The sequence below is a fragment of the Stenella coeruleoalba genome (genome assembly GCF_951394435.1).
Source record: "Stenella coeruleoalba genome assembly, chromosome: 10".
In the NCBI taxonomy this organism is placed as follows: domain Eukaryota; kingdom Metazoa; phylum Chordata; class Mammalia; order Artiodactyla; family Delphinidae; genus Stenella; species Stenella coeruleoalba.
Window position 1 is genome coordinate 67,501,321 of NC_137156.1, and position 1,148,156 is coordinate 68,649,476.

At 45.8% G+C, this 1,148,156-nt stretch overlaps 25 protein-coding genes, 2 long non-coding RNA genes and 2 pseudogenes across 70 annotated transcripts; 16 read left to right on the forward strand and 13 right to left on the reverse strand.

Annotated features, from left to right (window-relative positions):
* Positions 1-9,569: 9,569 nt before the first annotated feature.
* Positions 9,570-17,156, reverse strand: LOC307192835 (uncharacterized protein C3orf18). The gene is made up of 5 exons (XM_079934171.1): positions 17,020-17,156; positions 15,042-15,407; positions 11,873-11,898; positions 11,179-11,326; positions 9,570-9,922 (listed from the first exon to the last, which is right to left on the reverse strand). Exons 2-5 carry the CDS (start codon positions 15,273-15,275, stop codon positions 9,842-9,844), a joined length of 489 nt encoding a protein of 162 aa, XP_079790297.1. The 5' UTR covers positions 15,276-15,407; positions 17,020-17,156; the 3' UTR covers positions 9,570-9,841.
* Positions 17,157-18,312: 1,156 nt separating this feature from the next.
* HEMK1 (HemK methyltransferase 1, mitochondrial release factors N(5)-glutamine) lies at positions 18,313-53,286 on the forward strand. Of its 4 annotated transcripts, none has more exons than XM_079934753.1 (12): positions 18,313-18,721; positions 19,881-20,267; positions 20,558-20,649; positions 20,966-21,059; positions 25,379-25,513; positions 25,849-25,913; positions 26,212-26,261; positions 27,213-27,321; positions 28,170-28,265; positions 28,434-28,547; positions 46,928-47,065; positions 53,154-53,286. In XM_079934753.1, exons 2-11 carry the CDS (start codon positions 20,058-20,060, stop codon positions 47,019-47,021), a joined length of 1,059 nt encoding a protein of 352 aa, XP_079790879.1. In that variant the 5' UTR covers positions 18,313-18,721; positions 19,881-20,057; the 3' UTR covers positions 47,022-47,065; positions 53,154-53,286. The 4 variants fall into 4 exon arrangements, with proteins under 4 accessions (XP_079790879.1, XP_079790877.1, XP_079790880.1 ...); XM_079934751.1 differs by lacking the exon at positions 18,313-18,721 and adding an exon at positions 18,739-18,841; XM_079934754.1 differs by lacking the exons at positions 18,313-18,721; positions 53,154-53,286 and adding exons at positions 18,739-18,841; positions 40,536-40,638 and having other exon boundaries at positions 46,928-47,045.
* MAPKAPK3 (MAPK activated protein kinase 3) lies at positions 52,942-97,116 on the forward strand. Of its 3 annotated transcripts, XM_079934748.1 has the most exons (12): positions 52,942-53,304; positions 53,620-53,782; positions 63,971-64,247; positions 82,541-82,680; positions 83,850-83,914; positions 84,376-84,455; positions 86,222-86,345; positions 87,546-87,621; positions 87,950-88,074; positions 88,522-88,607; positions 88,879-88,959; positions 89,666-97,116. In XM_079934748.1, exons 1-12 carry the CDS (start codon positions 53,124-53,126, stop codon positions 89,816-89,818), a joined length of 1,551 nt encoding a protein of 516 aa, XP_079790874.1. In that variant the 5' UTR covers positions 52,942-53,123; the 3' UTR covers positions 89,819-97,116. The 3 variants fall into 3 exon arrangements, with proteins under 3 accessions (XP_079790874.1, XP_079790875.1, XP_079790876.1); XM_079934749.1 differs by lacking the exon at positions 88,879-88,959; XM_079934750.1 differs by lacking the exons at positions 52,942-53,304; positions 53,620-53,782 and adding an exon at positions 63,554-63,712.
* On the reverse strand, positions 53,766-57,980 carry CISH (cytokine inducible SH2 containing protein). Its single transcript, XM_079934755.1, has 3 exons — positions 57,834-57,980; positions 54,847-55,067; positions 53,766-54,607 (listed from the first exon to the last, which is right to left on the reverse strand). The coding sequence occupies exons 1-3, from the start codon at positions 57,851-57,853 to the stop codon at positions 54,084-54,086; spliced, it is 765 nt and encodes a 254-aa protein (XP_079790881.1). The 5' UTR covers positions 57,854-57,980; the 3' UTR covers positions 53,766-54,083.
* A 22,605-nt stretch (positions 97,117-119,721) lies between the features above and the next one.
* On the forward strand, positions 119,722-528,555 carry DOCK3 (dedicator of cytokinesis 3). 11 transcript variants are annotated; one of them, XM_079934759.1, is made up of 53 exons: positions 119,722-120,337; positions 161,555-161,638; positions 198,889-198,929; positions 227,895-227,950; positions 248,816-248,912; positions 323,577-323,725; positions 333,677-333,761; positions 347,250-347,291; positions 347,971-348,125; positions 390,694-390,775; positions 395,820-395,880; positions 397,109-397,256; positions 415,832-415,920; positions 425,851-425,976; positions 436,365-436,489; positions 438,009-438,171; positions 438,692-438,798; positions 439,381-439,552; positions 439,922-440,019; positions 448,318-448,401; positions 449,444-449,544; positions 453,620-453,701; positions 458,137-458,307; positions 461,371-461,563; positions 464,516-464,643; positions 467,034-467,138; positions 469,190-469,288; positions 474,273-474,367; positions 476,043-476,118; positions 476,618-476,718; positions 476,983-477,041; positions 479,082-479,230; positions 485,699-485,784; positions 488,388-488,483; positions 490,166-490,226; positions 490,963-491,056; positions 493,329-493,477; positions 499,787-499,873; positions 501,233-501,337; positions 505,787-505,928; positions 506,937-507,103; positions 507,256-507,342; positions 507,814-507,993; positions 508,615-508,698; positions 508,829-508,945; positions 510,646-510,767; positions 512,011-512,149; positions 512,660-512,807; positions 518,093-518,211; positions 519,398-519,485; positions 523,370-523,492; positions 524,027-524,109; positions 524,936-528,555. In XM_079934759.1, exons 1-53 carry the CDS (start codon positions 120,301-120,303, stop codon positions 525,443-525,445), a joined length of 6,147 nt encoding a protein of 2,048 aa, XP_079790885.1. In that variant the 5' UTR covers positions 119,722-120,300; the 3' UTR covers positions 525,446-528,555. The 11 variants fall into 11 exon arrangements, 10 of the variants coding, with proteins under 10 accessions (XP_079790885.1, XP_079790888.1, XP_079790886.1 ...); XM_079934756.1 differs by having other exon boundaries at positions 120,096-120,337; positions 512,726-512,807; XM_079934760.1 differs by lacking the exon at positions 467,034-467,138 and having other exon boundaries at positions 119,723-120,337.
* A 524-nt stretch (positions 528,556-529,079) lies between these two features.
* MANF (mesencephalic astrocyte derived neurotrophic factor) lies at positions 529,080-533,081 on the forward strand. The gene is made up of 4 exons (XM_079934781.1): positions 529,080-529,188; positions 529,944-530,071; positions 531,088-531,229; positions 532,656-533,081. Exons 1-4 carry the CDS (start codon positions 529,104-529,106, stop codon positions 532,838-532,840), a joined length of 540 nt encoding a protein of 179 aa, XP_079790907.1. The 5' UTR covers positions 529,080-529,103; the 3' UTR covers positions 532,841-533,081.
* A 2,263-nt stretch (positions 533,082-535,344) lies between these two features.
* On the forward strand, positions 535,345-541,309 carry RBM15B (RNA binding motif protein 15B). The gene is made up of 2 exons (XM_079934780.1): positions 535,345-538,138; positions 539,766-541,309. Exons 1-2 carry the CDS (start codon positions 535,475-535,477, stop codon positions 539,805-539,807), a joined length of 2,706 nt encoding a protein of 901 aa, XP_079790906.1. The 5' UTR covers positions 535,345-535,474; the 3' UTR covers positions 539,808-541,309.
* A 1,484-nt stretch (positions 541,310-542,793) lies between these two features.
* On the reverse strand, positions 542,794-635,161 carry DCAF1 (DDB1 and CUL4 associated factor 1). 8 transcript variants are annotated; one of them, XM_079934770.1, is made up of 24 exons: positions 634,810-635,161; positions 625,720-625,837; positions 619,030-619,106; positions 616,633-616,706; positions 614,437-614,550; positions 588,339-588,476; positions 586,826-587,338; positions 586,413-586,514; positions 582,429-582,587; positions 580,884-581,063; positions 580,191-580,400; positions 578,848-579,017; positions 575,365-575,489; positions 572,649-573,912; positions 571,868-572,066; positions 570,845-570,927; positions 570,206-570,290; positions 567,322-567,555; positions 566,658-566,751; positions 566,028-566,132; positions 565,734-565,807; positions 565,119-565,220; positions 547,227-547,479; positions 542,794-542,933 (listed from the first exon to the last, which is right to left on the reverse strand). In XM_079934770.1, exons 2-24 carry the CDS (start codon positions 625,827-625,829, stop codon positions 542,875-542,877), a joined length of 4,524 nt encoding a protein of 1,507 aa, XP_079790896.1. In that variant the 5' UTR covers positions 625,830-625,837; positions 634,810-635,161; the 3' UTR covers positions 542,794-542,874. The 8 variants fall into 8 exon arrangements, 7 of the variants coding, with proteins under 7 accessions (XP_079790896.1, XP_079790895.1, XP_079790893.1 ...); XM_079934769.1 differs by lacking the exon at positions 542,794-542,933 and adding an exon at positions 545,016-545,116; XM_079934767.1 differs by lacking the exon at positions 542,794-542,933 and adding an exon at positions 631,619-631,670 and having other exon boundaries at positions 546,016-547,479.
* LOC307193181 lies at positions 635,157-641,214 on the forward strand. Its single transcript, XR_013830246.1, has 4 exons — positions 635,157-635,489; positions 635,585-635,700; positions 637,781-637,894; positions 639,351-641,214. It is a non-coding gene; the product is annotated as an uncharacterized lncRNA (long non-coding RNA).
* A 6,788-nt stretch (positions 641,215-648,002) lies between these two features.
* LOC307192912 (mitochondrial import receptor subunit TOM20 homolog) lies at positions 648,003-649,223 on the reverse strand (annotated as a pseudogene). Its single transcript has one exon. The product of its transcript is annotated as a mitochondrial import receptor subunit TOM20 homolog (transcript).
* An 11,215-nt stretch (positions 649,224-660,438) lies between these two features.
* On the forward strand, positions 660,439-747,994 carry RAD54L2 (RAD54 like 2). Of its 2 annotated transcripts, XM_079933319.1 has the most exons (23): positions 660,439-660,622; positions 662,961-663,022; positions 698,535-698,730; positions 723,271-723,472; positions 724,425-724,564; positions 725,033-725,149; positions 725,473-725,699; positions 726,493-726,675; positions 726,812-726,945; positions 728,542-728,738; positions 729,805-730,147; positions 730,832-731,009; positions 732,201-732,443; positions 732,666-732,784; positions 734,086-734,204; positions 736,021-736,120; positions 736,867-737,072; positions 737,491-737,663; positions 738,183-738,379; positions 740,818-741,017; positions 742,219-742,308; positions 744,672-744,764; positions 746,616-747,994. In XM_079933319.1, the coding sequence occupies exons 3-23, from the start codon at positions 698,589-698,591 to the stop codon at positions 747,608-747,610; spliced, it is 4,398 nt and encodes a 1,465-aa protein (XP_079789445.1). In that variant the 5' UTR covers positions 660,439-660,622; positions 662,961-663,022; positions 698,535-698,588; the 3' UTR covers positions 747,611-747,994. The 2 variants fall into 2 exon arrangements, with proteins under 2 accessions (XP_079789445.1, XP_079789444.1); XM_079933318.1 differs by lacking the exon at positions 662,961-663,022.
* A 6,780-nt stretch (positions 747,995-754,774) lies between these two features.
* Positions 754,775-784,287, forward strand: TEX264 (testis expressed 264, ER-phagy receptor). Of its 4 annotated transcripts, none has more exons than XM_079934386.1 (6): positions 754,775-754,959; positions 755,932-756,031; positions 758,315-758,606; positions 766,993-767,214; positions 779,741-779,909; positions 783,592-784,278. In XM_079934386.1, the coding sequence occupies exons 3-6, from the start codon at positions 758,349-758,351 to the stop codon at positions 783,882-783,884; spliced, it is 942 nt and encodes a 313-aa protein (XP_079790512.1). In that variant the 5' UTR covers positions 754,775-754,959; positions 755,932-756,031; positions 758,315-758,348; the 3' UTR covers positions 783,885-784,278. The 4 variants fall into 4 exon arrangements, with proteins under 4 accessions (XP_079790512.1, XP_079790511.1, XP_079790514.1 ...); XM_079934385.1 differs by having other exon boundaries at positions 755,956-756,031; XM_079934387.1 differs by lacking the exon at positions 754,775-754,959 and adding an exon at positions 755,532-755,702 and having other exon boundaries at positions 755,956-756,031.
* A 4,095-nt stretch (positions 784,288-788,382) lies between these two features.
* On the forward strand, positions 788,383-797,828 carry GRM2 (glutamate metabotropic receptor 2). Its single transcript, XM_079934643.1, has 5 exons — positions 788,383-789,196; positions 791,829-792,666; positions 794,190-795,265; positions 797,274-797,454; positions 797,700-797,828. The coding sequence occupies exons 1-5, from the start codon at positions 788,747-788,749 to the stop codon at positions 797,771-797,773; spliced, it is 2,619 nt and encodes an 872-aa protein (XP_079790769.1). The 5' UTR covers positions 788,383-788,746; the 3' UTR covers positions 797,774-797,828.
* A 42,106-nt stretch (positions 797,829-839,934) lies between these two features.
* On the forward strand, positions 839,935-862,345 carry LOC307192964 (IQ domain-containing protein F5-like; the record flags this gene model as incomplete). Its single annotated transcript, XM_079934340.1, has 4 exons — positions 839,935-839,988; positions 840,077-840,265; positions 861,906-862,192; positions 862,237-862,345. The coding sequence occupies 4 exons, from the start codon at positions 839,935-839,937 to the stop codon at positions 862,343-862,345; spliced, it is 639 nt and encodes a 212-aa protein (XP_079790466.1).
* On the reverse strand, positions 844,340-845,307 carry IQCF6 (IQ motif containing F6). Its single transcript, XM_079935352.1, is given in 2 exon segments — positions 844,340-845,211; positions 845,215-845,307. Coding segments are annotated over 2 exon segments (321 nt in total). The 5' UTR covers positions 845,269-845,307; the 3' UTR covers positions 844,340-844,944.
* Positions 862,346-871,047: 8,702 nt separating the features above from the next.
* On the forward strand, positions 871,048-872,726 carry LOC307192173 (small ribosomal subunit protein eS7-like; annotated as a pseudogene). Its single transcript has one exon. The product of its transcript is annotated as a small ribosomal subunit protein eS7-like (transcript).
* Positions 872,727-898,884: 26,158 nt separating this feature from the next.
* On the reverse strand, positions 898,885-899,460 carry LOC307192913 (IQ domain-containing protein F5-like; the record flags this gene model as incomplete). Its single annotated transcript, XM_079934300.1, has 1 exon — positions 898,885-899,460. One exon carries the CDS (start codon positions 899,458-899,460, stop codon positions 898,981-898,983), a length of 480 nt encoding a protein of 159 aa, XP_079790426.1. The 3' UTR covers positions 898,885-898,980.
* A 10,192-nt stretch (positions 899,461-909,652) lies between these two features.
* On the reverse strand, positions 909,653-910,909 carry LOC307192965 (IQ domain-containing protein F1-like; the record flags this gene model as incomplete). The annotated part of the gene is given in 3 exon segments (XM_079934341.1): positions 909,653-910,198; positions 910,202-910,546; positions 910,862-910,909. Coding segments are annotated over 3 exon segments (492 nt in total). The 3' UTR covers positions 909,653-910,099.
* Positions 910,910-916,143: 5,234 nt separating this feature from the next.
* Positions 916,144-923,624, reverse strand: RRP9 (ribosomal RNA processing 9, U3 small nucleolar RNA binding protein). Its single transcript, XM_079932810.1, has 15 exons — positions 923,494-923,624; positions 923,141-923,223; positions 920,481-920,590; positions 920,020-920,087; positions 919,895-919,936; positions 919,502-919,628; positions 918,743-918,867; positions 918,568-918,660; positions 918,070-918,170; positions 917,851-917,985; positions 917,696-917,758; positions 917,327-917,472; positions 917,165-917,244; positions 916,425-916,498; positions 916,144-916,312 (listed from the first exon to the last, which is right to left on the reverse strand). Exons 1-15 carry the CDS (start codon positions 923,578-923,580, stop codon positions 916,219-916,221), a joined length of 1,428 nt encoding a protein of 475 aa, XP_079788936.1. The 5' UTR covers positions 923,581-923,624; the 3' UTR covers positions 916,144-916,218.
* A 1,148-nt stretch (positions 923,625-924,772) lies between these two features.
* Positions 924,773-930,087, forward strand: PARP3 (poly(ADP-ribose) polymerase family member 3). Its single transcript, XM_079934667.1, is given in 13 exon segments — positions 924,773-925,151; positions 925,154-925,176; positions 925,180-925,221; positions 925,598-925,895; positions 925,898-926,151; positions 926,325-926,348; positions 926,353-926,470; positions 926,780-927,006; positions 927,244-927,393; positions 927,603-927,689; positions 927,935-928,112; positions 929,304-929,459; positions 929,901-930,087. Coding segments are annotated over 13 exon segments (1,833 nt in total). The 5' UTR covers positions 924,773-925,045; the 3' UTR covers positions 930,071-930,087.
* A 5,796-nt stretch (positions 930,088-935,883) lies between these two features.
* GPR62 (G protein-coupled receptor 62) lies at positions 935,884-940,660 on the forward strand. The gene is made up of 2 exons (XM_079935452.1): positions 935,884-937,456; positions 940,584-940,660. The coding sequence occupies exon 1, from the start codon at positions 936,350-936,352 to the stop codon at positions 937,439-937,441; it is 1,092 nt and encodes a 363-aa protein (XP_079791578.1). The 5' UTR covers positions 935,884-936,349; the 3' UTR covers positions 937,442-937,456; positions 940,584-940,660.
* PCBP4 (poly(rC) binding protein 4) lies at positions 938,179-948,242 on the reverse strand. Of its 7 annotated transcripts, none has more exons than XM_079935447.1 (13): positions 948,140-948,242; positions 941,953-942,097; positions 941,735-941,758; positions 941,580-941,612; positions 941,235-941,351; positions 940,875-941,006; positions 940,592-940,720; positions 940,270-940,344; positions 940,076-940,120; positions 939,937-940,000; positions 939,760-939,812; positions 939,501-939,643; positions 938,179-939,066 (listed from the first exon to the last, which is right to left on the reverse strand). In XM_079935447.1, exons 2-13 carry the CDS (start codon positions 942,031-942,033, stop codon positions 938,778-938,780), a joined length of 1,185 nt encoding a protein of 394 aa, XP_079791573.1. In that variant the 5' UTR covers positions 942,034-942,097; positions 948,140-948,242; the 3' UTR covers positions 938,179-938,777. The 7 variants fall into 7 exon arrangements, with proteins under 7 accessions (XP_079791573.1, XP_079791575.1, XP_079791572.1 ...); XM_079935449.1 differs by having other exon boundaries at positions 938,179-938,869; positions 939,501-939,670; XM_079935446.1 differs by having other exon boundaries at positions 939,501-939,670.
* A 2,038-nt stretch (positions 948,243-950,280) lies between these two features.
* On the reverse strand, positions 950,281-953,771 carry ABHD14B (abhydrolase domain containing 14B). The gene is made up of 4 exons (XM_079935453.1): positions 953,469-953,771; positions 952,306-952,541; positions 950,833-951,074; positions 950,281-950,476 (listed from the first exon to the last, which is right to left on the reverse strand). The coding sequence occupies exons 1-4, from the start codon at positions 953,747-953,749 to the stop codon at positions 950,297-950,299; spliced, it is 939 nt and encodes a 312-aa protein (XP_079791579.1). The 5' UTR covers positions 953,750-953,771; the 3' UTR covers positions 950,281-950,296.
* An 814-nt stretch (positions 953,772-954,585) lies between these two features.
* ABHD14A (abhydrolase domain containing 14A) lies at positions 954,586-960,711 on the forward strand. Of its 2 annotated transcripts, XM_079935455.1 has the most exons (5): positions 954,586-954,711; positions 957,236-957,447; positions 957,608-957,723; positions 958,853-959,088; positions 959,301-960,711. In XM_079935455.1, exons 2-5 carry the CDS (start codon positions 957,254-957,256, stop codon positions 959,481-959,483), a joined length of 729 nt encoding a protein of 242 aa, XP_079791581.1. In that variant the 5' UTR covers positions 954,586-954,711; positions 957,236-957,253; the 3' UTR covers positions 959,484-960,711. The 2 variants fall into 2 exon arrangements, with proteins under 2 accessions (XP_079791581.1, XP_079791580.1); XM_079935454.1 differs by lacking the exon at positions 954,586-954,711 and having other exon boundaries at positions 956,877-957,447.
* LOC307193467 (aminoacylase-1) lies at positions 958,986-967,193 on the forward strand. Of its 5 annotated transcripts, XM_079935441.1 has the most exons (16): positions 961,616-961,868; positions 962,051-962,164; positions 962,280-962,395; positions 963,063-963,127; positions 963,218-963,322; positions 963,671-963,765; positions 964,037-964,113; positions 964,199-964,288; positions 964,396-964,452; positions 964,796-964,869; positions 964,951-965,000; positions 965,121-965,265; positions 965,368-965,436; positions 966,043-966,122; positions 966,249-966,309; positions 966,392-967,193. In XM_079935441.1, exons 3-16 carry the CDS (start codon positions 962,302-962,304, stop codon positions 966,554-966,556), a joined length of 1,227 nt encoding a protein of 408 aa, XP_079791567.1. In that variant the 5' UTR covers positions 961,616-961,868; positions 962,051-962,164; positions 962,280-962,301; the 3' UTR covers positions 966,557-967,193. The 5 variants fall into 5 exon arrangements, with proteins under 5 accessions (XP_079791569.1, XP_079791567.1, XP_079791568.1 ...); XM_079935443.1 differs by lacking the exons at positions 961,616-961,868; positions 962,051-962,164 and adding an exon at positions 958,986-959,088; XM_079935442.1 differs by lacking the exon at positions 962,051-962,164 and having other exon boundaries at positions 961,616-961,863.
* Positions 967,194-967,299: 106 nt separating this feature from the next.
* On the reverse strand, positions 967,300-969,517 carry RPL29 (ribosomal protein L29). 2 transcript variants are annotated; one of them, XM_079935456.1, is made up of 4 exons: positions 969,481-969,517; positions 969,024-969,127; positions 968,641-968,705; positions 967,300-967,835 (listed from the first exon to the last, which is right to left on the reverse strand). In XM_079935456.1, exons 2-4 carry the CDS (start codon positions 969,058-969,060, stop codon positions 967,422-967,424), a joined length of 516 nt encoding a protein of 171 aa, XP_079791582.1. In that variant the 5' UTR covers positions 969,061-969,127; positions 969,481-969,517; the 3' UTR covers positions 967,300-967,421. The 2 variants fall into 2 exon arrangements, with proteins under 2 accessions (XP_079791582.1, XP_079791583.1); XM_079935457.1 differs by having other exon boundaries at positions 969,024-969,068; positions 969,481-969,502.
* Positions 969,518-969,571: 54 nt separating this feature from the next.
* LOC307192645 lies at positions 969,572-1,002,021 on the forward strand. 3 transcript variants are annotated; one of them, XR_013830147.1, is made up of 5 exons: positions 969,572-969,678; positions 978,881-979,035; positions 980,214-980,344; positions 982,948-983,038; positions 1,001,211-1,002,021. It is a non-coding gene; the product is annotated as an uncharacterized lncRNA (long non-coding RNA). The 3 variants fall into 3 exon arrangements; XR_013830148.1 differs by having other exon boundaries at positions 982,951-983,038; XR_013830149.1 differs by lacking the exon at positions 1,001,211-1,002,021 and having other exon boundaries at positions 982,951-983,409.
* A 41,708-nt stretch (positions 1,002,022-1,043,729) lies between these two features.
* Positions 1,043,730-1,051,365, reverse strand: DUSP7 (dual specificity phosphatase 7). Its single transcript, XM_079933808.1, has 3 exons — positions 1,050,200-1,051,365; positions 1,048,281-1,048,715; positions 1,043,730-1,045,477 (listed from the first exon to the last, which is right to left on the reverse strand). Exons 1-3 carry the CDS (start codon positions 1,050,714-1,050,716, stop codon positions 1,045,170-1,045,172), a joined length of 1,260 nt encoding a protein of 419 aa, XP_079789934.1. The 5' UTR covers positions 1,050,717-1,051,365; the 3' UTR covers positions 1,043,730-1,045,169.
* Positions 1,051,366-1,069,612: 18,247 nt separating this feature from the next.
* POC1A (POC1 centriolar protein A) lies at positions 1,069,613-1,146,296 on the reverse strand. 2 transcript variants are annotated; one of them, XM_079934302.1, is made up of 11 exons: positions 1,145,648-1,146,296; positions 1,142,803-1,142,887; positions 1,141,631-1,141,802; positions 1,141,097-1,141,276; positions 1,139,609-1,139,716; positions 1,138,083-1,138,198; positions 1,130,268-1,130,401; positions 1,119,771-1,119,839; positions 1,117,148-1,117,246; positions 1,090,666-1,090,809; positions 1,069,613-1,070,271 (listed from the first exon to the last, which is right to left on the reverse strand). In XM_079934302.1, the coding sequence occupies exons 1-11, from the start codon at positions 1,145,867-1,145,869 to the stop codon at positions 1,070,248-1,070,250; spliced, it is 1,353 nt and encodes a 450-aa protein (XP_079790428.1). In that variant the 5' UTR covers positions 1,145,870-1,146,296; the 3' UTR covers positions 1,069,613-1,070,247. The 2 variants fall into 2 exon arrangements, with proteins under 2 accessions (XP_079790428.1, XP_079790427.1); XM_079934301.1 differs by having other exon boundaries at positions 1,069,613-1,070,275.
* Between the last annotated feature and the right edge of the window lie 1,860 nt (positions 1,146,297-1,148,156).

Here is a 1,148,156-nt window from a genome sequence, read left to right on the forward strand (position 1 = left end):
CTCGAACTCATGTCCCCTCCATTGGCAGATGGATTCTCAACCACTGTGCCACCAGGGGAGCCCCATGGCATCATTTTCAAAGGCTTCTGTCCATTCCCAGCACAAAATATTAATCCACCCTCCACTGCTGCCTTTGGTTTATTTCCAAACAGATCTGTGATGTAAACAACTTCATGCTCTGGATTTTTCGGGGTATGGAATCTCAGCTCACCTGAGGACAAGTGGTCATGCCCTGCTCCCAGGTAGTCCTGTGGGTAAAGTGGGCCCTGAGAGGAGAGGGGGCTAAAGGACCTGAGGACTAAGGATACCTTTGGGTAGATTTCTAAGGGTGACCTCTAACACAACCCTAAACCCACCATGTGGGGACTTCCTGGTGGTCCAGTGGTTAAGACTCTGCACTCCCAATGCAGGGGGCCTGGGTGCGATCCTTGGTAGGGGAACTAGATCCCACATGCATGCTGCAACTAAGACCCAGCACAGCCAAAATAAATAAATAAATATTTAAAAATAAATAAATAAACCCACTGTGTGATTTCCACCAACCCAGCAGCATCTCCCGTAGGCAACAGCAAGGCCGCACCTATTCCAGGAGGAGCTCAGCCCCTAGGAATCAGGCCCAGGGAACCTGCACTTCCGGAAGTTCTTAACCCCAAACTTCACGCTACTCAGTGGTCTCAGGTGTACTCTGACTGATAACTCTAGCTCATTGCTACTGGATACAGGTCTGAGAGAGTAACATCTGCACCAACAAAAACTTATTAAAGATGCCATTTCGTGAGCCCCACAGGAGAATCATAACTTAGAGTGGGGTCCTGATTCCCCCCAAATTTGTATGCACTTTAAAACTTTGGAAGAAATGTTTGCTGCGTGGTTCCCATGCAGTTTCCCATTAGTATTACGTGATGAGTATTTAGCAATAACATCACCTGTGCCCTCCCCACAGAGACTGTCTATTGAACTGGGTGGGAGTATCCACGTTGTTTTAACTCCAGGTGATTCTAAGTTTAGGCCCGGTTTAAGCACGAGGACTTCTGGGTACAGTGGTGAGAGTTGCTGCCTGTCTTTGGTCCTTTTGCCTTTGGGGAGGCATCAGTGTCTGCTCTACATGGGATTGGAAGGGGCAGGGCAGTGTGGCCCAATTACTCTATGCTGTAGCAGAGTTTTTGGACATCTGTGTGAGGGGAGAGCATGTGTAGGCAGGAAAGAAAAAGCTCATAGCTTGTTCTCCATGCAGGAGCTCATTGTTCCTGAATCTCTTTTTCATACAAACATGAACTCTTAATCCTATCAGGTATCTCTTTTTCATACAAACATGAACTCTTAATCCTATCAAGTAGGACCTGTTTTATACTTTACAGATGAGGAAACTGAGGCAAGAGGTTCAGGGATTTGCCAGGGGTCACATGGTGGCTGAGCTGGGATTCAGACCAGCTGGTTCCTGCAGCAATGGGCATTCAGGTGAGTCCAGTTGTCCCGGGCGGGTGCAGGGGTGGGGGGGTGTCTCTGGGACACCTGGCACCAGCACCACAGTGGAAGGCAGAGCTGATTTGCCATTAGTTATACCCCTCTTCATAGCTGAAGGAGGGCCTGGGGCCAGTTACACCACCTCGTCTTCAGAGTCAGGCTGCCTGTGGCACTTTATCATCAGTAACCACTTTGCGGGAGCTGCTTGTTTCCTGCTATCTGCCTTGTTGGAGATGATGCATGCGGATGAGATGGTGCAGCTCCTGCCCTTCCCAGCCATATAGCTTAGCTGCCGCAGGCAGCAAATGCCCCATCTCATGTGTTCACTCATGGGGATGCAGGAGATAAAAGGAGGGGGACTCTCAGTGACGTACCCAGGAACCCACCTAAAGTCCAGCCCAGAGCAGGACCTGCCATGGGGGAGACAGGGATGAACCAGACCCATTCAGAGTGTGACCTAGGATTCCCACAGAGCTGGGTTCAAATCCTTTGTGACCGAAGACAAGTCACTTAGTCTTGAAACTCAGCTAAGGTGGGACAGCTAATTGATCTCATAAGAAATCAGTGGCAAGAAGCCTCCATAATGCGGGGAGGGGAGAGACGGTTTTCGTTTTTCTGTGTGATACCCTGGTGGGCACTGATCTGAGGTGGGAGCTAGGATTTGAGGTAAAGATGGGATAGGAATTTACAGTAGAGATCCCAGGGCAGGCACATGTGGCAGTAAGAAAGTTCCAGGAGGGAGTGACCTGCGGATACCATGTGCTTGGGCCACGACCACTAAAGGGCATGGCCCCCAGCCTCACCCCTGCCCAACCTCCAGCAGCTGAGCCTGTCAGCAGGCCAGCCCGGTCAGGGACAGGAGAAGGTTGGCTTTCTCCCCTGCCTATGGAAGTTGCCTGGTGAAGTAGAGGGGGCCCCAGTCCCTGTGCCACCATCAGGGTTTGGCACAGACCTTTCCTGTCTCCAAATGCCCACAAGAGCTGCTCTGCTGAATGGTGAGGCTTTGGGGTTCAGTCTTTATCCCCTGCTGGGAGAAGCTATCTAGATACCAGGACGGGGCCCACAGCTTAGACTTTCCAAAATGGGTGGGGACCATCCATAATAAAAGTTCAAAGAAGTGCACACATTTATTGAAGTCTTTCCACGTGCTTTTTATATATTAACTCATTTAATTCTCATGAGGCAAGAACCACTTACCAATCCTCTGGTCATTGAATAGCCCTGAGCACCTACTAGGTACCAGGCTCCATTCTGGAGGCTCAGGACACAGCCATGAGTAGACATTCTCCGTGACCCAGTCCCAGTCTAGACCTGCTCCTGGCAGGAAGGAAGCAAACAGCTTCAGTGCATCAGCCACCCAGACTCCCAGTCTCCTGAAAAAGGGCTCAAGGCCAAGTTTCATCCACAGCACTCCTCAAACTGGCCCCACAAGCCAGGCCTATAATCTGGGCCTACACTGTCATCTACTGGTCACATTGGGAAGGGCTCCAAACAGAGTACTCTCGCTTTCCTCCACCAAAGGAAACTGGTCCACTTACCCACTGAGGCTTGGGCAGGGGACAACTTGCGTGTGGGAACAGGCCTCCTGGGTCCCTCTGGCGGAGTGGAGGTGAGTGTGGTCTCTCTGGGGGAGTCATCCAGCAGCACCCTTGGCCTGGTGATCCTCACAGAGCAGTCTGACAGATCCACTTCCCTAACAGCACCGGCGTGAAGAAAGGGGGTATTCAGTAGAGAGGCAGAGAGGGTGTGGCACATAGGGCTGGCCCAGCACAAGGTAGGCGCCCCATGTTTCTGGGGGTCATCTCCATCGCTAGTGTCATGGCTGTGAGGAAGCCCATCGTCCCTTACACCTTTCCCCTGCCCAGCCCGAAACGTCCATTGTGACCTTGTGTCCAAACCCGGCACAAGGCCCGGCACAATGAAAGACTTGCCTTGCCTCTGGTCAGAAGTGATGTTGCATCTCTTGTCACTTCCTAGAGAGGGGTGAGTTGTTGCTGTCATCATCGCTGTTCTGGGTCACAACGCTGCGTAGGACTCTTCTAAGGCCAACCCCTTCTGGGTGCACCTCAGCCCCAGAGTCCAGCAGAGGGCCTGGTGTGGAGGAGTTGCGAATGGTTGAAGAGAATGAAAAAATGGTGAGAGGAGGGGGCAGCTCTTTCTTCAGAGAACATTCTTACCTTCTTTGGGAGTCTTGGGTGTGAGCTCTGGGGTTAACCCAACTGAGGTAAAATCCAGGCCCTGCCACATGCCGTTACCCTACTGCTCTGTGTATCAGTTTCCCCATGTACAATATGAGGGCACAGGCTTCCCTGGTGGCGCAGTGGTTGAGAGTCCGCCTGCCGATGCAGGGGATGCGGGTTCGTGCCCCCCGTCTGGGAAGATCCCGCATGCCGCGGAGCAGCTGGGCCCGTGAGCCATGGCCACTGAGCCCGCGTGTCCGGAGCCTGTGCTCCGCAACAGGAGAGGCCACAGCAGTGAGAGGCCCGCGTACAGCAAAAAGATAAAAAAATTTAAAAAATATGAGGGCACAACTGGTGCCCATACTCTGGGGTTGCTGGGGGATTAAATGGGTTCTGATTTTGCCTGCAAGTGCCGTTGGAGGTTCACACACACACTTCAGGTCTGAGCTGCCCACAGGGATTTACGGCAGGAATCCTGTCCTCCTCCTTCACCTGGGGCTTCAGAGCGTCACCTTATTGACTAGTTATTGAGCCGCTGCTAAGTCCTTTAAGTCTCTCATAATCTGGTGTTCTCAGCCTCCTCTGGGTAGAGAGCATCTGTGCGAGCTCTGCCAGAGAGAGGCCCACACTCCCCTTGCTTGGCCTTCTGGGGCCTCCAGCCTGCTGGCATGGGCGTGAGTGGTGGTGGGACGGAGGTTCAGTGTCTGCCGCCTGGGTCCTGACCAAGAGGGGCCTGAGTAGCAGGGCCAGGACTAGGATGAGGCGAATGAGGCACCCAGGGCACAGATTTGAGGAGACATTCACGTTCAGGTTGGTGCAAGTGTAGTGTCAGCGCCGGAGTGGCGCCTGACATTTTGAACCCTGTGCTCCCTTTCACCTCACTCTAGTTCCTGCCCGGCCAGATAAGCCCCCATGTCAGGACCTGCAGTGTGAGGGCTGCACTCCATGCCACATGGGGGAAAGGCAGGGGAGGAATCCGAGGATGGGGCCAGAGGTGCACTTGGGGCCACCAAACGGGTGACTGGGCTGACGGTGGGGGACAGGAAGGCCACCTGCAGTGCCTATAGATGCCAGCAGGTGGCAGCACGGGAGCACATTGGAGGCTGGAAGGCAGATTGGGGAGCCAAGTGGGCCGTGCCTCCTGGGTGCCCCATCAGGCCCCAGCATCCTCCTGTTGCTAGGCCTTGTCTGACACTCCTTTCTCAAATGGCATAGAGGAAGAGCCAATCCCCTGCCTCTGAGCCTGATGACCCTAGTCTCTGGGTGCTAGAGGTCTTCTTCTGTGAGATGGGTGACAGTATATCCCCAAGAAGGATACTGGGAATAAAGTGAGATTGTGCCGGGATCAGGCCAATCAAAGGTAGCAGTTACTGGACCCAGATTCTGGCCCTTGAGGTGGCCCAAGGCCCTTTCTGGCCATTGTCCAGCTCTGAATACCTGTGAATGGCAGTGGGGAACACTGACCTGGCCCTCCCTCAGTGAGCCGGTCCTCTGTAACTGGCACGTGGCAGAAGCTCAATAAACCACACATTATTATTGTTACTGTTATTATTATTGACACTGTTATTACTGCAACCCCTTTATCTCTAGCTGCACTCCCAGGAAGTAGACCTGCCTACCCCTCCTAATGCAGGCCTCCAGGCCTCCAACAGAAGTACAGTAAGGGCTGGGTAGGTGGGAATGGCCAGGGTGAATGTCCCTCCTCTCCTGTTTGACCAGTGGCCAGAGGACAGGAGGCCCATCAACCCCAAGGGCTGGGACATCTACTGTTGTCCCCTCTCTACATTCTCACAGGTCAGATCCCAGAGGTGGCTGGGTAGGAGAAGCTGAGGGGATTGGCTGGGCCTTAGCCTGGATGTCACTGGGAGCACTGGGGAAGCTCAAGCAGGTGGGCACATCCATCCATGTTGCCATCCAAGAAGGTGGGAGCTGGATTAGTGGTGTGAGAGACTGGGAGACTGGGTGCTCCTTGACAGTGATCTGTGGGGCTTTGGCAGCCCCAGGGGGAGGTGCTGGTACCCAGCGACCATGTATTAGGAGAACAGAGGGGTGCAGACAAGGACATGGCCTCCCATTCCGCACTACATATGTACACCTGGAGGAAATAGGGCTGGGATCCAGGTTGTCACGGAGCCTCAAAGGGGACCTAGCCCTGGCCTTGGAAAGCTGGACTGAATCTATGGCCCTTTCCCCTGAAATACCTAGGCATAGGACGCAGGACATGCCCAGCCTCCTGTCAGGTCAAAGGGAGGTAGGAGCTTGGAGCACCTTGGGCCACGCTGGTAGGTGCAGGCTGTGTTGCTGTCCTCCATATCAAGGCCTGCCTGGGCCACATGAGCTGTGGGCTGTGGGCCCAGGATGTACCAGATTCAAACCCCAGCCCCAGCGTGCCCTGCGCCAGCTGTACACGGAGCCCTGGGCTACTCTCCCCTGGCTCCTCACTGATGAAACAGGAGTGAGACAGCCCACCTCCCCCAGCCATTGTGGGTACCAGGATCTCTGGCCTTTCAAGAATGTCTTCTGTATGACCACAGATGCCCCTGGCTGCACTTGCCCCCTGTCCTGAGCCCTCAGAGGCCAGAAGGGTGGGGGATACTCCTGGGGTTCCCTCAGATATTCTCAGCCAAGGCCCCTCACACTGAGGCCTGCTGCAGGGTGCAGCTGGATAGGATAGGGTGGCAGTGTCTGCTCTCAGCCTCTGAACACCCCCAGGCACACTGGATCCTCTTCCTGCCTTCTTTTTCATATGGCTGTAGACTTAGAGTGTGTTTGTGGATACACTTGAAACACACACACACACACACACACACACACACACTCTCTCTCTCTCTCTCTCTCTCTCTCTCTCTTTCTCATCCTTTCTTCCTATTTGACATGTGTTTCCTCCCATCTCAAATGGCGATGCAGAGACTGGGTTGGTGCTGGGCCCTCTGTGGGGCTCAGTGATGTTTCTGGAAGGAACCCATTGCAAGGTCAGACTGCTCTACAGGAGTTTCTGTGCTCAACCCCACAGGAACTTTCCTTTACATTCTGAAGGCGTCTCTGGCATCTGCCTGCAGCCAGGCAACAGGATTATTGTATTCACTTTGGCTCGAAGGTGACATTTCACTTGATTAAACAAGATGGCCTCCTCTGAAGGCGGCCCTCCATGTCCACCCTCATACCACCCACTGTAACCGCTGCAGCTTCTGCCCAAAACTCCGGTCGCTACCTGTGAGGAGGGGTTTCATGCATTGATGTGCGTACAGGGCTGGGGGCCAGGGGAGCAGCTCCCAAGGGCCCCCTTGTAACAGTCACCACCAGGAGTAGTAATGGCAGGTGGGCAGCGCCGTCTCACCCCGTCTGCCTGGCTGAGGGCGGCGAGGAGCTTTCTGGTCAGTCCACCAGGCCCATGGTCACATGGAGGACACGTCACCTGGAACATTTTATCCCAATGTTTATTGATCCCACACTCTGTGGAAGACCTGGGAACTTTGGGGGGCATTTGGTATTCCTCCAGGAGTGAGAGAGAGCTAGAAAACAGAAGGTGGGTGGAAGGGAAGAGGGGGTGATGTGAGGGGACAAAGGAGGAGGAAGCGGCCCCCGTCACCCAGAGAAAGCTGCCCTGTGGCCATCACCTAGCCAAACCCACCCAACCAGGACAGGGGTCTGGGGCAGGCAGTGGGAGAGAATGGGGACAGGGGTCCTCCCGGAGCCCCCATCCCAGGCTCTGGTCCCTGGGTGCCAACCTTACTCTCCGGACTCCATTTTTAGGGTCTCCCAGACATTGGGTCCTCTGCAGCTCCCACATTCTGGGGCTGAGGGGCTATCCAACAGGATTGAGGTGCACAGCCCACACATCCCGTCTCCCCTCACCCTCAGAAATTCTCTGTCAGTCTGCTGAGGAAAGGAGACCCCTCCCCAAGACCAGGCTTGTCACTGACAGGTTCGGCTGTTTGACCCCAGTGTGGGAGGCCCATGGGGTGCTTGGGGCCCTCACTCTTACCCAAGGCCCTGTCCTGCAACCCCCAGGTCCAGCCCAGCCCTCCACCATGGGACTGGGGCTCACCCTCTCCTCGTTTCCACTTATGCTAGCCTGAAGGCTCAGTTCTTTAGCAGAGGGTCAGGATGTCACTTAAAGTCCTGGTTTATGAGATTTTCAATCCTAAAATTGTGCAGTCCTGGGAAAACTAGGGCATTAGGTCACAATAGTGACCAAACCCTCCAAACCCTTCTGAACACTGCAGGTGGGTTCCCCACACATAACCCTTGTGGCTTCCCAACACCACCCATCCCCTGCACCCCTGTGCTCTGGGAAAGACCACATTATTTTCTTCTCTTTTGTGTTTCACACCCAGCTCCTATGGGTCCTGAGGCACCGCACCTCCCCCTGGCCCTTGGGGCTCAAGCCCCCTCCCTCCTGTCCCATAGGTCCTGTCCACTTGGCCTCTCCAACCAAGGATATGGCAGGCGTCGTGACCCCATTCCACAGCTGAGGCACGAGGCCCCAGAGCAGCCTTGAACTCAGGACCAGAGGCAACTCATTGGATAGATTAAGGAAAGCCAGCTGGGCTTCCACCTCATAGCTGATATCCAAGCGACCATCCCCCCCAAAGCCCCTCACCCATCCCACCCCTCCTGGGGTTTCACATCCCCAGTGTCACAGGCTCACACTCTCTTTGTGTAAACGTCTTAATTACATCTTTAATGCTCTCACATGGAGATGCTATGAGTTAAATTACAGTTTCTGTGCATCCTAAATTACCCATAGCCCTCCAGTTGGCTCAAATGCTAACGTATTTATAGCATCTAGAGGAGGAAATAAATCCAGAACCTTCCCCATGAAGTCCTCCTAGGCCCTCACAGCCTGACACCTCGTATTTGCCACCCTCACGTCCCCGCCAACCAGCAGAGGACAGTGATGGCGGCGAGGCTGGGCACAGGGGTGTGTGTCTGTGCCTGCTCAGGTGCACATGTGTGCCCAGCGGAGAAGTGCCCAGCTCTTGGGGTCTGGCTTGATCCAGTGCCTTGCCCAGATGCCCCAGCCTGGCAGAATTCCTGCGGGGCATGGGGTGGGTGGACAATGGGTAGGTGGGTTGTGTGATCAAAACCCAGACTAGGTCTCTTAGGTCTGTTTTCCAAGGGGCTATCCCCACCCTGTTTCAGGCATTCAGAACTTCCCCTGCTAGCCTGCAGCTGGCGACCACCGCCCTCTGACCAATAGTCTCTCCCCCAACCCCAGGTCCCCAATAAACACCATGACAGGGAACTGTTCCAGAAGCAGGTCACCTGGCTTTTAGAGCCCAATGAAGGGATGTGGTGGGCAGTGGACCCTTGCCTTTGCTTCCCTCTCCCTTCAGTCCCTGAACACTGAAGGTGGAGAAGATGGCCTACTTAATGTTCCTCTACACACCATGGGGTGGGGTGTGGCTTGGAGGGTGGAGCCAATGCAGGGGTCTCCATCCTGCCCCCTGTGCTGGGACAGGCACATGTCTGCAGGTGGGCACCTTCATGCGCATGCAGGAGGCCTTCCAGCAGGTCTGGGCACTGCATCCCTCCACACCTGCTCCTCCACCTCCCTTCCCCCTCAGCTCTCATCCTAGCTTGGGCCCAGCCAATAGCCGACCACCACGGAGGGGTGGCTGGAAGACCTCATGCATCCCTGTAATTTGGACTGACCTTGGGTATGAGCAGCCCTCCTGCTGGCATCCTTGCCCACTGGGCAGTTTCAGCTCTATCCCTGAGCCTCTCCCAGAGTACCACCGTACCATGTGGCTGTGACCTGGGTGGCTGCCTCTCCCCACCCCAGAGGAGACTCCAGATTCCAAAGATATGTCTCTCCCTTTTGGATGGGAACCCCCCTACTCTCCTTCCCTTCCCCCTCCCATCCCACATCTCCCCCCATTTCCTCCGCATTAGAGGAGCAGACCCTGATGTGAGGGGTCTGGGAAGGGCACAAGGAAGCCAGCCAGCATAAGGAAGCCTTATGAGGGATGCTCTGCATTCCAGGGCCCTCAGGTCAGGGGATATCAGTGGCCATATGCCCAACCTGGCCAGGGGCCTCTTTTAGAGCCTGGAGGGTCAGCAGCTGGGTCCTCAAAATAGCTGAGGCCTTGGCAGGGCAGGTCCTGAGAGGAGGTCCTAATGATCTCGGAGTTGGCAGCTGAGGGCACTGTGGCAGGTGTTTTCATCAGAGGTCCAGGCCTGTCCCGGGGTCCTCATGCGTGGATGGCATTGGCTACATCGCTGAACACCAGCCGGCTGGGCCTCTGCATTGGGCCCTGAGAGGGGAGAGTGGTCTGCAGAGAGACAGTAAGGGGCATCAGGGACCTTGACCAAGGCCATGCACTCTCTGGCCCAGTCCCCTCCACCCTCTGGTGCCCACGTGCGCTTGGCACCAGCTATGTCTTCTGCCTGGAATGCCCTCCCACAAGCTCAGCCAAGAAATACGACCTGGCTCAGGTGACTCCTCCCCCCAGCCACCCCCAGCTTGCCCTGCCACCTCAGCCAGTTGCAGCACTTAACCTAGGTCCCAGGGCCTGCATTAATTATGCATGTACCGACCTCTCCCAGCAGAGGGTATTCACCTCTGTACCCCCAAGCCCCAAAGCCCGGGCACAAGGGCTGGCACAAGGGAGATGCACAGGAAACGACCGTCAAATAGTCAGTAGTCCCAAGAGCTGGGTGGACCAAGGTTCTCAGCCCAATTTCCTGAATATCCCAAGGGGGAATGAGTCCTGATCCTGGCGACAAAGAACTGGTAGCAAAACCAGGGGACTCCCAGCCTGGACTCTTCCTGAGCCCAGTCTCTTAATTCTGCTGCTGTGGAGCCAGGTTCCCTAGCAACCTGTGCAGTCAAGGCAAGGAGGGATGCAAAGGGGCATCATGGGTCCGGGGGAGACCAGGCCTCCTCATGGTGCTCTGGCACCTGGGGATTTCAGGGACCGGTGGCAAGTGGCCAGGCAGCCCAGTGACTCTGGCAGGATAACCACACAGGTACCCAGCACTTTGGACATGGGAGGTGAGTCCGGCTAGGGTCTGCACCTGCCTGGGGTCTGCCAGCTACTAGGAACCCACCAATCTACTCAGAGGTGCCACTGCCCCAGAATCTGACGCCAGTCACAACTCACTCAGGACTGGGATCTCAGGAAGCAGAAGAACCCAGGGTCTCAGCCCCCCAACAATCCCTCCCGTGAGTCTTCTGCTTTCCCCCTAGTTTGAGGGGGCATACCTGAGGCAAGAATCAGGATTTTCACTTGCAGATGAGAAAACTGAGGCTCAGAGAGGCCAACGGAGCTTCCAAGGTGACCAGGCTATCAGGACAGAGCCAGGCTGGATCCCAGGGCTGCCCTGGCCTGGCCTTGTGCAGTGAGCCTGTGGGTGGCCGAGGAGCAATTCTAGTTTCTAAACAAACCTGACAAAATCCATATACCCGATAGCTGCCACTTGACCACATGGCAGGTGCTAGAAAGCTACATGGGAAAGGAGGGAGGGTGGGGGTGGAAGAGCCACAAACAGGCTGCAGGCTGGGTGGAGGAGCCTGGTCAGTGCCCACCTTGGCCAGCGTGGCCTGCACAGCGGTGGCGGCCTGCACGGAGGCAGTGTCCCGCCCGTGCTCCAGCAGCTCCCGCTCCAGTTCATCTTGCTCCTCCGTGGGGTCGAAGTTGTACATAGGCATGAGCTGGTGGCGCAGCTTCTCCAGCCTGGGGGGTGGGGGCAGAGACTGCTGCAGGCAGGGCAGGCCCTTCTGCTCCCACCAGCCCTCCAGGTGCTGCTGCCTGCTGACCAGCTGACACCACCATGTTTAGGGTCCTAAAATTTCCCCTGGGATTCAATGAAAGACATTTTTGCACATACAGTACTAGCTCTACCTCTTGGATGGGTGGCCTGGGAGGGATAGTTACCCACTCCTGGGACCAGATGGGGCCATGGGCCACAGAGCTGTCATCCATGAGAGCCATGGGGACTGCTTAAACCAGGGCCTTGTGCGATCCCCAGCCTCTGAGGGGCCGGGGTGGGGAAAGGGGAGTCAGTGGCCATTAGCTCAGGGCAGCAGGGCAAGGGTGGCTCAGCCCTCCCCAGGGGAAAATGGTTACCCCCAACCCCGAGTGGGCAGAAGAGGCCCTGACTCCCTCACTAGAGAGAGGGACCCTCATGGTCGAGGGACTCTCCTTTCCCACCCACGTCCCCTGGAGTCCAGCCCAGCATTGCCCACGGGCTGGAGTCTTGGGTGGCAGATGGGGAGTTACCTCTTCTTCTTCCTGATGTACAAAACCTGCAAGAGAAGGAGCAGCATCAAATGGCCAGGAAAGGAGGCCCTAATTAATCCAGTAGTCCCTCGGGACAGGGGACATGCTGAGGCTGATGAACGGGAGAACTATAGGTCCCCATGTCCTCAGCGACCCCATCCCAGGGACACATACACCCTAAATTTGTGCTTCCATTTGACGTTTATTAGATGCTGACAGTGCCCGAACTCAGAGGTGGGGAGAAGGCCAGCCTGGGAAGACCACACAGGTAAGCCTGGCCTAGGGACGCGTGGGCCCACCCCTGCCAAAACTGACTGTGGCTCCAGCCACTCAGTGCCTGCCTCGGACTCCTCAGGGCTGAAGTGGTGGTGGTGGGGACTTCAGCATACCCCCTCCTCTCAGCTGTCCCCAGGACCAAATTTTCTCCCCGTGTATGGGCAAAAAGAACAGAGGAAAGGCAGCGGGCAGACTCTGCAGGGCAGTGGCTCTAGGCAAGGCTCTGGGCTGGCTTCCTGGGGTTTCCATGGGAGGCTGATGGCCCTCAGGAGCTGAGGAGGAGGGTCTGAGCCCCTGGACATCAGCCTAGACCACACTCCTGAACCCTGATGCTGGAGGAACCTAGGAAGACCCCTGGGTCCTAACCCCCATCATAATGACTTGAAGATAAAGGCCTAGGCAGCCTGAGAAAACATCTGAGACCCAAGAGCTCCTGGCTAGAGCAGGAAATCCTGGTACAAAGCACTCAGGGGAGGGAGGAAGGGGGTGAGACTTGGGGACCTCTGCAGGACCTGGAGCGGGAACTCCAGGGACCTCTGCCACCATCTCGCTCATCCCTCAACTGGTGTTTTTTGACTACCAGGAGCATGACTTCTTCTGCTTGGGGGAAAGCCATGTCCCTAGAGTCTGTCCCAAACCCCCTGTGGCTCCTATACTCTTTGTGGCCCATTCACAGCTTGAATCCGGTTTGTTCCCAGCCTGACCCAGAGCTCCTCCTGCTGCTCATTCCTGGGGGACCTCAAAGGCGGAAAGAAACTGCAGTGCCCCTTGCTCCCCCATCCCCTCCAGGAGGTCACATGTTGGCATGCCCCTTGCTCTCTTGTGGGTGGGATGCAACAGGAGCTCCAGGTCTCTGGCATAGCCCCTGCCTGCCCTGAAGCAGCAGCTCCAGCCCCAGCACACTGTACTCCCTCGCCTCTCAGCCCTCCTGCCTGCCCTGTGATACAGAAGGATCTTTAAGAGAGGCTAGAACCAATCTCCACCCCTCGCCCTTGCTGCTCCCTCTGCCCCAACTACTAACACCCTCCCCGCAAATACCTTCCTTTCCAAATCTTCCTTACCCTTCACTGTCCAGCTGCAGCCCCACCTCTTCCAGGAAGCCCTCCCCCACTGTTCTTCCTACGTGAGGCACACGGCCTGGCACTGATTTGTTCCTCCTTGCACCCAGCATGGCATGGCTCAGGGTTGGCATGATGGGAGAGGAAGTAGTACTTAAGGAACATCTCCAGACCTGACCCCTGCCCAGGAGCTGTTTCCTGCCCTCCACTGCCTTTGCCCCATAACTTCCCTACCTCTCCGTTTTTGGTGATAAGGCCATCCACCGCGGCCCTCCGAATATTCCTCCAGAATGAAGAGTAAGGAAGTCTTCCTAAGTTCCCAGGACAAAATCTTTGGCCAAGAGTGACAAAGGCAGTTTCTAGGCCCTGCTCTGCTCCTGAGGTTAGGGTGTCTCAGCCTGCTAAACCACCACATGGGTGCCAAACACCGGTATTCTGCCTCACCCCTGCCCCAGGAGACTGCTCAGGCCCCCGCCTCACTCTGTGTGTTGCATCCTGGCTCTGCCCGCTGGCCAGCAGTTGTTCCCTGGCAGCAATCCGGAGCCTGTGGGGCCCATATGGTGACCCTGTTTTACCAGCAGCTCCAGCCATGAATGGATCATCCAGCCCTATTTGTCACAGCAACATGCTCCTGAGTCTAAGGCCAGCCGTCAGAGCCTGTGAGGGGCAGCAGGCAGAATGCCACCATTGCCGGGCCTGCTGGGGGACCTCAGGTACACCTCCCACCCTTCCAGATCTCAGTCCTCGCAATCTCCAATGGGCCCTCGGTGACATTCTGAGTGTCCATGTATCATCTTAAGAGGAGAGTCCATATCTTTTTTTTTTTTGTCCACGCTGCACAACTTGTGAGATCCTAGTTCCCTGACCAGGGATTGAACCTGGGGCCACGGCAGTTAAAGCGCTGAGTCCTAACCATTGGACTGCCAGGGAATTCCCAGGGGAGAGTCCATATCTTCAGAGGTAGATACCAGATCTGGAAGCATCATATCCACTCTCAGGGGACACCTGCAGCCCTCACCCCAGCTCACCTCTGCCCTGATGTCTGCCCAACTCTGCCCTTCTCATGACGCTGGGGCCAGGCCTCCACTGTGATGTAATGTCTTAGCTGTGATGTCTTAGCTCTGTGATGTCTTAGCTCTAATGTTGCCTCCTTAGTTGTCCCTGACCACCCAACCTAGGAAGTCCCCTCAACTCCCACCCAGTTCCCTAATCCAGTCCCTACGGGCTTCCCTTGGCACCCTTGGTTTTACCTATCTCTCACTCCCTGTAAGAACTGCAGGGCAGGACATTTTCTCCCTAGTCCCTGGGGTCCCGAAGGCTCGGTCCAGGGCAGATGCCCAGTAAATAATTGCCAAGTGAATGAACGAATGAATGAATGAATGAACATTGCCAGCAGCCTGCCATGCCCAAAGCATCCCATTCGGACTCTACAGCCCACGATCTATCCCAATTGCCTGCTGGCCTCTACTCCTATTGCATCCCCACACTCACTTGCCTCACTGTCCTGCTTGCTGCTCACAGATACCTCCTGTCTGCCTCCGAACGTTTGCCCATCAGGACCCTCCACCTGCAACACCCTCCTCCCCAACTCCTACGTGGCCTTCATGGCCCAACTCAAAATGCCATGTATTCCTCAGAACCTTTTCTGGTTCTTCCAATTGGAGGCAGCCTCTCTGGTCTCTGGACCCCAATAAACAAATCTCTGGGGAAGGAATGGATTGTACTATCACTAACAGACAATTGTGTTCTGATTAGATCCTCTAAAATCTAAACAGTGATCGCCCTCTGCCAAGTGAGGGCCATCTGGGCCAGCCCCAGCCTGCCCCAGCTCTCACCATGGCCACAGCCAGGCCAATCACTGTGATGATCCCAAAGGACAGAAGCATTGTGCCCACGCCGGCTGTGCCACCAGCCACGTCAGGGATTCTGGTGTCATTAAAGCTGGTGGCTTCTGGGCTGAGTGTGGTGGTCTCGGAAGCTGGCCCATCTGTGGCAGGCTCCAGGTCAGGTTCAGAGGTGGGTGGGTGGCTGCTGATCCAGCTCCTAGCAGATGGGATCCTGGAGTCCATGCTGATGCTGAGGGACTGCTTGTGGTCAGTCAACCTGCTCACTCACTTCTGACATCAGGGGTGTCCCAGCCTGTGGCCCCCACTACCCATACAGGGGGCCACGTCCTTGGATAAAGAGAGCTCCCTGCCTCCCTGGGTGTTGGAAAGGAAAAAATAAAAAACATGAGGCTGAGGATGGGACTCTGTGAGGAGATGAAGTCCCCCTAAGTTCTGAAGGCACAGGGGAAATAAAAGTTTGAGGGCAAGGGCAAGTTCAGGGAACATCAGGACATGTGCTTTATCTATCTATGGATCCCATGTGGATTTAGGAACATGAAAATGAAGCCCTGCCCCCTCTTTGTGGGTAAGATGATCATAGTGATCATACTTGGAGGATGTGAAAAGTAGTGGGGAGGTTTGAAAGAAAAAGATCATTCCCCACCCCCAGCCCCTACTCCCCACACTGCTCACCTTCTTACTTCCTGCCCCCCACATCCCTCACCTCCTGCTTGGAGAAAAAAATACTGCAGCTTTTTCCTTTCCTGGAGGAAAACACTTGCACGAAAGTCAGATAGGCTTGTCTTTGAATCCCGGTTCAGCCACTTAACTGGGTGACCCTAGGCAAGTCACTCCACCTCTCCATGTCTCAGTTTTCCTGAGTCTAAGGTAGGGGTATTAAGAACACGTCCCTCACAGAAAGGGTCATAGGGTAGCTGAAATATCAGAATGAACAAGTTCCTAGAAATGACTTAGCTCAGTACAACCCTCATCCACAGCAAGTACCCAATAAATGTTAGATCTTCTCCCTCTGGCCACTCCAGTTGGGAAAGGGGAGCCCCAGAAGCCCCTGGACCCAGCCTGCTGTGTGGTCCAGCTTGTGCTTGGAGTAAGGGCAGGGACATGTGTGGCAAGACCAGAAGACAGGAAGGAGAGAGAGGCCAAAGTCAGGTCCTCTGGTGGGCTTTCTCTGTAGGCTCTTGGGTCATTGAACTCCCTATAGGGGCTGCCAGGGACTAGGAGAAAATCAAGGGGAGCGTATCTTCAGGGGCAGGGATGGAGCTCCCACTCTGAGATGCCTTCTCTTCCCCTTCCCTCCTCCCCTGGGAGCAGAGGGTGGGTGATGTGCCCAGTCTAGGCTGTGACTTTGGCCTTCCCGGGCCAAAAGGCCCTGGGTAAGGCAGGGTGGGAAGAGGTCCTAGCCAAACTGCAGAAGAGAAGGCCGAGGGATAGGAGAGATGCACAGCTCATGGCTGCATACACACCTCTGCGATAGCTCATGGGTGTATGTGGGATGCCTCCCTGTGCAGGTGTATGGGTGTGTGTGAGGTGTGCACACACCAGTGATGGCCTCTTAGGAAGGAGCAAGGCTGGCACAGAAACATGGGATGGGAGAAGCTCATCATCCCTCTCTGTCCTCCTCCTCTAGCTAGGCTGGGCACGTCAGGAGTCCCAGGTTCTTTCTTGGCTCTGCCGCTGACCCCAGATGTGACCTTGGGCCAGACCCTTAATACTTGCTCTGGGGCTCTGTTTATTCTTCCCTCCAAAGGAGAGAAAGGGCTCTGCTCATCACTGTTCAGGAATGCCTCATGGTCCAAAGGGCAAGAGAAGGAAGCCAGAGAGAAAGGGGTGGGCACCACCACCTCCAAGAACCCGCATACCGTTCTCCACCAGGTTCATCAGTCCTCCCTGCCCCAATCCCCAACCCCACCTTCGCGACTCTGTGAGTCCTCCATTCTTGCACAGAAGCGGCGACCTCAGCACTTACTTAATCCTCTCTGGGGCGCCGGACTCAGCGGGAGAGGCTAGGGGTGGTGGCGACTGGCAGGAGGCCGGGGCAAGGTGAGGGGGACCCCCAGGCCCCGGGATTGGGGGCGGCGGGTCCGACCCAAGGTCCGCCCTCCCTGGGCGCCCTGGGAGGACCTCCCTGGGCTGGGCCAGCGACGTCACACCGCCCACAGCCGAGAGTGCCTGTTCTGCCAGCCTGGACAGGGACTGGCCGGCCGGGACCCACCTCGGGGGTGGGGCTGAGGCGAGCAGCCTCGCGGCTCCGCGACGCTCCAGCTCCTCTCCTCCCTGCCAGCTCCGTGCCCCCGGCCCCGGATTGGCTGTCAGGCCCAGAGCCTGCCCTGCATTGGCCCGCTGGCCTGCCGCTCGGATCTGGCTCTGCCCCCAGCAAGAGGGGGAGCCAGGTCGCAGTTCTTGGAGACCACTCCTCACTGCCCGTGGGCTGTGCCAGAGTCGGGAGGGGGACGGTGGGTGGCCAGGCCTTCCTAAGGGCTACAACTCTGGTCTCCGGCTACTCTGGGCGCCATTTCCGCCAGGACAGAGTCGGGCTCCGCAAACGCAGGTGGACACAAATTTGGGGAGATCACTAGACTAGGAGTCCTTGAGTCTGCATTGAACTCCGGTTCGACCCTCCACTAGCTTAGTGACCTAGAGCAAGATGCTTCTCTTCCCTGGGTCTCAGCTTCCTGCTCAGATGGGCTCTGGTGTGAGGGCTCTTGTTAAACGATACCCATCCCAGGCTAGAAATGAGACATCTTCAGAGGAGTTGGGGGGCGGGATGGTATTTTTATTACAGGAGTGGTATTATTGGACACCTGGACCCAAGCAAGCCTACATACACCCCTCCAATCCAGAGCTCGATCATCTCTGGAGAGGAGCCTTCTAATCCTCAGGTTTTTAAAGGAGCTTATGGGGATCACCGGAGTAGCTTGTTACAAATACAGATCCCCGGGTCTGGGATGGAGCCCGGGAAACTGCATGCTTCATAGTAGTTTAGTCAACAGTGATCTAGTTAACAATAGATTAGGGGGCGAGGGCGTGGCATTGGCAGGCCATACTTTGCGAAACACTGCCATGAATTTTATTGGAGCGACTGAGGCCCACAGAGGGGCACATGGACAAAGCCTCACGATGAGTCAGGATTCAAACCCTGGTCTACTACTTCCAGTTTCGAGCTCCCTGCTCGAAAATGGGAGCTAGAGGGTCAAGAGCGGCCCTGGGGTCCAGCTGCCACCTGAACCCCAGGTCCTGGACACTGGGTGCCACCCCCCCAAATTAGTGCCCGCCCCCAACACTGGGATCCGCCCATGTGCCGCTCTACCAGCACACAGCCTACGTTAGACCAGGCCCCTGGGCATCGCACCCCAACTCTCGAATTCAGAGCCGGCTGGTGACATGCCTCCGTTCGGGTTGGCTACACACCTCCCGGCCGGGTACCCAAACGCCATCTCGGAGCAGTCACCGCAGGCTTATCCCTGCCTCGACCTTCAGGAAGACCGTCGGGTCCAGGCCCCCGGGAAGCAACCCTACTCCCAACCACGCACTTTCCCGCCAGTGGGCCTTTGGACGTAGTGGGCGTGGCGTTCATAGCCCCCACTGGCCGCAGGGGCTTCAGAGGTGGAACACATCGGCTCTAGGAACTCTGGAGCTGGGCGACGGGGTCCGCCCGAGCCCTTCCTCAGGTGCGCCAACCCCGGAAGCAGAGCGTCGGAGGGAGCTTACCGCGGGTCACGCATGTCCGGGCGCCGAGCCTGCGGCAGTTTCTTCAGGCTGGCGGGCGAGTGGGGAAGCTTCTCAGGCAGGTATGCGTAACACCCTCGAGACCTCGAGTTCGTCAGAGCTCTGGCAGCCTTCCTTAAAAAGTCTGTACCCCCGTTGTACAGATGGAGAAACAGGCTTGTGGAGAGGCGACCTCGCGGTGCGAAACTGAGAGGGAAGCTGCGCCTTTGACTTCAGGCCTCGGCTTCTCCCTGGGCGGCGCTCTGGTAGACAGAGCTGCCTCTGGAGTCCAAAGGACTTGTGTCTTGACTGGGACAGTACCTAGCTGGGTGACTTTGGGCAAGTTGCTTCCAGTCTCGGAGTCTCATTTTCCTCTCTGTTTGTCTCTGAAGAGCGGCACCTAGCAGGTGTTCAGTAAAGGCTAGTTTGAACCCTGGTCTCTGTAAGAGGAAAGGAGACCACTGGTTTTAAACCTTCAGTTAAATTTGTTTGTGATAACTTACATATAAATTAACAGAAATTGTCAATTTTTTACCTGGAAGTTTATGCTGGTGTTTAGGACTATGGGTTAAATTGGGTGGAGGGGTGATTTTCAGCATACAGATCAATGACAGTGCATGCAAAATGTCAAAAGCAAAGCTCCCAAGCAAGGGCAGTCTCCTCCTCCTAGTAATATTAGTCAAGAGTATATAAAATTGAGTTCCTCTATGTGTTGAGCTGGCTCCAAGGCCCTTGACATTCATTGACCGATGCACTGCTCACCGTGGAGTTTGTGTTATTTTCCCCATTTTATGGACGAGGAAACTGAAACACAGAAATAATGACTTTCCCGAGGTCACACCCTCTGGGTCAGATAGATCTGTCCAACCCCCAAGCCTGGGCCCTGATCCACACCAGCCCATTTATTAGTAGGGACTGAGCTATGGGTTACGATCACTTGAGCCAAAAACATGAAGAAAATGTCACTGACCAAGACAAGAAAACTCAGATAGGTGGGTGAGGGTCTAAAATGGAGTCAAAGAGGCGACAGAGCAAGAGCATGCCCTCTCTCAGGCAACAGGTCCGAGAGGAGTGGGTCCCACAAGTCTCAGCTACTCTCCTGGTTCTCCTTCCCTATTCTAGGGCAGCCACATCTGAGGGCCAGAGCCATGCTGAGGAGCCAGAGCCTGTGACCTTCTCCATCTCCATCCGGCTGAGGCCAGCCACCATCCTCAGCAGCTGACATCACGAGAAAGATTTGGGGACCTTGGGGAAGTACCCAAGGGATCCTTTCCCTGAGATGTGGGACATCGGGGCAGAATGCTGAGGGCCCTCCTATCTGGCCTGGGGTGGAGGGGAGGCATTTGGGGCTGCACCTTCAGCTCACGGCAACCCCATCTGCCTCCGGCTCGGTTGTTGAGTGCCACAGAACTGGTCAGCCACTGGACAGTAGTCTTTGAGAAAAGGGGCATCCCTGAGGCCCGGGAATCCAGTGAGTACATCGTGGCTCATGTCCTTGGAGCCAAAACAGTTAAGTGCAGTGTTGTCAGGAGGGCAGGAAATGGGGGGAGGGAGGACTCTGGGGAAGAGACATCCAGGCTTTTCCATTCCACTGAGAATGCTGAGCCGAGAATGATGGGATTTTTCTGGAGGAATGTCTTAGGCAGATACTTATTCATTCATCCAACAAACTATTACAGTCTGTGCCAGGCACTGGGGGTTCAGGGATCACCAAGGTGGCCAGTGTTGGACCCACTGGCATTGTTTACAAAAGAAACCTGGGTCAGGGGAGCCAGCCACTCACATTCTCTGTGGTGCAGTTTCAGAGCCTGAGGCCAGGACTTTGGACCCAGCCCCTGACCCCTTGGCAGTTACAGTATGTCCAGGAGCTGAGTAGCTACCGATTGCAAAGGTGAGCACCATGGGCCAAACCAGAGGGCTCTGTGTGGGGAGCAGGGTCCAGCTTCCTTAAGCTCCACCAAGTTCATGGTCAGGGAGGAAGAAAGTGTCCAAGGACTAGGGAGGTGTTGGGATGAGAGAGTGATGAGAGAGGGGTCATGGTAGTAAATAGGAAGAAGGGAGGGAAGGAAGGTCTTGGCTACGAGTTCTGGGGCGTAGGAGACATGACCCTACCCGACACTTTTGGCCACAAGTTGTATCCCAACCCAGACATGGTCTTGTTGGTCCAGGTGCTGGCACTGATGATCACCCTGCTGCCCCCTCTGCAGGATGCCTGTGCAGTACATCCTTGGTGAGTGGGACTTTCAGGGCCTCAGTCTGAAGATGGCACCCCCAGTGTTTATCCCTCGGCCAGAAACGGAGGTAGGTGTGCCATCAGGACTGGGCAGGATGGGAATGAAGGGGGCTCAGGGCACCTGTCTTGTCCCAGAGTTCCACCAGGGGGCGCTGGAGCCCCATGACTGCTGTCCTTTAGAGGCAGCGCCCTTCCTGGCTGGCTGAGTAGGTGGGGCCAAGAGGAAAGAGGTCTCCTGCTCACCTCCTTGACTATCCTCACTTCCCAAGCCACTGCCCCAGCCCCTAGGCTGGCAGTGGCTCAAGATGCCCCAACTAGTGCTGCCCACCAAGTACTCAGCCGGTTCCTGTCATTTCCCTAGGAGCTGCCCCATGGGCCCATAGCCTACCCAACCCATGGGAAACAAGTGCCCTCCTCTTCCTCAGGAGGCATGGGCGAAGTGGAGAGGGCTCCAGCGGGACATCTGGAAGCCTGGTACAGCTTTGTGACCTTGGGTAGGTCACTGCCCCCTCTGGGCCCAGATGATGAGAGGGTTGGGCCTCCAGACCAGGGAACTGGTTGGGACCTTTTACCTATTACATCCACTATCTAGTCAGGTAATCACCTGTGTTTCTCAAATTACTAGGACTGGGAAGTGTATGGTCCCAGCATGCTGTGTGTAGGTGCGACACCCTAGTCTTGGGAGAAATGCTTTCTATGGCCCTTCTTGGGCTTCCCCATGACCTTGTAGGTGGCAGGGCTGGGAGCCAGAGAGAGCAGAGCAGGTGGAGGGGTATGTGGGTGGGGGCTGGTGGGCAAGCCAGAGGGCACCAGGTTCTGAGAAGGGGTGTTTCCAGAAAGGCACACACATTCTTGGGAAATATCAGGCCTCATCTACCTGTCCCAGCCAGGGACCCAGAGCCCCTTCTCACTTTCCCAGCCTCTCTCCCTCCGCCAAGAAGCCCTCTGACCCCACTTGCCCCCTGCATCATGTGGTTGGGAGGCCAGGTCCTTGACTTAATGCCCAGTGTCAGGGCAGGGACAGTAGGGAGTCTGAGACCTTGCTGAAGTCACAGGGATGTCAAGGCAGGGAGCATGGGGGCAGCACTCAAGACATCCTGTCTCCTGCGTCAGGGCCCCATACCTTACAAGGGGCTGAACCATCTGGGATTGGATGAGCTGGATAGGTGCAGAGACCCAGAGCAGGATATAGCCTGCTACCTGCAGACTTTTGGGAGGCCAACCTGTGGCCCCTCCAAGCATGCGACCTCTGGCCAGGAGGTCACTCACCATCCCCTGAGGCTGCCAAGGGTCAGGGCATGGGAGGGAAGCTACCGCGATGACCTTTGAGTGCCCTCAGAGCTGACCTGGCACCAATCATGTGTTCCAGGGTTCTGAGTGTTGGGTGTGGACTTCCGGCTCCCATGTGGGGGCCCCCCCTTTCCTGGGTGGGTCTGGGCCAGGAGAGCAGCTCTGCTATAAGGGGTGGGGGAGAGGAGGGAGGCTGCAGTTGGGAGGCCAGGTCCTCGCCTCACTGTACAGACGTTTCTCAGAATTTGCCAGGTTGCCCCAATGTGAAGCCGCATTGGGGAGTGCCTTACCAAGAACTTGAGAGGACGTGGCCTGTGGTGGGGAGTGGGGAGAATTAGTGCAAGGGAGGGACCATGAAAAAAAAAAAAAAAAAGGGAGGGACCATGGTGCTTGCGTTCTCTCCATCCATTGAAGGGTGGTTTCTGATGATGGGTGCAGAATTCTGAAGTGCAAAGTTGTAGGCGGTGTGTGGCCTGACCAGTTGGGTTTTCTCTGGGGATGGGGAGGTGGCTCAGTCCCCGGACTGGCAGTGTGTACAGTGGGAAAACCAAGGTTGGAAGTGTGAGCCATTCTTGCCCAGCTTGGCGAGGTGAGGCTCTCTTGAGGTGTGGGAGGCTCAGTGCCTTGTCTGTGATTAGCTTGAGGGAGGCAATGCTGCCTTCTTGGGGCTGCCTCATCAAGAATGTAATCCTAATGAGGGTCCTTATGGCACTCAGGTCCTGCTGAGGCCTTGCGCCAGCCTCTTAAGGGGTGTGGAGTCCTGTTGAGGCAGTGGCTCCAGGCAGAGCCGACAGCTGCCTGCTTTTTGCCTCCTTCCCACGTTCCCCTCTGCTCCGACCCTGCAGTGTTCTTGGATTCTCCCCTTGTTCACCTGGGAAAAGTGCCCTGGGCCTGTAACCAGCTCGATTTTCAGCTTCCCCCAAGGAGCCACCAACTCTAGGCTGAGGAGACTCTTTACTAGGTGAGGAAGAGAGTTTCTGGACTTGCTGGGAGTGGTCTCCATCCCTACCCCGCCCCCCCCAAAACCTGAAGTGGTCCTAGAGCCAAAATAATCTTCCCCGGATCTGGAGGGTAAGGGAGAGGCCAAGGGGCACTGGTGGCAGTGGGGGCCCAGTCTCTCATCTTCATGCCCTGACCAGGGTAGCCATTCACACATGTGGTGTGTGTCTCTGATGTCAGGATGTCTCTCTGAGGTGGCTGGCCAGTGTGGTTGACTAAGGGGTCATTCTCCAGCCAGGGTAGGTCTGTCTGTGGTCAGGAAACCAAGAGAAGTTCATGCCCCTGACAAGTTTCAGCTGTCCAGCTGGCCACTTAGTATGTGGCCTCGCCACTGTGACCGCAGGCTCCAAGCCACAGCCCTAGACTGCTGGCTCTGTGCTGGTCCCAATGCTGTGGGCGCAGCTTGCTGCCAGCACTCCAGTTCTCCAGTGGTGCCTGGTACAGGCCTGGTGGGAAGGAGTGAGGGGAAGCCCTCTCTGGCTGGAGAGGGTCTGTCTCACTCATAGGCAGTAGCTTGTTTGGTGCAGAAGGGGCTTGGAACAGAAAAGGTTGGACCCACTGGCCAAGTTCCACCTGCCTTGGACTTGCTACCCTGGGGACAGGTGAACTTTGCTCCCAGGTTGGGATGAAGGATGAAATACTTTTGGGGACTCAGCACTGAGCAGCTTATGCGGAAAATGAGTCTGAGTGATCTGGAGCCCTCTGCTCTATCGGGGCCTAACTGTTGACACTGGGGCTTGGGGGAAGCTGCGGGTCTGAGGCTCAGGGTAGCTTCCTGTGGCAACTGAGAGCTTGCCCAGCGCTTGGGGAGTAGCCAAGAGGCTGCTCTGTGGGCCAAGCCCTGCCCGTGTGGGACATGCCATGACGGGTTAGATTCCTGGTCTTCACGTCATGGAGCATTCAGTTTGGTGGGAGAAGCACACCCCATCCTAGATCTTAGGCCCACAGTGAGGTAGGTCATGGTAGAGAGAGCCTGGAGGAAGTAGATCTCTTTCAGATGAAGGAAACACCTACTTCCTGACTCTTCCCCTCATTCCCTGAGCCAGCCCTGCATGGAACCCCAGGAATCCTCAGCCTCCAGGGGGGCCTTTCCTGCCCTCATCCAAAGGGCAGGTCCCTTTGAGGGACTGCCCTTTCCCTGCTCCATGGCTCCATGCCCTTTCCCTGGTTCCCTGGCTCCATGCCTGGCTACTTGGGCCCCCACTCTACTGCTGTTTAGAAATGTTTAGAAACATTTTGGCCAATGCACAGCAGCGGCCCTCCACCCTCACCCTATATTGGCTTCCATGCACAGTCTTCAGGTGACAGATGGGTGGGTGAGACTTGAAACTCTGTTGTTTCTAAAGTGACAGTGTCTGAAAGTGTCCCCCTGCCACCAAGGCAGGTACAGTGCAGTTAGGCACCTCTTCCCATGCCATGCCCACTTACCCCATGCCCTGTGTGTGCCACAGCCCCCTTCAGATATGGGGCTCAGGTAGGGCTGTCATCCCCCTGCCCCTCCATGGAGGGAATTTCCTGTCCCTTTGACCTGGGAGCCTCTCTGGGGGGGCTGTGAGGAAGCTGGGGACACACTGGCCCCTTGTTCTTGGCCACCATGAGCTGCAGGCCAGGTTCCCAGCAGGGCCTTGACCCCTGGACCTCACTTTCCTCATGAGGGTCTAACAGATTAATACAGGGAAACCTCCGGAAGCAGGGCCAGGCACAGAGGGGTTGGCCAGGGACCATTAAGTATGATTCTTAACATTGCTGTAAGCACAAAACAAGAGGATGTCTGTAAAAGGATTAGCTGAGGCTTACTGAACACTTACCATGTACCAGGCATGAGATCAGTGCTTCATGAATGTGCTTCTGTTAAATCTCCACCTGCCCCCAATGAGGTGGGTTATTCTCAACTGTGCTCAAGTTTACAGATGGGGAAGCGGAGGCATGGAGAGGCAGTGTGACCTGCCCATGGCCGCAGCTGACAACGAAGTTCAGTCTGGCTTTAACCATCCCCCTTCTACATTCACCCAGGGGCTAACTATGCTTGGGCCTCTGTGCCAAGACCCACATGAGTCAGGTCAGTACCAACTCTGATCACGATCTATCTCCCTTGCAGGAGCTGGTTGAATGGGTGCTGGAGGAGGTGACCCAAGGGCCCCGTGTGGTGGGAGCTCAAGGTGGCCCACTCATCCTGGAGGTGGGCTGTGGATCAGGAGCCATTTCCCTCAGCCTGCTGAGCAAGCTCCCCCAGGTGAGCCCCGTATGCATCCCTCCACCCCACCCTGGGTAGACTGTGACTGGCACTTACTGTCCTTCCTGCTGATCCCTCCCCAACCCACTCTGCTAGAATTACTTGAGAGGAAATGACTGAAAATAGGAGGAAGACAGAGCTGCCCCAGCCCACCATGGTCATAGCCTTTAAGTCCCATCCCCTTCCATCTGGCCAGACCCTGACCGCAGAGGAAAAAAAGCTACTGAGTATTTCCCTCCTCTTCCAGCAGAGGGTTGGAAGAGGGCTCTGGTCCCCAGGCCTGGCCTTTCCAAACACCCTGTCTCCCACGTACCCTTTGTTTGTTCTTGGGGCAGAGCCGAGTCATTGCTGTGGACAAGGGAGAAGCCGCCATCTGCCTGGCCCGTGAGAATGCTCAGAGGTAGGGGGGCTTGGGTGCAGACGGTCAGGGTAGGGGAGTCAGACTTTGGGGCCTGATCTCAACCTCTATCCAGGTATCAAACCCGCCAATGTCCACCCTCAAGAAGGAGGAGGCAGTGGGGGAGGTCTGGCGTAGGTCCCACAGGGTTACAAATGGACAATGGACACCAGGTGTCTTGCTGGTCCAAGAAGGGTTTATTCTCCCGTTCTTTGTAGCCAAGGGTAGGAGTCTGTTCCCACCCCTGCTCCCACCCCCTCTCCCCCTCCCCATGCTCACCTTTACCTTCCTATCTCTCCAGGCTTCGGTTGCAGGACAGGATTCGGATCATCCCCTTCGATGTGACCTTAGGTACTTTCCCCACCCATCTTCCCTGGGTGGGGATCCTGGGTCCAGATGCTGATGGGTGGATGAAGCACTCTGCAGAGATAGAGGGATGGCTTACACACACACACACACACACACACACACCCCACACCCCCCCCCCCCCCACACACACCCCTTCCCCACCCCCAATCCTTGCTGAGGACAGGCAAGTCCCTGTTGCCTCCTGGGCTGACCTGACCCATGAAGGGACCAGCCACAGGATCTTTCTTACCTTTCGTATCCCCCATAATTAATGAATTTAACTAGGGCTTGTTTGTTGTCAAGAAGTAAGCAGAAGCTCAAGAGATAGCCTTTGGGACCAAAATACTTGAGTGTCTGCCCGCCCCCGCCTGGCCCAGGCACAGCATGACTTGGCTGCATCCTTTACAGAGTGCCCGCAGAGTTCTGGCTCCAGCTCTGGCTCTATCACATGCCCACAGCATCCTTGAGCTTCATGTGCCCCCACCATGGAGTGTGATACCTGATGCAGGGTGGGGCCAGTAAACAGAGCCACTAGGAATCAACTGACTGAGGCCAGGCTTGCCCTCCATATACTCAGTCCATGTTGGCTATGAGGCAGAGTGTGGCAAGGCCAGCGGGGTGGCAGAGAACAGAGGCGCTTGCTTTGTCAGGCAATCAGAGATGGCTGCCTGAAAGTGGCACTTGATCTGAGTCTTGCTTATTGAGGAGGTTTTTGATAGGAAGAAGAGAAGGCAAGGACACTCCAGGGGGAGAACTGCCATGTCAGAGCATACACACTCCCAGCCAGGCTACTGGCTGGGGACACTGGGCACTAATCTAGAAGTCTAGTTTATTGGGTCCAGAGATAGGCCTAAGTTGTGGTTTGGGGAGAGGGATTACCCAAGGGACATAGCAGTGCGTGGAGCTTCCACCCTTTACCTCCCATTCTCTGCTGTGTGTTCCCTTTGACCACAGATGGGAGCTGGGCACATCTTCTACCCTGGGGCCCTGTGGACCTGGTCGTCAGCAACCCTCCCTACGTCTTCCACCGGGACATGGAGAAGCTGGCCCCTGAGATCCTCAGGTGTGGGGTAGACCAGGGAGGCCAGGCCTGAGAAGGCCTAATGGGATGGGTCTGCCCTGGAGGACCATACTATCGGGAGGGATGGGGAGGCTGGGGGGCTGAACGGGGCAGTGGTTTTGAAAGAGAGGCTCACTCTGGAACCCACAGACCTACTTTGGTTCAGCATCTGCCTTCCCACTTAAGACCACTGAACCTCTCTGAGCCTCAGTTTCCTGCCTCTGAAAGGGGAGTGGTAGAGCTTTGCCAGGCCATGGGGAGGACTCACTAATGACTAAAATATCAGACTACAGTATACAACACATAGAAGGTGGTCAGATGGGTGCATCATTTTCCAGAAGACTGAGGCCCAGAGAGGGAAGGGACCTTGTCCAAGATTGTGTGGGGGCTTAGCAGGAAAGCTGGGACTAAGACTCTACTCCAGGCTTTGCACTGAACCATCCTGTTCTCAAACGGTCTGAGAACCAGGGGTAGCCCAGCAGCCTCTGGATGAGGCAGTGGTAGTGAGTGTCAGGGTGCTGGCTTCCAAATTCCTGGCTCTCAGGAGTGGTCAGGGCCAGCTCTATGCCTCCCCAAGCCAAGAATAGGAATATCCTTGTTGTGGGGAGACCCTCATGCCCTGGGGGTAGTCAGTCAATGGGATTCGCTGAGCATGCCCAGCACTGCCTGGTAGGTGGCTGCCTGTAGGAGGTAGGGGAATCGGAGCTGCCATCATTCGGGGTCCTCAGACTTTCTTCTCAGCCCAGAGTGTAAGTTCCACAGAGCCTTCTTTGTGGAAGTCCTGGTCAGCTTCTCCATACTTTTCAGATACCCCATCCCAGGTCCTTAGCTCTCACTGTTTTCCCCTTCAGCTATGAAGATCCACTAGCCCTGGACGGTGGGGAGGAGGGCATGGACATCATTACCCACATCCTGGCCCTGGCACCTCGGCTCCTGAAGGACTCTGGGTATGGATGGGGTGTCTCCTGAGTCTGACCTCAACAGCCTCCTCCCCTCCCAGTATGTACTGGGCCTGCCCTGGGCGTCATTCTGCCTCCACCCCTCCCAGCTGGGACAACCCAGAAATGCAGGTCCAGCCTTGCCCAGCTGAGCTGACCCATTTCTCCCCCACCTAGAAGCATCTTCTTGGAAGTGGACCCAAGACATCCAGAGCTCATCGGCAGCTGGCTTCAGAGCCAGCCTGACCTGTCCCTCAATCTTGTGGCTGTGCGCAGGGACTTCTGTGGGAGGTGAGACTCTACCGTCCCCCCAGTCCCCACAGCCATGCTGGTCCTTCCACTCAGACTATCACAGCTCTGGCTGTGGGACAAGCATGCGGTTCCCACCCCCTGCTCATTCCCCAGGGCCCAGGCAGTAACTGGCCCCTTGTCCCTGTCTCCTTAGGCCCCGGTTCCTACATATCAGGAGGTGTGGGCCACAGCATGGTTGCCCTGTGGATGCCTGGCCAGGGCCCCAACCTGCCAGAGTGCCTGGCTGACATTTCTACCTGGAATGCTACTTGGAGGGAGGTGGATGGTGCCTTCCAGAACCCCAGATGTTTGTGGCATTTCCCATGGCTCTGTGATTCTCCATGCTCTACATTTCTAGGAGACTTGGGAGTAGGCACGAGGGCAGGGGTGTCCTTCCTGGGCCAGCAAAGAGCAAGAGCACCCACAATCCAGCTTAGGAGCTCAGCAGACTGGATTCCCAGTCTGGCCCCATCGGGTCAGTGTAGCCAAGGCAGGTTGCTTTGTCTCTGTGGGTGGAATTGCTCTAGGGATGTTGGGAGATACGGCCAATAAAGTGGCGAGAGACCAGCAAGTGGTGACCTAATGTTTTGTTATTGTGATTTGTGGGTCCCCTGACCCCTTGCCCTTAGGCAGTGCTGGGGGTAAGAGCTTCCTTCTGCCTTTGCAGGGCTGGCTGGCAGGCCCCAGCTGGTGGTTTGGGGAGCAGTGTAGAGAAAGGCACATGGTTGCTCCTTCTGGCCTTGGAAGCCAAGGTACTTGGCACTGATCAGCTCCCTCACAAGGGCTGGCGTAGCACTCAACACACGCCCCTAACTGGGCATAAGCTCTGAGCGCAGGAACATCGTCTGAGCTTGAGCTTGGGGATGGCAGCCTACTTCCTGGTGGGGATGGGGCTGAGGGGCCTTGCACAGTTCGGGGGTCACATGTCCACGTTCATTTAAGTGAAAGCTTGAGCCAGTGAGGGGTGAACAGGGCTTGTGTTTACTTTTTATTCCCATAGTTTTGCGCTAAAACATTCCTTCCAAGCCTTGGGGTTTCTGAAAACCCATCTGTCCCTGGTAGGAGCTGGGGAGAGTGAGAAGCTGAGACAGAGTGGGCACCAGGTTTTGACCTCTACCCTAGCTCTGGTCTGCAGGCTGGTGGCTGCCGGGAGGCCCAAAGGCCCTTCTGTCCACAGAGACAGGAAACCTCCAGGTTGGCAGGTGCTGGTGTTAGCCTGCATCAGGGTGGGTCTCAAGGAACATGGCAGACTAGGCTGACTCATTCTGTTGGTCTCCCCTCCCATCCCCCCAACCCAGCACTTTCAGAGGCCTGACCTGGTGATGCAGTGGCCAGAGGCAGTGTGTGGTAGACAGCATCCTCTGATGGAGCCAGGATGCTGGGTTCTAGAGCTGTATCTTGCAGTGGGACCTTGGGCAGCTCCCTTCCCTGTGAGAAGCTGGCTTTTCTGGCTCCAAGGCCAGTGCAAGATGGCAGCCTCATTTTAATCTCAGTCAGTCAGGTAAAGTATGTAGCTGGTATTCAAGGGCCCACTCCCCAGGCAGGGACTCCACAACAGAAGACATGGCCTGCCTGAGGTCCCATGATGGGAGGAGGCCAAATGGAGATAGGAAGTTAGGTCCCTGCCTTGGGAGAGTCTATTGCTGGAGTTATACCTGGCCTGAGCTACTCCCTCGCTGTGTTTGGGGGTTGTATTTGCCTTAGCAGAGGCCACATTGCAGTTCCCAGGGCTACCGTATCCTGCTCCTTGCCCAGACCCAGCTGCATGGACCTCAAGCCGCCCATGGCTTCCTTTGAGGAGGAGCCAGGGACTCCCAGCCATGGCTGTTCCAAAAGGAACCTGGAAAGGCGGCGTGGGCTTTCAGAGCCCCCGTTTGCTCTCAGATCTTGGCCTGCCTCACCAGTATTGCCCTTCCTCTCCTACCTGTGTCCTTGGGCTCTTGCTGTCTTCACAGCATCTCAGGGTAGCTGCCTTGACCTAGCAGTCTGTTGCCTCCTTGTCCCACACCTCAACCACTGATGGCTTCCCTGATGGTCTCACCCTCCTGGCTTCAGGCCTTGGCAAGCATGTGGATATGGCTCCCCAAGAGTACATAATAATGGGGAGTGACAGTGTAGGCATAGTTGGGGTCACTGAAGCAGGAAGCACCCTTGGGGACAACTTCCTCCCATGAGGCCTGACTCCCCTGAGAAAGAGGTGCAGGCCAAGTGGACTGGCAGGGCCGGGCTTCAAGCCTGCAGCCACTGGCTTGACTGGGGCTTGGACGTTAAGCTCCAGTGTTGAGGCTACACCAGCCTGGGTGCAGATCCTGGCATCTGCCCCTCACTAGGGTATGTCCTTGGGTAGATGACTTCAACTCTGTCAGCCTTGGCTTTTAAGTCTGAGAAATGGGACCAAGTGCTTTCTTTATCTTAATATGATGATTTTGAAGAGACCATGGGTTGCACCTTTCATGGGGCACTGTGAACGTTTTCACTGCTTGCCTTGGAGGGCAGACATAAGGAGGATGCTGTACCCTCGTGTGTGTCTTGTGGTTGGCACCAACACGAGTCAGGCAGAGACATGGCAGTCTGGAAAAAAGGGAAGGCAGGGATTTCAGTCTTGGGCTCTTGACTTCTCTCTGCCCTCTGGAGATGGAGCCACCAAGAGGCTGGTAGCCTGGCAGCCAGATCTCCCCTCAGTCCCTCCTTTCCCTCTTCAACAGGGCCTGAGTGCCCCAAGGTCCAGGCCAGAGCAGCCTGTGGCTCCAGCCCAGGGAAAGCCAGTCTCACCTGCCCTGTCTCCTCCCTCCTTACTGGGGCTGGAGCAGAGATGAGCTGCCTCCTTTAGCATGTGTCATGGAGCCCAGGAGACAGAACAGCAGGAGGATGTGGGGCTGATGGTGGAGTCCAGGCTCTACAGGCCCTTGAGGTCTTGAGGGATGTGCCTGATGTCCACCCAGCCTCTGTCAGCTGGAGCCCCAAGCGTGGGCAAAGGGTGTAGGAGTCCCTGATTGATGTACTCTGGAAGAGCAATTACATCTCTTCTGACAGTTGAGGAAACTGACACTTTGCCTCAAGTTGTATGCTTTTCCCAGCTGCCCATGGCTCTTTCCATGGGGCCCATCTAGCTGCTTTATTGACATGTACCCTTTCTGTTCTCCCCTAACCCCACCTGGACCCTGGGCCATTAACTTCTCCCAATTCCTGCTCTAAACGCTTGGCTGGCTCCCCATGACCTGAATGTGGTCTCCGTGTCCTGCAGAGTCCAGATCTGAAGAGGTAGGGGAGGATGACTATGGGAAGGGTCTTGGGGAGCCCTCCCAAAGCCTCATCAGTACTCTGAGTAAGCTTCCATCAGAGCAAAGTATTCCACTGCTGACTGGCTTTGAGAACTGCTTTAACCTACGTAGGCCAGCATGTCCCTCCCTGTCCATCTTTGGATTCTTTCTTCCACTGCCCTATACTCCAGCTTCCCTGCAGAGCTATCCATTCCTCAAACACCCCTCCTTCCCTTTGACCAGGCTGTGCATTCATCAGAAATGCTCTTGCCCACCACTTCTAGTCCAGATAATCCTCTCCTTCAGGCTCCAACACAAATGCTCTCTCCTCTGGACCACCCATCTGACCTCTGGGTTCTCCCCACCAGACCCTAGCCCACTTCTTCCAGTAGCAATGACATTCTGTCTCATGCATTTGGAAGCCTTCCTGTCTCTGTCTTCTCTCTGGGGTCCCATGTGGGTCTAGCATACACTAAGCTCAGTAAATGTCCACCAGTAAGCCAACAGTGTATGCGTTTTCTAGAATGGAGCTGGAATTTCCCATGTGGCTCATATCGTACCTGACAGCAGCTCTCACATATTCTGGTCAGCAGGGAGAAGAAGCTACGAGGGCTTAGCCTCCCACCCGAGCCAGGCAGCAGTTCAAGTTGAGCCATAGCCACTTCTTGGGCTACAGTGCACCTGATCTCTGCACAGTGGCCACACCGAGTACAGGCCGTCCTTTCTGCAGCAGGGGCAGGCGCCAGGTTTCCTGGAGCTCTGGGCCCCGGCCAGCCCCCAGCCAGCCCCCAGCCAGCATTGGCCAGAACAGCAGCCTGATCCCCGCTCATGACCCCCCAGTCCTAGGACAGGCCATCTGGGCAGGGATTGGGACTGGTAAAGCAATCTTCTCCCTCCTGTAGTAGGCAGAATAATGGCCCCAAAGATGCCCATGTCCTAATCCCATAAACCTGTGAATTTGTTACCTTACATGGCAAAAGGAACTTTGCATATTTAAGGATTTTGAGATGGAAAGATTATCCTGGGTTATTCAGGTGGGCTCAGTATAATCACAGGGGTCCTTATGAGAGGGAGGCAGGAGTGTCAGAGAAGGGGATGTGATGGTGGAAGCAGAGGTCAAAGCGATGCCATTGCTGGAGGAAGGACCATGAGCCACGGAATACAGATGGCCTCTAGAAGCTGGAAGAGGCAAGGGAATGGATTCTTCCCTAGAGCCTTAAGAAAGAATGCCAGCTTGCCAATATCTTGATTTTAGCCTCTTAAAACTGATTTTGGATTTCTGACTTCCAGAACTGTAAGATGATACATTTGTGTTGTTTAAAAACACTAAATTTGTGGTCATTTTGTTGTAGCAGCAATAGGATACTATTACGGATTTTGGTACCCGAAGTGAAGTGCTGCTCTAACAAATACCTAAAAATGGAAGTGGCTTTGGAATTGGAATTTGCAAATAGGCAGAGATTGAAAGATTTTGAGGTGCATGATAGATTGCTTTGAACACTTTTCCTCTGAGCAGTGAGGTGGGTGGGGATGGGGGTGGGAAACCCTTCACAACCTGGAGACCTGAGATGCCCAGGCTCCCTAGAGCTGACCCTTTCTTGGAGTGAGAGACTAGAAGACTGCCCAGGGTGGGACCCAGAGAAGCTGGCCCAGGCACTGGGAGCTGTGGGGAAGGGAACTGGGATCAGGGGGAGAGAGCAAAGCTGGCCTCCATGGTCTATCTCCAGTGGTATGGGGGCCACCCAGGCCCTCAGAGGGACCTCAAGAGACTGGATCCGAGCCTGGTCCTGACTCCCGTGGAGTCACGTGGCTGACCCAGCACCCCTGGAGTGTGTGATAATGAACAGGGTGTGAGGGTGAGCAGGTACTGTGCCTGAAATGAGTGCAGCAGCCCCTGACTCCAAGGTGATCCCTCCATGTAAGCCATGGAGGTTTGGCTCCTTCCAGCCCCCAGGCAGTGCCCAGCTCCTGCTACAAGCCTGTGCTGGGCTGTGTGGCTGGGCTAGAAGTGGGTCATTCCTAGGATTCTCAGCTTCATGATCCCCAGAGCTGAAGTGGCTACCTGGAACCTTCAACCCTATCCCTGATGTCAGCCATATTAGCCCAACTACAGCCTTGGGTGTGAGGACAGATCTGGGTCTCATTTGAAGCCCTGATGGTAGTTGTGAGGAGAGCAGGGGTTCCTCTTTTCATCCCTCCCTGAGAGAACTGGTTATGCACCCTGCCAAGGAACCTTTAGCATCTTTGGCCTCATAACCAGGAATCCGATGTGTAAGAGCTTCAAATTCTGGGACCACTCCCCTTCCAAGACACTCCTGTCAATCATCCTATAGGGAAACAGTGGGGAAAAGCCAATTTTACAGTTCACAGAGTAGGAGAGGCAAGGGAAGCTTACGTCAGCCTCACTGGGAGCCCTGGACTGAGCTGGCTTCCACCTGGCCTTGGCCATGACTGAGCGGAGAGGTGAGGTGGCTCAGAGCAGCTCTGCCCAGCGGAAGGCAGGCCTTGTCTGGTCGCTCCTTCTCAGAGGCTGGGGTCTCTCTCAGAGACTTCGCCTTTCAGAGTGAGGGATTCCACTGTATTGCCCCCTGCTATGCTGGGTCTATAGCCCTCTCCTGGGGCATGCATCTAGGGGAATGGAGGGGTCAGGTCTCCCAGCCTACTGAGCCCCAGGAACAGATTATTGGGACTTGAAGCACCCACAGAGATCCTTGTGTGCAAATGAGAACATTAAGGCTCAGCAGGCCAGGGCTGGGGCTCAAACCCAGGTCTCTTCTCTGCCTCCCAGCCTCCAGCCCTTTATCAGCTGCAGACCCCCAACCTGCCTTGCTTTCCAGGTATAGTCTTGTCTGCCATTCCTGGGAATCAGTGTGAGGCCAAGCTACGTGGGCGAGTAGAGTGAACCCCGAGCTAGAGCTGCTTGGGCCTTGTTTGCCCTTAGACCTTGCAGCTGAGTGAAGTATCTGGGCAGCCCCCTGGGCCTTCCTCCTCCTCCTCCATCTCCTTGCCATCATTTCTTGAGCTCCTGCTGGGCACTAGGCCCCAAGCAGCTGCTTTACATTTATTGGTGTTAATCCTCACACAACCCCACAGACTGGGTTTTTAATCATCTCCGTGATGAGGAAACCAAGGCTCAGCAGGGTGCAGTCACGGATCAGGTCTCACCGCTGGATTGGAAGGGAGGGTGAGGCCACCATTGGTGCCCATTTGACTGGTCAGAGACTGAGGTCAGCATAGCTAGGTCCTGGGCTGCCCCCTGCAGAGCTTAGTGCAGCGGTCCACCTGGGCCTGTGGATCCTCAGAGCAGGAACAGGGGTTGCCAGGGTTGTTCCCAGCGGGCTTTCCAGAAGCCCAGTGCCTACCCTGGTGGGCCCTTCTCCTGGGGTGTGTGCAGCATAGGCTCAGGCCTCTGTCTCCCAAGCCCTACTATGTGCCAGGCCCTGGGGAGATGATACCAGTCAGAAGAGCTTGTAAAATATGGAGATTGAATGGTGCACCCTGAACCAAGTGCTTCTGGGATTATCTTATTCACTCTCAAGACATCCCATAAGGCAAAGTCAGTGAACCCTCCCATTTTACAGACGAGGAAACTAAAACTGGGAAAGGCTAAGGAACCTGCTTATATGTTGGCTGAACTGGGATTCCAGTGCAAGCATAATGACCCAGGGCCTGAGGCCTTGGTCATCACACCTGGCTTGAAGAGGGTAGGGTGCAGGACAGGGATAGAGCAGGCCCAGAGTGAGGACAGTCTGGGCAAAAGCCTGGATGCCTGAAGGCACGTGGAGAGGACTATGTTGTGGTGAGGTGGTGGTGGGTGCCTTTGGATGAGCTCTGAATGCATTTCTGGGTACCAGAGCCTAATTTAAGGGTCTCAGGGTGAGTTACAGGGTCAGGTAGGCATTGAGGATATTCTCTAGCTGCCAGGAAGAGGGGACTGGGGCAGGAGGCTGCAACTGGGCCAGGATCTAGAGGCCGCTAGGGGCTGTAGCAGTGGCATATAGCAACAGGCCTTCTGGAAGAGAACCAACTCGCATCCATTGCTGAGGGATTGGATGTAGGGTGGGGGGTGGCCAGGACCACGATAGGGCCCAGGGCTCTGACTGGAACCTGGGGGCCCTGGAGCCACCCTGAACTGGACACTGGGGTACTAGGGACAGACAGCTTGAGAGAGTGGGGTGCCCTCAGGTCATCCCATAGGCAGTGTCAGGGGCAGTGGGCAGGGGTGTCTGGAGATCCAAATGTGACCATGTGGGGACATAACCTAGAGGCAGCCCTTTAGATGGAGTTGTGAAGACCACCCTCCCAGGCCTGAGCTCTGTCAACAACAGTAACTGGGCATCTCCATGTGTAATGGTGCCCTGTGCCACACACACTTTATCATAAATCCTCTGTCTGCACATGAGGGGAGCCTTCCTTGGCCCACTAGACAGATGAAGCAACTGAGACTTAACCGGTGCAACATCACACAAGCAGGAAGTAGCCATGCTGGGCTTTGAACCCAGTCCTCTGACATCCCAGCTGGAAGGGGAGTGAGCAGGCCACAGAGGCCAGCTGCAGCCCGGGGCCCGGATACCCAGCTGGGGTGCCCCCAGGGCTGACATGGGCTTCCAGGGCAAAGAGGAAAGTGGTGAGTCAAACAGAAAGCACCAGATGTGGAGTGAGCTTCCTTCCCTCCCAGCTGCCCCTGGTGCCAAACTTTCAAACCCCACAGCAGAGGAGCGCATGGGGGAGGGGAGGGCAGTGAAAGTGGCTGCTGCTGAAAGGAGGCTCTGATGTACTCCGGATGTGGGGTGGGACTGACAGACACCCAGACTCTGGTTCCCTGCTGACAGGTGGGTGAGGAAAGTGAGTCCCCTCGCAGCATAAGGAAGTGTAAAGCCTGCCATATCAGGCGGAACGTTTCAGGTCCCCAGGCCTGGGAGGTTCTGGGAGAGGGTGCAGGTGGATATGCCTAAAACCCTCTTGAAGGCATTCCCACAGCTCAAGAACTGACCAGGGCTCCCCACTCTCTCTGCTTGCACAGAAATCCTCTGTCTCTTGTCATTCTGCCCAGCCCTCCTGCCCAGAGCCCTAGAGCTGTAGAGTTCTTTCAAACCAAGTTTCACGTGGAACTCAACTATGTAGTTTTTAAAAGATAAAAGCATCATTTTATTTTTTTTATTTTTTTTATTTATTTATTTTTTTAAATTAATTAATTTATTTATTTTTGGCTGTGTTGGGTCCCCGTCTCCGTGCACGGGCCCTCCCCAGCTGCGGCGAGCAGGGGCCACTCCTCATCACGGTGCGCGGGTCTCCCACTATCGCGGCCCCTCCCGCCGCGGAGCACAAGCTCCAGACGCGCGGGCCCAGCAGTTGTGGCTCACGGGCCTAGTTGCTCCGCGGCATGTGGGACCCCCCCAGACCAGGGCTCGAACCCGCGTCCCCCGCATTGGCAGGCAGACTCTCAACCACTGCGCCACCAGGGAAGCCCAAAAGCATCATTTTAAACATAAATGTATTTTATAAGTTCAAATTCTCAACACTTTCTTAGCATTAAGTCCATCAAGGTGAACAGCGATGAGCACTGACGTTTGAACTGGGGGCTAGGATGGGAGTTGCAGTCTTATGTCAGCCTCAGCGTTCAGTGTCTTTTCAGTGTTTGGTTTTGGTGGCACAGGACCAAATGACCCCACCAAGTGATTCTCACAGATAAGTGGTTACAAATGGTAGCATGTTTCTGAAGGGCCCCTTGCAGTCTCTTTCATTTGCAGGGACAGCAGGAGAAGGCTCATGTCCAGCTCAGCCCAAACCTGGGTCTCTGGACACATGGGTAGGATTCTAACGTATCATAGTTTGGTGTTGTGCACATTTGAGTGTGTGTGTGCTTTTTAAAACTGGGCTTTTTCCAATAATTAAAAATATGAACGAAAGAGGGAAAGAGAGGGGGGAAAAAAAGGAAAGGAGGACGGGAAGGGAGGGCAAGGAGAAAGAAGGAACTCACGTGGGGCATCTGAGGATGCCTTCACTCAGGTTCTTGGTGAGGGCAGCCTCTGTCTCTCCTGGGAAGCCCACCCTGACTGCTCCACCCCTGCCTGTCCAGGAGGTTCCAGTGCCTCCTCTCATTCAGCATCTGTCTCAGCAAGTGAATCTGGGCCACATACTTCTGAAAAGTCTCAGGAGTCCACGACTCCCTCCTGGCTCTGGTGTGGACTTTCCACTCAGTCCCTGGTTCTGGGGCAGGGAAGAATGTCCCAAGGAGGGGACAGGGACTAGGGGCTTCCCCAGGCCCTATGTGGGATCTCCAGGGGTGGGAGGACTGGGGAACCCAGTGGCCCTGAGAGCCTGGGGTTTCTGTACCTTCATTTCTGGGAACTTGCTATACTTTAGGAAGAGAGAAATGAGAAGCAAAACCCTAGGGCCCCAGCACCACCAACCCTCCTTCCTGTCTTCCTTCCGCTGAGTCATAGCCAAGAGCCCAGCACCTCTGCCTCCTTTGGGGCCATCTGGGTGGGGTGGAATTCAGAGTCGTGTGAGGACACAGCATCTGGACAAGTCCTCTTTTCCTGCCAGTATCTGTGAGGGACCCAGACTTGCTGAGGCCTGAAGCTACCTCCCAAGTTCGGAGAATGGGTAACTGAGGTCCTTAGTGTCCTGTATCTCCCCCATCCCCAGCCCCACTGTTCACCTGCAAGCACTGAGCACCAACTGTAAGCCAGGTAGGGTGGTTCAGATGGGGCCCTGTCCTTGAGGAACTCATGGATTTGGACATGGACGACTCCTGACAGGCCCCTCATGACTGGCTGGGTCCTTAGGCTTGCTCTGGTCTGCAGTAGGGAGGCAGACCACATCACACATGCCCATCATAGAGACCTGCACACCCCTACACAGGTACCCATAGATATGTGCATGTGCACAGGTGTGGAACTTGAGCATGTGGGTCCATGTCCATGATCACAGGTGTGTCCATGCAGGGCTTCCATTGGATGGGGGAGCTCCAGGCTCTGGGAACCAGTTCAGGACCTTGTGTGTGTGGCCTCTGTGAGAGGCCCCAGGTTGCTGAGGGCCGAGGTTGCCTTCCATACTTGGAGAAGGGGCGAATGAGGTTCTTATGAGGTATCACCCTGTCTTGGAGGCCCAGCTACTGTCTCTGAGTTATGGGAGCCCATGGGAGCTTGAGTACTGTGCCCCCATTTCATGGAAAAGAAAGCTGAAGCCCAGAGAGGGCCCATGACTTGCCCAGGGTAACACAGCAAGTTAGGGGAGATCTGGGAGGGGAATGGGCCAGACCTGGGCACCTGTCCACATCCTTGACCTTTCTGGCCTGGCATTTGGGGCTTGGCAATCCCTGATGACCACACTGCATCAAACTCTGGGTTGATTCTCCCAGAAAACCCACCTAGGGACCAACCACAGGGTCCTCCCAAGCCTTGCCATTCCTAGGAATTTCCCCCACACTACACCTTTGCTTGGGCTGTCCTAGCTGCCTGGAATGCCCTCTCTCTCTCAATCAATCTCTGTCTATCTCTCTCTGATTCTGGAAATAAAATCCAAACTTCCAAATTCTGTTTAAATGGTTTCTATACCTTCTTTGACCCCCTGGAACTTTCCCCTGCCTCTAGCCTCCCTCAGCCTCTGTCCCCCTCACTCCCACCCATTTTGTACCCACCTACTAAACATAAAATTGACCCCTAGAGCCCTAGGCTGGGTGTGAAGGGTCCTTTGAGGCTGAGACAGTGAAAGCCACACTCAGGCCAGCCCAGCCCTCCAGACTTTGCCAGGCACTGGGGTGGGCCCTGGAGCTAGGAGAGGAAACCACACCTCTGCTAGGCCTCACCATCTGCCCCCAACTCTGCTCCTTCCCTGAAGGCCCAGAAGCCTAGAGCACTGTACTCTAGGCAAGATTGATCCCTCGGAGTTTACCATTCCAGCTTTTGTTTATTCCTCCACACCCTGAGTACCCCTCAACTGGGGGCTAGGCCTGTGTTTGGTGGGGTGGAGGGTGGGGGTTGAACAAAGAGTAGAGAAGCTTCAGATTTGTTGGGTGCCGCCCTTTCATTAAATGGCCCTGGACAGAGCTGTCTGCTCCTTTCCAGAGCTCTTCCCTTCCACTTGGTCTCAGGAGGTGGGCAGGGAGTCTGCCTTTGCCCCATGAGGCAGTGAGCCCCATCACTGCCTGGCTATCCCCTCACTCCCCTACACCCCTAACTGGGAGCCTAAGATTAATTGTCAGGCCTACCCTTGGTGCTAGAGTATGAAGGAAAAATTGACAGACACTGCCCATAAGGAGTTCACAGCCTAGTGGAGGACAGAGGCAAGTAAACAGGTCCTTATCCTTGGCCCATGTGGCATGCATTTGATCACTGTCTGCTCGGCACTGTGCCAGGCACTGGCCATGGGCAGTATTCAGATAAGGCCCCGCTTGCATGGGGCATATCCCTTCCCACTCAGGTTTCCACACAGCAGTTACAGTGCTCAGCTTGAGGCTTTCTCTATGGCAAAGGCCAGCTTGGTAGGTGAAATAGGCAGGGAGTTCACCCCCTGGAGCAGCCCTAAGCCAGTGAATAGTGGGAGTTGGTGGATACACATCCCAGCTTCCTTACCTCTCGGGTAGGACAACCCTGATGTGCGTTCTACACTATCTCTCAACCGAGGACTGACCTCAGTTGCCCACAGAGAGAGCACACTCATTAACACACCTGCTTCGGCTTCCTTTCCTTCCCTGTCTCACTTCCCCTGTCCTCTATGTCAGGAACTGGGAAGGCTCTGAGATTTCACCCAACTCACAAGCTAACAAGTTGTCATATTCCCGAGGATGTTGGCAGAAGACACAGATTCCTGCTTGAGAAACAAAGGTCAGTTTATTTTCCACAGTAACAGTAGACAGAGTATCAGCATTTTCTTGTACCACTTCCCTGAACCCCAATTTCTGCAGAGTGACCCAATAAGGGCCAGATGATGCCTGTGCATGCAGTGGGTTGACAGGAGAGGAACCCTGAGATCAGGGAACCCAAATCTTTTATAATAGACTATAAACAAACCTGCCCACCCTTCACTCCAGAGGCAGATATTATCTTTATTATACTGGACAATAAATCTGCCTTTTTCCCTGGAGGGAGACGCTATCTCTATCTTCTAAGGCTGTTCACTGGAATAATCACCCTTGAAAGTATTGTTTGGAACAAGGGCAGTCAGTGCCTCTACCAGCAAGTGTACAGAAATGGGAGACAACCAGGAAAAATTGCCTCCCTATCCTCTACTGGTGCTTCTTGACATCACCTCTGAAATAAGCTGTTTGTGTTTGGATCCTTGTCCCTGAGCCTGCCTCTGGGGGAAACCCTCCAAGACTGGGAAGATGACACTAAATGGGCAGTAATGGATTTCTGGTGTGGCTCTCATTTCTCCAGACCTGTCCTGCAAGTAATGCAGGGGAGCCACATGAAGGAAGAAGTTTCCTTACCCAGAATCGATACTGTTGTGACTCTTAGGGAGGTGCTCTAAGACTCTTAGGGTGTCATTTTTTCGTGTTTAAATATTTAGTCCATCTAGAATTATTGAGATTTCCCTGTGTGAGGTAGACATTGGACTTCATTTTTTTCCCAAATCAATATCAATTATTGGATTGATATTGGATCAATATCATTTATTGGAAATTGTGCCTGGTCTGTCACCACTCTCTTCTAAGCTGCTTGGAGGCTGTTATTTAGAATGTATCACAAGCACACAAATGATCAATTCACAATAAATGGACTAAAGAACACATGGGCATCACCATCACTGGGGATTTGACACTCAGCGGTGGCACAATGTGAGACAAACCCAACACCCACTCGTGATGACACCATTCAGACCCCAAGGAAATGGAGGGAGGCTGTGAACCAGCCTTAGAGTTCACAGGGGATTTGAACACGAATTGGGAAGGTTTCTTTCTAGAAAAATATTTAACAGTTAATAAAAATTTCAAAAAGTTGAATAAAATTTTAGTTTAAATCTTTTTGACTTAAATTTTTATATCAGTTCATTATAACTTATAGTTTGTATTTTGCCTTTTAATTTTACTAATTTTGATTATTTAAAAAATAACTTTTTGGAATGTATTTTAAATACTTCCAATTTCTAATATTTTAAATTTAATTCATATTTTTGTGCTCTTTGAATATAATATATTATTTTAGTCTTTTAAATCATTATTGCCAATAGAATAGTAATTATGTGAAAATCTTGACTATAACAACATAATCAATAGTTTTACTGGAATTAAAGCAAGAACAGTGAATGTTACAGAATAAGTATATAATACCTTATGAATTAGGCATGTCTTTATCTTCTTACTCACTTGGTATCAGTGAACACCTGAACATAAGCAATAATCATTAAATTGAATCATCTTTGATATCTGACTTTCTGATATTTTTATGACTTTCAGACATACAAAAACCACAGATTTACAGATTTTTTATTGTTATGAAAGTTTACTTGTTGAGTAGGAGGATAGCACGTGTTTTATTAGCAGTTTGTAGCTTGACTTATGATTTTAAATATTTAGATTCTGTAGTGTGGGCCTCCATTTGTCCTTTTGCCCGGAGCACTGCAAATGTCAGGGCCTGTGCTCCAGTGGGAAGAGCAGATGTGTCCATAGTTCTTCCTGTTGCAATAAGGGCCAAAGAAAGAGTGCTTCTGGGGCTCTTGTCTACTTGGGCCTATGGTCAAGGGGGAGCCAGAGGGGTGGATTGGGACCAGGGAGGAGACCCCAAGGAGAAAAATCACCAAACATATTTACTCCTCACCATGATTCTGTAAGGTAAGAAGTCATGACTGGCTCAAGTCATGCAGAGTGCCTGGCTCTGGAGCCACCTATATAGAGCAGGGCACCAGTGTCCTCTGCAAACCCACTATGTGCCACCTAGCAGCTCTTCCCACTCAGGTCGGGTGGTTCCAGGTCCAGTCCTCCCATGGTATCTTCCCAGTCAAGGCCAGCCTGACCTGGGTGCAGGCGCTAGGGCTGCTAAGTGGTGGAGAATGCAGCACTACACTGCCAGCTGCCTCAGGTAGCCCCAGAGAACCAGCACTCCAAAGCGCAAGCGTAATGGTGAACTATGTCCCTAGGGTGCCCCACCATCTTCCTGCAGGGGTCAAAGGGCCTCTCTGTCACAACCCTGCCTCACAGCCCCCGCCTGGGCACTGAGTCTCAGTCCTTCTCAACCCCAGGGCTGACCTCTGGAGGATGGGCTGGGGGCCCCATCTCTGTGACATGTCGGGGGGGGTGGGTAGCAGGCTTGGAGCTGTGCTCAGTGAGAGCCAAGGAGTGACCTGAGGGCATGAGGGGAGAGGCAAATCCCTGCCCACACCTCTGTCCAGCCTTAGCCAGGGAGCGTTCTCCATTCTTCTGAGGGCAAACAGGTCCTGAGTGGTTAAAAGACTGCCCCAAGGTCACCCAGCTAGAGAGGGAGGCCCTTACTTCCCCTCTGTGCCTGTCTAGACATGCCCCCCAGCACCCCTTCAAGACCCCTGCTGTCCCCAGGACCCTGTGATGGGAACACTCATGGCTACTCCCTCAAAGTGTGACTAGGTCCCAATCCAGTCCCAGAACCAGGTCACAACCTGCACAGCCGTCCTGGGGGCCCTGCAGCTTCTCCTCTTCATCCTCTAAGTAGGGAAACTGAGTCTCCACAGGCCAGATGTGTGCTCAAGACTGCACAGCTGGGCACTGGTGCTAGGACCATACCAGGTGGCCTGATGCTGAGGCTGGGACCTGTACCCCAGCTGTGGGACAGGGATCTGAGGGGAAAGACCCTCTAGGAAAAGACTGGCCTGAAGGAGAGACAGAAGTCCTGGCCAGAGGTTTCCCATTCATCAGCAAGGGACTCAGTGAGCAGGGCCTGCCACTGCTGATCCCACCTTGCTCACCCTCCTCCTTCCCCTTAGCCTTCGTAGCCCTCACTGCTCACCAGCCTGGGCAGTACACTTGCACCTAACATCCCACTTTCACCTGTGCCCCCTCACCCGCCTATTGCCCCTCCTCCCAGGCACGCACGCCCGCTTTTTCCCTATTGTTTCTGGTTGTCCACTCGGTGCCTATCCCTGGGCTGGATGCTGGGTACCGCAGAGGTTGTGCCAGACCTGAGCCTGTCCTGGCAGAGCCCTTAGAGGGACCCTGCAGACTCAGTGCTGAGAGAGGGGAGTCTAAGGAGGCACCCACAGTCAGGGAGGGCTTCCTGGAGGCAAGGATCCCAGCTGTGGCCTCAGCACCCCCTCCCCCTCACCTAGGTCACTGCCCCTCCTGTGAACCTCTCTCTGTGGAGTGGCCAGCGGGTTCCAGGAAGCGTCCCCTCGCTCTGCAGTGCCGATTCCAAGAACTGCGGCTCCTGGCAGCACTTGCTCAGGATCCTTTCCTAGAACATAGGCCTTGCCCCACCCAGGCTGCTGGGGTCTCATTGGGCAGCTGGCAAAGGGAATGAAGGAGGGAGTGCCCTGGGCGGGGCCCTCTGTAGAGTCCGGACGCTGAGAGGTGGGCCTAGGCTGTCAGCCTGGAGAGGGTGGCCACACTAGGGTCGGGGGACAGGAGGTCAATGTGTGTGAAGGCACTTTGACTCCCAGTCAGCTAGGGGGTGGGGTAGGCCCAGTGAGTTCAGCTCACAGCCTCCCTGCACACACAGGAGGCTCACCCCTTGGACCCAGAACTTGGGCTCAGCTTGCTACACTCCATCCTCGATCCCCCGACCCCCGTCCCAGGGTCCCATCTCATAGGCAAATGGCACAAGCCTTACTCTGGCCTCAGAGCAGGCCTTCATCAGATAACCTCCAGAGGTATAGGCCAGGGGACAGGAGTGGCAGGTTCTGAGCAGTGAAGGGGGGATGGGACAGTTGGTCCTTGGAAGGACATGACACCTGTATTATTAATCTTATAATTTCACCTTGCCTGATTATGGTGGAGGAAGTCACCCCATCCAACACCCTCAGCAAGGTGGGTGGGGGTTGGGGGTGACAGGCCCTGATTCATGGGCAAGGACAGGGCCTAACTTCCTTCAAGGTCACTGGGCCTCCCACTCTGGGGCGTGTCCTCCACCCCTACCACCTCTGAGCTGGCACCAGGCCTGCCCGCCCGTCTGGGACCTGCCAGATCATGTTGAGCAACCAGTTCCTGAGAAGCGTTGAAGGCTGTTTGGTTTAAAATTAACTCCCCGCTACCCCTCCCCTGCCTGCAGGCCTCCTCCGAGTTCTTGGAAGAGGCGCTCTGCTCTTTCTTCCTGGGAAGAGGCCTCTAGCCACAGCTGCTGCGATTCCAGCAAAAACACCTCACCCAGGGTGGGGGTGGGGGGTGCCCATTCCAGGCCTTTTCTGCCCTCTAGTTCTCTGCCCTCTGTGAGGCCCAGGGATACTCCTGGAGCCTAGCATGCCCCAGTTCATCCACTGAGACCCAGAGGAGAAAGGGGGTGACTGTCCAGGTGCTAAGAGCAGGTGCTACTGCCCCAAAGCCCACAGCTCCGCATTCAGGCACCTGCTGGCTCTGAAGAGAAAAAGGGCTATAGAGACCCAGTCTGAGCACCTCTGGGGTAGAGAGAGTATGAGCTGATCGCACTGACAGCAAACCCAGGACTTTGGTCTACTTTAAGACATGTATGGCTCAGAGAGATAAAGCAATCTGCCCAGGGTCACCCAGCTTTGCCTGCCTAAGCTCAGCCTGCCCACTAGATGCCAGGCTGACAACACTGACCTTGCAAGGATGCCCAGAGGCCAGACCCCGCAGGCACTCACACTGGCATTAGAGCTCTCTTTTTCTCTTACCCACACTCCTCTAACTGCTCCGGAAACCCATCTCCTTCTGGATAAGCCTGCATTTTCTAGTGTTTCCTTGGGCTCCATGTTTCTATGGTTTTGGAGAAAAGGTTTCCTGAGAACCTGCTCTCCTAACAACTCCTCCTACCATGGCCATCTACCCAAAGGAGCTGAGAAATACAAAGGAATGTTGGCCAAGTGGAAAGGTCAACACACACACACACACACACACACACACACACACACACACACACACACACACACACATTGATGTTGCTCAGAAGTAGGGCTGGTGGGGGTGGGGAGGGGAGAAGTGCTTCTTAGGAGAAGGCTGAGAGGCGAGAAGCACTTTTAAAAACAAAGCTTTGGTCCAACCCAAACTATGAGTGAAGTCCTCACCTCTGATGGAGGAGGAGCCCGGCTCTGGTGACAGGAAGGGCCCAGTCTGGCTCATCGGGGCTGGGTGTGGGGAGTCCCTGGAACAGGGCTGTGCCTGGGGAGCATTTGCTGGGTGCCACTCCCCTTCCAGCCACACCATCAGAGTGTGGATCTCCCTAGTGGGGACTGTGCAGTGAAACAGTCCTAGAGGACTGCCTGGAGGAGTTGTGGCCATCCCAACTTCCCTCAGCCCTCAGAGGCCACTTCTTGCACTCTGGGCCCTGCCTGCTTCAACCAGGCCTGAGTCATGGAAGCAACTGCCTTTCCATTGAGCATAAAGCTTTGGCCACACAAAAAGGCTCCTCCTGCTTTGGGCCTGCCACATCTCCTGCTCAGAGATGAGCATCAGCTTCTAGTCACCCCATATTCCCCCAAAACTAGGCATAGCCACTCTCCAACCACCCTGTGGCAGGGCACTTCCACTATCTCTGTTAGACAGATGGGGAAACTGGGATTTCCCTGGCAGTCCAGTGGTTAAGACTCTGCGCTTCCAATGCAGGGGACGTGGGTTCGATCCCTGGTCAGGGAACTAAGATACCACATGCCATGCGGAGTGGACAAAAAAAAAGAAAAAAAAAAAAAGAGCTCTTGGCTGTTTGTGCTCCAAGGAGGAGCTGTGGAGGAGGCAGCTGCTTGGCTGGGGAAAGAGGGAGCCAGAGCCCACCTCACCTGTGACTCAGCAAAAAAAAGACATGGGGAAACTGAGGCTCCAAGAAGCTAAACCATTCGCTTAAGATCCTACAGTGATTTGGGAGGCTCTGAAATTTGAACTCTGCCTGAGTTCTTTCCACTTGGCTAATTTGCCTCTTCAAAGACATCCCCAGGAGACTTTCAGGGGAAGCATGGTGTGTATGTGTGTGAGAGAGAGAAATTTAGTCAAAGAATGGCTGTTTTGAATTTGTTATGGAAAGTATGTTTTCTCCTCCCCAGGCTGAAGAGACCTGGGAAAACTCAGGCTCCAGGGAGATTCCCTAGGATGCAGTGGGTGCCCAACACAGGCATGAATAAATGCAGGAGAAGCTAAGGAAGACTTCTCAGAAAAGGAGCATTTGAGTTGGACTTTGAAGGGTGAGTAAGAGTTTGCCCTGGCACAACTGAGGAAGAGGACATTCCAGGATGAATGATATCCTGGTATGTGGAGGGCTGTTTGGAGGGAAGCAGAATGAAATGGCTTGTTGGCAGTTTGGGAATCCATGTCTTGGAGCCTGGGGTAAGGCACAAGCAAGATATGAGGGGAGCCTGTGAATATCACTAAATGAGGAAGGCAGGACAAGTTTGGGTTTGCAAGCCCCTCACTCTGGAGATGGTGGTAGGGCTGAGGGAGCCAGTGAGGAGGCCATCAGGATGGTCCATTCAGGTTGGTGAGTGATGGTAAGGCTAGATCTGGGCAAGGCAGCCATGGGGAGCAGCAGGAGAGCAGCTTGAGAAGGACCAGGGGCAAGGTAGACGGACATGGAGATCAACAGGTGGGGGGTGCATGTGGGGGTTGTGGAGGCATGATGGGGGGAGAGTGGAGGCATGTCTAGGGGACAGTGAAGAGTCCAGGTCTGGACAGGGGGAGTCTGGAGGGCCTTGAACCAGGCTGTCCATGTTCCTAGTCAGAAGGCAGCAGACTCAAGTTCAAGAGTTCTAGGGTGAGGGGGACAGGCCCTGACCTGGGATTCAAAGCCCTGGGCTCCAGCCCTGTATGGCCACTTCCTCTTTGGGTGACTGTGGACAAGCTAGCCTGACTCTCTGGGTCTCAGGCTTGCAGCTTTGAAATGGGACAGACCCAGAGGTGCCACCCAGCTCACCTCCCTCACCTGTGACTCACCTCTGAGGGCATAGACCACCGAGGGCGTGGAAAGTAACAGGCCTGAGGGAGACCCATCCTCCAGGTGTGGACAAGGGTAGCAGATGGCCTAGTCTCTACTGGAGCTGCAAGGGAAGTTGCTAGAAGGTTAGGCTGGTCTAGCCTCCACCAGCCCATGCAGAGACCAGACAAAGGGTCTATTCACCACGACTGGAACCCAAGGCCTTGGTTGGCAAATGATGCCTGAAGGTGGAGGGCTGGGCTGGCAGGGCAGCATCAAAGCTGGTGGGGTGAGAGGCTGCTTATAGCTCCAGGGAGTTCCAGCCAGCTCCCCTGTAGCTCCCATGGGGACCTCAGGGGACATCAACACCTGTTCGGGGACTTCCCTGGTGGTCCAGTGGTAGAGAATTCGCCTTCCAATGCATGGGATGCGGGTTTGATCCCTGGTGGGGGAACTAAGATCCCACGTGCCATGGGGCAACTAAGCCCACATGCCACAACTACTGAGCCTGTGCGCCTGAACTAGAGAGCCCACGTGCCGCAACTACACAGCCCACGCACTCTGGAGCCTGCACGCCACAAATACACAGCCCATGTGCCCTGGAGCCTGCGCGCCACAACTAGAGAGAAGCCTGTGAGCTGCAACGAAGAGCCCGCATGCCGCAATGATGATCCCACATGCTGCAATTAAGACCCGACGCAGCCTAAAAAAAAAAAACCCTGCCCTGCCCACCTCTCAAATGGGATTAAAACAAGGGACAAGGAATAGTTACAGTGACAGCTGCAGCAGCTGCCATGTTGAACCCTCAGGCTCTCCTCAGTATCAACTTATAAATCCTCCTGGGCCCCCCATGTCCCCTCTGAGAGACCTGCTGTCACTCTCCCCATTTCATAGCTAAGGAATCTTATGAGGTTCAGTGAGGTTGAGGGAAACAGCCCCCCCCAAACCAAGTGTACAGCACGTAATCCAGACTGGAGGGGAGGTGGGGGTAAAACTAGGGTTGGAGGGAAATGCTAGCCAGGAGTAAACCTCCAGGGACCTCCTGTCTTAAGTATCAGATGTGGGAGCCCCAGCCTGCTGCCCCAGAGTGACCATTGGAATGGCCCCTTGGGTGGTGGCTGTGCAGCCTGCCTAAGCTGGGGAGGGGGCCCATACCCTGCAGTTGGCGTGGGGAGGACACCTTCACCAGGAGAGGCTGTTGAATTTCTGGCAAAGCTCCAACCTGCTTTATATTAAAACTGGTCTAACAGGTTGGTATGAAAGGTCTGCCCAGGCCTGTGCAGGCTCCACTTCTCCTGAAGAAAGAGGGCCTTTGTGAGGTCCCAGAATCCTCTTGCCTTCTTGATTAGGACTTATTTCAGGCTCTTGGCTCCTCTGTTTCACTGTGGAGCTGTGCTGGGTGGGAGGGTTCCCATCTGAGAGTGGAGCCAGCCTGGCCATGTCCCCAGACCTGTTCAGACCCATGTTTGCCCTTGATCCAGCAAGATTTGCTCAGTTGGCAGATTAGAAGCTGGGCCCGGGTGCAGAGACCCCGATGGTTCAGGGCGTGTTAGGACATTCGGTGATCACGGGTGAAGCCTCCCAGCAAGACCTCTCATTGACTGACAAGAGAAACCTGAATGGCCTAGTGGCATCTCTGTCCCAGAATTTTTCCAGAGGGGCATCATGAGTCCGAGGATGGACACCACGTAGGATCAATCTGCAAACCCACTTCCCCGTGGCCTGACAGAATCCTCTAGGGCAGTCCCCAGCCCCCCTCCTCCAAAAAGCCTTTCTGAATTGCCTGGCCTTCTGCATGTCCCCAGTGCCTTGTGAGGGCCAAGGCCTTAGCATGCCAGCCCCTGGGAGGCAGAGCAGAGCAGCAGTTTATACAAACGAGGTCTTGAGTCAGGGTTTGAACCCCGGCTCTGCCCCTCACAAGTTGTGTGACCCTGAAAAAGCCACCACCTCTCTCTGAGTCTTACCTCTTCTGCTGTAAATGGGGACAACCTCTGCTGGTGTGCAAGGCTGCAGTGAGAACTTAATGGGGCACGAACCACACCCAGGATCACCTCGCCTCCTCTGCTCTCCACCACACCCTACTCCTCCATATCCCATACCTCTCAACCTCCTTCTGGCCTCTGGCCCCCAGGCCCTTGTGGGGCCATCCCCCCCACCCCCAGCTGACAGGTTCACTCCTTAGAACTGAGCACTGGATCATAGCTTGTCCCTGCTAAACACTGAAGGGGCGCTCCACCACACCAGAGCACAATCCATGTGCACCCTCTGCCCTCTCCACCCGCCCTCTGTCTCCTCAGCCTTCCTGGGCAGCCAGCCATCTTCTGGTCACACCAGGTTTGTTCCTGCCTCAGGGCCATTGCACTGGAGCTCCTTCCACCTGGGATGTCCTTTCTCTAAGTTGTCTGCATAGCCAGTTCCTGCTCTTTGCTCGGGTGTCCAGGCTCAGTGCCACCCTGCTCCAGAGCTTTCCCCGACCCTCTCATCGGCAGCAGTGTCCCCATACCCAAAGCACTTTCTTCCCCGCCTCCTGCTTTGCTTTCATTTCACTCTCAAAACTCCTCCTGAGTGCCCATTTGTTTACTTGTTTATCTCTCGCGTACCAGCCCATGAGTCCCACAAGGATGGGGAGTGTGTCCATCTTATTCCCTGCTGTGTCCCCAGGGCCCAAATGGAGTCTGGCCCAGTTTGTGCCCAAAGAGCATGTGTGCTGGTGAAGGACTTAATTGGTAAAGGGTTACCATCAGTTATTGTTTGTATGTTGTGCAGGGTCCTGTGCACCCTCCAGTCAGCTCCTTTCTTCCTCCTCGGTCAGTGCTGGTAGGTGTGCTCCTTTCACCAGCCCAGAGCCACCCAGGGGTGATTGCAGTGACCAGAGGATTTTCAGCATCTGTTAGGCTGGGTCTCTGACTTGGGTCTGGGGCCCGATGACATGCTCTCCACTGATCCTGTTCTAAGTAGGCGTCACTCACTCCCTTGGTAGGGAAACATGAAAATAAGATTGAAGCAGATTGGGACTTCCCTGGCGGTCCAGTGGTTAAGACTCCGTGCTTCCAAGGCAGGGGCTGTGGGTTCGATCCCTAGTTGGGGAACTAAGATCCCACATGCTGCGCAGTGCAGCCAAAAAAAAAAAGAAAAAATTGAAGCAGAAAAGTATCAGGGGTCAGAAGTAGCTGGTAGGCCCTCCTCAGGCAAGAGCTGGACCCTGGCTTGGGCTGAGGCGACGGGGAATGGGATAGGACCCTTTTGGTCAGGCCAGTGGCTCCAGAGACCTTAGCAGGCAGGAACGCGAGGGGATAAAGCCAGCATCCAAGAACAACTCACCTGAAAGCTGCCCCCCTAACCCAGCTGCCCGTCCTCGCCACCTCATGTAGCAGTGCAGGGGCAGGTGGGCAGTCAGGACCCCTCAGGCTTAGCTCTGCTCTGTGCCTCACCTCCTCAGCCAGTCCCTTGTCCCCTCTGGGCCTCAGTTTCCTCATCTGTGAAATATGGGTAATATTTAGACCTACTCCCAGGGTTGTGGTGAGCATTACATGAGGTGCAAAGCCCTTGTCTGTTGCCAGCACCCAGTGGGCACCCTGAGACGTGTCCCCTCTGTGGACAACGAAGGGCTTCCTCCTGCTCCAGCACTTTCTGTCTGGGTCATGGCACCAGGTGGTGAAGAGCCTGCCTTTGGCCCTTCTGTGTCTGCTACCTACCCACTGGGTGACTCAGATCTCGGGGTGGAGCAGACAGAGGGGTCACCTCAGGTATTTTGGGAGTCATCAAGGGGCTGGGATCCAGGCTGAAACAATGAGGAACTGCAGACATCCCTGGCAGGGTTATGGTGACCTGGAGGAGGTGTTTGTTGGGCCCTGCAGCCAGCAATGGAGAAGGCACCAGGCGGGACACGTGGGCCTGGGCACCACTCCGATAAAGACAGCCCTCACCCACTTCTTGTTCACTCTCACCCAACATCAGCTCCATTCTTTCCCACAACTATCTCCGTGCCCCCAAGGTTCTGTGCCTCCATAGTTCTTGATTTATTTTTTTTGCGATACGCCGGCCTCTCACGGTTGTGGCCTCTCTCGTTGCGGAGCACAGGCTCCGGACGCGCAGGCTTAGCGGCCATGGCTCACGGGCCCAGCCGCTCCGCGGCATGTGGGATCTTCCCTGACCGGGGCACGAACCTGCGTCCCCTGCATCAGCAGGCGGACTCTCAACCACTGCACCACCAGGGAAGCCCCATAGTTCTTGATTTTTATCCTTTCCTGCCTCCTCCTCGTCATCAACATTGTCACTCCTCACACCTTCCTGCCTTCAATCTGCCGACATTTGCCTCTTCTAATCTGCAGCTTTTAATTGTCTAAGGGCTAAGAAGATAGAAAGGTTAGAACTGTTTCTAAAATAAGGGTTAAAGGCTATGAATGAGGTTCACAGGAGCATTCCTGTGAGTTACTCAAGTAAAGGTGCAGAAAATTTCAGGACATAGTGGGATTCCAGGTGCTGAAGTGCTCCAAAGGCAGACCATCAGATGATGGAGAGCGTTTTCATTTTAATTGCTTTTTCACCTACTTCTGATATGCAGGACCCTGAGTGAGAGAGTACCCAAACTCCAATCAGCCTAGACCAGAGCCCCATTAGCCCCATCCCAGGCCAGACCCTGCCAGCTTACTGGCCACTATCCACAACTCAACTGTTCCACCCCACTGCACAGAATGACCCTTCCCCAGGCCTCCTTGTGGTCAGGAATATAAGCTTCCCAGTCACGCCCTGGTGCCTTGGCATGCCCTGTACCTTCTCCTTGGAATGACTGGCCCTGACTTCTCTGATTGTTGGTCTCCTCATCTCAAAAGACGCTGCCCCCAGGAGTAGTCCACAGTCCCCATCCGCCTAGTATTCTCCACTTTCAACCTTTAATTGACATCACCTGTTTACACATCTCTCCGACCTGGTGCTCCTCTGCCACCACCCCCCACCTGACACTGGGCAGTGACCCTGCAGGCAATCCAACTGGCCTTCATCTCCTGCATCCCACCCTCCAAGGGGAAAATAGGGAATGAGTGGAGAAAGGCTTCTTGCTATCCCCTCCACTCTTTACTGGGTGCCCTAGCAGGGCCTGCTCTGCCACATAGGTCTCTGGGCCTCTGTTGACCCAGATGTAAAGTGGGGGATAATGATAGTAAGATCAAAGGGGACAAACTGTGTACAACTCAAAAGAGGCCCCACTGAGGGCTCCATAAATGAAAGGTACAATTTTATTGTCATTACAGAAAAATCAGTGAAAAAAAAATGACTACCAAACTGTGGGTTTTTTTTTTTTTTAGAAACAATTATTTTATAAAGTCTTATCAGATATGTATTTTCTTTCCCTCTTTCATGTGCAGGCACCTTCCTGGGCAGGAAGCAGACCCAGCAGAGGTGGAGTGGCAGTCCTCAAACTACCATGCCCCTCCCTGACACGGCACCCACACTCATGCAGGGCCTGTGCCCCAGCGAGACCAGCTCTGTGCAGACAGGGCTCTGCCCTGCAAGGGGGTGAGTAGCAGGTTCTGCAAGGCGCTAACACTTTGGCTCTCTTTTCTTGTTTATTCACCCATCCTCCCAAAACAGGGCTGGAGGCAGAAGAGGGTGGACACCTTCACAGGTGGGTGGGTCAGCGCCAGGACACCCAGGACTGCCTTGGGTCCAGCAACACATCTCAGGAAGAGGCTCTCGGCCGGGAGGAACCAGAGAAGCTGAGGCAGGGCTGGGGTCTCTGGAGCACTCAGGGCTCAGGCAGAGAGGTGGGGTTGGCTCTCCAACCCAAGGAGAATAAATAAATAAATACTATATAACTGTGCCGTCCCCCAGCCTGGCCTGCTCCCGCAGAAGGGGACTGTCAGTGTCAACCTCAGTTCCTCTGGCTGCCATCCCCCCTGAGACAGAGGCTGGCTGAAAGGAGGGGGCCTGCCCCACCCTGTGGACGGAGAAACCAGGGCCGGCCAAGTCTACGCAGTTCAGGAGGCCACAGCAGGTGAGTTGGGGCCTGGGCCCAGCCCACAGGGTGAGACGAGGTCCTGCCAGTCCCCTCTTCTGTCACATGGCCCACCACAATGGAGCCACATGGGAGCTGGGGGCACTGACCTCCAAGTCGTGTGACACTCCTCCCTACCCCTCACCTCCAGCCTTGTTCCTGCAGACCCTTCCTGGTCCAGCTGCCAGATGCATGTGGCACCAGGATGACTGGAGGAGGGATAGTGGGAGCCCAAGTCCAGCTGGAGCCGGTGTCCCCTCCAGGGTCTGGCTGGGTGAGGCTAGGCGGTTGCTTGGCTGGGTCAGAGCTGGAAGGGGTACTGTCGGAGGTAGTCAGCCATGCGCCGGGGTAGTGGCAGGCAGTCCACATCGGCCACCAGACGGTTGATGACGAGGCGGCACAGGTGCTGCAGGCTTCGGGTGCTGCTTTTGCGCACAAAGGGCTGCACCAGTTTTAGGTGTACAGCAGTAGCAGGCAGTGCTGGGTCACCAGGTGCATCTTCCTTAGGGGTAGGCAGGGCTTGGGTGGTTGCAAGGTCAGGACTGTCACTTCGGGTATCTGCAGCACAGGAGGCCACATAGTGCTGCACAAGGCTGACCACATCTGGGAAGGCCAGGATGCGCGGCCTGGACAGGCAGTTGGAGTCCAGGCGGAAGCTGGAGTCGGCGTACTCAATGCGCACGTTGGTGGGGCCACGGGTGGTTTTGACCGACAATGTGAACAGGTAGCTGGGGTGGGTGCTGTCACGTACTAGGAATGTGCCCTCTGGCATCTTCTGCAGGTGTTGCCGGGCCTCACTGGCCGTAATGGAACCCCAGTACCAGCCTAGGCAAGTGGAGAGGGGGCTAAGAGACTGGTCACAGTGGAAATTAGTTGGGTGCACCAACCCAGGGCAAGGCAGGGCTCAGCCTCTCTCTTCACACCTCCCTGGGGAGTGCTGTACCCCTTCTCTCCCATCAGACTCTTCTGGCCAGAGCCATGCCTCTCAAATTAGACACAACAGGCAGAGCTAAACTTTCCCCATCAGACTTCAGGACAAGTCCTGCCTCCCTCCTCAGACTCACCAGATTCCCGAAGGTACGAGAAGGTCTTGGCTATGCACAGCAGATCTTCTTCGGGGTCCAGCACCTTGGGCTCACCCTCTGGCTGGGCTGGGGACTCCTCTGCTTCTTCCTCCAGGAAGGCGCCACCAGGTAAAGGCTGCATAGCTGGTTCGGGCAGCTCCAGGGACTCGGGCCACAGGGGCCGCTGCCCGATCTGCTCCACAGCGAGCAAAGGACAAGGTCTAGAAAGAGGTGGATGGGCGCTGAGTGGAGGCCCTGTGCTCTCCCCATTTCCAGAGATCCCCTCTGCCCCAGACTGGCTATGTGACCTCTGGCCAGTCTATCTCACTATGAGTCCTAGTTTCCCCTCTGCCCACCCACGGGCTCAATGAGACCAGTACCCCACCTCCCACTTGTCATCACAAAAGGCCCCTTGATTACTTCCACCACATATGAACCCTCTTCTGAAAGAGACTTCTCCACCCTCCTGCATTTATTAAACAGTAATTACAGTCATCCCTCAGTATCCGCGGGGGATTGGTTCTGGGAGCCCCCGTGGATATGAAAATCTGCGGATGCTGAAGTCCCTTATATGAATGGCATAGTACAGTGAATACTTTGGGCCCTCCATATCCATGGGTTTCGCATCTGCAGATACGAAGGGTCAACTGTAATCTCTCTATTTTGCACCAACCAAATACACTTCATTCTCTATAGGCATCTCTAGCTCACAGTGGCCAGTTGGTGTTCTCACCACACTGACAGGATCCAGTACAAAGAGGCTTCACAGTGGTGCCCTCCTGGCAGTGGTGGGCCAATTAAATGGCACTTGTCCTGGTTGAGCCGAGGGATTGGTCACATGCTACCTCCCCACAGATAGGAGTATCTGTCAGAGGGACCTAGGTCCACACTGGCCAGGGCTTAGGGCCTGGAATAATATCCCCAAACAGGTCAGACACCAATCCTGTTCTCTCCTCCTCCCAGCTGAGGGTATAGGATAGACAGTGGCCTCTAAAGGCACTGACAAGTCCCACCTCCCATAAATATGAGCTCCCACCAAAGGGCAGGGTACTCATCCCACATTCCAGATCCTACCCTGACGAGCCTGCCCTACGAGGCACTATGATCTTATGCAAACACTGTTCTTCACTAGACGTCAGTTTCCCCTCCTCCTCAATGAGGGGTCCTACTAGCCCAGACACTGAGGGGTTCGGTCACACCATATTTTCAGATGGCTAGAGTTGGGTTGCTGAACTGGCCCCAATCTGAGCAGTAGCTTCCCTTTAGGGGAAGCCCACCCAGCATGGTGATCCTGGGGCTTCCTGGGATTGAGGGGCATGGCCCTGGTTCCCAAGGAAGAGACTGCTGGTCCTCTCCCACTCATCACAAAATAAATCCTTGGGTCTTGGGTCTGGTTCTCCGCTGGCCTCAAGACACCAAATAATGAAACCCTGGGCCCTCCCCTAAAGGAGAACTCATAACCCAAAGTCATAAAAGCAAAGAATGTTAGGGGGAAGTCAGGGTCTGCCTGTTCCTGAGCTGAGTCTGCCAGGCTAAAGGAAGGAGTAGCGGGGAAGGCACTGCAGGCTGAGATGATGGTATGGGTAAACACTGACAGGTACTGCTTACGAGGCAGGAAGAGGTGGGCAGGAACTGGCAGCAGGAGTCAGGCAGAGGAACCAGATCTGACAGTGTAAGTTATACAGTGTAGGTTATAGGTGACTCTTAGAAGATTTTAACAAATCAGGGGCCCGTGACCACTCAAGAGAAGGGGCCATAAGACCCTAGCATACCACAGCCTGCTAATACTTTTCCACCCCTACCCTGGCTGTACTACGGGAGCTCAGGAATCCCTGTTGGGGAGCTAGAGGCTGAGTTTCAAGGAACTGGTTGATGGCCTGCCTGCTGGAACCCAGAGCTCAGCTCAGGCCCAGGAGCCTTCTAGGAGTTTGGGAGGTGTCATTGTCGTGGCGGTGGCTGTTATGTTCCAGGTGTGGGTGGCCAGTATGTGTGTGTGCCTGCTGTGGAGCCCAGCCTGTGAGTTCTGCCTGGGCACATAAGCCAATGAGGCAAACTCAGCCCTAAACGGGGATCCCTCAGCAAAGCTGACAACCCATACCTACAATTGGGAATCCCTGCACCCTACTTCAGGAGGGCACCAGCTGGTCTGTGGCTGTGTGTGTGTGTAGGTCTTAAAAATCTTGCTTTCCCTGCTGTGGAGCACCCATTCACATCTTCTTTCATTCTCCCTGGAACCTTCTGAGCTCCTGTCAGATCAGTTTGGAGAGCATCAGACCCTTGGTTGAAGGGGATCCTGAGGCTCTGGCCAGAAGGAATGTGCCAAGAATGCTCAGCTGAGGCCAAGACTCTGTCTTATCAGTCCCCACCCCACCCCCACATTTTGGGAAACTTGGAGAAGGGAGGCAGGAGCCAAGGTCCTTCTCACATTGGGATCCCATTTTGGGCTGAGGGCTGAGGACATTGTGGGGGTACCTCAGGCAGGACTGGGCCAAACCTAGGCTCTCCCAACAGCTGCTTGTTCAGCAGGTGCCAACCAGGGGAGAGGCAAGGATCTCAGGCTGGCTTCCCAAGAACAGCCTAATTGCTAGCCGAGGCAGGAGAGTGGATGACAGGACAGAGAAGGGCAGGGGCTGGCCCAAGGTCACAGTAGACTGTTGGGCCGTCAGGCTAGGATAGAGCGCTCCGGGCCCAGACGGCTGGGCAGGTGAGCCACGCCTTGGAGGACGCGCTGCCTGAGGCGTCTACGTTCTCCCACGCTTAGCCCACCCTGTTTCTCCTGTCGCCAGCCAACCCCCAGTTTCCCTACCCACAGTGCCAGTAGAGGTGGTGACGATGTTGTCACCCTTCCCTGTTGTCTCTCTCGAGGTCTTTCCGCGCTCGATCATTTCCGACCGGTCAAGCCCTCTTAATGCTCGGCAGCTAGCACGAGGCCAGTACTCTGCCGCGTGCCGGCGCAGAGCTGGGCGGGGGCGGAGAGCCGCGCTTACCCCTGAACGCAGAGGACCATGTCACGTCAGCGGCAGCGGCTGCTCCGGAGCTGGGGCTCGGCCTGACGGCAGCTGCTGGAGGGAGCCAGTGGGCGCGGGTCGCGCTCGCAAGGCAGGCTCCTGGGGCGCACGAGCGGCGGGTCGGGACTGAGAGGTGGCGGCGCGGGCCGGCCGGGAGGGCGCGTGGGGCGGGCCGGGAGGGCGGGGCGAGCAGCCTAATCTTTTGTCCTCTGTGTCCCAGCCCTTCCCGGAAGCGACGTCTTCCTAGAACCGCCGGCTGTGCGGCCGGGCGGGGAGGGGTGCAGGCGAGGGAGTCGGTTCCCTGGTCTGCGGCCGAGGGCCGCTAAAGGAAACACCTTTGACAGATTTCCAAGAACTTTCCAGGAAAGTGGGGCGGGGCTCCGCGCGCCGACCAATCGCAGCGCAGGAGGTGGAGCCGAGTGGTCACGCAGGGCCAATTACAGCGCTTGGACCCGAGGCTGACGTGACCAAGCCGGGTTGAGAGTGACCTAGAGAACATTAGGGAAAGTCCAGGTTGAAGAGGGCTAGGGAGGTGCAGGTGCTCTACCCACCGGAGCCCAGATTTCTTTCGGGCACTCCGCTTCGTTGGGAACAGGCCCCCTTATCTCTCTGTAGAACCGGTGGCAGCACGAGGGCGCGGTCACCGGCCTGTCCGCCCAGCTAGCGGCTCCTCCAAGGCGGTCTGTCTGGTGTGCGGGGGCCCCCTGTGGGCTGCACTTGGACCCCTGGACTCTGTTTCTGGGAAGGTGGGTGGCAAAGGGTGTGGTTTGGAGAGGGACATTAGGGGAGGGAAGGGGTACAGAGGGAGTACTCAGATACGCGCAGCTTCACGGGGGTCAAGCCTGCGGCCACCACAGCCAAGAGGATCCAGGCGAGAACGTTTTCACTGAGAGCTGGGGGAGAAGGCACCATCCCAACCTTTGCACCAGGCAGGGCCATCCAGTCTCGGCCCCAGCCTGTCCTCTGGCCGGCCCTCCAATCAGGGAAGAAATGACTACCGACTTGAGGGGCAGGCAGGCCCCCAGCTCACCCCACAGGACAGTTCACATGTGTCTCTGGGTTGGTGGGTTCCCTAAAAATGTGGGAGAGAGACCTGGAGCTCCAAACACCCAGAGATAAACTGAAGGTGGGGGGTAACGTAGAGAGAAGGATCAGTGACACCCCCTCCCATCTACATGGAGCACTTGATACATTTGATTCTCAACAGCTGGTATTACCCCCATTATGCCGAGCCCCAGGGAACAAAAGTCAGAAGCCCATGCTCCTACCCTTGATCCTCTCCACCTTTTCCCAGTTCACTGGACTCACCAGGGAACATCTTGAAAGACCATAGGGGCTGCACACACCTCCTCTAAGCCCTTGGACCAGAAGGAGAGGGAGAGAATTGGAGAAGTGGCAGGGTCCACTCCCCCCTTCCAACTTACCGGTGTGTACCCCCAGGTTCCCCAGAAAGAAGGTAAGCTTCAGATCCCCTAGCAGGGATGACAGACTCCTGGCAGGGTCCAGAAGCCTAAATGGCAGTATCCAGGTTTTCCCAAGGCAGACAGGGCTGAGCTTGCCCTGCCTGGGAGGGGATGGAAGACAGAGGGGGTCCAAAAGCAAAACCCCGTGAAACAGGACAAAATGACAAAATAAACTGGTTAAGATGAGAAATGACTTCAGGAAACCCACTTCTCTGTAAATTTCCTGAAGGGAAGTTGAGCTTCAGTGTTGCCCCACCAGTCCTCCTGAGTAGGCCAGAAGCTGCTTGCATGGGGTGGAGATGGGTGTAGAGACCTCATTGCCACTTCGATGGCTGGGGCACCTGGAGAGCCCAGCATGGAGCCCCTGTATAAGGTGCCGTTCCTCCAGTAGGAACTGTCTACTGCTCCACATTACTAATGAAGACAAAGGGGCTTCACAGCTGCCAAGCAACAGAGCTGGATTTGAACCTTGGTCCCCCTGGCGACAAATCCCAAGCTCTCTACCCCGAGATTGCCCTTTCCCTCTAACTGTGATTACTTTACTGAATGCTTACTATGTGCCAGATGCTCTCAGCAATTTCCAGCCCCATTTCATTGCCTAACTACTACATATTGTCCCCTCTTTACAGGTGATAAAAATGAGGCATAGAGAGGGTAAAATATACCCTAGATCTCACAGGCCCAACCCCATCCCCCACTTCCTCTCTAGGCTCCTATTATAAGCCAACTCCTAGACATCCTTCAGGATCCAACTTTCAGGTCCTCAGTGAAGCTTCCCTGCCTTCAGGACAGTCAACATCAGGGCACCACAGGTGTCCCCTTGAAAGCGCCCCCTACAGAAGTCAGTGATTGTGCAGTTCTGTGTGTAAACTAAAGGACCCAAGGGTTTTGCCCTCCAACTGCCCTTTGTAAATTTGACAGCACTATGCACCTCCCCTGAATACTGGGAAGAGTGGTGTGCCTTTGTTTTACCTGAGGTGCCTGCCTCTGGCCATCTAATTGTCACCTCTCCTGCCCTGATTGCTGGGCCCACACTGCCCCCCAGTGGCAATTCCTCTCATAGTTTCATGTGCCACATCTCCATGGATTCTTCCTTCCAGAAAAACCCCTCCCGTGCACCCGAGATTCTTGCTGCAGGATCTCTCTGCCCTTCCCCACCCAGAACAGACACAAAATGGGTCACAATAATATACAGCAGTGCCTTCCTCAAGGTCTGGCTCATTTAGTCTGTAAACTTTCATATGTGCAGCCTCTCCTCTCCCCAAAGAATAGTCCACGTGTCTACATGTGTGTGTATGTGTGTGTGTGTGTGTGTGTGTGTGTGTGTGTGTGTGTTGAGAGAGTGGTTTCAGCTGCCCCACCACCCCACCCAGGCACTCACTGGATTCCTTGGTCACTGTAAGCTGTTCCAAAGTTCTCAGCCCTCATCCCCTTGGACATACAGCTCTCATGGAGAGCTGTGTGGCAGAGTTTGCCACCATGTACCCACCTGCCCTGGCCCAGCCATCCCCAATACTGAATCCTCCCATCAATTTGCAGGTGGCAGATGCTTGCTGGAACATGAGCAGCGAGGGGAAACCATGCATTCTGCCTCCCCTGGGTCAGCTGCAAAACACATGTCTATGATGAACCCGTGTGGGGAACGTGTGTGTTTGTGTAAGCACTGGCCTTGGTATGGACACTGCAAGAGGAGAGACATTGTCATTCCTTACTTTTTACATTTCTATATGGTTCGAATTTATTATAACAAGCAAGTTTTGCTTATGCAATTAAAATTTTTAATAAAGAGAGACCAGTTTAAAAAAGACAGATAGAGTGCGCAGGCCACGTCGGAGCCAAGCCCAGCTGATCAGCCATGATCATGGATGTGCAGCTGGCCATCTTCGCCAACGTGCTTGTCGTTCTCTGTCACTACATGGCCATCAACAGTCCCAAGAAGTAGGAATGAAAGTGGTGCTTTCTCCACCTCAAGTTTCCAGGACATAGTCTGAGGCAATATGGAGCGTGTGAGGGGCCTTCACCCTTCACTTCGTCCCTTCTACCCATCACAATATACAAAGCAACTACACCTGGATTTGTCGAAACAACTTTTATTTCCTCAAAGTCTTCCTTAACCCTATGGCACAAAAAGCTGCCACTGAATAGGGCCCAGTATAGGGGCTACTTTCTTTTCTACTCCCTCCCTCCAATATAAAAATATAGATTTCTTGTGGTCAAAAAAAATACAAAAATGTTAGAACAATTGTAATCTAACTCCATTTTTAGAAAATAAGATAGCTCAGAGATCACAGCACGCAGAGATGACCTTGGCTACGACAAGTGGCCAGCCTCCACCCTCAGCTCTCTAGACCCCTGCTTATGAGTGGGGCCTTGCTTGTCCAGAATGAGATCTTGCTCAGCTTTGGGTTCACCTGGCTCAAACCAGTCGTCTCCATAGGAGAAGGAGAATCCTTCTCCAGTCTCCAAGCCTTCAAGCAGTGGTAGCTTCTGAATCACAGGGCTTCCTGCAAGGCTCTGAGATCTTGGATCAGATTCTCAGGTGGGGCTCAAGGACAGAGGTCCTGGCTCCAGCTAGTCATAAATGTGTGTGTGTTGTGTGCATGTGTATGCCTATGTATCTCTGTGTGCATATGTGCACATGTGTAAAGGTGTGATTGCATGTGTGTGAACATGTGTGAGAATGTGTACATGTGGATGTGGGAGTGGGGCAGGGAGGCACAGGAGAGGAAGGCATAGTTTGAGGGTGAGAGCTGGGCCCTGGAGTTGTTCTTTGGGGGTTGGGATAGGGGCTGTACCATGGTAGCTACTTACCTCAGGCAGGTCTCTTGACCTCTCAGGGCTTGTGACTCGTGTGTCTGGTGTAGGCTGCACAGGATTGGTACTGCCTTCCCTCCTCCAGTCCCAGTGCGATCATGGGGTGCCCAGATAGAGCATCTACCCAGTGTCTGGTCCGAAAGAAGAGCTCAGTACGCTTGGTTGAGGCTGTCAACTGGGCTTCTGCTTTACTGAACCTTCCTAGCTTGAAGGTCGCCTCAAGGAGAGAGGGAAGAGCCCCTCACACCCTCATCCAGCTCAATGCCTGCACACAGAGGGTGCCTGTTCTCCTGGAACTTCTGCCCAGTCATCCACGTGCATCCACATGCATGTGTGTGTTGGGGCTTAAGGGCAGGGAGCTCGCTGGGCCCCAATTCCGAAGCCAGAAGATACCTTTGGATACTTAGGTATACAGAGGAGTTACCTGCGGGTGGGAGAGAGGCTGCGGTTCCTGCAGTCCTGCTAGTGGCCTGTAGATGGCAGCAGAGGCTCGCACAGGGATCTTGCCCCAAATCGCATGTTCCCTGTCCCAAGTGAGCCACCTCTTTCGGGGCTGTGGGGCGAGAGGGAAGTGCAGGAGTAGTGCAGATTTGTCCAAGGAGACAGCCACACACTCTGCAGCTCTAGACAAGTTGTTTCCTCTAGTGGGTTCTCAGCTTCCTCATCTGTGAAATAAGAGTTAACAGTCTGTGATGGGAAAACCCGTTCGCAATATATAAGGTAATCTAAGATGGGCTCAGAGTAGAGACCTAAATGTGGAAGGGAAAACCACTTAGCTAATAAAGAATATCTGTCACTGTGGTAGGAGGAGGAGACTTTTTAAACATGACACCAAAAGCTCTAACCATAAGGTGAAGAGCTGATGGATCTGACCAAAGGGGAATTCAGGATTTCTGGTCTTAGGACGCTGTATTCCAAGGGAATATGAGCAGGAGATGCACAGAAGGGTAGAGATGCCAGTGCTAGAGAGACGCGCAGAGCCACCAGGAGCTAGAGAGACACGAATCACAACAAAATTCTATTTCACTCTTGCGCTGTTGGCAAAAATTAAGACTTTAGATACGCTCGCGGTGGGCCACCACTAAGGAAGTTGCAAGCCTTACAGATTATACTGGAGGGCCTCCTGGCAGCGTGCAGAGAAAACACCCGACTCAAGGGGCTACCTGAGACTCCAAGAAAAACAAGACTTCCTGTGCTGCCACTTCCTTGGTGGCTGGTAAAATCCGCGGCTCGCACAGCCCACGCGGAACCCGGCTGCGCTAGTGCTGGGGTCTCCCCGGAGGCTGGCGGAGCCTAGGAGATTTCTGCACCCTGGAGAAGCCACGCCCCCTATTTCTGCTTCAGCTCTAGGCGGGCCTCGCCCCGCCCCGCCCCGTCCTGCCAGGGCCCGCCTGTCCCTTTAAGGCTGACCAAGCCCGGCCTCAAGCCGGGGACGCGCGGGGGAGGGGAGCAGTCACGTGGGCAGGCGGCGGGGTGACTCTCAGCTCTGGGCGCTCGCGGCCGCGGGCTTCGGCGACCGCCGCGCCTGCCCCTTACCGGCGCTGCAGCCAGGTGCGCTGCCGTCAGGTGCGCCTTCGCCAGGTACGCCCTCCCTGGGCCCCCTCCACCTCCCATTCCCGGGACCTCGCGGCGCTTTCCCCTCTTGACAGGTGGCCGGGCAGGACTCGCCTGTGCCCCGCTGCGTGACCACCTCCCCCTGCCGCGGGTCCGTACACTGCGGCAGTTCGTTCCTCATTCCCAGCCCTGTCCCCCACCCGAAGCCCACTCTGGCTCAGGGCCTCCAAGGCTGGGGTGTACTGAAGAAGTATGAACGGAACTCACTCTGCCTCTCTTTCCCAGGTGGCCCTGGACGCGCCAGGCTGGGGCCTCCTCTGAGCGCCCCGCGGGGGCCATGGATGTCGAGACAGCAGAGGAGCAGGGGGGCCCTGCGCCCCCACCAGGTGTACCCTGCGAACCTTGCTCAGCCGGCACTCCCGCCCTTGTGGGGCGGCGGGAGCCCAAGAAGTACGCAGTGACCGATGACTACCAGTTGTCCAAGCAGGTGCTGGGCTTGGGTGTGAACGGCAAGGTGCTGGAGTGCTTCCACCGGCGCACCGGGCAGAAGTGTGCCCTGAAGGTCAGTGACCCCTCACTGCCGCGTGGGTGACCCGGAGGGCCCAACAGCAAAGACCTGTGGGTACAGGATATGACCAGGGCCCCTGTTAAGCTTCTTATGCTCAGAATTTCATCTTCTTACTCCTCTGTAAGGTTGGACTCCCGGTTCTCTCTGCTTTACAGATGGGGAAACAGGCTTAGCCTTGCTAAACTCCGAGTGTCCCAGGGAGCAAGGGGTCAAGGGGTGGAGTCAGTGTGGGTAGAGCCTGCTGTACCCGGAAGCAGGGAAGGAGGGGCTTCTGGCTCTGGGTTTCAGGCTGGGCCTATGAGTTTGGGCCCAAGGGGGACCCTCACTCAGCTTGGCTGCCCCTTCAATGAGAAACTCTTCTGACTGGAATAGGTCTGTGTTTCTTTCTGCCTGAGGCTGTGTTCTCATGAAAGCTTGGGGTGGGGCTACATTCTCTTGGGTCCCCTGCCTGCCTAGGCTGGAGTGGGAGCCTCCCGGGGCTTGCTGGTGGGCAAGGCTGACGCCCACTGCACCTGTGGGCAGGAAGCTGCTGACGGGCTCCAGATGAGTCACTAGACCCATGTTGAGAGGGGGCGGCCCTGCTCCAGCTCTGACCCACCCTGTTTCCTGGGCAGAGGGCAGCCAGCCATCTAGCCACGTCATACCATAGGCTCCCTATAGGCCTGGTTAAGACCTCACTGATACATGTGGAGCCCAGGGAGTCCTGGAGGTGGCTGATCTAGCCATGTAGTTCTGGCTTAGGTCATATAGTTCTGGGCCCAGGACCCTGGCCCGTACCTAGAAGCTCTTGAATTTGTCATCACTGAGAACTTTACTTAATTGCAGCCTGTAACACTGGTCACCTGGATAGGTAGAGTATGGCAAGGAGAGTGGCTCCTGGAGGTTAGAATACAGCTAAGGATCTCCTCATTTTACAGACATTGTAATTATGAGCCCAAGCACAGAGTCCTGCAGATGTAGCTCTAATCTTTGGCCTGCATTTGCCAGCTCCATGACCTTGGACTAGGTCTTGGACTCTTGAAATCAGGTTTCTCTGCTCCAGGGTTGATGAGAGTTGACGTGAGCTTGGAATGAGATGATGCATATAGAGTAATTGGTACAGGGCCTGGTGCAGGCCTGGAGAGGCTACAGGAGTTATTTAGGGCACAGAGTCTGCAAGTATCTGAGCAGGGGACCTGGGCCCAGCTCCCTGTGTCTTTCCCAGTGGCCCTAGGACTGATAGAGGGGGTCATCTCCCCAGGGTGGTCTTGGAGGGGATCATGAGGATGGGTCTGGAAGATGCTTAGGGCAGGGCTGGTGAGGCTGGGTCTCAGGCACAGCTTCTTTGCTTGTGAACCCAGCAGTGGAGTGGGGTTGGGAGGCCCTTTTGGAGCCCCGGGCAGGGGATTCTCTGAGTCCTTCAAGGGAAAGGAGGCTCTTCTGAGGGGAGATGGGGCTAAAGAAGTGAGAAGTGAGAGTCTTCATTCTCTCCCTCAGCACCATCTTAGCCCTTTCACTCCTGCTAGGGTCATGGTACAGTCTGGGTGGGCAAGGGGACGACAGAGGCCTCTTCTGAATACCAAGGTTTTGGCCTTGTGAGCCAGGGCTGAGCTCTGGCCACCCGCTGTGGTACTCTAGATGCTGTGAGTGAGGCAGGGGTGGAGTGAGAGGCTGGAGTTCATGGGCCCAGGCAGAACTGGCTTTAAGCAGGCCTGGGCCTAGGCCTTTCCCCGTAGGTGCTGTGTCTGACAAGTGACTTGGGGGGACTTCTGTCTGCAACAACTTCCAAAGCACCTCCTCTTGAATCTAGGGCCTCAGTGCTCTCTGTTCTGGACTAGGAATTGGGCAGGCCTAGAACAGATGCCCCTACTGTACCCCTTTAGGCTTCATGGGTGAGCGTGGCTAGGGCTATTGGCTTGGGACCTTCAGGACCTGGTGCTAGGTTAGCCCTCAAGGGGGACATGGATTAGATGTGCCCCCACCCAGCACTTTCCTGTTCTTGCCAACCGCCCCCCCCCCCGCCTCCAGTGACCAACTCCCCACCCAGCTAGGTAGGGCCTCACCATCTTCCAGGATGGGATGAGCACAACCTCTAGCACGTTGTACCTATACTGTGAGTGATGGCTCTAGCCTTGACAAGGTAGGTGGCACCTTTATGCTTATAGCCTCTGCCCTCTGCCCAGGAGGGCCAGGGCCAGGAGATCTCAGCACATGGCCTGGCTTGGGCCCCAGGAGCTCAGCCCGTCCATGAATGGGTCTCAGCCCTCTCTCTGCCTCTGCCTAGCCCTGTGCCTTTCTGCTTCCCTGTACCTACATCCTAGGTTACCAGGCTGGCCCGTCTTTGTCTTGTGGTCTGGATCTGTCCAGGTGTCGTGGCCTCTCCCATATCTGTCCTCTTGGCCCTGTTGCTTAGGGTGGTAGATGGTGCTTAGCATAAAGCCTGGAACACAGCAGGCACTCATAAAACAGGAAGAGCTGTGGTCGATGGCCCTGTAGCTGTTGCTGTTCTTTGGAGGCCCTAGAGAAGCAGGCTTCTCCTTCCTAGGGGGCTGGGCCACTTCCCCTTTCCCTCAGCCCCTGACTGCTGGCTTGGTCCATCTTGGCCTCACTCATACTCAGGAACTCTCTCCCAAGGCCAGCTTCTGCCACCAGTGCTGTCATTCCACTCTCCATTCGACCCTTAGCACTTCTGCTATCCCTTTGGCAGGAACTAGAGGTCTGCCTGCCAAGTATCTGGGGCAGGGGACTGCCTCCTACTGACCTCTTGCTTGTGACCCCTTTCAGGCCTAACTGGTTAATTGACACCCCTTATTTTCACTCCTAACTGGACAAAGCCACCCCATCACATTAGACACCCAGCCTCTCAAACCTTATCCCATATATGAAAGTCAGGACCTGGAGTTAGTGGTCAGAAGTCACGTGGCTTGATTGGGATGGCGGATTATAGCAGAGGCCTGAATCCCCTCCTCTCCTGACTTCCTGCCAAGCCGCCTTGTCGTCCTCGGCCTCCTGGCAGGCAGAAGTGACAGTGGTACTTAGATAAATAAAAACAAAGCCTTGAGGAGACTGAGGGGGTCTGCAGTGGGAGTCTTTCCTAGCCCTGCTCTCTGGGCTCTGGGTCCACTGAAAAGTGTTGGAGGCCCCTGGGGCTTCCAGTGCCCTCATCTTCCTGTCTTTGTCAAAGAGTAGAGTGGTAGGGTGCTGGATCCACATGCCCAGGAGATCCCTGCATTGCTCCATGGGTGGGGCTGGCCTGTTGGAGCTGGTGCTGTGGAGCTGGATTTGAGCTGGGTGGGACTTCCAGGCAGGCCAGGTACTTTCTCATTTGGAGCTGCTACCCCTTCACCTACCGTCTCCAGACCGGTCAGATCAGCCTCTGCAGGACCTCTTGTTTACTGAGTCAACAAATCAGGAAGCATGTGGAGGGCTGGTGGCCTTGTACAACAGAGTCCCCAGTAGTGGTTTTACTGTACCCAAGCATCTCTTCAGGCTGCCCCTCTCCTGAAAGGAAAGAATCTGAGGAATTCAAGCACTACGACACTCAAGTGGAGCCTTCTGAATTGCCAGGAGTGGGCAACTTGCTTTTTAAATGAGGATCCTAAGGAGAGCATCAAACTCTATAAAATGCAGATAGTGAGATTTTGGGGCAGAGGGGGATTGTTTGGATATGCTTCACATCCTGCCCACAGCTTTAGAAGCTGTGCTCGTAGCCTACTGTCAGGATCCCCTTTGTTGGGACTTCCAGAGTCTTCTTCCCACCCCCACCCCCCAGGAACTGATGCCATCTCTCCAGCTTCAGGCCTTGGTGGTATGGAGTCTAATATTCTTGTGAATGGCCAATAGTTTTGCAGAGCGTTCTGTCTGGCAGGCCCTGTCCCAGTGTACAATACATGTTATCTTCCCTAACTCTTTTCATTCCCACTTTATGGATGAAGACACTGATATTCAGAGAGGTAAACGGCTTGCCCAAGGTGTATAGCTGGTGAGTGGCAGGGCTGGGACGTGAATCCAGGCAGTTTGATGCCAGAGTCTTAGCACCTAAGTCACCTCATGCCTCGTGCAAGTCTACGGGGACATGGGAGGGTCTCTGAGGCTTGGCTCCTGGAAAGATGGTAGCAACGTCCTCCATGACTCCACTGGGCCCCACGTGATACTGCTGGTGTTTGTCTGTATCTGCCCAGCTCTCCTCACTATACAGGACTCTATGCCTGTAAGTGGACAGGTGGTAGTCCCGCAAGGCCAGTGCACCCGGACCATGATGGCTGTGGGACTGCCTCAGAAAGGGTATATGGTTCATCTCAAGCCTTGTGAGTCTCAGACAAGCCCAGCCCAGCGAAGTCCAGGGTGCCACAGGGAGGAAGTCAGGTTGGTGAGTGGGCGAGAGGAAACTGTCAGGACTGGGCCAGCCAGGGGAGGTTTCCTGGAAGAGATTGCCAGCTTTAATGCAGGCCTCTGGTCTGAGAAGGATGTGGATGACAGAGGAGGGCACTGGGTGTATTGTGACAGCACGCCTGGTTTGCACAGTTCAGCACTTGTTGTGGAGTACCACTTCCCAACTCCCAGTCTTGTGTCCTGGTAGGATGTGGCTAATCTCAGCAGGGCTGGTGTCCAGGCCCTGACAAACTCTGGGGAGCCGTGGAGAGACCAAAGGGCCCTGTGGAAAAAGAGGCATTTACGTAGGGTTTAAAGGATGGGGGAAAGTGGTCAGCGGTGACTCTCCCTCTCCACAACTGAGATTTGCCCACAACTGAGATTCATACCTCATCCCACCAGAGGCCTCTGTCTGTCTTTGGTGCCCTCCATCACTAGGTGGGCAAAAATCCTCCCTCCTTCTCCCAGAGGTTTCTTTCACAGCATCACTGGGACCCTTGTGGAGTACTATTGCCAGGGGTGCTGTAGGGGCTTCTGGGTCACCTGAGTTGTTGTTCAGTTCAGGGCCTGGTCTCCACGACAATAGAGGTCTGTTCTCTCTCTGCCTGTTCCCCAGGTTTGCACTTGGGGAAGCTGGTTTTCTACTTGGATCCCTCGTCTTCCTCTCCCAGGGCCTCCTTGGGACACCATCATGGGAGGCCCCTGAGAGGGTGCGGCAGGTGGAGCATCTGGCTGTGCAGCCCCCCAGCCTCCTTTGGTCCCAGACTGGCAACTGGCTGCCACGTGTCCATAGGTGAAGGCCACCAGGCAAGAGCTGGGGACGGTGGTTATACCTAGGCGAGGGCGCCTTCCCCACACATCTGTGCTGTAAAAGTGCACACCAGGCCCTACCTGGATAAGTGGGTCTACTGCTCTCAGGGCAGGGAGACCACAGCTCTAGTGGGCTCCCACAGGCTCCCATGTTTTCCCAGGAGAACTTTTGCTCTGCTGCCCTCCCTCCCACCTGTTCGAGGTCTTGTGTGGCTCCACATGAGAGGCTGCCTGGGGTTGAGAGAGGAGCAGGGCTCTGGGCTTGAAGTCCTTTCTGCTACTTTCTCCCCAAGTAACCTTGGAAAAAGGCAGTTCCGGAATTTTTTGCAAAACCATCGTCTTTGTGGTGCCGTTGAACGCAGGGTTTGAATATGTGGTGGGAAGCAGGATTCAGTCTTGGTAGCTAACTATCCCCAGGTTCCTGCTGTGAGACAGCTGGGGCCTGCAGGCACTGTGAGAGGGCAGAGCTCTCCTTTGGGGGGGCCTGGGTGCATTTTTTGGTGGCACATTATTGGCCTTCATGAGGACTCACTTGGGCTCACCCTGCACCTGGAGAAGCCAGCTCTTCGCAGGGTTTGAAAGAATGGTGTGAAAGAACCCCCCCCCCCCCGCCCCCCAGCCCTTTTGGAACTAAGTAGATTAGGACCAGTGTAATTGTGATTAAAATTCTGCTCTGTGGGAACCGTGCGGGTGTGTTTAGGGCTGGAGTACCAGGCGGCAGCCGGCTGTTTGTGGGAACAGGGAGCCTCAGGAGGCCTTTTCAGCGCTGGACAGACCAGAGACACTGAGAAAATTGATTTTGGGTTTATTTGCGGGTTTGGGATTAGGGTTGCCCTTTTCTTTAGACTACGGCTTTGTCCTTGCTACTTTCTCTTTGTGTTGCTCTCCCTTTTCGGTCTTCTTTGCCTCCTTGTCCCTCTCCTTTCTTCTTTCCCATCTCTGTTTCTCCTGCTGTCACTCAGTCCCTCCCCTCTCGGGCCCTGCCACTCTGTCTTGTGGGTTTCGGGCAGGCAGAGGACAGATGGGGGATGGTCAGGTGCTCCGGACTCATCCTAGTCACCCTGAAAGTCTGCCCCACCTCCTAGGGACAGGGTGGGGGTAGGACAGGAAGGAGGAGCACGGCCACGCCCATGCCGCTCACAGTGTTTCCTCCTGCTCCTAGCCTCGACCAGCTGCTGGCTGCCTTTGCCGCCAGAGCAGTGGAGTCAGGAGCATGTGGGCCAAGTCTGTAACCTGAGGCATCCCCCTGTGGAGTGTGGGAGGTCAGCCTTGGCTGTGGCCTCTGCCTGTGGGTCTCCTTTTACGGCTCAATGGTCTGAGCCTTTTGCTTGGGACAATGGTGCAAGACCAGGAGCACTGTGACTCCCAAGGATTCCTGGGCTGAGGTGGGGGAGAGAAGGGGCTGGAGCCAGCTGAAGGAGCCCGCAGAGGGGCTAGGAGGGCTTGAGATGCAAGGTGCAGCCTGTGCAACTGTGTGCTGCCCCGCACTAGCTGGGAGAAGCACCCCAGAGCAGCTGGCTCTTTAGCCTGCACCCTGCACCTGCCCTCACCCCCACCTCAGCAAAACTCACAGTCTGTTTTCAGGAGCATGAAGGATCAGAGCCTTGACCTGCCACATTCATCGCCACATTCCTAAGGGTTCAGCCTCTGAGGACTCATAGCTTGTTCCCTAGCTGTTTCCCCAACATAAACAAGCCCCCTTCTCAGGATGTGTCGGAGGGACTGGCCAGTGCTCTCCATGCCCTCTGGCAGGCAGCAGCATAGTGGGTGGGGATGGGGATAAGAGCACCCACTTATCCCTTGAATGCTAAACACAAACACAGCAGACTCTAAGAATGGGTTGTGATCACCCCCATGTCATGGAAGCAGAGACTGAGATTCATAAAGGCGAAGTAACCCTGGAACCCTGGCCTGTCTGGCAGCCAGACGGTGCCTCTCAGCCATCCTTCCCTGTGTGCCAGGCTCAGTGGGCATCAGGAGCTGGGCCCCTCTCCCAGGCCAGTCTGCCCCTCTGTAAGATGAGGGGCTGGGTGCTCTGTTTGACAAGGGCCACCCCTTCTGGCTGTGAAGACCCTTTGGGTGGGCAGCGACTGTGGGCAGTGCCAAGCAAGCAGGCAGGTGGTGGGGCCCCCCTTGCCCGCTGCTGGGGCCGCTCTTGCAAGAGGACAGGCAGCGCGGAGGCTGACTAGAGGGTGCCCCGAGATGCCTCTCCTGAGCCAGCTAGCAATGGTATTGCCAGGGGAACCTGGTCATCTGTGGTGACACCACCAGCAGGGTATGTGTTCTGCTAGGGACAGGAGCTCAGGGGGTTATGACTCAGGTTTGAAGACCCCTCTGCACTGCGCTCTATGGCTGGGTCAATCCTTGAGTCAGCCGAGCCTGTACCAGGGTGTGTCCTTACCCTAGAAAGGCCTGAGAGAGTGAGGGTGAGTCACTGCAGTCCATTCCCATGGCCGGAGTGTCCCTCAGTGCTGGCTGGCTGCCACCCTGGTCTCCCAGAGGGTGGGGCCTTCCTCCCTCTTCCACTTCCCCTTCCTCACAGCTATGGCTCCAGAGACAAGGAGACTTTCCCAGGAGCCAGCTGGGTGTCAGAGGCCTGGGAGCCTTCTAGCTGAACAGGAGCAGGAGAGAGAAAGGGACCAGGGGCCAAGGTCTGCCAGAAGCTTGGGCAGCCAGTTTCCCTGCCTCCCCTGGGAGGAGCCTGAGTAGGGCTGCCGGTGCTCACCCAGGCCTGTGTGGGGAGCTGCGGGGACATGGATGAAGCCAAGGGAAGCGGGAGAGATGCAGAGCAGATATGATATTGGCTTTGGGAAGAGCAGGTCTGGGGGGTGGAGTCAGAAGGTTCCCAAGGGTCTCTGCACCATGTCTCTGGGGGTGGTGCGGTCCATCCTCCCACCCACCCCCCCCCCCACTTCTTATTCCTTTGTCATCTTTGTAACGTCTCCTCCAGGGGAAAGAGACCAGCTGTCATTCTTCTGAGAGCTAGAGTGGGTCCCCTCTCCAGAGCGGACCACAGGCATGGCAAGATGGGTGCCTCAGCAGGGGTCGCCTGGGCATGGCCTCACTCGCCCTGGTCGCTGCCTGTCCTCTGTTACCCTGCGCGGGCTATGCGGGCATCACTGCAGCACAGCTGGCCGGTTGGGGGCACAGACTCTGTGGCCAAGGTGGGGTCTCCTCATGAGGAGGGACCATTGAAGAGACATTTTTGAGATTAGAATAAAACACTTATGTTTGCTAAAAATTGTCCAGTCTTATGAGGAAGATGTCTTCTTTTTATACTGTCACAGAAGAAATAGAACCAGGGTAACATTTCACCAATTATGTAGCTGATTTTGACAGAAAAATTCTTTTTTCCTCTAAGAAGTTAGATGATAATAGAAGCTAGACCCTCTGAGTATGCACTCAAGGGGCTCGCAAGGCACCTGTGTGGCCTCTCCTCAGCCCCCTGTGGGAAGGCTGTGGGTAGGATGCTGGGATCTGGCACCTGCCTGGGGCAGAGGGAGTTCTGATCCTGCCACTTACACACTGTAACCTCCGGGAGGGGGAGAAGGTTGTAGCTCTTTCTGGGCCTCTTTCCCTGCCTGTAAAGCAGGTGCCCATAGTCTCAGACATGCCTGCCCCCCTCCCTTCGTTGCCATGGGTGAGGAGAGTGCATATCCATTTCACAGATGAGGAACTGGGGCTCAGGGAGATATTAGGGGACAGGTCCAAGGTCACCACACACTTTGCAGAAGGGGACATTGCCCAAAAGGATGCATGGAGGAGTTGAGGATGTAAAGGTGTTTGCCACCTGGGAGAGTGGGGATGTGCCCTCTCCTCCAGTCTGCCAAAGCTGAGGGCTGGGTTAGTTCCCTGGCTTAGGTCCCTAGCTCTCAGCCTTGCTCCCCATGCCCCAGGGTCCCTCCCCCGAGATTAGCCATGATCTTCCCACCCTGGAGGGTCTGCCCCTCCTCATTGAGCCTTTCATAGCAGCAGTATCCATAGAGTTTTGATTCTTGGTCTACCTCTCAGGATCTGAGACCATTTCTGTGACCTGCTGGATTGGAGGGAGTCTGCCTCCCTGGTTCCCAGAGGCTGCACCTGGATTTCCCCAAATTCTGGAGAATAGGGAGGTGAAGAGTGTGAGACCACCTCAGGGCAAGACCCAGGGGAATCCTGAAGCCAAGCAAACCTCAAAGCCCATTTCCACTCAGTGTGCACTTGGCACTGTGCTAATCTGAGCTCTCTGTGTGTTCTCATTCTGTCCTCGTGGCCACCTGGGAACATGAGTACTGTCACTGTCCCCATTTTCCAGATTGGGCCAGTGAGGCTCAGAGAGGTTGAATGGCCTGCCCAAAGCCGCAGGTGAGTGGAGGATGGAACTGGCCTCTGCATCTGGCATGCAGGTCTGTCTGACCCAGAGCCCTGTGGCCACAGCTGGTCTTTCATAGTGCATGGACCCTGACCTGGGGCACTGGGACCTGGGCCTGCTCCAGCTAGCACTCATGTTCCCACTGGTCCTCTCCTTCCCCGCCTGGGAGCCTAGCTTAACTCCCTCTTTCTGGAAGCATTCTTCCCCTCCCCCACCCCTCCCTATTCCTCCCCAGACCTGGCACTTCTGCCTTTGTTTCCACGTTTTCTGGGACTGGGAGGAAGCAGACAAACTGAGGCCACCAAAATTTGGCAAATTGAAGGAGTTCTTGTGTTCCTGAGATTTGACAATTTCAAAACGCGTGTTGGCTTTCCTGCTGGCAGAGCTTCCTAGAAAGACGTTGGGCCTAGAGCCCCAGCCACTTCCTCCCCTCCCAGGACTCTGGTGGGAGGTGATTAGGGAGACTCCCAGCCAGTCAGCCACTTCCTCCTGGTCCCCCCACCCCTGCCCCGGCCATCAGGTACCCCACCCTTGGCCTGGAATGGGAGCAGCTGTTTGGGGGCCCTCCTTCTTCCCGGGGCTGGCCTTCCCCATCTTGCCTGCTCTGCCAGGTTCTGGATCTGGAAAGAAAGGAGAAGGGAAGAGAAGGAGCCAGGCACAGTTCCCTAGGGCCTACATCCTCATCAAGCATCCTAATTGGCAGCAACTCATCCATAGACCCCCAAATCCTTGAGTATGGAGTGCCTGTGACAGCATTCCTAGCCGCAGCTCCAGGCCTGACCCCCAGGCAGGGCCAGTAAATGTTTGTAGGGGTCAGGAAGACATCTATAAAATGTGCAGTCCTCCCTGGGCATGAGGGTTGAATCCTGGTGTCCAAAGGACTCCTGGACTCGGAGGTGGCTATGTGTGAACCATGTGACCCAGAGAAGCTATAGAATATCCTTGAGTCTCAGTCTCCTAAGCTGAAAGTGATGGTCAGTAATGCCCTTTTTTTTTTTTTTTTTTTGCGGTACGTGGGCCTCTTACTGTTGTGGCCTCTCCCGTTGTGGAGCACAGGCTCCGGACGCGCAGGCTCAGCGGCCATGGCTCACGGGCCCAGCCGCTCCGCGGCACGTGGGATCTTCCCGGACCGGGGCACGAACCTGTGTCCCCTGCATTGGCAGGCGGACTCTCAACCACTGCGCTACCAGGGAAGCCCCAGTAATGTCCTTTTTGAAGGGCAAGAGCTAACAGTTGTGTAACATGCCTGGCAGATGGCAGCGGCTCTGTGAATATCCACCACCATTGTAATGACCGCCAAGGGGCAGAGCCTGGTCTAGCCCCAACGCTGTGGGGCCAAGCTCCGCACATGAAAGGAACAAAGCAGCCACCTGCATTGCCCTCACTGCCTAGAAGCCAACAGGTCTGGATCCAAGTTTTGACTCTCACTACCAAGCTATGTGACTTTGAGCAAGTCACTTAACCTCTCAGAGTCACAGGCTCCCCACAGGAAAAGGGTGATGCTGGTTCTCCTCAGGATGTGATGAGTACTGAATGAGGCGCTATCTGTGACCAAGCACTGTGGCCAACACAGCACTGGCCACACACCAGGGAGGGACGGTTGTTATGAAGGGTGTGCTAACCCTGTCCTGACTCCATCAGTCCTTAGGCGTTCAGCTGGGGCCTGGGCATTTGGGGTCAGTAGATCATGTGAGCCGACCTCCCTGGAACTTAAGCTGCTGAGGAGGAGAAGTGAACAGACAGGGAGAGACTGAGGACAGGATATGGCCAGAACTTAACGAAGCGAGGTCTGATCTGGCATGGGGCCAACTAATCCATAGCTGCAAAATCAGTTCCGTTAGCTCTCTTAATGAGCTACGAAAGCTGGGGAAATTAGTGCATGAGAGAATAATGGCACATGTCTGAGGCTCTAATTTGAAACCAGGGCTAAAAAGTTAGATTTGACATGACCAGCAACTCTCCAAATAGCACTGGTGCCCTTGTGGGGAGGGAGAGGGTGAAGTCAGTGACGGGGGGGGGGGGGGGCGGGGGGGGATGAGTCTGGGTTTATAAGGAAGATACTGAGGCCTTAAACAGGAAACTCCTGCTTCAAACCCTGAACTTGAGGTCAGTCTCTGCCACCCCATCCCGAGGCTATGGCCTCTGCTCTAAGTAGGCAAGGCAGCCAGCAGGGGTCCCACTAGCTGGCCAGGGGCAAGGGTGCAGAGTATTAATAACCACCTGCTGCTAACAGCACAAGGCAGGGTGGTCTCAACAGCTGGCTGTAAAATGAATCCTGCTCTTCCAGCAATGTCTCTCATAAAATTAGAGCTATGTTCCCATGGGAAAATAATCCCAAATAATTACAGAACTGGGAGCCAGAAGGGACCTCAGATATGGCTGAGTTGAAAAACTCTTAACAAGGAGGGAGTTTAGTAAATTCAAAGTGCTTTTTCTCATCTATAACCTCCCTCTGTAGAGAATTGGGGTTCTCCACAGTGAAAAAAATGAGTCGCAAACCTAGATTTTCCCATAATATTCTGTTCAGTTCCACTGCCTGAGTGTTTGGCGCTGAGTGTGTGTAACTGTGGTGTAATCGACGGCCCGGAGATGCAGCTCCTGAGTGTTCCAGCCTGCCCTTGCCTGAGGCTGGGGTGAGACCCGCAGGGTGGGAGAGAAGGTGTTGGGGGACACAGCAGTCCTTCCTGCCTCTCTCCTCTCTAACCTCTGGCATCAAACCAAGCTGGAATCCCAAGAAAGTGGAAATAATGGGACTTTAGTGGCCCACAGAGCAGTGACAGGAAGTGGATCCCTGGCCTCCATGAGGTTCCCTTTGCTGTAGGGTTAATAATGTCTCTTGGGCTGTGGTCTGTCATGAAATCCAGAGTTCATATTTTTTAATTTGCTGCTGCCTCACTGATGGGAGAGATTATAAACCAGCTGTCTTCCCCTGGAAGGAGTGGGTGTTCTGGCACAGGCCACAGCAGTTTGGCCTGGGCTGCAGGTTCATTGGCTGGGAGTGTGGAGGTTGGGATGGAGTAGGAGAGGCTGCTTGTCCAGCCCGGGGCCTTGGGGCCTCGTGTGTGTGTGTGTGTGTGTGTGTGTGTGTGTGTGTGTGTGTGTGACAGGTACTGTGAACACTTTTACTTGAAAAGAGCCCATCCTGGGGTGAGCTGGATGTGGACGCTGGCTGTGTGGGTGGGCGTGTGGGCCTGGGAAGAAGGGTGAAGAAGGGTGTTGGGGGCTGGTCCCAAGGCTGTGTCTTACAGAGTCACTGCAGACATCCCAGCTCTGTTTGATGCTCTAGGAAGGCAGACAGAGTACTTTTACAGCTCTGGGCAATGTGAGGTGATGGCTCCTGCAGTGGAGATGGGGCCTCAGTGGGAGAGGAGGTCTGAGCAGAGGGTCTAGGCTTGGTCACCTGCCAAGACAAGGCTGTTACAGGTTGAGTTGTAGCAGCAAGACCCCCAGTCTTTCTCCTTTTTTTTTTTTTTTTTTTTTTTTTTGCAGTACGCGGGCCTCTCACTGTTGTGGCCTCTCCCGTCGTGGAGCACAGGCTCCGGACGCACAGGCTCAGCGGCCATGGCTCACGGGCCCAGCCACTCCGCGGCCTGTGGACCAGGGCATGAACCTGTGTCCCATGCATCGGCAGGTGGACTCTCAACCACTGTGCCACAAGGGAAGCCCAAGACCCCTGGTCTTTCTTGGGCACCTCTCTGTGCCCAGTTCTCTGCTAGGCACTTCAGAGAAATAGAAAATATTGCACAAATAAATGGACAGATGGATGGGCCTTATTCTCTGAAGGGATCAAAATCAACATCACAGAGTCTGTAGACAAAAACATACCATGGCCCACACACTGACACACATTCCCCAGCCCCATACCACATACACCCGTACACACCCATGCACACACCCCTTATGTGCATGTACTCATGTGTACATTTACCCATGTTTCCATGCACACATACACACACCTACTCACATCCCTGCTCGTGCACACACCCATGCACCTATGCACACATTTATTTCAGAACAAGTTTCCCAAGTCTTGCAAGTAGTAGTTTTGGCCAGTGCCTCTCTGACTTGGGGCCACCCCCTCCTCTCATTTCCCCTCAGGGAGGGGTTGTCTGGATGCTCTCTCAGGAGTCCTGTTCTCCTCCCTGTCCAGCCTTACCTTACTCCATCCTGGTGGCCCCAGGGCAATGACTTCATCCTCCAGAGCCTCTTTTTCCTCACTCTATAAATTGGGGCTGATGGTCCCGCCCTACTTGCCTCACAGGGTGGCACCAGCATTCCCATGAGATAAGGGAAAAGAGTGTTTTGTAAACTGTAAATTGTTTTCCAGACAGTCAAATGATGCTGTTGTTTTCTCAGCTCCCGAACTCAAGAGTTCCTCCACCTACATGTAAACCCTGTGCTTGGGTGGAAAGGGACACAGCATGGAGGTAGGGAGGAGGCCTGGCCAGTTTTGAGGCTCCCATTCCACCTGGAGAGCTGGAGGGGCGTGGGCCCCTCTGCCCTCAACCTTTGCTGGGGTCCACTGTCTGGTGGGGTTGGTAGGGGTCTCGGCTGTCTGGCTACGGGCTCTGGGGGTAGGTGAGAGAATTTGGCAAAGGAGAGTGAGGGGAGAAGGGAGAGGTGGAAACCACATAATCAGAGACTGAGGCTACAGCATTGCCATTTGATCAAAGAAATATGGTCTCAAATTCGATGCTTGTGTAACTTCAGTGGGGCCCACAACTCAAGGAGAGCTGGGAGCCCTCCCTTAGGAGGAAGCCAGGGTTCTGTCTCACAGGCGTATAAGGGAGCCTGCTGGGCACTAGCTGGAGCTATGGAGCTGTCCAGGAGCCATCACAGACCCTCCAGCTTTGGTGGACCCCTGGGGGGCTCAGGGGATGTAGGATGGGAGTGAGGACAGGGTACGGGTGTGTTGCGTTGTCAGAAGGCCACCCCATCTTCTTTTCTTCACAGCTGTGGCTGGGGACCAAGACACCAGGTGACCCCCAGCAGCTTCAGGCATTTGAATATGGGGTCATTGGAGACCAGAGGCTGCTCCATGGGGACAGTGCTGTGAGAGTGGGACTACTGACCCCACTTTGCAAGGAGCCCCTGACCAGGGGTCCTCCCTGTGGTTCCCATCCCTCCCAGTCTAGCCCAAGCCCTGCATCTTAACACAAGGGAAACAGAGACACAGAGAGGCAAAGGACCAGCCCCAGGTCACACTGAGAATAAGAGTAGAACCTGGGGCTCCTGTCTCTTAGCCCTGTGCTCATTCCCATGCCTGGGAAGATGGGGCTCTTGCTGGGGGACACCTTTCGTGAAGGATAGTGAAGCCTCATATACTTGCATGAATGAAGCCAACTTGTAGCAATGGCCTTGTGGGCTGGAGGAGTCAGGATGGGCTCCTTGGAAGAGGAGGTAAAGTTCACCAGAGAGTGTAGGTTAGGTACCGTGGGCAGGAAGTCTGTCCAGGTTGTCATGTCTTTCATTTGTTGAGCCTTCCTGGGTCCTCAATTTAATCTTGTCCTCTCCTCATGATGGGTTGTGAGGGTTTCTTCCCTTTATCCCCACTTTATAGATTTGTTCATGAAATCTACAGATATTATCTGAGTCAGCGCTCTGTGCCTGTACTGGGACCCAGAGGTGACCAGGCAGACTGGCCCTGCCCTTGTGGGTCCACAGTCTGAGGCCAGAGGCAGCACAATGCCAGCCTGACTGGGGAAACAGCTGCATGATCTGGGGCCGGTTATTTCACCTCGCTGTGCCTCAGTTCCTCAGCTAAAGAATGGTGGTAATAAAGTCCCTTCCTCCTAATGTTTATCAAGTGCTCAGAACAGAGCCAGGCATACTGAAAGTGTAACATCTATATGTGTGTGTTTGTTTAAAGAGTTATCAAAGGAACAGGTTAATTGTAGGTCGTGAGCAAGTGATGCACAGGAGGGAGGAAAAAAGGGTGATGATGCGGGAGCTTTCTGGGGAGCTGGCAACAGTTTCTGTCTTGATGAGGGTGTGGGTCACAGGGTGTATGCAACTGTCAAAATTCATTGAACTGGACTCTTGAGATCTGTGTATGTAAAGTATACCTCAATAAACAAGCATATATAGAAAGAAAGTAAAATAAAGGATGAGGGGAGAATAAGGACCCTCGAGGTCCTCTTTAGACAGGTTGTCAGGGAGGGCTTCTGAGAGGAGGTGTCTTTGCGGGTACTCCTAGGAGAGGAGAAGACTTTGGCAAGGGGGAAGAAAGATGAGAACACTGAGACTCTAAGAGGTTTGGGGCCGCACTCAAGGTCACCCTGAGAGATCAAGAGAGACAGCCCTGGAGATTTCTTGGCAGCTGGCCCTGGGTGGGCCCAGGTGCAGGACTCTGTAATCTCCCCTTTAGAGAGACCTGGAGGCATTTATTGTGTTTTCTAGGGGCAGTTCTCTCCCCACCCCTGTGCCTGTTCTCAGAGCCTTGGCACTCAGAGAAGGACTATTTTAATCCATGTGGTAAATGGGATCCTAAATATGGACTGAGTAGGGTGGGAGGCATTGAGAGGCTCCAGCTCAGGACAGCTCCACCTGCTTCTCCTCCTCAGCAAAGCACAAGGTGCAGGCTCAGGCCATCCATCGTCCTCCTCCCTTCCCTTTCACACCCCTGTCTCCTTCCAGCCCCATGCCCATCATCCCATCCTTTGTTTGTTCAGGAGCCCAGTGTTTTCTGCCAGACCCCAGCCGGGGACTCCCAGGTAATCCCGACCTGTCTGTACCTTCAAGCTGCTTCCAGCCTGGTGGAGGTACAGAGGCAAAAACCACTGAGGGAGGTGCTGGGAGCACTTTCCAGAGGAGGAGACGTCTGAACTGACACCAGAACCTTCCTCAGAAAAAGGGAGTTAGCCCAGTAGAGGAGATGGAGCAAGAGTGCACCTGGCGTAGGCAGAGAGTGAGGCCTATTTGGGATCAGAACATACATCACTCTGACCAGAATCAAGTGCTCTGGGGCCAGGGTAGCAGGAAATGAGCTGAGAGAGGAAGACGAGCTCTGGATGCCAGGCGAGGAGGTGGCCTTTATACGGAGCACTAGTGGGTGGGGATAGGTAGTGAAGGACCAGAGAGAAAGAGGTAGGGCTGAGGACCCCACCGAAAGCATTTCAGCTGTGAGCTTGGGATTTTAGGAGAGAAGAGAGAGGACCCTGATATCGGGGTCGGGTACCAGAAACAGGGCAGAGTGAGGAGAGGGTCCAGGAGCCTGCCTGGGGGCCCTGGCAGGACATGGTCGGGTGGGCTAGGGAGGAGGTGGCAGGAGGCAGGGAGAAGTGTTAGGAGGCCAAGCAGAGAAGGGGTGCAGAGAGGACAGAGCAGGCAGGGAGGATGGTGCATCTTTGGTCCTGTGGCTAAAGCCTGAGGTGCCCGTGGCTTGAGTCACCTCAGGACACAGTGTGGTGGGGGGAGCTGATGTGGTGAGTGGGGGTGACCAAGCCTCTACCCACAGTGCTGTTAAGTAAGAAGCCGGTACATGGGAGATGTGTGGGCAGAACAGAGGAGGCAAAGGCAGCACGAGCAAGGGATCCATGGTTTCCAGGCTGGGAGCGTCTGCCTGCAGCCGTCTCCATGCACACCCCCATTCTGGACTGGTTAGTGGAGAAGGAACCCCGGAGCTGTTGGAGGGGCTTGCCCAGCTCCTTGCACCCCACACTAGGGTCAAGCTCCAGAGACCAAGGGGCAAGCAGATGCAGGGATTCGTTTCCGCCCCAGTTGATCTTTGCCTAGAGAGCTTGGTCCCAGAGCCTGCCCACACGTGCCCTGGCAGAGGGGAAACCATCCTGCAGAAGAAGAAAGCAAGGCCCAGGGTGGCCCAGGGTCCGGCGCGTACTGAGCAAGATGGAGCTGGTCTGAGCCTATCTTGGGTTCCAGCCCTGGTCTTCAGCCCTGTTCAGCCAGGAAGCAAACGTGAGCAGCCTTACCCGGGGGATGGCTTGTCCCTGCTCTCCCCATTCTGGGCCACCTCACCCTGCAGGCTGACGTCTCCACCCCCTGCACCTCCTCTGAGCATGACCACTTCAGGGTCTTGCTCATTTCCGGTGATTGGCTGTAAGGTTGACAGCCACAGCCCAGGGCTGAGTTAACCTGAACAAGGATCGTGACGCCCACCCACGTGCTGCCTGCCTTGATGTGATGTATCCTGTGGGGATGACTATTATTACTCCATTTTACAGAGTTGTGGGCTGTGGCTTGGAGCTGTGAATGTTAGCTTGAGGTCACAGTGAGTCATTGGAGGAATTTAGCTCCAAGCCCAGACCTCACCCCGCCAGGCAGTCACTTCCCTCGAGCAGGGTCCTCCTTGCTGCCAACCTCTACCTCTGGTCCACAACCCTCATGCCATCTCACTGTAAAAATGAGGCTCTGGCGATGTGTGGCTCCTGGCCTGGGGTCTCACAGGTGATGTGTGATTTGACTACGAAGTCCACTCAATTTCCACCTCAATTGCTGTCCCCAAGAAGGGAGGCAGGGGCTTCTCTGGCCTCTGAGTCCTTCCAAGCTTTCAGCTACTTTCCAGGGCTTCCTGAGCTACCAGCTAAGCTGCTTGAAGCTGACCCTCAATCAAGTCCAGAGTCTCATTGGACCACCAATCAGGAAAACCTGGATGTGAATCCTCATTTTGCCCTTCATAAGCTGGGGGACCTTAGGCAGGTCACAGGCCTCTCTGAGATTACGTGTCCTTGTCTGCAAAGTGAGGGCAGTGGCACTACTGGGTGGCTCCTGGGGAAGTGGATTTTAGGCCTGACAACTTTCTGTGCCTACCTGCCCTCAGCTCCTGTATGACAGCCCCAAGGCCCGGCAGGAGGTGGACCACCACTGGAAAGCCTCAGGCGGCCCCCACATTGTGCGCATCCTGGATGTGTATGAGAACATGCATCACAGCAAACGCTGTCTCCTCATCGTCATGGAATGGTATGCTGGCCCACCCTGCCTCAGTGCCTCATTAGTACCCCTGTGGCCCCCAGGCTCCCGCCATTCTTTAGGGGCTGTCTCTGTTCTTCAGATAGCATCTCCGGGAGGCCCCCCGCCAGCCTCTGAAGGGTCGCGGACCTGCGCAGCTGGCCACAAGGGCCTTCCTGCAAGGGTGGGAAGGAATCCACAGGGGCTCTAATGTGGCCTCCCTGGGTATGATTTCCACTCTGTGAGGATGGGCTGGAAGAGCTGAATGTAGGGGGTGGGGGAGAGATGTGGGGAAGAGTGGGAAGTACACTGTCCCCTCGGCTTTCTCCTTCCCACCTGGATTGGTGCTCCCACGGCCCCACCAGGTGCTGGGTGATCAGGGCCTAGATCCAGGAGCCAGCGGCTTTCTCCACCCTGGGCTTCTTCCACGAGCACTGTGGCTCAACCCTAACCTTCCTCAGACCCTGGGCCCTGTGTCTTGGCCTCCAGCTCCTCCCTGTCTGCCTTTAAAGTTCCCCCTCACCCCTCAGTGTAGCAGCTCTTAAGTCAGATTTGGGGTTCAGATCCTGGCTCTGCCACCCACTAGCTGTGTGACCTTGGGCAACTGCTAACCTCTCTGAATCGCTGTAACTCCCATGTAAAATGTGGAGGGAGATCTTGATATAGCATTCACCCTGTTCATTCTAAGTGCTCTATGTGTATTGCTGAATCAGTCTTCACAACTCTGTGAGGTTGGTGCTATAATCCCTGTTTTACAGAAGAGGAAGGTGAGGCACTGAGAGATGAAGGGACCAGCCCAGGATTACACAGCAGTGCACACAAAGGGTTTGCCCAGGGCGCAGCACACAGTAGGTGCTCAGAAAACAGTGGCCATGATGATGATAACTGACATCTCCTTCCTCACTTGGGGAAACCTGGATGAGGGTGGGGCTGCCAGGCAGGGTCAGTGCCCCTGGGAACACAGGTGCTCCCTGGTTAAGATCCTCCCCTAGTTCTAAGAGTTGAGTTCAACCCACCCAAGCCAACAGCCCACCATTCACCAGGCTCTGCAAGGCACAGGGAGGCTGAAGGTGACCGTTCCCCAGGAGAAGAGCGGCAGGGCTGGAGGCCTGAGCCCATGACTTGGGGTGGGGGCAGGTTGATGCCTGATTCTCCACCTCCCTGCCCACTTTCTCTAATAGCATGGAAGGCGGTGAGTTGTTCAGCAGGATTCAGGAGCGTGGCGACCAAGCTTTCACTGAGAGAGGTGTGTACGTGCAGCTGCACTGGGGATTTGGGCTGAGATGGCTCACGCAGAGTTTCTGTGTGATGCTGGGCAAGGCCCTGCTCCTCTCTGTGCCTCAGTTTCCCCAGCTGAATAAGAGAGGGTGGGACAGAGTGTTTATCTCCCAAGGGGTTCTGTGAGTCTGTGACACTTTGCCAGAGATCGGCTCTCCATGGCCTTGGGATGGAGGACTCCACGCCTCTTGGTGCCAACCAACAGTTGAGCTGGGGAGAGGTAGCCCAGGCCCGCTGAAAGAGCCCCAAATGAGATGAGGCCATCCCCAAAGGAAACTAGGGTGACCAGGGTGTGGGTATGGGATGGGGGCCCTGGGTGGGAGGAGTGCACCACCTTGTGCTTTCCCAGGAGGGATGATGGGTGGGGCCCCCTAGGCTGCCTGACCCTTGACTGACATCAGTGACCCTCTCCTCTGTCTCTGTCTGCAGAAGCTGCAGAGATCATGCGGGATATTGGCACCGCTATCCAGTTTCTGCACAGCTGGAACATTGCCCACCGAGATGTCAAGGTGAGGCTCCAGGATCCAGGTTCGGAGACCAGGGAAAAGAATACCATCCACAACCCTCAATGGTCCCAGCATCCACTAGATGGAGGCCACGTTCCTTGGTTGGCATTCAAGGCCTCTTCCCCCTGGCCAAGACTGCTCTTCTCAGCCTTTTCTCCCATGGTTCCAGCATATTCATTCTGCTCTAGCCAGATGGGTCTCCTTGTTTCCTTCAAACACTGTATAATCCCAATAGCCATAAGAATAACTGAATGCCTACTTCAAGCCAGTAGTCCTGATAAGCATCTCGTTTAATCCTCACCCAGCCCTGTGAGATGGGTGCCATTACCCATTTGACAGATGAGGAAACCGAGGCTCAGAGAGAGATTGTCTTGCTCAAGGCTGTGCAGTTGCTGCACTGGGCTTCATGCATTCATTTGTTCATTCAGCAAGGATTTTGTGGTGACAATATGCCAGGCCTCAGGAAGGGGCTGCCTTACAATGTTGGGGCTTCTGTGAAGTAACAGCCATAGTTTCCATAGGTGGAGCCCTCTAATGTCAACATTTTAGGGGAAAGAAGCCATGTGCTGGGCACTGGATGAAGGAGCAGAGGTAATCCCAGTTGCTGGACCTGCTTGCCCTTCCAGTGGATGGGCTTGAGAGATGTTCTCTCCAAACTTCCTATCCAGGGAGGACTGACTCTTACAGGTGATCAAGATCAGATGGATGAAATGCAAACCGAGGCAGCCTTACATACACACATGCACACACTTGCATCTGCCAGCCACCATCAGAGTAGAATCTGCAACTCCTGGGCCCTCAGGCCCACACTTAGAGCATGACACCCCCAGGCTTATTTCCTCCAAAGACTGGGCAGAGGAGACCTGAGGGCCCAGCTGCTGCATCAGGTTCTTCCTCTGGCTGACTACTGCCAACCCATAGAGTTATTCTTTGATTTTGGATACACGGGGAGCCGCAACAGTCTCACCTTTGCTTTATTTTGCAAAATAAACCATTGCTTTATTTTGGCCCTGGCTTCCTTTTTTTCTCCCAAGGGGAGAAAAGCCTTCTGCTGAGAAGATTCCTTTGTATAGATCAAAACTGCTTCCCTGTTTTTAATCCCAGTCCAAGGTTGCATCATCTCAAACAGGACCTGAGAAATAGCTTTCACTGGCTCCAAACTGGAACTCCATCTAACACCCATCCTTCTACCCCAGCTCTGCCGCTCCTCTCCATGGGCCTAGGTCCTACACATTCATTAAAAACCAGCTTCAGGGCTGCCTCCTCCATGCAGATTCCCCACTGCCTTCATCCCTCAGACTCTCTGTGCTCTGCAACCAGGAAAGATGGCCTCTGTGCAGCTCCTGGGGTCTTAGCTCCCAGAGCAACCTCAGGGGGGCTGTCCTGCAGGCTCATTCTGGGCTGGGTACAGGCTGTGTGCTTGGCAGCACTGGCTCGCTTGCAGCCCACCTTCCCCCGGAACCCTCATTTTGGCATCTCAAGGCAGCATCACCAACTCAAGCTTAGAATTTCCTGCCCCTGGGCTCTCCGTGGCACTCGGTTATCTGCAGCCTTGGTTGAACAACTGCCTCAGTTTCCCCTCTGTGAGATGAGGTGTCACCTCTCAGCCACATTAGTCTCCTCCATATTTGGCCTGTGTTGTTGTTTGCCAAGACCCAGGTCTTTTTAGTGAGATGGACCTGGCTCCTCCTGCATCAATCTGGATGAGGGAAGATTCTGCCCCCACCTGGTGCCTAACTCCAGACTAATGTTTTCTCTTCCTGGCCCAGCCTGAAAACCTGCTCTACACGTCCAAGGAGAAAGATGGGGTACTCAAGCTCACTGACTTTGGCTTTGCCAAGGAGACCACCCAAAATGCCCTGCAGACTCCCTGCTACACTCCCTATTATGTGGGTGAGTCCTTGGGATATGGTTTGTACCTATTTACCACACCCGCCTCACCCTGCTGTGGTAGGGGGCAGCCAGTGGGGTGCAGAAGCCAAAGGGTTAAAGCCCAGTGAGGAGGGAGGGGAGGATTCTGTCTGCGAGGAGGCGGTGACTGGGGGGCCGGAGGTTGCAAAAATATTCTCCCAAACTTCAGCTTCTGCTTTTGAAAATAGATCCAGGAAAATTCTGGCTGTGGCCTGTGAGCTGAATGACATCACAGTGGCTCTAAATATATACGTGATAAAAGGCTGCCATCAGCTTGGGATGGAGCCCAACTGTGGTTGTTTTTCTCTGGTTTTTATCTTCCTGAGAGTCATATTCAGAAAGTGGGCAGGCATTTCCTCCTACATTAGAGGGATGCAGGGTACCAGCCACCTGCCTTGTGGGAGAGGGTCCCTTAGGTGAGGGCATGGATGGGACCCGGGGTTGTACACGTACCCATGCTTCCTGGAAAAGCTCCCTGCTCCTCTGTGAGCGGGCAGCCCCCAGATCTGGAGAAGCCCCTGCTGAAAGTGCCCCTTCCCAGAGAGTGGGGTGATGACTCGTTTTACAGAGAGCTCTTCTCCCTCAGGATAAGCCTTCCAAGAGCTGTTTAAGGGGTGGGAAGCCCCCTGAGACAGCTGGAATGGCACTCTGTTTACCAGAACATGTTTTGCAGTATTTTGACTTAGAAATCTTCCGGCCTACCCATCTCATTGAACAGATGGGAAGACCAAGGCCCCATGGGATGGTAGCCAGGCTGACAGTGGAACCCAGAGCCCTGGCCGTGGCCCCTCCTTACCCATGACCTCGGCTGTACATTCAGGAGGCAAGGGACACAGGGCAGCTGGTGGGCTGAGGCCCTCTCACCTACGGCAGGACCCCATCAAACCCCAGACTGCCCTCCTCTCCCTCTCCTCCCACACCAAGACTGAGATGGCCCAAAGTAGCTAGGAGGCTATCATTTCTTACAGCCCAGTCTAAATTGGGATTATTTTATCTGGGAGCTGCTTTTCCTCCCGCAACTTCACACACATGCCGCCTTCCCAGAAGGTGCCAGACGCCAATCTGCTCTGCCCCATCCCCCAGCTTGGGCACCTGCTCTCCACCTTGTCCAGGATTTAGGCTCCTGCCTGGGCTTGAGGACCCTTGGGACTGAGGCCCTTCCTGTGCTCTCTGCCCTGGTAGCTCCTGAGGTCCTGGGTCCAGAGAAATATGACAAGTCATGTGATATGTGGTCCCTGGGCGTCATCATGTACATCCTGTGAGTACCATCCATCTCCTGCAGCCCCGTGTACCCTCAGAACCACTTCTGTCCCTGCCATCCTTGGTGAGGGGCTTGAGCAGGTCACTCTTCAAGGAGGCTGCCCTTCCCTTCTGGTCATGGGACACCTCTTCTTCAGGCTCCCTGAAGGCCTCCCCATGCCAAGGGCAGATGGTGGTCCTGGGATGAACACCAGAGTTCTGAGGGCTGGTATTATTGCCTTGGTGTCTGGCTGCCTGTCTCCCCAGTCAGGGTCTTGGGGGAGGAGAATGGGTCCACCCTGGCGCTTCCCCCACACCTGTGCCGAATGACCTCTGCCCTCCCCTAGCCTATGCGGCTTCCCGCCCTTCTACTCCAACACGGGCCAGGCCATCTCCCCGGGGATGAAGAGGAGGATCCGCCTGGGCCAGTATGGCTTCCCCAATCCTGAGTGGTCAGAGGTCTCTGAGGATGGTGAGTGAACCTCTGCCCCATCTTGCTCCTCTGGACCCCATAAGCCTTCCTTCTGGGAGAGAACACTTTGGTGTCAAACTGACCTGTATTCAGATCCTAGCTTCCCCAGCATCCCAGCTTTGTGGTCCTAGGCAAGTCACCTAACCTTTTTGAACCTCAGTTTCTATATCTGCCAAATGGGCTCAAAACCTGCCTCCTCAAAACTTCCTCTAACTCCTGTTCATATTTTCCCTTTGGAGACCACAAACAAGTCTGCCTCATATCAATTATCTATTGCTGCCTAACAAATTACCCCAAACACTTAATGCCTTAAAACAAGGAACGGTTATTAGCTCACTGTTTCTGTGGGTTAGGAATTTGGGAGCGTGTGCAGAGCTGGTGGTCTCTGGGAGGGGGGGACTGGCTCTGAGGAACTTCGCAGCCTCACCACTCCCCTCTCATCACTAGCCAAGCAGCTGATCCGCCTCCTGCTGAAGACAGACCCCACAGAGAGGCTGACCATCACACAATTCATGAACCATCCCTGGATCAACGTGAGTGCCACCTCGTTCTATGGTGGGCAGGGTGATGAGCTTGAGCAGGGCTGCCAGAAGAGTGATGGCTCCGGAGTCCCTGCCGTGGGCCACAGATGTGTGGTAGTGCCCCACCTATAACCTGCCTTTGCCACCACTCATGTCAGGCTCCTTCACCTCCCTGAGTCTCCGTTTCCCCATCTGAGACTGGAAGAAAGGGGGTGGGGTGGGGCAGCCAGTGTTGTCCCGGGTGCCCGCAGGGTCTGATCCACGGGCCTGGGGCTCCTTCCAGCAATCGATGGTGGTGCCACAGACTCCACTCCACACAGCCCGAGTGCTGCAGGAGGACAAAGACCACTGGGATGAAGTCAAGGTGGGTGGACTCTCCCTCAGCCTCCCTGCAAGTAGCAGGGTTTTGGAAAAAGGGACTCCACGGTGGTGACCACCCAGAACCTGGGTCTTCGGTCCCCTCTCGCCTTATGTCAGTGACTGCAGCCGTGGTCTGACCGTGGCACTTGGAGCACTGGGCTGCGCTACCCCATTCAGGGTGGTGCTCCTGGCTCACGCCCTCGGTGAACGGGGGCTTTGGGGTCAAACCGAACAAGCTTTGGCCATAATCCCTCCTATGATTTGCAACATTTGGGAGGGTGGTCAGCCTGCTTTTAGACTTAGGGGAGGCCAGATTTGAGCCTATGGGGCAGCAGTTCAGAGCCTGGGGCAACCAGGGCACAGTCTTCAGGCGCTGGTGCCCTGGGTGCACAGCAAGACGGCGTCCCCTGCAGGCCTTGTGGTTCTGAGCAGGTGACATTGGTCCAAGTCCCTGTCCTACTTACCCTTGGTATGGTCCCAGGGAGTCACTATACTTTCTGTGCCTTTTTGGATAAGCCCAGTGTCTACCACAATGGACTAGAGTGAAGCTCATATGAGGCAAAGGGATGGGCCCAGTGCTGGCTACACAGGGGGCTCTCGGGCAGCATAGATGGTCACTGCCATCACTGATATTATTAAGGGGCTACTCAGGCAGGAGGTGATGTCTCTTGAGGTCAGTGTACCTGCCCTCCCCCCACATCTGTCCCCAGGAGGAAATGACCAGTGCCCTGGCAACCATGCGGGTGGACTATGACCAGGTGAAGATCAAGGACCTGCAGACCTCTAACAACCGGCTCCTCAACAAGCGGAGGAAGAAGCAGGCAGGAAGCTCCTCGGCCTCTCAGGGCTGCAACAATCAGTAGCTCATGCGGCTGTGGGGGAGCTGGGCCTCAGCCTGGAGGACACACTGGAGGGGCCTGAGGCCCTGACCCAGAGGGCCCAGGCTCATGGTTTTTAACAAAAGGATTATTTTTGTTATGTTTTAATTTGTCACTTGGAACTTCAGGATGGGGGGACGTGACCCTGATCCTTCAGAATTCCAGCCCAGGTTCAGGCCCTAGACAAGGGCCAAAACCTGGGGGCTAGGGAGCCACCTGCTGCAGCTGCAGTGCCTTTGACCAGAGTGGCCTGAATGAACGGTGACTTTGTCCTGCCCTGGGCATGGCCTTAGACTTCTAGGCCACTGGGAGTTGTGGCTGGGCGTCCCTTCTTCTGTGGAAACAGCTCCCTGGAGGGTGGGCAGATGGGCCTGGCCTTGGGAAAGGCATCCGGCCACTGGTTGTCATGGTGACCAGGGACAGAGTTGCTGTCTCTGAATGCTGAGTGAGTGAGCAAGGGAGGGAGAGGGGCAAACGAGGGTCTGCGTGCCTTCTTGGGGAGGCTGCTCTCCCTCACGCTGCATGCCTCTCTCAGGCTCACCCCTCTTTGGTCTCCCTGAGGCTGCAGGGTCAGTCTGCCTGGCTCTCTGGGTGGTCCAGCCCTGTCTTGCTGCAGCCCCATCCCACAGGGTCCTTGGAGTTCTCCTTGCACAGAGTCCATGGGCCCAGCATCCTGTTACTACCCCCCACCCAAAGAGTAGCCTCTCGTCTCACTGCGAGTGGGAGGTATTTTTAACCCTTTTTTTTTACTTTGGAAATGTCACTGTGACAAAAGCTAAAACAGTTACCCTGCCCCTACCTGCTCACCAGATCCCAGGCAGGAAAGCCTTTCCTTAACTGTTCATCCTCTACTCTGTCTTGATTGATGGCAGGGGTTGTCTCTTGGTGCACTTTTGCGAGAGTGGATAGCTTGGGGCAGGGCCAAGGGCTCCCCGTTAATCAGGGGTCTCTTTCTATCCTCCGGGTCAGACCCGAGGCAGCGGAGGGCTGCTGTGTGACGCTTAGAGGGTCTGGTCCTGGCTGTGGCAGAGTCAGAGCAGAGAGTGCCCCTTCCTTGCTGGTCCAGGCTCACCCAGCCCCACACTGCCCAGGCAGCCTCAGGGTGCTGAACGCCTGATATGGGCCTGGCAAGTGCCTGACCCCCGGCCTGTTTGCTGGTTCCTTACACTTCTCTCACGGGCAGGGAAATCCTAGACCACGTCAAATAGGGTGGTCACACTTTTTGTAAAACACTGCTGGGTTTTACATCCAGATATTAGTAAACAACATTTTGACATTTTCCCCTTGTTTCTGAGTTTCTCTTTGTCTATATGAGTGGACAAAAGTGGCCTAAGGGCATGTCCTCACACCTACTAGTGATTTCACTGCTGCTGGACAGGGTGCCTCAGGCCTGGTAAACATGCCAGACTGACTCCAGGTCCACCCTGGTCTCACCAGGCATGGGAAGGTCATGGGAGCTAAGGGATGGCAGCTGCCCCGTGCCCCCAGCTCTGTGCTGCCCGGTGCGCTACGTGTGTGACACCCACCCCCAGCTTGGTGTGTGCCAGCGTCTGCCCACAGTGGCCACCCCCAGCTGTGTGCCAGCCTGCTGAAGGGCGGGCAGAGCGCCTGCTGCAGCGCTGAGCTATTTTCAGAAGCTGCCAGATTTCATTTGGCAGCGAGGATGTCGGGGAGGGGAGGGGGCGGGACGCTGGAGACTCTTTTGACTACTCCAGCGACGGAGCACCCTCAGCCCTCGGGAGCCCTTGCGGGCAGCCTCGAGGGGGACCCTGACTGACATATTCCCCCAGCTCCTGTCCTCTCCATTTCCCAAGAGCTCATCTGACACCTGCAGCACTCCTCCCCCCACCTCCCTTCCCCTCAGGGTGTCGGGGAGGGTGGGAGATGTTAGAAGGCAGCGACAGGCAAGCCACCTGAGCTGAGTGCTGCTTCCTAGCCTGGTGACCTTGGACAAGTCTCCCTGCTTTCCCGCCTTGATTTCCTCACCTGTGTATTGGGGTTGATGATGTCCACTCTGGGGAGACATCTGGGGGATCGGACAGATGATGTGTAAAGTATTTAGTGGGGTGCCTGGTGCGTGGCTCGTGTCCAGCACCCGTTTGCCACCCCAGCATCCTTAGCTGTCAGGAAGGAGAGAAGTACCTGAAATTGCTCAAGGGAAAAGCAGCCCAGCCCCCAATCTACCTCTGGGACTTTCCACCCAGAAAATCAGGCTTTCTCCACCCATGGGCTCTCACTCCCAAGGACCTGCTCTCCAGAACAGCATCATATGGGCTTCCTGGACCTTGGTTCCAGCCCTGGGCTTCATACTTGAAGGGGTGGCCCACCCTTCTCAAGGACCCCTGAGGTCTCCAAATGAATTCTGGGGGCCTCACAGAGCCTGTGGTTCAGACCAACCCTTGTCATGTACTCTGCCCAGTGAAACGCTCGCCAGCTGCAGAGGCAGGTAAAGTCTGTCTAGTCACAAAGCTACAGAGGTGCAGACGGACTCCTTCACTTGGCTACTTAGTGCCCACTCCCGGAGACCCTGTGCTGAGTGCAAGGAAGGCAGCAGTGGAAGCTGAGGATAGAGTCTCACCTCGGGGAGTTTACACACATGAGGGAGAAGGACAAAATACCACACAAATACATGTTGAATCATGGACTTGATATTTTCTATGAAGGAAAGACGTGGCTTGCAAAGGAGGTGTCATTGTGCAGTTTAAGCCAAAGAGGTAATTTATGCCCCAGTGGCTGGGGAGGGTGCCTGGTAGGTTGCAAGGCTGAAGGCAGAATCGCAGGACCAGGACCTTAGGGACAGAGAGACTCTGTGCGCCCCTCAACTTTGCCTGTCTGTGCTTCTCTCGGGGGCTGGCCTTGATCTTCCTTCTGTACTGCCTTCTCCACATGCAAGACCAGAGCTTCAATAGTCCTAGCAGGGAGGCATCTGCTCAGCTGTCTGCATGCCGTTCCCAGGTTTCTTATTGGCCATACTTGGCCCATTGCTGTTGGTGGGGGCATGCCCCCTCCTATGACTAGGTGGGGAGGGGTGCAGCAGAGGTAATTAGCAGAGGAGAGGATGGAAGGATTGCCCGTGGATCTCCCATATCTGTGTGGCCACTTCCAAGAGTCCCTGAGGAGGCTGGCCCAGCGACATCTAGCCCGGGGCCTGGCCCCCTGATCTCTGGCATCAGGTACAACTCTCACAAGCCAGGGTTGGGAGGCTGGATGCCTGGCCAGATCACACTCTTTGGGCCTCAATGTGGCTGTCTGTGAAATGGTAGCAAATCCTGACAATTAGCTGGTATCAGGTGAGCTAAGAAACCAAGGGGCCACATGTTCACATCGTCCTATTCAGACACATGCATTTGCCCGGGCTTCATGTGGTTTCCCGAGGTGCTTTCAATAAAGAATCCATAAGAAGTGTATTCACATGTGTGTGCGTGTGAGTGCACGTGTGTGTGTGTGTGTGAGAGAGAGAGAGAGAGAGAGAGAGAGAGAGAGACGTTTCTTCCCAGTGATGCTCCCCCTGACCCAGCCGACAGCAGCGTTCTCTGTCTTACAAACCTGGTGCTGGCCGGCTTTCAGCGGCCTGGCTCATTGCTATTCCACACCAGCCCCTCTGCGCCCTCGATTCAGCCCCTCCACTGCAGCGGCGGAATTGAGCCTCCAAATGCAGCTTGCCGCAACCTCTGCAGGGGTCTCAATGCTTCCAGGGCTGCTTGAAACTCTCTCTCTCTCTCTGGCAGGCGTGGGGAGGGGGCACAGGTCCCGGGTAGCTGTCTCCGAACCTGGCTGTCTTGGGCTGAGCCTTTGAATCCCTAGTGGGTTCTTACGGCTGCCCCCAAACCCAGCAGGATAAAATTCTCCCCTTTGTTCCTCTGGATAGCCAGCATGTTCACCCCTTGGAATTGAGGCCAGCAGGCAAGGAAGGATCTGGGAAGCCCACCTCCCACCCTGTGTGTGGAGTGGGGTGGGCTTATTTAGTTTGGAGCCAGGGGATCTCAGCTCTGGTTTACATGAAGCCTTGGGCAAAGCTATTCCACCTTTTGAGGTTCCCTATCAGTAAAATGAGACATTTATTAATCCGGGCCAGATCCTCCCTGCACCCTTGGTAGACATGCTGCCACTAGTTGGTGGATTATGAGAATGCTCTATGGTCTCAGGCAGGTAATGCACTTTGCTGGGCCTCAGTTTTCTTACCTCTTAAATGGGAGTAATTCTCACAAGGGTGGGGCAGGACTGCAGTGGAAGAGGGGAGGGGTGGCCAAGCCACAAAACCTTGGTCACCAATGCAATGCAAGTGTCTGCTACCAGACATTACCAGGCCTCTGCCAGTTCTGCCCTCTCTCTGTTTCCCCTGACCAGGAGAAGGCAACCAGTGACTCAAGGGAACCAGTTTCCTGGGATTCAGAGGAGCTGGTCAGGACAGGTTAGTTGGGGTGTGGGGCCACCTGCTGGTCACCTGGTGAGTATTCAGTAGATGCCTACTGTGTGCCAGAGCCTGAGGCAGCTGTGGTTCTGCCTAGGTGGAGGGGGAGACGACAACATCATAATGAACAGCTGCCATTTACTGAGTGCCTATTGTACGCCAGGACTATGTGGGGGCTTTACCTGGATCATCTCACTTAGTCCTCACAGTCCCATCTCACAGATGGAGAAACTGAGCCCTCAGACTCTTAGCTGGAGGAGGTCAGAGGAAGGGATGCTACTTTTGGCTGGGGACAATCATAGAGGGCTTCCAAGAGGTGGTGACACGTGAATTTGAAGGGCAAATTTGGATAGACAAAGATTTGGGAAAAGCGCATTCCAGCTGACAGGTATGGGGGAGGCAAGGCGAGGAGGCAGGAATGGAATGTGAAGAATGGAGAACAAGTCTGTTTAACCGGTGAGAGGCAGGAGGTTGCTCATTTCCTCATCCCATCTCCTGTAGGTAGTCAGGGTGGGGACTTTAGGGGTGAGACAGTGGGTACCTGGTGGCAGCTTCTCTCTCTTAGTGCTCCCAGGCCAATCTCATGTGTGGAGGATGCATTCCCTCCTCCCCATATCCACATCTGCCTCCCCTAGAGATACACCCGGCTCTTGATGCTGGTTTGTCAAACTATCTATCCACCTCCTCTTGCTGGTATGGCCTTTTCAGGTGGCTCCAGAGTTGGATCTTTCACACTGGACTCCCTGCACCCTCAGGATGTGGCCTCTGCTTCCAGCAAAGCTATTTTGTGTACTGGATTTTCTCCTGAGATTTAATTTGAACCAGAGTTTATGTGCTTTAAAAAAGTTTATGGACCATTGAACTAGACGCTTAACACTTATCTCAAATCGTGCAGTATGATCCCATTTTACAGATGGGAAACCGAGACTCAGCATGACTAAGTACTTGCTGGGGTCCATGGCTGGGCTCTGATATGAAAAAATGGCTTCAAGATTGTCCTTTCTCCCACTGTCCTCAAAGGGTCCAGACTTCATGCGGACAGGCAGAGAAGAGCCACCTGCAGGGTCTGATGGGCTGCAACAAGTGCTAATAAGGAGAGCAGAGATGATGGGGTGATCGTGGCTCTCTTAGGCAGGGTTGTTTTCCTCTTTCTGGTGGGGGTTTGAGAGAAAGTTGGGACAAAGAGGAGGTGATGGGGATGAGGAGGTATTGGGGAGGCACTGGGGAGCCTGCCTCATCCCCAAATACCTGCCCCTGATTCAGCGGCTGTGTGGATAAAGTAGATTATGCCCCCAGATCCACTCCCAGCCTTCAGCGTGGTCACATCAAGCCAGAGAGACCAGCAAGCCGATCCACCATCAGACCTGGAAGAGATCCTCTGTGCAGAGCAAGGTAGGCCCTTCAGCTGCCCTCTGGAGTAGCCCCCCAGTGTGGTGAACCTCCCTAGTGCAGCCTCACTTCCAGTTGATGGGACCTCGACTCATGGGCCATGTGTCCCCACCAAAGAAAGGCCCAGTGAGTGAGGGGCTGGGCTACCCAGCTCTGGGTCTGGCCTGCTCCAGTTACACACTGGAGCCCATGTTTTGAGCATCTAGAGTGTGCCAGGATGTCTCATACGTGACCTCCCTCACTTTTCTGTCCTTCCAATAGCTTTCTAAGCAGGGATTATGCCCATCTCGCAGATGAAGTCACTGAGGCTTGAGTAGCATGGGGATAAAGTGCCCAGGTTCCTCCATGTGGTGAGTGGCAGGGCGGGGGGTCTGAATCCGGGAGCATGGGGCTCTAAGATCCCCTCCCGAACAGAAATGCTCTCCCTGCCCAAAGAATCCCAACCCTGCATGACCCTTCCCTGATATTCTATGTCCCTGGCTGCCAGAGGAAGGGCCCTTGGTGGGGGGCTCCCATGCTCTCTGGCCCCCAAACCTGAGTAGGGAGTGCCAGGCACCTCTCAGCATGGTTTAAGGCCAAGGCATTTCCCTGTGGCTGAGATGGAAGTTGAGCTGGGTCACACAGCCTGGGGCCCCTTCCAGCTCTGCTCTGTGACCATGGACAACTCCCTTAACTCCTCTGAGCCCATCTCCTCATTAGAACATGTGGACAGTGACACCTGCCCCCTGGACCATGAGACTGTGAAAGGTGAGGCACGATGCCCTGAAGAGCTCTCAGCATATCATAGGTCCTAGAAAATGTCGCTTCACACAAAAGACTGTAGAGTTTGACGGTGTATGGGGAAGTATTGAGTGGAGGCTGAAAGCCTTCAGAAAGGAGGCTGTCTTCCTGGGAAAAGCTGCAGTCAGGGCCCCTGTCTGAGTGAGCTGCCCACCTGCCCTGGGGACCTCTCTTTCTGAATGTCCCTTTCAGGCCAGGGTCTAGTGGGCTGTGCAGCAGGGCTGGCCAGGGCTGCTGGGGAGACAGTGAGGCAGAGGAGGCAGCCAAGGCAGGTCCGAAGAACTACTCCGCACAGGGTCGTGAAGGTATCCAGGGAATGTGGGGCACAGGGCTGGTCACCACGCCAGCCAGATGAGGGGATGGGCTGACCTAGAGTGTCTTCTATGGGCAAGCCTCCCTGGACCATTGGCTGGGGCAACCTAAGCAGACAGAACTTCTTTAATGACAGAGTCCATAGCCAAAGTGGGGTAACAGACACGGACAGGAAGGTCAGGGAAGGTTTCCGAGAAGGGGAATTCAACTGAGGAAGAATGACCAGAAGAAGTTGCTGTAAGAAGAACAAGAGGAAGGGTATCCCAGATGGAGGGAATAGCAAGTGCAAAGGCCCTGGGGCTGAAAAGACCTTCAAGTATCTGAGGAGCAAAAATGAGTGCAACATGCCTGGAGAGTGCTGCTCCAGCCTCTCTCGGACAGAAGTGAGTATGTGGACTGCCTTATGGGGCCCCAGGAAATTGGGCTTTTTGGAGTGCCTTTCTATATGCTCTGCCACTGACCACCCAGAACAGGGTCCGACCTAGGGCTCAGGGCAGCTTGGCCAGATGTGAATCAACCCTTACGTGGCCCTTGACTCCCCAGATATGGCTTTAATATCTAATCGTTGACGATAAATTGAACTCACTAAACTGTGGATGCAAAGCTTGCTGGAGCTGTTAACATCAGCAAAGCCAGTAGCTGTGTCTATTTCCACACAGAGAAGATGCAATAAAATATAACTCACCTCTGGAGATAGATTCTGTAGAGCTAGGGCTCTGCCCTCTGGGCCCAGGAGAGAGGGGATCAATTCCTCTTGGTGAGCTCCTATAAATGGGGTTCAAACTTATTGGAATTATGTGAGTGCTCGGGTGGGAGATCCTAGGGTGCGGGGTGTGCAGAGATTCTTGGCAATGACTATGTACTATAATATAATCTCAGTCAGCAGGAGACAAGGCCCTCCTCTCTCCAGCACATGAGTCATACAGGCCAGGGGCCTGGGTTGGGAGCACTGTCAAGGGATGAGTGGGCCTGACCCGGAAGGTTTTCTTTCTTCTGTTATTCTGATGGTCAGGTGGGTTTTCTCAGAGAGCTAATTCTGCGGAATAAATCCTGCCCATCTGAAGCTGGGAGGGGTGCCTGGAGTAGGCAAAGATGCAGTAGATGGGAAGAGGTTTGGGAGAAAGACAGGTACCCAGGTTCTGCCCTCCGGAAGGAAGGTGGTCAGAGGTCAGCTGATTTGCCCAAGGTCATACAAGGTTAGTATAGTAATGGAGCTGTGAACAAAAGAAAGCTCCCTGGAGATGGCCCTAAATTGGGGGGTGGAGGAGGAGGGCATCAGGACTGGAGGGGCCTAGAAGAGCTTGCGGGTTCCAGCTTCAGGGCTTCTGATGTCTCCTCTTCAGAGTACAATTACCTCGAGGGAAAAGTGGTAACTCTTGGGCCTCTGCACTTTCTCCCCTCTGTGTGTGACTTCCTGGACCGGCCAAACCCAGCCCTCCAAGGATGGGAGTGGATCCTGAAGCAGTGAAAATCAACACAGGTGTGGTTCTGACATGGCTTTGAGAGCTGGAATGGATGAATAGATAGAACCTGGGAAGGTCAGAGCTTGAAAGTGCCTTACTGCATTTAACTCCCGTTTTATGAGTAAATAGAGGCTCACAAGCCAGCCTCTCAGCCTAACTGTCTGCCCCCCACATGAAGTCGCCCTATCTGCTAGCTTCCCTGGCCTCAGAGTTCCCTCTCAGGTCTTCGTGGCTCTCACCTGCTGCAGAGCTGTTTTCCATTTTTGCTTGTTCCTAAATAGGACTTTATCAGTGACTGTGCCTGGGGCCTCCATGGCTCTTAATTAGGCTTCCTTGAGTTTCCTTTGCAGAGGCCTTTGGGTGAGGGGAGTGTTAGTGCTTCCAGTGCATAGAGAGCCTGGAGGCCTGAAGGGTGGGGCTTTCAGGCCCCATCTCTGCCCTGTGCAGGTCTGCTGGAGCCCAGGGGGCTTCGAGTCTGAGACCGCTGGCTCCTGGCTGGCTGCTGCTGTTCCCCCTTCTGCCTGGACTGGGGCTGCCTGAAGGCTGGACACACACAAAGGATTTCCCGGCTGTGCCCTGAGGATGGGGAGGGGCTGCAGCTGTGGAAATGTTGGGAGCCATAGCCCATTTGATCTGGAATCCCCGCTCTCTGGCTGGAGATGTGACTTCTCTCTCCGGCTCCTTCTCTTCTTCTGGGTGAAGACCAGGATGTCGTCACAGAATCAGGGCTGTGGAGGTCATGAGAGGAGAGTCGGGGCTTTGCTTGGTCTTGGGACTCGATGGGACTTCTGGAAGGTCAGAGCCAAGAGGGCACGGCATGGCCCTGGGAGGGGTCTTGCGGCCTCTGTGGGCTGGGGATGCAGGGTGCGGCTGGGGATGGGCGGGGGGGGGGGGCATAAGCGCCCTGCCTAGGGTGGGATAATAAATGCCAGGCTGAGTGCGGACACTGCTCTAGAGACGTCAGGGAGCCATTGGAGACCCTTGGGCTGAAGGGAGGTGACAAGCTGGGAGGTTTGGAGCAGCTTCACCTGGGGGTTGGGAATGATGAAGCAGGAGTGGAGGAACTCATCGGACCCTCTCTCCCAGGCTCAAGTGGCATGGCCTCTGGGCAGGCGCCCCTCTGCAAGGGTGACTGGGACTGTGGCTGGATGCTCAGGGACAGCTCAGGGTGACTCCCATGTAAGTCACCGTCAGTTCCTGGATCACACCCACCCTTGTTTAGAGTCTTCTCAACAAGCTCTCCTTGGGACATTCTTAAACGAGTCCCAGGTCAGTTGTCCAGAAAAGCGGAGCAGTTCTCATGCTGCCAGCCCTGTGGGTTGCCCCTGCCCTGGGATTTCCTGTCCTGTGGAAGGAGGAAGAAAACTCACATTACTGCCACATGGATGCCAGAAACCTCAGTTCATGTAACCCTGGCAGCACTCCCGAGAGGCAGGTGCTCTTCTACCCATTTTCCAGCTGAGACCTCCCTGATGACCCAGGTCTGTTCAGGATCCACAGCCCATGCTAGTCCCATGACCCCAGAGTTCCTCTGCCCCCAGCCCTGTCAGAACTTCCCTGGGGCTTCTACCTTGAGAACCTGCCTCAGCGTGAATGGCACCTACTTTACTACAGGCTCCTTGAGTGATGCTGCTACACAACTTTATTTGGGGACCTTGGCCCCAGCTGGCTACCCCTAGTGGTCTCTCACTGGCAGTGGATGCCAGCCCCATGGGGCTACCATGGCTTCCCCACTGCTCAGGAAGCCGTCAGGATTCTCTCTGTGTCTAGAAAAGAGCTCAGAAAAGTAGGCCATATCCTTGGGGTAGAGGGAGAGGAGAGCCTCCCCTACTGCCCTCTCCCCCAAAGTATCTTCCATGGCTTCCACACTTATCTCCATGGATGTCACGGTCCTAGATCTGGCACTGCCTATTCCAGGTTCTGCAGAAAGTTGAAGGTCAGCCCCTCTTTTCCGGTATCGAGAAGGGCTTTTGGTGTCAGGAAACACCTGGAGCTGGAGCTGGCGTCTGGCTGCTGTGCACGATCTTGGACAAGTTTCTTCCTCTCTTTGGAATCTCAATTTCCTTGCTGTAAAACGGCCACAGTGATGCTCACAGGGTTCTCAGGAGGACTCAGAGCCTGCTGCTTCGAGAGTTGAGGTACGCCAACTGAGCTGGAGGGAGTGGTGGGCCCTGGACCATTTATAGTGTGAAGAGGGTAGTAGGAGGTGGAGGGGAGGAGGCATTTGATCTGACACAGAGGGTCGGGGCAGCCAGGAGGCCAGAGGCTCCTATGCCCTGCCACGGCTTTTGCAGTACAGACATTGAAGGTTGTCTGCCACTTATGCAGAAGAGTTTCTAAGAATCAAAAGTTTAGGGTCCAGGGAGCCAGAAGAAAACAGTGTTGGGAGGCCAGCAGCCAGCCTGGAGGAAGGAGAGTACAGGTGGAGGAGGAAGGAGATGGATTCCTTTTCTCCAAAGGCCACACATGCACTCCTGAACATGTCATCCCTCAGACTTTGGGTATTGGGAAGTTAGTCTCCCACCGGCTGCCTCCAGGACCAGTTGACAGGGATGAGAAAGCTTCAGATTTGGTGAGGGCCAAGGGCCACCTCCCAAGCACAAAACAAACCCTCAGGGTACCACCTGGTCCTAGGCCCAAGGACAGAAAGCCTTCAGCTCCCTGTTCCAGCCTCATCCCCTGGCAGTCTTGGTTCATCTGCCCAAGCATAGCTCTATACCTACTCCTGCTTTCCAGGGCTGAGACTCTGAGTCCAGTAGTCAAGGCCTGGCTTGGACCTGATGAATGAATCAGATCAAATACATGCAGTTTTCTCCCAGGCCTGATTTATCCAACCCCTCCAGACCACATCCACATTGCATCTGAGTCCACACCTTGGTTTCCATAAGGAACAGCATTGGGTCTATGATGGGCTTTAAGAACAGACCATAGGTTTGTCAATTGGCCACCATTAGAGTCAAACAAGTAGCTCCCAAAGTTTGATTCTTTGGTATAATTTATATAAAGTAAAATCTTAAATGTAAAATTAGATAATTTTAAACTAATGTATATACCCATGTAACCAGGATCCCAGTCAGGATATAGAACATTTCCATCACCTCAGAAAGTCCCCAGTAACCCCCCATCACAGAATGCTGATCTGATTTCTATCATCATAGGTAAGCTTTGCCTATTCTAGAAGTTCATATAAATGAAATTATACAGTATGGAAGTAGATAGCTTTTTTGTGTCTGGCTTCTTTTGTTTCATTTGCGATTCATCCATGTTTTTGCAGTAACAGCTCTTTCCTTTTTATTGTTCCTTTTTATTGCTGTAGAATATTCTATTTTATGACTATACCACAGTTTGGTGGTTATTTGATTCCAGTTTTTGGCTATTATGAGTAAAGTTGCTATGAACATTCATGTACAAGTTTTTGTGTGGACATTATGTTTTCATTTCTTTTGGGTAAATACTTAAGACAAATGGCTAATTAATACCTAGTGAAATTTCTGGACATACATTAAGTGTACATTTAACTTTTTGAGAAACTGCCAGATTTCAAAAGTGGTTGTATCATTTTACATTCCCACCAGCAATTTATGAGACTTCCAGTTACTCCATGTCCTCATCAACATTTGGTATTATCAGTCCTTTTTAGCTTAGCTATTCTGATGTATATGTAGTGTTATTTCATTGTAGTTTTAGTTCGCATTTTCCTGATGACTAATGATGTTGGGGACTTTTTCGTGTGATTATTGGCCATTGACATATCTGTTCAAGTCTGTACCTTATTTTCAAACATTGGGTTGTTTATCTTTTTTATTATTGACTTGTGGGAGTTCTTTATATATTCTGGATATATATCCATTGACAAAGGATATGAGTTGGGAATGTTTTCTCCTACACTATGGCTGACCTACTCATTGTCTTATGACTTTTGATGAGCAGTTTTAAATTTTTTTGAAATTCAATTTATCATTCTTTGCTTTTATGATTAGTGTTTTCTATGTCTTCTTTAAGAAATTTTTACTTAACCCAAAGTTGCAAAGATATTCTTCAATTTTTTTTCCTCTCCTAGAATCTGTATAATTTTAGCTTTTACATTTGGGCCCATGAGCCATCTGTAATTGATTTCTGAATATGGTGAGAGCTCAGGATTGAGATTTATATTTTTCCATATGGATATCTAGACAGCAGCATTCTTGAAGAAAAATAAATATTTCTTGCTATGGCACTCTTAGAAAAAAACACTTGCTTGTATATAGTTCTGGACTCTGTTCTCTTTCATTGATTGTCTATATATTTGCCAATACCATACTGTCCTGATTACGTTCAACCCATCAACATGGCATATCTTCCTATTTATTTAGGTCTTCTTTAATTTTTCTTAGCAATATTTTATAGTCTTGCACATCTAACTTTATATTAATTTACATTAATTAATTAATTTACATTAATTTCTACCTAGTATTTTTAGTTTTTGGATTCTGTTGTAAGTAGAATTAAAAAATATTTAATTTCCCAATAGTTTATTACTATTTTATGAATAGTTTACAAAAATACAATTGATTTTTATATATTAATCTGTATTCTATGACAATGCTAAATTTTCTCATTAGCTCTAGTAGTTTTCTACATTCACAATAATGTTACCTGTGAATAACGAGAGCTTTACTTTTTTCTTTCCAATCTTTATGCCTTTATTTTTCTTGCCTGTGCACTGGCTGGGACTTCTAATACAATGTAGAATAGCAGTGGTGAGAGCAGAGAAAGACAGAGTAAGTAGCTGAGGCTTTGTTTCTTGGAAGGCCATTCTATTGACTGCAGGGACGCCATGCTGTGACTTACACTTAAAAAAAAATTCCTCTGGCTGCCTGGGAAGAATTGTAACAGCAAAAGGGGAAGCAGGGAGACCAACAAGGAGGCTGCAGAATTCCACGTGAGAGAGAGGGGTGGTTTAACCTGCAATGATGGGAGATCTGGGATGTATTTGGAGTTAGAGCTACAGAATTCACTGTGGAATGGATGTGGGGGAAGGAGAGGAGAACCAAAGATGATGCTGGAGTGTTGCCTTGAGCTGCTGCAGGGATGGAGACGCTGTCTTTTTTTTTTTTTTTTTGGTTGCGGCGGGTCTTAGTTGCGGCAGGCGGGCTCCTTAGTTGTGGCAGGCGGGCTCCTTAGTTGTGGCAGGCATACTCCTTTAGTTGCAGCTCTAGGGCTCCTTAGTTGCGGCTCACCAGCTCCTTAGTTGCAGCGTGTGGGCTCCTTAGTTGTGGCATGTGAACTCTTGGTTACGGCATGCATGCGGGATCTAGTTCCCTGACCAGGGATTGAACCCGGGCCCCCTGCACTGAGAGTGTGGAGTCTTAACCACTGTGCCACCAGGGCAGTTCCGGAGATGCTGTCTTTTGAGATGAGGAAATTGAGGGTGAGGGTGAAGCTTTGGCCACTTTCATTTCAGGATATTATTAGACACTCAAGGTCTCAGGAGGGCAGCTGGAATGATGGAACTTGAGGTACAGCTTTTGGGTAACATCATGATTTAGATGGAATCTAAAGCCACAAGACCAGATAAGAGAGGAGAGAATGTGGAGAAGGATGAAAAGGAGACTTAATTCTGGGGTAGAGATTGGGGAGGCATGAAGGAGCCAGGAGAGTAGACTGAGCGGGAACAGTGAGGTAGGAGGAAAACCAAAAGAGTACAGTTTTTTTGAAGTTTCTTGAAGCAAGTGTTCCAAGAAAGAGGTAGTCACTGTATTGGATGCTGCTGAGCAGGAAAAATAGGACAAAGACAGAGAAATAACCATGAGACATTCTGTCGCAAACATCCTTGGTGGAACCGCCCTTCGCTTCCTGCCCGGAGGTTTGTGAGAGGAGCATGTTTCTTTCCAATACATACCAATACGTCATTTAAAAAGAAAAAAAATCTTTGGTGACCTCAACATAGGCATTGCTGCGGAGTAATAGGGCTGAAAGCCCAACAGGAGAGGTGGGAGATGTAGATATGGAAGTAGAGGCAGTGAGCACAGAGAAGGGGAGTGGCAGCCTTTCTCCATGCACCCAGTGAGGAGCCTTGAGGACTCTAGGCATCTGCTGAGGGACCAAAGCCCTCACTGGCCACGTGGAAAAAGAATAGTGGGCCATGTGCTCTGGAAGTTACGGCCTGGGCCAGCCAGGGTAGATGAGTAGATGAGACAGGCTGGGGAGAGTGGAGAGGATGAAGCAGGCACAGGAATCCATGCCCAGTGCTGTCACTGGCTCTCTATCACGAGTTCAGCTTCGAGAAATCCTCCATGTTCATCACCAAAAAGGATGAGCTCCAAGGAGGGTGGGAGGGTAGACTCGAGAGTGCTGCCCAGCTCCATGTCCTGCCTATGTGTATTATTTTCCTGAGAAAGCTGCACTCTTTATACAGGTCAGTTTGTCATAAAAGCAACACATATGCACTGAGAAATTGCAGAAAAGAGGGAAAGGTTAACTTCTTGGTATATTTTACTCTGGTTTGTTTCTATATGCAATTGTTCTTACATAATTATAACCATGCTGTGAACAGAGTTTTGGGCCTGATTATTTTTCACCGAATGTTACATAATAGACATTTTCCATGTTGATATATAGCTTTCGTTGTTGTTATTGGTTGCATAAAATTATATGCGCTAATGCTCCATGTTCAATTAGTTCATCCCCTACTGGTGGTCATTTGGGTTACTTCCAATATTTAGAGACAGTATTGCATTGTATATCTATGTGTGTGGAGCTTTCCCTGTATCCATTTTTCACAGAACTAACATTATTGGAGTTTGTGATACCCACTTGCCATATTGCTGGTCGGGGGTTAGCTAGACCCACCCCGCTGAGAAACACTACATGAGGCAGGCTACTCTCATATTCCTAACTGCCTACACCCTGTCATTTAAAATTTTTCTTTTTATTTGTTGGGCCAAAAAAGGGGTCTCATTGTAGCTTCAAGCTGTCTTTCTTGATGATTAGAGAAGATGCTCATTTTCCTATACGTTCACTTACTGGATCTATTTCCCCTCACAGGAGGGAGCAGATCCTATCAATGGATCCACGCTTGTACTTTACAAGGTGGGCTCTCTGAATGGCTCTCCAGGCCCTGCCAGAGCCATCCCTACCCACTGCAGCAATCCTTAGTGTCTTCCTGGACTGTCCCTCCTCCCCCCACCGCCCCAACCAGTTTTCACAGTTACATTCTTCCTCCTGAGGGTCTTACATAGTTCCTGCTGCCCAGTTTTCACTGCCACTCCCCAGGCCAGACCCACATCCCCACATCAGGAACCATGGAATAATCATAGCAGCTTCTCAGCCTGCTGCACAAATTCTCCTCTAAGCCATCATCAGTTTTGCCCCTGGCCACTTGCCCTGGACCTGGCAGAGCCTTTGGGAAACATATCTTGACCAACTGACCAATCTTGTCTCTACTGACTGCTAGGAATTCTGTCATCTGCTTCCACCCACCTGCCACCTCCCCCAAGGAAATCTCAGGCTCTAGTCACACTGGCCTTGTTACTGCTTTCTACATGTCTTTGCTTCTCCTTTGCTCTGTGCCTTGGTAGGTGAAACCTCCATGAAGAGTGCCCCCCTTGGGGCTTCCCTGGTGGTGCAGTGGTTGAGAATCTGCCTGCCAATGCAGGGACACGGGTTCAATCCCTGGTCCGGGAAGATCCCACATGCCGCGGAGCAACTAAGCCCGTTTGCCACAACTATGGAGCCTGCACTCTAGAGCTCATGAGCCACAACTACTGAGCCCGCGTGCTGCAACTACTGAAGCCCGCGTGCCTAGAGCCCGTGCTCTGCAACAAGAGAAGCACCGCAATGAGAAGCCCAGGCACCGCAATGAAGAGTAGCCCACGCTCACCGCAACTAGAGAAAGCCCGCACGCAGCAACGAAGACCCAACTCAACCAAAAATAAATAAATAAAATAAGTAAATTTATTAAAAAAAAAAAAGAGTGCCCCCCCTTTACTCCTGAGCCGTGTTCAATCAGACTCATCCTCTGTGATCTTGCCTCCTTAGCTGAGCCTTCCTGGATTTTTCTGGTCTACTTGGCCCCCCTGCCTCTGAATGTCTGTAGCATTTATAGTCTACAGGGGCTCTTTCAGAGGGTCCTCAATAAGTAGTCCCTTGTCCCCCACCCAGCTTCTGAAGAACTCGAAAAATAAAAACCCAGATGGAGGCCAAAGTATCACCTTCTTCACTGATGAAAGCTGGGGGGAGGAAGCAGCTTAGTGTGAGGACAAATGGGCCTGTGAACTGAGCCCAGAACTAGGCTGACCTCTTTCCTGTTCCCCAGTCTCACTTGCCCTGGGTGAGTGAGGACTGGGGTATCACAGCCAGTGGGGACCCACACATGGAAGGAAGTGAGAAATCCACCCCTCCCCCATAGTCCATTCCCAGGGAGAAGTGCTAAATCTTGTCTTGAATTATTTTCTAGACACTTTCAGTGGATTTTGTTGCTTCAACTGCATGAGCTCCTCTATGCTAAGGTATGCATAACTTCTTATCCTTGCGGCGCCTTCAAGTGGGTGAAGAGGACTTGCTTTTAGCAAACCCCTCCTCCTCCCTTTACACACACCCCAGCAAAGTTTGAAATTCATTCTGAGGACCTCATTTCTCTATCAAAGCTGGCCTGAGTCGATGGAGACCCTATGGGAGTCGGCAGGGATGTAACCACTGTCATTCACTCAGGCCTCGGTCAAGAGAGTAACAGGCCCTTTCCTGAGGGCAGGCTTCCATGGAGGTGCAGGGCATGGAAGTGCAATTACTCTTGGTGGAATGAGTAGAGAGCCAAACAAGTAGTTGGGATGGCTCAGACATGATTTGCTTAACTCACAATTGTGCTAAGAGTCTCCTTTGGACGTTTACTGGACTGATTGATGAGTGATCGGATTGTCCAAGGTCTGGGGGTTTAATTATTTTCACCTGGGCAGGGGATTCCATGGACATAGTCAGGTTACAAAGCATGGCTCCATTGGCTACTGCTTTCTAGAAGAATTTGAGCCCTCACACAATTTGGAGCCCACCTGGTGATGCTTGGATTCCAGAAATGTGGGTGCACACACATCACTGCACCATGTAGAGTTAGAAAAAAACTTCTCTAAAAATAACCACCGAGGAATATTTAATTTGATAGCAAAACTGTGACTAATGCATGAAACAGAGAGAGTCTGTGTGACAAGACACAGTACAATAATGGGGAGGGATTCATGTTTGACCTTTAAACCAGTGCAAAATCAAACATACCTCAGCCTTGGCAGCTTAGGCTCTAGGGAAACTGGCTATGAGCAGGGGGTATGATGGTCATGGAGAACTGACGGGATATGCGGTTCTCAAGTGTGTTGCATTATGGAAATAGCTCAGGGAAATCAATACCTTTTGGTGTTAAATAGAGAGAAGGGGCTGGGGCTGAGCCAAGTGCTGGCTGGTGAGAGGCGGATGCAGGAGGCCAGCCCAGCTGGATGGAATCAGCTCTTACAGGCTGGCTTGGAGAAGAAGTAGGTTCCGCAAATGCAAGGAGACCCAGCGTTTCCGGGAAGCAATCTGAGCTGATGGGGTAGGAGCAAGGTTCCAGTGTTGAGTGAACAATTACCCTCTGGTAGGCTCTGTGTTGAAAGTTTCCCACGGATTATCCTCATAAGCGTCCCTGATATAGAAACTGTTATTATTCCCACTTGACAGAGGAGGAAACTGGGGTCACCTAGCTGGGCAGTGTCTGGAGCCGGATGTGAACCCAGGGCCTTTAAACTCTATTTGCTGTTGCTTGGTCACTTACAACTTGAAAAAGCTCAAGGGCTGGCAGCAGCCTCGAGTGACAGGTAAGGGCTGGGGTTGGGCCAGGCTTAGTGTGGGTTGTGGTTTTGTCAGGGGCCACCTGGCAGGTTTCCGGGTCCGAGTCAATTCCATGGTCGTTCCATAATTCATGACTGCATATGATAAATTCTTATCCATCACCTTCAGTGCTAATTGGAGAACAAAATAGTCTCCATCTCTTAGAGTTGTTCATCTTCAGTGGCAACACGGTGAGTATTGGTGCTGCTGCTTCCTGGGTCAGGATCTTGCACGTTCTGAGTACTCATTCAAGGTGTGCTCTCAGGAGAGAGTTCTTTAGAGGGTTTTTGTTTTTGTTTTTGCGTCCTCTTCTAAATGTTCCTCAAGAAAGAGATTAGAAGTGGTCCCTGATCAGATTCAGGGCCAGTTCTTCTTGGAATGTTTGGTGATATTCTTTCCCTAGACCCTCAGCATGGGCAGGGCTGTGGGGGACAAGCAAACTGTTGAGGTTGCAGTTGAAGCTGTGGGGCCCCTCCTAGACTCTGGGGAGTGGCTCTGTAGGAGGTAAGTTACTCTTCCCCTTTGAGCCTGGGAGATGAGAGCTGAGCCTCTGCTTAGGTGTGCCACCTTGAGAATTAAGGAAGGATTGGCTCAAAGAGGAGAGGGAAGCCTGGAGTGGTCCTGGGTGGGGAGTGGTTCTGCACATCCTCTGTCGGGTACTCAGAGGATTGGGAATACACAGTGGTGCCTCTGAGCCCAGCACTCAAGGTGGTGGGCCTTTGCCTGGGTTTTCCCCCCAATAAGCCCAGGATCTCCTTGAGGGATCTTACATCTTTCATCTCTGCTTCTGACCCAAGGCCTGGCAATGGTTGGTACCACAATGTCATGGGACCCAGCAGGGTCCCAAGGCCTGGCCCTGCCTCTCACTCTAGCCACATCTCTCCCCACTCTCCACTTACTTGCTTGCTCACTCATCACATCCTGGTCACACTGGCCTTTCCATTCTTCAGAGACATCGAACTCCTTCCTCACCTGACCTATCTCCCCAAATGCTGCTCCCTCTGCCTAGAGCACATTCTCTCCTACTTTACTTGGCTGATTCGTCTGAATTGTCAGGTTCCAGTTTAAACATCATTTCCTCCGGGAAGTCTTCCCTGACTTATCAAGCCAGTTTCCTTGGTGGATGCTCCCTTTGTAAGTGTACTCTTCTGTCCTAGTACTTATGTCTCTAATTAGAGATTCGCTTGTGCGATAATTGGTTCAGTGTTTTTTCCCCCAACTAGACGGTTAAACTCTGTGACGGGAAAGACTGAACATCTTCTGCTCTGGACCTGTTCCATAATAGGTGCTCAATAAATATTTGGTGGGTGAATGATTAAAATTTCCCATACTTCAAGGTGAAACGTATGAGGAGCTGATGGGAACAAAGTCTGAGTTCTCTTTCTAGCCCCAGCCCCACAGCAGTTCAGAGATGGGGTAGGTGGTGCTACACCAAACAAACAGGCTTTGTTTTGCGCTTAACTCAAGCAAAATGGTAAAGGCATTGCAGTTGGTTGCTTTTTAAATGTAGAGAAATTACCTCTGTCCTGATTTGCAATATCTGTGCTATTGTGGGCTGTTTTTCTCTTTTGGGCCTATTTGTATTGGAGCAATAATTTCACCCTTTGGCTACACAGAAGTCCAATTAATATTACAAATACGGTCCCATAACATTCACTTCTTGACATTAGAACGTTTTGTTGCTAATTACTCCCCAAGGTTTTAAATTTCAATCCTCCTTGGTGACTTAGTGCAGAAATTCAAGAGCACAGTTATTTCCCCACAAAGGGAAAGGTGAACTAAGTGATGCCAAGCTTCTATCAACTTGCTCCTCCTCCTGGGGGTATCTTGTTTTTGATTCTATCTCCTTTTACTTTCCTTGCCAGAAACAAACAACAAACAAACAAAAACCATATTGGAACAAAGATTTATATTTCTGGAAAAAACACTTATTCACTAATGCATTCATTCAAGCAATATTTACCTACTGTGTGTCAGATCCTGTGTGTAAGGCACTGAGGAAGTCAAAAAAAAAAAGCCTGTTTTCAGGTAGCTCACAGTCTTGAGTGGGCGGGAAGAAGGTGCCGAGGAGCCTGTGACATATCCGGAGGTGCTTCCTATGGTGGGGCTCGATAGCTACAGCCCATCCGGAAGTGCCATGTCAGTCTCCAGAGGTTGAAATCAGGGAAGCTTTGGTCACTTCTCATCTGAAAGACCCTGGCTAACTGCAAGGAATCTGCATTTTAATAATATTTTGAATGAGTTGGTAAAATAGGAACAGATGGTTAAAGTTTGTCTTTTAGGGAAAATAATGAAACATTGCTTTGCCTAATCTGTCTCTTTTTCACACTCTTCCCTATGCCCTCCCCACTGCAAAGATATTCAGATGTAACACAATTTAAAGGAAAATACTAATAATATCTTAGTCACTTAGGTCTCTTCACCTGAAAGGACCCTAACTTTGTCGGCCATCTCTGTGTTAACCTATTCTGTTAGCCCTTTATTCCAGTGTTACCTCCTGAGAGAAGGTTTCCTAAAAAGTGTTGGTTTGGGGGAACATAAGAGGTGGCAGCGAAGTGAGACTAGCTTGGGTGTCTTTCTGCCATGAAGGAAACCAGCTCTGTAGATGCTTTATTAACCAGAGCAGACCCATTCCTAGATGAACCCAGCAGGGAAGAGCTGGATAACATGTGTTCTGAGCCTCCTATCCACCTGTCCCTGTGCTACAGAAGGGCATAAGCTCTAGATGCAGCACCTCTTGATGAAGAGAAAGCAGAATGTCACTACTATCACCTGCATGTCACTTGGACTTGCCTCAATACCCACTGCATTTCTCTGAAGTTTTTCCATCATTCTGCTTGGACAGAGCACCAGATGAGATCAACTGACATGAGAGGGAAGTGAGTGCTCTTCTGGCACCATGGCCAAAAGCTCTTGGGAGAATGAGCATCACGTACCACTTGCCTACTGCTTGCTGACCTCAGTCATGAGAGCCCCCATCCTGGATAAACATCATCTTTGTGGCCACACATTGTTTTATGAGCTGAGTCATCAGACTGGCTGACTCCTTAAATGCTGCTGTCTGATTCTCCAGGCAGGAGAAAACGAGGAGAGAAGATATGAAGCGTAGCTCATTGAGCTTTGTAGAGGGCCAGTCTCAATTGCCAAAGGTGATGGGGGAGTCATCATTATGGAGTTTGCTTATGTTAAAAAATGGTTGATTAACTTAAGTTCCATTTAGGAGAAAAAGATGATGCTGTCCACATTTCTTGTATGTTACTACAAAATCTGTTTGGTTACGGGCTAATTTTGATAGCCACCAGTCTTAAACAATATCCTGCTGAAAACTTGATTCCTTCACTCGTTTATTACAATGCAATTTATTATCTGTGGTAATAAGTTCAACCTAAAAGCAATAATGACATGTTAAGTCAAACTGTTTGCAGACTTCTCTATTTCTTAGATAAATTACTCCACTATGTTTATCTTTTATATAGCTACTCAGCAACATGTCTCAATGAACTTTTAATTAAAGCCAATGTGCCTATATCAAAGAAATTTACCCTGATTAACTCAAGTTTCTGAATTTGGAGATTTGTGACTTCCTGAAGTAAATTCTCAGTTCTCTTTTCCATCCTATTTCATTATGGTCTCAGAAAGCATACAGGCAGATCATTCACCCAATAGTATATGCTGAATTCCTGTTAGGTGGCAGGCACTATGTTAGTCTCCGTGTGGGGTAAAAATAAGTGAAGAGCGATCTTTACTACTGAAGAAGGAAACAAATGTTTGTCGATGTGCAAGGTGGACATATTTGATCTCTTGGAGGAGGATGGGATGAGTAAGTGCTATAGGAAAAGCCCTCATGGGAAAGCAAAATCCCCTTCAGCCAGAGGCAGTTGGGGAAGCTTTTCTGGGGAAAGCAGCCCTTGGATGGTGAGGAGGATCGATGAGTTTCAAGAGAGGAGAGTACAAGGGCTGAGGGATACTGTATGCAAAGGCCTAGCAAGAGTCAGGGAATAGCATATGCTTGTGTCTGGAGCTAGGATGGCCCTGGGGACTCTGGGAGAGCAGTTTCCTGGAAGTGACAGGGTCAGAAACCAGACCTTAGGGGACTGAGAGCCAAATAAATTGTGCTGAAATGAAGGGGTCTGGGGACTTCCCTGGTGGTCCAGTGGTTAAGAATTCACCTTCTAATGCAGGGGACGTGGGTTCAATCCCTGGTCAGGGAACTAAGATCCCACATGCCTGGGGCAACTAAGCCCATGTGCCGCAACTACTGAGCCTGCATGCTCTAGAGCCCACATGCCACACCTAGAGAGAAGCCAGTGCGCTGCAACTAGAGAAGCCCGCGTGCCACACAAAAGATCCCACATGCCTCAACAAAGATCCCGTGTGCTGCAACTGAGACCTAATGCAGCCCAAATAAAAGGAAAAAAAAAAAAAAAAGAAAGAAAAAAGAAATAAAGGGGTCTGGAGTGGATAATTCTCCTTTGGAGTCAGATAGAGAAAGGAGGGAGAGAGAGGGAATAGGGGATGAGAGTACCAACGGGGCAGGTGTACCTGGGACCACAGAAAGATCCTGTGGAGCAGAACAGGGTAAAAATGGGGGACAGGGAGCAACAATGGTGCAGGGGGTTCCTGGGGATACTGAGTGCCACAGGGGTGGTGGTGAGAACACATGGAAGAGTGGGTGGAAAGGAAGGGAGGGCAGGGCACTGAGGGTCCTGATTTTCAGGGGCAAGCTGGAAGTCAGTTCACATGCTGGGAGGGGTGTGTTTGTGTGGGGTGAGGGTAGATTGAGAGCCTTCTTCATCGAGTGGACTGAGAGCCTGAGGAAGGGCTCACAGCAGATGCTGTGGGTATAGGAGAGCAGGTGCATAGTCCTTCTGAAGGCCAGCAACGTGTGCTTTGCCCTTTTGCTTCAACTCAAGACAACTTTCTAAATTTAGTGCAAACAGCAAGACTGCAGGAGTCTGGGACTTATCATGCTCTCTCCTTCTCACCTTGGCACCCTTTCTTCTCCCTTTGCCAGTTGGGATTAAAGCCCGCCCACCCCTAAGCTGAAGTGTGCAGTCATGGATTGGGATAGTCTTTGTATGGGGAAGCCATCATCTAAGATGGATTCACACAAGGAATAAGAGAGTAAACTTTGGGAAAACTAGTTCTTAGGCTCTGAGATTGTCATCACATATATCAGTCAATGGAGTGGAACTAGAAGACAAAATAAGAGCTTTTAAAAGCTTGTTCACAGAAGAACGGATAAGTGACCTGGAAGATAAAATAGTGGAAATAACTACTGCAGAGCAGAATAAAGAAAAAAGAATGAAAAGAATTGAGGACAGTCTCAGAGACCTCTGGGACAGCATTAAATGCACCAACATTCGAATTATAGGGATCCCAGAAGAAGAAGAGAAAAAGAAAGGGACTGAGAAAATATTTGAAGAGATTATAGTTGAAAACTTCCCTAATATGGGAAAGGAAATAGTTAATCAAGTCCAGGAAGCACAGAGAGTCCCATACAGGATAAATCCAAGGAGAACACGCCAAGACACATCTTAATCAAACTATCAAAAATTAAATACAAAGAAAAAATATTAAAAGCATCAAGGGAAAAACAACAAGTAACACACAAGGGAATCCCCATAATGTTAACAGCTGATCTTTCAGCAGAAACTCTGCAAGCCAGAAGGGACTGGCAGGACATATTTAAAGTAATGAAGGAGAAAAACCTACAATCAAGATTACTCTGCACAGCAAGGATCTCATTCAGATTTGACGGAGAAATTAAAACCTTTACAGACAAGCAAAAGCTAAGAGAATTCAGCACCACCAAACCAGCTTTACAACAAATGCTAAAGGAACTTCTCTAGACAGGAAACACAGAAGGAAAAGACCTACAATAACAAGCCCAAAACAATTAAGAAAATGGTAATAGGAACATACATATCAATAATTACCTTAAATGTAAATGGATTAAATGCTCCCACCAAAAGACATAGACTGGCTGAATGGATACAAAAACAAGACCCATATATATGCTGTCTACAAGAGACCTACTTCAGACCTAGGGACACGTACAGACTGAAAGTGAGGGGGTGGAAAAAGATATTCCATGCAAATGGAAATCAAAGAAATCTGGAGTAGTAATTCTCATATCAGACAAAACAGACTTTAAAATAAATACTATTACAAGAGACAAAGAAGGACACTACATAATGATCAACGGATCGATCCAAGAAGAAGATACAACAATTGTAAATATTTATGTACCCAACATAGGAGCACCTCAATACATAAGGCAAATGCTAACAGCCATAAAAGGGGAAATCAAGAGTAAAACAATCATAGTAGGGGACTTTAACACCCCGCTTTCACCAATGGACAGATCATCCAAAATGAAAATAAATAAGGAAACACAAGCTTTAAATGATACATTAAACAAGATGGACTTAATTGATATTTATAGGACATTCCACCCAAAAACAACAGAATACACATTCTTTTCAAGTGCTCATGGAACATTCTCCAGGATAGATCATATCTTGGGTCACAAATCAAGCCTTGGTAAATTTAAGAAAATTGAAATTGTATCTTTTCCGACCACAATGCTATGAGACTAGATATCAATTACAGGAAAAAAATCTGTAAAAAATACAAACACATGGAGGCTAAACAATACACTACTCAATAACCAAGAGATCACTGAAGAAATCAAAGAGGAAATCGAAAAGTACCTAGAAACGAATGACAATGAAAACACGATGACCCAAAACCTATGGGATGCAGCAAAAGCAGTTCTAAGAGGGAAGTTTATAGCAATACAATCCTACCTCAGGAAACAAGAAAAATCTCAAATAAACAACCTAACCTTACACCTAAAGCAATTAGAGAAAGAAGAACAAAAAAACCCCCAAGGTTAGCAGAAGTAAAGAAATCATAAAGATAATACCAGAAATAAATGAAAAAGAAATGAAGGAAACAATAGCAAAGATCAATAAAACTAAAAGCTGGTTCTTTGAGAAGGTAAACAGAATTGATAAACCATTAGCCAGACTCATCAAGAAAAAAAGGGAGAAGACTACAATTAATAGAATTCGAAATGAAAAAGGAGAAGTAACCACTGACACTGCAGAAATACAAAGGATCATGAGAGATTACAACAAGCAACTCTATGTCAATAAAATGGACAACCTGGAAGAAATGGACAAATTCTTAGAAATGCACGACCTTCTGAGACTGAACCAGGAAGAAATAGAAAATATGAAGAGACCAATCACAAGCACTGAAATTGAAACTGTGATTAAAAATCTTCCAATAGGGCTTCCCTGATGGCGCAGTGGTTGAGAGTCCGCCTGCCGATGCAGGGGACACGGGTTTGTCCCCCGGTCCGGGAGGATCCCACGTGCCGTGGAGCAGCTGGGCCCGTGAGCCATGGCCGCTGGGCCTGCGCATCCGGAGCCTGTGCTCCGCAACGGGAGAGGCCACAACAGTGAGAGGCCCTTGTACCGCAAAAAAAAAAAAAAAAAAATCCAACAAACAAACGCCCAGGACCAGATGGCTTCACAGGCGAATTCTATCAAACATTTAGAGAAGAGCTAACACCTATCCTTCGCAAACTCTTCCAAAATATAGCAGAGGGAGGAAAACTCCCAAACTCATTCTATGAGGCCACCATCACCCTGATACCAAAAACAGACAAAGGTGTCACAGAGAAAGAAAACTACAGGCCAATACCACTGGTGAACATAGATGCAAAAATCCTCAACAAAATACTAGCAAACAGAATCCAACAGCACATTAAAAGGATCATACACCATGATCAAGTGGGGTTTATCCCAGGAATGCAAGGATTCTTAAATATATGCAAATCAATCAATGTAATACACCATACTAACAAATTGAAGGAGAAAACTATATGATCATCTCAATAGAGGCAGAGAAAGCTTTCAACAAAATTCAACACCCATTTATGATAAAACCCCCCCAGAAAGTAGGCATAGAGGGAACTTTCCTCAACATAATATGGCCATATATGACAAACCCACAGCCAACATCGTCCTCAATGGTGAAAACCTGAAACCATTTCCACTAAGATCAGGAAAAAGACAAGGTTGCCCACTCTCACCACTATTATTCAACATAGTTTTGGAATTTTTAGCCACAGCAATCAGAGAAGAAAAAGAAATAAAAGGAATCCAAATCAGAAAAGAAGAAGTAAAACTGTCACTGTTTGCAGATGACATGATACTATACATAGAGACTCCTAAAGGTGCCACCAGAAAACTACTAGAGCTAATCAATGAATTTGGTTAAGTAGCAGGATACAAAATTAATGCATAGAAATCTCTAGCATTCTTATACACTAATGATGAAAAATCTGAAAGTGAAATTAAGAAAACACTCCCATTTACCATTTCAACAAAAAGAATAAAATATCTAGGAATAAACCTACCTAAGGAGACGAAAGACCTGTATGGAGAAAATTATAAGACACTGATGAAAGAAATTAAAGATGATACAAACAGATGGAGAGATATACCATGTTCTTGGATTCGAAGAATCAACATTGTTAAAATGATTCTACTACCCAAAGCAATCTACAGATTCAATGCAATCCCTATCAAACTACCACTGGCATTTTGCACAGAACTCGAACAAAAAATTTCACAATTTGTATGTAAACACAAAAGACCCCAAATAGCCAAAGCAATCTTGAGAAAGGAAAATGGAGCTAGAGGAATCAGACTTCCTGACTTCAGACTATACCACAAAGCTACAGTAATCAAGACAGTATGGTACTAGCACAAAAACAGAAATATAGATCAATGGAACAGGATAGAAAGCCCAGAGGTAAACCCACGCACATATGGTCACCTTATCTTTGATAAAGGAGGCAAGAATATACAGTGGAGAAAAGACAGCCTCTTCAATAAGTGGTGCTGGGAAATCTGGACAGGTACATGTAAAAGTATGAAATTAGAACACTCCCTAACACCATACACAAAAATAAAATGGATTAAAGACCTAAATGTAAGGCCAGACACTATCAAACCCTTAGAGGAAAACATAGGCAGAACACTCTATGACATAAATCACAGCCAGATCTTTTTTGACCCACCTCCTAGAGAAATGGAAATAAAACCAAAAATAAACAAATGGGACCTAATGAAACTTCAAAGCTTTTGCACAGCAATGGAAACCATAAACAAGACCAAAAGACAACCCTCAGAATGGGAGAAAATATTTGCAAACGAAGCAACTGACAAAGGATTAATCTCCAAAATATACAAGCATCTCATGCAGCTCAATATCAAAAAAAAAACAACCCAATCCAAAAATGGGCAGAAGACCTAAATAGACATTTCTCCAAAGAAGACATACAGATGGCCAAAAAGCACATGAAAAGCTGCTCAACATCACTAATTATTAGAGAAATACAAATAAAAACTACATTGAGATATCATCTCACACCAATCAGAATGGCCATTATCAAAAAATCTACAGACAATAAATGCTGGAGAGGGTGTGGAGAAAAGGGAACCCTCTTGCTTGTTGGTGGGAATGTAAATTGATGCAGCTACTACGGATAACAGTATGGAGGTTCCTTAAAAACTACAAATAGAACTACCATACGACCCAGCAATCCCACTACTGGGCATATACCCTGAGAAAACCATAATTCAAAAAGAGTCATGTACCACAATGTTCATTGCAGCTCTATTTACAATAGTCAGGACATGGAAACAATGTAAGTGTCCATCAACCGATGAATGGATAAAGAAGATGTGGCACATATATACAATGGAATATTACTCAGCCATAAAAAGAAACGAAATTGAGTTATGTGTAGTGAGGTGGATGGACCTAGAGTCTGTCATACAGAGTGAAGTCAGAAAGAGAAAAACAAACACCCTATGCTAACACACACACATATATATATATAGAATCTAAGGGGAAAAAAATGATCATGAAGAACCTAGGGGCAAAACGGGAATAAAGACACAGACCTCCTAGCGAATGGACTTGAGGATATGGGGAGGGGGAAGTGTAAGCTGTGACAAAGTGAGAGAGTGGCATGGACATTATACACTACCAAACGTAAAATAGATAGGTAGTGGGAAGCAGCCACATAGCACAGGGAGATCAGCTCGGTGCTTTGTGACCACCTAGAGGGGTGGGATGGGGGGGGTGGAAGGGAGGGAGATGCAAGAGGGAAGAGGTATGGGAACATATGTATATGTATAACTGATTCACTTTGTTACAAAGCAGAAACTCACACACCATTGTAAAGCAGTTATACTCCAATAAAGATGTTAAAAAAATCAATTTCCTTTAAAAAAAAAGGTTGTTTAGAAGGTCTGTTTAACTTGGCGTCTCTTGCTGGATAGCTCCTTGGATAAAACTTTGTGGGAATGTGGCTTCATTCCGCGGTAAACATTCCATGGTGGCCATTCGTCAGGGGTCTATCTTCCTGGAATAGTCAGCTACATAAATAAGGATATGTCTTTTATTATGTCCTTGGATCAAAAAATATATATATCTAGCTATTGAGAAACAGTCATTTACGGAACATTTTCCAGGGTCAGGTTTGGGCAGCCTTCACTGGTGGGAGGAGGAGTCTATAGGTCAGGAGTCTGTGGCAATAATCCAGGTGAACACAATTAGGCCTGGAAGGAGTTACCAATCATAAAGAGTATTGTGAATGAAGAATCAACAATATCTGTTGATTACCAAGATATTCTTGTATCAGTCTTGCTTCCTATTCAACAGTGTGTGTCAGGTGCTGGGCTGAGTCCTGATGGACCAGAAAGGTGACTTTAGCCTGGATTTTGCCTTTTGGAGCTGACAGTCTTATAGGAAAAGTAAGGCACAAAGGCACGCAGCTTGAATCCCAGGCAAAAGAAGGATCCAGCCTGCCAGCTGCAGGATCAGGGAAGGTTTTCTGGAGGTGAGACCTTGAGCTGGGCTTTATAGAGTTGGGGTGTCCAAGACTGATAGTGAGGGATGACACCAGGATTTTGATTTGGTAGTGCTGGTGACAGAATTGTACGGATATGCTGGGATTAGGGCTAGGAACACTATGCACTCCAGATGTAGGTGGAAAGGAGAAGTCCTGCAGTTGCCAGGACTTTCCTGGTCTTTGAGCGGTTGACCTAGGATCACAAGGTGATATTTGCAGGCCTAAGAGTGAATGGATTCTTAAGGAGGAGAGGAAGGAGAAAAGTTTCGGGACCGAACCGGAAACTCAGGATGGCCTGTAAGGCAGAGACCTAGGAGCAGCAGAGGCGGTGCCCAGGGCAGGTACATCTCTCTCCCGCTCCCTACTCCCCCTTCCCCCAACCCAATGAGCAACTTCTTCCTTACTAGGAAGCCTGCAGTGATTGTTCTGGCCCCAAACATTTACTACGCAGGCCAACTCAGCGAAACAAGAAGCAAGGAGGCGCTAGCGGCTTCGGCCTAGGAAGAGTCCCAGAGACCTAAGAGCGAGGGGCACGAGTATGCCCCACTTGGTTCTCCTGCGGCGACCCCACCCTGCGGGCCCGGGCGCTGCGGAGGGTGGCTCCTGGGGCCTTTCCAGGGATGGGGTCGTGACAGCGCCGTGGATGACACCTGGATGGGTCTTAAAACGGTATCCTTCCCTCCTTTCCCTGCTCTCCCCTCTCCGACCGGCGGATCTCGCGGGGATCTCGGCGTGCCTGGCAGGAGGCACTGGACGCCGAAGCCCAGGGGATCCGAGGGCCTCCCACCTGCCCAGCCCCGCCTCCTCCAGCACTTGCTGCCGCCCGGGGCCTTGGGCCTAAGAGCCAGTCCTGACCCCGGCGGGGCCATTCAATCGCCTCTCGCTGATTTCCCTCCGCTGCCGCGCGGCGGCGGCGACACGTGGGCTCGCGCGCGGGCTCGGGCAGCGCGAGCCCGGGCAGTGCGAGCCCCCGCGCCGGGAAGTGGCGCATGCGCGGGCGTCCTGCGAGCCCGCTGAGGCGAGCCGAATCGCGGCGGCGCCGGGAGCCGAGCAGCGGAGCTGTGAGGAACGAGCGGTGGCGTGAGAACGCCAGGGACTGACAGGTGGCAAACCCTCGCCCGCGCTGATCGGGTTTGCTGGGGCGCCCGCGGAACCTGGCGGTCCGGGCGTGGCGGCGGTCGCATCCCGGACGGCCTGTGAGGGATGCGCCGCCCACTGCCCTGCGCCGCCTGACCGCCCCCGCCTCGCCTAGCGGTGCGCCACAGCCGGGCCCGCGGCCGTCCCCGCCGCGTTGTCGCCCGGCCGCCGCCGCGCCCGCGGGGTCGCGCCCGGCCCGGCCATGTGGACCCCCACGGAGGAAGAGAAATACGGCGTAGGTAGGTGAGGCTCCGGCCTGGCCGCGGCGGGCGTTCGGGGGACGCGCCCTTGCTCTCGGCCTCGTGCCGGCCCCGCCTCAATTCGCGCCCGCGCGCCTCCCGGCGCTGCCCGCAGGCTGCGCGGCCTCGACGCGGGGTGTGCGCGGGGTGGGGGCGGCGCGGGCGCGAGGCGCGGGGGTGGGAGCGGGTCCCTGGGCGCGGGGAGGGCGGCAGGGGGCGCTGGCAGCGCGGCCTCGTCAGGTGCGGCCGGAGGGAGGGGTGGGCAGGGCCCCAGCGGCTCCCCGAGGTTTTTGGTGTGGGGCATAGGGCAGTTTCACCCAAGAAGCCAGATTCTGGGAACCTGTTTTCTCCTTTCTCAAACCTCAATTTTAGTGAGTTTCTGCACCTGAGTTGATGAGCCCGATGACTCTATTTTTGGAGTGGAGCCTTAGAAAAAAAAAAGGGATAAAATACGTTGACATCATTTTCCCAGTTCAGAATTTTGCAGACATTTGACTGGAAATGTTTGATCCGTTTTAGTTTGTTTTGCCTTCAATATTATAAATAATTATTACTTAAAATAGGAAGTGTTTTTGCACATGTCCCAATGTTTAGTGTATATTACAGTCACGGTTTTGTTAAGAAACAAACGAACCTGTTTTTAGACGAGACCATTATTCCTCTTAGAATCCTCTTTTTATCTGTTACAAGTGTTAAACTCCAGAAGCTAAATAATTTTTATAATACTCAACTTCTTTAAAAGGCATATTCAATAATTTAAGGGATTGAATATTAGTTTTACTTTTATAGTATTAGTGTTTTGTGGCGATTACATGAGAGAGGAGTTCAGCCACACTGCATTATTGTAAGTCACCTGTCATTCAGTTAAAAACAGATAGAAAAATGAGTGTACAGTTTTTTTTTCTGCCTAAGTTTTAATGGAAAATTTTAGATGGGAAAATCTGTCTAAACATAGACTTTTGTTTCCCATGTTTACTGCAGCTCAATCAAGGTTTAGTTCACAGTTCACTACAAAATAACTTTTAAACTGTCAGAGGTAACAAACGTTTAGGAATACCATCAGGCAAATTATGTGGAAACTGAATGTATTTAAATTTAAGGACCTGCAGAGAGATCTGTGCTGGTAGAAAATCTTGTTTTGAAAGGTAACTTTCTGAAGTTTTTAATTAGCTACGCTCTAAGGGCATAATGATATAGGCTAGGATGGAAGTGATAAAAAGAGCCCTAGTGCTAGAGTCTCTGTTGAAATGGGATTGGGAAATGATGTGAAGAGCTGGGATTCACCTCTGGGAACATTTTAGCCTTTCTCTTAGAGCATTCCCTAAATACTAAATACATTTTGTGATGTGAAGAGTTGATGGTTTATCTTTTCTGTAACTTGCTCTCAGACCTGCTTAACTAGAATAACAAATAACTGATGTGAAAGTGGTCAACTGTCCAGTGGCACCTAAGTGATAATTTCTTTCCTGCTGGGTCGGAACCTCTGAGTAGTGGAATTGGCAGATTTCTGAGTCCTGGCTTCTCTTTACTGGTGGTGTTGTGGGCAAGTTATTTAACATCATTTTCTTAATGTGTAAATTGGGGATAATATTTACCTACAGGGTTGTGAAAATCAAATGAGAGCATACCAAATGCTTAATAAATGTTAATTTCTTCTTTTCCCCTTAGTACAGTACTTAGAGTAATAACAACACTAGGCATTTCCTCAGGTGTGTTGGTTCTGAAACGGAGGCAATGCAGGGTAATCAAGATAGGCATATGTGAATCTCAAAGCACTAGGATTTGGTGTGTGATTTACTCAGGAAGATGGAAGGAAAATTTTGCATTCCTTGGACTGTGAGTTTAGCTTTACAAAAATTTTTTCCTGTGGAGGGGTACAGCATTGGGCACAGGGTAGGACTTAAATGCTTGTTAAATGAGAGAGAGAGTTATTCTGAAGACATGAGCAGCTGTGATTTAGTGTAATTTATTTGCCCTTTCTGCCAAACAAAGAAAGTCTCTATCATCTTCTCTCACAGCTTTCTTCTACTATCCCTTCCTCAGCTATGGTCTAAAAGTTCTTGTGTAGATTGTTCACACTCAGAATATGTTTTTTCCGTAAGCATTTCAGGGTTACACTCCTAGGCCTTTTCATAAAAGCCAGTTCAGTCTATAAAGAGCCTAAATATTGTACTTACAATGAGAAAAATAGTCAGTTAAAACTGGTATGTTAGCTGCATTGTTTAATTGTTAGCTTGAAAATCGAAACATTGGACTTCTCTGGTGGTGCAGTGGTTAAGAATCCGCCTGCCAATGCAGGGGACACGGGTTCGAGCCCTGGTCTGGGAAGATCCCACATGCCACAGAGCAACTAAGCCCGTGCGCCACAACTACTGAGCCTGCGCTCTAGAGCTCGTGAGCCACAACTGCTGAGCCCGTGTACCACAACTACTGAAGCCTGCACGCCTAGAGCCTGTGTTCCACAACAAGAGAAGCCACTGCAATGAGAAGCCTGTGCACTGCAATGAAGAATAGCCCCCACTCGCTGCAACTAGAGAAAAGCCCACACGCAGCAACGAAGACCCAACACAGCCAAAGATAAAATAAATAAATAAATAAATAAATAAATAAAGAAAATCTAAACATTATCATTATTCCTATGAGAAAATGTTTTAGATTTCAACTTTGATTTTTATGAGCAGCATGGAGCACGGATTTCTCTCTGCTTGCTAACCCATAATCCTTACAGCAAGGAGGGAAAACATATCTTTTCCCCACCAATTTGTATAAATTGCTTGGATGTTGGTGAGGGAAGGAGTCCCCTGTTGCAGCAGTGCAAAGGAGTTTTTCCCAGTGCAACTGTTCATCTGTATTTGACATTGGAAAGGTTTTTGAGATCATGTAGTAATATCTTAATGCCTTTAAAATTTATGATATAAAAATTCTGTACAGGTTATAACACTTTCAAATTATTTGATTTATTTGCTTAGGACTAGGCAATATCTGAGCTTCCCTTTCCATTGTAATATTCTGTGATTGAGTTTAGAGGAAGGGGAGGAAACTACCCTTTTTTGAAGATCAATGATGGACCAGTCAGTGTGCTGGGGATTCTCACTTATGGTATACCATGTAGATCCCCAGAGCAGTCTTAATGTTATCTTCGTTACACAGATGATGAAATTGGATCTCAGAGGTTCCCTTAATTTTCTTCTTGGCAATGGGCAATATTTTGCCGTATACTTGACTCTCTTACTGTCCTTCTCTAGTATCACAAGGAGCTGTTCTTTACTGAACCCTTTTAGCCTGTGTTCTGACTCCTTATGTCTCTTCCTCTTAGAGATTCTCTGCTTTTCTTTCTGTTGCCATAAATGCTTGGAAAGTCCTTCATCTTACCATTCTTTATTTTACCTTTTCAAGAAGCTTCCTATTCTAGAGTGAATTAGGTGAGAAAAATCCAACCATTTTTGTGAAACATCTGTCTTTTCCCATATTGACTGCACCCAAACTACCAAATATAGAAACTGAAGACCAAGAAAATACTTTTCCCATCCTCTAACAGCAGCAGCAGTAAACACCACCAACAAATGAAACAAGAGTTTGTAAATTAAATTCCTTGAGTAGAATAGCAGCAGAGATTTGAGTACATGTGTGTTAGTTTGGCATCTTAGCAGTGAAAGCTGCTTCATAATGTCATCTTGTTTATTCTGCTGTCCTGAGGTAAATTTTGTAATAATTCAGAGCATTTATTCCTTATTCTTTTCTAATCCCCACTTAGCAGACCATGAAAAAATTTCTTCATTACCAACCAGATTACCTTCTATTTTAGTTTTGTAATGTCATATTTATTTTTTTCTAATTTAAAAACAATGCATATTTTCTGCCTTACTTTTACCTGATTTCCTTCTGCTTGATTTTCCCCAGATAGGAAAAAAACCCCAAACAACACTTAAAAAAAGCCCTGAATCCTTAAAAGAAATTTAACTTCTAATGATCCTGTGGTGCAGAGGCATGTGAAGGTGGGAAGGGAATAGGTCCATGAAACCACATCTGAAAGAACCAGTGTTCACAAAATTTCACTAAATCTGTAGGTAAATGGGCTACAACTCAGTGAAATAGTGCGAGGGCAGTGGGCTCTTTGGTTACTTGCTCTGTAAGGAAATCCCAGCCTTTGAAGCCTTGGAAAAGGCCCTGTATCTTTATCTCTCAGAGGTAAAGGCATCCACTAGGGGTAGAGAAGATGTCATAAACCCAGGACTTTATTTTGCCCTGAAAAGTGAGGATGTGCTTGATGTTTTATGATCAGGGGTTTAGTGTTTACAGGGAACTTCCACATCATGATTCTGCTTGAGCTTTACACCGTAAAGCTCCTTTTTTTTTTTTTTTTTTTAAACCGATGACAAAGAAACTTTAACTGAAAGAAATTAAGTGACTGATCTAAGATACTTAAGCCAACTAAGTGCTGATTTGAGATTTCAACCTAGGACTTTGGGATTCTATTCTAATCCACAGCTGCTTTCATTACACCATGTTGCCTCTGAAAAGAATTTGTCGGCAGTGTATGTCTCTGGCTCAAAAAGTAAGGCCTTTTTAACAGACTTCAAATTTAAATTGGATATTTAAGGAATTTTATTTCTATATTAAGCATTTTTATAAGACTACATAGTATTTATCGTTCTGCTTCTGAATATATGATTTGCATTGCTGATGAGTACAGATTGAAGGCATGACAATTCATAAGGCAGGTTTTTAACAGCCTTGAGGAGTATGTTGGGTACTATTGCCCTCTTTTAAAGGGGCAATAGTAGGGAAGAAAGAAGTTGATATCAGCAAACATTTATTGAGTGCCTTCTTAAACCAAGATGGCTTTGTTTTGATCTGCCATTCTGTAAAGCAAGCAGGAAATAATCAGCAGGAAATGATCAATATTTTAACAGGGAAGTCAATATGCAACAATATTCTATAGACTATTCAAATGTTATGGTTAATTTTATCATGCAGTGTTATGAGAGAATATGCTTTAGAAACATAAAGCTTAATTGTAAACATGACACCATTTTCTGTCATTTTTAGACACATTCTGAAGCATGATGTCTCAAAAGAATGGTCATTGAGGTTGGAAGTGCTTTATATTCATACCATACTTTTACATTGGTTCTGAATTTCAATTTTTAATAGTTTGTATTATGATCTTTTTTTGAATTCTTGTGTCCTTATTCTTGAAGATAAGAATGATCTGAATTTATTCCCAATGTGTAAGCATTATTGGATATGCTATATTAGGGCTTTATTCCAATGTTGTACTTTTACCATAATGAACAAACCTGTTTATTATGTTTTGCTCTAAAGACTCTTGTATACCCTCTCTTGATAGATTTTGTATAGAAAAGAAAGATTTTTTTCCACATAAAGGTTCTGGGAACTTTAAAATTTTTTTTATAAGTACGTTGCCAAATTATTTTAGCTGTGGCCCAAGTAACTGCAGTTGACTTGCTATATCACACATTAGGATACTCTAGTAAGGATAATTACTATGTTGGGAAATGTCATTCAGAAACTTCCTGTTTTTCTACTTATCTACAATGGAATAAAATCTCAACCTCTTGCTTCCATCTGTTTCTCCCTCTCTCTTTAGAACTCATTCATGAGCTCTTGTTGATTGATGAATGAGAACAAAAATTGATGGAAGAATTAATGTATGATAAATGCAGAACTTTTTTTTTTTTTGCGGTTCACGGGCCTCTCACTGTTGTGGCCTCTCCCGTTGTGGAGCACAGGCTCTGGACGCTCAGGCCCAGTGGCCATGGCTCACGGGCCTAGCCGCTCTGCGGCATGTGGGATCTTCCCGGACCGGGGCATGAACCTGTGTCTCCTGCATCGGCAGGCGGACTCTTAACCACTGCTCCACCAGGGAAGCCCAAATGCAGAACTTTATATTACAGACTTAGTATCATACTTTGACCTTTCTTCAAATACATCTAGTGACAGTGCCCTCACCACGTTTTGAGACAGCCCATTTTATTGTTAGACAGCTGTGATGAGAACATTCTTCCTTGTTGAATAGACTCCTTGTAATTTCTTATAAGTTTGTGTTCTGTGTTTACATATAAATAACTTCCATCATAGCCCTTCAGTAATTCATAAAATTTTAGTATTGTAAGGGATCTTAGAGATAATATGGTTTAAGGCTCCAGAGCTAAGTAAGACCAGTGGAATAGCTAACATTCATTAAGTGTTTACTGTGTGCCCAGCACTTGCATGTTATGGCTCAAATTTGCTTTTTCACCTTCATCTGTTGACTTGCTTGTATTTTACACTTTAGCCAAACTGAACTTTCCCCAAGTCCTTCTGTCTGGACTTAATTATACCAGTGCTGCTGTGTGCCAGGACTGTTTGCCATCTATTAAACACTTCTTGTTATTTGCTGCATCATGTCTCTGTTCATATTCTTTCTATGTGGGGTGCCTCCCCCCACCCCATCTTCATCTCTCAGATTCTTTCCTATCTGTTAAGGCTTCTATCATGTATTACTATCTTTGTAAATCTTTTTCTACCTTGAGCATACCCCTTTCTTTTTCCAACCAGATAGATTTTATTCTATGATACTTTATATCTTACAGTGGTATATTTATTCTATCCTCTTCCATTAGATTAATGTCCTTCCAACTTTTGACTACGATCTACAATAAGAAATACAATTAAAATTATTATCTCGGGCTTTCCTGGTGGCACAGTGGTTGAGAGTCCACCTGCCGATGCAGGGGACACGGGTTCGTGCCCCGGTCCAGGAAGATCCCACATGCCGTGGAGCGGCTGGGCCTGTGAGCCATGGCCGCTGAGCCTGCGCATCCGGAGCCTGTTCTCCGCAACGGGAGAGGCCACGGCAGTGAGAGGCCCGCGTACCGCAAAAAAAAAAAAAAAAAAAAAAAATTGTTATCTCTTATGTGTGTATGTTTCTACTATACACACACATGAAAAAGTTAAAAGTTTCATGGTATAGTATTTTGTAGAGTGTACTCTGATGTTTCTATTCATTTCTATTTCATCAAAAAATATTGGTGGCAGCGCAATTGATTTTTTGACCCATGGTTAACTCTGATTTAGGCTATAAACTCTTAAAAAGTAGGGATTGTGCCATATTTACAGTTGACCCTTGAACAATGCAGGGGTTGGAGCGCCAACCCCTCACACAGTCAAAAATCTGTGTTCTGCTATTTCTGCCTCAAAAACAAAGGAGATGATAAAATGACTCACCCAAGGGCAGGAAGCTGAAACAGTTTGGATGGAATCAGAACTCAAACCCTAGTTCTTTTGGTTCCACATATTGTGATCTCTAATTGAATGCAAACTTTTCCCCACATGTAATTAATTTAAAGATCTGTAACATGAAAACACAGGTACTGTATACATTTATTGAAAAAAATTGTGTATAAATGGACCTGCACAGTTCAAACCTGTGTTGTTCAAGGGTCAGCTGTATCTTTGTGTTCTTGACAGACATAACTCAGTACCAGGCATATAGAAGGTTTTATACATGTATTTTAGCATTGAGTTGGACGTTTTTTGTTAATGTGGTATAAAGCCTGATATTCGGAGGCTTTTGAGCTGCCATTTCACACTAATTACTCATACTGGTTTTATAACAGCTAAACTCTAGATTTTACTGCATATTAACTGAAGTAAAGCTAGATCTCCGTCCTGAATGTGTGCTATTGATAATAAACATAAATGTAAAATTTTAGTTTCATTTTAAAAAGATTTTACATTTATTTTCATTACATTTCATTGAGGGGGAGCATATTTGGCTTGCCACTGTTGGTCTTAAATGGGGTTGGGCTCTCAGTATTTGGCTCATTAGTACAACTTGTCAAGTTTTTTTTTTTTTTTTTTTTTTTGTGGTACGTGGGCCTCTCACTGTTGTGGCCTCTCCCGTTGCGGAGCACAGGCTCCGGACGCGCAGGCTCAGCGGCCATGGCTCATGTGCCCAGCCGCTCTGTGGCATGTGGGATCTTCCCGGACCGGGGCACGAACCTGTGTCCCCTGCATCGGCAGGCGGACTCTCAACCACTGCAGCACCAGGGAAGCCCTTTCAAGTCTTTTTTGTAGCTTGAGTTTGTCTTCCCACATATCATCTTTTCCTTGAAGTTTCACCTACACAGTTGATAAACCTGTCTTCTGTCCTTTTCCAAGTGGCTGGTAAAAATGTTGAACAGAATAGTTTGAGGGAAGTGTCTAGTTTATAAAGGAGTAGATTTTGTTATGTTGTGTTTTGAATGCAGATTATCAGGATGACTTACTGAATGCTTCATGACAGTGCCAGCTGTGCCACCTTTGTGAACCTGATAGTGTTTGGGGTTAGGATGTGTTCCTGGCCAGACTGTGGTCTATGGCCAAGGAGGAAGGTTGCTGCTAAAGTCTGTGTGGCCTTACTTTTAAGTGTGGGGAGTGATAAAGGAATATTAGCATTAAAAAGATCTGAAATCCATTTTCATCTTCATGTATAGGAGGACGGGTGGCACGAAACTTTTCTTGAGTTTTGTTTCTGATGTTCTTTCCACATTCCCTACACTTTAGATATGCTGGACAACTCACCCTTTTCCAGACAAGCCTAAAACCCTCCTACCTTTGTCGCTTTGCTTGGTTGTTATAGTATGACAGGAATGCAATGACTACCTTTCTCTGCCTGGGGAATGCCACCTTAAAAAGCTGAAATGTCATCTTCTCTTTGATGCCTTCCCCAGCTCTGCCCAATAATAAGCATTGCTTCTTGCTCCTACAGCAGTTGGTACCAACCTCTAGTATGGCACTTATCCCTTTAGGTCATGCTTAATTGCATGTCTTTGCCTCAGGGGATTGAGCTTCTCCAGGACAAGGAATTTTGTCTTTGTGTTTGTAACCCCAGGACATAGCACATAGTGAGGGATCAATAAATGCTTAATTAGGAGTCCAACCTAATGAAAGTTTTATTTTGCTTTGTTAATCCTGATAGTATTTTATTTTTTAAAATTTATTTATTTATTTATTTTGGCTGCACTGGGCCTTCGTTGCAGCTCACGGGCTTCTCTAGTTGCAGCACGTGGATTTAGTTGCAGCATGTGGGATCTTACTTCCCTGACCAGGGATTGAACCTGGGCCCCCTGCGTTGGGATCGCGAAGTCTTAACCACTGGACCACCTGGGAAGTCCCCCGATGGTATTTTAAAAAGCAGTCTGTAAGTCTAATAATATTTAGTTGTTAGAAATCTGTGACATCATGAATACACTTTTTTTTCCTCAGCGTTTCTCTTTCTTGAGTCTGTTAGGAAGGTTTACTGCCTGTGGCTGAGTTGAGATGACTGATTTTGGGTGGGAGCCTTAGGATTCCAGTATGAATCTCACCTAGAGTTTCACAGTTACCACAACAGTGATTCAGGAAATTTGCAGCAGGTAATTGGGATGCCGCTTGAATCTACCCCAACAATACCTCTTTCGTTTGACACCTTTGGGGAAGCCATGTTTTGGATGAGTGACTTTTCCATAGAACTCAAGGTTAAACCTTTAAAAGCACCAAGAAAATATTTTTTTGTTGGACTTTGTTTATAGTAAAAGATAACATGTTCCATTCTTCCCTGTGGTGAATTCAATATGTTGAAAACATCTGAGCTTTTTCTGTGTAACATTTCCCCTCTGATTACATAAGATATATATTCATTATAGACATGTAAGTAACTATAGAAAAATACACAAAAAAGAAAATAAGGGTGATATCTTATTCTTGTTACCCAGACATAACCCATCTCAACACACTGGCATATCTTTCCAGTCTTTTTTTCTGATGCAGGCATTTAAAATAAATTTAGGACTGTACTGTTTATATTGTCATTCAGTATTTTATTTTATTTTTAAAACTCAAGTAATTTATTTATTGACCATGCAGCATGTGGGATCTTAGTTCCCTGACCAGGGATCAAAACCACGCTCCTTGCAGTGGAAGCATGGAGTATTAACCACTGGACCACCAGGGAAGTCCCAACAGTCTTTTATTTTAAATCTGCTATACTATGAACATTTTCTTATGTCTGGAATGTCATTGTTTTAATGACTGCTGTTCCATTAGGTACTATATTAGGTACTATAATTTACCTAATCTCCTACTTCTGAGCAGTTGGTCATTAGAAATTAACTATTGCCAGGACAGTGAGGGTACTTGTTTCTCTGCACCCTTGTCAGTATAGGGCATTATTTTCTCCACAAATTTACATCTTCAAAAATTTCAAACTTGATACATGCTTAAGAGGGATAAATTCTCAGGCATTACAAAAATAAAGTATCCTGTACTACCATTTCAACTTCTTGGGCATCATTTGTTTAATTGAACTTTCTGACTATTTGATATCATTAATAGAAACAAGTGATTATGACTTTGATACAGTGATACTTGTTTGCTTCCTCACTGAAATCCCTGGGAAGATCACTAATTCCAGTTAGTGGTTCTCTTGTTTGTTTGCTCCCTTTCTCATCTGGCTGTGATGCTCTCTGGGAATTTGGTGGTGGTGGTGGTGGTCGGGGAGGGGGGATATGTGAGACTCTTCGACTTGCTATCAGTGACTTGAAATGGTATTTTTGTTTTGTTTTGGTATTCTTTCTATCTCTGTACATTTCTGTTCTCTGTAGCTACTTCCAGTGTCATTCATTTCCTTTTCCTGTTTGCCAGCCACTCTTTGCTGTTTGCTTCTTTCCCCAGCCATACCTTTTCAAGCTAGAGCCGAACTGAACTTGTTCAAGGGAAACTGGGGTAATCAACTTTATGAAAAACTAAAGTGGCTCCTTTCCTTTCTATTGGAGTGAAATTCAGTGCCTTTTTGAAAAACTTAGATGTGTTAAAAGAACTTTCTGACTCATGGCCAGGGCTGGGCTCTGTAGGAATGCCTGGCTTTGGAACAGAGGCAGTGCTCTGGGAGTGATAGAGCCTAATGCAGATTTGCTCCATGCAGAGCAGTTTCCCCTCTGGGTGGCTGCATGTAGGTATGACGTCTGGTACTGCTGCAGCCATCTTGTTATCATGAAATAAGCCAGGAAGGGGGAGGGGGATTTGTTTTGCTTTTTGGTATGGGAAAGGGAAGAAACACTTGGGGTGCTTGGACCATTATGGATGGAGGGAAGGAACTGTTTGAAAAGAAAAACTTTTGATACATTTAAACATACTGAAATATTTAAGCTCTGATAAGACAATGGTGTATGATTGTAGGTAATGAGACTGTGGTTGTCCCACAAAGAACTCATTGTTTTTATTGATTTGCTTTCTCAGAAACCATAGCAGGTTTCTGTGTTAGTTATGTAGAGTAATGAACTGTTTTAATTGGTTAATTCTTCACCCTGATATTTACAATTTACCCAGATTAAGTGTACAATTTAGTGGCATTAAATACATTCAAATTGTTGTATAACTATCACTACTATTTATTTCCAGAGCTCTTTTTATCATCCCAAACAAAAACTCTATACCCCTCCCTGTAGCTCCAGGTAACCTCTATTCTACTTTCTGTCTCTGTGAATTTGATTATTCTAGATACTTCATGTAAATGGAATCATACAACATTTGTCTTTTTGTATTCAGCTTATTTTACTTAGCATAACATTTTCAGGGTTCGTGCATGTTGTAGCAGGCATCAAAATTTCATTCCTTTTTATGTCTGAATAATATCCCATTGTGTGAGTATATATCACATTTATTTATACATTCATCTGTTGTTGTACACTTAGGTAGTTTCCACCTTTTGGCTCTTATGAATTAAGCTGCTATGAATATTAGTGTGCAAGTATCTGTTAGAGTCCCTATTTTCGGATCTCTTGGGTGTATACCTAGCATTGGAATTGCTGGATCAAATGGTAATTCATGTTTAACTTTTAGAGAAATCACTTATTTTCCACACCAGTTGTACAATTTTACATTACCACCAACAACTCGTGAGAGTCCCACATCCTTGCCAACAATTCTTATTTTATTTTATTTTTTGGCCACACTGCGCGGCATGTGGGATCTTAGTTCCCTGACCAGGGATCGAACACATGCCCCCTGCATTGGAAGCATGGAGTCTTAACCATTGGACTGCCAGGGAAGTCCAGCACTTCTTATTTTTTGATAATAGCCATCCTAATGGGTGTGAAGTGGTATCTCACTGTGGTTTTGATTTGAATTTCCCTAGTGATTAGTGATGTTGAGCATCTTTTCATGTGCTTATTGGCTATCTGTATATTTTCGTTGGAGAAATATTCCATTTTATGTATGTACCACATTTTGTTTACCCGTTCTTTGTTGATGGACACTTGGGTTGTTTCTACCTTTTGGTAGATATTGTGAATAATACTATAATGAACATTTGGCATCCAAGTTTCTGTTTGACTCCGTTTTAAATCCTTTGGATATATACCTAGGAGTGGAATTGCTTACCATTTGGTAATTCTATGTTTAGTTTTTTGGGGAACCACCACGCTGTTTTCTGTAGTGCCTGCACCATTTTACTTTGCCATCAGCAATGCACGAGGATTCCAGTCTCTTTACATCCTTGCTAATACTTGTGATTTTCTGTCTTTTAAAAAAATGTTTCTATAAATGGCCATCCAAATGGGTGTGAAGTGGTATTTCATTGTGGTCTTTAAAAATTTTTATTTATTTATTTATTTATTTATTTCTGTTTGGCTGCATTGGGTCTTCGTTGCTGAATGCTGACTTTCTCTAGTTGCAGTGAGCGGGGGCTACTCTTACTTTTGGTGTGCGGACTTCTCATTGCGGTGGCTTCTCTTGCTGCGGAGCATGGGCTCTAGGTGCATGGGCTTCAGTAGCTGTGGCATGTGGGCTCAGTAGTTGTGGCTCACGGGCTCTAGAGCACAGGCTCAGTAGTTGTGGTGCACGGGCCTAGTTGCTCCGTGACATGTGGGATCTTCCTGGACCAGGGCTTGAACCTGTGTCCCCCGCACCGTCAGGTGGATTCCTAACCACTGCGCCACCGGGGAAGTCCCTCATTGTGGTTTTGATTTGCATTTTTCCTAATAATTAGTGATGTTGAGCGTCTTTTCATGTGCTTATTGGCGATTTATGTGTTGTTTTTGGAGAAATGTCTATTCAAGTACTTTGCCCATTTTAAAATAGATTTTTGTTGCGGTTGTTAGTTTGTAGCTCTTTATATATTCTGGATATTAATTCCTTAACAGATACATGGTTTAGAGATGTTTTCTCCCATTTCATGGTTTGCCTTCTCACTCTGTTATAGTGTCCTTTGATGTACAGAAGTTTTAAATTTTGACACAGTCTAATTTATGTTTTCTTTTGTCATTTGTGCTTTTGGTGTCATATTCAAGAAATCATGGTCAAATCCATCATGAGGCTTTCCCCCATGTTTCCTTCTAAGAGTTTTATAGCTTTTACATTTAGACCTTTGATCCATTTTGAGTTAATTTTTGCATATGGCATAAGGTAAGGGTCCAGCTTCATTCTTTTGTATATGGATGTCTAGTTTTTTCAGCATTGTTTGTTGAGAAGTCTGTCTTTCCCATTGAATGGTCTTAGCACCTTGGTTTGAAAATCATTTGGCCATATATTTGACGTTTTTTTTTGGGCCTCTGTCTTTATGCTGATATGTCTGTCTTTATGCCAGTACCACAGTTTTCTGTGCCTTTGTAGCACGTTTTGAAATCAGGAAGTGTGAGTACTCCCACTTTGTTCTTCTTTTTCAAGTTTGTTTTGCCTCTTTGGGATCCCTTGAGATTCCATATGAATTTTAGGAAGAATTTTTCTATTTCTACAAAAAGTGCCATTGGGATTTTGACAGGAATTGCAATGGATTTGTAGATTGCTTTAGGTAGTATTGTCATATTAACAATATTAATTCTTCCAGTCAGTGATCACGGATGCTTTACATTTACTTAGGTTGTCTTTATTTACTATTATTATTATTATTTTTGGCTGCGTTGGGTCTTTGTTGCTGCACATGGGCTTTCTCTGGTTGCGGCAAGCGGGGGCTACTCTTCATTGCAGTGTGTGGGCTTCTCGTTGCGGTGGCTTCTCTTGTGGAGCATGGCTCTGGGCGCGTGGGCTTCAGTAGTTGCAGCATGTGGGCCCTAGAGTGAGCGGGCTTCAGTAGTTGTGGCGCGAGAGCTCAGTAGTTGTGGCGCGCAGGCTCAGTAGTTCTGGCACACAGGCTTAGTTGCTCTGCAGCATGCAGAATCTTCCTGGATTAGGGATCACCCGTGTCCCCTGCATTGACAGGCGGATTCTTAACTACTGCACCACCAGGAAAGTCCTTGGAATTGTTTTCTTAATTTTGTTTTTGTATTGTTCATTGCTAATGTATTTTTGCATGTTAATTTTATATCGTGCAACTGCTGAGTTCATCTGTTAGCCCTAACATTTTGTTGTTGTTGTTTTTTTGACTGCATTCTTTAAGGTTTTCTACATATAAGATCATGTCATCTGCAAAGAGAGATCATTTTATTTCTTCCTTTCATATTTGGATGCCTTTTGTTTCTTTTTCTTGCCCAATTACTACTCTGGCTAAAACTTCTAGCACTATGTTGAAAAGGCAAAAGCAGTCATTTTCGTCTTGTTCCTGATCTTAGAGGAAAAGCTTTCAGTCTTTCACACTGAGTATGATGCTTGCTGTAGATTTTTCATATTTTTTTCTTTTTTTCTTAACAAGGTTAGTTTTCATTTCACTTAACACAAGCTACTACTTGTTCATGCCCAGACTGTGTGTTTGTTTGTATCTGTAAAAGTATGTATCTGGGCATTTTATCTCTTCTTCTTCTCAGTATTTTTTTTTTTGAACTTTATTTATTTATTTGTTATACAGCAGCGTTTTATTAGTTGTCTGTTTTACACATATTAGTGTATATATGTCAATTGCAATCTCCATTTTCATCCCACCACCACCCCCTGCCCCCCACTTTCCTCCCTTGGTGTCCGTACGTTGGTTCTCTACATCTGTCTCTATTTCTCCCTTGCAAACTGGTTCATCTGTACCATTTTCTACATTCCACATATATGCATTAATATATGATATTTGTTTTTTTCTTTCTGACTTGCTTCAATCTGTATGACAGTCTGTAGGTCCGTCCACGTCTCTGAAAATGACCTGATTTCATTCCTTTTTATGGCTGAGTAGTATTCCATTGTATATATGTACCACATCTTCTTTATTCGTTAGTCTGTCAATGGGCATTTAGGTTGCTTCCATGACCTGGTTATTGTAAATAGTGCTGCAGTGAACATTGGGGTGCATGTGTCTTTTTGAATTATGGTTTTCTCAGGGTATGTGCCCAGTAGTGGGATTGCTGGGTCATATGGTAGTTCTATTTTTAGTTTTTTAAGGAACCTCCATACTGTTCTCCATAGTGGCTGTATCAATTTTCATTCCCACCAACAATGCAAGAGGGTTCCCTTTTCTCCACACCCTCTCCAGCATTTGTTTGTAGATTTTCTGATGATGCCCAATCTAACCGGTGTGAGGTGATACCTCATTGTAGTTCTGATTTGCATTTCTCTGATAATCAGTGATGTTGAGCAGCTTTTCATATGCCTCTTGGCCATCTGCATGTCTTCTTTGGAGAAATGTCTCTTTAAGTCTTCTGCCCATTTTTTAGTTGTGTTGTTTGTTTTTTTAATATTGAGCTAATGAGCTGTTTATATATTTTGGAGATTAATCCTTTGTCCGTTGATTCATTTGGAAATATTTTCTCCCATTCTGAGGGTTGTCTTTTCGTCTTGTTTATAGTTTCCTTTGCTGTGCAAAAGCTTTTAAGTTTCATTAGGTCCCATTTGTTTATTTTTGTTTTTATTTCCATTACTCTAGGAGGTGGGTCAAAAAAGATCTTGCTGTGATTTATTTCAGAGTGTTCTTCCTATGTTTTCCTCTAAGAGTTTTATAATATCCGGCCTTACATTTAGGTCTTTAATCCATTTTGAGTTTATTTTTGTGTATGGTGTTAGGGAATGTTCTAATTTCATTCTTTTACATGTGGCTGTCCAGTTTTCCCAGCACCACTTATTGAAGAGACTGTCTTTTCTCCATGGTATATCGTTGCCTCCTTTGTCATAGATTAGTTGACCATAGGTGCATGGGTCTACTTCTGGGATTTCTATCCTGTTCCATTGATCTGTATTTCTGTTTTTGTGCCAGTACCATATTATCTTGATTACTGTAGCTTTGTAGTATAGCCCAAAGTCAGGGAGTCTCATTCCTCCAGCTCCATTTTTTCCCCTCAAGATTGCTTTGGCTATTCGGGGTCTTTTGTGTCTCCATACAAATTTTAAGATTTTTTGTTCTAGTTCTGTAAAAAATCCCATTGGTAATTTGAATCTGTAGATGGCTTTGGGTAGTATAGTCATTTTCACAATATTGATTCTTCGAATCCAAGAACATGGTATATCTCTCCATCTGTGTTTGTCATCTTTGTTTTCTTTCATCAGTGTCTTATAGTTTCTTGAGTACAGGTCTTTTACCTCCTTAGGTAGGTTTAGTCCAAGGTATTTTATTCTTTTTGTTGCAGTGGTGAATGGGATTGTTTCCTTAATTTCTCTTTCTGATCTTTCGTTGTTAGTGTATAGGCATGCAAGAGATTTCTGTGTGTTAATTTTGTGTCCTGCAACTTTACCAAATTCATTGATTAGCTCTAGTAGTTTTCTGGTGGCATCTTTAGGAATATCTATATGTAGTATAATGTCATCTGCAAACAGTGACAGTTTTATTTCTCCTTTTCCAATTTGTATTTCTTTTATTTCTTTTTCTTCTCTGATTGCTGTGGCTAGGACTTCCAAAACTATATTGAACAATAGTGGTGAGAGTGGACATCCTTGTCTTGTTCCTGATCTTAGAGGAAATGCTTTCAGTTTTTCACCATTGAGAATGATGTTTGCTGTAGGTTTATTGTATATCGCCTTTATTATGTTGAGGTAGTTTCCCTCTGTGCCCACTTTCTGGAGAGTTTTTATAATAAATCGGTGTTGAATTTTGTCAAAAGCTTTTTCCGCATCTATTGAGATGATCATATGGTTTTTATTCTTCAGTTTCTTAATATGGTGTATCACATTTGCGTATATCGAAGAATCCTTGCATCCCTGGGATAAATCCCACTTGATCATGGTGTATGATCCTTTTAATGTGCTGTTGGATTTCGTTTGCTAGTATTTTGTTGAGGATTTTTGCATCTATATTCATCAGTGATATTGGTCTGTAGCTTTCTTTTTTTGTAGTATCTTTGTGTGGTTTCAGTATTGGGGTGATGGTGGCCTTGTAGAATGAGTTTGGGAGTGTTCCTCTGCAATATTTTGGAAGAGTTTGAGAAGGATAGGTGTTAGCTCTTCTCTAAATGTTTGATAGAATTTGCCTGTGAATCCATCTGGTCCTGGACTTTGTTTGTTGGAAGATTTTTAATCACTGTTTCAATTTCATTATTTGTGATTGATCTGTTCATATTTTTTATTTCTTCCTGGTTCAGTCTTGGAAGGTTGTACCTTTCTAAGAATTTGTCCATTTCTTGCAGGTTGTCCATTTTATTGGCATAGAGTTGCTTGTAGTAGTCTCTTATGATGCTTTTTATTTCTGCGGTGTCCATCGTAACGTCTCCTCTTTCATTTCTAATTTTATTGATTTGAGTCCTCTCCCTCTTTTTCTTGATGAGTCTGGCTAAAGGTTTATCAGTTTTGTTAACAAATTGAAACAAATTGTTTCTTTGTTTTATTTCATTTATTTCTGCTTTGATCTTTATGATTTCTTTCCTTCTACTATCTTTGGGTTTTGTTTGTTCTTCTTTCTCTAGTTCCTTTAGGTGTAAGGTTAGATTGTTTATTTGAGATTTTTCTTGTTTCTTGAGGTTGGATTGTATTGCTGTAAACTTCTCTCTGAGAACTGCTTTTGCTGCATCCCATAGGTTTTGGATCGTCATGTTTTTGTTGTCATTTGTCTCTAGGTATTTTTTGATTTCCTCAGTGATCTCTTTGTTATTTAGTAACGTATTGTTTAGCCTCCATGTGTTAGTGTTTTTTACATTTTTTCCAATGTAATTGATTTCTCATCTCATAGCGTTGTGGTCGGAAAAGATGCTTGATATGATTTCAGTTTTCTTAAATTTACTGAGGCTTGATTTGTGACCCAAGATGTGATCTGTCCTGGAGAATGTTCTGTGTGCACTTGAGAAGAAGGTGTAATCTGCTGTTTTTGGATGGACTGTCCTATAAATACCAGTTAAATCTATCTGGTCTATTGTATCATTTAAAGCTTGTGTTTCCTTATTAATTTTTTGTCTGGATGATTTGTCCATTGGTGTAAGTGAGGTGTTAAAGTCCCCCACTATTATTGTGTTACTGTCGATTTCCTCTTTTATAGCTGTTAGCATTTGCTTTATGTATTGAGGTGCTTCTATGTTGGGTGCATATATATTTATAATTGTTATATCTTCTTCTTGGATTGATCCCTTGATCATTATGTAGTGTCCTTCCTTGTCTCTTGTAACATTCTTTATTTTAAAGTCTGTTTTCTCTGATACTAGAACTGCTACTTCAGCTTTCTTTTTCATTCTTTTTTTTTGCAAGATTAAATATATACTTATATTCATGATAAGTAAGTACAGAGTAACATTTCCAGTTAAAACTTTTTTCTCTTTGTTTCTGATACAATTATAGTACACAGGTAAACCTTTCCTTCTTATTTCCAGATTTCTGTAAACTTTTCTCCAGAATGTTTCTCCACACTGTAGTACTTGCCTTTAGTGCAGGAATGCAACATGAGTGGTATTTCTCCTGTGGGTCCCAGTAGTAAATGTAGCTTAACCAACAGTGAAATCAGTTCTTACAAACCACCTATGAAAACCATGCATTTGATCTCCATAAAATGTAGGATTGCCAACACTCCATAACAGGAATTCCATGGCTTCTTATAAATACAGTTCTTGAAGAAGTATTTGGGCAATTCCTGTAATACCATAGGCTGGCAAACCAAATGTTTAATCCAATGGTTTTATTACCCTCAATTTAACTTCACTCTGTTGAACACCTGATTACTTATGACCATAAGTCAAGAAATAAACAATGGGGCTTCCCTGGTGGCACAGTGGTTGGGAGTCCACCTGCCAATGCAGGGGACAGGTGTTTGAGCCCTGGTCCGGGAAGATCCCACGTGCCGCGGAGCGGCTGGGCGTGTGCACCACAGCTGCTGGGCCTGCGCTCTGGAGCCTGCGAGCCTAGAGCCTGTGCTTAGCAGCGGGAGAGGCCACCGCAATGAGAAGCCCACGCACTGCAACAGAGACCCAACACAGCCAAATAAATAATAAATAAAAATAAAGAAATAAACAATGATGTGGAGTAACCCCAAAGCAATAAAAATGAACACCCTTTGATAAACTAAGCAGAAATAACATTAGTGATGTCATGCAGTTTCTGAGATATCATAGAAAAATTGTTTCTTAATATTGATAGGAAAATTATGTATCAGTGAAAATGCAGGCTTAGAAATATAGTACTGAGAGTTTCAATTTGTGATGTCTTCACTGCTGAGGGAAAGTGGAATTCTTATTACTAAAGAGAGCTGATCTCTTGGGTGTTGCTGATGGCTCTGTAACTGAGCTTAGTGTTTAATGATGTTGTACAAATAAAATGCAGTGGGGGAAATATGAAATTCCAGCTCTCTTTTGATTTCCATTTGCATGGAATATCTTTTTCCATCCCCTCAGTTTCAGTCTGTATGTGTCCCTCCGTCTGAAGTGGGTCTCTTGTAGACGGCATATACATGGATCTTGTTTTTGTATCCATTCAGCAAGCCTGTGTCTTTTGATTGGAGCATTTAATCCATTCACATTTAAGGTAATTATTGATATGTATGTTCTTATTACCATTTTCTTAATTGTTTTGGGTTTGTTTTTGTAGGTCCTTTTCTTCTCTTGTGTTTCCCACTTAGAGAAGTTCCTTTAGCATTTGTTGTAGAGCTGGTTTGGTGGTGCTGAATTCTCTTAGCTTTTGCTCTTGTGTAAAGCTTTTGATTTCTCCATCGAATCTGAGTGAGATCCTTGCCTGGTAGAGTAATCTTGGTTGTAGGTTCTTCCCTTTCATCACTTTAAATATATTGTGCCACTCCCTTCTGGCTTGTAGAGTTTCTGCTGAGAAATCAGCTGTTAACCTTATGGGAGTTCCCTTGTATGTTATTTGTTGTTTTTCCCTTATTGCTTTTAATCATTTTTCTTAGCCTTTAATTTTTGTCAATTTGATTACTATGTGTCTCGGCATGTTTCTCCTTGGGTTTATCCTGCCTGGGACTCTCTGCGCTTCCTGGACTTGGGTGGTTATTTCCTTTCCCATGTTAGGGATGTTTTTGACTATAATCTCTTCAAATATTTTCTCGGGTCCTTTCTCTCTCTCTTCTCTGTCTGAGACCCCTATAATACAAATGTTGGTGCATTTAATGTTGTTCCAGAGGTCTCTTAGGCTGTCTTCATTTCTTTTCACTGTTTTTTGTCTATTCTGTTCCGTTGCACTGAATTACACCATTCTTTCTTCCAGGTTACTTATCCATTCTTCTGCCTTAGTTATTCTGCTATTGATTCCTTCTAGTATATTTTTCATTTCAGTTATTGTATTGTTCATCTCTGTCTGTTCTTTAATTCTTCTGGGTCTTTGGTAAACATTTCTTGCATCTTCTTGATCTTTGCCTCCATTCTTTTTACGAGGTCCTGGATCATCTTCACTATCATTATTCTGAATTCTTTTTCTGGAAGGCTGCCCAGCTCTACTTCATTTAGTTGTTTTTCTGGGGTTTTATCTTGTTCCTCATCCGGTACATAGTCCTCTGCCTTTTCATTTTGTCTGTCTTACTGTTAATGTGGTTTTCGTTCCACAGGCTGCCGGATTATAGTTCTTCTTGCTTCTCCTGTCTGCCCTCTGATGGATGAGCGTATCTAAGAGGCTTGTGCAAGCTTCATGATGGGAGGGACTGGTGGTGGATAGAGCTGGGTATTGATCAGGTGGGCAGAGCTCAGTAAAACTTTAATCTGCTTGTCTGCTGGTGAGTGGGGCTGAGTTCCCTCCTTGTTGGTTGTTTGGCCTGAGGTGATCCAGCACTGGAGGCTACAGGGCTCTTTGGTGGGGCTAATGGCAGACTCCAGGAGGACTCCTACGCCAAGGAGTAGTTCCGAGAACTTCTGCTGCTAGTGTCCTTGTCCCCACTGTGAGCCACAGCCACCCTACGCCTCTGCAGGAGACCCTCCAACACTAGCAGGTAGGTGTTCAGTCTCCTGTGGGGTCACTGCTCTTTCCTGCTGGGTCCTGATGTGCACACTACTTTGTGTGTGTCCTCCAAGAGTGGAGTTTCTGTTTCCCCCAGTCCTGTGGAAGTCCTGCAGTCAAATCCTGTTAGCCTTCAAAGGCTGATTCTCTGGGAATTCCTCCTCCTGTTGCCGGACCCCCAGGTTGGGAAGCCTGACGTGGGCCTCAGAACCTTAATTCCAGTGGGTGGACTTCTGTGTTATAATTGTTCTCCAGTTTGTGACTCACTTACCCAGCAGTTATGGGATTTGATTTTATTGTGATTGCGTCCCTCCTACCATCTCATTGTGGCTTCTCCTTTGTCTTTGGATGTGGGGTATTCTTTTTGGTGAGTTCCAGTGTCTTCTTGTCGATGATTGTTCAGTAGTTAGCTGTGATTCTGGTGCTCTTGCAAGAAGGAGTGAGCGCACGTCCTTCTACTCCACCATCTTGACCTCCTCTCAGTATTCATGCCTCATTTTGCTGGTAGTTCTGTATCTTTTCCAATCTCGATTCATTTTTTTTAAAGATTTATTTATTTATTTTATTTATCTTTGTCAGTGTCAGGTCTTAGTTGCAGCACTCTGGGTCTTTGTTGTGGCATGCGGGCTTCTCTTCAGTTGTGGCGTGTGGGTTTCTCCTCTTTAGTTGTGGTGTGCAGGCTCCAGGGTGTGTGAGCTCTGTAGTTGTGGCACGCGGGTTCCAGAGCACATGGGCTGTGTAGTTAGTGGCACACAGGCTCTGCAGCTGAGGTGCGCGAGCTCAGCAGTTGTGGCTTCTGGGCTTAGTTGCCCTGCGGCATGTGGGATCTTACTTCCCTGACCAGGGATTGAAGCCGTGTCCTCTGCATTGTAAGGTGGATTCTTTACCACTAGAGCACCAGGGAAGTCCCTCGAGTCATTCTTTTTTTACCATATTTGTTAATACCGAAGATCAAGATATATGTAAAAACTTGTTTATATAATTTAAGAGTACTTTAAAATTACACAAGTTAACATGTGGTTATTGTTGGAAAAAATAGGTAGAAATGAATAAAAAGAAAAAAATTTACTTAGCCCAAATCTCACCAACCAGAAATATTTATTTCATGGTTCCCCCCAGACTCCCGTAGTGAAATGAAACTGATCTGAAAGTTGAACTTCAAGATGTTTTAAAAAATTTTATTGAAGTATAGTTTATTTACAATGTTGTGTTAATTTCTGCTGTACAGCAAAGTGATTCAGTTATACATATATATATATTCTTTTTCATATTCATTTCCATTATGGTTTATTACAGAATATTGAATATAATTCCCTGTGCTATACAGTAGGGCATTGTTGTTTATCCGTCCTATATATAATAGTTTGCATCTGCTAATCCCAAACTCCCAATCCTTTCCTCCCCCACCCCCCTCCCCGTTGGCAACCACAAGTATGTTCTCTATATTTGTGAGTCTGTTTTTTGTTTTGTAGATAGGTTCATTTGTGTTGTATTTTAGATTCCACATATAAGTGATATCATATGGTATTTATCTTTCTCTTTCTGACTTATTTGGCTTGGTATAATAATCTCCAGGTCCATTCATGTTGCTGCATATGGCATTGTTTCATTTTTTTTTATGACTAATATTCCATTTATATATATAGACAAATATATGTATATATATATATACATTACACACACACCCCACACAAGGTAGGTTTTTAAAAGTCAGTCTGATCTCCTTGAGTCAGCACATTAGAGTGGTTCTTAAATATACTTTCACTTAGGGTTGTTCTAGCTGGATATTCCCTAATTGTTCACTTCATAGAGAGCATGTAGGTTAAAACAAACTCCAATGTTGGGATAAAGAAACTCATGCAATTGTAGTGGTTGGAGATTGGTGAAAGCATTTCAAACATATTTAAATGAAGATATAAATTGATAGAAGTTGTTAAACAATTCAGCCCTGAAAATACAGAATTTGAAATTGTTTTCAGTTGTAATTAGGAGAGGGAGGATAATGATGGTACTGAGATTACATGTTACAAAGATTGGCAAGATGGTATCAACTATAGTTTGTTGCAGGGACCACAAGATGGAAAAGAAAGTTAAACTTTGTTTCTTGGCAAGAGTGGAGGAGGAAGTTTTTTTGAGGTAATGGAAAATGGTAGTAACATGAAGTTAAAATAGAAGTCTAACTGGAAGGTTAAGGTACTTCATTGGATTCTTTTATTGATTCAGTAGACGTTATAGAAGATCTGGTATGTGTACTAGGCTCTGGGGAACAGTGATGGGAGAAGATACAGGTCTACGTACTTTCAAGACCTTTAATCTAGATGATTGTGAAAATTAGATTTGGGAAGTTGTATTTTATGAATATAGTAGTTGAAACAATGCAAGTAGACAAGAATTTTTCACTAAGAGTTATATATTTATGGAACTTTTTTTTTCTTTTTTTTAACATCTTTATTGGAGTATAATTGCTTTACAATGGTGTGTTAGTTTCTGCTGTATAACAAAGTGAATCAGCTATACGTATACATATATCCCCATATCCCCTCCCTCTTGCGTCTCCCTCCCACCCTCCCTATCCTGCCCCTCTAGGTGGATACAAAGCACTGAGCTGATCTCCCTGTGCTATGCGGCTCCTTTCCACTAGCCATCTGTTTTAGTGTATATATGTCCTTGCCACTCTCTCGCTTTGTCCCAGCTTCCCCTTCCCCTTCCCTGTGTCCTCAAGTCCATTCTCTACGTCTGTGTTATTTATGGAACTTTAGATCTAGAAGGGACCATAATGTAACACAATGTTCTTGTTTTTCAGATGGGATCACCAAGGTCAGAGACATATGGTAACTTGCTCAGAGTCACACAGTTTGGCTATTTGGGTCTTAAATTCAGATCCTGATTCCCTAAAAAGGCTTTTTTTCTACTATATGATTGAATCTTGGATAAAACCACCAGAAGATAGGAATCAGTCTAGAAATATTTATTGGATGCCTACTATGTGGAAGATTTTTTTTTTTCAAATTTTATTTATTTATTTATTTATTTTTGGTTGTGTTGGGTCCTAATTGCTGCGCGTGGTCTTTCTTTAGTTGCGATGAGCGGGGGCTACTCTTTGTTGCAGTGTGCGGGCTTATCATTGCGGTGGCTTCTCTTGCTGCGGAGCACAGGCTCTAGGTGCGTGGGCTTCAGTAGTTGGGGCACGCGGGCTCTAGAGCACAGGCTCAGTAGACGTGGCACACGGGCTTAGTTGCTCCGCGGCATGTGGGATCTTCCCAGACCAGGGCTCGAACCCGTGTCCCCTGCATTGGCAGGCGGATTCTTAAGCACTGCGCCACCAGGGAAGCCCACTGCGCCACCAGGGAAGCCCTATGTGGAAGATTTAATGGAGAAAACTGGCATACTCCTGTTCTTGAGTATTCTTTCTTTTTTTTCAATATTGAATTATAGTTGATTTGCAATGTTGTGTTAATTACTGCTGTACAGCAAAGTGATTCATTTATACATATATATACATTCTTTTTTAATATCTTTTCCATTATGGTTTATCATAGGATATTGAATATAGTTCTCTGTGCTATACAGTAGGACTTTGTTGTTTATCCATTCTGTATATAAAAGCTTACATCTGCTAGCCCCAACCTCCCACTCTATCCCTCCCCTAATCTCCTCTCCCTTGGCAACCACCAGTCTGTTCTCTGTGTCTGTGATTCTGTTTCTGTTTCATAGATAGGTTCATTTGTGTCATATTTTAGATTCCACGTATAAGTGATACCATATGGTATTTGTCTTTCTCTTTCTGACTTACTTTGCTTAGTGTGATAATCTTTATGTTCCTCCGTGTAGCTGCAAATGGCATTATTTCATTCTTTTTTATGGCTGGGTAATATTCCATTGTATATATACACCATACCTTTTTTATCCATTCGTCTGTCGATGGACATTTAGGTTGTTTCCATATCTTGGCTATTGTACGAGTGCTGCTGTGAACCTAGGAGGTGCTTGTATCTTTTTGAATTCTAGTTTTGTCTGGATATATGCCCAGGAGTGGGATTGCTGGATCATACAGTAATTCTATTTTTAGTTTTCTGAGGAACCTCGATACTGTTCTCCACAAGGATTCTTTCAATTATAATTAATAGAAGTCCATCTCAAACTGAAGCAGAAAGGAGAATTTATTGGTTCATATAACCAAAAAAGGCATGAATGCATCTGGCCTCAGGAGACTGTGTTCAGGGCCATAAGACATCAGAACATCTGTGTTTCCATTTTACATTTTGGCATATGCCTATGTGTTGGACTCATTTTTCCAGTCATTAACTTTAAAAAATTTACTGTTTTCATTATTGGGGAACATAGCTCCTGGTCGCTCTAGGGTTACGTCTTTACAGTTCATGATGGACTAGGAAAGAGCTAGTTCCTGTTGGGAAGACTTCAGGGAGTGAATGATTTGGCCCAGTCTGCTTTACATGCTCACTTGTGGTTGAGGGGGTCTGACTGGTAGCCCCACTGAAATCACATAGATTGGGAAAATTTCTGTAAAAAGTGAGGATTAGGAATGCTGGGCACACAGAACAGTAAGGAGATAAGACTGCCTGATGCATATACACTACATGCCCACAAAGCAACAGTTAATGTCAAACATGTGATAGCAGTAGAATGTGCCAGGGACTTCCCTGGTGCCGCAGTGGTTAAGAATCTGCCTGCCAATGCAGGGGACACGGGTTCGAGCCCTGGTCCAGGAAGATCCCACATGCCGTGGAGCAACTAAGCGCATGCGTCACAACTACTGAAGCCCGTGTACCTAGAGCCCATGCTCCACAGCGAGAGAAGCCACCGCAATGAGAAGCCCGTGCACCGCAACAAAGAGTAGCCCCCGCTCTCTGTAACAAGAGAAAGCCTGCGTGCAGCAACAAAGACCCAACACAGCCAAAAATAAATTAAAAAAAAAAAAGGCTTCTCTTAATCTACATGGTTAATTTCCAATTAAAAAAAAAAGTAGAATGTGCCAGATGACTTCACAGACTGGGGGAAATAATTTCCAAGATTGAAAAAACGGAGTCTTGATGCGTGGATTGGATTTTTGTCAGTGAAGAGGAAGCATGAGAGGAGATCCAGGCAGTAGGAAACAGTGAGGTATGGACTGGAGACTTGTGCAAGGTATGTACTGGAGACTTGTTTTGGAGAACTGTGAATAGAACAAATCTCGTGTCATTGGGAGATGATCAGGAGGATAGGTTTGGCTGAGAGTGTTAAGGGCCTTGAATGTAGGAAGAAGGAATTTGCCTTTTATTCTGTGTGCCGTTGTGGGGGGCCAATGAAACATGTTGATGAAGGGAAAAAGCAATTTCAAGAATGGAAGTGGAGGAGCATAAGAGTGATTTTAGATTCAGAAAAACTAGATAAACGAGTAATAGAATTTATTTTCAGAGGAACTAGGCACTACTGTTCCTAACATGGAAAACCTACAAGGACTGTGAACAAATCACTTAACTGCCTTCTATTTGCCTCTTCAGTAAAATAAAATAAATATATTGTACTAATCTTTCCTTACATCAGATTAGAGTTAATATATAAAATTGTTTCAATAAGAAAATATTGTGTTGTAATAGGCATTATTGCTTTATAAATGACTTATTAACTTTTTTTTTTCGGTACACGGGCCTCTCACTGTTGTGGCCTCTCCTGTTGCGGAGCACAGGCTCCGGACGCGCAGGCTCAGCGGCCATGGCTCATGGGCCCAGCCGCTTCGCGGCATGTGGGATCTTCCCGGACCAGGGCACGAACCTGTCTCCCCTGCATCGGCAGGTGGACTCTCAACCACTGCTCCACCAGGGAAGCCCATGACTTATTAACTTTGATATGTATGAGAGAGTATTTTTCTCTGTGGTATTTGGAGATTATAAGTTGGAAATAGATTGTTGATTGAGGAGATGACCTTTACATTTTATTAGCTCATAAAGTAAATGGAACTAATACCTTGGGTTGCATTTTCTTTTAAATTATTTTAATTAGGTAGATGACAGAAACAAGTTCTGAAACTAAACTTTAGCGCTACGTGTTAATTTTTTTCCCTTCTAGTCATATATATTTTTTTAATTACTAAGAATTCTCAAAACTGCCTTTGTAACTGTGATTTTTGACACCTATGCCCTAAATCAGTGCTATAACTGCTGTGTGCACTGCTTGCACTCCTGGGTCTCAAATTCTTGGAGAGAAAGCTTCACCTCTTCTGTCTGTACCTCGCCCTAATAATTCACTGTCTCTTTGGCCAGGATGGGAGACAGACCCTTGCTGTCCTCTTCCATCTATCCTTCATGCCTCTACTCTTAGATCCCCCATTTGCCATTCTGCAAACCACCTCTTTGAAATCTTTATTCTTCTCCTGACCTCACCAGACATTACATGCTCTCCTCCCCACCTCATGACTGAAACTCGTTTGGGACTCAGTTGGGGTACCTAGTTTATCTCTTACATTAAAGCATATTCACCCCCTTAAAAATTTCTCTTTGCCTGTAGTGTGTTTGAAACACATTTTTAAAAGATAGTTTCTGGGGCTCCCCTGGTGGCGCAGTGGTTGAGAGTCCGCCTGCCGATGCAGGGGAGACGGGTTCGTGCCCCGGTCCGGGAAGATCCCACGTGCCGCGGAGCGGCTGGGCCCGTGAGCCATGGCCACTGAGCCTGCACGTCTGGAGCCTGTGCTCCGCAACAGGAGAGGCCACAACAGTGAGAGGCCTGCGAACCCCCCCCCCCAAAAAAAAGATAGTTTCTAACTTGAAGTGCTCTTTTCTTGAAGTGCAAAAAGATAACCCAATAGTTCTTAATTTATAAGCAGCTGGTTTTCATGTAAAAGAGGAAACTCTGAATTCTGTTCTGATGGCTAGTGTTTGTATTAAAAGATTTAGCAATGGTGGTTTCTTTTATTTCACATATAGGAAAGTAAACTTTAGTGTTGATTCTATGATATTTTTGTATTACTAGAGTTACACTGAAAAGAGTACAACTTTAGAGACATTGTGGAATGCTTATATAGATGCAGTGTGCTTATACATGGTATAGGCAAATACGATGGACTTAATTTTTAAAAATCCTTACAGCTTTTAAAAACTGTGGAAGTAATACTCAAAGCCTCTTAACTCATTTCCCCAAGTGTATCCCCACTTCTTCCCTCACCCAGCTCAGGTAACTGCTATAAATGATTTGATATTTCTTTCTATGTATATATAAATAAGTTATGTACATACTTTTAAAAAGTAACTTGTGGAATAATAATTTCAGACACTTACATAGTACTTTGTACCAGGTACTATTCTAAGCACTTAATGTATATTAACTGTAATCTTCACCATAATCCTATGAAGTATATGCTATTATCATCCCCATTTTTAAAGATGAGGAAACTGAGACACAGGAAGGCTGAGTGCCTGCCTTGTCCATTGTCACACAACCAGTAAGTTGTAGAGCCAAGATTCAAACTCAGGCATTCTGGTTTTGGAGTCTGTATCTTCAGCCATTATCTCTACTGGGAAGATGCATAACCTTTCTGTGGCCAGTAAGTCAGAACAAACCTACCTTTGTTCCAGAGCATGGACTTGAGAAACCAAATCTTGGTTTTGCTTTTTAAACCTTTTAAGTAAAAATTTTATTACGTATCAATTGTCTTTTACAGCTGTCATCTTTAATCTAGTGGTACTTTTTGTGGGGGTGAGGGGGGCAAGCGTCAAATTCCATTTTGAGAATATAATGAATGTTACAGATCATGTCTGCAGGAAGATTCACGTATGCCAAAATAAAAATTTACCAACCATATCAGAATATTTATGGACTTCTGGAAGCCCATCTTTGGATTCATTTAAGAACCACTACTTAAAACATTTCAGCTTGTCTTTTTTCTCTACATTGTGTACACATTTTATTTTTTTAGCCTGCCCTTAATGTTACTGACTTACTTTCTTTTACAGGATTGTTTCTACTTCTTGTTTTGCCATTTTTCTTTTTTTCTTCTTCATTTAGTATGATCACAGACTCATGGATTTTCATTTATTTCATATGATATAAGCAGTCATTCTGATTGTAATTCTCAAATTGTCCTAATGCTTTTATTTTTTATTTTTTTTTATTATTATTTTTTTTTGCATTACGCGGGCCTCTCACTGTTGTGGCCTCTCCCGTTGCGAAGCAGAGGCTCTGGACGCGCAGGCTCAGCGGCCATGGCTCACGGGCCCAGCCGCTCCGCGGCATGTGGGATCTTCCCAGACCGGGGCACGAACCCGTGTCCCCTGCATCGGCAGGCGGACTCTCAACCACTGCGCCACCAGGGAAGCCCTGTCCTAATGCTTTTAAAGTTCTCCTGTGAGGATTTCCTCTGTAGAGACACCTGCTTTCATCTGCTTTGTTCTGATAATTGACAATATTTGGTCTTAGGTCTTAAAGTGTGTGCTATTTTTACTTTTTTGACGTAAAAGTCAGTTATATAAAATTTCCTTGTTTCCTGCAATTAGTTTTCTTTTATGTTTATTTATCATTGTTTGCATACTATTTTTTTCTTTTTTTGTGTTTAAAAAAATCCTTATTTGAGAGATAATTCACATACCATATAGCTCACCCTTTAAAGTGTACAATTCACTTATTTTTAGTGTATTTATAGAGTTGTGCGTTCATCACCACTACCTTAATCCCAGAACATTTTCATCACTCCAAAAAGAAACCCTGTACCCATCAGCAGTCACTCCCCATTCCCTCTCTGTCACCCCAGCAACGTCTAGTCAACTTTTTGTCTAATGATTTGTCTGTTCTGGGCATTTCAAGTAAATGGAATCATACAATATGTGGCCTTCTGTGTCTGGCTTCTTTCACAGGGCATAATGTTTTCAAGATTCATCCATGTTGTAGCATATGTCAGTACTTCATTCCTTTTTATGGCTGGTAATATCCCATTGTATGGGTATACCACATTTTGTTTATCTCTTTACCAATTGATGGATATTTGAATTCTTTCCACTTTTTGGCTGTTATGAATAATTGTGCCATAAATATTCATGTACAAGTTTTTGTGTGAATGTTTTCAATTCTTTCGGAAATATGCACAGAGTGGAATTGCTGGATCATGTGGTAATTTTTAATTTTTTGAGGAATTGCCATGTTGTTTTCCATAGCACCTGCATCATTTTACATGTCCTCCAGCAGTGCACTAGGGTTCCACTTTCTCCACATCTTTGCCAAAACTTGTTATTTTCTGCCTTTTTTAAAAAAAATTTATTTATTTTATTTATTTTTGGCTGCATTGGGTCTTTGTTGCTGCGCGTGGGCCTTCTAGTTGTGGCGAACCCTTCTAGGGGCTGCTCTTCGTTGCGGTGCGCAGGCTTCTCATTGCGGTGGCTTCCCTTGTTCTGAAGCATGGGCTGTAGGCGTGTGGGCTTCAGTAGTTGTGGCACGTGGGCTCAGTAGTTGTGGCTCATGGGCTCTAGAGCATAGGCTCAGTAGCTGTGGCGCACAGGCTTTGTTGCTCAGTAGCTGTGGCGCACAGGCTCAGTGGGATATTCCTGGACCAGGGCTCGAACCTGTGTCCCCTGCATTGGCAGGAGGATTCTTAACCACTGCGCCACCAGGGAAGTCTTTTTCTGCCTTTTTGATGATAGCAATTCTGGTGGGTGTAAGGTGGTATCTCATTGTGGGTTTGATTTGCATTTCCCTAATGGCTAATGATGTTGAGCCTCTTTTCATGTGCTGTTGTTCATTTGTATATATTTTTTGGTGAAATGTCTATTAAAATCCTTTGCCTATTTTTGAATTGGGTTTTTTATTTTTGTTGTTTATTACTTTCTTTATATATTTTTTAATATTTAAAGCCTTTTAAGAGTTGATTTGTAAATATTTTCTGCTGGTCTACAGACTATCTTTTCACTCTCTTAATAGTGTCCCTTGCTGCACAAAAGCTTTTAATTTTGTTGAAATTCAATTAATGTATTTTCTTCTGTTGTTCTTATCCAAGAAACTATTGCCAAATCAGATGTCATGAGTATTTGCCCTATTTTTTTTCTGACAGTCTTATAATTTCAGCTCTTATATTTAGGTCTTTGATCCATTTTGAATTAATTTTGTATATAGTGTAAGGTAAGGATTCAACTTCATTATCTTGCATGTGGATATTCAGTTTTCCTAGCAGTACTTGCTGAACAGTTTTTTTTTAAATTTTTATTTATTTTATTTTTAATTTTTTGGCTGCACTGCATGGCATGTGGGATCTCAGTACCCTGACCAGGGATCGAACCCCCGTCCCCTGCATTGGAAGTGCGGAGTCTTAACCACTGGACCGCCAGGGAAGTCCCTGCTGAACAGTCTTTTCTTTCCCCATTTCTGGCTCTTAATTATATTCCATTGATCTATATATCCTTATGCCAGTACCACACTATTTTGATTATTGTAGTTTTGAAGTAAGTTTTGAAACTTGAAAGTGTGAGTCATCCAACTTTGTTCTTTTTTAAGATTGCTTTGGGTATTTGGGGCCTCTGGAAATTCCATATGAATTGTAGGATGTGTTTTTCTATTTCTTGGGGATTGTGATAGGGATTCCATTGAAACTGTAGATTACCTTGGGTAGAATTGTCATCTTAACAGTATCAATTCTACCAATCCATGAACATGGGATATCTTTCTTAGGTATCTTACTTAGATCTTTAATTTCTCTCAGCAGTGTTTTGTAGTTTTCAGTCTTGTACCTCTTTGGTTAAATTTATTCCTAAGTATCTTATTATTTTTGGTGCTATTGTATATGGAATTGTATAGCTGAAGGCTGTTTTATTAAGTTCTCCATCTCTTTTTTTCCCTTGCAGTGTTTTGTTAAAGAAACTGAATCTTTTGTCTCATGGTGTGAATCTTGCTAATCATGTTTCTGTGAATTCATTTAATATGCTCCTTTTTCCTGGTATTTCCTTTAAGTTGGCAGTTAGTTCTATAGGCGTCCCCATATTAAGGTTTGAGTTTTTTTTTAAATAAATGATTACTTTATAGATGGCATTATGTACTTTGTTTAGTAGTTACATAGTTTCTTGTTTCCTCTTTTTGTGATGTTAGAGCTATTGATGATCATTTCCTATACCCATACATTTATTGGGGGTTGCAAAATGGTGATATTCTACCTTTGCCATCACTTCTTTGTTTATTGTCTAGGATATTTTTTATAAAGAGAAACTTTTCCTTAACTACTTGGGTATTCAGAGGTATATAGTTTGTATAGGAAAATCATAATATATGTTCTGTTTTTTTTCCTGTTTTGCTAATTTTCACAGTAGTGAGCTGATTCCCTTAGCAATCTCTGAAAAGTGACCCTAAGCTTTTTTTTGAACCATTGTTATTATTAACTCAGAGATTTAAATATACTGATATACTATTCTTTTAGTGAGTAGTGGGACTCTCCTGGTGTTGAAAGTCCTTTTGACCTGACCATAGTAGTTTTTGACAGCTTCCTTGGTTTTTAGTATGACAAGATATTCTATGCTTATCTTAAGCATTTCCTGTCCTAAACTTGGCATTTTCCCAAGGAGCCCTGGTTCCTTTTAGTGAGAAAGAGTATATTTAGAAATCACAATTTCAGTGCTAGAGATTTGTCATTGTTTCTAGTGCCTTGTCAGGAACTGTGCATTGCTACATTGTCTTTACTTAACTTCATAAATCTTACATCTGCATCTTTCCTCCCTTAAAAACAAATTCCTAAGTAATTACTTACTTGCCTTATTCCCCATTACTCACACAACAGTCTTAGAATAGCATTACTATCACTGTATCAACAGTATGATTAGTGAAAGCAGATTAAGATTTTTTTGAAGTTCTTTTTATCCTTAGAATATATTCCATTAGGGATATTTGGTCAAATTACTTTCTTTTGACATTACTTGGAATAGTTCCTCTCTTTTTGGTTATACTACTAACTTGGCTGTACATCTAGGTTTATTTAATTCATTTTACTTTCCATTATTAGGGCTTTTTTTGGTTGTTAATTTATAGCTCAGTTTTGCTATTATAGAGAACAGTATGCTGCAGATCTTGCTGCATATATATTTATTTACTTGATGGTTATCGAGTATTGATTTCTAGAAGTGGAATTGTGTCAAAGCATGTGAAATCTTAAAATGGACCCATTTCTACCACCTTTTTAAGAAAAAAATCTTACACTTTGTATTCTGGTCATATATGTGCACATCTTTATCAGCACTGTTTGGGTATTAATCTTTGACAATCTGATAAAAAAATAAAAATGATACTTTTTAGCAATCTTTGTTACTGTGGTTAATATTTTTTCATGTGTTTTTTGGCCTATTTGTATCTTTTGCCCAGTTTTCTTATGGGCAAAAAAAGTCTGTATTTTTCTTTTTGATTGTAAAAACTATGTCCATACTGAATGTAGAACATTTTGATTCTTGCTGGCATTTTTCCATTTTTCTTTCAGAATTTTTAGATATTATATATGGACATCTAAAAAGTTTTACATGTAGTAAAATCCATTACTTGTTCAGAACAAACCAGTTTATAGGTTTGATGCAATCCAGTCAAAATGCCACCAGTACCGTTCACTGAATTTTATAATCATTTTCTCCAGTTTGTCTGTAAGAAGAAACATAGGAGGGCTTCCCTGGTGGTGCAGTGGTTGAGAGTCCACGTGCCAATGCAGGGGACATGGGTTCAAGCCCTGGCCCAGGAGGATCCCACATGCCGCGGAGCAGCTAAGCCCAACTGAGCCTGCGCTCTAGAGCTTGCGTGCCACAACTACTGAAGCCCGCACGCCTAAGAGCCCGTGCTCCACAACAAGGGAAGCCACTGCAATGAGAAGCCCATGCACCACAACGAACAGTAGTCCCCACTCGCCGCAACCAGAGAAAGCCCGGACACAGCAGTGAAGACCCAATGCAGCCAAAAAAAAAAAAAAAAGAAAAAAACAAACATAGGAGCTTAGTCTTAAAAGAGTAATGGGGGGAGGTACTTAACTTTACCATGTGAGGTAATAGCAATTAAAAGTGGGATATTGGGACAAGAATGATTGATACTTGAGACAGAATAATGTTCCAGAAATACATTCTTTTTTTTTTTTTTTTTTGCGGTACGCGGGCTTCTCGCTGTTGTGGCCTCTCGCGTTGCGGAGCACAGGCTCCAGACGCGCAGGCTCAGCGGCCATGGCTCACGGGCCCAGCCGCTCCGCGGCATGTGGGATCTTCCCGGACTGGGGCACGAACCCACGTCCCCTGCATCGGCAGGCGGACTCTCAACCACTGCGCCACCAGGAAAGCCCCAGAAATACATTCTTTATATTTATGAAACTAGTATATGATAAATGAAATATCTATGTAAACAATTAGAAAGAAGAAAACTAATTTAATAGTAAAGGAGACAGAATAATATGGGTCAATCCTGCAGTACAGTTCTTGTAGTGAGTATCTTTTGTTTGAGTTGGTGGGGGAAATAATTGAGTGGAAAGAGGTAGATATTTTTCTCTGAGCCACACTGATAGAAAGTCAGTTTGGACTATGAGTCTATTACCATGACAACTCATTTTTGAAATCAGAAGAGATTTGATTTTGTAGCATTATATGGGTGGGCTGGTACAACAGTCCAAGATTGTATAGTGGATTTGCTTCAGAATGCATCTTTTGACCCTTCTTTCATGATCTAGCAAAGATTAAGCTTTCCCTCATGAGTGTGTGTGTGTGTGTATAGGTATGTATATAAAGGTAGAAATATTAGAGATGTATACACTGTAGACAAAGTAGGTAAGCTGAACAAGAGGCAAATAAAAATATTCTTATAACCTAGTTGCAACCACTTTTATTTGTATATCCCACAAAAAAATGGAATCATGGTATAAATATTGTTTATAATCTTTTTCTACTTGATACAGTATGAAAGATTTCAAGCTAAATATTTGTAAAAATTTTAAAATTAGTATATCTGTCTCTGTTAACATGTTTTTCAAACGTCTTCAATCTTATTTTGCCACTGATGAATTCTTAATTACTTGGGGATTAAGATGGCACAAAACTGAAAGAATAATGGTAAAGGTCATAGTTGTTGTTGTTTTGTTTTGTTTTGTTTGGAGAATGGGCTGAGAAGGGGCACCTGTGGGTGTGAGCGATCACTTAGGAGGCCATTGCAGGAGTCCAGGCGAACTTGGATTCAAAAGGTAAAAAAAGGTTACGAAGCTGCAAAGAGCTGCTGTTATTATGTTTGTACTTATCTGTCGGGGTCTGGGCAGGAAAGAGATTGCACAGTCAAATGGGGTAATCTGAACAGGGTTTAATAAAGGGACTACTTCTGAAGGTGAGGCAGGAGCTAGGGAAACGAATAGGGTGCAGTACCCCGGTGGTTGGTTCCACCACTAGGACTGAAGGGGCAAGTGAGGGAACAGTTACAGAAACTCACAGGAGCTGTGGCCTTCAGCAGAGGGATGCAGCCAGCTCCCAGGGCCCAGCAGGAATAAACATCCCAACCTTATTGTCCGCCTGTTCTCCAGCATCTGGCAGTGTTCTCCACCGGATTTACCCAACCAGCCACGGGGCAAAGAGGAGGCTGTTGATGCTGCCCGAGAGGGCAGGCTCTCCGGGGTATAGAGCGAGGTGAAGGAGGGTAGAAAGTGGATCTCAGGGTCAAACAAATCTTGCAACATCATATGGATCATGCATTTTTTCCCTCTCATCTCACAGTCCTTCTTCCCCTGCCACCACCAATGAAACGATAAATTCTTTATAGGTGGAGATTATTTTCTTTTTAAAAAATTTTTATTTTATATTGGAGTACAGTTGGTTAACAATTTTGTGTTAGTTTCAGGTGTACAGCAAAGTGATTCAATTATACATATATATGTATCTATTCTTTTTCTAATTCTTGAAGCTCGCAGTGACCAGTAACTTCTAATGTACCTGACAGACAGAGGAGAATAGAGTGAAACAGTCTATAACTAATAGGTTTATTCTTTGTGATATTCCTGCAAACAGAGTATAGGCCTGAAAGTAGATCCATGATTACAGGGAGAAAGATCTGCTTTCTTTTGAGCCTCTTGCTTTTCTAGCAAATATAATTTTTTTCTTTTCTACTTATACATTAATTTAAAAAATCACTTGAAAGCCAGTCTTGAATGAAGATAGTTATTAAAGTGGAAAGTTTACATATGTTCTCTGAATAGGCATGAAACACCCAATTTCAAACAAGGAAAGCGGTTGGTAATTTTAATGTTCTTGTCAATTAGTGACAGAGGTTAGGAAGACAGGAGTGATGAATGCTTTGGAGATTGAAATAATAGCAAGGCCCTCGATAAAGAATTTGTTAGGGAGTACATAGAAGGTCTGGTGAAGTTAAATTCCTAAATGCTAATGCAATTCATTGTAGTTTTACTATAAGCCATGGCTCAGAGATTGCATACTTTTGACCTTAGGACACTTGTCTCATTGTTAGTATGTGGGTGCCTGCAAGGATTTGAGAGACGCTGGAACATGATTTTTTCTCCACTGTGATGAAGGGTTCAACCCAGTAAATCCTAGAGAAGACCATTTTTCCCCACTTGGTACTTAAAGGAGGATGCTGTTGAGTATTTGCTGTTTCTTAATATTTTCCAAATCTGTATGGCATTAAATGGTAGAAGTTGGTCTAACTGCTTTGTTATTTGTTTTTGTTCAGAATTTTGTTTTCCATGGGGAATTTACAGCAGAAGATTGAATAATGCTTCTACTATTTAGAAATATAGCCAAATACTTTAATAAGAGCATACTAATTACCAATGTCTTAGTCCAGTTCATACTGCTATAACAAAAATATTATAGACTGGGTAGCTTAAATAACAGACATTTATTTCTTGTAGTTCTAAAGGCTGAAAAGTCTGAGATCAGGGTGCTAGGATGGTCAGGTTTGGATAAAGACCCTTGTCAGGTTTGCAGACTGCCGACTTCTGTGTCCTCACATGGTGAAAGGGGAGGGGGATCTCTCTGAGATCTTGATTTGTAAGTGCACTACTCCCATACATGAAGGAACCACTTTGATGACCTAATCACCTCCCACAGGCCCCATTTCCAAATGCCATCATACTGGGGATTACGTTTCAACATAGGAATTTTGGGGGGACACAAGTGTTATCTTTAGTAACCAGTAAGCAAATTTGATACCTTCAGTAGAGATTAAATATATACATATATATGTACACATACAAATAGGCTCATGCTATTCACACACACACACACACACAATTTTATAGCTTGGGCTTTTTTTTTTTTTTTTAAACAATGGAAAGGCTGATATTAGGTAGTATATGTTCCTCTGTTTCATCCTTTACATTTTTATGCACATTGTAGAATCAGTTTATTGATTTCCACAAAATGTCTATTGGGATTTTGGTTGAGATTGCATAGAATCTAATGATCAATTTGGGGAAAATCTGTATCTTTATACTGTTGAGTCTTGGAATTCATGAATAGGTTGTATGCCTTCATTTATTAGACTTTTACTATATCTAATGTCATAGTTTTCTGTATAGAGTTCTTCCATATGTCTCTTAGATTTATTTATAGTTACTTGACATTTTTAAAAAAATTAATTAATTAATTAATTAATTTTGGCTGTGTTGAGTCTTTGTTTCTGTGCGTGGGCTTTCTCTAGTTGCGGCGAGCGGGGGACCACTCTTCATCGTGGCGCGCAGGCCTCTCACTATCACGGCCTCTCTTGTTGTGGAGCACAGGCTCCAGATGCGCAGGCTCAGTAGTTGTGGCTCACGGGCCTAGTTGCTTCGCGGCATGTGGGATCTCCCCAGACCAGGGCTCGAACCCGTGTCCCCTGCATTAGCAGGCAGGTTCTCAACCACTGCGCCACCAGTGAAGCCCTACTGACATTTTTGGTGCTGTTATAAATTGTATATTTCTAAAACATTTCATTTTCTAGTTGTTTGTTCCTGTATAGACTTAAAAAAATTCATATTGTATCTAGTGACCTTGCTACACATTGACATATTTTCTGTGTTGGTTTATGTCTAGGTTCTTCGGGATTTTTTCAGACCTGCAGATAATGATACTATTATTTCTTTGTTTCTAATCATTATACCTTTTATTTCTTTTTCTGCTTTATTTGCACAGGGTGGCCCTTCAGTGTAATGTTGAATAGAAATGGTAGTGGACATGCTTTTCTTATTCCTAACCTTACTGATAAAATGCTGAGTATTTCACTAATATATATGATGTTTGCTATAGATACATTGTACATAACCTTCATCATATTAAGGAAGTTCCCTTCTATTCTTAGATTATTAAGAATTTTAGGGCTTCCCTGGTGGCGCAGTGGTTGAGAGTCCGCCTGCCGATGCAGGGGACACGGGTTCGTGCCCCGGTCCGGGAGGATCCCACGTGCCGCGGAGCGGCTGGGCCCGTGAGCCATGGCCGCTGGGACTGCGGGTACGGAGCCTGTGCTCCGCAACGGGAGAGGCCAAAACAGTGAGAAGCCCGCGTACCGCAAAAAAAAAAAAAAAAAAAAAGAATTTTAGTCACGAGTAGACGTTGAATTTTATCAAATGCCTCTTCTGCATTTATGGATATGATCATGTGATTTTTTTTTTCCCCTTTATTGATTTTTTTAATATTAAACCAATTGCGCTCTGGAATAAGCCCAAATTGGTCATGGTTATTCTTTTTATATATAGTTGGACTTGATTTACTATTTATTTATTTATTCATTCATTCATGCATGCATGCATGCATGACCACATGGCTTGTGGGATCTTAGTTCCCAGACCAGGGATCGAACCTGGGAATCATGGCAGTGAAAGTGCCGAGTCCTAACCACTGTGCCACCAGGGAATTCCCAGTTTGCCTTTTATTTCTATTTATTTATTTATTTATTTTTAACATTTTTATTCGAGTATAATTGCTTTACAATGGTCTGTTAGTTTCTGCTTTATAAGAAAGTGAATCAGTTATACATATACATATATCCCCATATCTCTTCCCTCTTGCGTCTCCCTTCCTCCCACCCTCCCTATCCCACCCTTCTAGCTGGTCACAAAACACCGAGCTGATCTCCCTGTGCTATGCAACTGCTTCCCACTGGCTATCTATTTTACATTTGGTAGTGTATATATGTCCATATATACACTAACACTCTCTCACTTTGTCCCAGCTTACCCTTCCCCCTCCCCGTGTCCTCAAGTCCATTCTCTAGTAGGTCTGCGTCTTTATTCCCGTCTTGTCCCTAAGTTCTTCATGATGATTTTTTTTTTTTTAGATTCCATATATATGTGTTAGCATATGGTATTTGTTTTTCTCTTTCTGACTTACTTCACTCTGTATGACAGACTCTAGGTCCATCCACCTCACTACAAATAACTCAGTTTTGTTTATTTTTATGGCTGAGTAATATTCCATTGTATATATGTGCCACATCTTCTTTATCCATTCATCTGTTGATGGACACTTAGGTTGCTTCCATGTCCTGGCTATTGTAAATAGAGCTGGAATGAACATTGTGGTAGATGACTCTTTTTGAATTATGGTTTTCTCAGGGTAAATGCCCAGTAGTGGGATTGCTGGGTTGTATGGTAGTTCTATTTTTAGTTTTTTAAGGAACCTCCATACTGTTCTCCATAGTGGCTGTATCAATTTACATTCCCACCACCAGGGTAGGAGGGTTCCCTTTTCTCCACACCCTCTCCAGCATTTATTGTTTGTAGATTTTTTGGTGATGGCCATTCTGACCGGTGTGAGATGATATCTCATTGTAGTTTTGTTTTGCATTTCTCTAATGATTAATGATGTTGAGCATTCTTTCACGTGTTTGTTGGCAATCTGTCTGTCTTCTTTGGAGAAATGTCTATTTAGGTCTTTTGCCCATTTTTGAATTGGGTTTTTTTTTTTTAAAAGATTTTCTATCTGTGATCATGAGACAGATTGGCCTGTAACTTTCCTTTCTTATAATGTCTTTGTCAGCTTTTACTTTCATGCTGAGTTAAAAATGAATTCTCTTTTCCCTATTTCCTAGAGGGACTTATTTGTGGTTGGCGTTTCTTCTCCAGATGTTTGGGCAAATTCGCTGGTAGAGTAGTCAGGACTTGTTATTTCATTTGTGGGAAAATTTTAGATACAGATTCACTTTTGTTTAATAGATACAGGACTATTCAAGTTTTTAACTGCTCTGTCAGTTTTTGTAAAGTTGATCTTTCTACAAATTTATCCATCTATTCTAAATTTTCTAATTTTTTGTTATAAAGTTTTATCTAATGTCCTTTTATACATCATTTAATTATTACATTAATGTTTTTATTGGTGATACTGATAATTTATACCTTTTCTCTCTCTTTTTTTTTTTGATCAGTCTTGCTTACGTGTCTATCAGTGTTAGTGTTTTCAAAGAACTAATTTTAGATTATAAGGCTTGATATATGATAGTGTACATCCTTTAAGATTGACAAGCCTTTTCTTGGTTCTTTGTATTATGTAAATTTTAGAATCATTTTATCAGTTTTCTAAAAATAAAAGTATGTGGGATTTTGATGAGTATAGATTTTCTCTGTTGTACATTTGCTTTTTACTTCATTAATTTTTGTTTTATTGTGGGGATTCTGTTTTTCAAAGCATAATCATTTATTTGGTGATCCTTTTAAAAATATCTATTTGTCTGTTTATAGTAGATAATAAGCTTCTAATGATCATTTTTTCTTAATTGATACATACTTGCCCAGAAAGAACAGGCAAACACAAGATATGCTGGGGGGGAGAGAGAGGGAGACTCTGTTTATAGAAATGTTTTCACATACATGCATGCATGCACACACCTCTAAGTAATAGTGATTTTGCCGAAGTATACCTCAGTGTTCTGAACCATTTAATATTACCTTTCAAAATATAGATTAAGTTGAAAGGGACTTACATATTTGAAAAATGAATTAGAAGGGAGAGTATATACTTAAGAAAATTTAGTGCTAACTTTCATCGACACTGACCCTGTCTCACTGTTTTAAAATGCTAATTGACATGTTTATTCTTGTTTTTCTAGTGATATGCAGCTTTCGAGGATCTGTCCCTCAAGGATTGGTCTTAGAAATAGGAGAAACAGTCCAGATTCTTGAAAAATGTGAAGGTAAGTGGACCCATAAATTGTAAAACACAAATGGTGATCATTTTTGGCAGTATGATATGCATTTATTTTGTAGTATGAGGTTATAAGCAATCATTTTGAAGCTGTAATTAATCACATTATGATACACTGCTATAAAATCATTCCTGATCTATGTTCAGCATAAAGGATGAGCTATTTTGGCTCTAATCTAATAGTGACAAATAACTATTGTTGGCTGTCAGAAAATGATTTTTTTTTAATTTTTAAATTTTATTTTATTTATTTTTTTTATACAGCAGGTTCTTATTAGTCATAAATTTTATACACATCAGTGTATACATGTCAATCAGAACATGATTTTTACATACTATATCAAATGCTTAGTTTTGATTTCCTACAATCGAATAGGTAATATTTCGCTACTGATTATCTGCATTTGAATAGAATCGAAGTGTAATCAGTTCATTTTTATATTTCTGTCTGATTGGCTGGACATGATCAGTCGTAATTAAAGCAAGGCAGTAAATGTGCTCAAATGAAGTTTGGCCTGACTGTCTTCTTCTGTGACATATTTGGGTATTTCTGCTATAATATTTATGCATTATTGAAAAATATCACATTCTTCAAAATTATGCACTGAAGTCAGCAAGATATGTGGAAAAAATATAGTTCCGGAGAAATCACCCACAATCAGAGCATGGACAAAAACAAAATTGATACCAAAATTGATAGCAGTTCAGCATGACTAGAAGCCACCTCAAATTATATAACAGAGTAGAAATGTTGCTATGTGGGCATGGAGATAGTACACGTGGAAGTTGAACTCTGATCCAGTTACTGTTCAGATGGGTATGGGAGTAAGTGCAACCTACTATGACCCAGGATACGTTTAAGTTGGGGAGTACACTTTTCTGGAAAGGGAGCTCTAGTGCAGGATGCATTTTAATAATTTTAAAGCAGAAGTATAAATAAAAACCCCTTCATGATAAAAAAAACTCTTAGCAAAATAAGAATAGAAGGGAGTTTTCCTAATCTGATAAAGGATATCTAAAAGCCTACAGCAAACATCATTTTCAGTAGTGAAATATTGAAAGATTTCCAACTGACATCTAGAAATGAGACTATTATAAATTAAGACATTGTGGTTTGGGGGCAAAGACAGAATAATGAAACAGAGGGTCCAGAAATAGACCATCATGTTTATCATCCAGTGATATATGAAAAAGGTGGTATTGCAGTGCAGTGGGGAAATGATGTCCTTTACAATAAGTGATGCTGGGCTGATTGGAATGAAAAATGATGGCCTAGTCAATAAATGGTATTGGGTCAATATTGAAACCAATGAATCTTGAACCTAACTTCACAGCATATGCTCCAGATTCAATTCCAGATGGATGGTAGAATGTGAAATGTAAAACAATCATGCACCTTAAAGGAAGCATAGGAAAATACTCTTTTTAACCTAGGGGTAGACAAAGGTTTTTTATTGATAAGTTGTACTTTATTAAAATGAAGATATGTTGTTCAAAAGATATCATTAAGGAGAGGGAGAAGACAAGTCACAGAGTGAAAGAGCTATTTGGTAAAGGACATGTCTTCACATGGTGTTTGTCTTTCTCTTTCTGACTTATTTTGCTTAGTATGATAATCTCTAGGTCCATCCATTTAGCCGCAAATGGCATTATTTCATTCTTTTTTATGACTGAGTAATATTCCATTGTATATGTATACTACATCTTCTTTATCCATTCATCTATTGGTGGACATTTAGGTGGTTTCCATATCTTGGCTATTGTAAGTAGTGCTGCTGTGAACATAGGGGTACATGTATCTTTTCGAATTATGGTTTTCTCCGGATACATGCCCAGGAGTGGGATTGCTGGATCATATGGCAACTCTACTTTTAGTTTTTTGTGGAAGCTCCATACTCTTCTCCATAGTGGCTGCACCAGTTTACATTCCCACCAACAGTGTAAGAGGATTCCCTTTTCTCCACACCCTCTCCAGCATTTGTCAGACATCTTTTCTGACTTCACTGGTATGAAATTAGGAATTAACTACAAGAAGAAAGCTGAGGGCTTCCCTGGTGACACAGTGGTTGAAAGTCTGCCTACTGATGCAGGGGACACGGGTTCGTGCCCGGTCTGGGAGGATCCCACATGCCGCGGAGCAGCTGGGCCCGTGAGCGATGGCCGCTGAGCCTGCGCGTCCAGAGCCTGTGCTTCGCAGCAGGAGAGGCCACACAGTGAGAGGCCCATGTACTGCAAAAAAAAAAAAAAAAGAAGAAAACTGAAAGAAAAAAGAAAGCCCACAAACATATGGAGACTAAACAACATGCTACTAAACAATCAATGGGTCATTGAAAAGTCAAAGAGGAAATCAAAAATTACCTGGAGACAAGTGAAAATGGAAACACAGTGATCCAAAATCTGTGGGATGAAGATAAAACAGTTCTAAGAGGGAAGATCATAGTGATACAAGCCTACTTCATGATACAAGAAAAATCTCAAACAATCAAAATATACATTTAAAGAAACTAGAAAAAGAAGAACAAGCAAAGCCCACGGTTAGTAGAATAAAGGAAATAAAAGATCAGAGTGGAAATAACTGAAATAGAGACTAAAAAACAATAGAGAAGATCAATGAAACTAAGAGTTAGTTCTTTGAAAATATATACAGAATTGATAAACATTTAGTTAGATTCATCAAGAATTAAAGGAGACAGGGCCCAAATAAATAAAATCAAGGATAAAAGAGGAGAAGTTGCAACCAACACCATACATACAGAAGACTATAAGCGATTACTATGAACAATTATACACTAATAAAATGGATAACATAGGAGAAATGGATAAATTCCTGGAAACGTACAGATTCCCAAGACTGAATCAGAAAGAAATAGAAAATATGAACAGACTGATTACCAGTAATGAAATTGAATCAGTAATAAAAAACTTCCAACAAGCAAAAGTCCAGGACCAGATGGCTTCACAGGCGAATTCTACCAAACATTTAAAGAATAGTTAACACTTTTATTTTTCAAACTATTCAGAAACATCAATGAGGAAGGAACACTTCTGAACTCATTCTATGAGGCCAGCACATCCTTATAACAAAACCAGAGACATCACACACACACACAAAATTACAGGCCAGTATCACTGATGAATATAAATGCAAAAATCTACAACAAAATATTATCAAATAAAATTCAACAATACATTACAAGGATCATACACCATGATCAAGTGGGATTTATCCCAGGGTTGCAAGGATGGTACAATATCTGCAAATCAATCAAGATACACCACATTATCAGATTGAAGAATAAAAATCATATCATCTCAATAGATGCAGAAAATGCATTAGCCAAATTCAGTGTCTGTTTATGACAAAAACTGTCAACAAAGTAGGTATAGAGGGAACCTACCTCAACATAATAAAGGCCATGCATATATTAAATCCCACAGGTAACATCATACCCAATGGAGAAGTCTGAAGGCTTTTGCTGTAAGATCAGGAGTAAGACAAGGATCCTTACTTTCACCACTTTCATTCAACATAGTATTGGAAGTTATTGCCACAGCAGTTAGGCAAAAAAACAAAAACAAAAAAAGGAATCAGAATTGGAAAGGAAGAAATAAAACTGTCATTGTTTGTCGGTGGCATGATACTATATATAGAAAACCCCAAAGATTTCACAAAAAAACTTATTCAGGACTTCCCTGGTGGCGCAGTGGTTGAGAGTCCGCCTGCCAACGCAGGGGACACAGGTTTGTGCCCCGGTCCGGGAAGGTACCACATGCCGCGGAGTGGCTGGGCCCGTGAGCCATCGCCACTGAGCCTGCACATCTGGAGCCTGTGCTCCTCAACGGGAGAGGCCACAACAGTGAGAGGCCCGCATACTGCAAAAACAAACAAACAAAAAAAGCTGTTATTCAGTAAGTGAATTGTTATTCAAAAACTGACTTCAATAGGTGACTTCAGGAAAATTGCAGTATACAAAATTAATGTATAGAGGTCTGTTGCATCTATTTTAACAACGAACTATCAGAGGAATCAACAAAGTGATCCCATTTATAAATGCATCAAAAAGAGTAAAATACCTGGGAATAAATTTGACCAAGGAGGTGAATGACCTGTACTCTGAAAACTATGACATTGATGAAAGAAAGTGTAGACAAGACAAACAAATGGAAAGATGTACTATGTGCATGGATTGGACAAATCAATATCATGAAAATGACCATACTGCCCAAGGCATTCTACAGATTCAGTGCAGTCCCTATCAGAATACCAAAGGCATTTTCACAGAACTAGAACAGATAATCCTAAAATTTGCATGGAACCACAAAAGACCCTGTATAGTCAAAACAATGTTGAGAAGGAAGAACAAAGCTGGAGGTGTCATGCTCCCAGGCTTGAAACTGTACTACAAAGGTATAGTAATCCAAACAGTATGGTACTGGCACAAAAACAGACACACAGATCAATGGAACACAGTAAAGAGCCCAGAAATCAACGTATACTTGCATGGTCAATTAATCTATGACAAAGGAGGCAAGAATATACAGTGGAGAAAAGACAACCTGTTCAATAAATAGTGTTTGGAAAACTGGACACCTACATGCAAAAGAATCAAACTGGACCACTTTCTCATACTGTATACAACGCCCCCCTCAAAATCAGTTAAAGACTTAATTGTAAGACATGAAACCATAAAAGTCATAGAAGAAAATGTAGGTAGTATGCTCTTTGACATTGATCTTAGCAGTATTTTTTTGATCTGTCTTCTCAGGCAAGGGAAACAAAAGCAAAAATAAACAAATGAGACTACATCAAACTGAAAAGCTTTTGCACAGCGAAGGAAACCATCAACAAAACAAAAAGCCTACTGAATGGGAGAATATATTTGCCAATAATAGATAAGGGGTTGATATCCAAAATATATAAAGAACTCTTAATACTCATTGTCAAAAAAACCCAAACAACCCAATTAAAAAGTAGGCAGAGGACCTGAGTAGATATTTTTCCAAAGAAGACATACAGATGGCCAGCATGCACATGAGAAGATGTTCAACATCACTGAACATCAGGGAAATGCAAATTAAAACCGTAATGATACCACCTCACAACTGTGAGAATGGCTGTTATAAAGAAGACAAGAAACAACTAGTGTTGATAAGGATGTGGAGAAAAGGGAGCTATCGTGCACCATTGATGGGAATGTAAATTAGTGTAGCCACTATGGGAAACAGTATGGAGGTTCCTCAAAAAATTAAAAATAGAACTACCATATGATCCAGTAATTCCATTTATGGGTCTTTATCAGAAGAAAATGAAAACAGTGTTTTGAAAAGATATATGTACCCCTATGTTCATTGAAGTACTATTTACACTAGCAAAGATATGGGAGCAATCTAAGTGTCCATTACTCTGGGATATTACTCAGCCATAAAAAAGAATATGATCTTGCCATTTGTGACAGCATGGATGAACCTAGAGGGTATTATGCTAAGTGAATCAAATCAGACAGGAAAAACAAATATGATATGATGTTACTCATATGTGGAATCTAAAAAACAAAGAAGAAAAGAAACAAAACAAGACAGGAATGGGGCTTCCCTGGTGGTGCAGTGGTTGAGAATCTGCCTGCCAATGCAGGGGATGTGGGTTCGTGCCCCGGTCTGGGAGGATCCCACATGCTGCGGAGCGGCTGGGCCCGTGAGCCATGGCCGCTGGGCCTGCGCGTCCGGAGCCTGTGCTCTGCAGCGGGAGAGGCCACAACAGTGAGAGGCCCGCGTACCACAAGGAAGGAAAAAAAAAGTACAAAAACAAGACAGGAAAAGACTCATGGATACAGAGAATAAACTGGTTGTTCCCATAGGGGAGGCGGTGGAGGGATGGATGAAATAGGTGAAGGGGATTAAGAGGTACAGATTTCCAGCTATAAAATAAATAAGTCATGGGGATGTAATGTACACATAGGGAATATAGTCAATAATATTGTAGCAGCTTTTTATGGTGATGGATAGTAACTTGACTTATTTTGGTGATTATTTGATAATGTATAAACATATGAAATCACTGTGTTGTATACCTGAAGCTAATATAATATTGTATGTTAATTATAACTCAATAAAACAAAATAAGACAGTTCAGTAGAAAAATAGGCAAAAGGCTTGGATAGGCTCCTCACAAAACAGATATTCTGATGGTTCATAAACATATGGGAAGGTATGTAGTCTCATTCATCAGGGAAATGCAAATTAAAACCACAATGAGATATCACCACACGGCACTAGCATGACTAAAATTCAAAACACTGGCAATACCAAGTGCTGGTAAGGAATTGGAACAACTGATACTTCCATACACTGCTGGTGGGAGAGAAAATGGCTTAACTACTTTGGAAAACTCTTTGGCACTATTTACAAAAGTTGAATGTACGGGTACCTTATGATTCAGCATGTCTACTCATAGGTGTAAATCCAACAGCAAAATACATATGTAAAATGTTAGCAGCAGTTGTATTCATAATTGCTCTGAACTGTAAAAAAACAAACTGCTCATCAGCAGTAGAATGGGCAGATAAATTATGATATATTCAGATAACTGAAAGTGACACAAGAAGGAAAATGAATGAGTTATTGCTACACAAAACAATACAGATGAACATCACAGATAGAATCTTTACAACAGGAGCCAGATGTAAGAGTTCATGCTGTTATGGTTTCAATGAAAGTACATAAAATACAGAACCAGGTAAAACTAATAGCTGGTGATGTTTGTCAGAGAGTAGTTAGATAACCACTTTTATATCTGGCTTTTTATTTTTTTAAATTTTTATTTATTTTTTTAATATCTGGCTTTTTAAATCAAGAGTGTATCTGTGATATCGTTGTGTGTAGCAGCAATTCATCCATTTTCCTTTATATATCACATTCAATTTGAAGGTGTGTCTGTGTGTGTGTTAGTGACGGGAAGAGACATGAGTGGCTTTGGGATGCTGCTCATATTTTATTTACTGGGTGGTGGGCATATAGGTACATACTCTTTGTAAATTTGTTTAGCTGTAGACTAATGATTTGCATACTTATGGATGTTACATATCAGCAAAAAATTTGCTTAAAAACAGGAGATCCTTGTAAAAATAGATAAAAATGTAGAGATAGAACAACATGGATGAATTTAAAAAATATTGTGTTGAACAAAAGAGCCGGATATAAAAGATTACATTCTGATTGATTGTATTAATATGAAAGAACAAGCAACATTACAGATGTATGGTCATGCAAATCAGGATAGTGATTGCCTCTGGGAGAGGGTTGTCTGGAAAGAGACATGAGGGAACTTTTAGGGTGATTGAAAAGTTCTGTGTCTTAATGAAATATGGGTGTTATATGTTACGTGGGTGTTACATTTGTCAAAGCTCTGATTTGCATCACCAGCCCCGTAGGAGTAGGTATTGGGACCTGTTCTTAGTTTGATGTTCATCTCTGTCCTCAGCAAAGTGTGGGTCCCTGAATCCTAAACTGGCCTTGTCCAAACTCCCCAGGGAATGATGCTTGGTTTTTCTGATAGCGTGGGGGTAGAGGGATGTTTGTCTTACATTGTGGGCAGAATAAAGAAGAACTGCAGTGTTTTGACTATTTTTCTTAAAGAGTTTCAAGTAGTCCTTTTGTTTTCAACCCCATACCACACCTAGACCTTACATTTTCCCCTATTTCCCAGCTTTGTTGAGATATAAATTGATGTATAACATTGTATAAATTTAAGGTGTACAGTGTGATGATTCGATATACATACATATTGTGAAATGTTTATTATTGTAAGGTTAGCTAACAAATATTTTACCTCACATAATTACCATTTTGTGGTTATGGTGAAAACATTAAAGCTCTACTCTCACAGCAAATTGTTTTTTAAGATTTATTTTTTATTTATTTATTTTTGGCTGCGTCGGGTCTTAGTTGCGGCACGCAGGATCTTCATTGAGGCATGTGGAGTCTTTCGTTGCAGTGCGTGGGCTCTTCATTGCGGGGCGCGGGCTTCTCTCTAGTTGTGGTGTGCAGGTTCTCTCTTCTTCAGTTGTCTCACAGCAATTTCTAAGTATACAATACAGTATATATATATATATATATATATATATATATATATATATATATATATATATATATTTTGCGGTACGCGGGCCTCTCACTGTTGTGGCCTCTCCCGTTGCGGAGCACAGGCTCCGGACGCGCAGGCTCAGCGGCCATGGCTCATGGGCCCAGCTGCTCCGCGGCATGTGGGATTCTCCCAGACCGGGGCACGAACCTGTGTCCCCTGCATCGGCAGGCGGACTCTCAACCACTGCGCCACCAGGGAAGCCCCATACAATACAGTGTTTTTAACTGTAGTCACCATGCTGTACATTACATCCCTGAAACTTACTCATCTTATAACTGGAAGTTTGTAACCCCTTGACTAACATCTCCCCATTTCTCCTACTACTCAGCCCCTGGCAACTATTGTACTCTGTGTTCCTGTGAGTTTGGCTTTTTTTTTTTAAAGATTCCACATATAAGTGAGATCGTACAGTGTTTGTCTTTCTCTTTCTGACTTATTTCACTTAGCACAGTGCCCTCAAGATCCATCCATGTTGTCTCAAATGGTAAAATTTCCTTGTTTCAAGTGGCTGAATAATATCCCATTGTGTTTGTGTGAGATATATTTATATCTATCTCACATTTTCTTTGTTCATTCATCTGTCTATGGACACAGGTTGTTTCCATGTCTTGGCTATTGTGAGTAATGCTGCAACGGACATGGGATATCTTTGAGATAGTGATTTGATCTTCTTTGGATACATACCCAGTGGTGGGATTGCTGGATTGTATGGTAGTTCTAGTTCCTCAGTTTTTTGAGGAACTTCCCTATTGTTTTCCATACTGACTCTACCAGTTTACATTCCCATCACCAGTGCACCAGGGTTCCTTCTCCACATCCTTCTCAGCATTTGTTATCTCTTATCTTTTTGATGATAGCCATTCTAACAGGTGTGAGATGATATCTCATTGTGGTTGTGATTTGCATTTCCCTGATGATTAGTGATGTTGTGCACCCTTTTATGTACCTGTTGGCCATTTGTATGTCTTCTTTGGAAAAATGTCTATTCAAGTCCTCTACCTGATTTTTAGTCGGATTGTTTTTTGGTATTTGAATTGTATGAGTGCCGAATATATTTTGGATGTTAACTCTTTCTCAGATAATATGATTTGCAAATATAATTGACTCTTGAACAACATGGGTTTGAACTGCAAGGGTCCACTTATATGCCAGTTTTTTCAATAGTGCTTACTATAGTATTACACAATCCTTGGATGATTGAATTTGTGGATGTGGAACCACGGATATGGAGGAGCCACAATATGGAGGAACTGCATACGTGGAGGGTTGACTGTAAGTTACATGCACATTTTCGACTGCATGGAGGGTTGGCGCATGCCATGTTAAACCCCTTGACGTTCAAGGGTCAGTTGTATTTTCTCCTACTCCAGATGTTACCTGGACATTTTGTTGATTGTTTCTTTGCTGTGCAGAAGCTTTTTCGTTTGATGTAGTCCCACTTATTAATTTTTGCTTTTCTTGTTTGTGCTTTTGGCACTGTATCCAAAAAATAATTGCTAACACTAATGTCAGGGTGCATTTTCCCTATTAGGAATTTTATGGTTTCAGGTCTTACTGTTTAAGTCTTTAATCCATATCAAGTTAATTTTTGTGAGTGATTTAAGATAGGGGTCCAATTCTTTTGCATGTGTATATCCAGTTTTTCCAACACCATTTATTGAAGAGACTGTCCTTTTCCTATTGAGTATTCTTCATTCTGTTGCCAAATATTACTTGACCATATATTCATGGGTTTACTTCTGAACTCTCAGTTATTCTTTTGTTTTTTGTTTTTTTTGCCTCCAACTTTGCCCTTTCTCAAGATTGTGTTGGCTATTCAGAGTCTTTTGTGGTTCCTTATGAATTTTAGGATTGTTTTTTCTATTTCTGTGAAAAATGTCATTGGAATTTTGATAGAGATTGCATTGAATCTATAGGTAGCTTTGAGTAGTATGTATATTTTATTAATATCAGCTATTCCAATCTATTGACACAGAATATTTTTTCATTTATGTATGTTCTTGAATTTCTTTCCTCAGTGTCTTATAGTTTTTGGTGCATAGATCTTTTACTTCCTTGGTTAAATTTATTCCTCTTTTTTTGTTTTTGATGCTATTGTAAGTGGAATTGCTCCTTTTTTTTTTTCCTATCTTTAAAAAATTTTTTTAATTAAAAAAATAAAAAAAGTCTTTTATTGGCGTATAGTTGCTTTACAATGTGTTAGTTTCTGCTGTACAGCCAAGTGAATCAGCTATATGTAGACATACACCCCCTCTTTTTTGGATTTCCTTCCCATTTAGGTCACCACAGAGCATTGAGTAGAATTCCCTGTGTTATATAGTAGGTTCTCATTAGTTATCTATTTTATACTAGTAGTGTATACATGTCAATCCCAAACTCCCACTTCATCCCACTTCCCCCTTCCCCCCTTGGTATCCATACTTTTTTTTAAAAAAATTAATTATTTATTTATTTTAGGCTGCATTGGGTCTTTGTTGCTGCACGTGGGTTTTTTCTAGTTGCGGCAAGCGGGGCTACTCTTGTTGCGGTTTGTGGCCTTCTCATTGCGGTGGCTTCTCTTGTTGCGGAGCATGGCCTCTAGGTGTGCGGGCTTCAGTAGTTGTGGCTCGCAGGTTCTAGAGCGCAGGCTCAGTAGTTGTGGTGCACAGGCTTAGTTGCTCCGTGGCATGTGGGACCTTCATGGACCAGGGTTTGAACCCATGTCCCCTGCATTGGCAGGCGGGTTGTTAACCATGGCGCCACCAGGGAATCCCCTATTTTTGTTTTTATTTTCATTACTCTAGCAGGTGGATCAAAAAAGATCTTGCTGTGATTTATTTCAAAGTGTGTTCTGCCTGTATTTTCCTCTAAGAGTTTTATAGTGTCCAGCCTTACATTTAGGTCTTTAATCCATTTTGAGTTTATTTTTGTGTATGGTGTTAGGGAGTGTTCTAATTTCATACTTTTACATGTAGCTGTCCAGTTTTCCCAGCACCACTTATTGAAGAGACTGTCTTTTCTCCATTGTATATTCTTGCCTCCTTTGTCATAGATTAGGTGACCATATGTGCATGGGTTTATCTCTGGGCTTTCTCTCCTGTTCCATTGATCTGTATTTCTGTTTTTGTGCCAGTACCATATTGTCTTGGTTACTGTAACTTTGTAGTATAGTCTGAGGTCAGGGAGCCTGATTCCTCCAGCTCCATTTTTCTTTCTCAAGATTGCTTTGTCTATTCGAGGTCTTTTGTGTTTCCACACAAATTGTGATTTTTTTGTTCTAATTCTGTGAAAAATACCATTGGTAATTTGATAGAGATTGCATTGAATTTGTAGATTGCTTTGGGTAGTATAGTCATTTTCAGAATATCGATTCTTCCAATCCAAGAACATGGTATATCTCTCCATCGGCTTGTGTTGTCTTTTATTTCTTTCATCAGTATCTTATAGTTTTCTGAGTACAGGTCTTTTGCCTTCTTAGGTAGGTTTATCCCTAGAATATTTTATTCTTTTTGTTGCAGTGGTAAATGGGATTGTTTCCTTAATTTCTTTTTCTGATCTTTCGCTGTTAGTATATAGGAATGCAAGAGATTTCTGCATATAAATTTTGTATTCTGCAACTTTACGAAATTCATTGATTAGTTCTAGTAGTTTTCTGGTGGCACCTTTAGGATTTTCTATGTCTAGTATCATGACAGCGGCAAACAGTGACAGTTTTAATTCCTCTTTTCCAACTTGGATTCTTTTTATTTCTTCTTCTTCTCTAATTGCCGTGGCGAGGACTTCCAAAACTATGTTGAATAATAGTGGTGAGAGTGGACATCCTTGTCTTGTTCCTGATCCTAGTGGAAATGCTTTCAGTTTTTCACCATTGAGAATGATGTTTGCTGTGAGTTTGTCATATATGGCCTTTATTATGTTGAGGAGAGTTCCCTCTACGCCCACTTTCTGTAGAGTTTTTTTTTTTATCATAAATGGTTGTTGAATTTTGATGAAAGCTTTTTCTGCATCTATTGAGATGATCATATGTTTTTTGTCCTTCAGTTTGTTAATATGGTGTATCACATTGATTGATTTGCGTATACTGAAGAATCTTTGCATTCCTGGGATAAACCCCACTTGATCATGGTGTATGATCCTTTTAATGTGCTGTTGGATTCTGTTTGCTAGTATTTTGTTGAGGAGTTTTGCATATGTTCATCAGTGATATTGACCTGAAGTTTTCTTTTTTTGTGGCATCTTTGTCTGGTTTTGGTATCAGGGTAATGGTGGCCTCATAGAATGAGTTTGGGAGTGTTTCTCCCTCTGCTATATTTTGGAAGACTTTGAGAAGGATAGGTGTTAACTCTTCTCTAAATGTTTGATAGAATTCACCTGTGAAGCCATCTGGTCCTGGGCTTTTGTTTGTTTGTGCTTTTAATCACAGTTTCAATTTCAGTGCTTGTGATTGGTCTGTTTACATTTGCTATCTCTTCCTGGTTCAGTCTCCGAAGGTCGTGCTTTTCTAACAACTTGTCCATTTCTTCCAGGTTGTCCATTTTATTGGCATATAGTTGCTTGTAGTAATCTCTCATGATCCTTTGTATTTCTGCAGTGTCAGTTGTTACTTCTCCTTATTCTATTTGAATTCTATTAATTGGAGTCTTCTCCCTTTTTTTCTTGAAGAATCTGGCTAATGGTTTATCAATTTTATCTTCTCAAAGAACCAGCTTTTAGTTTCAGTGATTTTTGCTATCGTTTCCTTCATTTCTTTTTCATTTATTTCTGATCTGATCTTTATGATTTCTTTCCTTCTGCTAACTTTGGAGTTTTTTTGTTCTTCGCTCTCTAATTGCTTTAGGTGTAAGGTTAGGTTGTTTATTTGAGATGTTTCTTATTTCTTAAGGTAGGATTGTATTGCTATAAACTTCCCTCTTAGAACTGCTTTTGCTGCATCCCATAGGTTTTGGACCATCGTGTTTTCATTGTCATTTGTTCTAGGTATTTTTTGATTTCCTCTTTGATTTCTTCAGTGATCTCTTGGTTATTCAGTAGTGTATTGTTTAGCCTCCATGTGTTTGTATTTTTTACAGATTTTTTCCTGTAATTGATATCTAGTCTCATAGCGTTGTGGTCAGAAAAGATACTTGATACGATTTAAAATTTCTTAAATTTACCAAGGCTTGATTTGTGACCCAAGATATGATCTATCCTGGAGAATGTTCCATGAGCACTTGAGAAGAAAGTGTAATCTGCTCTTTTTGGATGGAATATCCTATAAATATCAATTAAGTCCATATTGTATAATGTATCATTTAAAGCTTGTGTTTCCTTGTTTATTTTCATTTTGGATGATCTGTCCATTGGTGAAAGTGGGGTGTTACAGTCCCCAAATATTATTGTGTTACTGTTGATTTCCCCTTTTATGGCTGTTAGCATTTGCCTTATGTATTGAGGTACTCCTATGTTGGGTGCATAAATATTTGCAGTTGTTATATCTTCTTCTTGAATTGATCCCTTGACCATCATGTTCTGTCCTTCTCTGTCTCTTTTAATAGTCTTTATTTTAAAGTCTGTTTTGTCTGATATGAGAATTGCTACTCCAGCTTTCTTTTGATTTCCATTTGCATGGAATATCTTTTTCCATCCCCTCACTTTCAGTCTGTATGTGTCCCTAGGTCTGAAGTGGGTCTCTCGTAGATAGCATATGTACGGGTCTTGTTTTTGTATCCATTCAGCCAGTCTATATCTTTTGGTTGGCGCATTTAATCCAGTTACATTTAAGGTAGTTATTCATATATATGTTCTTATTACCATTTTCTTAATTGTTTTGGGCTTGTTATTGTAAGTCTTTTCCTTCTCTTGTATTTCCTGCCTAGAGAAGTTCCTTTAGCATTTGTTGTAGAGCTGGTTTGGTGGTGCTGAATTCTCTTAGCTTTTGCTTGCCTCTAAAGGTTTCAATTTCTCCGTCGAATCTGAATGAGATCCTTGCTGCGTAGAGTAATCTTGGTTGTAGGTTTTTCCCTTTCATCACTTTAAATATGTCCTGGCACTCCCTTCTGGCTTGCAGAGTTTCTGCTGAAAGATCAGCTGTTAACCTTATGGGAATTCCCTCATACGTTAATTGTCACTTTTCCGTTACTGCTTTTAATATTTTTTCTTTGTATTTAATTTTTGATAGTTTGATTGTTATGTGTCTTGGTGTGTTTCTCTGGATTTATCCTGTATGGGACACTCTGTGCTTCCTGGACTTGATTGACCATTTCCTTACCCATATTAGGGAAGTTTTTAAACTATAATCTCTTCAAATATTTTCTCAGTCCCTTTTTTTTGCTCTTTTTCTTCTGGGACCCCTATAATTCGAATGTTGGTGCATTTTATGTTGTCCCAGAGGTCCCTGAGATTGTCCTCAATTATTTTCATTCCTTTTTCTTTATTCTGCTCTGTGGTAGTTATTTCCACTTTTTTATCTTCCAGGTCACTTATCCGTTCTTTTTCCCCAGTTATTCTGCTATTGATTTCTTCTAGAGAATTTTTAATTTCATTTATTGTGTTGTTCATCATTGTTTGTTTGCCCTTTAGTTCTTCTAGATCCGTGTTAAATGTTTCTTGTATTTTCTCCATTCTATTTCCAGGATTTTGGATCATCTTTCCTATCATTACTGTGAATTCTTTTTCAGGTAGACTGCCTATTTCCTCTTCATTTGTTTGGTCTGGTGTGCTTTTACCTTGCTTTTTCATCTGCTGTGTGTTTCTCTGTCTTCTCATTTTTCTTAACTTACTGTGTTTGGGGTCTCCATTTCGCAGGATGCATGTTTGTAGTTCCCGTTGTTTTTGGTGCCTGCTCCCAGTGGGTAAGGTTGGTTCAGTGGGTTTTGTAGGCTTCCTGGTGGAGGGGAATGGTGCCTGTGTCCTGGTGGATGAGGCTGGATCTTGTCTTTCTGGTGGGCAGGACTACGTATGGTGGTGTGTTTTGGTGTGTCTGTGAACCTATCACGATTTTAGTCAGTCTCTCTGCTAATGGGTGGGTTCGTGTTCCTGTCTTCCTAGTTGTTTGGCATAGGGTGTCCAGCACTGTAGCTTGCTGGTCACTGAGTGGAGCTGGGTCTTAGTGTTGAGATGGAGATCTCCTGGAGAGCTTTCGCCGTTTGATATTACATGGGGCCAGGAGGTCTTGGGTGGACCAGTGTCCTGAACTTGGCTCTCCCACCTCAGAGGCTCAGGCCTGACACCCGGCCAGAGCACCAAGACCTTGTCAGCCACATCACTCAGAAGAAGAGGGAGAAAAAGAAAGAGAGAGAGAGGGAGGGACGGAGGGAGGGAAAGAAAGAAAGAAAAAAATAATAGAAAAAATTATTAGAAATAAAAAAATAAAAAAGTAATTAAAAAAAAGAGAGAAAGAAGAGAGCAACCAAACCAAAATACAAATCCACCAAAGATAAAAGTACTAAAAACTATTCTTAAAAAACCAAACAACAAAACAAAACAAAACCAAAATGGACAGTCATAGCTCTAGGACAAATGGCAAAAGCAAAGCTACACAGACAAAATCACACAAAGAAGCGTACACATACACACTCACAAAAAGAGAAAAAGGAAAAAATTATATATATATATATATATATATATATAAAATAAAAAAAGAAAGAGAGCAACCAAATCAATAAAGAAATCTACCAATGATAATAAGCTCTAAATACTAAACTAAGGTAAACATAACACCAGAAACAAATTAGATGCAGAAAGCTAGCCCCAAGTCTACTGTTGCTCCCGAAGTCCACCACCTCAATTTTGGGATGGTTTGTTGTCTATTCAGGTATTCCACAGATACAGGGAACATGAAGTTGATTGTGGAGATATAATCTGTTTCTCCTGAGGCTGCTGGGAGGAATTCCCCTTTCTCTTTGCTGTTCACACAGCTCCTGGGGTTCAGCTTTGGATTTGGCCTTGCCTCTGTGTGTAGGTCACCTGATAGCATCTGTTTCCTACCCAGACAGGACAGCATTAATGGAGAGGCCGACTAGGGGGCTCTGGCTCACTGAGGCCTGGGGGAGAGAGGGGTATGGAATGCGGGGCAAGCCTCTGGTGGTAGACGTTGCAATAGCCTGAGGCACGCTGTGTGTTCTCCTGGGGAAGTTGTCCTTGGACCACGGGACCCTGGCAGAGGCAGGCTGCACAGGCTCCCAGGAGGGAAGGTGTGGATAGTGACCTGTGCTTGCACACAGGCTTCTTGGTGGCTGTAGCAGCAGCCTTAGCATTTCATGCCTGTCTCTGGGGTCCACGCTGATAGCTGCAGCTCGCGTCCGTCTCTGGAGCTTGTTTAGGCGGTGCTCTGAATCCCCTCTCTTTGTGCACCCTGAAACAGTGGTCTCTTGCCTCTTAGGCAGGTCCAGACTTTTCCCCGGACTCCCTCCCTCCTAGCTGTGGTGCACTAGCCCCCTTCAGGCTGTGTTCACCCAGCCAGCCCCAGTCCTCTCCCTGGGGTCTGACCTCTGAAGCCCAAGCCTCAGCTCCCAGCCCCCACCTGCCCCTGAAGGTGAACAGATGAGCATCTCAGGCTGGTGAGTGCTGGTCGGCACCAATCCTCTGTGTGGGAATCTCTCCGCTTTGCCCTCTGCACCCTTGTTGCTGTGCTCTCCTCTGTGGCTCCAAAGATTCTCCCCCACCCACTCCCCGTCCCTGCCAGTGAAGGAGCTTCCTAGTGTGTGGAAACTTTTCCTCCTTCACAGCTCCCTCCCAGAGGTGCAGGTTGTGTCTCTATTCTCTTGTCTTTGTTTTTTCTTTTGCCCTACCTCGGTATGTGGGAGTTTCTTGCCTTTTGGGAAGTCTGAGTTCTTCTGCCAGTGTTCAGTAGGTGTTCTGTAGGAGTTGTTCCACATGTAGATGCAGTTTTGATGTATTTGTGGGGAGGAAGGTGACCTCCATGTTTCATTTCTCTGCCATCTTGAAGGCACCCCCTCAACTGATTTTTAAAATTGATTTTTGTGTCTTGCAGCTTCAGTGAATTTATTTCTTAGTTCTAATAGTTTTTTTTTTGTGTGTGGAGTCTTTAGGATTTTCTGTATGTAGGATCATATTATCTGCAGGCCTTCTTGAACTCCTGATACCTTGAATTCCTATGATTTGCTAGGGGTTTGTGTTAAGAATTGACTCTTGTTGGCTTCTCTGCTTGTAGATAGGTTTTAGTATTTATCTGTTTGCCTTCAAGCTTCCAAATGTTTAAAGTGATTATTGTCTGCTGGTATCTAAATTACCTTTTCCTAGACTGTGTAAGTTTATTAATTAATATACAGTTTTTTTACTTACTGTCATTTTACTGAGGTTTTGGGAGAGAGCCGAGATGAACAATTTTTTTTTTTTTTGCGGTATGCGGGCCTCTCACTGTTGTGGCCTCTCCCGTTGCGGAGCACAGGCTCCGGACGCACAGGCTCAGTGGCCATGGCTCACGGGCCCAGCCGCTCCGCGGCCTGTGGGATCTTCCTGGACCGGGGTACGAACCCGTATCCGCTGCATCAGCAGGTGGACTCTCAACCACTGCGCCACCAGGGAAGCCCCGAGATGAACAATTTTGATTAATCTACTTTTTAATGCTAAAACCTGAAATTTAAAATTAAATTGAATGCATATTCATTGAGTTTACTAATGGCGAAACTTCTCATTGTGTTCTTTAATTCTTCTTTTTAATTCATTGAGCATCTTTATGGCCATTACCTTGAACTCTTTATTGGGTAGACTGCTTATCTTTGCTTTGCTTAGTTATTTTTCTGGGGTTTTGTCTTGTTGCTTTGTTTGGAGCATATTTGTCTATTCCCTCATTTTGCCTAATTCTCTGTTTTTATTTCTATGTATTATGTAGGTTGGTTACATTTCTTGATCTTGGCAAAATGGTCTTATGTAGGAGTTGTCCTATGGGTCCCAGCAGCGCATTCCCCTGTGGTCTTTAGAGTTATATGCTCTAGGGCTGCATGGGCATTTCTTTTGTGGCAGGGCCGACTACTGGGGGCAGTGTGGTAGGCAGGCTGATCTCTGGCCTGGTTGGTTGCCAGTCCCTGCCTAGTGCAGAGGCTGCTGGCCTACTGGTGCACCTGGCTGTGTTTCTTGGGGGTCCTGCACTGGTGCTAGTTTGCTGGTGGGTGTTGATGGGTTCTGGGTCATCTGGCTCTGGGGCCTGGGGGTTCCCAGGTCTGGTGCCAGGTTGCTGGTTGGTGGGACTGGGTGCTGGTATGGCTGACTGTAGTGCCCAGGGTGTCCCAGGGCTGGTGCCAGTTGGCTGGCGGGAAGGTAAGCCACCAATGCTAACAGGCTAGAGGGAGGACTCCAAATTGGTGCTTGCCAGCACCAGTGTCCTTGTATTGGAACAAGCTCCCCAAACAGGGTGCCACCCATGTCTGTGTCCTCATGGGGAAACTCAGTTGCTTCCTTCCTCTTTAGGAGGCTCTCCAAATCAGCAAATGGGTCTGACTCAGGCTCTTTTAAAATTTCTGCCTCTATTCTGGGTCTCAGAGCATGGGAGATTTTGCGTGAGCTTTTTAAGAACAGAGTCTCTGTTTCCTACAGCCCTCTGGCTCTCCTACATGCAAGTCCTACTGGCCTTCAAAGCCAGACATTTGGGGCTCATCTTTTTGCTGTAGGATCCCTGGGTTGGGGAAGCCTGATGTCGGGTTCGGATCCCTTGCTTCTTGGGGAGAACCTCTGCAGTTGTGATCATCTTTCTATTTGCAGGTTGCCTGCCCAGGAGTATGGGTCTTGACTGTACCACATTTCTGCCCCTCGTATCCATCTTGTTGTGGTTCTTTCTTAATATATTTTGTTGGGAAAATCATTTCTGCTGGTTTCGAGTTGTTCTTTCATTGATAGTTGCTCTGTAAATAGGTGTAATTTTGCTGTGCCTGTGGGAGGAGGTGAGCTCAGGGCCTTCCTGCTCCACCATCTTGGCCACTAAGGGGATTGGTTTTCCTTTTCTCATCTTGTTCTGCTTTAATATTTAGACCGAGAATCAGTATCAGCATCAACAAAGGAATGTTAACTTTCTGATACACATATAGAAATGAAACATGTTTCATTACTTCCAAGGTTATTGAAAAATTGTATAATAAATAATTAAAGAGACTCCTAGGTTGGGTACTACTTTTATTAGTCTCTGCTATACTTTGTTGGATAAATATTCCCTGTCACTTTCTAATGGCATGTAAAAATTTAAGTTTTATGGATAGTAAAAATTTTTCACCTTTCTGATAAGAAGAAAGAATTCTTATAATTATAAAGACTTCATTTTTATGAACTTTAGGAAATGATTTATGTATGAAAATTATCACAATTTCAAATCATAGTACTTAGTGTACAGTTTTGTACACTATTTTGTACAATATAGTTCGAAACACTTAACAGCATTACTTTTAAATGCCTTTGGTTGATTTTCCATTATGCTTGCAACTTGATGTTTAGAAGTAAGAGTTTTATAATAAACATTTGCGGGACTTCCCTGGTGATACAGTGGGTAAGACTGCGTTCCCAATGCAGGGGGCCCGGGTTCAATCCCTGGTTGGGAACTAGATCCTGCATGCATGCCGCAACTAAGAGTTTGCACGTTGCAACTAAGAGTACACATGCTGCAGCTAAGAAGTCTGCATGCCACAACTAAGAGCCCATGTGCCACAACTAAGACCCAGTGCAACCAAAATAAATATAAATAAACAAATAATAAATACATAAACAGAACTTATTAAAAAGTAGTCATTTGCTTTCTACCTACCATATTCTAGGTAATAGTAGTAGATATTGTACATTCGTTACTTCAGCTGATCCTCAGAATAACCATATGAAACATTATTACCTTTATATTTTAGTTCAAACTGAAGATCAGGAGGTTGAAGGGAACATAGGGGTATGTGGTAGAAAGAAGATTCTGTTTTTCCTGAGTATTAAGCTATTTGGCATTCAATGAGACTCTAGTTTTGGAAAAACCACTGTTTCTTGAGCTCCATTTTAAAGTCTATTGGGTTGTGTGGGACAGCTGTTTCTCCTAATAGATTAATAAGTGAATGAATGAACACTTAACAAATGTGTTTTCTGTTTTTGGACTTTGGAGCAATTCACAGTTTTCTGGTCACCAGGAAAGTTTTCATTCGTGGAGTATTATATGAGAGTTTAAGTTAGCAATAGACTGTGGGTCATAGAAAATAAGCATCAGGGTTTGAAGTTTTATATAGACAGGTGTTTGCCTCTCCTGGGTCTTGAAGATGGCCTGTTTTGGGCAAGAGGAGGGTAGTAATTTTTTATTTTTGTAGTTTTGTGTACCTATTTGAAACAAGATTTGTTAGGGGTTCAGAATGATGCTGATAATCGTAGTCTCACATAGCCTTTGATGAATGGCCCCAGGCACCTCAAACTGCTGTATCTCTCCTCTTTGTATTTTCACATCCTACGTATTCACTGCCATTTCATAGTGTACCTTCATCAGGATACGTCAGTGGTTTGTGGAGAGAATAATAAAGTGGATCTTGGGAAATCAGGGGTCTGTCTCTGTTGTGGAAGGTTTATGACTGAGCATGAGCTTATGATTTCTCAAGTTCTCCTTTTATAAGATATGCAAGATAGCTATTTTTCCATGGAAATTTTAGGTGGATGAAATATACTTAGAGCTTATAGTAAGAAACCACAGTTTATATTTCAAATGAATGTAGCTTGGATGGTGTTTTTCATAATTTTTCCATTACAGTTTATTTGATTGCTACTATGAGGACTCAAAAAAGAATACGTCTTTGTATCAGATCTTTATCCTTCTTTTGATTTTAATATTAAATGTGACCATAAATTAACAAACTGTTAAAAAACAAATGTTATATACATCTAGATGAATTTTATCCTTAGAGTAGTAGACACCTTGACAGATTATATAATTATTCTAATAATAGTGAGCTTTTTTCAAAAAGTATTTGGAATACTCTTTAAAGTAAGCTTACAAACTCTCAGAGGATGAAAATTTGTTACCATCTTGAAAAGAATGTTGGGAGCTTTTGGGTTACCTTGGAGTATTGATTATCTGCATTTGGTTTTGCTTGTTGCTGAAACACTACAAAAATGAAAATACAGGGATTTAAAAATGTAGTATACTCTCAGGGACACAGAAAGTTGGCAAGGCGTTGGAAGAGTGGAAACTATGACTTTACAGACCCAAGATATCTGAATCCAAAGCATGTAGTAGGAATATTTGGGAACCACCCTCATTTACACAGCAGATCCTTAAAAGGCATAGGAACTTATAGCACCAGATATCTTTAGAAATGAGGATGAAATTATATAAGTCTTCTCCCTTACTTCAGCTCATTTGGTGGCTGCTCCTTCTTCATCTGGTAGAAGTTTTGAGGTTTATTACAAAATAAAGGATAAATAGAACATCTGTGGATTGAGAGACTTCATGCATGTTTTTGTAGGAAATAGGTTCTGAATTGAAAACTGGGTGATTAAGTCACGACATGCCTACAGAATATTGAATATGGAAACTTCTAGCCTTCATCTTCCACTTGGCCTTTGAAATCATGGCAGCCAGACATTTACCTTCCAAACAGGAGATTAGAAGACTTTTGTGAGCTATCTGAACATGGCAAGATGAGAGACCTAAAGATGCTGACTGTGCCAGTTATTGACTTTTTATTGCCACTAAGTTCCAAACCTGCCCTTCTTAGCCCTTCCTGTGATGCTGGAGCTGGAAATTCTGAAAACCACATTTCTTCTTTGACAGCGAAATCTGTGTTAGGCTTTGCCAATAAAGGGGCATTATAGGGAGACTGTTAGGCTGGAGGTTGAGGAAGAGAGTTAATTCTTCCTGTTTTTATTTTATCCCACTGACAAACTGCTCTGAAGGCAGTTGGTCCCTGCAGTATTCCTTATGGCAGGCAGTGGTCTTGGTTCTGGTGAATGGCGTCCAGCATTTGTCACTGTGGCTGTGGTTAGCATGTTTTGCCGCAGCACGCTCTTCCTCAGAGATCTGTATCTTAGCCTTTTGGGATCCCTTCTTTAAGTTTCTAAGCTTTATTTCTTTATTTCTTCTCTACCTCAGTTATATCCTAGAGTCCTCTTTTACATTTTTAATTACTTACTATCTTTTACCTACTTAATGATTCCTTTTTAAAAAAATCAAAGTATAGTTGATTTACAATGTTGTGTTAGTTTCTGGTGTATAGCAAAGTGATTCAGCCATATATATATGTGTGTGTGTGTTGGTGTGTATATTCTTTTTCATGTCTTTTCCATTATAGTTTATTACAATATATTGAGTATAGTTCTCTTGTTGTTTATCTATTTTATACATAGTAGTTTGTACATGCTAATCCCAAACTCCTAATTTATCCCTCCCCCCTTCCCTTTTGGTAATCATAAGTTTTGTTTTCTGTGTCTGTGAGTCAGTTTCTGTTTTGTAAATAAGTTCATTTGTATCGTATTTTAGATTTCACATATAAGTGATATCATATGATATTTGTCTTTCTCTGTCTGACTTCACTTCGTATGATCATCTCTAGGTCCATCCATGTTGCTGCAAATGGTATTATTTCTTCTTTATGGCCGAGTAGTATTTCTTCTTTATGGCCGAGTAGTATTCCATTGTATATATATACCATGTCTTCTTTATCCATTCATCTGTCAGTGGACATTTAGGTTGCTTCCATGTCTTGGTTACCTAGTTAATGATTCTTTATATTAAAATTTTTCCTCTTTGAAAGGTTGGTGTGGTTTCTGTTTCCTGACTGGACTCTAGTAGATACCTTGATATCAGAATTTTCACAACAAATGTTAGTCAGATCTCCATACAGTGAATCAGAAGGTCAGCAAACTTCACACATGCATTTAGAGCTTCCAGTTAACTTTTTCTTTTTTGCTGTGCTTGTGGGATCTCAGTTCCCCAACCAGGGATTGAACCTGGGCCACAGCAGTGAAAGCCCAGAATCCTAACGACTAGGCCACCATGGGACTCCCCCAGTTAACTTTTAATTTACTTTCTTTTAAATTGAGCAGACAACCGAGGGTACGAGATATTTGAGGATGCCTCTAATATGAAAGATGGCTCCCTTCCTTCCCCCCAAAAAAGAAGAAGAAAAAACACCTTGGGGAAAGAGACTACATAGGGTGGGAAAAACTTAAACCTTATCATTAATACCACTCTGAGACATAAAGGAAGCCATAGCATCCATGGAACAAGAACAGGATACTATAAAAAAAGGAACATTCAGACAACAGAAAAGAGCTCTAGGAAATTAAAAACATGATAGAACATCATGAAACATGAAAAATCTCAGAAGAAGGGTTGAAAGATAAAGATGAGGAAATTTCCTGGAAAGTAGAGAAAAAATACACATCATAGAAAATTAGAGAAGATCAGAATATTGGAGGTCAGCTTCAAGAGATATATCACCTGGTGGAGATTCAGAAACATAGAAGAGAGAAACTGAAGGATAGAAATCAATGACGAAGTAATTCAGGAAAGTATTTCAGAATGGAAGGGTGTGGATTGATAGATTGAAAGTACCTAACACAAATGAATGAAAATAAGCCAATATCACTGTGAAATTTCACAATATTTCACAAGATTCAGCAAGCATTCAGAGACAGGAAAGAGCATAGTACATACAGAGGATTAGATTTTAACTATAGAAGCTAGAAGACAGTAGAGCAGTGTCTTCAAAATGTTGACAGAAAGTGATTTCTAATCTAGAATTTTATAACCCAGCCAAAGTATGAATTGAATATGAGAGTATACTAAATATATTTTATGCCATGCAAAGGTCTCAGTTTTCCTTCCATATAATTTTTCTCAAGAAGCTATTAGGGGATGTGTTCCTTTAAAAGCAGTAAATAAAGCAATAAGAAGACGTGGGATTCAGGAAACAAGAAAATCCAGCACATGAGAGATTCTTGAAGGTTATTTCCTGGATGAATGTAAAGGGTGATAATCAGGTTGACATATGAGCACCAGATGTAGAAAGTAATCAGAACAAATTAAACCTGTGAGACTTGAGAGAGGGAGAAAAACAGACATATTGAAGGCTGTCATCACCATTTGCCTTGCTGCCATTATCCGCCTTTTAAATCCAAGGACAGAATGACCAGTTGAGCTTGCCCTAGAATATTACATGTACTTGACTTGTTTTGACAAGGTTCCTTGTTTTGACAAGGCGCCATACTCTTTTGCCTATATAAACAGAATACTCATTCTACCACTGCAAGGCTGTGTGTAGAAGGCAAGGAGAAGTCCAGAGAGTCCATGTAAAAAAGAACTGGCAGTCTTAGAAAAGCATTGCATCTGCGTGGGAGATGTAGTAGTGAAGAGCTGTAAAGTAAGAGCAGGCGCTCTAGAGTTAGCTTCTTTTAATTTGGAGTTTTTCTCTACATAAATGTAATTTGAAGTCCATAGTATTCTCTGACACTTAGTAATGTTGAAGGCATAGATTAATTGTGGCTTTAATGTTCTTTTTTTAAATTAAAAAAATTTTTTTTAATCTGCATGTCCTTTGGAGGCTATGTGGAGAGATTCAGTGACTTCCATTATTCTGGGGCCAAGTGAAAGTCACCTATGCTTCTACTTTTAACTTTTATACATTCTTATGTTTAAATGCGTGTGTGTGTGTGTGTGTGTGTGTGTGTGTGTGTGTGTAGTGTGTAAATAGCACATAATAGGGGATTTCTTTTTGTTTAGTCTGAGAATTTGGATTATTTCATTTGCAGTTGATTTAATTATTATTATCATTATTATTATTTTTTTTTTGCGGTACGCGAGCCTCTCACTGTTGTGGCCTCTCCCATTGCAGAGCACAGGCTCCGGACGCGCAGGCTCAGCGGCCATGGCTCACGGGCCCAGCCGCTCTGCGGCATGTGGGATCCTCCCGAACTGGGGCCCGAGCCCGTGTCCCCTGCATCGGCAGGCGGACTCCCAACCACTGCGCCACCAGGGAAGCCCCTGATTTAATTATTGATCTAGCTAGGTTTAAGTCTGTCATTTTGGTCTTTGTCCATTAATTTATCTTTTCTTGCCTCAAGTTGACCTAGCAAATTCTATTTATTTTCCTCTATTAGCTTGTTGGTTTTGAAGTATTTTATGTGTCCCTTGGTGTTACCCTAGAGTTGAAACATACATCCTTGACTTATTAGAGTCTACCTTGAATTTTTACTTTTACACCTTCCAACAATGCATGAACTTTTACAGTGATTTAATTGCGTTTGCTCCTCTATTACCTTTTGTATCACTATTGTCATATATCTTCTGTCTATATTCATTTGTTTGCCCACATTTTTACCCTTTCCAGTGCTGTTTCTTTCTTCTTTTTCATGGTTGCATCTGGGATCACTTTCATTTTACCGTAAGTACTCCTTTTAGTAATGCTTCTTTAGTGCAGGTTTGCTGCACATTCATTCAGCTTTTGTTTATGTGAATCTGTTTTTTCATTTGTCATCATTTTGAAAGATCTTTTCCCTGGGTGTAGTTTTCTACACCCAGGTGATGAATACTTTCTTTTAGCATTTTAAAGGTTTACTTCATTAACTTTTGATTTCCATCATTTCTGTTGAAAAGTCACTGTATTATTATAGTTCTCCTAAAGGTAATGTGGCTCTGTTCAACTCTTTAGCCTGTCAGCTGCTACTTTCTGCTGGGCTTCTTGGAACGTTGCCCTGAATTAGAACTGTAGGAATTAGGCAATCCCAAGAGTGGGGATTGTATCAGGTAGCTCTCAGTGTCAACCCTTTTCTTCTTACCTCAGTGGGACTCTCATTTTTGCTGGGATGTCCTCAGGGAAAATCTCAGCTGAATGAGGAGCTCGCTTTGATGTGATTCTCTTTTTTCAAGGATTATAGTGCCTTAGATCTTGTCTATGATAGTTGCTCTCCATTGCTCTTACACAGTTGTTTCATGTATTTTGTTCAGGTTTATATTTGTCTAATGCAAAGTGTTTTGCGAGGGCTAGAACCATAAGTTAGTAAATGTATTTTATATATATTTGAATTCTAAAAGAGTTTTTAAAATATCTTAATCAATGGCAATATTATTGAAATTTGTTTATGGTTCTCCCGAATGACTACTCTTAAGGGAACAATAACTCATTTGGAAGTAAAAGTTCTTAATTTTTAATGTACGTTTATTTATTGCCAATTATTGTCTTTTATACTTACTGCTCATAAATGAAGATTTAAAATAGGATTAAATTATTTTTTATGCAAATAAATACATAAGGTTATTCTTTAACAGTTTTCAATGAAAATAATGGAAAGTGTATTTTGAATGTAGACCTTTTGAGTAATTATGTTCCCCCACTTTGGGGCTGAATTATCTGTAAATTTCTTTTTTCATGTAAGTGGTTGGTACTTTGTTTCCTGCCTATTAGTTATATAATTGGAAAAAGGATAAAGAATTAGATGGGCTGTGCATATTTTTATTGATATACCAAAGAAAAATTAGTATTTTGGTCCTTGATTTTATAGTTGGTTACTTAAATGATCTCTAAAGTGGATCTACATGCAAATCTGCCCTTCATAATGAATGGTGATATTTTTTAAACTACTTTTAATCACGATATGGAATGGAATAGAAATTGTGCTTGTTGTCTACCTGTCTCTACTTCCTGAGCAGCTGTTAGCCCTGGGATGGGAGTGGGGATAGATACATTTGCATTTTTCTCCTTTTGTCAGACAGTGAAGAATATGTTATACCTTCGAAATAAAAAGTTTGAAACTTCTTACTGAAGGATACTTTTTGTTGGACTTCATTTGGTACTTTTGATCTGGCTTGATTGGTTTGCACCCGGAATCTTTGTAAAGGATTGCTGATTGTTGACTGTCACAAGGCCTGAATTATATAGAGGCTTCATTCTTTTGGGTTAACACTGCTAACACTGTTCTGTAGCCTCTCTGTCAGTAGCAATTGTAGTGGTACTGTTGGCTCTTTTTGATAGTATAGCTTTACTTTCATTGGCAAGGACATTTCACAATCTAAATGATGATGCATATTTAACAAAGTGGTATTCAGCAGTGTTTTGGGATTGTAGATATGAAAACGCCTGGCACAGAGCATGGCACAGGGACAGGTGACCACTATTTTTTTTGTCTATATGTTTAAATAATTGTAGCCTTCAGATGAAGGCTTTCATATATGTATTTACACACAGGATCCAGAATATTTTCCCAAACTGACTTTCTTCTTAATATGTAATTCCTTTCTTACTGATTGCTTTTCTAACCTAATGGGATTACATTTTTTAAAAGTTTTTGTTTTTTTTAAAAAAATCAGGCTTGAACTGACTTTTAAATTTATACACCAAGTGTGTTTATACACCAATTGTGGAAGGTGTAATCAATCCAGAGTTAAGTTGACAAATGTAAACCCTTATATCTGTCTCATTTCATTCACACGTTAAATCGTCACTGAGCACTTACTTAGTGACAGTAAGCACACATACACACTAGTGTGCTACTTTCCTACTTCTTTGACAATCCAGTATTCTCAGTTCTATTTTTGTACATTAATTACCTTTAAATAGTATATAATGTTTTCTCTGAGTTTTATTATATTTGAGAGTCTAGTGAATCCCTAGCTGTCTTTCTAAAATCTATAATTTGCTTCTTGCTCTTCAGTCTGATATGTTTATATTTTATGTAAAAATCTATTTTCTGTATTTTTCAATCTCCTTTGTGGAATAATTACTTAAATAGAATACACTTTGAATAACTCCTAAAGTGAACCCTCTTGCACTGTTGGTGGGAATGTAAACTGATACAGCCACTATGGAGAACAGTATGGAGGTTCCTTAAAAAACTAAAAATAGACCTACCATACGACCCAGCAATCCCACTACTGGGAATATACCCCGAGAAAACCATAATTCAAAAAGAGTCATGTACCACAATGTTCATTGCAGCTCTATTTACAATAGCCAGGACATGGAAGTGACCTAAGTGTCCATCAACAGATGAATGGATAAAGAAGACGAGGCACATATATACAATGGAATATTACTCAGCCATAAAAAGAAATGAAATTGAGTTATTTGTATTGAGGTGGGTGGACCTAGAGTCTGTCATACAGAGTGAAGTAAGTCAGAAAGAGAAAAACAAATACTGTATGCTAACACATATATATGGAATCTAAAAAACAAACAAAAAAAGGTCATGAAGAACCTAGGGGCAAGATGGGAATAAAGATGCAGACCTACTAGAGAATGGACTTGAGGACATGGGGAGGGGGAAGGGTAAGCTGGGACAAAGTGAGAGAGTGGCATGGACATATATACACTACCAGATGTAAAATAGATAGCTAGTGGGAAGCAGCCGCATAGCACAGGGAGATCGGCTCAGTGCTTTGTGACCGCCTAGAGGGGTGAGATGGGGGGGTGGGAGGGAGGGAGATGCAAGAGGGAGGAGATATGGGGATATATGTATATGTATAACTGATTCACTTTGTTATAAAGCAGAAACTGACACACCATTGTAAAGCAATTATACTCCAATAAAGATGTTAAAAAAAAACTAAAGTAAAATCCCTAGTGATTTTAGTATAAAACAGGACTTAATATTGCATCTCAATTAGAAATTTTCATTTACTACCTTAATTTTTAATCACATTTTATAAAATGGCATTTTTAGAGTCTAAATTTCTGACATTTTTAAAGTAGACTTTTTGTATATACATTATTGAGTTTTCTAACTTTACTAGTATGTAATTTAAAAATTTATTTTAGGTAAAATTACCATTTTTAGTAAATGTAACCAATAACATTTAAGTTGATGAAATGAAAATGTGTCACTTGTTCAGTGGTCTTCACAAGTATTGTAATGTCTGGGTGAAAGAAGTTAACACAACATGGGACTGTTTCTATGTCAAATGAAGCCAAGACTGGAGGAATACAGACTCCATAAGGAAACATTTTTATTAGACATCTGTGCCACAGTGTCACTACACTACATGCTTTCACGAAGTCCCCAAAATCAAGTCTCATATTTCAGAGTCCAGTTAATATCTTAGAGCTTTTGGTTTTACTGTTGTTTTTCCACTTTAGTTTTCTATTTTGTCATTTTCTATCTTATCTTGTGGACTTTCTACAATTTTTTCAAGTGAGATTATATTTGCATTGATGTATTTTTTTACGTGAGAGTACAACCCACATTTAATTTTTTTACTTGGTACTGGTTCTTTTCCTGGCTCTTTTCAGCATAGAACTTTTCTCAGTAGTGACTGTTACTTATTTCTTGTGTTGATAAATTTGATGTTATGAAGAATTTTTGTAAACCTAGCTAACAGGAAACCTAGTTTGGCTTTTCATGAAAAACTGTACACCCAGTAAAAAACTATGTAGACTAAGAAAATAAGTTTATTCTCTTAGGCCAGTCTATGTTTTGGGACACTAAAGAGACATTTTGGTTTATTTTAGCTATCCTATTCCTAATTTACTTTCTACATTTTGTTGATTTTAGTAGAAATCTTACTTTAGGTCAGAAATATAAAGTCCTCCAGTGGATGGATAGCTCTAAATAGCATTTTGTATGAAGGTGAGTTATAAGTAAAAGTCCATTGAGACAGAGCTATGGTTGTAAGCATGAAAGATTCAATGGTGGCTTTTTAAGAATAAAGGAATTGTGGCTAAAGTCATATTCGTCATTCAGGTTCTATTAGTGATAATTAATTATGGACAGATTATATGGTGATAAAGTCATTTTGGGCTTCCCTGGTGGCGCAGTGCTGGAGAATCCACCTGCCAATGCAGGGGACACAGGTTCGAGCACTGGTCTGGGAAGATCTCACATGCTGTGGAGCAACTAATAAGCCCGTGCGCCACAACTACTGAGCCTGCGCTCTAGGGTCCGTGAGCCACAACTACTGAGCTCACACGCCTAGAGCCTGTGCTCCGCAACAGGAGAAGCTACTGCAGTGAGAAGCCTGCGCACCGCAGCAAAGAGTAGCCCCCGCTCACTGCAACTAGAGAAAGCCCACGCACAGCAATGAAGACCCAACACAGCCAAAAATAAATAAATAAAATAAATAAATAAATTTTAAAAAGTCATTTTTGTTTAATGTTGGAAGAGTTACTTTCCATGTGTTTGGAGGCCCTGCATACTCATTCTCTCCAGTTTTAGGTTCAGTGATTGTACTTTCTGTTGCAGTAGTAAATCTTCTCTGTACCAGTGTCTGTATCAACATTTTGCTGGTGAGAAAGGAGAACACGGGTATTAATTCATGCACTAATTTGAATCTCTGTTAGATAGGTAAGAGTATTTCTTTTTTATTTATATCCCTACTTTTTCCAGAAATGATTTAAGAGGGCCATTTAGGAATATATTTTTGGGCCGTTAATGTTTCTTAGAATGAACACCATTTATATTAAGAAACTTCTGACTGCAGGGTTTTTTTTTTTTCCCCCTATAGGCCCAGTCTTCTTTGGGGAGGTTTAGAAATATACTTTACAGTATTATTTAGCAGACATAGAGCTTTAGTGTGTCTTGTTGCCCCCCACCCCCAGTAATTGAGTATGAGACATTGTTCAAGGCACTTTACATATATCAACTTTATCAACACCACTTGCCAGTTAGGTATTATTAGCCCATATATTACAGATTTATTAATTTCTTTCAGTTACATTTGAGTGCCTAATGCTGATCAAGCACTCTTTCAGCTGGGACTCAGCTGAAAAGGATAAAACAAACTTCTCATTGAGAAGAATAAGGAAGGACAAAACAGGTAGAAGGAGATAGAGTGATAGTGTGCATTGGGGTGGGGTGGAGGGTTATGTTTTCTCTGTATTTATATAGGATAATCATGGAAGGCCTTTCCTGAGAAGATAACATTTGGGCAGAGAATAGACGGAAGTGAGGAAGCAAAGGAACCAATTCTGTGGTTCTCTAGGAGAAGAGCAGTCCAGGCATATGTGGCATGGAGTGTAAAAGTCCTGAGGTATGGGAGCTTGCTTAGTGAGTTGAAGGAATTGCAGGGAAACTGGTATGGCTGTAGTTGAGGGGTTGGTTAGGGAGGAGCAGAGAGCGTGGTGGGAGATGCAATAAGCAGAGGTTGTAGTAAGGACTTTGGATTGATTTTATTTTGGCTGCATTGGGTCTTTGTTGCTGCCGTGGGCTTTCTCTAGTTGCGACGAGCAGGGACTACTCTTCGTTGCAGTGCATGGGCTTCTCATTGCGGTGGCTTCTCTTATTGTGGAGCACAGGCTCTAGGCGCGTGGGCTTCAGTAGTTGTGGCATGTGGGCTCAGTAGTTGTGGCTTGTGGGCTGTAGAGCACAGTCTCACTAGTTGTGGCACACAGGGTTAGTTGCTCCACGTTGCAAAGGTACATTGTCCAGGGTTATTGTAATAGGAAAACAGAAATTTAGAAGATGTGTCATTGTACTAGCTCATTACCATATGCTAACACATATATATGGAATTTAAGAAAAAAAATGTCATGAAGAACCTAGGGGTAAGACAGGAATAAAGACACAGACCTACTAGAGAATGGACTTGAGGATATGGGGAAGGGGAAGGGTAAGCTGTGACGGGGCGAGAGAGTGACATGGACATGTATGCACTACCAAATGTAGAATAGGTAGCTAGCGGGGAGCAGCCGCATAGCACAGGGAGATCAGCTCAGTGCTTTGTGACCACCTGGAGGGGTGGGATAGGGAGGGTGGGAGGGAGGGAGACGCAAGAGGGAAGAGATATGGGAACGTATGTATATGTATAACTGATTCACTTTGTTGTAGGGCAGAAACTGACACACCATTGTGAAGCAATTATACTCCAATAAAGATGTAAAAAAAAAAACCCAAAAAACATCTTTTTACTGTTGATTCTTAATGATGTTGCAGATATCTGAGTTCTTTGAATCTTTTATCTGAGAAGTTATGAACTTTTTTGTTCTGTATATAAAAGACATTAAAAGAATGAGCTTTTTCTTCTTCCTTCTCTCTCTCCTTTCTTATTCTTTCTTCATCCTCTTCAGTTCTGAATCTCTCATGGAATGATACTATTTGGCAAAATTTGTAGCAGATGTTTGGTTTTAAGAAAAAGTGATGGCTGAAATTCATTGAGCATAGTTCTCATGACCCTCACAATGGTGGCATTGAATGAAGATGATAATGTGTTTTTTTTTTAATAAATAAATTTATTTATTTATGGCTGCGTTAGGTGTTTGTTGCTGCTCACGGACTTTCTCTAGTTGTGGCAAGTGGGGGCTACTCTTCATTGCGGTGCGTGGGCTTCTCGTTGCGGTGGCTTCTCTTGTTGCGGAGCACAGACTCTAGGTGCGCGGGCTTCAGTAGTTGTGGCTTGCAGGCTCTAGAGTGCAGGCTCAGTAGTTGTGGCTCATGGGCTTAGTTGCTCCGCAGCATGTGGGATCTTCCCAGACCAGTGCTCGAACCTGTGTCCCCTGCATTGTCATGCGGATTCTTAACCACTGGGCCACGAGGGAAGTCCCTGATAATGTGTTTTTGAAGCTACTTGCTATTCATCAGAACTGGTCTAAGTTTCCCTTTCTTTTGTTCCTCTGCCTCCCAACAAGAAGCAAGAGTTTATATTGCAATCTAATATGTATATTTCATTCATAAGGACACAGCTTTTTTTTAATAAATTTATTTATTTTTGGCTGTGTTGGGTGTTCGTTGCTGCGTGTGGGCTTTTCCTAGTTGTGGCGAGTGGGGGCTACTCTTTGTTGCAGTGCACAGGCTTCTTATCACGGTTGCTTCTCTTGCTGTGGAGCATGGGCTCTAGGTGCGCCGGCTTCAATAGTTGCAGCATGCGGGCTCAGTAGTTGTGGCTCACGGGCTCTAGAGCACAGGCTCAGTAGTTGTGGCGCATGGACTTAGTTGCTCCGCGGCCTGTGGGATCTTCTCGGACCAGGGCTTGAACCCGTGTCCTCTGCATTGGCAGGCAGATTCTCAACCACTGCATCACCAGGGAAGCCCAGGACAGAGCTTTTTGATAAACAATATTGCGAGAGTTTACTTGATGAGAAATGGCCGACCTCTGTAAACATATGTTATGTTATGTGATCAAGTGCTTACCTGAAATCTTGAGGTGGTGCTTAATCTGCATGTGATTTTATCCCAGTTATTCTCTCACTATTGTTTTATAAAAACATAAAAAATTGGAACTTTGTTGTTGCTTCTGTGTGAAATTGTTTCTTAACCCAGGGTCATGAAGATTTACTCCTATATTTTCTTCTAAGAATCTTTGTCTTTTCAAAATATAAATATTTTTAATATCTTCTCTGGTAACTCAGACCACCCCACAGATTTCTAAAAATTCCTCTAGAGTGAGTAATATCCCCAGTTCAATGCTGTTGTATAGTGGATAATATATGGGAGTAGAATTTCAGTGTCATACAATATGCAGATAATATTGCATTGTTTTTGAAAGTGGGGACCATTTATTATCGCCTTCACTAGCAGTATGTGATCGCTCTACATTCTCTTGCCAACACCTGATACTGTTAAAATTTCAAATAAAAATTCTAACCATTGTGGTAGATGTGAAGTATACTATTGTGTGTGTATTTATTTTAGTCAGGTTATTGAGGTGTAACCTATATACAGGAAGAGTCATCCTTTTTGGAGTATAGTCATAAGAATTTTGTGAATTTTGGCAAATGCATAATCTTGTAACCATTGCCACAATCTAGATATAGAACATTTTCACCACCCCCAAATATAACATCATGCTCCTTGTAGTCAAACTTCCCTCTCAACCCCTTTCTCTCAACCCTGGCAACCACTGATCTGTCCTTCTAGTTTTGTGTTTTCCAGAGTATCATATAAATGGAATCACACATTATATAGTGTCTGGCTTTTTTCACTTAGCATAATGCATTGGAAAGCCATTCATGTCATATGTATCTGTAGTGTGTTCTTCCTTAGCAGTATTTCATCATACAGGTTGAAATCACATTTTATTTATCTGTGCAGAAGTTGATGGACATTTGAATTGTTCTGTTTTTGATTGTTATGAATAAAGTTGTTATAAATAATGAGTATAGATTTTAGTGTAGGCTTTTTTTGTATTGGGAACATACCTAGGTGTGGGATTACATATAGTAAATGCGTTAAAAAAACAAGACTTTATTTTTTAGAGCAGTTTTAGACAAAATTAAGTGGAAAGTACAGAGAGTTCCTGTATACCCCCTGCCTTCACACATGTGCAGCCTCCCCCAATATCAACATCACTCACTAGAATGGGTACACTTGTTACAATTGATGAACCTACATTGACAAATCATTATCACCCAAAGTCCATAGTTTACATCAGAGTTCACTCTTGGCGTTGTACACACTATTGGTTTAGATAAATATATCATGACATGTAACTGCCACTATAGTATTATACAGAGTAGTTTTACTGCCCTAAAAATTCTCTTCACCTATTTATCCCTCCCTCCCTGCTAACCCTTGGCAACCATTGATCTTCTTACTGTCTCCATGGTTTTGCCTTTTCCAGATTGTCATATAGTTGGAATCATACACTGTGTGGCATTTTCATATTGGCTTTGTTCATTTAGTAATATGCATTTAAATATCTTCCATGTCCTTTTGTGGCTTGATAGCTCATTTTTTAAAAATCACTGGATAATATTCCAGTGTCTGGATGTACCACAGTTTTATTTATGTATTTACCTATTGAAGGTCATCTTCGTTTCTTCTAAGTTTAAGCACTTATGAATAAAGCTGCTATAAACATCCATGTGCAGGTTTTTATGTGGACATAAGTGTTCAACTCATTTGAGTAAGTACCAAAGAGTGAGTCTGATGGGTCTTGTGGTAAAAGTACATTTAGTTTTGTAAGAAATTGCCAAACTGTCTTCCAAAGTGGCTGTACCATTTTGGATTCCCATCAGCAATGAAAGTTCCTGTTGCTCCACATCCTCATCAGCATGTGGTGTTGTCAGTGTTTTGGATAGTGGCTATTCTAGTTGGTGTGCAGTGGTATCTCATTGTTTTAATTTGTAGTTCCTGAATCACATATGATGTTGAGCATCTTTTCACATGCTTATTTGCCAACTGTATATCTTCTTTGGAGAGGTATCTGTTCAGGTCTCTGCCCATTTGTTAATTGAGAACAAACTTGTAGTTACCAGTAGGGAGAGGGGAGGGGGGAAGGGCAATATAGGGGTAGGGGATTAAGAGGTACAAAGTATTAGGTATAAAATAAGGTACAAGGATATATTGTACAACACTGGGAGTATAGGCAATATTTTATAATTATAAATGGAGTATAACCTTAAAAATTTATTCTTATATGGAGTGTGCTTAGGAAATCTTTGTCTAGCCACAAGATGACAAAAATGGTCTCTTGTTGTCCTTGTATAAGTTTTACACTTTTAGATATATTTTGAGGTAATTTTGTTTATAGTGCAAGGTATAGGTTGAGGTTCTTTTTTTCTTTTTGTATATGTATGTCTGATTGTTTCAGCACCATTTGTTGAAAGACTATCAATTCTCCATTGAAGTGCTTTTGTACCTTTGTCAAAAATCAATTGTTCGTTTATGTGTGGGTTAATTTCTGGATTTTACAATCTATTTCATTGATCTCTGTGTCTGTTCTTTAGCCAGTATTACACTTTCAATTATGGTAGGTTTATATTAAGTCTTAAAATCAGGTAGTGTGGGTCATTCAAATTTTTTCTTTCTTCAAAATTGTTTTGACTATTATAGTAGTCATTTGTCTTTCCTTTTAAATTTTAGAACTTGTTAATACCCTACCAAAAATTTCTCTGGGATTTTGATTGGGATTGAATTGAATCTATAGATCATTTTAGGGATAATTGATATCTTAACAGTGCTAAGTTTTATAATTCGTGAAGATGGTAAACCTCTTCATTTATTTAGGTCTTCCTGCATTTCTTCTTTTCTGTCCTCTTCAGGGGCTGTTAGTTTTCTGGTTTTCCCTGTGAATGTGGGACTGGTTTTCAAGTTTAACATAGGGCTGTGGAGAGGGAGATGGGATAGGGCAAGTTAAGAGGGTTCTGACTGAGATTCAGATTTCTTGAATAAATACTCTTTGGAATATTTCAAGTCTTTAGTTTGCTTCTAGAGTTCTAAAAAAGTTGATATTGACAGTGCTTGCCAGTGTTATTATTGATTTTACTGCGGATAGGGTTTTTTTGGCAGTCCTTACTCTGCCATACCTGCTGATGTCATTCTTTATCCTGTTTAAGATATGGTAAAGTGTCACATTGGTAAGGTTATCACTTACCAAAAATAAAGATATTGAGACTCTCAAGTGTAAATTGAGTTATTCAAATTTATGATCTCATGTGTTGTACTAAACAGAAGTAAGGATATTATTTTATTGTTTGTTATGATTTCAGGGGAGAAAAAGTTGATTGTTTTCCTCATGGCTTTGTTGTGGGACTTAAAGGTTAATACATGGAACAACTCAATTTCAGAACATGGAATTAAGGATAGTAAGCTCTCAGTTAATATTAGCTATCATCAACAATCTCCTCTTTCTTTTTTCTTCATATTCCTCCTTTAAATATAACTCTTAGCTTCCTCTTCTACTCATTGGAGTTGTTTCCCCTTAAACCCAAGTAGAGAAACTATAGCAACCCTCTGAAAATAATAGATTGGATTTAAGAAAAGTTGGTAAAAAAATTTCCTTTCTCTGAAAATTGTTTTTATTGTGTAATTTTAACTTTCATTGTTATTGCTGTTTATGAATGGTGAGAGGGAATAAATGAAGCACTGATGTCAACTTCAGCAACTGGAAAGCCAAGAAATGAGGGTGGTGTAGTTTAGTGCATGGGAGAGTCAGTGAGACCAGGAAATAGAAAGTCTGGGCTGTACTCCCTATTTGCCACCAAAAAAGCTATATGATTTTGGCATTTTCCTAACCCCTAACGGTTTCCTCTGGGAATTTTCAAGGAGTTGAATATATGTCCTCTGAAATCTTTTCTAATTTTTTTTTTTGTCTTATTCAGTTGAAAGGGATTTTGTACTTTTTGATGAAAATTGGGAATGTTGTATTTATTGTAAGATTATTTCTTTTGGAGTAAACTACGCTTAATAAAGGCATAAAGTGCCTAAAACTTACTAGAAAGTTTTGCATTAATTAATTATCCTAAAAATAATGTCTCTTACAGAAAGTGACAACAATATGATTTTAATATCTTTTGTATGCTTTGTTTTAGGTTGGTATAGAGGAGTTTCAACAAAGAAGCCAAATGTAAAGGTAATGAAAAGTTTATTGTTACCTTTTCTAATGTAGAAAGCAGCCTAAGTATATTTGTTTGATATAAAAACAATTCTTACTTGTCGGTCTTTGAATCTTTTACACTAACCACACTCATTCTTTCCTTTATAGAACTGTATCAGACTCTACTCTGTCTCAGCAGTATTAAAATGACCTTTTAAAAAGGACAGAAAAGTGTATGTATGGTAATAGATGCGAAACTTATTTTGAAAAAGCCTATTTAGGACATTTAATATTTTTTCCTTAAAACAGTTGACAAAAGTACATTGACTTTTTCATAGACCTAGTCCTGTATAGTCATGTGATTAGTTAGATGAGTTTATTTCTAAAATGGAAAAAACTTTAAAAATAATGTTCAGTTAGATACATCTCTGTTGATCATAATGTTCTTGTTAAAATATGAATTTAAATAAGACTTTTAAGTGCCAAATGCTTATTTTATGGACTAGATTTATGTGTTTATTCTATTACCAATTAATAGTAATTTGATCAAACAAAATATATTTTAATTGGTAGTTGTAATACATGTAGCAACATTTTTTTCCAGTAATGCATTTGCAAAAACTTCTTTCTGCTTTACTTTATATTATCAGTTTTTCTTATATATTTTTGTAGGCTTAATATTTAGTGTATTATGCTTTTTCTTATGTAGAAAATACCAAAATTATCACATTACTTTTATTAAAAAATAAAAATCTTCAGAGTTGCAATCATCAATTTTGCCAGTAGAATCACTTGTCATTAGTTTTTAAGGTAGTGATCATAAGAAGACAATATCTTCATACTTTCATTCCTCATAGCTAGGGCTTCTTATCCTTGGCAATGTTGACATTTTGGGCCAGATAATTCTTTGTTATCTTGTACATTATAAGAAATTTAGCAGCGTATATGACCTCCACTCACTAACATCTCCTCTCAAGTTGTGGCAGTGAAAAATGTCTCCAGACATTGCCAAAGGCCCTGGCCCTGGGGAGTGGGAGGTAGGTGGGGTGGTGGTGGTAACATTGACCCAGTTAAGAACCACTGCTCGTAGGTAATTTTTTACCTTGTGTCTCTAGTTTTAAGACACACTTTCAGGTGTTATTTCCATCTCAGGAAGGCTCATGTGGAAATAACTTCTATTTGTATTTTATGTTTGTTACTTTGATTTGAAATTGTCAAAAATTTAGAACTTGAATAAATGAGAAATCTTATAAATGATTGGAAAGCTGTAATTTGTGATATTACGTGCTATTTATTTATTTTTATTAATATTTGTGATCTTAGCCACCCCACCACCTTGCTTCAAATACTAGGGTTTGGGGATCAGTGTGGAGACAGTGGTCTTTGAAATTATTTTATTTTTGTCTTTAAAATATCAGTTGATGCACAGTGTGTGGCTTGAAAACCTTGTTAAGTGGGACATTAATGATGATACCCTTACAATATTATCTATTGCTGTGTGGCAAAGCATCCCAAAATATAGTGGACTAAAACTAATCATCATTCTGTATAGGTGACACCACTTGTGGCTACAGTTATCTGTGGGCTCAGCTGGCTGGAATGTCCAAAAGGGTTTACTCACACATGTGGTATGTTGGCAGGGATGGCTGGAAGGCTGTCCTCAGCTGGATCACCAAAATAGCTACATGTTGTAACCTCAAGGTCTCTATCTTTCCATGTGGCTTCTCCAGCAGATTAATCAGAGTTCTATTTTAGAGTTAAGGAGAAGTGCTCAGAATCTCATACCTATTTTCCAAATTCTTTTTCCTGCAACAAAGGTGTTTAGCGCCTGTGGGAGAGGCCATTTTGTGATTAATCTTAGCAATGATTTGATAAACTAATCAAAATGAGGGAACCAGATGACACTAATCTAAAGTGTTAGAGGGAATTCCCTGGCGGTCCAGTGGTTACAACTTGGTGCTGTCACTGCGGTGGCCCGGGTTTAAACCCTGGTTGGGTAACTAAGATCCCACAAGCCGAGTGGCGCAGCCAAAAAATAAAAAGAAAAAAAGAAAAGAAATGTTAGAGCTCATTTTGTCTGATCAGACTCCTTTAACTTTTTTAGTTTAGGCTAATGTAGTACTTTTGAGGTTGTGTATTTTGGTAATACCAACTCCATTCTAGAATCTTAGATTACTGTAGCATTTATTAGCGACATGTATATATATACCTCGTGATAGCTAGTATTTATATTCTTAAACTTAAAAAAATTAACAGATGGAAATACAGTATTAACTAAATTTCACCCTGTGGCAGTGGTATTTTATGGAACTATGTTGAAAATTCTTTCATGTTTGTAAAAGATAATCATTTAGTGATTTTACACACATAGAATGATTAAAAAATGCATCCCTATATATCTTTTATTTATCTTAATATTATGATCATAATAATTAGAAATTTCAATAGGTTTTTCATAGCTATTAGTGGCTAAAGAAAAATGAAAAAGTTTACTTATTAAACTATGTCTTTAGTTATGTACAATTTATACTAATAATAAAACTTGAAATAGCCCAAATAAAATAGTGTCTGAACTAGATAGCATTCAGAAATAATTAGTAAATGGTAAAGCATTTCTTTGTATAAAAAGTTTTACTATAAAATGCCCTTTCAGTTATATATTTTTGTGACCATATATTAAAATTGTACAGTTTAAGAGAAGTATAATATGCAGGTAATATGTAATACTAAATTTTGTGAATTAAAAAGTGGGAGAATAAGATAAAATTAAGGAAAAGGAGAACATATATTTGATGATAATTTTGTGCATTTTATAAAGCATATGCCCAAGAGAAAAGGAATGAAATTCAAGAGAATTTATATTTACTTTCATTTTGTGGTTTCAGGATCAGTTCTTATACAGGAATTGTCAACTGGATACCTAGAATTCTGCCAGATAGAAACAGGACATTATTGAATGTTTTACACAGCAAAAACAGAGGTATAGAGGTGTGAAATTGCAAGGCATGTTCAGGGAATGGTAAATAGTCCAAACTGGCTAGGGCATAGTGCCTGGATGAAAGTGATGGATGGTAAGGCAGGAAAGGTACATCGGATCCATATTTACAGAGTCTTACATACCAAAGACTGTAAGGAATCCTAAGGAATTTGGATTATGTCTCTTTGGCAACAGGCGTGTAACAGAGGCACAGATTCACTCGTGCCATACAGTATAACCATGAAATAGAGTTTATTGGAGAAATAGTAAGCACCTGTTAAAGATACATATTTAAGTACTTATGAGTAATTTCTGAAATTTGCTCTAAAGTATGGCAGTGGGTAAGAATATGTACGTGGGTATTAATTAATCAAGGTTGGCAAAACATTGATCATTGTTGAAGCTGGGTGGTAGGTTTGTGGAGGTTCAATATACTATTCTCTCTTAATTTTGTATGTAATTTGAAATGAGTGTAACATTACTTATCTTGTAGAATTGTTAGAAATCAATGAGCTTATATGAAGCTCTTAACACAGCGCCTAGCATATGGTAACAGTACAGTAAATATTTGTTTCTGTTGCTATAACAACAACTGCTATGATAGCATAGGGCTGGAAATGAGACTTTAAAGACTGCCAGCGTCTTGGAGGACAGAAAAAGAGGTACTAGCTCATGGAGTTTGAGAACTGGAGGTCATAGCTGGCTAAGGAAAAGAAAGTTTTTAAAAAACAGAGTAATTAATGATTTCAAGTACTGTAGAGTAGTCTAGTAGAATAGAATGGGTACTGAGTAGGGGCCATTGTGTTTGACAGAAGGCCATTGGTGATGTTTTAGAGAATCCCATGTAGTCATAGGATGATAGTGGCAGAAAGCCAGAGTCTAGTGGGTTGAGTGATAGAGAGAAGGTAGAGTAGTTACCACAGTAGGTTATGGGTGAAAGGAAGGAAGTAGATGTAGATTCTTGGGAATATAAATAAGGCTGTAGTGGTGATTTTGTGAGTGGAGGACTGATGAACATTTCAAATTTGATTTAGGTAAAATTCTGGAAAATGCTAGTAATTTATAATGCCTTAAACCAGTTACATGGTTGCCTGCCAATCTATCCCTGAAGAGAGGGATAGATTACAAAAAGATATGAGGAAACTTTGGGGGGTGATTCAAATGTCATTATTTTAATTGTGCCATGGTTTCACTGGTGTGTGTATATGCCAAAGCATCAAATTCTACACTTTAAATATGTGTAGTTTGTGGTACATTATCATTTCAGTCTCTCAACTTACTTTGTAGCTGTGATGGTTCATTTTAATACAGACTTGGTCATACACCAAGTCATAATGAGACCTAATCTAATGATTTTTTTTTAATGAAGTAAAGTGCTAATTATCATCAGTAGGAGCTCTCCTAACTGAAAACTTAAAAAAAAATTGACATTTTATCATGGTTATTCTGTACTGAAATGTGGGTTTGTGATCTGGAATTTACCTAATAGCTACATTTTAAGTGTTCTCCATTAATGGATCTTATTATTAGTGTTTTTGTGTTGTTGTCAGTGGGGGAGAAGATGGTGGGAGTTGAAGGAAGTGAAGGCTAGGTGATATTTTGTGTCATGCTTATTTGTTGTTGTGTTTGGAGGCCCTCAAGACCCAAAGACTTGAAGATTTGCTCTGGGGACCCAAAGGACTCATTATGTAATTGTACTCACAGCTGTGAATAATTACCGTGGAAGGATACAAATCAAAATAGCAAAGGTGCATGGGGTAAAGTCTGGGGAAACCAGGCACAAGCTTCTAAGAGTCCTTTCTCAGTGGAGTCATACAGGAGAAGCTTAATTCCCCCAGGAGTATTGTGACAACACATATGAAATGTTGCCAACCAGGCAAGCTTGCTTGAGACTCATAGCCAGAGTTTTTATCAGGCACTGGTCCTGTATGCAACCTCTGTGTAGCATGTAACAAAATTCCACATTCCTGGAAGGAAAGCAGGCGTTCAGCAGCATAAACCATGTTGTTTGTAGAAATAGTTGAGGCACAGTGAGTACTTCTTATCAGTTAATGGTGGGAACCCAACCAAAATTAAGTATAAATTTCAGTATCGGACTTTCAATTGGTCCACTTTTTCAGCAACACTTTTTATTTTCAGTCTTTTTAATTTTAGACATTCTAATGGATGAGCTAGTAGTCTCTTGCTTTGCTTTTAATTTTTATTTCCCTAACGACTAAAGAGGTTGAACACCGTTTCAAATGTTTATTGTCCTTTAACCTCTTTTTTTTTTTCTGTGAAGTGTCCATATCTTTCACCTATATTTTATTGGGTTGTTTTCTTGTTGAGTTATATGAATACTCTACTCTGAATACAAGTCCTTGTAATATATTCTTTCACTGTGTGGTTTGCCTTTTCATTTTCTTACTGTTGTGTCCTGAAGAATAGATTTTAATTTTGAGGAAGTCTAATTTGTCATTAAATTTTTTTTTGTTTTTGGTTGGGGCTTATAGTCTATCTTCAGTATCTTTGTCTAATGCATTCTCTCAGTTTTGATTAGTTGTATTTTGCAAGAGATTTTTCTATTTCAGTATATTTTTGAATTGTCCTAGATATTCATGCTATTTATTTTTTAACGTCTGTAAGACATTTAGTGATGATCCCTCTTTCATTCTAGGCTTTAGGGAGCTGTGTCCTCTATTTTTCTTGGTCAAATCTATTTAGATTTTTGTTGTTTTGATCCTCTCAACTTAACTTTTGACTTAAAAGGTTTTTTTTGGTCTGTTTCACAGATTTCTCCTCTTTATTCTATTCATTTTATTTGCTTTGGATTTACTCACCTTTATTTTTCAAAAATATTTTCATTGGGTATACAATTCCCTTTATTTATTTTCATTTTATTTTTAACATCTTTATTAGAGTATAATTGCTTTACAGTGGTGTGTCAGTTTCTGCTTTGTAACAAAGTGAATCAGTTATACATATACATATGTCCCCATATATCTTGCCCCCTGCATCTCCCTCCCTCCCACCATCCATATCCCACCCCTCCAGGTGGTCACAGAGCACCAAGCTGATCTCCCTGTGCTATGCGGCTGCTTCCCACCAGCTATCTACATTACGTTTGGTAGTGTATATATGTCCATGCCACTCTCTCACTTTGTCCCAGCTTACCCTTCCCCCTCCCCATATCCTAAAGTCCATTCTCTAGTAGGTCTGCGTCTTTATTCCCGTCTTGCCCCTAGGTTCTTCTGATCATTTTCTTTTTTTTTTCTTAGATTCCATATATATGTGTTAGCATAGGGTATTTGTTTTTCTCTTTCTGACTCACTTCACTCTGTATGACACACTCTAGGTCCATCCACCTCACTACAAATAACTCAGTTTCCTTCCTTTTTATGGCTGAGTAATATTCCATCGTATATATGTGCCACATCTTCTTTATCCATTCATCTGTCAGTGGACACTTAGGTTGCTTCCATGTCCTGGCTATTGTAAATAGGGCTGCAATGAACATTTTGTACATGACTCTTTTTGAGTTATGGTTTTCTCAGGGTATATGTCCAGTAGTGGGATTGCTGGGTCGTATGGTAGTTCTATTTTTAGTTTTTTAAGGAACCTCCATACTGCTCTCCATAGTGGCTGTATCAATTTACATTCCCACCAACAGTGCAAGAGGGTTCCCTTTTCTCCACACCCTCTCCAGCATTTATTGTTTGTAGATTTTTGATGATGGCCATTCTGACTGGTGTGAGATGATATCTCATTGTAGTTTTGAGTTGCATTCCTCTAATGATTAGTGATGTTGAGCATTCTTTCATGTGTTTGTTGGCAATCTGTATATCTTCTTTGGAGAAATGTCCATTTAGGTCTTCTGCCCATTTTTGGATTGGGTTGTTTGTATTTTTGATTTTGAGCTGCATGAGTTGCTTGTATGCTTTGGAGATTAATCCTTTGTCAGTTGCTTCATTTGCAAATATTTTCTCCCATTCTGAGGGTTGTCTTTTGGTCTTGTTTATGGTTTCCTTTGCTGTGCAAAAGCTTTGAAGTTTCATTAGGTCCCATTTGTTTATTTTTGTTTTTATTTCCATTTCTCTAGGAGGTGGGTCAAAAAAGATCTTGCTGTGATTTATGTCATAGAGTGTTCTGCCTATGTTTTCCTCTAAGAGTTTGATGGTGTCTGGCCTTACATTTAGGTCTTTAATCCATTTTGAGTTTATTTTTGTGTATGGTTTTAGGGAGTGTTCTAATTTCATACTTTTACATGTACCTGTCCAGTTTTCCCAGCACCACTTATTGAAGAGGCTGTCTTTTCTCCACTGTATATTCTTGCCTCCTTTATCAAAGATAAGGTGACAATATGTGCATGGGTTTATACAATTCCCTTTAAATATGTCAGTTCATTGTCTTCTGGCTTTATAGTATTTCTAATGAAAAGTCTTTATCAATTCTTTGTTTCTTGTACTATAGTGTTTTTAAATATTTGTTTTGATTTCTGGATGCTTTTATGATTTATCTTTATCATTGTTTTGGGCAATTTGCTTATGATATATTTTGGTGTTGTGTGTGTGTGTGTGTGTTCATCCAAATTTATATCATGGAGTTTCCTATATCTGTGGGTTGTGTTTTTCATCTAATTTAGAAAAATTTTTAAATGATTTCCTGAAATATTGCTACTTCTCTTTGGTTCTCCAGTTCCACATATGTTACACTGTTTTATAATATTTCAAAGATTTCTACTTCTAATTTAATTTATTTTTCGGTCTTTTCCCCCAGGTCTGTTTGGATAGTTTTAATACTAGGTGTTAAAGTGTGCTACTCTTTCTTTCATGTATCTAATTTGCCATTAAACACCTCAAATGAACGTTTTCATTTAGATGTTCTGTTTTTCAGCTCTGTTATTTCCATTTTGTTCCGTTTTGTATATTGATAGCACTTCCCTTATGTTTTCTTTTAAATCTTGGAGAAATTTTAATAGCACTGTAAACTTCTGCTAGTTCCCATTATATATCATTTTTGGTCTCTTGCTATTAACTGCTTTTTCTCCTGGTTATGGTTTAAATTTTTACATATCTGGAAATTGTTTTGTTTTCTAGAATTTTGAAGTTATATTGTTGAATTTCTTGATCTGAATTTTGTCATCTTTTAAAAAAAATTGAATTCATTTTTGCAGGCACTTAATTTACTTGTAATTCAGCTTGATCCTTAAGGTTTGTTAGAGTGTGCCTGTAGTAGCCCTTACTCTGGGGTTGTTTGACCTTACTTTTTTTTTTTTTAAAGGATAATCAGCATATATACTTTTTAAAATTAATTAACCAATTAATTAATTTAAAATTAATTAATTAATAAATAAATAATTAATTAATTTATAAATAAATTAATTTAAAATTAATTAATCAATTACTTTGTACTGTGCGCGGGCTTTCTCTAGTTGCGGTGAGTGGGGGGCTACTCTTCATTGCAGTGCACGGGCTTCTCATTGTTGTGGCTTCTCTTGTTGCGGAGCATGGGCTCTAGGCCTGCAGGCTTCAGTAGTTGTGGCACGTGGGCTCAGTAGTTGTGGCTTGTGGGCTCTAGAGCTCAGGCTTAGTAGCTGTGGCACACGGGCTTAGTTGCGCCGCAGCATATGGGATCTTCCCGGGTCAGGGCTTGAACCCGTGTCCCCTGCATTGGCAGGTGGATTCTTAACCACTGCACCACCAGGGAAGCCCGTGTTTGACCTTACTTTTAATATGCAGTGTTACTGGATCTTTATTTGAAGAACCATGTGTTCACTGAGCTCTTTCCATTGTGGTCGATTAGAACTTTAATGTGTACCAGTCTTAGGTATGCTCTAGGAATTGTTCAGCTTATAGCTGTCAATTATTAGTTACTCTTTCCTTGGCCACATAGAGTCTCACTCTCTGTAACTGCAGCTTAGTTTTCAGCTAAATACTCAATGGAATCTCTCTGAAGAATTCTGTACTTCTTTCTCTTCATGATTCCCTTCTGTTTTCTGCCCCACAAAATTCAGCTCTCTCAGCCTTCTCCTACTGGTGTTTGGCTTTTAATCTTAGTGACAGTGGCTTACTCTGTGCTGTCACTCTCTGATCAATAAAGGCCTCCAGGCAAAAAGCGTTGGAAAATTGTATGACTCATTTAATTTGTTTCTCTTCTCCCAAGATCACATTCCTGTACTGCTGGTTGTCTAGTGTCTAAAAACATTTGGCATATATTTCAGACTTCTAGTTGTTTTTGATGGAGACAGATCCTGTTGTTGTTATTGTTGAGAAATATTAAGTAAGCATTCTATCATAAGGAATAGAAGAGAGTTTTATTCGAGCCAAGCTGAGGACCAGCCTGGAGTGCAGCCTCCACCAAAGCACTCCAGAGAAGCACGGTTTTCAGCACAGTTTTATATCTTGTAAGAACAAAGAACTGCATCAAACATGACAGGGCTCCATTCCTTCAAGGTTTCAAAAGAGACAGATTAGCTCGTACACAGTGAGTCAGTATGACCTTGGCATCTGGGAGGAAAACCTTATCTTCGAAGCAGTACTAGCATTGGTGTCATAAGAAGGGAGGCATTTATCCCTGTCTTCAAAGTGGACATTCTTTTTACTTCTAGATAATGCATTCTTTTCTTTAATGGTGAAAGCAGATATGCAATGTATGTTTGACAGACTGTAAGCCAGGCTCTTCTAGTTGACATAAATTTCAGGCCAAATCATGTATAAGCCAGAATGGCTTCCCCATACCCCAATATGCAAAAATTTCTTCCATTATTATACTTTATATTTTTGAGATGATTAAAGATTTATGTGCACTTATAATAAATAATATAAACAGATCCAGTGTACCCTTTGCCTGGTTTCCTTTATTGATAACATCTTAGAAAACTATAGTACCATATCAAAACTAGGATATCATTAACCAAGAATTCCAAGAATGGAGACCTGGTTGAGGCCAAAAAAAAAAAAAAAAGTTTATTTGGGGTTTGTTAGGACTGCAGCCCAGGAAGCATAAATCCAAGACAGCACTTGAATTGTATTCCACTGGACTACAAAATGGGGGAAACTTACAAAGGCAAGACCCACAAGGTTACAGAAATTGTTTATCAAGAATTAGGATTGGACTGAAAGCAGCAGAGTACACATTCTTTTCAAGTGCACATGGAACATTCTCCAGGATAGGTCACATGTTAGGCCACAAAACAAGCCTCAGTAAATTTAAGAAAATTGAAATCACATCGAGCATCTTTTCCGACCACAATGCTATGAGACTAGAAATCAACTACAAAAAAAACTGCAGAAAAACACAAATGCAGGGAGGTTAAACAGTATGCTACTAAACAACCAGTGGATCACTGAAGAAATCAAAGAGGAAATAAAAAAATACATAGAGACAAATGAAAATGAAACAGGATGATCCAGAACCCATGGGCTGCAGCAAAAGCAGTTCTAAGAAGGAAGTTTATAGTGATACAAGCTTACCTTAGGAAATAAGAAAAATCTCAAATAAACAACCTAACGTTGCACCTAAAGCAACCAGAGAAAGCACCTAAAGCAACAAAACCCAGAGTTAATAGAAGGAAAGAAATCATAAAGATCAGAGCAGAAATAAATGAAATAGAGACTAAAAGAACAGTAGAAAACATCAGTGAACTAAAAGCTGGTTCTTTGAAAAGATAAACAAAATAAGTGAACCTTTAGCCAGACTCTCAGGAAAAAAAGGGAGAGGGCCCAAATCGATGAAATCAGAAATGAAAAAGAAGAAGTTACAACTGACACCACAGAAATACAAAGGATCATAAGAGACTGCTATCAACTACTATATGCCAATAAAATGGACAACCTAGAAGTGGACAAATTCTTAGAAAGATACAATCTCCTAAGACTGAACCAGGAAGAAAAATTTCTATTTCATATTTTCTAATGAACAGACCAATTGCAAGTGATGAAATTGAATCAGTTATTTAAAAACTCCCAACGAACAAAAGTCCAGGACCAGATAGCTTCGCAGGTGAATTCTATCAAACATTTAGAGAAGAGTTAACACCCATCCTTCTGATACTTCAGAAAATTGCAGAGGAAGGAGCACTTCCAAACTCATTCTATGAGGTCTGCATCACCCTGATATCAAAACCAGACAAAGATATCATAAAAGAGAAAAATTACAGGCCAGTGTCATTGATGATCATGGATGCAAAAATCCTCAACAAAATATTAGCAAACTGACTCCAACAATACATTAAGAGGATATACACTATGATCAAGTGGGATTTATCCCAGGGATGCAGGCATTTTTCAGTATCTGCAAGTCAATCAGTGTGATGCACCACATTAACAGATTGAAGAATAAAAACCATATGATCATCTCAGTAGAGGCAGAAAAAGCTTTTGATAAAGTTCAATATCGTTTATGATAGAAACTCTCCATAAAGTGGGCATAGAGGGAATATACCTCAACATAATAAAGGCCATATATGACAGACCCACAGCTAACTTCGTACTTAATGGTGAAAAGCTGAAAGGATTTTCTCTAAGATCAGGAACAAGACAAAGATGTCCACTCTCACCACTTTTATTCAATGTAGTTTTGGATTCCTAGCCACAGCAGTCAGAGAAGAAAAAGAAATAAAAGGAGTTCAGATTGAAAAGGCAGAAGTAAAACTGTCACTATTTGCCAGTGACATGATACTATGCATAGAAAATCCTAAAGATGCCACCAGAAAACTACTAGAGCTCGTCAATGAACTTTGTAAAGTTGCAGGATACAAAATTAATATACAGAAATGTGTTGCATTTCTATACTCTAACAACGAACTATCAGAAAGAGAAATTAAGGAGACAATCCCATTTATCATTGCTTCAAAAAGAATAAAACACCTAGGAATAAACCTACCCAAGGAGGTAAAAGACCGAGGGTCGGAAAGCTGTAAGACACTGATGAAAGAAATTGAAGACGACAGAAACAGATGGAAAGATATATACCATGTTCTTGGATTGGGAGTATTAATATTGTTAAAATGACTATACTACCCAAGGCAGTCTAGAGATTGAGTGCAATCCCTATCAAAATACCAATGGCATTTTTTACAGACCTAGAACAGGTAAATTTAAGCTTTATATGGAAACACAAAAGACCCTGAATAGCCAAAACAATCTCGAAAAAGAAGAATAGAGCTGGAGGGATCATGGTCCCTGACTTAAGGCTATACTACAAAGCTGCAGTAATCAAAATAATATGGTACTGGCACAAAAACAGACACATAGATCAGTGGAACAGAATAGAGAGCCCAGAAGTAAACCCACACACTTACGGTCTGTTAATCTAAGATAAAGAAGGCAAGAGTATACAATGGAGAAAACACAGTCTCTTCAGTAATTGGTGTATAGAAAACTGGACAGCTCCATGTAAAAAATGAAATAACATTCTCTAACATTATATACAAAAATAAACTCAAAATGGATTAAATGTTAGACTGGATACTATTAAAACTCCTAGAGGAAAACATAGGCAGAACACTCTTTGACATACATTGCAGCAATATTTTTTTGGATCTGTCTCCTAAAACAAAGGAAACAAAAGCAAAAATAAACAAATGGGACCTAATTAAACTTCAAAGCTTTTGCACAGCAAAGGAAACCATCAACAAAATGAAGATATCTTACTGAATAGGAGAAGATATTTGCAAGTGATATGACTGATAAGGGGTTAATATCTAACATATATAAATAGCTCATACAACTCAACATTATAAAAGAAGTCCAATTAAAAAATTGGCAGAAGAACTGAATAGACGTTTTTCCAAAGAGGAAATGCAGATGGCCAGCAGGCACAACATCACTAATAATCAGGGAAATGTTGAGTTTGTCAAATGGTTTTTCCTCATTTATTGAGATGATCATATGATTTTATCCTTCATTTTGTTAAACTGGTGTATCCTACTTATTGCTTTGCATATGTGGAACTATCATTGCATTTGACTGATAAATCCAACTTAATAACAGTGTATGATTCTTTGAATGTCACATTGAAATTTATTTGCTTATATTTTGTTGAGAATTTTTTTGCATCTATGTTCATCAGAATATTGACCTGTAATTTTCTTTTCTTGTGGTGTCCTTGTCCGGTTTTGATATCAAGGTAATGCTGGCTTTGTAAAATGAGTTGGAATTGTACCCTTTTTTTTTTTTTTTTTTTTTTGCGGTACGTGGGCCTCTCACTATTGTGGCCTCTCCCGTTTCGGAGGACAGGCTCCGGACGCGCAGGCTCAGTGGCCATGGCTCACAGGCCCAGCCGCTCCGCGGCATGTGGGATCTTCCCGGACCGGGGCACGAACCCGTGTCCCCTGCATTGGCAGGCGGACTCTCAACCACTGCGCCACCAGGGAAGCCCTGTACCCTTTTATTAAGTTATTTTGGTTGACTTTGAGAAGAATTGGTATTAATTCTTCTTTAAATCTTTGTAGAACTCACCAGTAAAACCATCTGGTACTGGACTTTTCTTTGTTGAGAGGTTTTAAATTACTGATTCACTCTCCTTATTTGTCATTGATTTGTTCAGATTTTTTCTGTCTTCATGATTCAGTCTTGGTAGGGTGTATGTTTCTAGGAATTTATCCATTTCTTCTAGGTCATCCAGTTTGTGGATGTATGATTGTTCATAGTAGTCTCTTACAATCCTTTGTATTTTTGTTGTATCAGTTGTAGTGTCTCCTCTTTTATTTTCAATTTTATTTATTTGATTCTTTTCTCTTTTTGTCTTTGTCTAGTTAAAGGTTTTTCAATTTTGTTTATTTTTTCAAAAAGCTAGGTCTTAATTTCTTTGATCTTTTCTGTTGTTTTAAGTTTATTTTATGTTTATTTTTATTATCATTTATTCTCCTCTGATCTTTTTTCCTAGCTTTGGGCTTAATTTGTTCTTTTTTTTTTATTTCCTTGAGATATAAAGTTAGGTTGTTTTTTGAGGTTTTTCTTTTTTTCTTAATGTAGGCATTTATCACTGTAAACTTTCATCTTAGGAATGCTTTTCATGCATCCCATAAATTTTCATATGTTGTGTTTCCACTTTTACTTGTGTAAAGTTATTTTTTGATTTCTCTTTTTTTCCACATTCTCAAAAATATTTAATGATACAGAAATTCACATTAAATGAAAAGAGCTGGATAGAAACCATACATACAGTTGGACACCTGTTTTAAAAAACACACACAAACACACATGTGCATTTTAGAAAAATACAGCATCACAGCATCAACAGTGATTACGTGGTGGTGGACTTCAGGATCGTTTCCTACATCGTTGAACTGGTCACACAATTTTAAAAGCAGTAAGTGGGGTTTACAAAAAACTCCCAGGAGCGGATGATCGGTGGAAGCCCTGGGACCTACGTCTCTGGAGCCCTGAGCAGGACAGGCAGCAGGAAGAACGATGTTAAGGTAAACCTGCCTGGGGGCTGCTGGGTAGGATGGTTTCAGATGCAAACAGTTAGTTTCTGCTTTGTCCCAATGTGACTGTGAGGAATACAGTCTTGGTCCTGCCTTCTGAATTTACAACCCAACCAGAGACAGGCCACATGCTAAGAGTTACTGCTACGCCTGCCATAGACATGTCTGTTGCCCTCCTCATGCATGGACCCTGAGGGAAGTGCTATCCGCCCATCTTAGAGGACACAGGCTGATTTCTCTTTTGATTCCTGCTTTGATACATTGATTTTTCAGGATGGTGTGGTTTCATTTCTACCTATTTGTTTATATTCCAGTTTTCTTCCTGTTAATTTATTTCTAGTTTCATATTACTGTTGTTAGAAAAGATACAATTTCAGTTTCTTGAGTTTGTTAAGACTTGAGCTTGCTTTGTGTCCTAACATGTTATCTCTCCTGGAGAATATTCCATGTGTGTAGGAGAAGAATGCTGCCTTTGAATAGAATGTTCTGTGTATTTCTGATCATTTGGTTTAAAGTATTATTTAAGTCTGATGATTTCTTGCTGATTTCCTGGTTTTAAAGTCCATCTGTTGTTGAAAGTGTGTATTGAAATCCCTTACTGTTTTTATATTGTTGTCTATTTCTCCCTTCAGCTCTGTTAGTATTTAATATATTTAGGTGCTGTGTTGTTTGGTGCATATGTATTTACAGTTTTTATATTCTCATGATGAATTAACCCCTTGGTCATTAAATAATCATTCTTTATGCTGTCTGGTTTTTGACTTGAAGTATATTTTGTCTGATATAGGTATAGCTACCCCTGCTCTCTTTTGATTTACATTTGCATGGAATATCATTTTCTATTTCTTCATTTTGAGCCTATGTTTATTCTTAATGGTGAGTTGAATTTCTTGTAGGCAGCATATAGGTGGGTTATATTTTTAAATTCTTTCAGTGACTGTATGCCTTTTGATTGGTGAATTTAATTCGCTTACTAATGCCATCCTTTTGTGTATTACTGCAGATTTTTCTTTATGGTTACCATGAAGTTTACATAAGATGTCTTACAACAGTCTGTTTTATTACACTGATAACATCTTAATGTCAAACTCATATAAAAACTCTTCCCTTTTATTCCTCTTTTCCACATTTTATATTTATGTCACAATCTACATCTTCTTATGTATCTATTGACAAATTGTTGTAGGTATAGTTACTTTAAATTCTTTTGTCTTTTAACCTTTATAGTAAATTGATTAATTTAATTTTATTTTTGGCTGCATTGGGTCTTTGTTGCTGCACACGGGCTTTTCTCTGGTTGCGGTGAGCGGGGACTACTCTTTGTTGCAGTGCGCAGGCTTCTCACTGTGGTGGCTTCTCTTGTTGTGGAGCACAGGCTTTAGGCACGTGGGCTTCAGTAGTTGTGGCTCGCAGGCTCTAGAGCGCAGGCTCAGTAGTTGTGGCGCATGGGCTTAGTTGCTCCACGGCATGTGGGATCTTCCCGGACCAGGGCTCTAACCTATGTCCCCTGCATTCATAGGCGGATTCTTAACCACTGCACCAGCAGGGAAACCCCCTAGTTAATTGATTAATGTGTTGCCATATTACAGTATTAGAGTATTCTGAATTTAACTATATATTTATCTTTATCACTGTGTTTTGTATTTTCACATGCTTTGGTGTTACTAATTATGTCCTTTCATTTCAGATGAAGAATTCCTTTCATCATTTCTTATAAGGCAGGTTTAGTGGTGATGAACTCTTTCAGTTTTTGTCTTGGAAAGTCATTTCTCCAATTTTGAGAGACATCTTTGCCAGTATTTTTAGTTGGCAATTTTTTTCTTTCAGTACTTTGAATGTATTATTCCACTGTTTCCTTGCCTGGCATATCTGCTGAGTACTACTGATAGCCTTATTGGGTTTACCTGATAAGTTACAAACCTTTTTTTCTCTTGCTGCTTTTGAAATTCTCTTTGTCTTGGATTTGAGTCAGTTTTATTATAATGTGTCTTGGAATTGACCTTTTTGGGTTGAATGTTGTTGGAGACCTAGCTTCATGAACTTGGATGTCCAAATCTCCCAAGATTTGGGAAGTTCTCAGCCCTTATTTCTTTAAATAAGCCCTCTAACCCTTCTCCCTCCGTTGTCTTTCTGGAACTGCAATACTACATAGACTGTTTCCCCTTATGGTATTCTGTAATTCATATGGACTTTTTTTGCTCTTTCAAAATTTTTTCTTTTGTTCTCTTCTGACTGGATGACCTCAAGGTTCCTGTGTTCAGTCTCACTAAGTTTTTCTTCTTTTTGATCATGTCTGCTGTTGACATTCTCTGTTGCAGTTTTCATTAAATTCACTGTAATCTTCAGTTCCAGAATTTCTATTTGGTTCTTTTTTATGATTTCTGTACATCTTTTAAACTTCTTAGTTGTGTATTGTTTCCTTGATTTCATTGAATGATCTTTCTGTGTTTTCTTGTCGTTTGTTGAGCTTTCTTTTTTTTTTTAACATCTGTATTGGAGTAGAGTTGCTTTACAATGGTGTGTTAGTTTCTGCTTTATGACAAAGTGAATCAGTTTTACATATACATATGTTCCCATATCTCTTCCCTCTTGCGTCTCCCTCCCTTGTTGAGCTTTCTTAAAACAACTATTTTGACTTTTTTTATTGGACACATCACAGATTCATTTCTTTGGAGTTGGTTACTGGAAAGTTGTTGTGTCCCCTTTTTATCATATCATGTTTGCTTTATTTTTCATGTTCCTTGAAGTCTTGCTTTGCTGTCTTTCCATTTGAAGAAGCAGTCACCTCCTTCATTTTTACTGACTCTCTTCGGTAGAGAAGTATCTTCTGTCAGCCCTGCTGGTTATTCTGAGGCTTTCTTAGACCTTTGCTATGTATGCACCTACTCCACACTTCTTGTTCTCTTTTTTGGGGTGGAATTTCTAAGATTGTATGCTTTTTCTCAATCCTGCAAAGTTAGGCTGGTTGCTGCCAGTCTCTTGTTTGCTTCACCTAGGGTGGTGCTGCATGCTTAAGTTTATGTGCTTTCTCCCAGTTCTGCAGAATTGAATGGCTTTCTGCATGTGCTTAGTAGCCATGTACAAAGGCTTGCACTCATTACCACCCTTGGTGGTGTGCACAGGGAACTGGCCACAGAGTTAGGGAGTGTGATGGAGTGTGCAGAGCATTGAGGATGCTCATGGGCCAGTTGGGAAGATCTGCAGGTGTGAGGCATCTCCATTGGCTCATGGACAGGCTTCCTGATGGAGTCCATGAAGTAGTTAGTAGGATCCATGTCCCTTTGATGCCCTTTGATTCCTGGTTCTTGGTATGATGAGTGATTTTCAACTGAAGCCTGGACCTTTGGGTATTATGAGACTCTGTATTTTATTTAAACCTTCAATTTTACCTGGCTCTTTGTGACAGTGCTTCTGCAGAGGGAAGAGGGGTTTTACCTCATTACTGCCAAGGGGGTTTGAATCCCATGTTTCCCACTCAGCCTCTGTTGACACCAAAGGGTGAAGGCTCCTTGTTTTTCCTTGTGTGGGAATTCCAGCTTCCTACTAGTGTTCCACTGATTATTCACTGGTTGGAAGGCATTGTAGTACTTCCTTACTGCTCCCCATGTGGCCTTCAATGACACCAGGAGGAGGGTGGTGGTCTTGTTATTGCTGAGTGATGGTGAAAGTTTGAGCTCTCCCCTTGGCCTCTTCTTATACCAGCACAGCAGGGTGATGTAGGGAATCTCATTAATACTTGTTAGGGGTAGAAGTTCAGGTGCCCCCTAAACAGTAGTCTCCATTGCCAGAGTGCTGGTGGCTTATTATTGCCTACTGGCATAGAAGGTCTTGGCTCTCAACTTGGTTTTCTCTGATACTGTACCAGTTTGGGTGCCTCATTACAGCCTGATGAGGGTCAAAGTTCAGTCCCTCCAATTGACCTTGCTTGTGTGGGTGGGAGTTGGGCCATTGCTTTTTTTGGGTGGTATTTGGAAGCAATATAGTGGTTATTATTGAAAAGTTTTTTGTTTTGATAGGTGGATCCTTTCCTGGTTCTTAAACTAGAAAGAACAGGGTTTTTTAGGGTCTTTTTCTGTTTGTGCCTTTTGGTGTTTCCAGGTCTCCAGCTTTTTTAGCTTCAAGTAGTGGATACATAAGGTAAAAGAAAATCTAGAGAGTTCACCACTGTGCTGTTTCTTGCATCTCAACCCCAGTGGTTTGCCTTCTTCTCTTCACCTTTCAGAGTCTTCCAGTTTTCAAAAGTACTTTTATGTCCATATATATATATATATATATATATATATATATATATATATATATATGACACACATGTTATATATATGACATATGTATATTTTTATGTATATTTTGTGTATCCATATGCATGTTTTATATATATATATATATATATATATATATATATATATATATATGATGTCCAGAGTTTTACATTGTACTTAGCAGGAGGAATAGTGAAAAATATGTCTTCTTCCATCTTCTTAGAAGTATATGCTAATTCTGTGTGTTTTAAACTTTTTACTATTAATTCTTCCCTTACAGATAACCAGTTGTCATCATTTAGGTTTGGTTATATGTGGTTGTGTGTTTTATCCTATTTTCAATCCCATATTTTCACATATTAGATTTCTCTGTTGGCATAGGTTATAGTTTATTATGAGCCAATATATAAAATACATTACTGGTGGCCTTGATGTCCAAGGTAACCACAAAGCAAAAATCTACAGTAGATTCACAAAAGATAGAGTTATGGGAATCAAAGCATACCACAGTGGAAGAATCATCAATTCATAAAGGAAGGCAGCAAGAAAGGAAGAAAGGAATAAGGGAACCATAAAACAGCCAGAAACAATTAATAAGATGGCATTAGTAAGTCTTTACCTATCAGTAATTACTCTAAATGTAAATGGATTGAATTCTCCAATCAAAAGGCCTAGAGTGGCTTGATGTATTAAAAAAAAACAGGACCCAGCTACATGCTGCCTACAAGAGACTTACTACAGCTTTAAGGACACATGTAGCTTGAAAGTTAAGGTATGGAAAAAGATATTTCGTGCAAGGGGAAACTAATAGAGAGCCCAGGGAGCTATACTTATATCAGATAAATAGACTTTAAGCCAAAAATTAACTAGAGACAAAGAAAGTCATTACATAATGATAAAGGGGTCAATTTATCAAGAAGTTATAACAGTCTTAAATATATGTTCACCCAAAATGGAGCCCCTAAATATAGTAAGCAAATACTAATAGATTTGAAGGGAGAAGTAGATAACAATACAATAATAATAGGAGCCTTCAGCACCCCATTTTCAGCACTGGATAGATCATCCAGACAGAAAATCAACAAGGAAATGTTGGACTTGAACTATATTTTAGACCAAATATAACTAAGAGACATATATAGAATATTCAATCCATCAGCAGCAGAGTACATGTTCTTCTCAGTTGTAAATGGAACATTCTTTAGAATAGGTCATATAACAAGGGTTTAGCAAATTTAAGAAGATTGAAATCATACCATGTATCTTTTCTGACCATAGTGGTATGAAACTAGAAATCAGTAACAGCAAGAAAACTGGAAAATTCACAAATATATGAAAATTAACACATTCTGAACAACCAATGGACCAGAGGAGAGATTAAAAAGAAATCTCGACACAAGTGAAAACAGAAACACAGTATGCCAGAACCTGTGGGATACTGCAAAAGCAGTTTGAAGAGGGAAGTTTATAGTGATAACTGCCTACAGTAAGAAAAAAAAAAAGATGTTAAATAAACAACCTTACTTTACATCTGAAGAAACTAGAAGAAAGAAGAAGAAACTATGCCCAAATTTAGCAGAATCAAGGAAATAACAAAGATCAGGGTGAAAATAAATGAAAAAGAGACCAAAAAACAAGAGAAAAGGTTAATGTAACTAAGAGCTGGTTCTTTTAAAAGATAAACAAAATTGACTGAGGAAATAAAAGACTCAAAATGAGAAATGAAAGAAGAGACATTGAAAATGATACCACAGAAATAGAGGATTATAAGAGACTACTATGACAATTGTATGCTAACAAATTGGACCACCTAGAAGAAATGGATAAATTCCTAGAAACTTACAACATATCCAGAATGAATCACGAGGAAATAGAACATCTGAATAGTCCAGTAATCAGTAAGGAGATTGAATCAGTAATAAAAAACCTCCCAACGAAGAAAAGTTCAGGGCCAGATGACTTCACTGGTGAATTCTACTAAACTTTAAAGAAGAATTAATACCAGTCCTTCTCAAACTATTCCAAAAATTGAAGAGGAGGGAACACTTTCAGATTCATTTCATGAGGCTAGCGTTACTCTGATACCAAAGCCACATAAGGACAGTGTAGGAAAAGAAAAATACGTGTCATTACTCCTGATGAATATAGATGCAAAAACTCTCAACAAAATATTAGCAGTTTTAATAGCACATGAAAAGGGTCATACACCATAATTAAGTGGGATTAATGCAAGGGATGCAAGGATGGTTCAACATTCACAAATCAGTGAATGTGCTATACTGCATCAATAGAATGAAAGATAAAAATCATATGATCATCTCAATATATGCAAAGTTTTTTGACAAAATACATCCTTAAATGAATAAAACTGAGAACAAATTGGGTTTAGAAGGAACACACCTCAATCTAATAAAGGCCATATGTGATAAGCCCACAGCTAATGTCATACTCAGTGGTGAAAGTTGAAAACTTTTCCTCTAAGATGAGGAACAAGACAAGGGTGCCCACTCTCACCACGCCTATTCAACATAGTACTGGAAGTCCTAGCTAGAGCAGTCAGGTAACAAAAGGAAATAAAAGGCATCAAAATGAGTAAAGAAGTAAAATTTTATTTGTTTGCATATGATATATAGAAAATCCTAAAGATTCCCCCAAGAAACAGAACTAATCAATACATTCAGTAAAATTGCAGGATATAAAATGAACACAGAGAATTTAGTTGTGTTTTTATGCACTATCAATGAAATATCTGAAAAAGAAATAAAGGAAACAATCCCATTCACAGTAGCATCAGAATAATCAAATACTTGGGAATAAATTTAACCAAGGAGGTGAAAGATCTGTACACTGAAAACTGTAAAATGCATTACTGTAGTCCAGCTGCTGATGGGTTTGTGTGGTATAGATTGAGTTTATTACTGATAGTGGTGTGGGCCAAAGAGTATTTAAAAAATACGCCATCTTCTGCTCACCCGCCGGGGCGGGCGGGTCTGGGAGCTGAGGCTCAGGCTTCGGTCAGAGCGCAGGGAGAGGACTGGGGTTGGCGGCGTGAACACAGCCTGCAGGGGTTAGTGCACCACAGCTAGCCGGGAGGGAGTAGGGAGTATGGGGAAAAGTCTGTACCTGCCGAAGAGGCAAGAGACTTTTCCTTCCCATTTTGTTTCCTGGTGCGGGAGGAGAGGGGATTAAGAGCGCTGCTTAAAGGAGCTCCAGAGACGGGTGCGAGCCGTGGCTAAAAGTGCGGACCCCAGAGACGGGCATGAGACGCTAAGGCTGCTGCTGCCACCACCAAGAAGCCTGTGTGCGAGCACAGGCCACTATCCACACCCCACTTCCGGGGAGCCTGTGCAGCGCGCTACTGCCAGGGTCCCGGGATCCAGGGACAACTTCCCCGGGAGAACGCACGGCGCGCCTTAGGCTGGTGCAACGTCACGCAGGCCTTTGCAGCCGCAGGGTCGTCCCGCACTCTGTACCCCTCCCTCCTCCCCCCCGCCACCCCCGGCCTGAGTGAGCCAGAGTCCCCGAAGCACCTGCTCCCGTAACCCCGTCCTGTCTGAGTGAAGAACAGACGCCCTCCGGCGACCTACATGCAGAGGTGGGGCCAAATCCAAAGCTGAGCCCCGGGAGCTGTGAGAACAAAGAAGAGAAAGGGAAATCTCTCCTAGCAGCCTCAGAAGCAGCAGATTAAAGCTCCACAATCAAGTTGATGTACCCTGCATCTGTGGAATACATGAATAGACAATGAATCATCCCAAATTGAGGAGGTGGACTTTGAGAGCAAGATTTATGATTTTTTCCCCTTTTCCTCTTTTTGTGAGTGTGTATGTGTATGCTTCTGTGTGAGATTTTGTCTATATAGCTTTGCTTCCACCATTGTCCTAGGGTTCTATCTGTCCATTTTTTTCTTTAAAAAAATTTTTTTTCTTAATAATTATTTTTATTTTAATAACTTTATTTTATTTTATTTTATCTTCTTTCCTTCTTTCTTTCCTTCCTTCCCTCCTGCTTTCCTTCCTTCCTCCCTCCCTCCTTCCCTTCTTTCTTCCTTCCTTCCTTTCTTTCTTTCTTTCTTTCTTCTTTTTCTCCCTTTTATTCTGAGCCGTGTGGTTGAAGGGCTCTTGATGCTGCAGCCAGGAGTCAGTGCTGTGCCTCTGAGGTGGGAGAGCCAACTTCAGGACACTGGTCCACAAGAGACCTCCCAGCTCCACATAAGATCAAATGGCGAAAATCTCCCAGAGATCTCCATCTCAACACCAGCACCCAGCTTCACTCACCGACGAGCAAGCTACAGTGCTGGACACCCTATGCCAAACAACTAGCAAGACAGGAACACAACCCCACCCATTAGCAGAGAGTCTGCCTAAAATCATAATAAGTCCACAGACACCCCAAAACACACCACCAGATGTGGACCTACCCACCAGAAAGACAAGATCCAGCCTTATCCACCAGAAGACAGGCACTAGTCCCCTCCACCAGGAAGCCTACACAACCCACTGAACCAACTTTAGCCACTGGGGACAGACACCAAAAACAACGGGAACTACGAACCTGCAGTCTGCAAAAAGGAGACCCAAACACAGTAAGATAGGCAAAATAGAAGACAGAAAGACAACAGCAGATGAAGGAGCAAGATAAAAACCCACCAGACCTAACAAATGAAGAGGAAATAGGCAGTCTACCTGAAAAAGAATTCAGAATAATGATAGTAAAGATGATCCAAAATCTTGGAAATAGAATAGACAAAATGCAAGAAACATTTAACAAGGACCTAGAAGAACTAAAGATGAAACATGCAACGATGAACAACACAATAAATGAAATTAAAAATACTCTAGATGGGATCAATAGCAGAATAACTGAGGCAGAAGAACGGATAAGTGACCTAGAAGATAAAATAGTGGAAATAACTACTGCAGAGCAGAATAAAGAAAAAAGAATGAAAAGAACTGGGTACAGTCTTAGAGACTTCTGGGACAACATCAAATGCACCAACATTTGAATTATAGGGGTTCCAGAACAAGAAGAGAAAAAGAAAGGGACTGAGAAAATATTTGAAGAGATTATAGTTGAAAACTTCCCTAATATGGGAAAGGAAATAGTTAATCAAGTCCAGGAAGCACAGAGAGTCCCATACAGGATAAATCCAAAGAGAAATATGCTGACACATATTAATCAAACTGTCAAAAATTAAATACAAAGAAAACATATTAAAAACAGCAAGGGAAAAACAACAAATAACACACAAGGGAATCCCCATAAGGTTAACAGCTGATCTTTCAGCAGAAACTCTGCAAGCCAGAAGGGAGTGGCAGGACATATTTAAAGTGATGAAGGAGAAAAACCTGCAACCAAGATTACTCTACCCAGCAAGGATCTCATTCATATTTGATGGAGAAATTAAAACCTTTACAGACAAGCAAAAGCTGAGAGAGTTCAGCACCACCAAATCAGCTTTACAACAAATGCTAAAGGAACCTCTCTAGGCAAGAAACACAAGAGAAGGTAAAGACCTACAATAACGAACCCAAAACAATTAAGAAAATGGGAATAGGAACATACATATCGATAATTACCTTAAATGTAAATGGACTAAATGCTCCCACCAAAAGACACAGAGTGGCTGAATGGATACAAAAACAAGACCCATATATATGCTGTCTACAAGAGACCCACTTCAGACCTAGAGACGCATACAGACTGAAAGTAAGGGGATGGAAAAAGATACTCCATGCAAATGGAAACCAAAAAAAAGCTGGAGTAGCAGTTCTCATATCAGACAAAATAGACTTTAAAATAAAGACTATTAGAAGACACAAAGAAGGACACTACATAATGATCAAGGGATCGATCCAAGAAGAAGATATAACAATTGTAAATATTTATGCACCCAACATAGGAGCACCTCAATACATAAGGCAAATACTAACAGCCATAAAATGGGAAATCGACAGTAACACATTCATAGTAGGGGACTTTAACACCCCACTTTCACCAATGGACAGATCATCCAAAATGAAAATAAATAAGGAAACACAAGCTTTAAATGATATATTAAACAAGATGGACTTAATTGATATTTATAGGACATTCCATCCAAAACCAACAGAATACACATTTTTCTCAAGTGCTCATGGAACATTCTCCAGGATAGATCATATCTTGGGTCACAAATCAAGCTGTGGTAAATTTAAGAAAATTGATATTATATCAAGTATGTTTTCCGACCACAACACCATGAGACTAGATATCAATTACAGGAAAAGATCTGTAAAAATTACAAACACATGGAGGCTAAACAATACACTACTTAATAACGAAGTGATCACTGAAGAAATCGAAGAGGAAATAAAAAAATACCTAGAAACAAATGACAATGGAGACACGATGACCCAAAACCTATGGGATGCAGCAAAAGCAGTTCTAAGAAGGAAGTTTCTAGCAATACAATCCTACCTTAAGAAGCAGGAAACATCTCGAATAAACAACCTAACCTTGCACCTAAAGCAATTAGAGAAAGAAGAACAAAAAATCCCCAAAGTTAGCAGAAGGAAAGAAATCATAAAAATCAGATCAGAAATAATTGAAAAAGAAATGAAGGAAATTATAAAAAAGATCAATAAAACTAAAAGCTGGTTCTCTGAGAAGATAAGCAAAATTGATAAACCAGTAGCCAGACTCATCAAGAAAAAAAGGGAGAAGACTCAAATCAACAGAATTAGAAATGAAAAAGGAGAAGTAACAACTGGCACTGCAGAAATACAAAAGATTATGAGAGATTACTACAGTCAACTCTATGCCAATAAAATGGACAACCTGGAAGAAATGGACAAGTTGTTAGAAAAGCACGACCTTCGGAGACTGAACCAGGAAGAGATAGCAAATGTAAACAGACCAATCACAAGCACTGAAATTGAAACTGTGATTAAAAGCACAAACAAACAAAAGCCCAGGACCAGATGGCTTCACAGGCAAATTCTATCAAACATTTAGAGAAGAGCTAACACCTATCCTTCTCAAACTCTTCCAAAATATAGCAGAGGGAGGAACACTCCCAAACTCATTCTACGCGGTCACCATCACCCTGATACCAAACTTGACAAGGATGTCAGAAAGAAAGAAAACTACAGGCCAATGTCACTGATGAACATAGATGCAAAAATCCTCAACAAAATACTAGCAAACAGAATCCAACAGCACATTAAACGGATCATACACCATGATCAAGTGGGGTTTATTACAGGAATGCAAGGATTCTTCAGTATATGCAAATCAATCAACGTGATACACCATATTAACAAATTAAAGGAGGTAAACCATATGATCATCTCAATAGATGCAGAAAAAGCTTTCGAGAGAATTCAACACCCATTTATGATAAAAACCCTGCAGAAAGTAGGCATAGAGGGAACTTTCCTCAACATAATAAAGGCCATATATGACAAACCCACAGCCACCATCATCCTTAATGGTGACAAACTGAAACCATTTCCACTAAGATCAGGAACAAGACAAGGTTGCCCAGTCTCACCACTCTTATTCAACATAGTTTTGGAAGTTTTAGCCACAGCAATCAGAGAAGAAAAGGAAATAAAAGGAATCCAAACTGGAAAAGAAGAAGTAAAGCTGTCACTGTTTGCAGATGACATGATACTATACATAGAGAATCCTAAAGATGCAACCAGAAAATTACTAGAGCTAATCAATGAATTTGGTAAAGTAGCAGGGTACAAAATTAATGCATAGAAATCTCTAGCATTCTTATACACTAATGATGAAAAATCTGAAAGTGAAATTAAGAAAACACTCCCATTTACCATTTCAACAAAAAGAATAAAATATCTAGGAATAAACCTACCTAAGGAGACAAAAGACCTGTATGGAGAAAATTATATGACACTGATGAAAGAAATTAAAGATGATACAAACAGATGGAGAGATACACCATGTTCTTGGATTGGAAGAATCAATATTGTGAAAATGATTCTACTACCCAAAGCAATCTACAGATTCAATGCAATCCCTATCAAACTACCACTGGCATTTTGCACAGAACTAGAACAAAAAATTTCACAATTTGTATGTAAACACAAAAGACCCGGAATAGTCAAAGCCATCTTGAGAAAGAAAAACGGAGCTGGAGGAATCAGACTCCCTGACTTCAGACTATACTACAAAGCTACAGTAATCAAGAGAGTATGGTACTGGCACAAAAACAGAAATATAGATCAATGGAACAGGATAGAAAGCCCAGAGATAAACCCATGCACATATGGTCACCTTATCTTTGATAAAGGAGGTAGGAATGTACAGTGGAGAAAGGACAGCCTCTTCAATAAGTGGTGCTGGGAAAACTGGACAGGTACATGTAAAAGTATGAGATTAGATCACTCCGTAACACCATACACAAAAATAAGCTCAGAATGGATTAAAGACCTAAATGTAAGGCCAGAAACGATCAAACTCTTAGAGGAAAACATAGGCAGAACACTCTATGACATAAATCACAGCAAGATCCTTTTTGACCTACCTCCTAGAGAAATGGAAATAAAAACAAAAATAAACAAATGAGACCTAATGAAACTTCAAAGCTTTTGCACAGCAAAGGAAACCATAAACAAGACCAAAAGACAACCCTCAGAATCGGAGAAAATGTTTGCAAATGAATCAATGGACAAAGGATTAATCTCCAAAATTTATAAGCAGCTCATTCAGCTCAATAACAAAAAAACAAACAACCCAATCCAAAAATGGGCAGAAGACCTAAATAGACATTTCTCCAAAAAAGATATACAGACTGCCAACAAACACATGAAAGAATGCTCAACATGATTAGTCATTAGAGAAATGCAAATCAAAACTACAATGAGATATCACCTCACACCAGTCAGAATGGCCATCATCAAAAAATCTAGAAAGAATAAATGCTGGAGAGTGTATGTAGAAAAGGGAACACTCTTGCACTGCTGGTGGGAATGTGAATTGGTACAGCCACTATGGAGAACAGTATGGAGGTTCCTTAAAAAACTACAAATAGAACTACCATATGACCCAGCAATCCCACTACTGGGTATATACCCTGAGAAAACCATAATTCAAAAAGAGTCATGTACCAAAATTTTCTTTGTGGCTCTCTTTACAATAGCTCGGAGATGGAAACAACCTAAGTGTCCATCATCGGGTGAATGGATAAAGAAGATGTGGCACATATATACAATGGAATATTACTCAGCCATAAAAAGAAACGAAATTGAGGTATTTGTAATGAGGTGGATGGACCTGGAGTCTGTCATGCAGAGTGAAGTAAGTCAGAAAGAGAGACAGGTACCGTATGCTAACACATATATATGGAATTTAAGAAAAAACAATGTCATGGAGAACCTAGGGGTAAGACAGGAATAAAGACAGAGACCTACTAGAGAACGGATTTCAGTATATGGGGAGGGGGAAGGGTAAGCTGTGACGAGGCGAGAGAGTGGCATGGACATATATACACTACCAAGCATAAGATAGATAGCTAGTGGGAGGCAGCCGCATAGCACAGGGAGATCAGCTCTGTGCTTTGTGACCACCTGGAGGGGTGGGATAGGGAGGGTGGGAGGGAGGGAGATGCAAGAGGGAGGAGATATGGGAACATATGTATATGTATAACTGATTCACTTTGTTATAAAGTAGAAACTAACACACACACACACAAAAGAAATAGAAAAATAAAAAATAGGCCATCTGTGTTTTATTTCAAGGGAGTTTTATACACCAGGAAAAAGAGTGAAACATTGATTGGAAAACTTATTTGTTTTCTAAAACAATACATTTTTTATCCCTTAGGAATTGAAATCAAATTATGGCAGATACCAAAGTGGAAACCGTTTGGAAAGAGTAAAAGAAGAAATATTTATAAAAGCTCCCAGATTGATTTATTCTTGTGAATACAAATGTTACCCAGAATGTGAGAATTCTTTCTCTAGCTCAGAGCTGGATAATCTGTAAATTGTTTGTTAGATGATGATGTCGTTTTGTAGATACATGTCAAGCTCTGTACGTTAAGTCTATATCCTAAGAGTGATTTGATGAATATTTCTAAAACTTAAAGAAAATTGATTTTTGGTGGTTGCTTAACATCACAGTTGTTTTTTCCCTGAGGATAGACTCTGATTGCAAATGACAGTGAAGTTCCTGTTGAATATAGTTTGTGCAACTTTGTATTCTTAATATGTAAAGTGGTTGCTACATTAAAAGATGTACTGTGTTGTTGATAGAGTAGTTCCATGCTGAAATCTGGCTGCTATTTTAGTCTATATGAGATGTTAATCACAAATTACTTTTTCTAATGGAAAACCTTTTCTCTTTTACAGGGGATCTTTCCTGCAAATTACATTCATTTGAAAAAAGCAATTGTCAGTAATAGGGGGTGAGTAGTTGGCTTTACTAAATTTATTTATAATTTTTATTGGTTGCAGAGGAAGGCTGTTTTCTTTTTGGTTCATAGTATAAAATATGTTATTGGCATGTTTTCCTGCAGAAAATATACCTGTTTTATCATATGTAATTCTGAGGACATAATTTTATCTTAAAATACTGACAACTTTAACCTCTTTTCCTGTATACTGGAAAGGTAATTTGTTACAAATTTTAAAAACAATTATGCATGCAGCATGTTTTTTAAAAATGATGTACTATTTTGAGAATAGTCCTTGATGAGAGTTAGTGATAAATCTGTCATTTTGTTTCTGTATGTGAAAGTGAGGGAGACTTTTAAAATCTTTTCTTTCTGCAAATAGAAATTGAAAAAAACTGTAAAGGCATACCTAAGGATAAAAGGACAGTGTAGAAAATGGGTATGTAGTTTGGTCACAAATTTGTGAAACATAAGCAATTTCTGAATAGAGGAGAGACGAATTGTAAATATATCAAAATGTTAACATTTGTTGTTTTTGCATGTTCAGATTTTGGGTGATTTAAAAAAATTCTTTACTGTCATGTCTTATTTTTAAAAGTAATAGGTATTATTATTAGATTGTGATTTTTTATTTTAAAATTCATCATTTTAAAATATAAAATTTAAGGTACTGTCTAACTATGTAGCTTTTGGTACTAGAAATTATGTTTTTGACCAGAGGTTGAGTTAGCATCAGAGTATCCTTCTGGTAAGTTAGGGTTTAGTCAGGAAAAGAGAAACTTATGAGTCACTTTATGAAATAGAATCTAATATAGGGAATTTTAGACACATATTTGAAGAGTGAAAGAAAAAAAGGAGGAAATACCGATATAACCCAGAATAATCACTGCATTAAAGCATTCTATACTCTAATGTCTGGGAATACAAAAGATAATAGGTTGGGGATACCGGAACCCAGGAACTGCTCAATATTTTAGTATATACATCTTAAGAAAAAGTACATTCTCTAACATAATCACAGTATAATTATTACACTCAGGAAATGTAACATTGATATAATAGTACTATAAAATATATAGTCCATATTCAGATGTCTCCCTAATTGTCCCATGAATGTCCTTACTAGCTGTTTTCGTTTGGTTGGTTTTTTGGGGGTCGGGGGTGTGTGGTCCAGGATCCAATCAAGAATTAAATATTACATTTTATCATTGTCATGTCATAAACTCTTTTAATTTAGAACAGTTCTCCAGCCTTGGTTTTCTTTTTTCTTTTCATGGCATTGACTTTGTTGAAGTGCCCAGGTCAGTTGTTTTGCAAAATGTCCCTCAATTTGTATTTGTCTGTTTCCTCATGGTTAGATTCAGCTTAAGCATCTTAGATAGCAATACTACATGGGTGGTGGTGTGCATTAAAATGGTCAAATTTCTCCTGGATATCTTCCCAATGCTTGGTTAGATCAGCAGGACTGGGACTTGGGGCTCTACCTTAGCAAATATCAACCAGGAGTTGAGGGCCTCTCAGTCAGAGAACATGCATTGTGTTTCTATCATGTACCTTCTTCATTGCATCCTGCCATACTCGGGAGCATAACTGTGCTCTCAGTGCTTCCTAGGGTATATCATCTGCTTCTTCAAAAACTTGTGCCATTTGTACTGAAGTACTTCTTGTTTTATTTGGTTGACACAGAGTGAAATTGCTTGAATAATCCATCTGTGGGAATGTTTTTACAGGAACTTTAAAATTTTTCATATTTTCAGTTATCTTTTAAAGTGTTTCTTGATATCTGGGTTTTCTCATTCTTAAAATGATTCAGGTATTGTTGCTACTTTTTTTTTTTTTTTTTTTTTTTTTTGCGGTACGTGGGCCTCTCACTGTTGTGGCCTCTCCCGTTGCAGAGCACAGGCTCCGGACGCGCAGGCTCAGTGGCCATGGCTCACGGGCCCAGCCGCTCCGCGGCGTGTGGGATCCTCCCGGACCGGGGCATGAACCCGTGTCCCCTGCATCGGCAGGCGAACTCTCAACCACTGCACCACCAGGGAAGCCCTGTTGCTACTTTTTATACAGTTTCACTGAAAAACTTATACATTTGTAGTAAACTAGAGGATTTTAGGGCTGATAAAAGACACGACCATGAGATAGTAGTAGCACATAATGAGCTTTATTTAGGCAGAGCTCTGACAAGTTGCAAAGGAAATATGTCACAGCAGGAGACCTTTCAGAGACAGCAGTGCAGGGCCACAACCAGAAGGGGAAAAGGGTACTTGAACTCTGGGGGGAGGGGTAGCAGAGAGGAGACTCATGTGTCCAGATCATGTCACTCAGTTACAAGATGGGAATTCTCTGTTCAGAGAGCACCGCAGGACAGCAGCAGCTTGGAATCTTTTATAGCCCCAAGGTTTGTCTTATCTATGGCTAGCAGACATTGAGAGCAGTTTCATTAAGTATGTAAAACAGATAGGCTCTAAATGAAAAGCTAAGGTACTAGTTTTCAGAAAGGATAGCAGCTAGAGTAGCTCTGTGAATCTGGATAGCAAGACTTAGAGGACAGTCTCTTCAGGATGCTACTCCTGAAGTTTTACACTGTTTTCCATGTTTATGTTGCTCCTCTTGAGATTCACATTATCAGGAGAGTGGCAGAATGTCAGAGGCTGTGTTGTGTGCACCCAGGAGATTTAGTACATTAAATAAATATAATAGATGCAAAAAAACCCCCCATTTAATTAAATCAGCACTCATTTAAAATATGTATTTTTAGCCATAAGGCTATCAGCGGTTTCACAGCAGAAGCCAGGAGAGAAGGGGTTCTATATTCATAGTGCTGAAGGAAAAAATACCAGGAATACTTTACCTGGCAAAGTTGTCTTTCAGATGTGAGGGAGAGATAAAGACTTTCCTAGAAAAACAAAAGTTGTGGGGGTTCATAATCATTAGATCTACTAGATCGGCCTTACAGACAATGCTAAAGGGTGTTCTTCAAGCTGAAATCAAAGGATGCTAGTTAATAACATGAAACCATATGAAAGTATAAAACACTGGTAAAGGTAGGTATATAGTCAAATTCAGAATACTCTGATACTGTAATGGGTGTGAAACACTTAACTCTAGTATAAATGTGAAACGACAGAGGTATTCAAAATAATGATAGCTACAATAATTTGTAATGGATGCACAGTATAAAATGTAAATTGTGATGTCAAAAACATAAAATGTAGTGGGGGGAGTGAAAGTGTAGAGTTTTTATATGCAATTGATGTTAAGTAGTTATCAGCCTAAAATAGACTGTTATAACTTTAAGGTGTTTCATGTAAGCCTCATTGTAACCACAAAGCAAACACCTATAGTAGAAACACAGGAGATAAAGAGAAAAGAATCAAAGCATACCACCAGAGAAATCCATCAAATCACAAAGGAAGTCAACAAGAGAGGAAGAAAGTAACAAAGGAACAACAGAAGAGCCAGAAGAAGATTAGTAAGATGGCTTTAGTAAGTCATTACCTGTCAATAATTACTTTAAATGTATATGGAATAAATTATCCATTCAAATGACATAGGGTGGCTGGTGGATAAAAAACAAGACCCCCTATATGCTGCCTATAAGGGACTCACTACACCTTTAAGGGTAAACATAGGCTCAAAGCGGAGGAATAGAAAAAGATATTCCATGCAAATGGAAGCCAAAAGATGTCAATGGCAGCTTTTCTTATATCAGACAAAATAGATTTTAAGTCCAAAACTATAAGGACAAACAAAGAAGGTGAATATGTAGTGATAAAGGGGTCAATTCATCAAGAGCAAAAAACAGTTGTAAATATATGTCACCCAACATCAGAGCACCTAAAGATAGCAAGTATTAACAGAACTGAAGGGAGAAATATACAGCAATTCAATAATATTGGATGTCTTCAGTACTCCACTTTCAACATCAAATTTTATTGTATTGCTGTCCGTTTGACATTTAAAGAAATAATACCAGTCCTTCTCAAACTCTTCCAAAAAGTTGAAGAGGAGGGAACACTCCCAGACTCATTTTATAAGGCCAGTATTACCCTGATATCAAAGCTAAACAAGAATACTACATGAAAAGAATTATAGGCCATTATCTCTGATGAACAAAGATGCAGAGTCCTCAACAAAATCCTGGCAAACCAAATTCAACAGCACATTAAAATCATTCACCATGATCAAGTGGGATCTATCCCTGGGATGCAAGGATGGTTTAACATATGCAAATCAATAAGTGTGATGTATCATAACAGAATGAATGATAGAATCCAATAACTCTCTCAATAGATGCAGAAAAGGCATTTGCAAAATACAACATGCCTTCATATTTAAAACTCTTAACAAATTAGGTATAAAAAGACTATGCTTCACCATAATAAAGGCCATATATAACAAGCCCATAGCTAACCCTCATACTCAATGGTTAGGAATAAGACAAGGGGATGCCACTCTCTCTAGTTCTATTTGACACAGTACTGGAATTCCTAGCTAGCGCCGTTGAGAAAGAAAAAATAAAAGACATCCAAATAGGAAAGGAAGAAGTAAAATAGTTTCTCTTTGCATATGGCATGATCTTATATATTGGAAACCTTAAAAACATCAGTTCTCTTATATTTTCCAGGAAATTTTTACATCCCCATTTTCATATTCATATATATATTTATAAATTCATTTATTTTTGGCTGCATTGGGTCTTTGTTGCTGCATGTGGGTATTCTCTAGTTGCAACGAGCAGGGGCTACTCTTCGTTGCAGTACGTGGGCTTCTCATTGTGGTGGCTTCTCTTATTGTGGAGCATGGGCTCTAGGCACATGGGCTTCAGTAGTTGTGGCATGCGGGCTCAGTAGTTGTGGCTTGCAGGCTCTAGAGCATAGGCTCAGTAGTTGTGGCACATGGGCTTAGTTGCTCCATGGCATGTGGGATCTTCCCGGACCAGGGCTCTAACCCATGTCCCCTGCATTGGCAGGCGGATTCTTAACTGCTGCACCACCAGGGAAGTCCCTCCATTTTCATATTTTTTGTCATAAAGTTTTTTTATTGTATTTCTTAGTATACTTTAAAATCTTGACTGCATTTATGGTTATGTCCCTCCTTTTATACTGATATTGTTTTTGTGCTTTTTAAAATTCATTTTCACATCATCAGTCTTTCTGAAGTTTATCTGTTATGATTTTGCAAAGAACCAGCCTTTTCACATGCTGATCCGGACTCTTGTCTCTCATTGTTTTCTGTTTTGTTAATGTATTTATCAATTTTCATAAATAACATTTTCTATTTTTTGTTGTTGATCTCTAGGTTTTTAAATTTTTTAAAAATTTAAAATTTTTGTCAGTTTTTAGGTTGGGCACTTAGTGAATTTATTTTTAGTCTTTTCTAATACAAGAATTGGAGATTATAGAATTGCGTCCATATAATGCTTTAGCTATATTACACAAGGTTTTATCCTTAGTATGTCTTTCCAGATTGATGATATCTAGAATATTTTCCCTTCTAGAGAAATGGAGAATAGTTTCATAATGTTTCTCTTTTGCTCTTCTATAATATGTGGATGGTAGTGTAAATGAAACCTCATCATTATACCCTTTAAAAGTAGGTGGTGATGCACATATGGTCACCTTATTTTTGATAAAGGAGGCAAGAATATACAATGGAGAAAAGACAGTGTCTTCAGTAAGTGGTGCTGGGAAAAGTGGACAGCTACATGTAAAAGAATGAAACTAGAGCACTCCCTAACACCATGCACAAAAATAAACTCAAAATGGATTAAAGACCTAAATGTGAGGCCAGACGCTATCAAACTCTTAGAGGAAAACATAGGCAGAACACTCTGACATAAATCACAGCAAGATCCTTTTTGACCCACCTCCTAGAGAAATGGAAATAAAAACAAAAGTAAACAAATGGGACGTGATGAAACTTGAAAGCTTCTGCACAGCGAAGGAAACCATAAACAAGACGAAAAGACAACCCTCAGAATTGGAGAAAATATTTGCAAATGAAGCAACTCACAAAGGATTAATCTCCAAAATTTACAAGCAGCTCATGCAGCTCAATATCAAAAAAACAAATAACCCAATCCAAAAATGGGCAGAAGACCTAAATAGACATTTCTCCAAAGAAGATATACAGATTTCCAACAAACACATGAAAGAATGCTCAACATCATTAATCATTAGAGAAATGCAAATCAAAACTACAATGAGATATCATCTCATACTGGTCAGAATGGCCATCATCAAAAAATCTACAAACAATAAATGCTGGAGAGGGTGTGGAGAAAAGGGAACACTCTTGCATTGTTGGTGGGAATGTAAATTGATACAGCCACTACGGAGAACAGTATGGAGTTTCCTTAAAAAAGTGAAAATAGAACTACCATACGACCCAGCAATCTCACTACTGGGCATATACCCTGAGAAAACCATAATTCAAAAAGAGTCATGTACCACAATGTTCATTGCAGCTCTTTTTACAATAGCCAGGACATGGAAGCAACCTAAGTGTTCATCAACAGATGAATGAATAAAGAAGATTTGGCACATATATACAATGGAATATTACTCAGCCATAAAAAGAAATGAAATTGAGTTATTTGTAGTGAGGTGGACAGACCTGGAGTCTATCATACAGAGTGAAGTAAGTCAGAAAGGGGAAAACAAATACTGTATGCTAACACATATATATGGATTCTAAAAAAAAAAAAATGGTTCTGAAGAACCTAGGGGCAGGACAGGAATAAAGACGCAGATGTAGAGAATGGACTTGAGGGCACGGGGAAGGGTAAGGGTAAGCTGGGACGAAGTGAGAGAGTGACATGGACATATATACACTACCAAATGTAAAATAGATAGCTAGTGGGAAGCAGCCACATAGCACAGGGAGATCAGCTCGGTGCTTTGTGACCACCTAGAGAGGAGGGATAGGGAGGGTGGGAGGGAGATGCAAGAGGGAGGAGATATGGGGATATATGTATAGCTGATACACTTTGTTATAAAGCAGAAAGTAACACACCATTGTAAAGCAATTATACTCCAATAAAGATGTTAAAAAAAAAGTAAGTGGGCAAAGGAGGAGGGAAGACATCAATGAAGTAAAATTTATAAGTATATATGATACAGCATGGAGTAATATATAGTAGATGTTATAGACATGTTTCTCTACTTGGTTGCAGGTTGCATCAATAACTTCCCATCTTTGCTACCCATTTCATGATCTCTTCTTTTTAGGTAGTACCTCAGCTAATGGTATTTGAGCCCTTGGTAGTTCTGTATGTTTCAGGATGCTATAGTCTTCCATTAACTTTTAGCACAGAGCATGGCAGTATTAGGATGTTCCTTGAGGATCCCTTTGGTTGCATCTATACTTTTCCCCACTTCTTTTGTATAGCAGCAAGCCTGTTTCTTCTTGAGGACTAGTACAAATTAATCATGCCAGCCAATACCAAAAGTGCCTTTTTTTTTGTTTGCCCAGTGGCAGGAAGAACCTAAACATGAAATGGCTTCATGGTAATCTCAGATTCATTGTAATTGAATAATGTTCTCATCTGGTATATTCATGCTTCATAATAATTCTGTATTAGCAGAGTCTGAGTCCTCAGAGATGGGAAGTTAAAATTTTACAAGTGAGTCATTATGTTTGAGAGTGAGAAGTGCCCCTTCCATCTCTATCTCTTCTTTTTCGAACCATGTATTCTGCCTGTGGGAGAAACATAACTCTATATTGGTTGCTGGTTCAGAGCAGTTATCACAATATGTGGATAGTACCTTTAAAAAGGTGGCATAACAAAGTCTCTTATAGTTCTCTCTGTTGCTTTATACAGTCCAGTGCTCTGGGTGATAAAGAAATTAGTAATATCAGTAAATCCTGTGAGTATCAATTCCTTATTCTACTTCTTTTACTTTAAAGTGAGTTCCTACCTCATATTGTAGTTTTAAACATATTAATGTGATGGCAAATCAGGTATTCAGTAGTCTATGGAAGGTCCATTGCCAGAAATAAAGCAGGCCTAGAAAGAAAATTCAAATCCCATCCCTTTCATGATCAGTGGAGTCCACTGTAATGAACTTGCCTATCGGTGTTGGCTAATTAATCCACTTGGTGTATGGTACCATATCAGAGACTCAATGCTACTCAGTTCTTTTTTTTAAAGTTTTATTTATTTATTTAGGCTGTGCTGGATCTTTTAATTGCAGCATGCAGGATCGTTAGTTGCAGCATGCAGAATCTTTAGTTGCACCATGCGAACTCTTAGTTGCAGCATGCCTGTGGGATCTAGTTCCCTGACCAGGGATCGAACCTAGGCCCCCTGCATTGGGAGCATGGAGTCTTATCCACTGGACCCCCAGGGAAGTCCCTACTGGCCAGTTCTGATTCAACAGTTATGGTACTGTTACTGAACCAAACTTTGGTCTCCTTGCCCACATGCAGTTAAGCCAGTCTGCTAACTCTGGGTTGTGATGAAGGAAAGTGCACCATTTATTGCAGGGCGCCAAGCAAGAAGTCCAGGTAGCAAGTGCTTAAAAGTCCTGAACTCCCTGAAGGCTTTCAGGGAAAGGTGTTTTTTTTTTTTTTTTTGCAGTACGCGGGCCTCTGACTGTTGTGGCCTCTCCCGTTGCGGAGCACAGGCTCTGGACGCGCAGGCTCAGCAGCCATGGCTCATGGGCCCAGCTGCTCTGCGGCATGTGGGATCTTCCTGGACCGGGGCACAAACCCATGTCCCCTGCATCGGCAGGCGGACTCTCAACCACTGCACCACCAGGGAAGCCCAATAACTTCTATCTTTTACACCACATTCATCTTGGGATGGCTAGGAAAGGAAACATTGATTTCATGGAACACTGGGGTTAGTTGGTATAGGGCATAACGAAAACTGGCTTGCTCTGCAAGACAGCTCATTTGGGTGAGCCAATCTAAAAGTCTTCAAGCAAGGCAAGAACACCGTCATCACAGTAGAGGAGGGTCTTTTTCTGCTGCAAAGGGAGGTTTAGTAGCAGCGAAACTTAGGGTCTTCTGTGTTATCCAGTGTCTCTATCTCTACCATTTTTTCCAAGTCAGTAGCCTGATTTTTATCTTAAAATATATAAAAGGCCATAAATTCAACTGACCTTGTAATTCAGCAATGATCAGGATCAAAAACTAGAGTATGGGTTTTGGCTATTTGAACACTAAAGATGAAAGAGAAGATTGCTCTGAACTCTTACACAGAGCATCAGTAAAGTGAGCATTCAGCTTTTTGCAGCCCTGGTTTCTTGACTAGAGATTATCCTTCCAATTAGATATTACAGAGTATCAAATTGTCTCATCTATCCATTCTATGTCTGCTAGATTTATTTAACTGTTAGTTTAGAATACAGGTAAAGGGAGAAACAGTAGCTCAGCAGTACCCAGAAGGTCTCTTGCTTTTTGATCATGTAGGCCAAGTTATCCTTTTATACTTGCCTTTTTTAAAAAAAATTGCCTTTGACATCATTGTTGGTCTGTTTTTCAAACTTCCCTTAAACTTAGCCTCAGACTTTCCCGCCAGGATGGAGCTGAGAAGATAGTGTTAGACTCTGCTTATAATTTTATGGATTTCTGTTGCATGTGTTCTGGGAACCTTGTTGTTACCTTTACAACATATGGTTGGGGATCTGTGGCCTTAAAGTGGATAGATGAGAGAGGGAATAAGAAGGGAATCTATAATGGCATCCACTAAAGAAATATTGGGAGAGTTATTGAGAGTCTGCTGTCAAAGAACAGTGCAAAGGACGTGATCATCTCAAGGACTATGGGATAGTCCTGTACAGATAGCTTTGTACAGTATTAGACAACTTAGAGAAAGACAAGCTTATGTCCTAAATTGTCACAGCTTGACATGGAATGAAAAGCAGGAACTTTCTATGATTACGCTTTCCTACCTGTGTTACTGCAATGCCTTCTAACTGCTCTCCCCACTTCTATCCATGCCCACCTACAGTTTATTCTCAGTATAGCTGCCAGAGTGGTTTTTTAAAAATACAAGATAGATCATGTTACATCTGTGCTTAAGACCTTCCAGTGGTTCGCATGTCACTCAGAGCAAAAACCTAAGCTCTTACAAAGGCTTACAAGGTTTTATGATGTGGCTTCTTGTCACCCCGGTGACCTCTTCTGCTGTCCCTTTTTCTTTGTCATCTTCAGTTACACTGGCTTCCTTGCTTTTATTCAAACATATCAGGTACGTTCCTGCCTTAAGGTTTTTGCTCAGGATGTTTCCTGTGCTTGAATACTGTGCCTGGTTAACTTTGTTACTTTCTTTAGGTCTTTTCTTAAATCTTCTCAGTGAGATACACCCTGACTTCTGTATTTAATTCTGCCTCTTCCCCTCCCCTCACCAACTCAAAACTGGATGCTCCCATAGGACATCTGCCTCTGGAAACTGAATGTACCTGCCAAGACATTGGTTTCTTTGTAATCTTTGCTGCTTTGGATAATTGGGTTTTTTTTTCTTTTTTGCTGCTTTGGGTCTTTGTTGCTCCACCCAGGCTTTCTCTAGTTGTGTCAAGCATGGGCTACTCTTCGTTGCAGTGTGCGGGCTTCTCATTGCGGTGGCTTCTCTTGTTGTGGAGCACAGGCTCTAGGCGCGTGGGTTTCGGTAGTTATGGCGTGCGGGCTTCAGTAGTTGTGGCTTGCAGGCTCTGGAGCGCAGGCTCAGTAGTTGTGGCATATGGGCTTAGTTGCTCTGTGGCATGTGAGATCTTCCCAGACCAGGGATTGAACCTGTGTCCCCTGCATTGGCAGGCAGATTCTTAACCACTGTACCACCAGGGAAGTCCCTGGTTTTCTTTTCTAAGTCTGGGGTGAATGGACCCCAGGTCATGAGCCTGTACTGTAGTCATAAGGAGGCTGAGAAGTCAAGTATCCATCATTTTCCACTTGTATAGTGGAAGGCAGCTCTGTCTCAATGTTAGGGTTTTTCTCAAACATAGAAGGGGAGCTACAATGCAGGACAGCTAAGGAAAAGAAAATCACAATTTTCTCTAACACTGCCGTTCTCTTCTTCTGGGATTTCTGTTAGGATTAGGTTGGAGTTCTTCCACCTCATCCCCATATCTCTTAAGTACTCTTTTATACATCTTGCTAGATTTTCTTTTGAGTTCTGTCTGGCCTGTGTCCTTTGTGTTGAGGTTTTTTTCCCCACTGCTAGTATTTTTTGTCATTTAAATGAGTAACATAAAATTTAGCATTTTAAACATTTTTAAGTGTACAGCTCAGTGGCATTAAGTACATTCACAGTGTTGTGCAACCTTCATCAATATTCAACTCCAGAACTTTTTCCTCGTCCCAAACAGAAACTCTGTACACCTTAAGCAGTAACTCTTCATTCCCCCTTTCTCCCAGTCCCTGGTAACCTCTGTTCTACTGTCTGTCTGTATATAAGTAGAATCATTCAATATTTGTCCTTTTGTGTCTATCTTATTTCACTTAGCATAGTGTTTTCAAAGCTCATTCATGTTGTAAAATGTATCGAATTTTCATTCATTTTAAAGATTGAATAATATTCCATTATATATTTTATATCTATCTATATATCACATTTCATTATTCCATTCAGCCATAGATGGACATTTTGACAATATTTTACATTTGCAAAATTCCTAGTTGGTTATTTTGCATATCCATTGGCTCTTGTTTTATTTATGTTTGCTTTTTTTAAAAATGGAAGTTACTCATTTCTCTAAGCATTGTAAATATTTTAAAATGTTTATCAGACTTATAAAATCCTGAGAAGCATTTTCATTTTATTTTTAAGACTTTGGACATCTTAGAATTTTGGTTTTCAGAAGTGGGAGATTTTGTTTTCCCCTTCCTTTTCTCCCCCTGAGCACATCTGTCTAGTACTTGTGTAGTTACCTCTACCTGCTTCCGAGGCCCCAGTGTAGAACCAAGTCCTACAATAGCATTTTAGATCTCCTTCCCCACAGTGACGTTGGACTTTTGGCAGATCCTGACCTTTGGCTGAGGGAAGGAGGGGACTGCTTCAGTCTCCAATCTATTTAGCCCTAGAGGTTTCTAAAAGCCGTGGTTTTAAGTGAGGTTCAGTAGCAGTTTTTGCTGTGCTTCATGTTGGTCTTCTTTCAGGGAGCTTCAAGTAGTGAATCAGGCCTTCATCCTCTTCTCACTTGGAGCACTTTTCATCCCTGTTCTCCCTCTACATCACTAGTAGCTTTTGACTCCAGAGCCTAGAAGTGCTATGATTTCACCCTAGTTCACTGCTCTGTTTTTTTCTGTTCTGTTGCTGCTCTATTGAGGTGTTAATTTTATTTTGGAGTTCAGAAATACATTTGGTTTTCTATTTCATATTTTCTCCGCTGGGTATTGGGAGGTTAGGAAATATGTCGAAGCATGAACTTATGGAGCTATTTGGACAAGAAGTCTTTGTGAAATATATTTTTAAAGTACAATATGAAACCTAACTCATTTTGACATTGTTTATTTTAGATATGCTTTGGCAATTTGTAAGTAATGAAAATTAAAAGATTAAGTAAGAGTGAACAATAGCTGCCATTTATTAAATATCCTGTATACTGGGCTTTGTAATTGACATTTTATACCCATTATATCACACTTGAGAATTCCAGATGAGAAAATGGGATTATTTGTTTACTTCACATGAGGTGGGCAAGGATTTGAGAGTTAAATACCTTTGCCAACACATGGCAAGGAAGTAGGGAGAGTAGGAATTGAGGCCAAGTTATCCTACCCTAATGATCATGCTCTCAGCTACATTTCTGTGCAATATACATTGAATTAAAGGATCGTCTCTTTTCACTACCAAATTTCATTTCTAACAAACACTTGTTTTTTTTCACGGTAACAGTAGTGTTTTATTTTTTATAAATTGCATGCACATCCATAAACCTAATAAATAGGTTTTGTCTATTTTTTTTTATACAGTAGGTTCTTATAGTCATCAGTTTTATACACATCAGTGTATACATGTCAATCCCAATCACCCAATTCATCACACCACCCCCCCACCCACCTGTGGCTTTCCCCCCTTGGTGTACATACGTTTGTTCTCTACATCTGTGTCTCAACTTCTGCCCTGCAAACCGGTTCATCTGTACCATTTTTCTAGGTTCCACATATATGCGTTAATATACGATATTTGTTTTTCTCTTTCTGACTTACTTCACTCTGTATGACAGTCTCTGGGTCCATCCACGTCTCTACAAATGACCCAATTTCGTTCCTTTTTATGGCTGAGTAATATCCCATTGTATATATGTACCAATCTTCTTTATCCATTCGTCTGTCGATGGGCATTTAGGTTGCTTCCATGACCTGGCTATTGTAAATAGTGCTGCAATGAACATTGGGGTGCATGTGTCTTTTTGAATTGTGGTTTTCTCAGGGTATATGCCCAGTAGTGGGATTGCTGGATCATATGGTAATTCTATTGTTAGTTTTTTAAGGAACCTCCATACTGTTCTCCATAGTAGCTGTATCAGTTTACATTCCCACCAACAGTGGAAGAGAGTTCCCTTTTCTCCACACCCTCTCCAGCATTTGTTGTTTGTAGATTTTCTGATGAAGCCCATTCTAACTGGTGTGAGGTGATACCTCATTGTAGTTTTGGTTTGCATTTCTCTAATAATTAGTGATGTTGAGCAGCTTTTCATGTGCTTCTTGACCATCTGTATGTCTTCTTTGGAGAAATGTCTATTTAGGTCTTCTGCCCATTTTTGGATTGGGTTGTTTGTTTTTTTAATATTGAGCTGCATGAGCTGTTTATATATTTTGGAGATTAATCCTTTGTCCATTGATTTGTTGGCAAATATTTTCTGCCATTCTGAGTGTTGTCTTTTCGTCTTGTTTATGGTTTCCTTTGCTGTGCAAAAGCTTTTAAGTTTCATTAGGTCCCATTTGTTTATTTTTGTTTTTATTTCCATTACTCTAGGAGGTGGATCAAAAAAGATCTTGCTGTGATTTATGTCAAAGAGTGTTCTGCCTATGTTTTTCTCTAAGAGTTTTATAGTGTCCGGTCTTACAGTTAGGTCTCTAATCCATTTTGAGTTTATTTTTGTGTATGGTGTTAGGGAGTGTTCTAATTTCATTCTTTTACATTTAGCTGTCCGGTTTTCCCAGCACCACTTATTGAAAAGACTGTCTTTTCTCCATTGTATATCCTTGCCTCCTTTGTCATAGATTAGTTGACCATAGGTGCGTGGGTTTACCTCTGGGCTTTCTGTCTTGTTCCATTGATCTCTGTTTCTGTTTTTGCACCAGTACCATCTTGTCTTGATTACTGTAGCTTTGTAGTATAGTCTGAAGTCAGGGAGTCTGATTCCTCTAGCTCCGTTTTTTTCCCTCAAGACTGCTTTGGCTATTTGGGGTCTTTTGTGTCTCCATACAAATTTTAAGATTTTTTGTTCTAGTTCCATAAAAAATGCCATTGGTAATTTGATAGGGATTGCATTGAATCTGTAGATTGCTTTGGGTAGTATAGTCGTTTTCACAATATTGATTCTTCCAATCCAAGAACATGGTGTATCTCTCCATCTGTTGGTATCACCTTTAATTTCTTTCATCAGTGTCTTATAGTTTTCTGCATACAGGTCTTTCGTCTCCCTAGGTAGGTTTATTCCTAAGTATTTTATTCTTTTTGTTGCAGTGGTAAATGGGAGTGTTTCCTTAATTTCTCTTTCAGATTTTTCATCATTAGTGTATAGGAATGCAAGAGATTTCTGTGCATTAATTTTGTATCCTGCAATTTTACCAGATTCATTGATTAGCTCTAGTAGTTTTCTGGTTGCATCTTTAGGATTCTCTATGTATAGTATCATGTCATCTGCAAACAGTGGCAGTTTTACTTCTTCTTTTCCAATTTGTATTCCTTTTATTTCTTTTTCTTTTCTGATTGCCGAGGCTAGGACTTCCAAAACTATGTTGAATAATAGCAGTGAGAGTGGGCATCCTTGTCTTGTTCCTGATCTTTGAGGAAATGCTTTCAGTTTTTCACCATTAAGAATGATGTTTGCTGTGGGTTTGTCGTATATGGCCTTTATTATGTTGAGGTTGTTTCCCTCTTTGCCCACTTTCTGGAGAGTTTTTATCATAACTGGGTGTTGGATTTTGTCAAAAGCTTTTTCCGCATCTATTGAGATGATCATATGGTTTTCATTCTTCAATTTGTTAATATGGTGTATCACATCGATTGATTTGCATATATTGAAGAATCCTTGCATCCCTGGGATAAATCCCACTTGATCATGGTGTATGATCCTTTTAATGTGTTGTTGGATTCTGTTTGCTAGTATTTTGTTGAGGAGTTTTGCATCTATATTCATCAGTGATATTGGTCTGTAATTTTCTTTCTTTGCAGTATCTGTGTCTGGTTTTGGTATCAGGGTGATGGTGGCCTCATAGAATGAGTTTGGGAGTGTTCCTTCTTCTGCAGTTTTTGGAAGAGTTTGAGAAGGATGGGTGTTAGCTCTTCTCTAAATGTCTGATAGAATTCACCTGTGAAGCCATCTGGTCCTGGACTTTTGTTTGTTGGAAGATTTTTAATCACAGTTTCAATTTCATTACTTGTGATTGGCCTGTTCATATTTTCTATTTCTTCCTGGTTCAGTCTTGGAAGGTTATACTATACCTTTCTAAGAATTTGTCCATTTCTTCCAGGTTGTCCATTTTATTGGCATAGAGTTGCTTGTAGTAGTCTCTTAGGATGCTTTGTATTTCTGCGGTGTCTGTTGTAACTTCTCCTTTTTCATTTCTAATTTTATTGATTTGAGTCCTCTCCCTCTTTTTCTTGATGAGTCTGCCTAACGGTTTATCAATGTTGTTTATCTTCTCAAAGAACCAGCTTTTAGTTTTATTGATATTTGCTATTGTTTTCTTTGTTGCTAGTTCATTTATTTCTGCTCTGATCTTTATGATTTCTTTCCTTCTGCTAAGTTTGGGTTTTGTTTGTTCTTCTTTCTCTAGTTCCTTTAGGTGTAAGGTTATATTATTTATTTGAGATTTTTCTTGTTCTTTTTTTAAAATTTATTAATTAATTTATTTTTATATTTGGCTGTGTTGGGTCTTCGTTTCTTTGCGAGGGCTTTCTCTAGTTGCGGCAAGTGGGGGCCACTCTTCATCGCGGTGCACGGGCCTCTCACTATCGCGGCCTCTTTTGTTGCAGAGCACAGGCTTCAGACGCGCAGGCTCAGTCGTTGTGGCTCACGGGCCTAGTTGCTCTGCGGCATGTGGGATCTTCCCAGACCAGGGCTCGAACCCGTGTCCCCTGCATTGGCAGGCAGATTCTCAACCACTGCGCCACCCGGGAAGCCCTTTTCTTGTTTCTTGAGGTAGGCTTGTATAGCTATAAACTTCCCTCTTAGAACTGCTTTTGCTGCACCCATAGGTTTTGGATTGTCGTGTTTTCATTGTCATCTGTCTCTAGGTATTTTTTGATTTCCTTTTTGATTTCTTCAGTGATCTCTTGGTTATTTAGTAACATAGTGTTTAGCCTCCATGTGTTTGTGTTTTTTACGTTTTTTCCCCTATAGTTCATTTCTAATCTCATAACGTTGTGGTCAGAAAAGATGCTTGATATGATATCAGTTTTGTTAAATTTACTGAGGCTTGATTTGTGACCCAAGATGTGATCTATCCTGGAGAATGTTCCGTGCGCACTTGAGAAGAAAGTGTAATGTGCTGTTTTTGGATGGAATGTCCTATAAATATCAATTAAATCTGTCTGATCTATTGTGTCATTTAAAGCTTCTGTTTCCTTATTTATTTTCATTTTGGATGATCTGTCCATTGGTGTAAGTGAGGTGTTAAAGTCCCCCACTATTATTGTGTTACTGTCCATTTCCTCTTTTATAGCTGTTAGCAGTTGCCTTATGTATTGAGGTGCTCCTATGTTGGGTGCATATATATTTATAATTGTTATATCTTCTTCTTGGATTGATCCGTTGATCATCATGTAGTGTCCTTCCTTGTCTCTTGCAACATTCTTTATTTTAAAGTCTATTTTATCTGTTATGAGTATTGCTACTCCAGCTTTCTTTTGATTTCCATTTGCATGGAATATCTTTTTCCATCCCCTCACTTTCAGTCTGTATGTGTCCCTAGGTCTTAAATGGGTCTCCGGTAGACAGCATTTATATAGGTCTTGTTTTTGTATCCATTCAGCCAACCCGTGTCTTTTGGTTGGAGCATTTAATCCATTCACGTTTAAGGTAATTATTGATATGTATGTTCCTATTACCATTTTCTTAATTGTTTTGGGTTTGTTTTTGTAGGTCCTTTTCTTCTCTTGTGTTTCCCACTTAGAGAAGTTCCTTTAGCATTTGTTGTAGAGCTGGTTTGGTGGTGCTGAATTCTCTTAGCTTTTGCTCTTCTATAAAGCTTTTGATTTCTGCATCGAATCTGAGTGAGATCCTTTCCAGGTTGGGTAATCTTGGTTGTAGGTTCTTCCCTTTCATCACTCTAAGTATATCATGTCACTTCCTTCTGGCTTATAGAGTTTCTGCTGAGAAATCAGCTGTTAACCTTATGGGAGTTCCGTTGTATGTTATTTGTCATTTTTCCCTTATTGCTTTTAATAATTTTTCTTTGTCTTTAATATTTGCCAATTTGATTAGTATGTGTCTTGGCGTGTTTCTCCTTGGGTTTATCCTGTATGGGACTCACTGCGCTTCCTGGACTTGGGTATATGTATATATTTTATATATATATATATTTTCGACTATAATCTTTTCAAATATTTTCTCGGGTCTTTCTCTCTCTCTTCCGCTTCTGGGACCTCTATAATGCGAATGTTGTTGTGATTAATGTTGTCCCAGAGGTCTCTTAGGCTGTCTTCATTTCCTTTCATTCTGTTTTCTTTATTCTGTTCTGCAGCAGTGAATTCCACCATTCTGTCTTCCAGGTCACTTATCTGTTCCTCTCCCTCAGTTATTCTGCTACTGATTCCTTCTAGTGTAGTTTTCATTTCAGTTATTGTATTGTTCATCTCTGTTTGTTTGTTCTTTAATTCTTCTAGGTCTTTGTTAAACATTTCTTGCATCTTCTCGATCTTTGCCTCCATCGTTTTTCCGAGGTCCTGGATCATCTTCACTATCATTATTCTGAATTCTTTTTCTGGAAGGTTGCCTATCTCCACTTCATTTTGTTGTGTTCTGGGGTTTTATCTTGTTCCTTCATCTGGTACATAGCCCTCTGCCTTTTCATGTTGTCTATGTTTCTGTTTATGTGGTTTTCGTTCCACAGGCTGCCGGATTGTAATTCTTCTTGCTTATGCTGTCTGCCCTCTGGTGGATGAGGCTATCTAAGAGGCTTGTGCAGGTTTCCTGATGGGAGGGACTGGTGGTGGGTAGAGCTGGGTGTTGCTCTGGTGGGCAGAGCCCAGTAAAACTTTAATCCTCTTGACTGCTGATGGGTAGGGCTGGGTTCCTTCCCTGTTGGTTGTTTGGCCTGAGACAACCCAGCACTGGAGTGTACCTGGGCTCTTTGGAGGGGCTAATGGCAGACTCTGGGAGGGCTCACACCAAGGAGTACTTCCCAGAACTTCTGCTGCCAGTTATCTTGTCCCCACGGTGAGCCACAGACACCCCCCACCTCTGCAGGAGACCCTCCAACACTAGCAGGTAGGTGTGGTTCAGTCTCCCTGGATTCAGTGCTCCTTCCCCTGGGTCTCGATGCGCACACTACTTTGTGTGTGCCCTCCAAGAGTGGAGTCTCTGTTTCCCCCAGTCCTGTCGAAGTCCTGCAATCAAATCCCACTAGCCTTCAAAGTCTGATTCTCTAGGAATTCCTCCTCCCGTTGCTGGATCCCCAGGTTGGGAAGCCTGACGTGGGGCTCAGAACCTTCACTCCAGTGGGTGGACTTCTGTGGTATAAGTGTTCTCCAGTCTGTGAGTCACCCACCCAGCAGTTATGGGATTTGATTTTGCTGTGATTGCGCTCCTCCTACCATCTCACTGTGTCTTCTCCTTTGTCTTTGGATGTGGGGTATCTTTTTTGTTGAGTTCCAGTGTCTTCCTGTTGATGATTGTCCAGCAGCTAATTGTGATTCTGGTGTTCTCACAAGAGGGAGTGAGAGCACATCCTTCTACTCCGCCATCTTGGTTCAGGCCTCTAACAAACTCTTTACTCTGCATGAATCCAGAATTTCTTTGGAAATTTGCTTATTAATTCACTTTATTTGGTTATTTTTCTTAGTGTTCTGACTACATTCTACTTGGTCTGTGGAACCGTGTGTTTATAAATAACACTGTATCTGAATTTTAAGAATTTTCAGGATACTGATTATATATTATAGACTAAGAAAAATACGTCAGTATTAGTATATACTTGGGTTAGTATAAATTGAGGTAAGTCCAAAGTTTTAGAACTTTAAAATAGGAACAATGTAATTTTTCCATAGATCTCAGTGATTAAAGTAGCTGGAGACCCAGTAGGTGAAACTTTCAAGAAATTTTATTCCAGTTTATCCTATACAGCATTTCTGCTTTAATGTTACTAAAACACAACACTCTTACAGCATCTCCCATGTCTCTCTATTTCCATAGTGTCAAGTTTAAATCTCAGCCTTGCACTGAAAATTCACCTTATAAATTTGATGAATATGGATAGTGCTCTGGCATCATTCCAAGATGATTTTTTTTATCTGCTGGAATAAATCACAGAAAATAAAAAAGAAAGCCGTATAGCATAATCAAGTAACATATATTCATTGATGCTCCATATTAATACACGGTCACCTTTGAACACAGTGGTGGTTTGTCAGCTGTGTAGAGAAATGATACTTAATGCTAATTTGTGAAATGAATTTTCCTTTGTTGCTTGCAAGTGGATGATGTTCTCTTTGGCTAACAAATTGGAGTATAGGTTCCATCCACCTCAGCATATCAGTATATAAAATCTTTGGTCCCAGAAAATATTTCATTAACTCTCAAAAGTGGCATAGACATTATAAAAATATTATCAAGTCATGCCCTTACTTTGAACAACCTTTCAGTATCGTCTCATTCATTCTCAATGCCCTGTGGTGACCTAAATGGGAAGGAAACCCAAAAAAGAGGGGATATATGTATATGTGTAGGTGATTCACTTTGCTGTACAGTGGAAACTAACACGACTTTGTAAAGCAACTATGCTCCAATAAAAATTAATTAAAAAAAAGGTCTGGTATCTTTAGTATCATTTGGAAAGGCCCTGTGAGAGCTGGCCTCAGTCATACCAGTCTTCTTTAAATTCTTAGATATGTGAAATTCTTTACCATCTCAGTGACTTCTTGTATATTGTTTCCTCTGCAGGTGACACCACACCTGTCCCTCCCAACAAACTTTTCTGTCGTGACCTTTTTGCATCTTTTGGGCATTGCCATTTCTTCAGAGAAGACTTCACTTATCTTCTCTTCTTTAATTGTGTCCCCCAGCTAAAATCTCTGTTAGTACAATTTGGTTTCTTTCTTAGATTCATTGCTATCCATATCTGTTGTGATTATTTGTCTAATTCCCTATCCACAATAAGAGCTCTATGAAGATAGGGACCCTGTCCATTTTTGTTCACTGATAAATCCTTGGCAGTTAGCACAGGGACTGGCACCATAATGGATGTTGCTTACAAGGTAGTTGGAGAGAAACCTAGTACCTTTCTGTTTCCAGGATCACAGTTCCTCTACCAGACCCAGAACTCCTCAATGGACAAGTTGAGGAAACTTGTTTACATTAATTCAGTTCACTTATATTATTGCAGTATATTACTGCTAAACAATATGTATTCAATTAGATATACCTCTCTTTATATTTGCATGAATTTAAATTTGATTTACATGTGTTGAAAAGGTCAGTAGACAGTATTCTGGTATTTTATCAAAGATAATGGGACTGTTTGTTGTGGCTCTGGTTCTAGGCAGTATGAAACTGTGGTTCCACTTGAAGATTCTATTGTGACTGAAGTTACAGCAACTCTGCAAGAATGGGCCAGTCTGTGGAAACAACTCTATGTGGTAAGTAGTTTATAACTAGTTTACTAGATCATTAAAGTTAATTGTACCAAGTGAAAACATTATTGTACTTGTGCCAATTGCAAATTTATAGATTTCTGAATATTGAGTTTTTCAAATGTATGTTCCTAATATTAACTGAAACACAGTAGACTTGAGTTTTGTCCAGCCTGAAGAGAACACATTACTCATATACCTGCAGTTCTCTCCATCCTATTCCAGTCAATAGAATGTAAGTTCCATAACACCAAGGATTTTAGCTGTCTTACTCGTTGCTGTATCCCCAGAAGCTTTCACAAAACAGGTCTTTATTAAATGAATGAACAAACTTCAGAGTTACATTGTGAACCTAATGGTGGGTAAAGGCCAAGAAGCTGTATCAACACTTTCTTACAGCTAATAAGCTTAAAGGATATGTCATATATGATACTTTTTGCCAAGCCAACAATTACTAGGTTAATAAAACCTCAGTTCATATCCTCTGGAAACTTAGAGAGTAGAGGGTGATAGGACACAAAAAATATAGACTGAAAATAAGTGGCAGGGTTTGGGTTCTGAACAAGATGGAGTAAACACATTCTGTTTTTCTCCTACTAATCACAAAAATCCTGGACAAAACTCATGAAATACCCTACCAGAAAACTCTGAAAGTTAGGGAAAAGAAGGTGGACTATCTAAGGACCTTGAGACTCAGGGATTGAGTGAGTTCCCTGATTGTCTATTTTTCTTGCCTCCCATATATCTTGGCCTGGGTTGTAGAGAAGTCTACAACCTGGAAATGCTAATGAGTGCAGACAAAAAAATAGTGCCAAGGAAAGCCTGTTCTCTCTAGCCAAAGGATGGCCCAGCAAGATAGAAACATCCTAACCTATCCCATCCGTTCTCTAGGAGAACATCACAATAAAATCTATACCCCCTCACACTCAAACAGGCATTACAGCAGCAGTATCCATGACCAGAGCTTTGTCTCACACACACCCTTCCCCCACCTGCAGTAACAAGGAGATGTCCCCCTCCAGTGGAGCCTGTGGGTCAAACTTTGACTTCTCCTCTTCCCTGCTAAGTAATGAGGCAGTCCCCTTCCTCAGCAGAGCCTGTAGGGAGGACTGTCTTCCACCCCACCAGAATTTACAAGGTGGCAACTCTCTTCAGCAGAGCCTGTGGGTGAGACCCTGGCTTTCACAACTACACAGCATTAACAAGATGGTGCCCTTACCCTGCAGAGTTTTGAGGCAGAACTCGACTTTCTTCCATGCTCTGAAGTAAGGAAGAAGCATTCCTCCACAGAGGAGCCTGTGATTGGAGCTTTTGATTTCCACTCCCCTTGCAGTAATAAGGTGGTACCCTCCCCAGCTGAGCCTGTGGGTTCATTGACTTTCACAAATCCCCACTCCCCTGCATATTACCCTATTTTCTATGCCTGCTCTGCTGAAATGAGGCAGTGCTTCTCCCCACTCAAGCCCATGCTGAGGATAATGGGGAGTGGAGTTCTGTCGTATAGGTAACATGTAAATAGAGAAAACCGAGGAGTACTGGAGAGACTTTATAAACTAAATTGACATTTGAAACACAGTCCACAAAAGTGAGCCTGCGATCACATTCAGAATCTAAACAGGTTGACCATTCACTAAAATAAAAGATTTAAGTAGGAATTAGAGTATGATAGTATAGTACTTAAAATGTCCAGCCTACAACCCCAAATTACTCGTCATATGAAAAAATCAGGAAAAACTCAACTCTAACAAGAAAAGGCAATCAACAGAGGCTAACTTTGAAATGACACAAATGTTGGAATCATCAATAAGGATTTTAAAGCAGCTTTTGTAAAACTGCTCCAGTGAGCAATTATGAATTCTCTTGAAACAAATGAAAACATAAGAAACTGCAGCAAATAAGTAGAAAATATAAAGAATCAAATGAAAATCTTAGAACTGAAAAATACAATAACCAAAGTTTAAAAATTACTGGTTAGACTAAATAGCAGAATGGAAAGGACAGAGGAAAGAGTTAGTGAACTTCAGGATGGATCAGTAGAAATTATGTAGTCTGAATAATGGAGAGAAATTGAAAAAGTGAACTTAGACTCAGAGACCTGTGGGACAATAACAAAAGGTATAACATTTGAGGCATCAGAGTACTAGACAGAGAGGACAGGATGTGGAATTTAAAAAATATTTGAAGAAATATTGGCTTAAATCTTATCAAATTTGCAAAAGACATAATTCTACAGATTCAAGAAGCTGAGTGAACTCCCAGCACAATAAACCTAAAGATATCCATACCCGGACCCATTATAGTTAAACTTTTGAAAATTAAAGCCAAAGAAAAAATCTTGAAAGGGAAACCAAACATTGCTATTAGGGAAAGGGCAATTTGAAACAACAACAGATTTCCTATCAGAAATTGTGGAAAACAGAGGAAGTGCTAAAAAAAAAAAAAAAACAACCTGATGTCACCCCAGAATTGTGTATCCAGGAAAAATATACTTAAGGAATGAAAGAGAAATCAACACATTGTCAGATGAAAGAAAGCTAGCAAAATTTGTTGCCAGCAAATTGGTTGTAAAATAATGACTATGAAGGAAGTTCTTCAGACACAAAGGAAGAGATAATGGAAGGACAGTTGGGATATTAGAAATGGAGAAAGCAGTGGAACGGATAAATAAATCCTCTTCAGTTTAAAAAATTGTCTGATGATACAAAGCAAAAATTACTACATTTACATGGTTCTCAATGTATATAGAAGTTATATTTAAGAAAACTGTATCGAAAGTGGGAAAGGAAAGGGACATAAAGTGTGGCAAGGTATTTGTGTTCCACTCAGGGTAGTAAAATGTTGATACTAGCAGGCTATAGTAAGTTACACACACACACACACACACACACACACACACACACACACACACACACTGTAATCTCTAGAGCAGTCATTAAAAATATTATATGGTAATTCAAAAAGAGTCATGTACCACAGTGTTCATTGCAGCACTATTTATAATAGCCAGGACATAGAAGCAACCTATGTGTCCATCGACAGATGAATGGATAAAGAAGTTGTGGCACATATATACAGTGGAATATTACTCAGCCATAAAAAGAAATGAAATTGAGTTATTTGTAGTGAGGTAGATGGACCTAGAGTCTGTCATACAGAGTGAAGTAAGTCAGAAAGAGAAGAACAAATATCGTATGCTAGCACATATATATGGAATCAAAAAAACATGGTTCTGAAGAGCCTAGGGGCAGGACAGGAATAAGGACACAGACATAGAGAATGGACTGGAGGACACAGGGAGAGGGAAGGGTAAGCTGGGACGAAGTGAGAGAGTGACATTGACATATATACACTACCAAATGTAAAATAGATAGCTAGTGGGAAGCAGCCGCATAACACAGGGAGATCAGCTCGGTGCTTTGCAACCACATAGAGGGGTGGGATAAGGAGGGTGGGAGGGAGATGCAAGAGGGACGGGATATGGGGATATATGTATACATATAGCTGACTCACTTTGTTATACAGCAGAAAATAACACAACATTGTAAAGCAATTATACTCCAATAAAGATGTTAAAGAAAGTATTATATGGGGATATAATAAAACTATTGTAAATAAATGAAAATGGAATACTAAAAATGTTCAAGTAACCTATAGGAACATAAGAAAGGGGAAACAGAGGAAGGTAAAATGGAGGGAACAAACAGAAGTACTAAAATGGCAGACTTAAGTCCTAACATATGAATAATTAAGAGGTAGGAAATGGTAGAATTGATCAAAAAAGACTGAACTGTGTTTTGTCTATAAGAAACTCACTTCATATGCAATGACACAGGGAGGTTAGGAGATAGAAAAATACATACCATGCAAACACTAATCAGAAGAAAATTGGAATGGCTGTACTGAAAAGAGATAGTAATATTAAGTATGAATTATCTCTTCCTTAAATAAATGTAAATAAAAAAACTTACTTTAGTGGAAAAAATTGATGTCAGAATAAAGAAAACTACTAGGAAGAAAGGGACATTTCAAAATGATAAAAAGATCAAAAAGATCAAGTCTTAAGTGTGCATGCACCAAAAAACAGAGTTGGGAAATAAATGAAGTAAAACCTTAAAGGACTGAGTGGAGAAAATAGTTGAAACTAGAGAAATCAGATATTATACTTGGGGATTTATAACCCCTCCACTTACTAAAGGATATAACTACTAAAAATTATCAAGGATAGGGAAGAACTGAACAGTGCCGTCAACCATCAGGATCGAATGGAAATTTTTAGAACATTCCACCCAGTGAAATCAGAATAAAGATTGTTTTCAAGCATACATGAGACATTCACCAAGAGTGACAATACCTTAGGTCATAGAACAGCTGTTAACAAATTTGTAATAATTCATGTCATACAAAGGGTATTCTGACCATAATGGAGACAGCCTAGAAATCGATAACAGAAAGATTACAGAAAAATATCGAAGCACTTAGAAATTAAAGAAGCCACTCCTAAATAATCCATGTATCAAAGAGAAAGTCTCAAGAGAAATAAAAAAGTATATTAAAACTGAATGTAAATGAAAATATAACGTATTAAAATCTGTGGGATGCAGCTAAAGCAGTGCCGAGAGAGACGTTTATAGCATTAAGTGCATATAACAGAAAAACGTGTCAAATGCAGCTCCTACTTCATGAATTTAAGTTAGGCGGAGAAAGACAAAGATAAATATCATATGAATATGACCTCTCTTATATGTGAAACCTTAAAAAAAGAAAAAAAGAAAGGAAGCGCATAGGTATAGATAATAGAGACAGGTTGGTGGTTGCCAGAAGTGGGGAGTCAGAGAAATGGATGAAGGGGGTCAAAAGGTAACAACATAAAAAGAATCTAAATTTAAGCAAGCAGAATGAAGGAAAAAAATAACAGAAATTAATGAAATTAAAAATAGAAAAACAGTAGAGGAAAAACCAATCACACCAAAAGCCAGTTCTTGAAAATATCAATAAAATTGATAAATATTTAGCAAAATGAGAGAAAATAGTAATTATCAATACATTAGGAGTAAAGAAAAAGATATCACTATAGATACCACAGATATTAAATGGGTAATAAGAGAATACTATAAACAACTTTGTACACGTAAATGACAGTTTAGAGGAATAGAACAAATCCTTGAAAACCACATATTACCAAAACTCACCCAAGACAAAATAGATAATCTGAATATCTGACAGCTATTAAAGTAATTGAATTTATAATGAAAATCCTTCTAAAAAAAGAAATGTCCAGGCACAGATGGTTCTAGTGGTGAATTCTACCAACGATCTAAAGAAGAAAAACCACCATATCGTATCAATTGATTCAGAAAAAGTATTTGAGAAAATTCAACTTTCATGATAAAAACTCTTAGCAAACTAGGAATATAAGGGGACTTTCTCACCCTGATAAAGGGCATTTATTAAAATGTACAGCAAACATCATACTTAATGATAAAAGCCTTCTTTGGGGAATAAGGTAAGGATGTCTGCTCTCAACAAGCCAATTCAACTTAGTAGTAGAATACTTAACCAATGCAGTAAGGCAAGTAAAGGAAGGAAGACACATGCGGATTAGAATGAAAACATAAAGGTGTTCGTATTCGCAGACGATATGATTGGCTACCTCGCAAATCCCAAGGAATCCACAAACACTAGAGTTTACAAAAGATAGTTCTGAAAATAAGTAAGTTTTCAGTTGCAGGATATCAGGTCAAAATACACGCACAAACTCTCTCTCTCTCCCTCTCTCAATCATATTGCCACATATTGGCGGTGAACAATTGGAAACCAAATTTTAAAACATACATCGTTTACAGTTGCTCAAAAATGAAACATTTAGGTATAAATCCAACAAAACATACAATTTCTATATGCTGAAAACCACAAAAATGCTAATGAACAAAAGCAAAGATGACAATAAATAAAGGGACAGACATGACATGTTCATGGGTTGGAAGACTCAGATATTAAAAATGTCTGTTCTACCCAGATTGATCTGTATATTTAATTCTTGAAATAGTCCTAGCAGGATATTTCGTAAATATAGAGAAGGTGATTCTAAAATTTATAAGGGAGTACAAAAGAAGAATAAAGTTAGAGGAATCATGTTACCTAATTTTAAAGCTTACTATAGCTACAGTAATCAAGATGGAGTGGTATTGGCAGAGAGATAGACACAGATTATAGATTAAGGGAACAGGATAGAGAGTTCAGACGTAGATTCAGTCAAGTAAGGGCAACTGATTTGTGGCAAAGGTGCAAAAGGAATTAAACAGAGGAAACATGCTTCTGTCAACAAATGGTTAGGTGGAGTAGTTGGACATTCAGAGGCAAAAACAAAAAACTTGACTTAAACCTCATTTCTTATACATCATAGACCTAAATGTTAAACATAAAACTATAAAAATTTTAGGAGAACATATAGGAGAAAATCTTCATGACCTGCAATTAGGTGAAGAGTTCTTAAGCATGACACTAAAGGAACAGTCCATAAAAGTAAAGGTTGATAAATTTGACTTCATCAAAATGAAAAATTTTGCTCTTGAATGACCCTGTTAAAGGATGAAAAGATAAGTCATAGACTGGAAGAAAATATTTTCAAATCACATATCTGTCAAAAAACTTGTATGTAGAATATATAAAGAACTTTCTAAACTGAACAGTAATTCTAGCAGTAATTTCTAACCAGTTAGAAAATGGGCAGATGACTTGAATAGACACTTCATCAAGGAGGATATATGGAGAGTCAATAAGAACATGAAAAGATTTTCCATATAATTAGCCATTAGGGTAATTGAAATTAATGCATCTTTTCTCCCATTCTGAGGGCTGTCTTTTTGTTTTGTTCATGGTTTCCCTTGCTGTGTAAAAACTTTTAAGTTTAATTAGATTCCATTTGTTTATTTTTGTTTTTATTTTCATTAATGTAGGAGGTGGATCAAAAAAGATCTTGCTGTGGGTTATGTCCAAGAGTGTTCTGCCTATATTTTCCTCTAAGAGTTTTATAGTGTCCAGCCTTACATTTAGGTCTTTAATCCATTTTGAGTTTATTTTTGTGTACAATGTTAGGGAGTGTTCTAGTTTCATTCTTTCACATATAGCTGTCCAGTTTTCCCAGCACCACTTATTTTGAGTGCTTACCTTGTGCCTGTGCTTCACTTTTTACATACATTACCTCATTTTAATTATCACTACAATTACAATTATTCTCATCATATTACTGATTAGAAACTGATCCTTAGAGAGGATAAGGAATGTGCCCAAAGTCATATAAATAGTAAATGTTCAGCCAGACCCCAAATCTAAGTTCATTAGACTCCAGGGCTCTTAATAACTCATTATTTATCTTCTGAATTAAATTCTTTTAATATTGATATATCTCTCATACAATTTATGGTGATTTTAGTAGTTACTTATTATCATCTTCTGAAATGGTAGTTTCATTTATTAGAATGAAGATTATGTGGCAACAGCACCCCCTCCAAAATTGTAAAATAATCGTCCCTTAAAAAAAATAGACCTTTATTTCTTTTTCAAGTAGGCACAGGCAGTCTGGATTTGGTATGGCAGCTCTACCATCATAAAGGACTCAGGCTCATTCTGTTCTCCTGCTTTATCTTTCTCATTATAGTGCTTCAGCTTTGTAGCCCCAAATGCCTAGCTCTAGTAGCACATCTGCACGCCAGCTGTAGGAAGGAGGAAGAGAAAGAAAAAAGACATGCTCTTTTCTTTAAAGGATAGTTCTTGGAAGTTGCTCAGAACATTTCTTGCCTACTTCCTGTTGGTCAAAACTCAATCACAGGGTAACCTCTAGCTGAAAAAAGAGGCTGAGAATTGGTCTTTATTTAAGATGGCCATATACTAGCCCCAAATCAGGCATTCTATGACTGTAGAAAAAGTGGAGAATGAATACTGAGGGACCACTAGCAATCTTGGCCACAGCAACTGTGAAAATTATTTTCCTGTAAACTTCTGTTGTGTTTTTCTTTTCTGCCAAATTTATTTGTGAAATAGTGGAATAATGCCTTCACCAACACTTTAATGTATGTGGAGAAGTGAATTTTAGGTAAAACATGAAAAAGTAATGAAGTTGTTGGTAAGAATCATTAGAATCACCCAAGCTTGCCTTTGATATGTTTTGGTAACTTGACATGCATTTGTGAGGGTAAATATATTGTACCTAAAAGTTAAAATCATACAGATAACGATGTCTTCTTTTACAACAGCTCATCTTATTCAGAAATGTTCTGGATAAATTAGAGCTGCTATTTGATGCAGTAGTTTAGAACACTTAACATTTGAAAAATCTTTTAGGTGTGCTTTAAGGCTTATATATTTGCTTACCAATTTTCCAGAGATATGGAAAAACTTGAAAGTGAGAGGCTGTAGTGGAAAGAGGGCTACTGCAAATCATGATTTTTATACTTTATACCCCAAATTTGAAATTTCCATTACAGTTTTTAAATTCACTTTTTGATGAATGGAATGTTGCCTTTCTTTGCCATTTTAACAAACTGCAGTGTTTCTGGTTAATTCTTTTTAATCTGTTGTTAATATCACAAGTGTCAAATGATTGTTCTTATTCTTTTATACAGATAGGAGGTCAGACATGTAGCCAGTTGAATTCAAAACAAATGAATACAAGTCTTTTCCAAATGACTTTCTACAAGAAGAGAATAAAAATCTGTAATGTTACCAAAATCAGAAAGCCAAACATTCTCCCTTTGTTTTCCCTACTTAATTTCAAACCTTATAGTTCCTTTCTTGATCTAACTTTACTAAGAGGCAGTTAATTACCTGGCTGTCCTCTGAGAAGTATACTTAAGAGCCCGAATGAATCTAGGTTAACAATGTCTAAAGTCTAATTTATCTGATTTTGAAAACAAAAGGAAAATAATTTAAATAAAAGACAGTAAACTATGAGAAACAAGTCTCAACATATGTGACTATAAAGATTAATATCTTAAGATGTTAAAAAAAAGATTAATATCTTTCTGTAAATAGAGTGTGTACAAGTCAATAAGAAAACCAGTAAAAACACTGCAGATATTCAGCAAAGGATAAAACAAGCCATTCATAAAGCATTACATTAGGGAGATATTCAGTCTTACAAACAATCAAGGACATGGAAAGTAAATCAATGAAGTAATAAATTCTCCTTCAAATTAACAAGTAAGAAAGTGGAAATTATCCTCTGCCATTGAATTTTTGCTGAAATGAATACCTCCATATCCACTTTGCTGGTTGATATCAAGTTTTTGTTGGCACATTTGAAAAATAGTTTGGGAAAAGCCTTCAGATTCTTCAGACCCTAGTAATTCTAATTCTGGGAATTTGTTTTAAGATAAAGTTAAATATGGGAGTGGGTTGAATTGCAGTCTCATAAATATTTCCATTAAAGCATTATTTGCAATAGCAAACATAAGTTTACTTTCCTGAATGTGCCAACTGTAGTCCAAGTAAGACACAGATAAGCTGGTGTTTACATCTAAAGAGCTGTTAGAAAAATTTAAATAGTATGTTACATACTGAAGTGAATTTATGCAAAATTATAAAGTATAACTTCATCTATATTCTGAAAACGTATTTGGGGAAAAAATGAAAAAAATTCACCAGTATATTAATGGAGATTAATTGAGGGGTTAAGATGTTAGATGTCTTCTTTTTCTAATCTTTGTTTTCAACATCTTAAATTGTGAATATATATTATTTTGATTGTTAGGAAAAAATAACCTAAAGCTTTCATCAAAACAATAATGATATTGTGAAATAATACTACCAATGTTAAGTGAATAATATGTGTATACAAGAGCTTAAGGTAAGAGATGACACTACCTAATTTTCTATGTTTAACTTTTATCATAGCATCAGCAAGTGTATGTTAAATTCTAGGGAAGGGACTTTGGACCTAGGCTCAGATCTTGGCTTTTCACCTTCTATGTTAGTCTTCTGGTTAGGTCTTAGCTTTATAATAGCCATTTATAGCACAGAGAATTATTTCAAAGGGTTGTAAGAGATTAAATAAAATTGCATATAAAGCTTCAAGCACTCAATCAGTGTTAATTGCATTATTCCGTTTTTGATATGAACTATATATCTCTCCAGATATGCATAACTGATGTTGCAATTTGTCACTTAAGAACTATCTATGCATAGAGAAATAAATAGACTCAATGAAATGGACTTCATTTGCATAATGGGGTATTTGGAAAAGAGTATATGTATACTTGAGCCAGGGTAGAAAAATCTTCATCTCTCTGAGGCAGTTAAAACCATAATCTCCTCATCCAGTAATCTTATTTTGATGTGAAAAAGATCATCTGAGAACCGTCATTTGTGGAAAACAATGACATCATTACTCACTCCTGTCAAAAGCAAGACTGCCAAATTTTAAATAGATATTTATGCTACAGTACTTTTTTTTTTAAAACCAAAAGCACATTAGAAGTCGTATATAGAAGATACGTTTCTCCTTTTGCCAAGATAACAATTGAGGCCAGTAAAGCTAGAAAAGAAACTTACTACTCAGAATTATCCTTATTCTTCATCTCTAGAGTTACTACAGAAATGAGGAAAAGCGAAGTTTCCAACAACTAAGAAATCTTCATCAAAAAACTGTGTAGTTGTTTCTATTTTCCATGATAGGGTTTAACATCCAATTATAGTGTCTATTAAGATGACAGTAAAAACTAAATAGAACAGGCATGTGTACTTGCATTAATCTTGGACTATGAATTTTCCTTCATGTGTGTAACTGAAGGATTTTATAATTGTAGCTAAGTAGGTTTAATCATTTGTTTGTACTATTTTAGGGTAACATTAGAAATTTTTCTTTTCTATTAAAAACTCACCTTTATTTAATTGGATATCTATGATGAAGCTTACCCTGTAGTTTACTTTTTCCTTTGTGATAGAATATAACTTAGTACAGCAATATTTTCATGTTATAGAAAGCTATTAAACATATTTCGACTAGAACGTAGTTACTTAAGATGATATGCTTTATAACAGTTCCACTTTGTATTGCTATAAGAGTTTAAAAAATTTTTTTCAGGAATCCTAAAAATGAATAATTTCTAGATTTTATTAGAAATAAGGCACAGTTCTCGAAATTCTGCTGAATAGTGTCTTTCTAATCTTTGGAAGATTAAGTCTGTAAATGGAAGGCAACATTTCATATTGAGGCCCCACCTAAAGAACAGAAGATATAAAATTCATTTTTATGTTTGTCTCAAGAATATTGATTTGACAAACGTTAAGAACATATGTGTTTACGTCATCATATGTTTAGGGTGCGTATAAGAGGAATTCAGCAGAGACTGAATGCATAGGCTCTGGAGAGAGACTTCCTGAGTTCAAATTCAGATGCCACAACTCGGTAGCTGTGTGATTTTGTGCCTGTTAGCTTCCTCCTAGGAGATGATAATGGTATCTGTTTCCTAGGGTTACCATGTTGTTTAAATGAAATAAAAAACTTAGAACACCTTTTAAGTGCTTGAACGCTTACTTGTTATTTCATTTTTGTTGTTAGTAAGAATGATACTTGCTATTGTAAGCGTCTATTCCTTAACCAAGTTTTCCACTTGCTTTAGTCCTACATTTTTTCAAATATATCCTAGCCCCCATCCCATCTTACTCTTAAAATTTCAGTCTTTAAAACTGGCAAGCTCTTTTTCTTGCTGCATTTAAAAATAATTTTGTATATAACAAAATGATATTTTTAAAGTGTTTTCTCTCAAAATATGTTGTAAATCAGTATTTTAATGACTTAAGGCTTTTTGTTTTCAACTGAGCATAACTTTTAGTGTATTTTATTTTAGCTAGGTTTAAAATCTGAAAGAATATTTTGGCAGGCACCGTGTGGCTATCCAGTAGCTGGATTCCTTTTCTTCCTTGTTAAAAGAGCCAGAACTGTTTAGGTTGGCATTGTGTACAGCTAAAGTATCCATCTTTCCAGACTGCCTTGAAGTTAGGGGACGCCATGTGATGCACTTCTGGCCATAAATTATATGCAAAAGTTTCTACAAGGGGTTTCTGGGTGAGCCATTGTTTTTCTTGTAATAAGTGACTTCCTGTATTGGCATATGGTAGAGTTGCCATCTTATTACCAAGAGATGACGGTTATGTTAAAAAGTACCTTCCAAGGATGGCAGAGCACAAAGATGGAAGGTATTTAAGATATTGCTGATATTGTAGGATCACTGTAGAAGCCCTGGACTGTTTACTTTTGAATTTTTTATGTGAAAAAATAATCCTTGTTTTTGTTAACTCCTTTTATTATATGTGTTAAATGCAGCCAAACACAAACCTCGTTGACTGATGAGATGTCACTGAAAGAATAGTGAACTTACTAATTAAATGATTGATTCCCACTACTTTTAATTTACTGATTTTATTTTTCTGTAAAATGGGGGCTTGCCTTCACTACTGTCTGTATCCATTGAAATGGAAAAATTGATTTTTGAATTGTTTATATAAAAATGCATATTTTAAAATGTACTTTTTCTTTCAAGTTGAAATTTCAGTCATTTGATCATTTTAATCTTAATACGAGACATATTCTATAGTTTGAAATCTTAATAGACTCCATGAAGACATAATAACTGTAGAAAAGATAACCTTAAGTAGTTGATATCATTTCATTTTATTTTACTGCCTTTTCCAGTCAGCTCAGTTTTCTTTGCGAAGTAAACTTTCATTTCAGTGTGCTTGAAAGTATTTGTTTGCAGGAGAAATGATTTATCACGGTTCTTAGATTACTTTTGTATCATCGTAGGGGAATTGTGTTAATAGAATAAGAATATTGGGTTACTAGTATGGGAACAGAATGTTAAAACTGCACTGTTTCTGTCTTACATACACTCACATCCTATTATGAACAGAACTACCCTCCTGCCACCCACATGCAAGATATCCTTAGAAACTGTGAAGCATGTTTGGCTAGCATTAGGTCAATTTAATGAAATATGTGTAACACCTGTCCACTAAAACTACAAACCATTGTTGAAAGAAATTAAAGAAGACCTAAATAAATGGAGAGATAATCAGTGTATAGTGATCAAGATAGTGTGGTATTGGGGGCTTCCCTGGGGCGCAGTGGTTGAGAGTCCGCCTGCCGATGCAGGGGACACGGGTTCGTGCCCCGGTCCAGGAAGATCCCACATGCCTCAGAGCGGATGGGTCCGTGAGCCATGGCCAAAAAAAAAAAAAAAAAAAAGATAGTGTGGTATTGATGAAAGAAAAGACATGTACATCACTGGAACTGAACAAAGACAACAATTGACCACACAGATATGGTCAGTTTTTTCCATTTATTTATATATTTTAAATAAAGATTATATATAATTTAAGGTGTACAACATGATGATTTGATACACAATATGCATAGTGAAGTGAATGCTAGAGTTAAGCTAATTAACATGTCACCTTCTCCTCACATAGTTACCATTTTTGTGTGTGTGATGAGTGCCCCCAAAATCTACTCTCTTAAGTATATTTCCAGTAATCAATGTAGTAGTATTAAGTGTAGTCATCATGCCTGTGTATTAGTTCTCTAGGCTTATTCATCCTAGATAATTGCTACTTTGTACCCTTTGACCAACATCTCCCCATTTCCCCAGCCCCTGATAACTGTTGTTCTACTCTCTGCTTCTGTAAGTTCTACTTTCTTTTTTTTTTAAGATTCCACATATAAATGAGGTCATACAGTAGTTGTCTTTCTCTGTCTGGGGCTTACTTCATTTAGCATAATGCCCTCCGCCTTTATCCACGTTGTTGCAAGTGGCAGTATTTCCTTCTTTCTCATGGCTGAATAATATTCCATTATATATATATTACATAAGCATTAAGATATATCCATTATATAATTATATATATCACATCTTTTTTTATCCATTCATCCATTGGTGGACACTTGGGTGTCACTATTGTGAATAATGCTGCAGTGAACAAGGGAGTGCAGCTATCTCTTTAAGGTCCTGATTTCATTTTCTTTGGGTATATACCCATAAATGGGATTGCTGGATCTTATGGTAGTTCTGTTTTTAGTTTTTTGAGGAATCTGCATGCTGTTTTCCATAATGACTTTACCAATTTGCATTCCCACCAACAGTGTACAAGGGTTCCCTTTTCTCCACATCCTCACCAACATTTGTTATCTTCTGACTTTGATAATAACCATTCTAGTTACATAACATTTGTAAGCCAACAGTTTAGACAACCTAGAAGAAATGGATAAGTTCCTAAAAGCATACACCCTTTCAAGACTGAATCATGAAGAAATAGATCTACAGGGACTTCCTGGTGGCACAGTGGATGAGAATCTGCCTGCCAATGCAGGGGACACAGGTTCGATCCCTGGTCCAGGAAGATTCTCCCTGCCTCGGAGCACCTAAGCCTGTGCTCCACAACTACTGAGCCTACAATCTAGAGCCTGCGAGCCACAACTACTGGGCCCGCATGCCTGGAGCCCATGCTCTGCAACAAGAGAAGCCACCGCAAGAAGCCCGTGCACTGCAACGAAGAGTAGCTCCTGTTCTCCACAACTAGAGAAAGCCCACGTGCAGCAACAAAGACCCAACACAGCAAAAAATAAATAAAAAAATTTTTTTAAAGAAATAGAACTATAGTTCAATGCATTGAATATCAATGAGGTGATATATCGTTGTTTTGACTCGCATTTCCCTGATGATTAGTGATGTTGAGCACCTTTTCATATATCTGTTGGCCATATTTATGTCTAATTTTGAGAAATGTCTATTCAAGTCTTGCCCATTTTAAAATCAGATTATTTCTTTTCTTACTATGAGTTGAGTTCCTTATATATTTTGGATATTAACCTGTTATCAGATGTATGGTTTGCAGATATTTTCTCCCATTGTGTAGATTGTCTCTTCATTCTGTTGATTGTTTCCTTTGCTGCAGAAGCTTTTTAGTTTTAGTCCCACGTATCTATTTTTGCTTTTGATGTCGTATATAAAAAAAGCATTACCCAGGCCAGTGTCAACAAGCTTTTCCCCCATGTTTTCTTCTAATAGTGTTATGGTTTCAGGTCTTAAATTTAAATCTTTAATCCATTTTAAGTTTATTTTTGTAGATGGAGTGAGATGAGGGTTCAATTCATTCTTTCTAGGTAGAAAAGCAGTTTTCTCAAATGCCATTTTTTTTTTAAGAGACTGTATTTTCCCCATTGTGCATTCTTGACACCTTTGTGGAAGACCATAAATCTGTAGACTTATTTCTCGTCATCATAGACACTGGTCTGTATGTCTCTTTTTATGACAGTACCATGCTGTTTTGATTAAGGTTTATAGTATATTTTGAAATCAGATAGTGTGATGCCTACGACTTTGGTGGGGGTTTTTTCCCCCTCTCTTCAGATTGCTCTGACTGTTCACCATCTTTTGTGGTTCCATATGAATTTTAGGATTTTTTTTCTATTTCTGTGAAAAATGAAAAAAGGCCATTAGTATTTAAAAAAAAATAAATTTATTTATTTTTGGCTGTGTTGGGTCTTCGTTGCTGTGTGCAGGCTTTCTCTAGTTGCGGCAAGTGGGGGCTACTCTTTAATTGTGGTGTGCAGGCTTCTGATTGCAGTGGCTTCTCTTGTTGAGGAACACGGGCTCTAGGCACACGGGCTTCAGTAGTTGTGGCACGCGGGCTCAGTAGTTGTGGCTCACGGGCTCTAGAGCTCAGGCTCAGTAGTTGTGCATGGGCTTAGTTGCTCCGTGGCAAGTGGGATCTTCCTGGACCAGGGCTTGAACCCGTGTCTCCTGCATTGGCAGGCGGATTCTTAACCACTGTGCCACCAGGGAAGCCCCCCATTAGTATTTTGATAAGAATTGCATTGAATCTGTTGATCTGTTTCTTCATAATTCAGTCTTGGAAGGTTGTATGATTTTAGGAACTTATCCATTTCTTCTAGGTTTTCTAAATTGTTGGCTTACAAATGTTCACTATAGTCTCTTGTGATTCTCTATTTCTTTGGTATCATTTGTAATGTCTCCTCTTTCCTGGATACATGGGCACTGACCCAAGTGGGCCTTGAGCCTGAGTCTTCCCAGGCCCGTCTGGCACCGGTTTAGCCCAGTGCCTGATTACACATGAATTGGCTTAATCCCGAGCCTGCAGGGACTAGCCTGGTACTGGGGTCCAGTATGGGCAGGCTTGATACCTGAGACCACAGAGTCATGCTCAGTGTCTGGGACTGTGGTGTTGGTGTGTGAGAGCTAGAGTGCTGTTATGATGAGCCTAGGGCCTTAATCAGTGGTGGCAGTCCTGGAGCCTGGGTCCAAGGATACTGGCCCAGTGCTAAGATCTACTGCGGCAGGCCAGGCCTGTGTGCTGGTTTCACTGGACCCTGGGGCCACAGGGTCTGGTCTTTTCTGGTGCTGGAGGGGCCCCCAAGGCTGTAGGGTCTCTTGTGTTGGGGAAGCCCTAGAGCCTTGGCCGTGGGAGCTAGTCTGGAGACTGGTGCCATGGGGGTTGCCTTGGTGCTACAGCAGACCAGGAGCCTGGGTCTGTGTGTGCTGGCTTCAAGGTTGGATCCATGGGGAGGCTGGGACCTGGCTTGGCACAGGGTTGGGCCTGGAAGTTAGGTCCGTAGGGGTCAGCTTGGCACAGATTGGGGCCGGAAGCCTGGCTGCATGGGGTAGGCCTAGAGGTCAGGTTGACAGGGGCTGGTGTGGCACAGGGCGGGAACTGGGACCGTGGTCTGTGGTTGCCCACCTGGAGGCTGGATCCATGGAGGCTAGCCTGGCATTGGTCCATGGGAACTAGCCTGGCACTACAGTGAGCCTGTGGCTGGTGATGGGGCAGGCCAGCATTTGGTTCCATGGGAGCTTGCCTGGGGCTGCAGGGGTTCACTTGGCACTGGCTGGTCTTGTGCTGGTGTCTGCAGTGAAGTAAGGGGCTCACTTCACTCTTCTTTCCCTATGGAGAAAGTGTATCTCTCTGCACTGGGCTGCTGAGGCTTTTAGAAGCAGTGACAGGGGTAACATGAAATTGTCTTTTCTGTTCTCTTCAATGTGTCTTTTCTTATTTCTGTGCTACACCCAGGAATCCTTAGCTCTCCTGAAGGTATTTTCATGCATAGAAAGTTGTTCAGATTGAAATTTCTGTGAGAGGACAAGTGCTGGAAAGTCCTATACCACCATCTTGCTGATGTCACCTGTGGTCAATTAATTTTTGACAAAGATGACAAAGCACCTGAGTGGGGAAAAGGAAAGTCTTTTTAACAAATGAGAACAAATGAATATCCAACTGCAGGGGAAAATGAACATTGACCCTTACTTCATACCATACTCTACACCCAAATATAAAGCTAGAACTCTATCTAACACTTCACAGTGAAAACACAAGAGAAAATCTTAGCAACCCAGAGATAGTGTAGATTTCATAGGACATTAAAAGCACAAATCATAAAAGAAAAACCTGACAATATCAGACTTCATCAAAATTAAAAACTTCTGTTCCTTGGAATGCATTGTCAAGAAAATGAAAAATAAGCAGACTGGGAGAAAATATTCTGTTACATATATCTGACAAGTGAATCACATGCAGAAAGAAGAACTCTTACAATAAGACAACCCAACAAGAAGAGACAAAGTATTTGAATAGACAATTTACAGATGAAGAAATACGAATGACCAGTAAACAATGAAAAGATGCTCAACATCATTAGTTACCGGGGAAATACAAATTAAAACTACAGTGTAATACCACTGTGCATCTATTAGAATGGCTAAAATTAAAAAGACTGACAGTATCAAGTGTGGATAAGGAAGCAGAGCAACTGGAACTCTCATACACTGTTGGTGGGAATGTAAAATGGTAGACCCATTTTGGAAAATGGTGTAACAGTTTCTTATGCAGTTAAATATACATCTCCCCGAGATGTTTACAATGACATGGAGATTTGTATACAGATTTTTTTTTTTGGTGACTTTATTTGTAACAACCAATACTGGAAATACCTTAAATATCCATCAGTAGAAGAATAATCAAATTTTTGTATGTCCATATAAGTGAATACTAAGCAATAAAAATAAATGAATTCCACTGGTAAATGCATCATTGATGGATCTTAAAAACATGCTGGGGCTTCCCTGGTGGCGCAGTGGTTGAGAGTCTGCCTGCCAATGCAGGGGACACGGGTTCGTGCCCCGGTCCGGGAAGATCCCACATGCTGCGGAGCGGCTGGGCCCGTGAGCCATGGCTGCTGACCCTGTGCGTCCGGAGCCTGTGCTCTGCAACGGGAGAGGCCACAACAGTGAGAGGCCCACATACCGCAAAAAAAACAAAAAAACATGCTGAATAGAAGGAGGTAGACTCAAAAGAGTACGTGTACTATGTGATTTCATTAATAAGTTCTAGAACAGGTAGAATTAATGTGTATTCACAGAAAGCAAATCAGTGGTTGTCTGGGGCTGGAAGTGGAGTTGAGGCTTAAATGCAAACAGATAGGCTAAAAATGCAAAGAAAACTTTGGAGAGTGCAGAAGATATATGTCTTGATTGTTGTAAGAATTACATAGTATATACATTTTGTTAAACTCATTGAATTGTACACTTAGAATAGGTACAGTTTATTATATGTAAACTGAAATACTCCATTGAAATACTGTATTGTGAGAAATACAATTTCCAAAAAAATAGATGTTTGAGTTGGACACTTTTTCTAATCAGTATCTCTGTTTATTCAATCAATGCCACCAGTTAGGTACAACTGAATACAGTTCTAGTTAGGGAACCAGTTTTTAAAGAATAAATTTGTATGTCATGTTCCAAACATTAAATATTTCTTTTACTGTTAGAAATTTTGAGAGTAATTGTATTTCTACCATTAGGAGATCATGAATTTTCATATTGCTCATCCATAAACCTTTATCTGAGTCAAAAGCAACCTACTTACTTTGATGTCTTTGATTCTGAATGAGCACCCATTTTTCTGTTGTGGTCTTACATTTGTAATTTAGCATACATGAATATATATCTCACATATACAGCTTAAATAACAGCAACAACAATGGTCCAAGCACCTATGCACCTTAAGGAGTAGAACCAGTTTGGAAATCTTTCAAGACCATTTAATACTCCCCTACAATCACATTCCCTTCTTCTGCACAGTTAATGACTGTTTGGCATTTTGTGTTAAATTCCCCCTGCATTTCTTGATATATATATATATATATATATATATAATATTTCATATATTATTGTATATAAATATATATATAAATCTTTATAGTATAATAAGTATGTCAAACCTAAATTATACACATTTGTTTGGGTGTTTATATGGATAAAATTACTGTGTACATACTTCTCTACAACTTCCTTTTTATTCCTCAGTAGTATGTTTTAGACTTATTCATGTTATTGTATTACTAATTGTTCATTTCATGATTATATAGTATTCCATATGATTATACTATATTTATTCATTCCATTGTTTGTTGACATTAAGGTTAATTCCATTTTTTTGCACGTGTTCTGTAGTGACACTGGTCTATAATTTGCCTTTTTCCAGTGGCCTTTGTTGGGTTTTAGTATGAAGATTATACTAACTTCATAAAATGAGTTAGAGAGTTTTCTTCTCTTTCTGTTTTTTTAAAAGAGTTTGTGTAAGTTTGTCATTACCTATTCCTTGAATATTTGGTAGAACTCAGTTGTAAACTATCTGTGATTGTGTTTTCTTCATGAGATGATTTTTTATATAACTGATTCCATTTCTGTAATGGTTTAGAAATCATTAAGGATTTTTAAAAACAATTTTTATAATTTCTTTGTCTAGGAATTTTTCTATCAAGTTTTTACTAGGAAAGACATAAATTTGCCTTCTGTAGAATCCATAGTTATTTCCCATTTTCATTCCTGGTATTGTTTATTCGTGCCATCTTATTCATCTCACTCAGACTTGCCAGAGGTTTGTCTGTTTTAATAACTTGTTCAGGTAATATCTTTTGGTTTTATAGTTTCATTCTCTGTTTAGTTAATTTGTGTTCTTGTTTTTATTTCCTTCTACATTTTTGTGGGTTTATTCAGGTTTACTTATACTTTATTTTATTTTTTATTGCTCACATTCACTTGTTTTAATCCTGATTTTGGCAGGTTTTTTATTTTGAACTGATATTCTTTGGAACTCTAACTGTAGGAGTTTTTTAAAGGGTTAAAACATTTCTCAGAGAGGATTTGCATTTTGTTTTGCCAGGTTCTTGGGGTATTACCTACCTGGAAACACGTTAAAATTTAGATTAAGGTTCCTTAGGCTATACCAGTAGTATGGATTCCTTCCTCATACCCTTGGGAGTGCTCATTTGCAGTTAGTATTCCTTTTTGTTCCTCACCCCATCCACAACCAAAGCTGAGAAAGATACCTAATCTCAGTATCTCTCTGTGCTTGGTGGGATTTTTTTTTTTTTTTTACCTAAGAGTACCTGCCTTCTAGAATTCTAGCCTTCTCGGGTTTGACCCCACCTCCCACCTAGCTCTGGCCTAAGATACTTGGCTAAAACCCAAGGATTGGCAGATGCCCACAGGGTAAGTGCTGATGCCATGACAGATTCTCCTTACTGTGATGTTTTAGTAGTTTATGGCCTTACTTTCCTACCCACTCAGCCATATATTAGGTGTTTTGATTTCATTTTAATGTCCATAATTTGTAGGTTTTATTTTATGTGAAGGGATTATCTCTGGTTTGTGATACTTCTATATTTTGTTCCATGCTCTTGAAAGCTTCTGTTTCTTTTTTAAAACAACTCTCTCCAAGGGTCATCTTCCCTTAGTAAAAAATGGCCATCATTTATTGATGTTATACTATGGACTCAACACTGTTTATACATTCCTAACCATTTTATACTGACAGCAGCCTTGTGAGATGGCATTGATATTCTCACTTCATACTCTGGTGAATCACACAGTGAGGAAGTGACCAAGGTGACTTGATAACACACTGCCTCCCTCTTTCTTCCTCTCCCATGGACCAGATTTTGCAGGATAGGAGTTGATAGGTGAACAAATCTGAGTTATTCTTTTTGCTCTAAACCTTGTCTCCAACCAAATCCCAGAAAGATTCACCATATTACTACATTGACTAATCATCTTCACCTCTCCATATTTGTCTTCATGTGAGTTAACAAATCAAAAACCAGTATCTTTTTCTCATATGAACTCTTTATGGACTACATAATGGCTTTTCTTTAAACCCATTAAGGGTCAGTATCAGAATTAAATTTATATAAATATCATGATCTGGCAAGCATTTGGTCCTGATCTATGTCAATAGAACAATGGATGTAAAAGATTATTTAGAGATGTATGATTTTGTCTAATTTGCTGTTAGAGGTTTTCTTTCATTCATATTAGGATCACTAAGACTGTTTTGGGTTGTCAGATAATTCTCTAATGGTTATCCATAATTTTAGCAAGAGTGTTTTTAACTGTTGTCCTGGTGTAAAATAATCTCGAGAGAGAATACTGTTCATGAAAACTATAAGAGAAGATTATACAATACTAAAATAAAGTTGAAAAAAATGATACCTGGGACCTCACTACTGCTATGATGCCATAACACACTTGGGTTTCATTTTACTTACCATTATGAACTGTGGCAGTTATTCATTTTCAATATTCTGTAAAAATGAATTTTCAGTGAGAAAGGACATCCTCCTGTTTAAATGTATTTTGGGCTGAGTTATTAGGCTTCTTTCAAACACACTTTCAATAGAAATGTATTTAATATTTCAGGCAGATAGTGACAGATTGGCTGGGAAGCTTGAGTTCTCTCAGAGGCATCCTCAGCAGAGTTGCATGTCCTCTTACATTTGTGTGTAGAGCAATGGACCAGCAAATTATACCCAAGGACATTCTTTCAATGAGACGTAACCAGCTCTGAAGCTTGCTTTGTAAATCTGAGTTATGAGAGCAGCGTATGTAAAAAGGTTAAAATATTACAGTACTTTCATAATTTCTGAGAAATGTTTTTACCTAACAGGAACTGAAAGTGATTGTTTCAGATAGGAACTGTTCTAAAGCTGTGGATCAAAAACATGCAGGAACATAGCAATGTTTAGAGATGGCTCAAAAGGTATAAATCTTTGTTTCTTCCCCAAAAGACTAAACTAGGGGCTAAGAAATTCTGTTATTATTATTCACAGAAAAGAGTATTTCCAAGAAAGCAGATGTCTGCTTTTCTCAAAATTCTCTCCTACAGAAGGGCACATTTTTTTAGAAACCTGCTTTTAGAAGCTGCATATATTTTCTTGCTTAATACATCTACTTATTAATTTTTCCTTACATAGAGTATTTAATACTGTTTCCCCAGATGGCCAGTTTCTTTTTGCTTCCAGGTCACAACTTCTACCCAGGAGAATCAGCCTCACTGGTTTCCATGACAGGTCCTAATTATCAGGTACAATACCAATTAGTTGCATATAGTAAGTGGTAGGAGTGGAAATTACATGGGCTTTGGCATTATACACCTGGGCTTGAATCTCAGCCCCCCCCAGGTTTCTAGCTTTGCGGCTTAGTAAAAGTTATTTAAACACTCTTGAGTCTTAGTTTTCTCATCTGTAAAACTGAGACAAGAGCTGGCACATGGGGTTATCATGAAGATAAGCAAAATAAATAATAGTATATACAGGCCCTTTATAAAGTATCTGCATGTAGGAGGTGCTAAAGGTTGATCATACTTAAGTGATTTTCTTAAAATGTTTGCTAATTGCTTATGAAAGTCTTCTTCCTTAGATGTCACACTTCCTAAAATCATTCTCTGGCCTAACTAGATATTTTTTAAAAGTTGATGCACATTCATTAATTGTTTCTTTGAAACTTGATTACTCTTTCTTTGAGAAAACATTCTTTTGAAATAAACAGAATGAAGCAATCTGTAGTGTAAAGAAAAATCTAAAATCTAATCTTAAAATCTAATTTTAAAAATTCAGATTTCTTTCTGTTTAGAAAACAGCATTTGATTTCCAGGATGGTCCACAGATGAATCTGGTTAACCTACTAAATTGCCCAAAACCAAAAAAGTGGAGAAGACATTGTATCTACATTAGGTAGTATTCTGAAATTGGATATATCAGAGCTTGTGTCCTTCCTGGTTTCCTAGAGAATCCTAGAAGAGTAGTGTGAATGATCCTATTTCACTTGCCACCCCCAGTTATACAACCATTTACATTAGCACAGTGGCTTGCCAATTGACAGCTCATTTCATAGAAACAGGAAAGTTTCATTCCCTGAATGACTAGAAATTTCTATTTCTTGAATGTCTAAAAACCTCTGGAAAATTCATTACATTGAATGTAAAATGCATGGGGGCATCTCTCAAATAAAGAATGTATTTAAGAAAGACGACAGACATAAATGTGTAAGCAGATGTATGCATACACAGATGGGCTCTTCCTGGAATGTTTTGGGAAGAATGAGAGAGGTTATATGTTAAAGTTCATTTGACTGTCTTTTTATTCTTTAGGTCTCAGCTCACATTTTACCTCCTCAAAGAGGCTTGCTTTCGTCACCCCATCTAAAGAGCCCTTGTCTTTTCTTCCTTGTATATTTCTTCTTGTTAGCACTTACCACTGTATGTTATTGTTTGTGTGTGTATTTATTACCTGTCTTTACCACTAGACTTTTTTTTTTGGCTGCGTTGGGTCTTTGTTGCTGCGTGCAGGCTTTCTCTCGTTGTGGCGGGAGGGGGCTACTCTTTGTTGGTGCGCAGACTTTTCATTGCGGTGGCTTCTCTTGTTGTGGAGTACAGGCTTTAGGCATGAGGGCTTCAGTAGTTGCAGCATGCGGGCTCAGTAGTTGTGGCACACAGGCTTAGTTGCTCTGTGGCATCTTCCCAGACCAGGGATCGAACCTGTGACCCCTGCATTGGCAGGTGGGTTCTTAACCACTGCGCCACCAGTGAAGTCCACCACTAGACTTTTAGATGTATCAAGGCAAGGGGCCAGAGTTTCTCTTGTTTAATCTTGATATCTAGCACTTAGCATTGTGTCTTCGCATCATCTGGGTTCATTCAGGATAAAGAAACCACATAGTAATTGGAATGGAGAAAGTGTAATATAAAGACTTACTCACTAAAACAGGGAACTGGAATAACAAGGGATTGATGATAAGAAGTAAAGAGATCTCTAAAGAATATAGGAGTAATAGAAGAATCAGCTACAACCCCTGGATTAGAGGATCCAAAGAAGAGGATCCCCTCCAGTGCAGAGATCCAGACTTTGTTGGGGGAGGGCATGGCCATGACTCACTGGATTGCAGAGAAGTTACTGTGGCTGTTCTGACAGAAATTGTTAGAAATCCACCCTCTTGGAACTTTGTCTTTTAGGACAGGAATTGGCAAGCTATAGCACAGGCTAGACACCTGTTTTTGTCCTTAATCAAGGACATTTATAATCAAAGACTTGGAAGTAGCACAAGGTAACCAGTATTATCACACTCACTTGATGCAATCTGAATCACACACAAAGAAAAATACAATGCAGTGCAATTGTAACAAAAATTAATATATGAGACCATCATTACTACTTTGAAGTACCTGGACACCCTAATTTCAGAAGCTTTGTAGCATAGTTTGAAATCAGGGAACATGATACCTCCAGCTTTGTTCTTCTTTCTTAAAATTGCTTTGGCTTTTCAAATTCTTGGCGGTTTCATACAAATTTTGTAATAATTTGTCCTAGTTCTTTGAAAAATGCCATTGGAATTTCAGTAGGGATTGCATTGAACTGGTAGATTGCTTTGGGCAGTATGGACATTATAACACAATGTTAGTTCTTCCAGTCCATGAGAATATCTTTTCATTTATTTGTATCTTCTTCTGTTTCTTTTATCAGTGTCTTGTAGTTTTCAGTATACAGGTCTTTTACCTCATTGACTAAATTTATTCCTAGGTATTGGAGGGGACAGAGGGAGATGGTAAAGATGGCAGCTGCTAGCCTTCTCTGTCCTTGGGGAGGATTACAGTCAGTCCCTAGATGTATACTAAATTAGCAGCCTGACTCTCAGGCTACAGCTTTCAAGCTATGCAAGAGGACCTCTTTTAGGGAAAGGCTAGAAGATGGACATTTCTGTTTGTTCCCTCTGTACTGAGCCCTGTGTGTGAGGGGTGGTGATGGGTGGAGGGGAATAGCCACAACAAGTTCTTGCAAGCTCGCTAAGAATTGTTTCTTTGTTTGCTATAGTCTGGTAGGTCTTGTGGACACAAGCCCTGTTGGCTTTCAGAGCTAGGTATTTTGAGGGTCCATCTCTCAGGTAAAAGTCTTAGAAGGTGGGGTGCCAGATGTGCGGTCCAAACCTTTCACTCCTCAAGGAGGAGTTAAGAGTTGTGAGTTTCCTCTCCGTTTTGTGTCGTTGTGCTAGGGGTGAGGTTTATGTGTCCTGGCCTTTCTTACCCATTTCAATGTGGGCTTTTTCTAATTCACTCAATGTGTAGGGGTCACTCATCTAATTTCTGGGTTTCTTTCAGAGGAAATTGTTCTCTGTGTAGCTGTAGATTTGGTGTGTCCATGGAGGTGAGTTCAGGAGCCTCCCATGTTGCCATCTTTTAACAGAACCCATGCACTTTTTTTGCGGTTCGTGGGCCTCTCAGTGTTGTGGCCTCTCTGGTTGCAGAGCACAGGCTCCGGACGCACAGGCTCAGTGGCCATGGCTCACAGGCCTAGCCGCTCCGTGGCATGTGGGATCTTCCCGGACTGGGGCACGAACCTGTGTCCCCTGCATCGGCAGGCGGACTCTCAACCACTGCGCCACCAGGGAGGCCCACCCATGCACTTTTGATCCTGGGTAAAGTATTATGCCAAAGTTTATATGTCTCTGGTCCTTCAGGAGTTTATATTTTAAATGAAGTAGAAGATAGATGTAAACTTCACAGAGAGGTAGTTTAAGCAAATATATTTCTGGCATGAAGTATTTTGTTTCACATGCTTGCTTTTTTGCAGGTTGCCTGTGTGTGTTTTGGTGGGTTTTGGTTGATTTGGAAGGAAAAACAGCTCCAATTATTTGTTTAGGTTGCTTCAAAAATCATGTCACTGCCACATGTGAAAGAAAGGTCCTGTAACATTAAATGTGGGTAGATTCAGATGATCTTTATTAGCGTATTTGTCTATTGTGCATTTCTTAAGGAAGCTGAGTTTGTTATAAATGAATTAATCAATCCTCACTCTACCCCTAAGAGAGCTGGTTAATTTCTGTTTTAGTGGCAAGGGAGCTGACGTGTAGAGAAGTTAAATTACTTGTCCATAGTTATTTGCAGATGTGGAAATAGAATTTTGAGTTTATAACTCATCATGTAACATACAGACCAAACTGAACTTTCAAAAAATACATTTTTGCTTTTTGAGTTCTGATAAAAATGCTTTTTGCATTCTAATAAAACACCTAGATTCTAGTCCTGGATAACGTCTAATCCCTGTGACCTATTTCTGAAAAATAACCCCTCTTGTGATGAACAAGCCTCAAACCATTCTTTTACCTGGCTCTTGGAAAGTAAATATTACAACCTTTTTATTTACAGATTAGCAGGTTGAGTTTAGGTTAAAAGCATTTTCAGATTCCTGCCTTCAAATGAATGAAACTAAATTTTTGAATGATCTTTTAAAAAATCATTCTCACTTTTGTGTCCATCTTATGGAATCATCCATTTTCCTTAAGAAGAATTTAAATGTTTAAAGACATTTTTATATGATCAATATTTAGAAAATTTGTTGAGAGTTTAAGAAATATAACTTAGGCTTGCTGATTTTCTTGTGGATAATTATTGAACCACCAATCTGAGTATGTTAGATGAGTAGATCTAAAGAATAAATAGTACCAAACAACATATTATGGCTGCCAGTGGCACTTGACATGTCTGTGTATGAAACTCATACCTTCCCATTAGGCTTGAGGAAGGTTTTACTGGCTTAATTAGAGTTGACATGTCCTGCTAAGTAATTGGTTACATATAGTCACTGATTAAACATGCCAGCTATTGGCTTGATTTCTCTGGTGCTCTAAGTAAATTATAATAAAATTATAATAGATAATAGATAACTATTTAATCTATTAATGTTAGAGTGTGCTGTGATAATAGAGAGATAGACTCTGATTTCAAGATATTTTCACTAGGTATGAGTTAAGAAGGACTTTTAAAAAGCTTTTTATATAAATTATCTAATTTAATACCTCTTCCTCTTAGAGACATGGTATTAACAATACTCTATATAAACAGAAGAAACAACTGCCTTTCAAAGAGGAAGAGTGCCTGACTCACAGTCATTTAGCTGGTTAATGGTAGAGTGAAGTCTTCAGCCTTGCAGACTACATAGACCCTCTGTCACATCATGAGACCAATGCCAGAAGTCAGGCCAAGCTGGTGGTTGGTTTAAGGTAACAGCGGCATGATACGCTTGAGATTTTGAAGGAGAAAGAGGTCATTTCTAAGAGGAGAAGAGCAGTGTGGCATTGGGGGAATTCCGGAAGACTCCAAATACATCTTAGCATTAAGATGGGTACTAGAGGATGGATGGAAGGGAGGTCAGCAGGTAGAACTGAGCTGTTCTCCTTGCTTCTGTTTTCAGTGGTTTTTATTAGTTGCCAAAAGGACCAAATGAACAACAGATTTGTGGGCAATGAGCAAAAATGGTACTTATTATCAAGTTGGTTGGTAAATACTCAAGTTTGAATGTTCTAGGTTAAATGTTTATAAATAATTGGACAGCATAAAGGTCAAAGTTAATTGTTGATGTTTATTTTTTAAAGCTATTCAACAAATATTCTAAAGCTGAGGTGAGGGAGAATCTTTATTTTCCCGGTGCCCGGCACCCAGTAGGCACTGGTAAATGTATGTTGAATTATTGATAAAAATTTCTAATATCTTTCTTAATTCACACTGTGAGGTTACATCCTTTGATGCTTTTTTGACCGGATTTACCTTCTTTAAAGTTTGAGAACCAGTAGTAATCTGCTTGCTTATGGACCACATCTCAATTCTCACTGTCTTGTTTACTCAATGTTGTTGCTGTCTTAAACTTGGAGACTGTTCAGTCTTATTTAGAATGTCTTGGTTTGAAAAGCAGTTGTCATTTGGTTCACACTAGTTCAGAGGACACCTGCTATCTGTAACTCAGAAATGTGTAAGGAAAAAGTACACATCAAAGAAATAATGAAGCCAGGGAAACTAAAATAAACATGTTTTAGAGCAGGTGATGGTAATGTTAAGTTTACAGTACAGTAAAATAAAAAAAAAAAAACTCTAAGAGAGTATGTAGATCAAATAAAGATCTTTTTCAAGTCTTTAACTCAAAGTTAAAGATAAGGGGAAAAAAGTTAAATGACTGAGAAGGAGAGGGTAAGGCAGCAGATACCATGCAGGTCCGTTTCTGAGGAAGATTGTCCACAGCCGCTTGTGATCAGGATCAGCTAATTACACAAACTGTGCATGTGACAAAGCAGAGAAACTTGGGGTTAGCATTGTGTGCGAGCACCAGGAGTGAAGTTTGTAATGTGGGAGCTTAGAAATAGATGAAGTAGGAGGATGCTACATGGAACAGTTGGGGAAATTGCTGAGATGTTTCATTATTTAAAGATGAAAGATTTGCCCCTCTTTTTTTTTTTAACATTTTTATTGGAATAAAATTGCTTTACAGTGTTGTGTTAGTTTCTGCTGTATAACAGAGTGAATCAGCTATATGCATACGTATATCCCTATATCCCCTCCCTCTTGCGTCTCCCTCCCACCCTCCTTATCTCACCCCACTATTTGGTTGCAAAGCACTGAGCTGATCTCCCTGTGCCATGCAGCTGCTTCCCACTAGCTATCTATTTTACATTTGGTAGTGTATATATCTCAGTGCTACTCTCACTTCATCCCTGCTTACCCTTCCCCCTCCTCATGTCCTCAAGTCCATTCTCTATGTCTGTGTCCTTATTCCTTTCCTGCCCCTAGGTTCATCAGAACCATGTTTTTTTAAGATTCCATATATATGTGTTAGCATACGGTATTTGTTTTCCCCTTTCTGACTTACTTCACTCTGTATGACACACTCTAGGTCCATCTACCTCACTACAAATAACTCAATTTTGTTTCTTTTTATGGCTGAGTAATATTCCACTGTATATATGTGCTACATCTTCTTTATCCATTCATCTGTTGATGGACACTTAGGTTGCTTCCATGTCCTGGCTATTGTAAATAGTGCTGCAATGAACATTGTGGTACATGACTCTTTTTTTTTTTTTCATGACTCTTTTTGAATTATGGTTTTCTCAGGGTATATACCCAGTAATGGGATTGCTGGGTCATATGGTAGTCCTATTTTTAGTTTTTTAAGGAACCTCCATACTGTTCTTAATAGTGGCTGTATCAATTTACATTCCCACCAGCAGTGTAAGAGGGTTTCCCTTTTCTCCACACCCTCTCTAGCATTTATTGTTTGTAGATTTTTTGATGATGGCCATTCTGACCGGTGTGAGGTGATACCTCATTGTAGTTTTGAGTTGCATTTTTCTAATGATTAGTGATGTTGAGCATCCTTTCATGTGTTTGTTGGCAATCTGTTTATCTTCTTTGGAGAAATGTCTGTTTAGTTCTTCTGCCCATTTTTGGATTGGGTTGTTTGTTTTTTTGATATTGAACCGCATGAGCTGCTTGTATATTTTGGAGATTAATCTTTTGTCAGTTGCTTCATTTGCAAATATTTTCTCCCATTCTGAGAGTTCTCTTTTCGTCTATTTGTGGTTTCCTTTGCTGTGCAAAAGCTTTTAAGTTTCACTAGGTCCCATTTGTTTATTTTTGTTTTTATTTCCATTTCTCTAGGTGGGTCAAAAAGGATCTTGCTGTGATTTATGTCATAGAGTGTTCTGTCTATGTTTTCCTCTATAGACATAGTGTGTTTGGCCTTACATTTAGGTCTTTAATCCATTTTGAGTTTATTTTTGTGTGTGGTGTTAGGAAGTGTTCTAACTTCATTCTTTTACATGTAGATGTCCAGTTTTCCCAGCACCACTTATTGAAGAGACTGTCTTTTCTACATTGTATATTCTTGCCTCCTTTATCAAAGGTGACCATATGTGAGTGGGTTTATCTCTCAGCTTTCTATCCTATTCCATTGATCTATATTTCTGTTTTTGTGCCAGTACCATACTGTCTTGATTACTGTAGCCTTTGTAGTATAGTCTGAAGTCCGGAAGCCTGATTCCTTCAGCTCCGTTTTTCTTTCTCAAGATTGTTTTGGCTATTCGGGGTCTTTTGTGTTTCCATACAAATTGTGAAATCTTTCGTTCTAGTTCTGTGAAAAATGCCATTGGTAGTTTGATAGGGATTGCATTGAATCTGTAGATTGCTTTGGGAAGTAGAGTCATTTTGACCATGTTGATTCTTCCAATTCAAGAACATAGTATATCTCTCCATCTGTTTGTATCATCTTTAAATTCTTTCATCAGTGTCTTATAGTTTTCTGCATACAGGTCTTTTGTCTCCTTAGGTAGGTTTATTCCTAGGTATTTTATTCTTTTTGTTGCAGTGGTAAATGGGAGTGTTTCCTTAATTTCTCTTTCAGATTTTTCATCAGTAGTATATAGGAATGCAAGAGATTTCTATGCATTAATTTCTATGCATTAAATTAATTTCTATGCATTAATTTTTTTTTGCTTCTCTACCAAATTCATTGCTTAGCTCTAGTAGTTTTCTGGTAGCATTTTTAGGATTCTCTGCGTATAGTATCATGTCATCTGCAAACAGTGACAGTTTTACTTCTTCTTTTCCAATTTGGATTCCTTTTATTTCTTTTTCATCTCTCATTGCTTTGGCTAAAACTTCCAAAACTATGTTGAATAATAGCAGTGAGAGTGGGCAACCTTGTCTTATTTCTGATCTTAGAGGAAGTGGTTTCAGTTTTTCACCATTGAGAACGATGTTGGCTGTGGGTTTGTCATATATAGCCTTTATTATGTTGAGGTAGGTTCCCTCTATGCCTGCTTTCTGGAGAGATTTTATCATAAATGTGTGTTGAATTTTGTCAAAAGCTTTTTCTGCATCTATTGAGATGATCATATGGTTTTTCTCCTTCAGTTTATCAATATGGTGTATCACATTGATTGATTTGTGTATATTGAAGAATCCTTGCATTCCTGTAATAAACCCCACTTGATCATGGTGTATGATCCTTTTAATGTGCTGTTGGATTCTGTTTGCTAGTATTTTGTTGAGGATTTTTGCATCTGTGTTCATCAGAGATATTGGCCTGTAGTTTTCTTTTTTTGTGACATCTTTGCCTGGTTTTGGTATCAGGGTGATGGTGGCCTCGTAGAATGAGTTTGGGAGTGTTCCTCCCTCTGCTATGTTTTGGAAGAGTTTGAGAAGGATAGGTGTTAGCTCTTCTCTAAATGTTTGATAGAATTTGCCTGTGAAGCCATCTGGTCCTGGGCTTTTGTTTGTTTGAAGATATTTAATCACAGTTTCAATTTCATGCTTGTGATTGGTCTGTTTATATTTTCTGTTTCTTCCTGGTTCAGTCTTGGAAGGTTGTGCTTTTCTAAGAATTTTTCCATTTCTTCCAGGTTGTCCATTTTATTGGCACAGAGTTGCTTGTAGTAATCTCTCATGATCCTTTGTATTTCTGCAGTGTCAGTCATTACTTCTCCTTTTTCATTTCTAATTCTGTTGATTTGAGTCTTCTCCCTTTTTTTCTTCATGAGTCTGGCTAATGGTTTATCAGTGTTGTTTATCTTCTCAAAGAACCAGCTTTTAGTTTTATTGATCTTTGCTATTGTGTTTCTTCATTTCTTTTTCATTTATTTCTGATCTGATCTTTATGATTTCTTTCCTTCTGCTAACCTTGGGGTTTTTTTGTTCTTCTTTCTCCACTTGCTTTAGGTGTAAGCTTAGGTTGTTTATTTGAGATTTTTCTTGTTTCTTGAGGTAGGATTGTATTGCTATAAACTTCTCTCTTAGAACTGCTTTTGCTGCATCCCATAGGTTTTGGGTTGTCGTGTTTTCATTGTCATTTGTTTGTAGGTATTTTTTGATTTCCACTTTGATTTCTTCAGTGATCTCTTGGTTATTTAGTAGTGTATTGTTTAACCTCCATGTGTTTGTGTTTTTTACAGATTTTTTTCCTGTAATTGATAGTCTCATAGCATTGTGGTCAGAAAAGATACTTGGTACGATTTCAATTTTCTTAAATTTACCAAGGCTTGATTTGTGACCCAAGATATGATCTATCCTGGAGAATGTTCCATGAGCACTTGAGAAGAAAGTGTATTCTGTTGTTTTTGGATGGAATATTCTATAAATATCAATTAAGTCCATCTTGTTTAACGTGTCATTTAAAGCTTGTGTTTCTTTTTTTATTTTCATTTTGGGTGATGTGTCCATTGGTGAAAGTGGGGTGTTAAAGTCCCCTACTATGATTGTGTTACTGTTGATTTCCCCTTTTATGGCTGTTAGCATTTGCCTTATGTATTGAGGTGCCCGTATGTTGGGTGCATAAATATTTGCAATTGTTATATCTTCTTCTTGCATTGATCCCTTGATCATTATGTAGTGTCCTTCTTTGTTTCTTGTAATAGTCTTTATTTTAAAGTCTATTTTGTCTGATATGAGAATTACTACTCCAGCTTTTTTTGATTTCCATGGAATATCTTTTTCCATATCCTCACTTTCAGTCTGTATGTGTCCCTAGGTCTGAAGTGGGTCGCTTGTAGTCAGCATATGTACGGGTCTTGTTTTTGTATCCATTCAGCCAGTCTATGTCTTCTGGTTGGAGCATTTAATCCATTTACATTTAAGGTAATTATCGATATGTATGTTCCTATTACCATTTTCTTAATTGTTTTGGGTTTGTTTTTGTAGGTCTTTTCCTTCTCCTGTGTTTTCTGCCTAGAGAAGTTCCTTTAGCATTTGTTGTGAAGCTGGTTTGGTGGTGCTGAATTCTCTTAACTTTTGCTTATCTGTAAAGGTTTTAATTTCTCCATCAAATCTGAATGAGACCCTTGCTGGGTAGAGTAATCTTGGTTGTAGGTTTTTCCCTTTCATCATTTTAAATGTGTCCTGGCGCTTCCTTCTTGCTTGCAGAGTTTCTGCTGAAAAGTCAGCTGGTAACCTTATGGGGATTCCCTTGTATGTTATTTTTGCTTTTCCCTTGCTGCTTTTAATATTTTTTCTTTGTATTTAATTTTTGATATTTTGATTAATATGTCTTGGCATGTTTCTCTGTGGGTTTATCCTGTATGGTACTCTCTGTTCTTTCTGGAGTTGATTGACTATTTCCTTTCCCATGTTAGGGAAGTTTTCAACTATAATCTCTTCAAATATTTTCTCAGACCCTTTCTTTTTCTCTTCTTCTTCTGGGACCCCTATAATCCGAATGTTCCTGCATTTAATGTTGCCCAGAGGTCTCTGAGACTGTCCTCAATTCTTTTCATTCTTTTTTCTTTATTCTGCTCCCTGGCAGTTATTTCCACCATTTTATCTTCCAGCTCACTTTTCCATTCTTCTGCCTCAGTTATTCTGTTATTGATTCCTTCTAGAGTATTTTTAATTTCAGTAATTGTGTTGTTCATCACTGTTTGTTTGCTCTTTAGTTCTTCTAGATCCGTGTTAAATGTTTCTTATATTTTCTCCATTCTGTTTCCGAGATTTTGGATCATCTTTACTATCATTAGTCCGAATTCTTTTTCCGGGAGGTTGCCTAGTTCTTCTTCATTTATTTGGTCTTGTAGGTTTTTACCTTGCTCCATCGTCTGTAACATATTTTTTACTGTTTCATTTATACTGTTTGTTTTTGATGGGTAATGCTGTATTCCTGTCTTACTGGTTGTTTGGCCTGAGACGTCTAGCACTGGAGCTCGCAGGCAGTTAGATACAGCTGGGTGCTGCTGCTGAGATGAGGACCTCCAGAAGGCCTCACTCCAATTGATATTTCCTGGTTTGGACTTTGAGCTCCTACCACAGGAGCTCGGCCCCGACCTCTGGCTCGGAACTAAGATCCTGCAAACTTCTTGGCACGGTAAAAAAAAAAAAAAAAAAAAAAAAAGGAAGCAAGAAAGAAGAAAAAGGGCAGTACAGTATCAATTAAAAACAAAATAAAATTAGAAAGATAAAAAATAAAACTATAATTGAAACAACTGCAACAAGGTAAAATAAAACCACAGTAGAAAAGGGGGGGGGGCGGCAACAAGCCAAAAGGAGAGATCACTAACAAAGTATAAAGCATAAAATAAAATTAGAAAAATAAAAGACTTATTAGGAAAAATATAAAGGAATCCACAACAGTGAATCAACAAGGTGAAACAGAACCCCAATCTAAAAGAGGAAAAAAGAAAAGAAAAAAGGGGGGGGTAGGAAAAAAAAGCCTTTTTTTAGGCCTAAGTTCCATAGGGCAGGAACTTAAGCAGGGGCGGGGTTTAGGGTGGGATGGGACCTAGGCGGGGCGAAGTTCAAGCATGGGGCGGGGCCTCTGCTCAGGGCCTCTGCGGAAGGGGAGAGGCAGCAGGTGGAAATGAGGTTCTCTGGAGTGTGGGATTCTGGAGTTTGGAGGTAGGGCCCTGAGTGAGGGTGTGCGGGTGGGGTTTAGGCCCAGCTCATTGGAGGGGGTCTCCCAGTGTAGAGGTAGGGCCCTGGGTGGGGGTGTAAGGGTGGGGCTTGGGCTCTGTGGGGCAGGAGGGAGACTCTGAGGGCAGAGGATTAGGCCTGGAAGCCCAACGGACTTCCCGGTGCCTAAGTGGATAGGGAAAGCACTGGCCCCTGTTCTCTTTCGTTCCTTTGTGCCCCTCCCCAACCGTCTCCCCCAGGGTTTCCCCCATCCGTGCTGGACCCATAACTGTATGTGGGTCCCACTGGGTGTAGGAACTCCTCCCCTCCCCCAGCCACCCCTCAGGTGTGCCCGTCCCGGAGGTCTGGCCTTTACTTTTGCTCCCCCTTCCCTCCCTCCCACTCCCTCAGGACCCGCACGGCTGGAGGGAGTCTAGGTGAGCAGAAGATCAGGCCCGGGATCTCAACAGGTTCCTGGGGGCCCAAGTGGGCGGGGGAAATCTGACCACACTCCCTTTTGACCCTCTGCCCTCCCAGTGGTTCCCCAATTTCCCCCTTCGGGCGTGGGATCCCTTCCCCTCCCTCATCCGCCCCTCAGGGGTGCCAGGGCCTTCCCGCCTCCACTTCTCGTCCCCCTTCACTCCCCCCATGCCCCACATCCTACCCGGTCACTGGGGGTTCCTCCCGTCCCCTTAGGTGTCCGTGGTCCCCCACTGGGGCCTAGTAGGTGCCCTAGTTGTGAGGAGATGCGAATTCTGCGTCCTCCTAGTACGTCATCTTGACTCCACCTCAAGATTTGCCCTGCTTGCTGAACTTTGAAACTGTAGGCACGTGTTTGCTAACAGAATGCCAGGGCATTTTGGTTTGGTTTGTTGTTTACACATCATCATTTGTGGTTTCTCATCCACATTTGGATTGTTTGGATCAAGGGGACTGCTTCTTTTGATATAAACAAATATGTTTGTGTTATGAGAACTAAGGAGATAAACTTGGAAGGCATTTACAGTATAGCACTTTTCCAACATGCTTTAAAGAGGGCATCAGATACTGCCTTTATTACATTTCCATTGTGTTGCAGTTTCTCCAGTTTGAGAACTCCAAACTCTAAAGCTTCACCAGTCTGTGCTCTGATTTTATTTGCTAATGATGAAGATACTTCTCCTAAGAAGCAGCTTCAGGGCCATTGGGTAATTTTCTAGCTCAACCATGATTTTAAATGTCCTTAGTTGTATCACCCCAGATCTTCATCTGAGATCTTAAAGTACAACTTAGGAATGATCTTCCCCACTTTTTCTTAAATAAAGTTATTATGCTGAAAAGAGTTGGACACAAATGTTCAAAAATGGCACTTGGCTATCTTTAAGTGTAATTCAGTGTTTGAAATTGGCAGCTTAAGTCTTCAAGATGAGGGTATAAATGAATCTATGTTGGAATGATTGTGCTCACAGTGTGACCAGGTGGCAGCAGCAGACAGGATATCTTGCCATAGTAACTTCCCAGAGTGCACAGTGGAGGCGAATGTTGTCAAAAGCTCTGCTCATCAAGTGTGTCAGTATCTGCAAGAGGCTGCTCCCCTCTCCTTGAGCCCTTGGGGTTTATGTTTCACATTCAGTCTTTATCGGCTTTCTGACTAACGTTATAGGCTTGGCTTTGTTTTGTCTCTTTGCATCAGATAAGTATAGTTCTTTTCTTGTATGGTGTAGTATTTTGTTTGTAATATTTTTTCCTTTTCTTAATTTTGCCTGGGATATCCAGAATCTGATGAATATCTGGAATCTGAGCTTCACATATATAACAATATTGGAAAGAACCTAGATTTTGGAGTTAAATATGCCTGGGTTCAAATCTTATTTAGGTCACTCACGTGCTCAGTGACCTTGATGTAGGTTTATAATTTCTCTGAGTCTCAGTCTCCCCACCTACAAAATAATGAAAACAAAACCTTTTTGATGGAGTTGCTGTACATATTACATTGTTTATATAAAGCACCCAATACAGTGATTGGCAGTCAGTGGTAGCAGTTGCTGTTATCCTTACTACCCACTGTAAGTGATGACTCTGATGTGTGTGTGCTGTTAGTTTCTCCAGGCCCTTTGAGGATGATGGCACTTGTGTTGCAAATTATTATCATTTCAAATCAGTATTTAGTCATTCCTGGGACTTTCCCTTCACCCACAGCAGAACCTGCCCTGACTGTGATCCTAACGTTTTACTAAGGACAACTGCTTCTTATTTGCTATGCATCACTTTTTTTTAAGCTGGTTAGTTCATCAGCCACTGTTCCATTTGTATTTCAGAATTTGTTAAGTTAACTGACTTTGCAGCATTCTGATGATATATCAAATCTATCTGAACTTCAAATTGCCTTTTATAGAAGGTGTTTTTGGGAATTATTTGAGAATAGGAAAAAGTCCATGATTGGAGAGCAACTCCAATTAAAAATAAAATGAGAAACTTTACTACTCATGGACTAGCTGTTAGAAGTTTCTATTGGTTAGCACAGATATTTTAAGAGCCACAGATTGTCAAATCTATACTCCCTGTGTCTTCAGCATAACTCCCTGTATAATTAGATCTTTTATCTTTACCTTGTGAGTCACAGAATGAATTGAGTTTAATTCATTTTGGCTTTTTGTGATACGACATTGAATAAAAATAAGCATCCTGGTATTTAATTTTTGAAATACAGGTTGAATTTTGGTAAAGATTATACCACCACATATTTGGTTGGAATGTTGCAGCTTGAGTGCTTGGCATCCATTTTTCCATTTTATCTTTGCTACATCCTAGAAGTTCGGCAGGGAAGATTGCTTTTTCCCTCTCCGTTTGTTTTATAGGTTAAGAAACTGAGGATTAGAGAACTGGAGTATCATAACCAAGCTGAAGGAGATAGATTTTGTCTAGTCGAGGAGGCAAAGCAGGACTGGAATTTAGGTTTCTTGCCTTGACTGCAAGTTTTCCATTCTAAGACAGGGGTCCTCAACCCCCAGGCCACAGACCAGTAGCAGTGCGCGCGGCCTGTTAGGAACCGGGCCACACAGAAGAAAGTGAGCAGCGGGCGAGCGGAGCAAAGCTTCATCTGCAGCTCCCCATTGCTCACGTTTCCTCCTGAACCATCCCCACCCCCCGGCCCCCATCCGTGGAAAAATTGTCTCCCACAAAACCAGTCCCTGGTGCCAAAAAGGTTGGGGACTGCTGTTCTAAGAGATTTAGACTCAATTAAATTGAACAAATTCGTAGTACTTGTTAACCACTAATTGTAAAGATTTTAAAATGGAAAAGTTGGTATCTTATATTAATCAATTTTTCATTGTAACATCTGGATAATGCTAATACACAGACAAATTGTAATATTGTCCTGAGCGTTTTTCTTTAATATTTATAAATTTGTTTCAAGTGTTTAAAATTTTAAGAAAATTTCGATACATGGTATTCCAAGTAAATAGCTATTGTTTCAATATAGAAACAAACAGAAAGGAAATATCATTTAGTGAACGTTAGGTTTCATTTCCTCTTACTCTGTTAGCCTCCATAATCTAGAATTACCTAGTTGGCATTGCAAATCTTGGACGTCCTTAGGACTGCCTTACTCTGAAAATTACTCTGCTAATCTGTCAGAATTAGGGACACTTTTCTATTGGGTGCTACTATTATAAAAACAGAATGCCAGCTTCTTTTTGTTTCCTTATTCTGAGCATTTACGTAACAACACATTGTTAAAGTAGAACAATGTATTTCAGGCAAGGATTTTTTAGACAAATAACATTTCTGTTTACTAAATCTGTGGCTCTCAGGTATTTTAAGGAATGCTTACATGTTGAACACCAGCCAAAGTACCAGAATACACCAGATGGATACTTTCAGGTTTTCATCCAAAAACCTTCTGATATGTGACAGATTGTTTGTATTATTCTTTAAATGTCTTTATTAAATTTTAAGTATTTGTATTAAAACATAAAACTGAGCAGTGCGTTAGAATAATTCTGGTTTTTTATTTGTTCATTGACTTCACTAGGTTAATTTAGAAGGAAGGGTTCCTAAATTACTTAAATTACCTAAAGCCAAATTATCCATTCCATAATTTCCTACCTTTATTCTCTTTTTGTCTGTTTGAAAGCTTATTTGCAATTTAGTAGGGTTTTTTATTTTTGTTTTATGGCCTCTAATTTTTATTTATTTAATTTTAATTTTTTTTTGCGGTATGCGGGCCTCTCACCGTTGTGGCCTCACCCCTTGCGGAGCACAGCCTCCGGACGTGCAGGCTCAGCGGCCATGGCTTATGGGCCCAAATGCTCGGCGGCACGTGGGATCCTCCCGGACCGGGGCATGAACCGTGTCCCCTGCATCAGCAGGTGGACTCTCAATCACTGCACCACCAGAGAAGCCCTGGCGTCTAATTTTAAATTTATTTCTTAAAAATTGAAGTATAGTTGATTTACAATGTGTTAATTTCTGCTGCACAGCAAAGTGATTCAGTTATACATATATATATACATTCTTTTTTATATTCTTTTCCATTATGGTTTATCCCAGGACATTGAATATAGTTCCCTGTGCTATACAGTAGGACCTTGTTGTCCAACCATAAGAAATAGTTTGCATTTACTAACCCCAAACTCCCAATCCATCCCCCCGACCCCGCCCTTGGCAACCACAAGTCTGTTCTCTATGTCTGTAAGTCTGTTTCTGCTTTGTAGATAGATTCATTTGTGTTATATTTTAGATTCCACATATAAGTGATATCATATGGTATTTGGCTTTCTCTTTCTGACTTCATGTAGTATGATAATCTCTAGTTGCATCCATGTTGCTACAAATGGCATTATTTTGTTCTTTTTTATGGCTGAGTAGTATTTCATTATATATGTGTACCACATGTTCTTTATCCATTCATCTGTCAATGAACATTTAAGTTGTTTCCATGTCTTGACTATTGTGAATAGTACTGTTATGAACATAGGGGTGCATGTATCTTATTGATTTATAGTTTTGTCTGGATATATGCCCAGGAGTGGGAGTGCTGGATCATATGGTAATTCTATTTTTAGTTTTCTGCAGAACCTTCATACTGTTTTCCATAGTGGCTGCACCAACTTACATTCCTACCAATAGTGTAGGAGGGTTCTCTTTTCTCCAGAATTTGTTATTTGTAGACTTTTTGATGTTGGCCATTCTGACCGGTGTGAGGTGGTACCTCGTTGTTTTGATTTGCATTTCTCTAAAAATTAGTGATGTTGAGCATCTTTTCATGTGCTTATTGATGTCCTCTAATTTTTTTCCTGTAGATTTCTCTTCTCTTCTCTCTCTCTCTCCTGCCCTGCAGGCATCATATGTTTTCACACCTGTAGCAATCCTTCCTTTGATATATCTTGTAACTTCTCCTCTTTCTATTCAGTTCCTCTCCTGTCATCTGGAAATTCATCCTCTTTGATGAGATTTAGTTTGTTTCCTCCTCCAAACTATTCATCTCACTCTTATTTTCTTATTCCTCTACTTATAAGCTCTCCTTGACATAGTTGTCTTCTGTAGGAAGAATAGCTGCACATTCATTTCTTCTGTATATACTGCCTCTGCTCACTCATTTTCACGATTTCACAAAAATTATGATTCCCAAATTGTGATAAGCCAGATCACTCCACTAAACAGCATCCCCTTATTTCCAGCTGCCTATTGGCTTGTTAGTCATAGCTGCCCAGATGTACTGCAGGTGGCTCAAGGCCAACATGTTCATTCCAGTCCCTGTGCTCTCTCATCTTTTATGTGTCATCAGGCTCTTGTGAGGATCAACTAGGATAATACAGATGTAAGTCCTGGATAATCATTGTTCAGGATGCTCTTATAAAAGGGTGTATGATTAATGGTGGGCAGTGCTTAGCATAACACAAGTTTGAAATTTGTATTCTCATAGATAATAATTCATTCAGTCATTCATTCAACAAATACTGAATGCTTTCAGTATTCAGTACATTACTGTGCATGCCCCATATTGCTGCTGGGGATTCAGCATTTAACAGAAGGATAAAGTTCCTGTCCTTTTGGAGCTCACTTTCTAGTGTGGGAAAACAGATAATAAACAAGAAATGTATTTAATATATTCTGAGATACAGGGTATTTCATAGTTCTGATTTCTATCAGAAATTGGAAAGTATCTTTTTAAAAACAGCTCTGTAATTTACATACCTTCAAGTTCATTCATGTTAAATATACAGTTAAATGATTTTTAATAAATTTACAGAGTAGTACAAACATTACCACATCCAGCTTTACACTATTTCCATCACCCCCAAAAGATCTCTTGTATCCATTTGCAGTCAATCCCCACTTCCACCAAGCCCAGGTGACCATTTATCTGCTTTTTGTCTTTGTAGGTTTGCCTTTTCTGGGCATTTCACTTAAGTAGAATCATATAATGTGTAGTCTTTTGTATCTGTTTTCTTTTATTTAGCATAATGTTTTTGAGGTTTATCCCTGTTGTAACATGCATCAGTAGTTCATTCCTTCTTATTGCTGAATTGTATTCCATTCTATGGGTATGCATTTTGTTTATCCTTTCAGTAGTTGGTGAACATCTGAATTGTTCGTATTTTTTGGTTGTTATGAATAATACTGCCATGAACATTTGTGTACAAGTCTTTTTATAGACACATGTTTTCACTTGGAGTGGGGGTAGATACCTAGGAGGAAAATTTCTGGGTCATAGGGTAAATTAATATTTAACTTTTTAAGAAACTGCCAAACTGTTTTCCAAAGTGGCTGCACCATTTTCCATTACCACCAACAGTGTGTGAGGGCTCCATTTTCTCTATATTTCTGTTAACACTTGTTATTGTTACTGTCTGACTTCTTTATCATAGTTATTCTGGTGGGTAAGAAATAGTATCTTATTGTAGTTTTGACTTGCATTTTCCAAATGACAAATGTTGTTCAGCATCTTTTCAAATGTTTATTGGTCATTCAGGTGTTTTTTGTTTTTGGTAAAATGTCTCTTCGTATTTTTGGTCCAGTTTTTCATTGGGCTGTTTGCCTTCTTGTTGAGTTGTAAAAGTTCCTTATATATTCTGGATATAAGTTCTTTATCAGGTATATGATTTGCAGATATTTCCTTCCAGTATATGGCTGTTATTTTCATTTTCTTAACATGTATTTTGAAGTAGAGAAGTTTTTAAAAAATTAATTGTTTGTTTATTTTTTTTACAGTAGGTTCTTATAATCTTTTGATTTTGATGTCCAACTTATCCCTTTTTTATGGCTTTGTGCTTTTGTTGTCATACTTAAGAACTCTTTATCTAACCCAAGGACACTCTGTGTTTTCTCCTAAGAGTTTTATAATTTTAGGCCTTACAGTTAGACCCATGGTCCATTTTGAATTAATTTTGTGTATGATAAAACTCTAAATTAATCTTTTTGTATATAGTTGTGCAGTTGTTCCAACATCATTTGTTGAAAAGAATATCATTTCCGGGCTTCCCTGGTGGCGCAGTGGTTGAGAGTCCGCCTGCCGATGCAGGGGACACGGGTTCGTGCCCCTGTCCAGGAAGATCCCACATGCCGCGGAGTGGCTGGGCCCGTGAGCCATGGCCGCTGAGCCTGCGCATCTGGAGCCTGTGCTCTGCAACGGGAGAGGCCACGACAGTGAGGGCCCGCGTACCCCTCCCCCCCCAAAAAAGAATATCATTTCCTCCGTTGAATTGCCTTGGTATAATTGCCAAAAATCAATATAACAAAAGTATAAGGGAAAACTTTTGGACTTTTAATCCTATTGCATTGATCTGTATTTCTTTCTTTATGCCAATACCACATTGTCTTGATTATTATAGTTTTACAGTAAATTTTACTGTTGGGAAGTTTGAGTCCTTTAACTTTGTTCTTCTTTTCCAAAATTGTTTTGGCTATTCTGGGTCCTTTGCATTTCTATAATTTTGAATTAGTTTGGCAAAGAAATTGGGGAACATCTTACAACTCATGACTTCTTACAATTATAATTGGCACTTTTTTTCTTTCATAGTGATGTTACTTACATTGAATCATATCGTATATTCAAGGAAACATGGTAAAATATAATGATATGTGCAAAGGAGAGAAATAAAGCAGTGAGAGAAATAGGAAGTTCTGGAGTTGGTGTTGCATTGCTATTTATAAAACAGTGGTGAAAGAAGGTCTTCCAGAGTAGGTGACTTTTGAAAGAGAGTTGAAGAAGGTGAGGAAATGAATCATGGTGATTTCTGGAAAGTGGTACTGTCAGAGGAAGAACAAGTTCAAAGGCTCTGAATTAGGAACACATTGGGTTTTTTTCCAGGAACAAATACGAGGTCATAGTATGTGTGGCTGTAGGGATTTGACAGGGGAGAGATTTGTAAATGGGCTAAGAACTACTTTAGATTTTAGGTATCTTATTTCTCTGAAGATTAAATGAAATGACATTCAGTGAATATTTAGGGAGAATATGATTATTTTCTTCCAAAGGCAGTGCAGGCATTACATGATATAATTTGTCACTTTATCCACCTTGTTCACTCCTTTGTCTTATTACATCTCTGATCTGTTCACTATGATGTGTACGAAATGGCCCCACAATTGTAATTAATAGAAAGGAACTAGGATCTTTTAAATGTTCTCCCATCCTCATTTCTTATGGGGAAAAAATGCAAGCATAATCTTGCTTAGTCCATAGTGTACATCTACTAGAAGTCATTGAAATTATACATCTAACAAGAAGCATGTCCTTGTAACAAAAGACCTAAATGTATATTTTCTGAAAGTTATGGTTTATGGTGTATACTTGAGTGAAGTTTCCTCTGCTGATATCTAAAAAGTTGTTATTTAGTTTCCTGATCTTGGTATCAAAGTGACTCTTTCCACTTTTCACATATGCGTGAATCTTGTACTGAGGCATTCTTTTGTGTGAGGTTGTTTTTTCTCACTTCCTAGTTTCCATGCAGACTTAGAATAATATATGCCATGGGACACAGCTATATTCTTAGAAGGGGAAGAGCAAGAGTAACTGACACTACTTTTCTTTCCCACAGCTCAAATAAATCCATGTATGCTATCAATATTTAAACCAAATTATTTAAAAAACTCAGCAGGCTTGCAGGACAATACTATTACTATGCAAGGAGACAGTTAGATCCAGTGAAATCTGTAGCTCAGAGAACGTTGCTAACACCCTGGGTGAGCGTGAGCATACTGTTTTCCCCTCCTCCCCCTCCCCCTCATTCTCCTTCTCTTCTTATAACTATCTCTCTCATGAATATAGGAGATATAAGTGTTCACCTTATGATAATTCATTAAGCCATACATTTGGTTTGTGGGATTTTCTGTATTTGTGTTTTAGTTAACAGTAAAAATATTTTTTAAAAAGTTCATTAGAACAGCTGAATTTCAGAATGGATATAGCCAAAGAAAAAATTAGGAATCTGCAAGCCAACATCAGGGAAAATCACTCAAAACATACAACAAAAATACAAATGGAAACTATGAGAGAATTGTTAGAAAATACAGAGGACATATTCAAAGGATCCAATATCTGCTTAGTAAGAAATAAAAGTAAAAATAGCTTAAAATAATAGAACAAAATAATTCCTGTGCTGTAAACTTCAGACTGAAAGAGCCCCCTGAATGTCAGACAGAATAACCAAAATTATCTACCTACCTACCTGTCTGTATACATATACATACACACATATGTACATATATACATATAAATGTACAGGTCTTAAATATACATGTAAATATAATTACATTAAATAATTTTAATAAGACTTGCTTTTTTTCAATTTTGTGCTCCTCAAATGTCGGAATATTTATAAGCCTTGTTATTTATTTTTTTATGTATGTATGTATGTATTTATTTTGGCTGCGTTGGGTCTTCGTTGCTGTGCGCAGGCTTTCTCTGGTTGTGGTGAGCGGGGGCTACTCTTCATTGTGGTGCACAGGCTTCTCGTTGCAGTGGCTTCTCTTGTTGCGGAGCATGGGCTCTAGGCGCGTGGGCTTCAGTAGTTGCAGCATGCAGGCTCAGTAATTGTGGCTCTCAGGCTCTAGAGCACAGGCTCAGTAGTTGTGGTGCATGGGCTTAGTTGCTCTGCGACATGTGGGATCTTCCCAGACCAGGGCTTGAACCCGTGTACCCTGCATTGGCAGGTGGATTCTTAACCACTGCGCCACCAGGGAAGTCCCTAAGCCTTGTTATTTAAAATATCTTAAATGTAAATCTGGTGTTTCCTCAATCACTAAAAATTTTAAACTGAATGAACAGTCAAATGTTATAGGATGCATGTTAATTTTTACTGTTTTGGACATGTGCTCTTAAATTTAGTGAGTATTAAGAGCCCTTATTGTATTGCGGACTAATTGAAAATTATTTGGTAATTTTCAACTGTGCCTTCAAAATTGTCCTTTTGAGTAGATTTGTTGAAGAGGAATTTTTGCTTTTCAACAGTATTCTTCCACGTATACGCTTACCAGCGTGTCATATGAATCTGATTTTCTTCCCATATTTTCACTAACATTAAATATTTTTTTGTTTTCCATTTAATAGATGAAAAAGGTCTCTGGTGATTTTAACAGGGGCAGTATAGAGATACTTCACTTAGTTCTGATTGTACAACTTATCACGTTCATGGACTTTGAGAGAGCATATTTATTTGTTGAACTGGTATACGTTGTGTTACCATTTAAAATGACAACTCTGCCTATGGTCTATACAACTGTGATATAGAAATTATCAAGACAGGCCTCTATCATACCTAAGATAACCATTTTTTCCAAGTATGAATGTATTTTCAGAGCCATTGAGACAGACTATTTTAAATTCATTTAGTAAATCAGGGATGTTTTATTCCCATAATATCCCACTGACCCTCCTCCAATATTTTTTGCTTATCTTTTTTTTAATAATTCTTTTTGTCCTGTACCAGTGTAGCATGTTTTTGTTCTCTGTGCAGTCTGTCTTGTGCTTTCCTTTACTATATCTGTCTATTTTGTCTGTCTACTCCCCCAGTCCCCAAATATTTGGACTGTGAACCCATGATTCATTACTGCCAATAGCATACTTACTTGAAGAGTATTGGTCTGATTCAGTCTCTATCATTTCCAACTAACATTTATTAAGAACCTACTATATCTCAGACCCTCCCTATATCAGGACCTGGGAAAAGAAAGATAAATGACCTATATAGTCTTTATCATTAAAGAGTTTAAAGAGTGGTAGAAAAGGTAGATGAATAAACTGACTAAAAAAAACTATGTGAAAACTATGTCCACACAATAAATTGCACATGGTTGTTTATAGCAACTTTATTCATAATTGCCATAACTTGGAAGCAATCAAGATGCCTTTCATTAGGTGAATGGATTAATAAGCTGTGGTAATCCAGACAATGGAATATTATTCAGTGCCAGAAAGAAATGAGGTATTGAACCATGAATCGACATGGAGGAACCTTAAGTGCACATTACTTTGTAAAAGAAGCCAGTCTGAAAAGACTACATACTGAGTGATTCCAACTATATGACATTCTGGAAAAGGCGAAACTATGGAGACAGTAAAAAGATAAGTGGTTCTCAGTGGTTATGGGGGAGGGAGAAATGAATAGGCAGGACACAGAGGATTTTAGGACAGTGACAACAGTGTGTATAATACTGGTAGAGACCTGTCATTATACATTTGTCCAAACCTGTAGAATGTACAACACCAAGAGTGAACTGTTATGTAAACTGTGAACTCTGGATGATAATGATGTGCAAATGTAGGTTCATCGATTGTAACAAATGTACCACTTTGGTGGACGATTTGATTATCTGGGAGGCTGTGCATGTGTGGGAGCAGAGGGTATATGGGAAATCTCTACTTTCCTCTGAATTTTGCTGTGAACCTAAAACTGTTATTTTAAAAAATGGTCTTTATTTTAAAAAAATGCAAGTGTGGAGTAACAATCTAGAATAAAATCCAATTATATTATGTCCATTCATTCCTCCTTATCATAAACCCCTTTAATCCTGTTTGTCTGAGTTTGTCTGTGACATGTATCTCCAAATGACAAACTACATTCAACTGTGAAGATGTTTGGCTATTATAAATGCCATGTCCAATATGCAAATGTAACAGAATCACACACACAGACACACACACACAGACACACACACACACACACACCACTGTATCCGCACTCATTACACAGTGATATGATCTTGGTACAGCCTGTCTTAGGCTGGCTCCCATTCTTACTAGAGTATCTTTTGGAATTTCCAAATAAACCTTATTACAGTTTGCATTGCCTTTCTGAGTGTTTTGAATAATCATATTCTTTTGGATTTTCTCTATTGAAAATCTAGATTTGTTCTTTCTACCTTACATCAGACATGTTTTATAGTTTAAAAGAATAGCATGAAAAATGTTTTTGAGAGACATTAAATTACGTAGCATAAAAACAATATACATACACATAGAACTCTGTATGTCATCAGTCTAAGCTCAGGCTTGTATCTTACAAGAAAGGGTGTTACAGAAGGATCCTAAAGTTGTTCAAGCATAACACTTTGATTTGTTGAGAAAAGTATCATTTTTAGGAGTAGCATACTGCTGTGGTCCTAAGGTACTGGAGCCTGGAAACTCACTACCTTGAAACCTCATAATAACTTTGCCCATTCTCCAGGCAACATTCTGCAATCTCCAGTCCATTTTTATGTCTTGGTGTTCCATCTTTTTCAGCCATAGAAATTGTAATGTTTTAACAAAGCTTGCTTCTTATCTTTGTGATTACCTCCCATAAGACCACATGATAAGGGTTATGTGCATTTTTAATTACTTTAGTTTCCTTGGTCTCTTTATCAAAATACTGATTTTCTGCTGTTGAACACACATTGGTGGGATTGATCAGTTGAATCTGTAATGAGTGTTTCTTTTTACACTGATTAATATTTAGAAATTCTATTGATAAAAATAAAGAATGTATTCTAGGATTTATCATCCCTGATCTTTTAAAATTTAGTTTACTTTAATATATTAATAAAGGTAACTGGTAGTCATATTTTAAAATTGCCATGTATTGATTATTTACCTGATCTGATTTAACCCTTGCAACAGTCTATGAGGAAATACAATTATTTTCATTTTATAGAGGAGGATACTGAGGCACAAAAAGGTTAGATAGGCTGTTCAGGTCACCTTTGATCACTAACATACATTATGGTTTACAGGAGTGACTTTGAAATTTTTTGCATGCATCCTACAGTAAGAAACACATTTTATACTGCAACCTAATCCACATATATAAATGCACATACATACATATACATGGACACACCCATAGGCATACTGAAACAAGTATTATTTGATAAAGCAATATTGACTCCATGCAATGTACTCTGTTATGTCTGTTCTGGTATAATTTAAAGTAGTTGATGATTCCAACCCTCTAAATAGATTTTATGACTTACTAATGGGATGCATCCCACAGTTTGAAGAGTACTAATTTGTTAAGTGCTGTTAATGACATTATTTTATTTAATTTTAGTAATAACCTTTTACAGGTAAAAGAAACATGGCTTCAGAGGAAAAGTCTTACTTCAAGGCCACATAGCAAGTACATTGTGAATCCAATATTTCCAACTCTAAGTCCTGTGTTCTTATTTTTCCTTTCTTTCTCTTACCCCACTATCTCTAGCAAAAGGGAAAATAATTTTAAGTAAACTGTCATATTGTGGCTTTTTTTTTTTTTTTGCGGTACGCGGGCCTCTCACTGTTGTGGCCTCTCCTGTTGTGGAGCACAGGCTCCGGACGTGCAGGCTCAGCGGCTATGGCTCATAGGCCCAGCCGCTCCGCGGCATGTGGGATCCTCCCGGACCAGGGCACGAACCTGTGTCCCCTGCATCGGCAGGCGGACTCTCAACCACTGCGCCACCAGGGAAGCCCCGTATTGTGGCTTTTTTGTGCAAGAATAAGCCAGGAAAATGCTTAGAGTCTTGGTTTAAAATTAATTTTCATAACGGTTAAGGTTAAATAGAAGAAATACATTGATTTAAAGCTTGCTGTTGAATTTTCTAAGTAAGTGAACTAAAGTCTTAATGTTTCAAAATACAGCTTTTTCAAAGTGATTTTTATTATCTTGCTTGTGTAGGAATAACCTCGTTGATTTATAGATTTAACTCTCATATTCAGAACTTAGAAACGAGCAATGAATTTTTTCACAGGCTTAATGTTAACTAGAATCTTGTATTTAGGTGAGACATACTATCGTTTTCATACTCATGGCCATCAAAGTAATGACATTTACTGACCGTTTATCCATAGATTTTTTTTCTTAGACATTTTTGTAAGTTGAGATTTTCATTTTATCTAGGTGTAGCCACCACATATTAGAATCAGAGATATATTTAGATGCAAAACAATAAAACCATACACATCATTATATGAATATATAATTTAATCTGTATGTTCATGTGATCATATTCAATGAAGATGAAAGGAAAATGATGATTTAAAGAAAAGTGAGAATGAAAATTAAAAGCAACTTTTATAAATGGAATTAATGTTAGTGTCATCTGGAAGTTTTCTGTTGTATTGCTGTTTACAACTGGTAAGCTCGCTACACATTTTATCCAACACTTGAGCACCCACTGTTTGCAGATAACTTATACATAGTCCCTGCCCATAGGAAGCCAACGCTCGTACTGGACGGACCAGCATGCAGCTAATAGTGCTATGAGATAAATGCTGTTTAAAAAGATATGAGGATAGGGCTTCCCTGGTGGCACAGTGGTTGAGAATCTGCCTGCTAATGCAGGGGACACGGGTTCGAGCCCTGGTCTCGGAAGATCCCACATGCCGCGGAGCAACTAGGCTCGTGAGCCACAACTACTGAGCCTGTGCGTCTGGAGCCTGTGCACCACAACAAGAGAGGCCGCGTTAGTGAAAGGCCCGCGCACTGCAATGAAGAGTGGCCCCCGCTTGCCACAACTAGAGAAAGCCCTCGCACAGAAATGAAGACCCAACACAGCCATAAATAAATAAGTAAATAAATAAATAAGTCAAGCATTTGAAGCCCTTTTAAAAAAAAGAAAAAGAAAAAGATATGAGGATAGTGTCTGGCCTTACATTTAGGTCTTTAATCCATTTTGAGTTTATTTTTGTGCATGGTGTTAGGGAATGTTCTAATTTCATACTTTTACATGTACCTGTCCAGTTTTCCCAGCACCACTTATTGAAGAGGCTGTCTTTTCTCCACTGTATATTCTTGCCCCCTTTATCAAACATAAGGTGACCATATGTGCATGGTTTTATCTCTGGGCTTTCTATCCTGTTCCATTGATCTATGTTTCTGTTTTTGTGCCAGTACCATACTGTCTTGATTACTGTAGCTTTGTGGTATAGTCTGAAGTCAGGGAGCCTGATTACTCCAGCTCCATTTTTCGTTCTCAAGATTGCTTTGGCCGTTCGGGGTCTTTTGTGTTTCCATACAAATTGTGAAATTTTTTGTTCTAGTTCTGTGAAAAATGCCATTGGTAGTTTGATAGAGATTGCATTGAATCTGTAGATTGCTTTGGGTAGTAGAGTCTTTTTCACAGTGTTGATTCTTCCAACCCAAGAACATGGTATATCTCTCCATCTATTTGTATCATCTTTAATTTCTTTCATCAGTGTCTTATAATTTTCTGCATACAGGTCTTTTGTCTCCTTAGGTAGGTTTATTCCTAGATATTTTATTCTTTTTGTTGAAATGGTAAATGGGAGTGTTTTCTTAATTTCTCTTTCAGATTTTTCATCATTAGTGTATAAGAATGCCAGAGATTTCTGTGCATTAATTTTGTATCCTGCTACTTTACCAAATTCATTGCTTAGCTCTAGTAGTTTTCTGGTAGCATCTTTAGGATTCTCTATGTATAGTATCATGTCATCTGCAAACAGTGACAGCTTTACTTCTTCTTTTCTGATTTGTATTCCTTTTATTTCTTTTTCTTCTCTGATTGCTGTGGCTAGAACTTCCAAAACTATGTTGAATAATAGTGGTGAGAGTGGGCAACCTTGTCTTGTTCCTGATCGTAGTGGAAATGGTTTCAGTTTTTCACCATTGGGGAAAACATAGGCAGAACACTCTATGACATAAATCACAGCAAGATCCTTTTTGACCTACCTCCTAGAGAAATGGAAATAAAAACAAAAGTAAACAAATGGGACCTAATGAAACTTCAAAGCTTTTGCACAGCAAAGGAAACCATAAACAAGACCAAAAGACAACCCTCAGAATGGAAGAAAATATTTGCAAATGAAGCAACTGACAAAGGATTAATCTCCAAAATTTACAAGCAGCTCATGCAGCTCAATAACAAAAAAACAAACAACCCAATCCAAAAATGGGCAGAAGACATAAATAGACATTTTGCCAATGAAGATGTACAGATTGCCAACAAACACATGAAAGAATGCTCAACATCATTAATCATTAGAGAAATGCAAATCAAAACTACAATGAGGTATCATCTCACACTGGTCAGAATGGCCATCATCAAAAATCTAGGAAAAATAAATGCTGGAGAGGGTGTGGAGAAAAGGGAACACTCTTGCACTGTTGGTGGGAATGTAAATTGATACAGCCACTATGGAGAACAGTGTGGAGGTTCCTTAAAAAACTACAAATAGAACTACCATACGACCCAGAAATCCCACTACTGGGCATATAACCTGAGAAAACCATAATTCAAAGAGTCATGTACCAGAATGTTTATTGCAGCTCTATTTACAATAGCCGGGATATGAAAGCAGCGTAAGTGTCCATCAACAGATGAATGGATAAAGAAGATGTGGCACATATATGCAATGGAATATTACTCAGCCATGAAAAGAAACGAAACTGAGTTATTTGTAATGAGGTGGATGGACCCAGAGTCTGTCATACAGAGTGAAGTAAGTCAGAACGAGAAAAACAAATACCATATGCTAACACATATATATGGAATCTAAGGAAAAAAAAAAAAAGGTCATGAAGATCCAGGGGTAAGACAGGAATAAGGACACAGACATACTAGAGCATGGACTTGAGGATATGGGGAGGGGGAAGGGTAAGCTGTGACAAAGTGAGAGAGTGGCATGGACATATATACACTACCAAACGTAAAATAGATAGCTAGTGGGAAGCAGCCGCATAGCACAGGGAGATCAGCCAGGTGGTTTGTGACCACCTAGAGGGGTGGTATAGGGAGGGTGGGAGGGAGGGAGACGCAAGAGGGAAGAGATATGGGAACATAAGTATATGTATAACTGATTAACTGTGTTATAAAGCAGAAATTAACACACCATTGTAAAGCAATTATAATCCAATAAAGATGTTAAAAAAAGATAAGATATGAGGAAAAGAGTCTGGGAAGGAGAGAGGTGGGGGGGTACTTAACTGGAGGTGATAAAGAATAATGCTAAAAGGAGCAGAACCTTGAACTATTTCATAAATAATTAGTAGCATTCTGACTAGTGGAGAACACGGGGGTAGTTTTCCAAGCAGAAGGAACATGACATGAGAATGTGAAAAAATACATGGATATTCAGAAGGTTGAGTTTTTGTATGGCATAATCCTTGATACGTGAAGGGAGAAAAAGGAAGTTCATCATTCTGTTTAGATTTTCTGTTTGTCAGGAATAGACTCTCTCAGTTATTATTTTAAATAGTGGAAGTTCATTACACAGGAACCCAGTAAAATAAAAAATTCTCAGCCCTCAAAAAGATTGGGAGTTTGGGATTCCTTTTGCCTCCAGAGTGGTTCTAGATTGGCTTTAAATATTGGAGTTCCTGAAGGCTCTGACCCATACTCCCTTTTCTTCTCTTCATTCTTCCTAGGTCATACCCACAGCTTCAGTATCTATTTACCAGTGTCTCCCAGATCTGTATCTCTGGCCTCGACTTCTCTCTGACCTTCAGACTGATATAGCCTGCTGCCTTCTTGCTACCTCTAAATGTAATAAGCATAGGTGTCTTATAATCTGTCTTATAACTCAAGTGCTTGTTCATTGTTTTGAAATTTTATTTGTGGAGATATTTTAAGGCATAGGGTAAAAAAGCCTTCCTCTAGAGAAAAATTTCATTTACTTCTGTAAATTTACTTGGAACCATTTTCAACAAAACTAAAATTGAGGTTTTCTGCACTACATCAGTGATGCACACTGAACATCAAATTTATGGAAAGAAACTGCAGTGGTGGTTACAACCTTTAGAGAAAAGGCTCCCTAATCCATCCCTTTAGCACTAGACCATCTCCTCAGACCCTTGGGGTAACATGATTTACTTCTAATTTCCCTTTATCTAGAGTGTAGCCCTTTGAGGTCCTATTTTAATATGGGAGTATCTCCAATTAGATTCTCCACTTGGGTGAGCTCTCACATCTGTCCCCCGTTGTCCAAAGAGGCTGTCAAACTGTGGTTTTGCCTAGATTAGCAGTTGCCTTTAGGGAAAAAGCAGATTAGGTCATTTAGCTTTTTTCTCTGGGTTTTTGATTTGTTTGAAAATTTGGCTTAATAATTCCTTACCATATTGTTGGCTCTTTGATGCTTTTCAGAAACTGGGTTTTTGAAATATTTTGTGTAGTACTTTTTAGATATTTTCAGCAAGAAGATTTAAATAACTTGGCCTTGAATAACTGGAAATGGAAATCTTCCTACTTATCATCTCCCTTGGATTGTCTCAAGGCATCTCAAACTTGGCACTTCCAAAATAAGACTCTCCCAGCCTCCTTTGCTCTTCCAGCTTGGTCTTTTCCCAGTGCTTATCAGCTTATTTTTGCACATGAGAAATCCATATGAGTTCATCACTTTGTTCTCTATATTTTTATTATTAAATATTTCTTTAATCTCTGCACCTCCACTGCTTCCATCCTGATCCACCATCTCTCACCAATACAACTATAATAGAATCTACACCTCCATTTTTAGGCTTCTATATTCTGTTCTTCAAACTATAGCCAAAATGACCTTTTAAAATTGATTTGATCATGCCGTTGCTGTGCTTAAAATCTTTTAATGGCCTCCCGTAACTTTCAGAAAAAACACCCATATCTTTATTATTGTTGACCAGGCCCTGTAGGGTCTGATCTGTGCTGCCTCAGCCACAAGGTCTTGGTAGTAGGTCTCTAAAATACATGACCAGAAATAGCTGTTGGTCCCAGGTTCTGAAGTTGCTTTTTATTTTTTAAGGCTGTGAGGAGCCAGAAGAATTTTTTTTAAGCAATGGAAGGATATAATTATCTGCTTTTGCAGCATTGATAGTGGAGTGGAGTGGCAAAGGTGAGGAACCTGTGAAGATGAGAAATAGTGTGAGCCTGAGCCCGGAGAATGGCAGAGGATGCAGGAGTTGCACACAAAAAAGCTTTTAGAAATAGAATTAGTGAGATAGCAACTAACTGTATGTGGTTGTTAAAGGAAAAGGAGAAATCAAAGAAAATTGTAATAAAATATTTCACATGTAAATTTATCAAGCAGTTACTGTATATTGGACACTGTTATAAAACTTAAGCATATTCTCTTTTATTCCTCACAATCATCTTATGAGATAGGTATTATTTATATCCTCAGTTTTTCAGTAAAGGAAACGCCAACATAGATTACTTACTTTTCCCATTTCGAACAGCCATTGTGTGATTGAGATAAGACTTCAAACCTGGGCAGTGTGATTTCAAACCTGTGCTATTTCTTACTCGAGAAATCCAGTGGGCAGTAGTTGTGTTATCTAAGGTATAAAACATAAGATGGGGGCAGACTTTGAGGAGCAAGTCTGTATATGTATGAAGATGAGGAAGAAAGTGGGAAAATAGAAGATGAGCATTTCTGAATCCAGGAGGAGATATCCACACCCAAATGGGAGTGTGGGTGTGGATTTCCAAAGGGAGACTGGAGTTGGAGAACGAGGTTATGTAGTCATCAGTCAGTGATGTTTAGAGCCATGGAAGGGCCCAAGATTACCCAAGGAGTAAGTGTGACCTTGTATGAGGGTTCATAGGCCTTGTGTGAGGGTTTAATTACATGACATGTAAAGAGCACTTAGCACAGTGCCTGGAGCACTTTAAGTGATCAGTAAGTGTTGTCTATTATAATTATTATTGTGTAACATAAATAGAGAATAAGTTTGAGAATGCAACAAAATTTTTGACATTAAACATATAAAGCATGATTTTCTTAAACCAAATGATGATGGTACCAGGTGTGTTGTGAAAGATCAAGCATTCTGTAGGAGATAAGTAACTCTGTATTCCTGAAACAGCAAAAAGGGTTTGGATTCCATTGTTAGTGTTATTTTTTATATAGTGTTTTGCACTGATGTGCAGAACTGTTACTGTCACTTTAAAAAATATTCTCAGTAGGAAAAATATGTTTCTCAGGTGATTAAATTCATTTGGAAAAGTCAGCTGATTTAAATAACTTCTGACATCTGTAATAAAGAACCTAAGCTAGGACTTCCCTGGTGGCACAGTGGTTAAGAATCCGCCTGCCAATGCAGGGAACACAGGTTCCAGCCCTGGTCCGCGAAGATCCCACATACCGCTGAGCAACTAAGCCTGTGTGCCACAACTACTGAGCCTGCACTCTAGAGCCTGTGCTCCGCAACAGGAGAAGCCACCACAATGAGAAGCCCTTGCATTGCAACAAAGAGTAGCCCCACTCACCGCAACTAGAGAAAAAGCCTGCGCGCAGCAACAAAGACCCAATGCAGCCAAAAAAAAAAAAAAGAACCTAAGCTGTAATTGTCTGCCAGAGGAGTGACTGCTGATAGTTTTTGTCTCTTTAAACAGATTCAGGTATGGATTTTTTTTAGCAGTTTAATCAATGCCACCTACAAAGCTTACTTAATATTTAATGAGGAGGCACAATCCTTAGCAATAAGGCTCTGAAATGTTGCTAGTGCACTGAAGTTCTGTTCATCTTTCACATAGCTGAAAAGGTGGAGGCCAGGTTACCAAAGAAACTACCAAAGAGCTACAGCATGAGATCTGCAGTTAGGGGATGTGGAAGGCATATTTTTAGGACTCAATGAAGCAAATAGGATGGCTAAACCATTTATAACCATGAAGCAACAGCAGGAAACAAACCGTTAGGTCTGCAGCAAAAAATTTGTCATCAGCCATCATTTGAACTCTTACTCCTCCAGGGTCTTAGTTTTGCAATTGAGGGAAAGGAATAGGATGGTGTGTGGAGAATGAACTTAAGTATAAAGTTTGGTCCCAGATTTCCAAGTACTTACAGACTTTGGGGAAGGAAAGATTCATAAATGAGGTGATAAAGGACAATAAAAATGATTCCTACTCCCTAATGAGTAGTAAAGACCGTGAGTGCTATGGGTCTTGAATGTTAGAGATTAGAGAGATCAACCAATCTCTCCACCTGCAAGGATCAGTTCAGGAAGGATGCTCAGGAAGAGAAAGTACATTTTAAAAATAGAAAGATTGCAAGAAGGTAGGAGCTAATAGGAAGGAAGTGTTCTAACCTAGAGAAGTTGGACAGTCTCATAATGTCATGCATTGGTCCTGTGAATAGGACTAACGTGGTACATACATTTAAGAATTGTTGAATTCCTGTTTGTAAGTCATTATCTTGACTTTTGTGATAGTCATTTCCGTGTTCTTTTGCTCTACAATTTTCTTCCTATGTGAAGACCTTGTGAGCTTTTCATTCATTCATTTATTCCAGAAATATTAATCACTTATTACATATCATACTTTGTTATAGGTTCTAGAGATGCAGCAGTTAATGAAATAGACATAATACCTGCCTTCATGAACTTTGCAACCTAGTGATAGAACTTACATTTTATGATTAATTTTATTAAAATACCTCTCAGAATCTAGAAGATTTATCGGATAGCATCATATCTATAGATCATTAAAAAAGTTTTTCTCCTATGTCTCATTCTTTTATTCATTTATCAAATATTTATTGTGTACTTAAAGGAACTGTGTTAAACTTTAGAATTCAGTGGAGAGCAAAAACTGACAAGAGTCCCAGGCCTTATAAACATGTTGGTAAAGGAATCTGATTTTCTTTCTTGACGACAATTTACAGATTAGGAATGATTCCCCCAACTGTTTCAGCTTAGTTTAGCAGCATCAGATGAATTTGTCATATAAGTGTTAAGCTAAATCTTTATGTGCTATGGTCTAAATGTTTATGTCCTCCCAAAATTCATAGGTTGAACATCTGATATCTGATGTGATGGTATTAGGAGGCAGGGCCTTTGGGAAGTTCTTAGGTCTTGAGGGTAGAGGCCTCATGAATGGAATTAATGCTCTTATAAAAGACACCCCAAAGAGCACCCTAGCCTCTTCCACTATATGAGGACACAACAAGAACTCTGCAGGTTGCACCTGGAAGAGGGCCTTCACCAGAACCTAACCAGGCTGGCACCCTGATCTTGTACTTACAGCCTCCAGAACTGTGAGAAGTAAATTACTATTGTTTGTAAGCCATACAGTTTATGATATTTTGTTATAGTAGCCCAAATGGTCTAAGACATTATCTTACCATGTAAAAGACACTGGCTTTTTTTTTTAAGAGGTAGTTAATTTTATTTATTTATTTACTTTTTAAAAAACTGAAGTATAGTTGATTTACAGTGTTTCAGGTGTACACATATTTATTATACATATACCCATATTATTCTTTTTCAGATTCTTTTCCATTATAGGTTATTATAAGATACTGAATGCAGTTTCCTGTGCTATACAGTAGGTCCTTACTGTGTATCTCTTTTATATATAATAGTGTGTATCTGTCAATCCTAAATTCCTAATTTATCCCTACCCTCCCTTTCCCCTTTGGTAACTATAAGTATGTTTTCTATGTCATTGAGTCTGTTTCTGTTTTGTAAATAAGTTCATTTGTATCATTTTTTTAGATTCCACAAAAAAAGTGATATCATATATTTGTCTTTCTCTGTCTGACTTATTTCACTTAGTATGAATAATCTCTAGGTCCATCCATGTTGCTGCAAATGACATTATTTCATTCCTTTTTTATGGCTGAGTAATATTGCATGATATATATATATATATACACACACCACACCTTCTTTATCTGTTCATCTGTAGATGGACATTTAGGTTGCTTCCATGTCTTGGCTATTGTAGATAATGCTGCTATGAAGAACATTGGGGTACATGTATCTTTTTGAGTTAGAGCTTTCACCTTTTCCAGGTATATGTCCAGGAGTGGGATTGCTGGATCATATGGTAACTCTATTTTTAGTTTTTTAAGGAACCTCCATACTATTTTCCATAGTGGCAAGACATTGACTTTTTATTATTCTTCCTTGTCTTTAACCACTGATGAACTTGCTGAAAGCAACAGTATTGAACCAACTATGTAAGTCAGTCATTTCTAAGACTGAATATTTATAAGGAAGGGAATTGGTCTAGTAGGTGAAAAATAACTATAAGATTGCTAAAGAGAAGTAGTATTCTTTTTAATGTGGGAAGGAAGAGTAGCTCAGCATAGATCTCTTGAACTGTTGTTTCTCTTATCAAACCTGAAGGGAATTAAGAAGTTGGGCATATGTTGATTCATTGTTAATTATAGAGTACAGTGATAACAGGTTTGGGTATTAGTCACTGTTCTCCTAGTCTTTGACAGTAGCTCTTAATGCAGGAAGAAAAGGCTTTTCTTTCTTTCTTTTTTTTTTTTAATAGAATTAAGAGCATTTCCAGTACCATTCCTTTACATATGGCAGTGCCTTGGATTTGCGCCTTGAAATATTTAGCTTTAGCCAGGTATAATTCCAAAATAGACTTTTGTTTATTCTTCTTTGTATTTGAAAGTGATACTGCTGATGAATTAAACTTAGTTTTATGGATAATCATAACATGACATGGTTTCTTTAAGATGAATATAGATGGATTCTGTTATTAAAATAAGGACCAATAGTGATAATAATAATTCAAAGCTTATTATCATCTCTTGTACTGCTTCCTACCTAATAGAAATATAATTAAAATGACAACTTCATGACATTTAATATCATTTCATCTTACAAATTCCTGGTCCCTATTATTTCAGACTTTCAACTGAATGGGAACTCTTGATTTTCTGGCCATGACCCTTAAACTATGAATTAAAATTGCCATAAGCTTATCAAATGCTGATCAGACTTGAGGGTCCCATAAAAGATGTATACTGATTATTAAGAGAAAAGGCTTGAACTGGGGAGGAATTCATTACACTCGGCAAGTCAGTGACTAGGAAACGTCAGTAAGAGGCAATTCAGAGGCCATATCTAAGTTAAATGCTAGCTCTGGCCTTGTTACTGAACAAAGTTCGTATGCCCAACACACAGTGAGGCCAAACAAACTGAAATGTTGGAGTTTGGAGCAGAGAAAGGTTTATTGCAGGGCCTTGCGAGGAGATGGGTGGCTGGTACCCAAAAATCCCTGAACTCTCTGAAGGGTTTCAGCAAAGCACGTTTAAAGGCAAGCTGAGGGAGGGGCGTGGTTAGTTTCACACTTCTTGGTGCTGGAATCCTTTGTTCTTGCAGCTGTCCACTTAGGTCATGATGTCCTTGTAAACCTCCAACAAAACAAATGTTATTCTCTGTTTTGCAACTTTTTATCTCTATATGAATGGACCATTAAAGACCAGAGCCCTGGGACTTCCCTGGTGGTGCAGTGGTTAAGAATCTGCCTGCCAGTGCAGGAGACACCAGTTCAAGCCGTGGTTTGGGAAGATCCCACATGCCGTGGAGCAACTAAGCCCGTGCACCACAACTACTGAGCCTGCGCTCTAGAGCCCATGAGCCAGAGCTACTGAGCCCACGTGCCACAACTACTGAATTCCATGCGCCTAGAGCCTGTGCTCCGCAACAAGAGAAGCCACTGCAATGAGAAGCCCACACATTGCAATGAAGAGCAGTCCCCGCTTGCCGCAACTAGAGAAAGCCAGCATGCAGCAATGAAGACCCAACACAGCCAAAAAAATAAAATAAATTTTGAAAAATTAAAAAAATATAAAGGTCAGAGCCCTAAGAATAGGCTATCCTGTATATTTCAGGCTATTGGCAACATTATTTGACAAAAGATGCAGAGCCAGCATAACCAAGCACAGGCAACAGAGCACAAAGGTTAAAGTAAAAGAAACAGATCTGATATGGAGTCAGATTTGTTCTTCCCTATTACAACCTTAAAGTCAATAAAAGAAGGTAAAAATGAGGTTATCATCCCTAAGAACTTTTGAACTATGGAAATAAGTTTTCCCTTTGGGAGTTAGTTACAAAGCCAATATATAATTGTTCACAGCATAGTTGTAATTGCCTTAGAAGAGGAATGCAGCATACTGGACTTTTTAGGAACTAGCATGAATTTATCTAAAGGAAAGTGTGTCAGCCAGAAGAGTGATTTGTAAATGATAGAAACATTAAAAAAAGGAGAATCACAGAGTCAGATGTTAGTACTGCCCATCCAGATACTTTATAGGGAAAAGGGAGTCTTTTTTTTTTGATGTTGACCATTTTTAAAGTCTTTATTGAATTTGTTACAATATTGCTTCTGCTTTGTGTTTTGCTTTTTGGCTCCAAGGCATGTGGGATCTTAGCTTCCTGACCAGGGATGGAACCCCACACCCCCTGCATTGGAAGGCAGAGTCTTAACCAATGGACCGCCAGGGAAGTCCTGGAAAAGGGAGTCTTGTTAAGCTGGCCCTACCCTTTACATCTTGGGGGCACATCCCTCTGGTAAACTGGTGCATATATGTAATGGATTAGCAAGGTTCCAGGTTCTAGGCAGGAAAGAACTGGTTTTTCAGCAGTCAGCTATGAAGTAAAGTGCAATTTAAGATTTGAACCAGAAAAAGGTAAAAGCCAGGAACTGCAGCATAAATCACCTATTCAGAGTAATCAGAGCCAGTGGAGATTTCATGAAGCCCAGTCTATAGAAGAAGAGGCATTTATACAGCAGAGAGAGATCTGGTTTCATTATGTTATAGAGATGCATGCATCAGACCATCTGACTGTCCTTTGAATATCCTTTGATGATTCATATGACACATCCATTTCCCCTTGTTAGAGTTCACTCCAAGTGTGCAGCCTTCTGATGTTTTGACTCTTTAGGTACAGTGTTGGTAAGGCCAGTGCCAACATCAGGCTCTCTTACTATTTTTCACTGTAGAATGATAACTTGGCATATTGTTTTGTTTATTATATTTTCTTTTGGAACTTAAGGGACGGTTGAGATATTTTTATACTCCCTGGTTCATGGCACACTATAGTCATAAGTACATTTAAGCCTCCTCTCTTACACCTTATTTTCCCCTTTATTCTCTTACTGTTGCTCCTAGTTTGCCTCCAGCTTCCTGCTGCTAGAAATAGTACTGTGATAAACATCCTATAAATTTCCTCAGGGACCTATGTGAGAGTTTCTCTGGGATATCACTGGGAGTGGGATTGCAGCATTGTAGAGTATATGCCTATTTAACTTCACCAGATTACTCCCCCAAATTGCTGACTGGGCTGTACTTTCATGATTTTTACAATTCTGTTGGATATAAAAGTGGCATCTTATTGTCATCCTTTGCTTTTTTTCCTTTTTTAAGCTAGCAGTATTGGTGACCATTGCTTTATGTATTTCTTTTTAGGATTTCCCTTTTTGTTAATTATTATTCATATCACTTGCTATTTTTCATTTGGGATTTTTCTTTTTCTTGTTGATTTGTAGCAATTCCTTATAATTTTTTTATCTTTTTTGGTTGAAGTGTAGTTGATTTATTATATTAGTTTCAGGTGAACAACATAGTGGCTCAGTATATTTATAGATTATACTCCATTCAAAGTTATTATAAAATATTGGTTATATTCCCTGTGTTGTATAATGTATCCTTGTAGCTTATTTATTTAGTACACAGTAGTTTGTACCCCTTAATTCCCTACCGTTATCTTGCCCCTCCCCACTTCCCCCTACCTACTAGTTACCACTCATTTCTTCTCTATATCTGTGAGTCTGTTTCTGTTTTGATATATTCATTTGTGTGTTTATTTTTTTAGTTTCCACATATAAGTGATATCATACAGTGTTTGTGTTTCTCTGTCTGACTTATTTTGTGAAGCATAATACCCTCCATGTCCATCCATGTTGTTACAAATGGCAAAATTTCATTTTTTATGGGCAAGTAATATTCCATTGTATATGTACCACATCTTCTTTACCCATTCATCTGTTGATGGACACTTAGGTTGCTTCCATATCTTGCCTATTGTAAATAATGCTGCTGTGAACATTGGGGTGCATGTATCTTTTTGAATTAGTGTTTTCATTCTCTTTGGGTATATTGCCAGGAGTGGAATTGCTAGGTCGTATGGTAGTTCTACTTTTAGTTTTTTGAGGAAGCTCCATACTGTTTTCCATAGTGGCTGCACCAATTTTACATTCCCACCAGTGGTGTACTAGGGTTCCCTTTTCTCCATTCGTTCTCTCCAGCGTTTATCATTTGTAGACTTTTTGATGATGGCCATTCTGACTGGTTGAGGTAGTACTGTGCAAAATATATAAACAGCTTATACAAATCAATAGCAAAAAAACACAACCCAATTAAAGAATGGACAGAAGGGGCTTCCCTGGTGGCGCAGTGGTTGAGAGTCCGCCTGCCGATGCAGGGGATCCGGGTTCATGACCCGGTCCGGGAAGATCCCACATGCCGCAGAGCAGCTGGGCCCGTGAGCCATGGCCTCTGAGCCTGCGCGTCCAGAGCCTGTGCACCGCAATGGGAGAGGCCACAACAGTGAGAGGCCTGGGTACCGCAAAAAAAAAAAAAAAAATGGACAGAAGGCGTAAACACATTCTTCCAAAGAAAATATATAGGCACATGAAAAAATGTTCAATAGCATTAATTATTAGAGAAATGCAAATCAAAACCACAATGAGATACCACCTCACACCTGTCAGAATGGCTATCATCAAAAAGAACACAAATAGGGGCTTCCCTGGTGGTGCAGTGATTAAAAATCCACCTACCAATGCAGGGGATATGGGTTTAAGACCTGGTCTGGAAAGACCCCACATGCCGCAGAGCAACTAAGCCCGTGCGCCACAACTACTGAGCCTGTGCTCTAGAGCTTGCGAGCCACAACTACTGAGCCTGTGAGCCACAACTCCTGAAGCCCGCATGCCTAGAGCCCATGCTCCACAACAAGAGAAGCCACCGCAATGAGAAGCCCGCACACTGCAATGAAGAGTAACCCCCACTCACCGCAACTACAGAAAGCCCACGCGCAGCAATGAAGACCCAACACAGCCAAAAAAAGCAAAAAAACAAAACAAAAAAAAACACAAATAAGCATTGGCGAGGATACTTTTTAAGGAATACATACATAGGTAGTTAAAACATGAAAGAATAAAAGGATACAAATCAAGACCATGGTTACCAGGAGGTTGACAAGGATTATTATTAGGGATGTGCACGTAGTAAGATTCAAGGGCCAAGGCCACACGTGGTGCCCTGGCAGGGGTGCCATGATCATAGTTTGGAAGCACATTTAGATGACTTGGTGTTGTTTGGTAGCCTAGTCCAGAGAAGAATGTCTGTTGGAGGGAGGGCAAGGAATGTATTGTGGTAATAACTTTACTCAAGAGAACTTACTAGGTTCCAGGTGCAGTTAACCCCTGTAATAACCCTAGATAGATGCTCCTTTTTTTGTTGTTATTGTTAAAAGGATGAGGTAACCAAAGTCACGCAGAGATTAGTAAATTTGCCTGAGGCACTGCAGTTTACAGAGTTGAGATAGAAAACTAAGCATTCTGACTCTAGAGCCAGTACCCTTATCACTATGCTGTATTGTCTTGATATTAAAGAATTATGAACCCCCCAGAGCAAGGGTCAGTAGTAGGAAGACAGGAGATTGTTTGGATAAATTTCACAGATTGAATGTTTTTAATGGTGTTCAATATAAATTGTAAGAGTGGGGTGGTGGGGTGAAGTAAATTTGTGTTTTTATTTAAAGTTCCCAGCTGTTTTGTTTGTTTATTTCAATAGGTAAGACTAGAGCATACAGGGTTAGGATTTGGCACAGCAAAATCCCTTTATGCCCTTGGAATTACGGCCTTCTGTGAAAGTACTGTTCATGAAGCATCTCTAGATAACTTGGATGCAAATGTGCACCTTCTGCCTTTCCCATTCTTTGCTGAAGCTGGGTGACTCATATTCTGAAGGGGCTTGCTTGGCAGGGTAGCTGCTATCATTTCTGCCCTGTATATACTGTCACCAGAGTGTGGAAGCTGTGAATGGACAGATGCTATGCTGCAGTCAAGAGACAAAGCTTTCTCAAGGGCATTTTTTCTGCTGTGGAATGTGTTTCATTTTTCATTCACTCTGGGAGTGAGATATATAAATGATGTAGCTTTTGTGGTGATTCAGCAGGGGATCATTGCACTTGTGCAGGTTTGGCTGCTTTCATTTGTTAATATTTAAAGTAATAAACGGCAGTGAAGGCTGAATTGAGACTGCTTAACTTTGTGACCCAGAGAAACACACTTGGTGTAGGGGATGGGGGAGGGGCTTTTATGTTAGGCGTTATTTAATTTCTTTTTTTTAAAAAAATCAAAGAAATATGTATATATGGGTTTTTAAATAATATATTAAAAATAACTAGGCCTTTAATGAAAAATAGTAGTTTTTGGCTCTATCTCTTCCATTCCTGATTTCTGTTCCATACTTATTTTATTCAGTTCTTTTAGCTATTTCTTCTAATATTTCATATTTCTAAATAATATTCTTTTAATGTACATCTTGATTTTTTCTATTTTAGATGTCATTTAATGATTTCTTACTATAGAAGATAAGAATTAAGCTCTGAATGTTCTTCTCCATACACGTATACTCTTTCCCTCTTCCAGTACTTCCAAAATAGTTATATCACCTTTTTTTTTTGGTTAAGTCAATATGCAGTTGCTACTATGTCTGTGTAATTACTTTTACTTCTGAGCCATATAGTGAATTAAAGTTACATTTCCTTTCTTTCTTGTGTAACTTTGTTTTTTTATATTAATAATTGTTTCTCTTTTCATTTGTTTTGTTTTCTCAGTTTTCCTTCTCCTAGACTTCTGGCAGAAATGAAAATCTTCTTTGAGTATATTCAAATACTTTAGGTATTTTATAAGTTTAATTTTTTTTCCCAGTGACATCCTGTATGGAGCCCTCCAACCTCCTGTGTTGGCCAGACAATTTTCTTTGCCCCCTCCCATGTTCCTTTGTCTCCTGGGTTAAACCAGTGTCACCTTAATTCTTGGTTTACTTCCTCATTTGATTAATTACTTTCTCAATAATTTCCTGAGAAAAATGTGTAGGAGAAATTTTTTTGATATTTTGCATACTTGAAATGTCTTTAGACTACCATTACCTTGATAGTTAGTTTAGCTTGATATAAAATTCTTGGTTACAAATAAAGTACGGAAGTTTTAAAGTATTGCTTCATTATTTTCTAGCTTCCAGTGTTGTTATTGAGAAGTCCAATGTCATTCTAGTCATTCTAGTCTTTTATTGACAAGTTGTTTTCATGAAAGATTTTAGGATGGTCTCTTTGTCCCCAGTGGTCTGCAGTTTTATAGCGATGTGTCTTACATGGGCTTTTTTTGTTTTTTCCTGTTGATTATGCTGGCTCCCCAGTGAGTTCTATCATCCTGAAAACTCATTTCCCTCAGTTCTGGGATATTTATTGTATTACTTCATTTGCAGTTTCTTCCTCTCTGTTTTCACAGTTTTTTCTTCCTAGAACTCTTTTATTAGAATTGGACATCCTGGAATGATTCACCAGTTTTCTTATATTTTCTCACCCATTTATCCATTGTATTATGTTTTTTGTTTTACTCTCTGGCAGAATCCCTCAAAGTTCTATTCTATCATTATTACTGAATTTTGTTTTAAATTACAGCTGTCCTCTTTTTGCCTTCTGAAAGCTTTTTTGGGCTCTGGATCTTTTTCTCCTGTGTTATATCCTGTTCTTTTTTTCAGGGATGTACTATAATGTTTATGCTCTCATGAATGTTAATTATTATTTCTTTGGAATCTTCTTTTATTCCTGGAATTGTTTCTATTTCCTCCAATTTCCATTTTTCTGATTGCTTTAGGTCTCATTCCTTCATGTTGGAAGCTTTATTCATTATATGGTATTCTTTTCCATTCATACTTAAGAATGATGCAGTAAAAATTTGACAGAAAGCTCTGTGAATGGGGCTAGTTTTTACCGACTGGCGGATATTACTGTACAGTGATCAGAAGAGAGCCTGGCTTCTCATGGGAGAAGGAGAGCAACTGTCAGTATTTCTGGGTCTTTTCCCCTGGCTGAATTTTCCCAGTGAGGAATCCTTCATTCTCCTTCCTAGGAAGGCAAAAGTCTGGCTATCAACACTTCGGGAGCTCAGTGTGGGAAGGGCACCAAGGGCATCATTTATTACATAGTCTTTGACTTAATTTCCCTGTTTTAACATCATCAGCTCTGTTTGGTGCCCTGCAGTAGTTTAGACTCTGTTTTAACCTCTGTAGAGAGTAAAACTATCATGTGGAAAAAGCCTGGCAGAATAGAGTAGGAGTGATTATCTGAAGGTCTTAAAGCCTTTTAAAAGACTTTTAACCAGTTCTCCTGTTTCCATTTCCCAAGCTCATGCACCAGATCTACCGCACTGGCACATGCACATATACATCTTCAGAGGTTCTTGGTACCTCCAGAGCCTGAGTCTTTCTGCACATAATGGGCTTCATTCTTATAGATTTCCTTCCTCTCCCCACCCCTCCGATCTCGGAGAGATAGCAGTGAGTGGTCCTGAAGAGAGATCTTAGTTCCCTGCCCAGGAATTGAACCTGGGTAGCCTGGATGAAAACCAGGAATCCTAGCCATCAGATCACCAGGGGCTAGAGGCTAGAAGCAAAGTGGCCCTGGCTCTTACCACGTTTGAAAAATGAATTTCTCAAGTAGGCAAAAACTGTAAAAAAAAAGGTACAAAGTTTATCATCAGAGACACAGCATAACATGTGGGAGAGCACACAGACAGGCAGTTTGTTTATTTAAGGCAGAAGCAAGGCAGAAATACACACCCGGAGAAAAAGTGTATGGGCTTCCTCTCTAATGAGGAGGAGTGCAGTAAAGAGGTGATTTAAATCACTTATATAGGACAGTTCTTCTGAGTCTTTGTTTACCTTTGGTCAGTTATCTTGTTTCTTTCTTCACACCTGACTGGTCCTAGAACCCTCCCCAACATGCGTGCACAACTTTTTGCTAAGATGGAGTCCACCGCAGAGGTCTGTGGGGGTATGTCCACACTTATTATGGGGTGGCACTCCCTCCCTTTTTGACCCCCAAGGAGCCTTCCTGCGCATTTGCAGACACGGAAGTTTTCCTTGACCTCAGGAGTGGTCATCTTATCTCTTTACTTCAGCAAGCTCAGCTCTTGCCACTAACTTTGTCCTTGGAGTGTCTAGGGAAAACAAAGCTTCAGTTTTACTCCACTTGACAAACACCAGCTGTTCAGCCCAGGGTGAACGGGTGTGTATTTCTACCTACTGCTAAGCCACCGGGCTTAGTTTTCAGTCTTTTATTTTGGCCCAGTTATCTACTTTCCAGCTTTCAACTTTAACATTTGGAGGAGGGGGTAATTGGGGCTGGTTTCTTATTGGTCTCTGTATCTAAAAAGAGGTATCTAGGGGAGACAGATTAAATGCTGCCTTTAAGTAGAGCTTTGTTCATTCTTGTGTAGAAGGGCTCTGAGCCTGAGAATGCCTCAGCTGTCCACAGCCCACTGTTAGGTAAGTTCACTGTGTTCAGAATCGTGAATGGGTGCCCTTGACATCAGCAACTGGAGCTTCCATTTTTCATATCACTGATATTTTACTTACCTTTCAGTTAGCTTTGATCCCTTCTTAGCAAGATCCTTATCTGCTCTAGGGAAAGAATATGATAGGCTTACTTAAACTAAGACTTTTAAGTCTTAACTCTCCTGTAAATATTTGTGTTGTAAAAGAGGATTGAAGCTATAAGTGGTATTATTTTGGTTATCAACAAGCCTGTGAGGGAAGATGTGTTTGGGTTGAGACTGGAGTGAGGAAGACATGTAGGCCTGTGAGAGGTGGAGGAGTAAATATGTATGTCAAGCAAAGAGAGTATATAGACACACCTCCATATTAGTGAGGAGTATTAAAAGAATTTCCACATTACTTATTTGCATTCTTATTTCTTGAAAATATATGCTTGAAGATCTGTGTGAAATAGGTTGGATTTACATCTCTTGTTTCACAGAAATTTCTCTTTTGAAAATCAGTTTCAAGCCTTGGCCAACTAAGTTGTTGAACAACCTAAAATGAAAGTTTAAATTCTTGGGCTTAAAGATATTTTTGGCAGAAAGTTCATTAAAATTGCAAGCACTGTAGTTTAGATATTTTTTGTATTATACTGGGATGAGTGCTAGAGCTTTGGTATATAATATAAATATTTCAAATAGGGTTAGTTTACTTCACAGTAAGACACTTGATTATTAATAGCAATTAAAGAAAGAAATACTGGAGAAGTTTGAATATATCTGGGTTCTTAATGGTTAATCTTTTAGCGAGAAATAAAAGGAGTAAATAAAAGAATGTTCAAAAGTAAAATGTAAAATGGAGAGAGATCTGGGAATCATCCCTTAACAACTTAAACTTGAGATGCAATGTTTAATTTCCATTAAATTGATTTTGACCCAAAGTTTTTAGTACTATGGCTCTCTTTGATGAGAGCCGTACTTTTGATGTAATTTTCTTTAAATTAGATTTTATAATCTTATATTAGCATATGTTAAACAATCTTTATGCATATATAGTTTTAAAATAAAGTTAGCATGTTTATGATGGATATTCTACAACTTTACTCATTTACTGACCCAGAGGCATCATTGCAGCACAATCTTTCTTGCAACACTGAGTTACAAGCAGTTTAGTAAAAATAATTTTTAAATCTGGCGTATTTCTGCAGAGCTCCGGAATTCTTTCACAATGATAAGGCAAATTCTACCTGGCTTGTACTGGCAAAGTAATTTAATTATTCTAAATGTATCATTTCTACTGATTCTTTGGTATACTTTCCAAATTCTGTGACCATTCTTGACAAATATTAGAGCTTTTGGAGAGGCTAAATGTGTTGCTAAGATTTCTTTTTCCTCGTCTTTAAAAAAATTTTTTTTAAATCTTTTTATTTTTTTTTAAATTTCTGACAGCGTTGGGTCTTTGGTGCATGCGGGCTTTCTCTAGTTGCGGCGGGCGGGGGCTACTCTTCGTTGCTGTGTGCGGGCTCCTCATTGTGGTGGCTTCTCTTGTTGCGGTGGACGGGCTCTAGGCGCATGGGCTTCAGTAGTTGTGGCGCACGGGCTTAGTTGCTCCACGGCATGTGGGATCTTTCTGGACCAGGGCTTGAACCCGTGTTCCCTGCATTAGCAGGCGGATTCCTAAAGCACTGTGCCACCAGGGAAGCCCAAACTTTTTCATTATTGTATTTGTTATGGTGATCTGTGATCAGTAATCTTTGTTACTACTGTTACTCACTGAAGGCTCAGATGATGGTTAGCATTTTTTTAGCAATAAAATATTTTTCATTGAGGTATATACATTGTTTCTTTAGACATAATGCTATTGCACATTTAATAGACTACAGAATAGTGTAAAGATAACTTTTATATGCACTGGGAAACCAAAAAATTTGTGCAGCTCTCTTTATTGCAGTATTCACTTTATTGTGGTCATCTGGAACCAAACCCGCAATATCTCTTAGGTATCCCTCATATACTGTTATTTTGATCGACTAAGGAGTAGGTTTCTCGGTAGAAAAGGATTTTTCAGCCTGAGTGGGGTATTTAGCTGTCCTGTGGCATCAAGTGCTCTTAGGTAAATTGTGTGCTCTGGAGCCAGTCTCCGATATTGTTCAGGTTGAATGGCGTGTGTTCTCTTCTGCTAACAAACCAAAGAGTACCATGTGGTGTCAGAGCAGTGCTGGTGGAGCCTCTAGGGCTAGGACCTCTGGTCAAAGAGGCCATTAGGTTGGTCTGGAAAAAAAAATTAGCACCACATTGATTATAATAGTAGTGCTGCTTTCTGATGGTATCCATTTCATTCTTAGTGCAGGATTAGTATTCCCAGCTTTATATAATTAGGAACAGTAACTGATTTTCTATTGGAAAAAAATACTGTACAGTTGTTCTGGTTATCTACATAACAAACTACCCCAAAGCTTTGTGGCTTAAAACAACTGTTTAGGGCTTCCCTGGTGGCGCAGTGGTTGAGAGTCCGCCTGCCGATGCAGGGGACACGGGTTCGAGCCCTGGTTGGGGAAGATCCCACATGCCATGGAGAGGCTGGGCCTGTGAGCCATGGCCATTGAGCCTGTGCATCCGGAGCCTGTGCTCCGCAACGGGAGAGGCCACAGTGGTGAGAGGCCCGCATACCGCAAAAAAAACCCACAAAAAAACCCACTGTTTATTATATTTCATTCTTCTCTGGATAGAGTGAGCTCAGCTGGGCAGTTCCACATAGGGTTTCTCATTCTGTTGCAGTCAGATATTGGCAGAAGCTGTAGTCTTCTGACAGTGTGGCTTGGCTAGGTGTGGCATCTAACATGCATCACTCACACAGCTGGGACTGCTTAATGGAGTGTCTCCTTGTGGCCTCTCCACATAGCTTGGGCTTTTCACCACAAGGCGGCTGGATTCTGAGAGGGAACCTCCCAAGAGCATGTATTCTAAGAGACAGGAAGCAGAAGCTGCCAGACTAGTTAAGGGCTATGTCTAGAACTAGCTCAGCTCACTACTGTAATGTTTGATTGGTCAGAGCAGTCTCAGGGCCTGCCCAGGTTTAAGGCTGTAAAGAAGTAGGTTCCAGGGAAGTCCCTGGTGGTCCAGTGGTTAGGACTCTTAAGCTTTCACTTTGGTGGCCTGGGTTCAGTCCCTGGTTGGGGAATTAAGATCCCCCTAGCTACAAGGCAGGGCAAAAAAAAAAAGGAAAGAAAGAAAGAAATAGGTTCCAGTTCATACCAGGGGAGTGTCAGATTCACATTTTTGCAGAAGAGCATTTGGGATGGGAGATATTGTTGTCATGTTTGGAAAATACAATCTGTTAGAAACTCTTGACTAAAAAAAGTAAATAACCATATAATGCCTTGAAAGAGTATATTAGCATATTCTTGCATTGCTATTGTATGTGTGTGTGCATGTTATTACATAGATATTGTATGTATGTGAGTATATGTTATGTGTGTGCATGTATATATGCATACACACATGTATACACATACATATATATGTGATATTTCAGTATCAATATACTTCATTATATGTAGCTTTAAAAAAGACACAAAACTGCACTTTTAATTAGTGTTCACAAATCTCAAAACCATCTAACAGTTGAACTATCTTTCCCCTGATTTGTGTTACCACTCTCCATGAGACTTTTTAATGTCTTTTCCTCTGTTTTCAAACCTCTAACACCCTCTTCCACTCTGCTCACTCTCAGCTGATGACTTTGCTTTTTATTTCCTTGACAATAAAGCAGCCAGAGGAAAAATTTAGTTCTATCACCAAGTCTCCCAACTATCTGTGTCATTACTCAGTTCTTTGCCCTTCCTCTCTGTGACAATAGAGTATCCTGGTTAAGCGAAACCTTACCCCCCCCCCCCCACCTTTTAACCTGGGACCCATCTCTTCTTGACTACTTAAGGATTTAACACCTGCATCATCAAATTTTCCCTTCTACTAGATTATTCTCTTCTGTATACAAATAGCCTAAAATTGTGTTTCATTAAAAAAAAAAAACCCTCCCTCCATAGCACAACCCTGTTTTGCTACATTTCTCTGCTTCCAGTTACTGAAAGTTCTACAAAAGAGTTGTCTATGCTCTGTCTCCATTCCCTCCTTTCCCACTACTCTTGAACTCACTCCACCCATTCCATCAGTGCTCAGTGATGGCCACCACAGTGCCAAATCCAGTGGCCAGTTCTCAGTCTATATTTTATTTAACCTCTCAGTGCATTTAACAAAGTTCTCCTTAAACCCTGTTTTCAATACTCTCTTGCTTTTCCTCTCACTTCACTGCTTACTTCTCAATTTCCTTTGCTAGATTCTCCTCACTTTCCTGACCTCTAAATGTTGAAACTCGGTGTCAAACTTAGCATGTCCTAATTGAACCTTGTTTCCCTCTTCCAGACATGCTTCTCAGGTTAGGAAAAAGAATGATCCTTGATTCCATTCATATTTCACATCTAATCTATCAGCAGATCTTGACAGCTCTAACTACAAAACATGTCAAAATTCCAAACTCTGAAATGTTTACCTTTACCATTCTTACCTTTGTCCAGTCAACCATCATCATGTGGATTGTTGCAATAAATACTTTCCTAACTGGAACCCCCACTGTCCTCTTTGCCTTTTCATGATTTATTTTCAACAGAGCACTCAGAGTAATGCTTTCAAGACTTATGTCATATCACATCACTCTTCTATTCCAAATCTTCTCCAGTGGCTTCTCATCTTGCTGGGAGTAAAAGCTAAAGACCTTAACATAATTTACAAAGGCCCTGCCTAATCTGGTCTGTGTTGCCTCTCTGCATCATCACCACTTTCCCCCTTGTTCACTTTGCTCCAGGTGCGCTGACTTCTTTACTCTCTGTGAATATGCCAAGTTCACTTCCACATTGAGGCATTTGCTCTTGCTGTTTCTCATGCCTATAAAATTTCCCCAGTTTTCCTAAATGCTGTCACTTTATTTCATTCAGGTTTCTACTTAAAGTTCGGCTCACAAGGAAGCCTTTCCCTGACCATTCTACCTGAAGCAGTAACTTCTCCTACTCCCCAGCCAATGCACCGTTGGCCACCCACTGTCCCTATCCTGCTTTAATTTTTCTTCTTAGAATTTTCACCACCATTATGTATCTGTGTATGGTCTATCTCTGCTCTCTAGAATGAAAGCACCATGAGAGTAGGGACTTTTTTTTTTTTTGCGGTACGCGGGCCTCTCACTGTTGTGGCCTCTCCTATTGCGGAGCACAGGCTCCAGACGTGCACGTTCAGCAGCCATGGCTCACGGGCCTAGCCGCTCCGCGGCATGTGGGATCCTCCCGGACCGGGGCACGAGCGCATGTCCCCTGCATCGGCAGGCGGACTCTCAACCACTGTGCCACCAGGGAAGCCCAAGAGAGTAGGGACTTTTGATCACAACGAAGTAATAGCACTCAGCAGGTGCTCCATAAGCATTTGTTAATTGAATGAATAAATCAATGCTTGTATATGTATGTAGTGGATTGTTGTGTATGGCTTGATGGGAAAATAATAATCATAACTTTCTATTTTAAACTTAGACAGGTGGCCCTGATTTATCATAAAGAAATGCATGTGCTGGAAACAAACACCACATTGCCTTTATTGCTTATCTCAAGATCTCAATTTTGCAGATGTAATTTGCTTAGGCTTTGTTGCATTTGAGCTGGCAAGAATTTGAGTTCTGCCCATCTGCCAGCATTGTGTACCATCAAGGTGCTTAAGTTTTCTTCATATGTTCATTGAGTGAAGAAAGAACAGCTTGATGTAGTTAGAGTGCATGATTTCTAATGTCTTCTAGTTAAAAATAATTTCTCTTGGGCTTCCCTGGTGGCGCAGTGGTTGAGAGTCCGCCTGCCGTTGCAGGGGACACGGGTTCGTGCCCCAATCCGGGAGGATCCCACATGCCGCGGAGCGGCTGGGCCCGTGAGCCATGGCCAATGAGCCTGCACGACCGGAGCCTGTGCTCCGCAGCGGGAAAGGCCACAACAGTGAGAGGCCCGCGTACCGCCAAATATTATAATAATAATTTCTCTTTAAGATGGACCTTTAAAAATCTAATGCTCCAGTGCTCCATTAGATGATTTCTAAGTAGTATGATGTTCCAAACATTTTAATCATAAGCTCAGAGCCACTTAAAAACATAAGCTGATTCTACTGATTTGTAATTTACTTCATAATTATAATTTTATTTACAGTCACTTGAATCCAGCTTATTTTGACAAGTGTCTTTATAGGGGAAATCCAGATAGAGATTTTACTAACACTATAGTAAAGATTGATCTGTCTTTAAAAGCATTCTTTATAGATTAGTTACATTCCAAGAATTTTAATTATCATATAAAATTGTGCTTCTCTATAATAAAAACAGAAACCGAAAGATTCCAAAATCAAGATTTCACTTGTGAGCAAATAGAACTTTAGTTCTTAAACCTATATTCTTTAGTAAAGATGCTTATTTTTGTTAAGCATCTACTGTCATGGCATTTACATTTTTTACTTGTTAAAACCACTGTGATGTCCATAATTAAGTTCATTAAGCTGTTTCCATTTAACTCTTATAAAGGTGACGCTTTTTTTTGTTTTTTTTTAACATCTTTATTGGAGTATAATTGCTTTACAATGGTGTGTTAGTTTCTGCTTTTTAACAAAGTGAATCAGTTATACATATACATATGTTCCCATATCTCTTCCCTCTTGCGTCTCCCTCCCTCCCACCCTCCCTATCCCACCCCTCTAGGTGGTCACAAACCACCAAGCTGTGACGCTTTTCACTGAACTGAAAAGAGTAGAACTCTATGACACTAGGGACACATACTGTTTTCAAAAGCTAATTAAAGCTAGATGAGGCCTGGAAACCTGGAATGAATCTCACTCCAGAGACTGTAGCTTTATGTTGAAACAGTTCTTTAAAATAGGGCAAGTGATTCTCTCTCTGCCTACCCCAACTTGAGTATCCTTCCTGGAGAAACCAGGGATGTTGCTGGATGGTTGAAATCTTTGTCATACATAGTAGCTTCTGTCAGAGAAAACCACTCTAGGCTCCTGTGTTTCTTTTGGTTCTGATTAAGTTTAGTAACTTACTGGAAAATTAATAGTTCAGGATAGAGTAGAGATAGACAGATGGTACTTTGCATAAGCCAGATCAATTATGTTGTTAGATGTCACTTTGTAGAGATTTTTAGACAGTAGGAACTAAGGACTTTGGTTTAAGATTCTTAAATAAGCCTCTCTTTACATTGCCTGTTTTTAGAGGTTCAGAGAAATGAGCACTTTTCATAGTTTAACTATTTCTCTTTTTTTTTTTCATTCCCTTTCCATATCCCTTTTTTATTTCACCCAACACCAAAAATGCCCTTTCAGAAACATAAAGTAGATCTTTTCTACAAGCTACGCCATGTGATGAATGAACTTATTGACCTTCGAAGGCAGCTCCTGTCTGGTCACCTGACTCAGGATCAGGTGCGGGAGGTTAAGCGGCACATCACCGTGCGCCTGGACTGGGGCAATGAGTAAGTATGAATGTCATTTGGGCATCTCTCAGTTTCATTTATGATAACTTAGTCCTCATAGAGTTGTACCTGATCAAAGCTTATCTTTAGGGATTAAAGACGTTGTATTCTCCACTAAGCTTTGATCATTTTTACAATGAGTAGCCGTTTCTTTCAGTTTATAGCAAAGGACGTTCACTGGTTCTACTCATTGAAACTCTCTCAGCCTCTATTTTCACTTCCAGAAAATTAAATAATTGGACTACATTAACCTCTGGGGTTTCTTCCATCTCAAATTCCTTGATTCTAAACCTCAGTAATCAGAATACTCTTTTTTTTTTTTTTTTTTTTTTTTCCGGTACGCGGGCCTCTCACTGTTGTGGCCTCTCCCGCTGCGGAGCACAGGCTCCGGACGCGCAGGCTAAGCGGCCATGGCTCACGGGCCCAGCCGCTCCGCGGCATGTGGGATCTTCCCGGACCGGGGCACGAACCCATGTCCCCTGCATCGGCAGGCGGACTCTCAACCACTGCGCCACCAGGGAAGCCCCAGAATACTCTTTAGTTTCATCTCTTAGTACCTTTGAATTTGGTGTCCTTTACATTTTATAGCCATATAATGAATCCGAATAAGTATATACTACAAATGGGAACTGTCTACATCTGTCATCAGAATATTCTTAACTAATTCATCATTCAGAAATAGTCCTGTATTTATGCAGTGGGTATGACTATTTACTATTGCCATACAAGTAAAATTATAAGACTTTGGCATGGGAAGCTGGAGTAGATAGTACTCAGATTTTATTTCTTCCTAGATTTAATAATTGATATGATTCTCAAATGCTTTTGCCTCATTCTCTTAAAATCGGGTCCATTGAACTTTGAAGTGACGAGGTTGCTTCCTATTTAAGATATACGTTTACCTTAAGTATATTTTAGAACAAGTCTTTAGCTCCTCTCCGCCTCAAGACATCATTGAAATGACAAAAAATAAAAAGAGTGGGAGGAGTGCAGCAATAAATGGGATATGTGAACCCATTTCCAGAAGCTGAAAAGTAGATGGAGGATTAGTAACAGAAGAAGCCTGTAATGTATGGAGGAAACTTTAGCTAATGAAGGAGTTGGTCTGCCTTGCAGCTGCTAGAATCATGGGAGAAAGGGAGTGTGCCCTGGAGCTTAACAAAAGGAAGTGCTTAAAAGTATGTAAAGTAATAATTCACTACTTTTGCTACCATGAGTAGCAAACCTGGCAGCCAGGTGTTTCCCTTTCAGATAGACAAATACAAAGACCAATTGCCTAGGTGGAAACTGGGCAACAAAAGTTTGAACTGGGACTTTATTGCAAAGCCCTCCATATTGAGGCATTTAAGGGTTTCAAAGTGTAATGTACAAATCCCTTCCACTTACCAGAAAGAGAAGCTTGCCAGCCACCCACCCATGTACAAAAAACTCTTCACATTTCTAGTGCCTTTTAAATTTGAATGGACAATCAAGTATTACCAAGTATTTGAAGAAATCCTTTCACAGGGAAGAGAGGGAGACCAGGATAAACAAAATACCTGGCCCTAGAGAGAGTGAAGATTAGTAAAGAACTTTAAAAATCTCTGAGTATCCTCCAAGAGAATCAAGAAGATTCATTATGCATTATAAAATGCTACGAAAAAGGAATGGAGAGTAGGATTTCAAAAAAGAATTTAGGCGGAGAACAGGAAGATAATTTTATGTCATCTCTAGGAAAATAAAACAAAAAGATGGGAAATGGTTGAGAAAAAAACAACAGTACAGAGATTCAATCTAGGGGATCCAACATCAGACATTATATTTCCAGGAAAAGAACAAAGGCAATAAAGAGGAAATTCTAAAAAAATGATAGAAGAGAATTTCCTAGAGCCAAAGAGCAGGTGACTTAAGATTGGAAGAGTCCATCAAATACCTAGTATAATGAATGGAGAAGAAAAACCAAAACCTACAGTGAGGCACACTAAGATAGTTCAATATTTGGGGCTGAAGAGAAGATCCTAAAAGGTTATCAGACAGAAAAACAGGTCTTCTTACGAAAGAATAAGATTCACACCAGCCTCAAAAGTTTTATCAGTAACACTGGATGCTAGAATATAATGAAGTAGTATCTTCAAATTTCTGTTGGGAAATGATTTGCCACCCAGAATTTTATAAACAACCAAACTATATAATCAAGTGTAAGGGCCAAATAAAGCCCTTTTAAAGTACTCAAGGATGCAGAAGTTAACCTGTCATGGCTCCTTTCTTAATAAGAGACTTGAGAATGTGTTCTTCCAGAAATAGAAGAGTAAATCAGGAAAGAGGAAACATGGGATCTAATAAACAGTGAATCCAACCCAGAGTGGTACTGTTCAGTAGAAAAGAAAAAAGAACAACTCTACATTAGTTATTTGTGACACCATCCTATCCTTGTTTGTTTCATTAAATTACAACCTCTCTTGACTGTTAATAGCATTGCTTGGCACACACCACAGACTCCTTGTATGATATAACATGAATTCAGATGTACGATAGATCAGGCAGTGTTCTTTAAATCTAACTTTGGGCAGTAAAAATCTTAGCAAAATGTAGTATGTTAACTTACAGTATAGCTACTGATCCTGTCTCCTCAGCTCCAAACAGTACTATATGGTATCATTGTACTTATTTTAAAAAATCAATAATGGTAGTAATTTGCAAACATAGCATCACTATGTGCCAAGCAAATTGTTACTTTTGAACTGATGACACTAATAGTTGCATAAATCATTATGTTGCAGTTTAACTGCACTATACATACCAGTAAATGAACAAGAGAAATATTTTATCAATACCTCTTTATGATAAAAGTTAGAAAACAGACCAATCAGATTTTGCAGTCAAATCTGAAAACTTAAAGATGATAGCTTGGAAAAAAGTTCAAATTATATTTGAAAAAGGCAAAGAACATTATAAATACCTGTCAGTAAAGTACAGAGCTGTTCCACCTACATTAATAACTTTTTCTCAACAAAGTGTGTATGTGCTTGTGTGTGTGTAGGGAGAGTATTTATATGTTCATTTTGATAAACAATATAAACCAGAAACATAGTTCCATTCCCCGCCCCACCCCACTTTTTTCTCTTCTCCCTCCTTTCTCGAAACCCTGATCCTTCTCTCCTGGTGCTTCTGTATCTTCTTTCCTCCTTTCTCCCTTCCCTTCCACTTCTTTCTTTCCCCATTTCTTCTTCTTTCCATTTTCCCCTTTACTCCCAGTGGAAAATACAGTCACTTAAAAACTTAAATGAGAACTTTTTAGGTCTACTATTACTAAAGGAAAAAGACATATTGCCTCCCAAACCAATAGGACAATTATCTCTGGTTCTCACTCGAAGTAACCCTTTTAAAAATGTTCCTTCTTAATTTGAAAGAAGGGATGGTGTACTGCAAAAGTAAAGTCATTTCGTACCAATAGGTTAGATATAGGAGACTGCTCCATGCAACAGCTGAGCACTGATAACCGTATCCATTCTTCCCATTGTATGCCCTCATAATTCCACTCTTCTTGTTCCATGACACTTTTATAAATGCCATAAAATATTGATAAGCTTAGCATATGCTGGCATGTTTTGGGTGCACAATCAATATTTTCTGAATGTATTTTTACGTTGTAATTGATGTAATTAAATATTAATCCTATGTAATTTTAAACTTTATGCCTTTTTCTTTAGACTCTTAGACTTTATAGCTCTGCCTTTTCAAAACCTATTTCAGACACTGTTAATAACAGCTATTAATAGTTTATTGAGTACATCTACCTGTATCACTGTGGCAAGTGCATGATCTAACTTATCTGCACTGTTATAATGAAATGCGATTATGCTCTTCCAAGACAAGAGCTCTGTTTTACCTAATGAGGAAACTCATAAAAAGGCTCAGAAGAACTTTTTCCAATGTTGCATAGTGAGTGGTAGAACTGGTGTTTGTACCCAGAACTGATGCCAAAGCACATATAGTTTATGTAGGACCTTACTATCTTTATGATCATTTTTAAGTGTGAGTCTTAAAACCAGGAAAATTATTGTCAGTATCTGTAGTCTGTGGGTTATTTGATCTTTGTTCTGTTATCTATACCACATGTCTCATAATATATATATCTGCTTTAACACTGAGTTAGAACTTTCAAGGATAAAAACTAAACTGGTACTATACTCTTGTATTTAGAGTTTAAGCTAAATGCAGAGCCCTCCACATCTACGTAACAACTATTTTAATTTTTTTCCCTGAGATTAGGAATTTTTATTTATTTGGCTGAAAATTTGAGGATTCTGACATTAAATTTACGTGGCTTATACTTGTTGGCCTCTTTGCCTATGTGCACGCTCATTCCATATGTGAAAATTATTAAAATTGTATTAGGTAGAAATCAGCATTTATAATATTGTGTTCTAAAATACAGGAAGGGCATAAAACAAGGTTGTATTCAAATTAACTAGCCATTATCTCTACTCAAGTCTCCTATTCAAAGATTAAGTCAGTTAATTACATCCTCTCCAAGGGAAATTTAAAATAATTTGTCTAGCAATGTAACTTTAATGTGTTAATTTAACATTTTTGACACCTTCCATAAAGATACAGAGAAAAGTTTCTTCTCAGTCTCTGCTATCATCACTACAGTAAATATAGCATAGATGAGTTAAAAGTTGTGTCAACCCAGGACTGACACAGCCTAATTGATCTTTGCCATAGAAAAATACCTAAGTAAGAAATACTTTACTCTTAGAATAATTTATAGGATTTTTGTATTTCTTCTTTAGGTAGAAAGTACAATTTGATTAAAATGTAAACATTTTATAAGCTTTTGTTGAATTAGAATAATGTTTCTATAGATTTCAAGTATCAAATGAAAAAATTGGTATCTTTTTATTGTGAAGTCTCATCATTTAAGACAAATCACCAATAAATGCATACTTTCTAGTTATTCTTTCTCTCCCTCTCTATCAAATTATTCCCTTCCCTCGCTTCTCTTTTGTACCTTCTCGCAGGTTTTCAAAGATCCTAACCTACCCATGTCCCTTTCTTCCTGCTTAGTTTATGTTCCTTACCAAGGGAATTGCTCTTGGAGGAAGCAACACAAGCAGTAGTTTGAGTTATACTATGCAGAGAATACTGCCACCACCACCACCCCTGCCCCCAACCCCAGCGAGTTTCCTGTGAGTAAATTTTTAGCTAGGACTCAGAAAAGTTTATGGTTCAGTACTTTCTCTTTAAGGACATAGTGATATTTTCCAGCTTCAGGACATCTGAAATTAGTAGAAGCTTCCAATGCCTTCTTAGAGTTCTTCTGGTATAAGGTGTTGTACCCATCCATCAGTTTCTTGCCATACTTAAGAAGTCTGAGATAACTATGTTTAAACTATGCATGTGTCAAAATTCTTCTCTCAAGTTACCATGTTCAAATGATTAACTTACACACACACACTCATTCTTTGTGCATCTGTTTTGCTCATCAGCATACCCTGCACTTAGCACAGTGCCTGCACTTGATAGGCACTACATGAATGTATCTAAGTAACAAGGTGGGTTTTTCTTGTGCCTGTTGGCTACTCATTCATCAGTCTATGTTTGTTTCCTTCTGGATTGATGTATTGACACAAAATTATTCCTCCAACTATTATGACCAAATTGATTACAATCACTTATAGCCATTAGTATTTAACTTCATGGTTATTAGTAGAAAGGTGGCAGGTATAGTGGAAATATCATGGGTTCAGAGTAAGACAGACCTAGCTTGAGACAAGCTCAACTGTACTCCCTTAATAGGCTACTTAGTAACCTCTCTGGGCTTCAGTTTCCTCAGTTATAAAATGGGTCTAATACTGTGTACTTCCCATAGTGCTTAGAGGGGATATACATAAAATGCCTATTCCAAGTAAATGTTCAGTAAAAGGTAGCTATTATTAGTTATATCTTCTATTTTATTACTATATAAATATACCATGATCTCATTAGTATAGTTATATCTATATGCTCTCATAGTATAAGTATCAGAAAAGGGCACTGCCCACAGAAAATCTTAGTATCTCTAGCCTTTTTCAACTAATTCTGGGGGAGAACTAGATCTTAAATGCCTTAAAACATCTATCATATATAATTAATTAACTTCAAGTTATTTTCTATGTTCTGTGGTTCAGATGAGGAAACCCAGAAGAAAAAGATACAATAGAAAATAGAACAGAATATGGAACATTCAAAAGACATGTAAAATTCAAAGAATTTGATAGAGAGAGAGATTCACGGTCTTTAGAGTGGTGCACCTAAAAGAATGCAGGAACAGAAATATGTCTTTTATTCACTGCTGTGTCCCTAAGTTCATCATGAGCCTAGCATAGAGTAGGTGCTAATATTTATTGAATTATTGGAATGAATGAATGAGTGATTAGTGACAAGTGGTGAGAGAAGACTATTTTTGTGAAGACTATTCACCTAAGCAGTTGGTAAGACCATTTTAAAAACTCAGCTCTATACTACATCTGTATGTAGATGTATATGTAGTTGTATGCCTCCTGCTTGTTTAGGAGTCTTTTTTCAGACACAATTCTCTTTAATCACAATCCTTGTACTTTAAGTCATATTTTAGCTAACGATGTAACACATAATGATAACAGCAGAAGCAGTTCACAATGCCTGGCAGTGTACTGAGTGCTTTACATGGATTAATCCTTACAATAGCCTGTGACAGTAGAGAAGACAGTATTCTTGGTGGGAGAGCCAAGATACAAACTAGGCAATCTGACATCAGAGCCCATGCTCCTAACTACTCTGATGCGCTGCCTTCCTTTGCTGTGACGATAAAGAGACTAAGTTGACCATTCCCTGCACTTACTGTTCACTGTTCTTAGAATATGCCATAGGAAGAAATAGCCAGGAGCCTCTCTTACAGAGTGAAATTTTAGTGAACATGTGTTGTTTCTCACTGTGCAGCACCTCTGCCTTCTTCCAATGAGGACAGTCCTTCAATTTAGCTTTTGGAAACTACTCTTCATCCATTGAAGATGATCTTAGTAGAAGGAAATCAGTCTTCGGTTTTATTAGATCACCTGTTAATCATTTTCTTATTTCCTAAGGTAACGAAATCAAGAAACTAAAAGGTACTGTGTTTTAACAACTTCTAGGAGAGGGAAAACACTTTGCTCTTGGGAGAATTAGCATGAGGAATATGAACATTTGCTTGACTCAAAACTGCTCTATTTCCTATATCCAGTACCATTGGTGGTACATGATAGATCCTCAGAGAGTGTCTTTGGGGTGAGTGGATGGGTATGTGGTTAATTGAATGGACAAGCAAGCTAAGGGTGGCATAGTGCCAAGGTAGAGTTTGCGTAGATGCCATTCTCCAGACAAGCCACATCCTTGCGTGTAGTGCATTACTACAGAGCATATACTCTCAACCCTGGCCTTACTGACTTAGATCCATCTGGATTTTTTCTTAAGCTGTTGTACTGAAAACATCTATTTTGATTGGATTATTTGTACAGTCTTCTTTTTGTTAATTAATTGTAATATTTAGACTACCTCATATATTTTGTGACCATCAGTGGTTAAAGAATATGTTTGAAATTTTATCTCTTCATTTTTGTATTTAAAGAATTTTCAACAGCATGACTACAGAAAATTTGTAAAATATCTTAAATTGATAAATTGTTTAATTTCACTTTCCTTGTACAAATACTAATACCATTTTTGTGATCTTTCCACTGTTTTTCCACATACATGTAAAAGTATTCTAAATATTTGAGATCAAAACTGCAAAATTATCTTTCAGATGTAAATTGCTTTTTAAGATGAGAGAGGTGGAAAGGATGTGCTTCAGCTATATCTTGCTCTCCATGATACTACTGCCTTTACATGCTATAAGTATTAGAAGCCAGAGGCCTGAAATTATTTCAGGGAAATTAAGAATAATTAGTAAGAGGTGATTGAATGGAGTACTTCTTTGATGTATGAAGACAGGAAATAAAATCTCTTATAGATTTAAGTGCATTAACATCAGTAATCAGATTTGATGTCATGGTTTTACCATTAAACTGTGAACTATTATAGGTAAGGACAACAGTGTTTTACTGATCTTCTCATCAAGCAAAACTACGAGGGTTTTTTTTTTTCTGTATTTAATACCAAAAAATTATTTCCTCTTTAAAAATGCATATTTCTCTATTATAGAATAATACAAGTTATAGTAATAGGTAATAGAAAAATATGGGTTTTTATCCTTTAATAGAAAAATAGGTTTCTCCATTTTTTTTGCCTGCTAAAAAGTACACATCTAAATTTTAATTCTTAATCATAGTAATCATATTAGTCTGTGTGATTAGCGTGTTTGCTTATAGCTTCTTCATGTAGGTTTGATTCCCCATTTTTATTTTATCAGTCTTATTACCATTTAACCTCTTCATATCTTTTCCTATAAAATAGGGTTAAATTGTAAGTAAAATAATTCTGCATTTTGGATGTATATGTGGCTTATTTTTTTTAATCTTTGCGGTACGCAGCCCTCTCACTGTTGTGGCCTCTCCCGTTGCGGAGCATAGGCTCCGGACGCGCAGGCTCAGCAGCCATGGCTCACGGGCCCAGCCACTCCGCAGCATGTGGGATCTGCCCAGACCGGGGCACGAACCCGTGTCCCCTGCATCAGCAGGCGGACTCTCAACCACTGCGCAACCAGGGAAGCCCTACGTGGCTTATTTTAAATAAGTGGGAATTTTATTCACAGAAAGAGCCTAGAGAATTAGTTTTGCTAGCATAGTCTAAATGTAGTTCATAATCTAGGTGAAGAAAACAATATATACACTTCTCCTTCCACTATCTATGGCATACTTTTTGCCAGGTGCAATAGTTCTTAACACTCGCTTTAGAGTAGGGTGGTCACAGAGCAGCTCTGAAACCCTGATGAGAGTTATAGGCCCTCTCCTCAGAGAAAATGCATATATGAACACATGCACATACTTTTATATGTAGTTACAGGGGTCCACAACTCCTAATTCCACTGACTCCAGAGTCAGAGCTGTTGTTCTAGAGAGTGAGAAAGGGCGTAACATGTATTGAATATAAATTATGTACCATATTTGAACCCAAGAGTTCTGCCTGTCCAGAGTTATTTCCACTGTCTCATACTGCCTCCCAATCAACTATTAATCATTATCACTTATTCCTTCATCCCCAAGTTATACCAGATCTTCTAAGTATTGTTTTCTTTATTAATCGTGCTCCCTGGTTAAACTTCCATCTAAAGTGTCTTAAGGTATTGGCTAATGTGTGGTGAGGTCTTTACTATAACCCAGTGTCAGTATTAATTAAATTGAAAATGAGATAAAACTCAACCAAGACATAAGTTTCTTTGAGTTTAATATCTTTAGGAGGTGATTTTTTTTTTTTTTGGCTGTGCCTTGCAGTATCTTAGTTTCCCAGCCAGGGATTGAACCCATGCCCGTGGCAGTAAAAGTGCAGAATCCTAACCAGTGGACCTCCTGGAATTCCCAGGAGGTGATTTTTATGTGTTTGACTTTGAATTACAAATCTACTTGGACACTGAATAATTTTTTTTATCCTAATGAAAGTAATGCATGGCTGAGCCTGTACATACTTGCAGGATGGGGGAAATTGAAAAATAAACACAACTTATTAATGATCTAAGAAAATCCATCCTTAGTGAACTCAAGCAATCTGTTATAAATGTGATACTGAATGAATCCTTTTTACCGTCACAGGGGGAACTACTTGATGACGAAAATTGTCACAGTCTTAAAATCCCTAGCCTCATTTATTTACCTGAAGGTGAACACAGTTAGGTTACTGGATAAAGGCATGTCCCTGCAGAGGCAGTGTCTGAACTTCTGTCCATAAGGTCATGGTTGGCATGGGCTCTCAGGCACATAAAGAGAGATGAGTAATTTGAGGACATGGCATGCTGAATGTGGTCTTTCTCTTTACTAGGCATTTGGGCCTGGACCTGGTGCCTCGAAAGGACTTTGAAGTAGTGGATGCGGACCAGATTAGTGTCTCAGATCTCTATAAAATGGTAAGAAATTATTACACAGTGTAGCTTGCTCCTGCACACTTAAGTTTTTCTCTTTTACTATCCCTAATTACATTATGAAACAATATTGCTAAAATCATTCCTTTGTCTTTGTTTCAATGTATTTAAGGGCTCTTCCTTATCTGGACAGTACCTATCACACTTGCTCTCTAAATGGAATTACTATGTAGGGCATTTGGGCCTACTGTAATGTCTAGCTGTCATTTCTCAGTTGGTTTTGCTGGTGAACAGAGCTCCTTCAGCCTGCAGCAGTTACTAAAATTTTGTCTCTCTCCACCTCTTAAGAAAAGCAGGTAGTTGAAGCTGAAAAGAGCCAGTTATTAATAATGTAATGATTAACCCTGGAAATAATGTACCAGCATTTCTTTCTTAAAACTTTTTTTATTGAACTATAGTTGATTTACAATGTTGTGTTAGTTTCTGGTGTATAGCAAAGTGATTCAGTTGTGTGTGTGTGTGTGTGTGTGTGTGTGTGTGTGTGTGTGTTCTTTTTCAGATTCTTTTCCATGAGAGTTTATTACAAGATATTGAATATAGTTCCCTGTGTTGTACTGTAGGGCCTTGTTGTTTATCAGTGTACCAGTATTTCTAAGATAAATCCTTAACTGTCTGTTGGTTATTATAAAAGTGTATTGAGTTGACTGATAACCAAGATTACATTTTGCAGGCTGAATAAGAAGAATTAACTAAAAGGTACAGAATTTTAAAGTAAAACAAATAAACATCAGAAACCTTCGGTGACTATTAAGCTTAGACTAAAGGACTGGGTAAAACCTCACTTTGAGGAGTATATATTCAAGGAGTGTATATTGGTGAGAATTACAAGTTTTAGAAAGAATTACAAATTTCTCTTTAAGAAAATGTAATATTTTTAGGAAACACAGAGGATGCAAAGTATGTTGCCTGGTCAAGAACCATAGGAAATTTGCCTAAATCATATACAAATAACATATCAATTGCTTCTGTATATTTGGTTATGTATATTTACAAGTATACAAAAGCATTGTGTCCAGTTGCCTTAACTATGCTCTGTGTGAAGTGATACGTGTGAGATATAGAAATTAAAGATGGAGACTTACTCCTTCCCTTAAGAATATCACCGTCTATGGCTCAGTGGTTACGAATCTGCCTGCCAATGCAGGGGACAAGGGTTCGAGCCCTGGTCTGGGAAGATCCCCCATGCCGCGGAGCAACTAAGCCTGTGTGCCACAACTACTGAGCCTGTGCTCTAGAGCCCGTGAGCCACAACTACTGAGCCCGCGTGCCACAACTACTGAAGCCCACGTGCCTAGAGCCTGTGCTCCGCAACAAGAGAAGCCACTGCAATGAGAAGCCCGCACACCACAATGAAGAGTAGCCCCCACTCGCTGCAACCGGAGAAAGCCTGCACACAGCAACGAAGACCCAGCGCAGCCAAAAAAAAAAAATTAAAAAAAAAAAAAAAGAATATTACCATCTAGGGTATTGGTTCCTAACTCTTTCTATATTATGGAGGATCGATAAAATTTCTCCCCAGGATGATACAAGTATGATTTTGCATACAAAATTTTATACTCAATTTTAGGGAATTGATAGTTGCCTCTGAACCCCATGCATGGTCCCCATGTTTAGAAACTACTCTAGTGGGATCAGATAGACCACAAACAAGAAGGTTTATGAGCTGCATGTCATAATTAAGATATACACTGATGCTGTTAGAGGGAGTAGCTGATCTCCTGGGGCTTTGAGCAATCAGTGAAAGCCTCCAGAGGCAAGTAATGCTTAAGATGAGTCTTGAGAGATGTGCGGGGCTTCATCAGGAAGACAAGCCATAAGGAAGGACATTCCAAAAATAGCACAGAGCATAGGGAAGTAGTAATTCCAGGAAACTATAAGATATTTGGTAACTTTGGCATGTAAGTATGTGTTAGCAATTGGGAGATAAGGCCAAGAAGAAGGCAAGAGCCAGATCACAAAGAGCTTTGTAATCCCCAAATTAGTAGAACTGCTAGTCTGATAGAACCATGGAGTGACATGATTGGATGTGGGTTTTAAATGCTGAGAGAGTATAAAATGCAGAAGACTGGAATCAGGGAGGAAAGAGACCACGGAAGTGATTCAGGCAAGAAATAATGGCTAGGCAACAATAGGAATGGAGAAAAAATGCAATAGAGAATGTAGATGTTAATAAGTAAAAATGATGAATTTTGATGATCAATTAGATGTGGAAAGTGAAGGAAGAATGACAGTTTGAAGCTAAGAACTCCCCTCAGAATGGTGGCTTGGAGGATGATATTTTTGGTAAGGATTTTGCATTTTATTCTAAGTGTGACAGAAGGCCTGTGAAGGTATTTGAGCAGGGGAATTACATGATTTGGCTTACATTTTAAAAGGATTCCTCCAGCTGATGTGTGCAGAAGGACTGGAGTAGAGCAAGAATGGAAACAGGGAGCAGTCATTCAAACAAAAGATTTTGATTTCAGTATCTTGAGCTAGATAGGGTTGGAACAGTGGAAGTGGTAAGTTGTTGGATTCTGAATATGTGTTGAAGGATAGATCCAGTCAGAGTTGTTGATAGATTGAATAGATGTGCGTGTGTACAAAAAAGAGAAAGGTCAGAGAAGAATGACTCCTATGTTTTGACATGCCCAACTTTGACCTGGGTGGAAATGGAATAGGAAACATTGTGGGAGAAGAGAGTAGAGCAGTGGGGATCAATATTTCTGGTTTTTCCTTTCAAGGTTTAAATGTCTTCTAGACCTCCAGACTGAGATGTTGAAAGTCTGGAGTTCAGAAGTGAAGTTAAGATATAACAATTTTGGAGTCATCAGAGTATATATGGTATTAAAAGCTGTTGGATAAGATGACCACTGCTTTCCACAAACCTCCATACAGTGAAACCCAGTGGTCAGCAGGTCCTACACAGCAATTCCAGACAGTCAAGCATCAACAGCCATTGGAAGAAACCTCCCACATGAAAGTTAAAGACCAAAAGAAATACTTATGAAAGAAACTTGGAAAAAACTGACAACTCAGTGGAAGAAAATGGTGATTGCTGTCTGCAAAGGGAAGTGAGACAGCCAGGAAGCAGAGCGGAGCAATCTAAGAAGCAACCCAAGGAGCTCTAGAAAATTACAAATGAGATAACTGGAATAAACTTGGTATAAATACTGAGACATCTAGACATGGCTAGGAACAAGGAAGTAGGGCAGACAGAGGCTGCCAGTATCAGTCATGCATTGGGAGCTACCATGGCTCACAGTGGCCTGCTCTGCTTAGGATCCCAGCAGCCTTTGCTGCTGTGGACCTCAACAGCCCTTGTGGACACTGCAGAACCCCTCAGCTTTTATTACTGGGGACCTCATAATGGACCTCAGCAAACTGCTCCACAGAGGACCCCAGCATATTTCACCACTGAAGAAACCAGTAGCCACCACAGAACCCCTGCAGATTTTGCCATTAAGGTTTTCACCCCACAGGTATCTGCATTCACAGATGCCAGCCACCTGAGTCCTCCATCTCCCTCTGCATCTCTTGACAGAGCACGAGTTATGTAGCAGCCCTGGCCTCTGTGGTTGTGTGCATGTAAGACACCAGTCTAGACCCCTACAGCTGAACCCCACTGCTTTGTGTGTGCTCATGTCTAGCCTCTGCAGCTATGTACCTGCACGCCACCAGCCTGACTCCCAACACAGGCCTCCACTGCCATGCATACAACCACGGCAAGCCCCTGTAGCCATAGGAGTGTATGCCAACAGCCAAGGCCCCCACAGCTGCTTGTGGCCCATATCCAGCCTTGACTTGTCACTGGCCTGCAACCCTAGGCTCACCTAAAGGTAGCCCCTGCAGCTGTGCACCTGCACACTGGCCAGCCCAACTCCCATCCCTGCCTCCACTGCCATGCATGTGCTCATGGCTAGCCTCTACAACCTCATGAATATGTGCCAACAGCTAGGGTCCCTGCAGTTGCTTGTCAATCTGCAGTTGGCACCAGCCCTTTCTGCTAGTCCCAGCCCTTGCTATTATGTGTGTGTCTGCAGCTTCCCCCTCCCACTCTGCAGGTACCTGAAGCTGGACCCTGAAGCCGGACCCTGGAGCCATGTGTGTACACACTTCTGACTCTGCCCACCACTGCTGCCTGCCCTGGTCCCTAGCCACTGGACCTGGAAGATCCACTGAGGACCCCAACATCCCTTACAGCTACTGTGGACCCTCCACAGCTTTCCCTAAGAATCACAGAATTGTTGATATGTGGACCTGTGTGGCCTCAGCCAATGAGACCTGCACCCTGAGCCCAGAGCTACGATATGCCCTAACCTGGGCACCCTGCACCATTAGACCCAGAGTCATAGCATACTCTAGCATCCTCACATCCATAGGTGAAGATCTTTCCTTACCAAAGCCAGTCCATAAAGTCTTGAAGAGATAACAGCTCGTCAAAATGTGCAGACAACTATGAAAGGCTACAGGGATCACAAAAAATCAGGGAAACATGACACCACCAAAGAACACAGTAAATTTTCAGTAACTGACCCTAAAGAAATGGAGATATACAAATTGCCTGACAGAGAATTCAAAGTAGTTATTTTAAAGATGCTCAGAGAGCTACAAGAGAACACCAGTAAACAGTTCAACAAAATCAGGTAAATAATACAAGACCAAAATGAGAAGTTCAACAAAAAGATAGAAAACATAAAAGAGAACCAAACGAATTTTGGAGCTGAAGAATACAATGACTGAACTGAAGAATTCAGTGGAGAGATTTAATATTAGACTGGACCAAGCAGAAAAAAGAATTAGTGAACTTTGGGACTTCCCTGGTGGTGCACTGGTGAAGAATCCTCCTGCCAACGCAGGGGACACGGGTGTGAGCCCTGGTCTGGGAAGTTCCCACGTACTGCGGAGCAACTAAGCCTGTGTGCCACAACTGCTGAGCCTGTGCTCTAGAGCCCATGAGCCACAACTACTGAGACTGCGTGCCGCAACTACTGAAGCCCACGTGCCTAGAGCCTGTGCTCCACAACAGGAGAAGCCCGTGTACCACAATGAAGAGCAGCCCCCGCTTGCCACAACTAGAGAAAGCCTGTGTGCAGCAACGAAGACCCAGTGCAGCCAAAAAAGATTTTTAAAAACTCATAAAACAAAGAGTCCCTGGAATTCCCTGGCAGTCCAGTGGAGCCAAAAAAAAAAAGAGAGAATTAGTGAACTTAGAGACAGATATATCAGAATTTTTCAGTCAAAGGAGAAAAAAGTAAAAAGAATGAAGAAACCCTATGATATTTAAAGATTACCATTAAGAGAATCAATCTATAGATTATTAGAGAACCAGGAAGAGAAGAGAGCAGAAAGGGGCAGAAAGCTTACTTAAAGTAATGCCTGAGAACTTACCAAATCTGGGGGGAGAGATTTGAACATCAAGTTCATGAAACTCATAGGTTACCAAACAATTTGAACCCACAGAGATCTTCTCCACGACATTATAATAAAACTATCAAAAATCAAAGACAGAGAAAAATACCATATGATATCACTTATATGTGGAATCTAAAAAAATGATACAAGTTAACTTATTTACAAAACAAATAGACTGACAGACATAGAAAACAAACTTATGGTTACCAAAGGGGAAAGGGGGGGAGACAAATTAGAAGTTTGGGATTAACAGATACACACTACTATATATAAAAACAAACAAGGGGTTTCCCTGGTGGTGCAGTGGTTGAAAGTCTGCCTGCCGATGCAGGGGATGCGGGTTCGTGCCCCGGTCCGGGAAGATCCCACATGCCGCAGAGCGGCTGGGCCCATGAGCCATGGCCCCTGAGCCTGCGTGTCCGGAGCCTGTGCTCTGCAACAGGAGAGGCCACAACAGTGAGAGGCCCGCATACTGCAAAAAACAAACAAACAAACAAAAAAACAAACGAGCAGCAAGGAGACCCAATGCTGCCAAAAATAAAATAAATTAATTAAAAAAAAACATGAAGCTATAAAACACTTAAGTATATAGTCAAATTCAGATAAGTATATAGTCAAATTCAGAATACTCCAATACTATAATATGGCAGTATATTACTCTAGTATAAAGGTGAAAAGAAAGAAAAATTAAAAATAACTATAGGGGCTTCCCTGGTGGCACAGTGGTTGAGAGTCCACCTGACGATGCAGGGGACACGGGTTCGTGCCCCGGTCCGGGAGGATCCCACATGCCGTGGAGCGGCTGGGCCCGTGAGCCATGGCTGCTGAGCATGCGTGTCCGGAGCCTGTGCTCCGTAACAGGAGAGGCCACAACAGTGAGAGGCCCGCATACCGCAAAAAAAAAAAAAAAAAAAAAAAAAAACTATAATTACAGTAATTTGTTAATGGATGCACAGTATAAAAAGATGTAAACTGTGATATCAAAAACATAAAGTGGTGGGAAGTGAGTAAAAGGGTAGAGATTTTGTATGGGATTGAAGTTAAGTTGTAATAGCTTTATCTATAAGATGTTTTATGTAAGTCTCACGTAACCAGAAAGCAAAAACCTACAGTAGATACATACAACATAAAGAGAAGTGAATCAAAGCACACTACTATGGAAAATCATCAGTTCACAAAGACAGCAAGAGAAAAGAAAAGGAACTACAAAATGAGCTAGAAAACAATTTTTAAAATAGCAATAGAAATTTCTTACCTATCTATAATTACTTTACTTAAATGTAAATGGATTAAATTCTCAATCAGAAGACATAGAGCAGCCAAATGGATTAAAAAAAAAACAAAGAATATTCTGTTTATTAACAGACTCACTTTAGTGTTGAGAACATGCATAGGCTGAAAGCAAGAAACAGAAAAAGATAATCCATCCAAATGGCAACCAAAAGATGGCAGCAGTAGCTTTTTTTTTCTTTTTTTTTTTTGAGGTACGTGGGCCTCTCACTGTTGTGGCCTCTCCCGTTGCGGAGCATAGGCTCCGGATGCGCAGGCTCAGCGGCCATGGCTCACGGGCCTAGCCGCTCCGTGGCATGTGGGATCTTCCCGGACCGGGGCACAAACCCGTGTCCCCTGCATTGGCAGGCGGACTCTCAACCCATGCACCACCAGGGAAGCCCAGTAGCTATTTTTATACCAGACAAAATAGGCTATTTTTTTAAAATAAATTTATTTATTTATTTTTGGCTGTGTTGGGTCTTCATTGCTGTCCACGGGCTTTCTCTAGTTGCAGTGAGTGGGGGCTACTCTTCGTTGTGGTGCATGGGCTTCTCATTGTGGTGGCTTCTCTTTGTTGTGGAGTATGGGCTCTAGGCATGTGGGCTTCAGTAGTTATGGCACGTGGGCTCAGGAGTTGTGGCTCACAGGCTGTAGAGGGCAGGCTCAGTAGTTGTGGCACACGGGCTTAGTTGCTCCGTGGCATGTGGGATCTTCCCAGACCAGGGCTCAAACCTGTGTCCCCTGCATTGGCAGGAATATTCTTAACCCCTGCACCACAAAGGAAGTCCCAAAATAGGCTTTAATTAAAAAACTGTAACAAGTAAGAAAGAGGGTGATTATATAATGATATAGGGGTCATTCATCAAGAGCATATAACAACTGTAAATATATATGCACCCAACTTCAGAGCACCTGAATCTATAGAGCAAATATTAACAGAACTGAAGTGAGAAATACACAAGAATACAACAATATTAGATTCTTTAGTACCCCACTTTCATCAAGTGATAGATCATTCAGACAGGAAATCAATGAGGACATGTTGGACTTGAACTACACTTAGTACCAAATGGACCTAACAGTCATATTTGGAATATTAAGAATATTCTGTCCAATAGCAGCAGGATACACATTCTTCTCAAGTGCACACGGAACAATCTCCAGGATAGATCACATTAGGCCACAAAATAAGTCTTAACAAATATAAGAAGATAGAAATCATATGAAATATCTTTTCTGACTACAGTGATTTGAAACTAGAATTCAATAACAGGAAGAAAACTGGAAACTCCAAAAATATGTTGCAGTTAAGCAACACAATCCTGAACGACCAATGAGTCAAAGAAGAAATCAAAAGGGAAATAAAAAAATATGTCCTGAGACAAGCAAAAATGGAAACACAACATGCTAAAACTTAGGGATGCAGTGAAAGCAATTCTAGGAGGAAAGTTTATAGTGATAAATGCCTCCGTTAAGAAAAAAAGATCTCAAATAACCGAACTTTATACTTTGTAGAACCAGGAAAAGAACAAACTATTCCCAAAGTCAGCAGAAGGAAGGAGGTAACAAAGATCAGGACAAAAATAAATGAAATAAAGAATAGAAAAACAATAGAAAAGATCAATGAAGCTAAGAGTTGATTGTTGTTTTTTTTTTTTGAAAAGACTAGTTGGCAAATGTTTAGCTAGATTTAGCAAGAAAAAAGAGAACTCAAGTAAATAAAATTATAAATGAAAGAAGAGACAGCTGATAAACAGAAATACAAATGATCATAAGAGACTGCTATGAACAATTATATGCCAACAAATTGGACACCCTAAATAGAAACATACGACCTACCAAGACTAAATTATGAAGAAATAGGAAAACCGAACAGACCAATAACAAGTAAGGAGATTGAATCAGTAATCAAAAACTTCCTAACAAAGAAAAGCCCAGGACCAGATGGCTTCATGGGTGAATTTTATCAAACATTTAAGAAGAATGAATGCCAATCCTTCTGAAACTCTTCCAAAGAAATTGAATAGGAGGAAACACTCTTCAAACTTATTTTACAAGGCCATCATTACCCTGATATCAGAGCCAGATAAGGACACTCCAAGAAAAGAAGGCCAATATCCCAGATGAATATAGATACAAAAATTCTCAGCAAAATGCTAGCAAACCAAATTCAACAGCACATTAACAGCACATGATCAAGTGGGATTTATTTCAGGAATGCAAGAATGGTTCAGCATCTGCAAATCAATCAATGTAATGTGCCACATTAACAAAATAAAAGATAAAAATCGTATGATCAAAACCTATAATGGAAAAGAATCTGTAAAACATACACATATATATGTATATATATGTATATATATATATATAAACTGACTCACTTTGCTATATGCCTGAAAGTAACACAACATTGTGAATCAACTGTAGTTCAATTAAAAAATCATAAGATCATCTCAATAGATGCAGAAAGAGCAATTGACAAAATTTCAACATCCTTTATGATAAAAACTCTCAAGAAAGTGGGCATAGAAGAAGCACACCTCAATATAATGAAGCCATATATGAGAAGCCCACAGCTAACATCATACTCAACAATGAAAGGTTGAAAGCTTTTTCTCTAAGATCAAGAACAAGACAAGGGTGCCCACTCTCACCATTCCTATTCAACATAGTACTGGAGGGACTTCCCTGGTGGCGCAGTGGTTAAGAATCCACCTGCCAATAGGTTTGATCCCTGGTCCGGGAAGGTCCCATGTGCTGCGGAGCAGCTAAGCCCATGTGCCACAACTACTGAAGCCCACATGCCCTAGAGCCCATGCGCTGCAACTACTGAGCCCATGCGCCACAACTACTGAAGCCTGTGCGCCCTAGGGCCCATGTGCCACAACTACTGAGCCCACATGCTGCAACTGCTAAAGTCCACGAGCCTAGAGCCCACGGTTCGCAACAAGAGAAGCCACCACAATGAGAAGCCCGTGCACCGCAATGAAGAGTAGCCCCCGCTTGTCGCAACTGGAGAAAGCCTGCACACAGCAACAAAGACCCAACGCAGCCAGAAAAACCAAGACCAACAACAACAACAACAAAAAATCCCATAGTACTGGAAGCCCTAGCCAGAACAATAAAACAGTTAGGCAAGAAGAAGAAAGAAAAGGCATCCAAATGGGAAAGAAAGAAAGAAACTGTCACTACTTGCAGATGACATGATCTTATACATATAAAATTTTTGAAGACTCCACCAAAAAACTGTTAGAATAAAAAAATTCAATAAAGTTTCAGGATACAAAATCAACATACATAAATCAATTACAAAAATCAGAATATCCTCTGAACTATCTGAAAAAAAAATAAAGCAAACAATCCTATTTACAATAGCATCAAAAACAATAAAATACTTAGAAATAACTTTTCACTAAGTAAGTGAAAGATCTATATACTGAAAACTATAAGATATTGATGAAATTAAAGAAGACAAAAATAAATGGAAAGATATCCCATGCTCAAGAATTAGAAGAGTTAATATTGTTAAAATATCCACCCCTACCCAAAGCCATCTATAGATTCAATGCAATCCCTATAAAAATTCCAGTGGTGTTTTCCACAGAAATAGAAAAACCAATCCTAAAATTTGTATGGAACCACAATGGACTCTGAATAGCCAAAGCAATCTTGAGAAAGAAAAAAGCCTGAAAGCATCACACTTCCTGATTTTGAACTATATTATAAATCTATAGTAATTCAAAACAGTGAATGTTGTACTGGCATAAAAACAGACACATAGGGCTTCCCTGGTGGCGCAGTGGTTGAGAGTCCGCCTGCTGATGCAGGGGACACGGGTTTGTGCCCCGGTCCAGGAAGATCCCACATGCCGCGGAGCGGCTAGACCCATGAGCCATGGCGGCTGAACCTGCGCGTCCGGAGCCTGTGCTCCGCAATAGGAGAGGCCACAACAGTGAGAGGCCCGCGTACCGCAAAAAAAAAACAAAAACAAAAAAACAGACACATAGACCAATGGGACAGAATCAAAATCCCAGTAATAAACCCACACATATACAGTCAAGTAATATTTTAACAAGGGAGCCAGTAATTTTCACTGGGGAAAGGATAGTCTCTTCAATAAATGTTGGGAAAACTGGATATGCAGAAGAACGAAACTGTACTCCTGTTTTATGCCACGCACAAATATTAACTCCAAATGTATTAAGGACTTAAATGTTACACCTGAAACCGTAAATCTCCTATAAGGAAACATAAGGGAAAAGCTGCTTGATGTTGGTGTTGGCAGTGATCTTTTGGATATGACATCAAGAGCACAAGCAACAAAAGGAAAAATCAGCAAGTGGGACTATATCAATCAGAAAAGTTTCTGTACAGCAAAATATAGTCAACAAAATGAAAATTCAACCTGCAGAATAGGAGAAAATGTTTACAAACCTTATATATGATAAAGGGTTAATATCCAAAATATGTAAGGAACTCTTAAAACTCAGTAGCAAAATATCAATTATTCTGAGTTTTTAAATGAGAGAAAGATGTGACTTTTTTCCAAAGAAGTCATACATACATGAAAAGGTGTTTGATAATCAATGATCATCAGGGAAATGCAAATCAAAACCACAATGAGATGCTACCTCACACCTGTTAGATATTACTTCACACCTATTTGCTTATCATTAAATAAATGCTGGCAAGGATATGGAGAAAAGAGAACCCTTATGCACTTTTGGTGGAAATGTACATTTGTACATTCCAAAATGCCAGTTCTGATGCCATTCTCTGGCTACCCATGTGGGGTGCTTTCAGACTAGGTTGAAGAGTTCTCCCCCAATTTTTTTTTTAATTTATTTTTTTGACTGCATTGGATCTTCTTTGCTGCCTGCAGGCTTTCTCTAGTTGCAGCAAGCAGGGGCTACTCTTCTTTGTGGTGCACGGGCTTCTCATTGTGGTAGCTTCTCTTGTTGCAGAACATGGGCTCTAGGCGCACGGGCTTCAGTAGTTGCAGCATACTGGCTCAGTAGTTGTGGCTCTCGGGCTCTAGAGCGCAGGCTCAGTAGTTGTGGCACACAGGCTTAGTTGCTCTGCAGAATGTGGGATCTTCCCGGACCAGGGATTGAACCCGTGTCCGCTGCATTGCCATGCAGATTCGTAACCACTGCGCCAGCAGGGAGGTCCCAAGTTCTCCCCAAATTTGATGCCTCTGAAGTCTAGAATGATGTCTGTTATTGTCATCCAGGATGATTTACACTGAAATTAGCTGTAAACTCCCATATATAGTTACAATTGAACATTAATGTTTATGATTGGTAGTCATTTTTAAGAGTTAGTCAGTAAATTCACTTGAGAAGAATGCCTTAGTGTAGACCCTAAAAATAAAACAATGGAAGGAGTTGTAGGCCAGTAACCTTCCCAGTGGGATATAGGTCAGTAAACCATAGAAAGCTTGCTTTTTGTTTTTTGAAAGCCTGATTTTTTTAAAGCTTTTTTTTTTGTGAACTATTTTATTTATGAAGTTTTCTGTTGTACATAAGCCTTCTATGTGATGATTTCCCCAGCTGGTGGAGACCTGTTTTAATTATATTTAATATGTATCATGGGAACATATATTCCCATGGATGAACATTAATAGTCAATAATAATTAGCCAATATAGCTAATAATGCACATGAATATTTAATAATTAACTAATATAGCTAGTGAGATGCATTTAAATTAATATTTAATTGTACTTCAGTTTTATTTAGGGTTAAATGTGTATACTTGTTAAAAGAATGAAACCATTCTACTCAGCAACCAGTCGTCTTAGCCATGTGATGTGGAACAGTTCACCAAATGAGAGCTGTCTCACAACCTGTAGGGGCCAAAAGGAGGCAGGATAGAAACTCTCATTTTCAAGTCTCCTAAGACCAGGGACTTGAAGAATGGTGAACACACCTTTCTTCCTGGCCGGGGTTTACTTCTAAATGTGACTGACTTTTCTTTAATAACTAATTATAAAAATAGAACAGCAATAATAAGAATACTAATTATAGATAACAATGATCAACCGCTTACAGTGTGTACTATGCTGAGTTAATCTGCACAAAACCCTATGAGGTTCAGCATGAAATGTTATCCTCACTTTACAGATGAGGAAAGTGTGAGTCAAGATTTAAAATTTTGCACTTAGGTCCCTAACTACTATATCTTGCTGCTTCCCATTATGTTATTTGAACCTTGCATTAACCTTGTGAGGAAGACAACAAAAACTTTTATTTCATTTTTATAGTTGAGGGAAAATGTCCCTTGGAGAGAGTAAACAATTTGTCTGGAGTTTCACAACCCATTTGCATGCAGCTGGGATTGGAATCTGCTTCTTCTAACTTTAGCCAGCAGCAAAGGAACAGCATGGAGAGATGTTTGGGAAGGAGCCACTTGTGGTTAAAGGCTATACCTTCTCCAGTGTGGAGAGCCTGAGGAAGCTGTGTCACGCAGTGCAGGATGTGATACATTGTGTGGAAAGGACAGTGGCAAAACAGAAATCCAGTAACAAGCACCCACCCGTGACTTGGCTGGTACTCTAAGCTAGAAAGGCCTGGGTTTGAATCCAGACTTTGCCACCTTCTTGCTGTGTGGGACCTTCAGCATTTCACTTCCTTACACTAAACCTTAGCTGGCTCTGTCAAATACAAATAACATTTGTCTAACAAGGTTATTAGAATTAAATGAGATCATATATGTAAAATATATATCAGAATGCCTAGGATATAGAAGGTTCCTGATAAAAGTTAGTTTCCTTCCCAATTGATTGAGTTTTTCTTTCTTTCCATAGCATTTATCTAGCCGGCAGAGTGTACAGCAAAGCACATCTCAGGTAAGCAACTTAACCAGGCCTCCCTCTCTTTTCCCTCAGTTCTTTCTTTTACACGATTATAAAATAGGGATGCACCAAGAAATTACTGACTTCTTTTTTTTCTTTTTGATAGTCTTTTATTTTTATTTATTTATTTATTTTTACCACTGACTTCTTGATTGTGACCTAAGGAGCCCTGACCTCCAAGCGGACTTGGCTACTCTCCACTCCTCTGTGCAAATTTACACAAGCACGGTTGAAACAAAGTAGACTGAGAGACTAAAATGAATCAGTCTGAGAAAATAAAAATGATATTTAGAATGGTAACTATTACTATCTAACAGTATAAACGAAATGCATCAGGGTCATGATAGCATCTCCAAGAAGTGACTTTGAAAATGGTTCTCTGGAGAATTTAGATGTTTGTGACCTGGTGGAGATTTTGAGTTCACTTATAAGTTGGAATTACTGTTCCCATATCTCCTTCACTCTGTTTACTTTTCCCAGCTGCATATTTGCCTACCTCAAATCAAGCATATTGACGCAACATCTGCTACTAGCAAAGAAAACACTTTCTATCTCCCTTTCTCTCCCTTCAGCAGTATGAGAAGAGTTAGTCATTTAGTTTTAATTTTACTTATGATCAATATAATGAATAACTAAAATATTAGCAATCACTGTTTTTTGCCTTCCTCATTAGGTAGATACAATGCGCCCACGACATGGGGAAACCTGTCGGATACCAGTGCCACATCACTTCTTTCTCAGTCTGAAGAGTTTCACCTACAATACCATTGGGGAAGATACCGATGTCTTCTTTTCCTTATATGATATGAGAGAAGGCAAGCAGATCAGGTAAAAGTTATTAGAAGCTCTGGTGAGGTTGAGACTCTGTATTAGAATGGTGTGTCCTAGATCATAGGCATCTCTGGACTTCAGAGAAGATAGATGCACAGAGGAGGCAAAACAAGATAAAGTGACCTCCTCTTATTTAGCTGAGAGTTTTGCTTCAAATCCCAGTGTACCCTGAAGTCACATATGGCCTCTTTTGTCCCTGTGCCTATTTCCACATGGAAGCTCAAACTCAATCTTGGCCATCACCACCTCAGGGAAAGCAAATGATGCGTCTATTCAATGCCAGAGGAAACACATAGGGGAAACATAGAACAAAGCAAATTCAGCAAAGCGACCCAGCTCTTGAATGCAGGAAGCCCTGGGCTCTGCTTTCCTGCATGTGGGATGGAGAGGGCTCACAAGGAAATAGGCTTATGTTGTCCTGTTTGAGGGCAGCCCCGGCCCTCATTGTCCACCTAGCCCCGTAAAAGGAAGAGCATATTCTGGACAAAAGGGAAAGTTGGCCTGACTCTATCATTCCTCTTTGACTTGGATTGGAGGAGAAGCCACAGAAAGGGACTGACATGCAGTAGACTGTGTGTCTTAACAGAGCAATGAGACCCTTAAGCATGAGCAACTGCAGTAGTGTTTTTCCCCTTGAAAGGTAGGGAGAAATCAAGGAGACATTCTAGGCTTCTCTTCCTCTAGATGTCAGCAAGCCTCTAAAAGGGTGAGAAGACCTTTGTAGCCAACTTGGAATTTTAGGGAGCCCTGGATTTTCTCTGTGATTATCTTCCAGGTGGGGCAGAGAGAAAATAAATCTTGGGATACTTTTATGTTGCATGGGAACTTTCTGTGTTAAGACTGCCTTATGGGTTGTTGTTGTTGTTTTACTTAAGATTTGAAAATAACTTACTTTTCTAATTGCGTGCTACATGTGGGAAGATTTTAAATGGAAGTTGTAACAGAGTACAAAAAGAAAGCAGTTAATTTATATGTTCCACAGTGCCTCTAGTCTTGACTATCCCACCCTGCCCCCCCGCCAAATTAAAGCACTGTGCTTCACTTTGGCATGGGAGTAAAATGATATACTCACTGTTGAGGGCATGTGGGTTTTCCTTGTCACCAGTGGCTCACAGTATGTGCTTCTAGGAAAGCTGTGGTGGTGAAGGCAACTACAGCTGCTGCACATAGGCAAGACTATAGGCCAGGGCTGCATGGATGTAGATTCTGACTGCTCTTGTTTTTCTACTAGACCAGAGGTTTGTAAACTTTCTTATTTACATTTGTGTGTGGAAGAGTCCTTTTTCTTCAAGCTAAATTTTATAAGAAAGTTCAATAAATGAAACAGATAAAATAGAACTACTCTGCTGATGAAAGGGGAAATAACAGGAATCTCACAATGTCCCTGCCCCTACCTAGTAAGTACCCTGTGGAACCTCTGAAAGTACATGGGTTACAGTTTGAAAACCAGAGCACACTGTTTTGTCATCTCTGAGTGCCAGGGACTATGTCTTCTCTCTCCATGATCCTAGCACCACACACAGTGCCTGTGCCCAGTACATTCTTTATCGGACTTAATGCACAGAGAAGATGCAAGCCCAGTACAGGCACCCCATTGCTCTGGTTTGTAATTCATGCAGGATCATCAGTCCATGCAGTTGTTTTATCTTTGGACTTATTGTTTATAATTTAGTCTCAAGAAACAATAAAACATTTTAAAAGAAGAAATGTAAAAAAAAATTTTTATAGAGTTGCTGGAAATGATTAGGTCATTTAAAATCCCTACATATTAGAGAACTATACAACCTTCACATTCACATAATAAAACTGTAAGATTCTTAGTTGAAAATGTACACTTTCTTTAGTTTTAAGAGTGAATTAACAAGTAGAATTTTAGACATAGGTTTAACCAATAAATGTTCTTTCTTCTTTCCATTAGGATTTGTGTAGTGTGTAAGCCCTTAAAAATTTTAGGTCATTGAGCTGGTATTATCAGATAATTATGCTTTCATTATGATTAATTATCAAATTGGTCACATATTACTTTTTTGAAGCAGTTGTCAGAAGTCACAAAAGATTAGGGGGATGTATTACATCAGGTGCACAGAGAATAGATACAGAGCAATCGGTTTAATTGTTTCTTCTCCTCAAGATAACTCCTTGAGTGACTATTTTTCCAGTCAAATATTTGTAGTCTGGCCTCCAATCAAATGGTGCTAGTCTAGTGTTCAGTATTGCCAGGACACACTCAACCTCTGTGCCAAAGAACACATGTGAGCGGGGGAGCAAGCTAAAGAGAAGACCAGCTATTTCTCTACTCTAAGTCTTATTGCTGATTCCACAGGCAAACCTAGAAGGGCTAAAGTGAATGACAAATTGCCAACCCACATCATGCATTCTGATATATTTTGACTGATGAGTATTAGATGATCTGCTGGAGGGCAGAAGCAGCAGCTGGCAGGGCCTTGGTAGCTCTATTTTTTGTTTCATTTCATCATTCCAAACAGAATCATAAATACTTAGCCTTGAAATCTAAATCTCTAATTAAGACCTCTCCCCTGAGCTTCAGGTCTCATTTCCTTTTTTCTACCAGACATATGCCCTTAGATGTCCTTCAGACATCCATCAACATTTCTAACCTGCATTCATTTTCTGTCCTCACACATATACTTCCTCCTTAAATCAAGTGAAAGGCATTTGCTCAGAGATCCATATCAGAAACTTAGGAGTCCTCTTAGGCTCCTCCCTCTCTATCTCCATCCCTTCTCAGTTAATCACTATATCTTATTAACTTCTATCTCCTAATGCCAATCAAATCACTACCCTCACTGTCACCCCAGATCCTTCACATTTCTCCCCAAATGTAGACTCCCTGAATCTGTCTTCCTACCCTGAGTTATCTTCCACACCACCACTATACTTCTCTTTTAAAAATACAAACTGTTCATGTCAGCTCCCACTTAGGCTAAAAGCCCTTGTTACTTAGCATGGCATAAAAGGCCCAGCATGATATAATTCTGCCTGTTTCTCTAACCTTATTTCATGCATCCTATTTTACTCCTGATGACTTATTTGGCTTTTTCTAAACATGCCTTGCTCTTTCATGCCTCTCTACCTTTGTTGGCTTGGTAAACTCCTGTTCATTCTTTACAACTCAACTTTATGAAACCTTCCTCATTCTGTTTATGAGTAGAATCAGCCCTGGGGCTTCATTGTGCACATTATGTCACCCTGTACCTAGCTTTATCCCATTACCAGATATTATACTGTAATTATACACGTGCATATAGATTTCCCCCACTGGAATGGGAGCTTCCTCGTGTGTTTTTTGTACCATTTTCTCCCCAGTGCTAACCACAGGACTTTGGATATTGGAGCATTAAATAAATAGTTATTGAGTGAATGAATGAATAAATCCATCTATCAAATAAGTACCAGTCAGTCTCCTGTGAATCAAGAAATTTTCATTTAATTGAACAGTTTAGCAAGCATTTGCTGAGGGTTTCTTGTTTGTGGGCCCCTGCAATACCTGCTAGGGATTTAGAGTTAAAAAAAGAAATGTCCCTGCCCCTGAGGAGGTCTGAACAGGGTATTACAGAATTCCTAAAAGATGTGAAACATGTTATTCCCAATTTTAAGTACCAAACAAGCTGAGTGGAAAAGTAAGATGGGCAGATGTTTTATTGACATGTGGCAAGACTTTAAGCACAATAAGAAGTCAGGGAGGTGAATGTAAAATATTTGGCTGATGGGAAGCAGCAGCATAGCACAGGGAGATCGGCTCGGTGCTTTGCCATGACCTAAAAGGGTGGGATAGAGAGGATGGGAGGGAGGCTCAAGAGGGAGGGGATATAGGGACATGTGTATGCATATGGCTCATTCGCTTTGTTGTGCAACATTAACACGGTATTGTGAAGCAATTATACTCCAATAAAGATGTATTAAAAAAAAAAAAGTCAAGGAGGGACTTCCCTGGCGGTCCAGTGGTTAAGACTTTGCCTTCCAATGCAGGGGGTGCAGGTTCGATCCCTGGTTGGGGAGCTAAGATCCCACATGCCTCGTGGCCAAAAAACCAGAACATAAAACAGAAGCAGCATTGTAACAAACTCAGCAAAGACTTTCAAAATGGTCCACATCAAAAACAAAAAATCTTTTAAAAAAACTTCAGGGAAAAACAAACAAAAAATACAACCTATTAAGATAGAAACTTTTATAGAGCTTTTCAAGCTGAAAAAAATGAGAAGTCCTATCCAAATCCTGGTTGTTTTATATATTTTTTCTAATCAGTTATATTTCAGACTTTGTTTCATATTTAGGATTAAATTGTATGGTTTGGGAAAGAAATACAGTCAGCTTTGCAATGATATACTGGGAGAGATGACTTATCCTGTCATGGTGAGCTGGATCAGTTGTCACCAGGGTTTTGAATTCAACATTTGAAGAACTATTTTTTTTTTTTTTTGGATTGTATGGTACTTTTATTTTTAATTTTTTGAGGAAACTTCATACTGCATTGGCTGCACCAATTTACATTCCCACCAAAGTCCACAGGGGGCCCTTTATTTTCTCCACATCCTTGCCAACACTTGTTATTTGTTGTCTTTTTTTTTTTTTTAACATCTTTATTGGGGTATAATTGCTTTACAATGGTGTGTTAGTTTCTGCTTTATAACAAAGTGAATCAGTTATACATATACATATGTTCCCATATCTCTTCCCTCTTGCGTCTCCCTCCCTCCCACCCTCCCTATCCCACCCCTCCAGGCGGTCACAAAGCACCGAGCTGATCTCCCTGTGCTATGCGGCTGCTTCCCACTAGCTATCTACCTCACGTTTGGTAGTGTATATATGTCCATGTGTACACTGTTGGTAATGTAAACTGATGCAGCCACTATGGAAAACAGTATGGAGGCTCCTCAAAAAAAAAAGAAAATAGATGTATCATATGATCCAGCAATCCCACTTCTGGGAATATATCCAAAGGAATTGAAATCAGGATCTCAAAGAGATAGCTGCAGTCCCATGTTCACTGCAGCATTATTTACAACAGCCAAACAAGGAAGCAACCTCAGTGTCTATTGGTGAGTGAATGCATAAATAAAATGTAGCATATACATAAAATGGGATATTGTTTAGCCTTTAAAAAGAGGGAAACTTTGCCATTTGCAACAAGATGGGTGAACTTTGAGGGTATTGTGCTTCATGAAACAAGCCAGACATAGAAGGACAAATAATACATAATAACGCTTATATGAGGAATCTAAAATAGTCAGACTCAAAGGAGGAGAGAGTAAAATGATGGTTGCCGGAGCCTAGGGAGAGGGGAAAATGGGGAGATGTTAGTTAAGGGTAGTACAAACTTTCAGTTATAGCAGGTGAATAAATTCTAGAGATCTACTATATGGCATGGTGCCTACAGTTAGCAATACTGTATTGCACTCTTAAAAATTTGCTAAGAGTTTAGATCTTTTGTTAAGTATTCTCATTTCATACTATAAGTAGATGATGATAATAATAGAATGGGAAGAAACTTTTGGAGATGATGAATATGTTTATGACTTAGACATAACATTGTGGTGATGGGTTCAGAGGTGTATATTTATCTCCAAACTCATCCAGTTGTATACATTAAATATATATAGCTTTTTATTTGTCAATTGTACCTCAATAAAGTGGTTTTAAAAAAAGAAATGCTGGGAGATGTGAATTTTCCTAGCAAGTGTTCACCTAATATAAATGCAAGACTTACTAAAATGTATATGTATTTTCTGTATCATCACATAACGAGTATGACAAACATTATGCAGATTTGCCCCACTTATGCTCTGAAACAGAATTTTCTAAGACAATCCATAATAACATTATAGGCAAATAAAATTGTCTTTTTTTGAAGTTAAAAAAAAAGAAGAAATTACTCTCCTGTTTGTTTTTTAATGACATTTATCACCTTCTACCTTCTACATAGTTTAGTCATTTATTGTGCTTATCACTTATTATCTGTTTCCTCATTTTGTGCTTCCTGGACAGAGAGGGATGTATTTTGTTCACTAAGGTACTCAAGTGCCTGGAACAGTGCTTGTCACCTAGTAAGTGCTCAATAAGTGTTTGTTGAATAAATGAGTGTAACTATCCAGAATGTTGCAGAGAGATAAAAAGGAGATGAAAAATATGAAAGAGAAATTAAGGAACATGGAGGATAGAATGAGAGAGGGTAATAAACATCTAATTAGAATCACAGACAAAGAGAAAAGAAAAAAAAAGGAGAAGATATACACCAAGAGATAATGGCTGATAATTTTTCATCACTGATGAAAGACAAGAAGATACAAATATAAAGCTACTTATTTGCTTTTGCTCTCACAGGATTCCTCTTTGGGAGCAATGTACTCTCTGACTGTTGTCAGAGGCAAGCCAAGGTTGTTAAATAGAACTTGTCCTCATTTCCATCACTTCACTCTATGGTAATGGTAAATTTACGACATCCAAGGTGGGCCAAAATGCTTTACAATTTTTAAAAAAATTTTTTTTCCTTTTTAAAAAATAATTTTTCTGGCTGCTTTGGGTCTTCGTTGCTGCGCACGGGCTTTCTCTAGTTGTGGCGAGCAGTGCTTCTCAGTGCGGTGGCTTCTCTTGTTGCAGAGCACGGGCTCGAGGCCTGCGGGCTCAGTAGTTGTGGCTCATGGGCTTTAGAGTGCAGGCTCGGTAGTTGTGGCACACGGGCTTAGTTGCTCCGTGGCATGTGGGATCTTCCTGGACCAGGGCTCAAACCCATGTCCCCTGCATTGGCAGGCGGATTCTTAACCACTATGCCACCAGAGAAGTCCCCCAAAAGCTTGTATTCTTAACAAATATAGTATAACTTGGGAAAAGACATGAAGCCCACTGATGGTTTATGGTATCTTGATAAAAGAAGGTTTCACCACCAACAGCAACAAAAACACTTTTAAACTATTTGACTTTTGAAAACACTATAGCACATAGATTCAGTTACATTTTGAATGAAAAAAAATAAAGGTATTCACAGAATAAATCCTTAGATTCTCTAACCCAATTTAGAGTCACATGTGAATTTAAATACTGTCAAGGACTGCCATTGACAGAGCACCCTTATGGAAGAGCCATGGTATAGCTGTTCCTTTGGCTGCTTCCAAATACTGGCCTTTGTGGGCAGCTGCCCAAACATTGCCTGAGAGTTTGTCAGCAAACGGATGACTTCATGTGCCCCTTAATTTTTTGATTGAAGTATAGTAGATTTACGTTTCAGGTGTACAGCGAAGTGATTCAGTTGTATATATTTATATATATTCTTTTTTTATAAGATATTGGATATAGTTCCCTGTGCTGTACTTGTTTTTTTTTAATCTATTTTATATATAGTAGTGTGTATCTGTTAATCCCAAATCCTAATTTATCCCTCCCTTCCCTTGCTCCTTTGGTAACCATAAGTTTGTTTTCTGTGTCTGTGAGTCTATTTCTGTTTTGTACATCAGTTCATTTGTATCATTTTTCTAGGTTCCACAAAAAAGTGATACCATATGATATTTGTCTTTCTCTGTCTGACTTAGTTCACTTCATATTATCATCTCTAGGTCCATCCATGTTGCTGCAAATGGCATTATTTCATTCTTTTTTATGGCTGAGTAGTATTCCATTGTGTGTGTGTGTGCGTATATATGTGTGTGTGTGTATATATATGTGTGTATATATATATATATATATATATATATATATATATACACACACACACCACACCTTCTTTATCCATTCATCTGTCAGTGGACATTTAGGTTGCTTCTATGTGCTGCTGTGCCCCTCAATTTTGCTGCACATCTCCTCCACGTTTACACTCTGGTTGTCAACAAACCAGGTCATTGGCAAATTGCCGGCCCCCAAATAAAGAAAAATAAATGAATTATGTTTTCAGTTTAGGATGCTAGAAAAAGAAGAAGTAAACTTAAAGAAAGTAGAAGAAGGAAAATAATATAATTATAGAACTTAAAGAAATAAACAGTAGATACAGCAGAAACTAACACAACATTGTAAATAACTATACTCCAATAAAAATTGAAATAAAAAAAGAAACAATAGAAAGGATCAATAAAATAAAAACTGATTCTCTGAAAAAAGAAACTTTAAAAAAGTAGACACACCAGTAGCAAAGAGTAATCAAGAAAAAAGATAAACTATTAATACTAAAAATTATATGGAAAACATTTTTAAATTGAGGTAAGATTCACGTAACATAAAATTAACCATTTTAAAGTAAACAGTTGAGTGGCATTTACTATATTCACAATGTTGTTCAACCACCACCTCTGTCTAGATCCAAAACATCATCACCCCAAAAGGAAGCCATGAACCTGATGAACAATTGTTCCTCATTCTCCTCCCCACCCCACCCCTCTCCCTAGCCCCTGACAGCAGCCAGTCTCATTCCATCACTGTGGATATATCTATTCTGGATATTTCATGTAAATGGAATCATACAATGTGTGACCTTTTACATCTGAATTATTTCACTTGTCATAATGTTTTTAAGGTTTACTCATGTTGTAGCATGCATCAGTACCTCATTTCTTTATATGGCTGAGTAATACTTCATCTTATGGACATGCCACAATTTGTTTATCCATCCATTCGTTGGTAGGCAGTTGTGCTGTTTCTACCTTTTGGCTATAGTGAATAGTGCTACTATGAACATGTATGTATGTGTACTTGTTTGAATGCCTGTCTTCTATTTTTTTAGGTATATATCTAAGAGTGGAGCTGCTGAATTATACAGTAATTCTATGTTTAGCTTTTGAGGAACTGCCAAACTGTTTTCCATAGCAGCTGAACCATTTTACATTCCTGCCAGCAATATATGAGGGTTCCAGTTTATGCACATCCTCATCAGTGCTTGCTATTTTCTGGGGGTTTTCCCCATTGTGGTTTGATTTGCATTTTCATGATGACGAATGACGTGAGCATCTTGTCATGTGTTTGTTGACCATTTGTATATCTTCCTTGGAGAAATGTGTAGTCAAGTTCTTTGCCCATTTTTAATTGGATTATTTGTTTGTCTTTTTGTTCAGTTGTAAAAGTTCTTTATATTTCCTAGATACTAAACCCTTATCAGAGATACGATTTCCAAATATTTTTTTCTTCCTGTAGGTTGTTTTTTTTCTCTTTCTTGGTGATGTTGATGCACAACACTTTTTAATTTTGATGAAGCCTACAGTATCAGTTTTTTCTTTTGTTGCTTGTGCGTTTGGTATCATAGAACACATTTTTAAAATTGTGTATGTATACTATGACCAATCTGATACCAATAAACTTGTGCTCATATGTATAAGAATGTTACTTTTGTAATAGCAAATATTTTAAGGCAGTCTAAGTGTTCATAAGAAGAGAAATGACTAGATAAATAATAGTGTAACCTTTGAAAAAATTGAGGTGAAAATAAGTGAGAGAGGGACTGAATTAGGTTTCTATTGTTGCATAACAAATTACAACAAATTTAATGGATTTTAAAATTTCCCATCTTTTAGTTCATAGTTCTGTAGGTTAGAAGGCATTTCTGGGTTCTTTGTTCACGATATCACAAGGCTGAAATCAAAGTGTCAACTGGGCTGTGTTTTAATTTAAAAGCTCTAGGGGAAAATTTGCTTCCAAGTTCATTGGTTGTTGTTGGCAGGATTCAGTTTCTTACAGTTGTGGGACTGAGGTTCAGTTTCCTTGCTGGCTGTCAGCTGAGAGCTGCTCTTATCTCCTAAAGGCCACCTGCCTTTCTTGCTATGTAGCCCCCTCCATCTTCAGGTTAGCAATAGTGCAGTGAATCCTTTCCATGCCGTGAATCTCTTACTTCCTTTTCTGCAATTAGTGGGAGAAAATTTGTCACTTTTAAAGGACTCATGGGGTTAGGTCAGGCTCACCCACATAATCTCCCTGTTTTATGGTCAACTGTGCCATATAACATAACCTAATTATGGGATTAAAAGTCACCATACTTACAGTCCCAGGGATTATACAGCCCTGGGATTATTGGGGGGGAAATTTAGGGGACCATTTTAGAATTCTGCCTACAACAGAGACTATTTCTAAATACATAAACATGTTCTATATATGAAAGAAAGTTAATGAGATATTGTTCAGTGAAAACAGCAAGTTTACAACTGTATGTATAGTATTATTTTGTGGGGAAAAACTACATACGTCTATATGTGTATAATGTATATTTGTATTATAATTATTAATTTTTTAAAAGACTAAAATTTTTAAAAATAATCCTTGAACTGACAGATATTTGATGTTTTGGTAGTAATTCTTTTTTTAAAGTAGCTGGCAACAATCTTAAGGGCAAAACAGTTATAAAAAAATATAGCAGGGCTTCCCTGGTGGCGCAGTGGTTGAGAGTCCGCCTGCCGATGCAGGGGACACGGGTTCGTGCCCCGGTTTGGGAAGATCCCACATGCCGCGGAGCGGCTGGGCCCGTGAGACATGGCCACTGAGCCTGTGAGTCCGGAGCCTGTGCTCCGCAACGGGAGAAGCCACAGCAGTGAGAGGCCCGCATACCAGGGGGGAAAAAAAAAAAAAATATATATATATATATATATATATCTCAAATATTGGTTTTGCCGTATGAGGAGAAAAATAAGAAAAATAATTTCTCAGTTATACTTCTCCCCTTCTTCAAGCCTTCTGGCTTGGCAATCCAGAATAAACATCTGCTTGCTTTTGAGTGATAATGGAGTAAGAAGAGGACAAAGCCTATAAATGGCTAGAATTTTAAATGTCCTTTATATTTTTTCCCTAATATCATGAATTCCCTTCTATAAGGAACTCATTGCCTTTGTTAAAAAATATTTTTCTATTAAGAAAAAGAAAGAAAATATTTTTCTGTATACACATTATGAGTGTTAACTGTTATCTTAATCTATTTAATAATTACCTCCTCAAAATCGTATAAAGAATATTCTTTTAGAAAAGAATTTGTGTTTTGATCTTTATTTGCTTCTATATGGATACTGTTATCTTTTATGTGAATTTCCTTTTTCACAGGAGGAGTATTATTGTTTAACTAATTTTCTCTATGCTACTGGTGTGCCTGTTAATATGCTTGATTCTCTCGCTGGCCCTCTACATATTTAGCAGAGTGCTCTAAAGCCTCTGGGTGCTAGTGATTGATTTTATCACTCAACCGGCTTTCCCTAAGGAGTCTTCAGTATGCCAGGTTTTTCTCCTAGGCCTTGGGAATACAAAGTTGCCCTCAGAAACTTAACCTCTCTTGATTATCATGTGAAAGCACTTACGTTAGCCATCTTTTCATGGATTCTGTGCAAAGCAAGCCAAAAGCCTCATTTCTAATTCTCCTGGAGTTTAGTCAGCATTCAAAATACCCTTGCGTAGAATGAACTTTTTCTTGAAAATCAGCTGCCTCTGTAATTGAAATAGAGGGTTCTGCCTGAGAGGCAAGCTTTCTACCCAAAAGAGATAATCTGCCTCTGAAAATCTCAGGTACCCCTAGAGAGAAATTTTCTTTTAAAATGATGGCAGAGAACTTTGTTAATTAAATCAAACAATTTTTCTTTTCTCTGCAAAAGAGGTCATGTCTTACAATGCAACTGGAGCTTATTTGTGGGAGCTCAGGCAGCCAGTGAAGGACCTGCACATCAGTCTTGGTCCTTCCACTCAGGGCCCCAAAGTTACACAGGTATGGTCTAACCTGTCTTAACTTTGTCTGGGACATAGACTCCAGCCCACTACCCAACATTCCCCCAAGGATTTTCTGTCACTCCCAGCAGGAATAAGAGAAGCTAATACCCTGACTCTGGTGATTATCAACATCACTTTCTTTTCCTACCCTGCTCTCATTGTCAATATGCATACCTTCCCTGGAAATTACAAAGATCTAGAGAAATTAAAAATTAGCTCACTCTCTCACACAAAGAAAGCCCAGAACGTGTGCCCTATGGATAGAGAAGCCAACGCGTGAATATTTAAGTGAAACCGTTTATAATCTATTGTCTTATAAGTTTTCTCTTTTAAGAATATATCTTTCTAATATAACACAAAACTGAAAATATAGACAGAATGAATGCAAATGCAGTTTAAAGCTAAATATATTTCATTTCAGTGCCCAGGCTAACTCAACATGTTTCTACATACATGCCCAAGGTATCATATCTTGCTCTGAAACATTACAGTGAAAATCTGCTTAGAGATAGACAAGTTGAAACTTTCATTTTAGATATGTACCTTGGCCTGTGGTTAATGTGTCTTTTTTCATCTGAGAATAAGGTCAGAAATTGCTCTTCTGTATGTGCCATCGTTTCATTATGTTCAGAGTCTAAGTATCAGGCTGGGGAAATTTTTTAATACAATGTCCTACAGAGTCGGGACAAAAACAGTAAAAGAAGTGGTCAGGCTTCTTTAAGAAGTTCTTTGTTTACAAGAAATTTGCTTTCTACTCTGTCTAGACCATGACACACAGTGCAAAGTAGAATAGAATAACTAATGCTACTGACAGAAGTTTGGAAAAATCCTCTGCCTAGAAAGGAGTGTGGAAAATTAAGGGGTATCAGAGGTAGAAGTTATAGTGGATTGATATAGTCAGATGTTTATTTTTCACCTATTGTGTGCTCCCATTGGTATAGGCTCTAGAGACATGGCAGTGAGGAAAACACACAAAAATTCCTGTCCTTGTGAAACTTGTATTCTGGTAGGGGGAGTCAATCAATAAATATAACAAAGAGTAAATTGTAGAGTGTATGGAGGGATAAATGATATAGAATAGAAAAAGTTAAAGTGTGAAGGAGGATTTGCTATTTTGAATAAGGTGTTCAGGGTAGGCCTTACTGAGCAGGTGAACATACCATGGGGCTATCTTCCAGGGGAGAGACCTTTTTTCTACCATCTTCTCATCCTTGGATCTCAAAATGACTTCCAAATTAATGAGGTGGACCAAGGGATGAAATTACAACCAGCCTTCTCACCCCTGGTCACTTAAAGATAAATTAGGAAACTAGATAGGAGGCCTTTGCAGTAATCCAAATGGGAGATGATGATGGTTTGGACTTGGGCTTTTTTTTTTTTTTTGAGGTAGAACTGTGCTGGTTTCATTTCTGGTATGGTGGAGTGACCTCCTAACAGGCCAGCCCTCCAACACTTAACTGTTAACAGTGGGTAAAATCCAGAAAAACAGCCATGTTAGGGTTCTGCTGAATGAACAGAAGCAGCAGATTTTGGAGGGGTAAAAACTTGGAGAAAGGGACCAACACAGGGTGAGTGTCCTGTTTTTGTGGTTTTGGTCAGAGCTGTACTCTCAACATAGCATGGGGTAGCTAAAACTCTAATAGAAGCCTGCCATATTTTTAGCCTGAGGAACCAAGAGATGGAGCTTGGGGCTTGAAGGGAATCCTGGGAAAGATAGAGCAGGAGATGGAGAATCCCAGATGTTATATATCACCTCTGCCCATGTCACTGGCTGATCCCTGAATCACACATATGCAGGACAAACTCAAAGCAGCTAGCAACTAAGACTAAAAGAAAACTGAGGGACTTCCCTGGTGGCGCAGTGGATAGGACTCCACGCTCCCAATGCAGGGGGGCTAGGTTTGATCCCTGGTCTGGGCACTGGATCCCACGTGCATGCTGCAACTGAGGAGCCTGCCTGCCGCAACTAAAGACAACTAAGACCTGGTGCAACCAAGTAAATAAATAAATATTTTAAAAAATAAAGAAAGAAAAGAAGAGAAAACTGAAGTTTAACCTGCCATCAGTCACAGGAGAAACAGATTACAGATTAAGTCTAACCAAGTTAATTTCCTATTAAAACAAAAATACTAACTGACCCTCTTCAGAAGACTGTAGGAGAATCCAGTGTCTCCACAGCATAACAGCTACAATGTCCAGAGTACAATCCAAAATTATGGGACATACAAAGAACATGGAAAATATGACCCAATCTGAGGGGAAAAGACAGTCAACAGAAGCCAACCCTGAGGTAACTCAGATGTTGAAATTGTCAGACAAGGATTTTAAAGGAGCTATTATAACATGTTCAGTGAATGAAAAGATAGTAAAAATCTCAACAGAAAAATAGGAAATACTTCTTAATACCAAATGAAATTTTAGAACTGAAAAATACAGCATCTATATTAGGGATATCAGGAATAAAAATATCACCAGATGAGATTAATTGAACCATGAAATGATAGTAGAGAGAATCTTTGAATTTGAATATCAATATAAGTTATCCAATCTAAAGAAAGAAAAATATTAAAGCCAAACTTAATCAACAAAGCCTTAGGGTTACAGTTTCAAAAGGCCCATATTGGAATTTCAGAAGGAAAAGAGAGAAAGAATGGGGCAAAAAAAAAATTTAAAGAAATGATGGCATGTAACTTCCCAAATTTTGTGAAAGACATAAACTTACATATTCAAGAAGCCTGTCAAACACCAAACAGATTAAATATGACACATCGTAGTCTAACCAGAATTCTTAAAAGTAGCTAGTAAAAAATGACACATTGCATGCATGGGAACAACAGTCAAGTGATCATGGGCTTTTTATCAGAAACTGCGGAGTCCAGAACATAATAGGAGAATATCTTTAAACATCTTTAAAGTATCTTTAAAGAAGATACTTTGTTCATCTTTAAAGAAGGACAAACACAAAGTTACATATTTAATGAAAAAAATCTTTCAAGAATGAAGACAAAATAAAGACATTTTCAGATAAAGGAAAACTAAGAGAATTTGTCACCAGCAGAATTGCACTTTAAGACTTGCTAATGGAAGTTCTCCAGGCTAAAAAAAGAATCAGAGGGAAGCTCAGATCCTCAGAAATGAATGAAGAACATTGGAAATGGTAAATATATGGATAAATATAAAAGACTGTTTGTCTCTTTATTTAAAAAATACATGACTGTGTAAAATAAAAATACCATTTCCGGGCTTCCCTGGTGGCGCAGTGGTTGAGAGTCCGCCTGCCGATGCAGGGGACACAGGTTCGTGCCCTTGTCCGGGAAGATCCCACATGCCGCGGAGCAGCTAGGCCCGTGAGCCATGGCTGCTGAGCCTGCGCGTCCGGAGCCTGTGCTCCGCAATGGGAGAGGCCACAACAGTGAGAGGCCTGCGTACCGCAAAAAAACAAAACAAAACCATTTCCTTTTTAAAAAAATTTTATTTATTTTGACTGTGTTGGGTCTTCGTTGCTGCGCGCGGGCTTTCTCTAGTTGCAGCGATCGGGGGCTACTCTTCGTTGCGGTGCGCAGGCTTCTCATTGTGGTGACTTCTCCTGTTGCGGAGCACGGGCTCTAGGTGCGCGGGCTTCAGTAGTTGGGGCACGTGGCCTTAGTTGCTCCGCAGCATGTGGGATCTTCCCAGACCAGGGCTCGAACCCGTGTCCCCTGCATTGGCAGGTGGATTATTAACCACTGAGCTGCCAGGGAAGCCCCCAAAATACCATTTTCTTGAGGGTATTCTAACGTATATACATGTTGTACATATGACAACTATAGCAGAAAGGATGGGGAAAGTGTTAATTTAACCTCTGCAGTTGCAAGGTTTCTACATTTTTTGAAAAAATGGGAAAATATTAACTTGAAATTGACTGTGAGAAGTTAAGGATGTGTAAAATAATGCAAAGAGATACAGCTAAAAAGTCAGTAGATAAATGGAATTCTAAAATCTACCCAATAACAGAAGATTCCTGAACTGTTTTGGTTCTTTCTTTCCTCACATTCTAAAGTACATGTTCATAGTGTCTGAGGAGCCAAATCCACACTAAGAGAGTATGATTTCAGGTATCATTCAAAACGGTAATGAATTGCCTCAGTGGCTAAATTTAATTAGTCTTTCTTAGAAAATTGCTATACAGTAGAGATCAAAATTATCAAGACAGCAGAGAAGGGCTTCCCTGGTGGCACAGTGGTTGGAAGGATTCATTCCAACCATCCTGATCCAACAGATCATTTAACTGCTTTTGTCTTCTCAAATACAACTACTGCAGATGGCAGTCTGCTAAAAACCAGTAGACAGTGTCTACCAGAGATGTCAGAGGCCAGGTTGGGATATCCACTGATCACCACTAAGGGCTTTAGTAGTGATCAAAATTATTCAGACACCTGTTAAAGACAGGCAGACTTTATTCAGGACCATTGCAATAGGTATAAGGACCACTACAGTACAGCCTGTCAGTAGAGGAGGGAGATTGGGCTCAACCGTGACTACAATAAGAGAAAGTCGGAATTTATAAACAAAGAGCAGGGTACGAGTTAGTGGGTTGACAGTTACTAAAAAGAAACATCAGGGGTTGGGGGGATTCTGACTAGACCAACCTAACAGGATTCTTGCTGAAGGCAGGCCAAGGTGATCAGACGTCACTTGAGGGTGATGGGGAGAGTCTGACTGATAGAGGAGGGTCAGATATTGAAGGTGGAGGATTCTGGCTAAACCAATGTAGCAGCGTTCTTGCTAAAATTAGATAACGCAGAGAAGGACATTGGACTCTAAAAGTTCAGGTGTAGTTGAAAAACTCAGAGGAGCCTGACTAGAGTTTGGGCAAGGAGAGAATCTGTCAGCTTCCTTCTCAAAATGTACAGTCTGATTTTGGCCAAAGAATGTCTGACCTAGTACCTGTTGTGTTCCTGATCAAGAGAATCCCTGCCCTCAGAGAAGCACAACTGGTAAATGTGTAAACAAGACAGCTTCAGGTACTACTACAGCTAAGGAGACTGCTTTGTAAGAGGAAATTCCATAGCCCTGAGTATTCTGTGAAGCCTTTTTGAGCCAGGTGATGAACAAAGCTTCGGGAAATAATCTGTCAGGAAGCATTTAAAGGTGTGAGAGTGGAAGTCCCATGATTCAGTGAACTGACAGTAGGCTAACAGCCCTTTCTTCCAGAGAGGTGCGTAGACTTTTCTGTGCAAGGGGACTTCTACTTTTCAGACACATGTAGTGCCAGCTAGGGCCTGCTCTTTTCTTAGGCTATTGAAGGTTCCCTTCTTCTTGCTGCTCTTGCCAACTCTGATACCAACACAAACTAACTTCTTTTATCATTCTAAATCTCAGATTTGCAAGTACAACGTAAGATGTTCCAGAATAGTGGATGAAAGAAAATATGAAAAGATGAAAGAAAATACTGGATTGAAGTTTGCTGTTCCTTTCAAAAAGCTTTATTGTTGTTAAAATATATTTAGCTGGGAGAGATTTTAACTAATATGTGTTTCTCTGGAAACCAGATGATTAGAGAAACAGCTTAACTGTAAGACCTGTGGCTGCTGTCCTTAGAGTCACAATCCTGATGGATCTCTGAGGCTACGTGTCCTGAGACACAACTTACAGCGATTGGAAGTGTTTCTGTCAGAACTAGAGGCATTTCCTCACAAACTAGGGGTTATTTTCTCTGCCTTCACAAAGCAATGTAAAATATCTGCCTGGATTGATATCTGAAGTTATTAGAGATCATCTCAAGACAGACCAAGATTTTAAAAATGAAATCTTTGAATCCTCACATGGAAGTGGAAAAACACTAGGTGCTAGATTCTGTCAGCAGATCAGTCAGTGCATCAAGATTGTGTTTTGAAGGATGTGTTATGTGCTGTTTAAAAGCAAACAATTGAGACTCATGAGAGAGAATGGAAAACTGAGCATTGGATGTGTAGGCTTAGTGTCCATGGAGCAAGATGAATGGCTGTTGTTAGGGTAACTAGAAATCAGACACAAAGGAAGAGAAGAAATAGTGGAGAAATAGCACAAATGGGGAACTCTGAGACTGATTTGATCCTTTGCAGTATGTGGGAACCAGGAAAGTCCACACTTGGACTTACTAGACAAAGCTAAATGGTATGAGAGGAAAATGAAAATTTAGAATTTCAAATTCAAAATATAAACAGTTACAAGTTTTAAGAAAATCAGTTCTTTGGTAGAAAACAGTAGAGAATATTTTGTCACAACACTCCTGTATAAACTTACTTTATCTTAATATGGCATCTAAAGATGTGGCTGCTGCTTTCTGAGGGAACACTGCAAGTAGCTTTCCCTCTGAGCACGTTTAGAACAGAGACTCATGTGGAAATAGATCCTGCTAGTAGTTTACCTTGAACTCAATTATTATTAACACTCCTAGCACCTTCCCCCAGAAGCCATATTACACTTTATATGGACTCTTCAAATCAAAGTTGTAAAACTCTATTAAATATCTACCTGATTGTTACCCTTCAGTTTTGAACCTAAACACATTAAAAAGTAGGTTTTTCTTTCAAGGGCTTTTAATGGAAAATAGAAATATTTCGGTACCTCAAGACAGAATGGAGAGACACACCTAGCAGATTATTATATCAGTGATAATGAAGACCCAGGAGCTGGAGCCTGGGCTGAGATGTCTATAGAGTGAAGTGGATGAGATGCTCGTTCAGAAGAAGGGAACAGAACAGAGAAGAGAGGTTCTAGCATCTGGAAAAATGAAAGCAAAGTTAGTTTATAAGTTTCACAGGAAAACAAGTCTTATAGTCATCCCTTGTTTATTGGACAAAAATATTATCCTCCTTTATTATCCACTTTTTCCAGACTTAGCTCTAATTACTTTTTGGAGTGACTGTTGAGTGTATGTTCAGGCCATTAACCACAGGAGGAAATACAAAAGGAGTGGACAGGTTTAAGGGAACTGGTTTTAGACCTGTAGTTCTTAACATTGGCGGCACATTAGAACTAAAGTTCCCAATGCCCAGGCCACTCCCCACATTAATTAAATCAGGAGTTCTCAAGTGATTCTAAAGTGCTGGGAAGGTTAAGAACCAATGCCTGGGACAGCTGAGTTTAAGGAACCATCAGATTTTGGGTAGAGCTACTGTGTGCAGAAGGCAGTAGGAGAGTGTTAGAAATAATTTGTTAGTAATGTAGTTACATTACTGATTTGAAAATTATTTACTTTTTATAGAGTAGATTTGTGGTTATAATTATACCCCTCTTGTTAATTTATTCAACACACATTATATAACTACCATGTGTAAGATATTGTTCCAGGTGGCGGGGAATCAGCACAAAACAAGACAGAAAATCCCTCTCCTCTTGTAGTTTACATTCTAGAGGGGGAAACAGACAATAAATAAATGTATACTATAAAACCAGGAAGATATAAATACTTTGAAGAAATTGAGAATCACGGAAATGAGACATAGCACTTTTAAAATTAAGGTGCATAAGGAAGGTCCCTATAAAGAGATGACACTGACTCCTCAGGTTATTAAATCACAGGCCTCTCAGGCCCCCAGCGATTGACGCCCTGCCCCCCAACAAATCCCCTTCACTTTCTGAGCTCAGAAGACTTCCTCAACCATTGATCTTTTAAAAAACCCATAACACATTTGTCTTGGGCCCCAAATACTGTCACTGGAAGCTTTACATCACTCAAACTCTTAAGCTTCTCAAACATTTATCTTCATACCCCAGTCACTAATCCTCCCAGACCCCAGAGCTGCTCACAACACCCCTTTGACTATAAGTCAGACAGACTCTCCCAGTAATGAGACATTCAGACACCACAGGACCCCAAGTAAATCACTTAATCCACACAGAGGGCTGAAGGGAGGCTTTTAGAGGAGAGCATGAAGATAGAAGAGACTGCGATGGGGCACAGTCCTGCAGGGACTGGGGAGGAGGGATGGTAATGCCCGGAATCATAAATAGGTTGCATTAGGCTGTGGTAAATTGGAAGACATTCATATCCAGTGATTTTTATTTTCTTCTGAGGCTTAAGGGGAAAGGTAGAGGTTTGGCTTGGTCTCTGTGGGGAATGAGGGATAGAAAGAAACAGGAGTAAACACTCCTTGAGGACACGTGATGTGCCAAGCCCCATGCCACGAGCTTTATATATGACACTTAATTTAGTCCCTACATCAACTCTGAAGTCAAACAGATTGCTGGTTTCCAGTCCAGGATTCAAGTTCTGGTCTGATCCCTGCTTTATTTCCATTACACCATATTGCCACAGGAATTCATGAGAGTATATCCATGCATATTGCAGAATCGCAAGAGATAGAAATCAGAACCTTTCAAGGGGACCTAATGGTCATAGTCATGGATTCCTGCAGCCCAGGGATCTGTATTTGGTGACTGCTCACTGTTCCTTCCAAAAAACAACAGGCAGGTTTCCCTACTAGCAATACTCTGAGATACAGATTCTTGATTCCAGAATGTTATATCACTGGAAGCACAGCAGGAGCCCAAATTTAGGAGAAAAGCAGAGGAAAAACCTTACTGAGATCAAAGTTAAACATTTATCTGCTTCAGAAACCCTGAAATATAAGTTGTTTGACTTAAATAGTTTGCCTTGAATTTTTGCACTGAAATATCTTTTTATTTCCATTCCAAGAAATTTGTGGAATATGTTAAGGCTCATACTGATAAGGCTGAGCACCGTATGAATGGCTTCAGAGGAACAGTTAGCTTAGTTTATCTTCATTGGTTAGTGGCATTTGTGTAGGGTCAGAAGTCAAAAAGTACGGTAATAGAGGAAATGGAGGAATAAGCTTGCAGTCAGCTTCCCACTGCCTGGAAGAGCATCCTAGCCTCTGACATGGTCCTGCATGATTCATGGATGTATGAAGACACAGAAGTAAACCAATGAGAAGAAGCTGAGGACCTTCTGATACTCTTCCCTTGGAAGATTGCATGTGCCCAGAGACACATACATGCCCTCTTTACATCCTTCTTCTGAGGGTACACAGAGCTTCTAAAACCTGTCTGACCCCAGGCTGAGAACTCTCCTTTAAGTTATAAAAGACCCACTCTGGAAATAGTCCCTTTGCTATTTTGTGACCTATGCCTTGGCATCCACCTCATCCCATCTACCTACTCTCGCTCCACACTCTGCCCCTCCATCAGGGTGTGGTCAGCCATGATCAGTCTGTGGCTTCATCCTCCTGCCCCTGAAGATAATTCAGTCCATCCATGGTCCATCCCCAATACCAGCCCTGCTTGAAATTCTTCAGCCTCAGCCCTGTAAGTCATGAGTACTCAGGATTCCTGGACTTGACCTTTGAGGTCTGTCCTTGCCCTTGTTGTAAACTCCCTGAACTCACACTCCTGCTAGAGCCTACCTGCCTTACCATGGTTAGTGCTGCCAAATAAGCTAGGCTGCTTAACCCCTCTGTGCTGCCATTTCCTCAACTGTGAAATAGTAGTGTTAGTGTCTACATCATCAAGGTGATAATACATGTCAAGTCCTTAGATTAGGCCCTGGTAGATAGTAAATCTCAATAAATATTCATAATTATTGTTATGTTGTTATTGCTAATTGTTATTAATAACAATAACATAATTATTGTTATTGTTGTTATTATATGCATTGAAACTTTGCTCTCGAGTCCAAACATCAGTGGTTTGTTGTTGTTTTTTTTTTGCGGTACACGGGCCTCTCACTGTTGTGGCCTCTCCCATTGCGGAGCACAGGCTCCGGACGCGCAGGCTCAGCGGCCATGGCTCACGGGCCCAGCCACTCTGCAGCATATGGGATCTTCCCGGACCGGGGCACGAACCCGTGTCCCCTGCATCAGCAGGCAGACTCTCAACCACTGCGCCACCAGGGAAGCCCAAACATCAGTGTTCTTGTGTGCTTCCTTCTAAAAGACAGGAAGGGCAAATATAGGTATGTCGCCACTGCAGTGGTTCTTCCCACCGCAGAGGCCCGGCTTTTGCTGCACATCTGGCAGGTAGCCTCCCCTAGGACCTCAAGTGACAGAGTCTCTGTTAGCTTTGTCTAGGTGGCGGGATAGCAGAGAGATTCCATCAAGCTAAAAAGTCATAAGAGCCCTGTGGCAGCAGCAGGCACATTCAGCATACTCATTTATTGCTGTGAAGCCCCTCGGAGCCTTTAAAGCAGGAAAAAGCTGTGTGTATATAAATAGGAACCTTCTTTGGGGAAAACTGCCCCTTTATTATTTTTCATTTTGCCCTCAGCTACCTTGGTATTTTAACTGTGTAGTCCTTATAAAGTTATTATAAGTCAGGCCTCTAGAAACTGTAAACTTCTGTGCTTGATTCTTTGAGGGTTGCAGAGATGTAGGAGGCACAGTCCCTGCTGCTTTACAGACAAGGACACTGGACTTAAAGGATGTGTGGAGATCCCCAGGACAACCCCTAGTGGTCATTCACTGGTAAGACTCATGGGACTCAGCATATAGTTTTACTCGTGGCTGAGATTTATTACAGCGAAGTAGTAAGGATACACCAGTGGCTCATAAAGAAGAAAGACACAGGTAGAGTCTGAAGGGGTCCACGCCCAGGCTTCCTTATGCTCTCTCCTTCCCATGAGGGGTCACACAGAGCACACATCTCCAGTTAAAATGCAGCAGCATGTGTGCGGTATTTTTGCTCTAGGAGGCCCATTAGAGATTCAGCAACCAACATTTATTGGGGCCTGTCACGTAGGGACCCTCTGCTTAGCATGTACAAAATGTCCAGAAGGGAAGCAAGTGTTTAGCATAAACCATATTGTTCACACAAATAGTCTAGGCACAGTGAGCCACCCTTAACTGTTGGGAACACTCCAAGAGCCAATTCCCAGATGCCAGCCAAAGGCTAACCTTGCAAGCAGGCCTTTCTAAAGATAGCAGTCTCAGGCCTGCTGCATTAACTCTTTTCTGTACAGAAAAGGTGCCACATATGTACACAACCAGCTCTAATGCTACCCTATCAGAGTCACTGCCATAAATGGTTCGATGTTAGAGAAGGAGCAGGTCCCTTCTGACTGATGGGTCATAGAAACCTTTCTGACACTGCACATTTGAGCTGGGCCTCAAAGGTTAGGCAGGGTTTGAGCAGCAGAGAGAAGTGGGGAGATAGGACGCAGTGGGCAAAAACAGAGTACTTTCAGGGAAAGACAGGCAGGCCCATCTGACCAGAAACAAGGTATGTTGATGGAAGTAGGGGAACCTAGGAAGGCAGAGAGAGGACAGATGCCACAGGGCCTGGACTACTAGGTGGAGGCTTGTGGGCTTTATCTACAGAGATAGAACACCACTGAATGTTTCTCTTTTAAGAAAGGAAGTCATATAGTTCAAGCCATGTTTGGAGGAGATGTATCTTGGGGTATAGATATATCTCGGGATAGGCTGAGCTGAAGGTCGGAGTCCTAGAGATGGAAGGCTACTGAAGATACCTGGATATATTCCCAAAAGGCCCAGGCTTCAGAAGATGCTCATTTGTTTATGGTCCACCTTAATATATAGGAAATATGTAAAATGAATGGAAAAGGCAAACTCTGACTATGTCTGTGTTGTAGATTACCCTTTAGTACCTTGGCAGGCAGGCCAGAGTTGACTAGGCCTGTCTTGACATGTGCAGTGAATTTGTGCCTACTGCTGCAATGTTCTAAATGCAGAGAAGAGATTGTATTTACTTAAAAATAATGTACAACCTGTACTGATTAGAGTACTCAGAAACTGCCAAATCCCCAATTCAGGTCTGCACAAATATCTGGCTGTCTTGTCCCAGCCCTAAGCACAGGTAGAGCAGATCTTTTGTGAAGCTGCAAGTTACTTTATGCACACATATGGGTCTCAAGCCTGCCCCACTCTCAGCAAAAAGTTAAGAAGGGGCCAAAGGGCAGACCACATGGGACCTGCTCACTGGCAATTCTTTATATGCTATCTGACTTCCTGGATTCTTGTCCCAGATCCCTGGCCATTGACATGTGAGACTGCCCTACGTGGGCCCTATACTCCTGGCTCACAATTTTGATCCAGCTCATCTGTGTAGACTTCCTCATCTATGCTTTGATTGCTAGGTTTTCAGAAGTCTACTTGCCTATCACGTGCCCATTTCTAAGCCTTAGAGACCAGGAACGCTTGCCCGGAAGAGTACCATTCCTGAACCTGGCCCTCTGAACACCTTTCCTCCAACCCCCAAACCCCACCTGTGTATCCTGACCCTAGTGTTGACAGCATTATAATTTTGTGCTTTGGAACGATGCTGCTGTGCAGTAATACAGAGCTCTTTGTCTCAGTGACCACTCCCTCCCCTGACCCTAGAGAGCTGTGCTGTCCAATAGAACTTTCTAGGATGATATAAATGTTCTATATATGGCAGAAGATTATGGTCTGCGTGGTAGCCACTAGCTACATGTGGCTGTTTGGCACTTGAAATGTGGCATGTGTGACTGAGAACTGAGTTACTAATTTTATTAATTTTAATTAAATTTAAATATAGATAACAACATGTGGCTAGTGGCTACCATATTATAATGGCACGGCATAGAACCTGGTGGGAGAGATCTGGTGAACTAGTTGTGCAGGGCCATAGCAGAAAGGGTAGACTTAGTCTGTGTGCACAGGATATCAAGAGGAGGGAAAGACATGAAGCAAAAGAGGAAAATGAAGGAGAAAGTCCTTTGTAGTCTCAGATCTATCCATTTGTGCACATTTCTAGGTATATAATATTTAGAGACATACTATTTTTAAATTGGTTTATTTTTGATCAATATTAAATCTTACTTTCACTATTTAAATATGTATCATGAAAGACAATTGACTACAGGAACTAGTACAGGCTTAATATTACAACTTACAGACTTAAATTGAAGTCTTATCTCTATACCATGTTAGCTATGTTACTCTAATATTGTTTTTTAAATAATATCATCAATTTTTCAATATTAAGGGAAAGTAAGAAAGGTTTTGACATAGTGCAGTAGACACTGTTCCTATATCTTAAACTTTTAAAAAATTAGAATTCTTAAACCCTTCAAAGTTTTAGTACTTAGGAAATCTTTATTTGCTGTTTATTCCCTGAGATTTTTCCTGAGCTTCTCAGTCATACTTTAAAAGCCTAGAAAATATCTAGTAGAATGTCTGACAGATATAAATATTTTGAGTTTTCTAGCTTCTGTTCAGGAAACAATCAAGATTTTTCTATTCTGTGTGTGTTTATTTTGGCTTTTGTAAGCTCTGCTCTTCCCATCAGGACTCCCTCATGACCTATTAAACAGCAAGACTTTGCTTCACCGAGGCACAGAAACAGCAGCAGAAATAGTGACAAGAACAAGTTAATAAGTGTAAATAATATGTATTCTGGTATCCTTAATCAGAGGATTTATGCAGTTACAACAGGCCAGATCTGTAGGGTGTGGGGTATTATGCTAAACAGAGAAAAACGTGAGTAAAGGAATGAAATTAAAAAGAACAGTAATGTTCACATCATGAACAACTGGAAATCACAGAACTAAAGATTATCAATATAAGTGGTGAGTAATGAGGGAGGAGGGAAGCAAGATCAGAAAGATAGAATGAGAGCAGCCAAGATGGCAGCTGCTGTTTTAACATTGCTTTTTTGACCTCAAGGGCTAGCATGGTTACTTTTCTAGAATACTTAAGACTGCTTGACCTTCAGCTGAGCAGTGAAGAAGTGTAGCACTTCTTTAGTCCCCGTAGGCATGATTAGCAAATCATAAAGAAGGCAGGGTCAATCCCCCTGCCCCCACCTTCCTCACATGGAGGTACACCTTCCTCAGAAGCATTATGGTTTGATGTTGGAGATGGCAAAGATGAACTGACTCAGCATTGTGCTGTCCTGTCAGCGGAGTCTCAGCCTCACTTCACCCCCATTTATTCATTTACATGCTTTTTATTGTTAAAATTGGAAGCCTGATCCTGGGATGGGAGCATAAATCATTAGAGTAAAAACAACTGTTTGTAGCTCCCTGCATAACTGATCATTAAGTTACCATTTTGTTCATTTTCATGATAAGTACATGATTTCTAAAGACCTTGTAGGGGCTATATAATTATAGCAATGCTATTGTAATTTTCAGAATATGTGATAACAGATTTACTCATGTGTCTCTTTTGCTTTAGAGAAAATGGAAAGAATCTGTTTTCTGGGATCATTTGTCATTCAGACAATTTTCTGCTTGTTCCAAAGCAGACAAAGTATTCCCCCTCCCCGATCTCTCAGCCTTTTGGGTGGAGAATGTCATGAACCTGAAAGAGACTAGGTGCCACCAGCAGAGCTGGAATGGGGCTTGGCATGGCCTTTCTAATCAGTAGGGTCAGGTGCCCCATGTGGGCGGTAGGGATCCTGGGGCTAGCTAGGTTTCATTCACAGACACTCAACTGTGCATATCTAGGGTAAGATGTGGTTTGCAGCATTTTCCAGATATATTTGCCCAGGGATCCCCTCCTCCCTTCCACCACACACTTTCTTTTCCCAATGCTTATTTCATAAGATGAAATACAGGTAAAGCATGGGCTTTGAAGTCAAACAGCTTCAGATTTGAATTCTAACTGTACCACTCTACCTTTTTATTTCAAGTCAGAATCTTTGACTCTCAGTTTCTTCAGAGGCGAAATAACCGTTATGAGGATTAAATGCAATTAGGCAAGAAAAGAAACGCTTTAAACAATGCCTGGTACACAGAAGACACTCATTAAGGGGCCGCTGTTGCTGCTGCTATAGCAAGCTGATGAGTACCAGGGCTCTATCCACCCCCCGCCCCCACATCTTCCCCTGAGCTTCAGGCTTGGGCTTCCAGCTAGCTGGTTTTTTGTTCACCTACATGTCCCAGAGACCTCAAATCCAGTATGCACTTCTGAACTTTATATCTTCCTCCTTGTATCTTCTCTGGTTGACACTATCACATTCAGTTAACTGCTAAATCTGGTCAGCTTTGTCCCCTAAATACATCTCGCATCCATTCACCTCTCTTCGGTCCCAAAACTGCATCATAGCTTGCTGGGGCTACTCTGCTTTGTCTTTGGAGTATTTTCTGTGTTAACCAACCTGGCTTCCACACTGCAGCCCTAGTGATCATCCTAAAAACTTATGAGATCAACATTGCTTCTCATAGTTGAATTTTCAGATCTTCTGTAAGGCCCATAATGGGGTTTTCCAAACTTGCTAATCCTAAGAACCAATTCAGACCTTTTTAAAAATACAGATTCTTGGGCCCCCTCCAGGAGTCCTCTCCTCTAGAGATTCTGATCCAGAAGATCTGGGATGGGACACAGGAATCTGTACTTTTAATAAGCTGGGAGGTACTCCTGGTGATAGCCAAGCTGGGACAACCCTCACGTATAATGCACTCCATGGGTTTGTCCACTCTACATTGCACAACACACCCCAGCTCTCCAGTGCCCTCTTAACTCATGATCTGAGCTTCTCTACCCTCAAGCTGCCTCATACTTAAGAGGGTCTGTACTTGGCACACACTTCTCCTGGAACCCCCTTCTCTTCATCTCTAACTACCCCTTACCAAATGCTAAAAGTCTAGCAAAATTGCAAGAATTTGTCCCAATGTCTCATTTAGGCAGCCTACCTTCATCCCAGTGGAGCTTGTCAGCCCATTTCTGTGCAGTTAATTATAGCATTTTCACATTGTGTTGTAATTTTTGTTTTATCTGTGTCTCTTTCCCAGTAGACTCAGAACCTTTGAGGATAGGGACCATTTCATTTCTCCATTCCCAGCATCTTGCGTAGTTTCTGGAACATGATAGGTGTTCACAAATGCTTGTTGAAATAATAAAAAAGAGAGAGGAAGGCTAGAAAGAACTCTTTTTTTTTCTTTAATATATTTATTTATTTATTTTTGGCTGCGTTGGGTCTTCGTTGCTGTGCACGGGCTTTCTCTAGTTGCAGCGAGCAGGGGCTACTCTTCGTTGTGGTGCATGGAGTTCTCATTGCGGTGGCTTCTTTTGTTGCAGAGCACAGGCTCTAGGCACACGGGCTTCAGTAGTTGTGGCGCACGGGCTCAGTAGTTGTGGCGCACAGGCTTAGTTGCTCCGCAACATGTGGGATCTTCCCGGACCAGGGCTTGAACCCGTGTCCCCTGCATTGGCAGGCGGATTCTCAACCACTGCGCCACCAGGGAAGTCCAAGAACTCTTGAATTGTAGTAGGAGTCATAAAAATGTTTTTTGGAGCCCTGAAGTGTCTTAGGGACAGGTGGTGGTTAGGAGAGAGGCCTGAGTAGGGAAGATTCCTGCTCCTGTCCCTTCTCTCTGCCTCTCATTCAACCAAAGTAGCTGTATTTTTTTTCTTTTAAGCAAGGAGAACAGGTGTCTTTTTTTTTTTAACATCTTTATTGGAGTATAATTGTTTTATAATGTTGTGTTAGTTTCTGCTGTATAACAAAGTGAATCAGCTATATGTGTATATATATCCCCATATTCCCTCCCTCTTGCATCTGCCTCCCACCCTCCCTATCCCACCCCTCTAGGTGGTCACAGAGCACCGAGCTGATCTCCCTGGACGATACAGCTGTTTCCACCTAGCTATCTGTTTTACATTTGGTAGTATATATATGTCAGTGCTACTCGCTCACTTCGTCCCAGCTTACGCTTCCCCATCCATGTGTCCTCAAGTCCATTCTCTATGTCTGCGCCTTTATTCCTGTCCTCCCCTAGGTTCATTAGAACCATTTTTTTTTAAGATTCCATATATATATGTGTTAGCATATGGTATTTGTTTTTCTCTTTCTGACTTACTTTACTTTGTATGACAGACTCTGGGTCCATCCACCTCACTACAAATAACTCAATTTCATTTCTTTTTATGGCTGAGTAATATTCCATTATGTATATGTGCCACATCTTCTTTATCCATTCATCTGTTGATGGACACTTAGGTTGCTTCCATGTCCTGGCTATTATAAACAGTACTACAGTGAACATTCTGGTACATGACTCTTTTTGAATTATGGTTGTCTCAGGGTATATGCCCAGTAGTGGGATTACTGGGTCATATGGTAGTTTCATTTTTAGTTTTTTAAGGAACCTCCATAATGTTCTCCATAGTGGATGTATCAATTTACATTCCCACCAGCAGTGCAAGAGGGTTCCCTTTTCTCCATACCCTCGCCAGCATTTATTGTTTGTAGATTTTTTTTTAATTAATTAATTATTTATTTATTTGCCTGTGTTGGTTCTTAGTTGCAGCACGTGGGATCTTCATTGCGGTGTGTGGGGTTTTTGTTTTTTTTGTGGCACGTGGGCTCTCTAGTTGTGGCTCACGTGCTCAGTAGTTGCAGTGCGTGGGCTTAGTTGCCCCATGGCATGTGGGATCTTAGTTCCTAGACCAAGGATCGAACCCGTGTCCCCTGGATTGGAAGGCGGATTCTTAACCATTGGATCACCAGAGAAGTCCCTGTTTGTAGATTTTTTGATGATGGCCATTCTGACTGGTGTGAGGTGATACATCACTGTAGTGGAGTTTTTTTGTTTGTTTTTTTTGTTTTTTTTGCGGTACACGGGTCTCTCACTGCTGCGGCCTCTCCCGCTGCAGAGTACAGGCTCCGGATGCGCAGGCCCAGCGGCCACGGCTCACGAGCCCAGCCACTCCATGGCATGCGGGATCTTCCAGGACCAGGGCACGAACCCATGTCCCCTGCATTGGCAGGCGGACTCCCAACCACTGTGCCACCAGGGAAGCCCTTCACTGTAGTTTTGATTTGCATTTCTCTAATGATTAGTGATGTTGAGCATCCTTTCATGTGTTTGTTGGCAATCTGTATATCTTCTTTGGAGAAATGTCTATTTAGGTCTTCTGCCCACTTTTGGATTGGGTTGTTTGTTTTTTTGATATTGAGCTGCATAAGCTGCTTGTATATTTTGGAGATTAATCCTTTGTCACTTGCTTCATTTGCAAATATTTTCTCCCATTCTGAGGGTTGTCTTTTCATCTTCTTTATGGTTTCCTTTGCTGTGCAAAAGCTTTGAAGTTTCATTAGGTCCCATTTGTTTATTTTTGTTTTTATTTCCATTTCTCTAGGAGGGGGGTCAAAAAGGATCTTGCTGTGATTTATGTCATAGAGTGTTCTGCCTATGTTTTCCTCTAAGAGTTTTATAGTGTCTGGCCTTACATTTAGGTCTTAATCCATTTTGAGTTTACTTTTGTGTATGGTGTTAGAGAGTGTTCTAATTTCATTCTTTTACATGTAGCTGTCCAGTTTTCCCAGCACCACTTATTGAAGAGGCTGTCTTTTCTGCATTGTATACTCTTGTGTCCTTTATCAAAGATAAGGTGACCATATGTGCGTGGGTTTGTCTGTGGGCTTTCTATCCTGTTCCATTGATCCATATTTCTGTTTTTGTGCCAGTACCATACTGTCTTGATTACTGTAGCTTCGTAGTACAGTCTGAAGTAAGGGAGCCTGATACCTCCAGCTCCGTTTTTCGTTCTCAAGATTACTTTGGCTATTCGGGGTCTTTTGTGTTTCCATACAAATTGTCCAGTTTTTTGTTCTAGTTCTGTGAAAAGTGCATTGGTAGTTTGATAGGGATTGCGTTGAATCTGTAGATTGCTGTGGGTAGTATAGTCATTTTCACAATATTCTTCCAATCCAAGAACATGGTATATCTCTTCATCTGTTTGTATTGTCTTTAATTTCTTTCATCAGTGTCTTATAGCTTTCTGCATACAGGTCTTTTGTCTCCTTAGGTAGGTTTATTCCTAGGTGTTTTATTCTTTTTGTTACAGTGGTAAATGGGAGTGTTTCCTTAATTTCTCTTTCAGATTTTTCATCATTAGTGTATAGGAATGCCAGAGATTTCTGTGCATTAACTTTGTATCCTGCTACTTTACCAAATTCATTGATTAGCTCTAGTAGTTTTCTGGTAGCATCTTTAGGATTGTCTATGTATAGTATCATGTCATCTGCAAACAGTGACAGTTTTACTTCTTCTTTTCCAATTTGGATTCCTTTTATTTCTTTTTCTTTTCTGATTGCTGCAGCTAAAACTTCCAAAACTATGTTGAATAAGAGTGGTGAGAGTGTGCAACCTTGTCTTGTTCCTGATCTTAGGGGAAATTGTTTCAGTTTTTCACGAACAATGTTTGCTGTGGGTTTGTCATATATGGCCTTTATTTTGTTGAGCTAGGTTCCCTCTGTGCCTGCTTTCTGGAGGGTTTTTATCATAAATGTGTGTTGAATTTTGTCAGTAGCTTTTTCTGCATCTACTGAGATTATCATATGGTTTTTATCCTTCAGTTTGTTAATATGGTGTATCACGTTGATTGATTTGCATATATTGAAGAATCCTTGCATTCCTGGGATAAACTCCACTTGATCATGGTGTATGATCCTTCTAATGGTGCTGTTGGATTATGTTTGCTAGTATTTTTTATTTATTTATTTATTTTTAGCTGTGTTGGGTCTTCCATGCTGCGTGCAGGACCTCTCTAGTTGTGGCGAGTAGGGGCCACTCTTCGTTGAGGTGCACAGGCTTCTCATTGCTGTGGCTTCTCTTGTTGTGGAACACAGGCTGTAGGAATGCAGGCTTCAGTTTTGTGGCATGTGGGTTCAGTAGTTGTGGCTCGCGGGCTCTAGAGTGCAGGCTCAGCAGTTGTGGAGCATGGACTTAGTTGCTCCACAGCATGTGGGATCTTCCTGGACCAGTGCTCAAACCCATGTCCCCTGCATTGGCAGGCGTATTCTTAACCACTGCACACCAGGGAGGCCCCCTGTTTGCTAGTATTTTGTTGAGGATTTTTGCATCTATGTTCATCAGTGATATTGGCCTCTGGTTTTCTTTTTTTGTGAAATCTATGTCAGGTTTTTGTATGAGGGTGTTGGTGGCCTCATAGAATGAGTTTGGGAGTGTTCCTCCCTCTGCTATATTTTGGAAGAGTTTGAGAAGGATAAGTATTAGCTCTTCTTTAAATGTTTGATAGAATTTGCCTGTGAAGCCATCTGGTCCTGGGCTTTTGTTTGTTGGAAGATTTTTAATCACAGTTTAAAATTCAGTGCTTGTGATTGGTCTGTTTATATTTTCTATTTCTTCCTGGTTCAGTCTCGGAAGGTTGTGCTTTTCTAAGAATTAGTCCATTTCTTCCAGGTTGTCAATTTTATTGGTATAGAGTTGCTTGTAGTAATCTCTCATGATCCTTTGTATTTTTGCAGTCAGTCGTTACTTCTTTTTCATTTCTAATTCTGTTGATTTGAGTCTTCTCCCTTTTTTACTTCATGAGTCTGGCTAATGGTTTATCAATGTTGTTTATCTTCTCAAAGAACCAGCTTTTAGTTTTATTGATCTTTGCTATTGTTTCCTTCATTTCTTTTTCATTTATTTCTGATCTGATCTTTATGATTTCTTTCCTTCTGCTAACTTTGGGGTTTATTTGTTCTTATTTCTCCACTTGCTTTAGGTGTAAGATTAGGTTGTTTATTTGAGATTTCTCTTTTTTCTTGAGGTAGGATTGTATTGCTATAAACTTCCCTCTTAGAACTGCTTTTGCTACATCCCACAGGTTTTGGGTCGTCGTGTTTTCATTGTCATTTGTTTCTAAGTATTTTTTGGTTTCCTCTTTGATTTCTTCAGTGATCTCTTGGTTATTTAGTAGTGTATTCTTTAGCCTCCACGTGTTTGTATTGCTTACAGTATTTTTCTGTAATTGACATCTAGTCTATAGTGTTGTGGTTGGAAAAGATACTTGATACGATTTCAATTTTCTTAAATTTACCAAGGCTTGATTTGTGACCCAAGATATGATCTATCCTGGAGAATGTTCCATGAGCACTTGAAAAGAAAGTGTATTCTGTTGTTTTTGTTTGGAATGTCCTATATCTATTAATTAAGTTCATCTTGTTTAATGTGTCATTTAGAACTTGGGTTTCCTTATTTATTTTCATTTTGGATGATCTGTCCATTGGTGAAAGTGGGGTGTTAAAGTCCCCTACTATTTTGTTACTGTCGATTTCCCCTTTTATGGCTGTTAGCATTTGCCTTATGTATTGAGGTGCTCCTATGTTGGGTGCATAAAGATTTACAATTGTTATATCTTTCTTGGATTGATCCGTTAATCATTATGTAGTGTCCTTCTTTGTCTCTTGTAATAGTCTTTATTTTGAAGTCTATTTTGTCTGATATGAGAATTGCTACTCCAGCTTTCTTTTGATTTCCATTTGCATGGACTGTCTTTTTCCATCCCCTCACTTTCAGTCTGTATGTATCCCTAGGTCTGAAGTGGGTCTCTTGTAGACAGCATATATATGGGTCTTGTTTTTGTATCCATTCAGCCAGTCTATGTCTTTTGGTTGGAGCATTTAATCCATTTACATTTAAGGTAAATATCAATATGTATGTTCCTATTACTATTTTCTTAATTGTTTTGGGTTTGTTTTTGTAGGTCTTTCCCTTTTCTTGTGTTTCCTGCCTAGAGAAGTTCCTTTAGCATTTGTTGTAGAGTTGGTTTGGTAGTGCTGAATTCTCTTAGTTTTTGCTTGTCTGTATAGGTTTTAATTTCTCCATCAAATCTGAATGAGATCCTTGCTGGGTAGAGTAATCTTGTTTGTAGGTTTTTCCCTTTCATCACTTTAAATATGTCCTGCCACTCCCTTCTGACTTGCAGAGTTTCTGCTGAAAGATCAGCTGTTAACTTTATGGGGATTCCCTTGTATATTATTTATTGCTTTTCTCTTGCTGCTTTTAATATTTTTTCTTTGTATTTAATTTTCGTTAGTTTGATTAATATGTGTCTTGGCGTGTTTCTCCTTGGATTTATCCTATATCGGTCTCTCTGCGCTTCCTGGAGTTGATTGACTATTTCCTTTCCCGTGTTAGGGATGTTTTCAACTATAATCTCTTCAATATTTTCGCAGGCCCTTTCTTTGTCTCTTCTTCTGGGACCCCTATAATTGGAATGTTGGTGCGTTTAATGTTGTCCCAGAGGTCGCTGAGACTGTCCTCAATTCTTTTCATTTTTTTTTCTTTATTCTGCTCTGTGGTAGTTACTTCCACTACTTTAGGTTCCAGGTCACTTATCCATGCCTCTCCCTCAGTTATTCTGCTACTGATTCCTTCTGGAGAATTTTTAATTTCATTTATTGTGTTGTTCATCATTGTTTGTTTGCTCTTTAGTTCTTCTTGGTCCTTGTTAAAAGTTTCTTGTATTTTCTCCATTTTATTTCCAAGATTTTGGATCATCTTTACTATCATTATTCTGAATTCTTTTTCAGGAAGGCTGCCTATTTCCTCTTCGTTTGTTAGTCTGGTGGGTTTTTACCTTGCTCCTTCACGTGATGCATATTTCTCTGTCTTCTTATTTTGTTTAACTTACTGTGTTTGGGGTCTCCTTTTTGCAGGCTGCAGATTTGTAGTTCCCATTGTTTTTGGTGTCTGCCCCCAGTGGGTGAGGTTGGTACAGTGGCTTGTGTAGGCTTCCTGGTGGAGGGGACTTGTGCCTGTGTTCTGGGGGGTGGGGCTGGATCTTGTCTTTCTATTGGGCAGGGCCACATCCGGTGGTGCGTTTTGTGATGTCTGTGAGCTTAGTATGATTTTAGGCAGCCTCTCTGCTAATTGGTGGGGTTGTGTTCCTGTCTTGCTAGTTGTTTGGCATGGGGCATCCAGCACTGGAGCTTGCTGACCATTGGGTTGAGCTGTGTCTTAGCGTTGAGACAGAGATCTGTGGGAGAGCTCTTGCCAATTGATATTACATGGGGCCAGGAGGTCTCTGGTGGTCCAGTGTCCTGAACTTGTCTCTCCTACCTCAGAGGCTCAGGCCTGACACCAGTCTGGAGCACCAAGACCCTGTCAGCCACATGGCTCAGAAGAAAAGTGAGAAAAAAGAAAGAAAAATAAGTAAATAAATAAATAAAATTATTAAAATTAAAAAAAAAATTTTTTAAAGAGTGCAACCATACCAATAAACACAAATCCACCAGTGATAACAAGCGCTAAAAACTATACTAAGATAAACATAAAAATCAGAAACAAATCAGTCACAGACAGCAAACCCCAAGTCTACAGTTGCTTCCAAAGTCTACTGCCTCAGTTTTGGGATGAATCATTTTCTAGTCCGATATTCCACAGATGTAGGGTACATCAAGTTAATTGTGGTAATTTAATCCACTGCTCCTGAGGCTGCATGGAGAAATTTCCGTTTCTCTCCTTTGTTTGCACAAAGTAGCTATATTTTTCAATTTTTCATGTGTTGGTGAATAGTGTAAGGTCTTGTTGTAAAAAAGGGAAAAGTTGATACTAAAAATAAATTTGAAAACCACAGCACTGATTTGCCTTAATGAAACCCCTTTATGCATTTCTACTCTGTGATTTAGAATGAAGTGGGAAAACTTGAAGAACTTGAGAAATAAAGCCAAGGATCTAAATTGGAAAATGCGTCTGTGAGGAAATTATAATAGAGATTTCCTAACCTGTTGGGTTGTACAGTGTAGTATGGCCTTGGGGCTACTTGCTGTTTTCAAGCACCTGAGGGTGATCATGAGAGAGATGCTAAGTAGTTGGCATGCATCTCCACAGAGGCCCAAATTAGAAACATGAAGATTAAATGGAAAGAGATGGGAGAATCCCTCTGCATTTATTTGAGGCGTGTGCTTATATTTCCAAACCAGAGTCTTCAGGAAATAACCTCCCTAAGGATTAAACACTTTGTCTTTGCCTCAGTGCCTGGCACCTCATTGTTGGTCACCAAACATTTGCTGTAGGCATGCATGAATTACCATCAGTGGAGAAGTGTATGAAATGCAGTACCACCCAGGAATTAGAACTCTCATAAAAGCAAGTGATCTTAAAATTAAGACTCTATTAGACTTGTCACAGATTCAAATTATGGATTTCATTTGTAAGAACTTGCTCAATAATATGAAATTAATGTAACTTCATATACTGTTCATGCATAGCTCATCATAAAGACAAGTAAATGTAGAACAGTTCTCTCATAATGTTGCTTATTGAAGAATAAGAATTTAACCATCTCTTTTTTCTCTTGAAATAATTAGAGTTTTCTTACCCAGAGTATTAGGAGAAAAACTGACCCGTTGCTCTCATATAGAGGTGTGGATGTTTGTAAAATCTCATAAATAAATTTTTTTCTTTGGCCACAGTTCCTTTCACACTTTTGGGATATATGAAAAGGAGTCGTGCCTCTAGTTGGCAAATAGATTCACTCAGCATTTATCAAATTGTATTTGTACAGATTCCATCGCCTTATGCAAAGGCAGGTTGTGGAGTCCAAAGTCACCTGTCCCATTGGTACTTAAACACATAACAACATTTTAAGCCTCTGAGAAGTCCTAGAGGGTAGAAACCTCTCTGTGTTTAATGCAATATTTCCCAGCAATATTGACCACTTCTTTTGCAGAACAGCTGTTGCCAAATTAGGAAACATTGGGTAGATGTTTGCCTTCAGATAGTTTGAATGTTAACAGAAAGCAGCATTTATTTCATACCCATTGGTGAAGCCAGCAAAACAGGAAGTAATTCAATTTGTACCTAGAGCCCTTTGAAATGAAACAAACAAACAGACAAAAAAAACCCAGTTATTTTCAGTCTCACAAACTGTGAAGAAAGCCAGGTGATACCGGGAGTGTGATAGGCTCTAGGAAATGTGAAGCTCAGCTGGGCACTGGGAGAACCACCTTAGGGGCCTCCTTTTACTGCTGAGGAGAAAGAGAAGTTCTTGGGTTCTCATAGGGCCAGCAATACTGTCTACCCTGGAATTTGTTTTATCTACCCTTTTTTCTTTGGACCAGAACTTGGTGTAGCCCCTCCGAATAGCACCCCTTTCTCTAGTTTGGTAACGAGAAGCTCCAAATGGCAGCCTGCTTGGTAGATGTCTGTGCTTGAGAGATTCACTGAGAGAGGTAATGTGAGGGTGAGAGCAGTTGTATGTCTTCCTTCCAAAGAAGAGAACAGAAATAATAATAAATTCTCTTGAAAAGGCATAAACTTCTTAAAATTGTTTTTATTTTCATCTATCAAGTTAACAACTAATTTGAGTGGTTATTATATGCATTTATATGTATTAAGATAGATCAACTTCTGTAACAGTTAGACAGAAAAATGCATAACAGCTCAAACACAATAGAAATGTATTTCTTGCTTGAATACTAATACCAGGTGGGTGAATTTGCAGTAACTAGGGTGGGACTCATCCGTACAATCATTCAGGGACTCAGACTAATAAATACTCTGTCAACGCCAGTACATGGCCCCAACGTTGCCTTGGGGGATCATCTCCACTCTAGGCATCTGAAAGGGGAAAGAGCATGAAGACAAACATGTAACCAGTGTTTAGGGCTAAGCCGAGAAGTGGTATACATCACTTCTATCTGCATTCAGTGTCTAGAGCTCATTATATGGCCACATCCAACTATAGGGGAGGCTGAGAAGTATAGTCTATCTGCCTGCCCAAGAAGAAACAGAGAACATGGATTTTAGTGAGTAGCTGGGAGACTCTGACTACCACAACATGCTTGATGTTTCTCAGTGTTTATCCACCAAGTTAGAAGGTTGGTTTGTCCTGACCATCTTGTTTGCTCACTGTTGGCTCATCAATGTTTCTGCATAGTGTGATGGTGATGCTACCCATCCAGTTTATGGTGACCTTTGTCAGCAGGCTTCCACACACCACACAGCAATTCTTCATGGAGCTTCCACCTTCTTTCATTCAACATGTATTGAGCACCTGTTGTAGGTTAGCCTCTTGGAAGTACTAGAGATACAGCAGTAAACAGCTCCCTTATTATTAGGGAGCTTATTCTCTCATGTAAGAGAAGGATAATAAAGAAAGAAAATAATTAGTTTGTGCCAAGTGCTGAAAAGGAGAGAGAGGGTATGGGAGGGGAGGGGTATTGCTCTTGCTAACATCATTGTAGTTGGCTTCCCTGGGAAATTGGCATTTGAATAAGCCACTTGGGCTGAAAGAACAGTATTCCAGGCAGAGGTAACAACATGTGCAAAGGTCCTAAGGCAAGAAGGAGCTTGGCTTGTTCAAGAAACTTGTATCTAGGAGAACAGTGTATATAGAGAATAGCAAGCAAGAAAGGCTCTTGTGAGATGGGGCTCTAAAGATACACTGAATGTTCCACACAAGGCCTTGGAGACCTTAGAGATCTGATTTTTTTTTAACATCTTTATTGGAGTATAATTGCTTTACAATGGTGTGTTAGTTTCTGCTTTATAACAAAGTGAATCAGCTATACATATACATATATCTCTTCCCTCTTGCGTCTCCCTCCCTCCCACCCTCCCTATCCCACTCCTCTAGGTGGTCACAAAGCACCGAGCTGATCTCCCTGTGCTATGAGGCTGCTTCCCACTAGCTATCGATTTTACATTTAGTAGTGTATATATGTCCATGCCACTCTCTCAATTTGTCCCAGCTTATTACCCTTTCCCCTCCCCGTGTCCTCAAGTCCATTCTGTAGTAGGTCTGCGTCTTTATTCCCGTCTTGCCCCTAGGTTCTTCATAACCATTTTCTTTTTGTTCTTAGATTCCATATATATATGTTAGCATATGGTATTTTTATTTTATCTGAGAGCAAGAGTAAGCCATGAAAAAGTTTGCTGTTGTTTGATTTTGCAACAACTTTATTATATACAATTCACACACTATAGAATTCATCCATTCAAAGGGTACAATTCAGTGGCTTTAAGTAGATTGGAGTTGTGCAAACTTTACCACAGTCAATTTTAAAACATTTTCATCACCCCCAAGAGAAATTCCATACCCTTTACAAGTCACCTCATCTTCTGCCAAATCCCCAGCCTTAGGCAACCACTAATCTATTTTCTGTTCCTATATATTTGCCTATTCTGGACATTTCATAGAAATGGGGTCATACAATATGTGGCCTTTTGTGTCTGACTTCTATCACTCAGCATGATGTTTTTGAAGTTCATCTACATTGTAGTGTATATCAATACATCATTCCTTTTATGGCTAAATAATAATCCATTGTATGGATGTACCTACCATATTTTATTTATCCTTTCATTTGTTGTTGGATATTTTGGTGGTTTTCATCTTTTGGCTATTATGAAAAATTCTGCTATGAATGTTCATGTACTTTTTTGGGTGGCCATATATTTTCATTTCTCTGGGATATATACTTAAGGATAGAATTGGTGGGTCATATGTTAAACTATGTTTAACCTTTTGAGGAACCACCAGACTGTTTTCCAAAGTGGTTGCACCATTTTACATTCCCACCAACATTATATGGTGGTTCCAATTTCTCCACCTCCTTGTCTACACTTGTTATTATCTGTCTTTTTGATGAAAGTCATTCTAGTGGAAGTGAAGTAGTGCCCCCATTGTGGTTTTGATTTGCATTTCCCTAATGGCTAATGATGTTGAACACCTTTTCATATCCTTATTGGCCATTTGTTTATCTTCGATGTAGAAATGTCTATTCGTTATTTTATTATTGAGTTGTAAGAGTTCTTTATAATTTTAGCTACAAGTCCCTTATCAGATATATTATTTGAACATATTTTCTTCCATTCAGTGGATTACCTTCCCCTTTCTTTCTTTCTTTTTTTTTTTTTTTGCGGTACGCAGGCCTCTCACTGTTATGGCCTCTCCCGTTGTGGAGCACACGCTCCGGACGTGCAGGCTCAGCGGCCATGGCTCACGGGCCCAGCCACTCCACGGCATGTGGGATCTTCCCGGACCGGGGCACGAACCCGTGTCCCCTGCATCAGCAGGCAGACTCTCAACCACTGCGCCACCAGGGAAGCCCAAAATTCACCCTTTTTAATGCATAGTTTGATGAGTTTTCACAAATTTATAGTTGTGAAACCACTACCATAGTCAAGAAACAGACATTTCATCACCCCAGAAAATTCCCTTATGTACCTTTGCAGTCAAACCCGTGCCCTCCTTCCTCAGTCTTGGCAACTTCTGATGTGATTTCTGTTCCTATAATTTTACGTTTCTAGAATGTACTATAAATGGAGACATATAGTATATTGTCTTTTGTGATTGACTTCTTTCACTTAGCATAATGCCTTTGAGATTCATCCATATTGTTATAAATCTTAGTAGTTTGCTTTTTTTATTGTGAAGTAATATTCCATTGTATGGGTATACCATACAATGGTATATCTCTCTGTTCATCTCCTGATGAACATTTGGGTTCTTTACAGTTTCTAGCGATTATGAATAAAGCTGCAATGAACATTCACAATCAGGTCTTTGTGTGGACATATGTTTTCATTTCTTCTGAGTCAATACCTAGGAGTAAAATTGTTGGGTCATATAGTAAGTGCATGTTTGACTTTAAAAGAAACTGTCAGGCTGTTTTCCAAAGTGGCTGTACCATTTCACATTCTCCTCAACAGATTATTAGAGTTCTAGTTGCTCTACATTCTTGCCAATCCTTGGTATATTCAGTCTTTAATTTTAGCCATTCTAGTACTTGTGTAGTGGTATCTCACTGTGCTTTTAATTTACGTTTCTCTAGTTACTAATAATGTTTTCTTGAGGTTGTTTTCCATCCCTGTATATTCTTTGGTGAAGGGTCTGTTCAGATTTTTTGGTCCATTTTTTGAGTTGTTATTTATTATTACGTCTGAGCTTACTTTCTTTGTTGTCAATACAGTCCTTTCTTAGGTCAGTGTAAATATTTTCTTCCACTCTATAGCTTGCCTTTTCATTTGCTTATCAGTGTCTTTTGAAGAGAAGATGGTTTTAATTTTATAAAGTCCAATTTATCATTTTGTGATTCATGTTATATGCTTAATAATCTGAGATCACAAAGATTTTTCTACTGTGTGCTAAATATGAAAAAAAAACGTGAACAAGATACACGAAGGTACTTGTCTCATTTTTCTTGTGTGTATTCTTACAGTTTTATAGTTTTAGCTCTTATATTTAGGTCTATGATAAATTCAAGTTCATTTTTTTTTTTTTTTTTTTTTTTTTTTTTTACGATACGGGGGCCTCTCACTGTTGTGGCCTCTCCCATTGCGGAGCGCAGGCTCAGTGGCCATGGCTCACGGGCCCAGCCGCTCCGCAGCATGTGGGATCTTCCCGGACCGGGGCACGAACCCGTGTACCCTGCATCGGCAGGTGGACTCTCAACCACTGCGCCACCAGGGAAGCCCCAAGTTCATTTCTTATAGGCAAGATCAAGGTTTAATTTTTTATATGGATTGTTCACCATTTGTTGAAACTGCTGTTCTCCCTTACTGAATTTTGATACTTTTATTGAAAATTAATTGAATATATGTGGGTTATCCCATCTTTAAACAAAGACCTCCCTCAACTCAACATGCCCATTTAACTAAAAGTTCATCACTTCCACATCTTCACCTCTTCAAAGAGGGGTCTAGACTCACTGTTTCTGCTTCCTTATTTCTTACTCCTCACACTAGCCTCTTTCACTATCATTCCACAAAAACGGTTCTTGCCAGAATCACCAATGATATCTGTTTTAACATCCGGTGGACACTGTTGTATTGTTGTCTCATGTGATTCTCAGTGCCCTTGGGCCTCCTTGACCCCTCCCTCCTCTTTCAGACACTTTTTTCCCTTAACTAACATAGCATCCCACCATTCTTCTTATTTCTTCTGTTTTTCTATTTGTCCCTACATGTCTACTTGGCTAGTTCTTCTTCTTTTACCTGTTTCTTAATTATCAATGTCTCTCAGGATTCTGACCAAAGCCCCTTTTTCTTCTTGTTCTGTTTATATTCCCTGCTTATTCCCATCTAATCTGCTGGCTGAAGCATCTCAAATTTATATTTGCCAGATTTATAAAAGCCAGATCTTTTCTGAGCTTCATTTCTGCACATTTAACTGCCTAGGAAGTTAAGCTCTAGGAAGGACCATGAGCTCTAGGAAGAAAAGTGCCCTATATATATTGTGTTCACATTTTTGTTCCTATGTTTAGCACAGACAACTTAGTAACTATCTGTTGACTAAATGAACAAATGAATATGTGAACAAACTAAGCAACCTGTGCAGCTGATATTATAACATATCTTATAATTCTAGTACAATATTTTAGTATTGGCCTTTTTACTGATACCTAATATGTGTAATGAGTACATGACTCTGGGCACAGGAGAAGCAAATTACTTTTAGAATCACATACTTTGTCTTTGCCATGGCTCAGTTTTCCTGTTACAATTGGTAGAGAACCTTGGGATGAGGAGATGGGAATGAGATCCTAGGCAGGGGCAGGAAGGAGATAAGAGAGAAAGGAGACATTTCTCCAGAATGTTGCAAACACTGTTTCTAAAGTTTTTCAGTCCAATAATTTCCTTCAAGAATTAACCTATATTGTTTGAGGAATAAAATATCTTAATGGCCCTATTAAATTCTGATTACAGCTTTAATTACAGTACATTATTTCTTTTTTACTTTTCACCCAAACTTTTGTAAGTCCCTGTAACATTTTTTCTTGGCTCTAAAATGATTCTCAAATATTGTATAGGAAGATGTAAACTGGGTAATGTAGACTCTTTCGGACCTAGTGTGATGAATATTTTTATGATGATCTGAGTGTTCACATCAAAGAATGTATATGCTGCTTATGGGCTTACTGTTATGCCCAGAGCTTTGAGGGTATTTGGGAAAAATACAAGACATAATCCTCATTGCTGCCCTCAGGGAGCACACAGCTTTAGGGAGGTAAGAGCCACAACTGGCAAGTAAACAGCAACACCTGTGAAGCAGTTTGTAGTCTCTATTGCATGTTGCTTGGCAAGAAAGATAGTCTCCTGCTACTAGACATGTACTTTTGGCCTTGCCTGTCACTATGGGCTGTCCTGAAAGTGTTTAGGGTTTCTCTATAAATGCCCTTTTTATTTGTTCTCGAGCATGCAGTCCCTTACATTTCTCTGTCTCTCTCTCCTACATTTCAGTGAGCGGTTTCTGGTGAGACTGAACAAGAATGGTGGGCCAAGGAACCCAGAGAAGATAGAACGAATGTGTGCCCTTTTTACAGTATGTGCAAATTCTATTTCCCTTCTCTGCTGTTGACTCTAACTAGGGCCCTGCTATGTGGATATTGTTGCCCTGGAAACAAGCATTTATTCTTATTTCCCCACACACTGGTGAGAATAGAACTTGATTTATGTGTCTATCAGGTTTTAATGAAATATTTAAGAAAACTGAAATTAGCTTCAGTTTTTAATTTAATTTATTAAAGAAATATAATCAAGTACCTTTTACTGATGTACATTTTAGAAGCTATTTAATATAATAGACACATAAAATTTGAGGAAAGTCTTTCTTACAATTCTTCTTCAAGGCCACTGGGAATTTCTCTGATGTGTAAGTATGGTTTCTCTAAAGGCACCCACCAAATTTACAGCTTTGCAGTTTTTTAATGAGTTTATATAAAGAGAGACAAACTAAATAGTCCTCCTCTTTCAAATACCGAACAGAGTCTTTTTGTGCCATGATTCATACTTAAGTTTTTTCTGAATAACCATGCTGTTATTCGTGGTCTCTGAGCTCATGGACTCATCAGCTCAGAGAAGGCTAGGTAACCTGCTTATTGAAAAGTGCTAAGCCTCACAATACCACATTGCCTTGTGTATTCTTCAAGCTGATTCTGATTTACTAAATTTTTTTTTACCCAGTTATAAAACTTAACTGCCCAGCTTTATTTATTTCAGTTAATTTATTTGCTGAAGAAGAAAATAAGACCGTGTCACAATTTTAAACCACTTTTGACTATCATGGATTCTTTGATGTGCTTCAGTGATACTGAGATACATCAAAACCTGTTGAGTGCAGGGAGGTATGATGGTGTCACAGTGCCACTGCCCTCGTTTGTGGTGCATGATTGATAGGTGACAGGTGTCTCAAACCTTATGGTGTGCCTCTTAAACACAAATGGGATTTATCTAGGGCTCTGATATGTGACTTTCTCTGAAAGATAAAATTGGATTTGTTTACCTGACCTTTTTTGTTCATTTACTACAACTTTATCGAAATCTCAAATGATGTTACTGCAGAATCAGAAGCCACTTTTACAGGAATAACTTTTATTGAAATTGCTTCAGGTATGAAGGATTTACAAATCTAGCTAAGCTAACATGAAGTTTCATACATCTTTGAGCTCAGCATTCAAAGCTTAGGAGATAATATAGGAAGAAAAAGCAGGAAAAGCAGATCCAGGAAGACGGCTAAGGGAATTGAGATGGTTTAGTCTGGAAAGATCAATGCTCTCTCTTCAACAGGAGAACAAGGGAAAGAGTCCAAATTGCAGGTAATGGGATGTAGGTTAGAATATTGGGGGAGAGCATCTGAAGTGAGACTACCTGAACACTGAGCTGGTTCTCTGGGACCACCTTCCTGAAACAGGATTAGAATGAGATGAGACACCCATCTGTCTAGAATGTCTCAGTGACCTTAGGAGTCTTTTATAGATCCTCGTGCTCTGATATTGTTTGGTTAAAGCAGCAAAAGAAATTGTCGATTCCTTGTTCTTTGGCACTGTGGGAACAGAGCTGTGTGTGTGTGTGTGTGTGCGCGCGCGCGCACGTGTGCGTGCATGTGTGCTGTCCTTGAATGTGATGAGTGTAGTCCTTGTCTCTTGAAAAATGAACTTAATTATGATATTTGAATGTAATTATACAGTAAATCAAAATTTCATTTAACAGCATTTTAATTATCTATAGGGGCCCAGAGGCCTAGGCTGTAGCCCCAGCTTTATAAATCAGAGATGCACGTAACACTTATGACGTGCTCTTGTTCTGCCACAATGAGAAGGCACAAGGCTGCTAAAAATACCCACTTTTGTAGTTCCCTTTGCAGTACAGCCCTGGATCTTTTTTTAAAGATCCCCCAAAAAAATGATTTGAGGAATTTTTTTCAAAGCCTAGAAGATTTTTGAACAAGATTGTTCTAGCCAGGATTTTCATGTTTTACTTTAAGTTTATACGAAATGATAATTTTGGTGGAAACTATTTTCTGGCTATCTAAGACTTGAGTTCCTCCTGTGGGCCAAAGGAGTTTTCCAGATTGGCATATGTGTTACAGAGTTTTCGAGTAAATGCAAGAAAATGCAGGTACAGCTGTGGTCAGTGCCAGCATGTTAGCTTACCTTAGCATCAAGAAAAGGGAACCATACAAATGGAGCAGTTTTGCAGGGTTACTCAAGCTGACTTCAGAGCCACATTACAGACAGTCACATTATCCATGCACAATCTTGCTCTTGGTAAATCCTGTTTTTTTCTGACTATGTTAGATTTCAGAGCTTCCTGTACAAGAAGAATTTTATCCAAGAAGGAGGTGTTTCATATTTATGTAAATGTCTAATACAGTGAGGATTTTGATGACTTTCATGATTAACAATGGCTGTGTGGTATGAGCATGAGAGAGCATGTCTGTGTATTTGCTCCTTACTAGATATCCAGTGCCTCACACACAGTGCCTGGCAAATACTAATGATTTGTTACATAAGTAAATGAATACATGTTTATTTTCTATTATAGTTGAGTGATCAGCTCAGAGAATGAACTTGTGTTGTTTTCCCTGCATTAATTGGCATCATATTTTTTACATTTACTTTTTCACATTTCAAAATAGAATTTTAGGTAGTGCTTTCTTGGAATTAAGAATGAATTTAATTATTAGTGCAATAACATCATTTATTAAAATACTGCCTCCTTTTCTACAGCATAAGAATGAATAAATTGGCTGTGTTTCATATTTGTAAATCCTATTATCTCTACAGAAAAAGGGTAGTCCAGGCACAGGAAAGTGAATTGACTTTTCCATGTTTCAGATGAAATATTAGTAACTGAGTCAAGATGCTGATCCCTGAGTCACTGTCTTTTCTACCCACCAGGTAGTTGGGAACCAGCTTCCTAGTTATGTAGGATTGGAGGGTAAGGTCCAGTGAATAAATCTAAATTCAAACCCTGCTCACCAGATGAATGGTGGGTGAGTCACCTCTCTCCCCACCTTGGTTTTACAGGTCTTGTGACATAACTCTATGGTAACTGTGTTTAACCATGCTCATATCTAATAAGATAGCCTTTACACTGAATTTTGACACTGAAATTATGTGGAACTCACAAATAATAATTTTACTTAAAATATTTTCTGGTACTGATTATTGTCATCTTATTTTTACTGATCTCAAATAAATGCCACAGAATGTTCTGGGTACCATGTATAACATGGTAAGAAAGAGCCCCTATCCAGCCATTTAGAAAATACTGTAAATTACATTTTAGGCTTCTTCCTTTCATTCACCTGAACAGAACCAAAGGAGAGATCCCATGCTCTTGTGTACAGCCCATCTGGTTAGTGTTTGATCATCTTTGGTAACTGGCTTGAATTCTCTACGTATATTGGGATTTATAATTATACTGGTTATTTGATAGTTTGGATTAACACAATTTAAGCTATGTAGAAGACCATTTCACTTTGAAATGAGTCAAACATTTACATATCTTTTAGTAATAGACATGTTTCTATCCCAAAAATTATATAAAAATGGTAATCTGTTTTTTAATTTCTATTTTTTAGTAGTCATCTTAATATTTAGCAAAATGTAGTACTGTTTGGAGGATATCATTTTAAATTAAAGGAATTATTGAAATGGAGTCTAAAATATCATTTTTCAAGATCAAAAGACAACTTTCATGCAAAAATATATCTTTGTGATTCCAGAGATAACAATTTATGTTAAATTATTTTGTAACCCATTTCATTGTAAGTATATTTCATTATTCCATCAAGAATTTGGCAAAATATTATAACCATCTAGAATCTAAAAGCTTCAATTTCACCATTACAAATTACTTTTTAATGTCTCCTTTTCTTTCATATGTTCAGGACCACTCTACAGGGCAGAGCTGGGATTATGGTGAGGCAAGCAAAGCGCAGAATCCTGAGAATGAGACCTTAAATTTTATATCTTAGATGGCTTGCTTGCCTCACCCTAGACCTAACCCTGCTACAGGGTAAACATAAACATAAAGCAAACATGGGGATTCTGGATCCAAAGCTCATTCAAAATCATGACTGCTGCTTGATTGTCCCTTTTCCTGCTTTATTGAAAAGAGATAAGTATCTGGGACAAATCAAAAGATGAAAGATGGGAAGGAAATGGAACTAAGGAACCATTTCCTAGAAGCAAAAGGGAAATCACAGGAACCTGTCCCATTAAAGATAGAGGTTACTCCTTCAATCATCATTAATTCATAACAGTGGCTGGGAGTGAGCAGCAGTTGATGACCTGGTGAAAGTCTGAAACAATACATATTAAAGGAAGTTTTATTACTTCGAGTATAATGTGTTAAATAAAGTATAAATATATACTCAAACATTTTTTTTCAAAATGTGTTCTACACATAAATAATGTATAAAATTATTTTTATAACTCTAGTTTTAAAAGGGATTCTGGATGAGATTTGTTTACTTAAAGGAAGCCCTTAAAATTTTCCAGATAAAATTATTTTCAGCTTTATGCTTCAGCATAAATGATACATATCTAAATTTAGAAATGGGAGATCTAATTATTGAGGTGTCACTAAAACCAAAGTAATTGCTTTTCAAGGGAACATATCTAGTGTATAATAATCATTTGTGGACAGCAGAATAAATGTAAAATTAGTAGAGAGTAAACTTTCAGAATTTCAGTCATTAATGAGCCTTTTGGTGTTTTCCCTTTTTTTTTCTGCATTGGAAATTTCTTTTGTTACAGAATGTTTTTATATGATTTTGGAATAAACATGGATAAGTCAATGTCATGGAGATTTCTAATGTGAGAACTTTCGGAGATAGGTGGTCTAAATAAGAGCTGGAAAAATATTGTCAACAAAATAATCTTCTAAGGGCACATAAGATGTCCAGGCTTTCACTGCAGGAATCTTATAAACACTAAACTGCTATGTGCTTTAATCTCCTTCTCCCACCTATAGCATATGCTAAAAGCAGCAAAAGCAAACCATTATGAGGTTCAAAATGAAATTTTAATTATTTTCTATGTATTCATTGCCTTAATTTATTTTTTCTCTTTTCTTAGGATCTGAGCAGCAAAGATATGAAGAGAGATTTATATATAGTTGCCCATGTGATACGAATAGGTACGGTTCACTTTATCAATTCACATGACTAAGACCACCCCAACTTGGGATATCTACTGTATTGACCTTTGTCTTCTGCCTAGGTCTTCAGGTTTTAGGATTACTTCAGGTACTTCAGGTTTTAGGATTAGAGTCCAGTTTGTACTGGAGCTGTACCTTAAGCTCAGCTGCTGCAATAGCTGAATTTGATAGAAATGAAAGCATTTTCTGCTTCCTATTTGTTTTTGGACCCATACTTTTTATTTCAAGTGGCCTGCTTTTTTACATTCTCTCCATCTAATGTTCTGCCTCTGTACCAGCCCTCTGCCTCAGAGATCTTGTAACGGATTGCCAGGGTTGCCAGCTTAACAGGTAGTGAATGGCCTTTGCTGTGTTTTGTATCAAAAAGTATGTATCTATGCTATTTTCCACAAAATTAGAGTTACTGTCATTACTGCACTAGATGGATGGTATCTCACTTCTACCCCACCCAAGATTTTTGCTACCTGTGGTTCGTTTGTCCAGTCTTATTTTAAGTTTATGACATAATTTGCGGGCCCATGACTAACCAAGTCATCTTTCATAGTGGGTTCTGGCATATCCTGTACAGCAAAAGAGTTGTTTTGCCAACAACAAAACAACTCTTTTCCTGTACTTTTGGGTTTTTGTTTTTCTGTACTTGATAAAGCATTTGTTGAGGTTCCAGTTCTGCATTTGCAAGTCCTCTTGCCACTATAAGCACAGCCTTGGTAAGCAGGAAAATCAAGCTCCCATCTACTTTCTGAGACTCTTCTTGCTCCTACAGTGGTTCAGGAGCAGCTTTGGCTGGAAGAATTTGGTTGGAAGAATAGTACATTGTCCTCGTTATCTCTGTATACATAACTTTTACCTGTCAGCTAAAATACTCAACTAAGAAGTTAAAATATATTAGCACATTGGTTTTTCTAAGAAATTCATGAAACCACTGTTTCATTCACATATGATTAATAAATGGACTGTTGGTGTTGAGGTGGGTAGTAAGGATGATTAATTGAACGTGGTGCAGGGGAAGAGCCCTGGCCAAAGGCCTGTTTGGCATTCCTCTACATAAATAACCTTGCATCCTTGGATGGCTCCCTTCATCTTCAGTCTTCCAGTTTAGAAAATCTCTTAAGATACCTATAGCTCTGGCATCCTTGGATGACAATTCGGTGGTGCTATAGAGGAGCATGGAGTTCTCAGTCTGACTGGTGTTTCTGCTGTACCCCAGGCCGGATGCTCCTGAATGACTCAAAGAAGGGCCCTGCTCATCTGCACTATCGGCGGCCGTATGGCTGTGCAGTCCTAAGCATCCTGGATGTCCTGCAGTCGCTCACAGAGTTAAAGGAAGAGAAGGATTTTGTTCTTAAGGTTTACACGTGAGTAATGGACCTCAGAAATATTAATGATTTGCAACATAAGACATCCCAGCACTGCCCTTGAGAGCAGAAGTTCTCAAGCTTTGCAGGACAGACTCATCAGGTTATGTAGGATAGGGAATTTTTTGAAAATGCAAAGATTTCCTTCTAAAGGTTTGGGATGGGCCCAGGCAACTGTATTTTTAATACGCTTCCCAGGTGATTCTGAAGCAGCTGAACTTGGAATGTTCTATTCTAAAGTAAAAGTCTGGTGATACACAATTCCTCTTCTCTCCAGGACTAGCCAACCTTATTACGTATTTACAGGAAAGCTAATAATCTAATTTATCCTGTGTTTTGGCTGTAAAAGAGTCATCTGTGTCTAATACTTGCCCACCAGCTGTTGTAACTGAGCTGGCTCCTGATGTACATTGCTTCAAAGAATGATCACAAGTCAGGTTGCCCTGTCTTTGAAGAAAAGCCAGTTTTTTCTGAGGAGCTAAGGTTTTACTCTTCATTTCTGCCACCACTGATCTATGTCACCAGCCAAGTATGGCATTATTTTTAGTGTTCATCATCCAAGGACTCTGCCTTACAGAAGCCGTGCATCTCCTCCTGACTCTTGTTAAACAACAGAAAAAACAAAGAAAAGTAACACAGAATCCAGGTATATCGTCTGTCTTTGCTTGTAGAGACTTAGGCATGAATCATAATGCTGAAAATATGATCAATGGTGAGTTTAGTGAGTTTTTAAAGCAAGTGTATTTCTAACTGTGAGAATTAAAAAAAGAAATCTCTCCCCTTTTGGTTTTAACCCAATATTGTTTTTTCAAATTAAATCTAATGCTGTCAATCACCAGGTTAATATATCTTTACCGTAATATTTGTGTGTATTTTTCTAAATTATCTGTTCTATCTGATTCAGGCATGAAGTAAACGTAATTCACAATTATGCTTAATTTGGACCTTTGTATAATCAACCACATTTTATTAATTTCAAAATAAAAGCCCAGGTATCCTTATTACCTATTTTGCCTTAAGCTCTGTTTTGTTCAGAGTTGTGTACTTGATGTGATGAGGATCTTCCTTTGAAATAATAACTTACAAAGGAAATTTTAGCAGGTTTCCTCTTCCTTTCATGCATCAGTCACAGCCTTGCTCCATTTACGAAATCTCTTCAATGGTGGGTGGTGGTACCTGCTTCTTTTTTTTTTTTTAATAAATTTACTTATTTATTTATTTTTATCTTTTTGGCTGCGTTGGGTCTTCGTTGCGGTGTGCGGGCTTCTCATTGTGGTGGCTTCTCTTGTTGTGGAGCACGGGCTCTAGGTTCACGGGCTTCAGTAGTTGTGGCTCGCGGGCTCTAGAGCACAGGCTCAGTAGTTGTGGTGCACGGGCTTAGTTGCTCTGCGGCATGTGGGATCTTCCCGGACCAGGGCTCGAACCCATGTCCCCTGCATTGGCAGGTGGATTCTTAACCACTGCACCACCAGGGAAGTCCCGGGACCTGCTTCTTGATACAAGGTCCTTTCCTCCCTTTGAAAAGGACTAAATGTTCATCCAAAATCATCATCATTATCATCTTACTCCACTCTATCCTTTCTAAGGGCATGGAGTTTATAGATAGCACTCCAGAGTTGCATCTCTGCACATATCAGCTGTTCCTTGCTTCAGTGCAAATTCTCATTGTGGATAGGGGCTTGCACAGCATCTCTCTTGAAATCATGCTATCAAGCTTAATTAGCCTAGTTGCTTCTAAAACAACAGTTTTCAGTACTAACATGTCACTTTTCAAGAAGTGGGATTCATGTGTAGCTTTTTCTTAGCTCCTTTCTCTGAGCTGTGCCTAATATATCAGTTCTAAAAAGCCAAAGAAAGATATTGTTTTCAACAGAGAAGATAGTTTTTTTTTAAGTTTTTTGAAGGACTAATAGAGTTAAACTGTAGGATAATTTTTCCACTTGATAGTATTAACAGACTTTCAAAGACACTTCCATGTTGGTGAAATTGATTTTGTGCACAGTACGGAATTCCTCTAGGGTTAGTGTTTTAAATCCACATCAGCACAGTAAATTCAGCCCTACGGAGAAGTAATATTTTCCAATAAATTTTAGGGGACATGTTTGTTAGGTTTAATTGGAAGCTTAAAGGTTTTACTAATAGCTATTGATAGTGTTTTAGCCTTTGCTAGGACAGAATTTTGCAAGGATAAAAAAATCTCTTGTATAGTATTAATCAGTGAATTAGCAAAATATCTCATTAGTTGTTGATCTTCTCATTGTTTCTTCTGTTATTCAGAGTCAGCCTCAGGCCTCAAGCCCCTGTATGTCTCTTGTCGTGACCACTGCTCTGGCTTTATAGATATTTAATATCATGTGTGTTGGGAAGGCACCACATCCTTTTTTAAAAAATCACAACAAGAAGCTGAGGTGTAAAAACTAGGTCGCTTTTTAGTGAGCCAGAAACCTTAAAAATCACAAACGAATAACCACTATGTGAAGTTCATTCTATATCAGAATCTATATTCTATTCTATATCAGATATCATATTTGTTCTTGGCCAGAGGGACTGGACTCTCAGGCAGGCACAAGGCTTGCTGAATCTGGAGCCTAGGATGTGAAAGGAGAGGAATGCCAAGGAGCTAAAGCCAGCATTGGGATGGGTGGAGTGTGACCATAAATAGTACATATGACCAAATACAAGATGCCTCTGAATATGTGATGACCACTCTCCAAGTTCACATTGAAAAAAGTCCAAACACTTTTAGGCCAACTTTAATGAAATAAATAACTACTTAAAATATTAAATTTATCATTTTAGTTATATTTTAAATCATATTATATAAAATGTGTATTACACACTATGTACTCAATCACATATTATGTAAAATTGAGAAGTATTGCTCTTTCCCCACTTCCACATTTTATGAGAAGATTTTATTTGAATTCTTTATGTGCAACCATGCCATTAGGTCTTTGTCATCACTATAGCCATATTCTGAGTCATCTGACAGTTTTCCAAGGCACATTATCAGGTTTGGTTTTGATACATCACTCTTTGAATCCTTAATGATGCTTTCACTGGAGATTTATCTTGAGGCCCAATAACATATTTGCTGAATAGTTGGACGCTTGATTTTTTTTATGTTTTCATTTGTCATGTAGGCCTATGTATATGACCTTAATGATACAGCCACTTACTATGCTGCTTTTAAGGTGAGTTTTACAGTAGCATCCAATACTTCAATTTGGAGGTCATATCCAAGGATGATTACTAAATCTGTGTAGTTTTGCTCTTAAAATTTTTTTTAACCAAGATAAAATTTATAAGCATCTAAAACTTGCATTGGTAATAATGTATCTTATCCAAAGGATAATGTAACGTATCCAAACAGTGCTGTGATGTTAAAAATAAAGGGGTTCAGAGAATGCCCTATAACATGAAAGGCTTTGTGAGGGTGGAAATACAAGGTGGCAGCCTCTTCTGTGAGTGATGCCTGGAAGGGAACCTCTCCTTGTATTTGGAATAGACACAGGCATTTCCTCAGAACACCACCTTTGGGTTCTTTGTTTCATCACTACCTTATCTATGAAACTGCCTTAAGTTGAGGGGACTTGTTTAGGAGCCATTCTTAAATGGAAGCTCATTCTTAAATGGGTAAAGGACCATTGGGTCACTCTCATTTTGGTACAGATTAAAGGAATCTGATGTCTTTATATGTAATAACTCTAAATGAAAAATTCTGCTTCTCACTTGCAAGTCAGGTAAAGAAATAGCTCATATTTCTCTTTCTCCTAGCCTAGGCCTTCTCAATTTTCAGTGGATCATCATCCACCCAGGACCATTATCTGCTGGGTCCATTATCAGTGTTCAGACATGCGTTGTTTGAGCATCTGCACCAAATGTCTTTTCAGGCCATACAAGGAAGACTCAAATCCAGTAGGTCTCTGTCCATGGAACTGCTCTATTTTGACTTCCAGTGCCCACTGTCTCTAGCCTCAGTGTCTAACTGGGTTTTTGTGTGTGTTAGTACTGCTGCAAAACAGAACACGTTAAATAATGAACCAAAATAAAGAAAGTTAGCTCAGGATGACTCCCTGCTCATGCAGAGGTGAGAGGTTCACAACAGGAGTCTCTAACATGGATTTAGTGTTGGCACATGAGGTCCCAAGTATTCTCTGCCACAGGATTGAAAAAACAAATGTGCTTTCTCTTCCCTTCCTTCTCTGTTCTGCTGCTACTCTAGAAAGAGTGATATGAAAGAACAGTGGCTCTACAAGTATACAAACATAGAGCTGGCTTTGTATAACAACTTTAACTGACTTAAAAGTATGTCAGTAGTATGTATGATCCCAGATTGGTTTTTAAAAACATAGATATAATACTTTCATCTATTAGATAGATTAGGTAGATGAGATGATAGATAGAAGCTGTGAGATTTGGAAAAGTCATCCTAATTCCCAGAACTTTAGTTTCCTCCTCTAAAAAATTGGGGGTGGGAGGATGGAATAAGGTAATATAAGAGAGACAGAAGAAAAAAGAACCCATTTGAACTAGTGAATCAAACAGGAAAGAGGTGGAAAAATAAATGAGAGGATTGGTGGTTCAGGAAATGAGATATACCCAAATGATAGGTGTATTACATGCCATCTAAAAGGAGTTTCCTGTCTTTTTTTTTTGCTAGTGACTCTTGTTTATTGGCAAGTTCCACTTTCACATCTAAACTACAAATCCTACATAATTCCAGCCATAGTATCTTAATTACTTCATGGTGGCCACATAAAATGTCACCTGTTTTCAATGGTAATATCAGTGTACATTTGTTTAGCGCTCTGTACTCTCTCAGAGCCCTTCTGGCTATATAATCACATTGAAACTTCATAACAAGCCTGTGCACTGAGTGGAGCTTCACCATCTTACAGAGGTAGAGGTGGTCAACACCAGTTAAGTAAGTGACTAAGCAAATTAATGACATTTCTTGGAAGAACAAAAGAATGGTAGTAATCATACTTTGATTTTAAATTAATTTTTCATTTAACCTATAATGATTCAAAAACAGCACCAATAACAAAAAATGCTAGGGATAGAATCATATCATGGGCTTTATAGAACGTGTTATTTTCTTTTTAAATTTTTTAAAATATTTTTATTTATTTTATTTTATTTTTTTTTTTGGCTGCGTTGGGTCTTTTGTTGCTGCACGCGGGCTTTTCTCTAGTTGCGGCAAGCGGGGGCCACTCCTTGTTGCAGTGTGCAGGCTTCTCACTGTTGTGGCTTCTCTTGTTGCGGAGCATGGGCTCTAGGTGCGTGGGCCTCAGTAGTTGCGGCACGCGGGCTCAGTCGTTGTGGCTCGCGGGCTCTAGAGTGCAGGCTCCGCGGCATGTGGGATCTTCCCAGACCAGGGCTTGAACCCATGTACCCTGCATTGGCAGGCAGATTCTTAGCCACTGCGCCACCAGGAAAGCCCTAAACTTTTTATTTTAAATTGAAGTATAGCCGATTAACAGTGTTGTGATAGTTTCAGGTGCACAGCAGAGCGACTCAGCCATACATATACATGTAACCATTCTCCCCCAAACTCCCCTCCCATCCAGGCTGCCACATAACATTGAGCAGAGCTCCCTGTGCTATACAGTAGGTCCTTGTTAGTTATCCATTTTAAATATAGCAGTGTGTACATGTCAGTCCCAAACTCCCTAACTATCCCTTGCCCCCATCCTTCCTAGAACATGTTATTTTTTAAGTGTTTATTCTTCTTTATGGTCAACATTTAGTTTTTATGGCTGTTGGGTTGTCATACCTTTTATTAACCAGTAATAAAGGCACAAATTAGATTTAAAAGCTGTATTAATATTTCTGTTAGTAAAAATTTAGACATTTCTATCCTAAAGGAAACCCTAATATAAATAAATGCAGGATGTATAATCATTCAGCACAAAGATGCATGTAAGAATATATATCAAACAGTACAAAAGCTGCTGTAAGAGAGCATTAAAAAATCAGAAAGCCTAGAGCAAAGGACAGTAGAAAGCCCATATCAGTTATGACAATAAATATAATTGAGATGAAATTAGGTAAAAATTCTTAAAATAGAGGCAAAGGGCTTCCCTGGTGGCGCAGTGGTTGAGAGTCCGCCTGCCGATGCAGGGGACACGGGGGGACACGGGTTCGTGCCCCAGTCCAGGAGGATCCCACATGCCACGGAGAGGCTGGGCCCGTGAGCCATGGCCGCTGAGCCTGCGCGTCCAGAGCCTGTGCTCCGCAACGGGAGAGGCCACAACAGTGAGAGGCCCGCGTACCGCAAAAAAAAAAAAAAAAAAAATGCAAAAAACAAAATTCTTCTATATATTAGTGAGAGACTCACAAATATAATAAGAGAAACAAAAAGATTAATAACAAATAAGCTAAGTATAATAATAAAATACAGACAAAATGAAATGTCGTAATATTAATGATAAAAAATAAATTCTAATGTAAAAGGTATGAAATGAATGTGCTGTGTGAGGAGTATCAGGGATTGACAGAAAAAGAAAACACACACACAATAAAGTTAAATTTGGTTTCCTCTTTCATCCTCCAAGAATACATATCTCACGGGAAGCAAAATGGCTTCTCAGGGTAGGCACACACATAACATGTAATGCACCACTCACTCCCTCAGCCCTAGAATCCCCAGCAGAAGCAGCCCCTGATATTTGGACTCTGCAAAGTAGAGGGTGACTACTCTACTACCGTTAAATTAAGGGTTCACACTTCATTCCGGAGATATTTACTCAACAGTTCATGTTCTTCAGTTTAAAGAAACATTGACCAAACATAGCCTTAACACACTCACCTTCTTAACTGGGGAAAGAAAGCAGAGTGAGAAGCCCAGGTGTCCTTGCCAGCATCTCTGCCTCCAGCTCACCAGTGTTCCAGAAAGCCCTTTTTTTTCCTTTACAGGGATAGAAAGAGCTGATATACTGATACATGGTGAAATTTATAGTGAAGGTCTAATTGTTGTGACCTTTGAATATAATAATGACTCAAAATTATTATGTCCAATTTATTATAAATATAAAGATAAAAGTACAGTAAAATCAAGAGATTTGTTAACATCCCTTTTGACATATAAGAAGACAAAAATAAGGATGGAGATAAATATCTAAATCAGATAAATAAATCTGACTTAGGAGAGAATCTGAATAAGGTTGATGTGACAGAGAATAACAGCATCATTGAGCACTCACCTGGGCTGTTATCTCTTTTTTACATATGAGGGAGACAGGACACAGAGTGGTGAGGCACGTGCCTGAGCAGCCTTGTTAAGAGACCATACTCTTAGCTACTTGCTCTCCTACCTCTACACAGGGTGGCATAATTTATCATGTAAATCAGTACGTGCTGATAGTCAAATGGAGTGCTATTGCTTGCCAGGACAGCAGATGTAACTGGAGAATCCCAGCTCACCAGGCTGTATGATTCTTCCAGTGCTAAAAAAAAAAAAAAAAAAAAAGATTTGTCCAACAAACAGAATACATCTTTTCCAGGGCCCATGGAACATTTTACAAAAACTATTCATAGAAAAAAATTTCATAAATTCCACATGGCACAAGCCACACTCTGATCACAGTGCAGTTAGCATATTAGTCATCCAGAGGGGAAAGACCTTACAATAATTCTGATATCAAAAAACATAACTTGACAAAGGTCAACCTTCATTCCCAATTATTTAACAATTTTGGCTTAGTAAACTAAGAATAAAAATGCTGTTTGTTGCAGTTTGAGGGGGCTAATGGATATCAGTAGATAGGTTTTGAGATCAGAATGTTAAGTGGGTGTAGATTAAAATGGATGTACCAATGTAGAGTCACATAGGTACATGTGGCATATTTTTTTTAATTTATAGTGTGTATATCTACTATAAATTTATAGTGTGTATATATATATAGCAGTATGGATAAATGTGACACCTTTATTAGCAACAAAGACAACCCTCAGAATGGGAGAAAATATTTGCAAATAAAGCAACCGACAAGGGATTAATCTCTACAATATACAAATAGCTCATGCAGCTCAATCAAAAAAACAAATAACCCAATCAGAAAATGGGCAGATCTAAATAGACATTTCTCCAAAGAAGACATACAGATGGCTAAAAAGCACATGAAAAGATGCTCAACATCAATAATTGTTAGAGAAATGCAAATCAAAACTACAATGAGGTGTCACCTCACACTGGTCAGAACGGCCATCATCAAAATATCTACAAACAGTAAATGCTGGAAAGGGTGTGGAGAAAAGGGAACCTTCCTGCACTGTTGGTGGGAGTGTAAATTGGTACAGCCACTATGGAGAGCAATATGGAGGTTCCTTAAAAAACTAAAAATAGAACTACCATTTTTAGTATGAACTTGGACTTGTGCAGATAATCCAGGATAATTTCATCTCAAGATCCTCAACTTAATTACAACTGCAAAAACACTTTTTCCAAATAAGGAAACATTCACATTTCTAGGGATTAGGATATGGACATATCCTTTTAGGGACCACCACCATTCAACGCATTCTAACTTTTGATTAACATTAACTCTGAATTAGAAAGACTTTTAAAGTCACAGTCAATGTGGGGCCTGTTGGTGCAGAGATTGTGTACTGTCTGCAAACAGGTTGCTCCCGAAAGAGGGAAGAGGCAGATCTGAAATGTTCATGTGTGGGTCCTTCTCTTAGAAGCACTGGCCAAAGAAGTCACTCCTTTTCGCAGGAAAGTGATGGAAGGGGTGGAAGTGTTACTCACATAAGGGTTTTCACCACCTGGAAAGAGGAATAAAAATAAGTATTCTTGCTAAAGCACTACATATATATATATATATATTTTTTTTTTTTTTTTGCGGTACGCGGGCCCCTGACTGTTGTGGCCTCTCCCATTGCGGAGCACAGGCTCCGGACGCACAGGCTCAGCGGCCGTGGCTCACGGGCCCAGCCGCTCCGCGGCATGTGGGATCTTCCTGGACCGGGGCACAAACCCGTGTCCCCTGCATCGGCAGGTGGACTCTCAACCACTGTGCCACCAGGGAAGCCCCCCTTTAATCCATTTTGAATTTATTTTTGTTTATGATGTTAGAGAATGTTCTAATTCCATTCTTTTACATGTACCTGTCCAGTTTTCCCAGCACCACTTACTGAAGAGACCATCTTTTCTCCATTGTATTGGTATATTCTTGCCTCCTTTGTTGAAAACTAATTGACTGTAAGTGTACGGGTTTATTTCTGGGCTCTCTATCCTGTTCCATTGATCTCTATGTCTGTTTTTGTGACAGTAACATACTATTTTGATAAATTCAGCTTTGTAGTATAGTCTGAAATCCTCCAGCTCCGTTCTTCTTAAGATTTTTCTGGCTATCCAGGGTCTTTTGTGTTTCCATACAAATTTTTAAATTTTTTGCTCCAGTTCTGTGAAAAATGCCATTGGTAGTTTGGTAGGGATTGCGCTGAATCAGTAGATTGCCTTGGGTAGTATAGTCATTTTAACAGTATTAATCCTCCCAATCCAAGAATACGGTATATCTTTCCATCTGTTTGTGTGGTCTTCAATTTTTTTCATCAGCATCTTATAATTTTCAGAGGACAGGTCTTTTGCCTCCTTAGGTAGGTTTATTCCTAGGTATTTCATTATTTTTGATGTCATGGTAAATGAGGTTATTTCCTTAATTCTGCTTTCTAATAGTTCATTGCTATTGTATAGAAATGCAGCAGATTTCTGTATATTAATTTTGCATCCAGCAACTTTACCGAATTCATTGATGAGCTCTAGTAGTTTTCTGGTAGCATCTTTAGGATTTTCTGTGTATAGTATCATGACACTGGCAAACAGTGACAGTTTTACTTTTTGTTTTCCAATTTGAATTCCTTTTATTTCTTTTTCTTCTCTCATTGCTGTGGCTAGGATTTCCAAAATTATGTTGAATAAAAGTGGCAAGGGTGGACATCTTTGTCTTATTCCTGATCTTAGAGGGAATACTTTCGGCTTTTCACTGTTGTGTATGATAGTAGTGGGTTTGTAATTTATGACCTTTATTATGTTGAGGTGTGTTCCCTCTATGCCAGCTTCCTGAAGAGTTTTTATTGTAAATGATGTTGAATTTCATCAAAAGCTTTTTCTGCATCTATTGAGATGATCATATGGTTTTTATTCTTCAATATGTTAGTGTGGTGTATCACATTGATTGATTTGTGGATATTGAAAAATCCTTGCATTTCTAGGATAAATCCCACTTGACCATGGTGTATGATCCTTTTAATATATTGTTGGAGTCAGTTTGCTAGTATTTTGTTGAGGATTTTGGTGTCTTTGTTCATCAGTGATATTGGCCTATAATTTTCTTTTTTTTATGATATCCTTGTCTGGTTTTCATATCAGGGTGATCGTGGCCTCATAGGATGAATTTGGAAGTGTTGTTTTCTCTGCAGTTTTTTTGGAATAGTTTCAGAAGGATGGGTGTTAACTCTTCTCTAAATTTTTGGTGGAATTTACCTATGAAGCCATCTAGTCCTGGGCTTTTGTTTATCGGGAGTTTTTAAATTACTGATTCATTTTCAGTACTGATAATTGGTCTATTCATATTTTCTATTTCTTCCTAGTTAGTTTTGGAAGATTGTACCTTTCTAAGAATTTGTCCATTTCTTCTAGGTTGTCCATTTTATTGGCATATAATTGCTCATAGTAGTCTCTTATGATCCTTTGTATTTCTGTGGTGCTGGTTGTTACTTCTCCTTTTCCATTTCTGATATCATTGATTTGGGCCCTCTCCCTTTTTTTTCTTGATGACTCTGGCTAAAGGTTTATCCATTTTGTTTATATTTGCCAAGAACCAGCTTTTAGTTTCATCGATCTTTTCTATTTTTTTTTTTTAGTCTCTATTTCATTTATTTTTGCTCTGATTTTATGATTTCTTTCCTTCTACTAACTTTGGGTTTTGGTTGTTCTTTTTTCTCTAGTTGCTTTAGGTGTAGGGTTAGGTTGTTTATTTGAGATTTTTCTTGTTTCCTGAGGTAAGCTTGTATCGCTCTAAACTTCCTTCTTAGAACTGCTTTTGCTGCACCCCATAGGTTTTGGATCATCTTGTTTTCATTAGTGTCTAGGTATTTTTTAATTTCCTCTTCGATTTCTTCAGTGATCCACTGGTTGTTTAGTAGCATATTGTTTAGCCTCCACATGTTTGTGTTTTTTGCAGTTCTTTTCTTGTGGTTGATTTTTAGCCTCATAGCATTGTGGTTGGAAAAGATGCTTGATATGATTTTAGTTTTCTTAAATTTACTGAGGCTTGCCTTGTGGCCCAGCATGTGTTCTGTCCTGGAGAGTGTTCCACATGCACTTGAAAAGAATGTGTATTCTGCTGCTTTTGGATGGAATGCTCTGTAAATATTAATTAAATCCATCTGGTCTAACATGTCATTTAAGGCCTGTGTTTCCTTTTTGATTTTCTGTCTGGATAACGTGTCCATTGATGTAAGTGGGGTATTTTTAAAATAAATTAATTTATTAATTTATTTATTTTTGGCTCCATTGGGTCTTTGTTGCTGCTCGCGCAGGCTTTCTCTAGTTGCGGCTAGTGGGGGCTACTCTTTGTTGCGGTGCGCAGGCTTCTCATTGCGGTGGCTTCTCTAGGCGCGTGGGCTTCGGTAGTTGCAGCACGCAGGCTTAGTAATTGTGGCTCGTGGGCTTTAGAATGCAGCCTCAGTAGTTGTGGCACACAGGCTTAGTTGCTCCACAGCATGTGGAATCTTCCCAGACCAGGGCTTGAACCCGTGTCTCCTGCTTTGGCAGATGGATTCTTAACCACTGCACCAGCAGGGATGTCCCCTAAGTGGGGTATTAAAGTCCCCTACTATTATTGTGTTACCATTGATTCTTTCTTTTATATTTGTTAATATTTGCCTTATATATTGAGGTGCTCCTATGTTGGGTGCATATATATTTACAGTTGTTATATCTTCTTCTTGGATTGATCCCTTGATCATTATGTAGTGCCTTTCTTTATTTCTTATAACAATCTTTATTTTAAAGTCTATTTTGTCTGATATAAGTATTGCTACTGTGGCTTTCTTTTGATTTGCATTTGCATGGACTGTGTTTTTCCATCCCCTCACTTTCAGTCTGTATGTGTCTCTAGGTCTGATGAGTCTCTTGTAGGCAGCATATATGGGTCCTGTTTTTGTATCCATTCAGCCAGTGTGTGTCTTTTGGTTGGAGCATTTAGCCCATTTACATTTAAAGTAATTATTGATATGTATGTTCCTATTGCCATTTTAATTGTTTTCGATTTGTTTTTATAGGTCTTATTTTCCCCTTTTTCTTTTGCTCTCTCTATCTTTAGTGTTACGTTTGGATTCCTTTTTCTTTTTTGTGTGTATATCTGTTATAAATTTTGGTTTGCAATTACGTCAGGTGTTTGTATAGCTGTCTTTGTATATACATGGTTGTTGTAAGTTGCTGATCTCTTAATTTCAGATGCATTTTAGATACCTTGCATTTGTACTCTCCTCCTCTCATGATTACTGTTTTTGACATCATATTTTACATCTAATAGTTTTGTGTGTCTCTTTAACTGCTTATTGTGGATACAGGTGATTTTATCACTCTTGTGTTTTAACCTCCCTATGAGCTTTGTTTGTGGATATTTTCTACCTTTACTGTATGTTTCCCTTTACCAATGAGCTTTTTCATTCTGTAATTTTCTTGTTTCTAGTTGTGGCCTTTTCTTTTTTACCTAGAGAAGTTCCTTTAACATTTGTTGTAAAGCTGCTTTGGTGGTGCTGAATTCTTTAGCTTTTGCTTGTCTGTAAAGCTTTTGATTTCTCCTTCTAATCTGAGAGCCTTGCTGGGTAGAGTATTCTTGGTTGTAGGTTCTTCTCTTTCATCACTTTAAATATATCATACCATTCCCTTCTAGCCTGCTGAGTTTCTGCTGAAAAATTGGCTGATAGTATTATGGGAGTTCCCTTGTATGTTATTTGTTGCTTTCCCCTAGCTGCTTTTAGTTTTCTCTATCTTTAATTTTTGTCATTTTGATTACAATGTATCTTGTCTTTTCCTCTTTGGGTTAATCCTGTATGGGACTCTGTGCTTCTTGGACTTGGGTGACTGTTTCCTTTCCCAGATGAAGGAGGTTTTCAGCTGTTATCTCTTCAGATATTTTCTTGGGCCCTTTCTCTCTTCTCCTGGGACCCCTGTAATGTGAATATTAGCAGACTTGATGTTGTCCCAGAGGTCTCTTAATCTGTCCTGACTTCTGTTCATTCTTCTTTCTTTTGTCTGTTCAGCAGCAGTGATTTCCACTACTCTGTCTTCCCAGCTCACTGATCCATTCTTCTGGTTCATTTAGTCTACTGTTGATTCCTTCCAGTGCATTTTTCATTTCAGTTATTGTATTCTTCATCTCTGTTTGGTTGTTCTTTATATTTTCTAACTCTGTTAAAAAATTTCTGACTTCTTTTTCTGTGCATCCATTCTTCTCTCGAGTTCTTTGATTATCTTTACGATCATTACTCTGAACGCCTTGGGTAGATTGCCTGTCTCCACTTCACTTAGTTGTTCTTCTGGGGTTTTATCTTGTTCTTTCGTCTGAAACATATTTCTTGTTTTGTCTCAGTTGCTATTTGTATTTTTATGTATGTGGTAGGTTAGTTACTTTTCTTGACCTCGGAGAAGCGGCCCTCTGTAGAAGCGTCCTATGCATCCCAGCAGTTCCGCACTCCCGTCACCCAAGCTGTGTGCTCTAAGGGTTCACTCGAAGAGGGCTATGTGGGTCCTTCTGTTGTGGTGGGCTAACTGTGTGGATGGCCTGATAGGCCCCTAGTCTGGTTGATTGCCAGAACCTGCTTTGTGTGGATGCTACTGGCTGCTGTTTAGCAGGGCCTGGTCATGAGGTGGCTGGTTGCACAATCCTACATCACCCCCAGGGCTAGTGCTGGCTTACTGGTGGGTGGAGTCAGAGTCCTGAAGACTGGGGCTGTTGCCCTCCCACTGGCAGGTGAAGCCAGATCCTGGGGTTAATGCCAGTCTACTAGCAAGCAGAGCTTGTTCCTGGAGTCTGGCTGCAGCCCAGGGATCCCAGAGCTCATTTCAGGTTGTTTTGTGGGGGGGGAAGTTGGTTCCTGACACAGTTGGGTATGGGTTCTGGGGTGTCCTGAAGGTTGCATTGGCCTGCTAGTGGGCCAGGCCAGGGCCCAGCTGATCCCAGGGTAGGGTCTGCCCTGTATTGAGGGGTCGTAGTTTTCTTGCTTCTGGCGTCTGCCCCCTTGTGGATGAGGTTGGTCTAGAGGCTTGGTCTGGCTTCCTGGTGGGAGGGGCTCGTGCCTGTCCACTGGTGGGTACGGCTCCATCTTGGCCCTCTGGTGGGCTGGGCCATGTCTAGGGGCAAGCCCAGAGGTAGCTATGGGCTCTTTAGTCTTTAGGCAGCCTGTCTGCTGATTGTTGGCACTGTGTCCCCACCCAGTTAGTTGTTTGGCCTAAAGTGTCCCAGCAGTGCTGCCTAGAGGCTGTTGGATAGGGCCAGGTCTTGGAACTAAAGAGCCAAGATGTCAGCCGTCAACAGTGTTCCCCAGTATGTTTGCCACCAGTGTCTGTGTCCCCAGGGTGAGCTTCATCCATGCCTCACCTCTCCAGGAGACGCTCCAAAACCAGCAGGAAGGTCTGGCCCAGGCTCCTGTCAAATTATATTTTTTTCCCTATGTGCTGGTGCACGTGAGCTTTTGTGTGAAAAAAAAAAGGGAGCTTTTTTCACTCCCTTTAAGAGTGAAGTCTCTATTTTAAGTAAGCCCCACTGGTCTTCAAAACCAAATGCTCTGGGGGCTCATCTTGCCAGTGCTGGGCTGGGGAGCCTGACGTGGGGCTCAGAACTCTCACTCCTATGGTAGAACTTCTGCAATATATTCTCCAGTTTGTGGGTCACCCATCTGGAGATATGGGGTTTGATTATGAGTCTTCCCCTTCTTCTGGTCTCGTTGTGGTTCCTTCTTTATGTCTTTGGCTGTAGAAGATCTTTTCTGGTAGGTTCCAGTATTTTTTAACAATGGTTCTGCAAATAGTTGTGATTTTGGTGTGAGAAGAGGTGAGCTCAGAGTGTTTTTATTCTGCCATCTTGGCCACTCTCCAAGAAAGAATTTTAATATGGATTATTTGCACTAAATTAAGTTTTAAGCCATAGTCAAAACTGAATAGTTGCAGTTAGATGAAGGTAGACAGAATGGGAATTCTGACTGGTGTCAGGGAGACAAGTACACTGAAGCCTGGTGTGGGAGTAAGGTTTTCAGGGTCACAGAACTCTGCAGCTTCTTTCTCTCTGCCCCTCCACCCTCACCCCTGCCCTGCTTTGGGTCCAGACAGACCTGTGTTTAGACTACAGCTTCACCTCACTCTCCTCATCTGTAAGATGAACATGAGAATACCTATCTTAGTAAAATAAAATATGGGAGAATATCCTGATCATTACCTACCTATATTAGGCATCCTAAAAAAGCAGACTTAAAGGTCTTACAAACAACTCTTTAAAACTTCTTGAATACTTTTTTGGGTTGCCCACCTTGGGGAAAGATGAGAAGAAAGTTGGGTGAATACCCACAGAAATCAAGAAGTTAAGGAGGTAGTAGGGAAGAGGCAAATGGTAAAGTGTGCTCTAGTACATGAGTGAATAAGAACAGTATTCTGAACACTCTTTGCTGAGCAGAATCTGCACACCTGCTCTGATGCTTTGGAATGCTTAGTGATCCCATGTAGAAAACCAAAAACCTCTCACCCCTCTGTGTTAAACCTTGAGTAAAATCCCTGGACATGTATGTAGTGGTTGAAGTGCTACTTCATTGCCTGTGCTGGTTACCTCCTCCGTGAGGAAGGTGTGCCACAGAGGCACACAGACCTGTTTTAGATACAATCCCTTGTGAGTCTTATGATTGAGGGCAAACTATCAACATCAGTAATCATGCTCTAAATACTAATTTGATTGGATACAACATAATCATGCTTCATTATAATCATAACTCATTTGGTTAATAAATGCTTATTACATTTATATTTTTTCCTTACGAAATATCCTAGTGATTGGTTAAAATATGCTAATGATACCACATCCATTTAGTTTCAGATGATTTGAGTAGCTCCCTTGGCATTCTAGAAAGGGAGATAATTGAAAGGCCAGTTAAGAGGTGATTACACTGGTTTGGAAGAGAGGTGGTAATGGCTGAACCAAGGCCATGAAGAGGAGAGGTCAGATGTGACAGATTTTAAGATAACAAAATCTACAGGACGTGATGACAGCTGGAAGAGTTCTGGTTTAGTGAACTAGTGGGTTCTACTCAGAAGGAGTTTCTAGGAGCAGACGGGTGGGTAGGAAATGATAAGCTGTCTTGTGGCCATGCAGGTCAAAAACTTAGGGGTGAGTCTGGGCTGGAGACACTGCTTTGGGTCTTATCTGCTTTTGGTGGTGGTTGAAACCATGGGAGCAGGTGAGATTGCCCAGAAAGCTTATATGGTAGGAAAGAAATGGGCTTCAAATGCAGATCTCTGAATGCCAATGATAGTTAAGGGGCATACAAAGGGAGAGGAGTACAGGGGACAAGTCATCAGGTGTCTGGCATCTGAATTGTATGTGTCGGGTGGAAAAGTACATGTCAGTGAAATAATACACATTGTCACTGTTGATGTGGTTGATAAAGCACCAGCTCACTGGTTCTATACTGCCAAAGAACCAGTGAGTGTTTTATTGGAGAAATACTGAAATTATACTACCCATTGGAGAGAGGGAGTTAATTTTCAAGACTCTTTTTTTTTTCCTTTTGGTTTTATTTATTTATTTATTTGGATTCTTTGTGTATGTATTTTATATATATATATATATATATATGTATATATATACTTGAGATGTATAGCGTGTTACCTTGATATATTTATATATTGTATTATGATTGCCAGTCAAGCAATATTTATCACATTGCATCATTATAGTACAATATTATTGTCTGTATTCATTATACTGTGCATTAGTCAAGACTCTTATTTTGAAGTGGGGGGGAATACACTATAACAAACTATAGTCAGATTTCTATTAAAGAATGTAACTACTGATTTTGTAAACCTAGAAAGTGACAAAAATCTGACAGCAAGACAAGTCTCAGTCCTCACCAGCTGGGCACTTCTCTGATGTATTGACTGATTGGAAGAGCTGAGACAGTGTGCATGTCAGACAGGAAGGGCTAGACGTGCTGCTGCCAGCACCTCTCACTTTTGATTTCCAACTGAGTTGCTAATCACAAGTGATCATTTTAAAGAACACTCTCCCCCTTCCTTTCCTTGGAAGGATTTCTGTAAGCAGAAGTTATCCTCACAGCTCTGGACTTTGAGAACCTTATCTTTGACAATTCTTTGTAACATCTCTAAGTGAGGCTTATTTCTACTAAGGAGTCCGAAGAGCCACTGATTAAGAAAAATTTGTCCAGTGGCCAACCTCCTTTATCTCTGAATGGTCTCTATACAAACTCTTTTATTTAGAAACCTGTTGTGCTTCACGCTGCTGGATGGCACCTGATATAACTCTTGCTGGAGTTTCCTCTTGCTGTGGCTGGACTACACACTTCTAAGTTACCATGGAAAGATCCTGTGTGGTTTCCTTTGTACATGGACTCTGTTTTCTGGGGTCAGTGGGTTCTCCCTATCCAACAGGGGAAGGGAGGGGCCGAGGCTGTGGAGACTCTGGGTGTGACATGGAATTTTCAAGAGATGATTCTAATCTCATTTCAGTTGTTTCATCAAGATGTCTACATTAGGATGAGGAATTCCTTCCTAGTCTCTGTTCCTAAACCATACCAAGTGGTTGTATGACTGCAGCTTTCTTGGAATTTTCCTTTAGTGGGGAAGACTCTAAAAATGTCAGAAATTAATAGAGGTGCAGTGTTGTTCCTCCATTCTCTCTTTTCTCCCAATCCTGAAGTCCCTAGGAAAGAACTTTATCCTTACATATTTAGGCATCCAGCCTTCTCTACTAAGCCCTCCTTCTCCTTGACTACAGAGGATTTCACAGTGAACCAAGCCCACTACTCTCCCAAACTTTTCTTCTTATCGTGGTCTGGCTGAAATACAGCCACAGGCAAATATCAACATTGCCCTGAGCTTAGCAGGATTTTTCTCTGGGGCCATTACAGCAACAGTTGAATGACTGCGTAGAGCAAGTGTGACATGGAAGTTTGTAAACAGCAGTACTTGTTGAAAGGAACTGTTTTTTCCTCTATCAGGAGCTTTCCTCTAGCGCCTAGTTTTAAGGGTGTATAAGGAACTAAAAATGAAAAAAACTTGTCATGTGGGAAAGTGTTACTTCAGAGAATAGGATATTTTGCCACTCAAAAATATTTGCAGAGGTTCATTTTAGAGTTTCTACTATTTCCTCAAATATGAATCTTCTGTGTGCCTTACCAGAAAATGAGCCTTGTCTAATTTAGTAAAATATATGTTCATTTCTTTAGGAAAGTGAGTTTGAAGTATCCCTTCAAACTTAGTGTTACACATTGAACGTCAGACCAGATGTTTAAAACTGTTGAGAATCATAATGCCTGTCCTTCTGTTGCAGGTGCAACAACGAGAGTGAGTGGTCCCAGATCCACGAGAATATCATCCGCAAGTCCAGCGCCAAGTACTCTGCCCCCAGCGCCAGTCATGGTAATGTGCTTCTTTGGCTAGGAGACTTTGTGTTGCATTTGCAGTTGCTGATCATACACACCTTAGTTGATTTGTGCTGATCAGTTGCCAGATGTAAAGTTCAGTCTCCTACAGACATTTGTTCTCCTGTTCAGGCAATTTCTCTTTCTTTTTGTGATAATTTGAGACCTTCCCTAATTACTTTTTAAAAAAATTTTTATTGGAGTATAGTTGATTTACAATGTGTGTTAGTTTCTGCTGTACAGCAAAGTGAATCAGTTATACCTATACATATATCCACTCTTTTTTAGATTCTTTTCCCATATAGGTCATCACAGAGTATTGAGTAGAGTTCCCTGTGCTATATAGTAGGTCCTTGTTAGTTATCTATTTTATATATAGTAGTGTGTATGCATCAATCCTAATCTCCCAATTTATCCCTCCCCCCCACCCCCCCTAGTAACCATAAGTTTGTTTTCTACATCTGTGACTATTTCTGTTTTGTAAATACATTCATTTGTACCATTTTTTTTTAGATTCCACATGTAAGTGATATCACATGATATTTTTGTCTTTCTCTGTCTGACTTACTTCACTTAGTATGATAATCTCTGGGTCCATCCATGTTGCAGCAAAGGGCATTATTTCATTCTTTTTTATGGCTGAGTAATATTCCATTGTATGTATGTACCACATTTTCTTTATCCACTCCTCTGTCGATGGATATTTAGGTTGCTTCCACGTCTTGGCTGTTGTAAACAGTACTGCAGTGAACATTAGAGTGCACCTGTCCTTTTGGATTTTGGTTTTCTCCAGATATATGCCCAGGAGTGGGATTGCTGGACCATATGGTAGTTCTATTTTTAGTTTTTTAAGGAACCTCCATACTGTTCTCCACAACGGCTGTACCAGTTTACATTCCCACCAACAATATAGGAGGGCTCCCTTTTCTCCACACTATCTCTAGTATTTATTTGTAGACTTTTTGATGGTGGCCATTCTGACCAGTGTGAAGTGAGACCTCATTGTAGTTTTGATTTGCATTTCTCTGATAATTAGTGATGTTGAGCATCTTTTCATGTGTGCTTTTTGGCCATTTCTTCTGACCAAAATACATTTTCTGCTCTTTCCATGGTGGATTCCTTATGCTTTGATAAGTAACTTGAGTTCCAGTTTGAATCCAGAGTGAACAAAAGTGTTGCCGGGTTTGTCACATTGTGAAGTCTGTTTTTTGCTGAACAAAGGTTACACACCCAGCCCCCAAAAAAGATACACATAAATGTCACTTTTTCTATTCCTGTTCAGTGTTAGCATCACCAAGAAAGCCTGACGCTAATGAGAATCAATGATTAGTCTGCCAGTATCAGTCATTCTAGAACTAAAATAGAAGATCTTTATTTCAAAGCAGCTTTCATCTTAGCTCAACTTCTCCTTTTCTTTTTCCCTCATTTTAAAACTCTGTTTAGGGCTTCCCTGGTGGCGCAGTGGTTGAGAGTCCGCCTGCCGATGCAGGGGACACAGGTTCGTGCCCTGGTCCGGCAAGATCCCACATGCCGCGGAGCGGCTGGGCCCGTGAGCCGTGGCCGCTGAGCCTGTGCCTCCGGAGCCTGTGCTCCACAACGGGAGAGACCACAACAGTGAGAGGCCCGCATACTGCAAAAAAAAAAAAAAAAAACTGTTTAATTTCTATCTAAATCTTGATTAAGATTAATTTGATTACTGATTAAGAAAAATTTGTCCAGTGGCCAACCTCCTTTATCTCTGAATGGTCTCTATGCAAACTCTTTTATTTAGAAACCTGTTGTGCTTCACAGCACATAGTACAACTGTGCATGTTATATCATGTACAGTTGTACATATTAACATTAATTCTAAACTGAATATTGCTTGATTAAATTAGAAGCACTATTTAAAAGCCTATAAGATCTGAATAGACGTTTTTCCAAAGAAGACGTACAGATGGCCAGCAGGCACATGAAAAGATGTTCAACATCATTAATCATCAGAGAAATGCAAATTAAAACCACAATGATATATCACCTCAAACCTGTCAGAATGGCTATCATGAAAAAGGACGCAAATAACAAATGTTGGTGAGGCTGTGGAGAAAAGGGAACCCTCACATACCGTTGGTGGGAATGTAAATTGGTGTAGCGACTGTGAAAAACAGTATGGAGGATTCTCAAAAAACTGAACATAGAACTACCATGTGACCCAACAATTCCACTCTTGGGTATATATCCGGAAAAAAAAACCGCTAATTGAAAAAGATGTATAGATGTATACACCCCAGTGTTCATAGAAGCGTTATTTACAGTTGCCAAGATATGGAAGCAACCTAAGTGTCCATCAAAAGATGAACGGATAAAGAAGATGTAGTGTATATATATGAACAATGGAATACTACTCAGCCTTAAAAAAGAATGAAATTTTGCCATTTGCAAAAACATAGATGGAGTTGGAGGGTATTATGCTAAGTGACATAAGTTAGAGAAAGACAAATACTGTATGATATCACTTATATGTGGAATCTAAAATGTAAAACAAACTAGTGAATATAACGAGAAAGAAACAGACTTGCAGATATAGAGAACAAACTGTTGGTTTCCAGTGAGGGGAGGGAGGGACATGGGGAGGGGTAGAGGATTAAGAGGTACAAACTACTATGTATAAAATAAATAAGCTGCAAGGATATAACAACACAGAGAATATAGCCAATATTTTATAATAAATATAAATGGAACATAACCTTTAAAAGTTGTGAATCACTGTTGTACAGCTGAAACTTATATAATATTGTACATCAACTATACCTCAATGAAATATATAGAATATACAAATAAAAGTAAAAGCCTATGAGCTTTTATATACCCTTGAAGATAGCTATTAAATTTACATAGAACTGTGTTTCTCCAGATAGTTTTTATTGAGTTGGCCAAAAAGTTCGTTTGGTTTTCCGTAAGGTGGCTCTAGTAGCGCTTAGTTGTCTTCAACTTCATTCGAAACAGTTTTGTTAGATTATATTGTGACAGCTGTCATATCAGCATGCATTTTAAAAAAACTTATCAAAATTGGTGATTTTTGTGTAGCCATTTTAATATCGAAGATGGAAGAAAAAAGCAACATTTTCGGCATATTATGCTTTATTATTTCTAGAAAGGTAAAAATGTAACTGAAACGCAAAAAAAGATTTGTGCAGTGTATGGAGAAGGTGCTGTGAGTGATCGAACATGTCAAAGGTGATTTGTGTATTTTCATGCTGGAGATTTCTAGCTGGATGATGCTCCATGGTCAGGTAGACCATGTGAAGTTGATAGCGATCAAATCAAGACATTAATTGAGAATAGTCAACGTTATACCATGTGGGAGATAGCCAACATACTCAAAATATCCAAATAAAGCATTGAAAATCATTTGCACCAGCTTGGTTATGTTAATCTCTTTGATGTTTGGGTTCCACATAAGTTAAGTGAAAAAAACCTTCTTGACCATATTTCCGCATGCAATTCTCTACTTAAACGTAACAAAAACATTCTGTTTTTAAAACAAACTGTGACGGGTGATGAAAAGTGGATACTGTACAATAATGTGGAATGGAAGAGATCGTGGGGCAAGCGAAATGAACCACCACCAACCACACCAAAGGCCGATCTTCATCCAAAGAAGGTGATGTTGTGTACATGGTGGGATTGGAAGGGAGTCGTCTATTATGAGCTGCTTCTGGAAAACCAAACAATTAATTCCAACAAGTACTGCTCCCAGTTAGACCAACTGAAAGCAGCACTCGATGAAAAGCATCCGGAATTAGTCAACAGAAAACGCATAATCTTCCATCAAGATAACGCAAGACCGCGTGTTTCTTTGATGACCAGGCAAAAACTGTTACAGCTTGGCTGGGAAGTTCTGATTTATCTGCTATATTCACCAGACATTGCACCTTCAGATTCCCATTTATTTCAGTCTTTACAAAATTCTCTTAATGGAAAAAAATTTCAATTCCCTGGAAGACTGTAAAAGGCACCTGGAACAATTCTTTGCTCAAAAAGATAAAAAATTTTGGGAAGTTGGAATTATGAAATTGCATGAAAAATGGCAGAAGGTAGTGGAACAAAACGGTGAATATATTCAATAAAGTTCTTGGTAAAAGTGAAAAAATGCATGTTTGGGACTTCCCTGGTGGTCCAGAGGCTAGGTCTCTGTGTCTTAATTGCGGGGGTGGGGGTGCAGGGAGGAGGGTTCGAGCCCTGGTCGGGGAACTGGATCCCACATGGCGCAACTGGGAGTTCGCATGACGCAACTGAAGATCCCGCATGCCAAAACTGGAAGACCCCCCCACCCACATGCTGCAACTAAAGATCCACGTGCTGCAACTAAAAGATCCTGCATGCTGCAACTAAAAAGTCCCGCATGCCTCAACGAAGATCCCGTGTGCCACAACTAAGACCCGGTGCAGCCAAATAAATAAATAAATAATAATAATTTTTTTTTTAAAAGGAAAGAAAAGTGTGTCTTTTATTTTTACTTAAAAACCGAAGGAACTTTTTGGCCAACCCAATACCACTAAATTGTTTCATAATCTCTTTTATATAGCCTTCTTTGTTTTAACTTCCATAGACCTGTTGTAAATAAAAAGTTGCCCTTAAATGACAGTGTAAAGCCACTTCAGGGCATGGCAGTTCCCAAAGTTGTTGAAAAGAACTTTTTTTTCTTTATCAGGGTCAACATATATTGAACTAGGAGGGTCCTCAGAGCAGCTCCAAATCAGAGGCTTCAAAGTTTGAGACTTCTCTAAAACTCTGTAGCGTGGGGTTCCTCAGGGCTTTTTCCACTGTTTTTAAGTGCCTGTTTCCCCTTATATGTGCCTGGATTCCAAGGAGCTACACGCAGTGTGCTGGAAGGGGAAGGGAGTTCATATTCCTCACCTAAAACTAGGCTAAAGCAAGAGACAAATCTTGTTTTTAAAATACAGAGAAGTTACTACAATTTGGAAAACTGTTCACACCAATATTTATAGTGTTCTTTGCTTTATTTCCTTATTTTATTTATAAAAAGCTACCCTTGGCTACAAATTCTTGGGATATGATGTGATTAAAACATGGACAGGGGCTTTCCTGGTGAACAGTGGTTAAGAACCCGCCTGCCAATGCAGGGAACACAGGTTCGATTCCTGGTCCAGGAAGATCCCACATGCCGTGGAGCAACTAAGCCCATGCGCCACAACTACTGAGCCTGCGCTCTAGAGCCTGCAAACCACAACTGCTGATCCCGAGTGCCACAACTACTGAGGCCCACACGCCTAGCGCCCATGTACTGCAACGAAGAGTAGCCCCCGCTTGCCACAACTAGAGGAAGCTCATGCACAGCAACAAAGACCCAATGCAGCCAAAATTAAATAAATAAAATAAATAAATTTTTAAAATAAATTAATTTAAAAAGGGTTTTTTTTTTTTTTTTAAAAAGAAACAACCAAAGTGCAGTTTCCACCATCACTTCACCAGGTTAAAATGCTGAATTTTGTCTCACCTCCCAGAGTGAGCAAGAAACCATGCCATCATCAGTGTCCATGATTTTTGTCCAGAACTCACAGACACTGGCCACTTAAACAGTGTTAGAAGAGCACCCCATCCTCTGTGCTGGGGCAGCATAGACTTCAGAGAGCCTCAGGATGGCCGTAGTGAGAGGAGGTCTTCATGCTGTTGTGGGAAATCCAGGAGGAGAAATAGGCTGCTTTTCTTTGAAGTGTGTGTCTGACTGCTTCTTGGCAAGGCTTAACTTGGAAGCTGGTTGAGATCTTGGAAATCACGTGTTTCAACTCCCTCATTAAATAAATGAAGAAACTGAAGCTCAGTGAAATGATTTAGTGGCTTAACCAGGGAGCCCAGGTTTCCATACTGCAGGCCACTGGCCTTTCCACTCTGTTGTCAAAGCTTCTGAGCATGGGTTTTCCACTGCTGGTCTTCGTGTCAGAGAATTTCATAATTACTCAAAGAATATTTCAGGTCTTTGTTAGTCTCCTTAATTAAAGATACTTCTTTATAAAAAGTTAATTTACTTTACTGTAAACTCTCACCCATCTTTGTTAAACATCATGAACAGTTCATTGCCTTGGCAGTCTGTTTCAGAAGTCATTAGTGCTTTCCTGTCAAGTCAAATCATACAAAAATGCAGAAGGAGTTGCTATATTGGTTTTTTCTTTTTAAGATTTTTTTCGATGTGGACCATTTTTAAAGTCTTTATTGAATTTGTTACAATATTGCTTCTGTTTTATGTTTTGGTTTTTTGTCCGTGAGGCATGTGGGATCTTAGCTCCCCAACCAGGGATTGAACCTGCAGCCCCTGCATTGGAAGGTGGAGTCTTAACCACTGGACCGCCAGGGAAGTCCTACTATATTGGTTTTGAGTGCTGAGAGTAAATGTGTCATCCAGCAGTAAATCTCTTAGGTGCAGCTTTAATGTATGTGGCTCTTCACTTTTGTTATTGGCCTCTTAGATATGTAGCCACAAACCCAACTTTTAGCAAATAAAACAGTTGATGCCGTGGTTTTCTATGTATTTTATTTATTTATTTATTTTTATAAATTTATTTATTTTTGGCTGCATTGGGTTTTTGTTGCTGCATGTGGGCTTTCTCTAGTTGCGGTGAGCGGGGGCTACTCTTCATTGTGGTGCATGGACTTGTCATTGTGGTGGCTTCTGTTGTTGCAGAACACGGGCTCTAGGCGTGCGAGCTTCAGTAGTTGTGGCACGCGGGCTTCATTAATTGTGGTTCATGGGCTCTAGAGTGCAGGCTCAGTAGTTGTGGCGCACAGGCTTAGTTGCTACATGGGATGTGGGATCTTACCGGACCAGGAATCGAACCTGTGTCCCTTGCATTGGCAGGCGGATTCTTAACCACTGCGTCACCAGGGAAGCCCTCTATGTATTTTTATTTTATTTTATTTTTTAACATCTTTTCTATGTATTTTTAAATGGCTATTAAGTACAGCTTTATTTACAAATCTTGGGCTAAGGTTAATTTGCATTATTAATCCTCATCTAGTTCTTCCGCAAGGGATGCGGATGGCGAGGGGCCAGGGCCAGATTGCTGGCCCTCCAGTATTCCAAATAGGTGTCAGTTGTGTCCAGTAACTTTTTTATGGGGACAGTGTTTAACTTGAGGTTAAAAAGGCAGTTTTCTTGTGTCAGGGATCAGATTAACAGAGAACTTGTATAGACGTATTTACTGTCAAGTTCTTTGGCTTGAGAGCCAGATGATTGGTAGGTAGAATACCCAGAATTGCTAAAGGACTGGTTGTGTACTGGGTAGGTGAGTTGTCGTTTTTCTGAGTTATTCACAGAGGCTTTTCGGTCCTAAGGACCATGCCTTACCATTATTTGGCATGTGCCTCAATCACTCAGGGTTTCAGAACCAGAAAAGTGATCCAGAAGTTCTGGGATTCCAGCCCCTACAAAAGGGGATGGAGTTTTCCTCTATTTTCTTATTTCTTACTTGAAGTATTGTTGATTTACAATTTATATTAGTTTCATGTACACTATGAATCGCTATTTTCATAGCAATTCAACATTTTTATAGATGATACTCCATTTAAAGTTATTACAAAATAATGGCTATATTTCCTTGTATTGCACACTATATGTTTATTGCTTATATATTTTACACATAGTAGTTTGTATCTCTTAATCTGAGTGATGGAATTTTTATAGCCTCCATTGGTGGTTTCTTTCATTCTTCATGTGCCTTTTCACTTGCTCTCTTGCATAAACTGAAGGCCTCTTAATTGTCATGTTTGGAAGAGGAGAGCAGCTACTCAGGATCTTTTTGAGTAGCTTGAAAGCTAGATGTGATTCTCCCAGCACCTTCAGTCTACATCCTCACAGGTTGCACTTCGCATATATAGGCCAATTTGATAGCTCAAAAAATGAGGAGATGAAAGGCAGTCAGTGGGTATTGGAATAAATCCTTGCCAATGCAGAACGGTAAGAGTGCACTCACTGATTTTTTTTTTTTTCCTTTGCCCTCCATCCACTATCTCAAATTCTGGAAACTGTTTCATTCTTAGCTATCTGCTCCAGGCTAGGCCATCTCCTAAGTCAGTGGATTTTTGTTCACCCAGAGGATGAGATGTAATGATAGCTGTGTAAAGATACTGCAGATAGGGCTTCCCTGGTGGCACAGTGGTTGAGAGTCCGCCTGCCGATGCAGGGGACACGGGTTCGTGCCCCAATCCAGGAAGATCCCACATGCCGCGGAGCAGCTGGGCCCGTGAGCCATGGCTGCTGAGCCTGCGCGTCTGGAGCCTGCACGTCCAGAGCCTGTGCTCCGCAACGGGAGAGGCCACAGCAGTGAGAGTCCCGCGTACCACAAAAAAAAAAAAAAAAAGATACTGCAGATAAATAAGCTGAGGTTGTGGGGGAGGGTGAGTACCTCACCAACTGCTGTCTTCTATAGAAATCAAAGGCCTTCAGCCTTTCAGGGTCATAAACTAATGGTAACTGAGTCCATCAAGTGATTAGGCTATAAAAAATTAATTTAGGGTGGCCGAATCTCAAACACTGATTATCTAACCAGAACGCCAACTGGAATATCATATGTCTGCTTTTCAGGGCACTGTGATCCTGGTGTTAATGACACCTGCGACTTCATATGTGTAATCCCAGGGTTTCTTGAGGGAGATGCGCTTAGCTGAAGCAATGAGATCATCTTGAGGTTCTGTCTGGGCGGCAGTAGAACTGTATTTCCTCCACTGACCCAGCAGTAAGAGTACATATTCCTAGTTCCTAGAATACTTTGACCTGCTAGATACAGTATCTGTGACTCTCCTGACTTTTCTTTCTCCACTTCTCCATCTCCTCTCCCTTCTCCCTTCCCAGACCGTTCTTATTCTACATCTCAACTTGTTACTGTTACTGTCTCCATTCTAACCACCACTCTTCTGATTGTCCTGATTATCATAACATCTTCCCTCATTTCTAGATACTCATCTTCTGCTCAACTCCCAAGTTTCCAGATTGACGAGGGTGCTTCCTGCTGACCCATAGATCAGCACCTAAACTCATCCTCCTACCAGCTAATCTCATTCACAGTGTCTCAGAGGCACTCCAAACTCCATCTAGGCTTGACTTCACAGACTCCTAGCCAGTGGCTGCAGTGAGGATCCTTGAGGACAGGGGAGGAGAGTGATTTCCAGGAGACTTTTGTTTTGTGCAAAACTCCTAAGGTACAAGTAATGAGCAAAACTCCTAAGGTACAAGTAATGAGCAAAAGCCAGATCACTTTAGGGGACATTGCACATTCTCCCAAGTTCTGAATAAAGCCCCTGGGATCATCTGGAGGATCTGAAATTCTTAGAGTCTGAAGCAAGGCTCAGTTAGCCCCACAAAATATTCTTTCCTTTCCTTGCAGTGCATTGGTTCCTTGCAGGAAGAATGTGATGTCTGCTCTGCTGCCCTCTGTACAAGCCATTGCAAGGTTGAACCAGAAAATTGCATCCCGCACTTTGGCATAAAACACAGCATCTCTTAACCTAGTCGTTTCCAAATGGTGGGACACCCTCACACAAGGTCTTCTTTGGTTACACTTGTTTCTAGTCTGCCATTGTTTCTATAGACTTCTCTGGGTTCCTAAACTTACAGTTTATGTGAATCAACCCCCTCATTCAATATTCACTAAGACCCAGTCCGGCCCTGGGCTGGATGCTGGGGAACAAAGAGGAAGGCAATTTAATCTCCCAGACCTCAGTTTGTATTTAATAGAATAGTTCTCTGGATTTTTGAGATTATCTTGACTTAGATTCTTTTAGCTTTCTAGCATGTTTCTTCAGAATAATGTGTACTTTCTGCATCAAAACTTTTCTCAAGAAAAATGCTGATTTTTGCCTGAAAAAATGTGACTCTGTGTTTTCTAGGGTAGAAGTATGATACTGAGTAAAAACAATGCTTTTGTTTTTGCAGGTCTTATCATTTCTCTGCAGCTTCTTCGTGGAGACATGGAACAGATTAGGAGAGAAAATCCTATGATATTTAATAGGGGATTGGCAATTACAAGAAAATTGGGATTTCCTGATGTCATCATGCCAGGTAGGCAGAACTTCTTGGGGCTGGGGTGGGAGAAGGGTTAGGAGGATTGAGTCCAGTGCTCCCCTTGTGAGCAGGTGGTGAACTATGCTGTGGAGGAGACCTGCAACCATTAAAATCCTCTACAGCCGAAGTCAGGTTGCTGACTGCAGTCTGCAGCCAGTTGCTCCTTTGACTCTTGTTGGCATCTGTTCTTTTCCAGAAGCCCCCACATATGTTCCCCAGTGCAGCACAGCAATGCAGCAGATGAGCTTTTTAGTCTCCTATGGAGACCGGATGGTAGGAATCAATACAGAACTTCTCATGAGGATGGATTTTTATACTCTTCTCTTCAATTACATTTCCTAGAGGAGAATCCCCTCATAGGAACATCCTCTTTAAGGAAAATAGTGCCTATAGTGTCAATGAATCCCAGTTCAGTTCATGTAGGAATAGCAGATATATTTGTATCAGAAAAATGAATCATAATGAAAATACCATAATGTATCAGAAAAATGGGTCAGGCAAATGGTATAAGTTAGGCACTGTGAATAGTACTATCTGGCCAGTTTCTCAGAAATTGTCTAACTCCTTTCATCTAATTCCTGATGGAGAGCCAGGGCAGAAAGTGGGAATGCATTGACTCTCAAGTGTGGTTCCAGCAGGTCAATCTCAGGTTCATGCTTCCTGGCCAGGGGGATGCAGACCAAGCTAGAGAAGTGGATCCAAACAGGCCATCAGAACCAAGGGGGCTGTAGGGAGTGAGGGAAGAAGGGTAGAGGCATGGCTCCGATGGATGGCAGGTGGTCTGATAACCAGAGAAGATGGGAACAAGGAGAGGGAAAGCAGACAGACTGTTTGTCTGGATGAATTATGGGAGGAGTAGTAGCCCTACCTTTTCCAGTGATTTTTTTTTTTTTTTTAGTGATGTGATTTTATTTTATTTTATTTTTTTAACATCTTTATTGGAGTATAATTGCTTTACAATGGTGTGTTAGTTTCTGCTTTGTAACAAAGTGAATCAGCTATCCATATACATATATCCCCATATCTCCTCCCTCCCACCCTCCCTGAGTTTTAATGTTCTGCTAAAAGTTTATTTGCCTTTGTTTAAAGGAGCCAAGCCAGGCTAGACTAAACTGATTGTGACCACTCTAAATATCACCTATTTGGAGTTCTTCATGGTGCTGTAAAATCCTCTTGTTGGAAATATTTGCCAGCACATACCCAGAGGAGAGTATGGCCTGAGTATAGAGAAGGCCTATGTGATGGATTCCAGCTGCCCTCCAACTTCCCACATTATGCCCAGACTTGTTTTCTGTTGCCTTCGTTCTCTGTCCATAGACACTGTGAATGCAGAGCAAGCTGCTGTGACAGCCTTTGTCTCCTGCTCATGCACACAGGAGTGTCTTTTGTATGAGAGTCCTAGGCCATTTAATCAATTCCTAATCAATTCTGTGTTTATCTTTAAATACTTAGGAGACTTCATGCTTATGAAAGGCCCCCATCTGACTATTGTAGAGGTGATGTCCTCCACAGGATGTTTCTTTCATCCTGTCCCGACACGTTCCTCAGCCCTCGATGACCCTGGTAATCAGGAAAAGAAGAGCCCGGGCATAGTTCCTGGCTTCTTGGCAACATGTCACTGAAGAAATAATTAGTAGTTACCAAAATTGTTCTGGTGATCTTATTTTCATTAGGTATCCGGGCTCATGATGTAGAGTCATATATTCTAAAAAATGTACTTAAAGTTCTTTCTCTCTTTTAAGAACTTGTTTGTCTAAGATTTGGACATATCCTTCCTCTTAGCCTTCACACAGTCACAGAATCAAAACAAAGTGAGCAGAGACTAGAAAGGAGCAAGCTTCAGTCAAAAATTTTTAAGCAAACTTTAATTTCAGGAGTTGCAGTATCCAGACCTCATCTATGGAAAGAGATCTTTTTGTGGAGCACTCTGCATCTCTTTGTGTCATTGGCACACAGGTTTATAAAGGATTTCTGAGAATGTTAGACATGACCATGGAAATAAGCAGTATCCGTATCATTGGTGAGGCAAGCTGAGTTTAAGGGGAGTTTCCCTCCTTTGGACAGCTAAGGAATCATCGTATGATGTGCCCTATAAGGCAGAGACGCTGACAATCCTGGGATGTCCAAACTGGGGCTGTGAGTGTGCTCTTTGCTGTGTTGTCTGCCCTTGAAGTACTGAGTGCTGGAGCTGAAAGTAAGGATTGATTCACAGGCAGGAAGCAGTCCTTTATGCATCTGTCCTCTCCTTTACCTTTCCTTCCCCCTGAGGAAAGAATTTTTTGCATAGATGGCCACTCTCAGGACTGTGCACTAACAACTGACAGCCACCTTAATGCACCCCAAGGTATCATCAGAGTAGGTTTGCCATCCTTGGGCAAGGGGATAGGGCTAGCCCTGCAGGTCCTGCTGGAGCAGCAGGAAAAGTGTGCAGCAGTATCTTAAATTGTGGTCAGCCTGTCTTGGGAAACCATGTCTGTGGCAAGAAGTCCCTAAGTGAGGTCACCCCTCCACCTGCAGCTGGTCCACTCTTCACCTGGGCTGCAGCAATCCCACACCTCACAGTCCTGGTGTGACCGAGTTACAAGAAGTTGCGACTTCTTGATACATGGTCATATGGGAAATGAAATAAATTATGTTAGTAACTGTGAGCATTTCAACACTTAAGTCTGAGAAATTAGAGTAACTGGGGAAATTAGAATTATTCGTATACTGTGATTCTTATTTTGAAACTACCAGCATATGGCAGAAACCACCAGATACTAATCTGGAGAGGTCCTTTTTGTCAGATGGCCCAGATAGGTCCTTGTCAAAGCATACTGACAGAGCTTACAGCTCTGAGTTTCAGCATTTAGACAAGTTACAACCACACCAGTATCTAACATACCATTTCAAAAAAGGTCTTTCTGATGGTCTCCTGTTGCTTTCCATGAGTGTGTACACATACACCATGTGACTGGTGTGAACAGGAGATGTCCTACTCTTTGCCACAGCTGAGCCCCTGACTACACAGCCATCCAGCTGTGCTCATGACCCATGGTGGTGAGTAGGAGGCAAGTCTGCCATTGCTGGTGTTCTGGGAGGTCACAGAGAAGGCACATCAACCCAGGAAACGTCATCCAAGATTATAGAAGGATAAACAGATGCGGGAATTTAAACCTTACTTTGAAACTGAGCACTTAACAGACTTTTGTTGGTTTGTCACCATATTTCTATGGGTATTTCCTCCTTTCCTCCAAACTCATTTTAGTTGCATATGAAAGCTAATAACTCTATAGCACACTTTTACTCCTTTCTTAGATTTTTTTTTTTTTTTTTTTTTTTTTTTGCGGTACGCGGGCCTCTCACCGTTGTGGCCTCTCCCGTTGCGGAGCACTGGCTCCAGACGCGCAGGCCCAGTGGCCATGGCTCACGGGCCCAGCCGCTCCGCGGCATGTGGGATCCTCCTGGACCGGGGCACGAACCCGTGTCCCCCACATCGGCAGGCGGACTCTCAACCACTGTGCCACCAGGGAAGCCCTCTTAGATTTTTTTCAAGAAACTGGAGAGGAAATATTGGAGCAGGGCAGGTGTTTCAGGTGAATGAGGTGAATGTTGAAGTTAACATTGTTTTCTGTGTCTCATTTGTCAGAATTAGCCAAAATAAAACTTTAAAGAAAACTGTCTGCCAAAAGACTGTAAACTGAAAGGAATGATTTAAAACCACTTGCTCAAGAATGGTCTGTACCCTTCTCCAGACCACATCTAAGCCAGCAGAGATGTGCCACCAGCTTCTGTGTAGTTCTCTAACTGTTAGCTTTCCTGGAGAGTCTGTTCCCTGGAGTCAGTAGGAATACAGAGCTCTGTCATGCCTCTGTGGGAAATAAATATTTTAACTTGTTTTATAAACCTTGAATTTTTAAGGTTATCATTTACTGTGGACGTTATGGGCCAAGTTTCATGTTAGTTAAATGAGCTTCTCTCTTGTCAGAAGAAATCTGCCCTTTGATTTAGTATGTTCTAGCTGATGGCCAAGTTTTTCCTAAAGCAGTAGTTCTCTAACTTTAGTATGTATCAGAATCACCTGCAGTGCTTGGAAAAACACAGATTGCTAAGCCTCTAACTCAAGAGTTTCTGAGATAGTAGGATTGGGGTGGGACCTGAGAATTTGTATCCCTCACAGGCTCTCAAATGACGGCGATGCTGCTGGTTTAGGACCCCCTTTGAGAACTATGCCCTAGAGAGTACTCTGCTTTAGGGATACTTTGCCCTTCCCTGAGTCAGACCTGGCACAAGCTCGTCTCTGGGTTGCCCTGACCTTGCCCTTTAGAAGGCAGCTATGCTGGCATGGCAGCCCTCTAGGGGGCCCCCTGACTCTTGCCCTTGTGCTCAAAAATACACTCTGTCCTTTGCTTTGACCCCTGATAAAACGTGCATGCTTCATCACCAACCTGCAAGTGATGGTTTTTTTTCTCTTTTCCTGTTTGTCTTAATTGTTCTTGTTTTTCTCTGTGCTGTCCCCTCATTCTTGCCCCTTTGTTTCTGGTGCAGAGATGAAGATAGTTGGGTGTAAGTTCCTGCTTTTGTGTGTCCTGTCTGCTTTTGCCTGCTTTGTTTCCATCTTCATTTGTTTCACGGAATGTTATGCTGCAATACTGGGGTGGGGTGTCATTTACATTATTAATCCTTCATCAGCCTCACCTTTTGGGATAACTGACAAGACATTGGAGAAGCTACCAGCCCAGCCTAGAGACTGTGTATTACTTAGGGTATTCATTAAGATCAGAGAAAACTAAGGACTTGTTGGAATGTTTAGAAAACCTTTAAAAGCCCTAGGTGAATAGATACAGGAAAGGATTTTTGTGAGACGGATCAGCTACTCCCATTGAAAAGAAAATGAGTAGTGCTTATCCCAAGCTACAAAGAATCAGAAAGGCAGAAAGATGCTCTTTTCAGCTCTGCTGGACACATCTCATGACTTTTGAAAGAGACACGACTTTTGAAAGAAAAGCTATTCTCAGCAGAGTGATGAAAGTATTTACCAGAAGTAGATTCATAGGACTGTGGTCAGTCTGAGTGTCAAATGAAGCTTTGGCAGTATCTCTAAGGGAGGGTTTAGGAATAATCACATCTGGTCCCACGACAGGTTGGAAGATCATCACATCCCTGATCCAAGAAGGGAATAATCGTATATAGTGATGTCACACTATGCCCATTCCTGTCATCCTGTTAGAGCAGAGAACATCACTGACTTCATAGCAAAAGAAACCAGCAGTGTTGACATTGAAGACATGGTTAGAAGAATAAGGAAGCTGTCTTTCCTGGATACTAAAGAAATCCTCCCGAGAGCCTTTTTTTAGTCTCTTCCTCAGAGTAAGAATTACTACAACATAAAGCATTGGTCATGTGTCTGAAGGTGTCCATATTAAATGGTAGTTAACATCTCCACATCTCCATGAATGCTGTCAGGAGACTCCTATTCTGCCAAGAGACGGGATTGGCACCATCCCAAGCAGGCTGCTGTGTCTGCTGGGAGAAAGTTCTAGTTTTACATGGTCTTAAGGGGAAGAAAGCACTATCCACAGAAGCTCTTCCTAATCCTATCTAGAATTAGACAAGGTCTAAATAATGTATTTAATACTGTTATCCTTGAACCTAGAGCCTCCACACATGTGGTGTGAGTAACTTATACAGAAGGAACATGAATGTAATAAAGAATCCAAGCAAGTCTTAGTGCCCAGGGACTTCCCTGGTGGCACAGTGGTTTAGAATCCGCCTGCCAGTGCAGGGGACACGGGTTCGAGCCCTGGTCTGGGAAGATCCCACATGCCACGGAACAGCTGAGCCCATGCGCCACAGCTACTGAGCCTGCGCTCTAGAGCCTGCGAACCACAACTACTGAAGCCCGCGAGCTGCAACTACTGAAGCCCGTGCTTCATGCCACAACAAGAGAAGCCACCCGCAATGAGAAGCCTGCACACCACAACAAAGAGTAGTCCCCACTCACCACAACTAAGACACTGCTGCAAACCTGTGTAGGCTGTCCTGGACCATTTCTCCTGGCATAGAATTCTACACAGGCTAGAACTATGTGGCCCCAAAACTTCAAGTAAGGCTGGAGTGTCTGGCAAGAGACTGTCTTGCTAACAGATGCTCTGGTACCTGAGCTGGACCTTGAAGATTCTGACGCCTCTACGGAGACTGCTTTCAGAAGAGACCTGCAAACACGTTGTGAGCTGTTTCTCCAAAGTCATGCTAGGATTCAGGTCTTTGGATGATCAGACCTGGCCACTGAAGCATACACTTTTCTCTCTGCTGGATGCAGCTCTGTCACAGTGCTCCTCAGCCCTCTGAGATTACTGGCAGCTGAAAAGCACTGTTTCCTTCTAAGACCTATCACTCTCTAAGGACCCCAGAATGTTTCACGCCAATCCCTGACACAATAAGATGGCCTCAAATTCATTACCTTGCTCCTTCCCAGCAGCTGTTTATTGTAGACTTCTAGGAATCTGGATTTTTGATGTGTAGTTGCAGCATAGTGATGCTGCTCTTGACCCTTGAACACTCCAATTCAGGTATCAGCAAACTATAGCCCATAGGCCAAATCCAGCAGCCTGTTTTTGTACTACCTACCAGCTAAGAATGGTTTTTTACATTTTAAAAGGGTTGTGAAAACAAAGAACATGTGACAGAGACCTATGTGACCTACAAAGCCTAAGATACTTACTATCTGACCTCTTAGAGAAAAAGTTTGCCAGCCTCTGCCTACTCTTAAGTCCCTAGTTCTCTGACATGCAGTTATACCAACAGCTGTCACTGGCTGCTGTGTGAAACTGTGAAAGGGACAAAGATTATTTATTCTGAAGCCCTCTTACAAGAACAACCTCATTCATTCATCTTCCCATTCAAGAAACTCTGTTGCATGTCAACTGAGCACTAAGCATTCAGAGATGTAAGGCATTGCTGATGTTGTTAGAGGCTCTGCCAACCTTAGGAAGCAGAGGACACCGAACAAATGGAGTCAGGGCTGCCCTCAACAATACGCACTCCCACTCCCCATGGAAAAGTCTCCCCCTTCCATACCCGTCCCAGCATTCCTCCATGCTGCCTAAGAGGTGCCCAGTCCCCCACCCTCAGCCAGACTTCACTAGTATCTTCCAAGCAGACCCCCACTTTATAGTCCCCTGATGTTAAACCCTGGAGAGCATCAGAATTACCTGATGATTTTTTTTTAAATACAAGTACACAAGCCCACCCAAGACCCACTAGAATCTCAAAGGGTGAATATTAGAAATCTAATTTTAACAAGCTCCCTAGGTGATTCAAATACAGTCAGCCAGGCAGTGGTCTTCAGACTAACCTCAGAAACCACTGTTCAGGACTTCTCTTTCCCATTCTTATGATAAGGTGCCTGTCCTCATCCCTCTCTTGGTAATATTTCTTGGCCATTGGTGCTAAAGTTTACATGAGCCTCCTGGAGACAGTACCTTAACCCAGAGGCATGATTCCACTTGTAGGCTTTGTGAACATGTAACATACAATAAGGATAGCTGAAGAGCAGGGACCCTGGGAAGCTCTCTATAAGGCAGGCCTGGGTCATTACATTCTGGAGCTTTTCACATTTGTTTCTTCTAGTTCCTTGAGAATTAGTGGAGAGCTCAATTTAAATGATCCTCCAGAGAGCTTTTGACAAGAAGGCCCCAGCACCATTAACTATTAAAAAGTGCTGCTTTCAAAACTGAGGCCATAATTTGCAAAATTGCAACCCGTAAGGCAGCCTGATACCTATTCTGACTGAGAACAACCTTGGTCTAGGCAGGTCTGTTCTCTAAATAAAGAGCAAAGATCTGATGAAATCAAGCTGTTTCAGTGTGTAACCCAGAAGGTACAGTTGCTTGTATTTATAAATTTTCTCAGCTAGACGATCACCAAAGCATTCTGTTTAAATAGAAAATTTTAAAAGAATGAAAACTGTAGGAATGTCTAGCTCAGTCCTTCCATTTGAAATTGGCATTTTGGTTTAAAATACCCTGGAGGAGCTGCCCAGGAGCTATGAGCTCACTCTATAAAACCAAAATAGACCAAATTCTGTCATTGTCAATCTCCAAGACAATACCCAATTTATTATTAGTATTTTATATCATATATTGCTAGGAAAAGTTTGAAATGTTCCATTTAAGGACATACTTATTATAATATGGTTAACTTTTGTATAGAGCCACAGAAATTTATATGTTTGTACAAGCTAGACTACTATTGCTGGTAGCCAACATCTGCTTTTAAAAGTCACGTGAATTATCTTGAGAATAACTGCCAGAGAGTGCTGACTTATACCACGGTGATTTTAAACAAAGCACCTATTCTTCAGATATTAAAATTCTCTAGACTATTCACTTTATGCCAAATCATCCTCGAAATTGAATAATTACTTAAATTCCATAGAAAATCTAATGTGTAACTGAAAAGCTTTCATCAGGAGAAAGCTCTGAGATGTCTGTTCCAGTTGTTAAAAATTTAAGGTGTAACCAACTCTGATTTATCCCATTATAATGGCAATAACCCATAGTAAAGTTCCCAGTTAATTTTGAATTTTACTTTCAAGGCTGATTTTATTCAGCCTCTGTTCTGACGGTAGCAAAGTAATGAATTTGAGTTTTCCTTCTCCTTCTGCTAGTCTTCCCCACCCTACCTACACACCTATTAAAATAGGTGACCTGCTAGGAGGGCCCAAGCAGGGATGTTCAAAAGAGGAAGATTAAAGTGTCAAACTCATCAAACTTCAAAGGAGAGGTTCTACTCAACCCAGGAGGAAAGTCTATATGGACTGCAAGGATGGACACCCTGAAGTCTGTCCCACCTACCCAGCAGTTGCATTTGTGTGTGATTTTCAAGAACACATTTTCCTCTTCCCTTCATGGTAGCCTCAGGGCTATTTGTTTGGGGAAATAGCTTTCACACATTAGAGAAAGTTCTCTGCGCTTTCAGAGAATAATTGTTTCTCAGGGACTGCTCTTCCCCACTTGGGTCAAAGTGTTTTGAGAGTATTATGTGACCAAATAACCATGATTGCACTCCTACAGTAGGAAGGCAACCTGAATAATAGAAGGTCTGGTCATGAAGACCCCCAAAGCCCAAGATATATGCCAGTCCTGGTCTATCACTGTTTCATATGTAAGAGACACTCGGACACTTCCACAGTTAGAGAGGTGGACAGTGCAGAAAAGGAGCTGTCAGTCATCATGTATCTGACCAAACCAGAAAGCTCAGTTGCTAACCAAAAACAAAGACTTATGTCATTGTGATTCCAAGTAATGAACAAATTTAGATGTGCCAGTTTTTCTAAAAACTGAAGGAGAAAGTATTTCTGGCTTCTGAATTGGCTTGCTTTGCAAGTTAATTAATTGTTCCGTTAACTTTTAGTTGATTTCTTCAGGCTCCTAACACATCTTCACTTTGGCCTTACCTGGTTTCCTTTGTCATTTCATTCCTTTGAAGATTTTTTTTCCCACAGCCTTTACTATTTTTTTGAAAGTCAAAAGCCCTTCTTTAGTTTGTGTTAAGTAAAATTCGTCATTTTATGGGTTTAGAAGCTTAGAGCAGCCTAAATAAGCTCCTATTATGCATGAACAGACAATTCCTTCCCCCCTAAAAAAAGGCATTTGAGACTTAGGTCATTTCAGACTTGCAGTTTGAGCTACTGCTGCCCAGTCTCAAGCAGCAGGTATGGGCTAGAGTCAGAGCACGCAGAAGCAACAAGAGCACAACAGACTGTCACCCCAGTCCTTTGGCACCTGGAGAGTCACCTGCTCCCAGAGCACTTGCTACAAAAAGAAGACAAACTGACAGTCCAGTGACCTCTGCCTGACACTCCAGCAGGGAATGGGATTTGGAGGTAAGCCTCCAGAAGGAAGTAGTAGTTTATCCTCTAGTCAGACTCAGAAGGATTGAGGGTTGCAAAAAGAAAGCAAAGAAAAAAAAAGAGAAATGATTTTTTTGTTTTTTGGTTTTTTTTTGAGGGAAAGGAGGAGGGATTAGTAGTTAAGACATAGACATGATTAAAATAAGTGTTATTCCTGTTGATTCTAAAATCTTTCCTGACTGGGGGACTTAGATTACAGCTATTCTCCTGGAGGGGAGAGAGACTGAGCAGACACCTGCAATCTGCCTTTTCCCACCCTAGACAAGCTGTGGTGAACACCTTTAAGATTCAGACTTAGAGAGCACATGACTAACCAACCTGAGTACTGCTGCACTGATATTGGTAGAATGTCCATTGTTATTAACCAAGCTTGGAATGCCCTGAGCACCCACCTGAACCCTGGAGGATCCAGATGCTAGCTTTGTCCTCCATGCACATGGGGCAGAGTGGCTTCTGTGGTCATGAAGACATGACATTTCTTTCCCCACAGGTGATATCCGCAATGACCTGTACCTAACCCTGGAGAAGGGGGACTTCGAGAGAGGGGGAAAGAGTGTACAGAAGAATATTGAAGTGACCATGTATGTGCTTTATGCAGATGGAGAAATCTTGAAGGTAAAGTTTGCCAGTCAGTTTGGAATGGAGGCTAATCCTGTAATAATTTTAGTGCTTTTGTGGACTTTGTCCAAAGACCCATCCTCTTCAGGAAGAGCTGAACTCAAATCACCCCATATGCATTCTTCTCCGCCTTAGCCTTTCTTCAAGGAAATTCTACAGTATGCTCTGATGACTTGCAGTGTCATACAGCCTTTTTAGAAATTCTTCCTAGTGTCTGACCTGAATCCTTCCTGTTCTAATTTAGACCTATTCCCTCTAGTTCTGTCCTACATGTTACTTTTTCAGCCACCTGTCTAGCATCGAGCTGCCTAGTTTTGGTAACTGTTATTAGGTCCCACGCTTTTTGTTCCTTGAGCTAATATGGAAAGTTATACTTTCCCTTTAGTAAAGGGTGGAACTTAGGTACCCACTTGCTGTTACCAAGTTATGTGGCAAGGAACAGCAGACTCAGGCCGTAAAAGATGATTTCTAGCCAGTGCAGTACAAGGATCCTCTGTCACTCTTCATTAAAAGAGAAGACCTGGAATGCTGTTTTTCTACTGTCATTATGTCAGTTTTTCCCTCAGTCAGTCATGGTCAAGTCCCTGGCAAATAAAAAGGCATTATTTTCATGTCTCTTGGTAGAAGGCAAATCACTCTTTTACAAACCTTGCTTCTGTGTGTTGACATCAGCCTTATGAGGTAGGCAGACCAGGAGTGATCGTCCATATTTTACAGAAGGAAAAAGGTAAAGTTAGTCAGAGTCATCTCCCAAACCTAGAAAGAAATGGAGGGTAATGTTGAAATGGTAGAAACAATGATTTGTGTGTCATTTTAAAAACCCACCTCAAGGACTAAGGCATGTTCATTGTTTGTATGAATAATGCTGAGGTCAGCAGAGCTGTCAGCTGTTCACACCACCCTGTGTGGACAAGGAGCTGCTCCTGATTGTATTGTCCACAGCTTCCTGGCGGGCCTGGGACTGGGTTTTCACATCAATATTTGGGAACTGGGGTCAAGTTAAATCTGGTCTACCTTGTTTATATCCAAGGACAGTCAGCCATGGGCAACCTAAAATGCCAGTGCAACATTAGGCCAAAGATTAGAAAACAAGCTCCACTTTATTATTATTTAATTAATTATTTAATTTTTAAAATTTAATTTTATTATTTAATTATTTTTCTGATCTGGAAAGTGCCATATACGGTTGACTTCTCCTATGAATTCGTTGTTTCCTTTCTTAATGAGGATGAAGAGCCTACCTTAGTGATTCAGATGCACCACTCAGCTTCTCATGTTTATTAAGCAATGAGTGTGGTTACCTCTGCCCCAAGGAAAACAAGGAGCATTGTGACTGCTCATTTCTTATACCGTCTAGACAGTTGTTTCCAAAAGTACTGAATTTAAGTCATCTATAGATTTGGCCTGATGGGAAAATGAGACCTGCACAAAGGAGAAAATGAAATGTCCTAGGTGACATGGAAATCCAAGGGATCCCTCCAGGAAGATGGCACCTTACTTTGCTTCTCTCTTCCAGGATTGCATCAGCTTGGGTTCAGGAGAGCCGAATAGGAGTTCGTACCACTCCTTTGTCCTCTACCACAGTAATAGTCCTCGCTGGGGAGAAATTATCAAATTGCCCATCCCCATTGATCGGTTCCGGGGCTCCCACCTGCGCTTCGAGTTCAGACACTGTTCCAGTGAGTGAGACTTCTCTCCACATTCCTTTGAGGATATGAATATAACTCTTTCCTCTCTGGAACAGAAGTAAGAGAGTTCTTACTATTGGGGGAAGAAAATTAGGAGTTGTGTACTTAGAGATGGGATATCATCAGAGGCTGTCCTTTGGACAGTGATTCAGAAACATGGGATCTGGTATTGTCCTGTTGTAGTGTCTGACCTGGATGCTGGATAATTGCCAGGGTCATTCCTCTTTGGGGGTTTCCTTTGTATGTATTAAACTCCTTCTTAAAGAGCCCCTGGTTTATCAAGACTAGCAATTTAGTTTCTATTTGAGTCTAGGTTGCCTGTGTACCTTGGGATATGAATGGAAACTCAGTCTAGTACATTTCTCATCATTCTTGCCGTCAGGTTGCTACCTAATTAATGAACAAAGTAAGGGACAAAGAAGTAAAGAGCATCGGTGATAAGCCAAAAGGGAATTGCTGTTGAAAAGCAAAGTGTGTGGCAAAACAACTAATGCTTGGCTCTGATTTGCAGCAAAGGACAAAGGGGAAAAGAAACTCTTTGGCTTTGCATTCTCACCCCTGATGCGGGATGACGGCACCACCCTCTCAGATGATATCCACGAGCTCTATGTGTACAAGGTACAGAGCCTGGCTGTCTCTCACCCTGCTGAGACCACTCTCACACATGGTTCTCAGTTAGGTGGTTTTCACTGAGCGGGCCAGACGATCCAGGGTAATGCGCTGGTTGAGACAGCAGGACAGCTGTGGGCAGTCTTTTGTCTTCTAAATGAAGTGAGCTTCCTCCCATAAGTAATGCCCGCAGGGCCTTTGTTTTCCACCTCCCACTCCACTAGTCATGGAAATCTGTTACCAACCCCTCTGTGCTCTTATGGCCTTGGCTTGTTCATTCCGCGACCTGCTATTTGAGATTGGGGTTCTGTCAGCTGTCACAGCATAGCTGGCACTCAAGGTTGCCTGCATACCAGGTAGAGGCCACGAGCCCCACCATGTTCTCTTTAAAAGGCATGTGAGCCGTTCTGGAGAAAGAAATGAAAAGCACTTTTAAAGTGCTTAGAAAGCACTCTTCTAAGAGGACCTGAGGTCCAAGGTCCAGCCTCAGGAAGATGAGAGTAAACATCAACTCAGAAATTCCCTGGGACCTGATTTTTTACAGGTGGCATGGTTCAAGAAACATTCTGTATTCTCTACTTTTGCCTATAGTGTGATGAGAATAGCACGTTTAACAACCATGCTCTGTACTTGGGCCTGCCCTGCTGCAAAGAGGACTATAACGGCTGCCCTAACATCCCCTCCAGCCTCATCTTCCAACGCAGCACCAAAGAGTCTTTCTTCATTTCCACACAGCTCTCCTCCACCAAACTCACCCAGAATGGTAGGTGATGGTGCCTGCAGCATGGTGCCCTCCACTGTTCTCACTTGCTGGTCCATGTTGCTGATACATGTTAAAAGAGACAAATTATTGCTTTTTCATGCCACAGTGAGGGAATTCTTTTCATATGTAATTGAAGAAATCATTCGGCAATAGCAGCCTATGAGATTTTCCATGGTTTTAGCAGCTCCTGAGTGACATTCAGACTTTACAGATGTGTCTTTAACCTTTATCTCAGCACTCCAGAGGCTGTTATACTGCTCGTAGCTATTTCTGTCCTTCTAGGTCTCACCTGTCCTTGGCAGGGAGAGTCTGGGCTTTGCTTGTCCATGACGAAGCCAGGGTTCACTGTCTTTTGGGCTTGCTTCCTAGTGGACCTCCTTGCTCTGCTGAAATGGAAGGCCTTTCCAGACCGGATCATGGACATCCTAGGGCGTCTGCGGCATGTCAGTGGGGAGGAAATTGTTAAGGTATGGCTTCACACAATTCACACATGCTACCTGAGCAAGAATCTGGGCAGAAGGCCTCACTTCCCCTTGATTTCTGCCAGTAAGCCTCTAAGACCATTTCTCGAGGTATATAATTAGGTGAGTAGAAATAAAGGTATTTTTCTTTCTTAACTTCTTTTTTTTAAGTAGGTATCACATCAGGTTTATTACCTTTTAGAAACTACCTTTAAGTTTTAAGCCCTATTTTCTGCCTTGTTTTTCTTCCTAGAAAGCAAACTGGTAATTAAAGGGCAGTGATAAAAACACCCTCTCAGAAACAATCCCAGTGTGTGCTGCTGCCCACATGCCTTTAGGTCTCCTCTCCCTTCCTCTCTCTTCCCTTACTTTGTAAACCTTTACCACAAATCCAGCCTGATGTCTTCTTGGCTCTACTCTCTTGATTATCTACAGGAACTCTGAATACTCTCCATTAACTGTAACTGTTGATTTTGCCCAGACTCTCACTAGAGTCCGTAATAGGGGACCCTTCCTTACTCCCTTCCTCAATTGCTTTTTCAAGTACTTTTGTGACATTTCCTATCTAATGGTCTGAGCAGGCTGACAGCAACACTACCAGACCCCAGTTGTTTTCCATAGGGCTTCTCCGCAGTGTGTAGAAGCCAGGTGTTTGCCCACCTGACTTTAGCTCAAGAAAACTCCCAGGCACTTCCTGATGGTGAAAGCCCAGTAGGTGGATTCTGCACAATGGACTGAACTCAGCTGAGGAAAATGGAAGTACTTTTGGTGATCAGCAAGGGCAATGGAATGTAGGATAGAGATTAAATGTCAAGAAGTCAACTTGTCTATCAGTGAGCATTCTTGGCTTTATCATTGCAAGTGTCAAATCTATTAGCATTGCACTGTCTGTACTTTCATTTTACAGCTTCCATTGACTCAATAATACACAACATGGTGTCTCCAAACAAGGAATAATTTTAAAGTCTGTGTATGGCTTTGTACTTTTTTGAAGTCTTTTATGAATTTTGTCTTAATCAATTGATCAGAATATTATACATTTTTAAAAGAACATTTTTAAAAGAACAAAGAACATTTGTACTTTTTTGAAGTCTTGTATGAATTTTGTGTTAATCAATTGATCAGAATATTATACATTTTTAAAAGAACTCATTATACAAACAAGCTAATACTAGTTTTTGAAACTTAAGATAAATGCCCTTATACTCAGGGCATTTTTTGCCTTCTAAATATATGAAAAATTTAACCAGTAAAACAGACCAGGTATTAAGAAAAGTCTGTGATCCTTTTAAGGCTGAGTTGTTACATTCCCGACAAAAGAACATCCTACCAGCATTTCTGGTTTTAGCAACAGTATTTGTCTCAAGCCAGCCGGAGAGAATTAAAGAGATTATGCTAGCATTTTAATTAATTTTTACTTTTTATTGTAAGATTTCAAACATACCATAAAAAGTTGACAGAATAGAATAAATAACCATACATGTACCTATCCTATCAGTTACCCCTGACATCAGCCCATGGTCAGTCCTGCCCATAAACTCCTCAGCCATGCCTTCTACCTTCTATTGTTTTGAAATAAGTTGTAAACATTATATCATTAAATTGCATTTTGACCAACAGAATATTAGATTTGATTTTTTAAGACTGGGAGCATCCATGAGTATTTATTATTCTCTCTCTTGGTTTTTGCATCTTAGAAAGAAAAAGGCACGTGTTCAAAAAACAATGGTGATTCCAGATATTTTACCCTCTTTGACAGCCCTCATCAGCTGCATTTTCCCTTCTCCTGGAATAGTAATTTCTAGACCAAAGAATAGTTTCTATAGTTAAGGCCTAGCTTGCCACAGCCTCATCCAAATGTCCTCTACAGAGTTAGGCCATAGAGGAGAACAAGGGACTATCAAATTTTGGGGGACCCAGGAAAGTAAGCCCTTTTTCTCAACATGGATTTGGCATCAGAATCAGTTAGATTGGGACTTCCCTGGTGGTGCAGTGATTAAGAATCCACCTGCCAAGGCAGGGGACACAGGTTCAAGCCCTGGTCCAGGAAGATCCCACATGCCGCAGAGCAGCTAAGCCCGTGAGCCACAACTACTGAGCCTAAGCTCTAGAGCCCGTGAGCCACAACTACTGAAGCCCACACGCCTAGAGCCTCTGCTCCACAACAGGAGAAGCCACTGCAATGAGAAGCCCGCGCACCGCAACAAAGAGTAGCCCCCCCTGCTCTGAGGCGGGAGTGCAAGCGGGGGCGTCAGCGTCGGGCCCAGCAGCTGGAGGCCAGACTCACCACACACACTGGTCTCTTTTGAAAGGGTAAGAAAAAGAAGAGGAAGAGAGAGAAACTACAGGAATCTACATCAGCCGTGTGGACGAAAGGCTCTTGGTGATGCAGCCAGGAGTCAGTGCTGTGCCTCTGAGGTGGGAGAGCCAACTTCAGGACACTGGTCCACAAGAGACCTCCCACATAATATCAAACGGCGAATATCTCCCAGAGATCTCCATCTCAACACCAGCACCCAGCTTCACTCAATGACCAGCAAGCTACAGTGTGGGACACCCTATGCCAAACAACTAGCAAGACAGGAACACAACCCCACCCATTAGCAGAGAGGCTGCCTAAAATCATAATAAGTCCACAGACACCCCAAAACACACCACCAGACGTGGACCTAACCACCAGAAAGACAAGATCCAGCTTCATCCACCAGAACACAGGCACTAGTCCCCTCCACCAGGAAGCCTACACAACCCACTGAACCAACTTTAGCCACTGGGGACAGACACCAAAAGCAACGGGAACTACGAACCTGCAGCGTGCAAAAAGGAGACCCCAAACACAGTAAGATAAGCAAAATGAGAAGACAGAAAAACACACAGCAGATGAAGGAGCAAGATAAAAACCCACCAGACCTAACAAATGAAGAGGAAATAGGCAGTCTACCTGAAAAAGAATTCAGAATAATGATAGTAAAGATGATCCAAAATCTTGGGTATAGAATAGACAAAATGCAAGAAACATTTAACAAGGACCTAGAAGAACTAAAGATGAAACAAGCAATGATGAACAACACAATAAATGAAATTAAAAATACTCTAGATGGGATCAATAGCAGAATAACTGAGGCAGAGGAATGGATAAGTGACCTGGAAGATAAAATAGTGGAAATAACTACAGCAGAGCAGAATAAAGAAAAAAGAATGAAAAGAACCGAGTACAGTCTCAGAGACCTCTGGGACAACATCAAATGCACCAACATTCGAATTATAGGGGTTCCGGAAGAAGAAGAGAAAAAGAAAGGGACTGAGAAAATATTTGAAGAGATTATAGTTGAAAACTTCCCTAATATGGGAAAGGAAATAGTTAATCAAGTCCAGGAAGCACAGAGAGTCCCATACAGGATAAATCCAAAGAGAAATATGCTGACACATATTAATCAAACTGTCAAAAATTAAATACAAAGCAAACATATTAAAAACAGCAAGGGAAAAACAATAAATAACACACAAGGGAATCCCCATAAGGTTAACAGCTGATCTTTCAGCAGAAACTCTGCAAACCAGAAGGAGTGGCAGGGCATATTTAAAGTGATGAAGGAGAAAAACCTTCAGCCAAGATTACTCTACCCAGCAAGGATCTCATTCAGATTTGATGGAGAAATTAAAACCTTTACAGACAAGCAAAAGCTGAGAGAGTTCAGCACCACCAAACCAGCTTTACAGCAAATGCTAAAGGAACTTCTCTAGGCAAGAAACACAAGAGAAGGAAAAGACCTACAATAACAAACCCAAAACAATTAAGAAAATGGTAATAGGAACATACATATTGATAATTACCTTAAATGTAAGTGGACAAAATGCTCCCACCAAAAGACACAGACTGGCTGAATGGACACAAAAACAAGACCCACATATATGCTGTCTACAAGAGACCCACTTCTGACCTAGAGACACATACAGACTGAAAATAAGGGGATGGAAAAAGATACTCCATGCAAATGGAAACCAAAAGAAAGCTGGAGTAGCAATTCTCATATCAGACAAAATAGACTTTAAAATAAAGACTATTAGAAGACACAAAGAAGGACACTACATAATGATCAAGGGATCAATCCAAGAAGAAGAGATAACAATTGTAAATATTTATGCACCCAACATAGGAGCACCTCAGTACATAAGGCAAATACTAACAGCCATAAAAGGGGAAATTGACAGTAACACATTCATAGTAGGAGACTTTAACACCCCACTTTCACCAATGGACAGATCATCCAAAATGAAAATAAATAAGGAAACACAAGCTTTAAATGATACATTAAACAAGATGGACTTAATTGATATTTATAGGACATTCCATCCAAAACCAACAGAATACACATTTTTCTCAAGTGCTCATATAACATTCTCCAGGATAGATCATATCTTGGGACACAAATCAAGCCTTGATAAATTTAAGAAAATTGAAATTGTATCAAGTATCTTTTCCGACCACAACACTATGAGACTAGATATCAATTACAGGAAAAGATCTGTAAAAAATACAAATACATGGAGGCTAAACAATACACTACTTAATAACGAAGTGATCACTGAAGAAACCAAAGAGGAAATCAAAAAATACCTAGAAACAAATGACAATGGAGACATGACGACCCAAAACCTATGGGATGCAGCAAAAGCAGTTCTAAGAGGGAAGTTAATAGCAATACAATCCTACCTTAAGAAACAGGAAACATCTCGAATAAACAACCTAACCTTGCACCTAAAGCAATTAGAGAAGGAAGAACAAAAGAACCCCAAAGTTAGCAGAAGGAAAGAAATCATAAAAATCAGATCAGAAATAAATGAAAAAGAAATGAAGGAAACGATAGCAAAGATCAATAAAACTAAAAGCTGGTTCTTTGAGAAGATAAACAAAATTGATAAACCGTTAGCTAGACTCATCAAGAAAAAAAGGGAGAAGACTCAAATCAATAGAATTAGAAATAAAAAAGGAGAAGTAACAACTGACACTGCAGAAATACAAAGGATCATGAGAGATTACTACAAGCAACTCTATGCCATTAAAATTGACAACCTGAAAGAAATGGACTAATTCTTAGAAAAGCACAACCTTCCGAGACTGAAACAGGAAGAAATAGAAAATATAAACAGACCAATCACAAAGCCTGAATTTTAAACTGTGATTAAAAATCTTCCAACAAACAAAAGCCCAGGACCAGATGGCTTCACAGGTGATTCTATACATAGAGAATCCTAAAGATGCTACCAGAAAACTACTAGAGCTAATCAATGAATTTGGTAAAGTAGCAGGATACAAAATTAATGCACAGAAATCTCTCGCATTCCTATACACTAATGATGAAAAATCTGAAAGTGAAATTAAGAAAATACTCCCATTTACCATTGCAACAAAAAGAATAAAATATCTAGAAATAAACCTACGTAAGGAGACAAAAGACCTGTATGCAGAAAATTATAAGACACTGATGAAAGAAATTAAAGATGATACAAATAGATGGAGAGAAATACCATGTTATTGGATTGGAAGAATCAACATTGTGAAAATGACTCTACTACCCAAAGCAATCTACAGATTCAATGCAATCCCTATCAAACTACCACTGGTATTTTTCACAGAACTAGAACAAAAAGTTTCACAATTTGTATGGAACACAAAAGACCCCAAATAGCCAAAGCAATCTTGAGAACGAAAAACGGAGCTGGAGGAATCAGGCTCCCTGACTTCAGACTATACTACAAAGCTACAGTAATCAAGACAGTATAGTACTGGCACAAAAACAGAAAGATAGATCAATGGAACAGGATAGAAAGCCCAGAGATAAACCCACGCACATATGGTCACCTTATCTTTGATAAAGGAGGCAGGAATGTACAGTGGAGAAAGGACAGCCTCTTCAATAGTGGTGCTGGGAAAACTGGACAGGTACATGTAAAAGTATGAGATTAGATCACTCCGTAACACCATACACAAAAATAAGCTCAAAATGGATTAAGGACCTAAATGTAAGGCCAGAAACTATCAAACTCTTAGAGGAAAACATAGGCAGAACACTCTATGACATAAATCACAGCAAGATCCTTTTTGACCCACCTCCTAGAGAAATGGAAATAAAAACAAAAATAAACAAATGGGACCTAATGAAACTTCAAAGCTTTTGCACAGCAAAGGAAACCATAAAGAAGATGAAAAGACAACCCTCAGAATGGGAGAAAATATTTGCAAATGAAGCTACTGACAAAGGATTAATCTCCAAAATTTACAAGCAGCTCACGCAGCTCAATAACAAAAAAACAAACAACCCAATCCAAAAATGGGCAGAAGACCTAAATAGACATTTCTCCAAAGAAGATATACAGACTGCCAACAAACACATGAAAGAATGCTCAACATCATTAATCATTAGAGAAATGCAAATCAAAACTACCATGAAATATCATCTTGCACCAGTCAGAACGGCCATCATCAAAAAATCTAGAAAGAATAGATGCTGGAGGGGGTGTGGAGAAAAGGGAACACTCTTGCACTGCTGGTGGGAATGTGAATTGGTACAGCCACTATGGAGAACATTATGGAGGTTCCTTAAAAAACTACAAATAGAACCACCATATGACCCAGCAATCCCACTACTGGGCATATACCGTGAGAAAACCATGATTCAGAAAGAGTCATGTACCAAAATGTTCATTGCAGCTCTACTTACAATAGCCCGGAGATGGAAACAACCTAAGTGTCCATCATCGGATGAGTGGATAAAGAAGATGTGGCACATATATACAATGGAATATTACTCAGCCATAAAAAGAAACAAAATTGAGCTATTTGTAATGAGGTGGATAGACCTAGAGTCTGTGATACAGAGTGAAGTAAGTCAGAAAGAGAAAGACAGATACCGTATGCTAACACATATATATGGAATTTAAGAAAAAAAATGTCACGAATAGGGGTAAGACAGGAATAAAGACACAGACCTACTAGAGAACGGACTTGAGGATATGGGGAGGGGGAAGGGTAAGCTGTGACAAAGCGAGAGAGAGGCATGGACCTATATACACTACCAAACGTAAGGTAGATAGCTAGTGTGAAGCAGCCGCATAGCACAGGGAGATCAGCTCGGTGCTTTGTGACTGCCTGGAGGGGTGGGATAGGGAGGGTGGGAGGGAGGGAGACGCAAGAGGGAAGAGATATGGGAACATATTTGTATGTATAACTGATTCACTTTGTTATAAAGCAGAAACTAACACACCATTGTAAAGCAATTATACTTCAATAAAGATGTAATAATAAATAAATACTTAAAAAAAGATGTGGCACATATATACAATGGAATATTACTCAGCCATAAAAAGAAATGAAATTGAGCTATTTGTAATGAGGTGGATGGACCTAGAGTCTGTCATACAGAGTGAAGTAAGTCAGAAAGGGAAAGACAAATACCGTATGGTAACACATATATATGGAATTTAAGAAAAGAAAAATGTCATGAAGAACCTAGAGGTAAGACAGGAATAAAGATACAGACCTACTAGAGAATGGACTTGAGGATATGGGGAGGGGGAAGGGTAAGCTGTGACAAAGTGAGAGAGTGGCATGGATATATATACGCTACCAAACGTAAAATAGATAGCTAGTGGGAAGCAGCCGCATAGCACAGGGAGATCAGCTGGGGGCTTTGTGACCGCCTGGAGGGGTGGGATAGGGAGGGTGGGAGGGAGGGAGACACAAGAGGGAAGAGATATGGGAACATATGTATATGTATAACTGATTCACTTTGTTATAAAGCAGAAATGAACACACCATTGTAGAGCAATTATACTCCAATAAAGAGGGGAAAAAAAAAAAAAAAGAGTAGCCCCCACTCACTGCAACTAGAGAAAGCCCGCACACAGCAACGAAGACCCAATGCAGCCGATAAATAAATAGTTTATTTTTTTTAAATAAAGAATCACTTAGATTGTCTTTATTTCAAAATTACTGTTCTACATGGATGTCCTATGTTTTTTAGGTAATTGCTCTTTCCTTATAAGTTTATCACTTACCCAAGAGGAAGAGCCTCTTTAAGTCTCTCTTAGGGCCCTTTGGGCTGTAAGCAAACACCCCCAAGTCCACCTAGTTATTTCTTGGCTAGGCGGAGGTGGGATACTAGGTTATTTTTAAGTGGTGGTTTGAGATATTAGGAGATCTTTGACTTTGTTTACTGGGAAATAAATTCATTGGTGTATGGAAGTTTGAACATGTGTCCAAGGTCCAAAGACCTGAGCCCTCTGATTTTTATGCTGTTGCAGTTTCTACAGGACATCTTAGATACGCTGTTTGTGATTTTGGATGATAATACAGAGAAATATGGCCTGTTGGTGTTTCAGTCTTTGGTAAGTCTCACCCTTCCTGATTTTTATTAATTATTCCCATCACATATTTTTTAAAAATCTAAGGAAAGCAACTTATTATAGTGAGTCAGCACAAGATGTAGATGTTTCCAATAGAAAAGGAACTGAGGAGTGTCACCCAAGGAAGACCAACAATCACCCTACCAGGCAGAGCCCTACAAGATCAAATCTGGACTTCAACTTTGTAGTTTTGATACTCAGTCTCACCACTGTTGCAGGGTTTCCTAGCCCCTGAAATAGTGACCTACACCAACAAAAGGCCCAGAGACTAATATAGGAAACAAGACAGCCTGTTTTTCCACTTACAAAAGTAGGATACAACCACCAGGAAAAGCAGAGACTCACTTGTGCTGGTGGAGCACCACACTCTCTTCCTCTATGCAGTGGTTTGGGAGCCAGAGTCTCAGAAGGTTGCTTAGTGTGCAAGGACAGTGATTTGGATGTTCAGTGCGTTTTGTTGAATATATCCAGTCCTACAGGAGGGCTGTATGTTCAAGGAGAACCAGATACTCTGAGTCTACCTGATAGATGAGGAGCAGAGGCAAGAGTTAGAATGGTACTTGCAAAGTTTGCTTCTCTGGCTTTTCTTCTTCCTTGTTTCCCTGGCCAGCCAACCCCATTTCCGAAGGGTACAGCCTTTCATAGGCTGGTTTGGCTTAGAGGACAATATTTTTCTCTCTCTCTTTTCCAAGTTTTTTGAGACAACTTAGTGTTTATGCCACCTACACAGGTATTGTTTTGTATTCCCTAGGTCCATATTGAACCACCTAGCATTCGTGAAGAGAGAAGCTCAAAGTAACACTGGCATTGACAAATGAGTCCCAAGTTTGGAATGGGAGGCCAGGGATGTTAGGAATAGAACAAATATGACAGAAATACAGACACAGAATGGAAATCCTACATTCACTGGGAACACTGGAGAAAACACTAGCAGTTTGCCATTCCTTGAAGAATCAAGAGTTGTTTCCTGCTGGGGATAGGTTGGAGGCCTCCAATTAATTCTGCTACCCTCTATCTCTCCCAGGTATTCATCATCAACCTGCTCCGAGACATCAAATATTTCCATTTCCGACCTGTAATGGACACATACATCCAGAAGCACTTTGCTGGAGCCCTGGCATACAAGTAAGTTGCATTTGGCACCATCATTAGGACTTGTGTTTGACTAGAAAGACGGGCTTTTAAAAAGTTCAGTGGCACCAACATTCGTTCAGCAGACCTTTTTTTTTTAAACTTAATTTACTTATTTTTTAACCCTGGTAAAATACACATAGCATAAAACGTATCATCTTAACCAATTTTTTTTTATAAGGGTAACCTCTCTTTTTTTCTTTTTTTTTAAAGAATCAATTTTATTTATTTGTTTATTTTTGGTTGCATTGGGTCTTCATTGCTGCACGTGGGCTTTCTGTAGCTGTGGCGAGCGGGGGCTACTCTCTGTGGCGGTGTGCGGCTTCTCATTGCGGTGGCTTCTCTTATTGCAAAGCACAGGCCCTAGGCACACAGGCTCAGTCGTTGTGGCACTCGGGCTTAGTTGCTCTGCAGCATGTGGAATCTTCCCAGACCAGGGATTGAACCCGTGTCCCCTGCATTGGCAGGCGGATTCTTAACCACTGGGTCACCAGAGAATTCCCTTAACCATTTTTAAGTGTACAGCTCAGTGGCATTAAGTATATCTACATTTTTGTACAACCATCACCACCATTCATCTCCAGAACTGTTTTCATCTTGCAAAACTGAAGCTCTGTACCCATTAACCAATAACTTCCCATTCCCCCCCCACCACCAGCCCTCGTGTAATCACCATTATACTTTTTGTCTATGGATTTGCTAATCTGGGAACTCATATAAATTGAATCATACAATATTTGTCTCTTTGTGACTGGCTTATTTCACTTACCATAATGTCCTCAGTGCTCATCCATGTCATAGCATGTGTCAGAATTTCCTTCCTTTTATTCTAAATAATGTTCCACTGTATATACCACATTTTGTTTATCCATTCATCTGTTGATGAATACTTGGCTATATTTATCCACCTTTCAGCAATTGTGAATAATGCTACTATGAACATGGGCATACAAATATCTCTTAGAGACCCTGCTTTCAAGTCTTTTGGGTATATACCCAGAAATGAAATGGGTAGATCATATGATAATCCTATTTTTAATTTTTTAAGGAACCACCATACTATTTTCCACAGCAGCTGCACCATTTTACATTCCCACCAATAATGCACAAGTGTTCCAATATCTCCACATTCTTGCCAATACTTGTTACTTTCTGGTTTTTTTGTATTTTTTTTAATAGTAGCCTTTCTAATGGGTATGAGATGGTATCTTGTGGTTTTGATTTGCATTTCCCTAATGATTAGTGATGTTGAGCATCTCTTCATGTGCTTATTGACCATTTATATATCTTCTTTGGAGAAAAATCTGTAAGTCCTTTGCCTATTTTTGAATCAGGTTGTTTGGTTGGTTGTTGCTGAGCTGTAATTCTGGATATTAACCCATTTTCAGGGATATGATTTGCAAATATTTTCTCCCATTGCCTTTTTAATCTGTTGATTGTGTCTTTTGATGCACAGAAGTCTTCAATTTTGATATAGTTTAATTTATCTAATTTTTCTTTCATTGCCTATGTTTTGATGTCTTATCCAAGAAATGATTGCTTAATCCAATGTCATGAAACTTTTCTCCTATGTTTTTGTATAAGAGTTTTATCTCTTACATTTAGGTATTTGATTAATTTGAAATTAATTTTTGTTTATTGTGCAACATAAGGGTCCAATTTTATTCTTTTGTGTGTGGATATTTAGTTTTTCCAATACAACTTGTAGAAAAAGAATATCCTTTTCCCATTTAATGATGAAAATCATTTGGCCGTATACATGAGGGTTTATTTCTGGGCTGTTTTATTCTATTGATGTATGTATCTGTCTTTATGCCAGTCCCACCCTGTTTTGACTAGTCTTTATAATCAAAGTTAAAGTTACTCTTTGTAGCTTTGTAGGATGTTTGAAATCAGGAACTGTGCATCCTCTAACTTTGTTCTTCTTTTTCAAGATTGTTTTGGCTGTTTGGGGTCCCTAGAGATTCCATATGAACTTTAGGATGGATTTTTCTATTTCTGCAAAAAATGTCATTGGGATTTTGATAGAGATTGCATTGAATTTGTAGATCACTTTGGATAGTGTTGACATCTTAACCAAATTAAGTCTCCCAATCCATGAATGTGGATGTCTTTCCATTTATTATTAACTTCTTTAATTTCTTTCTCTTTTTTTTCAGCAACATTTTGTTTTCAAAGTATAAGTCTTTCACCCCCTTGGTTAACGTTATTCCTAAGTATTTTATTCTTTTTTGATGCTACTGTAAATGGATTGTTTTCTTAATTTTCTTTTTTGATTGTTCATTGTTAGTATATAGAAAAGCAAATGATTTATATATGTTGATTTTGTTGCAGTGTTGCTGAATTCATTTATTAGTTCTAACAGAGTTTTTTGTGGATTCTTTAGATTTTTCTATATACAAGATCATGTTAGCTACAAACAAAGATAATCTTATTTCTTCCTTTCCAATTTGGATGCCTTTTTTTTTTTTTTTTTTTTTTGGCAGTACGCGGGCCTCTCACCGTTGTGGCCTCTCCCGTTGCGGAGCACAGGCTCCGGACGCACAGGCTTAGCGGCCATGGCTCACGGGCCCAGCCACTCTGTGGCATGAGGGATCCTCCCGGACCGGGGCATGAACCCGTGTCCCCTGCATTGGCAGGTGGACTCTCAACCACTGCGCCACCAGGGAGGCCCCAATTTGGATGCCTTTTATTGCTTTTCCTTGCCCAATTGCTCTTTCACTACTAATATGTTGAATAGAAGTGGCAAAAGCAGGCATCCTTGCCTTGTTTCTGATCTTAGAGGAACGCATTTCAGTCTTTTACCGTTGAGTATGATGTTAGATGTTAGCTTTCCGCTGATGTTTTAAACTAGAGTTTATTACATAGTTGTCATACTTTTCCTTCTAAGAAATGATGGCAGAGCTGCTAAAAATATGTCTTGCTTTTTCAGTGAGAAACATGTGAATAGCTAACTATAGTACTGACAAATAAATATCAAAGAAAAGAAAAAGATAGTCAATAAAAGAGATAATATGAATAATAAACATGGGAAACACTCACAGCTTATCTAAAACCATTAAAGCAATTTTTAAAGTCACCATATTATTCTATGGAATGAGTACAAGTTGTTTTTTTTTTTTTTTTTTTAATTTATTTGGTTGCACCAGGTCTTAGTTGCAACAGGCGGGCTCCTTAGTTGCGGCACATAGACTCCTTAGTTGTGGCATGCACGTGGGATCTAGTTCCCTGACCAGGGATCGAACCCAGGCCCTGCATTGGGAGCACAGAGTCTTATCCACTGTGCCACCAGGGTAGTCCCAGAACAAGTTTAGAAAACAAAACCGAAGGGTTCTGAGGCTGTGGAATCACTGGAACTCTGCCACTTTGATGTCACTTTGGAGAGCAGGCACTGCGCTGTGTACTTTACATGTGTCATCTCATTAGAATTCACAGTTTGAGATGTACTGTTGTTTCCTCTACATTTTAAATGAAAAGAATGAGGACAGAGGACCCAAATAACTTGCCCAAGGATGCAAAGCTAGAAACTGATAGGCCTAAGATGCGAACTGTTATCTGACGAGGGCCTGCACTCTTGCCCTGTGTACTCTTTTGCCATGTAAATGTGAAGGCCTTCTGACCCTGTAATCCCATTCCGCTCAGATGACTTGGTCCTAAGGAAATAAGATCATTGGGATGGCAAGGAGAGGCACACCGGACTATATACCTTTATTCAGAGTGTGTTGTATGTTCGGGAGACTTAGCAGTTTTAAACAAAACAAAACAAAACACACATCCAGTCCCAGACTTCGGGAAAACTTTCTTGTAATCAGAAAAAATGTGTGTCAGGGAAAGTGGGAAAGAATGATTATAATTGCTGATTGAAATGTGGCAACTCTTTTTGGACAGGGAGTGTTGTCTGGTCTTGGATGATCTAAAGATTCCACAGCTGTATTGGATCCATCACTCTATTCTAGCTCATTAGCAGTATATTATTTCCTATATGGCTAATTCAGGACTGCAAATATTTTAGGCTGCATTCATTGCTCTTGGATTAACGTGAGGTTTCTGAAACTGTTCTTTTTCCTAGGGAGCTAATCCGCTGTTTGAAGTGGTACATGGACTGCTCAGCAGAACTGATTCGGCAGGATCACATTCAGGAAGCCATGAGGGTAATGTACTGAGCTTGCTGTACAAAAAGGGCCCACCCCTGCAGAACTTTGCAAGTAGCCTCAATGGAGTAGTGTGCAGGACAAGTGTAGACAGCCAGTACACTGCTCTGCTTTCAGGAATGACTGCCTTGATCCACATAACTGCCTTTTCCTCACTTTGATTTTGCCCTAAAAGGTCTTTATTCCTCATAATTTTATCTTAAAGCAGGAGGGAGGGATGATGTGCATGTGGCTCTGAGCCATCCTCCCTGCCTGGTTTCTACCAACAATGTCAGTCTTTGCTTCCACTGGCTAAAATATCATATCTCCTTCTAAGCCAGTGTTGGTGGCAACATTGATGAGAAATAAGATCTTCCAATACTTTTCCCTTCTTCAGTAGTTACTAAACATTGTTTTCTATAACTGTTTTAAGAATGCACTGTATGCAGATATGTTGAGAAGAAGATAATCTAAAAACCGTGACCAGGCAGCCCTTTGCCTTGCTGGACAGCTCCACTTTACAGGGGACTGTCCTCATTGTTAGTTAGCTATACTTTCTGGTAACTTCTTTTCATGGCTACTGCTTCTACTGTAGAGAACAGCCTATGAGAATGTTGATCCCTCTTTTGCTCAACAGTTCTCCATATAGCTGTTTGAAGAAAACTGTCGTATCCTCTGAGAACTCATTTAAAGCAAGTTCATGCTTGCTTGCTTGCTTTTTTGTCCCTGTCTTTTCTTGTTCTTGAGTTACTCTCATTTTTTGGTTGCTTTTTAACCATGTCTTTCCCATCCTTTCTAGTTAGTAATAAAAGAAGAATGGCAGCAAAGTAGTTCTGCTTTCTCTTTGTCCTCTTTTAATATCCCATCATCTGCTCTAAGTACTTCTGGGCCTATGATTTTGTTATTCTCGTCCACGTGGTAACAGGTAAAACAGATGTTCCCCCAAGCATCATCAGATTAAAGAGGCAAAATCAAATCATAAATCCATATTTTCCCTGCCTCTTCTCTGCACATTCTTTAAAAATCTAAGGCCACAAGTCTCACTTCTGTCTTTCTTCACGCAATACATGTCAGCTGAGCAATCAGCATGTCATGGGTGCTAAGATGCAAAGAGTAAGACTGACCTCTCCCCTTGAAGAACACATCCCCTGAGTCCTAAGGGGAATCAGGTTCAAACACAAGTGTAGAGCAGGGTTCTGAGTGTAATGTGAGGGCAAGCACTGGGTTCTGTTCTTCTCTGAACCCCAGCACCTGTGAAGTGCCCTGCATAGTATTTGAGGGGATACAAGTTGAGTTAAATACAAAAGATTCTATGTGAGTTCATAAATTAATTGCTTAAGGTTACTGGAGATGCTATCTCAGAAGTTTTCCCCTAAGAGTCATTCATTCAGCCATTCATTCAGTCAGTATTGCTTGATACCTGCCATATGTCAGACACTGTGTTAACCACTGGGGATTCAGCAGGAGCCCAAGTAGAAAGGCTAGGCCTTCATAGCACTTCCATTCAAGTGGGGAAAAGGCAGATAATAAACATGTCAAACATAAATATACAAAGTAAGTGAGAAAAGAACATTGATGATGCTATGAGGGAAATAAACAGGATCTTGGGATGGAATGGCTGGAGAGGAGGGTTTACTTCAGATCAAGAGTTTAGGGAAAGCTTCCCTGACGAGGTGACCTGAGCTGAAATCAGTGTTAAGAACTGGGGGACGCACATTTCAGACTGAGGAAACAGAATGTTTAAAAGCCTGGATGGGAAAGAGCTAGAGTTTTCAAGCAACCATAAAGTGGCTGATGTGACCAAAGCAGAAGCTTTCAAATGTTCGGTTGGGTGTGAGAGGTGGCAGAAAGGAAGACCTGAGGGTGGTTCCAGGGGTCTGGCTAGATGAGCTGGGTTGATGGCAGGGTCACCTATGGAGGTACAAAATTCCTGGAGAATATCAGGCTTGGGTGGGGAAAAGGAAGAGTTCCATTGTGGGGGAGCACTTTTCTGGGGGTACTTTCATACTTGTTCTTACCATATCAAATGTATTTGAGTGGCATCTGATACTAATGCATCTAGCCCAACGGTTTTATCAGGCCATTTCCACTTCTTCATCAAATTTCAGTTTACAAGTCCTCTTGACCAAATGTGTAAGTCTCTATCTGATCCTAATTTCATCCTTATTCACAGAATGCATATGCTTCTGACCTGGCATTTCTTATTCCGGTATCATAATCTGTGGACCAGGAAACCTCCTCTTCTTTATTGCTCTTGATTCAATACATCTTGCTACTTACACATCAACTCTTCCTTTCCCTTTCAGAGTCATGACCTTCCAAAGTTATGCAACTAAAGATGAAAATAAAGAGTCTTTTATTTTCTTACTTGGTTACATTATTCCTGTGTGAATGACTTACGGGGGGGGTATCCTTGGTGGGTCTGAGGATGGCTTTTGGCAGGGCGTTCCAAAAAGGCAGCATACTTTTCACTGCTGAGCTGCATCAGGTTCTTACCAGGGAGCCAGGAAAGAGAAAGCACAATGATCTCCTTAGTGACAGAAAGGTTGTAATAACTTTTAGGATCTCTTTTCCCTTCAGGTTTATTAACTTAAGTAGAAAAAGACAGAGAAGCTGCTTCAGCCGTAGTTAAGGGTTCCATTGTCTCCATACAGGGTTGGGAACACCTGTAAACTTCAAACAACTTCCATAGGATCCACCCTCACCTTTTATCCCACTCTTCTGCTCTCCTCTCTTTACCCAGTTGCATCTGTCACAGGTGGCCAACTTTACCTGGTCCTGGCCATCAGCTGGTGCTGATGGTAAAAATCAAGAGGAGTAGGGAAAGGGGAAGTCAGGTAATGATGGATGACTAGAAGTGAGCTTGTTTTCCTTGCCCTCATCCAGGTTTTCACAGGCTGTCTTCGACAACAGCCTTGTACTCCTCTGCAAAGTGTTTTATATTTTAGGACTTAATGGAGGAATTGATCTCTCATACCCAGGAAGTGCAAGCGACTTTGCTGTCTGGTTCTGCCTCTCACTCTGAAACTAGTGGATGTTTTAAGCCACTCAGTACATCTCTTGTGGTAGTTGTTTCAAACTGAGAAAAAAAACACTTTCCTTTTTAAATTTAGCAGAGACTTTCCAGGTTCTTTACAGACCAGGCATTAAATTTCCACATTATTTGTAGGCCAGGCATTAAAAGGCTACTGAAACAGAGACTGTAGCATTTATGGAGATGAGGCCAAACACTGTAACTTATTCTGCAGAATCCTCTGGTGCAGGCCTTGGAACACACATTTTTCTGAACTAGCCATTTTCCAGTGCCAGCTGAGTTCAGTGTGGAGCACATAAACACACACACACACACACTCACACACACAAAGTTTTGCTTTGCTAAACCTGACAGATGAATAGATCATGAAAGTAGCTTGGGAATTGTTTCCTGTTATATAGTTCAAGTAACTGAGCTCCATATTTCATCCTTGGATAAGTTTCTCCTCAGTTTTCAATGTCTCTGCCTTTCCAGTGTCTGGGAAATCGTTAGCCTTTCTTTGATTAGAAAGTATAGTCTTGGATCTTGAATTCTCTTAAAAGAGAATTATTCAGCTCATAAGCATGGGCCAAGCTGCAGGGACTCCTCAGAATCAGATTCTGCTCCCAAAACATGTTATGGGAGCTTTGTCTTCTGTATTGTTCATGAACTATTGATGGCAGGTGTCCTGGTCTGGAAGAGGATGGAAAATGGGTGGGTTAGGTCCACCAGCTCCTGTGCAACTAGGGACAAGTTCTTCAGACTTGACCCCTGGTGAGAAGGCTGGCACCGTGTCCAGCTGTTTCTTGAAGATGCAGAAGACTCTTTAAAGGACTCTTCCTTCTTGGAATAAATTTAAGAGAGGTTCTTATATCATTGCCTTTGTAGCCTTTTATTTCCAGACCTGAGAAAAATGAGAGAAATTTAATTTTCTTTTGATTCTATATGGTCTTGAATTCAACTGCTTCCATAACAGTCTGTGGTTATACACTTCCATAACCGCATGAAATAATTTGATGATTCTCTCAGTACATAGACAGTTGCTGCTCAGTGACCATTGGAGTTTTGAGAAAAGGTTTAAAAACTTAAAGTGCTTCACTACTAAATATAAAGTAGATTAATAATAACCTGCTATATAGCACAGGGAATTCTACTGAATACTCTGTAATGACCTATACAGGAAAAGAATCTAAAACAGAGTGGATATATGTATATGTATAACTGATTCACTTTGCTGTACAGCAGAAACTAACACAACATTGTAAATCAACTCTACTCCAATAAAAATTTTTTAAAAGTTAAACTACTTGTCTCCATAGTTGGAATTGTCCCCCTCCCAAGCTTGGTGTATAATTTTCTGGTACTCCACCCTTCATTCCCTCATATGTTAGTTTCTGGACATCTTTAACACCTCTCTATCCCTTTTTCCTCCTACACCTCCAGGCCTTGGAGTACCTTTTCAAGTTTATTGTGCAGTCAAGGATCCTCTACTCACGTGCCACCTGTGGGATGGAAGAGGAGCAATTCCGGTCCAGCATCCAAGAACTTTTCCAGTCCATCCGGTTTGTGCTCAGTTTGGACAGCAGAAACTCAGAAACACTCCTCTTCACTCAGGTCTGTGAGCTACAGCAAAGTTTTGCTGCTGGATTCTTGTCTGTCTTAGCAGGTGATTTCTTTGTCCTCTGGCTTCCAGAGTCAAAGAAGCCCTGCCAAGCTCCTATGTTTTGGGTAAGGGATGAGTTATAAGGAAATACCTAATAGAATAAAATGCTGCTTTTACTTCAAAGCCAGCTATGCCCCAGCTTCCAAATATAAGACAGCCCAGTGGCTTTATGGTGGAGAAGAAGCACAACTTTGCCCTCTTTAGACCAAATTTATTTAGCTACCATGCTATTAGTTGTTCGTGAACATCTTATTTATAGAGGATATTCAGAATGTATAGAGAATTTTATTTCCTAGCCACTGTATTAATTTTGAAAACCTCAGGTTAGTATTGGTCCATCCTAGCAGTTAAGAATGAAATAGGTTGAAAAACAGCAGAAATAACTAGAAAACTTTGGCTAAGAATTAGGATTAGATTCCATTAGAAATACCAGTGTGGGAAGCAAGTTGCTTCCTTATATTAAAAATGTCTGTCCAGCTAATCAGTCACCTTTTACATGCAACCTTACCCTAGAAGGGATCACGGATATTGTTCATTACCCCAGTCACAAAGGGGTTATTTTTGCTTATAAATAAATGTCAGAATTTTATCTAATGAATTTCACTTCTTTGATTTTTCTGAAGCCAATTATTACATCAAAACCTATGAGCAAAGACCAGACAGCCTTTCTCATGTCCATTCATTCAGTCACTGCCAGGTCTGTCAGAGCAAATGTATGTTTAAATACCTCATTTAAGATTAGAATAGTCTGCTTTTTTTGTTTTCCACTTGCTTCTATGTTGCCCCTTGATGCCAGTTGCCCATAAGCCCCTTGGCCCAGAGAACAGGTGAGAAACTGGGGGATAGCCTCTATAAAACAGTGGAATACATCAAGGTCACCAGGTATCTTTATAAGAAAGGCTCCTTCCATGGTCTCCCCTCCTGAACACCCCAAGCCAGTCATCTTTCTCCCTCCTTCCTCTCCCCCAGCCCATCTGTTCCTGCCAGCCAGGGCCCAGGACACCTACTCCTCCCTCAGCATGTGGAGATGTGGGGAGCTAGCAGAGCAAGCCAGATACACTTTCTGAGAACTCAGCAGTGCCCTGTACTCAATGGCATGTTCCTATCACATCAGGATAAATAGCTTAGATGTAGTCTTATCTTAGACCTGAGTCAGAATCAGACCTGCTTCTTTGGTGCCAGGCTCATGTTTCACAGTTTCAGAACTTTCAGCAAGTATGCTCTTCAGTCAGACTTTATATCTTTGATTCTGACCACTAGGAGATGTTATGGTGCAAGTGTCCTTCTGTTCCGATGCCATAAGTATAGGAAATTTCACCATTTAAGAGAGCAAATCAGCTACTGTTTGTTGTTGATTATGAAATACCTGCTTTTCTGGGAATTTCCTAGCAGTCCAGTGGTTAGGACTCGGCACTTTCACTGCCGTGGCCCCAGGTTCAAGCCTTGGTTGGGGAACTAAGATCCTGCAAGCCACACAGCACAGCCAAAAGGAAAGGAAAAAAAAAAGAAATACCTGCTTTTCCCCCTTTGTCTTTTGTATCTAGTTGCTTATGATGATAGTTTTTGTGCTGGTTCTAATTACTGCAAAATGATCTCCTTGATATCCCAGGGAGTTATAAATCTGCAGATAGAATTCATAAAAGTTCAGTCCTTGGTCCTGGCCTGAACATAGACTGCAGTATGACAGACCCATTTCCCCAGGTCATAAATTTTCACTCACTCTAGGCCAGTGTCTTACTGCCTGTTGAAGCAATCAGGAAAAACAGCTCCCCACCCTGCCCCCCAAACTGTCACTGAGGAAGAGCGCACTCTCACCTCGTCTCAAGGTGACACTCCATTTCCCTTTGTAAATCTTGGCTTAATAGTGTAAGAGGACTGAGAAGTACGAAGAGCCTCCTTCATGCTGCTTCCGTTTAGACAAGAGAAATGAACAAGAGCCAGCATTTATTGAAGGCCTATTGTGTGCCAGGCAGTCTACTGGAAATTAATTTTATGCACCTAAACTTTTTCCTCATACCAATACGAGGAGATAAGTAATAGCATCATCCCCATTTTATAGATGAGAAAAGTGAGAATTAGGTAGTAACTCACCCAAGGTTATGTGGCAGATAAGTGGTAACGCTGGGATTTAAACTCATGTCTGTCCAATTCCAAAACCCATTCTCTTTCTCCTAAACTATTCTGCCTCCCAAAGGCTCAGATTCTCAAGAGAATATTGAGACTCAGTTCTCAAGAGGTTACCATATGGGTCTGCCAGAGCTAAGATCCTAGGAGAGAATTCTCCAAACACACACATACTCCACTTGTCCAGGCCATCTAGGTCTCTGAACTCTATGCCAACATTATCCGCAGTCCTCAAGAGTTCATGGCTGACTAAATCCACACATTCTCCATCCTTTTGGATTTACACTTGAAACTGCCAGGCATCACACGTGAAGGAACTAATTTACAAAGTCTTTAGATTTCATGGTTTCAAATAAATGACACTATTCTGGGGAAATGGTCCAGTTTTCAGAGCTGGATTGCTAGCTGAAGGACTGTGAATGGAGTTCACCTAGTGCTGCTTGATGGTGCTCAGTTATCTTTGCCTACGTTCTTTGAGAGCTTCCTGGCTTGAATTTGGGACTGAAACTGGAAAATCAAGAGCTTGATCGTAGAGACAGATAAAAAAATTTAAATCCATTTTATGAGCAAAAACAGCTATAGATGTTAAGCCCTAGAGTTAATTTCTGTATATATTCCCTTCTCTTGCCAGCAAATGCCTTGGCAAGTTCTGAAAGCTTCAAGCGGCCTGAGCCCCAGTAAATTCTCTTGTTTTGGTTACCTTTTTGGTTCTTCCTGCTGCATGCCCTAAGAGTGCTGCAGGGTGGAGTCCAAGGCCAGGGAGGAGCACATTCGAGGCAGGGGTGCTGCAATGACTTCTCAACCTCTCACCACCATGTATCATTGTCTAAGCATGCAAGATAGATGCATACCTAACTCTGAGCTAACCAGACCTTCACTTGCTTCCGCAGGCTGCACTTCTCAATTCCTTCCCAACGATCTTTGATGAGCTGCTGCAAATGTTCACTGTGCAGGAGGTAGCAGAGTTTGTGAGAGGGACTCTGGGGAGCATGCCCAGCACTGTGCACATTGGGCAGTCAATGGATGTGGTCAAGCTGCAGTCCATTGCCAGAACTGTGGATAGCCGCCTATTTTCTTTCTCAGGTAAATCAAGTTGGGATGAGAGTCACACTCACCTTTCTTCCTTATCAGGGTGTTGGCCAAGTGGGAAGCAAAGGATCAGTTTCATCAGCCATCATGCAAGACACCAGTGGCCCTTCAAGTGCAGAGTTTTTGGTAAACTCTGTTAGAGAATGCAGCCAAAACCTAGGCCTACTGCCTTACTCACAATTTATTCCTAGGGACCCACATGGGGTGGCCTGCCTCCAGGCCCACAAGTCGAGCCGGCTGCCAAGAATGGGGCCTGCCATAGCCCCAGCAGGATGAAAAAGCAGAAGGAAAGGAAGGGGAACAAGAGAGAAAGGTCTAGCCCAAGGGGATAGGATAGGTCAAGGAAATAAAAGAGACCCTGAAAGGGGGGCCCTGAGGACCCACTATGCTTTCTTGGTTCCTGTCCTCACCAGTCAGATAGATTCCTCTCTCTGAAGGAGCTTCTAAAGATTAGACAAAGTGATGGAGAGGAGCCCTCCACACTCCAAAAGAGGTCAGGACAGCCTAACACATACCGTCAGCAGGCCAGACTGTCTTTCAGAAGGAACCCCCGGATTCATACCTGAAACCACATTGAATGTGATCAAGTACTCAATAGTCAGATGTTAAGATCAATGTGAGCCTGATCCTTTAAGCAGAATATCACTATTGTGGAATAAATTTCTAGGGCACAGGAATAAATCTGAAATGCTAGTAAAGCAATTATTATTAGAATTTTTATAATTAGAATTTTTTGGTAGTAAAATTTTTTAAGTTTGACTTTTAAAGTATAGGAATAATAATTTCTCAGCCCAGAGCTACACACATTTGCAGTACTAAATAAATACTCTCTTTAACTTAACTCTACCTGTGTAAAGTATTGCTGATGGTAAAGCTGCCACCAAGAAATTCAGATTTTCTCCACCTGTAACTTTTTATGGTAAACACTTTGCATCAGTTCCTGGATTGAAGATAAAATCAATGGTTTGGACATACTTTCATTGAAGCCACTGCATACACTCAAGCTTTGAGCACTGCTTAAAGCAGATGCTTTCTAAATATATGGGAAGGCGGACAGCAGACTGCCCTCATTGACATACGTTATTTCTAATACTTTTGCATGTACTTGCTGCTTCCCATAATCACTTAAGAAAAATTGTTCTTATCTGGCTGGAACTATGTAATTGGATATTGAGATAAAAAGCCACGACCAAATTTTCACTTGCATCTCACTTTCATTGAATGCCTGAATTGAAGCATCTTCCCTGAAGCAGGAAGACTTTTACCAGTGGTGTCATTAACCAACACATATCCTCAGAGCATATCAGTTTGGTTTCTTCATTAGCAGGTTCCAATAAAAAACTACTATTTTGTCTGCAGGCAGCTGTTGATTGTTACAAATCTTGCTCTGTTGGTATTTTGGTCTACAAAATACAGTATGAACTTCTCTTTTATCCAAGCATCCTTTTAAACATAGAATAGCTGTCATTCCATTTTTTTGAACATATTCTAAGTATTTGACAAGGCAGTCCCCAAAACCTCTTGTATGTCATGTAGTTTGTCTTTTGCTGAAAAAGATTTTCATTCTGAATTTCATCTGGAATACTTAATTATGGTCAAATATGAATAATAAATCCCAAATGCCTTGGCTTGTTTGTGTTACTGGTAGTCTGACCGAATCATGCTGGCCGGGTGTCGTGGTACTTTTATCACACAGTCATTGACTACATTGGAGTGCAAGATACCAGAATCATGTTCACACTTGTATTTCACCTTCTCACCACACCTGTGAAGTCATAGATGGGGGAAATTAAGCCCACAGGAGGAGTCAACCTGCCTAAAATCTTAGAGTGAATTAATAAAAGAGCTTGATTTAGGATTTAGCCTTCTTGAATTTGGAGTTCTAAATATAGTCAGCCCCTGATGAAAATATTATTCAGGTAGCACTGAAGAGAAAAGAAAAGAAAAACATTTTAATGTATGCAGTAGGATTGACAATGAGGTTTAGCTGATTATTGCAGGCTTATGACAAGATAAAAGTCCTGCTTCTATTCCTTTCATTGCTGTGGATACATGTAGCATCCCACAAGCCTGAGGGGAAAAGGAGGCAGGCCTGATGGCTGACGCAAAGTGTGTAACTTATGGGGGTGCAAGTGCCAGGCCGCCATCCAGGGCATTGTGAAGAGGGACCATTTATAATCCATACCAAGTCTGCAAGTTCAATCAGTGTAGTTCAGGGCTTCCCTGGTGATGCAGTGGTTAAGAATCCTCCCGCCAATGCAGGGGACACGGGTTCGAGCCCTGGTCTGGGAAGATCCCGCATGCCGCGGAGCAACTAAGCCCGTGCGCTACAACTACTGAGCCTGCGCTCTAGAGCCCACGAACCACAACTGCTGAGCCCACGTGCCACAGCTACTGAAACCTGTGTGCCTAGAGCCCATGCTCTGCAACAAGAGAAGCCCCCGCAATGAGAAGCCCGTGCACCACAATGAAGAGTAGCCCCTGCTCATTGCAACTAGAGAAAGCCTGCACGCAGCGACGAAGGCCCAACACAGCCAAAAATAAATAAATTTATTTATTTTTTAAAAAAATCAATGTAGTTCATAGAACTGTGTCACTTAAATGGGGTTTTCACTGTAATCTGTGCTTTTAATTTGGAGTCTAGTCAGTAAAGAGATTTCATTTGGAAGCAGTCTCCTAACATTATCCTGAATAACATGCCCTAGATATTTAGGCCTGAAATGAGAAAGAAGGAACAGTAGATAGAAGGATAATGCTGTGCAATGTCTTAAAATGTCCAGGAAGTGGGCTGTTAGGCCCACATAAGGGAAGGGGGTGATTTGCAGCTTGGCTCCAGTCTCAGCCCCACCTACTTTGAGACCAGCTGCATCCCACCTTGCCACTTGCTTCCAAAGGTAGCTGGTTCTCCTCTGAAGGGCTTCTTCACCTTTGTGTTTTCTCTCTCAGAATCCCGTCGCATCCTGCTTCCTGTGGTTCTCCATCACATTCACCTTCACCTGAGGCAGCAGAAAGAGCTGCTAATCTGCTCAGGGATTCTTGGCAGCATCTTCTCCATCGTCAAGACCAGCTCTCTGGTAGTGGCCCTAGACCCACTCCACTCCCCACCCAAAGCTCTGTCCCTCTCTTGTGTTACTTTAGCCAGAGGCAGACCAACAAAGATCACTCTGTACACTTCCCAGTCAGAGAAGCTTTCATCAGTGATGGGGGTGCCCAAGTGAATGGAGGCCTCCCTGTGTGTGCCCAGCAGGCTTCTCAACACAGCAGTCTTGCTATGTTAAAAAATTGTACTGCCATAAATACACCCAGAAACATAGTTTTCTGTAGTACCAAAAAGCCCAATCCTGTGCATGCTCTATTTCTGTCAAAAGGTATTACTTCTGTATTCCTGGGAGTGTTCTAAGGATACTCACGCACAAGCACAGGGAGGCAGGCCCAGGCTGAGAGGCAGCTTGCTCATTCAGACTTTTCTGGCAGCTTCCTGGCAGCTTGATTCCACCCATATGGCATTCCTATACCATGCCAGATGAGAGCAGGGTGTACGAGAGATAAATGTTGTCCACAAGAGTTCTGAGCCTCATGGGATGGTAGGGTTGTACTTTAGGGGTCAGGTTTCAACTACTAGTGCTTTTGCCTATTTTCTTTCTTCTTTATTTTTATTTTTTAGAAGAGATCTGTGGTAGGGAAGGGAGGTAGGAAAGGAGGGAAAACGTATCAGGCATGAATAAGGGTAGGAATTTATTTTAATTATGTTTATTTTATATATTTATGATAATGGAAGAAATGCATATTTCTTTTAGAAAATTTGGAAACTTATAGGAAAATATAAAGAAACTTAAAACAAGAATGAGTTTTAATTATGCTATCTTATTAAGTTGAGGTAAGGTTTTTGGAGAATAAAATTTCAAGTGCATTTAAAATGAATGCCAGTAGCCAAGTGATAGGAACATACGAGGTTAGGTTATCCAGGAAGATAGAGCAGGAGAGGTGCTGAAAAGAAAGAGTGTGCTTGGTTTGAATAGGATACAAGGACTCAATAGGGGGCTCTGGTATCCAGACTTAAAGTACCACCTGGTGGTGGGGGCCCAGCTTGGCAGAGTGACTGTGATGGTTGTAGTGGCCCTTTTGTTTGATCTTGGCTCCAGGCAACGCCTAGCAGCTCTCTTTCCCATCAGGCCTCAGAGAAGCAACATCAGGCACATAAGGTGTACTGGTAACCCAGGGTCAGACTTGGGATGGGAGGCTTACTGCTAAAGAAAAAGAGAAATTGAAGGGGAAAAGAAAGGGTAGGGGAGGAATGGCAGAGGAATGGGAACAGGTAAAAACCTGAAGATGATCTGGTTGTGTTTGTGGGGCTAGAGAGTCAAGTGCAATTAGTTGCTTACAACTACTCAAAGAGCCATCACAGGTTTTAAGAGTGTTATGATCAGTTCAGCAAATGAGAAAGAAGACTTTGGTCCCAAGAGCTGCTCAAATTTTTCATGTGGAATGGGGCTCAGTGTAACTGTATTGAATGGATGGAGGGTGGGTGAAATATAAGCTCCATGAAAGCAGAGATATTACCTTTCCTGTTCACTTCTGTATACTCAGTTCTCAAACAGTGACTGGCACATGGTAAATACTTACTGAATGGTGGGTTGATGGATGGATGGACATTTGGACCAGTAATAATATAAAGAGACTGGAGAAGAGGCAATGGGAATCTCTTTGTGAGATAATGAAAATCAAGTTATAGGGTTTAAGATTGCATGTGAGAGGTCTATAAAAAGATAGCACAGACTCTGCCTAAATTCAGAACCTGGTGACTGGGAAGCAGCCCTTAGTGAGGAGGCGTGCTCCGTTGTTTTTGTGAGGCTGCCTGAAAAAGATGCACTGAGACCAGAGTCCTTCTGGTGGACCAGGGAATGTGAGCAAGAATGCCAAGGAGCTAGAAGTGGCATGTCTGGGCAGCAGTCAGGCCTGGCAAAAATTGAGGTCACTCAAGGAGAAAATGGTTCTCAGAAAGACTGAGATACTTCTGTGTGCATTAGCAATAGTAAAGGTGCTGCCACCACACCCCCTGGTGTGAATTCTTTACCATTTTCTCAAAATGTTAGTCAGCAGTGCTGTGCTTCCTCCTGACTTTCGTAGGAAAATCAAAGAAAACATTTAACTTAGAACCTTCACTTCTGCCCTGTATATTGAAATTAATGTATTTGTCTGAGGTTCAGAACTATAGGTGTCAGAGTGGTGCTGCGTTGGGGTAAGGCCCCAGCCACCAAACCAGTGCAACAGTGGCAGGTGTGCCTCACCTCCTTTCAGAGCCATTGTTCCAGGTTCCTTGATACTGCATACCAGTGAGGCCAGGAGCTCAGTGTTGAGAATTAAGTCAGAAGACCACTCCTGATGTGGCTGACTTAGTAAGTACTGCCAGCTGCACGTCAGCAGGTCTGGCACTAACTGTGTGCTCTCTCGCTGCTCACTCCAGGAGGCAGATGTCATGGAGGAGGTAGAAATGATGGTGGAGAGCCTCTTGGACGTGCTCTTACAGACTCTGCTCACCATCATGAGCAAATCGCACGCTCAGGAGGCGGTAAGAGGGCAGCGGTGCCCGCAGTGCACAGCGGAGATCACTGTTAGTAACTAACATTCAGGTTTTCTTGCTTTCTTTTCTAACCTGGGGTTCCTCCACACCAAACCTCATCTCACCATCACACCACCTTCATCTCAGCTTCCCTTCCTGCCTGGTTGTCAGCATGCTGCCCTTTTTCCTTCTCGAGTCGTACTCCATCTCCACTCTGAAAGCTCTAGGTTCATACTCACAGGAGTCTACTTAGGGGCAGATCCAGTGATGCTTCCTGTCCTGTTTTCCTGCACACCACCTCCATTGGCCTTTGCATTTGAGCCAAGTCATTTTCTATAATGTGGAATAAAGCAGAGACATAGTAAGAGGTTGAAGGTGAAAAATATAGACTATTCCTTTTAGGAGCAGGCTCTTGTAAATGACGTGCATGACAGTTATTTTCTCACGATTTGCTTGTACCTACAAATTAGTCACTTTTGTCCATAGTGTTTGTATCTAAATGTCTAGCATCAGGAAAAATGTGATGAGGTAGAATTGGACTGGCATTACTGAACAATGATATCCTATGATCGAATTAGAAGAGAAACAGACTGGGAAAGCTTCTCAGGTGTGGCAAAGAGACACCCCCCAGGGCCCCCACCCCTATACAGAGTGGACTTCTTAGCCCTGATGTTGGAACATGATAAACAGATTGCTTGGAATCTTCTAGTTGGCAGGTGGAAGACTACAACGATCCCTTTGTAGAAAACCTTCTATGGGAGCAAGCCAAGCTCCAGCATGTTAGGGAGAGCAAAGAGTAGACATGAGTTCTGGAGCATTGGGCTTGGAAGGAATATCTGCTCTCTTAGGAACCCCTATTCAGGACACCCTCACTATAGGTAAAAACATACGCACCCTGCCATGTCCTGGCAGCCCATCCTTCTAACCAGCAATGACACAGTGCTGGCTGTGGGCCAGATTCTGCTTTATGCACTCTACAAATATTAACTCATTAGCAATACTAAAGAAGTGATCTGTTTTATATGGATTTAATGAAGATGATAGCAACAATTTATTGAGCACGGCTTTATGTAGTGAACTGTTTACTTAAATGCTTTATGTACATTAATGCATCTGATCCTCACAACAAATCTATAAATTATGGCTTATGTCCATTTTTTCAGATAAAGCGTTCATGCACCTGTATGTATTTTAAATACATGTGTGTATAATAATTTCATGAGTCTAAAAAGGATCTGAGAGACTAAAAAACTGTTGTCAAATTCCCATGAGTTTAAAAACATTTGAAAACTGCCCAAATGAAGTAATTTTTCCTCCATCCCTTCTAAGGAGGCAACCTTGTAAGAGGAAGCCATGCTCAGCTGCCCTGTGCCAAAAATTTCCATGAGATGAGTCTTTGGAGTCCTTAACGTGGGGTTTTCATCCATGTACCCCAGTTAGAACTTGAAGAAATTTTAAAGACTCATTTTTTTATCTTTAAATTTTTACTTAAAGCCATTAGCTCATCTTCTCATAAAGTTCAGTTTTGACTCTTCTGCTTTCCAGAGAGTTATGTTGATCTACTATGTTCCATCTGCCTGGTCCGGTAATCACATGTAAGCTCTGGGAGGTCCCCAAGGAGATCCTTGTAGAAGGGCTTCTCCAGCCCAGCAGGATAGGCAGAGTCCAGATTCTGTCCAGAGAAGGCTGAGAGCCCTGTTCCCAGTAGCCCCTCCAGACTTCTGTATGGTACCCTGGCAACATATAATGACAAAGGACTGTGAAGCCAAAACTTTCCTAGGAAAAAAGCTAGAATATCTGTCTTACTTGGCAGTACTTCTTTGTTATAGGTTAAGGTTTTTCAATTAGCCCCATGCTGCAGAGGTCTTATTAAAATTCCCAACCCTTCAGGCCCCCCTTAGCTGAAAAGAAAATTCATTTTCAGGGCCAGAGTTGTCCCCTTCCCTTTCATGATCATTGGGGCCATCTCAGACCCTTCCTTCTCTCCTTGCCCTCTGTGGATTGGGGGAACACAGCTCTTGTCATTGGCTTTGCTAAGTGTTTTTTGGGTTGGTCCCCAGGGCGAGTATGTGTCCTGCCTTCTCTCATTGCTCCGCCAGATGTGTGACACCCATTACCAGCACCTCCTGGACAACTTCCAGAGCAAAGATGAGCTCAAGGTAGGCAGAAAAACATTGATCTTTCACCTGGGAAAGGAAGCATGCAGCTAAGACTGCCCAGGAGTCTTTCCCCTGCCAGAAGGTGAGTGCAAGTGGCCAGTGTTGCCAAGGTATAAGATGTACCAGCCTCACTTTACATCTGACTGCATGGCTTCCAGAAGCTGAAAGCCAGCAATATTCCCATAGATCCAGACCCCAGTAACATTGGCAAGTTTTCCCTGACTGATAGCAGCCCCGTGACCATGTGCCTCTTTGAGAGGCTACTCTGGGCCACACTGGTTGTCAGCAAACCAGGACTCTTCCCTTTCTTATGAGCTCAACAGATGATTTGTAGATTGCTCATGAAACAGGCTTCACAAGACCTATCAATGTTCCAGCTGTCTTTTTGCAGAGAGTGATAATCTGATCTATAATTTATATGGAAATGTGAGGAACTCAGAATAGCCAAATGGTCTTGAAAAAGAAAACAAAATTGGAGGATTCACACTTCCCAGTTTCAAAACTTACAACAAAATAACAGTAATCAAGATTGGTACTGGCCTAAAGTTAGACAGATAACAGTGGAATTGGATTGAGAGTCCAGAAATAAACCTTTATATTTACAGTCAATTGATATTCAATAATGGTGCCAAGACAGTTTCAATGAGGAAAGAAGAGTCTTTTCAACAAATTGTGCTGGGACAACTTGATACCTACATGCAGAAGAATGAAATTGTACCCCTACTTCACACCATATAAAAAATTAACTCAGAAGGGATCGTAGACCTATTTGTAAAAGCTAAACTGTAAAACTCTTAGAAGGAAACATAGGAGTATATCTTTAAATCCTTGGGTTTAGCTGTGGTTTCTGAGATTTGACACCAAAAGTAGGAACAACAAAAGATAAAATAGGTAAGTTAGACTTTACCAAAATTAAAAACTTGTGTATTTCAAAGGACACCATCAAGAAAGTTAAAGACAACCCACAAATGAAAGAAAATATTGGCAAAGCATGAATGTAATAAAGGACTTGTATCTCTTATATAAAGAACTCTTACAACTCAACAATAAAAAGACAAATAACCCAATTTAATAATGAGCCAAGGATTTTAATAGACATGTCCCCAAAGAATATATGCAAATGGTCAATACACAGTTGAAGAGATGTTCAACATCATTAGTCATTAGGGAAATGCAGATCAAAACCACAGTAAGATACTGCTTCACTTTCAAAGTGGATATAATTAAAAAGACAAGTATTGGTATTAATTCTAACTTAAACATTTGGTAGAATTCACCAGTGAAGCCATCTGGTCCTGTGCTTTTCTTTGTGTGAAGCTTTTCAGTTATTAATTTGATCTCTTCATTTATGATAGGTCTACTCAAATTTTCTGTTTCTTCTTTAAATGAATTTTAGTAGTTTGTATCTTTCTAAGAATTTGTCCATTTCATCTAGATTATATTATTTGTTGGCATGCATTTGGTCCATAGTAGTCCCTTATAAACCTTTCTAGTTCTGTAACATTAGTAATGATATCCCTTCTTTCATCCCTAATTTTTATTTATTTATTTATTATTTAGTTATTTTTAATTAATTTATTGGCTGCATTGGGTCTTCATTGCTGCAAGCGGGCTTTTTCTAGTTATGGCAAGCAGGGGCTACTCTTCATTGTGGTACGCAGGCTTCTCATTGCAGTGGCTTCTCTTTGTTGCAGAGCACGGGCTCTAGGCGCGCAGGCTTCAGTAATTGCAGCATGCGGGCTCAGTAGTTGTGTTTTGCGGGCTCTAGAGTGTAGGTTCAGTAGTTGTGGTGCACAGGCTTAGTTGCTCCGCGGCATGTGGGATCTTCCTGGACCAGAGTTCGAACCCATGTCCCCTGCATTGGCAGGTGGATTCTTAACCACTGCGCCACCAGGGAAGTCCTATCCTTAATTTTAGTAATTTGAGTCTTCTCTCTCCTTTTTTTTCTTGGTCAGACTAGCTAAAATTTGTCAATTTTGTTATCTTTTCAAAGAACCAGCTTTTGGTTTCATTTTCTCCTCTATTTTCCTCTTCTCTATTTCATTTATTTCTGTTCAACTTTTATTATTCCCTTCCTTCTGCTTACTTTAGTTTGTTCTTCTTTTTCTAGTTTCATAAGGTGTAATGTAGTTTATTGATTTGGGATCTTTCTTCTTTTTAATATAGGCACTACAGCTATAATCTTTAGCTTCATCCCTTAAGTTTTGTTTTGTTTTGTTTTTTCATCCCTTAAGTTTTGATTTGATATGTTTTCCCTTTTATTCATGTCAAAGCTGTTCCTAATTTCCTTGTGGTTCCTTCTTTGGTGCATTGGTTATTTGGGAGTGTACTGTTTCATTCCACATTTAAAAAAATTTTCCTATATTTCCTTCTTGATTCCTTCTTTCCTTATTGATTTCTAACTCCCTTTCATGATGGTTGGAGAGCATGCTGTGTGTGATTTCAGTTCTTTTAAATTTACTGAGGCTTTCTTTATGGTCTAACATGGTCTACCCTAAAGAAGAGAATGCACATGTCCTTCTGTGTGCATTTTAGAAAAATGTGTGTATTCTGCTCTTGTTGGATGGGGTGTTGTATAGATGTCAGTTAGGTCTAGTTAGTATATAGTATTGTTCAAGATTTCTTTTTAAATATTTATTTATTTATTTGGCTACGTCAAGTCTTAGTTGTGACACGCAGGATCTTAGTTGCAGCATGCAGGATCTTTCATTGCGGCATGCGGACTTCTCTATAGTTGCGATGCACAGGCTCTAGAGCGTGTGGGCTCAGTAGTTGCAGCACACGGGCTCTCTAGTTGTGGCACGCGGGCTCCAGAGCACACGGGCTCAGTAGTTGCGGTGCGCAGGCTTTCTAGTTGTGGTGCATGGGCTCTAGAGCACGCAGGCTTAGTTGCCCCGTGGCATGTGAGATCTTAGTTCCCTGACCAGGGATTGAACTCACATCCCCTGCATTGGAAGGCAGATTCTTAACCACTGGACCACCAGGGAAGTCCCATTCAAGATTTCTTTTTCCTTGATGATCTTCTATTTAGTTGTTCTATACATTATTGAAAATGGTACATTAAAGCCTCCAACTGTCATTGTTGAATTGTCTGTTTTTCCTTTCAGTTTTGTTAGGTTTTGCTTCCTGTATTTTGAGGCTCTCTTTTAAGTGCATTTATGTTTATGTCTTCCATATCAACTGACTCCTTTATCACTATAAAATGTTCTTTTTAATCTCTATTAACAATTTTTGTTAAAGTCTATATTGTTTGGTGTTAACATAGCCACACCAGTTTTCTTTTGGGTACTATTTTCATTGTATATATTTGTCTATCCTTTTACATTCAATATATTTGTGTCTTTGAATCTGAAGTATTTATGTATCTTGTAGATAACATACAATTGGATCATGTTCATTTTTTAATCCATTCTTCCTGTCTCTGCCTTTTGATTGGAATGCTTAACCCATTTACATTTGTTGTAATTACCAGTAAGAGGATTTACACCTGCCATTTTGCTATTTGTTTTATATCTGTCTTATGTATGTTTCCATAATTTCCTGTTTCATTTCACATCTTATAATTTCTTTGTTGAAAACTGGACAATTTAAATAATGTAGCAAGTCTGGTAATCAGATTCCCTTCCCCCTGCCCACATCCCCAGGGTTTGTTGTTGTTTCATTTTTGTTGTTGATATTTGTTTGTTTAGTGACTTTCCTGGACTAATTCTTTAATGTCTGCATCTTTTGTTGTGTGCAGCCCCTGAAGTTTTCATTCAGTTAGCTTAATGATAAGCTAATAACTAGACAGAGATTTCCTTAAACACCTTAAATCAATGAGTCTTCCACTTCACTAAGTGTCTCTGTGTGGGGTTGGGGCTCACCTTCAGTGCTTCAGCAGTTTACGTTGCTGCCTTAGCCTTCACTTCTTGCTTGCATAGAGCCTCAAAGTCAGCCAGAGGTGACAGATTAGGCTTCTTAGGTCTTTTCTGGGGATGTGTACAGCCCTGCACACATATGTGGCCTTCTAGATTCCTAGGAATATGTCAGAGCTTTTCAAAGCCCCAAGTGTATGTCTCATTACCCATATTTTTCTTTTAAGTGTTTTGGCCACTCTCTTGTTTGTCCCAATTGATATGATTGCTTCTTGCAGCTGGGATGTTAAATTATTATGGATGATGTTTTCAACAGCTGCAGTACGGATAAGGCTTTTCTCACTTAGTGAACTCTGAGTCCAGTCAATTAAGCCCTCTGAATGGGGCTTTCCCAGGTTGCTGCCTAACAGATCAAACAGTAACAATTCTCTTGGGATGGCACTTTTTGGGGAGCTCCAAAACCATTTTGTCCCTTCTAGTGACTGCTAGGGTGCTGGGTTTTACTACTACCATGGTTCTACAGCTGCTTGTTTTCAAGGATACCCTGAAGATAGGGAGAGAGAGGGGATGGGAATGGGGAAAGTTAAAACACAATAAAGCTCACTTTTCCTACTGAGATTCAACCATTTTTCTTAAGTAACATTTCTTATTGTTGCAAGCCTTTCATTAACCAGTCTTTGTGACTGTTCTCATTGCTTTCATGGAGGAGCATATTTTTGGAGGTACTTACTCTGCTATCCCTAAAGTGCTTCTGTTGTCAATGCGTTCTTAACATCCAGGAAAGCAAGTTCTTACAGTCAAGTGCTCAGGGGTCATGCCCCAAAGATTGAGAACGATGGACTCTGGTGGATATCATTTCTGCTGGACCCCCTGTGCTTTGGTCATTAGGCACTGGGCTGAGTGGGTATAGTGCATCTCTTCTACCCAGTTTGGCACTGACCTATGAGAGTGCCCAGACCTCACTCTCATGCAGCCCTCTAAGAGAAAAGCAGCTCACAAAGGGAACCAGAGTATCACCTACTGGTCCCATACATTTTCATGGTCTAGAGGTCTGGAGAGCCCTGTTGAGGAAATGTCTGCTGCAGTGGTAGAGGTATGGTGTCTCACATCAGATTTTCCTCTTGGACCAGGAATTTCTGCTGAAGATTTTCTGTGTGTTCCGGAACCTGATGAAGATGAGTGTCTTTCCTCGGGACTGGATGGTGATGAGACTTCTCACAAGCAAGTGAGTGTGGAAGGGCCCTGCACCAGCATCCACAGAACTGTTCCCAGACAAAGGAGAGTGTGTATATGTGTGAGAGAAAAAGCAAGTCAGAAATCAAGGTCAAAGCCATGGGGACAGAGAGGAGAGGGCAAATGTGAAAATGTTTGGAGGCACAATCAGCAGGACTTGGCCATTTACCAAAGTTCACGGAGAAGGAATAGTCAAAGATAGTTTAAAACTGGAATCTAAGTGCCTGGCAGACGATGTCATGGTAAGGATAGAAAAGGAACTTTTAAGAATGAGAAATATAATACCCAGAGAAGGGTTCCTCCTTGAGGAGGGCCTGTTCATTGGCCTCTGTTGCTCTGTAATTTCAGGCAGTATCCCAAGGCCTCCTCTTGATTTGATTTGTGTTGTCTGCCAGACAGTGCTTGCCTCCCACAACAAGTGCTAATTACCCACCTGAGACCTGGCTGTGAGGCTCTGTTTGACCACTTCTAATGCTGGCCACAGAATTCACACTCAGGCTGACCCCAAATTGTCTGCCCCATTCATATTTCTACGCTGTGCTTCTAACTGACAAACCAGACAAGTAATGTGGGTGGTAAGGTGCTTGTGGGAGAAGGCCACTTGGCCTCCACTCTCTAGTCTACTGCCTGCTCCCTCTGATCTGCCTTTCATGTTGACCTTATGCAGTGTGGTGAAATTATTTATGTTAGCTATATTACCAAGGTGTCAGCATGGTCTTTCTACTTTGTACCTTTTATAGCACTCTTTTTTCTTTTTTCAAAACTGCAAACATTTTATACAGAACAGAAGAAGGGTTTTAAACAGAGTTGCACAGATATTTCCTTAAATAGTGGATTTTCCATTTGATCCCCTCTTGTTTCTCTTAGCTCTAGTCAGGCCCTCTCCAGCCCATTCTGCAGGAGCAGCCTCTTCCTTCAAAGCTTTTACTTTTCAAATTTGTTTGCTGGTAACTAGTCTCTCTAATGCACTGTTTTTGCCTTGCCCCTCTTCTGCACCAAGGCTTTGGATGTAAGCTCCTTTGCCAGGCATCCAACACCCTCTGTAATCAAACCCTTACCTGCCTGTCCCACCTCACTTTCTCCCTCCCTTGACCTGTGCCCTTGGTTCTAGCAAATCAGCCTCCCATTGCCCCTTAAATGTGCCCAGGTGAAAAGTGAAAGTGATATTCTAGATCAAAGGCTGAAATCAAATGACTTATACATGAAAATAATAGTATATGTTAAAAGTAGAGGTTTAATAACTATAAACCATTATTATCAAGTAAAATAATAGAATGCTACTCTAAGTCCTCTGGTGGTCATAATATATGTTCATTATCCAAGGTCCCCAAAATACTAGAATCACTCTTTGAACTGGAAGAAACCTTGAAGAACCATTAAACCTCACTCCCCTCCTTTTATAGGCAGGGAAACTGGGGCCCAGAGAGAAGTAGTACCAAGGCCAGGTAATGGCAGAGCTAGGTCTAGAACCAACTGGTGGGGCATTTCTCCAAGATGGGTTTTTTGTGGGGTTTGTGCCATCTCTCTCTCTCATTTAAAGTCACATCTTACACGAGAGCTAGTTGTACTCTAGAAGTTTGCACACGGGCCATAGACGGTTGATGCTAAGCCATAGGATGCCATCATTAGTCTTTTAACTCTGCCAACACCTTGTTCCCTTACTGCAGTATTATAGTCACTACAGTCCAGTACCTGTCTTCTGCACTGCACAAGAATTTCACAGAGACAGACTTCGACTTTAAGGTAGGAGCTCCTAAAATCCATCACTGTCTTTGTAATAACCCTAGAAAGCCAGAAACCAAGCTCACTGTTTCGTTTTTGTTTTACTTAAAACAACCATTTTATTTTGCTCACAAGTTTGTAGGTCAGGAATTTGAGAAGGATTCAGCTAGGTGTCTGCTAGGTGGCTGGGGGCTTTCTTAATATGTTCATAGTATCAAACAGTTTCCAAGCTTGCTAGTAATTAGAGTATGACCTAGAAGACCCCTGTTGGAGGTGTTGGGAGCCAGACATCCATGAGTTTGTTTTCTAGTCCAGAATCAACACTACTGGTTTCAGGGAAGTCAAGAAAGCGGGGGGGGGGGGGGGGGGGAGTCCTGTTTGCAAAGATATTTTTTTAAAAATCAAGATCTTAACACTGTAAAATGAATTCTGCGCTACATGCATATATTTAGAATCTCTCCTTGCAAGGTTAAGGACTCAGGCTTTCACATATTTCCTCTTTCTCTCTCTCTCTCTCTAGGTGTGGAATTCTTATTTTAGCCTGGCAGTTCTGTTCATAAATCAGCCAAGCCTTCAGCTAGAAATCATTACTTCCACCAAGAGGAAGAAGATTCTAGATAAGTAAGCCATATGTCTCTTATTCATCTTCCTACCATGTGCCCAGATGGGGTTATGTTTCCATAAGGGGCTTCTTAAGAAGTCCACATGGTTCTCACTGAGGTAGCCTCCCAAGGAGCCAAGTATAAGAATTCAGCTGAGAGCCAAAAAACTTAGTATTTTGGGAAGCTTTAGAAACAGTGCTGAAGTACTGGCCTCCTGGGGTTTGTAGCCCCATCTTCCTGAACCTTCTCCCACTAATAGCTGGTTCCTGTGTTCTATTCCCAGGTATGGGGACATGCGTGTGATGATGGCTTATGAACTGTTCAGCATGTGGCAGAATTTGGGTAGGTCTTTTCTCCATATTTTTCCCTTACACATATTGCATAGCCAAATAAAAAGTGACAAGACTAATTACTTCCCCCAGGTTTTGTGAATGTTAATTCAGACCCAAGAGATCTTTACATATCTTTAACATAACACCTCAGATGGATGGTATAGTGTAGCACATGTGCACAAAGCCCTTGGCAGGGAGAGTTAAGCTGAGAAATAAGACCCCAGTAATACATATGCACAATCCCTTTTTTGAGAACAAAAGTCAAAAGGAAAAAAAGAAGATGAGGCTATAAGACTATAAGGTCCTCTGTGCTCTTCATGTCCCAGTCCAGATGATACAGGCCCACAAGCATAGATCTTGGAGATAGTCAGCACATGAGCAAGGGCAGCTATTCATTTTAAAAAAGATTGAAACACTTCTTGGGTCTCTGGTATTCAGGCATCCAGACGAGGTTCCTGCTGCCAATTGCGTGTAAGAAAGGAATTGCAGCCTCGGTGAGATTGATCTTCATCTCCTTTCTTTACAGCTTCTCTAAGATCCACTGGTTTGGATCTCAGATTGTCAGGTTTTGGTAGAATCCTTGGATTGCCCTGGTGACTAGGTGGGCCATTCTCTGATACTATAGGCTTCTTAGTGGCCTGTCAGGATGATTGAGAAGCTGCTGCTCTTCTTCCTAGTGAAGGCTGCTTTCAACTAAGCTCATGGCTCTGAAGTCTTAGGAATGATGGCCATAAAATCTTATCGTTCTCCATTAACCATCCCAGTCACAGCTCTAGAGGCAGCAGGCAAGGTGCAAGGCATTCCTGCCCACACTAGGGCCTTCCGTCCATGAATGGAGATGCGTTTCCCCAAACCAGCTTTCTAGCTTCAGTACTCTTACTCCCTGCATCCAGCATGGTCCAGGTATAGATTTTAACCCCGAAGATGACTCTGAAATTCCCAGGAACACATGGGACTAGCAACTGTACCATATACCAAGATTGGAATACGCAGAATCTGCCTCAGAGCTAACAGTTGCTCTTTAAATAGGCTTTTAACATGGAAGAAATCAAAAAACATGTCAAACTTGCCTGATAAAGCCATTCCTGCTTCATTGTTTTGGGTGGAAATGACATTTTCTAGTTCTACTTGACCATAACAGTCACTGCACAGGTCCACAGTTTGTCCCCTTAGTCTCTGAAGGACAGAAAGCAGAGCTCTGGAAGATGGTTCACTCGCTTTACCATTACAAAGAAAAGTTCTCCCATGGTCTTCAAGACTGGCCTTGGCTTCTGGGAGCATGCCCCAAATGACAAGCTAATCACAGGAAGAGTCACACCACACACTTCCCATGGAAAGGCCTCATTAAGAAAACTGAGGGATGAGCCAAGCTGGTCTGAATAAATGTAACGCTACCATCAAAAATGCAGTGTGAAGACAAGGGGTGGGGGTTGGAGGGTGCACAGAGAGTCTCTCAGCCAGTCTGTCAGGGTAGGGCTGTGTAGGAGGCTCCTGGTAACTCAGGAGGGGGCCTCTTGGGCACACTTGAGCACAGGCAGTGAAGAGGCCTATGGATTTCAGATCACTAGTGGCTGGACCTGGGACTGAACATCCTTATCACTTAAATGCCCCTGGGCTAGAGGCAGAAACCCCAGGGATAGTGCATTGTGTTTAAGCAGAAATAGATGAATTTTCCTTGCTAAATAAACACTATGAACAGATTATCTGAAACTATTACAGTGTACTCAGAAATCCTATTCTGTCTAGAGTAGTGAACTCTGTTGCTTGACCTCAGAATGATTTTCAGATAGTTTGTAGAACCTCCCAGTAAATTCTTTGGAAAGAATTTGTGCCTGTTGAAAGTTTGTTTTAACTGTACTGGGCCAGTTTAATCCATGAACTCTAAAAAGCCAAGAGAAGCGGGTATCTCAGAAATCTATAGGGGAGAGCTTGCTATGCTCTCAGATGCTTCCAGTGAAGATCAAATCATGTGTTGTGGCCCCACTTGGGAAGCTTCTATGGAAGGAGCAAAGCAAGCATAAACTAATATCTGTTGGGTTTTGCTGTTCAGGTGAACATAAGATCCACTTTATTCCGGGAATGATTGGTCCTTTTCTGGGTGTGACACTGGTCCCACAGCCAGAAGTGCGGAATATCATGATTCCAATCTTTCATGACATGATGGACTGGGAGCAAAGGAAAAATGGCAACTTCAAACAGGTAAGACAACACCTGGCAGTGTTAAGGGTGCTCTCCCCTGGAATGGACCCCTTTTGCCCAGGCACGTGATCCAGATGCCTGGCTATAGTTCCAGCGGAAGTAGGCTGTAACTTGGCCGTCCTGTTCAAGGGTTTCCTTTACTTACTGGCCAGAATTGATTTGTGGATTTTCTTCATGAAGTTAGAGGCCAGAAAAGAATCAGAGGAAAGGAATTGAACATATGTGAAAGGAACTTTCTGATCAAGGAGAGAATGACAGACTGTAACCTCCCAGCTTCATTCAGGATGAGGTCCTGGGAGTGTTGTCTCTTCTCTCTGGAGGTTCCCCAGTGTGTGTGGTCTGGGCATTTCTAAGGCTAGAGCCCAGACCAGATGACTTCTCATAGCCTAGAATTTCACAGACTCCTGCACAGAGGGGTGGGTCCATGAGGTGTAAGCCCTTGGCTTCTGACTGACTTCAGGTTGTCCCTCTGTGCAGTTCTTCTGCCACCCCTAAGGTGGAGGAGATGGCCCCTGCCCTTTTATCTAGAGCTCCAGGGAATAGGATTAGGAACAATAGGTAGAAAACAGTGGTAGAAAAGCCAATTTTAGCTAATAAAAGAAATAATTTGCTAGTAACAAGTTATTTACTGTAAGCTGGCCTGCTTTCAGAGATGGGGAGTTCCTCTTTGCTGGTGGTTCTCAAACAGAAGCTCCCTGTAGGCCTCGAGGAGAAATTTCTACTTTGGCTTGGGGACTATAACCAGTTCCCCACTAAGCTCCCTCCCAACCCTGTGATTCTGGGATGAACCAGTGCTCTTAGAGTGAGTGACTGTAACAGTGAGGAACAGACCAGGCAAACAGTAATTTTTAAATTTACAAAGAGTAAAATTCAGTCTTTGGGACTTACAACTCTGTAAATTTTGGTAAACACATAAAGTCATGTAACCACTACCACAGTCAAGATTTTTTTAATTCCTAAAAATTCCATCTTGCTGCCCCTTTGTAGTCAAACCCTTCCCTTCCCTTTAACCATGGCAGGCATTGATCTATTCTCCTTCACTATGTGTGCCTTTTCCAGAATGTCATGTAAAGGGAATCATGTAGACTGTATGTAGCCTTTTGAGACTGACTTCTTTCACTTAACATAATGCCTTTGAGAGATTTATCCATTTTGTTAAATGTATCAGTTTTTCTATTGCTGAGTAGTATGCCATTGCAGTTTATTCATTCACCATTTGAAAGACATTTGGGTTATTTACACTTTTTGGTGATTATGAATAAAGCTTCTGAAAAACTTTTCTTTACAGGTTTTGTATGAATATATAGACTTCCATTTTTCTTAGGTAAATACCTAGGAGTAGGATTGTTGGATATTGTGGTAAATGTATATTTAACTTTATAAGCTATCAAACTGTTTTCCAAAGTGACTATACCATTTTGAAATCCCTACAGCAGTGTGTGAAAGTTCCAGTTGATCCATATACTCATCAGAATTTGATATTATCTCTTTGTTTATTTTAGCCATTCTAATAGGTGTGTAGTTGTATATCACTGTGGTTTTAATTTTCACTTCCCTAATGACTAATGATGCCGAACGTCTTTTAATGTGCTTATTTGCTATCTTTGTATCTTCTTTGGTGAAATGATTTTATTCAAAACTTGTGTTCATTTTTAATTGGGCTGTTTGTTTTCTTATTGTTGAGTTTTTAGGGTTCTTTATACATTCTGAACATAAGTCCTTTGTTGAATATATGATTTACCAATATTTTCTCTTAGCTTGTCTTTTCATTTGCTAAACAATGTTTTTCACAGAACAAAAGTTTTTAATTTTTATGCAGTCCAATTGATCATTATTTTTCTTGTATGGATCGTGCTTTTGGGATCATATATGAGAACTCTTTGCCTAACCCAGGACCATAAAATTTTTCTCTTTTGTTTCTTCTAGAAGGTTTATAATTTTACATTTAGATCTATGATCTGTTTTGAGGTAATGTTTGTATAGGTGTGAAGTATGGGTCAAGGCTTTTTATTTTTCCTTTTTCCATGTGGATGTCCAGCACCTTTTGTTGAAAAGACTATATTCTTTGTTGAAAATCAATTGACCACAGGCATGTGGTTCTCTTCCTGGATTCACTAGTCTTTCCATTGATCTATATGTCTAATCTGTCACCATACCACGTAGTCTTTATTATGGTAGCTTTATAGTCTTAAAATTAGGTTGTGTGAATCCTCTAACTTTGTTTTTTTTTTCAATATTGTATTAGCTATTCCAGTTCCTTTTCTTATAAATCTTAGAATCAGCATGTCAGTATCTATAAAAATTCCTGCTTGGATTTTGATTGGGATTGCATTGTAATCTATAGATCGATCAAATTGGGAAAACTGATATCTTAATAGTACTTAATAAATACTTCTAGTCCTTGAAGACAGTATATCTCTCCATTTATTTAGGTGTTCTTTGATTTCTTTCATTAATGTTTTGTAGTTTCAGCATACAGATCTTGCACATGTTGTTAGATTTATATGTAAGTATTTTCTGGGCTTTTTGGTGCTATTATAAATTATTCTGATTTAAAATTTTAAATTTTCAGTTGTTTGTTGCTATTATATAGAAATACAATTGCTTTGTACATTAACATAGTATCCTCCACCCTTGCTAAACTCACTTATTAGTTCTAGAAGCTTTTTTGTAGATTCCTTGTGATTTTATATTTAGATAATCCTATCACCTGTGAAAAGACACAGTTTTATTCCTTCCTTTCTAATCTGTAAGCCTCTTATTTCTTTTTCTTGCCTCATTGCACTGGCTAGGACCTCTGGTCTGATGTTAAATAAGAGTGATAAAAGTAGACATCCTTGCCTTGTTATTCTTTTTTTTTTTTTTTTTCCTTGCCTTGTTCTTAACCTTAGGGGAGAGCATTCAGTGTTTCACTGAAGTATGATGCTAGTTCTAGGTTTTTCATAGATGCTCTCTATCTTGAGTAAATAGTATTTAAGATAAGAATCCATTTTTAGAGTGTGAAGCTCTATTGCCTTCAGAACTTCAGGAAATAATAACTTCAAACAGAAAAGAACTGTTGCTTTTCTATGTTGGCACAACATGTGCCTTCTAATTGTGCAAAATGCACAACTGCCTGATGAGAGAACCTGGTTACCAAGAAGTAGATGACATTGTGCAACTGCACCATGGGTCATCTGAGTCTACTTAAAGAAGAGCTGGGCTGTACTTAACCATCACTAACACTGAATAAGGAAGGTTAGCTTTGTGGAAGACTAAGTTGGAGCTCATTTGGCTCACACATCAAGACTCAGCTGATGGGTAGCATTTTTTCCTCCAATAAGACTGTCATGAATAACTGATATCCAGCAAGCCATGTAAACCTCGTTGTCCCTGGTTAAAAAAATCTTGCTGCTGCTTCCCTTTGCCATTACATATTTTAAAAGAGTAGTCTACTCTTTTCATCCCCACATTTCCACTTCCCACCCTCCTATCAGTTCAGTCTAATGTATATTGTGCACCCACTTTTGTTGACATTGCTCTCTCGAATAACTTTTTAATCATTAAAGTCCAATTGACTTTTTGGTCTTGGTTCTAGTTGTGCTTTCCACAGCTTTGGCTCTATTAACTCCTCCCCTACTTCTTACCACCTACTATAAATACTTCTTCTAATTATAAAAACAATACTTATTTAATATAGAATAATTAAAATGCAAATAAGCTATAGTGAAAAGATATAACTCATGATTGTACTGTTAGTAACTTGTGGGGGAGAGGGGCTAGGCACGTCTTTTTTTCCCAATGCATAGAGTTTTTTAAGTTAAAAAATGGAATCATTGTGTACATTGGTTTTTTTGGAACCATTGCGTATATTGGTTTTTAATCTCCCTTTTTTAGTAGCACCTTGTCATCACTATCCTTCGTGTCAGTTAATGCTTCTCTGCACCACACTGTCAGTTTAGAGGCTACGTGGTATTCCACTGCATAGCTTGGACCACAGTGTATTTAATCAGACTCCTAGGTTTTGTGGGGCTTTTGGTTTTTTTGTTTGTTTATTTGTTTTTTGGCTGTGCCCTGTAGCTTGAGGGATCTTAGTTCCCCAACCAGGGATCGAACTGGGGCCCATGGCAGTGAAAGCACCAAGTCTGCCAACTCCTAACCACTGGACCACCAGGGAATTCCCAGTCTCATAGTTTTAGGAACTTAGGTTCATTCCAAATTTTTGCTGTTAACATTACAAAAAACATATCCATTTTAAGTTACTTTTTTAGGTAAATCTCTCACCTGTAATTGTTGTATCAAAGAGTAAAAACGTTTCTTAAGTTTTTACAGCACTATGTCTCTCTAACAACCTCTGTTGTCTGTAGACTACTCAGACCCCAGGCCACTTTCTGTGTGTGCCCCATCTAAGCACTGCCCATGCTGAGCTGTGTTAGCTGTTATCCCTGCCTCCTCTACCAGATGATGAGTTATTGGGGCCAGGACCATTTCTTGTGCTTTTATTTCTTAGAACCCATGCCTGAGACATGGTGGGTTCATGAAGATGAAAATCAAAACTAACATTCATTGAGCACTTCCCAAGAGCTAGGGCACAGTGACACTGAAGAGGAATGTTAACCACCATTACCATTTCATAAATGCAGAAATTTAGGCATAGATAAATATTTTGTACAGAAGTAGGCAGCTGGTTATGTCACAGGACAAATGTTTGTTGAATGAATAACAAGGTGTCACTTCAGGAATATTGGTTTTATAAAATAAAAGTAACTCCGCAGATCTGAAATCATCAGTATTACCAATTACGACATGATATATCTGAAGAACTTAGCATTTGTTTAACTTAGAGACATTGATTTTGCATACATTGATCTTCAGTGTCCCATTTTGGATTTCTCAATTTTTCTTAGTAACTTCTTCCTTTATCAGCACTGCAGGGAGTGAGGAAGTAATGTCCCTGAATCCTTCCATCACCAGCTCCTTTGCTTAATACGGAAGTTCTAACACTTGAATAGGCATCAGAACAACCCGGAGGGCTTATTAAAACACAGACTGCTGCCCCCCAACCCCTGAGTTTTTAATCCAGTGGAGCCTGAGAATTTGTATTTCTAACAAGATTTCTGGTGACTTGATGCTTTTGGCCCAGGGCCCCATTTTGAGAACTCCAGGGAACTGCTGCACCCACATTTGCGCTGTTGTACTCTCTGCTGCTCCAGGTCCCTTCCCCAACTTTGCCCTGTTCTGGAAAGCACAACCTGTACCTGCGTGTGTGATGAGAAATCCCAACCTGACTTTACATGACCCCAGCAGGCAAGTCCCTGCTGGTGCCTTTTCTCCACACGGAGAAAGGCAGATGGCCTCGATCCCTAAGGACCTCTGATCTCAGACTTTGTATTTCCTCTGGAAAGTATATTCAAGCAGCTGACTGATTAGGCCAAACATAAATGTACAACAGTCTCCACCTGGCCATACCAGACCACTATAAAAGGGCCGTATTTATTCATCCATTCTCATTTTCTGCTGATAGGGTTTCAGAAACCGTAACTGCCTTTGATGAATTTCCTAATTCAATTATTAATTTAATATTTCACCGTCTTAGGACTCTGGCCCTATGTGGAGTGAGAAAATGCTTTTGTTATAGCTCATTATTAAATGCAACCATGCCACTTTTTGTTTATATAAAAATCTGTATAAATAATTGCACAATACCACATTTTAAAGGCTAATGAACAGCTTAAAAGATTTTTATCTCACATCACTTACAACTAATTTCTCGCCTCAGAGTGTATGCATTGAGGCCTGATAGAGAAGTGGCTTAGCACTGTTGAATGCCTTGCAGATTAGTGAGGTAGGAATGAATGCAGTATTGCTCCTTATGGTTTAAGAATCCAATAACAAGTGCAGGGGGCCCCAGTGACGAGGCAGCGGCAGGGGCGGCAGCTCCAAGGGCTTTAGGTCCTGTGAGGACAAAGAATAGAGCCTTTTATCCTGAAGGGGACTCTCTGAAGGAAACACATCTCCCTCAGCCCAGACTAATGCCAGCCATTAAAGTGAGGACCAGCCTCCCAAAGCAAGCTTTCTTTGTGGCTGGCTGATAGAGGGTAAAGTTCTAACCAAATGTATTTTATACATACCAATTCCTTTGAATGAACATTTTTTAAGAAAGAAAAACACTTGACAAAGGCCTCTTTTGGATCCGAAATACTTCTCTCACCAGAGAGTCCTTGCCTTTTGCCCCTAGGGAAAAGAGTATCTGAGACGTATGTGTAAGTTCCAACTCATTTAAACCACTGGAGTGGGAGCCCTTCCTGATTGGGGAGGCAGGGTGGTTTCTCAGTGCTGTAGATGAGATCCTGCATTCTCTAGGATTTATTTGGTGCAAGGAAAAAATCAGGAAGCAGTTCCCCACCATCCTCACCTATCACAGGGGCTGGATTTCCCATCCTTCCTCTGAGGTCACTTCGGGTTTACAAAATCTCTGCTTCCCTCTAGGTGGAGGCCGAGCTGATTGACAAGCTGGACAGCATGGTGTCAGAAGGGAAAGGCGATGAGAGCTACAGGGAGCTCTTCGGCCTGCTGTAAGCTGCTTCAGCCCCAAGTACCTCACGTTGGGGGAGGGGGTGAAGTGGGCTAATGAAGGGTAGCGGTGCAACCTGCACTGGGCAGGCTTCAGAGTGTGGGTATCCGGAGAGACCAGGGTTGTTCCTGGTGGTAGCAGTGCTCACCTTCTGTCAACAAGAAAGTGACATCATGACAGCAAGCTCTCTCAGGGATTGCCATAGTTGACTAAAGATGTAGGGACAGGTGATAACTCTGAGCTCCTGGATTTGCTGATAGCAAAAGGATCATCGTATATCTTCATACCATGTACTGTATCTAGTTGGGCAAACAGTTCATGGGGACTCAATGAGGGCTCAAGGCTGACATTTCGGGGTGGGGGGAGGGAGGGAATTAAATCTCTGCTTTGTAAGAATGTACAATCAGCTTGAGAAACACTGCCATGAATTTTGTGACTTGAACAAATTATACCCCCTTCCAAACCAGTTTCCATTTGTGAAACAGGGTGGTTGTACTGACTGATGTCAAGGGTCCCAGGTCCACCAGTTGTGGCTTCTGTCTTGAGTTGATGGAGGCCAAGAGACCTTACAGGACTAGCCACAGGGCTAAGCCCAAAGGAGGGACTCAGGAGAGCCGTGGTCCTCCCAGAGAGATAGTAAAGTTGGGTATTTTATCTTCCTAAAAAACAAAATTTTAAGACATTTACAGCTCTAGAGCCCTCTCCTGTCTCACTCATTATCTCTAGCTTTGAGATTTTCTTTATTTTAGTGACATTTTTAAGATAAGCCTGTAATATATTTTCTAATAATAATACTGTACATTTGCTTAGAACTTTACAGTGTACAAAATTTGTTGACATATCTGATTTAATCCTCACAACACACCTGTGAGGTGGGCAAGGCAGATATTATCCTGAGGAGTAGGGGTGATGACACTGAGCTCAGAGAAGTGGTAGCATGGCCTCAGTTGCATGGCCAGTAAGAAGCAGCTCTGGGGGTACAGCCCAGATATTCCAGTTTCAAGAGGGGGAAATCTTCCTGCTACACCCTGCCTACTTTGTTCCTTGATGAGTCATGCAATAAAATGTGAATTCATTTGAAATTTAAGTAATTTTAATTTGTGAAAATGAATCCATCCTTTAGTACTTCTCTTTTAGCTGAAGATGTTTCTAATTGTGGAAATAAGGAAGAGAAATCTCTTCCTAAGCCACTAACTGATGATTTTACTATGAAGGAAAAAGCACAAAAATAACTTACTATTAATAATTACCTGACCAAATAGTGTTACATAAACACTGTTCACGTCTGAGAACTGAAAGCCACTGATAACCAAGGAGCAGCATTTCCCAATTTGTGTTTGGGGAAGATGTTTGTAGGTATGCTGGGGGGAGGTGGGAGTGGATCATGGGCTAATCAAGTTAGAAAAGACTCAGTTAAATAAAATCGAACAGGCCTCTGTATTATAGGACTTCTCAAAGCCTTTAATATTTAGAAAGATGTGAAAACTCTCTAAAAGGAAGGTGTGGTGATCAGCATCTTCCATGCTTTTTTGCTCACAGAACACCTCTCTCTGTCCTCCAGGACAGCAGAGCTCTGTAGAACAGAGTTTGGGAAATGTGAACACAGTGGTTTTTTCCACGCAGCTCAGAGGTGAAAGACAATGGTCCTACCTTCTCGCTCTAGTAAATGGGTCACATGGAAACCCTCACTTTCCCAGAAGCCTCAGCTCAAGTTAGATGCTGTGTGCAAGGAAGACAGTTGTCATCATTGCAGTGTTAACGGCAGTCAGGCTGTGGGTGTGAGTTCCCAGTGCTGGGTCCCTGGCTGAGCCTTCCACTCTAGGTGACTTTCATGACCTTAGGGAGCTAGGGACAGTGTACAAAAGGATCAGGAGTGAGACCTTGACCTGAGATAATCACTAGAGCAAACAGAAAGAGTCCATCTAGGTCATCATCCCCTAGGAGAGAACTGTGAAAAGGCAGAGGATCTCAGAAGCCAGGCTCTTTGGAGAAGTCAGAGGCTACCTGGAGGTGACAGGAGCCTGGGCTGGCAAGTGAGAAAAGCACCTGGGCATTTAGCTCTTGGCTCTGGCACATTTCACATGGGAGTATCCCATGACAGTGAAGATGACAGTGTAACTCCTGGACTCACTGTCCTTCACGCTGGGCCCTCAAGACTGGTTGGAATCTTTCCCTTGGTTTACATGAAAACGTTGGTTAGTATGTTTGCTGAGGATGGTTCTAAGCAGTGATAGAGGCAGCCAGCCAATTGGCAAAGCCAGGTCTATCCCTCAGTGGACTCTTACTCCGCTGCTTCTTCAGAACAGATCTCACAGTGTGTACACCTAAAGGGGCTGGGGCTTTGAAACCGCTCCCTCAGTTCGGAACTTGCACAGGAGAATGGAAGACGTGTTCATTGGTTGCTGGCCAGTTCAGTAATTGCTTTGTCTTTGCTTTCTGCTGCATGGAGTAGAACCCAGCTGTTTGGGCCCTACCCCAGGTAAGACTGCAGTGTGGTAAGTCTGCCGTCTCCAGATCCATCACAGGCCCCACGGGCTCTGGGACCTTGCTCTGGTGCCCAAGGAAGGCTCATGCATTGTGCATTGTGTTTGCTTCCACCAATAGCCTGCTGGAGAAAGTTGAACAGGAAACATGGCGCGAGACCGGCATTTCCTTTGTAACCTCGGTCACCCGCCTCATGGAACGCCTTCTTGACTACAGGTATCTTCTCAGGAACCTACCTGACCTCTTCTCTGGTCAGATGCTCTCCCCAGCAGGAGGATCCCCTGACCTTAAAATTGAGACCTCGTGGCCATGAGAGGTAGGACTGTTCTGGTGTTGTGTGCCATCACCAGTCATTAGGAATCTCCTGATGGCCAAGGAGAAAGAGGAAGAAAGCCTTCTCCCAAGGGTAGGCCAGGGCTTCCTGGGCTTACCCCCGATACGTGGGCACGTGTATCCAGGAGGTATCCCAGGGACATGTAGCCTTCTGGCTTTTCATCCAGAAAAGTCAAGGCTCAGAGGAATGGGCACAGCAGAGAGGAAGAGAAAGGCTGTCTCCAGAGCAAGTTAGGTCCTTAGCGCAGACCTTCCTCAGAGCCATGTGGCAGATGGGCAGGAAAATATCACCTGGTACAGAAGTGTGACCCAGGAGGACTTTCATTTGGTTTTTCCAGGGAAGGGGGACCCAACTTTTCCATGCCTCCATTCTTTGTGTAAAATCTGTTTATTTCTGTCCCTTGATCCTGGCCATGCGCAGATTAGAGGAGGCAGCCTGTGAGCTCAGAGATCTTTATGATACATTCAGTCTGGGAGTTCATGTGAAATTCATTTTTTCGTGAAAGCCTGCCTTCTCAGTCATATCATGGCTTTTGACTTTGCCTAAAAGTAACAATAATGCTACCATTGCAGCCTTAGTTATTCTGTCAGTAGAGTTCAGGTGATAGCTAAGAGTGCCTTTTGGGAACCTAGAGGAAGGTGATAAGGAATGAGGAGGAATGATAGAGGAAACCCAGACCCAAGCAATAGTTGTCTTCTCTGTGCTACATGTCATGCAGATGCCAAGGGAGAGCATCTGGGACTCCAGCTAGCTGCGTGTACAGGAAGCTTCTTGCTGGATTCACCAGTCTGGTTCTCATTCTCTTTCATCCCCTTGTGCTAGGCCTTTCTCCTCCCCAGAGGAGCTTGGCTTTGACCAGTCCCTGCCCTCCCTAGGCAAGGATTCATTCTCAGTGTTCCTGCTGTTCTGTGTCTGGAAGGCCAGCCATGACCCCTCCTAAACCCAGCGCTACTCAGCATGAATGCAGCTCAGCTCTGGCCGAAGCTACCCCTAAATCAGAAAAAAAGCTCCAAAGCAACTGCTCCTAGTTAGAGGGGATTCCAAAGACTAGTGCACAGGAAGGACACTATAGGGAGAAAAGCGAATGAGATTATGTACATGGCAGTTATGCCGTGGTTGCTGTGGCCACAGGGTCCTGAAGGTAGGTCCCTAGAGTAGAGTGTCTTGGCTTCTATGAAACACTGTCCTACAAAATGAAAACTGCCCTTTAAGGAAAGCTCTGTGCTTCCCCTTTTGGAAACTTGAGGACTTAACCTTCTACTTTACTGACATACTCTTTTGTGCTGAAGGCATTGATAGGTGTTACTTAATGCCCTGATATAGCATCTGGGCTCTACACTCTGCCACCAGAGCAAGGGGTCCAGTTGAACAGAGATCTTTGAACCCTAGGAGTGGGTCCAAAGCTTAGAGGGAGCTCACAGTACAGTCTCATCTGTGGAAGAAGTTTCTGTTGGAGAGCATCCTCATCTGGGGTTTGGACATACTAATGCCTCAGTGACACTGCAGGTCTCTGTGTTGTCCCAGAGGCACCACTTTGTGCATTCATCTGTGCTCTCCCTTCCAGGGATTGCATGAAAGGAGAGGAGACAGAGAATAAGAAGATCGGCTGCACTGTTAACCTGATGGTGAGAGAATATGGGCTCTTCCTCCTCTCTGCCTCGTAGTGTGGCTTCTGTCCTGCCCTGTGATTGGCCTGTCCTTTCTACAATACATGGCTATAAGCCTAAGGGGTTTTTTTGGTTTTTTGTTTTTTATTTGGTTGCTCTGGGTCTTAGGTGTGGCAGGCGGGCTCCTTAGTTGCAGCAGGCAGGCTCTTTAGTTGTGACATGTGAACTCTTAGTTGCAGCATGCATGTAGGATCTAGTTCCCTGACCAGGGATCAAACCCGGGTCCCCTGCATTGGGAGCATGGAGTCTTAACCACTGTGCCACCAGGGAAGTTCCAAGCCTAAGGGTTTGAGTCAGGACATCAGCTCTGTTACTGGTATCTTGGAAACTTGCACCTCATCACTCACATTCCTACTTGGGAAAGGAATGAAATGAGCTTGTCTTTGGACAGAGCTCTAGCCTGGCCTCTTGGCAAGGTCCCGCCAACCCTGACATACTCTAATTTCCAGTCTTCCCTGGTATTCTTCCTCTGTCTCATCACTCAGGGCTCCTGCAGATCTGCCAGAGGTTTCACCCCCAGCAGGCGTACCTTCTGGCTGGTCCCTTCTCTTCCTGGTGCTGGCTACCTCCACGGCCTGTCTTCTCCCTCCCGTCCAGCACACCCAGGGTTTTGGGCAGCTGCCTGGAGTTCAGAGATGGCCTCCACAGGCAGCAGCCTCTCCCATCTTCATTTATATTTCCTTCTCTCTTACAGAACTTTTACAAATCTGAGATTAACAAAGAAGAGATGTATATCCGCTATATCCATAAGCTTTGTGACATGCATTTGCAGGCCGAAAACTACACAGGTAAGTGGGAAGGGGAAGCTACGCCTCCCCGTGAGGACAGACTGGACATACATGCACAGCTGGCAGAGAAAGGCTCTGAGCTGGTGCCTCCCAGATTTTAGCAGAGTGTCAGGACCCATGATGCCCATCACCTCACTCCTTTCCCTCAACTCCTTTGTAACGTGGTGGAGAAAAAGCAGGTGGAACTTCCACTTGTGCCTTGCTGCCCAAAGCTCTTCCATTCTCCTTGCCTCCTATTCACCCGCTTTGAGGCCTCAAGGGTGACCTCCAAATTCTGGTGTGCCAGGTTCAGAGCATCCTGAGCTTACTGTCCCTCTTCATGAGCAGAACTTCTCTGAGGACCTTCACAGCTGGAACTAAGTGAGGCCATAACACAGGAACATCAGCCTAACCCTGGGACTTCCAGAACTTGCTGGCAGACCTGCCTTGCAGTCTGGGCTCCTCCCCTGCAAGTACACAACAGCCCCACATTGAGCTCCCAGTGGAGAGTATGGAGAATGTTCACCTTACTTTCTGACAGACCAGACAGGGACCCTTTCACTGTATCTACAATTTAATCCATTACTACGGCCTTTTCTAAAAGAACAAATTTAAAAGCTTTTCAACATACCTGTCACACTCTGTTTACTGAGCGCCACTTTGAGTCAGGAAGATATGTGTACCCATGTGTGTCCTGCCTGATTACCTTGTATCATAGTTCCCCCAAAATAGCCACTTCTTCACTGTGGTGACCAGCCATCACATCTTAGCCCTTGAGCCACAGGACTTGAATTTGTGTGATAGACCAGGAAATTCAAGCTATTCTTGTCCACAGCATTACGAGAATTAGATGAATTTGTAGAAACACAGAATCCTCCTTCCTTATTTTATGTTAGATGTTAAAGAGTGTTTTGCATAGATTCCACCTTTCCTGACACAGCTTGGCAAGAATTAAATCTGAAATGACTGGGATGAACCTGCCATTCTCTGCAGCCACTTCCACCCATGATCCCAGCAGCCCTTTGAGAGGGCAGTGAAGTGATAGACTGAAAAGTTCCATGTATCAATAGAGGCATTTACTAAACTCCTGGAGGACTGGGCCATCACTGAGAGGCTATGTCAGGAATTTAGACAGAGAGAGGGTGCTGAGCCTTGCCTCTGGTGGCCTCAGGAATAACATCTGAAAAGAATATTGGCAGGGAAGAAAAGGATTTCACATGGTTTTCTGAGTTCTAGAGGGAGGCCTTGAGGGCCTCATGGGCTTGTTCCCAGTGAGAAGGGGCTTCACAGCTCCAGTGAGGAGGCACGTATATCCCTGGGCAGGAGGGTCCAGTAGCCAGAGCATAGGCAGAGCGCAAACGTGAGCAGGAGCCTGGAAAGTGGCTGCAGGCAATATACCTGGCTAAAACTGGAAGTGGGTCACTAGATAATTTGAAAAGAGATTCTTCATAGTCATGGGGAGCAGATTTGAATAGGGCCTTGAAGGCCAGGCAGAAGTTAGAACTAATTAACTTGCTAGTAGGAGATGCCCACTAAAACTGAGCAGATAGAACAGGAAAGAGCAGACTGTGTCATGGGACCATGAGCCGCTGCTGTAACTCAGTCTGACTGACTCTTTGGGATTTAGGAAGCTACAGCATTTAGCTGCGGTTGTTTTGTAAACCGTCTCCAACTGTTCCACATGTATGGGAGGTGTCACAGGGCCCCGCCCTGGGCCCAGCATCCACTTTAGCTTCCTCCAGGAATGGAGCCCATCACACAGTTATCACCGTACACACTCCTTCTCTCTGGTCCTTTTAGAAACGGTCAAGATAAGGAGAAAGGGTCATTCCCAGGGCCATGCTGAGCTCAGAAAATGGAGCTGGAGGCATTGAGGCTGGCTTCGGGAGGGCTGAGAAAAGCCTTAGTCAGTGCTTACCCCTCAGAGCCAGTTCTGAAAAGGTTGGAAAAGAAGCTCTAGTCAGTTGAGCAAAAAGGAACCCAAGAACTCTCTCTGACATGTCAGTGTGTCCCAGAGCAAAGCAACCTGTACACAGGCCCCTAGGTACCTGAGCCATACTTTATCTAGCGCCCAGAGCAGGTGACCAGGCTAAGGGAGGAAGGTGTCTACTAGGATCTTTGGTTCCTTCGTGCTGTGTTCACGGGCTATTCACTGGCTGGACAGCCCCTCTATCTCAGCTTTGGTATCCAGCAACCCTGATCTGGGCTGCACATGCCTTGCGCTGGCATGCTGCTTAGCCTGGTCCCTTGGCACCCGGCTGCCCCTGGACCTCCATAGCCCTTGTCCCCACAGAAGCTGCGTTCACTCTGCTCCTCTACTGTGAGCTGCTACAGTGGGAGGAAAGGCCACTGCGGGAATTCCTCCATTACCCATCCCAGACAGAGTGGCAGCGGAAAGAGGGACTGTGCCGCAAGATCATCCACTACTTCAACAAAGGCAAGGTGGGTGTTATTAGGCAAGGCTTTGAGCGTCTCTGCTTCTACTGTACTACATGGCATCTTAACGCTACAGGGATGGCAGCAGCTGCAGAGGGTACTGTGTGGGGTGGTGAGGGGGTGGAGGCCCATATGTGTGCGTTAGATATGGAGGCAGCATGACTTTCTCTGGGGAAAAAAAAATAACAGCTTAATTCTGTGGCTTGGAAGCCAATTCCAGATTGGGGATGTAAGAGACAACCCCACATACCAGCTTTGCACATCTGTAAATACTAATGCTCCAACAGCAAGGGCTTTGGGCCCCCTGCTTATATTTATTAGATTTACTTAAATTATTGTAGCTTTCTGCTCTGCTATAGAAAATGTGAGCTATAAAAATTAATGGATTCTAACCACAGCCAACGGAGGCCTGTACTGCCTCTTACGGGTACGTGTTCTTGTCTTGGATTTCCCTTCCTTACAGCATAGTCTGGGCTCCTCTCATTGGGGTTATTCTCTATTAAACTTGATTCTGTGGAATTAGCAGGCATTGTCAGCATTGGTTCAGACTTCCTTGGGACTTCCCAGCCATTCTGCTCCAATCTCTGGGAGAGCTCCTTGTGGGGCCCTCTGACCCACCTATGGCCCATACACTGGAAAGGCTGGACTTGTGTAACTTGTTGAAGCTGTTCTCTCATTACTCAGCTTTGAGCATGTTAAAAAGCTGAAACAGGATTGTTCAGGGAACTATAGTGGCTGAACTCCAGACTTAAATGGAAATTGGTTTTTTAAAATAAGCTTTTTTATCATAAAAAAGAAAGATTTAAACATTAATAACTTCTGCCCATAAATCAGAAAACATTCATCAGTTTTACACAACATGAGAGACTTTTGTTTGTCAAAAACATTCACCCATGTAGGGAACACACTGGTAAGCAGGAACCTTTCCAAAACCTCAGGAGCTCTCATTTCACCTGGCCCAGAAAGGAGACCCATGCTTAGCTGTCAGCCAGCCACACATGACTGAGCCACAGTGCCAGCCCAAAGCCTCCTCTCCTTGCTGGTCCAGAGACGGACAGAGGGCCCCATGCCAGTACACTTTTAGGTCTGTCTTCCTGGCACCCAGCCCACCTGGAGCTGCCACCTACCCATATGCCCAGCAAGCCCTCCCAGCTCTGAGGGAATGGCATAAGCATGGTGTGAGTGTGCATAAGTGTTGTTAGTATATTAGCTTATTTTTCTTTCCATGGGCATAGAGTACAGAGTAGAGTTATGCTTATCTGATTGAGCCCAGCAGTGGGACACGTGAGCATTAATGGTCCCCTTTTCACCCCACACTACAGTAGTGTCAAGAAAGCAGGTTTAAAGGTTAGTATGAACAAGGGAAGGTAATGCAAAACCTGCCTGAGTATTGTGGATAAGCAGGAAGGGGAGAAGGACTGGGAGGCTCCGTAGGCTACCTTGTCAGGGATCTCCCCCTCCTTCTAGCAGCCCTGACTTTGGTGTGAATTGCTGGGGGAGCAGCTTCTGTACTGAGAACAGACGACTCAGTGAGCCCTTTCATGAGCCCCTCAAAGGGGTATTTATCACAACCATTCTCTTGGGCTCATACAGAAGGTCCAACTTTTCTGTTTCTGTACCTTCATACCTGACAGAACCAGTGGATAGGGCTAACCAGTTCTCTTAAAAGCATTCAGGGTTTTTTTTCTAATGGCTCCAGAAAAGCAAAACCTGTCTGATGCAAGAAAAGTGCTCCTGGGCTTCCCTGGTAGCGCAGTGGTTAAGAATCTGCCTGCCAATGCAGGAGACACGGGTTCGAGCCCTGGTCCGGGTAGATCCCACATGCCACGGAGCAACTAAGCCCATGCACCACAACTACTGAAGCCCACGTGCCCTAGAGCCCATGCTCTGCAACAAGAGAAGCCACCGCTATGAGAAGCCCGCGCACCACAACGAAGAGTAGCCCCCGCTCTCCACAACTAGAGAAAAGCTGGTGCGCAACAATGAAGACCCAGCGCAGCCAAAAATAAAATAAATAAATAAATTTTAAAAAAAAGAAGGAAGGGGAGGCATGAAGATGGGAGCTGGTCCTTCATTTCAGGGAAGAGGGAGCAGACAGTAAGGGAAGCTGGGAGGAGGCCTCTGACCCCTAAAGCATACAGACCATCAGGACCGAACCAACCCTCCATGTGGGGGTGGGCTTGGGCTCTACTGCTGAGGGCTGCTATTGTCCACATTCCTTTGAAGGAATGAGTCTGTTGCTTCTAAAATGTTGTGTGTAGACAGAAGTACAAAGACTGACAGTCTGGAGTCCCAGGCTTTTTTGCCTTCCTTTCCAGTTTGAGTAGAGTGAGCCAAGTCAGTGCAACTTTTGTGCCATCCCTGTCAGTGGGGGCAACAAGGATGTATAAACACACATCTGCCCAAGCTGGTAGAAGTGATTGGATTTCAGACACTGGTTAGTAGTTGTGTAGTTGGCTTTGCCTCCTGCCAGAAGGAAGGAAACCAAGAGAGAAGATGTAGATGGGATGCATTGTATCTGCAGGGCGTTCCCTCCCTGTGTTCCGAGGTAGCTCTCAAAACCCCCAGCATTCCAGCACAATCCTCAAGGCTGACAGAGTGTCCTGGCTCACCCTTGGGGGTTGGGGGGGCAGGCTTGGAGCAGCAGGGCTACAAATTAGGGCAGAGATGCCAGCGAGGCAGATAAGCATTGATCCTAATAGAGTAGAACTGCTTTACTGGGAGCTACCGTCAGCAGACAAAGCGCCTTTAGCCTCACATGGGTTCCTCATCACCTAAATGAGCAGTTCCCCATGGGGCGCTCCTTACAGGCTGGCTAGCAGTCTGCACACAGCTCAGCTGCTTCGCCAGCCCCCTTGGATCTTCCTGCCAAGCAGACCCTCCTGTGGGCCCTTCACTGAAACCTGCCCAAGCAGCACTTGGAGCCAGAGACAGGACAGACACGTGCCCCCTTAAAAGCTGTGATGTGGGGGTACAAGAGGCTTTCTAGCTCACTGAGGCAGAGGCATTGTATCGGAGCAGGGAGTCAGGGTCTATTTAAAATTCTCTTTGGTTTGTTTCAACATTTTTAATTGGTCCTGCAGTTCAATCCATATGGCGGTAATTTCTTCAAAGGATAAGAAACACAGTCCTGGGCTTCCCTGGTGGCGCAGTGGTTGAGAATCCGCTTGCCAATGCAGAGGACACGGGTTCGAGCCCTGGTCCAGGAAGATCCCACGTGGCGCAGAGCAGCTAAGCGCGTGTGTCACAACTGCTGAGCCTGCGCTCTGCAGCCTGCGAGTCACAACTGCTGAGGCCCATGCGCCTAGAGCCCGTGCTCCGCAACAAGAGAAGCCACTGCAATGAGAAGTCTGCGTACCACAGCGAAGAGTAGCCCCGCTCACAGCAACTAGAGAAAAAGCCCGTGCACAGCAACGAAGACGCAACGCAGCCAAAAATAAATAAATAAATAAATTAATTAATTATTTTAAAAAAAGAAACACAGTCATGAATAAAACATGGAGAGTATTGTCCTTCTCCCTGATGCTATTTCAAATCTATTTTTTTAATATAGTCCTTATTAAACATTCATACTGAAATATTGATGGGTGAAATTATAGTATATCTGATATTTGCTTCCAAAACTATGGGGAGGAGTAAGTGGATGAGATATTTAATGATACAAGACTGGCCATGAGTTGGTCATTGTTGAGGTTGGGTGATGAGTACCTAGGGGTTCATACTTCCATGTTTCTATATGTTTAAAATTTTCCTATAATAAAAATTTTAATTAGTACTTAGAAGTTGGGGAGAAGAGCCTGGCTAAAATGTCAAGTAAACCTTTGATTCCCAATCTCGCCAAGAGAGAAAGCACTGTATTAAAAAGAGGAGGAAATGGACAATATTGCCCCTTAGTGAAGGCCACTGTTAGATGAGCCTGTCACCATAATAGGAGCCACACCACGGAAACAGCCCGAGACGTGATTAGGCAAGGATTATCTGAAGACTGCTCTAAGATTTGAACATTTCTGTAAAGGAAATTATCAGACCTACTACCAAGCCCTTGGGTAGCTACTTCCTACTTAGCTTCCAGACTTGTTTCTAAGCTTAAATGATCTTAATTTAAAAGTCATTGTTTCCTTCGTTAACTCATTAAATAAATCTTTATTGAGTACCTGCTCATGGCTGGCACTGTTCTAGGCTCTGAGGATATAGGATATAAACAGGATCCCTGCCCTCATGCAGCTTATCATCTAATTGAGACTAATACAACATAAAAGTAAATACTTTTTAGCCCAGAAATAAACCCACACACCTATGGTCAATTAATCTTCAGGCAAGAATATACAGTGGAGAAAAGACAGTCTCTTTAGCAATTGGTGCTGGGAAAGCTCGACGGCCACATGTAAATCAGTGAAGTTAGAAAACTCCCTCACACCATACACAAAAATAAACTCAAAATGGCTTAAAGGTTTAAATTTAAGACATGACAGCTTAAAGCTCCTAGAAGAGAATATAGGCAAAACAATCTCTGACATAAATTGTAGCAATATTTTCTTAAATCAGTCTCCCAAGGCAAAAGAAATAAAAGCAAAAATAAACGGGACCTAATCGAACATACAAGCTTTTGCACAGCAAAGGAAACCATAAACAAAATGAAAAGACAGCCTACGGACTGAGAGAAAGTATTTCAAATGATGCAACCAACAAGGGCTTAATTTCCAAAATATACAAACAGCTCATATAGCTCAATATCAGAAACAAACAAACAACCCAATCAAAAAATGGGCAGAGGGACTTCCCTGATGGTCCAGTGGGTAAGACTCCATGCTCCTAATGCAGGGGGCCCGGGTTCGATCCCTGGTCGGGGAAATAGATCCCGCATGCATGCCGCAACTAAAGATCCCATGTGCTGCCAATAAGACCTGGCACAGCCAAAATTAATTAATTAATTAATTAATTGTTAAAGAAAAGAAAAAACATTAAAACAAAACAAAACAAAAAACGTGGTTGCACCATTTTTAAAAAAAAGGGCGGAAAACCAAGTAGACATTTCTCCAAAAGAGACATAAAGATGGCCAACAGGCACATGAAAAGATGGTCAGCATCACTAATTACTAAAGAAATGCAAATCAAAACTACAGTGAGACATCACCTCAAACTAGTCAGAATGGCCAGCATCAAAAAGTCTACAAATAATAAATGCTGGACAGGGTGTGGAGAAAGGGAACCTCCTACACTGTTGGGGGCAATGTAAATTGGTGCAGCCACTATGGAGAGCAGTATGGAGGTTCCTTAAAAAACTAAAAATAGAGTTAGTTTTAGTTACATGATTCAGCAATCCCACTCCTGGGCAAATATCCAGAAAAGACAAAAACTCTAATTCAAAAAGATACATGCACCTAATGTTCATGCCAGCACTATTTACAACAGCCAAGGCATGGAAGCAACCTGTGTTCGTCAACATATGAATGGATAAAGAAGATGGCAAAGGGTGTATGTGTGTGTATGTATATATATTATATATATAATGTAATATTACTCAGTCATTAAAAAGAATGAAATACTGCCATTTGCAGCAACATGGATGGACCTAGAGATTATCATACTAAGTGAAGTAAGTCAGACAGAGAAGACAAATATTATATATCCATGTGGAATCTAAAAAAATTATACAAATGAACTTATTTACCAAACAGAAACAGACTCACAGACATAGAAAACAAACTTATTGCTACCAAAGGGGAAAGGGTGGAGGAGGGATAAAGTAGGAGTTTGGGATTAACAGATACACACTACTATATATAAAATAGATAAACAACAAGGATGTACTGTATAGCACAGGGAACTACATTCAATATCTTGTAATAACTACATTCAATATCTAGTAATATTGGAATCTGAAAAGAATATATGTATGTGTGTGTGTGTGTGTGTGTATATATATATATATATAACTGGATCACTTTTGTGTACCTGAAACTAACACAATATTGTAAATCAACCGCACTTCAATTTGAAAAAGTAAATACTTTTTTTATACAAGATAACTTCAGAGTAATGAAAGAGAATGGTTGGGGTAGTGCCTGTCCTTGACAAGGTAGTTAGGGAAAGGCCTCTTGGAAGTGGAAACATTTGAGTAGAAACCTGAAAACTATGCCTCAAGCCAGAAAACCAGTGCTATGTGTTCTCCACAAATTGGTTTTGAGCATATGTTCTTTGTGACATGCGATTTGCAGAAGGCCTTTGGTTGTGCCCTCTGATATGTTTGATGTGGGCTTGGGCCATTCCAAGGCTGCCTGAGGTGCTGAAGCCTTTTTCCTATTTCTGATGCAGAGTTGGGAGTTTGGGATCCCACTGTGCAGGGAGCTGGCGTGTCAGTATGAGAGCCTCTACGATTATCAGAGCCTCAGCTGGATTCGGGTGAGCTTTGCCCCTTCCCCCGCCCCAACCCTGAGTGGAGGTGCTAGCACTTTTCTGGCATCAACTTCTAAGGGAGCGTTTACTGTGGACCCAGCCCTTGGTTTAGTGCTGTGGACAGTACAGGAGAAGCAAAAGCCAAGGTTCCTGCTCTCAAGATGCTTGCATTACGGCTGGGGAACCAAAACAAACACATGACAAATGATTGTATGATCCAGACCCCAAGGGCCACTGGTGCTCAAGGAAGGGAGAAGCAGCATACACAGGATAGGATGGGGGTTTCAAGGAGGAGGTGGCAGCTCGACTTCATGAAGAAGCTTTTCCTGAAATGATTTTGTTCAGGTATGCTTCATCTGAAAACATTATAAGATCTTTCACTGCCTTGGCTTATGGTCAATACTGAGCACCCAAGTAAAGGAAGTTCTTCTTCCCTTCTTTGATGAAAAATATTCAAAATTAAGTGAAATGGACTTTGACAGTCTCCCAAATTTTTCCTAGTTGCCGGTGCTGGGTATTAAATCATAACAGGTCATTGGCAAAGAGAAGTCAGGAATCTCAGTTCATCCTCCTCCTGCACCCTTTTCAGCATAGCTAGCTCTTCCGTGTTCCCTGATCCTGATCAGGATTTGGGCCTATATAATAGATGTGGTTCTCTAGCAATAGCATTTTGACTGGTCTTTGAAGGCCGCTGCCCCCTGGCAGGCTGGCTTGATTGAGCGCATTAGGGCTGTCTTCCCAGTCAGATTTCAGTGAGTTTTTCTGAACCTGAAGCCAGGCCAGCCAAGACTAAAAAACTTATCGACCTTGGTAATACCAGACGTCATGGATATTAGTTCAACTTTTAAAGTTTAAAATCTCCTAAATTGGGACCAGTACGAGTGATGCTGGCAACTAAGCCTTCCTCATTCTGTTAGCATCGAGTCAGATGATAAATGAACAAGAGCAATGCAGATGGACTGATGGAAAATGGTGCCACCTATAAGCAACACTAGCTTATACTCAATTGGTGTAGTGAGTATCAGTCAAAACCAGGAATTCCTGAGCAAAAAAAGGAAGTCCATGTTAAATGTGTATCCCTGAAAGTACAGGAAGCCTGAGCCTCTTTGGGGCTGAGTCCACTCATTGGGAAGGACACTCCAAGCAGCCTCTCAGGGCTGCTTCACCATCAGGTGACAATGGAGAGTGAAGACTTCCTCTCCATCAGGCAGTTCCCCAGGGAGAGGTTGATCAGGGCTAGGGGCTCACTTTTTATCTAGACCAAGTCACCATGTTCTCTTTCCAAAAGACAGTGTCTACTTAGGCCTGGGAGAACTTGCTTTGGACACCACTAGCAGTCAAGCCAACTGCCTTTCTCGTTCACAGAAAATGGAGGCCAGCTACTATGACAACATCACGGAGCAGCAACGCCTGGAGCCTGAGTTCTTTCGGGTCGGCTTCTATGGCAGGAAGTTTCCTTTTTTCCTTCGGGTGAGTCCATTCAGGTAGTCACAAGAACTTCTATCATATTTTACACGTAAGTTATTTATAACCTGTTTTTTTTTAACCTTTTTCCTATTCTATTGAATACTTCTTTTTGAAGGAATGACCAGCCAACAAAAAGCATTTGACTTAATTTGACTGGACTGGCTACCAACTTTAGACTCTGTTTCTCTCTGCAGTACTGTTTTGTAGCTACCTGGAATGTATGAGGGTGGTTTTCTTACCAAATCAACCAAGTTCCTGCAGGAAATGACCAGGGTGTGAGAATGTCCCATAGGTATGTTTAGAAACCTTCCAACTTCTGTTTCCAGTGCCTGGAATTCTCCAGTGTGACTGTTCTCAGCCAGACAGGACCTCAGTACAGCCCTGACCTCAACAGTAGGCGGTACAGCCAGGGTGGAGAATTATTGATTTGAGAGATTTCAGAGGATAGTCCCCTTGCTCCTGGGGTTTGTGGGAGCTGCCAAACATTGGATTTGGCTGTGGAAGGCCTTTCCTAGGCAGCCAGTTCTCTGGCCCATGATGATTACAGCCATTTTCCTCCACCATTGCTGGAAAGGCTGAGCTGGTATATAAACAGAGTGGAAGGAATGACTGAGCATAGACATACTGACACCAGTTAAACAGTTGCGATTTTTTTTCTCTTTAATCAGCACAACCCAGAGGCTCCAGGAGAAGTCAGCCTGGGCTTGTAGGCTGTAGCCCACACGGATTTGCTGTTCCCAAATGACCTAAACGAAGCTGTGCTGATGCAAGAGCCCCAGGGCTGCAGTTGAGACCTAAGAGTAGCTCCGATTGTCTCCAGTTCCAGTATCATACTAAGGTTCAGTGTCCAGGAAGCAGCTGGGAAAATTCATAGGATTCCCTTGATGTGTTTGGGATCCTATCTTACTGGGGAAATTGCTTTAGCCAGTGAGCGATAAGCTTGGTATCTCATCAAAGGTCAACTGAGCTTAATGGCTCCTTACAAAAAGCCAGTCTGCTAAGCAACAAAGTCCAGGCTGACTACATTTCAGATGTAAGGCAGGTCAACATGCACATTTCTTGGGCAGTAATCATTATAGGTTAAAATGAAAGTGATTTCTGCAGGAACTAGCAATAGTGATAGGGACAGCAAGCACACTCTGCCTGATCATGATCCCCAGAAGGCTCTAAGTCTATTGCACAGGAGTGTTTATAGTAGCAGAATGTGAATAAGTAGAGGATCTCCTCAGGAGACTGGACCTCCTTCATTCTCTAGGGACCATCCAGTCCAGGCATATCAGAAGTGGCATGTTTGTTGCCCCCATCAGCATAGATCGTACAACAGCAGTGGGGGTAAAGGTCAACAGAAGAGAAAGAAGGAAAAAAAAGAAAGAAAGAAAGAATAGTACAAGAATTAGAAACCAAAAGCATCTCTAGAAAGCCCTTTGATAAGCTAATGATTATAGCCCTGTAAGTTATTTCTTTCGCATTTTATCTTTGCAAATTATGCTTGTCATTTTATTCTCCTTGTTTAGTCCCACAATTTGTATGTCATCAACCAGATTTTACTCCAAAACATCATTATTTTGAGTATTACAAAATCAGGCCCTGATGTTCCCCATTTCTGTCTTTGTCAAGCAGGAGGTCTCCATCACGGTTCCACCTGGCTCCCACCCCTCATGCTCATGTCACAGGGAACATCAGTATCTCAGGGCTCTCAGAGCTTTCTGACAAGTAGGACCTGGCATAGTACCTGCATCTGAGCCATTCATACAGTGTTCTCAAGTGACAGTCTAAATGTTCAAACATGGTTTCAAGGGTGCCAGTAATGGAGGAAAAATAACAAGAGGTGTTAGGAAATATCATCCATCAGTCCGTCCTCATTTCCACACTAGGAGCTATGTTTCATGCATACAAATCTGCCTGGCCTGGCTACATGCTGCCTTCCCTTCCCTCAGCTGCTCAGTTCCTCTGTGGCAAATGGAATAAGTCCAGTGGAGGTAGCCGTTTGCCTTGTAAATGGCAAGGGCAAAATGGAAAGCAGCGGCAGCCAGATCTGTCTCATGTAGGGATGCTGGGGCTCTCGCCTGAGCAGACTTGAAAGCAGCAACCAGCCTCAAGGTCAATGCTCTGTGCCTTCCTCCTGCTGGGTCTTCCCCAGCACACTAGGCTACTCTTTCACCTTCCCACATAGGCCATCTATTACTCTAGCTCTGTCAGCTTGAGTTCTCTGGACCATCTGCCCGTCTTGCCTCACAAATGTGATTATCTGCTAATCTGCATGGAGACAGGAAAACATCCAGCCCTCCCTCCTTGGGGGAATTTCTGTTTCTCTTCATTTGACTCATGAACAGACACTGGAGAGGATTGTACGTTTGTGAGTGGATATGAAAAGGCCAGTTCTAAACAGTTACCTTCTTTGTCAATTCTCCTTATCAAGCAAGGGACTTAGAAATGTCTCTGTCCTCTGTCTGTTCCACTGGAGAGGCCAGCCTGCTCCTCCTGACCTTGACTTCCCTTCCAGTGTTGCCTTTCATTCTGATCCATCTGGACATGTGGCCTAGCCTTAGCTGAGTTCTCCCATAGTAAGAGAAGAAGTGAAAAGTGGGCAAAAATCCTATTCCAAAAAGGCTGAGGTCATCCACAGCCTGGCCTGTGATTATCCCTGTACTGGGAAACGTAGGGCTGGCCCTGTGGAACCTCTCTCTCCCCCTTCCTCTGAAGACGTGCCAAGAGGGGCTGCCAGTGCCTGACACCATTTGTCAAAGTGAATCTAGTGAGGCAGCTAGGCAGGCAGACAGATGTCACCAGAGAGCTTCAGAGGAGCCTCCTCCAGCCACTCACTCTTGAACAGCTGTGAGGTAGGCAGAGCAGCAGGGTTGAAGGTGCCTTGTCATGCCTTCCGTACACAAAGAGAAAAACTGAGTCCTAACCTGTACCAAATATGATGTAACATGAGGTTTTAAGAAATCTGTAATTGGGGACTTCCCTGGTGGCACAGTAGTTAAAAATCCACCTGCCAATGCGGGGGACACAGGTTCGATCCCTGGTCCAGGAAGATCCCACATGTCGTGGAGCAGCTAAGCTCATGCACCACAACTACTGAGCCTGCACTCTAGAGCCCGTGAGCCACAACTACTGAGCCCACGTGCCACAACTACTGAAGCCTGCGCGCCGAGAGCCCGTGCTCCACAACAAGAGAAGCCACTGCAATGAGAAGCCCGTGCACCGCAACAAAGAGTAGCCCCCACTCGCCGCAACTAGAGAAAGCCCATGTGCAGCAATGAAGACCCAACGCAGCCAAAACTAAATAAATTTATTTTTTTAAAAAAAAGAAAAAGGGCTTCCCTGGTGGCGCAGTGGTTGAGGGTCTGCCTGCCGATGCAGGGGACATGGGTTTGCGCCTCAGTCCGGGAAGATCCCACATGCCACGGAGCGGCTGGGCCCATGAGCCATGGCCGCTGAGCCTGCGCATCCAGAGCCTGTGCTCTGCAACGGGAGAGGCCACAACAGTGAGAGGCCCGCGTACCGCAAAAAAAAAAAAAAAAAAAAGAAAGAAAAGAAAAGAAAAACAGAAAGAAATGTGTAGCTGGAATGATGTTCTGCTGACACAGTTGCAAAGGAATTGCTGCCAGAGAGGCTGACAAATGCCCACTGGACACTGGGCAACGTTTAGACTGTTTCTCCCAGCTAACAAAAGTGATCCTGGGCTTCCCTGGTGGCACAGTGGTTGAGAGTCCGCCTGCCGATGCAGGGGACACGGGTTCGTGCCCCAGTCCGGGAAGATCCCACATGCCGCGGAGCGGCTAGGCCCGTGAGCCATGGCCGCTGAGCCTGTGCATCCGGAGCCTGTGCTCCACAACGGGAGAGGCCACAACAGTGAGAGGCCCGCGTACCGCAAAAAAAAAAAAAAAAAGTGACCCTACAAAAGCACACACCTGATCACCCCCTTTTCTAAATTATTTGGTGGCACCCATAGTGATACTCCTTGGCACACACCTGCAGGCATGTTCAGTCACCCTCCCACCAGTTCTCCACAAGCACCTTCCTTCTAGCTGTGCCTTTTCCTGTCTTGGCTTGTGGCCCTGGTTGTCATTGTACCCACATAGATTGCCCCCCACTCTTCTCTACTGCGCTAACCCAGGTGGACCTTCCAAGGACTCTTTTCAGGCATGGCTATTTCCAAAATCTCACCCCGCCTCCCCGCTTGCATCCCTTCCTGTGTGAGGAGCCCTCCCTCCCTCAAGCTTCCTGCAGCCTTTGCCGTACCTCCCACCCCGGGCTGTCACACCACAGTGCAGTTCTCCCTTCTGCTGTCCCTTACCCTTCTTGACCATCATTTCCCTTAAGGCAGAGACTTAGTGCTGTGTCCATGCCTACCACAGGGGTTCCTAGGACACGTCTGTGGGATGAGGATGCAGGGGATGGGTGGCAGCAGGCGAGGCATTGAGTGTGCTCTCCCATTTGTGGCAGAACAAAGAATATGTGTGCCGTGGCCACGACTACGAGAGGCTGGAGGCCTTCCAGCAGAGGATGCTCAGTGAGTTCCCACAGGCTGTCGCCATGCAGCACCCCAACCACCCTGATGACACCATCCTGCAGTGTGATGCCCAGTGTATCTTTTGACACTTAGTAGGGGAAGGAGGGCTGGGATCCTGGGAGGTGAGGCCCACCTAGTCAGCTACCCCTCTGCCATGTCCTTGGCCATACAGGCCAGGTTACCTGTAAGTCCTGAAGCAGAGTGTGTTCTCGTTACTGACTGACACTTAGCAGGGCACTCGTGCTTCACAGAGGGGCCGTGGCATGCCCTTAGCCATGGGGGCCTGGTCATCAGCTGAACTTCAGGGGGACCTTTATCCCTCTGGTTGGCTGCTGCCAGCACCTGAGTCCCCACCCTGCCATATGAAGGGTCTGCCTAGGCAGCCAGCAGCAATCACTGTGGACTCTTGCTGCAGGGATACTCCACTTCTGTGTCCTGCTCTACTCCCACGTGCATCTGTTGTTACCCAGAGCCTTTGCCAGCAGGACGGAGGCACAGCTCTGTGGATGGGGGCGGAGACGGGGGGTCTGAGGCACTTGGAAGTCTGAATGCAAACACTGGCCTGCCCCTCATTCCCCACACACAGCTTCCTTGAACACCTCATGACGGTTGCCATGACTGTAGCAAGCTTGTTCCAGAGAGAGGAGGGCAGGTAGACTCCCATATGTTATCTCGCCACAGAGATCCCAAAGAGTACTTTGTTAAAATGTTGTTTTGCAGTAAATACAGTTTACCCACAGTGGGCAGACCCAGGCTCTTGCAGCTTTTTCATTCTGTGGGATGGGCACCTGCATTCTCCTGACCCCTTTCCCTTCTTTCTTAAAGGGGCACTGGAGAACACCTAGCTGTTGACATCTCACCTTGGCTGCGTGCTCAGGAGACTGACTGCTGGAGCAGGGAGAGGGGCAGTTAGGGAGATTCGGTCTGTGTTTGTGTCTGATCTGCCTCTTGAAATGCTGCTGCTGCCAGTAGGGAACAGGGGCTGTGGTGTTCCTCTCTCCTTTGGGGGGGATGACAGGGGTCAGCCACTCAGGTCCATCTCTCTTTCAGTCTCTCTGGGTTTCTCCTTCACTTCCTGCCCAGACTTGCAGATCTATGCAGTGACGCCCATTCCAGATTATGTGGACGTCCTGCAGATGGACAGGGTCCCAGATCGTGTCAAGAGCTTCTACCGCGTCAACAATGTGAGGAAGTTCCGGTACGACAGGCCTTTTCACAAAGGCCCCAAGGACAAGGAGAATGAATTCAAGGTGAACAAATCTAGGGAAGTGGGGGCAGTGCTTATAGCGAGGCCGGGGCAAGCCCCACATTCTCAGGAGCTCATCAGTGTCTCACCCTTCGGGCAGGCAGGGCATGGTAAAAATCACTTAATGGCCTAAACCTACCTGTGCCTTCCCTGCAGAGCCTGTGGATCGAGCGTACCACGCTGACCCTGACCCACAGCTTGCCTGGCATCTCTCGGTGGTTCGAAGTGGAGAGGAGGGAGCTGGTGAGACACATTTCAGATGGGGCTCATTTTCACAGCTGCTTCCTCAGTTCTTGCTTTGGGGGCCTTTCTCTAAGGACTGAAGAGAGAGAAAGAGTGCTTAGGCCGCCTGCCTGGCCTAGGCTGCTACAGGCAGTCCTTTGCTGGAGGCTTTGTGCACCTTCGTTCTCTCATTTAATATTCACAACACCCTTAGGCACCAGGTATTTTTTTTCTCACAATTTGTGAATGCAGAAACTATTCTCTGAAGTTCAGGAAGCCAGAGACCTCTGACTTCAGAACTGGTGCTCTTCTCTGTTTACTGTACTTCTAAGTGCCTACAGATTAGAAGAGGAAATTAGAAAGGGAGTCCCAACTCCACAGGAACAAGGGCGGGGAATCAGAATCACAGGTCACAGATCCCTGCTGTCAGAACTGTGATGAGGGAGGGGTTGACATTGTGCCTGGGATGACACCATTGCTGTGTGCCCCCAGGTGGAGGTGAGCCCCCTGGAGAATGCCATCCAAGTGGTTGAGAATAAGAACCAGGAGCTGCGGGCCCTGATCAGCCAGTATCAGCACAAGCAGGTGCATGGCAACATCAACCTGCTCAGCATGTGCCTGAATGGCGTCATTGACGCCGCTGTCAACGGAGGCATTGCACGCTACCAAGAGGTGAGCTGGGGTCCCAGACTAAACCCTGGCTGGGAAAGCAGTTCTCAGGCGCCTCTCCTTGAGATTCCAGCCTCTTAGGGAAGCCTTCTCAACAAGCCCTCTCCTGGCTGTGCCTCAGCTGACCAAGGATGGTCCTGGGATGAAGCTTTAAGCTCCCTGCCACTCCCTGTTTCCATTGTTCCCCCTCTCTGATGGGGCCTTTTCTTCCTTTTTATTCTCTGAACTCTGACAGATGGGTAATCCATCTGATGATGGAAGGATATTAAGTGGCCTCCAAGAGGAGCCTGAGAGCCCAGCCCTTCACGAGAAGTGAGTTGTGGGCTCGCTAAGACACTAGTCCCCTCACCCTGGCCACCAGCCCTGCCTGCCCTACCCAAGCCAGCAAGGCTCCATGAGGGGCTGAGACCAGCATTCAGGCTTAGATTACTTGGTCACCTTTGGTCCTTCTTAAGACACAAAAAAACACATCTGTGATTGCTGGAGGTTCAAGCAGGCCAAGCTAGAGGTACGTTGGTGTGTGTACCTGCTAGGAGGCAGCCCGGCTACCTTTCAGGTGGCACCTTCAGACTCTTAGTAGTAGCCCTGGGAAGAGTCTTCCTGACTTGGCCTTTTCTTTCACAGGCCTTCTTTGATAAAGATTACATCACCAAGCACCCAGGAGATGCTGAGAAGATCACTCAGCTCAAGGAACTCATGCAAGAGCAGGTATGTCTTGCCAGGGTTGGAGGCCAGTGTCTAGGAGGGAAAGGCTAGGCACCACACAATAGCTGGATAGCTGCAGCACCCAAGGTCTGCTCCTTGGCTAACGGAGTAGTGTTGTCTATCACCCTACTAGGTTCATGTTCTTGGAGTCGGGCTGGCAGTTCATGAGAAGTTCGTGCACCCAGAAATGCGCCCTCTGCATAAGAAGCTGATTGATCAGTTCCAGATGATGCGGGCCAGTCTCTACCATGTAAGCTGATACCTGTCCTGTTCCTGCTGCAGTATCACAGGTGTCACTTCCTCCAGACCTGTGCAGCAAGCCAAAGGAAGTGGGGTGGGAAGAGGGGCTGGAGAGGCGAACATGAAGGAAAAGCTGTTCCCACCCCAGGATAGCAGGAGGCAGAGGTGGGTGCTCTAGCCAGGGGAAGGACACCCAGTATCCTCTTATTCACTTCCTCCCTAAGAAGGAGTCATATTCAAGGACAGAGAATGTCCTTGAATGCACTGTGCTGGTGAAGAGAGGTTTTCATATGAGGAGGAAAAGTTTACGGCCCACATGCAGGGATCTCTTTGGAGATATTTTTCATCCCAAGAACCTACAGAGGTAAGGCATAGCCTGAGCCAGTCTTCTCTCCTCCCTCTCCCTCTTTCCCCTCTCTTTCCCCTGCCTCTTTAACCCCCTGCCTCCCTTCCCTCCCTCTTCCTCCATCATGTCTGATGACCCAGGCTTACATCTGAGAAAGCCTAGGCTGGGCAGTACTTTTGTACTGGCCTCTCTTAGAAGGGTCAGGCAGGTTCTGGGGCTGGCCCAGGCCCCAGAAGATCTCCCTGACTCTGACCTGCCTCCTAGGTCTCCATGGCAGGGCTTGACCCAAGGACTGATGCACACAAGCAGAAGCAGGGCCTGTATTCCGGGGCTAGTTTCCCTCCAGGGGTCTTACAGGGAATGCTGTCTGGCTGAGAGCAGGCTTCAGGTGGTATTGAGCACAAACTTCTGGTCTCTCTGTGTGTGAACTTCCCCATCACAGCAGGTGAGCCAGGCAAGCTAGAGCCTGGCCACTGGGGGAGCTCTCTAGCATGCAGGCTGTCAGGTCACTGCAGGAAAAGGCACAAAATGCTCACCCACATACCTCAGGGTCTCCAGGGCATACATGGAGGTGTCCTCTCCAGCTGCAGAAGCACATTTCAGCCTTCTGCTTGCTTTGGAAGAAGGGAGTGGAAAACCTCCTGCTTCTTCAGGGGAAGCTCAGAAACATTCCCAGTGCACCTAAGGCCCACAGATTGTGAAGGACTTCAGGAAACCTGGACAGTTGTGCTTTGTTTCCTCAGAGTCACAAATAGGGACTCAAACCAATGTGCTGTCACCCAGGAGGATTTGGGATCAAAAGTTTCTGCCAAGATGTCTACATACTTAATTATGCAAAAATAGAACTGTACTGTTTTCTAATTACTTGCATCAGGATTTTGTGTCCTGTCTCCCCATAGACTGTGTCACAGACAACTTAACCCAGGTCACTGAGAGCTGGGCCATTTAGCAATCCAATAAAACCCAACTCCAGTTCTTATGTAAGAGGTGTCCACTGTCTGACAGATGATAATCAGCTCTTCCTCTCCTGTTTCCCAGCTCTTGTTCTACTTTTTCTATAGTGATAAATGCCTGTTAACACACTCTTGTGAACTCAGACCAACCTCAGCCTACTCCAGATGTGCTCTTAGTGGGTTGACCTAGGCCTCACAGCCTCTTCCCCAGGCTGTGGTGTGGTTAGGAGGGTGCTTTGGTCGTGAAGGGGTCACTGCCCAAAAGAAGCCAGTAGTAGTTCAGGTTCAGCCAACAGTATATGATTTTTTTTTCATTTACATTCCTGCCACCAGCCTGCTTTTCCCTCTCACCTCTTAATTACTTTTTTATTCTTAATTATTTATTATGAAGGGGCATTCGTTTCTCAACAGGAGTTTCCGGGTTTGGACAAGCTAAGTCCTGCATGTTCAGGCACCAGCACCCCACGGGGAAATGTCCTAGCATCCCATAGCCCCATGAGCCCAGAGAACATCAAGATGACCCACCGGCACAGGTATGGCTTTAGGGCTGAGGAGGGTCCCCTCCACAAAGGTAAGTCTGAATGTCAAAGATCAGAGCAAGGAAGTCCAAAATAGTGCTTGTGTGTACGCACATGCCCTCTTACCCATGTGCACAGCAAACACACAGCTCCTGCTACAGGATCTACACTCTGCATCCAGTCATCCTGGGTGACAGAGGAGTATACATGGTATTGTGGGAACACGGAGGAGGGGGCATTTGGGGTAAGTCTTGAAGGGTAAGTAGAAGTTTGCTGCGCAGAAAAGAGTTGGTGTTAGGAAGGTGATGGAGCAAGATCCGGGCAAACTCACTAACATGTGCAGACACCTCAAGATATGAGCAAGCCAGTCTGCTCAGCACTACAGGGAGAGCCAAGTGGCTGGAATGCAGGATTCCAGGGCATGGAAGAGGGCCAGGACCAGCTCTGGATGGGCTCGCTTCATTCAGGCCTTTGGACTTGATCCCAGGGTGAATGAGGATCACCAGTTGGTTTTAAGGAAGAGGACAACATGGTGATGTGAACATCAAGGCGTCCCTGCTCTGCACTCAGGAGTCCTGGTCGCTAGGGCTCCACTGGGGAGACTTCAAGTCTCCAGGGCAGGAAGCCCAGGCCAGGGGATGACCCTGGAGAGGAGCCCTCACTTGGCTTTGTTTTCCAATGTGAGCAGCAAGTCAGCACAGAGGGTACTCAGCAAATAAGAAGGAATGAATGAATGGGGGGCTGCCTAGAACTGATAGAAGAGAACTGTTGGCAAGCCTGTGGCCACAGAGATGGAAGGAGGCCAGCAGATGGTTCACAGCCAGCTATTTCGATAGCTTCCCCAAACCAGGAAGATACCCTGACCTAGGAGCAGATCCTATCCGGGTGTAGGTACTGGCTCAGGTAAACACCCCATAGCAAGGAGGACCTGGGATCCTTGACCTGATTCAGCATATCTCTCATTCCTCCTGCGACACTGGTGATGTCATCAGACTGAGTGGCCATAAACCATTTAACTCTAGGTCAAGGCTATGCCAAGCTACCGTTGGCCTTCCCAGACTAGGGGCCTCTGGTGGGGTTCAGGACTGCTGCAGGCCTCAGATGGGTATGAGCATTGGCTATGGAACCATCCAAACCAGTGATGGCTAAGGCTTGGGGATGGCTGTTTTATACACACCCATGACTCTCCCTCTCACCACCTAGCAAAATGTCTCAGCTCCAGACCTGACTCCTCCCTATCTCCCACTCTTGTTCACAGCCCCATGAACTTGATGGGGACCGGCCGCCATTCATCATCCTCTCTCTCCTCACACACATCTAGCGAAGCTGGAAACGTGGTGATGTTGGGTGACAGCTCCATGGGCGAGGCTCCTGAGGACCTGTACCATCACATGCAGGTACAAGAACTGTCCAGGGAGAATGGGCCAGGGCACCATACCTAGAGGATTCACCTCTCTGCTGGCCTGAGGACTGGCATCCCTGCCTAGTTCTCTTGTTCCTGAATTCAGAACACCCAGAGCTATGGCAAAACTGCCTTCCCTCCACACCATCCCATGTTGCACTTCCCAGGCCTTCTTTCCCAAGAAGAAAATCTAGCTTCAGTCCTGGCTACTCTTAGAGATCCCATGGGAAAGCTCCTCTGACAGATTGCCTTCCTTCCTGGCATTCCTGATGGCTAAGTCCTGCTTCCTCCATGGGCACCATCACTAGAGTCTACCCAGCAGCCCTGCTTCTTTGGGGTTATAGGTGACCCTTAGTGCTGGCCATCAGCCGGTCCTCCATCAGGGCAAGGGTACAGTATCAGACACTGGGTCTGGGCACCTCATGGCATGAAGAAGCCAACTCTGGGCCAGTCTACAATCCTGGCCATTCAGACCTCTATCCTGCTAATTTTTCTCCCTTTGCAGCTCGCGTATCCCAACCCCAGGTACCAGGGCTCAGTCACCAACGTCTCTGTTCTGTCCTCGTCCCAGGCAAGCCCTTCTTCCTCCAGCCTGAGTTCCACTCACTCAGCACCATCCCAGATGATTACCTCTGCCCCTTCCAGTGCCCGAGGTAAGGATGGCAGGGCGCTGCTTGCAGAAGGGAGAGGAGAGAGCCTCATGGGCCCCACTTGTCCTCCTCTCATCTGTGGCTATGTCTTTGAAAGTGGCCCTGTGACTTAGAGAATGCTCACCTGCGCTTTTAGTACCAAGGACTCGAGGGGTCCTACCTCCAAATCTTTTTCTCTTGCTGGCCTCAGACCCTGCTCGGAGCAGTGGTTGCAGCTATGCTGCCACCAAGGTAGCTAGCCATCGCATCTCCACCTCAGTAAGAGGACACACAGCCTAGGGGAAAGCTCAGTTCTTTTCCATTGAAGTGTTTGCAAGAATAAAGCTCAAAGTTAAGGCAAAAGTGAGTTTTGTCTTGAATAATCAAACATGATGAAAAAGTATGAAAATTAAATTTGAAGACTAAAATTAACCCTGGAAAATATTATTATAAACGGTAACAACAGCCAAAAAATCTTTGTTCAGTTGGGAAAGTGTTAATCAGGAGAGATGGCTCTGTAAAAAGCTATTAACTTTGCCAATTATTGCTTGATTTCTTCTTCAGTTGAATAAATATTGTTCTGAGCCAGCATCTTTTTCACATTCTGATTCTAATTCCTGCAGTAAAATTTGATTCTCTGTCCTTTTAGATAGAAGCATTCACAGTGGAATGGAAATTAGCTATGGTGACTAAAATCTAGCACTTCCCAGGGTTGGCTGTGCAGAATAGTAGCAGAAGAGAGTGGTGAGCTGGTCACTGGCTGTTGCTTCCAGGCTTCAGAGGGGTGGAGTCTCTTTGTTCTTCTCATTATTATGAAGATAAACAGAAATAGCACAAATGTATGACATAGAGGGTCGTTGAGGGAAAAAAAAAAACCTTTTCTTTCATAGCACGCAAACCTGAAAGGCCCACAGTAGCAGTGATGGAGAGAGAGATGCAGTGGCCAACTGGGAAAAGCCTCAGCAGACAGCAGAAGGGGGGTAAGGCTGCAACAGGCAGAGTTACAGACTTTCACCTGAAGCATCCAGCCCAACCCCTCATTCCCTGTGGAGGAAACAGGTCCAGTGAGAGGGGCTTAAGGCCATCCAACCAGTTTGTGGCCAAGTTGATTTTGGAGTTTGAGTCTTTACACTTGCCAGCCATCAGTCTGATGCCCATTCCACTTCCATGATTGCCTCCCTAACATGGACCAAGGCACTCAAAAAAGGGGAGCCAGCATTTGGAAGCAGGTATTTCTAGTGTTAAAGAAGAAAAATGATCCAACAAATGGGTGCATGTTGAAGATTTGTCAGTATGTGAGGGCTGCAAACATAGAGAAGCAACAGTGATTTGTGCTATAAAGAAGGTATGTCAAAAGATGGTTTGGAGAATAAAAAGGAAGGAAACCCTGATAAGTCAGCCATGACTTCTGTAGTGGAGGTTAGCATTTGCAGTGTCTTAAGGTAATGCTTCTGAATAGAGCTGCAGAAACAGATTTTGTAATCTAATCTGTTGTGTGGGTTTTTTCCTAACCTGAACACTCTCTAAGATATACTCAGCCATATCTAAGTCTGTAGCTGGGTATTCTTGCTGAAGTCAGATCTCTGAACCATGATTATCGATAAAAACAGAGGCAGCAAAGGATGGACATTTTAACTCACTTCACTCTGACATTGCTCAGACACTTCCCCTAGGCAGTGCCTGGTACTCGGTGCCCTAAAGAGGACAAAGACGCCATCAGGGACCTCACAGTCTTTCTGGTACCACGTTTGTCCTTCCAGCTAACGATATACTAATCTATTCCCTCATCAAGCTTTTACGAGTGCTCAGTAAGAAGTCTGCATTGCTCTTACACCCTCAGAGTTGAATAGAGAGAAGTTATGTTCTCCCTGTTTGGAAGTGATCTCTTTTTATTTCAAATGGCTTGGTTATCAATTGCTGCATAATAAACCACCCACCAAAACTTAGCGGCTTAAAACCACAATTTATTATCATCTTGCGTGATTCTGTGGGTTAACAGGGCTCACTGAGCAATTCTCAGTTTGCAGTCTCTCATGAGCTTGCAGTCAGATGTCACTGGGGGCTGGAATCATCTCAAGACTCAACTAGGCTGGACATCCAAGATGCCTCGCTCACGTGGCTGGCAGGTGATAGTACCTGTCAGCCGGGAGCTCAGCTGGGGCTGTCAACCTGAGTTCCTACGTATGACCTCTCTCTGTAGCTTGAGCTTCTCACAGCATGCAACCGATTTTCCCCAGAGCAAGCATTCCAAGACACCCAGGCAAAAGCTGCAAGACTTCTTATTACCCAGCCTTGGAAGTCCCAGAACATCCCTTTTGCCACATTCTGTTGGTTAATCAAGTCACTAAGGCCAACCCAAATACCAGGGTGTGGAATAAGACTGCACCTCATGATGTGAGGAGTGGCATGTGCGTTTTGGGAGGGAAGGCATTGATGGTCGCCATCTCTGGAGGTAAGCTATCATGATGGTCAAACTCTAGAGTATCATATAATGAAAGGCTGATAGGAGCTCCCTCCTTTTCTGGAGTAGATATGAAGTATAAAAGTGAACAAAATGGTTAAATAGAACTGGGCCCAAAGCGGGGAATCGTGATAAGAGCAGAGGCTATTAAGAAAGAGCAGGAAGTCACTTCTAGGCTACAACATCCATGCAATCCATGTGTAGGCCCATCTGGAGAAAACCATGGGCCCAGCATGTGTCAGGCCCACATGTGAGAGAAGATACAGACTGTGACCTGGTGTCATACAGGAAGACTGATATTTTTAGATAAATGTGGGAGGTGAAGTAGTAGATGCACTGGGGTCACCGAAGAAACAGAATGGCCCACTCTGGGGTTTGTGTCTGATGTTACGGATGAGGGGAAGGCTTTCATGGAGAGTGTTCTGGAGACTCCTTTGCATTGGAGTCACTTTCCCCACTCCCAGGAGTGGTCATGTCACCAATAGCCTTCCTTGCCGGGCCCATTGACACTCTGCTGTGGTTCTTGTTGCTTTGGAAACCTTCAAGTTGAATGGCCTGCAAGGCATAGTCTAAACTCTTTACGTCCGCAGCGCCCCCTGGTGGTCAAAAGGCTGAGTGGAGCTAGGAAACATGGAGATTTTGATTGATCCTCCTTGAATAACTCAGTCATGCTGGGACTTAGCCCCCCTGGGGTTTACCAAACTACAACTGAAGTAGTTCAAAAGTCCTGTGACACAAAAGCCCTTGTGGTGTTTAAATGTTTTCATGAAAAGTAGCCATCACTCTCTCCTACAATGGCTGCCCTGGCTGCCCAGGGAAGACAACAGTGGGCAGGAAGTAAGATGAAAGAGTTAGAAAATCTCGTGGTAGCACAGAGCACTCTTTTGTTTTCGCACCAGAGAGGCCTCCATAACATGGATACAAATCCTCAGCATAGCCCCTGGGGCCTGCAGGCTGCTGTCCCTCCATCCTAGCCCTGCAACATGTATCAGGATATTGAGTGTGCAGATCTGGGGTTGGCCTGGTGAGCCAGACTGTGAGCTCCATGAGGTGAGGGACCATGGCCAAGCTGAGCAAGGCGGTACACCATGTTCCAACCACATGCCTGGTGCGGGATGGGTATTAGATATGAGTTTGATGTAACTGAGTTGGTATAAAGGGGCTATGTCTCTGTGCACACCAAGCTGGGGGTACCCCTGTCCAGAGATGTGGCCAGCAGGACCCAGGGAGCATTCAGAGTTTCTTGCTGGAAAGGCACTATAGAAACCAGTGGGATTAGGAGCCCTTTTCCTTTTTTCTTTACACAGCCATCTTTTTGAGGTTGCCTCAGAGCATAAGTTCTAAAAGGAAATATTGATGTAAGTGAAAAAATCACCAAATAGTAGCAATTCAGGCCTAGTTTTTTAAAAAAGCATACTTTACTCATTCCCTTATCAGTGAAGGATATTTTTAAAACTAGGTCTTAGAGCCAGCCCTGAGGTTCTATAAACAGTATCGCTCAGACCAGCTGTGGAAGAAGTTTACTTAAATAATAATTGCCTTACTTGTTTTTAATATACTGACTTCTTCAACATATTTAAGCCTCATCTCCTTGGACTAAAATGAGTACAAGAGGCATATCTCAAGAACGCCTGGCTGCAGAAGACCTTTTTTAGTTGTACCCTGACAGTGCTTGGACGGCACACTCACAGGAAGGTTCAGAGACCCTGTTTTTCAGGGACACACAGCCTCCTGAACTGCAGGTTCACCTCTCAGATGGAGCCTCACTAAGAAAACACCACGGAGAGGGGTTTCAACCACTTGAATCAGCCAGAGGCTGCCGAGCTGCCAGTGGGCAAGTAGGGGGCACTGGGATCCAGGTGACCCTCCCACTAGTTTGACATGGATGTGCTGGTGTTTGGCACAATGAGTGATACACGTTTGGAGGGCCTTCTAAATTATATCTTCCCAAGGGAAGCCTGCAAGTTTATTCTCACTACTTTTGTGGAAGGTCCCCTTGAGGACCATTGGTTGACAGGTTCCTGGGCCCATAGCTGTGGCCTGCATCAATGGGGACTAAGCCACACCACATCTGGTCTCCATAACAGCCCCTCAGGCCAGAGGAGGTCTCACAAGAGAAGGGCAAGAACCAAGTCAACTCAAGAGCCTGGGTTAAAGACCCACATAGCTCCATGACTCCCGAGTTCACTGAAGGGCAAGTCTTAGAAACCCTGGAGAGCCCCCTGTGTGCAGGGCCCTGGGCCCCCAGCCAGTCTGGCTGGGTCTGCAGTAGGATGGCCAGGAAGGCAGAGGCCAGGCACTGGAGGCTTGGAATCTGGGAAAAGGTGGTAGGGAGCCATCTGGGAACAGGGCCAGTGGTGTCTGGAGAAGGTAAGTGTGTAGAAACAGTGTGTCAAGTAAGAACTGTGCTGCTGTGTTATCTGAGTGTGTCTGTTTCTGTGTGATGGCTCCATTGCAAGCTGGCCTGGGCCCATTCCTGGGCCCCCTGAGAGAGCTCAGCATCCAGGCCACACCCATCTCCCAAGAGTGCTGGATGCAGAGGGCCCCTAGGGCCCCAGCTCCAGTCCCCAGCTCTCCTCATGATCTGCCTCTGAGCATGGTGAGGGCGCTGTCGGGAGTCTGCATTGCCCCAGGTTGTAGTATGTGTGCCTTGGCTGGGATGCCAGGTGCAGCCCCGCCACCATCTAACCACCAGGCTCTGCTTCATTCCTCCTGTGCTTGCTGAGTTCATCCTCACCCCAACGGCAAGGGGACACCACCCTGGTTCCTTGGCCCCAAGGATGCCTGCCCTCTGGGCCCTCCATCTGTGGCTTGTCATCTGTGCGTGATTGTTCTCACTTGGTTACAGGCTCTCCCTCTCTGCCAGATAAGTACCGCCATGCCCGGGAAATGATGTTGCTGCTGCCCACACACCGGGATCGCCCAAGCAGTGCCATGTATCCAGCAGCCATCCTGGAGAACGGACAGGTAATGGAGCCAGCCTACTGACTGCCCTTTGCTGCAAGTGTGTTGGCCTGGGCTTCCCTCGTTGCACTTGCTAGGCTTTCTGCACTGTCCTTCGTGCCTCCCTCATTCTGCCATAAGACCCTCAGAAGGCTGCTGGGCTCCTAGATGGGAGCTGCAGCGAATGTGAGGACCAGCAGTCCAGATGGAGTACAGCTGTGGGTAGAGTGGTGGCAGGGTTGGAACCACCATTGTTTGTGTGGCTCTCTATCCTTCTGGCCAGCCTCCTGGACTCCTCATCTATAAACAGTCTGGCAGAGAAAATTGGTTATTTTCTGTCCCAAGAAGGCAGTGGTGGACGTGGGTCTAGAAAATGGCCTTCTTCCCTGTGTGTGTGAAGGACATCCTCACTGGGGCAAACTCTGCCTCTTTCATCCATCCATCCATCCATCCATCCACCTGAAGCCCCTCTCTACCCGCTGGGACTACTCTCCACACCATTTGCACAGCTCTCCAAATATCCTATATGGGGCCCTTGAACAAGAAGCTGCAGGGATTAGCTCCTTCCCCTCCTATCCAGTCTTCCCTGCCCTTCTGTCAGGGTCCATGAAAGTCACCTCCAAACAACTGTTACCTAGTCCCAGAGTGCCAGGACTTTCCCAGCAGTACCTCTCTGTGCCTGGTCAGCCCTGCCAGGTGGAAGGAGCAGGTCTGCCTGGCAGCTGCCCATCAGAACAGTAGGTCCTGTCTGTGACTTTGGGCTTGAGTGCTTCCCTTTCCCTACCCTCAGTGCTCACATGGGCCTGTGCATGTGGGGCATCTCCAGGAGACTAAACCTGCCAGTGCTCAGGGGTGAAAGGGGTCCCTAAATCCTTTCTACCAGTGGGTCTCCTTGGCAGGACAGAAGGATACAGTTAGATACCCTCGGGTGCCTGTGTCCTTTTTCTTGGCCATGTACAGGACAACCTGGAGCCCAGGGAGACACTGGAGGGTGGACCCTCAAACACTGCACATGGCAGGACTCAGAGCCAGATAGCGTGGATAGTTTTCCAGCTGGCCTGATGTTCTCAACACATCTCAAGCATGAGCTGTACCACTGCTTTGATTTTTCCATCTGATCCTGGAATATCCTGGCTCCCGTGGCCCACAACACTGCCCCCAAGGTGTAACTGGTTGTTTTCACTCTTTGATGTTTTTCTCCTTCCCTCAGCTGCCAAACTTCCAGCGGGCCCTGTTCCAGCAAGTGGTTGGAGCCTGCAAACCCTGCAGTGATCCCAATCTGTCTGTGGCTGAAAAAGGTATAATTCCCTTTCCCAGGTGGCCTCATCCCATGTTTATCCCCATCCTGAGCGTCTGACTCTTGTCCCTGAGCACCAGCTGGCCAAGGCTGAGCCACACTGTAACGCCCAGGCCAGTCTATCTGTCCAGAGTCCTGACCAGTTCCTGTGTTCACTATTTAACCCACGTCTGGCTTGATGCTAAGGTTTGGATCCTGTTTGTTTGTATCTCTCCCTCCCCAGGGCCCACCCTCTGAGAAGCCCCAGCTGCCACCTGCCCTGAGCCCACCTTTACGAAAACTTGGGCTGCCGTATGCAAATGGTGGGCAGCCACTCCCCGGGGCTCCTCCCGACCAGCCCCAGAATTCAGCAGGCCCTGTGGCCCCTTTGGTCCCTCTCAACTTGGGCCCACAGGGACCTCTCCTTGTTGCTCAGAACAGGCCTGTGGCCAAGCATGTACCCCAGAATAATGGGAAGGACAGGCCATGGCAAAGTGAGTTTCCCAGAGACAGTCCTGTCCAAGGGACTTCAGTTCCTCCTATAGCCGCTCTGGCCTGCAGCTGCTGTGAGTCCATTTTTTACACATTGCAAGTCCAACAACTATACTATGAGACTAGGCAATACTTAGAACAGAGGCTGTTTATAGATAGTGGAGTTTTACCCTATGTTCTGCTCTAGCAAGCTGAAGGAAGAACCAGACTTGGACCCATATGACCCCGGCCCAAACATGGAGACCTGAGTTCATTTAACATAGAACAGTACCTGTGTGGGGACTATGCTAAGCCTACCTGCCACACAGAACCGGCCCATGTCAGCCCGCTCCCTGTAGGTTCCCCTCCCCTCTCCTCCATCTGTTGGAGTTTAGGGCACACTTAGTCCCCAGCAATACAACCTGCTGTCCCATCAGAACATGTCCCTCCAAAGCTGTTGTCATGTCATCATTGCACCTCTTCACCAAGTACTGTCTGCTGTTCTCACTGTCATTGTTCCTCCCTTGCTCATCATGGAGGATATGCCTCTCTGTCCTCTTTAAGGAGACCACGCACGGGGTCCATGACCTCAGTGCCTGGTAGGCATCGGCACCGGGTACTCAACCACAAAGGGCATGGAGATTCTGGCTGAAGATGCCTTCCTAGCCTCAAGGTTGCACATCCCTAAAACATGCGGCTTACCTGGACCCCTGCACCTGTGCCCCAAAACAGAGTGCCCTTTTGGCCTTGAGGGCCAGAATCCACAGTGGCTTCTCTTTACCTGAGTTGTGGAGCAATCACAGATCTAGCCAAAAGCACAGGTGGGCTCAGAGCTCAATTGGGTGCTGGTGGCCAGACCAGGACCTTAACGCCAACTGGACCCAGAAGAGCTTCAGGCTTCAGACCAAGCTGCAGCAAGAAGCTGGATATGCCCACCTCCCAGGTGTGGGAAGGAAAGAGGGTTGTCTCAGAACAAAGGCTGAGCCCAGAGCAAGCCCATTTAAGCCACAAAGCCAGTGCTCAGTGTGTAGCAAACTAGACATTTGCCTAGGGGGAACACATAGGCCAGAGTAATAACTCCCTAAGTCTCTACCTGGATCCTCCAGGGCAGGAACTGTGCATACTTGTCACCATTCTCTTGTCATCGGGATCTTGAGTCCCATGAGAACTCCACTTCTCACTTACATGTGTCTCTCTTTGCCAGGCAGTGACTCCCAGACCAGGCAAGCCTGCCCTTGAGGCTGTGGGCTGTGCACAGGGGACCTCAGGCCAGTGGTGGCCCATAACAGAGAGAGAGAGAAATGACCAGGACACAGTGGGGATTGCCCCTCTTCTCCTAGGATAGGTCTGTGCATCTTAGATTTTCCACTAACCCCAACGCACTTGTGCTGTATGGCACAAGTTCACTGGTCTCAGTGGTCACCAACAGCAGGCTACAGGGCGAGCTTGATGGTTTCTGGTTCACACAGAGGGGCTCAGGCAGGTACCCTTTGTACACCATTGCAGCCTTGCCAGCTTTCTTCCCTCATAGCGTTCCTACCTGCAAGATCCTTTGGGCCCTTGTGGGTAAACTTTTGCAGTCCCACAGTTCTTCCGGGGTCTAGATGTGCACATGAGATCTTGGGCTGTCAGAGCTCCTTTGGGGAAGCTGCCCAGACCCACCTCCAAGCTTCTTATTCAGTGAGGTTTGGTGGCTTTTTATGGAGATGGAACTTCTCCTTTTCGGGAGAGGGAGGCATAGTGCTGAGGACCAGGAAGCTTATGCTGCGTCTTGAGGAAAGCCTACATGAGAATAGGCCTGTTCAGTTCTTAGGGTGGCTCAGGCTCTCTGAGGAGGCCTTCGGTGGAATCCACCTGGTGTTCACCAGAGTCAGAATCCTTTCCTCCCTTCAGTGGACAGTTGAGTGTCTGTCTACCCAATCACTGCCACGCCCTCCCTTCTGCCACCAGCCGTCAGCCATCCCATGAGACTGAGCCATGCTCCTCAGAGCTGAAGCTGTTGAGGTCATTGAGTTCTACCCTGTGTTCTGCTGCAAGCCCACAGCAGTTCTTGACCAGTGAGGAGGACTAGGGTGGACATCACCCATCACCTTATCCCTGGACCACCCGGGGCCCAACCCCTCCTGGCCACATCCTCCTCAACAGCTAAGCTCTAGCTCCTTCCCTCCCAGAGCCTCTCAGGTCCCATTAGGCCCTGGCATTCCCCACTCAGGACCTGGAGTGGGAAGAACCCAGACCCCAGCCTTGTCAGGCTCACTTTAGCTATGACTGCCTCAGAACAAAGCCAGTGGGTAGGCCGCTTCTCTCTCTAGGAGAGCCCAAAAGGGAATTGGTGCCTGTCTGGCTTTGTCAGAGAAAGGGCGTATTTCTTGTCAGTGTTATTTGTTCTCCAGGAGGAGTTGGCGAGTAGCATTCACATGCCCCGCTCCTGCTCCTGAGACCCCAAGGTCCAGCCATTCCTTCTCTCCTCTCCCCTCCTACAAAGTCACTCACCCCAGCTGTGGCTGAAGGGCCAGTATTCTGGCACTGGACTTCTTCCTTACCATAGGTGGACACCCTGTGTTTTCCCTTTGTCCAGGGCCCACTCTACCCTGCATCCATAGCATGTGGGTGCCAGGAACTGGGCCTCTCTACATGCCCCAAAGCACCCATGGGCTCCACAGCCCTCCCTCCTCTCTGGAAGCAGTGGTCCCTGCTGGACCTGGGCCATGACTCACGGGCTTTAGACTCTCCTCCAGCAGGCACAGTGAATACCAGTCCTTACCTAGAAAACCCCTGTGCCTCCCAAGCCCAGCCAGTGGGCACAGAAGCAACAGGGATGGGCAAAGCTTGTACTTACCACAGGCTCTTTGTGGGGCCAGCTTGGGGGCAGGACCCACTCCCTGGCCGTGCACCAGCTGTGGACGGAGGCAGTCTCTGCTGCCTGTCCATCCTGCTCCCTGCTTTTCCCATTGGGCCAGGGCTATGGGAGATCCCTGAATCCTGACCTTGGTAAGACTCTCCATAGGTGCGCGCTTGCACTCTCTCTCTCTCTCTCTCTCTCTCTCTCTCTCTCTTTTTGCAGTCCCATCAGCCTGTTTGACTCTCCTCTTCTCACCTCTTCTGTTGTCTCTTCTCCTCCTGGCAAGTCCTGGAGGCTGCAGACGCTCACTCCTTGCTGCACTTTCTCTCCGCTTACCGTATCCTGAGTACTCTTCAGACACCAGTTCACTCTGTTGCTATCCTCTTAAGTGGCTTCTGTCCTGACCACGGTCCCCTGTGGGCCACAGTGTCTTGCTTGGCCAGTGTTTTGTGTCTTAGGAGCTGGCGTGCCACTCCCACGTGTGCTGAGTACATAGTATGCACCTGCAGAAGCCATAGGCTGTAGAACAGGCTTCTCTCAGAGGGTGGCTCAAGAAGTAACCTCCCTTCATGCCATCTGTTTTCACCCTTCAGCGGTGCCAGCAGCCCCCAGCAGCTGGAGCCTGGATAGCGGAGCCCGAGAGGCCCAGCCCTTCCTGTCTGCCCACACGGGGTGCATCCTGGCCCCCCCAGTGCCTCCCCGAAGCCTGCTGCATGGTAAGAAGACTTCCAGTGGGTCCCCCAGATAGTCCCCAGTCTCAGATTCTACTCACGGGCAAGGGCAACAGCCCTCCAGGCTGAGAAGATGAGCCGACTCCGCCAAGGAAAAAACATCTCCACCGCAGGAAGGATCCTGCTGGGCTTTGGGGTCAGTGAGGTTTCCAAGCACAGCAGGTGAGCTCAGTGAGGCCTTTCCAACCATGGAGGCTGAAGACATCAGAACTGACCATGCCAAGCATGATACTCACCAGCCTGTCGTCGCCAAGCAGCAGGCTGAGAGCTGCCACTGTCTGCAGTCTGTTGTTCCATGGGCTCTGATGCACTCGACCTCTTGACCTCCTGTGTGGCATGGGTGTCTTTACTCCAGCAGCTTGTGTTTTGGAGAACTTCAGTGAAAAGAGAGGTTTTCCTGTGGCCTTCAATGCTGAGGGGTTGCAGGAGACTCACATCTGTCCAGTTGGCCCTGCAAGATATGCTGACGTGCAGCGCAAGAAGGGCCCAGCTGAGGCTCTGGTTCTGTTTCCTTTGCAGGTCATTACTCCCTACACTTTGACGCCTTCCACCACCCCCTGGGTGACACCCCCCCGGCCCTCCCAGCCCGGACCCTGCGCAAGGTAATGCATTAAGGTGACAGCCCCAGCTGAGAGGAGCCATCTCAGCTGCTAGAATCACCCCTGAGACCTGAGGTCTACCTCTCCTGCTCCTGTCCCTGAGATCCCAGCCTGGCTGAAGCTGGGGGTGGCCGGAGCCACACTTGGGATGCAGATGACCAATGTGTCCTGCAACAAACGTGATGGGGGCAGGGAAGTCAGAGGGTCCTGGAGACAGCAACACATGGTACCCAGAGTATGTGAGCAACGAGCAGTGAGAAGCCAGGGGGTTCCCTGCCAACACCCAACTTATCAACACACCACAGTTCAAGACATAAAGAAACATTCCTGTGGTGGATCATAGAGCACTTTAAACTGGACTCCACTCAAAGCAAGAAGCATCACATACCAGACCTTTACGAAAAACTCATTAACTTTTCTGCAAATTGGAAAAGACTGTCACAGATTTTAGCAGCAGAATGCACTCATCTGGTCCATGGCCCACTAGGGTTCTTTCTACCCTCGCCAACTGGCCTGATGACCCAGTCCTTCTGTCTGTACCCCAGAGCCACAGCCAGCAGCCTGGGACATGGCTTCAGGGGGCACAACTGCCCAGCAGCCAAGACAGGGCCATTTTTTAGCCACAGAAATGCAGGTGATTCTGGGGCTCCACTGGCTTGGGGGCAGGGAAGAGCTAGGGGGTGATTGATGATGAAACAAGAAACATGCTGTTGATGAGGATTATTTTAAAGTTCATTAATAAGCAGACTCTTGGTCTTCTCTTCCCATGGTGGGCCAGCCAGCCTGTTTGGAAAGAGGGATTCTAACATTTTTACCTTTTCTTTTGCAGTCTCCTCTCCACCCTATCCCAGCCTCCCCCACAAGCCCCCAGTCGGGCCTGGATGGCAGCAACTCTACGCTGTCTGGCAGTGCCAGCAGCGGTGTGTCTTCCCTAAGCGAGAGTAACTTTGGGCACTCCTCGGAGGCCCCTCCTCGAACCGACACCATGGACTCCGTGCCGAGCCAGGCCTGGAATGCTGACGAAGATCTTGAGCCACCCTACCTCCCCGTCCACTACAGCCTCTCTGAGTCCGCTGTTCTGGACTCCATCAAGGCCCAGCCGTGCCGAAGCCACTCAGCCCCGGGATGTGTCATCCCTCAGGACCCCATGGACCCCCCTGCGCTGCCACCCAAGCCCTACCACCCCCGCCTGCCGGCCCTGGAGCACGACGAGGGTGTGCTGCTGCGTGAGGAGGCCGAGAGGCCTCGGGGCCTGCATCGCAAGGCCTCGCTGCCTCCTGGGAGCACCAAGGAAGAGCAGGCTCGCATGGCCTGGGAGCACAGCCGAGGGGAACAATGAGGGGTAGGGAGGCAGCTAGGACACCACCCTCAGTGAGCAGCTTGCCCCACCACTCCAGGTCTGAAAAGCAAGTCCCCCCGCAGGGAGCCAGAGAGGCCTGGCACTCAGGAGAGAACCACCCCGAGTCTACATTCTACTGCCGTGAACTCGTGTGTTGCCATGTACAGAGGCCACAGCAGCATGAAGGGTTGTGGCTTCTCTTTTTATTTCATTTTCTACATTCCATTTCTATGGGTTTTCCTTTTTCCTTTGTGGAGTAGATGCTTTCTTCCTCCTGCAGTTCCAGACCATGTGGAGCTATATGGAGATATTGCATAGACAGAATCAATTGCTTTGCAGGGCCCAGCGGGGTAGGAGCCCAGGCCCTCCCTCCAGGGAAGAGATGCACAGAAGAATGGGAATTGCACTAGGGACCTCTTCCTTTGCTGTGTGGACAGAAGAGCTCACGGTTGTATTCAGGGATTGCAAGGACCACATTGACTACGTCACCGGTGGACAAGGGGGCTACAAGCCATTTTGCACAAATGTCTGCCCACTTGCTCCCTCTTCCATCCAGGAGTGTGCAACTGAGAGGCTGGCTAGGCCAACCTGCCAGCTCAGGCATGTGACCTGGCCTAACTGCATGCCCAGGGCATACTGCCAGGCTTCCATGGGCCAGCCCTGCCTCCTACTCTACCTTGGATTTTTCCCTCCATCGTTTTTATTTCTGACCCTTTGCCCCTCTCCACTCTTAATACACCCCGTGCCCTGCAGGAGACCCCTTGGTGCATGGATCTGCAGTGGTTATCTCCTATCCTCTGGAGCTTGAGTGGGGGTATAGCACCAGAGGGACTACCCTCACCACCTTCCTCCCCAGGGCCCGGGCAGCCACGTGTTGAGAAACAAGCTGATACAGGAGTGAGGCTGGGTGTGGCAGGGGCCGGAAATCCTCAAAGCTTTCAGAAGTGGCCAGAGTGCTTGTCATCAGCTCCTGAATCAGGGATTTTCAGCACTACCTCCAAGCAGTGGGGTTGGCTGCCCAGCCAGGCTTCTAAGGCCCGAGGACTTGTGGTCAGGCTCAGCAAGCTCCTGGGTAAAAAGGGTGGGAGGGATTCTCCTCTTAGAAGCAGAGAGCCACACAGGTTGAATTATCCTCTCCCAGTAGCCAAGTGCAGGGCCTCAGCTCCAGGCCCGTGGGGACCACCACTCAGGGTTCAGGGCGGGCAGGAGGGCAGTTTCTCCAGCCTCCCAGTCTGTTGGGCAGAAGGTAGTGGTGTCTTTATAGAAAACTCTTTCAGGTCAGGCCACCGATTTTCCTCTTGGTTTATTATTTGGGGGAATAGGGTGGGGTGGTAATAGTATTTTACCAGGGTGCTTCTAAGTTACTTTAAAAAAGTCTACGAAACATTTATTTGCTTGCATTCACAACTGTGATGGTCCCACGGCTGCCTTCTCCTTGTTGAGCAGGTATGTTCTCCCCTAGTTCCTCTTCTGCTGGCCCATCTGACCTCCATGGTTAGGGTATTTTTCACTTGTAAACAAATGCCAGGTTGTTTAATAGGAATGCCAGCAAGTAACCTATGAGGAAAGATTGGGGGGCCGCATTAGCTTCAGGGCGTCTGGGAGTGTTTATCACCATTGTGGGTCCTTTCTGATACTTCAAGGGTGACTCCAAGCAGAGTGGGTCAGTCCTGGCAGGCCTGGACCATCTGGTGTTCACAAGTGTGACAGTCGGGGATTAGCTCTGGGTTTCTTAGGTAGGAGGGCATATTTAGGTTTTAGGGCACTTCTGAACCTCAATCCCTGGACAAGGCAGTCCTCACATAAGAACATCTACCTTCTCCACCTGGTGGCATGGGAGGGTAGAGAGTGGAATGTGGGTTCATTTGGCCTTGCCTCATACAGGGTGAGCCCAGTTTGTTTTCCCTCTCCATTTTCCCTAATTCCATGAAAAGGACATGATCCAAATTCCTTTCACTGGAGAATCAGCCAGTCTGAAGGGAAGTGGGAGGCAAGAGATGAGAATCCTCTGAAAAGATTGTGAAATACTGATTTTCATTCTTTCAAGCTTATTTGTAAATACCTATTTGAATGCTGTGTATTTGTACAGGAATTTGAGCAAAAAATGTATAGAGTGTGATGTCCAATTGGTATTCAGCCCTATATAAATGTGTTTTTAACCTCTGGCATTCTGTGCTTATTTAAAATAAGAAAACTTCTAACCATTTCTTTTGTGTATTTATGTTTAAAATAAGAAGCGACTTAAAAATGGTCTTACCTGTACCAGAAAGCAAAGTTAAAGAAAAAAAAATTTGTACTGGTGTCCCAAAAGGTATTTTACTGTATATATTGTGGTAGCATGTTCTAAATCCAACAAGTAATGTGAATTTTAAATGTAAATATCTGCCACCTTATTTCCCCCCTTTCCCCACTCCTTTGACTGCTGTGATGTGAATTAAAGATGAATACCTGACACTGACCCGCTGAATTCACTGAATTGGGAGCAGCGCAAGTGCCTCTCTCCAACCCTTGCCGCTGGGCTCCAAGCCCTTTTAGCCCCATAGAAATCTCCTTTCTGCCCTGAGCGCAAAGCCAACCTTTCCCACGTCCTGCCTTCAAAGACAGGGAGCCAAACCCTGCCCTGGATATGAGGGCAGCCAAGGGCCCTGAGCGCTCAGTGGGAAGCAGGAGGCGGCGTGCCAGCCACCTCGACCAGGCTTCCGAGGCTTGTGAGGAAAAGGGGGGCACCTCTTACCAGCGTGCGGGACAAGCCTCCGAACCCCCGACCTCCCCACTCTGAGGCGGGATGCTTCTGATCCCAAAGCCACGCAACCAACCCTGGCCCGGGTGCCTCTCTGAGTTCTGGGAAGGCAGCCCGGAGGAGAGCCTTTCCTACGGGCGCCCCTCCAGCCCAGAGTCTGTCCACCCCGGCCCGGGTACCCCTGACAGCCCGCGCGAGGCGGGCTCCGGCTACCCGGGGCTCAAGCGGGTGGGTGCCTGAGCTGCTGAGGCAATTCGGACGCGGTCCGCCGGCCTCGCAGGCGCCAGAGCCTCCGCAGGGGCTCCCCAAAGTCTGGTTCCCCCCGCCTACGTGATCCTTTAAAAAAAGGTAAAAGGGGAAAAAAACCTCTTCGGAGCCTCGCCTGCGGCCCCCCGCCGTCCCTGCCTTGTTGGGTTACGGCTGGCCCCAGAGCCCCTGACCTGCGCCACAATTCGGAGCCTGGGCGGGGAGGTCCGTGGGTTTTTCGGGCCGGCTTGGGGCCCAGAACAGAGGGTACGCAAGCCAACTCAGCACGCGCGGTACAGCGCCCAACCCGACTTCGGCCAGCAACACTCCGCCTCAGCCACTGCCGGGTCACCTACCCAAGATGGCGGCCCGAGCCGCTTCCGCCGCCTCCACGGCCGCTTCCTGCCGGCCGCCCTGGTTCAATCAGCAGCCGACAACTGTCTAGGGCCGAGGGCGGGCGACGCCATCAGCCAATGGGGAAGGGCAGCGTGGAGCCGCCCGTCTGGGCTCCGAGGCGCGTGGACCAATGGAGGCATGGTGTGTGGGAGGGCGCGGAGAGCACCCACCAATGGGGAGCCACGGCGCGCGGCCCGGACCTGGAGGAAGCGGGGCTCTGCGGGCGCGGTGTAGTCGGGCGGTGGCGGCGGCGGCGGCGGCGGCGGGTGGAGGAGGATGTGGGCCACGCACGGGCTGGCGGTGGCGCTGGCTCTGAGCGTGCTGCCGGGCAGCCGGGCGCTGCGGCCGGGCGACTGCGAAGGTGCTGCGGGGTTGGGGGTCCGTGCGCTGTGGCCCGCCTGGCGGCGGCGCTGCCAAACCTAACCAAACCACTGAGCGGCCCAGTGGCAGGGGCTGATACGGGCGGGGGCGGCGGGGGCGGCCGGCCCCAGAGGGGTCCGCCAGAGGAAGGGCCGACGCCGGGCCTCTTAGAAAACATTTCCTGGGCCTACAAAACATTGGTCCGACGAGAAGAAGCTGGGACTAGATCGTGCAGAAAACTTGGCCTGAAATTGAGATAACGCTGGAGTTTTGGTCCTTTCCCATCACTGGGCAGAGGCTCCCGGCCAGGGGGCTCCCGGCTCCATGCCGGCCGTGGGCACCGCGCCTTGTCTGATGGGGTTGCGAAGCCGCACCTCGGAGTTCGGTGTTGTATTTGGAAATGAGCAGCATTTGGATCGCTGTTTTCTTCGGCCTCCAGTTTGTCCATTTATGAGGTCACAGTGAGTCCATTTCAAGGACACGTGTTCAGTCTCGGCTTAAACTTTATGGAAAAAGCAGGGAGGAGCCTTTTTTGGGTCATTGGGTGATGCTCGTTCCCCGTATGCCCTGGGTGAACCAGGGGGCCCAGCAACCCGGAGCGCGGTTCTGTCTACCTGTGGGCACCTGAGAAAATCGGTGATGGAAAAACTCACCTTTCTCCGTGTCTCCTATTAAAATTGCTGACGGAGTTCCCTCCTGGCGAATTGCGGTGCAACTTGGTGATTGCTGAGCATCTCCCTTCCCTCTCTTTTCCAGTTTGTATTTCTTATCTGGGAAGATTTTACCAGGACCTCAAAGACAGAGATGTCACATTCTCACCAGCCTCTATTGAAAAAGAACTTATAAAGTTCTGCCGTGAAGCAAGAGGCAAAGAGAATCGGTTGGTGAGTAGCTGTCTGACCCTCCCCAAGCTGGCCCTGGCCAGTGTTTGACCCTCTGCTTCACAGACCTCTCAGTAAAAGGCCCTGCCCACTTGTCTATTCAGGAGGCCAGATGTTCTGTCAGTTAACTAATGTGGGACTGAAGGGCTTTCTGTATTCTGCAGTTGTGATGTTACCCTCTTAGTACTGATTAAGCACCTACTGTGTGCTGGGCACTGGAAATACCAGGGGAGAGCAATGACAGGCAAATGATGCAGTGGGATGGGTGTCATGCAGAAAATGGACCAGGATGGAATGAGTGGGTGCTGATTTAGACAGTAGTTAAGAATTCTTCTGAGGGCTTCCCTGGTGGCGCAGTGGTTGAGAGTCCGCCTGCCGATGCAGGGGACACGGGTTCGTGCCCGGTTTGGGAAGATCCCACATGCCGCGGAGCGGCTGGGCCCGTGAGCCACGGCCGCTGAGCCTGCGAGTCCGGAGCCTGTGCTCCGCAACGGGAGAGCCACAACAGTGAGAGGCCCGCGTACCGAAAAAAAAAAAAAAAAAAAAAGAATTTTTCTGAGAAAGGGTCATCATTGTGAAGGGGGAAGAGCATCCCAGGCAGAGGGAATAGCCAGTGTGAATGCCCAGAGGCCAGAGTAATCTTGGCATGTGTGAGGGTAGTAGAAGATTACAAAGTGTGCCCAGGGTAGGCCAAGGCTGAATTGAGGACAAGAGCCCTAATGAAACGATGGCTTTTGTAGCTTTAACTTCCCTGGCAGTCTCTGGTTTGTCTGTCTTTCTGTTTAAAGGTTTGAACCGTGGTGACTTTTAAATTCATCTGGTGTCTGTCGTCAGCTCTGGGACCAAGCGTGTATTAAGAGCCTGGGGTTTACACTGACTGAATCTGACTGCCAGTACAGGCGGGGCATGGGAAATGAGGCCCTGGCAGAGAAAGAAGATGTTTTCAGATGTCAGTATGCTTTGGAGGAGACAGCTCTCAAGTGGCACCTCCTGAAGGCCATTGTCCTTTCTTGCTGCAGTGCTACTACATTGGGGCCACAGATGATGCAGCCACCAAGATCATCAACGAGGTGTCGAAGCCCCTGGCCCACCACATCCCTGTGGAGAAGATCTGTGAGAAGCTCAAGAAGAAGGACAGCCAGATCTGTGAGCTAAAATATGGTGAGTGTGGCCTTATTTAACCAACACCGAACCCACTCCTTGCTCAGGCATTAATGAAGTTTACTTTCTAGCTGGGGAAGGCACGTGATAAACTAGAGCCTTCACGAGTGAGTTATACAGCATGGTTGATGGTGTTAAATGGTGGGGGCGGGGGGCAGTGCACAGACTCACCTTGCATCATGGTGGGTGGAGGTTAGAATAGGCCTCATCGAGGAGGTGACATTTCAGCAAACTTTGAAGGAGGTGGGGGATTAGCCAAGGGCATAACTAATGGAAGAGCATTTCAGGCAGAGGAAACAGGCAGTGCAAAAGCAACCAGTGGCATGACAGATGGGTGGGCAGGTCACAGAGGGCCTTGCAAGTTGGTGAAGATTTGGCTTTTAGTCTGAGGGAAGATGAGAATGTTGGTTTTCGGCCAGAGAAGGGATGTAGTCTGACTTGCCTTTAACAGGCTTGTCCTGGGCTTCCCTGGTGGCACAGTGGTTGAGAGTCCGCCTGCTGATGCAGGGGACACGGGTTCGTGCCCCGGTCAGGGAAGATCCCACATGCTGCGGAGCAGCTAGGCCCGTGAGCCATGGCCACTGAGCCTGCATGTCTGGAGCCTGTGCTCCGCAGCGGGAGAGGCCCGCGTACCGCAAAAAAAAAAAAAAACAGGCTTGTCCTGACTGCAAGCTCTGAAGGTCCAGCGATCTTTATTATTTTAAAAAAGAATGGCTGTGTCCCAACGAGAAGGCCCAAGATTATGGGCGCACAGCATCTCTTTTGCTGAATAAGTCTCTGGTGGGAAAAACAGTTCAGGTCTTCAGAAAGAGTCAGGGCCAGGAATCATTGTCCTCTTCTGTAAAATTTAAACAGCACCAACATATTTTATTGTGAATTGAGTGTCCAAGGGCTGTGTTCGCCCACTTGTGTCAAGGACAACTGGTCTTCTGAGAGTGATCCTGGTTCAGTCCTGATGACTCAGGGTCTCTCTTTGGGCATAAGTGGTCATGGAAGAGTAAGCTTCTAACTCAAGGGCCCGACCATGGTCTGTGTTGAGCAGTTGAGGCTAGGGGATCTATCTGCTCTGTCACCGGGGAGCTCTTATTCTACAGTGGTGTGGGCTGCACTGTGACTGTTTAAGAGGCACTTGGAGTGGGAGCCACATTCCTCCTATAAGGTTCCTCCTGTAAGGACCACATGGCCTCCATCCCTGTCCCTGGTGACACCTGCATGTCTGTGGTGGACATTGCCAGCATGAGACCCACCTTCCTGGTGAAGGGGCCTGGGCTAGTTCTCCCTCTTGGGGGCAGTGGGCACTGACACACTTGCATGTGTCTCCCTGCGATCAGTAGGGCTGCTTGTTTTAAGGGATGGTTTGGATGTGCGGGACTATTGGGGTCTGCTGTTCTCCCACCTAGCTGGTTATTCTCCCTGCTCTCTCCAGACAAGCAGATCGACCTGAGCACAGTAGACCTGAAGAAGCTTCGAGTTAAAGAGCTAAAGAAGATCCTGGACGACTGGGGAGAGACGTGCAAAGGCTGTGCAGAAAAGTCTGACTACATCCGGAAGATTAATGAACTGATGCCTAAATACGCCCCCAAGGCAGCCAGTTCACGGACTGATTTGTAGTCTACCCGATGCCTGCTGCACCTGAGGGGAAAAACACTTCATCTGTGTCTGTCCCAAACAGCCTTTTTGTAATTTATTTTTTAGGCAGGCTCCTGACAAAGTCAGGCTTGAAGCCTGGAGCTTTCCTGATGATGCTGGGTCCACAGCGCCCCCTTGGGGGGGATTCACTTTGTTCTGTTGCCGATTTACTCTAGGACTTCAAAGTATGTCTGGGATTTTTTTATTAAAGGAAGAAAATTTCTAGCTGTCTTTGAAGAATTAAAGTGAATACTGAAATTGGGTTTTACCCATAATGAAGATTTCACCGGTTTATGCTTTCCAGTTTATAAAGAGTTTTCAGGTATATTCACATTTGTCCCTCGACCACCAGTCAGTGCTGGAGATGCCAGGGGGACTGAGGCACGTGGGGTTGTGCAGGACCGGAGGGTCGCTCAAGGAGAATGTTGGGCTTGATACCCCCAGCCCACAGGGACTATCTTACCTACATGAGAGGGGCTGACATGGGGCTTGGCTGTGAGCAGGACTGAGGTTTAGTGCACTTTTCTGTGACGATGACTTCAATAACTGCCTGTGTTCAGTACTGTCACATTTCTAAAGATGCTGATGGCCTGGCTACCTCCACCAGTCAGTGTCCAGATCTGGCCATCTACTTGCTCATCTGAGTTTGTGGTCTAGTGTCAGTCCTAAGTCTTTGGTGCCTAATTGGGAATTTGCAAGACTGGCAGGAGTTGGTTTGTACAAAGAGCCGATGAGAGGCTGCCTTTTGCCTTTGTTTACCCAAGATAAGCCTAACAGTTGAGGTCCCGAGAGCATGTCCCTGGAGTCTGGTTGTTTAGTTGCTCTCTTTGGGGTTGGTGCTTGGGAAACCCAGTTATCAGCATGAACTGTGACTCAGTGGAGACACCTCTGCTCCTCATGCCTGCAGAGACCACCTGAAGGGAAGGACTAAGAAGCAGTGCTTTCTAAGGAATTGCTCTGACTTTGGGTCACATCATTTGTACAGTTCCTAAATTCAGTTTACCTACGTAAAGGGCCCTCTCAGCTTGCTGTGGGGGTCCACTAATGCCTGGCAGGAGCAAGCAGGCCCAGGCCCGCATTTTTCACCTCTACAGCACCATGTCTGAGAGGAAAGTGAGGTCGTCTCTTAGGCCAAGTGTTCCCTGTTTGGAGGAATTAGATGGGCTGTTAAGATCTGACAAGCAAAAAAAAAAAAAAGATCTGACAAGCACAAAGTATCCTGAGCCCCCCTGAACGGTGCTGAGACAATCCATGGCTGGAGCCAGAAGTCTTAGGAGATGGAGCTGTTTCAGCCTAGCACCCTAGGTCTCTGTTCCTGTGGCCTTTGTGCCCTCCAGGCCACAGTGAGCAGGGAAGACAGCCCAACTACTACTACCCTAGAGCTGATCCCCAAGATTATCTGTGAAAGGAGACGTGGAATGTTAACAGGTGTTTCTTCTAAGACTTTCCTCTTGCACCTGCCTTCGCTGTTGCAGGAGCTCCTCCCACAGCGTTCTGGCCGTGGGAGGAGGGAAGAGCTGTGGTCCGCTCTTCCCCACTCCACGGTTTCTGTGGCCGAAGTTGGGTCCGGTTCTGCGAAGCCTCCAGCAACTCTCCATGGAGAATGAAAGCTTCCCCAAGGGGTTTGGCTCCTTGTCAGGATTCCCTCTCACCTCACCACCACGGAGGTGGACAGAAGGGCACTGGCCAGGGAGAGGTAAGCGTGGCAAACTGGGTAACCGCCGGGTTTGGTGTTCTCTTCGCCCTTGGCTTCACGGCCCTACCCTTATAGCCCTCTGTGTGCTCTAATGCCCAGAGCAGAGGGTGGGGCCCTGTGGCGCCAAGGAGACTATTCCCACTCTGGAAACCGCAGGTTTGTTTCGGATTTCTGTGCCCAGGGCCCAGACAGGTCGCGCCTTCTGCATGCATAGCCATAGTCCTCATGGCCTTTCGGGGCGGGGGAGAGGGGGCGCGCCGCTGTTGCAAGTGAACCTGAACGCAGGGGATGCTCGGGATATGGGGCATGGGTACTAGGGAGCGGCGTGTTTCGGTCCTTGGGGTTGTCCATGCTGGACCCCAGTCAGGAGATGCCGTGGCAGGGCACGGGGATCACCCAAGCCTAGTCCTGGAGTTGGGAATACCACGTAAAGAAGCCGCTGGGTCAAGGCCTGGGACCCACGCGCCGACAGAGGCTGCCACAGCCGCTGCCATCAGCGCGGGCCCCGTAGCCGGGAGCCAGAGGCCTACGTCCTGCAGCCTCCTGGGCTGGCTCTTTCGAGGTCTCCAATCGCCGTGGAGCCCCGAGCCTCGTCCACGTCGGCCGCGCCGTGGCGCCAGAGCTCACAGCCTGGCCGCGCTCGCCCACTTTGCCCCGGGGTCACGTGGAACGGGGGGGCGCAACCTGATGACGCACGCCCGGCGCAGCTCTCGCCCCGCCCACCACGGGGTCACGTGGCACGGCCGGCGCAGCTTGATAACGCGACGCCCAGGCCCTGGGCGCAGCTCCCGCCCCGCCGCCGCGCCGAGTCCTTTTGTCCAAGATGGCGGTGCCGGGGGCGCTGCCTCTTCGGCAGCCGCCGCCGCCGCCGCCGCTGTGAGGGGCCTGCGGGCCGCCCGCCCGCCCGCCGCGCCGGCGCCATGAAGAGGCAGAGCGAGCGAGACTCGAGCCCGAGCGGGCGCGGCTCGTCATCGTCGGCCAAGCGGCCGCGGGAGCGCGAACGGGAGGCGGAGGCGGGCGGGCGGCGGGCGGCGCACAAGGCCTCGGGCGGCGTCAAGCACCCCGTTCCAACGCGGGCCCGCGACAAACCCCGTGGTAGCGGGGGCGGCGGCGGCGGCGGACATCGCGACGGCCGCGGCGCCGGGGACGCGAATCACCGTGCGAGCAGCGGCCGCTCCTCAGGCTCGGGCGCCGGCGGCGGCGGACGCGGTGCCAAGGCCTCGGGAGACCCGAGCGCTTCGGGCACTTCGCCCCGCGCGTCTCCACTACCGCCACCTCCGCCGCCTCCCGGGGCCGAGCCCGCGGGTCCCGGCTCATCAGCAGCCGCACCCGAATACAAGACGCTGCTCATCAGCAGCCTGAGTCCCGCGCTGCCCGCCGAGCACCTCGAGGACCGGCTCTTCCACCAGTTCAAGCGCTTCGGCGAGATCAGTCTGCGCCTGTCGCACACGCCTGAGCTGGGCCGCGTGGCCTACGTGAACTTCCGGCACCCGCAGGACGCGCGCGAGGCCCGCCAGCACGCCCTGGCCCGCCAGCTGCTGCTCTACGATCGTCCGCTCAAGGTGGAGCCCGTGTACCTGCGCGGCGGCGGCGGCGGGAGCAGCCGGCGAAGCAGCAGCAGCAGCGCGGCCGCCTCCACGCCGCCCCCGGGGCCACCCGCGCCCGCTGACCCGCTCGGCTACCTCCCGCTGCACGGCGGCTACCAGTACAAGCAGCGTTCGCTGTCCCCGGTTGCCGCCCCGCCACTGCGGGAGCCCCGCGCCCGCCACGCCGCTGCAGCCTTTGCCCTGGATGCTGCCGCCGCCGCCGCCGCCGTAGGACTATCCCGTGAGCGGGCCCTGGACTACTATGGGCTGTACGACGACCGCGGGCGACCCTATGGCTACCCGGCGGTGTGCGAGGAGGACCTGATGCCTGAGGACGACCAGCGGGCTACGCGCAACCTCTTCATCGGGAACCTGGACCACAGCGTGTCAGAGGTGGAGCTGCGACGGGCTTTCGAGAAGTACGGCATCATTGAGGAGGTGGTCATCAAGAGACCCGCTCGTGGTCAGGGCGGTGCGTATGCCTTCCTCAAATTCCAGAACCTGGACATGGCCCACAGGGCCAAGGTGGCCATGTCGGGTCGGGTGATTGGCCGCAACCCCATTAAGATAGGATATGGCAAGGCCAACCCCACTACTCGCCTCTGGGTGGGTGGCCTGGGACCTAACACCTCACTGGCGGCTCTGGCCCGGGAGTTTGACCGCTTTGGGAGCATTCGGACCATTGATCATGTCAAAGGAGATAGCTTTGCCTACATCCAGTACGAAAGCTTGGACGCAGCCCAGGCCGCCTGTGCTAAAATGAGGGGCTTTCCCTTGGGAGGTCCAGACCGCAGGCTGCGGGTGGATTTTGCCAAAGCAGAGGAGACTCGGTATCCCCAGCAGTACCAGCCCTCACCCCTCCCTGTGCATTACGAGCTGCTCCCAGATGGATACACCCGGCACCGAAACCTGGATGCCGACCTGCGGGTGAGGGATAGGACCCCCCCACACCTCCTTTACTCAGACCGAGACCGGACCTTTTTGGAAGGGGACTGGACCAGCCCCAGTAAAAGCTCTGACCGCCGAAACAGCCTCGAGGGCTACAGCCGCTCAGTGCGCAGCCGGAGTGGTGAGCGCTGGGGAGGAGATGGGGACCGGGGCCTGCCCAAGCCCTGGGAGGACAGGCGGAAGCGCCGGAGCCTTTCCAGTGATCGTGGGAGGACAACCCACTCCCCTTATGAGGAACGGAGCAGGACCAAGGGTGCTGGGCAGCTTGTGGACCGAGGCTCTGACCGCACCCCTGAGCGCAGCCGCAAGGAAAACCATTCCAGTGAAGGGACCAAGGAATCGAGCAGCAACTCCCTCAGCAACAGCAGACACGGGGCTGAGGAGCGGAGCCACCACCACCATCATGAGGCTCCAGACTCTTCCCACGGGAAGAAGACTCGGGAGAGCGAGCGCAATCATCGGACCACTGAGGCTGAGCCCAAGCCTCTTGAAGAGCCAAAACACGAGACCAAAAAGCTCAAGAATCTTTCAGAGTATGCCCAGACACTGCAGCTAGGTTGGAATGGGCTTCTAGTGTTGAAAAACAGCTGCTTCCCGACATCTATGCACATCCTAGAGGGGGACCAGGGGGTTATCAGCAGTCTCCTCAAAGACCACACTTCTGGGAGTAAGCTGACCCAGCTGAAGATTGCCCAGCGCCTTCGACTGGACCAGCCCAAGCTCGATGAGGTCACACGACGCATCAAGCAGGGGAGCCCCAATGGCTACGCAGTGCTCCTAGCCACACAGGCGACCCCCAGTGGGCCTGGCACTGAGGGGATGCCCACGGTGGAGCCAGGCCTACAGAGGCGGCTTCTCAGGAACCTGGTCTCCTACTTGAAACAGAAGCAGGCTGCAGGGGTGATCAGCCTGCCAGTGGGTGGGTCCAAGGGCAGAGACAGCACGGGCATGCTCTATGCCTTCCCTCCCTGCGACTTTTCACAGCAGTACCTCCAGTCAGCACTGAGGACATTGGGAAAGCTAGAGGAAGAACACATGGTGATAGTTATAGTAAGAGACACAGCCTAGCCTGAACCTGTCTTTTCCACAAAAGCAGTTATTTTAAGATCTAACCCCCACCCCCACCCCCCGCCTTCCCCCCCATTCCAAAACTTACCCCCTTGGTTTGAATTCTCTGCTGCTTTATTTCGGTTCATTTGGTAGGGGACCAAAGTCCTCCCCCACCAAAACTAAATTCTTAGGTTTTGGGGTTTTTTTTTTTGTTTTTTTTTTTTTTTTACAGTGATGAGAAAAATGAGAAGGGACTCCTGTCATGTTGGTTTCTAGTGTATGAGATAATGTCTGCTGTGTTCTGTATTTTTTTATTTTTTGACTAACTGTATGGAAAGTTGTCAGTAAAGCCTTTGTCAGAGGATGGATTTTTAATCCTGTTCAGAGTCCTGGTTTAATCAAGTTTTTTTTCTCAAAGGATGGAAGACTTCCCTGCTGCATGCACACAAATGCCCTACGTCATCTTTCCACCACTGGGGTATCTCACAGTCCTCCTGCATTGGTGGCGCTCAGCCCCTCAGCTCTTAGGGCTGAATCAGGACTTTACTCACATTTGTTTTTTATCTTGGCTGAGAGCAGGTGGGTTTCATTTTGGACCCTGCCATGCCAGATTGAGCAGAGCCCATGCACAGGAAGGGGTTGAGCCTAAGTCTAGCCAGCAGCTGTGGTAGTTTTTTGTTTTCTTGCCCTGAACAATGTGTGTGTCCATCAGTTTGAGCTGTAGCTGTTGAACAAAGCACCTAGTCTTCAGGCCTTTTTGAAAGCACGTAGACCTTAGCAGTTGTGTGGTCTTGTAGTCATGGGAGGAGCAGTGCAATATTGGGGTCTTGGTACCATGGATCCGTGGGGCCTCCTTTTCTTGTTCAGCCTCCCTTCTAGCCTTAATGCAGCAGCCCAGGGATACCCGGTTGGAGACAGCTGCCTCGGACTCCAAGGGACAGTGGAGGCCAAATGCTGGAATGGAGAGTGGGAGGCAGCTTTCCTTGGTTAATTCTTGAAACTTTCCCGGTGTTTGTGAATTCTGGCTTTTCCTTTGATTGTTTGGGGCTGATGTGTCAATGGAGTGGGCCTCTGCCCAGTCACTAGAGCTTTGTGAGAGACACTGAATCCCTGGCCTGAAGAGTTTTTGAGGTAGTACAGTGGGTTAGGAAAATGCTCTTGTTAACTGACATAACTTTCCCAGATACAAGTAGGCACTTATGCCTAGGCCTCTTGCCCTGATGTTGCAGAGGTGGGGACCACTGGGGGAGAGGTGCTTCTGTGGGGAAATGTCACAGTTGCCGAGGTGTTGGGCAGTGCTAGAGCTCTCAGCCTTTCAAGCTGAGCTGCGGAGGAATGTGGAGGCATCGAGCTGGGAGGGAAAGATGGCTTGAAGTTCTGTGGCCACGCATCTCTACTAAGACAGTATGGCCAGCACTGTCAGGGACCAGGGAGGGAAATCAGTCACACAGCAGTTGTCACCATAGAGCACGGCCCAAACACTATTTTTCACAATGTTTGTGGCAGTTTAGATGTTTTAAAAGGATCATTGTCAAGGCTGAGGGAGAACAGAAGCTCCAGTAAGGGAAATGAGCCCCCAAATGACCAGGAACTCCGGATTCTGTTGACCGTGCTGTCCTCTCTCTAGGTCTGGTCCACTACCCTGGCTGGCACGAGGCAGCGCAGGTGACAGCTGGGATGTGTTGAGAGAGACAGTTCGTGAGATGGAGGCGGGGGCTCAGTGCGGACCTCATGGACAATACATGCCTCTCCACAAGGACAGTGAAAGAGGTGACTTTTTGAGACCTTAGAGATTTAAAATAAACAGGGCAAGGAAGGCGCCTGGGGAAGTACTGCACTAGGCTTCAGCTGGTACTCGTGAGAGAAAATGCATGTTCATAACAAACACAAGAAGTGTTAAATGTGTTTATTTGCCTGTTTGTACTTGAGCTTTGGCCACAACTGCCAGGTATCTGAGCAAAGCAGTGCGAGGCACTGTAGGCCACAGCTGCACCATTCCAGGCAGTTGGAACCACCAGAAGGAGGAATGGGCCTCATCTTGTTTAGAGCAGATGAGGTAGGGACGAATGCCTGGGTCACAGGCCAGAGCCGCCTTGCTGTATTAAGCCCAAAACTTCTCTGGGCTGTTCCTTCATAGAGTGGGTGCTCAGGACCCAGAATACTACACCTCCTAGTTTTCCCAGACAGAAACCTAGAAAGTCTGGCTGGAGAGGACACTTATCCCTTGCTTTGTTCACCTGTCTTGAGGGATAGGTGCTTTCTGGCCCCAAATTGAACTACAGAGTTTTCCTGCTGTGTGACCATCCTCCTTCTCTTTCTTGGACCCTCTTCTCAACTCCTTCCTTCCTCTCTTAAGACAGCAGCTTCTGTAACGTTTCTCAGAAAGGCCTTGGCCAGCACTAGCAAGGGTAGGTCAGGTGGTCAAGCCCCTGGTTGATTTATGATGCTGCCCCCAGAGAGAGAACTATTTAACTGCAGGCAACCTGTGCCTCCACCTGGGGTTCAGGTTCTATCTGAGGTGTGGCTTAAAGGCAAAAATCAACCTAAGGCGAAATTTGCCTCATTGGCGGTTTGCTACTATTCCGCGTGTTTCTTCCTAAGTGACTGAGATCGTGAGCCCTGCCTGGCAGACAAAGAGAGCTGATGTTTCCTTAGCCTCTTAGGGCACTTCCCTAAGGGAGTGTTGTCAAGTTGAACAGGAGTGTGCTTTCTTATTGCAGGTCCCCATCTCCACCCAAGAGACCTGTGGGTGTTCCCAAGAGCTGCTGGCAGAGTTCAGGGAGACTGGCTCTGCTCAGTTAATGACTAGAATACAATGCGTTTAATGCTTCTTGACTTTTAACCTGTTTTCTTCTAATGCACCAGCAAACTAGTCCACTGGTTAGGTGTTAGCAGTCCATTTAAGCTGAGGCATGAAGCAACCTAAGAGCTGAGACCTCTGCTCTCTAGAGGACCAAGAGGTGCCTGTGTGTGACACAGGACCAACCACTTCAGTGTGTGTGATGAACGGTATGGTGCTCCGAAGCCCAGCAGGGCTTCACCAGCCCCTGGTGAGTTTTAGCCGTCTTGTCTTGCTTATTTACTTCACAAATTTGTCCTCTTAGCAAAGGGAGAAAAGTCTCTTTAGCTATAAATACCTATATGATATGATAGGAACCGGGCAAACTCAAAGGAAGAAAGAGACTAGGGTCTCCTATTTATTGTGGGTAAGAAGGGGGTGGGGTGGGGTGAGTGAAAAGGTAAAAGCATCTGGTACTTTCCCTGGTGGTAGCACAGTTTAACCATAGGCCAGTTGTAGAGGCCTGTGAAATACCTGCAAACCCAGCCTGACCAAGCCCTAGCTGCCCCTAAACTGCCAAAACTGAAGAACTGCCCAGGTCTACTGTTGTACTCCCTTCAGAAAACAGTAATGACAGTCAGTCACCCAACTACAGGGATGGCCAAAATGCTTTCACTCCCTAGCTTTGCCAGCTCATTGCTCCACAAACTCCCAGGACCCCTAACGTTCCAGCTCCACCAAATCTACTCTGGAGCTGCCTTCTTGCTTTAGAACCCAGGATAGAGAGAGGCGTGCGGAGTGGACAGTGCCCTGAGCACCTCCCTCTGCCCCCTGCCCAGTCCTCCTCGGGGCGAGCAGCAGACCAGGGTTAGATGCTGTGACTAAGCTGCTTTTCTCCCCAGAGTGCTTTATTTGGGCAGAACGTGTTCTCACCCCGTCCTGGGCTGCCTCTCTTGGAAGGCATCTTTATTGCCTGGCTAGAGCTACAAGGAAAGGGACAGACCCCACTTTGGTAAAAGAGAACAGGGAAAGGCCATAAAGAAAGACAGACAGACTTGTAGTTTATTTTGTATTTTTTTTTAAATAAATACACTTTACATTAAAAGGCCTTTGATTTGTACTTTCCACATTGGGGAGAAAGGGAAGAAAAAAAGATTTTTGAAAAACTGAATCACAAAGAAAAATAGAGGGAGTGAACTTATATCCTAAGTTCCCTCAACTCCACAAAACCAATATCCACAATGACCTTGCTGCCCCACCCCCCACCAAACCATGAAGGTGGGTAAGCCTAGGCATTTACTCAGCAAACAAGCAGCACCTCCTCCCCACCTCTGGCACAAAGGAAAACAAATTAACCTGACAGCATATGAGGCAACAAAACAGGTTAAAAAAATCATATATTATATTTATAATAAAATATTCTTAATCCTTATCAATTTAAGAAACCACGGTTTTCCTTTTCATTTAAATACGTATGTAAAAATGCCTCTACTGTTATTTAGACATCATTTTCTTCCATAGAAAATGAACTGCAGGGACAAGAGACCTGGTGGATATAAGTTCATACCCTCAGTTATAAATGCCTTTTTTTTTTTCTTTTTAAGTTTTATAAAAAACTATTTCTTGTTCTTTAAGTAAAGAACATTATACAAAGAAAATATATTGTGAAATAACCCCAGAGACGTGTTGGGTTTTTTTTTTCCCCCTTGAGGAAAGATATGTCCATCCTAGGAGAAGGGGGAAGCAGAATAGGGCCTAACCCCTGTTGTCTTTTTTTTGTGTGGTTATTGTTTTTAGAAGGACTCAGATTCCAGTGAGACTCTAAATCATAATCCTCTGAATGCAGGGCATGCAGTTCCTTAAAAGAGCCCTGGGAGAAAGGGAAGGGAAGATGTTTTGAATTCATTTGACTCAGTTTCTCGCCTGCCAAGAATCTCTTCCACGTGGTGATGGCTCCTCACTCATTTAGAGATAAGATGATGTCATCTTCCAAATCAGAGTTGTCAGAGCTGTCGGCTGAAAGGTAAGGAAAGGGAGAGACTAGATTACGCACTAGGCTTGTAGGAAGCTTTCAGGGAGAAAGCACCTGCATACACATAAATTTATGCCTGAGCATGGTTAATTACCAGTTTCCTGAAAGAAGAAAACATGTCAATTAACTCCTCAGAGCTGACTCTGGAAAATATACTGTTTGGGCAATGATGGTTACTCCTGGGACCTCTTGCTTGCTTACCTTTCAAAGGACCTGGACATGGTACCCTCTTGCTTCCTAGAGGTTCTTCCTCCTGCCTGAAAGGCCATAAAGGGACCAGGCAAGCCCCCTCTGAAGCCTTCGCCCATGGTGCTTTGAGTGGCTGCAAAGGGGCAGGGCTGATAGGTCAGTGAGTGAGCCTGTGTAGTCCTTTGGCCTCTGGAGTCCCTCCGGTGGGCACAGGCCTGCCTGACCCCCACGACCACTAAAAAGGCAGGCTGAGCCCAAGCAAGGATGAGACTTCTCTTAAACTCGTCAGCCATTCTCTTCTCAGAAGACCTCATAAAGGCAGAGGTAGTCAACCTGGGATTCATTCCTCTGAAATTTCTAAATATAATCTGAAGGGAACAAATTCCCAAAAGATACAAGCCAGAGGTTGCAGCAATATGAGAAAAACTGGGCTGGAGGCCAGCAGGGAGTAGCTGTGGCACCCTGGAAGGTGGCACTGTGTCTGACCCTCTGCTTGACCATCTGCCTTCCAGGCAGTGAATAGACCACATGAACACCTCTGGAAGGATCCATTAAGAGGTGAAACTAGGTGGTAACAGAACCCTCAAAGTGAGGTAGATGCACCTGTCTGGATGACAGAAATCGGAGAGAAACATAGTACCTAGCTCTAGTATTTGCTGAGTGAAGGTAAAGGAAAAATTCTAGTGCCCATTTTGATCACTCTCAGCTTAGGAAGCTGTGAAACAATTTTAACAAGGTCCCCAGGGAAATGGGCCAGCAGGTCCTGAGCTGGAGCCCTGAAAACGCCCATAGGCCCTGGGGTTCCCATGAGGAGAGGGACAGCCACTGGTTCCAAAGAATCCCTCATCAGCCCTTTCCCACGTACCTGAGAGACTCCACTCGGGGAAAGCTGATGAAGAACTGCATGTTCCCAAACCTTCCATTCACTACAATCTCCTTTAGGAAGAAAACTGAAGTGGATAAAGTAAAACCAAGAAAAGCATGGCCGTGATAAAATGAAGTCCTGAAGGTAAGCAAAAGTGATGGCTGGAAAAACCAGTGTTCCTGGGTCTAACAGGGCACAAGCATGGCTTGACTTTATTGGTGAGGAGTAGGGAAAACAAGATGGAGATCAAACTAATACCTGACACCGCTAAACCACAAACTAAGCCTCATCAGCTTCCTTGCTGAAAGAACTCCAGGAGGAAGTGAGCAGGGAAGGGGGTGACTCAGGCACAGCACTGTGTCCAAGGCCCGTGGCAGACTGCGGAGAATCCCCTCATGCTCATGCGATCTATGAACCAACATTGCCACACCCACCTGCCTGAGACCTATTCTAACCATCAGCTGTAGAGCTACTAAGAATTAAGAATCTTAACAACTTTGCATCACACCCAAGGACTGTAAATGCAGCTGGAGGAGGAGAACACAATCTTCCATAAGCAAATAATTGTCAGGCACAGGGTTTAACAGAACTTTCAGGGGTCAGGGGTGGTCAGGTGGCAGGACTCCCTTTCTCTACCTTCCTTAGCCTTTTCTCATCCTCCAAATGTTGAAGAGACCCGAACTCAGACCCTGGTGGGGACCTCTCCCTCTGAAAGGCCCTGGAAGCAAAGGCAGTCAGTGTTAGTCCCTACCATGTTTATTTAACCTGTTGTTCTACAACATACAGGCTTTTGGGGCGGGGGGGTCAGAACTGACTGGAAAGAGAAACAAAGACCTCAGAGTCAAGGTGTCTCTCTTCCTAGGGCTGGGGTTCTGTATATGAAATCAATCATTGGATCTCTGGGATCTGGGGCTTATGCAAGGTTACATGGGGGGCATGTGGGTGTGGTTTTCTATAGTTACAACAGCTTTCATCATATCCTAAAAGGGCTCCATAAACCCCGAAAGGTTAACAGCTAATACACCAGATGATTAGTGTAAGGCAGAATATCAGCAAACCAAGGATACGGAGGGTGGTCCTTGTGTCTGCTCTGTTTCGAGCCGCTATCAGTCTCTGTAAAACAGAGAAAGCAATAGAGTACATATGCTGCACATGCCACCACCTCAGTTCTAGAGCCCAAACTGACATGTCCTCAACTTGTCATCTATAATGGCACTTTTACATCATAAATATTCCCACCAAGTTAAAGTAACATTATTCTCTGATAGAATTAGGGTTTTCCAGATTACCTCTTGGGCTTAAAAGAATGAATTTCCTAGAATAACCAGTAAAAGGCTATAAAGGAAGCAGTAATTTTACAGGCCAAATACAAAATTAATTTATATTCAAACTGAGAATGGAAAAATTAGTGATACTCTTAGGTCGGGGGTACCAGCTGCTCCCCTAACCTACCTTATATTACTTACAATTGAAGGGAAACAGAACTTGTGCCCACGTGTCACAGGTGACAAAGAAGTTTAGTAAAACTTTTCTTTTTATTCCCATCAATATTGTCATGTTTCCCTTGCCCCTGAGTCCCTCTTACCCGGCTCTCTGACCATCGCTAGGGACAAAGGAAATCCTCCTTCAATGAATCATCTCAACCTCCAAGTACCAAAAAATGGAAGTTGGCAAACAGCAGATGGGCAGATACAAGGCAATCCCTCCCACCCCACAGAGCTTCCTCAAAATGCAACTTTGGCAAGAGGACTTAGGTAAGAAAGTCTCCCCTAAGCCAACTGCCTTCAATCTTGAGCTCTAGAAGCATGTATAAGATTTATCCCAAAGAAAATGGATTTAGGTCACTGTGGAACAGGAGAATCTTATACATATATGCTTAAATATATATACTGCCACCCACCCTCTCCTCTCCTACCATACATACACACTCCCTCCCTCCCACTGCCCCCAACACCAAACACCAATGACTAAAAACCAAGCATCTACTCTGAAGAGGCTTGGAGTTTGCTGAGCTTAGGCCAATACAATAACATTTTCTGTAATGATGTAAATGTTCTATATCTGTGCTGTTCAATATGGTAGCCACATGTGGCTACTGAGCACTTGAAATGTAGACATGAAAATGAGGGACTGAATTTTAAATTTAATTAAAATTCTAATGGCCACAGGTGGTTACTGGCTACCATATTAGGCATAATACCTACCTTGGCTGTGAGAATGCTGGCCAGGTTAGCTACATGAAAAATGACTGAATATCACAGTGATTACTCCCCAGTCAGGCAGGGCAGCACTAGGAAGAACCAGGACCACAGCAAGCATGAGTCTGTCAACAGTGACACAGGTCACAGTGATGCTGCCATATATGTCCTCTTAAAACATGCAGAGTATAGCAGCAGAGCTCGCAGACTCTTAGAACTATTAGGTGATTTACTCAGGGTCCATTAGTATAGGCAGGGGACAACCTGACTTCAGAAACCTGTTCTAATGAGAAGGCACTGGAAAAACTGGAGCTTGTTCTTCAAAACTTGGAATAGGAAAGGGGGGTGGGGGGGAAGGAACAAAACAGAAGCCAAAGAGAAACATCTGTTCCCTGGCCTTTAAGAGGGATTAAGCAAAAGCAGGCAGGAAGGGGCTGCAACCCACAAGAGGGCTTTTATTTCTTTACAACTTTAGAAAAGAGCAGGTACAGCACCCCCATGAGCAGCTGCATCTGATGATGTCAGCTCTGCCTCTTGGGAGAACTACACTTTTGCCCTCCAGTCTAAGGCTAATCCTCTGAAGCAGGGGTCGACAAACCTATGGGCCAAACCAAGACCCACGGGCCAAACCAAGACCACCAGCTATTTTTGTAAATAAAGTTTATTAGAACACAGCCACATCATTAATTTATGTCTTGTCTCTGGCCGCTCTCACACTACAAGAGCAAAGCTGAGTAGCTGCAAAAGAGACCATTCAGCCCAAAAGCCAAAATTATTTACTGTCCAGCCTTTGTAGAAGTGTGCCAACCCCTGTTTTAAAGAGATAATAGCCATTTGGTTACAGAGTCATCATGACAGGAGCACTGAGGATGAGAGATGTGAAACTGCTTTTCCTCAAGGGCCCAGGTGGTGACTCTAGTTAATGGGGCACAGAACCCTGGTGTGGCTTGCCCGCTGGGCTGGCACAGGGAAGGGCCCTTTCCCTAGGTACCCAAGCCCAGCCTCGTGGTCAGCCCTAGACTTACTGTCCCCCAGGATCAGTTCCACTTCCTCATCTGCATCAGAGTCTTCATCTTCTCCGTCCTCTCCCTCCTCTAGCAGGTTTGCTAGCTCCTCATCAGAGGGAGAAAAGTCATTGTCGCCATCCTCCCCTGCGTTCTCATTGTTGTCATCCTCCTCCAACTCCGCCTCCAGCAACTGGTCAGTGTCAAGCTCATCTAAATCATCAGTGTCGTCATCATCTTCATCGTCATCTTCTTCCTCCTGTTCTTCCTCTTCCTGGTAAGAGAGCATGAGGTCCATTAGGACAAACACAGAGACCCAGCCCATGTGGGCCACATGGGCAGTCTCTCTCCTCCTTCCCAAAGGACAGAGGAGGTAACAGTCAGTAGAGAGCATGGTAATCTAGGTTAGCACACACTTCATGGGCCAGCTTGACTCGTCAGTGGAGGCTGAGACAGGCACATACATGTCCCCCAAGACACTCAAGCACTCCTCAGACAAGGACTACTGGTCACTCCACGAAGGCATTACTGGTCATGCAGCCCTTATCTAAGGAAATGGACAACACACTTCACAGAGGTCTCTGCCATCAACATTCTATGTTTCTAACTAATAATAAACCCCAAAGGGCTCTTCTCTCTATCCTCTATCAACCAAACCAAATGAAATCACTTGAGGCACCGGAACTAAAGCTTCTACCTGGAATCTAAAAAGCAGTGCTTTAATAAAACAGGGAGAACACAGCTGCTGAGTCACCAGCTCCTAAGCCCTTCAAATTCTTGTCCTTGATCTTATTTATAACCATGTATGTGGGCCAGCACCTCTGACGGTGCTATCACAAGCATCCAATGATCTGAATGTCCAACAAAATAGACTTTTACCACTAAAGAGATACTTGCATTTTCCGTTACAAGCCACACACACACCAAAAAAGTATGCTAGAGAAATTGTCCAGCCTTCTGTTCCCTCCAAACTGTTTCCCTTCAAGCAAGAGAGGACACGACGACATCTCTTTGCTTTCCTAAGAACGACAGGTGTTCCCAAGTTAAAGTGACCAACATCCAGTCACTAATCCTTCTGCTCAAACATCAACTGTCAGCACTGCCAGTAGCAAAAGGATTCTAATTCCTGCAATAATAAAATATAAAATTCATTTAACACACCAGCCTAATAAAAGTCAAGACAAAACAAGCCCTACATTAGCAGAAAAAATCTTTAAAAACATTTTGGAAGTGCTTTAAAAAAAAGGGGGGGGGGATATCCCCAGTGGAACAGTGGTTAAGAATCTGCCTGCCAATGCAGGGGACACAGGTTCGATCCCTGGTCCGAGAAGATCCCACATGCCACGGAGCAACTCGTGCACCACAACTACTGAAGCCTGTGTGCCTAGAGCCCATGCTCCGCAACAACAGAAGCCACCACAATGAGAAGCCCGCGCTCACCACAACTAGCAAAAGCCTTGGCGCAGCAACAAAGACCCAACACAGCCAAAAAAAAAAGTGCTGCCGCGTGCCAATCACTTAAAAACCAAACACTGCTTATCCAGCCACTAGTGTTCATCAGCTGTAAAGTAAACTAGGCTCATATTCATCAGGGTAGCTCTGCTTTATGAACTTTTGATAATTTTGGAACCACCATTTAGAGGCTTTTTGATTTGCTGTTTGACCCACTGATTTAGACTTTCCAACAATTTCTGGCAGCTACGTGGGAATAACTGGCCCCTTTAAATACCCAGTATTCCTAATGCCTGTAAAAGTATGTGTCCACACCAGAGTTTATATGTGCACGTGTGTGTGAACGTACCGCCATGATAACCTGAGACCACTGTTCCACAGCCTGGCCACACATGACCTCCATGTGGACAGCTACTAAGCATCTGCCCACTGGAAAGGAACTGAGAATGCCTGAAGGCAGTAACAATAAACTGACGCACAGACAAGCTTCTGGCCCTACAAATACATCAGCTCATACAAATAACAAGGGAAAAGAGAGAGGAGTCAAAATTCAGGGAAATAATTCAAAGTATTTACCAGATTACAACTTTTGCCTCTTTTTTCCACACGTTTTCAGGGATCTGACCAAAATTAGTTCTAATTAATAAAGTTCCTTCAGTTAAAAAGAAGCACATTAAAAAGAGTATCCAGGGCTTCCCTGGTGGCGCAGTGGTTGAGAGTCCGCCTGCCGATGCAGGGGACATGGGTTTGTGCCCCAGTCTGGGAAGATCCTACATGCCGCGGAGCGGCTGGGCCCGTGAGCCATGGCCGCTGAGCCTGCGCGTCGGGAGCCTGTGCTCCGCAACAGGAGAGGTCACAACAGTGAGAGGCCCACGTACCGCAAAAAAATAAAATAAAATAAAAAAGAGTATCAGCAAATTTAAGGAAGATTGTTCTTCATTTCTAAAAACATCAAAACTTAGCTGATCCAGGAGAACTAAGAAAAAGCTCCAAAGTCAAGAGCAATCCTAGAAAACAGGTCAACCAGGGTCTAAGGTTTGAACTACAGATACCATTCCAAATTCTTCCAGAAGCCTACTTTTACTTAATCTTGTAGCAGAAGAAATAATTTATATTTATTCATCCCAGAAGGCCATGATGACATATGTGACAACAGGAGAAGGGAAATGAATAGGAAGGGGAGACCTACCTGAATCTCAAACACATCACTTCATCATTTATCCTCTGGATTTAATGACCAGTGGTTTAACATGTATTTTGTTACACATGGATATGGCCATAAACTCACTTTCTAAATTTTAAATCTGAAACGTGGAGCATGAAACAGAACAGAGGCTCACAAGATCTATCCAAAGTGCTGTGGTAGAATCTAATTCTGTGGTTGAACCCAAAAGAGTCTAGGAAGCAATTTTAAGAGCATTCTTGCAGGTTTAAGTACCTGGTTAGTAACATGAGGCCCTCTCCTTCATATCTAGAGAATAAAGCTTCCACTAATGAGTGGTCAAAAAAGTGGTCCAAAAAACCAAAAATTATTACTTAATGAAAAAAGCAAATCTTGCTAGAATCCCGATTCAAGTCCAGCAACATTTAGATGTTTTGGATCCAGGAATATTGATTTTTTAAAAATTCTCTAAGACCTCTCTTTTAGAGCTTAGAAACAGGAATTCAGGGCCACGCTGTTTTAAACTAATAAATTCTCCTACAGAAAAAATTCTAAAATTCTTCCCTTCTTGGTTCCATCTTAAGTCAATTTCATGGTTAGCCAAAGGCCCAAACCCCTGCAGATAAATCAACCCACTCCTCTCCTGTACAGAGAACAGGTCAACTGGCATAAGCTCCCTCAGCTGCCCTCTGGTCCCTCACCACATCTAAACCTGACTTCAACCATAGTCTGAGGAAGAAGAAAGCCTTCCACTTCCGCTCTGGACCTCAGTCCACCCCCGGTCCTTATTACCATGCTGCACCTTCCTCATGCTCACTCACTCACAACCACCCTCACACTTGGCTCCACTAGCTTTCTTACCTTCTCTGAAGAAAGTCAGCTTCCCCAAACCTAACAACTTCTCAATCTACACAGGCTTTAAACTCCTTCCATCTATAGACTTTTGGGTAACCTGAACCCTACTCCTGGCCTCCAAGTCCTCAGCCACCACTTGCTCATTCATCCACTCACTCTGTCTTCTATTCCTCTAACACTTGACGGTCCGGCTTCTGCCCACAGCACTCCACAGTGTAGCAGGTAATGGTATGTGCTCTGGAACCAGGCTGCCTTACAGGATCCAAACTCTGCTGACACTATGTTTACTTAGCCTCATAGGGTTGTTGATAGGATTTAATGGGGGAAAAAATGTGTATACATATATGTATATAATCTCTTTGGAAAGTGCCTGGCATATACTAAGTGGTCAGATAGTCTGTTGCTCCTAATAACTGGAAGCTTCCTAAAGGAATATGAAGGCCTGAATGGCTAACCATGGGGCTTCTCTACAATGACTGACACTAACCAATCCTGGTTCCCACACTGGGCTGCTGATCTTTACCTGATCCCTTCCAGATCTCCTAGGCATAAAGGTTCCTACAACTTAAAATTTATTTCTGCCTTTACATTTCCTCTCATTCATAAATCCTGAACTCACATTAGATAACTCTACCCATCTGTACCACAGAAACTTCTAAAACTGAACTCAAAGCACCCCCTAAACCTAGCACCTTTCCCACACTTCTCCCAGTTACCAGATGAAACCTCAAACATCTTTCACTTCTCCCACTTTCACGGCTTCACACCCAGTTAGTTAATGTCACTCACAGACCTGGGGTGCCCAGCACTCCCCTCTCATTCCACTCACCTACTGCATTCTCCCTCCTCCTGTCTACCTCCAGTCTCTCCAACTGTCTATGGTCTTATCCCTTCCCAGATCAAAAAACCCAGGCACTCCATAATGCTGCCCACATTACAGAATTACAACAGAAGCAATGATTACTAAACAACCATTTAATGCCAACTTCTCTAAATCTTAATTTCTTGTTAAATGAGAGGATTTAATTACATCACTGGTTCCTACTCAGGTATGGCCATCAGAATGTGTATTTTGGAGCACTGGGAAAGTTCTCCAAAATACACATGCCTAAACCCCACCCAGGGTCCAGGCTGACAGAACCAATCTTTACAAATTAAGCTCCAACAGGAGGATTTTGGAAAGGTGCCCCAGGAATTGTGGAGTGCACCGTAATGAAGAACCACTGTACAAGATGACCTCTGGTTCTAAAATTCGACTCTCCTGTAATAATGTACCCTATCCAAAGACTCCCAATGACAGAACCAAAAAAGTGAATACAGGCACCCCTTGTTTTACTGCAATTACACTTTGCAGATACTGCGGGGTTTTTTGTTTTTGTTTTTGTTTTACAAATTGAAGGTTTGAAGCAACCCTGCATCGAGCAAATCTATCAGCACTATTTTTCCAACAGCATTTGCTCACTTCATGTCTCATGTCACATTTTGTAATTCTCAGAATTTCAAACTTTTTCATTATTATTATATTTGTTATGATGATCTGTGATCAGTGATCTTTGATGTTATTATTACAACTCCCTGAAGGCTCAGATGATGGTTAGCATTTTTGGCAATAAAGTATATTTTAATTAAGGTATGTACACCTAATAAACTACAGTACAGTGTAAACATAACTTTTATATGCACTGGGAAACCAAAAAAATTCATGTGACTTGCTATATTGCAATATTCGCTTTAATGCAGTAGTATGGAACTGAACCCACAATATCTCCAAGGTATTCCTGAATAGTTATTACCACTGACCTTCCCTCCTATCAAACTGTCTTGCTCTCTAGGACTTAATTTGATTTTCTTTTAACTAGTGCACCATTTGTTTCTAGACCATTCAAAATTCTTCTTGAATACATGTCTATTTTTCAAGAGAAACAGCTTTTAGCTTACACTGCCTTCAAAAATATAACCAATCTCTTAGAAAAACACCAAACCTCTCATCATACTTTAAAAACAGTTAATCTAAAAACTAGTATAGGGCTTCCCTGGTGGCACAGTGGTTGAGAGTCCACCTGCCGATGCAGGGGACACGGGTTTGTGCCCCGGTCTGGGAAGATCCCACATGCCGCGGAGCGGCTGGGCCTGTGAGCCATGGCCGCTAAGCCTGTGCGTCCTGAGCCTGTGCTCCGCAACGGGAGAGGCCACAACAGTGAGAGGCCCGCGTACCGCAAAAAAAAAAGAAAAAAAAAAACTAGTATAGCTTTTTTTAAAATGCAATTAAAACCTGAGCCTACTGCCTTGACATTTCAACGTCATATTTGCAAAATTTAAACTCTTGCTTCTCCTCCTGACACTTGTTCCTGTTGTTAACTATCCTTAAAAGCTATAGATTCATTTCAGGGTCATAAACACTTGTGCTTTTCTCTCCTCATCAGCAGAATCTAATTCACATATATTTTAAATTTCTTAGTTGGGAAAAAAAGGCTTTTCAGGAATCACTGACCAAGCTTACAGCAGGTGTGTAATCAGTAAAGACTCTTACCATCCGCTTCTAGGCAGTGGAGAACACACAGGAAGCACAGCACACAGTGTGTCCCAGATTCCAAAGTGGAGTGGAGAAAAGAAAGATTATTCCCTTGTTTTGCTTTTGGTTTTAAAAGAAACTTAAGATTAACTATAATTAGTTGAAATGTATTGGCTTTTCAAAATCTAAGAACAATGATCAATTACTAATCTTTCGTTTTATAATTTTCCTAAAAGTTAACATCAAAGTTGACTGAATTGATTTTTAAAAACAACACATATACCAAAATTCCAATGGATAATGAGTTTTGATAAGTGCCTAGCTTTATCTCTGCTTTCACCAAATGCCTGAAGGCTGGCAGGAATCAAATATTATAGCTGTCAAATACATTGTATTATGTTTTCATTCAACAATACAGTGGTACAGTTCATCCCTTCTTGTTAATCTCCAAGCTTATTTAAACAGAAGGGCAAAAGACAACCATTTTTATGTATGTAAATTATATCTCAATAAAGCTTTTTCAATCAATAAAAACCATTTATATAGGCACTTATCAGATGGCAGCTGACCATTCAGGATTCTGAGTTTATTTTGCTAAGGTGAAAAGGCAAATTCAAAGGTGTTGGTCACAGGTGCCTGCATCCCTGAGCCATGCAAGTCATACCTGGAACATCTGAGAAGACCTGACAGCAGATATCTGGACTAGGACAAAACTCTGACTAGCAAATGACTCAAATGAAAATGAAGTCTCCAGTTTTAAAATCAGGTGAAGCAAACAAAGGAAAGTAAGTTAAAAAAAAATCAAGCTGATACAGGGAAGAGGTGATGAGGAGAAATCTGATGAAGATAGTAAATACAGGAAAACACCACTGCAAGATACTAAGAGGACATGTGAATCGACAGAATTAAGGTTACAAAGGAAGCCTGCTTAAATAGATACAGTATTATCACACTGAAACATATCTGAATCAAAAACCAAAATGTCAAGGGCTTAGGGGGAAAAAACTTCTCTAACGGATGTCCTTCGAACATGAAATGCACCAGCTGATCCCTAAGGACAGTGGTATCAGTATGTGCCATGCAATGTGCCTTGACCCTAAGAAATCCAGAAACAGTGCTAAGTCACTCACAGTGCACACCTACACAGACACCTACTCCTCTTCCAACTAGAAACCTTTCAGGCCCTTCCACAGACTGAGCCCTAGGGCCACTCATTAGGGCCCTCTTGAGTCTGTCCCTCTTGGCCTTGGCCGTCTATGCCTCTATTTTTCCTTCCTGAACCAGAGTCAGAAGTCCTAAACACCACCCTACCTCTCTCTAGTATCTTTCTCCCTTAACCTCTCAAAATGAAAGTTAAATAGAACCACAGAAGAATGAACCAGTCTCTTCTCTGACCCAAGCCTCCCTGTAGAGGGTGGAATGAGAAGAGAACACTTAGGGTGTTCCTTTATGGTGGTCTCTTGCTTCCACAGCCAGCCACCCAAGATTCACTTCTCACCCATCACTCCAAATCTGCAAGAAGAATGAGGCCAAACCCAATAATAGCCCCCCAGCATCCAAAATATCTAGCTTCTCTTTTCTTGACCTCCTCCTCAAAGACAGACACCAGGTATCACATGGACCCATGTGACAGCTCCCAGAGAAGACTGTTGCCCACTGCTTTGTAAACTGCAAGCATGTGGGAGAGTAGGAATAATGGTGTTGATAAATAACTTTAAATAAACCCAGTTTTTGCTTCAGATTTACAGTTCAACAAGTAACATCCAAGAAGCTTGAGACAAAACTGATATCTTGTAGTGATCTATAATGAGAGGGGTAGTGATGAATGAACCCATGGAGGATGAGACAGTCTGCAGCCACCTGTACCACTATAATATACCAACAAACAGCTTGACAACATCACCTTCTATACCTACTCAAGGATAAACTACATCTTGATTCACGACAGCTAAAGTGGAAAAGAGTATGCATTAAGGGAAGGTGGTGTCTAAGGAAGCCAAAGGCCACAAGAATAAAAGACCAGACACTATTAAGAAACTGACTCAAAGCAACTACATGATGTTTGGAGGATCTAATACCACTTGCAAGCTCTGGTATGAAGAAATACTAGCAACACATAGGAGTTAAACACTGCTGCATTCAAGAAAACATGAAGATCCATGTCACAAATAAATCAAAGATCTCAAGTATCCATCTGAAGACCTCTCCCTTTTACCCAGATCTCACAACTCACATGAGGTTTAAATACTGTGGGATCCTCTCACCCATGAAACCAAGGAAATCACTGAGGACTCTATGGGCCAAGCAGCCGGGAAGCATTAAAGGAAATCCCTTCTATAATAGGGATTTCCTAGCTGTATCTGGTGAAGTGGTTTAAACTCTGGAACCTAACCGTCCTTTATAATAAATACGGTATTTAAAAACCTATGGTACTGCTTCTGGTTTCTAGGCACATAAGAAGCTAGAAGTTGCCACTCCACCTTAACAAGTAAAAAGCTGAACAAACTAAAAAGATCAGTAACTCTTCTTAGATTTGACAGAGAAGTGGGGTGACAGGGCAAACCACTGCCCCAAAATTGGAGAAATACAGAGAATTGCAACTTGCCAGAGCATAAACCCAGAAACACAAACCTCTACAGGAACCAGTACCAAGGAGGAAAACCTGAACTGTAACTGACCAGTGGCTGGAGACAATTCTGAGCAAAGTCTGAGAGATAAAAACTTCTGAGGCCAGTCATCAGGGCCCCCACACATTTGTGAGTTTTACCTCTGGAACTTGACCTGGTTCTGGTGGTGACTATTGGAGAAAAATCCCTTAGTGCTTCTGGCAGGGGGAAGGGAAAAGGTAACATTTTGAAATACATCACAGCATTCTGTTCTTAACAAGGGCTACCCTAAGGAGAAACTACTTAACCAGAGCTTGAACTGCTGAAGGAAGGGAAATACCCAATTCCAGCTCACTCTAGCCATCTATACCATCAAAAGGAGGTGGAAAAAAATGAGAAGATGTGTGAAGTTCACAGTACAGAGGTACAGACTCATTAAAAGACTAAGACCTAGTTATAAGACTAAAAAATGCTTCCCCTTCCTCCACATCTTACCACCACATTCTAAGGCCTACAACAGTTCCTTTTATCCAGCACATAATGTCCAGCTATCAAGAAAAATTACAAGGGACTTCCCTGGTGGCACAGTGGTTAAGAATCCACCTGCCAATGCAGGGGGCATGGATTCATCACTGGTCTGGGAGGATCCCATATGTCACAGAGCAACTAAGCCTGTGTGCCACAGTTACTGAGCCTGCACTCTAGAGCCCGTGAGCCACAACTACTAGAGCCCACGCACCTAGAGCCCGTGCTCCGCAACAAGAAAAGCTACCACAGTGAGAAGCCCACACACTGCAATGAAGAGTAGCCCCCGTTCACCGCAACTAGAGAAAGCCCATGCACAGCAACGAAGACCCAAGGCAGCCAAAAAGAAAGGAAGGGAGGAGAGGGGAGGCAAGGCAAGGGGAGGGGAGGGGAGGAAAAATTACAAGACATACTAAAAGGAAAAGAAAAACACAGTCTGAAAAGACAATGTAAGCATCAGAACCAGACTCAGATATGGGAAGGATTAACAGACCAGGAATTTAAAACATCTATGATTAAGATGCTAAGGGCAGGGCTTCCCTGGTGGCGCAGTGGTTGAGAGTCCGCCTGCCGATGCAGGGGACACGGGTTCGTGCCCCAGTCCGGGAAGATCCCACATGCCGCGGAGTGGCTGGGCCCATGAGCCACGGCCGCTGAGCCTGTGCGTCCGGAGCCTGTGTTCCGCAACGGGAGAGGCCCGCGTACCGCAAAAAAAAAAAAAAAAAAGATGCTAAGGGCTCTCTAATGGATTAAGTAGACAGCATGCAAGAATAGATGGACAACAGAAGCAGAGAGATGGAAGTTCTAAGAACCAAAAAGAAATGCTAGCAATCAAAAATACTGTGACAGAAATGAAGAATGCTTTTGATGGGATTTCTTAGTGGATGGACACTGCTAAGGAAAGAATCTCTGAGCATGAGGATATCTCAATAGACACCACCAAAACTAAAAAGCAAAGAGAACAAAGACTGAAAGACACAGAACAGAATATCCAATAACAACTGTGGGATAACTACAAAAGGCATAACATACATGTAGTGGAAATTCTAGAAGCAGAAGAAAAAAAAAGAACAGAAGAGATACTTGAAACAATAATGACTGAAAATGTCCCCCAAATTAATGTCAGATACCAAACCACAGATCCAGGAAGCTCTGAGAAAACTGAGCAGGATAAATGCCCAAAAAGACCCCACACCTAGTGACATCATTTTTTAAACTACAGAAAATCAAAGATAAAGAATAAATCCTGAAAGAAACCAGAGGGGAAAAACATCTTACCTATAGAGGAACAAAGAAAAAAATTACACCCAATGTGTCCTCCAAAACCAGGAAAGCAAGAAGAGAGTGGATGGAGTATTAAAAATGTTGAGAGGGCTTCCCTGGTGGCGCAGTGGTTGAGAATCTGCCTGCTAATGCAGGGGACAGGGGTTCGAACACTGGTCTGGGAAGATCCCACATGCCGCGGAGCAACTAGGCCCATGAGCCACAACTGCTGAGCCTGCACGTCTGGAGCCTGTGCTCCGCAACAAGAGAGGCCGTGATAGTGAGAGGCCCGCGCACCGCGATGAAGAGTGGCCACCGCTTGCCACAACTAGAGAAAGCCCTCGCACAGAAACGAAGACCCAACAGAGCCAAAAATAAATAAATTTTTTTTAAAAAAACCTCTATCAAAAAAAAAAAATTGTTGAGAGACCAAAACCACCAACCTATAATTCCATACCATGTGAAAGTATCCTTCAAAAGTGAAGGAGAGCAACTTCCCTGGTGGTCCAGTGGGTAAGACTCTGCGCTCCCAATGCAGGGGGCCTGGGTCTGATCCCTGGTCGGGGAACTAGATCCCGCATGTTGCAACTAAGAGTCCGCATGCCTCAACTAAGAAGTCTGTGTGCCACAACTAAGAAGAAGTCCGCACGCCGCAGAGAAGATCCCACGTGCCACAACTAAGACCTAGCACAGCCTAAATAAATTTTTAAAAAGTGAAGGAAAAATACTTTTTCAGACAAACAAAAACTGAGAGAATTTGTTGCCAGTAAACCTGTTTTGCAAGAAATGTTAAAAGAGGGCTTCCCTGGTGGCTCAGTGGTTAAGAATCCACCTGCCAATGCAGGGGACACGGGTTCGAGCCCTGGTCTGGGAAGATCCCACATGCCACAGAGCAACTAAGCCCATGCACCACAACTACTGAGCCTATGTGCCACAACTACTGAAACCCACGTGCTTAGAGCCCGTGCTCTGCAACGAGAAGCCACAACAATGAGAAGCCCGCACACCACAATTAAAAGTAGCCCCCACTTGCCACAACTAGAGAAAGCCCGCGTGCAGCAAAGAAGACCCAACACAGCCATAAATAAATAAATATAGATAGATAGAAATGTTAAAAGAAATTCTTCAGAGAGAAGGAAAAAAGTTAGAAACTTTGAATATATTAAGGAAGAGCACTGGAGAAGGAATAAGTGAAGGTAGAATAAACATTTTATTTTTCTTATTCTTAACTGATCTTTGTTCAAAATAATAGTAGTTTGTTTAAAATACTACTACCAACAATGTATTCAATTATGTTTGCTTTTATATAAGTAAAATGAATGACAGCAATGAAACAAGGGATAGGAGGAAAGAATTAGGACTACAGATTTTGTTATGTTACTTGCACTATTCATGAAGAGATACAGTGCTATTTGAAAGTGGACTTGGATTACTTGTAAATGTACACTGCAACCTCTAGGGTAACCACTAAAGAAAGTTTAAAAAAAAGGTATAACTAATATGCTAACAAAGAAGAGAGGGGAATCCTATAAAATACTCAATTAAAACCACAAAAAGGAATTCCCTGGCAGTCCAGTGGTTAGGACTCTGTGCTTTCAGTGCCCTGAGCCAGGGTTCAATACCCGGTTGGGGAACTAAGATCCCGTGAGCTGCACAGCGTGTCCAAACAAACAAACAAAAAAACACAAAACGCAGAAGAAGAATGGAAGACAAAAACAGGAGCAAAGAACAAATAGAAAAAGTAACAAATATGGTAGATGTTAATCCTACTATATCAATAATTACTTTGAATGTCAATGTTCCAAATGCATCAATTAAAAGAGAGACATAATCAGAGTGGATCAATAAATAAGACTCAACTACATGTTGTCTATAAGAAACCCACTTTATATATAGATTAAAACTAAATGGCCATGGGACTTCCCTGGCAGTCCAGTGGTTAAGACTTAACATTCCAATGTAGGGTGTGTGGGTTCGATCCCTGGTCGGGATGCTAAAATCCCACATGCCTCACGGCCAAAAAACCAAAACATAAAACAGGAGATATTCTAACAAATTCAATAAAGAATTTAAAAATGGTCCACATCAAAAAAAAATCTTAAAAAAAAAAACTAACTGGACAGAGAAATCTATACCATGCTAACATGAATCAAAAGCAAGCCAGGGTAGGGACCTTCCTAGTGGTCCAGTAGTTAGGACTTCACAGTTTCACTGCTGAGGCGCCGGGTTCGATCCCTGGTCGGGGAACTAAGATCCCACAAGGCATGTGGTGCCACCGAAAAACAAAACAAAAAAGAGAGAAAGAGAAAGAAAGAAAGCCAGGGTAGCTATATTAATTTCAGACAAAGCACCTCACACCAAGGAAAGTTACTAGAGATAAAGAAAGGCATTAGGGCCTCCCTGGTGGCACAGTGGTTAAGAATCCACCTGCCAACGCGGGGGATACAGGTTTAAGCCCTGGTCCAGGAAGATCCCACATGCTGTGGAGCAACTAAGCCCGTGCGCCACAACTACTGAGCCTGCGCTCTAGAGCCCGTGAGCCACAACTACTGAGCCCACGTGCCACAACTACTGAAGCCCTCACACCTAGAGCCCATGCTCCACAAGGGAAGACACTGCAGTGAGAAGCCTGCGCACCACAACGAAGGGTAGTCCCCACTCGCCGCAACTAGAGAAAGCCTGCGCGCAGCAACGAAGACCCAACGCACCCAAAAATAATAAATAAACACTAAATGTTAGTTCTTTTAAAAAAGAAAAAAAGGCATTATATGGGAAACAAAATGAAAAGACAAGCTACAGACTAGGAGAAAATATTTGCAAATGATGCAACAAACAAGGGCTTCATTTCCAAAATATACATACAACTCAATATCAAAAAAACAAACAACCCAATCAAAAAATGGGCAGAAGACCTAAACAGACATCTCTGCAAAGACATACAGATGGCCAACAGGCACATGAAATGATGCTCAACATCACTAATTATTAGAGAAATGAAAATCAAAACTACAATGAGGTATCACCTCACACCGGTCAGAATGGCCATCATCAAAAAGTCTACAAAGAATAAATGCTGGCGAGGATGTAGAGAAAAGGGAACCCTCCTGCACTGTTGGTGCAGCCACTATGGAGAAGAGTATGAAGGTTCCTTAAAAAACTAAAAACAGGGACTTCCCTGGTGGTCCAGTGGTAAAGAATCCGCCTTACAATGCAGGGGACACAGATTTGATCCCTAGTTGGAGAACTAGGATCCCACATGCTGCGAGGCAACTAAGCCTGCATGCCACAACTACTGAGCTCGTGCACCTCAACGAGAGAGCCCACATGCTGCAAACTACAGAGCCCACACGCTCTAGAGCCCGTGTGCCACAACTGCAGAGCCCATGCATCCTGTAGCCTGCACACCACAACTAGAGAAAACCCACACACCAACTAGAGAGAAGTCCACGCACCACAACAAAAGATCCTGTATGCCTCAACGAAGACCCGATGCAGCCAAAAATAAATTAAATACATAAATAAAAAATAAATCTTGGGCTTCCCTGGTGGCGCAGTGGTTGAGTCCGCCTGCCGATGCAGGGGACACGGGTTCATGCCCTGGTCCACGAAGATCCCATATGCCGCGGAGCGGCTGGGCCCGTGAGCCATGGCCACTGAGCCTGCATGTCCGGAGCCTGTGCTCCGCAACGGGAGAGGCCACAACAGTGAGAGGCCTGCGTACCGCCAAAAAAAAAAAATGAATCTTAAAAAAAAAGAAAAACACCCTAAAAACAGAGTCACCGTGTGATCCAACAATCCCACTCCTGGGCATATTCAGAAAAGATGAAAATTCTAATTCAAAAAGATACATGTGCCCCGATATTCATTCATAGCAACACTATTTACAACAGCCAAGACATGGAAGCAACCTAAGTATGGCCATCAAAAGATGAATGGATAAAGAAGATGTGGTACACATTTACAAAGGAATATTACTGAGCCATAAAAAAGAACAAAATCCCATTTGCAGCAACACAGATGGACCTAGAGATTATCATACTAAGTGAAGTAAGTCAGAAAAAGACAAATATCATGACCTATCATATCACTTACATGTGGAATCTAAAAAAAGGATAAAAATGAACTTATTTACAAAACAGAAACAGACTCACAGACATAGAAAACAAACTTATGGTTACCAAAGGGGAAAGGGTGGAGGATAAACTAGGAGTTCGGGATTAATAGATATACACTACTATACAGAAAACAGATAAACAATAAGGAACTACTGTATAAGCAAAGGGAATTATATTCAATATCTTGTAATAACCTATAATAGAAAAGAATCTGAAAAAGAATATATATATATAAAATATATATCACTAAATATCAATGAACCACTTTACTGTCCACCTGAAACTAACACAACATTTTAAATCAACTATACTTCAAAAAACCAAAGCAAAACTGCAAGACCTAAATTCCTTTCCACTCAAAAAAATCTTAAACCACACATTTTGATTGTTCAACTAAAGGAATAAATGTCTATTAATTTTTTAATTAAATAGTGAGACCACTACATATCTATTAAAATGACCAAAATTTGCAAAACACCAACAGCACCTAATGCAGGTGAGTACATAGAGCGACAGGAACTTTCATTCATTGATGACAAATGCAAAATGGTACAGCCACTCTGGTAGACAATTTTGCAGTTTCTTATAAAACTAAACATACTTTTACTATATGATCCAACAATAACACTTCTTGGTATTTACACAAAGGAGTTGAAAACTGACGTCCACACAAAAACCTGCACACGGTACACAATATGTTGATTTTTTTTTTTTGAGGTATTTTTTTGAATTGATACAGGAGCTTTATTCTGAATTGCCAAAACTTTATTCAAATTACTCCAGAATATAATTGCCAAAACTATTCAACACTGCGATGAAGATGTCCTTCAGTAGGTAAATGAATAAATAAACTGTGGTACACCCAAACAATGGAATAGTATTCAGCATTAAAATGAAATGAGCTACCAAGTCATGAGAAGATATGGAACAAACTTAAATATATATTACTCAATGAAAGAAGCCCATCTGAAAAGGCTACATTCTGTATGATTCCAATTATATGACACTCTGGAAAAGGCAAAACTATAGAGACAGTAAAAAGATCAGTGGTTGTCAGGGGCTGAGGGGAGGGAGGAATGAATCTGTGGAGCACAGAGGATTTTTAGCGCAGTGAAACTACTATGTACAATACTACAATTGTGGATACACTTCATGTTTGTCCAAACCACAGAATGTGTAACACCAAGAATGAACCTTAATGTAAACTATGGACTCTGAGCAATAATGATGTGTCAATGTAGGTTCATCATTTGTAACAAATGTACCACTGTGCTGTGGGATGTTGATAATGCGGGAGGCTATGCATACAGGGACAGTGCATTTATGGGAAATCTCTGTACCTTCTGCTCAATTTTGCTGTGAACCTAAACCTGCTCTAAAAAATAAAGTCTATCCAAGAAAAAACAAAAACTATTGTACTGAGGATGTCATTTTCAGTAAAGTGCTTTATAAAATAATATCCCCATGGTATCCAACAAGGATCATGACTATCTTCATCTGTGTGTGAGGAGAGAGGGAAGACAGAGCTGGGAAACTGCCCCCTAAGAGGGCATCCCACGAGGGAAGCACTGGCACAGGATGCCTCTGGGTCAAGAAGTAAGCCCTGCTGAAGGCTCTGCTCTGATCCCACAGTGACCACTAACCCCAAATACATACAAGTCTCCTTTCCTCACTCTGCTCAGAAACCCATTTCCTGGGATTATGAATTATCTCTGAGCTCTAATAAAATGCATACTTAGCCAGTTAGAACATTCTACCAGAGACAGTGGCGATCAAGAGAGTATACACAGAGGACTGTAAGGTGAGTCTGTTTTAGCTTGTTGATTCCAGGTGACAGGGTTTACTCAAGGATTCAATTTAGAGGAGAAAGTAGAGGTTCATAACCTATAAAGCCCGATAGTGGAACACATACCTAAATCTCAAACTGGCAAAACAAATCACCCTTGCTTAGTCAGTACTAAGTCCTTTCAGAAAAAAACATGAGTCACTGGCCCATAGTATTAGACTTGCACAAAAAAAATACTTTTAAAATTATCACTTTCAAAAATTATTTTAAGTCTTAAGTACAAGCTGCTGGGGAAGAATGCTAACAGAAAGCTATTCCATTAGCCCTAACCACTGAGCATGATTTACCAAAGAATAGGGGAGAGGTGAGGATGAGAGAGCAATGGCAGGGCAAAAAGAAGAAAAGTGTGCTTCCTCTTGTCCTATGGTGGCCCCTGCCCTCACTCAGGGCACTTCTGTGCCCTTTAAGAGGATATAGAGCACCAAGACCAAGCAACACCATAGTGGAAGAAAAAACAGAAATGAATCCAAGATCTGGAAAAAAGATATTTTATCTGCTTTATTATCTACAACAAAAATGTAAAAACCTAGTCATTCGTTTTCAACTTTATATTACTCAGCAATAAACATTTCTCAGATTTATCTAGAGAATTGGGCCAAGAGAGTATATGCTTAGAAAAAGAATGTGGTGTGAGCCTAGCAGACAGGAAAGATCTGCTGAAACTCAGAAGTTTAAGAACTCTTCATAACTGACATCAACTGACACACTACACAGACAAGCACCTAGCATAATGTGACCATAAATTAAAATCCCCTATAAAAAAGAAAAAGCTGGGGCTTCCCTGGTGGCACAGTGGTTGAGAGTCCGCCTGCCGATGCAGGGGACGCAGGTTCGTGCCCTGGTCCGGGAAGATCCCACATGTCGTGGAGCGGCTGGGCCCGTGAGCCATGGCCGCTGAGCCTGCGTGTCCGGAGCCTGTGCTCCGCAACAGGAGAGGCCACAACAGTGAGAGGCCCGCGTACCACAAAAAAAAAAAAAAAGGAAAAGCTAAGATTCTGAGACATGATACCATCTACCCACATTTTATAAATGTTTAATTTCTCAAAAGCATCAATATCTTCTCTTTCCCTGTAAGCTCCATTCTATACTCTGAAAATAGACTATGCCATAAAACTGAGAAAATGCAAACCGGAACTTTATAGAAGTTAAGCCATTTCTATGATCCAGCTCAGCAGAGTGACTTTTTGGTTTTGTACTGACATTGAGAAAATGGCGGCCTGCTTATCCTGAAGCCAGACAGGGCACTGGTTCTGAGGGTGAGTACAAGGAAATCTCTAAAACAAAATCAGAGATTGCTGACCTGCAAATTAATCTATAAATGGAACTCACAGGACTATCAGATACTGCTTAAAGTTTTGTAATAATAAAAATCTGCTTTCTTCTGATCAGTTTCAGTGATCAAGGACACATGACAGGCCTTCAGAATATGCTAACAGGTAGCAAACACCCCTATAGCAAAAATCTTTAAAAAAAAGAAAAGAAAAGAAAAGAAAAGAAAAACCCTGTAACTAAAAGCAGAAATGCATAATTTCTAATAAAGCATTATTCAGCAGAAAGAAATTTCAAAGACCACTAACCTGGTCCTCCTCTTCATCCTCATCCTCTGCCAGACGCTGCCTGCCTACTTCATACAGCCTGCACACCGTGTCCATGTTCAGAGAATCCATGCTGCCTTGGTTCTGAAATAGAACACCCAGTCCACAAGAAGTTAGTTTTTAGAAGGCCCATATCCACACCTCAGCTATGACTGGCACTCACACACCTTGACCGTGTAACTATCAAAGCTTCCAATACCCAAAATTCTTGAACTGATTCTGAAAATGTTATGTCTAGGACACAGAGAGGGAAAGAAAAACAGGATGAGAAGGCCTGGACAGCAAGGGAGAGACCACCATCCCTGGGAACAACACTGTTCCGAGGATGCTCTAGAGAGAGACTGACTCCTCTAAGAAAGGGCTGACAGTGTGAGTCCAGGATAATAGGAGATGGGACGCTCCACAATGCTCTATATCAGGATTTTCCTACTTCTCTTATACTGTGTATCTCCCCATCAGATGACTAGATTACCCTAATCTATCACCAGAAATGCATCATCTTTAGAACACATAACAGACAAAAATGTCTGGAGTATAAGTTGAAAATGATCTTAAATATCAGAATAAAACAGTAGGATTTCTTCTTGCTCCCTTTACCTCGATGACAGCAAGATAGCAGTCTTTGGTGTCTGTACATAGGTCAAAAATGTTCCGTTTCACATCAATGGTCGCTGGAAAACAGAATGTGACAAGACTCAGGACTAGACTACTACCGTGATCTTAAAACCAGCCTTTCTGTTAAAGGAATTCAAGGTGACTGTTCATAAATATTTCCCTAACTCCTCTGCTTTTCAAAAGCAGAAAAATTATAATTCTCTCAGAAAATGGAGGATCTTAAATAAGGATCACCAAAACAAGGCAAAATCATCAATACCTGACCTTCACACTTACCTATAGGTTTGTAATCAGTTGCATTAAATGTTCGGAAGGATGATCCAAAAGGGCTTTTCATCCTCTCTTCCAGTAAGTCATCTTCATCATCTGCCTGCAACATAGCTAGTTGGGACAGAAAGGGGAAATAGGAAAGGGAAGCAAAATACTATTAGAATCAGAAACATCCCCTATTCACAACTGCAGAAAATATTAATGGACAATCAAGACTTCAGAGAGTTTCCCTGTAGTAAATTCCTCTCAAAGCATCCTCCTTGCATATCCAAACAATATCCTCAACCTCTCATCTAGCTTCCAACAACTGTTACAGCTGAAAGCGTACAAATATCACAAGACAAAAAAGGTTTTTCTTGAAGTTCATAATGATACGCATGGTAAATTACTCATGAAATTTCTTTCTATACAAGATTTACTTGTTATCTTCAAAGCCAGTGGCCCTCCACTCTAAATCGACATTATTCTCATCAACAAATTTTGTCACCATTTGTACTATTATTTTATCTCTTATGTTACAACTTTGAAATGTTTTTCAATTCACATTTGACAGACATTTCTAAATAGGAAGTATCAAATTAAGTGAGTGGGGAGAGGAGGGAGAAAGAGAATAATGAAAAGTGAAAAGTTTATTACCTCCATACATCACTGTCCCCGTGTGGTTGAACACCACTCGACACTGATCTAGAGCAGGAACTGTGTGTAAAAGATGGAAAGTACGAAGGTCCCACTAGGAGGGGAAAGGTCAAGGAAAACTCTTTTCCCCAAAACTTCTTATTTAACCTCATGAGGGAAATTCTGAAATACCACTTTCTTTTCCCCTCCTTCTAGGTATTAATGCTTTAGAAGTCAACAAGATCAAGATAAAGCAAAAGCATTCAGAATGCATATCACTGAATAATGACCCTGAAAATCTCCTATAATATCCTCATATACATAAAAACTACATGAGCTCCCTCTCTCCCAATAGTAGCACTTCTTTTTACTCTTATGTGTCATTTCTATAGAGCAAAAGTAAAATCCTTCTGAAGACAGATAAAAGTCAATCTGACACCTGGGGAAGTGGGAGGGAGTAATCTGGTCACTTCCCAATACAAAGAAAACATGCTAGTAAAAGTCATCAATAATTACCAGTATCAATTGAATCCCCTACAGATTCAATAATACTTCAAACCAAAGGAAAAAAACCAGGTTATTTACCTGTGTGGATACTTCGACCAGGTATTGGTAGAAAGATAAATAATTTCTGCATTACAAACTAGGTAACAAATGGCAATTAAGACATGGGCATAAAGGATACAATCTCAGTATTAATGATGACCTCCAGCCCATTCGGATGGAAAACGCCACTGATGTTCATGTTGAACTTGTCAAACTTGTGGATGGCCTGTGCAGAGCGGACATCCCAGAGGACGCCATCATTTAAGACAAGATCATCTGTAGGATTAAAGGTGGCACAGTTCCTCTTGTAGTTGTTGGCAAGATCTGGGTTAAACAGAGTCAACAGCTTGTTGCCAGTCTGAATATCATAAATCTTTAGAGAAGAAGGGGTGGGAAGAGAAAAATCAGACCAATCCATCCACTGACGAATTCAAACAGAAGCTGCGTAAAATATCTCTCTCATGCTTTCCAAAGCCCATCAAAATTATAAAAGGCCTAACATTGAAAATAACTGGAAAATAGGAAGACCACACCCATACAAGCAAAGTTTATGTACTCTGGTTCCCATTCAAGGTTTGAAAAGTCTCTTTGCCACAAGTAAGAAAATGAGAAGTGAGACTGCAATAGGGATAAGAAAACCCTCTTCTTTCCCATCCCACTTTCAAGAAACAGAAAATGTTTCTAAGACTGAAACTGAGAAACTCTCCATGTGGACTAACCAACATTACTCACAGAATACTCTGACAGGTTACTTTTTGGAGAAAGGCATCAACAAAATGCCCTTTTCTCCTTAAAATATCCCAATATACTATCCAAAGTCTACAATGTGCAACCCATGCAGAGACCAGATCTTTCCCATCAGCTTACAGACATGCTGTAATATATCCAATCTTTTTAAAAAATCCTCCTTTAATAGAGGAACAAATAGGGAGACACCACAAGGAAACAAACAAATCCAGATCGTGGGACAAGACAACTAGCCTGGTCTCTTCAAAAGTCAATGTCATGAAAACTGGAGAAATGGTTCTTGGCTTTAAAACATTAGTGAGACATAACAACCAAATGCAATATGTGAATCTTGGCTGGATCCTGGTTCAAAAAAAAAAAAAAAAACATTTGAAACCAAACACATCAGGAACAATCGGGAAAACTGAGTATGAGATGGATATTAGTTGATATTTGGGAATTACTATAAATTTTCTTATATTTGGTAACTGTGATTATGTAATAAAATGTCACTATTGCTAGGATATACATGTTATAAGAGTTAGGGATAAAATGTTTGCAACTTACTTTCTATAATTCAGAAAAACACACATATTTACACAGAAAGAAACTATGGCAAAATACTAAACTGATGAATCTAGGTGGTAGTTATGTGTACTACTATTTCAACTCTTCTATATATTTTAACACTTTCAAATTAAGTTTGGGAGAAACCCTCTCTTCGCCACTCCATATCCCCCACCTCAAGCTACTATCCCCTCTTCTTTTCATTTTTCAGCAAAATACTACAAAAGACTTGTCTATACTCAGTGTCTCCACTTCTCTCCTGTTCTCTCGTGAACCCACTCTAATCAGATTTTTCATCCCAGTGCACAGAACTAGCTCCTGACATGGTTAACACTGACCTCCACATGGTTAGTCAAAGGTCACTTCTCAATTCTCATCCTTTTTTTTTTTTTTTGGCCATGCCACACAGCTTGCAGAATCTTAGTTCCCCGACCAGTGATTGAACCCCAGCCCTCAGCAGTGAAAGCCCAGAGTCCTAACCAGTGAATCCCCGGGGAATTCCCTCAATTCTCAACTTATGTAACCTATCAGCAGTTTCTGACCCAGGAGATCAATCCTTCTTCAAAAGAGTCTTCCCTTGCCTTCTAGAGCACATCTTTTTCCTGAGGTCTCCTGCTACCTAACTGGCCACACACTTTGTTCTCCTTCCCAAGTTCCTTCTCACATGGGCAACTTCTAAATACTAGCACATGCCAGGACTCTGTCTTTACACCACTCTTCTCTAGCCTCCTTAATGATCTCATCCAAGTTCACAGTTCATACTGTCGACAAGTGAACAACTCCCATATTTATATCTCCCACCCCAGACTTTTCTCCTGAACCCCCAATTTGTATATTCAACTGCCCATTCCCTATTTGAGTGGCTAAGAGAATCACAAACTCCATGTATCCAAAACCCCAGGGCCCAGCTGCATCACTTCTCATTGCCTCCACCACGCCCACCTAGGCACAGCCCCACTGCGCTCTCACATATTAGCTGGCACAACACCCTCCTAACTGGAAAGCCTCCTCTTGCTTCTCTCACAGAAACCAGACTCACACTTTAGGAATTTTACATCCAGTCATGTGCTTTCTTGCTCACCCTCCAGTGTCTTCATCTCACTCAGAGGAAAAACCAAAGGTCTTAAACAACACATTGCAAGAGGCTACATGCTATGCCCCACCACTGACCTCAGCCTTCTTCCTCCCACCTCCCAAGTAAGGGCTTTTCCCTTGCCATCCCCCGTCTTAGATCACTTTTCCCCACACATCTGCATGATGCCCACACTTCCTTCAAGACGCTGCTTAAACATTACCCAATCAGTGACACTGATTTCCTAGATAAAAAGGAAGTCCCCCACACCACCACCAAGCACTTCCTACCTCTTACCCTGCTTTCTTTTCCCTGGCAGCACTTACCATCTAACATACTATATATTTGCTTCTTTATTCACTGTCTCCCCAGTGAGGCTCCATAAAGGCAGGGACTTTATTTCATCTAAAACTTAGTGTTTGAAAATATCTGCTCTGCTAATGAAATAGTTCTCAAATTGTCAGATAAAGTTCTCTTCACATTTTCCCATATAACTCAGAATTACTTCATTACACTTACAGATTCTATCTGGAAAGAATATCACTGAGTAATTTTTTTTTGTCACCCACAGGACTTAAGTCCTCACACTCAGTCCAGAAGATCTCAGTATAAACAAATAGACAAATCACTTGAAAGAAGTGGATTCTAAAGTACTTACATGGGCAATGTCTCCTTTTGTGCCTATGACTCGATCCTGAGAGTGCTTACTGAACTCAACATAGTGATCTTCTGTGAAGGAATGCCTATGAACAAACAACAGAAGTACTGATATAACTGACCTTTGGGACATAATTATTCAACTGACTGAAAACAAGGTGATCCTCAGCCTCTTGCCTGACTATACTCACCTAAAGATTCTAAGCTCCCAAAGAGGAAAAACTTGTACACCTAAGATTAAAAAGAAAATTCCCTCCACCAGTTTGTCCAAGCAGATCCAAAATAATTAATGGAAACTACCTGGTTAAAGAAATGGCTAACTGGGTACACGTGCCTTTGAAATATGCTCCAGCTAAGATAGCAATGTACGCATGTGAACATGAGAAAATACGTAGATGTGCCATTTTGGATTAGTGAAGGGTCTGCTGTGTGATGGGAATGTATATACCTACCCAGTAAGAAAACCCAGCAATTAAGAAAAATAAAATCTTATTAAACATGTACCACAGATGAGGAAGAGAGAAGTCAGCAATATGACTTATAGCATTCCTCTTTTTCCCAAAAGCCTTTAAGTCAAAGAATCAGATGAAGGGGATAAACTGTAAAACAGAGAGACTAGGTTATAAAAGTAGATACATACTTCATATCAAATACTGATTTCATTCCCCAAAGTGCAGACAGAGGCTGGCTCCAAGTAGCAGATGTCAGCAGCAAGGACCCATCCTAAAAGAAGATGGGAGGCCCAAGGTGGGTAATCATGTGTTTATATAAATGCCATCTTCCATTAGCATTCTAAAATATAAAATATACTGTTGGATTATAAAGAAAACAGAAAAACTTTTAGGAACCAAGAAATGGTCAGAAGCTGCTAGGACTTAAGTAACATGTACCTCCTATGTCCTAAAAAATAACTAAATTTAAGAATATTAAATCCTCCTAAAATATAATAGTTCCAAGGCAGGGGGTGGGGGGATGTGACACTTGGAAAGATGTCAAAGATGGTTCCTCCTTTCTTAATATTTGGCCATATTTCTCCATCTATCTCATCTGAATTATCAGTCAACTGGAAACAGTTGTTAGACTTCCTAGCTAAGGATTCTTAAAGGTTTTTCAAAGAGAAAGCCCAATAAAAAGGACAACCTCCTTTACTTTAAAATCAGGAAAATTATTCTTGTCATCTTAACAGTCTTGACTTTTAGAAACAGCAGAGGCATGAATTTCATCCATAGAATAGTGTTAATAAACTGTGAACTACCACTGGAATCATATGCTTGTTTTCCTAAAAATTCACAGTACTCTGAGATTTCCTTCCAACACAAAAAGAAAACTTTAGTGGTCACAGTTGATAATCTCCATTTCCAAATGAAGCAAATTAAAAATCTATCTATGTTCAGGTCTTAGAACAAGGGTTGGCAAACATAGGGCCAGATAGTAAATACTTCAGGTTTATGCAGGCCATATGATCTGTGTTGCATGCAACTACAGTACTCAACTCTGTCATGGTAGCATAAAAGTAGCCATGACAATACATAACCGTACGAGCATGGCTGTGTTCCAATAAAACTTTATGCACAAATACAGGAAACCAGTCAGACCACAAGCCCACAGTTCACCAACCTATCCTAGAACAATGATTGAGAATAACCTAGGAAGGGACCTTTACCCTGGAAGGTTCAAGGTGTGTGATAGCTGAGTTGTGACAGTTATAGCTGGCCTCCTCCTGTCCACTAAACACATTATAGAGCTTCAATTGCCCAGTGCAGGTGCCAAGCATCAGGAACCGCTCTCGTGCTGAGAATGCACAACAGGTGAAGCCACTCTCATCCTCATTGGCTTCCCGGAACACTGAAATAGGACGGAACCTAAGCAAACAAAAGAGAATCAGAGACAAAGAACAGGCAAGGACTCAGAAAAAGAAAACTCTGTTAGAAGGACAGAAGGAAAAACAAAACATTTATGTTTCAAATGGGTTCTTCCAAAATATCAGTGACCTTCAGTGGTTCATCTTCATTTTAAAAGAGAGAAAATGACCTTCACTTAAAAATTTCAACAATAACAAAAATTCCCATGTGTAAAACCTGGGATACCATGACCTTCACTTAAGATTTTTAAGGAATAAGAGGAGACAACTTGCACCAGCACAAAAACAAACTTGAGAGCCTAGTTAGGGACAGAGTGTTGCATGGGTTCTAGAAAACATACTAGTTATAGCAAGAACACAGAGTACCTTATCAATATATTGCCAATAATCACACGAGGAACCCATGGTTGACAAAAGGGGGTATAGTCACATTGCTCATGTATTCACACAGTGATAATTCCTAGTATTTCAGGCCAACAGATGGTTTTCTGGACTAATTACTTTATGCTGATATTACCCACATACTTTGACTTAAATAGAAAAATCATTCCAATTCCCAGGAAGTGAGGTAACCTCTCCTTACCTGCTAAAGATAAGGTGCCTATCAAAGCATCCGCCATCCACCCCTCCATACTTTGGAAATGATGCCCTGCGGTTTAGCCTTGAGGTAAAGTTTATTGGCGCTTGCCGCCTCTGTTTTGGCTCAGGACATTGGTGAGGAGTAAAGAGAGAGAAAGGTGGGCAGGTGGCAACTGGGTTCTTGCAGCGAGCATGCTGCTCTCTAAGATATTCTGTGATGATACTGTCCAGCGTAGGTGGGGAAGGAAGATGTCTGTCCAACTGCTTTTTTATGGCTGGGCTTTGGCTGTAGGCGCCATGGTCCGACTTCTGCCGCAACACTCTGATTTTCCTGCCATTGCAGGGTGATGGCCTCTCTCTGATAAAACTGATCCTACCAATCAAAGGAGAGTTGCCTGCATAAGACGGGCCAGGCAGAGCTAGTGAACCCTGGGAGGCCCGTGGCTGAGGATGAGCAGTGGGGGCAGAAGGGGCAGAGGCACCCACAGCAGCATGGCTGCCCAGTCGAGTTGCAATGCCATTGGCAATGCGAGGGGTACGGGGAAGAGAAACAGGAGAAGCAGCAGCAGTGACTGGGGTGAAGGCAGAAGAATGGGAGGCAGCAGTCATGGGCAGGTCAGCCTCTTTAGTCAGCACAGTTGCTGTCTCCCCAAGCCCTTTAGAAATGAGATGGTTTCGTATCAGCAGAAGCAGCTCTTTCTCAGGAAAGGAGATCCTTGACTGGGCAACAACATCTGCTTTCTGCAGTCGTGCCAGTGACACATCAGTGCCAATGAGAAGTGGCTTTCCTGACACCCGTTCAATGAGCTCAGCAGCATATTTGCAGAACTTGACATGGTCACTGCGTTTGTCCTGCAGCACAGGCTCTTTCATCAGTTGCTGGATTTGACAGCTGCTGAAAAGGGGCAGTTTGCTGATGATCTGCCGGACAGTGCTACTGCGAGACAGGCCCACCAGGGCCTTGCAGGCCAGGGCCCGGATCTGGTCTGCATCTGTGATGGGCATCTTGATGGAGAGTAAGGACAGAAGCACCTTGATGCCATTGTTGGACTGGACCACATTCCACATCTTGGCCAGAGTGTGCTCACTGCTTTTGGGAGTCTGAGGCAGCTTTCTCCGAGGAGTTCCAGAGATAAATTTGCCAATACTAGAAATTCTGTTATCCGGGCCACACACACAATTGATGATAATCTGAAGTGCTGACTTCTGAATTTCAGCATCATGAATAAAGAACTCACCCTCAGCCACTCCCAAAATAATGCTGATACCTATTGGGGAAAAAATAAACATTTTATATTATTCCTCATAAAACTAATGGCCAACTTCAACGGTTATTCCAGAGTCAGAATTTAGAGTTCTATTCATTTTGTTCCACTTAAAAGAAAACTAGGGCTTCCCTGGTGGCGCTGTGGTGGAGAGTCCACCTGCCGATGCAGGGGACGCGGGTTTGTGCCCCTGGCCGGGAAGATCCCACACGCCACGGAGCGGCTGGGCCCATGAGCCATGGCCGCTGACCCTGCACGTCCGGAGCCTGTGCTCCGCAACGGGAGAGGCCACAACACTGAGAGGCCCGCATACCACAAAAAAAAAAAAAAAAAAAAAAACTACACTTTTTTAAAAAAAAGTATAAGGAGGGTTTCCCTGGTGGCGCAGTGGTTGAGAATCTGCCTGCCAATGCAGGGGACACAGGTTCGAGCCCTGGTCTGGGAAGATCCCACATGCCACGGAGCAACTAGGCCCATGAGCCACAATACTGAGCCTGCGCGTCTGGAGCCTGTGCTCTGCAACAAGAGAGGCCGCGATAGTGAGAGGCCCGCGCACAGCGATGAAGAGTGGCCACCGCTTGCCGCAACTAGAGAAAGCCCTCGCACAGAAACGAAGACCCAACACAGCCAAAAATAATTAATTAATTTTTTTAAAAAAGTATAAGGAATAGTTTGTATAAAATGAAATCAGTTCTATTACAGTGCATCTTTATGACATAATACCTTATATGTTAAATAGGGGAATGACGTCAGCATTATGTGGAAGTCACCCAGGGTCATGTACAAACTTTCCTGGGTAAGTAGAGCAAAAATAGTGGGAATAAATAAAAACCTTCAGCAGGAAAGGAAAAAGCCCTCAGCCCGGCTGCTATAGTGGCAGCAAGTTAAAAACAAGTGGCTATGCCTTGGGCTTTCTCCCCAGAGTGGTACACCCTAGGGCCCACAGCCAGTCACACAACTTGCCATGCTCACCTTAGCAGTAGCCCTCATCAGCCCTGCTCTTAATAAAGGGTATTTTCAAACAAAGTGTATTTTCCTTTTGTTTTTGTGTATAATAGCTTCTATCCATTCTGCACTGCTTGGCAATTACTAATTTTGTTAGGGCTCAGATTACAAAGTTGCTAAACTTTTTTACTGTCTGCCCCAATCTATTTTTCTCATAAATTCTATTTTTAGCACAACACTCTGCAGAGTACAAGGTTTCCAGGAATGCACATGTACAATTATGTATATGTATACATATGTATAGGAAATGCCTATACCACCCAGAAAACCTGAATTCACTACCATGACTCCCTTATATGAAACTGATGGCATGACTTATAAGACTTACAAGGTACCCTCCTCTACTACCTTCTGTTCTAATACTGTAAAATTAGGTCAGGTAAGTAACAACCAGAATAGCAAAGGAAAACAAAGACCACGTAATAACAAAAATGGCAAGGTACAACCTACCTACAGTGGAGACGGTGGAGCCAGCCTCATCCAGCACATCCACTGATTCTGCCAACTGGAGCTGAATTTTTGGCACAACAGTGAGAATAGCCAAGACATCCAAAGCAAAGCGCACAGTGTCATTCCTGGACAGGAAGAAGAATTAGTCAAAGGGAAACTAGGATACAGCCACAAGAAACAACAACAGCTAAAAGAGAGAGACAATGGATCAGAACTACTACTGATATAGTAGGGACTATGGCTCTGTCCCTAGCCATGGCATCAGGAGAGGGCCTGTAAGTCACCACAACTTTAATTTCAAAAAACACAGGGATGGAATTTTCACCTATCAGACTGCTAAGATTAAAAACAAGGGATAATCCCCAATGCTGATGAAGATGTACAGAGACAAATGCTCTCAAACTTTTGGTGGGAGTAGAAATAAGTATACTCTTTTCAGAAAATAATTTGGAAATATGAAACAAAGTTCTTAAAACGTTCATAACCTTTGGCCCAGGAATTTCACCTCTAGGAATCTGTCCTAAGGAAATAATCAGAAGTATTCAATACAAACAAGTATTTATGCATTAAGATGTCCATTAACACATCATGGACAGCAAAAGAATTAAGAAAACTTACACAGACAAAAGGAATATATGTGTTAAATTATGGTACACTCATATGATGAACTACTTTGCAGCTACTGACAATTATTTTCAAAGAACTCTAAAGGACAAATGACAGCTCTATTTACAATAGCCCGGAGATGGAAACAACCTAAGTGTCCATCATCGGATGAATGGATAAAGAAGATGTGGCACATATATACAATGGAATATTACTCAGCCATAAAAAGAAACGAAATTGAGCTATTGGTAATGAGGTGGATGGACCTAGAGTCTGTCATACAGAGTGAAGTAAGTCAGAAAGAGAAAGACAAATACCGTATGCTAACACATATATATGGAATTAAAAAAAAATGTCATGAAGAACCTAGGGGTAAGACAGGAATAAAGACACAGACCTACTAGAGAATGGACTTGAGGATATGGGGAGGGGGAAGGGTAAGCTGTGACAAAGCGAGAGAGAGGCATGGACATATATACACTACCAAACGTAAGGCAGATAGCTAGTGGGAAGCAGCTGCATAGCACAGGGAGATCAGCTCAGTGCTTTGTGACCGCCTGGAGGGGTGGGATAGGGACGGTGGGGAGGGAGGAGATATGGGAACATATGTATATGTATGACTGATTCACTTTGTTGTAAAGCAGAAACTAACACACCATTGTAAAGCAATTATACTCCAATAAAGATGTAAAAAATAAATAAATAAAGGACAAATGAAAAGGCTCAAAATACAACATCAATGAAATAGAAAACTAAGATATAAAATTTTAAGTCTGACAATACCGAGTATTGGCAAGAAGGAATAAAAATGAAAACTCCCATAGACTGCAGTGGGAGAAGAAGATAGTATGAGCATTTTCCAAGCAACTTGGCAACATCCACTATAGATGAAATGAAGACACACTACAACCCAGGTTATACACAACATATCCTCAAGAGAGACTCCAAAAAGAGGTTTGTGGTACCATACATTTAACAGGAAAAAAAGAAACAAAAGACACTAAATGTTCATCAATAGGAGAATAAACTACAGTACAGAAATACAAGAGTTCAAATATCAACACATAAATCTCAAACACGTAAGGGTGGCTATATACCTGAAACTTACATTAAAAGAGTAAATAAATAAGGGTGAAAAAAGCAAGCTGCAAAAGACGTACACAGGATAATATTTTATATAACTTTAAAACATACAAAAGAATAATATATTATTGTTTACACACCCACACATATGTATAGCATAAAAAAATGGAGAGAATGCACACCAAGTTCAGAAGACTGGTCACTCTCAGGAGGCAGAAAATGGAAAGGAACTGAAACAGAAGCAAATACGGCAACATGCCAACCCTGGGTATGGAGTAGTTGTTATATTATTCTCTGTATCTTTATGTATTTTGAGATATTTCGTCTAAAAGATGAGTTTGATTAAATACTATAATCTCAAATATGTATATTTACATACATTATGGAAAAAAGACTATTAAAAAAGAAATTAACAGTGGCTAAGAATAATTTTCATTTCTAAGGTTTTATATATTCTAAGCAAAACAAGCATTTTATTTTTAAAGTTAAGCTTTTAAAGGACATATTTATATTTTCTTATGTAATCAAATATGAATTTACCCCTCAAAAAATGTATTTATAACCTTCCTCATTATCGTCTGAGTTTCCATCATCTTTAAAGCAATGTTCTCCAAGTAAATATAACCTACTTTAATACTCTAAAACAGTGGTTCTTGAAGTGTGGTTAGGGGACCCTAGGAGTCTCTGAGCCTCTTTCAAAAGGTGCTGATATAAAAACTATTTTTATAATAACACTAAGATGTTACTTTCCTTCGTCACTCTCATTCTCTCAAGAGTGTATAGTAGAGCTTTCCAGAGGCTTGTCATGTGTGATGTCACAAAAGGTTGAATATAGAAGCAGATACGAGATATTAAACCAGAACATTTTAAAAACTTGCTGAAATCACCTGGTTTTATTTTGGAAACTTTTCATAAAAAATGCTAGTAAGTAATGGATTCAGATTATTTTTAAATAAATAAATATTTTTATATTTTCTCAGTTTTAATTTCCAATATGTTAAATATCAAGATGTAAAAACGAAAGTTTTTTTGGGTTCTAATAATTTTTAATACAGTAAAGGGATCTTGAGACCAAAAAGGTTGAAAACGGCCACTCCAAAGGTATTCCTCTAGATTTAATTACCCTGGGATTTAGCAAACAATCTATATGCACCCTAAATAAGCACCTCTTGTCTTTATGGCAGTGTGTGGATAGGGAAAGGAGGTCAAGAACCACTGTTTATAAATTTTGTTACTATCTTCCCTTCAGACTCCATCTTTTCCAAAATATAGTTTTAATTCTTTTTACATCATCCTCAAATAGAACCTACCTAACCTCCTGATTCCATTACCTATTTTTCCCTGAGCCTTGTCCCGCTTTGCTGTTTTCAACTGAATGGTGAAAATCATAACAAGAGCAAAAAATACAGTTTTATGTGAAGGTAAGATAAATCTTATATATGGTTGTCAAGCAACAGAGAGATGTTTAAAGTCTAAGTACCACAGAATACTGGACTCCAGTGTCCAGACAGGATTTCAACCCCACCTCTGCAGCTGTAGCCATGTAGATTATGTAACTTCTCTAAGAGTACAGATAATGATCCTTGCCTATTTTGCAGTATTTATAATCACCATGACCAAACACTCTATAAATTTAAAATGATATTATCATGCTTAATTATCATGCTTAATCTAGTTTCTCAGATTCAAGTCCAAAATTTCAATTCAATTCAACAAATGTTTGTTAAGCATACACTATTGTGAAAACCAACATTAACTTTAGCAAAAAGCAGACTTTTAACTTCATGGTCCCACCTTGCATAATAGGTCTTCCAATTACAAGCAATAGAAATAAGCTGCAACAAGAGTTGGACACAAGAAAGTTTGAGGAAGACTTCAGCTGGCTCCCAATATAGCTGCGCTGGGCCATATTCTATCAAAAACTCCATCATTTCCACAATCTGTTCATGAGTATATGAACATGCCTAAAAGGAGAGATACATATTATTATTTTTTTTAATTAATTAATTTATTTTTGGCTGCACTGGGTCTTTGTTGCTGCGCGAGGGCTTTCTCTAGTTGCGGTGAGTGGGGGCTACTCTTCGTTGCGGTGCGCAGGTTTCTCATTGCAGTGGCTTCTCTTGTTGCAGAGCATGGGCTCTAGGCTCGTGCACTCAGTAGTTGTGACTTGCAGCCTCAGTAGTTGTGGCACACGGGCTTAGCTGCTCTGCGGCATGTGGGATCTTCCCGGACCAGGGCTCGAACCCGTGTCCCCTGCATTGGCAGGCAGCTTCTCAACCACTGCACCACCAGGGAAGCCCAGAGATACATATTATTAAAGAACTCAATCTGCCTGCTATCTTCTCCAGCACAGCTCAGTGGTCAACAGATTTTAATAATAAAGCTAAGTAATAATAGCTTTCAAATCCCACACTTCTTGAGTCCACAGCCCACATGTGAAACAATGAATATATATAAATGTTTAATCTTTTATTTTATTTATAACTAGACTCATAATACATTTTGCCCAAAAAGGTAACAAAATGTTCAAATCATTGGTGCATATATTTCACAGCTTAAAAAGAAGCACCACGTAAAATAATTGGTTTCTTTTCAATTTGTGATTTTAAAACACGCAGATACCAATCTTTGTTACAAAACATACTAAGTTCAAAAATGATAGTGAAGTGGAATTATAGATGCACCCTTTCAGAAAAAAAATTCCACACAGAAGAAGGTAGAATATCTAGTACTTTCCATAAAAGAAAGCCCTTTTACAGACCTCTCAGTTCATCTTTTAGTTCCAGTATTCCAGAGATAGAAACTTACAACTGGGAGCAAAATAAGTCCTCAATATACCCATTTTTTGTTTGTTTGTTTGTTTGTGGGTTTTTTTGGCCACACCGTGTGACTTACAGGATCTTAGTTCCCCAACCAGAGATCAAACCCAAGCCACTGCAGTGAAAATGTCAAGTCCTACCGCTGGACCACCAGGGAATTCCCTACATCCCTTTTCAAGTATTCTGCCTCCACACAGTGCAAGTATAATCCAACAATGTACATCCCACGTGGACTCCACCGATATGAATGTGCATTTCAGGCCCAAGATGCTACAGACAGTGCTAACAACGTTTCCTTTTTAGACAAGGTTCTCTCACCTTGTAAGGGGGTTGAGGATGAACAAGAATGCCACCCTCAGTCCTCTGAAGTGACTGCTTCACTTGTTCCAATTTAATGGCCAGGTGAGCCTCAAAGTACTTGCGCAAGGCCATGCACGTATGTTTCCCAGTTTGGCGGCTAGCAAATATTTCATCATCACTCAGAAGTGCACCCTGATCTTCCAAATTTAGAATCTCCAAAGTACTGATCTATTAAGAAAGAGGCAAAAGAATGGGGCAAAAGAGGAGGAAGAACAAAGAGGAAGAGAAAAGTAAAAGGAGAGGAGAAAGACTTCAATCAACTTTTGTGCTCATGAAGATTGACAAACATCAAAGTACATCTGTCCATACAACATGCTAAGAGTAGCCATATGAAAGCAAAACATTAAACCTATATTGAAAAATTACATAGTTTTCAATCATGCTGAAAGACACAGAGGCACAAAACTTGCTTTTTAGAAGGATCAAGCAATTCCCCCTGTAAGATTACTATATTCAAGGCAAGTCTACAATGGTATAGTCCTCTTAAGAGGAAAAGAAACTTGTAAATGAAGGAGGAAAAAAGACTTCATCCATAAAAATGATAGCAAAATTCCTCCAGTCAGAAGCTTCCTCTCTTCAATGCCACTGACGGGCAGCCCAGACAAGCAGAACCCCTGCTCCTCACAAAGAGAAGCCACTGAAGAACCTCACCAAGTTCACCAGACGACGAAGACCATCATAGCGGTCAAAGAGTTCCAATACAGCCCGGAAGGAGAAGCAGATTGAGAAAAACATGGTAGCGTGGCAGCATCCTGAAGCATGAGAACATTCCATTAACCACAGTGTGTAGTTCACCACATCAGACAGAACATTGTGGGGATGCATGCAAACCTGCAAAAAATAAAAATAAAACGTAATTTTTAAAAATTTGGGGGAAAGGAACCTTCACAAAAGGGAAGAAAAATTCACAGTGTAGATAGATATCTTTGCAAAATACAATAATCACTCCTGGGCAAGTCATTCTGAGTTTAAAGCTTAAGTTACAAATGAAATTTTATAACAATCTATTCCAAGCCTGAAAACAACCTAAATTTAAAGAAATATTTAAATTCCACCTAAACATACTGAGTGCTAAATTCTGCAAATATTTATATCCTTTAATGCTCACAATGCTCTGTTACACACATATTAGTATTCCCACCTAACAGGTGAAGAAGTGGCTCACAGACATAAGGGACTTCCCCAGGCTCATAAAAGTGACTGAGCCTTCTGATACTAAAGTCTACAAGTTTAATATCCATTCACTCACTGATTCATTCACACACATTTTGTTGTCTCCTGTAAGTCAGACAATGAATTATGAAGCATTACCCAGGTTTGTTTGATACTTTTTTATCTTAACCACAATTAATTTTGTACATACACACACAGATTAGGTTACTACTCTCAAAAGATTACATATCCTTGCATAATGCTGAATCTTAAGGAGTTAAAAAAATTAAAATCAAAATATTACCCTATTAGTACATATACAAAGATGAATAAAGACACCACCCAAGAAGAATTTACCAACTTCTCTCTACCAGAAAAGCCACACCACATAGAATATTAGAAAAATATTCCAGGCATAGAAATGACAAGAGCTTCCCTAGTGGTATCTAAGGACCCATTTCTTTTCAAATGTACAACCCACTTAGACGTTTTTAAAAAATCACTAAATAAAAAGTCTTAGCTGGAAAAACCCAGAAAACCAGCTACCAGAGGGTAGCTGCCACGCTACCATGTTTTTCTCTGGAGCCCTGAGAACAACTGGAATGATTTTACTGTCTCTACCACGAACTATTTGTTAACACAAATACACAAAGCATCATCTGTTGTTTTTATAATAGACTGACTCAAAAATGCAAAATATAACTCCACTGAGGGACATCTGAAAAGAGCCTGAAAATAATTCTAATGCAGTAAAATGGCAAAAACTAAAAAAAAGGTCTGTGACCCCAATCCATCTTGGGTTTTTTGTTGGATCTTTTTCTTTCAGAGAGTCAGGAAAAAAAGGACTACAAAATTTTACATTTTGGACCTTTTCTAAAGAATTTTACATTTTTGGAATGCTCTGTAAAGATTCATGCTCCTTGCTTCTTTCATTAAAACCTAATCCACCTATTCATTTTTTCTTATCCAAAAGTTTTCCTGTGAATGTACTAGAATATTCCCCACCCTATCCCATTCCCATACATCTGAATGGACTGGACTTACTCTTTCCATGGCATCCTGGTTGTAGGACAGGTAATACAAGCACATGGATACACCAGTTGCAGCCATAGAAGGACGAGGAATTTCCAGTAATTTCTGTACTCCACCATGTGCAACAAATTCTGTGGCAAACTTGTTATGGAGCAGGAGAGATGCTAGGTGCTAAACAAAGAGGACACATATCACCGTGGAAAAATCTAGAACAAATATCTCTTCACAGTTGCTAAACACAAAGACTCCTCTGAAGCAGACAACCACTCCCTCAAAACAGAAGTAAAACCAATACTGCTTAAGGGAAACAAAAAACAAAACAAAAAAACTCTAGGATTCCATAATATTCCCTCCTAATACCAAAGGTTTTCATGAGGGTGAAAAATAAGAAATGAAGAATATTGCTGTACATAACGACATAATCCTACACCATTTTATTATTACATAGCTTCCCTAAAGGATTTTTGTTACCCTTCCCATTTTAATCCTTTAAACATCATCAGCTCTATGTTTTAGCTTTGGCTCAGTCACTGACTCATCATCTAATAAAATCCAAAACTCTGCTTTCCTTTAAATTTATCCTCAATATATCCCCAAAGAAAAGTCTTCAGTAAATTATCAAAATTTGTAAATTTTTAGAACTAATCAGAATGCACTTTAAAAAGACGTTTATTAATGAACTATTTTATTAAGTCTCTATTAGACAGGCCTTTGTTATCAAGTTTTGTTAACTTGCTGTTCAATCCTTACTAGTCTCTCTGGGTGGACCTGATCTTCTGGGCAATTTTAAGGGCAAGGAGTGCAATGCAAGCAGCAGGCTACTCAATGACTTTGAACCCAGGCCAACGTGGATGGGGCCTCAGGAGAACTGGAGCCTCCTGTTTCCGTTGGCCTCCTGTTTCTCATGTCAAGGTGTCTTCTGGGTGGTGATACAGGCAGCAGGTACAGACAAGACAACACAGATTTGTAATTACATGATTTGATACCTGTATAAATTTCACCAAGGTCAATGGCAAAAACAACATGTATGTACCCTCTTCAGAAGTTCTCTTAACACAGAAACTCAGACTAACCCTTATATATAATTCAAATCCCTTCACTCTTTACTTGGCTGATACACAAACCTCTACCACATTCCCACCAAGTCTTTCCCCAAGAAACTAAACTATGTATGGTTCCCTCCCCAATACTTAGGCCACTGCACGTGCTTTTTCCAATAATGTCACTATCATAAAGTGGCAGTTCCACTGCCAGATCAGTAGGTAGGGAAACAGAGAACAAACAGGCTCAATCTTTACCAAGAACCTTAATTCTACTTGGCTCAACATAGCCCATAACCTGGCTCACCTCACTCATGTGGGCAAAGATTCTGTTTTCTCTTCTTGTATTGTACCTCCATATAAGGTTCTAGTTCTTTTTGTTTGTTTGTTTTTGTTTTTGTTTTTTTGCAGTACGCGGGCCTCTCACTGTTGTGGCCTCTCCCGTTGCGGAGCACAGGCTCCGGGCGCGCAGGCTCAGCGGCCATGGCTCACGGGCCCAGCCACTCCGCGGCATGTGGGATCCTCCCAGATTGAGGCACGAACCCGTGTCCCCTGCATCGGCAGGCGGACTCCCAACCACTGCGCCACCAGGGAAGCCCTCTAGTTCTTAATTTACTATTTTATTCCATTTTGTTTCTATTGATCTATACGATCTTACAGAAAAACCAGAACATTTTGGCCAACCCAATACTAACTTCAACACCTGTTCCTTCTCCTACACAACTGAGACTTCCTTTTGAACAAAACAGTACACATAACTTTCTATACTTTTTATTTCCCTATAAGAAGGATCTCTTGTCTGATTTTTCCCTGTTCATCCTTATTTCATTTTCTTTAATCCCTTATATGAGTCTGCACAGAAAACAGCTGAATAATGACACCCATTACAGTTCCTCATACAAAGACCTACAGAAATAGCAACTGCCCAAATCCCTTCTTCACTATTTCCTTTTCAGGACAGGATGCTGCATCTGAAAGCAATCCCTTTGGGTCACTGGAGACAACTCTGACCTCCAGCTTCATCTCACTGTTCAAAGTATAATCATGAGTTTACACACTTTATACACACACACACACACACACACACACACACACTGCATCCCATACATAGGAATACATGTTACTCCAATTTATGTCTGACCTCCTCCAAACTTAAAATTTCTGGGGTCTGAAAGGCAAATTTCCTTATTTCTATTTAATTTCAATATACTCTGGAACTGTGCTGTCCAATGCACTAGTCACTGGCCACATGTGGCTAATTTAATTAAAATTTAGTTAAAAATTCAATGCCTCAGAAGCACTAGCTACATTTTAAGTGCTCACATATGGCTAGTAGCCACTGTTTTCAACAGCACAAAGAACATCTCCATCGCACAGAAAGTTCTATTGGACAGCATGGCTCTGGAATATCAGGAATGAAATTGTAACTTTGAATAGCCAGTGAGAACATTACCTCTTTTTCAGAGGTCTTGTCTAGAAGCTACTAATTCTCAAGGAGAACAGACCATTCCTTCCTTTGTGCCCCATACTTTTTTCACAACATCTATAATATCTAAAAGAAATCATAGGCTTACATGCCTGTCTCTCTTAACCAAACAATAAACAGCAGAGACTTAATTTATTTGTCTAATATTGTAAACATCACAGAATAGTACTGTGTTCATTTAGTTACCTGTTGGGTAGAACTATAATAGCCACAAAATTATTCATTCCACTTAACCTCTCTCCCTTCAGATTACCTAAATTATCATGAAAAGGTATGGATTTGGTGGGCTAGACATACTTGCCCTCTTACATTTAGCCCCTTTGCAACCTAGAAAATCATTTACCTTTACTGAATTTGAGTATGCCTCTATTTCTTTACTCATTTTCTGCTTTATATTTTGTCCACTCTAAATAATCTAACATCATACAATATGTATATAGTTAATAACTGAGAAGAAGTGTTGTTGGCTGACAGAATACTTAAAAGGTAGTATGACCTAAGGTACTATACACTTAGTTTCTCTTCCTATCCAGTAACAATAACTGAGGCCACTCTCAGGTTTAGACCCACTTTCTCCTTTAACATTCAATCCTCTAGGACTGACCCCTGAATTTCTGTGGAGGCACTTGGTAAGCCTCATTTCTTCTATCTAAAAAAGAAATTTTCATTTGTCACGACTGACACATCTGGCAATAGAAACACCCTGGGGACTTCCCTGGTGGCACAGTGGATAAGAATCTGCCTGCTGGGACTTCCCTGGTGGCACAGTCGTTTAGAATCCGCCTGCCAATGCAGAGAACACAGGTTCGATCCCTATTCCAGCAAGATCCCACATGCCATGGAGCAACTAAGCTCATGCGCCACAACTACTGAGCCCACGTGCCACAACTACTGAAGCCCACGCGCCTAGAGCCCATGCTCCACAACAAGAGAAGCCACCACAAGAAGCCCACGTGCTGCAAAGAAGAGTAGTCCCCACTCACCGCAACTAGAGAAAGCCCGCATGCAGCAACGAAGACCCAACACAGCCAAAATATAATTAATTAATGTAAAAACAAAAGAATACACCTGCCAATGCAGGGGACACGGGTTCTATTCCTGGTCCAGGAAGATCCTACATGCCACGGAGCAACTAAGCCCATGCACCACAACTACTGAGCACGCACTCTAGAGCCCGCGAGCCACAACTTCTGAAGCCTGCACGCCTAGAGCCTGTGCTCCGCAACAAGAGAAGCCACCGCAATGAGAAGCCCACGCACCGCAACGGAGAGTAGCCCCCACTCGCTGCAACTAGAGAAAGCCCGCATGCAGCAACGAAGACCGAATGCAGCCAAAAATAAATAAATAAAATTTATTTTTAAAAAAAGCACCACCCTGAACAATAAAATCCAGAGATGCTACATACCAAAACATATAGGCACATCCATGTCAATAAAATGCTCAGTGACCTAACATTTTTAAGAACTTTACCTTGAGTGCCTCAAATGTAAGTAGGACATCGTTAGTCTGTTTCAAGTCAACATAGAACATCATCAAATCCCGTGATCCAAGTTGCATGAATATGGGAAGTAACTGAAATCAACACCAAAAACAAGTCTTAACATTTGAATTTATTTTCACATATTTCCTATTCCTTTATGAAGATAGAAGATTAAAGAAATGAGGTGCCTCTTCCCCCCGCTTTATGAAGATAAACATACAAACACACTTCGATCGAAAAGGCCTTATCAGGAGTGACCTCCATAAGACTTTACCAGTTTGAGGCAAAGACTTTTCTATATTAGTGTAAAAACACATCAATGTATAAAATGACACCACAAAATATCCCAGAAATAAACACAGTGGTCCCAAAATGTGAACACTACTCTTCCCAATAAGCTTACCTCCTGATATTCTCCTAAAGGGGTCAGATACTGGAGAATGAGTCGCTGCTCGATAGCAGGAGTCATAGGATAAAGGGTATAATTGGTGCCAATCACCCAGGGGGACATTTCTGACCAGCTGCTGTTAGACAGCTCAACAAACATGCGATCTGGATCAGATGATGAGAAACCCAACTTTTGCTTGGCTTTCCTAAAGCTCTCTCTGTCACCCTGTTTTGCTGACTTGTTTTTCCTCAATCCTCCTTCCTCAGGTTTAGTTGCTGAGTTCACTCTGCTACTGGTCTTGTGGGCTGAATCAAGATGAAAGGAGATCTCCATGTCTCCAGAAGCTTCCTCTTGTTCGCCATCCACTACATCTACAGCCATGTCGCCATAGTCCATATCCACAGCTTCTTCATCCAGAGGCAAAAGGGGTTCAGAGGAGAGCTTTCGTGGGCTAGGACGCTTGCTTTCTTGCCTCAAAGCTACTTCCTGAAGCTGTAGCTCCCTCAGTCTTCGAAGTACTATTGCCACCTATCAACAGATATTGGAATAAAAGGGGTTGTCTCTTCTGCATCTTAATTTAAATGATTCAAATAATTCTTACTTCCACTTAAGGATAATCATGCAATTATTTCAATGCCTGGTAATAGTAAAGATTTGATAAATATGTTGACTTGATTCCTACAGCTTGATGAAATAAATAATGGCTAAAAGTCTCATTCCCCATAAAATTTCCCAGAGAACCCAAACCAGAAGATCTGCACATAAAACACCTAATTCACAACATATCTGGCTGGATCAAACTGGGGTGGACCATCACACCTGAAGAGGCAGACACTAGATATATTCACAATTTTTAAAAGTGTCTGAAAATCAAACATGAATGTTTCTGAAACTTTTATCTGCCACAAGTTATATTCTGTTAAATACTGTCATCCACATTATACATAATTACATAATCTAATTTTCAAGTTCACCATTTATGTTTTACCTTTTCCTTGAAGTACTCATTTTTTGGGTCAAGCCTAAACTGTAGTATTATGCTTAGTTTTAAAAAGAGAGAGTGATTAGGTCTGCAATTTATTTTAATTTGCATTAAAAAAAAAAAAGAATGGTGGATGGATATAATGAGGGGTGAATGGATGGATGGGTATTCATGAATATAAGTTTAGTAAAATATTCACAATCAATGTAAGTGGTGTGTATACAGGTGTTCACTGTAAAATTATATTTTGCTAAACGTTTGAAATTTTTCATAATCCAGATGTTGGGAAGGGAAAGGGAGTGGTACTATTTATCTGGTACAAAATATCATGATCCTTGACAAGATGAAAAACAGCTATTTTCTAGTAAAAAAAAAAAAGCTCCAATCAAAACTCTTATGAAAAGTAGTCTTGAAATACTGAAATTACAGTTATACTCTAGTACAAGGTAACAAATAAGATCTACCTATTCAAGTTCAGTAGCAAGAAAGAACAAGTGAATACACTCCCATCTTATGCAAAAAAAATCATTCTAACATGGTCCTTACCAGCTGTGAATTTTCATCCCTGTAGTTGGCAGCAATGTCTTGATTTTCCATAGCACCTCCTAACAGACCAGTAGAATATGTCCTCAGTGGCTGATCAGCCTCTCGGGCCCATTTGAAAAGATTCTCAACAATTCCTTCCTATAGTAAAGGAAATGAAATAGCACAATTCAGGGGAAAAAAATTCATAATTAAAGATATAAGCAAAGACTTCAGTCTTATAAAAAAATTTTTTTAATAAAACATTTCAATATTGCTCATAAGATTAAAAAATCCAAGTGAACTCAATGTACAATAGTAGGTGGTTTAGTTAAAATATCTGTGCACTGTGAAACAGAATTCTATTTATCCACTAAAACTCAGGCTAAAGATCAACAATCACATAATGCAGTCCTACTTTAGCTGTTAAGACCCAAAAGGCTCCATGACCAAGTGGGGAGCCCTAAAAATTCTATATCTCTCTTTGAAGTTCACAATGTACAATTAACATTATCAGTGCTCTGAGAAGTCCTCCATCAAACAAGTATTTAACTCCACATATCCTACCCTTATTTTTAGTTTTTACTATGAAATAAAATATATAAACATGTACAGTCCAAAGAAAATGAAAATCACCTCTGTGATTTACCACTGAGTTTAAGAAACAGAAACCTCCCATGTGTCCCCCCTCCCTATACCACCTGCGTCCTCCCTCCCCAAAGGGTACCTGCATTACTAAATTTTAATAATTTTCTTATAAGGCTTTTGTTAAACGTTATATGCTTTGAACTGTGTAAATTGTGTGGTGCCATATGTATTTTTCTGCAACTTGTTTCTTTTACACATTATGTTTTTTACATTCATCTATATGGTTACATGTAATTGTCACAAATAGCACTCAATATAAGACAGGCTTTACACATAACATTTAATCCTCATATCAACCCTATATGATTAGGTAAGTACTATATTTACAGAAGAGAAAACTGTCACAATGAGGTTAAGTAACTTACCAAAAGTCACAAAACTAGTAAGTGGCAAAGCTGGGATCTTATCCTAGGCAGTGTACCTCCAAATGCTCTTCATCTCCATATTCTGCTGCTGCTATTCTGTTGGCTTAACTATACTTATTTTTGTGCAAGCATGTCCCTAAAGTAGACACCTAGGAACAGTACTAAGTCACAGGCGTGTTTGCTCAACTTTACTAGAGGAGGCCAAACTATTTTCCAAAATGACAATTCACATTTCCTACAGGCAAATAGTTCTTTTTTCCTACATCTTTACCAACACTTGGCCACTATCAGACTTTTAATTTTTTGCAGTCTGGTGGGTATAAAAAATTAACATTTCATTTAACTTGAATTTTCTCATTTACTAATGAAGTTCAGCATTTTTTTTGTGCCTTCTGACCATTCATACTTCCACTTTCTCTGAAATACTCATCTCTTTTACCAGTGTTTCATGATAAGCACAAGTTCTTAATTTTTATATAATCATACTTAGCAATATTTTCTTTTAAACGTTGTGCACTTTATCTTAAGAAACTCTTCCCTAGGGTCATGGTGTCATTCTCCTATATATTTCAAGTTTTAAAGTTTTTTTTTTTAAAAACTAACACTCTAAAAACACATTTTGAGAAATTTTGTTTTAAAATACTTATTGAGGGGCTTCCCTGGTGGTGCAATGGTTAAGAATCTCCCTGCCAATGCAAAGGACACGGGTTCAATCCCTGGTCCAGGAAGATCCCACATGCTGCGGAGCAACTAAGCCCCTTGCACCACAACTACTAAGCCTGTGCTCTAGAGCCCATGTGCCACAACTACTGAAGCCCACGCACCTAGAGGCCGTGCTCTGCAGCAAGAGAAGCCATGACAATGAGAAGCCCAGGGCTTCCCTGGTGGCGCAGTGGTTGAGAGTCCGCCTGCCGATGCAGGGGACACGGATTCGTGCCCCGGTTCGGGAAGATCCCACATGCCGCGGAGCCGGTGGGCCTTTGAGCCATGGCTGCTGAGCCTGCGCGTCCGGAGCCTGTGCTCCGCAACGGGAGAAGGCCACAACAGTGAGAGGCCCGCGTACCGCAAAACAAAACAAAACAATGAGAAGCCCACGCACAGCAACGAAGAGTAGCCCCTGCTCGCAGCAACTAGAGAAAGCCTGCACACAGCAACGAACACCCAGCACAACCCCAAAAAATTAATTAATTTAAAATAATAATAATAAAATACTTATTGATATGAAAATATATGTACCATCAATTTTAAGTCTATCATCCTTCCCTATTTCCAAACAGTATAAGAAACTTAAAATACTAACTTCAATTATTGCCTTCCATCTACATGTTACCAAGAATTTCTGTTTGCCCTTTTGCCCTCCAGAATTGTTTATTTTGGTCAATATTTCTAGGTTTACAGAAGTTCTCTGAAGACATTTTCTACTATTATCTGGTCTCTACTGATGCTGTGGCAAAGCATGCTATGTTAATTTGAAGGAATCTTTTATACTCTAGTTGCTTTTTATTACTATTTTTTGAGTGGTTTTGTTTATTTATTTATTTAGGCTGCGTTAGGTCTTCGTTGCTGCACGCGGGCTTTCTCTAGTTGCGGCAAGCTGGGGCTACTCTTCATTTTGTGGTGCATAGGCTTCTCACTGTGGTGGCTTCTCTTGTTGTGGAGCATGGGCTCTAGGCACAGGGGCTTCAGTAGTTGTGGCACACGGGCGCAGTAGTTGTGGCTCGCAGGCTCTAGAGCGCAGGCTCAGCAGTTGTGGCGCACAGGCTCAGTTGCTCCGTGGCATGTGGGATCTTCCCGGACCAGGGCTCGAACCCATGTCCCCTGCATTGGCAGGCAGATTCTCGACCACTGCGCCACCAGGGAAGTCCCACTCTAGTTGCTTTTAAAATCTTTTGGTCTTTGGTATTCTTCATTGGGCTTTCTGAATCTGAGTGGTCATGTCTTTCATTTATTTGTAAGATCCTAGCCTCATCCCTCTGAATATTACCTTTCTATTTTCTTTTTCTTTTATATATACGTGTGTGTGTATATATACACACATACACATTTTTTTTTCTTTTTTGGCTGCACTGCATGCCATGCAGGATCCTAGTTCCCTGACCAGCGGTTGAACCCACACCTCTTGCAGTGGAAGTGCAGAATGTTAACCACTGGACCACCAGGGAAGTCCCTTCTATTCTCTTTTATTGAAATTCCTTTTAGATACATGTAAAATTTTCTAATTCTAGTCTTATTTCTAAGAGCTTCATTAAGGATTATCCTGTCAGATATTCCAGTTTATTAATTCTATCTTTAGCTGTGTCTAAATTTCACTCTATCTCATCTACTAAGTTTTAAAATTCAATAACTGTAATTTTTATTTCCAGTAGTTCCTTTGTTCATTTTCCAAATGGCCATTTTTTTCATAGTCTTAGACTTCTCTTGGAGTTCTGATTCTTTCACATTCATAACTTTTAACTATTTTAACCATTTTTCAGTGTAAAATTCGGTGGGATTCAGTACATTCACAATGTTGTGTAACCATCAACACTATCTATTTCCAGAATTTCATTATCCTAAACAGAGACTCTTTACCAGAACTTTCAATAATGGCTAGAACAACCGAAAAGAAAATCAATAAGGAAACAGAGGAGTTGAACAACACTACAAACCAATTAGATCTAAAAGACATATAGAGAACACTCCATCCAACAAGAGCAGAATATACATTCTTTTCAAGTACACATGGAACATTTCACAGAAGAGACTATATGTAAGGCCACAAAACAAGTCTTAATAATTTAATAAGAACTGACCTCTTACAAATAATTTTTTCCAATCACAATGAAATGAGAAATCAACATCCCAAGAGAAAACTGGAAAATTCATATGTGGAAATCAACAGGCTTAACCAACAAAAGTGTCAAAGAAGAAATCACAGGGAAACTGGAAAATACCTTGAGATGAATGAAAACAGAAACACAACATACCAAAATTTATGGGATACCACAAAAGCAATGCAAAGAGGGAAATTTACAGCTGCAAGCACATAAAATTAAAAAGAAAAAAAGGTCAAATTAATAACCTAACTGTACACTTTAAGGAACAAGAAAGAGCAAATAAAACCCAAAGATAGCAGGAGTAAAAAATAATAATAATAAAGATTAGAATAGAGATAAACAAAATAGCAAATAGAAAAATACAGAAAATTAATGAAACCAAAAGTTGTTGCTTTGAAAAGATCAACAAAATTGACAAACCTTTAGCTAAACTGATCAAGAAAAAAAAAAAAGGAGAGAAAACAAATTACTACAATCAAAAATGAAAAGGGAAAACTTCCCCAGTGGTGCAGTGGTTAAGAATCCACCTGCCAATGCAGGGGACACAGGTTCAAGCCCTGGTCCAGGAAGATCCCACATGCCGCAAAGCAACTAAGCCCATGCACCACAATTACTGAGCCTGTGCTCTAGAGCCCGCGAGCCACGACTACTGAGCCCATGAGCCATAACTACTGTGCCCACGCGCCCTAGAGCCCTCCCACCACAACTACAGAGCCCACGTGCTGCAACTACTGAAGCCCACTGCCTAGAGTCCGTGCTCTGCAACAAGAAAAGCCACCACAGTGAGAAGCCCACGTACCACAACAAAGACCCAATGCAGCCAAAAAAATAAATAAATTTTAAATTTTTTTTAAAAAAGAAAGGGGGAACATTACTACCAATTTTACATGAATAAAAAGGATTATAAGGGAATTCCCCAGTGGTCCAGTGGGTAGGACTCCACACTTTCATGGCCGAGGGCCTAGGTTCAATCCCTGGTCAGGGAACTAAGATCCCACAAGCCACATGTGGCATGACCAAAAAAAAAAGTGGGGGGTGGATTACAGGAGAACACTATAAACAACTGTACACCAACAAACTGAGTAACTTAGATTAAACGGACAAATTCCTAGAAACACAATCTACCAAAATGGACTAATGAAGAAACAGAATAACTGAACAGACTTATAACCAGTAAGGAGACTGAATCAGTTGTCAAAACCCTCCCAAAGCAGAAAAACCTAGGACCAGATCGCTTAACTGGTAAATTCTACCATTTAAGGAATTAATACCAAGCCTTCTCAAACTCTTCCAAAAAATTAATGAGAAGGAGCACTTCCTAACTCATTCTATGAATCCAGCATTACCCTGACACCAAAGCAAGACACAAAGATAGTACAAGAAAACTACAGATATTCCTTATGAATACTGATGCAAAAATTCTCAAAAAATACTTGCAAACTCAATTCAGCAGCATACTAAGAGGATTACTGTATATACCACGACCAGGTGGATTTACCCAGGTACATACGGTTCAAAATACAAAAAGCAATCTATGTAACACACCACATTAATAGAATCAGTGTGAATTAATTTTTGTGAATTAGTAGAAAACCACATGACCATGTCAACTGAGGCAAAAAGAATTTGACAAAAGTAAAATCTCTTTCATTAAAAAACACTTAATAAACTAGAAATAGAAGGAAACTTCCTCAACATAATAAATGCCAGTCATGAAAAAAATTACAGCTAACACTACACTCAACCGTAAAAGTCTGACAGACTTTCTCCAAAGATTAAAAACAGGACAAGGATGTCTGCTTTCACCACTTGTATTCAACATAGTACTGGCAAGAAAAAGAAATTAAAGGCGTCTGTGTTGGAAAGGAAGAAATAAAATTATCTCTGTTCACAAATGACATGATCTTATACATAAAAAACTCTAAAGTTTCCACACACACAGACACAGACACACACACACACACACACACAAACACACACACAAAACAACCTGTTAGAATAAATGAATTCTGCAAAGTTGCAGAATAATCAATACACAGAAATCAGTTGCATTTCTATACACTAGTAATGAAAAATCTGAAAAGGAAACATATCCAGTCATTGTTTAATTGTTGACTCCTAATCATGGAGGATTATTTGCTGGGATACTTTGGAATTTTTTTGTGAGCTCACTTTTTGTGGAAATTGTTTTTTCTGTGAAAATCCCCTGTGGCCCGGATTGTGAAAGCTTCTCCTCCACTGGAGTTCTGTATTTGCTTTTGTCAGACAACCAAAGAATATCACTGGCCCAAAACAATTTTGTTTGTTGTTAATATCTTGACTTTGGGGTTCCCAATCAAAATAGAAATTTCAAACATTTACCCAAATAAGGCCCATGCCCAGATATTCTCAGGGGAGACTTACATGCCCATGCCCCTGCCCCTCAGAGTGGAGTCAGAGAATGAGAAATCTATCATCTCCCCACAGCATAAAGCAGATATTTTCCTTTTCCATTGTTTCAACGAAGGTCCTTAGGGAATCCCAGTTTTACATGGAGGTCAGGGTCCCCATTCTAAACTCCTCACCCAAGATTTTGTCCCTGTTCTCAATTACCACTTTACTTTTATAGTTCCATATTTCTGGCACCTAGGGATTTCTCTAAGAGTTTATTATAGTTTACCCAAAATTTGTATTTCTGTGCAACGGGAGAGTTTGTAAGTTATCTTGGTTAGTCATCTTGATAGATCTGGGTCTTGTCCCTTCTGTATTAAAACCATTTGTTTTCTCTCTGATTCTGAAATACCATAGACTCATGGTTTTCTTCCTACCTCATGGGATGCTGTGAGAGTTAAATGATACGATGCAAATCAAATGCTTAGCACAGGCCTGGCACTCAATAAACAGTAGCCATCTACCTAACTGACCACATGGACATTTTCATCATAAAACACCTATTAACATTTTAGGGGAATCTTAATGTTCCAGAGTATAAAATCTTGAAAACGCTGGCTTGAAGGTTACACTTTCTGAGATTTCATTCTCTCCGATTTTATCCCTCTGACCTCCAATAATCTGAGACAACCTCAAAGAAAAAAAATGTTAAAACAGTACTCTTAAAGAATTAAGTCCCTAAAGGTCCTGTTCTCACTGGATTAAGAGCATACACTGATAAACGTAAACAGTATGAGAAACCTGGTACGTAAATATAAAAGTACTCCATTCTATAACACACTTAATATAATGAAAAAACTATACAGCCAAATAATTTTAAATAAAAGTAAAATTTAAAAGAATGATTAAGATGGCAGAGGAGTAGGATATGGAGCTCATCTTCTCCCACAAATACATCAAAAATACATATACATGTGGAACAATTCTCACAGAACACCTACTGGATGATGGCAGAAGACCTCAGACTTCAAAAAGGACTAGAAAATCTCCATGTAACTGGGTAGGACAAAAGAAAAAAAAAGCGCGAAAGGAAATGGGACAGGACCTACATACCTGGGAGAGAAATGTGAAAAAGGAAAGGTTTCCACACACTGGGAAGTCCCCTCACTGGCAGAGAGAACAGCCGGAATGGAGGGGGAGCTCCAGAGCCTCAGGGGAGAGCGCAGCGACTAGTTTGCAGAGGGCAAAGAGGAGAGACACCTGCACAGACAGTCAGTGGTGCCACCTGGCACTCCCTAGCCCAAGATGCTCACTCTTCCACTGAGGGGGTCAGGGGCTGAGTGCTGAGGCTTGTGCTTTGAAGGTGAGAACTGGGAAGAGGACTGGGGCTGGATGCATGGTGACAGCCTGAGGGGGCTACGGTGTGGTGTGCTATAACCGAGGGACTACGGGAGGAAGTCTGGGCCCCCCAGAGGAGCAAGGCACCATTGCTGGGGGGCCCACGAGGAGATGGGTGGGCCTGCCACAGGAGCTTCTTTCTCCACGCCCTCTCTCAGGCGGCAGGGCACCACCTACACAAGCTCCAGGGGTGGGCAATAGCTGCCGCTGCCATCTTGGACTCCAGAGTCAGGCATGGATAGTTGGCCAATGGTCCCAAAACCTGGCACCAACCAATGCCCCCGCTTCCCCGGGAGCACACGCAGCACACTGGCACCAAGGGTCCCATGAGCGGGCTGCACGCCTGCATACCCCCTAACAAGGGGCTAATTGACCAGCACATGCTGAGGAAAGAAACAGCAAGCACCCAAACCAAAAACAGCCCTCAGACCAAAAAAATATTAAACCCACACAAGCTGTGCAGGGACGCTCCCATACATAAAAAGCCCTCCAAGACTACTATAGGTATTTGTATCTCTTAAACTCACAAAGAGAAATATAAGCAAAATGAAGAAGCTGAGGAACCACTCCCAATTAAAAGAGCAAGAGAATTCCCCTGAAGGAACAAACAATGAAACAGACCTCTTCAGTCTAACAGACACCGAGTTCAAAAAGGAGGTAATGAAAATACTGAAGGAACTAAGAAAGGTTTTCGACAGAAATGCAGATTACTGTAAAAAGGAACTAGAAACTATAAGGAGGAGACAAGAAAAATTAAAATCTTCATTTGCTGAGGAGATATCTAAGCTAAATGCAACAAATAGCAAAATAAATAATGCAGAAGAAAGAATAAGTAATCTGCAAGACAGAATAATAGAAATTACCCAGAGGCTTTCGGAAAGATGGCGGAAGAGTAAGACGCGCAGATCACCTTCCTCCCCACAGATACACCAGAAATAAATCTACAAATGGAACAACTGCTACAGAACACCTACTGAACGCTGGCAGAAGACCTCAGACCTCCCAAAAGGCAAGAAACCCCCCACGAACCTGGGTAGGGCAAAAGAAAAAAGAATAAACAGAGACAAAAGAATAGGGACGGGACCTGCACCAGTGGGAGGGAGCTGTGAAGGAGGAAAGGTTTCCACCCAGTAGGAAGCCCCTTCGCGGGCGGAGACTGCGGGTGGCGGAGGGGGAAGCTTCGGGACCGCGGAGGACAGCGCAGCCACAGGGGTGCGGAGGGCAAAGCGGAGAGATTCCCGAACAGAGGATCAGGGCTGGCCGGCACTCACCAGCCCGAGAGGCTTGTCTGCTCACCCGCCGGGGCGGGCGGGGCTGGGAGTTGAGGCTCGGGCTTCGGTCGGAGCACGGGAAAGGACTGGGGTTGGTGGTGTGAACACAGCCTGCAGGGGGTTAGTGCGCCACGGCTAGCCAGGAGGGAGTCTGGGGAAAAGTCTGGACCTGCTGAAGAGGCAAGAGACTTTTTCTTCCCTCTTTGTTTCCTGTTGCGCGAGGAACGGGGATTAAGAGCGCTGCTTAAAGGAGCTCCAGAGACGGGCGCGAGCCGCGGCTAAAAGCGCCAACCCCAGAGACAGGCATGGGATGCTAAGGCTGCTGCTGCCGCCACCAAGAAGCCTGTGTGCGAGCACAGGTCACTGTCCACACCCCACTTCCGGGGAGCCTGTGCAGCCCGCCACTGCCAGGGTCCCGGGATCCAGGGTCAACTCCTCCAGGAGAATGCACGGCACGCCTCGGGCTGGTGCGGCATCACGCTGGCCTCTGCCGCTGCAGGCTCACCCCGCACTCCGTGCCCCTCCCTCCACCCCGGCCTGAATGAGCCAGAGCCCCGAATCAGCGGCTCCTTTAACCCCGTCCTGTCTGAGCGAAGAACAGACGCCCTCCGGCAACCTACACGAAGAGGCGGGGCCAAATCCAAAGCTGAGCCCCTGGGAGCTGTGAGAACAAAGAAGAAAACGGGAAATCTCTCCCAGCAGCCTCAGAAGCAGCGGATTAAAGCTCCACAATCAACTTGATGTACCCTGCAGCTGTGGAATACGTGAATAGACAACAAAACATCCCAAATTGAGGAGGTGGACTCTGAGAGCAAGATTTATGATTTTTTCCCCTTTTTCTCTTTCTGTGAGTGCGTATGTGTATGCTTCTGTATGAGATTTTTGTCTGTATAGCTTTGCTTCCACCATTTGTCCTAGGGTTCTATCCGTCCATTTTATTTTTGTTTTTTTAATTTTTTTCCTCTTAATTATTTTTTTATTTTAATAACTTTATTATATTTTCTTACTTTATTTTATTTTACTTTATCTCCTTTCTTTTTTTCCTTCCTTCTCTCCCTCCTTCCTTCCTTCCTCCCTCCCTCCTTTCTTCCTTTCCCTCTTTCTTTCTTTCTACTTCTACTACTTCTTTCTTTCTACTTTTTCTCCCTTTTATTCTGAGCCATGTGGATGAAAGGCTGTTGGTGCAGCAGCCAGGAGTCAGTGCTGTGCCTCTGAGGAGGGAGAGCCAACTTCAGGACACTGGTTCACAAGAGACCTTCCAGCTCCACATACTATCAAACGGCGAAAATCTCCCAGAGATCTCCATCTCAACACCAGCACCCAGCTTCACTCAACGACCAGCACTCTACAGTGCTGAAAATCCTATGCCAAACAACTAGCAAGACAGGAACACAACCCCACCCATTAGCAGAGAGGCTGCCTAAAATCATAATAAGTCCACAGACACCCCAAAACACACCACCAGACGTGGACGTGTCCACCAGAAAGACAAGATCCAGCCTCATCCACCAGAACACAGGCACTAGTCCCCTCCACCAGGAAGTCTACACAACCCACTGAACCAACCTTAGCCACTGGGGACAGACACCAAAAGCAACAGGAACTACGAACCTGCAGCCTGCAAAAAGGAGACCCCAACACAGTAAGATAAGCAAAATGGGAAGACAGAAAAACACACAGCAGATGAAGGAGCAAGATAAAAACCCACCAGACCTAACAAATGAAGAGGAAATAGGCAGTCTACCTGAAAAAGAATTCAGAATAATGATAGTAAAGATGATCCAAAATCTTGGAAATAGAATAGACAAAATGCAAGAAACATTTAACAAGGACCTAGAAGAACTAAAGATGAAACAAGCAATGATGAACAACACAATAAATGAAATTTAAAATACTCTAGATGGGATCAATAGCAGAATAACTGAGGCAGAGGAATGGATAAGTGACCTGGAAGATAAAATAGTGGAAATAACTACAGCAGAGCAGAATAAAGAAAAAAGAATGAAAAGAACTGAGTACAGTCTGAGAGACCTCTGGGACAACATCAAACGCACCAACATTCGAATTATAGAGGTTCCAGAAGAAGAAGAGAAAAAGAAAAGGACTGAGAAAATATTTGAAGAGATTATAGTTGAAAACTTCCCTAATAAGGGAAAGGAAATAGTTAATCAAGTCCAGGAAGCACAGGGAGTCCAATACAGGATAAATCCAAGGAAAAATACGTCAAGACACATATTAATCACACTGTCAAAAATTAAATACAAAGAAAACATATTAAAAGCAGCAAGGGAAAAACAACAAATAACACACAAGGGAATCCCCATAAGGTTAACAGCTGATCTTTCAGCAGAAACTCTGCAAGCCAGAAGGGACTGGCAGGACATATTTAAAGTGATGATGGAGAAAAACCTGCAGCCAAGATTACTCTACTCAGCAAGGATCTCATTCAGATTTAATGGAGAAATTAAAACCTTTACAGACAAGCAAAAGCTGAGAGAGTTCAGCACCACCAAACCAGCTTTACAACAAATGCTAAAGGAACTTCTCTAGGCAAGAAACACAAGAGAAGGAAAAGACCTACAGTAACAAACCCAAGACAATTAAGAAAATGGGAATAGGAACATACACACCGATAATTACCTTAAATGTAAATGGACTAAATGCTCCCACCAAAAGACACAGACTGGCTGAATGGATACAAAAACAAGACCCATATATCTGCTGTCTACAAGAGACCCACTTCAGACCTAGAGACACATACAGACTGAAAGTAAGGGGATGGAAAAAGATATTTCATTCAAATGGAAACCAAAAGAAAGCTGGAGTAGCAATTCTCATATCAGACAAAATAGACTTTAAAATAAAGACTATTAGAAGAGACAAAGAAGGGCACTACATAATGATCAAGGGATTGATCCAAGAAGAAGATATAACCATTGTAAATATTTATGCACCCAACATAGGAGCACCTCAATACATAAGGCAAATACTAACAGCCATAAAAGGGGAAATCAACAGTAACACATTCATAGTAGGGGACTTTAACACCCCACTTTCACCAATGGACAGATCATCCAAAATGAAAATAAATAAGAAGACACACGCTTTAAATGATACATTAAACAAGATGGACTTAATTGATGTTTATAGGACATTCCATCCAAAAACAACAGAATACACATTTTTCTCAAGTGCTCATGGAACATTCTCCAGCATAGATCATATCTTGGGTCACAAATCAAGCCTTGGTAAATTTAAGAAAACTGAAATTCTATCAAGTATCTTTTCCGACCACAACGCTATGAGACTAGATATCAATTACAGGAAAAGATCTGTAAAAAATACAAACACATGGAGGCTAAACAATACACTACTTAATAACGAGTGATCACTGAAGAAGTCAAACAGGAAATTAAAAAATACCTAGAAACAAATGACAGTGGAGACACAATGACCCAAAATCTATGGGATGCAGCAAAAGCAGTTAGTTCTAAGAGGGAAGTTTATAGCAATACAATCCTACCTTACGAAACAGGAAACATCTCGAATAAACAAACTAACCTTGCACCTAAAGCAATTAGAGAAAGAAGAACAAAAAAAACCCAAAGTTAGCAGAAAGAAAGAAATCATAAAAATCAGATCAGAAATAAATGAAAATGAAATGAAGGAAACGATAGCAAAGATCAATAAAACTAAAAGCTGGTTCTTTGAGAAGATAAACAAAATTGATAAAGCACTAGCCAGACTCATCAAAAAAAAAGGGAGAAGACTCAAATCAATAGAATTAGAAATGAAAAAGGAGAAGTAACAACTGACACTGCAGAATACAAAAGATCATGAGATTACTACAAGCAACTCTATGCCAATAAGATGGACAACCTGGAAGAAATGGACAAATTCTTAGCAATGCACAACCTGCCAAGATTGAATCAGGAAGAAATAGAAAATATGAACAGACCAATCACAAGCACTGAAATTGAAACTGTGATTTAAAATCTTCCAACAAACAAAAGCCCAGGACCAGATGGCTTCACAGGTGAATTCTATCAAACATTTAGAGAATAGCTAACACCTATCCTTCTCAAACTCTTCCAAAATATAGCAGAGGGAGGAACACTCCCAAACTCATTCTACAAGGCCACCATCACCCTGATACGAAAACCAGACAAGGATGTCAGAAAGAGAAAACTACAGGCCAGTATCACTGATGAACACAGATGCAAAAATCCTCAACAAAATACTAGCAAACACAATCCAACAGCACATTAAAAGGATCATACACCATGATCAAGTGGGGTTTATTCCAGGAATGCAAGGAATCTTCAATATACGCAAATCAATGAACGTGATACACCATATTAACAAATTGAAGGAGAAAAACCATATGATCATCTCAATAGATGCAGAGAAAGCTTTTGACAAAATTCAACACCCATTTATGATAAAAATCCTCCAGAAAGTAGGCATAGAGGGAACTTTCCTCAACATAATAAAGGCCATATATGACAAACCCACAGCAAACATCATCCTCAATGGTGAAAAACTGAAAGCATTTCCACTAAGATCAGTAACAAGACAAGGTTGCCCACTCTCACCACTCTTATTCAACATAGTTTTGGAAGTTTTAGTCACAGCAATCAGAGAAGAAAAGGAAATAAAAGGAATCCAAATCAGAGAAGAAGTAAAGCTGTCATTGTTTGCAGATGACATGATACTATACATAGAGAATCCTAAAGATGCTACCAGAAAACCACTAGAGCTAATCAATGAATTTGGTAAAGTAACAAGATACAAAATTAATGCACAGAAATCTCTTGCATTCCTATACACTAATGATGAAAAATCTGAAAGTGAAATCAAGAAAACACTCCCATTTACCACTGCAACAAAAAGAATAAAATATCTAGGAATAAACCTACCTAAGGAGACAAAAGACCTATATGCAGAAAATTATAAGACACTGATGAAAGAAATTAAAGATGATACAAATAGATGGAGAGATATACCATGTTCTTGGATTGGAAGAATCAACATTGTGAAAATGACTCTACTACCCAAAGCAATCTACAGATTCAATGTAATTCCTATCAAACTACCACTGGTATTTTTCACAGAACTAGAACAAAAAATTTCACAATCTGTATGAAAACACAAAAGACCCGGAATAGCCAAAGCAATCTTGAGAATGAAAAACGGAGCTGGAGGAATCAGGCTCCCTGACTTCAGACTATATACTACAAAGCTACAGTAATCAAGACAGTATGGTACTGGCACAAAAACAGAAAGATAAATCAATGGAACAGGATAGAAAGCCCAGAGATAAACCCACGCACATATGGTCACCTTATCTTTGATAAAGGAGGCAGGAATGTACAGTGGAGAAAGGACAGCCTCTTCAATAAGTGGTGCTGGGAAAACTGGACAGGTACATGTAAAAGTATGAGATTAGATCACTCCCTAACACCATACACAAAAATAAGCTCAAAATGGATTAAAGACCTAAATGTAAGGCCAGAAACTATCAAACTCTTAGAGGAAAACGTAGGCAGAACACTCTATGACATAAATCACAACAAGATCCTTTTTGACCCACCTCCTAGAGGAATGGAAATAAAAACAAAAATAAATGGGACCTAATGAAACTGCAAAGCTTTTGTACAGCAAAGGAAACCATAAACAAGACCAAAACACAACCCTCAGAATGGGAGAAAATATTTGCAAATGAAACAACTGACAAAGGATTAATCTCCAAAATTTACAAGCAGCTCATGCAGCTCAATAACAGAAAAACAAACAACCCAATCCAAAAGTGGGCAGAAGACCTAAACAGACATTTCTCCAAAGAAGATATACAGACTGCCAACAAACACATGAAAGAACGCTCAACATCATTAATCATTAGAGAAATGCAAATCAAAACTACAATGAGATATCATCTCACACCAGTCAGAATGGCCATCATCAAACAATCTAGAAACAATAAATGCTGGAGAGGGTGTGGAGAAAAGGGAACACTCTTGCACTGCTGGTGGGAATGTGAATTGGTACAGCCACTATGGAGAACAGTATGGAGGTTCCTTAAAAAACTACAAATAGAACTACTATATGACCCAGCAATCCCACTACTGGGCATATACCCTGAGAGAACCATAATTCAAAAAGAATCATGTACCAAAATGTTCATTGCAGCTCTATTTACAATAGCCCGGAGATGGAAACAACCTAAGTGCCCATCATCAGATGAATGGATACAGAAGATGTGGCACATATATACAATGGAACATTACTCAGCCATAAAAAGAAACGAAATTGAGCTATTTGTAATGAGGTGGATAGACCTAGAGTCTGTTATAAAGAGTGAATTAAGTCAGAAAGAGAAAGACAAATACCGTATGCTAACACATATATATGGAAATTAAAAAAAAAATGTCATGAAGAACCTAGGGGTAAGACAGGAATAAAGACACAGACCTACTAGAGAATGGACTTGAGGATACGGGGAGGGGGAAGGGTGAGTTGTGACAAAGTGAGAGAGAGGCATGGATATATATACACTACCAAATGTAAGGTAGATAGCTAGTGGGAAGCAGCCACATAGCACAGGGAGATCAGCTCGGTGCTTTGTGACCACCTGGATGGGTGGGATAGGGAGGGTGGGAGAGAGGGAGACGCAAGAGGGAAGAGATATGGGAACATATGTGTATGCATAACTGATTCACTCTGTTATAAAGCAGAAACTAACACACCATTGTAAAGCAATTATACCCCAATAAAGATGTTAAAAAAAAAAAAAAGAAATTACCCAAACAAAAGAGTAGACAGAAAACCAAATGAGGGATATCCCTGGTGGTCCAGCAGTTAAGACTCCATGCTCCCAACGCAGGGGGCCCGGGTTTGATCCTCAGTCAGGGAACTAGATCCCACATGCCGCAACTAGGAGCTGCATGCCGCAACTAAAATATCCTGCATGGCGCAACTAAAAATCCCATGTGCCGCAACTAAAAAAAAATATCCTGGATGCCGCAACTAACACCCGCATGCCACAACCAAAATGAAGATCCCGCACATGGCAACAAAGATCCCACTTGCCACAACTAAGACCCAGCGCATCCAAATTAATTAATTAATTAATTTTTAAAAAAGAAAGCAACATTAACAGACCTATGGGATAATATAAACCATGCCAAAATACACATAACAGGGATTCCAGAGGGAGAAAAAAGAGAAAAGGGGATTGAAAATGTATCTGAAGAAATTATGGCTGAAAACTTCCCAAATCTAAAGAAGGAAACAGATATCCACATATAGGAAGCACAGAGGGTCCCAATCAAGATGAACCCAGACAGACCTACACACCAAGATATATGATAATAAAAATGGCAAAAGTCAAAGAGAGAATACTAAAGGCAGCAAGAGAAAAACAAAGAGTTAATTACAAGGGAAGGCCCAATAAGGCTATCAGCTGATTTCTCTAAAGAAATGCTGCAAGCCAGAAGAGAGTGACAAAATATATTCAAAGTCTTGAAAGGGAAAAATCTGCAACCTAGAATACTCTACCCAGCAAAATTATCATTTAGAATAGGAGGAAAAATAATTTCTCTGACAAGGAAAAAATAAAAGAATACAGCAATACTAAATCTATCCTAAAAGAAATATTGAAAGGTCTTCTCTAAAAGAAGCAGGAAGATACAGGGAGATAGCAATTGGAGAGTAAATCACTTAAATTAGCTAGTATACAACTCAAAAAGGAAAAAAAAACCACCACCTATTTGTGAAAGCGATCATAAATGCAAGGAACAGCAAAAGGATAAAGATGAAGATATAAAAAAAGGACATCAAAATCATAAAATTTGGGGAAGGACTAAGAAAATGTAGATTTTTTGTTTTTAGAATGTTTTTGGGTCTATATGACTATCAGTCTAAAGCAAGCAGAACTAGGAAGGGGTTAACATACTTGAAAAACAGGGCAACCACAAATCAAAAACATACAATAGATTCACAAAAACCAAAAACAACACAAGCATAAAATAAAATCATCAACCCCCAAAAAGAAAAAGAAAAAGGAACAAACAAGGAATATAGAAACAGCTGAAAACAAGGTTTAAAATGGCAATAAATATATATGTATCAATATTACCTTAAATGTCAATGGACCAAATGCTCCAATCAAAAACAAAGAGTGGCAGACTGGATTAAAAAAACAAGAGTCTACAAGATTCAACCTACAAGAGATCCATCTTAGGGCAAAGGACACACATAGACTGAAAGTGAGGGAATGGAAAAAGGTATTTCATTTCATGCAAACAGAAATGACAAGAAAGCAGGAGCTACAATATTCCTAGCAGACAAAACAGACTTTAAAGCAAAGGCCAAGGACTTCCCTGGTGGTCCAATGTGTAAGACTCTGTGCTCCCAATGCAGGGAGCCCAGGTTCGATCCCTGGTCGAGGAAATAGATACCACATGCATGCTGCAACTAAACAGTCCACATGCCGCAACTAAGAGTCCTCATGCCACAACTAAGAGTCCAGTCCGCATGTCACAAACAAGAAGTCCACGTGCTGCAACTAAGATCCCACGTGCTGCAACTAACACCCAGTGCCGCCAAAATAAATAAATATTTTAAAAATTTAAAAAAGGCCATAAGAAAGATAAAGGACACTATATAACAGTAAAAGGATCAATACAAGAACATGATTTAACACTTCGTCAACATATGTGCGACTGATACAGGAGCAATCAAATACATAAAACAAATACTAACAGACATAACAGGAGGAATTGATGGGAATACAATAGGAGACTTTTAACACCCCACTCACATCAATGAAGAGATCTTCTAGACAGAAAATCAATAAGGCAACAGAGATCCTAAATGATACAACGCTTAGATTTAAATGATATTTTCAGGATATTACATAAAAAAAAAAAAACCAGAATACACATTCTTTTCAAGTGCACATGGAACACTCTCTCTAGGACTGACCACATACTAAGGCACAAAACTAACCTCAACAAATTTAATAAGAGTACAGAAATTATTTCAAGCATCTCCTCTGAACACAATGGCACGAAACTAGAAATCAACCATAGGAAAAGAAATGAGAAAAAAATGATTACATGGAGACTAAACAACATGCTACTACAAAGCCAATGGGTCAACAAGGAAATCAAAAAGGAAATTTAAAAAATACCTTGAGAAAAGCGACAACGAAAACACAATCATACAAAATCCATGGGATGCAGCAAAAGCAGTTCTTAGAGGGAAGTTCATAGTGACACGGGCCTTCTTCAAAAAACAAGAAAAGTCTCAAATAAACAACCTAACCTACCACTTCAAAGAATCAGAAAAAGGACAAACGAAACCCAGAGTCAGCAGAAGGAAGAAAACAATAAAGATCAGGGTGGAAATAAATAAAACAGAGGTTTAAAAAACAAAAGAAAGGGAATTCCCTAGTGGTCCAGCGGTTAGGACTCCGCACTTTCACTGCCAAGGGCCCAGGTTCAATCGCTGGTCAGGGAACTAGGATCCCACAAACCACGCAGCGTGACCCCCCCCCCCCCAAAAAAGAAACCGAGAACTGGTTCTTTGAAAGGGTAAACAAAGTTGACAAACCTCTGGCCAGGCTCACCAAGAAGAAAAGAGCGAGAACCCAAATAAAATAAGAAATGAAAAAGGAGAAATCTCAGCTGGTACCATAGAAATACAAAAAAAAACATAAAAGAGTACTGTTAACAATTATATGCCAACAAATTTGACAACCTACAAGAAATAGACAACTTTCTACAAACATACAGCCCACCAAAATTGAATCAAGAAGAAACAGATGATCTGAACAGACTGATCACTAGAAGTGAAGTAGAATCTGTAATTTTTAAAACTCCCTACAAACAAAAGTCCAGGACCAGGTGCCTTCACAGGCAAATTCTACCAAACATACAAAGAAGAACTTACACTGATTCTTCTAAAACTGTTCCAAAAGACTGAAGAGGAGGAAACACTCCCAAAGACATTCTATGAAGTCACCATCACCCTGATACCAAAATCAGACAAAGATACCACCAAAAAAGAAAATTACAGGCCAATATCTTTGATGAATATAGATGCAAAAATTCTCAGCAAAATATTAGCAAACTGAATCCAACACCACATAAAAAAGATCATACACCACAACCAAGTGGGATTCATCCCAAGTTCACAAGAATGGTTCAACATCTGCAAAGCAATCAATGTAATATACCACATAAACAAAAGAAAAGTCAAAAACCATGTGATTATCTCAATAGATGCAGAAAAAGCATTTGGCAAAATTCAACATCATCCATGATAAAAACTTTTACCGAAGTGAGTATAGAGGGAACATACCTCAACATAATAAAAGCCATTTATGACAAACCCAAAGCCAATAAAATACTCAGTGGTGAAAAGCTGAAAGCCTTCCCACTAAAACCTGGAACAAGACAAGGATGCCCACTCTTACCACTTCTATTCAACATAGTATTGGAAGTCCTAGCCACAGCAATCTGACAAGAAAAATAAAAGGTATTCAAATTGAAAGGGAAGAGGTAAAATTGTCACTAAATGCAGAAGACATGATACTATATATAGAAAACCCTAAGGATTCCACACTAAAACTACTAGATCCTATAAAGGAATTCAGAAAAGTAGCAAGATACAAGATTAACATTCAGAAATCAGTTGCATAAATTTCTTGACACTAATGATGAAATATCAGGGACTTCTCTGGTGGTCCAGTGCTTAAGAATCCACCGTCCAATGCAGGAGACGCAGGTGCGATCCCTGGTCAGGGAACTAAGATCCCACATGCCGCGGGGCAACTAAGCCTGTGTGCTGTCAACTACTGAGCCTGCATGCCCTAGAGCCCGTGTACCACAACTACTAAGCCCGCACGGTCTGGAACCCATGTGCCACAAGTAGAGAGCTTGCTCACCACAACTACTGAGCCCATGCTCTCTACAGTCCGTGCACCACAATGAAGAGCCCATGCGCCGCAATGAAAGATCCTGCATGCCACAATGAAGATCTGGAGTGCCACAACTAAGACCCAACACAGCTAAATAAATAAATATTTTTTAAAAACCAATGAAATATCAGAAAGAGAATGTATAAAAACAATACTTTTTAAAATCACACCAAAAAACATAAAATACCTAGGAATAAACCTGACCAAGGAAGTGAAAGACTTATATGCTAAGAACTATAAAACATTACTAAAAGAAAGTAAAGAGAATGCAAAGAAATGGAAAGATATCCCATGCTCTTGGATTGGAAGAATTAATATTATTAAAATGGCAATACTACCCAAAGCAATCCACAGATTTAATGCAATCCCTATCAAATTACCCATGACATTTTTTGCAGAACTAGAACAAATAATGCAAAAATTCATATGGAGCCATAAAAGACCCAGAATTGCCAAAGCAATCCTGAGGAAAAAATTCAAAGCAGGAGGCATAACTCTCCCAGGCTTCAGACAATACTACAAAGGTAATCAAAACAGTGTGGTATCAGTACAAAAACAGACATACGGATCAATGGAACAGAATAGAGAGCCCAAAAATAAACCTACACACCTACATTCAATTAATCATGGACAAAGGAAGCAAGACTATAAAATGGGAAAAAGTCTCTTCAGCAAGTGGTACTGGGAAAGATAGACAGCCACATGTAAATCAGTGAAGTTGGGACACACACTCACACCATGCACAAAAATACTCAAAATGGCTTAAAGACTTGAACATAAGACATAACACCATAAACTCCTAGAAGAAAGCACAGGCTAAACATTCTCTGACATAAATCGTACCAATGGTTTCTTAGGTCAGTCTCCCAAGGCAACAGAAATAAAAACAAAAATAAAATGGGACCTAATCAAACTTAAAAGCTTTTGCACAGCAAAGGAAATCATTTAAAAGAAACGAGGGACTTTCCTGGTGGTCCAGTGGCTAAGACTCCACACTCCCAATGCTGGGGGCCCACGTTCAATCCCTGGTCAGGAAACTAGATCCCACATGCTGCAACTAAGAGTTCACATGCCGCAACTAAAAGATCCCACATGTTGCAACTGAAGATCCTGTACACAGCAACAAGGATCCCACATGTGGCAAGGAAGATCCCACACGCGGCAACGAAGATCCCGCACATGGCAACTAAGAACCGGCACAGCAAAATAAATAAATAAATGTTAAAAAAAAAAAAAAAACCTACAGAAGGGGAGAAAATATTTGAAATGATGAGACCAAAAATGCTTACTCTCCAAAATATACAAACAGCTCATACAACTCAACAACAAAAAAAAACAAACAACCCAATTGAAAACTCAAAAGAAGATCTTAATAGACATTTCTCCAAAGAAGACATGCAGATGGCCAGTAGGCACATGAAAAGATGCTCAACATCACTGATTATTAGAGATATGTAAAACAAAACTAAAATGAGGTACCACCTCACACCAGTCAGAACTGCCATCATTAAAAAGTCTACAAATAACAGGGACTTCCCTGATGGCACAGTGGTTAAGAATCCGCCTGCCAATGCAGGGGACACGGGTTCAAGCCCTGGTCCGGGAAGATCCCATATGCCGTGGAGCAACTAAGCCCGTGCACCACAACTACTGAGCCTGCGCTCTAGAGGCTGCATGCCACAACTACTGAAGCCCATGTGCCTAGAGCTCCACAACAAGAGAAGCCTGCGCACTGCAATGAAGAGAAGCCGCTGCTCGCCACAACTACAGAAAGCCTGCGTGCAGTAATGAAGACTCAACACAGCCATTTATTTATTCATTTATCTTTTTTTTTTTTTTTTTTTTTTGCGTTACACGGGCCTCTCACTGTTCTGGCCTCTCCCGTTGCAGAGCACAGCCTCCGGACATGCAGGCTCAGCGGCCATGGCTCACAGGCCCAGCCGCTCCGCCACATTTGGGATCTTCCCAGACCGGGGCACGAACCCGTGTCCCCTGCATCGGCAGGCGGACTCTCAACCACTGCACCACCAGGGAAACCCTTTTTTTTTTTCTAAAGTCTACAAATAACAAATGCTGGAGTGGGTGTGGAGAAAAGGGCACCCTCCTACAATGTTGGTGGGAATGCAAGTTGGTGCAGCCACTATACTGGAAAATAGTATGGAGGTTCCTCAGAAAAGTAAAAATACAGTTACCATATGATCCAGCAATCCCACTCCTGGGCATATACCCAGACAAAACTATAATTCAAAAAGACAGGGGTTTCCCTGGTGGCACAGTGGTTAAGAAGCCGCCTGCCAATACAAGGGACACAGGTTTGAGCCCTGCTCCGGGACGATCCCACATGCCGTGGAGCAACTAAGCCCATGAGCCACAACTACTGCGCCTGCACTCTACAGCCTGCGACCCACAACCACTGAGCCCACGTGCCACAACTACCGAAGCCCACGCGCCTAGAGCCCGTGCTCTGCAGCAAGAGAAGCCACCACAATGAGAAGCCCGCACACCGCAACAAAGGGTAGCCCCCACTCGTCGCAACTAGAGAAAGCCCACACGCAGCAACAAAGACCCAACACAGCCAAAAATAAATAAATAAAAAGATACAGGTACCCCTATGTTCATAGCAGCACTATTCACAATAGCCAAAACATGGAAACAACCTAAAGGTCCGTCGACAGATGAATGGATAAAAAAAAGATGTGGTACATATATATAATGAAATACGACCCAGCCATAAAACAGAACGAAATAATGGCATTTGCAGCAACATGGATACAACCTGAGATTATCATACTAAGTAAAATCAGACAGAGAAAGACAAATACCACGTGATATCACTTATATGTGGAATCTAAAATATGGCACAAATGAGCCTATCTACAAAACAGAAACAGACTCACAGACATAGAGAACAGACTTGTGGTTACCAAGGAGGATGGAGGGAGGCAGAGGGATGGACTGGGAGTTTGGGGTTAGTAGATGCAAACTATTACATTTAGAACAGACGAACAACAAGGTCCTACTGTATAACACAGGGAACTATATCCAGTCTCCTGGGATAAACCATAATGGAAAAGAATATTAAAAAAAAAAAAGAATGTATATATGTATACAAATGAGCCACCTTGCTGTACAGCAGAAATTAACACAGCATTGTAAATCAACTATACTTAAAAAAAAAAGAGCAGCAAGCATAAACAGAAAATAAAACAAAATAAAATTTAAAGCTATTTCAACATCTGTGAAAGTACAATCCAGCAACTTTTTTAAACAGCAGCTAGAATACCATCAATTTAGTAACTTACAACCAGCTCTTAAAAAGAAATGAAATAGAAACTATAAGGATGCACTGCACAAAGGGTAAACAATGTTCAAGAAAACTCTGATACATATAATGTATGGGTTGCAACGTAAAACAAAATGTACCCAGCTTTTGGAAAAAGTAAAATGTGTAACTATCGGTTCAGAAAGTTTGAGAAACACTGCTCTAAAGCAGTGAATCTTTTTTTTAAATAAATTTATTAATTTTATTTATTTTTGGCTACACTGGGTCTGCATTGTTGCACGTGGGTTTTTTCTAGTTGCGGCGAGTGGGGGCTACTCTTCGTTGCAGTGCGCAGGCCTCTCATTGCGGTGGCATCTCTTGTTGCAGAGCACAGGCTCTAGAGCCCAGGCTCAGTAGCTGTGGCACACGGGCTTAGCTGCTCCGTGGCATGCGGGATCTTCCCAGACCAGGGCTCTAAACCCATGTCCCCTGCACTGGCAGGCGGATTCTTAACCACTGTGCCACCAGGGAAGCCCTAAAGCAATGAGTCTTAACTGTAGCTTTGTGAAACACCAGTTGCCAATCTGTCTAAAAATAATGATTTTGTTTTCTTTTTCTTTTTTTTTTTTTTTGAGCGGGGGGGTGGTCTGCACTGCGCAGAATGCAGAATCTAAGTTCCCTGACCAGGGATCGAACCTGTGCCCCCTGCAGTGGAAGTGTGGAGTCTTAACCACTGGACCGCCAGGGAAGTCCCCAAAAATTATGATTTCTGACTCATTAATTTACACACTATAATTAAATGTTTTTAAAGAAGTAAAACATTGATTCACACCAAAAAATGTGCATAGGATATTTCTGAAAGGTAAAGAACATCATATGATCCAGTGGTAAGGTCTCACAAGGTTAAAGAGGTTTATAATCTACACTCTAGGACATTGGATTCAAGGCAATGTTATTTCCAACCTAATTATGATTATCTTTGAATAATTTACTTCTCTCGACCTAATAAAAATCAGTTATTAAGAAACAAAACTGTTCTAGGACTTCCCTGGTGGTGCGGTGGTTAACAATCTGCCTGTCAATGCAGGGAACATGGGTTCAAGCCCTGGTCAAGGAAGATCCCACATAATATATAAATCTTGCATATAACAAATACACTGCTGTAAGTGCTTCATTTTCACCATGCTTTTCAAAAGAACTCACATTAAAAAAAAAAAGAATTCACATTAAAACATTTTTGACAGGAGATAGATTTTTTTGGTCTCCCACAGTGGGAGCTAATTAGAGATTTTTAAATCTAGTCTACATAATACTGCAAACTATAGCATTAATAACAATGTTATTCTCTAAAATACATTATGTGGTACAATTCTGTAATAAAATTTTCTTAAAAGTTAAGAAAATCTGTTTCCAGATCTTTCACTTGGCTTATGCATTTAACTATACTGAGACTTCCAGATTTTTTCAGATTAAATTTTTAGTGTCTTCAAAAGCAAAGAAAGCTATATAGCATACACAATTCACACTGCAAATTCTTAATGCTAAGAGACAAAATATCAACATTACTTCTAAAAACACAGCAACTAATTTTTGACAACTGAAATATACACAGTCACTAACAAATTACCATTCTCTGGTCTTCAAAGCACTTATCCTTACTTGAAATTATCAGTTTGTCTCTGTTCTTCCAAATATATATATAAATATAAGCTCCTATCTTGCTGACAAAATATTCCCAGCACATAGCATAAAACACAGCCCAGCACAGCCTTCAAACATTAACTAAGTGAATATTAAATACTGTCAAGAATAGGACAGCCTTCCTCAGAACAGAATGTCCTCATCACTGGGGAAGACTACTCATCATTAAGAATAAGAGTCTTAATTATTAGAGAAATGCAAATCAAAATTACAGTGAGGTAACCTCACATCAGTCAGAATCACCAACATTAAAAAATCTACAAAGAATAAATGCTGAAGAGGGTGTGGAGAAAAGGGAACCCTCCTACACCGTTGGTGGGAATGTAAATTGGTATAGCCACTATGGAGAACAGTATGGAGGTTCCTTAAAAAAAAACTAAAAATAGAACTACCATGTGACCCAGCAATCCCACTATGGGCATACACACAGAAAAAACCATAATTCAAAAAGATACATGCACCCCGATGTTCCCTGCAGCACTATTTACAACTGCCAGGACATGGAAGCAAGCTAAATGTCCACTGACAGAAGAATGGATAAAGAAGATGTGATACATATATGCAATGGAATATTACTCAGCCATAAAAAGGAACGAAATGTCATTTGCAGTGACGTGGATGGACCTAGAGACTGTCATACAGAGTGAAGTCACAAAGAGAAAGACAAATATCGTATAGTATCACTTATATGTGGAATCTACAAAAATGGTATACAGATGAACTTATTAGCAAAGCAGAAATAGAGTCACAGATGTAGAAAACAAACTTATCGTTACCAAGGGGGAAGGGAGGGTGGGATGAATTGGGAGAATGGTAATGACATATATATGCTACTATATACAAAACAGATAACTAATGAGAACCTACTGTATAGCACAGGGAACTATACTCAGTGCTCTTGTGGTGACCTAAATGGGAAGGAAATCTAAAAAAGAGTGGATATACATATATGTATAACTGACTCACTCTGCTGTACAGCACCCTAACACAACATTGTAAAGCACCTACTTTCCAATAAAAAAAAAAAGGAATAAGAGTTTGAATAAGATCATAAATCGTTAAATCCACAAATCCATATCTAAAAACATGATCTTAAGATTTTAAAAAAGACTACAGCACCCAAGCAGCAAGTACTCACTAAAATAGTTATTTAAAAATTTTTCTTATTGTTTGTCTTAATTTCTTAAGATTCTATAATATAGATTACTACTATAATAAGAAAAAACTATAACAATTATTTTAACAAAGAAAAACAGATCAGCATTCAACTAAAAAATAAAATGTTGACTTTTCTTTTTAGTAAGTACCTTTTCTTGAAAGACGACAGCAGTTTCTAGCCCTGGCATGATGTCCAGTAGGAGTCTGCAAGCAGCAGTGTTTAAAGGGGGCTCTCGGCTTGTCATCACATATGCATTCACCAGCTGTAAAGAAAAGGGAGTACATCTCATCTGAAATTCAACCCAATCAAATTAATAACGACTAATAAATCCTTAATACATTCCCATAGCTTGCCTAAAGGGTATTAAAGAAGACTATACCTAACATTAATTAAACCTGTAATTATTAGAAATAGTTATGATCCTGCTGAGCCATGATAATACCATATAATTTCTTCTGCCACTTTAAAGTCAAATCCCCCTAAAACAACTCAGCAACCATAGAAATTCAAGCTCAAGGGATATCACAAAGAAAACACTCCCATCCTCATATACACTTTTCAGAAGGATAAAACAGGGCAAGATAAGCCTCCCCTCACCCCTCCCTGATTCTTGACAACAGTTAATGAAAAAATTTGAGTTTTATATTTTATATATATAAATGTATCAATAAAACTTTCCTTTTGGCACTCATCAAATAAATACTGGATCTCTAAGTGGCACTGTGTTCTATTGCTGGGTATACAACAGTGAATAAGACACAGTCCCACCATCAAAGCGTTCATAATACAAAAGAGGTGACAGTTGGAAAAACAAATATCATAAGCACAGGATGCTACAGAAACCTGTAGGAAGCCATACAACTCTGCAAGGGAATCAGAGAAGGCTTTAGAGAGGAAGGGATTCCAAGCGAGAACATGAAGGACAAGCAGGAATAGCTAAGGAGGAGTGGGAAAGAGAGGAGGGCCAAAGGTCAGGAACAGAAAATGAGAGAACAGAGGCCATGAGATTGGGTTTATAAACCAAAATAAAAAATTTAAAATTTATCTTGAGAGCAATGGGAAAGCACTAATGGATTTTAAGCAAGAGAATGCCATGATCATTTTTTGCATTTGATAAAGATTTTCAGGATATAAGTAAAGAATGGGTTGGGACAAGATAAGAAGAGAAACCAATTAAGAGGCTATTGCAGTATCGAGAGATGGTGGTAGCTAACCTAAGGTCTGACAACAAGGGCAGAAAGAAGCGGAGGGATTTGTGAAGGTTAAGGGGGAGGGCACAATAAGACCTGTAAGTTCACTGAATAAGAAAGCTTAGAGGAATAAAGGATAACTTCCAGCTGGCTAGGAAAGGACACCATTACTGAGCTAGAGCATAAGAGAAACAGATTGTGGGGCAAACAATGAGACATGCAGAATTCAAGGTGCCTGTGGGAAATATCCATGTGGGAACGTCTAGAAGGCAGCTGCAAGTGATCTGAAGCAGAGAAGAGACACCAGTGATAAATAAAATTGGGAATTAATATAATACAGATAAAAATAATAGCTAATAATTACTGAGCCCTCATGTGCCAGGTTCTGAACTAAGTACTTTTCATGTTTAATTTCATTCAAGGATTACAAAAACATTTTAAGGTAAGAACTATCATCCCTATTTCATAGATTAGGGAAATAAAGCTTTGAGAAAATAAAGCTTGGAGAGGCTTAAGTTGCCTAAAGATCAAAATGTCAATGAAGAGTGGAGCTGCACTTAAACCCAAAACATGGACCCCAAAGCCCATGCTCTCAAGCATCATGCTATTCCACCTCCAAAATCAAACCTAACAGCCACAATTTATTAAATAATTACTATGTTCAGGAGCTGTGAGTAATACATACTTTTTTTTTTTTTTTACCCTCATTTACTCCTCAACAGACCAGAGTTAAATAAGGCACTTTCTCTCCCTCCACATGCCCAATGCACACACCCATAGTGTCAGTGCAGAGTCATACGGTACATATCACTCTTACTTTTCTATTCAAGAACCCAAGAGAACTCCTATATTCCCAAACTCAAAATCATCTCACCCCAGAATGAGCACAGATGCCTTGGGAACCCTCACCAATATTCAACTGAACAAAGTACACACCAAAGAGAAAACACCTTGGCCACAACCAGGGCTTTGGTAATAAAGAAGTCCATGATTAGTCTATTTCATTGAACCAATACCAAATTTAAAAAGCTACCCACTCTATTCCCAACTTTGTCAAGGCCTCAGGAAAAAAACAGACTATTTACAAAAAAAAACAATAAAGGTACAGCATCTGCTGATGATAATCTCTAGAGAAAAGTAAGAAGCAAACCTACTGCATTCATGAAATCATCATTCTTGAAGAGTATTCTCAGCAAGTGGCCCAGCATACACTCTGGATCAGCTCGACCTACCAAAAGAAGAGGGGAGGAACAAACAAAGGAATGAGTAAGTCATCCCAGTCAAGCAACTCAAACCTCTGGAAAGGCACCTGGGTTGTTTTAAGTACTATTAAAAGGCCAGCAAAAATTAACAGAAACAAAGAAAAGATTCTTTTGATGAATCAGATTTCATAAGGAGCATTCTTTAAAATTAAAAATGACAATAAAAAATTTGAGACACTGCTCTCTAACATTCCCATCTCCCAGCATATTGCCTACACATCAATGCTGAATTAAATAAATGAGCACTAGACCCAGACCAGAATCACTAAGAGTATACAAGGGTCTACAAAAGAATCATAAAGGAGCCTAAAAGAATGAAAACCCATGACTTCCCAGACAAAGAAAGGAAGGAAGCACAACTTCTTTTGATGAGTGGCCTGGAGAAGATAGGCTCCAAGTCCAATCTCTCAACTATAATGCCAACAGCAGTACAAATGTGTCCTCAAACCTGTAATGAACACTCCAGGTTTGGGGGACAGGGGGAATCCCGCCAAGCAATCACCAATTCTAAAGATAAAATAAACGTGGTCATCTTAACTTCTGAGCTCCTGGGGAAAGAAAGGAGGCCAGGAACCTAGGATTTACTCAACACACAGCCTAAATGTAAAAGAATTACTTAATGGTTGGGAAAATTACTGGTTCGCTTTTAAAAGAGATATCATCAATTTAATTTTCCTTTCAGAGTGGCAAATTTAGTCAAAGGATACAATTTAGGATGAAGAAAAGATATAAGCTGCTGATATAAAGTTTTTACCAAGCTGTAATTAATATCCCAAAGTAATTCACAAAAACAGAAGTTAGAGAATGGTACTATAAAAACAAACGTGGACCTCAGATTACTTAACTTTCTCTCTTTATAAAAGATGAAACTGTGACCCTTATTTTTATTAATAGAAATTATGCCTAATGACAAATATGACTTAACATAAGAGTTAGGAAGGAAAAAAACTGTCTTTAAATTTCTACTGAAAAAAAAGGCATTCTTCTCTCCCTTCTTCCTCGTTACCATTTCATCCTTCCCAAGGCAATGTCACTAAGCATGATCACCTCTTGAATTCTTTTCACAATCCCATGAATTAACTTAGTTTCTTTTCACTTTCCTACTATTTCATGCTCTGATTGCCTTACTGCAGATGTTAGCCCAATAGCCGTTCTCAAAGTCACAAGTGGGGATGTCTACGACAAGAGCAGCAGGTAACATCACATAAACAACTGGACACTCAATTTGAAATGCTTAGCTTACTTACATTTGGGAATAAAAGTCTAAGAAACAGAAATAAACCCTGGAACATTTGGGTGGATATACAATGTTCTTATTTTTGTAAGTCCCATTCATTCTCACTATCTCTCCACATACAAAATCTCAGACTCTTCTCTCCAAAAGGAACTCCTGGTTTTATAAAGAGAAAATTTATATGCAGTGTGGGCCCACATGACATAAGCTTTGCCCACTGGTAAGCTACCTTAGAGAGAACATAAAATAGCAGTCTCAAGTCCCATACAGTTCTGTATTATAGCAAATTCCATGCCAAAGCAGGCTGGTTTGTCATGGCTCTAATTAAATTGGCCCAAAAGAAAACCACATTAACATGAGATGGCATATTTTAGCTGTTGGAACACTAAAGTAGACATCAAGAAATCCATTCATTCATTATTCAAGGTTCCAAGCATCAATTTCATAACTAAAAGCAAGGCACTGAATGCATTCTCAACCACATCTCCCCGTTAATAAAAGGATAATTATTGTTGTTAGAAAAATGAAGGCACAGAGGATAACATCTTTTGGTTTAAAAGTCAGAAAGACAGAACATTTTTCTCTCTTTAAATCTTTGTAATCATATCAACTGAGTCAATAAGGTATATCTATATAATTTAGTTCCTTTAAGTTAGCTTCTAGTAATAGTAATCTTCCATTTAATAGGTAAATATTAAAAGTATTTCCATTTTGCCAGGAATTTATTTTTCCTCTCTGCCCCCACCTTGAGCAATATTTTAACAAATAAATTCTATTTCAATTGAAAAATATTCCTTATATTAAGCAGTTTTCTTTTTTTTTTGCGGTACACGGGCCTCTCACTGTTGTGGCCTCTCCCGTTGCGGAACACAGGCTACGGACGCGCAGGCTCAGCGGCCATGGCTCACAGGCCCAGTCGCTCCATGGCATGTGGGATCTTCCCGGACCGGGGCACGAACCCGTGTCCCCTGCATCGGCAGGTGGACTCTCAATCACTGTGCCACCAGGGAAGCCCTAAGCAGTTTAGAGCCAGGCTTAAGAGAACACAGTCTCACCAGGATGTCGATCATCAAATGGGTCTGGATCCCCCTTACGATATTCTTCAGTTTCTTTTTCAATCAATTCAGACATCCTAGCACAAAGAGAAGACAGGGTCAATTCTAGACAAGCATACAAAAAAAATGTATCACTACCTACAATAGTCAAACAATCAAGGTACAAAATAAAAGCAAAAAATTAGAAAAAGGGTATTTTCCTAACAAACATAAAGACCTAAACAACTATCTCATAAAAGTTTCCACTCCCAAATCCATTCTTCTCTCCAACTCTCCTGTCTCAAATAATAGCACTATCCCCTCAGAAGCCAAAAACAAGGAGTCATCATTAAAACTGTCCTTTTCTCCCCATCCCCCTCAGCAATAATTCCTATAAGCTCTACCTACAAAATATCTCCTGACTTCAACCATTTCCTTAAATTTTGACCACTCCTACCCTTGTCCAGACCACCTTTATCAACTTCTGGACTACCTGCAATAGACTTTTCCCTGGTCTCCTTGTTTCTTGCTTCCATGCTTGACCTGACACAATACACCTCCAACTTTCAATGACTTACCCTCAACTTAAATTAAACCCAAGCACTGCAAGGTTTACAGTAACCTGGCTTTTGTCTGCATCTATGACCACTTCTTGTACTCCTCCACCCCTCCTTTATTAAGCTACGGTCACATGGCCTTCCCTGCTCTTCAGAGTCCAAACTCGTAACTGCTCCAGGACCTTTCTAGGTGCTGTTACCTCAGCCTGTAACATTCTTCCACCCACCCAGGTTCCCACCCCTGCCCTAAGCAACCACTCACCTACTTTTTCTCACTAAAGATTAGTTTTGCCTGTTCTACAATTTCATATAAATGAAATCACATATACTCTTTTTTTTTTAATTTTATTTTATTTACTTTTGGCTGCGTTGGGTCTTCGTTGCTGCGTGCGGGCTTTCTCTAGTTGCAGCGAGCGGGGGCTACTCTTCATTGTGGTGCGTGGGCTTCTCTTGCTGCGGAGCACGGGCTCTAGGCATGCAGGCTTCAGTAGTTGTGGCTCGTGGGCTCTAGAGCGCAGGCTCAGTAGTTGTGGCGCACGGGCTTAGTTGCTCCACGGCATGTGGGATCTTCCCGGAACAGGGATGGAACCCGTGTCCCCTGCATTGGCAAGCGGATTCTTAACCACTGCACGACCAGGGAAGCTCCACATATACTCTTTTTATGTTTGACTTCTTTCACTCAGCACGTTGAGTCATCCAGGTTGTTGCACGTTATCAACTGTTCTTTTTTATTCACACTTTTTTTTTTGAAATAAGAAAAATCACTTTCTGAGTACCCTAAGGACTGACATTTTAACCTATTATAATGACAATCAAATAAAAGGCTTTCATGCTCTCCAGTATCTAGGATGCTCTATCCTAACTCAAATTTTCCTGCATGCTTTATTTCCACAAAACCATACTTCTAGTCTTAAGGGTTAAGCTCCCTGCAAAAATTCTTGCCCACTCTGGTATATTTTTCCCCATCAAGCCTCAAAAGTATTTCTACCTTTTCTACCTTTCCCCCTAAACTCTGAAAACTCTCTTTGCCACAAAGGATGATCACATAAAATGTATTTTAAATTACATATTATAAGATCTACTAGTATCTTCAGTGGAAACTAAGCAATATAGCACAGCAGAAGTTAAAAACATGGATTCTGGAGCCAGATGGCCAGTGTTCAAATCATATCTCTTCCCCTGTTTGTGACTTCGGTCATGTTATTTAACCTCTCTGTGCCTAATCTGTAAAATGAGGATAACAGTCCCTATCTTACAGAGTTTCCCTGAAGTAAAAGTTAATATATGTAGTCTGCTTAAAACAGAACTTAAGTCAGAGCTATTTAGATGGTGTTCCTATGGAAACTGGGAATCAATAACAAATAGAAAACGAATTAATCTAAGGTAGATATTGATGCAGTGGGGCAGGAGGGAGCCTTCTGGAGGTAGTACTCAAGTTCTATAATTTGATCTAGGTGATGATTTTGTAAGTAAACAATCCATCCCTCAGTATCCACAGAGAATTGGTTCCAGGACCTCCCAGGGATACTAAAATCCTCTAATGCTCAAGTCCTTTGTATAAAATGGCATAGTACAGTTGGCCCTCCACATCCACAGAGTCAAGCAACCGTGGGTGGACTATAAATTATATCTCAATAATATAAAAAAAAAACACAAAACCTGGGTTAAGCTCATACAGCTTGGCGCAATGCCAGTCCTTTTTCACAGAATTAAGTCGAAGTCTTGATTATAATAAATAAAACAACATAAAAAATAAAAAGTCAATCAGGTTATAGAGTTGTACATTTTTCTTAGGAAAATAGCCAAAAGATCATTTTAAAAAATAGTCAGTAAAGGAGCATGTAGGCCTGAAATTCATTTGCTTTTCATGCAATACACCCAAACTGAAGCCAGTTTGCAGGGTGAGAGGGATGACAGATGTGAAGATACTTTAGGAAATAGCCAGTGAACTAACAGACCCACAATTTGAAGGATGGTAAGAGTTTTGCCCCTATCTAAAATAAACTATACTCTGAATTCATCCTACTGTCTCTTAAAGTCCCAGTCTAACCTTAAAGATCTTTTTAAGATCTTGCTCCATATAACTTTATCTTCCATTCCTACCTTATATTCACCCTCCACTCTGGCGGGGCCCATTTCCTCACTGCCACAAAAACATGCCCCAGTTCATTCTCCCCTAGATACATTTTTCAGTCACATTTGAACTTTTCCTAGAAAACCTTGTCTCTGCTTTCAATCAAGGTATATTCTACCAACTTTCAAGTCCCTGTTCCAAGGAACCTTTACCTCATCCTACACTGGAAAGCCCACTGGAATTGGAGTTAAAACCCAGTATTTTAACCTTAGCTTTCTACTGCCTGGCTATAGTCTTTTGGGTTTTTTTGTTTTGTTTTTTTGTTTGTTTTGGCCACGCTGGGTCTTTGTTGCTGCACGCAGGCTTTCTCTAGCTGCGGCAAGCAGGGGGGTACTCTTTGTTGTGGTGCACGGGCTTCTCGTTGCAGTGGCTTCTCTCTTGTTGTGGAGCACGGGCTCTAGGTACACGGGCTTCAGTAGTTGCAGCACACGGGCCCTAGAGCGCAGGCTCAGTAGTTGTGGTGCATGGGTTTAGTTGCTCCGCAGCATGTGGGATCTTCCCAGACCTGGGATCAAACCCGTGGTCCCTGCATTGCAGGCGGATTCTTAACTACTGCACCACCAGGGAAGTCCTATAGTCTTTTGCAAGCAGCTCAGAGGATGGCGGCTATCTTTTAACAATGTAGCTCTCACACTTTTAGTGACAAATGAAGAAGCTGAGGTTCAGAGAAGTGTCTCCTACAGTTCTGACACACAAAAGGTCCTCAAACATTTGTTGAATGAATAGAAGAAATGGACTCATTCAAATTCTTTCCATTCTCCTAACCCCTAGAATATTTACAAACCACACTGCCAATCTAGCACTTCATTATATGCTATTTTGTACTACTATGCATTTTTTGGAGCCATTAGTTGCCTCCCAGATGGTTATCTCCTTGAAGATAGGGTCCCTCCATTTAGGCTTTGCACTGCTGAATACCATAGCATAATGACAAAGTTCAGGGTCAAATATGATAATTAATATGAAATCATCCTGAAAATAAAGTTTTTTGGTTTTGGGGTTTTTTTTGGCCTCACCACGCAGCTTGCAGGATCTTAGTTCCCTGCCCAGGGATTGAACACGGGCCCCGGGAGTGGAAGCACCGAGTCCTAACCACTGGACCGCCAGGGAATTCCCGAAAATAAAGTATTAAAAAATACCTTATATTTTATATCTTTTGAGCAATTAAATGAATCTACCACTGACACTATCATCCCCATTCATGACTCTCTCCTCCTTTCAAAGGTACATCAATCAATAATCCACACACGTTAAACGCACAATACTTAAGATTCTTTAATTCACTGTGGCTGCACTTCAAGTAGCTTGTGATTAATAGTTCTTAATGTCCAATGCCTCTACAAATGAAAATCCACTTTCCACCAGTCAGCAATAATCCTTTCCCTAAAAAAAAACTGTACTTTCACATGTTCCCCATCTATCAAGAGCAATTAAGAACAAAGCATTTATCCCTGTTTAAACTGTCATAAGATCATAGTTCTCTTTATCCCTAGAGAATAGATCATTGCATAAACAAAGTTTTTTTTCTCTGCTATGATATTACAGATTAGATGTTAAAGAGCCCCATGTTCCAGAGGCTTCCTGCTCAGAAAAACCATGGGCATCCCAACCCAGCCTTTTTTTTTTCACTTTCTCTTCTTCCTTAACACATTCATTCAATAAAATTATGTCCCACACAGTTTACTATGTACCAAGCATTGGGCAAGTCAGTGTCTGAGGCAACACAAGGAGACACCAATAAAAATGAGTAGTACCTGACTTCAAAAAAGACTTACAATTTAGTGAGGAGACACATGTAAAAAGATAATTATAATACAAGTGGTAATTAAAATGGGGGAAAGATTTTTTTTAATTGAAGTATAGCTGATTTACAATGTTGTGTTAATTACTGCTGTACAGCAAAGTGATTAAGTTATACATATATATACATATACATACATTCTTTTTTCAAATATTCCTTTCCATTATGGCTTATCATAGGATATTAAATATAATTCTCTGTGCTATACAGTAGGACCTGGTTGTTTATCCATTCTATATATAAAAGCTTACATCTGCTAATCCCAACCTCCCACTCCATCCCTCCCCCAACCCCCTTGGCAACCTCTATGTCCATGATTCCATTTCTGTTTCATAGATAGGTTCATTTGTGTCATATTTCAGATTTCACATATAAGTGATATCATATGATATTTACAGACATGATTTTTTTTTTTTCGGTATGTGGGCCTCTCACTGTTGTGGCCTCTCCTGTTGCGGAGCACAGGCTCCGGACGCACAGGCTCAGCAGCCATGGCTCACGGGCCCAGCCACTCTGCAGCATGTGGGATCCTCCCCGACCGGGTCACGAACCTGTGTCCCCTGCATCGGCAGGCGGACTCTCAACCACTGCGCCACCAGGGACGCCCCAAGACATGATTCTTGAACTGCTTCCTGAAAGGACTAGAGCTTGCCAGGCAGATATACCAAGGAAAGGCATTTCAGGCCAAAGAAACAGCAAGTGTAAAGGCACACAGACACTGGAAAATATGGTTCTATTCCTCTCTGAAGAACAACACTATGAGGCAGAAAAAGGAAGTACAGACTAAATCATAAATGGCCTCATAGGCCACTCTAAATTACATTTCATTCTGAAGGAAAAGGGTGCCAGGGAAGAATTATGAGCTGAGGTATGATATATTAGAAGAGGGTAAACTGCAGACAGAGGAATAATGCACACTGCCTAATGAGCCAGTCAAGACACGATCAATACCTAATAAAGGAAGTGCGAATGGGGAAGAAGAGGAAGCAGAAACCCTCAGGGCTTGGTGACTAAGTTGTGCTAGTAAAGGAATACACTAGGGAGAATGGTTTTCAGTTTTTAGTTTATAACTATTTACACCAAGGCAGGGAGCACAAAAGCACAAACTGTGAATGAAGAGGGAGGTAGGATGAAGATGATAAGCTCTATTTTGAACACAGTATGTTTCAGGTGTCTGTGGTATAACCAGGTAAACATGTATACACCAATCAGCTGAGAAATGGGTCTGAAATTTTTAAAAAGAGGAGTCTGCAGTGAAAATAGAAATTTGAAAGTTAACATGAGAATAATTTTTTAAATCATGGACAGAGATGAAACTATCTAGGTAGAATACTTAGGGTGAAGAGAGAAGAGAACCACAAACAAAACCTTGGTGCTAAAACATTGGCAGGAGAAGAACCTTGGAAAGAGAATGACAACAAAAGGGCCTGAGAGGAAAGGGAAGAAATTTTTACAAGGTTCAAGAAGTAGAGAGATAAAAGACTAGTTCCGACAGGGAAAAAAAAATGGATTGAGAATTCATGAAGTGAGCCTTCCTTCCTTCCTTCTGTCTTTCTGTCTCTCTCTCTTTCCCTCCCTCTCTCCCTTCCTTCCTTCCTTCCTCTCTCTCACTTTGCTTCATCTGGGTAGCCAGAAATTATTTTGCTCTGAGAAGTGAGAATAAACTAGAGAAAGTGAAAAGAGAAGAAAGAGAAGTACTGAAGGCCCATTCTATTCTCCTGAGAAACTATTTAATGGCCTACATTATGTCAATGCTTATGCAGGGTCTGAATGAGTGTTGTAAGGTCAGACCCAATGACCCCATTGATTTTCTGGCAGAGTATCTTTTCCAAGAACAATCCTGAAATGCAGTGAAACTTTAAAGATCTCGTGTCATATACTTTTACAGAGCTGGAGATGAGTTTAACATTGTAATTTGGAAAATTGCTTCAAAAATGCTTTTCTAGTTTTGGGGAAATTTTTTTCTTCCTGCAAACAAATATTTTATTAAGTAGAACCATTAAAAAAACTTCTATGGAAAAAAAACCAAAAAGAATTCACAAAGTGAAAATGTTCTATAACATTCTCCAATTTTTCCTTTTTTTTTTTTTGGCCACGCTGTGTGGCTTGCAGGATCTTAGTTCCCCAACCAGGAATTGAACCTGGGCCCACGGCAGTGGACTGCCAGGGAATTCCCAATTTTTCCTTTTTTTAAAAAAGAAAAACTTAATTGTTCATACCTGGTAAGGATAGGTACCATGTCCTGCCCACTGCCATGTTCCTTTTCCCACTGCTCCAGCAGGGTAGTGAGCTCAGCTTTGGAGTCCACATGTACCGCTACTGTAGTCATGACTTGGCCTAAGGAAGCAAAAAAAAAAAAAGAAAAACACACACACACAAATGAACACAGGCAAATAAACTTGACATACTTCCTATGAAAAGAAAAGTGAGGAGGGAGGAAAAAAGGGATGCACAAGCAAGGGAAATAACTAAAAGCATGGGAAATTTAACCATTGGACCCTGTAGATAATTTTATTTGTGGTACAGTGGGAAACCCAGGATTGGGAGCCTGGATACTCATCAAGTCATGACAAGTCTTTTCTTCTCTCTCAACCTCAGTTTGCTAGACTGTCAAATGAGACAGGGTACTGGATCAAAATCATGATTCTTAACCTTTCTAGGATCAGGAATTCCTGAGAATCAGACAAAACCTATGGTTCCTTTCTCCCCTCAGAAACACACATACAGGTATCCCTGCTTTTCAGAGAAGTTCGCTTTATGCCATTTCGTTTTTATGAAAGAACTACATTAGTATCTGGTTTCGTTAACGCAAAGAAATCTGAAGAGGACTTCTGCTTTTACGAAAAAAGGCGAAAAGCAAAAACAGCGTTGTGTTTGCTTTGCAGCGCCATTATAAATGCAGTGTGCACCCCAAGCAGTGAGAGTGGCCCCACCAAGCTCCTTCCATGGGAACTACACTCAACAGCAAGCTGCTACAGCTTTGAATTGTGCCTGTGAGCATCTGTGCTTTATCTCAATTTCTGTACATCCGTTGAGCAAGATGTGCCCTAAGGTAATTGCCTCTTCAAGTCATTTCAGTTTACGAAAGGTTTCACAGGAACACTCTACAATCTGTACCCATACACCACATGTATAATAATCCCAAGTCTAGATCTCTGAGGTACAAAGCTTTGAGGCTTTTTTTTTTTAAATACAGAATACAGCAAAAACTACTCCCAGAAATATTTTGCTCTTGTAAGTCTTCAGGGAAAGTTCTATGACAGATAAGCAACACATTCCTGTTGATTCTTAACAACAGATCAAGAACTGAAGTGGATATCATTACCAACATGAAAGCTGAGAAAGAATATTATAAACCCATTCGTCCTTCAGCCTTCCTAATCTGTCTCACAGCTAGCTGATCTTCTGGAAGGATAAGAGGCTGGAGAAAGGCATAAAAAGTTGCTGGGTTGAGTGATCAGCCCAGGGGTACAAAAGGACAGGGACGTGAGACAGGCTCTGAAGGAGCCGCATGTGACATCCACACGGGGAAGAGAGGTTTATAAGGAACTCCAAAAGGAATAAATGAGACCCAAACGTTTAGATGGTTTACAGATCAACTTCTTTGCCAAAGCAGTCTTAGGATCAAAATGTCAAATCCTGCCATGCAAAATGTGTATTTTCACAGAAATAGCAACTGTTCTGTAAAAAGTTTCAGTCCACAAAGGCATTACTAGCTCATCTAGGATTATTGTTCACTCTTCTACCATAAGACCAAAAGATATATATTTACCACCAACTCTCAAAATTTTAAACGTTTATGTTTTAATCAAGTTGATGCAATTCTAATAGAAGAGTGATTCATGTCACCTGAGCTACCCCTTACTCCAAAGGATATTTCCAAAAAAGAAAAGAAAAAAAAGTTAAAATGCTTTTCTACAAAGAATCCACATTTTCAGTCTTTCTAGCCAAAGATATACTACAGATGTGACCAACTAATATGGATTTCTGACCTTAACTTGAAAGACCTAGGCTGTATTTCTGACTGCAATCTACTAACTATATATGCATTTTTTTAAATAAATTTAATACGAATAATTATAGATTTGTAAAAAAAAAAAAAAGTTGCAAAGATAGTAGGGAGAATTCCCATATACCCCTAACTCAGTTCAGGTTTCCCTAATGTTATCTTATTTTATAGTGATATGGTGTCAAAATTAAGAAACCAAAAACTGGTACATTATCTTAACTAAACTCCAGACTTGATTCAGATTTCACCAGTTTTTCCATTCATGTCCTTTTTCTGTTCCAATATCTCATCCAGGATACTACATGACATTTAGTTGTCATGTCTCCCTAGTGTCCTCTGGTCTCTGACAGTTTTTGAGTCTTTCCTCATTTTTATGACCTTGCCAATCTGGAGGAGTATTAGCCAGGGGGTAGAGAGGGGCAATAATTTAACCAATTTTTTTCAACAGTAAAATTTTATGCTAAGGTAAGAGACCTAGAGACTGGGCAAAATAGTTATATGTGGTTAACAACAAAATTAATCTCTTAAGACACATCCTAAAAGTGCAGGAAAGAGATGGCTTTACTGGTGCATTCTACCAAACATTTAAAGAAGAATTAAGATCAATCCTCAAATTCTTCCAAAAATTGAAGAGGAGGGACACTTCCTAATTTTTTACATAAAGCCAGCATTGCCCTGACACCAAATACAGATTAAAACATCACAAGAAAACTATAGACCAACATCTTTTATGAAAATAGATGCAAAACTCCTTAACAAAATACTAGAAAGATGAATGCAGCAGCATATTAAGAGGATTAGATATCATGACCAAGTGGGATTTAACCCAGGAATACAAGGGTGGTTTGACATATGAAAATCAATTAAAGTGGGCTTCCCTGGTGGCGCAGTGGTTGGGAGTCTGCCTGCCGATGCAGGGGACACCAGTTCGTGCCCCGGTCCGAGAGGATCCCACATGCTGTGGAGCGGCTAGGCCCATGAGCCATGGCCGCTGAGCCTGCACGTCCGGAGCCTGTGCTCCACAATGGGAGAGGCCACAACAGTGAGAGGCCCGCATACCGCAAAAAAAAAAAAAAAAAAAAAAAAAAAAAAAAACCCAACAGCTAACATTATACACAATAGTGAAAGACCGAAAGCTTTCCCCCTAAAATCAGAAATAAGACAAAGATGCCTGCTTTCACCACTTAAACACTGTACTGGAGTTCTAGCCAGAGCAATTGGACAAGAAAAATAAAAGCCATCCAAGTTAGAAAGGAAGAAGTACAATTATCTTTATTCACAGATGACATGACCCTATATATAGTAAATCCTAAAGAATCTATAAATAAAAACTATAGTTAATAAACAAGTTAGCAAAGTTACAGGATATAAGATTAACACACAAAAATTAGTTGTATTGCTATGTACGAGCAATAAACAATCCAATATGAAATTAAGAAAACAATTTCACTTAAAATAGCACTAAAAAGAACAAAATGCTAAGGAATCAATTTAAGCCAAAAAGGCACAAGACTTCCACAAGGAAAACTACAAAACATTGCTAGAATAACTTAGAGAAGACCTAAATAAATGGAAAGACAGCCTGTGTTCATGGATTAAAAGACTTAATATTGTTAAGAAGGCAATACTCTCCAAAGTGGTCAACCGTCAGTACAATCCCTACCAAAATCCCAGTGACCTTTCTTGCATTAGTGCAAACATCAATCCTAAATTTATATGTAATTGCAAGGGATCCTGAATAACCAAAGCAATCTTGAAAAAGAAGAAAGTTAGAGAATTCACACTTCCGACTTCAAAACTACAAAGTTTGATCATCAAAATAGTATGGTACTGTCATAAGGAAAGACATACATACCAATGCAATAGAATTGAGAGTCCAGAAATAAAATCTCACATTTATGGTCAATTGATATTCAACAAGTGGGCCAAAACCAGTCAACAGGGAAAGAATTTGTTGAAACACCATTAGACCATTACTAGAAAGACCAATGTTCTTTCAACAAATTGTGCTGAGACAACTGGATATCCACATACAAAGGAATGAAGTCGGACCCTTGCCTCACACCATGTACAAAAACTACCTCAAAATGAATCAAAGACTTAAATATAAGAGCTTAAACTATAAAACTCTTAGAGGTAAATCTTCATGACTTTGAAATTGGCAAGGGATTTTCATTTGACATCAAAAGTATAAGCAACAAGGGAATAGATAAATTGGACCTCAACATTTAAAACTTTTGTGCGTCAAAGTACATTATCAAGAAAGTGAAAAGACAACCCACAGAATGGAAGAAAATCTTTGCAAATCATATATCTGATAAGGATCTAGTATCCATAATATATAAAGAACTCCTACAACTCAACAATGACAAAAAAAACCTGATTCAAAAATGGGCAAAGGACTTGAACAGATATTTCTCCAAAGAAGATATACAAATGGCCAACAAGTACATGAAAAGATGTTCAACATCATTAGCCATTAGGGAAATGAAAAACAAAACCACAATGAGATACCAATCATACAACTAGGATGACCAAATGCAAAAAATTAGAAAATAAGCACTGGCAAGGGTGTGGAGAAACTAGAATGTACACTTCTGATAGGAATGTAAAATGGTATAGCAGCTACAGAAAACAGTTTGGTGGCTCCTCAAAAAGTTTAAAAAAAAAAGTTAAACACAGAATTACCATATGACCCAGCAGTTCCACTCCAAGTTACATACCCCAAAAAATTGAAAACAGATATTCAAACACTTGTACACAAATGTTCAAAGCATATTCACAAGAGCCAAAAGGTGGAAACAACCCCAAATGTTCACCAACAGATAAATGGATAAACAAAATGTGGTTATATTCATACAATGCAGTATTATTCAGCCGTAGAAAGGAATGAAGTACTGAGTCATGTTACAGCTGTGGATGAACCTTTAAAACAATACACTAGGCAAAAAATGTCAGACACAAAAGGTCACATAGTCTATGATTTTATTTATATGAAACATTCAGAATAGGTAAATCCATATACAGAAAGCTACCTAGTGGTTGCCAGGGACTTGGGGGAGGGGGAAATAGGGAGTGACTACTTAATGAATGTAGGGTTTCCTTTTGGGGTAATGAAAATGTCTTGGAACTAAAAGAGGTAATGGTTGCACAACATTGTTAATCTACTAAATGCAACTGAATTGTGCACTTTAAAATGGTTAATTGTTAATTTACGGTATGTCAATTTTACCAAAAATTTTTTTTTAAATGGGGGGAAAAAAGGTCCAGGAGGGAATGCCTCTTGGATAACTTAAGCAATCAGCCTAGTAGGGCTTATAAAGGCAAAGTTTAAAAGAAATACTACCTCTAACAAAGGTCAACTCAAGGGCATTAAAATAGTAAAATTTTAGGGCTTCCCTGATGGCGCAGTGGTTGAGAGTCCACCTGCCGATGCAGGGGACACGGGTTCGTGCCCCGGTCCGGGAAGATCCCACATGCCGCGGAGCGGCTAGGCCCGTGAGCCATGGCCACTGGGCCTGCGCGAACAGAGCCTGTGCTCCGCAACGGGAGAGGCCACAACAGTGAGAGGCCCGCGTACCAAAAAAAAAAAAAGTAAAATTTTAGAGTTCAATTTAGAAACACACATGTACTTCTGGTATCATTTTCAAATTTCCAATTAACTATGCCTAAAAATAATTATAACTTTGGGAATATTCACTTGCCCAGGGAAAATATAAATTTAAAATAAGCTAAAATAATAGTATCAATGATAATTCATTTTACTCTCAATGAAAGATTAACAAAATGCAAAACGTGCAGTAATCTTGTTATAGACAAGACAGTGAAGGTACATTACTCAATTCACCATGTTCCAAAGTGAGTTCTTTAGGTGGTATGCAGAATTTATGGCCTGTCTAATAGTGATACAATAGTTACCAATTACTGAATATCTGTATGAGATAGACATTTGGTTTAAGTAATTTATTTACATTATTCTGAATTTTCACAACCACCCTGCCCTTATTTTACAGATGAGGAAAAGGGCTCAGAGAAGTCCCCAAGACCACTCAATTGGTACTTGGTAGAAAAGGGGTTCAAGCATTCAAATTCCAACTCTGTCAACATACCTGTGAGATCTTGGTCAAGTTATTTAACTTCTCCAAATCTCAATTTCCTTATCTGTAAAATGGAAATAGTTGTTGCGAGGGTTAAATGATAACACTGTCCATACAATGGAATAATATAAAGCCCTACAAAAAATATGTAGAGGGAATTCCCCGATGGTCCAGTGGTTAGGACTTGGCGCTCTCACTGCTGGGGCCCCGGGTTTGATCCCTGGTAGGGGAGCTAAGATCCCGCAAGCCACGCACTGCGGTCAAAAAAAGTCTTTATCCTGAAGGATGCCTGCCAAAGTATTTAGGGGTGCTGTGTCTGCAACTTATTTTCAAATGGTTCCACAAAATAAATATATACCACATCTACCTACTAAGAGAAAGCATGGCAAAATATTAATAACAAGTGTTGAATCTAGATGGATAAGTATTCATTTTCCATTCAATTTCATTTTACACGCAGAATTTATGGTCTAATAGTGATACAATAGTTACCAATTACTGAATATCTGTATGAGATAGACACCTGGTTAAGTAATTTATTTACATTATTCTGAATTTTCATCACCTGGGCTTCCCTGGTGGCACGGTGGTTAAGAATCCGCCTGCCAATGCAGGGGACCCAGGTTCAAGCCCTGGTCCGGGAAGATTCCACATGCCGCGGAGCAACTAAGCCCATGCACCACAACTACTAAGCCCGAGTGCCACAACTACTGAACCCCGTGCACCTAGAGCCCATGCTCCGCAACAAGAGAAGCCACTGCAATGAGAAGCCCACGCACCGCAACAAAGCGTAGCGCCCCCTTGCTGCAACTAGAGAAAGCCCACGCGCAGCAACAAAGACCCAACCCAGCCAAAACTAAATAAAGTAGGAGAAAACTAAAAAGAATTTCCTTTCCTAATTTGGACCAACTCTCAGTACACTGTCAAGTGAGAAAAGCAAAGAACACTCTTTGCTTTTGCGTGTGTGTGTGTGTGTGTGTCTGTGTGTGTCCCTGGAAGAATATATAAGAAACGGATAATAACTATTACTTCTGTGGCAAGTAACTGATTTTCTGAAGGATAAAGGTAAAAGATTTTTTTCACTATATGTTACTATCCTAGCTCTACCATTTTCCACTATTTTGTTACCTTTTGTAACTTCTGAGTTAATCCATAAAGCCTGTTCTCTTCTAATACACAATACTATATGGCCTATTTGGCAAAAACTATCCCAAAGCCTAAAAAAAAAGTTCACGCGGGGTTTCCCTGGTGGCGCAGTGGTTGAGAGTCCGCCTGCCGATGCAAGGGACACGGGTTCGTGCCCCGGTCCGGGAAGATCCCACATGCCGCGGAGCGGCTGGGCCCGTGAGCTATGGTCGCTGAGCCTGCGCGTCCGGAGCCTGTGCTCCGCAACGGGAGAGGCCACAACAGTGAGAGGCCCGTGTACCGCAAAAAAAAAAAAAAAAAGTTCACGTTAATGATTCCCATAAGGTTAAATTTTGAAACAAATGCCTGTAAGCACTCTTCTTTTAAAAAAAAGAAAGGGGCTTCCCTGGTGGCGCAGTAGTTGAGAGTCCGCCTGCCGATGCAGGGAACACGGGTTCATGCCCCGGTCCGAGAGGATCCCACATGCCGCGGAGCGGCTGGGCCCGTGAGCCATGGCCGCTGGGCCTGCGTGTCCGGAAGCCTGTGCTCCGCAGCGGGAGAGGCCCCAGCAGTGAGAGGCCCGCGTACCGCAAAAAAAAAAAAAAAAGAAAGAAAGAAAGAAAAAAACCCACTGGGAAAAAAACCCAAGTTTGGAGCTTCAAGTAAAATTTACCTAATAATTAGTATAACATATTAGATCATGTATAACAATACTCTATTACTGTCCATGACCATGACAGAAACAACATTGGTAACAAACCAACTTCAATCACTTCAAACCAACACGTGGTTCATTCCACCAGATTCTTCCTCAATAAAGTTTAACTACTGTACAGCAGATAACATAGTAAAACACTGTGCTCAGCAACTACTCAAGAAACGTTGATCATAAAAGGATTTCCTTCATAGTTCCCAAATTCTGTATCTATTATTTCCTTTACATCCAAAAATATATCACCACTCGAAAATGGATAAGTGTAATATACAAAACCCAAATCTTGACAGCGTCAAGAAGAATAGCAAGTCGATTCCTAAAAAGTCTAATTATGCAAGCTTACAAAAACCTTAAAAGTAAACTGAGACAATATTACAGGACAACACTGCCAATGAACCCCTCATTCTGTACATTAACAAAGCGTTTAGAACAGGAAGATGCTGTTAATAATTAAAACTTGTAGACTAATTAAAAGGCTTCATTGAAAAGACAGTAAGGAAAAACTGAGGCCAACGTGACATAGTCAAGGACGAGTCATCTGGGACTCAAAAAGACCAAAACTACTTCTTCAGCACAAGCAAAAGCCAAGCGCTAACAGTGCAATAAGAGGAAGTGAGACGCAAACCGTCTAGGAAGAGGGAGTTAAGCAAATGCCTGACATCCAGTTAAAAACGACTGTAACCCCCGGAAATAGGATCCCGGGAAGCTTGGCGGGCACTCCAAGGTTTGGCTCTAAGCTGCAGGACCCGGACACCTCTCCTTCCACCCCTCCCCTCCATCATGGGGGCGGGGGGGGGGGTGTGGGAGGAGTGCCCGGAGAGCCCGTCCCCCCTCGCCGGACGAAGAGCCGGGTGGGTGCAAGGGGAGGTGGCACGCGGCCGAGGGAGGAGAGAGCCGGCCCAGGTGACTGGAGCTAGAGGCGGAGACACAGTATGGGAAGGGGGCCGCCATACGACATGGAAGATGGAGCCACCCACCCCCACCCCCCGGCCCGTACGTAACGAAGACTGGGAGGACTGAGAGATAAAAGGTGATGAGAGGAATGAAAGGCGCCCCTCCCCAAGACAGGGGTGGGCACACCCTTGCCCCCCAATCCGGGCGGAAGAGTTACTCTTGGAAAGCTTCTTTTGCGGACTATAGGAAGAACGTGGAGGCCCCGCCCCTGAGCCAAGAATCTGGAGAATGAAAAGTACTGTCAGGCCCCGGACCAAGCCTCCCGGGAGGCCCGGCCCGCCCCCTCCCAGCCAGCGGCCCAGGCAGGTGCCGCCCCTCCCCCAGCCCGGCGCCCACTCTCCCGCCCGACCATGCACCCTGTCTCCTCGCGCCCCTGCCACAGAGCCGTCTCCCTCCCTTCCCCACTCACCTTCCCGGGCGGCTCCGCCGCTCCCCGCTGACCCCGCCAGCCGCCACAGCTCACACACGCCGCTTCAGGTCCCGCACTCTCTCCCCCTCACTCACACACAACGCGACCGCGACTCCGGAGCGGCCCACATATTATGCGTCACTCGTTCGCTACGTACGCTGCGCGCGCGCGCCCGCGCGCGCGCATCACCCGACTTGGCGCGAGGCTTGCTGGCAGGAGGCGGGAGGAGAACGCTAGGGCGAGCGGAGGAATATCTACGAGCGCCGAAGTCGCGTGGAAAATGAAGTTCCGCCTCTAGGGGCGGAGCCCACCAAGTCTTGATTGGCGCGTGAGCAGGTTTGCCCCGCGCGTTGACTTCTGGGGTTTGTAGTTTTTAGTGTAAACGAGAACTGCTACGTACTCATTGGCTGCTCAGGAAGGCGGAAGCGAAAAGCGAGAGACGCGATTCTGCCAGCCCAAAGCTAGAACGGCTGGATACCTTCCCAGTACTTTATTCGGCCCTGTGTGACAGGGAAGAGCCGTTGTTTTATTCTCCCATTGGCCCCGTTATACCTAGAACCTACCAGGATCTAAGAAAATATTTCCCGAAGTGTATGAGAAATCACATCAGTCATTAAGCAGAAGGCTCTGGTCTTCCTGTTCAAGACCTAGCCTGTAGGATCAATAAATATTTATCCTAGGTATTACATGTGAGGCAGAGAAAAGGAAAAAATTAAAAGGACATAGATTAAGGCAGAGCTGACCTCAGAGGTAATCTAATTCCTTTATTTTGCAGCTGGGAAAAGTGAGACCCGGAGAGAGTGACTTGACTCACATCACACAACCAATTAGCAGCAGAACCAGAACGACTCCTGACTCTGACTTGGGGATCCCTTTTTGGAGACGTGAAAGGTAAACTCCACAACTGAGCAGAATCTCTCCCTGACAAGATCCTATCGAGCCTTTATCTCTGGGAGTCCTGAGCAAGTTTCTGTGCATTTTTACGGAGTCCTCACAGTCAGCACTTTCACATGGGGAACATGGCACACAGCAAGCCGTCTGCCATGCTCAGGTTCCATAGCTAGATTAAGAAGTTAGCCAGAGCCTGGGTGCTGGGTCTCTTGATTCTGTTCCCCACCGGACCCCATTCCCCGCTTTCCAGAAAAGAGACTTCCCTCCTCTTAAGTATATAACTTGAAACAGGTGATACTCAGGCACAAAATTCTAGAATGTTGGGTGGCAGTGTGGCAGATGTGCCACCTCTCTGCAACGCTTTCACCTGCCACAACGCATAGCTCTCTTCTCTGTGCTTCTGGGACTTTGCCTATAATGGCCACTACCATTACCTCTGACTTTATATAGCTCTGAGCCAAGTGTTTTAACCACACTTTTTCATATAACCCTCACTACCACCCCACAGGGTAGGTACAGTTTGCCGCCTACACAGATGAGAAATCTGAGCCCAGATTGGTGGCCCAAGGAATGGGGCCCAGGTTCATGGGTCCACAGGGCTGGACTGATAGATAACTTTCCTACATCGGGGCTACAGCAATCCTTCACCTGACTTTCCTGCCATGCCTCCCTGGGTCATGAACCCAAAATGCATGAGAATGGAGCACTCAAGCCTTAGATAGCCTCCCTTTTTCCATGATCTAGCCAGTGTGGTGGTGACTTCCCCACTGACTGAGGTCCTGAAATGCAGATCCCTTGCGGGAACCCAGGTTCCAGCTTGCCTCCCCCGGCACAGCCTCAGCCTGCCACCAGATGGCACTGCTCCCCTTCAGAAAATCAGCCTGGGGCCCTGGGTAAATGATGGGAATAAGGGGCATGCCAGAGGGCCTTTGGAGAAGCCAGGGCCCAGGAGGCTAGGGAAGCAGAACAGGAGCTATATAAGACCTGTCTAGCAACTGCTTCCTCCATAATCTCTGTTCTATAATGCCTGTGCCCCCCATACCTCTGCCAAAAGCCCCCCCACATACCTGCAGCCGCAGACCTGCAGGCACTTCCAGACTCCCGCTCTGGGAAGGGGAAAAGACTGCACTCAGATTTTCTGGGCTGCAGACACATTTCAAGCACACTCACTGTCACATTTCGTAGGCCAAGGTAACGTGTGCCAGAGACACAAGCATGCACTCCCATGCACTGGCACCAGTCCTCACAGCCAACACTTTCACATCTAAGTACGTGCAAGTACAAAGCTACAGATAAATCAGGCCCCCACACCCATCTTGACCTGGCACATCACACCTGAATCATTGGATAAAGAGATTCCTTGGCCTCTTTAGAAGAACATTTCTGGACTCTGTCTCCCTCTGCTCTGCGTGTGCCCATCTCCCCTTATGGTATGCCTCAAAAAGCAGCAGCCACCATCCAAAAGGGCAAGAAGTCATGCTTGCAGGGCTGCCCAGTGGCAAAGGGAGAGCAAGAGCAGCCCAGCCCTGGTCCCAGCACGAAGGGCTACAGACTTAGGTATGCTCCAACCTGCCCTCATCCCCACACATGCCCATGCACTGGGGTAGGAAAATCAATAGCACCACGTCCTCTGAGCTTCAGGATGCTCCTCCTCTTTCCCCTATCCTCTGTCTCCCCCATCTCCCCCTCTTCCCTTTTCCACCACCCTTTCTTTCCCTTCACTTACTTCCAGGTTCACCGGACCCAGGTGCTCCCATTAGCCCTTCGCCACCCTGGTGCCACCACAACTCCTGTGCCTCCTCCTGTCCCACATCTATTCCCACTCTGTTTGCTGAGCAAGACTGCTACTGCAAGTGTCCGGGAGTCACAGGAGCCACCGAGGAGAGGCTCGGGGCTTCCAGGCTCTGGGGACCCCAACCTGGACAAAAAAGGGAATTCAGTCATTCACTTGGTGCCCTCCCCCTTCCTGGGAGCCCCTACAGCCTCCTAGAAAGATGGAACACTACCCCTGTTGCCCAAGAGGTGTGCAAAGCAACCACCCCGTATGACTGCATCCACATCCACCATTCTCATTTCACAGAGTGAGAAACTGAGGCTCCACCTCGTCCAGTGGCCACAGATGCTGCAGTCTCCAGAAGTCAGTACCCTCTCCTGCTCCCACAGGCACAAGTTCATAGAGGGGCCTAAGACTCAGGTGAGAAATGAAGCAGCGACCCCCCAGCCCCGCCCCAATTCCCACGTACCAGGATCCCAGCCAGAGTGAGGAGCCCCCAGAAGAGCCCCATGCAATACTGAGGACATACTTATATATTTTAAATTATTCTTTATCTGAAATTAAAATTGAACCGGACATTGTATATATTATCTAGCAGCCCCACCTCAGAACCACTGCTCAGCCACAGACCCCAAGGACTCCCCTTGATGGCCCCCATGGCCTCACTTAAATCACCTGCAAAATAGTTAGAAGTAAATCAGAACAGCTGCCTCCCAATGGGTCTCATTAAAGATTAGATGGGCCAAGCAGTCAAGGTTGCCTTATCCGAAAGCTGATCTGGGTAATATCAGGCTCAAAGTCCTCCCTTCTCCCCATTCTCTCTTTAACCCTATCACCGATGGTGACAGATAAGAAAATAGTTTCTTTGCCTCTTTATTGGGAAGAGTTTGCAGAAGGAGATAGGTCAGCAGTTGAGTCTAGCTTTGGAGGTGGACAGATCTGCATCCTAACACTAGTGCTCCCGTAGTTGGCCTAATTACTTCACCTCTCGAGCTTCAGTTTCTCCAGCTGGAAAATGGGAATAATACCTCCTTTCTAGAATTGTTATGAGGACTAAGTGGAACCATGCCTGTAAAGTGCTTAGCTTGGGGTCTGGCACACAGGAGGTGCTAGCTAAGTGGTGGCTATTTCTATTGTGATTACTCTTGGTCTGTGGCTGACCCTATTGCTGTTCTTCAGGACTACCTCAGCCCTGGCTGATTTCTCTTTGCCCCCGGTACTACTGCCTGCTGGAAGAGCTCAAGCTTTCCTCATCAAAATGAGAAATGAGCTCCTTACCAGAAAAATCCTGGGGCACATTTTCAGACACACTGGGAAGTAGTGGAGTAACCACTCTTAGGGATCACTGTCTACTCTCTGTCCCAGCACAGAACTAAAAACTGAGTGGGTCAGAGGGTGGATTTTTTTTTTTAACATCTTTATTGGCGTATAATTTCTTTACAATGGTGTGTTAATTTCTGCTTTATAACAAAGTGAATCAGCTATACATATACATATATCCCCATATCAGAGGGTGGATTTAAGAGGATCTGCTCCTAGGCCTCCTCATGCCTGAAAAGGCTGCCGTCAATCAAGGGTGAGGGCAGTCAAGGCCAAGGAGCTCCTTAGATGTGAATTCAGACATGTCACCCTCCCCAAACCAGCCTGTCGACCCTGCCTCCCTGCTGAGATGAAGCCTGCATCTGGAACCCTGCCCAGAGTGCATTCACTGTTTTCCCTGGGGTCCTCTGGCAGGATGGCGATGTCACAATCAAAGTAGAGTCCAGAGAGGATGGCCAGAGATGGTGTCCCCTGGGCCACCCTCACAATGGACCTGCCCAGCACAAACGGGCTGGAGCATGAAAAGGCCCAAATTCTGCCCTCCATCTACTCCCAGGACCTGTCAGATCCCCGAGCCTGGCTGCCAGTTATCATCCTTGCTGACTCCTGGGGCCCTGCTCTTCCCAGAGGCTATGCTCCAGGTAAGAGTTGGAGGTTGGGGAACAGGTACAGAGGAGGTAAGGAACCTCTTTTGCCTCATGTTTTTAGAATTGTAAATCCTTCCTGGAAGAAACAACAGTGGAGTCAGCATAGGAGAGAGAAGCCCTTGGATTTTGACAATGCCTGTTTGTACGCACAAGACTTTTCTATAGGACTCAGGACTCTCTGGCCTGACCCACCTGAAGGTACTCTGGGGACTGCTGGAGTAGACCCTGAGGAAGACTCAGGTCAGATAAAGCTTCCCACCCTATCAGTTCTTTCACTTTGAAAGGCCTGGAGCAGAATGACTTTGATGGAAGGAAGCTGATCTGACCGTCAATTCAGATGTCAGAGATCCACCACCACCACCTGAAGTAATCACCTACTGCCCCACCCCCAAACCTGGCCACGTTGGACCTGGACCCCAAAGAGATATTGCCAGATATAGCCAGGAGTATCCAGTTAGGCCTGGGAGCCGAAGTTATCAAGGGGAGGTGTTTCTAGGTGCAGAGGGTGTCCTGGGCTCTTACTATGAGGCAGTTCCTCTTCATTCCCTCAGAGGTAGGGGTGTCTCTCCATGAAAAGTCACATGATGTTCCTGGGGGGAGCCCCTCTCCCCAGCTCCTGCTTCACCAGGCCCAAACTTGTCACAGGATAGCCTTTTTGTGAAGTCACAAAGCTGGCTGCTTCCCACAGGACCAGGGACCGGGACAATCAGGGACTACTGGGCATGACTTGGGGAGATGGAAGGCTTCAGAAGTGGCCTTTGGACTCTGGAGAGGGGTCTTGAAGGGCTTAGGTTGTAGGGGGTGAAGGGATCTGTTGGAGACCTGGGGAAGAAGACAGTTTCTCAGATTCTGGTCATTGCCAGGAGGTGAGAACAGCTGGGGCTTGGGGCTGTGGTCTTTGGCTATGGGTTTGTCCCTCAAGACCCAGGGGGAGGGTGGGAAAGGAGGGCCCTGCCCCAAATGAGTACATATAAAGGTCCTTTTCACTGGTGTTCTGGATGTTCCATGGCAAAAAGAGGTTAAGACCTCTGTCTGAGCTAGGGACCAGATCTTCCCCTCAGCGCAATCCATCCATGATCATCTACTTATTGAATATTCCACCTGCTTCTTGGGCAAGCACATGCGGCCAAATTCTGTTGCATTAATAAGCAGCCCTGATGGCCTTGGGACACCTTCACCTGTTGGACTGCTCAGAGGAAGAAGGGATAAAAGACTATCAAGGAGAAGAAATGCAAGTCCCCAGCGTTCACTCTCTCCGGAGTGTTGAGATTCTCACCACCAAAGGAGCAAACCCAGGGGAGAAAACAGGAGGGAGGAGAAAGCTTCACTACAGAAAGTGTGGAAAGTCATCCACTGTTGTCAAAGGTCACAGCTGGTATGTGGAGGATGAGGAGAGCCACTTGACGGGAGCCCTGTTCTAAAAACCAATGAACAAAACTGTTTTCCGTGAAGTTGAGGATTCCTGTGCCTAGCCCTGTACCTGAATCCCTTGGACTGAGGAGGATGCAGCACACAGTGGAGATGACAGGTCCTGTCCTCAAGGGCCCATAGTCTAGGGACTGAGTGAGCGTGCCCAGCTTCCTCCCTTAAAGAGAAGGCTAATGTCCCAGGAATGTGGCCCAAAGTCCCAGGAAATGGTGGGGCAGCCTAGAATCCAGGGACCCCACCTCCCAGGCCAAGGCCTTACATTTCCCTGAAGGTAAGAACAGACTAGAATCTTGAGGGCTTTTGACAATTGACCAAGGCAGCTTCACACTGCCCTTCAGGGTCTGCAGGTCTGGGTCTTGGGGTCACTCATTCTTTTGAGAGTGACTCTTCCTCACGTGGCTCCTCTCTTGGCCATTTTTGTTGCTGCATTCAAGAAGGCCTCCAGAGAGAACCTCCTGCTGTCTGCTCCATAAAGCCAGTGGTTATGCTGTGGGGATAGACCTGGCCTGAGGGGTAAGTGACTAGAGGGTGACTCTGGGTAAGTTTCCCCATCCATCCCTCATAAGTTTACTAGATCCATGGTTTTCAATTTTTGATAGCATTATTTTAGCACAGAATCTTTTTATTTTAACGCAGTGAAATCTTGTACACCTGTTCATTAAGTAAATAAGAGAGCCATGTTGGTAGTTGCAGGACATGGTGTGTCAGAGTCCCTACCAATTCTGAAGAACCCCCTATAGTTCCAATAAACTCAGTTTGAAAACCACATGCCACATGGCTTCCAGACACTTCCAGGTTTGACCTGCCATGAATTTGTGGCTTCAAAGCCCAGGCTTCATGGAGGATGAGAACAGGCCAAGGAATGCCATGTTTAGTGGCCCCCTCAGAGCACTGCCATGAGTACCTTCCCCCACTACCACTTCCAGTTCCTGGTTCTGACTCAGCTTATTTACAACTGCCAATGCATCCCCAAGCCCACCTCTCACCTGATCTTCTGCTGCCAACTTTGCTTCTCTCTTGCGGGCTCTAAAATCAGCATCTAAGCTTCTGTGGCCCGAAGCCCACATAGGAGTCCTAAGTCAGGAGCACATCAGGCACCTTTCTGTAGCTGAGTTCAGTAGGCAGAAAACAGGAGACTCCCTTCCTTCAGGTAGCATTCAGCTTTGCTTGACTCTCTTCTGAGACCCTTGTAGCTTCCAGAATTGTCCTTGTCCTTTTTTTTAATACGGAACATTTTTGGTTTTGTGAGGCTGATAGCCTCAACTAGGAGCCAGAAAAGGCCCAGGGCAGCCTGGGTGGGGGACAAACCCTGTCCTCCCCAGTTCTTTTCCCCTAAGATGCAGAGCAGAGAGGACCCAGGCAAGGTGGGCTCTCCACACCACAAGCCAGGGCAGGCCTGGATTCCAAGGGCTTTTGTTCCAGAGAATCTCTGAGAAGCATCATGGCCTTGGCTACTTTCAGGAGGACAATGAATTCAGGAGAGCAGAGTAATGATGCTGTAGAGCTTGTTACAGAGAAAGGCAGCTACATTGCAGCTGAGAACAGAGGCTGCTCTGCCTTTATGGCAGGGGAGGCATGGCAAAGAGCAGACACTCCCCACCGCCAGGTGAGCCGTGGTGAGGGAATGAACAAGGATCCTCAGTAAACCGACAGGCTAATGTGAGGTTCCCAGGCTTGGCTGCACATTTGAATCACCTGTGGTGCTCTTCTGACAGGTGAGCCGCAGCCATCTTTGTTTTCCGAAGCTCCCCAGGTGATTAATTTACAGCCAAGGCAGAGAACCAGTGGCCTAGGAGGAGAGATTAGCATTAAACAGGATGTGCGCATAATGGTCTTCACCATGAGGTGGGGCCTAGAGGCTTGAAATCCTGGAGGCCAAGTAAGCTGGGCCCTGCTGTCACTGGAAGCCATGGGACCCCCTCTTACCCACCTACCTACACAACCACCCACCCGCCACACACAAACTAGAGCATCTATTTTGGGGAAAACAGGACAGAAGTCTCAGGGATCCAGCTCCAGGGAAGGAGAGTGTGCACTCTGGTTTAGAATCTTGACCCTGCCCCTCTCTAGCTGTGTGGCCCTGACAGCCCTTCTGAGTCTCAATCCTCATCTGTAAAATGAGGCAATATTGCCTGTTTTGAGGGTGGTTGCAAGGAAGCACCCGGCTCACAGGAAGAGCTCCAGAGATGGGGCTGTTCGCAGCAGTAGCAGCCCAAACTCAATCTGTCAGCACAGGCAGGGCCCTAGTGATCACCTGTCCAATCCCTTGGTTTTTTACACAAAGACCTCAAAGTCCAGAGGGGAGAAATTTTCGCAGGCCATGCAGCCAGCCAGAACCATAATCTCCCTCCACCCAGGCAGCTTTGCATCATAGTGCCCTTCCTGTGTGTGGCTTTAGCTCCCCTCATCCAGCAAAACCCTGAAAATGAGTACTGGGGCTTCTGAAGAAGCAAGCAAAGATTTTAAAATACCTCTAGAATGTCATTTGAGATGCCTGGTTGATCCTCTTAGGGCAGAGGGTGTGCTCAGCCTATCTGGCTACTTGGCCCTAATGTGCTGTTTGTCTCCAGTCCCTTTTGACGTTCTTGGTACTTTGGTACCAACTGTGTGGCCCCCTGGGTATATAAGGACGCCACCCTGCCCCTGGAGCCTGGGCCTGGGGTTAGGAAGGGCAGAGAGGGCAGGGAAGAGGCATGGTTGGTTTTCAATATAAGCCTTTTTTGTACTCTGACTTTGAAGCCAAAGCATTACACTGAGCATGTACTACTTTGATAAAAAATAAAATTGGTATTGAAAAGTAAAACTCTGCATGTCATTATACATTTCTCAAAACCTGTAGAATGTACAAGCACCAAGAGTGAACCCTAACGTAAACTGTGGACTTTGGGTGACAATGATGTGTCAACGTAGGTTCATTGATTGAGAAAAAACGTACCTCTGTGTTGGGGGATGCTGATGGCAGGGAGGCTGTGCATGTGTCGGGAAAGGGGGTTTTAGGGAACTCTACTTTCCGCTCAATTTTGCTATGAACCTAAAACAGCTCTAAAAAGAGTCTATTTATAAACAAACATAAATAAATAAAAGTAAGACTGACAAATGCAGAGAATAGTACCCTCCTCGTGGTGTTTGCAAGGATTACATGATCTAATGGACATAAAGGGCTTAGCCTGACCCCGGTGATTGCTCAATATGTGTTGGCTTTCGTGTTTTATTCTAAAGCCATCTCCGTCCCGTGGTTCCCTCTCAGGTGCCACTCATGGGAGGAAGATGGGAGAAACAGGCCCTTCCCATCCTTTATCTCAGGATGCTGAGGCACCAAAGCCTTTGTCACTAGCTCAATCACATGGTTTAACTGGTGATGCAACAGCCAGGCCTCTGGGGACAGTTTCTAACCTCTGTTGGGGCTGAAGTTTACACTCAGTCCAGACTCCTGACAGGTACTGAGCACCTACTTTGTGCAAGGTCCTATGCTCAGCCCTTTGAAGCTTTCCCTCATCCGTCCTATGAGGTAGGCATCATGCTCCATTTTGACAGATAAGTAAACTATGGCTCAGAGAAGTTGACTAGTGCAAGGCTGCTCAGCTCTAAGGACAAAGAGAACAGAGCTGTTTTCTCATCCATTAGGAAAGGAGACACAGGAGGTGAGCATTCAGCCAACACACCAGGGACTTCTTGGCCTGTGGCACTCAACCGTGCCCTTCAGCAGCCTCACGAAGATGCCACCTTGGAGAACAACATCTTCTTCCCAGAGGGGCTGGAGCAGCCCAGTGGCCTCCACCAGGTGTTGGGACACCTGCCCTGAGGAGGGATGAGGAAGCATGCCAGTTCCCCCTCTTAGAGGGCCTGGGGTTGGAGGTGCTGGAGCAGAAAGCCTGATTCCCCCTGGCCTACCACATCCTTTTTAGGCAGCTCATGCCTCCCTTTGTGAAGCCCTTGCCTGCTGCCTCCTCCAGGTGAAGGGCAGATGAGGAGGAGGAACTCTCCTGGAGGTCCAGACCTTCAGTGTGGTAGCTGGGCACAATCTGGGAAGGCCTCCTGCAGGTGGTATGAGAAATAGGCTGCAAAGGAGGTTAAGAGAAATAGATGAAGGGAACCACAGGAAGAACCCAAACTCTGATTTCCCTCGGCCTCCTTAGAACTGCAGATGCATCTCTCTCTCCTGCTGCTCACTCGTTTGCTCATTCCTTCATTTATTCATTGAGCATCATGTGCTGGGCAGGAAACAGGGTCCTGCCTCATGTTCATAGGCTCTTAGGAGAGGCAGCCACACAAAAAGCCTTACAATGTGACAAAGGCTACAATGAACATGTTCTGGGACCCCCAAAGGCTGCTTAAGAGGTTAGAGAATCCAGGACAGTTGACATGTAGCTCTTGAAAGTCCAGACTTATGTTTCTTAACTCCCAAATATGCTTACAAAGCAAATGAATGCTTTTTATAGGAAAAAGATGTTACTTTGATCTTAAACAGTATTGAGTTCCCCAGTGTTGTGTTTGTAAGCCCCACATCCAACTATGGAACATTTTTTTTTCTGGATCCTAGTGGATCTTAGCTCTTTTTTTTCATTTTAAAATTGTGATAAAGTATACACAACATAAAATTGACCATCTTAACCATTATAAGTGTACAGTTAAGTGGTATTAAATACATTCATGGGTTTCCCTGGTGGCGCAGTGGTTGAGAGTCCGCCTGCCGATGCAGGGGATACAGGTTCGTGCCCCGATCCGGGAAGATCCCACATGCCGCGGAGCGGCTGGGCCCGTGAGCCATGGTCGCTGAGCCTGCGCGTCCGGAGCCTGTGCTCCGCAATGGGAGGGGCTGCAGCAGTGAGAGGCCCGCGTACCGCGCAAAAAAAAAAATACATTCATAACGTGTAACCATCACCACCATCTGTCTCCATAACCTTAAGTCTTTTCATCTTGCAAAACTGAAACTCTATACCCGTTAAACAATACCTCCCCATTCTCTACTCCCCCCCACCTCCTGGCAACCACCATTCTACTTTTCTGTTCTATGAATTTGACTAGATACTTCATAAAGTAGAATCATACAGTGTTTGTCTTTCTGTGACTGGCTTATTTCACTTAGCATAATGTCCTCAAGTTTCATTCATGCTGTAGCATATGTCAGGATTTCCTTCCTTTGTAAAGTTGAATAGTATTCCAGTGTATCTAAATACCATTTTTTGTTTATCTATCTAGCTGTTGATGGATACTTGGGTTGCTTCCACATTTTATCTATTGTAAATAATGCTGCTATGAACATGGGTGTGTAAATATCTGCTTTTACTTCTTTTGGGTACATACTCAGCAGTGGAACTGCTGAATCATATGATAATTCCATTTTTAATTTTTTGAGCAACTGCTATACTGTGTTCCATAGTAGCAGTACCATTTTACATTCCCACCAACAGTGCACAAGGGTTGCAGTTTCTCCACATCCTTGCCAACATTTCTTCTTCTTTCATTGCTAGCATATAGAAATACGCAGTTGTGTATTGAGTTTGTATCTAATTTTCTGAATTCATTTATTAGTTCTGACAGTTTTTTGTGTGGAATCTTTAGTGTTTATCACATAAGGTCCTACCATCTGCAAACAGATTATTTTACTTCTTCCTTTCCAATCTGGATGCCTTTAATTTATTCTTCTTGCCGAATTGCTCTGGTTATCAATTTCAATACTGAAGTGGCAAAAGCAGCCATCATTGACCTGTTTCTGTTGTTAGAAGAAAAGCTTTCAGATTTTCACCATTGAGTATGATTTTTGCTGTGGGTTTTTCATTTATGTTTTTTATTATGTTGAAGTAGTTTCCATCTGTTCCTAGTTTGTTGAACATTTTAATCATGAAAAGGTGTTGAATTTTGTCAAATGCCTTTTCTGCATCAATTGAGATGATCATGTGCTTTCCCCCCTTCATTCCATTAATGTGCAGTGTTACATTGATCGATTTTAGAATGATAAAACATCCTTGCATTCCAGGAAGAAACTGCACTCGGTTGTGGTGTGTAATCCTCTCAATATGCTGCTAAATTTAGTTTGCTAGTATTTTGTAGAGGATTTTTACATCAGTGTTTATAAGGGATAGTGGTATGCAGTTTTCTTGTAGTGTCTTTATCTGGCTTTTGTATCAGGGCCTCATAGAATGAGTTAGCAGGTGTTCCTGCCTCTTCAATTTTTTGGAAAAGTTTAAGAAGGATTGGTATTAGTTCTTCTTTAAATGTTTGGTAGAATTCACCAGTGAAACCATCAGGTCCAGGGCTTTTCTTTGCTGGAGATTTTTGATGACTGATTCAATCTCCTTACTAGTTATAGGTCTATTCAGATTTTCTATTTCTTCATTATTTAGTCTTGGTAGGTTTTATGTTTCTAAGGAATGTATCCATTTCATCTAGGTTATCCAAGTTGTTGGCATATAATTATTCGTAGTAATCTCTTACAATCCTTTTTATTTCTATAGAATCGGTAGTAATATTCCCACTTTCATTTCTTTTTTAAGTACCAAAGATCTTTATTCTCAGGTCTGATACTGAATCTGTGGCTGCAGATAATGTCACTATTTTGAGAATTATCTTCATTCTTTGCAAGTCTTCAGCCACAAAGTTACACCTTATTCTCATAACAAGATAAGTGAATCAGGCTGGAAGGGGATTAAGGAGGTACACTGATGATAAAAGCAAAGGGGAACACACACTTTTACAAGCATATTGTCCCAGTTACCTTGAAAGTTAAATTTCAGATTAATTTACAAAAGTAGTGACAGTACCATGATTTAAGTGAAAATCAACACAAGTTATACCTTAAAAAATAAAAAAAATCAATTCAGAAATGCTAAGTCAGGCAAGCATGCAAAATTCAGAGTATTAAAAAATGCAACGGGTTGCCCAAACAGATATATCCCTCAGAAAAAGGGATATGAAAATGCTAAACAGAACTAAAGGAATTAGAAGCTGAATTAGCAGACCAATTCCCTCGTTTTATAAATGAGGGCAGACATTAACTGGCGAAGCTTACTCAGCTAGATTAAGGGTGTATACAGATCTAATTCCTGGTGCTATTTGCAACTACACATATCTAAAATACAGGAGATAAATATCCGGAACACATTAGGCCCACTGATTTAAACAAAACAGTTCAACAGTGGGGGTGAAGTTGTTCTTATAGCATAGCAGCACATTATACATATGTAAGATATTAAATGGCAAGAAAGAATCTCTTAAGATTTTAATGCTCAGTTAATACACAATCAAGTTTCCATCCAATTTTCTGATGTATAGCGAACTGTACTAGCTTAAAAAAAAAGTACATTCTTCAGTGTTCTTCTACACTTTTTTTGGCCTATCTTTCAAAACTGAGCACTGGGTATTTTGTTTGTTTGTTTTTTGTTTTGTTTTTTTGTTTTTTGTGTGGTACGCGGGTCTCTCACTGTTGTGGCCTCTCCCGTTGCGGAGCACAGGCTCCGGACGCGCAGGCTCAGCAGCCATGGCTCACGGGCCCAGCCGCTCCGCGGCATGTGGTATCTTCCCGGACCGGGGCATGAACCCGTGTCCCCTGCATCGGCAGGCAGACTCTCAACCTCTGCACCACCAGGGAAGCCCAACTGGGTATTTTTAATGTAAGTAATGTGATGTTTTATATGTACATTCTAATTGCACGTTTTAGGAATAAATAAAATCCATATTTCAGTAACTGATAGTGTATTTATAAAATGAAAACCTCTATCAAAATACACTTTTCACTGGGAAAAATAAATAAAACAGACAAATGGATCTACACAAAGTAAAAATTAACTTTGGTAAATTTCAGTGGAGGACAGTCCATAACAAGCTTATTTGCCCTTACTCCCCCAGAGCTGATCATCTTCCAAGTTAAGATTTTAAAAATATTTTAAAATTGAGATTATCATGTTGACATTTGTTTCTCATTCCACATCATCTTCAGCCAAGCTCTGAGCACTTACAATTCTCTGACTAATTGTTGGGAGCTTAGTCAGAAGCCTCTGGAACACTGGTGGTGGAAGAGTTTGCTGCCACACTTGCAGTAACTACTGTGGCTGTCCACACACAGCAATTGCATTTGTCAAATGGTCCACACTCTTCTCATATTCACCTTGAGCTAGTAACTCTTCACCAAGCTGTATTTCTTCAAGGAAGAATTTCGGAACGGCTTCAGCATCTTTAAGGTCAGGTAACTTGGAAAGTCCAGCTCTCTCTTTGGCAAGCTTCTGTTTCTTTCTTCGTTCTCGAAGCCTGTTCTTGAAGTTGGGGTCACTCCGTCTCCTGCGGTCGAAGTAAATGCAGTACCCAATGAAAAGGGCCCTGCACACGCCGGCGGAGATGGCGCTGTTCCGGCCCTCCATCTTCTCTCCAACGAGGATTCTTTTCTTCCCGCAAAGAAGCTGTTGGCTCAGAACCCTCAGAGCAGACTCCCACTTTCATTTCTGATTTTAATAACTAGAATATTTTTTTTCTTGGTCAGTCTAGCTAAAGGTTTGTCAGTCTTATTGATCTCTCAAGGAACCAACTTTTCATTTCATTGACTTTCTCTATTTTTCTGTTCTCTATCTTCTAGGTCCTTACCTTGCTGTGGGTCCTTTCCCCAGAAAACTGTCCAAACATATCAGAGTCTGCATACACATTCAGTCTTCACAGACCCCTGAAACCCAAGGAACTCCATTTACAAATTTTGGTGCTGAAGGGCTTAAAATTCCAGTGGTCCCTGAAAGATTAAACTGGGTAAAGAACGAGGCATAAGACAAGCAAAGGGACCAGCACTGACAACTCATCAGGCACTGAATCAGTGAGAGCCTCTTGAACTTTATTGTGGTAGGTTGGGTTGGGACCTGAGCATCTGCATTTATCAAAAGCTCCCAGGGAGGCCAGGCTGTTTGTTCTGGTCATGGTTTGAGCAGTGAGACTCTAAACAACCACACTCCCTCTAGCTCTGCTTCTCAGGTAAGTTCCCCTCTCCATAAAAGGCATCCCCAGGTAGGCAGGTGTCAACCTTGACTCCTCCCTTCTCTTAACCCCATTTTCAGTTACCAAGACCTGAGATGCCATTTCCTGAACATCTCTGACTCCATTTGTCCATTTGTACCCCCCTCTTCAGTTTAGTTCACCAACGTCTCCTGCTTGGACCGTTGTAGAGGTCCTGTTACCCCCAGGTGTGATCCCCAACCTCCACCTGTGGTGCAATTTCAAATGTAAGTTGTCTTAAACTTTTCTTTTTTCCAAAACAAAAACCAAATTTATTCAGCAGACATTTTAATTAAGAAATCCTATAAATTAGGACCACCACAATTTCAGACACTCCAGTGTGAAGTGTATGTCAATAGCTACATCAGGAGAATGAACAAGACATCGAATCTTTTTAAAAAATTAGTTTAACTCCCTTAAAGTTTGGGGGTGGCACCTTATTTAAAGTGCTTTCAAGTTTCATATGGGTAAAGCCAGAGGTTTCTCCTCTTGGAGAGTCACATTTAAGAAAACGGTTTCGGTCACTCACAAAGAGCTGGTGGCAGGAGGAAACTGAGGGGAGAGAACTCACGAAAGCTCAGGCCCAAAGCTCCATGGAGAGCCAGAACAGAGCAGAAAAACAGCCAGGGTCTCATCCATGCAGTGCAGACATGAGAAAGGGTGGAATACAAAAGGCCGGCCAGGAGGACAGAAGAGAGACTCGAGACTGTTTATGCCTGTTTCTGAGAAAGCTCATGGAACAGCCAAGAGTGGCCTCACAGGAAGAGGAGCAGTTCTGGATAGAAGGAAAGCACAGAAAAAACCAAATAACTCTCCTCACACAACCCTCTCCACCTATGTGTCCTCTGGAGACTCCAAGAGGTAGCAAAGTGCAGACAGGGCTCTTCTTGGAGCAAGAGAAAGAAAAGACACAGGGGTGAGTTAGCTCTCCCAGGAAGCCCACAGCCTTCCACCTAAGCATGTCTTAAACTTTTAATGTGACTTACAAGAGCCTGTGTGACCCTACCCCTGGTCATATTTCTAGCCTTGTTTCTTTGTATCTTACTCATGCATTTCCCTCCTCTTGGCCTTTACCTATGCTGTTCCCCCTACTCAGAATCCTCTTATCCATCTTTCACCCAACTCCCACTTCTGCTCCTGATCTAGCTTGCCTATTCCCTCCCTCCTTTCACCCCAATCTAGGTTGGGAGCCTGCCTGGCCAATCCTGTCTGAATTAGGGCTGTTGTGATGATATCCAAAGCCCCTGAAGCTCCTTTAAGCAAAACAAGGACCTGATTGTAAGGAGAGAAAGGAGGTGGGTATTTTTTGGACTCCACAGCCGGGAACCCTGGTCCTTTCTTCCCTTTCTCCTTTGGGACTCTCAGCCCAGTGCCCTCTGACTGTTTACTTCATAGCTCTCTGCATCTTTGAAACTTGACTCCAAGTTCTGGGGCCATAAAATCCAATTGTAATTAGGTATTCTCCCTGGGCCAATCAGCTACTGCTAGGGAACTGACGCATAGTACAAACATACTCTATGAGCCTCATTCCTGAGTGGGTGGGCGGTTTTGGAAAGGGGAGTAATGGCTTAGTAGACACCAAAGGTGTCTCCTGCGACCCTTAGGGTATTTACCCTGTGTTTCCCTTTTGCAGTGGTGTAACTGCCTTCTATTGGTCTGCCTCCCCCAGTGGGCACAAGCTCTTAGGACAGAGGTCAAGTTGTATAACTCTGTCTACAGGGCTGAAACAGAATGGCCTAATAAGCATTTGTGGAATGAAGTGCCAAGAAAGCCCAAAGAAAGGACTGGCCTTCAGGTTCATGGAGGCATCACAGAAGAGGTGACTTTGGGCCAGGCCTTAAGCAGAGTAAGTTTACTAACTGGGAGTAGAGGTTGAGCAAGAGGGAATGGTGGCTCTGAGGCCTGAATTGGTGCAACCACATGTTACTGAGCACCCAGTGATGAACAATACATTGAGTGATGTTATGGGAATAGAGTTAGGCCTAGAAATGTGTAAGAAGTAGCTGAAGGGAAGATTAGACTCCTGGAATGTCGAACAAAATGTTTCCTCCTTTGAACCTCTGCTGATAGTTGGTTCTCACAGGAGTTAAGAGTGTACTATAGGGCTTCCCTGGTGGTGCAGTGGTTAAGAATCCGTCTGCCAATGCAAGGGACACGGGTTCGAACTCTGGTCTGGGAATATCCCACATACCGCGGAGCAACCAGGCCCGTGTGCCACAGCTACTGAGCCTGCTCTCTAGAGCCCGTGAGCCACAACTACTGAGCCCACACGCCTAGAGCCTGTGCTCCACAACAAGAGAAGCCACCACAATGAGAAGCCCGCACACCACAATGAAGAGTAGCGCTACCCCGCTTGCCACAACTAGAGAAAGCCCGCGCGCAGCAACAAAGACCCAATGCAGCCAAAAATTAATTAATTAATTAATTTTAAAAATATATATGGTAATTTAAAAAAAAGACAGTATTATAATTATGTTTGTGTGTCTGTATCCTCCAGGAGCCTCAGGGCCTGTGTGCTTTTCATCTTTCTATAACAAATCCCCAGGGTTTTGTTTTGTTTTGTTTTGTTTTACTTGAAACTGAATCCCCTCATGGCAAATGGGGGCTGTAGACAACTCTTAATATTCTGTTCAATACATGTTCATGGAACCCACTCCTGTACCAGACTTTGACGCTACTGAGATGGACCAATCTGGTCCCATCTGGAAGAGTCAAACACAATTCCAATAAGCATGAGGTAGATGCTATCACCAAGATAATTGCAAAAGTGCAGCTAAGTCTGGGGAATTCCAGCCGATCTCATGTAGAAGTAAGAGCTAATAATTCCTCTAGAAGGAGATGCTGGAATTGACTTAAAACAGCAAAGATGTTGGCCAAAATTTCTCTGAACTAAATAAACCTGCACATACGTTTAGCACTTTGAAAGTTTGTTTATAGCCATTTTTCTCATTTCTTTCTCACCATTGCAAGCATGTTATTCCCATTTTACTGATGAAGAACCCATCTCAGGGAGGTTAAGTGATTTGTCCAAGGTCATACAGAATGTGAGAGGAGCTGCCTCTGCCTCCCTACCACCAACCCTAAGGAAGAACCCCTCACTGCTTAGAGGAAGTTTCAGCCCCTCCCAGATACTTCCAAGTTCTCTACAGACCTCGGAGTCTGTAAGTGGGGACCATTCTTCCCACCCTATTCAGAAAAATGTGTATTGATCACCTACTACTTGGAAGGCATCATCCCTTCTCCCTTGTTGGAACCTACTCTCAGAAAAGCACCAGCATAACAGTCATTTACCTATAGATTAGTAAACACTTTGTCTTCTCACTGTGCAACGTGAGTGTGTATATATATATATATATATATATATATATATATATATATACTTAGATCTGTGAATATATATATTCTTAGATCTGTATTCAAATTCTAACTCCACCAGTTACTAGCTATGAGATCTCATGTAACTCAACCTCTTTGAGCTTTAGTTTCTTTTATTTATTTATTTTTTTAAATCTTTTTTTAAAAATTTATTTATTTATTTTTGGCTGTGTTGGGTCTTAATTGCTGCGCGCCAGCTTTCTCTAGTTCTGGCGAGCAGGAGCTACTCTTCGTTGCAGTGTGCGGGCTTTTTTTAAAAAAATTTATTCATTATTTTTCCTTCGTTGCTGTGTGCGGGCTTTCTCTAGTTGTGGCGAGCGGGGGCTAACTCTTCCATGCAGTGTGCGGGCTTCTCATTGTGGTGGCTTCTCTTGTTGCAGAGCACGGGCTCTAGGCGTGCAGGCTTCAGTAGTTGTGGCACGTGGGCTCAGTAGTTGTGGTGCACAGGCTTAGTTGCTCCGAGGCATGTGGGATCTTCCCTCCCCCGGGCCCGAACCCATGTCCCCTGCATTAGCAGACGGATTCTTAACCACTGCACCACCAGGGAAGTCCTGGTGTGCAGACTTCTCATTGCGGTAGCTTCTCTCGTTGCAGAGCACGGGCTCTAGGCACGTGGCCTTCAGTAGTTGCGGCACGTGGGCTCAGTAGCTGTGTCTAGCGGGCTCTAGAGTGCAGGCTCAGTAGTTGTGGCGCATGGGCTTAGTTGCTCTGCGGTGTGTGGGATCTTCCCAGACCAGGGATCGAACCCGTGTCCCCTGAATTGGCAGGCGGATTCTTAACCACTGCGCCACCAGAGAAGTCCCTAGTTTCTTTTAAATTGAGGTAAAATTCATGTAACAAAAAATTAACCATTTTAAGTGAACTACTTAAAAAGAATGTATGTGTATATATATATATATACATATATGTATAACTGAATCACTTTGCTGTACAGCAGAAATTAACACAACATTGTAGTCAACTATATTTCAATAAAATAAACAACACAGTGGCATTTAGTACATTCACAATGTTATGAAATCACATATCTAATTTCAAAACATTTTCGTCACCCCAAAATGAAACCTCATACCCATAAAGTACTTATTCTCCATTGTTCTCCCCCCCACCCCTTTTAGCTCCTGGCAACCACCAATCTGCTCTCTGTCTCTATGGATTTGCCTGTTCTGAATATTTCATATAAATGGAATCATACAATATGTGACCTTTTGTTTCTGGCTTCTTTCGCTTAGCATATTGTTTTCAATATGTTGTAGTATGTATCAGTATTTCTTTCCTTTGTATGGGTAAATACCATTTCACTGTATGGATATAACACATTTTGTTTATCCATTCATCTGTTGATGAACACTTGGGTTTTTTCCACCTTTTGGCTATTGTGAATAATGCTACAATGAACACTGGCATACAAGTATCTGTTTGAGTCCATAGTTTCAATTATTTGGGGTATATATCTAGAAGTGAAATTTCTGGATCATTTTGTAATCCTATGTTTAACTTTTTGAGAAACCATTAGTTTTCCACTGTGGCTGTGCCATTTTACATTCCCGTCAGCAACACACAAGTGTTCCAATTTCCCCATATCCTCACTAACGCTAGTAACTTTCTGGGGTTTTTTTTACATTATTATTTTATAATAGCTGTCCTAATGGGTATGAAGTGGTGTATCATTGTGGTTTTGATTTGCATTTTCCAAATGATTAGTGATGTTAAGCATCTTTCTATGTGCTTATTGACCATTTGTATATCTCCTTTGTATATCTTCTTCAAGTTCTTTGCCCATTTTTGAAGTGCCTTGCTTGTTTTTGTTGTTGTTGAATTGTAGGAGTTCTTTATATATTCTGGATATCAATTCCTTATCAGATACATGATTTGCAAATATTACTTCCATTCCGTGGGTTGCCTTTTCACTTTGTTGATAGTGGCTTTTGATGTACAGTGGTGTTTCATGAAGTCCAATTTGTCTATTTTTTCTTTTGTTGTCTGTGCCTTTGGTGTCATATCCAAGAAATCATTGCCAAATCCAAAATCATGAAGCTTTTCCCCTTTGTTTTCTTCTAAGAGTTTTACAGTTTTAGATTTTACATTAGGTCTTTGATCCACTTTGAGCTAATTTTTGTATATAGTGTAAGGAAAGGGTCTAATTTCATTCTTTTGGATGTGGATATCCAGTTTTCCCAGCATCATTTGTTGAAAAGACTGTCCTTTCCCCCACTGAATGATCTTGGCATCCTTATCAAAAATCATTTGACTAGGGCTTCCCTGGGGGCACAGTCATTAAGAATCTGCCTGCCAACACAGGGAACATGGGTTCAAGCCCTGGTCCGGGAAGATCCCACATGCTATGGAGCAACAAAGCCCATGTGCCACAAGTACCGAGCCTGTACTCTAGAGCCCGTGAGCCACAACTGCTGAGCCCGTAAGCCTAGAGCCCATGCTCCACAACAAGAGAAGCCACTGCAATGAGAAGCCTGCCCATAGCAATGAACAGAAGCCCCTACTCGCCACAGCTAGAGAAAGCCTGCACACAGCAACAAAGACCCAACTCAGCCCCAAATAAATAAATAAATAAATTTATTTTAAAAAATCATTTGACTATATGTGAGAGTTTATTTCTGGACTCTATTCTATTCCATGACTGTCTTTATGCCAGTACCATACTGTTTTGATTACTGTAGTTTTGTGTAGTAAGTTTTTAAATCAGCTTTGTTTTTTTTTTTAAGACAGTTTTAGCTATACAGCGTCCCTTGAGATTCCATACGAACTTTGTGATGGATTTTTATATTTCTGCAAAAAATGTTGGGATTTTATAGGGACTGCATTAAATTTGTATATTGCTTTGGGTAGTACTAAAAATCCATGAGCGCAGAATGACTTTCTGCTTATTTGTATCTTTAATTTCTTTTAGCAACACTTTAGAGGTTTTTTTATGTGTGTGTGTACTAGTTTTTTCTCTCTTTAAGTTTATTACCAAGTATTTTATTCTTTTTGATGCTAGTGTAAGTGGAATTGTTTTCTTAATTTCTTTTCATATTGTTCAGTGTTAGTGTATGAATACATAACTGATTTTTGTGTGTGGGTTTTGTATCCTGCAACTTTGCTGAATTCATTTATTAGTTATCACTTTTTTTAATTTTTTGGTGTGGACTCTTTAGAGTTTTCTACGTATAAGATCATGTCATCTGTGAACAGAAATAATTTTATTTCTTTTTCAGTTTGGATGTCTTTCTTTTTCTTGGAGAGAATGGAATTATTCTCTGTAGAAATTTTTAAAAACATCTGTTTCTATGACATCTGTCTATTGTACATGGTCATTTATCAGGTACTACAGTAAATCTGTGCTGCTTCCCTAGAAGTTGATCAGCAGTATCCTTCACACCCTCCCAGGACCACCCCTGAAATTGATCCCTTCAAGACCATGAGATCTGGGAGCAGAGCTACAGGCTACTTTTCCACTCTCCAGAGCAGTCATCTGGTGGTTCTTACCCAACCTTATGCTGCTCCTGAGCTCTGGTCCTTCTGCCTAGAATTGTCCTTCCCTGAGTCTTCACATGCTTCTCTCTAGCATTCTTGGCATTCAGATTTCAGCTCACAGGTCGCCTCATCAGGGTGGTCTTACCCAATTCTTCCCTCTCTAGACAGCCTCTCTCCCATACAGGTCTCTGGTTTTATGTTCTTTTCAGCACTTATTAGAATTTGAAATTATTTTTTACTATTTGTCTCCCCTATTTAGAAGGTAAGCTACTTTAGGGCAGAGACCTGTAATCTCTTGTTCAGTGCTAGATTAGCATCTGAAATACAGTTCGGGGACAACAAATGTCTGAATGAACATCCAGATGGGATGGGTTTTTATTAGTTTCACTTTACAGACCAGAGTACTCCAAGCTCAACTTTGAGTATAGTTCTTCACTTCAGTGCATGGTTATAAGAGTGTCCTGTACTCAAACCCCACCCCTTATGTCCCAGCTTCAGTTTTTCCATCTTTGAAGTGGGGTGACACTTACACATGCCTCATTATGTCGATGTGAGGATCAAATGCATTAATAGCTCTAAAATGCTTACATTTATGCTTGGCACGTCTTATTAGTATTCCCCAGCATCCAGCACAGTGCCTGGTACAAGGTAGGTACCCAATAGGTAATTGCTGAATGGGGAATTTTATGATGCAGCAGCTTTGTCAGGTCTTCAATAGATGCTGGGGTGGATTTTTTTTTTCAAGCCTCCCAGAGATTATAATCTAGTATAAGAGAAGCAGTGTACAAGGTGAAATTTAAAAAACATCCCAAGAATAGGATGTCTGGGCTTCCCTGGTGGTGCAGTGGTTACGAATCTGCCTGCCAATGCAGGGGACACGGGTTTGAGCTCTGGTCAGGGAAGATCTCACATGCTGTGGAGCAACTAAACCTATGCACCACAACTACTGAGCCTGTGCTCTGGAGTCTGCGAGTCACAACTACTGAGCGTGTGCACTACAACTACTGAAGCCCGCACGGCTAGAGCCCGTGCTCCACAACAAGAGAAGCCACTGCAATGAGAAGCCCGTGCACCGCAAGGAAGAGTAGCCCCTGCTCGTTAACAACTAGAGAAAGCCTGCACGCAGCAACAAAGACGCAACGCAGCCAAAAATTTAAAAATAAAGAATAGGATGGCTGTCAAAGAAAGTAAAACAACTATCTGTCACCTTGGAACCTGGTTCAGAGTGATCATGTGTTTTGACATCCAGAAGTGGGAGTGGGTTGGAAATGTGGCTGGTGGACGAAGGACTGGGCTGGTTTTCATGGAATGAGGAGGAGGTTAAACAGGTGAAAGGAAGAGGGTGTTTTTCCAGGTGTGGGTTCACAGTGATGAAGAAGGCCGAGCTATAATTTCTGATTAACAAGTCACTGGTGAGTCTTCTCTAATCCCAGCAGGAAGACCCCAGATTTTTAAACCGCACTTGAAGGCAGAGCCATCAATAGGCAGCTATGCATGTAAATCACTCTAAGGATTCCTCCCTAATATAACCCACTTTCCTACTAGTGAATTGGGGGGTAGCATGATTCCCAAAGGTGATTGTGAGGGCATAACATCATTCAAGTTGTCAGAGAAGCTCCCAGAGGGCAAGGAAGCAGTGATGTCACAGAAGGGCAATGGCATCTTGGGAGGCTTCCATCATCAGGGGAGCCAGCCCTGGCCCTTGTTGCTCAACCTCAGTAACAGAGGAGGCAGATAAGTGTGGGTGTCTCTGATAGTTGTGTATTGGGTCTTTTGGGAGAGAGGAGGGAGATAAACAATAAGACTGCTCTCTCAAGTTTCTGCCCAGCTTCACTGGTCTCTTTCTCCTCACTTTGGTCATCTTTAGGACTCTCACCTGAACCTACTTCGACACTTGAGACCAAATCTGCTTTATGTGTCACATGGGTAGTCCAAGCTAAGAGGCCAACTGGTGAAAATGTGGAGCAGGGAGGGGTCGGACCTCAGGTGATCTCAGGATTCTGAGAAAAGTGAACCAGCTTTTGAGGCATCCTTTGTCCTTTAAGATCATAGGATGAAGTTCCCTTACTTGAGGGAGCAGAGAGCCTCCAGAGGTTTTGAGCATGCTGCTTTCTATCTATGAACCTGCTGTTTCCAAATGGTTACCGAAATGTCTTTAGCCAGCTGAGCCCTTTCCTTCCAGAGGATAATGTAAATGGAAATCCATGTGTATACATGTGTGACACAGTGACAAAATTTAATTTAGGTTCAAGTGACTGATCTCAGAGCTTTTCTGGAAAGTCTCTTCAGACAAGGGAGAAGGGTATCAAGGTAAAATTTCCTGAGTCTCAAAAGCCAAGGGGCTAAGTGAGAATGGAAAATCTAAGGACATGTGAAAGCTGTGATACTTTTGGAGCACCTTCTGCAGATCTAAATTCCCATGGATAGTTTGGGAACACACACTTGTATTTGTATAACTTAATTTGTTCCAAAAAATAACTGATATCTAGAGGTGTGAAGGCCCAGAAGAAAAAGGAAGTGGGACGGAGAAAGGATTTTAAAAATTCATTAATTAACTTATTTTTGTCTGCATTGGGTCTCCTTTGCTGCCCGCGGGCTTTCTCTAGTTGCGGCGAGCGGGGTAGCGCTACTCTTTGTTGCGGGGCGCGGGCTTCTCATTGTGGTAGCTTCTCTTGCTGCGGAGCACGGGCTCTAGGCACGTGGGCTTCAGTAGTTGTGGCACGCTGGCTCAGTAGTTGTGGCTCGCGGGCTCTAGAGAGCAGGCTCAGTAGTTGTGGCGCACAGGCTTAGTTGCTCCGAGGCATGTGGGATCTTCCTGTAACAGGGATCGAACCCGTGTCCCCTGCATTGGCAGGCGGATTCTTAACCACTGAGACACCAGGGAAGTCTGAGAAACGATTTTTTTATCCTCTTGATTTTATGAGGAAAACAGAACCCACTTTCAGAATTTTTTCATCATCTCGTCAATGTTCACTTCTTGGGATAAGGAGGAGGAGGAGGAAGGGAACCTGGGGCTGTAGTGAAGAAAGCTGACACAGTTCACTCTTCTCGTTAACTGGAGCCCACATGGCAGTAATTCCCAACTTGAGGGAGGAGAACCTGCATCCTTAACTTCCCCCTGAGTGTCAGTGATCAGGAAAGCCCTTTCTTGTCTCCACTTTTTTTCCAGCTTCAGTTAACAGGAAACCGGACGGGAGGGGGTAAAACCTAGAGTTACATGGTGCGCATCAATTTCAGGGGTCCCTGAGAGCTGCGCCTAACCTCTGTAGGAGGCGATAGCAGTAATAGCAGTCATCATTGGCAGCATCAGCAATGACCGATCCCCAGTGTTGAGCCCCATATCTCCGCACCAGGCACTTCCATCATCTCATCCAATCCTAACAAGCCTCCAGGGTTATCCCCCGGTGAGGATGAGGAGGAACCGAGGCTCAATTGAAGCACTGACTGGTCAACGTGCCTCTCTGGTGGCTAGCGGGGTGCAAACCCATTCTGTCGGACCCACCACTAAAACCATTCCTAGGTTTCCGGCCTGAGATTTCCGTGCCTCATTCATGCCTGAAAAAAGTTATCTGTAGCATAGACGGCTCTGTAGAGGGAGGAGGAATCGCTGTCCACCCGGCGCGGGTCAACAGCGGCCTCCGCTAGGCTCTCAGCGGAACTTTCCTGTCGGCGGCGCATGTTCCCGTCCGGGCGGCCGGGCGCGCGGGCCGAGAGGGGGACGCTTTCTGGCGCGGACCGCCAGCGGAGGCTGCGAGCGCCGCCGCAGGAGAAGACCGACGCTCAGCCGGAGCCAGCCCGCGGCGCCCGGGCCTGGCCGGCTGCTTCCCTCCACCCCAGACGCCGCTGCCGCAGGCACTGCCAAGGCGGGCGCAGAGGAACGCTCGGCCACTCGGCCCTGCCCGGCCCGGCGCGGCCCGGAGCCGCGGCGCGGGAGGTGAGTGCGGGTGCCGGCCCCCGGCTCCCTGCTCGGGCCGCCGGGACCCGCAACAATGGGGGCGGAGTGGAGACGCGGCCCGGGCCCCTGGCGCTCAGCGGCCTGGGTCAGCAAGCGGGTCCCGGCAGCCCAGGCCTTGGGGCGCTGGATCCGACCTAGGGAACTCCAGTGGCCGGAGGCTTGGCGGGGGTCTTCGCCTCCACCCGGGGCCGTGTTGGCTTGGTATTTAGAATTTTTGTAGCCGGGAAAGGGAGTTATAGGGGCACGGAGACTTAACTCTAGAGGCGTGCGCTCTTAGCGCCTGATGCAGACGCCCTGGAGGCTGGCCATAGCGGGTGGATTGGGGGGAGGATGCGTTTGGAATTCTAGGGGCCTTGATGTGCCTGGTCCCTAAGGCGAATCGAGATGCGTCTCTCCCTGCCCTCCTCCCCAACCCCTCCACGCCCCCAGGTCCGTGAACTTGGCAGACTGGGATCAGACTGGGGAGAAAGAGTATTGAGTATTTAGCTTCTCTGAGGTAATCGGTGATTAGTTCCTGGAAAGGCAGGAGCTCAGCTGGGCACAGGGGAGTTGAGCAAAGGGCTGGATTCTCCAGGGCCCAGCATTCTGGAGTTGAGTGGTTCTCAGGTAGGGAACTTGTCGCAAGAATGTCTCGGTGAGTAGTGTTGGCTACCTTGGAGTTAGGGTGAAGCCGGAGTTGTGAATTGGAGAGTATAGAGTCGGGTTGGTAGGCTGCTGAAGTTGGAGAATTAGCTTTTTGTGGGCCATGGTGGTAGCAGCCTGTGAGACGAACAAGGGGCCTTTGCAGAGTGGGCTTTCTGATAGAGAATGACCTCTTACTGAGGGGGAGGGGTGACTCAGATCTTAGAATTCCTGTCCCTTGCTAGTGGATGTGGCTGACTGTGTTGGTGGCTGGGCACTGAGGTAGATGGTGCTGGAAGGAGCATTTGGGGGCTGAATTGAGTTTCTTCCTGAATAGAAGACAGTGTGGACCATTCCTTCTTACTCCAAGTCAGAATGGTAGCTGTCATTGACAGTGTTTTAAGTAAAGAATTTCTTTGTGGTATTTGGATCCAAAGCTTTCCTCTGTTCATTTATTTTCTCCTTTGTTTTTGAATTGTGACTCATACTTTCTTTTCAGCACTATGGCTGTTGTTTATGATGATAGACAAACTTAGACAGTATAATATATATAAATTCTAGGGATTTTTCAGTCCAATTCTAAATCTACATTAAGAGCCTCTTTTCACTAATTTATGTGTCATTGTTTAATGTATACAACTCTAGAGAGGGATGTGAAAACTCTAACAGTTTATGTTGTTAAAAGTTCTTTATATCCCTAAACTTCATTTTCTCCTACTACCGTGAAGTCATTACGTTAAATCTGTTAAATCTTAGTGACCGTCATTTTAACTCTCCCAGGACATTATCTTCACTAGAAGTGTTGTCTGTCTGGTCTGTACACTGTGTCTCATCTGTATCATTGAAAGGCAATGTGCAAACTCCAAATAGCTGAGGCCTGCATCTGTGCACCAGAGCTCTCTCTATGTAGTATTCAGGCAAAAGTTGGTGTGTTGTCTATAGATGAGATATCAAATCTCATATGAAAAAAAAGTGTCAGAATCATTGCACTTTCAGAGTTTGTTTAGAGTGTTAGGAGTTGTATTGCCTCATTGGAGTATATTAGAGTATAAATTTTCGGGTGAGATGTGAGGTAATTCTGACTATTTGTAATTGTACTGATGGTTCTGGGGATTGTTTTTCCCCTTAATCTTTAAAAAATCATATATTTCCCTTGCACTGTATTATTTCTGTCTCTTTCTCTTAAGTTTTCTATCTTAAGTAACTCATTCTTTCATAAACCAATATCTATTGAATTATGCCAGGCACTGTGTTGGGCACCTCTACAATGGTGATGTTTTTCATGTTTTAATAGTAATAGTTCATATTTCAGAAGTGGCTATAGGTCTATGAAGGAAGAAGTGATTCAGGCACATCAAGCTTTTAATCAGTAAAACCATTGAATAAAGTTTTTAAAAAGTATTGATTTTGACTAGTGACAATTGATTATCCTCATATATTTCCATGGGAAAAGTTCACAATGGTATGGGGTTGTTTTTGCTTTGTTTTATTTACATACACCTGTTAACTTTAAGTATGCCTGTAGACAAGCCACAAGGTAAACATTTTGTTGCTGTGTGTGTCTTGATGAGCTATGATTTATAAATACTGTATATGTGCTTAGGTTCCCCAGGAAGCCATCACACTTTCCTTCCCACTGTGGTTTTGGGAGCATGAAGGCGTTGCTTACTCCCTTTGTCTGGTTCACTGTATGTAGGCTGGGAGTGTCTGCTGATGTCTTGGAGTGCTGTCTCCTAGAACAGGAGGAATAAGATTGAGGTAAGGCTCAGCCTGTTTGAAATTCCTTGCCTCTTAATTATTACTGCATAAATTATATTTGAATGCTTTTTTGCTTTAATTGTTAATCTCCATTCCTATCTAGTTAAATGAACTTCTGTCCTTTGCTCTCTTCTCTATTTCTCTGTATGTATTTTGGCCAAAAATAAATGAAGAGGTTTAAAATCAAGACACTTAGATAATAAATAAATTCTTTGAAGTCTCTTTCATTTTTCCATCTGGAATATTCACTTGATCAAATAAAATGAAAACTTTATTTTGTTGCTTTGAAGGCAAACTGACTGCTGAAAAATGTTTTGACTACCTCTTAGTCAGATGGATAACCTCAGAAACTCTTGGAAAGAAAGCTTAGAGTGTTTGATTTCTTTGGAAAGATGCTGAGGTGTCTAGTACAATGGAAAGAGCATGATCTTTGGGGTCATCCCATCTCTACCTCTTGCTTGCTTTTTGACCTGCGTAAGCTGTTAACCTTTCTGAGCCTTGTTTTTTAATTTAATTTTTTTCAGTCTGTGAAATGGGGTTAAAATAACCTCTGCAGGTTGTAGTGAGGACTGGAGATGAGGGCCTGGTGCTTAATGGGTGGTCAGTGCTTGCTGTTAGTAGTAGGTTGTGTATATCATTATGTGGGAGTTACTGTTCTCAGTAGTATTAGTAATAGGCGTGTGGCTGGGTGCTATGCATGGATGAGAGGTTCAGTTTCCTTGTCTGGTGAGGAAGGCAGCCTTCTGTCTACACCTGTTGGTACCCTGGACAGGTGAGAGAATTGTTGAGGTAGTCTTTATCCAGTACTGGTGGCCGGGAGTCAACACTATAAAGTCCAAGGTCATTCCTGGCACTGGTAGGTTTTTTCCTGGCAGTTTCTATGCAGAAGCCAGGAGGTAACTGTTTGGCATGTCCTTGTTTTGGGAACAGTGGGCATCCCCAGTGACAGAGTGCTGGAGTATGCCAGGCAGCATATTCTGTGTGGCCCCTGATCAGAATATTTCTCTAGCTTTCTTCTGTTGGCATCATATACCTGACTTTGGTCTTTTTGCCTGGAAGGCTCCAGATGCTGGAGAGATTTGTCGTCTTTCTCTAATTTGGGCTAGTTTGATAGAATCTAGCACTCTGTTCAGAAATGTTTTTGATGAACAGAAGGTTCACAGGCTTTGTTATAGAATTGTTCAGTTTTATTTTTTCCCTGTGAGAGGGGGAAAAAAAAGTAGAGAGAAAAATAAGTATGAGCCAGACAGAAATGATTCAAAATAACTGGCCCTAAATCTCTTCCAGTCTTCCATAGTCAAATTCCCCCTCCATTTGGGGTGGTCTTTAACTTCAGTTAAAAGTAAATAATACTCCCCTGGCCTCAAAATACACGAACATCTAGATCCTGATATATCTCTACTTCAACATCTCACAAAGACCTTTATGACCTGGCCTCTTTGGTATCTTCCTTTCTAGTCCTCTTCTGCCACAATTCCTCTGTCACTTTATTTTTTTATTTTATTTTTTGTACGGTACGTGGGCCTCTCACTGTTGTGACCTCTCCCGTTGCGGAGCACAGGCTCCGGATGCGCAGGCTCAGTGGCCATGGCTCACGGGCCCAGCTGCTCCACGGCATGTGGGATCTTCCCGGACCGGGGCACGAACCCGTGTCCCCTGCATCGGCAGGCGGACTCTCAACCACTGCGTCACCAGGGAAGCCCTCCTCTGTCACTTTAGGCTCCAGTTATAGTGAGCTCCTTGAATGTCCCAGCATTCTCAGGCTATTTCTCCTACTAATTTTCCTCCTGTTCTAGTGCTTGTTTGACTCTTAGGCTTGAATTTACTAGGAATTCAGGCACCATCACTTAAAACCCTTCCTTGATTCTTCCCAGATTAGGCTGAATGCCTTTCCTTTGTATGGCATTGCAATCTGTGAAAGCTTCTTTCATAATCACTGTACTCTTAAACTTTGGGTATTTTTGTGTGTTTTCTGTGCCTATGTTGTGACCTACGTGAGGGCAGGACCTCGTCTTGTTTAACTCTATATCCCAGTATCTAAACATTTCTGATACAGAAGTAGCTACTCAATAAATGTTTAGTGAAGAAATGAATGACCTCTGCATGTAAAATATCATGAAATCATTCCTTGTGGAGCTGGTGATGTGATGAGAGTTCTGATTTCATGGGTGCCTCAGACCCTGGCTGAAGCAGTGCTTCTGCCTTTGTATTTCCAGGTTGCTAAAATACATAATACGTAATTTTGCTGTGAAAATGTGTTGCTTATTCCATATGTTTATGGTTTTGATGCTGGGGAGCTATTACTTGCTCTCTTTGGGTCTTGGCAAAAGTTTCCCTTGGAAGAGAATGTGACAGTTCTTTATGGGTATTATCTAGATCTTCCACTGGCCATTTACTGCTCTGAGCAATTTGTCCTCGTGTGAAGAACAGTGACTAGTCAGTTTGGGCTACAAGCTCTCTAGACAGCTACTTCCAGCCTGGGTGTAGGTAATGGATTTAACACTAGGATGTTGTGACTTTTGTCAGCTGATGGACTTTTTGAAGATCCAGCTGAGCTCAATGTGGCCATATTCAGGATATAAGATCATTTACCCAAACTTTATTTAGGAATTTGAACTCAGTGATTATGAAATTATCTGTATTAGTCCTTTGTTCAGCCTAATACTGTACTAACACTGAAATTGATATATTAGTTCTTTGTTAGGAAGCTCTGTGTTCTGAGTTATTAACCTAGAAGTAATGGAATTGTGCCAATTCATTTAATCACCCTCTTGGTTCTTCTTAGTGGTAAAATAACTTGAGAATATACTACCTAAATTACTTTGAATTAATTTTCATGGTTGATCAGACCACATAGGAATCCCACTGTCCAGGTGTAAGGAACTCTATTGAAGCCTACCTAATGCGGTTATTCTTTCATGTAGGTGACAAACATAACAGACTGAAGAAAAGGGAAGCATGAAAAGTAACTGTAGTTAAAGATAAAAATTGACATGAGATAAAAAGGAAAACTGAGACAAAGCATAAGGCACTTTAAATGTGGCAAGCAACTGTTAAATTGAAGAAATTTGTGAGCAGTGTTGAAATCTTGTGAAGAAAATTGTTATATAGGTTAAAAGCAATAAAAACATGGACAATTTCAGCCAGCATAGGCACATTGAAGGTGCTAGCACCCATTTATGGTTTTATAGCACCATTGATGAAAGTGATATATAGGTAGAATTGAAAAATGTTTGCCTTACTATGATAAGTATACGTATACCTTTCATATGTATGATATTATTGTTTCATAAAACACTTTGATGTACATTTTACTTTACTACATCCTCCCAGCAACACTGTTAGGCAGATATCCCCATTTTATAGATGAAGAAGCAAACACAAAGAGGTGAAGTGGCTTGCTTTCAAGTTCACAAAGACAATAAGAAAAAAAGGTGGGACTTGATGCCAGGTTTTCTAAGTTTAGGGCCTTTTTTAACGTCCTTATGAGATATTGTTAGGGCTTCGGTTTGGGGGTGACAGTCACTCCTTATTCCAGGCTTCTGGCCAGTAGAGGATACACACAAAGAAGGTAGTGCCACACAGGGAGTAGAGCTTCTCCTCTATTAACAGCAGCCTAGTAACTCTGCAAGAGCTGGGTGTGGGGGGAACCTAGATGGAGCCTCCACCTTCCTCACAGATCCCTTACGGGTTATGAGAAACACCCAAAACCAGGTGGAGAGTTTTTGCCCTTGAAGCCCAGTGACACAAATTGGGATCTTCCTCCTAATGTGATGATGTTTAGAAATTGGAAGAAAAATGGAAATTTGGGAAAGAATCCTTTAAGTGTGATTCTGGATTGAGCTTAGTCTCTTTGTTCTCATTGTGCCATCCACTCTCACTGTCTTCCCCCACCCTATCTCTCTACCTTTCTCTTCTCTACTATTTCACCCACCTCCCACCTTAGTTTGGATGCTGGTTTGCCATGGTCCACAGTTACATTGCTGCCCTCCCCAGGTCTGAGAACCTGCTTGAACCTTTGCACTCTGCCAGTTGCCAACCCTGAATTCTCTCCCCTGGCTTCTTTCGCTGCCCCTAGGCTGCCCAGTGTTTCTGGGGAGTCAGGAAAATGGGCTGCTTTGGTTGTCAGCAGTTCCCACTGCCTCACTTCAGTTGAGCTGCCTCTGCCCCTCCGGGTGCTCTTGTGCTGCATTCTCAGGGTCCCAGTTCCCACAGCAGCTGCTTGCACGTTTTGCAAGGCTGTTTTTCCCTCAGGCCCTAGACCTGCTCTCTGTCTGCCTCATTCTTGACCTGTGACTTCACTTTAGGGCTTGTGCTCACTAATTTTTTCCCCTTTCCTTTCTATTATGGCACTTTCATTACTCTTGCTTTTGGAAATTCCTTGACTTTTTTCCTGATTATGCAAGTAATATATGAGCACAGTAAAATTCAGGCATTTTTATTTTATTTTATTTATTTTTTTAAAGTTTTTTCAGTTTACCCTTCCCCCTCCCCGGAGGCATTTTTAAATAAGGAAAGGAACCCATAATCCCATGTCTCAATGTTAACCACTATCATGAATTTGGTTTATATATATCCACACTTTTTTCCACCGTGTATGCTGACATGGATGTATTTGTGCTTCTGTATGTGTGTGAGATAAAGTAATTCCTTTTTACAGAAATGGAATAACAGTATATCTACTTTTCTATAATTTGCTTTCTGTCTTCATGTAATGCCTTTATTTTGGGCATTTTCCCATGTTTCGGACACATATCTATCTTTTAATAGTTACGTAGTTAATTTCTATCAATTTTCCTAGTCCCCTGGTGATAGCCATTTGTTTCTTTTTCTCTGCAGTTACAAGCATCCTTGTAAATATATCTTCGTATTTTCTGTACTCTGTATACTTCTTAGGATAAATTCCTACAAGTGGAGTTTCTGTGTCAAAAGTTATGCATGTTTAAAATTTTACTAGATATTATCACATAACTTTTTTTTTTTTTTTTTTGCGGTATGTGGGCCTCTCACTGTTGTGGCCTCTCCCGTTGCGGAGCACAGGCTCCGGGCGCGCAGGCCATGGCTCACAGGCCCAGCCGCTCCGCGGCATGTGGGATCTTCCCGGACCAGCCCGTGTCCCCTGCATCGGCAGGCGGACTCTCAACCACTGCGCCACCAGGGAAGCCCTGTCACATAACTTTTGAAAGATTATATCAATTTATATTTCTCCTCTAACACTGAACATTGTCAATAAGTTTAATCTTTGACAATTAAAACCTAGATAACTTTTATTTACATTTCCTTAAATGTAAGTGATGAGCATCTTTTCATGTTTTTGTTTCATATATAGATTGATTGATCAATTAATTGATTACTCAGTTATCTTCTTTCTAGCATCTTCCTATCCTCCCTCCCTCCCCTTTTTGTTTTTACCTACATACAAGGTAGAACCATGTAACTTGACCTCTCATGCCATCCTAGCCCTCTCCTTCCTGTCCCTTTTATCTAAAATGCAGTTTTACTGCCATTTCCTCACTACTTGCTTTATCTATATCTCTTAATCCTTTGTGGTCTGGCTTCTGGTCCTGTTTTTCTCCTGAATACTATCTCTGAGTGAATTCCTTGTTGCCCAGACAAAAATTTTTTTCTTGATGTTTGTTCTCCCTTGTTTTGACTAATTCCCCATTCCCTACCATCTTTGCAGGGAGGGAAGCTGCATATGAGTGGACTTTTTATTATGGAAAATTTCAAACATACAACAGCAGGGAGTATAGTATAATGAACCCCATGGACCCATCACTCAATTTCAATAGTGACCAATATTTCCCCAATTTTTTCTTTCAGTTGTCCTTCCCACCTTTTTTTGCTGTTATTGGCATATTTTAAAGCTAAATCTCAGACTTTGTCACTGAGTATGTGTCTCTAACTAATAAGAATATTTTTTTCTTAAACACCATTACCTTGCCATTTTCTACCCTGATAAAAATTAACATTTCCTTAATAGTGAGGACTTGATATATAATCCTGGCTCTGATACTTGCTGTTTAACTTGGGCAATTTTTAAACTTGTTTTCTCATCTTGAAATGCAGTGAGATAATGATGATAATGCTGCCTAATAGGGTGGTTGTGAGGTTACCTCATTTATTCTCATATGAAGTGCTTAGCACTGTGCTTTACCTACGTGGGGGCTCAAACATTTTTTGCATTTACTCTGTCTTCATCTATCCATTCATTCAGCAGATATTTATGGAACACATATCTGTCAGCTGAAGAGGAGACAGTGACCTTGGCTTCTAAGATTCTGCACTATCCTGATTCTCTGCCTGCCTCTCAGATGTTTAAAAACCCCTTCCTTTTTCCTCCTGGATGTGGATGTAACCCAGGTTTGTTGTTTTTCCTTTTCTATTCCCTCTGTAGCCTGACCCTCAGAAATCTAGCTCTTTCACTCCCACCACTTCAGGCTATCCAAGTGACTCAATTCTATAACCCTGGTTTCTTTACCAAGCAACAAACCCACATTTCATCCTGGCTTTTAGACATGTCTTTCTGGTCATGGGAATGAGTGTAAAGTGCCCTGAACTGAGTCTGCCCACCAGGGCTTCACTCAATCTTGCCACTAACTCCATGGCTTGGGCAGTTCAGTCACCTCTCTTGATCTTGGTGTCCTCAGTCAGAAGGATGGTAGGGCTGGATTAGAGTCTGAAGTCCTGTGCAGCTTTAAAATCCTCTCAGCTGTGAGAAGGTGGTTTCAGAAATGTCTTGCTCAGCATATGTGGGACCACATGCATCATTCTACTCCCCAAACAAGTTTCTGGCCTTTCCCATCTGGCCTCTCTCAGGATATCCAGGCTTCATCCTATGGCTTTTCCCTTTCATTTGTCTTCAACATAGGGCCAGTTATCTTGTGGCTAGTTCTTCAGTTAATCCTGACTCCTGGCTCTTCCAGAAACATACATTTAGCACTTTTCAGCTTTGTGTCTGTATTCACATTGTTTTCTTTGGCTGTTCTATTCACATTGTTTCTCCTGAACCTGTGTTCTGGCCGATTGAATTTCTGACCATCTTTCTAGACTAAGTTCAGGTGACAGCTTCATCCACATTGGAAGTGAGTCCTCCCTCTTCTGACTCTCATGACTGGCAGTGCATCAGTAACATTTCACAGTATGCCTGGTGCTTCAGCTATTTGTGTGTGTAAGCTTTTCTTCCCTCCTAGTGTAATCTTCTTGAGGATGGGTACCACGTTTACACTGCATGTAATTTTGCATCCTACAGTGTCCAGCACAATTCTTTGTACTAAGAGTTTGCAATAAATACTGATTGAATAAGTGACTGAGCTAAAGTAGACTTTGCTTCAAGTTAAGAACACTTAAGGAAATGTTTTTATTTTATTTATTTTTTATTTTTTTATTTTTTTGCAGTACGTGGGCCTCTCACTGTTGTGGCCTCTCCCGTTGCGGAGCACAGGCTCCGGACGCGCAGGCCCAGCGGCCATGGCTCACGGGTCTAGCCGCTCCTCAGCATGTGAGATCTTCCCGGACCGGGGCACGAACCCATGTCCCCTGCATCGGCAGGCGGACTCTCAACCACTGCACCCCAGGGAAGCCCTTTATTTATTTTTTAATAAATTTATTTATTTATTTATTTTTGGCTGCATTGGGTCTTCGTTGCTGCACGCAGGCTTTCTCTAGTTGCAGTGAGTGGGGGCTACTCTTCATTGCAGTGCGCGGGCTTCTCGTTGCGGTGGCTTCTTTTGTTGCGGAGCACGGGCTCTAGGCGCATGGGCTTCAGTAGTTGAGGCACGCAGGCTCTAGAGCGCAGACTAAGTAGTTGTGGCACAAGGGCTTAGTTGCTCCACGGCATGTGGGATCTTCCCGGACCAGGGCTGGAACCCATGTCCCCTGCATTGGTAGGTGGATTTTTAACCACTGCGCCACCAGGGAAGCCCAAGGAATTGTTTTTAAACCTAAAAGGCCGAGCTTTTGAAATGGTACTAATTCCTTGACCTCAAAATTCAAAGAATCCTCTGCTTTCCTGTCCTATCTCAGAGTTGGGAAGATTTTCCAACTCTTTGGGTAATACAGTTTAGCTTCTCCAAAGCATAGCTGGTCATACTACATACTGTCATCATGGAGTAGCTAAAGGTAATCACCAACATTAATTGAAAGCTAACTTACTGTGTGCTAGGCAATATGCTAATTATTTTTTTCACTTAATTAAAAAAAAAATCTTACATATGTACTGTTATTCTTCTCATTTTATAAATAAAGAAATCTAGGTTTAGAGAAATTAAGTAACTTCTTTAGTATTCCTTAGATACAAAGTGGCAGTGCTGGGACTCTGACCCAGGCCATCTCGTCCCAGAGCCTTTATTCTTCCCTGGTGTGCTGCTTTCCTGTCCAAAGCATGTTTACTACCAGTTGGCTCTTTTATGTTTATTTTCTAGCACTTATCAAATATCTTGCATGGATTTTTTCATTTCTCCCCACCAAACCAGCTATCCCTCTACTGTTCTTTCTGATTTTGGTGAAGGGTATGACAGACTTCAAGGGTATGACAGACTTCAAGCCTCAGATTCATATATAAGTTTTCCTTTTCCTTCCTGTGACTTTTCCTTGCTAATGCCTTACCCCTTCTCCACTCTTTCTGGTTTCTTTCCTCTTAACCCAGGGCCTTCTCTCATTTTTATAGTCCTTCTGAAAGCGTTGTCTATCACCCATCTCTCTCCAGTTAAAAATCCTTCTGCTTTTCCTGTAGCTGGGGTTCCTAAAGCCAGTTTTCAAATAGTGCTCCACATAGTTACCAGTGTTCTTTTTTTTTTTTTAATATTTATTTATTTGGTTGCATCAGGTCTTAGTTGAGGCAGGCGGGCTCCTTAGTTGTGGCATGCATGTGGGATCTAGTTCCCTGACCAGGGATCGAACCCAGGCCCCCTGCATTAGAAGTGTGGAATCTTAACCGCTGCGCCACTAGGGAAGTCCCACCAGTGTTCTTTTTAAATTGGGAATTCAGATGATGCCACTTCCCTGCTTGAGACCCTTTAGTGGCTCCCACTGGGGGCACATGGACTGTGGGAAGGATTGCATGGAGACAGATACTGAGGCCACTTCTGAGCTCAGCAGAGAAGGGCTCGATGGCATAATAGTTATGTCTGCCAGAGGTGCAGACAGGAGAGTGGTGCCAAGTGCCACATATTTGCCAATTTTTATATAGGACGAAGTTCAGACTCCTAAACAAAGTCCTCCGGAGACTGCTGGATCAAGATCTGGCCTGTCTACTTCTCACAGTTTCCCCATTTACTCCCCCAGCCTCTATTCCTATGGAACTGTACTTCTGCATATGTCATTCCCTCTCTCTGAATGACTTCATCAGTCTCTTCTTTTTTTTTTTTGAATTTTATACAGCAGGTTCTTATTAGTTATACATTTTATATGTATTAGTGTATACATGTCAATCCCAATCTCCCAATTCATCACACCACTGCCCCACCACCCCCGCCACTTTCCCCCCTTGGTGTCCATACGTTTGTTCTCTACATCTGTGTCTCTATTTCCATCCGTCTCTTTTTAAGGAAAGAAGAGATTGTCCTTTGACGTTCAGATCTGTTGCCTCCTCTGAGAAGTCTTCACCAGCCTTTCCAGGCAAAATTATTTCCTTCTCTGTCCTGTAGAACCTTTTCCTTCCTCCCTCCCTCCCTTCCTTTGAAATATAATTCACATACCATAAATTTCCACCATTTTAAAGTGTTTTAATTCAGTGATTTTTAGTATATTCACAAGGTTATGCAACCATCACCACTATATAATTCTAGAACATTTCCTTTCTTTTTTTTGTTTTTGTTTTTTGATTAATTATTTTATTTATTTATTTTTGGCTGCGTTGGGTCTTCGTTGCTGCGCGCGGGCTTTCTCTAGTTGCGGCAAGCGGGGGTTACTGTTCGTTGTGGTGTGCGGGCTTCTCATTGTGGTGGCTTCTCTTGTTGTGAGCATGCGCTCTAGGCGCACAGGCTTCAGTAGTTGTGGCACGTGGACTCTAGAGCGCAGGCTCAGAAGTTGTCACCCATGGGCTTAGTTGCTCCGCGGCATGTGGGATCTTCCCAGACCAGGGTTCGAACACTGTGGCCCCTGCATTGGCAGGCGGATTCTTAATCATTGTGCCTCCAGGCAAGTCCCAAAACATTTCTTTTCTGCAAAAAGAAACTTGCGCTCATTAAGTGGCCACTCCCTAATTCTTCCTTCCCCCTACCCACTGGTAACCACTAATCTACTTTCTGTTTCAATGGTTTTGCCTATTCTGGGCATTTCAGATAAATGGAATCATATAGTATGTGGCCTTCTGTGACTGGTTTGTTTCACTTAGCATAATGTTTTCAAAGTTTGCCCATGCTGTAGAATGCGTTAGTACTTCCTTCCCTTTTATTGCTCGATAATATTCCACTCTATGGATATGCTACATTCTGTTTATCTAGTCATCAACTTTAGTCATATGTTATACTTACCAGATTGCTCATCTTATGTGTTTATGTATCTGTGTCAGTTGACTGGATGATTCCTGGAGGGCTCCAATCATCACTCTGTGACCAGGGTTCTCTCATCTCTGTATCTTTAGTACCTACCAGTACTGGTCAATACTAGGTGCTTAGTCAGTACTTATTTATTTTATTTTATTTTTTAATAAATTTATTTATTTATTTTTGGCTGCATTGGGTTTTTGTTGCCGTGAGCGGCTTTCTCTACTTGTGGCACGTGGGCTTCTCATTGCGTGGCTTCTCTTGTTGCGGAGCACAGGCTCTAGGCATGCGGGCAACAGTAGTTGTGGCATGCAGGCTCAGTAGTTGTGGCTCGTGGGCTCTAGAGCACAGGCTTAGTAGTTGTGGCACATGGGCTTAGTTGCTCCATGGCATGTGGGATCTTCACGGACCAGGGCTCGAACCTGTGTCTCCTGCATTGGCAGGTGGATTCTTAACCACTGTGCCACCAGGGAAGTCCCAATCAGTACTTATTGATGAATCATTTTATCTCCCTTTCCAGAAAACCAGACACTTTCTGCGTTTTCAGTGCACCTCAGATCCAAGTCATGACTCCTGTGTGGAATGTCTTCTCCTCTCCCCCTCACTTGTCTAATTCTGCCTTGCTTCAGGGGTTGCCTCAAGGTTTGCCTCCTCCGGGCTTCTCATTGCGGTGGCTTCTCTTGTTGTGAGCACACGCTCTAGGCGCGCAGGCTTCAGTAGTTGTGGCGCGTGGGCTCTAGAGCGCAGGCTCAGTAGTTGTCGCCCATGGGCTTAGTTGCTTTATTAAGTGCTTAATGCACTTAATAAAGTGCATTTATTAAGGCACTCAATAAATGTAATCTTACCTATGTCCTTAAGTAGATTGACACTAAGCCTAACAACACTAAGATTCCCTTTTTTCACTCCCAATAAAAAGGTGCTTTAATTTTTTAATGGAATTATAGCTAACATTTTACCTTGCTTAAATTGCAGAAGGAAGAAAAAGAGAGAGTAAGAAAAAATGATTGATTGATTGATTTTAATATTTATTTATTTGGCTGCACCGGGTTGTTTTTGCGGCATGTGGGATCTTCATTGCTGCTTGCGGGATCTTTAGTTGCGGCATGTGGGATCTAGTTCCCTGACCAGGGATCGAACCTGGGCCCCTGCATTGGGAGTGCAGAGTCTTAACCACTGGACCACTGGGGAAGTCCCCAGAAATAATGATTTAAATAGTGGGGTAATTTATACTCACCATTTTACTCCGTGAGTACCAAAGGCAGTGGATGTAGTCAGTGCTGTTAGTTAATAAGATTGACAAAACTTATAAATGTAAAGAATTCTTGACCATTGGCAGAACAGAAATTGTTTAGGTGGTGTGGTGATGAGTTGGTAAGTATTCACCGGTGAGGGGATGGGGAGGAAAAATTGAGGGCCAATGAAGAATTGCTGAACTGGTCCAAGCAGCAAGATACACGAGAGGTTTAATTTCTGAATATTATATGCTTTTGGAAATATTTTTGGTATATACATCTACAGGAATGCATACATAAAACTATTCATACTGTATTTATATGTGGACAATAGAAAAGGCTTTTCAAGGGTGACTTTAACTATTGATGATCTTTTCTTTTTTTTTTTTTTTTTGTGGTACGTGGGCCTCTCACTGTTGTGGCCTCTCCCGTTGTGGAGCACAGGCTCTGGACGTGCAGGCTCAGTGGCCATGGCTCACGGGCCCAGCCGCTCCGCAGCATGTGGGATCTTCCCAGACCAGGGCACAAACCCATGTTCCCTGCATCGGCAGGCGGACTCTCAACGACTGTGCCACCAGGGAAGCCCTGATGATCTTTTTTACGTGCTGCTTTAGGCCCTCATGTGAGCCCTGCCTAAGTTGGGGTCCTTGTAATAGATACCCAGTGAACTTTTGTTGGCAGTGTGAGAGCTTGCCCTGTTGGTCACTGGATATGGCTATGGATAAAAGCAGTCACAGCCTGAAAAATATGATGCAGCTCAGGAGGGGGATGAGGTCAAACAGGATTTGTTCACTGATGGTTTGACTTTGTGGAGAGAGAATACATGTATAAAGATACTGATTTTACAGTTATAAAGTCCTATCTATTACTGTAAAACAAAAGAATAAAGAAGAAAGTAATAAGTTTTTTGGTAAAACTATCACTCAGATAAAAATGGTTAACCTTTTGGTGCATTTCTTTCTTGTCTTTTTTTTCCCCTATGCATATATAAATACTTGCACATGTGTAATTCTATTTTTAAAATTGGGATCTAAATATTTATAAGTTTTTTGCACTTTTTATACAACATTATATTGTAAAAATGGTCTTGAAAATCTTCCCCTGAATTGCTCTACTGTATCTATTTTATGTTCTCAGAAAGACTTTTCCTCTAATAGGTCAGAAACCTCTTTGGCAGAGCCATCTGTTTCATATATTAATAGATTTTTTCATGAACCTCACCAGGTCTGTCTTGCAAGCTCTGGTTAGGGCAAATTAGAATTCACTGATTGACCCAATCGGTGCTCTCAGTACAGATTCCTCTATCAGAGACTTGTGACCTGGTCTCATCTGTCAGCTGGGCCCTGTTAGACTTGCCCTTCATCTACTGACTCTGCAGTCAATATTTCAGATTAAACGTTTTTAAAAAAAAAAACATTTTAGATGTTTAGAGGACGGCTTGTGGGGTTTTTTTTGTTGTTTGTTTTGTTTTTAATCAAAACCATGTGCTCTGGCAGCATCTTAAAGAACAATTCCATGTCAAGGGCATTTTGGCAAGTTTTTCTCCTTTGAAGATTCTTTTCTGTTAATATTTCATAAGTGAAAGTAGGAAGTAATACCTTGTGACATGTATAATCAGTACAGTCCTTATAAGAAATCAAATGTGTGAAACAATAGCAGCATCAATAAATTAGCCTGTTGAAGTGGAAACTCTTTTTCACATTTACTGTGTTTGAATTTTGTCTCCATTGATATTCTTCCTTCCCCAGGTTATATCTCTCCAGCTGCCTAACCTCTCATAAGGAATCTTGAATCTTAAGCTGAATAGAGCATTTAGTTCATACTGCTTACATAAATCTTACCTTTGGCATAGCAGGGAGAATATCTATGTTCCAGATACTTTTCATTTAGTAACTTTGGTGTCTTACACTTGGTAACTTTTGCCTCACCTGACTGCTTCAGAACTGGTACATTCTAAAGCCTTCCTTGGTTCCCTTCTTGAGCTATGGGTTGGCCTTTTGGTGTGGGTTATTCCGGCTCTCTCCATGTCTTTACTTCCCTACTATTTTATCCACTCATTGTTTGTAGACTTGGTTTATCCAGTTTTGTCTGGGAGGAATGCCTGTTTTCTGGGCTTGGGGCCAATTTTTACTTAACTTTTGGGTAAAACTACAGTATCCCAGCTGCTATTTCCAGAGATGAGCTCTCTGAAACCAGTTTTATTTGTTTAGAAACCAGATAGCACATATTATGGTGGAAGATGTTACACACATTTTAGAAATAAAAATAGGCTCTCCCTAAATGGGACATCGGTTGCCTGTATGATAACCAACACACGGATGTGTATTGTACAATTTCAGCTACCAGGACTTCCAGGTGGGCTGGAGCTGTGATAAGGCTATAGTGTTTTCATGAGAGACACTGTAAAATAAGCTTCACATCTACATAGGATTTGTTTGTGTTGTGTTAAGTTATTGAGTCCTTATTATGTTACTGTTTTATATGCTGCATGAATACTTGCAGCACCTGAAGTATAGGTGTCATTACCCCAAATGAGGAAAAGGTAAATTTGCTCTGGTTAAATGGCACCATTAACTAGGGTCTCTCTTGACATCTAAGAGTTCCCACTCCATGATATATTTGTTGCCTTTTCAGCAGTGCTGATAGTAAAAGCTGGGCTATATTGTAGCATCTGGCCTCCAGTCTGGGTTGGTGTCTGAGGAGGAACTGACAGCAGCACCATAGGCCCTGGTTAGGGAAACCTGGAAGAGAAATCTTATGTGTCTTTTTCACCTGAAGAATAGTAACCCACTAGCCCTGTTTATTTTACCTCCTAAATAGTTCTCAAATCTGGCCTTTCCTCTGGCTTTTTTACTGGCTATTTCCTGTCTTCTCTTATTCCATCTTACAATTTCTTCCAGCAAATATCTCTTCTAGACCATGTTTTGGATACTTACAATGTGCTAAATACTGAACTGTGTAATATCACAGTACAGTTTACATTTATATTATATTCTTTCACCACCTCATTCTCTTAATAATCCTTGAAGGCAAGGGGTGCCTCCAATTTACAGGTGAGGAATCAGTGGCCCAGAGAGATTGACTTGCCTAAGGTCACACTGAAAAAATGAGTTGGGATTTCAGTTTGAAACTGCATATACCTATGCTTTTATATTCTATAACATTCTATGGTGCAGAGTGATCTTTATAAAAGACAGAGCTCGGGCTTCCCTGGTGGTACAGTGGTTGAGAGTCCACCTGCCGATGCAGGGGACATGGGTTCGTGCCCTGGTCCAGGAAGATCCCACATGCCGTGGAGCGGCTAGGCCTGTAAGCCACGGCCTCTGAGCGTGCGCGTCCGGAGCCTGTGCTCCGCAACGGGAGAGGCCACGACAGTGAGAGGCCCGCGTACCGCAAAAAAAAAAAAAGAGCTTATCATGTTATTTTGATCTTCCTTGTAGGATAATATCCAATCTCCTTAACATACACAGGGTGCTCGGTGATCTTTGCCCTGTTGCTTTTCCAGGTTCATTTTCTACTCTTCCCCCATACTCCCTACTTTACGCTCTAGTAACACAACCTTCTTGGATTTAATTTCACATTCTGCTCTTTCTTGTCTCTCAATTATTGTTCATAGAGTTCCCTATCTTTGAACTCTTCCCTCCTCTTCTCTATTCATCTCCATTATCTTGTCCCCTCTATCCCCTACCCAACTCCCCACCCCCCCACCCACCCTGCCATTACCTAACTCCGTCCAACTCTTTCTTCAAAACTCGCTTTGGGCCTCATTCCTCTTAATGCTTGATCTGACCTGACCTGTGTTTGCTCTTTATCTTTGTGTCCCCAGTAGATGGTAGTTGTTTAATATGTTTTTGTTTAGCTGAGCAGAAGTTTTGGAGGTATCACTCTCTAGAAAGAGACATTCTAGAGACCACCAAACTTTCTTCTTGGTGAGCTGTTTTGTCAATTTTAATAACTTAGAGTAGGTAATGGTCCATTTCTGACATGAGGGATGTAACCTGTTATTAAAAACGTTTTTCTGATTTTAGTACTTGAATGTATTAGAACTATCTTTGTGGAACCATCTTTTTTCTCCCTTTCTTAAAAAAAAAAAAATTTATTTATTTAGGCTGTGCCGGGTCTTAGTTGTGGCACACAGGATCTTCGTTGCAGCATGTGACATCTTTTAGTTGCAGCACGCGGGATCTTTTCAATTGTAGCATGCAGGGTCCTAATTGCAGTACTCATGCAGGATCTAATCCCCTGACCAGGGATCGAACCTAGGCCCCCTGAATTGGGAGCGCAGAGTCTTACCCACTGGACCACCAGGGAAGTCCTCTTTCTCCTGTTTTAAAGTGGACTTCTATTGCTGTTCACTATTCTTTGTTGGCTAGTACCCTGGCTAGGAGGCTGAATCCTTAGGTAATGGATTTGGTTTCATATGGTGTATGTGCTTTCCAACTATTGGTTCTGTCATCATCTCTTCTGTTCTTTCTCTGAAGCTTTATAGAACAGCCTGATTCAAGATCTCAGAGCCTCTTTATGTGAGGGTACAGAGAATATGCATTTTAGTAAAAGAACTTCTTGATTTCTAAGTCATGGTTTTTACACATCACCACTCCCCTGCCCCCTTGTGTTTATCAAAAATCACCAGAGTCAGCAGTTCGAATGTAGAATACCATGACATTTGCTTCATCACTTCACTGAGAAGCGTTTATTCCTTTTAAACTCTTTTCTGTGTGTAAGCATTCAGTAGTATCTTTAGTGAGTTTTAACTGATTGTTAAGTCTGCACATAATGAAAGTATTGACTTTCCCTGACATTGGAAAAGGCCCAGATATGGGAGGATTAGTTATTAGGTGGCAGAGTATCAGCTTGTCCTCTACAGATCATGAAGTTCTGTTCACATAATTCTTTAGACATGCTATGGTTATTTTCAAATCTTCCTTAAAAATCAGTTACTTCCTGTTGTTTAGAGTCAGCTCAGAGGGAGACAGCTTTTGGAAAGCAAAATTAAATAATTCATTCAGTTACTGATGGGCTTTTCAGAGTTTGTCCACTGGCTATAGCATCTTTATCCCAGTGTTAATGCGTTATATAGATACAAGCCTTCTGAAGTAGTTGAAACTGCTACCAGGACCCGGTAAGAACTCAGGTTCTTACCACAGGTCAGGAGTATCTTCCCCAAAGCAGTGAAGCAATTTGTCTGTCTGCGTTACACAGGAAAACAACAAATGCCCACTGTGGTGTGGGCCCCAGTTAGCAGAATGCAGTAGATTTGGGGTCCTCCTTTATATGTAACTGAAGATATTGATTTGTTATCTAGGACGCCTAACCAAATATAGAGTAAGGACTTAGAAATAGAGGGATTACCTCAGAAGTATAAGTGGGGCTCTTGGTGTCTGCCCTTTCCTTTAATCCTCTAAAAAAGAGGCTAATTAATTTTATTAGGATTCAGTAAATCATAGATATATATGGCTTCTTGGGTAAACCAGATATAGCCTGTTGAAGAAACTAGGCCAGATGTGATGTTATAATAGGGAGAAAAAAGAATTTAAAGGGTACAGTCACAGCTTTGTGGGAGCATGTAGTATATGTTATTTGTATGTTTATAATAAGATGCTATTAAGAAACACATGAGGATCATGTGTTTGATTCCTTTTTACAAATCTAAATGAGGGAAGCTTTTTTTTTAATATTTATTTATTTGGCTGCACCGGATCTTCGTTGTTGGCATGTAGGATCTTTAGTTGTGGCATGAGGGATCTTTTTAGTTGAGGTGTGCAGGATCTAGTTCCCTGACCCAGGATGAAACCCGGGCCCCCTGCATTGGGAGTGTGGAGTCTTAACCACTGGACCACCAGGGAAGTCCAGCGGGAAGCTTTATTTCTTCCCATTTTGTTGATGATAATGGAGGGTGTGGGACACCTGAAGGCAGTGTCTAGAGATGAGAACAAAGAGGACTTTTCAGTCCTGTACAGCACAGTCTGATTGCCAGTCTCAGATGCTTTGGGAAGCCTACATAAGTTGCCAGGATTGAGCTTCATGAACATGTATAAAGATTGAGCCTCCTCAGTCTCAGATTCTTTTCTGTTGAGATTCAGACCTTTTGTCTATAGGGTTGCTTAACACCAGTGCCCATGGGCCCCCCGTCTCTTGTTTTTAAGGAAAGGAGGCTTTTTTTTTTTTTTTTTTGGCTGCTGTGGGTCTTCATTGCTGCACTTGGGCTTTCTCTAGTTGCGGCGAGCGGAGGCTACTCTTCATTGCAGTGCACAGGCTTCTCATTGCAGTGGCTTCTTGTTGCGGAGCACGGGCTCTAGGCACGTGGACTTCAGTAGTTGTGGCACGTGGGCTCAGTAGTTGTTGCTCGCGGGCACTAGAGCGCAGGCTCAGTAGTTGTGGTGCACTGGCTTAGTTGCTCCACGGCATGTAAGATCTTCCCGGACCAGAACTGGAACCCGTGTTCCCTGCATTGGCAGGCAGATTCTTAACCACTGTGCCACCAGGGAAGTCCCAAAGAAAGGAGGCTTTGAGGCAGCAGTACCATCAGTTTCCTGCAGCTGACTGGCCTTTCCCAGGAATAGTCCCCTTGTTGAGCACAGGCTACCGAGCAGAGAATAGCCTGATGTCCTTCTGTTGCATTCCTGCAAGGATGTTCTCCCTTCACAGTATAGGTAGATTTTTAGGAATCTGACCCTCTTGGCTCTTGCTTTTGTATGATTAGTCCCTCCTCTGTTTATACTTTTGAATTGTGAGCTCATCTTCAGTAAGGCTTTATCTTGGTGGTCCAGGTTGAGGTATATGCAAGAGATGTTTTACATTTATTTCTGGGCAACTAGGATGTATCACTTGCTTGGGGCCTCAGTTAGTTTTGGTTAATTTCTTGAACCACCTAGGTAAGTATGTATTTCAACCTCAAATTGGTTTGAGGGCAGACTTCTGGTTACAGACTCCCATTGGATGGATACCTTTTTTCTCCCCTCTGACCTAGATTGACACAAGATTTTATGTTGTCTTCTGTGTTGGTGGTTAGATTTTTTTCTAGACCACTCTTTCATAAGAGTATAACTCTTCAACGTCCTGGCCTTATGTAGAGGTCGCAGTCCCTTCTTTTTGCTTCTTTGAGCCCAGGGTATTATCTCTTTATCCCCCTGTCCCCCATCCCATCCCCTGCAAGGCTGGCACCCTCCTCTTCTCCTAGGACTGCTGTAGTGTCAGCAGTATTTGTTTGTGTTTTCAGTTTGCCTTTCATCATTGCTCCTTGGGGATTTCTCTTACTTTTTTTTGTGAAAGCAGTTGTGCATTTCGAATGGATACTTATATAATTTTATCCATATTTCTAGGTGTTTTTGCAGTGGGAGAATTTGCGGGGTCTCCCCCATTGCCAAGGGGCCAAGCAGGACACTCTTGTCCAACTTGTTAGATGTACTTTGTTCATTGTGGTGCTGTCTTGTTGGTTTCCACCAGATAGTTTCTAGAGCTGTTGATCTGAAATCTTAACTCTGGTGCTGTCCTGCCTTCATGACTCTGGTATACCCAGTATTCAAGTACTCACTCTCAGTTGATAATTTCTTTTGCAGATAATTTTATAGGCTTTTGCTACAAAAGTGGAATCAGTGGGGAAGCTATAAGTGGTGCACTTAATCTTGGTTTGTGTTCATTCTGAAATTTGAAATGAAGTGCATTTCATAGTTCTTGATCAAGATAACAGCAGTGCTAACAGCATTTGTAAAATTGCATGGGTTGTGTCTACCTAGAGGGGTGGGATAGGGAGGGTGGGAGGGAGACGCAAGAGGGAAGAGATATGGGGACATATGTATATGTATAGCTGATTCACTTTGTTATAAAGCAGAAACTAGCACACCATTGTAAAGCAATTATACTCCAATAAAGATGTTAAAAAAAAAACAAACTGCATGGGTTCTTTCCATCCTTCTATGTGAGTGGCATTTTTTAGAAGCCTGTCCAAGTTCGAAATGTATAATTATTTTTAAAATATCAGTATTTTATTTATTATGAAGAGTAAAATACAGCTTGTATAATACTAATATCAAGTCAAAAATCTAAGTAGAGGCCTGCCTACTATATCTTATCTACACTGGTGCAAAAATAATGTATGAACTTCATTAAGAGCAGAACTATCTTAAAACAGAGACTTTTGAATGTGAAGAGGCCCACCTGTCAGAATTGTTTGTTATGGAAGGCAATATTTTTGTTTTTAGTTAATGGGAGAGATGATAAGGAGAGTCTGGAAATAGCTGTGTTGTGGGGGTGTTCAGTAGTTTATCTATTAGCATGGCTGAGTGGCATCCTCTAGCCCTGGGTTTGTAACATTCTGCAGATGCCACCATTGACTTAGCTGGGCCTTTTGTTCAGCCTTACTCTTATATAACAATGAGTTGCACTCCTTATTCTTGTATGCTGTGGTGAGCAGGAGGGAGGATTAGCTCCTCGTCCTGTCATTTTTCTATTACTCACTCTCCTTCTCTTTGGGGGGCATTTTTATTTTGCCTGCAGTGCTGGGGCAATGTCCACTTGAGAATAGGTCACAAGAATATTTAATGACTACTTGTTGACTGAATGACTAGAAGATTGGAACTTTATTAGCCCTCTTTCCCAAATGCAGGCCTGGAATGTCTGTCCTTGAGATTTGGCAGTTGTCTCTAGGTGTTCCACTTTTATTCTTCACTGTCAGTCAACTAGATTGTTCTTGGATGGTGGTTGCCAGCTGTTTTAGGTTGGCATAGTGAGTGCTGATGAGGCAAAGGTTTGGGGTTTAATTCCAGGGTACAGCCTCACCCTGGTTAAAGAGAAACCATGCTGCCCCAGACTATACTGTTAACTGCACTAGGGTGAATGAGTATCCTTGGGCACCAAGGGACCATGTAAGAGAGTATAGATGTGTTTAAGGCATAAGTTTATGTAGGGGAGAAAAATGCATCATAAATTTCCTAGTGGGACAATAATGTCATTTTTCATTTTTGTATTAGGGATATAATTTTAAATTATGATTCGATTTGATTTGGCATTTGGTATTTATTCAAATGCTACCGACATCTTTGGTGTCCAAAGATGACTTTTGTTGTTTCTGTTTTGGAGACTTATGGCTTCTTGCTCTACATCTGAGTTTTCTTTCTTGAGGCATATATTTATATCACCCCCACAGTGCCTGGCACAGTGTCTTTATCACAGAAGGTACCTAAGCTTGGCCTGAATAAATTGCTAGCCCTTCTGCCTTTCCCTTTGACCATTCTTTCTCCAAATAACTTTCTTTTTTTTAAATTAATTAATTAATTAATTTTTACTTTTGGCTGCGTTGGGTCTTCGTTGCTGTGCGTGGGCTTTCTCTAGTTGCGGTGAGCAGGGGCTACTCTTCATTGTGGTGCACAGGCTTCTCATTGTGGTGGCTTCTCTTGTTGCAGAGCACGGGCTCTAGGGCCTATGGGCTTCAGTAGTTGTGGCACATGGGCTCAGTAGTTGTGGCTCTTGGGCTCTAGAGTGCACGCTTAATAGTTGTGGCACATGGGCCTAGTTGCTCCATGGCATGTGGGATCTTCCCAGACCAGGGCTTGAACCTGTGTCTCCTGCATTGGCAGGCAGATTCTTAACCACTGCACCACCAGGGAAGCCCATCTCCAAATAACTTTCAGCCACTTTTTTCTTTAAAATATTTCCTCAAGCTTTTATTTCATCTCAGCCTTTGCCCTTCATCCCCACTATCATGACAATATCTCCTGGCCATAAAACCCCTGTGTGAATTATTTTGGTCTCTTCATTATATCACGTCTCATTTGGTATATTGAAGTTTGGCTTTGTCTCTATGGAATAGCATCTTTATCTGAAGAGTGATGGGATGTACCCGACTGGGTATGCACACACACACAGGTCATCTTCCAGTCTTTGACAGATGGCCCTTTTTCCCAAAGGTTAGCATCCGTTATTTTCTGCTTACAGAAATGAGGTTTTCCTGCCGATCCTCTTCTTACTTGCAAAATCTATAGCCTGAGTTTTGTCCAGACTCCATATGCTTTTTCCCCAGAGACATTATAGGAGTATTAATTTGAAAGAAGAAGCCTTTTTTCTACTTTATTTGCTTTAGGTCAGGTGCACACATTCTTTCCCACTTATCTTTGCTAATATTCAGATGTCACTGGTTTCTTCAGTGTTTATGTCCAGTGATAGACTAGAGAGAGACTTACAGTGCAACTTTTAAGTTAACTCTCATGATTGGTTCAGCGGTATGAATCTTAAACTACATATTTTTACAATGTTGGAGAGAGAGAGAGAGAGAGAGAGAGAGAGAGAGAGAGAGAGAGAGAGAGAGAGAGAGAGAGAGAGAGAGTGTGTGTGTGTGTGTGTGTGTGTGTGTGTGTAAGAGCCTAAGAACTGGGCACAGGTTGAATAACCTTGGCCATAAAGTAACAGTGAAACACATAATCTAGATTGCTTACATAAGTTTCCATGGAAGACTGTTCTAAACTGGGCCACATCTACACAAAGAGGGAGGGCAAGCCAGTGAGTCCACTTTCTACCTGGCTGTGGCGTGCTATTTGTTTATGACATTGATCAGACCTAGAGCCTTCCAGAGGGAACCCAGGTGAGATTTGCCTCAGAGATGGATCCAGTTCTTGCTGGGCTCAGGGGAAGAGGGAGAGAAGTCTACTCCCTAGCAGGAGTAGACTGCCTGTTCATGGGGATGCTGGGAGGCTTAATTAGCCTTTTTAACCCTAAGTTATTGTGTCTTAAAGGAAAGGAATTTTGTTACTTATTTGTTACTGATTAACTAGGGAGAATAGTTAGCTAGGTAATCTTTCAAATCTGTACTTTGAAATAAGATATTTTTGTACTCGTTAAGTGTTTAAATCTTTGGAGAACCAGATACATGATTTTATTCTAGTCCTTGTTAACTGTCTTTTAGAAGGTTATATTTTTATTTTTACCCCTAAATACTTCATGTATATCCTAAAGACATTTCCTTACATAACTGCAGAACAGTTCTCAAAATCAGGAAATAAAATACTGATACAATACTATTATCTAATCCATAGTCCATATTCAGTTGCATCAACTATTGTCTTCAGTACTGGCTTTTATAGCTATTTTCTTCCCCAGGTCCAGGACCTAATCCAGGATCCCACATTGCATTTAGTCTCCTTTAATCTGAAACAGTTCTTAGAGAATTGTTTTACATATGTGGTAGGATGTGCACAGTTAGTCCTAGGATTATTCCAATTCTCATTCTGATCCTGACTTCCTCATGCATTCTAGAGAAGGATGATGCCACCTTGAGAGTCAAGGCATTGTGTTTGAATGGAACTCATTAGTGTAATTCAATTCTTCCACATTTTAGTAGCTACTAATAGGTTTGGTTGTCGGAGGGCGTGTGTTGGCCAAGGGAGGGGGGAGGTATCTAATAGACAGGTGATGGTTAGACTCTACGTATTTTATTAATTTTTAATTATTTTTTTCTATACGCATTTTAAATTGCTTAGGTCACTAAATGATCCTCCTTGGTTCTGCTAGTTTTTTCCTAAATTTCATAATCAGTTTTTATTTTTCATTGAAAATGTGGAAAGCGGTGTTAGAAACAGATTTGGTTTATCTGTGATTCTTTTCTTCCTTTGTGATTTGAGGAGGTGAACCCATTGTGGATTCCCATTTACAAATTTGTGTATCATGTAATTACTAATATAAGTCAACTGGAAATGTGACATTTAGTAGTTTAAAGGTACAGGTTACCTGTTGCATTGAAGTAAGTGCCACAATTTATTTTTGCATGTGGGAAGTCAAGAAATAATGGATCTTTAAATTTTCTATTCTTTGCAGATATAAATTTTTCCTGTGATTTGTCACTTGTAAATCCTTGTGGCATTGGGATGTTTTCCAGCATCAATAACCAATTCTCTGATTCTCTGTATACCAACTGTGTGTTCAACAATTTAATTCTGATACTAACTACCCAGAGTTAGTACAGACTCCACAGGTTAAGGACTCAGTCCTGCAAGACTGCCCTGACTTCACATACCAGTCACAAGTCCTTGACTACCCATACTTCTCACTGACAGACTATAAATCAGGGGTTCCTATGAACCTCTCTTTAGGTTCAAAAATTTGCAAGAATGACTCATAGAACCCAGGAATATACTTATGTTTACTGGTTTATTTTAAAGGATACAACTGAAGAACAGCCAAATGGAAGAGATGCATAGGGCAAGGTATGGGGTGGCAGGGGTTGTTGTGGAGCTTCAGTGCCCTTTCCAGGTTCCACCCTCCCAGCATCTCGATGTATTCACTGACCCAGAAGCCCTCTGAATCTCAGTGTTCAGGAGGTTTTATAAAATTTAATCTCCAGTTCCCTGCCCCCATCTTGGAGGCTGGTGGGTAGGACTGAAAGTTCCTTCTAGTCATTTGGTCTTACTGGTGACCAGTCCCATCCTGAGGCTTTCTAGGGACCCCACCCTAAATTACTTCATTAACATAAATTCAGGTCTGGTCAAAAGGGGCTTGGTACGAATAACAAAAGACACTCCTATCACTCAGAAAATTCCAAGGGTTTTGGGAACTCTGTGCCAGGAACCAGGGGCAAAGACCAGATATATTTTTGTATTGTGCCATAGGCACCATAAGGGGTCTACACCTGACTAGCATTACCATTCATTTTAGAACCGTGAGAAGTGGAGCCATAAGAGTTTACCTATGTCGTTAAGGAGCTAAGTGCACAGAGTACCCATGTCACTGACAAAGCCAAAGTGAGAAACTTGAGTAGCCATAGAAATACAATTATGTGAATATATATTGCAAAATAGTAGTCATCCATTATTACTTTTATTTATAGTAGATACCAATTTAGGAAAAACCCACAGTATACAGCCTCTATATGATGTAGGTATAATTATTTTAAAAGAAATAATAACTGAAAATCTAAAGTGATCAGCAACAATTCAGAAAGTTAGTGGCTAGTTATAGTATAGAAGGATTCATGTCAGGGTCCCTGCTATAGTCTTATTTTTAAAAGCTCTGATTTGATGAAATGCTACTTGCATAGAGCTTTTTAGGATTGTGTCTCGTGGGTAGGTTGACTAGATACAGCGAAGTCTTTACCAAAGTTCATGCTGAATGTTTGCAGGGCTGTGAAGGGTAAACCATCCTCTCTGTGCACAGCTTGTAGTTGTCTGGGTTTGAAGCATCCAGACTGAACTCCGTGGTTTTATGATAGAACTCTTAGGAGAGGGAGGGGTCTCAGAGGGCTAGGGGAAGAGACTGGTGAGGGAAGTGGAGATGGTTGTGGTGGGGGAGTCGGATGGGACACCAAGCATGATTTGGCTTCTCTCCAAGCCTCTTCAGTCTCGCCATGTAGTAGATAAACCTGACCTGCTTTTAGGGTGATCTGGACTCAGGGCTGGCTTAGGCTCCAGGAAGCCTAGGGAAAGTGGGCCATCCATGCCCCTGCCAAGTTGGCCCTTATCTCTGAAATCCCTGTTTTAAGAAGTTAGAGCTGTGTGGAAAGAGATACAGGACTCACAAGTTGAATGGTAACATATTTAGCCAGAATTGCTTTTACTCTTGCCTCATCCCCTGTATTTAGAGATCCAGGGATCTTACTTTTTTTTTTTTAACCACTCTCATATTACACAGATCTGATGTTTTAACATATGTGGTGTATGTGTGTGTGAGAGAGAAAGAGAGAGAGAGAGAGAGAGAGATTTTTTCAGAGCCCAGATTTCTCTGGGGAGCAGTGGCTATGTCGCACAGGCTTCTCATAGCCAAAGCTGTCATCCCTGCTTTAGCTCCTATCTTCCCAGCTCAATTGTTTATTCTCTCCCTCCCCCCGCCTCCTTCCCTCTTCTCACCCCTCCCTCTTCTTTTTTTTCAGCTGCCTCCATAGAGAATGAAATGAATCTTTCATTTGCTCCCCTCAGTAGTGGCCTTCTAGGGCTTTACTCCTACTTATTCAAAACTCCTGGGACTGGCTCTGCAGGGATGTGCTTCTCAGAGACCTCTTGGATGAAGGGCATAAGCCAGGGAAGCTTTACGAGGGGGGCAGTGTACACAAGGAACCTCAGCCCTTGGCTATTTTAAACAGGATGTGGATAGCAGAGATTCAGTGGTAAAAGTGAAAATTTGACTTTGCAAATGTAGTATTAACTTCAGTTATTGAGAAAATTTGCCCTTGATGGTTAATTACATTTATAAAATAACCTGTGTATATCATTTATATATCAGATTAATTTTGTGTTTTTTTATTTGAATATGGTATGGAGTATTTTATGATATTCATGTAAAGTGGTCCTCTGCTCGTTACATTAAAAAAAAAAAAAACGCCAATTTTTCTTTCTTTGTGATACCTGAAAATTTGGGGGAAAAGACCATTGATCTTAGAGTTTTGTTGTCTTAGGAGAGCAAGTTCTCAAACTTACTCTTAAAAATTATTGAAGACCCCAAAGAACTTTTGTTTATATTGGTTATATTGGTCAATATATGCTGTATTAGAAATTAAAACTGAGAAATAAAAAAATATTAATTCATTTAAAAATAATAAAATAATTATGTTAGCATAAATAACCTTTTAAATGAAAAATAACTATATTTTCCAAAACAAAAAAATTAGAAGGGTATCATTGTTTTACACATTCGAAAATTTGAAAATGTCTGAATAGAGGCAGCTGGATTCTCAGATCTGGTTCTGCATTTAGCCTGTTGTGACTTACTGTTTTGTTGTTGACTTATTGTATTGTTAAAGTACATGAAGAATGTAGTTGGAGAAGGGAGGAGTGTTTTAATATCCTTTTCAGATAACTGTGGGTATTCTTTGTTTTATTTATTTTTTATTTTTGGCTGCTTTTGGGTCTTCGTTGCTGCATGCGGGCTTTCTCTAGTTGCAGTGAGCGGGGGCTACTCTTCGTTGCGGTGCATGGGCTTCTCGTTGCGGTGGCTTCTCTTGTTGCGGAGCATGGGCTCTAGGGATGCGGGCTCAGTAGTTGTGGCTCACGGGCTCTAGAGCGCAGGCTCAGTAGTTGTGGCGCATGGGCTTAGTTGCTCTGCAGCATGTGGGATCTTCCCAGACCAGGGCTCGAACCCGTGTCCCCTGCATTGGCAGGCAGATTCTCAACCACTGCGCCACCACGGAAGCCCCACTGTGGGTATTCTTTGGTACTATACCGAAACGCCGAAAAATGGTAGTTTCTTCAAGGTTAATTGTTACAGAGACTTTGAAACCATATCAAGGAACTTTTTGTATTCTGTTACATTAAAATCCATTGGTCTATCTAGCACTTTGAATGGCTCTTTAACCCATGCATGATTTTGACTTTCTGGCTCCCTTGAAAGGGTCTTGAGGACCCTCAGGACCTGAGGGAACCACCCTTTAAAAACTGCTGTCATAGAATCTGGAAGGGGTCTTAAAGATGAACTCAGGCCCATCTTTCTTCTAGGCTGGAGTAAGAGGGGTAATGGAAGTTGTGGGAGGACTGATATGCCCAAGATAATGCAGCTAGTTTCCCATTGAGCTGTGACTATAATTTAGGTTTCTTGACTGATTCTTTAAACTTGGCTTCAGTACCTCTGCTGTGCTTGGTGCTGGCCTCACTGCATTGCGTTTTGGGAGTTGTCTCCTGTGGCCCTGCTCCTTGGAGTCTTGAATGTTTGTTCACCTTTCCTTCCTTATTTTGTCTTAATTTTCTAATTGCCAAAAGTCTCTTTAGGTTTCTGAATAAAATATTTTGATCTCTTGTCAGTTTAGCTCTGTGGCTGCTTATGTGTATTAAATGTGTTTTTAAGTAACTGAAAGATAGTCAAAAGGCATTTAGGCTACGTGGAAGTTTGAAGTACACATCAGGTCTTTATCTTGCACAAGAAAGGTGTTTTGAAATAACTTTAGAGCTCCACAGTCGATCTCTCACAGCAGATTGGAAGAATCTTGTAGATACCCAGGCAGTACTAATATATATGAACTGAACTCTTTTTCCCCTTTGAATTATGTAAATTCTTTGACTAATGGGTTTCTTTGAAGGGGTGTTGCTTAAAGTTTTGGGCTGAATGTTTTCATGCTCTGAAAACTTTCCTCCCCTTGTAAATTAGCATAAGTGCATGGTTTTGTTTATATTCTTAATGGAAAAAAGGTGTGAGTGGCACTTGCTGTTGAATTGCTTTGAGATCATTTGAGGAAATTTAGTATTACTCAAGGTCACCAAAATTAATGAGGACATGGCAGTTTGGAATGGATTGTTTTTATCAAAGGCAGGATCAGGATGCTGCTGAGGAACACAAAGACATCTCTGAAATTTCACAGGCTGCCCTGCAATGGTGAAGCAGTGTGTGATTGCATTTTTCAGTGTGGACTCTCCAGGCTTGGGCTGCTTTGTGAACAAAGGCTTTGTGTGTGTGTGTGTGTGTGTGTGTGTGTGTGTGTGTGTGTGTGTTTAATTTTTTAGTATTAGTTGTTTTATTTGTTTTTTTATACTGCAGGTTCTTCTTATTAGTCATCAGTTTTATGCATATCAATGTATACATGTCAATCCCAGTCGCCCAATTCAGCACACCACCATCCCCACCCCACCGCAGTTTTCCCCCCTTGGTGTCCTTACGTTTGTTCTCTACATCTGTGTCTCAATTTCTGCCCTGCAAACTGGTTCATCTGTACCATTTTTCTAGGTTCCACATACATGTGTTAATATACAATATTTGTTTTTCTCTTTCTGACTTACTTCACTCTGTATGACAGTCTCTAGATCCATCCATGTCTCAACAAATGACTCAATTTCGTTCCTTTTTTGGCTGAGTAATATTCCATTGTATATATGTACCACATCTTCTTTATCCTTTCGTCTGTCGATGGGCATTTAGGTTGCTTCCATGACCTGGCTATTGTAAATAGTGCTGCAATGAACATTGGGGTGCATGTGTCTTTCTGAATTATGGTTTTCTCTGGGTATATGCCCAGTAGTCGGATTGCTGGATCATATGGTAATTCTGTTTTTAGTTTTTTAAGGAACCTCCATACTGTTCTCCATAATGGCTGTATCAATTTACATTCGGACCAACAGTGCAAGAGGGTTCCCTTTTCTCCACACCCTCTCCAGCATTTGTCGTTTGTAGATTTTCTGATGATGCCTTTTTTTTTTTTTTTTTTTTTTTGCGGTACGCGGGCCTCTCACTGCTGTGGCCTCTTCCGTTGAGGAGCACAGGCTCTGGACGTGCAAGCTCAGCAGCCATGGTTCATGGGCCCAGCCGCTCTGTGGCACATGGGATCTTCCCAGACCGGGGCACGAACCCATGTACCCTGCATCGGCAGGCGGACTCTCAACCACTGCGCCACCAGGGAAGCCCCCTCATTGTAGTTTTGATTTGCATTTCTCTAATAATTAGTGATGTTGAGCAGCTTTTCATGTGCTTTTTGACCATCTGTATGTCTTCTTTGGAGAAATGTCTATTTAGATCTTCTGCCCATTTTTTGGATTGGGTTGTTTGTTTCTTTAATATTGAGCTGCATGAGCTGTTTATATATTTTGGAGATTAATCCTTTGTCCCTTGATTCGTTTGCAAATATTTTCTCCCATTCTGAGGGTTGTCTTTTCGTCTTGTTTATGGTTTCCTTTGCTGTGCAAAAGCTTTGAAGTTTCATTAGGTCCCATTTGTTTATTTTTGTTTTTATTTCCATTACTCTAGGAGGTGGATCAAAAAAGATCTTGCTGTGATTTATGTCAAAGAGTGTTCTTCCTATGTTTTCCTCTAAGAGTTTTATAGTGTCCGGTCTCACATTTCGGTCTCGAATCCATTTTGAGTTTATTTTTGTGTATGGTGTTAGGGAGTGTTCTAATTTCATTCTTTTACATGTAGCTCTCCAGTTTTCCCAGCACCACTTATTGAAGAGACTGTCTTTTCTCCATTGTATATGCTTGCCTCCTTTGTCATAGATTAGTTGACCATAGGTGCATGGGTTTATCTCTGGGCTTTCTATCTTGTTCCATTGATCTATGTTTCTGTTTTTGTGCCAGTACCATATTGTCTTGATTACTGTAGCTTTGTAGTATAGTCTGAAGTCAGGGAGTCTGATGTAAGGTTAGATTGTTTATTTGAGAGTTTTCTTGTTTCTTGAAGTAGACTTGTATAGCTATAAACTTCCCTCTTAGAACTGCTTTTGCTGCATCCCGTAGGTTTTGGATCGTCGTGTTTTCATTGTAATTTGTCTCTAGGTATTTTTTGATTTCCTCTTTGATTTCTTCAGTGATCTCTTGGTTATTTAGTAACGTACTGTTTAGCCTCCATGTGTTTGTGTTTTTTATGTTTTTTTCCCTGTAATTCATTTCTAATCTCATAGCGTTGTGGTCAGAAAGGTTGCTTGATATGATTTCAATTTTCTTAAATTTACTGAGGCTTGATTTGTGACCCAAGATGTGATCTATCCTGGAGAATGTTCTGTGCGCACTTGAGAAGAAAGTGTAATCTGCTGTTTTTGGATGGACTGTCCTATAAATATCAATTAAATCTATCTGGTCTCTTGTGCCATTTAAAGCTTGTATTTCCTTATTTATTGTCATTTTGGATGATCTGTCCATTGGTGTAAGTGAGGTGTTAAAGTCCCACACTATTGTGTTACTGTTGATTTTCTCTTTTATAGCTGTTAGCAGTTGCGTTATGTATTGAGGTGCTCCTATGTTGGGTGCCTATATATTTATAATTGTTATATCTTCTTCTTGGATTGATCCCTTGATCATTATGTAGTGTCCTTCCTTGTCTCTTGTAACATTGTTTATTTTAAAGTCTATTTTATCTGATATGAGTATAGCTACTCCAGCTTTCTTTTGATTTCCATTTGCATGGAATATCTTTTTCCATCCCCTCACTTTCAGTCTGTATGTGTCCCTAGTTCTGAAGTGGGTCTCTTGTAGACAGCATATATATGTGTCTTGTTTTTGTATCCATTCAGCAAGCCTGTGTCTTTTGGTTGGAGCATTTAATCCATTCACGTTTAAGGTAATTATCGATATGTATGTTCCTATGACCATTTTCTTAATTGTTTTGGGTTTGTTTTTGTAGGTCCTTTTCTTCTCTTGTGTTTCCCACTTAGAGAAGTTCCTTTAGCATTTGTTGTAGAGCAACTGGTTTGGTGATGCTGAATTCTCTTAGCTTTTGCTTGTCTGTAAAGCTTTTGATTTCTCCATCAAATCTGAATGAGATCCTTGCCGGGTAAAGTAATCTTGTTTGTAGGTTCTTCCCTTTCATCACTTTAAGTATATCATGCCACTCCCTTCTGGCTTGTAGAGTTTCTGCTGAGAAGTCAGCTGTTAACCTTATGGGAGTTCCCTTGTATGTTATTTGTCATTTTTCCCTTGCTGCTTTCAATAATTTTTCTTTGTCTTTAATTTTTGCCTATTTGATTACTATGTGTCTCGGCATGTTTCTCCTTGGGTTTATCCTGTATGGGACTCGCTGCACTTCCTGGACTTGGGTGGCTATTTCCTTTCCCATGTAAGGGAAGTTTTCGACTCTAATCTCTTCAAATATTTTCTCTGGTTCTTTGTCTCTCTCTTCTCCTTCTGGGACCCCTATAATGTGAATGTTGTTGCGTTTAATGTTGTCCCAGAGGTCTCTGAGGCTGTCTTCATTTCTTTTCATTCTTTTTTCTTTAGTCTGTTCTGCAGCAGTGAATTCCACCATTCTGTCTTCCAGGTCACTTATCCGTTCTTCTGCCTCAGTTATCCTGCTATTGATTCCTTCTAGTGTAGTTTTCATTTCAGATATTGTATTGTTCTTCTCTGTTTGTTCTTTAATTCTTCTGGGCCTTTGTTAAACATTTCTTGCATCTTCTCGATCTTTGCCTCCATTCTTTTTCCAAGGTTCTGGATCATCTTCAGTATCATTGTTCTGAATTATTTTTCTGGACGGTTGCCTATCTCCACTTCATTTAGTTGTTTTTCTGAGGTTTTATCTTGTTCCTTCATCTAGTATATAGCCCTTTGCCTTTTCATCTTGTCTATCTTTCTGTGAATGTGGTTTTTGTTCCACAGGCTGCAGGATTGTAGTTCTTCTTGCTTCTGCTGTCTCCCCTCTGGTGTGTGTGTGTGTGTCTTTGTGTGTTTATTTCCTCCTGTGTGTCTCCCTGCCAGGGGTTAGTCTAAGGGCCGTGCCCACATGATTAATTCTGCTGATTCTTGGTCAGGCAACACTTTACAGACAGGTGTGGTCTTTTAATTTAGCAGGGCAGAAGACCCTTTTCCTTCACTCTCAAGATTGCTTTGAGAGGCTTGACTGGGATTGGCTGTGTGTTTCCTCGTAATTATAGCCTCCTTTTAGCAATCCCAATATATTAAACTGTAGAAATTAACATATTACTTAGGGGTTGAATATTTACCTTTCAGAGTGGTTCTGTTTGGAGTTCCTTTAAATAGCTAGTTCTCCCATTTCATTAAAATAGAATTTGAGTCCCAGAATTTGCTTTGTAGGAATATAGGTCCTTATTAAGGTGCAACACACCCATGATCACTCTCCTAGTATCTCTGTGTCTTAGAGGCAGAGCTTCTCTTCACTGGAGGTTGAAGCAGTGTTTCACATGGGATGAGGAGCAAATGGGGAGATGCATTTTCTTCCTTATCAACTTTTTTCTCACGTCTGTCTATCAGTTATGCTAAGAGCTAATTTTTTGAATCAGGGCTGCCTTCCCTGTGTTCTGAAAGGCTGTGCCCACATGGAAGTGTCTGTGTGGGTGGGTGGAACCCCTTAGAGACAAAGTTTAATTGACTGTGCTGCTGCCCCCCAAGATCAGCTTTTCCTCTGCCATTTTCCCTTTGTTGCTTTTCTGAAGGTGATCAGTAACAGCAAAACCTGCCCCTTAAGTAGTTTGTATGGTTCTAAAGAGCTGAGAAAAGAATTCATTGTGTCCTCTATGTAAAGAAATTTAGTGGCTCATGGACGGGAAGGAAAGAGAAAAACCAAATTTGATGGGACTTAAGAAATCCATTACTTTCCAGTTTCTTCTCTGTTATGGGCATCTGATGGCCTGGGTACTATTTTAAAGTTTCCTCTGTTTTTAAAATGTTTTGAGAAGGGGGCTGGATCAATGTCTTTCATAGTGTAATATATGTGGTTGTTGAATGTTTAATTGATGTTTGCTTCTGTCTGTCAGGAGCTTGGGACTGAGGTTGTTTTGAAGATGTTTGTTAACTGGGGGTTTACAGGCTTTTCATTGTTATTGCTGACCTTTCAGTGATTGTTATTCTTCCATCACCACACAATTTCTTCTCTAAAATGACAGGAATTCAGATTACCTAAAGGTACTTGCTCATTAAAAATTGTTCTCTAAAAGCCACTCCATAATCAGCCAGGCTCACTGTAAGCAAAACACTTTAAGCAGTCGAGAATGAAACAGGGGGTTTATGCTGATTATGAACATTGACTTCCAAACACAGAGTAGTTGCTGATGAATTTTCATTATACTAATATTTAGAAATAAATTTCACTTCTAAACCTGCTGATATTTAATTGGTTTATTACTTCCTTTCTAAAGCCTAATGAACTAAAGATACAGGTTTCCTTCAGAGACTTGGAATCTGCTTTGTCAGTGAATGGTAGCTCAGCATTAGTTATATTTTTATATATATATATATATATATTTTTTTTTTACTACTTATTTTATTTTATTTTATTTTTGGCTGCATTGGGTCTTCGTTGCTGCATGCGGGCTTTTTCTCTGGTTGTGGCAAGCGGGGGCTACTCTTCGTTGCGGTGCACGGGCTTCTCATTGCAGTGGCTTCTCTTGTTGCGGAGCACAGGCTCTAGGCGTGCGGGCTTCAGTAGTGTGGCACATGGGCTCAGTAGTTGTGGCTCACAGGCTCTAGAGCACAGGCTCAGTAGTTTTGGTGCATGGGCTGAGTTGCTCCACGGCATGTGGGATCTTCCCGGACCAGGGCTCGAACCCGTGTCCCCTGCATTGGCAGGCGGTCTTAACCACTGCGACACCAGGGAAATCCAGCATTATTTATATTAATATTTATTTGTGGATCACTTTTCTTCCCTGTACCTTAATGCCGTTTGTAAATGTTTTTGGAAGTGTGTTGTTAATGCAAAAATTTGAATTTTATTTCAGCGGCCATGGCTCACAGGCCCAGACACTCTGCGGCATGTGGGATCTTCCCAGACTGGGGTGGTACAAACCCGTGTCCCCTGCATCGGCAGGCGGACTCTCAACCACTGCGCCACCAGGGAAGCCCTAACTGAGCAGTCTTAAACTTAAATTCCAGTTTTCCAAAATTCTAAAGGATCCAGTTTGCTTTGTTTTGTTTCTGTTTCTGTTCGGAAGAACATAGAAATTCTGTTTCAAATTGTGTCTGGACCTTAATAAGAGATTCCAGTTCTGGAATAGTATTTGTGTTGAATAATTAGAGACTTGTGTTTCCTTCTTTTTTTTAATTTTGGGAGATGAGAGGAATTTTAGGATGACCTGATTCTGGATGTGGTTGTCTACAACAGTTTGTCTTATAAAGGATTATTTATCTTGTGCCCTTCTCCCCCACATTTTATTATTAAAATAAAACAAGTATACCAAAAAATTGAAAGAATTGTTGAATCTTCATGTTAATATTTTGCAATATTTGCTTTGTCACAAAACAGTCCGTCTAACTTTCTTTGTCTTGTTTTTTCTATCCACTCAAGAAGAAATGATCTTGCTAATATAGTAAAGTGGAGAGAGAAACAGACAGACATGCATAGTGCCTGACACATAGTAAATGTAATAGAGCTGGTTGGCAAGAGAGAGAGCGAATATGAATGAATGAATAGGACATGCTTCTAGGTTTAGGATACAAAGAAGCAATTCCCAGCTAAATCCCTGCCATTAGGGCCTTACTGTTGGGTCAGGAGGTGAGAAACCAAAGAAGGCAAACACTTTGCCAGGTAGCTCATATGAAGCCTTTGGTGAAGGTCAGCATGGTTAGCATGGCTACTGGAGTTCAGAAGAGGGAATATGATCCCAGAAGACTGGGGCAGTTGACAAAGGCTTCTTGGAAGAAATGGAGGTGGAACTGGGCCAAGAGGTAGGGCAGAGCCTGAGAACAGAGATGTGGGCACAGGGGTATTCTTGAGCCACGGGGAGCCTGAGGCTACCTATGTATTTGGGAGGAGTGACAGTGTGATAAATAGCCAGTTGCCTGTAAGCGCTTTATTCAGGTGATTGGAGAGTGGACCATCTTCCTTGTAGTGCTCCAAGGCAGGGCCCACTTCTTATTCCCTGAGCACTCCCAGTTACTCCTGCTCCAGGGCTCCGCCTTTGCTGCTCACTCTGCCTGGACTCAGTCCCTCCAGATGTCTGTGTGGCTCCCTCTTCCTTTTGGCCTCTGCTCAGTGAGAACTTCCCTGTTCCCCCTCTATAAAATAACAGCTCCTTCTGGCACACACTAGCCAACTAACACCCTCTAACATACTTTTTTCTTCTTTCTACTGTGTCCCCAAAGCCTAGTACAGTGCCTGTGATTATATATACATGTATATGTATATATAGAGATATAAAGAGTTGGTGCTCAGGGAACAGTTGATGCATGAAGGAACGAACAAATGGGAATTCTGAGGTGTATAGGGCGTTTGGGCAAGAAAATATCTTAAAGGGACCAAAGAAGCAGCTAAGAGAAGCTTGAGCTGGGCAGAGAGTCACCAAAATATGTCTTACGGCCAGTGCCCTTGTGGGGAAGGTTGAGATTTGGGTATGGTTAGCTGACCTGCTTAGAAAAGCTCCCAGGGAATTCATCCTTGACATTTTCTCTTTGAAAAATTCATGCTCCTAAGTGAAGCCTTTGGTGATTCTGATGCCTCTTGTGCTCCTCCTAGGATCCCTGCAGTGGACCATGAGACGGTAATGTCCACTGAGGACCTCTGGGAGCCATGTCAGACGAATCCGCCTCAGGGAGCGATCCAGACCTGGACCCAGACGTGGAGCTGGAGGATGCGGAAGAGGAGGAGGAGGAGGAGGAGGAGGTGGCAGTGGAGGAGCATGGCAGGGGTGACGAGGAAGACCTGCTGGATGGTGAGTGACTCTAGTGAGTGACAGAGGTTGCCTTATCTTTATTCTAATAGAATTTTTGCTGAGACAACTTGGTGTTGGCAGTTGGATTTCTTAGGTCATCATCCATCATGAGAAGGCAAAGACTGGAACATAGCAACAATGAACTCATATGCTCTTCCCCAGGAAATAATTTGTTGTTCCTCTATATAAGCCTCACTTTAGTGCTGGAAGGACCTTTAGTATTCACCTTGTCTTTGATGATGTGCAGACTTAGGTCTAAAGATTTGAGACTGGAGCATGCTTGTTCAAGTCATGGAGGGAGTCAGTGGCAGAGTTCCTGTGGTGAGACAAAGAGGTGGTCTGGTGGTCACGGACCCATCAGGTGGCCACAGATGGGTGTGAGGATAACCGTGAGTGGTCTGTGAGTTTCCTAAGTTACATTCACAGTCTTGCTTCTGTGAAGATGAGGAAGTTATCTGAGGAGAGATTATTAGAGGGGTTCACAACTCCGGAAAGCTTATTGCATCTCCTGCAGGGCTGCTCTGCCTCCTAGCTACTTCAAGTGTCTATAAATTGCTCCTACTGGGAGAGAACTGCCCCTCTGTAGCTGGTGGACCCCTTCTGGGCTCCTATTTGGTTTGCTTGGCTCACCCTTCCTTTGTCCCCAACTTGCTGAAGTGGCATTGGACTTTTCCTTTTCATCATTAGTCTAATGTTAGGTCATCTGGCCAGCCACACAGCTTCTCAATTAATTCTAACCTTTCATGGCATAGGATTTGGTTGTTTGTAAGCTTCCTGTTGACCTAGGAATAAAGTTTTTGTCTTTTTATAACACACCAGTATTCAGTTTTATACCTGAACATTGCACTAGATCGTCGTTGCTTGGATCTTCAGGAGCCTAGGAAGATGCATTCCTGCCATTCTCCAGATTCCAGGAGAATGAGCATCTGTCCTCTTCGTTTGCTGATGTTACTGTCTTCAGTTCTCATTCATCCTAACAGCTGCCATATGGTTCAGGGATCAATTTTCTGTCATTTAAACTGTCTAGAGGTCTTTGCCCCATTTCCAGTTTACCTCTGGCAGGAAATTACCATTTCACTCCCCCACCCCCCACAACAGCATCTTCTGCTATCCACTGCCAGCTTGTTCAGCTGGAGTCTCCCCACAGCTAGTTCTGCAGTTCCCGTCTATATAGTAGAATGAGTAGAAATAACAGAAGATAGTGATGTGAGGGTATATCATCAGACTGTCTTGCTTGCCTCTCATGGTTCTTTTTTTTAAAAATAAATTTATTTATTTTATTTATTTTTGTCTGCGTTGGGTCTTTGTTGCTGCGTACGGGCTTTCTCTAGTTGTGGCGAGCGGGGGCTACTCTGCGTTGCGGTGCACGGGCTTCTCATTGTGGTGGCTTTCTTGTTGCGGAGCACGGACTCTAGGCGTGCGGGCTTCAGTAGTTGTGGCACGCAGGCTCTAGAGCACAGGCTTAGTAGTTGTGGTGCACCGACTTAGTTGCTCCCTGGCATGTGGGATCTTCCCGGACCAGGGATTGAGCCTGTGTTCCCTGTATTCGCGGGTGGATTCTTAACCACTACGCCACCAGGGAAGTCTGCTACCCTTATTCTTATGGAGTTTGCAAGGAAAAGCCAGATGTCCCACTTCTTTTCCTCTGGTATTTTTTTACTTCATTACCTGTGCTGATTTCTCTGCTGTTTTCCCGGTTCTCCAGTAGGGGACTGTCCCTAGGAAATCACTGTTCTGCTTTCTGCCCTTGATTAGTTTATGTCTTCTAGAATTTTTATATAAATGGAGCCATATAGTATATTCATTCTCTTTCTGGGAGTCTGACTTCTTTCACTCGGCATAATTATTTTAAGATTCATCCATGTGTGGGACTTCCCTGGTGGCACAGTGGTTAAGAATCCGCCTGCCAACGCAGGGGACACAGGTTCGAGCCCTGGTCCAGGAAGATCCCACATGCCATGGAGCAACTAAGCCCGTGCACCACAACTACTGAGCCTGCGCTCTAGAGCCCGTACACCACAACTACTGAAGCCCGCGTGCCTAGAGTCCGTGCTCTGCAACAAGAGAAGCCACCACAATGAGAAGCACGTGCACTGCAATGAAGAGTAGCCCCTGCTCGCCACAACTAGAGAAAGCCTGCAAGCAGCAATGAAGACCCAATGAAGCCCAAAATAAATAAATCTATAAAAAAAAAAGATTCATCCACATGTATATATCAATTGTTCATTTGTCTTCATTGCTGAGTAGTATTCTATTGTATAGGTATACCCCAATTTGTTTATCCATTCCCTGGGTTTCTTTCTTTTGGGGGGGGAGTTCCTTTTTTTCTTTTGTTTTGTTAATACAAATAAAGCCACTATGAACATTCATGTATAAGCCTTTGTATTGACATGTGCTTTTATTTTGCTTGGATAACAGATTCTGTCATCTCTATTGGCTATCCAAGTCATGGGGGACAATGGAATCAGAACTAAGAATAGAACCTGTTTATGTTTTGCTAGAGACCTCCCTTTAGATGAACCATTAACATCCAGCAAATCAGATTATTCATCTATCCGTGAATCCAAGTGACTATTCTCCAGCCCATAGACCACCGTTTATTTACAAGACTATCAGAGTAGACTTGGTCACATTCATTATCTGAAATCAAGGTCTTGTTAGAAAGGTACCTAACAGAGTCTGTTAGGAGTCAAATTTGCATAAAAAGCTATGTAGCCCAGTATTAGTGCCTAAAAGAATGGCAGGTCTCAAAAGAGCATGGGGCACCAGGAGAACAATACAGTATGTGAGAGTGGCAAGGGAAAGGAATGCATTCAGTAATTCAGTAATATTTATTGAGCTTCTACTCTTTGACTAGGCATGGTCATGGGCATTGGGAATACAGCAGGGGATAAAAATGCCTCTCCTCATGGGATTTTCATTTTAGTAGGTTGAGACATGATAAATAAGTACATAAACAGTATGTCAGAAGGTGTTAAGTGCTATGAAGAAAGGGGAACTGGGTAAGGTATGAATGTGGGATGATGCTTTTTTATGTTGACTGGTCAAGAAAGACTTTACTTGATTAGGTGACTTTTGAGTTGAGCCATGGAGGAAATAAGGGAGCTAGCCTGGTGGTTGTCTAGAGAAAGAGCATTCCAGGCAGATAGGATAACAAGAGCAAATATCCAAAGGCAGGAGCTTTCTTGGTGTGTGGAGAAAACAGCAAGGAGCCAGGGTAGCTGAAGCAGAGTGTACCAGGCTGAGGGTGGTAGAAGAGAGGCCGTGGGGTCAGACTGTGTGGGGTCTTATTCTGTGAGGTGGGAGCCATTAGAGGGTTTAAACGGAGGAAAGATCTCACTGGATGATATGTAAGGAACAGGCTGTGAAGGAGCTGAGGGCAAAAGCAGGCAGGTCAATTAGGAGGATACTGCAAAATTCCAGGCAGGAGGGATGGTGGCTTGGTGGAGGTGGTAGAAGTAGTTGGATTCTGGATATGTTTTGAAGATGGAGCCAATAGAATTTGTTAATGAAAGAGATATAGATTGTGTCAGAGTAAGAGGGAAGGTAAGGATGGATTCCAAGTTTTTATTGAACAACTTGAAGATGCCATTTTCTAAGCTTAGGAAGATGAGGGGAGAGGTACAGATTGGGGACAGAGAGGAGTTCGGTTTTGAAGACATGTTAAGTTTGACATGTCTTATGCCTCCAAGTTGAGATGTCCAGAGGGCAGTTGACTATCAAATTGAAGTTCACGGGAGAACTCTACATTGGAGGTTAAAAAGTGGGATATATCTGTATATGAATGGTACTTAAATCACAGGACAGGATAAGATTATTCCAGGAATAAGAGAAATTAAAGAGAAGTGGTCTGAACAACTAAGCACTTGGCAGCAGAGGCAGGGAAGGAATGAGGATGATCTAGGAAAGAAGATTGAGAAGAAATGGTCACTGAGGTAATAGGAGACCCAAGAGAAAAGTGTTATGGAAGCCAGGTAGGAAAAAAAAAATCATTTCAAGGAGGAAGTGATCAACCGTGTTAGTTAAAGGCAACCAATAGTCCTGGTAGTATGAGGACTAAGAATTGACCGTTGGATTTAGCAGTGTGGGGGTCCTTGGTGGCCTTGATCAATTTCAGTGCAATGATAGGGACTCAAAGAAGAACAGGTGGAAAACAGGTTTTATCTTTTTAACTTTTTGCCAGTGGGACTGATCAGGTAGGGAGGGAGAAATTGATGGTGCAGGAGAGATTGGGGGCAGTCCACACTGGCTAAAGCCAAGCTGTTAACTGTGGTCTGGGAAAGCCTTTGCCTAAGCACTTTAGTGTATGATAGAGAGAGGAACACCCCACAAGACAAGGCAACCATCTTCATCTAAATTTTGTGATCTTGGGCAAGTCCTTGATGAGCCTTTAGGTTCTTTTCCACAAAATGAAAAGTCTGCAACCTGAATTCTAGATCTGTTGTTCTCTTGTTCTGGATGAAGACAGGGAAGAATGGGCATGTTTTTAGGAACAAAAAGGAATCACCAAAACAAAAGGGCTATGAATCAGCGGGGGAAGCAGTTAGACCTGTGACCGAATGCACTAAGACAGGCAAGACAGTGTTAATAGCATTCTATTGCATTTCAGCATTTTGTTCTCAACATAGAGGAAAAGCAGCATTCCTTAAATTACAGATTCAAGCCAGATCTTTTTTTTTTTTTTCGGCTGCGCCACACAGCATGCGGGATCTTAGTTCCCAGATCAAACCCATGCCCCCTGCAGTGGAAGTGTGGAGTCCCAACCACTGGACTGCAGGATCTCCCTCAAGCCAAATCTTTTTCTTTTTATTCTGTATTTCTCTCTTCCTTCTCCTCTTCCCCAGAAACTTGTGTCACTTTTTCCTGAGACAACTTGAATATCTGTTGTTGGACTGATTTTTCAGAATAGTGTATGTCAGAGTTTAGGGTGACCTCCATGTTAGAAATGAAGTAGTGCTGATTTTGATAATTGTTCCTGTCCTCCTTTTCTGTGTGCTAGGGTTAGGGAAACAAAGGGGCAGAGAGTTTGGGTGCGCTGGGGGCCGAAGATTGTTTTATAAACCTGCATCAGAAGAGCATGTCAGACATTGACCCAGTTGTTCAGAGTGACTTTTTTTTTTTAATACATGTTACATTTTATTTTATTTATCTTTTTTGGCTGCATCGGGTCTTAGTTGCGGCACGTGGGATCTTTGTTGCAGCATGCAGGATCTTTCGTTGTGGTATGCGGGCTCTTAATTGCAGTGTGCAGGCCTCTCTCTAGTTGTGGCGCGTGCACTCCAGAGCACGTGGGCTCTGTAGTTTGCAGGATGCAGCCTCTTTAGTTGAGGCATGCGGGCTCAGTAGTTGCAGTGCACGGGCTTAGTTGCCCCGTGGCATGTGGGATCTTAGTTCCCCAACCAGGGATGGAACCTGCGTCCCCTGCATTGGAACGTGGATTTTTAATCACTGGAACACCAGGGAAGTCCCCAGAGTGAATTGTAGGGCCTTTAACATTCCTTCCCAACAATCCAGGGAGTGGGAGTATCTGATTGTGGTTTTAATTCGTATTTCCCTAATTACTTAAGGTGAGCTCTTTTCCACATGTTTATGATCATTTTCACTTTTGTGAAGTGCCTGAACTCATGTTTTTGACCATTTTTCTTTCTTCCACAAATTTCTTATTGATTTATAGGAATTCTGTATATCTGGATGTGAGTCTTTTTAATACACACACACACACACACACACACACACACACACACACACACACACACACACACAGCTTTCCCATTTATATTGCTTGATTTTTCACTCTCTTAGTTGTGTATTTTTTGCAGTTTTATAATCTTTTTTAGATTGTATTTTTGATGATCTATAGATGTTTTAATTTTAATGAAGTCAAATTTATCATTTTTTTTCCCTTTACGTTTAGTGCTTTTTGGGCTTTGTTTAAGAAATATTTGTCTACCTCAAGGTCATGAAGATATTCTCCTGTTATCTTCTAGAAGCTTTAATGTTTTACCTTCACATTTAGGTCTACGATCCATCTGGAATTGATTTTTTTTTTTTTTTTTGCGGTACGCGGGCCTCTCACTGCTGTGGCCTCTCCCGCTGCGGAGCACAGGCTCCGGACGCGCAGGCTCAGCGGCCGTGGCTCACGGGCCCATCTGCTCCATGGCATGTGGAATCCTCCCGGACCAGGGCACAAACCCGTGTCCCCTGCATCGGCAGGCGGACTCTCAACCACTGCACCACCAGGGAAGCCCTGGAATTGATTTTTGTGTGGTGTGAGGTAGGGGTCAAGCTTCATCACCCCCCCACCTCCACCGATATGATTATCTAATTGATCCAGTATTCTGCATTACCTTTTTGTTTTACCCTTTGTTGTAAACGAAGGCACAGTACATATGTGGTTCTGTTTCTGAACTCTATTTTCTTCCCTCATAACTTTAAGCGAAATGGGAGTAGAGGAGAGATTGTACAGGGTGGTGGCTAAGAGCATGGACTCTGGAGCCAGATCAACCACCTGAGTTCAAATCCTGTCTTTACTGCTTATAGCTTTGTGAAACAAGTTTTTTCATCTGTAAAATGGGAATATATGTAGTATCATCTACTTAATAGGGCAGTTTCGAGGACTGAATGGGTAATATTTGTAACATGAATAAATCTAGCTGAAGGATAACAAGCATTGCTGGTGAGCTGGGCCCCAGTGCTTTTGGGAGCAGAGCTAGTGACTAGAGCAGTTTTGGATGGACTTGGGCATGACTGGGCATGGGGTAGGGTCCATATCTAGCAGGGCTCACCACAGACCTGTGCTGGGACTACAGCTATTCCCCAGTTGCTGTGCCTGCCCTGACTTCGGAGTTACCCAGCAACCCTCCTGAAGAGAAGGTTTTTCAGTATTGTTTTAATCATCTTCTGAAGTCTTCAAATAATCTTTGATCCAGTATAGAATACAGAAGCATAATGTGCCAGGTTTGAATGAAGTTCCGTAAACAGCATACCAAGAGAGACAGCAGCAGCTATTAATTTTCTCTCTGCAGCTATATTGATAGGCACTACAGCTTAGCAGTTGGGCACATACTAAAATAAAAAGGAAGAAACCTAGAGAGGGCTTTCTGGACGCTAACCTTTAAGCAGAGACCCAAAAGAGAGTATAGGTTAGAATTGTCATTAGAATCTAAAACATAACTGTTAGATGAAGAAATGGGGAAAGATGGACACAGCCTCAGCCAAGGCCTAGAGACCTTGAGAGCACTGTGCTTTTGAGGCTAGAGAGCAGGGAGTGGAAGGTGTGTCGGTGCAGGTGGTTGGAGGGAGGTACTTGCTGGTCAGAAAGAAGGCTGGATACTAGCAATCAGAAAAAGCCTTAAGCATTTTAGATTTTATCCTAAGGGTAGAAGGAACATTTTAAGGTATTTTAGAAGATCCTGGGTGGGTGGAGACTGTGACATGATCAGATTCAGAAAGCTCTCTTTCTGCAGCAAGCAGCATGGATTGGAGGGGGAGTCATCAGAAGGCGGCAGGGTGACCCTTTGGAGGCTTGTGCCAGAATCCAGACCAGGTAGTACAGTGGTATGGAGAGAAGTAGAGTGGGATATTTAGGTAATTTCTTCAGGCACAGAATTTGTGATTGAACATGAGGAGATGAGAGGTTTTCTCCTTGATGGTGATCATATATGGTAGAGGTCTATAAAGTTTCCTTGTGGGATGTAAGGTCCTGGTAGAGCCACTGCTGAATGCTCTTCCAGCTTAGAAATGTTGTACTTACGTTCCAGCCACTCTTTTAATCCAGAAGCAAAGACGCAGTGTGCTCTCAGATAGATGCATATTTTCTTTGCATTTTCTGTGGCCCTAAGGAAAAGATTTGTTTTATATCTAATGTGGTCAGTCAGAAAGGGCTTTACCTGTCTTTCTCTGACCAGAATTTACTCTCCAGCCTTTTGCATTCATAGAGTTAACATTTAAGGTTTCAATTAATGAGACAATTCAGGAGGTCGGTGACATGCAATCGTTTATTATTTTGCCAAGGCATGACTTTAAATGATGCTCTCTGGGGTATGGGAACTGATAATTGAGCCCTGCCCTCCACGGCATCTGCTCCTCAACCTACCTTGTTTTCTGCTCTCAAATCAGAAATTCTTATCCTCAGTAAGAGTCTGAAGGGATCATTTAACTGTTTCAGTTATATGTGAATGCATTTTGTGGAGGAAATGTTGTGCTGGAGGTATCTTTCTTCTCTCTTGCCTCCTGTGCTTTCCCAGAATGATATCTGATGCTCTGCTTGTGAAACCCTAGTCTTTGTGTACAGCCCTTTCTCAACTACTGAATCCTCCTGGGAATTTTGTGTGTGTGTGTGTGTGTGTGTGTGTGTGTGTGTGTGTGTGTGTTTTGTGGTCGTAGCCTCAGTGCTTCAAAGCGTTCATCAGAAAAAATAAACTGAGTTGTGTTGATTTCCCCCCCCCATACAGGTTACTAGCATGCTTTTGTTTGTTCATAGGACCAGTGTTACTGTCTTCTACTCTCTTAGGTTAACAGATACAACAGTAACCAATTTTGGAAGACTATCACCTTAGTGTGTGTACCCAAGTCCTTTCTTAAATAAAAGCAGCAGAATTTGAGCTGTTGGTGTTACTCTTTCCCCATCCCCTCTTAAAAGGGACAGCATTTGTGCCCTCCTAGTTTCCTCTTGCTTGTTGTGGACACCCTTACATGGGGCCCTAGTGAAGTTTGCGTGTTTTGCAAAGATTTGTATGTTATTCTGTGCTTCCATCACCATTTAAAATGGATTTTCAGGTGGGAGAGTATGGAGCTTTACTTGCCTGAGCTCCAGAGGGAAGGGCTACAATCCTCCGAAGCTGCAAGCAGGCTTGTTCTCTTCATTCCTCTCTTAAAATCTTCCCTTTGCGGGTGCAGAGGTCCTGTTAATTCTAGCCTCCTTGAGAGAGGCTGCCAGTTGGAGCCCTCAAGAAGAGCAGGAAGCCCAGCATAGATTGACATGGCCCTTGAACTAGCACCAGCCCCGACACCTCTCTCAAGCAGTTGCAGCATCCGGTACCACTTTACTCCCTGTAGTGCTGAATGGCAGGTGGTGAAAGCACTAGCTCTTTAGTGATTCTGAAGTTTCTAGGAATAATTTGCTTGAGTTTTTAATCTATTTTTATTTCTCCCATATTTGGATCACTCATACTTTGGGAAACAAGCAAAAAATATTTCATTGCTTCTGTCTTCCCATTCATATCCCTAGCCTATTTCTTTTTTTTAATAGAGATGTAGTTGATTTGCAGTATTATATTAGTTTCAGGTATACAACACAGTGACTCAAAAATTTTATAGATTATACTCCATTTATAGTTATTATAAAATATTGGCTATATTTCCTGTACTGTACAATATATTCTTGTAGCTTATTTATTTTATATAAGAGGCTTGTACCTCTTAATCCCCTACCCCTATCTTGCCCCTCCCTTCTTGTCTCTCCCTCCTAGTAACCACTAGTTAGTTCTCTATATCTGTTTTTGTTTCTTTTTTGTTATATTCAGTAGTTTCTTTTATTTTTTATATTCCACATATAAGTGATAATATATAGTGTTAGTCTTTCTCTGTCTGACTTATTTCACTAAGCATTATACCTTCCAGGTGCATCCATGTTGTTGCAAATAGCAAAATTTCATTCTTTTTTATGCCTAGCCCAGTTTTTTTAAAAGATCTGTTTATTTATTTATTTTTAAATTTTTATTTATTTATTTTTATTTTTTGCTGTGTTGGGTCTTTGTTGCTGCACGCAGGCTTTCTCTAGTTGCAGCGAGCAAGGGCTACTCTTCGTTGTGGTGCGCGGGCTTCTCATTGTGGTGGCTTCTCTTGTTGCAGAGCACGGGCTCTAGGTGTGCAGGCTTTAGTAGTTGTGGCTCATGGGCTCTAGAGCATAGGCTTAGTAGTTGTGGTGCACGGGCTTAGTTGCTCCGCAGCATGTGGGATCTTCCCAGACCAGGGCTCGAACCTGTGTCCCCTGCATTGGCAGGCAGATTCTTAACCACTGTGCCACCAGGGAAATCCCCTAGCCCATTTCTTTTAAAAAAAACACACATTACTAGGGAGTTGAGAGACCCTTGGAGAACTCTTGAGGAAACAGTGACCAGCCTGTTGTCTCTTTAGTCCCTTGGCAGAGTGTAGAAGGAAGGGCTCTCCCCACCAGGAAGCTGGCTGCAGGTTGCCAGGTGCCACAGTCACCAGGTGCCTTGGGTGGTGTGTTGTTTCTCAGTGAACTGCAGTCATTTCCAGATAGGAGTTGGCTCTTTCTCCACCTTCTGTTCCTTGGGCAGCAGTAAGATTTCTCTTCCTTAATGCATGATGATGGCTAGGTGTGGGGTTGCTTGTGGAATTCTGGGGGATAGAAGGAATGGGGGAAATCAAGCTGAGTAGGTGATTCAGTATTCATGTTTGGCATAAAACCATAAAACCATTCATGTTTGGCATAAAACCATGGCATAAAACCATGTTAAGGATGATAGTGGATGTTTTCTTATGACTGATGGAATAATAAAGTTGAGTGATTAGAGAAAGCTGGGAAACACTTCAAGAACCAGCTCAAATTTCTCAAGTAACGATGTCAGTTTTGGCTATTTGTGGTGATGATGTTTTTCATATTTAAGTGTTCATATTTGTAAGTGTTCATATTCTGGATATACTAATCCTTTACTATTTATATTGTTAATAGCATCTAGTCTGTAGCTTATTTCTTAACGTTGCTCACAGTGCTCTTTAATGTAAAAAAAAATCTGTAATTTCATTTTAGTCAGTTTAAGCAATCTTTCACATTGTTTGATAGTCTTTTATTTCATGAGTGAAAAAGTGAGAGGACATAGGAAAGGCATATTTTAAAGATTGGGGTGTGGTTTTCATCAGCATCTTTGGGCTTAATTTGGATTTTTAAAATTTTGATTTTGTGAAATTATTCTAGACATTACCTTGTCTGTAAGATTTTAGTGAAGCCAAGTATTCACTTTACATTTTCTCTCATTTCTTTATATCTTATTCAGAAATTAAACTAGAATCTTTCAACATTTCAGCCTTAGTCTGTCTTTTTTCCTTTGCTCAGAAGTTCCTACCTTGTGGCTGATTTGCTGAGAACTTGGTAATTCTTGCCTGTTGTTGCAGAGATGGCCAGAAATCTTCATCATCATGCTGAGCAGAGTCAAAATTAAATCTGTCTGCAGCAGAGGGCTAGAATTTCAGATGGGCTGAAAAGAGGTGTAGTTGTGTTTACAAATGACTGTTTCTTTAGTATTTTGGCCTTGATTGTGCTATAAGCAGTGATTCTCTACAGGGATTGATTTTGCCCCCAGGGAGACCTTTGGCAATGTATAGAGACATTTTTGGTTGTCACAACTGGGAAGATGCTACTAGAATCTAGTAGATGGGGGGGGGGGCTGGGATGCTGCTGAACACCCTACGATATACAGGAGAGCCTCCGACAACAAAGGATTACCCAATCCCAAATGTCCGCAGGGCCAAGATTGAGAACCCCTGTGCAGTCTTGGTATCTTTTACAAATGATTTGCAGTTGTTCCCCAGCCCTGTGAGAGCTAAGTGGAAAGCCTGGCCCTTTCTTTTCTTCATGTCTTAGGTTGTTTAATAAGTTAGTTAGAGTGATATCGGTCCCCTTGCTCTCAGATCTCACTTTAAAAGATGTGTTTAATTTAGAATTCTCTAGTGACTTTTAGCATTAATGCTGTGAAGGGTTATTTCTTCCCAAGGAGCAACTATGATGAGAATTTTTTTCCCTCTCAAACTGGCTTCTATGACTATTTTGAAGGTGAATCACATTTTGGTTTGTGTGAGTTTTTAACTTTTTAAGGCTTATTGGCAAATATATTGGCTTGTCATGACATATATTGAGTCAGGGAAAGCTCGGTCCACAGAGAACATCAATATGCGCTCATAAATGATGATATATTGAAGATATTGAACATAAACATACTGAATAGGAACTGGTATACTTCGGTGGATTTTTTATTCATATGTGTTTTTCTCTAGTGGCAGTTTTTTTTAATAGAAACAAGCTCATTTTGAAAAATTCAACGTATATTTATTGAGCATCTGTTAGACAGCTGGCATTTTTGTTAGGCTTGAGGGATATAGTGGAGAATGAGATGGAAAGAATCCCTGCCTTCAAGGAGCTACAGTCTAAAAGGAGAGGTTCTTGATAAGAACCCTGTAAATAATAAAGAAAGGGAATAAGCCCCAGGGGTTGGGAGGAAGGGCCTATTTTAGCCAGTGTGTTGGTTGTGGCAGTGGTGGTAAGGCTCTCTGAGGATGTAGCATCTATGCTTCAAAGAATCAACTTATGGTTTTGCTTTTGCTCTTTAAAGTATGTTTTCCTCTGCTTTTTATTGTTTTCTTCCTACTGCTTTCTTTGGGTTTAGTTTCCTGTTCTTTTTCTAATTTTTTGAAAAGAAAATTTATTTACATCATTGATTTTCACTCTCTGTTTTTTTGGGTTTTTTTTTTGCGGTACGCGGGCCTCTCCTGTTGGGGAGCACAGGCTCTGGACGCGCAGGCTCAGCGGCCATGGCTCACGGGCCCAGCCGCTCTGCGGCATGTGGGATCTTCCCGGACCGGAGCACGAACCCGTGTCCCCTGCATCGGCAGGCGGACTCTCAACCACTGCGCCACCAGGGAAGCCCTACTGTCTGGTTTTTTTTGCTTTTGTTTTTTTGCTGCCCTTTGCCTCATGCGGGATCTTAGTTCCCCGAACAGGGATTGAACCTGTGCCCCCTATATTGGGATCATGGAGTCTTAACCTCTGGACCACTCTCTGTTACTTTTTGACATTAATTTAAGGCTATGAATTTCTTTTTAAGAATAACATAGAAATATCACACGATTTTTAAAAATCAACTTTATTATATAATTTACATAAAGTAAAGTTCACATTTTTTTACCAGTGCAGGTCGATGATTGTTGACAAATGTATGTACCCATGTTATCATCACCCTAATCAAGATACAGAAAATATCCATTTTCCCAGAAAGTTCTCTCATGCCCGTTTGTAGTCAATTTTCCAGGCAACCACTGAACTGATTTCTGTCATTATAGGTTAGCTTTGCCTGTTCTAGCATTTTATATACATGGAATTATACAATACATATTCTTTTGTCTTTGGCCTCTTGCTCAGCATAATGTCTGTGAGATTCATATGTATTGTTGCATATGATCATAGTTTGTTCTTTTTTATTGCTGAGTAGTATTCCAATTGCATGAATATATTACCCCTTGTTTATACATTTATCTGTTGGTGGACATTTAATCTTATGAATGAACCTGCTCTGAACATTCCTGTAAAGTTGATTTTTTAAAAAAATTAGAGATATGTTTTTCATTTATTTTATTTTATTTTTATTTATTTTATTTTTTTGGCTGCATCAGGTCTTTGTTGCTGTGCACAGGCTTCTCTCTTGTTGTGGCATGCAGGCTTCTCTCTAGCTGTGATATGTGGGCTCCAGGGCACGTGAGTTCTGTAGTTGTGGTGCACAGGGTCCAGAGCGCTCTCTCGTTGAGGCACGCAAGCTCAGTAGTTGTGGCATGTGGACTTAGTTGCCCCGCGGCATGTGGGATCTTAGTTCCCCAACCAGAGATCGAATCCGTGTCCCCTGCATTGGAAGGTGGATTCTTTACCGCTGGACCACCAGGGAAGTCCCTGTTTTCATTTCTTTTAGATAAAATATCAATAAGTGAATTACTGGGTCATATGGTAGGTTTATGTTTAACTTTATAAGAAACTGCCAAAATGTTTTCCAACATGACTGTACCTCTTCACACTCCTGTCAGTAGTACGTGAGAGTTCCAGGTGCCCCTCACCACAGTGAGACCAGCTACCATCCATCACCATACAAAATTGTTACAGTATTATTGACTATATTCCCTATACATGTACATTACATCCCCATGACTTATTTATTTTATAGCTGGAAGTTTGTACCTCTTAATCCCCTTCGCCTATTTCCTCTGTCTCCCCATACCCCCTCTGACAACCACCAGTTTGTTCTCTGTATCTATGAGTCTATTTCTGTTTCATTTTGTTTGTTCCTGTTTTGTTTTTTAGATTCTACATACAAGTGAAATATGGTATTTGTTTTTCTCTGACTTATTTCACTTATACCCGCCAGGTCGATCCATGTTGCAACAAATGGCAAGATTTCATTCTTTTTCATGGTTGCGCAGCATTCTCTGCCTCTGGAATCTTGTCCCTTCAACTCCTGGTTGTCTCAGCATCTCTTCAATGCCTTCAAAAGAGTTTTGTTGTTGTTTGTTTGTTTAAATTTGCTAACATATTCCTAGCTGTTCTTGGTGCCACCTTTGGTTTGCCTCACGCTATTCCGTCTTAGCTGGAAGCAGAAGCACCAAGCCAACATTAAAAAAAAAAAAGTGTGTGTGTTTTTTTGAGATATAATTCACCACTTTAAAGTATACAATTCAGTGGGTTTTAGTATATTCACAAGGTTGTGCAACCATCTCCACTTTCTAATATCAGAACATCCTCACCACCCCAAAAAGAAACCCTGTTACCTGTAAGCAGACACTCCTATTATCCTCTCCCTCAGCCCTTGGCAACCACTGTCCTACTTTCTGTCTGTATAGATGTACCTGTTCTGTGCATTTCTGTAAATGGAATCATACAATATGCTGCCTTTTGTGTCTAACTTTAACTTAGCATAACAACTAAGTCAACTCTGCGTGTGTGGTAAAATATATGTAACGTAAAATTTAGCATTTTAGCTATTTTTAAGTGTACAATACTGTGGCATTAAGTACATTCACATTGTTGTTGCAACCATCACCACTGTCTATCACCAAAATGTTTTCATCATCCCATTCTGAAACTCTGTACCCATTAAACAATTACTCCCCATTCCCTTCTCCCCCCAGCCCTTGCGAACCTTGAGAACCACGATTCTACATTCTGTCTCTATGATTTTAACTACTGTAAGTACCTCATATAAGTGGAGTCATATAGTATTTGTCTTTTTGTGACTGGCTTATTTCACTTAACATAATGTCCTGATTTATCCATGTGGTAGCATGTGTCAGAATTTCCTTCCTTTTGTAAGGAATAATATTCCATTGTATGTATATATCACATTTTGCTTGTCCTTTCCTCTGTCTGTGGGTACTTGGGCTGCTGTGAACGTGAATGTATAAATAGTTCTTTGAGATCCTACTTTCAGTTCTTTTGAGTGTATATCTAGGAGTGGAATGGCTAGATCATATGGTAATTCTATGTTTAATTTTTTGAGGAATTGCCATACTGTTTTCCACAGCAGCTGTACCATTTTACATTCCCACCAACAGTGCATAAGGTTTCTAATTTCTCCACATCCTTGCTAACACTTGTGTTTTTAATAGTAGCTATCCTAATGGGTGTGAGATGGTATGTTATTGTAGTTTTGATTTACAGTTCACTAATGATTAGTGATGCCGAACATCTTGTCATGTGCTTTTTGGCCATTCGTATATCTTCTTTGGGGAAATGACTGTTCATATCCTTTGCCCATTTTTTAATCAGTTTTTTCTTTTGTTATTGAGTTTTAAGAGGTCTCTTTGTGTTCTGGGTATTAATCTCTTAATAAATATATAATTTGCAAATTCTATGTGTTGCCATTTCACTCTGTTCACAGTGTCTTTTTTTTTTTAATTTATTTAATTTTGGCTGCATTGGGTCTTCATGCTGCACAGGCTTTCTCTAGTTGCGGCGAGTGGGGGCTACTCTTTGTTGCGTGGCGCAGGCTTCTCATTGTAGTGGCTTCTTTTGTTGCAGAGCATGGGCTCTAGGCGCACGGGCTTCAGTAGATGTGGCCTGCAGGCTCTAGAGTGCAGGCTCAGTAGTTGTGGCACATGGGCTTAATTGCTCCATGGCATGTGGGATCTTCCTGGACCAGGGCTTGAACCTGGCAGGCAGATTCTTAACTACTGCACCACCAGGGAAGCCCTGTTCGTAGTGTCTTTTGATGTGCAAAGTTTTAAAGTTTTCATGAAGTCCAGTTTGTTTGTTTGTTTGTTTGTTTCTCTTTTATTGCCTATGCCTTTGGTGTCATATCTAAGAAATCATTGCCAAATCCAATGTCATGAAGTTTTCCCCCTATGTTTTTCTTCTAAGAGTTTCGTAGTTTTAGGCTTTACAGTTAGGTCTTTGATCCATTTTAGTTAATTTTTGTATATGGTAAGGGTCCAGTTTCATTTTTCTGCATGTGGATATCCAGCTTCCTGGTACCATTTGGCAAAGTAACTGCCCTTTTCCTATAGAATGGTATTGGCAATTTTGTTGAAAATCATTTTGGCCATATATGTGAGAGTTTATTTCTGGGCTCTATTCTATTGCATTGATCTATATATCTCTATTTATGCCAGTATCACACTGTTTTGATTACTGTAGCTTTGTTGCAAGTTTTGAAATCAGGAATTGTGAGTCCTCCACCTTTGTTCGTTTTCAGGATTGTTTCTGCCTGTTTTTGTAAATAAAGTTTTACTGGAACAGAGCTGCACTCATTCACTCATTTGTTTACGTATGGTTGCTTTTGAGCTACAACAGCACAGTTAAGTAGTTGCAACAGAGACCTTATGGCCCACAAAATCTAAAGTATTTACTCTCTGACTCTTTATAGAAAAAGCTTGCCAATCCCTGAACATTAATACTCTTTGCTCATTTCCCCAGCTGTAGTGGATTATACCACAGATATGTAAATCAAAAGGAAAAATAATTCGTACAAGGGTGCTTATGCCAGTATAGATGTGAATGAAAAATAAAGTACAGCCCAAATGCCCAGCTGCAGGGGAATGACAAAATATTCTGTGGTATGCTGTTAGCTTGCATTAAAATGACATGTGGACTATATCAAAGAAATATTTATATATAAAACAAGTGATTAAAAGTAGAACACAAGGGCTTCCCTGGTGGCGCAGTGGTTGAGAGTCCGCCTGCCAATGCAGGGAACACGGGTTCGTGCCCCGGTCCGGGAAGATCCCACATGCCGCGGAGCAGCTAGACCCGTGAGCCATGGCCGCTGAGCCTGTGCTTCCGGAGCGTGTGCTCCACAACGGGAGAGGCCACAACAGGGAAAAAAAAAAAAAAGTAGAACACAAAATGATGTGTACCGCAAAAAAAAAAAAAAAAAAAAGTAGAACACAAAATGATGTGTATTTGTTGATTACCAGTATAAAATAAATGTATATTACCAAATGTGGAAAAGTTGAGACCTAAATAGTTTAGAGGTTAGTGCCTGTTACCTTTTATTTTCCATTAAAACTTTAAAGTTAAAAAAACTGTAAATTTTTTATTCTGGAAAATCTCAAACATAATAAAAAAATAGACATAGTTTTGTTGTTTTGTTTTGGTTTTTTTTTGCGTTATGCAGGCCTCTCACTGTTTGTGGCCTGTCCCGTTGCAGAGCACAGGCTCTTTATCATACCTAATTTTTTAAAATCAATAATTCCTTATATCATAAAATATCCAGATAATCCCTGATTATCTTTAAAAAATATTTTTACTGTTAATTTATTAAAATCCCTACAAGGTCTACATTTAGTTGATTTGTCTTTTAAATCTCTTTAGCATATAAACTTTTTAAGTACAGCTAAGATATAACCTACCTCTTTTTTGTTTTCTTTTTCTCCTTGCAACTTATTTATAGAAGAAAAGGATTCACTTGTTCTGCAGTTGCACACATTTCTAGACTTTGCTGATTGTACCCCTATGGTCTTGTTTATCAAGTTTAACATAGTCCTTTGTTCCCTGTATTTTTGCAAACTGGGAATGAGATATCAAGGTGTGTTCAGGTTCAGGTTCAGTGTTTATTTTATTTTATTTTATTTTTTTATTTTTTGCTGTACACGGGCCTCTCACTGCTGTGGCCTCTCCCGTTGCGGAGCACAGGCTCCGGACGCGCAGGCTCAGCGGCCATGGCTCACGGGCCTAGCCGTTCCACAGCATGTGGAATCCTCCTGGACCGGGGCACAAACCCATGTCCCCTGCATCGGCAGGCGGACTCTCAACCACTGCGCCACCAGGGAAGCCCAGGTTGAGTGTTTTGACACACATACATCATAGGTTGTCGTGCACATATTCTACCACATCACATCGGGAGGTACATGGTAAGACTTGGAATCCACTGATCTTTGTTTATATAGATGAGATTGAGGAGGAAGAAGAAATGGAATAGCTGGAGAAAGGGCCCTGGAAGTGTTTGTACCTTATACCCCTAATGAATGAAATGTAGGTTTTTTTTTTCAAAGCTACTCATTTGACTATCATATTTGTTGTGATGGTGTTCATAACTTGTTCCTGAGAAGCTTATGTAAGTGTTCATTGGTGTTTATATAACTCTGGTGATCACTGCTCACAGCTGGCTTGCATGAGGGAGAAAGTTCAGAGGTATCTGCCACCAGGTCTGATTCTATGATCCTGAACTTGGGTGGTAGTAGTCACTGACTTTTAAACCATGAAGACACTAATTTTCCTTTGTCAAAGCACATGTCTCTACCTCCTTGTTGAATCTTTAATCTTTTTTCCTCAGTGACTTTTGGTGGATTATACTCTAGAATTTTGGGGTGGGCTATTTTTTGAAAGTTAAATTAATTATTTCGGTTAGGTTGTAAATTCACATGGTTCAATATTCAGAAGGTACAAAAGAGCACAGTGAAAAGTTATATTTTGACTTAGGGAAATAGCAGTTGTATTATTAAGAATAGTTTAAGATGTAGTGTATATTATAATGTTATGTAGAAACCAGAAACTTCACCGTAGCATTATGAAGCAGTAATGAAGCACTTGTAAAACACTGACTTACATGACAACAAATTTTAAATATTAGCACATCCATAAACTAAAGCCCCTTTAACAAGCAAATAGTAGTTGTTGAACACAGAAGCTAAGGATTCAAAGAATGCTAGGTGGTAAGGAGCTGATTTAGACCTGTATCCTGTATATAAAGGAAAGGGGAAACCTGTGTCTGAACTCAGTGTGCATGAGAATTGTATATACTGTTTGATCATTTAAAAATTACTACTGTGCTTGGCTACATTCAACCCATGCCAGACAGAAATTCACAGCCAAGCCTCACAAGTTGGAATGTCTGATAGTGAATTTGTGACATTCAAAGACTATCAGGTTTTGTTCTTCCTCCTCCCAGGAACAGCCCACTCTGCAAGGTAGAAACCAGAAGAAATAAATACAATAGTTGGCAACAAGTTCCCACTGCCCAACAGATCAAGTTCAAACCCTTTAGACCGACATTCAAGGCCTGCCGTCTATACTCTGACTCTGTTCTGCCTACTCTGTAGCCTTGCCTCCAGGTGTTCCTCCAAGTGGTTACTCAATAAATTTGCTTGTGAAATAGAAACAAAACAAAAGGCCTTAAGGCCAGGAGACCATCAAAGGTCATTATCTAACCAGGTCAAGGGACCCAGCAAAACACCAAGTTGAAGTGTGCCAACACAGCCCTGAGCCTGCTGTCTAGCCATCTATTTCTTTGGGAGGAAAAATTTGATGGCCTCCCAATTAGGAGGGAAGAATTCAGGGCTGTGAGTTAGGAGGAAGGTGACAATAGTACTATATGACAATGCTATGGAAGTATTAGCTCTTTGGAGGAGTGGGAGGCCTGAAGGAATGATAGTCTTTAAGGAAGACCAAGAGTTGCTGAGCTTTCCTCCTATAGGGCTTCAGATGGAAATGAGAGAGGACTGTTTAAGGAGGGTAGTGAATTTGGGAAGACAACTAGCCAGACTTGCAGTTCTACTTTGGAGCTTCTCTTTTAGTTCTCATGTTTGACTGGACACAGGAGCGATGGCACCTTGTCTCCTCAGCAGGTGGAACACGTCCATGAGCCAAGGCCACTTAACCACCCTGGACTCTGCTGTCTTTAGGAGGCCTTTTTATAAAATGCCTGCTGTGGACCTAGTGGTAATGGAGAGGGGATTGTTTTAACCTCTTGCTCCTGTTAATGATATTGCAGTGTCCCGTCATGAACATTCTTTGGTGCCTCCCTTGACCATTTCCCCTTTGCTGTTCAAAAAGCAAAGGTTATCTACCTGAAATCTTTAGTGGTCTCTCCGTGTAAGAGTCAAGGAAGATGCTTCCAGTGCTGCTTCAGGGGAGTGAATCAACCCGGGCATTCACATGTGAGTGTGTGTGTGTGCATGCACACAGGTCCACACCCACCATCTCCCTCCACCCAGTTTTTACAATGGCCACATTAGCTTCCCCTCCCTACCCAAACACCAGGCAATGGGATATAGAATGCTAGGAATAAAAGGCCTTGGAATTAGTCTTCCCTGGAACAGGGATTGACTTCTGTGCCAGCATCCAAGAAACTTGGCCTGTATCTCTGGTCTGTACCTAAGTTATCCTTGGACAAGGGGCTCCTGGGAAGAGACAGGGAAGTGGTTGTTGGGTTGGAAGGCCACTCGTGCTGCTATTTTGCTTAGTTCATTTTAGCCAATATTGAACTGCATGTACTTTCCTAACCATTCCACCTTGTTTAGAGTATTCCTTTTGCTTATGCTCCTCTACCTGTCTAGAATGTTCTTTTTTTCCTTCCTTTTCTAGCTGGTGCCTACCCATTCTGTTAGATTAAACCCAAGTCTCACCTTTCCCGAGGAAGCGCCCCCATAACCAGTGATAGGCAAGACTAGATTGTGTCCTTTCCCCAAGTGTTATTGCTGTTAGGCATTCCACTGTATACGTATACACATGTTTCCCCACGTGGACCATTCCATTGTGCCTTGGCACAGGGCCTGATACATAGCAGATGCTCAAATGTATGTTAGGCTAAACTAAAAGCAGGGGATGGGAGAGGGAACAGTGTCTGGTTTGCGGCAGTCTCAAGTGGAAAGGTTTAGAATGTGGAGGGGTGTGTGCGTGTAAGAAACACTCATTTTGTAACAACAAAATGCTGTTTTCATATGTCATTTCTGCTTCTCCCTTTGCTTTCTTATTTCTGATCTTTGGTTAGGATATATAACTGAAGTTTGAGTTCTCCATACAAATAAATACTGCTACCTGGCATGGCTGACCAAGCTCCAGAGCTTTGTGCGCTGCCAGACTGTTGAATGTGGTTGTGGGAGTATGGAGTTTGGCAGACCAGGGTTTAAAGAATAATATTTTCCATGAGAGAGCTATTTACATCCTCATTTACACACGTAGGAGCTATGGCTCAGAGAAGTTGAACCCATGAACATAGAGCTAGTAAGTGACAAAGCCAGGATTTAACACCAGGATTGCCTGACTACAAAGCTTATTCTCATAACTGTCTGCTCCTGTTTTCCTGCTTATTTCCTGTATACCCATAGGCAAATCTTTTTAACTTTTTAGGGCTTCAGTTTATCATATTTATTTATTTTTATTTATTTATTTATTTTTGGCTGCTTTGGGTCTTCGTTGCTGTGCACAGGCTTTCTTTAGTTGCAGCGAACGAGGCTACTCTTCGTTGTGGTACGTGGGCTTCTCATTGCGGTGGCTTCTCTTGTTGTGGAGCACAGCCTCTAGGCGCACGGGCTTCAGTAGTTGTGGCACGCGGGCTTCAGTAGTTGTGGTGCATGGGCTTAGTTGTTCCACGGCATGTGGGATCTTCCCGGACCAGGGCTCGAACCCGTGTCACCTGTATTGGCAGGCAGATTCTTAACCACTGAGCCATCAGGGAAGTCCCAGTTTATCATATTTAGAATGAAGGGAGCAAAACTTACCTTGTAGAGTTATTGTAGGAAAGAAAGAAGAAAAGAAACCAAACCCATTCTTTGTACCTGGAATAGTGGTAGTCATAGTAAAAGCAGCAGCTGTTTTATACAATGTTTACTGTGTGCCAGGCATTGTCTTAGCGCTTTAGCTAGGCTATCTCATGTAATCATCACTACAACCCTCTGAGACTGAGGAATAACACTACAGTTGTTATTCCCTTTTTATAATTGAGGAACAGAAAGGTTATAATAAGGGGTAGAGTTGGTGTTCACACCCCAGCAGTCTGGCTTCAGTGTCTATACTGAACCCCTGTGCTCTGTTATCTCTTGCGAAACATTAGTTTCCAGCTCCATGTTGTTCTAGAATCTGACATTAATATGAAATAGACCATAGGGAACCCAGAATGGTAATAGGGCCAGGAGGGGCTACACCAAGCCATGGAAGGTGAGCAGTAACAGAATGTCTGGGACACTCATGATTCTCTGACTCAGCCACTGACTGGTGAGACGGCCCTTTGGTATTTTTTGGTGGTTGAGTGCATAGGATGATGACCCATGGTAAGTCTTTTTTTCAGCTTGGGGACATCAGCTTACTGGTTCACTCATTGAGGTCTGTGGCAGCCCTGGCCTCCCTTTACCAAAGTCTACAGGGTTGCATGTTTCTTCTTGAGTCCATACTGACATGTGTTTTTTGTTTTGTTTTGGTTTTTGCGGCACGCGGGCCTCTCACTGTTGTGGCCTCTCCCGTTGCGGAGCACAGCCTCCGGACGCGCAGGCTCAGCGGCCATGGCTCACGGGCCCAGCTGCTCTGCGGCATGTGGGATCCTCCTGGACCGGGGCACGAACCCGTGTCCCCTGCATCGGCAGGCGGACTCTCAACCACTGCGCCACCAGGGAAGCCCTGACATGTTTTTTTAAATGTTGAATATATAAATGAGGGAGAAGGGACAAATCTCCCTTACAGAAAAATTGCAGATAATAAATGTAGATGGAAAGAGGGAAATAGAAAACCACCATTAGAACACCACAGTAATAATTGCTCTAGGTAAGATCCACTGATGAATGTTATAATTAGTGGATGAAACTTTTAAGGATATTTGTGTTCTGAAAGCCTCAAATAACGCCCCCCCAAGCTTTTTTGTATGTGGTTTTAATATATGTCCAGAAATTCTTTGATGCCCCTCCCTCCAGGAAATGGAGCTTAATTCTCTTCCCCCCGAATGTGGGCCAGGCTTAGTGATTGGCCTCTTAAGAATAAAATATGGAAAGGGAAACATAGTAATTTTACAGTGGAGAAATCTGGCAGACACCACTTCAAGGTTAATGTCACCAGTAATAAGTCATGTTGATATCATGTACCCTGATAAGATGTGATGAGAAGAGCACTTCACCTCTGTGGTATTCTTTCCTAAAAGTCATAACCCCAATCTAATCATCAGACAAACCCAAATTGGGGGACAGTCTACAAAACACCTGACCAGTACTCTTCAAAAAAGTATCAAGGTTGGGAGTTCCCTGGTGGTCCAGTGGTTTGGACTTGGCGCTGTCACTGCCGGAGCCTGGGTTCAAACTTAGGGAACTAAGATTGCACAAGTCCCTTGGTAGGGACAAAAAAAAAAAAAAATCAACGTCATGAAAGACAAGAATAGGCTGAGAAACTGCTGCAGTTTAGGGAAGACTAAAAAGACATGAAAGCTAAACACAATATAGTATCCTAGATAGTATCCTATAACAGAAAAAGACACTAGTGGAAAACTGGTAAATCCAAAATAACAAACAAAAATAATACCAACAAAAAACAAAACTTCCTGAGTCCTTCCTGCCTGAGAGCCAAGTGGCATGGACTAGAGCACCTCAGTTTCAGCATTTCTGTTCTTATTCTGAATTCCTCTTACCTTTGGGAAAGACCTTTTGGTTGTGTAGTGCTTGTATCTGGGAGGCTGTGGCAGACTTGGGGACAGGTCTTTGTGATTGTCAAAGCCTGCCCATCCAGTGAACAGAATGCAGCTCAGCAAATGAGGAGAGGGATGTGCACATAGACCCCAGTTCTTGCAATAATACCATTAGACATTCTGTTCATCTTTTAAATTCTCACTTACATTTTACCTCCCATATAATTCCTTGTGTGATCATACCATGAAATAGTACCTTTCATAGCCCAATTATTCTTGGTTTAGCTAATTACCTTTGGCTGAAAAATGGTACCTTAAACTTTGAAGGTCTTTAGGTCAGTTTCCCTGCCCCTCTTGTATTTAGCACACCTTGCCTTATTATGTCTAGAAAACAAACTCCTTAAAGGGAAGGAATTTAGAAATATTCCTTGAAGCATCTAGGACAGTGCTTGCCATGTTGTAATCCCTCATTAAATGGTTGGTAAATTGAATGAATCCTTTAATACACTGAAGGGAGGAGTGGTCTCCCTGTTGGCAGATGAGACTTGCTTAGAGTCATACAAATGAGTGTGAGCTGTATTGGGAACTCAGTTGTCCCTTTCTGAGTAGTCTGAGACCATGACACTTCCTCACTCTGATCATAGTGCTAAATTATATCAAGAGTGATGGCTATCATTTGTTGTGAGCCTACTCTGGGGGCCAGGCCTGGTTCTAAGCATGCACACTATTTAGTCCTCACAACAGGTCTGCAGTGTGGACATTACTATACTCATTTTATAGATAAGTCCATTGAGGTTCAGAGAGATGTAACTTGCTTTATTGGATCACCAGCTAATAAGTTGCTGAGTTGAGATTTGAACCCTGGTGTGTCTGGCATCAAAACCCACTCTTCCTCCAGTAAAGGTTGGTCCCTGGCACCTCTTTCCCTTTGTCTCTTCAGACCCATCCCTGGAAGACATGTGTGGCACTGAGTGTGCCCAGCTGGGGGAAGATGGGCAGCGGCCACCGCGGTGCACTTCAACTACCTCATCTCAGTCTGAGCCTTCAGAGCAGCTTAGGCGCCACCAAGGCAAGAGCCTTGCCTCCGAGGACCCCAAAAAGAAGAGAGCTCAGAAGCCCTCCCACATGAGGAGAAACATACGGTGAGCTATGCTCTGGGTAAGAGGGGAAGAGAGGGAATAGAAGTATTACCTTCATTTGAAGGCTGTCAGTAGCAAAAGGACTGGTTTGAGCAGGAGAGTCCGATTTCCCAAGGAGAAAAGTGTAAGTTGTGTGCCCCAATTAATAGTGAAGATGCAGCTCAGGACCACTGGGTCTGGGCTGTCAGAGGATACAGGGCTGAAGTGGATGGCACTCGAGCACCCCTGGAGAGTGTCCCACTCTTTGGAGGCCCGGGAAGCAGCCATAGCATGCTCTGGTTGGACTCTGGTTTCTTCCTTTATTTTTTCCTTATGTCTCAAAATAAGAGGAGATAAAAGAAGTTGAGTTCTTATTTTCTTAGAACTCAACATCAGTTGGAAGACAACTGTCTGGTCCAAAGCAGGGCTTCTTCCTTGAGCTAAGAGATCAGCAGATGTGAACTTCCTTAACTATCCAAATCCCCAATAGTCCTTTCTTCTACCAATGACAATTTTGCTGTTGAAAGGAGATAAATATTTTTTTCCTCCTACCCTCATTTTTTTTTTAAACATAATGATGACTTGAAAATTTACTTTAAGTTTGGGAAATAAGGATGTAGAATCATCCATAATCCTACTTTCCCATATAACACCTCTGTTTTTTATACTGCTTTCCAGCTTTATGAATTACATATTACTCTATTTCACTCTTGATCTGTTATGTGCAGAGATGATTCAGCAGGGGCACCTGTCAGGAAGTTAAATAATATGAAAAACATATTAGCCCAGAACCACCTGAGCCTTGAAGTCCCATTTATTTTTTTACCTTGCCCATTTCATGGGTGTAGTGGGTCTGATATGGCTTCTCCCACCTCAGCTCTCTGAGCCCAGCAATGATGGTTTCCCTCTTTATCTTGACATTACATTGCCCAAATCTCAAGTGAACCCAAGTACTCTCTCTTATTTAAATGTTTAGCAAGCTGCTCCGGGAGGATCAGTTGGAGCCAGTTACCAAAGCAGCACAACAGGAAGAATTGGAAAGAAGAAAACGCCTGGAACAGCAGAGGAAGGATTACGCAGCCCCCATTCCCACCGTTCCCCTGGAGTTCCTTCCCGGTAAGCAGTGGAGGTGGCAGGAAAGACCCCGCGCTGCAGGGAGAAGAGACCCTCAGTGCACACTGTGGTCAAGGACAGAGCTGGAATAAGATGATGGCCTCTCAGGAATCCTTTCAATCCATTCAGTTCTTAGAAGCACATGATCAGAAGGATCTCATTTGAAAAGTAAGATGGATAAAAATGTACCTCCTCAAATTGATGTTATTTAGATTTTCATCCATAACTTTGGATGTTAACATGCCAAGGGATTAGGACATTTTCTAGTGGTCAGGTGAATACTAGGAAGTAAGAGCCAGTAGAGAAAAGGGAATTTGGGAAGAAGACTGGGGTTTTTCAGATGCCCTCTACTTGTCTTCTCAGGGGATAGTTCCCCAGAGAGCAACAAAGGAGGAGGATGGCAAATCATTTGGGAAAATATGTTTGAGCTAAATGTGGTTTTGACATTCCCTTCCATCTTTTTTTCCCCAGAGGAAATTGTCTTAAGAGCAAGTGATGGACCCCAACTGCCTCCTCGGGTCTTGACCCAGGAAGTGATTTGTTTGGACAGTAGCAGTGGCAGTGAGGATGAAAAAAGCAGTCGAGATGGTAAGATTGAGCCAGAGGTGCCCCTCCTTCCTCCTGACCCAGTGTTTGCCCTGAGAGATTGGCTGTACCTTTGAATAGAAGATTGTTCAGTCCTTCCTCATTCAGTCTGGGGTCTGACTGTGACAAATTTCCCTGAGTCTCCTTGGTAAATATAAGTTTTCCCCTTGTCTTAACATGAAGCTAAAAGAGAGAAATAATAGAAACAAAAATTTTTACAAGTGATAACAAGTTCTAACTTTGTTTCCATGCTCTCCTGTTTTAACAACGAGCAGTAAATTATCTCTGCTTCCTGAGTTTTTGTTTTGTTTTGTTGGCTGCCTCAGAGGTGATTGAATTGAGCTCTGGAGAGGAGGACACTCTGCACATTGTGGACAGCAGTGAGTCTGTCAGTGAGGAGGATGAGGAAGAGGAGAAAGGAGGCACCCATGTGAATGACGTCTTAAACCAGCGCGATGCTCTGGGGCGGGTCCTTGTCAACTTGAACCACCCTCCGGAGGAGGAGAATGTCTTCCTGGCCCCGCAGTTGGCACGGGCAGTGAAACCGCATCAGGTACAGCAAATCTGGACTCTTCTCTTGGTCTCCTTTCAGCTTCCTTGCTGTGGACGTCACCCGCATCACAGCCTGTGAAGTACTTGTTTGGTACCATGAGCAGCTATTGGAAAGGCCTGATTCTTCCTCCTAGCAGTTGATGCTTCAGGATTCCTGATGAATGGGAAGGGACAAGCCTGAGAGATGCCCTATCATGTAGAAGGTGCTAATCTTTTGGCTGAATAATCTTGAGCCTCCTTCTGTGAGATCTGAAAGACTGATTGAGATACTCTCTGGAGAGCAGTGCTTTGATTAGGGAGTTGTGGCTCTGGAAGAGATGTGAGAACTCAGAAGTCTGAGGGACTTTCTGATAGGAAGGATCAGAGTAGTTTGTGTTGACCCAGAACCTGGAACCAGGACCAGTGAGTGAAAGCTCTGTGAAGGCAGAGGTTGACTCAACGTAAGAACTCTTAACAGTAAGAATAGCTCCTCGTGAAATGGGCTGCCTTGAGGTGAGCAGCCAAGGTCAGCCAGACCAAGCCTAAGTGAAGGACCCAGTCAGGAATTTGGTACTCAAGATTCTTGCCTCAGATGGGCCACTATACCAGGGGAATGCTTTTCTGTGTTTTCTCCAAGAAGAACGTCACCAGCCAATAAACTAGTCAGGGTTCAGGGAAACTTCTGCAGCCATCCACACCAGCTCTCTGGTATAATGTCTGCTCATTTACTTAATTCTGACTACTTCCAAAGTAAGTAAACTAGACCCCTGGTCTTTGCCAGCCAAAGATATTTGTTTGTGTTTGTTCCCTGTCAGATTGGTGGGATCCGGTTCCTGTATGATAACCTGGTTGAGTCCTTGGAGCGATTTAAGACCAGTAGTGGCTTTGGCTGTATCCTGGCCCACAGCATGGGACTGGGGAAAACTTTGCAAGTGATCTCCTTCATCGATGTCCTCTTCCGCCACACGCCAGCCAAAACCGTCCTTGCCATTGTGCCGGTAAGTGGGAAGGCACCACTTGGTCACCCCTCTGCAGAGCTCTGGAGTAATGCCTTACTGGGCACTAAAAAGCCTTATTAGCTCAGCTCTGAGCTTGTTCCCTAAAACTCTCTTTTTGGACTTGACTTTCTGATAGGTTAATACTCTTCAGAACTGGCTGGCAGAGTTCAACATGTGGCTGCCAGCTCCTGAAGCCCTTCCAGCTGACAACAAGCCTGAAGAAGTCCAGCCTCGGTTCTTTAAAGTTCACATCTTGAATGATGAGCACAAGTAGGTGGCCTGCCCTCTCCTCTCTGCCCCTTTCCTTTTATTTTTTTTATTATTATCTTAAAATTTTTATTTATTTTATTTATTTACTTTTGGCTGGCTTGGGTCTTCGTTGCTGTGCGCAGGCCTTCTCTAGTTGCGGTGAGCAAGGGCTACTCTTTGTTGCAGTGTGCGGGCTTCTCGTTGCGGTGGCTTCTCTTGTTGCAGAGTGCGGGCTTCAGTAGTTGCGGCACATGGGCTCAGTAGTTGTGGCTCACGGGCTCTAGAGCACAGGCTCAGTAGTTGTGGTGCACGGGCTTAATTGCTCCATGGCATGTGGGACCTTCCCGGATCAGGGCTTGAATCTGTGTCCCCTGCATTGGCAGGCAGATTCTTAACCACTGCGCCACCAGGGAAGGTCCCCCCCTTTCCTTTTAGACTTCTTCCCAGGATCTGGATGTCAAGGCAGTCTATCTGGGTATGTGCCTGTCCTCCCAGATTCCTTTTGGTTTCTTGATGTATCCCCCTCTCTCTTCTTGCTACTCATTTTTTCTCTGCCTAGTTTTTCAGTAAAGTCAGAGTCATGTAGCCTGGAAAATTTCTTGTATTCTGCTTGAAGATGTTTTTATATCCTGAAAAATCTGTGTACATGGTCACGTTTTCCCACGTGTATAGTAATAAAATTCAACATGATAAAATGAAACTTTCCATCTCCTAACTTTTCACCTCTTACATTTATCTTTTGTTAGAAACCTAATCACCAGTCTCTTCTTTTAAGCACCAATCTATATTTGACCTTTAACAGTACAACTTCCAGGCTTTGAAAGGTGCAAACCTTTTTTTGTTTCAGATTTAAAGAAAATTATTTATATTTCCATTCCGTAAATTCAACCTGGTTTCCAAAAATCTAAAGCTATTTCTTGATCCAAGCCAGCAATCCATGCTACCCTTTCCCCTCGTTGATATGGATAATTGAGAAGGTAGACTTTCTTTTCTGCAGAGACCACCTTTTGTGATGTTTGGTCACACACATCAAAATGAGGAGACTATGAGTGGCCCCACTGGTGGCTGATCACCTGCTCTTTCCTAGATTTCAGGACTGTCAGTCCACACAGCAGTCAATGAAATACAGCCAGGGCTCAATTGTTTAGGAGTAGAGGGACTGTGCTGAGTGGCATCCGGTCTCTGCTGTTCTTTTTCCTTTACTGTGCGTCCTTGGCTCTTTATTCACGAGGACCTGGGCAGGTGAAAGGCAGAATGTTGCCCTTGCTTTTACTACTTAGTATTCATTGTGGGAATAACTTGAAATTCTCCCTCAAATGTAGAATTGTAGTCATGAATGTACATCCAGGGAGGTTGTCACTTTTGCTTGTCTTGTGCCATTGAATTTCTGTTTTTTGTTATTTAACCATCATCAGTGAACCAGTCCATCCTTAGTGCAATTAGTGTCTCTAGAATGGTGGGAAAGTCCTTGGGCAGCTGGCCAGCCCTGTGATGCTGCCACATGAAGTCTTTGGCAATAAGGACTTCTGAATGTACATGAACACAGCTTTGACTGTGAGGAATTTTTCCTGGGGAGCAGGGGAAGCAATAATACTTTCTTTCTGTTCACTCTTGCAGGACAATGGCAGCTCGTGCTAAAGTGATGGCTGATTGGGTGTCAGAGGGTGGGGTGCTGCTGATGGGGTACGAAATGTACAGACTCCTCACCCTGAAGAAATCCTTTGCCACAGGTAGACCGAAGAAAACCAAGAAACGTTCTCACCCGGTCATCATTGATCTGGATGAGGAAGATCGACAGCAGGAGTTTCGAAGAGGTGGGCAGCCTCTCTGGGAATACTCTAAAGGGTGATCCAGGGGAAAAGAAATAGTGTCTGCTATAGCACCTAGTCAAATGGGAAGCATTATTGATGTGAGTTGTATTGACATGAACCAGAAATCCTGGTCCCCGAGGTAGGTGGGATGACCTGCACTGGCTCTCAGAAGGTATTGCTTTCTCTGCAGGCAATGGAATTCTGGGTAGGCCAGGCCACAGGCTGGCATGGGGGAGACTCCCCTGTGTCTTTCATAGAATAGTTAGAAGAGTAACTGCTCCCTTCACCACTTCCCAGAGATGTTGTGAGATAGCATTAAGAAAATATAAAGTATTTAAATCGCTAATATACAGAGTAGTACTAATGTTGTTTGTGGATTTATAAAAGAAGAATTTATCCCAATTTTCTTGTTTTTTGGTGAAAGCCATTTTTCTCATAGTTCTAGTTCTGTTCCCTCTTCTATGGGGCCTTGGTCTATTTGGGGAAGAAAATATTTTTTAAGGTTCAGAGGCTGTTTCATTTTATAGATCTCTTCATCTATGAGATTCTGTTTTTTGGGTTTGCTTCTGTGGCTGAATTTGCCATTTAGCGTTGACTGGCGAGTAACTCCAGGAAGACCTTGTCCTTTAGTTAGTTCCCACCAGCCAGCTCTCAGATGGCACCAAGACAATGGTGAGAGCCAGTGGAAGTGTCTGGATTATTCCCATCAAAATCATCCAGACTCATTTTTAATCCTAGGCTGGTACTCTGTAAAGTCATGCTGTCTGCTACCTAGTTGGTATAAGCCCTAGGAATGCAAGTCAGTTTTACTCTTAGCCTAAAGGGAAAAAAATTAAAGGAAAGAGGGAAAAGGGATATTTACTGCAAGAGTCAATAGGCCAGGTTAATGTGTCACACCAAATGCACAGGAGCTTGAATGGCTGGCTCCCTTTCACCAATGGGGGCTGACTCTTGCTTTCCTGCTTCCTTCATTTCTTCTGTCTCCTCCAGGGTGCACCCCTACTTCTCATATTGTTGACTAAGAGCAGACCCTCTCACCCTCTTACTCCGGATCCTCTTCCCTCCCTAGAGTTTGAGAAGGCCTTATGCCGCCCTGGCCCTGATGTGGTAATCTGTGACGAGGGACACCGCATCAAAAACTGCCAGGCCAGCACCTCACAGGCCCTGAAGAACATTCGCTCTCGCCGCCGGGTGGTGCTGACTGGATACCCCCTGCAGAACAACCTCATCGAGTACTGGTGCATGGTGGACTTTGTGCGCCCAGACTTCCTTGGCACCCGGCAGGAGTTCAGCAACATGTTTGAGCGCCCCATCCTGAATGGACAGTGTATTGACAGCACGCCTCAGGATGTCCGCCTCATGCGGTACCGGAGCCATGTCCTGCACAGCCTCCTAGAGGGCTTTGTGCAGAGGTGAGCCATCCTCAGGGCTCTGTTTTCTAAATCCTTGGAGAGCCCTGGTGGAATAGACATGACAAGGCTTTCCTGAAGGGGAAAGGTGGTAACAGTGGGAGGGCCCCTTTCTAGTAGGGCAATAGTACAACTTTCCTTTTACTGAATAGCTTTTCCTGAATAGCTAGCAGACGGTGGATATCCAATATTTCAGTCTCTGAGTCTGGTCCAGAAGTGCTTTTCTCAGAAGTTAATCTTTGAGGTTACTAGGGATATCTGCCTTACTTGCTGAGAGAAGCAGGAGACAGCTACCATTCTAATGACTTGAGTGAAAGAATAAAGTGGTGGTTCTCAGGGGTATGGCTTCACCAGTTTCAGCATCTTAGAAGATGTAGGTTAGGCCAGTCTGAAGCATCTCCTTGTTTTTCCTTGTTAAGATGGCATGTGTGGAGAAAGCTTAGAGAAGCAGCCCTAGATTAGGGTAAGAACCTGGAGTTCCCAGGTCACTCTGCCTCTTTGCTTTAGTTTTTATACTCAAAATAAGTTTCTTGATGGTTGCTGAGCCAATCCACATTATGGTAAGGCTGTTGTGAATGTTGAGATCCTAAAGAAGGCAGTGTGGCAGAAATGCAGGGTTCTGTTTTTATCCTGCACTGACCCCTCCTGGGCACACTGCCTTGTCAATTCTGATCTGTACCTTTGTAGGAGAGGCCACACTGTGCTGAAGATTCATCTCCCTGCCAAGGAAGAAAATGTGATCCTGGTGCGACTCTCTAAGATCCAGCGAGATTTGTATACACAGTTCATGGACCGCTTCCGGGACTGTGGTAGCAGCGGCTGGCTGGGGCTGAACCCTCTCAAGGCTTTCTGTGTCTGCTGCAAGGTGTGTTGAGGCCTCAGGGAATACTAAGACACAGACTAAGGATGCTCACGGTCCCAAGGGAGTTGTTCCTGCTGGGAGTCCTTGATAAAGGAAGAAGTTCACTGAATTGAGGGCTCCAAGGCAAGACAGTTCCCGGGAGTGCCACTCATAGACTATAATGTAAATGGTGCCCCTTGCAAATGTGCAACTTGTTATACCAAACTTGAGAAGTCACTTCCTTTCTCACTGATTTTTTTCACCTGAGAAATGGAGTGATGGTGGAACATCGTGGGACAAAATTTTTGACTGCTAGCGTAATCAGGATTCAAGAAATACATAGCATAGACACATTATTAGGGATACCTTCCATTTGATTCTGTATTTAATCAGATCAAGATCTCTTTCATTCTGATAATGCTTAAGATGGTTTGGGGACAGCAAGGCCTAGGTGTCTTTAGCACTGAGCCTCGTGAACAGGTTGATGGACCCTGACTTGTCTTTGACCTGGCCAGATGCTCTCTGTTGCCTCACAAAGGATCTGTTTCTTTGACAGCTCTCAACCAACCTGTTGGATATTATTTCCAATTGAGCACTGCTTTAATAAGTCAGCTGAAGGTGTGTGTCTGGGGACAGATGGGTTTCAAAATATTTCTTTTGTACCCACAGTCCTAGACCAGGGCAAGCAAGCTAAAGCAGACATGGTCTTGAGGATGCTGCGGTGCATACATACCCTTCCCACGCCCCCCCTCTCTTTCCCCTGGAATTCTCAACTCCTGCCACGAATAGTCCCTGAAATGACTTACGGTTGATCATCTGTAAGTTAGATACATTTGTCCATAGGGAGAGATTGGTCTTGTTTCATAGTTTCATACAGTAGTTGGCTGTAGCCACATGGTGAAACAGGAATGTTCTTGTTGTTGCTTAAATAAGAATGCAAGACTTGTGACACAGCCTTTTTGGTTGTGTACCAATCATACTGGCATGCCTCCTGGTGTGAATTCTCCCATTCATGTATCATAGCAATCAGAGTTGGTTACTGAAAATGAATGTGCAGGCTCTTTGACCATGAGGGGGTTGGGGAGACATTAATTTTTGGTGTGACTATGTGCTGTGGGAGGTGTGTGTTTGAATAACTGCATGTTTCCAGACTCCCTGGGACACCCTTAGATTGTTCTCTGCCCTATGCTTCCTCCCCTTTAACTTGAACCTCAGATCTGGAATCACCCCGACGTGCTGTACGAAGCCCTTCAGAAGGAGAACCTGGCCAATGAGCAAGACTTAGACGTGGAAGAGCTTGGTTCATCAGCGACTAGTGCCCGCTGCCCTTCACAGGGAACAAAAGGCAAGAGTGAGGACAGCGCCTCAATGGGAGAGGCGACCAATAGCAAGTTCCTACAAGGGGTCGGCTTTAACCCTTTCCAGGAGCGAGGCAACAACATTGTCACATATGAATGGGTGAGTCAAGCAGATACTTTTGTGGCCATAAACCACTGCTGAGAAGGGATTGTGCAAAGCTTTCGTGGGGAGAGGGTGGGTCTTGCGCAGTGCACTGTACTGCTAAGGTCTGCAGGGAACTATTAAGGTTGTCCGTGAGCTGCTGCCTTTGAGGGAGAGAATTGTATTTCTAGTAATCTGGCCATGGACCTGCTCCAAGCTGCCTCATTTCCTCTCCTATAGGCCAAGGACCTTTTGACTAATTACCAGACTGGTGTCTTAGAGAACTCTCCCAAGATGGTACTGCTTTTCCACCTGATTGAGGAAAGTGTGAAGCTTGGAGACAAGATCCTTGTGTTCAGGTAGGAAGAGAAAGTGCCGAGTGTGTGTCTTTGGTAAAGAGTGATACAACCCCTGCAGAGTGAGATCATCCGGGGTTGCACCAGCCCCCTTTTATCTCCATGCCTCTGCAACCAGTGCTTCTTGTGAGGACCTTCTTGCATTTCTTCTCTTTCTTAGAGTTTCTTTTTTTATCCAATGCGATTTCTCTGCAAAGAACAATTTGAAACCTTAGGCTAACATTGGAGATCACAGTCTAATCCTTCAAATTGTGACGCAGGCCAAATATGACCTGTGGCCTGTTTTTGTACAGCCTGAGAGCTAGTTTTTACATTTGAAAAGAGTTTTTTTTGTTTTTGTTTTTTTAAAGAAGCATATGCAGGGAATTCCTTGGTGGTCCAGTGGTTAGGACTCTTGCGATCCCACTGCGGGGCACACGGGTTCGATCCCTAGTCAGGGAACTAAGATCCTGTAAGCCACAGGGTGCGGCCAAAAAAAATAAAATTAAAAATTAAAATTAAAAAAAGAGAAGCATATGCAGCAGAGACTGTGTGTGGTCTGCAAAGCCGAAAAATATTTACTCTCTGGTCCTGTACAGAAAACGTTTGCTGACCCCTGGTCTAAACTGCGTCTGTGCCTCCCCAGCCTTTTTTTTTTTTTTTCTAAGCTTTGTATATAAGGCCAAGTAAATGATGTTTTTTGTTCCAAGTCACATTCTCAGTCTTGCCAGAGCTTTGAGTCCCATCAAGGCCTCACTCCTCAGGGAAACAGACGTAAAGTAGATTGCTTCTCCTTTGTTCCGACTAGATTATGCTCCAGTGAGAGCTAAGTGGCAGGAGCCTGGCTTGGGAGTCTCAGACTGAGGGTTCCCATGTGTAAAATACTTTGAGAGAAAAGCGGTGATTGTAACTTAGGGAGAGCCTAGTGTTACACTGCTTTTATGGACTGGCTCTCTGGATAACTTGGAAGCAACTTAAATGATCTATCTCCTTAGTAAGATCCATAATATTGCCTGTGGCCTATAATTAGATCTAAGGCATATTCATGCAGTGTTGGTTTTTAATGCTGATGCTATTTGTTACTCTGCACTGAGCTAAATCTCAGAATTTTTCAATCGAGGAAATAATAGGATAGAGAATTTTTTAGTAGGGTGGTGGTAATAATTGTGTGGATGACTCTACTCCCTTATGAGCTAGGGTGGTTCTTTGTGGGGAGTAGGATGTGGGAGCTCCCACTGTCAGAGGGGAGCCCGCTGGCTGGGCCTATTGGGGAACAAGATTCCCTTAGGTCCAGGAGCCTTCTGAACCAAATGTGTCCCTTTCAGCCAGAGCCTTTCCACCTTGGCTTTAATCGAGGAGTTCCTAGGCAAACGAGAAGCTCCCTGTCTACCTGGTGCTGAGGGGCAAGGAGTACAGAAGTGGGTTCGAAACGTCAGCTACTTCCGTGAGTTCATTGCTGCTTTCTTCCTGGAGCCTTGGCAAGGACTGCCTAAGAGTTTCCTTCCCCTCTCTCTCTTCCTTTCTTCTCCTACTCCATTCACCATCACATGAACAAGAATATCTGTGATTGACTAAGGAGCAGAGAGACACTGAGAGCGAGCTGCTTTGTGTGAGGCACTGTCCTGGGCTGGGGAGCTTAAGCCAGATAGGGGGAGCGCAGAGATGTAGAAGACATATGCCTTGTCATCATCTGAGGTGCAGCAACTCAAGGACAGATTCAAAGTAGCACTGATTGATTGCCCTCATGGGGGTTCTAAGGAGGACAGAATCATCTTGGTGAGGATGGTTGGAGAAGGCTTCCTGGAGGAGGTGGGACTTGCACTAGACTTGCAGAGATGGGGAGAATTTGAATATACAGAGCTGGTGTGGCCCAAAGATCATCTTAGGCAGAAGGAACAAAGTGAACACAGCCTAGATCATGTATTCAAATTGGGGGAGATGATGTCCCTAAGGGGGTGAAAATTGGTTCTCGAGGAGACAAAAAATCTTAACTTTTTAAGAGTATAAAGCACAAATATGTATATAATGAATAAACATATACAGTATATCTGTGGTGTTAAAATTTTATGGAGGGCATGGTGATTGGGAAAAAATGTGTAAAAAGCCTCCTTAGTGGGGTGGTAATGAAAAAAAAAGTTGAGAAATATTGACTTCAGAGACTTATTGACCAGATATTGACATTTGGGCCAGTTAACTCTTTGTTGTAGGGGGCTGTCCTTTGCATTGTAGGATGTTTAGCAGCATCTCTGTTCTCTACTCACTAGATGGCAGTAGCATCCACAGCGTTATAACAACCCAAACTGTCTCCAAACATTGCCAAATGTTCCCTGTGGGGTAGCAGGGTGGGGAAATCTTCTTGTTGAGAAGCCCTGGCCTAAAGGAAAGATTTAGAGAAATGGAGGTTCAGGGGGTGGTGATGAGACTCCAGCACAGGAGCTAGCCTGGATCCTTGTGTTGACTATAGGCTTGCCCAGTGAGTCAGTGCTGAGCTTTTTTGTGCTTGGAAATTGTGGGAACTCAAGTTGAAAGATAGATTGGGGTGTTGATTGAGGGAGCCTCTAATACCAGGCAATTAAACTAATGCTTCCTACATTGGTAGTGATTCAGTTCTCCATGTAGTATTTCATACCCTTAGCTTTGCCCTTTTCTCTGCTTTACTATAGGTGGCAAATGTCACCCCTCTCTTCCCTTATTCATGCTTCTTAACTGAAGCTTACCTTTTCTCTTTCTTTTGAGCTTCCCTCTTTTCACTCATATGTCCCATCCCACTGCTCCAGTTCTATTTTTTTTATGTCTCCTTCGAGCAACTTCTTAGCCTTAGGAGCTTGTTAACAATGTGGATTCCTGCGTGGGGGAGGAACATCATCCATATCAAAACACAAAACCCTTGGTCCTTTTGCAGTCACTAGGATTCACAGGACTGAGGCAGAGCAGTTACCTTAAGCCAGTGTTTGCCAGGCTTCCTTAACTAGGGTGATTCTTTTGCACTCTGAAGTCTAGGAACCTTGGCCTTAGAATTGACCCAAGATACTAAAGGGAAAAACACAGTTTATAGTCTTTGTTGCACATGTGAATCACTTGGGGGTATTTTAAAATTATAGATGCCTGGGTCTCATGGTAGATCCCCACGGAATGTCCAGGGTGTGGAAGCTGAGCACTGTAGTGTGTGTTTGTTTTGTTTTAAACACATTTGCCCATTGATTTTGCTGTATACCACTGCCCTCATCTGTCCATTTCTTGTGTATTTCCTTCTGTCCTAGGGCTAGATGGTAGCACCCCTGCCTTTGAGAGGGAGCGGCTCATTAATCAGTTCAATGATCCCAGCAACCTCACCACCTGGCTGTTCCTTCTCTCCACAAGGTGAGTGGATCCTGAGAGGGGAGGTCAGAGGACTGCATTCAGGGCATTTGACTGCATGGGCAGGTACCACAAAGGCTTGTCCAAGTTCTGTCAGAAGAAATCTCCTCAGGTTTGTGACTTGTTCTTGAGGTCAGAGAGGGGACCCCAGAAAGAAATTGTGTTAGAAGGGCAATTATGATAGTGTCATGAATTTCTTTGAGACCTTCATTCACAATGGTCATAATTATCTTTTCTCTCAGGACGGTTCTGAGGCTTAGATGATGTGATGAATGTGAAAGTGCTTTAATAAGTAGAAAGTGTAATATAACTGGAAAAGGCTGATGGCATTATTTGTCTCATGCCAAGCGACTTGCAGGCTGTGCTGCCTTCTGCCATCAGAATGCCCTCGATAGGGTATGAACCAGTCATTCTCCTAAGCTGTTAGACTAAACACATCAGAAACATTGGTACGCAGACATTTCCCCTCAGCCAGTGACATCACTCTGGGGCCAAGATATGGGCCTTTACTCATCACAGAGGGATGGGAGGGTGGGTTTTCTTTCTGAGCTGGTAGGTACTTCCATGTTGGACTTTCAGGGCATACTTTTCAGTGCTTGAGGAATGCACTGTTCATTAGCAGAATCATTCAGTATATTCTGCTTAGGATAAAGAGGATAATATCGGGGTAGGAGTCACAGAGGGTAAAACCAATTTGAAAACTATCTTTAAAACTAAAGGTTCTGTGATTATTGGCTTGTGTTTTAAAGGGCTGGGTGCTTGGGCGTGAATCTGATTGGTGCCAACCGAGTGGTGGTGTTTGATGCTTCCTGGAACCCTTGCCATGATGCTCAGGCAGTATGTCGGGTATACCGTTACGGCCAGAAAAAGCCCTGTCACATCTATCGCCTTGTGGCTGATTTCACCCTCGAAAAGAAGATCTATGACCGTCAGATTTCCAAGCAGGGCATGTCAGGTGGGCCATCCTCCAGGCTCAGAAGAGGCACATTTATACAGGCTACCACTCTAATTGTATCAAGAGTGGGAGGGGAGGGGGGCAGGATGTGGAAACACAGGCTTTCAGTCATAGAAAGTTAGCAGTTCCTTCCATCTCATTCTGATTCAAATAATTGCTTAAGAGGGAATTTACCTCAGATTGTTGAAGATGGGTTTAATGATAAGAGCTGAGCTGGTTATGCAATTTTCTCTTAACATATTTCTGTTTCATGAGGGTCTCAGACCTGCTGTTTGACTTTCAGATATGGGGTGGCCTGAGATGGTTTAGATATTGGTAACAATTATGCCACCCACAACCTTTCTTCCAATATTTGTAGCTATGCTTTTGCAGTTTTCTTTGCTGTGAACTGACTTTCTCCATGTCTTCTCCCTTCTAGATAGGGTCGTGGATGATCTCAATCCAATGCTGAACTTTACTCGAAAGGAGGTGGAGAACCTACTGCACTTTGTTGAGAAGGAGCCAGCTCCCCAAGCATCCTTGAACGTAAAGGGGATCAAGGAGCCAGTCCTGCAACTTGCCTGTCTGAAATACCCTCACCTCATCACCAAGGTAAGACCCTGGTATGCATGTGTCCCAGTACTGCACTCTCCACTGAGGGAGGCTTGTCTGGCAAGCTAGTTTCCTTCATCCAAAGTTTTGTTTCATGCAGACAACTTGAATTCATCTGCTTCTTTTCCTTGCCCCAGACAGTCCCCCTCCCCTCTCCAAACCACCTATCCTATCCTGGTCTCATCCTAGGAGTGTGTGCTCAGTCATGAGAATAATTTGGCCGTTGTGAGTTTTCCTAGCAGAAAGAGAGGGGGAAAAGTTCTGAAAATATAGTCTGGTAATTCTCTGAACTCTCCCATCCTTTTGATATGGAAGGCAGACTTAGGTTGTCCAAAGCTGGTGCTAGGTTAGAGTTGAGAATTTATGCTGCTGACAGGAAGACAGTAAACCCACCTGTGTGTCTGTGAGCAGGCTCTTTGCTAAGTACTGGAGACAGCCAGCCATTTCTTGGTTTCAAAGTAAGGCTTATTGTATGTCACAAAGACTGGTAATTAAATCAACATCCTCCTGTGTCCCCAGGAGCCTTTTGAGCATGAGTCATTGCTCCTTAACCGAAAGGATCACAAGCTGACCAAAGCTGAGAAAAAAGCAGCAAAGAAAAGCTACGAGGAAGACAAACGTACATCGGTCCCCTACACCCGCCCATCATATGCTCAGTATTACCCCGCCAGTGACCAGAGCCTGACCAGCATCCCTGCCTTCAGTCAGAGAAACTGGTGAGTCACTGAAAAGGGAGGAAGATTTGCTGCTGGGCCAGGGTCAAGCCTTTCAACTGGTTCCTTTTTTAAATAAAGGGAGACCCTACAACTTGCTCTTTGGCTGCTGTGAACTGAGAGGTTCTGCTCTTGGATGAGGTGCTGAAGCAGTTCAGCAGCCCTGGTGTTTTAAGCAGCTCTGGCTGGAAGAGTGAGCTGCTGGGCTTGTGACTCAGGAGAGTCCCTCTGGAGTCCCGAGGAGATGCAGCTTCCCATAACACAAATGCCCAGCCCTCCCACACAGCTGCTTCCTATCTGCAGCACCTTGGTGCTAGCCCTCACTTAGCAGCGAAGTTCAAGAGTGAAGGCCAGGTCTTCTGTGGGTCTTGGATTGCAGTCAGGGAATCCTGCTGTTCCTAATGGGATTTCACTCTGTGTCCGCCTTATTCCTGAGCAAAAAATCTTTTTCTTGAGTACAGCTTCCAGAACTATTAAGAACAGGAACAGCATGGAAGCCAATTGCTAGGTGGGAGAAAAGCTCTTTGTAGGAAATTATAGAATAGTTATCTCTGTTTTTTTTCCTCATTACAAGACAAAGTGCCTCATAGCCTTTATCAGATCAGCTTCCTGATTGCCTGGTTTGCATTTTTACATTATTTGATTATCTTGAATTAAAGATAATTATTTTGAGAGGGATAGATTTAAGAATTGTTTCTTTTGACTATTCCATGTTTACAAAAAAATAAACTTGTCAAATGAGTTTCTAAAGGAACTGAAGCCATGTAAGATTTTATGTAAGACTAAATTTTGGTGAGTAAATTTGCTACTTTTTATGTATAAGATGCTTTCAAGTAGAAAATTGCCATGTTTCAAAGCCTTCAAACTTTATTTCTGTGTCATTTTCCAAGATACTGTTGCCTGAGTATGTTCTTCTCTGGTCCTCCACCCCTTTTATCTCTTTTCTGGGCTTTTCCTTGTAATAGCAGGAATGGACTAAGTCTGAACCCAGTAGGAGAAAAGCCATATGGAGGGAAGATGTGACAAATGAGCTGGGCTGTGAGGAGATTTCAGCTCCTTTTCTGGCCCAACTCTGGCCCTGTGGGAGGCATTGGCCTCTCACAGCATTTGATGAGCCATCCCATGATCCTGCTGATTCCTTATCCTGTCTGGGTACATGTGAGGAGGCCTTTCCGCCCAAATTCCTAGCCTTAGCCCCTGCAGAGTATGGGGCTTAGGCTAGATTCCTGTTACCCTTCTGACTTCTTATCCTGAGAAGAGTCCCATTGACATCTGAGCAGGGCCCCCAGCTCCTGCATAGCCACCTTGGGCAGGCATTGCGGAAGTGGGTCCCAGATCCTGGTGTGCTTGCCGTGCTACCTGGCCTATCTCGGAATGATGGCATCCACAGGGCCCCAGGGGTTGCCCAAAGGCAACCTGAGAGCAGTGTGACTGAGGAGACATGCAGACCTACTCCAACAGCAGTGGTGTGTTCTTTTATGTGCCAGTCTTTAGTCAGATGAGGAAGAGCATACCAGTCCAAGAGGCTCTCTTTCTCTGAACTAAAGACCAAAGATGCAGACTTCAGAAATCTTAGAGACAGGGGCTTTATTTCAGAAACCTTAAATAAGGAGTAGCTTTCTCAAGGTACCAATATCCAGTTGAAAGGAAGGTGAAAAGTGAGGAATGCATCATTGACCACAGGATAACATTTTGGCACTTTGGTAGTAAGAGATGCACAACCGGTACTCAGGCTGGCCATGGCTCTGTGCCATGTAGAAGCCCAACTTCTGTGCACGGCGTTTTGCCTGCTGCTGCTTTTGTGGTGGCTGTGACTTTAGGGGCACTTTGGGGATTGGCCCTGGGAGAAGTCCATTGAAAAGTAATTCAGAAGAGAGAGGTGTCTGCATTACTTATTGAAACTTGAGATTTCAGAGGGTAATGATGGTTAAAGTTGGATAGATAGTCTCAAGACCACCAGAACATGTGACGTCACATGGCCCTATTTTCTTGGGTTAGTGGGAAAATTCCACCCATCTATCTTCAAATTAGTATGCACCGTGTTCTGAAGAACTTCCCCCCCACTTAATGCCTCTTTGCCTCTACCTGACTTCCAAGGACGAATTCCTTCCAAGGACGAATTCCTAATTTATGTAGACAGTCCAAATTCTAGAGGAGCAGATGTCACCTCACATTTCCAAAAAGGCATTATTCCACTGACATTGATTCTTCTTAGACTCTGAGAGGCGTTATCCCTTGCTGTCTCTGTCTCCTCTCTGTCTCAGCCCTGCCTCTAGTCTCCTTTTGAATTTACCATACCCTGCAGGTTCTTTTGATCCTTCTCTCAGCAGCATCTGAGGCTGTAGAATGGGGAAGTCTGGAGAGGCTCAGCAGTCTTTGCAGAAAGATAAGTAAGGGCTGTTCTGCCAAACTTCCTTAGTGTGCTTCTCTTTCTCTCCTAGGCAGCCAACACTGAAGAGTGATGAGAAGCCTGTGGCCAGTGTTCGTCCTGTACAGTCCACCCCAATCCCCATGATGCCACGGCATGTCCCACTGGGAGGTAGTGTAAGCTCTGCCTCCAGCACAAATCCAGCTATGAACTTCCCAATCAACTACCTGCAACGTGCGGGAGTCCTTGTGCAGAAGGTGGTCACCACAACAGGTTGGGAGCTCCTGAGTTCTCTTCCAGGGTGCTGTCCCTTTTAAAATTACTTTGTTCATTCAGGAAGTATTTATTAAACAATGTTTGCATTCTAGGCCATACTACATTGGCACTCTAGGTAAAAATAGAGAAGGCAGCAGTCCCTGATCTTGAAGCATTTGCATTCTAATGAAATGTCTTAAGAAGAGCAACATGGAACTGGGTTTTCTTGAATGTGGTGGGTGGGATGGACTCTGAACACTGCAGAGATTGTGGAAATGTCACTGGACATAGGGTTGGCCTTCAGAGAGAGGTGTGAATGTGTTGAGTCCTGCCTGACTTGTAGGGTCAGGTGGGTATGAAGGACAGCTCTCAACCTCTTTAGTTAAAAGACCTAAATGTCGCTTGCTTCTTTCTTTGTAAGTTTAATGTAGATCGAGCATGATGGGCCAGTGGTAGGAGTTGGGCAGCCCATCCGTCCCTGCAATTGATTCTGTGGTTCAGGGTAATTGGGAAGGAAAGCATTTCATGATGCTGTTTTTCATCTTGTTATCTAGAAATACTCATAATACATTTTCATGAAAACATCTTAATTGGTTTTTTTGAGTATGAAAATAATAGCTGTTCATTGTAAAAAAAAGAAAAAAATTTGAAACAAATTAAAAACAAAGAGAGAGGCTCTCAGGACTTCCCTGGTGGTCCAGTGGTTAAAACTCCACACTTCCACTGCAGGGGGTGTGGTTTCAATCCCTGGTCGGGGAACTAAGATCCCACATGCCCTGCGGCACAGCCAAAAAAAAGAGAGAGCCTCTCATAATCCTGTTTCTCTGCTGATTCTTGAAAATGCTCTTTCTCTTCATAGTGACAGGAGCAGCAGATACATGCAAATAGCTTAGGGAGGGAGAAACAAAAATAGAAATAAACATTTGAACTGAAACTTTTTCTAAACCAAAAACTCTATGATTTTTAAATTAAATCAAGGAAAATTGATCAGAAAGATGATCAGATTTCTAAAAAGTTTCTTGTTTTCACAGTATTCTTTGTTTAGACAGTTGTGAGAGGCCCTGCTGGTTTCAAAACTTCCTTGGTTCTGACCTCTGCTCCACTGAGACGCTTTAGGGAAACCATTGAGGAACAGGGGTGGATGTGGACTTTGCATTTTATTTCCCTCCTTCAGTCAGGCCCCATGTAATCTAAATCTGAGGTCTGTTGTCTCCACTAGATATTGTTATTCCTGGACTCAACAGCTCCACAGACGTACAGGCAAGAATTAATGCTGGTGAGAGCATCCACATCATCCGTGGGACAAAAGGTGAGAGCCTGACCAAAGGGCTTATTCCCTACCTTTGGTTGAGAGTGGTGGGCTGGCAAGCAAAATAAATACATATGGTTTGAGCTAGAGAGAAGATAGGAATCATCCTATAGGAGTGTAACACGTGGGGGAAACATGAGAAAATGACATTTCTAGGAGCTTAGCCGAGTGGGGTGGGCTCAAAGGATATCTGTCAGTGGCTTAAAAGAAAGGAGTTAGGGTCCCTGCATTCCTATATTTTGCCATCGTTTTTATGGAGACTCTTGGAGTGGGTTTGGATACACACAGTGTTTTGTATTGGTCTCAGCCTATCGATAGTATCGGCTAGGAATGCCTGGGGCACTCATCCAGTCCTGTAGTACTTGTGGCAAGCCCCAACATACATTTCCCCAGAGCCAGTGTTGTGGCTAGACCAGCCCTTGTTGTTCTTATTATGATTGCAAGATGCACCTCAGCAACAATCATCAAGGAACTTTGAAAAAACAAGGTTTACTACTCACAGGTCCTGTAGGGTACATGGCACACTCAAGGGCCACACAGGAAGGTTGTGGGGGGAGAGAGAGAGAAAGAGATTGTGGACCTGGGTCTCTGTCTTTATTAGGGTCCAAGAGTGGGGTGGCTAGGGTTTCGCAGGTTCAGTCTTTATTGGTGAATTTATTTATATTTTTGGCCACGCCGTGCAGCTCGTGGGATCTTAATTCCGCAACCAGGGATCAAACTTGTTCCCCCTGCAGTGGAAGCACAGAGTCCTAACCACTGAACCACCAGGGAAGTCCCTTTATTGGTGAATTTAAAACATAAGAATGGGAATTAGTGTGTGGGAAGGGAAGAGCGAGCTCACTCACGGGTTAGTTACCTAGGTTACCTCAGGCTTTCTAAAAAGGAACTTTTCAAGGGAGGGAGCAGCCTGGTTCCTTACCTAGTAGTTTAGCTAGTAGCTGTGCCATACGGCTGGCAGTTTGTTTACCCAAGATGGATGTCTTTGAAATGGATGTCTGAGCAGTCAAAAGCTTAATGTCTAGCACTTACACTACACACAGGGAGGCCAGAATCAGAGGGAATGAGCTGTGGAATGGGTTATAAGCCAACCTGTTTATTGTTGTGCCGTCTTACCTACTTGCTTAGAGTGGGGTGGATGTCTCTGATTAGAAAATGTAGTGGGTGGATGAATAAGTATACCTGGGTTGCATGACAGAATTTTCCAGTGTGGCCATTTGAAAAGTCCACTGCCTCTGGCCTCCTTATGGAGTTCTCCAGATGAGATTGCTGGAGAAATCTGGGCTGGATGGTGTTAGGACACAGCTGAAGCCTATCTTTCATGTCAGCCTCTGCTGTGTGAGGCTCCCCGAGGGTCTTTGTTTAGTAAGGAGATTTTGCCCTAGCCTCTGTTGGGTTAAAGTACTTTTAGTTTCAGGGAAAAGATGCCATGAAATACATGACACCCAGAGAAGGTCATATGTAGCCCCCTTACTGGGTTCTTCCTGGCCTAGAGCAGGGGTATGCAAACTGTGGCCCACGGACCAGATCATGCCTGCTTCCTGTTACTGTACCTCTGAGCCAAGAATGGGTTTTACATTTTCAACCATTTTCAATTGGTTGAAAAAAAAAAAAATCAAAAGTATAGTATTCTGTGACGTGAAAGCGATATGAAATTCACATTTCAGTGTCCATAAATAAAGACCTTCGGAGCACAGCCACACCCAGCTGTCATGTTACAGCAGCAGAGTAGTTGCAACAGAGACCTTATGGCTCACAGAGCCAAAAATATTTACTAACTGACCCTTTAAGAAAAAGTTTTTTGACCTCTGGCCAAGAGGCAGCCCTACCAAGAGATAGATCAAATGACATGCTCAAGACCAAGGAAAGGTTGACTAGTGCTGTGTGGGAATAGAATAGCCGTCTTGAATTATTCCTGCCAAGGGAGGGGTGTTATTGAGGAAATAAGGCTCCTTCCAGATCAAGAGGACCTGGGCCAGAACAGAAGGAGCCAATTTACTCTCTTTCACAGCACCCTATTTATTTCCTCCATTGCATTTAACCTTTCCTGATATTTTCTAGTATAATTGTCTATCTCCCCCTCTAGAGTTAAGCTCCGTGAGACAGGGCCCTTTTCTGTCTTGTGTGCTTCAGTGTCTAGAACAGTGTCTGGTATATGGTAGTCACGCAGTCAATGTTTGTGGAATAAGTGAGTAATATTGGGTCCACAGCTCAGTCATCCCACTCCTCATTTCAGGGATATTGAGAGAGGATGTGACACCAGTTTTATAGCTGTTTCTGAGCCCACAGTGCCCAGGCCTGGAGTTTCCCAGGGTTGGCTGTGTTGCATGTCTGCTCCTAACAGTCTTCCTCATGTTTCTTCTTAGGGACATACATCCGTACCAGTGATGGACGAATCTTTGCTGTCCGGGCGACTGGCAAACCAAAGGCCCCTGAAGATGGTCAGATGGCTGCCTCAGGTATAGTGGCTTCTACTTTCCGTTGACCTACATGGCATTTTTGGGGGGGGTTGGTTTGTAATTAATTTATTTTTTGAATAGATAATGTGTGCATGGTTCACAATTCAAAGGGTACAAGAAGGGGTAAAGTGAAAAGTAAGTTTTTCTTCCCTCATACTTCCAGTCATCCATTGCTCCTTCCTGGAGGTGCTACTCCTGTTTTGTTTGGTTTGTTTGTTTGTTTTATAGATTTATTTATTTTTATTTATTTATTTTTGGCTGCGTTGGGTCTTTGTTTCTGCTCGCGGGCTTTCTCTAGTTGCAGCAAACGGGAGCCACTCCTTGCCACGGTGCATGGGCCCCTCATTGCAGTGGCCTCTCCCGTTGCAGAGCACGGGCTCGGTGCGCAGACCCCAGGAGTTGTGGCATACAGGCTCAGCAGTTGTGGCCCTCGGGCTCCAGAGCACAGGCTCAGCAGTTGTGGCACACAGGCCTAGCTGCTCTGTGGCATGTGGAATCCTCCCAGAGCAGGGCTCGAACCCGTGTTCCCTGCATTGGCAGGCGGATTCCCAACCACTGCGCCACCAGGGAAGTCCCTCCTGTTGTTGTTTTGTTTTGTTTTGTTTTGTTTTAAAAGATATTCTATACATATACATGGTACAGGGATATGTATGTGCGCACGTGTGTATCTGTGTATATTAAAAAAATGTATATATGTATATAACTTTTCTTTGCATTTTTAAACAAATGCTAATTTACTGTAATATACTGTTTGATCTTTTCTTCATTCACTAGTGTATCTCAGTGCTTGTTCCTTATCCTTTCTTTAAATGTTCCTCAGTGAAGGTTTGCACAAGATGCAGTTAGATGGGTGTAATACAGTGCATTACCGAGTTCCCTGTCCCTGGACATCTAGATTGTTGTGCTCCACCATTACAGTACTGGTTCACAGTCATATGGGTGTATCTATAGGAAAAATTCCTAGAAGTGGGATTGCCAGATCAAAGAGTATATGTGTGGCACATTAACAATGTTAGGAACTCTTGCAAAAGTCCCCTCTGTGGGAGTGGTTCTCACTTATCCTCCCACCATGAGGTATGAGGGTATGAGAGCTAGATTGCTCTTGTTCCCAGCTTTTATCATGGAAATTGAGAGACATGCAGACAAGTTGAAAGAACAGCACTGTGAGCACCCATGTATCCTACAGCTAGATCCAATGACTGTTATCATTTTCATAAACTTTCTTCTCTCTCCTCCTTCCTATTATTTGAACTATTTGTAAGTTGAAGATATCATGTCATTTCATCCCTAAATATTTCAGCACACATTTGCTAAGATTAAGGACATACTCCTCCTAGTCACAAAACCATTATCACACTAAAAAAAGTTAACAATCCCATAATATTCCCTACTAGTCAGGCCATTTTCAGATTTCCCAGTTGCCCCATTCACTTTCATGGCCATGGATTTTGTTTTGTTTTTAACCAGGATGGACTGCTTTTTGAACTTCATTTTCCTCTTTTCTCCCATCCTGGTCACTGACCATCTTTGCCCCCAGAAGGAGTGTGACTAAAAGAATATCTTTCAGCATTTCATATCCTTTATTTCATAGGATCCACCTTGGTGGAGTTTTACAGGAAACTGGGGTACAGAGAAGTTACATGTCTTTGCATGGATAGACTTGTTTCCTAGATCAAAGGACTTCTTTCTTTGTGATTGGGAAAAATTGACTGGGTGATGTTGTTTGCACATCAAACTATTTGAATTTGGGGGACCACAGGACAGGATTTTTTTTTTTAATGGAATCTTGTCTTACACCCGCCTTCTCTCCCTGACCATTCTGGTTCTCAGTTACCTACATTTCGTCCCCAGGTTCCCAGGGGCCTTCTCTCGAGTCTACAAGCAACGGCAGACACAGTGCCTCATCACCCAAAGCCCCCGACCCTGAGGGGCTGGCCAGGCCTGTCTCTCCAGACAGCCCGGAGATCATCAGTGAGCTCCAGCAGTATGCAGATGTGGCTGCTGCCCGGGAATCCCGTCAGAGCTCCCCAAGCTCCAATGCTGCCCTGCCTGGCCCCCCAGCTCAACTTGTGGACAGCAGTGCTGTTCCTGGGACAGCTCTTGGGACTGAACCTAGACATGGGGGTCATTGCCTCAATAGTTCCCTCTTGGTGACCGGCCAGCCCTGTGGTGACAGGCACCCAGTGTTGGACTTAAGGGGCCACAAGCGAAAGTTGGCCACACCACCTGCTGCCCAGGAGTCAGCCCGCCGGCGGTCCAGGAAGGGCCATCTGCCAGCCCCCGTGCAGCCGTATGAACACGGGTATCCAGTTTCTGGCGGGTTTGCCATGCCACCCGTCTCCTTAAACCATAACCTCACCCCACCCTTCACCTCCCAGGCTGGGGAGAATTCCCTGTTTATGGGCAGTACCCCCTCCTACTACCAGCTGTCCAATTTGCTGGCAGATGCCCGCCTGGTGTTTCCAGTGACTACTGACCCTCTGGTGCCAGCAGGCCCCGTCAGTTCCTCTTCCACGGCTACCTCAGTCACTGCCAGCAACCCCTCCTTCATGCTCAACCCCTCTGTACCAGGGATACTACCCAGCTACTCACTCCCATTCTCACAGCCACTCCTGTCCGAGCCGAGGATGTTTGCGCCTTTTCCTTCCCCTGTCTTGCCCGGCAACCTTTCACGGGGCATGTCTGTCTACCCAGGCTACATATCCCCACATGCAGGCTACCCAGCTGGCGGCCTTCTCCGGTCCCAGGTGCCTCCATTTGACTCTCATGAGGTTGCTGAGGTGGGGTTCAGCTCCAATGATGATGAGGATAAGGACGATGATGTAATAGAGGTCACTGGGAAATAGCTGGGGAGCCCCTCTGCAGCTCACTCGGGGCCCCAGCAGGTTGCCCACCAAGATGGAAGGCAGCAATCTGGGCTTTCTGAGAATAGGGCACTTGGCAGGAGGGAAAAGGAAGAGGACAAAGAAGGGTGGTTGACCATAGGTGGCAGGGCTCTGTTGCTGTTTAACAAAAGAGGCAAAAATAATCCAACAGAGCAGCAATAGTGGGAAATCAGGGACCTAAAACAGGAATGGAGAGGCAGGGCAGTCTGCCTCTCTTCCTGCCTGCCTTGCTTATGCTGTCTGCTTGCTTGCTTGCCCATCTGAGGGTAGATGCTCACATCCCATTTCTGTCTTTGGGAACATTCTCTCCCGAGAGAGCTGCCTTACTGGGTGATTTAGCTTGGCCTGGAGAGGGAAGGGGAGGGAGGGAGGGTAAGAGAAGAAGGGTAGGCAGACTGAGATTCCACGTGAAGTGGAATCCTTTTAGGGGGTGGGAAAGAAGCAGACCAGGTATGTGTGTGTGTGCCTGTGTGTGTGTTTATGTTTGTACTTACATGTATGTAACAGAGCAGGGGTGAAGGCGGGTGGGAAGGGAGGGAGGGAGGGACTAAAGGGGAAACTAAGAAATGAATTTATCTTTTGTAAAATGGAAATCAGAGTGTGGTGGTTCATGGCAACTATTAGTATGAACATCAGGGTGAGCCCAGGAGAAGAGCCATGGAAACCACAAGTTTCCTTCTACTTGGGTGAAGACAAGGCCCAGCTAACCCACGTCCCTGGTTATCAGAGCCAGACTTGTTTTAAAATTTGGGGGAAATTATTAGAGAAAATGGGCATTACCAATCTGTGTCTCTTTCCCCAGTGGCTGTCTCTGAGCAGATCTCCCTTTCTGGGGTGTGAGATTGTCTGTGTGCAGAGACTGGGAGGGAGAAGCATTGCAGTGTGTGAGTGGGAGGTCATGGAGTTGTGGCCAGAAAAAACATTCTTCACAAGGTTGGAACTGAGCCCCCAGCTGCCTGTTCTGGTGGCCTTTCCTTTTCCTTCTCCATTAGAGAGCTCCATGTTAATTTATTTCTTAAGGGCAATTATTTATTATTTGGACTTTTCATGTGTCTTGGTTCTTTTTTGGGGGGGTGGGAGGGGAGGTTAGGGTAAGGAGGGTAGGAGATGGGAAGGGAAATTTTAAGATATCTCAGACCCCATAGCTGCTGGTGAATAAATCCTGGGTAGATGGTGAATTGACCAAGGAAAGAAAGTTAGGCTTGACCAAGGTTTACACTAAACAACTATGTTTTCAGGAAATGGCCCCTCAGGAAGATCAGGGAATCCTGTGACAGATAGTTAGTGATGGTGAGACTCATTCCACAGTGCTTGAAATTTAGGATCATGGAGTTTGCAGTTGGGAAGTAAGTGACCCCAAATTTGGAGCTGTGTCCTCCTGGGATGACCTTAGGGACAGGCTCTCTATGCTGACTAGTGAAGCTGTGTATAGGTGGCTGCTGGGTTGAGGGAACAGACTGTTGATTTCCTATTGGGAAATGTCTTGGCTTCCTCAACCTATCGGATGATCATTGTGGGCCTGGTGTCTGCTACCTCCATCCTCTTTGAAGGAACATGGAGGAGCCCTTCCTCTGTAGGAGACTTAAATCGTCTTAAAAGAATACATCAGTCATTCTGGGTCTCCGCCAGGGGCGAGGGGGCATCTAGGCGTTAAGCATAAACACTGGTTGTCTTCATATTGCCTTTTTCCCCCCTGCTGCTAAGACCTTGCTGGGCAGTTCTTTATGATGAACAAACCCTGTCTGGCTTTAGAGCTTTACCACCTACCCATGGGTCCCTCCTCACTGGGCAGCTGCTGCACCTGCCTCTGCCAAGCCCTGGAGGCAACTTAGCCAGCTCACACCTAGTAGTATCTGCTTGCTTCTGCAACTCTTCTGACCAGCCTGTTTCCATTGTTGGGGAGTCTTAGCACACTCTGGCATATTATCCCCAGAGAAGAGACAAGGAGATGGCTGATGGATGGGTGTGTGTGTGTGTGTGTGTGTGTGTGTGTGTGTGCACTGTTCAGTTACACCAAAAGTGGAACTTAGGGAGCTTGCTTTCTGTATTTTCATAAGCACCCTGTCAGACATTTAACTCTCCTACTTATAGAAGCCTTAGACCTACAATTTAGCTATGCAAATTATTTTAATAATTTAAAAACAGCAGTTCCAACCAGTGCTTTCTCTTTCAGATGCATCCCAAGAATGAATGATGAAGGGACTCAGTTAGAGTGGGCTCTCAGGTTGAGGCTGGTTAATGGGAGTAAGCTAGCCTGGATCTCTGATTTGCAGAGCACACTCACAACCTGGGTTACAACTGATGCCTCTAAGGCTCCGGAGCACTGGGATCCCAGAAATTGTGTGTGTGTGTGTGTGTGTGTGTGTGTGTGTGTGTGTGTGTGTGTGTGGAAGGAGGGATATTTCTATGTTCACCTCTAGGAAATCACAGCAGCAAGCTCTGAGAATCCAGAAACTATCCCAGCAAGGAACCAAAACCAGTCACTGGAGGGATGGGCTTTTGAAGGTACCGGGAAGTAATGGGTGTTCTGAGTGGCAGCATGTGCCTGCTCTCTACCCAGTGGTTCCATGGGCTGGGTCTTGCTTCAACTCAGGAGAGGCCATAGTTTTGGGAGGCTGACCTGGCTAGACAAGATTTTCTTTGATATGTGCAGCTTATATTGTGTAAGGGGGTAGGGCTGGGATCATGGGAAATTAAGAGTGCTACTGGTTCCATGGTTTGTTTCGTTGTTGTTTTTTTTTATTGAACCTGAAAATACTTTGACTTTTCTGTCGTCTCTTTCTGTGTGCTGGTAGGCAAGCATGCATGCACACCAAACATAAGCATATGTGTGAGGGTAGCAGGAAATGTCTCAGAGCCCAAGAACCATGTTCTACAGTTCCTTTGATCAGAAACACTTGGTGTTGATGTCCACGCACCGTCCAGGCCTGAGTAAGGGAAGGATGGTGATAAGGGGGAGGGCAGAAGATCAGGTCTAGGTATCTTGCCTCGCTACTGTCTTCCATAGAATGTTTTCAAGGGCCTTTCAAGCCCCATCTGTCTGGTTTAGCCTAAATCCTCAGCCTAGGGAATATAGTACAATTTAATAATTCAGGATTACCATTTGTAATAATGCTTTATTCCCTTTTCTCAGTACCTTTGTAGATAAAAATTCAACAGAGACAGATTAGCCAGTTAATTGAGAAAGTAAGTGAACCATGTTGGATCCAGATATTTTTCTTCAGATTAGATATCTGCAAAGTTTTCACCCCCTTGAGTTATGCTTCTTAAGCATCTTTTGACTTAAGGATGTCTCTGGTCCTTGGAACTCTATTCCCTAGGAATTAGTGTGTGGAATCACTATATACTTGTGATTCACAACTAAATATGAAAATTTCCCACTCCAGGACATGAAGCAAATCGTTGGGGTAATATTTTGTTGATAGGTTGAAACACTCAACCAAACTTTAGCCATCTGGGTAGGACTATCACTCCCAAAGCACTCAGCAGAGCAAGGCTCTCTGCTTGTCTGTTCATGCCTGGCATTGCTCTGGAACTGAGTCCTCATCCCATGGGGAAGGTCTTCTGGGGCTTTACATTCCTTGTTCCTAGTGTTCCTGGCCATGACCCCCTTGTGCTTCTCAGTTCCCTGTGATTCCACAGAAGACCAGTCTCTCATTTCTGAGCCACGGCCTCCTATGCACCCAACTCAGTGACTCTTCCCCCATCAAAACTCCTGAGAGAAGAGCTCCTTCCCCCATTAGTTCCCCAAGAGACTTTCTGGCCCTCTGCTGACTGTTCCCAAGAAATCCACACCTCAAGGTCTGCCTGAGAAGGTTATGCTCTCCATCAGTCACCTTCAGACTCTATTTCCCTCCTACTGACTCTTCTCTGCTGTCCTGTGTATTCCACTGTGACCCCTTAATGTCTGTTCTGTGCCACTGGCTTGGCCCTAGGCCTTTTATGAATACCCGAGTCTTACGATGAACTTCCTGAGCAGGCAGTGTCCAACTTCTTTGCTCTTCAGGGACCTTAGTGTGCTCCTTTCCTCTCTCAGAGGTCTATTTGATATAGTAATCTAGTGCATTGGAGAGAGGTAGCTAGACAGGCTGCAGAGTCTGTAAGGCTGGGGGCTGGGAGTGATTTGGGTACTCTCTGTTACCACTACTGGGATAATAATCAGAAAAGAGGGGACCTCATACTGTGACCTGACCCAGGGCCCTCCCCTGGAAGAGAGCTCAGCCCAGGTTTGTGTGTGTGTGTGTGTGTGTGAGAGAGAGAGTGTATGTGTGCACACGCATGCCCTTGTGCACGTGGGTGTAAATTGTTATCTGGTTGTGTTACTCAGGGTGGGCTGGGGACTCACCAGAAGAATCCCCTCAGCCCGCCCAAGACTGTTTTTTTCCTGTACCCTCTCCAGAGGGGTCGGGGAAGGGGGTCCAGGTGGGTTGAGGGGGTCACAATGGATAACCACTAAGGCCACACTGCTGCCAGGAGGAGTGGGGTGGGGGAGAGATGAGGTGGCCCCAGGGACCTGGCACCTGGCTTTGGTTTTCCATCTTCTTTCTTCAGGACACCCCCTGAGGCCTGGGACCTGCGCCTGGCTTTGAGGAACATCTGTAGCTGGGTGTTCCAGCTGCTGGTGTGATCATGGGCTTCCCTCCTCTCTCAGCAGGGCAGGTGCTCCTGCCCCAGAGACTGGGCAACTGGCTGTTTCTATGACGTATTTATTTTTACTTGTGTTTCATGTCACTTTTTTAAAAAAGCAAACAGAACAATTGTAAGTCAGTATAACTGCCTATCAGTTTATTTCTCTTTTTGTAAAATAAAATTTAAACTGAAGAAGGCAGTGTTGTTTGATCAGGGAATTGTCTGAACAGCTGTTTGGCTGGGTGGTGGTGAAAGGGATATAACTTAGAGCATATTGGATGCTGAGATGGCACCTGTGAAGGTGGGGGGTGGGAACAGAGGGCAGACTGCTGGCAGGCTCTTTTTATGCAGTGGGGTTCATTAGGCATTTTCTGCCTTTGCTCACCTGAAGAGGACCGCATTTCCTGGCTCTAGAGGAAACAGCGAAGCTGACTCAGGGTGGCTTGAGGCTAGCTGGTCCCTCAGTCATGGCAAGTCCTGCAGGGGCAGCCCTAACTAGGCTGTGAGTGGCCAGGGATTGGGCACAGCATCAGTGCCTTCAGAGGGGGGGAGATGGCTGGTGGCAGGGTTTGCAGAGCATCTTACATTGCATGTGTGTTCTCCATTTGTCATCTGAATTAGAGGATCTAACCACTGCCTCAGAGAACTAACAAGGGCTTTGGAGCATGAAGAGGTAGGGAAGGAGGGGATGGTCTATGCTTTAGTTTCCCAAGTTTGGGGAAACATTCTCTGGAATTTACTAAGGGAGAGTTAAAGTGCTTCTGTAGGAATTCTTTGGACAGAGGAAGGCAGGAGGAGACAAAGGCCAAGTCTGGGCTCATGAGAGGAGAATATGTGCTATTGGGAGATAGGACTGGGAGTGGGGCATGGGTGAGGCAGACGGCTAGGTGATCAGCTCTGCTCAGACTTGCTGCAAGGGGTAGTGGAAAGTGCCTGGGCTACTGCCTCCTGGTGGCTAGTGGAGGCCTTGCAGGGATCCGGTGGAGATCAGGGCTTGCTTTGTTGGGAACAGCCTGCAATGAAGCCTGGGAAGCTGATGGCCTGCAGCCCCAGTCACAGGCCAACTCTACTTTCACCACAGAGGTGCTGAAGCTCCTAAGGCACACCCTGAACTCTGACGTGGGGCTCTGGAGTTCCCCAACCAAGCTAAAGGAAGTGAGCAGACAGGACAAGTTATGAAAGGGCAGCTCCAGACAACAGTTTCGTGGGAGAAGCTCATAGCTTCTGAGAAGCAGAACTGACCATACAGAGGCTGTCTGTCTCTGAGGGTACTGGCCCTTCCTCGTCTCACAGGAAATGCTTCCAAGTGTATAGTCCTCTTGCCTGGGGCACCCAAAGGGTTTGATCACGTGCCTGATGTTCATCAGCAAAACAACTGCCACGACCCTGCTAGCCCAGCCCTGAGTGCCTCTGAGGAGTCAGCTACCCATTCCGCTAGTTGGCCCAGAGCCCTGTGGGTGAGGTTCAATCTTCCCTGCCTGTGGGCAGAACAAATGTGAAGCAGAAGGAAAGGAAACCAGCTATAAGTGCCTGTGTGTGTCCAGTCTGCCCTTTGCTAGTACAGTAATGGGATCCACAAAAAGATGATTCACCTCCCAAACATCAATCCTCTATGTGAGGAGCACCAAAGTAGCACTTGGCCCCGCCTGTCTTGTAGCCAATCTTAACGAGCATAGTTGTCACCTCCCCCAGCCCCTCCACTGCAAGACTGGGCCTCTCAAGAGGGCGAGGTTTTATCTTTGGGGCCCGAGAAGAGTGCTTTGCTGTTTCTAGATCCTCAGAAATACGAGCTGAAGATTGAACCTGTCTTCAACGAACTTACAGTTGACTTGGGGGGTTATCTAGAATACTTAAGCTAGAAGGGCAGACCTGCCTCCCCCAGCTGCGTCTAGGGCACTGAGGGAGGAGCCTGGAAGGGGGGCGTTTCCCCGGTGAGCTCCAGGAGGGCGGGGCCTTGGTTTTGTTCACTTGGTATCCGCAGCCCCTAGAACTGTACTAGCAGGGAGCGGTACTCAATAAATGTTGGATGGATGAATGATCACCCCTGTGCTCCGTTTGAGGGGGGGGGGAAGGGGGAGGTAAGGGTGGAGTGTTGGAGGTAGGAAGCTGATATTTGTGCTGTCCGGAGATTGGATCCCGCTTCTTCCCTGAGCCTCAGCTGTAAAACGGGAGCAAGTGGCCAGGCCTTGCCCGGTTCCCAGGTCTGTCGCGAAGCCTCAGTGAGAGAAAGTAGCAGTAACTAGGGTGGTACAAATGCCAGGCTTTTACTGCCGTGCTGCACTTCCCAAGCCTCTTCAAACGATCCTCTCCGGTGCCGCCTTCCGGGACCCCACACTGCCTCTCTACTTCCCCTCATGCCTGGGGTGCTCTCGACAACCCAGAAGTTAAGAGGTTGTTCCTAAATCACCATCTGCAACCCAGTAGTTTGTGGGAGGCACGAAGGTACGGGGCGGGCTCGGCCCCTGACAGGCTCGGCCCCTAACAGGCTCACGTTTGTTGCCCTGGATACGGGGCGGGGCAGGCCTCTGCCCATCGGGTCCCGCGCGCACGCGCCCACGGCCACGGCCACGTCCTGCCGCGAGAGGGGGCGGAGCGAGCGTGTGCGGCGGGCGCGCGCAGGCTCCGCCGCTGAGCCCCGAGCCGCGTGCGCTGGTCGGCGTCCGCGGCGGGCGGCAGCTGAGGTGAGGGCCGGGCCGGGGAGGTGTTCACGCTGGGGCGGCTCCACGCGCGCCGAGCTCCTGGGACCTCCGTCCGCCCGGGCGCAACCTCAGGGCCTCCCGCGTCCCCACCGTCACCCCCCGCGGCCCAGCCGCTCTTTGCATCTCGTCTCGGCCACAGCTCGCCCCGGCCGGTCCAAGGGCCCGAACGCGACCTTGGACCAGCCTACTATCCCGGATCACCCTCTGCCTCGGTCACGGGTGCAGGGCACGCCCGGAGGCAAGGGAGCCAGGGAGGGCGAGGGGGTGGGGAGCACGAAGACTGAGGCTAGAACCGTACTTTAACTCCGCCCCCGTCTCCTGAGGCCGCGCCTCGAAGCGTTGGCTGCAAACTTTTAACTTCCTTTAAGTTGCAGAGGTGCCTGGGACCCCGTGAGGTCGTGGCTGAAAAGAAAAGGGCTGGGTAAATAGGCGAGGAGAGGGTGAGCAGGGGCTGGAAGCCGAGAGTGGAGGTAGCGTCCCGTCCTTCCCGCGCGGGCCCCTCAGACTCCACGTCTTCCCGCGCCCCCCGAGTGCCAAAGTTTTGCTTGCAGCGGGCGCTTTAAGGGCGAGGCCAGCCGCCGCGGCGCACGTGAGCAGCCTCGGGAAGCCAGCGCGGGGCAGCCCGCCCAGACGCTCCGCCTGGGCCTCTAACCTGAGGAGAAACCGAGGCCCGAGAGGGGTCACAACCTGCCCGGGGTCAGCGGCAGGGGTTGTGTCACGGCCAGGTGCGGTGGCTGGAGCCCTCCAGGAAGAGGGCTCTCCAAGAACAGGGATATGTGAGCAGGAGTCTAGTGAAGAGCTGACATTTTTGAGGCGGAATTTGGCTTCTGATTTCCCTAAGGGGTCTGAGGGCATGGTGGAGGGTGCAACCTTGTGGCGGGGAGAGAGTTCTTGTAGAGGCCCCTGTGGACTTTCCCTGAAAAGAGATCAGTCAGGGCAGGGTGCCCGGCTCAGTGGTTATTTTCTTTCTGCCCCCAGCCCTGGAGCACTTGGAGCGTTTGGTCCCTGCCGTGCTGGATGCCATGAGTTGCTAAAATTGAGTCTGGCTTTAGAGGTGAGCTTCCCCAGCCCTTCTCCTTCCCTTTATCTTGAGAAAAGGGGAAATTTCCATTGCCCTGCCTCCTTCCTGGGCTGACCAAAGCTCTGCGGCCCCCAGGTACCTTTCACCCCTCTTTTGGGCAGTTTAGGAGGTGAGAGAGAAATGTGGGAACTAAGCTCCTTTCAGGAGACAGGGAGTGTGCAGCTGAGAGGATGGGGGTAGGTCACAGTGAGGGCTGATCACTCCCAAGATGAGTGGGAGCCTTAGATGCTGAGAACTTCCAGCTGAGAGCCTTGGGTTCAGAGATGTCCAACGTGGATTAAATGCTTGGGCTTTTCTGGAAGTCTTGTTCCCAGGGAGGAGAGAGAAAGTGGAAGTGGGGGCCTAGAATCAGACTACCTGGATTCCCATTGCCTGCATTTTGTCCAGGTGGCTCTATTTAGTACCTTTGTGACCTTGGGCAAGGCTCTTAATCTCTAACCACTTGTTTTCTGATCCATATCCACTTGGTTTTGAGGATTAATGAAGTATCTGTGTTTCAACGTTTAGACAGTGCCTAGCATATAGTAAGTACTAAGTGGAAGATTCATCATCATTATCATCAAAGAAAACAGGAGTGAAACTAGCTGGGGGCCAGGAACAGGGGTCAATGAGAAGACCAGTGTGAGACACCTCAAGGTCATGATGCCAAAGGTTTAGAAGTTTACTTTGCGTTTTTTGTGAGACAAACACGGTGTGCACATTGACTCCAAAGACAGTTTTTCAGCAAAAAATTTTGATACCCAGAACCCACAGGGAACAAATTATTCCATACAGCTGTTTTCCATAGGGTCAACATGTTGACTTTCAGCTCCTAAAGCTTTTAAAATTTTAAGTACTTGGGGTGAGAATGTTCTTCCAATGGGTCAGATGCTTCCATTCCTCTTTAAATAGTCTTCTCTGTGGTGCGATTTTTTTCCCCCCCTGGGTGACGCAGGTCAAGCCCTCTGTGTAAGAGGGTTAGTTTTCTGGCCCCAAGTTTCATGGAGTTCCGGGCAGTCTGTCTTGAATGGCTTATACACCAACCTATGTGTTGTGTCGCTAGGCCTGCTCTTTGATAGCTTCTCTGCTTTTTATTTTTTTCTCCCCTGAAACAAGTATCTTTATTGCTTGTACCATGCAAATAGCAAATACGGGAAACAGGGAAAGGCCATTGAGGAAGAGGGAGAATTGTCAGATAAATGACATACACAAAAAGGAAAAAAGACACCCCTGCCCTGCCCCAGCATACCTACCCCAGGATGGCTTCCTGTAAACTACCTAGTACAGGAGGTCAGGTGGGGAGATCAGAACCACAAAAACTGAATTCCAAATATCTGGAGATGTTGGGGAGAAGGGAAGGAAGGGGGAGGGACAGGGCAGCAAGTGGACCCCAGGTGTGGCTCCCTGCCAGGCTAGCACCCCTCCACCATAGGATGAAATGCTCCAGCCGTGGGTAACTTTCACAGCTACCTGTTGTGTCTCCACTTCTAGCAGTCTTTTCCTCCTCCTCTTCCTTGCTGTTTCTAATCTATGGACTGGGAAAGTGAGATGAAGCTTGTTAGCACCGGTAGCTCCGCTCAAGTCTGGGAAGCATAGTGCTAGACTTTGTTCTGCCTGCTCAGGCTATTTTAACCTCGTCTCTCCTTTGGTTCTGGGTGGGTGAGCTTGTTGGAAAGCAGTATTTCACGGGCCAGATGTGCTTAGCAGAGGAGAGCTTCCTACAAGAGTCCCTTCCTGTGGCACATTTTTCCCCCTGACGTTTTGTTCCTTATGGTTTCCCTGTTTTTAAATTCGTGTTTGGGCCCTGTGCTTGCCTGTCCTCCCTCTGGCAGTGGCCCATGAGGCTTGGGGAGTCTGGGCAGGCAGTGTGGCTCAGTTGTGGTAAGAAATAAGGAAGAGGCAATGTGGGGAAAAGGCAGGCTGGCTGACGTCTGGCCCAGCAGGGGTGACTGGTCAGGGCCAGGAGTATGTCCCTGGCTGACTCACTCCTGTGCCCCTCTATGACTCAGCTACCCCAGGTGTGACCAAGGCTGCCAGCTGACAGAGCTGCTCTGAGAGCCTCACAGTTGTGATTAAGAAATAAAGAGGCTTGTAGCTTCAGTCATCCTTTGTAACTCCCTTCTAGGTCACTCTGTGTGTAAACACCTCTGGCTCCTGCCTCTCCCACATCAGAGTACCCAAGGCAGGGCTGAGGTTGGGCCAGAACTGGCTGGCGGGAAGGTGGGCACATTGGTCAGACAGGCTACCAGCCACCTCTTCCTTCTGTCTCCTTTGCAGCTGCCTTGGGGTGCGGCGTGGGGGGCACAGAGCCATGTCGGACCTGCTACTCCTGGGCCTGATTGGGGGCCTCACTCTGCTGCTGCTGCTGACGCTGCTGGCCTTTGCTGGGTACTCAGGGCTGCTGGCCGGGGTGGCAGTGAGTGCTGGCTCACCCCCCGTCCGCAACGTCACCATGGCCTACAAGTTCCACGTGGGGCCCTATGGTGAGACTGGGCGGCTTTTCACAGAGAGCTGCAGTGTCTCCCCCAAGCTCCGCTCCGTTGCCGTCTACTATGACAACCCCCGCATGGTAAGGAGCCTCCTGGGCCCTGGCTGGGGTTCTACCCCATGGACAGACATGGGGCAGGGCTACTTGGGCACGGGGTGTTCTGGTTTCTGGGGAGGGGTGGGAAAATCGTTGAGCTGGCTATGCACACCACCTCCTCTCTGAGCTTGAAGCTCCTTCCAGATTTAATCTGGACTTCTGCTCCAGATTTCTATATATGCTGGCTTTCTACTTGTCACGATATGCTGGCTTTCTACTTGTCACGATCTAATTTTCCTGGCTTGTCTCTGCCCATGGACTTCTGAGTGCAGGGGGCCACACCACTGTGAGTCCCTAGCCTCTGAGGGGGCGTTGGACTGTTGCCTCCTCTTCTCTCCCTCCCTCAGCCCCATTTGAAGCCAGCACTCTAAGACCAGACCATTTCAGATGCTACCCTCTCTTTGAGGTCATATCATGTTTCTTTGACTTCCCTCTTTCAGCTCTTGTGCTGAAAGAAGGTGGAATCTTCCAGCCATTATGGTGGCCCCTGGCCCAGGGATAAGGCATTTCTTTGGACATCAAGCTGCCTGGTTGGGAGAGTGCTTTGGGGGCAGGTGGAGCCAGGTGAGCTGTCCAGAATGTCCAAGATGCTGGGGTCAGAGACTAACCTGACATCAGTGACACCCTGTAGGCATATGGCTGTATTTACAGCCTGTGGTGAATCAGGACTCACCAATATGGCCTCCTGCCATGCCATGAGGTGGTGCTGCCCACAGCTGTATTGGGCTGGCAGCTCTGCCAAGGGTTCTTCAGCCTCCAGCTCTGAGCCTTGGCACACCAGGCATTGAGAATCCCCAGCTCTGATGTTCTTGCCTGGAGAGCTCAAGTGGGCAAGGCCTGTAGCCTCCATACCATGTGCTGAACAGGCCTCAATGGGGTACTCAGTCGAAACAAGGGTGTGCTGACTCCCTCTCTGTGCCAGGTTCTGCTTGACACCTGCACTCTGGAGATGAACAGACGTGGCCCTGCCCTCAGGAAGCTTTGTGTGGTTGGCAAGTCAGCCCTGTACAGATGCATCTCCAGCAAGACACTGTGTTCAGTGCTCACAGAACTTTGAGCGAGCTGTGGGTTTGCCTCAAGTCTGCCAGGGAGGCTCAGAGAGGAGGTCTTCTGTCATGAGTAGAATTTTGCTCTACTGGAAAGGGTCTCCTGGCTAAGGGAACTGCAAAGTGCAGGCCTGCAGATGTCGGCTGACAGAGGAAGTGTGGCAAGTGAACACGTGGTGGGCGGAGAAAGATGTAGAAGGGTTTGCTGGGCCAGGTGGTAGGAGGTACAGTAGGTTGGGAGGAAAGGTACAGCACAATTTGCCACCTTTGATTTAGGAAACTAAGTGGATGGCAGGTGGAGGAGGGAAGGAGACGAGGCAGGGGGCCATCGAGGAGATTGGGCTGGGTCTGGGTGAGAGGTGATATGGCCTGGTTGAGGGATGAGTAGACATTGAGGTTTTGAGGTCACATGGCTCGGAGATGGCACTAACTGACAGTCAAGAACACTGGGGCCCAAGTGGGATGGGGCAGGCATTGGGCTATGGGAAGCTCCTAGACCAGATGCCGGGCCCCCACCCTTGCAGAGGTCTCTTGTGTAAGTCCCTTTCCCTCCTCTACCCTCCCCTGGACCCTGCCCCTCCTTCCACATCTGACCCAGTTGGAACCCTCTGCAAGACCTCAGTGGGAGGGATGAGGGTCCTTGCAGCTGCCTCTTTCCTCACCCGCATGTCCTGTTCCAGAAGCAGTACATCGCCTCTTGAGTTGGAGGTGCTAATTCCAGAATGGGAAAGGGCCAAGGCAGCACGGTACCTTTGGGTCATTGCTGGAGGCTGGTTCAGGGAAAAGTGAGATAGAAGAATCCTGGCATGGGACACTCTCCCTATGGCCTCCTGACCCAGCCACCTCCAAGCAGCCCACTGTACAGCTCTCCTGGAGGTGTGGTGGACTGTCTGAGGTGGTGGGACTTGGGTTTCCAGGGTTGGCTGGACACAGCCCAACTTTGATACCAGTCTGGGGGCCCATGGCCTGAGAGGACAGACTCAAGGTTAGCAGTTCTGGGTTTTGATTCTGTCTCACCACTGTCCTGCTGTGTGGTATTGGGCATACCACATACCCTCTCTGAGCCTCCATTTCCTCATCTGCAGAGTAATGTTAAAAATACTGCTTATAGGTAGGCTGGCAAGGGTTAAATTAAGTGACATAGGTGAGCCATTCACCCCAGTACCTTGCCCTCAAGAAGTTGTTGTAACAACAACAAAAAATGGGTGGAAAAAACACTCATGCTACTTAGGTGTGATGAGGGGTTGTTAGGCTGGGCACTCATAACCCAGGCTTAGACCCTAGGCCTGGCTGTGACCATCTGGTTGGCACAGAGAATGAATATATATGTCTAAAAGTGGCCCCTCTGATCCTGTCCATCCCAGTCCTTGGTCACTCTGGAAGAAACTTGTGTCCCTATTCAGAGCTGGGTCACACCCTGGCACCTGCGATGGCTCACCTGCCTGGCAGAGATCCTAAAAGGTTCAGGGAACCCTGGACCCCCAGGCTTCAGGTGCTCATGGCTATCACAGACTATCTGGTCCATAAGGAACTGAAGCCTCTGGGTCCACACTGCTGATATTATAGAGGAGGAGACTAAGGAGCAGTTAGCAGGAGTTGTGGTACTATCTGAGTTTACTCATGCTTTTTTATTTTCATTTAGCAAATATTTGAGCACCCTGTCTGTGCCACTCTGTCCTGGGCACTGCTGCACAGTGGGGACCAAGGGGCCCAGCCCTCAGGCCATCTCAGTGGGGGTGGGGGGTGTCAGGGAAGCCTGAAGGACAGGCCTCATCCAGTCCTGGAGAAGGCCAAGAAGCCAAACTTTCTGCTCCCCAGCTGCCTCCTACAGCAGTGTCCAGCATGGGGCCCTGCATAATATGGTTCACAGAAAGAAGGGACAGGATGTAGGCTGAGCTGTGGAGTGTCCCATCCCCATTCCACCCTCCCCAGCACAGCACAACACAACAGGAGCCAGAACCTGCTTCTCTGAGTGTGGGAGGAAGTGAGGCTATTTCAGGTTCTGTGAGTGGGGCAGTGAGTGACCAGGTGAGAGGTGGCCATGTGCTCTGGGTGCCGCCCACCCCCGTGAGATATAGACTGACAGCTCCCCAGCCACACCCCTTCCAGGCCTTAGCTGGACAGAAGGAGGCTGGTTCCTGAGAAAGGCCTGGTGAGGCTCCCCTGGTCTGTCTCTGGGCTCAGGAAGTGACACAGAGAAGGGTACCAACAAGGCAAGATTGTGGCGATTGCAGTGGACCATTTCATATGAGATGCTGCTTGAGCATATATCCTGGAGATACATATGTATGTCTGTATGTCAGTTAGCCACCCAGCCCTATATTTTGGAGTTCTCATGGGATAAGCCTGTAAGATCTGGGCGAGTGGTTCTTGTGGTGCAGGAAGAGGGATTCCGTTCTTCATCCCTGAGGGCCTTGGTGGAGGTGGGGGGAAGGAAGGAAGGAGCATGTGGCAAGAAGTTGACAGACTCTGGCAGTGGCTCATAGGTGTCCCTCTCCTCTCCAGGATGCCACATTCATGGAGTGTGGCCATTTCCTCTTTTTTTTTTTTTAAGTCAATGATTTTTTTTTTTTTATATTTGTTTGTTTGTTTGGCTACACCGGGTCTTAGTTGTGGCACACAGGCTCCCAGTCTCAGCATTCGGGATCTAGTTCCCTGACCAGGGATTGAACCCTGGCCCCCTGCATTGGGAGTGCTGGGTCTTAACCACTGGACCACCAGGGAAGTCTTGTCATTTCCTCTTCTAAGTGCCAAGGGAAGGGGGTGATTCCAGAGTCAATCAAGGATCTGTCCCCACCTCTCCACCCGCCCCCTCAGCACACGCACAGACACACACACACAGATCCAGTTCTGTCCTGCCTTTGTATAGTTCTGCCCTCTCTCTCCTGCTTGGACAGTGACTTTTGCCTCCCCTCCTGGGCCTAGTTCCTCTGGGAGCCTTGGGTGTTGGGAAGGAGGTGGAGAGGACCCTGAGCATCTTATTTGATCCTAACCAGTTCTGGCCTGTTAACAGGCCCTAATGGCTGGGCTGCTGTTCCTGTGCCCATGGGCCTGTCCTGTCTGCCAGCCTGGCCCTCCTCCTCCTGCCCCACCCTCTGCTGCCACCGCCTCCGCTGCTGTGTTTGGGGCTTAAGTAACCTGCCTGCTTGCCTGCCCTTGTGGGGAGCTTGGCTGAGGCCGGTGGGGCATGGCAGCCTGTTCAGCTCACCTGGGGAAGGCCTAGGAGGGAGTGCTGCCTCCAGGCATGGAGGAGTTTGGGGAGGGGACTGGTGACGGTTGGGTACTGCCTTTAGTGAACTAGACCACACTGAAGTTTCTTTTTCCCCCTAGTCCACTGAGAATCGGTTTACGGTCACCACGTCTGCAGGGGCTGAGGCCAGTAAGAGTTTTCTGACGTAGGCCTGTGCCGTACTTCCCCTTCAGTATATGTGGGGATGGTGCCCCCTGCTCTCCCTGGAGGCACTGAGGTCACATGGAGCCTGGGAAGGGGTGGGGTGAGGGAGTAAGATTTCCCAGGATTGAGCCCTCAACAAGGGCAATGGGAATGTGAGCTGAGCTGATGCTTCCTGGAGGCCCAGGCCATCGCCTACCCCAGGTACCCTGTGATGATTTTCTGCTAGATGGAATCTAGGTTTCTGCTCACAGCAGGTTAACTGTGGGCCCCTGTGGAAAGGTGGGCTGGGTAGTCTGGCCAGGGAGGAGTCAAGGTATCCCTCTGGGTCTGGGATTGGCAGACAGTGCAGCTGTCCCAGTCAGATTATGCAGGTTATGGACCTGGGGTGGCCCATTTCTAGTGAACCCAAAGGCTGGGTTTGGTCTGGGCTAGCTGACACCATTTTTTTCTTCCTGGATCCTGGAATTTATTGATCTTGTCCAGTTTCCAGATTCAGTGAGGTCTTGGCCAGGCAGAGACCCTCTCTTCGCTATGGCCTCACACAGCAGGGTCAGCAAGGTACTGCAAGGCCTCTCCAGAAGGGGCAGTAGGGCCAGCTTGTACCCGGAAGCTGTAGGTTCCAAGCAGACTGTGCTCTTCTTAGAATGCTAGGACTCAAGAGGCCTCACAGCCTGAAGGAGATAACTCTGGTATCTCTTTCCTAGCACTTTTGCTCTGAGGGCAGATTCTGGATGGGCCTGCCTTACTGAAATTGGTGGTGGGTCTGGCCACTGCCCTGTCTCCCTGGTATGGTTCCTTGCTGGTGCTAGTTCTGGTCCAGCTCTTGTTCTAGTCATAGGTACCCAGAGAAATGACTGATACAGGGAAGAAAGGGAGAAGACAGAACTGGAAGGCCCAGCCTGCCCTTCGAAGATCAGGCCCAAATAAAGACATTGTATTGAACCAAGGTGGGTGGGGTTTCTAGCCATCAAGACACTCCTGCTTTCTGGGCCCTTGACCATCTCAGTGGGCCATTCCCCTGGAGGTAGGCCTGGGCTCTCCTGGGAGCCCAGGAAAGCCTTCCCCTGCTCTGAGACCAGCCTTGCCACTCCCCAGCCTGTCTTAGGCCCTGCCCCATCTCCTCCTTGCTGGTGCCTGGTTCAGATGTCTCCCAGCTCCCGCTTGGTATGGGGCTGCTTAGCAGGTGGTGGGCTTGCTGGGTAACCTCCGAGTCTGCCCCTTAGCCACTTGGACAGGGGAAGGGGCAGGAAGTGTTCTCACTTCTGGAATTGAAAAGTTGCTCAGGCAGGAAGGGAGTCCCTGTGCCCAAGATCTCAGGAGCCCTGTCTCCTTATTAGCTGCTTCCCTCCCCCATGACAAGAGTTCCTCCTTTTTCAAGGGAGAGGGAGAGGAGGTTTGCTCATGATGCAGAGCCTGTGCGAGGAGGTTTATGCATGCATGCCTGTACTATCGCTGAAGAACTTCTGTGCACAGGATCCTGGACCTTTCTGCCTAGAGCCCCGGAGTGGTGGGGAGGAGAGGCCACCAGTTACAGTGCAGCAGAAGACCTGCTCCCTCTGGTGGGCATTTTGGGATCAGAGAGGAGGAGCTGCTTAGTGAGGAGCAACAGAGGCTTTCAGGAGGAAGGTTGAGCTGAGTCTTGAAGGATGGTTGAGTTTCCCAGGCAGAAAGAACTCTGCAGTAGGGTTATGAGGACATTTCAGGCAGAGGAAGTAGCCTACGCAAAGGGAGGAAGCATGGGAGGATGTGGCATGTTTGGGGAGCTGCAAATAGTTCTGTGTGGGGGTGTGGTGGGAGAGGAGGCTGGTAAGGCTGGCTGGCCAGAGCCCGGATTTGTCTCTCCCTCTGCCACTCACATGATTAGTGGGCACCTGCCCACCTGGGTCTTGGCCCCTACTCAGGCCTAGGGATGCAGAAAAGGAGTGCTAGGTCAGTGTGTGGACAAATCCAGGCAGTGTGTTGTGTGGGCCACCCTGAGACAGCCTTGCATGCTGGCCTCGGAAGTTTCATCATAGAGGTGAATTGGGATCCATTGAGAGGTTCTAAGCAGGATGATCACAGGTGTTCTGGTGCCTTTGGGGGACTGAGAAGGATGTGGAGCTGGAAGGTCCGTGAGGGCTGCTGAGGTGATCAAGACCCTGGGACCCAAACCCAGGCAGGCCAGGTGTTGGAGAGGAGATTACCAATTGACCTTCCATCCATTTCTCTGTTTAACCTGTATTGGATGTTTCTTTTGTATAGCATAGGTCGCTAGGGTTAGTTAGGAACATGAAGATGGGCTTTGCCACAGACACTGTCCTTTGGTCTGTCAGCAGGCGGCCTGCCAGAGCCACCTGCCTTTCTGGCCATCCTCAAGTCTTGGGTGTGAATGGGGCAGTGGCACCATCTAGAGACAAGAGGTGGTACTGCAGTGCTCTCCAGCGCCTCTGGGTGGGGTGGGAGGAGCGTGAGGTTGAGAGAACTGACTGAGCTGCAAGGTTGACTTGATCTGGGTAAGAGTTTACAGCACAGTATTGGAGTCTGTGGGGGTTGCCATTGAGCCACCCTGAGAGGCTCTCCAAGAGGGTGTTTGGACCTGAAGGATGGGCAGGGAGGAGCTACATGTTCAGAGTTTTGGGTAGATGGGCATCCTGGGCCAATGGTTACGTGTTTGGCCAGTGTCATAGCTACTAATAACTGACAACAAGTATGGAGCACTTGCTGAACCATGCTCAGTCCTCCTGTGAAGTATCTCACAATTCTGTAAGTTGGTATCGAGGAACTGGGGCTTCAGGAAACCAAGGGACTCATCCAGAGCACAGGACTCAAGATTCACACCCAGGCCTGCCTCTCTTCAGAGTTGTGGTCCTGACCACTGCACCGTATTGCCTGCCACGAGAGCCCTGAGTTATGCTTAATGACATAGGATTCAAGGGGACCAGGGCTGCAGAGAGTGGGAGGTGACCCCCAGGGACTACGCAGAGGTGGGAGTCAGTGCCCAAGTTTCAGGCAAAGTGAGACTCTGCATTGGCCAGGGTAGGAAGGCAGAGCAGGCCTGAGACACCCCTGGGGGATTGTTGACAGGACTTGGAAGGGGCCAATGGGAGGGCAGAGACAGGTAAGAATGACTTCACGGTACTGGGAAAGGAGGCTGAGGAGAAGAGCAAGTGGAGGTAGAAGGAGTTTAAATTTAGGGGTCAGTGGCCCCTGAGTAGGGCCTTCAGATTGAGGAAAACCTGGGATAGAGAGCAAAAGGTCTGTGGTAAGTCTTTTGGATTTAGGAAGAGATACCCCTGGGGGCTGGTACAGATTCAGGTGTCAGGAGGTGAGACAAACTGGGACCCCTGATACCAGAAGGAAAAGCAAGTGCTGGCCCTTTCAGGCCTGGAGTTAGGCCTAGGAAGTGTTGGAGACTCACGTAGGAGCCCTTACCTGGGTGGGGTTTGTGGGAGCCAGGGGAGGGAGGGGAGCAGAGTGAAGTGAAGTGTAGGTACTAGGGGTCCAGGGAGACTTAGGGGGAACCAGCAGTCTCAGCTAAGAAGGGGCTTGGGAAGTGGGGCAGGGTTTAGGATAGGGTGTGGGTTGGAGAGGAGATATTGAGGCCCTGGTGATGATGGCTGGCCCTGCCTAAGAGCCTGGGGAAGAGGATCTCACACAGTTTGATCAGCAACCCAGAGTTCAGTTCTGCTTCCTGACCAGCCCTTCTGTGGCCCCTCCACAGCTGGCAGGAGCCTGCCCTGTGCAATGGAGGGATGGAGAGTCCTGCAGCGGGATGCCACAGGCCGGGTTTCAGCAGGAAATAGGAAATCATCTCCATTATGGTGTCTGGGGCTGCGTGGCTTGTTGGAGCTAGTGGTTCTGCCAGGCCCAAGCTGGCACAGAAGCCAGGAAGCAGGAGGTCTGTGGGCCTCCTTCCTTTGCCCAGCCCTGACACCCTGCTCTGCTTCCCCAGGTGCCCTCTGAGAAGTGCCGCTGTGCGGTGGGCAGCATTCTGAGTGAAGGTGAGGAGTCACCCTCCCGTGAGCTCATCCGACTCTATCAGAAATTTGGCTTCAAGGTGTTCTCTTTCCCGGCACCTAGCCATGTGGTGATGGCCACCTTCCCCTACACCACACCCCTGTCCATCTGGCTGGCTACCCGCCGTGTCCATCCTGCCCTGGACGCCTACATCAAGGTGAGACACAAGTCTGGTGTGTGTGTCAGGGGGCAGCCAGTCCTTTGAGTGGGTGCTGGGGAGGCCTGCCTAGCCTGGGAGGAAGAGGCTGTTTGGGGAGGGCAGCACCTCGTGGAGCAGGTGCCTGTGGAGCTAGGAAGATGGGCAGAGGCTGCTGGCATTTCTTCCATACACCCGAGACCTCTTGGGCCCCAAGCATCTCCCAGGAGTACGGGTAGTTTATTCAGAAACCCAGTCTTGTCATTTAAGCTCTGACTTGGAACAAAGACATCCTTAGTGCTCAGCCCCCACTCCAGACCCACCCTGTCCCTATCCTGCTGGGCCCTGCAGAGCAAGGGCCCTGAGACAAACTTTCCCTGTTGTAAATTACTCCTCCTCTAAAACATTTTGTAAACTTGGGTGCTAGGGAAATGATCCCAATTTGGGCTTGGAAGTGATCGTTTATTCATCTGTTCAACTTGTATTTATTGAGTGTCTGTGCTAGGTGCTATGCTGGATGTGGTGTGACATACTGGTGCATGAAATAGGCATTTACAGTGAGGTGTGGAGATAGGTAATAACGTCAAACAAAAACGGGATACATGCTAGGAAAGTACAGGGTGAGAAAAGGCGGGGAACCAAGTGCACAGAGTGGTCAGGGACAGCCTCTCGGAGGAGGTAACTTCTCAGGCAAAATCCTAGAAGAGCCCTTGGAGGGGCGGTAAGAATGTTCTAGGCAGAGCTAGGGTGAGGAGCGTGGGTTTGATCTAAAGGCAGTGGGAAGTCACTGCAGAGTTCCAGCCAGGATCCGAGCTGCGCCTTTGCAAGATGGGCTCTGCTGTCGTTGGGAAGGGTAGGGCTGGACCATGGCTCATGGGGGCCGGGTGGAGGTGCTTTGAAGCTGTTATGAATCCTGCCGTGCATGGCGGCATCTTGGGCTGGGGCAGTAGCTGTAGAGATGCAGACAAGGGTGGAGACTGACAATTTGTTTTGGAGGTAGAACTGATGGATTTGTGGATGTGTTGGATGATGGGCAGGGGAAGGAGTGGGAGGAGTCACAAGTCGCAGTCCCCTCTGGGCAGGGCAGGTGGGTGAGCGTGTAGTGGTGCTTTCTACTGTGGTATGCAGGGCGGAGGGAGGAACTGGTTTGGGGGGCCAGCTCTGTGGGCTGTGTCAGGGAATCTGCCTGAGGGACCTCTTAGATGGGGTGTGGAGTCCACAGTGATGTGTGTAGTCTGGAGTTCAGAGAGGATTGGGCTGGTGAATATGTTTGGTGACGTGAGCCTATTGACAGTATTTGCCCTGGAGGGTGGCTGAGGCAGCAAAGTGTACAGAGGGCATGGCCAGTGTGGCTGGGATCAGGGAACAGGAGAAAAAAGTTAGCAAGAATGTGAACTTGACGGTTTTGGAAGAACCTGGTGGCTTGTTCTCCAGAGCAGCTTGGGAAAAGGGACAGGGCCTTGGTGATGGAAATGGGAGTTCAGACACAACCTGGTTAAGTGTCTGGTATCAGGGCTTGGGAATGAAGAAATGGGGCCCTGGGTCACCAGCTGTGGCCTTCGTGGGCAGAGACAGGAAGAAGAAACAGGAGGGCTGCTGTGGTAGGGAAGGGGCATGGGGAGGATGGAGGAGGATTTCCTTTGTGAGCTGGAGGTTGGCAGCCAGAAGGGTGCTGGGCGTGGGGTCGGGCCGGAGGCTGAGGGGCAGGGTGAGGCAGGAGGTGGGGGAGCTGACTGGTGTTGAGGGCAGGAAGAGAGACATCAGTGCCTAAGGCCTGCTCAGCATTTCACCCAAGGAAGGGCTGGTGTGTGGTGTCTCTGGTCTTGTCTGTGTCATCCTCAGCTTCAAGGGCCAGTCTGGAGGAGCACCCCTGGGAAGAGACTTTCTGGGTTCCAGACCTCAGAACAGGACATGTGGTGTGGTGGCGAGCAACTCAGCCACCACAGCCTTTTCTTGGCTTCAGGGGTTTATTTTTAGACACCTTTGTCCAAATTTCCTGGCCCCTGACAGCTTCACAAGTTGCCTGGTTTTGACGTCACCTCTTTGATGAAAGCCCTTCCTCCTACCTCCTCCTCCCGTGGGAGCCTGTCAGCTGTGCTCTGGGCTTGATTTTCTTGGGGTTGGGGCTGCAGCAGGGGGCGTACCATCCTCTCTCCTGCCTGTGATGAGGAAGCCTGACAGGTGCGGGGCAATGCAAGGGGCTTCTCAGGGATGTCTGCGAGGCGTGCTGTGTGGGCCTGACCACCAGCTGGGAGAGTGAGACAGATGCCGGGCTGCCCTCAGTGGAGGCACGGCCCAGGTGCTCTGCTGGTTTTGGGGGTGAGGAACAAACCCAGGTGAAAGACGAGGAAGGGGCCGGTTCTCTTTGTTGGTCTCAGCCTGCAGTGGACAGGGGGTGGCCCTGTGCCTCTCTTGGCCTAGGTGACAGAGAGAAGAGAATGTAAGGCTCGCTCTTACACCTGCCCTCTTCCCCACTGCCCTGAGACCAGAGAAAAGAGGCTGCTAATGAGACTCTGAGCGCTTCTGACTGTCCCAACCCTGACAGCTGGCTGCCTTTAACCATGTGTGCGTGCGTGTATGTACATGTTACGTACATGTGCGCGTGTCTTTTTTCTCCACCCCACTGGCTTCTCTCTGGATCTGAGGCTGGGTCTGCTGTGGAGTTGCTTCAGATGCAGTGACAGCAGCCCGTCGGCTTTCTATTTCAGGAGTGGTGAGGGCGGCAGTAGCCAAGAGGAGGGGAGGGAGGGCTTGGCAGGCTCACATGCTTCCCCAGAGGCTGGGGCGAGGGGTGGAGGTGAATGATCTCAGAGCTTTGGATGAGGGAGGTGGAGAGCAGCTGCTGTTCCGGCAGTGGCAGATGTCTGAGCCTGGGACAGGATTGGTCTCATGGGACAGCAAGGTCCTGGGGGTTCTCTGTGAGGAACCCAAAGACAAGCATTTGTCAGGGCTCTTGTGGGGATTCTGGAAGGATGGCTGGATCCCAGCTTTGTGGTCTGTGTGGCAGCCCCTGGCTCTCTGGCCGGGCTTCCCCAGCTTGGCAGCCTGGCAAGCTCTAGGGGCTGGAAGTCTGCCTTTCTCCACGTAAACCACTGGGGGCCCCAGGCCAGGCACTCTGGGACAGCATGTGTGTGAGGGGTCCCTGGGTTCTGTGTGACTATTTGTCTATGTGGAAGATGCCCCAGCTTTGTCAGGCCGCTCCACCAGGGTCCAAGGAGTTAGCCTCCAGGGCAAGAGGAGACCACTCCCTGATCCCCAGGAAGGGGGTTCTTCTGGCAGCTGAAGGAGGGAACTGAGCTTCCTTGAAATTGCAATGCCACAGAGGAGGTGGGGACCAGATATCAACCCAGAACAATAGGCAAAGGCCTCAAAATTCACCACAAGGTGAGACCAGTCTTAATGAGCGTCCAGGGAAGGCTTGGGGCACATGGAGCAGACCAGAGATGAGTGCGAGGCCTGGGGTCCCACGTATGGGATTGTGTGTGAGTTCCCTGAGCTCGGTACTTGGCTCATATCTGCAGTTGGTGAGGAGATCACTAAGAGTGTTAGACTGGCCAGCCAAGACCCCCGTGCCTGACTTCCTTTCAACAGGATCTATGATCTTTTCCATAAACCCCCTTCCCCAGGGTCTCTGCTTTCCCCAGGTTTTCAAGGGAGGTCTCCTTGTGATGTTTGGGCATCTCCTAAGTTTAGGGAGGGCATTGTCTGTGTGGAGGCTGGTTGGCTGGGTAAATGCAGGCAGGCCCTGGAGGTCAGATAGTGGCTCTTTCTCCATAGAATTGGAGATGTGTGGTAGGCAGAGCAGGTATAGTGAGCCAGTGGGGGAACCTTGGTGGTAGAGTTCGGGGATAGCTGGGTTGATGGGGCTGTTCTACCAGGGACAGCTGTGAGCAGGGACCCCAGACCTTAGTTCTTAGACTGCTCTGGGGGCCAGAGCCTAGGGGCTGTGCTAAGGTACCCCTGTGGCTGGCAGCCAGTGATAGGGGGCTGCACTCAGACCTTTACTTGCCTCAGCTGGAGTAGCTCTGCCTCTGGGTTTTACACATCAGATGACCTCCTGAGCTTTTGTTTGGAGGAGGATGTTTGAGACTTAACTGGTTTGAAAACCTCTGTCCTAAGAGGGGGACACCATTGGGCAGATGCCTCTTCCACCCCTGGCCAACTGCATGTCTGTTCTAGATCCTGAGGACGCCGTGGCAGTTGCAGTGTGAGTGGAGCTGGGAGGTGCCAGGGCTCATCCCTTGTGCAGGCAGGGGCAGGAGGGGTTCCCAGAAGAGGCACTTTCTGGGGGAGCTGGAAGCTGGACCTGGAGGAAGCCCTGGGGAGTGTCACGGTGGAGATTTCCCTGGAGTGGATGTGACTGAATTCCTGAGTGGTGGGTGATAGGCTGGCAGTGTCAAGGGACAACCAGCTGGAAACTAAGGAGCGGGGGACTCAGCTGCCTCAGCAGGGTGGCTACAGAAGTGGGTCATCCTGTTGAGCGTGAGCAGGGAGGAAGCTCCCAGCAGCATGGTCAGAGTCTGGGTCCTGCCCAGTGGCTCACAATCTCCTGTGTTTGTTTTCCCTCAGACTGTCTGGGTGACTTTGAGGCAGTCAGTGATGGGGGTGGTTTGAGTCCACACTGAGGCCAAAACACCAGTAGGGAGCAGGATGGTCCTGGCAGTGGGAATCCAGGTAAGGAAGCCCCCATAGAATATGAAATTTGGGGTCGTCTCTTTCCCTGCCCATCACCTTTGCTGAGCTAATTTGGGAGAGTTCCCGAGCTTTATTTTTAATAAGGAAGGCCTTCCTGGTATCTCAGCTCAGTCACTTACTCTGCACTTATTTACTGGGTCCTCTTTTGTGTGGCATTGTTTGGGGCATGGAGGAATGAGCTAGGAGGCAGGCATAGGGTCCTAATCAAAGCCAGCATCCCCATTGTTTTACCAGTAATGACAGTGAGACCTAGGGAGGGGAGGTTACCCAAGGTCAGGAGTTGAAGCAGTGGCCAAGTCCAGACTGGATCCCCTGGGCAGAGAATCACTGATGGCTACATGCCTTTTGCCACTCTGCTCTGTCCATGATTGGGGCTGGGGCCAAGAGGCTGAGGACTGTCATGAGCTTGGGATGCACTGGGAGTGGTACCCAGAGTGGGTCTGGGATAATAGCAGCACTGTGGCCTAACACCCACTTGACCCTCTGTCTCCAGCCCTGGTGGGCAGAGTCATAGGCTGAGGCTGTCGATTTGGGAGCCTGCTGGGGGAGCCAGAAGCAAAAGGCAGGAAGAGCCTGGCTGCCCATTTGCCCAGCAGGGACTCATTAAGGGTTACCTTGGCAGCTGTTCTGGGCACAGGAAGCAGCTGCTGCAGGTGCCTTATTGGTCCTCATGTCCTTACCCTCAGTGAGGTGGAGATGGCTCCAGGGCTAGCTTACCTGCCAGGGCTGCGACCTGCTAATTGGCCTGCCCCAGTTCAGGGAGGAGGGTGTGCTCAGTAGCACCAGGACCTGGGGCTGAATGATAAGCCCCCAGAACTCTTTCCTCCCACCATCTCTCCCAGCCACAGGGCTTAGCCTAGGGGGAGTGGGGTGGGGAGGGGAGAGATGGATTCACTGGGAAAGGCAAAGCAACCTTTGGGGGTGGGGAAATTTGGGCTGAGCCTTGAAGGATGGGTAGTGTTCTCCAGGTAGGAAGGCAGGTCAGGCAGAGCCATTGACGTGGACATGGCCTGTGTATCCATTGTGGATGGAGTACAGGGGAGGAGCAAGAATTTGGGCCCAAGAGATGAGGCTGGGTCCTGCAGGTTTTAGAGAGCCACTAATGGTATGTGATCAGATGAGTGACAGCATCCAGGCTGGCTTTGGAACAGGACTTGAGCACTGGGGGATGGAGAGGAAGAGCCAGAGGCCACAGTCCAACTCTGAAAGAGAGTAACAGAAGTTAGCAGAGAGTAGCAGTGACTCTCCATTCCCAGATTTCCCTGGGCCAGGAGGAGACCCCCCCCATCCCAATTCCACAAACACACACCAAGGCTTGGCTTCCCTGACTCCCCTTAGGAAGTTGCCCCTGGATGTTGAGGTGTGGGGACCCACACAGGAGGCTAAGGCTCTCCCCTCTGCCAGCCTGGGGCCCTGAAACTTGTTCCTCAGCCTCTCAGGCTTCACCCCTCCCCACTCCCCTATCCCAGTAATGAAAGCACAAAGCCAGCCTTTGCTGGGGCGGGCGTGGGAGCCACCACTCTCGAAATACCAGCTCAGATATTGTAGCTTGGCAGCCCTGCAGGACCCTGGGGGCTGAGGCTTGTCTGGATGGTGCTGTGGGCTTGGGCCATCACCAATCCAGAGAGAGCCTTTTTCCCCAGGCAGATGGGCCTTACCAAGGAAGGATTCTTTTGCTCTTTTCCAGAGAGCTTGGGATTTCAGGAACAAGGAAGGAGGAGAGATTCCAAGGAGGGAGATCCCTCCAGAGCAGAAAAACTCTGCCTTTTAGTGGAGCCCTCAGATCGGGAGAGGCTGTCTGTCTGCTTATGCAGACAGGAAACCTAAGGCTCCAGAGGGAAGGTCTTTCCTGAGCAGCAAGTAGAGGTACCAGTCAGAGATGAGAAATTCAGGGCCTTCTCCTCCTCCCTTACCTTCTGTCTTTCTCCCCACCTCTCCGTCCCCACTTGCCCAACTGTCCTTCCCTCTGGCACTTCCTGATTCCTCTGGCTCCCAGGTGCTTGACTTCATGGCTCCATCTGCACCAAGCAGCCTTCCTGCTGCTGGATAATCAATCAGCAACATTTTCGTTGGCTTATAAGCCGAACTGGGCTCAAGGTCCTTGACTGCACAGATGCTGCAGACTAAGCGGCAGGATCTCGGAGAGGGATGGGCTATGGAGCCTGCCATGGCAGCAGCGTCGTCTGGGAGGCTGTGGCTCCCCTTCATTTGGAAGGGAGAGTGTTAGGATCCCAGGTCTGAGCCCCTGAGCTCCCCGTGTAGGTACTCACCCCCACACTCCCCAGCCCTCTGCTCTTGCTCCACAAGGGCTCAGAAGGCCAGAGCAGGGCTGAGCTGGGATTGAGTATTGGCTATCTGGACCCTGGGGAAAGGCTGGGCATGGCTGCAGATCAGGACCTGCCTGGCCCACCCAGGTATTAGGATGCTTAAGGGCCTGTGCCCCCTGTGCCTGCTTAGAGGGAACTACTCTTGCCTGCTTCTGCCCCAGCCCACGCTGGTCTCCACTGCTGCTGAGGCCCCCCTCTTGGGCTGCCCAGGAAGCCATGGCCTGGGTGAGAAGGAATATGAGCAGAGGTGTAAATTGCATGGCAAGCTGCCGGCTCTGAGGTGAAAATGAAAAGTCTTCAGGCAGCAGCGGCAGCAGGCACAGCAGGCTGGGGTGCCAGGCACAGCGCCCTGCTCTCCCTCACACCTTCCCCCTTCTGCAGTCTTCCCCAGACTCCCACCCAAGCCTTGCTTCTCTGCCATCCCCCCTGCCATTTGGGGTGGGGGTGGGCTCCCAGTTCGGCCCTGGGCTAGACCTGACCCCAAGAGGGCCTTCATCTCTTTCTTCCATTATATCTTCTAACTGGCTGATTAGTGCACAGAAAAATGGGCTGTGCTTTTGTTAATTTTGTGAGCTTAATATTTTTGGTAGCTTCTCCATTGATTCTTTTTGGGTTTTTCAAGTGTACAATCGTCTTTAAGTAATGGGGGTTTTGTTCATATTTTCCAATTCCTCACTTATTTTAAGATCATCTATTCCAATCTCTTTATTTTACAGTTGGGGAGATTGAGACCCAGGGAGGGGTCAATAGCTAGGCCAAGGCTCTGGGCTCCTGCCCGGAGCTCTTTCTGCCACTTCCTTCCCCCTATGTCCCGTCCCTGGCAACCCCATCTCATTCCTTTTCTCCTTTGCCTCTCATTTGCAGAGCTTTGGGCTGTCCTGCTCCAAGGGAGAAGGGTACTCACCATCCCTTCTGCAGGCTCTCCCTTGCTAGCACTGCAGCATCCCCAGAGCTGTCTCCTGCTGTCACTTCCCGCCCCACAGACAGGCTTAGGTTTTGGTCCAGAGGCTGTTGAAAGGCCCATTGGGTATAAGAGGGAGCATGGGAGAGGGAAGTTGACGGAAGTTCCTGGGCAGAGTAATAACAATGTGCCACATTCCAGCAGCAGCCCCCGCTGCGCCTCCCCCATCACTTTGCACATTCGATGCAGACCAGCTGCCTAAGGGGCCTCCAGGGTCTGAGCCCCCACTTGGCAGGGACTGCTATGTGCAGGCGGGTGCACGTCAGTGTCTGTGAAATTAAAAATGAGCATGCCTCACTTCACCCAGTGAAGAGATGCCATCACCTTGGGTGGGATGCAACAGCTGTTTGCTGGCTGTGTGGCTGCCCAGCTCTCCAGCCTGGCGTGGAGGGACAGGTAGGACTGGTCCACTCAGAGTGAACAGGAAGACCCAGGGCCCCTCACTTCAGTGAGACAGGAAGTAGAGGGCTGTGATGGGGTGGAGATTGATAGAGCAGACCTCATCCCTTTCTGGGCCTAGAGCTCATCTAGGAGATGCATGACCCAGACCTTGGCCTGCACCCATTGCCTTGTCCTTTTGAGGATTTGAGACCGCATAGCTCTGAGCAAACCCAGGCTCTGGGCAGCCTGGGAATGGGATCCACCCTGTCTCCCCTGCTGGGTCTGACCTCTTCTGCACGCCACACTCTCCCCACCCCTAGCCCAGGCCAGGGCACAGGTTGATGGTTTGAGAGCAGAACACCAAATGAGAGTAGTTCAAGTCCTCTCTCTTTCTTCCCTCCTCCCCTCTCCTAATTCAGTAAGAACTACCAGGGGTGGCACTGTGGGTCCTGTGGGGAAACCTTGGCTCGGCATATGCCAATCTGGTGCCTTTGCAGGAGCCCTGAGCTGCACCCCACCCAGGACATGAGCTCAGCCTGAGGTGAGGAGGGAGCGTGTGGTGTGTTCCCAAGGTAGACAGGTCAGTGGCACCATGGCAGCCTTTTGTGTGCTGCTCCTTCCCTTGTCTGCCGGCACCCCTGTGGGCGGTGTGAGCACCTGGTGTTGGTGCAGGAGTGGTGGGGGGAGTGCTGGTGGCTGAGGTCTCCTGGAAATCCCTGCATTATGGGTGGTGTACCAAGTCCACCTATTGTTTCTGTTTGTGGAAGCCCCAGGGGGGAGGGAATCCTTGGAGGTGTATCTGAGGGACTGGAACTCTGGAATCCAGTTTCTAGCAGTTCCTAGTGGCACCTTGGCATGATTAGCTGACTTCTTCCTATTAGGCGGGGAGGATTATAGACATCTGCGTCTCTCCCACCTTGGAGCAGGGCTTTGTGATCCCCTTGAGTCTGCATGTGCGAATGAGTTGCCCTGGTTTGTGGCCTCATCAGGTAGCCCGTAGCTTCAGTGGCCAGAGCAGGTTCCCCTGTCCTGGTGATGCTTCCTCAAGCGTCTGGCTGTCTGGTCTGTGGGAGGGGTTGTGCCCAGGGCTGGGAAGACTCCAGGCCCATCCAGTCAGTCCCCTTTCCCCAGCAGTACCGGCCCAGTGTGGCATTGGCCTGGTGTCCTTGGCAGTCAGTTCTCCAAGGGCTCCCTGAGGCTAGCTGAGGGAGAGGCAGCTGGCCTTGCCTTACTTCGATGATTTTCCAATATTTACCAGGTCATCAACACGCTGCCCGGGCCACAGCTCCTGCTGTGCAGAGAGGACCTGAGAGCTGGCCCACGGCTATCCTCTCTTCCCTCAGAGACTGCACCTGGCTGGGAGGGAAAGGGCTTGTTCTCTCTGCCTGATCACTTAGGGACAGGGCATATGGCTAGTCCTGCCCCCACCCTCCATCCCCAGCCCCCTACTGAACTCATTCTTGGTCAGTGGGCAGAGCGTGGAGAGGGATCTCAAGGAGAGGCTACAGGGACACTTATAAGCCCCTCCCCCTATCTATGGACCTGGTTTGGAAGTTTCTGCCTTTGCCTTCTTCCTGCCCCTTCTCTGCCCCTGAGTCTGAATTTTGACAGGATCCAGCATGTGTTAAAATGATTTGGGCTGAGCCGTCAATGAGATTTTAATTAGCTCCATGCCTCTCTCCAGTAGGGAGGGCCAGGGTCCCCCAGGTGGCTTGGGTAGGACTGGGCTGGGCTCGGGTATTAGGCTGCCCCTCCAGGGGCCTGGGGACAGGCTTGGGCAGCTGGCATTCTCTGTGTGGGATGCTGTGAGGAGGGAGGGCTGGGCAGGGAAGGAAGGGCTGGGTAGCCCCAGGCCACAGTTTTCTCTCCCTCCTCTGTCTCCCCTGTTCCTCTGTTCTCCCGGATGGCTTTGAGATGAAGGCGACAGCAAGAATGGAGGATGCAGTTTCCATGGCAACGGGGCTGTCCACAGCCAGGCAACTTCAGAACCGGGCTCTCCGGAGGAGGCAGATGCACAGAGCGGCCACAGAGAGCTGCCTCCCGCCTGCCAATGAGGGGGCTGGCAGAGCAGTTGGCAAGGGTGGCTGCTTGGTGCTACCCACCCTGATGCCTGGCCTCCAGGAGAGGGTGGAAAGGGCACTGCTCCCTCTTATCATCCCTGTTACTTCCAAAAGGAAAGCTAGGCAGGTGGCTTGAGTGTTGGCGAGGGTTGTCCCTGGAATTTCTGGGTGCACACAGGCTCTGATTCCTAGAAGCATCCCCAAAAGCCGACTGTCTTCAGCCCTTGAGAGATGGGCCTCCGGGTAGCTGATCACCTCTCAGCAGCTTCCTTTTGGACCCTTTGAATGCCCAGAGTATGGAATGCTGGTGAAGGCCATGCCCTGATTGGGTTCGGGAGCCCTTTCCCTCTAGCTATCAGGGAATGACCTGGACCTTCTTCAGGGAGCCTCCCTGACCCTGGCCTCGTGACCAGTTCACTGAGTGGGGTTCAGGTTTGGCAGATGCTCGCCCCCAGGTGCTGGCAGTAGCGGAGCCCCAGAGCCTGGTAGCTACTCATTCCTGATGTTGTCTTCTTGTTCACCCTCCTCCTGAAGAACAGGGCTGGGGTGGGTGTGTGGGCAGGTGGAAAAGCAGAGGCAGCCATTGATGTGTTTGGAGATGGGAAGAGCTGGGAGAATGGCCTCATTAGATGGCCAAAAGAGCCACCCATGTTAGCAAAGAAGGTCAGACTCAAACTATTAAAAATAATGACTTTCCTTCACTGCCCCTGGAGGTGTCAGGGCTAGGGTGTCCCACTCTGTTCAAGCTCACAGAGTCTTAGGACGAAAGGCCTTGCCTGGGTCACCCATGGAGTCAGAGGCTGAGCTGCAGCTAGACCTTGGGCCAGGACATCCACCCCCATGTGGCCTCCAGCCGGCTGCTGAGGGCCCTGGCTGGATAAAATAAACCTTCCTTCCCTCTCTCTCCCGGGGGCTCATTTTTCTCTCTCTTCACTTGCTTCAACTGGAGGGGGGTTCCTCAACCCTAAGCGTGGCCAGGCAGGCAGACAAGTGGAGTCCTGGAGTGGCTTCTCCCCACCAGGCAGTAAGTCTCTCATTACCGCTAAGTGGAAGGCTCATTTCAGAGCTCATGGTGAGAGCCGGACGGGTGCTATAAATAGCCGTGTTGTGAAGGTTGGCGGGTGAGCAGTGACAGGGCAGGGTCCTTGCAATCATCTTAGTGGATAATTGTGCTCCATTGCGGGAAGAGGGCAGGCTCAGGAGCAAGATGCACTTGACCCCTGTTCTGGTTTGTCTGCCTGTCTCAGGGCAGCTCTGGCATGTGTCTGTGCCCCTTTCACATACACTGGGGGCTACGGAGCACTGGGCTCTGTGTTCACGCAGAAGGGAGTGGAGTGCCTGTCTACACGTGGGGCCCTATAAGCTGGCACTTCAGCCCACTGGGGAGTTGGGCAGTGTCCAGTATTAGACCTACTTGTCTTGTCTGTTCCTCTAGCCTAGAGTCTGCCACCTCCCCCTTGGCTGAAACTCAGGACCCAGGTCTGAGAAAGGGTGGGAACCAACCACATCTGACAGTCTCGGAGGTTGGAATAGACCTGAACCAGCAGGGGAGTGGGAGTAAGAGAGAGGTTTAGCTGGCCTGGAGCTCCTATTCAGGGTTAGTCAGTAACATGTCTGCAAGGGCAGGGGCAAGAGGCCTGAGAGTCAGGGGCACTGCCTCTCCTGATATTGGTGGGTCAGTCAGCATTGTCCAGGGCAGAGAGGAGGTCAGGGCCATGGGATCCTGAGACGGCAAGTCTGGCAGCTCAGACCTTGGCTTGGCTTGGGTGCCTGGGGTCAAAGACTGTGGGGTCCCTGTCCTAGGGTATTCTGGGGTGCTAAGCTTCATGGCTCTGTGAGACCGGTGCTTTCTGGAACAGCGTTTTGGTCCCAGGATTAGCAGTGCCAGGCTCCTGGGTTCTTTTAGCACCTGTCCTAGGACTCCCAGGTCCTCAGACCACTGCCCCCTGGAGTATGAGGTCCTGCCCTTAGGATGCTGTGTGGGTGCCTTCGGGAGATTGGGGCAGGAAGCGGAGCCAGCCCCCTGGGAGGGAATAAATAATGGACAGTTCCTGGGGCCACTCAGGGACATGTGGGTCAGAGGCCCTGTAGGGCTCATTCCGCCTTTCGCGCTCTCCCACAAGGAGCGGAAGTTGTGTGCCCACCCACGGCTGGAGATCTACCAGCAAGACCAGATCTATTTCATGTGCCCACTGGCACGGCAGGGAGACTTCTATGTGCCTGAGGTGAAGGAGACAGAGCGGAAATTCCGGGGCCCTGCAGAGGCCATTGATGCCCACGTGGATGGCACAGGTACGGGGCAGGGGTGTTGCGGGGGGAAGAGAGTGGGGCCTCCTCCTTGGCTGGGTCGCACTGTGGGTGTCCAGGCGAAGCTTCACAGAGGTGGAAGAAGGGACCCGTCTACCCACGTGCAGAGTTACTTGTTCTTAGACACGCAGATCCATGTAGGTGTGGCTTCACACGTTACCCTTGGCAATGCAGATACAAAGACCCTGCCTGGATTCCCTTCAGATGCAGCAGGAGTACCCTTGGAAACACAGATCACAGACAGCTGGATGCTCATGGGAGGGGGCTGAGGCTGCTCAGGAAAGGCATCACTTGGGTGGGCTCGTCAGGAAGTGAGATTGGCTCTGGATATGGAAGGTAAGGAGAGGAACAAGGTGTCCCCCAATATGGGGCCCCACCCAGAGCCAGCTGCTTTCTTCCTTCCGAAGAGGAACAGGGGGACTTCCCTGGTGGCCCAGTGGTTAAGAATCCACCTGCCAATACAGGGGACACGGGTTCGAGCCCTGGTCCGGGAAGATCCTACATGCCGCGGAACAACTAAGCCCGTGCGCCACAACTACTGAGCCTGCGCTCTAGAGCCCACGAGCCACAACTACTGAAGGCCATGTGCCTAGAGCCCATGCTCCACAACAAGAGAAGCCACTGCAATGAGAAACCTGTGCACCACAACGAAGAGCAGCCCCTGCTCTCCACAACTAGAGAAAGCCCACGTGCAGCAGCTAAGACCCGATGCAGCCAAGAATAAATAAATCAATGAAACAGTCAAAGAGGAACCAGAGAGCATGCAGAGGGGAGCCAGGAGATCAGCACCCTGCCCCTTCCATCAGAGCCAGCCTTCCTACCCCAGGTCCAGGCCAGTAGGTTGCTTGCCTGCTCTCAGCCCACCCCCTTTCGTGACCTCTTGTAACCCTGAGCTGTCCCCAGGTGCGAGGGGACCTGCTGGTAACATCCCAAGTGGTCTTAGAGGGTCTAAGGCTTGGCCATGCTGGTGGAGCCTCATGTGACTCTGGAGGTCCATGACCTGTGGCAGTGGTACAGGGCTGGGAGGAGAGTGACTGTCCCTCTTCACCTCCTGCTTTAGGAGACTCTCTCTGTCCATCCAATCTTCAACAGCCAAGGTCACCCTGAGAGACATGTGTTGGCGGGGGCAGGGGGTGGGTACTGGGAGGCAGCCTTCACTCCCTAGGGGCCATGTCCAACACAGTTAACTTCATCTGCCACTTAATTACTTCCATGGGGCACTGCTTCCACCGGCCTGGTAGTGCCTGGCAGACACTCTTCAGTGCCCCTACTGTGGGCACAGGACATACTACAAGGTCAGCAGGCCAAGGCAGTCCCCAGGGCAGGAGGGGAGCACCTTGACCTTCTTTCAACCTCCCTCAGCTACCTGCACCCCTTTTCTTTTCCCCCCCACCCAGCTCCTCTTTCAAACACCGCCTGCCAGGGTGTTGAAGGACTGCTTGGCACCCACTACAGCTGGCTGCAACCTAGCTCCCACGCCCCCGGCTCCTTGGCCTGTCCTACCCACCAGCCTGCCCACCCATTCCCTGGAGTGGGGACAAGGGGTCTGCTCTCCTCTGATAGGGTCTGCCCTGGCACCTGGGGCGGACTCTGGGTGTCTGCTTGCCAGGTACATGCCACTTGCGCAGCAGCGTGTGGTGGATGCCTGTCTGCCCAAGGCTTGGCCTGTCCCTGTCTGCCTCCCTGCTGTGGCCCCCGCTTGAGCTGGGAGGTGAAAGGGGGGTGATTAGCTGCCTTGCACCTGTTATTACATTGATGTATTATTTAGCTCCAGAGAGGCAATGAATATTTGATCTTCTTGCACTGGCTGTGGGCAGTGGAGGAGAGAGGGACTGGGGTGAGGTGGCAGCTTCATTCTCTGCTTCAGCAGCCTTTGGGATTTAGGTGCTACCCTGCCTTGCCTGGCCTCTTCTGCCCTGGGACACAGACCCAGGACTCTGGACTTCCTCCTGTGCAGACCTTGATGGAGCTGGAGGGTTGCCACTTCCCTGCCTTGGACTCCTTTGCCAGAAGTGTCCACATGTGCCCAGAGGCTGTCCTCATCCCAGCATGCTGGTCCCTGGCCTGAAGGGGCACCCCTGGGCTCCTTCCTCTGATCATTCCTAGCCTAGGAACTGGGAGAGGGAGGAGGCAGCTAGCTGGCAAGCAGGCAGGTTCCCATACCTGGGTCCCGAGAGAGCCATTGGGTGGGTGGGTGGATTGAACTTAATGGGGCCAGGGAGAAATTATCCCCCTCCTCTGCTCCTTTCAGGCCTGCAGCCTCTGGGGCACCAGTTATTATTTAAGGCAAGAAAGAGGGGCTGGAGTCCTGCCCCAGGGTCAGAGGGAACCACCTATAATTCAGGGAGTAGTCCTGGCTCACTCTTGAATACCTCCACTCTGGGAGCCATGACTGAGGCCCCAGCAAGAAGAGGGCCCTGGGCCAGCAACCTGGCACTTACAGGGCTCATCTCACCTCTGTCAGTAGGTCCCAGAGGTCATCTTGGGGCCGAGGAGGCTGAGGGAGCAGATCCCACCCCACCCCACCCCTCACCCTGGGCTCCAGCTGAGGTTCAGTGAAAGTTCCAGGCCAAGTCCCAAACGCCAAGCAGTCCCCAGCTGTGCCGGGCTCGGGGCTCAATCACCATGGAGACAGGATCTGAGGAAGCTGGCCCACCCGTCACTTTCTGTGATGTTTGATAGCTGCCCCCTTCCCTCTCACACAGGAAGGGAAGCATATCCGCCTTTTCTCAATCTGGATTCCTACGCACAGTAGGCCTGAGTTCTTTGCTCCTCCTTGCCACCCCCAACTGCTGTCAGTGCCTCTGACCTGAGGAGGTGAATTGAGGGGCTGCTCCTGAGCAGGGCAGATGAACCTGCCCTGGAGGACGTGTTGGGGGTGGGAGGAGCAGGCTGGGAGACATCTCAGGGCACTCCAGCCACTTGCAGAGTTCTCCCATGGTCCCTTCTGCTGCTTTGTGGCTCAGGAGCCACTAGTGGTTGGGGATGGGTAAGGACTTCTCTGGGGTGACCCAGGCATAGAAGAAGAAAGTCCTTAAAATGCTTCGTCCCAACATCCTCCTCCCGTGTAATTGGTCGAGGATTTCTCAGGACTTCTCCATCCCACTCCTGCCCCAGCCTCCTCCTCAAACTGAGGCTCAGTGTGGGCCAGAGGCAGGGATATGGCTGCCCCTTGGGGAGCCCTGCATGGGGGAGGGACACAGGAGAGCAGGCCTCCTGGTCCATTCTCCTGTCCTCAGGCCTTATGGGCAGTGTTCTGGCCTTGGAGAAACCTCTCTCCAAGCCTGAAATAGGGGGTGGAGGAGGGGACACTACTTAAATCTCTGTCCTACCCTCAGCTTCTCAGGTTGGGGCTGAATGGTCCTTAATGGACTGTTGGGGGCTGGGGGGCAGCAGGCTTTGTGGGAGTGCAGGGAGCTGAGGCTAATTCAGGGTAGGGAGAGGAGTATACAGCAGGCTGTCCTCCCTCACTCCCTCCCTGTTCTGTCCCTCTGCCCTGCCAAGACAGGGCAGAGGGCAGCTGGAATGAGCCTCTTGAGCCGGGGCAGCTTTATTATTCATGAGCACACTGTGTATGCTGAGTTGCTGGGCTGGTGGGAGAGCCTCAGTCCTCTCCCTGGAGGAGGGGGTGGGGGCCCTAGCTAACCTGTGCTCCCTCTTCCTTCAGGAACTGACACGATGAGTGACACAAGTTCTGTAAGCCTGGAGGTGGGTCCTGGCAGCCGGGAGACTTCAGCTGCCACACTGTCCCCTGGGGTGAGCAGCCGTGGCTGGGATGATGGTGACACCCGCAGTGAGCACAGCTACAGCGAGTCGGGTGCCAGCGGCTCCTCCTTTGAGGAGCTGGACCTGGAGGGCGAGGGACCCCTTGGGGAGGCAAGGGTCGGCCCTGAGGCTGAACCCCTTGGGGTTGCCAAGTGGCCCCGGGAGCCCAGTACCCCTGAGAAGGGCGAGGAGTAACCCACAGCCTGCACCTTCCTGTGGTGCAGTTGCTAAGGAACTGAGCAGCCTCTTCAGTCCTCTTCTTCCTCCACCTCCCAGGCTCAGGCTGGGGCCAGGGGTCTCAAGCAGACCTGACTTCTACTGCCCTGGGCCTCTGGCTAAGCCTTCTCCTCACTGCCCTCTCAGCTCCCAGAGCCAAAGGAGCCGGGACTGTTGGCACCGAGCCCCTGCGGCTGCCACCCCTGTTACATCTTTTTTTCAGATTCACATTGGAGCTTCCAGGACCCAGAATAAAGCAAATGCTTTTCTTTGTTTTACCTGGATTTGTACTGTGCATTTGTTTGTTCCACAATGGTTCTGGTTCTTGGGGACCGCAGAGTGGGCAGGAGCACCCCCAACCTGAGGAGAGGAAAGAACTTGGCCAGGTACCCTGGGGGGGCGGGTAGAGGGAATTGGAGGCCTTTCACTCCCTGTTCTTTGGCCCCACTTGACAGCTGCCCCTCCATTGCAGCAGCCCCAGAGGCTCCCCCAGGCTGCTGGAGAGCAGGCAGATCAGGACAAGGGGTGTGAAAGCTGAGCATGGGGTGCCCTCTGGGGCTCAGGAGTGGGGAGCTCACAGCCTGCCTCAGTCTGCTTCCAAGGGATGCCTTTGTGTCTGTGGCTAGAGTGTGCCTGTGCTGACACTGTTATCTGTCCAGCCGGTGAGGACATCCCTGCTGTGCCTGCCAGTGGCTGTGTATCTGCGTGTGTGCATGCGAACACACGCATGCCTTTGGTCTTTTATGTGGTGGCTGTACCTTGTGTGGATGGCTATGTGACTCTGTGCACATGTTGCTGTGCTTAGTGTCTAACTTTGGTTGAATTATAGGGGTGTGAGGCTGGCTATCTGGGAGCGTCACTCGGGGGTTTGTCCATATACAGCTGTCTGTGTGTAGTTATGTGTCTGTGTACAACTATGTTTGGCAGGGTGTGTTCATGTGTAAAGCTGTGTGTTTTTCTGTGTCCATATGTAAAGCTATAGGTCTTTGCAGCTGTGTGTCCATGAGTATAGCTATATATGTGTGGACATGTTCACCTGTACAGCTACGTATATGTGTTCATGTGTACAGCTGTGTGTCCACATGTAGAGCTATGAATTACGGCTGTGTCTGTGTATACAGCTGTGTGTGCAGTTGTGTGTTTATGTGTACTGCTATGTGTGTGGCTGTGTCCACATGTACAGCTCTGCAGGTAAGGCTGGGTGTGTGTTTGTGCATAGCTGGGTGTGTAACTGCATGTCCATGTGCTGTCGCGGGACTGTGCAGCTCACTTGCTGCGGGCCATATAATGGCCACTTGGGCTTGTGCTGTGTTTATAAAGCCCCATGTCTTTTGTGAGGCTGCCTTGGTGAGTGGGCTGGGACTGCTGTGCAGCTCCTCTCACCTCAGAACCCTGCTACTGTCAGCCCCCCTGCTCCAGGGGCCCAGGCCATCACTCACCTACCCCAGGGAGCAGTTGCTCTGAGACAGCGGAGAGGGTGGGAACAGCAGGAGCTGGCAGACAGCATGTCTGTCTCTCCAGCCTTGTCTGACAGCTCTGTACCCTCATCCTGCTGCCACCTTGCCTCATATTAGCGATGGAGTTTGTTTGGGTTTGATGTCTTAGTCTGTTGTACAGCTGTGCTCTTTCCAGAGCAGTGGAGCGTCCAGTTTCTGTGTCCAGGGAAAACACCTGTCCTTCCTTGGTGACAACCCCCTGCCCCCCAACCCCCAACGCCAAGCCCATATGTAGGTGTGTGTACCAGAGGGACCAGGGATTAGCATGTGCTCATTGGCATGCATCTCAGCTAGCCTTACCTCTACTGACACCTGTGGAAGAAAGGGCAGCACCAGGGGAACGTGTATAGATGCTGTGCCCCTTAGTACATGTTAGTGCGTGCGTTATGGCTCTGGGGCTAAATCTGGGTGCAGCCGCCCTCTCCAAATCCCTCAGTACAGTGTGGCGATGCAGATTATCCACCACCCCTACCCAGGGGTATCCTTCCGCACTCTGCTGCAGGAGGGGAGAAGACTCAAGAACATCTCAGAGCTGTCCTCCCTCTGCTCGGGCTCCAGCTCCTGCTCCCTCCTATGCAGCAGCCAGTTTCAGGAGCCTCTTCCCCAGCCCCCTCCCTCCCAGATCCCCCTGTCAGCCCCAGCCTGTCCCTCAGGGTTGACCCTGAGTCCCTGGTCCTGCAACCCCACCCCCCACCCCAGATTGGTATCTCTTTGCCATTAATGCCCTTTGCACAAGAGAGTGGAGATTGGTGGAGGGGTGGGGGGGAGGTCAGGGCTGGATGTGTGTGGGGTGTACTGGTTTTAAAGGTCATCTGCAGGAAGGAAGAGAATGTCCCATCCTCCTCTGATCCTCACCCCCCCCCACTCCATCTCTTCCTTCTAGTGACTCAGGCCCCAGCTCGCACTTGGGGCTGAAGACACATTCCCCCACCCCAGGCCTGGCGTGTGGATGGAACTGCAGTTCATGGATACGGAGAATCAGTGTGAGGACAGGGATGCAGCAGGCTAAGCGCTCCACCTATCTCCTACGTGCCTCTTTACCTATCTCCCAGTGGACCCCACTACCCTAGGGCCAGCCCTCCCGCTCTCGCAGATGGGAACCCATAGCACTGTGCGCACCTCCCGGGGCTCAGTGACCTTCCCAGCCCAGTGCCTCATGCCCGCTGCTCTCTGGGACGCAGTCTGACTTGGGGTGGAGGGGGCCAAGAGGCAACTGCTCCAGCACAGGGTGGGAGAGCCCGAGGATTCAGCACCACGCGGCGGACAGCGCCGGGCCGGTGCGCCTGAAGAGGGGAGCGTTGGAGGAGTCTGGGGGGAGGCGGAGGCCCGGTTGGCCGCGGGAGATCTGGAATGGAGGAGGGGCTGAGGGCGGGCCGGGGCCGGGGGCGGGGCGGGCCGCGATTGAAAGCTGCAGGTTGAGCGGGCGGGCGGAGAGCGCAGAGCTGCCGAGCCAGCGAGCGAGCGAGCGAGCGCTCTAGCGGGAGCTGGAACTCCGCGCCCCCGGCTCCTCTCCGTTTTTCTCCGCGCCAGAGCCGGGCGCGCAAGGTAGGGTAAGCCTGGTGGTGCCGCGGCCGCCACCGACCTTATCGATCCTGACCCCACGTCCTGGGGTCCCACGGGCCCTCGAGTTCTGGGGCTCCTGGGGCTGAGACTGGCCAGGGCGTCCAGACAACGCTTGCCAGGAGCTCCGGGAAGCGGGAAGACAGCCCTAGACGTCCCGCCTTTCTTCCCCAAAGAACGCACGCTCTGCATCTCGATCCCTCGTTCTTCCTGCCCCTCCGTCCTTTGGTCAGTCTTTCTGTCTGTGCCTCTGTCTTTGTCTCAGCCTCCCAGGCTCCATCGCTCCCTCCCTGAATTTTGTGGCCCAGGCCCCCAGGCTGCCCCCTTCTAGGGTTCTCTCTCCCTTCAGGGTTCTGTCCCTTGTTGGAGCTTTGGTCCCAGCCACCCCTGTGGGAGGATCGTGGTCTTGACCAGTTTGGACCTCAGCCCCCATCTGGGTCCGTGTCCCCATCTGTGTTGGGCTTCATGCTTACCTCTCTCTCCTGTTTGCCTGCTTGAGCTGCTGCTTTCTGGCTATGCACAGGATCACAGTTCTCCTGGCCTAGCCCCAGTGGCAGACTAACCCTGGGGAGCTGAGGGGGCAAAGTGAAGAGCCCCAGTCTCTGTGGCCAGGATATGGGGTCCTTCAACTAGTTCTGCCCTTCTTCAGGCTCAGTTTCCCTCTGCTAGCCTTCCCAAGCCTGTGTGATTGTGACAACCTGTGTGGGATGGGTGTCTGGGAGGGCAGCTGGGGCACAAATACAGGGTGCAGAGTGGAAGAGGGAGGCAGGGTCTCTGAGGGCCGGGGCCAGGATGGACAGGGCCCTGAGACCAAGGATGGGGAGTCGAGATGGTGACTTTCTCTGCTTGGTTCTGAGCTGAAGAGAAAACGAAAGCAAAAAGTCTCAAACGGCAGTCTATATAGTGCTAGCATGTCCAAAATCTCACCTTGAGCCCTGTTTTGAGATTTTGACCAGGTGGACTGCCCCCCCACCCCTGACACACACATACACTCACATCTACTTTCCCTGTTGACTTTAGGACCTGTGGTCACTTCGGTGTCCCTCTCTAGGGCCAGCCTCTCTACCTTGCTATCTAACTTCCAAAGCCTAGAGTCTCTATTACTTCCCCAGTCAGGGGGTGTTGGGGATGGCTTTTTAAGAACGAGAGGCTGGGAACCTGGGGTGCTCACCTGGACTTCAGTTTCCTTAGAGGTTGGAGACTACCCTTTGTTCTCAGCCAGCGATGGCTCCTCTCTGGAAATCCAAGGCTCAGGATAGGGACTGGACTCCCAAGTTTGTAACTGTGACCTTCTGCTGCAAAGCTGTTGACTTTGGGGTCCCGGGAGGTTTTGACAGGGTGTTGGACATTCTTCTGGGTCTTCTGTTTTCTGTTTGGGCCTTTACTCTCTGTAATCCTCCATCTCTGCTAAATTTGGGATGGGCACAGAGCCCATCTCCAGCCGCAAATCTGGGCAGGGCTGAGAGACAGGCCAAAGGGGTGTCCCAGGAGTTTCTCATCCTAGTTAGGAGCACCACCTCTCCCTGGCTCCTCAGTCCCTGGGAAAGGAGTTTGGGGGAGGCAGAGTCAGAAGGGGTAGCCACTCTCAGGTTCCACTGTTCCCTACCTGTTTGTCTGTCTGTCTGTCTGTCTCTCTCTCTCTCTCTCTGCAGGAGCTGGGTCCCTCCTCATCCTTTTCCTGTCTGTCCTTTCCTGGTCTATTTATACCTCTCTTTGCCTTTGCTGCTTCTGCCCTCACCCCCTGGAGGCCCAGGTCTGCTGGACCCATCCATCCCCTTTGGGGCCATGGGATCACTGCTTGGGTTCCTGGCTCTGCTGCTGCTGTGGGGCGCTGTGGCTGAGGGCCCAGCCAAGAAGGTGCTGACCCTGGAGGGGGACCTGATTCTGGGTGGGCTGTTTCCGGTACACCAGAAGGGCGGCCCAGCAGAGGAGTGTGGTCCTGTCAATGAACATCGCGGCATCCAGCGCCTGGAGGCCATGCTTTTTGCGCTGGATCGTATCAACCATGACCCAAGCCTGCTGCCGGGTGTGCGCCTGGGTGCACACATACTCGACAGTTGCTCCAAGGACACACATGCCCTGGAGCAGGCACTTGACTTCGTGCGTGCATCACTCAGCCATGGTGCCGATGGCTCACGCCATGTTTGCCCCGATGGTTCTTATGCCACCCATGGTGATGCTCCCACTGCCATCACTGGTGTCATTGGCGGCTCCTACAGCGATGTCTCTATCCAGGTACATGGGGGCTGTTTAAGTGGGGGCTGGGGAGGGAGGCCAGAGGTGGGGACCTGGAATTCCTGCTGAGCAGGGGCTCTGGGCTACCATGCATTAGAAGAGGGACTAGCAGCTTCCTTCGAGTAGCTTTTTACAGAAGACTAAGAAAGTGCCCCTGTGGCAAAATGGGAGTACAATTTTAGAGACTGTGCAAGGAAAGCATCCCACTTCCAACACATACGCACACACACATCTGATGTTATACAGCCCTAAGAAACTTAATAGGCGTTTTGAATCCTGGCTCTCCCACTTACTGTGTGACTCTGGACATTATTTCTCTCTTCTGTGCCTCAGTTTCATCCTTATAAAATGGGACTCATAATACTCACCACTCTTAGGGGTGTGGTGGAAATTTAATGAGGGGGCCTGGCAGATCGTAACGGCGTAATCAACATTAGCTGCTATTGTTATTAAGCGATTTCATAGATGAGGAAACTGAGGCTTGGAGCGAGGCAAGGCACAAGTCCAGGTGCTCACAAAGTGGAGACATGAACCTAGGGCTCTCAGCCGAGGACCTCCGGGACTGTCAGCTCATCTGTCTTTGGATTGGAAAGGGGTGGAAAATAGAAGCCAAGAGCAAACCAGAGAAGAGAAACAGGGGTTGGGGACCCAGAAGGAAGAGAAGCAGGATGTGTGTGGAGGTGAGGAGGAGGGTACCCAAGGGTCTTCAGTGGGTGTAGGATTTGAAGGGGTGGAAAGGGGAGGGAACCAGGTCCTCCCTCCTCCTGTTCTCCCATAAGCGGTCAGCAGAGGGCTCAGCTAATGTCCCTTGCCACATCTGGCTGCTTTAGCCCAGGTGGGATCCTCCCTGTCCCTGACTGGGTTCCTCCTCTTGCGTGGACCCTTACCTTCCTGGTGCCTGACATAGGCTGCTGGAAGGTGAGGCCAGAGCTGGGATTGGGGTTGGGAGTGTTGCAAGGAGGGCCTTGTCTGGGGCCTCAGCTTCCTTTAGGAGGCCAGCAGAGGGCATTGCCATCAGAAGCAGGGCCAGGACCTCTGACCTGGAAGGCTTGTTTAGGAGAAAGGAAGCAGGAGTCTAAACCATGAAGGCAGCTTCTGGCCTGGGGTTGGGGAGGCCTGCTCATACCCCTATTGCAGGGAATGAATTACCAGTCCTGCTAGTTCCAGCTACTGGAAGTGTCCAGCAGTAGCTTGGACAGGTGTGGCTGTAGCAGCACCTACATCTGCAGCCCTGGGGGTGCAGGGGCAGGGATGGGTAGGCAGCCTCCCACCTGCTGATGTCTGCAGGGGCCTCTGGGGTGCTTTCCCAGCACCCGCTCTTCACAATTCTCTTCAGGGCCCCATGTATTCATCTCCAGGAGCCCAGTTACCTCTCTCCAACCCCAAGTTGCCTGCCTCCTGCAACAGGGCCCACACCTCAACATCAGTCTGCTTTTTCCTTGTCTGGGTCAAAGCAAAGCTCAGTCCTTTATCCATAGGCTGCACCTGCCTGTTAATGATTCCTCCATATTCTGGCCCCTTCTCTCTTGCCAAAACCCCTATCATCTTCCAGGCATTGTGGCTTCACATACATCATTTTTATCTGCTCATCAACCTTGTAAGGCAGGAATGAGAAACTGAGGCTCAGGGAGGTTTGCTAACTTGCCCAGGGGCACAGAGTTAGAAAGTACAGGGAAGGCATTGACACTGTCAGAGTAAAAACCTGTGTCCCAGTTGCAAATACAGGACCTAACTCCCGCTTGTGGAACCTGGACCATGCCCTGCTCTCACCTACCCACCATCCCACCTGGTCCTTGGCTAGACCCCACTCTTAGGGGCAGGTCCCAGGAATCTGGGGGTGGGAGATCGGCTGCCAGGCAGGCAGTGGTAGGCAGGAAGCCTTGTTTATTTCAGGTTCAGGCATCCAGTGGAGACCAACTCTTGGGCTCTCAGGGCTATGGAGCCCTCAAATCTGGGTCTTCCTGGGGGAGTCTTTTCCTCCTTTCTCCATCATCCCATCAGAATTGACTCCGGGGTAGAGAGCTTAAGAGCCCTGAGCATCCCACTTGCCATCTAGGGCCTACTTTTCCCTGTGCAGCCAGTGGCCAACCTCTCTCCACCCAGGACTTGGGCCTTCCCTTAGCTCTCTTTCTTTGTTACTGCCATGAGTCTGAAGGGAGACAGCAGAGGGGTTCAGGTGTGGCTCAGGACCCTGGTGCCTCGGCCCTGGGTCTTTCTCAGCCCTTGGGAAGGGATAGAAAACTCCCTGCCACCAGGGGGAAGACACATCAAGACAAGATATAGGTCTTGGGCTTCCCTGGTGGCGCAGTGGTTGAGAGTCCGCCTGCCGATGCAGGGGACACAGGTTCGTGCCCCGGTCCGGGAAGATCCCACATGCCGCGGAGCGGCTGGGCCCGTGAGCCATGGCTGCTGAGCCTGTGCATCGGGAGCCTGTGCTCCGCAACGGAAGAGGCCACAACAGTGAGAGGCCCGCGTGCCACACAAAAAAAGAAAGATATAGGTCTTTTGGGAGAGGGAGACCTCAGGGACAACCACATGGGCACTTGATCCCAAGGTCCAATAGCTGTGGGGGCACATCCGTCTCCAGCACTTGACTTGGTCTCTATCTTTGCCCTCTCTACCCCTCCCCCAGGTGGCCAACCTCCTGCGGCTATTTCAGATCCCTCAGATCAGCTATGCATCCACTAGTGCCAAGCTGAGTGACAAGTCCCGCTATGACTACTTTGCCCGCACGGTGCCCCCTGACTTCTTCCAAGCCAAAGCCATGGCTGAGATTCTCCGCTTCTTCAACTGGACCTACGTGTCCACTGTGGCATCCGAGGGCGACTATGGCGAGACAGGCATCGAAGCCTTTGAGCTAGAGGCCCGTGCCCGCAACATCTGTGTGGCCACCTCGGAGAAGGTGGGCCGTGCTATGAGCCGCACAGCCTTCGAGGGCGTGGTGCGAGCCCTGCTGCAGAAACCCAGTGCCCGCGTGGCTGTCCTATTCACCCGTTCCGAGGACGCCCGCGAGCTCCTCGCTGCCACCCAGCGTCTCAATGCCAGCTTCACCTGGGTGGCCAGCGATGGCTGGGGGGCCCTGGAGAGCGTGGTGGCAGGTAGCGAGGGCGCTGCTGAAGGTGCCATCACCATAGAGCTGGCTTCCTACCCCATCAGCGACTTTGCCTCCTACTTCCGGAGCCTGGACCCGTGGAATAACAGCCGGAACCCCTGGTTCCGCGAGTTCTGGGAGCAGAGGTTTCACTGCAGCTTCCGGCAGAGAGACTGTGCAGCCCACTCCCTGCAGGCTGTGCCCTTTGAGCAAGAGTCCAAGATCATGTTTGTGGTCAATGCGGTGTATGCCATGGCCCACGCGCTGCACAACATGCATCGCACCCTCTGCCCCAACACCACCCGCCTCTGTGATGCAATGCGGCCTGTCAATGGGCGCCGCCTCTACAAAGACTTCGTGCTCAACGTCAAGTTCGATGGTAATGCTGCTGGCCAGTGTCCACCAGGCAGCTGGCCCCCCGAGGGTGAAAGGGAACAGGCCCTCAGGTTCTAGTACACGGCTAAGAAAACATAGCCCATAGCAAGTAAGGGCATTACCCAAGGGGCTGGTGTCAGAGCCAGAACAAGGACAGCTAGGCAGAGAGGACTCCAACAGGAGCCAGGACTAAGGTTCCACTTTCTGAGTTCCTTCCAGAGAGTAGATGTCTGGCCTGGTCCTTCACTGTGAGGATCTCTGGTTCCTGCTTGGGCCTTGCCCTTTTATCTCCTGTCTCTTTATCATGCAGGGAGTAGGGATCAGGATCAGGAGACCTCAAGCCCATTGTCAGGCAGCAAAATATCAGTGAGAGTCAGAAGGAAGGTGCATCAGGATGAACCACTATTTTCCAGGAAAATTTCTATTCCTAATCTTGGTTTTCCACTCAAGGTGGCCACAGTCTCTTCAAACCAAAAGTTATTTTAATAGAAGTTCCAGCTTCAAGAAAAATAAATGCCTCAGAATCATCGTTGTGCTTCAGGAAGAATCACTGTGGGAACAGTGAGAGAGGGTGCCAGGGCTGACAAAGCTTGGAGTACTGGACCAGGATCAAGAGGAATAGTAATTCCAATAAGACTGACATTCAGAGTTATGGGAGAATCAGAGTGGGGGTTAGTGTTGCATTTGGGTCTGATTGGGTTGACATTAGAACAAGGCTGAATTTAGCCCGCTGGGCTAAGTGGAATTTATGGTAGGGCTCAAGTTGGATTTTGAGGACTTTTTTGGGTAGAAAGAGTAGGGGCTGCGGGGGACCTGCATTCAACACCAGGCTGCACCATTCACCACGGGGCCTTAAGTACATGATCTGCTAACTTGAACACCATTTCTTACTGGGACATGGGATAACAGGGGTACCTGCCTTCTGAGCCTGGCTGAGAGATGTGAGGTTCACAGGGGAGTGCGGATGGGGAGTAGAGTGATTTGTGAGATGCCTGCCAAGCATATTCTGGTGAACACTGGTGGTTCCAGGTGACCACTGAGGTTGGGATTCAGCTTGCACTGGGATCAGTGTTAGGACTGTCCGGGGCTGGAGGTGGGGATGTCATTGATGGGATTAAAAGTAGGACCAGGACTAGACCTAAGGTCGAGTTTAGCCTTAGGGGGTCTCCATGGTAGGTTTGGGGAAAGGGCTGTGGTGTGTGTTGGGATAAAGTTGGGGTCTGGGGTCTGGGTTGGAAGGTCTAAGGCTGGGTTTTGGGAGTCATGGTTGGGGATTGGTGTGGGCATTAGGTTTGTGGAGGTGCCTGGATTTTAAGGTTGGGGTTCTATTTGGGGCTTAGGGTTGGGGTTTGTTGTAGCCTCTCATTTAGAAAAATGGCTGGGGTTAGGCTGGCTTTAGTGCTGGGTTGAGGATCAGAAGGATGAGGGCTGACCTAAGCTTTGGGGTTTGAGTTCTATGTTAGGGTTGAGGTCACATCAGGATGACCCACCAATCCAACCCTCTCTTCCTTCCCTCCTCGACCCCAGCCCCCTTCCGCCCAGCTGACACCCACAGTGAGGTCCGCTTCGACCGCTTTGGGGACGGTATTGGTCGCTACAATATCTTCACCTATCTGCGGGCAGGCAGTGGGCACTATCGCTACCAGAAGGTGGGCTACTGGGCAGAAGGCCTGACCCTGGACACCAGCCTCATCCCGTGGGCCTCCCTCTCAGCCGGGCCCCTGCCCGCCTCTCGCTGCAGTGAGCCCTGCCTCCAGAATGAGGTGAAAAGTATGCAGCCGGGGGAGGTCTGCTGCTGGCTCTGCATCCCCTGCCAGCCCTACGAGTACCGGCTGGATGAGTTCACCTGTGCTGACTGTGGCCTGGGCTACTGGCCCAATGCCAGCCTGACTGGCTGCTTTGAGCTGCCCCAGGAGTACATCCGCTGGGGCGATGCCTGGGCCGTGGGACCTGTCACCATCGCCTGCCTAGGCGCCCTGGCCACCCTCTTTGTACTGGGCGTCTTCGTGCGGCACAATGCCACCCCAGTGGTCAAGGCCTCTGGCCGGGAGCTTTGCTACATTCTGCTAGGTGGTGTCTTCCTCTGCTACTGCATGACCTTCGTCTTCATTGCCAAGCCATCCACAGTGGTGTGCACCTTACGGCGCCTCGGGTTGGGCACTGCCTTCTCCGTCTGCTACTCGGCCCTGCTCACCAAGACCAACCGCATTGCGCGCATCTTCGGTGGGGCCCGGGAGGGAGCCCAGCGGCCACGCTTCATCAGCCCTGCCTCGCAGGTGGCCATCTGTCTGGCCCTTATCTCGGGCCAGCTGCTCATCGTGGCTGCCTGGCTGGTGGTGGAGGCACCAGGCACGGGCAAGGAGACAGCCCCTGAGCGGCGGGAGGTAGTGACATTGCGCTGCAACCACCGCGATGCAAGCATGCTGGGCTCGCTGGCCTACAATGTGCTCCTCATTGCGCTCTGCACACTCTATGCCTTCAAGACCCGCAAGTGCCCTGAAAACTTCAATGAGGCCAAGTTCATCGGCTTCACCATGTACACCACCTGCATCATCTGGCTGGCCTTCCTGCCCATCTTCTATGTCACCTCCAGTGACTACCGGGTGAGCTACCTGCTCCAGGGTGGGCTGAGGCCTGGGGGTGGGTGGGGGGCAGGGTGGAGTGGGACACAGGACCTTCTATTTCCTGATATCTCATTTAATCTTCTGATAACTCTGAGGCTCCAACAGGTTAAATCCTCACCCAGGAGCACACAGCTTGTGGTGGCCCAGTTAGGAGTGGACCCCAGGGGAAGGTGGGAAGGTTGAGTGGGGCCTGGGGAAATGGCCATGGAGGTGGAGGAATTAGAGCTGAGAAGAGATTTCAGGACTCAGATGTTACCTCCTAACCTGGGTGGAGGTGGAAGTGCCGAAATGTGTCCAAATCAGCAGAGGCTCTACCCTGCTCCACTGAGGGGTTGGCTGCAGAAGGGGAGCCCTGGTCTCTGCTTTTGTGGAGCTCCCAGACTAGCAGGGTGATTGACCAAAGAGCTGCTGACTGGTTTAGGTTGACAAAAGGCCCCAGTGAGAATACAGAAGAGGGAGGTGTGTATGTGGTGGTGGTGGTGGTGTGTGTATGAGTGTGTAGGAAGTCAGAGAGGGCTTTTTGGAAGAGGGGTCCTTGAACTGGACTCTGCAGCACAGGCAGGTGGGAATAGGTAGGGTGGAGGAGGTGGGGAGGGCAGCCAATACGGAAGCTGATTGGAGCAGAGGGTCTGCATTGCCCTCCCCCTCGCCTGGAGTTGAGGTGGTGGGGGGTGTACATGGTGGAAAGGTAGGCAGAGGTGAGAGTGAAGCAGGAATGGGAATGACAGAGCTATTAAACCAGCAGCCCCAGAGGGTACAATGCTTTGATGCCCCTTGGACCTGTGCAGTGTGGCGTGGTGCCCCCAGAGCTGTGCAACTCTGGGATTGAGAGATGAAACCAGGGAGGTCAGGAAAGGTGAAGCAAAGAGGGGGAGGAGATCTGGGGTGTAGGGTTCAGGAAGGTCAAAGCAGGTGAAAACTGTACCCCAGTTGGTGGCTTCCTAGCAAAATTCCAACTGGCACTGAGTGCTCAATGCGTCTCCTCAGCTTCAAGGGGCAATGGCTGCTTCAGATGGAGTGGTCAGGGCAGACCTCCCCAAGGAGGTGACAGGTGAGCTGAGCTCTGAACAATAAGAGGATAATCTTGGGTAATCCTCACAATTCTGGAGTAAATTCTGTGGCTCTCCCCGTTTTCCAGATGAAGAAATGGAGACTCAGGGAGGTTCAATTCCTTGCCTAAGGTCACTGAGCTTGGGAGTATAGAGCAGGGTCTGAGCTGACAATTTTAACAATTAAAGGAGCAGGAAAATTGAGGCAAGAACCCCTGCAAAAGCCCTTTTCCTCAGGACAGAGGTATGGTGGGCAGTGCCGGTGGCCAGGGACGGCTGGGTGTGGGCTGCTCTTGCACCTGCTGGGCCACCTGCCTGGGCAGTGGAGGCCCGAGCTGGGGAGGGAATCTGCTCTGACTCAGCCTGCATTTGCATATGATTTGCATTTGCATGCCAATCATAGGTGGCTAAGGACTTACCTGGCATGTACACACACAGTACCCACACACACATGCGTGCACACACGTATCCCTACACTCACACACGTGCACATACCAGCACACCTGGCAAACATCCACATCTTCCCACACATCCATATACATGCACCCTATACTTACACACACAACTGCACACTCTCACCACCCCCTACACACACACACCCCGTACAGATATTCATGCCCTTACATGCGTGCACTCCATACCTGCACCCCTACACACACCCGCACACACACACATGCCTGCACACCCACTCCCACATGCACTCTGCATGTTCACCCCCACAGCTAGAACTCTGGTCATCCTGGAAGACGGTGCACTGGGGCTGATGCTGGGACTGTGCCCAACCTTCCTAAAAATTCTTTGGAGCTTGGCAGACAGACCAAGATCCAGTGTTGGATGCTTACAGTCTCCCCTGCTCCTTACCCCACCTCCTGGGCAGGGTTCCTGGGGCCAGGCCCAGGCCTGTGGGACAGACTCATCCTTGACCTCTCCCATCACAGGTGCAGACCACCACCATGTGTGTGTCCGTCAGCCTCAGCGGCTCTGTGGTGCTCGGCTGTCTCTTCGCGCCCAAGCTGCACATCATCCTGTTCCAGCCACAGAAGAATGTGGTTAGCCACCGCGCACCCACCAGCCGCTTCAGCAGTGCAGCTGCCAGAGCCAGCTCCAGCCTCGGCCAAGGTCAGCATCCATCTATTTCTAAGACCCCTCTACACCTGTGCCCCCTCTCCCCACCTTAGTTCCTCATCATGGGGGCAACTCCCTGGGTTGCTGAGATTCCTTGGCTGGGGGTGAAGTGCCCCCTAGATGAGGCTGGACAGGAGAGGGTGTGTGGGGGATGATGGTGAGCTGCTCTCCGCCGCCCTGCTTCCCTACTGTATAAGGGACCTTGGGACTGGCCCCAACCTCCAGCTTCCTTTCCCTAGGGTCTGGCTCCCAGTTTGTCCCCACTGTTTGCAACGGCCACGAGGTGGTGGACTCAACAACATCATCGCTTTGAGGATCCCCACACTCCTGCCCCGACACGGCTGCTCCCCAGAAGCCGGCGCAGACCCGTGTCCAGGGCCAGGAGGAAGATGGCTGGAGCACTGCAATAATGCCAACCCCGTGCCCGCCCCCAGTGCCACTTACCAACCTATTCACTCAAACCCTTCAGAGTCAGAAGTCAGAGTCCTTGGTCTGGGAGCCTCTATAACGACCACCAACTGCCCTTGCAGCTGTGTTCCCTCCTTGCCAGGCCCAGGACTTGGAAGGGAGCAAGCCAGGGTCCACTCTGCACTGGAACAGGAAGGATGAGGACTGAAGGCCCCAATCCCCAATCAGCAAAGGTGCTTCCAGCCCTGCCCCTCCCTCCTTCTAGGGCCTTTTAAATTTTTTATATAAGTTATTCTGGGATGGGGAGGGGGGTCAAAATGGGGGCCATCGCTCCTCCTGCACAGTAGTTTGTCCTGTAGTTTATTTTGTATTATCTGTAAATAAAGTGTCTTTATTAAAAAAAAAAAAAATCACTCTTTGCCTCTGATCCAGGGAGGCCCCTCACCCCCACCACAGCCTCTCAACCTTCATTTTGCCAGTATTTGTTCACTCTGCTCTGTGCCTATGCTAGGAGGATCTGGTGGCCACAAGACAGACCCAGTCCCGCCTGGTGGAGACACAGAAAATGAATAAGCCATCCTTCCTTGAAAGGAGCTGCTACAGACAGGCCAAGGCACTACTGGGGTGAGGATGGGAGATTTAAATGGACACAAGCTCACCTGGCAGTCTGGGGGAGGACGTGGACGATGTGGGTGATGGAGCAGGCGGGGAAGCTGACTGTGACCCTTGGGAACTGTGGGCTTTTCCATTGTCTGGCATGCCTGGCACTTGGAGGAGCCTTTGGTCAGCTCAGAGCCAGGCTGAGCGTTTGGGGTGGAGGGAGCCAAGAGGAGGCACAGGCTGGAGCATCGCCTGTTCATGTGGTGCGAACAAAGCCAGGAAGCGGGCGTGAGGAGGGAGGAGGTGAGGTAGGGAGGGCAGTTGGAGAGACCATCTGCTGTCGGACCCGGTGAGAGGTGGGAGAAGGGGGCCTTTTTCCCATCCCTGGAGGCGCTCGCCCCGCGGTGGGATTGTGGAGCCCAGCGCCCTCAAGCAGCCCCCGCGTTTGCAGTCTGGGACTCACCAGCAGAGGGCGCCGAGGCACAGGCTCGGACTCGACTCAGCCAAGCAACCGCTGCCCTCCTGTGGCCTAGGGGGCAGAGGGCACGCAGCTACCACAGGAGCAGAGGAAACTGACGTTTTGGGGGAGGCCTCAGACTGTGGTATCTTAGAGGGACGAGGTCCTGCACTGGGAGACGGGCAGACCAGGGACATTTGTTTTTTGTTTTTTAAATTCATTTTTACTTTGGCAGCGCCGGGTCTTAGTTATGGCACACAGGCTCTTCCTTGTGGCATGTGGGATCTTTTAGTTGCGGCATGCACGTGGGATCTAGTTCCCACCGGGCCCCCTGAATTGGAAGCACCGAGTCTTACCCATTGGACCACCAGGGAAGTCCCGACATTTGTGATTTTTAAGTGAATTCATTTGCATCTATAGGCTGGTAAGGCTGTGGAAATTTGGGTTAACAATTTAAGAAATGAAAACAGAAAACTGAAAAAAGAAAATTGCAAGAGTGGCTTTTCCTCTCCAGCCAATATTTGGGGTGTAGGGATGCCAAATAAAATACAGAATGCCCAGTCAAGTTTGAATGTCATATGAACAATGGAAACCTTTTTGGTATAAGTATATCTCATGTGATATTTGGGACATACTTACACTAAACATTTTTATTGTTTATCTGACGTTCCAATTTACCTGGGCATCCTGTATTTTCACTTGCTCATTTTGGCAACTCTACTGGGGTGTCTCTGCCCCAGATCCCTGCCCTGAATGACCCAGGCCTAGGTGCAGCCCCTAGTGACCAGACATCAGGGCGCTGCGCCCCATGGGAATTGTGGTGCTGTTCCCTGCTTCCGGTGTGGCCTTTTCTGGGTCTTCATGCTAAACTGGATCCAAGGAACATTTGCCCACCCTCCCAGGCCCTAGGCAGGCCAAGACAGGGCTTTGCAACTGAGCAACTCTGCAACTCCTCTTGCAACTGAAAAGCAATCCTCCTTCGCATGGCTCAAGTATATTTTCCTTAAAATGTAATAATAATAAGTTTTAAAAGGTAGTAATTAACATGGTTCACAGCTAAAAAGGTACAAAGTGTATTCAGTGAAGATTCTCCTATCCCTGCCACCCATCCAAGGAGAGGGCCCAGAGGCCTGGGAGCTGGAGGCAGGTGAAGACTTCCTAAAGGTCAGTCCTCAAGTCTATGGACCACATCCCTTTCCTTCCTCCCTTGCCATCCCCACTCCCCGACAGTGTTGAAGGTGGAGAAGCTCTTGTCCTTCACTCCTTAGCTCTCAGTTCTTATCACACATTACTAAGACCAAGCGCCCAGTTCTCCCCCCAATCTTAAGTGTTCTGGGTTTATGTCCCTGCTCTCTTCTCCAATGCCACATTCATGTCCACAAAGCCCTGAAAGGGGTGGGGGCTCAGAGGCCCCTGCCCTTTCCGGATGTTACTGGAGAGTAGGTTCTTGTCTCGTGGCAGAAAGAATTCGGAGACGAGACAGGGAGGTCAAGAAAGCAAAGCCAGGATTTACTTAAGCAACAGAATGCTCAGAGAGCGGGCAGGCTCAAGTGACTAGCTGGGCTGAGCTTCTTTGGCAAGCCAGTTATGTGGGGTATAGAAATGAAGGAATGGAATATTCATTGGGGAGGATTCCCTGATTTTCATCCCAGCTCCACGTTCCCAAAGGGAGGAGGGATTTTTGTCCTTTAGTCTTGATCATTAGTGTCATGGTGTCGGTGCATGATGGGAACTTCTTATCTGCAAGGCTAATTTTATTGTAATGAGAGCATAATGAGCAAAATGTTACCTTCAGATTCCAGAGAGTCGCGCCTTTTCCCACCTTTCTTTGTCTGGCTCCAGGACACTTATCACCCCAAATGTGTGGTTTCCTGTCAGTCCTGAAGTTCCTGCTTTTCTTTGTCTGCCAAGGACCCCCACTGTTTACAAGATGTGGTTTCCTGCCATTTGGCCTGTGTCCGCCTTTCTCTGTTCACATCTAGCTATCTACCTGCTCTAACATTCCCCCTTCAAGGAATCTGGACCCTTAAAGTCTCTCAAGGGGCAAAGGGTCGATGGTCCATCGTCTGTAACTGCTTCAAGCTGAGCATGGGTGTTGTCCCTACCTATGGGTCCAGGTCTCCTTGCTGTCTGTCGGAGATAGGGGTTTGGGGGTTGTTTACGGTGGTGGAGATGGAGAGTGGGGAGTAGAAGGAGGCAGCATGCTTATCCAGTGGATGTTGATAGTCCTCATCTTCAAGTGGGATGGTTTGAAATCCCTGACGTATCATCATTTGAAGCTGGAGTTTTCTGAAGCTGTGGGATTTTTTTCCCTTGGCACCTCAGGTTTCGCTATAGCAGCTAACAGGGAGAAACTGGAGTATATCTGAGTGTATTCATTATATTAAACATTAGTCCGGAATATTGTCCAATCCCTCTGCTGGCCTTCTCTCGTGTATTGTTAACTCTATTATTATGCTTTTATTGTGAGTTTTAGTTTTATTTATTCCAGTCACTAGGTTCTTCCACCAGATAGTGACGCTCCCCACATATTAGATATTGGCAGTCTGGTTGGTGTCTGTCACCTAACTGTGATTACTAAAAATTAGAGTGTGATTGTAGTATCTTTCATTAAGCCATCGTAATTCTTGTCTCCAGATGCTAATACCAGTAAAACAGAGGCTAACTTTGTCTAAAAGCTGAAATACCCTTCCCTCTGATTTGGAGGAGGGTGTCTGTTCCAGAGACCTTGGCCTCCAGTTGGTTTCTGCCCCAGTCCTTCCTTCTTTACTGCACTGGGGTGGTAAATAACCAAAATATTTTGCTGTTTGCCCCATCAAGTCCCTCAAGGAGGTAGGGAGTCCTAAAAGATGTAGGTCCTTTGGGGAGGTACAGCTGTGGGGGCAGATCCAACCATCAGAAGAGTTAGTAACTTTAGCAATGGCATTCATGGTGTCAGATAGTGGATGTTTGTAAGCTGGAGCTGTGACTATGGGAATAAGAAGGGACTTCCCTGGTGGCGCAGTGGATAAGACTCTGCGCTCCCAGTGCAGGGGGCCTGGGTTTGATCCTGATCAGGGAACTAGATCTCACATGCGTGCCGCAACTAAGAGTTCACATGCCACAACTAAGGAGCCCACCTGCCACAACTAAGACCCGGTGCAACCAAATAAATAAATAAATATTTTTAAAAAAAGTGACGCTGGGTCTGTCAGACCTCATGGTTGGAAGTTGCTAGAAAGATGTTAGGGGATGTTTAAAAAAAAAACATCCATGTTAAACATGTTTAAAAAAAAAAAAAAGGAGGACCATTAGGATGGGTGAGGTTAAAGGAGCCGTGACCTCATGAGAAGCAAAAGAGCAGAGATACAGGGAGTTTACTGGAAAGGGAGGGTATTGACACCTGGAAGGAAGCCATTAGCCTCCTTTAAGGTGATTTTTAAAGGAGTGACAAACTTTGTTTTCCCTGGGATTCCCTGATCCGAGACCTGTGGATCTATACGTTTTTCTGTTTGTTTTTAATTTGGGGGGAATATTTGGAGCTGGATTGTCCATAATGCATAATCCAGCCAAAAGTAGGCCTTGCTTTTGGTTTTCAGGGAGAGTAAGAGTTGCCGCCAAGGCTGAGAGAAAATCCCTTCCCAGTAAATGGACTGGGGCATTTAGGCATGAAAAGAAACTTCTGAGTTATAAGGGTCTTTCCCTGGGTGCAAGTGAGAGGGGTGATGAAATGTTTTAGCTTAGGCCTTCCTTCTACCCCAACAATAGAGCAGGTTTCAAGGGCAAGGGGCCCAGTGTGAGAAGTCAGGACAGAGCACATGGCTCCCGTGTTCACTAGAAACTGGACAAGCTTACCTGCCACATCAATGGTCACCCGCGGTTCCTCCCATGTGATGACTGTCTTCTAGGAAGCCTTGGGAGGTCCCAGGTCCCGTCAATCAACCACTGCCATGACTGGCATGGGGGAATTTCCTCACTCCCTTCAGAGCTGGGGGCATTTCCTCCTCCAGTGGCCCATCTTCTTACAGATTGGGCATGGTGTCTTGGGTAGAGGTTGGGACCAGTTTCCTGGACATTCCTTGCTCCAGTGTTTGGAGCTCCCACAGGTAAAACAGGCTCCCTTTCCTGGCAGAGGTCTTCTGAGAGTACTTTTGGGGTGATCAGGAGGTGGATTAGATCTTGTCATGACAACTGCCAAAAGCCTGGCTTGCCATTTCTTTTTTTTTTTAAAGATGGATTTTTTTTAATTGTTACTTTTATTTATTTATGGCTGCGTTGGGTCTTTGTTGCTGCACGTGGGCTTTCTCTAGTTGCAGCGAGTGGGGGCTACTCTTCGTTGTGGTGCGCGGGCTTCTCATTGCAATGGCTTCTCTTTGTTGCGGAGCACGGGTTCTAGGCGTGCAGGCTTCAGTAGTTGTGGCACGTGGGCTCAGTAGTTGTGGCTCACAGGCTCTAGAGCGCAGGCTCAGTAGTTGTGGCACACGGGCTTAGTTGCTCCGCGGCATGTGGGATCTTCCCGGACCAGGACTCGAACCCGCGTCCCCTGCATTGGCAGGTGGATTCTTAACCACTGTACCACCAGGGAATTCCCTGGCTTGCCATTTCTTAAGTCATGCTGTTCCTTCCTTTCTTCCTCTATTAAAGACACTGAAAGCCCTGTATCAACAAGAAGGTTGAGAGGGGTTTGGGGCCCCATGGCAAGCTTTGAAGCTTCCGACGGATGTTGGGCTGATTGTCCAGTGAAGTGGGTTGCAAATACAGTGTGTCCCTCAAAAGTGTTTGGGTCTACATTCGTATACTTTCTGAGGGCAACTGCCAATTGGGCCTGAAATAGGGCTGGATTTCCATCTTGGCCTTGGGTGATCTCTTTAACCTTATAGTTAACAGGTTTAATTATGCATCCCTTCAATGAGGCAAAGGCTCATGTGGCCCCCTCTAGTGATAACAAGCTGGCCTGGCTGATAGTCCCAATTGGGATCCATTAGAGGCACTGCTGTCATGCCCACAGGGTATTGATGAGGTTGGGCAACGTGTAATCCATCAGCATATGTTTGATGCTGTGCCCAAATACAGGTCTTTTCCTCAGTGGTGCAGCAGTGGAAAAGAACAATATTTAGGTCCTTCCAGGTAAAGTCAGAGGAGAGAGTCAGTCCCTGGAATTCTTGGGTGAACCGGCTAGAGTCCTCCCAGAATCCACCCAAGGGAGTGCGGTGCTGGTTGAGGTCAAGGGGGGTGGACTCTGGTAATTCCCTGAGGCCCACCTACTACTTCCTGAAGGGGGCAAAGAAGCTCTGGCTGTGCTTTTGGTACAGAAGGGTAAAGGGGCTTTTAGGGCGGGGGAGGGGCTGACGATGGTGAGTGTTGGGGCTAGGGTCTTCTGCCTGGGGGCTTGGGTTCCTCCAGGAATGCCAATAGAGAGGGCTTTTGTGTAGCCTGAAGGGGTCCCAGCCAGCAAGGTTCCCTAACATAGGAGTTGCATAGCTCTGGGTTTTCTCTTAGGGTCATAAAAGCCTGCACATAAGGAACTTCTGTCCATCTTCCTTGCCTTCTGCAAAAGTGTCTAACTGTAGGACGGTATTATAGTTGAGGATTCCATTCTCTGACCAGGCCTGATGGTCCTCAAGTTTATATTGGTGTCAGGCTGTTTTACAAAATAAAACGAGATTTCTTCGTTTTAAAGAATATAGAGGGACTTCCCTGGTGGCCCAGTGGTTGAGAGTCCGCCTTCCAATGTGGGGGATGTGGGTTTGATCCCTGGTTGGGGAACTGGGGTCCTGCGTGTGGCGGGGCAACTAGGCCTGAGTGCCGCAACTGCTGAGCCCGTGTGCTCCAACTAGAGAGGCCACGAGCTCTGGAGCCAGAGCGCTGCAGCTGGAGAGAAGCCCACGCGCTGGGAGAGATTATGCATGCCGCAGCAAGGATTCCGTCTGCTGCACCTAAGACCGGAGGCAGCCTAATTAATTAATTAAAAAAAGAAAGTAATGTTAATTTTAAAAATAACGTTTGCATTTAAGCAATTGATGTTGTCTGATACCGATATCATCTTCAATATTTGTAATAATAATAAAAAAAAATCTAGAGAAAACTTGTTCCAGTGACTCAGAATGATCCCAAGGGGGTAGGCCTTGGGGATGGAGGAGATGTTTCCCATTGTTCCTTCAGGGAGAGAGTACTCCTGTAACAGGAGCACTAGCGTTAGGAGCTCCTGTGGGGGCTCCCTAAGACAGGATTGGTCCCAGAGGTCCCCGTTCACCTAGTCCCCTCGACCCTAGCCAAAATAGGGGTTATCTCCTCCCCCATATGGCGGTCCTGCTGGCCCCAGCGTCCTGGGGCCGTGTCCTAACCTGGCGTCCCTGGTACCCCGGATGAGCAACCTTCCTGAAGGCTTCTCTATAGCTTCTATGGCCAATGATTAATTCCTGCGTTCCAGGGTTTGCTCCCCTGGAACGGACATCCTCATAGTTTTAGGACGTATTTGGTCAGGGAACCATCCTTTCTCGAAAAGCGTGATAAGTTTCTGAAAACAGGCATTGGCTGTTAAGGGAGGTGGTTTGTGAGAAAGCTTCTCTTTTCCCTTCCTTTTGTGGGCGGCGCCCCCATCGCCAGGCTGCCCTCCCCTCCCCGCCGTGGGCTCGCGGCGGCGGGCGGCGGGCGGCGGGCGGCGGGCGGGTGAGGGAGGGGATGTGGCGGCGCCAGGCGGAGGCACCCTGTCTGCACTTAAGCAGACGGAGAGTCCCGGAGCCTCCCAATCCCGCAACCCTGGTGAGCCAAGGACACCAGCACACGCGGGTTACCTCTGGCGCACGTACGCCGGGGGCGTGGCCCCAAGGGCAACGCAGCCCCGCCCGAGCTCCCTTGCCTTTAGGGCGAGGCGGAGGCGGAGGCGGAGGCGGGGGCGGAGGCGGGGGCGGGGCCGGACCCCCGCCAAGGGGCAGCCCACTGAGGAGGTGCGCAGCTAATGATGGCGGCCTGGGCGCGGTCCTAGCACCGTGGGCCCTGACCGAGGGGCGCGGGACGGCACCCCCCTCCCGACACGCAGACCGCTTGTGGCACGAGGGAACTCGCGAAGGGACCGCGGCAAGACCACAGCACGAAGTCTCTTACAGTCTATTTAAGTAAGGCTACATTTTATATTTCCACACGGTTGTAGCTGATGACTGTTAATTAAGTGGTGGATAAGGCAAACCCCTGAGGGCAAAGCTCCTGTAGTTGCGGTCTGTAGCCTCTGAAAAGGGCTGGAAACTTTTCCTGACGTGCCCTGCGCAATGAGAAGTTCCAAGCGGGAGCGGCGAGGTTGGAAAATGTTTGGCAGAGGTTTTTTTCCCCCATTTCCAGCGCAGTAAGGCGCGAAAGTAAGAGTGAGGTAGGTACGAAGAGAGGAGACAAGGATAGTGAGGCATAGATGCACCAGTAAATCTATAAGGGAAGCCGGGGGTGGAGGTGGGGGCGGTGTTATGCTTTTAACTGTGCGCCTAAAACGTTGCGTGGAAGTTACCTTGAGGTGGGCGGGCAGACCTATCGTCTCTCTAGTCCGGTCCACGACCCAGTCGTCCTCTGGAGGAAGACTTCTTGTGGTAAACTGCAGGTAGCCCTCAGCCTGTCTGGGTGGTCCTGGAGCTCCCTCTCAACAGGGGGTCCCTCGGCTTGGGCGAAAGTGGTTCCGGCCACTCTGCTCACTGATCCTCCTCGCGCGGCGTAGGGGATAGTGAGCCCTCTGCAGAGGCAGACCCTTGAGAGAATATTGCAACCCACGAAGTTGGAATGTACTGAGCAAAGGTATTGGGGGCAAAAAATGGAGCTGAGGGGATGACACGGAGACGGGAAGATTCAAGCTCGTCCACAGGGCGGAATCGTGTGGAGAGCCTTGCCCCAGAGTTCTATTCAGCCAGAGCGCTCTCTCTCCGTTCCTCCCGCCCCACTGTGGCTGCTCTCACCTCCTCTCCTGGTGTGGGGGGTCCTGAGAGGTTGAGGGGTAGCTGAGGGTCTGAAAAAATGTGCCCACCCCAGCCTCCTGCAGAAAAAGGGAAGTAGCCTACCATTGCCACCCCTGTGGGCCCGCGGGGCATCAGCACGAAAGATGAAGTTTTCGCAGTCTGGGGAAGAGGGCTAGAACTGGGGAAAGCAAGGGAAGGAGAGAGGTGGGGGGTTAAAAGGAAGTGAAAAGGGAGGGAGGAGGGAAATGCAGGAGACTTGGGGTGGGGGAGGGGGGAAGAGCAAGAGGAAGAGAGTAAAACAGGGAAGTTTTATACCTGAGGACTCTTGCCAAGATATCAGGGTTTGTATGTTTGTTTTTAAGAAAAATCGCTTTATTCTTTCTGTGAAAACAGTACATGCTCCCCATGAACAGTTTAAGCAGAAAAGTACAAAAAGAAACTAAATTACCTCTTGGACTTCCCTGGTGGCACAGTGGTTAAGAATCTGCCTGCCAATGCAGGGGACACTGGTTCTATCCCTGGTCCTGGAAGATCCCACATGCCCCAGAGCAACGAAGCCCGTGCCATGCGCCTCAACTACTGAGACCGCGTGCCACAACTACTGAAGCTCCCATGCCTAGAGCCTGTGCTCTACAACAAGAGAAGTCACCGCAGTGAGAAGCCCACGCACCACAACAAAGAGTAGGGCTTGCTCACCACAACTAGAGACAGCCTGCGCGCAGCAATGAAGAGACAATGCAGCCAAAAACAAATAAATAAATAACCTCAAGTTTTATCATTCAAATATAACCATCATTGACATTTCTGGTATAGCATCCTAGACATATTTCTTTGCGGTTTTACAGGAAGAATGGGAGATAGAAATACTTTCATAAAAATGGGATCATGCCATATGTTTATTTTTTTAGTTAAGATTTAATTTTACTTGATTCTGGGCTTCCCTGGTGGCGCAGTGGTTGAGAGTCTGCCTGCCGATGCAGGGGACAGGGGTTTGTGCCCCAGTCCGGGAAGATCCCACGTGCTGCGGAGCGGCTGGGCCTGTGAGCCATGGCCACTGAGCCTGCACGTCCGGAGCCTGTGCTCTGCAACGGGAGAGGCCACAACAGTGAGAGGCCTGCGTACCGCAAAAACAAAACAAAAGATTTAATTTTACTTGATTCTAATTGAAGAAAGTGAATATGAAGTGAAACTGAAGAAACTTAGAACTTCTCATACATTCTTCACCACTAAAAATATTTTTTCCCCCTGAAAGATCCCTGTACGTTTAAGAAAAGAGACAGTGACATTTAGAGGTAAACATTCCTTTAGTCTCAGGGAATGGGAGGAGAGAGAGTTTGACCTGTGGTCAGCCTTCTTACAACATGAACAGGAGGAGGGTGAGCTGATGCTAGCTCTTCCTGAAGCACACTGCACCTGGTCTGGGGGTTGCTGACTAACCCGTCATTAATGCACTGCCAATGCACGGATGTGTGCGAGGCAGACACCCACAGGTGCTAGGGGCTAGCGAGGTATTTCAGGGGAGGGAGCCCAGGCGCTGCAGCTTCTCTGTGGTGATGTGGTCTGCACTCATGTTGGTTCCCATTCCTCAGGGATGGTGGCTTGACAGACTGTGTCTGGGTCTCACAGGCCCTGGGACACTGGGCTCCCTGTTCTGGATCCTTTCTCCAAGCAAAATAACTTTGGTGCTGGGACAGCCTCTTGTGTCTCGTAAGTTTGATTCACAAAATGTGAAACTCACCCTGGTCGTCTTGCAGCATTATGCTTTTTTTTTATTAACCATATTTTCATTGCAGACCATATTGATTGATTAATTCCTTGTTGAGAAATTGAGAACATTTTCTCATTAATTAATTAGTATTTTTACACTGTATTAAAATGGCAATTAGAGCATTGATTAATAGTTTTACACTGTCCAATTTCATCAATTTAATCATGTTTAAATTCTGTTCTGTAACATTAATTTACTTAGTTATTTAATATTCATTCTATATCTAATGCATGCACAAGACACCACCAGTCCTTTCATGTCAGCTTTTTCATTCCTGAGTTTAAAGTTTTGATTTACTTTTTTTTTTTAGATGAAAGTTTTTTTTTAAAACATTTGTTTTATTATTTATTTATTTATTTTGGCTGCATCAGGTCTTAGTTGCAGCATGAAGGCTCTTTATTTATTTATTTTTGGCTGCGTTGGGTCTTCGTTGCTGCATGCGGGCTTTCTCTAGTTGTGGTGAGCGGGAGCTACTCTTTGTTGTGGTGCGTGGGCTTCTCATTGTGGTGGCTTCTCTTGTTGTGGAACACGGGCTCTAGGAGCGCGGGCTTCAGTAGTTGTGGCACGTGGACTCAGTAGCTGTGGCTCACAGGCTCAGTAGTTGTGGTGCACGGGCTTCGTTGCTCTGTAGCATGTGGGATCTTCCCAGACCAGGGCTGGAATCTGTGTCCCCTGCATTGGCAGGCGGATTCTTAACCACTGCGCCACCATGGAAGTCCCTTGATTTACTTGTTAATTGTTGGAATTTTATTAACTAGTTTTTATTTTCCATGAAAGGCTCATGGTCCCCATATTCTGAGTTCTTTTATATATTTGACAATGCCATTTCCCCCTCTTTCCATGTTTGTTATTACAAAGATTAAGTTTTTTTCTTCCAGTTTTATTGAGATGTAATTGATATACAGCCCTGTGTTAAGTTTAAGATGTACAGCATAATGATTTGACTTACCTGCATCATGAAATGGTTATCACAATAAGTTTAGTGAACATGCATCATCTCATATAGATACAAAATTAAAGAAATAGAAAAAAAAGTTTTCTTCTGATGGGAACTCTTAGGATTTACTCTTTTAACAATTTTCATATATAACATACAGCAGTATTAATTGTATTTATCATGCTGAACCTTACATCCCTAGTACTTATTTACCTTATAACTGGAAGTTTGTACCTTTTGACTTACTTCATCCAGTTTCCTCTCCCCCTTACCTCCCACCTCTGGTTACCACAAATCTGATCTCTTTTCTCTGAATTCGTTTGTTTTTGAAGTATAATAGACATACAACGCTATGTTAGTTCCTGGTATACAACATAGTGATTTGGTATTTCTATACATCTCAAAATGATCATCATGAGAAGTCTAGTTAGTCACCATACAAAGATATTACATAGTTATTGACCATATTCCCCACACTGTACATTTCATACAGGTGACTTATTTGCAACTGGAAGTTTGTAGCTTTTAATCTCCCTCACCTATTTCTTTCCTTCCCCAGCCCCTTCCCTCTGGCAACTACCTGTTTGTTCTCTGTATCTATAACTCTGTTTCTGTTTTGTTATGTTTGTTCATTTGTTTTTTAGATTTCACACATAAGTGAAATCATACAGCGTTTGTCTTTCTCTGTCTAACTTATTTCGCTTAGCATAACACCTGCTAGGTCTGTCCATGTTGTTGCAAATGGCAAGATTTCATTCTTTTTTATTCTTTTTTACATACAGGCCATCTGTATGTCTTTTTTGAAAAGATGTTTATTCAAATCCTCTGCCCATTTTTTAATTGGGTTTGGATTTTTTTGTTGTTGAATTGTATGAGTTCTTTGTATATTTTGGATATTAACCCCTTATCAGATATATCATTTGCAGTTATTTTCTGCCATTCAGTAAGTGGCCTTTTTGCTTTGTTAATAATTTCCTTTGTTGTGCAAAAGCTTTTTAGTTTGATGAGTCCCATTTGTTTATTTTTGCTTTTGTTTCCCTTGCCTGAGGGGACACATCCAAAAAAATTATTATTAAGACCAATGTCAAAGAGCTTACAGCCTATGTTTTCTTCTAGAAGTTTTATGGTTTCAGGTCTTAACTTTTTTTTTTTTTTTTTTTTTTTGCGGTATGCGGGCTTCTCACTGTTGTGGCCTCTCGCGTTGCAGAGCGCGGAGCACAGGCTCCGGACGCACAGGCTCAGCGGCCATGGCTCACGGGCCCAGCTGCTCCGCGGCATGTGGGATCCTCCCGGACCGGGGCACGAACTCGTGTCCCCCGCATCGGCAGGCGGACTCTCAACCACTGCGCCACCAGGGAAGCCCTTAATTTAACTTTTTAATCCATTTATATTTATTTTTTATTGAAGTATAGTTGACATACAATACTATAATGGGTCTTTAATCCATTTTTTTTAAGATTTTTTTTTTTTTTTTTGGCTGCATCGCGTCTTAGTTGTGGCATGCGGGATCTTTGTTGAGGCATGTGGTATCTTCATTGTGGTGCACGGGCTTCTCTCTAGTTGTGGCATGCAGGTTTTCTCTTCTCTAGTTGTGGCATGCAGGCCAGAGCACATGGGCTCTGTAGTTTGTGGCACGCAGGTTCCAGAGCACGTGGGCTCTGTAGTTTGTGGCATGTGGGCTCTAGTTGAGGCATGCAAGTTCAGTAGTCGTGGCATGCGGGCTTAGTTGCCTCCTGGCATGTGGGATCTTAGTTCTCTTACCAGAGATCAAACCCACGTCCCCTGCATTGTAAGGCGGGTTCTTTACCACTGGACCACCAGGGAAGACCCTTTCCCATTGTATATTCTTGCCTCCCTTGTCATAGGTTAATTGTCCATATAATCGTTCATATAATTAACCCATATACATGTGGGTTCATTTCTGGGCTTTCTATTCTGTTCCATTGATCTATGTGTCTGTTTTTGCACCAGTACCATATTGTTTTGATGACCATAGCTTTGAAATCGGAGTGTGATACCACCAGCTTTGTTCTTCATTCTCAAAATTTTTTTGGCGATTTGGGGACTTTCATGTTCCCATACAAATTTTAGAATTAATTGTTCTCGTTCTGTGAAGAATGCCATTGGTGTATCGATAGAGATTGCATTGAATCTGTAGATGGCTTTGAATAGTATGATCATGTTATCAGTGTTAATTCTTCCAATCCATGAACATAATATATCTTTCCATATGTTTGTGTCGTCTTCAATTTCTTTCATCAGCCTCTTACAGTTTTCTGAGTACACGTCTTTCATCTCCTTAGTTAGATTTATTCCTAGGTATTTTATTCGTTTTGATTCAATTGTAAATGGGATTGTTTTCTTAATTTCTTTTTCGGATAATTTGTTCTAAGTGTATAGAAATGTAATAGACTCCTGGGCTGGGGAGGCCAAAGAGGGGTTCAGATCACTCGCTCCTTGGGCAGAACCTCTGCGATTATAATTGTCCTTCCATTTGTGGCTCTCCCATCTGGGGGTATGGGTCTTGACTATACCACATCTTTGTCCCTCCTACCCATCTCCTTGTGGTTCCTTGTTTATATCCTTAGTTGTAGGTCTTTTCTGCTAGTCTTCTGGTTTTCCTCATCAATAGTTGCTCTGTAGAGTTGTAATTTTCGTATGCCCGTGAGCTCAGGGTTTTCTTACTCCACTGTCCACTGGCCACTCCCCCCATGAAAGATTTCAAAGATTAGGTTTTATTAGTTTATTTTGCTCAATTTTAATACAATTTCTTCTGAATAAAAAGATCCCCTTGCTTCTGGTGATACTTCTCCCTTTTTATTATAAAAACTGTATATGTAAAAAAGTAGAATACCTCTATGAACCCATCCTTTTAGAATTATCAACTTCTGCCTAGTATTTTTTCATATATACCCCCATTCTTTTCCTCCCTCCCCTTCCAGAATTTTTTTTTTTTATAAATTTATTTATTTAATTTTGGCTGCATAGCCTTTCTCTAGTTGCAGCGAGTGGGGGCTACTCTTTGTTGTGGAGCATAGGCTCTAGGTGCACGGGCTTCTGTAGTTGTGGCATGTGGACTCAGTAGTTGTGGCTCGTGGGCTGTAGAGCACAGGCTCCATAGCTGTGGCACATGGGCTTAATTGCTCTGCAGCATGTGGGATCTTCCCAGACCAGGGCTCAAACCCGTGTCCTCTGCATTGGCAGGTGGATTCTTAACCACTGTGCCACCAGGGAAGTTCCCAGAATTTTTAAAATGTAAATCAGGTATATTCTTATCCTTTCAATTAAAACAATATACAACATTTATTGAGCATTTACTGTGTTCAAGAATCTATTATTGTATATATACATGTTATTATACATATTGTGCATAGGTTTTTTCATTTTATCCAGTAGCTATATTAAGTACATTTTATTAATATACCCATTATACAGATGTGAAATAAATTTGTATTGAAAAATGCACACAATTCATAGAGGTAAACCTCAGATTTTTTCACAAAGTGAGCATACTTTATAACCATAACTCAGATTAGTGATGGGGATGTTTGCCTCCTGACTTTTTACTTGAATAAAAGGTTGACTGGTTTTAATACTTTGGGGTCAGATTTCCTAGTTTTTACCTAATATCCTTTTCCTGCTCCAGGATCTCATCCAGGACACCACATTATATTTAGTTCTTGAGTCTCCTTAGGCTCTGTTGGAAGAGGTCATCCAGAGAGGCAATCAGAGGCTCTTCACCCCTTCTCTGTCCTTGAAATGTATGTTCTGTCTGCCATTCCCATAGTGGGAGCTGTTTCAAGGATGCAGCCTTGACAGAGTAATGTGTTGTTGAGAACATCTGGATGGTATACATGATGAAACCCCATTAAGGCCTCTCTATAAACTTTTAAGATTCTGGTGGGTGGGTGCAGAGATCTGCTTGTCTGCAGCTGCCCAGGACAGCCTTGCAAGTAAGTTCCGTTGCTTATTAAACCTGCCACATACTAATCTGGAGTGATCTGCCTCTTGCTTCGGTCCTTGCTGTCAGTGTACAGGGCCAATTTGTGAACCAACAGCCTCCTCTAAATAAAAAAAAAAAAAATTATGTCCATTTTTCTCCAGTTTTATTGAGATATAATTGACATACATCACTATATAAGTTTAAGGTGTACAGCATAATGGTTTAACTTACATATATTGTGAAATGATTACCATAATAAGTTTAGTTAACATCCGTCATCTCATATAGCTATAATAAAAATTTTTAAAAAGAAAAAAAATTTTTCCTTGTGATGAGAACTCTTCAGATCTGCTCTCTTAACAACCTTCATGTATATCATATAGCAGTGTCAACTATAGTCATCATGTTGTACATTACATCCCTAGTACTTATTTATCTTGTAACTGGAAGTTTGTACCTTTTTTTTTTTTTTGCGGTACGCGGGCCTCTCACTGTTGTGGCCTCTTCCGTCGCGGAGCACAGGCTCCGGATGCGCAGGCTCAGCGGCCATGGCTCACGGGCCCAGCTGCTCCAGTGGCATGTGGGATCTTCCCGGACCGGGGCACGAACCCGTGTCCCCTGCATCGGCAGGCGGACTCTCAACCACTGCGCCACCAGGGAAGCCCGAAGTTTGTACCTTTTGACCACCTTCCTCATGGTCCACACTCTTTCCTTCAGAACTTGGTAGACATTTCTTCTAGCTTTGAGTGTTGGCTGTAGAAAAGTCTGATGCCTGTCTGATTTTAAAACAAATATTGAGAAGTATTTTACATATATAAAATGCATAGATTTTTAAGGGTATAAGTCTGTGAATTTTGACAAATGTGTACATCCATGTAAACATCACTCAAATCTAGATTTCTCATTACTCCTGAAAGTTCCCTCAGGCCCCTTTCCAGTAACTACTGCCTCCTCCCAGAGACAACCAGTGTGCTGATTTTGATCATCATAGACTAGTTTTTGCCTGTTATGGAACTTTATATGAATGGAATCATACCATATATACTTTTGTGTCTGAATTTTCTCTTGATCTGTTTACCATCATGTTGTTCATGTTTTTGTGAGAATCAGGTCTTTGTTCCTTTTTATTGCTGAGTAGTATTCCATTGTACAAATATATCATAATTTGGTTATCCATTCTGCTGTTGATGTATATTTTGGATTGTGTTGAATTTTTAAAGCTTTGCATATATATACATTTATATATGCACATACATATATGCATATACATACACACACACACACACACACACACTCACATACACATTATGAACACTACTTCTGGTCAAGTCTTTTTGTAGACATAGGTTTTCACTTCTCTCTAGTAAATGCCTCAGAGTGGAACAGCTGAGTCATAGGGTCAATGTTTTTTTAAAATCTTTATTAGAAATTCCAAATGGTTTTCTCAAATAAAATGACACAATTTCTCAATTGTGTCATTTTACAGCAGTGTATGAGAATTCCAGTTACTCCACCTCTTTGTCACCTGTCTGTGTGTAGTGGTATCTCACTGTGGTTTTAATTTGTATTTATCTGGTGATTAATTATATTAAAAATCTCATGTACTTTTTGGCTATTCGTAGGTCTTCTTTTTTGAAGTATTCAGGTCTTTTGCCCATTTTTATTGGGTTATTTATCTTCTAATATTGACTTGTAGGAGTTCTTTATATATTCAGGATGAGTCCTTTATCAGATAAATGTATTGTGAATCTTTTTCCTACTCTGTAACTTTGCTTTTAATTATCTTGCTCTGTTAATGACTTAAATTTGGCTGAAGTACGATTTATCAGTTTTTTTTAATGGTTAGTGCTTTTATGTCCTATCTGGAAATTCTATGCTTGCTCGAGGTTTATGAAAATTTCCCCTATTTTTTGTCTGTACTTTTTTTTAATGAGGTAAAATTAACATAACATAAACTATTTTTTTTTTAATTAATTTAATTTATTTATTTTGGCTGCTCCGGGTCTTAGTTGCAGCATGCAGGATCTTCGTTGCAGCATGCGGGTTCATAGTTACAGCATGCAGGCTTTTTAGTTGTGGCATGCAGACTCTTAGTAGTGGCATGCATGTGGGATCTAGTTCCCCTACCAGGGATGGAACCCGGGCCTCCTGCATTGGCCCCCTGCATTGGGAGGGTGGAGTCTTACCCACTGGACCACCAGGAAAGTTCGTAAAGTAAATAATTTTAAAGTGAACAATTAATTCAGTGGCATTTAGTAAATTCACAATGTTGCACAACCAACACCTCTATCTATTCCAAAACATTTTCATCACCTCCAAAAAAACCGTGTACCGTTAAGCAGTTACTCCCCATTCCTCCCTCCTTCAGCCCCTGGCAAAACCATCAGTCAGTCTGCTTTCTATCTCTGTTGATTTACTTATCCTGGATATTGCATATACATGGAATCATGCAATATGTGACTTTGTGTGTTTGGCTTCTTTCACTTAGCGTAATGTTTTTTATGTTCATCCATGTTTTACTAATACTTCATTCCTTTTCATGGCTGAATGATATTCCATTGTATGTATATACCACATTTGCTTATCCATTCATCCACTGATGAACATTTGAGTTGTTTCCACCTTTTGTTTATTGCAAATAGTGCTGGTATAAACATTCATGTACAGATATTTATTTGAGTACCTGTTCTCAATTCTTGTGGGGTTTGGGCCTAGGATTGGAAATGCTGGATCATATGGAATTCTATGTTTAACATTTTGAGGAACCACAGCTGAACCATTTTTACATTCCCACCAGCAACATATGAGAGTTCCAGTTTTTTCACATCCTCTCCAATACTTGTTTTGTTTAGTCATCCTAATGGATGTGAAGTGGTATCTCATTGTTTGTTTGTTTGTTTGTTTGTTTTTTAAATTTCTGGCCACACCGTGTGGCATGCGGGATCTTAGTTCCCTGACCGGGACTTGAACCTGTGACCCCCTGCAGTGGAAGCACAGAGTCTTAACCACTGGACCACCAGGGAAGTCCCTGATTGTAGTTTTGATTTGCATTTCTGTAATGACTAATGGTATTGAGCATCTTTTCATGTGCTTGTTGGCCATTTGCATAACTTCTTTGGAGAAATGTCTGCTCAAGTCCTTTACCCATTTTAAAATTGGCTTATTTGCATCTTTGTTGTTGAGTTGTAAGAGTCCTTTATATATTCTGGATACTAGACCCTTCTCAGATATATGATTTGCAAGTATTTTCCCCTATTTTGTAGGTTGTGTTTTTTGCTTTCTTTATTTTTGGCTGTGCTGTGCTGTGCTGCATGCGGGATCTTAGTTCCCCGACCAAGGATCGAGGCCACACCCCCTGCAGTGGAAGCGTGAAGTCTTAACCACTGGACTGCCAGGGAAGTCCCAGTCTTTTTGCTTTGTTGATAATATCCTTTGATGCACAAAAGTTTTTAATTTTAATGAAGTGATTTATCTATTTTTTCTTTTGTTGCTCATGTTTTTGGTGTCATGTCTAAATCCATTTTGCCAAATCCAAGCTCATAAATATTTATCCCTTTGTCTTCTTATAAGAATTTTATGGTTTCAGCTTTTATATTTAGGTCATTGATCCATTTTAATTTTTATATATGCTGGTAGGAGTCCAACTTCATTATTTTGCATATGGATATCCAGGTGTCCCAGCACTATGTCTATCTGTCTATCCTTATGCCAGTACCACAGTGTTTTCTTTTTTTTTTTCCAATTGAAGTATAGTTGATTTACATTGTCGTGCCAGTCTCTGCTGTACAGCACAGTGACTCAGTTATACACATATAGACATTCTTTTTTTAATTCTTTTAAAAATATTATTTTCCATTATGTTTTATCACAGGATATTGAATATAGTTCCCTGTGCTATACCATAGGACCTTGTTGTTTATCCATCCTGTATATAATAGTTTACATCTGCTAATCCCACACTCCCAGTCCTTCCCTCCCCCACTCCCCTCCCCCTTGGCAACCACAAGTCTGTTCTTTATGTCTGTGAGTCTGTTTCTGTTTTGTAGAGAGGTTCATTTGTGCCATAGTCAAGATCCCACATATAAGTGATATCATATGGTATTTGTCTTTCTCTGTCTGACTTCATTTAGTATAATAATCTCTAGTTGCATCCATGTTGCTGGAAATGGCATTATTTCGTTCTTTTATATGGCTGAGTAGTATTCCGTTGTGTTTATGTATCACATCTTCTTTAACCATTCATCTGTCAATGGACATTTAGGTTGTTTCCATGGCTTGGCTATTGTGAATAGTGCTGCTGTGAACATAGAAGTGCATGTTATCATTTTGTTTTTATTTATTTTTTTGAATTTTATTTTATTTTATTTTTATATAGCAGGTTCTTATTAGTTATCTATTTTATACATTATCTTTTTGAATTATAGTTTTGTCCGGGTATATGCCCAGGAGTGGGATTTCTGGATCATATGGTAATTCTGTTTTTAGTTTTCTGAGGAACCTCCACACTTTTCCATAGTGGCTGCAGCAACTTACATTTCCACCAGCAGTGTAGGAGGGTTCCCTTTTCTCCACACCCTCTCCAGCATTTATTATTTGCAGACTTAAAAGAAAAAAAAATTATTTATTTTTGTCTGCGTTGGGTCTTTGTTGCTGTGCGCGGGCTTTCTCTAGATGCAGCAAGCAGGGGCTACTCTTTGTTGCGGTGCACAGGCGTCTCACTGCAGTGGCTTCTCTTGTTGCAAAGCATAGGCTGTAGGCGCAGGGGCTTCAGTAGTTGCATCATGTGGGCTCAGTCGTTGTAGCATGTGGGCTCAGTAGCTGTGGCGCACAGGCTTAATTTCTCTGTGGCATGTGGGATCTTCCCGGACCAGGGCTCGAACCTGTGTCCCCTGCATTGGCAGGTGGATTCTTAACCACTGCACCACCAGGGAAGTCCTGTAGACTTTTTAATGATGGCCATTCTGACCAGTGTGAAGTGGTACCTCACTGTAGTTTTGATTTGCATCTCTCTAATAATTAGTGATGTTGAGCATCTTTTCATGTGCCTACTGGTCATCTGTATGTCTTCTTTGGAGAAATGTCTATTAAGGTCTTCTGCCCATTTTTTGATTGGGTTGTTTATTTTTGTTGTTGAGTTGTATGAGCTGTTTGTATATTTTGGAGATTAAGCCCTTGTCTGTCACATCATTTGCAAGTATTTTCTCCCATTCCATAGATTGTCTTTTCGTTTTTTTTTTTTTATGGTTTCCTTTGCTGTGCAAAACTTGTAAGTTTGGTTAGGTCCCATTTGTTTATTTTTGTTTTTATTTCTATTGCCTTGGGAGACTGACCTAAGAAAACGTTGGTACGATTTATGTCAGAATGTTTTGCCTATGCTCTCTTCTAGGAGTTTTATGGTATCATGTCTTATGTTTAAGTCTTTAAGCCATTTTGAGTTTATTTTTGTGCATGGTAGTACCACACTATTTTTATTACTGTAGTTTTGTAGTAAATTTTGAAACCAGAAAATGTGAGCCTTCCAAATTTATTCTTATTTTTTTAAAGATTGTTTCGCTATTCAAGATTCATTGCAATTCCATAATAATTTGAAGATCTGCTCTTTCATTTCTGTAAATAAGATCATTGGAATTTTGATAGGAATTGCATTGGATGTGTAGATCACTTTGTGGAGTACAGTTGTCCCTTGGTATCTGTGGGTGATTGGTTCCAGGACCTCCCTTGTATACCAAAATCCGCAGATGCTCAAGTCCCTTATATAAGATGGCAAAGTATAGTGGATATGTAGTGTATCCATGGATATATCCTCTGTATCCATGGATGTGGAATCTGTGGATAGGGAGGGCCAACTGTATTGCCATCTTAACAAAAATGATTAAGTCCTCAAATCCATGAACACAAGATGTTTTCCCATTTGTTTGGGTCTTGTATAATTTCTTTCAGCAATGTTTTGTAGTTTCCATGTACAAGTCTTTCACCTCCTTGAGTAAATTTATTCCTAGATGTATTATTCTTTTTGATAGTATTGTGAATTGTGGAATTGTTTTCTTAATTTCCTTTTCAGATTGTTCATTGCTGATGTACAATAACACAGCTGGTTTTGTGTGTTGATTTGGTATCTACAACTTTGCTGAATTCATTTATTAGCTCTAATAGTTAAAAGAATTATTTGGGATGTTCTTTTTTTTGGCCACACCACATGACATGCCAGATCTTAGTTCCCTGACCAGGGATTGAACCCATGCCCCCTTCAGTGGAAGCGCGGAGTTCTAACCACTCGACCACCAGGGAATTCCCTATTTGGGATGTTCTATCTGTAGGATCATGTCATCTGTGAACAGAGGTAACTTTACTCTTTCCTTTCCAATTTGGATGCATTTAATTTATTTTTTCTTACCTAATTGCTGGTTAGAATTTCAGTACGGTGTTGAAAAACAGTGAAGTGGGCATTCTTGTCTTGTTCCTAATCTTGGTGGTGGGGGAACACCCTCAGTCTTTCACCTTTGAGTTTGATGTTAGCTGGGGTTTTTTTCATAAATGCTCTTTGTCATGTTGAGGATCTTCCATTTTTGTTTGTGTGTTTGTTTTCTGAGTGTTTTTCTCCTGAAAGGATGTTGGATTTTGTCATAAGCTTTCACTGCATCAATTGAGAGGATCATGTGAATTTCCCCCCTTTGTTCTATTAATGTGTTCTATTACTTTGGATGGTTTTGTATGTTGAACCTTAAATCCTGGGGGAAAATCCCACTTGGTCATGGTGTGCAATCCTTTTAACATGCTGTAGGATCTCCATTATTAATATTTTGTTGAGGATTTTTGCATCTATATTCATAAGGGATATTGATATGCAGTTTTCTTTTCCTGTAATGTCCCTCTCTGGATTTGCTATGACGGTGGCCTCATAGAATGACTAAGAAGTATTCTCTCCTATTTTCTGGAAGAGTTTGAAAAGGATTGATATTAATTCTTTAAATATTCATTTAGAATTCAATAGCAGCGCCATCTGATCCTAAACTTTTTTGGTTGGGAAGTTTTTGATTAGTCATTCAGTCTTTGTTACAGGTCTATTCAGATTTCCTGTTTCTTCTTGGGTCAAGTTTCATAATTTGTGTGTTTCTAGGAGTTTTTCCATTTCATCTATATTATCCATTTCATTAGAGTACAGTCGTTCCTAGTATCCTCTTATAATTCTTTTAAAAACCACTATATTGAGGCATGATTGACATACAAAAAGCTGTACATATTTAACATATACAACTTGATGAGTTTGGAGATAAGTATACTCCCATAAGATCACCAGAATCAAGGCCATGAAGGTATTCATCAGATCCAAAAGATTCCTTCCATCCCTTTATTTATTTATTAAGTTAAATAATTTTTTCTTTTGTGGTAAGGGCCCTTAACATAAGATCTACCTTCTTAGCAAATTTTAAGTATACAATACAGTATTGTTTAATTAACATAGGCTCTATGTTTACAGTAGACCTCCAGAATTTACTCAGACACTTCTCCATTTCCCTCTCCTCCCAGCCCTGGTAATCATTATTCTACTCTCTGCGAGTTCGACTGTTTTAGATTCCTCATAAAGGTGGGATCATGCAGTATTTGTCCTTCTATGTCTTGCTTATTTCATGTGGCATAATGTCCTCCAGGTCCATCCATGTTGTTGCAAATGGAAGGATTTCACTCTTTTTCTTGACTGAATAATACTCCAATGTGTATATATATATATATATATGTGTGTGTGTGTGTGTGTGTGTGTGTGTGTGTGCGTGCATTTTCTTTATATATATCATTTTCTTTTTTTTTATTTTATATTGGAGCATAGCTGACTGACAATGCTGTGATAGTTTCAGGTGCACAGCAGAGGGACTCAGCCATACATATACATGTATCCATTCTCCCCTAGACTCCCCTCCTATCCAGGCTGCCACATAACATTGAGCAGAGTTCCCTGTGCTGTAGGGAACAACAAGGACAGTAGGTCCTTGTTGGTTATCTATTTTATTTTATTTATTTATTTATTTTAAAAACCAGTTTGCTGTTTATTTTTATTTATTTATTTATATTTTGGCTGTGTTGGGTCTTGGTTGCTGCATGCGGGCTTTCTCTAGTTGCGGCAGAGTGGGGGCTACTCTTCGTTGCAGTGTGCGGACTTCTCATTGCGGTGGCTTCTCTTGTTGCAGAGCACGGGCTTCTAGGTGTGCGGGCTTCAGTAGTTGCAGCATGCGGGCTCAGTAGTTGTGGCTTGCCAGCTCTAGAGAACAGGCTCAGTAGTTGTGGCGCAGGGGCTTAGTTGCTGTGTAGCATGTGGGATCTTCCCAGACCAAGGATCGAACCCGTGTCCCCTGCATTGGCAGGCAGATTCTTAACCACTGCACCACCAGGGAAGTCTCTGGTTATCTAATATAGCAGTGTGTACATGTCGATCCCAGCTCCGTAACTATCCCTTCCCGCATCCTTCCCCCCTGGTAGCCATAAGTTCTGTCTCTAAGTCTGTGAGTCTGTTTCTGTTTTGTAAATAAGTTCATTTGTATCATTTCTTTGTAGATTCTACATGTAAGTGATATCATACGTGTATGTGTAATTTTCTTTATCCATTCATCTGTTAATGGATATTTAGGTTGTGTGTATATCTCAGTTATTGTGAATAATGCTGCAGTGAACATGGGAGTGCAGATATCTCTTTAAGACCCTGGCTTCAGTTCCTTTAGATTATATACCCAGGAGTAGGATTTCTGGATCAAATGTTAATTCTATTTTTAATTCTTTGAGGAAACTTCATAGTGTTTTCCATAGTGGCTGCACCAATTTACATTCCCACCAGCAGTGCACAGGGGTTCCCTTTTCTTACATCTTTGCCAGAATTTATTACCTTGTGTTTTTGATAATAGCCACTCCAACAGATGTGAGGTGCTATCTCATCGTGGTTTTGACTTGAATTTACCTGAGAGCCGTATGCAGCAATGTCCAGCACATCAGTATACTTCATCACTGGGCTTGTTGCCTTCATGGATGCTCTTGCTCTTTTTGTGTTTTTTTCTAGGCAGAGACAGAATTTCTTGCCACCCTTCTCAGCCCCAGGGTCTCTCTCTGGAACAACCTGGATTCTTCTTTTTAACAATCAGTCCTTGCTCAAAGTTAAGGGAAGTTAGCAGGACACTGACTTGGAGCCAGGACCCCTGAGTGGTAACCCCTCTCCAAGGGCATATCACCTTGTTCTTTGAGTTTAGGCTTCCTGTTCTTTTTATTTTTTGCATGTTAGATCTGGAGGATGCCATATGAGTTTCAGGAATTTCCTTGTGCCAGCCTTCATAATTTCAGGTCACATCCCTTCCCTCTAGATTCCACCCATGTAGTGGCCCTCCTGCTCTTTTATGGCTAACCCTGCCAGTCCTACCCCAAGGCTTGTGGCTTCCTATATGCTGCCACCTCTTCACCCAGAAGACTTTGGGCCTTTCTTATCTTTTCTCCAACTTCTCTCATCTTGATCCTCACCCGTTTACTCTTATTCCCTAACCATGTATTTCTAGTCCAGGTTTTCCATATACAGCTCCTTCTAATCCCTAGTCTTATCCTCCTCTCCCACTCCGTGTTAACACGTTGCTGATTCTTCTTCCCACCATTCATTCTCCATCTCTCATCCAGAAACTACCCTCCCCCTAGTCTGGAAAGGGGAGGATAAGAGGGAGCAAGAGAACAGTGTCAGGCTCTGGATATGGAAGACTCTGGATCCAACAAAAAGACCAGATTCTCTGCCCTGGGATACCAAGGGTTCATATTTAAATAGTTAAGATTCTATTTATTCCTGTGGAGCTCCCATGTATCTTTTGCTTCTGTTTTAATAAATACACTTACCTACTCCTGCTGCCATAAGATTGTATCTTTGATGTCTTCAATTCTAATACATTGGCCACTTTTCTGTTCTTATTACGTGGATGAGTAGAAGATGTGGCGTTTTATTCCTTGTGGCTTCCTATCCTATCTCAGGACTTATGAAGGCACATGATATCCCAAGTCTTGTGGAAACCACCAGGGTGGATCTGGCCATGGCTCTGGATGACAGCCAACACTCATGTGGTTGCTGAGAGTCCTGGCACTGGTAGGAAGGGAGAGGTGAGTTACAAGATCATAATCATTACTGTGACATAGGGGTTTTTTGTGTGTGTGTGTTACATGGGCCTCTCACTGTTGCAGCCTCTCCCGTTGCGGAGCACAGGCTCCGGACGCGCAGGCTCAGCGGCCATGGCTCACGGGCCCAGCCGCTCCGCGGCATGTGGGATCTTCCCGGACCGGGGCACGAACCCGCGTCCCCTGCATCGGCAGGCGGACTCTCAACCACTGCGCCACCAGGGAAGCCCGACATAGGGGGTTTTATACCTACCACACAGCTGTGTCTTCTATAACAAGTGCCATGGAGCAGGTTGTGACAGCTGTCCACTCCACATCCATCAGAGATAGAGCAGAGCCCAGGATGGAAATATAGGGCCTCTGAGTCCCATCCACACCAGGATTCTCTTCTTTTGTAGCCCATCTATAATCCTTCCCTGTTACCAGCTACTTAGAAGAGCAGGGATATTGGTGCCACATATCCTCTCTCAGGCCTTATTAGGTTCAGGCCTTTTCTGTCTCTTCTTGCTCTGGGTTTCACAACTTGCATCTGTTCCTTCCTCCTTCTGTGGCTACCAGCACCCTCTAAGTCTGTGTCCTTGTATTTGTACAATAAATTAATGACTTTTGTTTTCTGGATTTTGTACACTGCTATGTTGGGGGTCCTCAGGAGCATCCCCAGGTTTAGTGCTTCCCTAGGATTCATACGATTCCAGATACAGATGTAACTGTGGCTAAGATTTATTCCAGTAAAATGATATAGGCAAAATCAGCAAAGGAAAAAGACAAAGTAGGTGAAGTCTAGAGGAAACCAGATGTAAGCTTCTAAGAGTGCTCTCCTATTAGAGTCAACACAGGAAGTGCACAGGAAGAGTCAACACGTATGCCAGGGAGGATAACTTGAATCTAGGAGCCTAGGGTTTTATTGGGGTTCAGACACATAGGCACCCTCTGGATAGCATATACCAAAATTCCATAGCCCCATAAGAAAAGCAGGTATTCAGCATAAACTACATTGCCTGTACAAACAGTTTAGATGAAGTAAATGACCATATCAGGTAGGGAATTGTAGGAATACTGTCAAAATCTGAATTCCTTGACACCAGTGAATGGCTGACTTTTCAAGCATGCCTTCCTAAGGATAAGATTCTCAGGCCTGCTATGTTAACTCTTTTGCACAACTGGGAATAAAAAGATAGCAACCTAGGGGACATGTCAAACTTATAGTGTTCATATAGCATATATCCCAAGACTTTGGGTTATTAGTCCCCTTGATATAGTAACAGGACCTAAGACTTCTACTTGCTTGTTTAATCACCTTATGGATGGTGCTTCCATTGCCTTCCAGAGGAAGTGAAACCATACCAAGATTATATGTAACTCAGCTAGTTCAGGTGGAGGGACAAGTCCTGCAAGGACTTCCTTGCTTACGATGTTCTCCTGGACTTTCATGTACTCAGCATAAAAGTGGTGTTACATCATGGCAGTGATGAAGTAGTCATAGGAGGTTTTTACTGTTTCCATTAGCTTCAAGGAGTGTCACAAAAGGTAACATGCATGATGAGAGACCATTCCAGGGATCAAGGAGAGGGTAGATAAGTCCTGGGGATCAAAGTAATGGAATTGTAGAAAGACTGGCATCCCAGAAACCTGAACTGGTTGGGATGGTTCTCCAGAACTCAGGACTTTATGGACCTGACCTCTTGGGCTCCTGTGGTTTTCTCTGCTTCTGTTACCTTCTCCTCCTGTCAACTAACTAGTGTCCTCATCTTCTCTCTATGGGCCTTCTCTATTTCATAGCTTTTGTTTTCTCCAAATGTTCATGTTCTGTTCTCTATCTGATGGACTCTAAGACATGTGAAGCCTCAGCACATGTTCAATGATTTGCTCCCTGTTTACTGTCAAATTCTAGCTCATGAGACTCTGACTGATTCAGATCTTCCTTGTTGGGCAGATGTTTTTCATGCCATGCCATCTCGTAATGGATCAGGTTTTATGGACTCTGATTGACATGAGAAATATAGCATAGAATGTAGATGCTGTGAGATATTTCTATCTGCAGGGTCTATTGACCAAAATATATCTATTAAAAACAGTTATGGATCTGGCCAAATTGGGTTTAAAAATGATGTACATTAGGTTAATAGGTTTCCAGCAATCTAGTGGCCTAGGAATCCTGATCAGTCTCCGTGCTGAAAACAATTTAAAATGTTGAATAAAATTTAAAAACTATATTTTAAAAGCATTGATAGTATGGCAAGATGTAAAAGAATACTGAAACTCAAAACCAAATCAAGATGGGAGTTCAGAGAGTAACTGGAGTTCTAAAGTTTCCTTTTTGTCTTGAGGACATTTGCTAAAGTATGTGAATTTGAGCTCTGGTTGTCACAGCATTACAGGGATCAGGGGACAAGAAGACATGCCCAAGGTGGGAAGTCAAATAGGAGATCCTCGCCCATATATCTGGGAACCCCCAAATACCATTCCTCCGCCTCCAGCCCTTGAACATGGCAGAGAACATTTCTTGAGTAGATTTTTGGGACTGTATAGAGGAAGAAAAATAGCTCCTGAGAATTTAAAACCAAAGACATCCCTCTTGCAGGTTTTCAGCCAACCTCTTGCAGGTTTTCAGCCGAAATTCACACTACATAGATTATCCAAAAACATGCAAGCTGAGATTTTAGTTTGCAGTCCTTCTGGACTAATTGTCTGCCCAACCATCTGAGAGGAAAACCAAAATCCTCTCTGTAGGAACCTATATTCATCCCAGGAATCAAGTAATTCTCACAGGTAAAATGAGCAGATCACATTTTAAAAACCCTACCAAACATACAAGGAAAGAAGGCACCATGAGAGTGAGAATTAGCAGGAATGGATCTGCAGAGACTTAAGATATTGATATGGTCAAGCACAGAAATGAAGTAACTATTGCAATATTTTGAAATAAGTGAAAAACAAATATAAAAAATTCATCAGGAAACAAGAAATTATGCATAATAATCAAGCAAGTTTAGAAACAAGCCAAATAAAACTTATAGAAATGAAATACAATAACTAGAATAAAAAATTAATGATAGGATTTATGGTTTCCAGTCCATCATGTGAGGACTTTAGAAGTCTTCACTCCATCCTAACAACAAGTAAAAAACTGAACAAACTAAAAAATCAAAAACTCTTCTTATTCTGTCAGAGAAGTAAGGTCACAGGGCAAACCATTGCCCACCAAATTGAAGATACAGATAGATGGATACAGAGAATCATAACTTATCAGAGCAGAAGCCTCCATGGGAACCAGTGTAAGTATAGGAAAACCTGACATATAATTGAGGAATTGCTGGAGGTTCAGTGTGGACAAGCATGAGAGATAAAAACACCAGGGGGACCTAGCCATAGTGGAGCTCTCACATTTTGTGAGTTTAATCTCCAGAAACTCTACCAGGCCCTCACAGTGAATATCAGAGAAATATACCCTTGTGCTTCTGACAGGGGGAGGGGAAATAAATCATTTTGAAGTATGCAAGAGCATTCTGTTTCCTTAACAAGGCCTGTCCTCGGGAGAAACTGTTTTTACCAGAGCCTAACCTGCTGGCATTACATCACAGTCTAACCTACAAGGGGGAAGAGAAACACTCAACTCTGGTTGGCTCTGCTAACACATGTGGGAAGAGAAATACACAACTCCAGTCCCTCCAGCCAATCTGTTCCATGCAAGGAGGAAAAAACTTAGAAGCACGGGTGAACTTTACAGTCCAGGGACACAGCATCACCAAGACTGGGACATAATCACAGAACTATAGAATGCTTTACCTCCCTCCACACCTTACCACTACATTACTAAAGGCCTATTTACCACAATTGCTTTCACGTCTATCTTTCAACAAAAAAATTACAAGGCATACTAAAAGACAAAAACAAACAAATTAAAAAAACAAAGAAACAACAACAAAAAACAGTTTGAAGAGACTAAACAAGCATCAGAACCAGAGCCAGATATGGCAGGAATGTTGGAATTATCAGACCGAGAATTAAAAAAAATATATTATTAATATGCTGTTGGCTTTAATGAAAAAACATCCAAGACGGATAATGTAAACAGAAAGATGGAAATTCTAAGAAAAAATTAAAAAAAGAAATTCTAGGCTTCTGGGCTGGTGAACACATGAAGATTCTGAGAGAGTGGTACCTGAAGAGAAAGCTCCACCCTCCATCCCCCTACCTTACCCTGTGCATCTCTTCCATCTGACAGTTCCTGAATTATATCCTTTTATAATAAAGCAGTAATTTAATAAGTAAAAAAAGAAAGAAAGAAATTCTACACATAAAAAAATGGTAACAGAAATGAAGAATGCCTTTGATGGATTCATCAGTAGAATGGACATGGCTGAGGAAAGAGTTTCTGAACTTAGGATATGATAATAGACTTTCCAAACTAAAAAGCAAAGAGAAAAAGTCTGAAAAGAAAAAAAACCCAGAAAATTAAAAAATGGTGGGACAACTACAAAAAGTGTAAGATACGCATAATGGGAATGCCAGAAGGAGAAGGAACAGAAGCCATATTTGAAGGAATAATGTCTGATAATTGCCCCAAACTAATGTCAGATACCACATTAATGTCATCATTACACATACTATGGTCATTAAAAACACAATAAAAGAATACTTTGGACAACTCTGTGCTCCCAGATTTGAACCCAGATGAAACAAACCAATTCCTTAAAAGACGCAATCTGCCAAAACACACAGAGGAAGAAATAGATAATCTGGTAGGTCCATATCTATTATTTAAATTGAGTCAATAATTAATAACTTTCTAAAATATAAAGTACTAGGCTCAAATGGGTTCACTGGTGAGTTCTACCAAACATTTAAAAAAGAAATTATATCAATATTCTATAATTTCTTCAGATAGAAACAGATGGAATACTTCCTAACTCATTCTATGAGACCAGCATTACCCTAATACCAAAGCCAAAGACATTATAAGAAATGAAAACTATAGACCAACGTTTCTCGCAAATGTAGATGTAAAAATTCTCAACAAAATATTAACAAAATCAAATCTCACAGTGTAGGGGCTTCCCTGGTGGTTCAGTGATTAAGAATCCACCTGCCAATGCAGGGGACATGGGTTCAAGCCCTGGTCTGGGAAGATCCCACATGCCGCGGAGCATCTAAGCCCATGCACCACAACTACCAAGCCTGTTCTCTAGAGCCTGCAAGGCACAACTACTGAGCCTGCATGCCACAGCTACTGAAGCCCGCGTGCCTAGAGCCTGTGCTCCACAACAAGAGAAGCCACAACAATGAGAAGCCTGTGCTCTGCAACAAAGAGTAGCCCCCGCTCACCACAACTAGAGAAGGCCCATGCGCAGCAACGAAGACCCAACACAGCCAAAAATAAATAAATTAATAAATTAATTAATTTTAAAAAATCTCACAGTGTATAAAAAGAATTGTACCACAATTAAGTGGAATGTATTTCAGCTATGTAAGGCTGGTTCAAATTTTAAAATCAGTTAATGTAATTCATAACTTCAACAGGCTAAGGAAAAAAATCACATGATCATATCAAGATGTAGAAAAATACTTTGACAAAACCCAACATCCATGATGAAAAACTCTCAGCAAAATAGAAATAGAGGGGAACTTCTTCAACTAGATAAAGAACAGCTACAAAAAAACCACAACTAACATCCTACTTAATCAAACTCAAAGCTTTTCTGCTAAGATCAAGACCAAGATCACTGCTTTTCAACACCATTAGCTAAAGCAATAGGACAAGAAAAGGAAGGAAAAGGTATACACACTGGGAAGGAAGAAATAAAACCGTTTTTGTTCTCAGATGACATGATCATCTATGTAGAAAATCTGAAAGAATGAATACAACAGCTCCTGGAACTAAGTGATTATAGGAAGGTTGATGAATACAAAGTTAATATACAAAGGTCAATTGTTTTCCTACGTGAAAGCAATAAAAAAGGGGGATTTGACATTAAAAGAACATTACCGGGCTTCCCTGGTGGTGCAGTGGTTGAGAGTCTGCCGGCTGATGCAGGGGACACGGGTTCATGCCCCAGTCCAGGAAGATCCCACATGCTGCAGAGCGGCTAGGCCCGTGAGCCATGGCCGCTGAGCCTGTGTGTCCAGAGTCTGTGCTCCACAATGGGAGAGGCCACAACAGTGAGAGGCCTGCGTACCGCAAAAACAAACAAACAAAACATTACCATTTACACAGCATCCCCCAAAGTGAAATACTTGATATAACTCTAACCAAATATGTACAAGATCTATATGAGGAAAACTATAAATCCCTGATGAAGATATAAACTATAATAACTAAATAAATGGAGAGAATATGTGTATGAATAGAAAGACACGATATTGCAAGATGTTAGCTCTTCCCAGCTTGATCTACAGATTCAACACAATTCCAAACAAAATCCCAGAAAGTTGTTTTGTGGATATCCACAAACTGATTTTAAGTTTGTATGTAGAGTCAAAAGGCCCAAAATAGCCAAAACAATATTGTTTTTATTCATTCATCTGTCAATGGACACTTCAGTGGTTTCCATGTCTTGGCTGTTGTGAATAATTGTGCAATGAATATGGGGGTGCAGATATCTCTTTGAGATGAAGATTTTATTTCCTTCCCAAATATATCCAAAAGTGGGACTGCTGGATCATACAGTAGTTCTCTTTTTAATTTTTTGAGGAAACTCCATACTGTTTTCCATTGTGGCTTTAACAATTTACATTCCCACTAACAGTGCACAAGGGTTCCCTTTTTTCCACATCCTCACCACCACTTGTTATTTCTTGTCCTTTTTTTTTTTTTTTTTGCGGTACGCGGGCCTCTCACTGTTGTGGCCTCTCCCGTTGCGGAGCACAGGCTCCGGACACGCAGGCTCAGCGGCCATGGCTCACGGGCCCAGCCGCTCCGCGGCATGTGGGATCTTCCCGGACCGGGGCACGAACCCGTGTCCCCTGCATCGGCAGGTGGACTCTCAACCACTGCGCCACCAGGGAAGCCCATTGTCTTTTTGATAATAGGCATTTTAATAGGTTTGAGGTGGTATCACACTGTGGTTTTGATTTGCATTTCCCTGATGACTAGTGATGTTGAACGCCTTTTCATGTACCTGATGGCCATTTGTATGTTTTCTTTGAAAAAATATCTATTAAGCCCTTGGTCCATTTTTAAATCAGGTTGCTTGGTTTTTATGCTGTTGAGTTATGTGAGATCCATATATATATATATATATTTTTTTAAATAAGTTTATTTATTATATTTGGCTGTGTTGGGTCTTCGTTTCTGTGCAAGGGCTTTCTCCAGTTGCGGCGAGCGGGGGCCGCTCTTCATCGCGGTGCACGGGCCTCTCACTGCCGCGGCCTCTCCTGCTGCGGAGCACAGGCTCCAGACGCACAGGCTAGGTAGTTGTGGCTCACGGGCCCAGTTGCTCTGCGGCATGTGGGATCTTCCCGGACCAGGGCTTGAACTCCTGTCCTCCGCATTGGCAGGCAGACTACCAACCACTGTGCCACCAGGGAAGCCCCATATATATTTTTTATTGTTTGGATCCTTAGTATAGTTTCTTTTCTTTACACTTTACTAGTAATTTTTTTTAAAAAATGAGAATGAGTGCTTAATTTTAATCATATGATTTTTTTCTCCTTTGAATTAATCAGTTACAATGATGGATTTTTCACTGTTGAACCATCATTGGTTTCCTGGCCTATTTTGTCATTATGTATATACATTTAAATATTGATGTTTGGGGAATTCCCTGGCGGTCCTGTGGTTAGGACTCTGCTTTCACTGCTGAGGGCCAGGGTTCAATCCCTGGTCGGGGAACAAAGATCCCACAATCCACATGGTGTGACAAAAAAATACAAACACAAACACAGACAAACAAATGAGGAAACAAAAATTGATGTTTGTAATTTGCTAATATTCTATTTAGGGTTTTAACAGTCCACCATTATGGACAGTGGTCTTAATTTACCTCTGGGGATTTTTTAGGAGTTTTTTAAACTTCATTAAAATGTAATTGAGAAATAAAATTATACATTTTAATAATTTGATATATAATTATATTATGAAAGGATTCTTCCCATCTAGTTAGTTAACATATCTATATATATGGTGAGAACATTTAGGTTCTACTCTCTAAGCAAATTTCAATTTCAGTACAGTATTAGATCCTCAGAATACTTGTCTGTTTTTTTTTTTTTTTTTACATCTTTATTGGAGTATAATTGCTTTACAATGGTGTGTTAGTTTCTGCTTTACAACAAAGTGAATCAGTCGTACATATACATATGTTCCCATATCTCTTCCCTCTTGCGTCTCCCTCCCTCCCACCCTCCCTATCCCACCCCTCCAGGCGGTCACAAAGCACCGAGCTGACCTCCCTGTGCTATGCAGCTGCTTCCCACTAGCTATCTACCTTACGTTTGGTAGTGTATATATGTCCATGCCTCTCTCTCGCTTTGTCACAGCTTACCCTTCCCCCTTCCCATATCCTCAAGTCCATTCTCTAGTAGGTCTGTGTCTTTATTCCTGTCTTACCCCTAGGTTCTTCATGACATTTTTTTTCTTAAATTCCATATATATGTGTTAGCATACGGTATTTGTCTTTCTCTTTCTGACTTACTTCACTCTGTATGACAGACTCTAGGTCTATCCACCTCATTACAAATAGCTCAATTTTGTTTCTTTTTATGGCTGAGTAATATTCTGTTGTATATATGTGCCACATCTTTTTTATCCATTCATCCGATGATGGACACTTAGGTTGTTTCCATCTCCTGGCTATTGTAAATAGAGCTGCAGTGAACATTTGGTACATGACTCTTTTTGAATTATGGTTTTCTCAGGGTATATGCCCAGTAGTGGGATTGCTGGATCATATGGTAGTTCTATTTGTAGTGTTTTAAGGAACCTCCATACTGTTCTCCACAGTGGCTGTATCAATTTATATTCCCACCAACAGTGCAAGAGGGTTCCCTTTTCTCCACACCCTCTCCAGCATTTATTGTTTCTAGATTGTTTGATGATGGCCATTCTGACTGGTGTGAGATGATATCTCATTGTAGTTTTGACTTGCATTTCTCTAATGATTAATGAAGTTAAGCATTCTGTCATGTGTTTGTTGGCAGTCTGTTTATCTGCTTTGGAGAAATGTCTATTTACGTCTTCTGCCCATTTTTGGATTGGGTTGTTTGTTTTTTTGTTATTGAGCTGCATGAGCTGCTTATAAATTTTGGAGATTAATCCTTTGTCGGTTGCTTCATTTGCAAATATTTTCTCCCATTCTGAGGGTTGTCTTTTGGTCTTGTTTATGGTTTCCTTTGCTGTGCAAAAGCTTTGAAGTTTCATTAGGTCCCATTTGTTTATTTTTGTTTTTATTTCCATTTCTCTAGGAGGTGGGTCAAAAAGGATCTTGCTGTGATTTATGTCATAGAGTGTTCTGCCTATGTTTTCCTCTAAGAGTTTGATAGTTTCTGGCCTTACATTTAGGTCTTTAATCTATTTTGAGCTTATTTTTGTGTATGGTGTTAGGGAGTGATCTAATCTCACACTTTTACATGTACCTGTCCAGTTTTCCCAGCACCACTTATTGAAGAGGCTGTCCTTTCTCCACTGTACATTCCTGCCTCCTTTATCGAAGATAAGGTGACCATATGTGCATGGGTTTATCTCTGGGCTTTCTATCCTGTTCCATTGATCTACCTGTTTTTGTGCCAGTAGCATACTGTCTTGATTACTGTAGCTTTGTAGTATAGTCTGAAGTCAGGGAGCCTGATTCCTCCAGCTCCGTTTTTCGTTCTCAAGATTGCTTTGTCTATTCGGAGTCTTTTGTGTTTCCATAGAAATTGTGAAATTTTTTGTTCGAGTTCTGTGAAAAATACCAGTGGTAGTTTGATAGGAATTGCATTGACTCTGTAGATTGCTTTGGGTAGTAGAGTCATTTTCACAATGTTGATTCTTCCAATCCAAGAACATGGTATATCTCTCCATCTATTTGTATCATCTTTAATTTCTTTCATCAGTGTCTTATAATTTTCTGCATACAGGTCTTTTGTCTCCTTAGGTAGGTTTATTCCTAGATATTTTATACTTTTTGTTGCAATGGTAAATGGTAGTGTTTTCTTGACTTCACTTTCAGATTTTTCATCATTAGTGTATAGGAATGCGAGAGATTTCTGTGCATTAATATTGTATCCTGCTACTTTACCAAATTCATTGATTAGCTCTGGTAGTTTTCTGGTAGCATCTTTAGGATTCTCTATGTATAGTATCATGTCATCTGCAAACAATGACAGCTTTACTTCTTTTCTGATTTGTATTCCTTTTATTTCCTTTTCTTCTCTGATTGCTGTGACTAAAACTTCCAAAACTATGTTGAGTAAGAGTGGTGAGAGTGGGCAACCTTGTCTTGTTCCTGATCTTAGTGGAAATGCTTTCAGTTTTTCACCGTTGAAGACGATGTTTGCTGTGGGTTTGTCATATATGGCCTTTATTATGTTGAGGAAAGTTCCCTCTATGCCTACTTTCTGGAGGGTTTTTATCATAAATGGGTGTTGAATTTTGTCGAAAGCTTTCTCTGCATCTATTTAGATGATCATATGGTTTTTCTCCTTCAGTTTGTTAAAATGGTTTATCACATTGATTGTTTTGCGTATATTGAAGAATCCTTGCATTCCTGGAATAAACCCCACTTGATCATGGTGTATGATCCTTTTAATGTGCTGTTGGATTCTGTTTGCTAGGATTTTGTTGAGGATTTTTGTATCTATGTTCATCAGTGATATTGGCCTGCAGTTTTCTTTCTTTGTGACGTCCTTTTCTGGTTTTGGTATCAAGGTGATGGTGGCCTCATAGAATGAGTTTGGGACTGTTCCTCCCTCTACTATATTTTGGAAGAGTTTGAGAAGGATAGGTATTAGCTCTTCTCTAAATGTTTAATAGAATTCGCCTGTGAAGCCATCTGGTCCTGGGCTTTTTTTTGTTGGAAGATTTTTAATCACAGTTTCAATTTCAGTGCTTGTGATTGGTCTGTTCATATTTTCTATTTCTTCCTGATTCAGCCTTGGCAGGTTGTGCATTTCTAAGAATTTGTCCATTTCTTCCAGGTTGTCCATTTTATTGGCATAGAGTTGCTTGTAGTAATCTCTCATGATCTTTTGTATTTCTGCAGTGTTAGTTGTTACTTCTTTTTCATTTCTAATTCTATTGATTTGAGTCTTCTCCCTTTTTTTCTTGATGAGTCTGGCTAATAGTTTATCAATTTTGTTTATCTTCTCAAAGAACCAGCTTTTAGTTTTATTGATCTTTGCTATCATTTCCTTCATTTCTTTTTCATTTATTTCTGATCTGATTTTTATGATTTCTTTACTTCTGCTAACTTTGGGGGTTTTTTGTTCTTCTTTCTCTAATTGCTTTAGGTGCAAGGTTAGGTTGTTTATTCGAGATGTTTCCTGTTTCTTAAGGTAGGATTGTATTGCTATAAACTTCCCTCTTAGAACTGCTTTTGCTGCATCCCATAGATTTTGGGTCGTCGTGTCTCCATTGTCATTTGTTTCTAGGTATTTTTTGATTTCCTCTTTGATTTCTTCAGTGATCACTTCGTTATTAAGTAGTGTATTGTTTAGCCTCCATGTGTTTGTATTTTTTACAGATCTTTTCCTGTAATTGATATCTAGTCTCATAGCATTGTGGTTGGAAAAGATACTTGAAACAATTTCAATTTTCTTAAATTTACCAAGGCTTGACTTGTGACCCAAGATATGATCTATGCTGGAGAATGTTCCATGAGCACTTGAGAAAAATGTGTATTCTGTTGTTTTTGGATGGAATGTCCTATAAATATCAATTAAGTCCATCTTGTTTAATGTATCATTTAAAGCTTGTGTTTCCTTATTTATTTTTATTTTGGATGATCTGTCCATTGGTGAAAGTGGGGTGTTAAAATCCCCTACTATGAATGTGTTACTGTCGATTTCCCCTTTTATGGCTGTTAGTATTTGCCTTATGTATTGAGGTGCTCCTGTGTTGGGTGCATAAATATTTACAATGGTTATATCTTCTTCTTGTATCGATCCCTTGATCATTATGTAGTGTCCTTCTTTGTCCCTTCTAATAGTCTTTATTTTAAAGTCTATTTTGTCTGATATGAGAATTGCTACTGCAGCTTTCTTTTGGTTTCCATTTGAATGAAATATCTTTTTCCATCCCCTTACTTTCAGTCTGTATGTGTCTCTAGGTCTGAAGTGGGTCTCTTGTAGACAGCAAATATATGGGTCTTGTTTTTGTATCCATTCAGCCAGTCTGTGTCTTTTGGTGGGAGCATTTAGTCCATTTACATTTAAGGTAATTATCGATATGTATGTTCCTATTCCCATTTTCTTAATTGTTTTGGGTTTGTTATTGTAACAGGTCTTTACCTTCTTTTGTGCTTCTTGCCTAGAGAAGTTCCTTTAGCAGTTGTTGTAAAGCTGGTTTGGTGGTGCTGAACTCTCTCAGCTTTTGCTTGTCTGTAAAGGTTTTAAATTCTCCATCAAATCTGAATGAGATCCTTGCTGGGTAGAGTAATCTTGGCTGCAGGTTTTTCTCCTTCATCGCTTTAAATATGTCCTGCCAGTCCCTTCTGGCTTGCAGAGTTTCTGCTGAAAGATCAGCTGTTAACCTTATGGGGATTCCCTTGTGTGTTATTTGTTGTTTTTCCCTTGCTGCTTTTAATATGTTTTCTTTGTATTTAATTTTTGACAGTGTGATTAATATGTGTCTTGGCGTATTTCTCCTTGGAATTATCCTGTATGGGACTCTCTCTGCTTCCTGGACTTGATTAACTATTTCCTTTCCCATATTAGGGAAGTTTTCAACTATAATCTCTTCAAATATTTTCTTAGTCCCTTTCTTTTTCTCTTCTTCTGGAACCCCTATAATTCGAATGTTGGTGCGTTTGATGTTGTCCCAGAGGTCTCTGAGACTGTCCTCAGTTCTTTTCATTCTTTTTTCTTTATTCTGCTCTGCCGTAGTTATTTCCACTATTTTATCTTCCAGGTCACTTATCCGTTCTTCTGCCTCAGTTATTCTGCTATCGATCCCATCTAGAGTATTTTTAATTTCATTTATTGTGTCGTTCATCGTTGTTTGTTTCACCTTTAGTTCTTCTAGGTCCTTGTTAAATGTTTCTTGCATTTTGTCCATTCTATATCCAAGATTTTGGATCATCTTTACTATCATTATTCTGAATTCTTTTTCAGGTAGACTGCCTATTTCCTCTTCATTTGTTAGGTCTGGTAAGTTTTTATGTTGCTCCTTTATCTGCTGTGTGTTTTTCTGTCTTCTCATTTTGCTTATCTTACTGTGTTTGGGGTCTCCTTTTTGCAGGCTGCAGGTTCGTAGTTCCCGTTGTTTTTGGTGTCTGTCCCCAGTGGCTAAGGTTGGTTTAGTGGGTTGTGTAGGCTTCGTGGTGGAGGGGACTAGTGCCTGTGTTCTGGTGGATGAGGCTGGATCTTGTCTTTCTGGTGGGCAGGTCCACGTCTGGTGGTGTGTTTTGGGGTGTCTGTGGACTTATTATTATTTTAAGCAGCCTCTCTGCTAATGGGTGGAGTTGTGTTCCTGTCTTGCTAGTCGTTTGGCATAGGATGTCCAGCACTGTAGCTTGCTGGTCGGTGAGTGAAGCTGGGTGCTGGTGTTGAGATGGAGATCTCTGGGAGATTTTCGCCGTTTGATATTATGTGGAGCTGGGAGGTCTCTTGTGGACCAGTGTCCTGAAGTTGGCTCTCCCACCTCAGAGGCACAGCACTGACTCCTGGCTGCAGCACCAAGAGCCTTTCATCCACATGGCTCAGAATAAAAGGGGGAAAAAGTAGAAAGAAAGAATTAGAAGAAAGAAAGAAAGAGAGAGAGCGAGAGAGAGAGAGAAAGAAAGAAGGAGGGAAGGAAGGAAAGAAAGAAAGAAAAAAAGAAAGAAAGGAAGGAGGGAGGGAGGAAGGAGGGAAGAAGGAAAAAAGAAAATAAAGTAAAATAAAGTAAGATAAAATATAATAAAGTTATTAAAATAAAAAATAATTATTAAGAAAAAAACGGATGGATAGAACCCTAGGACAAATGGTGGAAGCAAAGTTATACAGCATAAATCTTGCTCTCAAAGTCTACCTCCTCAATTTGGGCTGATTCGTTGTCTATTCATGTATTCCACAGACATCAAGTTGGTTGTGGAGCTTTAATCCGCTGCTTCTGAGGCTGCTAGGAGAGATTTCCCTTTCTCTTCTTTGTTCTCACAGCTCCCAGGGGCTCAGCTTTGGATTGGGCCCCGCCTCTGCGTGTAGGTCGTGTAGGTCGCTGGAGGGCGTCTGTTCTTCGCTCAGACAGGACGGGGTTAAAGGAGCCGCTGATTCGGGGGCTCTGGCTCACTCAGGCCGGTGGGGAGGGGCACGGAGTGCGGGGCGATCCTGCAGCGGCAGAGGCCGGCGTGACGTTGCACCAGCCTGAGGCACGCCGTGCGTTCTCCTGGGGACGTTGTCCCTGGATCCTGGGACCCTGGCAGTGGTGGGCTGGACAGGCTCCCCGGAAGCGGGGTGTGGATAGTAGCCTGTGCTCACACACAGGCTTCTTGGTGGCGGCAGCAGCAGCAGCCTTAGCGTCTCATGCCCGTCTCTGGGGTCCGCGCTTTTAGCCGTGGCTCGTGCCCATCTCTGGAGCTCCTTTAAGCAGCGCTCTTAATCCCCTCTCCTCGCGCACCAGGAAACAGAGGGAAGAAAAGGTCTTTTGCCTCTTCGGCAGGTCCAGACTTTTACCCGGACTCCCTCCCGGCTAGCCGTGGCGAACTAACCCCCTGCAGGCTGTGTTCACGCCGCCAACCCCAGTCCTCTCCCGGCGCTCCGACCAAAGCCGGAGCCTCAGCTCCCAGCCCCGCCCGCCCCGGCAGGTGAGCAGACAAACCTCTCGGGCTGGTGAGTGCCAGTCGGCCTTGATCCTTTGTGGGGGAATCTCTCCGCTTTGCCCTTTGCACCCCTGTTGCTGTGCTCTCCTCCGCGGCTCCAAAGCTTTCCCTTTCCGCCACCTGCAGTCTCCGCCCGCAAAGGGTCTTCCTAGTGTGTGGAAACCTTTCCTCCTTCACAGCTCCCTCCCACTGGTGCAGGTCCCGTCCCTATCCTTTTGTCTCTGTTTATTCTTTTTTCTTTTGCCCTACTCAGGTACGTGGGGAGTTTCTTGCCTTTTGGGAGGTCTGAGGTCTTTTGCCAGTGTTCAGTAGGTGTTCTGTAGGAGTTGTTCCACGTGTAGATGTATTTCTCCTTGTCTGGTTTTGATAACAGTGCTATGCCAGCATCATAAAGATAGTTGGATAACTTTCTGCTCTTTCTATACTTTGGAATAGTTTATATTACTTGGAATGATCTGTTGTTTTATATTTTGCAGAACTTCATGGTGGCAAGACTGCCCATTGCCCTCAATACTCATTTTATCTTTTAAATATAGGAGTGTGAGCTCCATATTCTTTCATTCCATCAGGACTTTTTTTTTTTTGGCCTCACTGCGCGGCTTGCAGGATCTTAGTTCTCCGATCTGAACCTGTGCCCCCTGCAGTGGAAGCACGGAGTCCTAACCACTGGGCCACCACGGAGTTCCCTATCAGGACTTTTTTTTACAGCCAGAGCCACAAATCTCCTGGAGGAGGCAGTTGGGAGAATGGTTAAGAGCCTGGGTCCTGGAGTCAGGTGCCTGTGTTTGAGTCTGGTTCCTCATCCTTTTGCCCCTCTGAGCATTTGTTCTTCAGCTTCCTCCTTCCTGCTTCATCTGGTACCCATCTCCTCTTACTTTCCCTTTTCCAGAATTGTGGTCCTCTTTATCCTCTGACGGCCCTTGTTTCACTCTGTTCCCAATTGTGAGCTTTTTTGGTGAAGTTAATTGCTTTCTTTTCATTTTCCTTAGATCTTAGGAGAGAGGAGAGTAAATGTGTTTTTAAACAGCTAAATGTTCTCTTCTGCTTTATGTTTTTCTGTTGTTTTAGTTTCATTCTCCAGCTTTCTTTTATTTTAGATGTGTCCATTATAAAACATCATATGGTTGGATATTTTTAAAAACCTAATATGAGATTCTGTTAATAGATGAATTGTACCCATTTGCATTTAATACAGACTTATTCCCATCTTTGGGTTTTCTATCCTGCTTTCTTATTTTTTTCCGTTTCATACTTCCATTGAATTGATGGAGATTTCTTCTTCATATTTTTTCTCTAACGTTTTAGGAGTTGTGGCTGAGGCTGCTGGTTGCCTGCCCCCCGCCCTCCATACCTACTCTCTCTTCTATCTTGTAAACGGCACCCTGACATGGGGCATATTGACTCGTTCACCAACATTCTTGTTCCCTCTCCTTTCAGGCATGTTGGAAGATTGTATTTTCCTTCTCCTTGAAGTTAGACACAGCTGCATGGCTGTTGAGCCAATAAAAAGTGAGCAGAAATGAAATAAGACACTTCCAAGTGGAAACCTACAACGCTGGTGCTCTTCTCTCCAGTCCTTCCTTCCCCTACTTCGAGGAGTGCAATCACAGGAGCTCATATCCACATGGAGGTGGTGTAAGCATGGAGCAGCCTGGAAGACTGAGCAAGCACCCGGAGGGACACCGCATGGAGAATTGCCTGGAGCCCCGCAGATTTGTGTGAGTGAGAAATACATTTCCGTTAAGCCATTGAGATTTGGAAGTTTGCATCACAACAGAATCTAGCCTCTTCGGTTACACCTGGCAGCAATGCGTGTCCTTGTAGCCGGGAAGGTCTGGTAACAGTTCTAGCCAATGAAATATAAGTGGAGGGGGCTGGGTGAGTGAGCCTTCTGGGAAAGGTCTTTAAAAGAAATGAAGTCAGCTGGCAGAAGTGTTTCTCTTTTTGCTCTTCATCTACTCTCCTGAAATGCAGACATGATGGCTGGAACTCTAGGAGTCATCCTAGAGTAAGAGGACTAGTCCCATCCTAGGAGTGCAGGGTGGAAACAGAGAAGATGGGACCTCCTGATATTATGCAACTGCTGTACCTTGGCGTTGCCACTACTGGGCTTTATTTATGGGAGAAGAAAACAAACTTTTGTTTAAGCCGCTGGTTTTCAGGTTTCTGTTCCTAAGAGCCCAGTACAATTCCCAACTGTTACAGAAGTTAAGTAATTTTCATTCTTCTATTATTTATACTAAAGTTCTTTTTTATGTTTTTATTGTGGAAATGTTCAAACACATCCAAAATGAGACAGAGTAGACAACATTCCAGCTTCAGCAATTATCAACTCATAGCCAAACATCTTTCATTGATACCTCCCACTTTCCCCTCCTGGGTTGGGTCTTGTGGGTGGTCCTGCCTGCTCTCCTGGAAACCATGTTGTCTTTAGCCCGCCCCCAATAGATAATCCTACTGTGTCCCCCCCCACAGACCTAAATCCACCTTCTATGATGCCCATGGTTCCTGCCTTGGCCTCAGGTGGTGAGATCGCCACAGTCTGTGGCTGCTTGTCTCTGTCCTAGGCCTCTTTGGGACCACCAGTCCTTTTGGCATGTCTTACTTGTCCCATCTTGGGGGTCTAGGGACTCTTGGCTACTTCCCAGCCCCATAGGGAGTATACCGGGCTCAATGAGGGCAGCCCTTAGACCCATTACTTTGGTACCTTCCTTGGCTTTTTTGTTTGTTTTGTTTTGTGGCCATGCCACATGGTTTGCAGGATCTCAGTTCCCTGACCAGGGATTGAACCCGGGCCATGGCAGTGAAAGCCCAGAATCCGAAACACTAGGCCACCAAGGAACTCCCCCTTCCTTGGCTTTTACTACTTTTTGCCTCTGAACCATGCAGCCTCCCCCAGATTCCCCTGTGCCTACTGGAGTGACCTGAGAGGAGGGGCTAAGGGCAGGATCTGGCAACAGCCTGCAGCAGTACCTAAGCCCCCTCACACTCCTCTGTCTCGGGGCAGTGAATGGGCTTTTGTCTCTTCCTGTGTGTCTGGAACTTTCTCTACCTGCCCTGTGCCGTACCCCCTTTTGCTGTCAGAATCTGTGGTCACCCTCTTTAAGGTCACACTCTATCCTAAGTTCTTTGTTCTGAAGATATGAAAGCCCAGTTTGGGAGTGCCCAGAAAACAAATTTTCTTCTCAACTCAGTCCAGCCCTTCTACATAATAAGCACTTATCTCCAGACTACTAGTTTATGATGCACCTGAACAAATTTGATTTTTAGAAACAAAGCTGAACAAAAACCTCTTTACACCAGCAACATCCACCTGGCAAAATGGGAGTGGGTGGGGTAGTGGTCAGAACCAGTGTCCTTCGATAATGTGTGCGAATGTGTGTGAGTAATCCAGCGGGATGTTGGTCAGCCCACTCAAGCTGCCAGACATGCATGGCAGTGGCTGTGGGCATCTCATTTAGGGTTTGACATGTGGGAAAGAGAAAGAAGACAAGGCAGGATGGAGACCTTGGAGCAGTGGGATCAGATCTGAGGTTGGTGATGCATGAGGTAAGGGGCTAGAGAGCATGGGGTGGGCGTCTTGTGGCAAAGAGACTAGATGTAACCTGGGGACCTTTTCCAGGTCTGAAGGGGACCTGTAGGAGATGAGCCTTCACTTACTGAACTACCTTCTTAGGGACCCAGGAGGCTAGGCCCATCTGAGGGTCAGTTTATTTCTTTGTTGAACAGGCCTGGGTCACATATCTCTTGGGGCCATGATGTCACCTGGGGGAGGAGCATGCATGGGGATACCAAGTCCCCCAGAGTTCTCTTAGGCTCACTCCTGACTCAAAGCTGCAAGCATGCTCCTCCCATCCCCACTTCAGTGTTTCAGTGTATTCTCAGGAAGAGTTCCTTATGCAGCTCAGTTCTCAGTGATGGTGGGGAACAGAAGAGAGGATCTATGAGGTTCTGAGAGGTCTACCTCTAAGAAATCCCACATGTGGCCTCATCCCTGCTAAGGAGAGAAAGATGGCTCCACAAATCTAGGCAACTAGCCACAGACCTTGCTGCTAAAAGAGCTTCTCTCCTGACTCCTGTTCTATGCTTCATTCCTCTGCCTGGGGCTCTCTGATGCCCAGCATCCATGGGGTTAGACCATCCCTGGCTTCTCAAGACCCCTGATCTTTTTTTTTTTTTTTTTTTTTCTCATGTCAGACGGGTAATGTGCCACAGTCGTAACAAGGTTGGAAGGAGGCACATGTCACACAAGCGCGTGAACACCCAATCATCACACTTATGAACTACAAAAGGATCCTCAAGACCCCTGATCTTTGAAGGGACTCTTGCAGGTGGTGGTGAAGACTTTGGATGAAACTTGGCTTTCTTGGGCTGCCCCAGAGTCTCCATTGTTCACACCTGTGTGGTGCCATCTTCCTGGGATCCCCTCTACCTGGGACAAGAGGCCCAGCCTACTTTCCCCCAACAGCCTCTCCCCATCTCAGGCCCCAACTCTCAGGAGGGGCTGCATCTTCCTGCTTCCAAAGGTTTTTGACCCAAAGCAGCTCTGCCTCTAGATCCCCATTTTACTTTGCATTCTTAGCTCATCAGAGAGCAGAAAGCCTTGATTACCTTGAGCCCACTGAGTGTTCAGCTTGGAATTCTGCACGACTGTCCCCAGGTGGGACCACACAGGCTGATTGGCGGGCATATGACCCAGGCTGGGAAGGACTTAACTCAGCGGTTTTCAAATTGTGGCTGCACATTGAACTTCAGTGCCTAGGCCACTTCCCAGCCAATTAAAGCAGAATCTCTGGGTGGGCCCAGGCATCAGTATTTTTTTGTGTGTGTTTTAGGGTATTCCAATGCCCAATGTAGGTTGTGAATCAGAGAGTTAAATTCTTGCCAGCACAGGTTTTAAACACCTCTCACTGCAGGGGTGGGCGCCTAATGGGCTAGTCACACAGAATTCCTGTCATGTTCAGTTTGCAGACCTAACCAGTTTCCTGCCACTCACTGTTGCCAGTATGGGAGGAGAGAGCTGTGTCCAAAGCTCCTAAAAGGGATCCCTTGGAAGAGTGAGGAACCTAGCTGCATCATTGTCACCTTCAGCTACTGGAGGTGATGGATATTGAACTGAACCCTGAATCCTCACATCTGTCACAGCGCTTCTAGGGACACCCTGCCCTGAATCCCAAACACACACACACACACACACAATGGGCCCTGTGGTGAGGGAAAACCTTACCCAGTTGCAAGGCCCATGAAGACCTCTGACTTCTGTACACTTCCCCAGCTGGTCTTCCCATCCCTTGCAAGGCCACCCATCACAAAATTCTGGGGAGGGCCATGGACCTCAGACTTCTGGGATGCAGGTTCAGACAAACATCATATCTGACACAGGGTGAGAGTGAGGGATCTTGGGCATGAATGACAAAGCAGAGAATGAGAGATCATGTTCAGAGATGGTTGAGACATAAATGCCAAGAGATAATGAGAGACTCAGCAAAGCAGAGTTCCATCAGTACCCACTCGAGGCAGGCCCAGCAGAGGGTGTGGTAGTTTGTGGGAGGGTTGGGGAAGAGAGGGAATCTTGAGGGGAGGCTGGCACAGCTGCTTCTGAGGATATGGTAGGATTTAGAGGCTGCGTCCCCAAGCTAATGACCTCCGATGGCAGAGGGACAGCCATCTACCCCTGCCCACCCCTAATCCTCCTCTGCTTGTTTACCCACTTCAATCCCCAGGCGCTCTCTCCCCTCCTCAACCCCATGCGTGGTTCTCCTCGGAAGTGGCCAGCACAGGGAAGGGAAGCCTTGTCTCTCAGCCCCTGGGGAGGGAGGCAGCAGGCACAGCTGCAGCATCTCAGCTCCTGTGCTGGCCTTCCCCAGGGGCTGGCTTTGGCTGGCCATCCCCCATTGAGGCACAGTGCCTGTCCTGCTGTTGCTCAGCTGGGGTACCCTGTCCTCCTGGCTCCCTGCTAAGCTCTGTGCTGGCCCTGAGGGCCCTGCCAATCACAGACCTGTGGAATCCTGGCCTTCCCAGCTGGCTCTGACTGCAGCCAGTCCTACCCTGAATGGAGATGGCTGGGCAGGGGCTGCAGAAAAATAAAGCCCAAAGCCTACCCCAACTTGTGGAGGGAGCTCTGATCAGGCTGGCTGAGGTGTCAGAGACTGACCTGGGCCCTGAGGTTTCTTTTGGGCACAGGATTGGTCAGGTTTGCATTAGGAGCAAGGGCCTAGTGTGAGTTGCCCTGGCATGGGCATTAAGATGATGGCCAGGAAATCTTTTCTTTGGGTGGAAGGCAGGAAGGTAAAGGGCCGATCCCTCATCTATGGGTCTGATTTCCAGAGGGCAAGACCATGGTCAGTAAATGTCTTTATTGGAAGAGAGATCCAGTCTCCTTGGCTCTGCCAGCACCCTAGGTCATGAGGATTTCGATGTCGAGCTCCAGCTGGCTGGCTCTAACCTCATAGCGGCCCTGGATCAGGCCTCGGGTTTGGCTGGCATGCCAGCGCCAGTGAGACTGGATGATCCAGGCCGCTTGGTACACCTGGAGAAACCGTCTGTGGGCTTGCCACATTCGAACCTGTGCCTGCACCTTCACCACTGCCCACTCCTGGCAGGTGTAGAGTCTTAGTGCCAGGCGCCGTCTTTGCTCCAGCATCTTGGCCTGCATCGACCTCCATCAGCACTGGATGACCCAGGCCCTGAGTGCTGCATGCAGTAACGTCCAGCGTACCATGTTGCCACGCCACCATGACTGAATCTTTATGGCTGCCTTCTCTAACTGATCGGGGGAAGGAAGAACATGGAGATGCTCAGTGGGGTACCCTCCCACTTCTAGACCCACCTCTGGTGCTGGGAGGAAAGGGGGCTTGGCCCAGGTAGCCCTGGCCTCTCCATCTCTGGGCCCCATGCATCTTATTTCCAAACTCCTACTCACCTTTAGACACTGCTCATTATCTGCTGGGCAGATCCGTTCTATATGGGCCTCACTCACATTTTGTGTGCCCATGGCCCTGGTCTTTAGGCTCCACTCATCTATCAGTTAGGCCACCCTAGTCTTTAGCCCCGCCCTCAACTGTTAGGCACCCCCATCACTAGACTCCGCCCACCTGCACACAAGGCTCCCCTCATCAGGTCCTGTCCATCCACATTTCGCCCACATTTCTTTCTCCTCTTCTTTTGTTTGTATTTCCTTAGGAATTGACCGGTCACCTTATTTATTGATTCCCATCATTTTTGGGGGCCTGCCATTATCTCTTGCTTTCAGTTTATTTCTCAGACTTAACTGGTGTCTTTAAGTCTTGCTCTTTATACACCTTCCAGTCACTTATGTCTGTTCCTGCTGGTGGCAGTGAAGAGAGAGATTCATGCAGCTTTCCTTCAAGTAAGGGATTTTACTTAGGACTATCATCACCAGTGTGGATTTATGGAAGCTTAAGTGTCAGAGCCTTTGGGAGGGATCCAAGCAGTGTGTTCACGGGCTAGTATGTTTTTTGTTAAGTTTGTGAAAGCAAGATATTTTAGCTGCAATTGGAGAGGGCCTCTGTCTCCACCTCTCTGACCCCCTCTGTCACCCTTTTCTTGTTGGGTGCCATGGAATGGCTGCAGTTTCTTTTGGAATGTGACTAAGGGGAAGCTGAGTTGGGATATACTTAGTTTGGGTTAATGTGATAGGTTTATGTGGTTCACAGTCACCCCTGGGAATAGGTAAATTCTTGCTAGCCATTCTGCTAGCAATGGCTTCCAGGAGGAGTTCTCCTTCCAGTTATGTCATCCATTCACCTGTATCATGGTATGAGGATATTGGGACAGAAGTGCTGCTGTGGTGATATGGATACTCCCTACAGTGCCCGGCAGCAGAAGTATATGTACAGGGGAGGAAAAGCAAGATTTGAAACGTATGGAGACAAAAACCGGTCTGTAGAAAATTCTTCCTTTTATCAGGCATGTTAAACTGTAAGAGGTAGATTCTGTTCTCATTGATGCCTGATTAAAATTGAAGTTTTGTCTTTGTCAGGAATATGTTTGATAATGCAGTGACACAGTTATAAACATTCTAAGCTTTTTTTTCTTTTTTTGGTATAAATTTTGTGAAGTAGAATTTATCAGAATTCCAGCGATTATAGGGAACCAACCAGAACAGCTGTGAATGGTGCATATGTTGGCACAAGAAATCACATTTTATGCATCTCAAATGTCAATAATCAACAAGTTTCTATAGAAAATCATATTGTAAAATCATCATATGAAGAAGTAATCAAAGGTTATGCAGCAAAAAAGTAGGAAAAATATTATAGAGGTAGGACACTTAAGTAATATATACATTGTTATGTTTGTGACATAACAAACATAACAATGTTTGTTATGTTTGCCAACTTTTTAAAATGTGTAATTTTTTTTTTTGCGGTACACGGGCCTCTCACTGTTGTGGCCTCTCCCGTTGCGGAGCACAGGCTCTGGACGCGCAGGCTCAGTGGCCATGGCTCACGGGCCCAGCCACTCCGTGGCATGTGGTATCTTCCCAGAGTGGGGCACAAACCCGCGTCCCCTGCATCGGCAGGCGGACTCTCAACCACTGCGCCACCAGGGCAGCCCTAAAATGTGTAATTTGATGTGATTTCTTTACTTGTCCTAAATATTCACTTGCCTAATTTTAAGTCTGTAATTTTGTATTCTTTTTCTTAAAGTAGGCCTTCCAAATTATATAAGCTTCAGTTTCCACAAAACCTAGGTCTGCCCTGCTGTGCTATAAGAATGCAACTGTGTGTCAAGGGCCCATGGGAGCTCACAGAGAGCTGTGTTTCTAGGATTCAGAGTTAGGACTGGAACCGCAGACGCAGGTGATGCAGAGATGCTGTGAGTCCTTTGGAATTGGGGAGGCCATTCTGGCTCTGCCTTTAGCATGTATGGTATTGCTCATTTTTCTGCATGAGGATTTGCTGGGTGCCCACTGCTCGTGGGTCCATGCGCTGTGGCTCCTGTTTATGTGTATTTGAGCCCTCTTACCATGACTCATACTAGTTGCCATGGTACTGTCCATTGGCATGTCTTACAGGTTCTGGCGCTATTGTCAAGCAAGCAACCTCTTTGCATCACATTAAAAGTCCTCAAGAGTGGACCCTGTTGCTTCCTTTAACGTCTGCAGTCTGGGTGAGCGGAGTGCTGGTATCAGCCATCTCAAAGGCCTCTATCACTGCATTGAACCTTTGGTCCTGGTGTCAGGTGTCTACTTCCAGCCCAATCTGCTGGATTCCGAAGAAGGAATCACTTAGAAGGGGGCTGTGGTTGTGGCCAGCACTCTGAGGCTCAGTCCATCCAGGCTGGGTTGCCATGGTCAGAACACTAGATCCCACTGTTCCTTGTGGATCTCTCCCCTGCCCCACTCTGGCCTGGCTGTTTGTTGTCAGAATATCCTGGCTTTGTCTCCTTCTAAAAGTCCCTGGAAAAACCTGCCAGCCCCTTTTATGTTCACGCTTTTGTAGTTATTCACAAAGTGGCAGCATATGGGGCCAAAGGGGAAGATGCATTCCCTGAATCCTACTAAGCATTCACAGACAACACTCCTTGGTCTCTTGTTTCCTCACTGCTCCCCTCTCCAGCTTCTGCTTCTCTTTTTCTTGCTTAATTTTTTCCCCTGATTATAAATATAGTATGTCTGTTTCTAAAATTTCAAAAAATGCAGAGACATATAAGGTGGAAAGGGGATTTCCCTTAAAATTTACCCCCAGAGCTATTCTTTCAGACCTTATGCCATGCACAGACTTAAATTTTTTATTTAAAATTATTTATTTTTTTATTGAAGTATAGTTGATTTACCATGTTGTGTCAGTTTTTGGTGTATAGCAAATCGATTCAGTTTTATCCATATATATATTCTTTCTAGAGTCTTTTCCATTATAGTTTATATAATTTATTTTTAATTCATACATTTCAAAATAAATTTTGCTTGGCAATCAGTGTTTTCTGCCTTACATTATTACTGTTCCCGGCTTGGAGGGTATCCTGGACAATTAGCTATGCATTTATGGACACAGAACATCCATGTACCTAAAGAAATAGAAAACCGTGTATGTTTCTGTGTATCTTGTTAAATTAATTGAGGTAAAAATCATATAATGTAAAATTAACCATTTTAACTATTTTAAAGTATACAATTCGGTTGCTTTTAGTGCATTCACAATGTTGTACTACCATCACTACTATCTAAGTCCAGTTTCTAATTTCATCTAATTTTAGTTCTAATTTCATCATCCCCAGAAGAAACCCTGTACCCATTAAGTAGTCATTTGCCATTTTCTTTCCCTTGCCCCACACCCTGGCAGCCACTAGTCTGCTTTTAGTCTCTATGGATTTGCCTATCCTGGACATTTTGTATAAATAGAATCATATATTATATGGCCTTTTGTGTCTGGCTTCTTTCACTTAGCATGTTTTCAAGGTTCATCCATGTTGTAGAATATATCAGTAACTTCATTCTTTTTTATGGCTAAATAATATTCCATTGTATAGATACATTTTGTTTATATATTTGTAAATTGACAAATATTTGAATTGTTTTCACTCTTTGGTGATTGTGAATAGTACTGTTGTGAGCATTTGTGTACAGGTATTTGTTTGAACACCTGTTTTCAATTCTTTTAGGTATATACCTAGGAGTGGAATTGCTGGGTCACCTGGTAATTCTCTGTTTAACTTTTGAGGAACCACCAAACTGTTTTCCACAGTAGCTATACCATTTTACATTCCTACCAATCTCCACATCTCCACTTGTTGTTTTCCATTTATTTTTTATTATAGCCATGCTAGTGTGAAGTGGTGTTTCATTGTTCTGATTTGCATTTCTCTAAGACTAATGATGTTGAACATCTTTTCATGTGCTGCTTGGGCATTTATGTATGTTTCTTTGGAGAAATGTCTATTCAAACCATTTTCCACTTTTTAATTGGCTTATTTTTAATTGGCTTACTTGTCTTTTTTGTTGTTGAATTGTGAGTCTTTTATATATTCTGGACACCATATCCTTACCAGATATATGATTTGAAAATATTTTCTCCCATTCTTCTGGTTGTCTTTTCACTTTCTTTGTAATGTTCTTTTATGCACAAAAGTTTTAAATTTTGATGAAGTCCAATTTAGCTATTTTTCTTTTGTTGCTTGTGCTTTGGTGTCATAGCTAAGAATCCATTGCTAAATCCAAGGTTATAAAGATTTACCCCTGTGGTTTTTTTTTTTTTTTTGCTCGACGGCATGTGGGATCTTCCTGGACCGGGGCACGAACCCGCGTCCCCTGCATCGGCAGGCGGACTCTCAACCACTGTGCCACCAGGGAAGTCCCCACTGTGTTTTTTATTCTAAGAGTTTTTTAGTTTTATCTCTTACACTTAGGACTTCAGTCGATTATGTGTTAATATTTGTATATGTTGTGAGGTAACTAAGAGTTCACCTTCATTCTTTTGCATGGGCTTTTCCAGTTGTCCCAGCACCATTTGTTGAAGAGATTATTCTTTCCGTTGTCTTGGTACCCTTGTTGAAATGAATTGAACATAGATCTATAGGTTTACTTCTGGTTTCTCATCCATTGATTTATATATCTATCCTCCAACTTTATCTTTTTCAAGACTGTTTTATTCTGGGACCCTTGCAATTCCATATGAACGTCAAGATTAGCTTGTCCATTTCTGAAAAAAATGGGGGAGGCAGTGGGAATTTTAATAGGGTTGCATTGAATCTGTAGGTCAACTGGGGGAGTATTAAGTCTTCTGACCCATGAACACAAAATATCTTTCCATATATTTAGGTCTCCTTTAATTTATTTCAACAGTGTTTTATAGTTTTAAGTGTCCAAGTGTTCCACCTGCTTGGTTAATTTTTTCCCTAAGTAATTCTTTTTGATGCTATTATAGAATTGTTTTCTTAATTTCATTTTTAAAATCTCCATTGCTATTGTATAGAATTACAAATGATTTTTTAAAAATATTTATTTATTTATTTTGACTGCACCGGGTCTTAGTTGCAGCATGAGGGATCTTTGTTGTGGCATGCAGGATCTTTTAGTTGCAGCATGCAGACTTCTTAGTTGCGGCATGCATGCAGGATCTAGTTCCCCGACCAGGGATTGAACCCAGGCCGCATGCATTGGGAGCGCAGAGTCTTAGCCACTGGACCACCAGGGAAGTCCCTAATTTTTTTTTTAATGAAGAATTTTATTAAATGTTTTTCTTTTTGCAGCTGTAGAGAGGATTACATGGTTTTCCTCTTATATCTGTTAATATTGTAAATTACATCAATAGATTTTTTTACTGTGGAAATATCCTCACAGTGGTGGGCCTTGGCCATATTTAAGACTACCTGGCACCTGAGCCCCTTGCTTCTAATTATAGAGCTGTAAATGCCAATTTCTTGCTTTCCCAGCTTCCCTAGCTGCTGGGCAGACATGTGACAGGTTTGGCCAGTCAAATGTACCCACTAGGGATTTTCAACTTGTGGCTTGGGATCCAGAAAATCAAGAGAGCATCCTTTGTGCCCATGGTGGAATCTTCATCAGGCTGGTTCTAGGGTGAGGTGTTTTCTGTGGTTCTAGATATGTAGCTTTTCTTTGCTCTGTTTCTGAGCCTACTCTTCAGGCTTCCTTAAAATCTGGTGAGCTAATAAGTATTGTTTCAGTACTTTTATTTTCTGCTTAAATGAATATGAAACAGCTTGTGTTGTTTGTAGTTAAAGACAGTGATCGGGCTGCCTTGGTGGCGCAGTGGCTAAGAGTCCACCTGCCAATGCAGGAGACATGGATTCGAGCCCTGGTCTGGGAGGATCCCACATTCTGCAGAGCAACTAAGTCCCTGTGCCACAACTGCTGAGCCTGCCCTCTGGAGCCCGCAAGCCATAACTACTGAAGCCCTCGTGCCTAGAGCCTGTGCTCCGCAACAAGAGAAGCCACCGCAATGAGAAGCCCACGCACTGTGGCAAAGAGTGGCCCCCACTCGTGGCAACTAGAGAGGGCTCGTGCGCAGCAGCGAAGACCCAATGCAGCCAAAAATAAATAAATAAATATTTTAAAAAAAAGAACAATGATCAATACACTTGCATTCATGAGATAAATTCTACTCATTTAAGTATTATTTGAAATCATCACTGGATTCAGTTTTTTAATATTTGCCATGTGGGTTCATCAGTCAGATTGACCTATAGTTTTCTCTTCCTGTGCTGACCTAATCTGATTTTTGATGTCAAGTGGATGCTAACTTTTGGAAGTATTTCTGTAGAAAAAACTTCCCAGAGTAGAATTGCTGGATCAAGGGGTCTGTGCATTTTTTGTTTTGATGGATTTTGTTAAATTGTTACTCAAAGAGAGGTTTTGCCAGTTTACATTCTAACCAACAACATATAATAGTTTCTCTTCACCCTTACCAACCTGGAGAACCTGTCATCAGCAATCAACTTTTTATTTCTTTTTTATGTGTGAGTTGAGCATCTTTGCATATGTTCAGAATCTGCACCCCACCCCACCCCCCCGCTCCCGCCCCACTGTTTCTTTTTCTATGAACTGTCTGTTCATGTCCTTTGCCAGGTGATTGGTTTTTCTTCTTATTTGGGCAAAGTCCTGGTTTAACCTTTCGTCCTACAGTGATATGCTGGTCTGGAATTTAAGCTCACTTCCCTCTGATGTTGATTTTAATGGCTGCTGAAACTGGAAAAGACTATCATAAAGCCCTGATGCTTGGAGGGAAGTTAGCATTCTTGTTTCTGCCTCCTAATTCAATACACTTTCCAGCTGTATCCAGCAATTATGCAAAGGTTTTATTAGCTTTAAAGTGTCTATATTTCCTAATGACAAACAGCTATTCTACAAACAAATCAGAAGGTGTTGCATTTTAATATTTTTAACAAATAGATCCAAAACCAATACAGTTTGGTGGGGGGAGGGGAGTATAAGTAAGTGACAAGTAGGTGAGGAAATTCTATTTCCAAAGTTTTAAGTGTTAAAACTGTGAGAATTTTTATGAGTGAACTACTTTCCTTTTTGCAACCAAATCACATGAAGAAGAAAACGTTTCAAAACAGGTATTTTAAAAGCATTTTCCAAGGCGTTGTATTTTGGCTGATGAGGAGCTCCCTCTAGAGGGAGGAAAAATATCAGCACCAGAGTTTTGGTTCCACTAAAATACTGTTATAACTAATAAATGAATTCAGCAAGGTAACAGGATACAAAATTGAAGACAGGGCTTCCCTGGTGGCGCAGTGGTTGAGAGTCCGCCTGCCGATGCAAGGGACACGCGTTCGTGTCCCGGTCCGGGAAGATCCCACATGCTGCGGAGCGGCTGGGCCTGTGAGCCATGGCCGCTGAGCCTGCATGTCCGGAGCCTATGCTCCACAACGGGAGAGGCCACAACAGTGAGAGGTCCGCGTACAGCAAAAAAAAAAAAAAAAAATTGAAGACAAAAATCAGTTACTAACAATGAACAATGCTAAAAGAAAATTATCCCCCCAAATGTATTTACAATAGCATCAAAAACAATAAAATACTTAGGAACAAACTTAGCCAAGAAAGTGAAAGACTTGTACAATGAAAACTACAAAACATTGCTGAAAATAATTAAAGAAAACATAAAAATATAGAAATATATCCCTTGTTAATGGATTGAAAGACTTAACATTGTAAAGATGTCAATACTACCCAAAGTAATCTATAGATTCAGTGCAGTCCCTATCAAAATCCTGATGACGTTTTTTGCAGAAATAGAAATTTCCTAAAATTCATATGGAATCTCTAGAAACTCTGAATAGCCAAAACAATCTTGAAAAAGAAGAATAAAGCTGAAGGACTCACACTTCATAATTTCAAAACTTATTGCAACGTTACAGTAATCAAAACAGTGTGGTACTGGCATAAAGACAGACATAGAGACCAATGGAATAGAAAAGAGAGCCCAGACATGGGCTCTGTTCAAGTTATTTTTTACAAGGATGCCAAAAACATTCAGTGGGGGAAAGGACAGTGTTTTCAACAATTGGTATGGGGAAAACTGGATATCTACATGCATAAGTATGAAATTGGACCCATATCCAACACCATATAAAAAATAAATTCAAAGTGGATCAAAGACCTAAAACTCTTAGAGGAAAACATAGGGCAAAAATTGTACAGCATTGGATTTCACAATGATTTCTTGGATATGACATCGAAGGCACAGGCAACAAAAGAAAAAATAGACAATTTGGACTACATGAAATTAAAAAAATTTTATGCATCAAAAGACACTGTTGGGCTTCCCTGGTGGCGCAGTGGTTGGGAGTCCGCCTGCCGATGCAGGGGACACGGGTTCGTGCCCCGGTCCGGGAAGATCCCACATACCGCAGAGCGGCTAGGCCCGTGAGCCATGGCCGCTGAGCCTGTGCATCCGGAGCCTGTGCTCCGCAACAGGAGAGGCCACAGCAGTGGGAGGCCCGCGTACTGCAAAAAAAAAAAAAAGACACTGTTGACAGAGCAGAAAGGCAATCCACAGAATGGGACAAAATATTTGAAATAATATATCTGATAAGAAATAAATATCCAGAATACAGAGAAACTTCTAAATCTTGACGACAACAACAACAACAAAACAAAAAACGAGGAAAGGACTTGAATAGACATTTGTCCAAAGAAGATATACAAATGACCAATAAGTACATATAAAAATGTTCAGCATTACTGATCATTAGGGAAATTCAAATCAAAACTACAATGAGATACCACCTCACACCCATTAGGTTGGATACTATTTTTTATAAAAAAACCAGAAAATAACAAGTGTTGATGAGAATATGGAGAAATTGGAACCCTTGTACACTGTTGCTGGGAAAGTAAGATGGTATAGCTGCTGTGGAAAACAGCACGGTGGTTCCTCAAAAATTAAAGATAGAATTATTATATGGCAATTCCATTCCAGGTATATACTGAAAATAATTGAAAGCAGAGTCTTGAAGAATATTTGTACACCTATGTTCATAGCATTATTCACAATAGCTAAAATATCAAAGCACCCATGTGTCCATCGATGGATAAATGGATAAGCAAAATGTGGTATATACATACAATGGAATATTATCTAGCCTTAAAAAGGAAGGTAATTCTGATTTGTGCCACAACATTGATGAAACTTCAGGACATTATGCTGAGTGAAATAAGTCAGTCACAAAACAACAAATACTAAATGACTCCACTTATAGAAGGTACTTAGAGTAGTTAAAATCATAGAGGCAGAAAGTAGAATTGTGGTTGCCTGGAGCTGGAGGTGGAGGAATGGGTGGTTATTGTTTAATGGCACAGAGTTTCAGTTTTACAAGAAGAAAAGAGTTATGGAGATGAATGATGGTGACAGTTGTACAACATTATGAACATATTTAATAGCGCTGAACTGTACATTTAAAAATGGTTAAGATGGTAAGTTTTATGTGTCTCTTATGTCAATAAAAAAGTAAACGGTAACTAGAGTTAAAGCTGAGAAAGTTGAAGAAACATTTTAGGGAAGCAGAAGATAGACGGATGTTCTATATAAATGAGAGAAGCTAGATTATTGATGTCACAAGCATCCAGTGTTCTGGACACAGAATTAAAAAGGTCAACTCAACATTGGCATCTTATTATTCACCTCCCTGGTTAGTGGTAGAGGTGGTGCGAGGGCTGGTGAAGAGGCAGTTGAAAAGTCAACAAGCTGAAATTTTGAGCAGAATTTTTGAGAGTTTCTTTGTGAGGAGGCACAGAATTTGGAGACCAGGACTGCCAAGAATGAGGGCATCCTGTAAATCCCCGATGTTGAGTGTTGGAAGGCAAGAGGGCTTACAATACTAAGAGAAAAATGAATTAGAAATAGACTAGCATTTCCAATGATGGAAGGTCAGTTTCACATCATCTCAATCTCTGAAATTAGATTAAGGCAACCCAGGATTTCTAATGCTCCAGTCACCTACCAGAGCAAATGTAAATCATCTCTGAAGAAAGAGAACTTCATCTCAGACTTCAACTTATTTTGAAGAATCTTCTTGTACAGCATCCATCACTCAATAAAAAATAGCCAAACTCAAGACCAAAAAAAAAAAAAAACCCACCTTGAAAACAAGAGAAATAGCTGACAACAGAAATAGACTCACAGAGACTTCCCTGGTGGTCCAGTGGCTAAGACTTCAAGCTCCCAATGCAGTGGGCCTGGGTTTGATCCCTGGTCACTAGATCTCACATGCTGCAGCTAAAAGATCCCACATGCCACAACTGAAGATCCCAAATGCCACAACTAAAGATCCCAAATGCCTCAACTGAAGATCCCACGTGCAGCAATGAAGATCCAGCATGCCACAACTAAGACCCAGTGCAGCCAAATTAAAAACAAACAAAAAAAAGACAGTGGAGACAGATAATGAAGGTACAGATACAAGTTTTAAAATAAATAATATGTTAATGAAAGTAGAAGACAAAATGAGAATTCAGCAGAAAACTGAAACTTATTTTAAAACTATCAGACAGAATTTTAGAACAGAAAAACACAACAACCAATTAGGAATTCAATGCATAAGTTTAACGGAAGATTGTACAAGGATGAAGAGATAATTACTTAACTGAAAAATAAATCGAGAAAATATATACAGTGAGGCACAGAGGGACATAAAGATGGAAATACAAAAGAGAGGATTGGAAACACTTGGGATACAGTGAAAAGTCAAATATATAATTAGATTCCTATCCTAGTAGACGAGGATAGAGAATGAGGTGAAAGCCACATATGAAGAGAGAACAGCTGAAAACTTTCCAAAAATGAGGAAAGATAGAAAACCACAGATTCAAGAAGCCCAATAGGAAAAAATAAAAAGAAAACCACACATAGGCACATAATTGGAAAACTGGTGAAAACCAAAGACAAAGAGAAAACTCTCAGAAAGGGAACAAGATTACTTCAAAAGAGCAACAGTTGGGCTTCCCTGGTGGTGCAGTGGTTGAGAGTCTGCCTGCCGATGCAGGGGACACGGGTTCGCGTCCTGGTCTGGGAAGATCCCACATGCCATGGAGCGGCTAGGCCCGTGAGCCATGGCCGCTGAGCCTGCGTGTCTGGAGCCTGTGCTCCACAGCGGGAGAGGTCACAACAGTGAGAGGCCCGCATACTGAAAAAAAAAAAAAAAAAGAGCAACAGTTAGACTAACAGCTGACTCCTTAGCAGAAGGAATGGAAGACAGTAAAATTATATTACTAAAGTATTGAAAGAAAATAAATAATAACTACTGACTTACCTGTTGAAACCATCCTTCAATAGTGAGGGAAAGACAGAACTTTTTAGACAAAAACAGAAAATTGATCAACGGCAGACCAACACTAAAATAAATACTAAAGGATATTGTATAGGCAGAAGGAAAATGAGCCTAGGTGGCAGGCAGAGATGCAACAGAAATGAAACTAGAGAATATTGGGGAAATCTAAATGAATGTGGAGTGTGCAAAACAGTAATTATTTAACTTGCAAAGGGAGTTAACCAAAGTTAAAATGTTCTGAAGTCCTTGAATTGTCTGGTACTAAATTTATATTATACTTTGGTAAGTTAAGGATACATATTGTATTCCCTAAGGTTGGTCTGTTCAATGTGGTAGCCAGTAACCACATTTGGCTGTTGATGCTTAGAAATATGACTAGTCCTAATTGAGAAGTGCTATAAATGTAAAATATACATCAGATTTCAAATCCTTAGTGCAAAGAAAGAAAATAATACCATTAATAAATACACAAAATGTCAGGCCACCCTGTGTGGATATCCTCCTCATTGTATTCAAATTCAGACTTGAATATACTACTAAGGATGCCCTCCTCATCCCACTAGTTATGATGCACATCACTGTCATGACTTTGGATCCCTGTGTGGACTCTTCCTACCCCTGCCTGGGTTCCATGCTGGGTAGACCTTTCATGCCAACACCTTCCTCATCCTCTTGGGATCCATGTCCTGCTCTGTGCCATGGGGATTCTCTTCCCCACTCCCCCCAGTACACCTATGTTGCACTGCCCAGCCTAATGACTTTCAGACTGAAATGTTCAGGAGAGAAAGTGAGGAAATAGAAAGGAAGAACAAGAAGAAACTAAGTTTACATTTTTACTTTAAAAAAAATAGAGACATACCATCTGTAGAGGAAATTCTTCATCACTGGCTAAAATCTGCTTCAACATTTTTACCCCAAACTTCAAGGAAACATGACCACAAAGAAAACTCAGAAAATGTCCATAAGAAAATGGATTAAAATATTTGAGCACAGGTTCAGATCTTCCTGTCCCACTGCAAATTCCTGGGAATAACAGAAAAGGAGTACTTTTTTTTTTTTTTTTTTGGCTGCTGTAGGTCTTTTGTTGCTGCGCCCGGGCTTTCTCTAGTTACAGCAAGCGGGAGCTACTCCTCGGTGCGATGCACGGGCTTCTCATTGCTGTGACTTCTGTTGCAGAGCAAGAGAACGGGCTCTAGGCACACGGGCTCAGTAGTTGTGGCTCACAGGCTTAGTTGCTCCGCAGCATGTGGGATCTTCCCGGACCAGAGCTCAAACCTGTGTCCCCTGCATTGGCAGATAGATTCTTAACCACTGAGCCACCAGGGAAGTCCAGGAATACATTTTTTAAAAATCTCTAATAGGGGCTTCCCTGGTGGTGCAGTGGTTGAGAGTCCGCCTGCCGATGCAGGGGACACGGGATCGTGCCCCGGTCTGGGAGGATCCCACATGCCGTGGAGCAGCTGGGCCTGTGAGCCACGGCCGCTGAGCCTGCGCGTCCGGAGCCTGTGCTCCGCAACGGGAGAGGCCACGACAGTGAGAGACCCGCGTACCGCAAAAAAAAAAAAAAATCTCTAATAGTATCTTAAAAAAATAGGAAGAGATCTTCAGTGGACAGAAATTATATGGACACTTTAAAGCAGGGGTCCCCGACCCCCAGGCCGCAGACCAGTAGCGGTCCATGGCCTGTTAGGAAATGGGCCACACAGCAGGTCAGTAGTGGGTGAGTGAGCGAAGCTTCATGTGCTGCTCCCCATCGCTTGCGTTACCTCCTGAACCATCCCTCCCCAACCCCCCCGTCTGTGGAAAAATTGTCTTCCACGAAACTGGTACCTGGTGCCAAAAAGGTTAGGGACTGCTGCTTTAAAGGACAGAGGCAGATATGAAAAGACTGAAAGAAAATGAATCAAAGCTCTAAAAAGGTCTCATACAAAAGTGCAGAGCCGTGCAGTCCCTTCAAGCTAGGAGGTACCTCGTTCAGGGGGCAGCAGAGGCTGTGGGCTACCACAGGGACTAGTTACAATATATCTGTAGGAGGAGGAGCCACCTTTACAGTTGAGTCATGCGGTTGGCAAGAGAGGGCTTGTCTTCAGGGAGGAGCTGTGACTGGCTTGGGAAGGAGAGGCAGGGCCTGCTACTGTGTGACTCTCTTGTACAGGAAGACTCCTGCCCAGGTGACCACCCACTGACACCTCACCCCAACAGTTTATCCCACACCGCCCATGTAATCTGTGGAGTCAGGGACTAAGCATTCATCGACAGGCTAAAGGGAATCTCAGAACAAAGATGAGTGCGCAACCAGGAGTCATCAAGCTTTAGGGGAAACCAGCAGCATGAAAAAGCCTCCCTAAACCCAACAAGCAGAAACACAATAGCTAAAGGGAAGATTTAAGAAGACAATTTAAAGAAATAAAGTTAATATTTTTCACAGAAGACCACTTAGCCTTAAAAAAAGAACAACACATTATTTGAAAGAGCCACTTATGGATCTTAGAGAGGAACAACATAGTTATCAATATTAAAACCTGAGGGGTGGGTGGAGGCCAAGATAGCAGAATAGGAAGACCCTGAACTCACCTCCTACCACAGGCACACCAAAATTACAACTACTTACAGAGAAACTATCTATGAGAATGACCTAAAAACTAGCAGAAAAAAATTTCCACAACTAAAGACATAAAAGGGAAACCACAACAAAATGGGCAGGGGGCTAGAAATGCAGTGTAGTCAGAACCCAAACCCCTGGGAAGGTGACTCACAAGTGGAAGAAATATCACAACTGTAGAGGTCCTCCCCAAGGATCAAGGAGTCTCAGCCCTACATTAGGCTCTGCAGACCAGGGACCCTGCACTGGGAAGATGAGCTCCCAGAACGTCTGGCTTTGAAAATCAGTGGGGCTTATTTTGGGGAGAGCCAGAGGTCTATAGGAAACAGAAACTTCACTCTTAAAAGGGTGAATGCAAAATCTCAAACATTCCAAGTCCAGGTACAGAAGCAGTAGTTTGAAAAGAGCCTGGTTCAGACCCACTTGCTGATTTTGTAGAGCCTCTTGGAGGGGCAGGATGCAACTAGGGATCTTCTTGTGGATGGAGATGCTGGCAGCAGCCAATTTGGGGAGCTAATTCTACCACGATAATACCTGCATTGGTAAGTGTCATTTTGGAATCCTTTCTCTAGCCTGTTAGCACCAGGAACCCAGCCCCCTCGGACCATGTAGATAGGCACAGTTAGAATTTCAACAAAAAGTTAGAAAATATAAAGAAGAAACAAACAGAGCTGAAGAATACAGTAACTGAAATGAAAAATACACTAGAGGTATCAACAGTAGATTAATGATACAGAGGAATGGATCAGAAAACTGGAAACAGATTAGTGAAAACAATCCTTGTGAGACTAAAAAAAAAAAAAAAAAGAATTTTTAAAAAACAAGGATACTTTTAAGAGACCTCTGGGACAACATTAAGCATACCAACATTCACGTTATAGGAATCCTGGAAGGAGAAGAAAGAGAAAAGGGCAGAGAACTTATTTGAAGAAATACTAGCTGAAAATTCCCCTATCTTGTGAAAGGAAACAGACAGCCAGGTCCAAGAAGTACAGAGAGTCCCAAACAAGATGAACCCTAAAATGTTCACACCAAGACACATTATAATTAAAATGGCAAAAATTAAATATAAGGAGAGAATCTCAACAGCAGCAAGAGAAAGCTACTAGTTACATACAAGGGAACTCCCATAAGACTATCAACTGACTTTTCAGCAGAAACTCTGCAGGACAGAAGGGAGTAGTAGCACAATATATTCAATGTGATGAAAGAAAGAAAAAAAAAATCTTACCACCAAGAATGCTGTACCCAGCAAGGCTATCCTTCAGATTTGAAGGAGAGAAAAAGAGTTTTACAGATAAGCAAAAGCAAAAAGAATTCAGCACCACTAAACCGGCTTTACAAGAAATGTAAAAGGAACTTCTCAAAGTGGAAAAGAAAAGGCCACAACTAGAAATATGAAAATTACGAAAGAAAAATCTCATTGGTAAAGGTAAACATATAGTAAAAGTAGTAGATCAACCACGTACAGAGCTAGTAGGAAGGTTAAAAGACAGAAGTAGTAAAACCATCTATATCCACAATAGGTAGTTAAGGGATACACAAAACGTGTCCTCTGATATCAGGAGCAAGACAAGGATGCCCACTCTCGCCACTTTTATTCAACAGAGTATTGGAAGTCCTAGCCATGGCAATCAGATAAGGAAAATAAATTAAAGGAATCCAAATTGGAAAGAAACCTAGACAGTAGTCACTCAAACAAATAAGAGAATTCTTTTTTTTAAATAAATTTACTTATTTATTTTTGGCTGAGTTGGGTCTTTGTTGCTGCCTGTGGGCTTTCTCTAGGTGCGGCAAGTGGGGGCTACTCTTCATTGCGGTGTGCAGGCTTCTCATTGTGGTTGCTTCTCTCATTGTGGAGCATGGGCTCTAGAGTGCAGGCTCAGTAGTTGTCGCACACAGGCTTAGTTGCTCCATGGCATGTTGGATCTTTCCGGACCAGGGCTCGAACCCGTGTCCCCTGCATTAGCAGGTGGATTCTTAACCACTGTGCCACCAAGGAAGTCACAAACTTCTAATCCTGTGAGCTGACAGAGGGAGACAGCAGGTTGTGCACTGGAGCTGGAGTCAGGCATGAAAAGAGAGCAAAGGATGCCCCTTTTCTAGCCTGTGGGTGAGGTCTGAAGGGAAGTGATATGCTTCCCAGGTAGGTGGTCAGGCCCAGGCCAAACAGAATAACCCTTTGACCGATAGATCGTGGTGTTCTTGTTCTAGACTGGCCAACCAGGTCCAAGGAACCAGGTGACAGCTAGGGAAGGTGTGCCCCATGTTACAGTTGAGGACCCTGAGACTCAGAGTTCAACTGTGATGTGTCTGTTAACCAAGAGTGGCAGAGACGGGACACCTGTCTGGTCTCTGGCTGCAGCCAGTGGTCTGCCCAGTGCTCACAAACTTCTGAGGAAGGTGCCATTGTTGATAAAGGATCAGGACCCCTTCCTGGCTACACCAGGGCTCAGGTGGGTCGGGAATGTTTCCTGAATGTCCCTTCTTTTTCCTTGCAGCCCCACCCCCTAGTGGAAGCGCCCCCCTCTGACAAAGAGTTGCAAGCAATAAAGATCCAAGCCTGGTGGCGGGGCACCCTGGTGCGCCGGACGCTGCTGCACGCGGCCCTCAGAGCATGTACTGGTGGAAACAGAAGCTGGCAGAGCTGCTGGAGAAGAAGCAGCGGACTGTGCTGGATCATTATGCTCAGCAAAAATGGGCAGTGGTCAGGCCACAGTCTTGTGTCCGCATGTAGCGCATCCGCCTTCGTTATTGCCGTTTGCTCCATGCTGCCCACATTATCCAGGTCTGTTGGCGCTGGCATAATTGCCATACCCGTGACTTTTTCAGGGGCAGCTATGAACTCACAGCAAGCCAACTAGGACTTGAGCTTGAGATCTTTCTAGGGTCACAGGTCTGTTGGATTACAGACTGCATCCCCTTCCCAATAAAGAATTGATCGGGTGTGGTCCAACACTGTGTCACAAGATCTCAGACAATCTTCAGTAGGTCACTGTCTCAGTGAAGGGTCAAGGTAAATGATGGCAGAGGTCAGCTCTGAGGTTGTCTGGGGTCGCATATAAAGGAGGATTCTAAGAGCCAGGTGCTGGATGACTGGGGTCTGTGGTTGATTAGTAATGTCTGCCATGGGTAGGAGACATGAAGTTGCCCAGCTTCCAAGTCAGCCAGCTCCAGGGAAACTCCTTCATAGTGTGGTGTATGGTTGTGTTTTCATTTTGCTCATGGTTTCCTTTGCTGTGCAAAAGCTTGTAAGTTTGATTAGGTCCCATTTGTTTATTTTTGCTTTTATTTTTATTGCCTGGGGAAACTGACTTAAGAAAACACTGGTACAGAGAATGTTTTACCTATGTTCCATTCTAGGAGTTTTATGGTGTCGCATCTTATATTTAAGTCTTTAAGCCATTTGGAGTTAATTTTTGTGTATGGTGTGAGGGTGTGTTCTAACTTCATTGATTTATGTTGTAGTTTATTTTATGACAGGGCCGAAAGTAAGCTTATCACATGAGATGAATTGTGTCGAAGTACAGTAGTAGAGAGCTGTCGTTTGCTCAGGCAAAACAGCGCCGTCTGTCTTGTTGTGGTAGTTTTTATTAAAGTATTATTTAGGTTTACATTTTAAGATTTGTTTTTTTAACATTTTAGAAATGTCAAAGCAGTAACCTATGTTTTTATTAACTATACAAGTAATAATTGGCTTTTTTGAAAACATGTCGTGTTTTGTCCTTGAGTGCAAAAGCAGTATAAAGTTTTCACCATTATTTTGATTATACTGAAGTAGCACAAGGACATTTCCTTGTGTTTTTATTATTTTGATTATACTCAAGACATTTTATGGATTAGTGTCCAAAGCACTTAATGTTTTTTTGTAGGCCCCCGGTTTGTTGGGGGGTGCTCAAAGCATTTAGGACTGTTTATAGCTCTGGCTTATTTGTTAGCCCCCAGTTTGTTGGTGGGGGGGGCTCATGGGTTACATTTTCTTTTTATGTCCTCAGTTATTTTATTATATTTCCCCCTTTTTGTTTTGTAATTTTTGTAGTATCAAGGAGAACATGGCAGCATTACTCCCGGTGTTAAACTACATGGAATTATTTTGTAGTTTGTGTAGTATTAAGGAAAACACAGTAGTTTGTTGTAATGTTGTGTGACGGGTAGTTTTTATTTGTCGTTGGACTATAATTAAATATATGATTATTATTATAATGAGTATTAGTAATTTTGTAGTAGAACCAAATAAAACATGTAATTTAGACATGGGATTTAGATTATTAAGTTTTTGAATAATTTTAGTTCATACTTTTTGTGAATTAAGTCGTAATTTTTTTTGAAAAGTTTGTTGAATTTTTTCTTGTAAATTTACGATTTTTTTTGTTAAATTTTTGTGATGTAATAAATGTTTTTTTATTTTTGTCCAGGGGAATGTAGACTGATTATATGGAACCGAAGTGACACATAAGGCACTTTGATTCTAGTTATAACGTAGCTTTATTTGTCTTTGTAAATTTACAAGTTGATCCCCCAACATAACCATAGCTTGGTGTAAGTCTGTTATTTTTGAATGTATTTTTGAATCAATTTGTCGTTGAGAAGACCAAAGTATTTTAGAATTTTTATTTCAATCAGTTATATAATTAATGGTCTGAATAGATTGTTTTAAAGCAACTCCAGCTACTGTAGCAGTAGCTGTTATGGCTATAATACCCATGACAGCTGTAATCAACATTTTTATAAATCTTTTACCTTTTTTTAATGTATCAGCTAAATACTGTAAAACAGCCATAGGAAGAGATTCTTGTCATTCCCTTCTAAGATTGACAGGAAGCCAAAGACCTGTCCGAGCTCGTAAGATATACAAACTTTTAGTAGATTTGTTAAAAGATATACTAGAGTTAATGTAGGTATACAGAGAGTAATTTTTACATATTATAATATCTTGAGTCTCATTTTATATAGTTGGTTCTTTTAACAATATATAAGGTAATTTTACATAACTATGAGTATATCGAGTAACATTTTTATGAAAAGTCAAACTATAATTTTTAGATTTGTTATCCATATGTTTTACCCAAGTATTAATCTTTTTTAAAGCTGTCATAAGCTTTTATAGATTTTTTTGGATAGGATATCCATTTAAATGAGGACCAGGAGGAGAAAACCCTCCTGCGTGTCATACTATGGTATCATTAATAGTATTGTTATAAATAGTGTTATCATCTCTATGTCAGTGTAAATTTTTTAGACCCCTTTTTTTTTGGGCGGAGCCAAAAGGGCTTTAATCAATGACGGTTTTCTAAGAAGTATTAACAAGAACCCGAGCCATTTCTCCTTGGCATCGAGTCCAATGGACCCAATCCGATAATCGATCTACAAGAGGCATCTGGCATGGAGGCAAGTAAGGTGTGGAAACATTTTTATTAAGAGTGGAATTAGAACTTTTAAAACTAAGCATTTAAAAGATATAACCCATGATATCTGCTTTTATTTTTGACAACATTTAACCATGCTTGATAATTTATTTTAAGGTAATGATCTCCCTTTTCCATATAAATAGGAGATTTATTAACACCCACCATGTAATTTATTATTATTATTATTATTATTATTATTATTATTATTATTATTGGCTTTAAAGGGCCTCTATCATTAAAAGGACCAGGCAACCATCCACACTCATTTACATATACAAGAATTGGGGCATCCCATCAGGTACCCCCCATATTAAGAGGAGGGTTAGGAATATAAGTCCAATAAGTATGGTTAGTACAATTTATCTCATTGGCTGATATGTTTATTACCTGTGCAGACAGCATTGTCAACATGGCTACAAAAAGATTGGTGTTAGTGAGAGGTTTACCCTGTGAAATGACAAGATTTTTGGCAGTGTCTGTAAACTTTTTTATTTGCCCCCAGGTCAATGGAGGTGTCTTCTTCTTTTCACCAAGTAACAGTCTTGGTAAGCGCCTCCCAATCTTGAGGAATTAATATGTTTTTGGAAGCATACCTAGACAAAAGACCTTGAACGTAATTAGAATGTATCCCATATGTATTAATGGCTCTTTTTAGTATTTTAAAAATTTTTACATCATGAGGGTTATACTCAACGTTTATATATTCATTTGGAAATTGATTATTAGTAGGCATAGCTTGTCTAACAATAGGGAAAGCAAAAAATGGTTCAGAATATTGGTTTTTTTTATTTATCTATTCTTTTAACAATATTTTATTAGATTCAGGTTTTAGAGGAAAGCGAAACTGACGAGAGGTTCCAACAGTATAAGCTGTTAATTCTAAAGGAGGAGCCGGAGGAATAGTAGGACATGGCTCCTGATATAAAGGAGTGGTAGCATTGTTTTTATTTTTTTTTAATTTAACCATCAAATTTTTTAACTTTGAAAGTATATCAGAAATTTCATTTTGTTGAGAAAGTGGCATCTCATTTTGTTTGTTAGTCTGTTCTTAACCTTTATCATCATCAGAAAAAGCCCCTGTATCATTGGAATCCAAAAAATCCTTTCCTGTCTCAGACACAAGGGGAGGAGGAGGCGGTGGAAGGTCCTCTATAGGAGACTCATGAAACAGAGTACGAAAAGCAGCAGAATGATCGGGAGCAGAATTCGGACTCTGAGGGCGTGCCCCATTGTCACTTTTAGTTTTAGATTGTAATGGTTTTAGGGCAAGGGAAATTAATTTACAAAGAGACCAAATACGGACAGATATAGGGTTTCCATGTTGATGAGCTCTTTTTAAGGCTCGCATAACCTGTTTTTAAACTTTTAAATTCAACTGGTTATGACCAGTAGATTGAAACCAGTAACAATGTTTACGTACCAGCGCAAACAATTTATCAAAAGATTTTGGTTTTACTTTTACTCCTGAACTCCTTAATAACTGTTTTAGGAGTCTAATGTATTGAAATTTTATTGAATGGGAATTCCCTATTACAGTTACTCTACTGTTGTCAAAGGTTTCGCTTACTCTGAGCGGACCAGTTTTTCCTTCTGTCTCGCGATTATGCGATTACTTACCTTTAAGTCCCTGTTCGGGCGCCAAATGTTGTAGTTTATCTTATGACAGGGCCGAAAGTAAGCTCATCACACAAGATGAATTGTGCCGAAGCACAGCAGTAGAGGCCTGTCGTTCGCTCAGGCAAAACAGCGCCGTCTGTCCTGTTGTGGTAGTTTTTATTAAAGTATTATTTAGGTTTACATTTTAAGACTTGTTTTTTTAACATTTTAGAAATGCCAAAGCAGCAACCTATGTTTTTATTAATTATACAAGCAATAATTGGCTTTCTTGAAAACATGCCGTGTTTTGTCCTTGAGCGCAAAAGCAGCACAAAGTTTCACCATTATTTTGATTATACTGAAGTAGCACAAGGACATTTCCTTGTGTTCTCACTATTTTGATTATACTGAAGACATTTTATGGATCAGTGTCCAAAGCACTCAGTGCTTTTTTGTAGGCCCCTGGTTTGTCGGGGGGTGCTCAAAGCATTTAGGACTGTTTATAGCTCTGGCTTATTTGTTAGCCCCCAGTTTGTTGGGGGGGGCTCATGGGTTATGTTTTTTTTTTTTTTTTGGTTACGTTTTTTTTTTATGTCCTCAGTTATTTTATTACAGATTTACATGGGGCTGCCCAACTTTTCCAGCACCACTTGCTGAAGAGACTGTCTTTTCCTCATTATATATTCTTGCCTCCTTTGTTGAAATTTAATTGACTGTAGGTGTACAGGTTTCTTTCTGGGCTCTCTATTATGTTCCTATGATCCATATGTCTGTTTTTGTTCCTATACCATGGGTTTTTCGGGGGTTTTTTTAAGATTTTTTTTCCCATATGTGAACCATTTTTAAAGTCTTTATTGAATTTGTTACAGTATTGCTTCTGTTTTATGTTTTGGTTTTTGGCTGCGAGGCACGTGGGATCTTTGCTCCCCGACCAGGGATCAAACCCACACTCTCGGCATTGGAAGCCAAGTCTTAACCACTGGACTGCCAAGGAAGTCCCCATGTTGTTTTGATTATTGTAGTTTTGTAGTATTGTTTGAAGTGTAGCAGGGTTATGCTTCCTGCTTTGTTCTTTTTCCTCAGGATTGCTTTGGCAATCCTGGGTCTTTTATAGTTCCATATAAATTTTAGGATTATTTGCTCTAGTTCTGTGAAAAATGTCATGGGTAATTTGATAGGGATTGAGTTAAATCTGTAGATTGTTTTGGGTAGCATGGCCATTTTAACAATGTTAATTCTTCCAATCCAAGAGCATTCTCATTCAATTTAGACCAATTCCAAAATGCCCCCACCCACCTGGGGACTACATAAGCCCACACAGTCTGGCCTTGCCCATCTCACTCTCTCAATGACCTCCCTGGTGGCTCTGCTAATATCAAAAAAACCCCAGCACCCTCCCATCGCAGTGCTTTGCTCTTGCTGCCACCTTTCCTTGGATTGTCTTCTTGCAGGTGGAGCCCTCACTCCATTCAGGTTTGTCTCTGCTCCATGTTCCTTCCAGGGAGGCCTCCTTTGATTTGACCACCTTATTGAAATAGCTTTCCCTCCCACTACTGTATACTCTAGCTCCTGACTCTGCTTTCCTATTTCAGTCCTCATCCCTACCAAGGTTATCTTACCTCTCTGTTTTCTGTTTCCCCCACCACGAGAGGTGAGCTCCAAAAGAGCAGGGACTCTAGGTTCAGTGCTGTGTTCCCAGGATCTAGAACAGTTGGTTCTCTCTCCCTCTCTCTTTCAGTATGTTATTGGCTATATATTTTAACTTTCTGTATATTATGACATTTTGACATCATTTTTGAACATTCCTTTCTGGCTTGGGTAGACTACCCCTCCCAGGGCTGGCCAATTCTTTGAGATGGCAAAGGACTCAGCCTGGAGCATGCCTATGATTTGCAAACCAACCAATCCAGAGCCTTACCTCCTCTCTCGGGCCTGTGCACCCCAGAGGGCAATATTCCAATGCCTTAATCATCGCAAGTCCGGATTCCAGATCCAAGGTCCAGGTACCAGGCATCTGGGGACCACTCCTATAACGTAGAGCCCACCCGAATTACTCAAACAAGCCAATCCTGAACTGATTACCCTGCCCGACCTTGCCTTTCCTGCTTCAAGAAAGACCATGGCAAAAGTTCTTTTCTCACCCCTGTCTTCTGCCGCTTGCCCAGTACCTGATGCCTGTCCTCTGACCCTGTGTGACATGAGGTGGTGACCTCTTCTCTAGGATCTGTAAGTACAGTAAACCTTGTTTCCTATGCCTCTCCTATTCTCATGTGGCCTCACCTGACTGACCATCACATCGCACAAATAAGTGAAATCCACATAACCATTTTTATATTAACCACATAATATTCAGTGGCATTTAGTACATTCAAAGTGTTAAGCAACCACTATTATATATATCAATTTCTAAAATATCTTTATTGTCCTAAAAGAAAACCCCATACCCAAAAAGTAATCACTCCCCAGTACCTGCTCCTCCAGCCACTGGCAGCCACCAATCTGCATTCTGTCTCCATAGATTTACCTAGTGTGGAATAATGCAATATTTTGTGTCTGGTTTCTTTCACTTAACATGATGTTTTCAAGGTTCATCCACGTTGTAACCATGTGTCAGTACTTCATTACTTTTTATAGTAGAGTATATGTCCATTGTATGCATACGCTACATTTTGTTTATCCACTCTTGATAGGTATTTGGACTGTCTGCACCTTTTGGCTGTTGTGAATAATGCCACTATAAATACTTAGTAGCTACCCCATTTTACAGCCCATCAGCAATATACAAGTGTTCCAATATTTCTATATCCTTGCCAACTCTTGTTATTTTCCTTTTAAAGAAAATTCTAGCCATCCTAGTGAGTGTGAAGTGGTGTCTCATTGTGTTTTCTTTTGCATTTCTCTTATGATGAGTGATGTTGGGCATCTCAATGTGCTTGTTGGTCATTTGTGTATCTTCTCTAGGAGAAACATCTATTCAAGTTTTGAAAAAAATTTTTAATTGGGTTGTGGTTGTCTTTTTGTTGTTTCAGTAAATATTTAGGTAATGAATGAATACACAGTTCTATCCACGCCCTGGATTTGTGGCTTTACCATGACTCAAATCTTTCTCCCTAGAAACAACTGTCCCACCATCCCTGAATGAATGGTTCTCTCATCAACCACCCCAAATCCCTCATACCCAAAAGACATGTCTTTCTCAGACTCTTTGAATTTTTATTTCTCTCTGGCAGTGTGTGTATGTGTGTGTGTGTGTGTGTGTGTGCTGGGTGGTGGAAGGAGGAGCTGTTATTGTGTCTCCATTCATCTGGGCATACTGTTCTCTAGCTTTGTTGGTCTTCATTGCTGTCTCTGTGTCTCCCTCTCTGTCTATCCTTCATAATCTTGTCTTTCACTCTAATTATAATTATCTCTTTATGTTCCCCAGTATCTTTCTCCTTCAGTCTCTGCCTTCCTCTGTCAACTCTTATAATGTCATGTCTCCTTGTAGCTGTTTCTCTGACACACAGGATTTTCTGATCTGTAAATTGCTGTCAGAGATCATTTTCTTTAACCTGCCCATCCTCAGACACAGCTCTGCTCTTCTGAGCCCTGATTACCCCTCATCCCTAGAAGCTCCACAAGGATGGGTGGAGAATTCCCATGCAGGGCACCCACATGATTGCTCCTGGGTGATGGAGGCACCAGCCTAGGATGTACAACTACTTAGAAGAATGTTGGAATAATTTATGTATATGGCCACAGTGATTGGTTCAGGGATATGCATATGATGCAAGCCAGGCCACGGGGACTTAGTTCTGGTGCCGTGGTAGAACTACTAGGATTGATGGCTGTAAGAATTACGAAACCAGAGCTGCTGGGGTACACCACATGGAAATAGCTTGCTGAGAATGGAGCCAACACAGAGGAAAGTAGAACCAAAAGATGGAAAGAGAGGGACTAAGTCCTAAGGATTCCTTTGGGCCTCTGGACCCAGCCATGCCTGAGGCTACCACCCACTCTACTACGGGAATTCTTACTTTTGTGAGCCAATAAACCTCCATTTTCACTGAAGTTGGGTTGCCAATAAGACAGGTAGCAAAGGAGTAGGAGATCTCAGCAAATTAAGAAACACTTGAAGGAGATTGAATTTTATGTAAGTTGCTTTTCAGGAAGGGGTTTTCAAAAATTGTTTTTTGAGTTAGAAACTTGGCAGAAGGTATGCCTAGGAAATTCTTACAATAAACATGGGATTATCTCTCACTTAATGCACCCAGAAGACCAGAACATTCTTGTAATGCTGTGTAGTGTGGTAAAAAAGAGAAGTGCTGTGGAGTAATGAATAAATCAGCTAATCATCTATAATTAGAATGGCCTGAGTGTGAATCTAATCATGGATTGGTCACCTGTGAGCCAATGTGGCATTTTGTCATTTGCCTAGTTCAACAAGTCAGCAGGAGGAAACCATGGGCAATCATCAGCCATTCATGAAACAACTGCATGAGGAGAATAGATGAACTAGTCAGGTCCTTCCCTTGCTCTCTACTCCACATATGCAAAGCATGTCTGTGGTAGCCTTCACTCCAAGATAACCTCTTAGCTCTGCCCCTGAAGAAAGTGGTCAGTCTGCTCATAAAGAGATCCTATCATGGGTATTGAACATAAGAGGGAAATAGGGCAATGTTTTTCGAACTTTATCAACAGTCCCAGTGATGTGGAGGGTCTCATTAAAGCAGATTGCTGGGCCCCACTCACCATTTCTTTTTTTTTTTTTTAATTTATTTATTTATTTTTGGCTGCATTGTGTCTTCGTTGCTGCGCGTGGGCTTTCTCTAGTTGCGGCGAGCGGGGACAACTCTTCATTGCGGTGCATGGGCTTCTCACTGCGGTGGCTTCTCTTGTGGAGCATGGGCTCTAGGCGTACGGGCTTCAGTAGTTGTGGCACGCGGGCTCTAGAGCGCAGGCTCAGTAGTGTGGCGCACAGGCTTAGTTGCTCCGTGGCATGTGGGATCTTCCCGGACCAGGGCTCGAACCTGTATCCCCCACATTGGGAGGCGGATTCTCAACCACTGCGCCACCAGGGAAGCCCCCACTCACCATTTCTGATTCAGTGTATCATGTTCCCAAGAATGAGTATTTCTAACAACTTTCCAGGTGATACTGTGGCAGCTCTTCTAGGGAATACCACTACGTTAGAAAAATCTACAATTCTTCCCCTTCTGAGTGGGAAACGGTCAGTTTTGCCTCCTATGAGTCTTTCTCCTGTGTGTCTCCTTTACTACTCATACAAAACACTTAATTTTTGACACTTTTGGAAAACCCTATTTCAGTCCTTTCCCTTCTCAAGAAAAGGGGGTGTAAAGCTGAAAATTCCACACTCTGATTATATATTGATCTTTTCAATGACCAGCCTTCATCGTTAGTCCATCCAGGAGCTCTCTCAGAATCACCTCATTAGAACAAAGGACACGCCTATCATCCAGGAAATTATAAGAATTTCAGAAGCTCTGTGTCATGATCCAGTTCAAAGACCAAATATTAGAACAAAAGATGCTCCTAGTGCTGTTATCACTTAAGAAAATACAAGGGTGCTTCCTGGGACTCTCTAGGCTTCCACCGTTTCTCTGTGGTTCTTCCGGTTTCTCTACTGGCGCCATTCCCACCTCTTCCCCTTTGCCTCTGGGATTTAACGAGCTCTCCTGAGACCTAGGCCTCCAAATGTGGGGGTGGGTGAGGAACAAATGTTAGTTAGCCTCATTGGCAAGGTCAAGGCCATGTTCAGTTCCAGTGTGAAGGTCATGAAGCCCAATTGTGAGAAGCTGGGAGTTCAAATCTGGAATCTTCCAGGCCCTCGTGGAGCTGGAGATGAACTTGGACCTCAAGGCCCAGCTGCGAGAGCTGAACATCAAAATTGCCAAGGACATTGAAGTTAGTGGTGGTCGGAAAGCTATTATAACCTTTGTTCTCATTCCTCAATTGAAATCTTTCCAGAAACTCCAGGTCCAGCTATTGTGTGAGTTGGAGAAGAAGTTCAGCAGGAGACATGTTGTCTTTGTCACTCAGAGGAGAATTCTGCCTAAGCCAACTCGAAAAAGCCATACAAAAATAAGCAAGTATCCCAGGAGCTGCACTCTGACAGCCGTGCATGATGTGATCCTGGAGGACTTGGTTTTCCCAAGTGAGATTGTGGGCAAGAGAATCCGCAAGAAACTGGATGGCAGCTGGCTCATAAAGGTTCATTTGGATAAAGCACAGCAGAACAATGTGCAATACAAAGTTGAAACATTTTCTGGTGTCTATAAGAAGTTCATGGGTAAGTATATTAATTTTGAATTCCCATAGTTTCAGTTGTAAACAAAAATGACTAAATAAAATATTATTCACAATTTAAAAAAAAGAAATTACAAGGTTTTCAGGAGCTCTGTGCCAGGGTCTAGGGGCAAAGACCAATATATATTTTCTATTTCTTCCAAGTCTGTAATATCTTGATGTAAGAAATAATCAAAAGTGAGGGGGACATGTCAAAAGAATGCAGAAGCCAGGCTGAAGGGCTCCCAGTGGCCAAATCTGGGTCAATTTGAGCACCAAAATTATGATGATAGCAGATTATAACCTATAGAATTAAATAGGAACCCATCAGTTCACACCGATATAAATTAATAAATGAAAAATTTAATGAGAAGAGAAGTATCTTCCTTAGAAAGCAACTAATATATGTAGGAAGAATTAAGGTATTAGAAAGTCACTGCTCAATCACAATGGCCGAGGGATAGGAAGTAGAGTTCACCTCCCTCCACAGAAACATTGAAAATAGATCTACAAGCAGAATGATTCACACAGAACAGCTACTGAATGCCGACAGAAGACCTCAGATGTCCGAAAAGACAAGAAAACCTCCACGTAACTGGGTAGGACAAAAGGAAAAAGAAAAAGAAGGAATCAGGACAGGGCTGCACCCTGGGGAGGGAGCTGTGAAGGAGGAAAGTTTCCTGCACTGTGGGAAGGTTTCTCGCAAGTGGAGAAATTAAGACAGAGGGGGAGTTTTGGAGCCTAAAAGGGGAAGCAGCAACTGGTTTGTGAAAGGCGAAATGGAGACTAACCTGCACAGAGGGTCAGCACCCCCACCCTGCACTCTCAAACCTGAGATACTCCTCTGTTAGTGAGGTTGAGGGTCAGGTACTAAAGCTCAGACTCCTAAGCTCAGGCCCAGAGAGAGAACCAGGGTTAGGTGCAGAAAGAGCCTGAAGAGGTTGGGCCACAGCAACTGAGGGTGTACTAGGAAGAAGCCTGGGCCCACCAGAGAGGCAAGGAACCATTATTGGGAGGCGCATGAGAAGAGGAGAGGGAACACCGTAAGAACTTCTATCCCTGTGAGTGCTCCCAGGCAACAGGACACCACCTACAGGAGTTCTGGGGGCAGGTGCGAGAAGCCACCACCATCTTGGGCTCCAGAGGTGGGCACTGGCTGCCTCTTCCAGACCCACAGGCAGACACCAGGCCCACCCCTACTGACCCAGGAGGGCGTGGACAGCTCCCAAAACTAGGAATTCTGCCAGCAGGTCACAGAACCCGCCCCTGCTGACCTGTAAGGGTGTGGACAGCTCCCGAAACTAGGAATTCTGCCAGCGGGCCACAGGATCTACCTTGCTGTCCCAGGAGGGCACGAATAGCTCTCACTACTAGGAAATTCACCAGTGGGTGTCAGGACCTGCTCTGCTGTCCCAGGAGGATGTGGATAACTACCCCCACTAGGAAATCTGCCCAGAGGAGGGGCTGAAACCACAGCTGATCCCCAGGGGCTGTGTGACTAAGGAAGAAGAGCTGAAATTTCTCCTTGCAGCTGCACAAACTGTGGAGTTACACCTCCACTGATGCCTTCCCTAATTCAGCACCTGTGAAACATCCGAAAGGACAAGTGCTCTTGCAGCCGCAACGGGTCTGGCTTTAGCAGCTGTGGGCTCTTTGGGCATGTACTCATGGGGGTTGGGCCAGACCAGAGTTTGCGCTGCCTCCTTAGCTCCCACAGTGGGTACAGGTGTACAACTACTGCAGTCTTGGGACCTGACCTCAGTGGACCTGCGCCGGTGGCCGGGTGAAAACAACACGTGAGAGTCAACAGGGCTGATCGCCGGCATACCCACAGTTAAGGTGGGACTGAGAGCAGTGCCAACAATATACTTTGTGAGCCCTCACAATGGGCAGAAGGGGATACAACAGAGCATATTCACAGGTAAACAGCTTCAGAGGAGAAATACACAGTGGCTTCTCTCCCAGTGGGAGTGCTCCAATCCCACATATCTCACATTGCAGATCAGAATCACAGCTAAGAAATAGATCTTTGGGCCTCTACCCCAACAGCTAGGGAGCAGACCCCACCCCTGACAGGTCAGTGACAACCACAGAGCAAAGGGGAGGCCCTGATCAATTTCTAGGGCAGGCTCTGATCACTATAACACCAATCAAACCCCCTATCAAGGGAAAAATGGCACAAGCCTCTGGACCAACCTCACCCATCAAGGGGGCAGACACCAGAGGAAGTACAATTCTGCAGCCTGTGGAAGGGAGACCACAAACACAGTAAGTTTGACAAAATGAGATGACAAAGAAATATGTTGCAGACGAAGGAGCAAGATAAAAACCTACAAAAACAACTAAGTGAAGAGAAGATAAGCAATCTACATGAAAAAGAATTCAGAGTGATGATAGTCAAGATGATCCAAGATCTCAGGAAAAAAATGGAGGCGGATCGAGAAGATACAAGAAAATTTTAACAAAGACCTAGAAGAACTAAAGAACAAACAGAGATGAGCAATAACTGAAATGAAAAATACACTAGAAGGAATCAATAGCAGAATAACTGAAGCAAAAGAACGGATAAATGACCTGGAGGCAGAATGGTTGAAATCCCTGCCATGGAACAGGGTAAAGACAAAAGAGGGAATTCCCTGGCAGTTGAGTGGTTAGGATGCCACACTTTCATTGCTGAGGGCCTGGTTTGGGAACTAAGATCCCACAAGCTGTGCAGTGCAGCCAAAATTTTTTTTAAAAGCATAAAACATGAAAAGAAATGTCTCAGAGATCTCTGGGACAACATTAAATGCACCAACATTCAAATTATAGGGGTCCCAGAAGAAGAAGAAAAAGAGAAACGGCCTGAGAAAGTATTTGAAGAGATTATAGTCAAAAATTTCCCTAACATGGGAAAGGGAATAGTCATCAAAGTCCAGGAAATGCAGAGTCCCATACAGGATAAACCCAAGGAGGAATGCTCTGAGACACATATCAATAAAACTAACAAAAATTAAATACAGGGGCTTCCCTGGTGGCGCAGTGGTTGAGAGTCTGCCTGCCAATGCAGGGAATGCGGGTTCATGCCCCAGTCCGGGAGGATCCCACATGCCGCAGAGCGGCTGGGCCCGTGAGCCGTGGCCGCTGGGCCTGTGCGTCTGGAGCCTGTGCTCCGCAACAGGAGAGGCCACAGCAGTGAGAGGCCCGCGTACCGCAAAAAAAAAAAAAAAAAAAAAAATTAAATACAAAGAAAAACTATTAAAAGCAACAAGGGAAAAGCAACAAATAATATACAAGGGAATCCCCATAAGGTTATCAGTTGATTTTTCAGCAGAAACTCTTCAAGCCAGAAGGGAGTGGCAGGATATATTTAAAACGACGAAAGGGAAAAACCTACAACCAAGAATACTCTACGCACAAGGCTCTCATTCATATTTGAAGGAGAAATCAAAAGCTTTCCAGACAAGCAAAAGTTAAAAGAATGCAGCACCACCAAACCAGCTTTACAACAAATGCTAAAGGAACTTCTCTAGACAAGAAACACAAGAGAAGAGAACAAAAGAGGAAGGGAAGAAAAAAGACCTACAAAAACAAACCCAAAACAATTAAGAAAATGGCACTAGGAACATACATATCGATAACTACCTTAAATGTAAATGGATTAAATGCTCCAACCAAAAGACATAGACCAGCTGAATGCATACAGAAACAAGAGCCATATATATGCTGTCTACAATAGACCCATTTCAGACCTAGGGCCACATACAGACTGAAAGTGAGGGTATGGAAAAAGGTATTCCATGCAAATGGAAATCAAAACAAAGTGAGAGTAGCAATACTCATATAAGACAAAATAGACTTTAAAGTAAAGACTCTTATGAGGGACAAAGAAGGACACTACACAATGATCAAGGATCAATCCAAGAAGATATAACAATTGTAAATATATATGCACCCAGCATAGGAGCACCTCAATATATAAGAAAAATACTAACAGCCATAAAGGAGAAATCGACAGTAGCACAATAATAGTGGGGGACTTTAACACCCCACTTTCATCAATGGACAGATCATCCAGACATAAAATTAATAGAGGGGGCTTCCCTGGTGGCGCAGTGGTTGAGAGTCCGCCTGCCGATGCAGGGGACACAGGTTCATGCCGCGGTCTGGGAGGATCCCACATGCCGCGGAGCGGCTGGGCCCGTGAGCCATGGCCGCTGAGCCTACACGTCCGGAGCCTGTGCTCCGCAACGGGAGAGGCCACGACAGTGAGAGGCCCGCATACCACAAAAAAAAAAAAAAAAAAAAAAAATTAATAGAGGAACACAGGCCTTAAATGACACATTAGACCAGATAGACATTTTTTTAACAACTTTATTGGCGTATGAATGCTTTGCAATGGTGTGTTAGTTTCTGCTTTATAACATAGTGAATCAGCTATACATATACATATATCCCCATATCTCCTCACTCTTGTGTCTCCCTCTCACCCTCCCTATCCCACCCCTCTAGGTGGTCACAAAGCACTGAGTTAATCTCCCTGTGCTATGTGGCTGCTTCCCACTAGCTATCTGTTTTACATTTGGTAGTGTATATCTGTCCACGCCACTCTCTCACTTGGTCCCAGCTTACCCTTCCCCCTCCCCGTGTCCTCAAGCCCATTCTCTACATCTGCGTCTTTATTCCTGTCCTGCCCCTGGGTTCATCAGAACCATTTCTTTTTTTAGATTCCATATATATTAGCATATAGTATTTGTTTTTCTCTTTCTGACTTACTTCACTCTGTATGACCGACTCTAGGTCTATCCACCTCACTACAAATAACTCAATTTCATTTCTTTTTATGGCAGAGTAATATCCCATTGTATATATGTGCCACATCTTCTTTATCCATTCACCTGTTGATAGACACTTAGGCTGCTTCCATGTCCTGGCTATTGTAAATAGTGCTGCAATGAACATTGTGGTACATGTCTCTCTTGGAACTATGGTTTTCTCAGGGTATATGCCTAGTAGTGGGATTGCTGGGTCATATGGCAGTTCTATTTTTAGTTTTCTAAGGAAACTCCATACTGTTCTCCGTAGTGGCTGTATCAATTTACATTCCCACCAATAGTGGAAGAGGGTTCCCTTTTCTCCACACCCTCTCCAGCATTTATTGTTTGTAGATTGTCTTATAGGTTTTTTTTTTTGAATTTTTGAATTTATTTTATTTGCTTTTTTATACAACAGGTTCTTATTACTTATCCATTTTATACATATTAGTGTATACATGTCAATCCCAATCTCCCAATTCATCACACCACCACCACCACCACCCCGCACCGCTTTCCCCACTTGGTGTCCATACATTTGTCCTCTACATCTGTGTCTCAATTTCTGCCCTGTAAACCGGTTCATCTGTACCATTTTTCTACGTTCCACATATATGCATTAATATACGATATTTGTTTTTCTCTTTCTGACTTACTCTGTATGACAGTCTCTAGATTGAACCACATCTCTACAAATGACCCAATTTCATTCCTTTTTATGGCTGAGTAATATTCCATTGTATATATGTACCACATCTTCTTTATCCATTCATCTGTCGATGGGCATTTAGGTTGCTTCCATGACCTGGCTATTGTAAACAGTGCTGCAATGAACATTGGGGTGTATGTGTCTTTTTGAATTATGGTTTTCTCTCAGTATATGTCCAGTAGTGGGATTGCTGGGTCATATGGTAATTCTATTTCTAGTTTTTTAAGGAACCTCCATACTGTTCTCCATAGTGGCTGTATCAATTTACATTCGGACCAACAGTGCAAGAGGGTTCCCTTTTCTTCACCCCCTCTCCAGCATTTGTTGTTTGTAGATTTTCTGATGATGTCCACTCTAACTGGTGTGAGTTGATATCTCATTGTAGTTTTAATTTGCATTTCTCTAATAATTAGTGATGGTGAGCAGCTTTTCATGTGCTTCTTGGCCATCTGTATGTCTTCTTGGAGAAATGTCTATTTAGATCTTCTGCCCATTTTTGGATTGGGTTCTTTGTTTTTTTAATATTGAGCTGCATGAGTTGTTTATATATTTTGGAGATTAATCCTTTGTCCGTTGATTCATTTGCACATATTTTCTCCCATTCTGAGGGTTGTCCTTTTGTCGTGTTTGTACTTTGCTTTGCAAAAGGTTTTAAGTTTCATTAGGTCCCATTTGTTTATTTTTGTTTTTATTTCCATTTCTCTAGGAGGTGGATCAAAAAAGTTCTTGCTGTGATTTATGTCAAAGAGTGTTCTTCCTATGTTTTCCTCTAAGAGTTTTACAGTGTCCAGTCTCATATTTAGGTCTCTAATCCATTTTGAGTTTATTTTTGTGTATGGTGTTAGGGAGTGTTCTAATTTCATTATTTTACATGTAGCTGTCCAGTTTTCCCAGCACCACTTATTGAAGAGACAGTCTTTTCTCTATTATATATGCTTGCCTCCTTTGTCATAGATTAGTTGACCATAGGTGTGTGGGTTTATCTCTGGGCTTTCTATCCTGTTCCATTGATCTATATTTCTCTTTTTGTGCCACTACCATATTGTCTTTATTACTATAGGTTTGTAGTCTGAAGTCAGGGAGTCTGATTCCTCCAGCTCCATTTTTTTCCCTCAAGACTGCTTTGGCTATTCGGGGTCTTTTGTGTCTCCATACACATTTTAAGATTTTTTGTTCTAGTTCTGTAAAAAAAATGCCATTGCTAATTTGATAGGGACTGCATTGAATCTGTAGATTGCTTTGGGTAGTATAGTCATTTTCACAATATTGATTCTTCCAATCCAAGAACATGGTATATCTGTTTGTTTGTATCATCTTTGATATCTTTCATTAGTGTCTTATAGTTTTTTGCATACAGGTCTTTTGTCTCGCTAGGTAGGTTTATTCCTAGGTATTTTATTCTTTTTGTTGCAATGGTAAATGGGAGTGTTTCCTTAATTTCTCTTTCAGATTTTTCATCATTAGTGTATAGGAATGCAAGAGATTTCTGTGCATTAATTTTGTATCCTGCAGCTTTACCAAATTCATTGATTAGCTCTAGTAGTTTCCTGGTGGCATTTTCAGGATTCTCTATGTATAGTATCATGTCATCTGCAAACAGTGACAGTTCTACTTCTTCTTTCCCAATTTGTATTCCTTTTATTTCTTTTTCTTCTCTGATTGCCGTGGCTAGGACTTCCAAAACTATGTTGAATAATAGTGGTGAGAGTGAACATCCTTGTCTTGTTCCTGATCTTAGAGGAAATGCTTTCAGTTTTTCACCATTGAGAATGATGTTTGCTGTGGGTTTGTCATATATGGCCTTTATTATGTTGAGCTAGGTTACATCTATGCCCACTTTCTGGAGAGTTTTTATCATATATGGGTGTTGAAGTTTGTCAAAAGCATTTTCTGCATCTATGGAGATGATCATATGGTTTTTATTCTTCAATTTGTTAATATGGTGTATCACATTGATTGATTTGCGTATATTGAAGAATCCTTGCATCCCTGGGATAAATCCCACTTAATCATGGTGTATGATCCTTTTAATATGTTGCTGGATTCTGTTTGCTAGTATTTTATTGAGGATTTTTGCATCTATATTCATCAGTGATATTGGTCTGTAATTTTCTTTTTCTGTAGTATCTTTGACTGGTTTTGGTATCAGGGTGATGGTAGCCTCATAGAATGAGTTTCGGAGTGTTCCTTCCTCTGCAGTTTTTCGGAAGAGTTTGAGAAGGATGGGTGTTAACTCTTCTGTAAATGTCTGATAGAATTCACCTGTGAAGCCATCTGGTCCTGGACTTTTGTTTGTTGGAAGATTTTTAATCACAGTTTCAATTTCAGTGCTTGTGATTAGTCTGTTCATATTTTCTGTTTCTTCCTGGTTCAGTCTTAGAAGGTTATACCTTTCTAAGAATTTGCCCATTTCTTCCAGGTTGTCCATGTTATTGTCATAGAGTTGCTTGTAGTAGTCTCTTAGGATGCTTTGTATTTCTGCGGTGTCTGTTGTAACTTCTCCTTTTTCATTTCTAATTTTATTGATTTGGGTCCTCTCCCTCTTTTTCTTGATGAGTTTGGCTAATGGTTTATCAATTTTGTTTATCTTCTCAAAGAACCAGCTGTTAGTTTTATTGATCTTTGCTATTGTTTTCTTTGTTTCTGTTTCATTTATTTCTGCTCTGATCTTCATGATTTCTTTCCTTCTGCTAACTTTGGGTTTTGTTTGTTCTTCTTTCTCTAGTTCCTTTTGGTGTAAGGTTAGATTGTTTGAGATTTCTCTTGTTTCTTGAGGTAAGCTTATATTGCTATAAACTTCCCTCTTAGAACTGTTTTTGCTTCATCGCATAGGTTTTGGATCATCGTGTTTTCTTTGTCATTTGTCTCTAGGTATTTTTTGATTTCCTCAGTGATCTCTTGGTTATTTAGTAACATATTGTTTAGCTTCCGTGTGTTTGTGTTTTTTATGTTTTTTTCCCCTGTAATTGATTTCTAATCTCATAGCATTGTGGTCAGAAAAGATGCTTGATATGATTTCAATTTTTGTAAATTTACTGAGACTTGATTTGTGGCCCAGGATGTGATCTATCGTGGAGAATGTTCCGTGCGCACTTGAGAAGAAAGTGTAATCTGCTGTTTGGGGATGGGATGTCCTATAAATATCAATTAAATCTATCTGGTCTATTGTATCATTTAAAGCTTGTGTTTCCTTATGAATTTTCTGTTTGGATGATCTGTCCATTGGTGTAATTGAGGTGTTAAACTCCCCCACTATTATTGTGTTACTGTCGATTGCCTCTTTTATAGCTGTTAGCAGTTGCCTTATGTATTGAGGTGTTCCTATGTTGGGTACATATATATTTATAATTGTTATATCTTCTTCTTGGATTGATCCCTTGATCATTATGTAGTGTCCCTCCTTGTCTCTTGAAACATTCTGTATTTTAAAGTCTATTTTATCTGATATGAGTATTGCTACTCCAGCTTTCTTTTGATTTCCATTTGCATGGAATATCTTTTTCCATCCCCTCACTTTCAGTCTGAATGTGTCCCTAGGTCTGAGGTGGGTCTCTTGTAGACAGCATATATATGGGCCTTGTTTTGGTATCCATTCAGCGAGCCTGTCTTTTGTTTGGAGCATTTAATACATTCACGTTTAAGGTAATTTTTGATACGTATGTTCCTATTACCATTTTCTTAATTGTTTTGGGTTTGTTTTTGTCGGTCCTTTCCTTCTCTTATGCTTCCCACTTAGAGAAGTTCATTTAGCATTTGTTGTAGAGCTGGTTTGGTGGTGCTGAATTCTCTTAGCTTTTGCTTGTCTGGACAGCTTTTGATTTCTCCATCGAATCTGAATGAGATCCTTGCAGGGTAGAGTAATCTTGGTTGTAGGTTCTTCCCTTTCATCACTTTAACTATGTCATGCCACTCTCTTCTGGCTTGTAGAGTTTCTGCTGAGAAATCAGCTGTTAACCTTATGGGAGTTCCCTTGTATGTTATTTATTGTTTTTCCCTTGCTGCTTTCAATAATTTTTCTTTGTCTTTAATTTTTACCAATTTGATTACTATGTGTCTCGGCGTGTTTCTCCTTGGGTTTTTCGTGCGTGGGTTTTTCCTTGGGTTTTTCTGTGCTTCCTGGACTTGGGTGGCTATTTCCTTTCCCACGTTAGGGAAGTTTTTGACTATAATCTCTTCAAATATTTTCTCTGGCCCTTTCTCTCTCTCTTCTCCTTCTGAGACCCCTATAATGCAAATGTTGTTGTGTTTAATGTTGTCCCAGAGGTCTCTGAGGCTGTCTTCATTTCTTTTCATTCTTTTTTCTTTATTCTGTTCCGTGGCATTGAATTCCACCATTCTGTCTTCCAGGGCACTTATCCCTTCTTCTGCCTCAGTTATTCTGCTATAGATTCTCTCTAGTGTATTTTTCATTTCAGTTATTTGTATTGTTCATCTGTTTGTTTGTTCTTTAATTCTTCTAGGTCTTTGTTAAACATTTCTTACATCTTCTCAATCTTTTCCCCCATTCTTTTTCCAAGGTCCTGGATCATCTTCACTATCATTATTCTGAATTCTTTTTCTGGAAGGTTGCCTATCTCAACTTCATTTAGGTGTTTTTCTGGGGTTTTATCTTGTTCCTTCATCTGGTACATAGCCCTCTGCCTTTTCATCTTGTCTATCTTTCTGTGAATGTGGTTTTTGTTCCACAGGCTGCAGGATTGTATTGTTTGTAGATTTTTTTGATGATGGCCATTCTGACTGGAGTGAGGTAATAACCTCATTGTAGTTTTGATTTGCATTTCTCTAATGATTAGTGATGTTGCGTATCCTTTCATTTATTTGTTGGCAATCTGTATATCTTCTCTGGAGAAATGTCTATTTATCCAACCCATTTTTGGATTGGGTTGTTTGTTTTTTTGATATTGAGCTGCATGAGCTGCTTGTAAATTGTGGAGATTAATCCTTTGCCAGTTGCTTCAACTGCAAATATTTTCTCCCATTCTGAGGGTTGTCTTTTCGTCTTGTTTATGTTTTCCTTTGCTTTGCAAAGGTTTTAAGTTTCACTAGGTCCCATTTGTTTACTTTTGTTTTTATTTCCATTTCTCTAGGAAGTGGGTCAAAAAGGATCTTCCTGTGATTTATGTCATAGAGTGTTCTGCCTATGTTTTCCTCTAAGAGTTTTATAGTGTATGGCCTTACATTTAGTTAGACCAGATAGACTTAACTGTTATTTATAGGGCATTCCATCCGAAAGCAGCAGAATAGAGTTTCTTCTCAAGTGCACACAGAACATTCTCCAGGATAGATCACATCTTGGGTCACAAATCAAGTCTCAGTAAATTTAAGAAAATTGAAATCATAGCATGCATCTTTTCCAACCACAACGCTATGAGGTTAGAAATCAATTACAGGAAAAAAAAAACTGTAAAAAGCACAAACACGTGGAAGCTAAACAATATGGTAGTAGATAACCAATGGATCACTGAAGAAATGAAGGAGGAAATTAAAAATACCTAGAAACACATGACAACGAAAACACGTTGACCCAAAACCTATGGGATGCAGCAAAAGCAGTTCTAAGAGGGAACTTTATAGCAATACAATCTTACCTCTAGAAACAAGAAAAATGTCACATAAACAACCTAACCTTACACCTAAAGGAACTAAAGAAAGAAAAACAAGCAAAACGCAAAGTTAGTAGAAGGAAAGAAATGATAAAGGTCAGAGCAGAAATAAATGAAATAGAGACAAAGAAAACAATAAAAAAAAAGATTAGTGAAACTAAAATCTTGTTCTTTCATAAGATAAACAAAATTGATAAACCCTTAGCCATACTCATCAAGAAAAAAAGGGAGAGGACTCAAATCAATAAAATTAGAAATGAAAAAGAAGTTACGACTGACACCACAGAAATACAAAGGCTCATAAGAGATTACTACAAGCAATTATATGCCAATAAAATGGACAACCTGGAAGAAATGGACAAATTCTTAGAAAGGTACAGCCTTCCAAGACTGAACCAGGAAGAAATAGAAAATAGGAATAGACCAATCACAAGTAATGAAATTGAAACTGTTATTAAAAATCTTCCAACAACAAAAGTCCGGGACCAGATGGCTTCACACGTGAATTCTGTCAAACATTTAGAGAAGAGCTAATACCTATCCTTCTCAAACTCTTCCAAAAAAATTGCAGAGAAAGGAACACTCCCAAGCCCATTCTACGAGGCCACTATCACCCTGATACCAAAACCAGTCAAAGATATCACAAAAAAAGAAAATGATAGTCCAATATCACTGATGAACATAGACACAAAAATCCTTAAGAAAATACTAGCAAACAGAATCCAGCAACACATTAAAAGGATCATACACCATGATCAAGTGGGATTTATCCCAGGGATGCAAGGATTCTTCAATATACGCAAATCAATCAATGTGATACACCATATTAACAAATTGAAGAATAAAAACCATATGATCATCTCCATAGATGCAGAAAATGCTTTTGACAAACTTCAACACCCATATATGATAAAAACTCTCCAGAAAGTGGGCATAGATGGAACCTACCTCAACATAATTAAGGCCATATACGACAAACCCACAGCAAACATCATTCTCAATGGTGAAAAACTGAAAGCATTTCTTCTAAGATCAGGAACAAGACAAGGATGTTCACTCTCACCACTATTATTCAACATAGTTTGGGAAGTCCTAGCCACGGCAATCAGAGAAGAACAAGAAATAAAAGAATCCAAATTGGAAAAGAAGAAGTAAAACTGTCACTGTTTGCAGATGACATGATTCTATACATAGATAATCCTAAAGACCCTACCAGAAAACTACTAGAGCTGATCAATGAATTTGGTAAAGTTGCAGGATACAAATTAATACACAGAAATCTCTTGCATTCCTATACACTAACAGTGAAAAATTAGAAAAAATAGTTAAAGGAACACTCCCATTTACCATCACAACAAAACGAATAAAATACCTAGGAATAAACCTACTTAAGGAGGCAAAAGACCTGTACTCAGAAAAGTATAAGACACTGATGAAAGATATCAAAGATGACACAAACAGATGGAGAGATATACCATGTTCTTGGTTGGAAGAATCAATATTGTGAAAATGACTATACTATCTAAAGCAATCTACAGATTCAGTGCAACCCCTGTCAAATTACCAATGGCATTTATCACAGAATTAGAATAAAAAATTTTACAATTTGTATGGATACAAAAAAGACCCCGAATTGACAAAGCAATCTTGAGAAAGAAAAATGGAGCTGGAGGAATCAGGCTCCCTGACTTCAGAGTATACTATGAAGCTACAGTAATCAAAACAGTATGATACAGGCACAAAAACAAATATAGATCAATGGAACAGGATAGAAAGCCCAGAGATAAACCCATACACTTTTGGTCACCTAATCTCTGACAAAGGAGGCAAGAATATACAATGGAGAAAAGACGGTCTCTTCAATAAGTGGTGCTGGGAAAACTGGACAGCTACATGTAAAAGAATGAAATTAGAACACTCCCTACACCATACACAAAAATAAACTCAAAATGGATTAAAGACCTAAATGTAAGACCGGACACTATAATACTTTTAGAGGAAAACATAGGCAGAACACTCTATGACATAAATCGCAGCAAGATCTTTTTTGATCCACCTCCTAGAGTGATGAAAATAAAAAACAAAAATAATAAATGGCATCTAATTAAACTTAAAATCTTTTGCACAGCAAAGGAAAGCATAAACAAAACAAAAAGACAACCTTCAGAATGGGAGAAAATATTTGCAAACGAAGCAACCAACAAGGGATTAATCTTCAAAATATACAAACGACTTGTGCAGTTTTATGTCAAAAAAACAAGTAACCCAATCAAAAAATGGGCAGAAGATCTAAATAGACATTTCCACAAAGAAGACATATGGATGGCAAAAAAAACACATGAAAAGGTGCTCAACATCACTAATTATTAGAGGAATGCAAATCAAAACTACAATGAGGTATCACCTCACACCAGTCAGAATGGCCATCATCAAAAAATCTACAAACAATAAATGCTGGAGAGGGTGTGGAGAAAAGGGAACCCTCCTACACTTTTGGTGGCACTGTAAATTGGTGCAGCCACTGTGGAGAACAGTATGGATTTTCCTTAAAAAACTAGAAATAGAACTACCATATGACCCAGCAATCCCACACCTAGGCATATACCTGGAGAAAACCATAGTTCAAAAAGATACATGCGGGGACTTCCCTGGTGGTTGAGTGGCTAAGACTTTGCCTTCCAATTTAGGGGGTGTGGGTTCGATTCCTGGTTGGGGAGCTAAGATCCCACATGCCTTGCAGCCAAAAAACCAAAACATAAAACAGAAGCAATATTGTAACAAATTCAGTAAAGACTTTAACAATGGTCCACATCAAGAAAATCTTTAAAAAAAAAAAAGATACATGCACGCAAATGTTCATTGCAGTACTATTTACAATAGCCAGAACATGGAAACAACCTAAATGTCCATCAACAGAGGAATGGATAAAGAAGATATAGTACATACATACAATGGAATATTACTGAGCCATAAAAAAGAACAAAATAATGCCCTTTGCAGCAACATGGATAGACCTAGAGACTGTCATACTGAGTGAAGTAAGTCAGACACAGAAAGACAAATATCATATGATATCGCATATATGTGGAATTTAAAAAAAAAAGAGGTAAAAGTCACGGATGTAGAAAACAAACTTATGGTTACCAGGGGATAAGGGGGAGGGGAGGATAAATTGGGAGATTGGGATTGACATATACACACTACTATATATAAAATAGATAATAAGGACCTACTGTGTAGCACAGGGAACTCTACTCAATACTCTGTGATGGCCTATATGGGAAAAGAATCTTAAAAAAAAAAAAGGAGTAGGTGTATATATATATATATATGTATGTGTATATATATATATATATATATGTATGTGTATATATATATATATATATATATATATATATATATATATAACTGATTCACTTTGCTGTACACCTGAAAGTAAGACAACATTGTAAATCAACTATACTCCAATAAAAATTTTTTAAAAAAGAAATTCTCTGCTTAGAAATAATCATAGTAATAAATAACTCAGGCAATAAACATTAAGAAATGCTAATCTGAAGATGTGACCAAGATGGTGAAGTAGGTAGACCCTGAGCTCACCTCCTCCCACAAGAATACCATAATTACAACTACTTACAAAGCGACTATCTATGAGAATGACCTAAAGACTAGCAGAAACGATTTTCCACAGCTAAAGATATGAAGAAGGAACCACAACGAGATGGGTGGGAGGAATGGAGTCAGTATAGTCAAGACGCACACTCCAGGGTGACAACCCACAAACAAAAGGATAATAATTATTACAGAGGTTCTCCCCAAGGAGTGAGGGGTCTGAGCCCCACACAGGGCTCCTTCGCCTGGGGATCCTGCACCGGGATGATGAGCCCCCAGAATTTCTGGCTTTGAAGTCCAGCGGGGCTTGTGTGGGGGAAAGCTGGAGGGCTGTGGGAAACAGAGACTGTTCTTAAAGCACTCATGAAAAATCTCACACGCTCTGAGACCCAGCACAGAGGCAGTAATTTGAAAGTAATTTGAAAAATATCAGCTTTTAAATTTATCTTCCACCACTCATTTTTGTTTTCTATTTAATTAATTTTAAGATTGTTTTTTATTTTACTGCTTTCTAGATTCATCTAGTCTCTCTAGTTTCCTATGGCACACTGAGGTACTGAAACTTGAATCCAGGGAAGACAGGAAGTGCTAAGTCTGAGAGACAGTAGAGAGCTGTATGGAGCTATCCTGCCATGGTCCCTCCTGCCCTCCTGTGTGACTGATAATGAGAAAGGATGTGGATGGACCTCACTGGAGGAACGGCACCCAAGTGCCCTGTCTTTCCACTCTGAGTTCGGATATGTCTCTGACAGAAGGGAAGTGGACAGGTAATACAAGTTCGCGTGGAGCTTGTTTGTGAGGAAGACTCAACTTATGTGGCATATATCCTAATCCTGATGTCATAAAGCAATTGTTAACTCATAGTTCTCCCCCTCATATTACTCATCAGACCTTGGGAAGTAGAGAAATAAAGGAACCATCTAGAGACAAGCCATGGGGGTTCGATTTTGTGTAAGAGACATGGCCAGATCCACTCAGCAGGCTTGAGGGTGGGTGGGAATCACTCTGGACTTCACAGCTTTTGGGAAAAAAGAGGATGCTGAGGCAGTGGGTATCTTTGTGCAGAGCCATAGAGAGAAACGGTACTCTTAGCTCATCCATTCATTTCCCGTTTAATTCTCATGACAGACAGACGGCAATTCAATTTTAATTGTGATTGAGGATTCCGAAGACGAAATTAGGTTGAAGCAGAAGAAGAAGCAGAAGCAGAAGTAGCAGCAGAAAAAAGAGGTAGGTAAAATCTCCATATAATTAACAGATATCCAGAACATTTATGTCAGTGTCATGAGGGTGTGGAATTGTGCCTCTTAGGGATCCAGAGTTTAAAGTAATCAGGAGTCAATTCAATACTGGCTTATTTTTCCTTCACTTCCTTCTCAGCATGAACTCTCTGGCTCTGGGTTTGACTGTGACACAAAGAGTGAATGGCGAGAAGGAAAGCCATCAAGAAATGCATGAGCTGGGAGATGAGGATGTGAGGACTCTGAATTAGAAAGTAGAATGTTCACAGTATGGGGAGGCTGGGAGTAGAATATGTGATGAGGGTGTTAAAAACTCACCGCCATATTGAAATACACTGTTGTGGCAGAAAGAAATCAGCCAATGGAACTAGAATTAGCAGAGAATACCAGGTAAAAGCATGATGAGGCCAAACCTCCCAAACCCAATAAGCACTGAAGAGGTAGAGTACAACTAAGTCCCTCACATTCTTAATGCACCCTCCTAGTTACTAATGGTTTTTCTCTTGATCCATGCACCTGTGAGGTAGTCAAGAGGAGGATGCTATGACTCTGAGGGTAAGGTGATGTGTCCATGTTGGCAGAGGAGGACTCACCACCCAGGACTTCTGCCTCTTAGTTAGTGTCCTGCTAACTCCCCTGAAGTCTCCAAAGAAGGGCTGACTATTAAAAGAATCAAGGCCCTTTCCAGGAATATCCTAGAAGTTGGTGGCAGGAAGTTCCCTGAGTGGTCTCTCTTATCTCTGCCTAGAAAAATATAAAAGAAAGAATAAAAGCAGCCGAGAAGATCCAGGCCTGGTTGCGTGGAACCCTGGTGCACCAGACATTGTTACACGCAGCCCTCAAGGCCTGGATCATTCAGTGCTGGTGGAGACTGACAATGGACAGGCTGTGGCAGAAGAAGCGGAGGGCAGCCCTGATTTCCTATGCACACACAGAGAGGGCAGTGGTCAACCTCCAGGCTTTGGTCTGTATGTGGCACATCCACTGGTGTTACTGCCAGGTGCTCAATGCCATCTACATGATCCAGTACCACTGGCAAGGCCACAACTACCAGACCTGTGCTCTTCTCCGGGGCCACTGTGTAGTCACAGCCACTCACCTGCAGTTCCACATTGAAATCATCAACCCCTAAGGGATGGCAAGAAGCGGCACTGTCTCCTGTCCTCAGTAAAGGTCTAACCTGATCTGGTATGTCTCATGGTCTCCCCACCAGCTAATGGAAATTTTAGGACTTAAGCCATGCTGCCTCCTCGTCTCCCTGGGAAAGAACTTTAGTGAGGTTTTTCCCTTGTGCCCATGAACCCTGTTCTGGACTGACAATTCCATATGCTACTTACTTAGTTGTCAAAACAGAAGCCAAGGTCCTAGTCTAATATAACAGAGCCAGAAGTCCCAGCTCCCATCCCCAGCCCCATTCCTTTCTTCTCGCCAGGAATCTGCGAGACAGGTGAGCTACATCTTCCTGAAGACTTTGGGTACCTCTGCACATGAGAACAGACAGTGAGGGTCTTCTCTGTCCGCCTGTAGTTGGGGATTGACTGGGATCTCAGATGCCTCAGACAAGGTATCTTTGGCAATCACCTAGTGAAAAGGTCAGCATGTGGCTGACTCTTCTGGTAGAAGTGCAGTGCAGCCCCAGGTAAAGGACAGGAGGCTGGCCTTAGTGATAGATGTGACTGGGCATGCTGACGAGCAGGTGATGACCCTGGAGACTGGTAGAAAACAGGAGTTCATGGCACTTCAACTCCATCTTCACAATTCCCTTACCAGAACTCCTCTCCCTGAGGGCTGTGTAGCAAACAGGGCTCCCCCTGATATTACCCCCATCCCTACTCTTGTCTCCATTCTCGCTCCCATGGTCATACTAAAGCAATGCTATACTCAGTAGCAATTTCTGTGATGATGGAAATGTTCTGTATCAGTGCTGTCCAGTGTGGTAGCCACTAGCCACACATGGCTGTGGAGCACTTGAAATGTCCCTGGTGCAACTAAAGAATTGACTTTTAAATTTTATTTAAATTAATTTATATTTAAATAGCCACATATGGCTAGTGCCTATTCCATTGAATAGTGTGGCTCTGGACCTTACCATTAACCAATCAGTGTACTGTTACCCAAATTGCTTTTTCTGGAGTTTCATTCTCTTTTTACTTTATTCTCTCCTTCCAGTTCACCTTTCAAATACCCCTAATAGAATGTTTCTTCAGATGTGATAAAGTCTTCCAATCTATTGACCCTACCAATTTTTTTTACAGCCATCACCCTGACAAACCCTTGTATCTCTCTTTACCCAGTTCAGATTCTATACTTAATTATTGTAATCTCTCTCCTGAACAACTTGAATTCCCTTGGTCCTCTCTCTGCAAATGTATGTGGGATGAACTTAATTATCTGCCTGCTCTGTGCCTGCAGAAGAGTGGCATGGCTAGAGCAAAACACCCATGAGGCATGGTCTCGGTTCATATTCATGACTGCAAATCTCCATTGGACAAATTTCCCAATAAATTTATCTGGTGTGTTTGCATTTCTTTTTTCTGAATTGAATAATTCATACCACCTCCTCTCCAAATGCCCAATTCTACTTCTCCCCTTGAACTCCATAATGATGATATATGTCACCACACACTTAACAGAAGAAATGGGAGCAGACTGGACCTCCATCTTCCTACCACCTCATTCTCCATCCCAGCTCCATCTGGACCACACTTGCTGCCTTCCCTCCAAGTGAAATAAATGAAGGGTCTTTGATCCCATCAAAGGTTAACTCCTCCATTATCCTGCTGCCATCTCAAGGTGTTTGATCCTGCATTCATAACCCCACTATCCAAATTATCAATGTCTACCTCTTCCATCTTTAAAAAATACGATCTTAATCAGTTTCTTTTCCAGTTCTCTGTTTCTCCTCATAGCAAATCATGCCGTCACTGTTTCCACTTCTGTTCCTACTATTTTCTCTTCAGCCCATTCCAATCAGCCTTCTACCCCTCTTACTTCACTGACACTGCACTCATCAACATCACCAACATTGCAACTGACCAAATCCAATGGTTATTTCTCTGTTCTTATGCATTCTCTCTACATTAGGCTACAGAGTTAATTACTCCCTTCTTATTGAAATACATAATTTTTTAAAAGCAAACAACAAAAATCATACCACTTAATCCACAGTACTTTAATATATATCTTTAATAGATGAGACCTTTGTAAAAATATAACCTCAATATTATCATATCTATCAACAGTCACAATAATTCATAGAATATATATGTAATATCATATATCTTAATATCATAGAATATATATGTACCTAATAACTGAGCTTCAAGATACATAAAGTAGAATTCCCCTGTGCCCCTTTGTGGTCACCCATTACTCTCCACCAAACCCTAGCAACCACTGGTCTGTAATATGTACGAATTGTTTTCCCTTTTCCAGAATGTCATGTAGAAGGAGTAATAATTTGTAGCCTTTTGAATCTGGCTTCTTTCATTTAGCATAATGTGTCTGAGACCTGTGGTGTGGTGGGTACTCATTTGTTTTAATTACTGAGTGGTATTCCATTGTATGGATGTTATCAGAAATTTTTACCAGTTGAAGGGTCTTGGAGTTGTTTCCAGTTTGGGGTGATTACAAATTAATCTGCTATGTATATGTGTGTTTTTTTGTGTGAACCTAAGTTGTGCACTTTATTTGGTTAAAAACCTAGGAGTGAGAGAGCTTCCAATTTTGGTACAAGATGGTGTCAACTAATTTTCCCTTCTCCTCCCCTCTAAATACAAACTAAATACTCTGAAAATAATTCAACAATCATAAAAGGACTCTGAAATATGGAGAGATGGCGGATCATCTAGGAGTCTCAAGATTTTAAAAGGTACACCTAGATGAATTCTTGTTTTATCTGTCATACATCTCAGACTGGACACCAGATATGTCTGCAACCTAAAACCAACAACAGGCATAGGGAAAGCTAAACAAAACAAACAAAACAAGAAAAGCATGCTCTCTCTGGTCAAAAGAAGGGGAAGCCCAGCAGAGACTAAGCAGGGAGACCCACGCCTAGTGGCAACAGCAGACTGAATTGCCTACAGTACCCTTATAAGCCAACCCATCCCATGCCCCACATGCACTGGCAGCAACAGGCATGATCTGCTCACAACAGCAGCAACAGTGGAACCCAGGCTTATCCACCCACTCCACACCCCACATCCATTAGCAGTGGTGACCCAGTCTGTCCTCAGCAGCAGTAAAAGCAGAACCCATGTGGGCCAACACACTTCATTTATCATCTGCTAACAGAAGCAGGCTTGATCTACCCACAGCAGCAACAGCAGAACCTGAGCAGATCAACCCATCTCCTACCCCAAACTAAATGGGAGGAGAGAGGGGATCCTCCTGTACCTCAGCTCCAACAAGCCTAGTATCTCCTGGCCTTCCAGTCAGTGGCAGAGGCAATCCAGACCTAGCAGCACCTGGCCATCCAGCCAGCCACAGAAGAAGATCCAGAACAGGAACTTCCTATCCCTCCACCCAACAGCAAAATGCAGTCCAGGTAGCCCTTCTCTCCTCCAGTGGCACCAGCAGAGACCGGGTGGGACACCCACTGACACCAGGTGGCCAGTGAACAGGCCAGCATATTGATCTCTACCTCAGAAGTCCAACATCCTAAACCCTCCATCTAATGGCAAGAGGGAACCCAGGAAAATGGCTTCTACCTTGTAGGTGGCACCAGAAGGGATCCAGTGGAACCAAAAGAATAAAGCAGACCAGAATTGCATTGAAAGAGCCCAGAAAAGAAAATTCTCATTGGAAACAGGGCCCACAAAAGTAGGCCAGCATCTACATACTAAACCTAAATAGGATGCTGCCTTCTAGAATAGAAGATTTAAATGGCCTTGAGAGCCTCCTAATATAATATCCAAAATGTCCAGCATACAATAGAAAATCACTCATCATACCAAGAATCAATAAAAGTATGATGTTAGATGTGGATTCTCTTTATCAAGTTAAAGTTTGGTAGTTCCCTCTATTCCTAACTTGCTAAGAGTTTCGTTTTTATCATGAATGGGTGTTGGATTTTGTCAAATGGTTTTTCTGTTTCTGACTATATATAGTCATATGATTTTTCTTCTTTAGCCTGTTGATATGGTGGATTGATTAATTTTTGAATGTTTGAAGTAGCCTCGCTTACCTGGGATAAATTTATACTTGGTGCTGGTGTATAATTTCTTTTGTACCTTGTTGGGTTTGATTTTTACCTCTACGTTCCTGAGAGGTACTAATGTACACTTTTTAAAAAATTCCCTTTGTCTGATTTTGATATCAAGGTAATACTGACCTCATAAAAATTGGGAGCATTCTCTCCTTTTCTGTTTCCTGGAAGACATTATGTAAAATTGGTGTGAAAATTCTTCTTTAAATATTTTGTAAAAATTCTTTAGTGAAGCCATCTGGGCCTGGAGATCTCTTTTTAGAGAACTTTTAAATTACAAATTCAATTTCTTTAATGGCCAAGGGACTATTCAGGTATCTGTTTCATCTGATTGGGTTGGTATTGTGTAACTTTCAAACAGTTGATTAATTTCTTTTAAGTTGTTGAATTTATGAGAATAAAGTTACTCATGGTGTGTTTCCTTATGCTTTTTTTAATATTTTATTTTTTTAATACAGCAGGTTTTTATTAGTTATACATTTTATACATTTTAGTGTATATATGTCAATCCCAATCTCCCAGTTCATCCCACCACCACCACCACCCCTATTTCCCCCCTTGGTTCCATACATTTGTTCTGTACATCTTTGTCTCTATTTCTGCCTTGCAAACCAGTTCATCTGTAACATTTTTCTAGATTCCACATATATGCGTTAATATACGATATTTGTTTTTCTCTTCCTGACTTACTTCACTCTGTATGACAGTCTCTATGTCCATCAACGTCTCTACAAATGACCCAATTTCGTTCCTTTTTATGGCTGAGTAATATTCCATTGTATAAATGTACCACATCTTCTTTATCCATTCGTCTGTTGATGGGCATTTAGGTTGCTTCCATGGCCTGGCTATTGTAAATAGTGCTGCAATGAACATTGTGTACATGACTCTTTTTGAATTATGGTTTTCTCTGGGTATATGCCCAGTAGTGGGATTACAGGGTCATATGGTAATTCTATTTTTAGGTTTTTAAGGAACCTCCATACTGTTCTCCATAGTGGCTGTATCAATTTACATTCCCACCAACAGTGCAAGAGGGTTCCCTTTTCTCCACACCCTCTGCAGCGTTTGTTGTTTGTAGATTTTCTGATGATGGCCATTCTGATTGGTGTGAGGTGATACCTCCTTGTAGTTTTGATTTGCATTTCTCTGTTCCCTTATGCTTTTAATGGCTGCCAGATCTATAGTGGGGGGAATGGGAGAAAGTCTAGGCAAAAAGTTCTTAGACTTGACTGCAAACATACAATCCATAAAAGGAAAATTGATACATTAGACTTGGTCAAATTTAAAACTTTTGCTCTATGAAAGACGCTGTTAAGAGAATGAAAAGACAAGTTGGGTGACAGGAGAAAATATTTGCAAACCACATATTTGATGAACTTGTATCTAGAATATATTTTTATCATTTTTCCAGTTTTATTGAGGTATAATTACAAATAAAAATTGTATATATTTAAGATGTACAACATGATGGTTTGATATATGTATACATTGTGAAATGATTACCACAATCAAGTTAACACATCCATTACCTCACAGTTACCTTTTCTTTAAAACAAGAACCCTTAAAAACCACTCTCAGCAAATTTCAAGTATACAGTTCAATATTATTATTATATTCACCATGCTGTCCATTAGATCCCCAAACTTATCATATAACTGAAAGTTTTTACCATTTAATAAACAGCCCCCCATTTTCCGCACCTCCCAGCCCCTAGTAACCACTGTTCAACTCTGTTAGATTCCACTTTGTGAGATTGTACAGTATTTGTCTTTCTCTGTTGGGCTTATTTTACTTATGTCCTCCATAAGGTCCTCCAGGTTCATCTATGTTGTCACAAATGTAAGGATTTCTTTCTCTTTTTATGGCTGAAAAATATTTCATTTTATATGGGTATCCATTTGTCCTTTGATAGAAAGAGGGTATTTCCATAGCTTGGCTATTATGAATAATGCTACAGTAAACATGAGAATGCAGATATTTCTTTGATAAAGTGATTTTATTTCCTTTGGATATATACCCAGAAGTAGGATTGCTAGATCATATGGTAGTTTTATTTTGAATGTATTGAGGAACCTCCATACTGATTAACATAATGATTGTACCAACTTATATCCCACCAGCAGTGTATACAAGGATTCCCTTATCTCCACACCCTCGCCAACACTTGTTATCATTTGTCTTTTGATAATAGCCATTCTAACGGGTGTGAGGTTATATCACATGTGGTTTTGACTTGCATTTCCATTATTAGTGGTGTTGAGTAATTTTTTCATCTACCTGTTGGCCATTTGTATGTATTCTTTGGAAAAATGTCTATTCAGGTCACTGGCCATTTTTTAATTAGGTTTGGTTTTGTTTTTGTTGTTATTGTTTTTCTTCATTATTGGATTATATGAGTTCCTGGTATATTTTGGCAATTAACCCCTTATCAGACACACGTTTTACAAATATTTTCTCTTGTGCCGCAGGGTGCTTTTTTATATTGCTGATTGTTTCCTTTGCTGTGCAGAAGTTTTTAATTTGCTGTAGTCTCACTTGTTTATTTTTGCTTTTGTTGCCTGTGCTTTTGAGGTCATATCCAAAAAAATCATTGCCAAGACCAATGTCAAGCAGTATTTCCCCTGTTTTCTTCTAGGGGTTTTGTGGTTTTAGGTCTTGCACTTAAGTCTTTGATCCACTTTGAGTTGATTTTTGCATATGGTGTAAGGGAAGTGTCCAATTTCATTCTTTTGCATGTGGATATAGTTTTCCCACCAGTTATTGAAGAGACCATTCTTTACCAATTGTATATTCTTGGCTCCCTTGTCAAATATTACTTCACCCTACATATATGTATGTGTTTATTACTGGGCTCTCAATTCTGTCCAGTTGGTCTGTGTCTGTTTTTAATGTCAGTTCCATACTGTTCTGATTACTATAGCTTTGTAATATATTTTGTAATCAGGAAGTGTGATTCCTCCAGCTTTGTTCTTTTTTTCTCAAGAATACTTTGGGTATTTAGGGTCTTTTACAGTTATATACAAATTTTAGGAATTTTTCTATTTCTGTGAAAAATGCCATTGGAATTATGATAGGGATTACACTGAATCTATAGATTGCTTTGGCTGGTAAGGCTATTTTAACAGTGTTAACTCTTCTGAACCCTGAACATGGGATATCTTTCCATTTATTTGTATCTTCTTCTATTTCTTTAGTTTTCAATGTATAGATCTTTCACCTCCTTGGTTAAATTTATTCCTAGGTATTTTATTGTTTTTGATGCTGTTGTAAATGAGACTTTTTAAAATATCTTTTTTCAGATAGGTTATTTTTATTATATAGAAATGCAACTGATTTTTGTATGTTGATTTTGTATCCTGCAACTTTACTGAATTTGTTTATTAGTTCAAACAGTTTATTGGTAGAGTCTTTAGGGTCTAATTGAAGGCATCATTCCAGAAACTTGGACAGTAAACTGTCATTAATTTTGGTTAATTTCAGCTTTTATGGTACTGGCTATCCATCCCTGACACCCTAGCCCCCAGCGCTATTCCAGGCATCCGTGAATGAGTTCTGGAGAAATTTGTATGAAGCTTGCAGAATCCAAGGTGAGCAATAAAGAATCTGTCCTTCAAATATTAGGGATCTGTGCTCATTTTGCTGATGACTACTTGTGATCACAGAGGTGCAGAAACAGAGACAGGGGCCATTGTTGCAATCCCCACCACAGTTGTTGCAACACCCTCCCCTTCCAGCTGAAGTGGCTTACAGGGGATTTAAAGAGATGGGACCTCTCCTTCCTCCCCCACCCCTTTTCTCTTTTTCCCTTTTTGGGAGCCAGACCCTTAAGGACTAGGACACTTAAAAGTAACCACATAGGGCTTCCCTGGTGGCGCAGTGGTTGAGAGTCCGCCTGCCGATGCAGGGGACACAGGTTCGTGCCCCGGTCCAGGAAGATTCCCACATGCCACGGAGCGGCTGGGCCCGTGAGCCATGGCCTCTGAGCCTGTGCGTCCGGAGCCTGTGCTCTGCAACGGGAGAGGCCACAACAGTGAGAGGCCTGCGTACCGCAAAAAAAAAAAAAAAAAAATTAACCACATATACAAGGAAATTTTAAAAGTCACCATGTATGCCCAGGGAAAGGTGGAGGCCCAGAAAAGACCAGAGAAGACCTTAAGTTTACACCTATACTGATCCCCAGCACAGAGACACCCTACAACGAACCAACAACAACAGCAAAAACAGCAAAATCAGGGAAAGAGTGAAAAATTGACCTCTAGAATAACCACATTATGAGATTCAAATGTTCAATCTTCAACAACAACAAAAAAATTACAAAGCATACAAAGAAAGAGGAAAATTATGGCCCATTCAAAGGAAAAAAGTAAATCAACAGAAACTGTCCCTGAGAAAGACAAGGTGGTGGACTTAATGTAAAAATACTCTAAAACAACTAAACCTTGAAGACCTTATGTTAAGTGAAATAAGTCAGTCATAAAAGGACAAATATTGTATGATTCCACTCATATAAGGCATTTAGAGTAATCGAATTCATAGAGACAAAATAGAATAGTGGTTGCCAGAGGCTGGGGAAGGGGAGAATGAAGAATTATTGTTCAATGTGTACAGAGTTTCAATTTTGCAAGATAAATGAAGTTCTGGAGATGGATGGAGGCGATAGCTGCACAACAATTTGAATATGCTTAATTTTACTGAGCTGTTTACTCAAAAATGGTTAAAATGGTAAATTTTATGTTATGTGTATTTACCACAATTTTTAAATAGTATTTTTTAAAGACTTTGGGGGAAAGAGCAAAAGATGACACAGGACTTCACGTTGCACAACTACATCGGGGCACCATTTACATAGACCACACTGTGAAAGAATCTCCCTGGAGTTGGAAGACTTGGTGGCCTTGCAACCCCAACTCTCCTACCCATGGCAGACATTGCTAATCAATCACAGGCCCTGCTCATAGAGCACCAGACTCTCAGAATCCTCCACACTGGACCCCAGGCAACCCCTGCCACTTCCTTAGAGCTGATTTATGAGATGCCAAGTATTTGCCATCATTAGCTCAATGACCTCCTTGAAGTATGTCTGGCAAAGAGCTGGGGACACATATAGCAGACCTGGTCATTCCTGTATTGGAAGGGGTATGTACTGTTGTACACTACAAGCTTGCGAGCCCAAAGAGATTTCAAGTTGAAGATTCAGTTGGTTTTCTTTGAGGTCGTAACGGCCCTGAATAAAGCCACGGGTATGGCAGCTATGCCAGCGCCAATAGACCTGAATGATGCGGACAGCGTGGAGCAAACGGCAGTAACGAAGGCGGATGCACCACATGCGGAACCAGGATTGTAGCTTGACAGCTGCCCATTCTTGCCGCGCGTAGCATTCTAGAGACGTCCGCCGCCTCTTCTCCTGCAGCTTCACCAGCTTCTGTTTCCACCAGCGTTGAATGATCCACGCTCTGAGAGCCGTGTGCAGCAGAGTCCTGCGCACCAGGGTGCCCCGCCACCAGGCTTGGATGAAAACAGCCGCTTTCTGTTCTTCCATCATCATGATTCTTACTTTGGGGCCTTGCAAGAGAAAACAGGGGACAATTAAACTCATACAGGGACTTCCCTGGTGGCTCAGTAGTTAAGAATCCGCCTGCCAATGCAGGAGACATGGGTTTGAGCCCTGGTTCTGGGAAGATCTCACATGCCGTGGAGCAACTAAGCCCCTGCACCACAACTACTGAGACTGCGTTCTGGAGCCCGTGAGCCACAACTACTGAGCCCGAGTGCCACAACTACTGAAGCCCACATGCCTATAGCCCGTGCTCCACAAAATGAGAAGCCCGCGCACCACAACAAAGAGTAACCCCCACTCACTGCAACTAGAGAAAGCCTGCAGACAGCAACGAAGACCCAATGCAGCCAAAAATAAATAAATAAATAGATTTATTTTAAAAAAAAGAAACATACATTTCGGCCCTAAGGTGTGGCAGGAGAGCTGTTGTGGGCAGCAGCTGGACCTCAGAGATCAAGTAAGTGTCCTGCTTCCGCACACATGCATGCACACACAAAGATACATGTGCACATAAGCGTGCACGCACAAAGATGTATGCGCATGCACAAAGATACATGTGCACACATGCACACACACACACACGATCCAGTTTTCCTGTATCTTGGCCTTTGCATTCCCCAAACACAATCCCCACTTTGTAGCTCTCAACCATGTGTGGTCTGGGTTCAAACTCTTTGCGCTCCTCCTTGGCACACACCTTGGCTGGACTCACAGCTCTTAGCCTAAGGAGAAAATAGGGGGAAAGGACAGCCAAGGAGGAGTGGATCCCTGTTCATTTCCTGCTCTGTGTATGGTGGCCATTCATCCCAGTTTGCCTGGCACACCCTGAGTTTATGCCTATTGTCCTGGTATAATTTTGATAAGTATCTCTTTAACTCCCTGAAGCATTTCTCTTTGGACAATAAGTTGCATGGTCACAGACCTTTGGGTCACTCCACTGGACCACAAGGGTCAGAGATGTCACAAGTCAAGGCTCTCTCCAACACAGTACAGCCTGGATCCATCTACGCAGGGAGGGGTGGGAAGGCAGAGGCAGTGGTGTGGGTAGGCAGTTGGAGGTGGAGTCCCTTGCTCTCCTCTCCTTTGCTCCTTCAAGCTCTCTTCTATCAATGCGACTTCATCATTATCTTTGATTGTAATTTGGAAGGTTTGCTGTCCTTATCAGGGTTTAGAGAGAAAAACATGAAAGTAAGGGTGCTCTTCCCACCACTAAGTGCCAAGTCACCCACACACTAGGCTTCCTGGACTTTGCTGGAATCTCAAACATGAGAAGGAATCCCCTCCTGAGGAAACTATGGGAAATGTACTGCCCTCCAGAAAGCTTGGGTAAATCTGACTGTCTCTTATAAAACATTAAATGCCGATGGCTTTGGGGGATGGTCAAATCCCTTCAGATCTACACTCAGTTACCCATGGTTAGGGTCTAGATGTTCCCATCACTCTCAAGTCTGTTCTCCTCCAGCCACTGCTCTGGCAAGAAGAGAAGAGGAGGGGAAAGAGCCGTGATGTCATAAGGGCACCTATGACTCAGGCACCAGGATGGCTCCCAATAGCTGAACCCCTTCTAAGGAAAACCTAGAGGACCTGTCCTTTCTTTCCTATGTAAATGGCTACAAAGAAGAATACCTCAAATACTGACCCATTGACACAAATGTGTATAGTGATACTCATTAAAGCCTGGCTGGTATTCATTAAATGGATTTCAATTCATTTATCTTTTTACATTTATTTTATTGAAGTATAATTGATTTACAATGTTGTGTTAATTTTTGCTGTACAGCAAAGTGATTCAGTTATATATATATATATATATATATATATATATATATATATATATATATATATGTATATTCTTTTCCATTATGGTTTATCACAGGTTATAGAATATCCTGTGCTATACAATAGGACCTTGTTTATCCATTCTATATATATAGTAGTTTGCATCTGCTGATCCCAAACTCGCAGTCCATCTCTCCCCCCACTGCCCCCTCTTGACAACCACAAGTCTGTTATCTATGTGAGTCTGTTTCTGTTTCATCAGTAAGTTCATTTTTGTCATATTTTAGATTCCACATATAAGGGATATCATATGGTGCTTGTCTTTCTCTTTCTGACTTACGTTACTTAGTATGATGGATTTCAATTCATTTAAATAATGGTATACCAAATAACAATTAGAAGAATGGGTGTGTTCTCTATCTACTAATATAGAAGCATGTACAAGATTTAGCAAGATTAGCAAGTTCATCAAATCAAGATCAACTAAATATAAGCATAGATTTACACACATGTCTTATAAAGTCATTCTTTTAAAAGGTGGTGGAAATTAGGAAGATATCCACAAAAATTAACAATGAGCATGTCTGATGAGGATATCAGGGTTGGGAGAACAGAGTAAACTCCCTTACTGTGGCTAAACCTCCTATGTCTTGCCTATCTGTAAGTCATCTAGTTATCAGGCCCCTGGGAGAGCAAGACCCACACAGGCCAGAAAGCCCATAAGCCCCCAGGACCAGCCCAGGACCCCCATCTCAGGCTCAAGTGGACTCAAGCACTCTCCTAACTTCCTCCCCTGAGGCCTCAAGGTCACAGTGAGGAGATGGGTGAAGGTCAGCCACTGCACAAGCAGGACCCCACCTCTTGCCTGCTCCTGGCCTCTGAAAACCTACCGGGCTATCGTGAGGCCCTGGTCCCCTCTCAGGGTCGCAGCCCCAGGGGTCACTGAGAAATGCATTTGCAATGTGTAGAGTGAGTATGCAGGAAGTCAGTGTGGGGCTAGGGGAAGAGCAGATGTAGAGAAGAGGAGGAGGCCATTTAAGGCTGGAGGGGGGTGTCAATGTGAAGTTAATGGGATGGGAGAATGGAAAGGATAAGAGTAAATTGGAGAATGGGGAAATAGTAGAGTACAATGCATGGGACAGTGAAGGTACAAGAAGCACCTGTTTGAAGATAAAAGTGTTTGGCCATGCCCCTGGGAGACCCACATCTGTTTAATGCCCCCATTAGTCTGGCTCCAGAGTCTAGTCCCTAGTCACCATTGTCCCTGCTGTCCCTGGTAATAATCATGGAGCAATGACATTCATCCCACTTCACAGATGAGGAGACTGAGGTGCAGAGACCTTACATGGCTTAGTCTGGTCTCACAACAGATTAGGGAAGTTGCCAGGGACTGGGGTGTTGGTGGATGTGGTGACCCTAGGGGCAGGGAGGGTGCTGAGGCTTTGAATGTCACCAGGTCCTGCTCGGACTGAAGCCAGTGGGAAGGGAGGAACCTCCCCGGGGGCTAAGGAACAGAGGAGTGACACCATCCAAGGGAATTTTTTGTGGGTATGCTGGCCAAGGGGCCTGAGGCGAGCATGACGGGGGTGCATCTCCTGGGGCTAGAGTAAGGGACACAGGGAACAAAATACAAGCACCTCTCATGACCACTGTGGGTGACCCACAGAAGTACCAGCATTCTGGGGTCTCCCTATTCTTCCACCCCCACCCCCACCATTCTCTGCCACCTCTACCAGAATTTCCCCCTAGAGGTTCTCAGTAGACCCCTTCAGGGAAGGGCGGAAAGAAGAAAGGAGGGGTCAGTGAGGGTGTCAGTGGGATCAGCCCTCTGAATATGCTCCCAGCCCCAGAGCCTGCAGGGGAAGGAAAGCAGGTCTGCTGGGAGTGGCCTGTGCTAAGAGAGCCCTTCCCTATCAGCCCCTGCCTGGGTCATTTCTTTGGCCTCCACCCCCACACTACAGCTAGGTTACCCTTGAATGCAGGCCCCACCACAGCTGTCTTCCTGGCAGCCCCTAACGGAGTGACTTCGTAGGTCTGAACCCTGAGAAATCCCAAACCCCCTCATAGATCTCCACTATGGTCCTCATTGGATCCTACTGTAGTCACCTGTTTACTGATCAGCCTCTTCCCTCACTGGTTCCTAGAGGACAGAGCTTGAGCCGCTTTCACATTTGTGACCCCAGAGGCTGCACAATATCAGGACATAGTAGGTTAAAAATAATTGTTCATTGAATGTGTAATAAATGGATGAATGAATGGACTCCACCCCTAGCCCACTCCTCTGGAGACCCAAAGGCCTCAGGGCCTGCAACCCTTCTCTCCATGACTAGGGACAGATCCTGCCATGCCCTGCCTTGTCCGCTCTGCTTGGGGTGCGCTGAAAATCCCCAGGTCTGAGATGAGGAGTCTAGAGCATTTTGGGGCTAGGAGAGAAGGGTAACACTGGGAAAACCTGGAAGAGAGAAAGGGAGAAAACTGGAGGCGGGGCAGGGGGCACATGGGGACTTGGAGTCTGAGAGAGAAATGTAGAGAGAAGGGCAGAAGAAAGTGAGACAGAATGTGACTTTTCAGGTGATACCCAGTGGCAGCCCTGAATCCTCAGGCTCTCCCCACTAAACAGTCTTGTTGCTGCTCTCTTCTGTCCACGAATGTCCACTGTCCCTGTGAGGAGGTCCTGACAGGTGGATTCTGAGAATGAATACAAGACCTCTTAGTGGCCCAGCTTGGATTCTTGCTCCAGGGCTGTGGGTGGGATGGTTGCCCACAAAAGACTCTTCTTCTTCCTAGTGGTCCCCAGCCCAACTCTGACTTCACCATGGGCATTTAAGACCTGGAGCCACAACAGAACCCCTGGGTGTACCTCAATGAGAGAGAAGCCCTGGCCCAAGAGACACATTTGCTTTCACCCTGGGCCTCAGATCTGGGAATTCTGTAGGGTCTCCATATTGCTTGTTTAGGGTATTGTGGGGTTGGGGAAGTTCAAGACTGGATAATCCTGTGTGGCTGGCATAATTCAACTCATAACACCAATGATAAGTCACTAGCTACAGGCTTCCCCTTAGGAAAGGACATGCCTTGGTCAAATCCCTTCCCTATGGCCAAAGGCAATTCGTAGTACGGGACATAGCAGTGACCCAGCAGTAGCCAGTATTCCCAGTAGCTGTGGGATGAGTCATCAGCTACGAAGAGTGGATCTACTACGTCCACATATTCACTACAGCCCACCCCTTCATGTCACTCACATATACTTGCTTCCCATAGCAAGTTTTTACCATTTAAAAATAGCTTCTTCAGGATTCATGTAGGTCTTTTCTCCTGGGAAAACTTAGAAGGGTCAGAGAGACAAACTTCAGTCCCTACTGCTACAGTTTATTTTGAGGCCATTACTCACACTCCTCTCCCCCTTCCTCTACCACCCTTTCTAAATTCCTTTCACCTTTGACTAGCATTTCTGCTGGTCTAGGCAGTTTGCCTGAAGGGAAGCAGCAATTCAGACCCTCATCCTTGAGGCACCTGGTTCTCTGGTTAGCATGTACTTCTCAGGCCATGTTTGTGTTCATCTACCATTATACCTGGGCAGCAAAGCAACAAGACATCTTCCAATGACTCACCCAAGCAGCACTCATAGTCTTCCCTGCTCCCATAGTGTAGCAGCAGGCCCTTCACCTTCTCCTCATGATATCAGGGTTAATTATCCCTGCCAGAGTGGTGACACCTTTCATCGCCTGCTTAACTCTTGGCAAAAGGAGTCTGAAGTGACCAGGTCACAGCTGTAGCTTTAAGTTTAATGGGACTCTTACAGTGATCCCTGATGTGTGCCTTCCAATTCTAGAAACTAGAACCTCCAGTAACATGGAGCCTGAAGGTGCAGGGACAGAAAGCACAAACACCCAAGCATATAACTAGAAGGGGTGGTCACAGGTGCAGTACCATTTCCACACATTGTACCTACTGGGGACTCAGAACCATGTAATGGACATTGATTTAGGGCTTGGGTTGGCAAACTACAGCCTGTGGGCTACACCCAGCCCACTGTTTTTGTACATCCTGTAAAGAATGGTTTTTACATTTTTCAGTGGTTGAAAAAACTCAAAATAATAATATTTCATGACATACGAAAATTATATAAAATTCAAATTTCAGTGTTCATAAATAAAATTTTATTGGAACACAGCCATGTTTATTTGTTGATATGTTGGCTATAGCCACACGTACACTACAATGACAGATTTGAATAGTTGTGACAGACTATATGTGGCACTCATCACTTCCCACTGCTGCTCAGCACACAATAAATTGCAGTGGTACAGTTATAACTGAATAGTGTTTTGGGTACCACACATATTGCTGTGCTGTGACTTATTTTTTATTACCAGTACATATCCATCATGTCAAAACAATGGAAAAAGGAGAAAAGTGGACTTTAAGTATCGCACTTTTAAGAAAATGGCAAAGCATTGTGCTCCTTATGCAATGACGCTATATAGCTGTGCTAAAAGAATACAATATTGGGACTTCCCTGGTGGCGCAGTGGTTAAGAATCTGCCTGCCAATGCAGGGGACATTTAAATTTAAAAAGATTTAAATGGAGTATCTCATCACAGCAGAATTTCTCCACAAAAATAAGAAAAGTGAAAATGAGGCTGCAGGCAAAGTACGTTTCCAACTTGCTCATTTGTTAGCCAAGCAAGAAAAGATGTTTACTAATGATGAATTAATTAAATCAAGTTTAATTGCAGCTTCTGAAAAAAATGTGTCCAGAGAAAATAAATTTAACTGTTAGCCTTTCAATGAGAATAGCTGCTCCAAGAGTTGAAGACATTGTGAACAAAATCAAAAGTCAATTAAAGACAGAGCAAATGACTTCAAGTGGATTTCCTTGGCTCTTAATGAGTTGACAGATATTACCAATACAGTTCAGCTGTTGTTCATTGACGGGGTAAATGCCAAGTTTGAAGACTGAAGAATTGAGTTCTATGAATAGTCTGCATGAAACAAATACAGTTGAGAGTATTTTTTAAAGTTGAGAAAACATTAATTCAGTACAACCTGAAGTGGAATCTGCTAAGATGTGATAAAAATGATAGTGGTGAAAATATGTGTGAAGCAGGGGGAAAAAAGGCTTAGTTGAACAAATTTACAAAGTTTATGAAAATATAAAGTGCTTAAAGCCTGTGTTTATTCATTGTATTATTCATCACTAGGTACTCTGTGGAAAATATTTGAATCTATCGTGTTACTGAACCAGTAATGTCAATGATAAATTTCACTTGCCACTTATTGACAACCATCATTGGTTCCATGAATTTTGATCAGAAATAGAAGCTGGGGCTTCCCTGGTGGCGCAGTGGTTGAGAGTCTGCCTGCCGATGCAGGGGACACGGGTTCGTGCCCCAGTCCAGGAAGATCCCACATGCCGCAGAGCGGCTGGGCCCGTGAGCCATGGCCGCTGAGCCTGCGCGTCCGGAGCCTGTGCTCCACAACGCCATAGCAGTGAGAGGCCTGCGTACAGCAAAAAAATAAAAAATAAATTAAAAAAAAGAAATAGAAGCTGAATATTCTGACTTATCAACCACACAGCAGTTCTATGTCTTAGCAGTGATAAAGTTTTATTGAGGACTTTTAAGCTCAGGGTCAAGATTGAAATTTTTCTGAGCAAGAAAAACTGCCTTAAACTACTATAATCAAACACTGAATGGCAGGGACTTCCCTGGTGGCGCAGTGGTTAGGAATCCGCCTGCCAATGCAGGGAAAACAGGTTTGAGCCCTGGTCTGGGAAGGTCCCACATGCCATGGAGCAGCTCAGCCCGTGCACCACAACTACTGAGCCCACGTGCCACAACTGCTGAAGCCTGCGGGCCTAGAGCCCGTGCTCCACAACAAGAGAAGCCACCACAGTGAGAAGCCCGTGCACCACAACAAAGAGTAGCCCCCTGCTCGCCGCAATTAGAGAAAGCCCACGTGCAGCAACGAAGAACTAATGCAGCCAAAATTAAATAAAATTTTTAAAAAAACCTGAATGACATTGGAAATAAGTTTTGCTGCAGTCTTCATGTTTTTTAATGAATTAAACATGAAATTAATGAGCAAAGCAATGTTTTATGTGAAACTTATACTGAAGTAGAGTCATTTTGGCAAATAATTTTATTTTTTTAAGATTTTTTTTATTAAAAAATTTTTAAATTTATTTATTTTTGGCTGCATTGGGTCTTCATTGCTGTGCTTGGGCTTTCTCTAGTTGCGGCGAGCAGGGGGCTACTCTTTGTTGCAGTGCATGGGCTTCTCACTGCAGTGACTTCTCTTGTTGTGGAGCACAGGGTTTGGGCGTGCAGGCTTCAGCAGTTGTGGCACGCGGGCTCAGCAGTTGTGGCGCACGGGCTGAGCTGCTCCACAGCATGTGAGATCTTCCCAGACCAGGGCTCAAACCCGTTTCCCCTGCATTGGCAGGCGGATTCCTAACTACTGCACCACCAAGGAAGCCCCTTGACAAATAATTTTAAATAAGTAATGTCAAGCTGCTTTATGCACTTCCTGAGCTGTCAAAAGTTAAAACAAGAAGCAAGATAACCATTCTCATGCAAATTTTCAGTGGATATATTCTCTGAGTTCAAACTAGAGTTCCAGCAGCAAGCACTTTTCAGACTTCCATGTTAAGTACAAGAGGAGTTTCCATATTTCTAAACTTTTTTATCTAAGCAATTGAGGAACAACCACCTGAACTTCAGTTGGAAGTAATTGATCTGCAATGTAATGACATGCTTAAAGGCAAATATCAAGAAAAGAATCTCATAGAAGTCTACAGATATCTTCCAAGTGATGACTAGTCTCGATTATAATCCTATGCTCAGGAATTTATATCACTATTTGGCGGTGCCAGATATTTCACTTCATACCTATGTGAATGAAAAGACATTTTCAGAGATGACACGTGTAAATTTTCATTACAGACAAGCATTAACAGACAAACATTTGCAATTGATTTTGATGGTAGGGAACACTAACTTTTGGTCTTCTTAATTGGGCTAAACATTATTTCCCTCCCACCCTGACTGCCAGTTTTTAAAGTTTGTGGGTGCGACCCCTCTTTCCTTGTTTTGTTGCTGAGGCTGAATTTTTATGCTACTTGACATTCACACTGAAAGATGAGGATCATTAGCCCCACTTCACAGCTCAGGAAACTGGGGCTCTGAGAGGGAAAATGACATGTCTGCAGCCACACAGCAGTGAGTGGGGAAGCCATGGTTGGTGTGACCTAGCTTGGTCTGGCTGCAAAGTCCTTGCTCTTTACTCTGAGACATTGAACACAGTAGAGAGAAGCAAGGAGAGAGGAGATAGAAGTCCTTCAGAGCAAGAGCGAGAGACTAGGACCTGAGTGAGACAGGGCAGGACACAGAAGGACAAAGCAAGAAAGACAGAGCTCAAGCCCTAGAGCAAGACAGAGAGCTGGAGCATGAGATTTCTGGGCAATGTGAGCTGAAGGACCAACTTGCCAGGGCAGAGGAGATGGAGATGGAGCTGGGCTGGACATAGGGCTTCTGAGTTTGCAGGTTTAATGGCGAATAACCCAAGACCTTAGACCCCTCCCTCTGCAGGAAACCACGGAACAGCAGTGCCCAGATGGGCAGAAGGGCAGCCTAACCTTGACCTCTTAACCGGCCCTTTATCATCACTTAGGCGCCAGTCTCACCCCAGGTGGCAGCTTTTCACAAGAAGGGACTGTCAGAGGTCTCAGCTCCACCTGGATCAATTCTTGCAGAGACTGGGGAGAGGGAGAGGCAGACACAACTGATGGCTTCTCAGCTCTAGGTCTGTGATAGCCTAGGGGATGACACTCACCAGAAGGTTTGGCTAGAAGTGGGTTGCCTTCTTTCTCCATCTCCACACCTCTGGAACTTCCCACACCAACCAGGTCTGGAGGGGAATGAGTCCTAGCCTGCATTTGGGATCAGAGAGTGAGGGACAGAGTTTGAGGTAGGAGTGAGGACAGGGGCTATGCAGTCTAACCATTTTCAGTTTGGAGCTCAGACTCTGACTTGGAGGTCAAGTATGAAGATACAGCAGGGAGCTGTTGGAGGTCACTGAAAGGATGTGACCGCCAGCTGTACTCACAAGCTAGACCCAGGCAATTAGATGCCCCTCACCCCCTCCCCTGTCCTGGGAATGTATGTTCTGCCTGCCATTCCCACAGTGGGAGGCATTTTCAGGGATTCAGCCTTGAGAGAGTAATGTGTTCTCGAGAACATCTGGGTGGTATATGTGGCTGAACCTCATTAAGGCCTCTATATAAACTTGCAAGAGTCTGGCAAGCAAGTACGGAGATCTACTTGTCTGTGGCCGCCCAAGACAAGTCTTGTAAATAAGTTCCCTTGCTTACTAAACCTGCCACCTACTAATCTGGGGTAATCTGCCTCTTTCTTCGGTCTTTTCTTGCCCTCCATGTACAGGGGCCAGTTTACGAACCAACAGGAGCCAGGATCAAGAGCTTGGGGTGGGTGTGCTCCTCTCAGCCATGGGGGTGGCTGGGAGATCACACCCAGAGCAACTAGACCTGGTGAGTGAATTCCTGGCAAAAGTGCTGCTGTGTGCAACAACCCCACCCCTGCCCCAGGCTTCCATTATACACAGCCTTAGGGAGAGGCACCATTTCCATAGACTGAACATGAGTGATGCTCCCTGAGTTGGCAGCATGGCAGATCTGTACCCCCAACTTTCCTACCTATGTCAGACGTTGCTAATCAATCACAGTCTCTGCTCAGTCTGGACAGTGGCTCAAAATCATCCTCCTCAGACAACCCCTGCCAATTCCTCAGAGCTAGCATATGAGATGCTAACTATTTGCCATCATTGGCCCTGACCTCCTGGAGCTTATCAAGCAGAGAGAAGCTGGGGAAAGACCACTTCACTGCTTTATTGGAAGGGGAATACACTCTGTCACAATGCAAGGCCCTGAGCCCAGCAAGATCTCGAGTTCGAGATGCAGCTGGTTGGCCGTGACTCTCTAGTGGCCCTTGATGAAACCCTGGGAAGCGCAGGAGTGGCATCTCCAGTAGGCCTGGATGATGCAGGCAGCGTTGAGCAAATGGCAGTAGCGCCAACAGATGCGCCACATGCGGACCCAGGACTGCAGCCTGACTGCTACCCACTCCTTCCGTGTAAAGTTCTCCAGAGCTGTCCGCTGCCTGTTCTCATGCAGCTTCACCAGCTTATGCCTCCACCAGCCCTGAATGATCCACACTCTGAGAGCCACGTGCAGCAGTGTGCTGCACACCAGGGTGCCGCGCCACCAGGCCTGGATCTTTACTACTTCTGGATTACTGATGGGAGGCCTGTTTTGGGTTCTTGGGATCTAACAAGAAAAAAGACGAGACATTTGGAGGATATTCCCCACCCACTTCAGCCCCAGGGTGTGCCAGGAAGGGATCCTGATGCCCTATCAACAATCACCCCTTCTTCTGAACCTCAAGAGCACTGGGCAAGGCACTGGCTGGAACCAGAAGACCAGGTAGGTAGGTGTCCTTTCTTTGCCCCACTCTGGTTAATGGACATGGATACATCACATTGACCTCTGAATCTCAGAGCTCCCATCTGTAAAATGGTAGTATATCTGTCCTGGCTACCCAGTTTTACATGGGTCAAGTTGGCCAGCCTAGAGCAAGAATACCATGATCAAAGGGTTATCATAGTCCACCTGAGCCTGACCAGGATCCATGATCCTTCCCTTCAGACACCACTCAGCTACTGGAGAAGTGGCTTCCTCTTCTAATCCTGCTCTTTCATCCTTGACTGCAGCTCCAATCCACAACCTGCTCTCTTCCTCTGTGATAACATAGTATTAAAAGTTCCCACATCCCATAAAATTCTACCTCTTATCTCTTCCCCATCTTCACTTCTCTTGACTTTCAAACTTTAAATCTTAATTAGCAAGCAAACATACATGCACACGCTCAAACACACATACACACACACACACACACACACACACACACACACCATTGATTAAGCCCAGCTTCGCATATGTTGGCCATTCCATTCCACAAACACAACTGCCACATTCCCACCCCCAGCCCCGTGTCATCTGGGTGGGGGCATCATACTGCTCTGAGTCTCTTATTAGCATCATCTACTCCCTTTGTTGCAGCTATATTCTCTTGTTTAGCCTAGAAAAATATGGGGAAAGAGGACAGACAAGAATGAGTTTATTCCTGTTCTTAGCTCTGGAACATACAAAAGACACTAGCCACAAGCATTAGGACACAAAGACCAGAGACATGCAAGTCCAGGCTCCTCCTGCCTCTGCCTTCTCTAAGTTCGATAATGGTGCTGGCGGTAAAGATTTCAAGATCAGCTCATTCTGCTGAGGCTCATTTTTGGTGTGTTCATTAATTGTTTTGGGCTGGTCCTTCTCCTGCAATCAGCAATTAGGGGAAAGGCAAGAGGGAGGCTGCTCTCCCTCCCTCTCCATTAAGTAACCCACACATCGCCAGCGTACAGGGCTTCCCAGAGTATTCAGATGTCAGGGAGATCCCCTCATCCCGAGAGATTTATGGGGACATCCCTAAAAAAGCCTAGTGTGTCAGTCTCTCTCTTACTCACCATTGGTCCCACATGGATTGGGTGTAGATGGTTCAAATCCCCTCAGGTCTGTGTTCCTCTAGTCATGGCATGGAGAGAAAGTGGGGGAGGGAGACCTATGATGTCATAAGGGCAGTTATGACTCAAGCACCAGGCTGGCTCCCGACAGTTAAGCCCCCTCCAAAGAAAAGACAGAAGTGCTGTCCATTCTTTTCTGCTGGAAATGGCCAAAGCCCTAGCTACAAAAGCAAGACACCAGAAATAGTGGCCCATTGATGTAAAGGTGTATAAAGGTGGTCATTGGTGATATCCCCAGTTGGTAAAATTGGGCGTTGATTTAATGGTTTATAGTCCATTCAAACTATAAAATACAACATAACTGTTGAAAAATAATGAATTTGATCCATGTGTACTGATTAGAAGGTATACCCAAGATGTATTTGTAAGTGAAAAAGCTGAACATCATTATGATATCATTGGATGGGATGGTAAAAAACTGTCAAGATATATAATTATACACGTATGCTATAAACGCAGGTAAAGAGGGAGAAAGGTATATAGACCAAACTGCTACCAATGATTACCTTAGAAGAGTTGAATTGCTGACCCATTCATACAATACCAGGGAAATCTGTGAGGCCCCCAGGACGAGCAGTGCTTTCCTTCCCCAGCAGGCTCTGGGGCTGGGAGCATATTCAGAGGGCTGATCCCATTGACACCCTCACTGACCCCTCCTTTCTTCTCTCCTTCCCACTCTTCCCTGAGGGGGTCTACTGAGAGCCTCTGGGGTGAAACTCTGGTAGAGGGTGAGAAGAATGGTGGAGAAGAACGGGGTTGGAGAAGGAGGCTCACCCCCATCATGCTCACCCCCGGCCACTTGCCCAGCACACCCTCAAAACCTTTGCTTGGATGGTGTCACCCCTCTGCTCCTCAGCCCCTGGGGCAGCTCCTCCCTGCCCACTGGATTGAGTCTGAGCAGGTCCTGGTGGCATTCAAAGCCCCAGCACCCTCCCTGCCCCTAGGGTCACCACATTCACCAACACCCCAGTCTCTGGCCTCTTTCCTGTCTGAGTCTGCCTCCATCTTGGGACCCAGCCCCCTCGTTTACCCAGGCTCCATATGTGGGATCTTTCCTGTGCCCTTAGAGCGCAGGGACTTTAATTTCTCCCTTCAGTCCTCAAATGCTCATGGATCCAATTATGAGGAGCATGTGTTTAGTGGCCATTCATATATCTTCTTTTATGAAGTATTGGTTTAAGCCTTTTGTCCACTTTTATTGGATTGTTTGTCTTTATTACTGAGTTCTAGAAGTTCTTATACTCGATATGAGTCCTTTGTCAGATACATGTATTGTAAATATTCTTTTCCCTAGCCTGTGACTTTTTAAAATGCTGTCTTTTGATGAACAGATGGTTTTAATTTGGATGAAGTCCAGTCTATCAATATTTTATACTTAGCACTTTCTCTGTCCTAGGAAATCTTTGTCGACTCCAGGGTCACAAAATAATTCTCATGGGTTTTCTTCTAGAAGCTTTATATAGGTTTAGCTTTAGTTTTTGTTTAGGTCTGTGATCCATCTTGAATTAATTTTTTTTTTTTTTTTTTTGGCTATGATGTTAGATAGGGGTCAAGATTTTTTTTCCAGTGAAAAATGTATTTCCTTTCTGCATTGAATTATCTTGGTACATTAAAAAAATCAATAGACTGTGTAAATGTGAGTCTATTTCTGGCTTCTCTATTCTGTATCATTGATCTGTTTGTCTGTTCTTACTCTAACACCACCTGTCCTGATTACTGTAACTTTATAGTTTTTCAAGACAGTAAGTCTTGAAATCAGATAATGTAAATCCTTCAACTTTGCACTTCTATATCAAGAATTCCCCAACTGCTCATACAGTTGATTTTTGTGTATTGCCCTTGAATCTTTCAGTTTCGGGGGTGCTTTTTTTTTTTTTTTTTTGGTACGCGGGCCTCTCACTGTTGTGGTCTCTCCCGTTGCGGAGCACAGGCTCTGGACGTGCAGGCTTAGCGGCCATGGGACATGGGCCCAGCCGCTCCACGGCATGTGGCATCTTCCCGGACCGGGGCACGAACCCGTGTCCCCTGCATCAGCAGGCGGACTCTCAACCACTGCGCCACCAGGGAAACCCTCGGGGGTGCTTTTGATTTTTATTTATAAACAGCTTTGTTGGAATATAATTCACATGTCATACAATTCACCCCCTTAAAGTGCACAGTTCAGTGTTTTTTAGTATATTCACAGATACTTGCACACAATACCATAGGTATCTTGCCTGCTTGCTAAATTTTCTTATTCCAGTAGTTTTCTGGGTAGATTGGGGGTGCCTGTATGCCAGTTGCGGGATCTGGAGGTGAGGTATCCTAAGTGGCTTGTGGTGGGCTTCCTGATGGGGTCCACAAAGTGGTTAGTAGGACCCGCATCCCTTTGATGTTTTGAACCCTACCAGCTGTTCTCTCAGTTCCTCCCCACCCCTCAGTCATGCTGCTCACCTCAGTGTTTTGAAAGGAGTAAGAAATGCACCTCAGTGACCCCTGGGGCTGTGACTCTGAGAGGGTACCAAGGCCTCATGATGACCAGGGGGGTCTTCAGAGGACAGGAACAGGCAGAGATGGGGAGGGCCCCACCTAGTGTCTTTTGCATGGTTCAGAGCTACGAACAGAGCTAAGAGCTGCTACAGTGGCTGCCCCTCACCCATCTAATTGTCGCCTTGAGTCCATCAGGGGAGAAGACAGGAGAGCACTTGAGACCACTGGAGTGTGAGGTGGGAGGTGTAATTCTGCACCTCAGAATCACATGGCTTCATATGTTATAAAACATATAGCAGTGAGCTCATTGCCTACTCAACTTCCCTACATCTACTAGACACTGCAAACTAAACTGCTGATCCTTCTCATCCTGCTTTCTCCACCTGGTCTTTCTCATCTTGGTAAATGTCACACTGTCTGTGGTGCCACATTCATCTCATCCCACAATTAACAGATCAGCAAGATCTGTTGGCGTCACCTCCAAACACAACCCAACCATAGCTCTGCCTCCCCACTTCTGCTGGCCCTCTCACACCACCATCACCTCTCACCTGCTATTTACTATAGCTTCCTAAGTGGATGCCCTTCTTCCCCCAAACATTTACTAATTAATTCTCTACAGAGCAGTGACTTGCTTTTTCTTTTTATTGTGAACCAGATCCTATTACTTTTCTGCTTTCAACCCTCTCATGACTTCCCATTGCTTGGGAGGAAGGAAGAGCCCAACTACAGCAGAAGTCTCAGCTGACCAAGGCTGAGACTAGAAGCTGTAAGAGGGATTATTTTCAGTTTCAATTCCAAAAGCATTTATTTTCAAACTTTCCTTTCTCCCTGGGAATGTGCTAATGGAAAAGGGGTTTGTGTAGTAAGGGGCATTACTTGCAATATTATTCAAGAGGTATGTGTATGCTGTTGTTGAGCTCTATTTAAGGCGGGACATAAGGAGTGAATTCTAGTAACATCCTCTGATCCACAACAGGGTTTTCAGGGGTTCAATCTGAACCTGACCCTTCTGGCCCCAGGAGAATGAAGGTAGGAGCAGGTCTGTCCAAGGGGGAGGCCTCATGAGCAGGGGAGCAGGAGGGAAGCCCTGTAGCTTCCTCCCCCAAGGGGACCACGCTGCCGCTTGAGAACCGTAGGCTCAGCTGTTGGGCCCAAGGCATTAAGGGAAAGTTCAGAGCCGATCCTTAACACACCTTGCTCATTTTCCATTGAAGAGGACACTTCCCTGCACTGCTGCCTCTCCAATCAGCCTCTCCACCTCCTCTTTACTTCACTCCATGGCAGAAGCTGAATTATCCAGTTGGTGGAATCAGGAGAACACATTAACCTGGCAGGGTCACTGTTGTGAGGAATCATGCAGCCTGGCTGTCATTTAGACCAAGGGCAGAGCTATTCCCACTTCTGACACTGTCCCCAAGCAGTGAGCAATGCAGGGTCCCACCTCCACCCGGACCCTCACCCCAAGGGCAGTCTAGCTCCTAAAGCTTCCTAACCTGGCCTGGGTGGTGCAGATCAGCCTGACTTGTAGGTCTAACTGTCTTTCTTTCAGTCCTCAGACCCCACAGCCAGCCCTTACACACACTGAACAGCCACAGCTTCTTAGCTGAGGGATCAGCAGCTTCTGACCCCAACCAGCCCGGAGCACTGGGTGGAAAGCTGGCCTAACAAAGTCGTAGAGGATACTCAGGGTCTAGGAGCCAGAAGCCAGCTGAGGGCTCCATCCCCAAATTCGCTGGAAAGGATAAAGCCCCCAGGCCTTTACTAAGCCATCCCCTGCCATCCCCCTGCCCTCCCCAGTCAAGAAGCTAGAGGAGACAAGGCCCAGAAGAGGAGGCTTTTAATACAAAGAAGGCAGGGGATGGCCTGGGAAGAACTTAAATAAAGGGGATGAGAGAGTCAGGAGCCAGCAGTAGGGGGCCTGGGGGCCCTGTGGAGAGGGATGATGCAGACGGAGTTCCGGGCCTCTTTGATCCGCCACCACCGGCCAAGCCTGCAGGGGCGAGAGGAGCAGCTGAGGGCGGGCCCAGCCCCACCCCATTCCCACCCAGCCACCCACCCTATGCCATTTGCCCCACCCGCACCCCTCGAGAAGTGCCTCATACCTGTGCTCCTGCCCTACCCCGGCCACCAGGAAGTCCCCAGCACTGGAGAACTTGAGGCTATTGATAAAGCCCACCTGAGAAGAGGGAGGGACAAGGCAGTAAGATGTGAGAACAGATCCCTCACCACAGCCCCAGCATCACAGTCAAAGGCCCAGCCTGGGTTAAACCCCTGCTCTGCGTCCTGCCACCTGGGCCAGCCCTCTACCCCTCAGGGCCTCAGCATCCACCTCTGTGAGATGGGGAAAGTAGAGCACAGGCCTCGCAGAGAGTTTGTGGGGATGAAGGAGATGGTGTACACCAAGTAGGGCCTGGCTCCTGGTCCTGGCTCTGGAGACTCCATGACCATCACCATTGACCCAAGCCCTGAACTGTCACTAGAAGTCACTGACAGATCCTGCCACTCTGCCCTAGGTTGCACCAAGTCCACACACCCTAGCCTGGCATTCAGTCTGGCACCAGTCATGCAGATCCCATCACAGGGCCAGGCCCTCTATGCCTTTGCCCACACTTCCCTGCCTTGTACCCCAGTAACCAGGACAGGGCCTAGGACAGGAGGGGAGTGGAGGCGGGGAAGGGAGAGGAAGAAGGGAGGGTTCCTGCAGGCCCTGTGCTAGGAGCTGGGGCTAGAAAGAGAAATCATAGCTGGCCCTGCTCTGAGGAACCGCCCTTCTGGCAGGAAAACACTGTAACGGGCCTTGGGAGTGTGGTAAAGACAGGCTGGGTATTCAAGCCTCACTCACCAGGGGGATGTCGCAGAGAAGGTCAAGCTGCCGGAAGCCCTCCCCGCATTGCCAGAGCCGCACAGAGTTGCTGTGAGAGCCTGGGGGACAGGGAAGACAGTGAGCACCCCCCTCACCAGCCCACCCTGAGATCCCCTCCTTTCTGCCACACAGGGCACCCACCTGTGGCCACGAGGTCCGTGTTGAGCAGGGCTGCCACCGATGACACCCAGAAGGGCTGCTCCAAGCCCAGCTCCCCCCGCAGCCCATGGGCCTCACGCTGCAGGGCAAGTGGCCGCTTCTTAGAGAGGCCCCACAAGGCTACAGAACTGTGGACAGGGAGCACCGTCAGTGAGGGGACCAGGGGCAGGGCAGAAGGGCCACACGGCAGGAAGGGACCAAGTGCACACCAGCCACAGGAAGCAGACCAGGTCCCCTGCGCTCTTTGCCTCAATGTCCTCATCTATGGAAAGGGGCTACTACAGCTCCCGAGCAGGAGGATTCTACGCGGCAAGTCCAGGGGCAGTGGCAGTGGTAGAAGGCAGCACTTACCCATCGTCTGCACCCGACACCATGTGCTCCTCGTTGATGAGCTGGATGCTGTCAATGGAGCCCCTGGAGAAAGGCACCATGAGGGGCGTGGCCCAACCTCACCCCCAGCCTATGCGGGTGGCCCCCTCAATGCCCGGTGCAGCAGGCCGCCTTACTGGTGGCCGTAGAAGACAAGCTGGGACTCCTCGGGGATCTTCCACACACGCACGGTCCCGTCCCGGCCCCCGGCGGTCACGCAGCACTCCCTGCTCAGAGCATCCAGTGCAGCCACAGCATCCTGGTGCCCGAAGCTGGAGAGGGGGACAGAGGGAGGATGGGGTCACCCGTGAACCTGCACGCACACATCCGCGTGCCCTCTGTCTGCGCATACTCACAGCGTCTCCACGTAGGAGTTCTCCGCCACATTCCACACCTTCACAGAGCGGTCGTGGGACGTGCTGTAGAGCTGGTGGGTGCCTCTGCGGAATGCCAGCCCCTAAGGGTGCATGGAAAGAGGGCAAAAGGAATCTGGACTACAGCAGGAGAGACAGAGGTCAGGCCCAGGGAGGACGTCCTGAAAAGCAGGTCACGTGGCACAGGAAGCCAGCCCCCATCAAGAGCGCTGTGGGGCTCTACGTGGAGCCAGGGGCACACTTGCCTGCCCTCAAGCAAGTACAGACTTCTCAGGCCTCCCTCTCCCTAGGCAAGCTCGACTCAGTCTCCCCCAGCTCTTCCCTATTGCTTCACCCTGTTTCTGTCCTGTTCACCAAAGTGCAGGTTCCCTGAGGATGGGGACCCACTGCCTCTTTCACACCATTCCCTGGATCCCAGTACCATGCCTGGCCCACTCGGGTGCTCGAGAAACGTCCACTAAAGGAGGCCCAGCTTCTCACCGACACGGCGTCCCGGTGTCCCGTGAAGGTGTACAGGTGCTGGCAGCTCTGGGCCTCCCAAATGAGAATGAGCTTGCTGCGGTCACCCGAGGCCTATGGAGACAAGGGCAATGGCCATGGGCACCCACCATGTGCCCACACCTCTCACCTACTCCCGGGGCCAATCCTGCCTTACCAGGTACTTGCCATCGGAGGAGATGGCCATGCAGAGGACGTGGCTACTATGGCCGGAGGGCTGCCCCTCGGCACCCTTCTTGGCTCGAGGGATCACATGAAGCTTCCGTCCACTTTCCACACTCCCTGACACCAAGGGGGAAGAGAGATGCTACTGGGACACAAGGCAGGACTGTCTGGCAACCCCCCTCAAGGGCAGCGTGGCACCATGGAAAAACTCCTGGCCTCAGGTCAGAAGATCTGGTTTAGCCACTGTGAGCCCCTGGACAAGTCACCTCAGTTTCCTCATCTGTTAAGTGGTGACAATAATCCCAAAGAGCAGCCATGAAGCCCAGAAGAAAAGGGACAGGAAAGTGCTTGGGACTGATGGTACGAGCTCTTCCTGTTACTACTATGGGTGGATGAGGACAGCCCTCAGTGGTCAAAGGCCAGGAACCCAGGAGGACCAGGAACTCAATCCCAGGACTGCACAGAGCCTCAGCTGTCCTCTAGTCCAACTGCCCAACTGAAGCATCAACTCCCATTAAATCATCATCCTGCCTCCACTCCATCATCTCCAATGACATTGACAGGGAGCTCACAAGTCCCACTCCTGGGCAGAAGCTTCCACTGTCATCCAGAGAACACCTCTTTGGAAGCAAACCTGTCTCCGGAAGCTTCCCCCGTCGGGTCTCAGTTTTCCCTGATTATTTCTTCCTCCCCAGACCAGCTGGCCCAGATGATCCCTCACAGCTGCACCCCCACGCAGGCACTCACTCACACTTAATAATGGTGCAGTCTTTGGCGGCAGAAAAGATGGCCAGGTCGTCAGGGGTGATAACCAAACATGTGATGGACAGCTGGTGGCCCCGTAAGATTCGAATGTCAGCAGGGTCTGGGGCCTGGATCTAGGCAGGCAGGGACCGGGTCACTGCAACTAGGGGCAGGAAGGCCCCCCTCCACACACACACATGCCATCCTTTCCCACCACACTGCCCAGAAGGAAAACCGGACCCAGGGCTGCCAAGACCAGACCATTACCTGACCCTGTCTGCCCAAGTGCCCACTATGTTCCAGAGCAAACACCCCACAGCCTGAGTCCCCAGTTGGGCCATCTGCCCACCAACCCAGGTGATTCCCTCCAATCTGACACCAAAGTGCCCTGTCTGCTCACCTCCTTTGCCACCGACTTCTGCAGCCTGCCTCTCTGCTCGAGCTGCATGGAGAGGAGAGGGCTGAGATCCCAGGAGCAGGACCAGCCCCATCCCTTCCCTCCCACCACCCTCCCTCCACACTCACCACGTCCTCCTTCAGCCTCCCTGCCACCTGGTCCTCCTCAAATTCGCGGGCCTCGGCCTTCTCCTCCTCTGTGTAGGACAGACCAAGCCAAGTAAACCCAGGCCAACAACACCCCACTTTTCCCTTCCCATCCCCACCCACCACCTCAGTCCTGGGCCCTGAACATTTGGGCTGTGTCCCATGGAAGTTCAGGCCACCTCAGCCAAAGGGGAGGGAGGGCTGGATGGTCTCCTGCCCACCCCCTGCCTTTACTTATCAGATCAGTCTGAAGCCCCCTGAAGGCCTGGCCCACCCCAGAAGATCCATTAGAGCTCCTAGCCACCCTCCCACAGGGCCGCCAGCAGCAGCAGCCCCAGCAGCCCACCGGCTACCTGCATCAGTCACCCACCAGGTGGCTGGGGCCACAGCAGGCAGACTCAGGCATAGGCCCCGCCCCTCACCTGCCCAGTCCACAGGCTCACCTTGCTGCTTGAGCTGCTCAAGGTAGAGCTTGGCCAAGCGCAGCTTCTTCTCCTGTGCGGTCTCCTCCAGCTCCTCCGCCTCCTCCTCCTCATTCCTCCTGGGAACTAGGCTGTGAGCAGGAGGAACTAGGCTGTGAGCAGGAGGGCTCGGCCCGCTCCTCTGGCCACTAGGACCGTGCTCCTCGCTGCTTCCCCAGCCACTTGACACCCCTATCCCTGCCAGCCCTCATGGCCAATGGTCTCACACACAGAAAACTGAAAGATGTGACTTACCAAACTGAAAGGGCCCACCCAGGGCCCAACGTAAGGGTGAAAACAGACCCCAAACCCAAAGAGATCACTGGGAAATCTCTCAACTCTGGAGGGAAAGAGAAGGTTCTACAGGCTTCCAAGAAAAATCAGACCGTATACAAAGGGTCAGGAATCAAAATGACTCCAGAAGCCTCAACAGCAACACTGAGAGGAGAAAACAAAGGAGCTGCACGTACAAAATTCGGAATAAAACGCTAACCACTGGAATGGCATGCCAGTTAAACCATTAATGATAAATGAAAACATATCAGATGTACAAGGTGCCACAAAAGTGGTCCTTTCTCCTTCTTTTAAGGATGGAGGATGTGCTCCCTGAACAAGAGAGTAAGCTAAGAATGGGGAAGGCACGGGAGACAGGAAACAGAAGATCCAACATGTAAAGCAGAAACGGTAGATCTCGGAACAACAACGACCCCCCAGACACAGGGGAGCAGCCAGCCCAGATCTGATGCAAGGAACCAAGATGCAGACGTGTTGGGACTATCAACGCCCCATCCTCACTGCCAAGGCACCATCCTCTACCCTGAGGATGGGATTCCAGGTGAAGCTTAACTGGGCCTGGCTTGACCTTGTGCTAGTGAAGTCCCTGCTTTCCCCTCCATGCCCCTCACTCAAGATAAGTCCTACTTTGACTTGCTCCTGGGAGCTGGAGGTAAGTCACGGGAACTCAGAAGCAGAAAACCCAGGGCAGCCCGTTCCCTCTGATCAAGTGCCTGTAGATACCTAGTCGCTGTCAGGTAGCCCAATTGTTTCCTAGACTCATCCATGACCTTGCCCACAACTTCCCCAGAAACGACCTTGGAAATTCTCAAGGAAGCCAAGGCCTGACCATGCTCCTGAGACCGGTTAGTACCCAGTGCGCAGCAAGTCTTCAGCCAACAGGGTTGGTGCTGCCCTTCCCTCATACACCAGGGTCTTAACTTCTACTCAGTTTACCCAAGGAATCAATCTATTGTTTCGGGTTCACACACAGAAGACAGAACTCTAAAGAAAATCAAAGCAAGTATACAACCATTGTAATTCCACTCAAATAACATTCTGGAAAAGGCAAAATTCTAGGGACAGCAGTTACTGGTTGGAGTGGGGTGGGAATTGACTGCAAAGGAGCCATGGGGGATTTTGGTGGGTGGTAAAACCCTTCTATATCTTTACAGTGGTGGTAGTTACACGACTATATGCGACTGCCACAACTCACAGAACAGTACACTAAGAAAGGTAAATATTACTGTATGTAAGTTATACCTGAATCAGAAAAGGGAAAAGGAAAAAAAAGAAGAAAAAGGAAGGAAGGAAACCAAAGAAATGATTAACTTAAGTCAGGAATGGCAGTTGGGGCTTCTAAGTTTCTACGAATGGTCTAGTTCTGGTGGGTGCACAGAGGTTCATCATTTCATCATTACTCTTTATGGTACAATTACATTTCGTTAACTCTTCTGTAGCTGATACATTTCACAATACATTTTAAAAATATTTAAAAGTGCTTAGCACAGGGCCTGGCACACACCCACAGTAACCTTAAGACTACAAAAAGTATATATTAAATCTGTGAGCAGGTTAAGGCCAACATGTACTCAACTTTTAGAATTAGAATTTCTAAAGCCAACTCTTAAGGAAGGCACCGGGATTCTCTGATATGACAGCTTCCATGCCACAGGGTCAGGCCTGATACCTTGCCAGCCCCCTCTGAACTCTGCAACATACTCCACCCCCATCACCTGCACAATGGAGGAGGTACGCAAAGCCCTCCACAGTCCAGATGCACCCACTGCCTACCTCCCATCCTCTTCATCTCCCATCTAGCCCACTTAGCCCCCAGACTTTTCTCTGGTCCCTGAATGCCTTCCCTATCTCTCCATGAGGAACCCCTCCTCATCTCTCCAGGCCCCATTTAAACTCCCCTTCTCTGTTCCGACAACACGCAGCTCTAAGATACACATCCCACCACAACACATTCCGTCTTCACCTGCCTGCTCATCTCTGTTCTCTCAACAGTGAAACTAGTGCCTGGCACTCTCAATAACTGTGAAATTGTGGGAGAACAGAATGAAGAACTAGCAAGCATTTCTTGCATCCCTCTCCCCTTGCCTGGAGTTCAGCTCCCTGTCATGAAGGAAGGTCTCACTGGTCTCCCATTAGGACTGGGGGTCCTCCCCACACAGAGACCGCCCCTGCAGTGAAGGAAATGACAGTTCTCAGGGTCAAAAAGTGGAGGAAAGAATCAAGATCTGAGAATCAAGGGTCAGAGTCCTGGGTTCTAGGCCCAGCTCTAGCCCCCGTCATTGAGTACTCCTTCCATACACAAATGGGCCCCAGTGTTCTTTTCTACTAGGTGGAAAAAAAGAGCTCACCTCTCAGTCTCCGAGTCGCTGGAGATCTCCTCATTCATCTTGCCGCCACCCTTGGACTTGCCCTTGTCCCCAGAAGAGTCGCCCTAGGAATTATATAATACTTTCTTTGGTCAGGGGTCCCGACCACCCCGGCTCGACCAAGGGCCCCTTAGGGTCCCTCGAGAGTCACTGGGAAAGGCGGTAGCCCCCGGCTCAAGTGAAAGGATTTTTCAGTATTTGGCGCGCGGAGAACGGGACGAAGCTGACTCCAGCTGGGGTCCCGGGGTCGAGGGGTCCGGTGCCGGGACCCCCGGATGGGGATAATGGCCCAGTAACATAGGATGGACCCCGGCCCGCCAAAGCGCCGTGCTCACCTTTCGCCGCAACTTGCCGGCCCCCGCACCAGCCCCGGCCCCCGAGGCCGGCTTTCCCCTCTTTCGAACCGCCCCAGTCGCCGACATGCTGCCCACCGTGTGTGTTGCGGCAGCTCCTGGCGAACTCACGTGGCGGCTGAACCCGGGCCGTCCCACAAGACTCCAAGCCAAGATAGGCTCCCACCGCCTGGTGGGCCCCGCCTCCCACAGCTCCATTGGGCCCTTGGGTAGGTTCTGTCTCGCCCCCAAGCGCCCATAGGATAAATGTCTGTGGCCACGCCTCCTAGAACTCCTATAGGCTCCCGCGCCCGGCTCCAGTAGGAAGCAAGCCTCTCCCTGGCGCTTCCGGCCAACGGCTGCGGCGCGTGCGCCCTGCCGCTGACTGACGTATGAAGAGGGGTCGGACCCCGACACCGTCTCTGTGTTTGCTCTCAATGGACGCTGGGGGGCGCCAGAGACGCGGGATTCCTTTTCCTGGAACGTGACTCGTCCCCGTCAGGGGCGGGGGCCAGGGTGAGAGAGTCTGACTCCAAATAACCGGGGCGGGGGAGAGGGATCCGGCAGCCCCCGGGAGAAGGCAATGCCCGCACCTGGGGCCAAGGTCACTGGACAACCGGTGGATACGTATTGCATGCCTCAGGCCAGATGAGCAGCTCTAAGGGCGCGTCAGTCCCCTGGGCCTTGGCTGTGTCCGGATCAAGTGTCCACCCATCCATGGGACAGGCTGCCTGCCCGCCTCGTCCTGCCCAGCCTCTGACTCACCAGACTGGTGGCCAAATAGCTGGAATCCTACCCACACCCACTTCTTCCCTGCTCCCCTAAGGCTTACGAGAGGTTGTTAGAACTAGGACTGCCTGGGAGTTACTGACCTGGTGGCCACAACCTCTCCCAGGTCCCTGCTTCTCTTAGGTGAGTGCTCTATGGCCTCTCCCACAGCCCTCCACAGGGCAGGGCAGGGCGGGTGTGACTGACCCTTGCCCTCTGGCAGTTCAATGCCACTGGTCTGGGACGGAGGCTGGCACCCCAGAACTCTTGAACCTGCTGGGAAGGGTTTCTGCGCTATTGGGTCCTAATCTTTGGAGAGACAGATCTGGCCTTAGGAGTGCTAGCCCCCCGGGAGCCACTGCCCACTCTCCTCCATAGCTGGGGTGACTCAGCCCAGCAACCATGCCAGGTCCAAGTTAGCTGAGATGGGGGAGGAGCAGAGAGTGCTCTGGGGAGAGGAGCCCAGAAATGGGAGGGGGCAGATTCTCCTTTCACTTTCCCTTCAACCTCAGAACACACAAAAGAGCCATAGAGGGTGGAGAGCCCCTCTTCCTTGGCCAGACTGGGCAGACTGGACAGGGGCCTGGCCTGGCCCTGGTGACTGGAGAAAGGGGTGTATCTGGGGTGCAGAGAGCCGGTTTTGGTCAGGGACCGGGAGTGGGGAAATGGAGGCAGAGGGAGGTCACCAAAGGGCAATCTCAGGGTGGGGCAAGTTAGTGCTGTGCCAGCCAGGTGGGACGCAAATGTCACGGATGCCTGAGGACCCCCTCTGTGCCCTAGAACAGCCATGGCTCCAAAGCGCAAGCCCCAGGTACAGCGTGAGGGTCCTGAGAAGAAGAAGGGGCGTCAGGCGGCACAAGAGGAGGACAGTTTCCGCTCCACTGCCGAGGCCCTCCACCCACAGAGAAGCGCATAGCCTAAGTGGACCCCCTGTGCCCACTCAGCTGCAACCCTAGGACCCAGGTAAGCTGTAGTCCCCAGCCAGTCCCAGTGCCTGCTCCCTCTTGGGTACAAGTACACTCAGACCTCCTCCCCTCCCCCTTGGCTCTGGCTAAATAGCTCAAGGCTCCCAAGTAAACTGTGTTCTTCCAAGACCCCAAAGGTCAGGCAGGGCTATATCCCATCAGATCCAGGTGGGTCATGTCTGCTCTTCAGACCCCAGGACAGGCCCCTGAGCTGCTCAGTCTTCCCCCAACGACACTTAAGGCAGGGTTCCCAGACAGGGCCTCCTCTGACACCCCAGTGCAGTGTGATTCCTGTCAGCGTGCAGCCAGGTACCCCATCCCACTCAGGGGCGGCCGGAGCCAGCCTGCCCTCCACGCACCCACTCTGGCCACAGGTGCATGAAGACTACGACTGTACCCTGAACCAGACCAACACTGGGAGCAACAAAAACAAGTTCTACATCATCCAGCTGCTGGAAGAAGGTGACTGCTTTATCTTCTGGAACCGCTGGGGTCGCGTGGTGAGTACCACTCACCCACCCTGTGCCCGCATCCTCCCCACCTATCCCTGCTCAACGCATGGCCCCTGCTTCCCGGGGTCCCCACAGCTTACTCAGGCCAAAAGGCCACAGCCTCTGACTGTGCCCTGCCCCACCTCTGACATCCAGGGGCGCTCGGCACAGGGCCTGCACAGTAGAGGCCAGCAAACATTTACGGCGGGCACTGTGGTAGGCACACCTCTGAAAGCTGTTGCTTGCCGGGAGAGGTGGGCCAGTCACAACTTAGCCGCTTCATGTCACTGGAGGATGCACAGAAGGACTTTGAAAAGAAGTTTCGGGACAAGACCAAGAACAGCTGGGCAGAGCGGGACCACTTTGTGGCCCACCCCAGCAAGTATACACTTATCGAAGTACAGAGAGAGGATGAGGCCCAGGAAGCCATGGTGAAGGTGAAGTGGCCAGAGAGGGAGGGTGGGCCTGGGCCGAGGGAAGGGACAGCCACTGCCCAGCTGTATACTCTCAGGCACAGGCCTTCCTCTCTGGCCTCGGTCTGGCCAGGCCCTGCTCTAGGTGCAGGTGCCCTGCCCAGCTGCTCCTGCCCAGGTGGGCCCTCTACCCCTAGGTAGACGGAGGCCCAGTGAGGACCGTAGTTCGTGGTTCAGCAAGTGCAGCCCTGCTCCCTGGACGCAGCCACACAGAAGCTCATCACCAACATCTTCAGCAAGGACATGTTCAAGAATGCCATGGCTGGGCTTCCCTGGTGGCGCAGTGGTTGAGAGTCCGCCTGCCTATGCAGGGGACACAGGTTCGTGCCCTGGTCCAGGAAGATCCCACATGCCACGGAGCGGCTGGGCCCGTGAGCCATGGCCGCTGAGCCTGCGCGTCCGGAGCCTGTGCCCCGCAACGGGAGAGGCCACAACAGTGAGAGGCCCGCATACCGCCAAAAAAAAAAAAAAAAAAAAAAGAATGCCATGGCTATCATGAACCTGGGTGAGGGGGGAGGAGCCAGGAAGGGTAGCAGGGGTCTGGGGGTGGCAGGGCTGTGGGCCTGACTCCCCACTCTCCCCATCCCCCCAGATGTGAAGAAGATGCCACTGGGGAAGTTGAGCAAGCAGCAGATTTCCCGGGGTTTGGAGGCCTTGGAGGCAGTGGAGGCGGCCCTGAAAGCCCCCGCAGGTCGTGGTCTCAGCCTGGAGGAGCTGTCCTCCCACTTCTACACCATCATTCCCCACAACTTCGGCCGTAGCCAGCCCCCACCCATCAACTCCCCGGAACTTCTGCAGCCCAAGAAGGATATGCTGCTGGTGAGGGTTGGCAGGTTGCAGGCAGTGGGGTTACCAAACAGATAGATGGGGCAAGGGAGATGGGGGACAGATAGATCGACTGCGATGGGCAGGCCGAAGGACAGGGAGGGGAAGGACAGACAGATAGATGGGGTGGGGCTGAATAAGGTGGGGTGGCCATGGTCCTATTTATGTGGGAGGCGGAGGGGAGGCCCAGGGTCAAGGGGACACACAAACTGCCAGTGCCCATCCCCTTAGGTGCTGGCAGACATCGAGCTGGCCCAGACCCTGCAGGCAGCCCCCGAGGAGACAAAGAAAGTGGAGGAGGTGCCACACCCACTGGACCGAGATTACCAGCTCCTCAAGTGCCAGCTCCAGCTGCTGGACCCAAAGGTGCCTGAGTACAAGGTGGGCCGGTCCCCACAGAGGAGCCGAGCTAGCAGTGGGCACTGGCCCCTTGCCTGTCTGCCCTCCAGGTGCCCAGAAGAATCCCTTTCCTAGGGCCTTCTCTCGCTGTGTCTCCAGGGCCTGAGGAGAGCTCTGGAACTGCAGGGGACAAGTGGAGGTTAGTCCATACATTTCTTGCTCTTGGCACCCAGTTTCTTCTCTCCCCGCAGGTGATACATCCCTGCTTGGAAAAGACTGGCAGCAAGTACAGTTGCCCTGCTCTTCAACATAGTTGGACAGTGAACCGAGAAGGGGAGGTGAGGAAGATTCCCTCCCCACCATCACTACCTTGTCCCTTAGGGAGATGATCTTGGCTTATCTTCCCTTTAGCGAGTTGGCTGAGAAACTCTGACCAGTTTCCACCAGGCCTAGGTCTTGTGCATGTGTGCATGAGTATGTGAGTGACTAGGGAACCCTTGGCCTTGGTCATACCCTCTGATGGCAGATAGAAACACCTGAGCTTGGGTGGCATGACTCTCCTGGTTCCCATCTCCCCCCCTAGGGAGATCAGTTCCAGGCCCATGACAAGCTGGGTAATCGGAAGCTACTGTGGCACGGCACCAACGTGGCTGTGGTGGCCGCCATCCTCACCAGTGGGCTTCGCATCAGGCCACATTCTGGTGGCCGTGTTGGCAAAGGCATCTACTTTGCCTCGGAGAACAGCAAGTCAGATGGCTATGGTGAGGTGTCCCTCAGAGCCAAGCCCTGAGTGGGTATGGGGACACTAAGGAGCATGGGGCCCATTACTTGTCCCACCTGCAGTGGATCCAGGAGAGGACCCCTTGGATAGTTACTGACTAGAGAGCTCTGTGGGGCATCCTGGGGGTTGGGGGACTCAAAGGAGGCATCTGCTGGTCAGCGACAGCTTCCTGGAGAAGGCGATGCAGATGGGATGAGTGTGCCAACCTGACCTGGGAGGGGGTGAAAGAGGAGCCTTCAAGGTAAAGCAGCCAAGGAGTGGCACGAAGCCTGGGAGGCTGCGGCAGGTCAGCACCTCCAGGCACGGCCTGATGACAAAGCTTAGAGCAAATGCCTAGTGTGGGTGTGGGGCTTGGGGGCCCAGGAGGATCAAGCGAGCCTTATTCAGAAAGTGATGGGGAGTACAGTTGAACGTGGCTGCAGCCGTTGGGAGGGTGGCAAAGGCCAGAGGCTGCAGGAAGGCTGTGTTCCCATCCAGGCCAAATGTGATGGGCCCCCAGCCCAGGGCAATGGAGGCGGAGGAGAGAATCCATGAGAGGAGTATGTGGGAGGTGGGATGGGCAGCATTGTGGGAAAGGGTCGAGGGTGTCTCTAATGACCCCCAAGTTTCTGTCCAGGGGTGTCCTCACTGAGGTGACCTGCCCCTACTGGCTTCTCAGCCCAGGTTGACCTCATTATTGGAGACCACTGCCCTCCGCCACTCAAGAGACCAAGGTCGGAGGATTCACCCAAGTGCAGATGGAGCTGAAGGTTGCTCAAGGCCAAGGCGTCCACTAGGAGGGCAGAGGAGCCTAAGAAGAAGTGGAGGGTGGCCTCAGGAGAGCATTGCAAGGGGGTCTCAGGGTAGAGGGTGAAGGATGCCGTGGCAAAATCAGCAGAGCAGGCCTGAAAAGCCCCCACCCCAGATATGGTCACTGGAAGGCCATTACTGACCTTGGTGAGGGTGGCAGACGCCTGGACTCTGGGAGTTGAGCAATGGAGGAGAGAGTGGGGAGGGAGCACAGCCAGGACAAGGGGCCTGGAGAAATGGTTGGAGGAAGGACGGAAGAAAGATGGGTACTTTTCTGGGCCGGGGCAGCAAAGCCAAAGGAGATAACAGTGCAGCAGAGAGGAGCCCAGGGAGTCAGGCAGAGAGCCGGTCTGCCTACCCTGAGCCTCCCTGTGTCCCCCAGTTACTGGCATGTCCTGCGGGGCCCATGACATTGGCTACATGTTCCTGGGTGAGGTGGCAGTGCGCAGAGAGTACCGCATCACCGTCTATGAGCCCAGCTTGAAGCAGCACCCCCCTGGCTTCGACAGTGTCATTACCCGTGGCCACACAGAGCCTGGTGAATCCCATGAAGCTGGACAGGCCTAAGGATAGAGGTGAGGCTGAGATAGAGCAGGATGCTTTCAGGGAGGAGGTGAGCAAGGAAGGGGCTTGTGAGGAAGGACGAAAAGAAGCAGGATTCTTCAATGCAGTCATTCACTTTATCATTCAACAAACATTCACTGATTCAACAAATCTTTCCTGGGCATCCAGGAGAGCTTCAAAGAAGAGGTGTCATTGACTGAGCATTGAAAGATGAGCAGGCATTTCCCAGGCAGAGAAATGGGGGAGGAGATTCCAGGCAGAAGGCCCAGCCTATGCAGCGGTTTGGAGTTTGGCAAGGTGGGAATGAGTGGGCATTCCCTGTGGTAGAAGTAGAGAGCACAGGGGGTAGGACTTACCGGTAAAGCCAAGGACCAGTGACCCTTGGGTCATTCATGGCCCTTGCTGTGCCCTGCAGTTCCAACCCAGGACACCAAGCTAGAGCTGGATGGCCAGCAAGTGGTGGTGCCCCAGGGCCAGCCCATGCCCTGCCCAGAGTTCAGCAGCTCCAGCTTCTTCCAGAGTGAGTATCTCATCTACCAGGAGAGTCAGTGCCGCCTATGCTACCTGCTGGAGGTTCGCCTCTGAGCTGTCTGCCCGACCCGCCTCCCGTCCACCGCCAGGAGCTAGACCATCATCCTCAATCTTCCTCCCATCCCTGTTGCCCCCATATCACCCCTTCTTGCTCTCAAATCTCCCTCCTGTGTCCAGACAGTGATCCCCTCTCCCTCTAATCCTTGTGGTCCTGGCATGGCTGTGGCCTCAGTCTCGTCTCCTAAGGTGATGGGTGTGATGGATTGGCATTATTACTGGGACACGGATACAGCAGCCTATTCAAGCCTGTGTAGTTAGAGGGGCACAGGCTGAGAGTGGGCGGGTCCCACAACCCCCCGGGCCATCCACCCTGGCCCAGACTGTCCATCCGAGAGAGGCGTGATCACCGAGGTGGGCTGAACTTCAGACATGCACAGGCAAGTGCACATTGTATTGGCTCACCCCCCTGACCTCTGCCTGTGCCAAAGCTGCACCAGGCCTGGGCCTTCTTGCTTTCCACAGTGACCCACCACACCACATAGCAGTTCCAGCCCCACTCCAGGGAGTGACCACTCACACGGAGGACGTGGGTTGTACACACACTCCCACCCACCCTGGTCAGTCTACATTGGTCACTGCAACGACTGGCCTCCTCTGATCATTGAGCCTCCAAAAGGGACCGTCCCCATCAACTCAGAACTGTTGGTCATGTGGGGACCCACCTGGTGATTCTGTCCTTTAGCCCAGACGTGGCCAGGCAAATCAAGCATTCCTTGTGTCTTGGCACCAAACACCCATGTGTGTCTTCTATGTGAATATCATAAATGAATTGAGAATATCTGCAAGGGGTGCAGCTCTGCTGTCATGAAAGAATGCTAGTTATCACCCCAGGCTACCCTGTCCACAAACAAGGGGTGCAGATGCTAGACAGCAGGTCAGGGTCCAGTGCAGTGTCACACACCACATTTAGTTGTCGTGTCTCTTTGGTCTCCTTTCATCTGAAACCATTCTTCAGCCTTTTTTTTTTTCCTTCATAACTTAGACACTCTTGACACTACTGAAGAGTACAGGCCAGTTGTTTTATAGACTGTCTCTCAGTTCGGGTTTGTCTGATGTTTTGCAGTGATTAGATTCAGGCATTGCAGTTTGGGCAGGAACATTACATGAATGCTGTGTCCTCGGTGCACTGTATCAGGAGGGACATGTCCCATTCTTGGTGATGTAAATTTGGTTGCTCAAGGTCGTGTCCACCAGGTTTCTCCACTGGGAAGTTACCATTTCCCCCATTTTTAATTAATCAGTAATCTGTGGGGAAATATTTTGAGGTGTAAATGTTCCATTCCTCATCAACTTTCACCCACTAGCTTTAAAATCCAATGATGATTTTTACCTGAAATCAATGACTTGAATCAATTTTTGCTAAGATGGTTGCAAATGATAGTTAAATAATTTAATTCCATCATTTCTTCTATATTTATTAATAATAGCCCCCTTTGTTTATTATCAGTATGGATTTGTGGGTTCCTATTTTATGCAATGGGTTATAATCCATTACTGTTATTATTTTGATCCTCAAATTGTCCCAGCTTTGGCCAGCAGAAGGTCCTTTAAGCTGACTCCTGTGTCTACATCATTTTATGAGCACTTCCTTATGTTCTGGTATCACACGATGTTCCAGGCTCATCTTGCACAAACCTAGAATCAGCCATTTCTCCAAGGAGCCCTGGTTCCCTAGAGCAGGAAACGGTATTTAGAATCCAAGATCTGGGCAGTAGGTATGCTCTTTGGTACTGGGTGTCATTGCTTTTCAGTCCCAGTAGCAGAGAGGGCTAGGAAATATGTATATGTAAATAAACACATCTATCTGTGTCTGTTTCTCCAATTCCAATCCAACACCATATGGTCTCTCCATTCTTCCCCATATCCATGATTTTACTCCCTTCTCCAACTGTCAGAACTTTGGTTCTCATCAACATCAGTATATTTACTTATTTGCTCAATCCCACACAAAAAGCAGTTTCAGAATTGCTACACCCAATACCATTGTGAAAAACAAACTTTCTAATTAGAGCTCAAGATTTACTGAATCATTCAAGATTATCTTTTTGTCTTTAGACTGAGGGTCAATGGTCAAAGCAACAATTTGAACACAGGTTCAAATGTTACTTGGATTAGTTATTTATTTCCCTTCAGTGTGGTTATACTATTCATTTGAAATGCTGGTAGGTTCATTTGCTTCTATTTATATTCACTTTTAGGGTTTTTCTCATCTTTGTTGATTTATTTTTTTCAACATGTAGAGCATTAACATGGTCCTCAAAAGTCCAATCTATCCAAATCTATGCTCAGAAGAGTGTCCTCCTAGCCCTCTCACTCCATGCCCACCCACCTGCTGTAGTTTCTGGTTTATCCTTCCTGCATTTCTTTGGAAAAAAAACAAAAAACAAAAACAGACGAACTACAAAGTGTTTTGTGTGTGTGGTTTTTTTTTTTTTGGCCGCGCGGCATGCAGGATCTTCCCCAGCCAGGGATCAAACCCACACCCCCTGCAGTGGAAGCATGTAGTCTTAACCACTGGACCGCCAGGGAGGTCGCAAAGTGTTTTTTTTGTTTTTAATAAATTTATTTATTTTATTTATTTATTTTTGGCTGCATTGGGTCTTCATTGCTGCACGCGGGCTTTCTTTAGTTGCGGTGAGCGGGGGCTACTTTTCGTTGTGGTGAGCGGGCTTCTCATTGCGGTGGCTTCTCTTGTTGTGGAGCACGGGCTCTAGGCATGCGGGCTTCGGTAGTTGTGGCACACAGGCTCAGTAGTTGTGGTGTGCGGACTCAGTAGTTGTGGCACATGGGCTTAGTTGCTTCACAGCATGTGGGATCTTCCTGGACCAGGGCTTGAACCTATATCCCCTGCAATGGCAGGCGGATTCTCAACCACTGCACCACCAGAGAAGCCCTTGTTTTGTTTTTATTTATTTAATTAATTTATTTTTGGCTGCATTGGGTCTTTGTTGCTGCGCGCGGGCTTTCTCTAGTTGCAGCGAGTGGGGGCTACTCTTCGTTGCAGCATGCGTGCCCCTTACTGTGGTGGCTTCTCGTTGCGAAGCATGGGCTCTAGGCGCGCGGGCTTCAGTAGTTGTGGCATGTGGGGTCAGTAGTTAGTTGTTGTGGCTCATGGGCTCTAGAGCGCAGGCTCAGTATTTGTGGGCACATGGGCTTAGTTGCTTCACGGCATGTGGGATCTTCCCAGACCAGGGCTCGAACCCGTGTCCCCTGCATTGGCAGGCAGATTCCTAACCACTGCACCACCAGGGAAGTCCCTCCCAAAGTGTTTTAATTGCTAATTTAGTTGAATGATTTTGCAGGGAGCATGCACTCTCCAACCCACCATAGTCCCCATCCCTCCCTATTGCCTTCTCCAGTCCCCTGTTCTCATTTGCTTTCCCACCTGGCCCTGCTGAGCCCTCCCCAGACCTTGGTGGCTTGGAGGCTGCCCCAGGCCTGCAGGCCTAACTGGGCAGTGAGAAAGCCAATGCTCTCTCCTTCTTCTGAACCAAGACCTCAAGAAGCCAGCTTCACCTCCTGGAGGCAAATGCCCACATTCAAGTTGTGGTCAAGTACAGGAAGTGGTGCCTGTGTGGACAGAGCTTAGGAAGCAGGCGATCTGGTTTCCAGGTATAACTTGGCTGTGTAATCCAGAACACATTCCTTCCCTCTCTGAGCACCAGTTTTCTCATCTGAATAACAGAGAATTGGACCGGGGCCCTTCGAATTCCAGCAACAGGTGACTCAAATCCAGAGGTTCATGCCCTGTTGTCTGCCACCCAGATCTGTGCTGATGCGGACTGCGTGCCTATGAGGGGTTCTAGGGGCACAGGAACAAGCAAGACACAGACAAGGTCCCTGCTCTCAAGGGGCTTGCATTCTAATAAAACAGGATCTAAACAAGTATGTGCATAGATATGAAATACAATATCAGGTAGGAAAAGTACCAGGAAGAAAAATAAAGCAGGGTTAAAGGAGTAGTGATGGGAAAGTGGAACAGTTTTAGAAAAGATGGTCATTGAAGGCAGAGACCTGAATTAGGTGAGGAAGCAAGCCATGGAGAGATCTGGGGCAAGGGTGTTCTGACAGAGGAAACAGCACATGCAAAGATCCTGAGGTGGAAACCAGTTTGACATGTGGGAGGACAAGCATGAAGACTGTACGGCTGGAAGTATGGGAGGCAAGGAGGAGGCAGGTGAGGTCAGAGAGGGGGGGAGAAGGCCATCTCAGCAAAGAGGAGGTGAGATTCTATTTTGATGATGGGAAGTTCTTGGAAGGATGAGTGCAGGATCATGACCTGATCTCATTTGTCTTTAGAGGGATCCACTTCAGCCAGCTGTGTAGAGAGTGGATCTATGGTGTCAGTCAAGATCCAATCAACAAAAGAGAAATCACTCTATGTATTCCAGACAAGAGGAATTTGATACAGGGAAGGAATTGAACTACCAAAGGGGCTGGTAAGTCAACCCTGGGATTAGCAACAGCAGGAAGTTGCTACCACTCTTAGGCTGGACGAATGATGGTATTCCAATGCCCAGAGGCCAGGGTCACCCAGCAGGCACCAGAACCCCAGAGGGGACTGCCTGAAGGGAGCCAGGGCTATGGAGAGAGAATGTCCTCCACAGAGGCAGATCCAGAGGTAGATCCAGGCTGAGCATGAAAGGGAAGATACCCTGGCTTCTTCCCTCCTGCCACCCTCCAGCCTTCGGCTGGTAACTTCCATTGGCTGAATTTACCCAAAAACCAAATGACAAAGGAGCCTGGGAAATCAGTTTCTTAGAAGGCAGAGCAGTGCTGTGAAAGATGGGAATGGATCTAAGGGCAAACAGACAAATGACCAGCACAAGGTGCAGAAGCGGAGGCCAGGACAGATCTGAAATGGTCCAGGTGAGGGGTGATAGTGGCTGGGAGCATGGTAGTGGTGGTGAGAAATGGCTGGATTCAGACACGATGGATTGGATGTGGTGCGTGGAGGAAACGGAGGTGTCAATGGAAACTTCTGAGATGGCATTTACTAATGGGGGAAGACTCTCTGGAGCAGTTTGGGGTGGGGGGTCATAAGTCAAGTCCTGTTTTGGGGCATAGGACTTTTGAGATGCCCAGTTGACCCTGTACTGGGGGTGATGTTGAAGAGACAGCTGGAAACCCAAGACTGGGGTTCAAGGGAGAGGAAGGAGCTTCAGACACAAAGGCAAGCCATCAAGGTATACATGGGGTTTTGCTATGGGACTGGGTGACACCACCTGGGGGGCATATGCCCCATTGGAGTCACATGGCTTTCCCTGAGCCAATACCTTGGTGGTGGGGGGTGCAACACACTGACTGGCCAGGACTGGGTTTCATGCCTAGTCAGGAATGTGATATGAAAGGTGAGGGTCTTGCTCACCCAAACCACATGTCCTGAGTTGCGGAGAGGTGGCTTCCTAAAGAAAACTCAGAGTATGCTTAGCAGAAGGGGACTTGTTTCCTAACAGCAAAAACAAAACAAAACAAACAGCAGTTGCTCCCTAAGGGTTCCTCTCATTAATTCCACAGTGTCTTGAAGCACCTATTCTGTGCCAAGCTAATACCAGCTAAGCAACCTACTATGTGCCAAGTCCTGTGCTTTTCCCCTCACTTTACCTAGAGAACTAGCCCTACTGAGGACGAGAGGGTACCTAGGGGTCTCCCAGCTCCAGCTCTTGTCTCACTGGTACCTCAGTTTCCCCTCAGTACAAAGGCTGAATGATCCGATTAACCCCACTGATGGGGATGGCGGAAGACAGCAGATGTGGGGGGCAGCACTTCCCACCCCGGGAAAAGGCAGAATAGGATGTGGCTGACTCCAAAGCCCACACTCTAATGTCCTGAGTCTCACTCCAGCCTGTGCCTGCTCTGGGCCCCCCTCCCGAAGCACCCACAGCACTTCCACAGCACAGCCTTCAGCCTCCAGCTGGCAGCTGCTAGGACCCAGGGGGCCGGTGCCAGGCCCTGCCCCTCCCTTGCCAGCTCTGTGTATCTCCAAAGGGCAGCATCAAAGTGACAGCCAGTACCATCTCCAGCAGGGGCTGAGTTGCTGGGGTGGAGGAGAGAACCACAGTCCCAGCCTTGCACACTTCCATGGGGCCAGCCAAGCCCCCAAGAGAATGGCAGCCTGGGTGTCTGAGCCAGCACCTGGGCAGCCTGTGAGGTGAGAGGCTAGAGGAGCAACGGACGGGTGATGGGAATGGGGCCGGGGGTGGCGAGGGGCAGGCGGGGGAAGCTCCATTTCGCTCTCTGCATCCCAGCACAGGGTGAAGCCTGAGGGCACGAATGGCCAACGCCACAGGGCTGAACGCACCAGAAGTCGCAGCCTCGATGGGGTTGATCCTGGCGGCTGTCGTGGAGGCGGCAGCACTGCTGGGCAACGGCGCACTGCTGGTTGTGGTGCTGCGCACGCCGGGACTACGCGACGCGCTCTACCTCGTGCACCTGTGCGTAGTGGACCTGCTGGCTGCCGGCTCCATCATGCCGCTGGGCCTGCTGGCCGCTCCGCCGCCGGGGCTGGGCCGCGTGCGCCTGGGCCCCGCGCCCTGCCGCGCGGCACGCTTCCTCTCGGCGGCGCTGCTGCCCGCCTGTACGCTCGGCGTGGCGGCGCTCGGCCTGGCGCGCTACCGCCTCATAGTGCACCCGCTGCGGCCCGGCGCGCGGCCTCCGCCCACCCTCGTGCTCACCGCCGTGTGGGCGGCGGCGGGGCTGCTGGGCGCGCTCTCCTTGCTCGGGCCGCCGCCCGCACCGCCCCCTGCCCCGGCTCGCTGCTCTGTCCTGGCAGGGGGCCTCGAGCCCTTCCGGCCGCTCTGGGCGCTGCTGGCCTTCGCGCTGCCCGCCCTCCTGCTGCTCGGAGCGTACGGCGGCATCTTCCTCGTGGCGCGCCGCGCTGCCCTGCGGCCCCCGCGGCCCGCGCGCGGGTCCCGGCCGCGCTCCGACTCTCTGGACAGCCGCCTCTCCATTTTGCCGCCCCTTCGGCCTCGCCCGCCCTGGGGCAAAGCAGCCCTGGCCCCGGCGCTGGCCGTGGGCCAGTTCGCAGCCTGCTGGCTGCCTTACGGCTGTGCGTGCTTAGCGCCCGCTGCCCAGGCCGCCGCGGCCGAGGCGGCCGTCACCTGGGTAGCCTACACGGCCTTCGCGGCTCACCCCTTCCTGTACGGCCTGCTGCAGCGCCCTGTACGCCGGACGCTGGGCCGTCTCGCCCGACGAGCGCTACCCCGGCCCCCGCGGGCCTGCATTTCGCGGGCCTGGCACCCGCGGGCCCTCCTGCAGCACCTCCATAGACCTCCAGAGGGCCCTGTCCTAGGCCCTTCTGAGGCACCAGAACAAGCCCGGGATTTGGCAGGAAGGGAGAGCCTGAGCATGCCAGAGGCCACGTGAGAGATGTCTCCCAAGGTGAGCCGGGACTGGAGAAAGCAGGGTGGTATCACAAAGGGCCCATCCAGCCTCCAGCACAGCTTATGGCAGGTAGCCTGCCTGCACTTCTGGCTCTGGAATGGGAGAAAGGGGACCTGCAGCCAAGTGAGGCCCAGAGGCTTCTGGGAGCTAGGAATCCTGAGTTCTGGGCCCAACTCTGCATGGCCTTGTACACAGACCTACCCTTCACTAGGTATCAGTTTTCCCATCTGTACCCTGGACCATCTCTAAGGGCTTCTCCAGCTTGGGTGATCTGGACACTCATGGGTGATCCCCAGGCCAAGGAAGAAGCAGAGGTGGGCAGGATCACAGAAGGCCCTAATGGCTCACAGCCAAAGGGAATGGGCCAGGTAGGGCAGGGTCTGGGTTACAGCCACAGCAGGAGGAACCAGTGAAGGGACATTCAGAAAGACCTCCTGCACATCTGCACCAAGGAGAGGCTGGACAAAACTACTGGAACTCCTCCATCAGCTTCTAAAAATGCCCAGAAAACAACTGGATCGCTTTGGTGCCAGAGGCAGGAGGCTGGACAACATGACCCCCCAAAGAGCCCTGAAGCCCCAGAACTGGCATGTGGAAGGGGCCGAGGCCCAGCTGGGGCTGATGGAGTCACAGATGGGGGTCCTCTGGGGTCTCAGCTACACCCGTTTTCTGGAGGTTTTGCCAATACCCACAGTGTTTCACAGCTTCCTGGTCTCTCAGAATATTTATTCAAAAACAGGAATTGAAAAAACTGTACAGAGTGTCTGCTGCTGAGAACTCGGCCCCTGCCCCCATGCCACTCCCCCAGCTGCCTGGCAGTGCCCCCTCTTCGGGCTGCCCTCTGCCAAGCCCAGCCAGTCCATTCCAGTCAAAAGGGTATCAGTGGAAGCAGCAGGAATCTGCAGGGAGGTGGGGAGAGAAGCATGGCCCCCAGCCGCCCCCAGGCCTCCTCCCTGATCCCCACAGGGGGACAGGAGGCAGGGAAGCCCTGAGGGATGGGGAGTGCATGAGTGACCCCCGCAAAGTGGGGGCACTTAGGATGCTCCCTGCATCCAAGCACAGAGCTAGAGGGGATCAAGACCCCTACCCTGGGGCTGCTGCAGCTCCCAGAACCCTGGGCCAAAAACAGCCCCCACTCCGAGAGCAGGAACTCCCACAGACCGGGGCAGGGTGGGGGGGGGTGCATCCATGCATCTGGGCATTAGCGGCGTTTGGGACCGCCCCCCCCCCCCCCGGGGTGGAGTCTCCTTGGGCAGATAGTGGAGGCAGCCCCCTGCCGGCAGTCCTGCCTGCTCCCGTGCCTGTGCCTCAGCTGGCCTCAGTAGGGGGAGAATTTCTGCCGCTCAGCTTTCTTGCTCCCATTGGCCGCTGCCATCTTGGCAGTGTAGGCCGCCAAGCCCGGCGGTGGCCCTGGGGAGGCAGGTGGTAGAGCCAAGAAGGGTACAGGCTTGAGGCCGATGAAGTTGGAGAGGGAGATGGCATAGGGCGTGCCCAGCAGGCCTGGGGGAGCGGTGGGCAGGGCCGTCAGGGGTGGCGAGAAGGGGGCAGGCAGGTCTGTGGGGGCCGAGCCGGGTGTCCCCCCAGAGGTAGACTTGGCCGTTTCTAGACTGGAAAGAGGGATAGAGAGGGAAGATGAAGGGGAAGGTCGGGGGTGAGAAAGGAGGCAATGAGGGCAAATATAAGGGGTAAGATTAGATGAAAAATAGAGAGGACTTGAGAACAATGACCTGAGGTGGGTGTGTTTGAGGAGAAGATGGGAAAGGTTGGAAGAGCGCGGACGGGAAGAAAGGACAAGTAAATATAGCATTGGGTAAGGGGAGAAATGGGGAGGCCGAAGACCCAGGGAAAAGAGACAGGCTTGGAGAAACAGGACATGGGGGACAGATGTATGGGGAAGATGGGGCAACACTGAACAAGTGTGGCAAGGTTAGGGGAGGCAGAGGACAGGCCCAGGAGAAGGGAGGTCAGCTCTCCCCACCCGACCTGTGCCTTTCTCAGGCACAAAAGTCCCATGACCTGTGATACCCCACCCCATACTCACCAGGCAGTGATGAGGTACTGGGCCAGGGCGATGGACACTGGTGAACCAGTGATGGTCACGTGCCGCTCACCAGCGCCCTCTGCTTGGTTCCCGATCTTGATATGTGCCCCTGACATCTGCCGGATCTCACTGATCTTGCTGCCCTGGCGCCCAATCACGCAGCCAATCAGCTGGAGAGAGGGTGGAATTCAACCCTAGGTGAGGCCCAGACGCCCCAGGCCCCCCTACCCACCCTCAAACTACCCCATCCCGTGCTCACGTCGTTGGGAACCAAGAACTCCTGTGAGCTGGTCTGTGTGCCAGGATCCAGTCCTGCTGGGGGGAGAAGAGGGATTGGGCATGAGTCTGGACCTTTGCTGCCTCCCCATGTCCTTTCCAGAGGGGCTACCTGGCCCCTTGGGATCTGCCCCTGCTTCCTTCTGCAGGGACTGCTCACCTGGCACCATGCTGGGTGAGGCGAAGGGGACTGCGTGGCCCGAGAGCTGCTGGAGCTTGGTGACCTGTGCCAAGAAGAAGGGTCAGGAGTCAGAGGAGGCTCAGTTCAGGAAGGGGTGCCTTGGGCTGCGGTCACTCACCTCAGCTGAGGTCACAGCCCCATACTGACCCTGGACGGAGAAGCCCTGTGGGGACAAAGTGGGTAAAAGGGGGTTACTGTGATCAGGGCAGTTTGGCCAGAGTCACCCCTCCCCACCTCTCCCTGGACCCCCAATTCCTTCTTCCATCCCCTTCCCCGGTAACACATCCCACCCTTCCTGCTGTTCCCCCTCACCTGGTTGGTGGAGAGAAGGACAGTACCTAAGGAGAGGCTTGGATGATATGGGATAGTGGCTCCTTTGGGTGGGGACTGGAAGGCACAAAAGGGGAGGCTCTATCAGGACCTTCTCAGGCCCCCCCTGACCTCCCCAAGGGCCCTGTGTTCTCAAGGCCCTCTCTATAACCCCCAGGTAAATGCAGCCCGACATCCTGGAGCTTCTCACATCCATCCCTGCAGCCCCACTCTATCCCCACCTAGTGTCACGTGGGACTTGAGGGCCTGACAAGGCAGGCCCAGGGCCCATCCCCTGCCCTCTCTCCCTGCCCCAGGGCAGCACCTCCAGGATGACAGCACAGATCTGGCGCACACACAAGATGATGGCATCAGGCACCCCAGAGACGGTGACAGCACGCTCTGTGGAGTTGGGGAGCAGGTCCCCTGCCACCTGCACCTGGGCACCTGTAGTCTGCAAGCAGAGAACGGGGGCCACTTTCAGCTACTCCCATAACCCAGAGCATGCCTAGGCTCGGAGCTCCCCACAGGACAGGAAGCTGTAAGCCCAGGTCTCCCCTCGAAACTGAAGGGTAAGACTCTCTTGGGGTGGTACCCCTTCCCCTCACCTCTCGGATCTCCTTGATCTTGGTGCCAGCCTTCCCAATCAGCGAGCCACACTGGCTTGCAGGGATGACAAGGCGCAGGGTCACTGGAGGTCTGGAGACATTCCCCCCATTTGCAGGAGCAGCACAGAGGTCCTGGGCAGGAAGACTGGGTTGGCTGTGCATGCCCCTACTGCTCCCCCTCCCCTGGAGCACCTTCTTGCTGGGGGATGAAGGAGGGAAGCCTGCCCGCGTCCCACTCCAATGAGAGAACCCTGTCCTCAGCTTGGCCTTCTGTCCCACCCGTAGCCATTCTGTGGAGTCAGAGTCCTGTTCCTCCCGGGGAACCACCTGTGGCCCCCAGCCCCTCAGACAGCCACAGACCTCATCCAGCTTGAAGGCAATCATGGAGACTGCATGGAAGACGGCTGCTGTAGATCCGGTGATGGTGGTGATGCGCTCAGGGCAGGAGCCCTCAGAGATGGTGATCCGGGCGCTACTCTGTGGGTGCAGGACAAGCGCCAGGCAACGGGGCTCCTTCTCTGCTTCCTGGCCAAGAACTTGCCTGCCCCTCCACTCACCAGGCCCCAGCCAAGGCTGGAAACAGCCACCTTCTAGGGGCACTCACTGGTCATCCCAGATGGTGGATTCAGGGACAAGGTGAAGCAGGCATCTCCCCTCCCCTCCAAACCAGGTGCCCTGGGCTCCTCTCCCAAACTCCGTCCTCACCTGTTCCCGGATTCGCTTTACAGTCTCTCCTTTCTGCAGGAGACAAAATAGAAGGCAAAATAGAGAATGGCTCTTAGGCCAAGCAGCCGTTGATTCCTTTCCTGGACTGAGGTCTCAGGTTGAAGGGGACATACAGAACAGAACGAGGTACCTACCTTCCCAATTATGCTGCCCACTTCCTGCAAACAAGACAAGAGTGGAGTCAGCAGGGTACCAGTACCCCAGGGCCAGCGCTTGCCCCTACTTCAGGCAGGGGCTCTGCAGGAGACAGGATACCCAAGATCAAACTCCCTCCCGGAGGACCAGGTCTTGCCTCGCCTTGCACTTTGCCCCCTCCTGAGCCACAGCGAAGCACTCCCCCACAAGCACTTACTTTCCCATGCATCAGCATCCGCAGTGTGAGGGTGATGCTGAGCTCTGGCTCCTCCTCCAGCCCCGCATCTGAGCCGCTCATCCTGTCAGGCGGGGCTGGGGCCGAGGCCGCCTGGGAGTGCGTCCACGCTGTGGCCTGGCCGGCTCTGCGGGGGGCAGTGGGAGATGGGTTAGAGAAGAGCTCAGCTTTCTTTCAGGTCCCTTGCCCTTACATGGGAACCCCAGAGCCAAGCTAGATAAACTTCCAGAGCAGAGAGACAGCGTGGACCACAAGTTTCAAGTGTCACATTGACCAGTTTGCTGTGTGCAGCTCACTAGCTGTGTAAGCCTGGCTGACATATTTAACCCTTCTGAGCCTCAGCTTCCCATCTGTAAGAAGGGGATACCCAATCCAGTCCCCAGAGTTATGAGAATTAAAAGGAGATAGGTGCATATGTGATAGGCACCCAGTTTCCACAAGTATCCTTCCCTTCCCCTCGTACGTCAGGAGAATTAACTATGGGAGTCCAGAGAGGGAGCCTCCTACCTGACCTCTTGGAAGAGGGGACCGTTGTCGATTGGCCCTTGAAGGTTGGGTTAAAATCGAAACGTTACTTCAAATGGGAGGCACTTGCGCCCAGGGACCAGAGCCCCTGCTGGCTAGAGCCTGGAGGAGCAGCTGGAGAGGGAGCCGGAGCAGCCACGGGAGCCATGGGAGGTCTTGAAAGGTGGGCAGAAGTGAAGGTAGTGAGGCTCCAGGAGGGTGGGCTGCATCCGTCCACTAGAAGTCACTAAAGCAGAGGCTCCTGCGGACAGCTGTGAGCGAGGTTCATTCAGCACTGGGGGTGGGGGTGGCGGTGGGGTCTGGGGACCAGCCGTGTGCACGGTGGTTTTCTGAGCCGTCTCCTATGTGCTGAGGAGGTTAGAAGTGTCCGGGCTGGCCGTGTTCCCAGCTTGGAGCACTTTCTACTGTACCAGAAACAAATCACTTGGACTCTTGAGTCTCAGTGTTCTCACCCGTAAAATGGAGGGACTGCTTCCCCCTTGGAACTGGGTGATGGGTAAGAAAGGGATTGGGGGGCTGGGGAATGTCAAGGCCGTTAACTGATGGAAGAAGGAGGAGCTGGAGATTAGCTGCTGGGATTAGCCCAGCCGCCAGCCCTCCCCACCCGACCCCTTTTCATGCCCCAACTTAATCCTGAACCTTAATCCTGCTTGGAAATCCCTCTCCTCCAGCGGCTGCCGCCCGCCAAGGCTCTGCCTTGATGGGAAGCTCACCGGGGAACCAGAACCTGAGCAGGAAAACAGGGAGGGGACCAACTGGTGCCAAGTCTGAGCCAAGAACAAGCCCTAACCCTATGAATTCCTACTGCCTGGGAAGGGTGGGGGGGATGAGTGTGCTGGGCTCGAGCACCCCAGAGACCCCTGGGCACCTTCCTCCTCAGCCCCCTGCCCTATCCTGACTCGAGGGTCAAGGGTGTGGAGCTCTGTTCAATGCCCTCTTCAGAACCCCCCTTGCTAGCCTGAGCGTGGGCATGGAGGAGGCGGGGTGGGGCTCCCAGCCTGGCTGTCTCTGGAAGCCACTGTATGGCCTGAGATCTTTATTTCTTCATCTGTACCATGGGGGTGACAACCCTGACTCCCCAAACACCCAGTAACTGTTGCCTCCCCAGCATCTGCTCCTCCCTCCGCTTGAGTTCTGTCCATCGGCTCTCCAGAGGTCAGAGGTCAACAGTGGATGCAGGGCCTGTGCTCTGTGAGCATCCTGGCCAGCCTCATGCTGGCTGCCCTTGCTAACATTCCCCCAGCTGCCGGCAGTTCCCCCAGCAAAGCACTCGTGATGACGTGCTTAGTTTCTGTTGCCCTGGCCAGCCCGGGAGCCCCTTAGAGCAGGAGCCAAGGCTGCCACCCTCTCCTTGTGTTCCCAGAGCCAGGCTGGAGAAGTTACTCAGAACACGCTGGTTATCTGAACAGATGAATTCACCAAACAGAAGGGGAGCCTGGTGCCTAGAGAGGGTCTGTAACCTGCCCAAGGTCACAGAGAGGTGGGGCCTGGTGGGACTAGCAGGGCCCTGCCTGCTAGTGTGAGGGCCTCCTCTGTCTGGCTGTCCTGTCTGGGTCTGTCTGTCCTCTTCCAGGGGGGACAGGGGCAGCTCTTCAAAGGTGGGGAGCAGGCTTTAGTAGTCTCTCAGACCCCTGCTTGGTTGGTAGACATGGGTTGTGTTTGGAAAGGACTGTACTTGTCCAGAGCCACATCTTAAGCTCCGGAACTTTCTGGGGCTCAGGGACCTCTTTGGGGTGGTAACCAATGGGAGGCCCGACATTGTCCCCATACCATTTGCACATCAACTTTTGTGGGCAAAGGCTCCTGGGAAAATAGGGCAGAAGGGTTGGGATGTGGCCAGAACTAGGGCTCCTGCCCTGAAAAAGATACCTGGGTTTACAGCAGAGCCCCACTGCCCCAAATTCAATGGGTGACCTTGGCCAGGCCTGCACCTGACCTAGACCTCAGTTTACCTACCTGTGCTATGTGTGTGTGTGTGTTTGCAGGAAGGGGGTGGGGGAGGGGAGTGGCTGGTCTCTCTGTGTCCTTCCTGTTTTGATAGACCCTCAAGGTCTTTCCTCTCTTCAGGGGAGAACAAGGGGTCTTGATACAGGTCTCTCTAATTATTCTCCTAGGAGCCCTAAGGACAAGCAGCCCTACTAGGCATATTGGCTCCCCTTCTACCCTTACAGGGGCTCTAGGGAGTTGCTTGCTGCTCCAGCTTGGTGGGCCCTAGGTCCCTGCTGGGCCACCCACATGGCAGCCACGCGTCATGCCACACTGACCTCCAGCTCACCTCTGGGGGTACCCAGCCCCCTCTGGTCAGCAGGGCTCCCTGGCAGGACATACCAAGCTCAGACCAGGCCTCTGACCTCGGGCGTTCCCTTCTTCTCCCCAGACCCCCTCCCCAGATCCAGTGCCCACTCCTTCTGTCTCTGGCTTCCTGCCACTCAAGCTGGAGGGGGCGGGGGGGGGGGGTGACAGCTGTGTAAGCAATGGCGGCTGCCCCTTCCTGCCCCTCCCCCCCAGCTGTCTCTCTCTCATGACAGCTGCCCAATCAAAGGGCCGGGGGCTTAGCCAGCTCCCCCCCACACGCAGGGATCAAGTGTCCACCCTGGCTTTGTTCTGGAGCAAGAACAATCCGGGGGAGGGGAAGGCTCCTGGGGCCAAGCAACTCAAGTGGACTGGCCCGCCCCTTGGGGGATTCCCTTGGCTCTAATAGCTAGAGTGTCTGGACCAACTAGGGCTTGTAGACCCACCTGGGCTGGAAAGAGAGAAGAGTCCAGTCTCCAAGTTCATCCCCCACCTTACATCCCCCAACGGTCCCCAACCTAACAGCCTCCTTCTATTCCTCTCCAAAAGCAGCCATGCTGGCCACACCCAGTGATGCTGGAGAATGGCTCAGGGCATCAGGCGAAGCAGGGCATGGTGGGGATGGGGTGGGGGGAGTGGACCCTGGGGCCGGAGGGGATCAGCACTGCGGGATCCTGACTCCCCTGCCCATTTCTCTGGGCATGCTCACCCTTTCTGATTAACTAGGCCTCCAGAAGAATTGCCACAGCATCCTTGGATCCATATGCCCAGCCTCTCAGCCTTACAGCCTCCCAGGATGGCCATTCATACCTACTTTATGGGAGAGTTGGGGGAGGAGGGGCCTGGAGGGGAGCAGCCTGGGGTCTATGAGCTCCAGCCTCTGCTTCCTTGACCTAGAACTGTCCTGTAGACTCAGTACTAGGCAGAGACGGGAAGCTCTGACAAGCTGGCTGGTGCCAGAAATGCTACAGCCTCCTTAGAGCATCATTAGGCAACCCCTCAAGAGTCCTCACAGCCAAGGGAAACCAAGGCAGGCCCAGGCCCAGACTGGAGTCCAGGAGAAAGGGTGCAACTTCATGGTACAGCCCCATGCACTGGTACACATCCCCTCACTGTCTCACCAAATTGAGAAAGGTCTCTAGCTTCCATTCTCCATGCTAGACTGGGTCACTTTGCTGCTCAACAGCCATCCTTGGCTCCCCAATGCCCAATGAATAAAGCCTGATCTCCATAGATGGGCACTCAAGGCCCTTCATGATTTGGTCTCTGCCAACTTCTCTTGTCTCATCTCTACCCCATCCCCCACACACGCCAGACTGCAAAACACGCCTAGCACCACCAGGCCTCTGGGCCTTTGCCCAGGCTGATCCTAGCTTGAAATGCCCATCCTCCCCACTCTGTCCAAATCCTTCTGAGATGCTGCCTCCTCTGTGAAGCCCTCCCCAACCTTCCAAGTCAGATGTTATCACTCAGGCCTCTCTGCCCCTCCAAGATGCCTACAACACAAAGAAGCCCCATTTGGGCATTTCTGAGCCTGCCTTTCCACTACAGAGTTCCAGGAGGGCAGAAGCTCCTCCAGGAGGGCAGAAGCCAGTACCAGTCTCAGTGTGCAGGGAGAAGAAAGGGCTCACAGGGCCCAGAGGCATTAGAGACCAGTGATGGGGCTAAGAATCCCAGAGAAGCAGTGACAGTGGGGTGAGAAGACCCAGGGCTCAGGGGACCAGCCCCACGCGAGAGTCAGGATCTGCCTGGACAGGGTTCCCAGTTCCCATTCCTTAGCACCCCCAGCCCCTGCTCCTGCTGTGTCTCTGGGTCTAGGGGCTCCCCAGGCATTATCACTGGGGTGGGGGATTTGCACTTTGAGACTTCTGCAGGCCCTGAGTGGGTTTCCCCATGGTGAAGGGGCTGAAGGAAGAACTGTGGTGTGGCATAGGTTTCACAAAATCGGGCTCAGACTGTCATAGCTGGAAGGGCCTCATCAGAGGGGAACCTGAGGCCCAGAGAGGAAGGGGCTTGTCTGTAAGGCTACATGAGAATGAGAGGCAACTGGCAGAGCTGGCAGAATCCCAGGGTCCACCTGTGCAGCTCAGAGCTCTTTCCTCAAGAGGTCAGCGCCACTAGGCAATGGGGATGGAGGCTGGAGGGGGGCAGTGATGGGAGTAGGGAGAGTGGGCAGAGCCTGTCTGGGGACACAGGGCGGGGCAAAGCCAGCCTCCCTGTGGCCTGGGCCTGCCAGGGTGTGTGGGCCGCCTGCTCCCAGCCCCCCACCCTGAGCATGCAAGAAGAACAATCCCCTTGTGTTTGGGCAGCCTGAGCCTGCATGCTGATGAAGGCTGGGGGGTGGGGGCTGGGATGGGGGCGCCTTGGAGGTTGAGGGGGTTCCAGGGCCCGGAGGGGCTAGGGGACCTTCAGATGGGAAAAGGATAGGGTCCCAGGTGCTGGCTCTGAAGCAGTGAGGGTAACCCCAGGAAAGAGTGAAGGCTGTAGTTGAGGTTTAAGGTCCTGGGGAGTCACCGGGGGTCTAAAAACTCTTTGTAGGAGAAGAGGAACCCCTGGAGACACATGCTCTATTGGTCCAGCGTGAAGGTGACCATCCTGCGCTTGGTGGGAACTAAGAGCCCACATTCTGGAAGGAGGGAATGCACCTGGCCCTGGGTGCATCCCCTTGAAGACCACTCCCCAGGGTGCTGGAGTCGGGCGGGGCACTGGGTGCTACAGGTCCCAAGATGGCGGGCCTGGGATAGGGGACTGAGGAGGCAGGCACCTCCCTCTCCTGGCGAAGCAGGCTCCAGGGCCAGGCTGAAGTGACTAGCCAGAGCCCCCGCACCTCCCAGGACTCCAGCTAAGAAGCTAGGTCAGAGCTGAGGGGCTAAAGAGCCACAGGGCACAAGGGACCACTCCGAGCCCCCAACTGTCATTTCCACACACCCCTGGCCTGGAGGTCTGTGTCTGGTGCCCTCAAGGACTGCAGAGAATGGGAAGGGGTGTGTGCTGAGCCAGGAACTGCAGGGGAATGTCAGATGGGGACAGAGATGGAGCAGAACCAGAACCCAGGGCAGGAGGTCGAGAGAAGAGCAGGTCCAAAGGACAGAAACAGCAGGTGGGATGAGGGCCTCAAATCTGGGGTCTCAGGTCCAGGAAACCCCTCCCTGGTACTGGGGGCTCCTCTAGCAGACCAGCGCCCCCCACCTGTGCAGGCCTGGGCCCGTGTGGGACAGGGAACGTGTTCCTCGCAGTCTCCCAGTCTCCCAAACCCGCGACCCCAGCCTGTGGACTCAGGCGCGGGCTCCCCGCCCCTGGCCGAACCCCCAAACTTCGCGGCCCGCGGTGCCCCGCCCGGCCCGCGCCCTACCTCGCTGGGGCTGTCCTGCGGCGGTGGCGGCGCGGCGGCTGGGCCGCTCAGTCCCACATTGTCCCCGGGAGAGGCGGCCGCTCACAACTGCGAGTGACATCAGCTGCGAACAATGAGGGGTTTGACAGGCGCGGAGCCCGGCCGGCCCGGAGCCCGGCTCCGCGCCCCCCCCCACCCCCGGCCCGCCCGGCCCGGCCCCTCCCCGCCCCCTCCCCGGATCCGATTACAGCGCGGCGGGCCCGCCCCAGCCGCCCCAGTGCCGCAGCCGCCCGCCCCGCCCCGCGCGCCGCGGTGCGCCCCGAGCGGCGGCCGCTTCCGGGAGGGCTGGGGCGACCCTACCCGGACGGCTCCTCCAGCCCCCGGGAGTGGGGGGCGAGGGGGTTGGTCCGGCCTGAAGCGCGGTCCCAGCCACGGTCCTTCCCGCGCCACCCGCGCCTGCGCCCCACTCCCAGTCCCTTCGCTCTGGGCCAGCCGGTCCTTCCGTCCCGGGCCGCCCGCCCGGTGACTCTGCCGAGCCCTCTGCACCCCCATCTCGGCCTCGGCCCCGCCGCCAGCGCCCGCGCTGCCCCGCTCCGGCTCGGGTCCCTCGGAGCTCAAGTTTCGACCCTCCGCCGGGTCGGGTTCCCGGCGCTCCTCGCTTCTGCGCCATCCATCCCCGCGCGGGGCTCTCGCCCACCAAGCCCCGCACCCCTCAGCCACCCCCAGCTTCCGCGAGGCCAAGCCCTCGTCCGTCCAGGACAGGTTACCGGACCAGCTGGAGGAGGCGCCTGTGAGCGGTGTGACCCTGTGCACCCGCCCCGTGATTCTCCCAGAGCTACCCCCAGAATTCCTTTTTGGGCTAGGGTCGCGAGGGTCGCGAGGGACGCGGCGCAGTTGAGTACTCGACTAGGGAAGGGGTAAGAGTAGGGGGAGGAGCTGGGCGGTTCCCAAGCTCTCGCTTTCCCGCACCGCACCCCCGGCTGCCGCGCCCCCTGGGGCGCAAATCTACCTCCCCCTCTCCTCCGTAATCGGCTCAGCCTGGTCCCACTGACCTCCACCTCCCCCTACAGCTGAGTCTCTTGGCACCTGGGTGTGTGGGGGTGGGGAGGGGAATCCAATCTCCCTTCCCCTCCATCTGGCCCGGTGGACAAAGGGCAGGGGGACCATCTGGTCCCGCCAGGGTGGGGGAGGGGCCTGCAGTGGCGGTCCCAAGGGGCGGGGGAGGGGCGGCGCTCTGGAGACAGCGAGAGCCTGCGGGGTCTAATTGCATCACTTTATTTCACAGACCTCCAATCTCTGTCTCCCCACCCCCCAAAACTCAGAGCAGGAAACTAGCTTGGCTGAGAAGACCCAGGCCTAATAACCTGGGGAGCTGTGGAGCACCCAGAAGAAAGTGGAAAAGCTGGGAGATCTGAGGGTCGAAGTGATGGCCCTTCCCTTTTGTGGGCATTTCTGATCTGGGGGCCAGCTGCAACCTGTGGGTGAGTGAAGTTCAAAGCTGGCCACACCCTAAGCTTGGTAGAGGGTCTCCTGCAAGGGCTGGCCTCATGGTGTCCCCACCTTCCCAGCCATGGGGTGCTGAATGGTTGGGGAGGGCAGCATGTGCCTGTGCAAGTGCTTGTGTGGGGACAGAGTATGTGTGTGTGTGCCTGTGCATGCAATGCAAAGCTGCTGTGAGAGTGTGCGTATCAGCCCAGAGTTGCATGTACCTGTGTGGTTGCCCCCAAGTGAAGGATCATATTTGGGAACATAGATGACTGTAATGTGTATGCATGCATGTGGGCATGTATGTATTTGTGGCCTAAGAGGTGAAGGTAGGGGGTGTTTGTGCCCAGCAGGGCAGCCAAAGGAGGAGCTGGGAGGTGGGGCGAGGCTGGGCAGAGCAGAGGAAGGAATGCAAGCCGAGCAGGAAAGCCTATAGGAGAAGCTCATCTAATGGATTACCCTCCACCGGATTATGTCCCTTGATTCCTGAATTTTTTCCTCTTGATTTCACCTCTTCAGTCTGTCACTGCAAGAGAAAGAAGAGGAAAAGACAGACCCTAAAAGAACTCAGATAGAAAGACACACGTGTTGGATGTGCAGGATGAGCAGGAGCCCACGAAGGGAAGGAGAGAGAATGAGTGAGAGAGAGCCCAAGGCAGGCAAGTGGCCCACCCCCATCAGCAGGGCTGCGCCTCATGCTAGCTCCTGCAGGAAATCCAGCAGCCCTGTATGCCACTCCTCGGGTTTGTCAAGGTAACAGGGGTGCCCCGCCCCCTCCATGACTAACACCCGGTGGTTGGGCAGCTGCTTCAGGTGCTCAAAGCTGGTCTGACCCATGGGGTCCTGGTCTCCATACACGATAAGAACCGAGGTCTAGAGAAAGCAAAGGGAGGCAGAGTCAACAGGGACCTGCCCCACCAGCCCCAGCCTCCTAGAGATCAATTCCAGCCCTCCCCATCACTTTGGTCTCTCCCTGGGGTCACTGCAAATGACAGAGAGAGACAAGTTGGCCCAGTGCAGGGATGGTTTGGAGAGGTATGAATTTGTGTATGCCCCAGCACACAGTTTAGCACAGGGCTTGCCACAGTAATCTTCTGCCTAGTACACCAAAAGGGCGGAGTTTGGTGGTTCAACTCCTCCCGGAAGCTACCCCTTTGGTTACCCAGTACCCAGGGATGGACTGTTCCTTGCTCCTGGCAGGGACATCTCAACCTCCCACATAGGGGTACCTTCACTCTGGCATAGTCGGCAGCATTGATTTTGTCAGTGCAGATGGGGGCCACTGGCACATAGCCCCGGATCTGGGAGCCTGGGGCCACGAGGAAGGGCAGGGAGTACATGCCACTCAACGATGGGCTGATCACGACTGGGGGGCCCATATCCAAGGCATCCACCACAGTTGCCAGAAAGCTGCTGGGGACCAGCTCCCCAACAGGGGCAGGGGCTGTTGCTTCCTTGGATCGCCCCAGACCTGCAGGGATTCAGGTGCGTGAGAGACAAAGGTGGTGAGTAGGAAAACGGGAGAGAGGGTCCCTTCCTCCAGGAAGCCCTCCTAGGTCAACCGCTGTGCCAGGTCCCTGCAACAGGCAGTGTTGCATGCTGTAGTTACTCCTACAGCAACCTAGGTCTGTCATATCTGTAGCAAGCATAAGGCATTTCCTTCCATGTTTGTGCCCATCTCCCCCAGTACAGCGTCCTCAAAGAATCAGGCTCTGAAGCCCAGCTTGGCCAGATCCAAGTCCCAATTGTCCACTATAGATTATGTAAGCTTGGGAAAGTCCCTCAGCCCTCACTCTACTGTTCAGTTTCCCCATCTGTTAAAAGGAGGTAGCAAAAGTGTTTGCCATTTGAGATTGTTGTGAATATTGAGTTAACTGCTTCAAGGCACCTGTCCCAGGGCTGGCAGGGTAGATGCCTCCAGGACAGTGGATGAGAGACTGGCTCTGCACACATCCCTCCCCTCCAATTAGTCAATCCCTACCTTCTGCAGAAGGATTAGTTCAAGGCCTTGGCCTTGAAGCTCAGCCCAATCCACTGTCAGAACCAATCCTGTCCCAGCCTGGAGGCCCGCCCTTGGGCACTGAAACCATACCAGCCATGGCCAGTGAGGGGAGCAGGTTGGCCATGCTGCCACCTTCACACTTGGCACCATGGGCTGGGGCCCGCCAGTTGAGGCTATGACTGGCAGTCTTGTGCTGCTCCTCCCTCCCTCAGGACCTAAATTAGGGCTTTGTATGTGGGATCATGACTGGGGGCTTAGCCACCCCCAAAGGTGCCAGGGGACTCAGTGTCACTCCTCAGGGCTTCTAACAGAGCCTGTGGTTTCGGCTCTTTCAAAATATTTTACTTCCAATCGACTGAGCACCGATTATTATGTGTTAGGTACTGGCCACATACTCACATGGATAATCTCATTCCATTCTCATTAGAGCCAAACCCCAGAATGAGTGTGGTTATCTCCCATTACAGATGAGGAAACAGAAGCAGAGACATTGCCCCGGGCAACACAGTTAGAAGCAGCTGGGCAGTGTCCAGACGACACCCAGATGGACTAGAGAAGCTCAAAGGCCCTTGTAGTGTGCACTGCGCCCTGTCTAGCTCAGGAGTCAGCCTGGCTAGGTCCTCCCAGTCCCCCAGCCCCCAGCCCTGGGTCCCCAGTGAGGCTCCCACAACCCCTGTCCAGAAGCCTTCCCTGGAGTTACCTGGCAGGTCAATGGCCACAGCCCAGTAGCCAGCCTGGGCCAGCCTGTGCAGCGTGCCCAGGTTCTGCCAGGTCTCGGAGGAGAAGCGTATGCCATGCAACAGCAGCACGGAGAAGCGGGTGGCCTGCCCACTGGCCGGGTGAGCCTCTCGGAAAAAGAGTCTCTGGCCCTGCACCTGGATGGTGCCCTCGTGCTGCTCCACGTCCGCCATACCTCCTGCTGTGCTGGTGAAGCACCTGTGGTTCAAGGCCAGGCTGATGAGAAGCCACAGAACACCTTGCCCAGGTGGAGCAGGGAGGCTGCCACAGACAGGGCAGGGGTCCCTCCTGGAGCATCAAGGAGGCTCCCAAAACTCTAGGAACATGCTTTGGGGGTGAGGAAGACATAGGTGTTATTTCTGCATCTGCCACTACCTAATTGCCTTGGTTTCCTCATCTGAAATATGGGACATTAAAGCCTATCTCAAGAATTTATGAGTTAAAAAAAAAAAAGAATTGATAATTGATGGTGCCTGCCTTTGGAAAGAACTTAATACATGGGTCTCCCATTACAATTATTGTTCCCATTGTTATTATCCTTTTCTACGAATGGGGATAATACAAAATAGTACTAGCTCCTAGGTGGTTGATAGGATTCAATGAGGCCAGGCATGTAAAACACTCGCCAGTGCCTAGCACATAGTAAGCATAGTAAATGGATCAACAGCAACCAACAGTAAGTAGCTGACTATTTTGCTTTTCAACATTTTCCTGTTCCAGGCACTGTTATAGGTCGTAGGTTGGCATCGCAGGCCGAAGAGGATAGGGGTTAGAGTAAAAAAATCTGTTTTCCGGAGCCGGAAACCGGAGCGCTGAGCAGGGAAAGGCTTTGAAGTTCCGGCCGGCGAGGGAAGCGAGGTGCTCAGCGCGCTGCTCGCTGGGGCCCAACGCACTGACGCCGCGGCCAGGGGCGCGGTCACCGGCGCCGCCACCGCTCGCTGTGTCCCCTCCGAGGACCTCGGTTGTGGATCGCAGGGTGTGGTAGGGTGCATGCAGAGGGGGTGGGGGCAGACCCGAGGAAGGGGGCCTGGGGAACCGAGATGGGCAGAGGAGAAACTTGGGGTAGGTGGGAGTGGGTTGTAATTGGAGAGAGGAAGAGAGGGTTGGGGGGCGCAGGGCAGGTACCTGGGGAGCTGCGTGGGCTCTCGCAAATAGGAGGCAGGCGAGTGCAGGCGGCGACTGGGGCCCGGGGCGGGGAAGCAGGGATGTGGCCCGCCGGAGGGCGTGGGCCGGGCCGTGCTCCGGGGCGCCCGCTTGTGGCCGCAAGCCGTCCCAGGCCCGACGGGTGCTGCTAGACCCAGCCTTCTCACAGCTGTCTCAGTTTCCCCACGCCCCTCGGCCCCACGTGCCCCAAGCACCGGACAGGGTCCGGCCCCGAGACCCTCAGCGAGCTGCTCCACATGCATATGGTGTGGCTTGAGAAGGAGGGTTCCTTTGGGGTCTCATCCTTCCTGTTCCCTCCCCCTTCCTCCCCACCCCCTCATCCCCAGCCTGGGCTGCCCAAACCCAGAGTCGTCTGTCTGGCATGTGGCTGAGGCCCGACAGGTTTGAATGCGAAGCTCTGCCAATGCCCAGCCTTGATCGTTTTCCCAACGCCTCCGAGCCTATTTCCTTGCCTGTAGAATGGCTGTGATGTTGCCTACCTCACAGAGTGCTAATAAGGAGTGAATGCTGGGTGTTCCGTGCAGCCTCCCTTTTCCAGGTCTGCCCACACAGGCCAGGGACAGATCAGATGTTGGTCGCATGTCACCAACCAGGATAGGTGACATATAGAGACATAGGAGCCTAGAGGCCACCCCGGGCCCTGACCGAGTGCTCGAGCGCCTGTGTATTTGCAGGGGTCAGGGAAGTGGATGGCCGGAGACCTGGGGCTGCTGCATAACAATACTAATATCTGGCAGTTACACAGCGAGGCTTCCGCGCCAGACACTGTTCTAAGGCTTGACCTATCCCTCAGTCCTTAAGACAGGCCTCTGTGGTGGTGACAACCCTATGTGGTCCTTAAGACAACCCTTATCCTTAACCCTGCTGTACAGACCGGAGACTGAGCAAGGGTGGAGACGTGCTGGTGGGAAGAAGTCGACTGTCCCTCCCCCGGCTTTCAGGCCAAAAACAATCCGGAAAATCGGAACGGGGGGACGGGGGCGCCAAGCCTCTGTGCTTTGGGGTGCCGCCCCCAGTGCCCCTTCCAGCTCGGCTACTAGGCGTGGACCCGAGACCGCGGACTGCGCAGGCGCGCGGAGGCTCGCAGCCGCCCGCAGAGAGGCGGAGGCTGAGGTAGCGCCAACGTCTAGGGGCTGTTTGGCGCTGGTTGCACCTGAGCGGAGCCCGCCCCACGGTGGCAGACCCGGTCATCCCTGTCAGCCCGGTGAGTGTCCCCGGGGAGCGAGGCCAGCAGGGTGCCGGGGGCGGGCCATCCTTGCCCCGCCCCTTGCCCCCGGAGCCCTGGGACAGAGTCCTGCTGGGAGGGGCCCGCGCTGGGGCAGCGAGTATGTTTGTGTTCGTGTGTCAAGTGTGCGCGCCCGCGCGTTTGTCAGCGTGTGTTCTTGGGGCTCTGGGTGTACGTGTGTGTGTGGTGTATCGGTGCTTCTGTGTGCCTGTGTTGGGGGGGTTATGTCAGCCTGTCTGCCCGCTTGTGTCTGTATGTCTACTGTGTGAATTTCTGTGTGCGTGTGATTTTAAGGGTGTATATCTACCTGTGTGTCTGTGTGTGTATTTCTGAGGGTCTGTGTTTGGGTGTCCGTCTTTCTACCTGTGCCTGTGTATTTCTTGTGTGCGTGTGTAGTTCTGGGGTTGTGTGTATGACTGGGTGCTTGAAATATGAGGGTCTGCATATGTTTTTTTTTTTTTTTTGCGGTACGCGGGCCTCTCACTGTTGTGGCCTCTCCCATTGTGGAGCAATGGCTCCGGACGCGCAGGCTCAGCGGCCATGGCTCACGGGCGCAGCCGCTCCGCGGCATGTGGGATCTTCCCGGACCGGGGCACGAACCCGTATCCCCTGCATCGGCAGGCGGACTCTCAACCACTGCGCCACCAGGGAAACCCTGCATATGGTTTTGAAAGCGTGTGTGTGTCTACCTGTCCCTCTGCCTTCCTGATGGCTGAATGTGTGCGTGACTTTGAGGGTGTTTCAAGGTATCGATTGTGCAGAGGCCCGTGCGTGTGCAAGGAGGCTGCCTGTACGTGCAGGGAATAACTTGTACAAAGGAAAAGCATTTGGGGACAAGAGTTTGTGTGCACGTCTGTACACCTGTGTGTCATTGTCGACGCGTATGCCAAGGACCTAACGCGGGTACAGCGCCTCCCTCCCCTCCCCCCATATCTGTAGCGTACTGTTGTCTAGTGCTCCAGCTGCCTGGGTTGCCATAGCAACGGCTGAAGTCCCGTCCCTCCCTACCGGGAGAGGTGCCCCAGGGCACCAGGCCCACCAGAGGAGAGGTTCAGCGCGGATGCTCTGCCTGGTGGGAACCTAGGCTGCCGCGCGATGGAGGCTTGCGTCCGAGGCTGGTCGTGGTCAGAAAGAAGAGAGGAGCGTGCTTTTCCTCCACTCATCATCTGGTCCTCCCTCAGCCCCAGAGGGGCTGCCACTGCCCAGTCACCACCTGACCCTTGAGCCTGGGGGTGGGGGCTTGGGAAACAAGCCTTCTCGTTCAGGGAGGGGTGGGGGGTGGGGGGATCCAAGGTGATTCCCCAGCCCTGAACTCCAGCCAGCGCCCAGATGACACTCAATAAAGACCTGTTTACTAGAATCTGGGAACAAGGCAGGCCTGCTCACCCTAGACCCAAGAAATGATAAGACAGCCCCTGGTCAGGTCCACTGTATTACCGAAATCTCACAGGAGTCTTGGGAGGCCAGCTGCCAGGTTATCCTCCCCATTTTACTGACAAGGCACACAGCCAGGAATTGGTAGAGCAGAGTCTCAAAGGCAGGGCTAACTGCTCTGTCTGGGTCCTGGATACTGAGGTCTGTTTTCTGGGCTGGCAAAGAACTCAGACTAGAGGAGTCCATGAAGCAGGTCATTTGGCGTGAAGCTGGGGGGTGGGAGGCATTTGTCTCTCCAGCCTCCACGGCTCCCTTTCCACTTCTAGATGTGCCATGCTTCTCCCTAGCCGCATACCCCCTCATGCCTAGGCATTTCCTCCGTCAAGGATATTCTCCATGAGCTCTCTTCCCACTTAATATCAGCTGGGGTAGAGCATTAAATATTCCCATCAGTGGTAAAACACATTCTGATTTTAGCATTATTATATGCAGTGTGATAAAAAGAACCATTTCAAAACATGCCCTCAGTGGGACATCGCTTTACTCTTTGATGTCTTTCACCTTTGATGACTCTCAGCACTCTGTCCACGAGCTCATCCGTCACCTCACAGCCTTGGTTTCCTCCTTGGCAAACTGAGTGTGGCCTGGTGGTTAGGAGCCCAGCCCTGGGCTCAAGTCCCAGTTCCCCTGCTTGCTACTCTGCACTTTGGGTAAGAGAATTTACCTCTCTGAGCTTCAGTTTCCTCATCTATAAGAGACCTATAATACCTGCTCCCTAGTGTTTTTGTGTGGGTTCATGAGTCGTTACATGTGAAGGGCCAAGCACAGGGCCTGGCTATCATAAGCACTTGATGAATGGAAGTGGTTTTAGCTGGCACAAGGATGATGGTGGCCACTGATGCCAAGAGGACATCTCAGATGCTCCTCACGCTTTAGGGTATCTGAGCCCTTGCCCTGGCATGTGGAGTAGTTGGGTGTGAACCCTCAGATCCTTGCCTGGAGCAGAGGAAAGGGCAAGGGCTGAGCTTTTCCTCTGCTGGGCGCTCCTGGGTGGGATTTGAGAATGGGGTCCAGGGGACCTTGCAGGGGCTCAGCCCTACCCTCTTCTCCCTCTCCTCTCCTCCTCCAGACTGTGGTACAGAACTCCATGACCCGGTCCCAGGTCGCCCTGCTGGGCCTGGGCCTGCTGTTCATGCTGCTACTGTATGTGGGGCTGCCAGGACCCCCTGAGCAGACCTCCTGGCTCTGGGGAGACCCCAATGTCACAATCCTGGCTGGTCTCACCCCTGGCAGCTCCCCCATTTTTTACCGCGAGGTGCTCCCACTTCACCGGGCCCGCAGGTGGGTGCTGACCCCAGGGTGTAGTGGAAGCACTAGGCCCGCGGGGAGTCCCTGTGTGGGTCCCCCAGCTCAGCTCAAAGTGCTCAGGGCCTGGGAAGGCAGTGGGAGAAGCCTGGGAAGAAAGAACCCCCAGAACACACACTCCCCTGTGTGCCCACAGGGTGGATGTGGTGCTGCTCCATGGAAAGGCCTTTAACTCCCGGACATGGGAGCAGCTGGGCACACTGCAGCTGCTGGCACAGAGGGGCTACCGGGCCGTGGCCCTTGACCTCCCAGGTGAGAGCCCCCACCCCTGGGTCTAAGGAGGTAACATGCAGCAGGGACATGGGGACAGCATGCCAGAGGGGAGAACTGGAGGGTTAGGAAAGCCCTAAGTTGTGGCTGGGGAGCATCTGGACCCCAGTGTCTGAACAAGCAGGGGCAAGTCACAACACAAAGTGTCAACACGAAAAGCTCTGCGTTTTTTATTTTCTACCTTGAAAACTACAGTGTGGATTGTTGCATGTCACAGAGCAGTTAGCAACGTGACCTGCCTCACAAGCGATTGCATGGGGAGATTTCACTGTCCTTTTTATGACAAACTAGGTAGCTTTTTGTTTTTTCAGCTATACAAATGATTTTTGCTATTATTCTTGTCATTAAAAAATCAACCAAGAGTGATGCCCTCAGAGACCCATGCCATGTTTCTCTCCCTCTCACTTCTCTAAGCAGTTTGAGGGTGCCAGGCCCTCTTTGGGCGTTTCCATGCCTAGAGATACAGGGTTGTTTGGTGGGGGCTGTAAACATGACTGGTGTCCTGCCAGCTTAGTGAATCTATCTGCAGCCTAGTTTTCTTCTCCTCTACCATGTCTCATGGGTCATGCCAGGCACTGTGACCCTCCCTCTCCGTCGTGTGTGCCATCAGAGGGATGAACAGGTTTTATCTGGCCACTCCTCGACTGGTGGCTGTACATGTAGCCTGCTTTAGAGTTTTCAGTGTCAGTTGAAATGCTCAAGTAAGGAAGCTGAAGCATCTTTGGACGTGCTTCTTTGAGCATGTGGGCAATCATTTCTGTAGGGTAGCCATCAAGGCCAGTTGATGGGTCGAAGGACACACACTTGAAGTTTTTTGACAAATATTATCTTACCCTCCAAAAATGCTGTGTGGATTTACCCTCCAGTCATGTACAAAAGTGTCCACATCTTCCTTAACACTGTGTATTATCAGTCTTTTTAGTTTTGCCAACATCATGAATGAAAGATGGTTTTCTAGCAGCCCTATCACAGTACAAAAATAACGTCTAGGAAGTTTGGGGTAGCAGATGCTATATGCCACTGCCCCCCATCTCTTTCCCTCACTCTGGTGGGCAGGAAGTCCTGACCTCCTTCCCAGCCTCCCTCAGCTGGTGCCTTCTGCTGTTCCCAGGTTTTGGGAACTCGGCACCTTCGAAGGAGGCAAGCACAGAGGCAGGGCGGGCACAGCTGTTGGAGCGAGTGCTGCAGGACCTAGAGGTGCAGAATGTCGTGCTGGTGAGCCCTTCACTGAGTGGCTGCTATGCCCTGCCCTTCCTGATGCAAGGCCACCACCAGCTGCATGGATTCGTGCCCATTGCACCTGCGTCCACCCAGAACTACACCCAAGAACAGTTCCAGGCCGTGAAGGTACTGGGAGGAGGGTCTCCAAAAGTCCTGGCTTCCTGTCCCTGGCTCGAGTCATAGGGGGAAAGGCCTCAGGTCTTACTTGGAGGACACATGGCCCCATCCTTGATCTGGATGGGAGAGATGGGGTGTATAGGGAAGATTTCCTAAGGAGGTGGCTTGAGGGCCAGTCCCCATCAGGCCCCAGGATCACAGCCCCTTGCCTTGCCCTGCAGACCCCGACTCTCATCCTGTATGGGGAGCTGGACCGCGTCCTGGCTTGGGAGTCACTGCGGCAGCTCCGCCACCTGCCTAACCACTCTGTGGTGAAGCTGCGCGATGCAGGCCATGCCTGCTACCTCCACAAACCACAAGACTTCCACCTCGTCCTTCTTGCCTTCCTTGACCATCTGCCTTGAGCTCACCCACTGTCCAGACCCCAGGCCTGGCCTGAGCTTGGAGGATCTGGACCAGTCTCCACCAGGGAGGCAGCCCCTGGGGTTGGAGGGTAGAGGCCAGAGGGCCAGGCCCAGTCAGGACCTCTCATTTCATCTCAGAGGCACAATAAAAGAAAGCATTTTTGTTATGCCTAGGGAGTGACAGGTTCTGTTTCCTGGCGTTGCTGCAGGTGGGGTTGGAGTTGGAGGCAAGTCTGGGACTGCTTTGGGACTGAGAGCTGGAGGGATTGCTCCAGCAGCCTGGGAAGGCTAAGGACATGCGCTACTTACTAGATGGCTGCTGAGTGGCTACTCTGACTCAGTTTCCTCATCTGTAAAATGGGCATGATGGTAACACCTAGCTCAGAAAGTGGTTTTAGGATTGAGTCTGGTTAAGCAGAGCACTTGGCCATACTGGGCTGGCGACGTGGGAGTGTCATGGAGAGGGGATGTTACTACTGCTGAATGACCGCTGGGATTGGTGGGAAATCCAGGGTCTAGTGGCTGAGTTGAGTGAGTCAGGAATAGAGGACCTATGGCCGAAGGGAGTAAGATTTGTAAAGGTGGTGTGGAGAATGTGATTTAATAAGTAACACAGTATTGGGAAGAGGGAAATTTCCCCCTCTACCCCTCTTGAGTTCTTGGCTGGACTAACAATAAAATTGACACAAAACAGATTAATAGGAGAAAAAGAAATTTTAATCATGTGCAAGGAGGTCTCGTAGAAATGGGACCTAAGAAGTGGCCAGAGCAGGCAGCTTTTATACTTTTTAGACAAAGAATAAATTTGTGAGGACTTGACAGGACAAAGAAGCATATTTTGGCTGCTGAATTAGTAAAGAATCTAAACAGAGTGGGCTTGAGGGTAGTAAATTAAAGAATTAACAAGGTTTGTTTATACAGGCTTCTCAGCCTGAATTCCCTATCTCCGGAAACCAGAGTGTCCTACCTCCAGATGCAGGGAGTGTACCTTTTGTATAGAGATTTATTGTTTTCAGGGAGACAGAAAGGAGGGTCGAATGTCTCTCTTGCATTGGACATTTCTCAAGTGACTTTAATTCAAAATAACCAACATGCCACTGAGGCACATTTTGGGATGGCCTGCCCTGGGCCCCAACAATAGCATTGTTGGTGAACCACCAAGCCTGCTTGCCCCTGGGAATCTGTGGGTCAGCAGTCTGACTTAAACCTCACGAGGGTTGGATGGACCCTACCCTACCCTGCCAGCCTGCCTCCTCTGTGCCCAGAGGTTGAAGTCTTCAACCCCACCCCTCCCCAAGCTGATTCAGCCCCTGGAACTGAGGGCAGAACTGGCTGAGAGTACAAAGGACAGCCGGACGCACAAATGGGCAGCTACAACTGTGTGCAGCCTGTGGGTGGCCAGTGGGACACCTGTGCCTCTTTATCTTCCTTCTCCAGTGGCTGCAGAAGAGCCAGGGAGCCTGGCACAGGGTCAGCCAAGAAGGTGCCACACGTATGCTTTTGTGCAGTTTCCCACCTCTCATTCTGTCATACAGCGTCACGATTACATCCTCTCATCGTGCCATCCTCTGTCACACCCAACCACCATCTCACATTGTCATACACACAGTCACCCACTGATACACAGATTTGCCTACACAGTGGTGCGATCACACATGCGCCCATCCGTTCGTTTATCCTTTATTCCTGGCACGCTGTCCGTCTGTTCTGTCCCCTGCTAGGGACAGAATCCTACGGGTACATGGACCAGCATCTTGGAGCTCACAGATATTAACCAATAACCTCTCCACACAGGGAGCATTGAGGCAGTCAGGGAGGCCGCCCCTGAGGAGCTGAGGCTTGAGGAGGGGAGAAGTCCAAGACTCGCGGGAGGGGGTGGTGGAGCAGGCCGGGGCCAGACCCAGCAGGACTTTTCAAAGCTGTACTCTGAGAGCGAGGGGGCGCTCAAGGGGGCAGCTGCGAAGTTTCCGGTCAGTGCCCGCCTTCCTCCCTTCTGGCCCAATCGGGAGGTTGCGGGAGGTGGGGCCCGCTGCCCAGGGCCAAGGGCGGGGCCTGCGGGGGCGGGGCCAGCCTGTAGCTCGCTGTCGGCTGCAGGGCGGGGCCGGCGGCGGAGGCAGCTGCCCCGGGGTGGGCCCCTGAATCCCAGGCTCATGTAAGTGGCGGAGGCTGGAGCCACTGGCTGGCGGAGACGCCCACGCTCACTGGGCCTTAGAGATTGGGACGGCCCTGATTCGCAGTCTTCGGTCCCGCCCTGCGAGGTCCGGCCACGTGGTGGGCGGACCGCGGCAGTTCTGATCCGGAGACCTCGCAGGACCTGGAGTCCCGCCCACAGTCCAGGGCGGACGCCGAGAGGGGAGCGCGGGCCCAAGACCAGCAGAGAGTGAGGTGGGGGGCTGTGGAGAGGGGTAGAGGGATCTGGGGCTCCCTGACATGAAATCCGGGCAACTGGGAGAATTTTTTTGAGGAGGGCGGGGGGGAGTCAATGTCTGGTTTCAAACGTGGCTCAGCTACTTTCTAGGTGTCTCTGAATCTGTCTTAGTTTTTTCCTCTGTAATGTGGGCTTTCAGAGGCACGAACTTCATGGGGTTCCTTGGGGGATTAAATAAGGAAATGTGTTGAAAGTGGCCAGCACAGCGCCTGAAACAGAATGGGGCCTTTGTAACTGGGGGCTCCGAAACAAGGTATTCTCTCCCTGCGGGGCGGCCGGGGAACCGCCCTGGGGAGGGACTGCGTGTAAATGGAGCCCACCAGCCCCAGCGGCGGGGAGGGGTAGGTAGCCACTCGCTTTGCCCCTAGCTCACCACGGCAGGGCAGCGCCATGGCCAGCAAGCGTCGTGAAGGCGAGCACCCATCCGTGACGCTCTTCCGTCAGTACCTGCGCATCCGCACCGTCCAACCCGAGCCCGACTACGGTGAGAACGCGGAGGTTCCAGGAGGACCTGTGGTGGGGCATCAGGGGCGGGGACTGTGCTCTAAACCAGGCGCCAACCCGTCACCCAGCTGAGCCTAATCTGCCTCAAATGGCGCCTCCATTCCTCTAAGCCGTTCCCTAGGTCAGCAGGCAGCTCAGCATCCCCTCCAGGCTGTGCTGCTCCAAAAGTTACAACTGGTAGTTAAATAGGGAACAACTTCACCTTATTCTCCAGCACTTGGGGTTGGGGAAGGGAAGAAGAGGCCCCCGGAAGCCTACTGGGGCTGAACAAAGGCCACAGACCTTCGGGGAATCAGGCTTGGTGGCTGGGAACTGTGTACTGGGGTCCAATCCAAATCCCTGCTCTGTGATTTACCAGCTGGGAAACAGTGGGTGAGCCTTATGTCTCCGCGCCAGTTTCCCTATCATTAAGGAAGGTAACAATGACACCTGCTTCTCACTCTGGACTTCCCACCTGGCCTTCTACAAAGGGTCACTGGCCAAAAATGTCTTCTTTCTTGGGGACAGCGATGCAGATGTCTCTGACGGATGTGGAATTGTGTTGAGGCAGGGGTCTGCTCCCTTCTCTGGATGTACCCCCATCTCTGCCTGGGTCCGTGGGAGGTGTGGGGAGGCAGAAGCAGCAGCAAGGCTGTCTGTGTTCCCAGGGGCTGCCGTGGCCTTCCTTGAGGAGAGAGCCTGCCAACTGGGCCTGGGCTGTCAGAAAGTGGAGGTGAGCCTGTGGCCCAGCATGGGTAGGGGAGGTGGGCCTGGGGCAGCTCCTCACCGTGCACTGACGACCCCTCCTCCTGGCCCTCTCCAGGTGGCACCTGGCCGTGTGGTGACTGTGCTGACCTGGCCAGGCACCAACCCCAGACTCTCTTCCCTCTTGCTCAACTCCCACACCGATGTGGTGCCTGTCTTCAAGGTGCGGGGGGTGTAGGGAGTGGAACACCCTTGGGGACAAAGATGGTACGGATCCCCCATTCGACTGCAGGGATCCCACGATGCTGGTCCTGGCACTGATTCGACCTCATAGAGCATTACTCCACTCAATCAAGCAACCTCTGCCCAGTAGCCATTCCATGCCAGGGGTGGGGTATGCCAGAGGCAGGGTTGGTGGTGGGAGGCAGAGATGAGGGATGGCTGTCAGCTGCCCTCTTCAGACCTACGTGGGCTCCTAGGGCACCTGCTCCCTGGGCAGGGCCACAGTTGAGCAGAGTGGATTAACGACTACATTTGGTGCTTGGGTCCCTCTTCCTGCCCCTGCCCCCAGGAACATTGGAGTCATGACCCCTTTGAAGCCTTCAAGGATGCTGACGGCTACATCTATGGCAGGGGCGCCCAGGACATGAAGTGTGTCAGCATCCAGTGAGTGTCCTTCATTCCCAGTTTCCCCACTGGCCCGTTGGATTGACCCAGGACCCAGGTGTGATTGGAGAACATCAAGGCCAAGGAACATCTTGACCCCTTACCTTGGGCGGGAATTCCCGCTATGACCATTGCATGGATGGGGAGACAGGGACAGAGACTTTCTGGAGTCACCTGCTAGGCCGTGGCAGAGCACGGCCCAAGGCTGCAGCCTGCCTGCTCTGATGGCTCCCCCCCAGCACCTGGCTTACACCCTCTTACTGCCCCTCAGGTACCTGGAGGCTGTGAGGAGGCTGAAGGTTGAGGGCCACCATTTCCCCAGAACCATCCACATGACCTTTGTGCCAGGTAGGAGTGACTCGAGGAGGGGCACCTTCAGGGGTGGGGAGAGTGTTGGGGTACCCCCTATCTCACATTCCTGCTTCTTTTACAGATGAGGAGATTGGGGGTCACCAAGGCATGGAGCTGTTTGTGAAGCGGCCCGAGTTCCAGGCCCTGAGGGCTGGCTTCGCCCTGGATGAGGGTGAGCAGGGTGGCAGGACACTGACTGGCCAGCAGGGGATAGGGAGGCTGCTAGTGGGGGCTGGGCCGCTCCACCCTCTCAGGCCTGGCCAACCTTTTCCTCCTCAGGCCTGGCCAACCCCACTGACGCCTTCACTGTGTTTTACAGTGAGCGGAGCCCCTGGTGTGAGTATGCACTTGGACGTTGGGGGTCACTGTGCAGATGGGAGACTGGGCCAGAAGGGGCAGGGGCCCGCCAAGGGTTCCACAGCAAGCTGGGGCCTGAGTAGGCCTTGAACCCAGGGCCTTTGCCTCCCAGCCCCTTCCTACCTGGGCATCTCTTTCCTGAGCTTCTGAAAGGAGGCCCTAACCATGGGCAGAAACCAGCTCTACACTGTGCATTCTGAGGCGGGCAGAGACCTGGCAGAGGAGCCTGGAATGAGGGGAAGACCCCGGGCCCATCCCAGGGCTGGTTGCTTTTCCAGCCTCTCCCATACTGAAGACACCCCCTTCCCCCTGCGTCTCTCAGGGGTGCAGGTCACAAGCACTGGGAAGCCAGGCCACGGCTCACGATTCATTGAGGACACGGCAGCAGAGAAGCTGGTGTGTGGCATATGGGGAGGGAGTTTGGGAGTTCCCGAGGCTGTCCTGGGGCCACTCTCACATCTAACCTCACTCTCCTAGCACAAGGTTGTGAGCTCTATCCTGGCTTTTCGGGAGAAGGAGAGGCAGAGGTGAGGCAGCCTGGGAAAGGGCACGGGGCTCTGGGAGGCTACGCAGGAGAGGAGGGGGGCTGAGCCCCCTTTTTATCTGTTCTTCCCCCTTGCTGCTGCTGCCCCTGCCCCCGCCCACAGGCTGCAGTCAGACCCTCAGCTGAAGCAGGGGGCCGTAACCTCCGTGAACCTGACTAAGCTAGAGGGTGGTGTAGCCTATAATGTGGTACCTGCCACTATGAGCGCCAGCTTTGACTTCCGCGTGGCACCAGATGTGGACCTGAAGGTGCCATCTCCACCTGGGTTTGGAGGAGGGAGCCTGGGTCCTCAGCCCTGTCCTAGAGGCTCAGGGAGAGCCTGAGGGGTCAGCTCATCTCCCTTCTCACAGGCTTTCGAGGAGCAGCTGCAGGGCTGGTGCCAGGCAGCTGGCGAAGGGGTCACCTTCGAGTTCGCTCAGGTGTGGACTGGGGAACCTACAACAGGGGAGTTGTGGGAGCTGGGGAGGCTGGGCTTGCTGCATGTATCACTGCAGGAGTGTACGTTTGGTGTGCCTGCATACATCCTGGCTTTAGCTGTGAGAGACATGTTTTGTTCACCAACAAGTGTTAGTTGTGTAGGCCACTGCTGGGTGCTGGGGAATACTAGGGAGTGAAATTAGACAAGTTTTTGCCCTCATAGTCTTTACACAATGAAGGGAGAAATAGACAGGAATCAAAAAATTATGTATTACTTTTATGTAAGTGTGAACACATGTGGTCCAGGAAAGGGTGGGACCTCATAACTGTGAATCTGTAACTGGAGTATTTGACCAGTCTGAGGGGTCTGGGAGTGCCATCTTGAGGAAGGGGCACTTAGGAATGATCTGAGGATGGACAGGAAGTGGAGGGCACAGAAGGTCCCAGACCTGTGACCTTTGAGAGACTGAAAGAGGGCCTGTTGCTGGACTGGCCAGCTGGATGTCTGGGTAGGTGGGTGTGTGCCCCGTGCCAGGCACAGCCTACCCTATGAAGAATAGGGCAAGATGCCAGGCCTTGTCCTGATCCTGCCATCCTTCTCCCCACAGAAATGGACAGAGCCCCGAGTGACATCTACTGATGATTCAGACCCCTGGTGGGCAGCTTTTAGTGGGGTCTGCAAGGACATGTGAGCACACCGGCCAGCCCCCCTCTCCCCTTCCCTCCCTCCCACCTTCCTTTGCTCCTTCAACCCTTCCCTTGCCCTCTCCCCTCTCTGCTTCCACATTCATTCACCAGGTTCTTCCCTCTACAGGAACCTCACCCTGGAGCCGGAGATCTTCCCCGCTGCCACAGACAGCCGCTATCTTCGCGCAGTGAGCTGCTTGCAGTAGGGTGGGCAGTGGAATGGTCCTGGGTGCTGGCCTTCCCCCTAACGGCTCCTGTTGCCCCCTGCAGGTGGGGGTCCCAGCTCTGGGCTTTTCACCCATGAACCACACACCCGTGCTGCTCCACGACCACGATGAACGGCTGCACGAGGCCATGTTCCTCCGCGGGATCGACATATACACTCGGCTGCTGCCTGCCCTGGCCAGCGTGCCCGCCCTGCCCAGCGAAAGCTGAGCCCCGCGCTCTCCAACCTCCACCCCGATCAGTGCCAAGGACCTTTCTTCCCCCCTGCCCAACAATAAAGTCTGTGTGGACAGGGGCCACTTCTGAAGTACTAACAGCAAGGATGTTCACGGAGCAGGCTTTCAAAGATAATAGTAACACCTACTTCAGAGATGAGGGATCATACACCATGGGTCCCACCTGTTGCCCCAGCATAACGACAACTCTTTGAGCATCCCTAGTGCCCAAAGTTGGACTACAGATGAAGATCTAGTGTGACCAGGAACAGTGCTTCATTGGCTGTTCTGAGGGCTAAGACTGCTGGTGAAGCACCTGATCCAGGGGGCAAAGAATACAGCACAGTCATGCAAGTAAGGCAGTACCACCATTGCTTGGCCTCCCAGGAGCCCTAGAACTTGGGGGACTGTACAACTCAGAGCAGTGAATGCTGGCCAGGCACGCTAGGAACCTAGAACTCCCCAGGCCAGAGTGCAGAATTCTTCTGGGTGCTCCCTTTTCTTCTGGGTAAGCTTTAAGACCTGACAGGGATGTTTGGGGTTTTTCTCTGTCCTCACCAGCCTGCCCAGTCCAGCAAGCTATGTGCCCCAGTGTCCCTAAGGCACCGAACCACTCCTCATTTACTAAGTCCCCTTCTGGCACTCCAAGGCCCTATTTCCCCTGACTCCCACCCACACCCTGCCATCCAAGGAAGGCTAAACTCTTTTCCCACACAAAATGTAGGTACCGACCCCACGTGACTGAAAGATCCTGCCTCAGGTTTATTTGTACAAATAGCACAGGAGGACACCAGCCCCATGCAGACAGCAGCCCAGGGGTCACACCAGTCCTTCTGTCCTCACGTTGGCAGACAAAGGCTCTACTCTGGAGCCTTTGTGGGGGCCTGGGCACCTTTGGGAGCGGGAGCGGGAGCGGGAGTGGGAGCTGGAGCGGGAGCGGGAGCTGGAGCCACAGCCGGAGCCGCAGCTGCACCTGCAGCCTTTGCCTTGGTTTGAGCCTTGGCCTGGGACTTTGGCCGGCAGAGCCTGAGACCCTTGGCGATGCGGGCACGAGCACGTTTCCCGAGCCTGGGGTGAGCAATGTAGGCAAGTCGACTGAGCTTGCGGCTGCCGCCCGTTGGGATCCTGGGCTTGACCTCCTTGGGCTTTACAAGAGTCTTGATAGCCTCAGCACGTGCAGTTACGGCCTTGGCGTTGTTGGCCTGCATCTTCTTCAGGCCCCTCTTGTTGTGCTTCTTGGCAAAACGCATGTTCCTCAGGAACTTGGGGTCCACCTGGAAGACAAAAAATGTACAGGTAGCTGTTAAGTGCAGCATGTAGGGGCCCCCAAGTCACCCATGGTGCCCCTCTCCACAGCAGCACCCACGAGACTATCAGTCGCCAGCCGAGGCCTGCTGGGAGCTGAGACAGCATCAAGTCAACCTTAAATGCAGAAATATCTGGCCCTTAGAGCCCAATAGAGCTCAGAAAGGAAGAACAAATTCCTACAGCAGGATTTTGGTTGAGTTTTTCCTGAAACCCCCTCACGGACACCCCACCCCCTCACCCTTAAAAGGTGCCAAATACTAAGGTTAGTACAACAGATTCACAGCAAACAAGGCAGAATAAGGACCAACGGAGGGAAGGGAAGGGGGTGGGGAGAGACCAACAGTACAGTGGAGTAGCAAAGTGGAGACAAGACTCAGTTGTGCTCAGACCCTACAGCCTCAGCCTTCTTGGCTAATCCTTAGAACTCCCTAGCACAGGAAGGGAAGCTGCCCCCTCCATGCCTAGTACTGCATCAGATCAAGGTCATATGGGTGGTCAAAGTGGAATGGAAGGCTCACAAGGTACTGGGTACACAGGCAAGACCACCCCTTCCCTTGAAAAGCTCTGAGTGAGCAAGGGAGATGATCAGACAAACTGCTCTCAGGAGGCAGGTTACAACTCGGGCCAGTAAAAGCCAAGTAAAGCTTTATTACAGGTCTGGCACAGCATGAAGTCCAGGCAAAACGAAGGACAGTTAAGCTACATGAAAGACCCTGACCACGCAACTGGAGCCAAACACACACTTTTTTCTGATTCGGCGCACACACTCACCCCCTTAAGAGATTCATATCGTTGTGATCGGGGTTTCTTGATGCCATTTCTGTGCCATTTTCGGGCTGTGGGGAAAAAAGGAATTAGACCAGAAAAGAGATTTCCTCTAATAAGACCACCATCACAGCTGCAAGCCCGGGAGAACCATAATTTCTCCTTACTTGGGATCCGTCTAAGAAACCCCTTACCACTGAATGCAAAGCACTGTGGGTTATCCCAAGCGGATCCCTGGCTTCTAAATCTACAGCCCCATAGGTAATGCTGGCTGAAAGTAAAATCAGCCCCAGGCCCACTGTAGGAATGTGCCTCCTTTCCCTGACCAGTATCCCTAATCTTTGCCAGGGTCTGGAGCATTAGATGAAGGCTGGGCCAGGGGAACTTACACTGGTTGTGCGTGGTGTGGTTCTTGGACTTGGCCATGTCTGCAACTGGAGGACGAGAGTGGAGATCAGAGCTCGCGGGGCCGGGCCTACCTCTTCGCCTTGATCTAGAAGAACGTTAGGCCAGAAGCCTGAATGAGGCTTCAGCACAGATGCCTTGCATTTGCGCCCTCCACCAGCCCGGATTCATTCTGCACGACCCAACGCCAGTCTCCCCTTCCCAAACTCAGGTAATGGTGCCTCGAAACTACCCCCCCCAGCCGCAAGGCTGCGCTCTCCCCCCAAATCCGAATTCTCCCCCTCCCATCCATCCATTGAGAACCCACGAGCAACGTCCCCGCCCCGCGGCTTCCGCTCCCCACAGCCAGGCAGCCGGTCTCCCCGTCCTCCCTAAGGCCACGCGCCCCGCCGCCGTCCGGGAGTCACGGATGGCTCCGGATACCGCGCGGCTAGCACTCACCGGGGCCCGCAGATCCCGAAACGCCTGGGACCGGAAGAGGAAGAGGAACGCCGTGGTGCAGCACGGGAAATAGGCTTGTCGCGGCAGGAAGGGACTACTGGAAAAGCTTCCCCCAGCGCCGTGAAGATAGGTTCCTAAGCCCGGAGGACACAAGCCAGATGGGAAGGTGGTGCTACGGGCCTGGCCTCGCTCCTTCAGGTTTACCGACCCCTCTCGTTTTTCCTCATATTCCTCCTGACTTGGGTCCCAGGTCTCATTAAAGGTCTTGAAGGCGAAGGGAGTCATTGAGGAATACATGTTAGGCAGGGGGTAACAGGAGATTCGTGTTCCTAAAAAAGTATTTCTGGCTACTGCGCGGAAAATGGACTGTAGCGGGCAGAGGAGGGAGAGCCGTCAGGAGTCTGGTGCAGGATGGGACAGGATGGTGCCTGGAGCTGAGTCGGGGCACGGGGGATGGTTAGGAGTGGGTAAGGAAAGAGGGTAGACTGGGCTTGGGACGCAGAAGATTGGGGAGAGCAAGAAGGCCTGTGTAGCCCCTAAGTTTTTGGCTTGAACAAGTGCGTGAAGATGGTGCTTTTTACAGAAATGGGGAAGATTGGGGGAGGGACAGGGGTCTTGTTGCTTTATTTTGAGGGGGCCAGTGATCCAGATGTTTTTTTATTTTTTTAAGATTTTTTTTTTGATGTGGACCATTTTTAAGGTCTTTATTGAATTTGTTACAATATCTTTTATGTTTTGGTTATTTGGTCACAAGGCATGGTGGGATCTTAGCTCCCCCACCAGGGATGGAACCTGCACCCGCCTCCAGCCCCCCACCCCCCCCACATGGGAAGGCGAAGTCTTAACATCAGGGAAGTCTCCAGATGTTTCTTTTTAGATGCATTAAATGTGATATGCCTGTTGTCATCCAAAATAAGTAAATGTTGCCTTCTAATAACTCTATTGCCTTCCCCACCTCTTACCCCTATAGTTCATTTCCACCCAACAGTGGGGCCTGAGGGCACTTTTTAAGAACAAATCAGATCTTGTCACTTAAAGTCTGCAAGGACTTCACCTTGCATTAGAGATAAACTCTTTACCTCCCCTAATCTTGGCAATGCTTTCCTCATCATTCACTTTTCTCCACACCCATGGACTTCTTTCTTTCCTGCCAAGCAGGAATACCTGTTCCTGCTTCAGGGCCTTTACACTTGCTATCCCCTCCACCTGTACCACGTTTTCCCTGCTCTTTGGATAGCGTGCTTGCTTGGAGAAGCCTCCCTGGCCTACCCTATCTAAAACAGAGACCCTCTGCCCCATCTCCCCAGTTACTCTGCATCTTCTCATCCTGTTTGCTTCCTTCACAGAACTTTTCCACACTCTACGTTTTCTATTTACTTGTATATGTGTTCATTGGTTCAAGCACCAAGAGTTCAGAACTGGTTTGGTCACCTTCATTTTCCCATTGCCTGACACAGCACTTGATGTAGAACAGGAACTTGAGAAACACCTACTGAATGGACGTTCCTTGGCAGGCAGGTTCATGGACTGACCGAAGCATTTTGCAGAGAGTTGGGGAGTGAAAGGGAAAGGAGGATGTGGAGGCAGGACACACAGGTGACTCCTTACTGAAGCATTCCTGAGGAGAGGGAGAGAAATCTGGCAGGTGTGAGTTAGGAGAATCAAGAGCAGGCTCAGATGCTCAAGGGGTAACCTAGTGCCAACAAAGAAACAATTGAACACGGGTTCGTGCCCCGGTCCGGGAGGTTCCCACATGCCGCGGAGCGGCTGGGCCCGTGAGCCATGGCCACTGGGCCTGCGCGTCCAGAGCCTGTGCTCCGCAACGGGAGAGGCCACAGCAGTGAGAGGCCCGCGTACCGCAGAAAAAAAAAAAAGAAGAAACAATTGAGGCCAGAAAGGTGCCTCTGCAGGAGCAGAGTCCTTGAGGGGTGCTGAGAACAGGTGGAGGAGCTAGTAGGCAGAGGTGGGGACTGTAGGAGGTGGGCGTGGCACGAGGCCCCAGGGTATATGGGAGAGGTGGCGCTGGAAGTTTGGACAAAGAGGAGGCGGCTTTTTGTTCTGGGGTTTTTTTTTTTTTGGCCATGCCACATGGCTTGTGGGATCTTAGTTCCGTGATCAGGGATTGAACCCACACCCTCGGCAGTGAAAGCGCAGAGTCCTAACCACTAGACCACCAGAGAATTCCCAGGGGAGAAGGTTTGACTGCCACACCTTGAGAAAGGGAAGCAAATGTTAGGGGTCGGCAAAAAAGGCTGTGACAGCTTTAAAGGAACCAGGCTGCCCCATTGTGTGGCCTTCCAACTAAGCAGTAGCTCTCACAGATCCTAAAAAGTGAGCAATGACATGTGCTGAGGACTTGGTGTTACTAGGTTGTTTCGACGGTGGCAGAGTAAGCAACGAGCAGAGAGCCATAGTCCGACAGGGAGGCAGATTCAGAGATGATGGCCATGCAGCACTGTTGGAGCTGCTATAGGGATAGGCCCAGGGTGAAATCCCAGCTGTCAGGCAAGGGAGGAGGCAGTGACAAGAATGAGGAGCTTTGGCTGTGACCTGAGGGGACCATTTGGGGGGCTAAAGGGAACCATGATCTGGAGCCAATGGCCTGCCATGCTTTTCATTTTTTTCTTCTTTTAATTAATTAATTTGTTTATTTATTTATTTTTGGCTGTGTTGGGTCTTCGTTGCTGCGCACGGGCTTTCCCTAGTTGTGGCGAGCAGGGGCTACTCTTCGTTTCAGTGTGCGGGCTTCTCAGGACTTCTCATTGCGGTGGCTTCTCTTGTTGCGGAGCACGGGTTCTAGGCGTGCGGGTTTCAGTAGTTGTGGCTCGTGGGCTCTAGAGCGCAGGCTCAGTAGTTGTGGTGCACGGGCTTAGTTGCCCCGTGGCATGTGGGATCTTCCTGGACCAGGGCTCGAACCCATGTCCCCTGCATTGGCAGGCGGATTCTTAACCACTGAGGCACCAGGGAAAGATGGTAGGGCCAGCCATATGTATAAAGAGATAGTTTTCCTACTTTCCTTCCTTTCTTTCTCTCTCCTTCTGTCCTTTCTCCCTTCCTTTCTTCCTTCCTCCTTCTTTCTTCCTCCCTTCCTTCCTTTCTTCCTCTATTTCTCTCTTTCTTTCTTCCCTCCCTCTCCTCTCTCCTCCTCCTTTTCACTCTCTCTTGCTCCTCTTCCAGTCTCTCTCTCTTTTTCTCTTCATAAATGTGTAAAGAGCTTATACAAGCTCTTCTGTAACTTGATTTTATTCATTCAGTAGTAACTCATGGACATCTTTCCCTTTTCATAAAAATCTTTTGTAATCCTATTTTATTTTACACATTTAAAAATCTTATTCTGAGGAGATGTCAGTAAACATCACCAGATGTCAAAGGAGTTTCTAACACAAAAAAGGTAAAGAACTTAGCCCTTCCTCCAGGGCTTCCTCCAGCCCTTCCTCCTCACTCTCTGTGTGTCAGCAGTTCTTGCCCCATCTCTGTCTCTGCAGAGGCCTGGGTCCACTTGCTGACCTCTGTGGCATAGCCTTGGGCAGAACTACTACCTGGACACAGCAGAACGTCTATCACCCAGGCCCCTTGTAAACGCCTTGGACATAAGACACAGAGAGATGTGAGGCCTCGGTGACCAGACGGACCTTGGACTTGGCAGGGCTGGATGTGATCCGCCTGAGCCATGTGGCCTGCGGTGGTATTGTCTTGTCCAGGCCTTGTCTAGAGCTACAGCCCAACTCACAGCTCGAGTAGGATCCACTGGGGCTTACTCATTGAAATTATAGGGTCAGAGATATCTGGGGTGATTTTTTTCTGTGCCTGGCACAGTGCCAAGTACATGTGGGGACCTGATAAATGTTTGAGGAATTAAATGTACGTACTTCACCAATCCAGGCAGATGGCAGAATCAGGAGGCAAGAGGTCAGTTGGCCTGGAGGGATTTCACAGAGACAAAAGTCAGCTTTTCTACTTGGTCCAGATCTCTGTTCTCTAAGCCTCAGTTCTGAGTGTAACCTGCAGATGAAAATAGTAATTGTCTTGTGGGGTTAAACCGGATAATTTTTTTAAAATTGAAGTATAATTGATTTACAATCTTGCATTAATTTCTCATGTACAGCAAAGTGATTCATGTATATATATTCTTTTTCATATTCTTCATATGGTTAATTACAGGAAATTGAATATAGTTCCCTGTGCTATATAGTAGAACCCTGTTGTTTATCTATTTTATATATAGTAGTTTGTATCTGCTAATCCCAAACTCCTAATTTATCCCTCCCCCACCCTTTCCCTTTGGTAACCATAAGTTTGCTTTCTGTGTCTGTGAGTCTGTTTCTGTTTCATAAATAAGCTCATTTGTGTCATATTTTAGATTTCACATATAAGTGATATCATAGGGGATTTCTCTTTATGACTTGCTTCACTTAGGATGATAATCTCTAGGTCCATCTATATTGCTGCAAATTGCATTATTTCATTCGTTTTATGGCTGAGTAGTATTCCACTGTGTGTATGCCATATATATGCGCACACACACACACACACACGCACGCGCACGCACACACGCACACACACACACCACATCTTCTTCATCCATTCATCTGTCAATGGACATTTAGGTTGCTTCCATGTCTTAGCTATTGTAAATAGTGCTGCTATGAACACTGGGGTGCATGTATCTTTTTGAATTAGAGTGTTCTCCAGATATATGCCCAGGAGTAGGATTGCTGGGTCATATGGTAACTATATTTTTCGTTTTTTAAGGAACCTCCCTACTGTTTTCCATAGTGGCTGCACCAATTTACATTCCCGCCAACAGTGCAGAAGTGTTCATTTTTCTCCACATCCTTTCCCGCATTTATTATTTGTAGACTTTTTTTTTTTTTGTAGACTTTTTGGTGATGGCCATTCTGACCAGTGTGAGGTGATACCTCATGGTTTTGATTTGCATTTCTCTAATAATTGGCAATGTTGAGCATCTTTTCATGTGCCTGTTGGCATCTGTATGTCTCTTTTGGAGAAATGTCTATTTAGGTCTTCTGCCCCCTTTTTTTTTTTTTTCCGGTACGCGGGCCTCTCACTGTTGGGGCGTCTCCCGTTGCGGAGCACGGACTCCGGACGCGCAGGCTCAGCGGCCATGGCTCACGGACCCAGCTGCTCCGCGGCATGTGGGATCTTCCCAGACCGGGGCACGAACCCGTGTCCCCTGCATCGGCAGGCGGACTCTCAACCACTGCGCCACCAGGGAAGCCCCTTCGGACCATTTTTGATTGGGTTGTTTTGTTTTGCTTTGTTTGATATTGAGTTGTATGAACTGTGTGTATATTTTGGAAATTAATCCCTTGTCAGTTGCATTGTTTGCAAATATTTTCTCCCAATCCGTAGGTTGTCTTTTCATTTTGTTTATGGTTTCCTTTGCTGTGCAAAAGTTTATGTTTGATTAGGTCCCATTTGTTTACTTTTGCTTTTATTTCTATTGCCTTGGGAGACCGACCTAATGAAACATTGCTGCAATTTACGTCAGAGAATATTTTGCCTATGTTCCTTTCTAGGAGTTTTATAGTATCATGTTTTATATTTAAGCCTTTAAGCCATTTGGAGTTTATTTTTGTGTATAGTATGAGGGTGTGTTCTAACTTCATTCATTTACATGGGGTGTCCCACTTTCCCACCACCACTTGCTGAAGAGACTGTCTTTTCTCCATCGCATATTCTTGCCTCCTTTGTTGAAGATTAATTGATCATAGGTGTATGGGTTTATTTCTGGGCACTCTATTTGTTCCATTGATCCATATATCTGTTTTTGTGCTGATACCACTCTGTTTTGATTACTGAGGCTTTGTAGTATTGTCTGAGGTCTGGAAGGGTTTTGCCTTCAGCTTTGTTCTCTTTCCTCAGGATTGCTTTGGCAATTCTCAGTGTTGTATGATTCCATGTACATTTTAGGATTATTTGTTCTTGTTCTGTGGAAAATGGCATGGGAAATATGATAGGGATCACATTAAATCTGTAGATTGCTTTGGGTAGTGTGGCTGCTTTAACAATATTAATTTCTCCAATCCAAGAGCATGGGATATCTCTCCATTTCTTTGAATCATCTTCAGTTTCCTTTATCAGGTAAACTGGATAATTTGAGTAAAGCACTGAACACTGTGCTGGGTATATATTAGGTGTTCAGTCATTGTTCTTCCCAGCCATGCTGTTCCCCACAACGGCTCTGGGGAGGCAGAAATGGCTTAGGGGAAATGTCAGTATCAAGTGAATGCTAAAAATGAGCACAGGGGGCTTCCCTGGTGGCGCAGTGGTTGGGAGTCCACCTGCCGATGCAGGGGACACGGGTTCGTGCCCTGGTCTGGGAGGATCCCACATGCCGCGGAGCAGCTGGGCCCATGGGCCATGGCCGCTGGGCCTGCGTGTCCGGAGCCTGTGCTCTGCGTCGGGAGAGGCCACGGCAGTGAGAGGCCCGCGTACCGCAAAAAAAAAAAAAAATGAGCACAGGATCCAAAGAAGGGCCAGGATGGAAGGACATGACAGTCCTTAGGGGTGCTGGGGTCCCCTCAGTCCTGAAGTTCCAGAGGACAGGGACTACCAGTGTGCCCAGATAGGAGCAACCAGAGTGGCCTATCAGAAGCAGGACGTTTTACCTGTGGGAAAGAAGACTGGGGGTCAGAGAGGAGGCCCCTAAGCACCGGGTTAAGCTTTGGATCTGCTTAGAAATTCCTGTGAGAGGCCACTTGGTTCTTGTGGCCCCAGAGGGCAGAGCTATGATTGAGGGAGGCAAATACCATGGGCAAGGGTCATTTTTGCAGTCAGATTTTCTTCCAAACCATGGGCTGCTCCCAGAGGTAGTAAGCTCTCAGATACGAGGAATTCCTGGGGATGGAGGTTGAAATATGGGATGGAGGGTTGGAAAATACAACTCTCAAGTTCACTTTCCTCCAAAAGTCTGGGATTCGTAGCTCCTGGGAGAAGGAAAGGTGGTGGGCAGCTTGCAGTGCCAGGCTGGGGTCCAGGATCTGTCGGGAAGAGAGAAGACAGGTCCCGCAGAGGCTTGGGGGTGCAGCGCATTCCTCCAGTCACTGGGGACACCTTCATAGCCCCAGGCCACTGATTTTCCCTCTGGGGGGCTCCTGGCCCAGAAGTGATGTGTCTTCACTGAGGAATGTGAGCCTGTCTTCCACATGGGGGCAGCACAGGACTGCAGATGGAGTGGGGCCACCGCAGGCCACCTGGAGCTCCCCTCCTTTGGGAAGAAGTCCTTTGAGCCTCCCAGACCTCTCACACCCCTGCTTCTGGCATCCATTCCCCACCCCCCCACAAGCCCCTGTCTGCCCATTCTTGACAGGTTCTCTGGGTAGGTTGTCTCCCCTGGCTTCAAGCTCCTGGTAGTGGTGGTATAGGGTGTCTTTCCCCAGAGAGGGAACAGGGCAGAGAAAGTGGAGCCTGTGGGTATCCCTGGGCACAGCCCCTGCTGGTCCACATCAGAGTTACTAGAGGCTATGTCTGTTTGGGGTTAAAGGAACGGGTTTGTTTTTTTTTAATTAATTTATTTAATTTGGTTTTTTTTGGCTGTGTTGGGTCTTCATTGCTGCACACAGGCTTTCTCCAGTTGCAGCGAGCGGGGGCTACTCTGCATTGTGGTGTGCGGGCTTCTCATTGCGGTGGCTTCTCTTGTTGCAGAGCATGGACTTCAGAGTGCAGGCTCAGTAGTTGTGGTGCACGGGCTCTAGAGCGCAGGCTTAATAGTTGTGGCACACGGGCTTAGTTGTTCCGCGGCATGTGGGATCTTCCCGGACAAGGGATCGAACCCATGTCCCCTGCATTCTTAACCACTGCGCCACCAGGGAAGCCCAAGGAATGGGTTTTGACATCAGACTGACTCGGATTCAAATTCCTTCCTCCTTCCCTCCCTCTCTCCCTTCCTCCCTCCCTCCCTCCCTCCCTGCCTCCCTGCATTGGGTCTTAGTTGCTGCACGTGGGATCTTCATTGAGGTACGTGGGATCTTTTGTTGTGGTGCACGGGCTCTTCATTGCGGCGCTGCGCTTCTCTCTAGTTGTGGCATGCGGGTTTTTCTTTCTCTAGTTGTGGCACGTGGGCTCCAGGGCGCATGGGCTCTGTAGTTTGTGGCACGCGGGGTCTCTTGGTGAGGTGCACAGGCTCAGTACTTGTGGTGCACGGGCTTAGTTGCCCTGTGGCATGTGGGATCTTAGTTCCCTGACCAGGGATCGAACCCGCATCCCCTGCGTTGGAAGGCGGATTCTTTACCACTGGACCACCAGGGAAGTCCCTCGGGTTCAAATTCTGACCACTGCTCACCAGTGGAGTGACTTCATCTCTCTGAGCCTCAGTCTCTTCGCTTGTGACAGTGGAGGGAGTGCAGAGCAGGCAGGAAGCCTCCTGGGGCCTGGCTGAGCATTCCCGAGACCACACAGAAGCCTTGGGAGCTGGCAGGGTTCCCATCACCCTATTTCACAGATGGGGAGATGGAGTCCTTGGGCATGACTTGCTAGAGGTCCCACAGCCAAATGGAGAGCTACTGTGGTCCAGATGCCCCCCAGGACCAGAGGAGCATGGGATGGTGTGTGCCCAGTGAGGTCATGGAGGAAGCCCTGTGACACTGACCGGTGACCTGGAAGAAGCCCTGGCCTCTATGGCCAACAGATGCCCAGAGTGGGGGAGGGTCCGTTGTGCTGGCTCTGCCTCCACTCAGACTCACTGGGCCCTCCCAGAACACGCCTAGAAAGGAGGGGGTGTTGGTGTTGGTGGCAGTGTCCCTGGGAGGAGGACAGGCTCCTGCCAGTTTTGGATGGGGCTGGGGTCTGTGAGCCTCAGGCAGGCAGGGACTGGCCAGGCTTGAAGGAGGGGGCGCTCAGCAGTACAGAGGACTGACCTGCCAGGAAGGGAGGGATGGAGTAGGTGGGCAGGAGAGGGGGCTGGACAGAGCAGGACTGCACCTCTAAGGGGCTCCCCCAGCTCTCACCCCTGCTTCCAAGGTGAAAAAAGAGCATGTGAAAAAGAGCAATGAAGCTGAGGATTGGGAGGCACCCCCTCTCTTCCCCCCAGCAGCCTCCAGTAGAGCCAGCAGTGTCACTGCCATGGCAACCGCAGCCCCTCCAGCTTCCCTTTCTCCTTTAGCCCCATCCTGCTTGGATGCCCCTATGGCCTGTGTGTGTCTTCCTAGCCCAGGGAAAGAGGCTGGGGGTAGGGGAGGCCTCCTTTCTCAGCCCCCGTTATGGCCCAGGGGCTGGATCCCAGGACCACCCCTGCCTCAGGATCAGGTGGAAGATTCTTTAAGTGTGCGAGAGGGAAGGGTGTAGTAGCTTTTGCAATAATTATTCTGAATGAACAAGGCGGCTATCACCTCCCTAAGGTTTCAAACCCCCAACTCTCAAAGTCCCTATTCTCTCCCAGGACACAGAGGCTGCGACCCAGGAGCCCCTGGCAGAGTTGAGAAAACCAGCATTGGGGCAGGGGCCTTGAAGATCATCTGGTTCCCGTCTCCAAGCCTATAGGTGGGGAAGCTGAGGTCTGGAGAGGAGCAGGTACTTGCCCAAAGCACACAGAGGGTATGTGGCAAAGTCAGGCAGGGAACCAGGGTGGTCAGACCAGGGGGGTTTGGGGCAGGCAGTGAGGGCCAGGAGGTCTGTGTCCCACAGTGGGGGGCCAGGTCTGGGGAAGGCTCTGGGCCTGCCCTTGCCTGCTCCTCATTTAGTGCTTCAGTAAACCCCCTCCCAGCCTCAGTGCATAATGGACTGAGTGAGAGGGAGGAGGCCTGGCCCTGTTTAGGGAGGAACAAGGGACACCAAAAAGAGCAGAAAGGAGCTGGGGATCTGAAGAGGGGCACAGTCAGGAGAGCTAGGGACCCTAAAGGTCCCATTGAGTGCCCCTGAGCGAGAAGGGCTTGTGGCCCTAGACAACAGGCTTTGGCCCAAGCACCGCTCTTTCTAAGCTGTGGGTGCCTGGGCAAATCACCCAGATTCCCAGTGTCTCACTCACCCTCACCTCACTCTCCTGCTGCCCCTGCCCCATGTAAAATGGGGTCAGCCACACAGGCTGGGGGGAGTTCTCTGTGATGGAGCAAACAAACAGAAAGGATGATTCCTGGCTCCACTTAGGAGATCGGTGGATGGGCCCTGTGAGGCTCTGAGCTCGAAACCCTTATGTCTGCTGGGCCAGGGCTACTGCCACGGTCACCTGGAGCATCTATTATGTGCAGAGCCTGAGGGGCTGGGACAGGAGGAAGCTGTGGGCACAGGACCCCAAGATGTAGAACAGAGAGGGGTCCATCTAGGCAGGAGCCTCTGGGGTTTGGAAGAGGGACTCTGCAGCCTTCCTGGGAGAGGAGGGATGCTGCTGGGGCTCAAACGCAGGTCGTGTAAGGTCAGGGAGAGGTGGGAGGGGCTGAGCGGGCACAAGCTGGCATTTGCTCCCTATGACTCCCTGGCACCGGACCCCAGCTGATCAGGGCCTCCCTGAGCTGTCACTGCACCCCCAAAGCCCCAGGGGCCTGGCCCACAGTGGGTTTCCTCACCTTCCAGCACACAGTCCTAAATCCAGGGCCTGGGCAGGAAAGGGGCATCCTGCTAGGGCCGGGAGCCAGGAGCTGTGCATCAGCTGTTGCCAGTGCTCGCCACACCCGCAGAGTGGCTTCTCTTGTTAATCCCATGTTGCTGATGAGGAAACAGAGGCCCAGAAAGGTAAAGTGTCTTGCCCAGGGTCACCCAGCTCTTTCTCCTCTGTCAAGGCCACTCCTGGAAGCTCTTCTGGGCTTGGATGCTGCCTGAGACGCACACTGATGACAGCTTGGGAGAAGGAGGGCCACGGCCTACTTGAGGAGCGCGCGTCTGAGAGAGTGTGCTGTGGCATCCACAGCAGGTGGGAACCCCGTACAGCATTGCCAGTCCTTCCTTTCTGTGTCCCCCTACACCTGTTCATTAGTTGGTCGTCACATTCTCAGGCCTCACAGTCTGTCCACTGGTAAAGGTTGGAGGGCATGACCTAGATGCTGCCTTGACACTTAGCAGCTGGGTGACCTTGAGCAAACGCTCTGTCCTCCTGTGGCTCTGTGACCTCCCTTTGAGATGGGGACGAGGGCACCACCTACTACACTAGGGGTTGTGGGGAGGCTCCAGGGACCCTTCCTTGCCAAGTGCTTACGGGGCCTGGCCCACGGTCTCCGTTCCTCGTTTTTGTTTTGTTTTGCCACACCACGCGGCACGTGGGATCTTAGTTCCCCAACCAGGGATTGAAGGCGCACCCCTGCAGTGGGAGCGTGAAGTCTTAACCACTGGACCGCCAGGGAAGTCCCTCTCTGTCCCATTTGATAGCCCCTCTGGGACAAGGCTTGAATCAGCCAGAAGGCCAGGCAAGTGATAAAGGGATCCCTCCGTGACCCCCAAATTCCCCTGGAAACACGTAGGCTGCCCACCCCCAAGGCACCCCACCCAGAGCGGGATGGGAGAGTAGGGATGGCTCCCCCTGACGCCCTCTTCACCATCCGCGGGGATGACGGGGATGGGGCCAGGAGAGGGCGGGCTGAGGACAGCTGTTGAGTGGTGGCGGTGAGGGGCATGTGGGGGACCCCGGCCACCCCTAACAACCGGGTCCCAGCACAGGGAGCCCGCGGGTGAGAGACCCAGGGTCCTCGCTCTGTCTCAGAGCTGGCCCGCCTGCCTGGCACGAGCCCTCCAAGCACTGGTTTTAATCTATCTTTTTTTGCAAGCAGCTCCTGGAGGTGCGGGGGCGGTTTCCCCTTGACTCGAGTCTCTAGGAGGATGCGGCTTGGCTAAAAATAACTCGAATTACTGTGCTCCCGCCCCGAGGCCGGAGGAGGGGCCTAGGGGGGCGGGGGGGGGGGGGGGGGGGGCTGTGGGGGCGGGAGCCCGGAGGGAATGTTGCAGCAGCAGTGGGGAGGGGGTTCCCTGAAAGGAGCTGGAGAAACGCGGATATTGGCAGGTGGAAAGGGGTGCAGGACATGCAAGGGAACGGCCCTTTCTCACCCACTTCTCTCCAGGGAGGCCAGTGCTTCTGGAGCAGAGCTGGGGGTGAAGGCTGGCCCTGATCCCTGGCCCCACACCATGGAGGGGGCCAGCCTTGCTGGGTGGTAGCAGTGGGCTCCTTCCAGCAGGAAGTCTGTGTTTGGAGGAGACCACCCCGCTTCAGCTCAGCCCTGTTGAATGCAAGCAGTGACAGCAGGGGGCGCAGATCTGGGCTCCTGGTCCCCAGCTCTCCTTCCCTGCGGCCTGACACTGAGCCCCAAATCCTCATCCAAAAACGGTGCGACTGCAAAATTAAGCACCTGACTCCTGGGCACTCCAAGGCCTCCTCTCCCAGCCCCACCTGCGCCTTCTGTCTGGAGAGGCAGCATTAGGCTCCCTGTCACACCCTTGGTATAGGGCTGAGAGCCCATCGTGTGACCACCCCTCAGAGCAGGGTGGAGGCTGTGTCAGGGTCCGGGAGGCCCTAAGCCAGGCAGGATCTGGGGTCCTCCGCACAAAGGGGGGCTGGTCAAGGAGGGTGGGGACTCCAGGTGCCCATGGGATGGGGGAGGTAACGGTGGGGCCCAGACAGGAGGCTGGGGACAGGCTGCACAATGGGCTGCTGGCCCTGGTGGCCTTCTGGTGCTGCCCTCTCTGCCATCCCCAGCTTCACACCACAGGGCTGAGACAGTGCAAGAAGGAGCACAAGAGGCTCAGTGGCAGGGCATGGATCATGTGGTGGAGAGGGGACAGCATGGCTGCCCTTTGCACACACACAGACCCTGCAGAGGCAGTGGGAAATGCACTGGAGGGGGGCCAATCAGCCCTGCAGCAGGGAATGGGCTGGGACATACAGGTCCCTGGGTAGGGGCCCTCCATGCGCCATGCCTCAGCTTCCTCATCCTTAGGGGTGGCCATGGGATGCCTTGGAAAGCGCCTTAGATGGAGAGCAAAAGAAGCTGAAGCAGGAGTAGGGAAAAGGGCAATGGCAACGAAGTCAGCTACCCCTGCCTGCCACTGAGCACTCACGGGGCTCCCTGTGAGGGCGGTCCTAAGATTACCCCCACTTTACACATGAGGAAACTGAGGCTCAGAAAGAAGAATTGACTCATCCAAGGTTGTAGACCTTGTGCAAGATGAACTGGGCCTTTGAACCCAGGACCATCCGACTACACAGTCTGTTTCTCCATTTCATCTTGAACATGGAGCCAGATGTACTTATGAGGTTGACTCAAGGTGGGGTGCACGGGTATTCATCCAGATATGAGATACACAGAGTCGCTTCAGCTGGACCCCTACCCAGACCTACCAATCCCCTGCCCCTCCAGGGTTGGCTCAGGTCACAGGGAGCCTCGTTCTGGGGCACCAGTGTGCCTGGGAAGTACCTGTGTGTGCAGGGGGGTCGGGGAGAAGAGGGAGTGTGTACTCTGCCGGGATGGGAACAAGACAAGTGATAACAATAATGATAATAAAATCCCCCCAAAATAATGATGTTTTTAGCAGCACTGTTCCTGAGGAGAAACTAAGAGCAACACAAACATCCAGTAAGAGGAGAATTGAGAAATCAACCACAGCTCCCACAGCAGCAGGGGTGAGTCCTAAACCATAACGTAGAATGAAGAACACAAATTGCAAGAAACTACGTTCAGTTCAAAGCCATTTCTATAAAGTCCCCCACCAGAGTAAAACTACACAATACTGTTTTAGGCATTCATATGTGGATGATAAAGCTCTTACAAAAGAGCAGAAGTGATAAACCAAGATTCTTGGTGCACTGGGGGAGGCAGGAGTTGGGTAGGGGTGGCACACACAGGGAGATTCCACCAGTGAACGTCTGTTACTGGCCCACGGGGTGCCAGGCGCTATTTGTGGTGCTGGGGGCGGGGCATGCGGGTACAAGCAAGACAGACGTGAACCCCAGGCCTCATGGCCCTTACAGTCTCACGAGACACACTTCCTTCCTGTTCTTGTGCTGTGGAATAGGTCACCAGTGTCCATTATGTTATTATGTATTGTCACAGATATTCCTTTACATTAATCAAATACTGTATTTAAAGAGATAAATAAGGAATAAACACAAATGTAATTGACCTCCCCCTTAAAAAAATCCCACCCAAGTTGGTGAGCTCTGGAGGCTGAACTCCTCTCCCTGCCTCCTCTCATTGATACTCCATCACATTGATCCAGGAGTCCCAATCCCTGGACCCCATCCCCCCTCCAATCTCCAGTCGCAGCTGAATGTCCCACAAGGTTATTCCCTCAGGCAAAGGTAAAAATGGCTTGGAGTGCAAGATTGGTAGACAGGGCAGGGTACTCAACCTCTGGGAGAGCCAGAGCCAGTTGGGGAGATAAAATGCAATGGAGGGAGGTGCAGAGCCTGGGAAAGATCCCTCCTCTTTCTGGCCCAGGGCTCTTGCACAACATTAGTAGAGGTGGAGGGTGCAGTAGGTGGGAAGTAACAGGCCTGCTCTGTCTCAAGCTCTTCATCTTCACCTGGGGGGCTCCGTCTGCCATCCGTCTGTCCATCCATCCAGCCAACTATACACCATATAATGGACATAGGTGACCTACCACACAACACAAGACCAGGAACAAAATGTGCCTTGTGAGACTGTAAGCTGCATGAGGCCTGGGGTTCATGTCTGTCTGGCTTGGCTTGTGCCTACATCCCTGCCCCCCATCCCAGCTCCCCTGCACAGCCCTCTTGGGGCAGGGCCAGTCTAGCCACCCTCACCCGATGGCCTGGTACATGGTAGATACTTGCTGAGGGGTACCCGGCCTCACCGTCACTGCTTTCAGCAAAAGCAGAAAAGGATGTACCTCCAGGCCCTCACATGTGCTGTTCCCTCTGCCTGGAACAGTGCACCCTCCAACCTGGCTCAGCCTAAAGGTCATCACCTCTGGGAGGCCTTCCAGGACCACCCCAGCCAGGCCAAGCCCCTCTCTCCACACCTCCCCCAACACCACAATCTGTATCATGGTCATGCTTTGTCTAGGTCCATCTCTCCTTCTGAGTGGGGGGACTCCAAGGTCAGGCCCAGGTCCTCCAGCATCTGGGCTGGGCCAGGGCCCACAGGAGGCTCTCAGCTTCATCTTCTCGGCCATTCTTACACCTGAATACAGTTTGGCATTTTTTTCCCTGGAGGAGCCAGGCCCAAGGGGGAGGCCAGCCACTTCAACAGCCCCCGCATCTCTTGGACTCCACTTTCTAGGTCTTTGCCCCTCCCCCAGCAGTCCGCCCATCTTCCACCCTGAGGGCTACCGGGGCTCCACACATCCATCTCTTCTCTTCTAGAGCTGCCCTCAGCAGGAGAGATAGTGGTGGGAAGTGTCCAGGGCTGGGAAAATGGGGCTACAGGAGATCCCTGGGAGAACCCTCCCCCCCAGCTCTCTATGTCCACAGCCTGTGAGGGATGCAGGATGGGGGATGGGAGAGATGGCAGTGGCTGGTCATCAGTCCAAATCCAGGTCACTCCCAGCCTGCTTAGCAGCCGTCGATAATTAGGGGCCAGCAGGACGTGGGCAGGTGGGTGGCAGGAGACCTAATTGTCTGACTTTTCAGGTAATTAACGGGAGGCTGTCTGGTCTATCCCCGCGGGGCCCAGCATCCGCCACCCCATCCCCTGGGCAGCCCCAGCCGCCTAATGAGGCCAATTATTGAGTGGTGCCCGGGCCCTCATTAGTCACCTGGAAGGGTCATGTGGGAATGGCACCGGGGGTGGGGCTCAGCCAGCCATGGTGGAGGCTGGGAGCCCCCAGCGATCGGGATGCAGGATGTGCTGCCTGTAGGTCTCTGCAGCTGCACGCTGAAGGTAGCCCACCCACACTTGGGACCTCACTTCTTGCCTCTGCTCTCAGGGCAGCAGCTTTAGGTCAAATCCTCTCCCTGCCATTTCCCAGCTGTGTGGCCGTGGGAGTGTCACTTCCCCTCTCCTACCCTCTGTTTCCTGAATCAGAGATGATGGATGTAAAATGCCTGGGGCACAGTGGGTTCCCAGTGCACAGGTGCTCACCTTCTCCCCACGGGGCCAACTCCTTTCCTTCACTCTTGAGGAAATGTTGGCCCAGAGTGGGTAGGGCCTAAGGTCACTGGTGTGTCCAAAGCCCACTCTGCAGGGCCTGGGCACCAGGGAGGGCAGCAGGGATGCTGAGGGATGGCCCTCTGGGATTCGCCCAAGGGACCTCAACAGCAGGGCAGGGGAGTCCTGGGAGGAGTCATAGAGGCGATCTGGCCAAGGAGAGGGGGCACCCAAGAGCAGCTGGACTTTCCGGACACCTGAGCAGAGTGGCGATGGGGAAGCAGGAAATCTCTAGGAAATGCGGGGCTTTGGAGATCGTGATGGAGCCGGAGGCCCTCCACTCCCTGAATGCTCCAGGACACTCAGGAAAAGCCCACAGGCATGTGACGGTGCCACAGCCTGCTGTCCAAGGCAGGGATCCATTCTTTCTTGGTTGGTCCACACCAATCTTGGCCCAGGAGATCACTGTGCCTTCAGATGTTGAGTGTTTTTGGCTTCTGTGGCTTCTTTGTTTTAAGAATTCTGTGACCTAATTCCATGCTGACAAATTCCATGCTGTTCTGGCTCCTATAATCGTCAGCTAATGCTACTTTTGGTCCTCCTGCCAGCCCAGAATCTTGGTCAAGGGTTTCCAAACTGTGTCCCCCAGGAGCCCTAGGGTGGGAGCAGAAGCGGGGGGGCTACTGACCCTCCAGTTGGAACAGCTGGACTTTGATCTTTTTTTTTTTTTTTTTTTTTGTGGTACGCGGGCCCCTCACTGCTGTGGCCTCTCCCATTGCAGAGCACAGGCTCCGGACACGCAGGCTCAGCGGCCATGGCTCACGGGCCCAGCTGCTCCGCAGCATGTGGGATCTTCCTGGACCGGGGCACGAACCCATGTCCCCTGCATCGGCAGGCGGACTCTCAACCACTGTGCCACTAGGGAAGCCCTGGACTTTGATCTTTGATAAAATATTAATAGCTGCTCCTTCATGAGCTCTTGCCGTGTACCAGGCATGCACCAGGCCTCTGCCTCAGCAATTGCATTTGTCCTCAAAAAATCCCACGAGGAAAGTAGCATCACATCCCCATTTTACAGATCAGGCTGCTGACACTGTTGGAGGCTGAGGCTAAGCGGCATTCTCCAGGGCTCACAGCCTGTGGGAAGGAGAGCCAGGACTTGGACCCAGTTTCCACTCTGAGCTGCTGTGAATATGGGTTCTGTGGCTAAGAAGAAAACTAGGTGCCGGAGTTTGAGGGGAGTGTCCCATTTATCATAATTTGTTTCCTCCAGAGCTGAGTGTGTGGGTGCGCCTGCCTCTCTGCCCCAGAAGAGCGTGGCCTCAGCCCCAGGTCGCCCAGGGCCTCTACGCCCCACCACGTGGTGTCTGTGTGCACGAGGGCCCATCTGCCCATCTGTTTCCCTTCCCTCTGCTGTGGGCTCTGCTTCCCCGTGGTCCAAACAACAAGATCCAGCCCAGAAACAGCATATGTTTCCAGCCTCTGCTAGTCCAAGTCATAAATCGCCTGGTGTGATGTGCTCCTTGTGTCAGCTTGTTTCAAAACTCAGGGTGGAGGTGGCTGAATGAGTGTGAGGAGAATGCAGGGCCTCCTCCAGGCTGAGAAGCTGAGAGCTGGGAGCCGGGGTGAGTCCAGGACTGAGGCTCAGGAAGGGAGACAGGGACTAGGCCTGGAGCTGGCCTGGGGGCTCAGCCTGGGGCGGGAACCAGCAGGTAGTGGCCTGGATTCAAGCTGGGCCTAAGGGCTGAGACTTAAATGGGAGCTGAGGTCAGAGATCAAAGGGTTGGGCTTCTTGTCCAATGGTCAGAGGTCCAGACTTGACTTGGAGTCAGGGGTCAGAGGGCAGGGGCTATTGCTCAGAACTTGATGGGGATGGAGAACTAAGCTCAGTTTGGGGTGAAGGTCAGGCCTCAGGCTGAGGTAGGGTTAGAGGTTAGAGGTCAGAATCAGTCCAGTGCTGAAGGCCATAGCTAACTGAGAAGGAGGTCCCCAAAGACTCAGAAGTCTGCCTGCTCTATCCTGGAAGTGACGTGTGCCAGGACCGGTGACAGAGGGATGCCTGTGATAAATAAGACGGGGCTTCCAGGGATTGACCATGAGTTTGAAAAGGACTGGGCACAGATCTTACGTCCAAAGCCACTAGAGCAAGGCTGGGGGCCTGGCCTCCAGTCCCAGCTCCCTGCCCTCAGGATGGGAGCCTTGGTTGCTTATCTCTGAAGCGTGGATGGCCACAGCACCTGCCTCCATGTTGATCACGCTCCATCCATGTTGCTGATTTCTACCCTCAAGACTGTGTGCCCTGGAGTGGGGGTAGATGAGTGAACACAGTGAGGGTGAGTGGTCGAGGCAGGTATGTGAGATGCTTCTGTGGCATGGGGGGCGGGGGGGTCTCAGGAGAGGAACTGTGCCAAGGCCTTAGGTCCCCAGTCACCACCCAGGGCTCTGTCACTCCCAGGCTGCCCCAGAGAGGTGACCCTGCAGCCAGTTCAGGCCTCAGCTGCCCCCCCGAGCCGTGTGTGAGCAGCACCGTCCCGGGCGTTTTTTCCAGGCCTCCGTTCTGCCAGCTAGGTTTTCCCACCTCTTCTCCGTTCTGGGCCCAGCATGGCCAGAGATCTGGGGACAAGCCCACACAGCCGCCAGTTGGGGAGCTAGGATGGAGGAGGCAAAAGCAGGAGTGAGAGGCCAGCAGGCAGAGAAGGGTGCCAAGGAGGAAGCCTTATCACAGGCCTCTCTGTTCTCATCTCCCACAAGGCCTGGTCACGAACCAGCCTCAGCTGTTGACCCGCCGCTGGGGTCCTGACCCCAGAGGTCTCCCCCTCCCCACAGGGGAGCACAGGGAGATTCAACAAGGGGGGAACCAGGCATGTGTGAGGGTGTGGGGGCTGGAGGGAGGTGAGAGAACCCCTGGGGGACAGGAATGGTGGAGAGCCAGCAGAGGACATGTGGACAACAAGAGGGCTGCCCTGCCTGCCCAGGATGCAAGGCCTCCAGGGTTTGGCTATGAAAGTCCCAGTCACCTCCTCCAGCTGAGCTATTAATACCCAGCTAAGACCCACGCACCCTTGCTGGGAGGACGCCGAGTTCCTTGGGGGCTAAAAACGGTCTGCGGTGGGGGTGGGCCCGGTGTCCTCCCTCTCTGCTTGTCAGAGGAGCTGGGGCCAAAGTCCATGCTGGCCTGGAAGGGGGCCAGAGCCAGGGTCGGGGTACAGAGGGTGACTGAACCCTGGGGTGGCCTGAGGATTCCAGGCAGAAGCAGGAAGGCACTCAGCCAGTCCAGTCCCCGTTGCTCAGAGACCTGAGGGTGGCCCGGGGGCCTGCCAGTGGTCCCACCCAGGAGACCCGCCTGGCTTTCTGGCTCCTTGCCCCACCTAGGCCTTTGCCTTTCCCCCAGGCCTCAGCTTGGTCTGCCCCAGGCTGCAGTGGGGCTAGCTGCTGAGGGCTGCCTGCCTGTCTTCTGCCCAGAGGGGCCTAGAAGGGAAAGGGAGCTCCAGGGAGGGGACAGGTTCGGAGCCTCTAGTGGGATCCGGGCCACCTAAAGCAGAGCCATTCACGTTCATTCACTGAGCTTCATGTGTGAAATTTCGATTATTCATAGCATTCTCTCAGGAGGGAGTTACTGGCAGCACCATTTTATAGGTGAAGAAACTGAGGCTCGGTCATCTCCTCAGAGCCTGAGCTGGCTAGACCTGGTTTGTCAGACTCCAGACCCTACCTTGTGTTGCCTCCCGTTATGTCATTGCAAAAGGAGATTTCTTGGTTTGTCCTGGGGATCCATGAAACAGGTGTTTCCATCAAAAGGCCCTGATCACTGTAGTGTCCCAGGCCCACCAGAGTGGCCACACCAAGAATGAGAGGCCTGCATGGGCACCTTTCTCCTGCATTGGTGAACCCCCCTCACGGGGATCGTCAGCCACTTCTTCCCTCATTCCTGGGGCTCAAGGACACATCCTGGGAGCCTGTGCTAGTCTTCTGGGCTCGAGGTCACCCAAGGCCACCTGCTCCGTGCTGTGTCCCCTCCCTTCCCATGATAGATGCTCCAGGATCCAGACACCGACCCCAGAAGAGCACAGACTTGGCCAGGAGAGTCCAGACGAGAAAGTGGTTGAGAGGTGTCAGCCCCGGAGGCCCCCTGAGCCGGAAATCCCGACAGCTGCCTGGCTTATGGGTCCTGGGCACTGGGCCCTGACCCAGGGCAGGCAGCAGCCGTGTCAGGTGTCCAAAGGAGTTGGGGGAGGTTATGGCTGGAGCCAAGCCTGTCTGCCTGTGGTTAGTGAGGCTGTTGACACCTCCTGGGCTGCCAAGGCAGAGCGGCACCAAGGGGCTGGGGGAGGGGTCCTCGCTTAGCCTGGAGGGTCTGAGGGGAGAGACAGGCCCTGACTTGAGGGTCTGGGGAAGGAAGCACAGTCCTGTCCTAAGCTGAGAGAGACCTGGCCCTGCCTGAGAAATCTGAGGAGGGGGACAGACCCCTAGCTTTGGGGGCTGGTAGAGGGGGTATATTTCCAAATGGCCGGTGGGGAGTAAGGTGTGGGGGGTTGTCCCAGCCTGACACCAGGACAGCAGGGAAGGCTGCCCGTATCCTGGGTTCAGGGGGAAGCTCTGAATCTGCCGGCCTCCATTCCTGGCTGGGAGGCACGTGCCTCTGCAGGACAAGCAGGAGGCCTCTGGCCTCAGGCTGACCATACAAACAGCCCCAGGGTTTCACTTCCCCGGGAGAAAAGGAGAGGCCTAACCTTGCCTGGATTTTCCTTAACCCCCCGGAGAGGGTCTTTGCCTCTGCGCTGGTGGTGATGGGGGACAGACTAGCCTCAGAGAGCCCGTTCCAGGGGAGCCCTGCCAGGATGGGCCCCCCTGCTCATTTGATCCATGCACCTCAGCTCTCCTGATGCCCATGTGCCCCCCCGCCGGAGCCACCTCCCCAAGCAGTCTTCCTGGATTGGTAGAGGTGAGGAGGCACTATACTTCCAACTCCCACGCCAGGCTGGAGTGTCAATGGCTACCCCATCTTCTTGGGGCCCCTGCCAGCCAAGCCTGACCTCATGAGGCTTTCCTTTCCTTTCACTTTCCTTTCAACACACCCTCCCTCCTGGCTCCCTCCTAGACCTCCAGGCCTCTGGTTCTCTGGCTGAACCAGCCCCTTGGCCACACCAGGTCTGGGGTCCTCTCCCATCTCAGCTGTCCCTGCTGCTCAGTCTGGGGCTCAGTCCCCTGCCCTGTGTCTGTCTCTTCTCTCTGGGTTTATCTTTGTTCTCTGGGCTCTGACTCAGACCTGACTCTGTCTCTCTGTTTTAGTCTCCATCTCTGCCTCTCTCTCTATATCTGTCTGGCTCCCTGACCCAGTCTCAAATGCCTCAGTCTTTCTGTCACTGTTGCTCTAGGACCCGGTCCTGGCAGTGTCTCCTCTCCCCACCTGGCCGGGGCACCTGCTCAGACATCTGCTCTGCTGTCTGCTCGCTGGGCCCCACGAAGAGCTCAGACAACACTTGTGGTCTCAACTCTGGCCCAGTTCCAGGGGAACTGCTGTGATTCCCAGAAGGTGGGTGAGGGAGAGACAGGCCAGAGGGCCATGTGCTTGCCTGTCTCTTGAGGGGCTAATGGCCCTGGGCTTTCCTCTGCTCAGGCCACGGCTACCAGTGCCACAGGCTTCACATTTTACCCCACCACTGACGGCTGTGGGACTCCGGGCAGGTTCTGAGCTCGTGTCCCCTTCTCCATAGTGGGGCCAATAGGGCCGACTTCAGCAGGTGTCAGAGGATGGAATGTCAGCGCACTTGGCGGGCACTTGGCACTGGGCCCAGCGTGTAGTAGTGCTCCATAGAGTCCCCATGACTGTTACTGTGACTGTAATTCCCCAAGGTCCCCGGAGTCATGATAGGCGGAGTGGGGGTGGGCTGAGCTTCTGCTGTTTGAGGTGTCCCATGTCCACCTGCGTCCCATACCCTTCTCTTCCTCTGTTGGACAAAAGACCTATCGCTATACCTGGGACCTTCCTGTCCTCAGATTCTGTCTGAATTGCACACTGGTGCTCACCAAATTAATTACTGCTGGCTTGGGGATATATTTTTTTAAGAAGACATTTTTCCAGGGGGAAAAACACGCAGGAGCTATAATTAGTTGGGAAGAGGAAAGAGGTGCGGAGCGTGTGAATCATCAGCCCCAGTGATAGACGGTTAGAGGCTGAGCAGAAGTTTCGGGAGAAGCTGCTGGAGTGTGGGTGAGTTGGGGATGGGGTGCTGCCCCCAGGCAGGCTGGGGTCGTCAAACACCAGGCATGTTCAGGGATGGGGACTTTATCTGTCACCCTGAAGTCTATGCCCTCCCCCACAAGGCTCTGTCACCCATCACCCTCTCAAGGTCCCAGCTTCTCAGCTCCCCTGCACGTCCTGCCTGCCCTGACTGTCCCTAGGGCTTTTGTCCACCTTATCCCAAGGCCAGTGCCAGTCCCTGCTGGCATGTACCTGGGCAGAGAGCCTTGCAGCTTAAATGAGGAGAGAAGCTGTGGAGGGTTTGAGGTGCAGGGATTGTAGACCATCTAGACCAGCTTCTCATTCATTCACTCACGTGTTCATCGAATACTGAAATGCTGCTGTGTGCCTGGTCCACAGACAGGCAAGCCAAGGACCAGAGAAGTGCCACTCCAAGGCCACACAGCTGTGAGTGGAGCAGCCTCTCTGCCGGTCCTGTCATACCAACTCTGCTGAGCCAGACCCTGGGCAGGGCTCTGGGCCACCAAGGGGACAACGACCAGGCCCCACCCTAACTGAGCCCATATTCTGATGGGGGAGGCAATCAGGCACCTATAGGGCAGAACGCCCAGTGCTGTGAAGTGGGAAGCACAGCGCTGTGGGAGCTCGGAAGTGGATCTTGATCCAGCCTGGTGGTCAGACAGGGCCTCACAGGGGATGAGGTGAACAGTGTTCTGAGGCTGGAAACAGCATGATGACCCATCATGCTGGAGGGATGTTAAGTGATTCTGTGGCAGGGCTCAGGCAGCAGCAGGAGTGGGGGATTGCTGGGGACTGTGGCTTCTGGGCCAAGTGATCACAGTGTCCATTTCCCCAGTGTTTCTTCTGAGCAGCTGTCTGGGGCGCTCTGAGGCCCTCGTCCTTGGGGACTCTCCATTGGTTCTTTTTGACGTCTGGGGCCCACTGACCCAAGGTAACCCCTGTCTGGGCAGTCAGTGGCTAAGGGGACTGGACCCCAGGTTTCTCCCTCTCTCCCTCTCCTCTGGCTGAGGGCTGGCTACCCAATGGTCTAGGGGTCTCTGCCCAGGCCTCAGGGGCTATGCGGGAGCAGCGTGGCCTGTGCCTGAGAGCTGAGGAGAGGACACTTCCTCCCCTGGGAGAGCATGGCATCATTCAGCACACAGAGTGCTCCCTTCTAACCCCAGACCAAATTAGCCTTCCAAATTACAGGCTGCATGTCCTCCAAATTGGGGATTGGGTGGGAGAACAGAGGCCTAGCTCTCCTTCCTGCTTCCTGCTCACAGAGGGCTCTCGGCCCATCCCTAAATAACAGGACCATGTTAGGAAAGAATTCTGGGCACACACCCCCTCCCGCCCCAGGGTGCAGGGATCCCCAGGTCCCAGACCTGCATTCAGGCTCAGGGCAAGGCTTTGCCCGCCTGGGGTTTGACAGTGAGCTTGGAACCGGAACATTCAGTCAAGGCCAGCTTAGGGTTCTGAGGGCATTTTGAGGATCATTCATTTATTCATCAAACACCTACTGGGCACATTCTCTGTGCCAGGCATTGTGCTGGGCCTTGAGACACTGAGTGGCAATGGAGGTGACAGACATGTGACCAGGAAGGTACATGTCAGAATGAGCAGGCCTGTGGCAGGGGGTGTACAAGTGGCCCTGGGAACCCTTGATGAGGTCAGGGAGACCTTCCTGGAGGAAGGGGTATATAAGATGAGTCCCAAAGGATGCATGTGTCCTTAGCCAGGAGAAGAGAGTTCATGGAGGAAAGAATATCCAGTGCAAAGGCCAGGAGCAGAGAGTGAGGGAGGGGCATTAAGAAGTGGGTGGAGGCACTGGTTGGTTCAGATCCAGGGGCCTTGTCAGCTATGCTGGGGGATTGGATTTCATCAGAAGTACAAGGGAAGAGGAGGCCTGTGATCCCAGGAGTGGAGGAGGATGGGTGTGTGTGTGTGTGTGTGTGTGTGTGTGTGTGTGTGTGTGTGTGTGTGTGTGTGTGTGTGTGTGTGTGTGTGTGTGTGTGTGTGTGTGTGTGTGTGTGTGTGTGTGTGTGTGTGTGTGTGTGTGTGTGTGTGTGTGTGTGTGCAGAAGCACAGTTGGACCATGGCCCCACCCCGAGGGCTCCTGGTAGGTATGAAGGGATGTGGGGGCAGAGGAAGGGGTCCTGGACCTCCCACATTGGCCTCCCTCCCACCCCCACCCCTTCCAGACAGCTTCGGGCCTTTGAAGAAACAATCCAGTTTACCACAAGGAAAACACGAGAGCCTGATGGTATTTCTTTGTGTCCTGAAATTAAGGTGCCTTCCTGTGTTTTCGCTAATTGGTTTGGAACTCTTCATGTTTTTGTTTTAGAAGAAAATTATTATGGATGTTGAGAATAAATGCGATCATTGTGTGGTGCTGAGAGCAGAGAATGAAAGGAAAACACCTCCTGAGCTCACCCACTCTTGTGTCACAGAAGAGGCAAGTGAGGTGGGGAGGAGAGACTTTGAGGCCACACAGCCACAGTGATGGTCCCCCAGGAGCAGGAAGGGGTGGCTTTTGGGGCACGGTGGAGAGAGGATGCTTGGTGGGGGGTTCTTACAGCAGGGTGGAGAGAGGACCTGCGAGTTCCTCCAGCTTCTGGTCTTGCTTGCACACCTCCTGGGATGGAGAAATCACTGCTTCCTGTCTGCGTCTGGTGAACTGGCCCAGCTGTAGCTGGTGAGCAGTTTTCCCTGAGTAGGCAGTGCTGCTCCCCTCCGGTCTCACCCAAGGTTCTCTGCATCCCAATCTCTACCCCACCAGGACCTCTGGTCTTCGCTTCAGCTGCCTGAGGTGAGGCTGGGGCCAGGGTGGTCTCTGTAGGTGGGACCCTGGGCTGCAGGCTGCACGGCACTGGATCTGATCTGGCCCCGGTAGATGGTGCCTGCACTTCTGAGCCTGATGGCTGGGAGGGCTTCCGGGCTGGAGCTTCCCCGGCTGGCAGCCAGCGTGGGAGCGTGAGGAAAGGCACGAAGTCTGCTTCCTGGATGCACGGCCTGTTGTCCAGCACATCCTGCAGGGCCCGGCCCTGCTCGGCTGAGGACACAAGCTAGTGGGTAGAGTCAGGCCTGACAGACAGTTCCATGGGCAGCACTGGGCAGACAGGTGGGGCACCAGGTCAGTGCACACCCTCACTCAGCAGGCTTCTGTTTAGCCCCTGCTATATGTCTGGCCCTGTGACAGCCGCTGGGCCCTCAGAAATGAATTAGACACAGACCCGCCCCTGCCCCTGAGAGCCTGTGGTCTGGACAGGCACAGAGGAGACAACAGAGCGCAATAAAAAACCTGTATCCCCGGCCATACCAGCAAAATCAGCTCCAGACTTTAGGGAGTGAAATCCTACATAACCCACTTCTACCCAGAAGCTAGAAAGGGACCTCTAGAATTCACCTCTGGCCTCCTGTTCCTTCTGCTTGACCTGCCATGCTCCCTTTTGCTGGCCCCCAGAGCGCCTGTGTACTCTGGTCCAACCTCTCCCTGGAGCTCAACTCCCTCCTCCACTCAGCTGCAGTGAACACTCAGAGTTTAATGGTCTCTCTGGCCATCTGGCCTTTGTCCAGGTTGTTCTCTCTGCCTGGAAAATGTCCCCTTCCTTTACACTTGCTAATGCCTACTCAGTCTTCAGAGTCAGCGTCCAGCCCTCTCCATGGGTAGCTTTCCTGGCTTCTAGATCATGACAGCCCCCTGGTACCTGTCCCTGTAGAGCCCCCTACACTGCTCCTCAGAGCATTCATGGAACTTGTGATCAGGTCTTTTAACTGTGTGCTTATTCCACTGGGGACGCAGGACCCAGAGCAGGCCAGGTTTCTCTTGGCCACTGCTGGCCTGTCGTCTCACCCCAGAGGAGCCCAGAGGATGTGCTTAGTCAATATATGTTGAATGATGAGTAACATGTAAAACCCACATGTTTTTCTATTAATAGAAAGTTAAGTTCAGGCACAAACATCACAAAAATCTAGTAAGATTTAAATGCATGTTCATACCCACACGCTGAGAATGTTGCAAAGAGGTTACACTGCCCCCTAAAATGTAATTACCCCCGTGCCTGACCCCAAAGTCACTGGCAGTGGCTGGTTCAGGGCAGCCCTGAAGTTAACAGCAATAGCAGTGACACTGGCCGTGTGTTGGGAGCCACCTCAGCACTAAATAAGCGCAGATTTTTTTTTCAATGAAACATTATATTTGGATGCAAAAACCTAGAGTATCAAAGATTCATGTGGAGCCAAGATTCATTCATCAACAGACATTTCTTCAGAGCCAAGGGTTGGCTGAGCACTGAGGATCTGGTTGTGGACAGACGGCCTGCCTTTGCCGTATCGGCGTCAGGCTGAAGCCAGGAGGAAAAGCGGAATCAATGGACCTGACCTTTGGCCCTGGACCAAAGGGAAGGAAAGACATTTCCTCCTGCGGGATATACAATCTCTGAGCACATCTCTGTCAGCAAAGAGGCACAGCCTGACCCTGTCCTGCGGGGCCCTGGAGATTCCATTTTTTCTGGTGGGGGCCTGGGCCGGTCACACCCGCTCCCTGGGACAGTGTTGAAGCAGCTGTTAGAACTGGGATGCGCCAAAGAACCCTGCAGAGACAGGCTCACCACCTTCCCTGCTCATGCTACCTCTTCCACGGGATGCCACTCCACAGCCTGTGCATGGGATCCAGCCCGCAGCCAGTGTCTGCCAGCGGTCACATTAGGGTCACGTACAGGTCAAAGCAGCCCCTCTCTGCTGCCAGGTCATGGTTGGGATGTCCCGCTGTGTATGTGCATGTCAGGTATGGGGCACGCAGGGGCTGGGGGTCTCTGGGAGAAAACGGTGAGCACCTTGTGAGAAGAGGGCCTTGCCTTCCCCTCAAAATCCCCAAGACCTGGCCTTTCTCCTGCTTTAGACCAGAGTGCCCAAGGGCCTTAACCAGACAGACAACCGGCAGTGAGACAGCCAGCCTCCCTGGGACCAGAGCCCCCATTCCACCTGGCAAGACTCTTGGGTCAGCGGCCTGGGATCTTCGGCCACCATGGTGCTGACGTGCTGAGGCCCAAGTCCTCACCCGGCTGTGCCCTGCCCAATATAGAGGGCTCTGAAGGACACAGACAGCTCTTCCTGTGTCAGGGCAGTGGGGCCATTTATCACGGAGATAAGCATTAGCCAGAGGGCAGAGTTGGCGGAAGGAGCTGTCTGGAGGAGATAATCTAGGGTCACTCAGAGGGCATGGAAGAGCCATGTCCCCACTCCACCCCCTGCCACCCAGACCCCACCCCTATGCTTGCTGGCCAAGACATCTGGCTGTCTCACCTCATGGAAAAACCTGATGCTCTCCGGGGACAAGGAGCTGGGCTATGGTTGGGAGTGGGGTGTGTTTCCTCTTCATGTTCTGTGCCATGGCAGGGCCCCTGTGATTCTGCCTCGCCTCTTCACAGATGGGGAAACAGGCCTGAGAGAGTGGGCTTTGGACTGCTCTTGTCTGAGGGAGCGAACATGGGGTCCTGACCCTGCCCTCGGCCTCCTGCACAGGGTAGGAGGGGAAATCCACGTGGTGCTGTGTCACTGGGCACGTCCTATGTCCCAGGTGTTGCCTGCATGGCCTGTGTCCTGTCCCCTCTACCCTGGGGACCAGGCATTGCTTTGTCCTCCTTTTCCAGAGGGAGGCAATGCCCAGAGAGGTGAGGGTACCAGCCCATGGCCGAACCGCTGGGAAGTGGCCCAAGTAGGATTTGAACGTGGGGTTCAGAGCTGCATCCAGAGCACTGTCTGCCCAGAGGGGCTTTGGGTGTCTGGCAGAGGCCAGAACAAACCCACTAGATGGAGGACAGCTCTGGGATCCCTCTGCCCAGCTAAAAGCTGATACCCCAGACTGTCAGAACCCCCCAGGCTGCTCTGCTCACCCCACTTCCCTACCTTGGCACTCAGTGGGGCTCAATAAATATTTCTTAACAAATTAATAAGTCAAAAATGAGCAAACACAGTATAAATCATGACATTTCCCCTCTACGAGTCCCTGGAGCTGGTCAGTCCCTCTCTGGGGGCTGTACACACTGGTTTTGGTATCTCCCTGCCAGGGACACATCTGCCCACCACCTACTGGCTCCTCACGGTGGTCCCATCAGAAAAGACGGTGCCACCTTTGGGAGTAGAGAGAAGAACCCAGACCTTGGACTGTAGAGGATGGGAGTAGGGGGAGGAAGGAGCGAGGAGACCCCTCTCCTGGGCTGGGAGCCACACTTGTCATTACCCCATGGTGGACACTTTTGCAGCCCTGCAGCCCTCACCATCGGGGTCACTAAGTGTTGGTGTGTTCAGGGTGCTGAAGGGACCAGGGCTGGTCTGGGGGATGAACCCTGGATCTCCTTTCTCTGCCCCAATGTCCAGGGCAGTAGATTTGACCCAGAACCAGCCAGAGGCTTTTCTGGAAAGTCTTTGCTATGTGAAGGGAAGGAGGGGGCACCCTGGGAGTCTTGGAATTCATCTGGCAGGCCTGGGGGCCTGGGTGGCTTTTGAGAGCCTTTCTGCCCATGACCACCTTCGTGGGTTCTGGGTACTATTTAGCCTGCGACATGCTGGGCAGGGAGAGGGGTCTGGATTGTGCAGGGAAGGGTCCCAGGGCCTGGGGAAGGAGCCAGTGAGCATGAACAGTTGTGCAGAAAGGAGCCCAGCCCCCGGGGCCTGTGTTGGGGGGTGGGGAGCAGGAGGACAGACAGGCACAGCTGTGTCAGACCCACCACTACAACCCCCTGGGAGCCCCCCCACAGCTGAAGGGACCCTTCCTTGGATTTGGTTGGGGGCATTGGAACCTCAGGTGTGGAAGGGTTTTTTTTTTTTTTGCGGTACGCGGGCCTCTCACTGTTGTGGCCTCTCCCGTTGCGGAGCACAGGCTCCGGACGCGCAGGCTCAGCGGCCATGGCTCATGGGCCCAGCCACTCCGTGGCATGTGGGATCCTCCCGGACCGGGGCACAAACCTGTGTCCCCTGCATCGGCAGGCGGACTCCCAACCACTGCGCCACCAGGGAAGCCCTGGAAGGGTTTTTAATCCTCGGACACTGGGTCATCTCATGTCAACCCAGGGGAAGTTACAGACAGACCTCCAATCCTCAGGAGATAAGCTGAACTGACTTGTGAACGGGCTGCCTCTGAACCAGTGCAGAGCAGCCCTGGGCAGCCTCCCCCAGAAAAGTCCCCACTCTGGTGGTTGGGAGGGGCATTGCCAGCAGCAGGGCCCCACACTGAGCTGGTCCAGCCCCTCGGGGGACAGAACAGGCACACAACAATAATAGCAACCATAAAAGAAACCCAAGGAGCACAGCTCTTGCTGTGCCCCAGACAAGGCTGAGCTTGGCTTCCTGGCCACTCTCCCATTGCATTTAATTCTCATGACCCTATGAGGTGTACACAAGTATTATTCCCCGTTTGACAGACTAGGAGCCAAGGCCCAGAGTCATGGAGCGTCAATAATCCTAATGGCACACGTGCACAATGCTCACAAAGGGACCTCAACACACTCCCAGGGTATGTCCTGCTGCTCATAAGCATCCTTCTAGCAAGGGCGTCGGTGACAGCAGAATCCTTAATGGGGGTGTCACTGGGTGAAATGCCCACCGATCAAGTCCGTGTACAGGACCCCAGTGAGGTGGACATGGAAGCTGGTGTGGAAGGTGGACCAAGCCTATGGTTGAGGGAAGGTCATTGCTGCTGGTACATATCGATCCCGTTTGTGTAACACACGTGTTACAGATATAAAACCTGGGGCGGCGCTGGGGCAGATGGGGCACCCTAGTACACACATGCTGGAGGACACCCACACAGAGCCCAAGGACCACACCTCCCGTACCTCAGCATCCAGCACCCGCACAGAGCTGATCACGGGGGACCTGCCAGGGCACTCTCGTTCTCCCTCTTTCTCTCTCCACCTGGGCCTCTCTGCCCACCTGGCTGGGGATAAAGCACTGGAGGTGGGCTGGGCCCAGATCCCGGGTGCAGAGTCCTGGCTGGGCCTCCAGGCCTGGTCCAGACAATGGAGGCTTGGAGTCTTGGCTTTGCACCTCCTCAGCATCCCTACTCCTCCCTCTCTTCCTCTCTGCTTCTCTCTTACTTGCTCCTGTCTCCCTCTCAGTGTTCTGAAGAGTCCTCCTCAGTGGCAGCAGATACACGGGTGACACGTCCTGCTGCCTCAGTCACACACAGTGCCTCTCCTCCTGCCCCAGAGACTCACGCTGTTTCTGGGCATCAGGCTGGGGTCAGGCTGACCTGTGGTGGCTACAGCCTCACTCGAACTGTGCTCCCAGCCTGGCTCGGGCTGCACTTGAGCTGGACGGAATAAAGAAGCTGCTGGCCTCCATGTCCCTGCCCACCCCTCCCCTGCAGAATCCCTGGGCCCAGTAGAGTCATGGGAGGATGGAGGCTCCTGGGACCAGTGGCAGCGCCCAGGGCGGGTGTGGTGCCAGAGGACAGAGAGGGTGTGAGGATGGAGGGCTGAAATGGAGGATGGGGTAAAGTGGGGGCAGGGATGCACCCTTACAGGCAGGCCTCCCAGGGGTAGGTCTGTTCTTCCTCATCGCTGCCTCTAGCCCAGTGCCTGCCTGGCTGTTCCCTGTGGCCCTAGGACACTGGGGGGCAGGAAGCTAGGCAGCTTCTGGTGCAGACTTTCCGTGGTCTTGGGCCAGTCAGGGTACCAAGCCAGGCTCAGTTTCCCCATCTGTTATATGGGGCAAGGTGAAGGGAAGGTACAGGCCTAGGCATGCCCACCAGGTACCAGGAAGACAACTACCAACGACTGTAGGGTATCCACACAGGTCCTTCTTGTCTATGCCTCCCGCCCCCATAGTCACCCTTTCGCTTAAGTACCATTGCTCTCCCTGGCTTCCATGTGGACACCTGCCCAAGGCCACGCAGATGGAGAATGCTGGTGTCAGGATTTGAACTGGTTGCCTCTCTTAGGCAACCTGCTGTCTGAGCGGAGCAAGAGGATGCCAGACACTGACCCAGGATCAGGGCTGCCTGATCCCTGCACTGGCCAGAGGAGGTACCACAAATCCCACCTGCACGTCCCCCCAGCCCACCCTGCTCAGAGCTGTTCTGTGCATCTTAGCTTGACGAGGTGTGGGGAATTCATCAACCGCCGACAGAGCCTGCTGAGAGCTGGCTATGAGTCCAGCCACCTCCCTGTCCCAGCAGCAGCCCCCAAAGCCTGAGGCTTAATCCCCCAGGCATGTCCTGCCCTTCATCTTTCCCAGGCTGTGTTGCCCTTCTGCCCCTCTTCTCTAGTTGAAGCTGGTCACCTCACCCAAGTCTTCCTCCTGGAAGCTCTCCCCGACTCCCCATCCTTCAGTACGTCTAGATTCCGTTCCCATGCCCAGAATTCCACCTCCTAACGTACAGGAGCCTCTCAGGTGCCTGGTGCCAGGCCTGGTGAGGCTCCAGATGCTGGCCAGCCAAGGGACCGAGGAGGACACCCCTCAGTGAGAGGAGCAGAAGGGCGGGAGTCAGGAGACCACTGTGGGCCTTCTCTGAGCCTTAATGCAGGACACTTGCCCAGCAGGGTTTGCGGAAGAGAAGGCCTAGGAGGACCGACAACTTCTCTCCAACCTGCACATCGGAGCTGGCTGGGCTCCCAGGGAAGTCTCAGAACATGAATGGACTCCTTGCCCCACCCCGCAGCAAGCAGAGAAACAGCCAACACCGGGGACCTCCTCCTGGGCGGCCTCCATGCTTAACCCTGCAGTTTCCACCTACAGAACAAGCACCAACTCCAGCCTGGAGACCCCAAGCCAAGGGCCAACCTTGCCCTCTGTTTGTCCTGCACTGCCCATCTAAAGCTCTGAGGTACTGGTCTGACATTCCCCATTTTCCCAATGAGGAATCTGGGGCTTTGCAGGGTTAGTAACATGCCCAAGGTCACACAGCTGTAGGTGGCAGAGCTGGGGCTCAACCCCGGGCTGTCCTGCACCTGCAGGCATAACGCCACTATGATGACCTGCTCAGCCCACACACGGAGGGCATCTGCGGCCCTCAGGCAGAGGCAGCCTGTTTTGCACAGGGTTTTCTTTTTCTTTTTAAATTTTTTTATTAAAACAAAATTTTTATTGAAGTATAGTTGATTTACAATGTTGTGTTAGTTTCAGATGTACAGCAAAGTGATTCAGTTATACATATATGTATTCTTTTTTTAATTTATTTTTTATTTTTGGCTGTGTTGGGTCTTCGTTGCTGCGCGCAGGCTTTCTCTAGTTGCGGAAAGCAGGCTTCTCATTGTGGTGGCTTCTCTTGTTGCGGAACACGGGCTCTAGGCTCATGGGCTTCAGTAGTTGTAGCACGCAGGCTCAATAGTTGTGGCTCGCGGGCTCTAGAGCACAGGCTCAGTAGTTGTGGCGCACGGGCTTAGCTGCTCCGTGGCATGTGGGATCTTCCTGGACCAGGGCTTGAACCCATGTCCCCTGCATTGGCAGGCAGATTCTTAACCACTGAGCCACCAGGGAAGCCTTACATATATATATTCTTTGTCATATTCTTTTCCATCATGGTTAATTACAGGATATTGAATATAGTTCCCTGTGCTATACAGTAAGACCTTATTGTTTATCTATTTTATATGTAGTAGTTTGTATCTGCTAATCCCGAACTCCTAATTTATCCCTCTCCCACCCCCTTTCCCTTTTGGTAACCATAAATTTGTTTTCTTTGTCTGTGAATCCGTTTCTCTTCTGTAAATAAATTCATTTGTGCCATATTTTAGATTGTGCATATGTGTGATATATGATATTTGTCTTTCTCTGACTTATTCACTTAGTATGATAATCTCTAGGTCCATCCATGTTGCTGCAGATGGCATTATTTCATTCTTTTTTATAACTGAGTACTATTCCATTGTATATATTGCACGGGGTTTTCTGTGCTGCAACTCAGGATGTCTGAGCCCACAGGACACGGAGCCCATCTGCGTGGATGTGTGTAGCCCTCCAGAGTGGGCTCTGAGCCCAGGCAGGTGAGCTGGGCTCTGTAGGAGGCTCCCTGCCCCCAGCACCACTCTCCCAGGTGTAGCAGGATCAGGTGGCCACAGCTGAATTCACTCCCCATCTCTCTGGGCAGGTGGAGGAGGTGGTCTCTGCGGTGGAGGAGGCGCTTCAGCGGCACGTGATGCGCCGAGAGGTGTGCCCAGACTGGCGTGGAGCAGGGTAGGTGCTGGATGAGTGGATTCTGCTCCTCCGCTTTGGAGTTCCGGGAACATCCAGAGGCTACAGCAGAGGCTGCGGGGCAAAGCCAGTGCCAAGGCTGCAGGGCTGGAAGAGGCCAGAGCAGGTACCCCCGCACCGGCTGCAGCACCAACAGGAGGGGAAGGTGTGTGAGTGCCTCAGGGACCCCCACCTGGCCTACGCCCTGCTCCTGGGCCTCTGAGGGCTCCCTCCCCACTGCCTGCAGGATCACAGCTCAGCTTCCCGGCTCAGCGCCTTTTCCTCCTGGTAAGTCTGTTTCGTGTCTCAAAAGACAGGGAGAAAAATCCCTTCCCGTGAGGCTGATATAAGGTGATGTGTGCCTAGAACAGAGCCGGCACATGGGAGGGCAAATCCCTGTAGTTTCCTCTTCCCTCACTCCGTTGGCCTGTGAGCTCCTGGGAGGCGGGTAAACATCCCAATGTGGCCCCTGGTGCGGACGGATTAATTACCGAATCACTGCATTGTACTCATTGCCTAGCAGCTTGTGTTTGTGTCTCTTGGACTCACACAGAACACACAGGCCAGAAGTTCCACTTGCCTCCTGTTGGAAAAACAAAGGTTTGCAGGCAACAGGGCCTGGAGGTGGGGGAGGGACAAATGGCCCCCTGAGGGCCTGTGGAGCCCTGACCTTCCCAGGGCCTAGACAGGTGTGTCCATGCGTCCCAGGCTAATGCTGTACTGAGGCTGGGGAATATGAGGGGGACCCCATTAAATGGGTCCCTATGTGCTGTCCAGTGCCTGCTAGGCTGTCCTGGAGAAGGACCTCAGCCTCATGCCTTCCCAGAGACTCTTAGAATTTAGCAGGGAGTGGTAAACCAGCACTGGGGAGAGAGCCTATCCCTGCCCCAGCCCTAATCAAGATCCACGGGGAGGGCAGAGGCCTCTAATTGTTTCAGGAGAGGGAAATGTCACATCCTGGGACCCACAAGAGTTCTTAGGACAGACCACTGCCAAGTGAGGGTCCTTGGCTTCTCGCTGGAAAGAATTCAAGAATGAACCAGAGAAAAGCAAAGGCGGGTTTATTTAGCAGGATACACACTCCATAGGTAGAATGTGGACCCTCTGGGAAAGTGAGAGCAGCCCCCGGGCATGGGGTTGTAGGTTTTTATGGGCTAAGTAATTTCATACGCTAACGAGTGGGACGAATATTCTTGCTATTTCAGAGAAGGGGGTGGTTTTCCAGGAATTGGGCCACTGTTCACTTTTTGACCTTTTCCAGTCGTCGCAGAACTATCACAGCGTAAGGGGGAGTGATCTTGAGTATTACGATGACGTTAAAATGAGCTAGACCAGACTATTCTCGAAGCCAACATGGTTTCAGCTGGTTCTATTCGGACTTAATTGCATCCCAACAGCTGTGCCCCCTCTTCACTTATCTAGCGTTTGTGTTCTGCCCCTTTCCCTCCTGTCTCATTCCCCCATCAGAGATTTTACTTCCATATTCTTATGGGAAGCAGAAAGGCGACGGTCTGTCTTCTTTGGCTGCTTCAGGGCTGAGTAGGGGCATTGACCTTGCCTGTCAGGGAGTAGAAATTTCTGGATGCCTAGTGTGGGGATCCCAGGGGCAGAACAGCTTCTTGTTTTAAGTCATAGGGCGGTATGGGCTGGAATCCTTGCCTAACCATCTTTTTTTTTTTTTTTTTGGCTGCGCCATGTGCGGCTTGTAGACTCTTAGTTCCCCAATCAGGGATTGAACCCAGGCCCTCAGCAGTGAGAGCACAAAGTCCTAACCACTGGACCACCAGGGAATTCCCCTAACCATCATTTTGATGGGGAATTGTTGTAACCTGGAAGACATGAACTTTACCAAGAGGTGAAAGAGGCAGAGTCCAAATAGGAGGAGGAGTATGGCTGTTACTCAGGGTCCAAGTAAAGTTAGGGAGGGCACTCTTAATGGTGGACCAGATGGCATTAGGGTCTGACCCCTGGTTATAGCGGTGTAACCATGTTGCTTGTTCATAAATCTTTTTGATGTCCATCTCAATCTGTCCTGAATTACTGACATAGGTGCAGCAGGTTTTGTTTATGACTGCACAAACGCCACCCTGCTCATCCAGCAAGTAATCCAAGGCCAATCTATTGTCCATAACCACATTGGCCACTGAGTTTAAAGAAGTTGAAAGTCTGTTTAGGGCATTTCCAGTGGTCAGGGCTGGGTTCACTAAAGTGTTGGTTAGGTTTTCTAGGGTTACCTCATGGTAGGCAAAGCCTCCCATGGAGCTGCCAATCCCCCTGCCAGTCCCATTCTTGCCAATATTAATCTGATGGCCCTCCTGGGACGATTTTGAGTGTTATTATGTATTGTGACAGTGAATGGGACCAAATGTCCTAATGTACAGGCTCCCTCACGCCACACATTATATAAGGATAATCATTTACATAGGGGCCGAATTACCCTGGGGTGCCCTTGTCTTTGGGCCCTCATTCTGGGGAGTGCCACGTATCCAGGCGTATCTTGAAGGTGCAGTAAGAGATCTGGGAACAGAAGAATTTAGCAAGGAAGCAGCCATCCAGATCCATGGAAGAGAAAAGTTAATGAACACAATGTGGGGACAAGGGCCCATTTGTATATTCAAAACAGTTCAGTCCAGGAGTATTCCATAACCTTGGCTTAGGTGAGATGGTGTAGTAAGAAGGGTTTAACCCACAGTTTCCATAGAGCCTGACAACTTCTAGCCCAGTTTTTAGTCCATTCCATCCCTATCCTGTAGGCACCTGGGGTCTGGGCTTCATTATAAGCACAGAGAGTGGAGGCATTCGTGGGAATGCAGTTTGGGTCCAGGTTCCAAAACGCTGTGGTGATATTACCCTCTGGTGCCCAGGGATTGTTCCAAAGAGGCTCACCATAGCCAAGAGAACCATTAGAGGTATAGTGACATTGGAAGCTTGACTGGTTTTCTGGATAACAAAAGTAGCCATGATTAAAGGAAAAGTTATGTCACCTTTTTAAAAAGAGTTAAAACGTAGGCAAGGTATCGGGCCTGATGGGGGTATCACCCGTCACACTCGTATCAGCTGTGGGGGTGGTTTTCATGTGTTTGAATTGGTAAAGCTCTTGTATGTACCTATTCGTACCTGTAACGACTGTTGTAAGCCAGGGTTTTTATGGCAAGCCCAACAATTAACTAGTTTTTCTCCCAGGGCAACTATTTTAGATATGTTTACTAAAGCATGATTTTCCCATTCCGAGCTGCGACCTTCATCAGAAGTCCTACTAGTATGATGGCTTTTGACATCATATTACCGTATTTTTTCTTTCAGACCTAGCAGGGGCAAAGAAGATGTTTACCAGGGGGAGGGGGTTCTGAAAAGTGGCAGAATAAGAGCGTGATAGTCAGAAACACAAGGATGACTAGGCCAACCCACCTCAGCCACGTGAAGTCACTTATCTGTTCTTGGAAAGGTATCTGAGGTCTTCCATGGCTCACAGGAGTAGGTCTCTTCTGGCTCCTGTTGGGACTTATAAGATACAGATGAACCCAATTAGTAACTCCCTATAGCTTGACAGCAGTTGGGGTACTTAGTAACACTTGATATGGTCCCTTCCATTTTCGTTGTATCTGGTCCTCAGGGGACCCTTCCTTCCAAGTTTTTAGTAGGACAAAGTGCCCTGACTGGATGGAGACCGCGACCTTTCCTTTGTGGGGGTGGGCAGCGCTTTGTTTCCATATACTTGGAGGACCTTTTGAACTTGGCTCAAGCTAACAGTGTGGGAGACCCATTTGTGGGTTTCCTCATCAAACAAGAGATCTGAAGTCAAAAAGGGCCTCCCAGTGGTCCTTCCCTGGCAGTCCAGTGGTGAAGTTAGTGTGGTTAGGCTGTTACTGCTGAGGGCCTGGGTTCAATCCCTGGTCTGGGAACTAAGATCCCACAAGCAGTGCGGCATGACCGAAAAAAATGGTGAGGGGCTTCCGATAGGTCTCAAATGGGCTAAGTTTTAAAATTCTCTTTGGGGCCATCCTGGTCCATAGAAGGGCTACAGGCAGGACAGAGATCCAGGTTTCTGAAGTCTCTTGGCATAACTCAGCAAGTGTTTTTGGGGGGTTTTTTTTGCAAGCATTCTTTTAGAGCATGATTTGCTTTTTCTACTTTGCCTAAGGATTGGGACCTCCAGAAAGACTGGAGGTGGTAGTGAATACCTAGAGCTGAGGAAGGCTGTTGGGTCACCTTGGCAGTGAAAGAAGGTCCGTTATCACTGTAAGCTTTGGGGTAACCCGAATCTCGGAATTATCTCTTTAAGCAGAAATTTGGATACTCCTATTGCCTTTTTAGTCCTAGTAGGGAAAGCTTCTATCAACCCTGTAAAGGTGTCTATGAATGCCAATAGGTGTTTCTATCCCCTACGTGGGAGCATTTGGGTCAAGTCCACTTACCAATCTTCCCCTGGTTAGGTTCCCCGATGTTGTATGGGCCAAGTTAGTGGTGGAGGTATGGGGTGGCTTCCTAAGGCATGGCGGGCACAAAGCTTGCAAGCCCTGGTGACATTTTTAACAGTTTGGGATGGTCCCTTGCCCAGGAACAACTGAGTAACTAGTTTGAATAGGGAGTCCACCCTAAGTGAAAGGACTCGTGGAAGTACTTAGTTATTTTCCATTGCTCGGCCCCGGGAATGAGAAGCTTGTTATCTTTTGTCAGCCACCCTGAGAGGTCTCTTTCCAGTCCCCTATGTTTAGCCCACTCAAGTTCTTCAGGTGTATAAGATGGCGCTGTTGGGAAGGGGGTGCTGTCAGGCCTGAGAGCTGCAGCTTGTAGGGCCAGCTGTTCTTGGGCAGCAGTCTTAGCGGGCTTTTTGGCCAGGGTGTTTCCCCTTGTAAGGCAGGTGTTGCCCCTTTGGTGATACCTGCAACCTCCTTTGGAAGCTGGAACGCTTCTAGGAGTTCTAGAATTTCTGCCTGTTGTTTTATAGTGGATCCTTTGACTGTTAGTAATCCCCTTTCTTTCCATATGGCAGCCTGGGCATGTAGCACAAAGAATCCATACTTGGAATCAGTATGTATATTGATTCTTTTTTTAAAAAAAAAATTTATTTATTATTTATTTTTGGCTGAGTTGGGTCTTTGTTGCTGCACGCGGGCTTTCTCTAGTTGCGGCGAGTGGGGGCTACTCTTCGTTGTGGTGCACGGGCTTCTCATTGCGGTGGCTTCTCTTGTTGCGGAGCACGGGCTCTAGGCACGCGGGCTTCAGTAGTTGTGGCTCGTAGGCTCTAGAGCGCAGACTCAGTAGCTGTGGCACACGGGCTTAGTTGCTCCGCGGTATGTGGGATCTTCCCGGACCAGGGCTCGAACCCGTGTCCCATTCATTGGCAGGCGGATTCTTAACCACTGCGCCACCAGGGAAGCCCTGTATTTTTTTTTTTTTCCCCGTTGCGGAGCACAGGCTCCGGACGCGCAGGCTCAGCAGCCATGGCTCACGGGCCCAGCTGTTCCGCGGCATGTGGGATCTTCCCAGACCAGGGCACGAACCCGTGTCCCCTGCATCAGCAGGTGGACTCTCAACCGCTGCGCCATCAGGGAAGCCCAAGCCCTGTATATTGATTCTTAATTCCTTTCCTAGTTGGAGTGCTCTGGTCAAGGCAATCAACTCAGCCTTTTGGGTGGAAGTGTGAGAGGGTAGAGCTCCAGACTCAACAATTGTCTACAGGCTGACTCTGGCATAACCTGCCGGCCTTACCCCTTCATGTATAAAGCTGCCTCCATCGGTAAACCATTGTTTTTATTTTTTAATTAACTAATTCATAAAGTGATTATTATTTAATTTTTATTTTATAGTGGAGTATAGTTGATTTACAATGTTGTGTTAATTTCAGGTATACAGCATAGTGATTCAGTTATACATATATCTATTCTTTTTCAAATTCTTTTCCCATTTAGGTTATTACAGAATATTGAGTAGAGTTTTCAGTGCTATACAGTAGGTCCTTGTTGTTTTTTTTTTTTTTTAATTTTAAATGTAGTGTGTATATGTCAATCCCAAACTCCCAATTTATCCCTCCCCCACAACTTTCCCCTTTGGTAACCATAAGTTTGTTTTCTGTCAGTCTGTTTCTGTTTTGTAAATAAGTTCATTTGAATCTTATTTTTTTAAGATTCTGCATATAAGCAATATCATGTGATATTTGTCTTTCCCTGTCTGACTTACTTCACTAAGTATGATAATCTCCAGGTCCATCCATGTTGCTGTGAATGGCATTATTTCATCCTTTTTAATGGCTGAGTAATACTGCATTGTATATATGTATCACATCTTCTTTATCTTTTCAACTGTTGATGGATATTTTGGTAGTTTCCATGTCTTGCCTATTGTAAACAGCGCTGCAATGAACATTGGGATGTATGTATCCCTTTGGACCATGGTTTTCTCCGTAGTTTTAGTTTTATAAGGAACCTCCACACTGTTCTCCATAGTGACTGACCAATTTACATTCCCACCAACAGTGCAGGAGGGTTCCCTTTGCTCCACACCCTCTCCAGCATTTATTGTTTGTAGGCTTTTTGATGATGGCCATTTGCATTGGTGTGAGGTGATATCTCATTGTAGTTTTTAAAAATTTATTTATTATTTATTTTTGGTTGCACTGGGTCTTTGTTGCTGTGCACAGGTTTTCTCTAGTTGCGGTGAGCAGGGGCTACTCTTCATTGTGGTGCGCGGGCTTCTCACTGCAGTGGCTTCTCTTGTGGAGCACGAGCTCTAGGGCTCAATAGTTATGGCTTGCGGGCTCTAGAGCGCAGGCTCAGTAGTTGTGACGCACAGGCTTAGTTGCTCCAAGGCACGTGGGATCTTCCCGGACCAGGGCTCAAACCCGTATCCCCTGCATTGGCAGGCAGGTTCTTAACCACTGCGCCACCAGGGAAGCCCTCATTGTAGTTTTGATTTGTATTTCTCTAATAATTAGTGATGTTGAGCATCATTTCATGTGCCTCTTGGCTATCTGTATGTATTCTTTGGAGAAATGTCTATATAGGTCTTCTGCCCATTTTTTGATTGGGTTGTTTTTGTTTTTGGTGTTTTTTGGCTGCACCTTGCGGCATGAGGAACTTCCCCAACCAGGGATTAAACCCACGCACTCTGCAGTGGAAGCACAGAGTCTTAACCACTGGAGCAGGGAAGCATGTTCGTCTGTTTGATATTGAGTTATATGAGCTGTTTGTAAATTTTGGAGATTAATCCCTTGTCAGTCGCATCATTTGCAAATGTTTTCTCCAATTCTGTGGGTTGTCTTTTCGTTTTGTTTATGGTTTCCTTTGCTGTGCGAAAGCTTTTGAGTTTAACTGGGTCCCATTTGTTTGTTTTTATTTACATTACTGTAGGAGATGGATTGAAAGTTTAGTTTTGAGTTTATTTTTGTGTATGGTGTTAAAGAATGTTCTAATTTCATTCTTTTACGTGTAGCTGCACCATTTATTGGAGAAACTGTCATTTCTCCATTGTATAGTCTTGCCTCCTTTATCATAGATTAATTGACCATAGGTGTGTGGGTTATTTCTGGGATTTCTATCCTGTTCCATTGATCTATATTTCTGTTTTTGTTTCTGTACTGTATTTTTTTTATGACTGTAGCTTTGTAGTATAGTCTGGATTCAGGGAGCCTGATTCCTCCAGGTCTGTTTTTCTTTCTCAAGATTGCTTTGGCTATTTATCTCTCAGCTATATAGAGGAGAAAGCGTTTTTCTAAGTTCAGGAGACCTAACACAGGAGTGGTTCCTAATTTTTGCTTTAGAGCCAGTAACGCCTGTTGGCAATTTTCATCCCAGTTGAGGGGTTTGTGGTCATCTCCTTTTAGGGCCTTAAAAAGAGGCTTTTTTATGAGCCTGAATCCAGGTATCCAGATCCTGCAAAATCCTGCCATCCCCAGAAAGTCCCTCAGTTGCCTCTTAGGGTGGGGGTGGTTGGAGGGTTACAATGGCTTCCTTTTGGTCTTGGGCAAAGGCCCTCATCCCATGGGTGAGCACATTTCCCAGGTACTTAACCTGTTGGGTGGAAATCTGGGCCTTGTGAGGAGAGACTCAATATCCTTGTTCCCCTAGGAAATTGAGGACCTGAGTGGTATCTTTATCTGAATCTTCCCTAGTGGGACTGGAAATTAGGAGGTTGTCCACATTCTGTAGGAGAGACCCATTAACCAACTGTAATTCTCTTAATTCCTTTGCTAATGCATTTCTGAACAGGTGGGGGCTATCCCTGGAGCCTTGGGCTAGCACAGTCCAAGTTAGCTGGGAAGTGTTACATGTGTCTGGATCTGTCCACTCAAAGGCAAAGAAATATTGGGAGTCTGGGTGCAGGGGAATGCAAAAGAAGGCATCTTTCAGGTCTAGCACTGTAAGCTAGTTTGCATTTTCTGGAACTTGGGCAGTACAGTGTATGGATTAGGGACTATTGAGTGAACTGGGGCCACTGCCTCCTTAACTGCCCTTAGGTCTTGAACAAACTTGTATTCTCCACTTTGCTTTTTTATGGGCAAAATGGGGGGATTACACAGAGATTGGCAGGATCATAACAGCCCATATTTTAAGAACTTGGTTATTAAAGGCGGGATACCTCACTGGGCCTTGGGCCTCAAGGGATACTGTTTTTTCCATGGGTCATCAGCATTGGGTTTCAGTGAAACCTGAACTAGGGGCACATTATTAGCTCTGCCAGGAACCTCAGTGTCCCAGACAGAGGGGTTTACTGGAGAAAAAATATGGGGTGGAGGGGAGACCTCCTCTGATGGTGACTGAGGCAGGCTCCCATGGCGAAGAACAGTCGTTTCTCCTGATGGGTGCCTTCTCTGAGGAAGTCTCCAAACTGAACTATTGTCTGGAATTTAGTGAGCAACTCCCTTCCCAACAAGGGGATGGGGCACTCAGGCATGAGCAGGAACTGGTGTGCAAAGGTAACATTTCCTAGTAAGCAGCTGAGCGGGGGGCGGTGTGAATCACTTGGCTTTGGGCTGTCCATCGATCCCCATTAATATACAGTATTGGGAGGACAAGGGTCCAGGGAAATCAGTCATCACAGAGTAGGTGGATCTAATAAAAAAAATACCTTTCCCACCTGCCATGTCAAGGGTTACCCGAGTCTCCTCCGGAGAAATGACCAGGTGACCTTTGGGAGGCAGGGAGAGTCCTGGGCCCTGTCAGTCTTCAGTCCTCTTGGCCAGCATCAGTTTGGGAGCCCCGAGTCCCCTTCGGGACTGGGGGCAGCCTTGCTTCCGGTGGCCCTCTGGTTTGCATGTCAGGCAGGGTCCTGGTGGATTTTTCCCATACAGGGGGCATTTGTCCTTCCAGTGGCCCTCCTGGCTGCATTTAAAATGGGTCCATTCCTGACAGAGAGGGGCTCTGATCCAGATTTTCTAGATCCTGCCCCTGCCATGGGCTTTCGCAAGGGGGAGGGGGAGGATAACCACGAGGTGGTGTGGGGACTAGAGCTGCCACCGAGAGTTGTGCCTTTCGTTGTTGTCCTGAATCCTCCTTGCCTCCTCAACCCTATCTCTATTGTTAAATACTCCAAAGGCCACGTCCATGAGCTGATTCATGGGGGTTTGGTGTCCCATGGCTGCCTTCTGTAATTTTCTCCTAATGTCTGGGGCAGATTGAATGATAAAATGGGTATTTACTGGGACTTGCCCTTCAGAGGTGTCGGGATTAATATTGATATACTTTTTTTTATCAATATCTTTTTTTATTGAACGATAGTTGATTTACAATGTTGTGTTAATTTCTGCTGAACAGGGTGATTCACTTATACACATATATACATTCTTTTTTAAAATATTGTTTTCCATTATGGCTTATCATAGGATATTGAATATAGTTCTCTGTGCTATACAGTAGGACCTTGCTGTTTATCCATTTTATATATAAAAGCTTGCATCTGCTAATTCTAACCTCCCACTCCATCCCTCCCCCAACCCCTTCCCCCTTGGCAACCACCAGTCTGTTCTCTATGTCCATGATTCTGTTTCTGTTTCATAAATAGGTTCATTTGTGTCATATTTTAGTTTTAATATTTTAATAAAGTTTATTTGATTTCATAATTAAATTTTGCTTAGTGAAAATCAATTTTAAGATTAATTTATTTTAATTTATTTCTTAAAGTATAGTTGATTTACAATGTTGTGTTAATTTCTGCTGTACAGCAAAATGATTAAGTTATACATATATATACACGTTCTTTTTTTTCCTTTTTTTATATTCTTTTCCATTATGGATTATCCCAGGAGATTTGATATAGTACCCTGTGCTATACAGTAGGACCTTGTTGTTTATCCATTATAAATGTAATAGTTTGCATCTACTAACCCCAAACTCCCAGTCCATCCCTTTCCATCCCCTGCCCCTTGGCAACCACAACTCTGATCTCTATGTCTGTGAGTCTGTTTCTCTTTTATAGATAGGTTCATTTGTGCCATATTTTAGATTCGACATATAAGTGATATCATATGGTACTTGTCTTTCTCTTTCTGACTTACTTAGTATGATCTCTAGTTGTGTCCATGTTGCTGCACATGGCATTATTTCATTCTTTTTTATGGCTGAGTAGTATTCCATTGTGTATATGTACCACATCTTCTTTATCCATTCATCTGTTGATGGCCATTTAGGTTGTTTCCATGTCTTGGCTATTGTGAACAGTGCTGCTATGAAAATAGGGGTGCTTGTATCTTTTTGAATTCTAGTTTTGTCTGGATATATACCCAGGAGTGGGATTGCTGGATCATATGGTAATTCTATTTTTAGTTTTCTTAGGAACCTCTGTACTGTTTTCCATAGGAGCTGCACCAACTTACATTCCCACCAACAGTGTAGGAGGGTTCCCTTTTCTCCACACCCTCTCCAGCATTTGTTACTTGTAGACTTTTTAATGATGGCCATTCTGACCAGTGTGAGGTGGTAACTAATTGTAGTTTTGATTCACATTTCTCTAATAATTAGTGATGTTGAGCATCTTTTCATGTGCCTATTGGCCACCTGTATTTTGTCTTTGGAGAAATATCTATTTAGCTCTTCTCATTTTTAAAAAATTATTTATTTATTTTTTATTTTTGGCTGTGTTGGATCTTGTTTGCTGCCCACAGGCTTTCACTAGTTGTGGCGAGTGGGGGCTACTCTTTGTTGTGGTGTGCGGGCTTCTCATTGCGGTGGCTTCTCTTGTTGCAGAGCACGGGCTCTAGGCACGTGGGCTTCAGTAGTTGTGGCATGCAGGCTCAGTAGTTGTGGCTCACAGGCTCTAGAGTGCAGGCTCAGTAGTTGTGGCACACGGACTTAGTTGCTCCACGGCATGTGGGATCTTCCCAGACCAGGACTCAAACCCGTGTCCCCTGCATTGGCAGGTGGATTCTTAATCATTGCACCACCAGGGAAGCCTGGTCTTCTGCTAATTTTTTGATTAGGTTGTTTGTCTTTTGTTTTGTTGTTGTTGTTGAGTTGTATGAGCTGCTGATATATTTTGGAAATTAAGCCCTTGTCTGTCATATCATTTGCAGATATTTTCTTCCATTCCATAGGTTGTCTTTTCGTTTTATCTATGGCTTCCTTTGCTGTGCAAAAGCTTGTAAGTTTGATTAGGTCCCATTTGTTTTTATTTTTATTGCCTTGGGAGACTGACCTAAGAGAACATTGGTACGATTTATGTCAGAGAATGTTTTGCCTCTGCTCTCTTCTAGGAGTTTTGTGGTGTCCTGTCTTATGTCTAAGTCTTTAAGCCATTTTGAGTTTATTTTTCTGCATGGTATGAGAGTGTGTTCTAACTTCATTGATTTACATGTGGCTGTCTGACTTTCCCAGCACCACCAGCTGAAGAGACTCTTTTCCATTGTATATTCTTGCCTCCTTTATTGAAGATTAATTGACCATAGGTGTGTAGGTTTATTTCTGGGCTCTCTATTCTGTTCCATTGATCTGTATGTCTGTTTTTGTACCAATACCACACTGTTGGGGCTTCCCTGGTGGTGCAGTGGTTAAGAATCCGCCTGCCAATGCAGGGGACACTGGTTGGAGCCCTGGTCCGGGAAGATCCCACGTGCCGCAGAGCAACTAAGCCCATGTGCCATGACTACTGAGCCTGCACTCTATAGCCCGCGAGCCACAACTGCAGAGCCCATGTGCCCCAACTACTGAAACCCGTGCACCTAGAGCCTGTGCTCCCAACAAGAGAAGCCACCACAATGAGAAGCCTGCGCACCACAACGAAGAGTAACCCCCACTCACCGCAACCAGAGAAAAGCCCGCATGCAGCAACAAAGACCCAACACAGCCAAAAAATAATAAAATAAAATTTAAAAACACACTGTTTTGATTACTGTAGTTTTGTAGTATCGTCTGAAGTCTGGTTTTTTTTCCCTCAGGATTTGGTTTTTTTTCCTCAGGATTGCTGTGGCAATTTTGGGTCTTTTATGGTTCCATGTAAATTTTTGGATTATTTGTTCTAGTTCTGTGAAAAATGTCATGGGTAATTTGATAGGGATCACATTCAATCTGTAGATTGCTTTGGTTAGTATTGCCGTTTAACAATATTAAATCTTCCAATCCAAGAGCATGGGATATCTTTCCATTTCTTTGAATCCTCTTTAATTTCCTTTATTAATGTTTTATAGTTCTCAGCATATAAGTCTTTCATCTCCTGGGTCAGATTATTCCTAGGTTTGTTTTTCCTTTTTTTGGTGCAATTTTATTTTTATTTTTTATTGGAGTATAGTTGCTTTACACTGCTGTGTCAGTTTATGCTGTACAGCAAAGTGAATCAGCCATACGTATACATATATCCCCTCTTTTTTGTTTTTCCTTGCCATTTAGGTCACCACAGAGCACCGAGTAGAGTTCCTTGTGCTATACAGTAGGTTCTCATTAGTTATCTACTTTATACATAGTAGTGTATATATGTCAATCCCAATCTCCCAATTAATCCCACCACCACCCCTCCCCCTTGGTATCCATACATTTGTATCCAGATGTAGAGGCGTCTGTGTCTCTATTTCTGCTTTGCAAATAAGATCATCTATACCATTTTTCTAGATTCCACATATATGCGTTAATATACGATATTTGTTTTTCTCTTTCTGACTTACTTCACTCTGTATGACAGTCTCTAGGTCCACCCATGTCTCTGCAAATGACACAATTTCGTTTCTTTTTATGTCTGAGTAATATTCCATTGTATATATGTATCATGTCTTCTTTATCCATTCCTCTCTTAATGGACATTTAGGTTGTTTCCATGTCCTGGGTATTGTAAATAGTGCTGCAGTGAACATTGGGGCACATGTGTCTTTTTGAATTATGGTTTTCTCTGGGTATATGCCCAGGAGTGGGATTGCTGGGTCATACGGTAGTCCTATTTTTAGTTTTTTAAGGAACCTCTATACTGTCCTCCATTGTGGCTGTATCAATTTACATTCCCACCAACAGTGTAAGAGGGTTCCCTCTTCTCCACACCCTCTCCAGCATTTATTGTTTGTAGATTTCTCAATGATGGCCATTCTGACCAGTGTGAGGTGATACCTCATTGAAGTTTTGATTTGCATTTCTCTAATAATTAGTGATGTTGAGCATCTTTTCATGTGTTTGTTAGCCATCTGTATGTCTTCTTTGGAGAATGTCTGTTTAGGTATTCTGCCCATTTTTTGATTGGGTTGTTTGATACTGAGCTGCATGAGCTGTTTGTATGTTTTGGAGATTGATTCTTTGTCAGTTGGTTTGTTTGCAAATATTTTCTCCCATTCTGAGGGTTGTCTTTTTGTCTTGTTTATGGTTTCCTTTGCTGTGCAAAAGCTTTTAAGTTTAATTAGGTCCCATTTGTTTATTTTTATTTCCATTACTGTAGGAGGTGGGTCAAAAAAAATCTTGCTGTGATTTATGTCAAAGAGTGTTCTGCCTATATTCTCTATGAGTTTTATAATATCTGGCCTTACATTTAGGTCTTTAATCCATTTTGAGGGTTTTTTTGTGTATGGTTTTAGGGAGTGTTCTAATTTCATTGTTTTACATGTAGCTGTCCATGGTGCAATTTTATGCTAGGTTTTTGTTTTGTTTTGTTTTTTGCAGTATGCAGGCCTCTCACTGTTGTGGCCTCTCCTGTTGTGGAGCACAGGCTCCAGACGCACAAGCTCAGCGGTCATGGCTCATGGGCCCAGCCACTCTGCAGCATGTGGGATCTTCCCGGACTGGGTTACGAACCCGTGTCCCCTGCATCGGCAGGTGGACTCTCAACTACTGCGCCACCAGGGAAGCCCCATGGTGCAATTTTAAAAGATACTGTTTTTTTACATTCCCTGTCTGATATTTCATTGTTAATGTAAAGAAATGCAACCAATTTCTGAATGTTAATCTTGTATCTTGCTACTTTGCTGAATTCATTTATTAGGTCTAGTAGTTTTAGTTTGGAATTCTTAGGATTTTCTATATATAGTATCATGTTATCTGCATCTAGTGACAATTTTACCTCTTCCTTTCCAATTTGGTTACCTTTTATTTCTTTTTCTTGTCTGATTGCTGTGGCTAGGGCTTCCAACACTATGTTGAATAGAAGTGGTGAGAGTGGACATCCTTGTCTTTTTTTTTTAATATTTATTCATTTACTTATTTGGTGGCACCAGGTCTTAGTTGCAGCTCACAGGCTCCTTAGTTGCAGCAGGTGGGCTCCTTAGTTGTGGCTTGCCAGCTCCTTAGTTGCGGCTCACCAGCTCCTTAGTTGTGGCATGCGAACTCTTAGTTGTGGCATGCATGTGAGATCTAGTTCCCTGACCAGGGATCGAACCTGGGCCCCCTGCATTGGGAGTGCAGAATCTTAACCACTGTGCCACCAGGAAAGTCCTGGACATCCTTGTCTTGTTCCAGATTTTAGTGGGAAGGCTTTCAGCTTTTCACCATTGACTATTATTTTGGCTGTGGGTTTGTCAGAAATGGTTTTTATTATGTTGAGACGTGTTCCCTCTATACCCACTTTGGTAAGAGTTTTTATCATGAATGAATGTTGAGTTTTGTCAGATGCTTTTTCTGCATCTATTGAGATGATCATGTGGTTTTTTACTTTTCTGTTGTTAATGTGGTATATTACATTGATTAATTTGTGTATGTTGAACTATCCTTGTAAACTTGGAATGAATCCCACCTGGTCATGGTGTATGATCTTTATTATGTGTTGTTGGATTCAGTTTGCTGATATTTTGTTGAGAACTTTTGCATCTATAGTCATAAAAGATTTGGCCTGTAATTTTCTTTTTTGGTGGTGTCTTTGTCTGGTTTTGGTATCAGGGTGATAGTGCCTTCATAGAATGTCTTGGGGAGTGTTCCCTCCTCTTCAGTCTTTTGGAAGAGTTTGAGAAGAATCAGTATAAGTTCTTCTTTGTATGTTTGGTAGAATTCACTTGTGAAGCCATCTGGTCCTGGACTTTGGTTTGTAGGGAATTGTTTTTTTTTTTTAACTACAGATTCTATTTCACTTCTAGTGATTGGTCTGTTCAAAGTATCTATTCTTGATTCAGGTTTGGTTGGCTGTATGTTTCTAGAAAGTTGTCAATTTCTTCTAAGTTGTCAAATTTGTTGGCATATAAAATTGTTCATAGTATTCTCATGGATCTTTTTTTAAGGTAAGTTTTTTTGCTTGTCTTTATGGAAATGAGGTTAGTTCTTTTTAATGTTTTCTTTCTTTTATTTTTGGCTGCGTTGCTGTGCATGGGATTTCTTCTAGTGGTGAGCAGGGGTTGCTCTTTGTTGTGGTGCGCAGGCTTCTCATTGCAGTGGCTTCTCTTGTTGCGGAGCACGGGCTCTAGGCACACGGGCTTCAGTAGTTGTGGCATGCAGGCTCAGTAGTTGTGGCTCGTGGGCTCTAGAGCACAGGCTCAGTAGTTGTGGTGCACGGGCTTAGTGGCTCTGTGGCATGTGGGATCTTTCCGGACTGGGGCAAAACCCATGTCCCCTGCATTGGCAGACAGGTTCTTAACCACTGCACCACCAAGGAAGCCCCTCTCTTAGGTTTTTTTGTATTTCTGTGGTATCGGTTGAGGTTTCTCTTTTTGTTTCTTATTTTGTTTACTTGGGTTCTCTCTCTTTTCTTATTCATGAGCCTGGCTAGAGGTTTGTCAATTTTGTTTACCCTTTCAAAGAAGCAGCTCTTGGTTTTACTGATTTTTTTGTTTTTTTGTGTGTTTTTTTTTTTTTTTTGCGGTACGCGTGCCTCTCACTGTTGTGTCCTCTCCCGTTGCGGAGCACAGGCTCCAGACGCACAGGCTCAGCGGCCATGGCTCACGGGCCCAGCTGCTCCGCGGCATGCGGGATCTTCCCGGACCGGGGCACGAACCCGTGTCCCCTGCATCGGCAGGCGGACTCTCAACCACTGCGCCACCAGGGAAGCCCTCTACTGTTTTTTAATCTCTGTTTTATTTATTTCCTCCCTGATCTTTATTATTTCCTTCCTTCTGCTGACTTTAGGTTTTGTTTCTTATTTTTCTAATTCTTTTAGGTGATAGGTTGTTTATTTGACATTTTTCTTGTTTCTTGGGGTTTTTTTTGAGGAAGGCCTGTATCACTATGAACTTCCCTCTAAGAACTGCTTTTGCTGCATTGCATAGATTTTGTATGGTTGTGGGGGTTTTTTAAGATTTTTTTTTTAATGTGGACCTTATTTAAAGTCTTTATTGAATCTGTTACAGTATTGCTTCTTTTTTTTTTTTTTTTTTTTTTTTAAACTAGTACACGGGCCTCTCACTGCTGTGGCCTCTCCCATTGCGGAGCACAGGCTCCGGACGTGCAGGCTCAGCAGCCACAGCTCACGGGCCCAGCCGCTCCGCCGCATGTGGGATCTTCCCGGACCAGGGCACGAACCCATATCCCCTGCATTGGCAGGCGGACTCTCAACCACTGCACCACCAGGGAAGCCCGCTTCTTTTATGTTTTGGTTTTTTGGCTATGAGGCATGTGGGGTATTAGCTCCTCAACCAGGGATCAAACCTGCACCCCTTGCACTGGAAGGCGAAGTCTTAACCACTGGACCACCAGGGAAGTAGCTGTATGGTTGTGTTTTCATTGTCATTTGTCTCAAGGTATTTTTTAATTTCCTTTTTTATTTCCTCGTTGACCCATTGGTTTGTAGTAGCATGTTGTTTAGTCTACTCTTTGTTGTGGTGCGCAGGCTTCTCATTGCAGTGTAATCATTTTTTTCTCATTTCTTTTCCTGTGGTTGATTTCTAGTTTCATGCCTTTGTGATCAGGGAAGATGCTTGAAATAATTTCTATACTTTTAAATTTGTTGAGGTTAATTTTATGCCCCAGTATGTGGTCAATCCTAGAGAATGTTCCGTGTGCACTTGAAAAGAATGTGTATTCTGTTTTCGTTTTTGTTTTTTTTTTGGATGTAATGTCCTGAAAATATCAATTAATTTGAATTGTTCTATTGTATTATTTAGGATCTCTGTTGCCTTTTTATTTTCTGTCTGGAAGATCTGCCCATTAATGTGAGTGGGATGTTAGTCTCCTACTATTATTGTATTCCCATTGATTTCTCCTTTTATTTCTGTTAGTATTTGTTTTATGTGTGCGGGTGCTCCTATATTAGGTGCATATATGTTGATGAGAGAAAATCCTTTTCTTGTATTAATCCTTTTTTCATTATATAGTGTCCTTCCTTATCATTCTTTATAGCCTTTGCTTTAAAGTCTGTTTTGTCTGATATGAGTATTGCAACTCCCGCTTTTTTGTCATTTCCGTTTGCATGAAGTATCTTTTTCCATCCCCTCACTTTCAGTCTATGTGTGTCCTTTGCCCTAAGGTGGCTCTCTTGTAGGTAGCATATTGTAGGCTCTTGTTTTTTTAATCCAGTCTGACACTCTATGTCTTTTGATGGGAGCATTCAGTCCATTGACCTTTAAGGTAATTATTGATACCTATGTATTTATTGCCATTTTAAACCTTGTTTTCCATTTGATTCTGTTTCTGGGTTGTTCCTTTCTTTTTCTTTTCTTTTTTTTTTTTTTTTTTTTTTTTGTGGTACGCCTCTCACTGTTGTGGCCTCTCCCGTTGTGGAGCACAGGCTCCGGACGTGCAGGCTCAGCGGCCATGGCTCATGGGCCCAGCTGCTCCGCGGCATGTGGGATCTTCCCAGACCGGACCGGGGCACAAACCCATGTCCTGGACATGAACCCGTGTCCCCTGCATTGACAGGCGGACTCTCAACCGTTGCGCCACCAGGGAAGCCCCATTCTTTTTCTTTTTGTGGTTTGATGATTTCCTTTTATTCTATGCTTGTGTTCTTTTTGGTTTTTGTGAATCTATTGTATGTTTTTGATTTGTGGTTTCCCTGTTTTTCAGGTATGTTAGTCCCTTCCTATACCTGCTTGCTTTAGACCGAGTCATATAGGCTCAAACACATTAAAAAAAAAGAAATCTGCATTTTCTTACTCTCCTTCCCGAAATTTTATGATTTAGATGTCCTTTTTTACATCTTCATGTTTATCCTTTTGCTGTTCCTTGTGTTTATCGTCACTTTCACAAATAGGTTTTTTTTTCTTTTTGATCTATGTACTGGCTAATTTAAGTGATTTATTTTCCGATTATGATTTCCTTCTTCCTATATTTTCCTGCTTCTCTATTTAGAGAAGACCTTTCAATATTTCTTTTAGGAAAGGTCTAGTATTGCTGTATTCTTTTACTTTTTGCTTTTCTGAGAAATTCTTTATTTCTCCTCCTATTCTAAATGATAATCTTGCTGGGTAGAATATTCCAGGTTCCAGATTTTTCCCTTTCAAGACTTTGAATATATTTTGCCACTCCTGCAGTGTTTGTGTAGAGAAATCAGCTGAGAGCCTTATGGGGTTTCCCTTGTAATTAACTCTTTGTTTTTCTCTTGCTGCCTTTAGAATCCTCTCTTTAACTTTTGCCATTTTTATTATCATATGTCTTGGTGTAGGTCTGTTTGGGTTCATCTTGTTTGGGACCCTCTGTTCTTCCTGTATCTAGATATCTGTGTCCTTCTTTAGGTTTGGGAAGTTTTCAGCCATAACTTCTTCAAATACATTTTCAATCCCCTTTTCTCTCTCTTCTTCTGGAATCCCTGTCATGCATAGATTGGCATGCTTTATATTATCCCATAGGTCTCTTATATTGCTTTCATTTTTTTGATTTGGCTTTCTGTCTGCTGTTTTGATTAGGTAATTTCCATTATTCTATCTTCCAGGTCATTTATTCTTTCTTCTGCATTATTCATTCTGCTATTCATTGCCTTTAACTCAGCTTTCTCCGAGTTAAAGGCAAATGAATTTTCTCATTTTTCTTGGTTCCTCCTTATAGTTTCTAGTCCCTTTTTACAGTAATCTGCATTTCTATCAATAGCCTTTCTTAATTCCTTCAGTATTTTCATTACCTCCTTTTTGAACTTGGTGTCTATTAGACTGAAGAGGTCTGTTTCATTGTTCCTTCAGGGGAATTCTCTTGGTCTTTTAACTGGGGGTGGTTCATTTGCTTCTTCATTTTGCTTATATTTCTCTTACTCTGTGAGTTTAGGAGAAACAATTATCTACTGTAGTCTTGGAGGGCTATTTTATGCAGAAGCATCCCTGTGTAGAATGTGTGGGTTTAATATCTTTTTGGCCCGAGGGCTGTTGTTGGTTTGGATGCCTGCCGTCTCTTTCCTCGGTATGTGCTGGCTGTTATCCCCTTGGTAGTGGGTGTGCAGGTGTGTGGCCTGAACACGCTCCTGGAAGGCAGGGGCAGCTGTTGGTGCCCGGTTCCTGGACCCTCGGCAGCAGGAGCAGTCTGCACCTGCCTCTGGAGTTCGAGACGGCAATGGACGCTTACACCCACCCCTGGAGCATGTGTAGGTGGTGTTCTGCTGCCTGAGAGTGCGCACGGAGAAAGAAGCTCCTATGGCAGTCCCGCCCCTCTTCTCGTGCACCTCCCAACAATAGCACCTTCCCTCTCTGGTGGGCCCAGGCTTCTTCCCATACTCCCTCAGTTGTGGTGACCACACCCTAGTCCCCTGAGGCTGTCTCTGCACAGCCAACCCCAGCCCTGTCCCGGGGTCTGACCTTGGAAGTCTGAGCCTCAGCACGCAGCCCCTGACCACCACAATGCAAGCGTCTGAGGCTGGGGAGTAGACTTCCCAGTGTGTGGAAACCTTTCTTCTTTCACAGCTCCCTCCCAGGGATGCAGGACCTGTCCCAATTCCTTTCTTTCTCTTTTTTTTTCTTTTGCCCTACCCAGTTACATAGAGATTTTCTTGCCCTTAGGTCTTCTGCCAGCGTTCAGTACATGTTCTGTGAGAATCGTTCCTCATGTAGATATATTTTTGATGTCTTTGTGGGAGAAGGTGAGCTCCACATCCTACTCCTCCGCCATCTTGATCCAATCTTTTGTCATATTTTAGATTCCACATATAAGTGTTATCATATGGTATTTGTCTTTCTCTTTCTGACCTATATCACTTAGTATGATAATCTGTAGTTGCATCCATGTTGCTGCAAATGACATTATTTCATTCTTTTTTATGGCTGAGTAGTATTCCATTGTGTGTATGTACCACATCTTCTTTATCCATTCATCTGTTGATGGCCATTTAGGTTGTTTCCATGTCTTGGCTATTGTGAATAGTGCTGCTATGAACACAGGCATGTATGTATCTTTTTGAATTATAGTTTTATCTGGATATACGCCCAGAAGTGGTATTGCTGGATCATACGGTAATTCCATTTTTAGGGTTTTTTTTGCCCCCTGCAGTGGAAGTGGGGAGTCCTAATCACTGGACCACCAGGGAAATCCCTATTTTTAATTTTCTGAGGAACCTCCATACTGTTTTCCACAGTGGCTGCACCAACTTACATTCCCAACAACAGTGTAGGAGGGTTCCCTTTTCTCCACACCTTCTCCAGCACTTGTTATTTGTAGACTTTCAAAAAGTATTTATTTATTTATTTGGCAACGCCAGGTCTCAGTTGCGGCATGCAGGATCTTTAGGTGCAGCAGGCAAACTCCCAGTTGTGGAATGTGGGATCTAGTTCCCCGACCAGGGATTGAACCCAGGCCCCCCACACTGGGAGCATGGAGTCCTAGCCACTGGACAACCAGGGAAATCACCTTTGTAGACTTTTTCTTTTTTTAATCAGAGGTACCCATGTTATCCATTTTTTAAAAAATTTATTTTGGTTGCTTCGAGTCTTAGCTGCAGCACATGGGATCTTCGTTGTGGAATGTGGGATCTTTCATTGTGGCATGTGGGCTCTTCACTGCAGCACATGGGCTTCTCTAGTTGTGGTGTGCGGGCTCAGTAGTTGCAGCACGCAGGCTTAGTTGCTCCGTGGCATGTGGGATTTTAGTTCCCCGACCAGGGATCGAACCCGCATCCCCTGCACTAGAAGGCAGATTTTTTTTTTTTTTTTTGGCAGTACGTGGGCCTCTCACTGCTTTGGCCTCTCCCGTTGCGGAGCACAGGCTCCGGACGCGCAGGCTTAGCAGCCATGGCTCACGGGCCCAGCCGCTCCACGGCATGTGGGATCTTCCTGGACCGGAGCACGAACCCATGTCCCCTGCATCGGCAGGTGGACTCTCAACCACTTCGCCACCAGGGAAGCCCCTGGAAGGCAGATTCTTAACCACTGGACCATCAGGGAAGTCCCCTGTAGACTTTTTTTTTAAATTAATTAATCATTTGTTTATTTATTTTTGGTGTGTTTGGTCTTCATTGCTACGCACGGGCTTTCTCTACTCTTCATTGCAGTGTGTGCACTTCTCACTGTGGTGGCCTCTCCTGTTGCAGAGTATGGGCTCCAGGCGCACGGACCTCAGTCGTGGTGGTGCATGGGCTCAGTAGTAGTGGCTCGTGGGCTCTAGAGCACAGGCTCAGTAGTTGTGGCGCACGGGCTTAGTTGCTCCGCAGCATGTGGGATCTTCCGGGACCAGGGCTCGAACCTGTGTCCCCTGCATTGGCAGGCCGATTCTTTTTTTTTTTTTTTTTTTGTGGTACGTGGGCCTCTCACTGCTGTGGCCTCTCCCGTTGCGGAGCACAGGCTCTGGACGCACAGGCTCAGCAGCCATGGCTCACGGGCCCAGCCGCTCCATGGCATGTGGTGTCCTCCCGGACCGGGGCACAAACCCGTGTCCCCTGTATCGGCAGGCGGACTCGGCAGGCCGATTCTTAACCACTGCCCCACCAGGAAAGTCCCCCCTGTAGACTTCTTAATGATTGCCATTCTGACCGGTGTGAGGTGGTACCTCATAGTTTTGATTTGCATTTCTCTAATAACTAGTGATGTTGAGCATCTTTTCATGTGCCTATTGGCCACCTGTATTTCGTCTTTGGAGAAATGTCTATTTAGGTCTTCTGCCCATTTTTTGATTGGGTTGTTTGTTTTTGTTGTTGTTGAGTTGTATGAGCTGCTGATATATTTTGGAAATTAAGCCCTTGTTGTTCACATCGTTTGCAAATATTTTCTCCGATTCCATAGGTTGTTTTTTCTTTTTTTTTTCTTCTGTTTGTTTTGTTTTGTTGGTTTCCTTCGCTGTGCAAAAGCTTGTAAGTTTGACTGGGTCCCATTTGTTTATTTTTGTTTTTATTTCTATTGCCTTGGGAGACTGACCTAGGAAAACATTGGTACAATGTATGTCAGAGAATGTTTTGCCTATGTTCTCTTCTAGGAATTTTATGGTGTCATGTCTTATGTTTAAGTCTTTAAGCCATTTTGAATTTATTTTTGTGTATGGTATGGGGGTGTGTTCTAACTTCATTGATTTACATGCAGCTGTCCAACTTTCCCAGCACCACTTGCTGAAGAGACTGTCTTTTTCCCATTGTATATTCTTGCCTCCTTTGTTGAAGAGTAATTGACTGGAGGTGCATGGGTTTATCTCTGGGCTCTCTGTTCTGTTCCATTGATCCATATGTCTGTTTTTGTGCCAATACCACATTGTTTTGATTACTGTACCTTTATACTATTATCTGAAGTCTGGGAGAGTTATGCCTCCTTTTTTTTCTTCTTCTTCTTCAGGATTGCTGTGGCAATTCTGGGTCTTTTATGGCTCTATATAGATTTTTGGATTATTTGTTCAAGTTTTGTGAAAAATGTCATGGGTAATTTGGTAGGGATCACATTTAATCTGTAGATTGCTTTGGGTAGTATGGCCATTTAACAATATTAAATCTTCCAATCCAAGAGCATGGGATATCTTTCCATTTCTTTGAATCCTGTTTAATTTCCTTTATTAATGTTTTATAGTTCTCAGTGTATAAGTCTTTCACTTCCTTGGTCAGGTTTATTCCTAGGTATTTTATTTTGGGGGGCACAATTTTAAAAGGAACTGTTTTTGTACATTCCCTTTTATTTTTAACATCTTTATTATAGTATAATTGCTTTACAATGGTGCCTTAGTTTCTGCTTCATAACAAAGTGAATCAGCTATATGCATACGTATATCCCCATATCCCCTCCCTTTTGCGTCTCCCTCCCACCCTCCTTATCCCACCCCTCTAGGTGGTTGCAAAGCACCGAGCTGATCTCCCTGTGCTATGCAGCTGCTTCCCATTAGCTATCTATTTTACATTTGGTAGTGTATATATGTCAATGTTACTCTCTCACTTCATCCCACCTTACCCTTCCCTCTCCCCGTGTCCTCAAGTCCATTCTCTACATCTGCATCTTTATTCCTGTCCTGCCCCTAGGTCCTTCAGAACCTTTTTTTTTTTTTGGATTCAATATATATGTATTAGCATACAGTGTTTGTTTTTCTCTTTCTGACTTACTTCACTCTGTATGACAGACTCTAGGTCCATCCACCTCACTACAAATAACTCAATTTCGTTTCTTTTTATGGCTGAGTAATATTCCATTATATATATGTGCCACATCTTCTTTATCCATTCATCTGTCGATGGACACTTAGGTTGCTTCCGTGTCCTGGTTATTGTAAATAGTGCTGCAATGAACATTGTGTACATAACTCTTTTTGAATTATGGTTTTCTCAGGGTATATGCCCAGTAGTGGGATTGCTGGGTCGTATGGTAGTTCTATTTTTAGTTTTTTTTGTTTTGTTTTGTTTTTTCGCGGTATGCGGGCCTTTCACTGTTGTGGCCTTTCCCATTGCAGAGCACAGGCTCTGGACACGCAGGCTCAGTGGCCATGGCTCACGGGCCCAGCCGCTCCGCGGCATGTGGGATCTTCCCAGACCAGGGCAGGAACCCGTGTCCCCTGCATTGGCAGGCGGACTCTCAACCACTGCGCCACTAGGGAAGCCCTATTTTTAGTTTTTTAAGGAACCTCCATACTGTTCTCCATAGTGGCTGTATCAATTTACATTCCCACCAACAATGCAAGAGGGTTCCCTGTTCTCCACACCGTCACCAGCATTTATTGTTTGCAGATTTCTTGATGATGGCCATTCTGACCGTTGTGAGGTGATACCTCATTGTAGTTTTGGTTTGCATTTCTCTAATGATTAGTGATATTGAGCATCCTTTCATGTGTTTGTTGGCCATCTGTATATCTTCTTTGGAGAAATGTCTATTTAGGTCTTCTGCCCATTTTTGGATTGGGTTGTTTGTTTTTTTGATATTGAACTGCATGAGATACTTGTATATTTTGGAGATTAATCCTTTGTCAATTGCTTCGTTTGCAAATATTTTCTCCCATTCTGAGGGTTGTCTTTTCATCTTGTTTATGGTTTCCTTTGCTGTGCAAAAGCTTTGAAGTTTAATTAGGTCCCATTTGTTTATTTTTGTTTTTATTTCCATTTCTTTAAGAGGTGAGTCAAAAAGGATCTTGCTGTGATTCGTGTCATAGAGTGTTCTGCCTATGTTTTCCTCTAAGAGTTTTATAGTGTCTGGCCTAACATTTAGGTCTTTAATCCATTTTGAGTTTATTTTTGTGTATGGTGTTAAGAAGTGTTCTAATTTCATTCTTTTACATGTAGCTGTCCAGTTTTCCCAGCACCACTTATTAAAGAGGCTGTCTTTTCTCTCTTACTTCCTTTATCAAAGATAAGGTGACCATATGTGCATGGGTTTATCTCTGGGCTTTCTATCCTGTTCCATTGATCTATATTTCTGTTTTTGTGCCAGTACCATACTGTCTTGGTTACTGTAGCTTTGTAGTATAGTCTGAAGTCTGGGATTCCTCCAGCTCCGTTTTTCTTTCTCAAGATTGCTTTGGCTATTTGGGGTCTCTTGTGTCTCCATACAAATTGTGCAATTTTTTTGTTCTAATTCTGTGAAAAATGCCATTGGTAGTTTTATAGGGGTTGCATTGATTCTGTAGATTGCGTTGGGTAGTATAGTCATTTTCACAATGTTGATTCTTCCAATCCAAGAGCATGGTATATCTCTCCATCTGTTGGTATCATCTTTAATTTCTTTCATCAGTGTCTTATAGATTTCTGCATACAGGTCTTTTGTCTCCTTAGGTAGGTTTATTCCTAGGTATTTTATTCTTTCTGTTGCAGTGGTAAATGGGAGTGTTTCCTTGATTTCTCTTAACAAAAAGGAACGCTTCACAAATTTACATGTCATCCTAGTGCAGGGGCCATGCTAATCTTCTCTGTATTGTTCCAATTTTAGTATATGTGCTGCCGAAGCAAGCACTACATTCCCTTTCTAGTGTTTCATTGTTAGTGTAAAGAAATGCAACTGATTCTGAATGTTACTCTTGTATCCTGCTACCTTGTTGAATTCGTTTATAAGTTCTAGTAGTTTTTGTGTGGAGTCTCTAGAGATTTCTATATATAGTATCATATCATCTGCGTGTAATGCCAATTTTATCTCTTCCTTTCCCAATTGGGTACATTTATTTCTTTTTTTGTCTGATTGCTGTGGCTAGGACTTCCAATACTGTTGAATAGAAGTGGTGAGAGTGGGAATCCTTGTCTTGTTCCAGATTTTAGCAGGAAGGCTATCAGCTTTGCACCATTTAGTATTATATCGGCTGTGGGTTTGTCATAAATAGCTTTTATTATATTGAGATGTGTTCCCTTTATACGCAGTATGGTAAGAGTTTTTATCGTGAATGGATGTTGAATTTTGTCAAATGCTCTGTCTGCATCTATTGAGATGATCATGTGGTTTTTGTCTTTGTTTGTTTGTTTATGTGGTGTATTACATTGATTTGCATATGTTGAAGCATCCTTATGAACTTGGGATGAACCCACTTGGTCGTGGTGTATGATCGTTTTTATGTGTTGTTGGATTCGGTTTGCTAATATTTTGTTGAGAATTTTTGGGGTCCCATAGCTGCCTTCTCTAATTTTCTCCTAATGTCTGGGGCAGATTGAGTGATAAAATGGGTATTTACTAGGACTTGCCCTTCAGGGGAGTCGGGATTAATATTGGTATACTTTCTAAAGGCCTCCACCAAACTGTCCTGGAAGAGGACCAGATTTTCATCTTTTCCCTGCGTTACTTCCTGTGTTGTTCTTCGTCATCACTAACAGCCTTAACAACACACCTTTTTATTCCTTCTATGAAGCAAGTTATCATGTGGTTCCTGTGTTCAAGCCCTCTACCTCCCTGTTGGTAGTCTCAGTGGGAATCTTGGTCAGGGATTGCATCCCCTCCGTAAGGTAGATTATATATCCTTGATTTTGGGCTGCCAGTTTGTTGGCATGTGCCCAGGCTGCACCAAGGATCTGGCTTTCCAAAGGTGCAGCAGGTAGAAAGGAGGACCTGTGTGTCCCCCCAAGTAAGTTCATAGAACATTGTCAGCTTGGTGAATTCCTCTATGAACCAACTGGGGTCCTTTGGAAAAACGTCCAAATTTCTCTTTGCAAGTAGCTAGGTCAGCCATAGGAAAAGGGACGTGGACTCTGATTGTTCCTCCACCACCAGCTGGCACTTCCCTTAAGGGGCAGAGTTTGGTATTTGGAGGCTGGTAGGTAGCCCTGCTTCATGTAGTACTGGCTGGACTCACCTCCAGTAATGGAGGACAGGACAAAGTTTGAGGGATAAAGTGGTGGGATTTCCAACAGCCCAGGGGGGGCGCTTGGGGCAGATGGTCTGGAAACTGTCCCCTCTCAGAACTGGGGGGTGGGGTGGGTAGGAGTTCCTGGTTGTGGACCTCGAGGAGGTAGACTCATAAGGGAATCATTTAAAACATCGAACTCCTGTGGGGGAAAAAGGCACTTTGAAGGGGTGTGAGCCAGGCACACCCAGCAGGAGTTTTTTAGATCTGGATCTTGGAATAGGGTCGTGACCATTTGGATGTGTGGGGCTTCCCCCCATTTACCATTCCTTTTACAAAATACATCCAGCTGCAAGATGGTATTGTTTTGTTTTGTTTTTTAAATATTTATTTATTTGCTGTGCTGGGTCTTAGTTGCGGCACTCAGGATCTTTTAGTTGTGGCATGCGGGATCTTTCGTTGCAGCATGATGGATCTTTAGTTGTGGCATGTGGGCTTTTAGCTGCGGCATATGGGATCTGGTTCCCTGACCAGGGATTGAACCCGGGCCCCCTGCATTGGCAATGCGGAGTCTTCCCCGCTGGACCACCAGGGAAGTCCTAAGATGGTATGGTAATTCAATGACCCATTTTCTGGCCAGATCTCTTGATCCCCCAGTTTGTACTGGGGCCATGGAGTATTGCAAAAGAAAATTAATTTCTTTTTTCTTAAACCATCCTGTCTAAATTCACCCCAGTTAGCTAATATGCATCCTAATGGGGAGTTCTTTGGGGTGTTTGTAGTTGCCTACATTTTTGGTTAGGATGTCATGATGAGCTAGGGACTTCAGTGGATAGACCCCCTCAAGGGTGTGTTGCAGAATTAAGTTTTGAGCATGAGAGAGGCAGCTTCTGGAAGGATAGTTTTCTTCCCATAGCTTGCAGAGCTAGCCCCAGAGAAGGCCTTGTCTACTGAGTCCCCCAGATGCTTCTAGACCTCACAGGTCACTCCAGGTACAGGGCACTGGAGGGACTATCCTGTAAATAAGAGGGGGATTCTGCTCCATTGGTAGGGGTCATGTGGAGCCCGTTAGAAGACACAGGATTGATTGATTGATTTAATTTTTGGCTGCTTTGGGTCTTCGTTGCTGCACGTGGGATTTCTTCTAGTTGCGGTAAGCAGGGGCTGCTCTTCATTGTGGTGCGTGGGCTTCTCATTGCAGTGGCTTCTCTTGTTGCAGAGCACGGGCTCTAGGCGTGCAGGCTTCAGTAGTTGTGGCACGCGGGCTCAGTAGTTGTAGCGCACGGGCTTAGTTGCTCTGCGGCATGTGGGATCTTCCCGGACCACGGCTCGAACCCGTGTCTCCTGCATTGGCAGGTGGATTTTTAACCACTGCGCCACCAGGGAAGCCTGAAGACGCAGGATTTAGACCACTGAAGAATTCTGTGATCAGCTGGCCATGTCTGCCGTGGGTGGAACATGGGACAGATGAGGTGTGATGGCTGTATGTTTGCAGCCCTTCGTTGTACAGTCGGGGAAACTGAGGTCCAGAAAGCAACTCTCCTAAGACCACAGAGCAAATTAGAGACTAACTGCTTCTCCTTTCCTTCACGTGGTGATTTCCTTAGGGCAAATTCCCAGGAACAGGATTGCTGGGTCGAAGGTCATGCATATTTTTAGGCCTTTTAACAAAAGCAGGTAAAACGCCTTCAGAAGGCATCTCCAGGTCCACTTCCTTGGCGGGTTGTGAGGCAGTTATACTTGTGACCCAGCCCTACTCTGGAAGCCGTTATACTTGCGGCCTGGGACAAAGCCCCCTGGAATCCCCCTGAGATAGAAGGACTCACCTGTACACACACCAGGCCTCACCCTTCCCTCTGCGGGGACTCAGGGGTAGGCAAGCCAGCCCTGCCCTCCTGTAGTCTCATGGGGGCCCCACAGCTAGACAAACCCTCAGAGCACTGGTTAGGGGGTAGTGGGCACAGCGAAGGTACTTAAGTCAATCTGGGGAGGGGCGGCTTCCTGGAAGAGGCAATGCTAGGCCAGGTAGGAGGCAGCTGGCTGGGGACAGAAGGGAGAGTCGGTGCAGTCAGGCCTCGGGGTAGCCTTGTCCTGAAGCCTCCCTGAGGCTGAGCCTGATCCCAGAATGAAGCACTCCAATTCCATCATTCCTTCCCAGGCAAGGGTTGGGGTGTGGGCGGCCCCTCCCCACACCCAAGTTATTAAACTTCCCTGGGCCTCAGTTTCCACACTCACAGTAAAATGGGAATCTGGTAGAGGAGTTTGGAGAGCTTGTGTGAGGTCTTCAGCTTTGAGCAGGGGTCACTACTGGCCCCAGATACCCAGGAGGCAGAATTCTCCTTGGCGGGGGAGCGTGGCTGAGCCCACTGGCCGCTGCCTGAGGCCCTAGGACTCCCCCCAATCCAGAGTTCAGGCTCAGATAGCAGTATTCAGAGTTGTACTGTCAGAGGAAAGAGGCCTGAGACCACCTTCCTGAGGGCTTCCCCACACCCCCTTCCCCTCTCTCTGCCCTCTGTCCCCTGAGACCCAGCCCCGGGGCAGAGTGGCCCAGCACCCTGCTCCTCGCACCCACCTGCAGGGTCACCAGACTGTGTTCCCCACCTTCAAGGCAGCACGGCCACCCCCTCGGTCCTCCTCCGGCTGGGGCACACCCTGCAGTGTGGCTGCTTGGGCAGTGCCTGAAAGTGCATCCCGGGGGCCTTACCCCAGTGGGGTGAGGTCCTTGGAATCCACTCCCAGCCCAGGGCCAGCGGCTCTGAGGGTGTCTGGGAGCTCCCCCCGCCCCCTGCCCTGCCCAGCAGGCACACCCAATAACAGCTGCTGCTCCCATTCTCCCCGGGGCCTGGTGGCTCAGACAAGTCACTTCCACACCTGGTGAGACAGGTATCTCTATTATCCCCACTGAGTGAGGCTCAGAGAAGTGAGGGGTCACTTCTGAAGGTGGGACTGCAAACCAGTCTGCAAAGCCAGACTCTCTGCTAGGCCACAGAACTCACCCCACTGGGACGTGGCTGCATGTGATACCCCCCTGGCTCAGCTGTTACCAGAGCTGTGGTTCATGAGACATCTCTGATCATGGCCATAGCCCCCAAGGAGGGAATGGGCTCATGGTGTAGAGGTGGCAGCTGAGGCCCAGAGAGGACAGAGCTGTCCCTGGATCACACAGCTTAGAGCCACTCACCGAGCCCAGGGCAGCAGTGGGTGCACACCTACATGGAGGCTCTCAGGAGTCTTGGGGCCGAGGGATGGTGCTATCAGAGCATTGTGTGTCCTCCTCAGAGTGACCCTTCATGGGAGGTCAGAGGCTGAGGACAGTGGAGTCCCCTCCCAGAACCCTTGAGTCAGGGTGAGGTGACTATTTGGGATCCTGTTGACTAATAGACTGTGGTATGTCTGGCCTAGCAGGTGTTACACAAGAACTCGGGGTGTCTGAACTGGGAGCAGCCCTCAGTGAGTCCAGCCAGTGTGCACAGCTGGGAGACTGGGGTCCAGAGGGTGTAGGAACCTAGCTGCAGGCCCGCTGACCTTTGGGGCCAGAGCTGGAGCCGGAATCCAGAGCCTCAGCCTCCCAGCCCTGCTGAGGAACACTCGGGCAGCTGTGCCTCTCCCTTGAGCCTCAGTAGCTTAGTATAGGCCCAGCATGGGCAGGTGCTGACCACTGCTGGGGCCTGAGCCTGGGGCAGAGCCTGGAGACTGAGGGCTGTGTTGGAGCTGCGACCCCACCTAGAGCCAGAAGTTGCCTGAAGCCCCAACCCCCGACCCCCGCCTTACCCTGATGGCAGCTGCAGCGGATCATGTAGGGATTCTAGGAACCCCCAGTGTCATCAGGCCAGGCTCCCACTTCTGTCCTCAGGCATCTTGAGGCAGCCTCAACCTCTGTTCCCTGGAGGGACACAGTTCAGAGGCTGCCTTGGAATCGAAGGAGGTTGAAACTGTGATCAGAGCCCAGGTCTCGGTCTGGAGTTATAGCAGGGGCTCAGCCCTTAACCCCCTCCCAGGGTCCTGGGCTTGAGTGGGCTGGGGGACCAGGGATTCTGAGACTGGAGGTCAACAAGATGGGCAGCTGGGACAGAAGGGGACCTTGGCCAGGTTTGGGAGGGAGAACATCCACCTCTACTCCCAGGCTGAGCCTGGCAGCCTCTACCCAGGGCAGTGGCCCCACCCCCACATGTTCCTGGGAGTCTAGACTGGGGTGGGTGGTGTACAGGGCGGGCTTGCTCTGGGGAGGGCAGGGCCAGGCATTTCCTGCTGCCGGGTGCCAGGCTCCAGTCCCCTGAAGGGGTGATTCTTTAGTCTTAGAGGAAGTGAGGCAGGGCAAATGGGCAGTGTGTGTGCAGTGCCGCCGGGCCCGGTGGGGCAGGGGTGGGCGGACAGGCAGCTGTAGGAACCAGAGAGCAGGCCCGGCCCTGCAGGTCCCCTGCAGCTATATACACAGTATCTGCCCTCGACAGCCAGCCTGTTGCCCAGCACCCAAGTAGGGTCACCTGGAGACCAGACCCCTGTGGTGACCAGCCCCAGCCTCCGGCTCCCTCCTCCCCAGTGGCTGAGGCTCTGCTGCTCACCTGCTATGTGGCTTAGAGTGGTCACTTCACCCTGAGTCTCAGGGTTCTCCTCTGTGGACTGGGGAAAACTGTGGTACCCACGTGCCCCTGACCTTCTCCCGCCCCAGCATCAGGAACCCACCCTCCCAGTTTGTCCCACTCTTGGGTCCTGGGGAAGGAGCCCATCAGGGTAGAGCCTATCTCCTCCTTGAGCAGAAGCGGCGTTCCAGTCCCAGACTGGCTGCTTGAATGGTTTATGTCACGCAGACGTCCCCAGGGGTGACCCCCCAAGCCCTCTGGCCTTGGCTGAGCTACCTGCCTCCCCCCCCTCTGGTGGCCCCCAGCAATTGGAGCCCCCATGCACTCCACTGGGGGATGAGTTACCAACACCATGGCTGCCTGTGGGCACCCGCCACAAGGCCACCACCCTGTCCCACAGCCCTGCTTCTGAGGCTGTGCCTGGGGCCCCTGATGTCTGGATTCTTGGGCTTCTCTCTGAGACAGCTCTGACCTCAGGGGGTAGGAGGTGCAGTTTCTGTCTTGATCCCCAGACTGGGACCTCTTCCCTAAGGCTCCACTGCTTTCCCTCTTAGGAAGCCCCAGCAAACGCTGGCCAAGTGGAGAAGGGAGGAAGCCTGCCGGCTCAGGGCTCCAATTCCCCAGTCCCTAACAAAAGGAGGCAGAAGACAGGGCTGTGTGTGGGGAGAGTCTGCCCTGGGTAGAGCCCTGGCCCCCCTGGCCTCTTGGCCAAGTGCTCTTGGGGGGGGAGGCTAGCTCAAGGATGAACAGAAGTGGCCTTCAGCTAGCTCCCACCACAGAAGGTCACTGCAACCAGAGGCTAAGCAGGCGCCTGGTGAGGACTCAGACCAAGAGACCTCCTCTGCTTTCTCTACCCCATGGGCCAGGGGCTCCTCCCCACTTTGGTGCTCTCACTAGGGGCTGGGCGCTGGCTGAGGGCAGGAGCAGAAGCGGAAAGTTTTACCCCTCAGGGTCAGGGTAGCAGATCATCTCACCCAGCCCCCTTCCCACAGATAGGAAGACCAGGACTCGGGAGGGGAAGGATGGGGGCAGAGCCTGCTGTCCTCGTAGGTCCTTAGAGCGTGGCTCTGGCGCAGCTTTTGCTGAGCCCAAAAGGTAAGGAAGGCGAGGAGGGTCTCCGGATGGATGTGGCTGGGCCGAACCGGGAGAAAGTGCTGGGCTCTGGCCGGGCTGGGCAGCCGGCCTCCCTGCCCGGGGCCTGGGCTGGGTGGGGGCAACAGGGCTCAGGCCGGCGGGCTGTTGATGCAGCCCAACAATGATGAAATGGCCCCTTTGTCCCACGGCGCCAAAGTTTCTGTGACTGGAGGAGGCGTGACGTGAAAGGGTCATTGTTCCCACTTGGGCAGCCACTCAGGGAACTGGAGGACCGGCCCAGGGTCGGCTTCCTGCCAAGGCTGCAGCCCTGCCTGCTGCTGTGTCGGTCATGGTGTCCTGGGCTCCCGGCCTCCTACCCATGGCCAGCTCCCTCCCTGGGGCCATCCGGAGCCACAGGTACCCAGCAAAGGTGTCCCCCTCCCTCCCCCTCCCTCCCCCTCTGTCCTCTGGTCTGGAACCATGATGTTACAGTGTTGGGGGCTGGGCTCTGCTCTTCATGCACGTGAACCCTGCTGGGCAGGTTGCCTGGGTGCCAGCAGAGCTTGCGGGGAAAGCAGGTATTTTGTCCTGGGGCGAGGAAACATGCCTGACTTCACATCCCAAGGCTCTGGCCTTCGGGGACCCCTCCCTGAACCTTGCAGATTAGGGGAGAGAGGCCCAGAGAAGGGAACTGGGTGGCCCTAGGCCACACAGCATTAGCTAGTCTGTTAACACCCAGGCTAGACCTACCTCCCCACAAGTCCCCACACCTGATGGACCTCCACTCTCTCTGGACACCTGAAGCTCCCTCTTTGCCAGCTCCCACCCCTTTCCTGCCCCTCTAATCCATTCTCGCCTGAGCAATCCATCCCCTACCCCAGCCCACGATCTTTCCAAAACCCAAACCTGATCAGGTCCCTCCTTGGCTTCAAACCTGCCGTGTCTTCCCACATCCAGAGAAAGTTTCAGCTCTTGTGCTGGCATTCAAGGCCCTCACTGCGCTATAGCAGCCAAGGGTGAGAGGCCCTTTTGTAGAGACTGGAGTCTCCCTCAGCCCGTGTGGGGATGCTAACCAAGTAAAGGCCCTTTCATCTTCTGGGGGTCAGCCTCCACTCCTTTGCTCCCACAGGTCCTGCCCCCTGCGGTGCACCTCTCCCCTCCTCCTCCAGGTCCAACTGCCCCTGGCCTCTGCGGCTCAGGTGAAGAGCCAGGAGGCTGGGCAGGGTGATCAATGGCTGGTTCAGGCCCAAGCTGGAGGCCCCCTTATCCCCACCCCAGGTGGCCCCGCTGGCTCCAGTGCCCAGAACTCCTCCCCGGCTCTCCACTGCCCCCAGCAGCTGGCATCAGGCTCAGCCTGACCCAGGCTAATTAAACCCTCCCCCAGCCTAGAGGAGGCTTTGGCTCCAGCTCTAGGCTTTTTTCCCTGGAGGGACGGAGCTAATTAACCGAGAGGGTTTAATTAATCAATTAGCGTGGCCTCCAGACCCCTCCACTTAGCCAATGTGGTGGCAGATATTTATAAACAGGAGCTCTGGCTGGAACTAGAGGGGAGGGCAGGCGACCATGGTGGGCACAGAGGCAGGGAGAACAGGGGCTGCAGAGGCCAGAGATCCTGTCAGTCCCACCTCCTCAGCATCTCCAGAGGCAGATGCAGAATCAGCAACACCTGGACACGTGAGGACGTGTACTCTGGGCACACATGCAACATCTCTGTGTGCGCAGGTCACACAGGCCTGACATCCAGAGCTGGGCAAGTTCCCAGAGGTGCCTCAGACAGTGGCCAGGGGGATGATGATGCCCAGCTGGACCCAGCGTCCTGACAAGCAAAGCCTCCAGGGAATGGGGTTGCACAGAGGGCCATGGGAGCCAGAGGAGGTGCCAGAACCTCAGCTGGGGGAAGAGGCTTGGAGGGCTTCGTGGAGGAGGAGGCATTTGAGCCAAGCTCAGGGACAGAGTAGGCAGAGGTAGCCATTTGAAGGGAGCGGTGGGTGATGAAGAGTATTCAAGGGGAGGAAATAGCAGGGGCAAAGGCCTGGAGGCAGAAACAGCAGAAGCTCCATCTTTACCACAAGATGTCCCCTTCTCTGGGAAGCCTCCCTGACACCTTACCTTTTAGAACTGGGTGTCCCTGAGTCTCTGCCCCTCCAGCCTTTGCAATCTGGGACAGCCCGGACTCAACACTCCCTCCCAAGCCTCCCGAGGTGATGCCAGCTCTCCTCCTCTGCCTCCCCTGCCCAGCCTGGCCCAGGGAACCCACAGATGAATTGTAATCCCTTCAGAAAGGGGGTTACAGGCACCCTCCCTCAAGATGCTGCTCCTAGGGTTGGCACCGGTGGGAGCCCAGGTGGTGTTGGGATTGGGAGGGGTCAAAGACCCCAAAGCCACCATGGACCTCTCAGGCCTGGGATATTTGAGAGTGTTACTGAGTCCAAGCTTGTATTGCTCACTGCATGACAGGCCAGTAAAGCAAGAGACAAGTTGTTGGGGCAAGGAATAACGACTTTACTGAGAAAGCCAGCATACTGAGAAGATGGTGGACTAATGTCCCAAAGAACCACCTTACCAGAGTTGGAATTCAGGCTTTTTTCATGTTAAAAGGGGGAGGGGGTGTGGTTGGTTGGTGCAAACTTCTTGGTGTCAGAATCCTTCCTTCTTGCGTCTGTCAACTTAGCCCAGGTCATGATGTTCCTGTAAACCTCCAACAAGACAAATGTTATTCTCTGTTCTGCAACCTTTTATCTCTACATGAATGGAAAAGTGTTATACCTTTGAAAGTCAGAGCCTTGAGAATGGGCTGTCCTGTATATTTCAGGCTACAGGCAACATTCTTGTAGCAAAAGTAATAGAAGACAAAGGTTAGAGTAAAAGAAACAGGTCCAATATGGAGGCAGATTTGTTCTTCACTATGACAAGAGCAAGTATTCCAGAGTCAGCCAGACGTGCACCCAGACCCCAGTGCAGACCCTTCTCAACTTGCTTTCCTCGTCTGCCCACTGGGGACAATCAGCACCCCACTCCTAGGGCTTCAGGGAGGATTAAACGAGTTCATCATGTAGAGCCAGAGGGACTCGCACTGTTGGTGGGAATGTAAACTGATACAACCACTATGGAGAACAGTATGGAGGTTCCTTAAAAAACTAAAAATAGAACTACCATACGACCCAGCAATCCCACTCCTGGGCATATACCCTGAGAAAACCATAATTCAAAAAGAATCATGTACCACAGTGTTCACTGCAGCTCTATTTACAATAGCCAGGACGTGGTTTTCATATCTGTAAAAGAACTCGAGATGTGCATCAGATACCATTATCTGGGTACTTCAGTTAGCAGTAATCGTGCCTCGGATAAACCTCATTGGCTACAATACTGCCACTGCGCAAAGCTATCTGGGTACTTCAGAGAGGGCCTACGGCAGAGGGTATGGAGGAGGGGTCTGTCCCAGGAAGGCCCCATAGGGTCCTGCTAAGTTACACTGGGACCCTGTGTTCACACCATGGGTGCTGCCTCCCATGAGGCTCAAGTGCTGCTGGTCCTGCGGTTGTGTCCTTCTCTCCGCCTCTCCTCCCATGCTACAATGGTCCAGTCCCCACCACCCACTGTGACCATGCTAGCCTCCTCAGCGTCCCCTGTCCTGAACACTTGCCCCTCAGCCTGTTCTCCACTCAGAAACTAGTGTTTTTAAATTTTTTAATCAATATTTTAAAAATTGAAGCATTGTTGATTTACACTGCTATGTTAATTTCTGCTGTACAGCAAAGTGACTCAGTTATATATACATTCTTTTTTTTAATATTCTTTTCCATTATGGTTTATCATAGGATATTGAATACAGTTCTCTGTGCTATACAGTAGGACCTGTTGTTTATCCACTCTCTCTATAAAAGCTTACATCTGTTAACCCCAAACTCCCACTCCATCCCTCCTCCAACCCCCTCTCCCTTGAACAGAACCAGTCTGTTCTCTATGTCCGTGATTCTGTTTCATAGATAGGTTCATTTGTGCCATATCTTAGATTCCACATATAAGTGATACCATATGGTATTTGTCTTTCTTTGTCTGAATTACTTCATTTAGTATGATAATCTCTAGTTGCGTCCATGTTGCTGCAAATGGCATTATTTCATTCTTTTTTATGGCTGAGTAGTATTCCATTATGTATATGTACCACATCTTCTTTATCCATTCATCTGTTGTTGGACATTTAGGTTGTTTCCATGTCTTGGCTATCGTGAACGGTGCTGCTATGAACATAGGGGTGCATGTATCTTTTTGAATTCTAGTTTTGTCTGGATATATGCCCAGGAGTAGGAATGCTGGATCATATGGTGTTCTATTTTTAGTTTTCTGAGGAACCTCCATACTGTTTTCCACCAACTTACATTCTAGGGGATCTTTCTAGTGACAACTATAACTTAACTGTCTATAGTGACAACTATAACTGTCATGTCTAGTGACAGCCATGGGCTTTTAAAGCTCTTTAGGGGCTCCCCTGTCCTCTGGACCACACCCCTCCACCCCCCTGCTGGCCCATCCAGCCCTAGAGAAGGGGCTGCAGCCCCTCTTTGCTTGCAGCAGGGATGGAAGGGCCCTGGGACTGGAGGAGGAGGTGTGGACGTAGAGGGGTGGATGGACATCCTATAGATGCACAGAAGCCACAGGGTAGATGATGCCCCCTGGAGGTATGCGACGGAGCAGACCTGGGAAGGGGGCTGCCTTCCTGAGCAAAGGGGGTTTGGCAGGGGCTGGAGTCCCCTGTTCCCTGTCAGGGCTCATCTGGCCCAGCCAGAGACAATGGCGCTGAGGCCTCATCTTACCTCTAGGGAGTTGCTAATGATGGTCTTTAATGGCCTTGCCTGGGAAGGGATGACCTCACCGGGCCACACCCTGATGAGAGGAGGCTGGAGTCAGAGGCAGGCGGCTCCTCCATCACCGTGAGACCTGCTTGGGCTTGTCTTGTCTGAAGAATGAGGGGGCAGTGTGTGTGCGCTCGTGTATCTGGTCCTTCGTGCGGCCAGAGGGAGAAGGCTCCCAGCCCGATGGGGGAGGCAGGACCTGGGTGAAAAGTCTCAGGGCAGCAGGGTGGGGAGGCCTTGCTTCTACTCAGCGTCTCTGGCTTCTGTTAAGGGTTTGGGTGTGGGTGCCGGTGTTCCCGGCCACATCCGTGCTGAGGCAGAGGGTCTGCCCGCTGCACACATAGTATCCAGGGGCAGGCCTGCGTGTACCAGGTGGTGGCGGCAGCAGGGGTGGGAGCGGGTTCCAGCACAGGCTTGCTGCCTGCCCCCGCCCTGCCCCATTCGTCAGGGATGACTATGTTTGCACTCTGGGGAGGGGTCCTGTGGAGGTGGCCCCTCTCCTGAGGGCAGCCTCCCCCTCCCCCGGACTCGGAGCAGGACCACTCTAGGGAAATGTTCATCTCTTTTGTGGTGTCCTTGTCAGACCCCCTTCAGGGTGACTCCTCCACAGTGCTACAAGTTCTTTCTCGTGTCCAGCCTTAGTCACTCTTGCTGTTGCACCTGATTCATTTATCAGAGGACAAGTTGAGGGCCCTATTATCCTGCCACCCAGTCTGACATCACTGAACTTCCCTCGGGCATGTTCCGACTACTGGGACAGCCCAGTCGGCACAGGAAATGGCTGCTGGATGAATGTGCGAATGAGTGAGTGAGTGACTGAGTGGCTCAGATCCTCCTCCCATGAGAATGCTAAGAAGTGGCTAAGAAGTGGATGAGGGGGTCCTGGGGGCCTGGGCTGAGATGGAGACAGAAACGGGGACCCAAAGGGAGGCAGAAAGAGGGTCAGGAGGAAAGAGATGGGACTGAGGGCACAGAGACGAAGCAGATGCAGCCGAGAGCCAGGTGTCCTCGAGCTCCACTGGCATCCAAGGCCTCAGCCAAAGGTGGCCTGGGACGGACAGGGCCCAGGGGGACAGCACGACCAAAACAAGGTGGAACAACAGGAGCTCAGAGTGAGGCCTGGGACGGACAGGGCCCAGTGGGGGACAGCACGACCAAGACAAGGTGCAACAACAGGAGCTCAGAGTGAGGCCTGGGACGGACAGGGCCCAGGGGGGACAGCACGACCAAGACAAGGTGGAACAACAGGAGCTCAGAGTGAGGCCTGGGACGGACAGGGCCCAGGGGGACAGCACGACCAAAACAAGGTGCAACAACAGGAGCTCAGAGGGAGGGACCACGAGGCAGGAACCTGGGACCCAGGGTGGGGACAGCAGTCTAGCACGACCTAGACCAAGGTCAGAGCAAGGACCCAGGGCTCCAGCCACCCAGCCATGACCTATCCCTCTGCCCCCACCAGAAGGAAGCTGCAGGGAACCTCAGCCAGGCATGGTAGTGAGGTGGGAGTTTCTACAGATGAGGACACCGAGGGTCAGAGGCCACCTGGCCTAAGGTTGCATAGGAGGTAAAGTCCCTCAGTGCTTGGTTGGAGGGGCCAGCTCAGGAGGAGACTGCTGCTCCCACCCCCGAGCCTGTGCTTGGGCACGGTGGCACTGCCAGGCACTTACTCGGCCTGTCGAGGGCCCAGCCCCCCGCCCAGCACCCGCGGGCTTCCCCAGCCCTGGCCGAGGGCAGCGAGGGAACAAAGGTCCAGTCTCTGCCTGCTCAGGCCCCCACCCCCTTGCCCGCCCCTGGCACAGAAGGACCAGGGCCCTGAGGGAGCCCAAGAGCCAAAGCAGCCCCCGCCCCTTTGCCGACACTGAGAACCCCCTTCCTCCCCCTCCCACGGGCCTGCTGGCCGCACTGCAGTGTCCCCCCTTCTAGAGATGGGAAGGCTGAGTGAGAGGGCTGAGGAGCTGGCAGCCACACAGCTGGGATTCGAGCCCACCTAGCCCTCCTCATACGCGTGAGGGTGTGACTGTTCCCGTTGGATGTAACTCACGGGGAGAGATGGGGCAGGGACAGAGACGGCAGAGCCTAGATGGCCCAAAGGGGAGTGCTGGGGAAGGGGCTGAATTGCTCTCACTTTTCCGGCCCTGCCCACCTACCTGCCACCCAGGGCTAGTCCAGTGCTGGTCACAGCAGAAGGGATAAAGCCAGGGGAGAGGCAGAGATGGGGAAACGGAGTCAGCCCCCAGGTCCCCCTAAGTTCATGACCGGGGCTCAGTCCAGTCAGAGGTGAAGCCCCTGCGGAGCTTCCGTTTCCCCATCTGTAACATGGGGCTGTGGGGCCCACTGGGGGCCTCGCTCCCCAGGCCACGGCCATCATTCTTCTCCAGGACCCTTGCCTGCCCCCTGCTCCCCCCAGGGCCTGGCCTTACGCCTCCAGAGGGGCCTGCATGGAGGGCTGACGCTCATCTGCTCTGGAGAAGCTGGGCACAGCCTAGCCCTCCCTGCAGGCCCAGGTCCAGACCAGGAAATGAACATCAGGTGTTCATCATGCCCGAACGTGAAAAGCACTGGGTATTTGGGTGTGACTGGCTCCACTGTACGGATATAGATACTGAGGCTCAGGGAGGCTGAGGGACCTGTCTGAAGCCACCCAGCTCCTGAGGAGCAAAGCAGGGCTGACCTGCTCAATGACCAGGCTTCACGTCCTGTAAGCATCCCAGGGACAGAGGGGGAAGGAGGGAGCTTGATAAACACACACCCCATGTCCCGTCCACAAGAGTAGAAAGAGAAAGGGTCAGGGCGCCGGGGCCACAGGGGGGCAGGTCAGGAGCCTGGAGCGCTTGGGCAGTCTGGGCAATGTCCAAGTGGACAGCCTTGGGCGGTTCTGGGCGAGCAGGGGCTCAGTTCTGTAACCTTGGTCCATAAAACCTCTCCAAGCCTTGACCTGTTAACCAGTGGGCCAAAGCACACGGAGAAAGCCCAGATGCCCCAGCCTGCCTGCACCTGAGTGGCTGGGGAAATGCCCACACCCCAGCTGCTCCTCCCAGCTTTGGGCACCTCCAGCCAGTCACAGCAAGTGCCCAACAGGCCCCAGGCAGGATCAGGCTGCTGCCTCTCGCAGAGCGGGCACTGGGATACTGGCCACGGTGCCCCTCCTCACTGCCTCCACCCCTGGCCCTTATCAGACACAATTCGTTTTAAAGAAAAAATAATATTTATTTGCAATATAAACAAAGTCCCGTTGCTGGATCGGGATATATATATGTATGTGTGTGTATATATATGTAGGGTCACAAATTTTCCTTCATAAGTTCATAAAGCAAAACTGGCCACCCTCTTGGCATACCCTCATTTACACAAATCTGATGCATCTTTCTGGGTTTTTCTTTTTAAAGGTAAAAAAGAGAGAAAGAGAACCATGTACAGCACGGAAGCTTTTTGTCAATTTCTTGACTGTGGCAAGATTTTAATCTGCTGCCTTAAAGAATCCCTGAAAACCACCCCTGTGAGGTAAGATGCAGTGGGGGCAGAGTTTCCGTGGCCTTGCTCACATGCTGAGTGCTGGCTCGCTCAGGGACCCCAGCCCGACTGCTCACCCCTCCCCAGGCCCTATGCAGTCCTGACACCTGGGAGAACTGAGGTTGGAGAAGGAACAAAACTGGAGGAGGATAACGGAATCCGTGGCTTTGTTCTGTGGATATGGGGGTGGAGGGATGGACAGAGCCTCACACCCCTTTCCTTGTCCATCCTCGCCACCCACCCCTGCCCTGGGATTGAAATGGGTGCGAGTTTCTTAATAGACGGCAGGGGCAAGATGAGGGCAGGCTTTCACGGGTTGAGGGGGCTGGGAGTGGCAGCTGAACCAAAGCAACAACCAGGGTGAGGGAAGAGACTCGGGGGAGGCAGGGCTGGGTGCCACCACCTACACCCCCCCAGCCACTGGGCCTGCACCCTCAGCTACCAACAGACAGAGAGAGGAACAAGCAAGTAGTGGGTACATATAAAAAGGGCCTGGGGCCCAGGCCCCCCTCGGGGCTGAGCCCGGAGGGTTAATGCTACTGCGTGGCAGCCCCCTGTGGCCCCACCTCCAGCAGGACAGTGGCAGGGCCTCCCTCTGCTGCCTGGGGCAGTTGGCAGGGACCACCAGAAGGGCAGTTGGGTGGGCAGAGAATGCAAAGGCTACCTGTCCAGCCCACCACTCACCACTCGCGGCAGTCATCACAGGCAAATGCAGCGCCAGGTCGAGGTGGGAGGTGTGGGCAGGCCTGGGAGTCCAAAGCTGGCGAGAGCAGCAAACCACCCCTTTAAGGGCCGCTGCGGAAACGGAGGCTTCACACATGTGCAAAACGCTTTTGGTCAAGATCAACGCGGGGTTTGTCTTTTCCATTAAAAACAAAAACCCAAGAATTGCTTTTTGAAATAAGAAGAAAAACAAACTGATAACACTTCTCTCTCTCTCTCTCTCGCAGGATCAAGAAAGGGATGAAATACTGGTTTATACAATCCACTGTTGCATGTAGCCTGAAAATAACACTTTTCATTAAAAAAGAAAAATCAAGAAGAGCTTGAACACTCTCTGCTCCAGGGAGCTCGGATTTACCTGCCAAAAATAAAAAGTAAACTCAGGTCCATGGATGTGTCTTTAAAAAAAAAAAGAGCCAAACTGGCTGGGCCATCAGCAGAAAGGAGTGTCCTGGGACAAGGACGAGGCCCCACTGGACTCCCAAAGCCACATGTCTGAGAGCCGAGGGCCCCTCCGGAAAGTCCTGCCGGGGGAGGCCTGGCTGTGGGCTGCACCCTCCCCGGGACGGTGAGGGAAGCTCACCTCTGGGCACAGGCGATGTCCGGGTTCCTCACGCCAGAGGCAGCAGGCGTGGGCCCTCCCTGCGGGCCCTGTGGAGGCCCGGGAGGGGCTGGCCCGTTGCCCCGTGCCCCCGGCCTCACGTGGACTCGAGCGTGTTGAGTGGGAACAGGTTGTGGTTGGTGGGCGTGGAGAAGTAGAGCTGCTCGCTGGGGGTGTGGTTGTCACACGGGCTGCTCAGCCCCAGCGTCCGCTCGAAGTCCAGCAGCTGCCCCATAAAGTTGAAGTTGGGTGAGATGTTGGACTTTTTCCTCTTGACAAAGTCGTAGGCATCATTGAGCGACAGGTTCATCTTCTGCATCAGGTAGGCCACTGTGACCGTCACCGAGCGGCTGATGCCTGCCAGGCAGTGCACCAGGACACCGCACTTCTTGGAGCGGGCCTCGTCTGAAACACACAGGCACGGGTCAGGGCAGCACCTCCTCCAGGGAGCCACCGCAGGTGGGGCTGGGGCACAGGTGGGGCTGGGGGCAGCATGGTGACTGGCTGGTGCCTCCCGACTCCCGAGTGACCTGGTGAAGTCCCACGCGGGTGGGACAGCAACTTGGGGTCGAAGTTAAGAGCATGACTGTGGAGAGGGCTCTGCCACACGGTAGCTCCAAGTCACTGGACATTCCTGCGCCTCGGTCTTCTCCTGTCAGAGGGCCTGCTTACTCACAGTGCTCTTAGAGGGACGTGAGCCAAGGGGGGGGGGGGCGCCACAAACACTGTGATCACTGCTAGTCCTACTGCTGCTCTAACCGTGTGCTACTACATGCCAAGGTGTCACCTGCATCCTCTCAGGTCCTCGGCACCATGGCTACCAAGTTAACTTTATAAATGAGGACACAGGCACAGAGACCAAGTAAGGAGCACAAGGTCACACACAGGTTCCTCCTAACTCGCAGCACTCACCCCCGCTAGCCCACGACCTGGGGCTCAGGGCTGAGCTTGCTGTCCTGGGGCAGCTTCCATGGGTGCCCCCGAGAGCCTCCTCAGAAACAGGCCTCATGAAGGCTCCTCCACAAGGGAACGGCAGGCAGCACTCGGCTCTGCCCTCGGCCCAGCCAGTCCCCGGGGCCTTAGTCCTGCTCCGGAATAGCCAGGGGCTGGGACCAGGGCCACGCCTAGTTTCACGAGTAGGGTTTGCTTATGTGGGGCCTACCCAGACCACTTACTAGACTTTCCCTGGCCCATGTGCCAGTGACATCTCCCACCACAGCCAACCAAGTTCTGCCAACTCTCCCCTCCACCGCTCCTCCCGGATTCCCCCAGTGCGGTGCTCAGACGCCTATGCCTGACAGGCAGCAGGAGCTCAAATACCGGTTGAGCCACCGGCCAACTCAGTCCTGTAATCTCTCCTCCCCTAGACCCGAGCACAGCTGCATCTCCGTGCCATAGCTGTGCCAGAGGCACAGATTAACAAGAGGCAGGCCTGGGGTCCCCAAGGTCCCCGCCTGAGCTCACTGGGAGCCAGGTACACTCCTTCAAGATGCACTCCTACAAAAGGCCGCAGGTTCACAAACTGTTCCTCGTATGGCACTCACTGCTTCTGGCCTGGCAGGACTTCCCTTCCCTAAGCCCACATGAGGGTTCCCAGGGCAAAGCATGCAGTAGGTGCTTAATCCAGACTCGGGGACCAACTGGGGGCCAGACCAGCGGGGGAAGAGACCGACGTCATGGATTCACGTGGAACCACGCTGTCTGACCTTTAGATTTGGGGCAGGAGAAGGGGGTAGTGGAGACAAGCTTCCAGTGGTGACACATCAAGATAAGGGGAAGGCCTGGTCCCCAAACCCACTCCTAGGTAATCCAAAGTCAAACCGCTTCCGCTGGCTTTATTTTTAGCCCTCTAAGGGTGTGGCGGAGCCTCGGGGGTGCTGGGGCTTGATCCTGCCCCACTGAGTCCTATGGGATGCTTGGGCTTCAATTCCTTCACTTGTCAAAAAGGGAGTATGGTTCCTCCCACCTCTACACCCTGTTCTGTCCCCCTCCCCACATGTAAAAGGACCTCCAAGAACGATAAAAACACCTACAAACCAGGTTCAGCCCTGGGAAATCCGGGGGCCCCCTCTTCACCCCCCTCTTGACTGGGGAGAGCACAAATGCTGAGGCAGCACCCACAGCCCTCTGGGCCACGTCCTCCCAAGCAGAGCTGGGAAGCTCTGGATAGCCCCCGACACAGCCCCTCCCCCAGGCCTCAGCTTCCTTCCTTCCTCCCAGCCAGGCACCTACTTTTGGTTCCCAGTAAGCGGATGAGGCGGGGAAGCCTCCCACTTCCTGTTATTAACGCGAGCCCAGCCCAGCTGACACCAAAACGCCCTCCACTGGACATAGCCGCCAGAGGGAAAAGACTGCCGGGCCACCCCCTCCCTGCCACCGGAGGCTGGACAGAACACTGGGTCACTAGGCTCGGAGAGCCCAGGGTTTACATTCACCCTGATCTTGTGTCCCTTTCCTGAATCCTGGGTGAGAGCTGAACCCGAAGACGACCTGCCATCTAAACAGCCTCCAGCTGGCCAAGGAGAAAGCAGGATGGGAGGTCAAAGATAAGGAACCCGAGTCAGCTGAGGCTGCGGATGCAGGGGGCTCAGAGGGCGCTAAGCCAGACAGCAGAACACACTGCTCTGGGGAGGACTTCCTCAGCCTCTCCCCATACTCTCTGAATACCTCCTATATGCCAAGCAAGCCCCACAGGCTGCCGGGAGCATCGGAGGCCCCGCCGAGGCCCTTTGGGTCATCACGTTCCAACAGCTGCCAGTTAGGGGGAGGCCTCTGGCTCCAGGCCACACTTTAGCCCCCTCAGGTACACAGTAAAGCCCAAAGAGGCTCCGTGACAGCCCCTAAAGAGACATGTGCGCTGAGGCGTGACGCAAAGCAAGCAAGACTCGTGGGAGGTCTGAGAGCTGGGACGTTTCAGCTTGCTGAGCCTGAAACAGCACAGCCAGAAAAACCCAAGCTGGACAGCAGAGTCCACGAGGCTCCAACAGCTGCAGGGAGCCTGCGAGTCGGGGGACTGCTCAGGCCCCGAGGGCCTCGGTGACGCACAGTGGGCCTGGGTACACCCATGGGCACACGCTGGCACATGCAGGGCACACACAGGTCTTGACAGGCCCAGAGATACCCAGCCAGGCACGGGCAACACCCAGAGTCCCATACACACCTTGATGCGCAAGCCCACCCACCCTGGCCGAAGCGCAGCAGCACTTACCAATGAAGCTGATGGCCTCAGGGAAGAACTGGGAGAGGTTCTGGCTCCAGTGGTCAGAGATGGGGATCTGCTTGTAGGTGAACTCGCCCCCGTGCTCGAAGGCATTGGGCAGGTTGGGCGTGACGTTGAGGATATACTTGATGCCGTACTTGCCGAGCACATCCAGGTTGGTGGAGTCCTTGGCGCAGCCGAGGTAGAGGTAGGGCAGGATCTGGACGGGGAAGGCCGGTTGGCTGGATGGCACAGGGCTGCCGTCTGACTCGGTGGCACTGCTGGGCAGCTCTCTGTCCGACTCACCATCTGAGCAGTCAGAGCTGATGCGTAGGCCCCCCAGACCCAACACTGAGGTGGGCGGTGAGCCGCTCGGCGAGGACGAGCTGTCCACGTTGGTCTCGCAGTGTTCTGAGTACTCTGTCTGGAACTTGTTGAAACCACCTGTGGACAGGATGAGACAGGGCCTGGATGAGAGACTGACGATGCCAGTGACCCCAGACCAAACAGGCTGCACAAGACCAACAGCAGCCAGGGTTCCCCACGGCAAGCACCGTAACACCAACAACGGACAACACGGGCGGTGCTACATATTTACACATGTACCTCCTCCTGTTTTCTCCACAACTATCCTATGATCCACTTCACAGATGGGGAAACTGAGGCCCCAAGTGATAAAGTAACATGCTTGAGCACCATACCCTTGCCCATAGGGCTTCAGGGCCCCAGCCATACAACCAGCTTTAGGGCACTTGAGGACAGACTCCAGCTCATTCCTCTTCCACAGCTCCCATGTACACCTGGCACCCATGGGTGCTCAGTAACTGCTAAGCGGTAAAGGAGAGCAAACCACCCCATCTCAGGCCAACACCTGTGGGTTTGCAAACCCCTCTTATAGATGAGACCGCAGGGGCCAGAGCTGCATCTGGGTCAGCTAGAGGCAGAGAGGGCCTGGGCCCCCTGACTGGGAATAGGGTGCTTGAGCCCCACTCTCAGCCACACGGGAAGTAGTGTGAAGGTATCTGTTGGCTCTTTCCCAGGGCAGGGGCAAGTTCATAAAAGGGGTCCCAATTCCACCTCTCCAGAACCCACCCCCTTATAACACAAGGTCCCTCTCAAGCCTCGGACCCACAGAAGGGGAAGCTGCTGGGGGCTTTACAGGGACAAGAAATGGGGAGCGCCTTGCAGCTAAGGATGGGCCCTGCGCCCGAGGGTGCCGCAGGCCTCCTCTCCCCTCCCGCCTGCCCGCCCCGCTGCCAGCAAGAGGCCATTTTGGAATGTTAATTGGAAACACCGGCTGCAGCCACTCGCCTCCCAGCGCTGCCTCCCCCTTCCACAGTCTCTGGGGTGGCAGGCTAAGGACTTGGGGGTCCCAGAAAACCAGAGCTGGGGCAAGGAACACTGCTTACAGCCGTGCCCCAAGCGCCTCCAAGAGGCGGTGATTCCCAAGTGATGAGACCCACGCGGGGATGCCCAGAGTCCCCCAACCCAAATGATCCCCATTCCCTGGCGGGGGCGGGGACGATTATGAAAAACTCCTGTCCTAACCCGGGCCTTCCAGGAACACGCATTCCAGTCTGTAGGAGCTGAACTTGGGTGCCCAGGAGGGGACCCTCCCTCCTTTGAGGGGCTCACGGGGAACCTAGGAGCTGCCATGGCCCCAACAACACGAAAAAAGGAAAGCCCAGGCGGGGAGAAGTTTGTTCGACCCACTTAGATCGTGCCCAGAAAGGTGTAGAGGAGGCCTGCGTATCAGCCTAAACCCGCACAGCTGGGGCCGGACGCCCGGGAGAGGAGAATGCGGGCCGGGGGCGACGTGGCGCCGGCCGGGCAGGCTGGGTACGGGGAGAGAAAGCGGCCTCCGGCTGGGGCACCCGGGAGCCGCGGGAGAGCCCCAATCCCAGACAGGGTCTCGGTGCTGCCCTCACCTTGGAGGTAGTAGGCCTGGCAGCCGTCGTCGCGCAGCTTTTGCAGGAGAAGGCCAAGCACCGAAGCGGGAGCGCCAGGCTCTGGCTGCCACTCGGCCGTGGCCTCGTCGTAGAGCAAAACGGTGGCCGCCTTGCAGCGCGTAGCGAAACGCTCCTTGTCGGCGTGGTTGGGGATGATGGAGCGGATGGGCAGGTTGCCCTTGCGCAAGCGGCGCAGCATGAGGCCCGGGATGGCCAGGTTGATGGCCGTCTCGATGTGCGACGACTCGAAGAGCTCGTGCGGCCGGCAGTCGAGCAGCAGCAGGGACGCGCCGCCGCGCGCCTCCAGCTCCTCCTGCAGCCACTCGGCACTCTTGCAAGGCATGGCCCCCGCACCCGCCGCCGCGCCTGCCCCGGTACCGGCGCCGGAACCAGACCCCGCACCGGGCTCCGACCCCGCCCCGGTGCCCCCAGCCGCCGACGCCCCCGAGGCCGACATGTGCGCCCGCGCTGGGGGGCCGCGGAGCTGGTTTTTCATGGGGAGCGCGGGCGGCCCGGGGCCGGGGCCGGGCAGCCCTGCCCTGGGACGGCGCCCCGGCCGCGCGGGCCCCAGCCGCGTCTCCGGGCGCCCGCCTCCCGCCGAGCTGCACGCCCGCCGCCCCGGCCTCCCGGCCTCCGTCCCGCCCGGCCCTCCGCGCGCGCCGCGGCCTGACAGCCCCAATTAAACGGCGTCTCGGACGGCCGCGCGCCGAGGCGTCCTCCGGGGGGCGGGGCCGCGGGGCCGGCGCCCGAGCTTAAAGGCGCCGTACCTCCGCCGCCCCTCCCCACGGGGTACGCGGCCGCGCGAGCAGTCCCGTGTGCCCGGAGACCTGCGCCCCGGCCTTCGCCCCGCTTCAGCGCTGCCGCCGTCTCGCCTGGCCCAGAACTGATTATGACTCGCCTGGGGGCCCGGCCAAGACCCTCTCGGTTCCCCTGTCCCGCGCTCCCAGCTCTTCTGTGCCCTACCCTGAAGGGCTGCCCTGGGGGCGTCCTGCGCGTGGCATCCCCTTCCTACGTTCACGGAAGCAGAGTTTCCCCGGGGTTGGGGCGGAGGGAAGGGGCGATCAGGCTGAGCCAAAGCCCCCTCCTCCTGTCAACTCCATTCATTCATTCTCAGCGAGTTCATTCAACAAATGGAAATTGAACGCCTACTACGTGCCATGACCTGTGCTTAGGCGGTCACCGTTTCTGGCAACTTGCATAGTCCCAATGAGGGCTACACGCTTAAAGACCTGAAGGTAGTCTCACCCCAGCAGGCCTGAGGGGGGATCAGCACCTAGGCAACTGGCGGAGTAGGACGGCCCAAGGCCGTGCCACCCTCCACGGGCAGGGGTGAAGAAATCCTGAAACGACCTGGGAAGAGAGAGCGGGCCCTTTAAGGAAGCTTCATAAGCGGGGTGGTGACAGGCGCCGAGTGAAGCGCCACGTGACTTTTCCACGGGAGCGGGTGCTGGGGGGATCCTCTTTAATCGGCTCTCCTCCTCCCACCTCCCAACGCACCAATCAACTTTCGTGGTAGGCGGGAGTGCGCCACGCAGGTGGCCAATCGCGGCCGAAGGAGACGGTGGGGCGGAGAGAGGAAGGCGGGGCCCGCCGAAAGTTCCACCCAGCGCGGGAAGTGGGCGGGGTCTCAGCGAGCGCTGTGTATCGGCTCGCAGGCTGCCTAGGCGGAGTAGGTGAATGGATCCGCAGGTAGCGCTGGAACAAAGCGGCTCGACTCGAACGGTGCGCGTGCGCAGGGCCTGCCGCACTTTCCCTACTGAGTCAGGGTTGTCTGCGTCGGGAGGGAGCTCGCGGCTGATCCTGCGGTTCGTCTGGTCCGTTCCCTGCTGGGCGGAGTGCTCCCACATCCTTGGGGTTTATCCTTCCCACTCTGCCCGAGGCTGGTCAGCTCCCCGCCACCTTGCCTCTACACCCAGCTGGAGGGAGGTTAGCGTCAGAGATGAAGGGCGGTGGCGCTTGAGATTTGCCGAAGGGAGTGCTTCTGGAACCCGCAGGATTTGAGCTTTCCGCTGACAGGAAGGCACGAAGAGGGGCGGCCCTGGGTTAGTACCCGCTGCCCACCTCCCTCCCCCCACCCCCCTTTGTCCATGCGAAGGATAGTCTATGTGAAGGGTTTCATCCCGCTGCAGGGCTGTGTCGAAAAGAAGCAGGGATCTCTCCCACAGTCACACTCCCAGCAAGATGACAGCACTGCAATCATAGGTGGCCTTATCACCCAAGATTCGATGCCCAGAGAGGTGATAGGAGAATCAGGTCTCTGGCCTCCCGCGCAGGCTTGTCCTAGGGTTGCTGGGCAGAGCCTACTTCCCTGGGGACCTAGGACGAGTGGAAAGGGCTCCCGGGGCCTGAGGGGCCTAGATGTGGATTCTGCCCTGCCACCTGCTGACGTGTTGTGTGGCCCGAGTATGGTTCCCACCTCTCTGGGCCTCAGTTTTCCCCACGTGGGATCGTGCTGGTCTGGACAGTGCCCAACCAGTCCATCACAAATCTGTCAGCCTGGGAGGGTGGTTCTCTGAAGCCAGGCCCCTTAGCCGGTAGTCCAGGTGCTGGTTGTCAGGGATGGAGACAACCAGCACCTCACTCAAAAGGCCTGAGCAGACCCACAAGGGAGGGGACCTGCTGGCCAGTGGGTCATTCCTCAACGGGCTTGTTGGGGGCCTGTTGGAGCTTCGCCTACAGCAGTGCCTGATGAGGAGTTGACCATTGTTCTCACTAGTGGGGGCACAACTGCAAGGGGACCCTCCACCGTGCCCCCCCCCCCCCCCCCCGTCTCCATCCCCCGTGCGCGAGGAAGCCCCTCCCAGAAGAGGGGAGGAGGCCCACCACCCCTCACATTAGCTTGTGATGGCTCCCTAGTCTCCCTCACCCTCTGGACTCCTCTAGCGGGGACAGCTACCCTGGAGGAGAGACCTGTGAGGATGTGTGGAATTGGGAAGACTCCCTGGGGGGTGGGGGGCATCCTCCCGCAGGGATGTAAAAAGAGGCAGGGTTTGACTGAGTACAGGAGAAGGGAGAGCATCTGGGGAGGGGGTGACAGGGGGAGCAAAGGGGTGGAAGAGAATTAGCCTGACCATGGGAGATGCTGCGGTGGTCCTGGGCCCCCATCACCCTGGCTGGAGGAGAGCCCCAAAGCCTTGGTTCCTGAGTGGAAGCCCTGCCTACAGTCTTGAACCGCTAGACACAATGTGTAAAGTGGATCCCAGCAGGGCTGTCCTTGGGTGTTAGGGAAGGGGGCAAGGGACAGACACAGAACCCTCTGACATACACGGCTCAGAGCATAACAAGAACTTGCCTATGGTCAGACAGCAAGAGGCCAGAGCTGCCCCTGCCCAGGGCCTTGCTCTGCACCTGTGACCCTCCCTCAAGGATACTGGAAGAGGGGACCTGGTACCTTGGGTGAGAGCTTGGGATCAAAGACATTCCTCCTCCTCAGGAATGTGGCCTTTCCTGCCCTTCAAGGTTCAGACCCTCCCTCACCTGCAGCCCCTGGGAGAGGTGCCCCACTCACTAGGGTCTCCCTGAGGGGCAGGGGGGCCCCAGAACAGGTGTGAGTCCCTGGGGGTGATTGGGTCTCAGGAGGGGAGCTGCGGGTGGGGTGTGTTTGAACTCTCTGCGGGCTGTACCCCTCTCCCACACCCCTCCAGGCCTTTACACATGCTCTTCCCTCAGTCAGGACATTTTTTCGCCCTCACCTTTTGCCTGCCTTCTAGAATATCCCAGCTCAGGTGTCACCCTCAGGGAGGCTTCCTCTGATCCTCCAGGCTAGATTAGCCCCCCTGATCTGTGATCCCAGGACCCCTGCCCCCCAACTTTGCTCTGGACTCTATCACAGTCATGGTTACACTGCCCACCAGGCTTTCTCCCTTTGGATGTCCAATGGTATGCCTGCCCCTCCTCAAGGCCATTTCTCCTCCTGCCGTCTCTGTCTCATCCCTCGTCCCCCAGTTGCCAGGCCCAAACCCATGAGGCACGTTTGGAGCTACCTACCCTGTCTGCACATATCCAGCCCCAGAGCCACACAGAGAAGGGGGCTTCCCAGCCCGGCAAGGCTTAGCTGTGATGGTGGGATGTTTGATGTGAACTAAACAGATATGAACTGGTGTGTACCACCCCCCCCCAAACACATGTCCACATGGCATGGTGACCTAGGAGCCGTGTCACCAAGAATAGTTTAAGCATCTTGGAAGCAGACTTTCCTTTTCTCACTGTTGCCCCTGGATTTCTTAGAGATGGGCCAGCATGTTTGAATGGCATATGCTGGAGGGGCAGGAGGGGAGGAGGGTCAGTTTCTTGCCCTCCTACCCTAAAGAGGCTAGCACAAATTTGGGATGAGCTCCTGCTTGCTTCCAGGAGGGCAGCTTTCCAATCAAGGTCTATTTCCCACTATGAGAGCTGAGCAGGGGCTGGAGCAGGGGCTGGGGCAGGGCACTCCAGTCCGTGATGCCTGCTGCTGGTGACAGAGCTAGTCTCTGCCAAGGGCAGCTCCACTAGGCTGGGGGAGATGTGCCATCAGAGCCCTGCCTGAAACCCAGACTAGGGGTCACTATGCTTGCCCCTGACCCTTGGGGCAGCTTCTCCCGCATCCCTTGGTGAGGTGCCTGCCTGGGTTACAGTCAGAACAAGTAGTGTGTAAGCCAGGCCAGGAGTGGACTGTGAAAAGCCTGGCAACTCTCCTGCCCTACACAGAACTCCTGGCTGTACACATCCCTGCATGTGCACGCACGCACACACACACACACACACGTAAGGACACATAAGACAGGCCCAAACACCCATAGATCTACCTATACGTGCATATATGCTCACAGGCACATAAGCGTGTACGTAGAAATACACAAATACAGACCTATGCACGAGTGCAGAAATGTACAGTACACATGTACACACACACTCACTGTGATATGCACACATGCCAACAGACCCTGTATGTGTGGGCACTTGCCACTCTTGCTGGAGGGGTGCCCACAGACAGATAACCCAGAGAGGCTGTTACAGGCTGATGGAATCCATGTTCTTCTCCCACAGCCCTCCAGTCACCTGGGCTCACCCTTCCATATTGGCCATTGCTGGGATCTCTGTGGTGACTAGTTCTGGATGGAACAGAAGTCCATCCCGGCCTGCCTCCCAGCAGGGGGCTGCCAGACCCTGGGTGATGGCAGCATGGCACAGGGAAGCTGTTGCCTGGGACAGCTCTGCTGCTGGGGGCCCAGCCTATCCACCCTCTCCCTGCCCTGCCCAGGTGTTGGGGCAGAGGGGGTAGGAGGTCAGGGCAGGTTGGGGCAGGTCAGGTGAGAGAGAGGGCCACACCCAGGAAAATCAGAGAACAAAACCTGGCAGGATGGAAGCCAGGGCCTAGAAGATCTGGGAACTCCCCAAAGCCACCTGGAGAAGGTGGAGGGGAAGAGCGAAGAGAGCCTTGCCTCTGGAGGAGCCTCCCCTCCCATTCAGGCTCATTTTCTGAGCACCTGCCCTGAGCAAGGGAGTGTGCAGGGCAGTGAAGTGGGACCTCAGAGGGGGAACTAGACATATGTAATTCCTCTCTCCCTGCTCCCCACCCAGCAGTGACTGCAGGCCCTTGGCCAACCTCCCCAGGTGGACTCCCTGGGGCATGCCTTTCCCAGCCACACACCAGCCCACTGGGGCCTGCCTCAGTGTGGAAGACTCACCACTCGGCCACGTTTCATCCCTGGCAGGCATTACTAGTCAATCACAGGACTTGCTGAACCATCCTCTGGCCTGAAAACCCTTCCAAGCAGGCAGGACCAGTTGATCAACTGTGGTAGACACGGGAGGTAAAACCTTTTTGCTAACGTCTCAATTCATAGCCAGACCAGCTATGCTTCTCTGTCCCCACCCCCAGCTCACTTCACTCTGACCACCTCCTGCTTCCTACTTGGTGCCCAGACACAGCACCCCTGCCTCCACACACTTCCTCATTCCATGCCTACACCCGAAATTATCTCCAGCTTCTGAGGGGCCATGGCCTCAGGAAGCCTGCCCTGCTTAACCTCAGCAGAGTCTGCTCCTGGTCCGAGTCCTCCCCTGCAGGGCCCAGCATTTTCCACTCTCTACCCAGTGGAGCCTCCCCGCTGCAACTTCCCCTGTGTGAGCCTCCCTTCATCACTGGAGTCCCCCACGTGGTCATGCAGAGTCCTGGGGCCCATCCAGGCCTTTCTCATGACCCCAACTGCCCTCTGTTCCAAGCTGTCTTGGGCATGGGGTTCCCCTCAGAGTATGGGGGTCTGCTGGGCTGGTCAGCCTGGGCAAGTGAACATTTCAAGGCCTGCTCGGGGCTGGCTGACTTGGGACTGATGTCAAGCAGGCCTGATCCCAGCACAAAGGCCCTACCGCATGGCCCTCATGCCAGTGCAGTGTTCGCCAACTCAGCCCCGCATTGCCCCCGTGTCCCCAGTGAGGTGAGCAGAGCAGGGCTTGTCTGTCCATTCTACAGATGAGAAAACTGAGGCCTAGGAAGGGAAATGTCTTGCCCAAGGGCCTGGCTCCAGCCCCAGCCAGTTACTCACTTACCCATGGGGCCTGGGGTGAGTCATCGTGGCCCAGGTGATGGGAAGGAAACACATAAACACGAGCAAGTGGGAAGGACGGTCTGGTAGGAGGGTTGACATGCCTGCCTGGGGCTCCCACACACAGGCCCCTGTGGTCTTACTGATCAGGAGCCCACCTGACGGTTTCAAGTCTTGTTTCCTTCTGGCCCCGTGTCCAGGCTTTGCACCAGCCCTGGGAGGGCTGTCAACTCATTTGACAGGTGGGGAAACTAAGGCCCATGGTTACAACCCCAGCTGTGGCAGGGGGCTGGGCCCCAGACTAACAACCCAGAGCTCCTTTCCCCCAGCCCAGGGGTTTCCAGCTGGCTCTTACCTGGCTCCAGGCTCTACAGGGAACCCCTTGCTCTACCAGCTGTTTCCCGTCACTGGGGTGGAAGGGGGCCAACACTGCCAGGGTGGGGGCATGGGCAAGCTACTCGCCCCATAAGGAGGGGGGCTGTATCCTGCACATAGCATGTGTGCTATCAAATGCTCTTTCTACTTCCATGGCTAATCCTTTCCTACCCAGAATCTGTCCACTTTCACTACACAGTCCAGGCCCTCCTATCTCTCCCGTGGACCATCTCCCTAGCCTTCTTCGCAGCCTCCCCACCCAGCAGCCAGAGGGATCTTTTTTTTTTTTTTTTTTTTTTTTGCGGTACGTGGGCCTCTCACCCCCGCGGCCCCTCCCGTTGCAGAGCACAGGCTCCGAGGCTCAGTGGCCATGGCTCACGGGCCCAGCCGCTCTGCGGCATGTGGGATCCTCCCGGACCGGGGCACGAACCCGTGTCCCCTGCATCGGCAGGCGGACTCTCAACCACTGCGCCACCAGGGAAGCCCCAGAGGGATATTTTGAGAATCAGACCTGGTCCTCCCCTGCTCTGAAGCTTCCCACCATCCGGGCACAGGCCAGCATGGCCCTCAGTGATCTGGCACGGCCCCTCTCCCCACCTCCTCGCCTCCCATCAGGGTCCAGGATTCTCTGGTTGCCCAGCCCAGGCCCCTACATCATCTTGCTCTCTCTTCAGGGCCTTTGCACTCACTGGTCTGCTTGTTGGAGCCCTCCTGTCCTGGCTCTTTCCTTTGACTACGGCTTATCCTTACCCCCAAACCAGCTCATCCTCCAGAGCCAGGGGGGGCACTGGGAAGTGGGATCCCGCCTTTCTTCTGGACTCTGTGTTGTCAGCCATGAGCACATGGTCCTGTGATTTAAAATGCCTTTGGCTCTTCTCTGCCACACTGGAGGATTCCAGAAACCTCTCACTTCCATTCTCCACCTGGGCCTCAGCCAGTCCTGCATGACCTGCCCAGAGTCAGAAGGCTTCTTACCATGAAGGGATGGCTCCCCGCTCCCACCATGTCTGGCAGGGCCTCATCCTTGTCCTTGGGCTGCAGGCCTCAATTTCCCTGTTTCAGAGAGAGCACTCCACCCACAACTCTGGTGCAGCTTATCCTTCCTCTGCAAATTGAGCCCAAACTCCCACCTCCTGGTGGACCCAAGGGTCCCTCAGGTCCCAAGCCTGGGTTCCAGTCCTGCATACCACCACTCTCAAGCCTGGAAGAGGGGCTGGGATGCGTGGGGGAAGCCCCATCTGCTGACACTGAGGTCATCCCTAGAGGGCCAGGAGAAACAGCTCAACAGCCCCAAGAAACCAGGCAGCTGGCTCTGATTTCCTTGGGGTTTGGAGGAAGGCAGAGGAGAGAGGAAAAGGACTCAGGTAAGTTTGGCTGGGCTGGCTCCCTGCCCCAAAGTCATAGGTCAAGGCGAGCCCTTTCCTCTTGCATGCCGCTCACCAGAATCTTTGCCCTGGGCTGATCTCCCCTCCATTTTATGACACTTTAGGGCTTGTGGGCAGCACCTCATGAGCCCACCTGGGGCTCTGAGGGATGGAAGCCAGGGCTTTAGGGGAGCAGGGGTCCTTGGCTGCTGGCCTCTAGCCACCATATCACCCTTGGCCTCCCACTTGAAGCTTCTGATCCTTCTGAAGCCACCTCTGCCAGGAAAGGCCTGGAGCCCCAGTGGTTTGAGCAGGGGTGGGGGGCAGGAGGGTGACTCGGGCAGGGATTCCCAGCCAGAGCAAAGGCAAGGAGCAATGATGGAGTCCGGGGTGGTGCCCTGGTCCGTCTTTGCCAAACCAGCTATGGTTTTTTGATTAGGAGAGCCAGCTGTGGCAGGCTCCTGACAGTAAAGCCAATCCAACCTCTGAGGCTGGGAGGGCGAAGGGGGCTGGGAATTCCCAGGGCACCTGGCAGGCGGATGTGCCAGGGGTCTGGGCTGGGTCTGCTTCGGGTGGGCCAAAGGGCGGTGCCTGGTAGGTCTCGCTGTAGCTGCCAGGCCTACTTGCCTCATTAGCATCTGCCTACTGCCAGCCTGGGCCTGTCTGGTCCCCTCCCCATCAGTCCACACAGCCGTTTTTCAGGAATTCCTCCTATAAGGCTTTGATGGTGACAGTGATGGAGATCATGTGACCAAGATGAAGTTGGGGAAATGGCCTGGGAACCAGCTGGCCTGGCCCTGACACAAGGTTGCTGTGTTGAGGCCTCAGCGCTCAGCCCTATTCTAGGTTTCATGCCCAACACCATCCCATATGGGCTCAGCTGTCCAGCGGTCGCCTGGAGCTCTATGTGCCATGTTCTCAGGTAGGCAGGCATGGGTGGCAGCACTTGGAAACAGTCTGGGGAACTCCCCTTCTTGATGTGGCCTCACCCAGCCCTATTCCTGCCAGAGGGGCACATGCCCTCAAACCTGGGATACTCCCTCCCTGCAAAGACGAGGGTCCTCTGGGAGAGAAGAGGGACCAGTGAACTCTCAGGGCTCCTAGTGGGGCCCTTTGAGGTTGTTACAGGGAGGACCAGGGATCAGCTCTGCTTAAGGCCCCCTTCCCACCTCCCTGCCCCTTGCCATGGCTTATGCAGTCTCCCATTAGAAGCCAGCACTGCCCTGACCCCCACTGCCAGATGGGACAGCCCTCTGGCCTGAGCCATAGGGGTGGCTCCGAGACCAGGGCTGGTGGGGGTGAGGCACTGAGAAGGCAGTTTGGCCAGAGCTGGAACTCTCTGTCAAAACCTCCCCAGAAACAACAGGCCAGGCCCAAGAACTCAGGCTGGGGAGTGGCTGAATTCCCCAGGCCATGAGCACTACTGGGACACAGAGCTCCCACGTAGGAGGCAGCTGGAACCCCCGGATCTGGGGTGCTGCTGTGGACTTGGGTGGCCCCTGGAGGTGCCCCAGCCTCTTCATCTATAAAGTGGGGCAATACCTTCTGCCTACCCTAACTCCCAGGGGTGCGGGGCAGCTAGGCAGGTTCTGCCTCGGAACTGTCAGAGGGAAGGGTCTCTTTCGCCTAAGGGGCTGGGCACAGACTCCCAACCACCCCCATGCACTGCAGGAGTGCCTTGGCCTGACACCTGTACCAGACGAGGTCAAGTGCTGACCACCTGCCAGACCCTGCGCTGGACATAGCAGGACAACCCGTTGTGGCCCTCAGATGACCAAGGTGTGAGTGTGCCATGTGTGTTGGGACAGGGCATGGGTAAGATGGGAGAGGTGGAGACTGGGGAGCCTGCCTGTAATGCTGACTCCACCACCGGCCTCCCCTCTCCAGGCCTGTTTCCTCCTCTATAGAATGGGGTACCGTACACCACGCGAGGCTGCTTGAGGCAGGAGGAAACATGCTGTGTGAAGGCTCCAGTCCAGGGCTGAGCTCATGTCCCCCTGCTGAGCCCTCTTATGCCTGGACAGTGGGGAGAGGGCCCCGGGGGCAGGCAGTGACCCCTGTGGGAAGGAGTCCTGGAGGGGAGGCCTGGGACGGGGTCTGTAAGCAGCTGTGCCGGGGAGTGTGGGCAGAACAGACTCTGAACAGAGAGGCTGGCTCCAACAGGAAGAGAAACAGAGACAGAGGAGACAGCAACTCTTCTGAACCTGCAGCTGGTGGCTGCCCTGTCCTGAGGCTGATGTGGGGCCATGGACACGCCCAACACCCCATGGGGCAGGGCCCTGCCCACCAGCCTCATGCCTCTGCCTCTGTGTCCACCCCTGCCTACCCACCTGCCATGAGGGAGGGAAGCAGAGTCACCAGGCCCTGGCCAAGCTCCAGCCTGGTCCTACCTCCAAGTCTCAGCCACACCAGCCCCCTGCTGCCTCCTGCTCACCCTTCCTTAGCTGTCACCACCATTCGACTCCCACCCTTCGCTCAGACCCAGCAGACAACAGCCCCTGCTCTGACCCTCAGGGAGCTTTCCCATCAGGGGTATTTGACCCATGGCTCCTGCCTCCTCAGGGCTCTCCCTGTAGAACTGTCCAAAGTGGGATCCATAGAACACTAGGCCCACCTCATAGAGAGGGTCATGTGGTCAAATGTCTGAAAAACACTGTGAACTCTGTGGCCCCAGCTGCATAGCATAGGAGTGTGTTAAAGGCTCTGAGAAGTCCTGCACGGATATAGCTGGCTTAATTTTGTTCATCTGGCATTTCCCAAACTCTGGTGACCACAGCATCAGTTTTTTGCATAATCTCCACTCCCAGCCCGTGGGACTGTGCACTCAGCCTGTCCTTCAGGAGAGAAAATAGGCTTGTCTTGCCCAGTGGCTGCTCATACCATGTTCTCTTCCCCGGACTTCCTTTCTCATTTTCAGATGAGAAGCTGAGGATCATCAAGTAGCTGCTCAGAACCCCACACCCTCCCTCTGGCCGGCTCTAGGCGCCCTGAGGTCTGCTTTTCACCAGCAGGTCCAACTGCCATCCCAGCCCGGCTCCTGGGAGGCTAGGATGATTAAATGGGCACCGGGCAGAGATGAGTCGGAGCCTGGCCAGCTTCCCCCACCCAGCACCAGCCAGCTCTTGGCCATGACCAGCTCCTGTGGTCTCTAGCTCAAGGCTGCACAGGGCCAGACAGGGGCCAGACAGGGAGGCTGGTCCTCTCAGCATGGGGGCTGTGGACAGGGCCCCCTCCTCAAGCCCAGGCCAGAGTTGGGTTACAAGCTCTGAGGGTCTCCTAATGAGTTCCACATGCGAGTGAGGGCCTCTGAGAGGAAATGGGAAGGGGCTGGGGGAGGGGGAGAGGGGCCTGAGAGGGGACTGGAAACATGTGTTTGGAGGAGGAAGCCAGGGGGAGGGGGAGTGGAGGGAAGACTCTCCCCAGAAGTCTTGTGCCCACCCCCACAAGGTGGCTGCCAGGCTCCCAGCCCCTGCAGGAGGCCCCCAGGCCAGCAGTCTTGGGGGGAGACCCCTTAGAGGGCCCACTCCTCTCCAGGCAGAAAAAGCCCCAAATCCTTGGCCCTGCTTGACTGGGGTTCTGAGCCATTAGAGGCAGGATAGAACCAGGTGGGTGGGAGGGCCCATGGGGGCATGATGAAGCCCCTCCACAGCCAGCCAGCTGGCCAGCAGCAAGATCCTCATTCAGATCCAGCCCAGCTACCCCTACCCAACCAGAGAGCCCTGGATGCAGCGAGGCCACTGACCTGTCAGCCCTGACCCCCACCTTTGCCCCTCTCGGCTAGCGGGTGGGCAGGGAGGCCTGGCATGTGGGTTGGCTGCCCCACCCTCCCTCCCTGTCCAGTGGGGGCCATGCCTGGCCATTCAGATTGGCCTGGTGGCTGGAAGCCTCATTAGGAAAAGGCTGTCTAGGAGCCATGTTGGCATGTGGAGTGGGGTGTCCAATGAGAGAGACCCATGGTGGTTAGGGAGCGGACTGAGGGCCTCATGGGGTACAAAGGGTGTCCCTCCCAGGAACACTGGTTGAACCCCAGGTTTCTAGTCAGCTGACCAAGGCTGAGCCTGGAGTAGGCCTTGTAGTCAGCTGGCTGGCCTGTAGCATTCTGATGCTGGGGGCCCAGACCTTCAGCCCCCACCCACCTCCAGCCACCTCCCCAGGCCATGGATTGGAGCCCTGCAGGCACAAAGTCTGTTCTTAGAGCTTTGTGTGAATTGTGAGAGCAAATCTTTCCCGCAGCCCTGTGAGGCCAGTGCTACTCTTACCCCATGCTGTGGATGAGGAGGCCAAGGCACAGAAAGATAAAGTCAGAGCATTCCTGGCAGGAGGGACAGTAGGTACAAAGGCCCTGGGGCTGGAATGTTCCTGGTGTGTCCAAGGAATAATCAGGAGGCTGGCGTGGTGGGAGGGGCATGAAGGGAGGGTGGAGGGTGGTAGGAGATGGGGGTGGGGGAATGGGCAGGATTGAGTAGGGCCTCTTGGCTGTGGTGAGCATTGTGGCCTATACTTGAAGGAGGCTGGGGAACTGCTGGAAGGGGTTGAGCAGGGATGGCATGAACTATCTTACAAGTTTTCTTTTTATTATTATTTTTTAATCTTACAGCTTAGCTGACTCTGGTTGCTATGTTGAGAACAGAGGGAGTGGGCCAAGGGCAGAAGTAGACCAGGCAGGAAAGGAACAGGCATCATCTCAGCAGGTCCTGGCTCCTTGTGGGGCTAGCTCAGGATGGCCTGAGTGGTGGGCAGATTGGAAGGGCTCTCACCTGACCTGCCCCAGCCTAAGCCCCCTTCCCTCACCAGAGGGGCCTCCATAGCTGAGGTTCCCCCAAACCAGAGGCAATTATCCCAACAGGAGCTTTGGGAGGAAATACAGATGGCCAATAGGCACATGAAAAGATGCTCAACATCGCTGATTATTAGAGAAATGCAAATCAAAACTACAACGAGGTATCACCTCACACCAGTCAGAATGGCCATCATCAAAAAGTCTACAAACAATAAATGCTGGAGAGGGTGTAGAGAAAAGGAAACCCTCCCACACTGTTGTTGGGAATGTAAGTTGGTGCAGTCACTGTGGAAAACAGTATGGAAGTTCCTCAGAAAACTAAAAATAGAATTACCATATGATCCAGCAATCCCACTCCTGGGCATATATCCAGACAAAACTAGAATTCAAAAAGGTACATGCACTCCTATGTTCATAGCAGCACTATTCACAATAGCCAAGACATGGAAACAACCTAAATGTCCATCGACAGATGAATGGATAAAGAAGATGTGGTACATATACACAATGGAATACTACTCAGCCATAAAAAAGAACAAAATAATGCCATTTGCAGCAACATGGACGCAACTCGAGATTATCCTACTAAATCAAGTAAGTCAGACAAAAAGACCAATACCACATGATATCACTTATATGTGGATCTAAAATATGACACAAGTGAACCCATCTATGAAACAGAAACAGAATCACAGACATAGAGAACAGACTTGTGGTTGCCAAGGTGGAGGGGGTTAGGTGAGGGATGGAGTGGACTTTGGAGTTAGCAGATGTAAGCTTTTATATATAGAGTGGATAAACAAGGTCCTACTGTATAGCACAGAGCACTATATTCAATATCCTATGATATGGGACTTCCCTGGTGGTCCAGTGGTTAAGAATCTGCCTTCCAAAGCAGGGGACATGGGTTCGACCCCTGGTTGGGGAACTAAGATCCCACATGCCACGGAGCAACTAATCCCGCGGAGTGCAACTACTGAGCCCATGTGTTCTGGAGCCCATGCACCACAACTAGAGAGCCCATGCAGTCTGGAGCCTGTGGGCCACAACTAGAGAGAAGCCCGCATGCCACAATGAAAGATCCCGCATGCCACAACGAAGATCCCGCATGCCGCAGCTAAGACCTGACATAGCCCCAAACAACAACAACAAAAATCCTATGATAAACCATAATGGAAAAAGAACATTAAAAAAAGAATGTATATATATGTATAGCTGAATCACCTTGCCATATAGCAGAAATTAACAGCACTGTAAATCAACTATACTTCAATAAAAAAATATTAAAACTGGAAAAAAAAGGAGACTTTGGGACATGTCTCAAAGGGCATGGGCATCCTTGTAGAACCTCACAAACGACCCTAGCACACCCCAACTGTGAGGGGAACTGGACCCAACCCCAGAACCAGGGCAATCCTGGGAGCAAAGGTCAACTTCAGAGTTGCAGCCAAGAAGTCCCACAGCAGCAGCCCAGACGCAGGCCAGCCCAGGCCTCTGCAACAGAAAGCACCTTCTGTTTCCAGTTAGCAGGCACATGTGAGCTGCTGCCTGGAGGGTCTGGGAAGACTAATTACATTGCTTCCCTAGCTCCAAGTTCCAGAGGCTTCTGGGGGAGCCAATCCAGCAGCAGCTGTCATGGAGAATGATCCTGGGGGTGAGGGTAGGGGTGGGGGGTGTGCTGGCCCCGGGGAACACGATCAGCACTCCCTTCCCAACCCTGGGCATGAGGGCATGTCCTCGGGTGGCTCTGGCTGGGGTCAGTTTGAGGGGCTCGGTGCAGAGGTGGGGTGGGGCATCACAGGAGCTTCTGGGGGAGCTGGATGGTTCCAGAGAGGCCTGCCAGGTCAAGGCAAGGCCCTGGGTTGAGCCTAGCCAGGGAAGGGCAGGGGCAGGGCAGAGATCTGGAAGAGAGGCCAGGTGAGCAGAGCAGCTGCAGGGCACCTGTGCCCTTGGCCAGGCCTGAGACCAGGAGAACATGGACTGGGTGAACGTGGGCCCCAGGTGCTCAGGGACGGCCACAGCTCTGAAGTCAGTCTCCATTCCTCAGCTGAGTCCAGGTGCCCAGCTGAGGAAGGATGGAGATGGCCAGGGGCTGATGTCAGTATGTTGGCTGAGTGACACTGCTGACACGGGCCCAACTCCTGCAGGCCAAGCCTCTGCCCACGGAGCACCCATGAGAGATATCAAAGTCCCACTTTCAGGAACAGGCACTTGTGCCTGCAAGAGCAGCTTAGGACTGAGAAAGGAAAGCTGCCGGAAGATGTGACTTCCTCTCCTGCCCAGGTCCCCCGTCCCACAGTGCTCAGATTTCTCATGGGTGGTAGGAGACAGTGGGGGCGGGGGGAGGCCTCCTGCTACAGGCATCGCCCAGGCAGAAGGGGCTCGAGGTGGCCTCACCTGAAGTGAAACCACTCCCCAGCCTTGCTCTGTAAATAGGGTCGGGGAGAGTGTTTCCACACAGCAGCTGACAGCGGAGGAGGGGCCGGCACAGAAAGCTTCCTCATGGCTTTGCCCCAGGCTGTCTGGCCTGGCTCCAGTCTCATCTCGAGCACGAGCATGGCTGTGAGCGCCCCACGTTCTGGGCCTCTAGAGAGACTTCCCCCAGAGTGGCCGGCAGAGTGAGCCCGGGGTGCTAGGGCTGGAGGCCACTCAGCAACGGGACAAGGCCCTGTGTCAGGGCGGTGATGCTCACAGGAAGTGAGCAGGGGCCCGCCTGCCTGACACTGACGCCTTGGCAAGGTGGTTCCCTCCTCGGCAGCATGGGGCGGGGTGGGGTGGAGAGGGGGTGCTTGGAGAAAACCCCGGGGCCCAGTTCTGTCCCGCTTAAATGGCCACCCACCAGTTAAGGCTGGAGCCATTAGGGGCCCCTCTTGAGCAGATCGTTTAGGAAGATGAGGGTAATGACAGGGAGCTGGGATAGTGTGACTCACCATGCTTGCGCTTGCTCAGCGGGCTGGGTTTCCGGGATTCCCGGCAATCACAAACACCCACCCGCAAGCCTGTGCTGGCCCTAGTGGCGGCCTCGGCCTTGGTGACAGCAGAAGAGGTGGGCTTGGAGGGCTTGCCTCCTCAGCTGGGGCAAGGCTGTCTGCCGGCCCAACTCCCTCCTCACCACTGGGGATCCCCGTAGCACGGGCCACGGGATCAAGAGACCGTAACCCTGGCCACCCAGAATTTCAGAGCCAGAAGGACTCTGGGACCACCAGACTCCATCCCCATGGACATACAGGCCAAGTCCCAGGGAAGGGGTCGGACCCGCCAGAAGTCTCCCTCTAGTCACACACGGAGCACATTCTCCCTCCGAGCGCCTCATGTGCCTGATGAGACGGGCACTAGCTCACAAATGGTCTCCACAAGGTTACTGAGCTCATTCAAGGTCATGGAGCTAGCGGGGGGCAGAGCCGGGATTTGGACTCTGGTGGTGCCCCTGACTCCCAGAGCGACCCAGACTCCCCTGCTCCGCCCTCTTGCCAGCCTGCTGTCACGCAGCGCGCCCCTGCTGAGACCATGGGACAGAGGACAAGGATGGTGCTGGGCGGGAGAATGGCAGTTTCCAGGACAGGCTGGCTCGTGCTACTCAAGTCTCTGGAGGGACACAGGCCTGCAGGGATCCATCAGCACTTAGTCTGTCAGGTACCCCTGGGAGTGGTGACTCAGTAATGAAGGGCGGCAGGCTTGCCATGGGCAGGGGTTGGACTCAGCTGCTGCCTTCTGGCTTGGTCTTCCAGTCTACCTGAGCTGCCTCCCTCAGTTTCTCCGGCAGGGAGTACAGATTCATCCCTGGAACCCTGAGGATCTGGCACAGGGTAGGTGGGGGATTGCAATTTAAATCACAGACACCTGTTCTTTCACTTCACATGTTAGGAAAATTAGGGGATGAAGGGATGGGGGTGGGGGCTGGGAACTGCCACTGAGATGTACTTCCTAACAAAACCCCACTAACCTAAACGCATCTTCCTAGCACAAAAAAAAAAAAAAAAAAAAAAAATTGCAATTTGGTTTTCTGGGAGCTCAGTTACCAAAATCCAAAATTAGGAGAGATGACGGCTGAGCTGAGGCATTTACATTTCCAGGGGCTGCTTCTGAGCTTGGCAGCATGGGTGGGGGATGGGGAAGAGCCCCCGGCCACAGGGGAGCTGCCTGGGAGGGCTAGCAGGGGGTGTCATCTGGGGAGACGCCACAGGCCCTGTCATGTGGCCCTCAACTGGGCCAAGCCACCTCAAGCCCCGCTAGGCCTCCCCACTCCTCCTGTGCTTATAAGGGCCCCTCCCCAACCCCCCCATAGTCAGTCCTGCCTGCCACCAGCCCAGACCGTGTTGCCCAGCTCGGGGGCCTGCAGCGCCTTCACGGGGGCGGGGCTTGGAACTGAGGCTAGACAGTCCCCAGAGCGGTCAGAGCACCCTAGGGTTTTCTGTCTCCCTCCCGCCAGGAGCAACCTGGCCCCTAGATTCTCAGAGCAGTGAGGTCCTGGGTCAGGCCCCACATGAGCTAAAAAAGGAACTCTTTGGGGAACAACATGGCCAAATGTGAGCCTGAGCCCTCACAGCTCTGCCTTGGCGAGGTCACACACACTGACCCCCAGGCTTGGAGATGGCAGGTCTCTGTGCTGTTTTAAAGACATATGCAGCTCTCCAAGAACCATCCTTCTCCCCAGTTCCAGATCTGTCTGGTGGCTCCGTCAAGGCAGGTGTGAGTGGCAGGAAACCCCTCAGGAGGGCTTGGCCCGGGCCACTCGTGCAAAGCCCTCCCAGAAGCCCATGGCCACGGCTCTGGCCCGCCTCCATCTGGGAGGGTCCAGGTCGGACTGTCCCAGGACATGACAATACTGTCCTACCAGACAAGGGTTGTGCTGTGTGTGGGGGTGGTGGTGAGTACCCCTCTCCAGACTGTTTACATCTGACAATGGTGATGGGACTTCCAGGGGAAAACAGTACACCACTACCTCCCAGCCCACTTCCCAAATCCCTAGCAGACCCTCAAAAATCCTCATTTTCTCCCACAGAGAAAGGGAGATTTCAGAGAAAAATTCGAAACTTGATCCTGGTGTAAACCGAAGACACGATGGGTGGCAACCCTTGCCTGGCCTGTGAGCAGAGCTGCTACACAATGCCTTGGAGACCCTGCTCCTGTCCTGTTGCACCATCTGTGTCTTTGGAGAGGATCTCGCCTGGCCTGGCCGCTCGGATCACCACAGCCCCAACACCTGGGAGCTCCAGCTCCACTGGCTGCAACATGGCAGCCAATGTCTCATCAGTGGCAGGGCAGCCAGCATGGGAGGGGATGACAAGCCTGGCCCCACAAGCTGTGTCCCCTCTGAGCAAGCTGACTTAGCATTGCCCAGACTCCCTAAAAGCCTCCAGGGACGGGGAGCCCATGACCTCCCGAGACAGCCAAGGGTCTTACCTGCCAATTTAGACCAGCAGGACTTCCAGGCTCTTCTACACACTAGCAGGGCCACGTGGGAAGACTGCAGCAGGTTCCTGGGGGCCTCCAAAGCGTCCTGAGCCTGCAGCCTCTTCCCACATCGTCCTAGAGGGACTGATAGGGGCGGGGAGCCACGGGCCTCTGTTAAGTACCTACCTCATCGCCACCTGGTGGGGTGGTTACCACCACCACCTGACACAAGAACCTGAGGCTCAGAGAGGTTATGTCACCACGTTGAGGTCACACGGCTCGACCAAAGGCAGAGCCTGAGGCCTAACTGCAGACTACAGCTCTCTCCCCATCCAGGTGGAAGAGGCAGCTCCTCCAGGCTTGTCGTTCATCGGTACTCAACATAGGCTGCCTCTTGTCAGCCCAAGCTCTTAGGTGTTCAGACTCTGCTCCCACCTGGAAGCTGCAGAGGCTGGGAACCTCATTAGCTGCTTGGTACTGACAGCTCCCGGGAAGATCTAACACCGCCCTCCCCCCAGGCCCCAGGGCAGGGCAGGTGTGTTGGAGGGTAAATACCTCTCTGGCTGGCTGGGCCCCAAGAAGCTGAATGCATAAGGCATGGACGACACCCAGACATATGGGAAACACTTGCCTGGCTTTCCTGCAAGGATGCAGGGGAAGCTGACTATGGAACCCTCACGAGCAAGAGGAAAGGCAGGTGCCTGAGGCCTCCAGGTCTCAGATGAAGCAGCCAGCCAGGCCAGCCAGAGGGACAGGGTATAGGCAGGGGCTCTGGCTGTCCTTGCTCCTGAAGACCCCGAATGGCTGCAAACAGGGTGTGCTGGGCTTCAGAGGTGATCCTGGCAGGGGCCCTCCCAAGAAGCCATTTTCATTCTCCCTTTATAGGTCCTGGGGATGGGGGGACTAGGTCTCACTCAGAACAAGCCATTTCACTGACGAGCTCCATCAAGTCCGTTTTAATGTTCAGTTTCCTCTGCCCTCATGCATGCAGAGGAGGAAGCCATCAGGCCCCAGTGAACATGTGTGGGGCAGAAATCAAGGCCACTGCAAAGCCACCCCCCTCTCCAGAGTGCTTGGTCCTGGGTAAATCAGACACAGATGGGCCCACTTTGGGCCTTTTGTCAGATTTATAGGAAACTCCTGGCTCATCCAACCAATGAGTAGTCCATTTCTACGCTGGGAAAGGTCGGTGGGGGAAGCCAGTCATACGGTAGAAAGGTTCGTAAGGGAAAAGTGGACCCCGCTTAGGACTCCAAGGTAGCAAACATTTTCAAGTGGCTCCTTCACATTAAACTAAACGTGGTCATCTGTGGGTATGTGGGGCCTCCCACAGCCAAGTGGAGAGTCTCCAGGTGCGGACAGCTTGGGTGGAGGGCAGAGGTGCAGGACCCCTGGGGCTCTGGGATGGATGTGATTCCCAGAGCTGAATCCCCTCTATTTATTTACCCAAGTTCCCTAGTACAAATCCCCGGCCTGTCACCCCCCAAATCGACCGAGCTCTTGATTCTTGCTCCCCTGATCATGGTGGTGTTCTCTGCATGATTAGCTGCTGGTTCTCCAGACACTGCTTCAGCTTGTCTTCTGTCAGTGTCAACCGCTGCTCCAGGATGGAGACTGTCTGCAAAATAAACGGTCAAGCTCAGAGGATGGAGGGGCCATCGGGCTGCCCTGGGGATGCCCTCAGGCAGTCCTGCTCAGCTGTCTCAGCCCGCTGAACAAATGCCAGCTCTTCCCACCCAGGGCTCCTTCCTGGCGCCTTGTCTCTGGTCTTCATGTCCACTCCTGCTGGTTCGGGATGGTTGTTCTCTGATGTTTGTTGGGCAGCGGGAAGGACATAGTGAGGGAAAGTAGGCAGCAGGTCCCATAGTCCTCGATCATTGCCCAGGACAGCCAAGGGTGAGGAATCCCCAGCCCCGGTGGTCTGGCATTTAGATTGGAGTTCCAGAGCAGAACCACTTGCTCATGTGGGCCAGGCTCTGTCCATAACCAACCAGAGACCGTCAAGCATCTCCATTCCAAAGGTGAGAAAACTGCAACCACAAAAGAAGGCGCCCCACCTGGGTCCTGCCCACACCTCAGGCCCTTTATCTCTACACCTGGAGGGGCTTCCCAGGCCCTTGAGCCCAGGAGGGCCTCTGCCTGTCCGAGTCCACTGAGGACCATTGCAGGAATGTGCTGTTTGGGGGTTAGGCCCTAATTCCCCGGTTTTGAGCCCATTTTCTCCTCTGTAATGGGAAGGATAATGCCAAGCTCACAGCAGTCCCGGAGACTGAGAGGTGACAGCATGGTGCCCATGTTGTCCACCATGACAATGCCTGTCATGTTGACTTCCAGAGGCAGAGCCTTTGCTCCCTGGCCTCTCCTGCATACCCAGCATGACGGCTGGCCTGTGAACCTGGCTTCCAGACAAGGCTGCAGAAAGCTGCCCCCTTCCTCTGGCTTTGGACAGAGTGTTGACAGAGGGGCAGTGGTGTCCAGGCCCACACCAGGCCCTGGGCAAGTCCACTGTGAATGAAGCAGGCTTGGTTCCTGTGCCATGCAGCCTACCGGCATCAGAAAGGGGTCAGATTAAGAAACAAAACTTTCTATTAATTTTACTCATTTGTGGGCTTTCCCAAGAGGTTTTGCCACCTTCCCTGAGGCTCCATGGAGGCTCTGGGCCTTGGTCCAGTAGAAAGGAAACTTTCCTTTCACATATTTAATAAAACATTGAAACATTCTGGGAGGGAGTTTCCCCTCTAAGACTGCTATAAATTTTTGCAGCATCCCGCATGGATGTCAGCCGCTCATGGAGGCTGCTCCTCCTGGCGGCTGGCCCCTTCTAGATGAGTTGGCCGGGCTGCAAAGGCTCTGAGCCCTGGGGCACAGGACAGAGCCTGAAAAGTTACTGCCTGTGGAATATGAACTGCACCCTGAGAGGTAGAGCTGAGCTGAAAGAGACGGTCAGATTCCCCTCTGCTGGCCGGTCAGCCATGGAGGGGGTCTGTAGCTCATAAAAGTGGCGGCGGAAACAGCCCCCGGCTGGCCCAGAGCAGCATTCCTGGAAGTTTCCACTGGCTGCTGCAAAACTCACACTGAGCCAAGCTCCAAAATCATTCCTCATCCAGACTTTTTCCGATGGCTCTGGACTCCAGGCCCCAGTGGGGGAGCCAGCCAGCTTTTCCTCTTCTGCCCAGCACCATCCCCCTCCCAACACACACACACACACACACACACACACACACTTAAAAATTTTTTTTTCTTCACAGGGACAGAATTTCCAAATGTGGAGGCAGCGGGTGCTGGGCCAATGTCAATACCAGGGGTGCCACGCATTTCACGAGGCCTCTACTTAGTTCCATGGGGGGCCCATACTTCAGCTCGGTAGAAATATGGCATTAAATCTGATGATGTTAAATTTCTTTGAACAGAAAAGCATCGCTTATTTCACCTCCAGCCCCCTGAATGGAGGGAGGGTGTTGGGGGTCCTTCCTTTGGGAGCTATGAGGGGATGCTTCATAGCACGTTAGAGACAAACAGGCTGAAAAAAAGTCCACCCTTCTCAAACCTGCAGCTTCTCCCCTTTCCCAGGCAAGCTTCTGGAAGAGTCACGTCATCTCTGTGTTTGGTGTCCACTTTCCCTACTCCCTGCGCCCCCAGCCTACTCTGCCAAGATGCTCAGTGGCGGCCACCATCCAGAGATTAAGTCCACCCAGCTCTTCCCCGTCACATATGATCCCGTCCAAACCCCTTTTGAGCTGGAAGGATGGGCCAGGAAGAGGAGGACGGACACACTGGATTTCTGTGCATCAGAACACAGTCTCTGCTTCACAAATTTGTCTTAATAATCCCATTCCACTAAAGCATGGGACCTCATTTTCATGGGAAACGGTTATCCCTCCTGATAAAGTGAAGCCTGGAAACCCTGATCTCCGATTTGCTGATATGCCTTCCCTCCACCAGGAAAGGGCTTCCCCACTGATGAAAAGGCTCCGATCGGGGAAGCCAAGTAGCAGAGGTCAGACACGCTCAGGGCTGGCAATGCACACAGCGAGAGGGCAGGCAGGCCGGCCACCTGCAGGGAGTCAGCCAGGCCACCACAGCGCGCGCCACGGCCACCGTGCTTCCCCAGCTGCTGGGGCCCCGTGCGAGGAGGGAGCAGCATCGCTAGCAGGGACCGATTCCAGGCCATGTCATGTGGCTGTGTTTGCAGCGTGACCTTTACCTGTTGGTTCAGAGCAATATCCCCACAACCAAGTGTCAGGGGCACAGCAAGCCTCCATGAGTATGTGCTGCCTCAGCACCCAGAGGGCAGAGCAGAGCCCGCAGCCGTACCCTCCAGAGGCTCGGGGCCACGCCAAGCAGGCTGCTCGTGGCTCACCCCACCTCGTACTCTGGCCCAGCCCTGGGAATTCTCGTCCTGCTACATGGTGCCCATGCTCCCCAGGCCCGGAGACAAGGCCCGCCTGCCCTGGAAGGTGAGGAGAAGCACTGGAAAGGCAGACACCTCTGCAGTCCCTCTAAGTCCACACTCCCAGCCCAGTCACCTTGCTTTCCTTTTATTCAAGGGTGAATGACCTGGTCCCAGCCTCTCACAGAGTCCCCAAGGAGTTGAAAGCTGGGTGTGGTGGCAGGTGTCAAAAAAGGAAATGGCCCTGCCTGACATGGGTGTCCGTGGGCCTCTGACTTAACTTTAAGTAGGGCGAAGGGAAACTGGAGAAGGGGCTGAGGAGTCTAGGGTTCTGGCTGCTGGGCAGACCTGTCTGGGCAACGCGTCTGGGAAAGACGGCCATTAGCCGAAACTCCTTCATTCTGGGGTCCAAACTCTTCCACAGAGAGGGCCCTCCTGTCTGTTGACCTTGGAGAAACCAGGCAGCTCATGCCCTCTCCCTGGCCCTGTGCCATCCAGACACGAGGTCCCCTTTGTAATTGGGTGTGAAGCCCAGACTCGAGGGAAGACCCAGGACTGGGTTCTGGGGGGCCATCCTGATTCCTGACACACTCTGCTCCAGGGGCTGCTCGACAGCTGACACTCACGGAGTGCTCACAGTATGCCAGGCATTCTATTCCATACAATGACCCCTCAGGGTGGGAGCCTGTATCACCCCCATTTTTTCCGATGAGGAAACCAAGGCACCAACCAAGTGATACTAACTTGCCAGAAGTCACACAGCATATAAATGACAAACCTGGACTGTGAACCCTGGTGGCCTGGCTTCAGAGTGCTGGCTAAGGCACCGGGAACTGTGCACCTTTGCTCTGTCCCCATCCACCACATATAAGGAGAGGCCTAAGCTACTCCTCCCCCCGCCGCCCCTGCCCCCACCGCTCGCTCTGGCATCACCTGAGGGCTACTGGCCCTGTGACCCAGCAGACCTGCTTGTCCCCCACCCTATGGTCAAGCTCAAGCAGCCTGAGAACATGCTCCTGGACCTCTGTGCTCACGCAGCGGCAGCCACCTTCTGTCCTGTCCAAGCCACTTGGTCTGGTGGCTCTGGATTAAATGAGCAGGAGCGGATGGAAGGGCCATCCCTCAGGGTCACCCAGCAGCGCCCTCACACCATCAGGCCACCCTCCAAGGCAGTTCCCAGGCCTCAGACACCTCCAATACCCGTGAAGTAGAGTCTCTTATCTGGCTAAACATTTAGGTTTGGAATTATCACAGAAGTCACAGCTATGAAAAGGCAATATTATAGGGTTAAAAGGGACATACCGACAAGAACCTTTTAATAGATATGCAATGAGAAACGACCCTAACACCTTAATTTCAGATGCCTTCTCTCACTGGGGCGTTTATGCTGCTACAGCGTAAGAGATCAGCCCCCAGACATGCTCTGGTACTCGCCCTGGTCACTGCTGGCGCCCCACACCTCCCAAGACTGGGCTTAACTTCAAACAAGGCACCTCCCTCCCTGAATGGGAGCAACAGGAAGCAGAATTCAGACTCCACGCCTGGACACTGTTACCCCTCGCCCAACACTGTCTGCCTCCCAGGGTCATGGCCTTCACCTGCAAGCCACGCGGGAGCCCCTTGGGGCAAGGTCATAGGGGATCCATAATTGTCACCTTCAAAGTCACACCTGTCTGAGGGTCAGGTGGGGGCTTGTTTCAGAACCACCTTCTCCTGCTGTTACCAGCGATTTCCAGGAAGCCACAGCCCTTTCTCATGGAAAATCGTTTCCTTAGAAACACTCCCTTCGCTGTTGAATGAATTCTGTTGTTTCTCTAGACCAAGGGTTGGCACACTCAGCCTGCTGTCTGTTCTTGTAAATAAGGTTTTATTGCTGTGCCCATTTGCTTACATATTGTCTGTGGCTGCTTCCTGGCTACAGTGGCAGGTTGAGTAGTTGTGACAGACTCTTATGGCCCCCAGAGCCTAGAATATTTACCATTAAGAAAAAGTTTGCCAACCTTGGCCCTAGACTCTTCACTCACTCAGATCCTCCCCAGGCACCACGCCGTACTGGCCTGTGCCAGGCCCGGGGTGACAATGGCCCAGAGCAGACAGACTCAGCTGGGCCCGCAGGGTGCGCAGCAGGTTGAAGAGGCAAGCGCTAAGCAGCTGCGCAGACCAGCGGGGTGCGCTGGGAAAATGGAAGGCGCTGCTTGGTCAGAGCCAGGGGAGGTGGCCCTAGGAAGGGAGTGAGCTAAGACTGAGGAGGAGCTCACCAGGAGAGAGGGGCAGGAAGGCCCCGAGGTGGGAGGGAAGGCAACGAGCAGGAGAGGGGCCTCAGAGGAGGCAGGAGATGGGGCCGGGCCCTGCAGGCCATGCCTGGCGGCCTCATCTTCAGCCGCAGAGCAGCAGGAAGGTGCTGGGGGTTCAAGGCCAAGCGGGGATGAGACCCCTCTGACTGCTCCATGGGGATGGCCCGGGGCGTGGCTGTGTGGCTGTGACTAGGCATGATGGAGGCAAGAGAGAATGAGAGGGAATGATGGTGGCTTGGACTGGGGGAGAGGGCTAAGGAGGAAAGTGGACAAAATCAGAGATATCCATGAGGTATGAACCACCACCATCTGGTGGTGAGTCAGATGGGGGACAAGAGAGAACACGCTCCTGAGGCCGAGAACACAGGCTGAGGATGGGCCCCGCAGGAGAGGCCAGGGATGGGCACCACACTGGACAGGCAGAGGCCCCTCTGAGAGGGATGGGAGGGTCAGGCAGGCATGAGGCGGTGTCAGAAAAAGCCTGGTTATTCTGGATTTCTCAGATCATCCTCATTAATAGGGGGAGAGGGAGCTGGGGGGAGACTGGGAGAGGGAGAGGGCAGTGAATCCACAAGCCCCTGGATACTGGAGAGGAGAATCCAGTGTGGGTGAACTGGGGGCTCCGGCCAGGGCTCATCAGGACCATGTCAGTGATGCTGCTGAAACCCCCTGGAAAGCAGCCTGGTCCCTCAATGGGCACTGATGGAGGGACGGCCCAACCCAGGGACCCAATAGGGAGGAGGACGCTGGAGGCATTGGGGAACAAACCCAAGAGCATGGAAGAGGCCAGCTCGGGCTAGGGGGCGGGGTTCCCAGCATGACTCGCCACTGGAGCTCTCCGAGGAAAATCCCCCTGGGAGAGGCTCAGCAAGGTCATCTCATTCAGATCCTGACTTTCCTGCCGAGTGGGGAGAAGACATTGTGATCTGTCTCCTATTGGGGCAACACTAACAGGGCGAGAGGCTTCTCTCGCTCACAGTTCAACAGTGTAAGACGTTTTATGAAACATCCTGAAGGGCCTTCTGAGTGGTGTAAAAATAACCAATTTTAAAGTGACAGGCTTTTATTTTTAGTCCCCTCTGAATTGTAGTGCTGCTCAGAGAAGTTGCACCAAAATGCCTGTCCTCAGCGATAAGCCTGGTACCTGGGGCCCCCAACTCCAAGTGGGAGGGAACACAGCACTGGGGACATTTTGACAGAGCCACAGGTCCAAACTTCGCTGTCTCAGATGCCTTTTCTCTACTGGCATCGAGTCATCAGGTGTCTGCACCCCACGGGGCCCAACGTGGCCTGCGTGGGACAGAGCCTGGGTTTGTGTATCTCCACTGGTCTCCGAGGTGGCCAAGGGGAGAGCCTCCACCCCTGAGTCCTGTGACGGGGCCTCACGCATCTGTGATGCTCGGAAAAGGCAAAGTGGGTACGCGGGGCCTCCGCCTGACTCTACAGCCGCAAGGGGCCAGGCCGCGATACTCCCGTGGGCTCCACGCGGGTCCAGGGAAGAGTTCTGCGGGCAATGCACGGAGGCGGCGGGAGTCCAGGGCTCCCCGGGAGAATAAATCCCCCACCCTCGGAAGGGGTGGAACAGAGCAGAAGGTGGGCGATGCAAGTTGCCCACAGCCTTGTGGAGCAGCGCACAGTTCTTTCAGGCCCACATGCTCTCCCTGGGCTCTGTGGGCCCTTCCTTTGCCCCCGCTTTCTCCTGTTGACCGCCCACTTCCCAGGCCCCCACTTCCTCACGGTGTGTCCTCCCCTTCTTTCAGCCCTGCCAACCTCTTTTTTCTCCTCAGCCTGGTTTCTTCTTGAGGTGGGCTTGTCCTCCATTTTTCCTCAGCTCTTTCCCCCCCAGTACTCATTTCTGTCTCCTTTTCATCCCCTTTTCACTTTGTGTTTAGGGAGAAGGCAAAGAGAAAGCAGCAGGATGTGTCGGTCTGGCCCACAGGGACTGAGCTCCGCGTGGAGTCCAGGCCCCTGACTCGGCTCACGTGCTCTGGGGCCGGCAAACCTGGGAAAGAGGGTTCCAACCCTGACAGGAGGCCCAGAAGGCCTCTGTGAGGAGATAGCACAGGACAGGCCAAAGAAAGTGTGTTCCAAGCACAAGGTGCAAAGGCCCTGAGACAGAGAAGAACACAGCACACTCTTGGCACTGTCAGGAGGCCAGTGTGGTTGGTTTGGAGTGATTGAACAGGGAAGAGAGTACAGCGGTCACAAGGAAGATGTAGGAGGGGTCCCAGGGCCCTTACCCAAAAAGGGACAGGAATGGGACGCCTCCACTCCCTAGCACTGCCTCACCAGATTCACAAATCTGAGCAGGGACAGCCAGGGAGGATGGTGCTCCTGCATGCCCGTGGCCACTTTTCCAAGCACTGGATCCAGAGTGGACTCTGGGAGAAGGGGCTCAGCCTGGGAACGGATCATGGCTACCTAGTTTCACAACAGGTGGTGAAACCACAGAGGGTGAACTGGCACTTCAGAAACGGACCAAAGCGCACCCCCGGAGCCAGGTCCCTTCCAGCAGCTGTTCCTCCTTCCAGAGCCACTGCTGCCGCCACCTTTATTGAAGGTCTCTTGCACATACTGGTGTGCAAATGTAGCAGGAAAACTGGAGCCATAACTTCTACAAAGCTCTGAGGGGCCACAGAACCCTCACGAGCCCTCCTGACATCATCATCCACTCTCACACTTGTCAGGTGCCCATCACATGCAGCAACGAGAGACTCTGGCTCTGAGGGGCTTCCAGGCACTGATGGGATGCAGTACCAGTCCTATCTGGGCGGGCTTTTGGCAAAGCTGCCACGACTGATAGTGAAAAACATTTTGGAGGAAGGGAAAAGAATGAGGGTGACCAGCCAGCCGTTCTCTCCACATTTCTCAGCTCTTGGGCTAGTTCCTTATGAAATGCTGCCACGTGTGCAGGCCTCACTCACTCCAGGCCTTCCCACCACACTCCCCAACGCTGTCCAGCTCTGCAGGCAACCCTTCTTCCCAGCAGACCCCACTCCCCCAGCCAGGGCACTTCCATGGCCACTTCCTGCTCTAAGCAGAGCCCCACAGGGTGCATGGGGCCCCTCTTAGGTGAGTGGTATTGGTTTCTATGGTTGAAAGGCCCTCCTGGGCCTCCCTGGAACATGGAAGACAGGTTGCACAGAGGTGAACAGGGTGGCTGGGCCAGAAACAAACTGACGATGGAAGCAGAGAGCTGACATCCAGTCACGTGCCCCCTCTAGCACTCTGCCTTGTGGCAAGGGGGAACTAAAACTGCTCTGGGATGGCAGTCTCAGGAAGCCAGGAGACTGGGACCTCAGTGTCCGAATGGGGCAAAAGGGGCAGTGGGGCAAGAGGGCGGAAACGGTTGGGGGTAGGAGTGCCACACAAGCATACACCTGCTACAGCGTGGGGAGAAGGTCAGGCTGAAAGAAGGGACGCATGTAGGGCAGAGGCAGCACCTGGGAGAAGGCCGGGGGAGGGCAGTGGGAATGGTGAGCATGGAAGGGCACTGGAGCGGGTCGGGGAGGCCGCAGGAAGGGCTGACGAGGGTGCAGGGAATGTCCAAGCCCCCTCTGGCTGCTGTGTCAGGCTGGGCGCGGTAGTCGCATCACAGCTCTGCCCAAGGAGTCTCCTCGCCTGACCCAGGACCCCAGGGCCCCCAATATACAGTGAGTGCTGAGGACCCCAGGCACGTCCCACTTGGTGACTGCCTCTTCTCAGTCCCCATCCTTTTGCCTCAGCTTCCTGGTGACTCCTCACCTCCTTGCCCTCCACGCTGCTTCTGCTATATTCCTTTTCTGTTCAAGACCTCAGGAAGAAAGGCCAGACTCCTGGATGTGGCATTCACATGGCACTCAAGGCCTGCGTTTCCCGTCACTACTGCTCTCCCTGCCCAAAGCCCACCTACTCGAAGCCCCACTCTGGCCCTGCTCCCCCAAGAAGTCCCCCTCATCCCCCCCTTCCCACCCCCCAGTGCTCGGGTCCCTGCCCTCCTCCTCTCTCACCTGGTTGTGACACAGGTGTGGGCCTTAGAAAATGCTGTCAGAGTGACTCCTGGTCCCCACCTTTGTCCCAGGTGGTAAGAGCACAGGCTCTGGAGCTGTACTGCCTGGGCTCAAATCTGAACTTGATCACTAACTTGCTGAGTGGTCTTGGGCAAGTTACCTGACCAGGGGTTCAGATTCCTCATCTGTGCAATGCACCTCTTGTAGAGCCATCGTAATAGGGTTGGCGAAAAAAAAAGTGCGTTCGGGTTTTTCCATAACATCTTATGGAAAAACCCAAACGAACTGTTTGGCCAACCCAACACTTTATTAATAGCTACTATTTACATGGCACATGCTCTGGGCAGGGATGCACCGTGGGCAACATGGCTCCCCCAGCTCACAGGGGCCATGGCTAAGCTCTGGGCTGTTTGAGGGGGCGGCCCTAGGCACAGGTGGGGCTTGATGAGGCTCCAAAGAAGGTGGCCTGTGGTCAGGCCTCGGAGGGCCTGAGCCATCAGGGCACGTGGTGGTCTGGCTGCTTCTTCAAGTTCTCCTGTGACGGAAAGTTCCTTTTAATCATTTCCAGGCTTATGGTTGATTCTGGCTCCTCCAGGCGGTCTCCCCAGAGGGGCTGGGGCACCCCAGCCCCCTTCCCCCAACACAGGAGTCAGATTCCTGGGGGGTAGGGGGTCCCAGGTGCCCTGGGTCTCAGGGCGAGGGCACAGTCACCCAGCCATGCCACTGGGGGGCACTTGTGCCAGGCTGTGGGAAACATCCAGGGGCTGGCCATTGGCTCAACGCCCCTGTCTCGACAGTGCCGCACAGAATGTCTAACTTTCCTATGGTTTCACTGCAAAGATGGAACAGTGTGGAATTAATCTCCCTTGTAGAAGGGTTTTGACTTCACTCAGATTCTAAAGATCTAAAACAGATGCAACAAAAGGGGAATCTCTTTACTGTGGGGTCTTGTGAGCTATCAAAACAAAGTGGGGCTGCTGGGCTCAGCGCCTGCCTGGCTCTGCCTTGTCTCCTGGCAGCTCTGGCTCTGGCTCTCGGTGTTCGTGCACGTGTGTGTACACACACGCAGGGCCCTGGCTTGCTGATGGTGCCCTGGCCAGCCCGTTGCCACATGTCAGGGGTGAATGGGGGCCGGAGGGGCCAGCCCATCTCCCTGGGGTTGCTGGTCTGGACCCAGCTCTTCCTACCACCAAAGGCTCTGCCTCTCAGCCCCAGCCTCGGCCCAGCGCCTGAAGGTCTGTGGTACAGGGGCCTTCGAGTCAGAGTTGTGAACGCTGGCCCTCGAGCGACCTGCTGACAGCCATCAGAGTGCCAGCCCCACGAGGACAGGGGTTTCTGTCTATTCTCGCTCACCACTGTCTTCCTGCTCCCAGGCCCAGCTGCTGGCACATCACATGTGCACAATGAGTGCTGGATGGACACAAGCCAGACCCTGAGTGCCATGGGAATGCAGAGGAGGCCGGTCCTGCACCAGCCAGTCCAGGTTCCCCGGGCCTGGGGCAGCCCTACTCTGGGGATGAGCCTGGCTGGCTGGTGAGGAACATTCCCCCCAGCTTGGGCCTTGGGCCTGGTGGGCTTGAGGGGCTGGCAGAGGAGGGAGTGGAGGGTGGGCAGGCTGGAGCCCGAAGGGCCACCGCCAGATGGCCTTGGGAGGGAGGAAGCCTCCTGGCCTCAGCAGGAAGTAGGGGTGCGCAAAGTGGGGTAGGAATCCAGGAAGCAGCCCAGTTCCTCCCCTCCCCACCTCATGCCGATTTGATGAGGACTAAAAGTTTCGGGGCCTAAACTTCAGAGGGGGAGGAGTGGAGATTCCCGCTCATGCTGACGTCTGACATGTTAACTTGTCCAGCATCACACACAGCTGATGCACAGAAAAACAAGTTTCTACAGAAATTCCTTGCAACCTCTCTGGGCTCAGTAACTGTCTTTTTAACCACCTCTCGTCACCCCCCAGTCTGCTGCCAACAACACAAATGAGCTTTTGTCCCTTGAGCCCAGAGGTCCATGTTTCTGCTTCACATTGTCTCAGGGATATAGGATTTCTTGGGCGTTTCTGCATCCCCCAGCCCCCACCTCTAACGAGGATTAGCTCTCTTCGGGAAGTGCATGGGACACTATTTTCTATTGGTGGATTAGCTATGACATTAAGGAATCTTGGCTAATTTACTTTCCTTATGGCTTTATAGCAACTCCTTTTAAATAAATGCAGGCTTTTCCATATTACTGCTTACCCCCAAAGGAGAAGCTATTAAAAGTGGGGCCACTCACCAACATCCATTAAAACCGGATGCTGCAGGGCCCCGTGGGGTGCTACCCACACCAGGAGGAAGACCTGAGCCACAGCCCCCGCCACACCGACCCTGGCCTGGGTTCAAGCTCATCTCTCTGCCAGCCATGGGCACGCCACCAGGGAAGGCAAGTGTCTGACAGGGACAGGCCCCAAGGTGCAGGATGCCAGTCACTGCTCAGCTGTACTCTGGCTCCAGGGTAAGTCCAAACAGGGCTGACAGCGGGGCATGAACCTTGGCCTTGACCACCTTCAGTATCCCCTTTCTTCAGATGCTCACTTTTTTAGCAATCCATATAAAATAGTTAATTTGCCAGCACCCGATAAAACACAACCATCACAAGTCAGAGACTGCTTGGTAGCTTGTTGGAGGCCCGGAAAAACTCAGTGCAGCCTGGCAAGTCAGACTGTGGCCCCTGTCCAACAGTCCCACCTCAGGGACGAAGGCTCACAGGCTCCCCCTGCCCTGCGGAGTGCCTGCTGAGCCACAGTGGGAGACCCAGCCTCTCATCTTGGCTGGTTTTCTGGAGCTACCACCTAGGCCCAGATCAGAATGGGGGGAACAGAATCGCTCCCCCAAATGCCACGCTCTGCTGAGTTCAAAGCTCCTTTCCGTTTTTTCTCCTCCCACAGAGCTGAGGCTACCGTGGGTACAGTGAGGGTCTGTACCAACAGTCCAGGCCCAGAAAGGGCCCTCTGCAGAGCGGGCGGAGGGAAATGGCAGGCCCGACTGCAGTCTTTCCCGACCCAGCTCTCACGGCGCTTCATGCAGAAGGGCGCCAAGTGGCCATGGGGCAGCTGGGGCTTGGTTAATCTCAGAGCCATGTAGGCCCGTTTGAGGCTGCCTGTCACAACCAGAAGACTCGTAGGCCCCTTCTTGTGGCCTGTGCTCGACCCTTCTTTGGAGGGCCCTTGGGTCCCCAGAGCAGTGAGAGCAAATCGCCTGGGTCCCCTTCCTCCCTCCTCTCAGAATCATCCAGAGTCAGTCTGAAGGAGATGTCCCTGCATGGGCCTAGCTCTCCTAGATCTCCCGCTCCAGCCTCTGCTCCCCAGCCCCCAGCTCCAGGCCTGCTCTGGGCCTCACAGGGGAAATCTCATAAGACCGTGAATGTTCCCAGGCCCCAGAGGTAACCGCAGCCATCCCGAGCCCATCTGGTGGGCAGGGGCCTTCCATCTGCAGCTTCTTTGGGGAGGGGGTGCTTTTTGCCACGACCGCAGACAGGATAGAATACGGAGCTGCCATCCAGCCCCTCACGCAATAATAAACACAAGCTCGCCCCGTCTTTGACTGCTGCCAGCACACTGGCCCTGACTTGGTACTCCCCATGCCTCTGCATTTGCAAAGCCAGAGAAGCCTCTGGATAAACTGTCAAAATGAGCAACAGGGCTGGGGAAGGGCCAGGGCCCAGCCCCTCTGCAACTGGCTAGAGTCAGACCCCAAGTGTCTAACAGAGTGTCTTCAGTCCCTTGTCCCCAGGAAGCAGGCTCTTAACAGAGGAAAAACAAGTCTCCAAACCCCAAGTGGCAGGAGGTCCGGCTGTCCTGAAGTCGACTCTGGCCCAAGGGCAGCCCTTAAATATCCAGGAAGAGGAGGCTGGCTAAACCCACTTGGGATTATACATTATACACGGTCAAGGCTAAGTGGCAAGATAGGCTGCTGTGGAGGGAGGGCCCGCTCTTGCGGAAACCAGCAACAATCACCCCTGCGGTCCTGCCTGGGTGTGTGAGCGCCGTTGGGAGGGCTGCACACACCTCACAAAAGAGGATTACTTGCGGAGGGCGGGGAGGTGCTTTCACTGCACACCATCCCGACAAGTTCCATCTGGGCACACCTGGGAGTATCCGCCCCCAGGGAAAATGGCAGAACTGCTCTAAAGCCTGGAGTCTCTTTCCACAAACAACAGCTGGTCCGTCCGGGAAAGAGGGACCCCGAGAGCCCCTGAGAATGGTCAGGCAGCTCGGCCCACACCGGGCCTGCCCAGTATTCCCACCTTCCCTGTGTGGGATGCCTCACCCGAGCAGCCCATCAGATAGGAAACCGCCAGGAACTTGGGGGGCTGGGGCAGGGCGTCTTGAAGCAATGGGTCACTCTATCCAACTCCCCAAAGCAAACAGGCCAAAATCCTTATCCTTGTTGAGTTTGGTCAGCAGCGCTGCAACAACCTGGACCTTTAAACCACAGGGCTGGGTGGCCTGCCCGCGGCTGCTTCCCACGGCGCACATGTTCCGGTCCCCGAGCCCATCGGCCCCCAGTGAGTCACAGGAACCTGAATGTGTGACATCACAGCCTTGCTGTGGCCAGCCTCAAGCACAGCTGCCATGAGAAAACACAGTTGGAGCAGGAATTTCATGGCTTGGTATTTTTAAAAAGCAGCAAGACGTGAAATCGGAGTCAAAAATAACTTTGCTGTGGGCTTCTGAGGCGAAACCACCGGCCGCCTGCCGGGCCCAGGCCCCGCACTGCAGCCTCCCTAGCTCCCGGGTACCGCCCACATTGCCGTGCCACGCCCCACGCCCACACCCTCGCCCTCGAGGAAGACCCAGGGCCCCTGCAACTTCCAGACACCACCCAACCTCTGTCACTCAGGAGCTGGTGAAGGAAGTGAAGGGAGCCAAGGCAGGAGGTGAGCTCCCAGGGGACTCTGGCTGTGAAAACAGCCTCTCCCTGCTCACTGGTGACCGTCCCAGCACCTGCGAGAGGGACCCTAAATCACTTGGCAGAACCCCCAGAAGAACACCAGGGGAAAGGTCAGGGCCTCTGAATGCCCATCACCAAGCAGGCAGGACTGGCAGGGGTCCACTGGGGAGCCCCTCCTCTTGGAGTGGCCACAAGGGGAGGGGCCCGGCCAGGGGTGGAGGGGAGGGGCGACTCATGGAAAGAAGGCCCTAAGAGCAGTCCCGGCCCCACCTGAGACGCTGACCTCTGCTGCCCACCCCAGAGGGCAGACAGATGGGCAGGGCCTCAAGTTTCCCCTCAGTGGAGGAGGAAACCATGGCTTTCTCAGGAAGAGGCAAGGCTGTGCCAGAGCATCTGCGGCTTCTAACTCCTGGTCTGAGCTTTGCTCTGACTCCTGCAGGCCTCTGGGATTGAGCCATCTATCTCAGGAAGAGAAGACTGGGACAGTGGAAGACTGGAAGACTGGACAGAAGACTGGGTCCAGCAGGACAGTGACCAGGGTGGCGGCAGGACAGGTGTGTGTTCTCCCCAGATGGGGAGGGGAGAAGGTGGGGCCCAGGACAGGCTCCCGAGAGGAAGGGGGGGGCACACACACGGCTCTCCCAGCACCCATACTTGTGACCTCAGCCCTAGCTGCTTTTGAGAATTCCCATAAGGGGTTTTGAAAACCAAAAAGTCACCCAAAGAAAAACCTAAATCCCATCGTTAGGAAATCTATTTCCCCCACAACCATTACGGTAACTCAATTCAGAGGATGGCTGTCACAAGATATATATATATACATCTTTGAAGAGCTTCAATCCTGGCCCCAATGCCTGGGTCTGGGTTCAAGGACCGCATCTAATGGGCCCCACGACCCACCCCTGATTTTCAACAGTCCCCAGGCACCCAGTCCCTCTCGTCACCTCCTGGGCCCTCCTCCTGGGCCTTCCTGGACGTTGAGAAAGACCTCCTCTTTGTCTCCCTCTCATCCTAATGCCTAGTCAGACCACTAGATCTCACTGGCAGCTCAAAAGCATTCATGGGACTCCAGCAGTTACAGACATGCGTGGAATGTCCACTCCTGTGTCACCTGACCACACTGGTGTTTTCCCACACTGACCCTTGGAGAACATCGACCTAGCACACCCAGGTAATCCAGAGCTTCACCATAGTGCTCAGAGGACACGAGCAGGCTTGGCTGTCCTCACTTTACATGCGAGGAAGCTGAGGCTCTGGGGAGCAACATTACCTGCCCAAGGTCACCCAGGTGATGAGCAGTGGAGTTGGCCCTCAAGACCAGGAGGGCAAGTACGCCCAGGTTAATGGGCAGTGGCTCACTGGGCTGAGCAGAGCAGCCCTGACACCCAAGCGAGGTACCTCTGTTCCCCACAGCTGATAGGGACGTGTAAGGCCAGACACACCCTGGTTGCCCAGGACACAGGGTCCAGCTGGGATCAGTGTACCGAGGAGCTCAGTGAGGCCCCAAACAGCAATCTCACAGGGGCAAGGGGGGGTTCCCCCACACAAAGAAGGGCCAGGGCAAGGCGGTGTGCTCTCTGGCTGGTGACCTCAGGGGCCGGGCCTGCTGGACTCTGTGATCACAGAGGGCTGAGCAAGAGCTTCTGGCCTTAACTTTCAGAAAGGTCAAGTTTGGTTTGCAGATAAACTTCTCAATGAAGCCATACCTAACTACACAGTTAGCAAGGGAATGGTTACACAATGGTTAGCAAGGGAAGCTGGGGAAGCTCTGACCTACAGCAGGTCGAGCTCAGGATCACCTGGCATCCTGGAGAAGCCCCAGGCTGAGTGGACCCCAGAGCTGGTCCAGGCACAAGCCGTATCTAGGCACAACACCCTATCTGCACCGGGCATGAGGTGACCTGTGAGCACCAGGCAGGAGGATAACACAGGGCTGCAGAGGAAAGCCCTTGGAAAGTTGCAGGCCTCAGATAAACATCAGGAGGAAAATTATGATGAGGAAGTGATCCCCACACTCTGAGGACTTCCCATCTAAAACAACACTGTGGGGAGACCCGACAGCCCGGGGCAGCCCAAAGAGTGAACCTGTCCGGGCATGAGATGCACGAAGGGCTGTGTACCTTGCAAGGTCATCCCATCCTATCTCCCTGAATAAATACACTTTTGAAAAACAATGTATGCACTTTACTAAAAAGGTATTCCTAAAAAAATAAAACCACACAACCCCAATTCAGGAGTTAAAGGGCTGGATTCAGATGCCGCACATGTCCCTGGGGCAGTCTGCTTTCCATGGGGGCTAAAGGAAGCGCCTCACTCCCTCGGGAGCCCAGCGGCATCGCAGGGGCTGACTGCTGTGCTGTCCTGCCCGTTTCCTCACCCGCTTCCTCCCTCCTGCCGTGAACCTGAGCCAGGGTGGCTGCAGAACTCACCTCCTGGGGGGAGGGCCCTGACAGCTCCACCCCCGGCCCAGGTCCCAACCTCTCTGTGTCCCTGTCCCTACTCCATGACAGACCCTCAGTGTGGGTCTGGCCCGACTCTGCCCTGCTCAGTGGCCGCACCAGGAGTGCAAACGCCTACGCTGCTTCTTCTGTTAGCCCAGGCCAAAGGACTCGTGGCCCTCTCCACCTGGCCCACGGGACTCCCGTCTGGCACACTCTGCCCAGTTGTCTCCCACGGTCCTGGTTGCCTGCTCCTCCTAGGAGGCCTGGCTCTGACATCAGCAGATTCAGTCCTGGGCCCTCCTAAGGGTGGGATTGGGTCTCGCTCAGGGCCCCACACACAGAAAAGGCTCAGTGAACGCGTGTGCACAGAGGGAACCCTCCACACCTGCTGTGAGGGCGGGGGAATGGCTCTCCTGGGCAGGGAGGCAGGGGGAACTGGGGAGCTGTTTCTGGTGCCGTCGTGAGGATCCCCCTGCACCCATGCCAGCCAGGCCCTGAAGAGTGACAAGGTCAGCAGCAGGAGCAGCACTGAACACGTCAGCAGCACATGGCATTGCTGGGCACCGTTCAAAGAGCTTCACACAGGCTGACACATCCCATCTACACAAGAGGCCCGTAAAGTGGATGCAATTATCAGCTCTGTGTCCCGGATCTGGAAACTGAGGCACGAAGAGGTTAAGTGACTTGCCCAAGGTCACTGAGCTAGAAGTGGAAAAGCCAGGACTTGCACCCAAACAAGCTCTGAGCCACATTTTCCCCCAGGCCTGCTCAGCCGCCTGACCTCTGGGCCTCTGGTTTGCACAGAGCGGCTACGGACGAGGACTGAGGCCGGGTCCTTAGCCTTCAGATGGGTGACAAATGGGCCACACACCTTCAGAGAGGGTTCGATCATTGGGCCGCATCCAGCCTGCTGAGCGGGAAGGCAGGCTCTGAGGACAGTGAACCTCCAGAGCGGAGCGCCTTCTGTCACTTGGGACGGCAGGCTCTGTGACTTGCTCAGTAAACATCCTGGCCACTGCCCACTGCAGCCCTGGGCTTCTTCCCTGAAGGATGTTCTTCAGGACGGAGGCCCACAGGACCTAGAAGGCAGTGTCCCTCTCGGAGGCTGCTTAGAAATAGACTTTCTTGTGGGGGAGGGAAGGGGCAGTGATGGGGCGGGACAGAGGAGAACAGCATGATTCAGACAGAGAACTCTGAAGTAGGTGTCAGTGTCGGGGTGGCCGCGACACCTCTGCTCCTCCAGAGCACAGGCGCACGCCAGGAGGGTGAGGAGCGCCGCTGAGGGGAAAGCATCTGAGGCCAACACCCACAGGCCAAGTAGGCGCAGAGCCCCAGCTGAGCTACCCGCATGGGGTGGACAGCGGTGGTCACCCGGCTCTAGGCCTCAGGGGAGCCTCCAGAGAGGGGGCTGCCCGCAGCCAGGCTGGTCCCAACGGGAGGGGCAGCTTTGGCTGGAGCTAAACACCTCAGCTAGGGCCCCAACTCCAGGGGGGGACGTGGGCCTGGAAAACAACTGGCGACCAAGCCCGAGGTAGTACGCAAATTCGTGCAGACACCTCCCCATGCCATTTTGAAAACAGGTTGCACTCTAAGGTCTCAACTGGGAGCTTCATCTGTGGAACCCAAGTTGCCTCAAAATATGTTGACTCCATCAGGAACACGCCACACTTTGTGGCCTTCAGGAATGCAAAGCGGGCGACTGGTTGATGGGCTTGGCCACTGGTGGGGGGGCAGTGCTGTCTGGATTTGCAAAGGGGCTGAGCGGTGTGACCCCGGCCACAGGCCAAGGTTTCACTTATTCCCTGTGATGCCAGTTTCTTACAAAGTTACTACCAGACTCCTGACTGCTAACACATAACAAAAACCTTCCATGTACGCCCTTAACACACAGTGACAGGAAATGTTTCTAGTGTTATACTCCTCTGGATCCAATGAGGCTATTTTTAACTACCTTCTCAGACTTAATTTCCAATTTTATCCTATAAAGTTCTAATTCATTCCACCTCCCCTGAACTCTCACTTGACGAGGCTGTGAAGAACATGAGGCAGGCTTGGCAGTTTCTGACGGCTCTGAGGTGGGAGAAGTTTTCTACGTCTTTGCTCATCTCCCTCTCTCAGCACACGCCTCCTCCTCCAGGCCTAAGAGGCTCTCGGCAATGTCTGTATGATGTGCGCATAGTCCCACCATCCCCTAGTCACCGATGCCTGACCTTTCCCCTCAAATGTCCTTCCTTCAGTGGGTCCAGTGTGTGCAGTACCAGCTGGGATGCTGTGACACGCCGTGGACCATGGGACACAAAGTTGAGGAGGTTTTCGCACCTAGCCTCAGATCCAGAGGTAGGGAAGGGACGCCACGCCACTTCAGCTCCATCTCCGTCAGAGACCCAAGGGTCCTCGGCCTCCCTCTTGCATTCCCCCTCTAGCCGTGAGCCAGCACAGACGGGGGGGTCTGCACCCAGAGCCCAGGAGGGAAGGGGCCTGAGGACCTTTAAGTCCTGCCTCGGCCCAGCTGCCACCACCACCTACATGCCCCATGTCAGCTGTGCTGGGCTCTGCTGGTTGCCTGGATGTGCCCATGGCCCCTCCAGACCTGCAGGCAGGCTGTTCCCTCTGCAGGACCGCTCTTCCACCCCAGCAGAAGACGCCCCATTGGGCATGCCCGCAGTGCTGGCTGCCACCTCTCGTCAGGGCGCTTTGCTCTCACTGGAATTGCTGCAATGCAAGTCTGTGTTATGAGCTGCCAGATGCACTTATGCTCCTGGTGGTGATGGGGCCACATTGATCTCCCTGATGAGGGGGGTCAGTGCCACAGCTAACATCTACTGAGCAGCTATCTAGGGCCAGGCACAGGTCAAACACTTCCTGCAGATTCATCTCCTTTAATGCTGACCACAAACATGGCAGGCTCCTCACAGATAAACACACCAGGGCTTGGAGAGCCGAAGGGATGTCTCCAAGGTCGCTCAGAGGATAAGAAGCAGTACAAGCTCGAACCCAGAGCCTGGGCTCTCGGATGCCTTGACTCACTGCACGCAGTTCCCTGGCACGTCCCTGGAGTGCCCACCCAGCGAAGAGTCAAATGAACGGATAGCGTTTCTTTCAAAGCTCTGTTGTGGCCCAGGCCAGCACTGGGTGGGCACTCCCTGGCAGGATTCAGTGTTGGTGATTTTGGGGTCCAGTGGCTTGGCCAGGGATCGGATGGCTCTGAAAGCCAGGAGCCCAGGGCAGGCACTTCTATTTCATTAATTTGGGCTGGAAAATAGGTACATTATAATTATATTTTTTAAAAACCCAGCAACCGGAGGTCGTGGTGCTGAGAGCTTGGTGCGGGAACAGGCATCAGGAAGAGCGGGGGACCCGGGTAGGCCGGGCTCGGGAGCCAGTTGCAGCTCCCAGCCCTGCCGGGAGACGCAGGTACCGCGGGGGAGAGCTGGGGGCGCAGTGCAGGCAGCTGTGTCAATCGTTTCCCCTCCAGGAACTTGCCGGTGTCTAGGGACGGTGGGTTGTTCAGCTGCACTGGGCCTGCTGGGGTCGCCGCCTGGGAGCCAGGAGGCAAGGAGCTCGCGGCTCCGAGCGGGCCTCGACCTGGCCTGGCGCAGTTAATGACAGCAGGAATGGGGAGGCCCAGGGAGCTGGGCACCCGATCCACGGCCACAGCCGTGAGCGATGTCGCCTTGGCTCTTTAATGTGCCGCCCGCATCCCCTCGGTCCTTACCTAGTTCTTTCTCCCTCTGTGCATCCTGAACCCGTTAAAAGTGACCCCTGAGAATACTGGATGGTATTGAGGAATTATCGTTAACCTTGTTGGGTGTGATGACGGTGATGTGGTTAAGGAGAGAAAAAAAAAAAAAGACGAAATACTAAAAGTTTTGACAGATTAAAACAAACAAACCAGCACTCGCTGGCCAACTTCAAATGGTCCAAATGCCAGGCCAAGTGCAGACGATGGGGTGAATTCACGTCACGGCCTACCTGGGTGAGGACGTCCAGCTGGCCTACAATGTGCTCCAGCGTGCTGGTCAGTGTCTGGGGAATGCTGACGGGCTCTTGGGGCTGGCTCTGCATCGACTCCTGACTCCTGCCCCTGTCTGGTGGGACGGGGGAATCCACTTCTGGCTAAAGACAATGAAAGGAAAGAGAACCCCTTAGTCTTGAGTCAGTGCTTGAGGAAACACCGAGAGGAAGAGCTCCTTGAAGGATCAAGTGGAAAACCACCAGCAAACTCAAGAAGACGAGTTCCAAATGTTGGTGAGCAATGGCGGTGTGGCGGGACTCCCACATCCGGGCTTGCGCGCTCCCGTCCAACCCCCCTTTCTGAGCAGAGGCCATGAGTGAGGAGCGGAATCAAAACACCTGGCAGTCCGGGCTGCAGGGGCCTGGGAGGGATGTGCAGGTGGGCTCTTGGAGGCCCTCAGAGAGGTCGGGGGCTGCCAGCTCTTCACACGGCATGCCCTCCACCAGGCCTGTTAGAGTGCGGGACCCCTGAAGCCCAGCCTGGCTCTGAAGTCACCCTTCCTCCTGGTTAGCTCAAGGCAATTCCCAACCCCGGGAATGGGGATGGCCCAGAACCAGCGGGAGGTTCCAACTCTGCCCTGGCCAGATCCCCTGGGAAAACAGATTCTACGTGAACGTCCTGGCCTGATGGCTGGCGGGAGTCAGAATCCACAGGACAGGCACCCCGGGCTGCTTCAGACAAGACTCCAGGAACATGAGGGACTTGGTGTTTCTGCCTAAGATCCTCAGTTCCCAAATGCAGAAGCCATCCTCCTCCTCCTCCACCACCACTGAGGGCAAGTGATTTCCTAAGGGGGCTCATTCCAGTCCAATGCGTGTCCCCCAAAAGTCAGGCACTGCTCTGCACACAGACAAAGGCTTCTCCTGACCCCAGAAGCATCGTGCATGTGTTCAGCAGGGCAGAATGCTGGGAGCCTCCCAAGGACACGGTGGGCAGATGCTCAGGAACCTACAGTTCCTCTGTGGGCTCGCCCCCTGTGGGAATGACACGCTCAGTGAGGCCGACACTCTCGGCCAGCCCCCAAACCCCAGTAACCCATAAATGCAGCCACACTTGGGGCTCAGTGTTTTCAACCACAGCCTCACTGATGGACATTCCAAATGTTACCACATCATTCCCTGGCTTTGCCAGTCATCCAGGGCTCTCTACCGGCACTGGGAGAAAATTCAACCCCCTGGACGGGGCATCCTGCTCCTGCCTGCCTCCTTCCGCAGCTCCGCTCCCACCTCAGTGCTCCCGTGCCCAGCTCCCAGGGCCCCTCATCTACCCTTTCTTCCCCCTGCTCCGAGTATCCTGTCCTCCACTCACCTTGCAACCCCCCATGCCCCATCAGAAGCTCCTCTGTGCTCCGCACCTGGGCCTGCCCCATCCCTGCCCTGTTCCTCCAGCCACTGCGTCTCCAGGGCCAGGACACATGAGTGGGATGAATCAATGCCACACCACCCACAGGGCCTGCCACCTGCCCATGTGCCTGTGTCCCCTATTCCTGTCTTCTGCCTGCACTCATCGCTCCTCTCCCTTCTAAACCCAGGGCATCACTAGGCTCAAAGCTTGTCAACTCCCCATACACCACAGAGCCAGGGTACTCCACCCAGCACTCCTCCACCCCTCAATGCCACAGCCACTAAAGAATACTGGCTATGACTGGGGCTCACCTAGGATGCCTCACACCTGCCACTGGCAGCCGGCTTGCATCTCCTCTGAGTTGGCCCATCTTTTGGATAAATCCAGTGGCCTAGCCCCAGGAAGATGCTCTGCCCTGGACATGTTCACCTGGGCAGGCCTCAGAGTCCTTGAGAAGAATCAGCCCGGAAGAGGATTCCCAACCATCACAGAAGGGCAGTTTAGCACGTGGACCCCACCTGCACATTTTCCTTTATTAGGAAAGTGTTCTAATCTCATAGATAACAAACTCTCAAGTGCATGTCGATTTGAACTTGGAAAAATGCAGGCCCTGGTGGTTAAAGAGAAATTGAATTTGAGACACAAGCCTGAGGAGGATTCTTGAAAGCAGGAGCAGGGCCATGTCCACATGCCCACCGTCGGCCTGTCTGCTTGCGGCACTGTGGCCATTTTGTAAGACCTCGGCCCACCGGGGCTAGGCTCTTCCAGTCCTCCAGGAATCGATACACTTCAGCTCTCAAAGCCCATCCCAAAAGGAAATGTTCCAGAAGCCCTGACTGGCCTTCACCTCACCGCAGCGGCCCCCAGACCCAGGCAGTGCTGTCGGGAGACAAAGCAGAGTGCAGCGGGGAAGAGCAGTGACTCAGACAGGCCGTGGTCGATATCTGAGCTCTACCACTGACCATCTAGGCGGCCCTGGGCAAGAGGTTTAATTCCTCTGGGCCTCCACTTCCTCATCTTCTATAAAGTGGGGGTGATGACTGGGCCTGCCCTTCCAAGGGCTGGGCTGTGAGAGGCACTTATCTGCAAATCACCCACAGGCCTTTCTTGAGAAGCCAGTGCCTACTGCTTCCAAAGGACCCCCTTCCAGACATGCACGCTCTTCCTCTGGACACTGAGTCCCCCTGGCTCCCTCAGGAAAGGGCACCAGAGGGAGGGTGGGAACCTGGCAGCCCTCTGTCCTGACAGCCAGATGGGCACTGCCTGCTGCCTGGGAAGGAGGGGATGGAAATTCTGAGTGATTCTGCAGAGTGGCCCAGAAATGGACAGTGCCGAGCCGAGTCTCTGGAAGCAGGGGTGGGGGGGGTGAGCGCCGCTGATTTTACCAACAGAAACCCTCCTTCTGAGCCCAAGCCCAGCCAGCTCCAAGAGTACTGAGGACCGCAGCCACATGCCCAAGCCAGGGAGGTGGCCTCTGGAAGAGAGGGCTGCAGGAACCTGAGGCTCAGACAGCAAGTGACTGTCAGAAGGTACCCAGCCTCCAGCCTTGCTCACCAGTCCAGGGTTCTGTCTGCCCTGGGCTATTCCTCCAGCCACAGCATTCGCTCCTGCTCTTACCTTCACCAGGACACAGCCCTTCTCTGCAACCTTGTCCGCTCTTACCAGAAGACATTACAGCACTTGAAACACCGCACGTAAAGATGGCTATCGCTGTGATTTACTTGCCACCCATGTGCCAGCATTTTATACGTCACTTCATTTACTCCCTACAATGACCCCTCACAGCAGGCATTACTAACCTTAATTTTCAGATGGGGAAGCAGGCTCAGGGAGGTTAAATCACTTGGTCTAATACAGGAAATGACGGCTGGGATCTGAACCCAAAGTACAGGCATTTCCTGACAGGAAGCAGCCTCTGACAGGTGACATGGCCTGCGGATTTGCTTCCACACCCCCAGCTCCTCTCTTCCATCCTTGTGGAGGCTCCTGGCTCCTGGCTCTAACACTTTTTGCGTCATTCCCCCACCCCACCTGCCCTGGAATGCCTGCCTGGCACAGAGCTGAACACAGAGCAGGCCCTCCACACACACTCGATGCCTCAAAGAGCCAAGCCCATCCTGGTGACACTCCTGTGAAATGAAACCTCCCCAAAGCAAAGGGCCAGCAGTCCCGCCCCACACACCATCGCAGGCACTCACCTGCACTCCAGCACTCTGCAGATGTGGCATTTCCCGAGAGCTCAGCAGATAAGCGATAAAGCAAGAGATAAGAAGATGATGCGCAAGAGCAGGAAGAGACGCACTGCGAGGGCTGTGACGGGATAACAGGAGCAGTGTTTAAGGGGAGAAATCCTATCAGTGCTTTGTCTGTTCCACATCCAAGAGTACTAGGGGCCCTGCCTGGTGGTCCTCGTTAGTTCTCTCACAAGTAAGATTACAACATTAACCCAAACACACATACCTAGAAAGTCACACCAAGTGGACAACTTTCACTTGTACCAAATATAAACATCTTAACATCAAAAGAAAAAAAAAATGATCAAACTCAGAATAGATGAATCTGTTTAACTTCGTGGCAATCTCATTTGGGGTCTGTAGGTGTCCCACCCTGGTGTGGGATCCCGGGCTCCCACAGTAGTTTAATCTACTTGCCTCAGTTTCTGTTGCTGCCAGCTTGTCATACGCCACCATGAGCTCAGCACTGCGCACAGTAGGAATTGCGTAAATATCTGTGGTTGCTTTCAGCCACTCAAACACATGGGTAACCAACACATACATTTTCATTAAAAAACAAAACAGCAGGACTTCCCTGGTGGCCGCAGTGGTTAAGAATCCGCCTGCCAATGCAGGGGACACGGGTTCAAGCCCTGGTCTGGGAAGATCCCACATGCCACGGAGCAACTAAGCCCGCGAGCCACAACTACTGAAGCCCGCGTGCCTAGAGCCCGTGCTCTGCAACAAGAGAAGCCACCGCGATGTGAAGCCCACACACTGCAACGAAGAGTAGCCCCTGCTAGCCGCAACTAGAGAAAGCCCGTGTGCAGCAACAAAGACCCAATGCAGCAATAATAAAATATAAAATGAATAAATAAATCTTAAAAAAAAATTAAAAAAACAACAACAACAAAAAAACAAAAGCGCAGAGCTTGCAGGTCTTCCTTGTGACAAGAAATCAATCCATCTGGGATAACTTCTTGACTGGTCTCTGGATTGCCTATGGTCTCACCTTTTCATCATCAAGATGCAGGTGTGGATAAGAAGCTTCTGCCTAAGGTAGAGAAAGTTGGGGGAAGTATTAATCCTATCCTAACAAGAAAAAGAGCAACAATCTAAAAGGATCTTAACTTTTCTTAAATCAGAGAGCTGAGATCACAGAGCCTGAAATCTAAGGAAAGGCAGACTCTTCCAAGGAAAACAGAAAGTGAGCATCGGCTCACCTCTGGCAAAGCCTGGGAAGAAGGGACACTGACTGCCACATAAGTGGGTGAGAAGAACTGAGTTATGCATGTTAACAAGTTGCAGAGGCTGGGAGTGGCCAGGGTGAGAATGAAGAACGCCTGGGAGCCACAGGTACAAGGGGAGTTTGTACCTGCTCACAGGGTCTTCTCCACAGACCTCCGCTGGGCATTCATGAGAAAGACCGGGTGGGGGGAAAAAAACATCCTTGAGGGTGCAGGCCTGGAGGAGGGGAGTAGACACAGAAAAGGCACGAAGCCCTGCCAAGACTCTTCTTGCCTACGGAACAAAATCCTTAAGCTACTGGGGGAAGAGCAAAAAGAGATGAAAGCCCCTCTTCCCTTGTGGGAGAGGCAGGAAACCATCCTGAGTGGAGATCATCGAGGTATTCAAAGGCTGAGGGAGAGGCAGGACTACTGAGAATGCCCTACTTCTTTTTTTTTTTTTTTTTGGACATCTTTATTGGAGTATAATTGCTTTACAATGGTGTGTTAGTTTCTGCTCCATAACAAAGTGAATCAGTTATATATATACGTATGTTCCCATATCTCTTCCCTCTTGCGTCTCCCTCCCTCCCACCCTCCCTATCCCACCCCTCCAGGCGGTCACAAAGCACCGAGCTGATCTCCCTGTGCTATGTGGCTGCTTCCCACTGGCTATCTATTTTACATTTGGTAGTGCATATATGTCAATGCTACTCTCTCACTTGGTCCCAGCTTACCCTTCCCGCTCCCCATATCCTCAAGTCCATTCTCTAGTAGGACTGTGTCTTTATTCCTGTCTTACCCCTAGGTTCTTCATGACATTTTTTCCCTTAAATTCCATATATATGTGTTAGCATACAGTATTTGTCTTTCTCTTTCTGACTTACTTCACTCTGTATGACAGACTCTAGGTCTATCCACCTCATTACAAATAGCTCAATTTCGTTTCTTTTTATGGCTGAGTAATATTCCATTACATATATGTGCCATATCTTCTTTAGCCATTCATCCGATGATGGACACTTAGGTTGTTTCCATCTCCGGGCTATTGTAAATAGAGCTGCAAAGAACATTTTGGTACATGACTCTTTTTGAATTATGGTTTTCTCAGGGTATATGCCCAGTAGTGGGATTGCTGGGTCATATGGTAGTTCTATTTGTAGTTTTTTAAGGAACCTCCATACTGTTCTCCATAGTGGCTGTACCAATTCACATTCCCACCAGCAGTGCAAGAGGGTTCCCTTTTCTCCACACCCTCTGCAGCATTTATTGTGTGTAGGTTTTTTGATGATGGCCATTCTGACTGGTGTGAGGTGATACCTCATTGTAGTTTTGATTTGCATTTCTCTAATGATTAATGATGTTGAGCATCCTTTCATGTGTTTGTTGGCAATCTGTTTATCTCCTTTGGAGAAATGTCTATTTAGGTCTTCTGCCCATTTTTGGATTGGGTTGTTTGTTTTTTTGTTATTGAGCTGCATGAGCTGCTTATAAATTTTGGAGATTAATCCTTTGTCAGTTGCTTCATTTGCAAATATTTTCTCCCATTCTGAGGGTTGTCTTTTGGTCTTGTTTATGGTTTCCTTTGCTGTGCAAAAGCTTTGAAGTTTCATTAGGTCCCATTTGTTTATTTTTGTTTTTATTTCCATTTCTCTAGGAGGTGGGTCAAAAAGGATCTTGCTGTGAGTTATGTCATAGAGTGTTCTGCCTATGTTTTCCTCTAAGAGTTTGATAGTTTCCGGCCTTACATTTAGGTCTTTAATCCATTTTGAGCTTATTTTTGTGTATGGTGTTAGAGAGTGATCTAATCTCACACTTTTACATGTACCTGTTCAGTTTTCCCAGCACCACTTATTGAAGAGGCTGTCCTTTCTCCACTGTACATTCCTGCCTCCTTTATCAAAGATAAGGTAACCATATGTGCGTGGGTTTATCTCTGGGCTTTCTATCCTGTTCCATTGATTTATCTTTCTGTTTTTGTGCCAGTACCTTACTGTCTTGATTACTGTAGCTTTGTAGTATAGTCTGAAGTCAGGGAGCCTGATTCCTCCAGCTCCGTTTTTCTTTCTCAAGATTGCTTTGGTTACTCGGGGTCTTTTGTGTTTCCATACAAATTGTGAAATTTTTTGTTCTAGTTCTGTGAAAAATGCCAGTGGTAGTTTGATAGGGATTGCATTGAATCTGTAGATTGCTTTGGGTAGTAGAATCATTTTCACAATGTTGATTCTTCCAATCCAAGAACATGGTATATTTCTCCATCTATTTGTATCATCTTTAATTTCTTTCATCAGTGTCTTATAATTTTCTGCATACAGGTCTTTTGTCTCCTTAGGTAGGTTTATTCCTAGATATTTTATTCTTTTTGTTGCAATGGTAAATGGGAGTGTTTTCTTGATTTCACTTTCAGATTTTTCGTCATTAGTGTATAGGAATGCCAGAGATTTCTGTGCATTAATTTTATATCCTACTACTTTACCAAATTCATTGATTAGCTCTAGTAGTTTTCTGGTAGCATCTTTAGGATTCTCTATGTATAGTATCATGTCATCTGCAAACAGTGACAGCTTTACTTCTTCTTTTCCGATTTGGATTCCTTTTATTTCCTTTTCTTCTCTGATTGCTGTGGCTAAAACTTCCAAAATTATGTTGAATAAGAGTGGTGAGAGTGGGCAACCTTGTCTTCTTCCTGATCTTAGTGGAAATGCTTTCAGTTTTTCACCATTGAGGACGATGTTGGCTGTGGGTTTGTCATATATGGCCTTTATTATGTTGAGGAAAGTTCCCTCTATGCCTACTTTCTGGAGGGTTTTTATCATAAATGGGTGTTGAATTTTGTCAAAAGCTTTCTCTGCATCTATTGAGATGATCACATGGTTTTTCTCCTTCAATTTGTTAATATGGTGTATCACATTGATTGATTTGAGTATATTGAAGCATCCTTGCATTCCTGGAATAAACCCCACTTGATCCTGGTGCAAGATCCTTTTACTGTGCTGTTGGATTCTGTTTGCTAGTATTTTCTTGAGGATTTTTGCATCTATGTTCATCAGTGATACTGGCCTGTAGTTTTCTTTCTTCGTTACATCCTTGTCTGGTTTTGGTATCAAGGTGATGGTGGCCTCGTAGAATGAGTTTGGGAGAGGTCCTCCCTCTGCTCTATTTTGGAAGAGTTTGAGAAGGATAGGTGTTAGCTCTTCTCTAAATGTTTGATAGAATTCGCCTGTGAAGCCATCTGGTCCTGGGCTTTTGTTTGTTGGAAGATTTTTAATCACAGTTTCAATTTCAGTGCTTGTGATTGGTCTGTTCATATTTTCTATTTCTTCCTGATTCAGTCTTGGCAGGTTGTGCATTTCTAAGAATTTGTCCATTTCTTCCAGGTTGTCCATTTTATTGGCATATAGTTGCTTGTAGTAATCGCTCATGATCCTTTGTATTTCTGCAGTGCCAGTTGTTACTTCTCCTTTTTCATTTCTGATTCTATTGATTTGAGTCTTCTCCCTTTTTTTCTTGATGAGTCTGGCTAATGGTTTATCAATTTTGTTTATCTTCTCAAAGAACCAGCTTTTAGTTTTATTAATCTTTACTATCGTTTCCTTCATTTCTTTTTCATTTATTTCTGATCTGATTTTTATGATTTCTTTCCTCTGCTAACTTTGGGGTTTTTTTGTTCTTCTTTCTCTAATTGCTTTAGGTGCAAGGTTAGGTTGTTTATTCGAGATGTTTCCTGTTTCTTAAGGTAGGATTATATTGCTATAAACTTCCCTCTTAGAACTGCTTTTGCTGCATCCCATAGGTTTTGGGTCGTCGTGTCTCCATTGTCATTTGTTTCTAGGTGAGAATGCCCTACTTCTGAGACCCAGGGACACAGGGCCTAAGACTGAAACTGGCCCAGGACAGCAGAGAATTCCTCCAACAAAGCTAGCAAGCACCAGGTAACAAGCAACGGCAGTCTACTGCTGGGGGAGGGACAAGACCATGGACACAGACATCCTCTGAGGGGCAGGACCCCAGGGTAGGCTGAAAGCTGGGGGTGGAGCAGGAACACTGAGAAAAATCCTCCAACACCCAGACCTCACCCTAAGTACAAGGTATCAACTCCTGATAAGACTATTTACCCCAGTCTCTGCTATTCTGAACATGATGTCTGGCATTCAATAAAAACTTATGAGACACTCAAAAAGGTAAGGAAAAAAAAACCCACTGTCAAGAGACAAAGCAATCAGCAGAATTAGATTAAGATGACTTAGATGTGGGCACTATCAGATGGAGAAAAAATAATTATGATTAATATGTTAAAGATTTTACTGGAAAATGTGGACAACATGCATGAACAGCTGGGGAATTTCAGCAGAGAGGTAGAAATTATAAGAAGGAGTCAGTGGAAATGCTAGAAATAAGAAACCCAATACCAGATATGAAGAATGACTTTGTTGGGCTACGGCTGGGTTGGCCAAAATGTTCATTTGGGAAGAGGTTTTGGAAAAACCCGAACGATCTTCTTGGCCAGTCCAACAGTAGGCTCAGCTCAACTGAGGAAAAGAAACCAATGACCTTGAAGACAGATCAATTCCTTAAACTGAAAAATAATAGGGGGAAAAAAAAACAGAACAGACTACCTGTAAACTGTGGGATAATATCAAATCATCTAATACATGTGTAACTGAAATCCCAGAAGGAGAAGAAAGAGAAAAGAGACATTTCTTATAGTACGACTTTACTGGTAATGAATTCTCTCAGCTTTGGTTTGTCTGGAAACAAAAAAAGGGGGGGGGGGGCTCTTTATCTCTCCATTTTTAAAAGATTTTTTTTCTGCATATAGAATTCTGGGTTGACAGTTTTTTCTTTGGATAGTTTAAAAATGTTACTTCCATGTCTTCCAGTCTGTGCAGTTTTATGAGAATAGTTCTGTAATTCTTACCTTTGATCCTCTGTATATAATGTCTCCTTTCTTTATCTACCTTTAAGAATTTCTCTTAATCTTTGGTTTCAGAAGCTTGAATATAATTTGTGTAGGGTTCTGTTTTGTATTTGTTTTTTCTTCAGCCTGCTTGTCATTTCTCTGAGCTTCTTGGATCTGTGGTTTGATGCCTTTCATCATTTCCCAAAAATTCTTGGCCATTATCTTTTCAATAGCACCAAAAAACATGAAATGTGTTATCAGTTTCCTATGGCTGTTCTAAAAAAAAATTGTCACATTTGGTGGCTTAAAATAACAGAAATTTATTCTCTCAGAGTTCTGGAGGCTGGAAGTCTGAAATTAAGATATCAAAAGGGCCTCACTCCCTCTGGAGGCACTAAGAATCCTTTCTTGCCTCTTCCAGCTTCTGGTGGCTCCAGAATTCCTTGGCTTATGGCTGCATAACTCCACCCTCTGCTTCCATCTTCACATGGCCTTCTCTTCCCAGTGTGTCTCTTATAAGGACTCCTGTCACTGGATTTAGGGCCAACCTAATAATACAAGATGATCTAATCTCAAGATCCTTAACTTAAGCACATTGGCAAAGATGTTTTCACCAAGTAAGGTCACATTCACAGGTTCTGGGGGTTAGGATGTAGACATATTTCTTGGCAGGGGGGGCACTATTCAACCCACTACAAAATGCTTAGATATAAATCAAACAACATATGTACAAAATCTGTATGCTGTAAACTAAAATACACTGATGAGAAAAGACTAATATCAATGAAGAGATATACCATGCTCATGTACTGAAGGCTCAAAGTTGTTAAGATGCCAGTTCTCCCCAAAATCATCTATAGCAATCAAAAAGCTTATTCCAAAATTTATATGGAAAGGCAAAGGAACTAGAAAAGCCAAAATATTTTTGAAAAAAAGAACAAAACTAGAGGACTCACATTACCCGATTTTATGACTTAGTCTAAAGCTAAAGCAATCAAGACAGTGTGGCATTGGTGAAAGGACAGACACATAGAGCAGTGAACAAATAGAGTCCAGAAATATACACACAGATATATGGCCAATTAATTTTTTTAAATGGTACACCACTTACCAGAGAGAAAATAAGATAGTTTTTTCAACAATTGCTGGAAAAATTGGAATCCTTATGCAAAAAATGAGTTTCAGTACATATCTCATACCGTATACAAAAAGTAACTCAAAAATGATTCATAGATCTAAATGTAAAACCTAAAACTGTAATACTGGTATGAATTTTTCTTCTAAAACATAGGAGAACATCTTTGTGACCTTGGGATAGGTAGATTTCTTAGATATGACAGCCAAAGTATGATCCGTAAAAGAAAAAGCCAATACAATGAACTTCATCAAAATTCAAAACTTCTGCTCTTTGAAAGACACTGTTAAGAAAATGAAAACACAAACCACAGACTGGGAGAAAATATTTGCAAGTCACATATCTGGTAAAGAACTTGTATCTAGAACACCTAAGAACTTTCATAATTCAATAAGACAACTAATTTAAAGAACGGGCAAAAGATTTGAAGACACTTCACCAAAGAACATATAAAGATGACAAACAAACGTAAAAAAATGTTCTACATCCTCAGTCATCAGGAAAATGCAAGTTAAAATCACCACGAGATATCACTTATACACCTATTACAATGCTTTAGAGTTAAAAAGACTGACCACCCCAAGTGCTGGGGAGGAGGTGGAGAAACCTGAACTCTCATACACTGCTGGCGAGAATGCAAGATGGAACAACCACTTTGGAAGACAGTTTGACAGTAACATAAAAGGTTAAGCACATACCCATTACACGTCTCAGCCATTCCACTCCTATTTACCCAAAAAGAATGGAAGCATATGTCCATAGAAAGATATGTATGTAAAAGTTAACAGCAGCTTTATTTGTAATAGCCCCAAAATTGAAAATAACCCAAGTGTTCACAGACAAACAAATTGTATATCCATTTGATGGAGTAGTACTCAGCAATAAAAAGAAATGAACTATTGATAAATGTAACAACATGGGTGAATCTCAAAATAATTAAGCTGAAAGAAACCAGACTGAAAAGAACATATAACTATACGATTTCAATTATATCAAATTCTGAAATATGCAGAAAAAAGACTCGTAGTTGCCTGGGGCTGGAGGTGGAGGGACTGGATTGACTACAAAGCACAAGGAAATTTGGAGGGATGATGGAAATATTCTATAACATGATCATGGTGGTGATTACATGACTGTCGAAACTCAGAGAATGGTTCACTTTTTTAAATGGTGAATGTTACTATTTGTGTACTAATAAATCTGACTTAAAAAAGAAAAAGATGCAGTTACAGCCAAAATGCCCCTAGGATTTTGACACTGGCCCAACAGGCCCATCACATGACACTGCACTTGACACTACCCATCATTGCCACTCTGCACTCAAGGTGAAAATCACTGCCTCGCCGCAGGACATTACCAGTGGGCAAAACCCAAGGCTAAAGACCGCGGGTCAGGCCCATGAGGTCCACCATTGGTCTAGGGATGATGGTTCCCAAATGCAGAAGGTCAGAGTCACATTTCAGTGACTCCCCAGTTGTTAGCAGATGTCTCAAGCAAGGTTTTCCAAGCAGCAGCTGCCCAGTCTATGGAACTTCAGGTCTCAGCGGCTTAGGGGTCCATACACAGTTTGACAGTCATGAGCAAGTGAGGTCTACATACACCTGGCCAGAAGCCAGGAGTGGCTGGAGTTCTACCATAAAGACGTCATGAGCTGACTTGACAGAATGCCCCCCCTGTAGTTGGGCAGGGTGGTCAATTATTAACACCTGCTTAAGATGGAAATTTCTCCTTCTCTTTTAGTCTCTAACACCGGAACTTGCCCCCTGCCCAGCCTGCTCCAGAAACTAGAACTCTGTAACAGACAAAAGTATCTAGGAACTAACTGGTCCAAGGCTTGGGTCTGGCCAGAGAGGGGAGCCAGAGGTGACCCAGGCCCAAGATCTGGACTGTCTCACCAGTTACCCTCCTAGTATAGACCCTGAGTACAAAACGAAGAAATGGACAGACACACACACCATGGTTGAATCTTTTCAACTTAATCTTTCATCGAACTGCTCATCACATAGTCTGCTAAGCAAGGGTGCAGATTCACAGACACAGACGTTCCTTGGTTTTCACCTCAGGCCTTTGGCTTTGACAATTTGCCTCACGGAAAGTTAACAGGCATCCAGTTCGCCTGCCTCCCTGTCTGCTAAACCTGGCCCTGGCGAGGAGAGCAGGGGACAGAGCAGAGCTCACTTGGGCTCTGCTCAGCGCCAGCTTCTCAAGTGGAAATAGACACAGCTGTTTTCTCAAATCAAAGCTCAAAAGAAACCTGGTACTGTATTCCCCGCACATATTTGTGGACTAGATCTACTACAGCCTTGTCTGCCCTATAATTTAGGGTTCCGGCCTGGAGTCCAACAAGAGAGGAAACTTCTGGTTCTAAACATAGCCTTGAACCCAAGAGGAAATTCTAGTTTCTTAAAATCATCTAATTGTTTGGCAATCTTGCCAATGTTCTTCCAAGCCAGCCCAAGTATGTGTGTGGGGTTTGGTTACCGCTGCTGGCTTTTGTCTAGAGTATGAATGTGCAGGGTGCCTCCATGTGTTCCCCACACCAGGCTCCCAAGGACAGTGAGCCAAGAGGCTCAGGGGGATGGGGCTGGACAGCTTCCTTTGAACTCAATCAGACTCTCCAAGATGACAGATCCCAATTCAGTGTAAGAGCCACCCTGTGACCCCAGGCTCCCACCAACGGGAAGCAGACAGGGTGTCCTCTGAACTAAGAACTGTGAAGCGGTCAAAGGATGGGTCTAACCTGGAGGAAGAGGGATCCACGTGCCTGACCCAGGTCTCCTCACACAGAACCAGTGCCGTCCAGGCACCAAGACCACAGGCAGCTTGGCCCACTTTCTCACCTCACAGTCCTCTCCCGAGGGTCCCTCTGAGGCAGGGGCCACAGCTGCCTCTGTCATCCTATTACACCTGTGTGGGTCACAGGCCTCCCTGGCATGTGGGAGATGTTAAATGCACAAACCACGGAACCCCCGTCTCCTCACTCAGGCCCAAAGCAAGACCAAGGCTCCCACCCCCAGGGCTATATCAGCCACTCCTGGGCTCAACCCCAGTCATCTCCTGCTGACTCCCCAGACGTGCTCTCCAATACTTGGTTTCCAAGTATTTCTCCCCATGCAAGAGGGCTGACTTATACAGCTAAATGTGTTTCAAAGGCGTGAAAGGACGGCCTTGGTAAGAAGCAGGAAACAGGAAGTCATTCCAATGTCCAGATATGCCCCCAGGAGAAAAAAGTAGGGCAGGGGAGGACTGTCCTACTGAAACGACACGTGAGGGAAGCTGTGGGGAGAAGCGGGGGAGGACGAAACGGGGAGAGGAAGGCTAAGCAGTTGCAAACTGGTGGCAGCCATGAGAAAGCAAGCAGACCATCATGCAGCGAGAACTTTCCTGTGCCCAGGGGAGGTCCTGACTCTCCTGGTTCTGAGCGTGGAGGAAAACCAACCCAGGCTTTAGGGGTGGAAGCCCTCCAGGTCATCACACCTGGTACAGCCAGAAACACGCTGGTAGGTAGCAAGGCAGAGCCCAGGGCTCAGGGACACGGATGAGAAGGAACAGGGCAGGGCAGAGTGGCGGGGTCCTCCACACAGCCCAGGGAAGCCTCAGGAGGAGGCAATGCTGCAGAGCATCTGCTGCCAGTCTGCCCAGAGTTCCTGGAGAGGGTGCACCTCCAGAGCATTTTGAGAAACGACAACGTCCACAAGCAGAAAATGCCGCCCTGCGGTCCCCATGCTGCTGACCAATACCTTTGTAAGAACTCCCTTTGAACACGACCTGTTTCCTGTAGGGCCGGCTCCTGCTCAGTTCAGCTCCACACACGTCACTAAGGGCCCACTCCAGGCTGGGTGCTAAGTAGCTCAGGTTGTTACCTCCTACCTTGAGACAGAAACACCTGCCCTCCCCACCACAAACACCTGAACCGAGACACCCTAGGCGGGAGATCAAGGCTTCTGATAAAGCTTAAGTGTTGACTGTTGTTTCTGTTTTGTTTTTTTTAATTAAACTGCTTTGAACTAATTTTAGACTTAGAGAAAAGTTGCAAAAAATAGTACAGAAAATTTCCATATATCCCTCCCCAAGGCTCCCTCAGTGTTAACGTCTTACATAACCATTAGTACAATGGTCATGCCAGGAAATTAACATTGGGACCTTTCCATTAACCAAACCAAGGAAGGGCTCCATTTGAGCTTCACCAGTTTACCCATTAATGTCCTTGGATCCTGATGTTCCAGAATCCTATCCAGGATCCCACACTGCATTCAGTTTTCTCTTATAGTCTCCTGCGATCTGTCCAGCCCCTCAGTTTTCCCTTGTATTTCATGACCTTGACATTTTTGAAGAGTACTGGTCAGTTTTGTTGTCAAATGTCCCTCAGTTTGGATCTGTTTGATGTTTTCTCACAATTGGGGTGAGCTTATGCATTTTTGACAAGAGCACCACAAAAGCTATATGCATGACACCACAGGGCTCACACGGACAGGTCTTATATATCAGTGATGTTGACCTCCCTGCCAGGTTTCTCCAATGCAAAGTTACATCTTTCCCTGTGTAGTCAATCATGGGGCACTGTGGCTTGGCACTGTGGCTCTTTAAAAGGGAACGTGTGGCTGTCATTACAAACTCTGCGTGTCAGCCCGGCTTGCTGATGGCCGCAGCTGCCCCACAGATGAGAGGCATCTAATGAAGATGAGCGGCAGAGCCGACGTCTCTGGAAGCCGCCGAAGCTCTCGGTGACAAAGAGGAACAGTAGCAGTTTATTTATAGATCCACTTGAAGACAGCTCATTGTAACTACTGGAGTTGAATTTTTAAAACCTCGGGAACAAAGGCTGGCTATTTTAAACTCTCCTTGCACTTAGTTCAATGGAGAGTGTTAGAGGCACCAACCATCCCCGGGCACCACTCCCACCACTCGGCAATTCATATTTTGTGCAGCATCTCAGGACAGGAGCAGAGCCTGTCAAGACAGATAACCAGGACCGGCTCTGCCTACCCCGCAGAGGCGGCGGGCCTCCGATGAGCCAAAGCCCTCACCCTGGTGCTGCCCAGGGAGGAGCTGAGGGAGGCTGCCTCCCCCCACCCCAACCCCGGTGTCTCACAGCTTCCCTTTCCTGGAAAATGAAGTTGCACACAGCTGTTGTGAATCAAGGTTACATCACCCCTCTCCCTCCCTCCCCCTGCAGGCTGTGAAGAGGGACAGCGCACCCCAGCGGACGCCTGCCCCAGGACAGCTGGCAGTAGCTGGCCCACCTGCGCTGACACATCTCCAGGCTGGGACAAGGGCGTCCTGGAGCTCAGAGTACACAACTCTCCCTTGGGAGGGTGGGAGGGTGGAGCCCCAAGGCTCCGCCTGGCCCGGCCCAACTGCAGCTCTAAGCTAAGAGCGCTCAACCTCTCCACGTAGCAGGACCGTGGTGAGAAGGGGAGACGTGGGCTCTCAAAGGCTCCCATGTCCCTATTTGAACAAAGAGCACACGACAATATTCTTGACACAATGCAGAAAAATGTGAACATGGACTAGGCATCTGGTATTAAAGAAATATTAATTTTGTTGGATGTGATAAGAGCACTGCAGTTATTTAACCCAGAAAAGTCTTTATTTAGGGTAACATATCTGGATTAAACAAAAATATTCCAACTCTTCTAAAAAAGGGTGGGAGGCAATGAACAAAATAAGATCGGCAAAATGCTAAAGCTAGGTAAAGGACACATGGGGGGGTGGTTCATTATATTATTCTCTCTACTTTTTGTGCTAGCTTGAAAATTTCCACAATACAAAGGGTATTTTTTGTTGTTGGTAAAAAAATAAAAGCTCCAGGCTACTTGAATGAGCTGTGGAGCTGAGGCCAGGCAAGCGGGACCCCAGGAGGAAGGTGAGGCACAGGATCACCCCCACTCTGGTGTTTCAAGCACAGGAGGCAAATTAGGCTGAATCCACAAACGTTCAGACCAGCTTTTGGCCCTGCCATAGAGAAAGCCCCGATGGCACCAAGAGCATTCAGTGAACCCTGCAGCAATGTCCGGACCTTCAAAGAAACTAATTTTAAGATAATCTCCATGGAAACCATCTATTCTGATTTTTTCCATGGTAACCAATGAGAACATAAACACACACATTATCCAACACCCTTACACCACATGGGCAACGCTGCCATCCAATCTGGAAAATACAAGCTGAAAAGGGATTTTTTTCCATTGAAAATGGAAAGAAGGACTAAAACTTCTAGTCCAGACATGTAGATTCTCCCACCCTCCACTGCCCATACCACCCCTTGCCACCTGCCCCCAAACTGACAAACCAGGTGAGAAAGTGGTTTCCTTCATTTAGCCTGGGACCATCAAACACGGCGAAAGGAAAGCGCCAGAGCCTGCCTCTAGCCTCACACGCTCAACCCACGCTGCCCACAGACAGCAGAATGTGTCCACTGAACTCTGATTTCCTGAACATTCTGCTCAGGTGTACAGATGCACGTTGGGCACCACATGGAGACCAAGGTCCAGGGCCTCCAGGGCAACAAGTTCAGCCTGTGAAAAACTGACCATGGCAGAGAGGGGCTGCTCCACCAAGCACAGCGCTCTGGGTAGGTGGACCAGGAAGATTTCACAAGCTGCTGTCCTTCCTAGGAAGGCTGCACGGAGGAGGTGCCATCTGCAAAGAGACTAAAAGGAGGAGCACGGCTCTGCTGGGGAACAGGGGGGTGGAGCCAAAGAATCACAGTCAGATTTAAGCAGCTGGGTCTATTTCCACCTGTGGCTCATTTCTTCCATTTTCAGGTTTCTAGGTTTGAAAGCAGCATGGAAGGGAGGGAGGGAGGGAGGGAGGGAGGGAGGGAGGCAGGCAGGCAGGCAGGCAGGCAGGCAGGCAGGCAGGCAGGCAGGGAGGCAGGCAGGCAGGCTAGCTCTCAGATGCCACCCTCTACTGCGCATGCATGGCCTCTGCTGGCTCTCTGTGGAGAGGGGACTTGTCAGCATGGCCTAACCAGGCTGTGGATGTTTATCATCGCTGTCACCAAAATGGTAGCATCACTGCAGTGGCCCCAGGGCTGAAACAAAGGCACTCTGAGGCATGCGGTGTGCCCTGCCCAGGGCTGTGTGTGCCTTGTAGTAAAGCACCACAGTGTCAGGACCCCACTGTCCTGTGATTTGGGCTCGATTCCCCATGTGCAACTGTGGAATCTCCACTGACCTTGAACCCATGCTTTGGCTGCCAGGCGGAAAGGAAACGCAAAACAGCTCTGAGTCCCTTGAAAGGGATGAGAGCTCTCACAGGTGTGTGTGAGCGCACAGGTTCACACACCGGGTGTGTCCCGATGCACGCAGAGCTGGACACAAGGGCGTCCAGGCTTTGTCTGGGTTCCACACTGTGACTAGCTTAATACATCTTGCCCTGGATTTCTGAGACTACGTCCCCTGTTGGTTTAAGTCATTCATAGGCCTTCCTTCCTAAGAATTGTGCCATTCTCCTCTGGATAGGGACCTTGTGAAAGGGATGGGAATTTTCCAGTGGCGGGAAACTACCATCAGCCCCTCAAAAGGGCAGCTCAGAGAAGGGAGTTCAGTTACTGCCCCATCCCACAGCCCATCCTCTTGGTGCCACTGCTGTCATCGTTGTTTCAGGGCTTGTTCCTGCTCTTGCTTCCTGAAGGCACTTCCCCAAAAGGCTCTACAAAGAAGACCTCCACCTGGGGGTTAAAATGTTGGGCCACAAGCACCCAGGCCGTCTCAAGCTCAAGTGTCAGAGACTCACCTGCCAGCTTCCCTAAAGACCCAGCAGACTCTGGAGGATGGGAGGTGACCTAGGTACGCCCATCTGCAGGGTAAGAGGTGGACACTAAGGACAATGCAGGAGGCAGGTGGCCTGGAGAACATGGATTCAAGCACTGATGACTGAACTGATGCAGCAGCACTAATGGCCAGGACAGGAGCTGAGAGAGGATGACAGGCCCGGCGGAGGCCCACGGAGGGCTGCCCTGGGTCCCATCCTCTAACTGATGTCCTAGGCTGGGAATAAAACCACACATCTGCCTGCCCAGTTGTAAACAGAGCTCAGTGGGTTTAAAGAGTGCCTGCAGGTCTAAAGAGCCTAAAGGGCAGCACTGGGATTTCTTTGAACACCGCACCAAGATCAGAACCAACCACATCGCTCTTCCTCTTCTGGAAGGAGGAAGACTACAATGCCCCAAACTGGGCTGAAGGGACACCAATTCTCCAGGTGCCTCTCCCAAGCTGCAGCCCCGTGAGCCATAGAAACTTGCTAAGATGGACAGAGACTCACTCTCTCTTTCCAGCCACCTCCCTGCCCACGATGCCAGGGTGTCAATCGGCTAGACTGTTTTCCAACCAACCAGCAGCATCAGCGTCACTAGAAATTTGTTAGGAATGTAAATTCCTTACTGAATCAGACACTCTGGGGATGGGGCAAGCTGAATTTTAACAAGCCCTTAGGGTGATTCTGATGCACACTAAAGTTTGAGAACCACTGCAAGAGGCTTGCTGCAATAAATGTCAAATGTTAAAAGACCTCTCCTCACTCCACTGCCAGGAAGCCCAGTAACTCTGCCTGATGCGTTTCTGCAAACATTGTTCTCGGGCTTGTCAAAGGCAACCCCTCCCTTCTTGTAAACACAGTAATTATTTAACATGTGCCTGGTAGCAGCCCTGACCCACCTCCCAGTAAGTCAGTTGTAGCCTCTGGAAGGAAAGGAGAGGGCGTCCCTCCTGCCTCCCAGTACTGGATACAACAGGTCAGCGGGGAGGGCTCAGCCCCTCACTCTGATCCCTGGGCCCAGGAAGCCCCTCAGCTAGGGGCGTCGAATATCTGGTGCTCCTCGACTATGCATAGCCACGTTACCCATCAGCTACTGTCCAAGGGTGCTCTCTTTCAAGCAGGAAACTTTCTTTAAATATCGCAGTTTGGTGACAAATATTGAATCTTCTATATTTCTAGTCTCCTCTGTCTTCCCAAGGAAACTAAGAAACCTAGAGCACTTTCCATGACTTCCATTCAGGTAAAGGTGGGGAAAATGCAATCTGGGTGTGGAGTGAGGCATCTGTCTGAGCACCTCTATCGCCCAGGGTCAGCAAAGGCTGCGGCGGCCGCCCTGCCCTGCCCTCACCCCTGCAGGATGGTCGTTTGCAGAGTGACCCGGTAAAATGGAAACTGCCCAGAGAAGTAATGCACTCCGGGGGGAGAAATCACGATACAGAGAATCCAGATGACCTGTCTGAGGTTACAGGAGAGATGTGCCACACCCAGCCAGGCCCCAGCCTCAGCCTGGAACAGGATACAGGGGCAATACTGTCAGCCAAGCTCTTAAAGTGGCTCCCAGAGCCAGAAGTTTCCAGCACCATCCACCTCCCTAGGAGGGCTGCCCGAGAATCCTCTCCAGTACAGCCATCCTCGTAAGATTGCTGTCCTCACCACGGGAAGCACTGGCCAGCCAGGTCTCTTACTGTTCCCCTGTACTGTGCCCAGCCCCAGGCCATTCCAGGTGATCTGGAGACACCTCACAGAACAGGAACCTCGGGGTCTCAGTGGGGGGAATAACGGGGACCAGCAACGGGGAGTCAAATTTCACCAAGGGTGAGGGGCATGCAGACACCAGAGGCCCCAAGGCGGTGCTGCCAGGACTCAACACAACTGCACAAACACAAAGGTGACGAAGAGCTGTTTCTGAGTCACCGGGGTCTGTCCTGTGCTGGGCTTGCATATCTGTCCCAGGGGCTGAGGAGGCTAGGATGCCCACTGAGAAATGGGGAGAATACCTCTTGATCGTTTCCAGTCTAGGGTCTCTTACTTTTGCTAACAAAAGGGCTGAGACCCAAGGGCACAGGCTTGATTGGTACCTGGGCCACTCACCAGCAGGTGACCTTTGGGCTCAGGTTTCTCCTCTGTGCAGCACAGCGGGCAGGAATGAATTATCCCATGGGAGTCATCCACTAAGTCCCAGGAAACATGAAAACAAAGTCCCCACTGTTCCTAAGTCAGCCCCCAAGGCCCAGGCCCTGCCAGGCCCAACAATGGCCAAACCAGGCAAGAAGGTACTGGGAGGGGCCAGGGAGCATCTGCTTTCCTGTGTTTCTCACCAGGCTCTCGTTCACATGGATGAAGGAGACTGTGGAAGGCCAGCTATTCAGCCAGAGGGTGCAGCAGAGTGAGAGCCCCCAGCACATTAAGAGGCAAATCTCGACCCCCACAGATGCCCCGAGCCCAAGGCAAGGTTAGCCGATGTGTTAGGAGTCTGGGTCCCATGAAACCAATACTTTTCCAAGATGCCTGTGTGCCTGGCATCCTCTGACTGAGGATCTGCTGCCAAGAGCCCCTTGCAACAGCTTGGAGAACTCAGAGCCAGAACTGGCCTCAAGTGGAGAAATGAGAGGCTCCCCTCTAAGACACTTGGGGTTCACAATGCCCCATCTACCAACCCACACTTCTCCTCACTATGAAAAGCAAATGCCAGCCAGAAATGTGTGTTCTCAGTAAAAGACCCAAGTCATCCAAATTCCCAAGCGAGAAAGCAAATCTATGAGGCAGGTGGAAACGGGTCCCTTCCCCAAACCTGACCCAATGACTTCTCAGTCCAGGTGCCTGCATGAGAACCCAGATCTTGAGCAAACGCCACCTGGGACTCCCAGATCCTCAGAGTGGGGCAAGATCCAGTGCCAAGCCTCTCTGGGCCAGGGGTCAGGGGCCAAGAATCCCTAAGTCAAGTCCACTCTGTATAGCACCCCAGAATGGAAATGTGGGAGCTGAAGGGGGGCACAGGGGGTGTCTGGGGCTCCCCCTTCAGAACCAGAGAAACTAGGAAGAAGAAACAGGCCATCCTTAGGGAAGGCTGAGGCCTTGGACCAGATATCCTCGGCTAACCTGACCTCCTCTTCCTGGGGACAGTCCTAGCACTGAGGCTCAGGGGGTCCTGGGCAGCACGCCCTGAGGAGCAGGGGGTGAGGGCGGGGAAAAGAGGCCTATTTCCACCCACCTCATGGATTTGCTTTTGTGTCTGCGAGCAGAGAGGAGTTGGGTTACTCATCAGGAAGCACAATTGACGCCCGCAAGAGTCCAGAAGCCACAGTGGACCTCACAGGGACAGTCTGCTGAGCGGAGTCAACCTCAAATGTGACCCGGTCAGAAGGGCCCCCACCCCTGCCTGCTGTCCCTCACCGCAGCAGGTTTGGAGCACATTAAGCCCCCTGCCCGGGCAGGGGACTCGCCTAGCTCTGTTGGACAGAGGAAGGAAAAGGAACATTTTAAAAATAGCTAAAGCTTGGTGAGCACTTGCCACATGCCGGGCACGGTTCCAAGTGCCTGCTTGGCACGCACCACCTCGTGAAATCTCCCAAAGGAGGACCTGGCATCTCCCCATTTGAGGTGAGTGGAGAAAAGCCCTCAGCCCTAGACCTCAAGGTTCTCTGAACTGGAGGGCAGCCAGCCCAGAGAACTCAGGAAGTGGTTTTTTAGTTTTACTGAATTACCTAGAATTTGGCCTTCTTCCGCTCCCGCCCCACCCAGCACAACCTTCCTTCTCAATTGCGTAACAGGCTCTCAGATGTTTGAAGAGAGGGCAAGAATAAGATTATATCAGAATAGATGCATCTTTGCTATTAAAAATGGTTTTACGATGCTTCTGTGGTTGAGGTAGAAGTCAGCTATAGCGGCTGGGACTTGGGGGGCACATGCCAAATCCCAGGTCAGCCAAGACAGTGGTCCATAGCCTCAGGGACAGACCAAAAAGCAGAGACAGTAGGAGGGAGTGAGAACGGTGAGGATGAGTGCAGAGAGGGCGAGAGGACAAGGGCTGTAGCAGGAACAGAGCTAAACAGGAGCCCCTTGAAAACGCTGGCACAAGCCCCTGCCACAGACAGCTCATGGGGCCCCACACAAGCCCCTCTGGGAGGCGGCTCATCTGCTTGAAACCTTGCAACCTTCCTCCAGCCACGCAGCGTGTCGTGGGGCAGACCACGGAGTTTCCTGCCCACCCTCAGCCCAGTGCACGGGCTGGAGTCCTTCCTCTGCAGGCTTCCAAGCAGAGAAAGCTCCCCAGCCACAGCCCTGAAATCCCTCCTCATCGCAACTCAGCCAAGAATAGAGGGAAAATGGAACCCATTATTCTCATGCTGAAGGGCTGGGAAATGGCTTTTGCTTTTCAACATGAAATGTGTCTAAAAATAAGCTGTGAATTTCAACCAGAGGTTGAAAATAGCTCCGGCAGTGAACAGAGCTCTGTTCAGAGTGGGCTCAAGGATGGCCTTCATTCCAAGAGTGGGAGTTGAATGCCACAGTCAGGGCAGGGGTCCAGGGCAGGGGCTGTCACAGGCTCACAGGGCTGCCCTTGCCATGGTCTGCCCCTCTGGCTTTAAACTGCCAAACTCTAATAGGCATGTGGTCCAGAATTCAAGATCCAGCGCCTGGTCCAATGTGCTTCCTAAAATCCCCAAACGTGCAGGAGTGACTCGTGCAGCATTAGAATCCGAGACCCAGCGTGCAGACAGAGCTGAAGGGGTAGGGGCCTTCAGGTTTGAGAGCTCCTTGGGCACGGTGGTGGTGCTCGTGGGCTCTCTGAGAAGCCAAGCCACCAAATCACTCACGAGGTACTACCGTAGAGCCCGGGAAGCCCGCAGGCAGGAAGGGTAAGAATACACTCCAAGTGTAGTGAAGAAAACCAAGTTGCTCAAGGTCTTTTTTGTTGTTTACCATCACCCATGGAAGATTCCACAGTTTGATAAGCCAAACGAAATTTCTACAAAATGGGCTTGTGTTAGAAAGTCAGGCTGAGAGACCTGGGCCACAGCTACTGGGGGGGAGCCCAGATCTGGCCCATCAAGCAGGAGCACGGCTCCAGAGTCCTCAGTGCCCCCCCTAAGCTCCTCCCACCATGACAGCTATGCCCGCATTCCCACCCTCCTCCTGCTGCTGCAGCAGCCCCCTTTCTGGGCTCACTCCGAGGCAGAAGTTACTGCAGTGATTCTCAACTGGGAGCAATGCTGCTCCCCAGGAGACATTTGGCAATGTCTGAAGACATTTGTGACTGTCACAACTGGGGGCGGGGGATGCTACCGGCAGCTAGTGGGATGTTCCTAAACATCCTACAATGAACAGGATTTCTTTGGGCCAAGATTCATCTGGCCCAAAGAATCGACGTGCCGAGGCTGAGAACCCCTGGGTTGCTGGAAGGATGGTAATGTGGACAGAGCTAGACGGGTGGGGGTTCCCTGAACTTACAGCTCCTGGGCTCCCTGAGGAGCTGAGACACCCCGGCCGGCCACAGAATCGGTCACCAGTTACAGGGTCAAAGTTACAGGAAGCCCTGGTGCAGAACGGGCGAGACCATACTCGTCAGCTTGTCTTCCCAACTCAGGGGAAGACCTAGCCACTGAGCCGTGCTATACTGACTAGCTTGTCTCAGTTTGGGAAGACGAAAAAATTCTGTGTACGATGGTGATGATTGTTGCCCAACAGTGTGAATGTACTTAATGCCACTCAATTGTATGCTTAAAAATAGGCAAAATGGTGAATTTTATGTTATGTATATAAAACAAAACAAAACAAAACAGCCTCCCCAACTCTCCTCTTGACCTGGGAGTCCTGAGATCAGAGCAGCCCCTGAAAGGGTACACCAGTGGTACGCGTGTGTGGACATAGTGCGTCTGGAGGAGGACCTATAGGTCACGTCAGAGTCTCAAAGGGGCCTGAGACAAATGAGGACAAAGTCCCAAACGGAGAATGATTTCAGCATTAACAAGTCAAGTCACTTCATAGGTTAGCAGAGGTCACCTACATCACACATGGGGTCCTCAGAGCCTGCGAGTGTATTCGGGTCCCATCGTGGAAACGGAGGCTTGCAAAGAGTGGGTGCTTTGCCTGGGGCCACACAGCCAGAGCCCACACCCCTTCCCCAATTTGAGCCCCACGTGGTGATGCCCACTGGGCAGAGGGCCTGAGGGGAATACAGGAACAAATGGTTTTCCTGAGCCCGGCTGATGGTTTGAGCACCCAGGCCCTACCCTGCCCTGTCCTGCTGGCTTTCCCCACCCCACATCCTTCATCCTAGATGATCAGGCCCCACAGCTATGGGAAGCAAGGGTGCCCCACACCCCGTCTCTGAGCTAGGGCTGAAGGGACAAGAGGCAGCTGGTCCAAGTTACTTTCTCAATAGCTACAAGAAAAGGAGTATGGGATTCTCCCCTTGCTGGTGATTACTAACCATTCCCAAGAGACAGGTGGCAGGGCCCTCCCCCAGGGTGGGAAAGAGCTTCCAGGCAGCCCTCTGCCACCTGCAGTTTCTAGCTTACTCAGCCCTGCTCAGAGGGACCAGCATGGTGGCTCCCCAGGTCCAGGCACCAGGCAGGCAACTAAGCCCCAGGTGTCTCCTCTGTGAATGAGAGCAGTAACTTTACCCACTCATCCTAATGAGGTAAGGAATATACAGGGCAGTACACGTAAAGGCCTCGGCAGGGCCTGGCTCGCCGTAAATACCCAAGAGACGGGAAGCTATCGGGGAGTGGGCGTGGACCCCAGAGGATCCCAACGCCACAGTTTGGAAGATGCCTTTCCAGGTGGAGATGAAATGGCAGCAAGCACACCACCGTGCACCCCAGCCACCCCCTCCCCGCACCCCCAGCAAACCCAGACACTGAGGACCGGCCACTGCTTAACAAATGCGGAGGGAGAACAAAACCTCTGGGCCAAGGGCAACCCTTGGAAGAAAAGCTTTAAATCCCAACCTGGCCTGTTCCTAGAGGGAGCCCCAACACACAGGATGGGGTGTGGGCGGGGCAGGGCCCTCTGCTGGAGCCAAAGAAAGCCCCGGGATGGACTCAGAGGCTTCCTGGTTCTATTCTGGGCCAACCTTGACTTGCTGGGGACCTTGGGCAAGCCGCTTCCTGTTGTTCAGGCCAGTTTCCGCGTGTGGGAGAGGCCACACTGCCTCTAAGGTCCAGGAGGGAGAGATTTAAGCAGCCTGAGGCCACTGGAGCTTACAGCCCTCACAGTTCCACCTCCTTGGCTTCACCGTTTATTTTAGCCAAAGCTGAATGTGACCTTATTCAGTGAGATGGTATCAGTTATCTTTTTTCCCCCAAATATTTGTCCAAAAAATATTAACTATTTTAATTCAGGAACACTGAATGCCCTTTTACCAACAAAGGTACTAAAAATGGTTTGTGGCTGAGGAACTTCCTTTCCATGGTTAAAATAAAAAAAAAAAAAAGGGAAGTAAGAACAACAGGGCTGGGGCCCTTCCCATTTGTCCCAGCTGTGGCTTCAGGCCCCACACCCTCTAGGAACCCGACATCGAGCTCAAGGATCAGCAAAGGATGGGTCCTTCCTTTCCTCAGGCCTCAAATAACCAACGGCTTACAGCATGGAAATAGCCCCCCGCCAGACGGTACAGGGCCTAGGCACCCAGCAGTGTGCGCTAACAGCCTCTTCATGTCTTATGTGTTCATTCCAGATTTGAAACAAAGCACCACAAGCACTTAAGATTTTGGTAAATGATGAGATCTTACCAGGGTCTCTTCCCTGGGACCGGCCTAAGCCTGCAGCACCCCTACCACCCCCGAGCCCAGTGCTATTGACCACGACCCAGTCCACCAGTCATAGGGCTCAGGATATGCCTGTCAAGCCACTTACCAGAGTCCTGGAGGAGCTGGCCAGCGTGGCCGGGGGCCTCTGCACTCTTGGGACTTCTCCGTAATTGACAACATCAAAGTTACTCTTCCAAACCATTACCTGCCAAGACCAATAAGCACACAGAATCAGGGGGAGAAAAATCCCTTACCAGTCCTTCTCCATGGAGAAAATGGGCCCAGAGGCCACCCCCAAAGTTCTGGGCCAGTGGTGGGATTGTGATCCCCACCTGGCACCCCACTCCCTCCGGGACCTGCCCCATCTCTGAACAGGCCCCAAGAGGATCGGGTGCTCCACCAGGATGGAGAGTCACTATCACCACTGGGCCTCTGCACTGGCTGCTCCCCGGGCCTGGATGTCCCAGGCCCAAGCTCTGTGTAGCTGGCACTTCAGGCTGAAGTGTCTGCTCTAATACCACCTTCTCAGAGAGGCCTTCCCTGGCCCTCCTGCTGGTTGTCATCATAGCCCTCTATTTCTTTCCTTCAAGGCATCAGGGTCGGTATTTAGTTATTAATCTTTGTCCCTTTTCCTTGTCTACCATCTGTCTCCCCACTAAAATACAAGTTCCTTAGGGTGGGGGCCTGGCTGGCTTCACTGTGAGAAGTGGTTCAGGTACAGACTCCAGGCCAGATAACTAGGGTTAAGATCCTGGCTCCACCCCTTACTGTGTGGCTCTAGGCAAGGGACTCAACCTCTCTGTGCCTCAGTTTCCTCATCTGTGAAAAGGGAATGGTCATAGTTCCCACCTCACAGGGCTGCAATGAAACTCACAGGAGACAGTCTGGCACAGACACTGGCCCCCAGGGAGCAGTCGGTAACATGTCCATTATTCTACATCCCACTGGGGGGATCTTCTTGCCCTGAGGCTCCTCCAACAAAAGCTGGGCAAGAGCGCTCCCTGCTGGAGGGTGCGGGCCACCCGCGGCTGCACTCCTCTAGGGCCACTTCCAGGATGGCAGGAATTGTGAATCGCGGCCAGTAGTCAACTGAGGCCACAGAAAAACCAACGAATCCACATAGGATGGAAAGTCAACGTGCCCTGGAGGCATGACCCATCGGGATGCAGCCACGAGCCTGGTTCTTTGGGAGGCTGCTCGCCACTCCCAGAGCAGCACCACTGTTCATTGCTCCCCAACTGATGAGCATCTAGGGTCTCTCATCTGTCCCCTTTACAAAAAGAACATGGGCACACACCCCCTTGTTTATAGGGTCCTGTGTACTGCACAAGTCTAACTGCTGAATGGTCCTGAGCCGGGGAATGGCTATCAGGAATGTGAAGAGAGAATGTCAAATGTCATTCCCAAAAGGCTCTCGGAGCAGACAATCAGAAGGCAGCCAGGGAGCTGACAGCAGCGGCTGCCCAAGCAGGGGCCAGGGTGGGGGAAGCCCTACTTCCTACCAGGTTGCCTCTTGTGCTATGTGAATTTCTTTTGCCAGGACTTTATTTATGGTGTGAATTTACTGTACTAGTTTCCCTAGTCTTCTGAGCAAGGACCCAGGCCTCCATGCCCAGGGAAGGCTCAGGGGTTCCCTCTGCCCTCCTCCTGCCTTGTGTGGTCAGCACAGGAACCGGTGCTGGTATGGGAAGATGCCTGCCATCTCTTAGCCGTGCTGTGCCTCCAACCGCCCTCTGCTTTACTGGCAGAGACTCAACCTGAATCGGTCCATCAGGCCGGGGCTGGCGCTCACTGGGAGGCCAGCAGCACTTTCCTGGGCAGAGCTGTCAGAGCTGTGAGGCCCGGGAGCAGTGGGATGAACATTCTAGGTGACACACCAGGTCACCAGTGGCTCGGAACAGCCACCCCTTCCTCCCTGCCTCAGGGAAGTGTGGTTTTCTGGACAAGTAGCACTGTACCAGAACCCGGAGAAAGATTCCAATGGGTGGACACTTCAACGGCCCTGGAGCCTCCCAGGTGCCAGACTCTGGGCCAGACCCCAGGGATAGGGTGTCCCGCAGGAGGCAGGTAACCAGGGCTGAGCAGTCTGGGCAGGAGGCACCAGGGCGGCTGACAGGGTGACAAGGCAGGACAGGACCTCCTCACACATGTCCTCGCTCCACAGCCTGGAGCTGGAAAATGCTGCCCCCTCAGACAGCACCGGAGCAAAGGACGGCAGACGACAGAGTGCAGGCTCTAGCGCAGGCTCCAGCTCTGCTGCAGCCGAGACGCGGTTTCCTCACCCACAGAACAGCTGAAGAGAAGGCTTGCCCCACGCGGCTGCCCTGAGGACTGAATGAGGGGTGACGCTCTTGCCATGTTGCCCTCATTACCAGGCCCGCAGTAAGCATCCAAGAGTTATCTAATTATTCACCTATAATCAGGAGAAAGAAGTTCCTAAAGAAACGTTTTAACTTTCTCACGGCAACAGTAACCCAGACTTCCTACCCACTCTGGTTTGAGCTGTAAGGGTTTTGAGATGCTGCCACGCGTTGGCACCTGCAGCACTCCTGCTCTGGGGAGGCCAGGGCCCAGCTCTGGGGGCCCCACCCCAAGATCCAGGCCTCAAGATTGCTGAAAGCCACCAAGGAAGCTGGTGAAACCCAGCCTGTCCATCCCCAAGACACCTCGGCCCCCTGTTCTGTTCTGCTCAGTATCAGCTGAGACCCCTCAAATCATTCTTTACTTACTTGTTCATCAGAACCTCCAGAAGCAAAATACTCCCCCGTTCTTGAAAAGGCAACAGTGGTGGCTGGACCCTAGGAGAACAAGCCAAAAAGAGCAAACATCAAAGGTCACTCTAGATTCTCAACGCACAGGAAGAAACCAGAAGCTCGTGAGTGAGAGTGGCAGCAGGACTCAGGGCTGAGCACCTCATCCAGCCCATGCCCTCCCCAACCTTTGGCGGAGGAACTGGCAGGTGCCCAAGCATGAGCATTACTGCTGAGACTCTGGTCCCAAGCACCACTGACAAAAGCCAGGCCATGAGGTCGAGGGTTGGGCCGAAAGGAATGAGCAGGAAAGGCCACGCTGACAGCCCTACCAGACTGACATCACTGTCCTCACTTCCCAAGGAGTCAGAGAGGTGCACTGACCTATCCCAGGCCCAGCACTGGGGCCAGAACTAGGTCCCCCTGACCCAGACCATGCCCCCCCCCACCAACACCACACTGCAGCTGACCAGAGAAGCACGGAGCCCCGTGGAGGAGCCAACGAGCAGAGGCAGGGCACTTGGGGAGCTCGGGCGAACCAAAAGGCCAGAACCAGGGCAAGGAGGAGGATGGGGTGGGGTTACTGAAGGTGCCTGGGCAGGGGAGCAAAGTGACGTTTCCCTCTAACGGGCACATCACTTCCTTCATGTTGGGGCCTTGGGAGGAGACATGCCACTCTGGCTTCTCACGCGCTGAAGGTCCACTGAACTGTCCGAAGGGTGATGTCAGGCCTGCACCTGGCCGCACCAGTGCGCACGTTCAGGCTTGGGGCAGGGGGCACGATCTCCTGGTAAAGGGCGGGGGCTCTTCCCCACACGCCTGAAACCCATTGCAGAAAGATGCTCAGAGCAAGAGTCTGCTCGGCACACCACCACGTTAAAAGTTTGGCCAAAAGGAACCATTGCTTCCTTTTGGCCAGATTGTTAACGTGGCAACACCTGGCATTCCCCAAGCAAAGCCAGATATAAGAGGTTCTCGCCTAGATGATGACAGCGCGGGCTCCATCAAAGGCCACCTCAGTTCCTCCAGAGCAGGACAGGGAGCAACAGGAGCTCCAACAGCAAATATGAGGGGCCTCCAGCAGCAGGGCTGACACAGCGGTGGACCCGTGGACAACAGGAATACTGGGAAGCACTTCCACTTGGTGGCAGAAAAGACTAGACAGGTTGTGGGCTGGAAAGGGACCCGACAACACGGAGCAAGGCCAGCTTCTGCCTGCCCAGAAGAGACAGGCAGGTTAGACAGAGCTGCCCCCTGGGCCCAGGCACACTGGGCAGGAGGCAGCACGTCTGCCCATGCTTCTGGAATCTACCCACGGCTCCTCCTCTCTGAGCTGCCCATAGTGGGGGTGATGAAGAAGTACAAGGAGCCCGAAGGGGCTGGGCTCACAGCAGCCCGGGGGTCCTCTGCAGCCATCCATCAGGACAAAGGAGATCCATTCTCACTGATGGGGAACAATGTCCACCTGCATAGGTGAGTGTGCAATACCAGGAGCGCAGCATCACGGGCTGCAGGCGCAGGGCCTGGGGGTAGGATGGGAGCAGGTCATCTGTCACGCAGATACCCTCCCAGGCAGACAGTCACCACACACTGACAGGACTTAAGTGGGGGGAGGCAATTTCAGGTGACTTACTTGAGTCTTAGAAATCTCTGTAATTTCCCATACTTTGAATTTTTTAACGAGTATAGAGCACCGTTACATTAATACAAAAACAAAACAAAACTGTTCTCATTTTGAGGAAAAACAAAGAGGGAAGACAGAAAAGGGAAGGAACACAGCACGTGGAGTGTCAAAAAAGCCAGGCTCTCCGGCTGCCCAGAGCTCATTGAGGAATGGCAGGTTTCCAAGAAGTCACAGCAACTAAGGAACCAAACAAATATTCGTGGGTCAGTCTCCTTTCCTGTTGACACTCAACACCAGATGCCAAGCTGGGGACAAGATGTTAGAGGCCAAGCAGCAGCAGGACCACTGAAGAATGTGGCTGGCAGCCCAGTTTGGCAGGGGGATCAGGACCAGAAAGCAGGTGCTAGGAGCCCTCCAGGCAAGAAGAACTAGAGCCTTCCCCAGCGTCCAAGTCCCAGAAAACTCCAGGGAGGGCGCGAGCGACAAGGGCGCTCAGAGGAGCTCTTGAGCGTTGAGGTCTACAGTCCTCCCCAACAGTGCCCGTTTACCAAGAGGACTGCATGGCTCCTGGACCAGGTACCTCGGTGTTCCTGGAAAGAGTGGTTTCCATGAAGCCTCCTACCCATCCACCCTGGGGCCCACAGAAGCAGTCCAGGGCACTCAAAGCACAGCCCAGAGAATGGCTGGCCCTGGGCTCTGCTGTGGGCCAAAGTCATCATGGACTGCAATGCAGACTCGGCTCTTCACTGCTGACAATCTCCAACCCAACCCTTGGTGGGCCTTCGGGGCCCCAGACCACCCAGACCCCCAGAGACCTCACCAGGCCCTCTCTTCTGCCCTTCCCATCAGCACCCTGGCCCCACTGAACTGCTCGCCGCTCCACAAAACTGTGAGCTCAAGAAGGCCTCTTTCCGTGTTCTTTCTGCAGCCTCCTACATTGAGCTCTGAATTTGGTTATTTTTGATCTTTCTTGGTTTTAAATAAATTCATTTAAGGCTACAAATTTGCCTCTGACTGCCATCTTAGAGCTTGGATCCCCAAAGTTTCCCATATGCAGTATTTTCACTGTCCTTCATCTCCAAATGTTCCATTTCCACTGGGATTTTCTCTTTAGCCCAGCAGTTATTTAGAAGTGAGTTCTAGTTTCCAAACCCTGCGGGCTGGGGGAGTCTCCTTTATCACCGGCAGGGACCAGTTGTGATCAGGAGTGTTCTCTGAGACTGTCCCGCCTTCACAGTGGCTGATTCCTTTCAGTCAATTAGTCACTCTTGATGCATTCGTTCACGGGCTAGGGCCAGGCATGTGGCCAAGCTGTTTCTTCCCACAGGCAAGGCCCGGGGCCTCTGCAGCGCCTCCCGAGCGGGACTCCGAGCAGCAGCTCTCAGCTGGGCCCTCGGCAGCGTGGGTCTGACCTGTCCCTGATCGCCAGGGGTGCCCACCTGCCTGAGGCCCTAGTCCCCATCTGGCTCCAGGCCAGGTCCACTGGCAGGGACGCTGCCTAGCCTCAACCAGATCCTTCCCCCCTCCCTCTCTGGATCTGGCCAGTTGGAGCCTTTTGTGAGACGATCATGGTGAGCACGGTCCCCCACCTCTCTCTCCCCCGACCCAGCTGCACGTGGCCCTCGAGCTCAGCTGGACTCACACCCAGTCATTTCACCACACACCGCCTCTGCCTTGCCAACCTCCAGACCCAAGGGACCCATACTGGTTGGTTCCTTCACTCTCAAACAGCAAGGTGTCAATGGAGGGGGGAAAAAAAGGCAAAACAAAGGATGCCATGGTGTTTAGATCCCACAGCTCCTGACGACTCTCACTCCACAGCCCCTGCAGTTTGTCCAGACCTCTCCACTGGCCTCACCCCCTCCGGTCTGACTCCCTGAGTCCCTGCACACCTGAACTTTGACCGCTGTGGCCACAACAGCTACAGGGGCAAAGGCCCAGCCAGGTACCCCCACCCCCACCATGCAAGGGTTTTGATATGTTTTTCACTGGCTGCCAGCGAACAAAAAGCAACGTCACACCACCTGCCCCACGTCAGAGGTAAAAGAAGAGCGGCCATCAGACAGATACACGGAGACCAAGGAGGCCTCTGGCATGGGTGCTCTGGACTCTGACGCCCGTGCTCAGGCAAAGACACCGCAACCCAGTCCACCAGGACGATTCTTCCACAAATCCCCGCGAGGGAGGCTTGGCACTCACGCGCTAGACCTGTTGTGGGCTGGTGCTTATGTCCCTTTGTGCGGCCTCACAGACAAGGAGCGACCACCTAGGCTGCTCCTGACCTTGGCCAAGGACACCCGTTCCCAGCCCTGAACTCTGGGCTGCCGGCAGGGGACAGGGGGTCAGGCTGAGCTCTTGGTTACTTCAGTTGGAATAAGTGAGCTCCACTCCCTCTTAATGTCCCCTCACTTCTCCCGGGAGCTGCCCAACCATCCAAGGCAGATCTAAGCCTCTCAAGCAGCAAAGCGAGTCTCCAAAATGAACAACTACACAAGGGCCACAGGGCGCAGAGAAACGAGGTGGGAGGGGCCCATTCTGAGAGCTTCCTTCCTCCTGGGGCAGCCAGGGGCGGCCCACGTGCCCAGGCCGCTCTGTCCCCCTGCTGTCTCTCCTCCTAGAGGGCGAGTCCCCCTTGTTGCCACTTCCCCAGTCCCAGCCCCAGCCCCCAGCGTGGCACAAGCTACCAGTAGCATCGGCCGACCCGGTGCTCTGAGCCTGTGATTTCTCGACAACCGAGCACAGCCTCTCACACAGCTGCCCCGGGTTTGGGGCTCTGGGCCCTGGGTGATGGGTGCTCGCTCCACTGCGGGCCAGCTGAGGTTCGGGGAACCACGTGCCCACTGGTCCCTGTGCGGTTCAGTCACTCCACAGAGACACGAACGCCAACTGCACAGCCGCAAACACCAGATTTAACGCCCCACCCACGCCCCGCCTACCCTCCTCTCCCAAATAGCTCTGGGGACTAAAACCAAATGAGCATGTCTCGAGATTATGTTTCGGAAAATACAGAAAAATAAATCTGTATTTCTAGCACGATGCCCCCACATTTGCCACACAAAACTATGGGGGCCTTGCTCGGGGCGCAAGGCTTCGAAAGACAGCTGCAGTTGGTGGGAAAGCCCTCCCCTCTCCTGGTCTTCCCTGCGGCAAAGTGTGGGGTGAGCGGGGTGAGGAAGCTCCCGTGCAGCTGACGCCCTAAGTCTGTACAGGATCCAGCAAGAAGCAGGGTCTCCCTTTCCTCCTGCTTAACTGTCCCGGTCATGGCAGATCCCCACAGCAAGACTTCCCAGAGCCTCAGAGAGGGCGCTGGCACCCCTACCCAGCCCAGTGTCATCAGATACCCGGCCTGTCCTCCAGGAGTCAGGCCCTGGAAAAGACCCGATGGGCGGGACTAATAAAGGGCAACGGAAGCAGACCTGTAGACCAAGGCAGCAGCAGGCCGAACCCACTCAGGACAGCTGGTGGGGACAAGCTGTCGGGGAATCACTACAGCCCACCCACTGTGGGACGGATTTTAGGAGTTGTGTGACTAAAGAGAAGCCAGAGAGCAAGAGGATGTTCTGGGGCAGATGAGAGCAACCCTCAATAAAATAAGAAGCCAGAGAAACCCTTCAGAGACTCTGTGGGTGAGTGGGAGGAGGGGAAATGGGTGAGCCCCATCCAGAGGGGGAGGGGCCGACGGCTATGGCCCTGTGCCCATCAGTGGCATTAAGTCATCAGAGCCCCCTAATATGTACTCAGTTTCCTAACAAACATTACCCATCCATGATGCCAGGACCATGCCCATAAGAGAAACTTTAAACAGCCTTTTAAAGAGCTCTCATCTAGAACAGCATGGGGTCATTTTCCAAGAGCTGCGCAGGACAGGGACCGGCATCTGTGAGGACATGTCTTCTCCCATTATGACAGATATGGGCGTCGTTCTTACAGAGGAGGAAAGGCTTGGCAAAGTCAAGGTCTTGCCCACTGTCACAGGCTAAGAGGTGGAGCCAGAATGGTTTGACCCCAACGTCCAAACCCTTTCCTCCCATTTGTGGTCCCCCAAGGCTCAGGTTTTTCTGGCTGAACAAGATGGAAGAGTGTCCACCATTTTTCTAAACCAGAAACAGGTGGGTACAAGCTGTTCATCCCTGGAAACGTTGGGGTGTTTCCTTAGAAAGCTGGGCATCAGACAAGGCTGTGAACCCTCCCCAACCGAACGTATCCAGCAGGTGGGCTCAGTCAAAGCAGCTGGCAAAGGTGACCGGTGCAGGCTCTTTTCCAGCCCAATCACTGAGAGAGAAATCACCCTGGTGTCCCCAGTGGCGGAGGAAGGAGGACAGTGCACCATATCCAGGCTGGCAGTGCCTGCCTGCTCTGTCCACTCTCCACCCGGATGGGCAGATCTGTCTGGAAGCAGAGGGCTACCCAACGTCTCAGCCCCAACAGGCTCCTCAGCCTGTCCCACCCCCCTGCCCTGGCAAAGGTGCCAGTGTCTGCTCGGCTTGAGTTTGGAAACCTGCCGCCCCTGCACAGCAGGGGTAGCAGGGCGGTGAGGGGCCAGGGCCCGCGTGGGGTTGGAGCCAGCAAAGGGCCTGCTCAACTCTCTGGCCTGTTCCCCAAATCACCTGGAGACATCCACCCTGTGGAAGCCTCTGAAGAGCCACACGAGCCCCAGCTGCAGCCGAGGAGCTGTTTCTGGGGTACAGCACACGTGGCGTCAAGCTCCCACGGGGCAGGAGCCTCACTCAGCCGCCAGCCACACCCCCTGAACGGCCCTTTGTGGCTCAGAGTCCCAAAGCCAGGACTGCAGGGGAGAAGCACCAGAATCCTTCAGGCTCACGATAAACTTGTAACTGCCGTCCAGCCCCAGCCCCACAGGTAAGTCGGCCTCACATGGGCCGATGGAAGTGTGACCAATCACATGCACGCCAGAGAACCACCAAACTGCCGGCATGGTCAGACTCCTGGGGGCACAAGCGGTCCTCAGTGCCAGCACGTGGGCCCAGCCCAGGAGACCCAGGCCACACTGGGTGATCCTGATCTCAGCTTTGCACTTGGCACGTGCCTGTCCTGGTGCCCCTATGCCTTTAGGAAACAATGAGAGACTTTTGGCCTCAACTCGGGCAAGAGAGCTTCTACCCAACAGCATGGCCTCCCCTGACCCTTCCTCACTTTTCCCCCAGTGGGGCTGGCTCAGGCCGGCCCTCTCACAGAACACGGAGACACTTCCCTGCCACACACAGAGCCCCCTCTCCTGCTCGAGGTCTGGCTCCCCGCAGCACCAGCTCCCTGTGGCAGGCTCCTCTCGAGAGGCTGGCCTCTGACCCCTGGCCTGCAGTATCTCTTCTCATAAGCGTGGACCTGGAGGCCTGAAGGGGTGGCTGCTCCACGTGGCAGAACAACTCAATAGCCCTCCCTCTACGGCTCCCTCGGGGCTATGCCTGAGGGCGGTTACAAGGAGGTCCTCCAACTCCAAACCAAAGCTTCCCGGGGATCCCTCTCCTGCTGGACCAGAACGCCATCACCTAGCAGCAAGGCTGGAACACAAGAAGCTATGAGGCCCGCTGGCCTCCTACACAGACCAGTGATCTGAAAACAAGAGTGAGATCACAACTTCTAAAAGCCATACATATGAGGTCAACGGGTGTGGTGGAAACTGCAGATGTGGGTACTCATTCCAGGTCAACAACCCTAAGCTGCATGAGACCCCCTACAAGTCCAGATCATTCTCTGGACCTCAGTTCCCCCGCCAGGACTCAAAAGTGCTTTCAAATCTGTCTTCTCATCTGGAGGACAGAATCCCTGGGCATCTGGGACCACTTGGGAGCTGTGGGTGCCACAGGCTTCAGGAAGTGGCTGGTGACAGCTGTGTTTGGTGAGGCCCTTACTACCTCCTGGAACAGAATGTGGAAGCTCAAGTCACCAAGGAGTGCAGCTGTGCATCTTCCTGGAAGGACGGGACAGGGAGGGGACTTCATGAGTGGGGGAGCCTAAAAGGACCAGACACTGCACAGAGCATCTGGGCGGGGCTTCAGCCCACTCCTCAGCCCGTGGTGCAGGCCCTCTCCCTGTGGCTTGGCAGGGGCAATACATCCTCCAAAGGAGTCAATACATCCTCCAAAGGGGTGTCAAAGAACTTCTTCCTGGAGCTGAGCCACTCTGGCCCGACAGCATGTCACAAACCCTCATAGGTCAGGGACATTTTCGGAGCACACTGGCTCCCAGTGACAACACAGGCCCAACTTCCACAGACTTGTCCCCTCGGGGAGAGCAAAGCCGCCCCCGCTCCCGGCCCAGATGTCCGCCCACACTAGGTATCTGGTCCAGCTGGCGGACTGATTTTAACAACTGCCCGTATCAAGGCTGCTCAACCGCACTCTCCTTCCTTAGGAAGCCACCCTTAGCTGACTTTGAATCGCCCCAAACCCAGGGGCAGAGTCAGACCCAACAAGGAGACACAGCAAACCCTGGCAGACTGGGGCACAGAGGGGGGGCTCGGTTTTGCAGCTCCCCTCACACACACACACCACGTACTTGCCCTCCGACATCAGCCCAGAGACCAGACTCTTCAAGACTCTGTGCCCAAAAGAAAGCGCCCTGGAGGCAGAGAGGGCAAAGGAAGTGGGCCAGGTCTGCCCACGTGGCCCGCTGGAGAACCCAGCACTGAGCTGCCACCGGTGAGTGCACGGTGGTCTCACTACAGGTCTTGAGAAAGAGGAGGAGGAGAAAGGGAGAGATCAGCTCTCCAGGAAGAGGAGAGGGGTTAAAGCTAGCATGGGGCTCTGGCCAGCTCCTTCCTCCCAGAATCGGTCTGCGGAACCCCGAGGAAGCCAGGCCCTGGGGCTCCCACACCCTGCACCCCACAGTGGGGCTGTGTTATGGGTACTCCAGGAAGAAGAGCCCCTAAGACCCATGGCACACCAATGCTAAGTTTCTGTATTTGATAGGGACTTTGGGGGGTCGGAACAGAAACAAATGTGGGCCTCGCACTCCAACTCCCACTTTCATCTGAGCGGGGAGAAGCCTACCCTGCTTCACCCAACCCTCCAAGTACAACCCAAGACTCAACCTGCCTCTCCTGGTTTCCTAACACATCTCATGCCACCTCGGCTCTGCTGATGTCCCCAGAGAGTCCCCTGCTTCCCAGGCCATGAGCCCCAGGGGGTGGGACCACGACATCCATTTCATACCCCTGGTGCCCAGCCTGGTGAGCTGGAAAGCGGATGATGAATGGACAAATGGACGGCAAGATGAACGGAGGTGAGCTCGCTTCTCCTTCTTCCCCCTTCCTCTGGGCACTGCGAGTTTGGTGCCCTGAGGAAGAAGTGATTTCTGAAGCCATTTCCCGTTCTCCACACCCCCAAACCACCGCTGTCCCTCATCCTGTCTCCCACGTTTCCAGGTTCAACAGCAGATAGGCAACTGCGCGGTTTCTCTTGGCCCCTGTCTCACTTCTCTGGGAGAACAATGTCCACAGGTTTCCCATATGTGCTGATGCTGGGCCCGAACACAGGAATGGGCTTTTAGATGCCGCATTCAAGGCTTCTCAGGCCGAGAGGTGAGTCAGCTGTCTAAAGAACGTCCACAAGAAAGGAGAAAGTGCTCGGTGATCACTTGGTATGCACCTGCCCGCACGGTGTTTCTGTGCATTGCTTTTCCTTCATTTTCGTGGGAGCAGGAGAGGTAGCAGCATTCATGTGGTTTTCAAATGCCCTCTGGGTTATAAGATCCGAAACTGGTTACGTGTGAATCTAAGTAACTACTTGCCAAAGGGCTAACAAAGGTGGCGCCCCCACAGGCTGACAATAGGAGCAGCGATCACGCCAGTGCAATGGCCATACGTGACACCTAGATGTGTCGACACCAGGGGAACAGGCCTGCTGGTCCTGCACACCAGACATTTCTCTGACAGAGGACCAGGGGTCACCATGGGCTGAGGGCAAGCGGCCTCCAGGTCCCAAGGAAGCAGAAGAAAAGGCCCATGCCCCCACTCCAAGCCATGGCCAAGGGCCCTTGTGCTCTGACTCAGATGGCAGTGGGATCCAGAGAGCCCTGGGCTAGAAGCCTCACACCTAGCTGCTGGCCCAAGAGACATGAGCACCCCAGGGCCTCCCTCAGCCCTCAAGAGCCTGTCCCCACTCTCCATCCCATCTGCCCCTGCTCATGGCTGGAGAAGTGGACAAACTGAAATGCTCTGGTCTCTGCACCTGTGACCCACTTGGGTGTGGCGACCACGTCCCAGCAGGAGACAGCTCAGCCATACCCAGGCTGGCTGCAGGGGAGAACCGCAAGCAGCCCACCGCCCCCGGGCCCCGGGCCCAGCTACTGCCCACATAGGGGGCCAGGGCACCGGATGTGTTGGTGAAAGATGCTCAGAGAGAAGGCCTCTCTCCCTCGTTTCAATTCTAGGAATTCCCCCATGAATGTGCAGGGAGATTTCCCTCCTTCACACCTGCCTCTGCAAGACACCTGTTGTTTCTGCCTCCAAAGGGCCCCAGGAGGCCTGATGGCAATTCAGGGCATGAGTTCCAGGGCTCTACTCAACTGCTGGACCAAGTGATGCCTGAGGTCACTGGGGACAGATTCCATTCAGTCCCTGGGAAAAGTCTGTCAACCTTGTCCAGAGGCCTCCGTTCCGACCCCCTACCCAACTGAACCCCTGTACTCCCTTCTCAGCTGCAGCACCAGGCCCAGCACTTCTGCCAGAGGTCACAGGTCTTGTGGGTGGGAAACCTGCTTCTGCACCTCACCCCAATGTGCAGGCTGCGAGGGGACCACAGAACCCCTCCATCGGGCTCCAAGGGAAGGGCCACCTCAAGACAGCGCCTCCCCCCCACTCCATGCTACTCAGCCCAGGCTGACGCCCTCACCTGATGCCCATGGAGCGTGTAGAGCAGCCGGCCCTCCATGAGGTCCAGGATCTTCAGGGTTGAGTCGCTGGAGGCCGTGACCAAGTAGTTTCCCGACGGGTGGAAGGAGAGGGCGTTCACCGCTGCACTGTGCACTGGAGGAAAGACGTCACTCAGATGGGCTGGGAGGCCCACGAAGCCAGAAGACAGGCCAGAAGGCTCGGCACAGGTCTGGGCCAGGGCGGCCATTGCCCAGAGCTGCTATGAAGAGCCCCACAAGGACCTCCCCGGAGAGCAGCACAAACAAAGGACAGGAGGAGACTCATCCAGAGATGAGGGCAGGCAGCGGGAGACGCAGGGCAGGCGGGAGCACGTGTGGCAAGGCCAGAGAGATCAAGCTATTCCTCCGCCTCTCCCTCCTCACCAAGCAGTCAAGCTAGAGCCGAACAGAGTGCTCAAACATAACGCTCCATCTGTCTCACATGCTGCTACGTCAGGGAAACCAAATGGAAAAGAAAACCCCTGGAAATGCCAATATGATGCCCCTGCCCTGGGGGAAAGGATGGGCATGGGGGCGGGCAAGAAAACAGCTTAAGACCCGCTCTCAGGAGCCAGTCAGGCCCGGGTTCCAATCCCAGCCTCCTGACTGACCCACCCTGCGACCCTGAACGAGCATCTTCACACACTGAGCCCGTTTCTCCTTCTGTGGCACAGCACCCACAAGTTAGGGTGTTGTAGGCATGCTGCCAGGTGAAGCCTGAGGCCTCTGTGCAGAGTGAGCCCTGATGTCCCTTTCCGCTACCCCAGGCAGCCCATGCTACTCCAGGTCCTGCCATTCAACCCACTCGACAGCTCAAGCCCATCCACGATTCTTCCCCACTGCTCCAGCCCAAGCCCCACCATCCATGCTGGTGTCCCTCGCTCTCCAAGATCTGGCCACACCAGCCCTGTCAGCTCCCTGGCTGTGGGACCTTCCCAGCCCTTGTTCTCCCTGGCCCGGGAAGACTCTTGCCCGCCTCTTCCCCAGACCCTGCAGCTCACTCACTGCTCAGTCACCTCCTCAGGGAAGTCTCCCCTGACCTCGCCATCAGGGTCACCCCCTTGTTTGGTCCCTCCTGAAGCACCGTGAGTCTCTTCACAGCAGGGTTTTTACATTTATGTGCAGCTATTTGGTTCCCGGCTGGGTCCCCCATGAGACCATGTGCTCCATCAGGCAGGGGGCTGTGTTGGGTCCTTGGCTCCTGGCTCAGTGCCTGACACTGAGCGGGACTCAAAAAGCAGTTGGTCAGTAGGTGAACTGGACCAGGCAGGCCACATGGGGACATCAACATAGAGTAGCTGCTGAGGAAGACCCAGGTGCCTTTGTACCCATTAACGCAGGCCTCGTGAGCAAAACCACAGGGGCTAGGATAACTATGACCCCGCCAAGTCAGAACTGCCACAAACATAAATGCAAATTCTAGAATCAACCCCTCATCCTGGCACCGTGAGACTGCAAGAACCACTGCTGGACCAATAAACACACCCACCATGAAACGGCCCTCAGTAGAGCTGACAGAGGTACACGGAGCCCCTCAGACACCAGGTCAGCCGATGTGCAGACACGTCGGGGAGTGTGGATTCACGTTCCCAAGCATACTTAGGGGAGACACATACTTAGGCTTTACATAATACGATCTTTAGGTCTAAACACTCTCTCTCTCAGCACCAGGAACTCCAAGAGACGGCCTGGAGTGGGGCTGATGGGGTCTCCAGAGCCAGCTCCTGGAGGCGGAGTCCAGAGCCCCACGGCCAGACGCTCTCCCACACTCAGGGCCATGAGGCAGGGGGCGGCACCCTCAGTGTTTACCAGAAATGGGGGCATGGAGAGGAGAGAAAAAAAGCCAGAGCCGACCCCAGCAGAACTGAACAGGCACCGGCCACAAGCAGCAGCAGAAAGAACGTTAGTGGCGCACAGGGTGTGCCCGCGACTCCCCACGTGTGGGGGGCACACCCACGTGTGTAGACCCAGAGGAAGGTGTGGACAGAAGCTCCAGACACAGAGCAGGGGTGCCCTCTGGGGAGGACAGGAATAGGGGGACTTCTAATTATTACTCTACGTACTTCCAGAAAATATTTTTTCAGCATTAGAATATAGTCACTATCATTATACAACTGAGCAAATGATAAAAAGTGAATCCCTCCCTCCCCCCAAACGAGTGTGTCACGCCTGGGGAGGAGACCCAGGCTCTGCAGGCACTTCAGGCTGTGCTTCTATAGGCTGCGAGCTAGTGTGTGCTCCTGAGGGGCTGGCTGTGCTCGCCAGAACGCTGGTTCATACTCACGCTGGTGAGTGGGGGTGGGAGACGGGCACAAACACTGCGAGATCCCCCTGAGGAGTCCCGCCCACCCCTGACCCCTCAGCCCACAGTAGGACAGCTTTGAGAGGCAGCTGCCCTCCATCTATCTCACCACGCTCCAATCTCCCCTTGGGCCTCCTTAGATGCTGCTCCTGGCGCATCTGCCTCGCTGAGCCGGAGAAGGGCGCGCTATTCTTGCTTCTGCAGCTCCTGGCAGCCTGTGCTGGCATGAACGCCCCCCAGCCCCTCCCCGAGACAAAGCTGGCAGGGGACAGCCAGCAGCAGCGTGGATCGGGGGAGGCAAGCTCAGGAAACACAGGGCTTGCCCAGCACCAGCAGGGCGGCAGGGGCAGGGCGTGGCTACCAGCCAGGTTCTCCCACCTGGTCAAGCCCACCCAAGGGAGGGAACCGCCGCCCATCCCCCCAACCGGCCCAGGGAGGGGTGCCCGAGGCCCTGCTCCACTATTAATGGCAGAAATAGCTAAGGCCTCTTGGCTGGGGTAGAAATATCTGGAACCACTTACTCCAAAACAGGGCTCAGCCTGGCAAGCCAGGCTTTTGGGAATGTGCCAGCCCCACCTTTCCCCACTCGCTCTCCTGTCTCACCCACCGGCCCCACCAGCCTGGAGCAGCCTCTCTGGCTCTGCCGAGGGTGGGGCTGTACCAGGGAGGCCTCACAGAATCAGCGCTGCATGACAGTCTCCCACGGAGGCCCGGCTGCCCCACGAGGGGGTGAGCCTCCCGTCACGAAGCCCTGAGCAGTGACGGCACACAAACAATCCACTTTTCACCAAGCTCAAAGTTGCAGGCCCTCTGCCTATCTCCATGGCAGACATGGGTGACAGCTGATGGCAGGTTGCCATTTGGGCACGATGTGGGCTACACCCTACCCCCACCGCGACCCCAAAGAAGGGACTCCAGCTCAGGGTCAGAGATGTACCAGCGTCAATGTTCTATAGGTCACCAGGATGCCAGGGAGGGTGGGACTGAGGCCACTGCAGACCCTGCCCCCAAGTACTGGGAACGGGCCACAGCCTGCGGGCAGCAGGTGGCCTAAGGAGAGACCTGGCTATCCACAAGCTGCCCGCACAGCTCTGCTTGTAGAACCCTCAGCGAATCTGGCCCACTGCCCAATGGGTTCCAAACTGGCCATGGGGCCCACAGAGACCCACAGGTGTCCAAGGTGCCCAAGCAGGAGGTCTCCTTCTGGGGCAGGCCATGCTAGCGCCGAGCCCCACCACATGCCCACAAGGGGCTCGCTCTGCCACGGTGGCCTCTCACAACGCACAACTGGCATTACTAGTGACACGGTGGCTGTGGGCTCACAAGAGGCTGTGGGCTCACACAGTGAAGGTGCCCTGACACCAGCAGCAAAGGACACTCCAAACAGTCATCTCGCGAATGTCGTAGGAACACCCGCTCAGGGATGGTGGGCGAGAGCTGCTGAGTTGGCCAGAGCAGGTGGGACAGTGCACTGCCTCCTGATCAACCCTTTCGGTCTCCAAACGCCAAAAAGGGTGCAGGCCTGCCCTGCTGGCTGCACAGCGGCTTTAAAACCCTCCGTGACCATGTCTGGGGTAGAGAGGGGGTCCAGGGACGTGCTAAGGACCAGTGGACAGAGAAGCTGGGACTCTGAGCTCTAACTGGAGTTTCTGGAGAGAGCCAAGCCAAGCCCTCTTGGGGGCCTCAGGCAAGTAGATGACTAGAATCAACACGGTGAGAGGAACCCATAGCTTCCCAGCTGCTTGACCTGGGCAAGCCTCATACACCCCATCTGTGAAATGGGGAGTAGCCCCGCCCTGCTGACCACTCAGGCCTTTCCCTGGATAATGAACCCGCACGTGCCTGGAAACCGCAAAGCACATTAAGGGATCCGGGACAGAGCTGCTGCTGCTCAGATGTCTGAACAGTCTTAATGTGGGCTCAGAGCATACGGAGCCTAACCCACCTCCGTGGGGACTGGCACTCCCGGGGCTCCAGTGCCCCACCAACTCCTTGCTGAATTGGGAAATCAGAACTGCTCCCTGCAGTGATAGGCCAGAGCAAGAAACTCCTCGCCTGAGACAAATGGTGCCAGCTGCCTGCTGTAGCCCAGAGTGATGCCAACAACCCAAAATGGGACCGGAAGTGCCCTCCACGGAGCAAGACCATGGCGGCTGGCCACAGGCTGGCAGCGCTTCCTGGCCACACGTTTGCAGTATCATGAACCAATTTCTCTCAGAAGAGCCCAACAGCCTTATGCACCCAAAGCCCAATCAGGGAAGACACTGGATGTCACTGTCCTTAAACACTTCCCCCTGGGTGTCCTAGGGGTCAGGGACAGAAAACAGCTCAGGTGCCTGCTACTGGGGGGCTGGGAGCCCTACTTGGGCAATCAGCTTCCCAAGAGATCCCCTGGCACCTCTTCTGGGTGGGGGGACAGCTGCTACTCAGGGGCTAGGAGGGTCTCTCAGGTAGAAGGTTCTGCCACGGAGCTCTCTAGGGGAGCTGCTGAGCACACCTGACCAGGTCCCTCCCCAGCAAACAGGGTGAGGGCTGCCCCCCCCCAACCAAGGAGCTCAGACCTGCCAGGCTCTCCTTGAGCCCCGGAGGCTGAGCCCAGAGGTGGTGGGATGAGTCTGCTGCCTTGTGAATACCCACCGTGTGCCATGCATTGGGCAGGGAGCTCAGAGGGAACCGGGTTATTTATGGGGTACTCCAGGCCCCCTGAAGCCTCTGGTCTCTATTAGGGGCGGCTTAGGAATAAGATGCTGCAGGCTCGCTGAGTGGCTCTATCACAAGAGGAAAGGACAGCAGCAAAAACAGACTGAAATCTCACTGTGGAGCCTGTCAGCCTCATGCACCTCAGGTCCCCTCAGGACTTGACCTCTGATGCTATCCGAGTCCACCCCCACCCCTGGGCCCTGCCAGTCACTGATCTCCCACCCCCACCCACTGCCAAGCCTGCTCCCCCAGGAATCTCTCCCCAGCACCCTCCACTCTCAACTGCTCTGCATCATGCCGCCCCCTGACCACCCTCTTTAGGAGACCCTGCTTTCCTTCAGTCCCCTGGCTCTGCTCTCCTCAGCCCTCCATCCCGGTTTTCCAAGCGGGCTGCCCCTGCTCACTCTGGCTGCTTGTGGACCTTTTTCTTCCACAGCCCCTCAATCACAGGGATGCAGGGTGTGGCCTTCTCACACCCCAGATCCCTAGGCCCAGCTGGCCCCTCCACCCCATAGCATCAGCTTCTGCCTCTATTCAATCTCCAAAACCCACCGCCTGGGCCTGACCCCTGCCCCACTCTGATGCCCAGCTTTCACCCGACATCTGGCATTAACAGCCCACCCACCAGTCACCTAGGCACGTGGCTTCCTACCCAAGCAGGCTCTCAGCACTGCTGTCCTCTCAGATGCCCCTCACCCTTTCACCTGTCCCAGCACTTCCAGCCAGGCTGCATCTTCGGGACCCTGGGCTAGAGCATGGCATTCAAGGCCATCCCCTGCAGGTACCTGTTGCTGCACCTCGCCAACACCAGACCTAGGTTCCTGATCCATCACAGGTGGGCCTGGACTCTCCCAGGGTCACCTGGAGATTCTCTTCATCAGTATCAAGATTTATGTGGTACAAACCATGTACCCAGTAATGTATTGTAATCCTCATGTGGATTCTCCCATCAGATCCTCACAAACCCCATAAGGCAGGCTACCACCAGCCCTTCACAGACAGGAAACAGAGCCCGTACTCCTAACTACTGCTCTGCCTCATCACCTCCCTTCCCGTCTCTCCCTGTGCAAGTCCTCCCTCATGACCCCACACTCAGAGGTGGCCTTCCCGCCCAGCACTCCTCTGCACCTCCCACCTTCTGCCCAGTCAGCTATGCAGATGTACCCAGTCTCCAACTCAGGCCTGGCCCAGAGCAGGAGGAGAAAAGCCTCTGAGTGTGAAGGAGAGGAGGGAGAGGCGTGGTCTCCAAGTAGAGGGCAGACCCTGCTGGGGCTCTGTTCAGGAAGCCTCTGTCTGAAACAGCATCAGTGACAAGCCCCAGGACTCCCTGTTGAGGAAAGAACCATTCTCATGGCTGGCCCCTGCCACCTAGTGGTGGTGTACAGTACTGCAAGCCTGGACCAACTGGGCCCACCTTGCTGGGACACCAGACCTCCTGACTGAGACTCAGCATCACTGTCATTGTCACTAACACTGTGCCTGGTTCCTGTTTTGTGTGAGGCACTCTGTAAGTTCTTGTCATGGACCAACTCATCACCCTCCCAACATCACCTAAGAAACAGGCCTTATCATTGTGCCAGGGGCCCAGAGAAGTCAAGTAACCTGCTCAAAGTCACACTGCTAAAAATGCTGAAGCTGGGTGCAGAGCCACCCTCCACCATGTGCTTTTCAAGACCAGGATCCACTCCCCCTTCTTGGAAGATCTGTTCCTTCAGTTACCCCAAGAAAGTCCTGGCCTCAAACATCTGAGAATTGGAAGGGCTTGTGGGGGGTGTTAAGGGGAGAGCTCTGAATCCCACGCCCCACACTTTTCTCCAGATATGTCCTTCCCATTTTCAGGTGTGAATTTTGGAAGTGAGCCCATGGACTTGAAACTTAATCCCAAGTCAACAACCACAGTTCTTTACACAATGCCAGCTCTGACTCTCCCTGGTCTCAGCCCTGAGCCCCCAGGCCTGCCCACCCATTCTGCCCCCTGCACAACTCCCAGTTGATGGTGACTCCCTCACCAGCTCCCTTCCCTGGGCCCCATCCCCACAACTGGGGTGACTTAGGACTCTGCCCAGTCATACCTGCTCTGAGGCCAGTTCCATATCCCAGTACCTTCAGCTCTCTCATCGTAAGCTCACCCAAGTCTGCCCCCACTCCCACCTCCCTCCTGCAGCCCAATACCAGCCCACGTAGACAGCCCGCCGCCCTGCCTTCCAAGGGCTATAATTAAATATATATATAAATAAGGGGGCACAGCACCAGGGCTGGCTTCCAAGCCTGGCCCCCTACCAAGTCGACCCTCCATATGGCTCATGGCTCCACATCTGTGGAGGACACTGTGGAACCAGAGGTGGCCAAGGTCCCACCAACACTGACCTCTTTTGACAGATCTGTCTCCTTCACCATCTCCAGGGCTGTCACCTTGGCCCTGGAGGACAGAGCCTCCATTACAGGGGGAGGTGAGTGGCACGGGCAGCCCCTGAGAAGTGCCCCTCAAGAGGAGCCCTGGCCAGAGCCCCACTGAGAGCCCCCATCTGGACCGCAGTGTGCATGAGGTTCTGCCACCTCGTAAGTGGGCACCAAAGGGCTGGTGGATGCCAGTTAGCACCACGCTCTATCTCCAGGCCAAGGTTCCAGGACAGCCACGCCATAGACTACCCACCCCTGAAGATCCCAACAGACCCAGGACTCCCCCCTAACCCCAAGCCAGCCACAGCTGTCCTCAGGCCCATTTAAGCCCCACAGCCAAGAGCCGGGCACCCGGCGTGGCACAGTCCCACTGCAGCCGCTCGGGGACACTCACACTGATAGTGCTGCAAGAGCCGGTGAGTCCGCACGTCCCACACCTTCACCGTGTTGTCCATGCCGGCGGCGGCGATGCACGTGCCGCTGGGGTGGAAGTCCACGTAGGTGACAAAGCTGGAAAGGGGGCCACCGCATGCTGTAGGAGGTCTGCCCCGGCTCAGAACAGACCCCCAAACATCCAGCACATCCCCATCCCCACACACCTGCTCACACTCTTCCCTCAGCCCAGAATACCTCCCTATTGCCCTGTATCTTTACCAGGCGGCCAAGGGAGAACAAGAAGGAGAGGGTGAGAACAGAGGCTAGCAGTGACCTGAGGGGCACTTACCAGGGAGCAAGTCTCAGCACCAACTTCTAAATGCGAGCAGAGAAAGTGGACTTCAGACCAAAGGTCAGCCAGCTGCTCGGGTGCTTTCAGTTAGAGCTGATGCCCCTACCAGAGCAGGAGGCAGGGCAGGCCCTGCCACCTGAGGCCCAGACATCAAGGGCCAGCAGGGTCCCAGAACCACTGGCTCACCTATTTCTAGAAGACAAGCCAAGGGCCCTCGATATACTCATATGTGACACCCAGGCTGGTATCGTGGCCAGTCCTCAGGAGGGACCCTTACCTGGGGCTCCCAGCCTAACAAGGGGCAGACGCTGAGGTTCATCTAGGAACCCAGATTGGGTGGGTCCCTGCTCAAATGCAGGCTCATCCCTCTCAGTGATGCGGCATGATATGAACAGTCACCATCCACTACAAGAACCTGATTAGCCTTTCATTTATAAAGTCATCACCAAGGAGAACATCCTTTTGGGGGTCTGGGTTCAACTTCTTTAGACAGACGTGTCACAATTTTGAGAACTAGAAAGTGAAGGGAAAAGAGAGGCCTCGAGAGTTTCATGCCTTTATCTTTATCTTTATTCCTGTCCTGCCCCTAGGTTCTTCATAAACATTTTTTTTTTTTTTAGATTCCATATATATGTGTTAGCATACGGTATTTGTTTTTCTCTAAAACACAGACGTAGAGAATGGACTGGAGGACACGGGGAGGGGGAAGGGTAAGTTGGGACAAAGTGAGAGAGTGGCACGGACATATATACACTACCAAATGTAAAACAGCTAGCTAGTGGGAAGCAGCTGCATAGCACAGGGAGATCAGCTCGGTGCTTTGTGACCACCTAGAGGAGTGGGATAGGGAGGGAGGGAGGGAGACGCAAGAGGGAGGAGATATGGGGATATATGTATAGCTGACTCACTTTGTTATAAAGCAGAAACTAAGACACCATTGTAAAGCAATTATACTCCAATAAAGATGTTCAAAAAGAGTTTCGTGCCTTGAGGTTAAGCACTCTTACTGTTTGTGGGGATGGGGATGAGGCAGAAACTTCCACCCACAAGCGAAAAGATACAGAGCCAGGGAGCAGCAGAGACATGGCGGTGGGCCCCAAGTGCCGCCACTGGAGGCCACTAGGGCCTCTTCGAGCCCAGGTCTATGCTTTTCTCGAGCGCCTACAGTTGGAGGACAGGGTCTGGGGACTCACCTGCCGTGCTCACAGTATGAGTGGACACACTCCCGGCTAGTCTTGTCCCACACCTTGACAGTCTTGTCATCACTGGCAGACACGATGAGCCGCCCATCCGGGGAGAACCTGAACCAGGCGGGGCACAAGTCACATCACCAGTCAACAGACATCACGGGCACCACACACCATCTTCCACAGTCACCCTTCCTGAGCTGCCCACCACCTGACCTCAGGAACCCACCTGGGCACATGCCCTGCTCTGACCCTGAGTGATCCTGGGCAAATGCCTTTCTCTCTGCAAGATGGGTCAGAAGGGTGCCTACCTCCTGGTAAGCAGGTAGGCAGTAGCGTCGCACACGAGGCCCCCAGCACTGCACATGGCAACATGCGTGCTGTCTGCTGGTACTTGGCATCATTATCCTGTTCCCAAGTGCCCTGAATCCACATCTAACTCTGAGAATGGGTCAGCAAAACCAACCTTCTAACAAAAAAGGAGTGGAGGTTCTGGGGACCCACCACCAAAGGCCTGGTGTGAGTTCAACACTTGTTTGCTGGCGGGGCCCCTCCTATTCTCAGGAGCCCAATGGTGAGGGCCTCTCTGAGTAATCAGGGAGCTCCCAGGACAGAGGAACGAGGGCCCTGGAGAACAAGTAACTTCATGGGGTCCCCAGAAGAACACAGCTCAACAGTCCCCAACCTCTGACTCCCATGGTTTCCCAGTGTCCCCAGACACCCCATCCTCTTCCTCCAGAGCACAGAGATTCGACACGTGAGATCTCTGTTGAAAGGAAAAGAATAAGCTAGAAGCAGGCACAGCTGTGTCCGCAATTCTTAGACCTTGAAAGGTGCTTTGAATCAGCTGGCCCCCATCCCCACGGCACTGGCCCCCACACCAAAGGGAGAACCGGCTTCCAGACCAACCCCTCTCAGAAGCCTGGGCCCCCATCTGGCAGCTCTGAAGCAAAATCAACCTCTGAGGAGCAGAACGTCCTCAGAGGAAAGTAGGCAAGCCTTAGTGCCAGACACTCGGCTTCCAACCCCAGCTCTGCCACTTACTCCCAATGTGCCCCACGGCAAGATACTACACTATTCTGAGCCTCAGTTTCTTCATCTGCAAAATGGCAACAATGCCACCTACTTGCGGGACTGCCATGAGGAGTTAGAAGAAAACGTCTAGTGGTGGTACTGACGTTACCTTGTTGTTGTTGCTATTGCTAATAAGTGGCCCCTGATGACTCACCTTGGGCTGCATCAGCACAGACGTCGGGGTCAGTCGTGGCTGACAACGGACTAACTTACTTGTCGTGCATTAGCTCAGTGAAGCTTGGACAACTTACAATGTGAGAACTATTACTGTTCTTTTTCACACATACGGAAGTTGAGGTTCAGGAAGATAAAGAGTGGCTAATAACTTGTCCAAGGTCATGGTGCTAGCACCTGCCAACTCCTCTGTGCCCTCCAACCCCCGGGGTCCCTCCAGCGGTCTCCAGGTAGGACACTACTCACTTGGCACAGCGGACCCAGTTGATGTGCTGGCTCAGGGAAAACAGGAATTTCTGGCGATGAGTTGACCACACCTTGACTGTCTTGTCGTCGGAGGCTGTCACGAAGGACTGGCCATCGCTGCAGAAATGGATGCTCCTCACTGTGGCTGTGTGTGCACGAAACATGGTTGACTCGCCTTTGCTGCAGGGATGGGTATCCAGAGTCAGGAAACCCATAAACCCATAAGAGCAACAGAAGGGCACATCGAAGCCCTCCCCACCCCTCAGAACCCTCCCAAAGTAAATCCAGGCTTGAGTGCCTCAGTCCCCAAAAAGCGAAGCCAGAGCCTCACCCACGTGCAGGCAGCGTCAGGTGGGATCCCTTCCAGGATGGCTGAGGTCAGCCCAGGATCTCCCTATTGGCCCTGAGGGGAGGGCCCCGACTGAAGCCCCAGCTTCTGATGTTACCTCCTCGGAAGTGGGGCAGATGTCCCACTGTGACCAGTCCAGCACTAGGGCCTAGACTCAGACAAGCCCCTCCAAGTCTTTAACTCACACGTTGGGTACCCAGATGCGGACAGTCTTGTCACGGGAGCCTGAGGCAAGCAGGTGTCCCGAAGGGGAGAAGTTCACACAGGTGACGGTGTCCTTGTGGCCGGCGAAGCGGTAGGCACGTGACTGGGGCTTCATGTGCCACACCATGAGGCATGAGTCCATGGAGCCACTGGCTGAGGAGAGAGCAGATGCCATGACGCTCGGCTCAAGCAGGCCTGGAGCCTCCACCAGGATGCTGGAGACGGGCGGGGGGTGGGGTGCGGGCAGCAGGGACAGCCCAGCTCTGCCTTCTCCATGGGGACAGGCCACACCTCCAGTGACTGCTGAGCAGGAGTTCGGAGAGCCTAGGGCCTGTCACCACTCCAGGCAGCGGGCCCACACAGCAACCAGACCTGGGCTGTAACCAAGGGTCCCGGGTCTCCCCACAGATACACTCTGCGGCTCGAGAGAGCAAGTCCTCGCAAAACTGGGGAGCCAGCTCAATCCAGTGGCCATTTTACCATTAAGAGGACCCATCAGAAGCCTAGCGGAGGTCCCCAGAACAGACCAAAAATGACTTGTTTCCTCTTAATCTCCAGCGCGTATCACGAGACCAGCAGCTTCTGGCAGGGGACCTTGACCATTGGATGAAGGGGGAGCCTCGTCCATAGAAACAAGAAAGCTGCAGCCGTGACAGCTGTGTATGAACCCCCAGGTGGCCAAGGAGGGAGCACTCGGCTGCAGCATAAGGGCAGTGGGGGGAGGGGAGCACCCGGCTCTGCCCCCCATCCTTCTCAGTGGTGGGCGTCTTCAACAAGGAGGTGTGCCCATGGTACTGTGGACAACAGAATCAATAAAGACCCAAGGAAAAAGCCACTGTTTAGGGCTCATTCTGCAGGCCAGGCCTGAGAGGTGGATGGGGTGTGCACGGAAAAGCCCAGAGCCGGGTCCTAACCTCAAAGGCTGTGTGACCTTAGCAAGGCCCCCAACCTTTCCGAGCCTCACACTCCACATGCAGAATGGCGCTCATAAAGCCTAGCGCCCAGAGAGCAGGCCGGCTGAAGCAGGAGGTAGGTCTAGACAAAGCACCTGGGTCCTCACTGTGCCCTGCTCCCCCCATGCCACACCTCCCAGGTAGAAACGTGACCTTCTCAGCTCATAACCTAGTGCCTAGAATAAGATGCCTCTTCTTACCCAGCTGCTTCGTGTTGAGGCTGAAGTCCACACAGGTAACTGCATCCCGGTGGCCCTTAAAATGCCTCTCCAGCGAGGGGTCCTCCTGAGGGAGAGCCAGGGTCAAATATGTGAAGCCAAGATGAGGAAGGGGCTTCCCCAGGGCCAAGACTCTTCCTATAACAGCCAGCAGCATTTAAAAATGCTCAAGGCATGGGCTTCCCTGGTGGCGCAGTGGTTGAGAGTCCGCCTGCCGATGCAGGGGACACGGGTTTGTGCCCCGGTCCGGGAAGATCCCACATGCTGCGGAGCGGCTGGGCCCATGAGCCATGGCCGCTGAGCCTGCGCGTCCGGAGCCTGTGCTCTGCAACGGGAGAGGCCACAACAGTGAGAGGCCCGCGTACAGCAAAAAAAAAAAAAAAAAAAAAAAAAAAAAAAAAAAAAATGCTCAAGGCATGATCTTGTATATAGAAAATCCTAAGGAATCACTAAAAAATCTATTAGAACTAATAAACAAGTTCAGCAAGCTTACAGGATACAAAATCAATATACAAAAATCAAGTACACCAACAATGAACAATGTGAAAAATAAAAGTATGATAACAATTCCATTTATGATACATAAAAAAGAACAAAATACTTAGGAATAACTTAACAAAAGAAGTGCAAGACATATGAGAACTAAAAAACATCATTGAAAGAAGTATAGAAAGACCTAGATAAATGGAAAGACATCCCATGTTCATAGTTTGGAAAACTTAATATTGTTAAGATGAAATACTCCTCAAATTGATCTACAGAGTGAACAGAATCCCTTTCAAAATCTCAGATGCCTTTTTTTTGCAGAAATTGACAAGCTCATCCTAAAATTCACATAAAATGTAAAACAGCCAGAATAGAAAACAATGTTTAAAAATAAAAACAAAAACCAGTCACTGTAGAAAGCAATTTGGTAGTTCTGCAAAAAGTTAAGCACAGAGTTATCAAATGATCCAGCAACTGTAGGTAAATACCCATAAGAGTTGAAAGCATTTTCACACAAAAACTTGTACACAAATGTTCATAGCAGGATTATTCATAATGGCCCAAAAGTGGACAAACCTTAATGTTCATCAACAGACAAATGGATAAACAAAATGTGGTATATCCATACAACAGAATATTATTCCGTCATAAAAAGGAATGAACTACTGACACATGCTACAACACAGATAAACCTTGAAAACATTATGCTAAGTGAAAAAAGCCAGACACCAAAGGCCACATTTTGTCTGATTCTATTTATATGAAATGTCCAGAATAGGCAAATCTATAAAGATAGAAACTAGATTAGTGGTTGACAGGGACTGGGTGGGGGCGGCGGAGGGGGGGCAGTCACGAAGAAGGGGAGCAACTTCTTAATGGGTATGGGTTTCTCTTTGGGGTGACAAAAATGTTCTGGAAATAGACAGTAATGGTTACACAATATTGTGAGTGTACTAAAAACCACTGAATTTTACACTTCAAAAGGGTGAATTTTATGGTATGTGAATAATATTTCAATAAAGTTATTTTTCAAAAGACCCAAGAGAAAATGGGGACTTTCAGCACCCCCATCTCAGGAATCAGATCCTATACCTTCAGTCCCACTGCGGACCAGCCAGTGAACCCAAAGGTCAGCCCTGAATAAGCCCCCAGTGGCTTTACGACCATCTCCACTCCACCCAACATCAGAGAAGCAGTAGCTTAGGAAGACATGGAGATAATATTCCAGAGATTCTCTCCATCCAACAGCAATTCATGTTGAAGAGTTATAGGCCAGCCATGCAGACATCTCCCCCTACCCCAAACATCTTAAACCTCAAAGAAGCATTTTGGGGGCACCAGGGAGCCCAGCAAAGCCTCCTCTTGAGGAAAAACAGCCTTGGGGCAGAACAAGGACTGCAGGGAGCTGTAACCAGAACAAAGGCTCCCGTGGCCCCTTGCCCAGCTCCACCCCCCAACACACCAGCCTGAGTCCTCCTTTCAACAAGAGAAGGAATGGCAGCTGGAGGAGGGCAGAGAACTGAGCAGAAACTGCTCCACCTGAACTTGTTGGAAGAATAAGGGTAAAATAGTGCACCCTCTAGAGGCAAGTTCAGATCCGCCCCTAACCAGGGGACGCCTGAAATCTCCCAACACCCTCTCTTCCAATCCCACAGGCTTGTTGGTTCCTCATCTCCCCCAAAGGTGGTCTATATATTGGGGTGGGGGGTCAAACACCACTAGAGATCAAAAGTCCTAGTTCCTAGTCTGAGCCCTCTGCTCACATGCCCAGACACCCAAGGAAGCCAACAGGCCACCACCCAGCGTCCTTGACTTTCAACCCAGCCAGAGGACCAGGCAGGTTCAGGTTTAAAACAACCTCTCAAAAAGAGAGGCTTTGGAGTGCTCCCCTCTGGCCTCACGAAGAACCTGGGACTCAGAGAGGGCAGTCTGGCCCGGTCACACTGCAGGCCTGGGCCGTCCCGGGCATCCCGGGGGCCTGCTGTTCCCACACGTCGGAACAGGGTGCACCCTCAACAAACCCCCATTCAGCCATCCACTGCTCAGGATAAGGAGACAGAAGCCAGAGAGGCCCGGCGCTGGCCCCAGGTCACACCTCCAGTCGGGCCATACAAGTGTCTCCCCCGCTAGGGGTAGATGCAAATCCTGGGGGCAGAGGCTGGTTTCTTAGCCCCGTTAGCCCGAACAGAGCCTGGCTCGCAGGAGGCGTTCACCAGGTGCCCGTACTCAAGTGCCCCCTGCACAGACGGTAAACTGGGGCCAGAGAAGACCGGCTTGGAACCCTCCGTCCGGCTAGGCGGGGAGACTAAAGTCCGGGCGGCCGCAGCTGGCAGGAACTTACCAGGCAGGGTGCGGCCATGGCGGGTCCAGGGGCGCCCAAGGCGCCAGAGAAGCCCGAAGAAGCAGCGGCTGCAGTTTCGTCCCGTTCAGTTTCCGCGCCCCCAACCGCCGCCAATAGCAACGCGGGTCGCTTCGCCTCGCCCCGCCCACCGCGGTTAAAGGAGACGCGGCGCCTCGGCTTTTTGCCCCCCGACTGGAAGGAGAGCTGTATGGCCGGCTCCATGGTCTCTGCGTCCAGCGCCCCCAGGCCAGGCAGCCTACAGACGGCGTCGCCAAAGGCCTCTGTCCACCGTCACTCATTCCCCCTGAGAAATTAAAAAGTCCAGGATGAGAGGTTCGCCCCACCGACCCGTAGCCGGGCTAACGAGACGGCGAGCACAGCCTTCTGGGAAATGCAGTTCCAAGACGCCCTCATCCTTGTGTCTGGAGGAAAGTGGGACTACATTTCCCAGGATGCCATGAGGGCGGGGCCGTGAATAACCCGAAGTGAATGCTTTAAGGATCCCGGAAGTGGAGATGCTTAAAGCGTTCTCTTTGGGTTAATCGTGGCTCGTTGTGATTGAGTCCTCTTCAAGCGCCCGCGAGGCCGGCTTTTCTCTCAGTACCCCATTAAAAGCCAATTATTCACCCTTCGGGAATTCTTTAAGTAGTTCGCTCTTCCGAACGCGCTTAAAACAGGTGTCGATTTAAAAGAACACTAGTCACTCGGAATCACACCCTTGGAGTGGAGAGGCCTGGGTTCTATTCTCAGTTCTTGCCCTGATTCGCTGCGTGACCTCGGGAAATATAACCCTGCTCTGTGGACCTCAGTTTCCCCATTTGTGACATGAGAGGGTGTGACGCAGCCTGGCCCTCTCAGGACCCTCAGCCCTGAGCAGCCGTTATAAATTACAAGTTTAAAAGAGGAGACAATCCAAGGGCCTGGCCGCCAGAGGTCGTCCTTGCTCACTTTCTTGGGTCTCTAGACCTTCTCGCTCGACCGCCCACCACACCCACACCCCTACCTCACTCTGGGCATCTTCCCAACCTGGACCTGATCTGGACTGGACATTTGTCAAGATTTGGGAACCTTGTGTCACCTCTCTGGTTAAGTGTGGATTGGCCATACTTCAACACTGATTAAGATTTGGCCAGGCCCTGAGGTTTCTCAGGACATCCTGAAACCTAAGATGGTGTGTCCCTAGACCTGCAAACCAGAGCCCAATTCAGTGAACTCAGAGACTGGCAGTGGGGGGGAGCTGGCATGTGGAGGAGTGAGTCTCTTCTTTGGACCTGGAAGGTTTGGGGCCAGACCCAAGAAATAGACACATTTAATCCCATCTTCGCTGTGGTTTGGCTTAAAACTGGTTCCTGTATGTTAGAAATTGTCAGGCTCACATAACTTATACAATATGAAATTCCACTTAAAACATGTATAGTATCGCTTACACACACCCGAAATTGTTCAGCACTGTTCAAATGACAATTTTCAAGCCTTCCCACCAATGTTTGCATCTTATTCAGCTATTCTCTTGCCTACTGGACAAACATTTAAAGTGAAAACATTAAGGAAGAAAAAAATTTAAATACAGAAAAATCTATCTATTACACATAAGGGTTCAATCATTCTTGTTGTTGGGTGGTGTTTTTGGTTTGGTTTGGTTTTGTTGTCAATTTTAGCTATAGAACACCCATGGTTTACAGGAGTTCATAATCTACATAACTAAATTTATGAAACCCTTCTGTAAAATGATTTTCAAATGTCAGGTCTGCTCAAAGCGAGAGGCACTGGAAGATTTTACTCATCCTTGCTGGTCTTTCTAGATCCCACTGTCTGCTATCCTTACCCCTCAGGGAGGAGCAGTTGGGGATGCCCCACTCCCTCTTGCTCATTTACTCGCCATAAGAACGCAGAGTTCAGCTCTGCCAAAACCACATAGACAACCTAGGATACAACACTGGCACAGCCTGCATAAACCAAGATTGGTGCCTCCATGTTCTGATGGAGCAGTCCCCACCCCATGCCACCTCGACCAGATTGAACTCCATTTCTGACTGGGGCCTCCATGGGAGGGGGGAACACTCAGTGCTGGAAGAGCTTTAATACTGGGGGGCTCCATGTTGAGGCGGCTCAAAGAGAGCTTCTTTTCCAAGCCCCCCTATGGCAGAGATGTCTCTATCCTGGTACAAAGCCCACACTCAGGGCCCCCTGTGAGGGCCTCTCACCCTGTCATCACTCCCAGACTCCCTGCCCAAGGGCCACATGTCCCCTCCTAGGGCTGAGGTGAGCCAAAAGAGACTGCTCATAGATGGAGCTCTGGTACCAGGTCTCCCTGTTGTGGGAGTGACCCCTGCAGGGTGACCCTCTCCAGGAAGACCCATTGTAATTCTGGGCCTCAGGAGAACCCGCTGTGAAATTAGCGTGCCCCTGCAGGTCAGCCTTCTATATGGTAGGCCCACCCCAAAGTGGGGAGAGGTCCCGTGGAGCCCCAAGCCTTCAACCTCGCCTAGTCCTGCTCCTCCATCCCATA

Excerpts from the sequence above, each read along its gene's own strand:
- LOC307192835 (XM_079934171.1), bottom strand. The coding sequence starts at position 15,275 with ATGGACTCCAGGATCCCATCTGCTAGGAGCTGGATCAGCAGCCACCCA. Across the intron at positions 11,327-11,872 it reads TACATCAGGAAGAAGAAGAG|GCTGGAGAAGCTGCGCCACC; the intron begins GTAACTCCCCAT and ends CCCACCCCCCAG. Across the intron at positions 9,923-11,178 it reads TGCAGGCCACGCTGGCCAAG|ACCACTCTCCCCTCTCAGGG; the intron begins GTGGGCACTGAC and ends GTCTCTCTGCAG.
- HEMK1 (XM_079934753.1), top strand. The coding sequence starts at position 20,058 with ATGCTGAGGGCCCTCCTATCTGGCCTGGGGTGGAGGGGAGGCATTTGG. Across the intron at positions 20,650-20,965 it reads AGTAGCTACCGATTGCAAAG|GATGCCTGTGCAGTACATCC; the intron begins GTGAGCACCATG and ends CCCCCTCTGCAG. Across the intron at positions 27,322-28,169 it reads CTGGCCCCTGAGATCCTCAG|CTATGAAGATCCACTAGCCC; the intron begins GTGTGGGGTAGA and ends TTTCCCCTTCAG.
- MAPKAPK3 (XM_079934748.1), top strand. The coding sequence starts at position 53,124 with ATGTATTTTCTTTCCCTCTTTCATGTGCAGGCACCTTCCTGGGCAGGA. Across the intron at positions 86,346-87,545 it reads CTACACTCCCTATTATGTGG|CTCCTGAGGTCCTGGGTCCA; the intron begins GTGAGTCCTTGG and ends CTGCCCTGGTAG. Across the intron at positions 87,622-87,949 it reads GGCGTCATCATGTACATCCT|CCTATGCGGCTTCCCGCCCT; the intron begins GTGAGTACCATC and ends GCCCTCCCCTAG.
- CISH (XM_079934755.1), bottom strand. The coding sequence starts at position 57,853 with ATGGTCCTCTGCGTTCAGGG. Across the intron at positions 55,068-57,833 it reads ATGGTCCTCTGCGTTCAGGG|ACCTTGTCCTTTGCTCGCTG; the intron begins GTAAGCGCGGCT and ends ACCTCTTTCTAG. Across the intron at positions 54,608-54,846 it reads CTCGTACCTTCGGGAATCTG|GCTGGTACTGGGGTTCCATT; the intron begins GTGAGTCTGAGG and ends CCACTTGCCTAG.
- DOCK3 (XM_079934759.1), top strand. The coding sequence starts at position 120,301 with ATGTGGACCCCCACGGAGGAAGAGAAATACGGCGTAG. Across the intron at positions 348,126-390,693 it reads AGAGAAGGCAAGCAGATCAG|TGAGCGGTTTCTGGTGAGAC; the intron begins GTAAAAGTTATT and ends CCTACATTTCAG. Across the intron at positions 501,338-505,786 it reads AGTTTCCTTTTTTCCTTCGG|AACAAAGAATATGTGTGCCG; the intron begins GTGAGTCCATTC and ends CATTTGTGGCAG.
- MANF (XM_079934781.1), top strand. The coding sequence starts at position 529,104 with ATGTGGGCCACGCACGGGCTGGCGGTGGCGCTGGCTCTGAGCGTGCTG. Across the intron at positions 530,072-531,087 it reads GAGGCAAAGAGAATCGGTTG|TGCTACTACATTGGGGCCAC; the intron begins GTGAGTAGCTGT and ends TTCTTGCTGCAG. Across the intron at positions 531,230-532,655 it reads GATCTGTGAGCTAAAATATG|ACAAGCAGATCGACCTGAGC; the intron begins GTGAGTGTGGCC and ends TGCTCTCTCCAG.
- RBM15B (XM_079934780.1), top strand. The coding sequence starts at position 535,475 with ATGAAGAGGCAGAGCGAGCGAGACTCGAGCCCGAGCGGGCGCGGCTCG. Across the intron at positions 538,139-539,765 it reads AACACATGGTGATAGTTATA|GTCTGGTCCACTACCCTGGC; the intron begins GTAAGAGACACA and ends TCCTCTCTCTAG.
- DCAF1 (XM_079934766.1), bottom strand. The coding sequence starts at position 625,829 with ATGACTACAGTAGCGGTACATGTGGACTCCAAAGCTGAGCTCACTACC. Across the intron at positions 614,551-616,632 it reads ATGATGATTTCATGAATGCA|CTGGTGAATGCATATGTGAT; the intron begins GTAGGTTTGCTT and ends TTTTCTTTACAG. Across the intron at positions 565,221-565,733 it reads GCTATCTTGCTGTCATCGAG|AACCAAGGCAGCATGGATTC; the intron begins GTAAAGGGAGCA and ends GTTCTATTTCAG.
- RAD54L2 (XM_079933319.1), top strand. The coding sequence starts at position 698,589 with ATGTCAGACGAATCCGCCTCAGGGAGCGATCCAGACCTGGACCCAGAC. Across the intron at positions 728,739-729,804 it reads ACAGCAGGAGTTTCGAAGAG|AGTTTGAGAAGGCCTTATGC; the intron begins GTGGGCAGCCTC and ends TTCCCTCCCTAG. Across the intron at positions 744,765-746,615 it reads TGGTCAGATGGCTGCCTCAG|GTTCCCAGGGGCCTTCTCTC; the intron begins GTATAGTGGCTT and ends TTTCGTCCCCAG.
- TEX264 (XM_079934386.1), top strand. The coding sequence starts at position 758,349 with ATGTCGGACCTGCTACTCCTGGGCCTGATTGGGGGCCTCACTCTGCTG. Across the intron at positions 758,607-766,992 it reads ACTATGACAACCCCCGCATG|GTGCCCTCTGAGAAGTGCCG; the intron begins GTAAGGAGCCTC and ends CTGCTTCCCCAG. Across the intron at positions 767,215-779,740 it reads CCCTGGACGCCTACATCAAG|GAGCGGAAGTTGTGTGCCCA; the intron begins GTGAGACACAAG and ends CTCTCCCACAAG.
- GRM2 (XM_079934643.1), top strand. The coding sequence starts at position 788,747 with ATGGGATCACTGCTTGGGTTCCTGGCTCTGCTGCTGCTGTGGGGCGCT. Across the intron at positions 789,197-791,828 it reads ACAGCGATGTCTCTATCCAG|GTGGCCAACCTCCTGCGGCT; the intron begins GTACATGGGGGC and ends CCCCTCCCCCAG. Across the intron at positions 797,455-797,699 it reads CAGCTCCAGCCTCGGCCAAG|GGTCTGGCTCCCAGTTTGTC; the intron begins GTCAGCATCCAT and ends TCCTTTCCCTAG.
- RRP9 (XM_079932810.1), bottom strand. The coding sequence starts at position 923,580 with ATGTCGGCGACTGGGGCGGTTCGAAAGAGGGGAAAGCCGGCCTCGGGG. Across the intron at positions 919,629-919,894 it reads AGAAGTCGGTGGCAAAGGAG|ATCCAGGCCCCAGACCCTGC; the intron begins GTGAGCAGACAG and ends CTGCCTGCCTAG. Across the intron at positions 918,661-918,742 it reads CCTCCGATGGCAAGTACCTG|GCCTCGGGTGACCGCAGCAA; the intron begins GTAAGGCAGGAT and ends TTGTCTCCATAG.
- GPR62 (XM_079935452.1), top strand. The coding sequence starts at position 936,350 with ATGGCCAACGCCACAGGGCTGAACGCACCAGAAGTCGCAGCCTCGATG.
- PCBP4 (XM_079935445.1), bottom strand. The coding sequence starts at position 942,033 with ATGAGCGGCTCAGATGCGGGGCTGGAGGAGGAGCCAGAGCTCAGCATC. Across the intron at positions 940,121-940,269 it reads TCCTTCTCTCCACCAACCAG|GGCTTCTCCGTCCAGGGTCA; the intron begins GTGAGGGGGAAC and ends TTGTCCCCACAG. Across the intron at positions 939,816-939,936 it reads CTCACCCAGCATGGTGCCAG|CAGGACTGGATCCTGGCACA; the intron begins GTGAGCAGTCCC and ends TTCTCCCCCCAG.
- ABHD14B (XM_079935453.1), bottom strand. The coding sequence starts at position 953,749 with ATGCATGTGGAGCAGCTCGCTGAGGGTCTCGGGGCCGGACCCTGTCCG. Across the intron at positions 952,542-953,468 it reads GAGCCCACGCAGCTCCCCAG|GTGCTTCACCAGCACAGCAG; the intron begins GTACCTGCCCTG and ends CTTGAACCACAG. Across the intron at positions 950,477-950,832 it reads CCGACTATGCCAGAGTGAAG|ACCTCGGTTCTTATCGTGTA; the intron begins GTACCCCTATGT and ends TGCTTTCTCTAG.
- ABHD14A (XM_079935454.1), top strand. The coding sequence starts at position 957,170 with ATGGGGTCCAGGGGACCTTGCAGGGGCTCAGCCCTACCCTCTTCTCCC. Across the intron at positions 957,448-957,607 it reads CCACTTCACCGGGCCCGCAG|GGTGGATGTGGTGCTGCTCC; the intron begins GTGGGTGCTGAC and ends GTGTGCCCACAG. Across the intron at positions 957,724-958,852 it reads CGTGGCCCTTGACCTCCCAG|GTTTTGGGAACTCGGCACCT; the intron begins GTGAGAGCCCCC and ends TGCTGTTCCCAG.
- LOC307193467 (XM_079935443.1), top strand. The coding sequence starts at position 962,302 with ATGGCCAGCAAGCGTCGTGAAGGCGAGCACCCATCCGTGACGCTCTTC. Across the intron at positions 964,114-964,198 it reads CCACATGACCTTTGTGCCAG|ATGAGGAGATTGGGGGTCAC; the intron begins GTAGGAGTGACT and ends CTTCTTTTACAG. Across the intron at positions 964,453-964,795 it reads CAGTGAGCGGAGCCCCTGGT|GGGTGCAGGTCACAAGCACT; the intron begins GTGAGTATGCAC and ends TGCGTCTCTCAG.
- RPL29 (XM_079935456.1), bottom strand. The coding sequence starts at position 969,060 with ATGGCCAAGTCCAAGAACCACACCACGCACAACCAGT. Across the intron at positions 968,706-969,023 it reads CCACACCACGCACAACCAGT|CCCGAAAATGGCACAGAAAT; the intron begins GTAAGTTCCCCT and ends TTTTCCCCACAG. Across the intron at positions 967,836-968,640 it reads GATATGAATCTCTTAAGGGG|GTGGACCCCAAGTTCCTGAG; the intron begins GTGAGTGTGTGC and ends TTTGTCTTCCAG.
- DUSP7 (XM_079933808.1), bottom strand. The coding sequence starts at position 1,050,716 with ATGAAAAACCAGCTCCGCGGCCCCCCAGCGCGGGCGCACATGTCGGCC. Across the intron at positions 1,048,716-1,050,199 it reads CCAGGCCTACTACCTCCAAG|GTGGTTTCAACAAGTTCCAG; the intron begins GTGAGGGCAGCA and ends TCCTGTCCACAG. Across the intron at positions 1,045,478-1,048,280 it reads TGAGGCCATCAGCTTCATTG|ACGAGGCCCGCTCCAAGAAG; the intron begins GTAAGTGCTGCT and ends TGTGTGTTTCAG.
- POC1A (XM_079934301.1), bottom strand. The coding sequence starts at position 1,145,869 with ATGGAGCCGGCCATACAGCTCTCCTTCCAGTCGGGGGGCAAAAAGCCG. Across the intron at positions 1,141,803-1,142,802 it reads CCTCAACACGAAGCAGCTGG|CCAGTGGCTCCATGGACTCA; the intron begins GTAAGAAGAGGC and ends CTCTCTCCTCAG. Across the intron at positions 1,117,247-1,119,770 it reads CTGGAGGTTCTGATGAACAA|GTAATGGTTTGGAAGAGTAA; the intron begins GTAAGTAAAGAA and ends TGGTCTTGGCAG.